The 1,153,433-nt window shown below is 38.3% G+C and overlaps 4 protein-coding genes and 1 pseudogene across 9 annotated transcripts; 1 reads left to right on the forward strand and 4 right to left on the reverse strand.

Moving 5' to 3' along the window:
• Window positions 1-156,772: 156,772 nt before the first annotated feature.
• Window positions 156,773-629,349, reverse strand: csmd3b (CUB and Sushi multiple domains 3b). 3 transcript variants are annotated; one of them, XM_059012706.1, is made up of 70 exons: window positions 629,106-629,349; window positions 589,519-589,741; window positions 536,314-536,426; window positions 497,166-497,360; window positions 435,516-435,579; window positions 394,072-394,184; window positions 388,587-388,664; window positions 375,142-375,229; window positions 371,556-371,680; window positions 350,532-350,653; window positions 341,920-342,023; window positions 341,019-341,131; window positions 325,562-325,744; window positions 324,623-324,949; window positions 320,573-320,767; window positions 319,844-319,982; window positions 318,764-318,951; window positions 318,271-318,459; window positions 311,239-311,355; window positions 310,344-310,559; window positions 309,946-310,134; window positions 295,339-295,508; window positions 294,728-294,884; window positions 292,571-292,762; window positions 289,103-289,229; window positions 288,469-288,671; window positions 286,977-287,168; window positions 284,281-284,419; window positions 282,038-282,225; window positions 277,967-278,161; window positions 277,596-277,712; window positions 259,157-259,273; window positions 257,312-257,407; window positions 251,351-251,554; window positions 240,530-240,654; window positions 240,124-240,220; window positions 238,662-238,766; window positions 234,602-234,720; window positions 234,230-234,299; window positions 233,650-233,766; window positions 232,305-232,514; window positions 231,759-231,947; window positions 227,735-227,912; window positions 225,867-226,012; window positions 222,719-222,799; window positions 221,428-221,541; window positions 218,747-218,935; window positions 217,860-218,015; window positions 213,932-214,120; window positions 212,195-212,380; window positions 210,247-210,441; window positions 208,766-208,939; window positions 208,317-208,490; window positions 203,703-203,876; window positions 200,229-200,414; window positions 198,954-199,127; window positions 191,829-192,011; window positions 190,924-191,100; window positions 187,807-187,986; window positions 185,681-185,854; window positions 182,288-182,461; window positions 178,658-178,731; window positions 175,127-175,238; window positions 171,431-171,610; window positions 171,253-171,318; window positions 166,968-167,126; window positions 164,841-164,953; window positions 162,241-162,328; window positions 159,038-159,173; window positions 156,773-158,320 (listed from the first exon to the last, which is right to left on the reverse strand). In XM_059012706.1, the coding sequence occupies exons 1-70, from the start codon at window positions 629,281-629,283 to the stop codon at window positions 158,161-158,163; spliced, it is 10,680 nt and encodes a 3,559-aa protein (XP_058868689.1). In that variant the 5' UTR covers window positions 629,284-629,349; the 3' UTR covers window positions 156,773-158,160. The 3 variants fall into 3 exon arrangements, with proteins under 3 accessions (XP_058868689.1, XP_058868688.1, XP_058868687.1); XM_059012705.1 differs by having other exon boundaries at window positions 217,872-218,015; window positions 435,516-435,723; XM_059012704.1 differs by having other exon boundaries at window positions 435,516-435,723.
• Window positions 629,350-824,911: 195,562 nt separating this feature from the next.
• On the reverse strand, window positions 824,912-825,921 carry LOC131713143 (uncharacterized). Its single transcript, XM_059012711.1, has 2 exons — window positions 825,588-825,921; window positions 824,912-825,398 (listed from the first exon to the last, which is right to left on the reverse strand). The coding sequence occupies exons 1-2, from the start codon at window positions 825,793-825,795 to the stop codon at window positions 824,968-824,970; spliced, it is 639 nt and encodes a 212-aa protein (XP_058868694.1). The 5' UTR covers window positions 825,796-825,921; the 3' UTR covers window positions 824,912-824,967.
• Window positions 825,922-866,302: 40,381 nt separating this feature from the next.
• On the reverse strand, window positions 866,303-868,912 carry LOC131713127 (piggyBac transposable element-derived protein 3-like). Its single transcript, XM_059012710.1, has 2 exons — window positions 868,844-868,912; window positions 866,303-868,251 (listed from the first exon to the last, which is right to left on the reverse strand). Exon 2 carries the CDS (start codon window positions 867,715-867,717, stop codon window positions 866,623-866,625), a length of 1,095 nt encoding a protein of 364 aa, XP_058868693.1. The 5' UTR covers window positions 867,718-868,251; window positions 868,844-868,912; the 3' UTR covers window positions 866,303-866,622.
• Window positions 868,913-899,182: 30,270 nt separating this feature from the next.
• LOC131731049 (zinc finger MYM-type protein 1-like) lies at window positions 899,183-903,035 on the forward strand (annotated as a pseudogene).
• Window positions 903,036-952,291: 49,256 nt separating this feature from the next.
• On the reverse strand, window positions 952,292-1,090,684 carry LOC117435326 (zinc finger transcription factor Trps1-like). 4 transcript variants are annotated; one of them, XM_034058398.3, is made up of 6 exons: window positions 1,090,390-1,090,684; window positions 1,055,661-1,056,568; window positions 1,038,243-1,039,366; window positions 1,030,168-1,030,759; window positions 959,571-959,693; window positions 952,292-955,667 (listed from the first exon to the last, which is right to left on the reverse strand). In XM_034058398.3, the coding sequence occupies exons 2-6, from the start codon at window positions 1,056,564-1,056,566 to the stop codon at window positions 954,624-954,626; spliced, it is 3,789 nt and encodes a 1,262-aa protein (XP_033914289.3). In that variant the 5' UTR covers window positions 1,056,567-1,056,568; window positions 1,090,390-1,090,684; the 3' UTR covers window positions 952,292-954,623. The 4 variants fall into 4 exon arrangements, with proteins under 4 accessions (XP_033914289.3, XP_058868690.1, XP_058868691.1 ...); XM_059012707.1 differs by lacking the exon at window positions 1,090,390-1,090,684 and adding an exon at window positions 1,090,090-1,090,222; XM_059012708.1 differs by lacking the exon at window positions 1,090,390-1,090,684 and adding an exon at window positions 1,090,086-1,090,202.
• Between the last annotated feature and the right edge of the window lie 62,749 nt (window positions 1,090,685-1,153,433).

A 1,153,433-nucleotide genomic window follows, 5' to 3' on the forward strand; every position in this document is an offset into this window, starting at 1 on the left:
AAAGCAGCGGGCGGGATGGCGAGCTTGTCCTGCTGCTCCAACACAAGCTACCTTAAGAGCCGGTACGATGCGGGCAATGGGTGAAGTTCGTCAGGAGTACTGCATAAAAAAACGAGTGTGTTGTCGTGGCAGTTGGTGATCAAAGAAATAAAACAAAATAAAATCAATAAATAATAATGTCATAGACTTAAAGTCATACCTTTGAAGTCATAATGCATTGCAAGTGTTATTAGGGAATGTTGTGCTGTGTTTTCAAGCGCTTCAATGTGCTGCTCTGCAAGGTTTGGAGACAGCGCGTGCGTTCACGGAGATCAAGAGCAGCCGCCGCAGGGGAGGGATACCATGGTAAATAGGTTACCTATTTACCATGGTATCTCTCCCCTGGGTGCGTTGTGTTTTGGTGAGCATTAATGCAGGAAAGCAGCGGGCGGGATGGCGAGCTTGTCCTGCTGCTCCAACACAAGCTACCTTAAGAGCCGGTACGATGCGGGCAATGGGTGAAGTTCGTCAGGAGTACTGCATAAAAAAACGAGTGTGTTGTCGTGGCAGTTGGTGATCAAAGAAATAAAACAAAATAAAATCAATAAATAATAATGTCATAGACTTAAAGTCATACCTTTGAAGTCATAATGCATTGCAAGTGTTATTAGGGAATGTTGTGCTGTGTTTTCAAGCGCTTCAATGTGCTGCTCTGCAAGGTTTGGAGACAGCGCGTGCGTTCACGGAGATCAAGAGCAGCCACCGCAGGGGAGGGATACCATGGTAAATAGGTTACCTATTTACCATGGTATCTCTCCCCTGGGTGCGTTGTGTTTTGGTGAGCATTAATGCAGGAAAGCAGCGGGCGGGATGGCGAGCTTGTCCTGCTGCTCCAACACAAGCTACCTTAAGAGCCGGTACGATGCGGGCAATGGGTGAAGTTCGTCAGGAGTACTGCATAAAAAAACGAGTGTGTTGTCGTGGCAGTTGGTGATCAAAGAAATAAAACAAAATAAAATCAATAAATAATAATGTCATAGACTTAAAGTCATACCTTTGAAGTCATAATGCATTGCAAGTGTTATTAGGGAATGTTGTGCTGTGTTTTCAAGCGCTTCAATGTGCTGCTCTGCAAGGTTTGGAGACAGCGCGTGCGTTCACGGAGATAAAGAGCAGCCGCCGCAGGGGAGGGATACCATGGTAAATAGGTTACCTATTTACCATGGTATCTCTCCCCTGGGTGCGTTGTGTTTTGGTGAGCATTAATGCAGGAAAGCAGCGGGCGGGATGGCGAGCTTGTCCTGCTGCTCCAACACAAGCTACCTTAAGAGCCGGTACGATGCGGGCAATGGGTGAAGTTCGTCAGGAGTACTGCATAAAAAAACGAGTGTGTTGTCGTGGCAGTTGGTGATCAAAGAAATAAAACAAAATAAAATCAATAAATAATAATGTCATAGACTTAAAGTCATACCTTTGAAGTCATAATGCATTGCAAGTGTTATTAGGGAATGTTGTGCTGTGTTTTCAAGCGCTTCAATGTGCTGCTCTGCAAGGTTTGGAGACAGCGCGTGCGTTCACGGAGATCAAGAGCAGCCGCCGCAGGGGAGGGATACCATGGTAAATAGGTTACCTATTTACCATGGTATCTCTCCCCTGGGTGCGTTGTGTTTTGGTGAGCATTAATGCAGGAAAGCAGCGGGCGGGATGGCGAGCTTGTCCTGCTGCTCCAACACAAGCTACCTTAAGAGCCGGTACGATGCGGGCAATGGGTGAAGTTCGTCAGGAGTACTGCATAAAAAAACGAGTGTGTTGTCGTGGCAGTTGGTGATCAAAGAAATAAAACAAAATAAAATCAATAAATAATAATGTCATAGACTTAAAGTCATACCTTTGAAGTCATAATGCATTGCAAGTGTTATTAGGGAATGTTGTGCTGTGTTTTCAAGCGCTTCAATGTGCTGCTCTGCAAGGTTTGGAGACAGCGCGTGCGTTCACGGAGATCAAGAGCAGCCACCGCAGGGGAGGGATACCATGGTAAATAGGTTACCTATTTACCATGGTATCTCTCCCCTGGGTGCGTTGTGTTTTGGTGAGCATTAATGCAGGAAAGCAGCGGGCGGGATGGCGAGCTTGTCCTGCTGCTCCAACACAAGCTACCTTAAGAGCCGGTACGATGCGGGCAATGGGTGAAGTTCGTCAGGAGTACTGCATAAAAAAACGAGTGTGTTGTCGTGGCAGTTGGTGATCAAAGAAATAAAACAAAATAAAATCAATAAATAATAATGTCATAGACTTAAAGTCATACCTTTGAAGTCATAATGCATTGCAAGTGTTATTAGGGAATGTTGTGCTGTGTTTTCAAGCGCTTCAATGTGCTGCTCTGCAAGGTTTGGAGACAGCGCGTGCGTTCACGGAGATAAAGAGCAGCCGCCGCAGGGGAGGGATACCATGGTAAATAGGTTACCTATTTACCATGGTATCTCTCCCCTGGGTGCGTTGTGTTTTGGTGAGCATTAATGCAGGAAAGCAGCGGGCGGGATGGCGAGCTTGTCCTGCTGCTCCAACACAAGCTACCTTAAGAGCCGGTACGATGCGGGCAATGGGTGATGTTCGTCAGGAGTACTGCATAAAAAAAACGAGTGTGTTGTCGTGGCAGTTGGTGATCAAAGAAATAAAACAAAATAAAATCAATAAATAATAATGTCATAGACTTAAAGTCATACCTTTGAAGTCATAATGCATTGCAAGTGTTATTAGGGAATGTTGTGCTGTGTTTTCAAGCGCTTCAATGTGCTGCTCTGCAAGGTTTGGAGACAGCGCGTGCGTTCACGGAGATCAAGAGCAGCCGCCGCAGGGGAGGGATACCATGGTAAATAGGTTACCTATTTACCATGGTATCTCTCCCCTGGGTGCGTTGTGTTTTGGTGAGCATTAATGCAGGAAAGCAGCGGGCGGGATGGCGAGCTTGTCCTGCTGCTCCAACACAAGCTACCTTAAGAGCCGGTACGATGCGGGCAATGGGTGAAGTTCGTCAGGAGTACTGCATAAAAAAACGAGTGTGTTGTCGTGGCAGTTGGTGATCAAAGAAATAAAACAAAATAAAATCAATAAATAATAATGTCATAGACTTAAAGTCATACCTTTGAAGTCATAATGCATTGCAAGTGTTATTAGGGAATGTTGTGCTGTGTTTTCAAGCGCTTCAATGTGCTGCTCTGCAAGGTTTGGAGACAGCGCGTGCGTTCACGGAGATCAAGAGCAGCCGCCGCAGGGGAGGGATACCATGGTAAATAGGTTACCTATTTACCATGGTATCTCTCCCCTGGGTGCGTTGTGTTTTGGTGAGCATTAATGCAGGAAAGCAGCGGGCGGGATGGCGAGCTTGTCCTGCTGCTCCAACACAAGCTACCTTAAGAGCCGGTACGATGCGGGCAATGGGTGATGTTCGTCAGGAGTACTGCATAAAAAAAACGAGTGTGTTGTCGTGGCAGTTGGTGATCAAAGAAATAAAACAAAATAAAATCAATAAATAATAATGTCATAGACTTAAAGTCATACCTTTGAAGTCATAATGCATTGCAAGTGTTATTAGGGAATGTTGTGCTGTGTTTTCAAGCGCTTCAATGTGCTGCTCTGCAAGGTTTGGAGACAGCGCGTGCGTTCACGGAGATCAAGAGCAGTCGCCGCAGGGGAGGGATACCATGGTAAATAGGTTACCTATTTACCATGGTATCTCTCCCCTGGGTGCGTTGTGTTTTGGTGAGCATTAATGCAGGAAAGCAGCGGGTGGGATGGCGAGCTTGTCCTGCTGCTCCAACACAAGCTACCTTAAGAGCCGGTACGATGCGGGCAATGGGTGAAGTTCGTCAGGAGTACTGCATAAAAAAACGAGTGTGTTGTCGTGGCAGTTGGTGATCAAAGAAATAAAACAAAATAAAATCAATAAATAATAATGTCATAGACTTAAAGTCATACCTTTGAAGTCATAATGCATTGCAAGTGTTATTAGGGAATGTTGTGCTGTGTTTTCAAGCGCTTCAATGTGCTGCTCTGCAAGGTTTGGAGACAGCGCGTGCGTTCACGGAGATCAAGAGCAGCCGCCGCAGGGGAGGGATACCATGGTAAATAGGTTACCTATTTACCATGGTATCTCTCCCCTGGGTGCGTTGTGTTTTGGTGAGCATTAATGCAGGAAAGCAGCGGGCGGGATGGCGAGCTTGTCCTGCTGCTCCAACACAAGCTACCTTAAGAGCCGGTACGATGCGGGCAATGGGTGAAGTTCGTCAGGAGTACTGCATAAAAAAACGAGTGTGTTGTCGTGGCAGTTGGTGATCAAAGAAATAAAACAAAATAAAATCAATAAATAATAATGTCATAGACTTAAAGTCATACCTTTGAAGTCATAATGCATTGCAAGTGTTATTAGGGAATGTTGTGCTGTGTTTTCAAGCGCTTCAATGTGCTGCTCTGCAAGGTTTGGAGACAGCGCGTGCGTTCACGGAGATCAAGAGCAGCCGCCGCAGGGGAGGGATACCATGGTAAATAGGTTACCTATTTACCATGGTATCTCTCCCCTGGGTGCGTTGTGTTTTGGTGAGCATTAATGCAGGAAAGCAGCGGGCGGGATGGCGAGCTTGTCCTGCTGCTCCAACACAAGCTACCTTCAGAGCCGGTACGATGCGGGCAATGGGTGAAGTTCGTCAGGAGTACTGCATAAAAAAACAAGTGTGTTGTCGTGGCAGTTGGTGATCAAAGAAATAAAACAAAATAAAATCAATAAATAATAATGTCATAGACTTAAAGTCATACCTTTGAAGTCATAATGCATTGCAAGTGTTATTAGGGAATGTTGTGCTGTGTTTTCAAGCGCTTCAATGTGCTGCTCTGCAAGGTTTGGAGACAGCGCGTGCGTTCACGGAGATCAAGAGCAGCCGCCGCAGGGGAGGGATACCATGGTAAATAGGTTACCTACCATAGGTTACCTACCATAGGTTACCTATTTACCATGGTATCTCTCCCCTGGGTGCGTTGTGTTTTGGTGAGCATTAATGCAGGAAAGCAGCGGGCGGGATGGCGAGCTTGTCCTGCTGCTCCAACAACAAGCTACCTTAAGAGCCGGTACGATGCGGGCAATGGGTGAAGTTCGTCAGGAGTACTGCATAAAAAAACGAGTGTGTTGTCGTGGCAGTTGGTGATCAAAGAAATAAAACAAAATAAAATCAATAAATAATAATGTCATAGACTTAAAGTCATACCTTTGAAGTCATAATGCATTGCAAGTGTTATTAGGGAATGTTGTGCTGTGTTTTCAAGCGCTTCAATGTGCTGCTCTGCAAGGTTTGGAGACAGCGCGTGCGTTCACGGAGATCAAGAGCAGCCGCCGCAGGGGAGGGATACCATGGTAAATAGGTTACCTATTTACCATGGTATCTCTCCCCTGGGTGCGTTGTGTTTTGGTGAGCATTAATGCAGGAAAGCAGCGGGCGGGATGGCGAGCTTGTCCTGCTGCTCCAACACAAGCTACCTTAAGAGCCGGTACGATGCAAACAATGGGTGAAGTTCGTCAGGAGTACTGCATAAAAAAACGAGTGTGTTGTCGTGGCAGTTGGTGATCAAAGAAATAAAACAAAATAAAATCAATAAATAATAATGTCATAGACTTAAAGTCATACCTTTGAAGTCATAATGCATTGCAAGTGTTATTAGGGAATGTTGTGCTGTGTTTTCAAGCGCTTCAATGTGCTGCTCTGCAAGGTTTGGAGACAGCGCGTGCGTTCACGGAGATCAAGAGCAGCCGCCGCAGGGGAGGGATACCATGGTAAATAGGTTACCTATTTACCATGGTATCTCTCCCCTGGGTGCGTTGTGTTTTGGTGAGCATTAATGCAGGAAAGCAGCGGGCGGGATGGCGAGCTTGTCCTGCTGCTCCAACACAAGCTACCTTCAGAGCCGGTACGATGCGGGCAATGGGTGAAGTTCGTCAGGAGTACTGCATAAAAAAACGAGTGTGTTGTCGTGGCAGTTGGTGATCAAAGAAATAAAACAAAATAAAATCAATAAATAATAATGTCATAGACTTAAAGTCATACCTTTGAAGTCATAATGCATTGCAAGTGTTATTAGGGAATGTTGTGCTGTGTTTTCAAGCGCTTCAATGTGCTGCTCTGCAAGGTTTGGATACAGCGCGTGCGTTCACGGAGATCAAGAGCAGCTGCCGCAGGGGAGGGATACCATGGTAAATAGGTTACCTATTTACCATGGTATCTCTCCCCTGGGTGCGTTGTGTTTTGGTGAGCATTAATGCAGGAAAGCAGCGGGCGGGATGGCGAGCTTGTCCTGCTGCTCCAACACAAGCTACCTTCAGAGCCGGTACGATGCGGGCAATGGGTGAAGTTCGTCAGGAGTACTGCATAAAAAAACGAGTGTGTTGTCGTGGCAGTTGGTGATCAAAGAAATAAAACAAAATAAAATCAATAAATAATAATGTCATAGACTTAAAGTCATACCTTTGAAGTCATAATGCATTGCAAGTGTTATTAGGGAATGTTGTGCTGTGTTTTCAAGCGCTTCAATGTGCTGCTCTGCAAGGTTTGGAGACAGCGCGTGCGTTCACGGAGATCAAGAGCAGCCGCCGCAGGGGAGGGATACCATGGTAAATAGGTTACCTATTTACCATGGTATCTCTCCCCTGGGTGCGTTGTGTTTTGGTGAGCATTAATGCAGGAAAGCAGCGGGCGGGATGGCGAGCTTGTCCTGCTGCTCCAACACAAGCTACCTTAAGAGCCGGTACGATGCGGGCAATGGGTGAAGTTCGTCAGGAGTACTGCATAAAAAAACGAGTGTGTTGTCGTGGCAGTTGGTGATCAAAGAAATAAAACAAAATAAAATCAATAAATAATAATGTCATAGACTTAAAGTCATACCTTTGAAGTCATAATGCATTGCAAGTGTTATTAGGGAATGTTGTGCTGTGTTTTCAAGCGCTTCAATGTGCTGCTCTGCAAGGTTTGGAGACAGCGCGTGCGTTCACGGAGATCAAGAGCAGCCGCCGCAGGGGAGGGATACCATGGTAAATAGGTTACCTACCATAGGTTACCTACCATAGGTTACCTATTTACCATGGTATCTCTCCCCTGGGTGCGTTGTGTTTTGGTGAGCATTAATGCAGGAAAGCAGCGGGCGGGATGGCGAGCTTGTCCTGCTGCTCCAACACAAGCTACCTTAAGAGCCGGTACGATGCGGGCAATGGGTGAAGTTCGTCAGGAGTACTGCATAAAAAAACGAGTGTGTTGTCGTGGCAGTTGGTGATCAAAGAAATAAAACAAAATAAAATCAATAAATAATAATGTCATAGACTTAAAGTCATACCTTTGAAGTCATAATGCATTGCAAGTGTTATTAGGGAATGTTGTGCTGTGTTTTCAAGCGCTTCAATGTGCTGCTCTGCAAGGTTTGGAGACAGCGCGTGCGTTCACGGAGATCAAGAGCAGCCGCCGCAGGGGAGGGATACCATGGTAAATAGGTTACCTATTTACCATGGTATCTCTCCCCTGGGTGCGTTGTGTTTTGGTGAGCATTAATGCAGGAAAGCAGCGGGCGGGATGGCGAGCTTGTCCTGCTGCTCCAACACAAGCTACCTTCAGAGCCGGTACGATGCGGGCAATGGGTGAAGTTCGTCAGGAGTACTGCATAAAAAAACGAGTGTGTTGTCGTGGCAGTTGGTGATCAAAGAAATAAAACAAAATAAAATCAATAAATAATAATGTCATAGACTTAAAGTCATACCTTTGAAGTCATAATGCATTGCAAGTGTTATTAGGGAATGTTGTGCTGTGTTTTCAAGCGCTTCAATGTGCTGCTCTGCAAGATTTGGAGACAGCGCGTGCGTTCACGGAGATCAAGAGCAGCCGCCGCAGGGGAGGGATACCATGGTAAATAGGTTACCTATTTACCATGGTATCTCTCCCCTGGGTGCGTTGTGTTTTGGTGAGCATTAATGCAGGAAAGCAGCGGGCGGGATGGCGAGCTTGTCCTGCTGCTCCAACACAAGCTACCTTCAGAGCCGGTACGATGCGGGCAATGGGTGAAGTTCGTCAGGAGTACTGCATAAAAAAACGAGTGTGTTGTCGTGGCAGTTGGTGATCAAAGAAATAAAACAAAATAAAATCAATAAATAATAATGTCATAGACTTAAAGTCATACCTTTGAAGTCATAATGCATTGCAAGTGTTATTAGGGAATGTTGTGCTGTGTTTTCAAGCGCTTCAATGTGCTGCTCTGCAAGGTTTGGAGACAGCGCGTGCGTTCACGGAGATCAAGAGCAGCCGCCGCAGGGGAGGGATACCATGGTAAATAGGTTACCTATTTACCATGGTATCTCTCCCCTGGGTGCGTTGTGTTTTGGTGAGCATTAATGCAGGAAAGCAGCGGTCGGGATGGCGAGCTTGTCCTGCTGCTCCAACACAAGCTACCTTAAGAGCCGGTACGATGCGGGCAATGGGTGAAGTTCGTCAGGAGTACTGCATAAAAAAACGAGTGTGTTGTCGTGGCAGTTGGTGATCAAAGAAATAAAACAAAATAAAATTAATAAATAATAATGTCATAGACTTAAAGTCATACCTTTGAAGTCATAATGCATTGCAAGTGTTATTAGGGAATGTTGTGCTGTGTTTTCAAGCGCTTCAATGTGCTGCTCTGCAAGGTTTGGAGACAGCGCGTGCGTTCACGGAGATCAAGAGCAGCCGCCGCAGGGGAGGGATACCATGGTAAATAGGTTACCTATTTACCATGGTATCTCTCCCCTGGGTGCGTTGTGTTTTGGTGAGCATTAATGCAGGAAAGCAGCGGGCGGGATGGCGAGCTTCTCCTGCTGCTCCAACACAAGCTACCTTCAGAGCCGGTACGATGCGGGCAATGGGTGAAGTTCGTCAGGAGTACTGCATACAAAAACGAGTGTGTTGTCGTGGCAGTTGGTGATCAAAGAAATAAAACAAAATAAAATCAATAAATAATAATGTCATAGACTTAAAGTCATACCTTTGAAGTCATAATGCATTGCAAGTGTTATTAGGGAATGTTGTGCTGTGTTTTCAAGCGCTTCAATGTGCTGCTCTGCAAGGTTTGGAGACAGCGCGTGCGTTCACGGAGATCAAGAGCAGCCGCCGCAGGGGAGGGATACCATGGTAAATAGGTTACCATGGTAAATAGGTTACCTATTTACCATGGTATCTCTCCCCTGGGTGCGTTGTGTTTTGGTGAGCATTAATGTAGGAAAGCAGCGGGCGGGATGGCGAGCTTGTCCTGCTGCTCCAACACAAGCTACTTTCAGAGCCGGTACGATGCGGGCAATGGGTGAAGTTCGTCAGGAGTACTGCATAAAAAAACGAGTGTGTTGTCGTGGCAGTTGGTGATCAAAGAAATAAAACAAAATAAAATCAATAAATAATAATGTCATAGACTTAAAGTCATACCTTTGAAGTCATAATGCATTGCAAGTGTTATTAGGGAATGTTGTGCTGTGTTTTCAAGCGCTTCAATGTGCTGCTCTGCAAGGTTTGGAGACAGCGCGTGCGTTCACGGAGATCAAGAGCAGCCGCCGCAGGGGAGGGATACCATGGTAAATAGGTTACCTATTTACCATGGTATCTCTCCCCTGGGTGCGTTGTGTTTTGGTGAGCATTAATGCAGGAAAGCAGCGGGCGGGATGGCGAGCTTGTCCTGCTGCTCCAACACAAGCTACCTTAAGAGCCGGTACGATGCGGGCAATGGGTGAAGTTCGTCAGGAGTACTGCATAAAAAAAACGAGTGTGTTGTCGTGGCAGTTGGTGATCAAAGAAATAAAACAAAATAAAATCAATAAATAATAATGGCATAGACTTAAAGTCATACCTTTGAAGTCATAATGCATTGCAAGTGTTATTAGGGAATGTTGTGCTGTGTTTTCAAGCGCTTCAATGTGCTGCTCTGCAAGGTTTGGAGACAGCGCGTGCGTTCACGGAGATCAAGAGCAGCCGCCGCAGGGGAGGGATACCATGGTAAATAGGTTACCTATTTACCATGGTATCTCTCCCCTGGGTGCGTTGTGTTTTGGTGAGCATTAATGCAGGAAAGCAGCGGGCGGGATGGCGAGCTTGTCCTGCTGCTCCAACACAAGCTACCTTAAGAGCCGGTACGATGCGGGCAATGGGTGAAGTTCGTCAGGAGTACTGCATAAAAAAAACGAATGTGTTGTCGTGGCAGTTGGTGATCAAAGAAATAAAACAAAATAAAATCAATAAATAATAATGTCATAGACTTAAAGTCATACCTTTGAAGTCATAATGCATTACAAGTGTTATTAGGGAATGTTGTGCTGTGTTTTCAAGCGCTTCAATGTGCTGCTCTGCAAGGTTTGGAGACAGCGCGTGCGTTCACGGAGATCAAGAGCAGCCGCCGCAGGGGAGGGATACCATGGTAAATAGGTTACCTATTTACCATGGTATCTCTCCCCTGGGTGCGTTGTGTTTTGGTGAGCATTAATGCAGGAAAGCAGCGGGCGGGATGGCGAGCTTGTCCTGCTGCTCCAACACAAGCTACCTTAAGAGCCGGTACGATGCGGGCAATGGGTGAAGTTCGTCAGGAGTACTGCATAAAAAAAACGAGTGTGTTGTCGTGGCAGTTGGTGATCAAAGAAATAAAACAAAATAAAATCAATAAATAATAATGTCATAGACTTAAAGTCATACCTTTGAAGTCATAATGCATTGCAAGTGTTATTAGGGAATGTTGTGCTGTGTTTTCAAGCGCTTCAATGTGCTGCTCTGCAAGGTTTGGAGACAGCGCGTGCGTTCACGGAGATCAAGAGCAGCCGCCGCAGGGGAGGGATACCATGGTAAATAGGTTACCTATTTACCATGGTATCTCTCCCCTGGGTGCGTTGTGTTTTGGTGAGCATTAATGCAGGAAAGCAGCGGGCGGGATGGCGAGCTTGTCCTGCTGCTCCAACACAAGCTACCTTAAGAGCCGGTACGATGCGGGCAATGGGTGAAGTTCGTCAGGAGTACTGCATAAAAAAAACGAGTGTGTTGTCGTGGCAGTTGGTGATCAAAGAAATAAAACAAAATAAAATCAATAAATAATAATGTCATAGACTTAAAGTCATACCTTTGAAGTCATAATGCATTGCAAGTGTTATTAGGGAATGTTGTGCTGTGTTTTCAAGCGCTTCAATGTGCTGCTCTGCAAGGTTTGGAGACAGCGCGTGCGTTCACGGAGATCAAGAGCAGCCGCCGCAGGGGAGGGATACCATGGTAAATAGGTTACCTATTTACCATGTTATCTCTCCCCTGGGTGCGTTGTGTTTTGGTGAGCATTAATGCAGGAAAGCAGCGGGCGGGATGGCGAGCTTGTCCTGCTGCCCCAACACAAGCTACCTTAAGAGCCGGTACGATGCGGGCAATGGGTGAAGTTCGTCAGGAGTACTGCATAAAAAAAACGAGTGTGTTGTCGTGGCAATTGGTGATCAAAGAAATAAAACAAAATAAAATAAATAAATAATAATGTCATAGGCTTAAAGTCATACCTTTGAAGTCATAATGCATTGCAAGTGTTATTAGGGAATGTTGTGCTGTGTTTTCAAGCGCTTCAATGTGCTGCTCTGCAAGGTTTGGAGACAGCGCGTGCGTTCACGGAGATCAAGAGCAGCCGCCGCAGGGGAGGGATACCATGGTAAATAGGTTACCTATTTACCATGTTATCTCTCCCCTGGGTGCGTTGTGTTTTGGTGAGCATTAATGCAGGAAAGCAGCGGGCGGGATGGCGAGCTTGTCCTGCTGCTCCAACACAAGCTACCTTAAGAGCCGGTACGATGCGGGCAATGGGTGAAGTTCGTCAGGAGTACTGCATAAAAAAAACGAGTGTGTTGTCGTGGCAGTTGGTGATCAAAGAAATAAAACAAAATAAAATCAATAAATAATAATGTCATAGACTTAAAGTCATACCTTTGAAGTCATAATGCATTACAAGTGTTATTAGGGAATGTTGTGCTGTGTTTTCAAGCGCTTCAATGTGCTGTTCTGCAAGGTTTGGAGACAGCGCGTGCGTTCACGGAGATCAAGAGCAGCCGCCGCAGGGGAGGGATACCATGGTAAATAGGTTACCTATTTACCATGGTATCTCTCCCCTGGGTGCGTTGTGTTTTGGTGAGCATTAATGCAGGAAAGCAGCGGGCGGGATGGCGAGCTTGTCCTGCTGCTCCAACACAAGCTACCTTAAGAGCCGGTACGATGCGGGCAATGGGTGAAGTTCGTCAGGAGTACTGCATAAAAAAAACGAGTGTGTTGTCGTGGCAGTTGGTGATCAAAGAAATAAAACAAAATAAAATCAATAAATAATAATGTCATAGACTTAAAGTCATACCTTTGAAGTCATAATGCATTGCAAGTGTTATTAGGGAATGTTGTGCTGTGTTTTCAAGCGCTTCAATGTGCTGCTCTGCAAGGTTTGGAGACAGCGCGTGCGTTCACGGAGATCAAGAGCAGCCGCCGCAGGGGAGGGATACCATGGTAAATAGGTTACCTATTTACCATGGTATCTCTCCCCTGGGTGCGTTGTGTTTTGGTGAGCATTAATGCAGGAAATCAGCGGGCGGGATGGCGAGCTTGTCCTGCTGCTCCAACACAAGCTACCTTAAGAGCCGGTACGATGCGGGCAATGGGTGAAGTTCGTCAGGAGTACTGCATAAAAAAACGAGTGTGTTGTCGTGGCAGTTGGTGATCAAAGAAATAAAACAAAATAAAATCAATAAATAATAATGTCATAGACTTAAAGTCATACCTTTGAAGTCATAATGCATTGCAAGTGTTATTAGGGAATGTTGTGCTGTCTTTTCAAGCGCTTCAATGTGCTGCTCTGCAAGGTTTGGAGACAGCGCGTGCGTTCACGGAGATCAAGAGCAGCCGCCGCAGGGGAGGGATACCATGGTATCTCTCCCCTGGGTGCGTTGTGTTTTGGTGAGCATTAATGCAGGAAAGCAGCGGGCGGGATGGCGAGCTTGTCCTGCTGCTCCAACACAAGCTACCTTCAGAGCCGGTACGATGCGGGCAATGGGTGAAGTTCGTCAGGAGTACTGCATAAAAAAACGAGTGTGTTGTCGTGGCAGTTGGTGATCAAAGAAATAAAACAAAATAAAATCAATAAATAATAATGTCATAGACTTAAAGTCATACCTTTGAAGTCATAATGCATTGCAAGTGTTATTAGGGAATGTTGTGCTGTGTTTTCAAGCGCTTCAATGTGCTGCTCTGCAAGGTTTGGAGACAGCGCGTGCGTTCACGGAGATCAAGAGCAGCCGCCGCAGGGGAGGGATACCATGGTAAATAGGTTACCTATTTACCATGGTATCTCTCCCCTGGGTGCGTTGTGTTTTGGTGAGCATTAATGCAGGAAAGCAGCGGGCGGGATGGCGAGCTTGTCCTGCTGCTCCAACACAAGCTACCTTAAGAGCCGGTACGATGCGGGCAATGGGTGAAGTTCGTCAGGAGTACTGCATAAAAAAACGAGTGTGTTGTCGTGGCAGTTGGTGATCAAAGAAATAAAACAAAATAAAATTAATAAATAATAATGTCATAGACTTAAAGTCATACCTTTGAAGTCATAATGCATTGCAAGTGTTATTAGGGAATGTTGTGCTGTGTTTTCAAGCGCTTCAATGTGCTGCTCTGCAAGGTTTGGAGACAGCGCGTGCGTTCACGGAGATCAAGAGCAGCCGCCGCAGGGGAGGGATACCATGGTAAATAGGTTACCTATTTACCATGGTATCTCTCCCCTGGGTGCGTTGTGTTTTGGTGAGCATTAATGCAGGAAAGCAGCGGGCGGGATGGCGAGCTTCTCCTGCTGCTCCAACACAAGCTACCTTCAGAGCCGGTACGATGCGGGCAATGGGTGAAGTTCGTCAGGAGTACTGCATACAAAAACGAGTGTGTTGTCGTGGCAGTTGGTGATCAAAGAAATAAAACAAAATAAAATCAATAAATAATAATGTCATAGACTTAAAGTCATACCTTTGAAGTCATAATGCATTGCAAGTGTTATTAGGGAATGTTGTGCTGTGTTTTCAAGCGCTTCAATGTGCTGCTCTGCAAGGTTTGGAGACAGCGCGTGCGTTCACGGAGATCAAGAGCAGCCGCCGCAGGGGAGGGATACCATGGTAAATAGGTTACCTATTTACCATGGTATCTCTCCCCTGGGTGCGTTGTGTTTTGGTGAGCATTAATGTAGGAAAGCAGCGGGCGGGATGGCGAGCTTGTCCTGCTGCTCCAACACAAGCTACTTTCAGAGCCGGTACGATGCGGGCAATGGGTGAAGTTCGTCAGGAGTACTGCATAAAAAAACGAGTGTGTTGTCGTGGCAGTTGGTGATCAAAGAAATAAAACAAAATAAAATCAATAAATAATAATGTCATAGACTTAAAGTCATACCTTTGAAGTCATAATGCATTGCAAGTGTTATTAGGGAATGTTGTGCTGTGTTTTCAAGCGCTTCAATGTGCTGCTCTGCAAGGTTTGGAGACAGCGCGTGCGTTCACGGAGATCAAGAGCAGCCGCCGCAGGGGAGGGATACCATGGTAAATAGGTTACCTATTTACCATGGTATCTCTCCCCTGGGTGCGTTGTGTTTTGGTGAGCATTAATGCAGGAAAGCAGCGGGCGGGATGGCGAGCTTGTCCTGCTGCTCCAACACAAGCTACCTTAAGAGCCGGTACGATGCGGGCAATGGGTGAAGTTCGTCAGGAGTACTGCATAAAAAAAACGAGTGTGTTGTCGTGGCAGTTGGTGATCAAAGAAATAAAACAAAATAAAATCAATAAATAATAATGTCATAGACTTAAAGTCATACCTTTGAAGTCATAATGCATTGCAAGTGTTATTAGGGAATGTTGTGCTGTGTTTTCAAGCGCTTCAATGTGCTGCTCTGCAAGGTTTGGAGACAGCGCGTGCGTTCACGGAGATCAAGAGCAGCCGCCGCAGGGGAGGGATACCATGGTAAATAGGTTACCTATTTACCATGGTATCTCTCCCCTGGGTGCGTTGTGTTTTGGTGAGCATTAATGCAGGAAAGCAGCGGGCGGGATGGCGAGCTTGTCCTGCTGCTCCAACACAAGCTACCTTAAGAGCCGGTACGATGCGGGCAATGGGTGAAGTTCGTCAGGAGTACTGCATAAAAAAAACGAGTGTGTTGTCGTGGCAGTTGGTGATCAAAGAAATAAAACAAAATAAAATCAATAAATAATAATGTCATAGACTTAAAGTCATACCTTTGAAGTCATAATGCATTGCAAGTGTTATTAGGGAATGTTGTGCTGTGTTTTCAAGCGCTTCAATGTGCTGCTCTGCAAGGTTTGGAGACAGCGCGTGCGTTCACGGAGATCAAGAGCAGCCGCCGCAGGGGAGGGATACCATGGTAAATAGGTTACCTATTTACCATGGTATCTCTCCCCTGGGTGCGTTGTGTTTTGGTGAGCATTAATGCAGGAAAGCAGCGGGCGGGATGGCGAGCTTCTCCTGCTGCTCCAACACAAGCTACCTTCAGAGCCGGTACGATGCGGGCAATGGGTGAAGTTCGTCAGGAGTACTGCATACAAAAACGAGTGTGTTGTCGTGGCAGTTGGTGATCAAAGAAATAAAACAAAATAAAATCAATAAATAATAATGTCATAGACTTAAAGTCATACCTTTGAAGTCATAATGCATTGCAAGTGTTATTAGGGAATGTTGTGCTGTGTTTTCAAGCGCTTCAATGTGCTGCTCTGCAAGGTTTGGAGACAGCGCGTGCGTTCACGGAGATCAAGAGCAGCCGCCGCAGGGGAGGGATACCATGGTAAATAGGTTACCTATTTACCATGGTATCTCTCCCCTGGGTGCGTTGTGTTTTGGTGAGCATTAATGTAGGAAAGCAGCGGGCGGGATGGCGAGCTTGTCCTGCTGCTCCAACACAAGCTACTTTCAGAGCCGGTACGATGCGGGCAATGGGTGAAGTTCGTCAGGAGTACTGCATAAAAAAACGAGTGTGTTGTCGTGGCAGTTGGTGATCAAAGAAATAAAACAAAATAAAATCAATAAATAATAATGTCATAGACTTAAAGTCATACCTTTGAAGTCATAATGCATTGCAAGTGTTATTAGGGAATGTTGTGCTGTGTTTTCAAGCGCTTCAATGTGCTGCTCTGCAAGGTTTGGAGACAGCGCGTGCGTTCACGGAGATCAAGAGCAGCCGCCGCAGGGGAGGGATACCATGGTAAATAGGTTACCTATTTACCATGGTATCTCTCCCCTGGGTGCGTTGTGTTTTGGTGAGCATTAATGCAGGAAAGCAGCGGGCGGGATGGCGAGCTTGTCCTGCTGCTCCAACACAAGCTACCTTAAGAGCCGGTACGATGCGGGCAATGGGTGAAGTTCGTCAGGAGTACTGCATAAAAAAAACGAGTGTGTTGTCGTGGCAGTTGGTGATCAAAGAAATAAAACAAAATAAAATCAATAAATAATAATGTCATAGACTTAAAGTCATACCTTTGAAGTCATAATGCATTGCAAGTGTTATTAGGGAATGTTGTGCTGTGTTTTCAAGCGCTTCAATGTGCTGCTCTGCAAGGTTTGGAGACAGCGCGTGCGTTCACGGAGATCAAGAGCAGCCGCCGCAGGGGAGGGATACCATGGTAAATAGGTTACCTATTTACCATGGTATCTCTCCCCTGGGTGCGTTGTGTTTTGGTGAGCATTAATGCAGGAAAGCAGCGGGCGGGATGGCGAGCTTGTCCTGCTGCTCCAACACAAGCTACCTTAAGAGCCGGTACGATGCGGGCAATGGGTGAAGTTCGTCAGGAGTACTGCATAAAAAAAACGAGTGTGTTGTCGTGGCAGTTGGTGATCAAAGAAATAAAACAAAATAAAATCAATAAATAATAATGTCATAGACTTAAAGTCATACCTTTGAAGTCATAATGCATTGCAAGTGTTATTAGGGAATGTTGTGCTGTGTTTTCAAGCGCTTCAATGTGCTGCTCTGCAAGGTTTGGAGACAGCGCGTGCGTTCACGGAGATCAAGAGCAGCCGCCGCAGGGGAGGGATACCATGGTAAATAGGTTACCTATTTACCATGGTATCTCTCCCCTGGGTGCGTTGTGTTTTGGTGAGCATTAATGCAGGAAAGCAGCGGGCGGGATGGCGAGCTTGTCCTGCTGCTCCAACACAAGCTACCTTAAGAGCCGGTACGATGCGGGCAATGGGTGAAGTTCGTCAGGAGTACTGCATAAAAAAAACGAGTGTGTTGTCGTGGCAGTTGGTGATCAAAGAAATAAAACAAAATAAAATCAATAAATAATAATGTCATAGACTTAAAGTCATACCTTTGAAGTCATAATGCATTGCAAGTGTTATTAGGGAATGTTGTGCTGTGTTTTCAAGCGCTTCAATGTGCTGCTCTGCAAGGTTTGGAGACAGCGCGTGCGTTCACGGAGATCAAGAGCAGCCGCCGCAGGGGAGGGATACCATGGTAAATAGGTTACCTATTTACCATGGTATCTCTCCCCTGGGTGCGTTGTGTTTTGGTGAGCATTAATGCAGGAAAGCAGCGGGCGGGATGGCGAGCTTGTCCTGCTGCTCCAACACAAGCTACCTTAAGAGCCGGTACGATGCGGGCAATGGGTGAAGTTCGTCAGGAGTACTGCATAAAAAAAACGAGTGTGTTGTCGTGGCAGTTGGTGATCAAAGAAATAAAACAAAATAAAATCAATAAATAATAATGTCATAGACTTAAAGTCATACCTTTGAAGTCATAATGCATTGCAAGTGTTATTAGGGAATGTTGTGCTGTGTTTTCAAGCGCTTCAATGTGCTGCTCTGCAAGGTTTGGAGACAGCGCGTGCGTTCACGGAGATCAAGAGCAGCCGCCGCAGGGGAGGGATACCATGGTAAATAGGTTACCTATTTACCATGGTATCTCTCCCCTGGGTGCGTTGTGTTTTGGTGAGCATTAATGCAGGAAAGCAGCGGGCGGGATGGCGAGCTTGTCCTGCTGCTCCAACACAAGCTACCTTAAGAGCCGGTACGATGCGGGCAATGGGTGAAGTTCGTCAGGAGTACTGCATAAAAAAAACGAGTGTGTTGTCGTGGCAGTTGGTGATCAAAGAAATAAAACAAAATAAAATCAATAAATAATAATGTCATAGACTTAAAGTCATACCTTTGAAGTCATAATGCATTGCAAGTGTTATTAGGGAATGTTGTGCTGTGTTTTCAAGCGCTTCAATGTGCTGCTCTGCAAGGTTTGGAGACAGCGCGTGCGTTCACGGAGATCAAGAGCAGCCGCCGCAGGGGAGGGATACCATGGTAAATAGGTTACCTATTTACCATGGTATCTCTCCCCTGGGTGCGTTGTGTTTTGGTGAGCATTAATGCAGGAAAGCAGCGGGCGGGATGGCGAGCTTGTCCTGCTGCTCCAACACAAGCTACCTTAAGAGCCGGTACGATGCGGGCAATGGGTGAAGTTCGTCAGGAGTACTGCATAAAAAAAACGAGTGTGTTGTCGTGGCAGTTGGTGATCAAAGAAATAAAACAAAATAAAATCAATAAATAATAATGTCATAGACTTAAAGTCATACCTTTGAAGTCATAATGCATTGCAAGTGTTATTAGGGAATGTTGTGCTGTGTTTTCAAGCGCTTCAATGTGCTGCTCTGCAAGGTTTGGAGACAGCGCGTGCGTTCACGGAGATCAAGAGCAGCCGCCGCAGGGGAGGGATACCATGGTAAATAGGTTACCTATTTACCATGGTATCTCTCCCCTGGGTGCGTTGTGTTTTGGTGAGCATTAATGCAGGAAAGCAGCGGGCGGGATGGCGAGCTTGTCCTGCTGCTCCAACACAAGCTACCTTAAGAGCCGGTACGATGCGGGCAATGGGTGAAGTTCGTCAGGAGTACTGCATAAAAAAAACGAGTGTGTTGTCGTGGCAGTTGGTGATCAAAGAAATAAAACAAAATAAAATCAATAAATAATAATGTCATAGACTTAAAGTCATACCTTTGAAGTCATAATGCATTGCAAGTGTTATTAGGGAATGTTGTGCTGTGTTTTCAAGCGCTTCAATGTGCTGCTCTGCAAGGTTTGGAGACAGCGCGTGCGTTCACGGAGATCAAGAGCAGCCGCCGCAGGGGAGGGATACCATGGTAAATAGGTTACCTATTTACCATGGTATCTCTCCCCTGGGTGCGTTGTGTTTTGGTGAGCATTAATGCAGGAAAGCAGCGGGCGGGATGGCGAGCTTGTCCTGCTGCTCCAACACAAGCTACCTTAAGAGCCGGTACGATGCGGGCAATGGGTGAAGTTCGTCAGGAGTACTGCATAAAAAAAACGAGTGTGTTGTCGTGGCAGTTGGTGATCAAAGAAATAAAACAAAATAAAATCAATAAATAATAATGTCATAGACTTAAAGTCATACCTTTGAAGTCATAATGCATTGCAAGTGTTATTAGGGAATGTTGTGCTGTGTTTTCAAGCGCTTCAATGTGCTGCTCTGCAAGGTTTGGAGACAGCGCGTGCGTTCACGGAGATCAAGAGCAGCCGCCGCAGGGGAGGGATACCATGGTAAATAGGTTACCTATTTACCATGGTATCTCTCCCCTGGGTGCGTTGTGTTTTGGTGAGCATTAATGCAGGAAAGCAGCGGGCGGGATGGCGAGCTTGTCCTGCTGCTCCAACACAAGCTACCTTAAGAGCCGGTACGATGCGGGCAATGGGTGAAGTTCGTCAGGAGTACTGCATAAAAAAAACGAGTGTGTTGTCGTGGCAGTTGGTGATCAAAGAAATAAAACAAAATAAAATCAATAAATAATAATGTCATAGACTTAAAGTCATACCTTTGAAGTCATAATGCATTGCAAGTGTTATTAGGGAATGTTGTGCTGTGTTTTCAAGCGCTTCAATGTGCTGCTCTGCAAGGTTTGGAGACAGCGCGTGCGTTCACGGAGATCAAGAGCAGCCGCCGCAGGGGAGGGATACCATGGTAAATAGGTTACCTATTTACCATGGTATCTCTCCCCTGGGTGCGTTGTGTTTTGGTGAGCATTAATGCAGGAAAGCAGCGGGCGGGATGGCGAGCTTGTCCTGCTGCTCCAACACAAGCTACCTTAAGAGCCGGTACGATGCGGGCAATGGGTGAAGTTCGTCAGGAGTACTGCATAAAAAAAACGAGTGTGTTGTCGTGGCAGTTGGTGATCAAAGAAATAAAACAAAATAAAATCAATAAATAATAATGTCATAGACTTAAAGTCATACCTTTGAAGTCATAATGCATTGCAAGTGTTATTAGGGAATGTTGTGCTGTGTTTTCAAGCGCTTCAATGTGCTGCTCTGCAAGGTTTGGAGACAGCGCGTGCGTTCACGGAGATCAAGAGCAGCCGCCGCAGGGGAGGGATACCATGGTAAATAGGTTACCTATTTACCATGGTATCTCTCCCCTGGGTGCGTTGTGTTTTGGTGAGCATTAATGCAGGAAAGCAGCGGGCGGGATGGCGAGCTTGTCCTGCTGCTCCAACACAAGCTACCTTAAGAGCCTGTACAATGCGGGCAATGGGTGAAGTTCGTCAGAAGTACTGCATAAAAAAAACGAGTGTGTTGTCGTGGCAGTTGGTGATCAAAGAAATAAAACAAAATAAAATCAATAAATAATAATGTCATAGACTTAAAGTCATACCTTTGAAGTCATAATGCATTGCAAGTGTTATTAGGGAATGTTGTGCTGTGTTTTCAAGCGCTTCAATGTGCTGCTCTGCAAGGTTTGGAGACAGCGCGTGCGTTCACGGAGATCAAGAGCAGCCACCGCAGGGGAGGGATACCATGGTAAATAGGTTACCTATTTACCATGGTATCTCTCCCCTGGGTGCGTTGTGTTTTGGTGAGCATTAATGCAGGAAAGCAGCGGGCGGGATGGCGAGCTTGTCCTGCTGCTCCAACACAAGCTACCTTCAGAGCCGGTACGATGCGGGCAATGGGTGAAGTTCGTCAGGAGTACTGCATAAAAAAACGAGTGTGTTGTCGTGGCAGTTGGTGATCAAAGAAATAAAACAAAATAAAATCAATAAATAATAATGTCATAGACTTAAAGTCATACCTTTGAAGTCATAATGCATTGCAAGTGTTATTAGGGAATGTTGTGCTGTGTTTTCAAGCGCTTCAATGTGCTGCTCTGCAAGGTTTGGAGACAGCGCGTGCGTTCACGGAGATCAAGAGCAGCCGCCGCAGGGGAGGGATACCATGGTAAATAGGTTACCTATTTACCATGGTATCTCTCCCCTGGGTGCGTTGTGTTTTGGTGAGCATTAATGCAGGAAAGCAGCGGGCGGGATGGCGAGCTTGTCCTGCTGCTCCAACACAAGCTACCTTCAGAGCCGGTACGATGCGGGCAATGGGTGAAGTTCGTCAGGAGTACTGCATAAAAAAACGAGTGTGTTGTCGTGGCAGTTGGTGATCAAAGAAATAAAACAAAATAAAATCAATAAATAATAATGTCATAGACTTAAAGTCATACCTTTGAAGTCATAATGCATTGCAAGTGTTATTAGGGAATGTTGTGCTGTGTTTTCAAGCGCTTCAATGTGCTGCTCTGCAAGGTTTGGAGACAGCGCGTGCGTTCACGGAGATCAAGAGCAGCCGCCGCAGGGGAGGGATACCATGGTAAATAGGTTACCTATTTACCATGGTATCTCTCCCCTGGGTGCGTTGTGTTTTGGTGAGCATTAATGCAGGAAAGCAGCGGGCGGGATGGCGAGCTTGTCCTGCTGCTCCAACACAAGCTACCTTCAGAGCCGGTACGATGCGGGCAATGGGTGAAGTTCGTCAGGAGTACTGCATAAAAAAACGAGTGTGTTGTCGTGGCAGTTGGTGATCAAAGAAATAAAACAAAATAAAATCAATAAATAATAATGTCATAGACTTAAAGTCATACCTTTGAAGTCATAATGCATTGCAAGTGTTATTAGGGAATGTTGTGCTGTGTTTTCAAGCGCTTCAATGTGCTGCTCTGCAAGGTTTGGAGACAGCGCGTGCGTTCACGGAGATCAAGAGCAGCCGCCGCAGGGGAGGGATACCATGGTAAATAGGTTACCTATTTACCATGGTATCTCTCCCCTGGGTGCGTTGTGTTTTGGTGAGCATTAATGCAGGAAAGCAGCGGGCGGGATGGCGAGCTTGTCCTGCTGCTCCAACACAAGCTACCTTCAGAGCCGGTACGATGCGGGCAATGGGTGAAGTTCGTCAGGAGTACTGCATAAAAAAACGAGTGTGTTGTCGTGGCAGTTGGTGATCAAAGAAATAAAACAAAATAAAATCAATAAATAATAATGTCATAGACTTAAAGTCATACCTTTGAAGTCATAATGCATTGCAAGTGTTATTAGGGAATGTTGTGCTGTGTTTTCAAGCGCTTCAATGTGCTGCTCTGCAAGGTTTGGAGACAGCGCGTGCGTTCACGGAGATCAAGAGCAGCCGCCGCAGGGGAGGGATACCATGGTAAATAGGTTACCTATTTACCATGGTATCTCTCCCCTGGGTGCGTTGTGTTTTGGTGAGCATTAATGCAGGAAAGCAGCGGGCGGGATGGCGAGCTTGTCCTGCTGCTCCAACACAAGCTACCTTAAGAGCCGGTACGATGCGGGCAATGGGTGAAGTTCGTCAGGAGTACTGCATAAAAAAAACGAGTGTGTTGTCGTGGCAGTTGGTGATCAAAGAAATAAAACAAAATAAAATCAATAAATAATAATGTCATAGACTTAAAGTCATACCTTTGAAGTCATAATGCATTGCAAGTGTTATTAGGGAATGTTGTGCTGTGTTTTCAAGCGCTTCAATGTGCTGCTCTGCAAGGTTTGGAGACAGCGCGTGCGTTCACGGAGATCAAGAGCAGCCGCCGCAGGGGAGGGATACCATGGTAAATAGGTTACCTATTTACCATGGTATCTCTCCCCTGGGTGCGTTGTGTTTTGGTGAGCATTAATGCAGGAAAGCAGCGGGCGGGATGGCGAGCTTGTCCTGCTGCTCCAACACAAGCTACCTTAAGAGCCGGTACGATGCGGGCAATGGGTGAAGTTCGTCAGGAGTACTGCATAAAAAAAACGAGTGTGTTGTCGTGGCAGTTGGTGATCAAAGAAATAAAACAAAATAAAATCAATAAATAATAATGTCATAGACTTAAAGTCATACCTTTGAAGTCATAATGCATTGCAAGTGTTATTAGGGAATGTTGTGCTGTGTTTTCAAGCGCTTCAATGTGCTGCTCTGCAAGGTTTGGAGACAGCGCGTGCGTTCACGGAGATCAAGAGCAGCCGCCGCAGGGGAGGGATACCATGGTAAATAGGTTACCTATTTACCATGGTATCTCTCCCCTGGGTGCGTTGTGTTTTGGTGAGCATTAATGCAGGAAAGCAGCGGGCGGGATGGCGAGCTTGTCCTGCTGCTCCAACACAAGCTACCTTAAGAGCCGGTACGATGCGGGCAATGGGTGAAGTTCGTCAGGAGTACTGCATAAAAAAAACGAGTGTGTTGTCGTGGCAGTTGGTGATCAAAGAAATAAAACAAAATAAAATCAATAAATAATAATGTCATAGACTTAAAGTCATACCTTTGAAGTCATAATGCATTGCAAGTGTTATTAGGGAATGTTGTGCTGTGTTTTCAAGCGCTTCAATGTGCTGCTCTGCAAGGTTTGGAGACAGCGCGTGCGTTCACGGAGATCAAGAGCAGCCGCCGCAGGGGAGGGATACCATGGTAAATAGGTTACCTATTTACCATGGTATCTCTCCCCTGGGTGCGTTGTGTTTTGGTGAGCATTAATGCAGGAAAGCAGCGGGCGGGATGGCGAGCTTGTCCTGCTGCTCCAACACAAGCTACCTTAAGAGCCGGTACGATGCGGGCAATGGGTGAAGTTCGTCAGGAGTACTGCATAAAAAAAACGAGTGTGTTGTCGTGGCAGTTGGTGATCAAAGAAATAAAACAAAATAAAATCAATAAATAATAATGTCATAGACTTAAAGTCATACCTTTGAAGTCATAATGCATTGCAAGTGTTATTAGGGAATGTTGTGCTGTGTTTTCAAGCGCTTCAATGTGCTGCTCTGCAAGGTTTGGAGACAGCGCGTGCGTTCACGGAGATCAAGAGCAGCCGCCGCAGGGGAGGGATACCATGGTAAATAGGTTACCTATTTACCATGGTATCTCTCCCCTGGGTGCGTTGTGTTTTGGTGAGCATTAATGCAGGAAAGCAGCGGGCGGGATGGCGAGCTTGTCCTGCTGCTCCAACACAAGCTACCTTAAGAGCCGGTACGATGCGGGCAATGGGTGAAGTTCGTCAGGAGTACTGCATAAAAAAAACGAGTGTGTTGTCGTGGCAGTTGGTGATCAAAGAAATAAAACAAAATAAAATCAATAAATAATAATGTCATAGACTTAAAGTCATACCTTTGAAGTCATAATGCATTGCAAGTGTTATTAGGGAATGTTGTGCTGTGTTTTCAAGCGCTTCAATGTGCTGCTCTGCAAGGTTTGGAGACAGCGCGTGCGTTCACGGAGATCAAGAGCAGCCGCCGCAGGGGAGGGATACCATGGTAAATAGGTTACCTATTTACCATGGTATCTCTCCCCTGGGTGCGTTGTGTTTTGGTGAGCATTAATGCAGGAAAGCAGCGGGCGGGATGGCGAGCTTGTCCTGCTGCTCCAACACAAGCTACCTTAAGAGCCGGTACGATGCGGGCAATGGGTGAAGTTCGTCAGGAGTACTGCATAAAAAAAACGAGTGTGTTGTCGTGGCAGTTGGTGATCAAAGAAATAAAACAAAATAAAATCAATAAATAATAATGTCATAGACTTAAAGTCATACCTTTGAAGTCATAATGCATTGCAAGTGTTATTAGGGAATGTTGTGCTGTGTTTTCAAGCGCTTCAATGTGCTGCTCTGCAAGGTTTGGAGACAGCGCGTGCGTTCACGGAGATCAAGAGCAGCCGCCGCAGGGGAGGGATACCATGGTAAATAGGTTACCTATTTACCATGGTATCTCTCCCCTGGGTGCGTTGTGTTTTGGTGAGCATTAATGCAGGAAAGCAGCGGGCGGGATGGCGAGCTTGTCCTGCTGCTCCAACACAAGCTACCTTAAGAGCCTGTACAATGCGGGCAATGGGTGAAGTTCGTCAGAAGTACTGCATAAAAAAAACGAGTGTGTTGTCGTGGCAGTTGGTGATCAAAGAAATAAAACAAAATAAAATCAATAAATAATAATGTCATAGACTTAAAGTCATACCTTTGAAGTCATAATGCATTGCAAGTGTTATTAGGGAATGTTGTGCTGTGTTTTCAAGCGCTTCAATGTGCTGCTCTGCAAGGTTTGGAGACAGCGCGTGCGTTCACGGAGATCAAGAGCAGCCACCGCAGGGGAGGGATACCATGGTAAATAGGTTACCTATTTACCATGGTATCTCTCCCCTGGGTGCGTTGTGTTTTGGTGAGCATTAATGCAGGAAAGCAGCGGGCGGGATGGCGAGCTTGTCCTGCTGCTCCAACACAAGCTACCTTCAGAGCCGGTACGATGCGGGCAATGGGTGAAGTTCGTCAGGAGTACTGCATAAAAAAACGAGTGTGTTGTCGTGGCAGTTGGTGATCAAAGAAATAAAACAAAATAAAATCAATAAATAATAATGTCATAGACTTAAAGTCATACCTTTGAAGTCATAATGCATTGCAAGTGTTATTAGGGAATGTTGTGCTGTGTTTTCAAGCGCTTCAATGTGCTGCTCTGCAAGGTTTGGAGACAGCGCGTGCGTTCACGGAGATCAAGAGCAGCCGCCGCAGGGGAGGGATACCATGGTAAATAGGTTACCTATTTACCATGGTATCTCTCCCCTGGGTGCGTTGTGTTTTGGTGAGCATTAATGCAGGAAAGCAGCGGGCGGGATGGCGAGCTTGTCCTGCTGCTCCAACACAAGCTACCTTCAGAGCCGGTACGATGCGGGCAATGGGTGAAGTTCGTCAGGAGTACTGCATAAAAAAACGAGTGTGTTGTCGTGGCAGTTGGTGATCAAAGAAATAAAACAAAATAAAATCAATAAATAATAATGTCATAGACTTAAAGTCATACCTTTGAAGTCATAATGCATTGCAAGTGTTATTAGGGAATGTTGTGCTGTGTTTTCAAGCGCTTCAATGTGCTGCTCTGCAAGGTTTGGAGACAGCGCGTGCGTTCACGGAGATCAAGAGCAGCCGCCGCAGGGGAGGGATACCATGGTAAATAGGTTACCTATTTACCATGGTATCTCTCCCCTGGGTGCGTTGTGTTTTGGTGAGCATTAATGCAGGAAAGCAGCGGGCGGGATGGCGAGCTTGTCCTGCTGCTCCAACACAAGCTACCTTCAGAGCCGGTACGATGCGGGCAATGGGTGAAGTTCGTCAGGAGTACTGCATAAAAAAACGAGTGTGTTGTCGTGGCAGTTGGTGATCAAAGAAATAAAACAAAATAAAATCAATAAATAATAATGTCATAGACTTAAAGTCATACCTTTGAAGTCATAATGCATTGCAAGTGTTATTAGGGAATGTTGTGCTGTGTTTTCAAGCGCTTCAATGTGCTGCTCTGCAAGGTTTGGAGACAGCGCGTGCGTTCACGGAGATCAAGAGCAGCCGCCGCAGGGGAGGGATACCATGGTAAATAGGTTACCTATTTACCATGGTATCTCTCCCCTGGGTGCGTTGTGTTTTGGTGAGCATTAATGCAGGAAAGCAGCGGGCGGGATGGCGAGCTTGTCCTGCTGCTCCAACACAAGCTACCTTCAGAGCCGGTACGATGCGGGCAATGGGTGAAGTTCGTCAGGAGTACTGCATAAAAAAACGAGTGTGTTGTCGTGGCAGTTGGTGATCAAAGAAATAAAACAAAATAAAATCAATAAATAATAATGTCATAGACTTAAAGTCATACCTTTGAAGTCATAATGCATTGCAAGTGTTATTAGGGAATGTTGTGCTGTGTTTTCAAGCGCTTCAATGTGCTGCTCTGCAAGGTTTGGAGACAGCGCGTGCGTTCACGGAGATCAAGAGCAGCCGCCGCAGGGGAGGGATACCATGGTAAATAGGTTACCTATTTACCATGGTATCTCTCCCCTGGGTGCGTTGTGTTTTGGTGAGCATTAATGCAGGAAAGCAGCGGGCGGGATGGCGAGCTTGTCCTGCTGCTCCAACACAAGCTACCTTCAGAGCCGGTACGATGCGGGCAATGGGTGAAGTTCGTCAGGAGTACTGCATAAAAAAACGAGTGTGTTGTCGTGGCAGTTGGTGATCAAAGAAATAAAACAAAATAAAATCAATAAATAATAATGTCATAGACTTAAAGTCATACCTTTGAAGTCATAATGCATTGCAAGTGTTATTAGGGAATGTTGTGCTGTGTTTTCAAGCGCTTCAATGTGCTGCTCTGCAAGGTTTGGAGACAGCGCGTGCGTTCACGGAGATCAAGAGCAGCCGCCGCAGGGGAGGGATACCATGGTAAATAGGTTACCTATTTACCATGGTATCTCTCCCCTGGGTGCGTTGTGTTTTGGTGAGCATTAATGCAGGAAAGCAGCGGGCGGGATGGCGAGCTTGTCCTGCTGCTCCAACACAAGCTACCTTCAGAGCCGGTACGATGCGGGCAATGGGTGAAGTTCGTCAGGAGTACTGCATAAAAAAACGAGTGTGTTGTCGTGGCAGTTGGTGATCAAAGAAATAAAACAAAATAAAATCAATAAATAATAATGTCATAGACTTAAAGTCATACCTTTGAAGTCATAATGCATTGCAAGTGTTATTAGGGAATGTTGTGCTGTGTTTTCAAGCGCTTCAATGTGCTGCTCTGCAAGGTTTGGAGACAGCGCGTGCGTTCACGGAGATCAAGAGCAGCCGGAGATCAAGAGCAGCCGCCGCAGGGGAGGGATACCATGGTAAATAGGTTACCTATTTACCATGGTATCTCTCCCCTGGGTGCGTTGTGTTTTGGTGAGCATTAATGCAGGAAAGCAGCGGGCGGGATGGCGAGCTTGTCATGCTGCTCCAACACAAGCTACCTTAAGAGCCGGTACGATGCGGGCAATGGGTGAAGTTCGTCAGGAGTACTGCATAAAAAAAACGAGTGTGTTGTCGTGGCAGTTGGTGATCAAAGAAATAAAACAAAATAAAATCAATAAATAATAATGTCATAGACTTAAAGTCATACCTTTGAAGTCATAATGCATTGCAAGTGTTATTAGGGAATGTTGTGCTGTGTTTTCAAGCGCTTCAATGTGCTGCTCTGCAAGGTTTGGAGACAGCGCGTGCGTTCACGGAGATCAAGAGCAGCCGCCGCAGGGGAGGGATACCATGGTAAATAGGTTACCTATTTACCATGTTATCTCTCCCCTGGGTGCGTTGTGTTTTGGTGAGCATTAATGCAGGAAAGCAGCGGGCGGGATGGCGAGCTTGTCCTGCTGCTCCAACACAAGCTACCTTAAGAGCCGGTACGATGCGGGCAATGGGTGAAGTTCGTCAGGAGTACTGCATAAAAAAACGAGTGTGTTGTCGTGGCAATTGGTGATCAAAGAAATAAAACAAAATAAAATAAATAAATAATAATGTCATAGGCTTAAAGTCATACCTTTGAAGTCATAATGCATTGCAAGTGTTATTAGGGAATGTTGTGCTGTGTTTTCAAGCGCTTCAATGTGCTGCTCTGCAAGGTTTGGAGACAGCGCGTGCGTTCACGGAGATCAAGAGCAGCCGCCGCAGGGGAGGGATACCATGGTAAATAGGTTACCTATTTACCATGGTATCTCTCCCCTGGGTGCGTTGTGTTTTGGTGAGCATTAATGCAGGAAAGCAGCGGGCGGGATGGCGAGCTTGTCCTGCTGCTCCAACACAAGCTACCTTAAGAGCCGGTACGATGCGGGCAATGGGTGAAGTTCGTCAGGAGTACTGCATAAAAAAACGAGTGTGTTGTCGTGGCAGTTGGTGATCAAAGAAATAAAACAAAATAAAATCAATAAATAATAATGTCATAGACTTAAAGTCATACCTTTGAAGTCATAATGCATTGCAAGTGTTATTAGGGAATGTTGTGCTGTGTTTTCAAGCGCTTCAATGTGCTGCTCTGCAAGGTTTGGAGACAGCGCGTGCGTTCACGGAGATCAAGAGCAGCCGCCGCAGGGGAGGGATACCATGGTAAATAGGTTACCTATTTACCATGGTATCTCTCCCCTGGGTGCGTTGTGTTTTGGTGAGCATTAATGCAGGAAAGCAGCGGGCGGGATGGCGAGCTTGTCTTGCTGCTCCAACACAAGCTACCTTCAGAGCCGGTACGATGCGGGCAATGGGTGAAGTTCGTCAGGAGTACTGCATAAAAAAACGAGTGTGTTGTCGTGGCAGTTGGTGATCAAAGAAATAAAACAAAATAAAATCAATAAATAATAATGTCATAGACTTAAAGTCATACCTTTGAAGTCATAATGCATTGCAAGTGTTATTAGGGAATGTTGTGCTGTGTTTTCAAGCGCTTCAATGTGCTGCTCTGCAAGGTTTGGAGACAGCGCGTGCGTTCACGGAGATCAAGAGCAGCCGCCGCAGGGGAGGGATACCATGGTAAATAGGTTACCTATTTACCATGGTATCTCTCCCCTGGGTGCGTTGTGTTTTGGTGAGCATTAATGCAGGAAAGCAGCGGGCGGGATGGCGAGCTTGTCCTGCTGCTCCAACACAAGCTACCTTCAGAGCCGGTACGATGCGGGCAATGGGTGAAGTTCGTCAGGAGTACTGCATAAAAAAACGAGTGTGTTGTCGTGGCAGTTGGTGATCAAAGAAATAAAACAAAATAAAATCAATAAATAATAATGTCATAGACTTAAAGTCATACCTTTGAAGTCATAATGCATTGCAAGTGTTATTAGGGAATGTTGTGCTGTGTTTTCAAGCGCTTCAATGTGCTGCTCTGCAAGGTTTGGAGACAGCGCGTGCGTTCACGGAGATCAAGAGCAGCCGCCGCAGGGGAGGGATACCATGGTAAATAGGTTACCTATTTACCATGGTATCTCTCCCCTGGGTGCGTTGTGTTTTGGTGAGCATTAATGCAGGAAAGCAGCGGGCGGGATGGCGAGCTTGTCCTGCTGCTCCAACACAAGCTACCTTCAGAGCCGGTACGATGCGGGCAATGGGTGAAGTTCGTCAGGAGTACTGCATAAAAAAAACGAGTGTGTTGTCGTGGCAGTTGGTGATCAAAGAAATAAAACAAAATAAAATCAATAAATAATAATGTCATAGACTTAAAGCCATACCTTTGAAGTCATAATGCATTGCAAGTGTTATTAGGGAATGTTGTGCTGTGTTTTCAAGCGCTTCAATGTGCTGTTCTGCAAGGTTTGGAGACAGCGCGTGCGTTCACGGAGATCAAGAGCAGCCGCCGCAGGGGAGGGATACCATGGTAAATAGGTTACCTATTTACCATGGTATCTCTCCCCTGGGTGCGTTGTGTTTTGGTGAGCATTAATGCAGGAAAGCAGCGGGCGGGATGGCGAGCTTGTCCTGCTGCTCCAACACAAGCTACCTTAAGAGCCGGTACGATGCGGGCAATGGGTGAAGTTCGTCAGGAGTACTGCATAAAAAAACGAGTGTGTTGTCGTGGCAATTGGTGATCAAAGAAATAAAACAAAATAAAATAAATAAATAATAATGTCATAGGCTTAAAGTCATACCTTTGAAGTCATAATGCATTGCAAGTGTTATTAGGGAATGTTGTGCTGTGTTTTCAAGCGCTTCAATGTGCTGCTCTGCAAGGTTTGGAGACAGCGCGTGCGTTCACGGAGATCAAGAGCAGCCGCCGCAGGGGAGGGATACCATGGTAAATAGGTTACCTATTTACCATGGTATCTCTCCCCTGGGTGCGTTGTGTTTTGGTGAGCATTAATGCAGGAAAGCAGCGGGCGGGATGGCGAGCTTGTCCTGCTGCTCCAACACAAGCTACCTTAAGAGCCGGTACGATGCGGGCAATGGGTGAAGTTCGTCAGGAGTACTGCATAAAAAAACGAGTGTGTTGTCGTGGCAGTTGGTGATCAAAGAAATAAAACAAAATAAAATCAATAAATAATAATGTCATAGACTTAAAGTCATACCTTTGAAGTCATAATGCATTGCAAGTGTTATTAGGGAATGTTGTGCTGTGTTTTCAAGCGCTTCAATGTGCTGCTCTGCAAGGTTTGGAGACAGCGCGTGCGTTCACGGAGATCAAGAGCAGCCGCCGCAGGGGAGGGATACCATGGTAAATAGGTTACCTATTTACCATGTTATCTCTCCCCTGGGTGCGTTGTGTTTTGGTGAGCATTAATGCAGGAAAGCAGCGGGCGGGATGGCGAGCTTGTCCTGCTGCTCCAACACAAGCTACCTTAAGAGCCGGTACGATGCGGGCAATGGGTGAAGTTCGTCAGGAGTACTGCATAAAAAAACGAGTGTGTTGTCGTGGCAATTGGTGATCAAAGAAATAAAACAAAATAAAATAAATAAATAATAATGTTATAGGCTTAAAGTCATACCTTTGAAGTCATAATGCATTGCAAGTGTTATTAGGGAATGTTGTGCTGTGTTTTCAAGCGCTTCAATGTGCTGCTCTGCAAGGTTTGGAGACAGCGCGTGCGTTCACGGAGATCAATAGCAGCCGCCGCAGGGGAGGGATACCATGGTAAATAGGTTACCTATTTACCATGGTATCTCTCCCCTGGGTGCGTTGTGTTTTGGTGAGCATTAATGCAGGAAAGCAGCGGGCGGGATGGCGAGCTTGTCCTGCTGCTCCAACACAAGCTACCTTAAGAGCCGGTACGATGCGGGCAATGGGTGAAGTTCGTCAGGAGTACTGCATAAAAAAACGAGTGTGTTGTCGTGGCAGTTGGTGATCAAAGAAATAAAACAAAATAAAATCAATAAATAATAATGTCATAGACTTAAAGTCATACCTTTGAAGTCATAATGCATTGCAAGTGTTATTAGGGAATGTTGTGCTGTGTTTTCAAGCGCTTCAATGTGCTGCTCTGCAAGGTTTGGAGACAGCGCGTGCGTTCACGGAGATCAAGAGCAGCCGCCGCAGGGGAGGGATACCATGGTAAATAGGTTACCTATTTACCATGGTATCTCTCCCCTGGGTGCGTTGTGTTTTGGTGAGCATTAATGCAGGAAAGCAGCGGGCGGGATGGCGAGCTTGTCCTGCTGCTCCAACACAAGCTACCTTAAGAGCCGGTACGATGCGGGCAATGGGTGAAGTTCGTCAGGAGTACTGCATAAAAAAACGAGTGTGTTGTCGTGGCAGTTGGTGATCAAAGAAATAAAACAAAATAAAATCAATAAATAATAATGTCATAGACTTAAAGTCATACCTTTGAAGTCATAATGCATTGCAAGTGTTATTAGGGAATGTTGTGCTGTGTTTTCAAGCGCTTCAATGTGCTGCTCTGCAAGGTTTGGAGACAGCGCGTGCGTTCACGGAGATCAAGAGCAGCCGCCGCAGGGGAGGGATACCATGGTAAATAGGTTACCTATTTACCATGGTATCTCTCCCCTGGGTGCGTTGTGTTTTGGTGAGCATTAATGCAGGAAAGCAGCGGGCGGGATGGCGAGCTTGTCCTGCTGCTCCAACACAAGCTACCTTCAGAGCCGGTACGATGCGGGCAATGGGTGAAGTTCGTCAGGAGTACTGCATAAAAAAACGAGTGTGTTGTCGTGGCAGTTGGTGATCAAAGAAATAAAACAAAATAAAATCAATAAATAATAATGTCATAGACTTAAAGTCATACCTTTGAAGTCATAATGCATTGCAAGTGTTATTAGGGAATGTTGTGCTGTGTTTTCAAGCGCTTCAATGTGCTGCTCTGCAAGGTTTGGAGACAGCGCGTGCGTTCACGGAGATCAAGAGCAGCCGCCGCAGGGGAGGGATACCATGGTAAATAGGTTACCTATTTACCATGGTATCTCTCCCCTGGGTGCGTTGTGTTTTGGTGAGCATTAATGCAGGAAAGCAGCGGGCGGGATGGCGAGCTTGTCCTGCTGCTCCAACACAAGCTACCTTCAGAGCCGGTACGATGCGGGCAATGGGTGAAGTTCGTCAGGAGTACTGCATAAAAAAACGAGTGTGTTGTCGTGGCAGTTGGTGATCAAAGAAATAAAACAAAATAAAATCAATAAATAATAATGTCATAGACTTAAAGTCATACCTTTGAAGTCATAATGCATTGCAAGTGTTATTAGGGAATGTTGTGCTGTGTTTTCAAGCGCTTCAATGTGCTGCTCTGCAAGGTTTGGAGACAGCGCGTGCGTTCACGGAGATCAAGAGCAGCCGCCGCAGGGGAGGGATACCATGGTAAATAGGTTACATATTTACCATGGTATCTCTCCCCTGGGTGAGTTGTGTTTTGGTGAGCATTAATGCAGGAAAGCAGCGGGCGGGATGGCGAGCTTGTCCTGCTGCTCCAACACAAGCTACCTTAAGAGCCGGTACGATGCGGGCAATGGGTGAAGTTCGTCAGGAGTACTGCATAAAAAAAACGAGTGTGTTGTCGTGGCAGTTGGTGATCAAAGAAATAAAACAAAATAAAATCAATAAATAATAATGTCATAGACTTAAAGCCATACCTTTGAAGTCATAATGCATTGCAAGTGTTATTAGGGAATGTTGTGCTGTGTTTTCAAGCGCTTCAATGTGCTGCTCTGCAAGGTTTGGAGACAGCGCGTGCGTTCACGGAGATCAAGAGCAGCCGCCGCAGGGGAGGGATACCATGGTAAATAGGTTACCTATTTACCATGGTATCTCTCCCCTGGGTGCGTTGTGTTTTGGTGAGCATTAATGCAGGAAAGCAGCGGGCGGGATGGCGAGCTTGTCCTGCTGCTCCAACACAAGCTACCTTAAGAGCCGGTACGATGCGGGCAATGGGTGAAGTTCGTCAGGAGTACTGCATAAAAAAACGAGTGTGTTGTCGTGGCAGTTGGTGATCAAAGAAATAAAACAAAATAAAATCAATAAATAATAATGTCATAGACTTAAAGTCATACCTTTGAAGTCATAATGCATTGCAAGTGTTATTAGGGAATGTTGTGCTGTGTTTTCAAGCGCTTCAATGTGCTGCTCTGCAAGGTTTGGAGACAGCGCGTGCGTTCACGGAGATCAAGAGCAGCCGCCGCAGGGGAGGGATACCATGGTAAATAGGTTACCTATTTACCATGGTATCTCTCCCCTGGGTGCGTTGTGTTTTGGTGAGCATTAATGCAGGAAAGCAGCGGGCGGGATGGCGAGCTTGTCCTGCTGCTCCAACACAAGCTACCTTAAGAGCCGGTACGATGCGGGCAATGGGTGAAGTTCGTCAGGAGTACTGCATAAAAAAACGAGTGTGTTGTCCTGGCAGTTGGTGATCAAAGAAATAAAACAAAATAAAATCAATAAATAATATTGTCATAGACTTAAAGTCATACCTTTGAAGTCATAATGCATTGCAAGTGTTATTAGGGAATGTTGTGCTGTGTTTTCAAGCGCTTCAATGTGCTGCTCTGCAAGGTTTGGAGACAGCGCGTGCGTTCACGGAGATCAAGAGCAGCCGCCGCAGGGGAGGGATACCATGGTAAATAGGTTACCTATTTACCATGGTATCTCTCCCCTGGGTGCGTTGTGTTTTGGTGAGCATTAATGCAGGAAAGCAGCGGGCGGGATGGCGAGCTTGTCCTGCTGCTCAAACACAAGCTACCTTAAGAGCCGGTACAATGCGGGCAATGGGTGAAGTTCGTCAGGAGTACTGCATAAAAAAAACGAGTGTGTTGTCGTGGCAGTTGGTGATCAAAGAAATAAAACAAAATAAAATCAATAAATAATAATGTCATAGACTTAAAGTCATACCTTTGAAGTCATAATGCATTGCAAGTGTTATTAGGGAATGTTGTGCTGTGTTTTCAAGCGCTTCAATGTGCTGCTCTGCAAGGTTTGGAGACAGCGCGTGCGTTCACGGAGATCAAGAGCAGCCACCGCAGGGGAGGGATACCATGGTAAATAGGTTACCTATTTACCATGGTATCTCTCCCCTGGGTGCGTTGTGTTTTGGTGAGCATTAATGCAGGAAAGCAGCGGGCGGGATGGCGAGCTTGTCCTGCTGCTCCAACACAAGCTACCTTCAGAGCCGGTACGATGCGGGCAATGGGTGAAGTTCGTCAGGAGTACTGCATAAAAAAACGAGTGTGTTGTCGTGGCAGTTGGTGATCAAAGAAATAAAACAAAATAAAATCAATAAATAATATTGTCATAGACTTAAAGTCATACCTTTGAAGTCATAATGCATTGCAAGTGTTATTAGGGAATGTTGTGCTGTGTTTTCAAGCGCTTCAATGTGCTGCTCTGCAAGGTTTGGAGACAGCGCGTGCGTTCACGGAGATCAAGAGCAGCCGCCGCAGGGGAGGGATACCATGGTAAATAGGTTACCTATTTACCATGGTATCTCTCCCCTGGGTGCGTTGTGTTTTGGTGAGCATTAATGCAGGAAAGCAGCGGGCGGGATGGCGAGCTTGTCCTGCTGCTCCAACACAAGCTACCTTAAGAGCCGGTACGATGCGGGCAATGGGTGAAGTTCGTCAGGAGTACTGCATAAAAAAACGAGTGTGTTGTCGTGGCAGTTGGTGATCAAAGAAATAAAACAAAATAAAATCAATAAATAATAATGTCATAGACTTAAAGTCATACCTTTGAAGTCATAATGCATTGCAAGTGTTATTAGGGAATGTTGTGCTGTGTTTTCAAGCGCTTCAATGTGCTGCTCTGCAAGGTTTGGAGACAGCGGGTGCGTTCACGGAGATCAAGAGCAGCCGGAGATCAAGAGCAGCCGCCGCAGGGGAGGGATACCATGGTAAATAGGTTACCTATTTACCATGGTATCTCTCCCCTGGGTGCGTTGTGTTTTGGTGAGCATTAATGCAGGAAAGCAGCGGGCGGGATGGCGAGCTTGTCCTGCTGCTCAAACACAAGCTACCTTCAGAGCCGGTACGATGCGGGCAATGGGTGAAGTTCGTCAGGAGTACTGCATAAAAAAATGAGTGTGTTGTCGTGGCAGTTGGTGATCAAAGAAATAAAACAAAATAAAATCAATAAATAATAATGTCATAGACTTAAAGTCATACCTTTGAAGTCATAATGCATTGCAAGTGTTATTAGGGAATGTTGTGCTGTGTTTTCAAGCGCTTCAATGTGCTGCTCTGCAAGGTTTGGAGACAGCGCGTGCGTTCACGGAGATCAAGAGCAGCCGCCGCAGGGGAGGGATACCATGGTAAATAGGTTACCTATTTACCATGGTATCTCTCCCCTGGGTGCGTTGTGTTTTGGTGAGCATTAATGCAGGAAAGCAGCGGGCGGGATGGCGAGTTTGTCCTGCTGCTCCAACACAAGCTACCTTAAGAGCCGGTACGATGCGGGCAATGGGTGAAGTTCGTCAGGAGTACTGCATAAAAAAACGAGTGTGTTGTCGTGGCAGTTGGTGATCAAAGAAATAAAACAAAATAAAATCAATAAATAATAATGTCATAGACTTAAAGTCATACCTTTGAAGTCATAATGCATTGCAAGTGTTATTAGGGAATGTTGTGCTGTGTTTTCAAGCGCTTCAATGTGCTGCTCTGCAAGGTTTGGAGACAGCGCGTGCGTTCACGGAGATCAAGAGCAGCCGCCGCAGGGGAGGGATACCATGGTAAATAGGTTACCTATTTACCATGGTATCTCTCCCCTGGGTGCGTTGTGTTTTGGTGAGCATTAATGCAGGAAAGCAGCGGGCGGGATGGCGAGCTTGTCCTGCTGCTCCAACACAAGCTACCTTCAGAGCCGGTACGATGCGGGCAATGGGTGAAGTTCGTCAGGAGTACTACATAAAAAAACGAGTGTGTTGTCGTGGCAGTTGGTGATCAAAGAAATAAAACAAAATAAAATCAATAAATAATAATTTCATAGACTTAAAGTCATACCTTTGAAGTCATAATGCATTGCAAGTGTTATTAGGGAATGTTGTGCTGTGTTTTCAAGCGCTTCAATGTGCTGCTCTGCAAGGTTTGGAGACAGCGGGTGCGTTCACGGAGATCAAGAGCAGCCGGAGATCAAGAGCAGCCGCCGCAGGGGAGGGATACCATGGTAAATAGGTTACCTATTTACCATGGTATCTCTCCCCTGGGTGCGTTGTGTTTTGGTGAGCATTAATGCAGGAAAGCAGCGGGCGGGATGGCGAGCTTGTCCTGCTGCTCCAACACAAGCTACCTTAAGAGCCGGTACGATGCGGGCAATGGGTGAAGTTCGTCAGGAGTACTGCATAAAAAAACGAGTGTGTTGTCGTGGCAGTTGGTGATCAAAGAAATAAAACAAAATAAAATCAATAAATAATAATGTCATAGACTTAACGTCATACCTTTGAAGTCATAATGCATTGCAAGTGTTATTAGGGAATGTTGTGCTGTGTTTTCAAGCGCTTCAATGTGCTGCTCTGCAAGGTTTGGAGACAGCGCGTGCGTTCACGGAGATCAAGAGCAGCCGCCGCAGGGGAGGGATACCATGGTAAATAGGTTACCTATTTACCATGGTATCTCTCCCCTGGGTGCGTTGTGTTTTGGTGAGCATTAATGCAGGAAAGCAGCGGGCGGGATGGCGAGCTTGTCCTGCTGCTCCAACACAAGCTACCTTCAGAGCCGGTACGATGCGGGCAATGGGTGAAGTTCGTCAGGAGTACTGCATAAAAAAACGAGTGTGTTGTCGTGGCAGTTGGTGATCAAAGAAATAAAACAAAATAAAATCAATAAATAATAATGTCATAGACTTAAAGTCATACCTTTGAAGTCATAATGCATTGCAAGTGTTATTAGGGAATGTTGTGCTGTGTTTTCAAGCGCTTCAATGTGCTGCTCTGCAAGGTTTGGAGACAGCGCGTGCGTTCACGGAGATCAAGAGCAGCCGCCGCAGGGGAGGGATACCATGGTAAATAGGTTACCTATTTACCATGGTATCTCTCCCCTGGGTGCGTTGTGTTTTAGTGAGCATTAATGCAGGAAAGCAGCGGGCGGGATGGCGAGCTTGTCCTGCTGCTCCAACACAAGCTACCTTCAGAGCCGGTACGATGCGGGCAATGGGTGAAGTTCGTCGGAGTACTGCATAAAAAAACGAGTGTGTTGTCGTGGCAGTTGGTGATCAAAGAAATAAAACAAAATAAAATCAATAAATAATAATGTCATAGACTTAAAGTCATACCTTTGAAGTCATAATGCATTGCAAGTGTTATTAGGGAATGTTGTGCTGTGTTTTCAAGCGCTTCAATGTGCTGCTCTGCAAGGTTTGGAGACAGCGCGTGCGTTCACGGAGATCAAGAGCAGCCGCAGCAGGGGAGGGATACCATGGTAAATAGGTTACCTATTTACCATGGTATCTCTCCCCTGGGTGCGTTGTGTTTTGGTGAGCATTAATGCAGGAAAGCAGCGGGCGGGATGGCGAGCTTGTCCTGCTGCTTCAACACAAGCTACCTTCAGAGCCGGTACGATGCGGGCAATGGGTGAAGTTCGTCAGGAGTACTGCATAAAAAAACAAGTGTGTTGTCGTGGCAGTTGGTGATCAAAGAAATAAAACAAAATAAAATCAATAAATAATAATGTCATAGACTTAAAGTCATACCTTTGAAGTCATAATGCATTGCAAGTGTTATTAGGGAATGTTGTGCTGTGTTTTCAAGCGCTTCAATGTGCTGCTCTGCAAGGTTTGGAGACAGCGCGTGCGTTCACGGAGATCAAGAGCAGCCGCAGCAGGGGAGGGATACCATGGTAAATAGGTTACCTATTTACCATGGTATCTCTCCCCTGGGTGCGTTGTGTTTTGGTGAGCATTAATGCAGGAAAGCAGCGGGCGGGATGGCGAGCTTGTCCTGCTGCTCCAACACAAGCTACCTTAAGAGCCGGTACGATGCGGGCAATGGGTGAAGTTCGTCAGGAGTACTGCATAAAAAAACGAGCGTGTTGTCGTGGCAGTTGGTGATCAAAGAAATAAAACAAAATAAAATCAATAAATAATAATGTCATAGACTTAAAGTCATACCTTTGAAGTCATAATGCATTGCAAGTGTTATTAGGGAATGTTGTGCTGTGTTTTCAAGCGCTTCAATGTGCTGCTCTGCAAGGTTTGGAGACAGCGCGTGCGTTCACGGAGATCAAGAGCAGCCGCCGCAGGGGAGGGATACCATGGTAAATAGGTTACCTATTTACCATGGTATCTCTCCCCTGGGTGCGTTGTGTTTTGGTGAGCATTAATGCAGGAAAGCAGCGGGCGGGATGGCGAGCTTGTCCTGCTGCTTCAACACAAGCTACCTTCAGAGCCGGTACGATGCGGGCAATGGGTGAAGTTCGTCAGGAGTACTGCATAAAAAAACAAGTGTGTTGTCGTGGCAGTTGGTGATCAAAGAAATAAAACAAAATAAAATCAATAAATAATAATGTCATAGACTTAAAGTCATACCTTTGAAGTCATAATGCATTGCAAGTGTTATTAGGGAATGTTGTGCTGTGTTTTCAAGCGCTTCAATGTGCTGCTCTGCAAGGTTTGGAGACAGCGCGTGCGTTCACGGAGATCAAGAGCAGCCGCCGCAGGGGAGGGATACCATGGTAAATAGGTTACCTATTTACCATGGTATCTCTCCCCTGGGTGCGTTGTGTTTTGGTGAGCATTAATGCAGGAAAGCAGCGGGCGGGATGGCGAGCTTGTCCTGCTGCTCCAACACAAGCTACCTTAAGAGATGGTACGATGCGAGCAATGGGTGAAGTTCGTCAGGAGTACTGCATAAAAAAACGAGTGTGTTGTCGTGGCAGTTGGTGATCAAAGAAATAAAACAAAATAAAATCAATAAATAATAATGTCATAGACTTAAAGTCATACCTTTGAAGTCATAATGCATTGCAAGTGTTATTAGGGAATGTTGTGCTGTGTTTTCAAGCGCTTCAATGTGCTGCTCTGCAAGGTTTGGAGACAGCGCGTGCGTTCACGGAGATCAAGAGCAGCCGCCGCAGGGGAGGGATACCATGGTAAATAGGTTACCTATTTACCATGGTATCTCTCCCCTGGGTGCGTTGTGTTTTGGTGAGCATTAATGCAGGAAAGCAGCGGGCGGGATTGCGAGCTTGTCCTGCTGCTCCAACACAAGCTACCTTAAGAGCCGGTACGATGCGGGCAATGGGTGAAGTTCGTCAGGAGTACTGCATAAAAAAACGAGTGTGTTGTCGTGGCAGTTGGTGATCAAAGAAATAAAACAAAATAAAATCAATAAATAATAATGTCATAGACTTAAAGTCATACCTTTGAAGTCATAATGCATTGCAAGTGTTATTAGGGAATGTTGTGCTGTGTTTTCAAGCGCTTCAATGTGCTGCTCTGCAAGGTTTGGAGACAGCGCGTGCGTTCACGGAGATCAAGAGCAGCCGCCGCAGGGGAGGGATACCATGGTAAATAGGTTACCTATTTACCATGGTATCTCTCCCCTGGGTGCGTTGTGTTTTGGTGAGCATTAATGCAGGAAAGCAGCGGGCGGGATGGCGAGCTTGTCCTGCTGCTCCAACACAAGCTACCTTCAGAGCCGGTACGATGCGGGCAATGGGTGAAGTTCGTCAGGAGTACTGCATAAAAAAACGAGTGTGTTGTCGTGGCAGTTGGTGATCAAAGAAATAAAACAAAATAAAATCAATAAATAATAATGTCATAGACTTAAAGTCATACCTTTGAAGTCATAATGCATTGCAAGTGTTATTAGGGAATGTTGTGCTGTGTTTTCAAGCGCTTCAATGTGCTGCTCTGCAAGGTTTGGAGACAGCGCGTGCGTTCACGGAGATCAAGAGCAGCCGCCGCAGGGGAGGGATACCATGGTAAATAGGTTACCTATTTACCATGGTATCTCTCCCCTGGGTGCGTTGTGTTTTGGTGAGCATTAATGCAGGAAAGCAGCGGGCGGGATGGCGAGCTTGTCCTGCTGCTCCAACACAAGCTACCTTCAGAGCCGGTACGATGCGGGCAATGGGTGAAGTTCGTCAGGAGTACTGCATAAAAAAACGAGTGTGTTGTCGTGGCAGTTGGTGATCAAAGAAATAAAACAAAATAAAATCAATAAATAATAATGTCATAGACTTAAAGTCATACCTTTGAAGTCATAATGCATTGCAAGTGTTATTAGGGAATGTTGTGCTGTGTTTTCAAGCGCTTCAATGTGCTGCTCTGCAAGGTTTGGAGACAGCGCGTGCGTTCACGGAGATCAAGAGCAGCCGCCGCAGGGGAGGGATACCATGGTAAATAGGTTACCTATTTACCATGGTATCTCTCCCCTGGGTGCGTTGTGTTTTGGTGAGCATTAATGCAGGAAAGCAGCGGGCGGGATGGCGAGCTTGTCCTGCTGCTTCAACACAAGCTACCTTCAGAGCCGGTACGATGCGGGCAATGGGTGAAGTTCGTCAGGAGTACTGCATAAAAAAACAAGTGTGTTGTCGTGGCAGTTGGTGATCAAAGAAATAAAACAAAATAAAATCAATAAATAATAATGTCATAGACTTAAAGTCATACATTTGAAGTCATAATGCATTGCAAGTGTTATTAGGGAATGTTGTGCTGTGTTTTCAAGCGCTTCAATGTGCTGCTCTGCAAGGTTTGGAGACAGCGCGTGCGTTCACGGAGATCAAGAGCAGCCGCAGCAGGGGAGGGATACCATGGTAAATAGGTTACCTATTTACCATGGTATCTCTCCCCTGGGTGCGTTGTGTTTTGGTGAGCATTAATGCAGGAAAGCAGCGGGCGGGATGGCGAGCTTGTCCTGCTGCTCCAACACAAGCTACCTTAAGAGCCGGTACGATGCGGGCAATGGGTGAAGTTCGTCAGGAGTACTGCATAAAAAAACGAGCGTGTTGTCGTGGCAGTTGGTGATCAAAGAAATAAAACAAAATAAAATCAATAAATAATAATGTCATAGACTTAAAGTCATACCTTTGAAGTCATAATGCATTGCAAGTGTTATTAGGGAATGTTGTGCTGTGTTTTCAAGCGCTTCAATGTGCTGCTCTGCAAGGTTTGGAGACAGCGCGTGCGTTCACGGAGATCAAGAGCAGCCGCCGCAGGGGAGGGATACCATGGTAAATAGGTTACCTATTTACCATGGTATCTCTCCCCTGGGTGCGTTGTGTTTTGGTGAGCATTAATGCAGGAAAGCAGCGGGCGGGATGGCGAGCTTGTCCTGCTGCTCCAACACAAGCTACCTTAAGAGCCGGTACGATGCGGGCAATGGGTGAAGTTCGTCAGGAGTACTGCATAAAAAAACGAGTGTGTTGTCGTGGCAGTTGGTGATCAAAGAAATAAAACAAAATAAAATCAATAAATAATAATGTCATAGACTTAAAGTCATACCTTTGAAGTCATAATGCATTGCAAGTGTTATTAGGGAATGTTGTGCTGTGTTTTCAAGCGCTTCAATGTGCTGCTCTGCAAGGTTTGGAGGCAGCGCGTGCGTTCACGGAGATCAAGAGCAGCCGCCGCAGGGGAGGGATACCATGGTAAATAGGTTACCTATTTACCATGGTATCTCTCCCCTGGGTGCGTTGTGTTTTGGTGAGCATTAATGCAGGAAAGCAGCGGGCGGGATGGCGAGCTTGTCCTGCTGCTCCAACACAAGCTACCTTAAGAGCCGGTACGATGCGGGCAATGGGTGAAGTTCGTCAGGAGTACTGCATAAAAAAACGAGTGTGTTGTCGTGGCAGTTGGTGATCAAAGAAATAAAACAAAATAAAATCAATAAATAATAATGTCATAGACTTAAAGTCATACCTTTGAAGTCATAATGCATTGCAAGTGTTATTAGGGAATGTTGTGCTGTGTTTTCAAGCGCTTCAATGTGCTGCTCTGCAAGGTTTGGAGACAGCGCGTGCGTTCACGGAGATCAAGAGCAGCCGCCGCAGGGGAGGGATACCATGGTAAATAGGTTACCTATTTACCATGGTATCTCTCCCCTGGGTGCGTTGTGTTTTGGTGAGCATTAATGCAGGAAAGCAGCGGGCGGGATGGCGAGCTTGTCCTGCTGCTCCAACACAAGCTATCTTCAGAGCCGGTACGATGCGGGCAATGGGTGAAGTTCGTCAGGAGTACTGCATAAAAAAACGAGTGTGTTGTCGTGGCAGTTGGTGATCAAAGAAATAAAACAAAATAAAATCAATAAATAATAATGTCATAGACTTAAAGTCATACCTTTGAAGTCATAATGCATTGCAAGTGTTATTAGGGAATGTTGTGCTGTGTTTTCAAGCGCTTCAATGTGCTGCTCTGCAAGGTTTGGAGACAGCGCGTGCGTTCACGGAGATCAAGAGCAGCCGCCGCAGGGGAGGGATACCATGGTAAATAGGTTACCTATTTACCATGGTATCTCTCCCCTGGGTGCGTTGTGTTTTGGTGAGCATTAATGCAGGAAAGCAGCGGGCGGGATGGCGAGCTTGTCCTGCTGCTCCAACTCAAGCTACCTTCAGAGCCGGTACGATGCGGGCAATGGGTGAAGTTCGTCAGGAGTACTGCATAAAAAAACGAGTGTGTTGTCGTGGCAGTTGGTGATCAAAGAAATAAAACAAAATAAAATCAATAAATAATAATGTCATAGACTTAAAGTCATACCTTTGAAGTCATAATGCATTGCAAGTGTTATTAGGGAATGTTGTGCTGTGTTTTCAAGCGCTTCAATGTGCTGCTCTGCAAGGTTTGGAGTCAGCGCGTGCGTTCACGGAGATCAAGAGCAGCCGCCGCAGGGGAGGGATACCATGGTAAATAGGTTACCTATTTACCATGGTATCTCTCCCCTGGGTGCGTTGTGTTTTGGTGAGCATTAATGCAGGAAAGCAGCGGGCGGGATGGCGAGCTTGTCCTGCTGCTCCAACACAAGCTACCTTCAGAGCCGGTACGATGCGGGCAATGGGTGAAGTTCGTCAGGAGTACTGCATAAAAAAACGAGTGTGTTGTCGTGGCAGTTGGTGATCAAAGAAATAAAACAAAATAAAATCAATAAATAATAATGTCATAGACTTAAAGTCATACCTTTGAAGTCATAATGCATTGCAAGTGTTATTAGGGAATGTTGTGCTGTGTTTTCAAGCGCTTCAATGTGCTGCTCTGCAAGGTTTGGAGGCAGCGCGTGCGTTCACGGAGATCAAGAGCAGCCGCCGCAGGGGAGGGATACCATGGTAAATAGGTTACCTATTTACCATGGTATCTCTCCCCTGGGTGCGTTGTGTTTTGGTGAGCATTAATGCAGGAAAGCAGCGGGCGGGATGGCGAGCTTGTCCTGCTGCTCCAACACAAGCTATCTTCAGAGCCGGTACGATGCGGGCAATGGGTGAAGTTCGTCAGGAGTACTGCATAAAAAAACGAGTGTGTTGTCGTGGCAGTTGGTGATCAAAGAAATAAAACAAAATAAAATCAATAAATAATAATGTCATAGACTTAACGTCATACCTTTGAAGTCATAATGCATTGCAAGTGTTATTAGGGAATGTTGTGCTGTGTTTTCAAGCGCTTCAATGTGCTGCTCTGCAAGGTTTGGAGACAGCGCGTGCGTTCACGGAGATCAAGAGCAGCCGCCGCAGGGGAGGGATACCATGGTAAATAGGTTACCTATTTACCATGGTATCTCTCCCCTGGGTGCGTTGTGTTTTGGTGAGCATTAATGCAGGAAAGCAGCGGGCGGGATGGCGAGCTTGTCCTGCTGCTCCAACACAAGCTACCTTCAGAGCCGGTACGATGCGGGCAATGGGTGAAGTTCGTCAGGAGTACTGCATAAATAAACGAGTGTGTTGTCGTGGCAGTTGGTGATCAAAGAAATAAAACAAAATAAAATCAATAAATAATAATGTCATAGACTTAAAGTCATACCTTTGAAGTCATAATGCATTGCAAGTGTTATTAGGGAATGTTGTGCTGTGTTTTCAAGCGCTTCAATGTGCTGCTCTGCAAGGTTTGGAGTCAGCGCGTGCGTTCACGGAGATCAAGAGCAGCCGCCGCAGGGGAGGGATACCATGGTAAATAGGTTACCTATTTACCATGGTATCTCTCCCCTGGGTGCGTTGTGTTTTGGTGAGCATTAATGCAGGAAAGCAGCGGGCGGGATGGCGAGCTTGTCCTGCTGCTCAAACACAAGCTACCTTCAGAGCCGGTACGATGCGGGCAATGGGTGAAGTTCGTCAGGAGTACTGCATAAAAAAACGAGTGTGTTGTCGTGGCAGTTGGTGATCAAAGAAATAAAACAAAATAAAATCAATAAATAATAATGTCATAGACTTAAAGTCATACCTTTGAAGTCATAATGCATTGCAAGTGTTATTAGGGAATGTTGTGCTGTGTTTTCAAGCGCTTCAATGTGCTGCTCTGCAAGGTTTGGAGACAGCGCGTGCATTCACGGAGATCAAGAGCAGCCGCCGCAGGGGAGGGATACCATGGTAAATAGGTTACCTATTTACCATGGTATCTCTCCCCTGGGTGCGTTGTGTTTTGGTGAGCATTAATGCAGGAAAGCAGCGGGCGGGATGGCGAGCTTGTCCTGCTGCTCCAACACAAGCTACCTTAAGAGCCGGTACGATGCGGGCAATGGGTGAAGTTCGTCAGGAGTACTGCATAAAAAAACGAGTGTGTTGTCGTGGCAGTTGGTGATCAAAGAAATAAAACAAAATAAAATCAATAAATAATAATGTCATAGACTTAAAGTCATACCTTTGAAGTCATAATGCATTGCAAGTGTTATTAGGGAATGTTGTGCTGTGTTTTCAAGCGCTTCAATGTGCTGCTCTGCAAGGTTTGGAGACAGCGCGTGCGTTCACGGAGATCAAGAGCAGCCGCCGCAGGGGAGGGATACCATGGTAAATAGGTTACCTATTTACCATGGTATCTCTCCCCTGGGTGCGTTGTGTTTTGGTGAGCATTAATGCAGGAAAGTAGCGGGCGGGATGGCGAGCTTGTCCTGCTGCTCCAACACAAGCTATCTTCAGAGCCGGTACGATGCGGGCAATGGGTGAAGTTCGTCAGGAGTACTGCATAAAAAAACGAGTGTGTTGTCGTGGCAGTTGGTGATCAAAGAAATAAAACAAAATAAAATCAATAAATAATAATGTCATAGACTTAACGTCATACCTTTGAAGTCATAATGCATTGCAAGTGTTATTAGGGAATGTTGTGCTGTGTTTTCAAGCGCTTCAATGTGCTGCTCTGCAAGGTTTGGAGACAGCGCGTGCGTTCACGGAGATCAAGAGCAGCCGCCGCAGGGGAGGGATACCATGGTAAATAGGTTACCTATTTACCATGGTATCTCTCCCCTGGGTGCGTTGTGTTTTGGTGAGCATTAATGCAGGAAAGCAGCGGGCGGGATGGCGAGCTTGTCCTGCTGCTCCAACACAAGCTATCTTCAGAGCCGGTACGATGCGGGCAATGGGTGAAGTTCGTCAGGAGTACTGCATAAAAAAACGAGTGTGTTGTCGTGGCAGTTGGTGATCAAAGAAATAAAACAAAATAAAATCAATAAATAATAATGTCATAGACTTAACGTCATACCTTTGAAGTCATAATGCATTGCAAGTGTTATTAGGGAATGTTGTGCTGTGTTTTCAAGCGCTTCAATGTGCTGCTCTGCAAGGTTTGGAGACAGCGCGTGCGTTCACGGAGATCAAGAGCAGCCGCCGCAGGGGAGGGATACCATGGTAAATAGGTTACCTATTTACCATGGTATCTCTCCCCTGGGTGCGTTGTGTTTTGGTGAGCATTAATGCAGGAAAGCAGCGGGCGGGATGGCGAGCTTGTCCTGCTGCTCCAACACAAGCTACCTTCAGAGCCGGTACGATGCGGGCAATGGGTGAAGTTCGTCAGGAGTACTGCATAAATAAACGAGTGTGTTGTCGTGGCAGTTGGTGATCAAAGAAATAAAACAAAATAAAATCAATAAATAATAATGTCATAGACTTAAAGTCATACCTTTGAAGTCATAATGCATTGCAAGTGTTATTAGGGAATGTTGTGCTGTGTTTTCAAGCGCTTCAATGTGCTGCTCTGCAAGGTTTGGAGACAGCGCGTGCGTTCACGGAGATCAAGAGCAGCCGCCGCAGGGGAGGGATACCATGGTAAATAGGTTACCTATTTACCATGGTATCTCTCCCCTGGGTGCGTTGTGTTTTGGTGAGCATTAATGCAGGAAAGCAGCGGGCGGGATGGCGAGCTTGTCCTGCTGCTCCAACACAAGCTACCTTCAGAGCCGGTACGATGCGGGCAATGGGTGAAGTTCGTCAGGAGTACTGCATAAATAAACGAGTGTGTTGTCGTGGCAGTTGGTGATCAAAGAAATAAAACAAAATAAAATCAATAAATAATAATGTCATAGACTTAAAGTCATACCTTTGAAGTCATAATGCATTGCAAGTGTTATTAGGGAATGTTGTGCTGTGTTTTCAAGCGCTTCAATGTGCTGCTCTGCAAGGTTTGGAGACAGCGCGTGCGTTCACGGAGATCAAGAGCAGCCGCCGCAGGGGAGGGATACCATGGTAAATAGGTTACCTATTTACCATGGTATCTCTCCCCTGGGTGCGTTGTGTTTTGGTGAGCATTAATGCAGGAAAGCAGCGGGCGGGATGGCGAGCTTGTCTGCTGCTCCAACACAAGCTACCTTAAGAGCCGGTACGATGCGGGCAATGGGTGAAGTTCGTCAGGAGTACTGCATAAAAAAACGAGTGTGTTGTCGTGGCAGTTGGTGATCAAAGAAATAAAACAAAATAAAATCAATAAATAATAATGTCATAGACTTAAAGTCATACCTTTGAAGTCATAATGCATTGCAAGTGTTATTAGGGAATGTTGTGCTGTGTTTTCAAGCGCTTCAATGTGCTGCTCTGCAAGGTTTGGAGACAGCGCGTGCGTTCACGGAGATCAAGAGCAGCCGCCGCAGGGGAGGGATACCATGGTAAATAGGTTACCTATTTACCATGGTATCTCTCCCCTGGGTGCGTTGTGTTTTGGTGAGCATTAATGCAGGAAAGCAGCGGGCGGGATGGCGAGCTTGTCCTGCTGCTCCAACACAAGCTACCTTAAGAGCCGGTACGATGCGGGCAATGGGTGAAGTTCGTCAGGAGTACTGCATAAAAAAACGAGTGTGTTGTCGTGGCAGTTGGTGATCAAAGAAATAAAACAAAATAAAATCAATAAATAATAATGTCATAGACTTAAAGTCATACCTTTGAAGTCATAATGCATTGCAAGTGTTATTAGGGAATGTTGTGCTGTGTTTTCAAGCGCTTCAATGTGCTGCTCTGCAAGGTTTGGAGACAGCGCGTGCGTTCACGGAGATCAAGAGCAGCCGCCGCAGGGGAGGGATACCATGGTAAATAGGTTATTTATCATGGTATCTCTCCCCTTGGTGCGTTGTGTTTTGGTGAGCATTAATGCAGGAAAGCAGCGGGCGGGATGGCGAGCTTGTCCTGCTGCTCCAACACAAGCTACCTTAAGAGCCGGTACGATGCGGGCAATGGGTGAAGTTCGTCAGGAGTACTGCATAAAAAAACGAGTGTGTTGTCGTGGCAGTTGGTGATCAAAGAAATAAAACAAAATAAAATCAATAAATAATAATGTCATAGACTTAAAGTCATACCTTTGAAGTCATAATGCATTGCAAGTGTTATTAGGGAATGTTGTGCTGTGTTTTCAAGCGCTTCAATGTGCTGCTCTGCAAGGTTTGGAGACAGCGCGTGCGTTCACGGAGATCAAGAGCAGCCGCCGCAGGGGAGGGATACCATGGTAAATAGGTTACCTAATTACCATGGTATCTCTCCCCTGGGTGCGTTGTGTTTTGGTGAGCATTAATGCAGGAAAGCAGCGGGCGGGATGGCAAGCTTGTCCTGCTGCTCCAACACAAGCTACCTTAAGAGCCGGTACGATGCGGGCAATGGGTGAAGTTCGTCAGGAGTACTGCATAAAAAAACGAGTGTGTTGTCGTGGCAGTTGGTGATCAAAGAAATAAAACAAAATAAAATCAATAAATAATAATGTCATAGACTTAAAGTCATACCTTTGAAGTCATAATGCATTGCAAGTGTTATTAGGGAATGTTGTGCTGTGTTTTCAAGCGCTTCAATGTGCTGCTCTGCAAGGTTTGGAGACAGCGCGTGCGTTCACGGAGATCAAGAGCAGCCGCCGCAGGGGAGGGATACCATGGTAAATAGGTTACCTATTTACCATGGTATCTCTCCCCTGGGTGCGTTGTGTTTTGGTGAGCATTAATGCAGGAAAGCAGCGGGCGGGATGGCGAGCTTGTCTGCTGCTCCAACACAAGCTACCTTAAGAGCCGGTACGATGCGGGCAATGGGTGAAATTCGTCAGGAGTACTGCATAAAAAAACGAGTGTGTTGTCGTGGCAGTTGGTGATCAAAGAAATAAAACAAAATAAAATCAATAAATAATAATGTCATAGACTTAAAGTCATACCTTTGAAGTCATAATGCATTGCAAGTGTTATTAGGGAATGTTGTGCTGTGTTTTCAAGCGCTTCAATGTGCTGCTCTGCAAGGTTTGGAGACAGCGCGTGCGTTCACGGAGATCAAGAGCAGCCGCCGCAGGGGAGGGATACCATGGTAAATAGGTTACCTATTTACCATGGTATCTCTCCCCTGGGTGCGTTGTGTTTTGGTGAGCATTAATGCAGGAAAGCAGCGGGCGGGATGGCGAGCTTGTCTGCTGCTCCAACACAAGCTACCTTAAGAGCCGGTACGATGCGGGCAATGGGTGAAATTCGTCAGGAGTACTGCATAAAAAAACGAGTGTGTTGTCGTGGCAGTTGGTGATCAAAGAAATAAAACAAAATAAAATCAATAAATAATAATGTCATAGACTTAAAGTCATACCTTTGAAGTCATAATGCATTGCAAGTGTTATTAGGGAATGTTGTGCTGTGTTTTCAAGCGCTTCAATGTGCTGTTCTGCAAGGTTTGGAGACAGCGCGTGCGTTCACGGAGATCAAGAGCAGCCGCCGCAGGGGAGGGATACCATGGTAAATAGGTTACCTATTTACTATGGTATCTCTCCCCTGGGTGCGTTGTGTTTTGGTGAGCATTAATGCAGGAAAGCAGCGGGCGGGATGGCGAGCTTGTCCTGCTGCTCCAACACAAGCTACCTTAAGAGCCGGTACGATGCGGGCAATGGGTGAAGTTCGTCAGGAGTACTGCATAAAAAAACGAGTGTGTTGTCGTGGCAGTTGGTGATCAAAGAAATAAAACAAAATAAAATCAATAAATAATAATGTCATAGACTTAAAGTCATACCTTTGAAGTCATAATGCATTGCAAGTGTTATTAGGGAATGTTGTGCTGTGTTTTCAAGCGCTTCAATGTGCTGCTCTGCAAGGTTTGGAGACAGCGCGTGCGTTCACGGAGATCAAGAGCAGCCGCCGCAGGGGAGGGATACCATGGTAAATAGGTTACCTAATTACCATGGTATCTCTCCCCTGGGTGCGTTGTGTTTTGGTGAGCATTAATGCAGGAAAGCAGCGGGCGGGATGGCAAGCTTGTCCTGCTGCTCCAACACAAGCTACCTTAAGAGACGGTACGATGCGGGCAATGGGTGAAGTTCGTCAGGAGTACTGCATAAAAAAACGAGTGTGTTGTCGTGGCAGTTGGTGATCAAAGAAATAAAACAAAATAAAATCAATAAATAATAATGTCATAGACTTAAAGTCATACCTTTGAAGTCATAATGCATTGCAAGTGTTATTAGGGAATGTTGTGCTGTGTTTTCAAGCGCTTCAATGTGCTGCTCTGCAAGGTTTGGAGACAGCGCGTGCGTTCACGGAGATCAAGAGCAGCCGCCGCAGGGGAAGGATACCATGGTAAATAGGTTACCTATTTACCATGGTATCTCTCCCCTTGGTGCGTTGTGTTTTGGTGAGCATTAATGCAGGAAAGCAGCGGGCGGGATGGCGAGCTTGTCCTGCTGCTCCAACACAAGCTACCTTAAGAGCCGGTACGATGCGGGCAATGGGTGAAGTTCGTCAGGAGTACTGCATAAAAAAACGAGTGTGTTGTCGTGGCAGTTGGTGATCAAAGAAATAAAACAAAATAAAATCAATAAATAATAATGTCATAGACTTAAAGTCATACCTTTGAAGTCATAATGCATTGCAAGTGTTATTAGGGAATGTTGTGCTGTGTTTTCAAGCGCTTCAATGTGCTGCTCTGCAAGGTTTGGAGACAGCGCGTGCGTTCACGGAGATCAAGAGCAGCCGCCGCAGGGGAGGGATACCATGGTAAATAGGTTACCTAATTACCATGGTATCTCTCCCCTGGGTGCGTTGTGTTTTGGTGAGCATTAATGCAGGAAAGCAGCGGGCGGGATGGCGAGCTTGTCCCGCTGCTCCAACACAAGCTACCTTAAGAGCCGGTACGATGCGGGCAATGGGTGAAGTTCGTCAGGAGTACTGCATAAAAAAACGAGTGTGTTGTCGTGGCAGTTGGTGATCAAAGAAATAAAACAAAATAAAATCAATAAATAATAATGTCATAGACTTAAAGTCATACCTTTGAAGTCATAATGCATTGCAAGTGTTATTAGGGAATTTTGTGCTGTGTTTTCAAGCGCTTCAATGTGCTGCTCTGCAAGGTTTGGAGACAGCGCGTGCGTTCACGGAGATCAAGAGCAGCCGCCGCAGGGGAGGGATACCATGGTAAATAGGTTACCTATTTACCATGGTATCTCTCCCCTGGGTGCGTTGTGTTTTGGTGAGCATTAATGCAGGAAAGCAGCGGGCGGGATGGCGAGCTTGTCCTGCTGCTCCAACACAAGCTACCTTAAGAGCCGGTACGATGCGGGCAATGGGTGAAGTTCGTCAGGAGTACTGCATAAAAAAACGAGTGTGTTGTCGTGGCAGTTGGTGATCAAAGAAATAAAACAAAATAAAATCAATAAATAATAATGTCATAGACTTAAAGTCATACCTTTGAAGTCATAATGCATTGCAAGTGTTATTAGGGAATGTTGTGCTGTGTTTTCAAGCGCTTCAATGTGCTGCTCTGCAAGGTTTGGAGACAGCGCGTGCGTTCACGGAGATGAAGAGCAGCCGCCGCAGGGGAGGGATACCATGGTAAATAGGTTACCTATTTACCATGGTATCTCTCCCCTGGGTGCGTTGTGTTTTGGTGAGCATTAATGCAGGAAAGCAGCGGGCGGGATGGCGAGCTTGTCCTGCTGCTCCAACACAAGCTACCTTAAGAGCCGGTACGATGCGGGCAATGGGTGAAGTTCGTCAGGAGTACTGCATAAAAAAACGAGTGTGTTGTCGTGGCAGTTGGTGATCAAAGAAATAAAAAAAAAGAAAATCAATAAATAATAATGTCATAGACTTAAAGTCATACCTTTGAAGTCATAATGCATTGCAAGTGTTATTAGGGAATGTTGTGCTGTGTTTTCAAGCGCTTCAATGTGCTGCTCTGCAAGGTTTGGAGACAGCGCGTGCGTTCTCGGAGATCAAGAGCAGCCGCCGCAGGGGAGGGATACCATGGTAAATAGGTTACCTATTTACCATGGTATCTCTCCCCTGGGTGCGTTGTGTTTTGGTGAGCATTAATGCAGGAAAGCAGCGGGCGGGATGGCGAGCTTGTCCTGCTGCTCCAACACAAGCTAACTTCAGAGCCGGTACGATGCGGGCAATGGGTGAAGTTCGTCAGGAGTACTGCATAAAAAAACGAGTGTGTTGTCGTGGCAGTTGGTGATCAAAGAAATAAAACAAAATAAAATCAATAAATAATAATGTCATAGACTTAAAGTCATACCTTTGAAGTCATAATGCATTGCAAGTGTTATTAGGGAATGTTGTGCTGTGTTTTCAAGCGCTTCAATGTGCTGCTCTGCAAGGTTTGGAGACAGCGCGTGCGTTCACGGAGATCAAGAGCAGCCGCCGCAGGGGAGGGATACCATGGTAAATAGGTTACCTATTTACCATGGTATCTCTCCCCTGGGTGCGTTGTGTTTTGGTGAGCATTAATGCAGGAAAGCAGCGGGCGGGATGGCGAGCTTGTCCTGCTGCTCCAACACAAGCTACCTTCAGAGCCGGTACGATGCGGGCAATGGGTGAAGTTCGTCAGGAGTACTGCATAAAAAAACGAGTGTGTTGTCGTGGCAGTTGGTGATCAAAGAAATAAAACAAAATAAAATCAATAAATAATAATGTCATAGACTTAAAGTCATACCTTTGAAGTCATAATGCATTGCAAGTGTTATTAGGGAATGTTGTGCTGTGTTTTCAAGCGCTTCAATGTGCTGCTCTGCAAGGTTTGGAGACAGCGCGTGCGTTCACGGAGATCAAGAGCAGCCGCCGCAGGGGAGGGATACCATGGTAAATAGGTTACCTATTTACCATGGTATCTCTCCCCTGGGTGCGTTGTGTTTTGGTGAGCATTAATGCAGGAAAGCAGCGGGCGGGATGGCGAGCTTGTCCTGCTGCTCCAACACAAGCTACCTTCAGAGCCGGTACGATGCGGGCAATGGGTGAAGTTCGTCAGGAGTACTGCATAAAAAAACGAGTGTGTTGTCGTGGCAGTTGGTGATCAAAGAAATAAAACAAAATAAAATCAATAAATAATAATGTCATAGACTTAAAGTCATACCTTTGAAGTCATAATGCATTGCAAGTGTTATTAGGGAATGTTGTGCTGTGTTTTCAAGCGCTTCAATGTGCTGCTCTGCAAGGTTTGGAGACAGCGCGTGCGTTCACGGAGATCAAGAGCAGCCGCCGCAGGGGAGGGATACCATGGTAAATAGGTTACCTATTTACCATGGTATCTCTCCCCTGGGTGCGTTGTGTTTTGGTGAGCATTAATGCAGGAAAGCAGCGGGCGGGATGGCGAGCTTGTCCTGCTGCTCCAACACAAGCTACCTTAAGAGCCGGTAAGATGCGGGCAATGGGTGAAGTTCGTCAGGAGTACTGCATAAAAAAACGAGTGTGTTGTCGTGGCAGTTGGTGATCAAAGAAATAAAACAAAATAAAATCAATAAATAATAATGTCATAGACTTAAAGTCATACCTTTGAAGTCATAATGCATTGCAAGTGTTATTAGGGAATGTTGTGCTGTGTTTTCAAGCGCTTCAATGTGCTGCTCTGCAAGGTTTGGAGACAGCGCGTGCGTTCACGGAGATCAAGAGCAGCCGCCGCAGGGGAGGGATACCATGGTAAATAGGTTACCTATTTACCATGGTATCTCTCCCCTGGGTGCGTTGTGTTTTGGTGAGCATTAATGCAGGAAAGCAGCGGGCGGGATGGCGAGCTTGTCCTGCGGCTCCAACACAAGCTACCTTCAGAGCCGGTACGATGCGGGCAATGGGTGAAGTTCGTCAGGAGTACTGCATAAAAAAACGAGTGTGTTGTCGTGGCAGTTGGTGATCAAAGAAATAAAACAAAATAAAATCAATAAATAATAATGTCATAGACTTAAAGTCATACCTTTGAAGTCATAATGCATTGCAAGTGTTATTAGGGAATGTTGTGCTGTGTTTTCAAGCGCTTCAATGTGCTGCTCTGCAAGGTTTGGAGACAGCGCGTGCGTTCACGGAGATCAAGAGCAGCCGCCGCAGGGGAGGGATACCATGGTAAATAGGTTACCTATTTACCATGGTATCTCTCCCCTGGGTGCGTTGTGTTTTGGTGAGCATTAATGCAGGAAAGCAGCGGGCGGGATGGCGAGCTTGTCCTGCTGCTCCAACACAAGCTACCTTAAGAGCCGGTACGATGCGGGCAATGGGTGAAGTTCGTCAGGAGTACTGCATAAAAAAACGAGTGTGTTGTCGTGGCAGTTGGTGATCAAAGAAATAAAACAAAATAAAATCAATAAATAATAATGTCATAGACTTAAAGTCATACCTTTGAAGTCATAATGCATTGCAAGTGTTATTAGGGAATGTTGTGCTGTGTTTTCAAGCGCTTCAATGTGCTGCTCTGCAAGGTTTGGAGACAGCGCGTGCGTTCACGGAGATCAAGAGCAGCCGCCGCAGGGGAGGGATACCATGGTAAATATGTTACCTATTTACCATGGTATCTCTCCCCTGGGTGCGTTGTGTTTTGGTGAGCATTAATGCAGGAAAGCAGCGGGCGGGATGGCGAGCTTGTCCTGCTGCTCCAACACAAGCTACCTTAAGAGCCGGTACGATGCGGGCAATGGGTGAAGTTCGTCAGGAGTACTGCATAAAAAAACGAGTGTGTTGTCGTGGCAGTTGGTGATCAAAGAAATAAAACAAAATAAAATCAATAAATAATAATGTCATAGACTTAAAGTCATACCTTTGAAGTCATAATGCATTGCAAGTGTTATTAGGGAATGTTGTGCTGTGTTTTCAAGCGCTTCAATGTGCTGCTCTGCAAGGTTTGGAGACAGCGCGTGCGTTCACGGAGATCAAGAGCAGCCGCCGCAGGGGAGGGATACCATGGTAAATAGGTTACCTATTTACCATGGTATCTCTCCCCTGGGTGCGTTGTGTTTTGGTGAGCATTAATGCAGGAAAGCAGCGGGCGGGATGGCGAGCTTGTCCTGCTGCTCCAACACAAGCTACCTTCAGAGCCGGTACGATGCGGGCAATGGGTGAAGTTCGTCAGGAGTACTGCATAAAAAAACGAGTGTGTTGTCGTGGCAGTTGGTGATCAAAGAAATAAAACAAAATAAAATCAATAAATAATAATGTCATAGACTTAAAGTCATACCTTTGAAGTCATAATGCATTGCAAGTGTTATTAGGGAATGTTGTGCTGTGTTTTCAAGCGCTTCAATGTGCTGCTCTGCAAGGTTTGGAGACAGCGCGTGCGTTCACGGAGATCAAGAGCAGCCACCGCAGGGGAGGGATACCATGGTAAATAGGTTACCTATTTACCATGGTATCTCTCCCCTGGGTGCGTTGTGTTTTGGTGAGCATTAATGCAGGAAAGCAGCGGGCGGAATGGCGAGCTTGTCCTGCTGCTCCAACACAAGCTACCTTAAGAGCCGGTACGATGCGGGCAATGGGTGAAGTTCGTCAGGAGTACTGCATAAAAAAACGAGTGTGTTGTCGTGGCAGTTGGTGATCAAAGAAATAAAACAAAATAAAATCAATAAATAATAATGTCATAGACTTAAAGTCATACCTTTGAAGTCATAATGCATTGCAAGTGTTATTAGGGAATGTTGTGCTGTGTTTTCAAGCGCTTCAATGTGCTGCTCTGCAAGGTTTGGAGACAGCGCGTGCGTTCACGGAGATCAAGAGCAGCCGCCGCAGGGGAGGGATACCATGGTAAATAGGTTACCTATTTACCATGGTATCTCTCCCCTGGGTGCGTTGTGTTTTGGTGAGCATTAATGCGGGAAAGCAGCGGGCGGGATGGCGAGCTTGTCCTGCTGCTCCAACACAAGCTACCTTAAGAGCCGGTACGATGCGGGCAATGGGTGAAGTTCGTCAGGAGTACTGCATAAAAAAACGAGTGTGTTGTCGTGGCAGTTGGTGATCAAAGAAATAAAACAAAATAAAATCAATAAATAATAATGTCATAGACTTAAAGTCATACCTTTGAAGTCATAATGCATTGCAAGTGTTATTAGGGAATGTTGTGCTGTGTTTTCAAGCGCTTCAATGTGCTGCTCTGCAAGGTTTGGAGACAGCGCGTGCGTTCACGGAGATCAAGAGCAGCCGCCGCAGGGGAGGGATACCATGGTAAATAGGTTACCTATTTACCATGGTATCTCTCCCCTGGGTGCGTTGTGTTTTGGTGAGCATTAATGCAGGAAAGCAGCGGGCGGGATGGCGAGCTTGTCCTGCTGCTCCAACATAAGCTACCTTCAGAGCCGGTACGATGCGGGCAATGGGTGAAGTTCGTCAGGAATACTGCATAAAAAACGAGTGTGTTGTCGTGGCAGTTGGTGATCAAAGAAATAAAACAAAATAAAATCAATAAATAATAATGTCATAGACTTAAAGTCATACCTTTGAAGTCATAATGCATTGCAAGTGTTATTAGGGAATGTTGTGCTGTGTTTTCAAGCGCTTCAATGTGCTGCTCTGCAAGGTTTGGAGACAGCGCGTGCGTTCACGGAGATCAAGAGCAGCCGCCGCAGGGGAGGGATACCATGGTAAATAGGTTACCTATTTACCATGGTATCTCTCCCCTGGGTGCGTTGTGTTTTGGTGAGCATTAATGCAGGAAAGCAGCGGGCGGGATGGCGAGCTTGTCCTGCTGCTCCAACACAAGCTACCTTCAGAGCCGGTACGATGCGGGCAATGGGTGAAGTTCGTCAGGAGTACTGCATAAAAAAACGAGTGTGTTGTCGTGGCAGTTGGTGATCAAAGAAATAAAACAAAATAAAATCAATAAATAATAATGTCATAGACTTAAAGTCATACCTTTGAAGTCATAATGCATTGCAAGTGTTATTAGGGAATGTTGTGCTGTGTTTTCAAGCGCTTCAATGTGCTGCTCTGCAAGGTTTGGAGACAGCGCGTGCGTTCACGGAGATCAAGAGCAGCCGCCGCAGGGGAGGGATACCATGGTAAATAGGTTACCTATTTACCATGGTATCTCTCCCCTGGGTGCGTTGTGTTTTGGTGAGCATTAATGCAGGAAAGCAGCGGGCGGGATGGCGAGCTTCTCCTGCTGCTCCAACACAAGCTACCTTCAGAGCCGGTACGATGCGGGCAATGGGTGAAGTTCGTCAGGAGTACTGCATAAAAAAACGAGTGTGTTGTCGTGGCAGTTGGTGATCAAAGAAATAAAACAAAATAAAATCAATAAATAATAATGTCATAGACTTAAAGTCATACCTTTGAAGTCATAATGCATTGCAAGTGTTATTAGGGAATGTTGTGCTGTGTTTTCAAGCGCTTCAATGTGCTGCTCTGCAAGGTTTGGAGACAGCGCGTGCGTTCACGGAGATCAAGAGCAGCCGCCGCAGGGGAGGGATACCATGGTAAATATGTTACCTATTTACCATGGTATCTCTCCCCTGGGTGCGTTGTGTTTTGGTGAGCATTAATGCAGGAAAGCAGCGGGCGGGATGGCGAGCTTGTCCTGCTGCTCCAACACAAGCTACCTTAAGAGCCGGTACGATGCGGGCAATGGGTGAAGTTCGTCAGGAGTACTGCATAAAAAAACGAGTGTGTTGTCGTGGCAGTTGGTGATCAAAGAAATAAAACAAAATAAAATCAATAAATAATAATGTCATAGACTTAAAGTCATACCTTTGAAGTCATAATGCATTGCAAGTGTTATTAGGGAATGTTGTGCTGTGTTTTCAAGCGCTTCACTGTGCTGCTCTGCAAGGTTTGGAGACAGCGCGTGCGTTCACGGAGATCAAGAGCAGCCGCCGCAGGGGAGGGATACCATGGTAAATAGGTTACCTATTTACCATGGTATCTCTCCCCTGGGTGCGTTGTGTTTTGGTGAGCATTAATGCAGGAAAGCAGCGGGCGGGATGGCGAGCTTGTCCTGCTGCTCCAACACAAGCTACCTTAAGAGCCGGTACGATGCGGGCAATGGGTGAAGTTCGTCAGGAGTACTGCATAAAAAAACGAGTGTGTTGTCGTGGCAGTTGGTGATCAAAGAAATAAAACAAAATAAAATCAATAAATAATAATGTCATAGACTTAAAGTCATACCTTTGAAGTCATAATGCATTGCAAGTGTTATTAGGGAATGTTGTGCTGTGTTTTCAAGCGCTTCAATGTGCTGCTCTGCAAGGTTTGGAGACAGCGCGTGCGTTCACGGAGATCAAGAGCAGCCGCCGCAGGGGAGGGATACCATGGTAAATAGGTTACCTATTTACCATGGTATCTCTCCCCTGGGTGCGTTGTGTTTTGGTGAGCATTAATGCAGGAAAGCAGCGGGCGGGATGGCGAGCTTGTCCTGCTGCTCCAACATAAGCTACCTTCAGAGCCGGTACGATGCGGGCAATGGGTGAAGTTCGTCAGGAATACTGCATAAAAAACGAGTGTGTTGTCGTGGCAGTTGGTGATCAAAGAAATAAAACAAAATAAAATCAATAAATAATAATGTCATAGACTTAAAGTCATACCTTTGAAGTCATAATGCATTGCAAGTGTTATTAGGGAATGTTGTGCTGTGTTTTCAAGCGCTTCAATGTGCTGCTCTGCAAGGTTTGGAGACAGCGCGTGCGTTCACGGAGATCAAGAGCAGCCGCCGCAGGGGAGGGATACCATGGTAAATAGGTTACCTATTTACCATGGTATCTCTCCCCTGGGTGCGTTGTGTTTTGGTGAGCATTAATGCAGGAAAGCAGCGGGCGGGATGGCGAGCTTGTCCTGCTGCTCCAACACAAGCTACCTTCAGAGCCGGTACGATGCGGGCAATGGGTGAAGTTCGTCAGGAGTACTGCATAAAAAAACGAGTGTGTTGTCGTGGCAGTTGGTGATCAAAGAAATAAAACAAAATAAAATCAATAAATAATAATGTCATAGACTTAAAGTCATACCTTTGAAGTCATAATGCATTGCAAGTGTTATTAGGGAATGTTGTGCTGTGTTTTCAAGCGCTTCAATGTGCTGCTCTGCAAGCGCTTCAATGTGCTGCCCTGGGTGCGTTGTGTTTTGGTGAGCATTAATGCAGGAAAGCAGCGGGCGGGATGGCGAGCTTGTCCTGCTGCTCCAACATAAGCTACCTTCAGAGCCGGTACGATGCGGGCAATGGGTGAAGTTCGTCAGGAATACTGCATAAAAAACGAGTGTGTTGTCGTGGCAGTTGGTGATCAAAGAAATAAAACAAAATAAAATCAATAAATAATAATGTCATAGACTTAAAGTCATACCTTTGAAGTCATAATGCATTGCAAGTGTTATTAGGGAATGTTGTGCTGTGTTTTCAAGCGCTTCAATGTGCTGCTCTGCAAGGTTTGGAGACAGCGCGTGCGTTCACGGAGATCAAGAGCAGCCGCCGCAGGGGAGGGATACCATGGTAAATAGGTTACCTATTTACCATGGTATCTCTCCCCTGGGTGCGTTGTGTTTTGGTGAGCATTAATGCAGGAAAGCAGCGGGCGGGATGGCGAGCTTGTCCTGCTGCTCCAACACAAGCTACCTTCAGAGCCGGTACGATGCGGGCAATGGGTGAAGTTCGTCAGGAGTACTGCATAAAAAAACGAGTGTGTTGTCGTGGCAGTTGGTGATCAAAGAAATAAAACAAAATAAAATCAATAAATAATAATGTCATAGACTTAAAGTCATACCTTTGAAGTCATAATGCATTGCAAGTGTTATTAGGGAATGTTGTGCTGTGTTTTCAAGCGCTTCAATGTGCTGCTCTGCAAGGTTTGGAGACAGCGCGTGCGTTCACGGAGATCAAGAGCAGCCGCCGCAGGGGAGGGATACCATGGTAAATAGGTTACCTATTTACCATGGTATCTCTCCCCTGGGTGCGTTGTGTTTTGGTGAGCATTAATGCAGGAAAGCAGCGGGCGGGATGGCGAGCTTGTCCTGCTGCTCCAACACAAGCTACCTTCAGAGCCGGTACGATGCGGGCAATGGGTGAAGTTCGTCAGGAGTACTGCATAAAAAAACGAGTGTGTTGTCGTGGCAGTTGGTGATCAAAGAAATAAAACAAAATAAAATCAATAAATAATAATGTCATAGACTTAAAGTCATACCTTTGAAGTCATAATGCATTGCAAGTGTTATTAGGGAATGTTGTGCTGTGTTTTCAAGCGCTTCAATGTGCTGCTCTGCAAGGTTTGGAGACAGCGCGTGCGTTCACGGAGATCAAGAGCAGCCGCCGCAGGGGAGGGATACCATGGTAAATATGTTACCTATTTACCATGGTATCTCTCCCCTGGGTGCGTTGTGTTTTGGTGAGCATTAATGCAGGAAAGCAGCGGGCGGGATGGCGAGCTTGTCCTGCTGCTCCAACACAAGCTACCTTAAGAGCCGGTACGATGCGGGCAATGGGTGAAGTTCGTCAGGAGTACTGCATAAAAAAACGAGTGTGTTGTCGTGGCAGTTGGTGATCAAAGAAATAAAACAAAATAAAATCAATAAATAATAATGTCATAGACTTAAAGTCATACCTTTGAAGTCATAATGCATTGCAAGTGTTATTAGGGAATGTTGTGCTGTGTTTTCAAGCGCTTCACTGTGCTGCTCTGCAAGGTTTGGAGACAGCGCGTGCGTTCACGGAGATCAAGAGCAGCCGCCGCAGGGGAGGGATACCATGGTAAATAGGTTACCTATTTACCATGGTATCTCTCCCCTGGGTGCGTTGTGTTTTGGTGAGCATTAATGCAGGAAAGCAGCGGGCGGGATGGCGAGCTTGTCCTGCTGCTCCAACACAAGCTACCTTAAGAGCCGGTACGATGCGGGCAATGGGTGAAGTTCGTCAGGAGTACTGCATAAAAAAACGAGTGTGTTGTCGTGGCAGTTGGTGATCAAAGAAATAAAACAAAATAAAATCAATAAATAATAATGTCATAGACTTAAAGTCATACCTTTGAAGTCATAATGCATTGCAAGTGTTATTAGGGAATGTTGTGCTGTGTTTTCAAGCGCTTCAATGTGCTGCTCTGCAAGGTTTGGAGACAGCGCGTGCGTTCACGGAGATCAAGAGCAGCCGCCGCAGGGGAGGGATACCATGGTAAATATGTTACCTATTTACCATGGTATCTCTCCCCTGGGTGCGTTGTGTTTTGGTGAGCATTAATGCAGGAAAGCAGCGGGCGGGATGGCGAGCTTGTCCTGCTGCTCCAACACAAGCTACCTTAAGAGCCGGTACGATGCGGGCAATGGGTGAAGTTCGTCAGGAGTACTGCATAAAAAAACGAGTGTGTTGTCGTGGCAGTTGGTGATCAAAGAAATAAAACAAAATAAAATCAATAAATAATAATGTCATAGACTTAAAGTCATACCTTTGAAGTCATAATGCATTGCAAGTGTTATTAGGGAATGTTGTGCTGTGTTTTCAAGCGCTTCAATGTGCTGCTCTGCAAGGTTTGGAGACAGCGCGTGCGTTCACGGAGATCAAGAGCAGCCGCCGCAGGGGAGGGATACCATGGTAAATATGTTACCTATTTACCATGGTATCTCTCCCCTGGGTGCGTTGTGTTTTGGTGAGCATTAATGCAGGAAAGCAGCGGGCGGGATGGCGAGCTTGTCCTGCTGCTCCAACACAAGCTACCTTAAGAGCCGGTACGATGCGGGCAATGGGTGAAGTTCGTCAGGAGTACTGCATAAAAAAACGAGTGTGTTGTCGTGGCAGTTGGTGATCAAAGAAATAAAACAAAATAAAATCAATAAATAATAATGTCATAGACTTAAAGTCATACCTTTGAAGTCATAATGCATTGCAAGTGTTATTAGGGAATGCTGTGCTGTGTTTTCAACCGCTTCAATGTGCTGCTCTGCAAGGTTTGGAGACAGCGCGTGCGTTCACGGAGATCAAGAGCAGCCGCCGCAGGGGAGGGATACCATGGTAAATAGGTTACCTATTTACCATGGTATCTCTCCCCTGGGTGCGTTGTGTTTTGGTGAGCATTAATGCAGGAAAGCAGCGGGCGGAATGGCGAGCTTGTCCTGCTGCTCCAACACAAGCTACCTTAAGAGCCGGTACGATGCGGGCAATGGGTGAAGTTCGTCAGGAGTACTGCATAAAAAAACGAGTGTGTTGTCGTGGCAGTTGGTGATCAAAGAAATAAAACAAAATAAAATCAATAAATAATAATGTCATAGACTTAAAGTCATACCTTTGAAGTCATAATGCATTGCAAGTGTTATTAGGGAATGTTGTGCTGTGTTTTCAAGCGCTTCAATGTGCTGCTCTGCAAGGTTTGGAGACAGCGCGTGCGTTCACGGAGATCAAGAGCAGCCGCCGCAGGGGAGGGATACCATGGTAAATAGGTTACCTATTTACCATGGTATCTCTCCCCTGGGTGCGTTGTATTTTGGTGAGCATTAATGCAGGAAAGCAGCGGGCGGGATGGCGAGCTTGTCCTGCTGCTCCAACATAAGCTACCTTCAGAGCCGGTACGATGCGGGCAATGGGTGAAGTTCGTCAGGAATACTGCATAAAAAACGAGTGTGTTGTCGTGGCAGTTGGTGATCAAAGAAATAAAACAAAATAAAATCAATAAATAATAATGTCATAGACTTAAAGTCATACCTTTGAAGTCATAATGCATTGCAAGTGTTATTAGGGAATGTTGTGCTGTGTTTTCAAGCGCTTCAATGTGCTGCTCTGCAAGGTTTGGAGACAGCGCGTGCGTTCACGGAGATCAAGAGCAGCCGCCGCAGGGGAGGGATACCATGGTAAATAGGTTACCTATTTACCATGGTATCTCTCCCCTGGGTGCGTTGTGTTTTGGTGAGCATTAATGCAGGAAAGCAGCGGGCGGGATGGCGAGCTTGTCCTGCTGCTCCAACACAAGCTACCTTCAGAGCCGGTACGATGCGGGCAATGGGTGAAGTTCGTCAGGAGTACTGCATAAAAAAACGAGTGTGTTGTCGTGGCAGTTGGTGATCAAAGAAATAAAACAAAATAAAATCAATAAATAATAATGTCATAGACTTAAAGTCATACCTTTGAAGTCATAATGCATTGCAAGTGTTATTAGGGAATGTTGTGCTGTGTTTTCAAGCGCTTCAATGTGCTGCTCTGCAAGGTTTGGAGACAGCGCGTGCGTTCACGGAGATCAAGAGCAGCCGCCGCAGGGGAGGGATACCATGGTAAATAGGTTACCTATTTACCATGGTATCTCTCCCCTGGGTGCGTTGTGTTTTGGTGAGCATTAATGCAGGAAAGCAGCGGGCGGGATGGCGAGCTTGTCCTGCTGCTCCAACACAAGCTACCTTAAGAGCCGGTACGATGCGGGCAATGGGTGAAGTTCGTCAGGAGTACTGCATAAAAAAACGAGTGTGTTGTCGTGGCAGTTGGTGATCAAAGAAATAAAACAAAATAAAATCAATAAATAATAATGTCATAGACTTAAAGTCATACCTTTGAAGTCATAATGCATTGCAAGTGTTATTAGGGAATGTTGTGCTGTGTTTTCAAGCGCTTCAATGTGCTGCTCTGCAAGGTTTGGAGACAGCGCGTGCGTTCACGGAGATCAAGAGCAGCCGCCGCAGGGGAGGGATACCATGGTAAATAGGTTACCTATTTACCATGGTATCTCTCCCCTGGGTGCGTTGTGTTTTGGTGAGCATTAATGCAGGAAAGCAGCGGGCGGGATGGCGAGCTTGTCCTGCTGCTCCAACACAAGCTACCTTAAGAGCCGGTACGATGCGGGCAATGGGTGAAGTTCGTCAGGAGTACTGCATAAAAAAACGAGTGTGTTGTCGTGGCAGTTGGTGATCAAAGAAATAAAACAAAATAAAATCAATAAATAATAATGTCATAGACTTAAAGTCATACCTTTGAAGTCATAATGCATTGCAAGTGTTATTAGGGAATGTTGTGCTGTGTTTTCAAGCGCTTCAATGTGCTGCTCTGCAAGGTTTGGAGACAGCGCGTGCGTTCACGGAGATCAAGAGCAGCCGCCGCAGGGGAGGGATACCATGGTAAATAGGTTACCTATTTACCATGGTATCTCTCCCCTGGGTGCGTTGTGTTTTGGTGAGCATTAATGCAGGAAAGCAGCGGGCGGGATGGCGAGCTTGTCCTGCTGCTCCAACATAAGCTACCTTCAGAGCCGGTACGATGCGGGCAATGGGTGAAGTTCGTCAGGAATACTGCATAAAAAACGAGTGTGTTGTCGTGGCAGTTGGTGATCAAAGAAATAAAACAAAATAAAATCAATAAATAATAATGTCATAGACTTAAAGTCATACCTTTGAAGTCATAATGCATTGCAAGTGTTATTAGGGAATGTTGTGCTGTGTTTTCAAGCGCTTCAATGTGCTGCTCTGCAAGGTTTGGAGACAGCGCGTGCGTTCACGGAGATCAAGAGCAGCCGCCGCAGGGGAGGGATACCATGGTAAATAGGTTACCTATTTACCATGGTATCTCTCCCCTGGGTGCGTTGTGTTTTGGTGAGCATTAATGCAGGAAAGCAGCGGGCGGGATGGCGAGCTTGTCCTGCTGCTCCAACACAAGCTACCTTCAGAGCCGGTACGATGCGGGCAATGGGTGAAGTTCGTCAGGAGTACTGCATAAAAAAACGAGTGTGTTGTCGTGGCAGTTGGTGATCAAAGAAATAAAACAAAATAAAATCAATAAATAATAATGTCATAGACTTAAAGTCATACCTTTGAAGTCATAATGCATTGCAAGTGTTATTAGGGAATGTTGTGCTGTGTTTTCAAGCGCTTCAATGTGCTGCTCTGCAAGGTTTGGAGACAGTGCGTGCGTTCACGGAGATCAAGAGCAGCCGCCGCAGGGGAGGGATACCATGGTAAATAGGTTACCTATTTACCATGGTATCTCTCCCCTGGGTGCGTTGTGTTTTGGTGAGCATTAATGCAGGAAAGCAGCGGGCGGGATGGCGAGCTTGTCCTGCTGCTCCAACACAAGCTACCTTAAGAGCCGGTACGATGCGGGCAATGGGTGAAGTTCGTCAGGAGTACTGCATAAAAAAACGAGTGTGTTGTCGTGGCAGTTGGTGATCAAAGAAATAAAACAAAATAAAATCAATAAATAATAATGTCATAGACTTAAAGTCATACCTTTGAAGTCATAATGCATTGCAAGTGTTATTAGGGAATGTTGTGCTGTGTTTTCAAGCGCTTCAATGTGCTGCTCTGCAAGGTTTGGAGACAGCGCGTGCGTTCACGGAGATCAAGAGCAGCCGCCGCAGGGGAGGGATACCATGGTAAATAGGTTACCTATTTACCATGGTATCTCTCCCCTGGGTGCGTTGTGTTTTGGTGAGCATTAATGCAGGAAAGCAGCGGGCGGGATGGCGAGCTTGTCCTGCTGCTCCAACACAAGCTACCTTAAGAGCCGGTACGATGCGGGCAATGGGTGAAGTTCGTCAGGAGTACTGCATAAAAAAACGAGTGTGTTGTCGTGGCAGTTGGTGATCAAAGAAATAAAACAAAATAAAATCAATAAATAATAATGTCATAGACTTAAAGTCATACCTTTGAAGTCATAATGCATTGCAAGTGTTATTAGGGAATGTTGTGCTGTGTTTTCAAGCGCTTCAATGTGCTGCTCTGCAAGGTTTGGAGACAGCGCGTGCGTTCACGGAGATCAAGAGCAGCCGCCGCAGGGGAGGGATACCATGGTAAATAGGTTACCTATTTACCATGGTATCTCTCCCCTGGGTGCGTTGTGTTTTGGTGAGCATTAATGCAGGAAAGCAGCGGGCGGGATGGCGAGCTTGTCCTGCTGCTCCAACACAAGCTACCTTAAGAGCCGGTACGATGCGGGCAATGGGTGAAGTTCGTCAGGAGTACTGCATAAAAAAACGAGTGTGTTGTCGTGGCAGTTGGTGATCAAAGAAATAAAACAAAATAAAATCAATAAATAATAATGTCATAGACTTAAAGTCATACCTTTGAAGTCATAATGCATTGCAAGTGTTATTAGGGAATGTTGTGCTGTGTTTTCAAGCGCTTCAATGTGCTGCTCTGCAAGGTTTGGAGACAGCGCGTGCGTTCACGGAGATCAAGAGCAGCCGCCGCAGGGGAGGGATACCATGGTAAATAGGTTACCTATTTACCATGGTATCTCTCCCCTGGGTGCGTTGTGTTTTGGTGAGCATTAATGCAGGAAAGCAGCGGGCGGGATGGCGAGCTTGTCCTGCTGCTCCAACACAAGCTACCTTAAGAGCCGGTACGATGCGGGCAATGGGTGAAGTTCGTCAGGAGTACTGCATAAAAAAACGAGTGTGTTGTCGTGGCAGTTGGTGATCAAAGAAATAAAACAAAATAAAATCAATAAATAATAATGTCATAGACTTAAAGTCATACCTTTGAAGTCATAATGCATTGCAAGTGTTATTAGGGAATGTTGTGCTGTGTTTTCAAGCGCTTCAATGTGCTGCTCTGCAAGGTTTGGAGACAGCGCGTGCGTTCACGGAGATCAAGAGCAGCCGCCGCAGGGGAGGGATACCATGGTAAATAGGTTACCTATTTACCTCTCCCCTGGGTGCGTTGTGTTTTGGTGAGCATTAATGCAGGAAAGCAGCGGGCGGGATGGCGAGCTTGTCCTGCTGCTCCAACACAAGCTACCTTAAGAGCCGGTACGATGCGGGCAATGGGTGAAGTTCGTCAGGAGTACTGCATAAAAAAACGAGTGTGTTGTCGTGGCAGTTGGTGATCAAAGAAATAAAACAAAATAAAATCAATAAATAATAATGTCATAGACTTAAAGTCATACCTTTGAAGTCATAATGCATTGCAAGTGTTATTAGGGAATGTTGTGCTGTGTTTTCAAGCGCTTCAATGTGCTGCTCTGCAAGGTTTGGAGACAGCGCGTGCGTTCACGGAGATCAAGAGCAGCCGCCGCAGGGGAGGGATACCATGGTAAATAGGTTACCTATTTACCATGGTATCTCTCCCCTGGGTGCGTTGTGTTTTGGTGAGCATTAATGCAGGAAAGCAGCGGGCGGGATGGCGAGCTTGTCCTGCTGCTCCAACACAAGCTACCTTAAGAGCCGGTACGATGCGGGCAATGGGTGAAGTTCGTCAGGAGTACTGCATAAAAAAACGAGTGTGTTGTCGTGGCAGTTGGTGATCAAAGAAATAAAACAAAATAAAATCAATAAATAATAATGTCATAGACTTAAAGTCATACCTTTGAAGTCATAATGCATTGCAAGTGTTATTAGGGAATGTTGTGCTGTGTTTTCAAGCGCTTCAATGTGCTGCTCTGCAAGGTTTGGAGACAGCGCGTGCGTTCACGGAGATCAAGAGCAGCCGCCGCAGGGGAGGGATACCATGGTAAATAGGTTACCTATTTACCATGGTATCTCTCCCCTGGGTGCGTTGTGTTTTGGTGAGCATTAATGCAGGAAAGCAGCGGGCGGGATGGCGAGCTTGTCCTGCTGCTCCAACACAAGCTACCTTAAGAGCCGGTACGATGCGGGCAATGGGTGAAGTTCGTCAGGAGTACTGCATAAAAAAACGAGTGTGTTGTCGTGGCAGTTGGTGATCAAAGAAATAAAACAAAATAAAATCAATAAATAATAATGTCATAGACTTAAAGTCATACCTTTGAAGTCATAATGCATTGCAAGTGTTATTAGGGAATGTTGTGCTGTGTTTTCAAGCGCTTCAATGTGCTGCTCTGCAAGGTTTGGAGACAGCGCGTGCGTTCACGGAGATCAAGAGCAGCCGCCGCAGGGGAGGGATACCATGGTAAATAGGTTACCTATTTACCATGGTATCTCTCCCCTGGGTGCGTTGTGTTTTGGTGAGCATTAATGCAGGAAAGCAGCGGGCGGGATGGCAAGCTTGTCCTGCTGCTCCAACACAAGCTACCTTAAGAGCCGGTACGATGCGGGCAATGGGTGAAGTTCGTCAGGAGTACTGCATAAAAAAACGAGTGTGTTGTCGTGGCAGTTGGTGATCAAAGAAATAAAACAAAATAAAATCAATAAATAATAATGTCATAGACTTAAAGTCATACCTTTGAAGTCATAATGCATTGCAAGTGTTATTAGGGAATGTTGTGCTGTGTTTTCAAGCGCTTCAATGTGCTGCTCTGCAAGGTTTGGAGACAGCGCGTGCGTTCACGGAGATCAAGAGCAGCCGCCGCAGGGGAGGGATACCATGGTAAATAGGTTACCTATTTACCATGGTATCTCTCCCCTGGGTGCGTTGTGTTTTGGTGAGCATTAATGCAGGAAAGCAGCGGGCGGGATGGCGAGCTTGTCCTGCTGCTCCAACACAAGCTACCTTAAGAGCCGGTACGATGCGGGCAATGGGTGAAGTTCGTCAGGAGTACTGCATAAAAAAACGAGTGTGTTGTCGTGGCAGTTGGTGATCAAAGAAATAAAACAAAATAAAATCAATAAATAATAATGTCATAGACTTAAAGTCATACCTTTGAAGTCATAATGCATTGCAAGTGTTATTAGGGAATGTTGTGCTGTGTTTTCAAGCGCTTCAATGTGCTGCTCTGCAAGGTTTGGAGACAGCGCGTGCGTTCACGGAGATCAAGAGCAGCCGCCGCAGGGGAGGGATACCATGGTAAATAGGTTACCTATTTACCATGGTATCTCTCCCCTGGGTGCGTTGTGTTTTGGTGAGCATTAATGCAGGAAAGCAGCGGGCGGGATGGCGAGCTTGTCCTGCTGCTCCAACACAAGCTACCTTAAGAGCCGGTACGATGCGGGCAATGGGTGAAGTTCGTCAGGAGTACTGCATAAAAAAACGAGTGTGTTGTCGTGGCAGTTGGTGATCAAAGAAATAAAACAAAATAAAATCAATAAATAATAATGTCATAGACTTAAAGTCATACCTTTGAAGTCATAATGCATTGCAAGTGTTATTAGGGAATGTTGTGCTGTGTTTTCAAGCGCTTCAATGTGCTGCTCTGCAAGGTTTGGAGACAGCGCGTGCGTTCACGGAGATCAAGAGCAGCCGCCGCAGGGGAGGGATACCATGGTAAATAGGTTACCTATTTACCATGGTATCTCTCCCCTGGGTGCGTTGTGTTTTGGTGAGCATTAATGCAGGAAAGCAGCGGGCGGGATGGCGAGCTTGTCCTGCTGCTCCAACACAAGCTACCTTAAGAGCCGGTACGATGCGGGCAATGGGTGAAGTTCGTCAGGAGTACTGCATAAAAAAACGAGTGTGTTGTCGTGGCAGTTGGTGATCAAAGAAATAAAACAAAATAAAATCAATAAATAATAATGTCATAGACTTAAAGTCATACCTTTGAAGTCATAATGCATTGCAAGTGTTATTAGGGAATGTTGTGCTGTGTTTTCAAGCGCTTCAATGTGCTGCTCTGCAAGGTTTGGAGACAGCGCGTGCGTTCACGGAGATCAAGAGCAGCCGCCGCAGGGGAGGGATACCATGGTAAATAGGTTACCTATTTACCATGGTATCTCTCCCCTGGGTGCGTTGTGTTTTGGTGAGCATTAATGCAGGAAAGCAGCGGGCGGGATGGCAAGCTTGTCCTGCTGCTCCAACACAAGCTACCTTAAGAGCCGGTACGATGCGGGCAATGGGTGAAGTTCGTCAGGAGTACTGCATAAAAAAACGAGTGTGTTGTCGTGGCAGTTGGTGATCAAAGAAATAAAACAAAATAAAATCAATAAATAATAATGTCATAGACTTAAAGTCATACCTTTGAAGTCATAATGCATTGCAAGTGTTATTAGGGAATGTTGTGCTGTGTTTTCAAGCGCTTCAATGTGCTGCTCTGCAAGGTTTGGAGACAGCGCGTGCGTTCACGGAGATCAAGAGCAGCCGCCGCAGGGGAGGGATACCATGGTAAATAGGTTACCTATTTACCATGGTATCTCTCCCCTGGGTGCGTTGTATTTTGGTGAGCATTAATGCAGGAAAGCAGCGGGCGGGATGGCGAGCTTGTCCTGCTGCTCCAACACAAGCTACCTTCAGAGCCGGTACGATGCGGGCAATGGGTGAAGTTCGTCAGGAGTACTGCATAAAAAAACGAGTGTGTTGTCGTGGCAGTTGGTGATCAAAGAAATAAAACAAAATAAAATCAATAAATAATAATGTCATAGACTTAAAGTCATACCTTTGAAGTCATAATGCATTGCAAGTGTTATTAGGGAATGTTGTGCTGTGTTTTCAAGCGCTTCAATGTGCTGCTCTGCAAGGTTTGGAGACAACGCGTGCGTTCACGGAGATCAAGAGCAGCCGCCGCAGGGGAGGGATACCATGGTAAATAGGTTACCTATTTAGGTTACCTATTTACCATGGTAACTCTCCCCTGGGTGCGTTGTGTTTTGGTGAGCATTAATGCAGGAAAGCAGCGGGCGGGATGGCGAGCTTGTCCTGCTGCTCCAACACAAGCTACCTTCAGAGCCGGTACGATGCGGGCAATGGGTGAAGTTCGTCAGGAGTACTGCATAAAAAAACGAGTGTGTTGTCGTGGCAGTTGGTGATCAAAGAAATAAAACAAAATAAAATCAATAAATAATAATGTCATAGACTTAAAGTCATACCTTTGAAGTCATAATGCATTGCAAGTGTTATTAGGGAATGTTGTGCTGTGTTTTGAAGCGCTTCAATGTGCTGCTCTGCAAGGTTTGGAGACAGCGCGTGCGTTCACGGAGATCAAGAGCAGCCGCCGCAGGGGAGGGATACCATGGTAAATAGGTTACCTATTACCATGGTATCTCTCCCCTGGGTGCGTTGTGTTTTGGTGAGCATTAATGCAGGAAAGCAGCGGGTGGGATGGCGAGCTTGTCCTGCTGCTCCAACACAAGCTACCTTAAGAGCCGGTACGATGCGGGCAATGGGTGAAGTTCGTCAGGAGTACTGCATAAAAAAACGAGTGTGTTGTCGTGGCAGTTGGTGATCAAAGAAATAAAACAAAATAAAATCAATAAATAATAATGTCATAGACTTAAAGTCATACCTTTGAAGTCATAATGCATTGCAAGTGTTATTAGGGAATGTTGTGCTGTGTTTTCAAGCGCTTCAATGTGCTGCTCTGCAAGGTTTGGAGACAGCGGGTGCGTTCACGGAGATCAAGAGCAGCCACCGCAGGGGAGGGATACCATGGTAAATAGGTTACCTATTTACCATGGTATCTCTCCCCTGGGTGCGTTGTGTTTTGGTGAGCATTAATGCAGGAAAGCAGCAGGCGGGATGGCGAGCTTGTCCTGCTGCTCCAACACAAGCTACCTTCAGAGCCGGTACGATGCGGGCAATGGGTGAAGTTCGTCAGGAGTACTGCATAAAAAAACGAGTGTGTTGTCGTGGCAGTTGGTGATCAAAGAAATAAAACAAAATAAAATCAATAAATAATAATGTCAAAGACTTAAAGTCATACCTTTGAAGTCATAATGCATTGCAAGTGTTATTAGGGAATGTTGTGCTGTGTTTTCAAGCGCTTCAATGTGCTGCTCTGCAAGGTTTGGAGACAGCGCGTGCGTTCACGGAGATCAAGAGCAGCCGCCGCAGGGGAGGGATACCATGGTAAATAGGTTACCTATTTACCATGGTATCTCTCCCCTGGGTGCGTTGTGTTTTGGTGAGCATTAATGCAGGAAAGCAGCGGGCGGGATGGCGAGCTTGTCCTGCTGCTCCAACACAAGCTACCTTCAGAGCCGGTACGATGCGGGGAATGGGTGAAGTTCGTCAGGAGTACTGCATAAAAAAACGAGTGTGTTGTCGTGGCAGTTGGTGATCAAAGAAATAAAACAAAATAAAATCAATAAATAATAATGTCATAGACTTAAAGTCATACCTTTGAAGTCATAATGCATTGCAAGTGTTATTAGGGAATGTTGTGCTGTGTTTTCAAGCGCTTCAATGTGCTGCTCTGCAAGGTTTGGAGACAGCGTGTGCGTTCACGGAGATCAAGAGCAGCCGCCGCAGGGGAGGGATACCATGGTAAATAGGTTACCTATTTACCATGGTATCTCTCCCCTGGGTGCGTTGTGTTTTGGTGAGCATTAATGCAGGAAAGCAGCGGGCGGGATGGCGAGCTTGTCCTGCTGCTCCAACACAAGCTACCTTAAGAGCCGGTACGATGCGGGCAATGGGTGAAGTTCGTCAGGAGTACTGCATAAAAAAACGAGTGTGTTGTCGTGGCAGTTGGTGATCAAAGAAATAAAACAAAATAAAATCAATAAATAATAATGTCATAGACTTAAAGTCATACCTTTGAAGTCATAATGCATTGCAAGTGTTATTAGGGAATGTTGTGCTGTGTTTTCAAGCGCTTCAATGTGCTGCTCTGCAAGGTTTGGAGACAGCGCGTGCGTTCACGGAGATCAAGAGCAGCCGCCGCAGGGGAGGGATACCGTGGTAAATAGGTTACCTATTTACCATGGTATCTCTCCCCTGGGTGCGTTGTGTTTTGGTGAGCATTAATGCAGGAAAGCAGCGGGCGGGATGGCGAGCTTGTCCTGCTGCTCCAACACAAGCTACCTTAAGAGCCGGTACGATGCATGCAATGGGTGAAGTTCGTCAGGAGTACTGCATAAAAAAACGAGTGTGTTGTCGTGGCAGTTGGTGATCAAAGAAATAAAACAAAATAAAATCAATAAATAATAATGTCATAGACTTAAAGTCATACCTTTGAAGTCATAATGCATTGCAAGTGTTATTAGGGAATGTTGTGCTGTGTTTTCAAGCGCTTCAATGTGCTGCTCTGCAAGGTTTGGAGACAGCGCGTGCGTTCACGGAGATCAAGAGCAGCCGGAGATCAAGAGCAGCCGCCGCAGGGGAGGGATACCATGGTAAATAGGTTACCTATTTACCATGGTATCTCTCCCCTGGGTGCGTTGTGTTTTGGTGAGCATTAATGCAGGAAAGCAGCGGGCGGGATGGCGAGCTTGTCCTGCTGCTCCAACACAAGCTACCTTAAGAGCCGGTACGATGCGGGCAATGGGTGAAGTTCGTCAGGAGTACTGCATAAAAAAATGAGTGTGTTGTCGTGGCAGTTGGTGATCAAAGAAATAAAACAAAATAAAATCAATAAATAATAATGTCATAGACTTAAAGTCATACCTTTGAAGTCATAATGCATTGCAAGTGTTATTAGGGAATGTTGTGCTGTGTTTTCAAGCGCTTCAATGTGCTGCTCTGCAAGGTTTGGAGACAGCGCGTGCGTTCACGGAGATCAAGAGCAGCCGCCGCAGGGGAGGGATACCATGGTAAATAGGTTACCCATTTACCATGGTATCTCTCCCCTGGGTGCGTTGTGTTTTGGTGAGCATTAATGCAGGAAAGCAGCGGGCGGGATGGCGAGCTTGTCCTGCTGCTCCAACACAAGCTACCTTCAGAGCCGGTACGATGCGGGCAATGGGTGAAGTTCGTCAGGAGTACTGCATAAAAAAACGAGTGTGTTGTCGTGGCAGTTGGTGATCAAAGAAATAAAACCAAATAAAATCAATAAATAATAATGTCATAGACTTAAAGTCATACCTTTGAAGTCATAATGCATTGCAAGTGTTATTAGGGAATGTTGTGCTGTGTTTTCAAGCGCTTCAATGTGCTGCTCTGCAAGGTTTGGAGACAGCGCGTGCGTTCACGGAGATCAAGAGCAGCCGCCGCAGGGGAGGGATACCATGGTAAATAGGTTACCTATTTACCATGGTATCTCTCCCCTGGGTGCGTTGTGTTTTGGTGAGCATTAATGCAGGAAAGCAGCGGGCGGGATGGCGAGCTTGTCCTGCTGCTCCAACACAAGCTACCTTCAGAGCCGGTACGATGCGGGCAATGGGTGAAGTTCGTCAGGAGTACTGCATAAAAAAACGAGTGTGTTGTCGTGGCAGTTGGTGATCAAAGAAATAAAACAAAATAAAATCAATAAATAATAATGTCATAGACTTAAAGTCATACCTTTGAAGTCATAATGCATTGCAAGTGTTATTAGGGAATGTTGTGCTGTGTTTTCAAGCGCTTCAATGTGCTGCTCTGCAAGGTTTGGAGACAGCGCGTGCGTTCACGGAGATCAAGAGCAGCCGCCGCAGGGGAGGGATACCATGGTAAATAGGTTACCTATTTACCATGGTATCTCTCCCCTGGGTGCGTTGTGTTTTGGTGAGCATTAATGCAGGAAAGCAGCGGGCGGGATGGCGAGCTTGTCCTGCTGCTCCAACACAAGCTACCTTAAGAGCCGGTACGATGCGGGCAATGGGTGAAGTTCGTCAGGAGTACTGCATAAAAAAACGAGTGTGTTGTCGTGGCAGTTGGTGATCAAAGAAATAAAACAAAATAAAATCAATAAATAATAATGTCATAGACTTAAAGTCATACCTTTGAAGTCATAATGCATTGCAAGTGTTATTAGGGAATGTTGTGCTGTGTTTTCAAGCGCTTCAATGTGCTGCTCTGCAAGGTTTGGAGACAGCGCGTGCGTTCACGGAGATCAAGAGCAGCCGCCGCAGGGGAGGGATACCATGGTAAATAGGTTACCTATTTACCATGGTATCTCTCCCCTGGGTGCGTTGTGTTTTGGTGAGCATTAATGCAGGAAAGCAGCGGGCGGGATGGCGAGCTTGTCCTGCTGCTCCAACACAAGCTACCTTCAGAGCCGGTACGATGCGGGCAATGGGTGAAGTTCGTCAGGAGTACTGCATAAAAAAACGAGTGTGTTGTCGTGGCAGTTGGTGATCAAAGAAATAAAACAAAATAAAATCAATAAATAATAATGTCATAGACTTAAAGTCATACCTTTGAAGTCATAATGCATTGCAAGTGTTATTAGGGAATGTTGTGCTGTGTTTTCAAGCGCTTCAATGTGCTGCTCTGCAAGGTTTGGAGACAGCGCGTGCGTTCACGGAGATCAAGAGCAGCCGCCGCAGGGGAGGGATACCATGGTAAATAGGTTACCTATTTACCATGGTATCTCTCCCCTGGGTGCGTTGTGTTTTGGTGAGCATTAATGCAGGAAAGCAGCGGGCGGGATGGCGAGCTTGTCCTGCTGCTCAAACACAAGCTACCTTCAGAGCCGGTACGATGCGGGCAATGGGTGAAGTTCGTCAGGAGTACTGCATAAAAAAACGAGTGTGTTGTCGTGGCAGTTGGTGATCAAAGAAATAAAACAAAATAAAATCAATAAATAATAATGTCATAGACTTAAAGTCATACCTTTGAAGTCATAATGCATTGCAAGTGTTATTAGGGAATGTTGTGCTGTGTTTTCAAGCGCTTCAATGTGCTGCTCTGCAAGGTTTGGAGACAGCGCGTGCGTTCACGGAGATCAAGAGCAGCCGCCGCAGGGGAGGGATACCATGGTAAATAGGTTACCTATTTACCATGGTATCTCTCCCCTGGGTGCGTTGTGTTTTGGTGAGCATTAATGCAGGAAAGCAGCGGGCGGGATGGCGAGCTTGTCCTGCTGCTCCAACACAAGCTACCTTAAGAGCCGGTACGATGCGGGCAATGGGTGAAGTTCGTCAGGAGTACTGCATAAAAAAACGAGTGTGTTGTCGTGGCAGTTGGTGATCAAAGAAATAAAACAAAATAAAATCAATAAATAATAATGTCATAGACTTAAAGTCATACCTTTGAAGTCATAATGCATTGCAAGTGTTATTAGGGAATGTTGTGCTGTGTTTTCAAGCGCTTCAATGTGCTGCTCTGCAAGGTTTGGAGACAGCGCGTGCGTTCACGGAGATCAAGAGCAGCCGCCGCAGGGGAGGGATACCATGGTAAATAGGTTACCTATTTACCATGGTATCTCTCCCCTGGGTGCGTTGTGTTTTGGTGATCATTAATGCAGGAAAGCAGCGGGCGGGATGGCGAGCTTGTCCTGCTGCTCCAACACAAGCTACCTTCAGAGCCGGTACGATGCGGGCAATGGGTGAAGTTCGTCAGGAGTACTGCATAAAAAAACGAGTGTGTTGTCGTGGCAGTTGGTGATCAAAGAAATAAAACAAAATAAAATCAATAAATAATAATGTCATAGACTTAAATTCATACCTTTGAAGTCATAATGCATTGCAAGTGTTATTAGGGAATGTTGTGCTGTGTTTTCAAGCGCTTCAATGTGCTGCTCTGCAAGGTTTGGAGACAGCGCGTGCGTTCACGGAGATCAAGAGCAGCCGCCGCAGGGGAGGGATACCATGGGTGCGTTGTGTTTTGGTGAGCATTAATGCAGGAAAGCAGCGGGCGGGATGGCGAGCTTGTCCTGCTGCTCAAACACAAGCTACCTTCAGAGCCGGTACGATGCGGGCAATGGGTGAAGTTCGTCAGGAGTACTGCATAAAAAAACGAGTGTGTTGTCGTGGCAGTTGGTGATCAAAGAAATAAAACAAAATAAAATCAATAAATAATAATGTCATAGACTTAAAGTCATACCTTTGAAGTCATAATGCATTGCAAGTGTTATTAGGGAATGTTGTGCTGTGTTTTCAAGCGCTTCAATGTGCTGCTCTGCAAGGTTTGGAGACAGCGCGTGCGTTCACGGAGATCAAGAGCAGCCGCCGCAGGGGAGGGATACCATGGTAAATAGGTTACCTATTTACCATGGTATCTCTCCCCGGGGTGCGTTGTGTTTTGGTGAGCATTAATGCAGGAAAGCAGCGGGCGGGATGGCGAGCTTGTCCTGCTGCTCCAACACAAGCTACCTTCAGAGCCGGTACGATGCGGGCAATGGGTGAAGTTTGTCAGGAGTACTGCATAAAAAAACGAGTGTGTTATCGTGGCAGTTGATGATCAAAGAAATAAAACAAAATAAAATCAATAAATAATAATGTCATAGACTTAAAGTCATACCTTTGAAGTCATAATGCATTGCAAGTGTTATTAGGGAATGTTGTGCTGTGTTTTCAAGCGCTTCAATGTGCTGCTCTGCAAGGTTTGGAGACAGCGCGTGCGTTCACGGAGATCAAGAGCAGCCGCCGCAGGGGAGGGATACCATGGTAAATAGGTTACCTATTTACCATGGTATCTCTCCCCTGGGTGCGTTGTGTTTTGGTGAGCATTAATGCAGGAAAGCAGCGGGCGGGATGGCGAGCTTGTCCTGCTGCTCCAACACAAGCTACCTTCAGAGCCGGTACGATGCGGGCAATGGGTGAAGTTCGTCAGGAGTACTGCATAAAAAAACGAGTGTGTTGTCGTGGCAGTTGGTGATCAAAGAAATAAAACAAAATAAAATCAATAAATAATAATGTCATAGACTTAAAGTCATACCTTTGAAGTCATAATGCATTGCAAGTGTTATTAGGGAATGTTGTGCTGTGTTTTCAAGCGCTTCAATGTGCTGCTCTGCAAGGTTTGGAGACAGCGCGTGCGTTCACGGAGATCAAGAGCAGCCGCCGCAGGGGAGGGATACCATGGTAAATAGGTTACCTATTTACCATGGTATCTCTCCCCTGGGTGCGTTGTGTTTTGGTGAGCATTAATGCAGGAAAACAGCGGGCGGGATGGCGAGCTTGTCCTGCTGCTCCAACACAAGCTACCTTAAGAGCCGGTACGATGCGGGCAATGGGTGAAGTTTGTCAGGAGTACTGCATAAAAAAACGAGTGTGTTGTCGTGGCAGTTGGTGATCAAAGAAATAAAACAAAATAAAATCAATAAATAATAATGTCATAGACTTAAAGTCATACCTTTGAAGTCATAATGCATTGCAAGTGTTATTAGGGAATGTTGTGCTGTGTTTTCAAGCGCTTCAATGTGCTGCTCTGCAAGGTTTGGAGACAGCGCGTGCGTTCACTGAGATCAAGAGCAGCCGCCGCAGGGGAGGGATACCATGGTAAATAGGTTACCTATTTACCATGGTATCTCTCCCCTGGGTGCGTTGTGTTTTGGTGAGCATTAATGCAGGAAAGCAGCGGGCGGGATGGCGAGCTTGTCCTGCTGCTCCAACACAAGCTACCTTAAGAGCCGGTACGATGCGGGCAATGGGTGAAGTTCGTCAGGAGTACTGCATAAAAAAACGAGTGTGTTGTCGTGGCAGTTGGTGATCAAAGAAATAAAACAAAATAAAATCAATAAATAATAATGTCATAGACTTAAAGTCATACCTTTGAAGTCATAATGCATTGCAAGTGTTATTAGGGAATGTTGTGCTGTGTTTTCAAGCGCTTCAATGTGCTGCTCTGCAAGGTTTGGAGACAGCGCGTGCGTTCACGGAGATCAAGAGCAGCCGCCGCAAGGGAGGGATACCATGGTAAATAGGTTACCTATTTACCATGGTATCTCTCCCCTGGGTGCGTTGTGTTTTGGTGAGCATTAATGCAGGAAAGCAGCGGGCGGGATGGCGAGCTTGTCCTGCTGCTCAAACACAAGCTACCTTCAGAGCCGGTACGATGCGGGCAATGGGTGAAGTTCGTCAGGAGTACTGCATAAAAAAACGAGTGTGTTGTCGTGGCAGTTGGTGATCAAAGAAATAAAACAAAATAAAATCAATAAATAATAATGTCATAGACTTAAAGTCATACCTTTGAAGTCATAATGCATTGCAAGTGTTATTAGGGAATGTTGTGCTGTGTTTTCAAGCGCTTCAATGTGCTGCTCTGCAAGGTTTGGAGACAGCGCGTGCGTTCACGGAGATCAAGAGCAGCCGCCGCAGGGGAGGGATACCATGGTAAATAGGTTACCTATTTACCATGGTATCTCTCCCCTGGGTGCGTTGTGTTTTGGTGAGCATTAATGCAGGAAAGCAGCGGGCGGGATGGCGAGCTTGTCCTGCTGCTCCAACACAAGCTACCTTAAGAGCCGGTACGATGCGGGCAATGGGTGAAGTTCGTCAGGAGTACTGCATAAAAAAACGAGTGTGTTGTCGTGGCAGTTGGTGATCAAAGAAATAAAACAAAATAAAATCAATAAATAATAATGTCATAGACTTAAAGTCATACCTTTGAAGTCATAATGCATTGCAAGTGTTATTAGGGAATGTTGTGCTGTGTTTTCAAGCGCTTCAATGTGCTGCTCTGCAAGGTTTGGAGACAGCGCGTGCGTTCACGGAGATCAAGAGCAGCCGCCGCAGGGGAGGGATACCATGGTAAATAGGTTACCTATTTACCATGGTATCTCTCCCCTGGGTGCGTTGTGTTTTGGTGAGCATTAATGCAGGAAAGCAGCGGGCGGGATGGCGAGCTTGTCCTGCTGCTCCAACACAAGCTACCTTCAGAGCCGGTACGATGCGGGCAATGGGTGAAGTTCGTCAGGAGTACTGCATAAAAAAACGAGTGTGTTGTCGTGGCAGTTGGTGATCAAAGAAATAAAACAAAATAAAATCAATAAATAATAATGTCATAGACTTAAAGTCATACCTTTGAAGTCATAATGCATTGCAAGTGTTATTAGGGAATGTTGTGCTGTGTTTTCAAGCGCTTCAATGTGCTGCTCTGCAAGGTTTGGAGACAGCGCGTGCGTTCACGGAGATCAAGAGCAGCCGCCGCAGGGGAGGGATACCATGGTAAATAGGTTACCTATTTACCATGGTATCTCTCCCCTGGGTGCGTTGTGTTTTGGTGAGCATTAATGCAGGAAAGCAGCGGGCGGGATGGCGAGCTTGTCCTGCTGCTCCAACACAAGCTACCTTAAGAGCCGGTAAGATGCGGGCAATGGGTGAAGTTCGTCAGGAGTACTGCATAAAAAAACGAGTGTGTTGTCGTGGCAGTTGGTGATCAAAGAAATAAAACAAAATAAAATCAATAAATAATAATGTCATAGACTTAAAGTCATACCTTTGAAGTCATAATGCATTGCAAGTGTTATTAGGGAATGTTGTGCTGTGTTTTCAAGCGCTTCAATGTGCTGCTCTGCAAGGTTTGGAGACAGCGCGTGCGTTCACGGAGATCAAGAGCAGCCGCCGCAGGGGAGGGATACCATGGTAAATAGGTTACCTATTTACCATGGTATCTCTCCCCTGGGTGCGTTGTGTTTTGTTGAGCATTAATGCAGGAAAGCAGCGGGCGGGATGGCGAGCTTGTCCTGCTGCTCCAACACAAGCTACCTTAAGAGCCGGTACGATGCGGGCAATGGGTGAAGTTCGTCAGGAGTACTGCATAAAAAAAACGAGTGTGTTGTCGTGGCAGTTGGTGATCAAAGAAATAAAACAAAATAAAATCAATAAATAATAATGTCATAGACTTAAAGTCATACCTTTGAAGTCATAATGCATTGCAAGTGTTATTAGGGAATGTTGTGCTGTGTTTTCAAGCGCTTCAATGTGCTGCTCTGCAAGGTTTGGAGACAGCGCGTGCGTTCACGGAGATCAAGAGCAGCCGCCGCAGGGGAGGGATACCATGGTAAATAGGTTACCTATTTACCATGGTATCTCTCCCCTGGGTGCGTTGTGTTTTGTTGAGCATTAATGCAGGAAAGCAGCGGGCGGGATGGCGAGCTTGTCCTGCTGCTCCAACACAAGCTACCTTCAGAGCCGGTACGATGCGGGCAATGGGTGAAGTTTGTCAGGAGTACTGCATAAAAAAACGAGTGTGTTGTCGTGGCAGTTGGTGATCAAAGAAATAAAACAAAATAAAATCAATAAATAATAATGTCATAGACTTAAAGTCATACCTTTGAAGTCATAATGCATTGCAAGTGTTATTAGGGAATGTTGTGCTGTGTTTTCAAGCGCTTCAATGTGCTGCTCTGCAAGGTTTGGAGACAGCGCGTGCGTTCACGGAGATCAAGAGCAGCCGCCGCAGGGGAGGGATACCATGGTAAATAGGTTACCTATTTACCATGGTATCTCTCCCCTGGGTGCGTTGTGTTTTGGTGAGCATTAATGCAGGAAAGCAGCGGGCGGGATGGCGAGCTTGTCCTGCTGCTCCAACACAAGCTACCTTAAGAGCCGGTACGATGCGGGCAATGGGTGAAGTTCGTCAGGAGTACTGCATAAAAAAACGAGTGTGTTGTCGTGGCAGTTGGTGATCAAAGAAATAAAACAAAATAAAATCAATAAATAATAATGTCATAGACTTAAAGTCATACCTTTGAAGTCATAATGCATTGCAAGTGTTATTAGGGAATGTTGTGCTGTGTTTTCAAGCGCTTCAATGTGCTGCTCTGCAAGGTTTGGAGACAGCGCGTGCGTTCACGGAGATCAAGAGCAGCCGCCGCAGGGGAGGGATACCATGGTAAATAGGTTACCTATTTACCATGGTATCTCTCCCCTGGGTGCGTTGTGTTTTGGTGAGCATTAATGCAGGAAAGCAGCGGGCGGGATGGCGAGCTTGTCCTGCTGCTCCAACACAAGCTACCTTAAGAGCCGGTACGATGCGGGCAATGGGTGAAGTTCGTCAGGAGTACTGCATAAAAAAACGAGTGTGTTGTCGTGGCAGTTGGTGATCAAAGAAATAAAACAAAATAAAATCAATAAATAATAATGTCATAGACTTAAAGTCATACCTTTGAAGTCATAATGCATTGCAAGTGTTATTAGGGAATGTTGTGCTGTGTTTTCAAGCGCTTCAATGTGCTGCTCTGCAAGGTTTGGAGACAGCGCGTGCGTTCACGGAGATCAAGAGCAGCCGCCGCAGGGGAGGGATACCATGGTAAATAGGTTACCTATTTACCATGGTATCTCTCCCCTGGGTGCGTTGTGTTTTGGTGAGCATTAATGCAGGAAAGCAGCGGGCGGGATGGCGAGCTTGTCCTGCTGCTCCAACACAAGCTACCTTCAGAGCCGGTACGATGCGGGCAGTGGGTGAAGTTCGTCAGGAGTACTGCATAAAAAAACGAGTGTGTTGTCGTGGCAGTTGGTGATCAAAGAAATAAAACAAAATAAAATCAATAAATAATAATGTCATAGACTTAAAGTCATACCTTTGAAGTCATAATGCATTGCAAGTGTTATTAGGGAATGTTGTGCTGTGTTTTCAAGCGCTTCAATGTGCTGCTCTGCAAGGTTTGGAGACAGCGCGTGCGTTCACGGAGATCAAGAGCAGCCGCCGCAGGGTATCTCTCCCCTGGGTGCGTTGTGTTTTGGTGAGCATTAATGCAGGAAAGCAGCGGGCGGGATGGCGTGCTTGTCCTGCTGCTCAAACACAAGCTACCTTAAGAGCCGGTACGATGCGGGCAATGGGTGAAGTTCGTCAGGAGTACTGCATAAAAAAACGAGTGTGTTGTCGTGGCAGTTGGTGATCAAAGAAATAAAACAAAATAAAATCAATAAATAATAATGTCATAGACTTAAAGTCATACCTTTGAAGTCATAATGCATTGCAAGTGTTATTAGGGAATGTTGTGCTGTGTTTTCAAGCGCTTCAATGTGCTGCTCTGCAAGGTTTGGAGACAGCGCGTGCGTTCACGGATATCAAGAGCAGCCGCCGCAGGGGAGGGATACCATGGTAAATAGGTTACCTATTTACCATGGTATCTCTCCCCTGGGTGCGTTGTGTTTTGGTGAGCATTAATGCAGGAAAGCAGCGGGCGGGATGGCGAGCTTGTCCTGCTGCTCCAACACAAGCTACCTTCAGAGCCGGTACGATGCGGGCAATGGGTGAAGTTCGTCAGGAGTACTGCATAAAAAAACGAGTGTGTTGTCGTGGCAGTTGGTGATCAAAGAAATAAAACAAAATAAAATCAATAAATAATAATGTCATAGACTTAAAGTCATACCTTTGAAGTCATAATGCATTGCAAGTGTTATTAGGGAATGTTGTGCTGTGTTTTCAAGCGCTTCAATGTGCTGCTCTGCAAGGTTTGGAGACAGCGCGTGCGTTCACGGAGATCAAGAGCAGCCGCCGCATGGGGAGGGATACCATGGTAAATAGGTTACCTATTTACCATGGTATCTCTCCCCTGGGTGCGTTGTGTTTTGGTGAGCATTAATGCAGGAAAGCAGCGGGCGGGATGGCGAGCTTGTCCTGCTGCTCCAACACAAGCTACCTTAAGAGCCGGTACGATGCGGGCAATGGGTGAAGTTCGTCATGAGTACTGCATAAAAAAACGAGTGTGTTGTCGTGGCAGTTGGTGATCAAAGAAATAAAACAAAATAAAATCAATAAATAATAATGTCATAGACTTAAAGTCATACCTTTGAAGTCATAATGCATTGCAAGTGTTATTAGGGAATGTTGTGCTGTGTTTTCAAGCGCTTCAATGTGCTGCTCTGCAAGGTTTGGAGACAGCGCGTGCGTTCACGGAGATCAAGAGCAGCCGCCGCAGGGGAGGGATACCATGGTAAATAGGTTACCTATTTACCATGGTATCTCTCCCCTGGGTGCGTTGTGTTTTGGTGAGCATTAATGCAGGAAAGCAGCGGGCGGGATGGCGAGCTTGTCCTGCTGCTCCAACACAAGCTACCTTAAGAGCCGGTACGATGCGGGCAATGGGTGAAGTTCGTCAGGAGTACTGCATAAAAAAACGAGTGTGTTGTCGTGGCAGTTGGTGATCAAAGAAATAAAACAAAATAAAATCAATAAATAATAATGTCATAGACTTAAAGTCATACCTTTGAAGTCATAATGCATTGCAAGTGTTATTAGGGAATGTTGTGCTGTGTTTTCAAGCGCTTCAATGTGCTGCTCTGCAAGGTTTGGAGACAGCGCGTGCGTTCACGGAGATCAAGAGCAGCCGCCGCAGGGGAGGGATACCATGGTAAATAGGTTACCTATTTACCATGGTATCTCTCCCCTGGGTGCGTTGTGTTTTGGTGAGCATTAATGCAGGAAAGCAGCGGGCGGGATTGCGAGCTTGTCCTGCTGCTCCAACACAAGCTACCTTAAGAGCCGGTACGATGCGGGCAATGGGTGAAGTTCGTCAGGAGTACTGCATAAAAAAAACGAGTGTGTTGTCGTGGCAGTTGGTGATCAAAGAAATAAAACAAAATAAAATCAATAAATAATAATGTCATAGACTTAAAGTCATACCTTTGAAGTCATAATGCATTGCAAGTGTTATTAGGGAATGTTGTGCTGTGTTTTCAAGCGCTTCAATGTGCTGCTCTGCAAGGTTTGGAGACAGCGCGTGCGTTCACGGAGATCAAGAGCAGCCGGAGATCAAGAGCAGCCGCCGCAGGGGAGGGATACCATGGTAAATAGGTTACCTATTTACCATGGTATCTCTCCACTGGGTGCGTTGTGTTTTGGTGAGCAATAATGCAGGAAAGCAGCGGGCGGGATGGCGAGCTTGTCCTGCTGCTCCAACACAAGCTACCTTAAGAGCCGGTACGATGCGGGCAATGGGTGAAGTTAGTCAGGAGTACTGCATAAAAAAACGAGTGTGTTGTCGTGGCAGTTGGTGATCAAAGAAATAAAACAAAATAAAATCAATAAATAATAATGTCATAGACTTAAAGTCATACCTTTGAAGTCATAATGCATTGCAAGTGTTATTAGGGAATGTTGTGCTGTGTTTTCAAGCGCTTCAATGTGCTGCTCTGCAAGGTTTGGAGACAGCGCGTGTGTTCACGGAGATCAAGAGCAGCCGGAGATCAAGAGCAGCCGCCGCAGGGGAGGGATACCATGGTAAATAGGTTACCTATTTACCATGGTATCTCTCCCCTGGGTGCGTTGTGTTTTGGTGAGCATTAATGCAGGAAAGCAGCGGGCGGGATGGCGAGCTTGTCCTGCTGCTCCAACACAAGCTACCTTCAGAGCCGGTACGATGCGGGCAATGGGTGAAGTTCGTCAGGAGTACTGCATAAAAAAACGAGTGTGTTGTCGTGGCAGTTGGTGATCAAAGAAATAAAACAAAATAAAATCAATAAATAATAATGTCATAGACTTAAAGTCATACCTTTGAAGTCATAATGCATTGCAAGTGTTATTAGGGAATGTTGTGCTGTGTTTTCAAGCGCTTCAATGTGCTGCTCTGCAAGGTTTGGAGACAGCGCGTGCGTTCACGGAGATCAAGAGCAGCCGCCGCAGGGGAGGGATACCATGGTAAATAGGTTACCTATTTACCATGGTATCTCTCCCCTGGGTGCGTTGTGTTTTGGTGAGCATTAATGCAGGAAAGCAGCGGGCGGGGATGGCGAGCTTGTCCTGCTGCTCCAACACAAGCTACCTTCAGAGCCGGTACGATGCGGGCAATGGGTGAAGTTCGTCAGGAGTACTGCATAAAAAAACGAGTGTGTTGTCGTGGCAGTTGGTGATCAAAGAAATAAAACAAAATAAAATCAATAAATAATAATGTCATAGACTTAAAGTCATACCTTTGAAGTCATAATGCATTGCAAGTGTTATTAGGGAATGTTGTGCTGTGTTTTCAAGCGCTTCAATGTGCTGCTCTGCAAGGTTTGGAGACAGCGCGTGCGTTCACGGAGATCAAGAGCAGCCGCCGCAGGGGAGGGATACCATGGTAAATAGGTTACCTATTTACCATGGTATCTCTCCCCTGGGTGCGTTGTGTTTTGGTGAGCATTAATGCAGGAAAGCAGCGGGCGGGATGGCGAGCTTGTCCTGCTGCTCCAACACAAGCTACCTTAAGAGCCGGTACGATGCGGGCAATGGGTGAAGTTCGTCAGGAGTACTGCATAAAAAAACGAGTGTGTTGTCGTGGCAGTTGGTGATCAAAGAAATAAAACAAAATAAAATCAATAAATAATAATGTCATAGACTTAAAGTCATACCTTTGAAGTCATAATGCATTGCAAGTGTTATTAGGGAATGTTGTGCTGTGTTTTCAAGCGCTTCAATGTGCTGCTCTGCAAAGTTTGGAGACAGCGCGTGCGTTCTCGGAGATCAAGATCAGCCGCCGCAGGGGAGGGATACCATGGTAAATAGGTTACCTATTTACCATGGTATCTCTCCCCTGGGTGCGTTGTGTTTTGGTGAGCATTAATGCAGGAAAGCAGCGGGCGGGATGGCGAGCTTGTCCTGCTGCTCCAACACAAGCTACCTTAAGAGCCGGTACGATGCGGGCAATGGGTGAAGTTCGTCAGGAGTACTGCATAAAAAAACGAGTGTGTTGTCGTGGCAGTTGGTGATCAAAGAAATAAAACAAAATAAAATCAATAAATAATAATGTCATAGACTTAAAGTCATACCTTTGAAGTCATAATGCATTGCAAGTGTTATTAGGGAATGTTGTGCTGTGTTTTCAAGCGCTTCAATGTGCTGCTCTGCAAGGTTTGGAGACAGCGCGTGCGTTCACGGAGATCAAGATCAGCCGCCGCAGGGGAGGGATACCATGGTAAATAGGTTACCTATTTACCATGGTATCTCTCCCCTGGGTGCGTTGTGTTTTGGTGAGCATTAATGCAGGAAAGCAGCGGGCGGGATGGCGAGCTTGTCCTGCTGCTCCAACACAAGCTACCTTAAGAGCCGGTACGATGCGGGCAATGGGTGAAGTTCGTCAGGAGTACTGCATAAAAAAACGAGTGTGTTGTCGTGGCAGTTGGTGATCAAAGAAATAAAACAAAATAAAATCAATAAATAATAATGTCATAGACTTAAAGTCATACCTTTGAAGTCATAATGCATTGCAAGTGTTATTAGGGAATGTTGTGCTGTGTTTTCAAGCGCTTCAATGTGCTGCTCTGCAAGGTTTGGAGACAGCGCGTGCGTTCACGGAGATCAAGAGCAGCCGCCGCAGGGGAGGGATACCATGGTAAATAGGTTACCTATTTACCATGGTATCTCTCCCCTGGGTGCGTTGTGTTTTGGTGAGCATTAATGCAGGAAAGCAGCGGGCGGGATGGCGAGCTTGTCCTGCTGCTCCAACACAAGCTACCTTAAGAGCCGGTACGATGCGGGCAATGGGTGAAGTTCGTCAGGAGTACTGCATAAAAAAACGAGTGTGTTGTCGTGGCAGTTGGTGATCAAAGAAATAAAACAAAATAAAATCAATAAATAATAATGTCATAGACTTAAAGTCATACCTTTGAAGTCATAATGCATTGCAAGTGTTATTAGGGAATGTTGTGCTGTGTTTTCAACCGCTTCAATGTGCTGCTCTGCAAGGTTTGGAGACAGCGCGTGCGTTCACGGAGATCAAGATCAGCCGCCGCAGGGGAGGGATACCATGGTAAATAGGTTACCTATTTACCATGGTATCTCTCCCCTGGGTACGTTGTGTTTTGGTGAGCATTAATGCAGGAAAGCAGCGGGCGGGATGGCGAGCTTGTCCTGCTGCTCCAACACAAGCTACCTTAAGAGCCGGTACGATGCGGGCAATGGGTGAAGTTCGTCAGGAGTACTGCATAAAAAAACGAGTGTGTTGTCGTGGCAGTTGGTGATCAAAGAAATAAAACAAAATAAAATCAATAAATAATAATGTCATAGACTTAAAGTCATACCTTTGAAGTCATAATGCATTGCAAGTGTTATTAGGGAATGTTGTGCTGTGTTTTCAAGCGCTTCAATGTGCTGCTCTGCAAGGTTTGGAGACAGCGCGTGCTTTCACGGAGATCAAGAGCAGCCGCCGCAGGGGAGGGATACCATGGTAAATAGGTTACCTATTTACCATGGTATCTCTCCCCTGGGTGCGTTGTGTTTTGGTGAGCATTAATGCAGGAAAGCAGCGGGCGGGATGGCGAGCTTGTCCTGCTGCTCCAACACAAGCTACCTTAAGAGCCGGTACGATGCGGGCAATGGGTGAAGTTCGTCAGGAGTACTGCATAAAAAAACGAGTGTGTTGTCGTGGCAGTTGGTGATCAAAGAAATAAAACAAAATAAAATCAATAAATAATAATGTCATAGACTTAAAGTCATACCTTTGAAGTCATAATGCATTGCAAGTGTTATTAGGGAATGTTGTGCTGTGTTTTCAAGCGCTTCAATGTGCTGCTCTGCAAGGTTTGGAGACAGCGCGTGCGTTCACGGAGATCAAGAGCAGCCGCCGCAGGGGAGGGATACCATGGTAAATAGGTTACTCTCTCCCCTGGGTGCGTTGTGTTTTGGTGAGCATTAATGCAGGAAAGCAGCGGGCGGGATGGCGAGCTTGTCCTGCTGCTCCAACACAAGCTACCTTAAGAGCCGGTACGATGCGGGCAATGGGTGAAGTTCGTCAGGAGTACTGCATAAAAAAACGAGTGTGTTGTCGTGGCAGTTGGTGATCAAAGAAATAAAACAAAATAAAATCAATAAATAATAATGTCATAGACTTAAAGTCATACCTTTGAAGTCATAATGCATTGCAAGTGTTATTAGGGAATGTTGTGCTGTGTTTTCAAGCGCTTCAATGTGCTGCTCTGCAAGGTTTGGAGACAGCGCGTGCGTTCACGGAGATCAAGAGCAGCCGCCGCAGGGGAGGGATACCATGGTAAATAGGTTACCTATTTACCATGGTATCTCTCCCCTGGGTGCGTTGTGTTTTGGTGAGCATTAATGCAGGAAAGCAGCGGGCGGGATGGCGAGCTTGTCCTGCTGCTCCAACACAAGCTACCTTAAGAGCCGGTACGATGCGGGCAATGGGTGAAGTTCGTCAGGAGTACTGCATAAAAAAACGAGTGTGTTGTCGTGGCAGTTGGTGATCAAAGAAATAAAACAAAATAAAATCAATAAATAATAATGTCATAGACTTAAAGTCATACCTTTGAAGTCATAATGCATTGCAAGTGTTATTAGGGAATGTTGTGCTGTGTTTTCAAGCGCTTCAATGTGCTGCTCTGCAAGGTTTGGAGACAGCGCGTGCGTTCACGGAGATCAAGAGCAGCCGCCGCAGGGGAGGGATACCATGGTAAATAGGTTACCTATTTACCATGGTATCTCTCCCCTGGGTGCGTTGTGTTTTGGTGAGCATTAATGCAGGAAAGCAGCGGGCGGGATGGCGAGCTTGTCCTGCTGCTCCAACACAAGCTACCTTAAGAGCCGGTACGATGCGGGCAATGGGTGAAGTTCGTCAGGAGTACTGCATAAAAAAACGAGTGTGTTGTCGTGGCAGTTGGTGATCAAAGAAATAAAACAAAATAAAATCAATAAATAATAATGTCATAGACTTAAAGTCATACCTTTGAAGTCATAATGCATTGCAAGTGTTATTAGGGAATGTTGTGCTGTGTTTTCAAGCGCTTCAATGTGCTGCTCTGCAAGGTTTGGAGACAGCGCGTGCGTTCACGGAGATCAAGAGCAGCCGCCGCAGGGGAGGGATACCATGGTAAATAGGTTACTCTCTCCCCTGGGTGCGTTGTGTTTTGGTGAGCATTAATGCAGGAAAGCAGCGGGCGGGATGGCGAGCTTGTCCTGCTGCTCCAACACAAGCTACCTTAAGAGCCGGTACGATGCGGGCAATGGGTGAAGTTCGTCAGGAGTACTGCATAAAAAAACGAGTGTGTTGTCGTGGCAGTTGGTGATCAAAGAAATAAAACAAAATAAAATCAATAAATAATAATGTCATAGACTTAAAGTCATACCTTTGAAGTCATAATGCATTGCAAGTGTTATTAGGGAATGTTGTGCTGTGTTTTCAAGCGCTTCAATGTGCTGCTCTGCAAGGTTTGGAGACAGCGCGTGCGTTCACGGAGATCAAGAGCAGCCGCCGCAGGGGAGGGATACCATGGTAAATAGGTTACCTATTTACCATGGTATCTCTCCCCTGGGTGCGTTGTGTTTTGGTGAGCATTAATGCAGGAAAGCAGCGGGCGGGATGGCGAGCTTGTCCTGCTGCTCCAACACAAGCTACCTTAAGAGCCGGTACGATGCGGGCAATGGGTGAAGTTCGTCAGGAGTACTGCATAAAAAAACGAGTGTGTTGTCGTGGCAGTTGGTGATCAAAGAAATAAAACAAAATAAAATCAATAAATAATAATGTCATAGACTTAAAGTCATACCTTTGAAGTCATAATGCATTGCAAGTGTTATTAGGGAATGTTGTGCTGTGTTTTCAAGCGCTTCAATGTGCTGTTCTGCAAGGTTTGGAGACAGCGCGTGCGTTCACGGAGATCAAGAGCAGCCGCCGCAGGGGAGGGATACCATGGTAAATAGGTTACCTATTTACCATGGTATCTCTCCCCTGGGTGCGTTGTGTTTTGGTGAGCATTAATGCAGGAAAGCAGCGGGCGGGATGGCGAGCTTGTCCTGCTGCTCCAACACAAGCTACCTTAAGTGCCGGTACGATGCGGGCAATGGGTGAAGTTCGTCAGGAGTACTGCATAAAAAAAAACGAGTGTGTTGTCGTGGCAGTTGGTGATCAAAGAAATAAAACAAAATAAAATCAATAAATAATAATGTCATAGACTTAAAGTCATACCTTTGAAGTCATAATGCATTGCAAGTGTTATTAGGGAATGTTGTGCTGTGTTTTCAAGCGCTTCAATGTGCTGCTCTGCAAGGTTTGGAGACAGCGCGTGCGTTCACGGAGATCAAGAGCAGCCGCCGCAGGGGAGGGATACCATGGTAAATAGGTTACCTATTTACCATGGTATCTCTCCCCTGGGTGCGTTGTGTTTTGGTGAGCATTAATGCAGGAAAGCAGCGGGCGGGATGGCGAGCTTGTCCTGCTGCTCCAACACAAGCTACCTTAAGAGCCGGTACGATGCGGGCAATGGGTGAAGTTCGTCAGGAGTACTGCATAAAAAAACGAGTGTGTTGTCGTGGCAGTTGGTGATCAAAGAAATAAAACAAAATAAAATCAATAAATAATAATGTCATAGACTTAAAGTCATACCTTTGAAGTCATAATGCATTGCAAGTGTTATTAGGGAATGTTGTGCTGTGTTTTCAAGCGCTTCAATGTGCTGTTCTGCAAGGTTTGGAGACAGCGCGTGCGTTCACGGAGATCAAGAGCAGCCGCCGCAGGGGAGGGATACCATGGTAAATAGGTTACCTATTTACCATGGTATCTCTCCCCTGGGTGCGTTGTGTTTTGGTGAGCATTAATGCAGGAAAGCAGCGGGCGGGATGGCGAGCTTGTCCTGCTGCTCCAACACAAGCTACCTTAAGTGCCGGTACGATGCGGGCAATGGGTGAAGTTCGTCAGGAGTACTGCATAAAAAAAAACGAGTGTGTTGTCGTGGCAGTTGGTGATCAAAGAAATAAAACAAAATAAAATCAATAAATAATAATGTCATAGACTTAAAGTCATACCTTTGAAGTCATAATGCATTGCAAGTGTTATTAGGGAATGTTGTGCTGTGTTTTCAAGCGCTTCAATGTGCTGCTCTGCAAGGTTTGGAGACAGCGCGTGCGTTCACGGAGATCAAGAGCAGCCGCCGCAGGGGAGGGATACCATGGTAAATAGGTTACCTATTTACCATGGTATCTCTCCCCTGGGTGCGTTGTGTTTTGGTGAGCATTAAATGCCTTTCATATAAAATATTTCCTTTAAATACAAGTGCTGGGAAATAAAAGCTTGGTCCAGTACTGTGATATACTCAAGGCAATATACCACTCTCTTCTAAATCTCCTCCTTCTTGTAACTGGAGATGATGATTCAGTTTCAAGGCTGGGGAATCGATCAACATCAAAGATGACTTCCCATGAAGCATAGAATAGAGTTCCACAATATTTGAATGGAGTTCCACAAAATGCTTGCAAGCTTCATTTTCTTCTTGTATGTATGGGTCAGGTGTGTTCACCATTCACTTTATAACACAAATCTTTCTCTAACATTTGTTCTGCCAAAATAAAATGTGTTTGCACCACTGAAGATGACAAGAAGTCATTAATTTCTACTAATGCATTACACATGACTTCTAAATTAAATAAAATAAATAAATAAAAAAACTTGAGAGTTAAACATGCCAGAATACTTTCCTCTGTTTCTGTCAAATCCCTCTATGGATTTTATTTAAGTAAATAGATTTCGACTATGGCAATTCAGTGATTACATTCTAGAATAAATACAATATTATTATAGTGGAGTCAACACAAGGAAGATAAAATGAACAAGACGTTTTAAGTAAACAATCTATGGTACAGAAAGGAAAAAGGGAGGGGGGTCAAAAATGTATACAACTGAATTTCCTTCTCCAGCAACCACCTCTAGATGGTAACCTTCTTAAGTCTTAACATACCTTAACTGAACTAAACTGAACAAATGATGTGCATTGTAAGGTTAGTTTATTTCTTAAAAATAATAACCCTGTCTTCTTCAGATAATCTTCAATCAAAATAGTTTAATTCTGGAACAAAGCAAATCCAAAGAAAACAATACAGAATGTAATCACATGCAAGTTGCAGGAACAAATCTTGAACAGACAATACTGCAGGTCAGATCCCACAGGTCTCTATAGATGGAAAAACATTTAGTGCCAGTGAGTGAGAGTGTGTGATAGAGTGCCCAAATACAAGTTTACAGAGGTTAAATAGAGAACAAAGCCAGACCCCCATTTCTTGGAGTCACCCAGATGTCACCTTTAGCCCAAGCTGTCTGTGTGAGAACCGGTTTCTGTTGGGTTTGATCCTGATTAGCACATATGCTCAAAATCCGTCTTTAAAGTAGAAACGACACTTAGAAAAGACCCAGTCTGTTATCCTGATCTCAAGATAAACAGGCACATTTTGCTGGGTTCAAAATGACAGCCTTAATGATTTATCCCTTTTCTGCCATCTATTATTGTTATTTGTTTATTTAGCAGACGCCTTTATCAAAGGCGACTTACAGAGACTAGGGTGTGTGAACTATGCATCAGCTGCAGAGTCACTTACAATTACGTCTCACCCGAAAGACGGAGCACAAGGAGGTTAAGTGACTTGCTCAGGGTCACACAACGAGTCAGTGGCTGAGGTGGAATTTGAACCGGGGAACTCCTGGTTACAAGCCCGTTTCTTTAACCACTGGACCTCACAGCTTCCAGAGTCTAAAGAGTTTGTAAAATTGTCACAATATAGAACCTTACAAACTTAAAAAATTAATGGATAAATAAATAAAAATACTCATAAAGAAAAATAACTAAAATGCATAACTATTGTGAATAACAAAACACCACATTTATGCAGCAAGCACTTATCTTTGGACAGGAAGTACTAAAACTGGGGGGAGGGAAGGCTAAAAACCAGAAAATATGTTAAAATCAATTAAACAGACAAGGCCTACCTTATAAGTTAAGATAAACAGAGTCAATTTTTCATACAGTCACTTATCATTTTGCTTGAAAGTAGGGCAATCACCAGGCAATCTTGAATCCAACAATGACAAAGATTAGAGTGGGAGTTTCTCCACATGGATTTTTCAAGCAATGAACCTTACCAAGGTATTTGTAATTCAAAATCCATTGAAAAGGGGAGAAAAAGAGGGCTTCCTTTGCTGCAGCAATCTTTTTTCAGCTAGAAAAGAGCAAGTTAGTTGGAAAATTACAATACACAATTACCCGCACTAGTACCTCCACTAGACTTGCCTTATTTCTTTATCACTCGGCTCTACACTTTGCTGTCCCCCACCATGTGTTCCTTTGTTTGCTGCCAGAGTACGGTTTAAAAGGGCTTTTATTCACTAATACAGCTATTGGTCAGAACCATTCACGCTATAGATCATGGAAATATCTTTGTTTAGCATTATCCATAAGTTGAATAAAAGATTTTTCCATTTACCTAAATGTTTCAGCAAGGGGCTGTGTTAGCACTTCTGCAACAGCTTGTCAATCACTGTTTGTATGGAAACAATGACACTGCTAGCAACACAATTAACAGCTACTGCTCTGCAGGATAGTTTTGTCCGAGATCCTCCCAGGACTGACCAATAATACAGAGAGCATGTGTACTGTCTGGAATCAGTTGTCAGGTAGTTCTAAATGCTGCACAGTTTTAGTAAAGCTTTAAGGTTCCTTGTCATTACAACAGAATGACATGGCAAGACTACCCAAAGGCACTGAAAGGGTAAGTTAATTATGTACAAGATTCTACTAGTTTACATTTTTTTCTGATACTGTAATATACTGCTACAATGTTGGATAAGTCTTTGCTTAATGGGAATTAGGCCTGCTCATTGTATTGTCTTCATTTCATGTTTTCATTTCATATTTTGATTAAGTCTAATGCCTTTTAAACGTAATATTTCACATGACATTTTCAAATAATAACCCTTTATACGCTGACCTTTAAAAGTAGCTGAACAAGATGTAGCCTTTGACTGGGAAACTACGCTTTATTAACTTAAACCTCTCATCACATAAATCCCTTTTTGCTTGATTTTACATATTCTTTTCATGATTCTTTTCTAGTTAATCAATCACCATAAGAAATTGATGCCCTTAACATTTCCATAGTCAGTAGCTTAACACATTATTTTTCTAAGAAAAAAACCCAAACCTACCATATTTATTTTATTGTTACTGTTATTAATTACAGATAATTTAAAAACACAAAACATATTTACCTTATACTTACAAATTAGCTAAATGTAAGATTTACTCAAAGGTTTCAGTTTTTGTTTTGTGTAATATTTGACCTCAAATTTTATAAGCTCTACATTTTATTTTTGCTTATTGCCTGGATCTTGAGAGCAAAACTGTAATTAGGCCCTTGAGCTATGAGTAGAAACAGGTATTTGTAATAAGTGTGGCAATTTCATTGGAGTACAAGCAATATTCAACTGCTTTTTTACTGTTACTGCTTTAAATACATTTTGTCAAACAAAAATGTTTCTTGTGTGTCCACAAACACCAAACTCTCTGATGTCACATGGAGGGTTACAACGCTGACGCACACAACGCTATAGAAGATCCAAAAGATGTTGTATGGAATTAAGGTCCAGACTTCTTGCTAGGCAGTCCATAAACTATATAGTCTCTTGCTCAAGATATGTCAGTATGACAACAAGCATTATCTTGCATCAAAACAAGTGTGGGGCCAATTGCACTAGCAAATGATCTTACTACAGGGTCAAAGACTGTCTGTCTACTGTAGAGCTGTAAATCTGCCCCTTGGAAGCACAATAAGGTCCGTGTGACCTCCAGTGCAGATGCCCCACCCCCACACCCACAAACCATATGTGAGTCCCCTCCAAAACGGTCATATTGAACAATGTTGACTTGAGTAACATGTTGTCTTTGGGCTCTTCATACAAAAACATGCTGATAATTAGTGGACAGATGAAACCTTGATTCATTAGTGAACAAAACAGGGACCTCCCCATCACAATAAACACCTGAAATATCCAAATACTGTAATAATAAGTACACCTTGCAGATTTGCAATCTACACCTCAACTGTATACATTAATCACCACCCCATCACAATAAACAACAGGATCGCCATAAAACTAGTAAATAAATAGAAACACATCAGAGAAGGACACAGATTATATTACAGTAGATTATATTACATTATATCCAGCTGTGGAAACTAGTATTCCATTGGTTTCTTAATAAAGAGTCATATTGTAGGCTATGCAGTGTTTAGAATGTCCATTGAGATGTGAGGATTGGACAGTATAAATGTTACATTTCTAGAAGACCCAGAAGACACGCTTTCTAGGGGACATCCATTTCCACAGCAAAAATAAGCAGTATATCCAGTATATCCTTACGCCAGGGGTCCACCGTTAACATTGAAGGTGGTCCATACCATGTAATGTAAACATTGTAAGAAACCGCTTTACAATGGAAAACCCTGGTTACAAATATAAGTCATTACAAACATTGTAAGAAGTGTGGTGGTGATGGCACAAGCTTAAAAAAATGGTTATCTCATACAAGAAAAAAATACTAAATAAAACACAGTGGGTAAAAACAGCTAACAAAAGCCAAAGCTGGACAAAACTAAAAGGGAACCTTCACACTATCTCACCCTTCACATTTCTCTTATGAACTACCAGGGCTTGAATTCAATTTTTGTATGAAATTGGATCAGATTTAAAACTGTTTAAATTATTTTAAAAATAAAAAATGTGAAAAATTTTAATACATTTTATTTACATTATTCATACTAGTCTTTCTTCAGATAAGTAATTTGTATATAACATAGCAAGTATTACCATGAATAACTTATTCAACAAAACCACTGCATGTAGCTATTGTTCTATGAAAGATGAAAAATGTCTTCAGATTTTTCGGCGTGCCTGCTGCAGCAAACATTTCAATTAAACTGGAGAAGTCTACAAAGTTTACCATCTTAGATTCAATGGATAACAGAGTAAGACTATCTTTCTTGAACCACTGTAGCATGTAAATCACTTTTTATCCTTTTTAAATGTGAAAATGACCTTTCACCACTGCAGTTTGAGACTGGTAGTGTCAGGTAAATGCGTAGTGCAATAAAGACATTTGGAAAGGCTGTCTGCAAATTATGCATGTTCATTATGGTCAGCATTTGCAGTGGTGTAGGCAGAGCTTGTGATAACAGCTTGTACCACTGTACCCATTCTTCAAATATCTCTTCATTGAGGTAATCTGAATAGAATTCAGTTAAACTTCTGAGAGACTCTTTAACAGCATTACTGCCAAGGTCACCTGTTAAAAAACAAAAACGGTTGTTTATTTCTGAACATGCATGAATTCTTCTGTTGAGATGGCTGACAAGTGAGTCAACTATGGCACAAAATGATTCATCTTTGAACTTCTCTTCACCAGTCAGCACAACAGCAGGTTCTTCACTATCGTCAGCAATACAATTTGGACGACATTGCTGCTTTAACTGAAAGTTAACTGTAGAACTTAAAGACGACACAGATTCATGGTATTCCTCAAAATGTTCCCGTTGTGCTGCCACAAACTCAGATAGTGACTTCAGCAGTGTCACAGCTGTGCCTAAGTCCATTGTTTTAGACTGCAGAAGTTGACTTGTTTTGTTTATTCTTGTAAGGATACTACTCCAAAATGTTGTCATAAATACAGTCTCCAACTGATCCATGGTTTCAACTAATGAGTTTGCCTCTGCTCGTGTGTTGCTCTTCCGTAGAGTGTTCACACCAAGAGCTTGAAGCACAGATTTGTAGCTTTTTTAGTTGCATGATAACCTGCGAAGTGCATCCGCTCGAGCTGACCACCTTGTGTCACTGAGGCGCTTCGGGAAAAGTTTACTCTTTCTGGCCTGAGATATCTCCTCGTTCAGAGAATCTCGCAAGAGGCCCCAGCGATAAGTCGATCCTGAGAAAAACACATACGGTTTGGACAAATCCAAAAAATTTAATTGCATCAGTCACTTAGGGTTTCATTGGTAACATTAAACAGATGAAGACCTGTATGTGATGTAACTGGAACAAAATTCAAGAAGCGTTCCACAGGTGTACAGTTGTTCAGCACGTAGCGCACAGTAAATGTCAGCTGATCAGTATGACTAATATGAAGCATGGAATCAACGCTGAAGGAAAAGTAAGTAGCCAGTTTTAGCTCATCCACAATGTCCTGCTTTACCTTGTCAGCCATGAGTTTGATGAACTGTTCACAGATTGTTGATGATAGATATAATTATTATTATTTTCTTAGCAGACGCCCTTATCCAGGGCAACTTACAATTGTTACAAGATATCACATTATTTATTTTTTTTTTTTTTTACTGGAGCAATCTAGGTAAAGTACCTTGATCAAGGGTACAGCAGCAGTATCTCCCACCTGGGATTGAACCCACGACCCTCTGGTCAAGAGTCCAGAGTCCTAACCACTACTCCACACTGCTGCTGATGTTGTGCCATGACCAGCAGGACAGGAAAGGGTCGTACTCTGCTAAGAACTCTAAGCAGCCAAGGAAGTTGCCATTATTAAGACTGCCAATGGTTTCATTAGTCCCTCTCAGTGCCAGATCTCGTGTTGTCAGAAATGTTATTGCTGATACGACTCACTTCAACACTTCTGTCCAGTAATTTCTTTCTTTAACATATCCATCTGCTATATGTTTATCAAGGGTTTGAGTCTTCGATAAACACTTTTTGTAAGTGATGAGAACTTGTTGGTGCTCAGTAGAACTTTCATGGTCACCAAGTCTGCTAGTGTGGCTAGTGCAGATGTGCTGTTCAGAGAAAACAATTTGCACACAAAACAGAAGCCACAGCCAGTCAGTGGTGAGTATATGAGCCAGGGCCTTTCAATAGCTTCACCATTCGATGACACTTGATTGAAGGCTGTATCACAGAGTTTCCTAAAATCAAAAACATTTTAATATTAACGCATACTCTCCAACATTTGATTTAGTCGTCGCCAATTATTTTTACCCCGGTTTTCACCCCAATTTAGCATGCCCAATTATTATCTGTATCCCCGGCTCACCGCTCGCAACCCCCCCGCCGACTCAGGAAACGGAGGCTGGAACACGCGTCCCCTGAAACGTGCTCCTTCCAAGCCGTAATTTTTCGCACTGCAGATCCACAGCAATGCTACCAGACCTATAGTGCCGGAGGACAACACAGATCTGGCGGCTCCGCTGCAGAGCCACAGGCGCCCTATCGGCCACAGGGGTCGCTGATGCGCGGTGAGCCGTGCATTCCCCTGCCGACCTGAGCCCTCCCTACCCGGGCAGCGCTCAGCCAATTGTGCGCCGCCCCCTAGGAACTCTCGGTCATGGTCAGCTGTGACATAGCCTGGATTTGAACCTGCGATCTCCAGGCTATAGGGCACATCCTGCGAGGAGCGCCTTTACTGGATGCGCCACTCGGGAGCCCCACTCTCCAACATTTGAAATGAAAATAGGCACACTTGTGTGGCATTAAGAGAGCAAGCAGCTCATAGTGTAGTAGTGAGCAACCTAGAATGTACATTTTTACATTTAGATACAACAAAAATCTGTTTATTTCAATTGTCTCACAAAATCTCATTAGGCAGTATTCTTAAACCTGTGCTCAGTTGCCCTGTCTTGTCTCACACTTGATTTGTTTATAAAGCAGGTGGTATAAATGAACTTAATCCAAAGTATAATTATTTTAATTTTAGAATGTACAGTATATCTCCTAGTGCACAAATACTACAGAAGGAATAGCAATTCCTGTACTGACATGATATAGCTTACAAAAAAAGCATTCACAACCTTCATTTGAAACAGTGTTATTTGGTGATTAATTTCATAGTTAATAGTCAGTTTAATAAATATTGTTCATTAAACTATATATATATTATCAATGATATATTTACAAAGTTTGTTGAACACTGATTCAGCCTAGAGAAAGCTTTAAGCCAGGTGATTAAGACCTCAATTGGACTAATACTGATTTGGCCTTTCCTCAGTGTCAGTATTCGCAATTACATCTCTGCCTAAACACTGCAAAATTATTGAAGGAAGCACACATAAATCTTGCACATAATGCTGATATTTAAGAAATGATATATTAAATTGCAGTAATTCACAATAATTGGGCAATGCAACTACCTACGCAATGATATTGTTTACCCTGAAGCTGCAATGGCTGACTCCTTCTCAAATACTGTACTTATCCATACATTTATTTTGATGGAAGTAATGGTAAATGTGTAAGCTTGGAATAGAGGCTTTGTACACATTGAAGTCCCTGAACTGCAGCAATTGACCCTAAATGGTCAGATACATGCAATGCAATGTGAATATGCACATCAGTAGAAAGTTCCACACCTGAAAAAAAATCAAGCAAAATATAAAAATGTCCTTTCAGACAGGAAATATAACACTAGAAATAATCAAATTTGTCCCTTTATAGACCAATGGTCCTGCAAAACAAGTTTGACTGTTGGAAAATTACATGAATGTTTTACTTTGGATGTGTTTACTGTTTGGACAGTACTACATTGAAGGATTGGGGAGTGAACTTATTAGACCTTGGGAGGGTTGTTTTGATAGAGGTAGCACATTGTATTTCTGCACTGAACTTTTGTTGTGTCGAATTATTTAGTGCCAAGGTACTGCAATCCTGTCTTGCTACTCTACAGTTTTTACACTATTGACATGAATCACGAATTATAGTTGGTCTGGCTCTCCATCTCCAGATGCAGCATTATCTGTCATGTCATTTTTATCTGACAGTGAGGCTTGCCTCATAGCGGGCAGTTGAATTTGTTGAGGATAAATCCTTTTCAATGTTATTTGGCTGATCATTATTTTCAGAGCTGTTGATATCCATATATTATCAACTTGTCCAATGAAATTCCTACATATTGTTTTATTGGGTTTACCTTTGGTGTTTATTTGGTGTTTTGTTACTTTGTGTTCGGGTTTGAAGTGTAGGAAAAACTTAGGTGCAAAGGCAATGAATTAGGCTAATGAAGCAAGCCGTTGACATCAATCAGCACAACGCATTCTTTCAGCTGGTGCATACATAAGGCCCAGTAGCCCACAGAACAGTTATTCTCTCCTAACTTTACTCTCACAGTTGAAGCAGCATTCACTATTTCTGTAATTACCTACCGTGGTCTTTGTCTGGTTGTATTGGGGTGCCCCCAGCTTTAACAAAAAGAGTGATTCACTTTGTAACATGATTAATACTGTGACATTTTGACAGGGTAGATGAGTATTTCACCTCAAGGGTCCCATCTGAAGGGTACTGGTTGTTTATCACAGCAACAACTATCTCATTTACTTGTATATTGCTCATGTTTTTTTTAAAAAAAAATTATTTGTGGGTTTAAAAAAATATATATAAATCAATAATGACCAGAGGTAAACACACTCTACAGCCAACTAAATAACTCTCAGTCCTATGAAATACAAAGAGCAACAAAAAAATAAAACAACCAAGAAACCATTCTACTTAATATGCAGTGTGGTGCCTTCAACATCTCTCCAGTTTTCTGGGGGAAACAAATCAAGTTCACATGAGATGTTTCAGGGCGCATACTTATCAAATGTGCACACATTTTCCATTAACAAATTAGTACTCACTTAAACATCTTTGAAAGTTCCTATATCTTATTTAAGAAATAAAAAATAAAAAAACAGAATAATCCCTCTAATACTTAATTTGAATATTTTCTGGTTTTGATTAAAAGCCATTACTTTTAATGCCTTCATGTTTGCTGAATATCACTTCAAGTACAAATTTGCATAACCGGTGTTGCATTACAAAGTAATAAGCCCTGAGACAGAAGAAGATATTTTTCAACAGAATTAGTTGAAAGCATTTTAATAAAGTCCTTTCCTATTATGCATGGTGCCCATCCGTGTTGGCAGAAAACACACCAGCCAAATTTACTGTGTAAGAAGTATACAGATGATTCCCTTCCCTGCAGATTAAAACAGATCATGGGGGGCTTTTGTCTTTCTATACCAGTAGCATAATGTGGCATTAAGAGAGAGAGAAGGACTAGCTTTGCCATAACACAATACAACCTGCTTCCCTATTTTCTTTTCTGGTCAATACTTATTATTTTTGTTAAGACCCGTACACAAGGCAAATAAATATGAATTTAATGATAACTAAGTTGCGTTTGGTAAAGTTTTAAATCAAATGTCTTATGATTTAAAACAACTTTGAGTTACTTGAATACAGCGAGTCAGCGATCACAATGTAGCTCTTGTCGTAATAGTTGTCACATACTGGTTTTTCTATATATTCACTTTATACATGTTTAAGTGAACGGAAAATATGAGGTTTGTGTTCAACCAATTATATAGAAATAAACACAGTGAAAATGAAAGTCTGAAACTTCTTTCAGCTCTTTACAGTTGTGTGTTAAGTGATGTCATCTTACATAGTTGCCAGTTCAATCATGGGTGACTGCAGTCTGGGGACTCTTTTAAAGCAGCAAAAAATTACTTTGACATATATATACAGTGGTTTGCAGAAGTATTCACCCCCCCTGCAAAGTTTTCACATTTTGTTGCCACCTGAGCGTACTCCATGACGCTTTCAAATTAAACTTTACATGCAGAATCTACACAAACTACTCCACATTGATAAAGTTAAAAAATGCATATAGAATATAAATAAGTAAGATTTACAGAGAAAAACAGATTAATCTAATTTGCATAAGTATTCAACCCCTTTGCTACTGCAGCCCTAAATCAGCTCAGGTGCAAATGATTTGTTTGAAAGGTCACAAAATTAGTGAAATGGTTTCAGCCTGTGTGTACTCAAAGTTGTTTAACTTGTAGATAATTTCTCTCAGGTATATAAAGACTTTCAAGCTGCAAATCACATAGTGACATGACCACCATGTTAGTTCTTAAATTAGATAATCAGATTAAGAACCAATCAGTGCTTTCAAATAATTTGATATGTTGTTTTAATTGGGCTGGGCTAAAATCAGATCAGAGGCTTCGTAAAAATGCACAGGAATTTTGAAAGTGATCAGATAATGCTTTAACATTATTTCACCGTGATTTTGATGGGCAGGGTTAAAATCACAAGTGCCATAAAAATATGTATTAGTATTAGGCTTTAAACGTGTGTATTACTCGTACTTTCCATACTTGTTATTTGCCATTTGTGAAGCACCAGTGTCACCATGCCTCACTGTCATTGCTTTTCATCTTGATAAACACACACTTAGAGGACATGTATCTGTTCTAAAGGTATTCCAACTGAATGCACAAACATTGACAGTTGGGGATTCACAGTCTTTTTTTTGCATGTCAGAACTTCAAATAGTAGCTCAATGAGTCTTCTGGCAGGCAAACAAACAACATGTCATCTTAATTTTCCAGGTCACGTTCAATTACAGTCATATCGAACCTCAGTGACGTCAAGGTGCTTAACTATATATAAGGAGCACCACCTACAATTTTTTGTTCCTTACTTTAGTTCTATGCATAGACAAGCTATTTAAACCTCCTAGAATTCAAAATGATGGCAAAACTTAATACAAAAAAAAAAAAAAAAAATACTAATTGAGCAAGCATTCTGGCTAGTGACTTATAAGTGTATTGTGTACACCTCCCATAATTCCTTACATGCACTAAACATTTTCGGTCTTTCTCAGAAACCGGAAATGTGTAAAAAATGCACATTTGTAATTTTTTGTATTTTTAAATTACTTCTCCTTAAAATAACTAATGAGTTGAGTAACTTTAACCTTTGGCAGCCTTGCCATGTTCTGCCTCTCCCAAATCTGAGCTGCTCCCCAATTACTTGCCACTTCTAGTCAGTAACTTTGGCTGCATTTCTCCTTTTGATCATCTCAAAAGGATCATCTGTTTGTGACTACAGATAGACTGAAATGTTTTTTAAAAATCATATTCAAGTTTACCATAATCTGTGATTCTTTCATATATAAAATTTGAGACCTATGTTGCAAATGGTAAAACATTTTTTGGTAGTTGTGGGACCGCATAGATCTGAAAACATTACTGAGTGTGTATATTTCTTTTAATGTTCCTTAGTTGAAGCAGGGAATTGAAATTGAGACATTGTATTAGCATGTATAGTCCTGAGTGTATTTCATTTCATGCACAGGGGAATCAACACAATAACACATTGCTGAAATATGAGATGGATTTCTTTTTTTTAATAGCAGGACAAGACAGAACCATTTATACATAAACATACGAGGTGCCGTAAATATACAGTACTGTGCAAAAGTTTTAGGCAGGTGTGAAAAAATGCTGTAAAGTAAGAATGCTTTCAAAAATAGACATGTTAATAGTTTATATTTATCAATTAACAAAATGCAAAGTGAGTGAACAGAAGAAAAATCTACATTAAATCAATATTTGGTGTGACCACCCTTTGCCTTCAAAACAGCATCAATTCTTCTAGGTACACTTGCACACAGTTTTTGAAGGAACTTGGCAGGTAGGTTGGCCCAAACATCTTGGAGAACTAACCACAGTTCTTCTGTGGATTTAGGCAGCCTCAGTTGCTTCTCTCTCTTCATGTAATCCCAGACAGACTCGATGATGTTGAGATCAGGGCTCTGTGGGGGCCATACCATCACTTCCAGGACTCCTTGTTCTTCTTTACGCTGAAGATAGTTCTTAATGACTTTCGCTGTATGTTTGGGGTCGTTGTCATGCTGCAGAATAAATTTGGGGCCAATCAGATGCCTCCCTGATGGTATTGCATGATGGATAAGTATCTGCCTGTACTTCTCAGCATTGAGGAGACCATTAATTCTGACCATATCCCCAACTCCATTTGTAGAAATGCAGCCCCAAACTTGCAAGGAACCTCCACCATGCTTCACTGTTGCCTGCAGACACTCATTCGTGTACCGCTGTCCAGCCCTTCGGCGAACAAACTGCCTTCTGCTACAGCCAAATATTTCACATTTTGACTCATCAGTCCAGAGCACCTGCTGCCATTTTTCTGCACCCCAGTTCCTGTGTTTTCGTGCATAGTTGAGTCGCTTGGCCTTGTTTCCACGTCGGAGATATGGCTTTTTGGCCGCAAGTCTTCCATGAAGGCCACTTCTGACCAGACTTCTCCGGACAGTAGATGGGTGTACCAGGGTCCCACTGTTTTCTGCCAATTCTGAGCTGATGGCACTGCTGGACATCTTCCGATTGCGAAGGGAAGTAAGCATGATGTGTCTTTCATCTGCTGCAGTAAGTTTCCTTGGCCGACCATTGCGTCTACGGTCCTCAACGTTGCCCGTTTCTTTGTGCTTCTTCAAAAGAGCTTGGACAGCACATCTGGAAACCCCTGTCTGCCTTGAAATTTCTGCCTGGGAGAGACCTTACTGATGCAGTATAACTACCTTGTGTCTTGTTGCTGTGCTCAGTCTTGCCATGGTGTATGACTTTTGACAGTAAACTGTCTTCAGCAACCTCACCCTGTTAGCTGAGTTTGGCTGTTCCTCACCCAGTTTTATTCCTCCTACACAGCTGTTTCTGTTTCAGTTAATGATTGTGTTTCAACCTACATATTGAATTGATATAGCACCTGTTTGGTATAATTGTTTAATCATCCACCTGACTATATGCCTACAAAATCCCTGACCTTTGTGCAAGTGTACCTAGAAGAATTGATGCTGTTTTGAAGGCAAAGGGTGGTCACACCAAATATGGATTTGATTTAGATTTTTCTTCTGTTCACTCACTTTGCATTTAGTTAATTGATAAATATAATCTATTAACATGTCTATTTTTGAAAGCATTCTTACTTTACAGCATTTTTTCACACCTGCCTAAAACTTTTGCACAGTACTGTATATCCTAAATCATTAATAGCATCTGCCAAAATAATGCTGCTTTTTGATGTTTTACATACTGGTATGTGATTGCAGTATTCATGATTTCTATAACACATTTTAAATGTCAACCGACTGCCCTGAAAAGATGCAAGTTGTAGCTACTACTCCAATATACACTAACAATAACTGATATTTGTATTATTATTCTTTACTGATGCTTTTGAAATAGTACTATACATTCACTTTGTTTGTTGTTCACGTAATTGTATGTCCCTTGCTGTGAGATAAAACCACTAAACCTGCTAATTCAATGTATGTTCCAGCTGCTTTACAGTTCCCTTTCTAGCACAGGCATCTTATGAATCCATTTTTGATAAATCCAAGTCTCGGTTTATTGAATACAATTTATTCAAAATAGAAGCAGCCTCTTCAGAATTTCATCATGGTTGTTGGTCTTCTGAAACGTCCCAGAAAGCCTTAAAAGTTTTCGGTAACACTTATATTAAGGTGCTGCTTATTAATGTTTTATACATATATAATATATGCTTAATAACTATGTTATAAGGTGATAAAGCATAATAGAAGGTTTATAACCATGCACTAGCCATAGACAGAATTACAGTTTTATAAAGGGGACAATTTCCAGCAACATATTGTACTCTGGGGTGTTTAAACGAAATTATGTCTATGGATATTACATGGTTTTAATATATATTGCGTTATTAACACTCTATAACATAGTTATTACACATATATTATACATGTGTAAGACATTAATAAGCAGCACCTTATAAAGTGTTACCAAGTTTTGTGTAGCTTGTTTCGCTTGATTCTGCGTTGGAAGCTTTGCGGAACGACTTGAATCAAACTTTAGGTTGTTTATTTATTAACTTGCATGACAGTGACTGCTAAGCCCTAAAATGTAATATAAATCATTCCCTAACACAATTATACTTAGATTTTGCACAATGATGTAGCTTAAATGTAGATTTTAACTGAATGGACTATTCATGTATTTAAAAACTATATATAATTATTAGCTATTAGTGGTGTGCAGATACTCAAGATTAATTCACTTTAAGATGTTTTAAATTGTTAGGTTTCCCTACTTTACACAAGTAATGGGTAGCCGTCAATCTGACACTTTGGTTTTATATAGAACCTGTTGTGAATATATTAAAAACACTCACCTTTTGTTTCATATTTGTCTTACCTTTTTTTATCCTTTTGAAATACAATTATGATTTCACGTTGCTTGTTTCCAAGAAATACGCCATGTCTGCAGTGAATTGTGGGATTGTAGTCCTGGACTAAAATTCACCTCTGGGTCCCCGAGTGGCTTAATCAATTAAATCGCTGACACTGGGAGCGCAGGATGAGTCATACAGCTTGGACGACGCCAGTTCACATCCAGGCTGTGCAAAGAGTCTGGACTTTGCTGGGGACTCCGAAGGGGGCGTCACATTGGCTCTGATGCTCCCGGGGTGATGGATGGGAAACCGGCAGGGACTTCTTCTCTTCATCGCGCAACAGCGAACCCTACTGGCCAGGCACTGAGCACATTCAGAGTGGATAAAAAGCAGGGCTGATTTCTGTTCTCCGGGGTAACCCACCCACCTCTGCTCTGGCTTAAAAGCGATTCTGGCTCGTGTGATCGGAGGACGCTCACATGCCCTTAGAACGTCGGTGCTGTGTGGGGGGAAAAAATCACCTCTGATTAAACTTGATAAAGAAATACATATCCCAGTATGCATAGCAGTCGTTCTTAAGGTCGGTCATAGGAAAGGTCATATGTATTTGAAATCAGTTGCATTTGCTAGTTTCACAACCTATTTTCATTGTCAGTTTACGACCTCAGTACATCAGTCAGTGCTGACAGGAACATTTGCTTCCAGTTGGCTTTTAAATCACTCAATGCCATTTATTGGTACTCAATTGTAAACAAGAGGAAAAGGCTGTTTCTGTTATTGTAAAATAATTTTAAAAATGATGACCATCTGCACACCCCTAGTGCTGTTATTGAGAATTGTATTACTACCACTATAACTTTAATCTAGTATTTATTGCATAAAATACCATTATTTGTTTTATATATAAAGTACAATTCTGCTCTGTAATACTGTAGTCAGAAGTCCAGGTCAAGAGACGTTAACATATGTACAATGCATATGCAAAATAGTTTCACTTTTTCTTTTTTTTTTTGCGTAGGATTTAATTGCTGTCTGTTATTGCATTCAATAAAAAAAATCCTTCTTGCATTTCCACTAGGGTAATGCCAACAGCAGCCGTGCGTGTATTTGTTCTAATTATTGTTCTTTGTTGGTTAGTAATGGCAACAAGAGAGTTGTCATTACTGACGACCAAACAGGATGTTAAACCTAGTTGGATGGTGAGTGACATTACAGGGGAAGAAACATAGTCTGCTTCTCTGCTGTGATCCCTATTATTTTAAGAGCTAGAGCTTACTGCTCAGCAAGTTTAAGATTATTACCCTGATATTTGTGCATAGCCTTGGACTCACTAAGGTGCTATGGTGACAGCACTAGAGAGCTGAGGACAAAGTACAGGCAAAAGTATTGTAGGATTCCTAACAGTACATTAACTATGAATTATGGTGTTGATTTTGTAAACAACTAGAACTCTTTTCCATTTGACCTCAAAGGCTATTTCATAACTGAAGTCACATTTGACTGGATCATATTTTATTTCATATCACACATTGTGGCAAAGTGCCCCCCCTGTGTATGTTATATGTTACGTGTTGTGTGTAAATGTTGCGGTATAGGCATTGGTACACGGGATATAAGCGGGTCTGTGTTTCACGTGTGTGTAAATTGTATATTTGTATTTAGGCACGGGGATGGCACATCACATCACGTGCAAGTAAAAAGTAATAATATGTGAGCACGGGGAATTGCACTTTAATTAATTCACGTGCTGGGATTCACGTGAATAATTAATTAGTAATTGAATCCCAGCACAACAGTATATATAGACGCACATTTCTTTCACTCGGGGTTGGTGTTCGGTGAGTGGAGAACGGGTGTGGAGAGGTAGAATAAAATAGAAAGATAAAGAATAATAATATTAGTTGTTTGTGCTCACCGTGTCTGTCCGTTTTTGTTTGTCTATTTATTTTGGCGCAAGTGCCGTGTCCCGTGTTTTTGGTTCAAACCTTTTGTTTTTCTGTTCTGTTTAATGATTAAATGCTGAGCGCGATCACGCACTCAGCTTAACCAAAACTCCAAGTCTCTGTGTGTTACTTCCTGGCTCTGGTCTGACACCACCCACTCCGGCCGTCTTTGTGACACACATGTACATTATTAATGTCCTATAATACTTCAGATTCACTACTAGGCCTAGCACACAAGCTGTGTTTTGTTTAATTAGTTAGTCAGTGCTATGTCATTGACCCACAGATTACTTTCCTAATTTAGGTTTGTCTTATATTTAAATATACTTTATTAGATTCTGATGCATTTTTGTGGGATAAAGGTTTAGATTTCTTTCATAAAGGAGTATATCAGTCATTTGATTCCATCATGAGCAGGCCGTGAAGGGGATTATTTTGATTTCTTTTACCTAATCAGGAGAGAGTGAGTGATCATGAGAGCATCTGCTCCTGGGTCAGGAGTGAGCGATTGTGACAGCGTCTGCTCCTGGGTTAGGAGAGAGTGAGTGATTGTGACAGCATCTGCTCTTGGGTTAGGAGAGAGTGAGTGATCGTGACAGTGTCTACTCCTGGGTTAGGAGTGAGTGAGTGATTGTGACAATGTCCACTCCTGGGTCAGGAGAGAATGAGTGATTGTGAGAACGTCTGCTCCTGGGTCAGGAGTGAGTCAGTGATTGTGACAGCGTCTGCTCCTGGGTCAGGAGTGAGTGAGTGATTGTGACAGCAACTGCTCCTGGGTTAGGAGAGAGTGAATGATTGTGACAGCGTCTGCTCCTGGGTCAGGAGTGAGTGAGTGATCGAGAGAACATCTGCTCCTGGGTCAGGAGAGAGAGAATGATTGTGACAGCGTCTGCTCCTGGGTCAGGAGTGAGTGAGTGATCGAGAGAACGTCTGCTCCTGGGTCAGGAGTGAGTGAACTATATATAATTTCATTCGTACTTATGGTTGTTCATTTTTGTTAACTAACATTTTGTGTTCAAAGCAAAGCAAAGCATTTTATTTAATCTCACAAATCCTGACTCATTTAATTACTGTTTGACTGGTGCAGGACTGCTGGTGGTAGCTGCTAGTTTGTTGTCTTCAGACGGTTCATCAACAGTTTTCTGCCGTTTAGACAAATTAGGACGACCAAAACAAATAGCTAATTTTTTAATTATTTTGTCCTTTCCCCTACTGCTGTCAGGCCATCAAAAAGAAAAATCTTCGATGCCTGTGCCTTTTCAGCCCCGCGTCCTGTGTGGGACGCTATAATGGGAAGCTAAAAAACATAACAATATTGCAATTTCATTATTTCTTAGACATGTTTCAGTGTGAACAATCCTAACACAGTGGCTGAGCCGCTGTCTGGCAGAAATGTGGGGGGGCACATGACCAGGCGTGCCCCCCCTGTGAGTCACCACTGACTGTATCCTAGGATTTTAGATGTCAGAGGATCAATAATGTTCAAATGTGGTTCTCTGTCACTTCGCAAACACATTATCACCTGATTATGTTGGCCAGTCAAAGTCTGATTATTGCAGCAATTGCTGGGTGTAGTAACTACTAGCTTGATCAAAAAATAAATTGAAATATAATATTTCTAGTGGATGAAGAATGGGGAGAAAACGTAAATCAGTTTATGAATATTCAAAAGAAAACAAATGTTTTGAAGTATACAAAAAGCAAAAATGGCAGAAGTGGGTCAGATGAGGCAGAGAATGCATAGCATTGCAAATACTGCTGCATTGAGGTACATGTTCGTGCTGACAATAAAAGAACATACTGAAAAATAAGCGAGCTTCCTTTTTCATCCAGGATCTCGAGCGCAGATGTCAGTGAGCTACCGACCTCTAGATGACAAGGGCCAGCCTTGCAGGTGTCCACCTTTGAGCTCACTGGGCGCCTGGCCAGCAGGGTTTGATGTAGCGTGATGCGGAGAAACAGTCCCTGCTGGTTTTGCATCCCTAACCCACGGGAGCGCCACTGTTCTCCCATTCTCTTAATAAACTAAACAAATGTTGCATTTTTAAACAGTGTTCTGGAGATTCATAATGTAGAGTGGTAGAGTGTTGTCGTTTCTGCATTCATGCACTGGGGAAGGGAGACGTGTTTATTGTACTTAAATAAATTCCTTTTGAAATGCTCTTAGTCTTAATTTGATGTAATACTATCCTATGTATACATTACCTAAAGCTATCTTAAAAGCATAATGTATTAGATTGGGGAAAATCTGAAAATCGCATTATAAAAATTGGAACTTTTCATTTTATAAATAATTTAAGTATTTGCAGTGCTGCAAATCTGTTTCTAAAAGGACTTCTCAAAGCTGATTACCAGAAAGTGTGTGGGGAAGAAAATCATGCTATGATGAAAAATCATTTGAACAAGGTATATGTGTAATTCCATTACATTTCCTCTTGTTCAGCTTTTCATAAGCATTTTTATTTTTTCTGGAACAGATCATGGTAATTAATCTAAATATAAACACAACATGGCATGGTAATTAATCTAAACAGAAACACAACATGGAAGCACACATAATATATATTATTGTAGAATTAATAATAAGAAAAACAAAAATAAATAACAGGGATATATGTTCTAATCCAAGGCACTCAGTGTGAATTAGTTATAATTTATCAGTTATTTTTTAAGGCTTATTTTGTATTCGAAAGTGTATTGTGTACCGATAACTATATATACAGCTCTGGAAAAAATTAAGAGACCACTGCAAAATTATCAGTTTCTCTGGTTTTACTATTTATAGGTATGTGTTTGGGTAAAATGAACATTTTTGTTTTATTCTATAAATTACTGACAACATTTCTCCCAAATTCCAAATAAAAATATTGTCATTTAGAGCATTTATTTACAGAAAATGACAACTGGTCAAAATAACAAAAAAGATGCAGTGTTGTCAGACCTCGAATAATGCAAAGAAAATAAGTTCATATTCATTTTTAAACAACACAATACTAATGTTTTAACTTAGGAAGAGTTCAGAAATCAATATTTGGTGGAATAACCCTGATTTTCAAGCACAGCTTTCATGCGTCTTGGCATGCTCTCCACCAGTCTTTCACATTGATGTTGGGTGACTTTATGCCACTCCTGGCGCAAAAATTCAAGCAGCTCGGCTTTGTTTGATGGCTTGTGACCATCCATCTTCCTCTTGATCACATTCCAGAGGTTTTCAATGGGGTTCAGGTCTGGAGATTGGGCTGGCCATGACAGGGTCTTGATCTGGTGGTCCTCCATCCACACCTTGATTGACCTGGCTGTGTGGCATGGAGCATTGTCCTGCTGGAAAAACCAATCCTCAGAGTTGGGGAACATTGTCCGAGCAGAAGGAAGCAAGTTTTCTTCCAGGACAACCTAGGTCTGCTCCACCCCGTTGCATATACAAGTACCTGCTCTTTTTTGTTAAGAATTTCACCCCTGAACGAAAGGATGTGTTCCACTTTTGTGCACAGCCAGGTCATTTGGTTGCACAGCTACAACATATGTACAAATAATGTTTTTTAAACAATATATACATAACTATTGTTTGCACATGGATGAAGATATTTCACTGCAGATAGGGCACTTAGCTTGTAATGGAAACATTCTGCGCATTGGAAGCCTGTCAAGCTTATTACAAAACTGCCATTTTCATTCAAATTTGGCCTTCGGAGCAATTCATATAATTTTGTGCTTAAGCATATGAAATTTGCGCACATGCATACATTTGTATCTAATGTTTATCATTATCACAGGCATCAGCATGGCTAATAAGCTAAATATTTAAAGGGCCATCACAGATTCTACGGAATTCAAACAGATTTATGCTGTGCTGTTTGCTGGGAAGTGAGTTTATGATTTATCTGCTTCTGTCTCCATAATTTTGACAGGTGACACACAAATATGAGTACATGTTACCTTTTCTAATACATTTAGATTTTTTGACTTTCTTCTTTTCTGTTCCAGTATCATCCGTTTTTTTCTTCTTTCTCAGTATTAACCGTGATCCCGCTTATCAATCCGCTATTGTTCTGTGTCTGTAACTTCTGTAACTTGCTTGACAAACCTGGGGGGTAATTCAACTTAAATAAAACGAAGCTGAACGGGCAGTGGAATAAAAAAGGAGCACCTTTACCAATACAGTAATCAGTAGCATAGCCTACTACTGTATAAGCAGTGTCTTTGATATTGAAATCTATGTGCAAGGTAAGATGGGCAAACTGTTGCTTGATTGATCTAGGGTTGATATACTGCTGTACGTGTCTATTAAAGTAAAGCTTTCCTGCATTATACAGGTAGTTGTTTAGTATCTGCCGGCTCGGTCTATGTTACACACCGACAGTATGCACTGTGATACCGTGCTGTACTCGTGATTCTGTTTTGGGAGTTATTCTTTCAGCACCAAGAAAGAACAATAATGATTGCAGCTTCCCTGTTTATTTTTTAAACGTGTATTAAAACTAGTGATGCTGCTATTACAATCGTTCTTTTGAATATAATCATTATATAGATGTAGACAGAACCTTGTATGATGGCTGGGTGTTTTTCCATTGTTGTAGTACCTCGGAAAGCGCCTGCATTTCACTTCAGTGATTGGATGAGTGAGTGCTGGAGTGATGTGAGCAGAGTTAAGGCTTGCTTTTTAAAAGCGTTACTTTGTGCCTCACAAAACTGGTTTTGTGCTTGGCATATAATTTCGAACATGGCAGGATCTTGCAAATTGTCAGCCACTCCCAGCAAATTGCGCTATGCATACATTATATTTGTGCACAGAGCAAAACGGATTGTGGCACGCAAAAAGAAGTTTCGAATATGGCACATTTTGAGCATTCGCTGTGGAGTTCCCCATTCAAATGGTTTAAAAGGTACTTTTGGGTGGTAGTAAAATCCATAATAGCCAAAAACATTTCTCTAAATCATCTAAGGATGATATATTAGTTTTAGTGTGATAATAACTGAAAATGTATTTAAAAAAACAGCCCACTAAAGTTTTTTTTAGGAATACATCTATATTTAGGTACACACTGATGTAAAATGATGGTAGTAATCTTTTGTTCAACTACATTTGTGTTACTATTTTCCATCACAAAAGAAATTACAGTATGTTGGCATGTACAGAATTCAATTCAGCAGCCACAAATTGACAGCTGCTTTTGAAAAAAATACATCATACATTGGCATCTCTGTTATTAGTTATTTAATAGACCCTTGTAGAATATTATTTGTGTTCTTGCTTCTTTGTTTAGTGTACAAACCAAGATTCAAACCCTACAGGCACTCGGGCTGTGTTGTATTTGTACCAATTTTATAGTTGTAGGAAATGACAAGACATGAGTTAATTGTCAGTTAACTGTAATATTGCTTTTCAAAAATGGCTTCCTCTGTTTTTAAGACAGGGCTTCAGACATGTATTCAGCAGTTGACATTTACTCATCTTCAGTTGAATAACTTACTGTCAGTTTGCATCATCAAAAACTTTCCTTAGAATGTCTCTTTAATAGCTTCCCAGACCTGGTAGTCCAGGGAGCACATGTCATATCATTTAGTCAACCAGATACCATCTGCTTTGAACACTTATAGTCTTGCTACAGAGTTGTTTGATTTTTTTACATTTTTATTTTTACAAAAAAAATATATACTACTAATGCAGGGGTCTGTAACCTATGGCTTAAAGAGATATTCTAAGGAAAGTTTTCGATGATGCAAAATGACAGGAAAATAGTAACACCTGGCTCTTCAAGTAACCAAATATATCTCTTGAGTCTCTAAATCATTTACAAATATACATACAAAAAAACAACAACTACAAAATGTAAATAAACATACCATTACCGTCATCGCACAACTACAAATGACCAACTCGGGATGTGATGGCTCACTTTATTTTTGTATTTATTTTTAAATCCACCTACCCACTGCTGTTATTGGTGCTTGTATTCCTGGTGTCTGTTTAAATTAGAAAACTGTCCGCTTTACATATCAATTTCCAGTGCAAATGTTTGAGCTTGTAGTGCACTCAGTTTTGTTTACTTACCTGGGTCTCTTTGTCTCATTTGTAAATGTTTGCTTCATGAAACCCACAGCTTTGTTTATCTTCAGCAGCTTGATCACAGAACCTTAAGTTGTTTTATACAAGCTGCCTGAATTCAGACATCAGTCATCCTGTCAGGCCATTATCTGGCTCATCACCAGCAGCAAGTTTGTGTTCATTGTTTAAGTTTTCCAGCGCATTCTCTTTTCTCTACCAGAATCTCATTATAATCCTTTATGACTCTACCACCTTACTTAGTTTTGTTCGTTCTGCATTAGTTTATTTAGCCTTTTTTAAAGAGACATAACCTAAGTTGTTTTCACCGTGTTTTTGCATGTTTTCTCGATGTTTGCAGCCTTTTTCACCTTGATTTCAGTTATCACTTATGTGCACAGAATGCTGGACTACACCAATTACAATTTAAATGGCTGCAAGCAAATGCACAGATTTATGTATGTTGCTGCATTTTCAAATGCACCGTGTGTGTAACACATATCAAATAGGCTATGAAATTTACTGCATGAAAAGTGTGATGTGGTATGTTTGCATTCAGCAGCTGCAAGACGTGTTTAGTGCGTGCGCCACCAGTAATAGGGAGTTGAGAGACACGACAGAGTTTATCAAACATGTTTTTATTATTAAATACAAAAGTTACGTTCAATACCGGATTCGTGGCTTTTATTTAAAGAAGAACCAAACACAATCGAGGCAGTGGTATAGTGGTAAATAAAAAAGTGGGTAAACGCCCGTTTGGTGGACTTGAACAGATAGATTGAACAGATTAACATGAACAGATACATTGTTATTGTCCCTCAGCCAAACAGAGCCCCCCCATAAAGTTATTTCCACTCTCAGGTGCTGTTCATATGAAAAATCACTGACCCGCGGTGCGCTTTATGGGAACAATTCCGTGAGCATCCTTTTACGGGCTAGGATGAAGGCCCCCCTCTCGCCACAGTTCTGACTGAGGTCTCAGCTGTCAGTCTCATGCGCAGGAACACACAGACCAGTGTGAGCGGAGCGGAACGAACCAATTGTATTTGGAGTGGGGGAGCGGCGCGGGGTAGTTGGAGGAGCGGATATTTCCGGCCTGCCCCTTTACAGCACTGAGAAGAACTGAGCATGTTTTTTTTCTTTTGTAACTTTCTTGAGTTATAAAAAAAGGTGACAAATACAGATGTAGTCACTGTACAGTATTTTCCACCATGCCTGTGCATGGTATCCATTAATCTTTCAGTTTCAAACCACAATTAGGCACTTTTTATGTTTTGTAGACTTGAGAATCGCATTAAAAAAAAAAAAAGCTTTTATTTTTTCTATTATATTCAATGTGATTGACGTGACACTTTAAAATGAATTATGATATATATTCTCCCGATTGTGGAGCTGCATTTGTGCCATATAAAAATGTGAGAAACGTCATCCGTGTGTGTGTGTGTCCATCTGTCTGCGGTTATTGTTCATACAGTTCTACGGTTATGCACCAATAAAGCGTTGTAAACACAGTTTATATTTTCTGCACTCAAGGATAGTTCATACACAAGTACAGGGTTGTCATTCAGCCATGTCGACTCACTCATACATGTTCGTGGGTTGCTTTGAGCTCCCTATGAGATATTCGGATACAAACAAGCCCTGTATAAAGCTAATTTGATACGAATCATATGCAAAGTTTGAAATGTACGCATTTTTTCAGTACCAAACAATAATAATGAGAAAGCGTCTTCGAATTGAATTAGATAACTTATCTGAGCACTTTATGTCGGCTTCTTTCTTTGCTGGTCATAGCTGGGAATATATATTTTTTTTTTTAATTGGGTCAGGGTATGCGATTATAATAAGGACGATTAAATAGTATTCCTTTCTGAATGTACATTACATCTTTTCATCTGCAATCGGCAACATGATGGGGGAAAAACAGCTAGTTTATTTACATATTATATATCTTTTTTAATACCATGTGAGCGGAGGTTGCCTATTTTGCCTGGAGCAGGGGAGCGGAGCGGGAATCACAAGGAGTGGAGCGGAATGAAAGAAAGAGCGGAGCGCAGCAAAACAAAGAGTGGAGCAGAGCGGAGGATATTATGAGGGGTGAGCAGAATTGCCATCGCTTCGCTCCACTCCTCATCTCCGCTCACATTCTCTGAACACAACACAGATGCTTGCCGTTAAAATATGATTTTGACTGAAATGTGTGACAGCCAGACAGCAACCGCAAATAGCAATTTTCATTGCAGATCCTATTTTAGGCCATACCATGCCACTCATACAACTAGCTGGCCATCGATATGGCAGATAAATCAAAAGGGAAAGAGTATTTAGGGAATGTCAAATCCTCTTGATGCATATACACAGAGTATACAGAAAATACTCAGAATTAATATCAAAGTACCAATTGCCAAGAAGGGAGGTAACTAATCTTAGGGTGATCAAACGTATTTTTAGATTTAAACAAAAAAATGTAAATGGATTTTATTAAACAGTTTTAACATATATTTGAAATAAAAACTTTTAAAATGTTTTTTTAAACCATTAAAAAAGGCCAAATATGAGCTCATTATTAACCCAGAAGTCCATCTTGGATTTACTGTGCACGCCAAACTAACATTGAATTTCAACAGTAAAAATATATATATATATATATATATATATATATATATATATAAATAACATCTTTTTTTTTTTTTACATGTGCTCCATGTTGTAATCTGTGCGATTTATTAGATCAAGAAATTGGCCATAGATGGCACTCAAATACCAATTTTGTCCCCTGCTGTGAATGAGAACCTATACATATGCAGAAAGCTTTTAATTCTGTCAATATAGCCACCTCAGATGCCAAAATGTCTGTGTTAGATGCTTTCAGAAAAAGTGACCATTTGATTGGTATACGCCAAACAGCTAAGGATAATAACAAGAACTTGTGTGAGTTATACTCATCTGGGGACAGACAGCTTCTGTATGAAAGCACGTGGTGGGAGCTTTCTTTTACAATTGCTGTTGTTGTTTTTGTTCTTGTAGTTATTCGAGTCATAATGCTGTGTGTAATGAAATGTGTGATTGTGGCAGGCTGGCGTGTGGGGTGACGTCACAGACCTGGAAGAAGACAGAGGCAGATAGCACTGGGGTATGAAACATGCTGATGCGCGTATTTAATAATAAATAAAAAAAGATTTGACAAAACAAAAACACTTTACAAAAACAAAAGGCACAAGGGCCAAAACAGCACGAGTAGCAATTGTTTTCTTTATATTATTGTTTACCTTTTTTTCTCTCTCTCTCTCAATTAAATACAAATTGGCTTTATTGGCATGACAATAAAAAATAACTGTGTTGCCAAAAGAACATACATGGCATAAACAACTAAAATATATAAAGACAGAGAAAACATATCTTTTCATACTAAACAGTACCCCTCCTTCCTCTATATTGAAGAACTCCCTCCCTCCCTCCCTCCCTCTATATTAAACAGTACCCCCTCCCTCCCTTTATATTACACAAAATCCCTCCATCTCTCTCTTCTCTCTCTAGTGTGACATGTTCACTGATTGTCTCTCAGGCTATGATAGGTCGCCACGTATTGACCAGCCAGTATGGCTGTGTGTTTGTCTTCCCCCAGCAGGATTGACAGCTTCTGGGTATCGTGCATTTTGTGGAATTTTGGGACTAATTCACCGAATTTGGGGAAGAAAATTCTCTCTCTCTCTCTCTCTCTCTCTCTCTCTCTCTCTCTCTCTCTCTCTCTCTCTCTCTCTCTCTCTCTCTCTCTCTCTCTCTCTCTCTCTCTCTCTCTCTCTCTCTCTCTCTCTCTCTCTCTCTCTCTCTCTCTCTCTGCTCCTGAACTCTGTAACACTCCCTGTGCAGCCTAACTGCAGGTCTTGTATATTATGGCCGAAGGGTTAACTACTGTAGCTATTAAATATCTTATTACCCCGCTGCCATATCTGCATTACCCTGTCACAGTGATTTAGCAATCAATGCCAAGAGATTCTTAGAAGGGTTCGGTATGATGCAGTCCTGCCGTATCAGGGGAAATAATATCAGAAGATGTAAAGGAAAGCCACTCCGACATCAGCTACGGCTGACACTCAGGTGTAATAAGTTTTAAATGGTTTTATGACATATGTATCAAAAGCATTATTATACAGCAAGATCTTGAGTTTCTCAGAGGATCTGGGTTACATTTCATTTCCAGTCAAAACACCCTGTTATACATGTCAAGGTTAAGAAATCTGGAAGGACCTGCTGGTGGTGGCATCTCTGCCCCAGGGTAGCCTTTTGGCTCGGACGGGGAGCATTACCCTTGGGTTTTCTTGGTAAGTCTGTAATTGACGTTAAAGAAAGAAAAAGAAAAAGTTAATGAAAAGAACAGAAGTACAAAACTATGATTGACATGTGGGCAATGTATGCTTCTATGTGAGTAGTGTATGCTGCTATCAGGGAAATAATGTTTTATTGCCTGGGAAAGGAGCTAGAAAATGTACATAACTGACCTCATCTGACCTGGTGTAAGTAAGAGTGATCTGGTGAAAATGTTGCCGATACACAGAGATAAGCCAGCAACTAAGCTTTGCATGTAAATGGGTGTAGAGACTGTATAAAACAGCAGGTACTTGAAGGTGCATTCAAGAAGCATACCTGAGTCCTCGCCTGATGTCTGACCATTCTGTGCTTCTTCCACAGGATTAGGTAATTGATCACTACTTCATTTCTGTTTTTAACTAGGTGTTACATTATGTCTAAATTAAAATGTTTAAGCAATATGTGTGTGACTTTTGATTACTGGAATCAAGAAAAGGCAATTAAAAATGTTGCTGAAATTCTGGTTGTGACATTTATAATTTTTTAAGCCAAAGAAAAAATATTTGTGAAATAATCAATACTTATACATAGCAAAGGAGTAAAGCGTTAAGAAAAAAAATACCCAATATTAGCATTATGTTGTCACTTACAGTAGAACCCTGAGTGCCTTGAGAAAAGTGGTCAAAGGCTAGACCTCAAAAGGCAACCTGAAACCAATAGTTCGTCATTAGGCACTTGACATCTGATCTACACTATCATTTATGTGCATTTCAGAATTACAAAGACACATGATGTGAGTGAAATTAATATGCCCGATTGGAAGACAATGTCCTCTATATACAGATGTTGTGACATCTGTATATGACATCAATAGTTGATGAAACATAATCAGTTAGGAATACAACACACATGCAATAAGGTGGTTCTCTCCAACAAGTATTAAACAAAAAACAACTATCACTTCAGACATCATCTAGTACAACAGCAGCTTACAAAAAATATGAACTATAGTACAGCAGCTTGCTTCAGCAAAAGCCTGGCAGACTAGCCAAGAAGAAGCATTCATTAGCTGTTGGAAAGTGGTTACATGATCTGACAGTCCCATTTCAGTGTGAACTGCTAAATGGCCTGCAAATCTCTGCACCAAAACAAACCACAATGGCCTGCAGATTTTAAATTTTATCTGAGGAAGACAGGGAGACATTTGTGGAAGAGCAGAATAATGCAAGTTATGTGATACAAATTTAGTGAGAAATTACTTTAATGAAGTCAGTGAAATACACAATATATACTTGACACTTTCTTACTGGTTTAATTATGTCAATTAAGCACATACATGTGTCTAAATATGAGCCACATACCCTTCCATGGGATGTTATAGGCAGTGCGGCACAAATATGCATGCACTATTTATCATGGAAACAAATGCCATACAGTGAGTACTGTCTTTTTAATTATGTTACTGTGAATTGTGAAAAATAAAAAAAAACACCAAACCTGTACATACAAGGCTATAATTCCATCTCAAATTTCTTGTGGCATTTCTGCGCAGATTAATAAATGAATATGATAATGGTATGGATTAGGTAGAAGACACATAATGGCACAGAGAAAAAAACGTATGTCCAAGATTCTCTTTCTCCCAAAGAGACATGGTCTCATCCTTTTTATAGTTTAGGTACCAATTGAAGCAGCTTGGCTGACGAGAAGAAGGCATGGTGGAAGTGGGGAGGTGGATGTCATTGGAACAAAAGACAAATGCAGGTAAGTTCAGCAGGTAGTGTGGGTGAATGAAGTACATTGGTTGAGAAAAAAAGACTATTTCCATGATACCCAGAAACACAGCTAAGCTTTGACACTGTAAACAATATAGTTATTTCTTAAGCCTTTTATACATACATAAATGTCTCAAAGTTAACAACCAACTTGTAGATAAGGACATTTAAGGTTGCCCCAAAATTTGTTTTTGGTAGTATTTGAGTATTCTCTTTTGCACTTGAGTTCAATGTGTTCTACTTGAATTTATCTGTGTGATTATCCTTCATTGAAGAGTGATTTGTATTTCTTCGGTGCAGCTAATCGTTTAGGTGGTGGTGATCAGTATGTCCTTTTCGTTATGTTTATTTTTTGTCATGCATGAATAAAAAGCATTTTTACTTCTGCTGCTTCAGGGATATGACACTGCAACTCAACACAAAATAGATAAGGACTACTGAAAGAAGAAAGCTTTGCGAACAAACTTCCTTCACAAATCTTAAGAGAATTAGGAGAGAATAAAGCAAAAATAAGCCACAAAATATTAATAGAACTATGAGTTTTAAAATAAAAATCAGCCTAAAAAATAATAATTTTCTCAAGACTGCTGCATTTATATTTTTGTATTGTGGCAGAGTAGGGGGAGGAAAGAGGAAGATGTAGTCCTTGGGCATTTGGTAACTACATTCCCCAGAATGCCATGGGAGTGAGCCAGGACGAGGTTCACCTGGCTCTAATTGAATGAGGGACACCTGCCTGTGATTAGCAGGCAGGTATAAAAGTAGAACGCAAATGTTTGCATAGTGCCATCCATTCCTTTTTATTGATGTTAACTTCATCCGTCACCTCTCTTTTGAGGTCCTCCAATTGACCTCTTTCTTCCTTGGACAGAGCCTTCACTATACGCTGCAATTCCTGTCCACTGAATGCAAGATCTCTGAGAAGCCGAGTCATGGAGTGCACGACGAATTCTCAACAACCTACCTCTACTGGATAAACCCAGACTCTCCTCCCCCACAGTTCCACCTCAGCAGCTAACTCAACATACCAGAGTTTTTTCCTCTCGTATGCCTCATCCACAGGGGTGGGGGCGGGGGCGGGGGGGGGGGGGGATAACTTACTTCAAATACCCCATATAAAGAATATAGCCAGACTACGTCACATTATGTTTAAAGAAAATAAGGAATTCTATCTAATTATAATTTATTCCTATTATAGCACACAGGTTCGAGGCATCAACAGAGGGGACAACAACCAGCCCTCCACCTACACCAAGGAGGACAATGGTAAGTATAATCTTTTTGTTTATTTAGGCAGAATAGGTAAAAACAGTAATCCATATGTTATAGAATAAATAATAGAGAGATATAAAAATGCAACAATTAAAACATAGAAAACCACAGCTAGATATGGCACTTGCCCTGGCTGGCTCTCTGGTGAAGGACGTGGCTCCAGTCTCCTGCGACCCAACTTTAGTAGAATCAATTACCCTTTCCCCAGCAGGGGGTGCCCCTCCGCCACCGGTTCGAGCCAACAGACTAAATAGCTCTGAGCCCTCTGAATTTTATTTCCCCAGCAGGCAGCCTGATCAATGGACACTCCCGCAGACTGGATTGGGTTCAATGGGGGGGGGGAGATATTCAGTCAGTGTTCTATTAGAGCTGGGCCTCCACCTCAGATTCAAATAACAGCTAACTAAGCAAATAACTGATCATATAACAACTGAATAAACAAATCAACAAATCGACGGAAGATCTGTAATGGCAAAGCATATCGATTAAATGTAAAACATAACATACCAATGTCATGAAGAAGCCCTCAGTAAAGCTGCAATCTTCTCTTCCATTTTGCATTGAACTTTTTCATTACTACTGCAATTCAGATTCAAAAATGTCCATCTTGATTAAATTAACTAAGGGCTGCAAATTAGCAAGTTGTAGAAACGTTGGGCTATTGGAGTCAGCAGCCTGTAGTACTGCAATTGGTTTAGTATTAAGTTCATTAAAACAAGCCGACAGTTCAACTAGTACGACATCCAACACACCATAAAACAGCCTCTTGAGCTCACGTTCATTATCAGCTTCACCTCCTGGCTGACCAACAGATCCCTCAACCACAAAGTCTTCAAGGTGCTTGCTCAAATGTAAAACTCTCTGTTTCTTGCATGGAACGGTTGTTTCACCACTGTCATTCAGCAGATTGTTAAAAACTGCATCACAACGTAGTTTCGCAATACACTCTACAGCAGAAAGAAGATCGCTTTTTTCTCCCTGAAGCATTTTGTTTGGAGTGTCCAGTATACTCAAATTTTTTGCACCATGTAGGCAATGAATTTGAAGTCTACAGCTGACACCTGCTTCAATAATCCAATAGCTTCAATCTTAACTTTGGTTCCATGTCCTTGAGTGTTTTGGATTTCTGGAAGTAATTCTACAATGCTGTTAAACGACTTCACAACAACCCCAACTGTACAGTAATGCCCAGTCCAACGCTGCTCGAGTAATCGTTTAAGTTTCTCACCTTTGTAGAGAACAGCAACAGTTGGTTTCCTTAGAAATTTGTACAATGAGTTGCACACATTGAAGAATTCTTCTACCTTTTCTTCTGAGGACATGGCATGCACAATGACCAAGTGTAGCTGGTGATTGAAGCAATGGATGTACGGGACCTCCCTTCCCAGTTTGTCCTGCCGTGGCTGCCGGACATAACATTTGCTCTATCGTAGCACTGGCTTAATATTTTAGAAGGGCAGAGTCCTGCTTCCATTATTTCAGTTACAATCGTGTTTGCAAATGTCTCTGCACCGAAACTGTCAGCTGTGGCTATAGTCAAAAGCCTATCCCTGATTTCATCATTCGCAGTTACAAAACGAACCACAATCAAGATGTTTTCACAACCAGTTGGGTCTCGTGTTCCATCCGCTTTTACTGTATACCACGAATCCCTGATTTCTCGTACTATCCCTTCCTTCACAGTTTCACACATTATTTTGTTTAGTTCACAGGAGGCTGTGTGGTCCAGTGGCTAAAGAAAAGGGCTTGTAACCAGGAGGTCCCTGGTTCAAATCCCACCTCAGCCACTGACTCACTGTGTGACCCTGACCAAGTCACTTAACCTCCTTGTGCTCCGTCTTTCGGGTGAGATGTAATTGTAAGTGACTCTGCAGCTGATGCATAGTTCACACACCCTAGACTCTGTAAGTCGCCTTGGATAAAGGTGTCTGCTAAATAAACAAATAATAATAATAGTAATAGACAAGATGCTTTTAAATCCCACCTCAACCACTGACTCATTGTGTGACCCTGAGCAAGTCACTTAACCTCCTTGTGCTCCGTCTTTCGGGTGAGACGTAGTTGTAAGTGACTCTGCAGCTGACACATGGTTCACACACCCTAGTCTCTGTAAGTCACCTTGGATAAAGGCATCTGCTAAATAAACTAATAAACTATTTCATTTTGTATATCGTGCGAGGTGCTCTTAGCATTGCCTGGTATAGTTTGGTAAACTTTTGCCAGCTCTGGATCTTTTCTTAAAGTGTATTCGAATAAACCCAGGAAAACTCCACTAGATCTATCCACAAAGTCAACAGATTCGTCACTGCCCCTGAATGGCAGTTTGTGTGCTGCATGGAATTCAATCATGTCAATAACTGAAGCCATATAGGACTGATTCCTCTCAAGCTGACTGGTATTCACAAGGGTGTATACAGCCTTTCCCAGAGCGCCTTGTACTTTTCTTTCATTCCAAGCAGCCATACAGTGTAGATGTCCCTTACTTAATGCATGTTTATTTAAACCTTTATTGGATTCAATTGCGTGCTTCCAGTCACAATGTCCACTAACAGTAAAGGCAAGGTCAGCAATTCCTGTTAAAGATCCAAATTTTCTGCATGGAAAAAACTGAATCTGACTTAATGGAGTACTCTAACCATTCCCTATTGTTATACCAAGCCAGGTTAAATGATCTTTTTTTGTCTCCAAAACTGCGCGATGGAAACTTCTTAAGGTCTGGTTGAACTGGATTTTCCATACCTAAATCATCTGGGGCTGTTGCTGCTGCCGGGGCCTGCAAGTTGTTTGAGCTGGCTGAAGGATTTTCATCAGGGCTGTTAACTTCCTCACTGCTTGTCTCCAATACAGATTTATGACCAGCATCAGACTTGTTTTTATTTATCCACTTTCTAATATCCATAACTCTAGATGGTAGAGGTTAAATTTACACTCACAAAATATTTACTTCGTTTTCTGTGAAACGTTCACTTTGCGCCACATAAGACCTGCCCCCAGCTCTACTTTTTCAGTGTGCGTGTTGTACGGCAATTACGTAAATACATAGGGATCCGGAAGGGGGTAACTCAGGGGCGGACACTGTGGGCTTTGTTGTAGATAACTTACAATATATACAAACTTGACTAAAAAACACTAAATGTTCTACAAATTATATAGTATATTAATTGTTTATCAAGGCTGAGAAGACTCAAACTGGGTGAGCACCAACTTGACTTTGGGCGGGCATTGCCACCTGGTGCCACCCCCCCACCCCCGTGGCGCCGGTCCTGAGTATAGCAATGCATTAAAAACACTTAGCTTTTGTTTCAGCAGCTAGTTATAGTATAGCAACATCCAACTCCCTGGCTCTCGGTATCTCTCCATCCAGTAAAGTGCACAGTGCTTCTCTGTCTCGTCTGCAAATCTTCCCCCCTCATCTCAGGCCCACGCCGCTTCCTCTCATGCTCTTTTGTTTGTTCTGCTTGGCTACAGCTTCCCCACCTCGCTCTCTCTCATCCATATGCAGCTTCCAATGGCAACCTGAATCGCTCCTTTCTCCCGGTGGTATGCTGCTTCCTGCAGCGCCTCAATCTCAATCTCCAACTGGAACTCAAACTGGAACTTGACTTGAACTGAACTGAACTGACATGAACTGCCTCTTGTGACCCCTGCCCTGGACTTTATAGTGAGTGGGTGTGGCAAAGTGGTAATGACGTGCAGGTGAGTGCAGTGCAGAAGAATCACACAGACAAACGTTGGTACAGGTGCAAGGGTGTTTATTTAAATTAATAAATGTCCAGAGCCTCAAGGCAAAACCTGTAACTAATAATAATGCTGGAAGTGATACAGCGGCGTGTATCACTTCTCGTTATAATCCTACGGGTTTGACCCGCAACCCCAAAGTCCCGTTCCGACACCCACACTAAACACAAACACAAAGACAGTGCGTGATTTAAGTGCTAAAAGGTGCAAAACAAAAGACAGTTCCAGTAGTGAAAAGGTGAGTGGTGAAGTCCGGGTTTGTCGCTGGCCTGCGGCTGCAGCTCCGGATCGTGCTCAGTAATCTTTAGTGAGACAACAACACACAAGACACACAGTGTTAGAACACAGACACAAAACACTCACGGTCGATCTCACAAACGGGCTCCTTCTTGGTCATATAATTTAACCATATGCAAAGGAACAGATCACTCAAGCCATGCCCCCTATTTATACCCTTGCCCATGACCCCGAGGTTAACGAGCGCATCCGCTCCTCCAGTCCTCGGATGCCACGCCGCTTACCGTCTGGGTCACTGAGCTCGGGTGCCATAGCTCCGCCCCCTTCCGAACTGACCGACTTCCATCTACCCTACGGAATAAATTGTCGTGCCATTTCATTAAGGGTACTCTGTTCCTCGTACACCGTGCTCTCACAGGTCGAAAGGGAGATCTAACACTAAGACTCATTCGATCTCTGTCACATATCCCACCGCTCAGAGTGGAGCCGAAGGAACACTCGGCTAAACCTACCTTTCCCATTACTCCCCCCTCCCGGGAAAAATAATCCGCATTTTGGTGGTCTTTCCCTGCACGGTGTACCATATGGTACATGAAGGGCTGCAATGCCAGATACCACCGAGTTATCCGGGCATTGCTGTCCTTCATTGTGCTTAACCACTTGAGTGGGGCGTGGTCAGTGACAAGATCAAATGAGTGTCCCAGCAGGTAATATCTTAAAGAGTGAGTAGCCCATTTAATGGCCAAACACTCTTTTTCGACGACGGAGTAGTTGCGCTCCCGAGGGAGCATTTTTTTACTTATGTACAGAACAGGGTGTTCTACTCCGCCTACCATTTGAGACAGGACTGCACCCAAGCCGACATCCGAAGCATCGGTGTGGAGGATGAATCTCTTAGTGAAGTCTGGCGTGATGAGAGCAGGGGCCTGGCAAAGTCTCTGCTTAACAGTATTAAACGCCCCCTGACATTCTTCTGACCATTTAATTGAATTTGGTGCGCTCTTTTTGGTGAGGTCAACTAAGGGATTAACCACTGTGGCATACTCGGGGATAAAGCGGCGGTAATAACCGGCTAACCCCAGTAGCGACCGCACTTGAGCCTTGGTTTTGGGGATTGCCGCGTCTACCAAGGCCTGGACCTTGGAGACAACGGGTTTCACCCTGCCATTCCCCATTACAAACCCCAAATATTGCGTTTCTTTTTTGGCAAACGCACATTTTCGCAAGTTAGCTGTCAGCCGGGCTGCCCTTAGAGACTGAAGGACGGCTGTGATCCTAGCCAAATGCTCTCGCCAGGTGGAGCTGTAAATGACCACATCATCAATATACGCTGCCGCATATTCACGATGTGGGTGTAAAACCTGGTCCATCAGTCTCTGAAAGGCAGCAGGCGCACCATGTAACCCAAACGGCATGGTTGTAAAATGAAACAGCCCCTCTGGTGTTGAAAATGCGGTTTTCTCTCTAGAACTACGAGTTAACGGGATCTGCCAATATCCCTTCGTCAGATCCAGAGTGGAGATGAACCTCGCCGTCCCCAGTCTATCTAGGAGTTCGTCGACCCGAGGCATGGGATACGCATCAAACTTGGCAATAGCGTTTACCTTGCGGAAATCAACGCAGAAGCGGTTGGTGCCGTCCTTTTTGGCCACTATCACAATTGGACTGCACCACTCGCTCCTGGAAGGCTCAATCACCCCAAGTTCGAGCATGTCCCATACCTCTTTGCGAACGCCACTCCGTCGACTTTCCGGGATCCGGTAAGGTCTCTCTCGCACTGTGACACCTGGGGGAGAGATAATGTCATATTCAGCGAGGTTAGTTCTACCGGGCGTGTTAGAAAAAACATCGCTAAATTCCTCAATTAACCTACGTAGTTCACGTTGCTGATCAGGAAGTAACTGTTCCCCCATCGAAATGTTCTTTGTGCTAGAGGGTTCTAGCTCGGGCCCTAAATCATCCTCTATATTGCCTGGGGCTATAAATAACACCTCTCTTGCCTGCCAGGGCTTTAATAAATTTATATGATAAATTTCTTTTTTGTTACGGCGATCGGGCTGTTTAATTTCGTAATTCACCTTTCCTATAGCCCGAATCACCTCATATGGCCCTTGCCATTTAGCACATAGTTTGGATTCCGCTGAGGGAAGTAGCAGCATTACTTTGTCTCCAGGTCGAAAAGTTCGGATTAATGCATTTTGATTGTAATGCTGCTGTTGTCGATGCTGAGCCGATCTGAGATTGTCTTGGGCCAAACGACCGACCAAATCTAGGCGATCTCTCAGTAGGAGCACATGCTGCACTACATTTTTGGACGAGCCTTTGTGCTCCTCCCACCCCTCTCTCAACAGATCGAGAATGCCGCGAGGCTGTCGGCCGTACAAGAGCTCGAAGGGGGAGAACCCTGTCGAACTCTGCGGCACCTCTCTCACCGCAAAAAGGAGGTAGGGAAGAAGCGATGCCCAATGTTTTTGCTCCTGATTCACAAATCGTCTCAGCATCGCCTTTAGAGTCTGATTAAAACGTTCCACCAAACCGTCCGTCTGTGGATGGTAAACCGACGTTCTGATGGGACGTATTTTTAGTAATTTATATACCTGCTGTAGCGTATTTGACAAGAAATTAGTTCCATGATCAGTCAATATCTCGTTGGGGATCCCTACTCTTGCCATAATCTGCACTAGTTCTTTGGCTATCGCAGCAGCACTAGTGGACCTCAATGGAACTGCCTCTGGGTATCGCGTTGCGTAATCTACCACCACTAATATATGCGTATACCCGGAGTCAGAAGGTAGCAAAGGGCCGACTATGTCCACTGCGATGCGTTCAAAGGGGGTGGAAATAATCGGCAGTGGGACCAAAGGGGCGGGGCGCACTCGACCCGGCGCTACTCTCTGGCAGTCTGGGCATGTGGCTACATATTTCGACACTTCCTTATAAAGACCTGGCCAAAAGAATCGAGCCAATATCCGTTCCCTTGTCTTGTCAACTCCGAGGTGCCCCGCAAAAGGGATATCATGCGCCAGCCTCATGACCTCCAGCCGACAAGACGGGGGGACTAATAATTGTGTTACAGGATGTCCTGTGCCCGCGGCCAGGTTTACCCTATATAGTAATTGCCCCTTGATAATGAAGTGTGGAAATACTAGTGCCCCAGCGCCTTCAACATCCTTACCTTCAATGGACCGGACCTGTCCCCGAATGTGCACCAGTGATGGGTCATTGTCCTGCTCCCACACTAGGTTCACATTCGAGTGCCACATGTCCGGTATATTGAGCGGGGCGGGAGTAACATCTGCCCTTGATGGCCCAGTAACCTCGCCCTCTCGGTCACACTGCGTTCCGACCCCCTTCGACTGACGTTTTTCACCGTTATAACAGGCTCCCACCAGCCCCCAGCCTTGTCTCATTAACGCTCCCTCCCATTTCCGCAGCCTTCTCTCTTTGTTTGTTTTTTTCGGCCGGAACAGGGAAGAGAACATTTCCGCTTGAAAGGGAAAAACATTACCAATCATTTCCCCTTCTACTTTTTCTGCCACATTTGCGTGTATGGCCGGGACTGCCCTTAATTTCAATAAATCTTTATAGTTGGGCCAGTCCCGACCCAGAATAATGGGATGTGGTAACCTTTCCGCTACCCCAACTACCAGGGAACGTTTCATCGGACCGACCGATAAATATGCTTTTACTGTGGGGTATGTTGCCGTGTCTCCATGGATACAGGAGATCGCCACCTGACCTTGTGGCTGCCACACCATACCGCCTAAGAGAGATGCTCTAATTAAGGTCTGACCACACCCTGTGTCCACTAATGCATGGGTTTTCACATTTCCAAAAATCACCTTAACAATACAAGGCCCCTCCCGACCATTTTTCCCTCGCTTACCCGCTTCAGATGCCAGATTACAGACGGCCACGTCACACTCCATCGCAGATGGGCATGACCTAGCCTGATGTCCCGGCTGGCGGCACCTAAAACAGGTAGGGGGAAAGGAGGGCACAGTATTAAATGGTCTGTCCCGCTGCTGGTATGGCAACGGGGCAGGGGCAGCACCTCTACCCCAGCTGGGGGCCAACCTTGGTCTCCATGAAGAGGAGGCAAGGTCGCCCATTGGGGTTGGTGCTCTTGGAGGTCGTTGAACCGGTCCTGGTGGTGGGGCTGATGGAGCAGAGAGAGGAGGTGGGGCTCGGCCGCTCCGTTGAGGTGGGGTGAGTAGCCCGGTCTGGGCGGATACCAGGGAGTCCTCGAAGTCCTCAGCGAGCTTGACTGCCTGTTCCAGGGTGTCGGGGTTGTGGCGCCGTATCCATCCTTGGGTCTCGGCGCCGACCACATGACAAAACTGCTCAATGACGATGGCCTCCCCCATCTGGGCAGTTGTTTTTAGCGCCGGGGTGAGCCAGTGTATCATGTGGTCACAGAGCTTCTGCGCGACCACCCTGGGGCGTACGTTCGGGGACCTCCTGTACTCCCTGAACCTCACTCGGTGCGTTTCCTCCGTAATGTTAAGACGGCGGAGAATAGCCAGCTTTACCAGGTCATATTGAGCGGCGTCGTCATCCCCCATCGCCTGGTAGGCTGCCTGCGCTTCCCCAATCAGGCAGGGTCCCAGCTGGCTTGCCCAGAACTGTCGGGGCCATGACGCGGTGGTAGCCAGCCGCTCAAATGCCACCAGGTATGCCTCTGGATCATCATCCGCCGTCATTTTCTGCGTCCGTGCTTTGGGCGCTCTGAAGCTGCATTCTGCTGATGCTGTGGGAGGTATTGCCAGCCCGACCCTCTCGATCAGCGCAGTGTACCTCTCCTCTCTCCGTCTTTCCTCCACCTCCCGTCTGCTGTCCAGCTGCTCCAGCAGCGCCGACAGTGTTGCGTAGTCCATCCCTCTTCTGACACCACGTGTGGCAAAGTGGTAATGACGTGCAGGTGAGTGCAGTGCAGAAGAATCACACAGACAAACGTTGGTACAGGTGCAAGGGTGTTTATTTAAATTAATAAATGTCCAGAGCCTCAAGGCAAAACCTGTAACTAATAATAATGCTGGAAGTGATACAGCGGCGTGTATCACTTCTCGTTATAATCCTACGGGTTTGACCCGCAACCCCAAAGTCCCGTTCCGACACCCACACTAAACACAAACACAAAGACAGTGCGTGATTTAAGTGCTAAAAGGTGCAAAACAAAAGACAGTTCCAGTAGTGAAAAGGTGAGTGGTGAAGTCCGGGTTTGTCGCTGGCCTGCGGCTGCAGCTCCGGATCGTGCTCAGTAATCTTTAGTGAGACAACAACACACAAGACACACAGTGTTAGAACACAGACACAAAACACTCACGGTCGATCTCACAAACGGGCTCCTTCTTGGTCATATAATTTAACCATATGCAAAGGAACAGATCACTCAAGCCATGCCCCCTATTTATACCCTTGCCCATGACCCCGAGGTTAACGAGCGCATCCGCTCCTCCAGTCCTCGGATGCCACGCCGCTTACCGTCTGGGTCACTGAGCTCGGGTGCCATAGCTCCGCCCCCTTCCGAACTGACCGACTTCCATCTACCCTACGGAATAAATTGTCGTGCCATTTCATTAAGGGTACTCTGTTCCTCGTACACCGTGCTCTCACAGGTCGAAAGGGAGATCTAACACTAAGACTCATTCGATCTCTGTCACAGTGGGTAATTAAACATTGTTTGCACCTGGAATTCGTTCGCTTCTTACAATTAATTTAAAATGACAGTTGGTCTGAGGAACGTCCAGCAGCAGTGTATAGAAAACACAATCAGTACAAAACCCTAAAGGCTTGTATCATCTTGAAGAACTATTGTAATTATTACTGGATTTATATAACATAGTATCATCTGCAAATATAACAAGACTGGTATTTTCTGAAAAATGTATAGTTACCAGATAATTAATATACAGTACAAAATAAATAGTAGACGGCCCAAAACAGATCCTCGTGGAACACCAGTATCATACAGATACTGCTTGGCCAGTATAAAGAGAGAATGAGAGTGAAGTCCATTCAAATACAAATTTAATATTGTGGGAAACTAGGAACTAAGGGGGCTATTGAAATATTCATTAATATTGTCAGAACATCCAGAACAACATATACCAAAGTAGTGAAGACATTATTTTCAAAAAAACAAACAACAACAAAAAAAACAAGTCAGTTTATATTACCAAAGACACCACAATGTAATTAAACTATTAATTCATTCAACTAAGTGATACTTATGTAATTTACACTAGCAAGAGCAATACAAACTAATGGGGTTTCCTAATTATTAGTAATACAATAAACAGATAGATTAGAGGAGAAACCTCAAAATGGAGCGAGGTAACCAGTGGTGTACCACAGGGATCAGTATTAGGTCCTCAGCTATTCCTAATCTACATTAATGATTTAGATTCTGGTATAGTAAGCAAACTTGTTAAATTTGCAGACGACACAAAAATAGGAGGAGTGGCATACACTGTTGCAACAGCAAAGGAAATTCAAAATTATCTAGACAGCATTCAGAACTGGGCAGATGCATGACAAATGACATTTAGTAGAGAAAAGTGTAAAGTACTGCATGCAGGCAATACAAATGTACATTATAAATATCATATGGGAGATACTGAAATTGAAGAAGGAATCTATGAAAAAGACCTAGGAGTTTATGTTGACTCAGAAATGTCTTCATCTAGACAATGTGGGGAAGCTATAAAAAAGACCAACAAAATGCTCAGATGTTTTTTGTGAGAAGTGTTGAATTTAAATCAAGGGAAGTAATGTTAAAACTTTACAATGCATTAGTAAGACCTCACCTAGAATATTGTGTTCAGTTCTGGTCAACTTGTTACAAAAAGGATATTGCTGCTCTAGAAAGAGTGCAAAGAAGAGCTACCAGAATTATTCCTGGTTTAAAAGGCATGTCACATGCAGACAGGCTAAAATAATTTAATCTATTCAGTCTTGAATAAAGAAGACTACGTGGTGATCTGATTCAAGCATTCAAAATCCTAAAGGTATACACAATATCGACCAAGGGGACTTTTTTGACCTGAAAAAAGAAACAAGAACCAGGGGTCACAAATGGAGATTAGAAAAAGGGGCATTCAGAACAGAAAATAGGAGGCACTTTTTTACACAGAAAACTGTGAGGGTCTGGAACCAACTCCCCAGTAATGTTGTTGAAGCTGACACCCTGGGATCCTTCAAGAAGCTGCTTGATGAGATTCTGGGATCAATAAGCTACTAACAAACAAACAAGCAAGATGGGCTGAATGGCCTCCTCTCGTTTGTAAACTTTCTTATGTTCTTATGTTCTTATATTTACAAGTTTAAAGATGGAAGCCTTTAAAGAAACACATCCCAGAAAAGAATACATGTACAAATTGATTTTTTTCCCCCAAGCCTATTTTCCAGTTGACTGTGGGCCAACAGTGCCACATAGGAAGATGGCGGACTACAGTTATGAAGCATGCACATGATGTATTTTTTTGTTTAGCAACACTGTTGTAAAAACTCTTGATTTTTTAAATAATTAAAAAAATACCATGTAGGAGTCTTTTGGCAATATAAGGAGATAATCACTTTGATACACAACAGCTGGCACATAAGATGTAGCTGGAATTGCCGCAGGCTCCCTTGTGGCAGTCACAGCTTGTGATCAGAAATATAAAACACACAACAGAGATATAAACAGGCACAGCTGGGGGTGCCTTTTGTGTACTGCCCTACTGTCCACCCAAAGCTTTTTCTTTTTTGTAATGTTCCATTTTTTGTGATACATGTTGGTTCCAAGATGCATGGTTTCATTATTCCAAAATGTAATTTAGTCTTCATTTAAAAATATACATCCCCTAAATATTAGGCTTACAACTTATTTAGAGAAAGGTACATTCGCAAAAAGTGTTGAACAGTGCTGAATAGAAACAAAGCACCTTAATGACACTTGATTTTGGGTTCAGAGAAGCATTACTGATAACCAGGTTTGCTTGTCTAAACCACAGAGATGGTTTGTAATGATATTGTCTGTATGCTGAATGAGCAACTATCCGTAGTTGAGCTACAGTACAAAGCAGACTTACCAGTAGGCCTACTAAGCTTTATTAAGGTTAGTAGCTCTTACAGGATATGTTCCATTATTCTTATGAGAGAACAATTATGTTAATGTAATATAATTCACAGATTTCATTAAGTTCTTAGTGTTAGAAACATATTAAATTATGGTTTGCACAGAGGTATCAGCCTATATCGAGGACCAGTGTTAATATTGGTGTATGGTTATTAAGCTCATTATTGGTCCATTTGTTGCAGCAGTCAGAGCAGCTCTAACAATGGCTAATGATTTCCATTACATGAGAGTAGATGTTAAAACTTCATGCTGATTTGAACTTGGTTCTCGCCAAGATAAGCACCAACTAAGACATAGCTTTACAGTAAACTAATGTGATCCATCTATGTCTCCATCCATTTGTGTTTCCTTCCATATGATGATGTAGATATCCTTCTGCCTGGTGTTAATGGCTGAAGTGTAATGTTGGCTTCAGGGATCAGCTTATTTTGCCTCCCTAGTGCATCAGCACACACAACTGCTGCTCCTCTCTGCTGCTTCAGATAAGTTCTTCACTGTGTGGCGCAACTCTTGGCCACTGAATCTGACGTCTCTGAGAAACCGGGTTGTAGAGTGTGCTTCAAATCCTCGACAACCCACCTCCACTGGGTAAACCCGAACTCTCCATCGTCGCTGTTCCGCTTTAGCGGCTAGTTGAGCATACCGCAGTTTCTTCCTCTCATACACCTCATCTACAGCATCCTCCCATGGTACTGTTAACTCTACCAGGTGAACAAGGCATGCTGATCCAGACCACAAGACAGTATCTGGTCGAAGGTTAGTGGTGGCAATCTCAGGGGGGGAAAAAAAAAACAATTGACCAACATCTGCCACTACCCACAAGTTGGATTTGAGCTAAATCCATTTGAAAATGTGATACACACTTAGATAGTCCATGGTACTTTTTCCCACAAATTTTCCCACGAATTGCGGTTTCAGTTAGATTTAATATTTACTATTCCAAAAATGTAATGTGGAAAAACAGTATCTCTCCAGCTATGTGTGAATTAGCAGACAAACAGTATGTATCACATGACAAGGAATATGTAATTTCAAATGTAAAATAGTTACCAAATTCCAACTTTAATTAAATCAATTAGCTCAACCCATTTCTGCAAGGTTTCAAAATGACTGTGGCTCTCCTGGAGTAAAGGTGCCAGAGATCCTTGGATGAAGATACAAAATAATATAAATACTTCATAACAGCAAAACATATTTTCTGTATGTTGATGTATTTTTAAATGTTTACAATGAGATAAGTAGCAAGCTACATATTTGGATTACCTTGATAAAATCTTGACATTTTTTCACTAAAAAAGACAAAACATATAACAGTATATCCTTATGATTATGAGATCCTGAGCCACATTTTGCTGATCTGCAGAACTGTTTTAAAATACTTGACTTTATGTTAGAATAATACATTTCTATAACATTATGTGTTATGCAAAGTTACTAATCCTTTTCCTTTGTAAAAAACAAAAACAAAAAACAATTAACCTCCAAAAATGTCTACCAATGCACTGTTTCCTTTTGTATACCTGAGAACCTGAATCCCATGATAGTGGTGATTTACAGAATAGGAAGACACTTCAGAACAGTCAGAATCTTCCTGAAGTCTTCACTCTTCATGTCTTCAGTCAACCTTATATCTCTTTCTATGATAGCAAGTGAAAATGATCGATCACAAGGTAGAAGGGAATGGCTAGAAACCAGAAACTTCTGCTCAACTTGGGTGACGAAGCACATAGAAACCAAAAGAGAAACTAGGTTCAGCATTCAGTTCTGCCCATAGTTCTGTGCTTTTGCTTCTTTGCTTTGACCAAGGGAGTGAATTTTGTCTTAATCTATTTACAGATGCAGCTTGCCACTTCCAATGATCCTGTGCTGGCAGTACCTTCATGCCAGACATACTTTGTTGCTAGTTCATCGGTACCATGTTCCCAAATACCCAAATTGTAGTTTGACAGCTGGCGTTTATAGCACACTTTACAATGCGTAAGACTTGGGCATTAAGTTACAGATTGCTGATCAACACATATCACATGACAGCCCTGATTAGCTCTGGCCCATTGTGCATCGTGTGGCAGCTGTGTGTAGGACTTTTCAGCTTTCTTATGGTGCAGCTGTTGAAATATGTCCCTGTATAGTTAAAGTCGAGTTCAGAAAGTTTTCTTATACAGCTTATACATACTGTACACAGCAAGTTCAAATATGGGTTGAGATAACACTTGTTAACATTTCATTGTGCTCTAGAATAGTGGTTAGATTGTTAAGGGAAAGGAATAATATTCAATCCAATCAAAATGTCTAGTAGGATCCACTTCCAAAAATCTGGTAGTAAATCTACAGTAGGCTACCCTACTCGCCCACATTTCCCACTACATAATGTTCTTATAATAATAATAATAATAATAATAATAATAATAATAATAATAATAATAATAATAATAATAATAATAATGAATTCCTGGATCTGAATTCCATAGGGACGGTGCAATGCTTGAAAATAGCAAAAGTGTAAAGGATAAAAAATATCTTCCTATGCTTTGCAAAAGGCTTCATTATTATTATTATTATTATTATTATTATTATTATTATTATTATTATGCAAAGGACTACATATTTTTTTATTCTGTAATAGTTTCTGTATTTTAATTTTAAAGAACTATCATTTTAGGCGTGTATGAGTGTGGTTTTATTGATTATACTATTATCATTGTCAATGATTATCAATAAAGTAAAATCAAGACTCGAATGACTCATGAATAAAACGTATACAGAATTTAACATTTATTGATTAAAGGTTACAAAGGCTCCATGTATAGAGAACCCATTAACACTAGACATGCAATTCATCCATTAGCATAACATAGTCAGAATAACCGGCCTTGTCACCTGTGTACTGGGAGTTCACGTGAGCATAACCCTCCGCAGTGTGCGGCAGGACTTGAAGGTCTTCTTAGGAGTATGTCTCCCTGAGTATCTTACAGACACCCCATATTTATACATGCAGGTTTTGCATTTCAAATTTTTGCAAGGTTGAGACAGAAACAATTCTATTTGCATTTTTAAGCCATCATGAGATCACCTGTGCACTTTCTACTCGGTATAAGTGAGACCACCGAACTGAGGTATGTAATGCAAGAGAATTAGCCACTGTACCTCCTAAAGCTATGTGGCAGTATTAGGTGTTGACAAGCATCTGGGGTGGTTTGAAGCTGTCAGTTCCCCCGAGTCAGCTCATCTGTCAGATAGTGTGTAGAAGTCACCACAGGCCCACTCAACATTGTGCAGCATCATTACTCTCAACTGTCAGAGTGCAAAAAAGTGCCATTAGTGGGAGCAGTGTACTTATGACAACAGAGTACAGTACTTGTATCATATATTGTGACAGTGACTTGTAATTGTGCATAGTAGAGGTGGTGTGTGTTGGTTTCCTTAAATTCTGACTCTCTATTTTATTGGGGATAAATGTTAAAGAGATAAACACACGTATTCAAAGCAGGCAACATCAGTCAAAGCAGACACAATCAAACCATGGCCCAGTCTACTGACAATGTCATATGCTTTTAAATTTTCAAGTTCAAAGTTTTCAGAAACACACTCTTCGCAATTATCTTTAACAACCATTTTTAGTGTGTTTCTTTGCCGGTCCATTTTTTAAACAATGTGAACAACTCAAAGTGTGAATTTAGTAATAAATAATCCACAGATTCATTATTCATTTCTATGTTCATTTATAGGCTCCAAAAGATGTAGTTTGTTATTTCTTGATTGGTTTCCCTGCTGTTCTGGAATCTGTAGGAAAAATGTCATCAAACCTGGTACCTACTGTACATGATGTTCCACAGTTTAACAGATTCAAATACCTGGCCATGTTTCCAACCCTGCAGAAACCAGCTGGATCTCAGCAGTTGAAAATAATGTGCAGCATAGGCAAACAGCCTTTGAATAAATAAGCAATCTTCTGCCAGTTGTGCCTGTGTTATTATGCATTATTTTATAATTACTCAGCATATATTGTAGAATTATCTTCTGCTCATGATTGAACACTTTCACCATTTTGTACCAAAAACAAAGTTGCTTTGTTGAATGTTGAGCCGAGTGTAAGGAATTGCAGAAAACTGTTGTTCAGGTTGGTGACTAACATCACCTGAATAGATGTATGTAATTCTTTGCTGTCATTTATAATTGTGGCAAAGTGGTAAAGACGTGCAGGTGAGTGCAGTGCAGAGCGGAGTAATCACACGGACAGCGTTTGTACAGGTGCAAGGGTGTTTATTTAATTTAATAAATGTCCAGAGCCTTAAGGCAAACCTGCAAATAATAACAGTGTTGGAAGTGATACAGCGGCGTGTATCACTTCGGTTTGTAATCCCACAGGTTTGACCCGTAACCCAAAGTCCCGTTCCGTCACCCACACAAAACACAAAACACAGACACAATTAGACAGTGCTTGATTCTAGTGCTAGTGGTGAAAACAAAGACAGTTCCTGTAGTGGAAAAACTGAGTGGTGAAGTCCGGGTTTTTCGCTGGCCTGCGGCTGCAGCTCCGGATCGTGCTCAGTAATCTTCAGTGAAAACAACACACAAGACACACAGTGTTAATACACAGACACAAAACACTCACGGTTTATTTCACAATACGGGCTCCTTCTCGGTTATGTAACTTAACCATATGCAAAGGAACAGATCACTCAAGCCATGCCCCCTATTTATACCCTCGCCCATGACCCCGAGGTTAACGAGCGCATCCGCTCCTCCAGTCCTCGGATGCCACGCCGCTTACCGTCCGGGTCAATGAGCTTGGGTGCCGTAGCTCCGCCCCCTTCCTAAATGACCGACTTCCATCTACCCTACGGAATAAATTGTCGTGCCATTTAATTAAGGGTACTCTGTTCCTCTTGCACCGTGCCCTCACAGGTCGAGAGGGAGATCTAACACCAAGAATCATTCGATCTCTGTCACAATAATACATAAACTTATTTTGACCAATTATTTTTTTACTTTGATTGGATCACTATTAAATATGCCCTATTAATGTCAACACTTACAAACTATATTAATAACTAGAAATATTATTTTTATTTGACAAAAACAAAGCACCCCTTCTGGCATAATCTAAAGGGAATGCCATATCAGATTGAATGGTTTGTAAATGTGAAGTAAAATATGGTACGTGAAAATCATCTGCTAACAGTTTAGAGTGTGAAAGATACCCTATTCAAACAATACCATGTCCAAGAATAAGATAGGGGCACAGCTGCCAACAGTGGCTCAGAATAAGTGCAGTTCAACATTTAAAGATGATTGGTTTTTGAAAATTGTGAAAACCAAAACAACCCAATTTTTCTGTATTCAGTCAGCGCCGGGGTTGTGTGTTAATTTTGTTTTAAAGCTAAAATTAATAACTGGTAAAAAATTGACTGAATGGAAACATTTCAGGGGGGCTCCTGAGTGGCACATCCGATAAAGGCGCTCTGCGTAGAGTGCAGAATGTGCCCTATAGCCTGGAGAACGCCAGTTCGAGCCCAGGCTATTCCACTGCCGACCGTGGACGGGAGTTCTCAGTAGACAGCGCACAACTGGCCGAGCGCCGCCCTGGTGGGGAGGGCTTAGGTCGGTCAGGTTGTTCTCGGCTCACCGTGCACCAGCGACCCCTGTAGACTGGCCGGGCGCCTGCGGGCCTGCCTGTGAGTTCCCCAGCGCTGCGTGGCTGCATGGCAGGCCTGCAGAGTGAAAAGAAGCAGACGGCTGACGGCACATGTTTCGGAGGACACGTGTGTCTGTCTTCAGGCGACTAGGGTGTGTGAACTATCAGCTGCAGAGTCACTTACAACAACATCTCACCCAAAAGACAGAGCACAAGGAGGTTAAGTGACATACTCAGGGTCACACAATGAGTCAGTGGCTGAGCCAGGATTTGAAACAGGGACCTCCTGGTTACAAGCCCTTTTCTTTAACCACTGGACCACACAGCCTCCTATATGCAACCATATCACAACAACCAGGTGATCCCAGTCAAAACTTAGTCCAAGATGTTTGAAGAACAATCATGGCCCCCAAAAAAGAAACAGAGCTGTGCAGCAGGACCAAACTGGTCCACAAGATCCAAACGGGCAAAACCAAAGAAGGAAGCATCCAGTTTAGACCACAGCTGCAGAGACAAGAAAGGGGGTATCTTGGCTTCTAAAAAGCAATTGACCGATGATCGCCTTTAGAGGCAGACTTTAAGCAACACAGTACATCCAGGAAAACACAACAAGCGGACCGGAAAACACAACAAGTGGCTCGGGAGGAACTTCACAGTGCTCACAGCACCATAACACTGCATGCCACAGAGAGTGCTGGAGATCAATTTCCCCGAGATCAAACAATTAAAACTGTGAAAAGTGCATTTGCATATGTATATACATTTCAATAAACCATGAAATATATATGACAAAGACAACTATAAAGTAAGTGAGAACAAAATATGATAGTTGCATTTGTAGTGGCAGGGGATTTGTTAACTCAAACAAGTTCCCCTCACTGGATGCTTTATAAGTACACTTTGCACGTGTGACTTGGTAGAGTTTAAGGTTGGATGGTTTAGTGAATTAACCAGCAATTTTTAAACTGATTTTGTGATACCAACACTCCCTGTGGCATATTTGTAGAAATTAACATGCTGAATGATTCTAGATATTGTGCCAAGCTCAATTTGTCTTCTAAAATGTGTAGTAATATTTATATAGTGGCTTTTTTCTAATAAAGTATTTTTTTCCTCTAGGGCAAGACCCCAGTTTAATGCAATTTGGCTGTGTTGGGACAACAGTAACATTGTCAATAATACTATTACTATTATTATTATTAGTTTATTTAGCAGATGCCTTTATCCAAGGCGACTTACAGAGACTAGGGTGTGTGAACTATGTGTCAGCTGCAGAGTCACTTACAACTACGTCTCACCCGAAAGACGGAGCACAAGGAGGTTAAGTGACTTGCTCAGGGTCACACAATGAGTCAGTGGCTGAAGTGGGATTTGAACCAGGGACCTCCTTCTTACAAGCCCTTTTCTTTAACCACTGGACCACACAGCCTCCCTGAATACTGTATTTATAAGTGTATCACCTGCTCGTCTTTTAAATAAAAATAATAAAAATACATTTCTTTAAATTAAGGTGTGTAATGATTCTGAGAATGAGTTCTGTCCTTGCAGGTCTGTGTACTACATGTCTTAACAAGCAGTGATCATGTGTCTGGCTATAACACAAACACGTTAACTTGAGAGGTATTACTATGTTGGATATCTTACTTGGAGAACAGCATGTACTGTCAAAAGGAATGTTAAACCTGTGGACAATTTATATCATCAGACAGTGAGTAGGTGCCCAGGCTGTGCACAGCGTCTTGTTGGCTGATGTATCAAGTGGGCAAGAAGCCTGTTATAGTCAACATCTTGCTTGTCTAGCTACTCTATCCTTCCGAGCTCAACATGTGTGCCACACAGTGGTGGTGATGAGTCTGCAAGTAGTTTAAATTATTGATCGTTAGTCATAATTCCTTCAGGGAAGTTGCATCAATGGCTTATCTCCAGAATGTCCCATAGAGGTTCACTCACATAAATGTTCAAAACCAGTCTGACTCCCTAAGTACACACACTTTGGTTAGTTTAAGTGGAAATATGTTATAATGCTTGGTGATCGCAATCACAAATAACACTCTTTGAATCTCTGTCATCAATATATAGGAAAAAGTTAGGGTCTGAAATATATAAGGAAGTCAAATATGTACTGTAATGCAAACATAAATCCTATTAAATAATGCACAGGTCCCCATGAGAAAAAAATATGTATGTTTGCTTAACTCATTTGGCCAACAGAATGATAACACAAGTTGGCAAGGCAACTGTGAGTATGTTATGATGATACAGGGAAAAAAAAGTAAAAATGACAGTTGTACAATCTGAAGAGACAAATGGACCAAAGAGAGCAATCTAAGAGCTAAAAATTAAGCTATGACATGAAGATGAAGTGAAAAGGCCTGTGGGATCAGTATGTTCTGAAAGTCAGTGCTGGGTCACAGCAGAATTACAGATAAGAACAGGAAAAATGAACAAGCTTGGGAAAAAGTATTGGATTCACTAAGAGAATACCAATGTTTTTGACTTGTTTTGCTGAAGGATAACAGCATAATGTAGAACAGCATAATAGAGAAGATCAATCCAGAATAAGTTTGTTCTGCAAGCACATCAACATCCAACCTTCAATCTTGAGTGTACAGCGTAATTTATGAGAAATTTAAAATACTGTACTAGGATATTAGGAAGGACAAGACTGATAATTCATTCATCCTGACTGAATTGCTTATTCTAGTTACAGTTACAGTGCATGCACATCACTTATATCATAATGACACTGTACAAGAACAATACATCTCAATAGAATAGTTTATTAATATTGAGTATATAATAGTTCATTTAAAGTTGAGTAATAGGTTATTTAAAGTTGCAGTAGGCCACAATAATATTACATATTTGGAGTATGGCAGTTTATTTTAGTGTATCTTTTACATGTGTTCTTTAATAAAATGGGCATATGTTGAGTACATATCTTTTAAAAGGTAATTTTAAAATTACTGTAATTTCATGGTGGTGGTGACTGAACTTGAAGGAATTAGAAGCTTTATTCACAACTATTCCACAAGTATCTCACAACTATTCCACAAGTATCTCACAACTATTCCAACACCTTCACATCACACACTGCCCTGCTGGCTGCCCATAATTGTCCTATATTGGGTGGTGTTATGGCAGGCATTTTCTTTTTTTCCATTTTCATTTTTAATAGAAGTATATTTATGGTGTGAAGCAAAGCGATCACTTCAGTTTTTTAGCCACAAGCACATACTGATGTATGGAGGGTATGATCTTCTTTTGTTCTGGACTGTAATGACTATAGTTCCACTACGTCTACAACAGTATTGCACTTGTTAAACTAATGGTCATTTTCTCCAGCAGGTGGAGCTATATGACTGGAAAGTGGAGTTGCAGTTAAAGAGTCAGGGGAAAGTTTTTTTTTTTTCTGCTATATAATAATTGTAGCTAACAAAGTATGTACATTCATTCATGTTTGCAAGACATGCTTTTAGAATGTCTTGTACTTCCTGGGTCATTTACCCCTTCACTGGTTTCTTTTCTGTTAATAATCAATCAGCTGCTTCCCTTATTGACTGACGTATTTTTAGCCAGTAACATGTTTTGGCTCAGAAGACGCTGCTGGGGTGAAATGACCGAGGAGGTAAAGCAGACTTCCTGGAAGACAAGGCAAGCAAACTGGGAGTTCCTTTATCTAGTGTAGTGGCCGATGTCTGTTTTAAAATTAAAATATATGTTTGCAATTATAATCTTTAATTGCTTTTCTTGTGGATAACATGATTTTTGCAAATCTTGAAAACCTAAAACCCTAAATAAAATTTAGGAATTCAGGTTAACCACTTTTATTTTTTTATTTATTTTGTATTTATACAATAATGAATACAGGTATTGCATTGTGCTGTTAACAGGGAATAAAATAGACAATAGCATGCATGATTCCTTGTCTTCTTCTCTTTCACGTACCGATGCCTCTATTTATGTGAGGGCCCCAAGCAGTGGAACCCCTCTTATTTGTCGGGTCTCCTCAAAGCCGATGACCCCTCTCGTGTTTGTCGGGTCTCCTCAGCAACAGAACCCTCCTACTTCATATGTTGGGCCATTCAAGAGCTGGAACCGCTTTTACGTGTTAATATTGCTAATCAATGTGTTTTCTTTCTGGTTCACGAGCTTCTTTGTTTGTCGGGTCTCCTCAATGACGAAACCCCCCTTTATATGCATATGGCCTTCGAAGGACGGAGCCTCTCTCTTTATATGTTCTATTTGTTACTAACATTATGTCTTAAACATCACAACAGGTGGCCTAGCTCCGCCCCGTGAACTATTTTATAAGGATTGGCCACTTGCCAAACTCTTAAAAACCCTGCATGACAACAATATCAACATCCTGGTGGAAGCAAGCGTATGGTGTTGCTCAATAATGAATGTACCTTTATATCTGCTTCTCACAAGCGTGCTTCTGCAACCTCGCTCGCACAGAGTCCCAGGACAGGCTGCAGTTCTCAGCACAGCAGCGCAGCAACCAGGAGATTTACCCAAACTCATCCTTCAGCTTCATAACAATATTTTGAGGACATGAAGTCCCTCATTCACTCCATCGCCATATCAATTCCCTCAATTAATACACGGATCAATGATATGGATAAAATGGGTTGCTTCTCCATTACTTCAAACCAGTATTTGCCACTCCAATCATGGCCACCGTCTCTTCGGGTTCAGCACTTCCGGTCCCCATAGCTGATGTTCTGACCTGCAGCTGGGTATCAGCCGCTCTCAATGGTCCACAGCAAGCGCCTGTAGTCAGAAATCAAGTCCAGCCACCACATATGATTTCTATTTTGATATTTGTGCAACATTAAGGGCTAGATTTTCAAAGCTATTTTCGAAGCTCATTTAATTTTATTAGCTCATTTTCAAGTACAGTTCTAATTTAGTTCTAATTTAGACTGCTTGCAAATACTAAGAAACGGCTGAGTTGTTGTTTCTGTCAAGTTTAATTTTTGGAAACAGGCTTCTCACTGCTACTTCACTGGACTTTCCCACCCTATACACTTCCAGTTTTCACTGCTACTGAACTAAAGATATTTTCATAACTTCGATTTTACCTCGGCAAAGCCGAATTTTTCACTTGCACCCCGCCCCTGCTCGCCCAGCAGCACCAGCAACGCCTTTTCAGCAATAGACACTCATGTAGATGGCATAGTCAATCGCTCCAGCACCATTGCAGTTCCTCCTTCAGCCTCTCATGCGCCAATCTCATTACATCTTGTTGCTCCATTGCTCACCCCAGCCCAGGCACCTCCAGCCCCGCCCCTATCTATCAGCATTCCAGAGTACAACCTGGTTACAGCATCTGCTTCAGGCTGCCAATCAGCAGCCGCCATCCGACGTCACACCCTCTCCACGTTGATCCAAAGTCAAGTAATAAAAGAAAGCCAAGTTACACATACGAGACACCCGCCCCACCCGCGGTCATAGACCCACACAAGCTCTGCACTGCCCCGCGGTCATAAAGTTTAAAGTTTATTTATTTATATAGCACCTTTCACACAAAGTGTCTCAAAGTGCTTTACAATGCAATAAAAAACAACAAAATGCAGAATAAAACACAATTTGTACAGCAAAACTGGTAATATTAATAAGAAGTAAGCAACAACTTCAAAAACAACTCGGTTTAAAAACAGAAATACAGTGAAGAAGTTTATAATAATAATAATAATAGATTGATATGTAAAATGAGGATTCAAAAGCTAATCTAAAAAAATGAGTTTTTAACCTCGACTTAAAAATATTAATTGACTCTGCTTCTCTGATGTCGGATGGCAATCTAGTCCACAATCTTAGTGCGTTATGGCTAAAAGCTCTTTCACCCTTTCTCTTGGTCTTAATCTTTGGAACAAGCAAAAGTCCGGAGTCGGCTGACCTTAGAGCATGGACAGGTGCATATGGGCACAGGAGCTCTTTTAGATAGTCAGGAGCCAGACCATGGAGCACCTTGTAAGTCAGCAGCAAGACCTTAAAATTAATTCTAAAACGTACTGGAAGCCAATGAAGTGCAGCCAATACTGGAGTTATGTGGTATCTTTTTTCTTTGTTCTACTTAGCAACCTGGCAGCTGCATTTTGAACAAGCTGCAAACGGAATAAGGCATGATTTGGTAATAGATACGCAGTTTTGTAGTCCTCCATCTGCGTTCCAATTTACGACCTTCCCTTTTCATCTGGTGTATGTCAGCAGTTACCCAAGGTGAAGTTTGTTTAGAGGGGACAGTGCAAATTTTGACCGGGGCAATTTAACCAAAAAAAGTTCTGATTTAGCTTAATGCATAAATGTTAACAAACAATTTTTTTAAAGTTTTGAAATGTAAATTGTTTTGTCAGTATAGTATGCAGAGAAGGCGGTGAAGCGGAGACATTGGCTCTTGGAGTGTAAGAGCAGCTCTGCAGCATACAATGCCAAATCAAAAGCTTCAATGGGCTTAGCTTCAGATTTAGCTGGCAAAATAAATATTTATTTTGTGAAAACCCAGATTTTTTTTTTCAGATTTAATTGGTGGGGGGTGCAACAAAATGTACGCTAAGTAAGGGGGGGGGGGGGGGGGGGGCGGCATATAAAAAGTTTGCGCACCACTGATACAGGGCATGACACGTTCCAATAGGGCAGTGACGAGATTGAGAGGAACGGTAAGTTCCTCACGCCAAGTTAGCAGCGAGAACTGCCAGAGACTCTCTACACAGCAAGGATAGTTTACATGTTTTCAGGGTATTAACGCAGCAAAAGTAAATCAGCCAAAAGCACCACTTCACTTTTAATTTGTAGTTCCCAACACTCTTAGGTGAAATGTAGAAAAAAAGGCAATACTTGTCATACAGTAAAAGAAATAAGTTGCCAAAGTAAGGTCAAAATGTCCTCCTCGTTTTTTTGCCGATTTTTGCAGACCTCAGGCACTTTTATCTATGCATATGTATATTACAGGACATATGAGTTTAATGACAAATAACTTGTTTTGTCAACACGGAAATATATTAGGGAATGCATTTATTTTGATGTTGATCTTGATCTCTGAAAATGTTTGGTTTCCTGTCAGTGTAAAGCTCATTTGGTCCCTATTGGCGCAAGGAAGTATGGTTCCTCTCTATACTGGTTGATGAGAGTAATGCTATTTGTGATCCCCATTGGACAAAAAGGAACGTTCATGTCTGAGAATTAGCTATGCTGAAGGATAGCCTATATATTTGGTCAAAGTAAAACATAAATAAATACATTAGTAAATATTGAAATAAATGAATACATAAATTGATACATAGACATTTCATTCTTTATCTATTAGTATAAGTATTTATTTATTTCTTTTTCACTATCAGATATAAATACTGCCATTTAATACTGTATGAAACAAAAATATATACTTAACAGTTCTTGTTCAATTATATATTAGTGAAGATTTTTGTACATAAAGGTCATCATGCTTTCATATATGTTTACTTTCAAATTAGTGAATGAGTGGGGAGAATGGGTGTTGCTGTTTTTGGGGGTTGCAGAGCATGGATGTGACTGGTTGATGAGCCGGACAGCTGACGGAAACAACATGAGGTTAGGAGACTGGAGACAGTCCAGCGCTGATCTTGAATGAGAAACTGTGGGTGCGACTGAGCGAGCGTGTGAGCTGTGACCGGAGAGAATATGCAGTCAAAGTGCCAAGACTAAAAAGTAAGGTTATTATTTTGGTGCCGTAAATTCCGGCCCCTGACAGGAATTCTATGTAGTTTCAAATAAAACAAACATTTTGACAATTCAACGCCATCTACTTCCTAAACATGAAAACAGTACAATGGATCAAGCTTATTATGAAAGTTTGCAAAATCAAATGAAAGCTTTCAATACAATCTGGTTAATACATAATTATTATTTACAAAATCTTGTTCCTCGTTACTTGTTAAAAACTGTAACTTTATTGCTATACTACTTGCAAATGTTCTCAGATGGAAGGGCAAACTTTGTAGCATGAAAGCTAGGGTGTCTGCATTGCAAGCTGCATTGGAAGCATGTCTTGGGTTCGATTCCCACACAGGGTTTATACTGCAAACTTAAAAAAAAGTATTTTATTTATGTGTAGGGCTTCTGTTTTTTGTTTTTTATTAATTGTATTTTTCGGTGTGTATATTTAGCTATTTTCGAGTTTTATGTAAATCGTTTTTTTTTTCAGGGCTTTCGTTTTTGATATACTGTATGAAATTAGTGTATGATTTAGAAAAATGACAATGATCTGGTTTTGTTTATTTGGTCTTTCACTAAAAATGGGTCTGTGACAGAGCAGAAGCCATGCACAGTAAAATACGGGTTTCTGTGACTGGCAGCCATCTTAGCTCAAGAGTGAGGGAGACTGGAGCCAAGATGGACACGCTTTGCACAGCCACATGGTTTTAATTAAGCTAATCGATTTGGTGTGATGTCTTTCTGGGGAGGCTGATTGTCTGATTGATCAGCCCGAGAATGCTAGGCATGCAGTTCCTGGTTGGCTGAGTAATCAGTCAGTTGACTACCTGGAGAATACACCAAAGAATCAAGAAATGCTTGATTGGGCAGAGAGAGAGAGAGAGAGAGAGAGAGAGAGAGAGAGAGAGAGAGAGAGAGAGAGAGAGAGAGAGAGAGAGAGAGAGAGAGAGAGAGAGAGAGAGAGAGAGAGAGAGAGAGAGAGAGAGAGAGAGAGACTTTTAACAAACCTTTATTTAGGTATTTTACAATAAATACATTAAAACCCCTCATATACCCTCTCCCTAAGAAGGGTATCAATACATCTGACAGTGGTGCCCCTTTAACAGTGCAAACATGCAATAAGTAAACATAAATATCACAAAACAATAAAAACAATAAAACAATCCATCATAAAAATGTTCTCTTTTTTGTTTTTCCTTTCAACACAATTAAAAACAAACCATTAAAAAAGAAAACCTCACAGGACTAGCAGCAGCTCATTATTGTCTATGGCACACTCAGTACCCTGCGCTCCCCACACCTGCTCATTATTGTCTATGGCACACTCAGTACCCTGCGCTCCCCACACCTGCTCATTATTGTCTATGGCTGTGGCAAAGTGGTAAGTAGAGTGCAGGTGTAGAGCAGGTGAAGTGCAGGTTTAGAGCAGGTGAAGTGCAGGTGCAGTAATCCAATGAAACAAACAGACAACAAAGTACGGGTGAAATGGTTTGTTTATTTATGATCCAACGGTCTGATGACCAACCAGTAAATAATAAGGAGCTTGCAATACACAGCAATGTGTATTGCACAGTAATAATTGCAGTCCCGTAAATAATAAGCACAGTACCAAACACAATTAGAAACAAAACACGGTCACAAGTCCAAAGTTAGTGCCGTAGTGCTTGTGGTGAGGTACAATTTATTATGTGCAATAATGGTGAATATGTAGTAAAGTGTAGTACGGTTTTAGTGCTGGTCGTGGGTGACAGCTCCAGATCGTGTTAGCCGTCTAGTCTGGTGAGCAATGAACAATCACAGAGTTTTTAGACAGACAGACAAAACAAACAAAACACTCACATTTCTTTATAACAACAATACAGGCCCTTCCGGTTCCAGCGTAACCATAGCAAGCAACAGATTACATCGCTCCGTCCCCTATTTGTACCGTCACGCATGACCCCTTGGTAAACAACTGCAGCCACTCCTCCAATCCATGGCTGTCACATCATTTCCCTTCTGGGTCGATGAGTTAGTGCACCGAAGTTCCGCCCCCTTTCTAGATGACCGACTTCCTTTTAACCCTGGGAATGAATTGTCAGGCCAACCAGTCCAGGGTACTCTGTTCCTGTTACTTAGCACCCTCACAGGTCAGGAGGGAGATTTACCACCAAGAATCATTCTATTTCTGTCACAATGGCACACACAGTACCCTGCGCTCCCCACACCTTCTCATTATTGTCTATGGCACACACAGTACCCTGCACTTCCCCCACACCTGCTCATTATTGTCTATGGCATACACAGTACCCTGCACTCCCCAAACCTGCTCAAAAGTATCCAAGTCTTTGATGAGTGTGTTGTAGCTGAAGTCCAGGCGGATCCTGGACTCCACAAGAGTCTTAAAGACAGAGAGAGCCCTCTGTACTTCCACACGCCCAATCTGGCTCTTCCTACTCTAAGGATAGCCAGCTTGGCTTGCCCCACCAGGAAATTTGCAATTTGGCACTTTGCAGTGTGAAAAAAGCAGTCGGCTGACGGCACTCCCAAGTCAGCGCAGGGTTGGTAGCGGTGAGCTGAGCTAAACAAAAATAATTGGACATTATTAAATTGGGGAGAAAACTACAAAAAAATTAAATAAATAATTGGCGACAAAAAAACAAAACAAAAACTATTATTCATATTAAAATCCATTAGAAAAAAACAACAAGGTAAAACCACACAAATATTAAATTAAGATTCTGCCAAAACCTCCCCAATGCATCAGCATAAAAGAATCTTTAAAAGAGCTATTTTTACCTTTGAAAAAGACAGATTTTAAAAACAAACAATAAGCATTTAACTATTCCAGGTTAAAATCCATTAGCAAAAATTACCCAAACACAGTACTCTTACTAAAAACAGATTTTAATCATAAAAAGACCCAAGTCATTAGAAACAGCACATTGAGCTCTCCCTCTCCCACCTCTCCTGAAAGCCCTGCGGATCATTAACTATATTAAAATAGGCAAAATCCATCTTTAACCTGCTGACCACCAGCACTCTGAACACCACACCTGCCAGCCCTTCTCCAGACAGCTTGTTCTTCCGAGACTTTAAAATTGCCAATTTTGCTTGTCCTGTAATAAAATAAATTAAAGCACAACTTCTTCGTTTAAAACTATAGAATGTCCCAAAAATAACCCCCCAGCCCCTGCAGCAGCTCTGTCAGGAGGTGAAACAGCAGTCTGAGTCTCTCACAGTCACTGTATGTATGGAAAACTGACTCCTTCTGCCCTCAGAAACTGCACATAGGGCTGATAGCAGAGTCCACTCTGCATGAACCTCCCTGTGGCCAAAATGCCATGAAGTAGTCTCCATTGTAAATCTCCAGCTCTCTTATCTAAGGACTCTCTACACTGGGGCACCCTCCTCTCCCTCAGACAGATGGTCCATCCATTTGGAGTCAGACACCCCCCTTAATATTTTATAACAAGCTATCTTTATATGAAAAATATACAGACTTTTGCTCTTGAGCTCATGGAAAACTCTGTTTTTAACATTGCATATTTTTAACAGCTTTCCATCCTCCTGCTCTTCCTGCTCTTCTTCATCTACACAAGGGGACACCAGCAACACCGGGAAGTCTTTCATCTGACTCTGCTCTTGTCCTCGAGTCATCTCCTCCCTCAGGACCTCTCGGAGCCCTGGAGAGAGACAGCTCCTGATCTCAGCCAATATCCTGTTAACCTATCTCTCACAGTGCCAGCCCAGCCTGCCACCCAATTTGGCAGCACTGAGCCAGGGAGAAAGCCCATGTGACATAAGGTGGGACAGTCTGGTCACACCTGTTCTCACCAACCTTGTACACAGTACCCGTGACTTAAGACAATGTGCCAGAAAAAGACTGTTAAATAAGAGAGGCTCTTCCAACAGACCCTGGCCTATCAGAGTCTCCTCCTCTCTCTTCACCCTTACAGTTTTCCAAATTTAAAAAATATTGGCATAAAATAGGGGTACGTTAGAAACGTTCAGAGTACTGTGGTCAACAACAAACATGTGTCTTCCTATCCCCAACCCCCCTACCTTGTTAAGAAAGAAGCAGGCTACTTTCCTCCAGTGAGCCTCCTCCCCAGCATACAGGAGCCACAGCACCACCATCATCCTGAAAGCTGCTACCCTGCTAGCAATGCTGACCAGCCCTGGCCTTCCATCTCGGGGGAGATATAGCACCGCTGGTTTCAGCCAATGTCTCCCTCCCCCAAAAAACTCCTGAAACAGCTTCTGCAACTCCTATATTATTCCTTTTGGAGGGTCCAGGCACATGAGTCTGTGCCACAGCATAGAAGCCATTGGGTTATTAATTACGAAGACCTCCCCCACTGTAGGACAGGCTGGTCAGCAACCCTTGCCAGCTCCCAGTTCTGTCCCATAAAGGTATCTGTCCCTAAGAAAATTCTTAATAATCTTTAGCCCTGTTCTGTTCCAGCAGCACAAGAGGGCCATTCTCTTGCCAGCTGCCAGACAGGAAAGTGTCACTCTTGGTCCAATTAACTTTTGCTGATGATGCTTTCTGAAAGATCTCAAGACACTGCTGTAAAACATGGACATCTTTGTTACTGTTTATAAAAATATTCACATCATCAGCATAGGCTGACACCTTCACTGCCACGGGAGGGGCGGAGCAGGGCACTACCCAGCCTGACAGCCTGCTCCTCCGCATACCCAGCAGAGGATCAATGGAGAGGGAGTACAGCATACCAGACAGGGAGCAGCCTTGTCTGATGTCCCTGTGTACTGGGAATGGACAGCTCAGCCTGCTATTAATTTTTAAAACACTAAAAACATTACTATATAAAAGTTTAATATGATTAATGAACACAGGGCCAAACCCAAAGGCTTGCAGGGTTTTAAATATGTAGTGGTGGCCAACATGATCAAACGCTTTTTCTTGTCTATATAGACCAGCCCCACATTAAAATCACCCATTTTGGTCAAATAAAAGAAATCTCTTATTAAAAACAGATTATTAAAAATTGACCATCCTGGCACACAGTATGTTTGATCAGTGTGAATTATAGAGTTCAAGCAGTCCTTTAGCTTATTCAACAAACTTTTTGATATTTTTTTTTAAATGGCCACATAACGATGAGACTGATCTCCAGTTCTTAAGTTGGCACAGGTCTCACTTTGGCAGTAGAGTGATGACAGCCTTGTGGCAGCTCTCTGGCTTTCAGGCTCTCCTGCAGCACCAGCAGCAGGTCCGCCCCCAGCTCCTTCCAGATGCACTGAAAGCTGGCACTCCGTCAATTCGGGGCTTTTCCACTGGCGATCTGCATGATGGCAGGGGTAAGTTCCTGTAAAGACAGCTGTGTTTCCAGACTCCCTTGCTCCTCCTCGCTCAAGCTGGGCAGTCCTTGTAGCATCGTATTTGTGTCAGTCTGGTCACAGAGCTCTCTGGAAAACAGCTCAGTGTAAAACTGCACCTCCACCTCGCCAATCTCCTCCTTATTGTTTACCACAATAAATGTTACCTCTTCACCTTCTTCATCCGAGCTCCCATGCTTTTCAGCAGTCTTAGCTCTCGGCTTCGGCTCTGGCTCTGGTAATGGCTCTTCCTCCTGTGCTCTCTGATTTCCCCCTGCCTCCTGTCCTTCCTCAGTCTCTCTCATCGGACAGTTCTTTCTCTGGTACCCCTGACTTCCACATTTGAAGCAATGCATTGTATCGGAACTAACAAAAACAACACATTTGCTTCCTTCTATATTAAAAATCCAGGCGACATCTATTACAGTATTTATTTTATTAAGCAACACGTAAGTCTGCCTTCTAAATGATAGCACGTTTTAAATTTTCACCTTTGAGTTTCAGAGGTATACTCTTGATCAGGGACATTAATTTTCCAAATCTACCCAGCTCTCTCACCAACAACTCATTTTTTAGAAAGGGGGGCACATTAGAAAAAGTAACTTTAGTTACGGACATTGCTAAAGGGGATACCTGCACCAGGGTACCAGTTTGTCTACATCTTGGCAAACCCACATGTAAAGGACTGTCTCTGAAACTCTTAAATTATTCACAATTCGATGGGTCCCACCCTGCAATGTTGATAAGGGCTTGTCATGGCCTCTTTTGTTTTAGATATTTTTTGTAAGTTTTCAGTATCGGAGTAAACAGTTTTTCCAGCTTCTTTCCCGAAAGCTAATTAAAAACATCAGTACTAAGGCAGATGACTCTTCTATTTCTATTTCTTTCTGTTCTTCCAGCTAGGGGCTGTTTTATTCTTTTCAAATTACTTGTTCCTGCCACCTGAAGCCCTACTGTCTGTAATCTCAGAAATCTTGTAAAAGCCCTTTGGTTCAAACTTAGAAATAAAGGGTATAGAAGCCTGTCTAAGCTAAACAGGCTGTGACTTACCTAAAATGTATATGTTACTTATATTTTTGTGTTGTAAATTATAGGACTCTTCAATTTTAATTTGGTTTTAATTCAATCAAGATTGATAAAAATACGTGTTTTGGAATGTAATTTACAAAAAATGAAATTCAGAATACAACAATGTGTAACTTACTTTATGTATTAAAAATGTGACCTGATATTTTCATATTATGTTGCTTAAATATGATTCCAGTCCTATATGTTTGAGCAAATCAAAGTAATTCCAAACAAAAAAGTCTTATCATACTAAACAGCCCTTCAGCTGAAAAACATTTTGGCTGAGTAAACTACATTTTCAATAGGTACTGTATATCAGCAAACTGAATAACAGTCCTAAGATGCCTTACTTTGTTTAGTCATTCAAGCTACTTTTGTGAAAAAAAAGAAAAACCTTTTAATTAGTAGAAATGATCTGCCGAATTATGAACTTCATGTAACAAATCTGAAAACAACAGGTTTTCATTTTATCAAATACCTACAAAACTGTATATGGGGTAGATTCAGTCTAATGCTAAGGCAGATGTGTGCATATTTCATTAAATCTTTACAACAGGTTTGAGTTGTGGAAGTACAGTATCTCTAGTGCCTGTGTGATCCCAGTCTGTTTTATTACACATCACTTTTTTTATACTACTTACTACTGTGTTTTTAATCAGTAGTAAGCACCACAATGATGAACAGGTTCCATAATATGGTACTATAGCAGGATGAGGGAGGGAGGTGGGGTCATGTAGGAAAGAGCAAATAAAGGTCAACAAAATACAAAAGCAATTAGCCTTTTTTAATTTTGCACTGCATTGAAAATGTACATTGTAGATGTCATACATTTTACAAATTATTTTTTTCATAAAAATATATTTCTTTACAAAAGTTTTTTTTAGTTTTTTTGTCTTGTTTTTATCCATTAACATGGAGTACCCAGCTGTACTGCAAATAGTTTTCTAATTCAATTGAACGTGTTCATTCCAAGACATTATGGGTGATTTGTAATTATTGCAGTCTTTTATATAAAGAACAGCTACTGGCAAAATATATAAGACACCGGAAACACAAACATTGTCCTTGTTAAGAGAAAGCAATTTTATAACAAAACTGTATAAATATCCAGACCATTAATGCTGTGAAGCAGAATAAATTAAATCAAGCGTTCAATAGAATAAAACAATGAATAATGAGCAGCAACCCTGGGTTTTGTGATTTTTGGTAGGCACTGTGTAAAATGGTAGAGTCATATTCATAACAATTCCTTTCACCCAGGTGAGAAAAATATATGAATTCTCCGCATAGACATTGACAGTATAAATAATGTAATTATTTGTAAATTTAAAGTCTAGAAGGGCGGACATTAAGAATGATGTCACTAAATACATTGCTTAACAATGGAGTAATGGTAACTGCAGCATGTAATGTCACCCGGGCTGCCAGTTCACAATAACAATGTTTAGACCAGTGGTCAGCAAGGAATTTAAATAGCGGGCCAATTGATCCCTTGGCAGCCACAGCGCGGGCCAATTGCCGTTCCCCAATAACACAACCTCCCCCCCCCAACGAGGGATTTATTTTTATTTTGATCATTGAGATATATACATATGTTCATACATGATTTAAAATTGTAACGGCCTAACTAAAACTATTGAAACTTAAAATGATCTCCTCTGTCTGACCTGCCATCCCAGCATGCACTGGGGGGCGCGCCAGCAAAACCGATGCACGAAACAGGCTGACCCAAGAATCTTTGGAGGACTGCCTACCTATCTCCATCACATGTGTCACACCTGGGGCCGGTTGTACTAGATCAAAAAATAGGATCAGATCCGGGCTCACTGTAGCCGGATCATGAAAAGGCATTGTACTCAGCGGATCAGGATCAAGCTCCACTGATCCGAAATCTTGATCCGATCCTGGAGTTGCGCAGCTGTAACTAGGGAAACTGACCAATGAGAAGCGAATATGAGTGGCGCAGAGATTGAAAATTCTGAATGTCAGAAAATGAAATGCATTTAATTTAAACGACATAAATCAGGAGCAACTACTGTACATGTATAATTTAAAACTTAAGCGATTCTATAAAAACAGATCGAGTATATTAATACCGGTATCTGGTTTTGTTTTGTTTTTTAACTTCTAAAATGTTTTAGTAAATGTTACTGTAATCACGGCCGTGTGTATTTTCTGACGGACACACAGATATTTTACAGCGTTATAGCCCCCATACACACAAACATGTAGCTGCAGCGTCAGTTCAGGGCAAATCATCAACACATTTTGAGCAAATGTAATCAAGTGCTGACAGACAGCTGCAACTGGAAAATGTCACGGACAGGGGGAGATTGAGGCTGTCAAAAGGTAAGCTTAAGTTATTGAGAAAAAAGGAATTTGGGGGAAAAAATGATATGCATTAAAAAAAAAAACTACAACGTTAAATCTAATTAAAGCAATGATTTAATAGTAATCGATAACATGAGAACGCCAGTATGATTTTGTCAACATAGAAAACATAGAAATATTATTTATGAAACCTCATTACGCAGTCAGGTCTATTTTTTTCTGTAGCTATACGGCGAAAACAGAAATGTCAGCTATAGCTAAACACAAACTAATATTGTACAAAATTGATATTATCTTAATACAGTACTGTTACAGCTACTTTTAAATGCATTGTTGCTTAATGTTTTCTAAAACGTTAAATGATCTCTGTTTCAATCTGAAAGAAATATTTTTGGATATCCCTGCAAGCAGGTTTTAAAGTTTATTAAGTTATCGTTACAATTATCCAAATTCAGTATAGTGCTTATTTAAATATTATTTTAGCAATTTTAGCAAGGTTTCAGTTGTGTATTTTGATGATGCATGGTCCATTTTAAAAACGTTCGATCAAGCTCAGATCCGATTCTGATCTAACATGGTTGATCCGATAGTTGGGCCGTATTCTTTCTTCTTCCTCGCCGAAAACCTTTAGCGTTTAGTTCCTCAATTTTTCAAAAGTGGGATCAAGTTCTGAATGTTCTAAAGCTGACGACAGAAGGAAAATGTAATTTTGCTCATTGAATTTGCATGACGCAGTTAAGCTTTTGCAATGGATTTTTCATTCTGCGATGTTGAGTGTAGGGGTCGCAATTGTAGCAAACATGAAACGCAAGGAACACAAATAATTAAGCTTTAAAAAAATTCCAAGCGATTTTTAAAAATTATTATTATTATTTAATATCGCTGCCAAGGAGGCTTTTGCGCCCGATTTGGCCCGTGGCCCACCAGTTGCCGACCATTGGTTTAGACAAACAACTTTCTGTTTAACAAGGCACTGTGATCATTTATTTCATACATCAGCGTATTACTTTCTTAAAAGGTAACTAAACAAAACTAACATACATTTATCTTAAATTATACTATAACGGAAATAATTGTGTATGCTTTTAACATTCTGATGTTAAACCCTGTTACATAAAACACTGATTGTGAAAACTGCCCCTACCAGCCAGATGCCAATGCTATTGTAATAAAAAATAGTTGAGATTCTTAATGATGCATCTCCTGATAGTCCAGGGACAGATTAACTATAGATACTGATTACAACAGATACATTTTTTTTGTGTGTGAAAAATAACTACACCTTGTCATAGCCTTTTACGCAGAATTCATACACTACCTGTTACTATAAATAAGGTAATGTCAATGCAAGTATCTTTGCACTAAAAGTGGGGAAATATAATTACGATGATTATAAAAGGCTCTTTACAAATATAAAAAATGGGGTAGTGTTCAACAAATTTTAATTAAAAAACAGTAATGCAAAGCTGATTAGGCATACAAATATACCAAGCCAACATTTGCAATCAATAAACATACTGTAACATGGTTTATCAGTTATTTACCATAAAATTGTTAATAGAATGTGCAAGATACGCCATGCATAACATTTGATGAAATACAGAACAAAACCTTTTTGTTTGTTATGATGAACTTATTTGGTGTGAAAAATAAATATGAAAGAATTTAGAAAAATAAATCAAATGAGAAAATAAGGAAGCTTCATGTTACATCATTTTGTGCATTTATTTTAAAATTTAAGAGAACATCCAGTTTATAAACTCTGTATAGCCTTTTTTACCCAAACCCAGCCCGTGGTATTATATAGCGCAAAAATATAGGTGGTGACTGCTCCTCAAATATATGCAAGTAGATTTACAGATCCATTTTCCTTTTAAAAAAGACCAAATAAACAGTGAACAAGCACTCTTAGAGTGCAGATACAAAGCTGTAGAACTCTCCATAGTGACCATGAAGATACGTTTCAAACCAGTCTTCTAAAACACTTTTGCTTGATTAATTTTCTGGATGCACATGACCAATTGGTTCCTGAAAAGTGTGCTTTAAATAGATCAGTGGATGTGCACCATTTTGAGTTGGAGTATCTGGTAATGCAAGCATCCAGCAAATAGTTGATATATTGTCCTCTTTAGCCAACTTCATTAAACCATTGTGCAGACTGTGTTAAGGTTAGGATCAAATCGAACAGCTTTCCCTTCTACAGATTTTGCACTTGTGTCATACATTGGATTTTCAAAGGCTGCTTGACCATTGTTGTTTTCATGTACTGAACATCCAGTGTACTGTGTTTTAGGCGTAGTCCTACGATAAAAGAAAAAGTACATATATGTTAATACAGGAGCAAACATTAGGACAATTTTAACTAGGCATATACACTTCAGTTTAAAAATACCCCTGGTTAGGTGGCTACAAAATATTTTTATCAAAACCAAGGGCAAATAGAATAGCTAAGCACGACCAGATGCTTGAGTAATACATATATTAATGAATTCTATTATGTATATATGAGCAGTAGGCTTAATAAATTGTGTTCATATAATGTACTTTATTGGCTTATATACTGTATGTAGCTACGTTGTGCTTTTTTATCAATCCAATGTCTTACCAACATCGACAGTACTTGTACTAGATTGTACTGATGTAAATATTGGCAATTATATTTTAAAATGTACAATTACATCTGTGTAGTATTCCTATTATGTAAATAAAAACACACATTTCCAACAGACCAAACAAACAAATCTAGAAAAAAAAATTATACTTCTCTTCCAAGAACAGTTGTTTTCCACAGCAAATATTCCTAACATATGTAGGTTACAATTGTTATTATAAATCACACACCAGTGTGCATGATTTCTAAATAAACATTGGAGGATATGTTACTTTCCTTTCACTCTGACAATTATTTTCCATTTGATTTAAACTTTGATTTTAGCTTTTGAACAATTTCTAGAAGTAACATTTCTATAGAATAAACTGTTATACTAGTGTCATATAAAAAATAAAAATAAAACATACCGCTGTTTGTATAGATAAAATCCGAATCCTGCAAATATCAGAGCGAAGAAAGGCACAAGAATTGCTATAGCCACAGAGCTACTATTTGTACCATGGGGCTGATTCGCAGAGCTATTACTCTCTGACAAGTTGAGACCTTGAAGAAATAAAATACACAAGATTAATATATTCATTACTGCTAACTCCCATAGCATGTGTTTAAGGATTAATCAAGACAATTAAGCCGCTCCATATAACAATACTCATTTATAAAGCTACATTTCCTTTAAAAAATCATGAAGACCAAGCACAGTGGTTCACAATAAGGCATGAAAATACCATTTATCTTTGCATTGAGTGTTCTTTTGTTATCTCGAAGCAACTTTCCATATAGTTTCTGTTACAGAATTGATTTGCTTTTCCCCAATTAAATTTGCTTGGCTATATATATATATATATTTTCTTCTGTGAACTGGAATGTACATTTTTCTTTACATACCAAAACAAGTTCAATTAAACTGTTAAGGATCTGGTTTGAACAAACTCTTGCAATGGAAATGACAAAGACTGGGGGCTATCAGTTTCACGTTTCTGAGTTACAGGCTCAGGTGTATGCAAACACGAAAGTGTGAGTTACAGATGCACTGATGTCCGCAGGCATAACCCAGGTATTATTATTATTATTATTATTATTATTATTATTATTATTATTATTATTATTATTATTATTATTATTTATTTCTTAGCAGACACCCTTATCCAGGGCGACTTACAATTGCTAGAAGATATCACATTATTTTTACATACAACTACCCATTTATACAGTTGGATTTTTACTGGAGCAATCTAGGTAAAGTACCTTGCTCAAGGGTACAGCAGCAGTGTCCCCCATCTGGCATTCAACCCACGACCCTCCGGTCAAGAGTCCAGTGCCCTAACCACTGCAGCAGAAGACAGTGGGGATAATGTCTGCCCTCTGGTTGGCTGAGAGGGTATACATAATGGTGAGCTAAATAATAGAATCCCTCTTTTCAGCTTCAAATCTGTGATAATGTAATATTTATTTTTTAACCCTTTCTATACTGCATATTTTCATTAAGGTTTTAGCATTTTCTAACCCTTTTCCAAAGAATTTGAAGACTTTGTAGCAACACATATTGTATATTGTTATACTTTCACAAATTAATTATCAATGGTTATGTTTACAACAACTTCTGTCACCCAGAATGGAATATTATTTTTCTAGAATTTTGATGTCATCATACCATCATTGTACTATACTTTCTAGATTTTGAACTTCCTTATCTTCTGTAATCCTGTTGCAAATCTTGTGTTAGTAAATGCTTATCGCACAACTTCAGAATAAATAATGCAAGAGACAATGGAAAAAATGTCAACCAGAGAGAGCACAGAGCTACATCAGTGCTTCCCCACAATTGTCAAAAGTACATTCTCAGGAATTTCACAAGGCTTCTCTGAATAATTTAAAAACAGCGTATTCTATTTATACTGTACATTTTTTAAATATGAATAACAAACCAACACATTGTTGCTGATAAAACCAATGAAATCTCAGCAGCAAGCCAAACTCTCCATGCAGCCCAAAAATAAACCCTTTGCTTGCAATCTTTAGTCGGATCCCACTGTTGGAATGTATTTTAATATCTTTATTTAATGAATTAATTTGGAGTTAAGAATCATACTTTTAGCAGACATATTTGATTTACATTGACTGAAGTTCATGTTACAGCGAACCTATACTGATGGTCACATTGCTGAGTAAGAAGGGGTAACCATAAAACAAAGCACCTATTAATAGAATGTAGTTAAAAAAATATATACAACTTTAACACAGTACAGTACAATTACACATTTATTTTGTGCTATGACAGAACCTTAATGGAAACTTTTAACAAATAATTACATTTAACCATCCACGGAGATAAAATTAAAAAAGCAGAGTTGACAAATACAACGCTGCAGTTACATCTGCTGTGAACCTGGATAGCCACGATTAGGTAAGTAAAATTAGAACGTTTCTTTTATATCATTCTGAAATCTTAGAATGATATAAAAGGTTGTAAATACCCATTTTAATGCAGTGCACATTTATTTGATGGTATGTTCTGATGATGCTTGACATCCAAAATACAAACATCACCCTCTTAATAACCATAAAATGACATCCATTGATACGGCACTTTGACATTTCTTGTAAATCCATGTCCTGCACCTGCTATCGACACCCATATTCAAAGAATGATATCCTCCACCTGCTATCTACACCCATATTCAAAGAATGATAAAAACAATTGCGTTATGTACATTTCAGACTTGTACTTCTCATATATATATATATATATATATATATATATATATATATATATATATATATATATATATATATGAGAAGTACAGGTATGAAATGTACATAAATGGATGAAGGTTATATTTGCATTCTGAGCCATTCGAAAAAGAAGTGATAATACCATAGTAGTGACGTCAAAAAGTGATAATTCCTCTAGAGGAAAATATACTTGAACTTTGACCCATTCGACTCCTCGAGACAATCACTTTCATTTCAAACACAAAACGTCTCGTTTTCAATCACTCGACAACACCCACGGTACAGAAATGTTCATTAATGAACAAAATGAGAATATGTTAAAAATAAATAAAAAAGATTTAAAGCTGGTACATTCGTATCTCAGAGAAACTAATGACATAGAACGCGTCTGTACAGCACTAAAAAACACTATTAAAAAAAACAAGAAACGAAAATAAAAACCAAACTGTACTGCTGAACCTTGTCTTCTTTAATATTACATCACAAGGGTATCCATGTATTATAAAAATAATAGATGGGCCTCTTCAGTGAGTTACAGGAAAACAATTCCATCTCGGGTTTCTGTGACCTTCGGTATTGTAATTATGATGTCACAGAAACCCTGGATGAAATTATTTTCCTGTAACTCACTGAAGCCCAACTATTGTTGTGTGTGTATATATGCATACACATACAGTCGCAGACAAAAGTATTTGGGCACTTAAAAAAAAATAGAAAAACCACAAAGAAAGTGATTTCTATCATTTTTAATTGTTCGATTATTAATAAATTCGAGATTCAGCTTCATAATGAAACTTGATATGCATTTTATACATGTTATGTAATAATTTGTTGTTTTAATATATATATATAAATAAAACATTTGATTTAATAATACCTGTTCTTTGAAGTCCAAACTGCCCATAGTCTTTACTCTGTATGAATCCTTGAAAGACATATGTTGCCCCATCAGGTTCAGCAGAAACCTAAACAAAGAATTCAACCCTGGGTTATACATCCAGACATTAAAATGCATAATTAAAGTGTAAAACATTTGAATCCCAGCCTGTATGTAGTTAACCAATATGGCAACTTGCTCCCACTATTCACCGGAGATTTAGTGATACCGTAAAAATCATTTTATAGGTCGCACTGGCGTAAAAGTCGCTCCCCCCTTTTTGAGACTTCAATTTTAGGAAAACACCTTTTTTGTGTTTAAAATACGTTTTTTTTACAATTTATTTTTTCCTACATGCTCAACACCGATAAATAAAGAAAGATACACAGGTTTAGTTTCAGAATAATCCTTGTTTGCAACATTTTATTCCATTAATAATTTTACAGTGTTGTTTTTCATTTTTAGTTAAACTGCTGAAAACTATTCGTTTTTCAAAATTCTGGTCCCAGCTCAGCCAATAACGCCGGCCCCGGAGCTGATCTCGCCTGCACCGGTGGTTGCCCCGGATGTTACAGAACCGGATTTCAGCATTGCTGAGGAGGACCATGATGCGATTTCGATCGTGGCCTCATGGGAAGGTGGCTCCTTCCTTCAGAAGCAGCCCCTACTTCCCCTGACCATTCCTTTGGACCAGCAGTTGAGTAATTGCTGCAGCGCTCTCACCGAGAACGCAAGGCGTCTTGGCAGGTAGAGAACGAGATGCTGGCATCCGCCGTACTCGCCAGGCTGTCCAGCAGGGCGAATGATTTATCACAGTGGACCAAAAGAACACAGATTCCAAGGTCCTATTCGTCCAGCGCACAGGAAGTATCTCTGCTTCACCTTTCAGGGGAGCGTCTTTTAGTTTTCCGTGCTGCCATTTGGCCTCTCTTTAGCCCCCCACACATTTTCAAAGTGCATGGATTCCATCCTAGCTCCCTTGCAGCTGCAAGTGATCAGGGTGATAAACTACCTGGATGACTGGTTGATCTGTCCCAGTTGCAGGAAGGAGCAGTGGCCCACAAAGCGATTGTGATGAAGCATCTGTTGAGGCTGGGTCTCACCCTCAACGATGCCAAAGCCAATTAATACTGGTGCAAAGTACGGTCTACTTGGGTCTCCAGCTGGATTCCCTTACAATGCAAACCTACCTGGCGGACAACAGAGTAGCTGCCATTCGCAACTGTCTGGCCCTGTTCAACAAGGGTTCACAGTATAAATGATGTTGTGTTAAAAACTATTGGGTCCGATGGCCGTGGCTTCATCAGCCACCCAACTAGGGTTACTCCACATGCGCCCAATCCAAGTGTGGCAAGCCTCTCACCTGAGAGAAGGCATAAGGATGGGAGTGATAAACAACCGTCAACTGGTGACGACAGATGCATCCAACTGTGATTGCCAGCCTTGGGAGATCCTGCTGCGCATGGATCTCCTCAGTCAGGCGCAAGGCACCCTCTGGCAGAACTGGGCAGACTACAACTGTGGGTCTGGTCCCCTGAACGGGACCGTCTGTCCGCCTTAGGGCTCTCAGACGCAGTTGTCAGTACACTGCAGAACTCTAGGGCCTCCTCCACAGGAGTGTTGCACGCCTATAAGTCAGCAGTGTGGAGTAGGATAAGGGATAAGGGTGTCTGCTAAGAAATAAATAAATAAATAAATAATAATAATAATAATAAGTGGAAGTATTTTCAAAATTGGTGCATGATCTGAGGTCATGACCCCAATTATTGCGCTGTAGCAACTATTTTGCAGTTTCTGCAAGATCTGTTAGTGGCGGGTCGATCCACCTCTACGGTGAAAGTGTACCTAGCAGCCATATCTGCATGCCATGTCCCTATTGACTTTGTGTCCCGGGCGCTCATGTACTTGTGATCCGTTTTTTGAAGAGTGTTTGGCAGTTACACTCTCCCAGGAGGGCCGTTCTCACCGAATGGAGCCTTAATATGGTACTGGAGTCTCTCACAAAGGCCCAGTTTGAGCACATACACTCCATATAGTTGAAGTATCTGTCTATGAAGCCTTCCTCTTGGCTATCACCTCCGGTGTCAGTGCACAGCTCCTGTATTCATACTTGGGGCGATGGCAGCAGGGTGTCACTGTGTACAAACCCTACTTTCCTCCCCAAGGTGATCACAGCCTTCCACATGAATCAGTCTGTGGAACTGGAGTCATTCCATCCATCCCTGTTTTCTTCGGAGGAGGATAGGAGATTGAATTTCCTCTTCCATGTGTGGGCACTGAGATGCTACGTGGATAGGACAGGAGGGTCATACTGACCAGCTTTTTGTCTGTCATGGTATACGGACCATAAGACAGTATACCTAGAAAATGGACGTTTTTTACGGTACATTATTTATTTGCCATTGCTTTTTTTCTTTCATTGCAGACTTCTTGTACATGTTATGTATTCAGAAATTAGAGCAATACACTGTATAAGTAAAACTACATTATTTGAATTCATAATTCTCACAGGGAACATGCCTACTTTTACAGCATATATCCAAGTGAACACATTTTAAAACCAACAGTATTTCATCTTTAGTCAATTTAGATCTACTTACAAAACCATCCATGGACCATTTTTCTTCTTTGATCTTGCTTAAGGAAGAATGAGCAGATGCTTTTGCATGGAACATTAGCAACATCAGTCGCGCTTCTTGGCTTTTATAAATTCCTGTGTGATAAATGACATGAATTCTATTCAATTGCTCTAAATGCCAGCAGATCTTGACACTTTAAATAATTAAAATAGGACCCTTAATGTTTTGCATATTTTTACAGAAATACACTAGAGATTGACCTGCAGTGTTACATTTTTATTTTCATAACCTTTATTACACAAATAATTCTATCTGAATGATCTACAGAGTAGAAAACACCATTTTTATGTCCTGTCCATTACATTAAAAGCGAAACGTACTGAATGTCTTCCTATAGAAAAGAGCAGTGACTACCATTTTTCACATCCTATCATCCATTTTCTTTTTGCAGAAATATTTTATTGTTCTAGCCTTTGGTAATAGATTAGGGACCGATGGTCAGGTATACAGTCACTTTATCAGTTTTATGCTCGAATACATCCTTGAAGCAAATGTTCATGAATAGTTTAATAAAATTGGGTTGTGCAGTTACCAAGACATATCCTTTAATAGTGTAATTTTTTTCTTTTACATGTTTTACAAACTGTTCACAAACCATGTTTGCTATTGTGTACGAGGTGCCTGAACTGAAGAACAGCTCCATGTAAGCAGACTATTTTGTTTAACTATTGAGGTATTATTTAAGCTTTTGGAAATACCCACGATGCAACATAGTCCACAGCTGGGATAATGAAGCCGGAAGGCTACCAGACCACAGATGAAATTAAGAGCAAACCTCATTACTCATGGAATTTGTATTCATTAGCAACAAAAACTAGTGCTGCACAAAAATCAGGAAAAAAAGTAACAGAAAAACTGTAAATTTATTTAATTATTATTTTTTTTCTAACGTATTGATTTTCTAATAGCATTAGAACCCTCATAAGAGAGCTCTACCGTCTGGTAAAGGCCATTCTCGTTAACGGCAAGAGACGGGCCTTACCAGAAAATAAAGCCCTCTTCTTTGGGTTCTATTGCTTAAGTATGCTTCATGCATAAATGTCATGTTCCATTAGAAAAGGTCAGCTCACTTATTTTCACAAACTGACTAATTTAGTGAATTCAGATCATGTCTGCATAGTCTGAATGCTTTGATGTTGGTAGACTGAGAATAAAAATTAAACAGGAATTTCTTTTGAGATAACTTACAATGCATGAATATCAATTTAAGGTCATGTATACACTGTGGATTTTTTGTCAGCAGTCTAAAAATTAATTGAAATCACAAGTCTGTTTAGGCTATATCCTTCTGCATTCCTCTAAAACTATATCACCTGATGGATATTATTCCATTAACCCTACAGTGGTTGTAGCATGTGGTTATTACACGATATGACTGTGTTTGAAGTTCTGACTGCTGCATCATTTATTTTTTGTCAAATTGGAAATACTGAAGGGGAAGCAATCATACTGCTAAATACAAGTCTAGAACTATGAAAAATGATCCTGTTTATCATGAATAGAACTGAAACACCAACTACATTTGCAGTAGTAAACTGGCAGTCATTACTGTACATGTATCCTGAGGAGGGGGGTTGTGTGTTTTTCTTTTGGTTGGCTTAGTTATTTTCACATTTTATTTACATAGATAACAGTGACTCCCTTACTACTGTATACTGTATTCTGGTACAATGGCAGACAAAAAGAAAAACAGCACATCTCTCTCTAGTCTACAGGACGTTTCAGGGCTCCACTAAGTTGTTTGGCAATGGCTGGAGGCCAAATTGCCTGGGAGTTAGATTGGCTGGAGAGGCCCATATGCTGCCATCACATGGAACATTCTCTGGGAGTTCATTAAAGAGATTTGCCACCAGACTAATCACTGGCATCATGTTGCAGAATATGTCCCAGCAGACCTGGCAACCTAGGTGCCAGGGTTGCAGGAATGCAACCAGATGTGTTGTGTGTGACCAGCCCTTTAATCTATTACAGTTCTGGAACAAGAAACTACCACATGCCAAAAGTTGAAATATAAAATAAAGAAAATGCCACATATACACTAACCTATATACTAAAATAACAAGGTCGACAAAAGAAAAACAAACATACCTGACAGTAGCAGTTCCATGTTACTGTTTGTTAAAGTTGCATTAACTCTACCAGTGGAGGTGTTGAAGCTTGTGACAGTTAAAGTCATTGGTTGCTTCTTTCCTTTATAGTTGTAGGAGCCTTTCCAGATGTAATTAGGAGCAAATACATCATCAGGAACTACAAAAAAACAATGAAAACAAACAACTTTCAGTGTTCATGACAAACGTTTCTTTTTTCTGTACTGTGTTACTTCCCAGGATGCAGATTTTGATTTTAGTTTGTGCTCTGTATTTCTGTATTGACCTAACTGTAAAAAGACTGAATCTATTGATACAATTGATTTATTGATACAGTGATATTCTGGTGTATACAATTGCATCTGGTGTGTAAAATAGGGCTCTACTGGCTGTTGGTATGCAAACAGCCAACCCGTTGTAATGGCAAAAAAATAATAAGAACCTGTAATCTCCAAAGCACCAATTATCATTTACTGTATAATAAGCCCTCGTTCTAGAATGCTACCTGTGACTTTTTGACAGATACTACCTGGCAGATTGTGACAGGATGCCCACCCCTTGTGGATATTAATTTATTTATGTATGTATTTTCATTTGTATTGTATTATTATTATTATTATTATTATGTTTGTGTGCAGACGGACGACAGCCGTCCAACATTATTATTTATTATTTAAGACCGTCGAAAAGCCGGTCTTATAAAATGTAGTTGGCATGGATGGGGTTAAATTAGCACCTTACAAAGGTAATTGTTAAATAGGTAATTAAGGCTCCAGCCACAGTATAAATGACCCACTCCAGCTCATTGAGAGTGGAGAGTTAAGAGGAGTTGAGAGCGAGAGCGAATATTACCAGTAAGCGAACCAAGGTAATCGTTTTATAGAAAAGATTATTTGTTAGTGTTAATTCTGTTTTGGCTAATGTGCCTGTTTCTTTGTGTTTTGTTTGAATTGTTTTGCTTTGATACAGCTGCGGCCGTTTAGCCCCGTACCATCTGTGTGTTGTACTGCTTCTTGGATGCTGACGTCGCCACTCAAGCCATCCTTTGTGACACAGATATTACCTGTATTTCACTAAGTGTGAACATACAATACCGGTACTGTGCAGCGAAAAGATTTAGTCAGCATACTTTGCAATGGCAGCAAACCTATCCTGTTTAAAATGAAACATTGGTGCCACCTGAGGGCCGGCTGTACTTACAAGATAAAAATAATGACCAATGAGAAGCGAAAATGTGTGGCGCATAGTTTAAAGACCTTGGCTGTCATATTTGCATACAGCCTGAGATCACAGTAATGTGGGGGGAAAATGGCAAATGGATGGACATGGATAGAGGAGGATGCGTTAGTCTTGCTCAATTGTACTCATTAAACAATGTAAATCCAGGATACTGTATCCAAAACACTTTATATTATGTAAATAGGGTTGCCACCTGGCCCCATAATTCCGGAACACTTTCAGACAGGACAGGGAATTGTATGCTAAACACTTGCTTAAATTATACTGGTTCTTAATTATCAGAATCATTGTGATAATACAAATCTTACAGAATAAAAAAGCATCTTGAATAAATGTGTGTGTAGGTTTATTCAAGATACTTTTTATTTTTATTTTGTAAAATTAATATTTCAGTTATCAATATTTAAAAGTTGCTATTTATATCCTGTTAATTAGTAATGTATAGCCCTAATTTACATTGACTTCCAATTAAATAATAACACTAATCAGGTGTTCACAATGTCTGGTGTCAGGAATAGTGAACAGCTGGTCAGTATTAATGATTTGAGCGGGATATACTATTAGAAACTTTAAAATATATATTTTTAAAACTATTAATAAAATAAATATTGATGATGGTCCTTATTTATTTAATTTGTTAAAAGCTATATTGTATTGTCATGCTGCCTCAAGATAAATTACTCAACAGAATCAATTTAGCAAAGGTTTAGCACTCAATTGATGTGTTGATTTCCTTCAGTTTAAAGGCAACTTCAAAACCCCGTTCTGTCTCCCAGTGTTCCGGAATTATGGGGCTAGGTGGCAACCCTATATGTAAACAACAGGAAATGTTTTAAGTTTGATACTTACTGTAGCTCGATGTTATTTACTAATGTCATCACACTGAGGTTTCTAACTGTCTAGTGCAGTTTAACCTTTTATATTAAACTGAACAGTAAACTTAAACTGTATGCAAAATTATTTTTGTGCTTTTTGTATTCAAAAACAGTATGTTACCTTGTGCAAATAAATATAGAGATCAATCAAAACTAAATACTTTACCAAGCACTATTGACACAATTATTATTCCAAATGAATCACAATATACTGCTTGCATCTCTATTTGTATTTCATTAATGGAAGTGTATCAATGTTCCAAAAACTCTAAACAATGTTTAACTAAACATTTTTAAACTAATAAATAAACAATTACCATAACGAACATACGAGTAATACGAGTCAACTCTCCAATTTGAACGATCGCCCCATCCCAACTTTTAGCTGAAAGTCAAATTTTTACCATTAATTTCCGGTTTTTATAACAATGCACAAATAATGCCTGAGGGGAATATCGGCTCACTTGAATAGAAAAAAACTGCCTAGAAGTAGTTGAGTGATTCAGGGTCAGGGTTTGGGTTATCTTCAGTTCAGATAACGAAGATGTGGAGTACGGAGGTTTTGGATCAGATGATAGACTCCGCAGTCTTTTTTTTTTTTTTTTAAACAATGCAAGAACTCAGGCACCATTTTTTTGTATTGAACATTTTAACACTATAATGCTACATTGGATGTTAATTTATTATTTTGTGTTGTGTTTTCACACTAGACACTGTAATTTCTTACGTGCAGAGATTATGTAAAGCCCTTTATTTTAGTGGACCGAAAACGTCACATGTTTATATATTTTTTAAATGTAGCAAATTTTATAATAATATTATTTTTTCACGATGTAGTTTTGCACCGGACACTGCAGCTTAACGTTTGTTTTGAAATGACAAAACAGTGCACATACTGCAGAATTGTATTTCACAGTATGTTAACTGCACTTCTTGATTCTTTATCGTGACTGTGTGCTGTGCTCAACCTTTGAATTTTAAGCATGCCTAATTATAAACGTAATCTATCTACCTAATCTTAAAAATACTCCCTCTGCAATAATGCCTATAATTTAAACCCCTGCCTGAGTCACCCCCCCCCCCCACACACACACACTTTTGCCTTAATGACAGCTTTACACCCAATGGACGTTGACTTGGCAGGATCCGGTATTTATCTTAAGTATTTAAATTGTGGGGAAACCTCAATATATATTTTTAGAAATATATTTTAAGGGCAATTCTCATCCCTCCCATTGATCTGCATTGTGCCACACTTGCTCTTGAAAATTGGAAGGTCTAATTGATAGATAATTAAAGAAGGATTTTTAGATCTAAGTAAACTATTAGCCATTCATTAAAATCAATAAAATGATAATGTAAGTACAATTTGTCAACACAATACATGTACCGGTAGTAATTCGTTATGCAATTCTCTGTGATTTATGTGTGAATTAGGGGCAACTGAATGAATTCCAAACTAGAAATATATATATTTAGAGTGCTGGCCAAAAAAAAACACCAAAAAAACAAAATTAAAATTTTTAAAATATGAAGTTGCTTCTTTCTTTAGTGTAGTAGGTTACATTTTTTGACACATACATATCTGGCTTGTTTAACAACGTGTGTTTGAATTTTTTTTTTGTTCATGACAATTAATATTAGAATAATCTGCAAGAGGAACGTGATGCAAACATATACCGTGCATACAAAAAATAAGGGATATCATGTTTTATCCTGTTTCAGTTTACTATATTTAAAATTACCCAGTACATTTATTTATTTGAAGTAAAATTGCAGCACACTATAATGCAATAAACCTTACAAGACTTTTGCCGATCACGAAATACACACTCTTGTCTCTATGAATAAGCTTTTGTAGTAAAAGTTCCTCCATTTAAAAAAAATAAATAAATAATCGATCAAGCTCTAATCTGACTCTGATCCTGCTCTGAAGCAAGACTGGAACTGGATCAGACCTTGAGCCAAAACTGAGCTCACGATAAGCGCTGATCCTTTTGGTACAACCCAACAGGTCACAGGATCAAGATCTGATCCTGGATCCAGGATCGGATCCCTTCAGTACAACCAGCCACTGATGGCAAACTTGAAAGCAAATGCAAAGCTGGTCCGAGTAACCAGAAAAAAAGAAGAAAAAAAAGAAGAAGAAGAAGAAGAAGAAATAATTCCTACCATTTAACTTAGGACTTGGAGTCCCTGCAACGGGTTTGTTGGTTTTCTCAGTTAATTTGGAGCCCACTGTAAAAGTAAAAATGTATGTTTATAAAAAGAAACTGCCTAAATGTAGAGGTTTAACAAAAAAAAATATGCAACAATGAATTACAATGGCTTGAACAGATTTCTTTATTACCTTGACATACAGGCATTTTTCCAGTCCAAGTGCCATCTGACTTGCAGACCCTGTGCTCTGATCCACCTGATAGAAAAAAGCCAGGCTGACAAGAATAAAGCATTGTGTATCCGATTGAGGGAAGGTCCATTCCAACCACATTAACATGAGGAGGACTCTCTGGCTGCTTGCATGTGTGAGCTGAAAAATATGTAACACATATACCATTAATGCACTTTAATATAAATAAATATCCTTTAACAGGTATTTCAGGCTATGTATGCTACAGTAGAGACAGTTATGCCTGTCTAGAATGATCCCAAATGGCAGATGGCATTGATCTTGTCCTAGTAACAGCCCCAGGACTCATCCATGCAGGGAAACTGTTTGAAACAGTGTCACAGTATTGTCCTGACATTTGTATAGTCAAATACTGTAAAGTAATTTGGTTCTGTGGCTGCTGTAGGTTGTAAGAAACTGTCAGAAGTGAGTTTTTAATTGAGGCCTCTAGGTAAAATATATACTGATACAATTACTGCATCCCTCTCATTTAAGTTTGTTTTATTACTGATGCTATTGTAATGTTGAAATGTATTTTCTATTGTTTTGGCCAGGTTACAGTATTCGCACTGTTCAGATTATTTTAATAATGTTATTAGTGTAGATTAATAACTTTGTTGGTACTTTACATACTGTGATGTTGCTGCTGAACTGTGGGGAGTTTGGTGGTGTCTTGGGACAAGGGGGAGAGATTGTTACCATGGGGCTCTGTATTCTAATGCTATAACTAAAAGTAACAAACCTGTGCCGAGAAAATAAATAATATTGAATGGAGAAACCTAATTTGGACATTGTTTATACACTTCACGAACCAGGCCATCTCCTCTGAAGAAAACACAACAACTTTACCAGCCTACATTATTATTATTATTATTATTATTATTATTATTATTATTATTATTATTATTATTATTATCATCCAAAAAACAACCCAGCATAAAAACCCTATTTTCCTATTTCTGGATTCTCTTTATAATTTTATATTTCTTTACAATCCAGCATTGTTGTTCAATAATTTGAACCAACTGCTAAATCACAAGGGAGTCAGTTTATTACTCCCCTTACTGCATTTACATAATAATACAAATTTTAAATGATCTTTTATTAATAAATTGAAATTGTCTAAATAAAACAAAACATTCACTGAGTAATGGTTATATCCTCCATAATTGTAAATAATATTGTTTAGAAATAAATGTGGTTATTGAAATAAAACAAAGCTACAATGTTAATGGGTCTGCAGTCAGTAGCTATCCAACAGCACTGGTTATAGTATCGTACTTAGCTTGATTCATGGGTTTGCAGCGATCCTGCATTTCTAACAGGTTTCATTTGTTGTTGTTTTTTTGTTGTCTGTAGCAGAAAAACTACTAGAGTGAATTTTGAGAAGTGAAAGCATGTTTAGCACGCAGGTGGTACAGCAGACTAGATGTGATACTGGAACTCACTTATCTACTGACAGTAGACACAAGTAACCCTCTTTCCATCCAATGATCCCAGAAAGTTTTTAAAAAATAAACATTGCATTCACAAGTCCTTCAGATATTTAAACGATGACTACACTCATTCAATCCTGGCATGCACTATAATGGTGCAGCAGGAAATTAATTACGGTCTTCTAAGAGGGACAAAAACAGGAGTGTGATTAAAAAATGAATGTGTTAATTGCACCCAGGGACTTGCCAGTCCTTTGCATTTACTCTTCCTTAACAAAAAAAAAAAATATATATATATATATAAAAAATATATAAACTTTATTAACTCGCTAGCAACACATTGTGTCATCGTAAAGAATATGTGCACCTATTTCTTACCATACACACAAATGGTCACCGCGGTCATCTGAGAACAATTTTTTACGTTTTCTTTTTCTCAGGTTACAACCTAAACCGTACTGAGTACTAAACCAACCCCCCAAACAAACTCAGGTGAACATTGCCTTAGTCTTGGTATTAAAAAAAGAGAAAAGTTCATTTAAATGTTAACATATCCTTAAAACAATGAGGAAAAAGACAAGACACTGTTTAAGTAACCAAGGATCCAGAATGTCCTCAACACTCCCGCCTTTGGCAGTTGTTAGCAGATACTGTATTATGCATGTCTTTAGAAAAAAGGAATCTAATGACTGGACTTAACTTTCTGAAAATGTAATGCCCAAGTGAGCAAACTAAATCCCTCAACCAATTAGTCATATGTACTGCTGTCATTATACTTAAAAAACCACGGATTAGCAGTATGCTGTCAGAGTGATATATATGGTGGATATATATAGTATCAAATCCTAACTAACTTGGTCTGGAAATCTAATCAAACAAGTCTGGCATGACACAATTGCATACTGTAATATAAAATAACACACAACACAAAAAATGGTGTGACAAAAAAATACAAAAGAAAAAAAAACATCAATCACCATTTTCTTCAGTATACTATACGTATGCTGCTGGCATTGTTCAAAATTTAGTGTTATTGCGTCCTCCTAAAAGTACTATTTGTGTTATAGTTAAGCAATAATGTCCGTCGATGAAGGCTCTACCGTGTGATAGTTGACTGACTGGAGTTATGCTGCCCAAGCAGAAGCTTGCTTATAGTTTATTTGGACAGTGCCAGAAATCAGAATGGAGCAATATTACTGAACTCTCCGTGTCTTGGGCTGTTGTTGTTAAAAGATGCTGAGCTCCAACTGAGTTGACAGGCTGTGGTTGGCTGTTTTAGACTGGTTACTGGTATAGGACGGGTAGCTTTCATCGGTGCAAAGTATTTATTGGCTGTTTTTGGTGGATAATGAATTAAATTTGAATCAATTGTGTCTTTGTTGTCTAACACAGTGGCAGCCAAAGCCAGCTATAAAAAAATGGCAAAATATAAAATCGAGGTTACTGCAAAATACAGTTTAGTTAACCTGTCCTGCGTGCTAGAGGGTGTTATCTGACTAGAAACTGGTTTGTCATGTTTCTATGCTGAAACTTGTGAATACCGTAAGTGCAAAGCTTACATTGAGTTAAAGTCATTTTTATACTATATTGTACAATTGCAGTAACAGCTTGAATATGCTGTAGCCTACAGTATATCAAGAAGTTAAGCAATGCTTTTGATGAAGAGATGGAGTAATGCAGCATGCTACATAAATCGTTTTGGTGAGTTAACACTGCCTCTGACCTCTTTTAAAATAGTCGTACAGCTGACAGCCAAGTATTTTGTAAAGCTGTATGCCCCGGTTGCAATCGTCGTTGTGATGGCAACTATAATTTATAAGTAGTCTGCTATTGTATGTTGCACTGGAATTAAAGGAGGAAAATGCTTATATTGAAACTTCTATTTAATTTTTTGTTATCCAAACTTCATAAGATTATATATATATATATATATATATATATATATATATATGGGAATTTATGTAGAGGTGGGAGGGGCATTCTGTCCCAGTTTCAGCATCCAGTAATACCAAAACCTTTTCCATGATAAATATTACATGTGTATGTTAAATTAGGGGCAACCAAAATAAAAGAAAAAGCTAACTTTACAGAAATAAAAACAAAATAAAACAATAGTCTACTGTCTAATAGAAGCCCACTAGAGCTGGACGCTGATTGGCTGATGGTACTGAATCGTTTTCTGATGCTCTACAATGTAAGTATACATAACTCCATTACTTACGAATGCATTCAGTTTGAACTCCGCTCCAGGTGAGATCCACCAGACACTCTCGTGTAGTAGACCCTTGAAGGAGGTACCCCCTTTCACAATGAAGCTGAACCACACTTCCAACCTAGTTGTAACAATAAAACTAAGTCAATAAGCAAGTAAATAAGTACTTTTGTGCTTAATTTTTAAACAGAAGAGATGACACATATTGTATTTAAAATATCACACTGATACAATTGGCCTGTTGATCTGTTTGCACCAGTGCAAAGTTTCCCTTCGTTACTGTATTACTTTTCACAAAAGGAATAAAAAAAACATATATCTTCATGTTATAACACTAGCAAGAATCATCTTGGGTTTAGGTAGTAGCAGTGAATTAACATGGTTTCTTCAGTTATTTTTCTCCTTGTCAAATGAAAATTGGGCCTGTTATCAACAAGAAAACATTCAAAAAGCCATTCAAATCCAAATTATTTGTCACAAAGAACAGCATTGTAAGCCTCCCAGTCTAACATCTTATGAGTTTTAAATTGCTTTTTGGTTTAAATTAATTTGGGATTAAACTGGAATATTGACCCGCTCCCATGCTCGTATAGATTATGCACAGTAGGTGGTGTGCTTTTCTCAAGAAATGTTTGATTTATGAGACACAGTGAGGGTATTCAGATTTTCCATTACGTTATCTATTAAGAAATAAATCTTACATCAAAGTTAAGCATATTATTTGTTCTATCATTGCTGAATACATAAACTGTTTGTGGTTAAAGTCTGTATCATCTGAACCACCTCTATGGTATTACATCAAAACTGGATATAGAAGTATAATATTTATGTGGAAAGTGAGCTTCAATGCAAAAGGTTGTTAAAACTGCATGATACAGCTGGCACTGCTGGATTCCATTATTGTCCACTAGGTTAATGTTTTCAAATGTATCTCAGTAATGTGTCTCTCCAGTGGCATAATGTCTTTAAGCAGATCCCATGTCAAGGATTAAATAATAAATTTTACAACTGAAGATGATAACTGACAGACATGCACTTTTCACAGGTTTCCAAAGCATTTTACAGTACTTTGAATGTACAGAAATCCCCAGTTGTGTTAAGCTGAAGATATTAAGTACCACAAATGTCAGCTTTCACATCCTATCATACTTTAACAGAATGGAGATTTGTTACTTTGGACAATAAATTTGGCCACAGCACAGAATAAAATATGAATAAAAGCAACACAGTCATATTTCACAGGACACAGTTAAGGTTTAGGTTATTAATGTAATGCAGAACTAATTAATTTAGATATCTTAAAATGCTCAGGACTGACAGTAATGGCATCTACAGAACAGATAATGGGGCAGTCGCAGTGCAAACATACCACATTTCACATTTTGTCGTATGTACTAAGAGAAAATATGTTAATGAAGACAGCCGCAATATACTAATTTAAATATTTGTTGTGTCTTCTTAGCGAGATCTCTAGCATTATACTGTAGCGATCCATGCATTCATGTGATGGTGTTTTGTGTACTGTAATCCCCGCTGTATTGTGTTCCTTTCCCCTCTGTATTCCCGCAGTTGCTTGTTTAGCTTTGTCTCTGTGCCTGTCGGTGTAATGTAACCTGCGTGCATGGTGCTTTCTGTGTCTCCACTGTGATGGGTTGTTGTTCGTCTGTGCCCATTGGTTCCAGTGTGCGGCTGAGGACCAATGGGATGTGTGTAAACTCCAGTACCCAATTACCAGGGCAGCAGTGTGGAGTAGTGGTTAGGGCTCTGGACTCTTGACCGGAGGGTCGTGGGTTCAATTCCCGGTGGGGGACACTGCTGCTGTACCCCTGAGCAAGGTACTTTACCTAGATTGCTCCAGTAAAAACCCAACTGTATAAATGGGTAATTGTATGTAAAAATAATGTGATATCTTGTAACAATTGTAAGTCGCCCTGGATAAGGGCGTTTGCTAAGAAATAAATAAATAATACCATAAAGGGGCGGAGCTACGCTACAAAAAGGGCGCTGCGCCATCAATATAGGTGTGTGGTTGCAGAGAGCAGTGGACTCTGAGAGGGTGCTTGGAGACAGCGTCCTAAATAAATAAGTCTTTTGAACTGATTTCACTTGTGGTTTGCTGCATCATCTGTACAATGCATTCTGGTCTTCATTTTATCTATTTTAATACTGAAAGGCAGTTTAATCCCATCCGAATCTATAGTGGGGCCCCCACCTTCACCCTCAAATAAAAAAAAAATGTGTTTATATCAAAAAGCTTTTCATAATCATACAGGAGTAGCCCCTCGCTAAACCGGATATGTTTGTCTGATATTAGGAGTTGGGTTTTAAAAAATGAACCCCTAGCGCAATTTCTTTTTACTTTAGTCTGTAGGCTACCGGCATGGTAACACAAAATAAATCATGCTACTGCATTGCACACATTGGTGTAATGCGAATAAGAGATTATTTTAAATTGAAACTAAATGATTTTAGCGTTGTTTTAAATTATTATTATTATTATTATTATTATTATTATTATTATTATTATTATTTTTACTATTAACTTGACAGCCTAGACAATTAATACAAAACAGATCACCATGGTGCTGCATTGACAAGTTATGATACTTATAGGAAGACAGTCAATTCTCGTTAATACGCATTTTAAGGGACTAGCAACACATTTTGCACTACACCACTAATTCGTATTATCATGAGTAGCTTATAAGCCAAATGAATACTGTCCGTTTTTATTTCAGTTAATCAGTGGTGCAGTAGTAAACTGTGCACAATTACAGACCGCTTGCACATTAATAGAACAGGTGTGTTTCCTACTCCTATTCAGATGCTCAGAATGAGCTGGAGGGGTTAGCAGCACGTGTGCAGTCTATTGCTCCCTGGTTTTAGGAAAAAAATGGTATTTTGCTGCTCGCCTTCAAAATGCATTGATCAAAACTGTCTCCATCTTTCGTACATCTCATTATAATATTTGAGAACCCTGATCTCCACCCCTTTTTTCGAATTTATGCAGGAACGCCTATAACTACATATTAATCTGAGGTTGAACCGCAAAGAAAAACTGCTGCCGCAAAGCATTCCCTAAAAAGTTGCAAATAGCATTGCGCTTGTTTAGTACATTTTACCCAAAACTTCCGACTCGTTTGCGACGTGCGCAACACTTTAGTAAACATGCCACTCAGTGCTTAATATCTTCTGATGTCTTCATCAGTTCCTGATCTCAAAACAATAGGTATAGACTGAGGATAATCAGTTATCTACTGTTCAGCATTGACCGTTTTCCTTTTAAGATGTCCATTGCAGAATAAAGTCTTACTTAATTATAAAATATACCTAAAGCACTTGTCAAACATGACAAACAAAAAAACAAACAAACCAAAATATTTGTCTTGAATAATCAATTGTTAGTTAGTCAAATGAACGTGAACTGGATTTAGATACAGTATATGCGTCCAGGTTCTGAAAAGTTGAACCTTGAGGGAGGCGACGACTGAACCACAGAATTGGCGTTTACCAAGTACAGTTAAGAAAACAATACAATACCTGAAATCCCAAAGTTTTGTTTTGATATCCGTGCCTTGGGACTCCTGGGTTCTCACATGTGGTGCGTGTAGGTTCTAAAGAACAAAAAACACGTTCATTAATTGTAGTTCAAAACTTACTGTATAATCAAAGAATAACCATTACATTAAAAAAAAAAACTTACATGTGTATATATATTATTATTTATTTCTTAGCAGACGCCCTTATCCAGGGCAACTTACAATTGTTACAAGATATCACATTATACATTATTTCACATTATTTTTACATACAATTACCCATTTAAACAGTTGGGTTTTTACTGGAGCAATCTAGGTAAAGTACCTTGCTCAAGCGTACAACAGCAGTGTCCCTCACCGGGGATTGAACCCACGACCCTCTGGTTAGGAGTCCAGAGCCCTAACCACTACTCCACACTGCTGCCCTTTATATCTATCTATCTATCTATCTATCTATCTATCTATCTATATCTATCTATCTATCTATCTATCTATCTATCTATCTATCTATCTATCTATCTATCTATCTATCTATCTATCTATCTATCTATCTATCTATAAGGTTCATTATGAAAGACCATTGATGAGTATATTTAGGTAAGCAAGTATTAAAGCAATATGTTTGTCAAAACAGAAGACAAATAACAAAATAAAAAAGTGCTGAACCTGTAGTTAGGTAGCAAGCTAAAACAAGTTATCAAATTATAGCAAGTTATACATCTATTGATACATAACTGCAATTCTTAAAAAAAAAAAAACCCAAAAAACAGAGTTCATATTTTAATGATGTAAATAGTGATAATATTCAGAATCATTACTGTTGCGATCAACTGAATGTACCTTATGCTGTGTTCATTATTCTTTTGGGCTCACCGTCAATTTTTTTTATTTGATACTGGATATAGACCGTGAGGCTCTAGTGATTCGTCACCTGATTATTTTACAGACAGTATCTCAATATACATTTTCTTACAAGGCAGTATTTATGTACAGTACTGTCGGCGCCACCTAATCAGGATTTCTGCTTAAATGGGATACAACTCTGGGAAACGGTTCTTCCCAGCGCTGTTTGTGTTGATTAATTGAAATGTCACTTAGTTTAATTGGGATACAGTATTTTCAAATGATGAACGGAGATCGCTTTTCAGAGCAAGACAGGTCACGAAGCACAGTGCAGTGAGTAAGCTGTGACTTGCGTAAACCACGTTGAACTGAAGAAGGAGGAGTCTCCTGTGGTTTATCAGGCTGCTGATGCAAAGAAAGTTGCAGTGTCAACATCACAGGTGCTTCACCTTGTAACAAGATGGGATTTCATTCTTTTTCATTTCATGTAGAAATAAAAAAACAACGATTCATTTTGTTTAGGAATAAAAAAAAAACAATTGACTCATATTTTAAATTATGTATTTAATCATAATGTGATGTTATTTTCATTTAGAAACCAAAAAAGTGTGACTAAGGACGTCTGAAATGCTCGTTTAATTGGGACAGCCGCTTATGATCTAAATTGCAGTACAATTTAAATAAATATATTTTAAAGACTTGCTTTATTAAAATGTGGGCATCATAGAGGCACCAATGTACTGTCAAATGCAAAGGCTGCCCTTGAATATTAAGTGTTGTCAGGATTTGGGTGGTCAGAATGATGGAGAATTGGAGAAAGATTTGATGACGATGTTTTGCTGAAAATGCTAAAAAATTATTCATCTTTTATTTTATTTTACTGTTGTTTCTCTGCCCACTGTGGACAGAATAAAATACTGCTTTTATGCTTGGTTTCCTGCCTTTTTATCTTTCTTCCAAGTCATGCCACCTGTGCTTAAAACATTGGCGGTGTTTCATTTTTATTTTGGTATGTGAACGCAAACCATTAACTTTGGAAAATGGAACATAGACTGTTCTTTACAGAGCATGCTGGTCAATTGCAACAGCAAAAACATCTCCAAAAAATGCAATTCAGATTTTGCTTTGGACCAGAAGTTAGATATGTTTACATTAGACTGCATTTACAGTTTTTAGTCACATCTTCCTGTATTGCTTTGAAGTAATATGAGTATGCATTTGTATCAATATAAATGTATTTGTAATTCTAGATTAGGAGTGGAACTTGTCCTGATTAGTTATTCCCAATATGAACAGATGCATTGTATACTGGTCCATGTTCTGAATGTAAACCTCATAGCAACCACATAAATACTCACATACAGACAGGGGTGAAATTCTCAACAAACAAGTGCAGGTACTCATGTGCACAGCCGGGTTTAAACATTTTAAAAATGGTGACAATTTGAGTGCAAATGAATCCATACTTTTAAAATATATACATATTGGTACACAATATATTTATAAACACAAAATAAGCCTCAAATAACTGATCAATTATAACCAATTCACCATAAACAAGGAAGCTGAAAATACTGAAAGCGTTGCATCCTGTATCACTGTCATGTACTGTAATATAACACTTAAGTTAAACCTTAAATGACAAGCATTAAGAAATATTACACTATCCAGTAACTGCTCTAGAGAGTGAGCTTTGTTTCAAGATATTTTAAAAAAGGGATGATGTTATACAAAATTGTATAAAAAAAACAACTGTGCTATGAAAAAATAATACAAAAAGATACAAAAAGTCAAACAAACAATGTATTTTTTTACTTAAACTACAATAATATATTCTGTGTGTTTCTCTGTTGTGTTTCTGCGTAGATTAATTACCATGATCTATTCCAGATTTTCCAGGCAGAAACAGCATAAAAGTAGATTTTTAAAAAAATATGTATCCCTGGTATTATGGTTTCTGCACAATAAACAAAGTGACAAAAGATACATTTTCATAAAGTCATATCATTAGTGTGGTTAATTATGTCTTTTTTTTTTTTTTTTAGATGTACACACAAGTCTTCTCTCGTTGATCAACGAATGAGTACTGACACAAAGCGAAATGGGTGGAGATTTGTGACTCATGCCAAAATGAAATCTGATCAGAATGAAAGCTCGGCCAATCAACATGCAGTGGTTATACTGACATTAATGGTGGCCAATAGCAGCTAACACAAACCGAAGCAGTATGATGAAACAGTATGAGGAAACATTATAGGAGGCTGTGTGGTCCAGTGGTTAAAGAAATGGGCTTGTAACCAGGAGGTCCCCGGTTCAAATCCCACCTCAGCCACTGATTCATTGTGTGACCCTAAGCAAGTCACTTAACCTCCTTGTGCTCCGTCTTTTTCAGGTGAGACGTAGTTGTAAGTGACTCTGCAGCTGATGCGTAGTTCACACACCCTAGTCTCTTGGATAAAGGTGTCTGCTAAATAAACAAATAATAATAATGCAAGCAGCACAAACTTGAGAAACGTTGCGCTAGTGAGTAGATGGAATGCATCCGCATTGGATGAAAAGCAGATTAAATAAGTCCCGGTGAGTATCGGCAGAATTTCACCCCTGCAGTAACAGCAACCTTGCCCAATATTAAATGACAAACAAACAAATAAAAAAAACATCAACGACATAGTTTGAAAATCAAAGCAAAACATGCATCGGTAGTTCCTTGAGAGATTTTGTATTAGCAACAACTTTCCATTTTGATACAATTTTTTCCACATTATTGGTAGTGTTGGTTTGTCTGTACCTATGCAGCGTGGCAGGGATCCACTCCATGTTCCATCTGCCTGGCATATTCTTGTGTTGGATCCCACAAGAAGAAATGGAGGATTGCAGCTAAAGGAGACTTTTGACTGGTAAATAAAGCTTCTTCCCTCTCGCATCCCTTCTCTCGGGACACCAGGATCTCCACAAAACTTTGCTGAAAAAAAGATATACAGTAACATGCCTACAATATATTTCCATTTCATTACCTTTGCTTAATTTGTACTATTTAGGAAAACATCCAAAGAAAACTGTTGTAGCAGTTCATTTTGTCATCACTTATTGTTTTCCAGATTGGAATCTTTAGAATTAGAGTAAGATTTGTTTTTAATTAGGTGACAGGTTCTCCATATAAACCAAGGGGTTTTGGATTATTTGATACATTGAGGTTGGTTGATTCATTTATAGTCATCTGAAACCCAAATGGATTATGTTTCTTCTGTTATAATGTACATTAACAATCAGTCTGTCAGTCATTTCCTCTCACCCGGTGACACCTGATGGTACTAGGGATAATAAGCCCATTTTAGCTGTATATACAGTACTGTGCAAAAGTTTTAGGCAGGTGTGAAAAAATGCTGTAAAGTAAGAATGCTTTCAAAAATAGACATGTTAATAGATTATATTTATCAATTAACTAAATGCAAAGTGAGTGAACAGAAGAAAAATCTAAATCAAATCCATATTTGGTGTGACCACCCTTTGCCTTCAAAACAGCATCAATTCTTCTAGGTACACTTGCACAAAGTCAGGGATTTTGTAGGCATATAGTCAGGTGTATGATTAAACAATTATACCAGACAGGTGCTAATGATCATCAATTCAATATGTAGGTTGAAACACAATCATTAACTGAAACAAACAGCTGTGTAGGAGGAATAAAACTGGGTGAGGAACAGCCAAACTCAGCTAACAAGGTGAGGTTGCTGAAGACAGTTTACTGTCAAAAGTCATACACCATGGCAAGACTGAGCACAGCAACAAGACACAAGGTAGTTATACTGCATCAGCAAGGTCTCTCCCAGGCAGAAATTTCAAGGCAGACAGGGGTTTCCAGATGTGCTGTCCAAGCTCTTTTAAAGAAGCACAAAGAAACGGGCAACGTTGAGGGCCGTAGACGCAGTGGTCGGCCAAGGAAACTTACTGCAGCAGATGAAAGACACATCATGCTTACTTCCCTTCGCAATCGGAAGATGTCCAGCAGTGCAGCTCAGAATTGGCAGAAAACAGTGGGACCCTGGTACACCCATCTACTGTCCGAAGAAGTCTGGTCAGAAGTGGCCTTCATGGAAGACTTGTGGCCAAAAAGCCATACCTCCGACGTGGAAACAAGGCCAAGCGACTCAACTATGCACGAAAGATTTATGCAGATTTATTCTGCAGCATGACAATGACCCCAAACATACAGCGAAAGTCATTAAGAACTATCTTCAGCGTAAAGAAGAACAAAGAGTCCTGGAAGTGATGGTATGGCCCCCACGGAGCCCTGATCTCAACATCATCAAGTCTGTCTGGGATTACATGAAGAGAGAGAAGCAACTGAGGCTGCCTAAATCCACAGAAGAACTGTGGTTAGTTCTCCAAGATGTTTGGGCCAACCTACCTGCCGAGTTCCTTCAAAAACTGTGTGCAAGTGTACCTAGAAGAATTGATGCTGTTTTGAGGGCAAAGGGTGGTCACACCAAATATTGATTTGATGTAGATTTTTCTTCTGTTCACTCACGTTGCATTTTGTTAATTGATAAATATAAACTATTAACATGTCTATTTTTGAAAGCATTCTTACTTTACAGCATTTTTTCACAACTGCCTAAAACTTTAGCACAGTACTGTATATAAAAAATAACTCTTTCTGTATTCACTAAAACACTGTTCTATGTCATTTGCATCAGTCATTAAAGCCTAAATCAAACTGCATCTCAAACGTATGTTTCTGAAACCCTTTTTAGGTTCATTCAAAAGGTCTGCCTGAACTAAGTTGCTAAAAAAATAAAAAGCTGCACAGTCAAGTCGAGCAATGTTCCTACTGCTGTCATTTGACTGTGGTTTGTACTGGTTCAGTCTGAATAAGTATTGAGTCTGTTCAATTGATCTACCTGCAAACGCCATCACATTTAGAAATATTTGGTATTGCACAAAAAGATCTGATGGCATTTCAAGGTAGATCAATCCCAATTTGAATTATAGTAGATGCCGGTTATTAGCAACCCTAATAAAAGACAACTTTCGGTTATTAACAACATTTTCCCCAGGAACCAATCCCGTCCCATAGACTTTAATGTTTGGATTTCGGATATCAGCAACTGTCTGCCGCTTAATTACAACTTTTTGTTTTACAATTTCTATGTCTACGGCACGCACACAAATACATCACAGAGTCTATTTATGTATCAGTTTTCATAACACAGCTGTACATTTATTGAGTTTGATTGTTGTCTGTCATCATGGCTTCAAAACGTGTAGACCTTTCTATAGCCTATAAAGTTTGGAGGCACTACGTGAACTCGGTGCTAAACAAGTGCGGGTAGCAGAAAAGTTTGGCATCTCAAAATCTGTTGCACCCAAAATTGAGAGTGATTTACAGCTGAAGGTGGTGAATTGTAAAAAAACAAACATTGGACAACTACTTCTTTTAAGATGATGCTTCAGTATTAAATGTAAGTGCTGTATACCAAGAGTGTTTACTGTTTAAGGATATTAATAGTATGGTGTTGTAGTACTGTGTACAATAGAGTACTGTGTATACTTTTTGTTTCACACATCCCTGTAGTATTAGTAAACAGTTGTTTGTTCTGATATTTGGTGTTTTTCGTGTTTATTTTTAACACTGTAATGAACCAAGACGTGTATTTCAGTGCGCTGTTTCTACAACTATAGTATACATCGTTTTTCCATATACAGTACATACACTTGAAAATGTGGCTTTTCGCTTATTAACAACGTTTGGTTAATAACAACTTTTTGCTGGGAACCAAGAGGTTGCTAATAAGCAGCATCTACTGTATCTACAATTTTGATCTGGTGCCGTTTCAACAGACTAAGGTCAGTTATTGCCCTACACTGCATATTCTAAAAATATCACAAAATGAACACCAAAGTTGATTTACCATTAATGTACAAGGAAAAGTCAAACACAAGTTTCTGACTGGGAACCTGACTCCCCTTGACGAATAATCAGTGGGCAAACAAAGTATAAATAATACTTTTTTTCTGCTGAAAACATTTTTGGGATTTACTTTTTAGGACCTGTTGTTGCCACTCAAAAGCAAATAAGGTTAACAGAAGTTCACTTCCAGTGGTTATAAAAATAAATAAATAAATAAATAATTACAACATTTACAGTAAATTGGGGAAAGACTAGAAAAAGTTAACTTACGCAAACACTGAGGCACCTCACCGCTCCATGTTCCATTCCCAACACAGGTTAAAATTGCAGGGAAAGAGAGTTCATACCCTGGAGAACAACTGTAGCTAACACTGGTTCCCCACTCAAAAGAACTCCCTTCCAATATTCCATTGGATATCGGTGGTGGAGCAAGACAGGTAACAGCTGCCAAAACATTAAACATAGCGAGGCATGACATATCCCTGCATACTTGTTTAAACACTCATGGGTAACTACAGGACCCACAATCATGTGCAAGTGTCCTTTAAACCATTTCTGAAATGTTTATTTTAAGTTATTCAACGCTACAGGCCAGCAAAATTACCATTTTTATATATTTTTTTTCATAATAATAATGGAAGGACTATTTAAGCCAGTTTTAATTATGAATAATTATCTTTTTTTTTCAAGCATGCCAAAGAACAGGTACGTGTGTAACATAGTTAACACTGTACTCGGTACAGAAATATACTACACAATTTGGTGAATTTAAAAAAATCATTGTTGTATCTATATATTGTTATTAGCAATATATTTTTTAGCTAGTAAGGCTATTTATGTTGACCGAACATTTTCACAATGCAAATTATTTAAAGCTCCCTCAGCACCTTATGATTTGAACAAATTCTGTTTCTGAAGAAATCTAACTTGTAAATGCTTGCAAGGCTGTTTGTTGTTTGAAGGTTCTTTTTTTCAGTAAATTACTAACACACACTAGAGTAGTGAAAAAAGAACACCATTAGCCAGGAAGCGATTTGATGAGGGGGGTTCCCTGGCTCTGCTTTTTTTATTCCTCGCTTTTTTTAAAACAGCCCAGAGCCAAAGACTAGAACTTTTACCTGCCGAGTCACCCGCTGAGCAAAGTGGAAAAAAGGCCAAGATTAACAACAACTAATTTCTGCAGATTAAGCTGTTAAAATACGTATGCTGTAGTATGTTCCATTTATTGTTGTTACACTCTCTGTAGTCATCAGTGAGGTTATGTGTAACAATGCAAGTACATGTCATGAGTGCATTTTAACATTATTTTAGTTGCTGTAAGCGTAGGTAGATTTTGTTATTGCCATTTGATACCATATCCGTAAAAATAATAATAACTGCATTTATCCAGCATGATGGCAGATTTGGCAAATGTGTGATTCCTAAATATTTTTTAGCAGTTGATTTGGTATAAATAAGTAACATAGTGATTCTCTTGACTGTTTAAATTGTGTACTACAGATGTATCAAGGCTTGCCATGATGTTTTGTTGTTTGTCTATTTTATTCCCCCCCCCCCCCCCCCCCCTCCCCCTCCCCCTCCCACTGGGAATTTGACAAATCGCACCATGCCATTAGCAAACAAAAATACTTTCCACTTGATAGGCCAATGATGATGCTTCATGCTTTGTATTTCTGCCTCAGTATTTTGACTACTTATGCAAAGTTGAGCTTTTGGAGCTGGCTTTTGCATTTGTCATATGAAGATATATCCAGAGACATCCCAGTCCCCATTTGTGTAAACTGTGGAGAAGGCTTTGTTTGTTTGCTTTTAATTAGCCAGGGCTAGGGGAAATAGTCAAGCCAGAATTTTCTGATCTGTTGTGAAATTAGGCTAAACACCTCCTGTTTTTTTAACAACATAGTACTATGGGATCTTAATAGCACAAAGTAGACAGCACAGCTGCCCAATGTGTCATCTGAAAGACAGCACTGCCAAAATCCTCACCATGCTGGGGCATTGGTTATGGTCTGACCCAAGAGGGGAGAGTACTGCCCACTGAGCCATGAGCCAGAAATTGCTCTTGGTTTTGGGCATACAATAACTGCACTGCAAGGCATACTGGAAATTCTATATTATATTACTAGAAGCTAGCACCAAAGTATATGCAAAGCTCTATAGCTATACAGACATTTTTGGGATATACATTTTAAAATCTGAGGATGTTTGTTAATCAAAAAACGTAATTAAGTTGTTATATGTTTTTTCTGCTGCTTCTACTATAAAGCATGTTTAGCTAGTAGGAGCTATTTATTTGGTGACTCATTTGAACAATTGTAAAAAGTAAAAATATTACAAAAACTGTACCAAAATATTGCTGCTATTTAAATATGTCATAAATAATATACTGTAGTTACCATTGCAAGAAGGCATTACACCACTCCATGTTCCATTGGTAGTGCATGTACGAATTCTAGAGATTTTTGGTTCCATTGTATATCCTGGTTGGCAGACAAAAGTAATATTCTGCCCAACAGAAAATTCCTCGCCATATCTCAGTCCATTAGCTGGTATCCCAGGATCTCCACAATTGATTACTGAAACACAATCACATACATTAGCCAAGTGCAAACTTACAGCAGACATTCTTATGCTAATAGTCTCTTATACATGAAAAACAGTGGGAAGTTTAATGCCTATATAGAGTTGTTTTTTATATATATATAAATATACAGAATATACATTACTGTACTGCAGTAGTATTTAGATTCTATAGATTGTGGCACCTCAGTTATTATCATCTGCTAGCAACATATGGCCCTACTGCATTGTCTTCTTCCATAAATACTGAAGAATTCGATTAACAGTACTACTAAAAATAAACTGAGATATAAAATTGACTGCAGAGAAAGTAGTAAATATACAGTAGACCATACAAAGGGAACGCTACTGGCTTTGTTTCTTCAAGCCCAGAAAAACCAGTTCATACCAATACTTTAAATGCAGTATACAGTACGGCTACTTTCTTAGACTGTGGTTACCACTAATCTTGGACTAAAGTAGCTAATGTTATCTATAGTCCATAACTGGGGGTAAATCGGTGTCTGTGAAACCAGCTGATACAGATGCATTGGTAAATGTTGCTCACGGTTTCAGTAGCCATTAGCTGGCATGATACTGCCATCTCAGAATATCTGTATCCCAACGGATCTACCAGTAGCTACGAAAAAGATATTTTGGTATAACAATAAATTCAGATGGCTACCGATACCCTCTTATTTATAGATAATTGTTCATCATATTTTGTATTATTAAAACTAAAATTACACCATTATTAATGGCATACTTTCTAAAATCTTTATTTTCATGATTGTTATTATTTTATTAGTTTTTTTTTTTGCAATAAACTTAAAATATTTATAATTTAGCCAATAATACTAAGAGGGCATTTATCTGAATTTAGCACCAAATCTTATTTTTGTCTCTCATTAAAGATATGCAAGTCTGTTTGATTCACAAGGACCAAACTGAAATCAACATGCTTCTGTTAACTGTCGCGACTCCTGTTTGTACACTGGGGTAATTTACATTGCAGAGGTGTCCCCCCCCCCCCCCCCCCCCAAAAAAAAATCCCCAATAAAAGCTGTTTAGTATTTAGACTATTCCAAAGAGGATTGGTTTTACAGTAGCTTATATTACTTTTATGAGTCCTAAAGTAATACAGTTCACATGTCATTTGTTTAAATAATGCAGTGACATCTTGTGGCTTCCAGTGCTTTATTTTGAATACAAAATGATAAATGTTCCAATTATCTTGAAAAATCAATTCAAAACACACTTGCAAATTTCCTCATATGTGCCCCTAATGGTTGGACTTCAATAATCAAAACTGCAAATCATTTAGTATTACTGATGTCTCATATGTATAAATAACAAATACCCCTAGGTATATGATTAGAATGCAAGCTATTTAACAGGGTTCTTTACTTTCTCAGATTGGCCAATTTTATATGAACACAGTTCTGCTAATGTGGCTTCCTGTGACCACAAGGGCAACAGAATTCCATAATTCAGAACAGGCTTTATATTTCAGGCTCACGAAAAACCTTAGGGAATGGCCTCCTTGTGTATTCTAGTTTATTATAAATGTCACCTATGTTCTTTATCCTTTTTCAGCCCCAATGTTTATTGGCATGCAAGAAAAAAATCCATTAGAGGACAAACAAAACATGACAAATTATGTTTACAGGCATAACGCTTTAAATATTGTATTGTGCAACCTGATAATATAAGTAAGTAAATATATCTATTGCCTGTATTTGTCTGGTTTTGTGTCATAACCAAAGTGTGATCTTCTGTCCTGATTTAATTTGCATTTAACAGAATGTTTTCATCAAACTACTACGTATTTGGAGTACAATATCCTTCAGCACCATTGTGAATTGTTTTATACGTAAATTTACCAGAATGTTGGTTGTTCTACATAAGTGGATCACAATATTGTCGGAACATTTGTCCGCAGAAATAAACAGTGTTCGACATTAATGTTTTTTGTTGATGATAAATGTGTATGCAGAAATAAATATATTCTTCATAAGTGATTATTTTGTTAATTGACCATTTATATGCAGGAATAAATACATTCTTCGATGATTATTATTATTATTATTTATTTCTTAGCTGATGCCCTTATCCAGGGTGACTTACAATTATTACAAGATATCACATTATTTCTACATACAATTACCCATTTATACAGTTGGGTTTTTACTGGGGCAATCTAGGTAAAGTATCTTGCTCAAGGGTACAGCAGCAGTGTCCCCACTGGGATTTGAACCCACAACCCTCCGGTCAAGAGTCCAGAGCCCTAACCACTACTCCACACTGCTGCCCCTACCTGCATTTACCAATACGCTTCAGTATAATCAGTAAATGTCTGAAAAGCAATCTATTTCTTCATAATTTTGGACATTTACCAATACACTTCGATAAAGCATAAGCATTTTTGGCTAGATAAAACACAATTTACAAACCATTAGATAAAACACAATTTACAAACCATTAGATAAAACACAATTTACAAACCATTAGATAAAACAACTTACAAGTCCCTAAATTACAAGTCAGAGTTGTTTCTTGTTATTGTGGCAGCAGTGTGGAGTAGTGGTTAGGGCTCTGGACTCTTGACCGGAGGGTCGTGGGTTCAATCCCAGGTGGGCGACACTGCTGCTGTACCCTTGAGCAAGGTACTTTACCTACATTGCTCCAGTAAAAACCCAACTGTATAAATGGGTAATTGTATGTAAAAATAATGTGTAAAAAATAATGTAATTGTATGTAAAAATAATGTGATATCTTGTAACAATTGTAAGTCGCCCTGGAAAACAGCGTCTGCTAAGAAATAAATAATAATAATATTAGTGTGGTAACTTGGTAACTTGTGGTATTAGGTGTGTTTTTCCTTTCTGAAGGAAATACTGTATAGCTTTGAGAATAAAGTTCTATGTTATGCAAAGTTCAATTGTTAGACTTACTTGTGCAGTTAGGAAGACTTCCAGACCAAGTCCCATTAGCTGTACATTGTCTCACCGATGATCCAGAAAGCAGATATCCTTCCATACAAGAATAAATGACTGAATGGGAGAAGGTCGTCCCATCGATGCGGAACACCCGACCATTTGCAGGAGTTCCTGGGTTTCCACACTGTATGGCTAAAAAAAAGTACTTGTTTAGTGTATTTCAAACTGTATTACACCAGCATACATGCATATACATATATGTTTAAAATCATTTATTACAACTACAGCACATAGGTAAGCATTTAGATACCTTTAGATAACTTCTCTAGAGCATCCTTTGAGAGCACTTGCTGTATTGCATAAAACTCCAACTAATTGCTGTGAGAATTTTAACAACATCCCTAATCTTGTGCAACAAATATGCAGAAACAGTCCAAGCAGCTCCTACATTTAATTATTATATAAGAAAACAATAACATTAATATAATCAAAACTTTATAGAACTGTATTTCTATTTGGATACATTCTTTAACTTTTCAAAGGTTTCTGTGATATAATCTATGTCAGGGTAGAATTTAACGTGAGGCAAGCACCAAGATCAAAGCAGTAAAGAGGAACATTTAGCATGGCTCAGTCCCAGCCTACATCGTTTAAGAGTGAACAACCTGTAAATCTATGTAACAGCAAAGCTAAACTATAACTGTGGAACAGAACGTGTTTGTTAACAAAATGTTAACCTACAAATCATTACAGAAGTTCAAAACTGTGTTTGGTCAATGCAAAAAAAAATGTTCAGGTATTTATAAAAACATGTTTGTGTTGTTTTCTTTACTTTACAAGTTAACTGCGTTTATGTGCTCAATTTTTACTGCTGGCGAGGGGTTAATGTACCATATCTCGACTAGTTGAGTTTATCTTACCATGGCATGCTGGCTGTCTTCCAGACCACGTCCCATTGGGAAAACACATCCTCTCAGCTGACCCATAAAGAATATACCCAGTGTCACATGTGAAGTGTACTTTACTCCTGATTTTAAAACCACTGTCTCCTCTGTTACCATGAGCAGGGATGCCTGGATCCCCACATGTACCTGAAACATCACCTGAAAAATAAGCAAGCGTCTTATAGTTACAGTACATATTTTACTTTTGTTGCTGACAAAAGATACAGTGGTTTGGAAGCGTCTGTGAGAGAATTTTAATTTGCATGAAATAAAGACCTCCAAAGTCTAAATTACAAATGGAAATTAAGTTTGAAAAGCACAATGATGTTTTTCATTAAGCAACAATTCCGTGCCAATCTGATATCAAGTATCTATCCCATTAAAAAAATAAATAAATAAAGAATGCTGTGATTTTAATTTGCAGCCAGTCACCTAACAGTCAGTTTCACTTTACTTATCACTTCCTTAATTTTTGATTAGTATTATTATTATTATTTTAATTAATTTAAAATAATTATTATCATTATAAGACTTCTGCTGAACTCTTATATATCAGGTAAAAGCATGTACAATTTATCTTTTTTTTTTTTTGGATGATGATACTTTAACATTCTGACATTATATTTTCCAGCTTCATATACAGTACCATTAGAAGCACAGTCTAAGTCTGTAGCAATTACTGTCCCAAGTTAAAATGATCATTACACAGTGGCCTCAGATTCAGCATGAAGCAGAGAAGAGACATCGACAAAGCATTGATTAGAAAGTTATTAGAGTCATTTTCACACAGATCATTAATTACCATCTAAAACATTTGGATACTTAATAACCCACGGCTATGCTTCTCATTATCAGCGTGCTATAAATTAAACCCCTTGAAACAACAGCATCAGGAAAAATGCTGTACTGTATACAAACCTCTGAGGCAAATGCCTGGACCGAGGCAGGGTATTTCCTAAACCGGTTCATACTTCAGTAACATTGGAGCCCCAAGAAAATTCTGATTGTACAACATGTTATTGACTGTTGGCCAGCATTGTATTGCATTTAGAGTTTTTTTTTTTTCTGCTTGACAGCAGTAGTTTGATTTAGCAGCTGCCATGCTCCATCTTTAACTGACTGTGCTGATTGTACCTTGCTTCAGGGACACTAGGAGGTTAATATAGAAGTATTAGCCATCTAACCGGTGCTAGTCAGGAAACTTGAAAAAAGCATTTTATTGAATAATAATAATAATAATAATAATAATAATAATAATAATAATAATAATAAGCTAGAATTAAACAATTGTAAAGTGTTATTATACCATCAGGAAAGAGAGAGAGAGAATTTATTTGACACAGGAAAGCTCATTTTTGGGCTTTGGAATCCAGCCAGTTAAACAAAGGGTTGCTCAAGAGCAGATTACAATGTAAAAGATAAAACACCCAACTGGCATTTTTAATTGGACTCCTGCAGGCTTAGTCTTCCAGGCCAGTCCTGAGCCTTGAGGCCTGCTTAAGCATCATTTTCCCAGCCTTTTTCTTTACTTCAGCCTAAGGACAATGGCCTTGATGTTGTTTGCAGGAAGAGGATAGAATCCACATTATTTTCAACATAATTTATCTTAATTTTCAGCAGGCCTGGTTTGTAATTTAACTAATTATTTAACAAAATCAGAACACATTTGATAGTGTATTCAAAAGTATTGCTTCAAATGAGATAAATAGTGACTGGTTAGAATGCAGCTTTTATATATATTTATATGTAAATGGGAGTTTTGTGGCTGCTTTTAGACAGCCACATGTTTAATTGTTTAATTAATTTATTTAGAAACACCTGCCTGTAATTAAGCAGGCAGGTGTATATATATATATAGCAGGGCAGAACAGCTTGTTAAGCAACTGCGTGAAGGCAAAAGCCCGTCGCACACAGCCCGACTAAAGCCGTTCCGATTCTTCTCATCTCAACTGGCCGTACACAGTCTGGATGATTCGTAGCAGTGTGCGTGCCCTTAAAACCAAGATTATCCAGATTTCAGTCGGGATGTCTTCAGATTTGAAGATTGAACATGTTGAATCTTTTTCAGTCACAGTTTCGTTCAGATGTGATCAGTCTGTCTGTGTGCGGCGGTTGCCGACCAAGACTGACTGAGACCGATTAGTCATAAGGGTGTCAACCAATGGTGAAGCAGGTTTAAGTAAAGTGGCTTGTCATGTAACTTGTCATACAAGATGGCAGAATACTGGACAAAAGATTGTGAAGATGAGCTCGTCCTAATGTGGACCAATAGTCCATGTTTGTACGATTGCAGTGCTAAAGCGTACTCCGATCATAATTCTAAAACCTACGCGACAAAAGTAATTGCAAAAGCACTTGGAACTACAAGTGAGTTTACGTGAACTGAGCTTTAAACAGACACCATTCCCACAACCCACACCCCAATGAAAACCAAGTTAATTTGGTCATACAACCAATAGAAAGACACCGATGAAGCAACAGATCATTGCAGATTGTGGAAGGATACATCAAGGTCCCAATTTAAATAAAATAAAAAAATTGTACAATAAGAACATAAAATAATGGATAAATCTAATATTCTGTGGCCCAAGTGAAAATATTGGATTTGTTTTTACTTGTTAGCCTGATATCATATATCCTCCAACCCATTTAGCCTGGCCTTGAACCCAATTGTAAGCCACCCTGGATAAGGGTGTCTGCTAAGAAATAAAATAAATAAATTCACTACAAAATAATTTGGTTTCTATACTGAGCATCCAAAGAAACGTATCACTTATATTTGGATAAAATTCATTAGATGTGATAAATGACAAACTGTTTTAGAGGAGGTGCAGTGACTTTTTATTGTGCTGATTAACAATTGACATCACAAAGATGCTGCAGAATGATCTATTGATCTTGGGCAGGTGTTCTGACTCTTGGTCTCCCAGTTCATGGCCTGTCATTGACAGTGTGTCTGGTTATACCGTCTCGCCAGGTTTGAAATTGCTGGCTGTGAGCACCCAAGACAGCGAGCCACAGTACACTGCCCTAGTCCAGCCTCCAACATGCCGATTGCATGGAGGCACTGCTCTCTTGACAGACGTGGCATATTGTTTTTTTTTTTTCTGTGATTTTCTTTATTGCTTTTATTCAAGCTTTTAATTCAACAGCTGCATAATCACTACATATCCAATGATCAATCAACTGTCTCACTAATTAGGTGATTAAGTGCATATGCTTCAGTCACAGCCACTCAGGCGTGTCATGGTCAACGATGATTGATCGAGTGATTAAAAAGAAACTAAAATATTTTGTCAATGTCCATCATTTATATACCTTTTTTTTCGAAAATAAATGTGTTATAATAGTGATACGTTTCATTTGATGCTCTGTATATTTACCAGTCATTTAAATATTTTTTCCATAATTAAAACCAGAGTTTTAACCAGACAATACAATAGTATAATTGTCCTTTCAGCTATTTCACTATTATGGCCTGTCTGTACTTTAACATTAATCACCACCATTTACACACAAAGACACAGAGGAGATGTTTTTTCTAGAGCTGTTGTGCCATTTTCTTTGTACTGAATACGGAATGTATGCAGATTCATGTCTAAAGACATCTATTTTAGGCATGTTTTTTAAATGTTCCATTCTTGCTCAGTTTATAACTGTACATAAGACATAAGTCGATACTTTTGTCCTAATGCTTTTTCAGCCTTCTGTGCTGCTTTGCGACTAATCTTGCATGAATGAAGTAGAAAGGAAAAATAAAAAAATCCCAAGAGGAAAGGGCATCCTGGTAGCTCACTGAGCTTCATAGGAGCAGATGATATACAGCCTCAATAAAGGACTGCAAACATTCAAAGCAATCTGGACATGCTGGATCAATAACTATATATTTCTAACCCAAACTACATGTTTACAAAAAGGGCTATTTGTCAACCTTAATAAGCATATCAGGCTGACGATTTCATAGCCGGGGGGAATTATCTAAATTTTACATAAACAAGAAAGAAACATTTGCACTCTAACTGTGGAAAATCAATGTATATAATGAAACAATAAACACAATAAAATAATATTTTTGCTCATGCAAATATTAATCTATATTCAGAGGTTAAAACAAAGTGACAGCGAAATAATTAATTTCTACTGGACACTACCTGTACCAACTATAGTATAAAGACATGTGCTCTGAGATCAAGTAATTTGTATTAATAATATTGCCAGTGTGGAACTATTATTATTATTATTATTATTATTATTATTTATTTATTTATTTATTTATTTATTTCTTAGCAGACACCCTTATCCAGGGCGACTTACTGTACAGTCGTAAACAAAAATACATTTAAAGAATCACAGTACAAGTATTAATACAATTAACAGCAAGATAAAATACAATGACTTTGGTTCTAGCAAGTACAAGTATTTGACAAAATACGATTCAATAACGGAGCAGATAACAGTGTCAGTGATAGTTACATCAGGATATAATTAAATATAAAATACTACAGATTAAATAACACTTGTGACAGATTACAGTACTCTGTAAAGTACAGGATTAAATGCAGTAAAATAGGGGGCAGATAAGAGCAAGTAAAGTGCATTAAGGAAGAGTGATAAAGTGTCCAGAGGGAAAAGAGGAGTTCTACAGGTGCTGTCTGAAGAGGTGAGTCTTAAGGAGGCGCCGGAAGGTGGTCAGGGACTGGGTAGTCTTGACATCTGTAGGAAGGTCATTCCACCACTGCGGGGCGAGGGTGGAGAAGGAGCGGGCTCTGGAGGCAGGGGAGCATAGAGGAGGTACAGCCAGTCTTCTAGTGCAGGAGGAGCGGAGAGGTCGAGTGGGGGTGTAGGGAGAGATGTGGCATTGAGCCAGTTGATTTACACTGAACATAACTTGTTATGGAACTTTACTGAGAGAAGAATCTAGCTGTGTACCAAATATACCCAATGGCGCGGGATGTGGGAAAACAGTGTTGTCCCAAACATGGACCTTATAGAAGTTCCTACAAAGGAACAGCCTGCATTCTCCTTGCCCCGATGACAGCAGACCGCTCTCAAACGCGTCCGAACAACGCATGGGAAGTGTGGATATTTCTTCCATAAATGGAAGATCAAGGGCCCACAAAGCTGCAAATGCGGTATGGTGCAAACCATCAGGCACATCACTGCTGATTGCCCGATACACGTGGATTCTAACAGAACAAGTGGACTCCACGCAGCTACCCTGGATACCGTGGAACGGCTTACAAAACTGAAATTACAGCTGTAGCCTGGTTCTTTTCAAACACCATACGAAAGAAGAAACACCGGTAATGGAATTTAGCTAAGAAAATAAAATACAGCTGTATAACAAATAATAAGATCCTTACTATTCACATGATCTCATTATAGGTGCCAAAATAGGTCAGAGGTCACCCAGAAAATTCGAAGTCATTACTACAAATGGTTTTTGAGATATGAGGCAGAGCCCTGCGCGGGAATATTTTTTTAATCCCACTCTTGTCCTGCCCCACAAAACCCACTCCCACTCCCACCCCCACCCGCTCCTGCATTTTTTCTTGGATTTTTATCCCGCTCCCACCTGCAAAAACCTTAAATCCCCAATCTCGCAACAGAGGGAGTTAAAACATGCTGATTCTGAGCCCAAATGCAAATGTCGTCCCCATGCTACTTAAAAAACAAACAAAACAAAACAAAAAAACTACACCATAACCGGTTATTTAATCATTTATTTTCAACAGTTTAACAAACGGGATCCAAACAGAACTTTTACGTTTTATCAAATAGGCACTAAAAGAGTTAAACAAATCTTGCTTCAACCATGTAACAAAAATACTTCAACTCCTTTTGCTACTGTAATAGACATCATCACTATGTAATATAAGTAGTGTTCCGTGTTTTCGGTTTTTATCTTTTAAAAAAAAAATCAGGGAATTTTACATATATTAAAAATTTCAGCTCGGCCAAGTAAAGTTCCATACAGATAAGATCTTGAATTACTTAATTCAGATTGTTTCAATGAAAAGAAATAAAATCAATTAAAAAAAAAAATTGGAACTCCCATTCCCGTAGAATGACCCATATATGCGTGTAACTAAAGTGTGGGTGTTATATGTGTTTTGGTGGTGGTTGGCAGGGATGGGGTTAATTCCTGTCCCTGCCAAAAACATATGAGAATGTGGCTGTTCCCAAACTTGATAATTGGTGTCAATTGCAAACCGCCACATACTATAAAAAGCGAGCTTGCAGTTCCATTACGAGAGATCACCAGGGAGCTGGAATGAGAGGAGAACCACTGTGTTTAAAGAGAAAGATATTGTGTAGTGGTTGCACTTGTGTGAAAAGTGTGTGTAGAAGTGTTTGGCTGGTAAACGGCTTAGCCGTCCAGTGAATAGTCAGGGACTGTGCAAAGTTTAAGTAGGTGGTAGGTATGAGCTAGGTTTTGTTTTGTTTGTGGGTTGTAAAAATAAAAGTGCACACAAGTGCTTTAACCGTGCCGTTCTTGTGTCTGGGTCTGTGTATTAAAGGGCAAACGAGAGTGACCAGAGAGAGGCTACGTTACAATATATATATATATATTAGAAGTTGGCATGGGTACCTGAAAACCTGGGTACCCGTCATGTTTTAAATTACCGGACCTGGGTCTCTCATTACTACCCGGGTATGAATTATTCATTTTAGAATTTTAAAGAAATGTAGAAAATATGACAATGCAGTTGTAAGCCAGCGTAATAAAGACAACGTTAAAACAAGCTCTGCATTGGGCCTTTTCTTAACTGACAGGTTTTACAGAAAACAACAACACACAGCGAGCAGCAAGTACACCTCAATAATAATACCCGCTCCCATTTTTCCCGCTCCTGCTGCAGGGCTCTAGTATGAGGCAATAGCACTCGACTGTGACAGCTTTGTAAAACCACTGATCAAAAGGGTACATTTTTCTTGTACAATTCCCACAATCAAACTTGACAAATCATACATGCTCCCCTCATGGCTAATACTGTGTTTCTATAAAAAAAATAAAAAAAAATCCAGAAAAGACATTAAATTGTTAAAACCTTGATATTTCTTTACTTGTATATAACAATCAACCATCTGATGGTTTACCTGAACAATGTGGCATAGGTGCATTCCAGAGTCCATTCAGTTGGCAAGTCCGTGATGACTGTCCTATGAGTGTTCTTCCTCCAGTGCAAGAATAACGAACCGTTAAACCCAACGTGAATTTGTCTCCAGTTAATATAGCATTAGGGGGAGAACCAGGATGGCCACAGTCAATCACTGGAATAAACAGAAGTGGCTTGTGAAAATGAAATGTGATGCTTAAATGAAAATTTAAAAAGCTTTAATAACATTGATGTATTTCCCATCTCACTTAATACTACTAAAGATGGCAATGCTAATCACTTTATACACTTTATAGGGTACAAAACTGTCTAATAGGAAAAGCCCATGAAAAATAATAGTTATTCGGGAAAAGTATATACTGCCATTAATAATAATAATAATAATAATAATAATAATAATAATAATAATAATAATAATAATAATAATAATAATAATGTAAAAGTAATAAAATGAACACTTAATTATATTAATTATTGAAATAGACATATTTAAAAAAAAAATGGGGCCAAACTTCAGGACAAGGCACTATGGCGAAGACAAAGGTTTTGAGTGTCTGATTATGGGGCACTAAGTGGGCACCAACAAGTACAAAGAGATGTGGCCCTGTGAAGTGATTTTGGTACCATGTTTTGCCCAGTTTTTATGCCTGCGCTAACGCCAGCTGTTGGTCAGTGGCCTCATTACCATTTTTACCTAAGCGATTTTGAAGACAAGGCAAAAGTTACTGTACTGCACTTGCTGTAAACTATACTGTATTTAAATCTAAATACTCAGGGACTACCAATGAAAATTAGTTTTTAACTAAATTTGGGTACAATGCATCATATGACATGTTCATTTATGTTAAACACGGTACAATGTCCCTGTCAAATAAACAGAATACAAATAAAATAAATATTGATTTTCCATTGTAACCCTGTACTGCCCTGTAACACCTGTAGGTCGCCTTGAATTAAAAAAAAAAGAATGTTTCATTCAAATCTATATTTTTCAGTGACAATGACATTCATTACATTCCATATTGTACAGATATAGTTTCTGCACTGTGCCCATTATAAGCTCCCGTGGTGGAATGTTTGCTATAATGGAAATAATAAATGTTTATTTTATTATGATCAAAAAATTAAGGTGCAGTAAGTCAGTGTCTCTTGATTTGCTTTTTTTAGCATTCATGAAAATTGGGTCCATGAAGTATTTACTTCTACTTTTTATGATGGAGTTATAGATAAGTAAAGAGATGTATAGTTAACTTACCAATGCATTCAGGTAAAGGTGTATCCCAATAGCCAACATGCTGGCAGGTTAGCACTGAAGAGCCAAATAAAACATAGCCAGGATTACAGTCATAGAACACCACAGTGCCGAAAGTAAAGTTTCCATGCTCGATTTTACTTTCCCGAATGGAATTGGCAGGGATTCCAGGATCTGAGCAGTTGACCACTAAAAAAAAAAAGGAGGTATGTATGTTACTTAGCAGATTTTATTTTTACAAACTTCCTGGTATGCTATATTATTATATTATATATTATTAATGGCATATTTTAATTATCATGGTATGAAATAAAATACCCATATTGACAAATTACTTAATATTTTACTATTTATTTTGAAAGGTTTATGTTTGTAATTGTTTTCTCAAGTAGTGTTGTATCATGTAGTTTGGCACATAGCATTTGCAAGGATAAAAATACATAAATTGATAGGGGCAGCAGTGTGGAGTAGTGGTCAGGGCTCTGGCCTCTTGACCGGAGGGTCGTGGGTTCAATCCCAGGTGGGCGGACTGCTGCTGTACCCTTGAGCAAGGTACTTTACCTAGATTGCTCCAGTAAAAAACCCAACTGTATAAATGGGTAATTGTATGTAAAAATAATGTGTAAAAAATAAATTAATTGTATGTGAAAATAATGTGATATCTTGTAACAATTGCAAGTCGCCCTGGATAAGGGTGTCTGCTAAGAAATAAATAATAATAATACTAACCATGTACAGTTTGGCACATAGCATTTGCAAGGATAAAAATACATAAATATCCATAGATAAGAAACAGGAAAAACAAAAATGCTGATATCAAGAATTACCGGGCTACAGCATCTTGTTAATACATTCTCATTGTTTTCTATATGCCAAGCTATGTAGATGTGTTGCTATGCTATACTGCTATACCTGGAATCACATATTTTTTACTCACTCTTACATTTCAAGAATAAAACTGGAATTCTCACATTACTACTGTGGAAATTCACATAACCTATCACACAGTTTCATTTAAGACACTTTCACAGGTACATTGACTAACCTGTTGCTACACTATAGTTATCTGTTAGTTTACAATATTATTATAAAGTGGCTTGGAAATGTCCTGCATTCTGATTGGCTGCTGACATTCCACACAGTTAAAACAGTACAATCAATGGTTCAGACTGAATTTCATTGATGGAACTGCAACTGGGTCAACAGTTTTTGTGAAATCCACCTCCATTACCACTGGTGGTTAAGAGCTAAAGGCCACTTAGATACTTTTCATAATTTTTCTTTAGTCTATCCATGTCATAAAGTAAACAGAATGGTACACATCTACAGTGAATGCAAACATCAGTGTGTATTAAAATGCAGTAAGCATTTCTGTTTGTGTTTACTTGAGTGGCTCCCAACAAGCAAGCTGGCCAGCCTGCCTGCCACTGCCTCTCTGAGTTCAGCAGATGCGCTGGAGCATTGGTGGTTAAAATAAAGGAAGTCATGATGTTTAAACTTTAAAGCAATGTGGGATTATTGTAGGGGAACAGTAATTACAAACATCAAATATACACACCACTATGTATAAAACATACTCGTAAGCAGTTTTTTCTTTTACATTTATGTAGTTTTCTGTTTCAGAAAATATATATAATCAAGCTGCAGTATATTAAATAAATAAATTAATTAATAAGTAAACACCTTAGCATATCTGCAAAGTAAATTAACAATTAATTCAGCAGTTCAAGCAAATTAGTAGTCCTTGTGTGTTATTGCTTACTTAACATAAAATTATGCACCTACTTGGTTTGAAGGAGAACTCTGATTGGCTAGTGACATTCTAGAAGGGGAAGATTAATCTCTGGAGGATCAGTGGCTGCCACCTCATCACACAGAGCACCGTTTAGACAACTGCATTATACTTGTATATCGTGGAGAACTCGCGTAAAGTATGCAAATTATTTTGAATCAAGTTTGTATTCAGCAGTCAAGATATAAAAGGGAATGGGACTGTTCAAAATTGTCATCTTCCTCGTGATCGATTCCAGCAGCCTGAATTGCTTTGCTATGCTAGTAGAACTACAAATCAATCAATCTATAACGGCTGGAAGTGGGACAGTAACTAAAATAGATTTAGATCGAGTGTGTAAATAGTGTGTGTGTGGGGATGTAAGGTTGGCAGGGATGGGGTTAATTCTGTCCCTGCCAACAATCACAGGTGTGGCCATTCCCCAATTAAGTAATTGAGTGCTAATTGGGGATCACATGAATAAAGGGGTCTGGAGTCTGGAGTCTGGAGTGGAGTCAAGGCGAATGCCCTGCCTACAGACACTGATTGTATTGTTTTGTGTAAACCTTTTATTTTGGCCTTCGTGCCCAGTTTGTTTGTTCCTGTGTTTGTTAACTGAGTCTCTATTTCCTGCCAATAACATTAATATCGTACTGTTATCATATACACATGCATTGCACAATAACACAAAGCAAATTAAATATCTACTTGCTGAAGCGTTTTTTTTAAGCAATACACTAGCAAAAGTTACAGGGCAGTGACGTCAGCTCCCTAGCAACAAACCTCCTATTTATTATTATTTCTTTCTTAGCAGATGCCCTTATCCAGGACGACTTACAATTTTTACAAGATATCACATTATTTTTACATACAATTACATTATTTTTACACATTATTTTTACATACAATTACCCATTTATACAGATGGGTTTTTACTGGAGCAATCTAGGTAAAGTACATTGCTCAAGGGTACAGCAGCAGTGTCCCCCACCTGGGATTGAATCCACAACCCTCCGGTCAAGAGTCCAGAGCCCTAACCACTACTCCACACTGCTGCCTCCTATGCTGGGAATGGATTCTTTCAATGGAGCGGGTTTGGGCATTTGAGAAAGGAGAGGAAGATTTATGCAATTAATTGGAGAGACAAGTTTATGTAAAGCAATTACCCTTCGCAGTAAAATGGTGTGCTGATTTTTTTATATGAAGAATGAGAAAAAGGGGGTTGCATAGAGGATTTGTATTGGACCCTGATGCCCACGATAAAATGAGGGAGTGGTTGTACAGTTTTTGTTATTAACCTATTTGTTTTTGTATGGGTCTCTCGCTATATCGCGGCCCTCGATATATAGTGGATTTGTACTGGACCCTGACACCCGCGATATATAGAGTGGGCGGTGTAGTATTATAATGTAATTCTTTTTAATAGAAAATAATAACAATGTTTTTTAAATATGTTTTTGATTTAAATCATTGCATAAAGGGGTGTGGTTAACATGCTATATAAAGCACACGAAACCAGAAGCAGTTCTGTTTATGGCATCTAAAACCAAGAATTAAAAAAAAAGCAAAATAAAAACAAGCAAGGACATTATTACCAATTATGGAGCAGGTATGTGTTTCAAGTTATTATGATAATCTATTGTCACCATTGAATTGTAATAAATGTTCATCACAGTATAAATAGAAGACTTAACTCTTTTCCCCACCTTTACATGTTGGTGGTGGATGACTCCACTGTCTGTTGGCTTGGCATTGAGCTCTTGTAGGTCCTTGCAAAATATATCCAGTGTTACAGGAAAAGGTGACAACATCATTAAAATTAAAACTATTTCCAATTGTTCTTCCATAAATAGGGCTACCAGGATGACCACAGCTGATAGCTAGGGAAAAAAGAAGTGAATTAACAGGTTAAGCTCTGGTTACATTTTCTGGGAAACTATCAATACAGAGTGTATTTATATACTTAATTTCATTTTCATAGATTTGTTCAAAAGTACATGACTTTAGCCCTTTTAAAATAAAACTTCTGATAAAATATTTCTTTGAGCTATTGCTTTCATTCCCAAAGGTTCCTGTTCCATTTTTGGTCATTTATTTTTATTGCACAGCCTCAATTAAGTAGTTGCATTACATGTCTTTATCCAAATCATGCTGGTAACTGCTACATTTCTAACAGATGAACCACATCCAATTAGTTTTTCTCAATTGCTGACATGTATCTAGTGATGTGAAAATGATTGTTAAAAGTGCATTTCATTCCTGTTTAAAGATAATCTTTCGTTATTGTTGTGGCTCAAATCTCACAATATTCTCAATTTAGCAAGGCAGATCTAAGTCGGCAGACAGATTGTAAAGCTGAAAACACATGACATTATATACAGTATGTACACAGCATACAGAAAATGCTTAAGAAAATATTAAAGAGACAGAAAAAATACTTTCAGTATAAAAAGAAGAATGCAACTATGTCTGCCAGATTGGACTCAAACCAAACAAAACCAATTATTCTTCTACTGCATATATGTGTGACTTGCTACTTTCTACAGGGTTTACAGAGAAGGAATCAGGACCTCGCACCTGGTCAATTAGGCCCAGAAATCTTGTCCCTTGGGCAATTTATTATTATTATTATTATTATTTATTTCTTAGCAGACGCCCTTATCCAGGGCGACTTACAATCGCAAGCAAATACAAATACATTCAAGTGTTACAATATAAGTCATACAATAAGAACAAGAAATACAATAATTCTCAAGTGTGACAAACCACAATTCAATAATACAGCAGATAATAGTGAAAGTTACATCAGGATATGATTAAGTAGTGATAGTTACATCAGGATATGATTAAGTAGTGATAGTTACATCAGGATATGATTAAGTAGTGATAGTTACATCAGGATATGATTAAGTAGTGATAGTTACATCAGGATATGATTAAGTAGTGATAGTTACATCAGGATATGATTAAGTACAAAATACTACAGATTAAACACTTGGGAGATTACAATATTCTGAGGTACAGGATTAAATGCAGTAAAATAGGGGGCAGATAAGAGCAAAATAAAGCATATTTAAATGAAGGGTGATAGTGTCCCAGGATACAACAGAGGAGTTCTACAGGTGCTGTTTGAAGAGGTGAGTCTTAAGGAGGCGCCGGAATGTGGTCAGGGACTGGGCAGTCCTGACATCTGTAGGAAGGTCGTTCCACCACTGCGGAGCAAGGGTGGAGAAGGAGCGGGCTCGGGAGGCAGGGGAGCGTAGCGGAGGTAGAGCCAGTCTTCTAGTGCAGGCGGAGCGGAGAGGTCGAGTGGGGGTGTAGGGAGAGATGAGGGTCTGGAGGTAGCTGGGTGCAGTCTGATCAAGGCATCTGTAGGCTAGTACAAGAGTCTTGAACTGGATGCGAGCGGTGATCGGGAGCCAGTGGAGCGAGCGGAGTAGTGGAGTAGCGTGGGCGAAGCGAGGTAGAGAGAACACCAGGCGAGCAGCAGAGTTCTGGATGAGCTGGAGCGGACGGGTGGCGGACGCAGGGAGGCCAGCCAGGAGGGAGTTGCAGTAGTCTAGGCGGGAGAGTACCAGGGCCTGGACCAGGAGCTGGGTAGCATAGTTGGTGAGGAAGGGTCGGATTCTTCGGATGTTGCTCAGGAAGAATCTGCAAGTGCGTGCCAGAGTGCAGATGTGCTGGGAATAAGAGAGGCAGGGGTCCAGGGTGACTCCAAGGTTTTTAGCTGAGGAAGAGGGAGAGAGTGTGGTAGATTCCAGAGGAACAGAGATAGAGAGATCAGAGGAGGGGGAGGAGGAGGGAAAGAAAAGGAGGTCAGATTTAGAGAGGTTGAGTTTGAGGTGATGCGAGTGCATCCAGGAGGAAATAGCAGACAGACAGGTAGAGATACGGGAGGAGATGGTGGAGTCAGAGGTGGGGAAGGAGAGGAAAATCTGAGCATCATCAGCATAGAAATGGTATGAGAAACCATAGGATGCGATGAGGGGGCCCAGGGAGCGGGTGTAGAGAGAGAACAGGAGAGGACCCAAGACTGACCCTTGGGGGACTCCAGTCAAGAGAGGGTGAGGTGTGGAGGTTGCTCCACGCCAGGTTACCTGGTAAGTGCGGTTGGAGAGGTAGGAGGAGAACCAGGCCAGAGCAGTGCCAGAGATCCCCAGGTCAGCAAGAGATGATAGTAGAATAGAGTGATCAACAGTGTCAAAGGCAGCAGAGAGGTCGAGGAGAATTAGGACAGAGGAGAGAGAGGCAGCTCGGGCACACTTAAGTGAGTTGGTGACAGAGAGAAGGGCGGTTTCAGTGGAGTGAGCAGAGCGGAAGCCAGATTGGAGAGGGTCAAGCAGAGAGTGGTTGGACAGGAAAGCAGAGAGCTGGCGGTGTACAGTCCGCTCGAGGGTTTTGGAGAGGAAGGGTAGGAGGGAGACAGGACGGTAGCTCTGGAGGGAGGTGGGGTCGAGGGTAGGTTTTTTGAGGAGGGGAGTGATAGAGGCTTTTTTGAAGGCAGAGGGGAAGATGCCAGAAAGTAGAGAGGTGTTGAGGAGGGAGGAGATGAAGGGGAGTAGAGCAGGAGCAGCAGCTTGAAAGAGGTGAGTGGGGAGGGGGTCCAAGGCACACGTGGTGGGTTTGTGACCCTGGAGCAGGGAGGAGAGGTCAGAGTCTGAGAGGGGCAAGAAGGTGGAGAGGGAGGGCGAGTTAGTAGGGGATGTAGTGGGTGTAGGGGTTGGAGCAGGAGGGGGTGCGGGGGAGGGAGAGGTGTTAAAGAGTTTGCGGATATCTGAGATTTTAGAAGAGAAGAAGGAGGCAAAGTCGTCAGGGGAGATAGAGGAGGGAGGAGGAGGGGGGGGAGGGTTTAGGAGGGAGGAGAAGGTAGAGAATAGTTTACGTGGGTTGTTAGTGGAGGCTTGGATTACAGATTGGAAATTCATCCCAGGAAAATGATAGCTGTTAGAAATAGGCACATCACTATGCAATTGGTACCTTATTTCTATTCCTGTATAACCATGATACAACATTATAGAAGGGTTCTACCATCTTAAGATATTACTGAAATTGAGGAGCACAATGTTGCCGCAGAACACTAAACAACTTTTGATGAATGGTTTCATTTAATAAAATCCTGAAAACAATTATGTAATATATATGTGTAGGCCTTGGTTTTGTATAGATAATGGTTTAAACACATCATGTTAGGGAATCCCTATGAAGTAAACTAGCTTTAATGCAGAAATTGTCATTTGGTATTTACATTGTGGGATTGGCCAAGAGAAGCGCAGATAAACTGCCCTGTAACTGTTACTACGATATGCCATTGGTAGAATGTTACTTTTTTTTTTTTTTTTAACAATTTACAGTATACTGTATATGTGATGAATTCACAGGGAATGAACAGTATGTTCAATGTGGCTTAATGACACCAAGAGATGGTATTAACATTACTTGTGATGGTTTTTATTACAGGAGTAGATGTTATTTACTTCATGCTAATACTGGACTCAGCTTCCACCAAGATGCAATGATATATAGTAGTTGGAACCAATCAAGACATAGTTTCGCTGTACTATTTGAGACTTCTATGCTTTTCCTCCAGGTAATGTGGATTTAGTATTGGCCCCGTGTTGATGGCTGAAATGTAACGCTGGCTCCAGGGATCAAAGTGCAGTCTCCCTAGCGCCTCAGCATGGCAACCGTCTGGAATGGACTGGGTGGGGTACTTCGCAGGGGTCATTAGGTGGGCACCTCCCATCTTCAGTGTTTGTTGACTAACCCACGACACGCCAGGAAGGCTCAGCGGTTTGCTTGCCTCCCAGTACGACTTACTTTCCTTAGCCATCCATTTCTTTTCATTGGTGTTAACTTCATCCATCACCTCTCTTTTGAGGTCCCCGATTGGCCTCTTTCTTCAACCAGAGTCAGTTGCTACTTCTCTCTCCCTCCTTGGATAGAGCCTAAAGTAATTCCTGTCCACTGAATCCAATATATCTGAGAAGCCGGGTCCTGGAGTTCACAATTAATCCCAGACAACCCACCTCTACTGGATAAACCCAGACTCCCCTCCCCCGCTGTTCCACCTCAGCAGCTAACTCAGCATACCAATTTCTTCCTCTTGTATGCCTCATCCTTGGAATCCTCCCCATGGCACTGTTAGCTCCACCAGGAGAACAAGGCGTGCAACAATACTATTTCCTCTTTGTTATTAACAAAAGAAATAGTTGAACAGCTTCACATATTTTAAATGGTTTAAGAATTAATATTCTGATCAGTGCATACAACACAGCTATATTGTAAAACATGACACACAAAACTGTAGTATGCTTACTTACGAACACAGACTGGGAGTTGACCAGACCAATTGTGGTCTTGCTGGCATATCCTCACTGAGGAGCCAATCAAACGAAGTCCAGGATTACACTGATATACCACCGTGTCTCTGTACCCAAAGTTCTCTCCAATCACCTGGCCATTAACTATTGGTTCTGGAGTGCTACAGTGTCCAGCTGGATAGAAAAACAAGGAATAACATATTTAACATATAATACATCATATTTATGTTAGATTTGTTATGAATGTTAACAAATAACAGCTTTTTAAATGGGCTAATCTGCTGGGGATAGATTTAAACAATTGTGTTTCTGTGTAATAATGAAACTGGCATTCAGCAGTCACCAAAGCAACTGAAAACATGGTTAAAACATGTGGCTGTTTAGTCAAAGTGTCTTTTCATTTACTAGCATCGAACAGTAGAAGGATAAATATAATTTTGTTCCCATACCTAGGCACCTTGTCTCTGACCCACTCCATAGCCCAGATGAAAGACATTCTCTCACAACTGAGCCAACCAGCACGTATCCTTGGTCACAGGTGAAAATAGATGTTGCTCCAAAGGTTGTTTGAGTCCCAATTTTATTCCCATTAGGAGGGGAAGGCAGTTCTCCACAAGAAATAACTGCAATAAGAAAAATCTATAACTCAGAACGTATCATGTACAAAAATAGATCACAGTTGACAGGTACAGTAACACGTTCAAAGGCAAAGGGATAACAAGAAACCTAACATTAAGGAAAAATATATAACCTACAAATGCAGACAGTTTTTTTCTGTTTATAGCAGGATTAATCTGCTCTGCAGTAGTCATTACTAGATGATTGATACTGTCTTTTGTTACATACCCTCCTGAAACTAACTGTTGTTGCTGGCAGTTAACTACATAATGACCACTGTCTCGGACAAAAATGCTTAAATTAAAATCTTAAAACTTTCATCCAGCAACCAGACACTCCATTAGCAGGATCTAACTCACAGCAGATGACAAATAGAATGTTAACTTTAGAAGCACTTCAAGTCGCTAAACCGGTTTGACGCACATGCCCCTACACACCAGAAGTTGCTAAAGAGGCTTGTGTAAAGGAGCACAAATACACCACTAGCTGAAAAAGTGGCTTGCAAGCATGTGTTGCCAGGGCGATAAAATATGTGTGTAAAGCTTTGATTGATTAACATCAACAGGCATACAGAAAGGGAGTATGTCATTGAAAATTGACCAATAGGATTTCATTTTTTTTTTATGAAAATTACAAGTGTTTCTGAGGAGAGTCGGAGGCATGATCGAAGAAGATTTGAAAATATTTTGGATTGAGTGGATGCATTACTATTTAGTGTGTATATTAAGTGTAATAGCTATTTTTTTAAAATAGCGTTATCCCTGTATTTAAAAATATTGTATTCACCTGATTACACACAAATGTATGTACAGTACATTCTTTCAGTTAAAACTAGACATATTTATTTTTGTAATTGTTTCACTAATAATGTTTATTATGTTATTTTATCACCCGTTTCTGTTTGAACAACTTTATTTTGCAGTGGGTGGAGAGTTTCCTTGTAAAATATTACATATACAATGTTTGTAGGTGTTGTGGTTCTAAAACAAAAAGTGTTTTTTTAAAACACAGTGATGGTTATTTAAGGTTTGGTCGGGAGGCTGGTCTAGAGTGTTTTGTTTGTATGGAACTGCGATATAATCAACGTTTCAATTCCAGTGCTGCGTGGCTACAGATAGAATACAGAACAAAAAAACAAGAGAAAAAGAAAATATTGAAATCTGTAATTTACAGAGCTTGAATGTAAATCAGTTTGCTGACAACAAAATAACCATTCTGTTTTCTTATAAAAGAACATTGCTATATTTCAAGACGTATCTTTTAAGTGGTGTTTCTTCAGATTTTAGATAATAACAATTGCTTGTATACTTACTCGGACAATGGGGTCTCTCATTTCTCCAGCTCCATGCCCCATTAGCCATACATTGGATAGATGCAGGTCCCATTCGGTAATAACCAGGATCACAGCTAAAAATAATCTTTGTTCTGTATTCATAATGGGAGCCATTTACAATTCTCCACCTCCCATGCTCCAGTGTGAATGAGCCTATACTGGGACACGTAACAACTTGAAACAAAGCATAAAAGAAGAGTGGTGAAATTATCTTTTTTTTGTCTTTTACATATAGTTTATTTTTCCAATCCAAAATAACAGTAATTTTCATGTTTTATTTTAATTAGAAATGTGTATATGTTGTATTAAAGAGAATGGTACTTATACAATATGGCTTCAATTTACAATAGCCTGCTTTGTTAATATGTACTTCTGTACATCAATTGCTGAATAGTTATGCATTCATCATCAATACAATTTGGTGTCTTTTTAATCTGTACTTTGTAGAATACATTGTTTTTATCTCTGTTTCACAACACCAAAGGGAAGCCGTATTTGAGCTAGCATTTGGTATGACGGAATGTTTATTTCAATACAAATCTCTACTATCTGTCAAATCCCCCCTCTGACTATTAGTAATTGGTCAAACAGCAGAACATATTCTGCCATTAGCTCAGGCACTTTCTGACAGGGTACAATGAGAAGGTTAACACAAATGAGCCACCCAAAGACTCTATCGCCATATTTTAATTACATCTTTCAAAACTTTGAGGAAATTAATCCTTTCTATGGCTGGAGAGATACACGTGACATTTTTATTGTCAATTCTAGTTGATAACAAACAATTGACAACTGAATTGCTGTTACAAAATGTGCTACACACGCTTGAAAATTGACAATTATTTTAAGTAATTTTAAGATGGCGTCATTTGCAGTTAACATGTTTCAGCTATAGTGAAATAATTTTGAACAGATGTCGATGAGGTAAACCTGGAGTGTGGACAAGAGAGTGGCTGTGCAGCAGAAACACATGGAGCACATCATGCTATGATGCAGGAACTGCTTTTGGAGGATCCTGCAGGATTCAAGAATTTGTTTTATGCACGTCCCTGTTGATATTTGAAGATTTATTGCAGTCTTTATGTTCCTCACATCTAACATCCCATAAAAATGTTCTAAAAATCGGTCAACTGCAAAGTTTGCATCCACTTGTCTATAGTCATACTCCCTATTTAGCAAAATTATTAGAAAATGCACTGGTTGAACATCATTGGTTGAACACACACATAGAAAAATTGCCAATTGAATTGCTGAAAATAGAGCAGTGGTCTATTCTTGCAACTTGATTGGCAATCAAAAATTTGTTGACAACTCTCGTTGTCAATTAGTGACACGCAGTCAATTTGTATTGTCAATTTGAGCTGCCAAGAAAATATTGCTTAAACATTGCTTGTGTGTCTCTGGTCTAAGGGACATTCAATTTAAGTATAGAACAGTGCTACTTGTGGCTCTTTTAATGCATTCCAGTCAGGACATTTTTTGAACATGTGGTCAATTACTGAATTGAGCTGAACAGAACCTTGTTTTAATCATGTCTTTATTTGTGGTGTTTAGTTCACTACTTAAGGACCTGGTAAGAACATGGTCTTGGATTGCAATGGACTGAGAGAGTCACAAGTGAGTACCACTGGCATAGAAAATAAATGTTGTTATTACATTTTGTGAACTCCCAGGGAATTCTTCTTAATTCCACTAAAACCGCCCCAATATAATTTTAAAGACATGTCTCAAATTTTGCATTTATAATTGAGTTCAATTTAATTAAAAAGTAAAATCCAAGTAATTTATTTGGCACTACCCAACCCATGGAGACCTGGTTTCTTTTTAATGGCCAGTGACATAATGGTTTGGCAATGTTTCATGCAAAATGTTGTCTTAAAACAGAGTCATTTTGGCATACAGATTACTCAGAAGACACTCAGATTACCTGAACAACGTGGGATTTTATTATGATTGCTCCATGTACCATCTGGTTGGCATACAGCAGTTGTTAGCTCCTTAGAAGAAAGCCTATACCCATCATTACAATAGTAGTTTACACGTGTAGCAACCGAATAATCGGTAGCCAGCACGCCTCCATTTATAGGTGCTTTTGGTACACCACAGGAAACGGCTAAAAAAAACAAAAACAAAAAAGTTGAAGTCAAAAAAAGTAAACTATTTTGTAACATAATAAAAAGTTGATGTTGAAACTAACAATCATTACATAATAGTTGTTAAAAGCTATAAAACATCTTGAAATCCAACTTGGCTGCCATCTGAACTATGGACTAAAACCAGTTTATAGTCAACCTAGATACCCAGATTGAAATATTGTACTGTACTGTACCAATCAACGGTGTCAGTACTGCCACAATCCCTTAAATTAAATGCATACCAGAGCCATGCCTAAGACACTTACCATCAGTGATTGGAAGGTTGTGCACTTATATTCAGCTCAGTTCTGCACAGGTCTCACACCTGTAAACTAACCAACCATCCATGGATGTTCCCTTGAGATTAATCTCATATAACCTATATCAACTGTACTGGGTTTGACAATGGTTAGTTTTCTAAATTTAACAGTTTGAATTTCCTGTCTACTTTTGTTTTGTATTGTTTCCAATGGTCCAGCAATGCACATGTTATTAACTTTGGACATGTGTTTGACTATTTTCAACTGTCCTTGTCACAGGATGACATGTGTGGTGACGTCAGATCAGGAAGTAATTGCAGCACAACCCTGCAGACTGAGGTTTAAACTGAGCCACTAGGTGTTCAGCTTTTTATTAGCAAAAACAAATAAAAGATTTAAACAAAACAAAAAAACACTGTAAAATAAAACGGTGTGGTGGCCAAAACAAATAGACAGACAAACAGACGAAACAAAACAAACAAGTACCGTGCTGGTCCTCCAGCACAAAGTAGCAATTGTTATAATTATTTTCTCCTCTCTCTCTCCCGTACCTATACACTATACACCCAACCCCGAGTGAGTGCTTCGTGCCTCTATATATACAGCTGTGCTGAGATTCAATTACTAATTAATCATCCACTTGAATCTCGGCACGTGAACTAATTTGTGCAATCCGATGCTCACATTTTATTATTATTATTTATTTCTTAGCAGACGCCCTTATCCAGGGCGACTTACAATTGTTACAAGATATCACATTATTTATATATCACATTCTTTTTTACATACAATTACCCATTTATACAGTTGGGTTTTTACTGGAGCAATCTAGGTAAAGTACTTTGCTCAAGAGTACAACAGCAGTGTACCCCATCAGGGATTGAACCCACGACCCTCCGGTCAAGAGTCCAGAGCCCTAACCACTACTCCACACTGCTGCCCATACTATTACATACTTTATCTGCACGTGAACTGATTGTGCAATCCCTGTGCCTAAATACAACTTTATATTTTAAATCACTAATGTTACACAGACCCATTTATATCCTGTGCACCAATACATATAAACCAACATTAATACACCACATGCAACATATAAACATAAAATACACACAGGGGCGGGGCACACTGCCACAGTCCTACATTATACATCTTATATACAGTATGGCTATCATTTTACAGTATATTGAACACAGAACACTGAGATTCAGAATGCCTGTTATATTATTTGCAAGACATCCACTTCCCCCTTTTAAAGAAGCTTTTTACCTTGGCAAGCTGGGACTGGTGCATCCCAAGTAAAATACCCATATTGTGTCTTCCTACAAACAGCAGTGTTTTTCCCAATCAGTCTGTATCCTCGATCACAAGCCCAACGGACCATACTATTAAGCTGCCCTCCAGTCTGGCTAACAATTGACCCATGGGGTGGTGAATCTGGTGTACTGCAGTAAAGAGCTGATAAAACAAGAGGAAACAATTAACACATTTCAGGTTACAAAAACTCCTACACATTAGTAACCACCCTTTCACTGACTGTATAAAAAAACTGTGAAACAAAATGCCAAAATACAGTCCTGAATACTGGCTTTGTTTTATGGTTATGCCTAAATTATGGAATTGCTTTCAGACAATCAATATCAACATGTCTGCAGTTTCTGCCTGAGCTGCAACTATTTCTTTTTTTTTTTAGTTCTTTGCCTACGACTACTAAGGAAACAGTGGTGACGTCCCTAAAGATACTTATCAACACCTTGGAGACTATTTGACCTCATCTGTTGAAGCTATTTTATTTGACTTTACAACAGATTTATCAGCTGTCCTGCGGATATACTTTCCAACATTTAGAAACTGTTCAGTAGGACAATAGCGTGGATGTTGTGGGTTATATGCATAAAAACACACATACATGCAAACATTCATATTCAAGTAATCGAATATAAAACCAGTTTAGTTACCTTAAATAAACACAACATGACCATCATGGTAGTAAAAACAGTCATAATTAAATGTTCTTACCTTTTGAAAAAGTTAATGCTCTCGATTAAAGATTTTTTTTTATGTCACACGTTTTTGCTTTCTCAACAAGTGAGTCTATTGGATGCTGTTCCTATTTTCATTTGCTTGACAGGATGACTATTTAAATATATATCTCAGAGCTTTGTTCACTAAACTTTGCTTCCCATTTTTATTAACAAAGTAGCAACTACTCAAGTCCTTCACGTTCCATTAACTCCCTAACTTCACTGACAATCTTACACATCAAATCATTCTAGAGCAGCAGTGAGGGAACAATATGCTTCTATGGCAAACCGATTTAACATTTAATCCTCAATTTCAGATATCAACAATTCTATTTTGATATTAACAATTCTGTTTTTAATATCAACAATTCTATTTTGGATATCAGTAATTTTGTCACATGTCTTATATCAAAAATAGAATTATCGATATCCAAAATAGAAATGTTGATATTCAAAATGGAATTATTGATTTAAAAAATAGAAGTAATATTAATTAGATGATGACAGTTAAATAAAATATCTCTTGTACTATGTACCAGATACGTCGTTTGAAAAATGTCTGAAAACGCAAGTGACATCGAACAGTCTAAGAAATGTTCTTCTATCGGACAAGCCTTAGAACTACAATCTGCAGGACAACAGGAACTCCAGCAAATGGGTTCAGCTATTTAAAATTTAACAAGAATTAAAAATAATATGTCTTTGAAAATGACAGTATTTCTGAAGTTTCATTGTAGTTAGATATTTCTATTCTGGCCCCTACTATAGAGGAAAAAAATGCACCTTTATACCTCAGACTGTGTTGTTAGGAGGTACCTCCCTATCAGTCACGATATACTAAAGGTCTGCCTAGCGCTTTCAAATTACCCACAATGCAGTTTATATAAGTGAAGAAGTAGAGACCGGATGTCCTCTAATTAGTATGACATTCAAATGTTATGATGATATGATATCTATAATATCACTGATATCAGTAATGTTTTGTTGATATCAGAAATAAAATTATTGATATACAAAATACTCCAATATGTCTGGATATGATAGAGGTCAATAAACTGAGATCTGGCCATGTGAACACAATCTCTGCTAGACAGTGCATGCTGGTCAGCAACCGCTAAAGAGAAAAAAAAAACAGTATGCACGCAGCAGCGAGGGCCCTAGAGCTTTCCCAGGATAAATACTGGGATTTTCTTCCCATGCATCGGGAACCAGGACATTTGCTAGGAAATCGTGGCTGTCTGAACAATATTGGGACTGTTAGCATGAATGTTTGGCTATACCTACAAAAAAAGTTATTGGAACATACTGTAGTTTAAGGATTTTTTGTTCTATTAAATTGTTTTCTTTCATTGGTTATTTTTATAATTTTGGCAATAACATTTTTGATTTCCCCTGATCCAAAATGATTATAGGAAAACTGGAAGATAATACAAGTGAAATGTCTAAACTGGAAATATGGAAAACTAGCAGGATTTTGCTCTGCTCCATTTTATGTACGCTGATATGCTCTTCACTTGCTCGTCTGCAAAAATTGACTACCGGTATTTTCAATTGATCCCTGCCTTGTTGTGCTCAGGAGCACAACATCAAATATTCATGTAGTCATTCCTATGGTAATGAAGAACATGCCCTTTTAAATGATCTTTGTTCTGCCAAACAGGAGCAAATATTAATGAAAATAGGTTGAAAGCAAAAAAATTAAAAATGAGAAAATACACCGGAAAGGAAAAAAAACACTTGAAGTAATCAGTTCAACCTCTCTAATGCTTTGTGTAAGTCCCAATTTGCGGTTTAATGGTTAGTTTTAACAACCACTGTGTTAAGGGGTTTAAAGCCAAATGCAGTCTTTTTGTTATTAATGATCATTTTCAAAATAAATTAAAAAGTGTAAGCTACGTACAGGCTATTTTTTTAACCTCCTCGGTACTGAGACCAGGTTTGTTAAAAGAAAAAAATATTTGGCTATGAGATGCGTCGTTTGCTTTACATGAGACCATGAAAGCATACAAAATATGAGGCCAATGTTTAATTAGTAGAAAGTCAAATAATAATGTTAGATTTTATTGTGTTATAATACAAGCCCATACATTTTACAGCACCAAAAGAAAAGCCAAAAGTTTAATTTAGTTTGTTCATTTGTCTACAATCTAAGCCCTCCAGTCTAAAAAATCAACCAATCTCAAAATGTCAACGAATAGTATCATCACTTACAAACAAAAAAGTTAAAGTGAACATTAAACATAAAGTGTGCTGTTTTATCCACATGAGATTACATTGCCATGAAAAAAGGGAATAAGTACTAAATAAATTGTAATATTTTCTTGGAAATCATGTAAAGACAGCTGGCCATAGGACTAGGTACTGTGTATACCATTAATGAATGTGCTAGAGAAAAATAAATGCATTGGCAAAAATATTATACATTGTATTACTGTGCAATAACAGATATTGTACAGCATTTCAACACTATACTGGTACTGTTTATTAAATGAACCAGAATTTTTTTTTTCTGAGCCAGGGTCACTTTGTTTGGTGTCATGACCAGGTGCTACAATGCTTGCCATAAGCACTGGAAGAACGGCATTATAAGATCGACAGCTCGCCTACAAGATCAACAATAGCTGGCAGACAGAGAATGACATTTCTTCGTTCAGGAGAGCAACCAACAGGAAAGGTTATTAGAACTAAGATTCGCCTGGGACAATTGGAGGCTGGAAGATATTGGAGAATGCAGGCAGACCAGCGCCTTATTTTTCCACCCGAGATTGCTACAACTACCCTTCGACCTGACATTGTCCTGTGGTCAGCCTCAACACACCTTGTTATCCCGGTGGAGCTAACAGTGCCATCGGAGGATTCGTGGATGAGGCATATGAGAGGAAGAACAGTGGGGGTGAAGAGTTTGTTCTTCTAAATTTAAGGCATCTGTGCTCTCCATTTAATGAGAAAACATATGTTGATATCTAGAGGTGTTGCGAACCTGCTTTCATTACATATTCTTGCTCCTGTAACTAATTTCAGTGGAAATGTATAAATTACAGCTATAAAACAAAACTATTGTAATATTTTTATAAGGTTATATAAAAACATATGGGACACAACCACACATGCCACAACAATAATACTGCATATAGAGATTTCTAATAAAAAGTGTATTAAATTGTAATACATACTTTGATACTCACCGACATATCTGATGCGGAACCCTTTCTTGTTCGTGCCATGATCTGCAGACCAGCGGAGAAGGGCTTGGTGACCAGTTGTGGTTATGTTGAAAGAAGAATAATCTCCACTAAGGGTAGTCAATATCGCGCTATGGCTGCTTGGCCCTACAAAGACAAAAACAAAAAAGGAACAGTAAATATATGATTGAAAAAAGTTTTAAAAGTTTACAATATATTTTAAAATATGCAATTTTGTTTGTGTGTGTGTATGTACACATCTCTATGTTTTTAGTTTTCATGTATTGCTTAAAGGGACAGATTTATCAAGGTCTTGCAGCAAAATGTCTTGGAAATTGCATTCCAAATGTTAATCTTACAAAACAGGTAACAAACATCTTAATCCTAACTTTCACTCTTTTAAATTAACCTTCTTATTTGTTTATTACTAGTTTTGTAACAATAATATATTTTCTTTTCAGAATAAAGGATTGCAATTGACATTTTGGTGCAAAGGCCTTCATACAGTAAATAAGGCCCACAGTTTTCATGTATTTCTATGGCAGTCATGTTCATCGATTTCAATAAAACAAATGTATTCACACTGTTTTAACCACCCCTAGTTTTAACAAAAAGCAGTTACCGTAAGTAAAATATCAATGTACCCAGAAAAAATGGGGTTGGTGGAGATGAAAGCTGAGATTGACAAGTAAAGATAAACTCAAGTGTGTTTTACATTAAACCCCTGGGAGTGAAGCCCAGCAGGATTAATACAAAGAGTACCAGTAATCAGATATGCTGCTGTTCAGACTTAAAATAGCTCACTAGAGAACTGCAAGATGGGATTTGTATACTGTCAAAAGTAACAAATGTAAGATGCATGTAGTATAGAATCTTACCATCAAAAATTTCAAGAATATCAAATTCTTTCTCCGTCTGGAAGAACTCAAAATACAGAGAAATGTGATATCCCTTTTCCACTGTAATGCTCCAAGCACACATCTGTAAGTTCGGGTAACTATCAGGGTAGCCAGGGCTTAGAATGACTCCAGTAGAATCAAAGCGCATGTCATTAGCAGGACACAGCACTGTTAAATAAAGCAATATAAACTGTAATGGTAAATCCTACAAATTATTTCATTCTCTCAAACAATTCAAGAAACTACAGTAAATTTCTAATTTCCTGAAGAAACTTAAATTGAAGCTAACAAAATCATTCTATAAATCCTAGCCATTTTGCACTTTCATTCATGTATTTTAATTTTAAAACATGATATGTGGTACTGCTTTAAGTAAAGTAAACTCTCAGTTTCTATGTTTTATTCTTGGGTTATCTGTTTGCACTTGTACTCCCTGGGTCATCTAACCTCAGCAGTGTAAAGGCATGTTACTGGCTGAAAGCATGTCAGTCAATAGGGAAAGCAGCTGACTGGTTATTGACAGGAAAGAAGCCAATGAAGGGGAGAGGACAATTTCGCTCAAGGTGAATTGACCCAGGATGCTCAGGACATTCAAAAAGCATGGCTTTCAAACACACTTTTCTTTACCATAGTGCAATATCAGACATCCTGTTTTCAAATGAAAATACAAGTTTACAAAAACATGTGTTTCTTTCAAAACTGCACACTTCAGACCTATAAAATGAATAGATGTGCATGATGGAGAAAATGTATAGACCTATTCTGTTAGCTACACTTACTTTAACTCCAATCAGGTATTACCAAGCAACTCCTAACATATTTAAATATATGTGCTTGGTAATTTTATAAACAAAAACTGTTTTAAATAACCAATACCTCTATAGTCTTTCCTTAAGCAAAATGTTGTCTTAAAATAATGTATATATATATATAGTGCCTATAGAAAGTCTACACCCCCTTTCAAAATGTTCACCTTTTGTTGCATTTTATCTACACACCCTACCCCACAACTTCCAAGTGAAAAAAATATTCTAGAAATTTGTAGAAAATTGATTAAAAATAAAAACTGAAATAGCTTGGTTGGATAAGTGTCCACACCCCCTTGTAATAGCAATCCTAAATTAGCTCAGGTGTAACCAATTGCCTTCAAAATCACACACCAAGTTAAGTGGCCTCCACCTGTGTTAAATTGTAGTGATTCACATGATTTCAGGATAAATTCAGCAGTTCCTATAGGTTCCCTCTGCTGGGTAGTGCATTTCAAAGCAAAGACTCAACCATGAGCACCAAGGCGCTTTCAAAAGAACTCCAAAAACAAAGTTGTTGAAAGGCACAGATCAGGGGATGGGTATAAAAAAATATCAAAGGCCTTGAATATCCCTTGGAGCATGGTCAAGACGATTATTAAGAAGTGGAAGGTGTATGGCACCACCAAGACCCTGCCTAGATCAGGACGTCCCTCCAAACTGGATGACCGAGCAAGAAGGAGACTGATCAGAGAGGCTACCAAGAGGCCAATGGCAACTTTGCAAGAGCTACAGGCTTTTATGGCCAAGACTGGTCAAAGTGTGCATGTGACAACAATATCCCAAGCACTCCACACATCTGGCCTGTATGGTAGGGTGGCAAGAAGGAAGCCATTACTCAAGAAAGCCCACCTTGAATCCCATTTGAAGTATGCAAAAAACATTCAGGAGATTCTGTAGCCATGTGGCAAAAAGTTTTGACAAAACTAAAATTGAACTTTTTGGCCTAAATGCAAAGCGTTATGTTTGGTGCAAACCCAACACAGCCATCACCCAAAGAACACCATCCCTACTGTGAAGCATGGTGGTGGCTGCATCATATTATGGAGATGTTTCTCATTGGCAGGGACTGGGGCACTTGTCAGGATAGAAGGGAAAATGAGCAAAGTACAGAGAAGTCCTTGAGGAAAACCTGCTGCCCTCTGCAAGAAAGCTGAAACTGGGACGGAAGTTCACCTTTCCACATGACAACGACCCAAAGCACACAGCCAAAGCTACACTGGAGTGTACTAAGGAACAAAAAGGTAAATGTCCTTGAGTGGCCCAGTCAGAGCCCCGACCTAAATCCAATCGAAAATTTGTGGCATGACTTGAAGATTGCTGTCCGTCAACGCTTCCCAAGGAACTTGACAGAGCTTGAACAGTTTTGTAAAGAAGAATGGTCAAATATTGCCAAATCTAGGTGTGCAAAGTTGGTAGAGACCTATCCCAACAGAATCACAGCTGTAATTGCTGCCAAAGGTGCTTCTGCCAAGTATTAACTCAGGGGGGTGGAGTCTTATCCAATTATGATCTTTCAGTTTTGTATTTTTAATATATAATTTTTTTCTCAATAAAAAACTTTTTTCCCTTTAACAGTGTGGAGTATGGTGTGAAGATAAGTGGAAAAAAAATCCTCATTTAAATGCATGAAACTCTGAGGCACTGACACAACAAAATGTGAGAAAAGTAAAGAAAGGGGGTGTAGACTTTCTATAGGCACTGATATATATATATATATATATATATATATATATATATATATATATATATATATATATATATATATATATATATATATATTATAAAGATATTGTAATACTCCATGGCTGTTTATTGGAAAAACAAACTTACCGGTACAAAAAGTACACTAACCTTGGCAAGAAGGGGGAGGTCCATCCATTTGTAAACGCTCTGCAAGTCTACATGTGAGAATGTCATTACCAACTAGAGTAAATCCTGGCAGACACTGGTATCTGATTATGTCTCCTGTCGGGTAATTCATGAAACTGTTAATATACTGCAAGATACTGCACACTTAATTACACTTCATTATCAAATGCAGTGTCATTTTTAGGTGAACGGAATTACTTCACAGAAACATTTTCATATATCTTCCTATCATTTGCTGCACACTGAATAAATGGGCCTCACTCAGTTCAAAATGAATATAAAGTCTGGAAAACTTAAAGATGTCCAGAAAAAAATTAAGCCACTTGCAATAAAGTTGTTTTGCTAGAGAGGAAAGAAAGGTTATTACTGGCATCAGGCAGCTTCTAATTCGTCACGTTTTCAGATCTTGCAAGGATTGCCTTAGGGGTCATCTTCTTTGGGAATGATTAGGGTAGATTCTCATTAAAGGGATAGGAAGCAGACTGATCAAGCACTGACAGCAGTGGTTACAGGTAGGGTTGCCACCTCTGAGGTTCAAAAACCGGGGCATCCGAACAGAAGGGGGTTGTTAAAAGTCTCTGTTACTAATATCTAATATTACTGCTATAGTATTGACCACCAATTAATATTGTGCATCTCTTGCAATAATATTGTATCTTGATTTATCTAACTTGTGCTCAATGTATGGTACTGGCATTGAGGTGTTGCTGTAGTAATGTACCTCGATGTGGACGCATAAGATTAAAAACCGGGATACAATTAAAAACCATGACCTTTTAGCGTCCCAGGAAGGCATATTGAATTCCGAGGACACCTTCCTCAAAACCAGGATGATCCAGGGAAAACAGGGACAAGTGGCAACCCTAGTTACAGGTCAATCAAATACTTCTCCTGCCCCAACTCATAAAGGATGTAATCAGATAGTGGTATTTTTTAACACAGGCCAGGTAAGAGATGAGGGGGAATAAATGTCCCCTTAAGTGCAATAAAGAAAACATGTCTGCTATGTAACCTTTTTTTATAGCAAATCCAAAACAGTCTATACCCCAACAAATAAAATGATCTGTGTTTATATCCATCAGTAATTTACAGAACATATGGGTAACTGGCTACGGCATAAAGGAAAAGGCATTGTGTTATCTGGGAGCACTGTAAATGTTTGTCAGAGCACCTGTTCTGAAATTTCATAACTAAAAGCACAAACTTGCAACACATATCCCCTACTTTTAATTATAAATAAAGTGGATTTTACAAAGAGCTGAAGTTACCATACCTATCTCAAATTCATTGTCGTCTGTCAGCACTTCTGCATTCGGGACTTCAGGAGGTGCCTGACATACTCTCAGGTGATATGCTACAGGAATTAAGAGGACATAAGTATTATAAGGCTTTAGCATTTTTAATTGGATAATGATACATACAAATTTGCATTAAACCAGTAAAACGAGTAAAAAATTAAATAATCACTATTTGAAAAATGATTACACAAAGCCACCTAATTTACAACACCAATGTACTGTATTCAATATTTCCCAATATACTATGAAGGATCGACTTTTTAAAAATACTTTTACTGTACTGGTATCAGTTAATAGAATTTGAATCGTGATTCAGTCCTTGTCTTTACATTCAATTTAATGTGCTGAGATGCCAATTCATTACAGTTGTATTGTTTACAAAAACTTTTCAGTTCTCTCGACTCATTGTTGCTCTTTATTTTACTCTACAAATAATATACTGCACTTTATATATTTACATTTTCTACCTATTCCTTTTGGATAAGTGTATTGTGTCATGATTATTTTATGGTATTTAGTGCAGTCATGTTAAAACGTTATCATCTCACTGGAGTGAACAGGCAGTAATTTCAACATGAACCAATTCATATAGCCAAAGTTTATGCTTTTTATGCTAGGTTGTTTTTTAACCTAGCAAACTGTATTTTGTTTCCATAACAAGACATTGCACTACTAGGTGTCACACAGTGAACACAGAATTATGATATAGCTCCCATAAGAAAAAAGAAATGAAGTAGGATGCACACTGCACCCTCCATCCATGAAGTGTACCACTGCAACATACAGTACAGGGACTTATTATAAAACACAATGTGTTACTAACACCAGTACAGTCTTAACACTTAAAACAGTCATATGCTGTCTGATGAAATCTAAAATAAACCTTTGCAGTAGGATGAAATTATATTGGTAAATACTCATTTCACCCACTAGGGTAATTATGGGGGCATTGATCCAGGATAATTCCTGAAAAAAAAAAAAAAAGTAAGGCCTCCTCTGAGATGGTAAGGGGGAGGTAAAATAGGAGCCTGCTGTTTGTTTTTGATTCTGGCCATTGGGGAGGGAGCCTGTGAGTCTGATGTTCAATACGCTCGCATGGATGATATTGTAGCGGAAAGGATGTAACTTTTCAAATAGACCTGTCACTGCTTTTCTTGTTATTTTGAAAAGAATTGAAGCACTTACTCTAAATTGACAGGAACCTGCAATGACTCTGTTTGCACTGTAGAAGCACTGTTGAACGCACCATGAATACACACCATACATTCAGACTCAACACTAAGATAAACACACAACATAGTCTCTTTTTGTGTTCTTTTTTAAAGCCTACGGCTGGAATTATCTGTATACAAGTTCTGCTTTACGTTTAAAACATAAACTCATCTCCCTATAGCCACTAGAACCACGATGGAGATTTCCCCTTAACTAGACATAACTAATGTAGATTTATATACAATTAATTGAATTGTTTTTAATAATACCGAAAACATTTTCATATATGACTAAAAAAAAAAAAAAAAAAAAAAAAAAAAAAACTTTATTGACAAGGGTAATTTAAACAATGGCCTCTGAGAAATCCAGGTACAGTTTGGAGAGCTTTGCAAATAAAACTAAACCTACACAAAATAAAACAATATTTTGAGGAAAAATTCATCAGTCAGAAAAATCACTCTTGAAAGCAACTTTCTAAAGCTGTAAAATGAAAGATACAAATTAGGAAAGAGATACGTCTTTGAGCCTTTGGGATTCATACAAACAGTCTTTTCCACTGGGCCAAACCAGAGTTTTGGGGGTTTTTTTTGCCTATCGGTTGCAATATGCTCTCAAAGTTGACGCTTTCATACATAAAAAGAAAAAACTATCAGAACTGTGGCCAATTACTGAATGTTAACACTAAAAGAATAACTAATACAAAAATTAAGTCAGTTGGCTTTATCATCGTTTTTGTGATGTTATTTGGTATTTTAATTATTTTAATTTGATATTTAGTAGCTGATTCCACCATTAAAAGGCTGATAGAATCCAACTTCTTAAATTACAAAAAGGAGCAGCATAATCGAATCTAATAATGTTTAGTTCTCATTTTTAGATGTCTAAGAAATGAATTTAAAATGGTGCATAACAATTTGTTGCGAGTACCTCAATGTTATTATTGATAAGAGTAAGTATCTTCAAATTACATATTGTTAGTTTTATTATTCCCTTAAATTCCGAGCAATTTTTTTTAAATAAGTGTGTAATTGCCTATGAGTTCAGTAGCTGCTCTTCAGTTAATTTTGCTTGCCATAGACATGCAATGTAGACTACATCAATCAGCTAGTGCACAGCAGTGTATTGCCAGCAAAACAAAATGGAACATCACCTCACTGGCTATACTTCTAAAAATACATTTTGGCTGATCTAGCATACTGTATGTTACATAAACCTATGGTAGGCAACTAGACCTGAAGAGCATCTCCTGAAATCAGGTGAGAGCAGCTTAGTACAGACCATAAAAAAGGGTAAGTGACAGTTAACAAAAAAAAAAAAAAAAAAATACAAAATACAAAATGATTATTTACTCTTTAAATATTGCAAGAAACATACAAATTATATTTTTGACAGTAATTTCTATTGAATGCTTATACAGTATAATATGAGAATGGCAAGTAATGGTTATGGCAGTGTGGAGTAGTGGTTAGGGCTCTGGACTCTTGACTGAAGGGTCGTGGGTTCAATCCCAGGTGGGGGACACTGCTGTTGTACCCTTGAGCAAGGTACTTTACCTAGATTGCTCCAGTAAAAACCCAACTGCATAAATGGGTAATTGTATATAAAAAAAAATGTAATTGTATGTAAAAAAAAAAAGTGATATTGTAACAAGTGTAAGTCGCCCTGGATAAGGGCATCGGCTTAGAAATAAACAATAATAATAGGAGTACATATCATTTTTGTACTCTTTTGTACGTTTTTTGGACTAGGACTGCATTACTAATTACACACAAACAATGCTAATGCATCAGTTATGGAATGTAGTATCTAAATGGTTCGAAAGTAAAACATGTATTGTAATATACAAATATATGTAATTCATGATTAAGAATCAGCAACAATAAACCAAATGTAATAGTGAAAGGTACCAACCGTGATAACTGAGCACAAAGAATCCACCAGTCGTAAAGTCACTATGAAATTTGATCAGGTCCTGGTTTGATGTGCTGTACACAGAATCTAGTGCTGTATTTCCACTGAACTGGCCAATCTGAGGAGAGTTTTGATCGGCACCATCCCTAAAAGAAAAAAAAAAAAATATATATATATATATATATATATATATATAAATCTAAATTTGGTGTACTGAAATGTTGAGTGACAAACCTTGTGTCTCTAATGGGTCACTATTATTTGGCACCCATGATTCTTAGCAGAAAGGAAATAGCATATGTTGTCTAGTGATGTAGCCAAGGAGATGGTTTTAAAGTTTAAAGTTTTTTTTGTGTGAGAAACATTCTTCTTATTGTCTACCCTTCTCCATAGTTGAAGGGCCAATTATGATAATGTCTACTGTTATTTGTGGAATAGCCAAAAGAGAGTTCTGGATAAATTACAGTTTGTACCACTTACAACAATGCAGCATACTCTACAGTATGTCTGAATTGTACAAAATTATGCAGAACACTAGGTAGGTTTATATATTTGGCGATTTAGGTGTGAGTACATTGGCGATTTAGGTGTGTGTACATTGTTGTTATGGGTAAGCTGGAGAAAAGGTTTTGTTCAGTGTTCCACAGATTCACAAAGTGGGGATATTTGTGTTCTGCCTATATAGATATGCCTGACCCCTGTGGGTAAGACTATGTACAGTAATAATATTAATATTGAAAATGAATATTAAAATAGCTTAGAGGGCTCAATTGGTGTGTAAAGTGTTTTAACACTTGCTTGAGAAGTGTGATGTTGCCATTCAGGCCCAGATATTGCCTGTTACATATGTACTTTGCTGAAGACACTATCCATGAATAATACGTTTGTTCATTAATTCTTAAATTGTTGCTGTGGTAAATATAGTGCAGCAAAAACAAAACAAAACAAAAAAAAACTATACAATAACTATTATTAGTATATGGGCTCTAGTCAATGCAGCCTGGCCTCAATGAAAAAGTATTTCCAGAAAGATAATTGGTTAGTCGCAAAATTAATTTGCAGTCTTTATATTACCAGGTTTAAAGCAAAAAAGAAATCAAGTTAATGAATAGGTATCAGAATGTTAACTCAGACATAGCAGAATAAAAAATAAACCAGTGATGTTATTGGACAAAACCATTACGGCAAAGTATGAGTCAGACAGAACATTGCATTTCTATGAATGTTAAGCAGCCCTTTGAAGAACAATGTACTGGGCAATCCACTGGTAGTCAATCTACTTCATTAGAAAATGCAACTGCACCTCGTATGTCAGCAAGAGAATGGAAAGCATGCTATCTGAGTGGAAACTGACACAACATTTTGGAGTTATTTAAGAACAACTGACTGCAGTAGATCCAAATAAACTAATATTAACTTGTTTACCGAACCACAGAATTAGTTTGATTCAGAGGTTTAAGTGAAATCAACTGCTATAGTGTTTCTAGGCCTAAATAAAGGTACATTTGAATGTTTTTAAAATACTAACAAAGGCCTACATTTTCTGTTTAATATGTTGGATTAATTGTGCCCTGTTTAACTTCCCACTAAAACAGTAGAGGTTTATCATATCAGCACAGCTTTATTTCGATTTTCTATGTCTTGGTACACCTAACATGACTACATTTTAAAGCAACAAACAGAAGTGTAGATTTAAACAGTTAAGGCCAGAATGTATTTCACAACTCAAATTGTATTCCTAAAGTGAATAACTTCTTCCATGGTCTGTATCAACATTGAGAAATCTAAGCAAGGTCTTTGGACAAAACACATCCTTTAAAATGTTGTTCCATCTACTGATATAAATACAAATGGCAGTTATTGCTTACCAAACAGTAATGAAGTCATATATTTGTTCTGTTTGTAAGACTGTAAAGTTGATGTATATCCCATAACCAGGTGGAACTCTAACAAGCCAAACGCAGTCTTGAAAATTTGGATACTCATCAGGGTACCCAGGGGAGTAAATAGTACCATTCATTGCTGTAATGTTTCCCCCACAGAGAGCTGTGAAAGAAACACATTCACATGTTAACGTTTTCAGTAAAAAAAACAAGATAATAAGTTCTTCTTATAGCAGAGCCCGGTGATGAATTGCTCCTTTAAACTGCATAATATTAAACTAAATAATGGTAGATATGAAAGTTTACTAATGTTTTGCTTGCATTTGTTTTGTGCATTTTCAACTTTTCTCTGTGTATTGTTTAGTTTCTTTTTGTCTGTTTGAACATTAAACTAATTATTTAACTCCTAAGCATCCAACCATACCAGTATTCTTACTGCAAGCTTTGTTTATCTTTTAAAAAAATACATAACTTCCTGGTGTACCAAAATTTGTGCCCTGAAGAAACTGTGTTTTTCTCAGAGAAGAGCGTGTTCTGTGCAGACTACAGTCACGGAGCGAACTCTGCAAGACCACAATCAGTTTGAAGAAAAAAAAAATAGATTCTTAACTGTTTTTTCTTTCCCTGTTGCCAATATACACTCAAATATCAATAGCTTACTACAAATAGCTAATATTCAAAAGAAAAAAAATATGTGTAGACAAGTGTGCATATGGTTTTTGTAACCTCAAATAATTTATTTTAAAATAAAACTTCAACACAAAATAATAAACCATTAGTGTTAGCAACAAAAAATCATAGACCACAATATATGAGACGTTTATAAATACATTGCACAACTTTTATAGCTGGTATGCAAGAAATCTACAAATAAAATCTACTCACATGTCTAGCAAATAATCTGCATATTATGACCTTAATTTCATTTTATTGTGTTACATGTTCCCATGTGTTGCTACAACTGTTTATGTAAGGTGTGTTTATTGTTTTAATCTTTTTTTTACATTTTGACCATTTTTTTAAACTTTTACATTGCATTCCCTGCCTCAAGATGGATTCCCATGTACCCGCATGGACCTCTCAGAACTACATTTCCCATCATCCTCCTGCTCACTGGTAAATCCATCTAAGTTACATATCTGAGCAGGTGGATGATGGGAAATGTAGTTCTGAGAGGTCCATGCAGGTACATGGGAAGCCATCTTGAGGCAGGGAATGCAATTTAAAAGTTTAAAAAAGTAGTCAAAATGTTAAAAATAAAATTAAAAAAATAAAACAATACACACACCTTACGTAAACAGTTGTAGCAACACATGTAACACAATAACATAAAAAGGTCCTTATGTGCCCTTTAAAATTACACAGTATATATAGGGAAACTTACTATATCAAAGTGATATTTAAATAAAACGAGACAAATTATTCTGCATTGTGATTTATCAGTGCTTGTATTTCTTAACATTGTGATTTATCAGTGCTTGTAATTCTAGTCAAACTGGTTGCAGTCTTGCAGAGCTCGGCATGTGACTGATATGTACAGAATATTCTCTTCTCTGGGAAAAGCACAGTTTCTTCAGGGGACAATTCTTGGTACACCAGGGAATTAGATTTTTAAAGATAAACAGAGGAATACTGGTATGGTTGGATGCTCGGGTTATATAACTATTTTAATGTTCAAATGGCCAAAAAGAAACTAAGCAATACATTCGAGAAAAGTTGAAACAAATACAAACTAAAACCACGCAAAACATTAGTACTTTCATACCTGTCAATATTTACTTGAACTCTTGTTTGATAATGTCTGTTTTACTCTTTTAAAATAAAAAAATAAAAAATAAAAGCATGTTTAAGTTCAAAACATTTTGAACCAAATTTACTTCATATTTGGTTACCCTGAAATCTAACACATTTGCTTGATGTCCTCCAATTGATTTATATGTATTTGAATTACTATTTTCAATTATATTTTTTGTAAAACCTTTTGTTCCTTTGATTAACTATGCTTGTAGTTAAATACACATATAAACAAACAACGGCAATGTTTCTGTGTGTAAACATTGCACCAAGGAAACTAAACTAGACTTTAAAATCAATTCATCTTTTGATACAAGAATTAGAGTGCAATGATGTATTTATCAAAGTTGATGTCTTCAGAAAGCTTTATTCTCGACTCCTTACAGTAGATGGAAGATATTTTACACAAGGGGATTATGCCATGCAATACGCTCTGAGGAAATCTCCTTAAAAGAGGAGTATATCTCTGCTGAATAAGCTTGAAGAAATGAGATCAGACTTTTTTAAAACTAGGTCAAATAATCTTGTACATGGAAATTATGTTGCACCGTTGTCAAAAAATCTGAAAATATATTTTAGGGAAATTTCAGGAGTAATAGGATTGTAGTTGATTTGCAATGTGCATCCAGAGAAGAACTGGACGTAAAATAAAATAAATATGTTTTTTGTAACTTAAAACAAAATAGGCTTAAGTGCCTTTAAATCAACAAATATTTGAAAGTCATAGTTTTCATTAAGGTACAGTGCTCTTCTTCAAAAGCCTGGTTACTGCTGTTCTATACTGGCTAAAACAAATACCCTCTCCTTAGAATTTAATCTCTGTAGATGTTATAATACTGATAAATGAAATTCACTACAATATGCATTACATCTCGTACAGTACCCTTGTAGACTGTGTTTACATTTTAACAACCTGACATGTGGGATTTAATTCTACATGGCATTTACCTTTGAGATTATCAGGTTATATGTGTTTTCTTTTACTTTACACAGCAGATTTTGAAATAGCAGGTAATGCTCTGTATGGCAGGGTGAAAGCCCTGCAGATGTAAATAGTGTATGGGGAATTATGGCAGTGTGCCCCACCCATGTGTGTGTTATGTGTCATGTGTTGCGTGTGGTGTGTTAATGTTGGTGTGTAGGTATTGGTGCATGGGATATAAATGGGTCTGTGTAGCACGAGTGATTTAAAATATATAGTTGTATTTAGGCACGGAGATGCATAATCACTTCACGTGCAGATAAAGTATGTGAGCACTGGATTGCACAAATTAGTTCACGTGCTGGGATTCAAGTGAATAATTAATTGGTAATTGAATCCCGGCACAACAGTATATATAGATGCATGTTTTACTCACTCGGGGTTGTGTGTTCGAGAGTGGAGAATGGGACAAAAAGAGAAGGAGAAAATAAAAAGTAACAAAACAAATGCTACTCGTGCAAGAGGACTCGCACAATACTTGTTTAGTATTGTCCACTGTCTGTTTTGTTTGTCTATTTATTTTGACATTGAGTGCCATGTTCTGTTTTGTTTTAACCTTTTATTTCTACAATTAAATGCACTGAGCGCCGCAGCGTCTCGGTTTCACCTGCCAGTACTGTCTGTGTGTGTTTCTTTCGGGCCTGACGTCACCCCTACAGCTAGCCTGTTCACAGGAATCTATGGTTGGAATGGATGGGGTTAAATCCATCCCTGCCAACAATCACAGGTGTAGCCATTCATCAGTTAGGTAACTGAGTGCTAACTGGGGAAATTCATCTTAGTCATTTTGATACCGTTTTTACATTTGTACTTTCATTTACTGGGGTATCTGTCATTTGAATGTCCATACAGTATGATTCATTAGCTCTACCTACCATTATAGCCATGCACCCATAGTTTCAAAGTAATTCTCAAAGCATTTACCTTCCAGTATGTTCTTTAAAGGAACACATTGGTTGGATATGAAATATATTAACTAATGTATTCTTCTGGTTGTTTAGAGTCAGTTTGTATCATGATAAATACAGCAGAAAATGATATGTGATTCAAATTTACAAGACAAATACATTAGTACTCCATACCCATACCAAGTTTATTTATTTATTTGTTTTGTTTAAATATTTATTTGCTGAAAAAGCTTGTCCATTCTGAATCTATTACTGATATTAGACCCCACTATTTTATTTTGTTTATGAATATATAGTAGGAAAGGTAATTTTCTTTAGGGCTTACCTTCACATCTAGGCACAGGGTAGTTCCAGTTCCGACTTAAACCATGGAGGCATGTTAGCGCTGCCTCTCCAATCAAAGTGTAACCATGAAAACACTCAAAAGTAACAGTTTGTCCCACGCTGAAATCATTCCCAATCAAAAAGCCATTCCGGAAAGGACGGGGATCAGGGCAGCTTTGCAACTGGTAGACTATATAATCAAACGTGAATAATGCTGCTGTACTGTTTGATATTACATGTTATATTTCTATCAAAGTTATTTAAGTATGATGCCTTGGGTTATATAACAATATAATATCCAAGTATGTATAATTCAGCTTAAATATAAAAAATACAATGTTGAAACATGTGGTAAACTGCTACAACACATTAAAACCCGTATATTATATAATACAACACATTAAAAACAATATACATATATACAATATAGTACTAGGATACTATATGGGCAGCTCATGCCCTGCCTCTTGTGAGTTTATATCAGGCCTCAAACTTCACTATCAGCAGCATAATATGAGCAGATCACTTAATTTACTGTAGTACTTACCCTGATATGTAATATGAAATCCTGGTTTGTTCTGGGAAGTGTCACTATGGAAGTACAAACTCGTCTCATGGGTGGTGCTGAAGAGTGAGGCTGGTACTTGAGTGCCACTAAATCTGCCAATCACAGTACCAGTCTCTATAGAGCCGCTCCGCACTTCTAAATAATCGTGTATTAACTCAGTGGAAAAATTGACAAACTGCAGTTGAATACCTGTAAGTAATATGAAATATATATGAGAGAATGTTATGAGCCACACATAAACTAAACCATTTTACATGAAAACACCCCTACACATAACCAAAATGTAATATTGCACTGCAATGTGACATATTCAAGTTCACAGGTCAATATTATAATACTGGCACCTAATAATAGCGTGTTCAAATACACTACGACTAAGACTGTTACTATGACTACTACGACAACAACTAACATAGTACTACTAATAATAAATCATAGGTAGACAATAATAATAATAATAATAATAATAATAATAATAATAATAATAATAATGTCTTCAGAGCATACATTTCCCATCATCCTCCTACTCACTGGTAAATCCATCTCAGTTACATATGTGAGCAGGAGGATGATGGGATATGTAGTTCTGAGAGGTCCATTTGGGTCCATGGGAAGCCATCTTGAGGCAGGGAATGCAATTTAAAAGTTTAAAAAAGTGGTCAAAATGTAAAAAAAATAAATTAATTAAAACAGTACACACACCTTACGTAAACAGTTGTAGCAACACATGGGAACATGTAACACAATAAAATAAAAAGGTATTTATGTACCCTTTAATACTGTGTATGTGCTTTAATTGTATCCCTTGGTATACAATTAAATCACCAGAAATTAAATGTTGTAAATGTCTATTGGATCCCCATTAATAAACTGGATAGAGCATAGAACATAAGCATTCCAGTTTGAGTGAACCACAGCACATACAGAGAAGTCTCCCGAATGACCCTGACTCCTAATAAAGCTATGTTTCCCAGACCAAGACATGTATTTACATGAACACTCTTGTTAGGAGCTTGTGGTTATTTAGATTGTAACCCTTTCGCGTACATTTATAATTTTAATTTCACGCTGACAGTATGTACCATTATTCAACTAAAGGCATAGTTGTAAAGAAAACCAAATTTCACATTTTTATGGATTCATTGGGTGGGAGTCCTCGGTCAGGATATCTGGCTTTAAGGCAAGAAGGTTTAGGAACTCCTGATCAAAGGTACCCTTGATTTACAAATAAACTAAAGGGACACTTGGCTTGTCTTATCTCCCTAAGAGCTAACATTCATTACATTTCAAATCTTGACCAACACATGAGGCAAAGCACACATACCAAAACCAATTGGAAGCTTTATTGTCCATGTACAATCTAAGCTGCTGGGGTAGTTTCCGGGGAAACCAGGACTTAAAACTACTCCACTAAAGTCCTTCAGTAAACCTCCACACTGGGCTATATAAACAACAAAAGAGAAAGCAAGAAACAGCAAGCTTGTTAAACAGAAATATCGTGATATTTTTATATTACGAAGATCTTTAATTAACTGCCTTTTTCAATGTTGTTTGCTGTCCCTTTCTATTCCCTTGGTTTTATATCAAAGATAAAAAATCTGTCGATCTTACGGTAAAGCAATTTAGGTCTAACAAAACTGAGAAACACAGTTGTAGCAGATTATTATGCTACATTTTAGTTTAAATTAAGCTGCAAAAGAAGACATTAACAAATAGTTGCTCACCCCTATGACACTGTTCCATATCCATCAAACATAAAGTACAGTTGTGCTGCTATCGAAATATCAATTTAAATAATCTGGTGTTCATATTCTATGGGACACAAGTGCAAAATGTTGCCTTGTTGTAACTTTAATAGGTTTGCAAAAATACAATTTACATGGCCCACAAATTACAGAACATACCTCGGCATAGTGGAACAGGGTAATTCCATCTTCTAACAGGACCAGGCATACATGTTATATGAGTATGCCCCTTAAAGAGAAATGTTTTATTTGATTAGAAATCCTTTAAATGTAACATTAATATCTAAAGGAAAACAGAAGTATAGTACATTAGCCAACATGACTTTTCATTGTTATATTATTCTGTGTGTTTGACACTGGGATCTGTTTTAATGATCTAAACAGTGGCAGATTAAAATATCAAGGTTTTACAATTTTAAGCCTGACTTGTCGAAAACTGATTTCTCTGTATTTGTAGTGTGTGTACTAATGTTTATAAGTGGGTCTATACATCACCCCACATCTATATGAATATTTAAAGGAATTTCTTACCTCAAGAGAATAGCCTTGATCACACTGAAATGTCACCACATCTCCAACCATGTATCTATCATCGACTTTTATTGCACTATTTGGTGTCTGTGGCTCTGGGCAGGAGTCTAAACCTATCGCTTAGAGTAGAGAACATTGAGCTTTATATTTGAAGGTGTAAATTTTGTTAGCAAAACAATAGCACATGCACAATTAGACAACATATTGCATTATTCAGCTTACATAATGTAAATATAATGTGTACACTACTTCATGACCAAAGACATAATTGCTTTCCACTTGTACTGAGGTGATGGCACAGTAAATATAGGATTGAAGCATATCCCATACATTTAGCTATTTATACCTTTGTAACACTAATGGGTCTTTTATTCTTTTAGGGAAAAAAAGTGCTATCACAGTAATTTTGCACAATATCTTTGCAGTTTTCCCATGGTTATACTATGCATTTACCATGGTTACCATTGTTTGCCATGTTTGTTTTTTTTTATATGCTTTACCTTTTATAAGGGAATACTTTGGTGGATTTTAGATATTTGCCAAATACACCATGGTTAAATGTCGCCATTTTTACTACACCTAGTTCATCCACTCTATATGTGCAAAGCAATGACAGCTTTGCCAGTATTCCTCAAAACATTATCTGCAGACATGGAGTAAACTTCCATTGCTATGCTAATGATATCCAGCTATACTTGTCCCTAAAGCCAGGAATTATTAGCTATTTGCCTTACAGACATCAAGCATTGGATGTCACAGAATGTTCTAATGTTGAATTCAGATAAAACAGGAGGTTACGCTAGTGGGATCACAGAACCAACTAAAAGGAAATGTGGGATTACATGAGCTCAACCTTTGCAGTCTCTCATCAAAACTTAAACTAGAAACTAAGAGTTTGTGGTCATTTTTGATCCTGTTCTATCATTTGAGGCTCATATTAGGGAAGTTACTAAAGTATCTTTTTACCATTTGAGAAATATAGTCAAACTTAGACCAAATATTTCAGTATCTGATGTCAAGAGACTAATGCGTGCCTTTGTTTCATCTAGAATTGATTATTGTAGTTCACCTTTTTCTGGTGTTCGAAAACGTGTGGTATCCCACTTGCAGCTTGTTCAGAATACTGCCGCTAGAATTCTGACTAAAACCAGGAAAAGTGAACATTTTACCCCTGTTTTCGGCTCTTTACACTGGCTCCCTGTGCAGTATAGCAGTGATTTTAAGATTGTGCTGTTAATTTACAAGGCCCTGAATGGATTAGCACCTAATTATTTGGAGGAGTTATTGACCCTGTATCTTCCAAACCGCACTCTGAGATCACAGGATGCGGGGCTGCTGGTTATTCCTAGGGTCAACAAAAGCAACACGGGAGTTAGGGCTTTTTCTTGTAGAGCTCCGAAATTATGGAATGCTCTGTCTTCGTTTGTCAGGGAAGCTGGGACCGTTACAGTTTTCAAGTCAAGACTAAAAACGCACTTTTATAAAATGTCTTTCTTATCTTAGTGGGTTTTAATGTAGCGGTATCTTTAAAATTGCTGATTTTGTATTATTATGTGTATACTGTTATTTGAATGGTCTGACTGTGGCAGTTGTATGTGTGATATGCTATACAAATGTATTGTGGTTTGTTCTTTTTCTTCTGCTATGTACTGTACAGTGTTTTGCGATATGTTTGTATAGAAAGCGCTATATAAATGCAATAAGTAAATAAATAAAACAAAGCCAGCATACTGTACTGTATGAACCGGTCAAAACTGCCACTTTGTTAACCACTACAAACTTTGCTCTGTTGGGAACCAAGTTATATATACTCATGTTTGAATTCTATTATCCCAGAAGTCAATGGTGGTCCTTCAGTCCGTTCTGTTTTTTGTAATTATAGATGAACCCGTTTTATATCACCTCACTTAATATCATGCCCCGTTTATTATCACAATTTTTCAAAAACCACTTTCCTTGCACCATAGGTTCTTTGAGAATTTACCTCTCTTAATATCATGTCACAAACCCGCTTACCAGCCTGTCAAATGCTGCGCGGCTGGGCTTTAAACAACAGGATAGAATTAATTTCCAACGCAACTAACAACCAATAATCATCTTGGCTGATAAACGGACATTTTGTGCAGCCTGTCATATGATGAGTTGACGGTCTTAACGGGATACAGTTCAGTTACAAAATACCAACGTCACCAAATGTTTCTTTTTTAACATGGTCAATCTTAGTCACTTTTTTTAGATAATGACACAAACTGTTTCGTTCCAGTTAATGATACAAAATGTATTTGTCCTGTAGTAAAGTATATGCATGTGTTTAAATGTAAAGAACGACTAAATGCACAGTACTAAAACACTGCTCTTTAAGTCAATGCTAGTTTTCTTTCTTTTTTTCCCACACTTGTAATGTGCTGTCATAAGCAAACGTGTTTATATCATGACCCGCTTTATATCACGAAGGATGCCTGAACTGCAGTCATGATATAATGTGAGTTCATCTATACTTTGTTGAGATGTAAAAAGCTGGTGTCACAACCGATATGCAATCAAGGTCCTCCTTTAATCTAGTATAACTTATTACAGGAATTGTCCAATTAGAATCTCGCCTAAGCACATTTCAACAAGCTTGTCATGTGCAGGACAAGGAGAGTAAATATAAAAAACACATTTATGTTCGATTTCAGGAATTTCATGAAATGCATGGAAATTCACTCATCATGTAAACCAACATGTAAATATGTTTCCACTGTTTGTTTATCAGTAGAAAATACTGTCTCCAATCTCATATATCTTAAAAAAAGATTTAGATTACATATAAACGACCATGCTTCCACATTTAAACAAGACATTAATTTCTTAAAAGTATGCACCAACTGTAATTGTGTATGTTGACTGATGCTGAACTCTGCAAGAATAATTTTAAATAATGCATTGCTCAGAATTAATTTAAATGCCCAAGGCGTTTTAACTGGTGGGTTAGCTTTAGCACTTAAGTGGATTTTGTAATCAATTTAGCAGTTGATATGGAAATGGAGCCTGGTATATCTTTTCACTTATTGTAGTTTTCAATTACAAAATCAGAATCTTGACATATTACATCCTTTACAGCTTTGAATGTACAAACACAGCTGATTTAAAAGCATACTAAACTTTTACAATAAACAATGGCAGCGTTTACATGGACAAGTGAATTCATAGTAATGTAGGGGAGGGGATATTTAAATGTACGTGTCTTCCTAGTAATTAGGAAAAGAATGACTGAATATCGTTGCCATGAAGATTTAAAAAATTAACAAGAGAAAAGAATTAACTTGTTGTCACGCACATTCTGCTGAAGTCTGCAAGAGACCTGGACTTGGGAGAAGATTCATCTTCCAGCAGGACAATGACCCCAAACATACAGCCAAAGCCACACTGGAGTGGCTTAAAAACAAAAAGGTCAATGTCCTGGAGTGGCCAAGTCAAAGCCCGGACCTCAATCCAATTGAGAATATGTGGAAAGAGTTGAAAATTGCTGTTCACCAAAGGTCCCCATCCAACTTGACGGAGCTTGAGCAATTTTGCAAAGAAGAATGGACAAAAATTGCAGTGTCCAGATGTGCAAAGCTGGTAGAGACTTATCCAAATAGACACATGGCTGTAATTGCTGCCAAAGGTGCCTCTACCAAATATTGACTCAAGGGGGTGAATACTTATGCAATCAATTATTTTCTGTTTTGTATTTGTAATTAATTTAGAACAATTTGTAGATTTTATTTTTCACTTTAACATTATTGACTTTTTTTGTGTTGATCAGTGGCAAAAACTCCTAATTAAATCCATTTTGATTCCATGTTGTAACACAATAAAATGTGGAAAAGTCCAAGGGGGGCGAATACTTTTGATAGCCACTGTGTGTTTGTGAATTCAAAGATGGGATCAAATAATACAAACGATGTACTTTTGTCAGGTGCCATTTTTTCTGATTTTGTATGAAAGGCATAAGACTGTTACCTTTTAAATACATTTTTTTTACATATCTGATAAATCTATTTTATCTGATACCAGCCGTATGCATATGCCATACCTGTGTATTCAAGATGAAATCCAGCAGCTGACACACTAATATCTGACTGAAAGTTCAGATACAGGTTATTCGATGTGCTGTTCAGAAGTTGCGGTATTGTCGTGCCTAAAACAATGTAACCAAACAAACTGGGTTAATGAGCAGGTTATTTTTATTTTTAAAGGAATTAACAAAAATCTGTAATTATACAAGTAGCATTATCTCTGCAGTGTTTTTTCATCATCTCCGAATGTAGTTTTTTCCTCTACATTCAAATATTTGTTCATTTTATGGTTTCTCAAACAATTCACAGCGAGTTATCAATTATGTGAACATGCAGATGAATATAAACAATGAAAGGTGAAAGGCTTAAGGTCAAATAGCTAATTTTTAATTATCTGAGAACAAAAAGACTGCAAATCCTCTTTAACTCTTTGATTGATGCAGTATTTCAGAAAAGAGCTTCAGATTAACTTACACAGAGAGACGTATATTTACACTGCTTAAATCCAGTAATGTGTGCAGTGGTACAAACTTCATCTAGCGCTTGAAAAAAACTAGCTCATGTATGGAGATGAGCTGCACCACAAAAAAAAAAAAAAAAAAGCTGCAATATCCGGTACAGACTGTACTGCGGTTTGTATAGATACTAGTATACAGGAGTCTGTGTTTCTCCAAATATCTCAGTATCTCAGTCTTAATTTACTTAGTAGACACCCAGTACCAAGGTTGATTCCAGGGGAATCAATGACCACCAATTCGCCCATCTAATCATGAATCCCCAGGAAATGCCCTGTGCCTCAGTTGGTATTGCTTAAATAGACATTAGAAAATGGATTGTAGATTTTCTTTAACCTGATTGCTCAATATGAGGTCAAATCTCTGTCAAAGGCCCTCAAATGTTGCTGTTCAAACTATGTTAAATCTCTGTTCCAAATCAATCAGCTGGAAAATAGTTATTATTTGAGTTATTGGAAATACCTATGATGCGACACTAACATCGTCCACCGCTGGGATATGCAAACCGCATTAGAGATGGAATATTGAGGAAAACGTTTGTATTAATTAACAACAAAGGCTAGTGCTGCATAAAATCATGAAAAAACAAACAGAAAAACTTTTTTTTTTTTTTTTTAATGCAGATTTTCAATAGCAATAGAACCCCCATAAGAAGGCTTTACTGTCTGGTAAGGCCCTTCTCTTTATGGCATGAGGTAGCTCTTACCAGACGGTAAAGCCCTTTTCTTCGGGCTGTATTACTTAAACAATATTACAGTGATTTGGACTGCATCTCTCAAACAGGGATTCACATATGATGATGGAGACTTTAATGCATGCATCCTTGTTAACAAGACAAATGTAGAAATGTGATTTCCAGTCCACAATGTTTACACACAATGGATGATTACAATGAGCTAATAATGTTTATGAAAGTCAAATGTGTGATTTATGTACTTTCATTACAAATAATATTGTCTTTTACCTGAATAGCTGCCAAGTCTTGGAGCATTGTTATCTGCTCCATCATAGAAATCTAATGAATCCCAATTATGCTCTGTAGCAAAACTTATAATTTGAATCTTATAAAGAGAAAGAAATAAAGTAGAGAGAGATTTTAACATTAACATTTGAATTTGGCAGTACTATATGTGTGCTGTACTATAGTATAACAAGAATAAAATGGGTGTTTATTAAATCTACAAATACATAATGATATAGAACAAGAACATCTGATCTAAATTTGAAATACTTTCCATAGCAGATCAAAAAAATCCCAATGCATAATGAATGCAATATAATGAAACATTCCTTTTATTAAAATTCTTTATACAAACAATAGTTTAGGTCTTGTACATTTTATTTATGCAACTTCCAAACAGCTCACTCACTTGAATGCCAGCTCCCTCTGGCACTGTGATCTTCCATATACAATTCAAATTGTTGTCATATGGCTCCGGGTAACCTGGAGATAAAATGGTTCCTCTGCGCTTAGTTAAAACCCCTCCACAGGGCACTAAAAGGAAAAAATTAAAAAGTAGGAAATAAAAAAATTCTGACACATAATATGAATCACATAACCCTGAAAAGGATAGCATGAAAGATTAGATTAAAAAGGCATAACATTAAACAAATAAACTGAAAAGTAGTTCAGAAAAAAGGTTATGAGTTGACTTCAGAACAAAATAATGATAGTATGGTATTGAATGACAATTTTTTTTTTTTTTTTACGGAGCTGCTATAAGGATTTAAAAATACCAAATAACAAAACAAACAATATTTGTGATACAGATAGCTTTGATACACATACAGTACTGTGCAAAAGTTTTAGGCAGGTGTGAAAAAATGCTGTAAAGTAAGAATGCTTTCAAAAATAGACATGTTAATAGATTATATTTATCAATTAACTAAATGCAAAGTGAGTGAACAGAAGAAAAATCTAAATCAAATCCATATTTGGTGTGACCACCCTTTGCCTTCAAAACAGCATCAATTCTTCTAGGTACACTTGCACAAAGGTCAGGGATTTTGTAGGCATATAGTCAGGTGGATGATTAAACAATTATACCAAACAGGTGCTATATCAATTCAATATGTAGGTTGAAACACAATCATTAACTGAAACAGAAACAGCTGTGTAGGAGGAATAAAACTGGGTGAGGAACAGCCAAACTCAGCTAACAGGGTGAGGTTGCTGAAGACAGTTTACTGTCAAAAGTCATACACCATGGCAAGACTGAGCACAGCAACAAGACACAAGGTAGTTATACTGCATCAGTAAGGTCTCTCCCAGGCAGAAATTTCAAGGCAGACAGGGGTTTCCAGATGTGCTGTCCAAGCTCTTTTGAAGAAGCACAAAGAAACGGGCAACGTTGAGGACCGTAGACGCAATGGTCGGCCAAGGAAACTTACTGCAGCAGATGAAAGACACATCATGCTTACTTCCCTTCGCAATCGGAAGATGTCCAGCAGTGCCATCAGCTCAGAATTGGCAGAAAACAGTGGGACCCTGGTACACCCATCTACTGTCCGGAGAAGTCTGGTCAGAAGTGGCCTTCATGGAAGACTTGCGGCCAAAAAGCCATATCTCCGACGTGGAAACAAGGCCAAGCGACTCAACTATGCACGAAAACACAGGAACTGGGGTGCAGAAAAATGGCAGCAGGTGCTCTGGACTGATGAGTCAAAATGTGAAATATTTGGCTGTAGCAGAAGGCAGTTTGTTCGCCGAAGGGCTGGACAGCGGTACACGAATGAGTGTCTGCAGGCAACAGTGAAGCATGGTGGAGGTTCCTTGCAAGTTTGGGGCTGCATTTCTACAAATGGAGTTGGGGATATGGTCAGAATTAATGGTCTCCTCAATGCTGAGAAGTACAGGCAGATACTTATCCATCATGCAATACCATCAGGGAGGCATCTGATTGGCCCCAAATTTATTCTGCTGCATGACAACGACCCCAAACATACAGCGAAAGTCATTAAGAACTATCTTCAGCGTAAAGAAGAACAAGGAGTCCTGGAAGTGATGGTATGGCCCCCACAGAGCCCTGATCTCAACATCATTGAGTCTGCATGGGATTACATGAAGAGAGAGAAGCAACTGAGGCTGCCTAAATCCACAGAACTGTGGTTAGTTCTCCAAGATGTTTGGGCCAACCTACCTGCCGAGTTCCTTCAAAAACTGTGTGCAAGTGTACCTAGAAGAATTGATGCTGTTTTGAAGGCAAAGGGTGGTCACACCAAATATTGATTTGATGTAGATTTTTCTTCTGTTCACTCACTTTGCATTTTGTTAATTGATAAATATAAACTATTAACATGTCTATTTTTGAAAGCATTCTTACTTTACAGCATTTTTTCACACCTGCCTAAAACTTTTGCACAGTACTGTATATTTCTGCAATGTTAACAGTCATTATTTTCACAGTTATTACAGTTTATTATTTGCTATTTTTAAAAACTGTTGCCATAGTAAAGAGTGACTGCAATCGCTGTTATCATTAATCATTTCATCATCTTTTTTACAGCTTGTTTCTGGATTTAATTAAATGTTCAGTTCAGTACATGTTTTGCTAAGCATTTCGGGGTAAAAGTTGATGTTTTTTGGTTTATAAATACAGCATTGTAATGGCCCATGTAATGCTATTGTACAGTAGAAAGAATCAGGACCTGGGGACAGATTTAGTGCAAAGAATAGAAAAAGGAGTTTCTGTGCCGGTATCGTGGTCTGTGACACATCTATCTCTATATGTCTCACAGGATGGAAAACATTTCCAAAAACAAAAGAACAATCACACACACATTTGTTTTTGTTGTTTTTGCTTCAATGTATCTTATAATGAATACAGTACTTTAATATATATATATGCCCTTTCTATACGTACATGCCCTGCTAGAAATATTGCCTCTTTACCCAACTCTTACCCCTTATGTAAATATCTTGGTATCACTGAAAAGGTAAAGTCTCCTCTTAAAAAATGCAGTATTATCAGTATTATTACTGTACCTCATTATCCCCAGCTCTGCGGGGTCTGTCTGCCCATCCATCTGTGTGTCACACTTACATGTTTGCATATATCTGGAGAGCCGCTGATCTAATTGTCATGAAACTGGGTAATTACATAATTTGGCAAACATTATTGTGAATATAAGATTATAGGGATATATGTTGGTGTCTATCCCTCCATCCACATTGGATGCATGTCAAGGTTTATGCATATACAACGTACAACTGACAGGTATGGTTTTAGGAGTAATTCTGATTTCAGTAATCATGAATTACCTGTAATTGGTTGAATAGCGTTGCTGAATTTCAAAAACAGTCAATCAGAAATCAAACTTAAAACGTATAAGAAACTAGACAAATGTTTTGGCCTTCATTTCTTTATTTAATATGTGCTGTTGTTTTGGGCGTGTGACTTACTGTGCGGACCTGATGGACCTGTGTGGAACTGTCGCCTCTCAAACACTTACATGTACCTCAGACACTTACATTTAACCACAGTCCTTGCTACAATGTGCACAACGTGCTCACCATAAACATTTAGAGCAAACAAATCGAAATGTAGCGAATACTGTTATGATCCACTTAAATACTGCAATTTAGAAATGTTTACTTCTACACACAGGTTGAACAGCTGTATTTTATTTACAGTAGTCGTTGTAGACAAGGGCAGTCAGAAGGCTCCAAAGGTTGACTTGCGCTCCGGTGTCATGCTCCTTATGAATTTTTTCATGAGGGACAGCTGTCGAATGTCACTGTGTATTAGTGTCAGAAGCCTGTATACATTACAGTAGAACGGTTATTGAAAATGTCCCAAAAAATAATATCTGATTTTTTTGTAGATTCTCAGTGGCACCACATGTTAAAATCAGCTCATCACAAATGCCGCTAACTATGGGGTGCTGCTTTGTTATTAAAAGAAAGTTGGAATAAATACACCTTTTCTTATATGAGGAGCCGTTAGAGAGAGAGCGAGAGAGAGAGAGAGAGAGAGAGAGAGAGAGAGAGAGAGAGAGAGAGAGAGAGAGAGAGATTGATTAATTAATTTTAATATGCATGTTTATTTATCTATTTATTTATTTATTTATTTTAGCCTATAAAGTTACTAGGAGAGTGTATAGCGCCTAGAAATATATGTTTGGGATGCACTATCACCCACAGAGTGAAATGTATATATTTGTGTACAGTCTTCCTACATATTTTGTATTTAGTGGATACGGTAAAACATTACTTTTTTGTTCATGGTGCATCTAAAGCCCTGTTAACATTTTACAACATGAGATATGGTACGTTGATGTGGTAAACTTACTTTCTAATCACCTTGTATATATATATATATATATATATATATATATATATATATATATATATATATATACAAATTACACAATCAGGTCAAGCTCCTTAAGCAAGAATTTGCCCTTTTTGTCTTGTTTGCATTTGTGTTTTGATTTTTTTTTTTTCTGCTGTTTTGGGACAGGTTTTGATTCCAATTGTGTTGATACAGCACTGACAAGTTAACACATTTAACTAACATTTTGTTGGCGGATTACACTACTTAAATGCTCATGAATTATTCATTTAAAGCTCCCAAGAAGCACAGAAAATTATGCATGAAATGCGATCCAGTGGTGGGTGAAACAGAGTATCGCTTTAGAAAATAGGAGGATAGTTTTTGTGGACAAATTCTATGGATTTTGCAGTTTCCACCGGAAATTAAACCCCTTTTGAAAATCAGGCCCATAATGTCATAAAGTATTTATGTTGCAAAATACATCACTCTACCCCCTACCATTGCCAATATATTAATGGTAGAAAATTTGTTTTAAATGGAAATGAAGCTGAAACCATAACTACAACATTTGGACAGACTTTTTGCCCTGGAATCCCAGAATAACTATGGCGTGATTTACATGCTGTTTAGAAACTCAAAATTCTCTCTCTCCGTTGTCGTGAGAATGTGACGCACATTCCTCATTCTACAAGAAGTGCACAACCAAAACATGTCATGACTTAAAAGGGATGGTAACTCACCTTCTCATGTAAAAAGCAGAGCAAATTGACCAATAACTAAGTTTTGTTTTGCGTGGAAACAAGTCAGAAAGACGTATTTTATGTTCACAAGACTTCAGCAGTGAAGATCTCATTTGTGACTTAACCTCGGACAACTTTCTGCTATAACTAAACGCTGTACCAAGTAAATATTTATTAACAACTGAGATCTGCTGGAAGTTGTCCTGGCAAGCTTCTTTGACCAAATAGCGAAAAATAAGCATATAGTAGGATGCGTTTAGAGACCTCTTCATTCAGTATTTTTTTGTATATGACACCATTTATTCAACTTTTCAAATTATTGCCATTTACAGGTGACCCATAAAATGATAGAGCTTTACAGTTTAATTGTTTTATAAGCAAAGTTATTAACAATACTGAAGCGTCTACAAATTAAAAAAAAAACACTATGAAAAACTACTCACTTCTAAATCTTTTGTAGTCATTTTTGTATTACTTTAGTATAAATACATGTTAATTTGGATTCATATGTTGTTTTTTTCTGACTTTATGTGAACGAAAAGACACAAATTCGCCCGTTTTCTCATTGGAAATAGGTACATTTCAAAATATCACTGTCCTGGTCACAAAAGCAAAGTTTGTGGGGGATAATAGCCATTTTCTATACTTTTGAGGCATAAGCAATTAGGAAATAACACTTACTACCCAGGAACAAAAAAAAAAAAAAAAATTGTTACACGGTGAAATCAGCCCTTTGCAATAAATATGTAAATAAATAAATAAATAAATAAATAAATAATGAAGCCCTCTGCAAAGCATTGAAAGATATTTTTTTCCCTTAGCAATAAGATGCAATTCATTTATGTACACTGTCCTTAAGTAGCATCTATCATGGGTACCTACCAAGGACAAAAAAGTCAGGTTTGTTCCCCAAAATGTATAAAATTAGCATAGCTGGGAAATCGTGCTGGTGGTCTCCTATATTATTGCTGCAGGCTAGCCTCAGCATCAGGCTTTAGCGACTGTGTTTAGAGTTGAAGTAAAATCTCTTAAACCTAATTCATACAGAAAGATTTTTTTCAGAACATGAAAAAAATGGTTCCACGAATTTGTTCAAAAAGACAAAAATGGGACTGTGGCAGTGTGGCAGGGTGAAAGCCCTGCCGGTGCACAGGTGTGTGGGGAATATTCCTCCCGGCAAAAACACGTGGGAATGTGGCTGGAGCCATAAATTGAATACATGATTAAATGATTAATTAGGCTCCAGCCATATGTGTATAAAGAGTAATCCTGGGTGTTAGTTGAGAATTGTGATGGTGAAGGTACGGTGCGGTGCTGGTTGTCTGAGTTTTTGTTGTTTTGTATTTGTATTGTGATTTGTAAATAAATGCGCATGAGCGCTTGAACTGTAAAGTGCTAGTCTCTGAGTCTCATTGTCGACGCTACCCAGTCACAGGGGCTTAACATCAGTTTGCTACAAGACTTACAGAACGAAGTTCTAGAAAATTACAAAAATGCCCGGATGGATTGGCTTTCTACTGAGGAATTTGGACTACCGGTACACTGGATCCCTGTGACAAGCAGGCTGTAGTGGTGACGTCAGACCAGTAAAGGAGTACACAGACAGACAGTACTGGAGTTGAAACTGAAGTGCAATAGCTACGCTCAGTGTGTTTAATAAACAAACAAAAATAAAAGGTTGACAAAACACAGGACACGGCACTCAAGGCCAAAATAAATAGACAAACAAAACGGATTAACACTAAACAAACAGTGGATGAACAGACAAACAAACACGGTGAGTCAAACAAACTTATATTTACTTTTTCCTTAGTTTTACTTTTTATTTTCTCCTTCTCCACACCCGTTCTCCACTCACCGACCACACAACCCCGAGTGAGTAAAACGTGCATCTATATATACTGTTGTGCCGGGATACAATTACTAATTAATTATTCACTTGAATCCCAGCACGTGAACTAATTCTGTACAACCCCGTGCTCACATATTACATACTTTAAATGCACGTGAAGTGCAATCCCGTGCCTAAATAAAATTATACATTTTAAATACGCACACCCATTTATATCCCGTGCAGCAATATCTATACACCAACATTTACACACCACACGCAACATATAACACAGAAATGCACACAGGGGTGGGGCACATTGCCACAATCCCCAATTACAAAAACATATATAACAACGTTATATGTAGGAAGCCTTTCTCTGTCCCTGTGGATTTTGGATTCAGGTATAAGAAGAAGAAGAAGAAGAAGATTATGTAGTGGGAAATGTGGGCGAGGAGGGTAGCCTATTGTAAATTTACTACCAGTATTTTGAAAATGTACTGTACTAAACATTTTGACTGTGTTTTTTTATATATATTTTTTTATATATATATATATCATAAACCTTTTAAAGTGCTAGATTTTAGCTCCATTTGACTAAAATAAGGAGGAGAATTGACGAAGCTACCATTCTGTAGGAAACCTTGTATACCAGTATATTATATGTGTACATCTATAATATGTATATATATATATATATATATATATATATATATATATATATATATATATATATATATATGCCAGGGGTGGCCAAACTTCCTGACCCTATGAGCCGCATACCAACATTTCCATATGGCCGAGAGTCGCAGGACACATGCTAGTTGTTAGGCTATCTCTTGATGGCAGCAAAATACATAGGAACAATGGATAGAACATTGCAGAGCCTTACAGTTTTTGTATAATTGCTATTGTTCTGTAGATTTACAATGTATTAAACTTGAAAATGTAACACTACAGTGTTTTTCCATTATTTCTGTTTATACTGTATGTATTACGCAATTTAAATAAAACATATTCCGTTATTATGAAGCAAAAAACAATAACTGACCTTGAAGATCTAAATGATGGGTTTTTAAAAAAAAATGCTTTTATGTATTAAATACTTTTCAGAGCTTTATGAATGACACATACACTATATTTATTTTGAAAGGGATCACACTACCTGCTCATGACGAGACTTAAGATATGTGAATATAATATACATTTTAGACCTGCAATATAACATTTAAACATGCATTCTCTAGTCTAGCGCCAACACTCCAATTACATACAAAGATGAATTAATCTGAATAAGGGCGTTTGGCATGAGCAACATTCCATGCCATACAAAACTCTCGAGTCCTTACATCAGCTTCTTTACTGAACGCCGAAAGCAGCACCTCCTGTCTGCTGAGGCGTGCTTTTAAAGAGGCCAGCATGTTTCTCCTCAAGTCTGATCCAGGAGGATATTCTGATGAAAATGTGTTGTGATTTGTTTCACCATGACATTTGTGGCTGCTCGCCTTGTACAGACTACAGTGTGTAAGCAATTTGTTCCAGAGGTTTACCACTGTTTTCAATGAAAGCAAAATCTTTCTCCCAGTCTGGTTTAAAGTCCCATACTTTTGTTTAATGTTTGCTCAATGCCACTGTTTCCACAAAACGAATGAGCACTTAATTCAATTATGAAACTGATTTTCAACTCCACATCCGGCTTTCACACAGTGATCGAAATACGCATGTGCCAGCGAGTGGTGTCGAAAGTCAAGAAGTGACGAAATATCCTTGCAGTGAGCATGCAGGCTCAAAATAACAGGAGAGAGAGAATGGGAGAGAAGAAAGAATAATTAACACCAACGAATACAGAGAACAAACATACTAAACTTGTGTTTATTTTAACGCTTTCTCTCTTTTTGTTTATTATTCTTTCTTCAGTTCATTCGAGGCGCTAAGTGTGCGTCACCTGGCATTCACCGGGAGCTGCACTTGAACTGCCCAAGAGCCGCATGTGGCTCGTGAGCCGCAGTTTGGCCACCTCTGATATATGCAGTCAAAAAATAATTAGCAAGGTACACAGGGTGATTCATACAGTCAGGGGAGCACAGGTTCGTGTCCTGGCTGTGCAAAGCTGGTGGTCTTTGCGAGGGAATCCAGAGGGAGTGCCGCATTTGCTCTGGTGCTCTCACGGGAGGCAAAACAGCCAGTGACTGTTTCTCTTCATAGTTCTACAGCAGACCCTACCGGCCAGGCACTCACTGAGCTCAGGCAGACACCTGCAGGGCTGACCTTCAGAGGCCGGTAGCTCGCTGACATCCGCTCTCGTGTTCCTTGGTGTAGAACACAAAACTGGCTTGGTCGTGGGATCGGAGGAATCCCACTGAACCTTCAGTTCGCCTGAGCTGTGTGGGGAGTTGCTGCGGTGAGGGAAAAGGGACATCCTAAACTGGGGAGAAAATCAGGGGTAAAAGAATTGGGCACACTAAATAAAAATAAAAAAAATAAAAAAAATGATTAGCAAATATTGCATGGATAGTGCAAAGTGCTCTTTTATGGATTTTTTGTGGTATTGTCTATGTAATAATATGTTTTGTTTTGTTTCCTTTGCTTTATTATTTTATTTTTTTGGTGGCCAAATGAGGCAGGCTGCGCTTGCGGTTCTTCAACACAGCATAAAAACTTATTGTGAAACCCAGTTTAAGAAAGCTGCACGATATCAGTTATTGTGCCAGGCCAAAACAGAACACAGAAAGAAAAAATGGAATTTGGAAGAATTTCCCTCCCTAAAGGAAAACAGAAACCCAAATTACCTGAAAGGTACTACCAAAACAGTATAAGAAAAAGGTAGTCTTATTTTTGCATGTAAACCATGCCAATGATGAATGCCATTTTCCTTATTGAGAATTAAAAAAATAAATGTTCCCATATACAGTATTGTCCGACTGTCACAGCACACAACCCATACAAACATTATTATCAGGTCAATCAGGCATGCTCATGCTATTACTTACATTAATATAACTCAGGAGTCAAAGCTAAAATGTATTTAAAAAAAAAAAAAAAAAAGATAACCATTTTTTTTTTTTTTTATCATACTGATAATGTTTTGCATGAAACACCAACATAACTGACATTCTCTGGTATACTGTATGACGTGCTGTTCGCTACTACCACTGGACTGAGGATATGTTCTTATTGCTGGAATGATCCAATTGAAATTACAATCCCAAGCTTACAGTATAAAAAGGGTTTCAGGCCGATACAGTATGTTGTACTCAGTATTGTAAAACAACGGTGGACCGACAGGGTAGTGGGGAGCAGACTTTGTAATCTATTACAGTCACTTGCTACACCTACCCTGGGAAGAGGAAAGCATTAAGTAGGGATCAAATGTGTTCCATTCTCCAGCGCTGACATCCCACCCTTTTCCTTGCACCATGCAAACAAAAACATTTATAAGAAAAGAGATCTAAAACTGTAACTTTATACTTGTGGTGCCCAGTTTGTGGCTTTAAACAAATACCATTCTTAATTATTAGGGATGTGCAAAAAACAAACTTCCCCTTCCCCATGTGTTACTGTTTACTTTTGATTCAAAATTGAAGTTTTACTGCATTTATGGAATTTTGTACAATGTTTAAAGAGAATTTCAATGTATCCAAAAAAGTGAAACCTCCAATTTTCACACACCCCTTTTTGGTATTTGCTTATATACAGTATATATATATATATATATATATATATATATATATATATATATATATATATATATATATATATATATAGATCAGTCCCTTTATATTGGAAACTATTGGCCAAACTAATTTTACATTTTATAAATGCATGCAGTAAACAAAGCAAATGTGCAGCACGTTTTATTTTGATGCAATTAACATATCATTGCTGATGAATCAAAATCGATCCACATGTGCTTTGTTTATTGCATAGACTTGTACTTTCCTAAAACCAGTTTTTCTATCTAATGGTTAATTAAATTGACCTTTAGGATCTGACGTGAGTACTGTAGGCGAGTGGTATTCTTAATTGTATAACTCAATAATTAAGCTAGTGAGTCACGAAAATATATTTTCTTCAGTGACAAAAAAGAATAATTAGGCAGCATTCGTTGAAAGGTACCAGTAGAATTCCAGATACAAAAAAACAAACACAAATAAACATTGAATTATCTATAAAAATAAAAATGATACACTGAATGTTATAAAATGTTAGTAAAACACGTGGCGAGCATGAGCCACTTATCTTGTAATTCATGTAATAAACTTTAACTTACAATCTACTTCATTCTTCTCCCCTCTTCTCAGGAATTAAACGCATCTTTATAAAAGATTAGGCGCATCTACTCACCATCGCAAGTAGGCAGAGAGTCATTCCACTGAGCCAGAGCATTGGGAACGGTATCACATCTAATTGCAGTAGATCCGTTTAGAGTGTATCCAGGATTGCATTCAAATAGAACCACTGAGCCAACTGCAAAATCATTTCCAATCCTTTTTCCGAATCTTGGCTCAGGCACAGAGCTACACTGGGTCGCACTTGTCCGTGGAACAGCTGCACATGTAAACAAATGATTAAAAAACACTATCATATAAAAAATAAATGTGCACATACCTGGGGGAAAAGATTAAAACATGCCTTAGGGATCACTTTTACAGTAAGGCTGGCCACCTGTCACAAAAGACAACATTTTTTCTGGTTCACTGAATTTGTGTAATGTAAGTGCACCCAGAGTGATAAGCAAAGCTTTTAATTATAAACCTTTTTTTTGTGGGACATACTGAATTTTGGTTACTGTTACTTCCACATATCTTTATACTTCCAGTACAAGAGATCACATTGAGGCTTAACAGGAAGGTATGAACGAATAGGTATTTTGAATCAAAAGCTATTTTTATCAGCCATGTCTTTGAATTATCTTCATATCCTTAAAAATAAATAAATAAATAACCAGCACATACATTGCTGCTTTTGCTAAGGATTTTAAAATAGTATTTTAAACAACATCTGTCTAAGACCACTAAGATATAATATCTCAAACATTACTGGAATTATTATTATTATTATTTATTTCTTAGCAGATGCCCTTATCCAGGGCCACTTACAGTCAAATGAGTTTACAAGCTTTCCTAACAAGGCCCGGTTGCTATAACAACAACACATCCTTGTTAGTTTGTCAGCATGATCACATGTGTCAAGGAATAAAACCTGTGGTTTCTAATTCTAGCAAGTACTATTCAATGCTTTAAGAACTCTGGTGTGCTTAAAATCAGCCTAATTGAGGAATAACCCATGTTGATAACAATACTAAAGGACTTCACAGTTGTTAGAAATCTCAGTCTAGTCAAAAGCGTGCTGCAACCTATAATTGGATGACTTATGATCCCTATAATCTGCAAAATATTCTATGTAATCACTATTGAGTCACTATTCTGTATTTGTATTCTATATACAAAACTTCCAAATATACAGGATGTGTAAGAGAGAGAGAGAGAGCGAGAGAGAGGGTTGGATACTGAATAGTGACTAAGCAAGTCAAAGCAGAGTTTGTTTATTATTGAACAGAGAAGATTAGTTCACAGATTGTAGATCCCACCAAAGTTTTCATACACTGTGTCATATCTACACTGTACACTACCATTGCTGGTAGTGTCACGTGAGCTATTCAGTGTGTTAATATGTAAATAAATCCTATTCGCTTGTGTGGCGTATCATCTTCAACGTCCGTCTCCATCACCTGCCTGTCAGTCAGCAGCAACTGCATACATCCACACGGCAGACGGCTACCCTGTCACAAGCATTAATACCCTGTATCTTTCTAAACAAGAGATTTAGGGGAGTCCCCTAATAAAAGCTGAATCTCAAAACAATACTTGTGTGAATATAGTAATTGTTACAGCTGTGTATAATGGTATTAAAAACAGGATTCATTTATCCGACTTTTTACATATCCACCCTTACTCTATATCCACCCTTACAGTCTGTATTTTGTAATTTTTTGGTTTGTTTCGAAAAAATAAATCGACAACACAAGGTCCAAATAAAAGTTTTTGGCTGCTTTCCTTTTAAATTCAGTGATATGCTGCTGCTGACTGAGGTTTAATATACAGTGCTGTGAAAAAGTATTTGCCCCCTGTCTGATTTTCTGCATTTTTGCATATTTTTGACACTGAATGTTATCAGATCTTCACCCAAAACCTAATATTAGATAAAAGGGACCCTGAGTGAACAAATAACACAAAAATTTGATACATATTTCATTTATTTACTAAAGAAAGTTATGCAACACTCAATGCCCCCGTGTGAAAAAGTAATCACCCCCTTAGACTCAGTAACTGGTTATGCCACCTTTAGCAGCAATAACTGCAACCAAACGCTTCCTGTAGTTATTGATTAGTCTCTCACAGCACCGTGGAGGATGTATGGCCCACTCCTCCATGCAGAATTGCTTCAACTCAGTGACATTTGTGGGTTTTTGAGCATGAACTGCTCGTTTTAGGTCCTGCCACAACATCTCAATGGGGTTTAGGTCTGGATTTTGACTAGGCCATTCCAAAACTTTAAATTTCTTGTTCTTCAGCCATTCTGATGCAGACTTGCTTGTGTGTTTCTGATCATTGTCTTGCTGCATGACCCAGCTGTGCTTCAACTTCAGCTCACGAATGGATGGCCTGACATTCTCCTGTAGAATTCTCTCATACAGAGGAGAATTCATGGTTCCTTCAATGATGGCAAGGCGTCCAGGTCCTGATGCTGCAAAGCATCCCCAAACCATTGCAGTGTTTGGTTTTTGCCAGACATAACGGGGCCCATGTCGGCCAAAAAGTTCCACTTTTGACTCATCTGTCTATAGAGCATTGTTCCAGAACTCTTGAGGATCATCCAGGGGCTTTTTGGCAAACTTGAGACGAGCATTCATGTTCTTCTTAGTGTGCAATGGTTTCCGCCTTGCTACTCTGCCATGAATCCAATTTTTGCCCAGTGTCTTTCTGATGGTGGAGTCATGAACACTGACCTTAGCCGAGGCGAGAGAGGCCTGCAGATCCCTGGATGTTGTTCTAGGGTTCTTTGTGACTTCCTGGACGATTTTACGCTTTGCTTTTGGAGAGATTGTGGCAGGACAGCCACTCCTGGGAAGATTCACTACTGTCCCAAACTTTCTCCATTTGGACAATATGGCTCTGATTGTGGTTCGGTGGAGCCCCCTGAGCCTTAGAAATGGCTTTGTAACCCTTTCCAGACTGATGGGCATCAACAACTTTTTTCCGTTGGGCCTGTAACTGCTGCTCCCACCGCCCCAACCACAACTGCAACAGCGGCCGGAGGAGCCAGAGAACCTGTTCCCCTGGTGCACCTGGTGCGGAGAGGTGGATCACCGCTGGAGGGACTGCTCCGAGGTGCCACCGAGCTGGTGCGGGCGATGTGAGGAAGGGGGACATGACTGGTCAGGATGCCCCTATGCCAGCTCGCCAGTGCCCAAGCGGAAGGAGCCTGAACGTCCTACGCCTGAGTGGGAGGAGCCCGAACGTCCTACGCCTGAGTGGGAGGAGCCCGAACGTCCTACGCCTGAGTGGGAGGAGCCCGAACGTCCTACGCCTGAGTGGGGGGAGCCTGAACGTCCACAGCCCAAGAGGGGGGAGTCGGTGCGTCCACAGCCCAAAAGGGAGGAGTCGGTGCGTCCACAGCCCAAAAGGGAGGAGTCGGTGCGTCCACAGCCCAAAAGGGAGGAGTCGGTGCGTCCACAGCCCAAAGGGAGGCAAGTCGGGGCTTCCACAGCTCTGGGACCCAAGCCACCAGCAGAGGGAAAATGCCTGCTGGTTCAGCCCCAAGAGCCGGAAGGGGAGGGGTTACAGGCCCAACCCCCTGGAAATTTTTGGGGGGGAGAGGGGCAGGAGGCTGGTGTCCCCCAGCAGCCTCTATTCATGCTGCTGAAGGCAGCACGGCGCGCACCAGCCCAGCCGCCACAGCGGAGGGAGCCAGCGCCGCCAGGAGCAGAGGAGCTGCCTCTGCCTCCGCCACCTCCACCGCTTCCTCCACTAGGAGCAGAGGAGCAGGAGCTGCCTCTGCCTCCACCACCTCCAGGAGCAGAGGAGCAGGAGCTGCCTCTGCCTCCACCACCTCCAGGAGCAGAGGAGCAGGAGCTGCCTCTGCCTCCACCACCGCCAGGAGCAGAGGAGCTGGAGCTGCCTCTGCCTCCGCCACCGCCCGGAGCAGAGGAGCAGGAGCTGCCTCTGCTGCCCGTACCTCCGCAGGGAGTACGGTGGCCGGAGCCCCAGAAAGGGGAGCTACCGGCCACGAAGAAGGGGGAGGAGGTCTGGAGACCACTTTCCCCAGCAGCAGTTTCGCTGCAGGAGTTCTTGTGGCCGGAGCCCCACAGGAGGGAGCTGCCGGCTACGAAGAAGGGGGAGGTAGGGGGACCACCTGCCCCCGCAGCTTTTTCGCTGCAGGACGGGACCAACAGGCTGTCAGCCGTGCCACTACCGGCAGGGGTGCTGACAGCATTGCCAGCCAAGGGCCCACTGAAGCCTCCCTTCCCAGCCCGAGACTTTGTCCTGGACTGTTGGGTTTTTAAGGGGGGAGGTGGCCGTTGAGGCCATGTGTGCTGCGCACAAGGGGGGGGTATATGTGGCAAAGTGCCCCGCCCCTGTGTGCATTTGTGTGTTTTGTGTATGTATGCGTGCGTATGTTAATGTTGGTGTATAGATTGGTACACGGGATATAAACGGGTCTGTGTTTCACGTATATTTAAAAAGTGTAGATTTGTATGTAGGCACGAGGAGGGCACAAATCACTTCACGTGCTGGTTAAATGTAATATGTGAGCACGGGATTGCACAGAATTAATTCACGTGCTGGGATTCAAGTGAATAATTAATTAGTAATTGAATCCCAGCACAACAGTATAAATAGGCACATTTTTAGTCAGGCAGGGTTGGGTGTTCGGTGAGTGGAGAACGGGATTGGAGACGGAGGTAGTAATTGTTAGAATAAGAGTAATAGTTAACGTGTTTTCACTCACCGTGTTTGTTCGTCTGTCTGTCCTGCACCGTCTGTTTAGTGTTTAGTCGTTTTGTATGTCTGTTTATTTTGGCGTCAAGTGCCGTGTCCTGTTTTTGTGCTGTTTGAAACCTTTTATTTTGTTAATAAACGCTGAGTGCAGCCATTGCACTCAGCTCATCATCACCACCTTCTGTGTTTGTGTATTTCTGTCTGGTCTGACGCCACCCACTCTGGCCGTCTTTGTGACAGGGGGGCAATAACTTTTTCACACCTGAAGATTGCATGTTTGATTACCTTGCACACCAAACAAATGAAAGAAGCACCAAACTTTGGTGTCATTTTTTCTCTCATAGACTCCCTCTATATACTACTACAACCCACAAAAAATCTGACCAAATACAATGTGAAAAATGTGCAAAAATGCAGAAAATCAGACAGGGGGCAAATACTTTTTCACAGCACTGTACTCTTTCTCCTGAGCCAACATATGACATGATTTCAATCCAAACAGGAAAACACGTGACAATGTCATAATTAAAACCACTAACATGTTGTGATTGGTTGGGGGGAGTGCCCGGGGAGCCTACGGCCTGTTCAAAAAGGGGCTGCGCCACAGATCTTGGCTGCTGCCAGGCCATGGACCCACAGACGAGCACAGGGGCTGACGCTCCTGTTACCACAGAGGGGGAGAGTGTCCAGTCCAGGAGGAAAAGTACTACTACAGAACCCACCAACTCCCAGACGGGTTCTGTGAAGGCGCTGCCCAGCCGGGACCGTCAGAAGGAGCCAGAGTCCCCAGGTAGATGCCGCCAAGTTGGGTTAGTTTAGGGGATATTGATCTCAAACAGTATAGTGAGGGTTTCGTAGTGCAGTAGGTTACTGGAGCGGGACCTCTCTTTTAGTGGGAGTAGCGCTTGTTGTCTGTGGGCAAACTTTTATTTCGTAGCTTTGTTTTGTTTTTGCATTCATTAAATCTGCGCGCCTGTGCAGCATGTCAAACACCAATGATCAGTGTCTTGGCTCTTATTACCAGTGACAACCCACACAGGTAACACCTCCTCCTGTAACACATGTATTTAATGTTTTAAATATGGTTCTGTCACACTAGAGATTCATAAGCTGCTGTTATCTTGTATTATCAATAAAATCACATTTTCAAAGGAGATGGAAAAAGTGCATTACATCACAAAAATTAAAAACACCTTTATCTAAAAAGTAATAAACTGTTAGGTTATATTTCTATTTGGAATGTTTTCATGGTTTTTGAAATGAACATAAAGTTCGACAACCAGATACTTTGGCTTCAACTTACCTTGATAAACAAAATGAAACCCCCTAGCAGTTTCTGGACCAACTGCTGTAAAATTGATGGTGATGTGGTTACCGGAGCTTAAAGGGAGTGACTCTCCTGCAAAACAGGGTGTGTTAAGTTATATTACAATTACTATTACTAAAAATGAAATAAAAATAAAATACTACAATGTATATCTGGATATGTTGCTGGGTTATAGGGGTGAGCAGAATTCAGTTATGGGCCAAATCAGAAGTGATGTAAGCAAAAGGGATACCACGCAATTCCAATGAGACTATATTCATTTCCTATGGACCATGCACACTTCCAGTGAGGTCCTGACAATTTCTGAATCCTGCACACCTACAGATGTTGCTTTATATAGTAAAACAATACTGTTAAGACAACGACTGTCCTTTTTATTATTACTATTATTTGTTTATTTCGCAGACGCCTTTATCCAAGGCGACTTACAGAGACTAGGGTGTGTGAACTATGCATCAGCTGCAGAGTCACTTACAATTACGTCTCACCCGAAAGACGGTGCACAAGGAGGTTAAGTGACTTGCTCAGGGTCACACAGTGAGTCAGTGGCTGAGGTGGGATTTGAACCGGGGACCTCCTGGTTACAAGCCCTTTTCTTTAACCACTGGACCACACAGCCTCCTTTTTCAGACAAGTATGACAGGACATTACAAAATGACTATATATATATATATATATATATATATATATAATATATATATAACTAATTAAATCCATTTTGATTCCATGTTGTAACACAATAAAATGTGGAAAAGTCCAAGGGGGGTGAATACTTTTGAGAGCCACTGTGTGTGTGTGTGTGTATATATATATATATATATATATATATAATATTAGGGACATCAAGCAATTAAAAATATTAATCGTGATTGATCTTGAGATTTAAAAAATGTATCTCAGTTAATCTTGGTTTTAATCACATATTTAATTTATACAATTACTGCATAATTTTGGGATATATTTTCTATCTGAAACAAAAACACATTGGAAATATGAAAAAAACACCAAGTTATCAAAAGTGCCCAGCCATTTAAAGTGGAGATATCAAAAACAAAATTGTTTCTTCTAACTTGTATCAAAAACACAAGCTAAGTTAGAAGAAACCATTGGGGCAACCTTGCCCAGCACCAAGCAAATAGGCACAACTGTAAAAGCAATGGGGGTCAAGGTTGCCACAATTGTTTCTACTAACTTGGCTTGTGTTTTTGATGCAAGTTTGATCCAACATTATTGTGCCTGAAAAACACAAGTCATGATGTGGTAACTTACTTTCTAATCACCCTGTATACAGACTGTATATTGGACATATGTTACATCATTTTAAAAGTTAATTTAACATTTATTCACCATGAATATGTAAGCATGTTTAATTATTTATCCTGCACGTTACTCAAAATAACGAAAACATGTAAAATAATTAAATGAAGGTAACCTTTTATTTTGAACAGCATTTATGGAGATACATTGATACTCCTGGAGATGTTATTGTAGTAAAAAACAAAATGATGACAGCTCATATTTTACTTGTTTGTGCAGTATTTGCAAAATAGCTATGAGGCACCAGCGGCACGTGCCTTGGTTAAAATCATACTAATAATTTGGCATATTGCTTTGCCGCAAATAAAAATGCATTTCCTCCCTTTTTGCATTTGAAGTAAGTGGGATACTTGAAGGTTTATTTCAGACAGTGTGTGATTGACACTGATAGTTGAGTTGAGGGTTGTGTCGAGTTCATAGGGCTGCAGTGCCACGGTCATTTTTCATGGCTGGGTACAGTCCTGCTATACCATATACAGTATTTATTTAGGTGAGATTAAATACCTGAATGAGACCCAGACAGTGAGGACAGCAGCGAAGAGTTCAGCTGGGTTGGTTCATCATATACATCTACCACATCATGAAGGGATGTCTGGAAAAATACAAACTGCCCGAACAGAACTGTTGGGGAAAAAAAAAAAAAATCACAATTTTACCATCAAATTCGTTGCTGCAACAAAATGAAGGTTAGTCAGCGAGAAATTAATGCTATTTTCATATAACTATAATAAGGCTTACTTCTAAATGTTTTACATGCATTTATGATACAATGTTCTCATTATTCTGGGTGTCTGAGTGACAGTTTTATAAATAAAAAATATAATCTTTTTTTAACCACATTTCCATTTGCAATATAAGGGCAGCTGGCTCTTTGAGCTTATATATATATATATATATATATATATATATATATATATATATATATATATATATATATATATATATATATACAGACGTGCTCAAATTTGTTGGTACCCTTACAGCTCATTGAAATAATGCTTCATTCCTCCTGAAAAGTGATGAAATTAAAAGCTATTTTATCATGTATACTTGCATGCCTTTGGTATGTCATAGAATAAAGCAAAGAAGCTGTGAAAAGAGATTAATTATTGCTTATTCTACAAAAGATATTCTAAAATGGCCTGGACACATTTGTTGGTACCCCTTAGAAAAGATAATAAATAATTGGATTATAGTGATATTTCAAACTAATTAGTTTCTTTAATTAGTATCACACATGTCTCCAATCTTGTAATCAGTCATTCGGCCTATTTAAATGGAGAAAAGTAGTCACTGTGCTGTTTGGTATCATTGTGTGCACCACACTGAACATGGACCAGAGAAAGCAAAGGAGAGAGTTGTCTGAGGAGATCAGAAAGAAAATAATAGACAAGCATGGTAAAGGTAAAGGCTACAAGACCATCTCCAAGCAGCTTGATGTTCCTGTGACAACAGTTGCAAATATTATTAAGAAGTTTAAGGTCCATGGAACTGTAGCCACCTCCCTGGGCGCGGCCGCAAGAGGAAAATCGACCCCAGATTGAACAGAAGGATAGTGCGAATGGTAGAAAAAGAACCAAGGATAACTGCCAAAGAGATACAAGCTGAACTCCAAGGTGAAGGTACGTCAGTTTCTGATCGCACCATCCGTCGCTTTTTGAGCGAAAGTGGGCTCCATGGAAGAAGACCCAGGAGGACTCCACTTTTGAAAGAAAAACATAAAAAAGCCAGACTGGAATTTGCTAAAATGCATATTGACAAGCCACAATCCTTCTGGGAGAATGTCCTTTGGACAGATGAGTCAAAACTCGAGCTTTTTGGCAAGTCACATCAGCTCTATGTTCACGGACGATAAAATGAAGCTTTCAAAGAAAAGAACACCATACCTACAGTAAAACATGGAGGAGGCTCGGTTATGTTTTGGGGCTGCTTTGCTGCGCCTGGCACAGGGTGCCTTGAATCTGTGCAGGGCACAATGAAATATCAAGACTATCAAGGTATTCTGGAGCGAAACGTATTATTATTATTATTATTATTTATTTATTAGCAAACGCCCTTATCCAGGGCGACTTACAATTGTTACAAGATATCACATATTTTTACATACAATTACCCATTTATACAGTTGGGTTTTTACTGGAGCAATTTAGGTAAAGTACCTTGCTCAAGGGTACAGCAGCAGTGTCCCCTACCAGGGATTGAACCCACAACCCTCCAGTCAAGAGCCCTAACCACTACTCCACACTGCTACAACCACTACTCCAACGTATGCCCAGTGTCAGAAAGCTCTGTCTCAGTCGCAGGTCATGGGTCCTCCAACAGGATAATGACCCAAAACACACAGCTAAAAGCACCCAAGAATGGATAAGAACAAAACATTGGACTATTCTGAAGTGGCCTTCTATGAGTCCTGATCTGAATCCTATCGAACATCTATGGAAAGAGCTGAAACTTGCAGTCTGGAGAAGGCACCCATATATATATATATAAACTGTGTATCAGTCAGTCATTGGAAATCCCGACCTGTGATTGGTTAAAACCTCATCATAGGAGGAAAAATAGATTTAACTATTGCCCTCACATCCTTTCACCACCAGTCAATAGTCTCTGTCTGTTATGTGATTGGTTCACATCACTGTCAGTCCCGCCCCTTTTTAATGGAACTCCTTTCTCCCCTGTACTCTTCACAAGAGAAAATGGCTGAACACCGATTTACACTGAACACTGAACTACAAAACATACTATAAAAGAAAGATGCCCCAAACACTAAAATGGTGATTAAAACATCACGTCACTGCCACTTGTTTGTTAATACAATTAACAAACAAGTCTGAATATATATATATATATATATATATATATATATATATATATATATATATATATATATATATAGATACACGTATATATTCAGACTTGTTTGTTAATAGTATTATACACATGTATCATTATTCTTCATTAGATTAGCATATTGCAACATCAGGCAAGCACATCTCTCTGGTGTTATTGCTGGTTGCTTTATTTAAATGTTTCAATCAGATATCTTTGTTCACCACTTTCTATCTCACATTTGTTAGTTTTGCATTGTATTAATAAGCAAACATTATTATGCTGTAATATTTGTTAAAGTGTTACTGAACAGGCTGTAGAGTTTAAAACACAATTGCAATTTATTTGATATTTTTATTAACATAGCCCTGGTCATAAATCAGTTTTGACTACTTATTTTCATTTGACATGGGTTATACATTGGGTCTTCCTTTGAAAATGTCTTCTAAATTCACACCATCGCCTGGTTGAATTCAGCCTGTTCAATCAGAAACATTTCATTGGTTCCCGACCTCTCCCAAAGTTCAGATGTACAGGGCTGTCAGCTGGCGTACCTCCAACTACAGTAATATTTATGTTCCCAACCCTCCTAATCTCAGAACATGTTATTTGGTACTTTTTAAATGCTCTTTCATGGAATGCAGTGCCATAATTAAAATGTAATGTTAAGTTTAATGTTATATAAAGTATAGAGTATAAGACATTGTACTGGTGTAAGTGTGTATGTTGTGGCTCCTCCTGTATATCCCAGTCCATGGAAGGGGGGGGGGGGGGGAAAACTCATTGTAATTTGATGAGTAATAATTGGCTAAAGTCTGATCTCTGCCACTGTGGAGATATTGTTAACACAAGCAAAATCTGTGTAACTGCCAGATTGCATGTTACCTGCATATACAATAATTGAATTAAGCACTCACAGCAGACAGTTACTTATTCAGTAGTTACTAGCTTTATGATTTGTCTATGGACAGCCCAATCATAATGAATTAAATAACTATCCAAGCCTAATTTTAAACTTTGAATAGCGGTAAAGCAAAATAATCTGTGATTGTCTGCTGTGAGCTCTGTATGCCATCACCGATTAGACAAAAGAATGCAACCGGAGTTGTACTTTACAGGGATGGTTTTCTGAAAATGTTGGAGACTCTCTTCATGAATACGATGGACAATACAGCCACTGCTTTGAGGGACAAGCTGGTTGCACTGGCACCCATTATCATGCCCATGTGAAATCACTTAGATCCGTATGCTTTCTCAGTACTGTTTCTCAGATAGAATATATTGGTTTAGTAGATCACAAGATGAACCTGACAAGATGAATATGAATTGTAGCCTGTTTTCCAGTTTTACATTTTCTTTTCTGTTTTGGCCAGTCAGTGTATAGTCAAATATATTTCTTTTGAGAAGCAACATGTTAGTTTTGTTTAATTTTGACTGCATCTTCTACCAAAAATAACCATCTGTAACATTTATTTTGTTCACTATAGTCTATACTGTATTTTAGCAGGTTGGTAAGCACAGTTTTATACTAGAAATACAGATTTAGATTAGGTCAATGTCATGGTCATAAACACATAAAGCATGCAGAGTTTATATAACCCTGAAAATAATTAAGTAGATTTTTCTTGTGCTACACCCATGATTGAAATGAACCTTGGGACCCACAGAATACAAATGAAGCTTTAGGTCTAGTATTTGCTTATGATTGTAAGTCACCTTGGGTAAGGGCGTCTGCTAAGAAATAAATAATAATAATAATAATAATAATAATAATAATAATAATAATAATAATAATAATAATAATAAAGTCTTAGGTCTTAGGTCACAGATCAAAGTGAATGGTGCTGTAAGATTGTGTCCACTGAGTTCCCATAACACAGAAAATAGGACGTTTTGAACTTACAGTATATCGCTAGTGGAATTATAACAGTAGAAAATGCGGTGGTGGCAGCGGTCTTGAAAAATAATTAAAACTCCCTTTACGTGGATGACTTTATGGAGTACACCACAAGTTACATGCCTAAGGTTTGTCATGCCACTAAAATATATATTTGTCTGTAATGTGAGCTGAACGGAAATGTCAAAAAGAATAAATCTTGGTCACTGGAGGGACTTTGATAAAAGAAGGTCAAAAGCAATCTTGTCTTGTTTTATGGGGTGTGCAGTGTGAAAAGTCTGGGGTCGTGAGAGCAGAACTGATACCAGTTATCCAAATGCTCTAGTGGAAAATGAGCAACAATCTTAATGCACTGTATATTGACTTTATGGCCAATGACAATTTAGAGACGATCTCAGCTTTTCATGATTATTGCTTTCGCTAAAAAAAGGGTCATTTTCACGAAATGGTCTGATTTGTCTTTTTTCTTCTGACAAAAAATGGGCAAATGTTGCACAGGATATCATCCTAAAACAACTGCAGTGACAGTTCTTATAAAATAAGTTCTACTGTATATATACGTACACAGTATCCATCACATCATCTGTATGTGATGAGGAATCTGCATTTGAGACACATTTTTCCTGTTGTTTTTCTTTAAGAGATGCAGTACTTGTGTCGTAAAACCCGAAGTGTTCCAATGATCCAGGAGCCAAATGGTCACCCAAAACTCAATCACGCTAATGTTTAAAATGTTTCTCATAGATTCAACAGACAATATGTGCAGTGGGTGCTTTTATTGACAGTTATCTGCTCTGGAAAACAGAGGGATGCTGTTTTACTTTAACAAGCTCAGAGGCATAACACATTTGATTGAGGTAATCAATCACAAGATATTATGGAACGCCATTTGTGTTAAAACAATTCAACACATTTCACAGGACTAAAAATGCATTTGGGCACTCATGAATTTGCTTCTGGTACTTGCAGTTCTTGTTAAAAGGAAACATATTCAGAATGTTCAGTTTCTTTAGACTAAAACTCTTTTTAAACATATTATTTTTCTTATCACGTATGTACATAAGCTGTCATCCTATTGTATGTGAAAAGACTGTGAAGAAACAACAGAGCATTTGATGCTACACTGCCCAAGATGAAACTACCAGAGCAAAAATGGTTAGAAAGTAAGCTAGAGGTACATGTAGCTGTAGCAGATGACACAAGATGGGATACAGCTTGCAACGACATGCAGATTCAACAGACCAGCAAAGTGTACTGTGAAAACTGCTTCACCAGTGTCTGCTCTAAGTCGACATTTTAAGATGTGCTCATGAAGCACTTAAAGAAACATACTTAATGTCTATTAAGCAACTATGAGTGTAGCCAGCATAATCAGTGAATACACAAGGTTAGTTTTATACTTGTACATTAAGTTCAGCCGCTAAATAGCCAGATGATTAGGCGGCGCTCACTGTGACCCTCATGATCATGATAGCGGCTCATTATTTGTGCGTGTTGAGTAATTTGCATTGTTCTTAAGCTTTCATAGTGAAAAATAATTGCCTGGTCGCCACTGCGCTTATCTTTATATCAGCCCCATTGTATGAAAAAAGCCAGAAAGGATGATTAACAACATTAACAGGGAACCTGCTTTCAAAAGGCAAGCTCACTAAAGTAACATTAAAATGCATGCATGCTTCTTAATAACATCATAATGTATAATACATTAGCATCTCAGATAATAGAAATATTTGCTTTACTATGATTTAATACAAGCATGTTTTAAACTATATCAAAGCCATTAGCTGTACTTATTGTGCCAGCTCCAACATATTAGTATGTGGAATACAGTATGAAAAAGATGATTGTCAAGAAGCGAGAACAGCATACACGTCAACCTGCAGACTGCAAATACTCAAATCAAAATGACATTTAAAATTCTGCAGAGGCACTAAAACGTTTAAAGAGAATTGGCTATTTGGAATAAATGTACAAGAAATCAATAAAACCACTGCAAACATACGACTGCAGTAAAAGTTCAATCAAACAGCAGGGAGGGTGGGAAGTATGTATTCCTAATAAAATACACTTGTATGTGAAATTTCCCTAAATTAACTGTGTCAGTGACCTCAGTTCAGTTTAGAAGCGGCTACTCCTGTGTGCTATTTGATAAGCTGAATGTATTTAACAAATTACAGATTAAGGCTTTAGGTCTTTCAGAGTTACTCTTACAAAACAAGAAGCTTCATCACAACAGTTTGTTCTGAAACGCAAACAAAAAAGATTCTGTTTTCCATGCCAACAGCACCCTGCTGTCATTAAAGTTAGAATGTCTGGCTTCACTATACAAATCCCATAATGCATCAAGTGCCCTCTTAAACAACTATTGTATTAAACATTCTGTTGGTGTCCATTCCAGGCAGTGCTGCTTACTTAGAAGTCTTCTCACATAATAAGCAGAGTACTTTTATGGGAATCCAAAAGCAGTTACAGTGATATTTAAATATTTTTTTTCAAATAAAAAGGTCAGAAGCACTTATCCTGTCTAAAGCCTTATTCACACTCAGCTGCCTGCCTCAGCTGCTTGTTACATGTTCGTGTAGGGTGACCACACATCCCTAATTGGGTGGGACAGTCCCGAAATATAAAGATCAAGACCCGGTGTGAGAGGTTTCTCCAGAACCTTAAATTGCCACGCCTTTCGAGTGATGAATCAGCTGCACTGTGAGCCCCATTGTCTCTGGATGAGATGAGGGATGCTTTTACAGGAAATGAGTAAAAATAAATCTCCCACTTTCTGGAATCAACTGGGACCCTTGCTATTGGGGATGGTGCAGGTGGCTATAGACCAAAAAACAGACCAAAGCTGTCACACAGCCCCTCTGGAGCAGGCCACTTTTAGGACGACTGGACCTGGGACAGTTGCATTTACACAACGAAAAAAAAAAGACCTAAGCCGTCTAAGACTGGCTAGTGTAAACTGGGTAATACTGTCTTAATTGGAGAGTAAATTACTTAACTCAGTCTTATCTGGAGTACTGCTTATGATAGACAACTGATTCAAAAGATTCATACACCTCTTCTTTTGAGATCTCTTAAAAATGATTTTAGCAACATCTACCTCTTGATCAGTACACAACTGTTTAAAAGCATGGGTACATACAAAAATGTACTCTGCCGTTGTCCATAATTTACAGTGCCTATAGAAAGTCTACACCCCCTTGAACTTTTTCACATTTTGTTGTGTCAGTGCCTCAGAGTTTAATGCATTTAAATAAGTTTTTTTTCCCCACTTATCTTCACACCATACTCCACACTGTTAAGGGGAAAAAAGTTTTTATTGAGAAAAAAATTATATATTAAAAATACAAAACTGAAAGATCATATTTGGATAAGTCTCCACCCCCCTGAGTCACCTTTGGCAGCAATTTCAGCTGTGAGTCTGTTGGGATAGGTCTCTACCAACTTTGCACACTTAGATTTGGCAATATTTGACCATTCTTCTTTACAAAATTGTTCAAGCTCTGTCAAGTTCCTTGGGGAGCGTTGATGGACAGCAATCTTCAAGTCAAGCCACAAATTTTCAATTGGATTTAGGTCGGGGCTCTGACTGGGCCACTCAAGGACATTTACCTTTTTGTTCCTTAGCCACTCCAGTGTAGCTTTGGCTGTGTGCTTTGGGTTGTTGTCATGCTGAAAGGTGAACTTCCGTCCCAGTTTCAACTTTCTTGCAGAGGGCAGCAGCTATTCCTCAAGGACTTCTCTATACTTTGCTCCATTCATTTTCCCTTCCATCCTGACAAGTGCCCCAGTCCCTGCCAATGAGAAACATCCCCATAACATGATGCTGCCACCACCATGTTTCACAGTAGGGATGGTGTTCTTTGGGTGATGTGCTGTGTTGGGTTTGCGCCAAACATAACGCTTTGCATTTAGGCCAAAAATTTCCATTTTAGTTTAGTTAGACCACAAAACTTTTTGAGTGTTTTTTTGCATACTTCAAACAGGCCAGATTTGTGGAGTGCTTGGGATAATGTTGTCACATGCATACTTTGACCAGTCTTGGTCATAAAAGCCTGTAGCTCTTGCTCGGTCATCCAGTTTGGAGGGATGGCCTGATCTAGGCAGGGTCTTGGTGGTGCCATACACCTTCCACTTCTTAATAATCTGTGCCTTTCAACAATTTTGTTCTTTGAAAGCGCCTTGGTGCTCATGGTTGAGTCTTTGCTTTGAAATGCACTACCCAGCAGAGGGAACCTACAGGAACTGCTGAATTTATTTTTGCTTTTATTTAGCAGACGCCTTTATCCAAGGCGACTTACAAAGACTAGGGTGTGTGAACTATGCATCAGCTGCAGAGTCACTTACAATTACGTCTCACCCGAAAGACGGAGCACAAAGAGGTTAAGTGACTGCAATTTAACACAGGTGAAGGCCACTTAACTTGATGTGTGATTTTGAAGGCGATTGGTTACACCTGAGCTAATTTAGGATTGCTATTACAAGGGGGGGTGGACACTTATCCAACCAAGCTATTTCAGTTTTTATTTTTAATTAATTTTCTACAAATTTCTAGAATATTTTTTTCACTTGGAAGTTGTGGGGTAGGATGTGTAGATAAATGAAAAAAAAAACTATTTTAATTCCAGGCTATAAGGCAAGGGGATGTAGACTTTCTATAGGCACTGTACATTATTGCAGCTGTTTTCTTTTATATGAAAAAAAAGATCAAAAGATTTTTCACCATGGTCCATTCAACTGCTCCTCATTAGCAAACTGTTGTATAACATGTACCGTTTACATGTAAACTGCATTCATTAGAAGAATAATGGGGCAGTACAGGTCCTGTGAGAAATGAATATGGTAGTTATATTGAAGTCCCTTTACAAACTGCCAGCAGCAGTACCTATCCTTACTCTCTTCCACAAATACCTTCCATATGTAAGAAAACATAATTTAATAAATGTTGTGTTGGGAGGAGAGAATACACCATTAAAACTATAATGTAATTAGTACATCATTCTCATATACATGCATCATGTATTTCAAAATGTTTCTGATATCACACACATCAATATGCACACCAATATGCACATACCTGCAAGACAATTTAAAAACAACTGCAAGACAATTTAAAAATGAAAATAGGCACCAAATCATAGATGGTTAATTAAACTATAGTTGCACAGATCAATTAAAAAAAAATCTTCAATATGTAATACAGTGAACAACCAAGAAATGAAAGAAGGAAGTCAAATGAAAGAGGACCTGTAAGTCTTGATGAGATAGTAGGAAGTTAAGGCTGTGGGGTTTAAATGAAGGCTTTAGGTGACATCAGTCTAAAAGTCTATACCAGTTAATGTAATTAACAGTTTCATCTCTTCAAATCAATATACACAACAACCTTGCTTTTGATGCCACATTGATAGGATAATTTATTTACAGATCACATACACAAGGTTTCTAATGGTTAATGCAAAAAATTATAAAAGAGTTAGGGAAGACATAAACATTGCCATTGCTGTGGGGTGCTCTGAATTCATTGTTTGCTGAAGCCTTTAAAAAAAAAAAAGTGAAAAAAAGCTATACACATGTGTGACAGGATGGCTGGGCGGTGACGTCAGGACAGAAGCAGGAAGGAAACTGACACCAGTACTGCAGATCAAAATAAATGACGCGGCGCGCCATTTTATTTTTAAATAACAAAAATAAATAAAAAAGTTTAAACAGAAAAAGACTGTGCTCGCAGAGCAAAATAAACGGTTTAAATAAAACAAATCTCGAACACAAAATAATTAATACAGGTCAGGCTGGGCAGTCGCTGTCACTGTTCCTGTATATTTTTTAGGTTTCGTTTTTCTCTCTCCTCGCTCTCTCAGCTCCTCTCATACACCCACTCAGTACTCCACCCAGAGCGCAGAGAGCTGCAGGCTTATATGCAGGTGACCATCTCCCGATTAGCAACAAAATTAATCACTTAATTAATTCAGGAGATGGCCACCTTCTGAACGAGTTTATTAATTATTCCTGGCAGAGGACGAGCACCAATCTCGCCTCTGCCAGAACACGTTTTAAAATAAACAAAACAAAACCGCACGGCGCCTCGCCGTCAAAAATAATAAATACATAAACAAACAAATACAAAATAACACAGGGGGCGGAGGGGGGAAACCCCGTTCTAAAATAAAGACATATATTTAAACAGCAGGGCTTACTACTGCCCTGCTACATATCCCACCCCCTTGTGCAACGCACACTTGGCCCCAACGGCCACCTCCCCCCTCAGTCTCAAAGTCCCGGAAGAGGGGGAAGCAAGGTGTTTTTGGGGGTGGCCATGGTGGAATGTCCTCCACCCCCCACTTCTTAGTGGCTAACAGCTCCCTCTTCCAGGGCTTCAGCCACACTATCTCCTCCCACGAAAGTGCGGCTGGGGGCGGCTGGGGGAGCAGCGGCGGACCCTCGGGAGGCGACGGCAGCAGCGGCGGACCCTCGGGAGGCGACGGCAGCAGCGGCGGACCCTCGGGAGGCGACGGCAGCAGCGGCGGACCCTCGGGAGGCGACAGCAGCAGCGGCGGACCCTCAGGGGGCGACGGCAGCAGCGGCGGACCCTCGGGAGGCGACGGCAGCAGCGGCGGACCCTCGGGAGGCGACAGCAGCAGCGGCGGACCCTCAGGGGGCGACGGCAGCAGCGGCGGACCCTCGGGAGGCGACGGCAGCAGAGGCGGTCCCTCGGTAGGCGACGGCAGCAGCGGCGGACCCTCGGGAGGCGACGGCAGCAGCGGCGGACCCTCGGGAGGTGATGGCAGCAGAGGCGGACCCTCGGTAGGCAACGGCAGCAGCGGTGGACCCCCGGGAGGCGAATTCGGGAGGGGAGCCCCTGGCCATGGAGGCGGCAGCGGGAGCTGCACTTCTCCCTCGTACCCTGTAACTGGTGCGGAGCAACAAGCAGCCCCAGGCGATGCGGAGCAACAGGCAGCCCCAGACGATGTGGAGCAACAGGCAGCCCCAGGCGATGCAGGCGTGGCATCCCTGAGCGGTGCAAGGCAGGTATCTTTGGGCGGTGCATGGCAGGCATCCTTGGGCGGTGCATGGCAGGCATCCTTGGGCGGTGCATGGCAGGCATCCTTGGGAGGTGCATGGCAGGCATCCTTGGGAGGTGCATGGCAGGCATCCTTGGGAGGTGCATGGCAGGCATCCTTGGGCGGTGCATGGCAGGCATCCTTGGGCGGTGCATGGCAGGCATCCTTGGGAGGTGCATGGCAGGCATCCTTGGGAGGTGCATGGCAGGCATCCTTGGGAGGTGCATGGCAGGCATCCTTGGGAGGTGCATGGCAGGCATCCTTGGGAGGTGCATGGCAGGCATCCTTGGGCGGTGCAAGGCAGGCATCCTTGGGCGGTGCATGGCAGGCATCCGTGGGCGGTGCATGGCAGGCATCCCTGAGCGGTGGCGAACTGGCATCCCCAGGCGATGGCGAACTGGCATCCCCGGGTGATGGCAAACTGGCATCCCCAGGCAATGCACAACAGGGCGGCAGCGGTCCCTCAGGAGGCAACGGCGGCAACGGACCCTTGGGAGGCGATTGCAGGAGGGGAGCCATGACCAGCGGTGCTGCTGGGATTGGCCCTCTTCTCAGCCGCGGTGACCCGGCGATTTTCCCCCTTGCTCTGCTCAGCAGCCTATGCGGACCACCAGCCTCCTGTCCCGGTTCATCCTGTCTTGAAGAGAAAGGCAGCTCCTCCCCTTCTAGCTGCGAAGGTGGCAGGGGCTCCTCCCCTTCTGGCTGCGAAGGCGGCAACGGCTCCTCCCCTTCCGGCTGCGAAGGCGGCAAGGGCTCCTCCCCTTCTGGCTGCGAAGGTGGCAGGGGCTCCTCCCCTTCTGGCTGCGAAGGCGGCAGGGGCTCCTCCCCTTCTGGCTGCAGCTGGGAAACCAGCAGACATGCTCCCTCTGCTGGTGGAGGTAGGAGCGACACACAGTTCTCCCACGGGGTGGAACCAGCAGGTACTCTCCCTCTGCTGGCGGAGGTGGGAGCGACACACAGTCCTCCCACGGAGGTGGAGACGGAACCAGTCTGAACTCTTCCTCTGCTGGCGGAGGTGGAACCAGCAGGTATTCTCCCTCTGCTGGCGGATACCTGGGCTGTGGACGTTCGGCCTTCCCCCTTTTCGGCTGTGGATGCACTGGCTCCCCCCTCTTGGGCTGTGGACGCACCGACTCCCTCCTCTTGGGCTGTGGACGCACCGACTCCTCCCTCTCAGGCGCAGGACGTTCGGGCTCCTCCCTCTCAGGCGCAGGACGTTTGGGATCCTCCCTCTCAGGCGCAGGACGTTCGGGATCCTCCCTCTCAGGCGCAGGATGTGGCCGGGTCTGGTCCACTGCCCAGAACCACTCTGCAGCGTCCCCCACCAGACCCTGGTTCCACACCTCTTCATACTGGGGGTCCCCGTAAGGGCAGTCCTCCCGGACGTGCCCAAACTCGCCACAGGTGCCGCACATGGGAGCCCCTTTCATCCTCTACTGCTCCTGTTCGGCTGCCCAGTCTGGGGAGCCAAATTGAGTTGGCACCAGGGACCACCACCTCTCGTTCAGCTGCTGCTGCTGTTGTTGTTGCAGCTCTCTGCAGCTCTTCTTCCTTCCCATCCTCTTTCCTCCCATTCTCCTTCTTCCTCACCTCCACGTAATAGAAAAAATGAAAAAAATGAAAAAAAACTGTGGGCGCTGTTGATCCCACGCTGGACACCACGTGTGACAGGATGGCTGGGCTGTGACGTCAGGACAGAAGCAGGAAGGAAACTGACACCAGTACTGCAGATCAAAATAAATGACGCGGCGTGCCGTTTTATTTTTAAATAACAAAAATAAATAAAAAAGTTTAAACAGAAAAAGACTGTGCTCGCAGAGCAAAATAAAAGGTTTCAACAAAACAAATCTCGAACACAAAATAATTAATACAGGTCAGGCTGGGCAGTCGCTGTCACTGTTCCTGTATATTTTTTAGGTTTCGTTTTTCTCTCTCCTCACTCTCTCATACACCCACTCAGTACTCCACCCAGAGCGCAGAGAGCTGCAGGCTTATATGCAGGTGACCATATCCCAATTAGCAACAAAATTAATCACTTAACTAATTCAGGAGATGGCCACCTTCGGAACGAGTTTATTAATTATTCCTGGCAGAAGACGCGCACCAATCTCGCCTCTGCCAGAACACGTTTTAAAATAAACAAAACAAAACCGCACGGCGCCTCGCCGTCATAAATAATAAATACATAAATAAACAAATACAAAATAACACAGGGGCGGAGGAGGAAACCCTGTTCTAAAATAAAGAAATATATTTAAACAGCAGGGCTTCCTACCGCCCTGCTACAACATGTCTTTCAAAAGCATAGGATAGCAACTATAAAACCTATTAGGCAAAACTAAAACACATCTGTGCACAGGGTGTATATTTGGTTTACTAAGATTCAGCTATTAATGCTGTCAAATAAATTATTATGTATTGGTAAGCATTGCTTCAAAGTGGTTTCTGAAAAAGATAAAAGGAAATTATAATTAGTCTGACACTAAATTAGATAATACTGTATATAGGAAGGAGTTTCAAGATGTATAAACCTAATATACAAAGAATAGGTGGTAAAATATGTATGACAGTTACAAAATGAGCATTACAATTCCCTGTGATGAAGCAATACAATAGAATACATTCTAATACTGTACACTGGTCACATTGTCACAGGTCTGGGCTACATGGAAGAGTGAAAATAAGTAACTATACTACCCAATATTTTTTCAACAAGATGTTATAATTAAAGTAATTACCTCAATCAAAAGTATTGCAGTGTCAATTAAAGATGGTGTCCCAATGAATGTTGCAATTTGTTGGTATGTAATGATGGAATGATTTATTTTATTCAGGCCGTATGTAGTTCCAAGTAATTTTTACACTGCTTCTTAATTATGTTCATGTACTACTACATATGTATTCTTTATGTTTGTCAACTATTTTTTGTTGTTGAGATGTTAGTCATATGAAATGTTATTGAAATGCACATGTATGACAGCAATAAATTCAATATGTTGACTATTTCAAAATTCTAATTTTATTTAAACCTAGGTATTTCCCTAGTGGCTAATCCAGCAAAGGCACCACTGCATGAGTAATGGATGATTCAGTTGATCAAAATCCTGGATGTGCTGAGCCCAGAGCTTGGTTATTGGCCTTAGTGGTGACATGGGTTGGGGAGGAAAATCTGTCTAGGTACAGTTCATTTAAGCTTCAGCAACCCCTGCTAGTCAGGCACCCCATAAGGGCTCCATAGCTCAGTAACATTAGTTTTAAAGGTACAGTGGCTGACAAGAGGCAATTCGCTTACAGCTGGAACAGAGGTCATTTGTTGATCAGTTCTCCTGGTCAGTAAGTGGGTCGGCGTATGATTATCACTGCAAAAAAGTATTTTTTACTCTCAATATTTCAATGAAGGCTAACTACATTATTACAATAGAGAAAACATAATATACCATAAAAAATGTCAAGTTGTGAAATCCCTAACACTAATTAAAATGTTATTGATAATTTAAGCTTCACATGTTTAATTGTAATCTCTTTTTAGGCTGCAATATTTAACAGTCAGAGATCATTAACCCTTTCTGAAATACCACTGCGTGAGTGCCAGGGAGTCTTGCATGTGTTCACAAATTGAGCCTCCGGCATGCATTGTGCGAATAATTTATCTTCTAGACTAAACCTGCCATTGTTTGAAATATTACTGCTATCATTCTGTGTGACAGAATAATGAAACTTTAAAAAAGGCCACAGAGCAGTGAATTTATAACAGTAATCTTGCTGTAAGAAATAGAATCAGATATGGGATACAGTATTTATATGGTATATATCCCAGGTTTAAAAGGCATGTCGTATGCAGACAGGCTAAAAGAATTGAATCTATTCAGTCTTGAACAAAGAAGACTACACGGTGATCTGATTCAAGCATTCAAAATCCTAAAAGGTATAGACAATGTCGACCCAGGGGACTTTTTTGACCTGAAAAAAGAAACAAGGACCAGGGGTCACAAATGGAGATTAGATAAAGGGACATTCAGAACAGAAAATAGGAGGCACTTTTTTACACAGAAAATTGTGAATGTATGGAACCAACTCCCCAGTAATGTTGTTGAAGCTGACACCCTGGGATCCTTCAAGAAGCTGCTTGATGAGATTCTGGGATCAATAAGCTACTAACAACCAAACGAGCAAGATGGGCTGAATGGCCTCCTCCTGTTTGTAAACTTTCGTATGTTCTTATGTATATATATATATATATATATATATATATATATATATATATATATATATATATATATATATATATCACATGGCTTGTACTGTATGGACATACAGTACAGTAGTCCTTTGTTAATACAGATACCATTATGCCGTACATTCGAATATGCCGGACAAAAGGTAGGTCACCCAATAATAAAAATTTAGTGTGATGCTAGGTCACTGGAAAAAAAAAAATGTTGTTATACTGACACCAAAGAAAGGACAAAAATAAACAGAATAACAGATACAAGTAGCTACTAACTCACTAAAATTAAAAACAGGATTAAAAGAGGGCATGTAAACTCATACTCTACAGAATTGAATTTAACTGCGATCGAACGGTTGGAAAATTGCGAGAAGCTTTCAGAAATACTGATGGACTCCAGAGGTTCGAAACGCAAGATGTGGACTACAAGAATTACAATTCAGAATTTGAAGTCAGGGGGGCTCCCGAGTGGCGCATCTGGCAAAAGCGCTCCGCGTGGAGTGCAGGATGCACCCTATAGCCTGGACGTCGCCGGTTCGAGTCCAGGCTATTCCATTGCCGATCGTGGATGGGTGCTCCCCGGGTGGCGGCGCACAATTGGCCGAGCGCCATCCGGCGGGGGGGGGCTTAGGTCAGCCAGGGTGTCCTCGGCTCAACCACGCACCAGCGACCCCTGTGGTCTGGCCGGGCGCCTGCGGGCTTGCCTGTAAGCTGCGTTGTCCTCTAACACTGTAGCTCTAAGGTGGCTGCATGTGGACCTGCAGTGTGTAAAAGAAGTGGTCGGCTGACGGCACACACTTCAGAGGACAGCGTGTGTTTATCTTCACTGCTCCCGAGTCAGCGAGGGGGTGGTAGAGGTTAGCTGAGCCTAAAAATAATTGGCTATTCTAAATTGGGGAGAAAATGATAAAAATAATTGGCGACTACTAAATTTAAAAAGTTGCTTTTTGCAAAGAAAAGAAAGTTTGATTCATACCAACATAAAACTAAAGTAGCAGGTAGGCTGTAAAGATACCGACAGTCCAGAACAGTTCCATGAATAGAAAACTTTTTTCAACCTTCAAAACAGACTTTTTTTTTTACTCTGGAATTGATACTGTATGAATAAGACCCAAGGATTTATATCATAGAGCATAACATAAATAAACAAAAAAAACAAGTAGAAAATGCCAGCCTAGGAAATTAACTAGACGGATACTGCCTCCCAGCTCCCCCCCCCACCAAAAAAAAAAAAAACAAAACATAAATTTCCCATCTTTTCAGAAACAAAAAGCAAACCTAGAATTAACACAGGAAGTACACATTTCACCTTTAGAAAAAAAAAAAACTTAAGTGAAAGGTTATTACTGATGGTATTTCTCATTGATACAATTCAATACCAATATTCCTAAGTCTGTTATAGTTTCAGCTTTATTTCTATGTTAAACTCCGATTTTCAACCATTAGTATCTCAGCAATGGTAGGGAGTACAGTGATGTCACATGTCAGTATCTATGTTAAAAACCTAACCTGGAGTTACGTGTGGTATGGCTTCAGGCTACACCATTGAAGTTAATTTAATTGTCCTTTTTTGTAAGGAATTTCCTGATTTTTGTGTCTTCAAGCTTAAACTATAACTATTTTTAATGAAGGTTTTTATAATGACTTGTAATATGACGTGGTGCTGTGATACATATTTTAAAAAAATGAATGCCTTCCATAATCCAGGGTGAATAGTTTTGTTTCCTTAAGTTTGGGGCTGTATTTCCTGTCACTGTTAAGTAAAGCTCAAATAAGCTGCTTTCAGCCCTATTGGTGGAAGTGCATAGACTTATAAACAGGCTTTGGATATAATTTATTCTAATCTTTTCTACAGAGAGTAAAGACACATTGTGAAAACACTATACCCAGTTCCTAAGTTCTTATCTCATTAATTACAATGTTTTGCACATAACTGTTTTTGAATCAGATTTTTTTGAGACCAAGGTTATTAAGTTTCCACACATCTGAGATTCCCCAAGTATTCCCATATAAAACTTAACAGGCACTCTTGCAACCTCATTCTTATTTATTAAGTGAACTTGCAGAATGTATACATTCATTCCTTTGACTCAAATTTATATCCCTCCAAATCTATTCGATTAACCTGCAGCTTTCTCTGGGATTGTATTTAAATATTCTTTGAAGGAGCCCTAAATAGGAGGGAACAAATGACATAAAATATAACTTTGATCAACAGTCCACCTTTATTGTTAAATAAAAGGAATACTTTTATAAATCCTTACAGACTACTCCAGATGTAAAAAGGGTAAATGTATCCCAGGAAGTATTATACTTATGTTGTGATTATACTACCATCAATTGGTTTACTACTGCACAAACATACCTATATTTGCCTCTGAATGTTTGGAGACAGGGTTGTTGCTGTGGTGATATACAGTAAATGCAATACAAATGAAAATAATTAAACATAGTCCTGATGCGAAAGCAAGTCCAGCACTGTGGCACAGACACACATCAGTTCTGTGTGCATTTTCAAAGTTGAGTCATGATACTGCAAAAGATTTTTTATTATAAATGCTCATGGATTAAACTGACTAAACCAGTCGTCAAAGGGGCTTGAGGTTGCATAGGACACAGTGTCCAGTAAGTTGTTTTGTAGAAGATGTACTTAGTTTTGTAACCATTTGTTCAATATTGAGCCCATATACTTTTCATTTACAGTAATCAGATTACAGAACTTCATGTTTACAATAAGACAGATAAGACAATTTAAAGTACAAGAAAACAATAAGATTGATATTGAGTTTCTGACTAACTATATAGCTTTACATAATATGTGTTAGTATATTAGATTAGTTTACTGATCTGTTATGAGTGGAAATATTTTTCATAGATCTAGATACAAGTCTTCATTGCTGAAAGAGGCAAACAGAAAATATAAATTCTTACCAAACTCCTTTGAAACAGAAATGGAGTAAATGCAACTGTTCCCGACACTATAGTTCCGGGGATAGTTTGGTGATAACACAGTTCCCTCAGGTCCAGTTGATCGACCTCCACATGGAGCTTAAAACAAACAAAAAACACCAACAGTTTATAAAGTATCTGAGGATATATTGCCACCTCTTTTGTTATATGGCTATTCATCAAAAACAAAAATGACTAAAGAAAAAAGTAACATGCCAGTAGGTGATATATATACAGTACAGTAGTGTAAAACAACAAAATACACAACAAAGAGACTTACTCTTAAAGTTACTACTATATGTGTCTCGCACAGAATAGTCTTAAGGCTCAAAGAAAGAACTGAAAAAGATTACCTTGGCAGCTAGGTAGAGCTCTACTCCACCCAGGTCTCCCATCATCGCCCATAATGCAAGTGAGAGTTGAGTGTCCCTGAAGAACATACCCTGCTTCACAGTAGTATGTAACTGTGGAGCCCAGCTTGTAATCGCTCCCCAGTCTTGTACCATTCATAACACTACCAGGATCAAAACACGACTCCCGAAGCTTAGCTTCAAATAAAAAAAGAAATGGAGTTTCACACTACTGTTATGCCTTCTTCTGTATTTAACCTGATGATGTGACCTACTTGTAGCTGACTTTAGACAGAATGCTACAGTACCATAGCTGAAAAACACCAGACTATAAAATAAACTGTCAATCAAACTAACTATTCAAAAGTGAATTATATTTCAAATACCAACACAAGAATGTATGGTTATGTAATTATTTAACCTGGAGGGAAAAGATCTGTAAAACATTCACCTATATGGTTATTTGCATGATGAAAGAGCTCCTTCTTACTGTAAGCAACGTGATAGAATAAGTGGTTCCATGAGAGTGCTTCAGCTGGTGATGTTTGACCACCAGATAAAAGTTAATCAGATGCAGTATGTAAGTCCCTTGGGGCCTCGTTTACTAAAGGTTCTTAAAAGTAGCCATAAGACGCGTGTTAATACAATCCCATAACACACGTATTACAACTATAAATAAATTGGTATTTACTAATGTGAATGCCGCTTATTAAGACGTGTGCTATGGAAATTATTAGCATATTAAGACATGCCTTATCACAGAAGATACAGCGGGTCTTAACAAAATGAACACATAGGGGCCTGTGACAGGAATGACGAGTGGTCTGACGTCAGGCAGAAGCAGGATCAAAAATGACACCGGGGAAGTACTGCAGTTCAAAAGGCTTGCGCCGTTTTAATTAAAAAATAAATAAAATATTTAAACACAAACACTTGCTCACAGAGCGAAAATAAAAGGTTTAAACAAAAACAAAATAAACACAAAACAAATCAAACACAGGTCAGGCTGGGCAGATTGCCTTCACTGTTCCTATGTTATTTTCTTTTAGTTTTGTTTTTCGTGTTTCGTGTTTCGTGTTTCGTGTTTCGTGTTTCGTTTTCAATCTCCGTCTCGCTCTCTCCGCGCCTACAACACCCACCTTGAGCGCCGAGAGCTGCAGGCTTTTTATATCATGGCCGAGGGGTTTAACCAATTAGCAAATCATCCTATTACCCCTCGGCTACGCCGTCAAAATACAAAACAATACCAAAACATACGGCGCTCGCCGTCATACATTTAAATACAAAAAAATAAAAATAAACAATACAAAACAATCTGCACAGGGGCGGAGGGGGAGACCCCGATCTAAAAATAAATAAACAATATACAGGGCCACTGACTATAAAGGAATGAGCAGATATTGAGGTACGCTGTTGTCCGTTCTTGACTTTTACAACATGTATTAAATACTCTATAACAGTGTTTGAAAGGCAGGATCGCAAAAATAAATAAATAAAACATTATAAACAATCCTACCTAGACACAGTCATGGCTGTACAGTATAGCATTTCGCTTATACTGTATAGTATTAGTAGCCTATTTTTTCTTTTTTTATCCATGATTGATTAGATCAGTCTGCAGCCCTTAGGCTACATTAATGAAACTGTGAATACAAAGTATGGAGTTGGCATTTAGACCAGGTGACATATTTCAGCGATTCACGTGTTTTACAAAGTGGATCTCGCAGACACCAATTGCAAGAAATGCACAGGTAATAATAACTAAGAGTAACTATACTGCATATAACCTACTATATAATCTATTGTAGCTAGACAAATAATTATTTTGTACAGAAAAGTGTAAATCAGTTACGCTGTGAAGGTACAGAGTTATTTGTACAGAAGTAAAAGCAGGTATGCAGAAGGTATCGACCCCAGTGCCAGCCGACACATGCAATGGTATAGCTGTGCCTTAATCGTGTGGAGAAAAAAAAAGTGCACTGTATGCAGGTATGTGATTTAGAAGAACACTACCTTCTTTGATAGTATGTGCTGTTGTGATTGTAAATCCAATTTCCTTTATTTATTTATATTACCGTGTTTCAATTATGTCTGTACGAATGCAGTTATGTCTTTTTTTTTGTTTGCATAGTAAGCTTTTGCATGCTTTTTATGTCTATAGGCTACATAAACACATTTATTTTCAATGTCCTTATTTTCTTTGTACAGTTTTATTTTATCATAATATACCTGTATATAGACGTATTTCTGTTCAAAAGTTGTTTTTCTTTATTTACTTATTTTATGCAGTCGGCTGGTATATGTGCCTTTTCATATATAAACGCATTTATTTTAAAATTAGTCTTACTTATTTACAGTTTGGGATGTGTAGTATCGTACATACATATACCTGTACCTTGTGCTGACAGACAGCTTTAACACGGATCTCGTCTTGTAACACCTGCTTTCCATGAGTGCTATTTAGCATGTGATTTAAGGTGTGCTTCATGGTTAGCAGTTTAGTAAATATCGTCTGAATATCATTAGCCTCATTAGTGCTCTCATGCTTTTCATTTGAATACATTTCCATGCACTTTGCATATTCAGCAGATGCTAATGTACCCATCGTTTTATTTTTAAGGCCTGCGTACTAGATCACATCTTAAGGCCTTCATGACACGATTTTTACTGGGGCGACACGACAAATTCGCTGCGAAAACACTGCACACCAGAAGCGATCACAGACATGACGAGACAGCTGGAAATTTGTGGTGCGTGTGGATGGTGCCGTCAGACCAGGAAATGAAACAATAACAATGGTGTAAGGGCAAAATGGCGCTGCTGCGCTCGTATTTAACAAAATAAACAGTTTAAACAAAAGAACACACAAAACAAAGCAAAGGGTACTCTGGGCAAAGTAAAACAAACACTAACAATTCTAAACAAGTATATTTTAGATATAGCAACTGTTTCTCTCACGTCTCGCCTCTGACACTCTCTCCTGGAGCGCAGAAAGCTGCAGGTTTTTATACAGGTGACCATCTCCCGATTGTCAACAATTAATCAAGGAATTAACTCGGGAGATGGTCACCTTCTGCAGGTTTTTAAATAAATAAACAAAACACAAACGCATGGCTTTTCGCAGTCATCTTAAATAATAATCATATCGGACGGCTTTCGTCCGTCCGCACATAAACACAATATATTTATATAATAATAATAGTAGTCGTAGTAGTCGTAGTAATAATAATAATAATAAATGAATACTTACATAAATAATAAAATACACATAGTGGTGTACACCCGTCACAAAGTGAAATAGGTCTCGACTTCAAGCCACATGACATGAAGCTGTTCTCTTATTGCTCAGTTGTCGCGCGACAAATTCGCAAAAATAGGACCAGGTTCTATTTTTTTTTTTTTTTCATCGTTCGCGTTGGAATTTGTGTCGCAGAGATGTTGCTTGTCGTATTGTCTTTGGTGTGAAGGATGCTATTAAAAAGCATAGGTTTTATTGATTTTCTCGCGTCGCTTTGTCGTGTCGCGTCTGGTGTGTAAGGGCCTTTATGCTTTAAGTCGCGCATTATCGTGGCTGATAAATAAGGATTACGTAGCACTCGCCTTATCCTTGGATAACACACGCCTTATCGCATAAGAACCATTAGTAAATGAGGCCCTTGAGAATAATGTGTGCTCTGTGGGTTCCAGAATTGTGAATGAACAACAGCTGATCAATTTAACTGAATCTCGAAATCTGAGGGCATTTGCAAGGCACAGGGATCTAGCACTTAAAGAATCAAAGAAGACCATCATGCAATGGAACACAGTTCTTCACTGGTGCCAGAAAATACTACCACAAAGGCTCTGACAGAAAAATGTTGATAAGTCTTTGGATGTGTTTAGGTAATTATGTGGTGCTTTCAATCATCAACAAATACTAATCCGATGATCAGCAGAATATAGCAAAAATAAAAGATTTGCAGTACAGTAGTATTTTAGTCTTAAATAAATACTTGAGTGGCAACAAACAAGTGTGTTTATGAAAACTTTCCAAGCATATCAAATGTCTTACTTAAACAACAAGTTTTTGCTTACCTTTATATTCTAGATGAAAACCTGTATAGCTAACAGACCCATCACTTCGAAATGCTAAGTGCATTGAGTTTGAACTGCTTTCAATTCTTTCTGGCAGCTTGCTGTCTTGAAAGCTACCAATTAGATGACTGTTGCTGTCGGGTCCATCGTAAATATAGAGGAAATCATAGTTGGGTTCAATGCTGAAACTGTAAAATATCAGACAAAATAGCTTTTTACTAAATATGTTGTACCAAAATAGAAATCAGCCAGTGCAGAGTGAGTGCCTTTATACTCTATTCTAAAGACAGCCTTTGTTGTGAGATTTTAAATTATGCATCCAAACAGTAATGTCGTCTGTATGCTTCAAATGGTTTAGTAAGCTCTTTAAGCTTTGTGACAGAAATTTGAAGAGATATCGCAGTAATTAGCGGTTATCAGATACTTAACTTTATTAAAGTCTATTGCATGAGGTCAGTTCTAAAACTAATGATCATCTTATACAGGAGGTCTGCATAACAAGCAGAAATATTCAAAATTAAATTAACTTTCTAATGGATCATATATATATATTTTAATTTAAATTTACATTTTCAAGCCTTAGGTAGATTGGCAATGGATCTAGTCATCTCTAACATTTTTTTAAAATTCTGTCAGGAACATCTACAATGGCAGATTACTGCAGCTCAATGATTAATGTCTGTCAACATAATTATGTTTTATGTTCTTATTATTTCCATTTAATAGCATGTTATGGAAGGGGCAGTTGTTAGACTTATAAATCCACTGTTAACCCTAAAAAATCATCCTTGCTAGTAAAATAATGTTTTGCTTATCAGTTTGAAACAGATCCCAATGAGTATGCATTACCTTTACTTTCAAGGAATAGTAAGGCATATAAAACACATTTACTATCAAGGTTTAGTAAAGCATATAAAACAACGGACAGAATGGTAAAATAGTATGGTCAAATGTAGTAAACTGTAACTACATACAGGAGGATAAATGAAAAAAGCCCAGTAAACTGAAAAATACCCTTAATGGACAAGTTAGTGCATCTGTATGCATACATAGATGTCTCTATGTGTGTTTGTGTTTGGATATGTACTGTATACTGTAAATGTGTTTATAAAACCCAGGGCTATTAGCAATTGTATGCAACAATATTTGACCCACTGAAAGACTACATAAAGTAACAAACAAACCACAACCCCACCCATGCAAGATTACATATCAACAAATGCTAATGAGAAATGTATACTATCTGCAGTATCATGTCAATTTCCTAGTCTGTTCAAATAGGAATACAATGTTATGCAGTCTAAACAGGGCTTTTTATTGAGAAATGAGCGATTTATAGGAACTATACAATAAAATATATACATTTATACAATATATTGTAAACAATAGTACAGTAAATATATATATATTTTTTTAAGTGTATCAAAAGTAGGTTGCATTTATATTGCCTAAATGCACCATTTGTATGTATTATTAGAAAAAAAGTACTGTAAGTTAAATCAGACACACTTCAGTAAACTCATATCTACAGCTAATGGCTCACTAGTGATAATGTAAAGCTAAACATGAGAACATTCTTAACACTACATAGCATAAAAACGAATACATTTTTTGATAAGCAGATGTCTTTTTAATTTAGCTGCTGTAGCTGTCACTCAGCAAACAGTCAGCTCACCGATAATTAGAAGTAAACATGTTGTGAGCTATGAATTTGCAGTTATCAAAAAAATCATGGTAAACGGCACTCTTTACAAAGCAGACGTTTCATTACTAGGTCTATATTAACAGTAAAGTGTACAGTGGTAGAAATGGTTTGCATAACAGAAATCAGTGAAAAGATACTGGACACCCACTTTAAAAGGCAATAGGCAACTAAGTGCTTTGAAAGCTGGCAATATTGGCAGTATTGTCATGTTTCCAAGGCAGCACATAGTGATATACTGTGGCTGTGGCATTTATTTAGGTGATTAAACAAATGTACAGATTGTAGCTTTGAGAGTATTTTCATTAATTCCTAAACATGAGCTGCATTTGAATGTGGTAATACTAATAAAGCAACAATAAACTAAAAAGCTATAGTTAGGTCTGAAGATAAAGCTCTTTTAACTTCACACATTACTTAAACAGTCTAAAAGTAAGTGCTTTAACTTACTGAAACCATTTATATTTTTTCTTATAAAAAATGATTAGGCTGCAAAGAGTAGGGAATAAGAACACAAAACATAAAAAAAATAATAAAATACCTGATAAATGCGAGTGATAAAACATAGTCTGAGTTTACAGTGATTGTCCAGTCACAGTCTTTGCTATGCGGATATGGATGTGGGAAGTTTGGAGAAAGAATAAACCCTGAGGATCCCGTCAAATTCCCTCCACATGGTGCTGCAAAGCACAAACATTAAATTACTGACCCAACAATATGTTGAAGTAGAAAAAAATGGATTAATCATCGTTAACAGTTATGCTTCCTGGTAATCTCTTCTGTTTTAGTTTAAATTCACTCCAATAGTCTAGCTGCAATCAGACCAATAGCATAGGTACCATGATTTAGTAGTTATCAATAGCATTGCATTTGAAATATTTGCATATTCTGAATTAAAGTAAAACAAAATAACTAAAGTTAAAATTCAGCACAATAAAAAGTTAATAGACATAAGGGTCTTCCTTCCTTTAACATTAGGCAAGAATTGTTTTGCTAATTTTTCAAGTATATTTTTCTTGTACATTTCAGTATTGTGCAAAAAGCATGGATCATCTTGTCAAAAGGCTTTTTATCATGAAACATGGTTTAATACTCTACTTATTTTAAGAATGCAACATTTCAATTTGTATTTAAAGTTCAAACTCACTGGCCTTCTAGGAGATTTTACTTTGTGAAACAGGCACTGTTTTCATTCACTTTAAGAACAAAACATTTTTTTAGAGGAAGAAGGCTGTTAGAATTCCATTCTCTTTGACTACGTTTTAAAGAAGCCATGAGAGACACATTATTTTGATACCTGTCAAACCTTTCCTTGAAAAGTGATGATGCGTGATGAACAATTGTTAAGGGAACCTATGAGCACAACTCCATCTTTAATTATAGAAGTTTCTAAATTTCTCACAAAAAGGTAAACTTGGCTGCTAGGTGATGTGGGACTTAGTCACTTTTTTGTTTAATATCAAGTTTCTTTTGCATAATGACACAATTCCAAATGTTATAAAACAAAATGTTTTTTCCTTATTTCTGGGCACGTTTGTGCTTTGCCATTTTAATTAGTATTATTATCTGTGGCAGGGTGGAAGACCTGCCAGTGTAAATAGTGTGATGTGTGAATGGAAGTTTGGCATTGATGGAGTTATGTCCACCCCTGCCAACAATCAGGGGTGGAATGTGGCCATTCTCTAATTAGGTATGAGTGCTATATTGGGGAATGGCCATGTGTATATAAAGGGAGCTTAAGCCAGTGGAAGCATTGCTCAGCTTGGCAGTATTATTATTAGGCTTCCAGGCCCATAGGGCTGGAAAGCCTATTATTATTATTATTATTATTATTATTAGTATTATTATTATTTTTCTTTCCAACAAAAGTTGCTTGAAAACTTACAAGATTCGGTAGGTTGGTAGATGCTTATGGGAAGATGGAAAATGCTAAAGAACTTATGTCGTAACTCACATGGTTTGGCCGCCATATTGGATTGAAAAAAACATTTTGCCTAAATGTAAAAATGCGTCTTTCGCCTTATTGCAGAGTGCTTAAAGTTGGTATAGTTGCTGAGAGATAGTCCAAGAATAACTGGTGTTCGTAAGAAGCTGATAGGTTGTGTGGTATGGCAGCCATGCTGCATGATGTCAAAATCGCACGGTACAGACATCATAATCACAAACTACAAAGACCTCTTCTCCAAAACCACTAGTCCGATTGAAACAAACCCAATAACAGATATGATCGTAGTGTGGTTGTCTTTAAAGGGTGTTAAACGGAAGTTGCTACAATAAAAATGGTCAAATGTAAATCTGGCTTATAACTCCTAAGAGAGTGCAGATAGGGTCGTGGTTACTATGGAACACATATAGTAACCCATATATGCTTTATCAAAAAATGTCATAGCATGTGACTTCTGACCTTTCTTAAAGGTCCAACTTAAAACTGGCTTATAACTCCTGAGAGAGTGCACACAGGGTCATGGTTACTATGTAAACATGCCATTCTGCACTATTTGCTAAAGTGTTTGGTACTGGTACTGTTACTGGAAGCCGGAAAGTTGCTGGCAACTCTAGTTATTATTATTATTATTATTATTATTATTATTATTATTATTATTATTATTAGTGGCAGTAGTGGTAGTAGTTGTAGTAGTATTAATTAGTCATTTAGCAGATGCCATTTATCCAAAACAACTTACAGAGGCAAGGGGTTGAACTATGCACCAACTGCTGTTGTCACTTACAATAAAACCTCATTTTTTTACTTCTCATCCGAAGGATGGAGCACAAGGAGGTTAAGTGACTTGCTCAGGGTCACACAGTGGCTGAGAGGGGATTAGAACCAGGGATCTCCTGGTATCAAGCCCTTTTCTTTAAGTAAGTGTTTGTATTGTATGTATTAATTGTTGTGGTTTTTTTTTGTTTAACTCTTTATTTTGGCTCTCATGCCCTGTTTGTTGTTTGTTTTGTTTGTTATTCTGTTTGTTCCCATTTGGGATTAATAAATGTGTGCTCTAGTGCTTTCACTGAAGCTTTCCTGCCTCTGAGTCTCCCTTCTTGACGGTAACTGCTACATTATTATTATTATTATATTCCTGTTATTGTTTAATGGTGTTTGGTATCTTTCATTTTGAAAGCAATGTTACCCAGCTTTGGTACTCAGAGACTTATTTATGTAGAATATGTTTTTTTTTTTATCGTTTTCTTTGTATTGCATATTGAAACCTTTTTGATTGTTTTTCAATCACATACCTATGCAAACAGGAGGACTGGGCTGCCAGTAATATCTATTTTCCACCTGAATGCAGGTAATTTTCATCTCTCCCTGGAGCTCATAGCCAGGGTCGCATTGAAAAGTGACAGTGTCACTAGGTTCTCTCCCATCTCCATTCCGACTACCATTCATAGGAACACCAGGATCACGACAGGCTGTGGCAACAGAACCTATTCAGAGAAAAAAAATGATAAACAGTGTATGTCCCTCTTGCAAAACTGAATTTTTACGACCTTAACTCCTATTGGAATATAGGACACAAACAAAAGCTACTTCTGTTTAAAGTTGCTCCCTGTCCATTAATTCAGTGACATGTGTATATAATTAAATGAGTGCTTAACACATCAAATTCTAAATGTTTCTTATAATATTGTAACTAACTAATATACTATCATGCAACACAATCAGTTTCTAATATATACTCGGGTGGCGGTATTTGATAGAAAACCCATTAACTGGAAAATCAACTGCAACTTTTAAAACTAGCAAATTCAAATCCATTCTGTTATTTTATCTTCTCCTACCTTCAGCAAAGTTCCTTTCTAGTTTATATATAAAAAGTAAGAAACTTAGCACTGGACCACAATAATCTACACTGGAAAAATAATTTGTTTGTGTGTGTGTGTGTGTGTATATATATATATATATATATATATATATATATATATATATATATATATATATATATATATATATATGCAAACAAACATCTGACTGTATCAATTAAACTCAATAACAACTTATCCATGCAAATATTACAAAAGAGGCAGGAAACCATTGCTGCAGGTAGCAGACCCTTAGCTGGAAACTTTTCTAAAAACACAATGGATGACAGCAGACTGTTAGAGCTCTACAATTTGACAGCACTGCAAAAAAATACATCTTGTGACTGGGATGTGTCTCAAGTGAGAGTAGGAAGAGCACAACATTCAAGTGTTGGCTATGTTTAGGATATTAAATTATTTTAGCAATGTTTATAAACATTCTGTGAATAATTACAATCTGCAACTGTTTAGGTAATTTTTGAACACATTATAATTCAAAGCTATTAGTTCTATTTTTATGACATGTACAGTGGTGCAACTAAATATTAAAATACTTGGCTTTAGTTCCTTATATTTTACTCAAGATTATACATATTTCAGTGACACTTTATCAGTCTTTTTAATGTATGTTTGTATGTATTAGTAAAAATCCCATAGAAACTTGTTTAAATTATTTAAACTGGTGCAGAATTGTATGGCAACTCATTAAGGACAAGGAAAGAAACAATGTTACGGTGAGACTACAAGATTAATTATCTTGACATTCCAAACCGGTAAGATTTCAACATAAATAAAATTAAAATGTTTCTAGTTTATATATTAACTTATAATGTATATGTCCTCAATGTGCCGTTATAGTCTTTGGAGGTAATTCAGATATGTTTTTGGTGAATGTAAAAATGCTTTACTCTTTAACATGACTTACTTGAGAACTGAATGGCAAATCCTGATTTGCTTATGTAGAAGTCTGTATCAAACTGGACTGTGACCTCATTTAGCGTGCTGTGAATGCCTTCTGGAAGCAAAGAGCCGCTGACTTCCTTCAGGAGCATTTCATTCTCTGGAGGACCATCCCATACTCTTAAGATGTCATGTGATGCCTCAGTGTCAAATGCAAGAAATTGAAGGCTGTAAGGAATACAATGGGATTAAACATGTAGAGTGCAGTATACAGTAGGGCATTATTATTATTATCCCTGTGATCATTGTGTTCCATAATTCAATAGGTCATCACATACAGTCTTCAATAGCTCAGTCAAGTTGTACGGTCAGTACTGTACATTCACAGTGTGTGAAATATTTTGTAACAAACGTCCTTGCTATGTTCATTAACTTCAAAGCACACTATTTAGAAGAAGGTCAAAGGTGGTATATATTGGCCAATTTTATATTACCATAGAGAACTTTATGGAATGTACATACAAAACTTCAAACTTCATATTGGAAGTGTGACAAACAGGCTGTCAGAGGTAGGGCAGGGACACAACTTCAACTTCCAAAATATATTTTCATTGTCACCTTTGTAGAAGTAGCACAGAGTTTAAACACACTTGAAATACCTGACAATATTTCCGGGGTCCACCTCTATTACCCATGTGCATCGAAGGTTGTTGTCATAAGGAAAAGGATATCCAGGAGATAAGATTCTTCCAGAGGATTCACCTTTGAATCTGCCTCCACATTCAGCTAAAAGCAAACATATTCACATAATGATTTAGCATTTTTCGTACATGTTTTAGAAAGACGTTCCACAACCTACAGTTCAATAGACCATTACATTTTGTTATAAAACCTACAATTACAATATTTTCCTTGGATCTATTTTAGTAATGAAAGCTTAAATAGAAACCAATGGAGAGGCCCTGAGAGCTTTGCTCAATCGATGTGCTTTACATGAACATACTGAGAAAATTGTCCAACTAAATTTCAGTGAATGACATCTCAAAATGTGTCTGAATGCATCCAAGGGCTGCTAAAAAGAACATCATCTGGCATAATTGTTTTGTTTCTGTCAACAGTCCCTTTTAAGTATGGCTGTATTAAAACAGGCAGTGCTTTTTTTGCAGAAACATCATTTTACTCCCAGTTCTGGAGGTGGACTTGAACATTAAAGTTTTTTTTTTTTTTTTTTCTGGATTTACAGATACAATGCATTGCACCCCCCACTCCCCTTCATTTAGTTCTGTCAATAATACCTCAAGCCCTTACACCAGCTATTTATATATGCCTCTGCCCCTGTAGAATCAAATAAAACATTGTTAAATATTTTATCTTCAATAAGAAATTCCTAAGTATACAACTTAGGAGAAAATTCCATTTGGAAAATGCACAGATTCAGAATGTAATATCTGCTGAACTGCAGCTTTTCTGGAAAGACCTTAGCCTAGATTATGAGGCATCAATTATTAATGGTGTGAATACTCTACCAAAACAATGTTTTAGATAAGATTCAGCTCTTCAGATTTTGTTCAAATAGTCTGAATTTCATAATTATTTTTGATGTGAAAATACAAGTTGCAGCTTTGAGGATTTAAATTAAAACAGTGGTGTAGAATAGATCCAGGAAATCTAAAAAAACAAACACAATAAGACAGATTAATGTTGTTATGGTATACATTTTTTGTCTCAATTCTTATTATTATTTGTATCTGTTTATATTTCCCACACAGGAATTTAAAAAGGAATATTTGCCTGCAGTTAAGCAGTTTTGTTTTTTACAAGAACAAATGCATTTTGATATACACAAGTAGATGTAGAAGAGGTTCAGAAAAGTATAATTGGCTTATACAGCAAGCATTATGCAGATGCTGGAGCTGCCAATTGTTGCCTGATTTACAGCTGAATGAACCTGTTATTTATCAAAATATCCAATTGAAAAGGAAATTGCAATTCCTGCTGCTTTTAATTAGGAACTGGAGAGCCATAAAACAGCATAGAAGCTAATATGCAAGAAAGCAGTAACAAAGGTCACCATTATAATACAGGGCCAATAAAACAACACTTGGCTGATCTTTATAATACATTACACTTGTAATCACCTTATTTAGGCAGCATTATAAAAGTGAAACTGTGCCATTACAGATCCATTATAGAAAGAAAGTTGGTATGTATAAATCACATCTTGGCCAACACATTTGGGATACAAATAAAGAGTTTCCATACCTTCGTTGTGCATTACCAGGGTCTTGCACAAGTTAATGTGGTTGTTTTTGTTTTTGTATTTTTTTTGGGAAGGGATGAAATATATAGCAATCAGAAAGAAAAAGCAAAGAAAGAAAGAACTGTCTTTAAAATTGTTGTATACAGTGAATATATACTGTACTGTATGTATATACTATATAACCATTTATATATTAATAGAAACCGATTATTAAATTGGAATGCTCATAAAACAAAGTTCTAAAAATCAAAGTATTGCACCACAGCCTTTGCTTGATGTGCAGTATTGGAACCTTATAAAATGACTTGGATAAATTAAGTGCTGTAATTGGCTTAACAAGATCACATGACTGTGCGGTAAGAATTGTCTTACTACACGGCTATGACATCATAGCCCAATTATCTAAACAGTGTTTCTGTAGGTAAAAATGTCATCATAAAACTGAAACAGCATTTAAATCACCCAACAATCTGTTTTTTTTTCATCTTCGTCACTAAGAATTACAGAAAAATTGGCAAATATACTGTGGTATTTATTTAGTTGGAGAACAGAACAAAGAAGACTCTGAGGTAAGCAGTACCAGTAACACTTTATTCAAAAGCCATCTGAGAAATAACCACGCAAGTCTCACTCAGCATGTAATATATACCATTAAACTAATTATCGCCTTATAAAACAGACTAGTGAGCATGCAATGTTTAAATTAGACTCAACAGACACATCTCACCACTACCCTCCGATTTCACAAACATATTTAAAACAATTAAAATCTCTCCTGCTCTCTTCTGACACAACCGATGGGCTTTCAAACAAGGTCAGGTTCGGCATAGAATTCTATCGTGCTCGCCGCGGACTGGAAGGACTGCGGCACTGCGCAAACTGACACCGAAGTCGTTTAGTCCACATATCTTCTAATGCTGGTTTACAACCTAGGGAAATTACACTGGTTACCGGTCATGGGTGTGAAAACAGCCTCTGAAATTATTGGTCAGCTTCTCTTGAAGACTGCAAAACCTGAGTAGGATCATTTCCTACACAAAAACAAAACAAAACAAACAAAAAAAAAAACACTCGGAAGCTCCTCCCTCGATGTCAAGTGCCAGTGCAGTGTTTGGCTGTTCCGTGAATCCTCCCTTAGATGTGGGAAATTATATTTATAATATATTTATTCAGGGACTATTTTTTTTTCTCGGTGGAAGGATACACAATACATTTCTAATTTTTTCCTTAAAAAAGCTAGTTTGTGTAATTATTATTTTTTTAAATGTAGCCATTTTATAAACGAAATAACCCACTCCAGGATGTGCGGTAAGACAATTCTTACCGTACTTCCTGGGTGGTTGAAGGCACTCGGCCTATAGCCTCGTGCCTCAAAACGCACACAGGGCGTGCGGCAAGAATTATTATTATTATTATTATCTGTTTATTTAGCAGACGCCTTTATCCAAGGCGACTTACAGAGACTAGGGTGTGTGAACTATGCATCAGTTGCAGTCACTTACAATTACATCTCACCCGAAAGACGGAGCACAAGGAGGTTAAGTGACTTGCTCAGGGTCACACAGTGAGTCAGTGGCTGAGGTGGGATTTGAACCAGGGACCTCCTGGTTACAAGCCCATTTCTTTAACCACTGGACCACATTGTGTTACCGCACACCCTGTCATGGGTTATTTCTTACTTGCGTAGTGCTTGATTATTCAAACAGGGTTTGAGGCATAATCTTTTGTAAACAATACTAAAATTAATAATCTTGGCATTCTAAATGCTGACTACAGTAAGTATACAAAATATTAATACCACACAAAAACATTTCCAACTTTTAAATAGACACTCTTTTTTAATGAAGTTAAAAAAGCATATTATTACCTATGCAGGAAGGAAGAGGATAATCCCATGCCCTTCTTTCTCCAGTCATGCATTTTAGGATGCTACTTCCATGAAGCGTGTAACCTGGATTGCATCTGTAAGTAATTGTGCTGCCAGCAAAATGCCCCTGATCAGTGATCTTGAACCCAAACTGTGGTACTCCAGGATCTTCACAATGGGAAAGCTCAAAACCTGTGGCAAGTGCAAAGAACTCTGTCACGAATCTCTATAAATAAAACTGTGTAAAACGAAACTCACAATAACAAAGAAAAAGATATCTGTAAAAGAAACTCTAGTATAATTGTATTTGTTATGTGTGTGTGTGATCTCAAAGACAAAGTCCTGTATCATTTTACGAAACATTTCTCATTTCACAAAATGTACAAACACAGGCATAATTTACAGCAGGTAGACCAATTGTAATTTATTAACAATATCCACTTTTTTTTTTTATTTGCTGCAAAACCTCTGCTGTCTCTCTAGCCAGCATAATAGCAAGCTTGGCTGGCAAGAAGACATGTTATTAAGTGATGGAACTGAAGTTGGTTTAAAAAAACAACATCAATCTATTCTACTTAGTGCAAGATCACCCTTGTAACCTGAAGGGGCTGGAATCTGAAACACTTTTGCCAGTGAATGTAGAATGTTTCCTGGTTACATTTTGCATTCCATAGTTACTATTCAGACCACTTGGAAGGAAGTGTTTTTCAGTATGTGATTGTATTTTTGGTTCTTCACCTCACAGTTTGTGTAAAAATAATGATTGTGGGTTAATACAACCCTGAGTAGAAGATTCATAAACGTATTCACCATCACATTTCTAGTCACCAGCAATCATGGTTTAGTAATTGGTTGTGGTATTCTAACCTTCTTTTATCTTGTTCTGTTCTTTTACTATGCAAAGGTCAAAAAATAATTCTACATGAGCAGGGATTTAGTAGAATTGGAAATCTTGTGAGTGGGTTTATTAGTTTGACCCATTAACTCGAACCATATCAAATGATCTTGGTTTGTGACTAACAGAAATGCAGCACTGCCGTCGTGTTTTTATGTCCATCAAGTAAATTCTTTGTTGGGGTTAATCAAGTTTAATAATGATCAGCAATCTGTCTTTTTATATATCATGTTATCCTTTTTTAGTTGAAGCTGTTCACAGTCAGTTATTTAACAAATGCATATTTATTCTCTGTTGTGAAAAAATGAGCATTTCATGCAGGAGGTAATAAATAAAAATTATTGTTATGTCTTGAAACTTTCTGGAATTTTACATTGGATAGTCTGAGCCCTAAGGACTCAATGAAGAATATGACATAAGAAGCATTCTCCCTGAAAGGTAATATTGAATTGTGTGACTAAAGTAAAACTAAATACACATGTTTTCAAATATCTGTATTGTATATTAAAAGCATTGTTTGCACATATTATGATGACTATTTGAATTGCTAATTTTCAATGATTGTATCATTAATTAACTAATTAAGGTCCTATGTCAATGTATTTAATGGTGTGGGCTTTGCTATTCACTACAGCTTGATGAAGGCCATCTGAATAGAAACGTTGCTTTGTTTTTAACTTTGTTCTTTTTAAATAATAAAGAATGGAAATATGATCTATGACCCATTCCACAGCAATACACCTCACACAATTACATTAATTACATGAATATACTGAGGATTATGGCATGCATTGAATACACTTTTACCAAGCTATTATTATTAGGAAGAAATGATAACCTGGTGCATCAGGTAAAACTGCATTGCACCTCCTCTTTTTCCCTCTACTATATTAACAACCAATGCAAAATTAGATTGACGATATATTTTATATAATGGAGGCACTGGAAGAGTTTAAAAAGTTGATATAGTCACCACTTATTTTAAACATGATTCAGATTGTTATTGTCACTTTAGATATGGTCATGGTATTTTTCTAGTTCTCAGAAAATAAAGCACAATATTTTGCGTCTTTTAAAGGGAAAGTTGTTGATGGTTAAAATCAGATTATTTGTGATGATTACCTGTCACCCATATATATATACTAAAAGAAGAAAAGATTAATATTAAAAGAGATGACAATCAGCTCATTATGCAAAGAGTGACATTTATTGAGGTTACAAACACTAGCTGCATACAGTTTTAAGATGATAATAGAACTTACTAGAGTAGACAAGCTGAAAACCTTCACTGGTCACTTCAGAATCTGAATAAAACTCCAACCAGAGATGATTTGATGTACTTATTAATGTCAGTCCCATCATTGCAGAGCCAGTGAAAGCTCCAAGCACATGTACAGTATTATCTCTCCCATCATAAATCTGGAAACAGAATTATAAAAAGATTAAATTGATACTGTACTCAATGCATTTTACCTAGTCATACTGTACAGGGGGTTCCATAAGTCAAATGGCCACCTTACAGTGCTGCAGTGGTAAACACAAACACATTATTATTCTGTCAAAAGGGGTGTAATATTATTGCAATGATTAAACCCTTCTCTGCAACAAAATATTAACCAGTTAAGCCAACAGGGCCCTTAAAGACCTTATAGTCCTTCTGTCTCTTTATTTCAAGTTAACTTTATTTGAAAATAACCATTTATTTCCTCTTTACAAGATGTCAGTGCTGTATTTTTCTTAAAATGTGATATAAAAAAGACAGAAAAACAGACAACCATTTTAAACATTATGCAAGGTGTTTAATATCTACGAGGTGTTGTTTATTTATTTATTTATTTATTTATTTATTTATTTAACTTCACAGAAATCATACCTTCAAAATATCTCCTTGTGCTAAGTGAAAAGTCCTGGCAGAAATGTTGATGCCTTTCCCTGCTTGCACTTGAATGCTGTAGATGCATTCATGATTGTTCTCATAGTTCAGAGGATAGTTGGGTGACAGCAGAATGCCTTCATTGTTGATTACCGATGCTCCACATTCAGCTGCATGTCAAAAGAAAGGGATTTTGGAAAACAAGTGAGTTGGCACATATATAAAGTCCTGTAAAATTGTGTACTATTTAGTCTACTGTAATATAAAATATTTTCATCCAAGATTTAAGCTTGGCATTACATAATGATAATAAAAATCTGCTTATAACTTACTTGATAGCTGAATTTCATCAGTTACATGAAAACCCAGCTATCAAACTGAATTTTTATAAAACAAAAGAAATCAACACTGGTATTAATTGTTTTGCCAGGGGAGTAAAACACATTTTAAGGGGAAGTTCATTTTCAGTCAGGAATAACAACAATATGACCGCTTTGTCTGACAACTTGCAAATCTGGATTGTAGAATACAAAAAGAGCAACTTGGTATGAGTACTAAACACCAGAGTTATCTCAGCTAATGTATTCTTCTTGTTTGGATTCAATTTGTATTTTGTTTGTGTTTTTTTTTTGCATTTTCTCTTTCAGTCACCACTGGGTTGTCAAGACATCATCTGTTCAAACAAACTATTTTGACACCTACTCGAGAATCACTATGGGGAACAGCTTTACTTTCAGAACCAATCTGACAGGGCTTCATCTCAGTTAGTCCTAGCCAACCACATCAGATAATGTAGTTAAGAAAGCCAGTCTGCTAATTGTAAATCCAAGAAAGTGTGGATTTTGCTAAAGCAGCATCGACAGTATGCACTGTGAAATCCAAGGAAGCAACTCCTTACAGTGCCTCACAGATTCTATGTGTTACTGTTCTGCAAAGTAAAGGTCTACTGACTGGATCTTGATTTTCACAAGGAAAGACAAGAATGCCCAAACACATCAGCATTTGACATGTAGCAGGTTCCAAAAAAGTGTTGACTAGGCTTAACCTCTTGGGTCATAGTATATCTTATGATGATGATGAACGCTTAGACACAATAATGGCTCAATCACAAACTTCTGCATGTAACTTTGTTAAGTTTGCCACCATCTCTTTTTATAAAATGGCAAAATCCCTGGTTGTGTTTTTATAAAGCACAATTTTCACAGCAACAGTAAGGTCTTCTTGGCAGCCAGTGCCTGACTGTGGATCATACAATGATTCCAGACTGCTGCAGGAGCTGCTTCCTGCACCCTTGTCACAAGCATGCTATACTGTCATGTCATAGACTGCGCTCCATTGCTGCAAACGTCCCCAATCAAGGCCTGTGTCTTGGACAAAACTATTTATTAGTTTAAAAACTCGTCAGTTGCTCGTGTAGGAAGTGGATGGCAAAACAGAAATTCTTCCTTGAATTCTATCTCTGTAGCATAACAAATATACACAATAGTTGTGTAGCATTCGATATCTCGGTAGACTCCTCAATGTGAATGGAATAATATGGACTCTGACAAACACACTGTATGAGCTGCTCTTTTACATCAGTGGCCATCTCCACAATACGGCATGAAACTGTCGTTAGAAAGCGGGATCACATCTACCTGTGCTGCTGCTTTCTCCCCTATCACCACGGCACACGTATCTTTTGCAGCTGGAAGTAGTAGTTTCTTACCTATGTTGTGCTGTTTACCAGCAGTAGCAATTCACAAAGAAACAAGGTAAGACGACTCAGTAGCTTTCATGTTAACAGTGCTGTACACTTCAAACATCTTTTTTTGCCCTGTTAACTCATTCGGGCTTTAGATGCTAAAGTAGGGTGCTTTGTTTCCAGATTACATGGCCACATTTTGTCATTTAACAGAACTTTACCACATACAACATACTGAGGACCTGGCACATTGCTGGACCCACTCCACCTCGGGGTGAAACCTCCACTCTGAGCCGCTGGGGACTCTCCTTGAGAGGAGGTCTGCCGCCCAGTTTGTCACCCATGCAGATATACTGCCTGCAGTGAGAGGAGGTTCTTGTGTGCCTAGAGCAAAAGCTTGCGGGCCACACGACGGAGACTGGACGACCTGAGGCCGCTCTGGTGCTTGATGTAAGCTACCACTGTTGTGTTGTCTGTACGGACAAACACATGTCTCCCTCGAACCTCCTACAAAAAGTTGTGCAAAGCCAGGGAAACTGCCTGCAGCTCTAAAAGATTGATGTGGAGAGCATGCCAAGGGGGTTCTACACACCTTGCACACCCTGGCCATTCCACACAGCACCCCAGCCCATGCTGGATGCGTCCATGGTGACGACCTCTCTTCTGGTGACACTGCCCAGCGCTATGCCGAGGCGTAGATTGGCCGGCTGTTTCCACCAAGATAGTGCCAGGCCACCATCCCGCTTTGGCACTAGGAAGTACCTGGAGTAGAATCCCTCCTCCCACTGGAGGGGGCCTGTCATGCGAATAGCCCGTTTTTGCAGCAGCACTGCTACCTCCCGAGACACCACAGCGGCGTCTTGCGGGTAAGTGACTGATGTTGTAGTCACGCCACGAAAGGGAGGGGGACCGTGCTTGAACTGCAGAGAACAGCCGGTCTGAACAGCAGTAAGCACCCAGATGTCCGTGGTGCATTGACGCCAACAGTCCAGATGGCTCCCTGAAAAGGGGCACAGGGCCTGTGGCAGCAAATTCCTAGGGCTGCTGATTAAGCTTGAGGTTTCTGTCTCTGCGCCAGGTGCAGGAACAGCTGGGGGCCAGTTCCGATCATCACCTCTGGCAGCGGGTGCAGCGGGTGCAGCCGGCTATGCCGGTCTTTGAGGCTGCTGTGGCCTAGGGCACCAGTTTGCCGCTGGTTTATGCACTGGAGGTGGTCTCTTGGGAAGGAGGTGAACCAGCGAGCGGTGATAGCTCTGTAGCATCTCATCCACCGCGAGACTAAACGTATGCCCTGGTGTAATCGGGGTGTCTAACAGTAGTGTCTTGTCCCCACCAGGCACGTGTGCCTGGGAAAGCCAAAGCTGCCTACACAGCCAGGTTCCTACTTACAGGTTGCCCTTTGAGCTTGGACACATGGATGAGGTTCTTGTTAACCAGGTGCAGCTCATTCAACTGTTGTGGCGAGGGCCTGTGGCTCTCAGAAATGGACCTCAGCAAATGGCACTAGTAGGCTACCAGGATACTATTATAGTTGCCTAGCTTTGTGCCGAACAAGCTGGCTGAAGAGGCGCGCTTTAGGATTACCTCAGAGACAAGACACTGCTTGATAGGGCAGGAGTGCTAAATTAGGAGTCATGCACCCCAAATAGAGCATCCATCGACCGGGAAACAGCAGGAGCAGAAGTTTATGACATGGTTTTGGAATCATTCTCAAAATATGATAAATATGTCAAATATTATTCCAGAGATGGTAACCTTTCTATTGATACCACATATGCAAATATATATTCAGAAAAAAAAAAAAAAAAAAAACTCCTTAAAATGCCTAGTTTCTGGATCTGGCTCCTGTGCTACACATCCTGGTCACTTTACTAAAGCACCCCTGTGGCCTCAAAGAATCTCTAATAATCATGTCTACCATCCAAGTACTTTTGGTGCACCAGAGTGTAACTATTGTCTACCTGCAACACTCTTCCCCTGGTGGAAGTAGAAAGTATCACATTAGTTATGTCTATTATTTCCTACTGATGCATTCCTTACATCCACTATTCTCAGAGGGTTGCAGGGGGACAGGCTTCACAACAAGAATAATATATTGACAAACATAACCCTTAATATTTCACATCAATACCAAGTTGCTCTTTATGTGAATTGTTTGATAGCCTGATAGCCTTATTATCATATCAGTCACAGATATATAATCTACCATGGAATAACACTACCCAAACAGAGGGATGTGATGTATACAATGTTCTTAGAGTGGTTTACTCTTCAGAATTAGATGTTGTGACACATTCATGAGTATCATATATAAATAAATCACATCAGTTAAATACTGTCATTTAGTAAATTGACAATATGTCCTAAACCTTCAAGATATATGTCAGCATACTCTGGATGTGTGCTCTCAGTTTTTCACCAGCATCCTTTCTAGATATAGCTCTGCAAATGTTCTCTATAGAAAATTGTTTATGACCCTGAGGTCTAAATTCATTTAAATTCCTGCAGCATGATGCGTGGGATGGAAAGCAGTTCCATCAAAACCTGGCGGCACTCGCTCCATCTTTCTTGAATGTAACAGGCACATACAGTACTTTGGGTTTGAAGTACTTCATGCTGATCCATGAAACGCAAGAGGTTCATAGAATTCTATATGCAAGGGGAGGTATTTTAATTTCTGAAAATACCCTTTTTCATTGTTGCCCTAAGCACGCTCTTGTCCAAAGTAATTTTCTCTCACTTGAGAACTGAGGATGAAAGGCAAATCTTGACTGGAAGCAGCTAATCTAAGTTGATCTCTGGTGGCTACTTTATGGGTTCTGGCAAAACATAAGAAATGCTGATGGGTACCTCCTTTGGAATGGTGACAAGAACCATACAACTTACTTATATAAGGACTTTCTAATTTTGTGAAGTAGGTGAAAACCTTCCAAAATATATAAAAATCTCATTATAATATAATATACTGTAGTTACATCTTCTTAAAGAGAAAGAATGAAAAAGACACACAGGGCGAAATTTATAAAGATTAATTTTTCTTTTTCCTTTGCCAAAATGCAATTTTAGCAATTTTTGTGAAAGGAAAAAATAAATGTTGATATGACCTAATTTGTAATAAACAGCAAAGGCACATTTGAGTCCTCGTGTTAATATTCCAAACCTGTTGGTTATTTGTTTTGTAAAATGTAATTGGTTTTATTTAATTTTTACAAAAAACAGAACTAATTGCATTTTGGCATAAATAGCTAGCGGTAGGGAGAATTCAGTCTTACAAAGCAGCATACTATACCAAGCTCCTTAATTTACTTGCCATATTCACACAGTTGAAATAGATGCAGAACAGGTTTATTGACATATTGTACCAAACTTCTTAATTGAAATGACAGCTTTATTACACTTCAAGGCCATATATAAAACATTAGAGGCCTCCCTGATATGCTTTTTGACTACCACTAATCTGAGCTAATCCTAACTGGTTTGAAGATCACTGCTGCTCAGAGGGGTAAATCACCCACAGGGTATATAAACAAACAACAAAACATAATCTATTTCTCTACAGATTGTTTGTATTTAATGAAACAGATACTATCTAGGGCCAGTTCCTGTAAGTTTCTGTTACAAAAATAATATTCTAACTCCATAACCTGTGTAGGGTTAATATGGAAAGTGCTTGTTGTATGAACTTAATTCTAGGTGTAGAAGATTACCCACTAAGAAAGCACTACGAAGTTTGGAATCATTCGACACTAAATCATGGCTCAAAAAAGAGGCACAAATTGAGTGTGGAGAACGGGAATGTAAATGTCCTTAACTTGAAATGAGTTTATGTGAACATTTGTAAAACCTTGAGTCCTTCACTAACCCATACTCACATTACAGCTTGATACTACATAATAATATAAAAAAAAAACTGTGTATAAAAATAATTCACTAAATAACATTGTGCATTTTCATGGAGTATCTTAAATCCATAGCAGACTAAAAAGTTGTGTTTAGTTTGCTAGGCACGTCTGAACTTGTGGCTATAGGGGTTTTATCCTCATTTCACTTAAAGGGTTCAAAACATCACACAACACTGTATTTTACTTGCTTTACACACTCAAAAATTGCCACCACAAATTCCTTTTGGGAAGGAAATCTGAAGCAAATCTGTTCTCCAGAATAATGCCTCAAACATTCAATATGGCGACTGAGCAGATCAGTGAGATGAAAATCTGCCTCAAGCTATTCAAAACATTTAGCCATGACTAGTGCATTTAGTAAGAGCTGGTCACCCTAAAACCTTGAGTTGCTGCTACCCTAAACACAGCTATTTAATGATATGGCCACATCCCAGTTTTGTGCTATTTACACCATTAGACACACAAACATGCATTTTCTGGTGCCACAAGAGCTTTGTGGATTGCTGCCCTGACACAATATCCTGTTGTATGAGTGCCCTTCACACAGATTAACTGATTGCTGATGCCTCATGTTGATGCTATTTTTGACTGTGTTAGGTCAGCATCTTTTTCATGTTTTTTACCATTCAGTCATTACGTAGTTGTGTATGCAGTTGAGGATAAAGAATTACCTGCCAACGAAGTGAGTAACAATTAAGTGTTTACTATCAGCCTGCTGTCAGTGTAGTCTCATTGTAGCAGTCATATATCGCAGAATACGTCAGGGATGTCATTTGCATCAGACATTTTAAATCATGCAAGGGACTCTACCAGATACATGTGTGGTACATAAGGCAAGCGTTAAACTTTTTCTTCTGACTCCCTGTATACAGAATGATATACACATACAATTACGATTTAATCATTCAGCTCTGGCAATATCCAAAGAAGGTAATGATTCTGGCAAGACTGCTATCAGAATTTACAACCTGCATATGTCATCCCCCACCTCAATATGCTGCTGCTCCTGGATGTACTTAATAATATTCGTAATAATGTATAATAGTTTATCATTATCCCATTTTTTCACCTGGTGAATATCCATCTTTTAAGTGCTGGCTCAGAGCTGGTTGTCACCCTGGACACTAGAAATTATGCTTTATCTCTTGCTAAACTCATTATATGAGTGATCAGTAAAGCTTTTGCAAAACAAATTGACTGTTTGCATCAAAAACGCTGTCCTTCTCGTTGATGTTTTACACAGAAACACTTTTTTCAAAAAAATCTGTGTCAGTGCTTGGAATTGATGTAGCTGGAGAAGTACCTTTTCAATTCTGTTTTCTACACCATTTCTGTTACAAAACAGACGACCCAGTTACCACATAACACCTTATAATTGTCCATGCAAAACAGATCACACTCCACTTACATTTATGCACTTGCATAGTGAGGAGAGCCATAACTATGACCTTTTTTAAACTAATCTATTCTGCAATACAATATGGCCTTCATGTTTTTGACTTCTGAAAACCCACTGGTATAGGAAATATAGTGTATATATATATATATACGATAGGGTATTTCTTTATGAAAAAGCACACAGTGATAATCATACCTGTGTGACACCCAGGTCTTTTGATACTCAGTAAAGTTTTGGTGAGTATCAAAAGTTCTGTTATATAATTGGTTCTCCAAAAAATGGTTGCATCCCTGTTACATCACAATTCATAATCTTAAAATGTTTTTAGCCACTTCTGAGCCAGAATGTTCATGTTTTTGATTCAATAATTTTGTCAGTCCCATTCATTTTAAAACGTTATCAACAAGTGTAGCTAAGTAACTTGTGGAATAACTTTAGGTATCCATCTCATGGGGATAATTACCTATAGAGTAGTTGTTTTACCCATAGCTTTTTTAAATACAAGGCAAAGAAGATCTGTCTTTGTCAAAACAAAACCACCACCTGCCTGATCTGATTCAAACTATGAAATGCTAAACTCCACAAACAGGATGTTACCATCTACCCAAAACATAAATCCCTAAAAATGGCAACACATGTACATTTGGAACAAGAAACAAATAAAAATACAGATGTAATAAAAATAATAATTAAAAAAAGTAGAAAATGATTCAGACTATTATGGTAACAAACATTTTGCCTGAATAATGATGAGTGTAGTGTATATGAATAATGATGAGTGTAGTGTATATGAATAATGATGAGTGTAGTGTATATGAATAATGATGAGTGTTGTGTATATGAATAATGATGAGTGTAGTGTATATAAATAATGATGAGTGTAGTGTATATGTAAGGTATAAACCACAATAGACCGTGTGGTTCCCATGAAACATACGCAAGCCTGGGTGGTGATTAGCCTTTAACCACCCAGAAGTGCAAATATTTCACGAGGACCGCACGGCCCGAGGTGGTATATACCACTTATAAAACAGCTATTTAATTGTCATTTGGGGGACGAAAAATAACTGAAACACTTTTTAAATAAAAAAAAATAAAAAATGCACTTTTATTATATGTACATCTGCAGTATTATATATTCCCAAAGGACAAAACATTTAATTTGTATTCAATAATTTGTTTTATGTTTTACTTGTTAAAAATAAACTGTACATTTCCATTCATTATGAATTTCTGCATTGAAAGCGGTGTCTCATAAGTAGAAGGCAGAGTACAAGCCGGTAAAGTGTTTCTTCTGGGCAGAGTTTTCATGCAACTAAGAAAGGAAATGGTGCAGCTGCAGTGGAGGCAGGAGTCTGATTTAAAGGTGAGCTTGACTATAAAATTGAACTTCGCTTTTTTCTGTTGTGCAATGTTGGAGTCCAGTAGCTTAGCAAACTGCTTTCAGATCAATGTCCGGTTACAGACATTATTTCCCTCGATGCCAGCCCAGCTTCTGAAAGTAGGTACACAGCTGTACTGCTCAAGCAGCGTTGCGAAAGACTGTCTTTGTTGTTTAGTTTAGGCATCATTTCACTGAGGAAATGTATTCCCATTGGTTCAAGGGAGTATCAGGAGGGTCTAGTGTTCAGGATTTGCTGAGGAGCTCTGAGTAGGTGCAGGAAACAGGCTGTTACATCGGGAGGGCATTTTGACAAATATTTTCTAAAGCTCTGCACCGGACAACTGGGGTCTCAGTGTTAAAGAACTGGAGACTTGAATACTGGTCGCCAGTTGAACTTCTTGAACTTGCACAAAATTCCCTCAGAATGTTGTTGGCGTTTTCTGGACTTATTTCCTTAAAATGAATGTCCATATTTTTTTTTTCTGTGAGACAGTCTTTGAATACATGCCCACCTTGAATCCCATTTGAAGTATGCAAAAAAAAACACTCAGGAGATTCTGTAGCCATGTGGCAAAAGGTTTTGTGGTCTGACGAAACTAAAATGGAACTTTTTGGCCTAAATGCAAAGCGTTATGTTTGGCGCAAACCCAACACAGCGCATCACTCAAAGAACACCATCCCTACTGTGAAACATGGTGGTGGCAGCATCATGTTATGGGGATGTTTCTCATCGGCAGGAACTGAGGCACTTGTCAGGATAGAAGGGAAAATGAATGGAGCAAAGTACAGAGAAGACCTTGAGGAAAACCTGCTGCCCTCTGCAAGAAAGCTGAAACTGGGACAGAAGTTCACCTTTCAGCATGACAATGACCCAAAGCACACAGCCAAAGCTACACTCTAGTGGCAAAGGAACAACAAGGTAAATGTCCTTGAGTGGCCCAGTCAGAGCCCTGACCTAAATCCAATCAAAAATTTGTGGCATGACTTGAAGATTGCTGTCCATCAACGCTCCCCAAGGAACTTGACAGAGCTTGAACGGTTTTGTAAAGAAGAATGGTCAAATATCGCCAAATCTAGGTGTGCAAAGTTGGTAGAGACCTATCCCAACAGACTCACAGCTGTAATTGCTGTCAAAAGGTACTTCCACCAAGTATTAACTCAGGGGGGTGGAGACTTATCCAATTATGATCTTTCAGTTTTCAGTTTTGTATTTTTAATATATAATTTTTTTCTCAATAAAAACTTTTTTCCCCTTAACAGTGTGGAATATGGTGTGCAGATAAGTGGAAAAAAAATCCAAATTTAAAAACGAAACTCTGAGGCACTGACACAACAAAATGTGAAAAAAGTTCAAGGGGGTGTAGACTTTCTATAGGCACTGTATATATATATATGTATATGGTGGGCCCTGGTCTAGAGTGTGCAGTATATAGTTTTGACTTCTTTGGACTTAATACAGTCATTCATTAATTGCACAAAACCCCAATGGGATTCTTTCGTGGCATCAGACAAAATGTTTCATGAACTATTGTGCAGGATATTTTAGGCTCTGTTTGAAGATGTACAGTCTTCTTTACTTCACAGTTTTAAAACTAGCAATATTGTAATATCAAAACTAGCTAGTATTTATTCATCTGTCACAGCTAGTACTGTGACAGATGACAAATGCAGAATGACCGAGATAATTTGACATGTTGTTTACTAAATATTTTGTGATGTCTGAATAGGTAATTGTCTTCTCCTCAAACATATTCAATAGTTTTTAATGCATGCTGTCAAATATTACATTTTTTACCATCAATTGTTTTCTGCAATTGCAACCACAAAGAACAGCTTTTAGATAAATATTATTTGTTGAATATTTGTAGCAAACACAGGAACATATGATTGTCTGCAATGACAATACAGTAACACAACCATGGCAATGGAATGAATCTGCACAAAGGTGCAAATCAATGGCAGCTGGTGTCCACAAAACAATGGGGAGGCAGAAAAAAGGCAGAGGGCTTCGGGGTCCTATTAAGCCCACAGCAACAGTAGAATCTTATTATGGTATTCTGACTGACAACACTTTTCATATTATTATTTATTTATTTGGCAGATGCCTTTATCCAAGGTGACTTGCAGGTGCTACAGGGCAGTACTGTACAGGGTTACAATGCAAGATTAATATTTAAATACAGCACAGTTTACAGCAAGTACAAATAATACTACTAAAACTTCAGTATGGAGAAATGTAGATGATTTAAATTGCAATTGAACAGACGAATTAATGATGATGAATTTGGACGGAAACTTTGTCTGTGGGTGCTGACAGCTATCCGCAATGTTGACCGACTAGCGAAAACAAGATGACATCATGTAGTCTAGTGCCACGAATAGGAAGTGGCTCGTAGGGCCACCTCCCCCCAAAAGATAAAGCCGCAAAACCATGACTGGAAAAATGAAAATGATGAATGGTTAATGCCACACACCCTGCAGAAACTAAATACGAACCGCTCGGCACTCAGGTAAGGAAAAAAACCCTACTCGCTGGGAAGAGGTAACGTTAGGGAATCCATGGCTGAGGGTAGCCCTTCCTCCAGGCTCTAAAGATGGCCGTCCCTGTTTGGCCTTGCCGAGCGTGACTGAGAGGCTAAACAAAAAAGAAGCGACATGAATGCAAGCCACACAGAGTTTTCATGCCGCTTGGATACGATGTGTTGATTAGTGGGCGGATTCTCCTTCCAGAAATACAACCAAGTTTTCCAAGAATATGAGCTAGGATGCAACAAGTTATATCTACAATGACATATTAGTTGTGCAATAGTGCAAGGATAGTGCATCAGCTGAGGATCCAGTAACATGGTGCTGAGGTCCAGTGCATAGTGGTAGGAGGGGTAGATCAAGAGATCTACAAGTGCAGTCTAACAGGTTTTACCCCAATTCGGTTGTTAAACGCATTTTCTCCACTAGCCAATAGAGAAGAAAACAGTAGCCCATCATTGTTTATTCTGATAAACGTAACTGTTACAAACTGCCAGCATATGTTTAAAATTGCACTGTATATAACATGAATATAGCATTTAGATTTCAAGACCATGTCACTAACATATGTTGCATACAATATGTTCTTAATTTAATTTGCTAAGCTTAACTAACTGACTAACAAAATAATGATATACTGTACAGGCGAAAAGAGAGTAAATGAGTTTGCCTGCGTTGGGAAAATAAACAAATACTGCTGGGGAAGGGCTAAACTAATATAAATATGACTTCCAACAAGCACTAACAAAGAAAAAAACAAAAGCAACAAAGATTTGTTCTCAGAGAAAGGAAGTGTGTCTTCTTGGAATAGTAGTTTATCTGGTACACGATGAAAGGTGTTTCCAATCAACAGAAATGCAGAAGAAAACCACAACTCCCGTAATCCAAGCATGTCAACAACGCTGCCTTCGCATTTAACTTTGGTTTAATGGAACTAAACGGTCGAGGGATTTACCACGCTACCGAGCAGCGACGCAGTATTGTGGCAAGGTGTGGGGAAGAGTCATGGAGGGGAGATATATAGGTCAGCAGTGTGGAGTAGTGGTTAGGGTTCTGGACTCTTGACTGGAGGGTTGTGGGTTCAATCCCCAGTGGGGGACACTGCTGTTGTACCCTTGAGCAAGGTACTTTACCTAGATTGCTCCAGTAAAAACCCAACTGTATAAATGGGTAATTGTATGTAAAATAATGTGATATCTGTATAATGTGAAATAATGTGATATCTTGTAACAATTGTAAGTCGCCCTGGATAAGGGCGTCTGCTAAGAAATAAATAATAACAATAATAATAATAATAATAATAATAGGTCCCCGTATGATATGTAGGCAGCGGAAGTGTTGTTTGAAAGGACTGATTTGTTTTAACTTTGAAATTTTGAGGAGGCACTGCCTCCCCTTGCCTTCTCTAGGGTGCCTCTACTGGTGTAAATGGATCCTATTATTCCATTGTTGAACCAATCCAGTACCAGTGAGCTACCATATTCCGTATCCATATTCCTGCCATTTGTGATAATTACATGCTATGCTAACAGTTCTGTTAAGCCTTATTATGTGTGTTGGATAATTCCACTGTCTACAATAGTATATGTTGTACCATTTAATATAAAGGTTTTTCTAAAATCCAAAGGATCTAGTATACTTCATATTTTACAACAAAAAAAAAAAAATTGTTATACAATCAAATATTATATGACATTAGGGTCAAACAATTTATTCTGAAATTTGGTATAGTGTATAGTGTGCAGTAGCAGCTATTCTTAATTTGATTTCAATATTAATATAAAAGGATCTCTGATGACAAGCTAGAAAGTCAGATACTGTACATCACTTGTGCACACACCTGCTTCCTCAACTTGATGTGTGCACATTATTTACATATATACTTATGCATAGAGACATGCTTTCAACCTGCTTTTCAATTCCAGGCCATTGGTTTTGAATAGCCCTAGTCAGATGCAGATCTTCTCCTATGTTTGACTTTGACTTAGTTTTTATAATTAAACCAATTTAGTATAATAAACCTCAGTACCACCAAAAAACAGATAACAGATATTAAGTTACACGATTATGAACCTAAAATATTTATTTACCATGGAGATTTGAGAGAGCTTTCATTTTGGGCTGATACATCATTGCCCAAAATTAACCCTTGGGAAATGTAGTCCTTGGGAGAAATTCTATTTCATAATTGGGGGCCTACATGATGGTTTAATAGGTTCAGTTTAATAATTAACAGTTATAATTCCTGGACTGGAAAAGTCCATGAGTCCTAGTTGCATTTTCTAGAACAGGTGTGCTTAATTTCTCTTGTGTGTGCTTAATGAGTAGTATGGTGGTGTTATTGTGGTTTCACTAATCTTCACAGAAACTTCACTCTGCTATAGAGATAAGTATAACATTGTGTTTGTTCTTACATTTTCAAATATCATACCTCTGTAGTTAAAAATCCACAGACAAGATACACTTTTATAAAGGTGCACCACAGTAAATTTACACCATAATTTAGCAGTTTCCTCATGGTTATACTATGTATTTACCAAGTTTGCCATATTTTTTAATATAATATACCGTACCTCGCTGGGCTTCAAATGCATATTTATACTTTGCCATGCTTTTACAATGCCTTATTACTAGGGCTCTCAAGCGATTAAAAAAAAATAATTGCGATTAAACATTTTAATCTTAGTTAATCGTGGTTTTAATTGCATATTTAATTGATAAAATTACTGCATCATCTCATTCAAATTTGTTTTATTACTGAAAACTTATTTATAGTTGGATTATATATTAGACACAGGCTTTTTTATATTTCTTTTGTAAAGCGCCCTGGAATGCTTGCATGAAGAGTGCTATATAAGTTAAATTTGTATTTTATTTTATTGTCATTGTATTATTATTATTATTATTATTATTATTATTATTATTATTATTATTAATATTATTATTATTATTATTAGTTGTCATAGTCGTAGTCGTATTATTATTATTATTATTATTATTATTATTATTATTATTATTACGTTTAGTCTACAAAAATAAATGAACTAATTCAGCAGTAGTACGTTCTTCAAGCCAATTTGTAGTCTCTACAACCAAATTATAGGAACTATTTGGCACTTGAAGAAGGATACATTTCGTAACAAACTATTAAGTTTAAAATCTTATTGTAAGACATATCTTACTGCACTTCTGGGTGTTTGAAGGCACTCAGCCTAGAGCCTTGTACCTCAGAATGCACCCAGGCGTGTGGTAAGCTATGCCCTACTACACACCCTGTCATGGGTTATTGCTTACATAACAAATACTAGTATTCCTACCAGTAACAAAAGTCAGAAAATTCATTACAAAAAAGTTTGTTGAAATTCCTTGCAAAAAAATCACACTTAAATTAACTTCAATGGTGCGGCTTAAAGCCACAAAAATTAGGAAATGTCATACCACCCATAAGTCATTTCCATCAAGGGTTGACTTTTAGTATATATGCTGAGATGTGATGGGCAGGTTAGCGTTCAATTACTTTTGTGGCTTCATAACAATTTTTTTTGTAATTAATTTCCTAATTGTATTCTGATGCTGCTGTGTACACTGCTACATGATGTGAACTGAGTACTCAGCATGTCCCTACTAAAGACAGTGCTCAGCTAAAGCTTCATGTCTACAGTTCCAAAGACAGATTACAGTTACAAGCAAATGAAAGCAGCTGACAACGTACCCACACACCTGGGCAGAGGTGCGCTCCACATGCGGCGGCCTCCTCCAAGGCAGACAATCTCAGATGAACCTTCAAGTCTGTATCCGGAATTGCAAGAAAATGTCAACGTGTCTCCGATGCCAAAGCTGTAGCCAATCCGTCTGCCAAATTGTGGAGTACCAGGCTCTTCACAGGGTTCAAGATTGTACTCTAATAACAACAGATTGGAAAAGCAAGACAAAATAAAAAATAAAAAAACTAAATTAATTTAGGATGGTAAAGCTCATGAAATTGAAAACTTTATCTGGCCTTAAAAAGCATGTTTGAACCATTTGTATTTGTAAAATGTTTTACAATCTAAACAAAAGTAATGGGTACCATCTTATGCACCACACAGAAAGCCTGTTTAATTTTCTTACCAGAAAAAGTAATGTTAAATCCTTCATATGATATTGAAAAATCTGAAATAAAGCGTAACTGCGCCTTGAAATTTCCATATAGACCAGCATTGATTGCTGCAGGGAGTTCAGAGCCAGTCAGCCGTGCCAGTGGCTGAGTAAAGCTGCCATTTTCTGTGATTAGTAAGTAGTCATGATGATCCTCCAAATGAAAGGTGTGGAAGGTAAATTGCACTCCTATTAAGAAAGCTAAAATTAGGTTCGTGGATCACATTAATAATATACATGCAAATTGAGTTCCAGAATGTCATATCATATGGGAATTATAAAATGCTACATAACTAGATCTTCATTTACAAGGGGCAGACCATTTCCAAAATGTAAATCCCATTATATATTTGTAAGAAATATATTTTGCATTATATATTATACTAAATGTATTTTTTATCCACTTAAATTCAACAATGCATATACTTTATAAACCATGCTGAGGAGCCAAGACTACAATTCAGACTAGGATACATCCTTCCCTCCCACTTGGAAACTCTTTGTATTTCAACAAATCTTGACTCCCAAATCAGATGTGAACTATAGGCAAATCCTAATACATGCAAGCTTGGAACAAATACTAGTATGGGAAGTATTCAGATTTGCTGCTTTTGCTTTAATAAAGGTGAATTTCATAAAAACCCCAAAGGCTGGGGTTGTAAAGCTAAGTATTTAATTATCCATATTACAGATAAAGAGGCACACGCTATGGTACAGCAGGAGATCATGCTTTATTCAGACCATGTAAGCCCAGAAATACGTGACTACAGGGATAGCAATGCTTAACAGAAAGCAGGATGCTCAATACAAGTGGTTGACATGAGAAAATACAGTAAGGTGTTTTCATATTAGTTTTTTTTTTTTTTACCTTTACCATGGCTAACTTCCACAGCCCAAGTACAATTCAATGAGTTTGGATAAAACTCAGGGTAGCCAGGGGACAAAAGTGTGCCACCTGGTCCTCGGACATCACCACCACATAATGCTGGGAATAAACCAGGAAATAGAAATTATAACACGTTATGACAAAAAAAGAACACATCCTGAAACTTATATGCAGAGCTGTAGACACCATGTCTGTTATTGTATGAGGGTATGTTCAAATGGTAGGCAATTAAAAAAAAAAAAAAAAAAAAACGAGGGAAAAGTGAGCTTAAGGACATCAGTATTAGGATCTGCTACAGTTTAAATAATTACACTACAGATGAGTAGGCAGGTGATAAGAACTGTGGGATACAAGTGAAGAATGACCATAGGTGCAAATATATCACCTGTGCTTAAAAACAAATCACTAATCCTATTACAACCAAACTTCAACTTTTATTGTATATTTTCACTAAATTTGTTATCATTTAGAACACATGTTTCTATTTCATGAGAATTTAGGCGATTGAATGAACATTATATCTAAGAATAGAGGTTATTCTTCAAAGGTCTAATCTTATGTGGGAATCAGTTCCTATCAACAAAAGCAGCAATCATTGTACATGTTCAAAGACAGCCTAATGGTTCATAGCAGAGAATTGCATACTCTGAGCTTAGCTAACTAAAAAATCAATAGCAACAAAATAAGTAACAAATAACCTAAAAGCCCCACCAAGCCAGGCACTCTTCTTGCTTACTTTTAAAACCATTTTTTTCATGGAAAATATACTAATTCTGAATAAAATAATTAACACAAACATGCATTTATTTTTGTCCAAGAGACCTACGTCATTAATAATTAGTAATTATTTTCATTTTTCAGAAAACAATTATATACATATTTTCATATGAATAGACTAACAGAACATGATGTTCTACAGTTATTTACTTGACAAGAAAAAGTTGGCACTTGGTAATTAACGGTAGTGTCTTATACTCTTAACCCTTGAGGACCAAGCATTTTTCAGTGGGATGCTCTCCCAGGACCAGGTTTATTTTGGCTGTATCTGACTCTTCAAAAAATCTATTTTTTTTTACAACAGAATCTTGGCATTGGTGTTCTTTTTTTTCAGGATACTCTGGGGAACATTATAAAGTACTTCAGAAACCATAAAAACGTTCTGCTTTTTTTCCCCCAACACGATATTTCTTTTCTTTTTTTTAAATGTTAAATATTTGGTATTATTATTATGTATTCTGCTTAGATATAAATGTATAAAACATGTTATTCTAGGACCGGAGGGACCTTACAATAATTCCTGAAAGTTGTGTTGATAAATATTGATGTTTGGGCAAATTACAAGACATTGTTTCACCTGAGTGATTGCAATGCCATAATAAACGTCTATCGGCCTTTGTCAGCAATAATGGACACTACTCTCAATTTATTTTCTTAAAATAAATATTTATAAATAAAATAGTTCTTCATTCCATTATTATCAAGTATACCTGATCAATTTCATTTTTTGAACAGTATTTGCTTATATCCACTCGTTTCTTGATATGTATTAATCTTCTAAAAACATATATATTAAAATGTAGTTATGGTTTTCTGCATGAGGTGTTAATTATGTTATTAATTATACGTTTTGCATTATGTGTATGTGTGTGTCTTTTATAGTTAAGTTGTTTGTAATCATTGTTTAAATTGTGTGTGAATGTGTTGTTTACAGTCGTTTTAATATGCTTGCTAATTCAATTGCTTTACTATGCTTTTATATTAAGTTTCTATACAGTATTGTGTAAGTTTCGAGTTCTTTCATTTCCCATCGGCAAAACCAGCTACATGCAGTTTTGCATAGCCTAACACGTCTCAAAGTCACAGATGGGTGTCTGAACTAAACGCCAAAAGGCAGGAGACTAGGAGAGATAGTGTGAGATGGGGGAAGGTGTATTAAAAGATAAAATGGATGCACCCTGCTCAATGTAGCACATGGCGGACCATAAGGTCAGAGAGCACCACCCCCTTTCCCACAGTGGAAGTATGTGGTAGGCTTGCTGTGTGTGATGAGAGAGCGACTGCCTCAGTTATTGGACAGAAACCAGTCGGGTTGAAGGGGAGTCAACAATTGTTTACAAAGGTATAAATATCAAACATTGTAAAGTTTTGTCGGTCTTTTCATCTCTTTCGAATTGACTCCATGGATATCAATGCTTTCTGATACAAACACATGCACTGAGCTGTACTGAGGCCTTGTCCAAAGTCAGTTTATACCTCATGCTTATATGATTGTATTGGAGGTATACCTTTCTTGTATATAAAGTGTTTTTGAATCAAAAACCATTTGTCAGCTTAATTTTTTCACTACAAAAACACGAGACAGAATAAATGTTCTAATATGATTATATGTCAAATACATCAGATTTACAGTGTTTTCCCATTTTATTAAACAGGTTCCTGTGATATTTAGTTTCTGCGTGGTGCTTGAAAATATCTCCACCCTTTAAGAATGAAATGCCCGTCAAAAAACAAACAGGCAGTGAAATTCAATCTCCCCTGTCCAATGACATGCGTTAACAAGCTGTACTGCAAAGTATGGTGACCCAGTAAATCAAAGAAATGAAGTGATTTTTTCATTTTGTTTACCCGACCACGGGCCCAGAATGACACCTCAGTATGATCATGTTTACACGATCACAGTCCATAAAAGGGTTAAACAGATCATTTAATTTAAGATGACAACCCTTCTTTTCAGGATCTGAACTACTTGGTCACTAGAGACTGGTGCGGCTTTCTCTCGGGCAGTGGATGCTCTGGTTCCCCCCTCTAGGCTCTGGACACTTGGGCTCTGGATGACCAGGCTCCCCTCTCTTGGCCTCTGGACACTCGGGATTCCCCCTCCTGGGTTCTGGACATGGCAGGGCCTCTCCCAATTCTGCAGTCACGTAGTTAAGTACCATGGCTGCAATGTTGTAAAGGGACAGTGGGTTGTGTTGTCTCTCCCAGGCTTCCCATCGCTTCCAATCTCGAGCCCACAGCAAGTTGATAGCTACAGGGTGGTCCTTTGTCATGTCCCCCTTAAGGACCAGCAACCAGTCCCGAATTTGCCACGACGATATTTGACCCCGTGGCACTGCAGCTAGCGTCACCTCTTCCTCCCGCACTGGGGACTACGACTCCTCCCCCTTCACTGATGCACAGGTCTGTGGTTCCTCCTTCTGAGGTCGTGCTTGAGGGTGGCAGCTCTTCCGGGGTTTTTTTATTTTTATTTATTTATTTACATTTTTATAGCACCTTTAGCCAAGGCGCTTTACAAGTTTAAACAAAATGGTACAATCAAGAATACTGATTGGGCTAGGGTGGGGAGATACAGATTAGTTGCTTAAATGAAAGCAGAGGACCAGAGGCTAGGTCAGGATAAGGCAATGAAGGTCATAACAGGAGGTCAGGGGCCAGGAGTATTAGTAGTATGGGCTAGGGAGAAGAGATGCGTTTTGAGGGAGGATCGGAAACTACATAGTGTGGGTGACTGTTTTATGATAAGTGGGAGTCTATTCCAACGAAGGGGAGCAAGAAGGGAAAAGGAACGGAAATGGGATTGGGCACAGGTTGAGGGTGGGACAGAGAGGGACAATAGGGATTGGGAGCGTAAGGGATGTGGGGGAACATCGTAGTTGATCAGTGCAGCCAGATAAGGTGGGGCAAGATCATGGAGAGATGTGTACACAAGGGTAAGGAATTTGAACAGGCAACGATAATAGACAGGGAGCCAGTGTAGCTGGAGGAGGAGAGGGGAGGTTGAATATGATACGGGCAGAGGCGTTTTGAATTTGTTGAAATGGTGTAAACGTGTAAGAGGGGAGACCAAGGAGGAGGGAGTTACAATAGTCACAGCCGGGAAAATGAGACCAGGAAGAAGTACTCAGGAACAAGTAGTGCAGGGCAAAACTGCGCTGCTGTCCTCATATTTATTCATTTAAATAGCACAAAACAAAAGGGCACAAGAGCCAAAATAAACCAACACAAAATAAACACAAACACAATAAACAAAACAAGTACCTTTCAAAAAATAAACCAATAGCATTCGTTTATTTTTTCTTCTCCAAACAGTCATCTGTACTCTCCAACTCCACCCAGACAAAAGATTTCTCCTGGCTTTCATAGTATGTGGCTGGAGCTCAATTAATCAATAATTAACAATTACCTAATTAAGGCTCCAGTCACATTCTCACATGTATTTGGCAGGGAGGAATTGAAACCCCTCCCTGCCGATCCAAAACTCATGCCACACTCACTAAAACAATATAATAATAATAATAATAATAATAATAATAATAATAATAATAATAATAATAATAATAATAATAATAATAATTGGTGGGGTGTCCACTGGGGCTGTAAGGATAGAGCAGAGGAAGCAGAAATGAGCTGTTAGTAAGACAGTATTGAGCATAGGATGCTCGGCCAAGGATAGAGTGACGAGCCCATAGCTCAGAATTAGATGCAGGCTTAGAGAGGCCCGGGCTTGAAATTAGGGTAGAAAAGAGATCCAGACTGATGAGCTGTCCTTTGTGCGAGGACAGAGATTGGTCGAAGGTCACGTTCCTGAGGATCTGAAAACATATGAAAGGGCTCTGCTTGGCAGATGCACCTCGATAGGAATAGTCCAACAGCTAAGGACTGAAAGGAGAGATAGAAAAGGGTTCCCTGACTGGTCTGGTGCTGCCCACACGAGGTGAGGCACAGGCCTCTGAAGCCGGGAGCGGGAAGGCATCCCGCAGGGAACCTGCAACAGAGAGAGATGGGTTAGTCTGGGACGGGCACTGAGAGCGTAAAACGGGCCACGTCCCGAGCGAATGAAGGGCAGCACCTCATGTGGTGAGGTAGAATAGGCGCATGAGCTGCACAAGGATAGTGTGGCCAGGTGAAACCCCCCCTGCTGCGAGGACGAGGTAGCGTGGCTGATCTGAGGTTGGGGGAGTGGACCCATACTTACACCCCCCCCCCCCCCCCAAAGAATGGACCCCAGGCTCCCCGCAGAGACCCTCACCGTGAGACAAACAACACCTGTGCATAACATAAAAGAAACAGCTGGAAAAGAAGGGAAAGGAAGGGACATACGAGACAAACTGGAGAGGTTAAAATAGTGTTAGTGTGGTATGGTGGTGTGGTTTGAAATGTATTTGCTTACGATTGTAAGTCGCCCTGGATAAGGGCGTCTGCTAAGAAATAAATAATAATAAATAATAATGGTTATGTGATTACCTGCCACTCAGTGGAGAGGGAAAAAACCCTTCCTAGAAGGGGAAAATCTCTGGTGGCCCCGGCGGTCAGGTAGCCCCCACTCCGGGCATGCTAGCTAGTCTTTGAAGGGCTATTGCTGTGTCGGTAGAGGATGAACAGATGTATTAATAGACTACAGCAGAGGACCAGCGCCCCATGTTTTTGAATAGACAGAGATTGATATTAGCTTTGGAAGTATCTAATTAATGGGGGGGGGGGGGGGTCAGGTCAGTTCTGGAGACGAGAGTGGTGAGACCATCCAATGTGTTAGTTAATACAGGATCGATCAGCGGATTCGAAAAGGTGAACTCACATTCAGAGATTTGGGTTTCACAACTCCAGTCATTCTCCTAATAGTGGAACTCCTTAACTCATAATCAAGACAGATTTCCAGTCTTGTACCACATCTCTCACCATGTATTAATGTTGGTAGTATTTGAAAGGATGAGCGGACATATGACTAGATTGCTGAGGAAATGGCTGCCACAATCTGAGTATAGGAGGAAAGCTGGAGCGTTGGAAGCTCTGGAGGAGGGCAGCTGCAGATTTAAAACGGTAAACTAAAGCAACTTTTGCCTGCTGCAACAGTGAGCAGATCTGAAGGAGGAGCCGAGAGCTTCTGTAGCGAGGAGTGATTAAGAGTAGCGGGCGGGATCTGTAGAACAGTGCAGAGATCTGAGGATGTAAACGATGGTGTGTTGTCAGTAATGTGCAGTGGCCCAGCTGTAGAGAGCAGAGATCTGCTGAAGCAGTTATCTGTAATACTGAATGGTGGACTGCCATCGGTAGTGTGCAGTGAATAAAACTGTTGACATTAGAATATTTGATTATTGTGATTAATAACCCCCGTGATTGGAATGTTTACCCTAAATGCTCTGATACTGTATCATGATTGTAATTTTTGACAGAGGGAGGTAGAGTCTGCAGGTGTTGGCTTGCAAACCGCTGAAAATGCGGTTAAAGATGACTGAATCAGGGGAAGACTGAAGGACAAAATGGTTATCTGCTGCTGAGATGGCGGCGGCTTAGCAGAGAATGTTTTATAGTACTCATAGAACATAGCACCCCTGTATCTAACCGAGAGCTCGACAATGAAGAATAAATATTGATCCGGCTCTTGACGGCGGTGTGGAACGTAATGTTGTGTGACTTGAGTGTTACACTGATATATTTACCGTTGATTATTTATTTGGTAAAAGACCGGAATGTTATTGTTTAACCCTTAGCCGTCCATGTATTCAGCGCGTCTCAGGTGCGTCAGGTCCAATTTTATTTTCACACGCACAGTTTATTTTAGACGTGCTGTTTAAAAGTATTTTTTCACAGTAAAACAGGTTTAAAAGGACTGCATATCAACAGGACACTCAGTACTGCATCTCATTTTGTATACAACTGTATCTATATAGCGTTATAAAAGTTATAAATATGAACTGTTATCTATTGTGAGAATGTCACTTTTCCCTGGTGACGTATTGAATAAAAAAAGAAAAAACTACAAAAAAAGCATAAATTGTTTTACATGCTGCTACTAATATTTAATATTTATTGTTGACAGAGCAAACACCCCTTAAGATTAAAATCCCAATACAAGTATATAATATGAATGAATTTAAATGAAAAACGTAGTGGTACTGTAGTAGATTTATTTCTGATTGACCCGTACTCAAACCTGTTCAACAAAATTGGAAAATACGTTGTAATAAGTAGGAAGACCCACAGAGGACTGCTTTAGATCTCATAACTGTTCCTCACCGTCACAAGTAGGCAGAGGGTGACTCCACCAGTGGCTTTTCTCACACACAAGAGGCTCTTCATGGCTGAGCCTATATCCTGGGTCACAACCAAATGACACAGTTGATCCTATTGAGAAATCATGTCCGTATCGACGTCCATTTACTGGCATACCAGGATCCAAACAAGAATATGTATCTACTGTAACACCTATCAAAAGAGACATTAAGCATTTTATATTAAAAAAATGGCACATTAAAAATCCTGCTAGATAATAGAAACAAAACAATGTAAGAACAGTACATCGGTATACACCAGATCCAGGAAAGGGTCAATAATTAATAAAGTAGTGGGTTGGTAAATTGGTGAACAGCCAATTTATTAGGGTCCCTTCTTATGAGACCTGGTAGTAAATGCAGATGATTTAATATACATCTAAATGAATTGTCATTAACACTGTATAATATAAATACATATATCAAGGAGATATTACAACATTAAAGACATTACTTACTTTCATATTGAATCTTAAACCCACTGTTAGAACGACTGTTGTCAGTGGTAAAGAGAAGATAAAGGTGATTGCTGCTAGTAAACAGAAACTGAGGGACCTGTGTACCGTTATAGGAGCCAATAAGTGGTGACAGAAGATTTGGACCATCGTGAATTTCTAAAACATCATAATTCAGTTCAGTCTGAAATCTGCAGAAAATAAATAACCAGATAGACAACCAAAGTTCTTTTAGAAAAAAAAAACCGAAATACATATTTTACATAATTATGCTTATTGTTTGTCATGACATAATTCATATAATGTTCAGAGAAGTCAGTAACTGATTTCTGCTGTTTTTCTTACAACACGCTAGCAGAACATACTCTCAAAACAAAATTACGGAAGGTAATTCTCACTGCTGAAACTATGCTTCATTTTTGATAAAGTGTATTTCCAATTTTGAAAAAAGCTCGGACAAAAGTTTAAACATGAAACAAGACAACCATGGAGGCAAACGTTTTGGGAAAATAAGGGTAATAGCAATTTAACACATTGATGATGTTCAAATTAAATCCAAATAAATAGCGTTCGATAACATCATGGTTATTAGACATCTTAGTTTTCAGTTTATATAGTGCTTAACTAGTTGGAATTCAATACAGTTGAGTGACTGAAAATAACAGTGAAACTTGAAAGAACACTTAAGATCACTCATACACTTCTGTCATTCACTAGCAAAAACTGAATGCAATCTGGCTGTGAAGAGCAGAAATATCTCAGTTTAGGTGAAAAGTAAAAAAATAAATAAATAAATAAAAACACACACAACACACATTCTACTCCAGTACAGTATGTCTGTGCAATAAACCTTTATAGGCATGATTCACACAACTTGTGAGTTTATTTTACATATCGATGGTCTGTTTTGACAGATTAAATAAAGTCTTTTACTCATTAAACTTTCTTTTATTGTTTCTTTAATAATTTCCTGTTTACAAAGGTGTATTTAAATTCACAAAATACACAAAAGTATACTTGTAAAACAACACTGTAGCACCTGTTTGACAAATGAATAATATAATAATAAAAAAGCATTAAGACCTGTCAAATGTTACTTTAATGGAACGTCCTGCTTCTGCTTCAATCACCCACTCACAGTTGAGGGAATCTTTGTAATATCCGGGCCAGCCTGGTGAGAGGATCACACCACTGGGAGCATTGAAGTGCCCCCCACAAGGTGCTGCACAAAACAGAATCCATATGTTTAGCATATGCACTTTAAATCTTTAATGAAGCATCTGACATTTTAGTGTCACCTTAATGTTTCTCGATTAAAAAAAAAGGTAATTTCACAAGTTCTTCACTAATTCACTCCCCTCGATATTATAAGTCAGATAAAGCAAAACACTGAGATATTACTATATCATTTCTTCCAAAATGCACACAACAATTGACCTGTAACTTACATTAGAAGTAAAAGTGTCAGAACAAAAGGAATTTATCATTTCTAAAATACATTGACCCTTGAATATAAGAACCTCCTTGCCTTTGGAGTGACACATGTCCATTTATCACTTACTAAAGTATTCTACATTTCTCTAATTTATGGCGAAAGACCATAACTTCATGAAAAATATTATTTATAACATAAAATCCAGTAACTGAAAATAACTTGAAAAATGACTGACATTTTGAAAAATGCAAATTGACTGAATGCCCCCAGATCTTATTACAGGTCCTATTTCAATTACTGAAACTTCTAAATTGGCACATGTCTGTTCTGCTTATAGTCTATTACAATTTTTACTGACTTCAATAAAACATAATTACCTTCACATCTTGGAATGGGCCCGCTCCACATTACTTTGCTTTCATTTATAACACAAGTTATAGTTTCAGTTCCTTGGGTTTTTATAAATCCTTCTTCACAAATGACAGAAACAGAACTACCTAACTGAAAATTGTCACCAAAGCGGCGAGCATTAATTGGAATTCCAGGATCAGGGCATTCATTGTGCCCAAAAGCTAGGGAAAAAAAAAAAAGTTTAAACTTGAACAGTTGACAATATAATCACATCATTTTAAAAAATACTATAATAAAATCACAATTATGAAGCAGAACACTTTTTTTTAATAGATACCATTAGTGGAAGATTAAAATAGGAGTGAACGACTGCAATACTGCTAAAAGCCTGACCTTTCATTATTTTGTTGCGATTTCAATTTTGCATAAAGTATTCACCCCATTGATCAACCAGTAGCACTGCTATCAGTACATACGTTTTGTATTTGTCATTTTTCTAGCAACAAACCGCAAATGTACTGTAAGTCGTTTTCTTCAAGAGGAATAGTCCACTATGGCGTTATTCATGATAAAAAAATAATAATAATAATTATGAAAAATAATATTAAAATAATTAAATAAAGCTATTCATTGTTTATATTATTCTACAGGCATCTTAAGCATAACTGTTGGTTGTCTACTTTAAGCAGAGAGGAACAATTTCAGACCATTTTAATGTGTGGGGCAGATAGTCAATGGGGTGTGACAGAGAACATCCGAATTACCACATGTTCATTATTTGTAGGATATTCTGTATAATAACAAAAGCAGTACTAATAATACTTTTAAAAAATACATTTTACATTTTGTTTAGCCTGATACTAAGCAGTAATAAACACCACAAGACTACCCATTAACTTGTAGAATATCTTTACTATTTACCTTGCTTACCTGTGCTTTATCACAAGTTCACTGTGATTTTACGGTGCTTTACAATGTTTTACCATGCTTTTACCATGGTATACTGCAGTAAGCATTTAACCCACCCAGTCATTCTTCATTGGTAGTAAATGGAAAACATCTGACTTGTAGGATGGGTTTCTCATTGAAAGCTTTCTCAAGTCTTTAAAGACATTCGACGTAGGCATTAATACACGATACAGTGGTGATAAATATTACTGCTAAAAACTGAACCAATGTTTTTTAAGGTTCAGTTTTGGACTGTGTCACTTAGGCTGCTTAAAGCCATTTAATATCACCGCTTAAAGCATATCTTAAGATGTTCAAGTACAGGGGCTCTCGAGTGGCGCATCCAGTAAAAGCACTCGCTAGAGTGCAGGATGCGCTCTATAGCCTGGACGTCGCCGGTTCGAGTCCAGGCTATTCCACAGCCGACCGTGGACGGGAGCTCCAGGGGGCGGCGCTCAATTGGCCGAGCGTCACCCGGGGGGAGGGAGGGTTAGGTCGGCCAGGGTGTCCTTGGCTCACCGCGCAGCAGCGGCCCCTGTAGTCTGGCCGGGCGCCTGCGGGCTTGCCTGTAAGCTGCCCAGAGCTGCGTTGTCCTCCGACGCTGTAGCTCTGAGGCGGCTGCACGGTGAGTCTGCAGAGTGTAAAGAAGCGGGCGGCTGACGGCACACGCTTCGGAGGACAGCGTGTGTTCATCTTCGCCCCTCCCGAGTCAGCGCAGAGGTGGTAGCGGTGAGCTGAGCCTAAAAAATAATTGGGCATTTCAAATTGGGGAGAAAATAATAAAAACTAATTGGCAACGACTAAATTTTTTTAAATAAATAAATAAATAAATAAATAAATAAATAAATTGAAAAAAAAAAAAAAAAAAAAAAGATGTTCAAGTACATTAACTTTAAAGGGCGTCTACACATGGGACAATGACTGCTCTTCTCAATCTACTATAAGCTGAGACGATCCGTGAGGTGTATTACACTTGTTTACGGTGGTGTATGGGACTCATTGTTCCTTAAAAACTCAATGCTACGACTAACTACTTTCTGAGCTTATTTAGTATCATTCACATGCAGCTCTACAAGGTGTCAAATAATGTAGTCTTAACCTCCTGGTGTGTACCTCAAGACAACAGCCTTAAATTCACTTTAATCAAAGAGGATCAACTGATGAATGCCATGTGAAGGAGAAGCTCTGCTGGCAACAGGATAAGCTATTTAAAAACAAACTGATGTGACATGTGTCACAACTAATATCATTTTAATGGTGTTCAGTCACACCACCTTTGAAAACCTGTTAATGACAGTATCTAACGCAAGTGTCACTTTATAAATACACTACATTCACAATGTTAGTAATTACTTATGCCTTGTCCAAACAGAAAGCAGGCCTTTTTGGGATAGTTGATAATGTGCTGAAACATGGAGTTCATATTAAACAAACCATATAAATATAAACCAGTCTGTATAATACACTGCACATAATATATATAAACCTGAAATGATGCAACAGGGTATCGTCTTGTTTTTTTTTTTTTTTTTTTTTGTATGCTTCTGCGCAATAAAGATTCTTAAAATGACTATTATATTGTAGTAAAAGTTTTATAAACAAGTTTGTCAAAAGCATAGCAAAGTGTAAGTGTTGGCAAGCATGATAAGGCAAAAAGAAGTTTGGTAAATTATGCTGTTAAATATATAATAAGCATGGAGAAAGTATAGTAAACTGCAAAACTATTTCTTGTTGAACATGTAGGATGTAATTAAAAAGCAGGTGAGTTTTCTGTATAAGACAGAGTGTATAATTAAAGTCCCCATACATCATTCTACGATTTTGTGTTTGTGTTTGTAACTGTGGGAGTTACGATTTTTCATTGAATGTTAGTGTTGCATATCGTTTCCATGATTCGTCTGTTGCAAGCCTGCTTTATTATAACAGGAGAGGTTTATGGAGGCCCACATTTTCTTCGGTTTTCAGCTATCCTTTTTATTTTTGTTTACATATTGTTTCAGTACCAATATTTTTTGATGAGCCGCCATCCGTGGTGATGCTGTGCATTTTTTCAATGGGTTGAACTTGTGGTTGACCACTCAGAGAGCAGCATCTCTGCCTGCCATTTTATAAATATACAATTTTAAACCTAATCATGGTTCCAAGCCAAACATATTTCTATCATAACCATATTTCTTACAGTGACCATAGAACCATAATTAAGAACATATTCAATAAAGTATAAACCAGAATTGTAAACAACTTTCAGACTATTGCTGTATTAGTATGCCAGACACAGGCAATTGCAAAATGGATTTACTGTTATTGAAATTTTAGATAGCTAGAAATCCATGGTTCCATTTTGCTGCCAGGAAATAAGGAATAGAAAAAAAACACTGATAGAGGAAACAAGTAACCTGTATAATCCAAACAGATTTAAGTAATTTGACTCTTGCATACCTTTTCATTAAAATAATATGTCTGCCTTCAAATGGAATTTGATACATATAATACAGATAAAGTCTGCCACGGATGCTGCTGGTTCTAATCCAAATTTGGAATCCAGGGAAAATGTAAAAAGGATAATATCTATCAACTGTGTTGTGTGCTGACTTGCATAATCTTGCCTCCCAGTAGTCATTTTTGTTCTTTTTAAGAAAATAACAAATAAGTGTGTATGTTTATGCTTCACTTTCTCTGTAAGATGTCTGCATGTGTATATATTCAAAAATAATTTGATGTTATGATAAATACAACAGTATTTATGAATACATTAAAAAAAGAAAGTCCACATATATTTTAGTCTGGCCAAGGCAACAGTTGAAAGAATAGTCTCACATGAATTTCTGGAATTAGAACCTCAATCTGAATGCTATTGTGGACATCTTTGTTAATACACAGCAGTGTTCTAGAAGGTGCTTGTGCTTACTACTATAAAAGGCATTTTGGATGGCAAATAGAACTGAAGATCAGTTCCCAAACTCAGTCAGAGCACCAAATAACCTTAACATAAAAATAATTTTAAAAAAAAACTACTTGAGTAATTGTAACTACTTAGATTGCAAAAATCATAAATACAAGGGGAAATAAAAGAAAATTGAATTTATAGCTACTTACTCTTTAAATGTAGGTATTAGAGACATACTTACTGCTGTATGTGATGTTAAATCCTCGTCCAGACATTGAATGATCTGCTTGAAACTCTAAGCGCAAGATGTGGCTATTACTGGTGAGGTGAGAAGGAACCTCAGCACCGGTGAAGGTGCCCAGCACAGATGAATCAGGTAATTCTCCATCTTTCACAGCCAAGAAGTCAAACTGAGATTCCAAGTCAAAGTCATTAAAAGCAAGGTGAATTCGACTCCCTGGTTCAGAGATGATAAGCCAAACACAATTCATGTTGTTGCCGTAACCTTCTGGGTAATCTGGAGATAGAACTGTTCCCATGGGTGCAGTGAAGTTAGATAAACAAGGGACTGCAAGAACAAAAAAGAAAGTATTTTCTTTAACAAGTTCTTACACTTTTACTCTTAACAGAAAAAAAAAACAGTAAAACAGAAACACCTTGTTAAACGATTAAATGATGGCAAAATGTTCTTTGCTCACATCTTAGTTAAAATTGGTAAAACACTTAAAATAACCACAAAGGGGACACATTACTCATTAGAATAGTTTTCAGCATTGAATAATTGAGAAATAGGCGTTACTTGGCATACTTCTTCAGTCCTGATATAGGGATATTTGTTCAGTCAGATTCTCTTTTGCATATTTTGCTTGCTATATTTTATAATCCCAGTGCGAATAGCTTTCATAACAACTCTAAACTATGTGATTCTGCTCTAATAACTGGTGTTCCAATAACAGACAACAGGGTGAAGTTAAAGCATGTGCAAGGAGAGAGTTCCCTTAAGGCACGAAGGAAAATCTGCATGTAAATTGTATTTAAACTGGAAAGTCACACAGAAAGATTTATAAGAAGCAGTTATTAAAATGTAATACAGTGCTTCATTGTTGAAACTTAGTAAAGAGGGAAAAACTGTACTTTTTATTAACTACTGTTAAAAAAAAAAAACTTTTGTTTTACTCACAAATGCAGATTGGTATATTTGCTGACCACTGGTTGTTATTTTGACAAACAATTGACCTTTCTCCAATAAGTTCAAATCCAAACTGGCATTCAAATCTTAGACTGTCCCCATTTGAGAATCCATTGCCTTCTCGGATACCATACAAAGGTGTCCCCGGATTTCCACAACTCTCCTTTTCAATTTCTGTTGGAATTAAAGTAAAATTAAAACTTAGAGCATCCTAAACACATTCTGGATAATGACTAAAGATTTAAACAAACTTTTAAAATAGCATCATTCTCACAAGTCCCTTATTGATTTGCTGATAATATTTTTGTTTTTCAAACTTTATTTTCACTTTCAATGAAAAACTATTTCCCTTACACAGTGCTATAAATGTGAAGGAAGTGCATGTTTTTCTCTTCTGTTTTTCTTTCCTTTGTTACAGTTAACAAGACCCTGTGAGGTCACATATTGGATTAGATTCTAAAAGTTCTCTACTCCAAATGTGTATTATCTCAATGTTGTGTGTGTTTTCATATCTGTTTAGACTGATCATCTCTGATAGTCTAGGAGCCAGAACCCATTATTTCAGTTTTTGTTTTTCGGCAGTATATGTTTATTTATGTGGTATCAAAAGAAAGCCAAACATCTCAAGAATAATAATAGTTCACATGTATTCTTGACAAATAAGTTCCAGGGCTTTATTTTGGTCTTCAGCAGACTCCCCATCTCACAATACTTGTGTATTGCAAATCTTGGGTTAATAATTGTTTATCGCACACCATCCAAAAAAAAAACCAAAAAAACAAAAACTTGGTATATATTGTAAACCGGGCTGCACTCTCCACCCAGAACCAGACACAGAACTTGAATATTCAGCGCTTAAGAGTACTTTTATTAATACAAAAATAAAACAAAAGGGACACACAGTTACTGTCTTTTGTTACACTTGAGCACACAATAAAGCAGGCTTCTTCACACAGCAGCCTCGAGCAGACTGCTTGCTCTCTATATATACCCTGCACCTGGCTCTAATTTACAATAATAGCCCGGTGCAGGTGACAATTAACAAATAAATACTAATTAAACAATTAAACAAATACATGTTTCTGGTAGGGAGGATCTTAACCCCCCTCCCTGTCTTGTTTATATATATATATATATATATATATATATATATATATATATATATATATATATATATATATATATATATATAAGAAAAAAGAAAAAAAGAAAAGGACATTTCAGGTACTTAAAAAGGTAGAATAATTGAACTTCTTAAAGCACTGTTTTTTTGTATTCAGCCAATGAAGGACTTGTAGTCCGAAACGTCCTGATAATTGATTTTTTAATCAATTATTCTACCTTTTTAAGTACCTGAAATATCCTTTACTTTTTTCTTATTGATCATTTTGGTACACAGCAGTTTTCCTTTTTCTCAAACTTTATATATATATATATATATATATATATATATATATATATATATATATATATTTAAAATGCCAACCATGGAAAGGGCACAGTTGTCAAACTTCTCTGAATAATCTCAATACAAGGGTAATCGGATTATACTGTTTATACTCTACATTTTATACATACACACCTCCAGACTGTAGCTGATAGACCTCTTAAATCTCAGCAGCAAGCCAAACTCTTGGTACAGCTCAACCAATAAAGCCTTATCTTACAGTCCTTAATGCTTCTGGTCAATGTGACAGATGTAGCCAGATTCTCATAATGGGACTTTAACCCAAGATGTTTGTCAACCAAACACAATAACATGTGTGTCTTGATTCCACTGACCTAAATGTCTCAAACACTACAAACAAGCCATATGTTTCTAAAATACGGGAATACGTTTTTAAGTGTTATATTATACATGTATATGGCTTGTATGTTCAGGTCTGTGTATTTTAATGCATTTTTCATTTTATAAGTAACATATTTTCCATTTATTATTTGTTTTACAAAAGATGACAGCCAAGTTCGTAAATATAAATTCAGACACAGTAATTTGTTACGCTTTGAATGAGGCATATTTTAAATCAATGTTTGACCACTAAGTACATTGTTATTTAGGTTTTATTCATGTCTGACTATAAATAAATAATACATTGCAGGCTGACATCATTTTGGCTTGTCTGATTTCCAGATTATGGGCTACATCTGACCCACACTGCATTATGTCTCTGGGCAAGACAGTTCCAACTACTCTTTTAGGTTTTGGATAATACATTAGCATGGTTATTTTGGTAAATTTTGTAATATGCTTTACCATACCTCTCTGGGTTTTACAATGCTTACCCATGCTTTACCATGCTTTCACTGTGCTTTATTACACTTTGCCATGCTTTGGGAAACTTTTATAAGGGTAAGAATGTGGTTAGTATACCAGTGTCCATACACCATACAATCAATCAATCAATCAATCAATCAATCAATCAATCAATGCTTTATTTATATAGCGCCTTTCATACAAAAAGTATATCAAAACAGAAGAAAATCGAGATAATACATTTGCATAGAAATTAAAGAAAAACAGAGTTTAGAATTCAGTTTAAAAATGCTAATATAAAAAAGTAAGTTTTCAATTTTGACTTCAAGTCATCACCTGATGTAGCACTTCTGATATGAGGTGGCAGTGCATTCCACAATCTGGGAGCACAGTGACTAAAAGCTCTCTCTCTCCCTTCCTTTTTGTGCACACCAAAGGCCTGCATCAGCTGATCTTAAATCACGAGAAGGTATATATGTGACTAGAAGCTCCTTTATATAATCTGGTGCCATACCTTTAAGTGCTTGTGGCAGGATGGCTTGGTGGTGACATCAGACCAAGAAAAGCACGTATTTAATAATCAAAAGTTTAAACAAAAAACAAACACTGCACACAAAATAAAAGGCACGATGGCCAACACAAATAATACTCAGTGACAAACACAAACAAGAAACGTGCTAGTTTTTAGATATATTTTCGCTTACGTTCCTCCTCTGAACAACCTAACCCGGTCAGCAAAAGCTGCTGTTTATATCGTGCTTGAGGGATTAACCACATTCTGCACAGGATTTCTGATATGCGTGGTCGACAGCCAATTTGTCAGTAAATCATTAGTGGCCGACCAAGCATTCTCATGAGATTAGCTGGATGGGGAATTTTAACCCCATGAATGCTGTGAAACAACAATAACAACATATAATTTTAAAACAAACACAAAACAGTACATTTAAATAATAATACCAAAAATAACACAAATAAACACAGGGGCATGGTGTACCTCGTCACAGTGCTTTATATATCAGAAGTACAATTTTAAAATCAAAATCAATGGGAGCCAGTACAGCGAAGCCAGCACAGGAGTTATATGGTCTGTGAGAAGCCCACCAGCTGCATTCTGCAAGCAATTTATGGTGTTACCTGGAAGCCCAGCAAAAAGAGCACTGCAATAGTCGAGAAGGCATAAAACCATGAATTAGTTTCAGAATCAGACAATTACAGAAATGACCTAATTTTAGCAATGTTTTGCAAATGGTAAAATGAAACTGGTGACATTGCGAATATGCGACTCAAAAGATAAATCAGAGTCAAATAAGACCCTACATTTTTCACTTCCGTTTTTATATTTGTGGTCAAATTGCCCAGATCTATTTTTACAGATGTTGTGGCTTCTATTTGCTGCTGAGAACCTAATAACAGAACCTCTGTGTTATCAGAGTTTAACTGTAAAACATTTTGGAACATCCACCTCTTCACATCAGTAAAGCATTCAGATAAGGCTGATACCGCCAGGGTATCATCAGGCTTTACAGAGATGTAGAGCTATGTGTTATAGGCATAGCAGTGAAAGTTAACACCATGTTTACGGATTATCTCGCCCAGCAGTAAAATGTACAAAGAGATAAGAATGGGTCCCAGTGTAAAGCCTTGCGGAATGCCACAGGCAACCCATGAAAATCCAGACAGAGTCTCCTAATGAAACAGATTGGTGTCTGTTAGTGAGATATGACTTGAACCATTTTAAGACAATACCGGACAAGTCAACCCAACTTCTGAGATGATCAATTAAAGCACTATGGTCCACTGTATCAAAAACTGCACTTAAATCTAAAAGAACAAGAATAGATACACAGCTAGAGTCTGCACTTAACAGAACATCATTCACCACTCTGATGAGCGCAGAACAGAAACCTGACATTTTTCCAGCACTTTGTTACAAGAAATGAATTCAGCTAGTTTGCTACTACTTTTTTTAGAACCTTAGCTAGAAATGGCAGATTTGAAACAGGTCTGTAATTGTTTAAAGCAGTAGGGTCTAGGTTTGGTTATTAACTATATTTTTTACATCCAACATGAGTTCTCTTAAAGTGGAGATTTTAATATAGTATAAACTTTGAAATACAATTATTCGTGGAATCTCAAGGTACTAGTAATACAACTTCAGTATATTACAGTAGTAAGATATTTTATAATGAATGGAGAAGTACTTCAGATATAACTTATTGAGTAATCCTGCTTTTTTACACCTGAAGCCTGACTAAACTGAAAACTTAACCTCTCTAAAGATACTGCAGGTAGGGTGCAATATATCAAACTAATTCACCATAACTATACACCAACATTCACCTGGAGGAATGAAAAGGTGACTCATTCACAAAGCTGTAAGTCTAGAATCTGTTTTAAAAATAATTTACAACAATTTACCAGTGCATGTATGTTTTTTCATTGTTTGTGTTTCAGAAGGCCACATTCGAAACATGCTTAGACTTTATAAGCAACTATCTTAAATCATGTAAATGTAAATTTAATATGTACTACTAGTAAAAACAAGCATATATGATTAATGAAATCAGGGGCCACTTTACTAGATTTTCAAGTGGTGATTTGTTCATTATTATTCATTGAGAGGAACGGTAGTTCCTTGCGCCAAGTTATCAGCGAAGCGCGATAACTGCCAGACTCTCTATACAGCAAGGATAGTTTGCGTGTTTTCAAGGTATTGACGCAGCAAAAGTAAATCAGCCAAAAGCACCATTTCACTTTTAATTTGTAGTTCCCAACACTCTTAGGTGAAATGTAGAAAAAAAGTCAATACCTGTCATACAGTAAGAGAAATAAGTCACCAAAATAAGGTAAAAATGTCGTCCTTCTTAATTCTTCTTTTTCTCCCAACGCATTTTTTTGTAGACCCCAGGCACTTTTATCCACGCATATGTATATTACAGGACATCTGAGTTTAATCACAATTAACTTGCTTTGTCAACATGGAAATATACTAGGGAACGCATTTATTTTGACGTCTGTATCATCTATATTAAATGATTTAATGATATTTTAAAATGGATTAGTAGCACATATGGCACACAAAAAAATTATATGTTATGTTATATTATATGATTTATTTCTGTTTTAAAATTGAACATTTGCCTGCAAAAAAGAAGTCTGACATGCATTGAAACTATAACCTTCAGTTTGCAGGCGTGTTGTGTTACTGTCAGTGATACACGATTAGTTGAGACAAGCAGTATTTTGAAAGATGAAATCAGCCAGCGGTACTTATTGGCGCAAGGAAGTACGGTTCCTCTTGATACTGGATGATGAGAGTAATGCTATTTGTGGTCCCCTCTGGACAAAAAGGAACATACATTTTTTCTGAGAATTAGCAATACTGAAGGATAGCCTATCTATTTGGTAAAACTAAAACATTAATAAATATTGAAATAAATGAATACATAAATCAATACATAGACATTTTTCTTTCTTTGTCTATCTTGATATTTATGTATTTCTTTTTAACTATCATATAAATACTGCCATCTAATACTGTACGAAATGAAAATAAATACTCAGCAGTTCTTGTTCAATTGTATATTAGTGAAGATTTTTGTACATAAAGATCACCATGCTTTCATATATATATATATATATATATATAAAGGCAGGATTTGAACCCTAACTAGTCATACTTTCACTCCAACCACATAACCGCTATGCTACACAGATTCACATCTTAACCCTTTCTACTGACCAGGCTACTATTTACATTTACCCTATCCAAACAGCAACACACTGCCTCAATATAGGTTGAACAATTTTGCTATTCCCGTAATGTGTGTGTGTGTGTGTGTGTGTGTTATACGTAGGGCTTCTGTTTTTCAGGTTTAATTAATTGTATTTTTCGGTGCTTATTTTTAGCTATTTTCGAGTTTTATGTAAATCGATTTTTTGGGGCTTTCGTTTTTGATATACTGTATTAAATTAATGTTTTCGGTTACTTTTCAAAATGCTTGAGTGTTTTTTGTGTGTGTGTGTGTGTGTGTCAAAATATGTATAGTAACTCGACAGTACTTGTACACTTAAGTTGAACCTTCTTTCCTTTGCTGTCTTCCACAATGAAATCCCTGTGGTCACAGGCACAGGCTCTTCTGGGGTTTTTGTGTGTAGACATTTTTGTACATTTCACCACAATTCTGTTTTAAATCCTCTGTGTCTTAACTGTAATACAGCTTTAAATCCCACTAACAAGCCTCCATCCTGATTGTAATCTCGTTTTAAATCTCGCAAGCAGAGTCTCCAATAGAAATGTAGGAATGTGCTGTCACTCAGTAGTTGGGGCGGGTTTAAAGGTGTTTATTGGCTATCCACCGATTTCATTTTTTTTGTATCAGGGGTGTTTTATCAGGTTTTATCGGTTAAAACCAAAAATCAAAAGCCCTAGTTATAAGTGAAAAAATAAGTGATATCTGAAACAAAAACACATTGGAAATGTGAAAAAACGCCAAGTTACCAAAAGTGCCCAGCCATTTACAGTGGATATATCAAAAACACAAGCCAAGTTTCAAGAAACCATTGGGGCAACCTTGCCCAGCTCAAAGCAAATAGGCACAACTGTAAAACCGATGGGGGCCAAGGTTCCCCCAATTGTTCCTAACTTGGCTTGTGTTTTTCAAGCACAATAAAAGTGGATCAAACTTGCATGAAAAACACAAGCCAAGTTAGAAGGCAACCTTGGCCTTTCTTACAATTATGCCCATTTGCTTTGTGCTCGGCAAGGTTGCCCCAATGGTTTCTTGAAACTTGGCTTGTGTTTTTGATATCTCCACTGTAAATGGCTGGACCCTTTGGGTAACTTGGCATTTTTTCACATTTCCAATTTGTTTCATTTATTACCACTTCATACTATTAATCATATTCTTAGCTGTGCTATATACTATGCTGTGATGAACAACACTTCCTGTTCAACAAATAATATCAGATGCTAAATCATACTAGACACTTTTTAATGTTAAGTTGTTTTTTATAATTCTCGTAAATGTTAAATATTGTACACCACATTTCTTTTTTATATTGTCCTTCTTATTCTTGCACTGTGACAGGATTGATAAGTCTATTTACTGCAGAGAATGGTTGGTTTTGCAGCATTCCACATGCAAGCTGGAGACATTACAACCAATTAGCTTGTTCGGAGCTCCCTAAATAATATATCCTGTCTCATCAGCAGTCTGACTCAGACAAATGTGCTCTTAACTAGGGTGCTGTTCCACTCAGACAAAATAGTAAGAGAGCTGAAGCAGCGCAAGAGACACATGTGGGTGCTCTCCAGGGTGCTGAATCAGCTGAGTGACATGTACGGAATTTATCTTTATGCTCAGTTGTAAATGAAATTATTATTATTATTATTTATTTCTTAGCAGACAGAAATATGCACATATCTACATTCATATTAGCATGAGCTGCATGATTTGAAGATCTTACTATACTAGAAATGGTAGCTTTGTATGTAAGCTTTGACACTGATGTAAATAGCACATAATATCAATGAGAATTTTAAAAAATGTTAAAAGTGTATTGTTGCATCTGGCATATAAACTGACCAAAAGGAATACACATTATATTTTGACTTAAGATTTGTAAAGAGATGCAGCTTGGAGTGAAAGGTGTTAGAGAAGCACCCCCCCCCCCCCCCCCCCCTGAGCTGTCTTCATAATCCTATGCCCTAATGCCCAGAACATAAACAGAGAAGGATTTTGCATTTAATTAAAAAATAATATTTCTAGCAACTCTCTTTGTCTTAAATAAAATTCCCTACTTCCAGTAGTATAAGTAGGATGTCTATCATATTTTACATTTAAAGTGTAAATAAATCTAAAACATTTACATTAAACTTTATATAATCTTAGTGACAGGACCTGAGCCCCCGTACCTTGTTTATTGTAGATATTTGCTAATATTTCATTCCATTCTTGTTTAATGTCCAAAGGAGTGTTTTGTAGGGTTCCCATGTTGTTGCATCTAGTTGTATCTTAGATCTAGCCATTTCTGCAAAAGACTACTCTTGGCTGATTGAGGAAATGAGGCGTGGAGGTTGATTATTGTTAATTGAATCCTGTGCATCACTACTATTTACTAAAGTGTGCCTGTGGCATAGTGTCCCGCGGAAAGGCAGGTCTGCGCCCTTTGAAATATGAGGCAGACACAGAACTGCAGTTTAAGTGTTTTTGCACACTTTTAATCATCAAATAACAAATAAACAAAACACAGGAACAGAAAAAAAAAACGGTTTAAACAAAACACTACTCAAACACATTTAAAATGTGTTATCCCGGTGCGCTCTTTGGCTCTTTCCTCTACTCTCTCCATGGGCAGCAGTGTGGAGTAGTGGTTAGGGCTCTGGACTCTTGACCGGAGGGTTGTGAGTTCAATCCCTGGTGGGGGGACACTGCTGCTGTACCTAGATTGCTCCAGTAAAAAACCCAACTGTATAAATGGGTAATTGTATGTAAAAAATAATTTGTAAAAAAAAAAAAAAAAAATGTAATTGTATGTAAAAATAATGTGATATCTTGTAACAATTGTAAGTCGCCTTGGATAAGGGCGTCTGCTAATAAATAAATAATAATAACTGTACTCTCTCCAACATGCTCGCAACAAACAAACCTCTTTGTTCTCCTTTTATACCATGTGTCTAGGAGGGGAATTGACAATTAGCCATTAAATCAACCACTACCTGGCCACATTGCACATTCTACCATTCACTCTCAATCAAACAATTATTTATTCAATCAAACAATCAACAATCATGTGGCTTTGCAAACAGTGGCCATCTTGGTTAAAGACTGTCTCTTCACCAAGATGGCCGCAGGCCACCAAACTCTCACTAACAGACACACACACACACACACCCCCACCCCCACACACACCCACACGGGCACCTCATGTGCACAGTCTATACTCTGTCACAGTGCTCTATACCTCAATTATAGCCCCAGGTCTCCTTCTTATGCTAAAACTACCAGTACCACTGATACTAAAATGTTTACCAGTACATTGCATACTTAAGTGCAGCCCTGGTGTTGTATTAGTTTAGTGCAGCTACAATACAGATACAGTATATCTATGGGCTACATCTTTCAGAAATGTTGTGCTACTATTAGTGTTGCCACCTTGCCCCATAATTCTGGAACGCTGCGAGACAGAACATTATTTTGAAGTTGCCTTTAAACTGAAGGAAATCAACAAGTGAACTGAGTGCTAAACCTTTGCTAAATTGATTCTGTTGATTAATTATGCAGCATGACAATTAGGCAGCATGACAATACAATAATAGCTTTTAACAAATTAAATAAATAAATAAGTATCATCATCAACATTTATTTATTTTATTAACAGTTTTAAAAATATATATTTTAAAGTTTCTTTATAGTTTCTAATTGTATATCGCCTTCTACCGCTCAAATCATAAATACTGACCGACTGTTCACTATTCCTGAAACCAGATAGCGTGAACACCTGATCAGTGTTATTATTTAATTGGGAGAGGCAGTGTAAATGTATTACTAATTAACAGGATATAAATAGCAACTTTTACATATTGATAACTGAAATACTAATTTTACAAAATAAAAAAGTACCTTGAATAAATCAACATACGTTTATTCAAGATGCTTTTTTATTTTGTAAGATATGCATTATCACAATGATTCGGATAATTAAGAAGTCGTATAAATTAAGCAAGTGTTTAGTGTTCAATTCACGTGTTTATTTCTTTCAGTTTAAGGGCAACTTAAAAACAATGTCCCGTCCCAAAGTGTTCCAGAATTATGGGGCCAGGTGGCAACCCTAGCTAAAACTAATACTAAACTAATAAAGCTAATACTAAAACTATGCCCAGGAGCGGCTGTTACTGGCTAGCATTACTGTTGTGGCACTGACATGAGAGTTTTCACAGCTTGTGAAAGTCATGTGTTGCAGTGCTAGCTGTGGAAACAAAAAACTCAGCTTTGCATTCATTTATTTGTATTTAAGTGATTCCTGCTTTTTCATGTCCATATAATTTCGTCACTCCTAAACTAGTGAAACACTGGCAACGAATCAGGTACAAGTTTGGCATAATCCTTGTTTTATCAGAGAATGCTTTTCAATTTCTTGATTGATCTAACTGCATGCTTTATGAGATCCAATAGCAGGAATAAACCTCATTGAATTAACACATGTAATGACGGTATTAAAAAGCAAGCTGTAGTGTTATTGATGTGTACTATATGCAACATTGTTTGGCAATGTTTTTCCAACTTTAAATGTTTACAATTGTCTCTCCTGGTCTTTTTTATGGGTAACATTTGTATCTACTCCTTAAATTCTGAGGGATTTATACACTGAGAGACAGTCTACGTGGCTACACCTGAATCACTTACATTCATGAGGGAAACTGACAAACAATTTGTCACTGATGTTAATTTATTATGAAACCTCATGCTGAGGGAGATAATCAGCGATAAAAAATGTAGCTCATATTAAATGAGGATAATTCATGCTTGAAGGTTGGAAACCTGTTACATTATCTAATCTGAGCATGTACTGCTAAAAATAACTGACTGTAATGTTTTCTTGATAGGGCTCAATGTATGTCATTTATTTTCAGTCTTATCATGGAAAGAAGAATTATTTCATCAGCCTGTTAACAATTTTCCTAATACTCACTGTATTATTCTTTGTTAGATGCACTATATCGGCTGAAAGAAACACCATCCCTGACACTACATTAGTAGGCACCAGGGACAACATCTTACAAAATATTATTTCATACATGCTGTTATCAGGCGCACAATGCCAACATTTTTCAACAGATGGCAGTGCTTAATAACAGTAAAAAAAAAATAAATAAATAAATAAATAAATAAAAACTGCAACAGAAGAAGTCTGGGTAGCCAAACGGAATACCAATTGCAAGCACAATCAGAACAAACATCAATAGAAATGATTAAATACTGAAATAATTCAACTGGATTGTTTATATCGAAATAGCCATACACATATAAACATCAACAGAGCAGAAACTGCTAGGCAAGCATACACACTGAAACAACGGAAAATGTATTGCAGCAAGAGTATTATAAATGCAGCGAAACTCAAAGACGACATTTAGCAAATTAAAAAAGTTCAGCGGGTAGAGTGTAATAAATACCTTTACAACTGAAAATGAAATACACAAGGTAGAGATTGTAGTTGCTGCATCTCTTGTGGTAGCAGGCCTACACTTTTGTGGATGATATTTAGATTATTTGTGTCAAGGTCTTGCATCTAACAGTTTTATTGAATACACCCAATGAAGAGGAATGCTGGAAAAAGTATCAAATATACCTCATGTGCTACTATAAATCCAGAAATATCTGCAAGCCTTTTATTATGCGATTTTTGCGAATCAAAAAAAATCGCAAACATTTTTAGCGCATATATGAATGCTTCCAATATATAAATTTCCAATGGTTGACTCATACGAAATTCATCCAAACCGCTAGAGGGCGTAAGTAGCCTGCTCTTACTGCATGTGTATCTAGTGAGTTCTAATGAAGCGTGACTGGAAAACAGGCCTGACTGGAGAGTAATGTCACAAAAATCTATTTTGTCCTGGGCCAAAAGGACCCCTCTACTCATCCTGGCCTTCCTGATCCAAATGATGGTTCCGACAAAGACTTATCAAGCATCTGTAAATCAAGCCGTCATTGAAATACAGCGAAGCAAATCTGGAGCTAAACGAGGTCCGTTCAACAGCACCACTGGTGAGAGTCGTGCTAAAATCGGGCGCTATGCAGCTGAAAATGGGAACTCAAATGCAGCTAGAAAGTTCTCCCAAGAACTAAAAATCTAACTAAATGAAAGTACAGTAAGAAATTATATATATAAACTGTACTTAACTGTTTTAACTTTGGTAAATATGTTCTAATTGTATTTCTGTTGATTTACTATGATATCAGAATTTGCATTCAGTTCTATTTTGGAGTTAATATTGCATTAGAAACAGTTTTGGTTGATTGATTTTTTAATTAATTTTCCTGTCAGTAAATTATATTTTGTATGCAGTATTGTGTGTCTTTTTCTTTCTTTCAAACCCTGTGATAACCTATCGTGTTACATTAGCCTATGTGTAAATGCACTGCATAAATGCACTAAAAATGTTTTATTTTATTTATTTTTATTTTTTGAAGGCACATACAGTAACCATCATCAGGTCTTCGTCTTGTACATACAGTTTTATGAAGTAGTATACAACTTTCAGGGCAACAGGTCGCCAACATTTCTGGAGCAAAATTGGTCTTCTGGGTGTAATTCGCCAAATATTTTGGCTGCAAATATTTCTGGATTTACAGTATCTACACATTGAAATTGTGATGAGCGCCCTCTACCAGTAAATGGTGGTAATGTGTTCAGCACATCAGCAGCTCCAGATACTAGCAGTAGGAGCACAGTAATGGCAAACGGTTCAGGATTTTTAATTTTGTTAATTTTTTTTAAATACATGGTTCCTGCAGCTCTCAGCTGAGCAAATGTAAGACCTTTTTAAGACTTTTTAAGACCAATCTTTAGAAAATTTAAAACCCATTTTCACATCAAGTATACCAAACGTAAATACTAAAATTGTGACTAGTTCAAATAACATCTAACAATTATTTATTCAAGCTGTATGTAAAAGAATTGTAAAAGAATCAAACATTTTGATGCTAGTACAATACATACAGTACCAATGCAATGATAACAGTTGATGACAAGGGTTATTGTTCAATCTTTCTTAAATCAATAGAGCAGCAGTTCATTCCAGGTGATCAACAATCAACTCAAATCTATGAAATCTTAAATGACATTAAGAGCTGTCAAAGCTGAAAAAAACAGCACTCTCACATGACCTACGTTCTGACACGTTAAATTAAATATAGTTTGACAATACATATATATATATATATATATATATATATATATATATATATATATATATATATATATATATATATATATATATATATTACAGTATCATTATTCGTATCTATATAATTGAAAGCATACAGTAATGTATTCTGAATATGTAAGTACATGTGTGTATAATAGGACCGTGGATATTGCTAATGTCATACTCTGCAAATTCCAGCATGAGAACTTATACTTCAGGGACATATACTGCACAAATGTTCAATATTGCGATAAAAAAAAAAAAAAAGTTTATAACAGTTATAACATTAGGCTATAGCAATGTCAATATTTATTTCATTGACGTCTGTGCTCTCAACCAACTCGAGTCGAGGTGCATCCAAAATAATAAAATCGAATCTGTTCAAAAAGCGCAACACACTCGCTCCTAGTACAAAATATTTATTAGATTAAAAGATTGGCGTGGGAGATTGGCCGTCAAGCGGTCTTCAGATGCATAATTTGAAGACTTTCATAAATATTTTGCACTACGAGCGAGTGCTGCGCTTTTGAACAGACTAGAATACAACTTTAATAGAACACAACTTTAATAGTAGGCTACTACAAGTTTGTCATAGGTTTAAATATGCAACAACGTAATCTACATTCTCTTTATTTCACACACACACAGACGCGCACCCCTCCTCCTCGTATTTTGAATAAATTAGCAATACAAGCATACAGTAGGGGTTTGAAAGGGATATCGAATACGAGTGACTGTAGAACTTGATTCTAATGAGAGCACACACTACCACACACAATATCTGCTTCGGCGTTTACAAGTTATAACAATTATTTACTTAGGTAGCTGAAGTTCCAAAGGAATTTCCCACCATCTTTGCTCCTTCAATGAGCGATCATGATAGGATATGTCACTTATGTCAAAGACGGGTGTTCCTGCCACATCTCCACCATCCTTTCCTCAATTTTGAGGCTCCACACCTTGCGGGGCACAACATTTCTCTTTGTCGCCATTGCTGCCAGCTTGTCCTATTGGCTACTGGCAGTATTCGTCAAGAAATCGGCCCGTAGCCCCTCACACATTTCATGAATTGCTTTGTCGGGGACTAAAATTTTCTGACATATTAAAAATGTGTCGGGACGTCGGGAGATCGCAGACGCCACTCATCTAATTTCAAGACACTGATCATTTTTTATTTTTCGGGATAAAAATGCAGCTCTGCCTCGGAGGTGTCAATCACCGGGCTACGTGTATCCCGGTTACAAGTAGTAGTACATAGACTTTCTGATGATCTGCATTGGTGTATGTGCTTACTACATTTCACTTCATTTGACTGAGTCCTTTGTGTGACGAGTGTGTACTGATAATACTTCTTTGGTTCGGTAAATTAATAGAAGTCAGTGATGAAAAGTGTAGTCGGTTTATAGTCAAAATCTACATCTTGAACATTCACTGTGCCTTGTTTGTGCTGATATTTTCGAGTTTATTTGTTGTATGTTTTCATTTACTTACAATCACGTTTGCTAGCGATCATTGTTTAGGGTACGGGCGGTTTCTTATTTAATACTCGGATACGCATGGCAGTTTTCAGAACTTGATCAGACTCTGGTATCGTGTTTTTTATTTTTATAGAAAAACATAATTTAAGACCTTTTTAAGACCTTCAACTGAAAATCGTTCATATTTAAGACCTTTCAAGGCCTTAAAAATTGAAAAACTAATTTAAGACTTTTTAAGGATCCGCGGGAACCCTGTAATAACAATTACATTGCCATAAGTTACGGCAATCACTAGATGTCCTGTACTATACATAAGCCTTATACCACAGGCTCAGAAATGTTATTGACTGCTTTAATGAATGTTTAAGGACTATTTTTCAGCTATTTTATATAGGATTTGCAAAGCACTGTTTAGTATGAGAGAATGTTTAAAAGCCCATCCTTAAAATAGTCCTAGTTTTGTGATTAGTGGGCCCAAATTTCCATTTGCCATTTCTAGGGACTAGTATAGGAAATTGTTTTATTATGGATGTAATAAACTGGGAAAAATGCATCTTTACATAATCGATATGAAGCTTCTTCAAAATCACTAAATCTGCACCTTAATTTAAAATCATTCTAAAAGAAATGGGAACTGTAAAACATTAAACTTTAGAACTTGTAAATAAAATGCACCGACTGTATACAGTAGACTACACATGGCTCACAATCAGGCTTTTTACAAGGCAGTATTTCATTAAAAAGGAAAAAAAAATAAAAAACATGCTTGTATATTACCTTTATAGTTTATCTTGAACCCAATTGATCCAACACTCTCATCAGCTTGAAGATGAAGCCACATCTGATTGGTCATGCTCACTATTAGGTCTGGCACAAAGCTGCCTGTCAGACTACAGCCATAACAAGGAGGAAATATGTTATTAAATATAGAACAGAATTTGAAGCCGCCAAATATACCAACAGTGTTAAGAGGTTCTTGACCTGTTTCAGTTATTGAATGTCCCAGCCTGACATTAATAATTTAAAGAGAAACTTTATATGATCTTTATATTTATATTTAATTCCACCAAATATGTCCCCTCTAAGCATGGGGTTTGCTTCTAAAAGCTTAATTCTTGAAATGAGGTATCTTAAAAATGGCCAGCTCTAATCTATGTACTCTCTTTGAATGGATACACATGAGGAATATGCAGGCTAATCATATAACAACTTGGCTTATTAAAATACATGTGATTAGTTGGATGCGAGCCAATGTACATTGCCAAATCAATCTAATATAAATTGTTTGTTTCCATTTACCTATGCAACCTGTAAAAGAATATATATATAAATGTAGTGTACAAAATTGAAGACATATGAAAGAAAACATTTTTTAAAAGATGTACAAAAAAAGTTTAATAGATTAAAAAAATCTTTTATTTTCAGGATGTTTCGGACAAAAGCCCTTCTTCAGCTGTTTAAAAAGAAAAGAATGGAATTGAAAATAGAATTGAAGAATAGAAAAGAGTTTTCTTTTTAAACAGCTGAAGAAGGGCTTTTTCCCAAAATGTCCTGAAAATATATATATATATATATTTTTTAAATCTTTTAAACTTTTTGTGTACATCTTTTAAAAAACGTTTTTTTCATATGCCTATTTCTTTCCACAGTATAATGTAAAATATCAAAATTCACTTACACTTGTAGCACCTTTCCAGGGTCACCAACTTCACCTCCATCTCCAATTGTTAATGTGTCATATCCAATCTCCAAGTCAAATTCTTCAAAGTTAATTTGGATTACCTATTGTTCCAAAGAACACAATTGTAAGTTATGTATAGAGCCCCGTGAAATTATTATCTTTAAATTTTTAAAATTTTGTTTTATTTTCCAAATTTAGTTTTATTACAGTTATACATTAATAAAACAACTAAAACAGATGTATATCAATAGTAGTATATCATGTTTTAACAACATACATATTTTTTATTAAACATTATCCACTTTTTTTTAACATTTTGATATAAACAGACCTCGCATAGAAAAATATTTTAGTTACCATAATTTCTCATTAGCAGCAGTGACGGTAACGTACAGTCCCCCACTCTTTAATTAACTGCCTATTTACAGTAAATACTGCCCATGCCCTCTATAAAAATACAATAAGATAATATATATATATACACACTGCCCTACAATTGTGGGGCCAACAGGTACATGCCAAGTGAATATTGCAGATGTTAAATTACAGTAATTAAAGAAGATATGGAGCATAACATCTAAACAACTAAGACAGTTGTGGTAGCTTGGCTTTGGGGAGCAATTCTATCAAGGAGTCTATCTTATATCTTATATAAAATCTCATACATTTATTTACCGAGCAAATTTTTTCTCTAAATTATTTGCTTCATTTAAAAAACAGAAACTTTCAATGGAAACCAATATTTTATACTTGCCAATGAAACCAAATACAGAGCTGTTAATAGCTCAGGCAACCAGTTTAAAAGGTTACCATTAAGTGTGTGAAAAAACAGATATTCACTCAAGTGACTCAAGTGAGCAGTTCACAAAATGACCACACACACTGTGAATCCCTCACAAACACACAGACAGGGCACGGGCCCTGTCACTATATACATTTGTTTTGCACATTAGAAGAAATATATTTAGGGCTAAAATACTGCAGGTCCCAGAAGCCTGAAGGCTAAATGGGAATCACCTGGGTGCACTTAATTATTGTTTAACTGTTTGTAATTAATGTATTGTGGGTGTGTATAAAAGCTTGTCTTTGTCTATGTTAGTGGTGAGCTGTGAAGTAGGAGTTTTGTAAATTCTGTGAGTTAGATCCCTTGTCTGCTGGTTTTCATTACAACTGAGTTTTCAATTACTTAATTGAACCCTTAATTGAACAATTCATTAACTTAATTAGACATTTTGAATTGTTTTCAGCTTTAAAACAGTTGGAGATTTTAAGTCCACTAGACAATCTTATAACTTTTGTAACTTGAGAGGTGAAAGTAGGAAAGAGAGATTGATGTTTACATTCCATTGAATTTACATTGAATGTAAACATCAATCTCTCTTTCCAACTTTCACCTGAAGAAGAGAGCTTGAGGTCTTGACAGCTTGTGATTAATTATTATTTAGTTAGTCCAATAAAAGGTATCACATTTTCTTCCCTGCGTCCATCATACACCAATGGAAATGTATAATTTCTAAAAATTTCTTGAAAATAAAGAATTATAGGAAAACATCTTTTATAGCAAAATTTAAAAAGTAACAAGAAATAGATGTCTACAATTATTTAATCCAGCAATTTTTTTGCAGAACTCCTAATTCAAAAGTATTCATACCATGACAAGGAAAATGAAATGAGTAGCTAGTTGAGAAACCTTTAGCAATAATTTTACCTCTTTTATACAATGAGGATATTTATCAGTGAGCTTTTGGTATGATTCTTTAGTGATTTTTGACCATGCTTCAACACAAAATTGTTCCAGTTCATTTAAATTCAGAGGACTTCTCTTGTGCACAGACTTCTTCAACTCATACCAAAGATTCTCAATCAGATTTAGATTGGGACTTAGACTAGACCATTCCAGAGCCTTGATTTTATCCTTCTTTAACCATTCTGAAGTAGATTTTGATATGTGCTTTGGATTGTTGTCGTGTTGGAACGTCCAGTTGCACTTTAAACCAAGTTTTGTAGCAGAGGGTTTCAGATGATTGGTCAATATCTTTTGGTATGCTATGGAATCCATTTTACCATGTATTGGAACTAAACTTCCTGTACCATTAGAGGAAAAACAGCCCCATAGAAAGATATTACCACCTCCATGCTTGACATTAGGTATGGTGTTCTTTTCTTTGTACGTCTCACCAGACTTTCTCCCGACGTAACGACTATCAGCATGACCACATAGCTCGATTTTTGTTTCACCACTCCATAAAACCTTTGACGATAACTCATATGCATCATTCAAATGCCGTTATGAAAACTTTAAGCAATTGTCCTTGTGACGTTTTCCTAAGAGTAGCTTTTTCTTTGGCCTGCGACCATTGAGACCTTCACCATGCAACCTATGGTTGAAATGGAAACACCAGTCCCACTTGCAGCCAATTCACTTTGAATATCTTTGACAGTCAATCTCGGATTGTTATTAACCTTCCTCACAATTCTTCTACTTGTTTTTGGTGAAAGGACCTTGTGACAGCGTTGGGACAGTACCATAAGTTTTATACTTGCTGATAATAGAAACAATAGTTGAAACTGGGATACTCAAATGCTTGGTCATCTTCTTGTATCCTTCTCCAGCTTTACAACAATAAATAATTTTCTGCCTAAGGTCTTCAGATAGCTCTTTACTTTTTCCCAATATTGACTTATTGGTAATGACAGCAATCATCCTATGCCTAACCCTTTTATACTCTCTAAGAATGTTCACCTACAATCCAGCATTTTCTCATCTTTTCTAGAATTAGGTTCTGCATTATCATATTGAAATTTCTATCACCTTGTAGACAATACTATAATAGCATCAAAGGCTATGAATACTTTTGAATTAGTATTGACGTTTACTTTTTTAAACTTATTTTTGTATTGATACACTAGGCTTTTATCAGTATTTAGTTTGTTTCTGCACTGTGCCGATTGCTTTCTGACTTCCCCTGGTAACACAGGTGCAGGGAAGTGTGTGCAGACAAGAAAACAAAAACTTCCCGCTTTGCAATAAGTGTCTCTTTCTGTCACAGCGAATGTGAGGCAATGATATGCCATGTAACAAAATAATTCATCTCAGCCAGACAAATACTGTCATCAAAATACATAATATAGTCATGTATAATAATTTACGTGTGTGTGTGTGTGTGTGTGTGTGTTTATATAATTTACATGTGTGTGAGTGTGTTTAATGCTTATGATCTGTCTAATGACTACTATATTTTTTATAAAGTAATAATAATAATAATAATAATAATTACACCGTGTAACAATTATTATTATTTTTTTTGGTTCCTGGGTAGTAAGTGTTATTTCCTAATTGCTTATGCCTCAAAAATATAGGAAATGGCTATTATTCCCCACAAACTTTGCTTTTGTGACCACGACAGTGATATTTTGAAATTTACCTATTTTCCAGAATATTCCAGATAGATTCAGTGCTGAGTAAACTTGGAGTAACTTCTAGAACTTTCCAGTAATAGTAGTAGTAGTAGTATAAATAGTAGTATAAATACAGGGGCCTTAAGCCTACCAGTTCAGTTTAGTTCCAGCTGCCTAAGTGGATACATATCTGCATTTTTCTGAGATGGCATCAAGACGCTGCAAGCATCCGGCAGACGCATTTTGCTATGTCTGCAGCCAATTTATCAAGACAACAGCGAAACAGTACTCCGTGGAAGCATCTGCTAAGATGTGTGAGGCCTACAAGGCATATTTCGGCATGCCTGTCGGGGATCAAGACAAACCCTGGGCACCTCATTTCACCTGCGAGCACTGCAAAAAAACTCTGGAAGGTAAGTTGGACAATTGTTGCTCGGAATTTTATGTTATAAAATTTGTTAATTTTTAAAATTGTAAAAGTTTTTAATTTTAAAATGTTTTACAATTTTCAATGTTATTCAAAAAATATATCATATATGAAAAATGTTGCGAGAATCTCTTACACATTAGTCATGGGTGAAATAAATGTATTTTTGTAGGATGGTACAGAGGGGAAAAGAGAGCCATGAAGTTTGCTATCCCAGGAATTTGGCAGGAACCCACTGACCACTCAAGCAACTGCTACTTCTGCATGGTGGACCCTTCCAAGCGGACCGAGTTCTCTGTGGGGAGGAACAACGTCAAATGGGAGCCACTGGTGGACCCCCAGAAGGTGCTGATGCCACCACTGCACATCAAATTGGGCCTTATGAAACAATTTGTCAGAGCTCTAGATAAGGAGTCGGCAGACTTCAAGTACCTTCAAGACTTCTTCCCTAAGCTGTCTGAGGCAAAGGTCAAAGCCAGTGTCTTCGTCGGACCACAGATAAAGAAGATCCTGGAGTGCAATGAATTCCCCAAGAAGCTCACTAGTAAGGAGAAAGCGGCTTGGAACAGCTTTGTCGCAGTGGTTCGGGGCTGCCTGGGCAATCACAAGGCCGAAAACTATGTGGAGCTGGTTGAGACTGGTGAAGAACTACGGCACAATGGGCTGTAGGATGTCCCTCAAAGTCCATATCCTTGATGCTCATCTTGATAAGTTCAAGGAGAACATGGGAGCGTACTCGGAGAAGCAAGGCGAGCGCTTCCACCAGGATATACTGGACTTTGAACGCCGCTACCAAGGACAATATAACAAGAACATGATGGGAGACTACATTTGGGGGCTGATTCGTGAAAGTGATTTACAGTATAATCGTAAATCTTGAAAAACTACTCACTTCTAAATCTTTTGTAGTCATTTTTGTATTACTTTAGTATAAATACATGTTAATTTGGATTCATATGTTGTTTTTTTCTGACTTGATGTGAACGAAAAGACACAATTTCGCCCCTTTTTTTTAAATTGGAAATAGGTAATTTCAAAATATCACTGTCCTGGTCACAAAAGCAAAGTTTTGGGGAATAATAGCCATTTTCTATACTTTTGAGGCATAAGCAATTAGGAAATAACACTTACTACCCAGGAACAAAAATTGTGTTACATAGTGTTATTATTATTATTATTATTATAAACAATGGTCGCCTGGTGTTCTCTCTGCCTTGCTTCTCCCACGCTACTCCACTACTCCGCTATCTCCACTGGCTCCCGATCACCGCTTGCATCCAGTTCAAGACTTGTACTCGCCTACCGATGCCTTGACCAGACTGCACCCAGCTACCTCCAGACCCTCATCTCTCTCTACACCACCACCTGCCCTCTCCGCTCCACTTGCACAAGTCAGCTGCGAAAAGCTGAGCTTATATTTTGTCCTGTGTAGCAGAATGTATAAGTTAGTTCAGCGGCCAGGATTCGTTTCTTTTTTTTCTCTCGGACGCAAAATACTTGTCACTCTGATTCTGGCAATGACTTCTGTCCAGTATATGCGAAGCGGTTCATCCACATTTATTTATTATTTATGTATTTATTTATCATAAGATGTATTGCACCCAGATTTAGCTATGAGCTAATTGTCTTTGTCTGTCCCTGGGCAGGTGTATAGAAAGGAAGAAAGTAAATAAACAAGTACAAAAATAATAATAATTAACCTCCCACCCGATTTTGATAATTGCAGTACAACAATTGGCAGAATCTACTAATATACCACAGTTAATAATAACATACTAAATTGCCAATCCAATCCAATAGTATATTTACAATTAGTGAACACAGATTTGTTTTTTGTTTTCACCATACTTTTAGTTTATAAGTACAATCTTTAAATTCATGAGTACATTCCATTCAGCCTGATCCTTAAAGGCAGATTAAAGTTACATTGATTGTTAATTGGTGGTATGGATAGACTGGATCAGACCCCTTCATTACTTTTCAATTCTTCGTGCCCGTCGTTAGGATCAGTAGTGCTGCAAAAACCCTCGTCGACTGGGTGATCATGTTCATTTGTTGTCGTTACTTCATCCTTAAGGGATTTAAAACCATCTTTCACAAGCTTGCTTTTCCTTTTGTTTTTTATTTTTCATTTCACTGCACTGCTAAGTTTCTCCATTTGTTCTCTCTCTCTCTCTCTCTCTCTCTCTCTCTCTCTCTCTCTCTCTCTCTCTCTCTCTCTCTCTCTGCATGCATGTGGCCAGTAAGAGACACCAGTGTTTAGTTAGCACAATAACGGGGCAAGTGAATTGGATTTCAAACTGTAAAATAGCGAATTTTAATTTATTCATTTATTTATTTTAACCTGGACAAATGTCCCGGCTGCCACCCCCCCCTGAATTAAGTACCTTTGCAGAAAGAGATATGCCAATGCCGTGTTACTCAGCTTTGTTGACCAACAAATTCAGGCCATACAAGTTTCCATTTTGCCCATTTGGTTTATTTTTCTCCTGACAGTTGATGGCTAATACATGGGGTTCATTCTAGCAAATTTAAAAAAGGGATACTAAATATATGGTCATTGCCTTCCACATCACCCACATGTTTTCTTGGAAGATGTTCAAACAAGGCCTGCAACATCAGCCAAACTGTTTGAACAGTTGTGATGCAAACTGTTGTAGAATTAATATATTTAAATGTTCAAGCTATAGCCTTAAGCAAATGAATGCTAGGACCTAAATCAATTATCTGTTTCAATGTACAGGAACCAAGTTTATCTCGGACAGTTTTATGATATTCAGTTCTTCTTTTGTTCAGCCAAAAAATACCACACTTGCCACACATACCAAGAAAATTGTTGAATTAAACAGAAAAGCTACAGTAAAATTAAACTTCATGCTTTTATCAGAAATGTTATTTTATTTTAGCAGCAGTATGGTATAGTTTAAACAGTAAATGTGTTGTATATTTTTTTGAATGAATATTACTTTTCAACCATATATTTAAACAACCACTGCATTTCAACAATAACCTTATAATTTAATTCTTTAAAAATAAATAAATACATTTCCTTTATCCTTCCCAAAGGGGTGATTTATTGACCCCCTTATTAACCCTTTGCGGTCCATTGTCGGACCTGGTCCGACATTGCAATTATTCCTATCCGGTCCATTGTCGGACCCTATCCGACATCATCAAAAAAATGGGTTTCTAGTCGTTTTTTCTCCGGAAAAAGCCGAGAAAACCATTCATTGGGAGCGACAGTAGCCGAGACAAGCCGATTAAAAAAAAAGAAAGAAAAAAAGGCGTATCTCATGAATAGTCATACCTGCCCCTGGCATCCCATATGGGCGGTCATAAGGAAACAAGCTGGCTGATACTGCATCAGCGTCTAAAATTAACTGCGCGTGTGAAAATAAATTGGACCTGATGCGCACTTAATAAATGGACTACAAAGGGTTAACATAGTGTGACAAAGAAAGAATGAATCTTGGTTATAAATCTCCCTCCTGACCTGTGAGGACGCAGTGTAAAGGGAACAGTGTGCCCCAGACTGGCTGGTCTGACAATTCATTCCATGGGAAAGGTGGATGTCGGCTATCTAGAAAGGGGGCGGAGCTACGGTACACCAAGTCATCACCCCAGAAAGGAAGCAATGTGGCAACCGCGGATTGGAGGAGAAACGGTTGCACTCGCTAACCAAGGGAGCGTGACTAGGTGATCTGTTCCTTTGTTATGGTTAAGAGTGAACCACTAAAGGAAAACCAAATTGTACCATGAGTGTTTACTGTTTGCTTGTTTTGTCATGTCTAATTATACACTTGTTTTTTATTAGATGGCTAACATGTACCAGGAGCTGTCGCTTAAGGCCAGCACCAACCTGGACAACACTTCACAACTGTACACGAGTAAACTGTATTTTACCACTTGCACGTTAGCACTCACTCTGGACTTGTGATTGTGTGTGTGTGTGTTACACTGTGTTTATTCTTTCAGGACTGTAACCCTTTGGGATTATTCTTTGCGGTCGCCAGACCGGGATTATAAAAATAAACGTTCTGTTTGGATCGTGAACTTTCTTGTCTGTCTTCTGTTTCGTAATCACATCACCTCTACACCTGCGCACTGCAAACCACTTTGCCACAAATAGACGGATGCAGTAAAAAAAATACTATTTAGATCAGCTCCATTCAAATCATTAAAATAGACCCTTCTGTTGTTGATCAGGACAGATGGTTCTTGAGCCACAGTTTAGTGGTAAAAAAATGATGTTTCGGCATATACATTTTGTGAATAGGGCCCATGGAATAGAATACATCCATAATTCACTTACTTATTCAGCAACTTGTCAACACTTTTTAGTGAACTTAGATATCTTCTAGTACTTGCAGGAAAACCCAAGGTATGAGTCAGTGTTGTTTGGTACATGTTGGAATTACAAATTACATTAAAAATAGCAATTAAAGTGCTGAATTGGCACACTCCATCTTGTAAGTAAAATGGATCACTCACTTCAGTGATTGCTGCCCACTGCTGTTTAAGTATTGCTGCTCTGTGCTGAATTTACTTATGTGAACAATATTCAATTGTATCCGTAAAGCATGAGTTAAAGTTTTATGAATCCCATCCAAATGTGAACATAAATTAAAAAATCTGGAATCTAACATCTGAGCTCTGTGAGCTAACATCAGTATTTAAACTAAATAAAAACTGGGCACTCAGGTTTTAATAAGAAACTATACAGACAAATCTAAAAAGGTCTATACAATCACCATTGTAGTTTGTAGTTAAGAATTGTCCTTACCTTATTGGAGTTTAGAGCGGTAATTATCCAGACACACTGTGAATTACTGTCATACTGGAAAGGAAAATTGGGTGAAGTAAATGTACCAGCTGGTCCCTGAAGATTGGACCCACATGTTTTTACTAGAAGAAAAGAAAATAGAAAATAATGTATTAACTACAATAGTTTTTTGTGTTAAATAAGAAAAGAAATAAAAGAAATGTTTTTTTACACATAAATATGAGTTAACATTAATTATATCAGTCAATGTATACCAGGTTAAATAATAGTAGAAATCATTTCTGATGCTATTGTAAGTACGATTTTTCACATTAAATCAAATGAGTTGCCCTATGATGCATACTTAAAGTAAGTGTATGTATATATATGTATATATATATATATATATATATATATATATATATATATATATATATATATATATATATACACACAGTACTGTGCAAAATTTTTAGGCAGGTGTGAAAAAATGCTGTAAAGTAAGAATGCTTTCAAAAATAGACATGTTAATAGATTATATTTATCAATTAACTAAATGCAAAGTGAGTGAACAGAAGAAAAATCTAAATCAAATCCATATTTGGTGTGACCACAATTTGCCTTCAAAACAGCATCAATTCTTCTAGGTACACTTGCACAAAGTCAGGGATTTTGTAGGCATATAGTCAGGTGTATGATTAAACAATTATACCAAACAGGTGCTAATGATCATCAATTCAATATGTAGGTTGAAACACAATCATTAACTGAAACAGAAACAGCTATGTAGGAGGAATAAAACTGGATGAGGAACAGCCAAACTCAGCTAACAAGGTGAGGTTGCTGAAGACAGTTTACTGTCAAAAGTCATACACCATGGCAAGACTGAGCACAGCAACAAGACACAAGGTAGTTATACTGCATCAGCAAGGTCTCTCCCAGGGAGAAATTTCAAGGCAGACAGGGGTTTCCAGATGTGCTGTCCAAGCTCTTTTGAAGAAGCACAAAGAAACGGGCAACTTTGAGGACCGTAGACACAGTGGTCGGCCAAGGAAACTTACTGCAGCAGATGAAAGACACATCATGCTTAGTTCCCTTCGCAATCGGAAGATGTCCAGCAGTGCCATCAGCTGAGAATTGGCAGAAAACAGTGGGACCCTGGTACACCCATCTACTGTCTGGAGAAGTCTGGTCAGAAGTGGTCTTCATGGAAGACTTGCGGCCAAAAAGCCATACCTCCGACGTGGAAACAAGGCCAAGCGACTCAACTACACACGAAAACACAGGAACTGGGGTGCAGAAAAATGGCAGCAGGTGCTCTGGACTGATGAGTCCAAATTTGAAATATTTGGCTGTAGCAGAAGGCAGTTTGTTCGCCGAAGGGCTGGACAGCGGTACACGAATGAGTGTCTGCAGGCAACAGTGAAGCATGGTGGAGGTTCCTTGCAAGTTTGGGGCTGCATTTCTGCAAATGGAGTTGGGGATTTGGTCAGAATTAATGGTCTCCTCAATGCTGAGAAGTACAGGCAGATACTTATCCATCATGCAATACCATCAGGGAGGCATCTGATTGGCCCCAAATTTATTCTGCAGCATGACAACGACCCCAAACATACAGCGAAAGTCATTAAGAACTATCTTCAGCGTAAAGTAGAACAAGGAGTCCTGGAAGTGATCGTATGGCCCCCACAGAGCCCTGATCTCAACATCATCGAGTCTGTCTGAGATTATATGAAGAGAGAAGCAACTGAGGTTGCCTAAATCCACAGAAGAACTGTGGTTAGTTCTCCAAGATGTTTGGGCCAACCTACCTGCCGAGTTCCTTCAAAAACTATGTGCAAGTGTACCTAGAAGAATTGATGCTGTTTTGAAGGCAAAGGGTGGTCACACCAAATATTGATTTGATGTAGATTTTTCTTATGTTCACTTACTTTGCATTTAGTTAATTGATAAATCTAATCTATTAACATGTCTATTTTTGAAAGCATTCTTACTTTACAGCATTTTTTCACACCTGCCTAAAACTTTTGCACAGTACTGTATATATATATATATATATATATATATATATATATATATATATATATATATATATATATATATATATATATATATATCAAAATCTTTTAAGGTTACAAAACCAGAAATAAAGAAATCAGGTGTTTCATTTAAGGACTTTGAAGTAAGGACTTTGGGGCAGCAGTGTGGAGTAGTGGTTAGGGCTCTGGACTCTTGACCGGAGGGTCGTGGGTTCAATCCCTGGTAGGGGACACTGCTGCTGTACCCTTGAGCAAGGTACTTTACCTAGATTGCTCCAGTAAAAACCCAACTGTATAAATGGGTAATTGTATGTAAAAATAATGTGATATCTTGTAACAATTGTAAGTCGCCCTGGATAAGGGCGTCTGCTAAGAAATACATAAGAAGAAGTAGTACAGTTTGGTTCTCCATTTTTCATTCTTTAACTTAAAACAGACTTTTTTTTTTACCCTTTTGAAAGTAATTTATATATTGAGGATTCTCAAAGTTTATGAGCTTTCCCTTTGGAAGAATATAGTTATATTCCATAATTCTGACAGTTTTAAAACTGTCTTCAATATTTGTTCACTCTATCATTAATTAACATTCAAAACCAATCTTCAAATACAATGTCAAGTTAATTTCAAAGGCAAGATTACTTAAAATGGAGTCTTTTTCCATCTTATTGGATACATGCACAATACAATATCTTTCTGCACACTTAAGTGCATTACCTATTCAATACTATAGTTGTGTTAGATACTAATACTGTATTTGAAAAAGGTCACAATACATACTGAGGAAAAAAATGCAGTTTAATGCTGACATTACAAATTGATGAGGAAATGTCGCAACAGTTTTTGCTCTGTATTTTCAATGGAGCCCTATTCAAGGCAATGCTACTTCTATATATACAACATTTACAAGGTGTGCCTTTAGTAAAGTGCTATACAATCCATTTCACATTTAAATGAGTGAAAAACAGCCTTAATTAAATTGTACTTAGAAACACAACAATTTGTTTTTTCAAATGTTGTATGATATTTAAATATGCTACATACTTCAAAATATCTCTCCAAAAATTCAAGCTGCATCATGCTGGATGTCTAATATTGAACCTTTAAAAACTGCAGTTTAAAATTTAGACCCAGGTGGTGAAGATTAAACAGACATGCTCAATAGAGTGAATATTTTGTGGTTTATTTTATTAAGAATATTAAAAACCACAGTATTTATATAACTCCATTGCTCTCCACAGTAGCATGACGTGGAGGCATCCCATACAATCTGTTCCTTTTATAGATTTCATAAATGGAAGGATTACTTTCACTCCAGTCTTGAAAGTTATATACATGAGTATGCAAATTGAAATGCTGTCTTTAAAAAGACATTGAGTAAACATTTTAACTTGTGTTGACTGTTCTTCAGAAATTGGTCCTTGGGTACTGTAAATTGCTAATTCAATGCTGGAATCATGACTGCTTGTATGGGTATGGTGAGAGGTGATTATGGACTATTTGGCTGCTGGTCCCGCCTGTCAAGGGGAGAAGAAGCAGCCACTGCCCTCTGAAAGAGGAGCAGATCTGACGAGGCCAGGATCAGCAGGGTGGACCGTGACAAAGCCACGTCCTTCAAACCCCCGGTCAAGGGGACTACCTGAATTAAGGTGGAAGTTGGGGAGGTGGAGGGTAGAATTACAATTGGGATTGTGACAGCAACGCCTGGGTGAGTTTACCTGAGATTTATATAGGAATGATCTAATGGGCAATTATTCAATAATCCTAGTGAGAGAGCAATCATTCAATAATCCCTCCCCTGAATATCAAACTAAGCTTCCAAAAGTTCAACACATTCCACATTGCCATACTCGATCTGCAGACCTCATGTCAACACCAGTTTTAAAGATTGCATGCCAAGATACTGGGCGAAGGACATATTTCTTCAAACAAACTTCAATACCCCCTCTCTCATTTACATATCAAGAAAATTACCTAAGGTAATTTTCACTCCAAAATCATGAAAACAGTGTGACAGCAAATTGCTCCAGTATGTAGACATATACATAAATAAATAATCATTTTAGTAGACTGTACTTTCACTGAATAAATTAGGAATGACTTGTGTTAACAGTGTTACTCTGAAACCATGTCTCTATCCCCTGTGGTCTTGGCATACCAGTTTTACGGTCAACACCAATGAAATGCATGGAATTTATGGGTCATTTTAAATCTCAATGTAATCAAAGGGAGCTTAAAAACACAATGTGAATCCAGCATAAATTGAGCAAACATTTCACCAACGCAATGTACAGTTACCTAGCTTAGAAAGGTCTGTTCTTCATACCACCAACACAAGGCTAGGCTACACCATCAAACAACAATTACTGCCCTGCAAACTATCTTTGATTGTATTCATACCCTGACAAGGAAAATTAAATTAATAGATAGATGAGCCACCAAGTTTTGTAGCGGAGGGTTTCAGATGATTGGCCATTATCTTTTGGTATGCTATGGAATCCATTTTACCATGTATTGGAACTAAATTTCCTGCACCATTAGAGGGAAAACAGCCCCATAGAAGATATTACCATCTCCATGCTTGACAGTAGCGTGACAGTCTGGCTCGCAGTGGCGAGGTGGATGACGTCACGGACCAGGAAGTAACTGACACCAAAACAGTGGATGGGCGGGTGAAGCTGAATGCTACAGCACTCAGCGTATTTATTAATAAACAAAACAAAAACAAAAGATTTAACAAAACACCAAACAAAAGGGCACGAGGGCCAAACGAATAAACAAACAAACAAGTAAGTGTCGTGCTGGCTAATCTAGCAAGTTTTAGCAATTGTTAATTATCTCTTATTCTCCTCGCACTCTTTCTCTCTCCGCTCTCCCGTACTCTCCTCTACACTCAACCCCGAGTGCAGAGAGCTGCAGGTTTATATACTCTGGCCGAGGGATTAACTAGTTGTTAATTATCTTATTATCCCTCGGCCAGAGTCTGCATGCGTTTGGTAAGGATGCATGACTGTCAGCTACTTAAATAATCAGTAGCTGATCAGCCATGCATCCTCACGGGTTTTTAAATATAATAAAAGACGCTTTTATCCGCGCCGCAAACAAAAATACAAATAATAATACATAGGGGCGGGACACTCCGCCACAAGTAGGTATGGTGTTCTTTTCTTTGTATGCCTCACCAGACTTTCTCCAAACATCAACTCACTCTATATCCACTCGCTAGGTCCTCTTATCTCCTCTTTTGGCTTCTTCTACTGCCTTTACGCTGCTGATGCCCAGATCTTCCTCTCCTTTCCCTCCTTTGACTCCCACATCTCCTTTCTGTTGCTCATCTCGTATTCTCCCAACCTCGCTATTCTCATGCTACCCCTCTGCTTCACACTCTCCAGTGGATACCTATTTATCTGCTCACATTTAATTCAAGACCCTTGTTCTCTTCACCACACTGCCCCTACCTCCAATCCCTTGTGCCTCCCTACACCCCCTCTTTCCCTCTCTGCTCCTCCTCTACTGGCTGACTGGCCATGCCTTCCCTTCACGCTCTATCCTGTGCCCGCTCCTTCTCTTCTCTAACCCCCATGTGGTGGAAACAGCTACCAGAGAACTTCAAGACTGCTCTGTCTCTCACTATATATATATATATATATATATATATATATATATATATATATATATATATATAAAACAGGGGAGATCTGTACTGACTGTTTGACGTATGCATGGTGCTGCAGGAAGAGGACAGCAGCCTCGTAAGATCCGCCCATCAGTCATGGCAATGACACGGGGAAGAGGGTATGTTGGATTTCCCTCTCTCTGAGTGGCTGAGAGGCGGGCCTTGGGGGATTGCTGAACCTATAAATTACGCTCTGTTGTTCCCTCAGATCTGCCCCTATAGGATGTAAAGGAGCGAGCAGAAGCTTTACGGCCAGACCAAGAGACGAAAGGAGACCACCCACAAACAGAATAAAATAAAACAAAATAAGAAAAGAAATATAGCAGTAGCGGGGAAAACCTTGGGCAGACCCCCAAAAGTATATTTTTAATCTATGCAGTTCAGGGAACTGGAGAGCGTAGGTCGGAGTCTCGAGTCATGCAGGTAGCGACGGTCGGAGAAACGCTGCAGAGTGCAGCACCTTTATTTTGTAGTTTTGTTAACAGTGTTTTATTTTATTTTCTTCTTTGTACCGTCTGTTTTGATTATTGTTTCGTACACCTGTGAGTGTACCCAAGCTGATCTGTGAAACTTGTACCATTGCTGGTAATTATAGGATAACAGTGCCACATTGTGGACAACAATAAATCGTGCATCCAAGCTGTGTTTAGTGTTAAGTTTTCTGTCTCCTGTGTCAGTGAATTAACCACCCTTCCACAATATATATATTGTCACATATACTGTATTTTAGTAGTATAATTTGCACTTACTCTAAACTATACTGTATTTAAATATTGTTTTGCATTGTAAACTTTTATTACCCTGTAATGCGTGTAAGTCGCTTTGGATAAAGGCACCTGCCAAAAGAAATAATAATAATAATAACCCAGGGAATGCAATGTCCTGAAAACCAGATTTAGGCAATTTTCTGCATGATTTCCAGTGGCATCACAGTTGATTAGTTTGTGCATTCTGGAAGCAAGAACAAACATTTCTATCACACAGTTGTTTTTTTTATAATACAAAGGTTTGACAGCCATTTGGGGGGTAGTCAAAAAAGTAAAACTGATTAACTTAAAAAGTGAAACTGAATAAGAAAAAATTGAAAAGAAAAACTGACAAGGAACATTTTTTCATACCAGAAGTGACAAACAAACCAATCCTGTTAAGCTACAGTAAAATGTTTACCTATGTGGCATGTCAATGTTTAAAATACATATGCTGTAGATGGCATGCCTGAACAGATGCTAAAGGACACACTATGCTAATGAAGTGTCAATGAAATAATCAGTCTAGCTATTTATCAGGCCAGTCTCAGGGGTTATTAGTTATGGGGAATACAAATGCAGAATAACATACTGCAGCAAGAAGCCAAGAGGCAATAATAAAGTACTTGGATACTTTTTATTTAGGCTGCTCTTAAGAAAGGAGCTGCCCACAACTGGGTACCCAGACAGCATTAGAAATGCTATCAGGTTGCAGTTGCTAATTGTTTGAAAAATACCCCCCACACATACACACACACACACAGTTGCCAGCTAGTGGAAGACCTGTAATGTCACACTAATCACGACTTTCTACCCCCCTCCCCCCCCCCCTTAAAAAAAAAAAAGCAAAACAGGTTCCCATAATCCACCAACCACTCCCTCATTAGCTCTGCCCTGGGGCAGCCAACCAGTGTTCTTGAAATTCCAATTGCCAATAATGGGGTGTGCGGTACAGTTACTTGTTATTTACACAACACAACACATCCCCTGATCATCACAACATTTTATGAAACATGAGAACTAACCAGTACACACATTTCATTCAGCAGGGAGCTCTACATCTGATCATGTGGCACACAGTTTCAACCAGTGATGTGCAAACAACAAACTACATTTCAAGAATCAGTTGTTCCCTTTCAATTTGAAGATGACCACCAACAATACTTTTGGGATATGCCTGCGACAAGTCAGGTATTCACTGAGCCTTTTATATCAGAGATGCCGATAGGCACCTCCGGGGAGTGACGTCCTCTGTTCCACCTTCCGAGGGAACAAATAGCACTCCACAGAGCTCACTGTGCTGTGATTGAGTCTGTATGAAAGAGCCTTTATTTTTTAAAAATATTACTGGAAGTCGGCTTGCCACTTCCCCAGAATCAGTAGCTCAGCTTCTGAACTGATCTATAATCACTGCACAACTGCGCTTCGTTGTATTTCTCTATTTTCACCAGTCTGCATCGCTTGCTCTGAAGACTGCTTTCTAACCCACAGCTTCTGATGTTATATGTTATTTCTTCTGCTACTTGCAGCTAAAAAAAAAATAGACACATGATTTCCTCCACTGTTGAGTCGACTCCGCCAGTTGTCTCGGCCCACCCGCTCGGTGCCCTTGGCTTAAAAGAACAACAAAAAAACTTCATTCTACCCGCAGGCTTGGCTGTTGTGTGTGCGTGTGTGTTTTTTTTCTTCTACTGCGCTTGCAGTTAAAAAATAATAAAAACAGAGAGTACTGTCTTTCTTATTTTTAATCTAGCAGTCCAGCACACGCCTACCGCAGCTCTTGAGCCTGTGCTCCACTCCGGCGTACACTACACGCTGCCCCAGTCATGTGTCTGCATGCGGTTAAGGCCAGGCTATCGCCCAAGCTGTACCCTGGTGCAGCACTGTGCACTTTTCAGACTGCTCTCGTATTGCCTGCTGTAGTCATTGAGCCTGTGTATCCACCCCGGCGTATGCTATGTGCTACTCTGGGTTGTGTGACTGCACTCAGTTAAGGCTAGGCGTCTGTCCCCAGTACCCTTGGTGCTTGAACCCTCGGTGAGCGATGTCCTCGGTGCCTTGGAGCCTTGGTGTTTCGGCGCCCTCGGTGCTTAGATTCCCTGTGCCTTGGTGCTTTAGCGCCCAGGCACTTTAGTACTCAGGCGTTAGGTGCCCCTGGTGTTCGGCACCCATGGGACCTCAGACCCTCCGTGCCCTTGGTGCATCGGCGCCCCTGATGCCCCCGTGTTGCAGGCCCTTGGTGCTTCGGCATTCGGGGCCTCAGAGCCTTGGTGCACATGGTGCCCTCGGTGCTGTGGTGCAGCCCTCGTGGCTCGTATGCCCCTTGGTGCTTTGACACCATTAGGACCTAACAGCCTCGGTGCACGTTGTGCCCTTGGTGCTTCGGCGCCCTCGTGCTCCAGTCAGACGCCCTCTGTGCTTCAACACCCTCGGGGCCTCAGAGCCTCGGTGCATGTGGTGCCCTCTGTGCTTCGGTACCCCATTATTTAGCTGCTCCTCGGTGCTTCGGCAACTATTGGAGCCTCGGTGCACTCGGTGCTTCGGCACCTCGGTGCCTCAGAGCCTTCCTGCAATCAGTGACCTCGGTGTTCCTGCACCCTCGGTACCTGACTGCTCCAGTGTTTGGAAGCTCTTGGTGTTTCCGCACCTCGTGCATCTAGGCCTCAGACCCCCGATACCTTCGGTACCCTTGTTGCTTCGGCTCCCTCGGTACCTAAGTGCTCTAGTCAGATGCCCTCGATGCTTCTACACCCTCAGGACCTCAGAGCCTTGGTGCCTCGACGCCCCGGCATTAGACGCACTTGAAGATTGGTTCTCTCGGTGCTTCAGCGCCCTCAAGACCTTAGAGCCCCAGCGCCTCCATTTCTGGATGACCATGATGACGAACATACAAAAGTTCCATGCATGCACATCCTGCGGCAGGAAGCTTCCTCCAGAGGACAGGCAACTCCTCTGTGTCCGGTGCCTGGGCATGCAGAACGCGTCCTCTGCGCTGGGAGATGCCTCCTTTTGTGAGATTTGTTTACCGGTGCAGCTTCTCCAGATAGCTGGACTGAACCGTCCGCGGGGCTGGGAGCCCCGGTCTCTCCTATCCTCCAATTATCCCAGAGCCATTCCCTATGCTCAGACTCCAGCGCCTCAGACTCATAGTTGCTCTAGATCGCTTGCGCGGCGCGTTAAGTGGTCAGCCAATCGAAACAGGCATGATTTCCATTACACGAGAGTAGATGTTAAACCTTCATGCTGTTTTGAACTCGGCTCTCGCCAAGATAAGCACCAACTAAGACGTAGCTTTACAGTAAACTAATGTGATCCATATGTGTCTCCATCCATTTGTGTTTCCTTCCATATGATGATGTAGATATCCTTCTGACTGGTGTTAATGGCTGAAGTGTAATGCTGGCTCCAGGGATCAGCTTATTTTGCCTCCCTGGCCCATCAGCACACACAACGGCTGCGATGCTGGCTCCGGGGATCAACCACAGTGCGGTCTCCCCAGCGCATCAGCATGACAACCATCTGGATTGAGCTAAGTAGGGTACATCTCTGGGGTCTTCAAGTGGGCACCTTCCATCCTCAGTGTTTCGTCGACTAGACCGCGACACCTCAAGAGGGCTTAACGGTGATTCTGGCATCCCAGCAACACCCCCCTCCGTCTCCCACTCAACTCAGCCCAGCTTACTTATAGACGTGCTCAAATTTGTTGGTACCCCTCCACAAAAAACGAAGAATGCACAATTTTCTCTGAAATGACTTGAAACTGACAAAAGTAATTGGCATCCACCATTGTTTATTCCATATCTAATAGAAATCAGACTTTGCTTTTGATTTTTTATTCAACATAATATTGTAAATAATAAAACAAATGAAAATGGCATGGACAAAAATGATGGGACCGCTAACCTAATATTTTGTTGCACAACCTTTAGAGGCAATCACTGCAATCAAACATTTTCTGTAGCTCTCAATGAGACTTCTGCACCTGTTAACAGGTAGTTTGGCCCACTCTTCCTGAGCAAACTGCTCCAGCTGTCTCAGGTTTGATGGGTGCCTTCTCCAGACTGCAAGTTTCAACTCTTTCCATAGATGTTCGATAGGATTCAGATCAGGACTCGTAGAAGGCCACTTCAGAATAGTCCAATGTTTTGTTCTTATCCATTCTTGGGTGCTTTTAGCTGTGTGTTTTGGGTCATTATCCTATTTGAGGACCTATGACCTGCAACAGACAGAGCTTTCTGACACTGGGCAGTATGTTTCGCTCCAGAATGCCTTGATAGTCTTGATATTTCATTGTGCCCTGCACAGATTCAAGGCACGCTGTGCCAGGCGCAGCAAAGCAGCCCCAAAACATAACCGAGCATCCTCCATGTTTCACTGTAGGTATGGTGTTCTTTTCTTTGAAAGCCTCATTTTTTCGTCTGTGACTTGCCAAAAAGCTCCAGGTTTGACTCATCTGTCCAAAGGACATTCTCCCAGGATTGTGGCTTGTCAATATGCATTTTAGCAAATTCCAGTCTGGCTTTTTTATGTTTTTCTTTCAAAAGTGGAGTCCTCCTGGGTCTTCTTCCATGGAGCCCACTTTTACTCAAAAAGTGACGGATGGTGCGATCATAAACTGACGTACCTTCACCTTGGAGTTCAGCTTGTATCTCTTTGGCAGTTACCCTTGGTTCTTTTTCTACCATTCGCACTATCCTTCTGTTCAATCTGGGGTCGATTTTCCTCTTGCGGCCGCGCCCAGGGAGGTTGGCTACAGTTCCATAGACCTTAAACTTCTTAATAATATTTGCAACTGTTGTCACAGGAACATCAAGCTGCTTGGAGATGGTCTTGTAGCCTTTACCTTTACCATGCTTGTCTATTATTTTCTTTCTGATCTCCTCAGACAACTCTCTCCTTTGCTTTCTCTGGTCCATGTTCAGTGTGGTGCACACAATGATACCAAACAGCACAGTGACTACTTTTCTCCATTTAAATAGGCCGAATGACTGATTACAAGATTGGAGACATGTGTGATACTAATTAAAGAAACTAATTAGTTTGAAATATCACTATAATCCAATTATTTATTATCTTTTCTAAGGGGTACCAACAAAATTGTCCAGGCCATTTTAGAATATCTTTGTAGAATAAGCAATAATTCATCTCTTTTCACAGCTTCTTTGCTTTATTCTATGACATACCAAAGGCATGCAAGTATACATGATAAAATAGCTTTTAATTTCATCACTTTTCAGGAGGAATGAAGCATTATTTCAATGAGCTGTAAGGGTACCAACAAATTTGAGCACGTCTGTACCTGTACGTCAGCGTTTCTTTCTTTCTATTGTGCTTGAGATCCCCAGCCAGAATCTTTCCGTCTCAACCACAGACAGTTGCTGCTCCTCTCTGCTGCTTCAGATAAGTTCTTCACTGTGCGACACAACTCTTGGCCACTGAATCCGACGTCTCTGGAAACCGGGCTGTAGAGTGTGCCACAAATTCTCAACAACCCACCTCCACTGGGTAAACCCGGACTCTCCATCCTCGCTGTTCTGCTTCAGTGTCTAGTTGAGCATACCGCAGTTTCTTCCTCTCATACGCCTCATCTACAGCATCCTCCCACGGCACTGTTAACTCTACCAGGTGAACAAGGCGTGCTGATCCAGACCACAAGACAATATCTGGTCGAAGGTTAGTGGTGGCAATCTCAGGTGCAAAAATCTCTGATTTCAAGGACCAAATGGCTCAGTTCCTGGAGTATCTGGCCAGGCAGCAGGCCTAACCCCCTGCTCCGGCCCCTGCTCCACCGTTAACACTGACGCCACATTTACTAGTGGCCACCCTGGATGTCTAAGAACTGGACCTGGCTGTGGCTGAGGAAGACCAGGACGCGATATAAATCACGGCCTCCTGGGATGGTAGCCCTTTCCCTCAGGATGAGGAGGGAGGAGATACACAAGCGCTTACCTTTGAGACGAGTCCGAGCTCAGAGAAAACTTCGGACTGAGGAGGGGAATCATATCAGTGTTGCACATGGTTCAGTCTACAATGTTTCACCTATTGTTTGGGCTTCAGTGTTTGACTCTAATAGCTTCCTCACACAATTTGCTTACGATCCAACATTTTTTGATGGAATCGTTTAATAATAAAATATGGCAAATAATGATCAAAGTATAAACGAACGCAAAGTACAACAGGATATTAAAACAGATAAGAGATGACACACAGAAATTCCAGATCCTTCAAAATACCAAATGTCAGGAGTTTTTTTATTTGCCAACAGATTATCTGATGACAATCCGGATTTAACTTTTTTTCATTTTGTTCCTATTGAGTATTCTGTATACATTGTAAACATTCCGGCAATGATATGCTTCATTCTGTTGTTGCTAAAGGCTAAATTAATTAAGCAGTATATTTAATTAAAAAGGATAGAATTGAAATTAAGAGCAACTTGCTATATTTAAAATGCAATACAAAAATGTAATCAGTAATGCAGTCTTAAATCACAAAGCCAGTAGGCACTGTCATGCAGAGTAACCATATTGTTTTGTTTTTAGCTCTTCACTAAAATTTAGGTTGAGCTTAAGTAAAACAAATGTATATCTGTCTAAATGTTAGGTCAGTAGCAAAAATAGAAAGATAGTATGCTTCTTGCAGGTATAGTTCAGCATTTAAAATTATTTAAAAAATGATATGATTAAAATGTTGGTGCTACGCTAATTTATGGAATCAAATGTGAACAATAACACCTTCAAGGGGAAAATACCCATATTGCCAATGCTGACTATGTAGCTTGTGCCTGGTGTGACCTGAAAAAGCAAGAATTACCTACCTGTGTGATCTTTCACAGTAAGTAATAAAAAGTGACTGTCACTGCAGAGAGGTATTTATTGCACTCTATTAAATATATATTAGATTTAGTCTGCACGAGTCTATTCTGTTGAGTCTGCACAACTGGATAGCACCCCTTGCAAGGACTGGTTTTTGAAGAGTGTTATAAATATTCTTAACATTCTTATAAACGTCTTTAAAATTCTGTAAATAGAGCCCAGTAGTGATTTTCTGTAAAATCTGTTTTTATGAATAAAACAGTTTTAAATCAGTTAAATTCTTCCAGACTTTTGTTTCTTAAAAAAAAATCTTGAACCAATCTGTAATGTGCTCATAAATGCAGACTGAAAAAAATCATTCTTTAAAGCTTTATGAATTGGGCCCAATGATGTGTGCTGTTATACAGTACTTCTAAATCAAATCCATGTATCTAGTATAAGCAAGCGTGCAGATAAATGCGTATGCCTTTTTTTTAACTTGAAAATGAGTTATCAAATTGAAGTTTCAAAAGTTTCAAATTGATATTGCTAAAAGTGTAATTATCCTTGTTGTTTTTCAGGAATGACTTTGTAACCTGGAAGCATAACCTCATCAGATGCACCACAATTACTTTGGGTTAAGCTGCATGAAATTCATGCCAAAAAATGAACCCATATGCTGTTTAAACAAGATGCCATTGTTTTCTATTTCAACTGGCTTAATAAGATTTTCAGAAAAGTTCATATGACTGGTTGCCATATTCATGCCATCTGTCTATTTGTCATCTAGCCATATGCCAGTATATTTATTGGTAATAACTTTTTTTATTATGCATCATCTGCTGTCAACTATCATGGTCTAGTACTATTTGTAATCAGCAGGCATGGGAAGACATGTGCAAGGAGGTTAAGATGGCTGTGACAGGGCAGAGGCCCTGCACTTGTGTTGTGTTGAGTTGGAAGGGTTTGTGGTCTGATGAGAACTGTGTGTGTATATATATAGTGCCGTGAAAAAGTATTTGCACCCTGTCTGATTTTCTGCATTTTTGCATATTTTTGACACTGAATGTTATCAGATCTTCACCCAAAACCTAATATTAGATAAAAGGGACCCTGAGTGAACAAATAAAACAAACATGTGATACATATTTCATTTATTTATTAAAGAAAGTTATGCAACACCCAATGCCCCCGTGTGAAAAAGTAAAGACTCACCTCTTCAAACAGCACCTGTAGGACTCACCTCTTCAAACAGCACCTGTAGAACTCCTCTGTTTGTATCCTGGGACACTATCACCCTTCATGTAAATGTGCTTTATTTTGCTCTTATCTGCCCCCTATTTTACTGCATTTAATCCTGTACATCAGAATACTGTAATCTGCCAAGTGTTTAACCTGTAGTACTTTGTATTTAATCATATCCTGATGTAACTATCACTATTTAATCATATCCTGATGTAACTATCACTATTATCTGCTGTATTATTGAATTGTGGTTTGTCACACTTTGAACAAAAGTTATTGTATTTCTTGCTCGTATTGTATTACTTGTATTGTAACACTTGAAATGTATTTGCTTACGATTGTAAGTCGCCCTGGATAAGGGCGTCTGCTAAGAAATAAATAATAATAATAATAATAAATCGCCCCCTTAGACTCAATAACTGGTTACACCACCTTTAGCAGCAATAACTGCAACCAAAAGCTTCCTGTAGTTATTGATTAGTCTCTCACGGCACCGTGGAGGAATTTTGGCCCACTCCTCCATGCAGAACTGCTTCAACTCAGTGACATTTGTGGGTTTTCGAGCATGAACTGCTCGTTTCAGGTCCTGCCACAAAATCTCAATGGGGTTTAGGTCTGGACTTTGACTAGGCCATTCCAAAACTTTAAATTTCTTGTTCTTCAACCATTCTAATGTAGACTTGCTTGTGTGTTTCAGATCATTGCCCAGCTGCGCTTCAGCTTCAGCTCACGGACGGATGGCCTGACATTCTCCTGTAGAATTCTCTGATACAGAGCAGAATTCATTGTTCCTTCAATGATGGCAAGGCGTCCAGGTCCTGATGCAGCAAAGCATCCCCAAACCATGACACTACCACCACCATGCTTGACCATTGGTATGAGGTTCTTACTGTGGAATGCAGTGTTTGGTTTTCGCCAGACATAACAGGGCCCATGTCAGCCAAAAAGTTCCTCTTTTGACTCATCTGTCCATAGAACATTGTTCCAGAACTCATGAGGATCATCCAGGTGCTTTTTGGTAAACTTGAGACGAGCATTCCTGTTCTTCTTAGCGAGCAATGGTTTCCGCCTTTCTACTCTGCCATGAATCCCATTTTGCCCAGTGTCTTTCTGATGGTGGAGTCGTGAACACTGACCTTAGCCGAGACGAGAGAGGCCTGCAGATCCCTGGATGTTGTTCTAGGGTTCTTTGTGACTTCCTGGACGATTCTACGCCTTGTTCTTGGAGAGATTTTGGCAGGACGGCCACTCCTGGGAAGATTCACTACTGTCCCAAACTTTCTCCATTTGGACAATATGGCTCTGACTGTGGTTCGGTGGAGCCCCAGAGCCTTAGAAATGGCTTTGTAACCCTTTCAGGACTGATAGGCATCAACAACTGTTTTCCGGAGGTCTTCAGGAATTTCTTTTGTTCGTGGCATGATGTGCCTCTAGAATCTGTGTGCACGTCTTGATCACCTGGTAGAGTTAACAGTGCCATGAGAGGATGCTGCAGATGAGGTGTATGAGAGGTAGAAACTGCGGTATGCTCAACTAGCCACTGAAGCGGAACAGCGAGGATGGAGAGTCCGGGTTTACCCAGTGGAGGTGGGTTGTCGAGGATTTGTGGCACACTCTACAACCCGGTTTCTCAGAGACGTCGGATTCAGTGGCCAAGAGTTGTGTCGCACAGTGAAGAACTTATCTGAAGCAGCAGAGAGGAGCAGCAACTGGCTGTGGTTGAGACGGAAAGATTCTGGCTGGGGATCTCAAGCACAATAGAAAGAAAGAAACCCTGATGTACAGGTAAGTAAGCTGGGCTGAGTTGAGTGGGGGACGGAGGGGGGTGATGCTGGGACGCCAGAATCACCATCGAGCCCTCTTGAGGTGTCGTGGGCTAGTCGACGAAACACTGAGGATGGAAGGTGCCCACTTGACGACCCCAGAGATGTACCCTACTTAGCTCCCTGCACCAGGGAGGCAAAATAAGCTGATCCCTGGAGCCAGCATTACACTTCAGCCATTAACACCAGACAGAAGGATATCTACATCATCATATGGAAGGAAACATAAATGGATGGAGACACATATGGATCACATTAGTTTACTGTAAAGCTACGTCTTAGTTGGTGCTTATCTTGGTGAGAGCCGAGTTCAAATCAGCATGAACTTTTAACATCTACTCTCGTGTAATGGAAATCACTCTGATGGTAAGGGCCAAAGTTAGTCAGATTTATACTGGGCAGGGCTGGCCAAATCAGGCCTGGTTGTTAATCAAAGAACAGCTGACCAAAATTATCCCTTTAATTGGGTTGAGTTAACTAGGGGGCAATAACTTTCACACCTGAAGATTGCATGTTCAGGGCAGCAGTGTGGAGTAGTGGTTAGGGCTCTGGACTCTTGACCGGAGGGTCGTGGGTTCAATCCCCGGTGGAGGACACTGCTGCTGTACCCTTGAGCAAGGTACTTTACCTAGATTGCTCCAGTAAAAACCCAACTGTATAAATGGGTAATTGTATGTAAAAAAATAATGTGATATCTTGTAACAATTGTAAGTCGCCCTGGATAAGGGTGTCTACTAAGAAATAAATAATAATAATAATAATGTTTGATTAACTTGCACACCAAACAAATGAAAGATGCACCAAACTTTGGTGTCATTTTTTTCTCTCAGACTCCCTCTATATACTACTACAACCCACAAAAAATCTGACCAAATACAATGTGAAAAATGTGCAAAAATTCAGAAAACAGACAGGGGCAAATACTTTTTCACGGCACTCTATATATATTATATATATATAATACATATAATACTGGCTTTCGCTGTCATATATACATATAAATCATAATACAAATAAAATAATAAACAAAGGGGTGGGACACTCCGCCACAGGCCCTATACATGTGTTGTGTTGAGTTGGTAGGGAAGGAAGTAATCTGTCCCTGCCAACTCCACATGAGAATGTAACTGGATTGAATAATTGAACAATTGGCAATTAAGTAGGGTGTATGACACAGGTGTATAAAAAGCAGTTAGAATTCTTTGTGGGGAAAGGAGTTTTGGTAGAGTAAGTGTCTACTGTATTAGTAAGACCATGAGTTAAGGCTAATACACAGCCTGATGGTAAAATAAGTATTTGACCTTTTGTTTTGGCCCTTTGACTTTTTCTTTGTTTATTGTTAAATAAAAGTGTGCAACAACACCTTTAAACTGCAGCCTCTGTTTCTGGATCTGCTTCCTGATATTCACTAGCCTTGGCTGTGACGTTCTCCCTTCACAACGGCCCATTCAGTTACTAGTTGCACCAGGGGGCTAATTATGTCTTGCAAGTCACTCTGCTAACACGTATCCATTAAAATTTGTGCAGCACCTGTAGTTTTCAAACTGTCCAATGTCACAGTAATACACAGGATTAGGAAGTAATACAACTCTCTGTCCTAAAATGCTCTTGAAGCCATACTGAGATTGTCAAATCTGTAGTGTATTCAAACATGTTGTGATATGTTTCTCAATCTGTGCATAACTAATCAATGAAGGACAAAACATGACTTTACAATATATAGGGACTTTTGTGTAACATTGTGGCATCAATATGATTCCCTATATTCAGTGGTTCAAACACCTTACAGTAGACCACAAATGAAGAACTTCTTGCATCATACATTTGAAACCCTGACCAACATGCCATGAAATATAGCAACTGAAATATTTCATACTTGTCCTTCATATATGCATTCCAGGGTACTTTTACAAACCAAGATTAAGATAATTACATTTTTAATCATTACTGCTAAAAGTTAGAATTAAAAAAAAAATGACTTCTGAATCCTACCTTTTCTATATTTGTGCCGCTGTTATTTTTGACTAGGCTCTTATTGTTGTAAACCATACAGATGATTTAAAAATAAATCATACAGTATCTGTATATTCACTGTAGTTCTGAGCTGTGTGGGTTTTTGTTAACACTCTAATTGGGCCTTGCACATACATTTCAGTGTGTTTAATCAATATGATTAAACATAACCTCTTCCTTACATTATCTCTTACTTTGCAAATACTCCCAAAGGACTAAGAACAACACAGAAGCAGATTTAAATTGCATTTTTTGTACATAAAGGTTTGTTTGGGTAATGAGGGCAGTCGCTAATCCAACTGCATTGTGAAATGACATGCATTTATTCATGACATAACTATGTTCCAATTGTGTCACGTCTGCTGATGCCCAATATTAACCTTAATAGGGTCAGAACATGCAAAACAGAACTGTCTTAAAGGTTAGTTTTTGCTCTGTGTTTAAGGCAGATTTATGCTTTATTGAAATAAATTGTAGGCCATAAAAGGAAATAAAAGCTTTTATTACTCCAGAGATCCATGGTAATCAGCAGCCACTGTGCAAAGTGTTATTCAAAGTGCAACACATACCCAGTAACATTTTAAATTACAGGAGATTCCACAGAGGAAAGTGACATGATGTAGGTCGCTGTTCTGTGGCTGTACTACATGTAAATACATTTTCATCATACATTTTAGTAATGGCTTAATTCATTTCACCCACAGCAAAGCCACTTCAATGTGAATAAGACAGAATCAAAAATACATATTATTCAAATCATTAAAATATACTACAACTCCAATCGTTTCCATCCAAATAACAAGCAAGTTTAGTGAAATTCAGCAGTGTATTTAATTTTGACTGTCCAAAAATAAGCATGATTAAAGCCTTCCCAACTACATTTCAAATGTGCTTGCTAGTCTACAGTTTACATTGCTAATGCTATTGCCGCTGTCCAGGTATAATAAAATGTACTTCTGCTAATACTGTAAGGTTAAAACGAAAGACTACGGTATACACTGTATGTACTGCCATTAATGCTCACAGGAGATGCATAAACTCTGCTAAATGCATTAATCACACTCTACCAAAAATGTAACTAGAAAAGCCTAATATAAAGGAGAAATGTAGACAGTGCATTGTAAAACATTACAAAAAACAATCCAAAAACAATAAGAATTTTGAATGAGCTATCGGCAATAATAACAATAATGGATACTGAAGTGGATGCCATTTTCACTACAGTAAAGCCAGGGAAACTAATGTAGCCACTTACGTTAATTATGTTGAGTAAAGTATATTCCCATGTGGATATTGTGGAAGATGAAATTAAGGCATTGTGTGGTAAAACAAAATACACAAATGAGATACAGGTATGTGTTCTATTTGGTAGTGTTTATCCTGTAGAAACAGTAAATATTGCATCCTAGCATAAAATAGAGATCTGTATACCTGATTCATACACTTTCATCAAACTATATACTGACTGAATTCAATCATAAATATACCATGTATCTTATGCTGTTTACATTATATAGGTTGATCCAATTTAACCATCGTTTTGCATTTAAAGTATGGATATCCATACTTTAAACCCTAGGTTACATTATTATTACAGTAGCCTCCTTGTATAGGAACACCTCCTAAGAGAACACTTTGACTAAGAGAACACCCTTGTGGTGAAACAGATTTTCCCATTGTAAATGCTCCACCTGAAGGAACAGCAACTTTGCTTAAAAGAACACCCTTGTGTGACTTGTCATTGCGAGAGTGTCTTGAGGCAGACTGATTGGTTTGTTTTGTGTTCTGATTTCCACGAGTGCACCACATCGCTATAAAATGGCATGTAACAAATACCAAACCGCGGTGCTGTTTCTCTTGTTACAAAAAATTGGAAATTGTTTGAGCTCCTGAAAAAACCTGAATTGCCGGGCAATTTGGTGGTTTCACTTCTGGTGAGTTGCTTCACCAGTCTATTAAATAATTTTGGGCATATCTTGAATATTGCTCCTGTACAGGTATTCATTATTAATGCATTTTTTAATGTGAGTAGGGGTGCTGTGTTAATTTAGTTTGACAGTTTATTAACGTTAGTTTGTCTATTACTTTATTAATATAGTTTATTAAAATACACTTGTCTATTGCTTTTCTCTTACTTATTATATTCATTTCATATGCATGTGTGTCATGACATGTAATATGTATTTATTTATTGATTGATTCATATTGCGTCTAGTGGTCAACTTCGTCTTAAAGAACACTTCAGCTAAGAGAACACTTCACTTGCTCCACGAGGGGTGTTCTCTTAGCTGGGGACGACTGTATTATTATTATTATTATTATTATTATTATTATTATTATTATTATTATTATTAATAATAATAAAATTGCATCTAATCAGATATATTTTTGTACATGGTTCTGAATGCAGATACAATCACCAGCAATATTGTATTTTAATTTGTTATAATTTTTTTGAAGTACTTAGTCATTCTCAATAAATCCATCTTTAAATTGAATTTCTGTGATAAAAGTGACAGACTGTTCCCTTGTTGGAGACCAAAACTGCCTTTGGCAAAATTGCTTTAGATTCAGTTCATATCCTATAGACTCGATTTACAGTAAATGCCTTTACAATTTATAATTTCGCTTACATTGAACCTTTCATGAACAAATGGACATTACACAAACTAAATGAAAAACTGTGTTATACAGTATAATTACTTTTTTTACCTTTGCATACAGGTCTGTGGTCACTCCAGGCTGCAAACACTTCTGCAACACGTTGGCAGGTGATTGTTTTTGACCCCTGTAGCACATAGTCTTCATCACAAGTGAACAGAGCTGTTGCTCCAAGACTTAAAACAAAACAAAACAAAACAAGTTAGTAAGGATAAACTATGATTATTCTAAAAGTTAGATATTAATTATCTACAATGTTTTTTTTGTGTTGATTAATTATAAAAATCACTTTACATGCATCTGGGACTAATACTCTGACACACTTGTCAACATCATGAACTGGGCGGCAATTTACATTTTAGTATTAAATACTATTTCAATCAATTTTATGTGGCGACCTTTCACGACAGGTTGCCACAAAGCGCTTTACAAGGATAAAAACAATACATATTACAAAACAACAATAAGCAATAAAAAGGAACAGGATAAAAACAAAACAGTAACATATGTAAAAAGAGTGAAAAAAAATTGGATATATAAGCTATATTATAAAAATGTCTTTTTAATCTAGTTTTAAAAAGAGCAACAGTGGGAATATGGAGAGAAGAGAATATCAGCTCATCCAGATGAGAATGCCAGGCTATAAAAATTGGTTTTTAGTCTGGATTTGAAGGCATCAGCTGAAGGGGCTTCTCTAATTGTGATAGGCAAATTGTTCCATAATTTAGGTGCCATATAACTAAAAGATCTACCACCTGAGTTTTTTTTTTTTTCAGAATAATAGGTACAGACAATAACCAAGCATCTAGTGATCAGAGCGGGTGATTGGGGACATAGGGTTCCAAAATATCTTTAAGGTATGGAGGAGCAAGACCATTTAAAGCCTTATAAGTTAACAGCAACACCTTAAAATCTATTGTAAAACTAACAAGGAGCCAATGCAAGGATGCCAGCACGGAGGTGATATACTCTCGCCTCTTGACTACAGTTAAAATTCTAGCAGCAGCATTTTGTACAAGTTGGAGGCGAGAAATAATGTTGTGGCTAGTCCTAATAAAAAGACCATTGCAAAAATCAATCCTAGAGGATATAAAAGCATGCATTAATCTCTCTGCATCCTGCCTGGAGAGAATACCTCTCAGTTGATATTTCTTTAATGAAAAAAGGACATTTTTGTAACATTTTTAATGTGTGCTCCGAAAGAGAGGTCTGTATCCTATATAACACACCTATGTTTTTTACTTCTGCCCTAAAATCTGTACAGAGTCCATTAAATAAAACATCAACCACATTTGTATTTACATGTTTTTTCTAAGGTCCCAGTATCATCACTTCTGTTTTGTCTGAATTTAACATTTAAAAGTTATTAAAAATCCAGTTCTTGATGTCAGCAAGACAGGTATTCAAAATGTTAGTAGCAGATACACAGCCCTGTTTGAGGGACAAGTAAAGCTGAGAATCATCAGCATAACAATGGAAACTAACTCCATGTCTATGAATAATGTCACCCACAGGCCTCTACAAGGGGTACATTATATTGTTTTAACTACAGTTAAAATATTTAAATTTTCTTCAAGGATAAAATCATTAATCAAACTAGACTTATTAGCCAGAGATCTTGTATTCAGCAATGCACAACGAAGTATAGTTAATGCAGTGCACGGTACATTGGCAGTGGGTGTTGTTCCAATAACTTTGATTAGATTCTCAGTACAAGTAGCATAAGTAGCGGGCTCCTGAGACCAGTGGTAAAGCAGCATGCTTTACCTGTTAAGTGTAGGCTTAATAAATCGTTGCATTTGAGAACCTGAAAAACTTATGTGAGTCTGCCTTCATTTCCACGTAACGCTGCAATAAGGTTCCTTCCATGTTTAGTTTTCCCAAAAATGTAGTTGTGGCAGAGCAAGAGACCTGCCTGTAAATAGTGTGGGTGTTTGTGAGTTTTGGTGGTGCCACTACCGGAGTGTTACATGCTGAGGGCAGCATTAACGCTGCCAGCACTACCGCCAAGGCTGGAGGAGCCAGCCGTGCTGCTGTCGGCCTTTCCGCTTACAGCATTTCCTTTGTTGGAGGAGCCAGCATGGCCACTGTCAACATTGCATCTGCCAGTGGCTACCCTAGTAGCATTGCCACTGCTGCCTACAGGGTTGAAGGAGACAGCCTTGCCTCTTCCAGGGTGGTCTTTGAAGGAGGACCTCACACCGTGGCTGCCATCTGTAAACCCATTTTTGCCTCTGTTCTTGGGCAGGGACTACAAAATAGACTTTTGGGACTTTGGGGGGGGGTGGGGGGTGGGGGGGGGGGGGGGGGTGCTTTGCACAAGGGGGGGATATGTGGCAGAGCAAGAGCTCTGTCTGTAAATAGTGTGGGAGTTTGTGTGTTTTGTTGGTGGTTGGCAGGGATGGGGTTAATTCCTGTCCCTGCCAAAAACATGTGAGAATGTGGCTGCTCCTAAATGGAATACTTGGGAGCAGCCACATCATATAAAATGAGAGCCCAGGGCTCCATTAAGAGAGAGACTACCAGGGAGCAGAAATCAAAGAGAAGGTACAGTGTGTGTATTAATTTACAAAAGTATATAGTTTTTATTTTGTCACCGGTAAACAGCTTAGCCGTCCAGTATAGTTTAGAACTGAAATGTTTAGTTAGCACTCCTGGAAGGAGTTTGGTTTTTGTTTTGTTTATTTAGTTTTATGTTTGAAATAAAGACACAGTTCATACTGCATACACTAAATCCAAAATAGTTTTCAAACTTTAAATCAAACAAGGTCAATTACAATTTTATTTTATGGATAAAGTACACTTCAGTAACTATGAAATACAGTATGAATTATTCATGCTTTTAAAGTTTGTAATTGATGACAGCTAATGCATAACACGACACTGACTCATATGAAATCATAACCCACAGCGGATTAACTCCAAATGTATAATTTAGCTGTACAGGTTCTTAATAATTGCTCATCAGGTTCTTAATAATTGCTCATGCACAAGTAAACGATTGGTCCCTAATTGTAACTTTAGAACACCACTGAACACCTGTTTTGGACTATACAGTCATAATTCCTCACCTTACACCAGCATTAGTTTTGTAAAGGTCAATCACTCTTGTTGTGGGTTTTCTTTTAAAAAAAAAAGACCACAGCTCAGATTCCAGAATCAGGGCTTCGAATACTGTACTATTGTTTATAATAATAACACATTTGATTTTTATAGACCTTTCATGCAAGCATCTCAAGGTGCTTTACAGAATTAAAATCACAAAAATCAAACGCAAAATGGAGAAAATACCTTGGTTAAAATGCAGTAGAATAGAAAATATAAATTGATAAACCTAGTGAAACAATAAAATGCAGAAATAAAATAACAACCAATACTAGTATTCCACAATTAAAATACTGTGCAATTAAATATAACTTTAATTAGAATAAAAACAATAATATCACATCTACTATGCATGGTCATTAATTTAAAAAATGGCAGTCTATAACGATATGTTTGTTGGGAACTTTATGGTATTACAACATTAGATCACTGTGACTCTTTTAGATAAGAGCTTTAACTGAAGAAATTAACTGAAGAATATATACTAGTATTCAAGCTTACAAGTTATGGAAATGGTTGATTTTTATTTTACCTAAAGTCAGATCCTATCCTCTTTCCATGTTCTGGTTCTCCCGGGTCAGGACAAGAATTTGAAGCCTGTTTAATTCCTCCTTCATTCACTATATAAAAAAAGAACATACACAGGGAACAATATACTCAGTTCATTAAAAAATAATAAACCGAGGAATGGTCAAGTTTGTGTGATGCCAGAAGCACCAGACTTATTGCAGTCCTATATTTTAAGGTACTCCTAATATAATGCATGTATCTATTACTTATTTTTGATCAATAATGAATGTGCATAAATGTAATGGGAATTCTTGATAACTTTGCTTGATTAATTGACTTTAGTGTTTGAATAATAGAGTCAGTAATACAATTATTCTAAAATGTATAGGTACTGGTAACATTTCTATTAAATGGTACAGAAAAAAGCCAGAAATAACACCAACAAAACAACTGTTATTATCATACATTCTAGCATTGTATAAACCACAAATATAATGTACTGTATATATAATATAATACGACCACTATCATGCGAAATGCTATCAATCCCTATACAGTAGAATGAACTTTGGATAACTACAGTCACATGCCTACAGCAGGCATGTATTTTATTCTTTTTAAAGGTTTATTTTTTATCAACATCATTCAAGCCTCCATCGATTTTACCTACTGAGAAATAAGAAACCCTACAGTGATTTTCTGAATTCTAATAACGTATTGTATCTAGTTTCTATTCTTCTGCCTGACCACCAGCAGCAGCATACAATACATGGAAATATTTATTAGTACACATTTCTGTGCACAAATCTCTCATAGGTGTTGTGACGGATTTTGCTAATCTTCATGATACAGTATCTATCATCATAATTGTAAATTAATCACAACTGCACATGCATGCTTGCAAGCTGCCGTTGACAAAAGAACAGTTTCGCTGTAACTAAAAAAACAAAACAGGTCTACCAATAGCTAAAAAGAATATATCATTGAAATGTATCAGTGAGAAACACATTCAGAAGAGTCACATAGAACATTGGAGAACTGGATTTGAGGAATGTATCTCACAGAAATAAAAATACCAAATGTGAAGGAAAATGAAAATGTAAAACTGTACGAATTGCTTATTTTTATGTTAAACGTTTTATTTAAGTATGTTTTATGCATACGTGTGGATCACCTGTAATCTTTTAATTCTAACAACAGGATTGAAATTGATTGAAACATGACCGCATTTTTCCCATGTCTACATTGCACCTAATGTAAAATGTGTAGAAACATTTTATAAATGTATCTGAAAGTGTAAATACAAATTATTTAATATAAGTGGCTGCACTTACCTGCTGCTACATGGTCTACTGACTGAGAAACATTGCATTTTGTTTTTCATGTGGTTCTCAACGATAAAAAAATCTCTTTCCCCCACTTGTGCCCATGTTTCAGCAACTTTTTAACAAACCTGAACTGTTGAATAATTACTGCCACATGATCAAACTGTCTTCTAAAAAAATAAAAATCACAAATGTTTAAGTACTTGACATATTCTGAGCACTTTTCATCTGAAGCATCCACTGGTAGTTCAGTTCTTATTTTCTCTTTGAATTATCTCATTTAAACACTGCACATTGGCATTCACTGCCCTGTTTTCTGGTGTACGTGGGAGTTTTATGAAGTGCTGATTAAACACATTTCATTTATAAATCTCGATTTATATATGTAGACTGGAGGAGGCTTCAGATTAGATTAAACTATCATGCAACATCAACTTTTTATTATGTCTACTGGGGTAAGCTATAGTAATGAACTAACATGCCAGAACCACAGGTGAATTACAGTGGCACATGACTGTGACATACACTGTCCTTTTATGCTACTTTTACAATTCCAGCTCAGATGGGGGACACTGCTGGGATGAATCAATCCTGTAAATCTGTGTGTGTGTGTGTGTGTGTGTGTGTGTGTGTGTGACGGGGTGCCCACCCCTTGTGTGTATTTTATTTGTGTAGAATTATTACTGTTCTTGTTATTATTATCATTCTTATTATATAAATTGTATTTTTGTGCGGACGGACCAAAGCCGTCTGACATTATTATTTATTATTTGAGATTGGCAGAAAGCTGGTCTTATAAAGTGTAGCTGGCATGGATTGAGTTAAATCCCCATCCTGATAAAACCTGTGGGAATGTGGCTGGAGCCTTAATAAGGCGAGTCAGGTCCAATTTATTTTCACACGCGCAGTTTATTTTAGACGCGTTGTTTAAAAGTATTTTTTTTTTTCACAGTAAAACAGGTTTAAAAGGCACTGCATATCAACAAGACACTCAGTACTGCATCTCCAGCCCCACCCTCTCAAAAAGCTCTGCAAATGTCTATGATATTCTTTGAGCGCTGGATGCATAAGCAGCTACCTTGTTTGTTTATGTCCATGTTATCTCTGTGGTGACGGGGCTATGTGTATTGCTCAGATCCGCCCCTATTATTTTAGTTTTTTTGGCTTCTCTCGGTTCCTATCAGTCTCACTCGGCCATTGAATGGTTTTCTTTGCTTTTTTTGGAGAAAAAACGACTAGAGACCTGTGTTTTGCGTCTTTTTGATGATGTCGGGCAGGGTCTGACATCGAACCGGAAAGGGAAAATTGTAATCTGGAACCTGGTCCGACATAGGACCGCAAAGGGTTAAGGCTCCAACCACAGTATAAAAGACCCACTCCGGGCTCAGAGGAGAAAAAGAGTTAAGAGCGAGAGCGAATGCTTCCCAGATGCGAACCAAGGTATTCGTTTTTATAAAAGAAATATAGTTTGTGTTTGTGTTTGTTTTGTTTGGCCAATGTGCCCTTTCTTTTGTGTTTTGTTAAACTGTTGTGTTTTTATAATTTAATAAATATACTACTGCAGCAGTTTCGCCTGGTCGGACGTCACCCCTGCAGCCCTCACTGCCACATATGGTGTTTTCGTGGGCCAATGTGCCCTTTCTTTTGTGTTTTGTTAAACTGTTTTGTTTTTATAATTTAATAAATATACTGCTGCAGCAGTTTCGCCCCGTAGTACATGTGTGCCAGTTCCGACTGCTGTGTTGGTGCAGAGCTGTCAAGTATACTCCTATTCTAAATCCCTTTAGCAGCAACCATAAACCAACTGTGTCTTCTATAACATTGCTGACTTTCTAAATGTCCTAAGAACTACTGACTGTACACAGTACTTTGTAACCCTACTGTGGATGAAAAGGTTTATAATAAGAATGGCAGGCTATTTTCAATCCCCTTAATATGCAAGTGACATGAACTGTAAACTGCAGAATTTTCAAAGTTCGCTGGGGAATTCTTAGTAGGTTTTGTGAGAATTGTGTATAATCTTTGGTTGATATGAATTATTTTGGTTGTACTTGCAGGGTTTCATAAAATAAGAGCTGGATGTAACCTCTGCAATTTCAATCAAGTAAGGCACAATGACCAGAAGGGGGAAGAGCAATTCATTGAACTTATTTGTATGCGTTTATCAGTCATGTCATGCTAACACGGTTTCCCAATATAATTTGCATTATGTTTTTGCATATACTACATTATATATTATGTATAAAAAGGTACATGTATTATACATTGTGTTAAACAGCTTCAGAGTTTCTATCTTTCCATCTGCATTGATATGTATATTTTGTTTAAAAAACTTTGTTTTTATTTTCAGATGAGATTAAGTGCATAGCATATTAATATTAATTATATTTTGGTCTTAGTGTTGTTTGTACCATCAGCAAAAGCAAAATTAAAATGTTCCTCACAATACGTAAAATGTGTGCTCATGTCAAGACTTAATATTAATCTCTATAGTTTTTCACCTAATTATGGTACTTTAGTAATTTTGCATAAAACACTTTCAAGACTTCCATTAAAACTTAACTTTTAACTCATTACAACTCCACTTTTATTCCAGGCATTAATCCATTTCATGAAAAATATACATTCAGTTTAAGAGTTTGTGGGAAGCTGTGAATACCTTTTAAACCCAGTGTCAGAAATAAGCACTCACTGAGGGATATGTATCTTCTCAAAGGCCCCATTGATCCTTTTTCAAACCATAATGCATCACCAATTTGTTTAGCTCCTAATAACCCTATTGTCTCCCCTTTTCTTCTTGGTGCACTATTCTACCACATGGGTGTTGTCATTTCTCGTTATTGTATTTCGTGCTCTTATTGTATTACTTATATTGTAACACTTGAAATGTATTTGCTTACGATTGTAAGTCGCCCTGGATAAGGGCGTCTGCTAAGAAATAAATAATAATAATAATTAAAGTTGGCTTAGATTAAATTACTTTGATGGTAACTTTCTGAACACGTGTAATGTCATTAGCAATGCTAAGGCAACTATTGAGGTGCTAAAATCATTCAAGCAAATATATATCTAAGAAGCTGAACATTCTCCCAAGTCGTGTAAAAAAAAAAAAAAAAAAAAAAAAATCATGCATCTGCTCTCACCATACTCCAAACATCACCCATGACTAACTGGTAGATTTCCAATTTCAGCATGTGTGCAGCAATTAGTTACTTGAAGAATAGGATGAGGCCATTTTAAAAACTGATTGGTTCCTTTACTGGGTTTGTACTGCTTGATATTGTAATGTCAAACAATGGTGCTTTTCAGAAGGAGGCTTCAGTCTTCTGTAATAATATAATTATTATTAATAGGGCTTTTATTACACTGACATGTTTGCCCAATCCGTTCCTACGAAACCTATTAATGTAAAACAATTAGCAAGGGACATTTTAGGCTCAACGGTCATCTTTATATACATGGGAAATATACTGTATATGCATGGGGATTCAATGGCCTCTGCAGACAAGGTGTCAGCCTTGTGTTATATAGTGGCTACCAACTAATGCCATTTTAGGATTTATATTGTAATATGCCTTGTGCATCATTTAAAATGGGCGCTTTATGACTGCAAAAAAGATGCTATTAAGTATTTAGGATTTCTGCAGCACTGGAAAGTGTTAATGAATATGTCAGGCAGTGGTCCCACAGGCATGGTTCAATATTCAGCATGTTCAAGCATAGGATGGATGGGAATAACTAATGTTAATGAATTCTGAAAAGCTAACCTTAAATTTAAGGACAGGACATGAACACCTGTGTCTAATTTGAGAGATAAAACAAAAAGATAGCTCCCTACGAAGCATTCTCAAAATGTAAAAAAAGACAATAAAAAGCCAGACAATACAGTGCAATAGCCCAAAAAAGATAAATATGTACACTGTGCAAACACTAGCTTTCCACTTTATAATGAAAGACAAAAGGTCCTATGATGTAGTTGTCCCTATAAACAAATTTCCCTATGAGTATAATTTGGCTGTTATGTCAAACAATCAGCCAGATACAGTACTTGGTTTGTACTGTCATTGCTAGGAGGCCTTACTAAATTTAAAAAAAAAAATAGGTTACAGTGAGTTTTAGCATGTACAAATAAGGTAAGGACTTTGCAGGATTCAGAGTTGTGTGTGATAAATTGTTTTTTGATTGTTTCTGGCTACTTTATTTTATAAGGTCATAGTCCCTTGGTTCGCCTTAAAACTAGAGCTACAGCATGACCTGTTTTTCCCCCTAAATGCACAATTTTTCTCTAGGTGCCTGAGCAGAGAGGGTGTTCCAAGTTGATAATGCACTAATCCACAAGGTCAAGGCAGCCACTGAGTGGTTCATTGAAAAGGATATGAAGCATCTCCAAGCTCCTCGCCAACTCCTTAACCTTAACCTAACTGAATCTTTTGTTGAATAATTTCATAAGATAACGCCAGCAAGGAAACCACCCATTGCACATTTTAGCATTTATCCTTGAGAATCAATTATTTTAACACCCTTTTTTGTGGACCATGACTAACAGGCTTCATGCAGTTCAAATGGTGCAGCACATGTACCTTGTACAAAATCAGTTATCAACCCCTTCTGAAGTCCATTGGCTGCTTGTTGAAAACATAATTGATTTTACTAAAGCACTTATCCGGTTGTTAGAGGCTTTGGTCCTGATCATTTCTGGCTAACATTTAGCCTAAATATACCAAATATATTGCTGAGATATATTTGTAATTCAGTATGTCCAACTCTAGCAATGTCTATATTTGACAAGGTCTTTGGTCTGCAGTAATTTGTGTTTGTAAGCATCTTAAGATACTTACACATCAAAGACACTGTGGAAAAAGAGACTGTATGACACTGAAGTGAGGCAGACATGGCAAGGATTTTGAAAAGAGAGAGGTTGATGAAGTGGCTGACTTGGAGTCATTTTGTATATACAGTACACCCTCGTTCTAACGCCCTTCATTATAACGAACCTTCGGCTATAATGAACCTGAACCCTGGACCGCAAAACAAACAAACAAAAATAAAGACAATATAAACACACACTGTCAACATCCCGGTCTGTAATGAATAATACGCGCTGTGTAACTATGCATCCGTAAAAACAATAATTTTATGTTTTTTGGCTTGTTCAGCAACCATGCGGCAAAGTAAAATTGATTAAAGAAAAAAAAAAACAACAACAAAAAAAACTCAAGGATCTGATTAACTTTTCATGTCAGGTTGATTTGGAAGAAAAAATCAGTTTGGGATTCTTGCATGTTGGATTAAGATTTGGTGCACTTTGAAACGATTCATGTTAGATTGGTTTTGAATAAAAGTTCAGCTTCAATTCTGGATTTTTACTTTCTGCAATGCGTTTCAATTCTTTAGCAAATGGGATAAAGCAAAGGCAGAATACTGCATATATTCACAATCTCATCTCATTAACTTACACCAACAGTTTATTGTTCATTTTGATTGTCCTTTCACTATACAGAGAATTGTGAGGGTCTAGAACCAACTCCCCAGTAATGTTGTTGAAGCGGACACCCTGGGATCCTTCAAGAAGCTGCTTGATGAGATTCTGGGATCAATAAGCTACTAACAACCAAACGAGCAAGATGGGCTGAATTGCCTCCTCTCCTTTGTAAACTTTCTTATGTTCTTATAACGAACCCCTCGATATAACGAACAAAAGGCTTGGACCCCAACAGGTTTGTTATAGCGAGGGTGTACTTTATACTGTAAAACAGTATAACAGACATTTGGTATACATGAATGAACCATGTATATATCATAGGAAAGCAGAGTTGACAATATATTAAATTAAGTTTATAACTAAAGTTCGGGGGGAGGGTCAAACACCAATCTCCACGTCACCAAAATGGAATCATTCAATTTACACATTAACTAATTAAGACTGTTAGTACTATAAATACCCTCTTCGCTTACCTCTCATTTGTGTTTCAATTTCATCGTACCACAGGCACCATGGAGAACGTCCGCAATTACTCCATTTCATTGGATGATGATTTGTTTGCCTTTTCCCCAGACCCAAAAGATCTTCAACCAAATGAACCAGCTCCTCCCGTGCCCGATCTACCAACTCCACGACAGCTCCGAGCGGCAGTATTTACAACTCCAGCCGTCTCTGCTCAGATTTCTGCTTCTCCAGCACCATCACCGGATCTCTTGTCTCTTCTCCGTCGTCCAGCACAACAGGCTCTCTCTTCTGTCCTGACCCTTCTTTTGTTTCTTTCCTAATTAACAGTCTCACTAAAGGGTTTTCTACTGGTTTTTTTGTCTCCCTACCTCTTCCACATATTGCAAAAACCTCCAATCTGCCATCTTAGACCCTGAATCTGTTGATATTTTATTAAAGAAAACAATAGACAGCCATTTTATGATAGGTCCCTTTGAATCCCCTCCTTCAAAGGATCAATAGTTTAATCCCTCACGAAGATTTCTCCCTGCAATACACAACAAATGACCACACCATATCCTTAATCAAAATTGCTGGGAAAAACGCATTGCTGGCCAAAGCCAATATATCAAATGCATTTAAAATCATGCCCATTGATCGTGCGCTCTGGCACCTCTTCGGAGTACAGTGGCATTCCAAATGTTACTTTTCTGTTCGTCTGACGTTCGACATAACAATCCTCAAACCATTAATTTTCAAATCTCGGCATCCTCCTAGCTTCAGAAAAGATCTTGGGTCCTCTCACTTCCATCGAGTTTCTAGGCATCACCCTGGATTCCCAATCTTTTTCAGCCTCTCTCCCCCGGGAAAAAATAGATAATATTACATCTATTATTTCCACTTTTCTGTCTGGTACCCCTGCTACCAAACGTAATCTTCTGTCCCTCCTAGGCCATTTAAACTACGCAATGAGGATAATTCTTCAAGGAAGAGCTTTCATCTCCTACCACCTTCTCCTGATCCCTCCCATTGATTCCCTTAACGATGTCATACTCCTGGATTCTTTTTGCTGCAAGGAGCTCCGCCTGTGGGAGCACCAACTAAAAGAATGGAACGGCATTACATTATTTTACGATAACTGTCTCCTGTTGCCCGAATACATTCAACTGTTCACAGATGCAGCTCTCTCTCTCGGCTTTGGAGGATAATACAAGGGAAAATGGTTTTCTGCTCCAAGGGCCAAAGAATTTGGCACCATTCCTATACCCAATCAGTCCTCCATTGTATGAGATGTATCCGGTCACTGTAGCCACATTGCTTTCGGGGTCTTCCTGGGCCCAAAAATCCATTCTTATCCACTCAGATAACTCAGCTACAGTCCAAATCATTAACAAAGGTCGTTCATCCTCCTACCATATAATGAGAATATTCAGAAGGATTACGTGGTTAACTGTTACTCATCAGTTCATTCTCAGAGCTCAACACATTCTCAGCCACCTGAATGTAATCGCTGATTCTCTTTCTCGTTTCCAAATGCAGATATTCAGAGCATTAGCTCCTGAAGCCGACCTCCTGCCAACCCAGATTCCTCCCTTTTCAGCCCTGACATTCCTGTGAGCCACCTGCTGCATTCCCTGGTTCTGTAGGCTCAAGAAATAGCTCTTCTCGGCATCGCCCCCCGCTCACTACAAACGTACTGGTCATTCTAGAATTGTTTTAAAAATGTTCACATTGCATTCAACATTCCCTTCCCTTCATTTTCAATGCCTGTAGTATCATCCTTTATTATGTCCCTTAAGAATAGAGCTATAAGAGTTTCCTCCATCAAAGATTCAATTTCCGGCCAGTTTTTCCACAAGTCTACATTCAGCAAGTCACAAATTTCACTAATCCTGAAAGGGCTTCAACTATCAGAATCTTCTTCTCCCCTTGCTCGCCTAGCTATCACCATCAACATACTCTCCCAGTGCGTCTCATTCATCCGCTCCAGCTACTCCTCCCAGTTTTTAGATAAAACTTTAGAAGCCCTTTTTTCTCCTAGCCTTTTTTGGGTCCCTTAGGTGCTCAGAGTTTACATTGCACTCAAATAAAACCACCTCATGTGATACCCTTTCGTTCATGCTCAAAATAAGTAAAACTGACCAGGAAGGAAAGGGTTCCCTAATCTATGTGTTTAAATTAAAACTCCCATGCTAGCCCTTATGACCCCCTTCTCGCTCTCTTTTTTTAATTTTTTTTTTTTATAAATTTAGTTGTTGCCAATTAGTTTTTATTATTTTCTCCCCAATTTGAAATGCCCAATTATTTTATTATGCTCAGCTCACCGCTACCAACCCTGCGCTGACTCGGGAGGGGCAAAGATGAACACACGCTGTCCTCCGAAGCGTGTGCCGTCAGCCACCCGCTTCTTTACACACTGCGAACTCACCGTGCAGCCGCCTCAGAGCTACAGCGTCGGAGGACAACGCAGCTCTGGGCAGCTTACAGGCAAGCCCGCAGGCGCCCGGCCAGACTACAGGGGTCGCTGGTGCGCGGTGAGCCGAGGACACCCTGGCCGACCTAACCCTCCCCTCCTCTCCTGCGCACCGACAATCCTTGTTAAAGGTTGGCTAAACCTTCAAGTGGGCTACATCCAGTACTACTTGGGGCATTGAGACTGGCTTGTTCTTTTTGGGGGTCCCGCCTCGTCCAGTCGGCCAGGCAGCGATCCCTCAAACCAAGTTAGGTTTAATGCCAAATGAATGTGTATATACAACATACTTCTCTATAAAATTGCATACTCCGCATTCTCCTCAATAAATATTTGTATTAAAACATTTTGTGATTGGTGTTTGTCCCAAACTACTGAACCAGAATAGGTGATGTATCTTTGGTGTAAAAGAGTTAATCATATCCATGTCCATGCACCATTTATAACATGCTTTTGTTTTGGATTTTCATATGGACATGGACCAACATCTGTGACATGTTTGAGCTTTTCCAACTCAAAGCTGGAACATTCTGATAGCCTTTGTGTCACATTACAAAAAAAAAATAAACATCAAAAGGAGATTTCTTTAGAATCAATTTCAAGAATAAGTAACAGTATTTTCATGCTGTTTCCTGAAGTCTGGCCCCTGATACAAGCTATCATGCAATAATTATTGATGCAAACAGTCTTTCTACAATACATGCACAACACATACAAAACACTGAAAGCCAGACTTTAAAAGGGCTAGTAATGTACATTTGGAGGCTATACTGGCAATACAGGAGCGTCCCTTTCCTCTGTACAATTGCAAGTTCTCTGCAGACAGCTTTGTTTGAATTTTACTGTTATTACTATGTATTAAATCAGGAACATAACAATCAAGTGTGACATTCCAAAGTAATTTACTGTATTTCAAAGCAGCTTTGAATTGAATTCCAGTTTTGTAACATTAACAATTGTTTCCTTTCAATTCGAAGACAACCACCACTTCTGGGGATATGCCTGCCTTAAGTAGGTATTCGCTTGGCATTTTATGCTGATTACACTCGGTTGGGTAGGCACCATTGCATTAGCTGCCCCCGGTGCTTCGGTACCTTGGTGCAAGCTCAGCCTTTCGTACTTTGGTGCCTTGGTGCGCATAGCGCCTCGGTGCACACAGTGCTTGGTGCACTCAGTGTGCACCGCGCTCGGTGCACTTGGTGCACATGGTGCTTTGTGGGTCTGGCCCCTGAACGGGACCATTTGTCAGCCTTAGGGCTTTCAGATGCGGTCGTTAGTACACTGCAGAACGCTAGGGCTTCCTCCACAAGAGCACTATATGCTTACAAGTGGAGGTATTTTCAAAAGTGGTGTATGGCCAGAGGTCCTGACCCCATCTACTGCCCCATAGCAATTATTTTACAGTTTCTGCAAGATTTGCTAGAGGCAGGCAGGTCCCCCTCTATGCTGAAAGTGTGCCTGGCAGCTATATCTGCATGCCACGTCCCCATAGACTCAGTATCCCTGGGGGCCCATATTCTGGTGACTCGTTTTCTAAAGGGTACTCAGCAGTTGCGTCCCACTAGAAAGGACGTCCTCCCCGAGTGGAGTCTAAACATGGTATTGGAGGCTCTCACTAAGGCCCCGTTTGAGCCTATACATTCCATAGAGCTGAAATATCTCTCTATGAAGACAGCCTTTTTATTGGCCCTCACCTCCGCTAAGTGGGTCAGTGAGCTGCAGGCTCTGTCTGCGCACAGTTTCTGTATGCGTGTTTAGGATAAAGGAGACAGGCTATCGTTGTGCACAAACCCTGCATTCCTACCTAAGGTGATTACGGCTTTCCACTTTAACCAATCAGTGGAATTACAGGCCTTCCATCCCCCTCCCTTTGATCAGAGAAGGATAGGAAACTGAATACCCTCTGCCCAGTCAGGGCATTGAGAGGTTATGTGGATAGGACGAAAGCGCTGTGTCAGTCTGAACAGCTATTCCTTTGCTATGGTGAAAGGACCCTGGGTCAAGCCCTCTCGAAGCAACGACTGGCCCACTGGATTGTGGACACAGTATTGACTGCGTATAATAATAATAATAATAATAATAATAATAATTATTATTATTATTATTATTATTATTATTATTATTATTATTATATATAATAATGCCGGCCTACTCCCACCTGGGAGGGTGGCCACACACTCTACCAGAGGTGTGGTTGCGTCAAGGGCTCTCTTTCGCGGTGCCTCATTGACTGACATTTGTACTGCGGCTAGCTGGGCTAAGCCGCATACATTCACCGGGTTCTACCAACTTAATGTGGTAGATCTCTCTAAGCCTTCATTAGGCACAAGGGTCCTTGAGGTTGTACGCACACACCACCAACACTAGTTGGCAGTAGCGAGGCATCCCTCGTATGCTGTCCACTCCCGCTCCCTCGCGACGGCTCCGGTATACTTTCCCAAAAGTATTGGTTGGTGGTCATCTTCGAATTGAAAGGGAATGTTAGGTTACTTACCATAACCCTGGATCCCTGAAAGAGAAGACGACCACCTAAACTTGCGAGGTCGCATCACTCGCATTTGTGGGTTTGATGTAAAAGAGGAAGTGAGCTCCGCGGAACGACTACTAGGGCAGGCATATCCCCAAAAGTATTGGTTGGTGGTTGTCTTCTCTTTCACGGAACCAGGGTTATGGTAACTAATAAAAAGGGTTGTGAACTGCCCCCTTGCATTTTGTCTCACATCATGCATTAACTTAAAAAAACAAGTAAAGAACCAGCCGATTCTCAGCACAATCAACGGGGGGAACTGTTATAATGTTAATAATGCTAATAAACGGTGACAAGAATGTGTATTTTGAAGCATTAGTTAGCATGCATTTAAATCCATAAAAGACCATTATGTTGTGTTGCTTGGGTATATATTAAACATTGCACACAGTTCTGCTGACAAAAACAAACACATATGGAAACATAAGAGTCCATATTGCAGCATCCTAAAACTAGGAAGTATGAAAACCTGTCAGTACATGTTTTATATATGTATATGTTTGCTTCTTGAATTTAAGATCTTGAGTGTGATTTCATGTAAGTGTGGACATACTTCCTGACATACTTTAGAACGCATAATGGTTTATTTGAATTTCCATTAATAACAATGTATTTAAATACAATATTCTACATTATATGACCCTACTGAATTTTTGAGTCCATATTAATTTACTATGAAATAAACATGCATATGAATATAATGTGGAATGTATCATTAATTGATGTTTATTTAATCTTAATTTAAACATATTAATAAAGTAATTACAGCACTCTACACTGTTGTTAATGGAACTTAATTTTAAGCATTAGTCTTATCTGTAAATTACTGGTGTAACATGTGACCATTTTGCATAATTCCACAGTTATCAATCACAATATTTTTTTAATATATTTTTTTTAACATCCTACAATATTCTTGCACCTGCAATTAATTATAATAACATAAGGATAACTGGTTTAACTCTTGTTTTGCCTAGAGAACCTCCACATTGTTTTTTATTAATACGTAATGATGAGGTTTCAGATAATACATTGATTATGGACATAAAAATAAGGACAATACAGTACAATTACTGCATGGTAGAATTCCTCATGCACACAACAAACATTTCCTTTACAATGGTTTGCAAAACAATGTCAAACTTAAAGGGTATCACACAGACAATACAAATAGCACAACCACACATGTACCATATAAAGTAACAAAAGGTAGACTCACAGATAGAAAACTTGTTGCTGTTGTCTTTGCCTGGGAATAATTTAACTCCTCTAGATTTAAAATCTACGGACCTTTTCACTAGTAAAGGAAAACAAAACAAAAAACATGTATCAGGTGAAACCATCTTTAAAAAAAACTGCTTGCATTTGGAAAATGAAACAGTCAAATATGTAAAAAAAAAAAAACATAATGTAATATCCAAACCAAAAAAAAGTCCCTTCAGCAGCAAAATAATATAGTATGCATATGCAGGCAGCCTGAAATGAAAATATATTACATAAAGAGCTTCTGGTATTCTTTTTTTCTGAAATGATTGGGTTCCCAAGGCTTGCACTTGTAATGTAAATGATCAACTACCTTCAACACTGGTTAGTCACAAAATATATAAACTGTGGCTTGAATTTCTGTAAATAGCAACAACAATTGCGATTCCCTTGTCATTTCTACTGAAGTCTATGGAAATAACACACCAGGCATTTTATGCCTCAAATCATTTATAATGTGAGTCCCTGAGGTTATATATAATAATTCACTGAGCTACAAAGGTGGTCAGAGGTAAAGCAGTGAATACAAATTTGAGCTTATTTTGGATCTCAACTCCATCACAACAGCTTTATTTACCACATTGCCAATGACACCCACCCTAGAAGGATGTATTACCTTGTCTGTCCCCAAAACACTGAAAAAATTATCTCTACTGGGGGTTGAGGTTCATCGCCAGATTTGGTACTCAGATTATAGTCTATTAGGCTTGAGGACCCAAGATATCAGACAAAAAGAATCCCTGTGAAATAAATCCATGGCAGGCATATTAAAAACATTTTGTGTGAAAACATCACACGTGGGACTTACATCACATGTGATGTTTTCCTTAGCTTATGAAGTTTAAGTTTCCGAGTGAACACATGGGTTATCCTGTACAAAGCACAACTTAATAAAATGCTTCAACTGCCATCACATCCTTAAACCAACAGTTAATCTAAAAAGGCATTTAGATATCTTATTAGCTTTGTGTAAATCAGTGGATGTCAGAACTTATTTCAATTTAAATGAAACTGTCTGCTCCTGATTCTTCATCCCCTAAGTCTCCCTTCTTGAGGAGTATACTTCATCAATTGGGAGAAAACTTAAGACATGTAACACCTGGATATTCAGAACATTCACCATGAGCTCAATATTTTGATCAAACTGATTTCTTTTTACACTTACAGGCATTGATAAATGGCACAATGACATCAAATGTTATTTGTCTTGTTGAACCACTTCTCAAAACAGGAAGAAAAGTTAATATATTAAACAATCAATTTCAATTCATCCTCATCAGAGGCATTGGATAAAAATATGTTTGCCCACCCTTACTGTAAATCCATTAAATCACAACATGAATATTGTTATATTAAAAAAACACATGTCAAGATAAATATATAGTGGACTTCATCGTGCCTTTAATAAATAAATACAAAATACACCGTAAGTACAATTAAAACATAAAACAAAGTTTGGATAGCATTAGATAACAGGGTATGAATAGACATATATTATAATAACTGGGTAATTACCAGTGATTTCTTGCTTTTGTATCGTAACTGCTACGTAATTGCATGGTAATGGACTTGTGAACAATGCTTTACTAGTGTAATTGCATTGTTACACCGTCCAACAAGTTATTTTATGTGATTACACAATTATTCCACCAGTAGTAACCATGTATGAACAAGAGACTTTGGTAAATGAATATAAGCCTGTCTGTATGTTTATTTTTTAATTGAATGATTGATTTGAATGACAGTGGTATTCAAGATATTTCACTGATCAATTAAATAGACCCTAATAGGTTAGCTGAAATTAATACCAACAAGCAATTAGTGTCTACTGCCTCCAGAAAACTGCTGCTGTACCCTTGAGCAAGGTACTTTACCTAGATTGCTCCACTAAAAAAACAACAAAAAAAAAAAACTGTATGTGTGTAAAAAATAATGTAATTGTATGTAAAAATAATGTGATATCTTGTAACAATTGTAAATTGCCCTGGATAAGGGCGTCTGCTAAGAAATAAATAATAATAATACAAAGAATATAAATACAGTGAAATTAAATGTATATATTTTAGGTTGATGGCATTGAGTTTAGATCATTAAAATAGACACCTTAATGTGATACTTTTTTCCAATGTGTTATTTGTGCAAATTAACAAGACAACTAATGAAGATCTGATCATAATATCAATAAATGTACACATACCTTATTCACACAAAAACAGTACTGTAAAGGAGTTTTATACCAATTAGCCAGACAATTTTCATTTGGTAAAGCACAAAGGAAATGTAAATCAAAGTAAAGTATATTAAAGTCAGTGTGTGCCTTTGGCAAGAACTATAAAGTCCAGTCTGTTAATTTTGTTTTAGTGCACTGCTATGGCTTGAACATAAAGGACTGACACATACCAACTGTTTTGGCCTGCTCACAAACTGTGGATCAGCCACGTTGATAATGGGAAATATCTTAATTAATGGATATGTAATTAAGGGTGATGCCTAATGAACTTGTCAATGTGGCAGAAACCCAACATATGGTGATGATCAAAAGAAAGCAGCATTAGGCAGGTCCAGGGCACAGAAGTCACACTGCAGAAGAATTACAATACAGAGAGGAAAAGTTGATTTAAAGGACAATCAAGGAGTTTATTGAAGTAAAAGGAGTGAGACTGAACAGTTTAATTTGGTATAAAAAAGGATGTTAATATAAAAAGGTAAATTATAAAATATGAGCACATACCTATAGCCATTACTTGTTGTTAGATAGAGTACATGCAGTAAGTTGATTTATCATTAGTATTTCTAAAACATTTCCAGGTAGAAGAAAGATTATGCAAAAGCATAGTTCATCATTGGACTATACTGGTGACAGTGTCAGATGAACTGCTATGTAGACTGATAGTTGTACTTACAGTATAATCTCTAATGCTGAATATGTATCTTTGTGATTTATTTTGAATTTCATACTGTGTTTTCACAGCCTTTCATGAGACACATTATTTCTATGTGACAATGAATTGCACAGTTTCTTGTCCTTCATTAGAAATTCAATGAATGTCAGATTTGCAGGTGTTCTTTAACATACAATACAAACAACCAGAGGCTCTACTGGTACTGCAACCTCTGAAATGCCTCTGAGATGCCTTGACCAGACTGCACCCAGCTACCTCCAGACCCTCATCTCTCCCTACACCCCCACTCGACCTCTCCGCTCCTCCTGCACTAGAAGACTGGCTGTACCTCCTCTACGCTCCCCTGCCACCAGAGCCCGCTCCTTCTTCACCCTCACCCCGCAGTGGTGGAATGACCTTCCTACAGATGTCAGGACTGCCCCGTCCCTGACCAACTTCCGGCACCTCCTCAAAACTCACCTCTTCAGACAGCACCTGTAGAACTCCTCTTTTATCTCTGGACACTTTACCACTCTTCCTTAATGCGCTTTACTTGCTCTTATCTGCTCCCAATTTTACTGCATTTAATCCTGTACTTTATAGTACTGTAATCTGTCATCTGTCAAGTGTTATTTAATCTGTATTATTTTGTATAATTACAGTGGCTCTCAAAAGTATTTGCCCCCCTTGGACTTTTCCACAGTTACAACATGGAATCAAAATTGATTTAATTAGGAGTTTTTGCCACTGATCAACACAAAAAAAGTCCATAATGTCAAAGTGGAAAATAAAATCTACAAATTGTTCTAAATTAATTACAAATATAAAACAGAAAATAATTGATTGCATAAGTATTCACCCCCTATGCCACACCTAAATAAACTCTGGTGCAACCAATTGTCTTTAGAAGTCACATAATTAGTTGAATGGAGTCCACCTGTGTGCAATTAAGGTGTTTCACATGATTTCAGGTTAAATACACCTGTCTCTGGGAGGTCCCACAGTTGGTTAGTACATTTCCTAACAAAAACTACATCATGAAGATGAAGGAACATTCAAAGCAAATCTGGAATAAGGTTCTTCAAAAGCACCAATCAGGGGTAGGATATAATGACATTTCCAAGGCATTGAATATCCCCCGGAGCACAGTAAAGTCCATTATTAAGAAATGGAGAGAATATGGCACAACTGTGAATCTGTCTAGAACAGGCCGTCCTCAAAAGCGGAGTATCCGGGCGAGAAGGGCACTAGTCAGGGAGGTCACCAAGAGGCCTATGACAACTCTAAAGGAGTACAGTCTTCTACGGCTGAGCTGGGAGACACTGTGCATATGGCAACAATAGCCTGGGTGCTTCACAAAACTGGCCTTTATGGGAGAGTGGCAAAAAGAAAGCCATTGTTGAAAAAAACTCACATCAGATCTCGGCTAGAGTTTGCCAGAAGGCATGTGGGAGAATCTGAGACCAAGTGGAAGAAGATTCTATGGTCTGATGAGACCAAAATAGAGCTTTTTGGCCTCAACGCTAAGCTCTATGTTTGGCGCAAGCCTAACACCGCACATCATCCTGAGAACACCATCCCTACCGTGAAGCATGGTGGTGGCAGCATCATGCTATGGAAATGCTTCTCTGCGTCAGGGCCTGGAAAGCTCGTGAAGATTGAGGGCAAAATGGATGCAGCAAAGTACATAGAAATCCTGGAGGAAAACCTGCTGAAGTTTTGCAGGTTATGCAAAAACAAACAATATAGATATGGCTTATTTTATAAACAAGGATGTAGCAAAGTATTTTAAAGAAACATATTGTTAATTGAAAAGCCTCACAAGCTAATGCTGTAACAACATGACCCACCTTCAAACTGAGCTTGTTTTTACTCAGCATCTTACACTTGGCATAACATAGGTCTTTTTTTAAAGCATGAATTGTATTTATATACTTTACATTGTACTAAATAATATAAAACAAACTCTAAGCAAAGACATTACTGCTTAGTTTATGCAACAGCAAAAACAATATATTTTGTAAGGGTAGGCAAACTTTTTATCCAAACCTTCAAATAGTATGTGTCACTTTGGAGAGCAAAACTTGAGCTGATGATGGTAATGCATCATAGTGATTAAAGACACAAATGACAGTTTACATTTTGTATGTGTTTGCTCGTCATAGGGATTAATTTTGTATTAGGCCTGTTAACATAGTAATATGAATGAATACTGTCTATTGTACTGATAACTCTTCATAATAGCCCAAGTTGTAAAGCTATTGAATTAATCATGTAATGAGCATTGTGTTAAAACTCTGAATAACATATATTATGACCGGTGTAGCTGAAGTAATTTGCATTATTTTGTTCTGATTAAATTCAGACAACACCACATCTTCCTCAAAATGCTAAACCAACCAAACTATTTATCAGTGGATTTATTTTAGAACAAACAGTAGATCCTTATTTTGTAAAACCCATTAATTTTAGAGTAAGGTTTTCGATTGAATTGATCTGATCTGTCACAAAAGCAGTAATAACAAAAACTATGTTAGCTTAATAAACGTTTATTATTACCTTGATACTGTGCATTAAATCCCCTGTATCGATGGTTGCTATCGGTTACAAAATGCAGCCTCAGCCAGTTCTTGTTGCTTATGATAGGAGAAGGTGTATTCATTCCTGATAACCTAAAAGTAGAAACAAAATAAATGAATAAATATGTTATAACCATCTATCTCTCTAACAAGATGAATTCAGTGTCTTTGAAATAACCTAAACACTAGAACCCAGTAGATTTTTACATACATTATATTATATATTAAAAATGCTTGTTTTGATAATGTTGTTGTGACAATGGAACTTTTCCTCAAGAAAGAAAGATGCCAATTTAAACCAGTTTTATACTTATAGCAGGCCTATTACATGAAAATGTAACGTTTGTTACATTGGATAAGTTGTTAAAGTCAGACAACTATAAGTCCACGCTGCTGAAAATAAATGTGAATTACCTGACATTGTTAATAACCACCTGATATAAAAATGTGCACATTGTTTACAATAATAAGATAAATTTAGGAGTATAGACATTGTACATTAAATTTACTACTTCTTCTTTATTTTTATTTTTTTTCTTGGACTGGCTTAATATGGGCTCCTTAACTAGGTCTCTTGAACCAGCTGTGACCATTCCTGATCATTGCTGGCATTTCTAACAGGGCAAACATTTTTGATGATCAGATTTCCACGTATTCAGATACATCCATCACTGCAAAAATCTTGGACTTGCCATTGATATTGATGACGTATTAGTGTAACGAACATATAATTTGAAGGAAAGACTCAGAAGTCAGCAACAGGGCACTTTATGACTGATAGTGGTTATCCAAGAATACTGTACAATACTGACTAAATAACAACCATTAGTCTTTCTGGCATATCTTTAGCAGTAGAACACAAATTAATTAACACAGTTCCAGTTCCTTGTTATACATGAGTAAGGATATAACTGCATCATCATGATATCTTGAATCAGTTTATTTTGCTTGTGATTATGACATGTTTTTGTATTTGTATTGCACCACTCCAGTACGCATGCTGTCATCACTGTATTATTATTATTATATTGAGTGCTTTTTGCTCTCTTAAAACATTTCTGTGACTTATTAATTCTACCCATTTTCTAACACAGTCCCTGTGCTTGAAATATATTCCACTAACTATTGAGCTTTTTCAGTAATCCGCTCTGGCTGTAGAGGCTCTTAAATCACACTTCAAACCTACACAACCACTTCACAGCATCTCCTCAATGTCCACATTTACATGTGTTTCTCCATATTCATTCCTTTTGTATTTTCTGAAACCTGCATCACTGGGTGTAGCTTTAAATGAGCTAATGTAAAAATGTGCTGTGTTTTGGAAACATTAGCAAAGAAACCATAAGAAAATGATCAAAAATGTTGCTACAATAGTTGCAGTACTGCCACACACTGGACATGGCGTGCTTTGTTGTAATGCTTTAGATATGTATTACTCAACCTTTGTAGCATTTTGTATCAATACATTTTTCTACAGAATTCAGATTGTTTTAATGTTTTTATTCACACATCATGAGTCACGTTACAAGAACATGGTCTTAAAGAATTATTCAGTATTAACAACATGGCTAAGTAACCCATTCAATACTTTCAGCACTCCCTGTGTCTCTAACCCTCTGTCTTAAGTCTATCACCACTTCTACTGTGATTGAAATTAAAAGCTAACGTGAAAAAGAAACCAGTAATGTTGTTGCAGGAAGGACCATGATCCTGATCCACGTGACGTTCAAAAGACAAATCCTCTATAGATGTCTAATACTCCTGAGTAAAGTTGAGAAATGAATTATGCTGCAGTATGGACAGTGTGAGACTCAGCAAAGGCAAATTCATGTATTTATTGTAAGCCCTCCAAGCTGTAACCAGTGTTGTTAGTGGGGTGCATTACCACACAACCTTTGTCATACCCAATCCACCCAACAGAACTTGATTGTTTTGTTTTTTTTGTCGTTTTTTTTAATATAGATTTTCCCAACAAGTCCACACTAAACATGTAATTGTCTGCAACTCTTTACTACCAATAACCATTGAATATACAAATTAAAAACCTACTGCTTAAAATTGAGTTCAGCTAAAAAAAAAAAAAAAAAAAAAAATTAGAACAATGTCCTTACTTAGTACTTACTTAGTATTAGAAACTTAGTATATGTATACTTTCTACAACAAAAAAGTCAACTAGAACATGACACATTATACATTAATATCAATCTGATGCACAGCATGCATGGTGATAGAGCCTTTTTAATCAACATTGATAACCAATAGTGCCTATAAGCTAAACGTCTTAAAATGAATCTTTCATACAGTAAAACAATGTTAACACATCTAACATTTTTATATTGGCTAAACATTCGATATTGATAAGTGGATTCTCAATCTGATGTACTATCTCAATTAGCTGAAATAAAAGGATGATGTCACCTCTGAAAAGCACAATCATATCCCTCCAGTAAAACCTTCATAGTTTTTGTTGTGAATAAGTTAGTGAATATAATATTTACTGGATCGACAACACAGGAGACTGAAATCCTCTGTTCTCACAGTGGGGGAGAGGGAATAATTGAGTGAGAGTGCCAGTACAATTTTTGGCATCTAAATATATGTGTCATTTGCTGGCAAGGACATAATTCCAATTTGATACTGTACAAATGGATAGGACCTTGTATGGAGTTGCATTAGAACAAACAAATGCAGTTCAGTCCTAGTTATACAGTACATAGCAGGTGAATCACTGGTGTGGAACAAACACAAAGGTGCTTGAGTGGGATGGTGTTTTTTTATGGAATGAAAGTTACAGAGAACGACTGAAAGGTGTTACTATCTCTTGCTGCAGTGTAATGATTTTGCGTACCATTGTTGGACATTGCTGTTTTATTTTATTTTTTCTTTCTTTCTTCTTATTAGTACAGTACATTAACCTTAAAAAGAGTTCCATGTGACAAACGGTTGCAATTAAAAGCTGACTGCTACATGGGTTTTTCAAAGCCAACACATCAACAACAAACTGTTCTCAAACTATCGTAAATAATTGCTTTTCCTTCATCTTAATCAAAATCACAGAGAAGTAAAGAAGAAATGCCAAATTTACACTGAATATTAAACAAATGTGAAAGTAAGCGGAACACCCACTTTTAAGCTGAGCTGTTTCACCAAATGGGAATTAAATGTGATGTTCCACTGCTAATTGACTGTGATTAACCCTCTGCGGTCCTTTGTCGGACTGGTCCGACATCGTAATTTTCCCTTTCCGGTCAAAAAGATGCAAAAAACAGCTCTAGTCGTTTTTTCTCTGGAAAAAGCCGAGAAAACCATTCGATGGACGAGTGAGACCGATAGGAGCCGAGAGAAGCCAAAAAAAAAAGGGGGGCGTATCTCATGAACACTGATAGACCCGACACCACATAGATAACACGGACATACACAAACAAGAGAGCTGCTTCCGCATCCAGCGCTCAGAGAATATCACAGACATTTTTTTAGATGTTATAGTAATAAAATAACGCCTTTGATTGCATTATTGAGGAGTTTGGTGATAAAACGAGTGATCAGGATGATTTATCGGTATGTACTATTATTACGAGTTATTTGAAAAATATAGCGAACAAGGGGTGGGGCGGGGCTGGAGATGCAGTACTGAGTGTCCTGTTGATATGCCGTGCCTTTTAAACCTGTTTTACTGTGAAAAAAAATACTTTTAAACAGCGCGTCTAAAATAAACTGCGCGTGTGAAAATAAATTGGACCTGACGCGCCTGACACACACTTGATAAATGGACTGCAAGGGGTTAACCATGTTATATTAACTTTTGATTCTTATAAACTCTAAAAAGATGTCCCATTTTGCCTCATATGTTGACAAGTAAATGTTTTCAAAAATATTTAGATTTTATTCAAAGCTAATTCTTGCTGTGGCTACTTACTGTGTATGAAGTTTCCCTGAGACTGGAAGCCTTGATTAGTTTGTACATTAGGAAGTGACTGGGAGTTCTACGAAGCCTTAGCAGGGTATCACTCTACAGCAGTGGTTCCCACCTTTTTTCAATGCAGGGACCACCTTGGTATTTGGATTTTTCCCACAGACCACTTGCCACGCATTTTTTCACAACAGCATTTTGAAACCAATTTGTATATAAGTACATGTAGAAAGTAAAGTATTTATATAACGTTGAAAGTTGGTGATGGCAAAGTTTCTGTTTCTTTTGTTTAAAATGTTTATTTTTTTCACATTCTGAATGCTTTGCAGATAAATGGTGTCGAAATCTTGCAGGTTTAAGAGTTTTATTTGACAAAACTTCCTGGCAAATAATGCACTGGGGCTTGCGTCGTCCTCGGATCCAGTAAACGTACATGCCAGTGCTAGTCCCCACAACCGTTACCTCATGTAGCAAATTAATCTATCCATTTCCAACACAACTTATTCACCAACTTTGCTCTATGTACATACAAAAAACACTGGAATACAAAGACATGGTGGGTGGGAAGCAATCTGAAAAATGATTGGAGAGTGTACAGCAGTGTTCTTCGCGGGCCAAATCCGGCCTCTGAGAGCTTTTTATGATTATGCTTTTTATTTTAAGATACAAAGTTCCCCTCAGATGGTTTGGAGAAAGGATCATATATAGTTTTCACTTGTAACTACAGCTAACTTCAATTTTGTTATTGGTGACATTTTCTAATAATTTTATCATCGAAGTTATACCTGCTTTTAAACCAATATGGTAATCATGAAATATTGCTATTTTCATGTTGACAGCATCAACAGTAAACAAGACACACAGAAAGGACAAGTATTATGAATTTTATTTTTAGTCCGCACCCCTGTCCCACCAGAGCGCAGACCAGGAAAAACAGTCGCAGTGAATGCTGTTTTTAAGAAAATATATCATGACAATTTCACTTTCTTGTTATCCTTTTTGAGGGTAAAATACACACAGCACACGTTTGAATGCTTGCTGTTCACCCTGGTCCACATCTGACATGGAAAACTATTTGAATGTAGTTTATGCGTGCCCAAAAAGAAAGGAAAATAGATGTCTATTTTAATGTCATAGTTTTAATAAAATTAAGATTAACAGCATGAAGTTTTAATAGCAATACAGTAATACATATATTTGCTTTGTATTTTTATTATTAAATGTCAATCAGAAATCGTATCTTTATCCATGTTTTGTTGTGTTTTTTTGTTTTAATTTAGTCATTTGAGTTAGGAATATTTAATGCAATGCGCTACATTTATTCGGAGCAAAAAGGCTGGGGCAGCCAGATTATGTTTTTTTTTTTTTTTTCCGGAACAGTGAACACAAGCAGTAGAATGAGCACAGATTAGAAAGATGTGCATTTACTTGAATGCTAGATGTAGATTTTTTTAAAAATAATGCTGGATAAAAAAAAAAAAGTCTGTAATTTTGACAAAATAAATGTGCCTTTATAGTGTAGTTATTTAGTTAGTATTTGTTTCACATTATAAGCTGTATTGCACCAAAGGGAGCTGTAATATACAGTATATACATTTATAAACACACCCGTAATAAAAGAAAACAGATAAAGGGGAAAAATGCAGACTACATACATATCTTATAATTATACATGACATGGTTAAAGCTGTTTGTTGTGTTGCTTAGTAATAGTAGAAGCACAACGTGTGATTGTGTAGAAATGGGTTTTTGCAAGAACTGTGTAACCGAATTTTGGGAGTTGTTTGCCAACCACCTGGAGTTTACTCATGGACCACAAGTCCATGGCAAGACCTATGGACAATGGAACAGAGAAGGATCAGCTTCCTAATCAGGTCCACAGATGACGTTCTTCCATCACCGCAGAACCTAAATGTGTTGGTAGGAGAGAAGCCTGCATGTCCTTTGTGTGGCTCTGGCTATCCTGAAGCACATTCTTAAAGGACATTAGATGGCTCTGAGCCGGGGTCGCTTTACTTGGCGTCATGACCAGGTGCTGTGATGCATTAGCATTGGAAGAGTGGCGTAATAAGATCAACAGCTTGCCGCCAATATCAGCATCTTATTTTCCCACCCGAGATTGCTACAACTACCCTTCAACCTGACATTGTCCTGTAGTCAGCCTCAACACACCTTGTTCTCCTGGCAGAGTTAACAGTATCATGGGAGGATTCTGTGGATGTGGCATATGAGAGGAAGACACTCTGGTATGTTGTGTTAGCTGATGAGGTGGAACAGCAGGGGTGGAGAGCCTGGGTTTATCCAGTAGAGGTGGGTTGTCGAGGATTTGTCTTGCACTTCATGACCCAGCTTTTCAGAGATTGGATTCAGTGAACAGGAATTGCGGCGCATAGTGAAAGTTCTATCTGAGGTGGCAGAGAAGTAGCAACTGCCTCTGGTTGAGGAGGTAAGAGGTCGATTGGGGACCTCAAAAGAGAGTTGATTGAAGTTAACATCAATGAAAAGGAATGGATGGCTAAGGCAAGTAAACTGAGCTGCGTTTGGTAGGGGATAAAGGGGAGTGGTGCTGGGATGCCAGCATCACTGTTGAGCCTTCCAGAGGTGTCGTGGACTAGTCGATTTAAACACCAAAGACTGGAGGTGCCCACCTGATGACCCTTGCGAAGTGCCCCACCCAGCCAATTCCAGATGGTTGCCATGCTGAGACACTACATGCCACACTTTAGTTGACCCCTGGAGCCAGCATCACTGCCGTCGTGTGTGCTGATGTGCCAGGGAGGCCGCAAATAGGTTGATCCCTGGAGCCAGCAATACACTTCAGCCATCAACACCGGGCCAATAGGAAAACCACCTGGTGGAGGAAAAGCACTGAGCTCATATAGTACAGAGAAGCTACATCTTGGTTGGTCCCCACCATGAAGTAAATAACAACTACTATGGGGCAGCAGTGTGGAGCAGTGGTTAGGGCTCTGGACTCTTGACCGGAGGGTTGTGGGTTCAATCCCCGGTGGTGGACACTGCTGCTGTACCCTTGAGCAACGTACTTTACCTAGATTGCTCCAGTAAAAACTCAACTGTATAAATGGGTAATTGTATGTAAAAATAATGTGATAGCTTGTAAGTCGCCCTGGATAAGGACGTCTGCTAAGAAAATAAATAATAATATAATTAAATGAAAATCTTTGTCTACGGCAGCTCATTAGCGCCACAGAAATAAAATGGTGTTATTTCGCAATAATTATTGAATTATTACTAAATAATGTTGTGTTATGTCGCAACAATTATTACATTATTTCGAGAGAGTTTTCATCAGCAATAAAGGTGTCATAGTGTAGCAGAATACCTTTTTTCAAATTGTACACAGATACAATTTTGAAAAAAAAGCATAATACAGCAGAACTATGGTAAGAAAACTAAATAAAAACACAATGGTGTAAAAAGAGGATGCTTACACAATAATGGGATTTCACCCTTTTGCACCTACCAAAGCTTGACTAATGCCCAGCTCCTGTTCCACATGCAACACACACACACACACACACACACACGCACACACACACATTTCTTTTAAAACAGTTATCCCAATGAAAGACTGCTTTATTAACTCAAGGTCATAAAGACTAACAGAGAGTGAAGTATAAGAAGTACTGTACTGCATAAGAAAGTTTCCACCGCTGTCAGACTTCAATTTGAATAGCGAATGCATCAACAAAATGGACACTAATGAAATGATGCTGCTCTGATAAAATCAGTTATCTATCAAATACGAACATATCTCTACAGAACCTGCTGACATTGATAAATGTATGGATGTAGTAATGTCCCAACTGAAGACAAAAAGAACTAGGGAGAAAAATGCACCATCCCACTGTTCATCTCTGTTTGCATGACCATTATTTTCTAATAGTTTTTAAAATATTGCAAACACATAAACACACACACACAAATAACTCCAGAGCTCCATGGCAGATATGCAAAGGAGAATGCAGTTGGAATATTCACCACATAAAATGTTTAAAAAATACATCTCTATTGGGCTCCTGAGTGGCGCATCCAGTAAAGACACTCTGCGTGGAGTTCAGGATGCGCTCTATAGCCTGAACGTCGACGATTCGAGTCCAGGCTATTCCACAGCCGACCATGGACGGGAGCTCACAGGGGGCGGCATACAATTGGCCGAGCGTCGCCCAGGGGGAGGGAGGATTAGGTCGGCCAGGGTGTCCTTGGCTCACCGCGCACCAGTGACCCCTGTAGCCTGGCCGGGCGCCTGCAGGCTTGCCTGTAAACTGCCCGAGAACTGCGTTGTCATCCGACGCTGTAGCTCTTGGGTTTTGATCCTCATGTGATGGTAGTTTAGTTACAAATTAAATGAATGTTCTTGGCATCTAATGAACAGTCTCAGCGCTCTGTGGAACCTATAAATGCCCTTTAACTGATTTGTTTCTCTTACTTCACTATATACACAAGCATCTCTAGTTGATGGCAGGCTGCAATTAGCTATCTTAGCCATCCTGGACAGTGGGACCCTTATGTTAATTTGGAAAAGTAATTTTCTGGCACTGATTTATTGGGGGAGTTTCCATGTGTGGTTATTTACATGTGAAGTGGCGATGCACATGCACATTTGGGAGAACAGCTCAAGAGGATCAGGTTTTTGAAAATAAACCCGAAATGTATCAAGCCATTTTTCATTTGGCTCAAGCACAATGTCTTGAATAAAATTAGAACACACATGGAAACTCCCCCATTGTTATTAACGACCCAGCAGACTGGTAGTTGGGTCATAATACCAACTATTCGACATACTGTAAAGTATACAAATTGCAAAGTTATATAAAATGTTTAGGACTGTCTGCCTATTCATGCCACAACACATGCTCTCTTGTGCTTCATTGCCAAATGCATATTACCCTCAATTAACCCGACTTTTTTGCTAGGAAAATATAAAGCTTTAGGAAAATATAAATTCAAGCTATAAGAATTTGTTATGTATGTGGCAAGATGATAATTTTCCCTTCACATAAACAGGTTGACCCAGACTGGGGAGAAGCTGTGTTGAGCTACCCCTGTTAAAATATATACCTACATTGTTTGCTTTAAAAACAGTTGTACCTGCCTAGAGAAAATAAGGGAGACAATTCCCCCATTTTGAGACTGAGAAGCATCTGTAGTGTTTGAACAGTGGGTATTGTGAAAGAGCTTGCAGTCAAGCCCAGGCTCTGCACTGCTATATAGTCGTTTTAATTCACGGGAGAATTAAAACGACAGGACTAACCAGCAATTCAGCCCTTAAACCTCCAGATATCCGTGTAGCCACTCTAGCAAAACTGATCTAAAGAATAATTAAGGAATCAACACATTAAATTCTGGACATTTAGAAAATACTCCCTAATTACAAGGGACAATTATGGCCATTCTAGAAAATGATATGTTTAAAGAAAAAGCTGACCTCGAGACTTGCTGTTTTAGAAAAAAATGGATGCACCAACAAAATCAAAAAGCATTTATTTGAGAGATTGCATGCAGCAATATTCACCTGGCGTCTCAACTCTCCCTGATTGCAACACATGGTAAGGGGCTAGTGGATCTTATACAGTGGTTTGAAAGCCGTAACGTTAGCGTTCATCAAAGGTATAATAAAGTTGCAGAATTAATAAATACATATATACCGAGCACTGGCACAAAAGTTTCACAGCACAGATGCCAGTATAAACAAACAATGTGTTAAAACTTTCCACAAAGTTTATAAAAAATTGATGAGCTACTGCAACCCTTATCAATGCAGAAAAAAAAACATGTTTTTTTCAACCAGCTCACAATTTTCTGAAGACAGAAAAGATTTTCGACCCCCAATGCAAAAGAAAACGGTACTGGAATTTCTTTGACGAAATTTTGGAAAAATGCAGAATAACTATTTCCCAATTTAGCAAGAAAGACTAAAAGATATTTGTCAGTTGTTACCAATTCTGTGGATGCTGAAAGAAGTGTTTCTTCATGTGGACACATTTTCACAGAGTAACGTCAATCCATGAAAGAAGACCAGGTTAACCAACTGACGATGGTTAAGTTTAACAGCAAAATATAATGCACAAGAACTGAGAATGGATTTTTTTGTCTTTCATGCAAACATAAATAACACATATGAAAAAGCTTTTTTTTACATTATATTAAAAGAACAAAACAAATAATAATAATAAAAATAAATAAATACAAAAACACAGCTAACATATGTTACAGAATCTATCAAATGCCCAGATTCCAATTAATTGTTATATTAACTATACTGTTCAGGGATCAGTGCCACAAACAGGAAATCCATTAGAAAAAAAAAATCCCCTTCTGTCGCTGAATTACATATTTGTGCCTGGTGAGATCCAGATCTTTTTTTTTAACAAATGATTTGTGTAGAAGTGTACTAGTAAATGAAAACCTAATAATATTGAAAACAATGTCCTTTTAAAATCCTGTTGCATGTATTCACAGAGATGTAAGTGTTAAATAAATGTCAGTAGCCATCTACAGCGTTCTGTTTATTAATCTGCTAATTATTTATTGCTCATTACGTGGCTTACTGCAGAGGCTGTATCGAAATTGTGTGGCTAGAGGACTAAATCACAGGTTAAAAAACAAACCGTGAAAAATGCAGGGCCCTATACAGAGGCACCTCAGTTCTTTCAACACTGATGCAGAAATTCACATGACCATTTACTTCAAAGTGCCATTAGAGCTGTACTTATCTGAAAGTAGAAAAAAAGAAGAAAACTGAACTTACAGAACTTGAAAAAACAACTATGCAATTTAATGGCTCACATTATTGTTAGTTTTTTTCTTGAGCTTAAAAACAGGGTTAATGACACAGTAAAATGATTAGTGAATTTCCCTGTGAACTTAATATCTCAGTACCAAAAATAAGGCTTTGTCTATTTCAGCATTCTCCTGTATTGTAAACATGCAACAGCATGTATTTCTTCACCTTGTACTGTTTTATACTGACAGACACTGCAACTGGTAGCAGTCAGCAAAGCAGAAAAATCAATAAAACATATCCCATTTGCATTTATAGGGCCTGGTCTTCCCTAACTCATTTTCCTCTCTGATTTGTTACATCAATATACAGTTTATATTTTATAGAGGTTCAGACAGATACAATTACCTAAAAATTGTTAATGCTGTGTGAAGTTTTAAAGTGTATCTGTTTGGCTGAGGTGCCATGGCTGTTTGTATTGACAGAGACAGAACCAGGGATATTTATGTCACTGACTTCATCAGGCTAGTAGGGGGTCTAAGAAAATGGTGCTTGCTGCCTATATTGTTCACATTAGGGCCCCTATATGCTGGTTACTTCATATTTAATAAATCTTGACTGCACATTACCATGACATAGGTGTATCACCACTTGTGTTTTTTATGAAGTTCTGTCAGTCTCAGTATGCACCTTCGTGTTTCTTTTATACTACACAATTTGTCAACTGCAAAGAACTAAAAACAACAATCATAAAAATCTAAAAACGTAACTTCTTATTTCAGTAAGCAAACTAAACTGGACAGTTAGATGCTAGTCAGTACGGTGTCCATATTAGGACATTGTCATTTCTCGCATCTTAGCGTCAGTTATCAGGAATTTCTTTGTCATGGATTATTTAGTTTGGCGATCAGTCGTCATTTCTCAATATTTTCTTCTGTCATCTCTCATGTGTTTTTTTTATGTCAACCATAAGCAGCTGCTCAACAAACATAAAGTTCAAATTATTTCAGTTTACTAAGCAGCTATTGTATTTTTTTGTATTTGGTATTGTGGCAGGATAGCTTGTGTGGCGACGTCAGACCAGGAAGAAAGACTGGACACAGTACTGGGGTATGGAAGCGCTGATGCGTATGTTTAATAATAAATGAACAAAATAAAAGGTTTGAGCAAAACAGAACACTGATATAAAGAAAAGGGCACAACAGTCAAAACAAATAGGTAAAATAAATCAACAAGAAGCGTGCTGGTGTAAACTCAGCTCGGGTAGCAATTGTTATTGGGTTTATTTCTTATTTTTTTATAACTATCTTGTCCCAGTCATCCAATAGTTATTTTCTGGTGATTAAATTAAAAGCATTCCTAAGTTAAACACAAATACATGAATTACTGAGATTACAAAATGACATCTGACTAGAACAGGTTTAAAATAGAATGTACAGGACAATACAATATTTTGTGCAAATATGTTATGCTTCTGTGATTTGTTGCTAACAATTTGCTAAGATCTTCTCCTTCTGGAATTTGTTGTGTTATAAAACATACAGTACTGAACACTCTTCTGTTCCCGGTAATGCTATTTCCCTGCTGGAGAAATAGCAAATTATCTAGGGTAAACAATTACCCGCTCAAGATCATTTATGATCAAAATGCAGCAGCAAAGGTTCTTACCGGTACCAAGCAAACAGAGCACATTACTCTGGCCCTTAAGCGTTTGCATTGGCTTCCTATCCAGTCCCGTATTTCCTTTAAAATATTATTGTTGACCGACAAGGCTTTGCACGGTCAGGGTCCTAGTTATTAATGGACCTTCTTAGCCCTTACATCCCTGGGAGACAGCTTAGATCCTCTAACTCTGGATTGTTAAAATGCATGGTTCCAAAACGTGTTATGCTTGGAGGGCATAGTTTTAGCTGTGTTGCTCCTTTTCTTTGGAACTCACTAACAACTTTTATCAGAGAATCCACAACAGTAGCCAAATTTAAAAATACCCTTAAGACTTACTTATTTTCTGCTGTACTTTCTTAGCTCTTTAATACAGTCTGCACTGTATTATAATATATTGTACTTACAATGATCAATTTTATCTCTATATTTCCCCATTTTATTGTATTTTATTTATTTATGTATTTATAGAATTTAAATTATTAATTGTTATTCTTTTTTTTTGTAATGTTGATTTGTGTTGTTTTGTTTTGTACAGCACCTTGAGACACGTAGGTGTGAAAGGCACTATCATAAATTAAAGTTATTATTATTATTTACAGTAACTTTCACAATGTCCATTCCATGAGCCAGGATAGTCACATTCCAACTTAATTATGCCCCTGTATCTACCCAACATTGATTCAGTTTCTCAATTCTAAATTATGTGAGGTAAATTTACTTTATTGATTACTAGATACTTTACTGACAAGGGCCAAAGTAACAGGGGACTTATTGTCAATATCCAAATGACAGCTGAGATTTTGTTTTGTATTTAGACGACCATGGACTAATTCAACATGACAAACTATTCAGGGTGACTAAATGACTATTCCTCAATCCACAACGATTACTGCCTCTAATTTGTGCTGGGAATTTGGGGTGTTAATTTGCAGGAAATCTTTTTCTCCTGATTGGCTCAATACATTGTCTTGGATACTGAGACAATGTACTATTGTCCTCAATCAAAATATATTGTCTGCTTTCCTGATTCTGACTAGCTTTCTCAGATACTCGGAGTGAAGACAGGTGGAGCGAGGACTTTTTTCAAACCTCTCCCAATGGCTACTAGAGGCCTCATTCCTACTCAGACACCAAACGTCTGGATCCCCTGGACAAAGCGTGCTCACTCTTTCTCCTCTCCTAGAATGAACACTGGCAAGCACTAGCTTCAGATACTGCTACTAACTCCCTCCCCTTGTACTGCCTGCTACAAACTGTAAATTATCCTTCCTAAATTTCTGTTCTTTGACTAACAAATCTCTGCTTCTCAATGAACTTATAATTGATACTAATCTTGATCTTCTCTGTCTAGCAGAAACCTGGCACTCTGTAAATGACAAGCACGCACTACATCTATCCACCCCAAATGGCTACTCGCTCTTTGACAAGCCACGCCTCACAGGTAGAGGTGGGGGAACTGCTGTTATTGCTAACTCTGTGCTTGCCACCTCAACTGTCTCTTTGCCAGCCTTCTCTTCATTTGAGCATCTCGCTATCAAGCTCCCCTCTCCCATGTCCCTCACCCTTGCTGTTATCTATCGTCCACCAAAGAATAACTGCTTTTATTGCTGAGTTCTCGCAATTCCTCTCCCTAATCTGTACTTCAAATGACAAAATTATATTCCTAGGTGATTTCAACATCCATGTCGATTTGCCTTCTTCCCCTCTAGTGACCGACTTTGTCACGCTCCTGGACTGTCTTGGACTCTCTCAATCTGTCAACGTTCCCACTTACACCCGCGGACACACCCTGGATCTGCTCATCACCAGGACTTCTGATATCTCCAATCTCTCAGTCTCAGATATCTCTCTCTCTCTGACCATTTCTTAATCACTCCCATTATTAATCTTCCTGCACCTTCATCTACTAATGATAGTGTTATTTCCTTCCGTCCCAAAAAATCTGCTAAATACTACAATACTCTCAGAATGTGTCTCTTCCCCTCTGACTGGTACTCTCCCGTCTTTGGTCGATGCTGCGGTGTCCCTCTACAATACCACCCTTACTCAGATCATCAACACAGTTGCCCTGCTTACAACCAGAACAGTGAAGAAACATCGCAACTGTCCATGGTATACCCTCGGACTTCGACTGCTTAAGTCTGCCTGCCGCAAGTCTGAGCGCAAATGGAGGTCATCTTGACTAACAGTTCACAGAGAGATTTGGACCAATCACCTCAGTAACTACAGGCGTGCGCTCGCTGCTGCCAGGGTGAAGTACTTCTCAGAAATCTATGGGACATACCACCCTTACTCAGATCATCAACACAGTTGCCCTCTTCAAAACCATTGATCAAATCCTGCATTCTGTATGACACACACACATCCACAATGTTTAGAATTCACATCCTAGCCTTTTATTTAATGTATTATGCCTATTTTTAATGTATCTGCATTTTTCTGTATTTAATGTACTATGCCCTGCATTTCACTCTATTTAATGTATTATGCATTGTTCCTCACTATCTTGTAAAGCACTTTGTGATGGTGGTCCACTATGAAAGGCGCTACATAAAATAAATATTGATTGACTGATAGCTCTAAAAACAGAGGTGCTGCATTTGTACAGCACTATATACAATGCATGACAGGAATACTATTTGCATAACATATTAATCAATCATGTGAGGGCCAGAATAGTTACACATAAGTGTATGCTACATATGGAAACATAACTGATACGCAATATATTATAGCTTGAATTTTAATAAATACTGTATGCTATTTTGACTCAATAATTACATTCAGGGATACATTTGCATTTCTACAATATCTACAATAACATTTTTAATTATTCAATATAAATTCTTCCATACAGAATATATTTCCAAGTATATTATGAATATAATGATTTATAAACACTTTTCACACATATTCAATATAGTATCTAATAGCTTATTTTACATGCAGTTTAAACTCAAAATTCTCTCTCATTGTCGTGAGAATATGACATAGCACACACATACCACGCACATTCCTCATGCCATCAGAAGTAAGTGGCTAAGACATGGTATGTTGTAAAAAATGCAGCCCTTTGCAAAAATAAATAAATAAATAAATAAATAAATAAACAAACAAACAAACAAAGTCCTTTACAAAGCATAGAAATACTTTTCAATTTGATCAGACAGCGGATTGCTTTAAGCTTAGACTTTTCAGTACCTTAGCAGTAAGATAAGACACAATTCATGTTACACTTAAGTAGCATCTACCATTTGTACCAAAGATCTGCCCCTTGTTACGCAGGTGTCCAATAATGAGTGAGCAGAGGCAGGGCATAATTGGGAGTTTAACCAATGGGAAAGTCAAAGATCTTCCACTTTTTGCAGCTGTGCAATCATTAGTGATCAGAAGCGGGACATAAATATGCTAGGGTAAGGGTGTAAGAATAGCTGAATTTTGTGTAATATTGCTTATTATAGAGGCTGTTATTGAGACTTATATTGACAACCTCTAAATAAGATTTTAAATTGCTTTTAAAAAATATATATATTTTAGACAACAGAGACATCATAGTCGATTTGGTTACGAATCAATTTTCAAGAAGAACTTTCTCAGAGTAAATGGAGGTATACACCACAAATACCCAAACTGACACAGGAAGGGAAGGGATATACTCGCCACTTCCAAAATTCAAATTGAAAGGTATTCGTAGCTTACCGGTAGCTGTTAATTTAAAAAAAAAGTATGCTGCTGGAATTGTCTTTTGTTCAGTACAGAACAGGCAAAATGGAACAGCACTGGCTATAGCAATATAGGCTGTCTAACAAAATCAGCACACAAACATAAGCATCCACAAAGTCACTTGCAAGCCACTGTTACACTCCTTTGGACAAACAAGGATTGATGTTCAACTGGATGAGCAGAAGCGTAGGGATACAATACATCACAATGACCAAGTAAGAAAAAAACATTGTGAGGTTCTCTGATTTCTGACTACGACAGCATGTGAAGCAATCACTTGTCATTATTAGGGGGTTTAATCTTGGCATTTTCTTTTAATCGATTAATCAACCCATCTGGACGATTAATTAAATCAATTAATCACACCTGTCTGCTATAATATGCAATTGTAGTGAAAGACAACTAAAAGTAACACTTGATATTAATTGCATAAACACTTGTTATTTTTTTACAAGCATTTATTAATGACACCTAACAGTTAACAGACAACTTTAATTTAACAATTTGACAATAAATAAAAATGTTTACTTGTAATCTGAAGTTAGCCAAAGCAAGTCTTTTAATATAATACATAAAATACTGTGCCATGTGTTACTGTAAATTAGCAGCGCTACTATGTACAACCATTACTGTGTTGAATATGTTGGCCTGTTTTTCGTATAAACTTGAAACTAACAGGTCATTTATTTTAGTTTCATTTAGTTAGCTGAGTGTCATAATTAAGACTTAGACTTAAGCTATAGCTGTAAATGTACTGCCATGGTACAGATTTAAACTAATATAATAGAATAGTTTAAAAGAAAAATCAACTTACTTGCGACACAGATGAGAAGATAAACTCATAGTACTGCCGTGAAAGGAAAGCACCGAAGAGCAAATCTTGCAACTTGTTAGAATCACTATAAGTAATTGTATTAACTCCATTACAAAACTAGTCACTTATGAAAATGCTGCTCTCTCATTTTCTCGTTCTTCATTCTTCTTTTAAATGAGAAAGTAAGGACATGGAGGACTTAAAAGCCCATTTAATTGTTTCACAGCAAAGCCCCGTAAATGAAACAGATTTTATTATTATTATTATTATTATTATTATTATTATTATTATTATTATTATTATTATTACAGTATACCTGTGACTAGTCTTTAAATAATGTTAATGCAATTACGAATAGTAATTGTAATGTTTGTCCAGCTTATTTTTTTTATTATAACTTTATTTAGATTGTATTAAAGATGTGTTTAATAAAATGTTGCACCCGTTTGCTCGTTTTCTACATTCTGCATGCAGCAAATCCCGTTAATTTAAACTAAAAGCTAAGCCCCCCTCCCTATCTATAAACTGAAACTATATCTAAATCTAGATTTGTATTTTATTTTATTTGTGAACAAAATGTATTTGATATTAAAACAAGCCACCACTACACTTTCAAATGAAGGAGGGCTGAGCTACGATAGGTCTGAAACGACACAAGTTCTGTGGACGGGGTAGGTCAATCATCCTGGAGACGCACCGAGTCTGCCATTTACTGTGGAGCTTTTACAATCGCAAGGAAGTCAGAAAAACATTGTTCTGAGCTATGTCAAAATGTTGGGTATATCTCCCTGTAAGCCGTTTGCCACCGTCTTTTGAAGTACTCTCTGAGATCCTTCTATCTCAAGCACTGCTTTTTGCTACAGCACATGGGTAGACTAGATTAATCGATCAATGCTTTTTTTAAATCGATCAACACCCAAAGGCATGATTAATCGATTAATCTTTAATCGATTAAAATTGTTATTATTATTTTTATTGTTTATTTCATATAACAAAACTGTAAAACTGAGTAGGGGTATTTTATTTATTTTTTTCAGTTACATTTCAGACGGACTTGCCTAGACCCCCCCAAAAAATTAATGCTGGCTGTGCCACTGCATCGGGTCAATCATAGGTTTTGCTAGTAAATATCAACATTTACCAAATAAGGTGGTAAATGTCTGAAATTATAAATAAAAAGATTGCTTTTCAAAAATGTACCGGTTAATTTTAGGATTACCAAAGCTTATTGGTAAATGTCAGAAATTATGAAGAATTAGATTGTTTTTGAGACATTTACGGGCTAATCTTGTGATTTACCAAAGCTGATTGGTAAATGCAGGTATATCTTTGATTATTAAATGGGTAGAAACAATTGCCAAAAAATACTAGGTTCTGATTGGCTGAGATCACCTCTCTAGCGATTAGAAATAACACAACAGTGCAGAACTTCCTTCTCTGAAGCAGCCTGATCACAGTAAACAAAATCAATACGCCAACTATAGCTGTACGCCTGGGTAAACAAAACCACTCGAGTCAGTCAGTATGACAGCAATCCCTGAGATTAACTACAAATGTTCTGTATCTGAAAACATTGAAAAAGAAAAGAAAATGTCAACATCTCGCCATACTGAGGTAAATGGAGTAGATTTAGTCAATCTAGAAATGAATACAACTGAGGAAAACACCAACTGTGACTGGCTAACTGAAAAGAACATTGACATTAATTTAAAAACAATATCATCAAAAGCTACTGGCACCCAACTCTCAAGCAGCGAGAAGTCTGGCGCAACCTACTCACTGCAACAGAAGATAAAGAAAATTCACTTCAATTTCCTCCTGTCAAAAAAACAACCATAAATGAGAATTTCACAACAGGAGCAGCAGCAGCTCTGTCTACCGGACAAAACCCATACATACATGTTGAAACAATGAATGGCAACATCCAGTTCATTATCTGCAAAGCCTAAACAATAAACTATTATCAAAGTCCCAAAAAAGAATATATTATACAAAATGGTTTAAAATCAAATGTTCGATTGTTTAGCTAATAATTTTAGTTACTGTGGAACAATACCACACACATAGACTCATTTAATAATAGCAATAATACACTCCAGGGTCTGTGTGTTATCATGAGATGTCACCACTTCTTGGGTGGTTGAAAGCACTTGACTTCATCTCTCACAACGCACCCAAGGCGTGGTGATATCTCATGATAACACACAGACCCTGGAGTGTATTATTGTGTAAATAATTAATTTATTCCTATATATGTACAGTGCTGTGAAAAAGCATTTGCCCCCTGTCTGATTGTCTGCATTTTTGCACATTTTTCACATTGTATTTGGTCAGAATTTTTTGTGGGTTGTAGTAGTATATAGAGGGAGTCTGAGAGAAAAAAATGACACCAAAGTTTGGTGCTTCTTTCATTTGTTTGGTGTGCAAGGTAATCAAACATGCAATCTTCAGGTGTGAAAAAGTTATTGCCCTCTCTAGTTAACTCAACCCAATTAAAGGGATAATTAGGGTCAGCTGTTTGAGTATTTTGATTAACAACCAGGCCTGATTTGGCCCAGCCCTGCCCAGTATAAATCTGACTAACTTTGGCCCTTACCATCAGAGTGAAGTTGTCAGCACACAGGTTCTAGAGGCACATCATGCCACGAACAAAAGAAATTCCTGAAGACCTCTGAAAAAAAGTTGTTGATGCCTGTCAGTCTGGAAAGGGTTACATTTCTAAGGCCATTTCTAAGGCTCTGGGGCTCCACCGAACCACAGTCAGAGCCATACTGTCCAAATGGAGAAAGTTTGGGACAGTAGTGAATCTTCCCAGGAGTGGCCGTCCTGCCAAAATCTCTCCAAGAGCAAGGCGTAAAATCGTCCAAGAAGTCACAAAGAACCCTAGAACAACATCCAGGGATCTGCAGGCCTCTCTCGTCTCGGCTAAGGTCAGTGTTCATGACTCCACCATCAGAAAGACACTGGGCAAAAATGGGATTCATGGCAGAGTAGCAAAGCGGAAACCATTGCTCACTAAGAAGAACAGGAATGCTCGTCTCAAGTTTACCAAAAAGCACCTGGATGATCCTCAGGAGTTCTGGAACAATGTTCTATGGACAGATGAGTCAAAAGAGGAACTTTTTGGCTGACATGGGCCCTGTTATGTCTGGCGAAAACCAAACACTGCATTCCACAGTAAAAACCTCATACCAATGGTCAAGCATGGTGGTGGTAGTGTCATGGTTTGGGGATGCTTTGCTGCATCAGGACCTGGACGCCTTGCCATCATTGAAGGAACAATGAATTCTGCTCTGTATCAGAGAATTCTACAGGAGAATGTCAGGCTATCCGTCTGTGAGCTGAAGCTGAAGCACAGCTGGGTCATGCAGCAAGACAATGATCCGAAACACACAAACAAGTTTACATCAGAATGGTTGAAGAACAAGAAATTTAAAGTTTTGGAATGGCCTAGTCAAAGTCCAGACCTAAACCCCATTGAGATGTTGTGGCAGGACCTGAAACGAGCAGTTCATGCTCGAAAACCCACAAATGTCACTGAGTTGAAGCAATTCTGCATGGAGGAGTGGGCCAAAATTCCTCCACGGCGCTGTGAGAGACTAATCAATAACTAAAGGAAGCGTTTGGTTGCAGTTATTGCTGCTAAAGGTGGGGTAACCAATTACTGAGTCTAATTACTTTTTCACACGGGGGCATTGGGTGTTGCATAACTTTCTTTAATAAATAAATTAAATATGTATACATTTTTTGTGTTATTTGTTCACTCAGGGTCCCTTTTATCTAATATTAGGTTTTGGTTGAAGATCTGATAACATTCAGTGTCAAAAAAATGCAAAAATGCAGAAAATCAGACAGGGGGTAAATATTTTTTCACGACACTGTATTTCTGCATACACATTTTCCATTAACAAAATAATCAGTAATGAGCTTTCAGTATTGCACAATTTAGCAATTCAATATGGTACTGGACAATGTTGGGATCCACTTATATAGCACAACCAACATTCTGCTACACTTGTGTATAAAACCATTAGCAATGGTGTTGAAGGCTATTGTACTCCAAATATGTAGTCGTTTAATGTAAAATAACATTCTGTTAAATGCAAATGAAACCATTTAGGACCTTAGTTTTTCAACAGAACATCACACTTTGGTTATGACACAAAATGCCACAAAGACAGTAAATATTTACTTACTTATAGCAGCATGGTACTTTTGTGGCACTTGGAGTTACACAGGACTCATGAAGCCTTTACAAAGCACGAAACAAGACATTCGGTCATTAGCCAAAGGCACTTGGTTATTCTTGAGATTTACTGGTAAATGTCCGAAGTAAAGCGTTATCATACCGTATTCGCTCGAGTAAAAGTCAACCTTGTGTAAAAGTCAAGCCCCCCATTGTGAGGGCAAGATTTGGGTATCATTTTTTTTTTTATTTGTTATTGAAACAGAGGGTAAGTTTAGTGTAATTACTAACCATAAACTAACCATCAAACTAAATTAACACAGCAACCCTACACACGCTAAAAAATGGAGCAGCAAGGGGGCTCCCGAGTGGCGCATCCAGTAAAGGCGCTCCACGTGGTGTCCAGGATGCGCTCTATAGTCTGCACATTGCGAGTTCGAGTCCAGGCAATTCCACAGCCGACCGTGGATGGGAGCTCCCAGGGGGCGGCGTACAATTGGCCAAGCGTCGCCCGGGGGAAGGGAGGGTTAGGTCGGCCAGGGTGTCCTCGGCTCACCGCGCACCAGCGACCCCTGTAGTCTGGCCGGGCGCCTGCGGGCTTGCCTGTAAGCTGCCCGAGAGCTGCGTTGTCCTCCGACGCTGTAGCTCTTGGGTGGCTGCATGGTGAGTCCGCAGTGTGAAAAAAAGCGGTCGGCTGACGGCATACGCTTCGGAGGACAGTGTGTGTTCGTCTTCGCCCTCCCGAGTCAGCGCAGGGGTGGTAGCGGTGAACTGATCTTAAAAAATAATTGGCCATTCTAAATTGGGAGAAAATAATAAAAATAATTGGCAACGACAAAATTTAAAGAAAAAAAATGCAGCAGATTAATTATGAATACCTGTACAGGCGCAAAGCACAACATTATTTAACAGAATGGTGAAGCAACTCACCAGAACGGAAGACACCAAATTGCTTGGCGACTTGTGTCAGATTCAGTTTTTTTTTCAGGAGCTCGAACAATTTTCAACTTTTTGTAGCATGAGAAACAGCGGCACATTTTGCCATTTGTTTATATGCCATTTTGTAGCGATGAGTTGCTCTTGTGGAAAAATCAGAATACAAAACAAGGCAATGATATGTCGGCAGTTCTGGAAAGAATGAATAAACCAATCAGTGTGCCTCAAGACACTCTCGCGATGACAAGTTTGATGCTGATGAGTTATCAGGTCACAAAACAGTACTGTATCAGTCGCGAACTAATTGCTAGCGGTGTCAAAAAGGTGTTCTTTTAAGCAAAGTTCCTTTATTCTTTTAAGCGGAGCATTTACAATGAGAAAAATCTTTTTCACCACAAGGGTGTTTTCTTAGGTGAAATGTTCTCTTAGGAGGTGTTCCTATACATGGAGACTACTATATATATTACACACACACACACACCATCAAAAAATCAATAATTCTAATTTCAGGAGTCTAAGCCAAATGCATACTGTTGGTTGTTATTGAAGTTACAGTAACACTAAAATCAAATTCCAATAACAGGACAATGAAAGGTATTATAAATGTAAAAGTGCTGTGCATTGTATTGAAAATATGGATGGAAGTGAACTTTTAAACACTATAGTGTACATTGCAAATGAGCTGCACTTAATCTGCATATCCCATTATGATCACAGGCATTTTTAAACCACAAAAGCACACAGTCTCCTCAACAGGGTAATGAGCAAATTGGAAACGCTAATGACTTGCAGCCACCATTTGCTATTCATAGGCCTGTGTTATTGTATCTCAGTTTTTCAGAATGGTTGAGACATTGTTCGCGGGGCATGTTGAAACCTGCAGCAACATCTTTCTTCTTTCTAGTACAGTGGTGCATTATCCACCGCTTCCAACACCTCCACTTCTGTCCTCAAGGACAATGCACATTTTTTGGGCCGCTTCATGGAAATGGCATTGGTGTGGAGTAGGTCCATTGTGGTTGCTTGGCATTGTCCTGTTCCCCAATATACAAACAGATGCAATGCAAACGTAAATGCCTGTTGCATGAATTATTAAGATGTTCTGTGCTGAGAATATTGCACAGTAAATACTTTGATCTAAACAAAAAGTCTTAAACACTTTGCCTATTAGAGCAAGCAATCCCTAATGGATGGTGTTGTCCAGATATATGCAATTGTTGGTCTCCCACCCCCTTCCCCCAAAAAAGATTGTCATCATATTCTGAGTGATGTATTTCTTTTCTTTTAAATCAACCTTTCATTTTCAGAAAGAAAATGCTACCAGGAGTTCCCTCTTGGCCATATCTGTTGATTGATACAAATTCAGCTAGCCTTTACTAATTGGCAGTTAGAGTTGTTTGCACTCAGTACAAGACAGTTTGGGTAATGCAGAAGTTATGTGTTAATTGTAGGCTTGCCATAATTCTGGGTAGCAAGAAATTCTTATTTATTTGTTTAATAATTATACCATAAGATAAGCAATGAGATATTGTTCTTACAAATAATCCGTATTTCTTTTTAAAAAGTAATGAAATGTTTGATTATTGACATCTCACCTAAAATGGTTAAATGGGAACAATACATGTGTAGGGTGTTTTGAAGCAGACACACTTGGTTTCCTTTCCAAATTAAAAGCAAGCCCTAGAATAAAAATAAACTGTTTTGAGACACTGTTGTGCGGCTATGGTTGTTAACCGCCTGCTGTTCTCAATACATTTGACTGCAAACCAGTGATCCATTTCACAGCCCTTTAAGCTCTCACAGCTTTTAGCATTTCCGCCTGGAAAGCAAACATCTGTGGTACAGTATAGTATGATAGGCAGCATCCTTTCATAGGAGTCAATGATTCCATTTCCAAGAGAACTGTATGAGCATAACCTAAGCAAATAAAGGGAAACAAGTTCGCTGAGAATTGTTTAAAAACCTTGGATGTGTGCTTCATTTTCTGATGTATTACGGATATGCTGCAATCTCATTAATCTAAAATGATTATTTTTTTCACAATGATATATGCTTATTAGGATTAAGAAATTAATATGTTTATTTTTCTCTAATCTGCACTTACTTCACAAATTTAAAAAGATGATTTTTTTGTTGTCAAATACAAGCAGCTTTTTTAATCAAGCACTCCTTGCATACTGCACAATACCTACCCTTATACTGTACATGCTATCAGATACGATAACAAATAATTCATAATAATTATAATAATAATATTTAACATAGCAATCAAATACAATACTTGTGTTTCTAGATTTGCCAGAAAAATCATTCAAATGATTAAAAAAAAAAAAAAAAAAACATGCCAGAAAATGGTATTTATTAAGAGCTCCCCATGACAAGATGGTTTGGGTAACTGTGACTTAGTGGAAATAAACTTTTGAGGTATTCTGAATAGTTACTTTATGGCAAAACCAATGAACCTGTACCCACACTATGTAAATTTGATTTCTGATAACTCCTCAAGTCAGTCAGAGGTTTGCGCTTTACAATGTTTCCAGATATGCATTTAACAATGGTCATGGCCATGTTTGCCTTCCTACAGATTACAAGCTATTTCCAAAGGTATTCGCAATTGAGTCAATGGCTGTCTTGTAAAAACCCAAACGTCAGTCTGCCTCTGAGCCGGATGCTATGCAATCAAACAATGGCTGCTATGCAAAAGGCTATCTCAGGAAGGCAACAATGTGAATTTGATGCTGATGCTGGAAATACTTAAGTGTCGTAGTCTAATACTGTACCTGCAAAACTATGATGGCAGTGCATTGACATTTTATAATAATATACCATTTATCGAAAGGACTGAGCACCCATTGTATCTTAAAGATGTATTTTTGCTGTCTAGATCACAACTATGGAGCCACACAAACCCTACGAAAGTAGGCAAACTACTTAAGGCTAGTTGTATTTCACAAATAAACACATTGCCACTGCAAGTGTAATACTGCTGGAACTTCATGAGAACCAGAGTAATGATTTAAGCCTTGTAGATTTATGTGACATTCACGAGGAGGTTTCTAAGCCAGAATACACTTTAAGGGAAACTACAATAATACAACAATCTAATTCAAAACCATTTTACTGTTTTTTTTTTTTTTTTTTTTTTTTTTTTTTTTCTGGAGCGGCTGGGCTAGGATAAATGATCTGACAACTATAAATAATTAATTCATATGTTGTGATACCAAAAATGCAATTTAGTAAATATTATTTTTTACAATTAATCAAATATAACATTAATATTAAGTTATGTTTTAAAGGCTGGTAACCTACTGCTTTTTAAATATCTTATTATCTTATTTATCAGTGAAGATCCTGTTTGTGACGTAACCTCGCACAACTTTATATTATAACTAAAGGCCGTACCAAGTCATTTTTTTATTATTATTTGTATTTTTTGTCTGGAATCGGCAATTATTTTTTCTTGTTTTTCTCTTCAATTTGGAAAGCCCAATTCTTATCTTATTTCAACCCGGCTCACCGCTGCCACCCCTGCGCTGACTCGGGAGAGACGAAGACAGACACACGTGTCCTCCGAAACGTGTGCCGTAAAACAGACAGAACAAGCATTAGAATTGTTATTTCGTGGACAGCAGCAACCAGAGATGACCTCCAAGGAAAGCCTAATCAATCAGACAAAAGGTGATGACATATAGCTCTGAAATGCCATTAAATGTTAATGAAGATCCACTGCTGTGGTGGAAATAAGCAGACATGCTTTCCAAAACTAGCAACCTTGGCAATGGACATGTTAAGTGTCCCAGCAACATCGGTCCCAAGTGAGCGGGTGTTCAGCAAGGCTGGGATAATAGTTAACAAACTCCGTTCCTCTTTGAAACCGGAAAATGTGGATGCCATCATTTTTCTCAACAAAAACAAAAAGTAAATCGTTCTGGACCATGGACTTTATAAAATAAGTTGGACTTGTGAAAAGTTAAATTAGTTAAAGTTGAATTGGTTAGTGTTCCCACTTTGTTGGATTTTGTTGCAAAGGATTTTTTTCTAACCGGTTGCTGTCAGTCAAGACATTTAGGTAAGAAACATTTTAATCATTTTAACCATTTGTGAGAATGAGAAACTCGCTGGGTATTGTTTGATTTATATTAGAACATAGGAAATGTCTAAGGTTTATTTTACTCTAAAATTAGAAAAAGATAAACTGCAGAAATGTTTTGTTTTCGTGCTTACATCAGATATCTGAAAACGTGTGATTTGTTTATTCTCTAATATTGTATGTTTTGCCATATGGAAAAAAATGATGCATCGATGCATCGTCTCTTTAAGAAAACAATACATCAATGGTAGAAAAACCACCATCGTCCCAGAATACAAAAAATTCAATGACGGCGGTTCTGGAAAGATTTAATAAACCAATCAGTGTCCCTCAAGACACTCTCGCGATGACAAGTCGCTTTTTTACAAAACAGTACTGTATCCATTGTGAACAAATCGCTATCGGTGCCAAGAAGGTGTTCCTTTAAGGTAAGTTCTTGTTCCTTTAGCCGGAGCATTTACAATGGGAAAAATCTGTTTCACCACAAAGGTGTTCCCTTAGCTGAAGTGTTCTCTTAGGAGGTGTTCCTATACGTGGGGACTACTGTATTGTGCCATAGTAAAGACATAGCAAAGAAAAACTGGTGAGCCTTTGGCATCCTTCAGAACAGTGCTACATAGTTCAAAGTCTTTATGCACACCAAAAACTACTCCCTGTCACAAACCAATCATGTTACTGAATAACAACACCACCATTGCATTTTAAGGTCAACATATGTGTAAATGTTTTGCCCAGGATCTTGCCTTTTTATAATATACTAAATTATGAATAAAAAGCTAATATAACAAAATTATCACCATTTCACAATTTCTTACAGCCCATAGTAAAAGAATGATGACATACACATATTAAATTGGAAATGAGAACTCTCAGAAATAATATAGTGTAAGAAGATACAAATCTGAGTATAAAAGGCACAGAATAAAAACAGTACAGTATTTTAAAATACTTGCTGATTTAAAAATGTATAATACTCTCCGAGAAAGGTCAAACAGATGAAAACAAACGTCAAGCCAAATCTTCTAGAAAAAGAAAAAACATTAGCCTTTACTGAACAGATCAAATGTAGTTGCCACTTCATATCCTTTATAAACAATCTAATCTAATAGTTGCCACTTCATAGCCTTTATAAACAATCTAATCTAATGATGCACTTTTCAAGTTGAAAGATGATCAAATGATGTTCAAAGTGGTCTTTTACAACAAAAAAAATGAAAAAAAACATGCTTTCAAACACTTATAAAACTGTATACTGCAGTAAAATGTACACAGAGTGGGTCATTAGGCATTAGAAAAAATTAAAAAAAAAAACAGAACCCCAAGGCTTGTTACTTCTGCCACATAATAAGTAAATGAAAGTCAATTTTTTTATGTCCTTGTAGACCAGCAGAAGATTGACAATTACTTAAAATACCTAATTAATTCCATTTAACATGAGAAAGGTAATTTTTTTTTTATAACCCTATACTATACCGGTCAAACTGGTACAACTAAATTACACTTACTGCCAAGACAAGAAAGAAAATGAAGATTAGAAAATGTGCAATATACTGTGTAAGAAACAGGACCCATCTGTTAATACTGTAATGTACCTGTACTAGATACATTGTTTCTAGTGATGATCCGTTCCTGTTGTTTCATGGTTGTTTTCCCCAGATGGTAAAATTATAATCTAATTATGTGAGGTTAAAATGTTTTGTTTCTGTTCAAAACAAAAGAATAATCTCACTCAATATAGTAGTGTGACAGAGAGCGAATGAATCCGAATCAACAATCTCCCTCTCGACCTATGAGGGCACTGTACAACAAGAACGGTGTGCCTTATACTGAATGGTTGGGCAGTTCGGAAGCAGTACGGTGAGCGACGTTTCAGTCATGAATTGGAGGGGACATGATTGAACTAGATATCGGAGGGGGCGGGGCTTACGGTACTTTAGGGGGTTGTGACGCCCTAATCGGTTCCTTTGTTGTTGTTAATGGGAGGAAACGAGGACTGTGAAATCGTGAGTTAAGTGTTTGCTTTAGTAACTGTGTACATTTGTCTTTGCCAGACGGCTAATACGAATCTGGCAGCTGCCGCTTCAAGCCAGCAATAAGCCCGGACTTCACTGCACCTGTAAACAAGCAAGCACCACTGTTTAAAGCACTGCACCTGCACCTAGAGCACACACTGTCCGGAGACATGTCTGTATCTGTGTTGTGTGTCTGTGTTTTGTATTATTATTTTGGGACTGCAACCCCTTGGTTTATACGCTGGCAGTACCCATAGTTATAGCCAGCATTATTATTTCATACGGTCAAGGAGACCATTAAAAAGAGAACCTGGATCTGGAGCACCTGCATCACCCCTACACCCACGCACTGCCACACACACATTCACAAGTAGTAAATAGTCCAAACACTGTTTATTCTTAACACTCGGTCCAGTTGTTCTGTTAAATCATTTGCGGTTATGTAAACAAAATGTGTTCCGAGTTACTTCCTAGTTTAAGGGTGTCTTCTGGCTGCCTGAGGGTCTTAGGTCCTGCCACTAGCCCATAGGAATATTGTTATGTCATGATTTTGTTTTCAGCTAGGAGAAGTTGTAAAAATCAGTGCAGACGATCAGCGGGGGTTCTTTGGTGGGGGAGTCAACAGGGAATGGAGCTCTGTGTGACGAGTGCCTGGTCAAAGAGAAACGGCTAACGTGCATTTTCTCAAACTTATCTGCGCTCGGCTGGGGCGTGTTTAAATGCCAGTGAACTCAGTTTATATACTCCGGTTAAGGAATGTTTAGTTAGGTAGTGTGTGCTGCACTGTAAATTGCAATAAGGAAAATAAACACTTTGTCTCCATTTGCTGATATCTTTGCATGCTCTCTGCTCGTCTGCACTGGACAAGGTATTTTGCTTACTTTAACCTGTGGCTTTTGACTGTTCAGTTTGCACTGAATAGAGAGCTGTGTTTGTGAGTCAACATTTCAAAAGCGGGATTGCTGTTTATGTTTATGGGCTTTACACAAAGCCTGGCTGCAAAGGACTGTAACTCTGTAAAAAGGAATACTTTGTTTCCAACATTGTTGCATGTTGTAAGTTAAGCTCAGCAAAATAAAAGCCAAAGGCTACCACTTTATTTTGACTAACAAAACAATTATTGACTCAACTGTTTCACTCTTATTGGAACCAACGCTGATGCTAAGAAGCAAATACTAATGCTGGTAGAAGGCAATTATAATACACTATACATGGGTTAGAGCAGGTAGTTATATCTCTATATCTGTTGGAATAGAGGATATGTTAATCACTCTTGGAGAGAGAAAGTGAGCTAGATAGCAAAGAAGCAAGTATTGTAGTAGCTAGAAAACACCGTAAATGTTCCATAGAACTTTCAATAAAGCCTGCAAACAGAATTTAGAGCATTTGTATCTGTTTATGTTTCCACCAAAGTTATTTTTCTGTGATGTTAGAAAAATGTGATGGGTACAGTATGAGATCTGTATACTTGAATCACTTTTCAATTGATCGATACTGCAGATAGATAGATAGGTTGATGTATGTATGTTACATTTCTAGAATTTTACTCAAACACATAGGGCCCTATTTAGCAACGTTCACAAACCCCTAAGGCAATCGCAAAACACTTTCGCAGACAGAGCGCACCAGAATCAGGCACACGTGTGGGCAAACAGACTTTGCCCACCTATGTGATTTAGCAACCATGTTTTAGTACCCATCTAGCAAGTCAGCGTTAGCGCTGGACATGGGCTGAACTTTAGGGGAGTGTCCTTATTTACATACAAATGTAGTGATTTAGCATCAACAGTGTTAACGTTTGCGTTTCAATTGACATGTGAAAAACAGGTCTAAACTGTGCTCAAATGACATGGTCGACTATAAATACTGCTGAAACTACCAGGGAAGCAGGTAAAGAGAGAGAAAAAAAGAGAAATACAAGAAACATGGAGTGTGCACTGGATTTCTATGTGGCCAGACAAAGAGAGAGGAGGAGGAGGGGACGTCCCCAAATATTTAGAAGTCATCTGTCTTTTCTGAGCCTGTCTGACACACAATGCACACAGCAATTTTGCCTCAACAACAAACAATCACTGACATCTGCCAACTGCTCCAGGCTGACCTAGAAGGAGACATGCGGAGAGCACACTGTTTGCCTGTAGCACTAAGGGTACCCGCTGCACTAACATTTTATGCCACATGCTCGTTCCAATGTACTGTGGGTTACTGTAAAGCCATTAATATTTGCGACCTAAATATTTGGCGAATCACACCCATAAACCCTATTTTGCTCCAGAAATGTTGGCTACCTATTTTTTTTTTTCATATAGGAAAAACGCATAATAAAAAGCTCACACATATTTATGGCTTCACAGTATACTGCAGACATGAGCCAGTTGGCTATGCAGTGCAAGATGTAAATGTAGCTTTAGTAAAGTGGGCAGGAGAATTCATCCATTTCCCTGTCTCTCATGAGCTGCAACAAAATACAAAGCAGGGTTCTCTTGGGAGGTATGGGTTTCCTAATGTCCTGGGAGCCATCAATTGCACACATGTGCAGCTACGTGCACCAACACAGAATAGACACCTCTACATAAATCGTACGGGGACCTACTCTGTCAACAACTACACCACAAATGTGCATGCAAACCATCCTGGCTCCGCTCATAACTCGTTTATCCTCATAATTGGCAGGTGGCAGCTGCATTTCAGCAGGATGACAGTCTGAGAGGCTGGTTGATAGGGGGCAACAGGTATCCACTGAAGCGGTGGCTACTGAAACTGCTGATCAACCCCACGACCCCCGCCGAACAAAGGTATATGTGCTCGTAACGTCATTGAGCACACATTTGGAATTCTTAAAATGCAATTCCGATGTTTGGATGTCTCTGGTGGAACACTGCAGTACACTCCTCAGAAGGTTAGCAATATCATCCTGGCTGGTTGTGTTTTACATAACATAGCTCTCCGTAATGGATGTGATGTTGAACTTACAGAGGAAAGATTACAGGGGTTGAGGGAAGCAGATGCTGATCTTGAAGCCCCAGTGGTGCAGGGCAGACAAATTATTATTATTATTATTATTATTATTATTATTATTATTATTATTATTATTATTATTTATTTCTTAGCAGACGCCCTTATCCAGGGCGACTTACAATTGTTACAAGATATCACATTATTTTTACATACAATTACATTATTTTTTTACACATTAGTTTTACATACAATTACCCATTTATACAGTTGGGTTTTTACTGGAGCAATCTAGGTAAAGTACCTTGCTCAAGGGTACAGCAGCAGTGTCCCCCACCTAGGTTTGAACCCACAAGCCTCCCGTCAAGAGTCCAGAGCCCTAACCAATACTCCACACTGCTGCCCACAAAGACAAAGCCTTATAGATGACTTATTATTATTATTATTATTATTATTATTATTATTATTATTATTATAATTAATTAAATTCTTAGCAGACGCCCTTACCCAGGACGACTTACAGTTGTATACAAAAAATACATATCAAGTTATTACAGTACAATTAAAAGCAAGATACAAAATACAATGACTTCAGACCTAATAAGAGCAAATACAAAATACAGTACGATTTGATATCGGGGCAGTTCAAGAGCAGATAACAGTGTTGATAGTTACATCAGGGTTAGATATGAGTGCAAATGACATGCAAAATACTACAGATTGGGTTTAGTGCAGGATTAAATACAGTAAAATAGGGAGCAGATAAGTGCAAGTTAAAGTGCATTAAAGGCAGAGTGCTTTATTGTCCATAAGGGGAGAGTTGAGTTTTACAGGTGTTGTCTTGAGGAGGTGCCGGAGGGTGGTCAAGGACTGGGCAGTTTTGTAAGTATTCACCTCCATCTCCAGGCTGCTAAAAAAAAAAAAAAAATGGAGCTTTGCTTGAAGGGCTTGGTCATGCTCCTCACTTGGGCTGCTGGACATTTTTTTTTTTTTTTTTTTTTGCACTTTTGTCTCCTTTCTTCTTTTTTGGGGGTTTCAAAATGCCCTCCATTTGCTATTGCAGACACACAGGTGCTCTTAAAGGGAATGTTGAATCCTTACTGGTTGTAACCTTACTCCGTCCACTGTGCTTTGATTGGCTGGGCGCATGATTCGCTATTTGATATGCGTTACACAACGCATGAGACCCGACTTCTAAATCACGTTTTCGTGCGCTATCGCGGTGGTTCACTAACGCTGTCATTTTTGCCCGAGCAAAAGTGGCTGCGCACATATTTGCTAAATAGGGCCCATGGTGTATTGTTAGGGCTCATCCCTGCTGGGATTAACTGTTAAACTAAGTAATTTTGCAAAAAGATAAACTTACTCTAATTACATGTTTTCAGTATATTTACAGGTCTTCAGTGCTATATTAGTCTATTCCTATCACGCTGCATCTGCCCCACATTTATGTTTTTTTTATTTATTTTTTTCCATAGTTTACTCTCTGCTTCATTATAATGCACATTTGATGGCTTTCTGGTTTGTATACTTTTCCCAAAGAAACAATCTTCCTCTGAAGAATGTTACTGTGCTCTTATACATTATAGCCTGCAGCAGCAAGGTTATGAATGTAATCTGTCAGCTTTATTTTTGTACTGGGAAACAAAATAAAAATGTAAGCAAAGGACAAAAGGAAATTCTCTTCTTACAAAATCGTGTTTTTGATGTACATATAACTGTTAACAACAAGAATACAGCGGAACATGTAAAGTACCACTATTCTTAAATATACGTGGCAAAGCGGGGATTTCTTTACCACGTCCGGGACCTTTTTCAGTGTCTTCTGTTGTAAACTAAGTACTCAAATAGAGTAAAAAGGGCAGTGCCTGTATATTTATTCATTTACAAAACAAAACAAAACAAAACCTAACTCCACATAGGGTGTGGCCAGGGGTAAGTGACAATTAATCATTCAATTATCGCCTGGCCACATTCCACACTTTAATGAACCCATAGAGCAATCAAACAATTAAACATTTCGCCATGTGACTGTGTAAAAGCAAACACAAAACTCCAATTTCTCAGTATGCAGGGCCTCTGCCCTGACACATATGGAATACAATGTTTTAAGAAACCATAACTAACCTTACAGTTGTATTGGTTTTAATCTAAAACTTGTCTGAGAAACTACAAAATGATGAAAGCTAAGAACAGACATCCTAATTAAAATTATTATTTGATCTTGTAACCAATGTTGTTTTACACATTTTATATTTTGGGCAAAACACAGGTCCCACAAGTGGAAGGTCATTCAATTAAAGCAGTACTATAATTAATTGTGAAATAGTTTGCTAAAAGTATATTAAAACTACTGACAACACATGAATTACTAAGTACTGCTTCTCACTATCAAAGATTACACTAGATATATAAAACATGAAAGAATAATCACTGTGCAATCACTGAAAAAAAAGGAATTATAATTTGTCTCAGGGCACCTACTGCTAAATAAGAAACAACAGCAATTGTGAACAACAAAATAAAATTATATTCACTAGTGGCTACTCTTAAAACACAAATAAACAATTGTTATTGAATGGTGTTTTTCTTGTTTCAGAAAAAATGCGGCTGATATTGACACTGAAGTAAAAGGGTTTGTGAATTTAGATATAGGCAATACAGTAAATACTTGTCAGGTGCTCAATGTTTATAGTTTATGGATTTTATAAACGTTTATTAGTTATAAACTAAATGGAAGAGTTTGCACATTTAAAGGTATCACATAAAAACACACTGCATCCTAATATAAGAGACATATCTGGTTTCAAATTATACTCTATTTAATATCTAGGTCAGAAAATCAGAAATTAACTGTTGAGTATTTCTGGGGGGTTTTGTACCCTAAATGCAAAGTGATTTAACATTTTATAGACTTCAAGGCATACTATTTTAAATACTATGCACTTGCATAACAGGACAACATTTGAATTATATTCACTTACAGAACTTTTTATCAGGTATATAAAAAAAAAGCATTTTGCAAATGGAGAGAAAAATCAATGAAAAGTCATGAACAACATCTATTCTCTTCTCATTAAAAACATGCACTCAGGGACAGAATATAGCATATGTCATGAATGCTAATGAGAAAAGGTGCCTATGGAATTCTTTACTGCATATAATTCACATGACACCTATAAACAGGTGTCAACAGATTTATGTTTTAGACAGCATCTGTCTAGTATTTCTGTAAAGAGAAAAAAGTTATCCTGTATGTGCAATCATATTTTTATTAATTTAATCCAATATACAATAAACATTAAATAATTATTAATGAATACATTATGTTTTAACAAATACTGTACTTTATATTTACCTTCTTAGCTAATCTGAAGATGAATCCCTTTAGGTAGCCTGTGATGAGTTTGCTACTTGACACATCTTAAATTATCATTTATTTTGTACAATCCTTTGCAGTATTAAATATTGGTGGGAAGGCATTAAACATTTGCCTCAACAGTTGCCTCGGCCACAAGTGTGCCAAGGCATCTATCGCTAGTAGGTCCCTGTCTCCTGTTATGGAGAACCAGAGGGGGCTGCTCTCCCGAACATCTCTCAAATGAGACTCACCACATTCTGAGGCACTGGGAGATCCCCTTGAAAGAAGGTCCCCCGCCCCGTTTATCATCCCGGGCAGGTGTACTGCCCACAGTGAGAGGAGGTTCTCATGTGCCCAGAGCAAAAGCTTGCAGGTTATGCGATGGAGACGGGAGACCCGAGACCGCCTTGGTGGTTTATATAAGCCACCACGGTAATGATGTACGTCCGGACAAGCACGTCTCCCTTGAACCTCCTGCAAAAAATCCTGCAAGGCCAGAGATTGTCACTAGGTGGCCACGGTTCAAAGCAGGCTGAAAAACCCTGATGTTGAACCAGGCTTGGAGAGGGCGCATGAGCAGGAGACCCAATGAAAGGGTCTGGGAAGCTGCTGCCATCAACCCCATAAGTCTGGAACGTCACTACTTTAAGTGCTCTGTTGAGCTGAAAAAGCTCCAGACAGGCGGCTATTCTCTGCACTCTGCCGTCTGACAGAGTGGACAGCTTGGACCTGGAGTCCAAGCACACTCCCAGACAGGAGCATATCTGCGAAGGTGTGAGTTGGCTCTTTGCACGATTCACCGACAGGCCCAACCGATAAAGGTGGTCAGTGATGAGCTCCGTGTGGGCTTCTGCCTGTGCTGGAGACTGGGCACAAATGAGCCAGTCGTCCAGGTAATTGAGCACTCTGATGCCTTTGAGTATCAATGGGGCCAAGATAGCTTCCATGCACTTTTAAAAGACACAGGGAGATAGAGAGAGGCCAAATGGCAGGGCACGGAACTCGTATGCTGTTTCTTGAAAAGTGAACTGCAGGTACCTCCTGTGCCCTGGTCTTATGGGGATGTGGAAATAAGTGTCCTTTAGGTCCACCATGGTGAACCAGTCACCTGGCCTGATTGACTGCAAGAATTGCATGGTCAACATTTTGAACCTCCTTTGGCTGAGATACAGGTTGACCTGTCTGAGGTCTAGGATTGGTCTGAGGTCACCATTCCGCTTGGGCACCAGGAAGTATCTGGAGTAGAACCCTTCCATCAAGTGGAGAGGGTGTACCGTGCAAATAGCCCGTTTTTGCAGCAGAGCTGTCACCTCCTGAGACAATACCTCAGCATCTTGCAGGTCTGTGACTAATGTTGTAGTCACACCCCGAAAAGGAGGGGAATGTGCCTGAATTGCAGAGAATAGCCGGTTTGAACAGTAAGCACCCAGATGTCTGTGGTGCACTGACACCAATACTCCAGATGGCTCCCTGAAAAGGGCCCCTGGGCTTGTGGCAGCAAACTGCTAGGGCTGCTGCTAGGCTTGTGGCTTAACCTGAGATTTTTGCCACGTGGCTGTAGCAGTCTATGAGGCTGCTAGGGCCTTAGGCACCAGTTTGCTGCTGGTTTGCGCACTGGGGGTAGCCACTTGGGAAGCAGATGCACCAGCTCCTTTGTGGACTCCCGTGAGCGGTGAGAGCGCTGCAGCATCTCATCCACCGCAGGACCAAAGGTGTGCCCCGGTGTAATGGGGGCATCTAACAGTGGTGCTTTATCCCCATCAGACACTCGTGCCTGGGAAAGACAAAGCTGCCGTCTTGCAGCTATCAAAGGAGCAAGATTCCTGCCCCTTCAGTTTGGAGCTACAGAGCAGGTTTTTATTCACCAAGCTGCTCTAGCTGCTGTGGTGAGGGCCTATGACTCTCAGAAAGAGCCATCAATAAACAGGCCTGGTAGGCTACCAGTATGCTATTATAATTACCTAGCCTTGCGGCGAACACACCGGCTGAGTAAGCCCGCTTCAGAATGACTTCTGAGACCCGACTGCTGTTAGGGCAACTAGCCTTGGTCAGGAGTGCTAGTTTAGGTGCCTGCACTAGAGAGGCAATGGCAGTGTCTACAGGAGGAATTTGGGCCAAACTTCAGCCAGCTTCTCCACGTCATGTAGGCTGTACAACGCCCTCATCGACCAGGAAACAACCGGAGCTGTAGCTGGGTGACCTGAGGATGATTGGACTTCAAAAAGAAAATCTGGGTGCACTGGGGGGAACAAAACTCGCAGAAGATGTGGTCAGTGAGTGCCTCTTTGGCATACTCTGGCCCCAGGCAGGAAGAGCACCGGTCCAAATGATGCTGATATCTTATTCCCTCGGGGGGTGGGCATGACTGTGTCACAAGTACTAGCACGCAGCTTTGGTATATCTATTCAGGTTTCTGGGTCTTTAGGAGGTAAAGACACATTAGGTAATGGTTACATTTCATACTTGAAAGGGAACTACAGTACTGCAAATATACTATACAAAGAAATTCAGTAAACATTATTACAAAACAAAGCACGGTAATACAGTATTTGGCAATGTACAAAATACCATTCCAAAAAGCACTTACCGTGTTTTCTCCATCTATGCAAACCTAATCCGACAGTTTTTTTGTACCACTTCAGCTTTAACGGTACAGTACAGTAATTATATCGCTAAAGAGACATTGACTATAAGCACTGTTGAAGGACAGGGTTAAATAAAAACAAAACCAAAAAACACATGTTTAAGTTTTAGTTAATGACATTCAATGATTTAACTTCTACTCTATACTGCGTTACTTATAAGGCTTCATGCAGCAGAGCGTATAACAGGACCGGGAAGTATGTACCGTATCTAATGATATGTTACTTAATGTAAAATGTTTTTATAGATATCCAATGAAGACATCACTTATTGATTCATTGTAATCTGTACATTATTATGTTGCCTTTAATTGCTGTTTGGATATTATGCATCAGTTGGGTTTTGCATACTGTACTTGTTATTTAGTTTATGTCCATTTTGATATTATGTAAGCATTATTTTTAGCCAGTGGTACGTTGATGTGAAGTATAATATTGTAATCATTTAATCGTTTAGTAAATTCTGTGTACTCGATTATTAAATTATACAGAAATGCCCATCCCTACCATATACTGTTCTCTATTATCAGTGATGCCACATCATGTCACATTTTTATCCTGCAAAACCTACTGCGTATGAGATGATGTGTTCAACAATAACTGCATTGCTGTGTAAAAATGTTTCATGTACAATTTCTTAACCATGCCAAGCACTTGTCAGTCATATGGAGATGCACAGCAGGGGTGCAATGAACTCATAATCAATAATAGCCAGTCAAGTAAAGTCAACAGTTATGTCAGCCTTAAATCTGGATTTCAAAGCTGTCAGCATGCATCCAGTTTAAATACATTTTAACGAACAGCAGGAAGGAATTACAATTTGCATGCACTATTGAAGGTTTTTAACCTTTTCAATGGCCTTGATGAGAACCCTTTTCATTTTATCTTCCAATTTATCAATGTTGTACGGAAGAGTCCTAGGGCCATGCGAGAAAAAAAAAAAAAAAAACTCAAAATTTTGACTTTAAAAACTTGAAATGTTGCCATTCTACACCTAGAACTACACTACGAGCTAACAGTAGGAACAAATACATTCATTTTCCCACATATATTATAGAATCTGTTTGAAAAAGAGGCTAGTTTGGGTTAAGCATATTTTACATGGGATTTATCAATGAATGAATGATGAATCTACATTTCCCTTTAGGCAACTGTGGCAGGGCTGAGGCTTGCCCATGTAAATAGTGGTTTTTGGTTGGTTTTGTAACAATGTGTTTAATTTGTAGAATTTGAAAGTTTTGGGAAATAAATGTATGCTGGACATGGCAGGGCTGGGAGGTTAGACTTCCCTCCCTGCCAAATTGAAACCCAATGTGCAGCAGGTGGCCAGATGTGAATTGAATAATTGATTATCAATTAACCTTCATCACTTGCCTTTAAAAATGGACTAAAAAGCCACTCCTTTGTTCTTGGTTCTCTATTATGTTGTTCTTTGTCAGTAAGCTTGAAGTGAATTGGCTGAGAATCCTCGTGACTGCATGTACGAACGACCCAGGGTGACCAAATAAAGTAACCACTTGTGATCACTGTGTGTGTTAACTTGGATTTGATTCAGGATAGGAATTAGTTTAGGGGACTGAAATCTCACCTCAGATTATTTAGAGAAGGTTCCTGAAGCAGGACCTCCCTTTTAGTGGGAGCAGTGCTGAGCCACTTTAAGGCATCCTTTCGTTTTTAGCCGTTTTACTCACTATTTTGTTTTGTATTCTGTACACTTGTGTGCATGTCCTTCCACACTAGGGATACCATTGCTGGTACCCTAGTTGCGGCCAGACAGAGCGTCCGGCTCTAATAATTATTTATAACAATACTATTTACAAGAAATAAACAAGCACAAAACAAGCATTTCTGATGCACCTCAGTCTTGCCACAGTCACATTAAGTCATTAAGAGAGATAGCATTGTACTGTATAACATTCTGCAATTTCCAAGTACTCTTTAAAATATGTGACTGTTCAAAAATTACAGTCCTAATTAGTATTTAATATGGATAAGTGTGGCATGCATGATGAAGTGATCATTTCTTCATATAAATTCAATATTAACTCAATAGAAAATGACAGTACTTAATTACATTTGATTCCCAAACCTAATTTTGATCTGCTAACTAGTCTTGTATTCCTGACATTTAAATTTGTTAATATTAATAATGCATATTGAGTTCCATATTATTTTGCCAACAACATAAAAGGATGTCATTTTGATAGCTGGCCATGTGTACCAATGCATAAGTTATTTATTCCAAAATAAAGATCCCTTTAATTAACATTACAAGTTGTGTCTTTTATTAGTTGGAATATTAACACACCTGGAGTGAGACAAGTTATTTATTATGTACTCTTCAAAGTATACAAATATTTACAACTGTCATAACCATTTCAGCTTTTTTTCTTTCTTTTTTGGGGGATTTTGTATTTTTTTTTTATTTGTGGTGCAACTCTTAGATTTTATATAATAAAAATTCTCTATTATTATAATAAACATTCCCAAGTAGGACCATATTTTAGATACATTACACACATATACATAGACTTCTCATACATAAAACAAGCTATTATTATAACACTATTATATTTTTAACAATTTTTAAAAACATGAATACTTTAGTTACGTTTATATTAGGCTAGCTGTCTGATTGAGTATTAATAACAACTTGAATATATTCATTAATGTATTTATATTTATATTTATACCTTGTTTAAAAATGTACATTGATTCAAACAGTGTCATTAAAGAGAACGGCACATTTCCATACAATCAATTCAACCATGTCATTGCTTAATATAAAAAGATAATAGCCTAATAATCATGAACAACAGGATCTCCCACATACATGGATTTCAACATGTAAACCAAACGCTGGAGTAAATCACATATAAAAACACTTAAGCGCTGCCTTTACTTTTTTTTGTTCAAATGCAGCTCCCCTCATGTATTCACAACTATACTGTATATACCGTGCATTACAGTTCACACAGAAGGAGGGTTGTGAACCTAAATCATCAGTCAAATGCAGCAAATTCATAATTGTTTGTGAGCAATTTATTATGTGATCGGAAACAAACTCTCAAACATTTGGTAATATTAATTATGATGCACATTATATTGTTTGTAATACGCTATCATACACAATATATTAGTATTATGAATATAGATGTTTTATGCTTATGTTTTAAAGTGTACATAATGCATATAAACTAAATATATACTGACAATTTCATTCGCTGCTACATCAACTTCGTAATGTAAAAAAACTCGCTAAATACTTCATCAGTTTTTTACGTTTCAAGAAAAGGCACTCCTAGTCAATGAGTACTATCCAACTGCCAGATATGGTGTTTAAACATGCAGCCGTTAAATCTGTTATTTTAGTGCAAAAAAAACTAATTTGTCAAAACTATTTTTTTCGTAATTCTGTAACTTAAAAACTACCACACAGATTTTGAAGAAACTTGGACAACATAATGATCCGTCTCATGGACGCAGAGCGTATGAAATGCCGTCCCAATTCATTTTGAAACAGCCGAGAAAACATACCCCTCAAAATCGAGTTTAAACAAGGCCCTGCCACAGCTCTTACCTATAACTGCGCTATCACGCCATTATAATATAATACAATGAAACAAGTGTTTCTAAGAGAGTTCTTTCATAAATTACGTCAAGTCTGGTAGTAAAATAGAGAGGACAAATCAAACATCAATCAGTTCTGAGTTTCTTTGCTAGTTTCTGACTTGGTACATATAAAAAGCTGTATATCAATTCAGTAGGCCTCTCTGTCACAGTGCTCTAAAGTGATTGCTTTTTTCATTGAAAAATACATATGTATTCATCTTCCTGTACATCTTACTGTACATGGTGTGCTTTTTTTATTATAAACTAGTGTTTGTTATGATGAAGGCTTCAGAATCACAAATCTTAGTTATGATTGCAGCATCATTGTGGAATACATGTAACAAGAAAGTCCAGATTGAGCTACAGGGAGAGCATGTGCTGTCTGCAAACAGAAAGAAGCGCCATCTTCTGTGAGGCAGACAGATCAGCAGTGCTGTTGTAGCATGGATTGAATTTTAAATTATGTGTATCCTTAAAGCTTGAGAATAGACCTGAGCCACACATTTTATTTAGAATATATAAATGATCAGTGACAAGAATTATAACTGCATGGTAGCAATGGTAAAATAAATATTATGTCTAGTTTTTAATTAAAATGTCAGGATCTGTTTAACAGATACCTATAATCAATGTTAGTGAATAGTAATCATTCATCAACTTTCAATTTTTTAAGCACAATATTACATTTGTTCAGAAAGGTTGTACTGCCTGCTAATAACAGCTTCATAATAAGTACTTTTAATATACAAAATTGTTTTTTTGTATTGACTCACCATATTGTAGGCGGTTCAGATCCTTCCACTTCCAAGTAGTCGTATTTCTCTTCCATCTGGAAGTCTGTAAAAATGATGGAGATGGTGTCTCCTGGGTCTGCAAGTATGGTCCATGTACAGTCCGCACTATTGTAATATTCACTGGGGAAATTGGGGCTTGAAATGATCCCACTTGAACCTCTTAGGGTACCACCACATGTGTCCTCAGCTGTCAAACACAGAAAGACTTCTGTTAGGTATCTTTCTTAATAACTTGATAGTATGTAAACTTTAATAGAAGAATAACAGCTGATTCAAGTCTGATTCAATTTAGTTATTTAATGGCAAACTTGTTTGTTAATTTGGTTAAGCATCACTTATTTTTAGCCCTTTTCAATGTGGCTATAATTACTGTTTACATATTAAAACAGCTTCATCTTCATTTGTTTGAGTATGAGGAAAACATTTTAAACAGATGCAGACTGTAGATGGAATATGTTCTGTTACCTTTTATTAGACTAACGTTCATTGTGGGAAAATGTACTCAAGCATTTCATTTTCAATGGTGCACAGATGCCTTCAATACAATATGATATTTGTTGCTGTTACAGCATGTTCATTGTTATCATCTTTTCAATATGTTAGTCCAACACAAGTTTTTTTTTTTAATACATGTTCCAGCTACATTCCTCAAAGCAGTATACATAATCTGTTAAATGACTAATTAAATATACAAGCATGGAGACACACACATTAGACTATACAGTATATACATATATTAGGGCTGTCAAGCGATTAAAATAATTAATCACAATTAATCTTGCAATCACAAATTGTAATCTTAGTTAATCTTGGTATTAGTCTAGGGCTTGTAACCAGAAGGTCACCAGTTCAAATCCCACCTCTGCCACTGACTGACTCACTGCGGATGAGATGTTAAATCAGTGTCCTATTGTAAGCGACTCTGCATATAATGCACAGTTCACAGCCTACCTCTGTAAAGTGCTTTGTGATGATGGTCCACTATGAAAGGCGCTATATTATTATTATTATTATTATTATTATTATTATTATTATTATTATTATTATTAATATTATTATTATTATTTTTAAGTTCTTCTTCTTATTATCTATAAGGCCTTACATGGTCTTGGACCTTCTTATCTTCAAGATCTGTTGACCCCATATGTCCCGGGTCGTTCCATGAGATCAGAAAATGCTAATCTTCTGAAAGTCCGTAAAATTCATTTGAACTCTGTCAGAGCCAGGGCATTTAATTATAATGCCCCTCATCTTTGGAACTTGCTCTCGATTCATATCAGGAATGCTAGCACAACTGAATCTTCTATATCATGTTTGAAAATGTATTTGTTTGGGCCTGTTTATTTGTAGCTGGATTATATATTAGACAAAGGCTTTTTATATGTCTTTTGCGCCTTTGAATGCTTGCTGAAGTGCTATTTCAGTGAAATTTGTATTGTATTATTATTATTATTATTATTATTATTATTATTATTATTTTTATTATTATTATTACCACCAAGCGCGAGCAAGTCCTACCGACACAAATTAACTTGTATCTCTCGTTGAGACACACAGCAGTGGACCGGTTGGCTTGATTTTTCCCGAAGGAACAATGGCGCTTTAAACAGCGCACCCCATTCCTGAAGAAGCAGGAACCCACGGAACCAGGTAAGACTGTGTTTGGGAAACGGGGTGACGAAGAGCAGCCGCAGGCTGTGAAGGGACCTTGGGGGGGGGGGGGGGGGGGGGGGGGGAATATATGGGTAGGGTTAATCCTGACTATATGTTTTAATTGTCATCAGAGGGGACACCTTGCTAGACAATGTACAAAGAACACAGGGGTAGAAAATATGGAGTGTGATTGGGCTTGTGTACATAGGGACTGTGATGATTATACTTGTAATTATGTCACCACTGTTAATAACTTGTTCACCTCACGAATGTTGGAAGGGGATTATTTATCTACCATTAAAGTAGCCGGTAGGTAGACTTTAGCACTTTTTGACTCAATAGAATCAATTGTATTCACAGAGACATTAAAACCTTTCCGGCTAAGTTAGTGGAGGTAGAGATTGGGAGGGTAACCAGTACAATACAAGTTTGGAGTATTTCCTTGTCTGCCCTACCCAGTAGTTGTAGGTAGAGATTGCCCCAATTCTGACACCTTAATAATGTAGTGATGGCTTACTGCTTAAGGTATTAATTATGTTATTAATTATCAGTTTTACATTATGTGTAATTTTATAGTTAAGTTGTTTTTAATTGTTATGTTTAAATCGTGTGTGAATGTTTTTTTTTTATAGTCGGTTTAATGTGCTTACTAATTCAGTTGCTTTAATATGCTTTTATATTAAGTTTCTATACAGTATTGTGTAAGTTTCGAGTTCTTTCATTTCCCATCGGCAAAACCAGCTGCGTGCAGTTTTGCATAGCCTAACACGACTGAAATTCACAGATGGGTGTCTGAGCTAAACGCCAAAAGGCAGGAGATTAGCAGAGATATTGTGAGATGGGGAGGGGAACTGAAAGACAAGATGGATGCGCCCAGTAAGTGAAGCAAACAATTACTTACTCAAGTCTATTGTTTAAACAAAGCAAATGAGTAGTTGTAAAATGACTGCAAACCCCCACTCAAGTGCAAACTAACCTTGCTTATGACAAGTATGCGATGCAACATGTATATAGTGTAAATAGTGGTCTGTGTGGAATTAATTAGTAAAGGGTGTGGTACATCAGAGTCTTACGTAACTACCATTGTAGGTAAGGATACTCTGGTGGAGGTAATGGTGTCAGACTGGCGGTGAGACATTTCATTTCACAGACAGTTTAAAGTCTGCCACTAGGTGGTAGTGAAGATTTTGTGTTGTCTTAAACTTTAAAAATAAATATTGCCAGCAGCTGTTGTACAGCAAATATAGCTGTGGACATTGTAATAATTTACACCACCTCGACCATCCTGTATCACACGTTGTCCTGTGTGGGATTTTAAGCAGCTGAAATAACATCAGTCACCTACAGCACTCCAAACCACAACTAAGATGGCATCTTTAGAAGATTTAGTGAAGGCACTGGTACAAAGCACAAACGCTTTTGTACAGAGTCAAGAAGCAACTAACCGCTCATTGCTACAGGCTGCAGAGCAACAAGAGGCTAGTGAGAGGCAGTGAGAAAATTCCACTCCTGGCTTTTCAACTCGACCCCAGCGCCCAGATCCCAGATGTTCGATCTTTTACATCTGGCACGAAGGTGGCTGGACCCAGAGGTGAATGATTCAGCAAAGATCGTCGACATGATAGTGATGGATCGCTATCTGAGAGTCATGCCAGCTCATTTGAGGAAGTGGGTTGGATGGTGTGATCCAACTACCATCGATTATTATTATTTTATTATTATTTTTCTTAGCAGACGCCCTTATCCAGGGCGACTTACAATTGTTACAAGATACCACATTATTTTCACATACAATTACCCATTTATACAGTTGGGTTTTTACTGGAGCAATCTAGGTAAAGTACCTTGCTCAAGGGTACAGCAGCAGTGTCCCCTACCAGGGATTGAACCCACGACCCTCCGGTCAAGAGTCCAAAGCCCTAACCACTACTCCACACTGCTGATTAGTTTGTAACCTTGGTGGAGCGACAGTATGCTACGGAGGAGTTGGCTAAACAGCCCCTTCCATCTTACCCAGAGAGTCTTCAACACACCTCTACATCTGGGAAGCATCGCAAAAACGCCCAGACCGGGTAAAACCTGAATCTGCTAAAACCGTTGACCGATAGAGAGGCCTTTGTAGTAACTCCCAATAATAAGCCTGGTAAGTGTAGACCTCCCCAGAAAGTAACCCTAAACATAGCACAGGGTGAGGTAAACCTGGGACCTGTCTTGAGTGTTAAGCAGGTTAGTGAGGTAGAGAAATTTGTGGCTGATAATCGCAATGTCTTTTCCACTTTACCAGGTCTGATATGAGTGCTCCAACATGAGATCATCACACCTCCTGGGGTCAGGATAAAACTGTGCCCCTACAGAGTGCCGGAAGCAAAAAAGGCAGATGTTTTAAAGGAGTTGAAATCCATGTTGGACCTCAATGTTATTGAGGAGTCCTGCAGCCCCTGGACCAGTCCAATTGTCATGGTCCTGAAGCCCAACGGGCTATGGAGGTTCTTTAATGACTTTCGTCAACTGAACGAAGTGTCTAAGTTTGACACGTAGCCAATGCCTCGCGTGGACGAACTTATAGAAAAGTTGGGCAAGGGTAGGTATCTGATGACCCTTGACCTCACGAAAGGGTATTGGCAGATTCCTTTATCGCCTGAGAGTAAGGACAAGACAGCCTTTGTCACACCTTGGGGCCTATACCAGTACAAGGTAATGTCATTTGGTCTGCATGGAGTTCCGGCTACATTCCAGCGCCTCATGGATAAGGTCCTAAAGCCGCACACCGAATATGCATCAGCATATATAGATTATTATTATTATTTGTTTATTTAGCAGACGCCTTTATCCAAGGCGACTTACAGAGACTAGGGTGTGTGAACTATGCATCAGCTGCAGAGTCACTTACAACTACGTCTCACCCGAAAGACGGAGCACAAGGAGGTTAAGTGACTTGCTCAGGGTCACACAATGAGTCAGTGGCTAATGTGGGATTTGAACCGGGGATCTCCTGGTTACAAGCCCTTTCCTTTAACCACTGGACCACATAGTCAGGGTAGGTGCTGTCTTGCGGAGTCTCAGGGAAGCGTCGTTGACGGCTAACCCTGAGAAGTGTTATGTGGGGTTAACTGAAGCTAAGTATTTGGGCTATGTTGTGGGAGGAGTCCAGCAAAGTGGATGCCATCAAGAATTGGCCATGACCAGTTAACAAAAAGCAAGTGAGGGCCTTTATTGGTTTGGTGGGCTACTATAGGAGGTTTATACCCGAATTCTCCACAATAGGAGCACCACTTAGTTAAATTTAGTTAAACTTAGTTAAAAAGTCTGCGCCCAACATGGTCCAGTCAACTAAGGTTGCAGAAAAATCATTTAAGAAGTTGTCAAACACCTTGTGCAGCAAACCTGTGCTGACAGTGGCAGACTTTACAAAACCTTTTGTGGTGTAGAAGGATGCTTCTGACATAGGCATTGGAGCAGTCCTGTCACAGGTTATAGATAATGAAGAGCACCCTGTGATGTACCTCAGCAGGAAACTGCTACCGAGGGAAACCAGGTATGCAGTAGTTGAGAAGGAATCTCTGGCAATCAAGTGGGTAGTGGAGGCGCTAAAATATGACTTGATTGGTAGGGATATACAAATATAGCTGTGGACATTGTAATAATTTATACCACTCGACCATCCTATCAATATATATATATATATATATATATATATATATATATATATATATATATAAATTTGGGCTGGGATAGCCCAAATTTGAAAATGGTATCATACGTTGTCAGTTTTTGCCTAATTTCAGAAGTGAAATGCCCATTAAAATGTATTAAATGTGCTACACTGAAAACAGCTGAAATTATATAGAAAAAATATTTATTTTGTAAAGTCTTAGAGCAAGCATTGGGTTCCCTATAGCAGCAAAACCTTTTCATAACTTAATCTTTTTAACTTATTGCCTTTTCAATGGGTCAATTCTTATAATGTTTATATAAAAAAGCTTCATGAAAGCTAAGCCATTTTTAAAGTTTCAATTTATAAAATAAAAAAAATATACCATTCAAATGCTAGCTTCTCAACTAAATGAAGTGCTTTATAACAAATTAACCATACAGCTGAAAGCTTAGATTACTATAATTGCTATCTTTAAAAAATGATGCATACAATGAGGCAACAGCATATTACAAGTTATACATTGTCTGAAACCGGGGCTGCCCTCAAGAGAAGATCTTCAAAAACATGCAGGGGAAAGCTGACAGTCAGTTAAAAAAAAAAATATGAAGATAAGATTGGAAATACAAGGCTGACTTTGCCTTTGGCAATGTCCCTAGAATATTGACAAGACTGTAATGGTTCTATTCAATAAAAATGTTAAAAAAGGACCAAATCTGGCAAAAATGCATCATGTGGCTTTCATAAAGTCCAATTCTTTCAATGATTTAACCACTTCAACTCCAGATTTAAAAATGAAACCCCTTCCCAGGTACCAGATTTTGAAAATAATAATAATAATGTTTTCAAACCTGTAATTGCTACAAAATGTTAACATATGATGAATAAAACACAAATAAATGACCTAAACTGTGTTTTTCATTAAACCGTTATGCTGCTGCGTTTACATACCCATATTCAAAATAGATAAAACAAAATTATTATTTTTTTGAACAATGAAAACAAAAACGCTACTAATAATGCTAATGACAATAATGATAATTAGTAAACAGTAATTATCAAATAAAAATCAAACAACATCAAAATGTGTGCCATTATCGACTTGCTCTGTGCCATTTATTGAAATGTTCAATACAACAGAACTCAGGGTTGCCTTCGCAAACACTGCACATTTTTCTTGTGTCATTTTCATTTTCTTTGTTGCAGTCTCTGCTTCCCTTGTGTTGGAGGAATAGTCATAAATGCATGTACACAGCTACTTTGCGCAGGCATTGTGATGGATCTGGTTGTCGCATTGCCTGTACCCAGTGCTGTGTTTTGATAGTATTTCGTCACAGCACTGCCATTTCAAACCAAACAGCTTCCCGTTTGCAGCTGTCTTACCTATAAAGTAGCTGCAGGATCTTTTGTTTTTACAGTTTGTACTGTTCTTGGCTTATCGCTGAGTGATAAGTCAGCATCATTGTCACTGATATCGAAATCCTCTGAACCAACTTCACTCCTGTTGCTCATTATAGAAAGACCACGTACGTTGCCATGTTTAGCTTTCACTAAAAACTATATAAACTACAACTAAACAAGTACAACTAATAATAGTGCCCCGACTTTCATTGCAAATTTCACAGTACTAACACTGCCTTAGAGAATGAAACTTGAAACGCTTGACTGAGAAACCGATCACAGAATAGAATGGGAAACTTGACGTACAGCGAACGTCATGGTGTTGAAGTGGTTAAACAATGGTGGTATTTAGATCAATCCAATACACCCCTAAGTGAAATCCCTATGAAAAGGCTGTTAGCTACCGTCTGGCAAAAACAAACAAAAAAAAATGAATTGAGTCAAGAGAAAAACGTGTCATTGTCAGCTCTCAAATAACACAGACAACATACAAAATACATCATTGAATAACTAGCTATTATTTTACAGTGCAAGGCTACTGAACATTGCTGATACCTCAAAACACATTTTCTGTACCATATTTTATTTTATTATGGAGTGTTTGCAGCTTGGTACCAGGTGACGAGTCTTCACCTTTTAAGGACCTTTTAGGCTTTGATAAAAAAAAAAGCTGCAAGTTTCAATTTCAAGAGTAGGAACAGTTCCATGTCTGTGTGCCTGAAGCTTGTTGTGCAAAAAAAAAAAAAAAAAACACTTGAAAATGGGAAAGAGCCTAATTTATAATAACATTTTCAGCAATTTGGTAGGCTGTGAGAAGAGGCTAATTATAGGGCCACTTAATACTCCTTAATACCTGCTGAAATCAGGTCTAAAGGGAATTCAGCAAGAACAGTGTTTTAATTATCTGAACCAGTCCAACAGATGACTCTTAAGCCATATGTGACTCATCAAGCTCCACAATATGGCTATTGTGATTTCTAGTGATGATTTGACAATCTGTAGTTTTTGGCAGTAAACATGCAAAAAAAAAAAAAAAAGAAAAACACACGTTGTGGTATGTAAGTTTATTTTTGTATTTTTTTAAGGCTCTTTAAGAACTCCCTGATCATCGGTATGGATCTGTTTACCAAAAAGGTTAGCCAGCTCTGACCTAAACAATGGTAATATTTGTATCTACTGCTGTTTAGATAATTAAATTGACACCATCCTGCTAACTACAGTACCTTTCTGCATTCTGATCTCTTAATCCAAGTGATTATATCCAATCCTTCACTACTTTTGCTTACTTACTTTTGAAGACTTGAGACTTCTGATGTTTTTCTGTTGAAAGAATGTTGCAGCTATTTCTATTGTTTCTGAATGAAATACCATGGAAAATGTGTTTCAAGTAAAGGTGTCTGACATGACCCTTGGCCTGTGGTAATCACTAATTTATGATAACTAAACTGACAGGCACCCATGCTTGACATAGTGGTCAATGCGGTATTAAAAATCTATGTCTTAAATCTAGTCTTTCACAAATCATAATCGTAAAAAAGTACATACAGTAAATTGTAGATGACCATTCTATCCCACCTTGATTCTTTACTTTGACCACGGTTGCTACAGTACATTTGTGCAGTCAAGCATACTCATCTGAAGAATTACTGGCATGAACAGTCATACAAGAAGAAAAGTCACTCATCTCACTATGCTGTTCTACAAAGTTACACACAGAATAAAATAATGCTGAGGTAAAACTACTGAATATTTTATTTGTACAAGGAAAATTTTGCCCTCCAGGCAGTGTTCCACTGTCTTTTAGTATAGTATTTAATTTGCACTGGTTTTCTTTAGTTGTTCTTACCTCTACAAGAACACACAACATATACAAGCAGTGGCAGCAGAAGTCAAAGTCCACCGGTTCAATAAAAGTGAACTAAAGGAAGTAGCCATTATACTCATGGGTGTATGTGACAGAGAAAGAAACACGAACCGGAGATGTTGCCCACGGCAACCCATCATCATTTACTGTGCATTGCCAGCCATCATTGTTTGTCTCTGTTTGGTCATCAGACCCCTGGATTAAAATAAACAGAAACCATTTTCACCCATACTTTGTTTGTCTGTTGTTTCTTGTTGGATTACTGCACTACAACTGCACGTACCACTTACCACTTTGTCACACGTGGTGTCAGAAAAGGGGATGGACCGCACTACACAGTCCGCACTGCTGGCAGAGCTAGACAGCAGACAGGAGACTGCAGAGAGAAGGAGAGAGGAACGGTATACGGTGCTTATTGAGAGGGTTGGTCTGGCGATCAAGCTCGCAGCACAAACAGCACCCGTGATGATGGCCCCAAAGGCGAGGCCGCAGAAAATGACAGCGGAGGATGACCCAGAGGCTTACATGGTTGCTTTTGAGCAAGCCAGCTTGGACCCTGCCTGACCAGGCAGGCTCAGGCAGCCTACCAGGCCATGACAGACACCAATGCCACCGACTACGACCTGGTAAAGCAAGCCATCCTACGCCGGCTTAACATCATGGGGGAAACGCACAGGGTACGATTCCGGGAGTACCGAAGGTCCCCAGATACACGCCCCAGGGTGGTTGCGCAGCAGTTGTGCGACCACATGGTGCATTGGCTAAGCCCCGCCCAGAAAACAGGTCCCCAGATGGGCGAGGCCATTGCAATGAAGCAATTCTGCCATGTGGCTGGCGTTGAGACACAGGCGTGGATACGGCACCACAACCCCGACCACCCTGGAAGCAGGAGTAAAACTGGTTGAAGACTTTGAGGACTCCCTGGTCTCACCCACCACACCAGGACCAAGACCTGCCAGATCTCCAGCCCCAGTGGGCCACCTTGCCTCCCCTCCATGGAGGTCAAGGTTGGTCCCCAGCTGGGGTAGAGCTGTTGCCCCTGCCCTGTTACCATACCAGCAACGGGACAGACAAATAACCCATGTTCCCTCCTTCCCCCACTTGTTTTAGATGTAACCAACCAGGACATCAAGCCAGGTCATGCCCATCGGCAAAGGAGTGTGACGTGGCGACATGCAATTGGGCATCTGAAGTGGGTAAGCGAGGGGAAAATGGTCGGGAGGGGCCTTGTATTGTTGATGTGGTTTTAGGAAAGGTGAAAATCCACGCATTAGTGGACACTGGGTGTGGGCAGACCTTAATTAAGGCAGCTCTCTAGGGCGCTGTTTTCACCCGTACTTTGTATACAAGGGGGGCTCCTCGTTCATCTCTACATACATGGATAACTTCACAAACTACTGGTACAAAACTGACTTCTGTTTTAGCAGACTGCACAACTAGTATTTCCAGAAGGGCTTAGATATAATAAAATTGATTCCAGTATGGTTATTACCAGTAGTTGTTGATTTGGTTAAATATGTAAGAGAAATGGTACACTGTTATTTGACATGGAAATATACTTCTTTACTATTTCACCTCATGAACAGAATATAATCTTTTTTTCACATCATTTATGATATAGTCATGATAAGGAGGTCAGTAGAATCCTGGATGAAAGTGCATATGTGTAAAGACCTGTCACAGTTCTCATCTTAGGTACAGAAAACCTATGGGATTGTAGGGAGGAGGGGCCCACATTGCTGTACACATTTTGCTTTTACATTAAAGATTATGAAGAAGGGTGGGCTGCTAATATTGTTTCTTATCCATAAAGAACATCTGCACTTCTTTGTTCAGTTCTTTGCCCCAGCCATGCCCTTAAATAGTATTTGTGTAATTACTTTTGTAATCTGAAAAGTCGTGTGAATTGTATTATAATAACTAGTGAACAATTTTTTCAATGGCTCATCCAGTTGATATTTTCCACAATAGCCGTTAGGTTATTACGAGCACGCATGTGTTCATTAACACCAGCAACAGTGCGTGACCCCAGCGCAAGCTGTTAAACTGAAAGGAATTCCACAACACGCAACACGGAACTTTTGCCCTCTGGCAGAAAAAAATTGCTCACTAAAGATTATAAAAAATACTGCATTGGGTAGTGTGTGATATGAGAATTGAATGCCCACTCTTGGGGTGGGATGTTTGGATAAACCCCTTGAGCTTTGCCCTTGGGGTTTATGTAGCATCCCACCCCTCGGGTTGGCATTCAGTTCTCATATGTGAAATAATGTGATACCTTGTAACAATTGTAAGTCGCCCTGGATAAGGGCGTCTGCTAAGAAATAAATAATAATAATAATAATAATAATAATAATAATAATAATAATAATAATAATAATAATAATAATATCACACACTACCCATGCATTATTCTCTATGTATTAATGGTGGGAAACAAATGTCTTTGCTGAGCTGTCACAACAAAATTAGGTCTGTTTAATTGGTCAATTTGTTAATGCTTCTGAGATATTCAACTAAAAGCAAATTAAGTGTACCAGAGACTGCTAGCATAATAGTGTTTCAGATTACCACAACTGTAAAGGACAATATGAATGATTACACCTCCCAGCAACATTCTGCGCCAAGGCAAGGCTCACCCAAGCATATTTCTGTGCAAAGCAGAGTGAACATTAAGGATGACTGGCACCCAACTTCATACAGTACATTACCCATTTGAATACTAGGCACTGCCAGCATTGAAATAAAAGGTTAATGCTTTCTGAGCTGCAAATATCAAAGATTTGCAATTTATAGATAGAAGTATAATGCTCCATATTCTACATCCATCTACAATTATCTAATTTATTTTATTTTATTTTTTAGTTACAAAAGATTAGTGTTTATTAACATTATGTCAGTACGAAACATTGATTTGTTTAAAAAAAAAAGAAACTGTTAAACAAACCGTCTGAGGGGACCCCCCCTCACCCCCCCTGTATTTACTGTCTTCATTATTTTTTTTTTACATGGGCCCTAAATGGACATTTTACTTACAAGGCTGTGAAATGAAGTGTCTGGCTTTCTGGCTTTACTTATGCCCTGTGTCTAATGCAATAATTCTGCAGAAGCTACAACACTATAAAACAAAATGACTGTAAATATATATCATGGTGGAATGCTTAGAGGTCAAACAAGACATGCAATGCAGACATGGGCAATGCATGTGTTACAGAAACCCAGAAAATACATAACTCATTGTTGAGTAGTCCTGATATGATAGCACTGGTACAACATGGTACTGTAAATGGCATGATACAGCAATAGATATACAGTGCCACTGGTAGAATACTTTACCACTATGGTATCTATCAATGAGTTTAGCTGCCCTTGTGCTACAGTATCATTGAATCCTAATATAAAGTAGAGTCACTGCGTTACCATTTTGTGTTGCTGCATCGTCATTGAATTTGGTAAAGAAAGTAATAAGTTGGTGTTACATGCGAAAAATAGCGTTGGCTGGAATTATATTAAAGATCAAAATGCTGTGAAAATCAGCAAGTCCTATTAATTCAAAGTAGCAGTTCTTTGAATTATAATGAGTTCATTAAATACAAATAGTGAGGAACTCAATAGAGCTGGGCAATCTTTGATCTTACAGGGGTTAATCTTATGTTCTTATATTTAATATAGCATTCCCCCTTTTCCATATGCTCATATACTGCATTTTTGTAAATAATAAATACATCAATAAATCAATAAATAACATATATAAATTCAAACTGATAAGAATTGATTTCTGTAGATTAATGTATAGGGTTTCACATCTGAGACCTTGTCCAGAATCTAACTCTGACTGAAGTGGCAGAAAATCATTTATATCTGACAACTGTGCAGGTCTCATGTGGAATGAGTTCAGGTGGTCTGGCCTACATCAATACACATCACAAAACTACACAGAACTGCCACTAATCCAGTCATCTTGGCTGTGAGGGGTCCGGCGATTGAGACAGCGAATACTGGAAATACAGGTTCTTCCGAAGGGCAATGCTGAGTCTATAACTGTCATAGCTCTAAACTACAAGATTTTTACTTTCTACTCTCCATTTTTAATGCATGGTTTTAGTATTTTAAGCAATATTAGCTTTAAAAGGGATTTACATTTAGGTGACTTGCATTTTTTGCCTGTGACATCATTTTTGTTGTATATAATGACAGCAGATGCTAACTATCAAACAATAGCAGCTGTTCATATTATTGATACAACTTGGACTTCTAATGAGGACAATTATTCAGCAATCAAATACATTAAATCAGAAACTGAGGGGAAAGAAATCAAAAGGATAGACAGGTTTTTGTTTTTTTACAACAAGAATGATAAACCATTTGTTCCATTGCCAAAAGCACAACTTTTGTTTCCCAGGATGGTTTTACTGTATAATTGAAATGATTATCTTTCTAGCTTTGAACACTTTCTAGAATAACTGTACCATGCACTTCAGGACTGTGCTCAATGACAGTGTACCAATGGGCATGTTTGCTTTTCCAGTACCAGATGTCACTTTTATCAAGTAACAAATTAAATTGATGATCCCTCAAGACTAAGTGTGCCAGTCTCTTCCAACTTTTGAAACTGTCTGGACCCCCCTCTTCAACCAGCTTTATTAAGACCAGTTGGTAGCAATAACAGAGGGATTCCGATGTATACACTACCTGAAAAAAGAGCACAAGTCCTAACTGTAATTGTAAATTGTTAAATTAAATAGTCCTATAACTTAACAGAATATTCATAACTGTATTGAATCTATTTTGAATTATCAATATCCTACTATTTCAAGAGAAAATTTAGTTTAAATAATATCACTCCATAAACTTGATGAACTGAGTTAAATTCTCTACATTCCCAAGGAAAGTGTTTCAGATATTTACAGTAAGAAAACTCAGGTAAACCCTTAATATACCATGCAAACTATTAAATCGAGCAAAACGTCATCTGACTTTCCATCCAAACCTCTCAAACTCACGAATGCACGCCAATAGTGCATCAAAGTGGCTATAGATATACCAGTGACTATACGTGACTATAAATATTATTTTGACTATGTATAAGTACTACTATGTTACTCTGCTTTTCAATTTATATTGCTTTATGTGCATGTTCAATATGGTGCTTGGGCCTTTTGCACTTGGAAGCATAAACAACGCTTAAGCTGCTATGGCAAAGCTTTCAATTTGGACCGTAAGTTAGTTTTAAATCTGCTAAATGTTAACATTTTCTTAACTATTTATGAAGTTAATTTTTAAAACTCAGTTTAAAACAAAGATTACATACAATCATATGTTGATAATGACAAACAAGACCATCTTGTGGCTGATGACAGTGCAGACACAGAGGAGTCTAGTCTTGTGCTACGCAGAGAACAGAAACCAGCCAAGACTGACCTTAAATCGAATCGTACATGCACATACTATAAGATTTATTTTACGGGGTGTACAATGACTGTCGTGGATCAGTAGGTTTTAATGTCAATTTGTGGGTCCAGTTTTTATGACCATTTTCACATGTGTTTTACTTTTTTTTCAATAATTTTATAAAGCTGTATGATTAACTTTGAAAATCGGTATGTGGTTGTCACAAAGACGGCCGGAGTGGGTGGCGTCAGACCAGAAGCAGGGAGTAAACACTTAACAAACGGTGCACGGAGAGACAAACAAACACGGTGAGTACAAACACTTCTAGATATTATTTTTACTACTTTTACTAGTTTTACGTTCTCCTTCTCTCTCACCCGTTCTCCACTCTCGAACACCCAACCCTGAGTGCAAGAAATGTGCGTCTATATATACTGTTGTGCTGGGATTCAATTACTAATTAATTATTCACTTGAATCCCAGCACGTGAATTAATTCTGTGCAACCCCGTGCTCACATATTACATTTAACCAGCACGTGAAGTGATTTGTGCTCTCCTCGTGCCTAAATACAAATCTACACTTTTTAAATACACGTGAAACACAGACCCGTTTATATCCCGTGTACCAATGACTATACACCAACATTTACACACGCAACATACAACACATAAATGCACACAAGGGCGGGGCGCATTGCCACATATACCCCCCCTTGTGCGCAGCACACATGGCCTCAACGGCCACCTCCCCCCTTAAAAATCCAGCAGTCCAGGACAAAGTCTCGGGCTGGGAAGGGAGGCTTCAGTGGGCCCATGCCTGGCCATGCTGTCAGCACCCCTGCCGGTAGTGGCACGGCTGACAGCCTGTTGGTCCACTTCTGCAGCGAAACTGCTGCTGGGGAAAGTGGTCTCCTGACCTCTCCCGCTGTCTTTGTAGCCGGTAGCTCCCTTTGGTGGGGCTCCGACCACAGTACTGCCGGCAGCGAAGAAGCTGCAGTGGGAGCAGGTCTCCGGACCTCCCCCACGATCTCCGGCAGCGAAACTGCTGCAGTGGGAGCAGGTCTCCAGACCTCCCCCACGATCTCCGGCAGCGAAACTGCTGCAGTGGGAGCAGGTCTCCTGACCTCCCCCACGATCTCCGGCAGCGAAACTGCTGCTGGGGTTGGTGGTCTCCAGACCTCCTCCCCCTTCTTCGTGGCCGGCAGCTCCCCTTTCTGGGGCTCCGGCCACCGTACTCCCTGCGGAGGTACGGGCAGCAGAGGCAGCTCCTGCTCCTCTGCTCCGGGCGGTGGCAGAGGCAGAGGCAGCTCCAGCTCCTCTGCTCCTGGTGGTGGTGGAGGCAGAGGCAGCTCCAGCTCCTCTGCTCCTGGCGGTGGTGGAGGCAGAGGCAGCTCCAGCTCCTCTGCTCCTGGCGGTGGTGGAACCAGCAGGTATTCACCCTCTGCTGGTGGAGGTGGGAGGGGCCAGCAGTCCTCCCACTGCGGTGAAGGTGGAACCAGCAGGTATTCACCCTCTGCTGGTGGAGGTGGGAGGGGCAAGCAGTCCTCCCACTGCGGTGGAGGTGGCGGAGGCAGAGGCAGCTCCGGCTGCTCTGCTCCTGCCGGTGAAGGTGGGAGCAGCGTGTAGTCTCCTGCCGATGGAGGTGGGAGCAGCGTGTAGTCTCCTGGCGACTGAGGTGGGAGCAGCGTGTAGTCTCCTGCCGATGGAGGTGGGAGCAGCGTGTAGTCTCCCCCTTTTTCAGGGGACTGGTGCTGCTCTGCCTCTCTTGCAGCGGACTGGTGCGGCTCTGCTTCTGAAGGGGAAACCAGCAGGCATTCTTCCTCTGCTGGTTGTGCTGGGGAAACCAGCAGGCATTCTTCCTCTGCTGGTTGGGCTGGGGAAACCAGCAGGCATTCTTCCTCTGCTGGTTGTGCTGGGGAAACCAGTAGGCATTCTTCCTCTGCTGGTTGTGCTGGGGAAACCAGCAGGCATTCTTCCTCTGCTGGTTGTGCTGGGGAAACCAGCAGGCATTCTACCTCTGCTGGTTGTGCTGGGGAAACCAGCAGGCATTCTACCTCTGCTGGTTGTGATGGGGAAACCAGCAGGCATTCTTGCTCTGCTGGTGAAGGTGGGAACAGCTGCCTCTCAGGCTTCGGATTCCCGCGGTCCCCCCGTCTGGGCGCTGGACGCTCGCGGTCCCCCCGTCTGGGCGCTGGACACTCGCGGTCCCCCCGTCTGGGCGCTGGTTCCTCCTCTTCATACTGGGTGGGGCATATGGCTAACTTGTGCCCATAAGCCCCACAGCCAGGGCATAACTCTGCTGCGAGGTTCTTTAAAAAAACCTCCCAGCCATCATCCTCGACCTCCTCCCTTTTGGGCTGTGGACGCCCCGACTCCTCCCTTTTGGGCTGTGGACACTCGGGTTCCCCCCACTCAGGCGTAGGACGTTCGGGTTCCTCCCACTCAGGCGTAGGACGTTCGGGTTCCTCCCACTCAGGCGTAGGACGCTCAGGCTCCTCCCACTCGGGCTGTGGACGCTCAGGCTCCTCCCACTCGGGCTGTGGACGCTCAGGCTCCTCCCACTCGGGCTGTGGACACTCAGGCTCCTCCCACTCGGGCTGTGGACGCTCAGGCTCCTCCCACTCGGGCTGTGGACGCTCAGGCTCCTCCCACTCGGGCTGTGGACGCTCAGGCTCCTCCCACTCGGGCTGTGGACGCTCAGGCTCCTCCCGCTCAGGTACTGGAGAGGGCAGCGACTGCTCCTCTCCCTCTTGCTCACTGGAAGGCATCCCTCCCATGTCTGCAGCTAGGTAACCCAGCACCACCATGGTGAGGTCACGAACGGATGCCGGGTTGTGCTGTTGCTCCCAGTCCTCCCATCGTCTCCCATCTCGCATCTGCAGTGCGTGAATAACCATGGGGAGGTCACTGGTGAAGTTCCCCTCGGGGTGCACCAGCCAGTCCCATATTTCCCGGGACGGTGGGGAACCCGGTGGCAGTGGGGGTAGAGGGGTGGCTACTGCCCCGTTGTGGCTGTCCTCCTCCCAGCCCGGCATGCAGGATGAGGGCTGCAGCTGTTGTTGCTGCTGCTGCTTCTGCTGCTTCCTGCAGCTCTTTCTTCCCATCCTCGCTTTACAATTTTTTTTTTTTTTTTTTTTTTTTCACAGAACCCCCTCTCCTGGTCTGACGCTTGGAGGCGCTATTATCCCACGATGACACCACGTGTCACAAAGACGGCCGGAGTGGGTGGCGTCAGACCAGAAGCAGGGAGTAAACAGACAGAGACTTGGGGTTTTGGTGGAGCTGAGCGAATGGTTTCGCTCAGCATTTAATAAAACAGCACAGAAAATAAAAGGTTTGAACAGACAAAAACACGGGACACGGCACTACACGCCAAAATAAAAAGACAAACAAAACGTACTAAACACTTAACAAACGGTGCACGGAGAGACAAACAAACACGGTGAGTACAAACACTTCTAGATATTATTTTTACTACTTTTACTACTTTTACGTTCTCCTTCTCTCTCACCCGTTCTCCACTCTCGAACACCCAACCCTGAGTGCAAGAAATGTGCGTCTATATATACTGTTGTGCTGGGATTCAATTACTAATTAATTATTCACTTGAATCCCAGCACGTGAATTAATTCTGTGCAACCCCGTGCTCACATATTACATTTAACCAGCACGTGAAGTGATTTGTGCTCTCCTCGTGCCTAAATACAAATCTACACTTTTTAAATACACGTGAAACACAGACCCGTTTATATCCCGTGTACCAATGACTATACACCAACATTTACACACGCAACATACAACACATAAATGCACACAAGGGCGGGGCGCATTGCCACAGTGGTACAAGGGTTTAAAAATGTATAGCCTTCCATTTAAATCGGTAGAGTTGGTATGTATGGTTTACTATAAAAAAAGTACAATTTCTACCAGATTTACTGGTTTTTTAAACAGTTTTCTATATAAAGATTAAATAGTGGTAATAGATTAAATAGCTGCTCTATATATTGTTGTTTGTTTGTTTTTTTATCAAGGAGGAACACCAAAATAAAAAGTGGTCAGCCAAGTTACTGTCATAATGATCCATACAAAACCAACAAATCATGGACCCTTTAACCCTGAACTGACAGCATAATGCTGGAGATTATATGCTTTGTACTCACAAAAGTACTCTATTACAGAAGTGAAACATGAATTGACCACATCATTGTTTCTTGTACCAAAAAAGACATTTGTTCTGTTGAAGGATGGTTTCTTAATAGCCACTCAAGCTTGAAACTCTACTGCATTTGTCTCCCTGTAGAAGGTTTTTGGTCAAAATAAGATGCAGACATCAGTATTCAACTCTGCTGTCACTATTTCTGCTGGTGCATGCCTGTTTCAAGTCACATCCCATTGAAGCTGTGTCCTGTCATGGTCTGAAAGTCCTGGACACCTTCCTTGAGGTAGTTTTCCCAGTGATCTGCCACTCAAAAAATAAACGGTCAAAGATGAATAACACAGGCATGTGCCTATTATTCTAGAGGCTTTAGCTATTGATGTACCCACTTGTCTCGCTCCAGTCTCGCTCCTTATTTAAACCCAGCTTTAACTTGCTTATTGTGGTAATTTTAGCTTGATCACTAAATTCAGAAGTTATAAAATGTTCAAGTTTATTAAGATATTGTATCTCATATCTTAGATTAGAACATTAAAGAGATGAGACACAGTTTGTGCCAAGAGATATTTGAGCTGAGGGAAAACTGAGGAAAACGAAATAAAAACATTTGTACCCTGCTGTCACCTGATTGATGGAAGTGTTTTTGTTGTTTTTATTTCTCTAACTCTGTCACACAGTGCATTACAGAAAATATCCTGTGGTTTCCTTGAGACTGTGTTCACAATATACTGTATCTTAAGTTGTTTTTTTCTGCCATGTAAAGTCTCTCATGGCAGATCCAGTATTTTATGACTTAGCTTGGTGTTTACCAAATACAGCTGATGGTGACACCGTACGGCGGCAGCTCCGATGTCTATTTCGTCCAAAGAAAGGGCCAGAACAGAAATGTCTAACAACAACTTCAGACTTTTAAAGACATGTATTTTCAATGTTTGTTAAAATTTAAAACAGCCGAATCAATTTGCTGCAGTTCCAGTTGTTTTGCTCGTACAACAGAAGTGCATTTCCTATAGATCGCTTGGAAAACGCTTGTCGATGAAAACTAGTGTTTGCAAAAGATGTATGTACAAGAGGAGGAATACAAACCAGATTTCGTTATCTAATTAGTATGCATTTTTTATAGAAAAAATTTAAATTGTTGATATCGCAAATTGGAATTTTTAATATTAACAATTTTTAATATTCTATTTTTGTTGTCAAAACTGTAACAATATTACTGATATCAAAAATAGAATCATTTATATCCGAAATAGAATTTACGTAAACGTTAAAACGGCTTGCCATAATATTACTTCATTGCATTTACTATGATATTTTTATACCTGAGCTGAGACCGACTACTTGTACGACAGCAGAATGCAGAATGTATTAGTTATGTTTTCAGTATGTCCATATATTTGCTTTCTCTAATGTAAAACAATTTAACCTTAAGGGAAATAAAATAGTATTTTGCTTTTTACTACAAGGAGAGCAAAACTGGTCTCCATTTTGCAGACAATACATGTAAATGCTAATACAATTGATGATTATAACGATGTCGATATATGCAGAAAACCCAAATATCGACTAATATTATTGGCAAAGTGATATATTGGTCAAGCTCTACTTTTTTCTCTTTTTTTCAAGCTTAACTGCAACAGCCATAATTTCACACCCCAGTTCTGATGCAGCTTTGCAAGAAGAAATTCAATATTCTGTCACACAATTAAAATAAAAGCCAGCTGTTACTAACTCTGAAATGTTAAACAAGTATTGAACCATTGTGACAACTTAGTCAACAACAAGGTGATGCATTTCATGTCCATCCATTATCTAGAGAATTACACTTACGGTACTGTCATGCATTAGGATTGTTACAATTGAAGTTATATAGAAATACTGGCAAAACATTTAAACTCATCGTAAAGCAGCAACAGACAATAAAAACTGAAAATAACTAGAAATGGGAGTTTTTGTGAACACAAACAAAGCATCACCAGTAGCTTAACCTATGGGTATGTCATATCAGACTGAACGGTTTGTAAACATGAAGTAAAATTGAGAGAATCATATAATATTACTTTGTGCCAACTATACAGACCCTATGTCAAAGCATGCATTGAACAACCAACAAACAACAGGATTCAACAGTTTCTTTCTTGAATGTTGCATGTCTGCTACTTAAAAATGTTCAAGACCTGTGTGTAATAACACAGTAGATGGAGAGAATAAATCCATTAAAGAAAAAATAATATTGATGATTTGGTACTGACAGCATATAAGAGTATTACTGAGTCAGGTCCTACTTCTGTGCATTTAGCAAGAAGAAGATACATTTTTGCATGTCTCATGTACATGACCTATTCAGTCACTCTCCATACTTATTTAATATCTTCATGGTCACTTACATCTGGTAAAGAAATGGCACTTAAAATTGATTTTAGCCATGTAATCAGATAACTTTCTTGTCATCTAAAATAGCTACAGAATAATAAGCCAAATACCCATACCAAATTTTAATGAATAATCCAGCTGTCTGGTGAACCAAAACAAGCACATTCAATGACAAACATTGTGAACAGAAGTCTTTCTCAATGGCTTCAGTAAACCAGATAGTCCAAGATTTGTTAAGAAACATACAGCTGTACACACATAGATACATACATACAGTACATATATTCTGTGTATATACTATGGTAACTTTTATAGGTTACTATACATTACCCCCTGTCCTATATTTACTCAAGAGGTGTGATTCTAGTGCTGCTGACCTTTGTTATGCATCTTTAATAAGTCGGCTCCATCCACCTGACATGAAGTCAATAGAACACACCTGGTACTTGATGTTCTCCCTAATGGAACAACATTCCTTAAGAATTCTTAGCTGCCTTAATCCACAGTCAATACTGTGCTAAAGGGATAGCCACACACTAGAACCAACCCAATAAACACGTTTCATCTAAGTGAATATGTATTTTTTAACTGTCTATCCACTTTTATTACATGCATTTCCTTAGTGCTATACCACAGATTAAAAAAAAAAAAATGTTAAGGTACATTTGTCTTAAAATGAATGATGTTAATTATTATACCAGTAGTAAAATATCTGATTTTTTAGAGCACAATAATAATAATAATAATAATGTTGATGTGTATGGAAAGCACAGCTTTTTTTTACAGTAAGTTGATTCTTTTTTTTCTTTTAAGCAAGGTTTTGGCTATATACAGTATATATAGCACCCACTCGATATATCGCGGGTGTCAGGGTCCAATATAAATCCGCTATATATCGAGGGCCGCGATATAGCGAGAGACCCACAGAAAAACCAAATAGGCTAAGAAATAAATACTGTACAATCACTCCCCCTTTATCAGGGGTGTCAGGGTCCAATATAAATCCTCTACACAACCTGCTTTTTCTCATTTTTCGTATAAAAAGCAGCACACTGTTTTAATTCGTACTGCAGAGGGTAATTGCTTCTCATCAACTTAAGTCTACAATTAATTTCATGATTCTTCCTCTCCTTTCTCAAATGCACAAACCCACTGCAATTAAAGAATCCATTGCCAACACAGGAGGCTTGTTGCTAGGCAGCTGACGTCACTGCCCTTATGCTGTGCATTGCTGCTGGCACAAGTGAACACCTCGCTGGCTAAAATAAAAAACGCTTCAGCATAGATATTTAATTTGCTTTGTGTTATTGTTTTGTATATGTTTTTTTGTGATGTGCAGTACGAAATAAAACAAACAGTAATTCTAAGTGCCTATGTATATTGCAGTAAAGGCATGTCCAGTTAGACAGTAAAAATGGGGAGCCAACTCCAGGACAACGATATATGCAAATCCGCAGTATAGCGAGGGGCGATATAATGAGAGGTGGGTGTATTTGGATATTATACACTTCTAAGACTTAATGAACATCCACCTATTTAATTTTTTTTTTATATGCGCTACTGTTTTTACCGCATAGTCAGAGTTATCAATAATGATTTCCATTACATGAGAGTAGGTGTTAAAACTTCATGCTGATATTGGACTCAGCTATCGCCAAGATAAGCACCAACTAAGACATAGCTTCTTTTACAGTAAACTAATGTGATCCATCTGCGTTTCCTTCCATCTGATGATGTAGATATCCTTCTGCATGGTGTTGATGGCTGAAGAGTAATGCTGGCTCCAGGTATCAGCCTGTTTTGCCTCCCTGGCACATCAACACACACAACGGCTGCGATGCTGGCTCCAAGGATCAACCACTGTGCGGCCTCCCTAGCGCATCAGCATGACAACCGTCTCGACTGAGCTGAGTATGGTACTTCTCTGGGGTCTTCGAGTGGGCACCTTCCATCCTTGGTGTTTTGTCGACTAGCCCACTTAAGACTTAATGAACATCCACCTATTTACATTTTTTTATATGCGCTACTGTTTTTACCACGTAGTCAGAGTTATCAATAATAACTCTGTAAATGAACAAGACAGATGGACTGTACTCTGTTAATATTTGGATGGTTTTGTGGTCAAATCCAGATTATATTTCACGGGTGGGAGCTAGGGCTGCGTGAAGAATATTGGTTAGTATTTAGAGGCTTAGCCTCGAGGGAATGATGATGGCCTACGGGCCAGGAGTGCTTGGTTTGAACTGTTAGTGGCCTGTTGGCCAGGGAAGGTTTGAGCTGTTAGTGGCCTGCGGGTCAGAGCAAAGGACGGGGCCTGGACTTAATACCACAAGAACCTTGTACTGCAGAGCTCGGCCCCATGGGCCCCCGGGACCCCCAGAAAAACAGAACGATCCTCTGACTCTGTGGAGAACCCTGGAGGCGCTGCGCGTGGACCGGGCCATGCCCCCAGAGGACGGAAAGGTTTATAACCTGGAAATTATAACCAGGAAGGAAGGAAAGAGAATCCCTGTCTCCAGGAGCCATCCTCAAAGAGGTGAGGCGAGTCCTTCAAGGCCAGGCACTAGAGTGCACTGGTGTCTGAAAGATAAAGTTTGTTAGTATTTGGACTTTAGTATTTAAGGATTGCAGATGACTACAGCTCTTATTGGTACAGTGAGAGAGAAACAATAGTCTGGGCGAGACAAGAAAATAGCGCATGAGCTGCGAAGGAACAGTGTGGCCGATGGTCCCCTCTGACTCGCGGTGGCGAGGACCCCCCTTTTTGAACGAAGGAATGAGTAGCTGCGGCTGACTTGAGGACGGGGAAGTGAGACTCACTAACCCCCCATAGAGGAGACCGGCGCAGAGGCAATGCGGCAATTGAAATAGAAGAGAAGGGAGGAGGAGGAAAAAAGCAAACGCAAGAGAAAGAACATAGATTGTGACGTGGCTTAAATAGGCAGCTAGCTTTGATAAGCAGGAGAAAATAGGAGGAGAGGTGTTCTAGCTCTAGCTCCTGCCCCTGAACCCCACTTTAAAGTTAACATGAAACATTTGTGTGAAAAGAGAATTTGGAGTTGAAAACCACTCCATTGTAAAAGAACACATACAAAATTTCAACAATATCACAGCACATCACATCAGGATTGTAAACTTTTCACAGAAATTGTGAGCATCACAGCAAAAATCCTCTTAACTGATAAGTCTTTCACTTGAAAATCATTCTCAGCAAAATATTGAGTATATCCTGTAAAGAAGAGTGATATCTCAGAAATCATTTAGCTAAAAAAGCAGATATTTCCAGAAGAGATTACTGAATAAGTGAATAAGTGAATGAGGCTGCACACCTCAGGTGTTCATGTCACGTTATGGAAAAGTTATAAATCTTACCTGTCATGCACTTTCATACGCTGTATACGTTTCTGTGGTATGGATCATGAGTTGTTTTGTTTGTTTAACTAAAACGTGCTCAATCGTGCAGTTGATTTATGGTAAAAGTAGGTTCCATAAGGAAGGGCTGAAGTAATCAGCAAAAAGTAGTAGTTTTGAGTAGTTTTTTTAATTTGTTATATATATATATATAAAGGTGTGCCTCCACGTTTCAGCACATAAACTATATATAGGTTGATAGAATACATTTTTTTTTTAAATTAACAAGTTGATGTACACAGAGTTTAAGTTATTAAAAAATCATTTGAGTAATTGATTTAATTATTTAAACTCTGTGTACATCAACTTATTTATGTATATATCAACCTAATTTTTGTACACTGCAGTTCAACCTCCTCCAAAAGAAAATCTTATCAAATAAAACATCTATCTCTCTCTCTCTCTCTCTCTCTCTCTCTCTCTCTCTCTCTATATATATATATATATATATATATATATATATATCAATCAATCAATCAATCGGTCTGTCAGTCGTCGCCAGCTATTAGTCTGGTCAACGCAGACCACAGCGGAGTACCCAAGCCTTTTGGTCTCGGGCCAGGCACATCCAATTCCGTCCCATTTCTTGTCGGAGCTGGTCTCTCCACCGAGTGGCTGGACGACCGAGCGGTCTTTTGATGTCGAGTGGCAGCCATTCAGTCACGGCCAGTGTCCATCGGCCGTCGGTCCTCCTTGCCAGGTGGCCGGCCCAGCGCTTCTTCGACTTGTCGGCCAACTCGACCGCATCTTTGACCTTGGTCATCTGCCGTATCTGCTCGTTGCTGATCCGGTCCATCCGCCTGACGCCAACCATCCGGCGCTCGATCGCCCGTTCGGTGACGGCCAGTTTCAGCCGGTTGGCCGCAGTCAGCGACCATGTCTCTGCGCCGTAAATATATACAGACGTACTCAAATTTGTTGGTACCCTTAAAGTTCATTGAAATAATGCTTCATTCCTCCTGAAAAGTGATGAAATTAAAAGCTATTTTATCATGTATACTTGCATGCCTTTGGTATGTCATAGAATAAAGCAAAGAAGCTGTGAAAAGAGATGAATTATTGCTTATTCTACAAAGATATTCTAAAATGGCCTGGACACATTTGTTGGTACCCCTTAGAAAAGATAATAAATAATTGGATTATAGTGATATTTCAAACTAATTAGTTTATTTAATTAGTATCACACATGTCTCCAATCTTGTAATCAGTCATTCAGCCTATTTAAATGGAGAAAAGTAGTCACTGTGCTGTTTGGTATCATTGTGTGCACCACACTGAACATGGACCAGAGAAAGCAAAGGAGAGAGTTGTCTGAGGAGATCAGAAAGAAAATAATAGACAAGCATGGTAAAGGTAAAGGCTACAAGACCATCTCCAAGCAGCTTGATGTTCCTGTGACAACAGTTGCAAATATTATTAAGAAGTTTAAGGTCCATGGAACTGTAGCCAACCTCCCTGGGTGTGACCGCAAGAGGAAAATCGACCCCAGAGTGAACAGAAGGATAGTGCGAATAGTAGAAAAAGAACCAAGGATAACTGCCAAAGAGATACAAGCTGAACTCCAAGGTGAAGGTACGTCAGTTTCTGATCGCACCATCCGTCGCTTTTTGAGCGAAAGTGGGCTCCATGGAAGAAGACCCAGGAGGACTCCACTTTTGAAAGAAAAACATAAAAAAGCCAGACTGGAATTTGCTAAAATGCATATTGACAAGCCACAATCCTTCTGGGAGAATGTCCTTTGGACAGATGAGTCAAAACTGCAGCTTTTTGGCAAGTCACATCAGCTCTATGTTCACAGACGAAAAAATGAAGCTTTCAAAGAAAAGAACACCATACCTACAGTGAAACATGGAGGAGGCTCGGTTATGTTTTGGGGCTGCTTTGCTGCGCCTGGCACTGGGTGCCTTGAATCTGTGCAGGGCACAATGAAATCTCAAGACTATCAAGGCATTCTGGAGCGAAACGTACTGCCCAGTGTCAGAAAGCTCTGTCTCAGTCGCAGGTCATGGGTCCTCCAACAGGATAATGACCCAAAACACACAGCTAAAAGCACACAAGAATGGATAAGAACAAAACATTGGACTATTCTGAAGTGGCCTTCTATGAGTCCTGATCTGAATCCTATCGAACATCTATGGAAAGAGCTGAAACTTGCAGTCTGGAGAAGGCACCCATCGAACCTGAGACAGCTGGAGCAGTTTGCTCAGGAAGAGTGGGCCAAACTACCTGTTAACAGGTGCAGAAGTCTCATTGAGAGCTACAGAAAACGTTTGATTGCAGTGATTGCCTCTAAAGGTTGTGCAACAAAATATTAGGTTAGCGGTCCCATCATTTTTGTCCATGCTATTTTCATTTGTTTTATTATTTACAATATTATGTTGAATAAAAAATCAAAAGCAAAGTCTGATTTCTATTAAATATGGAATAAACAATGGTGGATGACAATTACTTTTGTCAGTTTCAAGTTATTTCAGAGAAAATTGTGCATTCTTCGTTTTTTGGGGAGGGGTACCAACAAATTTGAGCACGTCTGTGTATATATATATATATATATATATATATATATATATATATATATATATATATACATACACACATTTTGGACCTGTCCATCACTAATGCTTGGCTGATGTACATGAGGGACTGTGATCTTCTGAAGGAAAAGCTACAACCACTCAAAAGGTTTCGACTGTCAGTTGCTCCAGACAGGGTTGGTCGGCTATCAACTTAACCAAACCTAAGAAAGCCGGAAAAGAAGTGCCGCCAAAATCCTAGCGCCCCCCAAGCCGACACCTGATGTGCGGTATGATAATTATGGTCACTGGCCAGTCTTCAGTGACCAGCACAGCCGTTGCAACCTGTGCCCAAAGGGTGTGTCCCGCTGGAGGTGCTCAAAGTGTGGTGATGGAAAGCTTTTCCTGTGTTGGAACAATAAGCAACAGTGCTTTATAGAGTACCACCAGAAGAAATAAATGACTACATGTGATCCTTCCATGTAGTGTACATAACAGAATTCTGATTGTTTGATCGCTAAATATGCTATTTTTTCATCCTTAATCAGTTTATATTTAATTTGTATTGCCTCAGGTTCCATATAAGTTATATGCAATCATTTGTAATGTTTTATGCTTAACTGAAAAAAAAGGTTGTTAAAATCTTACTTTTACCATTAAATGGCAGCTCAACCGGCTGGTTGATGTTTACAATTCCTAAATTAAAGGTACACTTTAATAAATGTAGTCGTTCCAATTATTTTTTAATATTATTTTCTCCCAATTTAGAATGGCCAATTATTTTTTGAGCTCAGCTCACCGCTACCACCCCTGCGCTGACTCGGGAGGGCGAAGACGAACACACAATGTCCTCCGAAGCACTGCAGGCTCACCATGCAGCCACCAAAGAGCTACAGCGTCGGAGGACAATGCAGCTCTCGGGCAGCTACAGGCAAGCCCGCAGGCGCCCGGCCAGACTACAGGGGTCGCTGGTGCACGGTGAGCCGAGGACACCCTGGCCGACCTAACCCTCCCTCCCCCTGGGCGACGCTCGGCCAATTGTGCGCCGCCCCCTGGGAGCTCCCGTCCACGGTCGGCTGTGGAATAGCCTGGACTCGAACTCGCAACGTCCAGAGTATAGAGCGCATCCTGCACTCCACGTGGAGCGCCTTTACTGGATGCGCCACTCGGGAGCCAAATGTTGTCATTTTTGAGGCCAGCAATCATAATATGTAGTGAAAAATATTTTCTATATCTATTTCTATGAGTGACAGTTAAAGGGTTAAACCATAAGGCTGCAGTGGCCCTTACCCAAAGAACCAGTAAAGTAAATAAAATAAAAAGGCAGTCTATAAAGTATTATAGATTTAGATTTCTACAAAAATATATTTTGTTTAGTTAGAGTAGCTTTCCTCGCGTGGGACCTTCCTTTTTATGGGGAGCAACGTACACAACCAAACACTGTCCCCTTTTACTTTATAGCTTTGTTGTCACAGTGTTTGTTTTGAATTTGTGTTTGCATTTGTGTAAAACTTTGTGTAAGCCACGATTGCTGAAGGAGCAACACCAACCTTCCACCTGCATTGTTTTTGCGTGGATACACATAAACTTGGATACCTGTGCCGCCGTTGTCAACCGCAATCCATCTGTCTCTCTCCCACACCCTTTTACAGTTTCAAATGTAGAGCTTTGAAAGAAACAAATTATGACAAACATGTATTTTAATTTTAAAACATCTGATTATCAGGTTCTAAACTAGGTTCTCAGAAAGTTCTCAATTCCTAGATCGTTACACCCCAGCAGTGTCTTTGGTCAAAGCATTTACTGGCTACAAAGTGTGTCCGTCATTAAGGGAAGCAACTGGTTGGTTACTGACAGGAAAAAGACCCTGAATGGGTATGGACAATTTCACTCTTCAGGTGAAATCCGACTCAGGAAGTGCAAGACTATCAGAAATAAGGCCTGCAAATAGAGGTTTCTATAAAATAGTGTTGTCCAGATATTATGTTTTAAAATAAAAATGCTTGTTTGCTAAAGTGGATGTTTCTTTAAAATCTGCAATTTTGAGACCTAGAATGAATGTTTATGGAAGTACTGTATAGATGACTATGAGGTCTATTCAGTTAATCTAAACAGTAATAGATCTAAATACTGCCACAATTAAAATATTAAATTACGGTCAAACCAGCTACATTATATACCCAAAAGCAAGACTGTTGGAAAAAAACTTTAAAAAAGAAGCCAACTTTGTTGTTCCACCTGCCATTTTTGGAACACTGTTAAAGGTTAACAGGAAATACAAAAAATGTTTTCACCATATCTTAAATGCAGTACACAAAAATAGCATGGAAAAACCAAAACTGAATGTCCCAGAATATATTATTATTTGTCATGTTTTTGAGTCACAGTGCACACTTTTTGGTATGGCATTTTTATATTTATGACTTTAAATTTTGGTAAATGCCTTTAATTAACTTGACACCACACTTTTCTTAAAAAACGTTATCAACACGTTGTTTAGTGAGACATACAATTGAAACTTCAACAATGCTACAAATAATGCACTCTCCATTAGTCTGGACAAGTGATGAAACCACTCACAATAGCAGTAAGGTCACCTTCAGTATCAGAGGCATTGCAGTGTGAGGGATTCAGCACAAATTAGCTATGCATGCTGTTGAGATTTTATAGTTGGCAACTAATCCCATTATTTCTATGCCCTTGATGTGTGTATTGACAAACTGTGAACTTGTTATTGGATTTTCTGAAAAGTTTTACCTCTTAGTAATCTTTGTTATAAGATTGTCTATACTAATTTTGCCTAAAAAAAATAAAAAAGTAAAGTAAATGTTAGATTTCTGGATGAGCTATACTCTTGACTGTATCTCTACAGGCTATTCTTTTTACTTCTTTTCATGTTATTTAACTAAGCATTTGTACATTTACATTTACCTTTTCATTTAGATTTTGTATGTATTTTTTACTGCTACATTATGGTATTGTGTCATGGACTATATTCTGAAAGGGAAAAAGAAAAAATCCAAAATGAGTTGTCTGTTTTTTGGCTTGGTTGCTTTTTTGTTTTACTATCTGAAAAATAAATGTTCTAATATAATGACGATGTCATAGTCCACTATGTCTATAATAAGTTATTTGCAAAAAACTGTAACTTATTGTTTTGCAACAGTGCAATGTCTCCAGCCATGTTTATCCTGACATGAATAGAAATATCTCAGACACAGAAATATAAAACTCATACCCTAAGAATTAGAGAAGGATAAAAAAAAAAAATCAACTATCAACTATCTCGGTAATTACTTGATCGATTTTGTTGGTTCCACAAAAAGGCACTCCTCCTTAATGAGTTCTACCAGCCTACCAAAGGAAGTATTTAAACTCACAGCCTTCTTTTGTTATTGAGCACAAAAAATTTTCTGAATAATTTATAAAAACAAATTTTTACACCATTCTGTAACTTTAAAACTACCGTACGGATTTTGCTGTTATAATATTATGTAGCAGATCGGTGTGGTGGCAACTCTCCATGTCTTTGTGCAGCTGATTTATCTGCTACTTAAAATGTAATTCAGTTAAATCAATCCAATCTGAGAAATATCTTAGGTGTCTTCCTTGTGTTCTGCTCAAGATCATAGTTCAGAATCATGTTTTGAAATGAACATGATGATACAGTATAGATTTTGTATAAAGCAAACAACCTTCCACTGGCTTCATCCTTTTGATCTCTGAATTGCAAAATGTATATATTTTAGTGGAATTGGCAATAGTCATAAAGCCAAGCAAACAAACAGGCCAACTACATGTACTGTGTAGCAAACTGCAGTCAAGGAAATCAACTGCAGCAGTATAGTACTTTCCTGACACCAACTGTCAACAATAGATACACGTCAACAAAAATGTACGTTTCATATATTGCCCAAAACTGGTGTGAAATGTTGTGTATACCTTTTGAGATTAATTATTCTTTTTAGTTATTTTGCTAGTGTAGCTTAATGTAATCTGTTAATATTATGATTGTTAATAATATAAAGAATAATACAGTATATGTATATTTAATACTGATAATAACTTAGATAATCGTGACTCATATCAGTAACTTTTTTTTTTTTTTTCCGGCAGATGTGCCAGCACTGAAATAGTTAAATTGCATACTAAGTGAACTTGTCTACAGAAAGTGCAGACAATAGGTACTTTTAATGTAAATATGGGTGGAGTTGTAGCAACAGTCTTTGGTAAAGTGGGAGAGAGTGCTAATGCTATATGTCATTTTCATTCAGAAAACAGGGAACCCTAGCAGAAGAGTCTAAATATTTATGTACCAATGCTTTCACTTTGTATGTAACATAAAAAGCACTGATTTTGTTCTGTACAGCATGGTTAAACTGCATTAATGCAGAGGCAGTGAGTATGACACATGAGCAATACATGGGGGGGGGGGGGGCATTACATTACACTGTACATTTAATTAAGGACAATGTTTTGACCACAATCCTCAAATTTGGCAAATTCAACCCCAGTGTATTGCATATCTTGAGTGTAGGGGTGTGTTTTTGTGCCGCTCCCCCACTTACCTATTTCTACACTTGCATTAAATGAACTGCAGACAATACTAAAGTGAAACAGCTGACTCTACCCTTTTCTTTAGTACACACATCAACTCCATAAAAAAATGAAAAAGCTAAACAAACAGGATATTATTAACGGTACAATAAATCGATATGCCAAAAGGTTGTGAAAAAACTACCTCATCACATATCTTTGTTTTTTTTTAAATAATTTATAATTTAAATTAAAAGTAATTGCACGTTTAATAATGCGTAACCAAGTAATATTATATTTATTTAATTATCCTGACCTAAGAACTAACCCTTATTACTGGTACCACTGACTGAGAAAATGACTTGTTAATAATAATTCTGTTTTCTGTTAGTTAGTTTGAATATTTATATATATATATATATATTTAATAATGCTTGCTTATTTCCCAAATGACTCAACTGTAATGTTGGAATGGAAGACTTCAGTTCCTTAGGGAAATTTACCAAAAAACAATAGGGTTAAAGCAAACGCTCCATGGGACCTTTGTCATCAGCAGATCAAAAAAAGTACATTTGAACAACAGCATGTGATATCTACACAATGCCAATGAAATAATGGTCTGTTTTCTGAGCCCATTTTCTATTAGATTGCTTTATTAAGGGGCATTTTTTAGTTTAACAACGGTGGCCTACTAGCTTACTAATACATTAACAAATGCCATTAATTGTGTTGGTAATAGTTAATTAATATATTAGTAACATATTTATAACTAAATATAAGGTCAACTAAAAATGTTCAGCAAATATCAGATCCCTTCTTATCAATTTCAAGTCAATGACATAATACGAAAAAGAGCTACTTAGTAAATCGCACGCAGAAATTCTACGAAGGACAAAGGCTACGAATTCACAGTATTTACGAACATGTAAGTAATATTAGTACGTAGAGCCCATAGTGTGGACAGGGCCTTAGTTAACAGTTATTAAGTCCCTTCAACAATATTTACATCAAAAGCAACTATTTTCTACACTTTCTGTAGACAAATGTACTTAGTATGCAATTTAACCATTTCACTGCCTGCACATCTACCAGAAAAAGCATGACTGATTAAATTCCCCAAAAAACAAACTATATATATTGTAGCGTGCCTGCTGCTGCCATCTGCAGGACTGAGAAGGAACTGCTGCAGTGGCGTCCCAGAATGCCATGCGGTCGAGCAAACCACACTATCCTTGTTGTTGTTGTTGTTGTTGTTGTTGTTGTTGTTGTTTATTTATTGAGAGTTATTGAATGTGTTTATTTGGTTACCTTTCATGTTTCTGTTGCCTGTTGTGTCCCCGTGTCTCCCCTACCATGTGTTTCCCAATGTTGCCATGGCCACCCTCACCTGGTTGTCTCTGTTCAGGGGTTGGCCTACCCCTCTCGCATGTGTGTTTCTCTCTCTGTCACTGCCTAGTTCTAGCAACTGTTAGTGCTTTTATAAGCGCATGTGCAGAAGTGCTGTTTGAGCACCTTAATAAAGAGCAATTACTATAAAGAATCCTGCCTATTGCCTCTGCTTGAACCACACCAGTGCATTGGGCGCTACAATATATAAAAAAAGTTTTTTTTTTTTTTTGTTTTTGTTTTTTTAAAAGAGAAACTTACATTAGAAAGAAAGTGTCAAGCAGACCATGAATGACATTTCTTGGTTTTAGTTATTTTAGTAACAACAGGATTTTAAAAAGAAAATGTCCAGTGTATTTAAACAAGTAATTAATTATTTATCTCAAACTACAAATATTTTTTTCAATAATAATACATTCTGTTATTTTGAACTAAATGTTGTCAAATGAAAAACAAAGAGCCTTGTAAAACAACAACAAAAAAAAAGGTTTGTACAATTTGAAGAATATGCATCATTTTACATGCAGTACTGTGTTTTTATATAAAAGTGTAGCAAGAAGAACCAGACTGCAAAGCGTCTGTTGTATGATTAACAGATAAGATAGTGAAAACATATTGTTTTCCTGTGAAAGCACACAAACAGGAGAATAAAAGAGCCAAATTGTACTGTAGATTAACTCTGCCAGCAACTAAATTACATTCCTAGACATAAACTAAATGGCAGCAGACAATTATGGTTGTCAGATGATTTGTATGAAATGTGTAAAGGTGTAGTTCACAACACAGAACCAGAATTTAAGCATCCGCCAAAAATGAAATGCAGGAAGCACGACTATATTTACTTACTTAGCTTTAGTTTCACATTTAGGAAGGAAAAATCATAGGTTTTGCTCTGTTTAATTAAATGCAATATTAATTCTACCCTTGACATCAGAGTAAATGATCTATTGATCTATTCAAATAACACTAGGACCTGTGCCAGAGGAAAGTAACATTTGGTGAGCGGCCACATATCAGTAATTTGTGTGGTTCGTTTTAAATATTATTGAATAGGCATAAATAACGCAATGTAGTTTTTTTTTTTTTTAAATGTACAGCTATGGCCAAAAGTTTTGCATCACCTAGAATTTTTGGATTGAGACATAAAAAAAAACAACAAAAAAAAACAAACAACGATATAAACATAATTTAGATCTTTTATTCATGAAAGAACTTCATGAAATCAAAGAAATGAAATCGCAAAAAGTCTACCGGAAGCCATAATAGTAGTACAGTATTTCATGTTAGATTTAGAAATATCATAGTTTCAGTTTTTCATTAAGTATATGAAACACTACAAAGCAGTATGTAATTCAATATGTTCAGCAGGTTTCATTCGACCTTATGAAGCAAAATGTATTCATTCTATTGGGCAATGCAAAACTTTTGGCCATAGCTGTACATGTGTAACTTAATTGATTTTTTTTGTTTTTGTTTTTGGCTGTCATTGTCATACTGGCCATGCAGCTTATAAGACATTTGCCTTGCATCCATCTGATCAGCTCATACTCTCAGCTTTTTTAAAAACAAAGGGAGAGATTTGTCAAGGTCTTTCTTGCAATTGGCATCCTGTTTACAGAAAATAAAATCAAACTATGATTGTTACAAAACTTTAGTGGATATTGTGCAAATTAGATTAGTGTTCCATTCTCCAGGCATTGCACAACATTTGTGTTAAGGAAGAATGCCTATTCTACTGCAAGTGATGTGTCTGGCGACATGCATGCACTGTACCATTGTACCTGTTTTATATGCAACATCATGAAAGGTTATATAGATCCAGATGGCATATTGATCGTAGTAGGTTGTTGGCAGTGTATTCTGAATTCATAATTTAAAATGTGCATTATGTTATTAAGCTTGGCATGCCAAGGGGTTATTTAGAGCTAATTTATATTAGAAGTCTGGCTTTCTTAAGTATATCTACACCAGAGATGCTCTCTAAATTTATGATTAATGATGATTTTTTTTAAACTAGATTCCTGGAAACATACGTTGCAGATAACCCTTAATTTCCTAAAGACCTGTGAGGCTTTGACACCTCTAATAAGTAGTGCTACACTTCACATGCTAACCCTGGGAATGTTCTGGAAAGAAAATATGCATTTAATGTAAATGTTATACAGCTAGTAAGAGACACCTTGGAGATGAACTGCTTCAACCTAACCCCAATTTGTTTTCTGTTAGTTATCAAATAAAAAAACAAAGGAAACAAAGCAAAAACCCAGACATATTGTAACACAAATACAGTAATCCGTCACATATCCGACTGCGGGACCGCAGTAAGGCCGGATATGTGAAAAGGCAGATAAATGAATCCTGTTTTAAATACCATTCTACACAGCTTTTACTGAACAATGGCTCTCATTCCTCTCCTCTCACTCACAAACTCTCTTTCAATTCTCCTGCCGCCAGGACCCGCTTCTATCTTTCAAACTGTCATCTCCACACACACACCCAAGCCCCTCCCCCTTCCTCACTCATTGGCCCAACACTCCCTGTCTCTGACTGGTCGTGTCAGACCTGCTCCCACCCCCCTCAGTGACGCACTCACACAAAGGCAGTCTCTCAGCTCTCTGTCACACAAGCACCAAAAACACACAGGGAACGCGAACAGATCTGAACAAAAATAACAGTTTACAAACACACATTATTTACAGAGGACTCCCATCCCCTTCCCCAGTCCATAATCAGGTCCACTCCCACATTTGTCTTGCAAATCAGCTGCCCCCGTGCTACAATATCAACACACTGAACAGCTCACATGACACAACCAACAATGGTTGCGCCCAGAGCACATACAACACTGTCTACGAAAACTTTGGTGGGATTCTCAATCTCTGAACTAATCTTCTCTGCTCAATAATAAACTAACGTTGCTGAAGAGATTGATTACGGCAGATAAACGGTTAGGGCAGATATGTGATGGGCGGATATGCAACGGATTACTGTACTACAAAAATACGAACATTCCATAAGAGAGTGCTGTGCACTATCCATGCTTTACTTGCTAAATATTTTTGACTGCATATATATTTATATACATATTTTACGCATAGATATATACTATATACTAGGTTTCCTACAGAAAGATAGCTTCAGCATTTCTGATCATTATGGTAGTCTACAAACAGAACTAAAATCCAACACTATTGTAGTCAAATTCGTGAAACCAGCATTTTTTTTTTATTATTTTTTTTTTCATATGTTTTCATTCTTATGAAAGAAATCTTACCCTATGAATAAGGTTTAAGAGACCACTGGCATGCATTCCCAGCTATGCTAATTTAATACATTTTGGAGTACAAACAGGACTTTTTTGTTTTTGGTAGGAACCCATGATAGATGATACTTAAGGCTAGTGTAACGTGACAGAGACAGAAGGAATTCGAGCTGTAAATCTCCCTCCCGACCAGAAAGGGCGCTGTGTAAGGCTGATGGTATGCTTCCTCCTAGATGGAGGCGGAAACCAGAAGTTGATCATATTAGAGGAGCGCGTAGCTGCACGTATACTGGCAGACTCCATTGCAATCATCAACGGGGCAGACAGTGATTGGAGAAACCATGGCGCCCGGCTGACTGAAGGGGGGAATTTGATAGTACAAAGGGGACGCAGACGGAGCGTATACGTGTTTTGTTATTGTCTTTGTGTGTGTTCGTCTACTGCAAAGGACTGAGGAGATCTGGAGCTGCTGCCACTGAGCCAGCACATATCCGGACTACCACCTCACTGCACAGCACAGAAACAGGCACCACGTTCACCCGACTTAAAAAGCAGTTTCGTACATGGAGGATCATGGTTAAGGAGTGTCTTTTGTTTGGGACTGCAACCAGCTATATTTGTACAGCATCACTCACACACCTGTCACAAACATTATTGCATCTTCTCTTACTGCTAAAGGGACAGAAAAGTCTAAGTTTAAAGTAAGCAGATATCCAATCACCAAACATTACAAATACCAGGAGTTATATTTTCTATATCTTTCTATGCTTTGCAAAGGGCTTCATTTTTTTTATTCCTTTGCAAATTGCTGGATTTTCTTAATTTTTTAAAATATTTTTCAGTATTTTTCATAACCTTGCTTATAAAACAACACAAATATAAAGCACTATTATTTTAATAACCTGCAAATAGTAATAATTAAAAACATTGAATAAATGGTGTGACAAAAAACACACACACAGAGTGAAGAAGTCTCTAAACCCCTTCTATGATCATTCTTTTCTATTTGGTTAAAGAAACTTGCCAGAGCTACTTTCAGCAGATCTAAATTGTTAATAAATAATTGTTGGCTTTTAGTTACCGGTATAGTAGAAAGTTGAGCGAGGTTTAATAACAAACAGGATCTTCACTGATTAAGTCTCGTGAACATAAGGTACAGCTTTTTCAAAAATAACAGTTTTTGGTCAATTTGCACAGCTTTTTACCATGAGAAGGCCATTTACGTTGCATTCTCATGACAATAAAGAGGGAATGTGGGGTTTCTAAATCAATCGATAGTCTCTCTTACAGCAGTAACATGATGTAGCTACATGTAGCTTTTGATTTGAATTAACTTACTATCACTGAGGGTTTAACATTTATTGTATCACAGATCTACACGTTTTGCCATTTTTTTCATTTTTCCCTGAAATGAGGGCAAATCTAAAAATCCCAAAGTTTCTAACCGTTAGTGCTGTCTGACCTTCCTTTATAACAAACAATACTGTTAAAGCAATGTAAGTCATTTTCTTTTCAAAACGGCTTTATTTATCTCAATCTGAGCTGTTTTGGAAAAATCCACTAAATTACATTACCAGGGAATAGGAGCACTATGGTGTCATTACAGTTTTGCATCATGTTGGGACATTCAGAGAAATTGCCTTGGCCAGAACTGAAGTGGAAGGTGGTTGGGGCAAACAGCACATACAGTATATCAGTCAACACCTAGAGTCATCAAGCAACTGTGTCATAGATACAGTAGCTAACATCTTGTACAGAGCAGAACAAAAAAGGCTTTATAAACTAAGGTGGTTGCCAGAGGCTGTGACATGCTATGAGTTTGTGAAGAGATGTACAAAGCAGGATGATAAACAGTTTGATGGTTTTTTTTATGTTTACAGAAAAGTGTACAGATACCACAATATATCATTTTTGACCTGATGAAAAGGTCTGAGGAAAGATAAATTGATGCTGCACTTTCTACTGCAAGGCTTTACAATAAAAGAACATCCCAATTTGTGAACTGTGGTATTGCTTGGCAAGTCAAAAAAATACGGGGGTCTGATCAGCATTTCAGATCTGTCCAAGCTGCTACTGTTTGTTAGAAATGCTGAAATTGTAAAAGCTTCTCTTTGAATTCCTTAGGAAGCTGATGATGCTTCTTTGAAAATGGCTGCCTGTATGTCATGAAGGATTCGAGATTGGGCAGTAATGTTTTGGTTCGTATTTTCTCGGCAGTCAGTCACGTTGCTGTTTGTGCACTTGGGTAGTGTGACAAGCTGGCCTGTGCAGTGACGTGTATATATATATATATATATATATATATATATATATATTATATATATATATATATATATATATATATATATATATATATATATATATATATACACACACACTGATGCACAATAGAATGGATTTAATCAAATATTTTAAACATAGATACAAACAAAATCACAGAAAATGTGAACAAAAATACAGATCAAAGAATCATGATAGGTTTTCACTATAAAACATGACACACTGTCAAAATGAAAACATTACAAAGTTAGTATCGGGTGACGCATATAGCAAGCCAAATTATCATTTAGAGATATCTCAAATTCATTTATAGATATCTCTAAATATATGAAGATATCTCTAAATATTTGAAGATATCTTTAAATAGTTAAAGATATCTATAAATCATTTTAAGATATCTAAAATACATTTGGAGATATCTCAAAATGATTTACAGATATCTTTAAATTGAGCTTTAAATGAGATATCTAAAATGCATTTTTAGATATCTTTAAATCATTTTAAGATATCTCTAAATGTTTTTGAGATATCTTGAAATACTTTTCAGATATCTGTAAATCATTTAGAGATATCTCTAAATAATGTCCTGTTCATTTAGAGATATCTCTAAATAATGTCCTGTTCATTTAAAGATATCTCTAAATAATTTAGAGATATCTCAAAATAACTTCCTGTTCATTTAGAGATATCTCTAAAACATTTTAAGATATCTTCAAATTACTTCCTGTTCATTTAGAAACATCTCTATATCATTTGAAGAAATCTTCAAATGAACAGGAAGCTATTTCGAGATATCTGGAAATGACTTCCTGTGAAAATGCTCTATGTTTTCAATGGACTTCCTGTCTATTTAAAGATATCTTCAAATGAACAGGAAGTTATTTAGAGATATCTCTAAATGATTTAGAGATATCTCGAAATGAACAGGAAGCTATTTGAAGATATCTCTAAATGATTTGCAGATATCTCTAAATGAACAGGAAGTTATTTAAAGATATCTTCAAATGATTTGCAGATATCTTTAAATGAACAGGATGTTATTTTAAGATATCATCAAATGACTTACAGATATCTTTAAATAATATGTGGATCTGGCTAGCATGGTGCGCCAAACTGTCATTTAGAGATATCTTAAAATGAGGGTTTTAAAGATATCTCTAAATCATTTGAATATATCTTCAAATAACTTCCTGTTCATTTAGAGATATCTCTAAAACATTTTAAGATATCTTCAAATAACTTCCCGTTCATTTAGAGATATCTCTAAATCATTTGAAGATATCTTCAAATGAACAGGAAGCTATTTCGAGATATCTGGAAATGACTTCCTGTGAAAATGCTCTTTGTCTTCCATTGACTTCCTGTCCATTTGAAGATATCTTCAAATGAACAGGAAGTTATTTAGAGATATCTCTAAATGATTTACAGATATCTTTAAATGAACAGGAAGTTATTTAAAGATATCTGTAAATCATTTAGAGATAAAAGAGATTAAAAGAGATTAAAACCCTCATTTTAAGATATCTCTAAATGACAGTTTGGCGTGCCATGCTAGCACAATCCACACGGTTTCCATAGTATTTAAAGATAACTGTAAATCAATTTGAGATATCTTTATTTCATTTTTAGATATCTCAAATTGATTTACAGATATCTTTAAATTAATTTTAGATATCTTAAAAACTGCACAATTAAAGATATCTGGAATTCAATTTAAGATATCTGGAAATGTTTTACAGATAACTCTAAATATTTCAAGATATCTTAAAATGCAATTTGAGATATCTCTAAATGATAATTTGGCTTGCCATAGACGCATAGACCTGATCAGCCTCTGGATAGACTGTTGTGGGATGTTCCGCCACTCTTCCTGTACAGCTGCAGCCAGCTGGTGAAGGTTGGCTGGTCGCGGTTGTCTCCTGTGGATGTTCTACTGGACTCGGGTCAGGAAAATTGCTGGCCATGGCAAGACTTCGACATTTTTTTCTTGAAGTTGTGCAGTTGTAATCCTAGCACTGTGTGGTCTTGCATTGTCCTGCTGGAAAATCGACACTTCCAGATTGGCTTGCAGGAACGGAAAAACTGTTGCCTCAAGGACTTTGTCAATGTATCGCTGAGCAGTAAGGTTGCTCTCAATCTGTACCAAAGGCATTCTTGTGTTAAAGGAAATTCCTCCCCACGTTATCACACTTCCACCGCACCACTGGTTGGCTTGAACAATGCAACAGTCAGCATAATGCTCACCACGACACCTCCACACATGTTGTTTTCTATCAGGTCTGTCAAGGGCAAAATGGCATTCATCTGTGAATAAAACTCCACCACTCTCTCTGCCACCACCTCAGATTTCGTCTCTCAGCTGTCAACATGTTACCCCTGAATGGCCTCCAAGCATGCAAATCATTTTCATGCAGATGGCAAGCTAGTCATTCTGCTGATGCACAGGTTATTTCTTCCTGGAATTTATCGTGCTGTAGCCACTGCAGTCTGAAAACGATTACACAGATGGATCAGTCGGATGTGTGGTGACACTCTGCCTTCCAGGACGTGGCCTGTCCCTCACAAAGCCGGTTTCCTGGTTTCTCTGGACTTCTGATTGTTGAAGCAGAACATCTCATTCTCCGGGCAACCTCTCTCACAGACAGGTCACCTTCAATCATGCAGATAGCAACCAGGCGATCTTTATTACTCAAGAGGGGCATGGTCATATCTTTCACTGTTCTTGCGTTAATTAAAATCATGACTTTTTGAATGGCTATTTATAGAGATTCTTAAATTAACGCATTTTATCAATTTTAACTCAATTTAAACCTGACGTTTTTATGAAATCACATGACTTGAGCTCAGTATTTTGTTATCCCAAGGAACAATACTACTCAAATAATCAACAATCCTACCTGCTCACTATTTAAAATGTAAATAACATTATGTATGTGCCCAATGAGCTATTGATGTAAAACGTTTACGTTTTTATTGTGCATCACTAATATATATATATATATATATATATATATATATATATATATATATGAGATGGTACAACGGGGATCTAAAGTACACAGTTTGTGTGGGAGAAGTTAGACAACAAGCAGTGGAAGGGTTAAAGAGCATAGACAGCAGCGCTTTACCAGGCAAACAAAAACTGTTGCTTTCGGTTTGGTCTACTGCCAAGGCTGCTGTGGCCACTGACTGTGTACGAGGTTTTTTTGACAACAGTAGAGAAGCTGGAAGCTTTAATCAGTTCATACATCAGGAAATGGTTGGGAGTTCCACGCTGCCTCAGCAGAGTGGGACTTTATGGTAAAGGAATACTGCAGCTACCAGTCTCCGCTCTAACCGAGGAGTTTAAGTGCGCCAAGGTCTGACTGTAAATGACATTAGTAGAGTCACGCGACAAATGCATAAGGGAGGCAGCACCTGTGTTGAAAACTGGAAGAAAGTGGGCGGCAAAGAAAGCCGTGGAAGATGCAAAGGCTGCCCTTCGAATTGGTGATATCATGGGGCAAGTTCAGCATGGAAGATGGGGTCTTGGTCTCAGTTCACCTCTTCCTACATGGCACAAGGCAGCCCCAGCTCAACGGAGCAAGCTGGTAGTCAATGAGGTGCAAAAGCAGGAGGAGGGGATGAGGTGCGTAAAGGCCGTTTCCTAGGCCAAGCAGGGAGAATGGATGAGATGGGAGAGTGTGGAACAACGCAGGATCGGCTGGCAAGACCTATGGACAATGTAACAGAGCAGGATCAGTTTCCTCTTCTGGTCAACATATGATGTTCTCCCATCACCACAGAACCTAAACCTCTGGGTAGGAGAGGATCCCTCATGTCCTTTGTGTTCATCACCTGCAACATTAAGGCACATTTTGACAGGATGTAAGGTGGCTCAGCCAAGGACAGTTTACTTGTCACCATGACCAGGTGCTGCAATGTTTGGCTTTAGCATTGGAAGACAAGCGTAACATGACTAATAAGTTGCCACCAGTTCTATCAAAACATTACACACAAAAGACACACATTCCTCCACCCAGGAGAGCAACCGCCAAGAAAAGGTGTTAAAACCAAGCCTCGTCCAGGACAACTGGAAGCTGCTAGAGACTGGCAGATGTTGGTCAACGGCTTATTTTTCCACCTGAGATTGCCACCACTAACCTTCGACCAGATATTGTCTTGTGGTCTGGATCAGCACGCCTTGTTCACCTGGTAGAGTTAACAATGCCATGGGAGGATGCTGTAGATGAGGCGTATGAGTGGAAGAAACTGTGGTATGCTCAACTAGCTACTAGCGAGGATGGAGAGTCCGGGTTTACCCAGTGGAGGTGGGTTGTCGAGGATTTGTGGCACACTCTACAACCCGGTTTCTCAGAGACGTCGGATTAAGTGGCCAAGAATTGCATTGCACAGTGAAGAAATTACCTGAAGCAGCAGAGAGGAGCAGCAACTGGCTGTGGTTGAGACGGAAAGATTCTGGTTGGGGATCTCAAGCACAATAGAAAGAAAGAAACACTGATGTACAGGTAAGTAAGCTGGGCTGAGTTGAGTGGGGGATGGAGGTGGGTGATGCTGGGACGCCAGAATCACCGTCGAGCCCTCTGGAGGTGTCGTGGCCTAGTCGACGAAACACCGAGGACGGAAGGTGCCCACTTGAAGACCCCAGAGATGTACCCTACTTAGTTCAATCCAGACGGTTATCATGCTGATACGCTGGGGAGACCGCACTGTGGTTGATCCCCGGAGCCAGCATCGCAGCCGTTGTGAGTGCTGATACGCTAGGGAGGCAAAATAAGATGATCCCTGGAGCCAGCATTACACTTCAGCCACCAACACCAGGCAGAAGGATATCTATATCATCATATGGAAGGAAACGCAAATGGATGGAGACACAGATGGATCACATTAGTTTACTATAAAGCTACGTCTTAGTTGGTGCTTATCTTGGCGAGAGCCGAGTTCAAATCAGCACAAAGTAATGGAAATCATTATATATACTGAGTACTGAGTAAAGGACTTAAGTTTATACCGACTAAAAGATACATCGATAAAGATAAACTGGCCACTGAATTAAAGGAGTGGGAGAGACGCATGAGATTAGCAGAATATTTTTTCAATGAAAATATCTCAGATTCAGAGGGTAATTATGAGCATGGGATTAAGGTTAATAGTACAAGCACATGGACTCCTCCGGATGGAAGAGATAAATGGTTAGATATGTATATTGAAGTAGTTAAACAAGAAATAATAGTAGGACTAAAGAAAAGATGTAAACTTAATTTAACCAATATTGAAGCTATGACTGAGTTGTTAAATGATGATGATATAATGATAAGACCAGCAGATAAAGGCTCAGGAATAGTGATCATGAACACAGATGACTATATGAAATCTGTAGAACAATCAGAGTGGGCTGATTAAAAACAGCGCGAAAGCTCTTTAAAACCTCAATTTCTGTGTGTTGGGTCTGCTTTTAAAGGGGCAACGAACCGCAGAGAGTGCAGTCGGTTTACTATATATATATATATATATATATATATATATATATATATATAGTAAACCGACTGCACTCTCTGCGGTTGCGCTATTTTTAAAGCCAACTGAATAACACATTTTTCGCTTCTCACTCAAAACGCATTTCATTTTCCAAACAAGGAGGTTTCAGTTAAGTTCCTTTTGTTTCCAAGTGAACTTTGTTGTTCACGCTACACTTATTAAGAATCGAACGATACTGAGTTCAAAACCAACCCTCCCAAAAACCCAGTGTGAACACAGCATATTATTGAACTCCATCATGTTAGTCCTTATGGATTCAAGTCACCTAATCAAATGATTTTGTGAGATCTACAAGCACAGTGACTACAGTTGCATTTGTCAACCCCTGCACTATTGATTTAAAAAATCTGAATGATAAATCACATGCTGTTTTGCATGATATTTCCCATTTGTAGTCCAAGAAAATATGATCAATACAAATGTACCAAACATCTATTCTATTAAATTGTATAGTAATGCACTCAATTAGTACAAATCTGGAATGGATTAGTACAAAATGGAAATCGAATGAGCATTTTTAAAAGGTAAAATAGATAATTGGGTTAAGATGAAATCCCTTTTGGCTCCGTTTTAATTATTACTGTACAAGCAAATGTCATGGACTCGGTTTCATATCATTAATGCTTTCTTTATTGACTAGAGTAAGTTGTCTTTGTGTTGGTTTCTTGTGGGTATTTTTTCCTTCATTCTTTGAACCAGCAGCAAATTAAATTACAGTACTGAACCATATACAATACAATGACTTCAACCAGGAGAACAGACAAAGAATAGTTTTATAAAAACAAAGAAAACAAAGCAAAAATATCTAACTGCCAAGAAACATACTCAGAAACAGATTTCAATTACCAAAGTGCAGAAGCCATTGAGTAAGTTTTCAATGGCCACTGAATAACTACTTACAATACCCTGACTTTTTTTTTACTCCTGTAATATTATTCACACACGCCATCAGTAAAACACAGTTTTAAATAAATAAATACATTGTTGAAAATATTTACAAATTAGTTCATGCTAACAATGGCACCTTCATTAGTGTCAGCAATCAGGAAAGCACACTTTAGTAGGAACTTCATTAGTTAGACTTTCAAAACCGCAAGGAATGTTAATGCTAAGTTTAAACTAAGCTGATTCTCTAGAAATCAAAACATGTAGATATATCTTCCTCAACTGTCAGTCAGTGTTGCTAGGGATGGATATGTATCCCTCGCAAGGGAAAATGAATTACCAAAAATTTTAAAAAAATAATAATAATAAATAAATATAAATTCAATAGAATTTATATTTGGTCATTTTCTAGAGCAGTAATGGATGCTTGTTTTTAGTTTATATTATGTTCACCTGAACAGAAATGCACTCAGTCAAGCGGATGCATGTTTACAACTGACTGGAACAGCACTGAGCACCTTCTCCATTATTATTGACAAAATTTCATCAACCTGCAATTCTATCTTCAGTGGCTCTACAAAACAGATTTTTAAGTGTGACACTCAAGCTTCTGAATTGGCATGAAGAATTTAGAAATGAGATCATAACCATAGCAGCTCATTTTGTTTAAAGGTCAACCACCAACAATGTTTTTTTTTGGTTTTCTGTGAGTATGTTTATATAATTTCTTGCATTGACATACAAGACATATAAAGAAGCATGGCAGCAGTGGGTGGGTGAGTGTGTGGGGCAGTAGTAGCAACCTTTTTTTTTTTGTTAATTTCGCATGTTGGTGGGAGGGAGGGGGGGGGGGGGGGGGGGTGTAAAAATATTATCAATTTTTTACGTGTACAATATTTAATTCCCTGAAAAAATATATTGTGTGTGCCTGTTCCCATTGATATATAAAGTATATATATTATATCATTTTTAATTCACTCGCATCCGGTGAGAGAAGGGCTTTATGCTTATGATACAATATACTTAGAATTAAATAAAATTAACAAGATATGATGATAATCTGTAGTGATATTTTTTAATTAACTCTTTATCAAAATTGTGGCCACATGGTTACTGCTTTGTGGTATTTTTTTTTTCTTCACTCTTGCGTTGTTGCAGGTTCTGACATTGACACAGAAGACTGGCCTGTATTAAATTATTCCCATCAAAACCTATTACACAGAATTTCAGATGTCTTCAAGCTGTTTGTAATTCCCTTTGAAGTATTCATAAGTATTCAAAAATGCACACACAGAATTATTATGCTTACATAAATTCTGTATAAGGCTATAGAAAATGCTATAGAAGTGATGGATAGCACTCATGGCACATCATATTTGTGGCATTGAATAACTTTCAGAAATCCTTCTTTATGACACAAATGTATAATATACACATATATTTCAATAATATCAGGACATGTTATTACTTATCAAAACAATACAGTACACTCGCTAATCCGGATCCAGCTAGTCTGAATTGACCTATAATCCAAGCCATGCTATATGAAATGCATGCTGATATCAGATGTAGAAACCACATTTTATAATTTTGTGATGTGTTTTTAGCTGTTTCTGTATATTTTATTCAAATGTTATTGCACATGTTTGATCAATTTCAAGTATCAACAATTATTAACATTGTAATAAATAATTGCTGATTTCTACTGTTGTTTTGATTTTAACTCTGATTTCCTTGAGAATGAGTTTAGTCAACAAATGGCAGTTACCAATCTGCCTATGTCTGTCTTCTCCAAACAGCCTGTAGTCCCTTCGTTAAGACCGGTAATGGTGGGAAACAACAAAGACAGACCTCAAAAAGACGACTGCAAAGAGGCCATGAACAGGGTTCGAAATGAATCTCTTGCTGTAGTTTATTATTTCCCTAATTTAGTTCTGCATAAAACCTTACCATAAAAATACAACAACAAGAATGTATATAGCACTCCAGTTGTCAGTGTGTGTATATATATATATATATATATATATATATATATATATATATATATATATATATATACAAACTACATTAGTTGTATAGACTCAAAAAACATATTTAACATAAGGTTTGTAAACTGAAAAATGCATTTCCGTAAAATGCATTAAACAAAAATAAATATGAATTTTCACAACTAAATAATAATCACATTCTCTAGAGCATGTAAGCATTAGCAATTCAATATAGCTTGTTTACTTTAGATTATATAAATGCACATTTGTCAGATTAGCAATTTTTTTTTACTTTGCATCAACCTCGTACATATTTTCACTTTATAAGCGTAAACATAATATAATCACTGAGTGGAAATATTAATAAAGAAAATGTACATCTGTTCAACCTGCCATATATAATGTAGTCAATAATATTTCTACTCACAAACATCATAAAATATAGCGAAATCAATCAATGGTTTTGTTACCTGCTAAAAAAATGGCCAGCATAACTTAAAATAATGGGCCACGTACACATTTATTTTTTATAAACAAGCATTTAACTATTACAATTCTCAGTCTAAAGGTATACACTCAATACTACTAGAACATATCTAATGGAAACTGTACTAAATATTATTATTTATTTCTTAGCAGACGCCTTTATCCAGGGCGACTTACAATTGTTACAAGATATCACATTATTTTTACATACAAATATGTATTTAAAAGTTAGTGCAGACCTTAAAATTAACAAAGCCCACACAACTACTGCTGCAGGTTATTATTAGTTCTGCAGCACAGGTCAGAATGTAGGCTGCTCTAATCAATTACAGATTCTGCTGGCACTAGACTCACTTAGCAGTGATTGGCAATAATCTTATATGATAGTAGTATCTTACACAGACTGTTCAACAGACTTCAACCCCTTACATTATCAGCAGCACTCCAGATAAAGTTTTGTGTCATTGAGTATTTTACTCTTCAATTTAGACACTATCTGAGTAAAATGGGGCTAAACAGAATAAACAGAAATGTTCCTTGCGGAACTTAAACCCTTCACACAGACGTGGCTGTTTGTTACTTTGTCTGCTTATGAACGACCGTCATACATTTTGTCTTGCTCGACCTGGGTCTAAACGTGTCGACCCACATCCTGAGGTGGGTTGCTGGCGAACAGGATATGTGGTTTCACACTACGTAGGATTGTGACCCAGGTAGTCAGAACCTGGTAGGAACGCCAGTGTGAAAGAGGCTTAAAATGCAACACTACCTTAAAGGCATGAGTACTTTTAATACATACCGCGTGTATTTTAATGATAACTTAACTACAGCCTTACAATTTAACTTGAATTTTACTTTAAACTACTGTACAAAAACTGGGCCTTACAATAAAAACAAAAACAAGTATTCTTATTTGCTTTATTGACCAAAAACAATATGGCTGTGAAGCAAATAAACACAGAAACTGCACTCTTATTATTTCAACGTTGCAGATGGAATATACTTAACAAAAGGCCTGCATGCACATACTATATGTTTCTAATATTTTTTTGTAATTACCTATACTGGACTGATGTAAATAAAGAAATGATCATATTGTATTCCTTATTGATCTCCTTGCTATAGCAATATAAAGCATTTCATCTCTCTCCAAACACAGAATATTCTATATATATATATATATATATATAGACTTTAGTGTCACATTACCACCTTATCTTGCTCATTTTAATTTTCTAAGAACGATCTGTAACATACTGTCACCAAAATGTAGGAGCTAAGTTAAAACAAAAATAGAAAATATCTGTATATTGATCTTATGTCTATGTTTAATAGTTGATATAATTACTGAGACACTGTTACCATTTTATAAAACTAAACGTATTAGGTCAAAAAAACAGAACAAACAAATATTATTATTATTATTATTATTATTATTATTATTATTATTATTATTATTATTATTATTAAGGTAATTAACAACAACAACAACAACAACAACAAGCATAAGAACAAAAGACTGAAATAGACAACAGCTGTGCGACAAGTTGTTATTCATCTTTTTTACTGACTGTTCGTGTGGCATTAACTGACAAATCATTAACTACATGTACCAGGAAGATACATTTCTCAGGGTGTATTACTTAAGTAGATTTTAAACAGCAAAAAACAGTACCCCTCCCAATTAGTGTCACACAATTTTGTTAGGACAAGGCAGTATTGATGCTTTTAAACACACTTAATGTCTATCAAAAGTGGCTGCTGACATCATGACAAGATACAAAAAAACATGTTATTACATTATAATAACTAGATAACTACCAATGGTTCGAACTCTTTCATGGTGATTACTGTGTGATAACTTGGAAATAGACCAGTGAAGTTACCTAATGTAATTACATACAGCAGTAATTACATGCTCATGTAATTACACATGTATTACACCAGTAGGTAGTATGTAACTGCATGCACCTTTGGTAGCTATATAGTTATTACAATGTAATTACATGTTATTTTGTTGTTACTCAAACATTACAATGGACAGTAATTGCATGGTTATCCATGCCCATGTAATGTAGTGATAACCAAAAGTGTACCAGTACTTTAAGCCTTTGTAGTCCATTTATTAAGTGCGTGTCAGGCACGTCAGGTCCAATTTATTTTCACACGCGCAGTTCATTTTAGACGCGCTGTTTAAAAGTATTTTTTCCACAGTCAAACGGGTTTAAAAGGCCCTGCATAACAACAAAGCACTCACTAGGCATCTCCAGCCCCGCCCCACCCTTTCGTTCGCTATAGCTTTCACCTATTTAAGAAATAAATAATAATAATAATAATAATAATAATAATAATAATAGTCGTACATACCGATCAATCATCTCCTGATCACTCGTTATATCACCAAACTCCTCAATAATGTGATCCAAGTCATAGTTAAATAACATCTCAAAAAAGCTCTCTGTGCGCTGACTCACTATCAGCCAGCTTGTTTACTTATGACCGCCCCGTTATCTGATACCAGTGCCATGTATGACTATTCATGAGATACGCCTTTTTTTTTTTTTCGACTTGTCTCGGCTCCTGTCGTTCCCACTCGGCCATTGAATGGTTTTCTCGGCTTTTTCCGGAGAAAAAACTACTAAAACCCGTTTTTTGCGTTTCTATAATGATGTCGGACAGGGTCCGACAATGGACCTGATAGGAATAATTGCAATGTCGGACCAGGTCCGACAATGGACCGCAAAGGGTTAAGGCCATGGAATCATATCCAGTCACGGTTTAGAAATAAAACTGCAGCTATCATTCACCCAATAGTTGTCTGAACTTGTCTTACAATCACAACTGCGGGCCACATACAGTTTGAGCTGCAAATTCTTGTTTTTAAAAATAAAATCTATTGCAAACAGAACAGTGGTATTAGCTATCTATCTATCTATCTATCTATCTATCTATCTATCTATCTATCTATCTATCTATCTATCTATCAAAACTTGATGCACAATTGAGAATTAATGTAGCCGATTACATTAAATCAGTGGGGCAGTTTACAAGCAAAAACGGAAAAGCGTGACAACAGATCTCTCGCGCTTTTATGGTCATGACAGTTCTGCTTCCACGTTTACATGAGAGTTTATTTTAGAGAGAGAATTTAGTCGTCCAAATAAAAACAACCTCACAGCGATGCTGCGCGATAAAGGATATCGTTCAAATAATGCACAGGGGTTTACATGAGGCTTTACGCGCTAGGCAGAGATGAAGGGAAGGTTACCCCCATCTGTCTAGAATGCAAAAGGCTTGCAGTTAAAACAGTTCATGCTGCCAAAAAGAAAAAAAATAGTTATACTATTATTGTTTAGAATTAGTTGTTCTATAAATGGTAGAAGTAGCATGTGTACAAAAACCGACAGCACTCACCAATTCCCATTACTGCTTTTCTTATGCTTCTTAGGCTACTGATGTCCTTTCACACACCCATACATATTAGTCTTAGCCAACTGCTTAACTGTTAATGTGCTAAACAAAAGTATTATGCGTTCAATAATCACAAATATGTGTGAATGTGGAACAAATATATTAAAAACAACTCATGATGTGTTGGTTTCAAACACAGGTACTTTGTTGAAATATTAAAATTATGCAGAAAATGTGGAAACCTACACAAACACTGTTAATATAATAAACCCATCATTTGTGTGTATTTGCTAATTAGTTATAAGGGTATATAAAATCATAGGCCTACTTACAACGTAGTTGCGACAAAAATGGATGGATGGAGAAGACGCAGGCAAACACTGGTTAGATTAAGTCTTGTATGGGAAGAACTCCTTCAGTCCCATGCAATGGGTTTGCAGGAAAGGAATCGTGCATCTATTGCTTTCTTATCTAGAGCTTTCTTTCCAGCAGACATCCTCATCCACTTCATTCCTATGTACAGACCTCTATTTGTGTATCGGCAGGAAAGAGTCTTTCTCTGACGAACAATGGATTGAAACATTTCGGGTCATCCGACCTACGCTTGATCAACTGGTAGAACTTGTACAGGTGGACATGGAGCCGTCACCAATACATGTCTGTACACCTGTGCCGCTGCAGAAGCGAGTGGGTATTGCTCTGTACAAACTTCTTGGACCGCTGATTCGGCAGGACTGCGCACAGCAGAACGGGTGCCCACCTCAGCGGGAGCTGGGGTAGCCACCTGCAGTTCTCTTGTTATTATGAGCAGAAATTCAGCGTGCAATGCAACCACTTCTTGGTGCTGTTGATCAGCGTGGTCCAGCCTTTCCAAGAGGTGGCTGGCTGTATTGCCGATCCTGCCTGGCAGCGGTGCGTGCAATCAGACAGTACATCCTTCTATGCTCCAGGCACATCAGACAATGCTCCTGGATCAGCAGCTACTGCGTTCAAACCAACTTTAATTTAAAGAAGACCAGTCGTGAATTGCTTCACAGCTTTTGTTTTACATGTGAATCCTAAGAATAATATGTGAAAAACAAAACATATCGCATATGCGCACACACTTAGCCCGACATGCGTAAAATGGCTTGATATCCCCAACCATTTGTTTTTTCACAAATTATTATTAGGATTCACATGTAAAACAGAAGCTGTGAAACAATTCACAACTGGTCTTCTTTAAATTAAAGTTGTTTTGAAAATGCTAGCTGTTGTGGTTGGGGATATCAAGCACTTTTAATTGACGCTGGGACGGTGGTGTGTATATGCGATATGTTATTGTATTCACAAATTATTCTTAGGCTTCACAGGTAAAACACAGACTGTGAAATAATTCACATTTGACATCCTTTAAATTAAGGTTGGTTTGAGCGCTGTAGCTGCTGTGGTTGAGGAGATAAAGCCATTTTACGCGTGTCAGGTAGGCTGTGTGCGTATATGTGGTATGTTATTGTTTTTCACAATTTATTTTTTCGATTAACATGTAAAGGAGAGCTTGTGAAACAATTCACAATTGGTCTTCTTCACATTAAAGTTGGTTTGGACGCTCAACTGTGGTTGGGGAGATAAAGCCCTTTTACGCGTGGCTGAGGCTAAGTGTGCGTATGTGCGGTATGTTATTATTTTCCAGAAATTATTCTTCGGATTCACATGTAAAACAGAGACTGTGAAACAATCCACAATTGGTCTCCTTTAAATTAAAGTTGGTTTGAGCACTCTAGCTTCTGTGGTTGGCGAGATACAACCATTTTCATTCATGTCGGGTTAGCTTGAGTCGAATATCAAACGTAAAGCTAACTTTACCGCGGTAGCATATTTTAGTTTAGAAAAGTAAATGATGGCTGGCACAATTACCATATTGTATTGATGGGGCTGGTATTTCACAGGACATCTGGAAGGATGAGGATTCCAGCAAATGGTCCGATGCCACTGCCACTGGCCGGTCACCCATTAACCGGTGCATTTCCTCCCAGAACCGAAATTGGGACCTCGAGCTTTGACTGCAGGACTGCAGGCGTTTTCTCTCCTGCAGGTACAGATATTTCTGTTTCTTGAATTTACCTTGTACCTGCAGGAGCATTCTATTTATACCAAGTTCAGCCAGAGCACCGGTAATACTGGTGAAAATGGTGGCATTTCTTTGGCGAGGTCAATCCAGTTCATCTATAACCCCCAGGTCCGCAATAATTTTGAGGAGGAATGAGTTTCCTCATCCGTCCAGCGGACCTGGTGTTGTGTGCTGTCAGAAGGGGTGGAAGCTTGAAACATCCTGCGGGAAAAAAGCTACATTATTCGTAGTATTATTATTATGATAATAATGCTGGTCATAGCGATCTAGTAGTTCTCATGCATCGTTCATAATACACTGAAATGAATAAATAATGGTATAAATAAACATCTCTATATGCAATTTATATATAATTTAGCCGAGACCCTCATCAGGAGGCGCAGATTGATAATAGTGGATGGATATTTAACTGATTTGTATTAGTAAGACTGGGATAAGGAAAATCTTACGCTACAGAGGAGGACAGAAAGACCGTATCCCAGAGAAGAGCGTTCTTTTACATAGGGGAAGTGGAGGAGGTATCATGTTATTTCATGAAAGTCTATCAAGTATTTTGCACGACTGTGGAGTTTGTTGCTATGGGACTAATTAGGGCAATTAGCGCACACTTTACCGTGCTTTACCAAAGTGTAATGACACTTAAGTCACACACTTTTTTTGCCATGCACTTTTGGAACGAGCACAATCATGCGTCATTTACGCGTGACACGTCATGAATGCACTATAGTAGCACGATTAAAACATGCATGTAAACACTGCCAGTGTTTGACACAGGCATACCTACTGATTGAATTGCACCATAACCTCAAACAGCCATAGTGTAAGAATCAACTAAAACTGAAGTAAAACAGATTCATTTCCGTCATACTGTCCTGCTAAATGTGACAGTTAATAACGAATATAGTCTTGACTAGTTTACCATATACACCATACAGCACTCCAAAATAGTATTCAATCAATCAACCAATCTAATCTTTATTTATTATAGTGCCTTTTGCAATAAGCTGCCGCAAAGCTCTTTAACATATGCAGAACATCAAAGATTACAATAAAAAGGCAGATAGGAAAATGCAGTAAAATACAATAAAATAAATATTTATTGTACAGCTAAAATGCAAAAAATACAGTACAATAACACAACAAAAACCAGTATAAACAATAAAAATATATATTATAAAAGACAATACATAAAAAGTCAATTTGATAAATATGCTAAACTAAAAATGTGTCTTCAGCCTACTTTTAATGATTGCTACAGTAGCAGCTTTCCTAACAGGAACCGGAAATTCGTTCTATAGATTAGGGGCCATATAGCCAAATGCTCTACCTCCTGTGTTTGTTTTTAGGTAGGATAGGTAGGATGGAGCCAAGCCTTCTAAGAATTTTTATGTGAGGAGTAGAACTTTAAAATCAATCCTGTATCGAACTGGGAGCCAGTGTAGGGCTGCCAAAACTGGCGTAATATGAACATATTTTTTTGTTGAAGTTAAGATCCTGGCCGCAGCGTTTTGCACAAGCTGCAATCTGGACAGAACACAGTTTGGAATACCAGCAAGAAGAGCATTACAGTAGTCTAATCTGGAAGTTATAAAGGTGTGAATCAGTTTCTCAGCATCATGTACTGAGAGAAAGCGTCTGAATTTAACAATGCTTTGCAAATGGAAAAAAAGACATTCTTAATGTAAGTTTCAAATGAAAGATCAGTCAAAAATTACTCCCAGATTTCTGGTCTTTATACACTAACGCAGCTTTTTAGAACCCAAAGCTATGACCTCTGTTTCATTAAAACATTTTTTAATATCTCCGAGACAAATAGTCAGGGTATTTTGAGATGTGGAATCACCTGGTTTGACAGATAGATACAATTGTGTGTCATCAGCATAGCAATGGAAATTTACAGTGTCTACAGACAACATCGCCCAGGGAAGCATATACAAGCAAAACAAAAAGAGACCCAAGGACAGACCCCTGCGGATCGCCACACAAAACTCCAGATAAGAAGGAGGACTCCTCCTCAATTTGGACATATTGTAGCCTATTTGATAAGTAGGATTTAAACCAGGATAGGTCATAGCCTGACAGTCCTACCAGATTTTAAAGGCGGTCAATTAAAATTAGATGGCCAATTGTATCACAAGCTGCACTTAGATATAGAAGGATTAGGGCAGAAGCAAGGCCTGAATCAGAGGATAATAGAGCATCATTTACTACTTTGATGAGAGCCGTTTCTGTTCTGTGACCGGGACGAAAGCCTGACTGAAATTTCTCATAGATGTTATGGGCTGCAAGGAATGAATTTAATTGATTAGCCACCACTCTAACTCTAAGATTTTTGATAGGAAAGGGAGATTAGAAATAGGCCTATAATTGTTAAGGACTGCAGGATCCAAAGAAGTTTTTTTTTTTTTTTAAGTAGTGGTTTTATCACTGCAATCTTAAATGAATTTGGAACAATACCGGAAGGGAGCCATTAATAATATTTAGAATAGAAATTAAAATTCTAGAGAGAACTTCCTTTAATAATTTCGTACGAATGGGATCTAAAGAGCAGGTAGTAGATGTTGCCTTCATAACTAGATTAGTTAAATCTAGTTGACTCATTAAACAAAAGGATTAAAAAATGAATTCTGTTGTCGCAGGACTCAAGGAAATAGCAGTGTCAGTAATGGTGTTTAAATCATCTGAAGTGATCAAAGTTATCTGGTTTCTTATCCCAGTGATTTTATCTTTGAAGTGATTCATAAAGTCATCACAACCTGCTATAGATAGAGTTTTAACTGAAGATTCTTCTGCTGATTAGTAAGTTGAGCTATAGTGTTAAAAAGAAAACTTGGATTAGTTTCTATTAAATTTGAATAGTAGGCAGAACTGGCGGAGGACAGTGCAGCCTTGTAAGTCAGGCAAGGTAAAAAAAATTTTTAATTTTGTGTCTTTCCATCTACGTTCTAATTTATGGCATTTTTGTTTGAGTATTCGAGTTGTATCATTGAACCAGGGAGAAGATTTTGTTTTTAGTGGAGCTACGATCGCTAAGATGTTCATTAAGGTTGAAGTGTTGAAATTGTCTATTAAAGCATCGACTGATCCCGAATCAGTAAGTGCTGATGAGGACAAAGTGCCCAAGAACTCACCAGCAGTGGAGGTGTTCAGGTACTGGGTTTTAATAAAATGTCCCTGAGGGTTTACTGTACTGGATAGTGAAAGTTAAAAAACGATAGGGGAGTGGTCTGAGATTTCAGGATTACAGGGTAGCAGGATTAAATTCTGAATGTATATTATATACATTACATGTACATGTACATTGCATTACATGTATATACATTATATAAATTCCTCAAACCCTCTAGAGAAAATATGCTTGACTTTTTGACTGCCAACATGAATAGAACCTTAGTGCTGTGCCACAGTGCAAATACTGTAGCATTTTTTATATTGTTCTATGAAAATATTTGTTAAACCACTTTATTAGAACATTCAATATTGATATACAGTATTTTAAGGGAAATCAAATTGGTGTGGTCAATAGGATTTCAGTATTATTTCCTGAACAGTGTAAGACACTGCCACAAAAAAAGGTTTTGTCTACTTACACTGTTCAATTACATTAATTGTATTACTAGAAGGGCACCACCATTCCCTTTTAGTGCACTTTTTGTTTTGCTCCTTTAGATAGAGGCAAAGCTGTTTGGCTCTACAGAGCTCATCAGGAACTAATAACAGGAAATGGTCACATTGAAATTGTTTAGGGCCAGAGCAGTTTCTGACTTCTTTTTTTTTTTGTCCCCGACCACTTTCAATATTACCACATCCATTTTACAAATGCACAAACAATGGACAAAACAATCCACAGTTGTTAGTTAGACATATAGTAATATATGAAATACTGCCATAGTTGCTTTTAAAATAACATTGATATACCCACAAATGTATTTATTAAAATCAAGTATTTGAAAGATTGGTCCTCAAACCAAAAGCAACAGTCACTTTTCTTTTAACTTGCTCTATGGATCTTGCATGCTCAGGTTCAATGATCCAACAATATTTTTTGTCTTGCCCAAGGTAAGTGACCCACTATGGATACCCATTATTGAAGTATTTTTCTATCTAAATACGTAGTATTATTTTGCTAGAACAAATCACAGCAGACATTATATTTTTCAATAAAGAGGAAACATACTGCTCTTAGTTAAACAAAAGCACAGCCACTTAGTTTGGTTCTGAGTAAACTGTTAAAACTAGCTCCTGTACCTCACAGTCACCTTTCTGTTCTGAACAAGGATGAGAGGAGTAGGTATATGCAGGTACTGGATAAGGGAAATGCTGTTAATTCTGGGTTCAATGTAACTTTTCAATAATTATTAATGTGTAATGTTTCAAAACTAAGTACAAGAGCCACAGCTGATGTCAGTGCTGTTATCTAAAATATGACTACATTTACTGGCAAGTAAGAGAAAACTGGAATGGATAAGAACAATTATGTGATATGTTATCGTATGTGATATATTCTTCTTCTTGTTTAAATAAACTTTTTAAACTAAAACAATCCTGTACAAATATTGTATTAATTTTACTTCACGCTTTTTGGTTGAATTGTATTGTACAAAATCCCTTGAGTTGAAATCAACAATTTCTCCTTTGACAGAATTTAAAAAATGACACAAAAGGTGAAAGTCATCTAAAGAACTGTTAAAATCAAGCATGGCTATACATGACACACTACTTACTTTTAAAATTGTAATTTCATGGTACAGTACAGTAGGACAGCTACAATATAATTACATTTTACTTCCTAAACTCAATTTATACAAATGTAAAGCAGTCCTGATGTATTTTTGTAAGTAAAAGCACATGATTTTAAAATAAGTCACTTTATGTATCTATTATATCAAATAAATGAAATATAAATTGTTATTTAAAATGTGAATAAATGGCAAAGTGCTCATACAGATTATTTCTAAAAGTACCTTCACTAAAACAGAATGTTTGACAGTGAAGAAGTTAAAGATCAGACAGTCAAGAACTCTCACTTTGGATAAAATATGTATGCTATGGTTAAACAGGGAGTTTAAAACTGTATGTACTTGATAAAATGAAAAAGCACAGTTTTGTTAATAAGGATTAACAGTTTGAAGGCTTGCTGAGCTCAGAATGTCTTTCTGGGAATCTAAGCTGATACTAAACAAGAGCCCTCATCCCCATTGCAGTAAAGAATTACCAGAAGCTGAGTAAACAGAAGCAGTATGAGTTGTTCTCTTGATTACTATAACTTGCTGTTATTACATTATATTTGGTTATATCAACTGAATCAATTGCAAGATTTTATAGCAGTTGCTCTGCATTAAAAATGTATTTATTCTGGTTAACCTGTTTGCTTTCCGGTATTTGTCCCTCTCCCTCTTCCCCCATCCATTATTTTTTGTTGTTATTAGTTTAAATTGGGACTCCTCAAACTGAATACAGTAAAATTAGATCCAACTAAGGAGCAAACCGTACTTCTATTGTGACAAACCCACCGACACACTTAACACATGTTATTTTATTTTGTATTTGTTTTGCTATGACGCACATAACACATTATTTTTTATGTCTACATCATTTTTGAAAAGAATGAATAGGGATAACCTTTTAGTATAAGAGTAAACAAGTAAAATATCAACCAATTTGGAGCAACAATTATTATGGTTTACTTCCTAGTCTTCTTCCTTAAAACTATGAGACATTATTTAAGAAAACAACACAGAATCAATATGGGTCAGAATAATGGACAAAAATTCAAAGGGTATAATAATAGGAGCATGCTATAGACCGTCAGATTCAGACGGCGAGCAAAATAATCTGTTATACAATGACATTAGAAATGCATGTAGCAAAGGAGAAGCCATACTAATGGGGGATTTCAACTTCCCCCATATAAAATGGGAAAACCCAGCGGGGAGCAAGACGGACGAAATTGAAATGGTGGAAATGACAAATGAACGCAATTTGTCAAGGCACCGACTAGAGGGGAGGCATGCCTTGATTTCGTCTTTTCAAATAACGAAGACAGAATAACTAAAACAGAGGTCAGAGAACCATTGGCAAAGTGGCTTGATTTCTTTGAGGATGCAACATCGACAATGGATAATTGCAAAGCATACGACATGGTTTATTTAGATTTCCAGAAAGCTTTTGACAAAGTCCAGCATAAAAGATGAATTCTCAAACCGAACGCAGTAGGGATTCAAGGAAATGCATGGACATGGATTAGGGAGTGGTTAACAGGTAGAAAACAGAAACCTCAAAATAGAGCGAGGTAACCAGTGGTGTACCACAGGGATCAGTATTAGGTCCTCTGCTATTCCTAATCTACATTAATGATTTAAATTCTGGTATAGTAAACAAACTTGTTCAATTTGCAGACGACACAAAAATAGGAGGAGTGGCAAACACTGCTGCAGCAGCAAAGGTCATTCAAAATGATCTAGACAGCATTCAGAATTGGGCAGACATGGTAAATGACATTTAATAGAGAAAAGTGTAAGGTACTGCACGCAGGCAATAAAAATGTGCATTATAAATATCATATGGGAGATACTGAAATTGAAGAATGAATCTATGAAAAAGACCTAGGAGTTTATGTTGACTCAGAAATGTCTTCACCTAGACAATGCGGGGAAGCTATAAAAAAGGCCAACAAGATGCTCGGATATATTGTGAAAAGTGTTGAATTTAAATCAAGGGAAGTAATGTTAAAACTTCATAATGCATTAGTAAGACCTCATCTAGAATATTGTGTTCAGTTCTGGTCACCTCGTTACAAAAAGGATATTGCTGCTCTAGAAAGAGTGCAAAGAAGAGCGACCAGAATTATCCCGGGTTTAAAAGGCATGTATGCAGACAGGCTCAAAGAATTGACTCTGTTCAGTCTTGAACAAAGAAGACTACGCGGTGATCTGATTCAAGCATTCAAAATTCTAAAAGGTATTGACAATGTCGACCCAGGGGACTTTTTCGACCTGAAAAAAGAAACAGGGACCAGGGGTCACAAATGGAGATTAGATAAAGGGGCATTCAGAACAAAAAATAGGAGGCACTTTTTTACATAGAGACTTGTGAGGATCTGGAACCAACTCCCCAGTAATGTTGTTGAAGCCGACACCCTGTGATCCTTCAAGAAGCTGCTTGAAGAGATTCTGGGATCAATAAGCTACTAACAACCAAACAAGCAAGATGGGCCGAATGGCCTCCTCTCATTTGTAAACTTTCTTATGTTCTTATATTCTTAAAAACATTGGCATATCCTATCTAGTGACCAGAGTTTTGGTTTAGCCTTCTCTAAACCTCCTCATTTTGTGTTTGAGAGGCAAACATTTACAAGATATGTTAGTTCACTCTCATTTTCAAATAGAAGACATTCACATGTTCTAAGACCCTTACTTAACATATATAGCAAATGTTATTCATGTGTTCAGGGCAATGCAACACAAGTAACTAAAGTCTTCACTCATCTTTCCACAGGCAAACAGTTTAAAGTAAAATGTGTTACCACTTTTACAACATGCAGAGTAATCTACATGATAGAATGCCCATGCGGACTTGCTTTATTATATTGCTTAATCACGACAGTTAAAACACAATATGGCAAAAAGATATTCAGTATCCTGTTGCAGCACATTTTATTGCTCAGAATCATGTTAGTTCTTTAAAATACCTGGGAATAGAACGCGTGAAGCCTCAGAAAGGTGGGAATATTCCAGGTTGAGTCCATCGGGAAATAAGGTTCAACACTTTCTTTTTTAAGTTAATTATGCTGCTTGAAGTAAAATGTGTCAAACCAAGTAAATGTTTAGTCTGCTTTATTTAACAAACAGTATTAATATGTTATCCTGTGCAACATAGTAAAAACAAAAAAAAAATCAATTCACTTTCTAATACATGTTTGAATGTCAATATCTTGTATCCTGTATTTATTTATTTAGTGCATTGCCTAGTGATCTTCCTTTTGTAACCAACACAAATCGACATGATAAAGGTGCTGTCATATTTCTCTATGAAATGCATTCTCACAAAACTAATACTATCCTGGTAGAAGACCTTATATATATAAAAAAAAAAAATCATGGATACTGCACAACATAATTGGCTAAAACACAGTACAATAAATGTTGATGGTTTTAAAACAAGGACATCGTCATTATCCTTACAGTTTACAGGCAGTACAACGATCTTGTTAACATTATATATAATATAATGGACTAGTGGTTAGGGCTCTGGACTCTTGACCGGAGGGTTGTGGGTTCAATCCCAGGTGGGGGACATTGCTGCTGGAGTAATCTAGGTAAAGATACTTTACCTAGATTGCTCCAGTAAAAACCCAACTGTATATATGGGTAATTGTATGTAAAAATAATGTGATATCTTGTAACAATTGTAACAATGTATAATTGTATATATATGGGCATTATGGACCATTTGGGTAATGGGGCTAGTGCATCCAAATGGTCCATAATGCCTGATGTGTCTTACTGCTTTTATACTTCAATGTTACAGCACAATTAATTGTCATTTTAATTTATTTTTTAGTTTTTTTTTTATGTATCCTTACACATAATCATTCTAAAATGAACGTTCTACAAAATATCTATTATTAGTGTACAAAACAGCGTTTTTAAAACTGTAAATCTTTTATTTGAATAAACTGAGAACACAGATCAGAAAAAAAGATTATGCAAGTGCTAATTATTATTATTATTATTATTATTATTATTATTATTATTATTATTATTATTATTATTATTCGTTTTAGTTTTTTCCTTGGTAACTTCTGGGAAAGTTGCCTTTGTAATTGGACAATAGAAGGAGTGTGACCTTTGGGTGCTACTTGCTGAAGATGGTGATTGAACATCTCCTGCAGCAGACACAGGCGTGACCAGGTTTTGCTCACCATTGATGGTCTAGTAACTTTTAAGTCTATTTTCACATCGCTGACCAGTCAACAACATTATTTCCCTGCTTCGTAAACCAGCGTTGGACAATAACTGGATTGTTGTGGACCTAATTGAATGATTTGTGTAGCGCTGGCTCAAACCTGCAGGAAAACTAATTTTTGCCATCATGTTATGATTTAATTTGTTTCCTAATGGCATGCAAGTAAAGCAGATATTTGTATTGCTTATATTGGTTGGATCTAGTTCAGTTCCCAGATGAAGATAGAAAGCAGGGCATTTCACCCCCTCTCTCCCCCCCCAACCTGCATTAATATGAAGTGAAAAGCACTCTGTTGAAGAAAGCATGAACATGCAAGAACATGATATTTATTCATTGTAGTACAACAAATATTACTGTTTTCTTACCTCTACAAATTGGAACAGGAAAATCCCAAACAGCGGCACTGGCAGTGTTGGTAATACATGTTAACTGATTGTGCCCATCCAGAACATATCCAGTTACACAGCTGTATCGGATCGTATCACCAACGTCAAACTTCATCCCATAAAGAATACCTTTCGGTGGAACACCAGGATTTCCACAAGAACTGCTTTGTAATTCTGGAGAGAAAACAATTTAATATATTAACTTAGTGTAGAGCTCAACCACGTTAAATTACCAAATAATCAAATTAAGAGTGGAAGGAAGTCATTTCAGCATTTTAATTACTAGATGTTGAAAATGGAAAATGTAATTAGGATATAATCTCCTTAGCCATCATCACAGCTTAAGTGATAGAGATTCTAAGGTCCTAGTTTATTAGCAGGGGAAAGCATCAGTGTGCTTCAGCTTTGAAAAAAGGAATTAACATTACTGCATGTTTCACCATGTTTATATTGTGGGTGATTGTGATATCGTGGATATTGCTAATCAAACATATTCGTTACGTAGTTTAAATGAGGCTGGTGGTGAAATCAACATACGGGGTGGTTGCCCAGGACAGGATTTAAGTACAATGGAAAAACACTTGTAAAACTGCATAGGTTTTGTTTGAATGTGTAAGGATCAATAAAAGGAGTATGCGTGTTGTGTGCAAGGCAAGCACAAAAATATTCAGTATCATCCTGTATTATCTCTTGCTTGATCCTGGAACAAGTACGTTACCATGGCTGTAGTAGAAAGTTATAACAACTTTTTCTTAAGCCCTTTTCAGACTGGGGCTCCTACCTGGGTCTCGACCCAGGTTCTAGCTACCCGGGTCACAATCCTGCGTAGGGTGAAACCACGTACCTGGGTTGTACCTGGGTTGATCCGGGTCGGCAGCGACCCACCTTAGGATGTGGGTCGATATGCTTCAACCCAGGTCAAGCGAGACAAAATGCATGATGGACATTTATTAGCCAACAAAGTACTTCCACAAGGAACATTTCTGTTTAGCCATATTTCTGTTGATTGAGACAGACCATGAGCCAGATTCAAGCAGGGATGAAGAAACATTTGCTCTAATCAACATTTGAGCTGACAATTCAATCCAGAGAAGCTTGAATGGATGCGTCCGTAACAAGCTGCTCCAGGAATTGCTACGCACGTTGTGTATTGCTTCTGTGACCCAGGCTGACCCTGCTTCTTCAAAAAGCAGTGTGAAATCATGTAGCTGACACAGGTTTAGTGTCTTGTTGCTTTAGTGTCTTGTTCTTCTTGTTGAAGAGGCAAAACATACAGTGAATAGAGATGGAGCTTACCAATACTTGGCATACTTGTATAGATTATGTCACAAAAAAGCTGGTGTAGTATGCCCTGAAAAAATAGAACATATTTCTAACGTCAGTCTGTCTCGTAACACGGTTGCTGAGCGTAATGGCAGGCAATACTTTAATGTTATTGAGCTTTTAAGTTTCAGCATAAACAACACAACCACAGGAAATTACTTTTTTAACTTCAAGAAGCCATGGAAAGTGCAAAATTACCTCGGAAGAAACTAAATGGGATTACAACAGATGGTGCACCATATATGACTGGGCAAAAGAGTGAACTGGCTAGCAGAGTGCTGGAAAAAATTAAAGAAAGAAATGCAGAAGTACCAGTTTTCTTACACTGCATTCTGCATCACATCACAGTTATCAAGTGTGTGAGAAAAGAAGTGCCAAGTGTCTGGACAGAAGTCATAAAAAGGTATATTCATAGTGGTAATAGTGTTCCGCGGTATTTCAGTATATCGAAATATCATGATACAAAAATTATATGATACCTAATATCGGGGCAAAAAAAAAAAAATTGATATATCGTTTTTTTTCGGTCTGTCTTTTTTTTTTTTTTTTTTTTGAGACTTCAAAACAACACTTTAATTGTGTGCTTTAAAAACAATATAAACTTTTTTGCATATACCGGAAGAAACTAACTTTCCTGCGCTGCGCGTTCTCAGAAAATTTAATTACAGTACTGCCCTGGTAACAACATGGCGGACGCAGGAGAACAGCTGGTTTCTAAAGCCAATTCCACAAGTGTAGTATGGAACTATTTTGGTTATCCATTAAATGAAAGCGGCAATCCAGTTGAAGGTGGACATCCAAAATGTAGGAGGTGTTTGAAAGAAGTCAAAAACAAGGGAGGAAGCACCACCAGTTTATTTAAGCATTTATCAGATCGCCACCCCAATCTCTTTGTTGAAGTGAAGCGACAGCATGTAAGTGAAAATAGTTCTACTTTTACTGTAGTTCTTTTGTTTTACATATTATTGAGAATCTGTGAATTCCATCTTGCCTTAAAAATGTAAATAATGCACCCAATTAGTGTGTATATATATATATATATATATATATATATATATATATATATATAATGTGTGTGTGTGTGTGTGTGTGTGTAACAATATGAAGTTGAAAATAGTACAATTTTGTACAATACTATATATAATAAAGCACAGTGTAAAGAGAACATAGGAACGCTCTAAAAGCTGATCAAAATGCCGTTTGTTAGTTCACCAAGATGCAAAAATATATTTTGCAGACGTGTCATTAAAACGATTCCATGTTAAATTGTTAACACTCTTTATATATTCCTTTGATTTTGTCGTAAAACTTTTTTTTGTGTGTGTAAAACAATTAGCTTTCATGCTGGAAACGGACGTCTGATTGTTCACCACAAAAACATACAGTACACAGTACATAGCCTGTATATAAACATCTGACCTAGTAATAAAAAGCTTTGAGAAAAGTATTTGTGTTATTTTGTTTTACAATGCTGTAGCATTAAGTGTGTTTTAGCCTCTACCACACTTTGTACTTGCGAACATTTTTGTTTGACAGCCATTTAACATGTAATGGACATCAAATTCAAAGAATCGTGATAATATCGAATATCGTGATCTTATGCAGGGTATCGTATCGAGGTAGCCTAAATCAGGTATCGCAGAACACTAAGTGGTAATGTTTACTAAATCGCATTTTCACAGCTTGCCTGCATCTTTTTTTTCAGTGCTGTTAAAAATGTTATATTTTGGAATATAAGTTAAATATTGAGACTTTGCATTATATACTCTGACAATTTTTTTTTGATGAACAGGTATCGTGCAGTGGGAGTAATGTGTTTTGTGTAAAGTAGTATATTTGAGTATATTGGCCTACATACCATTTCTATAGACATTTTCAGGTACATTACGATGTATTTTTTACAGTGCAGCCCACCTAGTGAACAGGCTTAACTTAAATAGTCCTTGCTGTAAGATGAGTTTGACACCCCTGACCTAGACAATCAATTGTCATTTCTGGACTTTTTCATGACCAAGTAATTCAGCAAGATTCCACGTTAGTGAATCAAACAAACAAATCTATTGAATTGATCACTAAACTGAATGAATCAAACAAATCGAGTCAGCAAAAACAATCAAACTGCACATCAATAATTTTCAGGATTGAAAAAGTGGTTTAAATAGCGCGCCTGTTAGTGGTTAAAGCCTGGTTTCCATATGCACTAATAAATTATCACTTTAATGGGTGCACTAAAATGAACGCCCTTTAGTACATGCCATGTACTGTAAATACAGCTCATCTCATATTCTGAGCTGGGTGCTCAATTAAATACATCAGTATAAATTACTGTAACAATCACATATTTATTCTGATTATCATAGTGTGAAACCATTGCCAATTATCGCACACAATAATGAATAACATTGCAATATTAAATACAGAAATCAGTAGTGTGCACACTAATTGCAATTATGGTGCACCATAATGTTTAGTGCCCTTTCGTGAATGAGGCCCTATGTATGTATGTATCATATTAAATGCACTTAAAGTGGACATTGTGAACAAAAATGTGTATCACAAGGAGCCATCCAAAATTATGTCCATTTTCTCAATGTGTGCAGTGTAGGTTTTTGTAGTTAAAAAAATTATGACAATTTTATATAGCTTGAAATATTCCCATGCTTTCCTGTGAAAGTGCTATAGCCACCAGTCATTTTTGTCACATGATATTTTACTTTTGGGTGAGAAAAAGGATCCTCTTATATTAGTGCATGAGAGAGTATAGCAGGCAGTAGAGAGGCAGCAAGCTCCAGCTATTTTTTCTTATATGTTTAAAACTTTTCTTGGGCCTATCAGGTTCATTTCTGATGCAATGTGGTTAGCAATATCAGAATATATTAAGGGTGATAGTTTAAATGGCAAATTATATAGAAATACAGCACCACACAAATACATTAAAATACAATTCATTGTTCAATGATGGAAAGAAATATGTTTTTATTTGTCACTGTATTCCCCCGTTTGCAAATATGTGCACAATTTAATCAAATACATATACTAATAATAATATCTGCTTCTCATACAGCACACTGCACCATACAAAAAAACCTTCTTTTGAACTGATTATATATATATATATATATATATATATATATATATATATATATATATATATATATATATATATATAAGAACACAATGTGTATGCTTGCTGTAATTGATGATAATTTTGAGCAACCCCTAAATTACCCTTTTCTTATTTCATTTGTGTATTTGTCAACTTTAAGCTCAATATATTATTATTAGTAGTCGTAGTCTTAGTGTACTCTGTAATGATAATTTTACTATAAACTTAGCTGTTTTACAATTGTTACAATTTACAATTGTTACAAGATATCACATTATTTTTACACACAATGACATTATTCTATTATTATTTTTTTTACACATTATTTTTACATACAATTACCCATTTATTAATTGTTAAAAAATATTTTTGAATTCTGTTTCCCAATCTGATACTCAACACATGTTTTCTGCTGTTAAAAATAAACACTGCTAGAACTACAGATTTTGTGTGTTATGTCACCATGTAGTATAACAAATAATATACACAAAAATGTAGATATAAGGCTGTGATTCAATCGTGGTTTTCTGGTGACACTGATAAAGCACTTAAGCTAGCACTCTTGTGATTTAAATTGGCTTTAATAATATAAAAATACTACCTCTTAATTTTTTTATTGCATTATTTAATTATGCAGTCAATTATTAATTTATTTATTGTTTGCTCAAGGCCATTATGCACTAGCTTTCAATCTAGATATAATCTGTAATGCTGTCTCAAACTACACAGTCGCCTAGCTAAGTGATAGCTAATGCAAAATATGTAAATGTCCACAGGTACTTGTGCCAACTTTATTAATTTAATTTCCCTAATTATCTTATTGCTGATTTTGTAAAATCGCCAGAATCAAAACACAGTAATTAAACTGCCACCCTGCATGTTCCTTCTTTAATGATTTGAGATCATTATTATTGCCTCTTATGAGCTGACTTGTAATTTACTATGAAGTGAAGGTTGTGGACTGATGAAGCAGCAAGCAATTTTCATTCTCGAGTCAAACAAGTCAACAACTTTTAGGTACTGCAGGTCGAAATAACAAAATAAATTGCACATCGAAACCAAATAACGTTAGTTTATTATCATAACCCTGGTTCCCTGAAATAGAAATGTAACCATTATCGAAAAGACCCGAAAGACCCGAAAACTATCGTGAGCGCTCTGTTGAGCTGAAAGAGCTCAAAACCGGTGACTATTCTCTGCACTTTGCAGTCCGACACAGTGGACAGCATGGACCTGAGAAAGGGTGAGCTGGCTCTTTGCATTATTCACCGTAAGGCCCAACCGTAGAAGGTGGCCGGTGACAAGTTCAGTGTGGGCTTGTGCCTGCGCTGGAGACTGGGCACAAATGAGCCAGTTGCCAGATAACTGGTGCCTTTCAGTCTCAATGGGTCAGGATAGCTTCCACGGACTTCAAAAATGCACGGGGAGCTAGAGAGAGGCCAAATGACAAGACAATTCGTACGCTGTTCCCTGAAAAGCGAACCGCAGGTACTTCCTGTGCACTGGTTATATGGGGATGTGGAAATAGGCGTCTTTGAGGTCCACCGAGATGAACCAGTCCCATGGCCTGATTGACTGTAACAGCTGTTGCATCGTCAACATTTTGAACCTCCTTCGGCTCAGATACAGGTTGACCTGCTGAGGTCGAGGATCGGTCTGAGGCCACCATCCAGCTTGGGCACTAGGAAGTACCTGGAGTTGAACCCTTCCCCAACTGGAGGGGGTCTATCATGTGAATAGCCAATTTCTGCAGCAGAGCTGCGACTGATTTTACAGTCACGCCCCGAAAGGGACACCGGTTGGTAGCAGGCCATATAGGACAGGTCGGTTCGGTACCGGTTCAGTGACTTTAGCACCGGGTCTGTACGAAACGGTACCAGGACGGTATGGGCACGGTACCGGGTCGGCACCAGTGCGGTAACCTTGGTCCCGGTTAGGTACCGGTACGGTACAAAGTCGGGAACGGAGCGGGTCAGTGACCACGGGACCACCGGTTTGCAGTTACCGCGGGTAGCAATGTACAGGGATGCACATCTGTACAAGCCACTGGCAAAACCACTCAGTCAGAACTAACATAAGACTGAGGGAAGCCTGCTTATTAGAATTAACTAACAGCCTTCATAATGTTGATGCTAAAGCTGTCACCAAAATGGCATCAAGATGCTGTGGGAGAGATTGCAAGCAACCACAACCGAAGCAAGAAGCACTAAGTTGCAGACAGGTCTGTGAATAGTCTGTAAAAAAAGAAAAAACACAAAGAGAAAAAAAATACTTCTCAACATAATACAGTACAATTAACAATTATATAAATAATACAAAAAAGTCTCATAATTTTAGACAAAGCCAAAATAAGAAATAAATAACTCCAGCCGAGCTATCGGGGAGCACAAAGTTAGCAGACCTATGTTGCTTGATCCTTGGGAAGGAACATCTCAAGCCGCTGGCTTCACATAGGGCACAAGGCCGCAGTGGGACGTAACAAACAACAGGCTGTAGTGCACAAATGTGCGTAATTTGTAAAACGAATACAGCGATTATTTTTAATATTACATATAATTACATAAAATCACATAAAAAACACTTATAAATGCAAAATATATAGCAGAAAAAATAAGTACAGCTATAAGTACACATGTGAACCAGCTCTCCTGTCAGGTCAGTTCTTGAAAGGAGAAATGGCATTGAGGTCTGTGACAGCAGTGCTTTTACCCTTGGGGGACCGGCCATGACTGCATCACAGGCTCTTCGAGCAGCTTTGATATATCTTATTCAGGTTTCGGGTCTTTCGATGGTAAATACCCATACTGTAATGGTTACATTTTGTACTTGAACGGGAACTAAGTAAATAGTAAAAAATTGTTATTTTTTAAAAACAATACATTTAAACTATGTTTTAACATGTGTACACTTTTTTCTTTTTTTGTACTTTAATAAAATATTTATTTTTAACATTATATTATATAATACCAGAATGTTTTTATTTTTTACTCTATCAATATAAATGTATTTTGTCTTGTCTTGTACAGCTCTGAGATACTTTATGTATGAAATGTGCTATATAAATACATTTTGATTCGATTACCACTTTATATTTTACAAAGGATCTTACCACTTTTATAAGAGTATTGTAATAATTTATAGTATCATTAAAAATACAATCTTTGTACATCTGTGGAAATAAAACGGTTAAGTCAACTGTAAAACACCTAAGCTTTTATCAACAGTATTCCTCTGTGGACATGTTTGTATTTTTGAGATAGAATTTACATTGCCTAAATTGAAGGTGTGTGCCTAAACTGAATATGTGAATGTTGAGTGCACTGTGGTATACTACGTGTTAAGCCATATGTACGTTTTGTAACTATAAGGTTTATAACCGGGTTGCTCATGTCTGATACAGATATAAATATATTCTATTTCAGTTTTGAAGGTTTTAAAAGAATAATTTCATCACTAATAAATTACCAGTATGATAATATACATAAGAAAATACTGCACTGATCACTTCAAATGTCAAGTGTTATAAACTCCCATTACTATATATTGACTTCAATGTTAGAAAAATGTTGCCAGCTAATTGCTTTACAAAACAAATGCATAAACTGATAAACATGTATTTAAATTTAATTGAAATCAGAATTAGTTATGAACTTGCATTAAACACCAATATGACTAACTCGCTTTATTCTTTGAAAGGAAATCTTGAGAGCTATCTAACAAACACAGCTGTGCAAGCAATGGAATAGAGAAAAATGAAGAACATTATGAGACAAATCATATTATTGGTGGCCTAATGTAGCAAATGTAGGTTACCTGAACTACAAAACCAAATGAAGACAGACTGAGGATCTGAATATCCCTAACAGATGTGCTTGTTCTGTTTTCTTGACTTAATTTGTGCTTGAGAAAATAAGTCAAAGTGACAATAGTCATAACTTACTGTGATGTCATTATACTGGAGTAAAATACAGTACAGTTGTCTCCGGCTAACAGAACACCCCTCGGGAAGCAAGCGAAATGTTCTATAGCTGAAGTGTTCTCTAAGACAGAGTTAGCCACCTGACACAATATGAATCAATAAATCAATAAATAAATATGTATTACTTGTCATGACACACGTGCATCAAAGGAACTGAATATTAAAAGAAAAGCAATAGGCAATTGTATGTTAATGATAAATAATAAAGTAACAGAAAAACTAACATTAATAAACTGTCGAATTAAATTAACACAGCACCCCTACATAAGTTAAAAAATGCAGCAGCAATATACAAGATATGCACATTATTTAGCAGAATGGTGAAGCAACTCACCAGAATGGGAAACACCAAATTGTTCGGCGACTTGTGTCTGATTTAATTTTTTTTCAAGCGCTCAAACAATTTCCAACTTTGTGTTGCAAGAGAAACAGTGGCACATTTTGCCTGTTTGTTTACATGCCATTTTGGAGTCATTGATATGACGGTGGTTCTGGAAAGACTGAATCAACCAATCAGTGTGCCTCAAGACACTCTCGCGATGACAAGTTGCTTTTGAAAAGACTGAATAAACCATTTTAATTTAAGTTTCATCATGATGAGTTATCAGGTTACAAAGCAGTACTGTATCTGTTGTGAACAAATTGCTATCAATGCCAAGAAAGTGTTCTTTTATGCAAAGTTCCTGTTCCTTTAGTCGGAGCATTTACAATGGGAAAAATCTGTTTCACCACAAGCGTGTTCCCTTAGGTGAAGTGTTTTCTTAGGGGGTGTTCCTATACACGGAGACTACTGTACCATGAAGTGTAATGTTTAGCAACAATTGTTAGTAACCTTTTCAGGTGGCAATATGAAGTTTGTATGCAATGTTTTTGACACCTCAAAGACGCTAAGGAAGTTACACACAACATCCAATTGTCTCACATTTCCAGTCAATGAACACATGTCGGCTGATATCAGTAATTCAAACTCAATATGAAATATGAAATGGCTGTGCTATTCTCAAGTGGCAGATTATTCTCTCAAGATGATATATCATCTGTGACAAAGGTCTTCAAGCAATACTAGCTTCTAGCTTAAAGTTTCCTTAACACAAAAGTGTAATTTTAGTAGCTCTTTCGGAATTCGAAACTCATATTTCATAACCACAAGGTGAAAAGAGATATTTTTCAATAGCTTGGTGACCAGAATAAATACAAAAAACACAGAAAAAAGTCCTGACATTCAGACTTTATACTGTTATATAAGAGATAGGAAATAAGATCTTAATGCTTTACATTTCAAGACATTGGGGTATTTATATGCTCTAAAGGGAAGAAGAAAGATTGGAGGATCTAAAGCACTATAGCCTTCAATATTGTAGAATTCATAGAAATATTATAGGACACATAAGTACATTATTGTGAATTTACTGTGTATTCTCCTGCTGAAAGTAATACTAAGAAAATGCTTTAGGAATCCTGTAGGAATGTTACAATATAAATACAAGAATGTTTAATACTAGTCCTAAGTATGTCCCAAAATATTATATCAATACTATAGAATAATACTGGCTTGCTATAGAATTCATTTGGGATTACTACAATATTCCTATGAGAAATCTATGATATAAGATTATTAATACTATATATTTTTTTTTCATAATGGACTGTCTTGGACATTTTTGCTAAGCAGCATGCTCTGATAATAATGCACATGACAAATTGGTTTACAAGAAGCATATTTCTGAAATCAATACAGTATTTTACTAGAAATCAGTGTTAAGAATCTCGGTGTTTTGGATGAACTGCAAGCTGTTCAATAAAACATCTGGACAGTTCCAATAGCAACCCTTAAGGTTACAAAAAACTCCTGAATTAACATATCAGAATCAGCTTGAGACAACATTTTACATCACACCTCCTTAGATGACAGTGGAAGCATGAACAAGGAAGCTCACAGCTAAAGAAACTGCATGGGTACTGGTACCAACAAAGCGAAACCTTTATTTTTAATGAGTTTGTATAATTCAAGACATCCAAATATAAACCCGAGAGCTGTGGAAACAGCTTCATTAGTGTTGGCAGGAAGTGACGAACAAATATGAGTATCACCTGCTAGCAGTAAAATTCCATACTGTGGTTCCATACAACCATGTTTTTTCACTCCACACTAAAAACTTCCCTGTATGGCAGAATATAAATACTTTTTAGTTATATTCTCCAGTGAAACTGTAAATAATGCAATGCATTAGACATATAATTCATTTTGACGATTTGCACTGCTTAATTTAGTCAGTCTTGGAAAATGTTACAGATGATGCCATTATTTCAATGCTTGTAGGGCTGTAATGAAGGGTACATTTGTTCGGAACACATTACCAAAGTAAGGTTAGAACCTTCAATGGTACTAATTTGCATAGCTACTAGTTTATATTTGATAGAAAGTCCTATTATCTTATGGGTACTCTATATAAATGGAATACAACATTCACGTGTAGTTTAAAAAGATGTTATATAGAAAAGTAACCATGTTTTTATAACTTAAATGAAAAAAATGGATGTTGTTTATGGACACGTAATTGCTGCTACTTGCGATATATACTGTAAGATTGCATTGTAGCAGCACCTTATAATAATAATATGAACTTACACGCGGCTTGTCAAGTGATCCCGGAGTTTTGGTCGAGCCTCATAATACGAGTCGCTTGCACAGTTTGCATTTCTTTCAATACAGTAAGAAATGACAGTTCTGCCTCCAGATAACACAAGCTTTGGGGGGTGGGGGTGGGGGGTGGTGCTCAGTTTTCGAAATTAAAATTAAAAATTATTTTAAAATTAAACCAATCCTTTTTTGTCCATCTTTATCGCAGTGTCTTAAAGATGCGCGCAAACTGCTTGGCATTTGGTGTGACGTATCAACGTTTCTGATCCACTTGTCTCTTCACATTTCTAGCTCTGTTGCGAGACTCTCATATCGTGGCATGTGAATGAGATCGTGGAATGTCGTTCAGAGGCAACTTGACCAAAATGTCAGGAATCAGTTGAAGTAATGCTCATACATTCTTCTTTGAGTCATCGGAAAATCTGGTTTTCAGTTGACACAAACGGAATAATGATCGATTTCTTATAGTAATCTCTATGTGTTTCTGCCGGATGATTTGTGTGGTGTTACTGTCATCAGCTGTGCGAGGCATTTTCTCGTCTGCACCCAAGCGATTGCCAAGCTGTTTTACTTCAGTATACCACTGATTGTAACATGCACTATCACATGGATATTGATGTTAATGAGGTTGTGAAAGATTCATAAGAAAACATCCTCGACGGCTCTTTTCTATGATTTATGAGAAAACCAATCCATACTGATATATACAGCTAGGCTATATACAGAATGCACCCACGGCATAAACGAATAAAGAATATTCCGTACAATAAATGCCAAAATAGTGTTTACTTTGACGGTATGTTTCGAATCAGGTATCCCTCCTTCATGAAAGTCTGGATCTGCCCCTGCTTAGGCCGTACACATTTGGTCCTAAATGTTAACACTGGAATTGGTAGAGCTATTTGCACATGCAAAGGTTACATTTTGTTATAGATACTTATGCGGACAATTCTGAATATTTTTAAGACAACAGTAACATTGTATGTAAACCAAATGGGGTTTGGGAATACAGTAACACCAGGGTCTGCAGTACTACATAAGACAAGGGTCATCTGTAATTCTCATTAGGGGGTAAAGTTAGAGGTAAAAATGTTTATATCAGTTGTCATATGCTTTCACAAATACAATATAAGAAGGAAATGGGTAACATGATGTAACAGATAAAAGAACATATCTCTAAACATAACATAACAAGGAGACCATACAACTGGACTACTCCTTGTTTAACCCTAACAAACTGGCAAATTATATTTGATAAAGTTGTAAGAAATGCTCTTTATCTGACCAAAGTTGTCTCTTTCAAGCTGTACAGACTGTTTGCATCTGTCCCAAAGCACATGTGACTTCCCTGAGTAGCTAATTCTGGCCGTACTGCATCTATTGTTATCCACCCAACCTCTCATTTCTTCAGCAAGTGGAAGATTAAGGGCCTTCTGAGTCTGTAAATCAGAAAGCTTGAAATCATTAATAACTTACCAAGCAAGATGTAGAGACGTCTGTGCTAAATCTCTACATCCAGTGCAGCCCCTCAGGGGAAGAATAGGCCAGCAGTACTTTGGACAAAGAAGCATGCTATGATTATACATTTGACCTCTGCCTCCTAGTGAAAGTCAATCTGCCTAACAAGGGCTTGGTATTTGCTATTTGTCCCAAAGGTAGAGAAACAAGTTAAAACCCAGTGTGACACAAATGTGCTAGAAGTTTAGTGAAGTCTGCTGTAGCCCCAAATGATTTGTGTATAGCACATAACCATTTCACACTTCACCACACCACAAAATGTGTTGGTCTTTGCACAATAGAGGTCCTATGATTTATATCATTCATCACATCAAGGCTGAGGCACATCAGTGAACACTGAGAAGAGGGTCTGGAACAACAGCAACCTTTTGTACCTACTGTCCTGATTAAGGCTTCCCACACACATCTTTCCCAAGCACCAACTACTTTTTACAAGAAAGACGTGAAAAGGTTAATCTTTCATGGGCCGTGAAATTATCTAAAATTGCACAAACCAATTAACAAGCAGCATTAATCACAGTCCAATAAATGCCAAAAGTGCATTCACAATAAGAATTGCTGCTAACGAAATACGTTATTTATGCATATTGAAAGCGGGGAAGCTCCAGAAAAAAGTTGATTTATTATTCTGAGAAGATTTTTTTTTTTTTTCAAAAATTAGCATTTGCCTTTATATTCCTTTAAAATGTGTCCAAGGTTTCTGTGTAGGAGTGTTGTAATCTTGAGATTGTGCCTGTTCTAAAGCGAAAGTGTGTTGACAATACCCCATGTTTGGTAGTACATGCTGCTACACGGATATCCCCACTTAAAACAACCAATATTAAAATGAGAATATGTTTTTTTCAATTACCTATGTTATGTACAGGGATCAGTTTTCTCTTTCTTTTAATATTATGTCATTTATTTCACTTTAAAGCCTTACGTTGAATTCCAGTTGTTTTTGATACACAATAGTGCGTGTGCTGTTTGTCTGGATATGCTAACACTCTCTGGCTCTCTGGTGTCTTGTTTTCTGTTCAGTGTGATCCAGTTGTATAACCAATCTCAGTCTCTCCGCTCTCCACAGGCAGTTTCTCTCTGAGTCCAAAAGATTGGCTGGGATTTTTTTGTGACAGGACATTTTCAGTCAAAGTTCCCTGTTAACCGAATCCATTAGCTACTTGAACTATAAATATAAAGATGCTACAACAGCCCACGTTGTCTAACTTTTAATTAGTTCAATAACAGATCTGTGATGAATATATTAACACCAGCAACAGAGAACAACCCCAGCGCAAGCTGTAAAACTGAAAGGAATTTCAACCATACCGCACATACTGGTAGTTATTGTCTTCTCTCGCTAAATTCTCACTTGGGAAAAAAAATTGCTCACCCCGAGATTATAAAAAATACTGCATGGTGTGTGATAAATGAGAATTTAATACCCACCCTGGATAAACCCTTGGACTTCGCCTTCCTGATTCATGTAGCATTCCACCACTCGGATGAGCATTAAATTCTCATATCACACAATACGTTATTGCATTATTCTCTATTTAATTTAGGCTTTCCCTCTTTTCCAAAGCATAAGACCTATAAAGATAATGAATATCCTTCATACCACAGGAATCTTCATGAGCATCATTAACATGCCTAACCTCTATGTTCCCCACTTATGAGGAATAATTTTCCAGACAGGCATTAACATATATCAAATGTCAATATCTTGGACTAAACTCCCCCCCCCCCCCCCCCCCATTTTTGTTATGATTTATTTATTGATTTCCAGGGAACTGTTCATGTGTTTAAAGTCAATATCTACTATTTCTAGATTTTTTCCATACAGTAGTTTATATGAAAAGATTCCTTTAATCTTTTATCACAATTAATTACTAAGCTTTGCAGTACATGCTTCTCAGAGGTAAGATTAGTCTAGTGTTGCCCTCAATTTTCTGCTATAATTATTGGTGCACTGTGTGGGATTCCTATTTAAACGTTGTTATTGGCTGCCTGTATCATTGGTTTTAGAATAGGAATCTTTTTTTCAAAATCACCAGGATTATATATATCAACAGATGTTCACAGAGAAGAAAAGGGTGTCCCTCCTTATCAGTGTTCAGTGCACTACCCAGTGTTACATTTTTGGCAAAATATACCATAAACAAGGATGCTAGTTTTGCATGACAGGTTTCTGAAGACTGAATATTTATTTTCTCTTTATTCTTTAAACTGAAAATAAAATATGTAGGAGAGACAGGCACAGCATTATATAAAAGAATACAGAATCACCTATCAAACATAAGAAATAAAACAAGTAAATAACCAATAGTTTAACATTTTACAAAAAATTAACATAACATGAATGACCTACAATTAGTAGTTTTAGAAGAAATACAATTAGACAATGTAAAAAGTAGAACAATAAAGTAAATTAAATAGATAAACAGATTAAAAAATACTGTAAATCTCCATTATAAAATACACAGTACAAAGTAAAAGTTATTTCCTTCTCATAAACAGATAAATAAAAGTGATTTTTAATATATTGTGAAAAGGCCACCATTAATTGAACATTTCCACCGGTTCTCTCTGTTGAAACATTTAGAACATTTTGGCAAGCACTCCTTTTCAGGGTGCCAGAAACTGATGTTTTTTCAGTGGAAATCTGCCAGAAAGCAAATGGATATTTGCTTACATCCTATTAGTTTTCAGCATGATTCTGAAATCTGAATATTGCACCATTTGTTCTGTTATCACACTAATTCAACAAGTAGCTCACAATTCAGGCCTCTCAGTCTCAGTCTTGTATTAAAGGATTTTTCAGTCAACACTCCATCCAGATTTAAGACATGTGTTCTGACTCCAGGCTCATCAATTCACATTAAAGTACTGTTACAGTTGTTACTATATGCTATATTCCACTTTAAATCATATTGTATATACAGTAATTTATTATTATTATTATTATTATTATTATTATTATTATTATTATTATTAGTCCATACGGATGAGCTTAATGGTTGTGGATAGGAATGATTAGCTTTTTCTCTGCTGGCAAGCTTATTGAGATTTCTGACACATGCAATACAAACCAAACATACACTCTGTGTCAAATTTTTTCTGAAGGCCAGTACCCCCATTAGCACAGCCTTCAGTGACCTGGATCAAAGGGATGATCAGGAACCCTTTAAAACAGAGCCTTTGCAGCCAGTTAGCTCTGTCTTCCGATCTCAGACACCCAAGCCAAGCCTGAACAGTCTAACTGTGATACGTACTGTAAGAAGGTGGTTCTGCTTTGCTTCTGAGATCCCTTTTTGTTTGGTGGTGCTGGGGGGATTACCTACCAGTGTCCTGGACTAACCAGACTTCGTTTGTTTTCCCCAAGACAAGGGGACAAAAATCTACCATTGCCTAAAGGACACTCTGGGGCGATTATCCACCTGGTGAAAAGCCAGGTGAAACTACTCACTCACCAGCTGGACATTGTTGACCGTCCAGTTGGCTTACATCATTTTTTGTGTGTTTTGTGTTATGAATCCTGTTTGAATTGTTCATTTTCTTTTTAATCGTCTCGCAAACAGGATTGTCTTTTCTGTTTAAGAGCGAGCCTTTTTCTTGGAAGTTTAGTGGACTTTAATAAAACTTTGATTGTGTTGGAACCGACTGTTTGTTTCATCTGTATGCACCCACACGCTCACAATATATATATGATCGTTTTGTGGAACATTTACGAAGCATTCGAATCAACACTTTGACATTTCCAGTAGCCCTACACTTCAACAGCAACAATCACACTGCTGAAGACATCACCATCTGTGGAATCAGTCAGTGTTTTGGTACAAATTATACTCGGAAGCAAAGAGAATGTGAGCTTATCTTCAAACTTGGAACTTTGGAGCCTCTTGGAGCCTCATCTTAACATCATCCTCAGAATTTTTGAAAATCAACAATTTTATTGCACTGTATTACTTTTCTTTCTACACAGCTGAAGAAGGACTTTTTCTTCTTATCAACCTATATATATATATATAATAGAGGCTTGTCGTAGTTCTAGTGGCAACGCTCAGCTCGCTGCGCTAATCATATTGGTTCCTTAACCTATATAGTCCAGGCACACCCTCCACTACTTGTTCTGTAAGTCTTTCTCCTCCACCTCCCCACCACCTCCTTTGCAGCTGTATCTCCCTTCTGTAGACATTTGCTTTAGACATGTGGCATCCAAAGTTACTTAAATGTAAAAATAAACTAATCCATCTTTACATTATAAAATGCAAAAGTGAAAAAACTGGCTTGACAGTCACTAAACCTAAATCAAATCCTGTATGATCACAACCTTGCACACAACATTAGCATTAAGACTGATCTGCTTTATTAAACCACAGCCAGTGTGCTGAGCGCCTCCTAACTGTAACAAGATATAAATAATTTTCATATGACAATATCAATTGAGAAAATGCAGTATAATGACGCTCGCTTGGGAATAATGAGGTATGGAAGCAGATTCACATCAGCAGTTGAAAGCAGCAGGACTTGCTTGTTTGCCAATAGAAAGGTAATCTATCTCTGAACTAACAGCAAATATGCATGGAAGTGGCCAGAAAGAATGGTTAGTACAGTGCAAGAGAAAGACAAGTCGTAGATGTCAGGCTATAACTTCCATCTTCTTAAATGTAACAAGAAGCCATCTGAGTTATGCTTTGCCCCTGGGGACATTTTAACATGAAATGGAGCAAGCACTAAAGGATCAAAATTTCAAGTCATCCATCGTGTCCTCAAATTATATCTGTTTTTTTCTACACCACTAAGCAACAAGAACAACAGTTCAGTCTGATCTTTAATGGACTTAGAAACTATGAGCTACAATTGAAACCCAGCAAGCAGTGCATTTTCTGGACAGGAGTAATGTAGGATGCAACATAGCACAACTTGTTACTCCGTCTCATTTTATCTTGATAGATGGATATGACTATTTGCCAGTCCTCTATGAAATGGTGGTACCTAAGGGATAATAACCAAGGCTTTAAAAAAAAACATTCCCTTTCTTGTAAGTCTCTTATGATTTTTCTGTAGAATTATACATTTTAGAGACTTGATTAGACAATGGTCCATTCAACACTACCGGGCGTACATATACCTAGAACAACCAGAGCAGTCTTTTTAACCGCTATATTAAAATGTGTATAAAACCACTGCAATGTTGCATGCTACAAAACTGTTCTGTGTTAAACAAAATCAGAAGTACAGATAGGACTACCAAACGCAATCATTTAGAAGCATCGTGATGTTTTTTTTTTATGTTTTGTTTTTTTAACAAACAATACAGTAAATGCAGATGGAACGTCAGATAGCACAGACAGTTTTACATTATTGGGGAAAAATACATATACACTAACATATATGATTGACATAAAACTGTATGTGTGTATATATATATATATATATATATATATATATACACACACACAGTCACCTCCAAAATTATTGGCACCCTTGATAAAGATGAGCAAAAAAAACTGTATAAAATAAAAAATACCAGTACTGAGCTATATTGTAATTTTCCAACATGTGGATAATATTTGACTTTATTAATTATTGCCCTAATAGTAGTAAGTGGTATATTTCGTTTTTTAGCTATTGTTTTGTACCCATTGCCTGATTTATAAAGGTCAACAACCATTTGTCTCTTTTCATTTGTGAGTTCTTTGTCTTTCCCCATGGTGATGGATGACAAATGGATTTCATATGCATGTTACCTCATTATATATATATATATATATATATATATATATATATATATATATATATTATACATTATTTTTTCAACACATTTTGCCTTAACGATCTAATATGATACATGTAAAGAAACAGCATGGTGTTATTGTATGGTGCTATTCTTCTCAAGACAAAAGATGTCACTCTAACATACAAAGACATCGCTTTTGTGCTTTTTAACTAATTACATTACATTCCACCCTAATACACAGTATCAGTTATGCTGTCCAGAGGTCAACTGAACCATGCCACTTTATAGTTGACAGTGTCAGGGTTGTATAGATTTTCAATTAAACCGCACATCTAATTTGGATCCTTGAAGTAAATGATCTTCCATTACTGTACTGTTTTCCATTTTTGCTTAATCTGTGAAGGTGCCACACATGTAATTAAAAAATACATTCAACAATTAATTAATTAAATGGATCTCATTACTTTGTAAATACTAATGCCGCATCAACAATTTAGGGGGAGACTAAAGGAAAAAAACACGATCTACTGCATGTGTTTCAAACAGCAACCTTTATTATCCAGCTATATCATCTAATTATATTGAAATATGAATAACCTACTGTACAGTACATTTGGCAAAACAGTGATTGTACCATAAAGCATTCTGTGAATATTAGCAGGGTATATATTAATGGAAACTGCTTGGAAATAGACAGATGATTGATCTAAACATATCTCCAACCCTCACGATCTGCTAGGAATACAAATGAGACAGTTCTAGAGGCTATGTTGTTCTTAATCTCGCTGTGTAAGTATTCAGACTACAGGGTAATCCTCTAGTTCAGCGTGCCTTCATATCTACCCACATGATTCCTAAAAAGGTTCATAAGATTATAAGGTACAGTTAGCTGTTATTAATTAAGTTACATTCTAACAGCTTATGCTGACTATGGTGTATGCTCCCAAGCTTGATTATAATTGTTGATAAAATCCCAGAAATAAATTATCTCTGTGTTCAAAAACCCTGTCTGCACATTCATAAAAAGAAAAAAAAGACACATGTTCAACAAGCTTATTCAAATAAAAATTTAAAAAATCTGAGTTTTAGGGTGGGTATCTGTTCTCCATACTGATATTTCATTACATGTTCTTTCAAATTATTCATTGGATTGGAGGGCACTTATTTGAGCTGCTCAGTTTGTTACAGAGCACTTTGCAAAGGGTCTTTCCATTGTGTTACCAATGAGGGTTATAGAAAGTGATTGTGCACTGGAATGCACAGAGACTGCTAAATATAAAAAACTGGTTTGATTATATACAAAGCGACTCGGAGCTGAAACACAAGTTAATAAAATTATGTTATCTTGTTAGATACCTGTCTATCTTTATTATTATTAGGCTTCCAGGCCCACAGGGCTGGGAAGCCTATTGTTATTGCTGGGATTATTATTATTATTATTAGAGGTCCAAGCAACAAAGTTCCTGGAAACCTATTATTATTGTTAGGATTATTATGGGGTCCAAGTAACTAAGTCAGTCATATTGGTTTGGCAGCCATATTGGATTTTTTGATAATTTTTGACAATTAAAAAAAAATCTTCTCTGAAACCACTCATGGTAGAGATGTGAAACTTGGTGCAATAGACTACACTCATGGCCTAGATTTATGGTTGTTCAAGAGAAGTCGATCGGACACATGGTGTGGCGACCATATTCAATTTGTCGAAAATATTAAGGCCTCTGAAAACCAGCTTATAACTCCTTAGAGAGTGCAGATAGGGTCATGGTTACTATGGAACACATATAGGAACCCATCTATGCTTTACAAAAAATGTCCTTACCTGTGACCTTTGACCTTTCCTAAAGGTCAAATGATAAACTAGCTTATAAAATCAACACCGTTGCACGAAAACTCACAAAACTTGGTAGCATGGTAGAGGCCTTTGGGAAGTTCTGTCAGAGTGAAAACGAAAGTCATAGTTCACAGCTTTGGCAGCCATGTTGGATTTTTCAATAATTCTGGCCAATTTAAAAAAAAATTCTTGTCTGAAACCGCTTATGGTAGAGATGTGAAACTTGGGGAACATACTACCCTTAGGCGCTGTATTTACATTTGTTCAACAGAAGTTGATTGGTCACATGGTTTGGCGGCCATATTGGATTTGTCAAATATTTAAACGTATTTTTTCTCTGAAACTGTTATGCTGATTTAAGCAAAACTTTGCATACATAGCCTTGGCAAGGTTGACTATCAAGTTTGTTCAAAGGAAGTTGCTACATAAAAAAAATATGGCTGCTGCGAGCCAAACAATTTTGAGCTATAGTCAATTTGCACATATTTGCACATATTACCTTGCTAAAGCTCAAATGCAAAACTAGCTTATAACTCCTTACAGAGTGCAGATAGGGTCATGGTTACTATGGAACAGATATAGGAACCCATATATGCTCTATATTCTATTCCCTCTCTTTAAAGTCAAATGCAAAACGAGCTTATAACTCCTCCTCCGAAACTGCTTATCGCAAAGATGTGAAACTTGGTGCAATAGACTACCCTCATGCCCTACATTTGCAGTTGTTCAAGAGAAGTCGATTGGTCACATGGTTCTGCGGCCATATTGGATTTGACAAAAATATTCAAATGTATTTTTCTCTGAAACCGTTATGCCAATTTAAGCAAAATTTTGCATACATAGCCTTGGCAAAGTTGTCTATCAAGTTTGTGCAAAGCAAGCTACATAAAAAAACACGGCCACCGTGAGCCAATCAAATTTCAGCTATGGTCAAATTGTACATATTTGCACACATTACCTTGCTAAAGCTCAAATGCAAAACATGTTTAGAACTCCTTTGAGAGTTTATACAGTGTCACTGTTACTATAGAATGTACAAATGAACCCTTATGTGCTCTACTGGATAAGAGCGTCTGCTAAGAAATAAATAATAATAATGATATTCAAAAATTGCCTTGACCTTTGACCTCTCCTTGAGAATAAGGAGATGTCAAATGTGACCAATCGACTTCTCTTGATTATTAGTATTTATTTATTTTACCTCCTCACTCTCTCCCGTTCCTTCGCCCTGAACACACAATCCCGAGTGAGTGCTTTGTGCATCTATATATACTGTTGTGCGCGTTATAACCGAGAGCCTTATAGCAAAGGAGCACTGTAAATAAAATGTACCTATTATAATATAACTTATGAAAGCAACACATTCATCTTATTTGCATTAGCAATGCAACATAATATGATTACATTTTTTTGCTTTACAAATTAAAGGACCTATTGTTTCAGTCTTCACACGTTTAAAACACAAGTGTTTTTGAATAAACACAAACCATTGTATCTGTTCCTCTCTGTCAGTTTTACATGTTTTGGAAATTACTGATTAAGGTGTACTATTCCTGAATGCATTCATTTTTCCCAATCTTTAATTAAAGCGGATGAAGTAAAGTACATCATTAGTATTCACGCTTGGGTGCATGCATGATTTGGGTTAAAATTTTGAAGCTGTGCTGCAGCACTTAGGATACTGATACACTTGAGAGCAAACTGGTTAGTTTATTTACAACAGGGAATAAACAAGAAGTGAAGATTAATGCATGTTTCATATTAAATAAACCTCTTAGGAAAGGAAAAAATAAAAACCCATCTGTCAAAAGGCAAGGCAATGACAGAGGCAGATGTGTTTGTCACTTTAAATTAAAGGAATTGCATTTAAAGAGGTAAATGACCTCTCTTGCTATTTTACTCATCACAGAACTCTAGATCACAGATATTTCTGATCCAAATCTAACAATACATTGCAATGTACCACTTTTTATGCTAGTGTTAGATTCTCAGAGATCTTTAATTCAAGTGGTCATTTAAACAATGTTATTCATGAAGGAAAAAACAGAAATAAACCATTTAATTTAGGGACTTGTAAGGAGTACTAGTTTTTTGTTTGAAAGAAAACAAGGATTGTCTCCTGTATCAATTCGAGCAGTGTGCCTCAGAATCAGAAGAGTCAGACTCCGAGAGAGACTCTGACAACATGAACGTGGACGGACCAGTGGGACAGCAGATGTCCGAGGAGAATCAGTGTCTTCGCAACACAGAAGAGTTAATAAAAACCCTTACGTTTAACTGATACTTAAAATATTTCATATTACCCATAATTGTATAGTTATGTCAGTCCTTTAGTTAACAATATTTATACATGAATTATTGATACTAGCAGAATAACCAAACACTGTGGATTGCTACTGGCATGTATTTAACATATCTCTCTCTATATACATTCGTACAATATATTAAGGATGTGCAATTCATAATGCAGATATGTCAAAGACTACAATTTGGCCATAGCAGCTACTATTTTTTGGAGGTACTGCTTTGGTGCTACGTTGAAGGGGTATGTATAATACTTAACGATTTTTAATAAATAAATACTTGATGGATTTCACTGACAGTTTATTGTGGCATTGACATACTAAAATCTCTGAGCCGAAACTGAAACTGCCGCACAAAACTCTAAACAGTTGTTTTTATATTACTGAATTGATATATTACATCATTATATTGCACATTGTGCTTATAAAGACCCTGTGCTTGCACTGTATATTTTTCTGAAAAAACTAAAACTAAAAACAAATTACTAATAGTATACCGGTAATGTTTAATGCAAAACCTGATAAACCCTAATTTTATACATGAATACGAAAATATCTGTTATAGTTGATCTCTGTTTATCACGGGGTGGGATTGGACGGGAGACAGGAACATTTCTGACAGGACAGGGTGGGACAGGACTGAAGTTTCATTCCCGTGCCACTCTCTAGTGTACAGCACCAAGGAATTCACCTGGATTGCATCAACCACATATTTATAGGGAAATTATAGTATCTATCCAAGGTGATTCCCGAGTGCTATAAAATGCTTTTTTTTTTTTTCTTGCTTCAGTAGATGTTTTGAAGAAACATAGAATATGTTAAATATGTTTTATTCAGTATATAATATATTACATATATATTACAAAAAGCAGGTCTCATTGTTTTTTTGTATAATTTTCCAATTCTATTACATTTTTAGTTATTATTATTATTATTATTATTATTATTATTATTATTATTATTATTATTATTTATTTCTTAGCAGATGCCCTTATCCAGGGCGACTTACAATCGAAAGCAAATACATTTCAAGTATCACAGTACAAGTAATAATACAATTAAGAAAAAGATAAATACAATGACTTTGGTTCAAGCAAGTACAAGTGTGACAAAATACAATTCAATGATACAGCAGATAAGTGTCAGTGATAGTTACATCAGGATAGTTAAATACAAAATACTACAGATTAAACACTTGGCTATGTAACACTTGGTTATGTAAAGCCTGTGTTTGTAATTATCTTTTATTTATTTAAAAGACTATCCTATCCTACCTTGTAAATACATGTTTTGGATTCCTTCGGGTTCCAATATACTAGACAATTCCTCAAACATTGCTTCAGTCACATGGCCAAGTAGTGGTGTATGCAGATGACATGTTTCAATTTACCCTATGAATATTCTTTGGCAATGGAATTGTGGGATTAAGCAAGCAAAGCACCATTTGTGCATTTGAGAAAGGAGAGGAAGACTCATGAAATTAATTGGAGACCTAAGTTGACGAGAAGCAATTACCGTTAATTAAAATGGTGTGCTGCTTTTTATACGAAAAATGAGAAAAAGCAGGTTGCGTAGAGGATTTATATTGGACCCTGATGCCCCCAATAAAACGAGGGAGTGATTGTACAGTATTTGTTAGCCTATTTGTTTTTCTATGGGTCTCTCGCTATATTGCGGCCCTCGGTATATAGCAGATTTATACTGGACCCTGACACCCGCGATTATCGAGTGGGTGGTGTATATGAAAATGGGTTTATCCCTACATGGCAAAGCAGCGTATATTTTACTATTGCAGCTTATGCTGATTTCAACTAAATGCTGTGCATTATATGTGAGCCCTCATGGGGGGTTAAGAACATTCCTGTTTTGCTGCTTAAGATTGAAAGAATGTTTAAATTGATTTCTCATTATGTAACCCCAAGTGTGGTTTGTGGGGCAGGAGCTGGGGCTTCCTATTAAACCCCAATCACTCTGTGATTCTCTGTCTTGCTTTTTACTTTCTTCCATTCTACCTTTCTCCTCCATTATGCTGTCCTCCTCCACTATGCTGTGCCACCTCTGAAATGGTCTCCCTCTGGGGGCAAGTGAAGCTCACTTCCCAACACTAGAGGTTGGCCGTGCCTGCCTCGTCCACCGAGAGGATGGTTCACGAGTGCCAGAGGAGGCCCCCGGCCAAAAAACTTTTTCTCGTTGTTCTGCTCACTCTAATCCTTTTCACCCGTGCAGACCTGTTTGACAATAAGCAAAGGTTGGGGGGATTTAACTAAGCTAATACATTATTGGCCTAGGTTTGATGTAGCCAGAGAACGTTTTTTTGATTCTAAAACAGCACCATGGGATTTTTAGTATCCATAGAGTTTGCTGTAATTAATGTTGCATCCATAGCACAGTACCTTTTGCATCAGTGTCCCCTGCATAATGCTAGGAGGTTTGGCCTACAAGGTGACGTAGCCAAACAATCTTCAACATTATTACCTGCATTATCAGTTTTACCATTAAAGTACTGACTAAGGCTTGATTTCAAACCACTATGAAACACAAAGTAATGAATAAAATCATTGGTACAATCACCCACTTCTTAGGTAATTGCAGGTACAGAAGTTATTATTAATATCTCCAGATATTAATAATACAACACATGTGTTGTAGTACTGTATAACTACATTTCAATTAAAAAATGAGTAATATTGTATTACAAAATTATTTTAAAAACAGTCATGTATGTTCAAAATAAAGCCTCTACTTTTTGATCCAGTGAATTTTGACAAGGATAAGAAATTTAGATTTAATTGAAACTGACATAGAGTGGTCTTAATATTGTTTTAGTGTATTATTTTATACTGTATTACTGTGTTTCAGTTGTATGCACTACAGATTGCTACAGAAAATAAGAATAAAATTCCCTGAGCTGAGAATTCCCATCTGAAATAGTATGTACATCTGCTTAAAGCAAAGAAGGCAGCATTCAGACATAACCAGACTTAATTGATGGCCCTCCTGAGAGCTACAAGCTGTTATCATCCTTTTTTTGGTTTTGGTGCAGTTATGTGTGACATAGGGTATGTACTTCACTACAGTAAGTGCGTATGGAAATAATGAAGAGGCTAAAAATAAATAAATACATTTCCCACAATGAGCAAGATTATATCACAGGAGCACTACGTCAAATGGCTTGCCTGACAAGTTTAATGTCAGTGGACCTTTCATGTTTATTGCTGCAATTGCTTTCTCATTGTATATAACAGCATGTCAACGGTTATGAGGAAATAAGCAAAATGGTGAATATACACTAGCAAAGTTTGTAGGGCTGCAACGAAGGGTACATTTTGACCGTCGATGGTTCGGAACACATTACCGAAGGTAATTTATGTTTGATTGAAAATCCTATTATTTTACAGGTAATCCATATTAATGGAATAAAACATTCACATGTAGTTTAAAAATATGTTATATAGAACAATAATCATGTTTTTATCATTTAAATAAAAATACACATTGTTTATTTACATGTAATTGTGCCTGCTTACGATACAGTAAGCATTGCACCAGCACCAACTGCAGCGGACAAAGCTTTATTTAACAGTCACTGTTCCAAGCAGGTTATCAGTCACATTTTACTAGTACAACTAAAAATATTAATAATACTAATAATAATATGAACTTACGCTTGTCAAGTGGCCCCAGAGATTGGTTATGCCTCCGTGATGATACGAGTCGCTTGCAAAGTTTGCATTCAACTTTTTTTTTTGGTCGTCTGGGCATTTAACAAAAAAATCCCAAACAGCATAGGGGTTTCGAGACATTTCTTTCAATACAGCCTATGCCTTACGCACGCTATACAACGCTTTGCTGTTGAAGAAATTAAAGGTTTGCTTCTGGATAACACGAGCTGTAGCGGACTGTGCTCAGTTTTCGAAATTAACATTATTAGTGTTAGTGTATTATTTTGTATGTTTCAAACATATTCTACCATAGCACTTCTCTTACACTGTCTTGTACACTAGGTATTCAGTACATATTTTACTGAAGCACAACACAACAACCTAGAGGTACGAGCCCACTGCTTTGGATACTTTATACCCTGCTCCATACACAGCAGCGGAGCCATGTAGAGTTGCTACGTAATGATTTGGTAGCGGATTTTAATAACAACTTTTGTTTAAATAATATGCATTATACAAATCAAAAGATCAAATTTTGCATCTGAGTGACATTTATTGTGTGATTTATAGTATTCACACATTGTCAAACAGTTTCTGTTAACAAAAAAAAAAAAATAATAATAATACAGTGCGTGAACCCGCCTGACGAACCTTCGAAGATTTAAAACAATCTTCAAATCCCTGGCTAGCGAGTGAACCTTCAAACCTTCGGACACATCCCTAAAAGTTTGAAAGGTACTTTGTACTAAATTAATAAATGGAAGGTTTCATGAAAAATGGGAGTTTTATGTGTTTACCATGAGAACTCCCGACTATCATTGACAGTGACAGACTGCTGGGATTCATTTTCCTGACTGGTTTTTCTCAGGCTCATTAGATTGCATTATAAGTGAAAAGGAACAAGTTAAAACCTCACTATCTGCATCTATGGCAACCAAAGTAACATCACAATCAAAACATGAATTTGATATTGCATTGGTGTTTCCTATTATCACCATTATGCTAATGGTACTTCAAGCAGCAATTGGGGTTATTATTGTGATTTGCAGGATCTTCTATAAATCAAGACGCAAAACAGAAATAAATCAATGGGGATAACGTATTGTAAATAACAAAACAGTGAAAGTTCTGTCATTTTGGGCATCTTCCTTCTGTAGTTGTTTTTATTATATTGATGTTATTAAATAACCACTGAGGCAAACCCTAGTGGGATAAATAGCAGTGTTATTTAGATCAGAAGATGTTTAGATCACTAAAATAGAATGCATAGTCTTTTTATAAGAAACACCAAAAAAAGCAGTATTGTAATGCTGATTTATATCTTAAGCTGTTTAGAAACCAATGAACCCTAAAACAATGCCCTGCTAGCTAAGACCAAATGACACATTAATTCCATGTCTTGTCACACCAACAGTATATGCACACAGTTCTAAAAAAATGATATAAAGTCTTGGTATGTATGCTGAATGTATTGGTAAAACAAACAACAAATGAAACGTGAGGATAGAAGAACACATGATATGTATCAGAAGTGGAAATGCAATGGCAATTAAGCTGAAGGAATACTACCCCTCCTTTTCAGGACCAGAGGCTTGAAAATTGGTTCCAATAGACCAGGAGACCTAGTTTGAGGCAACTTTGCCATATCAAACCCCGTCTCCCCATGGCGTGCCACGCAGTGGTCTGAAACCAAGTCTCCTGAAACCAAGTTACAAGCCACAAAGTGGCTTTGTGTTCCCTCAGCTTTAGGGAAACCAAAACCATGCATTTTCAATTACACCAGTGAAGCCAGACTAATTATGGATAGGACAAGTCAGTTAAGCTTTTCACACCTGGTTGTAAAAAAAATAGACTAATAATGTTCAAAGTTAACTAAAAGCATGAACCCCCACCATTACTGTTAACAGCACCGACAGTATTTATAGTACGGCGGTTCCCAAACTGGAGGGCTGTAGCACATACAACCTTTTTTTTTCTCTCAAATAAATATAACAAACCATTATTCCCCAGACTGGGGGATTAATAACTTTACACAGACGCTGCTGTAAGGTGCTTGGGGCTATTTTGAATGTAACATTGATGTCAGTACGCTAACAGAATGTACCATTATACAATAAAAGGTGGTGATTGTTAGAAGAACTATATTAATGCACTTCATAACCATAACATAATATTTTTGTTTAATTTACATACATAAATAAATAAATAAATAAATAAATAAATGCATGATTTCTGCTAATGTGTTTTTTTCCTGATATATTTTCTTCCCCCTACAGAAAATAAACCATACCACTGCCTTACCTTTACAGACAGGTTCACACTGCGATTGCAGTCAGACAGTGTACAACTGAATACTGTTATTTATGAAGCAGTGTGGCAGAGCAAGAGCCCTGCCTGTAAATAGTGTTGGTATTTATATGTGTTTTGGTGGTGGTTGGCAGGAATGGGGTTAATTCCTGTCCCTGCCAAAAACATGTGAGAATGTGGCTGTTCCCAAATGGAATAATTGGTGCTAATTGGGAACAACCACATTCTATAAAAAGAGAACCCAAAGCTCCATTAGAAAGAGACTACCAGGGAGCTGGAACAAAGAGAAGGTACAGTGCTTTGATCCACTTGTAGAAGTATATAGGTTTTTGTGACCGGTAAACAGTTTAGCTGTCAGGTATAGTTTAGAACTAAAATGTTTAGTTAGCACTCCTGGAAGGAGTAATACTTAACAAAATAGCCCTCTCTGATCAAATTGAAATGTATGAACGAAATAGTTAGTTATGAGTCCAGAACCATTACTCCCTGTGGGAAACTCTCTGAAATGGGGGACAGACTGGCATAGGAGGCTGTGTGGTCCAGTGGTTAAAGAAAAGGGCTTGTAACCAGGAGGTCTCTGGTTCAAATCCCACCGCAGCCACTGACTCATTGTATGTCTCTGAGCAAGTCACTTAACCTCCTTGTGCTCCATCTTTTGGGTGAGATGTAATTGTAAGTGAACTATGCAGCTGATGCATAGTTCACACACCCTAGTCTCTGTAAGTCGCCTTGGATAAAGGCGTCTGCTAAATAAAAATAATAATAATGTGTCCAGACTAATACGTGGATGTCAAAGATGCAAAACTGGGTTGTCACTAGCAGAACCATGTCCTGCAAATTGCAATTAGTTATCAGTAAAGCCCCGTGAAATTCTTTACATTTTTTTTATTTCACAAATTTTGTTTTATTGTTTTATCTGCTAAAAATGTTATTTTATTTTATTACAGATATACATTAATAAAATAATGCAAATAGATGTATATAAACAAAAACAAAGTATACATGTTACAACTATATACATATTTTTTATTAAACATTATCTGGGGTTATAAAATAATGTAGTTACCATAATTTCTCTGTAACACACATGAAGTCCCCCACTATTTTTAATTAGCTGCCTATTTACAGTAAATCCTGCCCATGACCTCTATAAAAAATACAATAAGATAAAATAAAAATAAAAAAATACTTTTTATATACTGCACAATGTAAATCAAATCAGCATGAAGGATATTAAATCAACAAACTGGCTTACTTCAGAATGTTGTGCAATTCAGCATTAACTCAAAAAGCAGGTTACTGACAGAAAATGGATATTATGCGCATGTATTCATAAGGAGTTTCAATCTAACACAAATATTCAAATTAAGAATTAAACGCAAGCATATAACAGAACTCTACGTTTTCTTTTTTCATGGTTTGTCGTCAGTAACTTACAATCAGTGAATATAAAAAAAATGTTCACAGTCAATGGAAACCACAGGGTACATGAGACAAGAAATCACGGTATTGGATAAGATGGCATTCTGGCACCTGAGCCCAAACAGCATGTCAATAATATCTACAGAGCCGTCAAAATTATTCTGAACCGCATCTTTCACACTGTCACTTTCGTGGACCACAACAAAAAATAATGTATTTCCACTTCCCTCAGCAGTGGCATGTTCACAATACATTCCTTCAACATATTTTATCCACTGATGCCAGAGTGGCTATCTCCAGTGGATTAAACCGTTGGCCAAAAGAAGTCAGGAATTTAATTTCTGCATTTTCTGGCATGTGTTTGCCAAACTTAGTGAGCACCTTTTCAATGGCAACTTTCAGCTGTTGGATAGCTCTTTCTTTAATGCCAGGTTCCATAGCTGCCAGGCTATTTGCATCTGGGGCTTACAGTGGTGCTTAACAGCTCAAAGCTTCACTTCAACATCAGCAACTTTTCCATCAGCAAGGGTGCCCAAGGCTTTTTTGTTTCTTCTAATTGTGTATTGAAATCTGCTTTTTGCATACAGTTTCCCTTAATGAAGCTACACTGAAACTTTACAGTTGAATAGAAGCTTGTGTCTTTCAGCATCGTTAGGAGGGCTTTCTGTTCACACTGATCAAAGAACGCTAGCAAAGCGTCCAAATAATTGTGTAGGCAAAACAGAGACCTGAACCAGGCATTCCATCCGGTAATCACTGGCTGAGGAAATAACACGGCAGGCAGCTCTGGGTAGTTTTCCTTTAGGAAGTTGATTATAAAAAAAAATGCCATAAAGATAACTCACCTTGAATAGTAATGATTCAAATACTCTCCAACTGAAGGATGGTCAGGCATCTCCATTGAGATGTTGGTTAGCACACATTTGAACTGTATCCTCAGTAAGTGTAGTCTTGTCTTCTTTCGCTTTCTTGGCTCATTGCAGTGTTTCACCGATTATAGCTAGGATGGTTCTTTTGCTTGTACCATCTGCTGTTTTTTTCAATGTGACCAACTGAGCGACAATGCTTAACGACGGTACTGAATGACCCAGCAGTCTGCACTAACTCAAAGGATTGGCAGGGGGCTTTGGCAGTTCCAAGTCATGCCATTTGGGCTCTGCAACACTCCTGCTACCTTTGAGCAGTTGATGGAGAAAGTCCTGGTTGACGTTCCACCCTAAGAGTGCCTAGTCTACCTGGATGACCTCCTGGTGCACAGTGCTCAGGAGAGTGCTGGAACGTGTGGCTTCAGCTGGGCTTCAGCTCCACCCCAAGAAGTGCCGGCTCATGCAACGAGAAGTCACCTTTCTGGGCCACCGAGTCGGAGGAGAGGGGATCAGCACAGAACCCGACTGCAGTCTGGGAATGGCCCATGCCCACTGCCCAGAGACAGCTGCAAGGGTTCCTATTACCACTGCTTCATCCAGGGGTTCGCCAGCATCGGCACTCCGCTACACCAGCTCCTGCGGAAGGAGGAACACTTCGCTTGGATGGAGGAGCGTCAGGCTGCCTTTGATACCCTCTGGAAGGCACTGACCCAGTCACCAGTGCTCTCCTCACCCGACCCCAGCCCGCCATTCCTCCTAGACACCAACGCCAGCAATGAGGGGATCAGAGCCGTACTGTCCCAGCCAGGCATTGAGGGGAAGAAGGTGGTCACCTAATTCAGCAGGGCACACAACAAAGCAGAGCGGCGCTACTGTGTAACTAGGTGGGAGCTACTGGCAGTGGTCGTGGCAGTAAGTTACTTCCACCACGTCCTGCAGCACTAGTGGAAGGAGCCAGCTACTGGCGAAGCAAGGTGGCAGATGGTGGTCCCCCGAGCTCTGAAGGAAGCAGTGCTGAGGGCGCACCATGGAGCTCCAGGTACCGGACACTTTGAGGTCACCAAGACCCTGCGTCGGCTGCGGCAGGGATTCTACTGTGGGCGGTGCAGACAAGATGTAGAGGACTTCTGCCGCCGCTGAGACATCCGCACTGCCTGCAAAGGATCCACAGACCAGTCGCATGGCCCTCTCCAGCAGTTTCCTGTCGGTGGGCCCATGGAGAGGGTCGGGGTCGATATCCTGGGGCCATTCCCGCGGTCGGACAGAGGAAACCGGTTCGTACTAGTGGCCATGGAATACTTCACAGTGGCCCGAGGCGTACCCCTTGCCTGACCAGGAATCTGAGAATTAGGTCAACGCTCTACTGGAGGACTTTTTCAGCTGGTATGGGGTCCAGCAGGAGCTTCTTCGCAATTCCTAGTCGCAGGTGTTCACAGAGATGTGCAAGCAGTTGAACATCCACAAGACCCCCATGTTGGGACATGAGCTCCGGACTCCAGCTGCACTGACATTTTGCTGGCCACCGGACACCCCAGTCGAGCCCCCAGGTCCAGAGTTCACCAGGAGGCTACAGGCCCGCCTGGAGATGGCTCAAGCTTTTGCCAGGGTCCATCTGATGGCTGCAGGTCCCCGGCAGAAGTGGAACTATGACACCCGGGCACAGGGAAGACATTTTGCAGACAGGGAGCTTGTGTAGGTCTACAGACCTCAGCGGACTTGGGGACTCATGGGTCGTTTTCAGGACTCTGTTGGTCCCCTCGGACAAGGGACTCTGAGCGGGGAGCTGTGTAACGACTCAGCAGTCTGAACTAACTCAAAGGACTTGTTTGCTGTCTGGACACGGGGAGAGTGTTAAGCAGCACGGGGCATGCGAACACTCCGGAGTCTTAAAGATTCAAATAAGGGAGCTTGTGCTGGCAACAGTAAAAAAAAAGGCATACATGTTTGGTGCTTGAGAGAGAGGAGCCAAAGACAGTGTTAAATCCAGTAGGTTTTAAAAGAGAGACATCAATAACCAGCCAGGTTTATTATTTTGGAGGCGTGGATCATGGCTGACAGTGACTAAATAAATATATTACCTGTAAATAATAAACCGTTGAATTCGAGAACTGCAATCCCCGTCTCCTTCTGTCTTAATTTTCACACAACGTTGTAGTATCTTTCCACTCCCATTGTAGCTGGCAGTTGCAAAATCTGCACATCGTTATTTTGTCACCATCGGCTGCATACATCACATCATGCTCAAATTATTTGCAGCGTTGTTAATTGTTATGCACGTTAGGCATTTTAGAAACAAACGTCTCCTCTTCCATCACAATTTTAATTCCCAGAAACGACCCGCTCCAAATTATACATATGGAAAAGTGCTAGACAGAGCTTCAGTTTCCCTTCCACAACTACGATTGCAAGTATTTAAAGTATTTTTTTGTATACGCTTCCCAATTTAAAAATGTCACTCTGTTTTGCTTTATAATTTTTCTTTTAATTTCATTTTATATGTTGTATTTAGTTTTATTTCGTATTTGCGAAAAACACAGGGCTAGTTATCAGCCAAGCTTCGTAACATAAGCCTGTCTGGTCCATCTTTTGAAGACCTCTTTTCGAAGCTGACTGCTGGTGTTGTATTCAGAGCCTCTGGTTTGGACGACGGTCCTTTGTTTATTGTGTTTTATATTTATAACACTTACTGCTTTGCAGAGGGTAAGCATCATCTTGAATTTATATCTCACCTATATTGAAGCATGATGTTATGGAATAGGATTATTATTAGTTTTAGAGATGTTGTTATATTGTATGCATTAGTGTAAATGGGTGCCTTAGACTGACTGAGGTGCATAATGTAACCATATTGCTTTAAGTATGAATGCTGTTAGTTTTCAAAGACACCAGACTGCCTGGACTGTCTATGAGCTAGGATTCAAAGTAGATCTGTGATAAATCGATCCATGTAAGCGTTAATAAACCGAAGGAGTAAATATATACTGATTCTTGATTTAACTGTTGTCTGGGTATGTGAAAATCTGTAAGCCAGTACATGAACAACGCACTATAGGAGTTTATGCAATCGATTTGTCCTCCTGTTTGCCTCTTATAGATTCTAAAGTGAATAAAAGAAGTGTATGAACATGACGGTCAAAATCTAAATTTTGAAAATATGTGTATTGCTTTTTTTTATAAATTCTTGCATTCTTTCAAAACTTCCTCAGTCAGGGTCATAGGGAACCCCTTTTTAATGGACATACCAGTAGCTTTAAATGCATTGGGTCAAAATCAATAGGCATTTACTTTAATACAAAACACAAGTTGTTTCTTGTTAGTTCTGCAGTAATACTTGCTTGTTTGCTAAAGAGGCTGGTACACTGTATCAAAACAGAAATTGATAACCTTCAATGATTCTAAGTTGGGCAAAATAAATACAGAAACTGCTACAATAATACTGTAGTGAGTTGGGTGTTTGAGTTTACTAGTATTGAAATTTCTAGAAATATTGTGTATTACACCTGCATTTTGCTTTTACTTCTACTGTATTGCATTTTCCAGTAATACACCTTTTACGGAACTCTTATTTAATAGACTTAACATTGTGTCAATTTGTTAATGTTAGACATTACACATTGCAGTGCATGTGACCCGATTCCGGAAATTCCCCATCCACTCTACTGAGGCTATATAAGAAGCCTGCTCATTGTGTTCAGTTCAGTTACAGAGAAGCTATTGTGTTTAGTCATCCAGTCAGTCTTTCAGTAGAGCTGTTAGCTGTTGCTATTGGAAGAGCACCATATCTCTGTAAGGATGGAAGTGCAAGACCATCTGATTTAAAGTTATAGTGGCCTGCTTTTGTTTTGTACTTATCAACACATTAACAAATAGTTCTTTTGTTTTATTTTACTTAAGTCTCGTCTGGCTCCTTATTGAGAATCACCTCTAATCTTTACGAACCATGAAGCATCTACGTAATATATTGTAGCATGTACCCGGGTATGGGTCCTGATGGAATCAGACTGACGAGATATCTTGGAAAAGGGAGTAACAGCCTGTGTTTATTTAGAGTTTATAGAGAAACACAGAATGTACACATGAAGGGGGTTATTTTCAAAGGAAATCCACTGTGTTCTCCGCCATCATTTCAACCGTTTTTTCTGCACCTCTGCTTTTTCCACTGATTGTGTATTTTCTAAAGCTGCCATAAAACACGTCAGAATTTATCCACTAGTTTGGTTCATTAGTTATTCCAACGCTTTCTTTTTGGCAGAATATATAATGATCTAAGACAAAAGTGGTGGATAATTTAAACTTACACCAGTTTGTTTTCCACCTCCTTCAAAATGGTCAATACATCTATCCACCAATATAAAAAAGGTGACAGCACTTCAAATCATAACCGCAATTACTGTGTCCCCTGAGGAAAGATGCTGACATGAACCCATGTTGATTTAAAAAAAAAAAAAAAGTACATACAAAAGCCAAGGCTGTGAAAAACAACTTCACATTTTGTTTTTATCCAACGATATGGAGAAGTGGTTAAGGGTTAGGGTTAGGCTTATTTCCAATGTAGCCTATCATTGCTTTGTACTGACTTTCACAAACACATGTGTTCTGTACATAAAAAGCACTTTAATATACATTGGGAAAGAAAATGCTGTATTTTCTGGTTACGCTACAATGTGGACATTTGTAATTTACACTGGCAAGAAGTTTTAAAAAAACAGGCTACCATTTGATTTTGGACACATGTTGGATTATAACTTTTGGTGTCTTATGAGGAAAAAGTTACATGCAAAACAATGGTAAATGTATTATTATTATTATTATTATTTCAATTCAGGTAACTGTGCCACCTTGTAGACTACACATTTTTGTTTTTGCTACAATTTGCTTACCATAAAACGTTTAGACCAAACAAATCGTATACTGTTGTGGTCCACTTAAATACTGCAATTTATAAATGTTTACTTGTAAAAACAGGTTGAGCAGTTGTATTTCATTTACAGTGCCTTGCGAAAGTATTCGGCCCCCTTGAACTTTGCGACCTTTTGCCACATTTCAGGCTTCAAACATAAAGATATGAAACTGTAATTTTTTGTGAAGAATCAACAACAAGTGGGACACAATCATCAAGTGGAACGAAATTTATTGGATATTTCAAACTTTTTTAACAAATAAAAAACTGAAAAATTGGGCGTGCAAAATTATTCAGCCCCCTTAAGTTAATACTTTGTAGCGCCACCTTTTGCTGCGATTACAGCTGTAAGTCGCTTGGGGTATGTCTCTATCAGTTTTGCACATCGAGAGACTGAAATTTTTGCCCATTCCTCCTTGCAAAACAGCTCGAGCTCAGTGAGGTTGGATGGAGAGCATTTGTGAACAGCAGTTTTCAGTTCTTTCCACAGATTCTCGATTGGATTCAGGTCTGGACTTTGACTTGGCCATTCTAACACCTGGATATGTTTATTTGTGAACCATTCCATTGTAGATTTTGCTTTATGTTTTGGATCATTGTCTTGTTGGAAGACAAATCTCCGTCCCAGTCTCAGGTCTTTTGCAGACTCCATCAGGTTTTCTTCCAGAATGGTCCTGTATTTGGCTCCATCCATCTTCCCATCAATTTTAACCATCTTCCCTGTCCCTGCTGAAGAAAAGCAGGCCCAAACCATGATGCTGCCACCACCATGTTTGACAGTGGGGATGGTGTGTTCAGGGTGATGAGCTGTGTTGCTTTTACGCCAAACATAACATTTTGCATTGTTGCCAAAAAGTTCGATTTTGGTTTCATCTGACCAGAGCACCTTCTTCCACATGTTTGGTGTGTCTCCCAGGTGGCTTGTGGCAAACTGTAAACGACACTTTTTATGGATATCTTTAAGAAATGGCTTTCTTCTTGCCACTCTTCCATAAAGGCCAGATTTGTGCAGTATACGACTGATTGTTGTCCTATGGACAGAGTCTCCCACCTCAGCTGTAGATCTCTGCAGTTCATCCAGAGTGATCATGGGCCTCTTGGCTGCATCTCTGATCAGTCTTCTCCTTGTATGAGCTGAAAGTTTAGAGGGACGGCCAGGTCTTGGTAGATTTGCAGTGGTCTGATACTCCTTCCATTTCAATATTATCGCTTGCACAGTGCTCCTTGGGATGTTTAAAGCTTGGGAAATCTTTTTGTATCCAAATCCGGCTTTAAACTTCTCCACAACAGTATCTCGGACCTGCCTGGTGTGTTCCTTGTTCTTCATGATGCTCTCTGCGCTTTAAACGGACCTCTGAGACTATCACAGTGCAGGTGCATTTATACGGAGACTTGATTACACACAGGTGGATTCTATTTATCATCATTAGTCATTTAGGTCAACATTGGATCATTCAGAGATCCTCACTGAACTTCTGGAGAGAGTTTGCTGTACTGAAAGTAAAGGGGCTGAATAATTTTGCACGCCCAATTTTTCAGTTTTTTATTTGTTAAAAAAGTTTGAAATATCCAATAAATTTCGTTCCACTTCATGATTGTGTCCCACTTGTTGTTGATTCTTCACAAAAAATTACAGTTTCATATCTTTATGTTTGAAGCCTGAAATGTGGCAAAAGGTCGCAAAGTTCAAGGGGGCCGAATACTTTCGCAAGGCACTGTACAGTCGTCGTTGATAAGGACAGTCAGAAGGCTCCAAAGATTGACTTGTGTTCCGGTGTCATGCTGGTATATTTTTTCATTGGGGGACATCTAAAGTAGCGCTTCCAGAATGTCACAAATGCAGCTAACTATAGGGGTGCTGCCTAGTTATTAGAAGAAAGTAGGCATACATACACCTTCTCATATGAGGAGCCGTTTCAGACAAAAGAGTGTCAAGGCAGAGTGAGAAAGACAGGAATTAATTGAAATCATTTTAATATGCATGTGTTTTTTTTTTTGTTTATTTGTTTTTTTTGCTTTTTGTTTGCCTATAAAGTTACGGATGCACCTCCACGGGATGGCATATAACACCTAGGTGCATCTACATAAATAACCATTACTTGAACAAGATGTAATTTTGATAGGAATGAGTAAAAGCAGCTGCTTTACAGTCGCACTTTCAATTAAATATGGCACAGTTAACGACCTCAATCTTTTATAGCCCATGCAGACAAAGATTGCTTCCTGATGTATTTGTACCATTTGATTTCAATTTAATCAAAACAATGCAACTTTTTGCTTCTGGCTGCAAGAGTAATGCATGGCAATGATAATTTGTATATGCAAACACACATTTGTAATGGTAAATGTCAGTATATTATATATGTTTTATGACAATTTCTATTTACTACAAACAATCTGTTAAGATTACACTGTTGCATTGTCCTGCAATTGTACAGATTGGCTTAGCAGTGTACATACAAAAATAATCAGATAAATAAGCTAATAAAATATGTTTGCATTTGCGTTTTGACTGTTTTTTTCCTACTGTTTTGTGACAGGTTTGGATTGTGTTTATACGTTGCTAACACATTTGAACCAGAACCTTTTTTTTTATTTTTTGGCGGATTACACCGCTTAAAAAAAATATGAAACCGAAAAACAAGAACAACTATAAAAAAACAAGAGACCATTTGCTATACAGTATATCACACAATAAAATGACCATCATTTCTACAGTATGCTATCGATGGAAGTCAAGTTGCTTTTGTCTTTATAAATAATGAAAATGTGTTACTGGTAGACTAATACAGACTGGCAAGGCTTATGATGAAAAAACATGTGGATTGCCAATTGTGTTTCTTGTCTCCGAGAGAATGCTTACACTTTAATAGTCATGCTGTTGGCGTACAAATTACTAGCACTAATAACACAATTACGGTATTCAGTACCTAAAAATAAACTAATTTTAACATGTGAATAGTGATCCTCTAAAACAGGTTTTCACGCTTGAAGGATTGATTGGTTAAGATTTATTGCAATTTTAGTTGGTAGGTGATATAGGTGATTTAGAATTGATAGTCTTAGGAGTCTCCAGTGTATAATTCTATACAAATAAAAAGAATACATTAACAGCTTGCTTGTAAAGTTAAATGAATGCCCTTTTCTCTATTTCTGCCATCTGCACACGTGGAAGCAATACTCTCAAAATGTGTACATTTTACTTCATCTCAAATTCACTTTTGTATATTATTAGTAATTGTGACATCAAAAACTTAGATTAGTCTTAAAAGTAACAAATTTTAATTTTAACAGGAAAATACTGGGGCTTACTTAATGTGTAGGTTATATGTGTACAGAATGATAAGTGATTTATTATTTTTGTTTATTTTTTTATTTTATATATTTTTTTAACCAGGAAAGTTTGCATTGAGCCCCAAGCCTCACTAATGAAGGGGAACATTAACAAGTCAGATAAAATGAGGAGCATATTACACTACAAAAGTTAATAATTCAATTAAAAAATATTATGAGGAACTTTTAGTACTTTAAAGGAGCTTCTTACCTTCATAATACACTTTAAACCCATGAGCGCTTACAGCAAAATCGCTTGTGAGTCGCAGGGAAAACACAGCTCCTGTACTTGTTACGGGAGGAGGAATTTGGAATCCTGTTAGCCTGTAGGGAAAAATCCAAAGGTATACAAGTTACTTTTCATGATGATGTATTTTCAGCAAGAAGACGGTAAATGTGAAGGTACAAAAATAACTAACATTAAAAACACATCTCAAAACAAATACTCAGCAGTTGGCAGACCAGTTGAAACAGTGTGGTAAATTGCTTGATATGGCAATTTTATTCAGCCACAGCTGCACCATACTGCATCGAAAGAGAATTTGTTTTTTCGCACGGTGTTGTTTTGAAGACACATACAATTTTTTCTTGTGTTCCACTGACAGATTGTTGTGCTTTAATAGATATTTATTCCCTTACATATAAAATGCATATATTGTATATTTGTATCAGGGCTCTTTTTTATGAAATCCCTGTATTGTATCCAGTCACACTCCAACAAGCAGAGTAGCCATCCATGTGAGAATGTGGCTGGACTGGATTAAGTCTGACCTGATTAGTGGGGCGCTTAAAAACCTGCTGAGAATGTAAATGGAGCCACCAAGTAAATCACTAGTCTGGGGTATACATACTTTGAATGACAAAAAAAAATATCTAGAGACTTGTATGCATTGTTGGAAAAAAAAAATAGACAATTAACAATGAACCTGCTTTCACAGCGGCAGCACTGGGGTATACTACAGCCAGCGGCTGTGCTCGTTATAAACTGAAATTAATTGTAGCTAATAAAATAATTCCATAAATCTTACCTGTTTTGCGCTTCCATTATTTAAATAGGGCTCAAATTTGCACAGTTTTGAAACAAACACATGTAATAGCAAATCCTTTATGTTAAAGAAAGTGACTGTTTTCTGTGCTTTATTCTCAGGAAATCTGTTACACTTGCACTTCCTAGGTAATTTTCAGCTCCTGGTTTAAAGCAATGTCAGTCAATAGGAGAAGCAGCTGGTTGGTTAATGACAGGAAATAAGCCATTTAAGGGGTGGGAAAATGTATCCTCCAGGTGAAATAATAAAAGTGCAACACTGTCTGAAAGAATGGTTTGCTTTCTTAAATTACTGTGTATATATATATATATATATATATATATATATATATATATATATATATATATATATATATATTTTTTATATAATACAAAATACATGTTTCTTTCAAAACTAGACATTTGAGACCTATAACTAGGCTTGCTACTATTCGATTTGTATTTTTTTGCGATTAATACAGACATCTATTTTTTAATTAATTCTTTTCTACCTTTATTTTTCGATTCAAGCAGAGAATGGGTGAAATCGACCTTCATGCTTTAAAAAAAATAGACTTTTTATGCAATTGTGAAACTGCTTTATTATTCAACATGCAACAAAACCATGGTTACCAACATTCTAATAGAACAACATTCTAATTGAAATAACATTTGGTCACAGCATATACATTTAAAAATGGTCTAAAGCAAACCGCAGAAACTGCAGCATATAAAAGTGTATTACATAGCCTTTTATAGCATACATTTACTAGTAAAAATAATATGCACAGAAAAAAACAGATAGTTGAACAGAACTAACTTGCACATTATTCGGAGTCTGAGCTCCTCCCCTCTCCTGATTCAGCACAGCTGGACTCTGAGTCACTGAAAGGCAAGGCAGACGGGCCCGCTTCGTCCTGCCGGGGAGACTTCAGCCATCGGTCATGTTGGTACTCCGTTAGAGAAGATGTGATGTCCTTGTTGTGAAACAGAATGTTCAGGTCACCGAGCTTCTTTACTGACAGTCACATGCGACCCTTGTCCTGCACCTTTCGGAACATGCTGAAAGACCTTTCAACGGCAGTGGTGGTGACGGGCCCCGAAAGTGCACGCAGAGCTAACTAACTCAGCAATGGACATGACTGCACTTCACTCTTCCAGTAATCCACTGGAGAATAGAAACTTGTTTTCTGGAACTCCTCGGGCCATGTACACTTGAAGCTCCTTAAGAAGCTGCTTTGCATCACTTTTAAAAATTCTGGCCAGGCGCGCGCATTTCACATTTCCCCCAATTTGGACTTTTTTGAAAGGGTCCAGAACTTTGCACTCTTCAAACAAACCACTCCCATACAGACCTCTAGGGACATTAGCTGCTCTTGTTGCCTGAAATTTGTTCTTAAATGCATCACAGACATTTTTCAGCACGCTTCTTTGATGAAAAAGTTTTCATGTCAACCTTGCTCTCTGAATTGGCAAAATCTGCAGCAGCTGGCAAGTCACAAAGAATGATGTCATTAATACAGTGGATTAATGAATCTGTACTCTCCCTCTTCACCTGGAGGGAATGGATTGTCTCAAGAATTGCCACCATAAAGCGCACCTTGATGCACATCAATCGCTGGCATTCGTCTTCAGCAAGGAGTTGCCTTAGTTTTTCCACTTTCTTTGATGCATCCACTGGCACTTAAGTAAGAAATTGTACTACAATCTTCCAGTTCTCTCTTATGTACTTTGCTGCAAAAAAATGTGAAAACTAACAGGAAGGCACAACTCTTGGGGGGGTTGTCAGATCCTTTTCAGCAACTTCATTGTTAATGCACACAGAAAAATATGCTCGTTTTTGCTTGTGTGCATTCTTAAAGACAGCCAGAAAAGAATAATCAGTTGGTTGACATCTTCAAAGCCAGCTCATGTCACGGCAGTATTGACAGCCACATTAACAAGATGTGCAATGCAGGGGATGTGAAGAACGTTTGGATAAAGTGCCTGCAGATCCTTGGCTAACCATTGCATATACTTCGCTGAATCAGACAGGATTCCCACACAATTTGTCCACTGCATGTTGTAAACGCATACTGTTTGCTGCACCAGTAAAAGAACAGAAGCAGCATTACACTGAATCAATGCTGAAGATGACAAAAGAAGAATCTTGTTGGAAGAATCCTTCTCGCAATAAAAGACAGCCAGGATGTTAATTGCAGGTTGACCGCCAAGCTCAGGACTCTCGTCTACAATCAGAGAAAATTGGCAATCTCGTAGTCGGGCCTTTATTTCTGAGCAGTGTTCTTTTATCACCGTGGGGAGATATTTTTTGACAAGCTGCCGACGCTCTGGGCATGTTGTTGCTGCAGGGGCATACTTACGAAAAAGCGGCATTAAAAAACTGTCCCCATGAGTAGCATTGAGCGGAATCGCTTCAAAATACACATATGGAGATAGATGTACATGTGTATAACCTATACAAATAAGCAAATAATACAATATCCATAAGAAACCCTTGAGAGAAAATAATGAAAAGGTTTAAGTATAGCATGCCTGGTCTAGAATAAGGAATGAGAGAGGTGAAGGGAACCTGTATCAATGCTGTGCTAAGGTGTTAGTGTTTTACAATTGAATTTAACAATTAGAACAGTTTTTATTTGTAGACCCATGTCAGAAATCAAGTAAATAAAATAAGCTAAACATTTATTTAAAAGATACAACTCAATCACAACAAACAAATAAAGGCTACCTGTGGCCTTACACAAATCTTTTTTTTTTTTTTGCAAATGGATGCATTTCTGTTTCAAAATGTCTCTCATTCGCTCTTAAGTGGACAGTGAGACGAGCTGATTCTGGACCAAAACATTCAATATACGGGGGGGGGACACTTATAACATGAGCTGCTATAAGTGTTCCATAGTAACTATGACCCCAAGTTTTGCATTTGAACTTTAGGAGATGTCAGAGGTCACTCGCATGGACATATTTTCATAGAGCATGTATGACTCGCTATATGTCTTACATAGTAACCATGACCCTATCTGCACTCTCTACAGAGTTATAAGCAACACTGGTCCATGTTGGCCATCTTGGATTGACAAAAACTCACCATTTGAATAACTTTTGATGCTCTCATGTTTAATAAGATCCCTGGAAAATTTCAGCTCAGTCGGTCCAGCGGTTCTGGAGGAGTTGCATTTTAAAGCTAAAATGCAGAATTCCAAAACGGTGGCTATGTGTCACGTCACATGATATGTGTAATTGCACACACCTCCTCAACATATGTGAGAAGTTTGAGGGCAATAGCAGCAATGGTTTTTGTTGTTTTAGTGTCTTCAAAATGAGTTAACAAAAATACAAAATACAATATGGCTGCCAAACCATATGATCCATTCACTCCATTTTTTTTCAGGGTCAACTAGCCATTGTCATGTACCACCATACTAAACTGCGAGCGATTTCGCACAACGGTTTTCGTTTTATGGGCTGTTAAAGTCCTTAGCAGAAGATAAGAAATAACAATAGTGATAATCCTATCATGAGAGGTCAAAGGTCACGGGCAGTGACTGTTTTTGATAGAACACATATGGATTCCTATATGTGTTCCATTGTAAAAGTGGCCCTATCTGCATTCTAATAAGGAGATGTCGACTATTTTCACTTTGACCTCTGATGTCATAAACATGGCCGCCATTGACGAAAACTTTTTCTTTTAATAACTTTTAAAGATTGACCATTCATAAACATGTACAGCAAGTTTCAGAGCTCTAGCATAAGCGGTTTCGGAGGAGAAGAGTTTTGAATATGACCAAAATCTTGCAAAAATCCAACATGGCTGCCAAACCATGTGACCTACGTGCCCCATTTTGCTTCAGGGTCAACTTCCCAACGTTCCAAACGGCGAGTCTCTATCTGCAATGGTTTTCATTTTATGGGCTGTTAAAGATTTACCATTGAGGCGGAAGGAAATAAAATAATAATAACTAGATGGTAACTTTACAAGTAAAGTTGTGGGTCTTGCTTTATTGGGAAAGTGGTCAAAGTAGCTGATTTGTGTCAAAAGTCACATTGTTTACTAATTGTCTCATGCTTAGAATGTGCTATAATTTGAAATTTCTCAAAGTTCTATGACAGTTAATTCAACAGTGGGAAGTAGCCTACTGAAAGAAGTTGATGCGGTTACTAAAACAGCTGTACCTCTTGAATGGGAGACGCCATTCCTGTTTTGATTTCATTTGAATAGCTGAGAAGTAAAGGAAGATTTCATTTGCTCTATTTGTCTAACTTGTTGGGAAAGTGGTCAAAATGGCAGTTTTTTCTAAAAGTTCACAGAAAACATAGTTGGTGCGGTTACTAAAACAGGTGTACCTCTTGATTGGTAAAAGTTATTTCTGTTTTGATTTCATATTTGAATAGCAGAGAAGTAGATGAAGATGTCATACCCCCTAACTTTTTATCTAGCTTGTTGGGAAAGTGGTCAAATTTTCAGTTGTTACAGACCATTATAACCCTTAAAAGTGTAGGTCTTTCCTTTAGAGAAATTGCAAAGAAAGCCAAGGTGTCAGTGAGTACAGTTTCCTACACCATCAAAAGACACTTGGAAACTGGAGGAAACTCTGACAGGAAGAGGTCTGGCAGACCCAAAGCCACAACAGAATCAGAAGACAAGTTTCTGAGAGTCAACAGCTTGCGTGATAGGCGGCTCACAGGACAACAGCTTCAAGCACAGTTTAACACTGATCGAAGTAAGCAAGTCTCAGTTTCAACTGTGAAGAGAAGACTTCGAGCTGCAGGTTTGACAGGTCGAGTGGCAGTAAGAAAGCCATTGCTAAGATGGCAAAATAAGAAAAAGAGGCTTGCCTGGGCCATGAAGCACCGCCAGTGGACTACTGAAGACTGGAAGAAGGTCTTATGGACCAAGGAATCCAAATTTGAAATCTTTGGTTCATCACGCAGGGTTTTTGTACGCCGTCGAGTAGGCGAAAGGATGGTTCCTCGGTATGTGACACCAACTGTCAAACATGGAGGAGGAAGCGTGATGGTCTGGGCCTCTTTTGCTGGATCCAGAGTCGGCTACTTGCACAGAGTGAGTGGCACCCTGAACCAAAACTGCTACCACAGCATTTTGCAGCGCCATGCAATACCCTCTGGTATTTTTATTTATTTATTTATTTCTTAGCAGACACCCTTATCCAGGGCGACTTACAATTGTTACAACATATCACATTATACATTATTTCACATTTTACAGATATCACATTATTTTTACATACAATTACCCATTTATACAGTTGGGTTATTACTGGAGCAATCTAGGTAAAGTACCTTGCTCAAGGGTACAACAGCAGTGTCCCCCACTGGGGATTGAACCCACAACCCTCCGGTCAAGAGTCCAGAGCCCTAACCACTACTCCACACTGCTGCCCCACACTGCTGGTATACGCCTAGTTGGTCAGGGGTTCATCCTACAGCAAGATAATGACCCAAAACATACCGCCAGGCTATGTCAGAACTACCTTAGAAGAAAAGAACAAGACGGTAGGCTTCAAATCATGGAATGGCCAGCACAGTCTCCAGACTTAAACCCCATCGAGCTGGTTTGGGATGAACTGGACAGAAGGGTGAAAGCAAAGCAACCTACAAGTGCAACACATTTGTGGGAACTTCTGCAACAGTGTTGGGAAGAACTTTCCAAACAATATTTGATTTCCATTGTAGAAAGAATGCCATGAGTGTGTTCGGCTGTTATATCTGCAAAAGGTGGCTACTTTGATGAGTTAAAAATTTAGATTAAATTTTGTTAAACAAAATGATTCCATGATTTCTTTTTTATCTCCAATTGTTTATTTGTTCTATGCTTTAATTTCAGAGTACATTGAGACATTAAACTGCGTAAATTTCAATAAAAACTGGAAAAATTGAGGTGTTCTAAAACTTTTGACCAGTAGTGTGTGTGTGTGTGTGTATATATATATATATATATATATATATATATATATATATATATATATATATATATATATATATAATATTTTAGCTCAAAGAGCCAGCTGCCCAATGTTTCACTATGTTGTACATATCTTTCTCAAGGGAGCCTGTGTTTGAATCAAAACATTGAAGGTATTTATAGGTTTTTGACAGCATGAATATATATATAACGTGTTAAATTTTATATATAATTTCAATTTAATGCGTAAAGAATACACATAGCAATTTTGTTGCACAGCTTGAGTTTGCATGTTATCAAGCTTCCTGCACTTAGTTGGTTCTCAGTGTCTCAATGGTCAATTGTAATTGTATTGCATGCAGTAAGCTAGGCAAGAGAATAGATTACAGAAATGCCAGGACAGTTATTTCTAACCTGCCTGGGAACTGCCAGAAACATATGACCACTAAGTCCGGGTTTTCAATTATTATTTTTTATTTTTTAAAACAGACAGTTGAATCCACTTACTTGCAATCAGAGGCGATGCGTTAGCATTGAAAGGGGGGGGGGGGGGCACAACGGGGTTCGGGTGGAGACCAAAAAGCCCAAGTGTTTTTGAGTGCTAAAGCTGATTTCGATGTAATTCTACAGTATTTTGTAGCATCAAATGAGTGCTGTTTTAAATGAGAACCAAACGTGTGTAGAGGACGTTGGTCACATGATTCATACGTGCATTAAAAACAATATTAAATAACAAACTTGTTCTTAATATATGCAACCGTTAAGGCAAATTCACAAACAGGTGTCTCTGACCGTGGGATTTATTTAAACATTTGGTGAGGGGGCACTTGTTTCCTTTTTTTACATTATGGGAACGGTGCTCTGAAATTACCGCGCCTGCTTCTTTGGCTGAAGAGAAATTATCAGCTCATCATCTACCTACTCCTGACAGTAAACAACGTAACTAAATATATTATATCTGGGATGCAAGACGCAACAACGAAAACTGTTCGTGTTGACTCAAAACTTTATTAAGACACTCTACAATTTGACTGACGAAAGATAACGTCGGTTTATTGGCGTTCACAAAGGTCACTTTTTTTCAGCTTGGTACGGTACCCTTTTCATTGCCTTGTCTGTTTAATTCTTGTGCATTTTGCTGTAGTAGTCCGTCATTAATGATGTTCTTTATTTTAAGTTTCCAGGGCATTGTGTTAATGGCACGGGTGTGACACACAAACCTGAAGTGCGTTTTTATTTGTTGCTGCTCTTTGTCTGCGTTTCTTAGACACAAACGCTAATTTTAAGCTACTTTTTTACACAACAGTATGAACACGTTTGGTCACCATCACAACTTTTGCAAGAAACTGGGGTTCCGTATTCTGCTGGTGTTATACCTCTCTGCACTTAAGCATTTGTATTTAATCAAATTGTTACCGTCCTTCTCGCACTTCAGGTATATATATATATATATATATATATATATATATATATATATATATATATATATATATATATATTATATGCAGGCCGTCGTCATGTCGCATTCGTAAATATTGCTTTTAAAGGGAGATGCAGCATTTTTGTGCCTAACCCCTAAAAAACAGTTGTCAAAATGTTTTTTGTTGTTGCATTTGTAACCATTTTAGTCGCAGTCTGGAGCCCTGCATCATAATTTCTAATTTCTCTGTGATACAAATAGATTGATACATTACAATGGTGCGATTGAGGCAGCATTGTGTTTTGAGGAATCATATCGTCATAAAGAGCTGTCAGTGCGTACCTGTGGCAAGAGTGGTGCGTACCACAGGTTGAAAACCACTGAACTAGAGGGTGCAAAACAAACAGTGTTGAAATAATAGTAACAGAGTTAGTTTGACAGTGACAGAGTTAGGTTTAGGGGTAGAGGTTAGGTTTAAGGGTACGGGTAGAGGTTAGGTTTGGGGTTAGGGGTAAAGATTAGGTTTAGAGGTAGATGTTAGGTTTAGTATTAGGTTTAGGGGCAGAGGTTAAGTTTAGGGTTAGGTGTAAGGGTAGACGTTAGGATTAGGGTTAGGTTTGGGGGTAGAGGTTAAGTTTAGGGTAGGTTTGGGGGTAGATGTTATGTTTAGGGTTAGGTTTGGGGTAGAGGTTAGGTTTAGGGGTAGAGGTTAGGTTCAGTTAGGTTTGGGGGTAGAGGTTAGGTATAGGGGTTAGATTTAGGGATTAAGTTTAGGGGTTCGGTGTAAGTCGCATATGATGTGGTGCCGACTGAAGTTGCGCGTGGACAAATAAATGGTGTTTGTAATTTTAAATGAGAAGGTAAATGAAAGAGTAACATGGCGTTTAGTTAACACTAGAACCACCAATGCAGTCATTTTGACATTTTTCACAATGTAAATTACTCTGTGTGTGTTAGATCCGCGGTTGTCTGTTCTTGAGTTTTCCTAAATACATGTATTAAATACCCTGACGGCGTTTGAACGTCAGAATCGCAAAAATAAAAAAGTTATGAGCACTTCTACCTAGAACCGCCAAAAGTAGTCATTTTGACGGCTTGTTACAATACATGCTTTTATTGTTAATATAACCTACAATATGCCATTTTGTATATGAATACATGCCAGTTTGTTATCTCTACCCCCACTGAGTTTACAACAGTATGTATTTGAATAGAATATTGCTCTTGAAGTCTAGATATGTGTTATCCAAATATCTATTGTAATCCTATCAATTCCTTGGAGAACTGCTGTCTGGCTGTCTACGTGAGCATATATAGTCCGCTACCTTATACTATTACTATTACAAGAATTTTTCAAAAATTCTTGAGATTATTGCATTTTGATTTGAGAGCAACCACAGATATATTTGCCTTGGCATCAGAAATCTGGAACGACTTCATTGAAAACAGAATTGTCTGCTTCAAGCTAAACATAAAACATTACATGGGCAAGCAGCTGTTTCCGACAAAAGCATGGTGTCGCTGGACACAATACATGTCAAACAAACCTGTCAAATTTGGGCTCAAGTTTTGGGTGTTCTCTTAGGCGAAGTGTTCCCTTAGGAGGTGTTCCGATATGCAGAGACTAATGTACTTGATTTTACTTAGCAAAGGCTTTAAAACTTAACTGTGTGCTATTTCTAAGATACATTTTGTTGCCAGTGACAGAGCACCAGTAGAAAATAAATAATCTGTCAAAGGGTTCTGTGGGTGTCTTGTAAAATGCTGACTCCTGTGTTTGAGTAGAAATTAAGTTAATGCATGATAGAGGATAAAGCCATTAGGTAAAATCTTGAAACTGAACTCAGACTAAACTTATTTAATTTAGTAAGGTAAAAAAAAAATTATACCATAATAACACTTCCTGTAATTACAAGAGTTTCATATTTTTCTTTTATTCAGAAATGAAATTCATTTTTATATTATATGTCCTTTTAATCAGGATATTTACCTTCAATGAAGGAAGATTTACTTAATAAGGGAACATGTAAAACCAAGGCCTTAATACAAGGGATATTCCCCATTTGCTTTGGCCAGGAAAACATAGGCTTATGCACTGATATAAACGATCATTGTCCCTGTTTCGTGATGTGACCAGCTTTTCATGCAGCTGTAGATCCAAATGGCTAACCATGGACTCTGTGGCAAATATTTTTTAACCAAACAAGATTTATCCTCCTATCAGCCAACTTACTATCCTCAGGGTACTCAATTGAGACATTATTCTAGTCAGAGTTGACACCAACCAGGAATCTAACACAAGCTCCCAATTGACCTCCACTAACCACTAAGATGTATTATAGGTGAGGAACTACAATAAAAAGAACAATGAGCTAAGAGTTGCAATGCAATAGACTTATGAACTAAGCTTTTGCTCAGATTTCTGTTTTTTTTGTTTTTTGCTATACATTGTTTGTCCAAATTGCTCTAGGGAAATGGAAACAGATTGTGTAGCAGGTGTTTGGAGAAAGGGGAGTTAATGCCCACTAGAGTCAATACTTGTATGTACAGCTGCAACCAAAAGTTTTGTATCATCTAGAATTTTAGGATTGAGACAATATAAACATAATTTAGATTATTATTATTATTTTTTTATTTAACGTAATATAATCAAAGAAACTACAAAAGTCTACCGGAAGCCATAATAGTATGTATTTCACGTTCAAAATTTCACATTTTTAATTTGACAGATTTTCGTCAAGTACATGGAAAACTACAAAGCGTCATGCAATTCAATATGTTAACGTAACATTATTCAGCCGGTTTCATTTGACTTGTGTGGAGTAGTGGTTAGGCCTCTGGTCTCTTGACCGGAGGGTCGTGGGTTCAATCCCAGGTGGGGGACACTGCTGCTGTACCCTTGAGGAATGTACTTTACCTAGATTGCTCCAGTAAAAACCCAACTGTATAAATGGGTAATTGTATGTAAAAATAATGTGACATCTTGTAACAATTGTAAGTCGCCCTGGATAAGGGCGTCGGCTAAGAAATAAATAATAATAATAATAATTTAAGTAGCAAAATTAGTAAATTCTATTGGGTGATGCAAAACTTTTGGCCATAGCTGTACATGATTATTTTGTGTACACCTTAAGGCACACCTTAAAATGAATATTTAAAGCACAGTTAAATACATGGCTTTCAGCAATAACTTCGGCATTGATTTATTTATTTTTGGCTGTCATTATCATACTGGCCAAGCAGCTTATAAAACATTTGCCTTGCATCCATCTGATCAGCTCATACTCTCAGCTTTTTAAGCATAACGGGAGAGATGGAAAACTACAAAGCGGTATCTAATTCACTGTGTTTCATAACATTATTCAAAAGGTTTCATTCGACTATGAAGCAACATTTGTTCATAGCTATATATCTGTATATGGGATCCCTGAGTGACTCTCCTGCTGTTATTGCTGTGAGAGAACATTTATTTATTTGGAAATATGTTTGTTTATATATATATATATACAGTGCCTTGCGAAAGTATTCGGCCCCCTTGAACTTTGCGACCTTTTGCCACATTTTAGGCTTCAAACATAAAGATATGAAACTGTAATTTTTTGTGAAGAATCAACAACAAGTGGGACACAATCATGAAGTGGAACGAAATTTATTGGATATTTCAAACTTTTTTAACAAATAAAAAACTGGAAAATTGGGCGTGCAAAATTATTCAGCCCCCTTAAGTTAATTCTTTGTAGCGCCACCTTTTGCTGCGATTACAGCTGTAAGTCGCTTGGGGTATGTCTCTATCAGTTTTGCACATCGAGAGACTGAAATTTTTGCCCATTCCTCCTTGCAAAACAGCTCGAGCTCAGTGAGGTTGGATGGAGAGCATTTGTGAACAGCAGTTTTCAGTTCTTTCCACAGATTCTCGATTGGATTCAGGTCTGGACTTTGACTTGGCCATTCTAACACCTGGATATGTTTATTTGTGAACCATTCCATTGTATATTTTGCTTTATGTTTTGGATCATTGTCTTGTTGGAAGACAAATCTCCGTCCCAGTCTCAGGTCTTTTGCAGACTCCATCAGGTTTTCTTCCAGAATGGTCCTGTATTTGGCTCCATCCATCTTCCCATCAATTTTAACCATCTTCCCTGTCCCTGCTGAAGAAAAGCAGGCCCAAACCATGATGCTGCCACCACCATGTTTGACAGTGGGGATGGTGTGTTCAGGGTGATGAGCTGTGTTGCTTTTACGCCAAACATAACGTTTTGCATTGTTGCCAAAAAGTTCGATTTTGGTTTCATCTGACCAGAGCACCTTCTTCCACATGTTTGGTGTGTCTCCCAGGTGGCTTGTGGCAAACTGTAAACGACACTTTTTATGGATATCTTTAAGAAATGGCTTTCTTCTTGCCACTCTTCCATAAAGGCCAGATTTGTGCAGTATACGACTGATTGTTGTCCTATGGACAGAGTCTCCCACCTCAGCTGTAGATCTCTGCAGTTCATCCAGAGTGATCATGGGCCTCTTGGCTGCATCTCTGATCAGTCTTCTCCTTGTATGAGCTGAAAGTTTAGAGGGACGGCCAGGTCTTGGTAGATTTGCAGTGGTCTGATACTCCTTCCATTTCAATATTATCGCTTGCACAGTGCTCCTTGGGATGTTTAAAGCTTGGGAAATCTTTTTGTATCCAAATCCGGCTTTAAACTTCTCCACAACAGTATCTCGGACCTGCCTGGTGTGTTCCTTGTTCTTCATGGTGCTCTCTGCGCTTTAAACGGACCTCTGAGACTATCACAGTGCAGGTGCATTTATACGGAGACTTGATTACACACAGGTGGATTCTATTTATCATCATTAGTCATTTAGGTCAACATTGGATCATTCAGAGATCCTCACTGAACTTCTGGAGAGAGTTTGCTGCACTGAAAGTAAAGGGGCTGAATAATTTTGCACGCCCAATTTTTCAGTTTTTTATTTGTTAAAAAAGTTTGAAATATCCAATAAATTTCGTTCCACTTCATGATTGTGTCCCACTTGTTGTTGATTCTTCACAAAAAATTACAGTTTCATATCTTTATGTTTGAAGCCTGAAATGTGGCAAAAGGTCGCAAAGTTCAAGGGGGCCGAATACTTTCGCAAGGCACTGTATATATATATATATATATATATATATATATATATATATATAATATTTTAAATGTTATTAATTTTAATAACACCATAGTTATGCAAGATGAAACCCCTTGCTACTTTGCTGTTTACTTTATTTCTTGACACGATAACTAACACTGGAAATATACATTATTTAAAACAGAAAAGATCAAATATTAAATCAAATAACTTCTGGCAGTATTAATATTTCACAAAGTTATTTAGTATGAAGATTTTGGTTTTCAAGAAGTATAGCTTGTTGGGTGCAAATCACCTCTGGCAAAATACATTCTAATGAGCTGGTATACAAGTCACAGTCCTAATGATATCATTGCTCATGATTTACATTGTTGTTGTTGTTGTTGTTGTTGTTGTTGTTGCTTTGATTAGGTTCTATGCCCCTATGTCTTTATTTACATTTCCTAATATATTTCCCTATCTGGCAGTGGTGGCTGTATAACTTATTTTATAGATTACGTGTATATTACATTTAATTCATAACATACAGTTGTAGTTTACATACCTCAATGGAAATTTATAATTTCACAAATTTCTCGTAAACAATGAATTTTAGGAAAAATCTTTTGTAGCAAAAGTTTTGCTTTTGTGAACTATTTATTTCAGTAATTATTTTGCAAAACTGCTAATTCAAAAATATTCATACCCTAACAGGAACATGACATTAATATCTAGTTGAGGCACTTTTAGCAATAATAACCTCTTTTAAACAATTAGGATATTTGTCAATGAGCATTTGGCATGAATCTTTAGTGATTTCTGACCATTCTTCAATGCAAAATTGTTCCAGTTCATTCAAATTCCGAGGACTGGATCATTGTCATGTCATGTTGGAACATCCAGTTGCGCTTTAAACCAAGTTTTGTAGCAGAGGGTTTCAGATGATTGGCCAATATCTTTGGTATGCTATATAATCCATTTTCCCATGTATCGGAACTAAATTTATTGTGCCACTAGAGGAAAAACAGACCCATAGAAGGATATTACCACCTCCATGCTTGACAGTAGGTATGGTGTTCTTTTCTTTGTACGCCTCACCAGACTTTCTCCAAACATAACGACTATAAGCGTGACCAAATAGCTCGATTTTTGTTTCATCACTCCACAAAACCTTTGACCAGAATTCATATGCATATCCGTTTTAAAAACTTTAAGCAATTGTCCTTGTGACGTTTTCCTAAGAATGGCTTTTTCCTTGACCTGACACCATGCAATACTCGACCTATGGTTGAAATGGAAACCCCAGTACCACTTGCAGCCAATTTACTTTGAATATCTTTGGCAGTCAAACTCTTATTGTTATTAACCTTCCTCATAATTCTTGTACTTGTTCTTGGTGAAAGAACCTTCTTTCTTCCAGACCGAGGGAGTGTTGTGGGAGTACCATGAGTGTTGTACTTCTTGATAATAGAAACAATAGTTGAAATTGGGATACTCGAATGCTTGGAAATCTTCATCTATCCTTCTCCAGCTTTATGACAATAAATCATTTTCTGCCTAAGGTCTTCTGATAGCTCTTTACTTTTTCCCATATTGACTTATTGGTAATGACAGCAATCATCCTATGCCTAATCCTTTTATACTCTCTAAGAATGTTCACCTGCAATTCAGCATTTTCTAGACTTTTCTAGAATTAGGTTTTGCATTACCATATTGAAATTTGTAGCACCTTACTATCAAAGCACCTTACTATCATAGCGTAGACAATACTATCATAGCATCAAAGGATATGAATACTTTTGAATTATCATTTTTGGAGTTTTACAAAAAAAAATGCTTAAATAAACAATTGTAGACATCTATTTCTTGTAACTTGTTTTCCTCATCTACAAAAGCAAAATTATTGCTACAAAAGATGTTTCCTAAAATTCTTTGCTGTCAGGAAATTTGTAGAAATTATAAATTTCCATTGGGGTATGTACACTTTTGACTACAACTATATATATTATTTTGTGAACAAAGCACTTCAAGATCCTCATGTCACTGTACACTGAGTTACAACATTGCCAAACTGCAGAGATGTACTGTAGCATTGTTGTTCTTTTTCATTCTGATCCAGCAATCCACATGATTGTATAAACATCGTTTTTTTGAGATCCCTGTTGACTGCCCAACAAGAACTTAATGAAAATAAATCCCCAAAGTGTTTATAGATGCTATTGAACTCATAATCAGTATTGACCAACTATATCAAATAAAATAGTTGTGCACCAAATTCAAAGCCAATATCTCAAAATGGCTGGTCTCTTCCACCCAGAACCAAAATATGACCACAATATAGCAGATTTATTAGGCTGGGGATTAAGGTTATGAAACTTGCATTTCTATAACCCAGAAAATATACTTATTAGGTGCTGAAAGTTCTGGTATGCTTAAAATAATTACAAAACATAACACAAAATGTTAATAATTTATGACCTATTGCAAAAGCTTTACGATCTACTTATAATTGTCAACACAGTACACTTGTTTGTCTGTTCTTTTTCTAATTCCTTTGGTATACAATCACCTTATTTTTTGTCCTTTGAGCATTTTACAGTATGTTGTTTCAAGTCAAAATTTACAACCATTTGTTTTCATGGTGTAATTATATTATTGATTAGGTTAGAAAAGTGAAAAAAAACATAATTTTACAAGCTTTAATAAAAACAAGTGGTAGTGTAATGCCCTTTGGGAATTGCATTTCATTTATGAAGAATCCTTGCCATACATCTTGTGTAGGAGGTTCAGTAGGCTGACAATGTACATACATTCCTTAAAACAGTCTGCAGTGTCTTTATTGTTGAAGGATAAATGTTCCTTAAAAACGCATTCTGAACATAAAACTGGCTGGTTGATACATAATATTTTAGGGTGGAAGGCTGAATGGAATCCAAAAGATGGGATGGGACATTGGTGACTGCTTGTCAAGACCACTGAATCCTTCAAAAAAATCTTATAATTGTACACTTCTCAGACTCTCCTAGACATTACAACATTTTGATTTTTTTTTTAAATGTAATATGCATATTTTTTTTAGTTTACACTGAACTCTTATCTTCTGCATTTGCTTCTACTAAAAGGAATGTATAAGAATAGTCTTTTGTTGAAAGGAACATTTCTCTAGTTCAGTTTTTGGTTCATCAAGAGAAAGGAATCAACAGAAAACATTTAATTTTTTAAGCTTCTTATAAATAACTTGTTTATCTTTGTAATAGTTCATAAAGTGTGGTGGGGCATTTTTATTTGCAAGAACCTTCATTGTAACTAATTACATTTTCCTGTCAATTGTTATGTTTTTATATTGAATGCCTTAATATTTTAAAATTAAAAAACTGACATTTAATAATCGTCAGTGGTTGTTCCATTGTTCTTCCAGTGAATGCAATGACTATTAAAACTAATTTTAAAATATTTTGTCATCTTGATTTATTATTTTATATCTCGCATGATTAATCTTTTTTATTACTTAGTTTCGGTAACTGAATATTGAAATATAGACACAATTACAAGGAATACAGCCTGAATTACAAAACCATGGCATTCAAATTCAGGTGCCTTAAACTTGCGATTTGTACCTTTTGATTTCTGGGCATATTCGGTGGGCTCAATTGCCCCACCCAAGAAGAGGATAGCCCCACACCACGGCCAACATTGTCACTGCCACTGCCACTTGCCCAAAAGGAAAAGCAGTGCCGGTTAAGGGAAGGAGGGGCTCTGTGGTGCCTTGTCTGTACGGAGAATGGGCACCTCCCCTACAAGCTCTCTGAGCTCTTGCTATCATGTCCTGTCCCGCAACGCCCGGGGATGCCAAGCCTACACCGTCCAGGGATGCCTGTTTGGCACCGCCCGGGAATGCCGGTTCATCACCGCCCAGGGATGCCGGTTCGTCACCGCCCGGTGATGCTGGTTCGTCACCGCCCAGGGATCCTTTGCTACTGACCCCCAGGGATTTGTTGTTGACACTGCCGGAGGGCCTTGCACCGCTGTAAGCGTTTCCGCATGCTGGTTTTAAACCTGCATGACACTTATTTAGTTTTGTTTCTGTTTAAATATTTTATTTTGTGCAAAAAAGAAAGAGCACATTGGCAACTCAACCTGCAGTACTTGTGCCTGTGTGTATTTCCTGGTCTGTAATGTCACCAACAAGCCATCTGTTACAGCATATTAATCATGATATACTTAAAATGTATCACTTCAGAGTACAATTATTGAAATAAAGCAGCTTTCTGGGACTCCAACAACCTTTCCAGAAGATATTCATCATCAAAGAAAAAAAGAACTTTTTTTTTTAATAGAGAAAAGAACTTTAGAGACTTGAATAAATCCCAAAGACTATTAACATCTGCTATTTTTCTCAGGCAAACTGGAGGGATTTGCAAACTATAGTAAAACCTATCTAATCCAGTATTTTGTATTTTTCGGCATGATCTTTGGGTCCGAACCAAATCCCTATTGACATTAATGGTGTGATACCCTTGACAATCCTGAACATGTCTATTCTGGAATCTGCCATGATTTTAAAGTCTCTTCTATCTAAAATCTATGTAAATCTGACTGTGTAATCTGGCACCAGGTCATGTGATTTTTAGTTTCCAAGTTTAAAACTAGTACAAAAAAGAAAACAAAAACAAAAGCAAGCCACTACGCATATACTCTTGAAAATAAATAAATGTCTAAAAATCCACAAAACGAGCTACAGTTCAGGTTTAATATATCCTGGTGCAAGATAATTCAAGAAAACATGTTAAACGGGTGCATGGAGATGTCTCGGGCTCGGCCATAAGTCGGTAACGTCTGGTGAAATGAGGCACATCTTCACAGCGGAAACCAAGGTCACCCGTTGATTTTGTAATGCTGAGACATTACACAAATTGGGGGAGAAATTGATCAGAAATTGTATTTAATGATTGATGGCAGTTACCATGATGAAAAAGAAAAGTAGTATTCTAAGCCAGACATTAAAGAGTAGTTTATCTAGCATGCTGGTTTTCCAAAGTACATTTATTTTCCCTCAGTCAATGGTGTATACAAGAGAAAAATATCCTCACAAACACTGAACCAGAAAAACAATACAACAAGCTAGCTAGTGTAAGTGGGACCACTGAAGTAAGCAAAAGTGCTCAGGTTTAAAGGTATTGAATTATGTGAAAAAAACAACAGTGCTGAGGGTAAGAAAGTAAAAACTCAACAGTCAAATCAAAACATCATTAATGGCACCTAATGTCTCGCGTTTATTTCAATATATTGCATATACATATTCTTTGCTTTGATGGAAAGTCACATTTCATTGGACATTTTTTACCATGGGCATTTACAAATAAAGGATTGTATTGAGTTCTCTGATACGTTGTATGGTAAGCAGTGAGAGCTGAACTATAATTTTTTTTTTCATTTTCTGCTGTTCATATTGATCATATTTTGGCTACCGCTTTTAGTGTAGTGTTGTAAAAAAAATTCAATTAATTATTAAAGTAGCATGTTTAATGAATAAAATGTGTGGCAATGCATGATATAAGTAATCTGCTAGATACAACCTACTGATGTGTAATCATTTGAGACATTGGCAAGTACAATTTTTCTTTGAAGACCTACACGAAAATGAGAAAATTCGTAATTTTCAAGAAGCATCTTTAGAAAATGGTTTTAAAGAGCACAGGAGAAAGGAGGTTTTTCCACCCCGTCTTCCCAAAACCTCTAGGACTGCCTTGAGCCTTCAGTGTATTTTGGCATGTTACGTACTTCTGCATTTTGGTAGTAAGTTCGAAGATTATACTGTTATGCATTTCACTGTCAATATTACACATACATTAACAAGCAGTTACCCAGCACTCTACTCACTTGCACTGTGTAATAACAGATATCTGTTTCTGTTGCTATGACAACTGGGGAGCTCAATACAAGGGGTAGAAAACATTGTCACTTCCAGCTAACCCAAACTGAATCTAAATTTTAAAAAATAACATTAGTGTACTATTCACAAATCTGTATATCAGTACCCCAATAAGCCCATACTATCAAAAAAAAAACAGTAGCACTATTATTGCTGGTCTTTTCAGTAGAACTGGGGAACATATTGTTCAGGTTCACATGGACAATAAATAATGAATGAATAATTTGCTGTATTCAAAATGAGGCAATGCCAGTGAAAATCTTCTCTTTTGAATCTCCAATTACTCCTGACAGCCAGCATCTAAGTTAACTTCTATAAGTATAAGTCCGAAAACAGGCTAAATGTGTAGAAACATCTGTTATGTCTCCAGAAATTAGAAATAAATTAATTTTGCACCAGAAATAAGACCTAGTGAAGCATTTTGAATACTTTCATCCTATGAATACAGTAATGACGGGCTTGCCCCTGGTGCTAATAACAGAACTCAAAATAGCTCAATCTGACTTCAGCATCTCATCTGTAATTGAAAAATCTATTAGAGCCCAAATCATGCTCTTCGTCTCATAGTCATCCAGACACATGATTTACAAAAGCTTTTTGTTATCAAAAATGTACATTTTGCCAAGAACATACTTCCTCTCAGCAGGAAAAAAAGGGATTTCCTTTGCAGTATGGTACATACTTCTAGTTGTTTCCACACAACCGTTCATCCGTCCTGTTTGTCACACTTACACTTGCACACTCCTGGAGAATGGTTTATTAAATTGTGATTACACATTTAATTTCTAATTTTTATTCCATACTATTCTGTACACTGTTGATCAATATCATGTTCATCAACTTTTTAATTCTACTGAAAAATGATTTTGAATTTCCAGCTGTGGTAGAGGATGTATGTTACTGACATAAGTGTTATCGTAGCAAAGCAAAAACAGGAGATGTAATTTCATATAAAATGGTGACATTAAAAATACAATCACTTCTGCAGATCATTAAAACATTGCTGTAGACCATGTAGTGATTAGAACAAATGAATTACTTACAGTCACTGCTGTGTGTATTACAACAATAACTTCTTTAACATAACTGTATTCATGTACCCTGGGTTGTACCTCACACACCCATTGATTTAGTGCTCAAAAAAGATGAGGGACAATGATACTGGCCACAGTCACACCATTCCAGCAGGCATCATGGGAGCCTCCCCTCTGCACTATGCATGCGGGCCTCAATCCTTTCCAGAACAACCCATGCTGTTCAAACACTGGTCTCCGTCTCCCATGCAGAGACTGCCTATTTCTGATGAATTATGGGTTGTCTACCTTTGTCTGTTTTTCGACAAATTCAGATACATCTAAATCAAATAACAACAGTGACACTAATGTGGCATTTTACTTTAAATTAAAATGCCAAATTTGAGTGACAATCTAGATCATCCTTCTATAATCCCATAGACTGCAACTAATGTTGATTGATGGTTTGATGCACTAATTTCATTACGCAATTGGTCACATAGAGCATTCAAATAAACAACATGAGGATGCATGATTTAAACAAATCAGCATTTCCTTTTTCACCATTCATATAAATACTACTTTAAGGTTAGGTTATTGGATCAAATTGCAACTGTTTGGCTTCTATAACAACACAAACGTCCCTGCAACTGAAACTGCAATGCAACTAAAACTGGAAAGTCATCCTTCTGATGAAACTGTGTGCATAGTGCACACTATATGGAAATATTTAGTAAACTGATAGGTAATATTTGTGGTTAAAGCAGAAAATACAATTTTACTGACCAAATGTAACAGTGGCACGCCTTTGGCATTTCTATATTATTTAGGACTGCTATTTAAGGAGGTTTTAGTTTTATGTCTAGCCCAGTGGTACTCAACTCTGGCCTTCAAGATCTATTCCAGTCCTGGTCTTTATTCCAACCAGGTCCTAAATGAGTTAATTGCCTCTTAACCACCCAGCTGCTTATCCTGCGATTTCCACATGGAGTGCATGTGAGTCCAAATTTGTCACTCCTGTGAGAATAGCGCACAGGCACTTATAAGTGCATCTGCACAGTTTAACATATCTTTTTAACGTGCTTCAATGAAAAAATAAGAAAACTGTATTGTAAAAGTGTATGCAGTTTTCTTTTTTACTGACAGATGGCAGCAGTCCCTAAGAAATGTGCTTGACAGAACGGGTCATCTGTATACACACAGCTGAGAGTGAAAAATGGATGCCTGTGTATCTACAGAGAATAAAACGAGGAGATTTCTTTATTTATTTGTTGGTGTTACAGGTTGTAAGGAAGCCTTGTCAGTTTTTTTACTGGTCAAAAGGACCTATTTATTTATTGTACCTACACTTCACAGATAATTCATATAACAGCGCTATACACCCGTGCCTGAAACTGGGGAAGATACTGTATATCACGTGATTGAAAATTTGCGACACAAGTTTTCTGATGTATATGTACTTGATAAAGACATTAGCATTGATGAGAGTTTGAAATCTGTCACAAAAAAAAATTCTAAAAAGTGATATGTCTGCACCAGTATTAATTATAATGTTATATTCTAATGCTGCCATTGTAAAAAATATGTATGTTATTTATACTTACATAATGCTGCTATTGGAAAAAAAAAATTGTTATGTTGTGATCTATATTATAATGCTACAATTGTAAACACATTGTTGTTATTTAAGTTATATTTAAATATTGTATTTCCGCTTATCATAATCACAATAAAAAAGTGTGTATTTAAAAAAAATATAGCAAAAATTGTTTTGAAAACTGTCCAGTTGCTTATTTGAGGGCTAAGAATTAAATATCTGCACCAAAAATGAGCATTTTTAACATAAATGGCCAAATTAACTACATTAGAACCTGCTTGGAGTAAAAACCTAGACTGGATTAGATCTCAAGGGCCAGAGTTGAGCACCACTGGTCTAGCCCATGTATCTGCTGTTTTTCTCTCTGTCCAGTTACCAGTGCTGCCAATCCTGTGCAATCTAACTACTGTACTGTTCTGTCTTGCACTGAAATAATCAACAACAGCAGTGTTCCTTTGAGTGTGCTCTTTTGATCCCACTCTCTCCCCCACTGATTACACTACGTAACACAATTTTTGTTCCTGGGTAGTAAGTGTTATTTCCTAATTGCTTATGCCTCAAAAGTATAGAAAATGGCTATTATTCCCCACAAACTTTGCTTTTGTGACCAGGACAGTGATATTTTGAAATTTACCTATTTCCAATGAGAAAACGGGCGAATTTGTGTCTTTTCGTTCACATAAAGTCAGAAAAAAACAACATATGAATCCAAATTAACATGTATTTATACTAAAGTAATACAAAAATGACTACAAAAGATTTAGAAGTGAGTAATTTTTCGAGATTTACGATTATACTGTAAATCACTTTCACGAATCAGCCCCCAAATGTAGTCTCCCATCATGTTCTCGTTATACTGTCCTTGGTAGCGGCGTTCAAAGTCCAGTATATCCTGGTGGAAGCGCTTGCCTTGCTCCTCCGAGTACGCTCCCATGTTCTCCTTGAATTTATCAAGATGAGCATCAAGGATATGGACTTTGAGGGACATCCTACAGCCCATTGTGCCGTAGTTCTTCACCAGAGTCTCAACCAGCTCCACATAGTTTTCGGCCATGTGATTGCCCAGGAAGCCCCAAACCACTGCGACAAAGCTGTTCCAAGCCGCTTTCTCCTGACTAGTGAGCTTCTTGGGGAATTCATTGCACTCCAGGATCTTCTTTATCTGTGGTCCGATGAAGACACCGGCTTTGACCTTTGCCTCATACAGCTTAGGGAAGAAGTCTTGAAGGTACTTGAAGGCTGCCGACTCCTTATCTAGAGCTCTGACAAATTGTTTCATAAGGCCCAATTTGATGTGCAGTGGTGGCATCAGCACCTTCCGGGGGTCCGCCAGTGGCTCCCACTCGATGTCGTTCCTCCCCACAGAGAACTCGGTACGCTGTGGCCAGTCCCGCCTGTGGTAGTGCACCTTGGTGTCCCTGCTGTCCCAAAGGCAAAGATAGCAGGGAAACTTGGTAAAACCACCTTGGAGACCCATCAGGAATGCCACCATTGCAGCCTCTTGATGCCATCTCAGAAAAATGCAGATATGTATCCACTTAGGCAGCTGGAACTAAACTGAACTGGTGGGCTTAAGGCCCCTGTATTTATACTACTATTTATATTACTGGAAAGTTCTAGAAGTTACTCCAAGTTTACTCAGCACTGAATCTATCTGGAATGTTCTGGAAAATAGGTAAATTTCAAAATATCACTGTCCTGGTCACAAAAGCAAAGTTTGTGGGGAATAATAGCCATTTTCTATACTTTTGAGGCATAAGCAATTAGGAAATAACACTACCCAGGAACCAAAAAAAAAAAAAAAATTGTTACACGGTGTTATCTATTCATCCAGTTTGTAATGAGAATTGTGATCGGAAGGACAGGGATGCTGGGTAATCCAGTCCAGACTACAAGGGCTGCTTTTTTTTTGTTTGTTTTTTTACCCCTTTTCCCATTAAAGCTACAGCTTTTTTACAATTTGTTTTCTATTATTGTGAAAAAGTCTTAAAATAAGAAACTACTGAATACAACAATCATTTTTGTCAGCACTGTCATGCTGCTCAACATAAACATTACTTGGGGGACAGTTGGTAAAGTTATAAACATTATAATTGGATTTGTGTGCATGTTCATGCTTTCTTTATTTACTATTGCAATTGCATTTGCATTCATTATCATGTGACATAGTAGCCATATTATGGCACACACTGATTTTATTGTGCCACACTATGGTAATCAGAATGAATATGTGATGTGTATGTTAATGAATGATAATGTATTTAAATGAGGCACCCCGGCTGTGAATAATGAGATAAGCTTTATTCACACTGTATGTACTAAAGGGCGATAATCGCAGTGTACACCTTAAAGTGAGCGATAATTAGTTTGTTTGGAAACCAGGCTTTAACCACTGATAGGCACACTATTTCTGGGCTAAAATCTGTCATCATGGAGGCATTACTCACATTAAAGTTTTCAAGTAGAGCAGTGAAAATTACCTGTAAATAACAGGTTATAGCAAGTGTGAATAAATGTTAATTAATGTTATAATGTCTTAGATTTTACTTTATAGTTCATTACATTGGTACAAATAATAGAGTGGTTAAATAAAATACTGGACCAAACAAGGTAATATAATTTAAAACAACCTCCTCCACTAGAACTCCTCTGCATGCAGTTTTAGTTTGTGTTGCCTCTGCCTGTCCCCTGCGGAGGACTGTGTCTGTTATTCGCTCATTTTCAGTCAGTGTAAGCCACCTCCACCTTTCACAATAAGCCACTAACCAAAAGATACGCCTGGACTGTTGTGGCTTTTTATATCACTGTGGTCATGAGTAACATACACAGTAATCCAGTTTCTTACTTTTCCATTGGGGTTAGACAGTTTAATTTAATTTCAGTACGTAATTGTAACTGGGAAAAAACAAAACAAAACTTTAAGTAACTGTTGTACATTCACCCTAGCTACACACTGGAGTACATTATACATTTATTCTAGTATATCTTACATAGCACATACTCATTACATAGCCATTAGTAGGTGTCCAAGGTTTTTAGACCCTCTTAAATAACTATTATGTTAGACATTCTATTGAAAGAAGTGTGACAAGGGGATGTCACCATTGTTGAGTGCAGAGCTGTGACTATCTGCTCAATGTTAGTCAGGAAACAACTGGAGTGGCTAAATATAAAGAAACTCAATAAACAAGAAAAAAAAACATATGAGAGAAAGAACCAATAACAAGCATACACTGAGGACCCAGTTATGAAACCACCAAAAATAACAATAACTGAATTCTGTTTTCAGATACAGTACACACCTGCTTTTTAGGCCTATTTACAATACTATGGTTTTGGAGTCCAACAATACATTGTGTGGAAAAAGCAAATCAAAGCTGAAACAATAGTTGAAACAATATTTATAGATTAGTTACACAAGTCTAGTTGTGTTGTTTATGAAGATAAACCTGCCTTGCTTCCATATACTATTCAACACCATGAATCATGATTGTCAAATAGCTGCATGTATTCAATGTGTGCAAGGATCTCTTTCACATTGGCCAATTGGTTCTGAGAGGATCAGACAAATTGTGCAGTAAACAAGAATGCAACCAAGAAAAAGCATTACTCCTATACAGTAGTCTCTGTGTATAGGACCACCTCCTAACACTTTGCCTAAGAAAACACCTTTGTGGTGAAGCAGATTCTTCCCATTGTAAATGCTCCGCCTAAAGGAACAGGAACTTTGCTTAAAAGAACACCTTTTTGGCACTGCTAGCGATTCGTTCACAACTGATACGGTACTGTTTTGTAACCTGATAACTCATCATCATCAAACTTAAATTCAAATGGTGTATTCAATCTTTTCAAATGTGACTTGTCATTGCAAGAGTGTCATGAGGCACACTGATTGGTTTATTAAATCTTTCCAGAACTATATCATTGCCTCGTTTTGTATTCTGATTTCCACGCATGCACCTCATTGCTACAAAATGGCATGTAAACAAACGACGAAATGCACTGCTATTTCTCTTGCTACAAAAGCTGGAAGTTCTTCGAGCTCCTGAAAAAAATCTGAAGTCACCGAGCAAGTTTGTGTTTTCCGTTCTGGTGAGTTGCATCACCGTTCTGTTAAATAATGTTGTGCATGTCTTGAATATTGTTCCTGTACAGGTATTCATAATTAATCTAGAGCTGCTGCTGTATTTTGTAACGTGTGCAGGGGTGCTGTGTTAATTTAGTTTGACAGTTAGTTTATTAACGTTTGTCTGTTACTTTATTATTATACTTTATTAACATACACTTGCCTATTGCTTTTCTCTTACATATTCTTTTCATTTCATATGTTGATGCATGTAATACATATTTATTTATGTATTTATTGATTCATATTGTGTCTGGTGGTGAAGACACAATATGAATCAATATATGGTGGTCAACTGGTTGTCGTCTTAAAGAACACTTTGGCTAAGAGAACACTTTGCTTGCTTTCCGAGGGGTGTTCTCTTACTGGACTACTACATATCAGATTATATTGTCAAAAGTGAAACACTAGTGGCTGAATCACACAACAGGAAATGGGATTGAATATATTTAGCATGTTCAAAAAGGCCATTTGAAAAGCCAGCTATTTAATCCAACTAAACTGTGGTGCAATCAAACCATATGAATAAAATTATCCAACCAAATTAAACATCCAAATTGTCAATAATGAATCGAACCAGCAATAAACAATTCAGACGATTCATTTAAGGGCCTTCTAAGTCATCTTAAACGGTTTCATTAGCTTCATAATTATAGTTGAGTGTTTTTTCTTTCCAGAATTTTTTTTTTTTTGCAAATGATGATTTGAAGTAAATAGCTCTGTACCACTGTTTTTAAGTGTAACAAACTATTCAACAGCTGGGCAGACAGAATGACACTGTGACATGTTTAGAAAAGAAGGTGTTTACCTTGTTCTGAAGAATGTGTGACTCTTCCTCAATCAACTAATACCTATTATTATATAACATGGATATCTGCAACAAAACCTGTTCTCCAGAAGGGCCCATACATTCATCCTTTTTTAGACTGTTCATTTGAGAGACATCAGTAATTTGTAGTCTTGGATACATATGACAAAATCAGATCTACTGTTTTCCCTATCTCAACTAAGAAAGGATTCCAACATGTCCTTTTCAAAAATATAACAATAATATTGGATTCAAAGACACAAAAGATATGTGCTATTAATGGGAAGCCGTTCTACATTTTGTCCAATCCTTACAAATTATTAATGACTGCATCATATAAATATGAGCATGTGAACATCTAGTCTTTCTACATTTTGGTAAAGACTGTGGCAGTAAATTACACAGATCTCATAATTTACTCCACAGGGAAACAATCGGGCTAAGTAGTCTTATAATCACACTATGCAACTATAGTCCTGTATCTAGTCTTGTGATTTATTATGCATTACGCTTTCACCCAAAAGGTAATTACACTGAATACAATTCTACTTGAATGAAAATTACTATTTTTGAGTTTATAATGAAAAGCTGCTGTATCTATCAGATTTAAAAACATAACCATAGCAATGCAATATTAGGATTGCATATGCCTTAATTAAAATATCTTTGAGCTAAAATATATATATATATATATATATATATATATATATATATATATATATATATATATATATATATATATATATATATATATATATATATATACACTTGTCTGATGTGAAAACAATCTACCTACCTAACACAGAGAATTGTGAGGGTCTGGAACCAACTCCCCAGTAATGTTGTTGAAGCTGACACCCTGGGATCCTTCAAGAAGCTGCTTGATGAGATTCTGGGATCAATAAGCTACTAACAATATGGGCTGAATGGCCTCCTCTCATTTGTAAACTTTCTTATATTCTTATATTCTTATATTCTTACACACAGCATCGTTTAACATTGTGGTCATCAAGATACTGAGGGGATGGTTGGAGCCTGGCTTGTTGAGCAGCTGTATGCAGTTTTTTTTTTCTTTTTAAATACACTTGTACTTTGTGTTTCATGTATCCCACTTTGTTTATCTTATAGTATGCAGGTATAGAACAACATGTAAAACAGACTACAAAGACTACTAATGATCACAAAGCAACAAAACCAATCTGGTTAATAAAGTGTCCATGAATACTTTAGAGTAGCAAATGAAACAAAGTATTTCACTATGAACAATTCAATATCAATCTAATATGAGCAACAACATATAATTGAGGAAATATGATAGATTTTTAAGCGTATGCTGGGGTTCCAGTAATTTGTTTAGATGCATTCTTTAAAAAGGTGTTTGGAATTTAATTTGGTCCTCAAGGCATTGAGAAACTCATGGGAACCACAAACATGTTACATTATTCACTCTTTCTACTTACAGCAGCATTGCAAAATAGATAATAAAGACACCATTTGTTTATAATTCTACCTCCATTTTGTCAATTGGGTTCTTACAAGGACCATAAAGCCTTTCTTAACCTGTTCAGTGATATGCAAATTGATGAGCCATTTCAGTGAAATAACTAGGACCTAAGGTTCAACTTTAATATCCTTGTCAAAAACAATGTAAATAAATAAATTCAACTTAAATGTTAGATACTTTTTTAGTGATAAGTGTGGAATACATCACAATTATAGATTTTAAAAGCTATGGGTTTCTGGTCCAAAATACTGTTTACATCCTAGCTTTATCAACAGTATTTGAAACACAGTACTTATATTATGATCGTCAGACTGTGAAAACACTGTGTAACAATTTTTTTTTTTTTTTGGTTCCTGGGTAGTAAGTGTTATTTCCTAATTGCTTATGCCTCAAAAGTATAGAAAATGGCTATTATTCCGCACAAACTTTGCTTTTGTGACCAGGACAGTGATATTTTTAAATTTACCTATTTTCCAGAACATTCCAGATAGATTCAGTGCTGAGTAAACTTGGAGTAACTTCTAGAACTTTCTAGAACTTTCCAGTAATATAAATAGTAGTATAAATACAGGGGCCTTAAGCCCGCCAGTTCAGTTTAGTTCCAGCTGCCTAAGTGGATACATATCTGCATTTTTCTGAGATGGCATCAAGAGGCTGCAAGCATCCGGCAGACGCATTTTGCTATGTCTGCAGCCAATTTATCAAGACAAGAGCGAAAAAGTACTCCGTGGAAGCATCTGCTAAGATGTGTGAGGCCTACAAGGCATATTTCGGCATGCTTGTCGGGGAGCAAGACAAACCCTGGGCACCTCATTTCACCTGTGAGCACTGCAAAAAAACTCTGGAAGGTAAGATGGACAATTGTTGCTCGGAATTTTATGTTATAAAATTTGTTAAAATTTTTAAAATTGTAAAAGGTTTTAATTTTAAAATGTTTTACAATTTTCAATGTTATTGAAAAAATATATCATATATGAAAAATGTTGCGAGAATCTCTTACACATTAGTCATGGGTGAAATAAATGTATTTTTGTAGGATGGTACAGAGGGGAAAAGAGAGCCATGAAGTTCGCTATCCCAAGAATTTGGCGGGAACCCACTGACCACTCAAGCAACTGCTACTTCTGCATGGTGGACCCTTCCAAGCGGACCAAGTTCTCTGTGGGGAGGAACAACGTCAAGTGGGAGCCACTGGTGGACCCCCGGAAGGTGCTGATGCCACCACTGCACATCAAATTGGGCCTTATGAAACAATTTGTCAGAGCTCTAGATAAGGAGTCGGCAGCCTTCAAGTACCTTCAAGACTTCTTCCCTAAGCTGTCTGAGGCAAAGGTCAAAGCCGGTGTCTTCGTTGGACCACAGATAAAGAAGATAAATGTTCATTATATACGTTATATATATAAAATATGCTTTGGTTGTTAAGATGTTTATGTAACGTACTAATAAAAAAATAAAATAAAAAAAAAATTACATCCGACTGTTTCTCTGTTCGTTATACTATTTACAGTGTTTTGAATACAGCCGTCAGAAAGACTGCTGCGGGGCTTCTAGTGTTAAAGTATACATCTCTGAGAAAGTGCCCAAACTTGCCAGGAATAATTTATTGAGAGAACAATGATGTGTCTAATAAAATATTGTTCTAGTGACTGTCACATGTGTTGCATATACCAGTACTGACAAAATAATGGTGCTTAAGAATTTATCAAATATATACCATAGCTCACAAATTAATTAAGTAAAATGTCACCTTGAATTCAGTGTTATTCACTATACTTGTTTCAATGTACAAAGAACCAGACTTCTTGGTAAATGACCAAAAGATAAAACGGTAAAGCCCATATAAATCAGGGCCGGCCTTAAGGCAAGGCGAGCGAGACGGCAGCCTAGAGCCCCGCCCCTCAGGGGGCCCAGGGTTTAATGTGTTCGTTATGTGTGCGCAGAACGCTCAGGGGTGCAAATCTGGCACTATGGTGCTAGATTCTAGTGCTAGGGTACATAAGGCCCTGTGTAAATCGGACTGCACGAAAATTGTGGTTAGCCCAATACCGTGATTTTTTTAAATATTCTTAAGAAATAAAAATAAATTATTGAATAATTATTATTTGTATTTCCTTCAAAAAAATCACATTGACAAAACTGTACAGTTCTGCTGTGTGCCTGCATGTACTATACGCCATGCACATAGTGCTGTGCAGTGATTATGTCAACCAAAAGTTATATAAATTATTCAGACTGAGTGTAGAAAATGGTGGAGTGATTCCTTCGTCAGCCCAGCTGAGACATGAATACTTACTAGTTGCCGAGTATCACAAGCAGGAGATTATGAAACAGTCTGGTTGCTTGTCAGTGGTCAGTGCTTGTATTTGTTTTGCAAGGCCTAAATGGTGAACATGTATCTGACATTTAGCTGAAAGCTGTCCTTCCAGATACACTTTATCTACAGGCTGTTAATTACAACACCGTTTCACTAGCTATTGTAAAGTGCTTGAATAACTTTGACGTGGATTTTGATGACGTCAGTGCATTTATCTCTCTTTTTGCGGTTTAAAAAAAAATAAAAATCTGTACACATAATTTATAAAATAGTTTTGTGCACATTCCGGGAAATACAACATTTTACCCGTGGCACTGTCGTGAATTAGAAAAAAAATAAAAACCTTACTCACATAGCACCAAAAACATTAAATTCTGGTGCTAGACATGTTTAATTATTTTTTTTAATAGATTTTTAATTCCTAGCAACCACAGATGACAATAGTTCCTCTTTGGGTCTGGACTACTCGCACGACCCGCTCACACTCGTGTCATGTGGGAAAGTGATAGCAAACATGTTGAAGCGGATTTTTACACAGTTATCAATTAAATCTTTGTTCAACAAGTCAAAAAGTTATATGGGCAATTAGTAGACTTAACAGGTAACAATACATTGTAAAATTGGAGTTGTATTTCTGGACTTGAAGAAAGCTTTTGACACGGTTAATCAGAATATCCTGCTCTCTAAGTTATCCCAATTTAATTTCTCTAGCAAGTCCTTGAAATGGATGACATCTTATTTGTTGGATAGAAAACGGTGTGTTAGAGTCAGCAATAATCAATCTACTTTTAGAACCGCACAATGGGAGTCCTTCAGGGATCTATAATAGGACCATTATTATTTAGTCTGCATATTAATAATCTTCCTGAAGTTTGTCCTGGAGTTAACATTCAAATCTATGCTGATGATACAGTGGTATATGTAAGTGCCAAAACTAGTCAAGAAGCTACTAGAAAATTAACAACTGTTATGGAAGTGTCAAAGTGTCTTGATCACCTGTGCTTAAATGTGAGTAAAACCGTGAGAATGTGTTTCTCTATAAAGCGAAATACAATACAGAATCAGTCTGATATTTTTGTAAAAGGGGAAAAGATTAGTATAGTTTCAGAATTTAAATATTTTGGTGTCTAATGGACTTGCAACGTTCCTTTAAGCAGTGGCAACTCGTGGCTTGAAAAACTGGTGGGGCACAGACCCCCCCCCAAAAAAAAAAAACAACAAAAAAAGAACTAACGAAGCGAAACCGTGCTCAAACCCGATGCCTGATTTTAACCATTTTTATGTAAACATTAAGCTAGCTTTCTAACATTACCAGATCGTTCATCACAAACAGTTCTATGCCAGACTGTCACAATCAAGACAGCTGCAAACAACACTTTACAGGCAAGGGTCTCTTATCGACAGACAGCTGCACCTGCACTAACCTGAGCATTTGAAATGGAAGTATCGTCACACTCTCGTGCTGTTAATAACATTCTGAACTACAGAAGAGTCTCTGGCGTTGGTGGTTTAGCTTTTTTGCTGTAGAAAAACTCCAAACGTAGCTGTCTTTTTGCCATTTTAACAGGGCTACATCAAATTCACTCTGTTTTTAGCACATATTTTCGTTGACTGAAAAAGTGAAAGTCTCACACGAGAACAAATATAATGGTGAAGGGTCTTAGACACTCTTTGGTTATGTTATTAAGGTTTGAAAGTTTGAAATACACTGCACATTTACATATGCTCTAGCCACTTATGAAAAACATACGAATATATATTTTTATTTTTAAATAATAAACCTTGGCAGCAGTGGCATAGCCAGGATTTTTTTTCAGGAGGGGATGGAAATGGTAACTTTAAGGTGAGTAAGCACAGTGGTGCAATTGGCAACCTGATTTCTTACGGGTAGCGACGGTCGGGGAAACGCTGCAGAGTGCAGCACCTTTATTTTGTAGTTTTGTTAGTAGTGTTTTGTTTTCCCTTTTTCTTTGTGCCTTTTGTTTTCATTATTACTTTGAACACTTGTATGTGCACTGGACTGTCTACCGTATTGGTAACCCTGTGGTCCTGATTACTGTTGTCAGTATTCAGGCCACAGACAACAGCGCCCTCTGCGGGTAAAAATAAATCAGTGTGCCTGAGCGGCGTTACAAATAAAGTTCTGTCTCCTGTGTGTCAGTGAGTTGCCCACCACCCTTCCACATAGTATTAAAATTATACAAAACAGAAACGTAATGTTTTGATGCCTCACTGTTCATTTATGCTGTCTGCTATTCTGCCACCGCATCTGTCCTCAAATAGTGTTGCTGTAACACTTTTGTGTGTGCATTTGTGTTTTTCTACATTACTTCTGCTTAGTCTTGATTTGAAACATTTGAAATGGTAGCAATGTACTAACATAGTGTAATGCTTCCCTATATAAATAATTGAGACCTGTATCTTAATGACAGATTTCATGGCACTGGATAAATTTAACAGAAATCGCGCAATCCGTGGCAACCATGAAAAGAATGCACAGGGTTTGTACGCAGCTTTGAAAGTCTGGAAAAAGTATGGAATTTTGAGAACACCTTTTCCAGGTCTTAAAAAAGTATGGAAAATATACAATATCGCTAAAGGGTCTGGAAAAAGTATGGCAACTGATACACTAAAAAATCAGCAATGTAAGACAAAAAAAGTCATATGACCAATGACATCTCATGCCATATCTCAGCCACCCAATCACCAATCTTGTTTTCTTTTAGTGTGGGTCATAGCCATGACTACGCATATGCATATACAGTTATGTGTGCCAAAGTATGTATGTTCAATGAAATCATAATAATAATAATAATAATAATAATAATAATAATAATAATAATAATAATAATAATAATGAAATAAACATAATGAAAAGTAATGATACGCTACTTATCAAGTGGCTGAACCCACTGTGAAACCCAGTTGTATTTGTCAGAGCTGATCAGTGATACTTGGAGGCCAGCGAGAAATCTGAATCATATTTGTTTTAAACAAGCATGATTTTCGAGTGCAGGCAAGGCAACACTTACAGACTTTTAAAAAGATATAGCTACAGTGATCGCTCAAGAGTATAGAATCAGGATGCACCTGAGGACAACAGTTAAATACCACTGGACTAGTCTGTCCCTTACACATGTTGCTATATCAGGACAGTTCAGGAAATCTGGAAACGTGACATTTAATTTTAGGAAACAGAAATCCATGAGAGTTGTATTTTTTTTTTTTTTAGGCTACAGCTGTGTGTTTATGGGCATTTGCTTGATGTCTTGCAAACCCATTAAAATCCATGTCAGTCTGTGTTACTTCTCTCAGTGTGGTGTCAGTGTAAAACTACAGGAAAACCAAGAATAGATTGCTCTGAAGATCAAATATAGATCAGGCATCAATCATGCATGGATACCCTCTTATTACAAAGTGACTGCATCTCATCCTAGCCTGAAACCCTTTGGTAAGCCATCTTTATTTTATTTTTTTAATACAATACACCAATTTTAATTCATCCATCAGAAACACTTTGCCACCAGTCAATCTGAAAAATGTCAAAGGTGGCATGGAAGACCAAATAATACATTGCTGTATATTAAAACTGTGGTGCACACCAGTATCAACATCACCTAATAATTCAATGTAGTAAATGTTGCTTTTGATTATTATTATTAATTTCTTAGCAACTTACAATTGTTACAAGATATCACATTATTTTTACATACAATTACATTATTTTTTTACACATTATTTTTACATACAATTACCCATTTTTACAATTGGGTTTTTTTACTGGCGCAATCTAGGTAAAGTACCTTGCTCAAGGGTACAGCAGTAGTGTCCCCCACCTGGGACTGAACCCACGACCCTCCGGTCAAGAGTCCAGAGCCCTAACCACTACTCCACACTGCTGCCCTATGTTACTATTAGACTTTGGTGGAAACATCAAGGGTAGTGGTCCATAACTAAAATGATCCCCGATTCTGAATTCATTTGCACATTACTGGATCCAGTTGAAAAAGCTGGTGAAAACACCACTCAGACTAATGTCTTTCCTGTCTGCATCTCATTATTCAATACAGACAACATATTGCACCTTCCTGGCTATATAACAGGTTTGTTTTAAGACATTCTAAACTAAATATGATATGTACTGTAAAAAGGCTATTGTAAGCAATACAGATTTATCTCCATTTACTAGAGGCCAAATTCTTGAGCAGCGTTATGTCCTCACTAATAGAGCAAACACGCAAAAGATTATTACTTCATAGAAGAAAGAGAAGGTACATTTTCATATAGCCTAATCCACACTACCAGAAAATCAAAGATATTACTGTCCAGAAATTAAAATTGTACACAATTACACATCAAAGAGAAAGATGTTCTGCACTGCCTCAGAACATAGCATAAGCACATGAATGCAAGAACACACTATACAAATGACAAACCTGATGTCCATCTTAGCCATTTAAAACACTATGAGGAAAAATACTACACCTGATTTTTTAAACTTGGTATTTATAGTAGGTTATGTCAGTAGGTAATAATACAATGTAAAGCAAGGTTAGTTGTTTTATTTGATTTATTTTTAATTACATGTATCTACAGAACTGTGTACAAAAAAAAAAACAGGAGAATCCTGTGCACCCAAAAGTACAGACTGTTAAGCCAAAAATATCTAATTGTAATTAGAAATAGTGTTGCTTTTTTTTTTTTTTTTTTTAATCTGTAGAAGATTTTGTTTGGAATCAGAAATAAAAGCTAATGAGACCACACTTAATATATAAAACAACAAACCATAAACTTTATCATCTTTTTAATATATGAAATATATTACATTTCAGTCTATTCCTTGCTTTCTCAAAACCAGCTGATATTTAAGCAATACGGCACAAGAGGGCAAGGGTTGTGCTGGATATTGTCACTTCTTGGTGCGTTGTTAGGTACGAGGAGCAGCTGAGTGCCTGCAACCAACCAAGAAGCAAAACCCATGCCCTCTCATGCCTTATTGCTTTTATTAAACAGATTTCTACACGTTGTATAAAAAAGTAATGATTAATCTATATAGTCTCTAAAGATGTATTAACATGTTGAGGTATAACCTTCCATAACAGAAAATAGTCCTTGTGGGGGTGTTGAACCCTGGCTTAACAGCAAGCTAAAAAAGACTGATTTGTCAGGATGAAAAATACCGCTTTGGTGGTCCCCTGATTCATTCTGATGCCAAGGAAAATGAAATTAATAGCTAGTTGAGGCAGCAATAATGACCTATTTTAAACGATTAGGATATTTGTCAATGAGTTTTTGGCATGATTATTTAGTGATTATTGACCATTCTTCAATGCAAAATTGTTCCAGTTCATTCAAATTCCAAGGACTTCTCTTGTGCACAGCCTTCTTCAACTCATATCAAAGATTCTCAATCGGATTTAGATCAGGACTTTGACTAGGCCATTCCAGAACCTTGATTTTATTCCTCTTTAACCATTCTGAAGTAGATTTTGATGTGTGCTTTGGATCGTTGTTGTGTTGGAACGACCAGTTACGCTTTAAACCAGGTTTCGTAGCAGAGAGTTTCAGATGATTGGCCAATATCTTTGGTATGCTATGGAATCCATTTGACCATGTATTGGAACTAAGTTCACAAAAAACGTTCTTGTGCGATTAGAGGAAAAACAGACCCATAGAAGGATATTACCACCTCCATGCTTGACAGTAGGTATGGTGTTCTTTTCTTCTGTACGCCTCACCAGACTTTCTCCAAACATAATGACTATCAGCGTGACCAAATAGCTCGATTTTTGTTTCATCACTCCACCAAACCTTTGACCAAAATTCATATCCACCATTCAAATGCTGTTTTGCAAACTTTAAGCGATTGTCCTTGTGACATTTTCCTAAGAATTTTCCTGTTTTTTTTTCCTTCAGCATGCAATACTCAACCTATGGTTGAAATGGAAACTCCAGTCCCACTTGCAGCCAATTCACTTTGAATATATTTGGCAGTCAATCTCAGATTGTTATTAATCTTCCTCACAATCTCTTCTTCTTGGTGAAAGAACCTTCTTTCTTCCAGACCATGGGAGCTTTGTGACAGTACCATGAGTCTTGTTCTTCTTGATAATAGAAACAACAGTTGAAATTGGGATACTCAAATGCTTGCAGTATCCTTCTCCAGCTTTATGACAATAAATCATTTTCTGCCTAAGGTCTTCAGATAGCTCTTTACTTTTTCCCCATATTGACTTATTGGTAATGACAGCAACCATCCTATGCCTAACCCTTTTATACTCTCTAAGAATGTTCAGCTACACCAGCACTTTTCTAGAACTAGGTTCTGCATTATCATATTGAAATTTCTAGCACCTTGTAGACAAACTATCATAGCATCAAAGGGTATGAATACTTTTGAATAATTTAGCATTTTTGGAGTTTTGCAAAAAAAAAAATGCTGAAATAAATAATTGTAGACATCTATTTCTTGTAACTTTTTTTTACTCATCCACAAAGCAAAACTTTTCATACAAATTCTTTGTTTTCAAGAAATTTCTAGAAATTATGTATTTCCATTGGGGTATGTAAGCTTTTGACTACACCTGTGTGTGTGTGTGTGTGTGTGTGTGTGTGTGTGTATATATATATATACACACACACACACACAAAGTAAATGCCTAGAAAAAAAGCAGAATGTTGTGTTCTACTGGCACATGATCTATTAAAATGATGTACCCATCTGCTATTGTTATAGAACCCTCAGAACATTGGGGCCTGCTAATGACTTCAGTTTTATGTAATGCCATCTTTGATTGCTATACTGTATGAAATTAAAGCCACCCATAAAATAAAAATTGCAATGCAACCATGTTTCCTACCATTAACTGCCTGCTGGTAAAGCATATATTATGGATTGCTTTCTGAAATTATACACAATACTGGTTATTCTATATATACTACAGAATAAAATAAACTGAAAACTGGACCATTGACCCAAAATGATTTCATAACATTAGGCAGTTCTGACAGAGCAATTTTAATTAAATTCATGATACAGCATAGTATTTAGAATACGCAAGTACTGTATCTGTGAAAATATAAAAAGGGTTGATGCAATGATATAGAAAAATACAATCAGGATATCATTATCAGGGTTCTCCCCAGGAATTCTGTACAGCCGGGCGGCAGAACATTATAGCCAGGAGCACTTTTAATGGAAAAATAAACTTGTCTTACCGTAAATATATAATACTACAAAGAATTTAAATAATGTGCTGTCTTTCGTGGACTATCTGGTTGTGCTTTTTATGTTCTACATTTTCTTTTTCATGACTGTTTTTTTTATTATGGTAAATTATCGTGCTTATTTAGGCACTCTACGATTTGATTGGGGAAAGACCATGTAGGGTTATTGGAGTTCACAAAAAACAAATGGTAACCTTTTCACTTCCTTTTTAGCTTAATTATTGAGTTTATTGCTTTGTTTAAATTGTTTTCTTTATGTTAAGTTTTCAGGGCATTTTGTTAATTCTATTTTTGTTTTTCACTATTCGACAATTTTTTGAATGCAACTGTTCATTTTAACCATTTTTTTTAACACAACAGTACTCACACACATTTGGTCACCATCATAACTGTTGCATGAAACCGCAGTGTAATAATCCAGCACCTCTGCACTTAAGCATTTGTATGTCAGCTGACAACAGCTGATATCCCATCACGCCTTTCCTGTTAAAGGCCTACAGCCTCTATAATATCTCTCACAACCACCAGGGTACATTGTTATGGTACCACAACAAAAGGAATAAGCTTTTTTTTTTTTGGTGCGTATGTATAGCTATAATGTATTATATATCACCTTCGAGTGCAGTAATATGGCAAAAACTGGACTGAATGATAATACCCGAAAATAATCGTGATATTTTTTTTAATAAAGTAGCCGGCACAAATATAGTATTGCGCGGTGGATTGCGCCGATCGCCAACTTATTTTGACTCCCTGCATTGATTGTCACTATTTTTGCTTTGAAAGTAATTGGTTATTTTTTTAGCAGTGTGATAAAGAGAAAGGGTCAATGCCGTAAATCTCCCTCCCAACCAGAAAGGGCGCTGTGTAAGGGGGAAGGTATGCTGCCTCCTAGATCTGCCACCTCGGTGGTAGGTGGAAACCGGAAGGTAACCATATTAGGAGTGGCGCGTAGCTGCAAGTACTCAGGACGATTCCATTGCAGTTAGCTGCGGGGCAGCCCTCTATTGGAGAAACCATGGTGACGCGTTGATTGCAGGGAGGAGTTTTCTGGGTAGAAAGGGGAAGCAACTACGTCAGTACCTTCCCTTGCGCTGAGAACATAGACCGACCGGCTGGACTTGGTGTTTTGTTTCTGTTTTATATTACGTGTTTGTTTGTGTTTTGATAGAGGAGCAGGAGGACGGGAGGCTGTAGTCGGAGAGCCAGCGTTTACCCCAGAGCACGCCCCTCACCACACAAGCACAACACCGCACAGCGCACACACCACGATACCCGGAGGAATAGAGCACAGTTTACGTGCACGGAGGATTGTGGCTAACGGAGTATCTTTTGTTTACCTTTTTGGACTCAGACCTTTTTGTTGTTTTCGCCCCAATACCATCATTGGTAGCGGGGTTTATTATTATTTTTCATTGGTGGATTATTATTTTTGTGTTGGATTAATAAAAGAGAGCTAATTATTATTGGGAAACGGCAGCCTGGACATTATATTCTTTGCACTGCACCAGTGGTCATTACCACACAGTCATTTTACCGTTTTAGCCTCTTGAAGTGCTTAACACAGAAAACCCGCTCCTTCAACTCTCTGATTGGTTAAATGTTGTGTCAAGACGTAACACAGCTGACATGTGGTTCCAAGATTTTTTTTTCACCCAGCAATGTGCAACTGATCTAGTCTGCTAGAAGCACAATCAATCCTTATTGTTAAAGGCACAGTAGCATCTGCAAGACGGGCGGATTGGTTTTTTCAGCCGGGCGGCGATAGCCACTTTGCCGGACGGCCCACCCGGTTGAAAAGGCCTGGGGAGAACTCTGATTATAGTGCCTCAGCAGAACCATTAGCAGACATATATATAGGGCTTCTGATTTTCGGTTTTAACCGATAAAACCCGATAAAACACCCCCATTACAAAAAAAATAAAATCAGTGGATAGCCAATAAACACCAGAAAACACCTGAAAAACAGTGGAAATGATTAATCAATTCATGTTGACTTTACCCTTTTCCCATTAAAAAAAATAAAACCTACTACAAAAATAATAATAAATGCATTTCCCATTGCTGCTGGGCAATGTCCCGCCTTCCTGACTTGCATCTATCATTGATTCGTTCTGAATACTTTAAACCCGCCCCAACTACCGAGGCATAGCACATTCCTACATTTCTAATGGAGACGACATTACAATCAGGATGGAGGCTTGTTAGCAGGTTTTAAAGATGTATACAGTTAAGATACTGAGGATTTAAAACAGAATTGTGGCGAAATGTACAAAAATGCCTACACACAAAAACCCCAGAAGAATGTGCCTGTGACCATAGGGATTTTGTTGTGGAAGACAGCAAAGGAAAGAAGGTACAACTTAAGTGTGCAAGTACTGTCGAGTTACTACTATACATATTTTGACACGCACAAAAAAAAAATGCTCGAAAAAATGCTGAAAAAAAAACGATTTACATAAAACTTGAAAATAGCTAAAAATAAGCACCGAAAAATACAATTAATAAAACCCAAAAAACAGAAGCCCTACATATATAGCATATATATATATTGCACAGTGGCCCTGGTACCAGTACTAGTACAGGATTGATGTGATATCATTGGTATGTATAAGTCTATCTACATTATTTAAATCCAAACTCTGTCTTCTAAAAGCTGTTGTTAAAAGCATTAACACCCTTCGGCATTTTCCTTTTGTATATCCCCTGTGCAGCACTGATGATCAGGTTACATTGCTTTGGTTATTAAAACTTGTATTTTCTAAAGAAGTAATTTTAATACAAAACCATCTACTGCAAGTGTGTGCACAAGTATGCACCTCCATTTCCATTCCTCAGTATAGCGTTTCTCAATTATTTATAACAATCGCCAGGCTTTTACTAACATTGCCCTTTCAAAAGCATCTGTCTTTCAAGGTTAGCCTATATAATTATTTAACTTCACAATTCATGTTTTAGTGCTGTCTTAACTTATGTACCACTGTGGCCCAGGGCTGTGCCAACCTTTCCCATACGGAAAGAAAATATATTTAATATATTTTTTATGAATGGGAAACATGTTAAATATATGAATAATATATTTATAACCTTACCATACATTTTCAACATATAAAATAAATATATGGCTCACAGATTCAATTATATTTAAAATATATTCCAAATGCACCAGATAGTTTTAATGTATTTTGTATACATTACTAATTCATTTTATTTAACTGACAAAAAATATATTTTACAATATAGTTATCAATATATATTTGCAACAAACTTACCATACATTTAAAATGTATTATGTTGTTGCCTTACATTTGTCATACATTTTAAAAACATTATTTATGGATGCTGTTTAAATATATTAAAACAATATATTTAGCAACAAATTGGTGTAAATATTTTGGAACTGAATAAAAATACATTAACACTAGAACCGCCAGAGTTATAGGCAAACCTAGAACCGCCATGAGCCTCACGGCCGTATTAAAAACAATATCATTATAATAATGAAAGGGTAAACAATCCGATTTAAGTTTTATCCAGCCATGTCACATAAAGCATCTGCACAACCAACATAATGTAAATAAGTGGGCATTTGAACAGAAATTAGTTAATATACTTATTACATAACGCGTAACTGCAAGAAATGATGAAAAACAACAGAAATGAGTGTTTATACAGGTATGTTATTTATACACAATACTATACAACCAAAACTCTGTAAATAAGCAAGGCAAAATTGAAAATAATTGGGTTTGTATACTAAAACGCGCATATACCAGCCGAGTGCGTAAAAATAAAAAATTAAAATTATAATGAAAAAAAAAGCTTTTGAACAGAAATGTGTCTATTGGAGGATCGTCGGACTCCAGGACGTGAAGATGCACCAAAGACTGGAACCGCTAGCTCCTGGGAGCGGGACTACGGGGCACCAGTTAAGCCTTTTATTTATTTTGTCATGCCAGCATTCCGACCATTTTTGAACGGTTTTATGTAGTCTTTTTGTTTCAGTTTTATGGACTCTTGTTTTTGATTTATTTTGAATGTTTTTTGATTTTGATTTGTTTTGTTTTTATGTACGTGTATCTTTAAGATTTTTAATGTAAACTATTAAAAGTTACATTAAGTGTTTTAGAATTTTAACACACTGTTTTATACACCGTCCCTTATAGTTTTAGTTTTATAGTTTATTGTTCTTTTTTATTTTCACCTTTTGAACTGTTTTAAGAGAGCACTCCCCGGTCCTCACAAGCACTGGTTTTTTATAAATGGTTCTTTTTTTCCAGTCACTTTTAAAGCAGCACAGGTTTTATCATGTTGATTTTAATCTGTGTCTGTTTTAACCTTGTACAAAGCACAATTGTCTTGGTGTTTTTAAATGTATTTCAGATGCTTTTAAAACAAAATGTATGTCTGTATACATGAATGTCATCTTTAAAAGAAATGTAAAATGAATGAAAAAATAATGGTTGTAAATTGTAAATATGTAAAATCTCAATAAAAGAGTATTATTAATCTATAAAGGTGATTGTAAGTGCCCTGCTTGTCTGTAACACTGTTTTTATTTTTATTATTATGTGGCATATACAAGTACATACTGTATATTAAATGTCATATTTCAAATGTATACATAATGGACTTTTCTCATATGACTTTTCGATTTCTCAATATATTTACTTTATATTTTAAACATTTAACATATATCTCATATATTTTTCATATCTACAAAAGGGGCCATTTTTGGTGTATTAAAAATGTATAAAATATCTTGATAATTTTGCTCTCAATTGTACTGTAATTCTTGATGTGTATTTTTTGTATACAACTGTAAGTCGCCCTGGGTAAGGGCGTCTGCTAAGAAATAAATAATAATAATAAAAATAATAATAATAATATATTTGTATTACATTCTATTTAATTCAAGAATGATGTTGGGAAAATATAAGTATCATTATTATATATTAAAAATATATTTCTGTTCCGTATGGGTTATCACTTACATATGATAAGTGAATGATTATCGTTGTTTAAAAGAAAACAAAACCTTGCATCAGAGTTTAAGAAAACAAAACCTATGCTGGTTTTCCATTCATCAGCTTTATGAAATGAAATACAGAGCAAAAGCCACAAATATAAAAGGCAGAATGGATTGGAATAGAAACATAGCAAATGTCTACTTCATTCTATACATTTCATATATATTTCATATATATATATTTAAAAAATAGAATTACTCTTTTTTTACTGGTCTGTGTTTTATATAATGTTAGATCTATAGGACTGGCATGAAGACACTTGACTTGGGGCATATCTACATATGCTGTGGCTTATCTAGCCAACGCACAGTGCTGTATTTTGGAACTGGCACAGAACAAGCCCAGGGCAATACAATTATGCAACACAAAATGACCACAGGGGTGCTGAAGGATAATTAATTATGCAGAGCTATGAAGCTCAGCATTATATGGTGATGGTAACTCTACTAGTTAATCAACCATGTAATATGTGCTTCAACAGAACCACCTAATTTCATTGAAGCAATTCATTTGTTCCTCAGACCTTGTTCTTTGCCAGTACCAAAAATGCAGCACACTATATTGGCAATAAAAGAAGGTTTGCTCCTTTTCAATGTTCTTTTTCAAAGCCTCACAAAATACAGGAATAAATCGCTCACTTTTTAGAGTAACATTTATATCTGAGCTGACTTCAGTTCTTTATTGAAACATTTAAAAACTTGTAATTTAGGCAAAGGGTTGCAGGAGTTTTGCTACTTAATGCAATCATTGTGTATTCTTTGCATCTAACCAGCAGCTGACCAAATGCAGCCTGGTTGGATATTTCCAAGCTAAGAAATATCACAAGCACAAACAATGTCAGCTGAGCTGGTAAAAAATTACTTGTAAACAGAAAGTGGTGAAACCTGTAATATAATAAATATGTTTCATGGTGTCCCAATGAAGAATCCCAGTCAAATACATACAGTACTCTAAATGGTGAGAGATTTATTTCGGTACATTGTGAGTCCCAGAAAAATAAACACTGAAAATGAGCAAGTCGTGTTCTGCAATGCTAAAATCCAATAAAGCATCACTGCTTTCCACAACATCTTAACAACATCTCTGCTACCTCTTGTTTTCTGATACTTCTTGGTGATTTGTTGAATATTACGTTTTTTTTAGTTTTTTTGCATAAAATTCAATATTTAATCTAAAAATTGCAAAATGAAATCAATATGGTTTTCTGCATTGATTACATGATCTCCATAATTACATATCAACATATTGTTGCCCTGTGGATTTAGCCAACATCTAAAACCGCTGTATGTCTACTATTGTCTTATTTTAATTATGTGGAAATGCCAGCACTTTAATTACAGCAGTATTTCTAAAATCTTTGGAATAGATTGAATCTGTCGTAGCACATTAATTACATTTCAAATTTACTTGAGTCAGTGAGTCTGAATATGAGCTTTAATGCCCTGTCAACAAATATATTACATTAGAATTGCAGCCATTTAGACAAAACTACATTGTACATTTGACATAATTTTACATTGGATATGAGGGAGAAGCTGTGTTCTGAAATTAATGGTTACTTGATTGAAGAGAGTTTGAATTTAGGAGTGACCCTTGTTGCTAAAAGATACTATGGGCCTCATTTACTAAAGGTTCTTAAAGGTAACCATAAGACGCGTGTTAACACAATCCCGTAACACAATCCCGTAACACGCCTCTTAAAACTATAAATAAATTGGTATTTACTAATGTGAATGCCGTGTGCTATGGAAATCATTAGCATATTAAGACGTGCCTTATCACAGAAGATAAGGTGCGTCTTAATGAAATGGCCACTGACTATAAAGGAATGAGCAGAGACTGAGATACGCAGTTGTCACTTCTTGATTTTTACTAAATATATTTATTAAGTACTCTATAACGGCGTTTGAAAGACAGGATCACAAAAATAAATAAATACAAAGTTATAAACAATCCTATTTAGATACCGTCATGGCTGTACAGTACATAAAAAAAGCATTTCGATTATACAGTATAGTAGCCTATTCTTTTTTTTATCCATGCAGTCGGCTGGTACAGTGTATGTACGTTTTAGTATATAGATGCATTTATTTTAAAATTAGTCTTACTAGTTTGGGATGTATAGTATCGTACATACATATAGCTGTACCTTGTGCTGACAGACAGCTTTAAGACGGATCTCGGCTCGTAAGACCTGCTTTCCATCGGTGTTATCTAGCACGCGATTTAAGGTGTGCTTCATGGTTAGCACAGTTTAGTAAATATCGTCTGAATATCATTAGCCTCATTAGTGCTCTCATGCCACTTCATCTGAATACATCACCGTGTATTTTGCATATTCAACAGATGCTAATGTAACCATCATGTTATTTTAAGGCGTGCATGCTCAAATACGTGCTATCTAGCATGTGCCTTATCCTTGGATAATATGCATGTTATTGCATGTTATTTATGTTAGTAAATGAGGCCCTATGAATCTGTATGTCTAGGGTGATATTTCCGGGCTGATTACATCACTGTGAATCATTTTTCAGATAAGCCACTAGGTGCCAGTAGCTATAATGGAAATGTTTAACTTGCAAAACAGTGAGTTGTTTTTCATAGGTGGTGCTGACAGAAGTACATTTCAAATCTTACCTAGTAACAGGTTCTAAGGTCGTTATACTGTATGTGAAATGTGCTTACATAAAAAGTGTAAGGATGCATATTTTTATATACTTACAGACAAATTTTCCACAGAAAATAACAATTTTCTTTTACAAAACACAAACGAATAAGGGGGAATTTTAAACTGGTAATACAAATACTGTACATGTAAGCAATTAGGCACGGCAGGGTGTGTGACATAGTCTAATATCACCACACCCGGGGCGTGGTGATATTACAGTATATCACACACACACTGAAGTGACTTACTGCACTTATAAAATGAGTTAACTAAATAATTGAAAAAAAAAAGAAAAATGTTTTTTAATTAACAAATTAAATATTCTTCTGCCTAAAATTGATCCAAGAAAAAAATAGTTCCATATACTGTAACTTAAAAAAAAATGCATTAATTAAAAAAAAGAGATTTATAGATGTTGAATTGAACATTGCCTGAAAGTGCAGTTTATTGTTTTATTTGTTATACTTCTATTACTGCCCATGTTCATCATGACACAGCACAAAATAGTCTGCCTTTAGTCACGCAGATCCTTCTTCACAAGATCTGCGCCAGTATCTGGTGACAGTGCTGTTTTTTTTTTTTCGTTTTTTTTTTTTTTTAAATCGTCCTTTGTTTTCCATGGAAGTGACAGGAGGTATCCATACCAGATTAGTGCTACGGCTTCACAGTGGTGAGAAAGATGTTATTTGCATTATGGAACACCCGGTCACTTACCAAACTGACACTGGTTTATAGCTAGACAACATGGAGAACTATTGGGGCCATGTTAAACAATTAAAAAAAATGCAGGGCACAGCAGAAGAGATGATACAATAGTACCAGGACAAATTTATGTGGAGACAGGTACGGCAGGAATTGTCAAGGCTTTTTATAAATATGCATCACATATCACACAGCTGTGCAGGCGGGGCAGGAGATGCAACCAACCGAAGGAGGAGTACAGACATACAGTAGACCAGGGGCAGTGGCAACAAAGCATCCATTTAACCATAAAAGGCACTTTTAAGAGCCACACATTTTTTTTTTTTTAAAGCCGAAAGTTTTAAGATATATTTTTTTAAAACTATGCATTTCCAGAATAGGATAGGGAAATGCTGTAGCTCTGGCAGAGTTCAGGGAGACGGGTCAGAGCGATCAGAATGGAGAGTTTTGAACTGATCTGAATACTTACTATTGCTTTTTTTCACTACTTGAATTAGAGTGAATGATGTCCGATTCAGACTCATTCAAAATCTCACCTATATTTTGGTTTCCCAAAAGGTCAACATTTACATAAATCTGGTTATTATTGCGCTAAAATGTTTGCCTTTTTTTTTTTTTCAAAATTCTAGTGGCGTATGGATATCTACCAGTGATTTGCCCCTTTTTGAAAATAAGTGCCGACCCATGGTGATATGCTGTAATGCTGAAGGAGAGAAATAATATTGCTGAATTGACTGTCTGGTCAAGGTGCAGCAGATTGCATGGGGAGCATTATAAGATAGAACGTGATGACATAAAATATTGGCAGCTGCAGTGCCGGGCGAGCATGGCCAAATCAAGAATAGGACTATCAATCCCATGGTTCAATCATGTGATCCCAATCCATACTTCAATGCATGTATCCCTACAGGCGCCATTATTGGAAAACGAACACAGTCTTTCGCATAAGGGGCATGGCTGTAATGAAATATTTTAAAATGCGTTGTTACTAATTCTGGAGCCTGAATGGGTCAACAGGTACGAACAATTACACTCCAAAACACACAGCAAGCAGGATAGGACGAACAATCCCATGATTCAATCATGCTATCCCATAATTCAATGCATGCACACCACCATCATTACAGCCCACCCACAGATGGAGGTAACAAAGCATTAGAAAGACAGCAGAAACTGACCTTTTATTTTCTAACCTTGAGACAACCCAATACCAAATTTGCACAGGGAATCACTGGAAGCCACAACGAAAAGGTGTCATGAATACATGCTGCCACAATTAATGTACATATAATCAATGCAGTCATGACGATAATGTAACACACAGCACTGCTGACAGAACACAGAGCAGGATGGAGCATACATGGATCCAAACAAATGCATACAAAAGAAAACAAACCAGGGTAACTGTTCCTATAAAATATTTTCACAACCAAAGCACAGAAAAAGAAACAAAAAAGAAACAAAGCCTGGCAATGTATAAGGAAGTACAGATGGCTGAAATGAAAACGACTAGTGGGGTCTGCAGCGCTGTGTGATAATGCGCAAATGCAAAAAAACAGATAGAGAATGAGTGTTTGACCCAGGACTCAAATAGGGAGGTTAATTGATATATGGCTTGGTTAATTAAGGAGGAGCCCTTGCACATGCCCCCCCAACAACACCCAATGGTTACAACAAAAAAAAGTACAGTATAAGCAGATTGACCTGTTTTGCGATTATTCAGAGAAGTCTGTTGAGAAATTCCTAATAATTGTGGGGAAGCACTGATGTAACTGGGCTCTTTCACTGGTTGGAATTTTTCTTTTTATATCAAGTATATTTCTATCTCAGTAAAATGATGATTCTTCAATTTGTCCCTTGAATTTGACATATTGTGACCCATGAAATGATGTTAATTGTACCAAATTGGCACTAGCCTACCACCTCCTGGGGTTGTACACTTGGAACATGCATTTCCAAAATCTGGAAAACTATAGAACAACGCCAGTGTGATGACATCAAAATTCTAGAAAAAGAGTGCTCCATTCTGGGTGCCAACATAGTAAATGTAGACATTGGTATCCAAACACTGGCTTTTAAAGTGGCTGTACAACAGTTTAACATATATTGACAAATATGATGATGGTCTATAATCACATGAATAATCAATTTTATTCAAATGTCTTCCCTAATATGAATGATTTAAAAGCTTTCTGTTGTACTGTAAGTCACGTTCAGTCACTATGGGCAAGCTTATGCAAGGTACAGTCTCCATTAAAAACTCCAGTTAATTTGTTTTGGGGAGTTTTTCATTTTACTGGTTCAATGACACATTCTGTCACCAACCTTGTTGTGTCATTTTTGTTTTATGCATGCTTCTAAATTGCAGGGAGCCTCAGGGAACAGGAATATAATTCCTGCTTGTAGCACCAAGCACCATCAAAAAAAATGTCAAAACACTTTGTCAATGTGGTCATTTATACTAGGTTGAAAGGCAATCTAATAATATGTTATGTGCTTATTAAACAGCTGTGCAAGATATGCTACTTGACAGTTGCTTAAAGCTGTATGGGTATTTTACATGTAGTACAACATAAAATTATGATGTAATGAATCCTCATGATCATGCTCCAGCTGGACCTTATATATAATCTAACTTTATGCAGATTTAGGTCACTGTAAATCCCTTAAACTGCAAAATTTGCATTAGTGCCCCATGGTTGCCCTATGGGTCACTGTTAGTGCCAAAACACTATAATGCAAATGCCTGACAAACGCGTTTCACTGTGATGGGATTGGGTCACCACTGTTTGGCAGTAAAAAGCCTGCTTAAAGAAAATCACTTTATTGCAAAACTAATTCTTTACAGTGTTTTCTTAATTGTAATGCCAAAATATAAACAGCATACTTTTCTTATCAAGTCTGAAAAAAACAAACAAAAAAAAAAACAAGTGAGCAACCATTACGTATGTGTATGTGTTAAAATCATTATCAGCCATACTAAGACACTGTATTTGGGATTTTTTTCTTCAAATGTAAAGGCCATTTTAAATTTAAAATTAAATATGGTTCATAGATATCACATGATGGTGCAGGCATCCACAATGTTAACAGCAGTAAAACAATAACACATGCTTGCTACTCTATGTGAAATGGAGCAGTAATATACATCATGGCAGGTGCTCAGCAAAATAAATGGTGGTATCTATTAGAATCACAACTAAAAATGAAAAGGAAACTGAGTGTGATGCGGTTTGCTGTTGAGTCTTACTGTCAGGTAAGCATCCCAACATAAATGCAAGGACAACACTGCTTTCTTTATTCATCTGCTGTTTGTAGCTCACTGAAAACACAATGATCCAAGCGTGCCTGGTGTAGCTTCCTGTTCCTAGCAGTATATTCAGTGCCATTCAAATGAGCTGGCAGAAGCATAAATACAACGTCTCACACATTTATTGACTTACATGTAATTCAATTGCTCACTATGGGGCAGTTTACAAGCAAAAACTGAAAAGCGTGACAACAGATCTCTCGCGCTGTTTTGGTCATGACAGTTCTGCTTCCACGTTTACATGAGAGTTTATTTTAGAGAGAGAATTTAGTCGTCCAAATACAAACAACCTCATTAATAATAAAATAATGGGAGGGTTTATTTAAATATCACCAAACGCGCTGAACAGCAATGCTGCGCGATAAAGGATATCTTTCAAATAATGCACAGGGGTTTACATGAGGCTTTACGCGCTAGGCAAAGATGAAGAGAAGGTTACCCCCCATCTGTCTAGAATGCAAAGGGCTTGCAGTTAAAATGGTTCATGCTGCCAAGAAGAAGAAGATAATAATAGTTATTACTATTACTGTTTAGAATTAGTTGTTCTATAAATGGTAGAAGTATATAGATTAAGTCTTGTATGGGAAGAACTCCTTCAGTCCCATGCAATGGGTTTGCAGGAAAGGAATCATGCATCTATTGCTTTCTTATCTAGAGCTTTCTTTCCAGTAGACACCCTCATCCACTTCATTCCTATGTACAGACCTCTATTTGTGTATCGGCAGGAAAGACGAATGCGGGTGCATCATCGTCCCTCTTTTGGTGGGAGGAGGTTGTGCTTCACGAGTCTTTCTCTGACAAACAATGGATTGAAACATTTCGGGTCATCCGAGCTACGTTTGACCAACTGGTGGAACAGGTGGACATGGAGCCGTCACCAATACATGTCCGTACACCTGTGCACTGCAGAAGCAAGTGGGTATTGCTCTGTACAAACTTCTCGGACCGCTGATTCGGCAGGACTGCGCACAGCAGAACGGGTGCCCATCTCAGCGGGAGCTGGGGTAGGCACCTGCAGTTCTCTTGTTATTGTGTGCAGAAATTTGGCGTGCAACGCAACCACCTCTTGGTGCTGTTGATCAGCGTGGTCCAGCCTTTCCAAAAGGTGGCTGTACTGCCGATCCTGCCTGGCAGCGGTGCGTGCAATCAGACGGTACATCCTTCTGTACACCAGGCTTATCAGACGATGCTCCTGGATCAGCAGCTGCAGCATTCAAACCAACTTTAATTTAAAGAAGACCAGTTGTGAATTGCTTCACAGCTTTTGTTTTACATGTGAATCCTAAGAATAATATGTGAAAAACAAAACATATCGCATATGCACACACACTTAGCCCGACATGCGTAAAATGGCTTGATATTATTATTATTATTATTATTATTATTATTTATTTCTTAGCAGACGCCCTTATCCAGGGCGACTTACAATCGCAAGCAAATACAAATACATTCAAGTGTTACAATAGAAGTCATACAATAAGAGCAAGAAATACAATAATTTTTTTTCAAGTGTGACAAACCACAATTCAATAATACAGCAGATAATAGTGAAAGTTACATCAGGATATGATTAAATAGTGATAGTTACATCAGGATATGATTAAATACAAAGTACTACAGGTTAAACACTTGGCAGATTACAATATTCTGAAGTACAGGATTAAATGTAGTAAAATAGGGGGCAGATAAGAGCAAAATAAAGCATATTTAAATGAAGGGTGATAGTGTCCCAGGATACAACAGAGGAGTTCTACAGGTACTGTTTGAAGAGGTGAGTCTTAAGGAGGCGCCGGAATGTGGTCAGGGACTGGGCAGTCCTGACATCTGTAGGAAGGTCGTTCCACCACTGCGGAGCAAGGGTGGAGAAGGAGCGGGCTCGGGAGGCAGGGGAGCGTAGCGGAGGTAGAGCCAGTCTTCTAGTGCAGGCGGAGCGGAGAGGTCGAGTGGGGGTGTAGGGAGAGATGAGGGTCTGGAGGTAGCTGGGTGCAGTCTGGTCAAGGCATCTGTAGGCTAGTACAAGAGTCTTGAACTGGATGCGAGCGGTGATCGGGAGCCAGTGGAGTGAGCGGAGTAGTGGAGTAGCGTGGGCGAAGCGAGGCAGAGAGAACATCAGGCGGGCAGCAGAGTTCTGGATGAGCTGGAGCGGACGGGTGGCGGACGCAGGGAGGCCAGCCATTTGTTTTTTCACAAATTATTATTAGGATTCACATGTAAAACAGAAGCTGTGAAACAATTCACAACTGGTCTTCTTTAAATTAAAGTTGTTTTAAAAATGCTAGCTGCTGTGATTGGGGATATCAAGCACTTAATTGCCGCTGGAACAGTGGTGTGTATATGCGATAAGTTATTGTATTCACAAATTATTCTTAGGCTGCATAGGTAAAACACAGACTGTGAAACAATTCACATTTGGCATCCTTTAAATTAAAGTTGGTTTGAGCGCTGTAGCTGCTTTTGTGATATGGAACGGTTCCAGTAAACTGCAGCGCGACCCACTCGCTGAAGTCCTCATTTGGTTCCTTGCAATCCACTATTTGGTATTTATTTATTTTTTGTTAGCTCGACACACTCGCTAACTGAAACCACGAACATAAGCAACTCAACAGAAACTTCTTCAATAGAAACTAGCTCAGAAGCTTCTAGAACCCACTCTAATGATTGTCCCAGATTAACGGCCACTAGTGACGGGTAGACCAAATTAATAGCAAACTAAAATCCCATGCCCGACCCTATATCAACTATTCTAGACTGGAGGTTTCAGCCCCAGCCTCCTATAATGTATATAGCACCCTTCTATGATTTTGTCACACTATGAAGGGAAAATGGTTCCATTTTGAAAGGGTCTCATGAGATGAGAATTAACCGATATGAATGGTGGGAGTTCTGTAGTTCCTCCTTTAAACACTAACATGGGGGGGGGTTGGGGGGCAGTTATATATTTTGTCATAAAATATGTTTGCAAGATGAAAAAAAAAAAAAAAAATCACGGACATAAAGACAACAACACACCACGATCCACTACCTCCAGCCACATTCCCAAATGTTTTGACAGGGAGAAATTTAAGCCCCTCCCTGCCAACCCAATATTCCCCACACACACTAATAAGGATGGTCAGGTCTCTCACATACACATGCCCATATATATTCACTGTAGATCCAATATGATTTTAATCACATGGATGCAGTTACAAGTAAGGTTGTGCTGGGTACTGGGAACATACAAGTATCTGTAACGATTTTGGTAATTGTTCGCAGTACAAGGGGACTAGTTCTTCTGCAATGAAAGAAGTAAATACAAATACAAATTATCTCTTCACAATTAAATCCATTGTTAAATAAACATTAAAGCAGTAACTGGTCACCTTTTGAATGAATATCAGTGACTGATATGTTTTTAATGGCACTTCAAATTTTAGTCCTTCCAACTTAGAATGATCCTAGTATGAGTTCAAAGTGATTTTATTCAGTTTTTGAGTCTTTTTTGTGTCAAATATAAATATCCATAAAATCTTTAAATACCTTATTGATCTTTGCACTATTACTTATTCAGCAAAAATAGGGCTGCTGTCTGTCATTTATAGATACCTGTCCTAAATGACAGTACAATGTACACCAACAGAAGTGTTTTGGAATATGTTTTTGTGTTTGTGCAACACATCTCATTCAACCAAACTCCTGCCCAATTAACAACAAAAAGCATCCGAATACTTACCTTGTCCTGAAATTTGCAGGATGTGGATGACCATCATACAATGATAAAAAGTCATATTCTTCCTCTATAGCAAATGATTGAAAGGTAATCTGTATTCTGTTTCTTTCTTCTGCTACTATTACCCATGTACAATTTGCACCATTTGGATATCCATGTGGAAAGCCAGGACTTTCTATGGTCCCATTTCGTCCTTTTATAGTCCCACCACAGGTATAAATAAAGCCTAGAAGAAAGAGAAAATAATATTAGTTGAAACACAACAAATTCAAAATATATCAAAACAGGCCTGCATCATTTTCATAACATCCTCCCTCTGTCCTGTGATAGGAGAAGGAGGTACGCATATTGATTGTTTAATTGTAAATTAAAATGTCCTGCTTTTTTTTTTTTTAACTCACCCCATCGTTAACTAGAAATCACAGTTCCAAAAAAAGAAAAGCCTTCTGCCACCGGTGCACTCAATTTAGTTGTTATTTTTAGCAAGATACCCTGCAATACAGTGCGATGAACGTTAGTATACATTATTTCTTGATAACTAGATGCATATTTCCATTAATCCTGCTGTGGCAATGTGCCCTGCCCTTGTGTGCGTTTCTGTGTTGTATGTTGCGTGTTGTGTGTTAATGTTGGTGTATAGTCATTGGTACACGGGATATAAATGGGTGTGTGCAGCACGAGTATTTAAAAATGTAGATTTGTATTTAGGCACGAGGATGGCACAAATCACTTCACGTGCAGATAAAATGTGTATAATGTGTGTCACGGGATTGCACTTAATTAATTCATGTGCAGTTGTACCGAGATTCCAATTGAATGATTGACTAGCAATCGAGTCTCGACTCCATAAAAACAGCATTTTTTCACTCACTCGGGGTTGGGTGTTCGGTGAGTGGAGAACGGGATCGGAGGTAATTGTGAATTATAAAAAGAATAGGTAAAGTATCTGCTCACCGTGTTTGTCTGTCTAGTCCGTTTTTGTTCGTCTATTTATTTTGGCCTCAAGTGCCGTGCCCTGTGTTTTTGTGTTACAACCTTTTTATTTTCTGTTCTGTTTATTTATTAAATGCTGAGCGAGACCATTCGCTCAGCTCCACCAAACTCCACCTCTCTCTTGTTGTTTTATTTCCTGGCTCTGGTCTGACGCCACCCACTCCGGCCGTCTTTGTGACACCTGCACTTATAGATATGGGAACATTTTCTCTAGAGAGAGTGAGCCAAAATTCCAAATACTTCAAATTTTAATAGTCCTGCCGAATTCATATTTTTTAAGACCATAACTATTACAAATGTACTTAAATATACAATACTACGACTACGACTGTGACAGCTAATAATAATAATAATAATAATAATAATAATAATAATAATAATAATAATAATAATAATAATAATAATAATAAAACACTTGCAATTAAACCTTCCCTACACAGAAAAATCAGAATTGTCTAGACTAAATCCATTTTTTAATATCATTACATATCACTGGGAATCTCTTGGAAGTATAGTTTTTTTTTTTGTATATCCAATAGTCTCCGCAAGAAAATTATATTTCAGGTATATTATATTCAGAGATCAACATAGAAGTGAATTTCAAAGAGGAGCCTGTTCAAAATATGCTTCTCTATAGACTCAGGTAAATAGTAGCAGGAAGACATATCATTTAACAGTTACATCAATAACAACCTGTTACATATGCACAGATTCTTATTGTGCCACTATATCAACATGAGTTAAATCATAATATTTCAATCTAAAATATATTGTTTGGCTGAGGGGTGTCCCAGAACAGTGCTTCATCCTCTGGGCGTTAATTCATGATTTTTTTTTTTTTTTTTTTAACAAGCAAAACCATATGTTAACCCTTAACTCATGTTAAGTTTACAATTCAGTGGAGAAAAAAACATGAATTGTATTTGAATTTTTAAAATGGGAATATCACACTGCCACAGGTTTGAAATGAAATTGGCTATGGATTTATAGCATGTCTTCTACTCTTTCAATGTTTCCCAGATCGGTAGCAGATCGCTTGGGAAAACCTACACATATATGAAGATAAATGAGTTTTCTGAATATAGGAAGGCTTCACCTTTAATGTATTCATACATCAAATCACCCCCTAAAGGAATGCATATATATATATATAAAAAAAAACATAATCTAACAATTTCATAAGGGGATCTCTTTCATGGTTTTCCATCGATTTAGTAAATTGTTACACAGCAACAAAAGCTTCAAAAAGTATATTCAAAATGATACTCAGCAATACATCAGTGCTTGGCTTTTAGGGTATAAAGAAACAGAATTCTCAATGTCATCAAAAATAAGGGTCTGTTTGACATGTGGCAAGTAACTAGGCTATCTCGGAAATAATCCAATACCCCTGTATATTCTTTAGTATTCCAATGGCTTGTAATAGTCACAGAAAATGCAAATCAGTAGTTATGTATAAGACATACAGTAGTCCATCGCGTATCCGATGGCAGTGGGACCAGGGTAAGGGTGGATATGTAAAAAGTCGGATAAATGAATCCTGTTTTTAATACCATTATACACAGCTGTACAATTACTATATTGACACAATTATTTTTTTGAGATTCAGCTTATTAGGGAGCTCCCCTAAATCCCTTGTTTAGTAAGATACAGGGTATTAATGCTTTTGAGAGGGTAGCCATGTGCCGTGTGGCTGCATGCAATTGCTGCTGAATGACAGGCAGGAGATCGAGAGGTTGAAGTTGATACGCCCAACAGGCGAACAAGATTTATTAACATATCAACACACTGAACAGCTCACATGACACTAGCAGCAATGGTAGTGCACACAGTACATACAACACAGTGTATGTAAACTTTGGTGGGATCTACAATCTCTGAATTAATCTTCTCTGTTCAATACAAACTCTGACTATTCGTCCGGCTGTCAGCGGTTTTGACTTGCTTATCACTCTTCGGTATACAACCCTGGTTCTGTTTCTCTCTCAATCACTCACTCACTCACTCTCACTCTCACACACTGTGCTAAAGAGCTTGATCATGGCAGATAAACAGTTAGAGTGAATATGTGACAGGCGGATACACAACAGTTTACTATATCTTATAATAGACATAGTGAATAGATTTTTGATTACTTTATTGCTATTAAATTACCTTTGCTTTAATTGAACCCTTGTCCTTAGTACGTGCATTGCCTGTAATTACAATCGGATGAAAATTTGCTCTGCTATTTGATAGTTATCTTAATTATACGGCAAACAAGATTAATGTTTGTGGCACTTCAGTGATAGGGTTACTGCCTTCAGGTGCTTAAAGTAAATTTGTAAAAGTTGGGGAATACCTTAAGGTACTTCATTAATATAAAACTCAGATGTATTTTAAATTACAAATTCTGAAATGTTCTGACATCAACCTAATGGAATTCATAACAAATGTGTGGAGGTGAAAGACTGAGTAGCATACTAGATCGTTAATGATTACCAGTCGTTCATTTTTAGATGGATGTTGTGGCCCTTAGTGAAATGAGATTCAGTATGGAGGTTTTAAATTATAACATCGTAATTGCCACAATCTAGGAAAATATTTTAAATATGTATTCCTAGCTGATGCATTTCTTAACCTCTAACCCAATCAGTGCCGTTGGTACAGTCTTTCCCACATATACCAGTAATGTTCATCAGGGAAACTAGTACAAATCATTAATGTGCTTATTTTGAAGCAGAAACTGCACATTTACCATCTTTAATCTGTGAGTTGCATTTGCTGCAAGAGGGAAATAAGATCTATTCCAGAATGTTTCAGCATCTAAAGAATTCTATAATTTTGCATGCAGCTTGAAACATTACAGGTTCCAGGAATAAAGGCTTAAATGGGCATGGATACTGAACAACCAAATATTTTACTTCTTATCTGCTTTATAAAATAGTCAATATTACTACCACAGACTTCTGAGTTGCAAAAGAGTATGTCACTGAGTGAACAAAAGCATACAGATAGGAAAGGGAAACCTGTACAGGTAACATGCTGACAGCGGAGAGAACTGTAGTTTAGGGATTGCATGGATTCTTATCCTCAGTCTTGCTTGTGGAGATAGAGGTACATTGTCACTGTCACCGGAGATTTAGACACCACCTGGTTTGAATATTTTGACTGTAGTATAGTAATTGTATGTGGAGTTCTGTTTACAACATATTGAGGAGTCCTGTCCCTGCCAAACAACATGGGATTTAATGGGGAATTACTCTGGTTAAAACTGACTCGTTTGTAACGTATATAACATTTAATATGTAGAGTTTTCCTGTTCCACAGGCAGGTATTTTGCGTTTAATATATACAGTTTAATATATACAGTACCGTTTAATATGTACAGTTTTCCTGTTCCATGGGTAGATATTTTGTGCAAATAAGGTACTGTACATCCAGGACATTAAATGAAAGTCACGGTGGCATCTGTGACATCAGGCAGGAAAAACAGATGCTGTTTACTTTTATTCTTCTATGTTTTTGTGGTACAGCCATTGTACAGTTTAAACGTACAGCGTACACAATTTTTGCCAAAATATACATTCGTAAAATGGTACTACTTATTATGGCTCACAGGGCCGTACAAATAATAAACTCCCGTTCTTTAGCCTTCTTGTATTGTTTATATTTAAGGTACGTACGTTCACAGTTACATACAGCATTTTGAATTGCTTTACTACTTACTCTCTTTATAAAGTAATGATATACATTGTTCCTTGGAGTCCATTATAAGTGGAGTGCACCTGTATTACAATAGCACTACAAAAATAGCTGTAGGTGAAAATAAATATTTTTGAATATGGTCCATTGTGTCAAACAAATTTCACTAAGTTGTAAAATACAGTACTTTTTTGTTTTTAACTAACTTAGAATTTATGAGACACAACAGAAAAATCCAATACATGCATTTTATATCAGTGTTTTCATAGTTTATACTGTAGTTTTATATTTTTTATAATACTAGTACAGAATTTATATATTTTTTTAAATTCTAATGGTTTCCAGTGACATTTTTATATTGTGTTATGACTGTGTCACTTCCGTATTTAAGGTGCAATACAAAATGCCAGAAACTTGCATTAACATTCTAGCCCTTTGAGTAGTGAGTTCTAAAATGTACTGCCGGTCCTGCGGGAGTGAGTTTTTTTTGGTTTTTTTTTTTGCATGCGCTTGATTGTTACGAGTAGAGCATACAAACAAGCTGAAAGCTATATGTTTGTATGTATGTAATGAATACTGACGAAATACAGACAAATAATTTTTACCGTAAATAAATAAAAGGTTTTGACCAAAAAATAACATGTAAGCAATAAACAACGCGATGGAACAACCACAACAACATGTCCTAACAAAAATAAAAAAGGGGGCGAGAGAGAGAGATGAATAAATCATATCCGGGTAACAGGTTATGGGGCGGAGGGAGTGAGAGTGTCTAATGCTTCAGGGTATAAATACTCTTTGAAGCATGGAGCAACGCACAGAGCTTGGTGCCGCCTCTTCGCTGTCACTTGATGTTGATGGTAAATATTCTTTGCTTATGTCTTCACGAACACACTTGCTGACATCCGATTCAGTGGAAGAATTGTATGTATTTGAATTTAAATCGGAATCTGAATTCAGTATTATTACTAATATTTCTTTCTTACTGAGCGATTTTCGCCGGTTTACAAACACTGTTGAGATTTTGTGAATGGGTTTATTATATGTAATTCAGTCAGAGGGCGCAAAAGACCAATAAAATGTGTTACAGAAACCTTGTGTTAGAATATTATGTGATCAGGGGTTTTGTAGGCTCAGTAATTCAAGTTTAAAGTTGCAGAATGTACCGGTATGTTCGTACTCCCTGGGGACCAGAGAACAGGGAAAGTACTGGTATGTTCGTAATACTCAAAGGGCTAGTAGACATTATTTTAATACACATAGGGCTAGATTCTCAAAGCTCTTTTATTATTATTATTATTATTATTATTTATTTCTTAGCAAACGCCCTTATCCAGGGCGACTTGCAGTTGTTACAAGATATCACATTATTTTTACATACAAATTGTGTCCAAATTGTCATTACCACACTCTTTTTTTGCAGAAAGGAAAAACACACATAAAGTAACACCAGACAAAACAACTCAGACAATTAATTTCAGGGCGTGTGAGTAGTCTAGTCCATATATTTAGCACCTCTGGAAAGTTACACTGGATTCAGCAACTGAACAACTTTCTACTTTTTATTGGATTTTCTCCCTACTGAAAAAAGGTAACATACTACCGTGACCAGTATTACATATCATAAATGTTAGTCCATGGTAATGGTCACACTTTTAAATAAAAGCTAACTTATAAACTATGTATAGCAAATGAAATAATTTCTAAAATAGCACATTAAACATATAAAAAAATGTGATTGGCCATTTCCGGAAAGGTACAAACAAATAAGATATAAAAATCATACTACAGTAGAACATGTTAGAATGATGACAAAGTTTTGAATGGCATATGTCCTCTTTATGGGATGACAGTAAAGATGGCAGAAACATTTAAATTATGCACAGACAAGCTCGAGGGACTCTTAAAGATTATACTAAAATATATAAATATGTAGAATTTTCAAGGGAGTTAAGGAACCATTTCTAAACTAATGAATCTTCGGGCCTGGATAATTCTCTTTTTAACAGATTTCTGCCTGCTGAAGGAATTTGATATGCTATTCAGTAATTATGAGTAACAGTCACATATGCCTTGCAGACTTGTCATGTCATATCAATCAAAGCAACAGTGGATTTACAGACTATATTAACATTGCTATGGCAGGTGATTGCCTAATTTTTGTAAAACTCCAGTAAATATGGCAAATATTTAATCATAAACTTTGATATGGCACAATCACATTGGTAAGTTTACAGACTTCAGCTGTACCAGATGACTGAGTTGAAGTTCTAAAAATATGTACACATATACGTTCAACCTGGTCAAGTCGCATTTAATGTTAACTGAAGCCGTGTAGGCTATGACAAAGGGAGGGAAGTATCGCACTACATTTTAATCTAGACTTACTATGCATTTCAAAGGGATTTTTCAAACACATTTAATTGAACAAAAACTAAAAATGTAAGTGCTCTATAGTGTGTTACAGACTAAACTTTTTCTGCACTAAGGCATAGTTAGTAGCCTACTGTATACTGCTTGTTGCTATGTGAATTATGTAGAGGAAAGTATTGTTAAGATCCAATACCACTGTGGCTAAAACAGTGTGTTTTTCCATAGGAGTGTATAATATAACAAACTCAATACAGGAATGGAATGCATTAGAGCGTGTTGGATGTCGGTGTGCGGCTATATTTAAAAATTACGGTATAAGGAAAGGGTAAAAGAAAATATGGATGTAGCAGTCAAAATCCAGAATGGTGTTTTAAATTGAACATCATTGCTTATAGAGAAACATAATTCACTTTTAATACAGTGCATCAAAACAGTTTTTCATTGCATACATTAATGATCAGGTATAAATAGGGCTTCTGTTTTTTGGTTTTTAATTAATTTAATTTTTCAGTGCTTATTTTTAGCTATTTTTGAGTTTTATGTAAATCTTTTTTTTTAGGGGCTTTTGCTTTTTATATACTGTGAAGGTATTGTTTTCTACTTTCCAAAATGCTTGACTGTTTTTTTCTGTCACAATAGTAGTAACTCAACAGTACTTGCACACTTACATTGTACCTTCTCTCCTTTGCTGTCTTCCACAATGAAATCCTTATGGTCATGGGCACATTCTTCTGGGGGTTTTTGTGTGTCTAAGCATTTCTTTACATTTTGCCACATTTTGCAAATCTGTTTTAAATTCTCACGATCTGTAACATAGCTTTAAGTCCCGCGAACAAGCCTTTTAAATCTCGCAAGCGGAGTCTCCAATAGAAATGTAGAATTTGCTACCACTCTGTAGTTGGGGTGGGTATAAAGTATTCCGAATGAATCAATGATAGATACAAGTCAGGAAGGAGGTACATTGCCCAACTGTACAGAAAGGAAGTTTGTTTTTGTTTTTTTGTAGTAGGTTTTTTGTTTTAAATGGGAAAGGGTGAAGTCAACGTGAACTGAGAATACAATTTGTACTGTTTTTCCGATGTTTATTGACTATACACTGAATTCATTTTTTTTGTATCAGTGGTATTTTATCGTTTTTTATCGATTAAAACTGAAAATCAGAAGCCCTAGTTATAAATAATGCAACAAATTTATAAGGCAAACACTGCATACATACTTATCAGTCTAGGTCTACAAACAATTCCCTGCAGGTTTTTTCTGGATAATATTGCATCTTGTCAGCAACTCAGCGATAACCTTAAATATTATCTTATAAGGAATGAGTAGAATTATATCGCTGTACTATGTACATGGGTTTATTAGCTTTTAAAAAGCATGGACAGAGCCCAGGTATTTATGAATAAGGTATTTATCCTGGCCTAAAATTGTGCAGGTTTGTACCAAATCTAAAATGTCTCAACATGTAACCCCTTTTCTGGCCTCTTACATTGTTTGCCTGTGTGTTACTGGATTAAAGTGTCCAGAGCTTTTGTTGCTTTGCACCCAAACTTTCTGCACGGTTGTGATTTAAAGAAATCAGAAAACAAGACGCATTTGCAGCTTCCTGCAGAAGGAGAATCTAGCTTTAGTTTTTTATCATTGTTATTTTATTTACTTAACTAAATTACTGGCCTGTTAAAAAAAACAAAGATGTTTAAAAGTGTACTTGTTGCAAGATTGACTTCAATCATTGAACGCCTGAATACAAGGATATATAATAATTTACAGTAGTATCCATATCAAGACTGCTTGAGTGCATTTTATAGACTGATCAATACTGCACTTTTACAAAATGCCATTATTTTAATTACTAGTCCTGTACAACTGTATACCACAAGCATCATGGATTACCATGGATTAAGCATATATATGCTGACATACAGTTAAGGATGAACAGCATTTAACACAATAATTGTACTTTTCACTTTTTCTGTAGAATAGTAGCAAATACTATAACTAAACATATAGTTACAGTATTAGAAAATGTCAGTGCAATACATCTTCTGTATTCTGTAATGTACTGCAATTATGTATTATATTTACATATTTATAATAATTACTTTTCTTATATTTACAACCTACTGTTAATATATATCCAACATCTTACAAAATAAATATTTTGACCCTAATACTTGCCATTTTGTTTAATAGGTTTGAACATACAATATCTGTATCTTAAACAAAAAAAAAAACTGTTTTGCCATAATTCGTTAGGTTATGCAAATAAAACAATTAGATTTTGTTTGTTGACAAAATATGTCTTTAAAGCAAAGAGTGAAGATAAAATAGAAATATGATATTCAATATATATATAAATATACTGTATATATATATATATATAAAAAACCTTCAATATATAATTACGGATAAGAAATAATACATAACAGGATGTGTTTTATGCTGGGATAAAACTACACCTCAGATGGGTTAGCGAGGCACTGAAGCGCTAATAAAACTGGAAAAACACAAAAGTGTCTCAAGGGACATGATTCTATTCTCAGGTATTAATATTTCACAGACTAGCTGCAGAAAGGTATGCACAGGATTGTGATGAATACTCTATGTGTTCAGGTCCATTCCAAACATACAAGACTGTATTGAGATCCTGGTGACTACTGTAGCTACTGAAGGTGCCTGAAGTTCAGACTGACTAAAGATGCCCCCGCTCAGACAAGGGGAACCGATTTGTCCTGGTCGCCCTTGACTACTTAACAAAGTGGCCTGAAGCCTATGCGCTGCCCGACAGGAAGCGGCGACAGTGGCTGAAGCACTGATGGGTCCATTCATGGGTCCCCCAGGAGCTTCACAGTGACCAGGGGCAGAACTTTGAGTCCATTGTATTCACACAGATGTTCTGCCGGCTGGGCATACACAAGATGCGGACAACCCCACTCCACCCGCAAAGCGACAGCCTGGTTGAGCGTTTCAACTGCACACTTGCCGTCCAGTTGGCCGGCCCTGGTCCTCCTGCCTGTCGCTCCACGGTGCAGGACTCCACCTCCTGCACCCCTGTGCTCTTAATGTTGGGCTGGGAACTCTGCACCCCTGACAAGATGGTGTTCCGTCTGCCACTGGACCCCTCTGCTGAACCACCCAGACCAGAATATGCCTGGAGCTGACCCACAGCTTTGTAGGGAATCAGTTGAAAGCACTTCAGAGCTGGGGAGCTGGTCTGGGTGTACAGCCCCCAACGGAAGTGGGGCCACTGCCCCAAGCTGGACAGCCACTGGCTAGGACCTTTCTAGGTCTTAGAGCGCATGGGGGTAGTTGTCTACAGGGTCCAGTTACCACCCAGAGGACAGCGGGCAGTGCGCCATAGTGATCAGCTTGCCCCCTACCGGGGATGAGACACTGTACAGCCAGGCCCGGCAGCACCTGCCTCCCCCTTGCCTGACAGTCCTCCTCCGCCATGCTTCAGTCCCAGCTCTCCCTTGCCAGGGAGTCCCCCTCCACCAGTGAGCCATGGGTCATGGGGCAGCCAAGACCCTGATGTCAGCACAGGTCCCCCATTGTTTTCGGGACTTTGTTAAGCACAGCGGGGACGAGAGACCTTAAGGGGAGAACTGTGTAATGACCTGGGGGTCTGCTCTACTACAATGGGATGTAATTGTGTGTTTCTGTTTATTACAATGTGTTTTCAGTGTTCTAGAATGTGTCTATTACAATGTGTTTGCAGTGCTCTAGAATGTTCTTTGGACCAGAGCCAAGTTAGACATTAATGTGCAGGTGTTAAGCGACACCAGAAGTGAGAGAACTAACACCAGTTATGAGCTCAGCTTGCAGAACTGAGGGACCCCCATTTTACAAAAGACCGGCACTTTGCAGCAAAATAAACAAAGAAATTATAAATACAGGATTATGTATAGGATTCATAATATTGGTAGGAAATGTGTGCACTGAAGATTCAGCATGGGTAAGGATTTGTCATCACCAAAACACAGCTTCCTAGATGCATTTTTTTATCTGTAGTTATTGGCCTATAAGGACTGTCTGATGGGCTGATATGTAAAAAGGACAATACTGTTTGTGTAACAATTTAATGTTTAGACCCTGCCTCTGAGGAGTGTGTGTGAGCAATAAAGGTGGGCAAGAGGAAAAAAGGGAACCCAGCACACTCTGTACTCTGTACTGGTTAACAAGTATGATGTTTCCAGATTGGCACAGTTTGAAACCTTCACAATTAAAAACAACTGCAATCTTTGTCACCCCACCTCAAGTGGGACATCCCATCCTTACAGAAGTGTTTTTTTTTCTATTTTGTTTTAATAAAATAAGAGCTATTATATTTGGTGGATTGATAAAACAATCAATAATAATGGATAAACCGAGGATAATGGATGTGTGTGTTGTATCTTAAGGACAGCATGTTGGATCCACTGTATCTTTGTGTTTGAACTGCAAGGCACATTTCATCACTTCTCAGGTGTTTTATGAGAATACTACTTTGTTCACCTTAAAAGGAAAAAACAATCCCAATACTTTTTTTTTTTATAGAAAAGATTAATATTTGGACATCATTTTCCCGCATGGGAAAATTAAACAATCAGCTCTTTTCAAATAATTTCTATTTCATTTAGGTCAGGGTGTTTGGCAGGTGGCAAGAGGGCATTGATATTTTTCAATCATTTCCTTTCTTGCAAATCTACAGGGAATCACTATCTAGCAGAAATATGCACATTCCAAGCAATATTTTAAACCTGATTTTCTATATATATATTTTCTGACCTTAATGTCATCTTACCCACACTTTGGTTTGAAATAGTCTTCAAAATGGTCTTTCAGGGAAATTATTGTTTTCATGTCCAATCTTTTGTTCTTTCAGGCCTGTAACATTTTCATTATATTTTTTAAACATATGATATACTGCATGCATTGCTATGTGTGTGTTGTGTGTAATTCTCGTTTAGTTACTTACTATGCATTTCCAGGAACATTTGCAATTACAGTCGGAAATTGAAATGTAATTTTACGGGAACTAAAATATGATTTCCTATTAAATTACAATGCAATTTGAAATGCATACAGACTGCCACTTTCCTATTTTGCTGTTGTTAACAACCATTTTGTGTTACAGTGACGTAGGTGTGGTAATGAGGCACCAATGACTATAAGAAAAGTGGAACCACCAACTGCAGCCTTATAACCGGTATATGTACTGAAGATATATCGATATAGGTCAGTCTGACTGTGTGACCTCCCTTTCTAAAGCCATCTTCTTTTTTAAATATTGGTATTTTGAAGTTTGATGATGCTTCATTGCTTATTACTTATGGATTTTACAGATTCAAATTTTGTTTACACGCATAACCCTGATCTTACCTCTTCTCCGATACCTTGGTTACTGAGACATGGCTGATTCTATTCATCATTCAGTGACCTCAGAGATGACACTGTCTAAAGTTCAACATTAATGTATTCTCTCCTCCTCCATCACATGTTTATCTGAAGAACTGTCAGTTTGTCTGTGCTAGCCTTTATGGATGATACTATAATGGTTTACCAAATACAACCTTTCCTGCCTGCTGATCAATTCAGAATGCTTATCTTTGCTTTCCATAAAATATAAAGGGCACCAATAGAGGGATTTCTGTACAGAGCAATAGCTTCCTTAGTGGTAAAAGGAATCTTTGTGACCAAATCAACCTGCTTCTATTTTAAAAATGTAGCCTGTATTTATACACATGGCAAGATTTACATGCAGAATATGAATTGTGTATAATCCTGCAACTGGAATGATATAAACAGTTAATATGACATTTAAAATGTAAGTATATTTCATAGGTATGTGTGAGTTTGAAATTGGTGGTGTTTCTGTTGTTATTTATGCTATCTGACAGCTCATGGTAACTCACCACACTTCTAATCGAGACTATTGCAATAAAAACCACCTCAGCAAAAGTCAGAACCAGAATTCAAAGAAAATAAATGAGATTCTCATGAGGAATGACTACTGAAGAAAAACAGGATAAGCTCTGCCGTCTGTGAAACAATTAATCGAAAAGCACATAAACTGCTGTTCTAGAAGTTTCCCTGTTGACAAACATCTGTGTGAACAATAATCTAAATAAACATTTACATTATATTTAGTATAAAAAACAAGGCCATGGCCCTTTTAATGGATCAACAATGCATTAGCTATGCATAAAAAGCATTAAAAATAATAAATAAATAAATAAATAAATAAATAAATAAATAAATATGTTTAAACATCACAACTCCTCCATGAAGGTTAAATCTTTATAATAACTGTGGAAACCAACATAAATATATATATATAATATAAGTATGCATTACATGTTGTCATAACATTTGTTACAAATGTTTTTAAAAGGGCGTATCTATGACTCATAGCCATTGACTTAACTAATAATTAAGTATTATAATGTTTCTATTTTTATTGTAATTGTCAATGATGCCTGCATTATGTATAAATAGTTTGATTAATAACAAATATATATATATATATATATATATATATATATATATATATATATAAATATAAATATATATATATATATATATATATATATATATATATAGCTAAGCTAGCCTACCCAGTTTTTCAGATAACTGATATCATTATTTTGTTCAATGACCTGTACAATACGATATTAAACAAAAATAAATTACTCCATTTCTTGGTTAATGCTGTGCATGGTTCAAAGACTGAGGCACAGTTTTGATAGCTAGAATAGATTAATGTTGTTTGAATGATTATGCAATTTGGCGCAGGATCTGGTTTTCTAGTCTGGAGGTGGACTCCCTCAATTGGGATACAACCTCCTGCATCAGTCAGAGGTCAACCAAGACTTGGCGATAGAGGACCAGGCAGTGGGGAAGTGGAGTGGACTTTTTGGGAGAGATTCATCAGACTTGTTAGCCAATATGATTAGTTAAGGCAGGGTTATCCTTTCCCCTGGATCTTCATAACTGTATTTATGATGGAAACTAATTGATAATTCATGAACCATGAAAATGATATCAGCTTAGAAATACAATTAAGGCTGCATTTTTTTTTTTCAGTTATCACAGATTTCACAATTTCCATGAAATTTAACCATCACTGTGTAATTTGTTGTTCTGCATAAAAAAAAAAAAAAAAAAATCTTAAATACACATGTTAAAACCAGCAAACTTTGCTTTGCTGACACACTACTTGTAACATTGAGGAACCTGGCACCGGTTTAGTTTGCTTCCGGCAAATGATTGAATACATTGCATAGAGGCGCACAATTTACTTCAAATGTCTTCAATGAAAAAGATGCATCAAAGATCAGAAATATTTCTGCTAAAAAAGATCACTTTTGTGTGTCTGTTGTTATTTTTATTTGTGTTTTATTATTATTATTATTATTTTGTTATATCCACAAAAGGTGGACATAAAAAATGAAATATTCTGCAATTTAGCATTTACTGTTGTTCCGGTTAATATGTATTTAGGAACATTTGTTGTATAATAATTGGACAAAAATATCAGTTTTTAATGTGACATTGCTATTTGTTTTCCTTTACTAAATATTATGTTTAATTGTGAAATGCATGTATTTTTAGACCGTGATGTGCCGTGATATGCGCCATTTTATACCATGAAAAAATACAGACCAGATCCTGACATATTAATTGCTGAAAATGATTCTTCATACCTCTATAAATAAATTGAACAGTTGTGGATGCCAATAAGCCTTAAAAGTCATTAGTCTCAATTAAAATGAAAAATAAGAAATAAAATTGAAACCTGAAAAGCTAATCTTTTGTTTGCAATATACTTCTATGCATGTCAATTTTTGATACCTTGCATGTACTTTAGCTTCCAGTGATAGGGAGTAATTAATCCAGTGATATGTGAGTAATTGCTTTGTTTCTATAAAGCCAGCTGCACTAAAACGGAAGTGAAGAAATGTGCTAATCTGTCAACAATTTAGATTAATCAACAACATTGTAAACCCATGATTTCTTTATTATTATTATTTAATGTCATAACACATTGGCTCTCAGACTATGCAATAAAACTCTAGAACAAAATACTTGTTCTGTAATTAACAGATTTTGAATGACTGTTTCCATTCTGGCCAATTAGAAAAGTTGCTTTTAAAAGAAAATTATTTCTTATGCAAAACAAGGGATACAAGTCAGTTATGACTGAGTCATTTTCTTTCTGCTGTTTTTGATGTCCAACTGATCATGTCTAAGTAGAACTCTAAGGGGGACACGTATCAAGATCGACGGATGCAGTGCTAAATTGGCGTAAAGTAAAGTAGCGCTCTGCCACGGCACAAATTTGACCATATTCCAAATGTATTAACTGGCCCAAAATTAATGAGGCATGGCGTAAGCTGGCACATTTAAATGTGACAATTCCGCTGCGGCGGGTTTCTGAAACCTTAGCGCCTCCGCTCCAAATAGGCAACCTCAATTGAACAATAGGTAAGTCATTCGGAGAGGCAATGACCCATGTTGACTAAGTGTCTTGACTTTATAGTATATTATGATTATACGACGGATAAAACCAAATATACATAATGAAAAGGATATAATGAACCAAGTTTATTATATGACCAATACAAACAATTCTACATAATGAAATAGCCGGTATTGAGCTACAAGTACAAGTGTTTTAGTTTGTTGTTTCACAGATACAAAATCATTGCCACCTTGCTTTGTGGATTTTTCTTGATGTTCTTTCATTTGTATAATTGCTGTATAACCTGTCAGGTTTCTCTGTATTTTTTTTTTTTTTTTATTACTGTTTTTCTACTGTGTACATTTTTGCCAGGGAAAGTTTGTCTTGAAATGCTTCTAAACAGTAAACTTCAGGTTTTAAACATCCCAACAAGTACACGCTTGACCACAAAGTATCTAATCCTCTAATACCTTAGCGGCTATGGTGGGTTTTTTGGGGGTTTTTTTTGTAACTTTATTAGACTGCTGAATTTAAATGACAGGTTCATGTATTAAAAAAGCAGTATCACTTATTTGCTCATTTACAAAAAAAATAAATAAAGATGAGTCTGTGCCTTGCCAGAGGCTCTCTTGGCAGCCATTTCTGGGTTTCTTTGTAACCAATAGAATATCAGCTTTTTCCCACAGCTAGTCAATCGGAAGTAATAGGGGTGGGACATAAATACTTTTTAAAATGTTTGTGTGTAGGTGCTAGACTTCCGCAATTTAGTTTTCAGAAACGTGAGTGGCTCTCTAGAAATATCCCTGGAGTGTATTTGTCCAATGGGCAAAGTATAACGACAAAATGTGTTGTATTTTTTCCTTTTTATTTTTACTCCGACTGCTGGGGAAGAAAACAACCAATAAAAAAGGTCCTAGAATGCTAATTTAATAAAATCTAACCAACTGTTTAGACGTAAAGTAGGTGTTGACCATTTATTTTTCAATACAACCAATTGGCAGCAGCAGAGGCCAATCATATGGAAAATGTGATGCGGCATAAATTAACATTGCTCAGATGGGATGCATTTGCTTCTTGATTTGTTAAGCAAGTTTGCTGTGCAGAACGTATTTCATGCTTGAGGACGGGTTCATAGACAGTTTTCAGTTTCCAATCTGATTGAAATTACAATAGATATTACTAAATGCACAATTGAATTATAATAAATGCAATGGAGTAGAAACTGTTCCATGACATTTTACCACAACTTTTCAACTGAGACGAAACTGCTTGCTTTGACAATCAGGTGTATGAATAACCCTCAGTAAGCTACTGGCTTTAATCCCTTTACAACCACCCTGTTGTCCTATCCTGCAACCACCATCTGCAATGTTTGTGTTTAGGCACTGGTCCCTTTAGAAGCTGTGTAACTCAGAAATGTCATCAAATAGCTCAACTTTATTTTTGTATGTATTTTACATGTATTTCTGACTGCCAATAGAATGGCTTTAACAAAGAGAGAAACAAGTCTGAGGGCCGCATACCAATATGAGTTTGCATTAACTTTTGTGTACCTTCTGTAATTGCAATTGTTAGTAAATACTAGGACTGTCAGTTAACCGTCAAAAGTGCAATCGATAACACTATGTAACACAATTTTTGTTCCTGGGTAGTAAGTGTTATTTCCTAATTGCTTATGCCTCAAAAGTATAGAAAATGGCTATTATTCCCCACAAACTTTGCTTTTGTGACCAGGACAGTGATATTTTGAAATTTACCTATTTCCAATGTGAAAACGGGCGAATTTGTGTCTTTTCGTTCACATAAAGTCAGAAAAAAAAACAACATATGACTCCAAATTAACATGTACTTATACTAAAGTAATACAAAAATGACTACAAAAGATTTAGAAGTGAGTAGTTTTTCGAGATGTACGATTATACTGTAAATCACTTTCACGAATCAGCCCCCAAATGTAGTCTCCCATCATGTTCTCGTTATACTGTCCTTGGTAGCGGCGTTCAAAGTCCAGTATATCCTGGTGGAAGCGCTCCCATGTTCTCCTTGAATTTATCAAGATGAGCATCAAGGATATGGACTTTGAGGGACATCCTACAGCCCATTGTGCCGTAGTTCTTCACCAGAGTCTCAACCAGCTCCACATAGTTTTCGGCCTTGTGGTTGCCCAGGAAGCCCCGAACCACTGCGACAAAGCTGTTCCAAGCCGCTTTCTCCTTACTAGTGAGCTTCTTGGGGAATTCATTGCACTCCAGGATCTTCTTTATCTGTGGTCCGACGAAGACACCGGCTTTGACCTTTGCCTCATACAGCTTAGGGAAGAAGTCTTGAAGGTACTTGAAGGCTGCCGACTCCTTATCTAGAGCTCTGACAAATTGTTTCATAAGGCCCAATTTGATGTGCAGTGGTGGCATCAGCACCTTCCGGGGGTCCACCAGTGGCTCCCACTTGACGTTGTTCCTCCCCACAGAGAACTCGGTCCGCTGTGGCCAGTCCCGCCTGTGGTAGTGTGCCTTGGTGTCCCTGCTGTCCCAAAGGCAAAGATAGCAGGGAAACTTGGTAAAACCGCCTTGGAGACCCATCAGGAATGCCACCATTTTGAAGTCTCCCATGGCCTTGATGCCATCTCAGAAAAATGCAGATATGTATCCACTTAGGCAGCTGGAACTAAACTGAACTGGTGGGCTTAAGACCACAAAATCAACATTTTGCAATGGCCATCTCAGTCTCCAGACTTGAACCCCATTGAAAACCTGTGGTTTCAATTGAAGTGGGCAGTCCATAAGCGCAGACCGAAGGATATCAAGGATCTGGAAAGATTCTGTATGGAGGAATGGTCTAAGATCCCTCCCAATGTGTTCTCTAATCTCATTAAACATCATAGAGAAAGACTCAGTGCTGTTATCCTTGCAAGGTGAGGGTGAAAAAGTACTGAAAATAAGGGTGCCAATAATTGTGACACTTAATTTCTTTGGAAATAAATTTATAATTTGAGAAATGTATAATTTTGCTTGATTCCATTGAATCATTAATAAAGTCAAATATATTCCACATGTTGGAAAATTACATTATAGCTCAGTACTGGTATTATTTATTTTATACAGTCTTTTTTGCTCATCATTATCAAGGGTGCTAATAATTTTGGAGGTGACTGTATGTGTGTGTACATATATATATATATATATATATATATATATATATATATATATAGATATATATATATATATATATATATATATATATATATATATATATATATGCCTATGTATATTACAGTTAAGGGTTAAATTTTGATTATTCTTTAGTAATGTGCGGCCCGTGATAAAAGTTTGGTTGCACACCTTTGGTGTAAAGTATTGCAATATGGCAGCCATAGTAGTTCACAGGTCAACATGTTATCTGTTGCTCAAGGAGTTTCCATAATACTGAACATAAGGAGTTTATATCTCAATGGATATATGATATGAGCTGTTTACCAGCTTTTGCAGATTTACAAAAATATATAAGCTTGAAGCAGGTCAATTTTGTGATTATAAAATAAATGTATCCTGGGTATAACAGTCTTGGATCTAAAGATGGGTGAGAAAATCTAATATTTATAAATTGAGCAAGGATAACTAAATGATTTTCATAGCTCAAAACAAAATTAGTTACTGTGCTTTTCAGTCCAAAAACTACACATCCTATAACAATGGAAGTACTTTTACAAGGAATACAGAACAGTGAAATCTAAAACACAAAAAACTGCAGGGGAAATTTAAATTCCAGTCATAAATATTACTTTTAGAACCACATTCTCATTTGCTGAATGACCACAGTTCTGCAACATAGTTGAATGGTCCAGACACATCATTTCAAGCAGAAACACTTGATAATTTAAATGGGGATCCAAAAACCCTTCCAGAATTCAAAACTGTTAAATGAAGAATCAGGTTGAGTTCAAATGTCTTTTAACCCCCAGAATTGTTAAATCCAGACCCCAGGAAATATGTTGGTTCATAGAGAGAAGCCCTCTGGTGCAAAGTCCACTGTGGAACCCCTTGAGGGTTGTATTTTCTTCCATCTCTAAACACCTGTGATCAAAGTGGCCTTTTTCCCAGTGGAGAAGAATCTTCCCAGCTGTTATTTTCTGCCTTCCAGTATGTGCAGGAATTAAATATTTAAGTGAAAAATACAAATTAATATAAATAAAAGGATAAAAAGATAATTACTATCACATAGTAGTTTGAGCAATTCAGGTTGTACCATATAGCTATGTTAATATTTGACAGAAAAAAAGTATATGTCCAGTTTTAGAAAAAAATTAGATATTTATTTTAATTGTCAAAGAGATCCTTTCCTATATACTGTATGACCTCTTGTGGATTTCTGATACAATAGCTTTCCCCCTACCATACACATGCAGAAACAAAGATGTCAAGCTGACACATTAATTTTTCCCTCGCCAACGAAAAAAGTCTTCCAGAAGAGGCAAGTGTTTTTATATATGGAAAACACATATATGTAGATTTGTACGCTGTTTAAGTTTACAGTGTCCTGCTTATTAGACTTGAGACTCAACAGCTTGTATGGTCATAAATATCAATTAGTTTTACACAAAGGAAAAAAAAGACTTAAGACATAACGTACCAATTTCAACGCCAGCTGTCAAACTACAATTTGTGTATTCAGGAGCTTGATAGTGAAAAACCAGCAAAAATGTTTGTCTGGCATGAAGGTATTGCCAGCAGAGGATCACTGGAAGTGGCAAGCTGTATCTCTAAATAGATGAAGACACAATTCACTCCCTTGGCCAAGGAAAAATATATTTTGGTGTCAAAGGCCTGGCAGAAATGGGTTACAGGATGGAAGCAAGGATTCACATTGAGATTACAACCACCTATGTTTTTCCAGGCATATCCTAGAGCAGAGGTGGTCAGCAGGTTTTATAAGTAACCCTTAAATCATTAATTTGTGAAGAATGTAAGTTGCTAAATTTATCAAAAAGTTAATTTGTTCAATTAAATCAGATTGGGAAGCTCTGGTCCATGAGAGCTGCAGGGTGTTCAGGTTTTCATTCCAGATTATCTCTAAATTACTTAATTGAACAAATTCATTGCTTAACTAGTCATAATGAAATTGTTCCAAGTCTTTAGAAATGTATTATTTAACAGTTACCTACAAAACCTGCTGGACTGTGGCTCTCCGAGACCAGGCTTGGCCATCCCTGCCCTAGAGGATATGAGGGACCCATTCCGATAAGAAATAAAAGATGCAGAATCTTCTCACTAGCTGTATTTTTTGACCACATCTACTTGGTTATTTTAATAACCGGTGGTAATAAATAGTCAAGAATCTTTCCAGCAAACTCTTTGTAGATTTGCTGCCATTTTAATGGGTACAATCGTGGCTGTTCCTGGTGTTCTGAAATCTGATTTTAGTCATACTGGACCTCAGAACAAGTACAACAAATTGGCATAAAGAGTGGTAAAAATGAATTACTATATTAGCAAGCCCTTTCAGAAAGTTATTGTTGTTCTAATTAATTCAAATAAAGTTGGAAAGTAATTTAGAAATCTATTAAATATTCCTTGTCATGTATAGGGCCCTGTGAAATACACAGGAGAATTAGAACAACATGACTAACCTGCAATTCAGTCCTAAACTGCAAGATGTCTGTATAGCCAATCCAGCAACTGATCTAAAGAATAATTCAGTAATCAACCCATTAGATTCTGGCTAATTAGAAAACAAGCGGGACAATTATAGCCATTCTAGAAATTGATGTGTTTAAAGAAAAAGCTCACCTCGAGACACCTTTTAGAAAAAAGGGATGCACCAACAAACTCAAAAAGCATTTCTTTCAGAGATTGTACACAGCAATATCCACCTGGGGTGCTGCTGCACACGCATGGTATAACCTATTTTGCACAATCTGCAATTTATCTTTGGACCACAATAGAAAGGGCATAATAGACCAACATTACATATCTGAAAAATACAGAAAATGAAAGGCTCCGATTGACAGCGGTGCCACATCGTCTTTCATTTAAAAAACGGAGGGGACAGAAAATCAAGAACGGCGAAATACTTTCATTTTCGATTTGACAGAAGCATTTGCCTGTGATAATATCCCCCTAGAAAAACTAGATAACCACAAGCTACATAAAATTCCTTAATAAACATGTAGTAAATGGGGGGGGGGGGGGGGGGTGCAACTCCTTCAGCCAATCGGCTGAGACGGGAATATTTACCCAAAGTTGCTGATCTGCACAAGAAGAAAATCCAAAAACGGATCAAAGTTGCTGTTAGTTTATCTATAGTTACTGATGAATCCACAGATGATAAGGTCACAAGTTGTTTATTTTACAAGGGCTAGCCAGTCAAGGTACCTCTCAGGAAGAGCTTGAAGTTATTTTAGCAGATACAGTTTATCTGCACACTGTTAATTACTCATCAGTTGCACTGCTCATTGCAAAATGTTTAAATGTATTTGGGGTGGATTTTAATTCGTGTCTGATAATGCTAGTTACATGATCAAGGCATACAATGACATTCTTTGAGGTTTGTTGCCAAATTCAGTGCATTTGACTTGTAATGCCCATATATTAGCCCTTGCAAGTGTAAGGCAGTGGGTATTTTACCTTCAGTGTAGCGTGGAAGTAAAGAAGACACACAAATCTGCGGGTGAAGTACTCTGCCTCCGTTTTACTTGTTTTCTTGCAGGATGGAAGTTACAGGACAGACTTTTCACAATACAGGAACACAGCGATGGTAATTCAGCAATGTAGAATATAAAGTAAACTGGGTTACTAAAGACAATAATAAAAGCTATAGCGGAGTGCAATCTCCATGCTCTCAGTTATCTCTCTCTCTCCCTCTACGGAACTCTCTCTGTCACAAAAAGCATGCGTACTTCAATAATAACAAAATGCGTAATTCATAACTACTGATCAGAACAGCGTAAGCTAACAATTATTTTTTGCTATTGTTTCTATTTATGTTCCACACAAGTAATATCTGGGCAAATAATTTCCTGGAGGCAGACAAGCTGATCGCAACCATAAAAAAGTTTTTAAAACATTGTTCAAGCAGACAACGATGTTTTAAAGATCACCTGAAAGATGCAATCAGAATTCTGTGGATGCTGAAAGAAGTGTTTCTTCCTATGGACACATTTTCATAGAGCAACATCAATCCATGAAAGAAGACCAGGTTAACCAACTGACAATGCTTAAGTTAGCAAAATATAATGCACAAGAACTGAGAATCAATTTTTTAGTCTTTCATGCAAAGATAAGTAACACTTATGGGTGTTACATCCTCAGCACCACTGAATAAAAAGAAAAAGAAAACCTTCCATGCTTAGTTATCCCTCCTTCTCCTTTCAATGAAACGTTAAAATTAAAAAGAGCCATGTGTGAGCCCTCCCAGACCATAAAACACTACAAATAGCAATTCAAAACTAAGTTAATTTTTTAAATGACTCACTTTGGATAACTTCCAATTACATGTAAGCAAATATTTCTAAACTGTCAAATTACATGTATATGTATATTAACTTTGCGGTCCATTTATTCAGCGTGTCTCAGGCGCGTCAGGTCCAATTTATTTTCACAGGTGCAGTTTATTTTAGACGCGCTGTTTAAAAGTATTTTTTTCACAGTAAAACAGGTTTAAAAGGCTCTGCATATCAACAGGACACTCAGTACTGCCTCTCTAGCCCCGCACCACCCCTCAAACATCCCAAAAAGCTCTGCAAATATCCATGATATTCTTTGAGCGCTGGATGCAGAAGCAGCTATCTTGTTTGTTTATGTCTGTGTTATGTCTGTGGTGCCGGGGCTATCTGTATTGCTCAGATACGGCCCTTTTTTTCAGCTTTTCTCGGCTCCTATCGGTCTCACTCGGCCATTGAATGGTTTTCTCAGCTTTTTCTGGAGAAAAAACTACTAGAGACCTGTTTCCTACGTCTTTTTGATGATATCGGACTGGGTCCGACATTGGACCGGAAAGGGAAAATTGTAACGTCGGACCAGGTCCGACATAGGACCAGAAAGGGTTAATACTTTGTATTATAATCGTCTTTTAATACAATTTCATATCACAAGCAAACAGGTGTGATTAATCGATTAATCAACCGTAGACTGGATGATTAATCGATCAATAGAAAATGTCAAGATTAAAATTCAGACCTCGGTAGTCTTAACTGCTAACTTCTAGCTGCTGTAAAACGTACATATTTGGGATCTTTGATTTTAAGGTAGAAGACTATCAAAACCATAAAAGCGTCTAGACAAGACCATTTTAGTTTAGTACTGATTAGTACCAATTACAATTACAATCAGTACTCCATACAAATCACTAATCCAAACTGGGTCTGGTCCCAGCTTGTCACCTGCTCATCAATATAAACAAACAAGGGACATGCAAGTCATTTAAGATTGGTTTGGTTTTCTATGAGCTCATTCATCAAATTAGTTTTCGGTAAAAACCGAAATGAAAGTTTAAAACTGAAAAGCAAGAGAGCGAAGGGAATGAGAGATACTATTATTACACACATGCTGTTTTGTTTTGTTTTTCAACTGTGATAAATTGGTGCAATTACACTGTTTTGCACTTCTCATACAAATGTATTATACAATAAGACACCATGTAAAAAAAAAAAAAATACTGTAGTAAGATTTATTTATTATTTTGTAAGTGGCAAATCACGTCTTAGTAGAACTACAACTCCTGGTTTTCGAAAGGAAGCAATAGTTTCTCATGAGGAAGCACTTCTAACTTAAAATCTCACCTAAAGTGGCTGCCAGCCACCGAAAAAGTTTTAATTTAGTATGGTGGTTTATTACAGCCCATTACTACTGTACATATGACCATATGGCAAGACCCTTACACTTAAATAAAATCAATATGGAGATAGAATGCAGTAACAAAGTAATCAGACGAACTAAACTAATTTAAATACATGCACAGTAAATTAAACTACCTTAATAAAAAATAAACTGACCTACTTGCTAATGTCAGTTTTGGTTTGGGAAAATCTGTTGCATCCCTAAAATGAACAGCCAACTGTCTTAAACTGACACAAGGAAGTGTCATGTGAGAAATAAGTCAGAAATGTCCTTTATAATATCTTACCAACTAAATAAACAACTTTAAAGAGCAATAAATAAATAAATAAATACATAAATAAATAAATAAATAAATAAATAAATAAATGGTGTGGCATTCCTGTATACTATATTGCAGGCTTGTTCAATGAATATTTGTTTGTATGGCTCTTTAAGAACTCCCTGATCAATGGTAATGCTCTCTAAGTCAAAAGGGTTAGACAGGTCTTCTAGACTGTAAATATTAGCACATTGTCACTCTGTCTCTAGGCAAATACACTAGGAATATCCACACTTCCAGGAGCATCTAAACATAAAACAAATCCTAATCTTATATCACAATAATATCCCAGCCCTTTAACGTAATCCTAACCTTAAATGCTAGCTATTCAAAGTGTGGATTCTTCCGGAGCATTTAGTGCTGTTATATATTAGAATGACAATTAGTTTATATAACTGTGCCAGTTTTGCCATAGGTTTTAGAAAAACAGAATTCTTGCTCAGTGTGTAACACAAAGCAAGCACAGATGAGCAAATGTTTTGGTCTTTTTTTCTTCATTTTTCAAGATGTATTTGTTGTCCATATTTGTTTTATGAATCAGTCAAGAAGATAATGTTTTTGAAGTCCATAGGGCATAGAACTGTCCGTTGAATTTGTGAAAGACAGCAAATAAGTACGCCAGATTTGAAACACGTCATTGATACTATTAGTTAGACGAGTGTACTTGTACTTGTATGTGGTGCTATGCTTTAAGTAGTCTTGAAGTAAGTACAGTATACTGTTTGTATATACTGTACTGTGTTATGCTTTACTTAGTTCTGAATAGGGATAGGTCAGTGTAGTCGAATACCCCAGTAAACTTATCATTAGAGATATCTCGCTATTAGAGATAGCCAAATTATCATTCAGAGATATCTCGCTATTTAGAGAGAAATTGAATTTGAGATATCTTGAAAACAGGGTTCATTTGAGATATCTCGAAATGCATTTGAGATATCTAATTTAAAGCTCCAATTAAAGATATCTTGAAATGGAGCTTTAAATGAGATATCTCAAATTAATGTTGAGATATCTCAAATTCAATTTGAGATATCTCGAATTGACTTCCTGTCCAGTTTGAGATATCTTGAATTGAATTTGAATATATCAAATTCAATTCAAGATATCTCAAACAGGACAGGAACTAAATTTGAGATATCTCACACAGGACAGGAAGTCAATTTGAGATAAATACCTGACAAGCAGGCATATCCCAAAAGTATTGTTTTGGCGGTCATCTTCTCTTTCAAGGAATCGATACAGCATCTACAACGTAACTACAGCAACTTGGAGAACAACAAAGAAAGCCTTCTAATCAGTTACAGTATTTATTGCTCTTATATGGCCCTTAATTTTAAGAACCAGTAAACTTTTATGATAAGCATTTGCTATCTCTCAGTTTTAAAACTATGGTTCACAAAAATAACACAGTGGAATGTTCACACTATCATGCAGTAATTGTACGGCAGTATTGCCACGTGTGAAATCTTTATTATTATTATTATTATTATTATTATTATTATTATTATTATTATTATTATTATTATTATTATTTATTTCTTAGCAGACGCCCTTATCCAGGGCAACTTACAATTGTTACAAGATATCACATTATTTTTACATACAATTACATTATTTTTTACACATTATTTTTACATAAAATTCCCCATTTATACAGTTGGGTTTTTACTGGAGCAATCTAGGTAAAGTACCTTGCTCAAGGGTACAGCAGCAGTCGCCCACCAGGGATTAAACCCACAACCCTCCGGTCAAGAGTCCAGAGCCCTAACCACTACTCCACACTGCTGCCCTTTAACAATAAAGCCAAAATGAACATGCTTTTATTTGCTTCAAAATAATTTCATAGACTAGCAAGCACTGGCAAAATCAGCTCAGTTTGATACGGTGCAAAACATTATAATGTTTTGTTTTGTTTCTGGACTTTGCGATACCTGCATGAAGCCTGCATTAATAGTCGTATCTACAACGTATCAACAATAACAATCAGCCATTTTGTTACAGACTTTCAACAAGTCTGACACAAACAATTCTGTTACTTAATTAAACCCTTGTAAAAAAAAAAAAAAAAAAGCTTAACATAAAAAAGAACAGTCCTACTACAGTAGTAGGCTCTGGGTTTCTGATCGCAACATCAATTCCAGGTTTTTTAAATCCACTGATGGAAATGTCAGGTCTACTTTTAATGTTTCCAAGCACATTGGCTTCATCACTGCCATTCTCGTATCCACTTTGATATCCAACACACTATTTCTCTTGTCCAGTGCTTCTTTAACATGTTCTGTATACCAGTCTGACAGAGTACTGTATGCAACCCTCTGATTGGTGGAAGTAGTACTGGCGATCCAAATAAAGTATCCGCCCATTATACAGTATAGCCTGGGTTAAGATGTGCGCTGTAATTAAAAAAAAAAAAAAAAAAACCTGAACCTTCTAACGCCCCCCCAGGATACAGTCCGCACCCCCCAGTTTGAGAACCGCTGTTCTATACTGTGCATTATCTCATTTGATTTTTTCTAAAACCACAAACTTTAGGTCATCTATGGTGGGTCTGTTCCTTGTAAAGTGCTGAACTATTGGTTGATTTACTTTTTTATTTCTTATGTTTGATAGGTGGTTCCGTATTCATTTATATAATGATGTGCCTGTCTCTCCCACATATTTATTTTATTAAATTTTATGCAAAATATACCATATACAAGGTTGCTATCCTTGCATGACTGAATATTTATTTTCTTTATTTGCGATTTCACTTTTATCTTTACCAATATATTTGGACTGAAATGTCAGCCAAATTTGCATCCCTTCTAAAAGCTATGATTGGTGCTTTCGGAAATATTTTTTCATTTTTTCTGAATTATGAAGTATACGTAAATGCTTCCAAACTATTTTTGAAATGTTGGGTAATGATTTAGAATATGTAAATATTAATAGTACTGGTACTCTCTTAACCCTCTCATCCCTTTTCTTATAATCAAGTTTTTCTCAATTCTCTCTCAATAATTTCATCTTTATATCCCATTTTCTTAAGATTTATTTTTAATTCCTTTCTCTGTTTTTTGTAGTGATTTTCACCAGAACAGATTATTTTTATACTCATACCCAGTCCTTTAGGAATTGCTCTTTTAGTATAGATAGGATGTACAGATGACATATGTAGGTACTGATGCATATCAGTAGGTTTTGAGTAAAGATCTGTTTTAATAGATCCTTGATCAAGTTTAACCGAGGTGTCTAAGAATTAAATTTCAGATTTTGTCCACCGAAATGTTAGGGTGGATATTATTGGCTAATTTATTAAACTGTACAAGAGATTCTTCTCCACGTGCCCATATTCCAAATACGGCATCCACATATTTTGTATTCTAATGGTTTCTTGTCTAGTTTACTCATTAGCATATCCTCCCATTTGCCCATATACGTGCTTGCAAAATGCATACCTAATTTTGGGGCCTATTGCTGTTCCATCATTCTGTTTGTAACGTCTATTTCAAAATGTAAAATAACTATATTCTAAAACTATCTTGACCATATTTAATATTTCTTCAGTAGGTATCACGTTCTTGTCTACTCTATTTTCCAGTGCCTTTTTACATGCTTCTAAAGTTTCTTGCCTGGGAACACTGGGGTACAGGGATTTTAAATCCATGCAAAATAAAATGGTATTCTCTGGAAGTTGAACCTTTATATTATTAATCCTTTTTAGAAAATGTGTTGTATCTTTAACATAGCTAGGTAAGCTTTCAACATGTGGCTGCAGCTGCCTTTCAGCTATTTTCGCAACAACATATGTTGGGTTATCAATTGTGCGAACAATCATTCACGTCGGGTGTTTTTCATTGCGCATTTTTGGGTTTTGTGTTCTTGGATTTTGCGGAAGCATGACATCTTTTAATTCTTTTGATACAAACCCATTTTTGTATAATCTATCTGCCAAAATGCTCACTTCTTTTATTATGCCGTTAGTTTTTAGTTATTAGTTTTTACTTCTTATATTTTGCAATTCAGTCCCTACTGCTTTTATATAACCATCATTGTTCATTTACTACCACCCCAGAACCTTTATCTGCTGGTCTTATAACGATACTATCATCCTCTATTAATTCCTTTAGCGCTTCTTCATTCTTCGTTAAATTTAGTTTACCTTTCTATACATGTCTAACCATTTGTTTCTTCCCTCTGGAGGAGTCCAATGGTGCTTTTCTTTTAATTTGTATTCAGTGTTTCATCATAAATATATTCTGTTAGCCTCATTCGTCTTTCCCATTCTTTTAATTCTGTTATTAACCTATCCTTATTTATGTATTTTGCCAGAACAAACTTGAGCCCCTTGCATAGTAATATGTTACAGTAAAAGTCAGAATCTGGTCAATTTTATGATTTAACGATGCATATTGGTAAATGCAGGTATATCATTGAAGAATGTTTATTCCTGTCTTTAAACTGTCAATTAACAAAATAATTATTAATAAGCTTACAGTAATGCACAATTGAGTAATTCAACATGGTACTGAACAATAGTGTGACCCACTTATGTAGAACAACCAACATTCTGGAAAACTTGCGTATCAAACAATTTACAATGGTGTTAAAGGATATTGTACTCGAAATATGTATTAGTTTAATTAAAACTAACAACCTGTTAAATGCAAATTAAATCATTTAGGACCTTTGTTTTTTCAGCAGAAAATCACACTTTGGTTATGACACAAAACGTGATAAATACAGGCACTGAATAGATATATTTACCTATTTATTGCAGCATGGTAGACTCTTGTGGCACATGGAGTTACAGAGGACTCCTGAAGCCTTACAATGCGTCATTAGCCACAGGCACTTGGTTATTCTTGAGATTTACCAGTAAATGTCCGAAGTAAAGCGTTATCATGTTTATTTCAGACATTTACCATTTTGCTTGGTAAATGGCGATATTTACCAGTAAATCTTAAGATTTGCCAATATTCAGACTTTAACTGCAACACATACATTTTTTCCAGTGTTTTAAAAACAATATGAAATTTCAGTTCTCTCAACAAAGTAGGACAACATGATTTTCTGCAAATCGACAAAAAAACCACCTGCACAGTCAGAGATAACAGATGTTGTTTCTTCTAAGAAAAATGTCCTAATTCTCTCAATTGTCCTTGTTTTTCAAAGCAGGTGCTTCTATCATATTGTTTTATAACCATTAGTTAGGCTAGATTCAGGGGAATATAAATACATATGAATAGAAAGCATTTGACACACATAAAAGGGCCAGAATAGTCAGCATATTTATCTCAATACCAAATCTAACTGTAATACAGCCTTTATTAACCCTTTGCGGTCCATTATTCAGCGATTTATCACCAAACTCCTCAATAATGCTATCCAAGTCATTATTTTATTACTGTAACATCTCAAAAAGCTTGGCAAATGTCCGCAATTTTCTTTGAGCGCTGGATGCGGAAGCAGCTGTCTTGTTTGTTTATGTCCATGTTATGTCTGTGGTGAAGGGACTATGCGAATTGCTCAGATCCGCCTCCGTTTTTTTTTTTTGGCTTCTATCGGCCTCTGTCGGCCATTGAAAGCTTTTCTCAGCTTTTTCCGGAGAAACAATGACTAGGGACCTATGTATGACGCCTTTTTGATTATGTCGGACAGGGTCCGACATCAGACCGGAAAGGAAAAATTGTAATGTCGGACCTTGTCTGACATAGGACCGCAAAGGGTTAATGACATGTATGGTGATTTATTGTCACAGAAGAATATAATGGATTAGCTTAGGAGGAGCCAGGTCTAGAAGTAGAAGAGAGAGTGAAGATTAGCATCAGGGGCGGGCGTTAAAGGAGTGGTGGAATTGACAGGTGCGGCTGCAATAGGGGTAAGGGAGGGCTGCTGGTTCTAAGATAGTAATCCTGTTATCAAGCGCATTCAGGCGGTCAGACTGAAGAAACAGCAGAGAGGCTGAATGAGTTAGGGTTAGAAACTAACACTTGCCCTAAAACTGCTGAGGACTAGTTGATGTCACTGTCTCAGTAGCCCTGTGGGCAAGTGCTTAAAAAAAGTGTACAGAAATACTCACACGTTCACAGGCTTACGTTTAAAAAATGCAGGAAAAGTCAATTTTCTAGCAGGGTGTAGCAGTGGTTAACAAACATTCATAATGCTTACAAAACAGTCAATCAGAACTGAAACTTCCTTTCATCTCTGCTTGTCATTATGAATTTTGCATTATTTTAAGATATGCAAATGTGTCAACATTTCCTTGAATTTTGTCCTTGTGATTACTTACGCTATTAATTTATTCATCGCCGTGGTTGAACTGTGAACTTTCGGTATAAACAAAATGTACTTTTTAGACATCAAAACAGTATAAAAAACAGCCATTTCCTCACATTACATTTCATTTTTCAATTGTGCACTGCTTTTTTGAAAAAGCCCAATTGCTTGAACACAACACACTTATTTGGTAGGTTGATCTTTAATCAGTGTAAAATATTAAAGTATTTAAAACTATATAAATTCAAGGAGTGATTGCTTAACTATGTCTTACTAATGTATTCGTATTACAAGATTTAGTGTAAGATATTAGAATAACAATTTCATTTGGTCCATTTCAAAGAAACGTAATGTGAGGAAATGGCTATTCACTTGAGATATTTTGTGTTTTGATGTGTTATACTGTTTTGATGTCTGAAAAGTAGATTTAGTTTATAATACAGAAAGTTATAGGAAAGGAGGAAAGACAGGTTCTGCTGAGATAGATTGGCAGTACAAAGTACATAAAGAATTCCGACCACTCCCCACTAAGGCGTTTAGAGTGGTTGACCAGAACAGCAGTAGCCAGCACTGTGGGATAAGCTGAGGTTGAGGCAGCGGGTACAGTGGTGTCGAGGGTAGATGGCTCAACAGCATTGTCAGATGGAGGAGAAGCAGTAGGACGGACAGATTTCTTTGAAAATGTTTTACTTGGATTAAGATTTGAAGAATGTCCAGAAAGGAATGCAGTCACCATCCAAGAATTCAGATTCAGAGAAAAAAGAAAATTGCAGCAGGTGAGTAGCCATTTTATAACGATGTTCAAACTTTGAAAGATTTAACGTGTAGCGATACACAAACGAAACTGCAAGACAGAGAATAATGGCGTCACATGGGGTTTAAATAGAGAGATTAACAGCTTTGATCGATCAGTGTCAACTTCTGACTCATTTGTTTTATCAGTACCGTATTCCTTCGAATTTAAGACATCCTTGAATTTAAGACGCAGCCCAAATTTACCACCCTCAATTTCAGGAAAAAATAAAACATCAAATAAATATGCATTTACAAAGATACTACCTCAATTACGTTGTGTATCGTACAAAACTGACCCGAAGAGATGTTGTTGTAGGTTAACCAGAGCTAATTTATTGTGCTGCGTACTGTATAATACTTAAGATGGCGTCTCTGTCGTACACATACCACCACTCACTTACGGCATCACACATCCTGGCAACAGCAAGCAAAACACAACACTCCACTACGTCAGGCAACATGTAACCCAGCAACCACAATAGCACTGATTGCATTTTGCAAATACAGCAGTCAGAATGGTATGCACAATACCAACAGAACATAACATATGCATATGGAGATCACTCACACCAGTTTTTCTCCCAATTTGTGAACTGTGGTATTGCTTGGAATTCGAAAAATACAGGGGTCTGATCAGCATTTCCAATCTGTCTGAGCTGGACATATATTTTAGAAACGCTGAAATTGTAACAGCTTCTTTGAATTCCTCAGGACAATAATGACTCTTCTTTGAAAATGGCTGCCTGTATGTCATGGATGATCAGAGATCGGGCAGTACATATGCTTTTGTCTTTTCTCTGCAGTAAGTCATGTTGCTGCTTGTGTACTCGGCCAGGGACGTCTTTGTTCATCTTTTCTCAGCAGTAAGTCACTTTGCTGTTTGTGTACTCGGGTAGTCAGGTCTTTTGTTGGCGATTTTAATACACGCATTACTATAATGTACTTGAATTTAAGACACAGGCTATTTTTGAGAATCAAAAAAAGGTTAAAAAAGTGTGTCTTAAATTTGAAGTAATACAGTATTCTGGCAATAGAAGTAACAAATAAACACAGCTTGAATAAACAGATTTGCACTGTTAAATACTTATTTATTTCTCACTTGCAATCTTTGCAGCACTTCCTACAACTTAATTCAGGGGTGCATGACAGGATACGTAATTTAAAACCCGCCTATAGGGTTCACAATGGATGCACATGAGGTAACTTCCTCCACCAGAATGAATGGTCTGCAGTGAAATCTCTTAATAAGTACTTCAGATTAATACTGTCAGAGTCCCAATCAAAGCCTATTGATATTGATCAGTCGGCAACAGAAACAATTAACTTTATAAAAATGTATCAGTTTGTTTCAAATTGCTCTATGGTACCCTTGAATAAAAAGAAGTAAGGTGGGCCACTGATTTAATTTGACAGTTGATTGAAGTCTATAATAAACTATAGCACCATGTTCAACTTTTTGAGTTCTGTAAGTATAATAGAATGGTTTGCAGACTGTGAAGTAATCATCTATTCTAATAGCCTGAAGTGTTTATGGAAAACTTAGCAAGCTGTAGGCATTCCCCACTGTGCACTCCATGATCAGCTTATCATTTGCATTCTGGCATTTAGAAATAGGTCTGCTACTGCTGCCCATAAATTCAGCTGCTAAATATTCACAACAGATAAAGATATCTAGTGCAAATTCTGTTTAAAAAATACAATTTTACCATCATTAGCTCATGCCTTTCATACGTAACTGAAAATGATCATGCAGTTCTTTTTTTATTACAGATTAAATATATTAATGACAATCGGTGATCCTACTATAAAGAAACAATAGACAAAAAACGACGCAGCACTTCACACAACTGATTAAATTGTAATGGTAACCCTAATGTATGCTGTAATGTCTAAAAGCTGAATCTTTTTTTCACAATTGAAAAGAGATCTGAGGGCTGATATTGTAATACTACCTTCAATAAATAGACTATAATGTCACAAATGTAAACAACCAACGGCGCGCACTGCATTATTGGATTGATTGGGGGAAATATGCTGCCGTAGTAGTTCTTTTTCCCTTTTAATTCAAAGACGCAGCACTTGAGATAGGTGGGGCGCACAGTATTCGGTCAACCAAATAGTCAGTGCGCACAGTACCCCATACATTCAGTGTGCGTGGCACTTACAACCAAGTGCGCACGGTACTACGGTACTCAATATACTGGTGGGTCTTATAACGTCGACGCATAGCGCCAGCATTATTACTGGAGACATGCCTGTGACTCCAACCATGACGAGCCTACCGTGGTTCCACGCCTTCACCTCCTGCAAGGTAAGCATGCCGCATAATGATGGGCACTCTCTCTGCGTGCGGTGCCTAGGTGTCCAACACGCCACATAGGCCATCAGGGACAAGGACTTTTGCGACACCTTCACGGCTTTTCAGCCCAGAGTCCATCTCAATAGGCTGAATAGGGCCATGGTGATAGTCGTTCCGTCCCCCACGGGGGAGCCGTCAGCAGCCCTCGGGGCCCCACCACCGCTCTTCCAATTGTCGCAGAGCCCATCCAATTGTCGCAGATCCTCTGCACTCAGGCTCCTGCAGCAACACCCCGTAGTCTTTCCCCGTCTGCGCAAGCAAGAAGGGTGAAGCGCTCAAAGCAGACGAGAGACATCATGGACCTCAAGGTGCGGATGGCCCAGGTCCTTAAGCTCCTGTCTAGGCAGCAAGCATCTGCGGCGCCGGTGGAGGTCCCGGCCCCGCTACTACCCGCACCAGCTCCGGTTCCTGGGTCTCCCGTGGGAGCCCAGGCTGAGTCAGAATCACAGTCTGTCATGGTGGAGGAGGACACACTGTCTATAGCGACCTCCTGGGGTGAGGGCTCCTTCCCCACGGAGATGGAGGAGGGAGCATAACCGGCACTGTCGACCAAGGTGGAGGCTAGTTTGCCAAAATTGTCCAGCTCCATGTCGGCATTGATGGGACGCGCTGCAACATTTTTGCAGGTCCCCTGGGCGACACCGACAGAGCCCCACCGGTCCATGTTTCGGACGCTGGCAGTGGCTCCCCGACCGCAGCCCTTTCCACCATTCCCTGACTTTATGGAGGAGGTGCTCTCCTCTTGGGATCGACCGGCATCAGCGTGGAATTGGTAGGATTTCCCTCGGTTGACTCCACCATTGCAACCTTGGTTAAGGCTCCGTCAGTGGGGGACCTAGGGACCTGATGTGCCCGAACCCTCAGTTCAGGGTTACGGAAACACATCTAAAGAGGGCCTATGCAGTGGAGGTGCAGGTGACCCATCTCACAAACACGGTAGGTATCCTAACAGCATATTTGGATGGTGTGCTCACAGAGACTCCGCTCCCAGAGCCGGTAGCCACTGAGCTTCGCCTTCTTTCAAGCACACTGCTCCAGATTGCCGGTCTTCAAGGGCAAGCCCTAGACCGGAGCCTGGCAAGCCTGGTGGTGGCTTGCAGACAGCTGTGGTTGCCACAGGCAAGGGGGCCTGACGCGGATAATGCGGCATTGTTGTACGCACCGATATCCCCAGGACATACCTTTGGGCTGGCTGTGGAGGAGATTTTGCAGCACTCTCATCAAGAGCGCGAAGCATCTCGGCAAGTGGCTGCGCTGCTCCCTCCCCATGCTCCGGTGCCATGCTCCAGTGCCATTCATCTCGTAGACCCCACCTCCTGCAGAGAGGGGTTCTACTCGAGATATTTTCTGGTACCCAAGAAGGACGCTGGCTTTTGCCCCATCCTAGACCTGAGATTCTTCAACAAGTTCTTGAAGGAGAGGAGGTTCCAAATGTTGACTCACCATCACATTTTCCAGTCAGTCTGGCCGAGCGACTGGTTCACACTGTGGACTTACAGGACACGTAGTTTCACGTTCCCATTCGTCCAGAGCACAGGAAATACCTCCGCTTTGCTTTTCAGGGAAGCGTTTACGAGTTACAAGTTCACCTCGTCAGTCTATTTCATGGAAAGAGCAGGTGTTCCTAATGTTTTGTACACTCAGTGTAGTATAATGGTGTACAGCAGCAGTTCCCAAACTGTGGTACATGAGCATTCTGCTAGAGGCACAGAATTAATATACAGATGAATCCGCTTAATAAAAAAATCTACATTTGTTTCTATGTGCAGTAAATGATACAAAACATACTTTTTTTATAATGACAAAAATGTATTATTATTATTATTATTATTATTATTATTATTATTATTATTATTATTATTATTTAAACAGCTACATTTTGTAAGAGCTTTTTTGTTATCAAAATGTTTGCATTTGTTTACAAGTAAATGACACAGAACATTTATCTATAGTTAAAGCTACGATATTGTCACGGAAATCGTGAAAATCCTGAATTTGAATAAAGTCAGTGAAATCATGGAAATGAAGGTAAAAACACATTAAGATTACTCTCTTCCTTTATATAAAAAAATGCAGCATGTCATGCCCTGAAAATACAAATCTGCGAGTGTTCTGTAAATTGTTTGGTTGTGTATGCACGCAGCATACATGTAGCTATGTTGGTCAGCGAATTAGATTTGTATCTGAGCAATCATGTAAATTGGTGATAGCAAAAATACAAAAATAAAAATAGTGATTGAGCTGTTTTCTGTAAAGACAGAAGAAATGCACCGATTACCGTTGCCAAAACCGTAGCCTTTACTATAGTAGACCTGTAGGTTCTTCTGTAACCTGTTTGCAACATTAAACAGTTTAGCTAATGTTAACCCACCCACTGATCCCCTTTGACACATACAAAGTAAAACCAACTCGATTTTATTTAATTTATATCCAAAATATGTATTATTACAATCCAAATATTCTGTTACAATGTGAAAATAATCTAAAGCACTAAATCATTTGACAGGTGCACTATTAAGGGCTAACAATATAGCTATGATACATCACGGATGTATGACAGAACACTACCCCTGCATTTCAATCACCTCACCAAGTCGTCTGGACTGTTGTGCTCAACAACCGTGAAAGGTAAAATCGCTCCTTCACATCGTTCTCTCGTAACCTTACTACGATGTCTCCCATTTTCCTCCCTACTTTCCCCCGATCAATTCCACAATGCATCGTGGCAAACAATGCGTGACGTAAAACTGAGAGCTCTATTGGCAGGTGCTTCTGTTTCCAAGACTGCACAAATTATACATTTTCTGAAACAGTCTCGAAAGCGAATAATATACAGTATTCTGGAGAAAGCAAAAATTCATGCAGGAAACGCTAGATGCCTCTGCAAATATGACTATTTAATTGACAAAAAAAAACAACCATCACCGAAAGTCAAGTAGACATTGGACTAAGGAGGTAACTAACATATGTATGTCAATCTTCAACATCGTCATATGTGGTTTGCAGTCAAACTGCCTCTCTCTCAGCGTCTGCTCTATCAACATTTCCTCAAAAGGTGAGGCAGGCAACTCACATTTATGTCATATGTGCTTATGTTAACTGTTTTATTCTCTAACTACACTTTTGTTTTAAATTGTACTGTCAGAAAAGCTGTGAGCTTAATGAAGATTTGAATCTCTTGGAGTTACACTGAATCGGTGTTCCCCTGGCTGCATGGTGGCCCTGTAGCCCGCTGTTGCTATGACAGTACTGTATTTCTAACTCTGTTTGGATTGTCTGAAGGTAAAACGTTTTTTTTTGTTGTTTTTTTTTTTACTGTTAAAAACCTTGTTTTGTATCAGATTTTGTTACATAAGCACTCGTTATAATTACTTAGCATACCAGCATATTATAGGTGCTATTAGTACGACCCGCATGACACCGGGTCCTGGTAGGTTCTGACCCGGGTAGAACATGTCAGTGTGAAAGGGGCTTTAAGAAGATCAGGCTTTTATGATGTTAGTTGTGGCCCCAGCGCAGTTTTTAGGGAGTGCAAAAATTGTTGGGCACCATACTGCCAGTGTATTTAACAGCAGATACAACATTTCAGTGGTGTTTACTTCTACAGCTAACTTATTACTGGTATGGATGACAACATCTTGTCATCACTGCAAGAGATATTGTATTATTTTTGAAAGGACAGGGTATACAGTAATACATTGAAATTAGTGTGCGCTACAGAAAGGTGCATGCATAAAGTCAAATAATTATGTATACTGGGAAAATTGATGCAATTTGAGTCTTTTTTTTCGAAACTGAGCTAAGAATGATGAAAATACAATTGTGTCCCTGGTATAGGAAGAACCACTGCCTGTTTTCCCGCATTTAAGATGTAGTAGTTTATGCATTACAGTATCTCTGACACTGCCCCCACGCGTCAGATCGTAAGCAGGCACCACTAACTGCAGCGTAAATTATAAAATCAATCATTAAATATGTGTATTTGTGTATAAAACATAATTTGACAGCTCTAACAGGAACAAATAAATATGTTCTGATGAATACTGAAACTATTATCATTTTTTTTTAAATCCTTTTTAAAATGCATTTTTTCCCCCAAAAACCTTTATTGCTTAGATATATCAATCCATAAATGCTATGTTTAATGTAAATCTCCAATTTGCGCACTATATGTTAAATATCTAAGGCATCACCAAGATACAGTTATCTTCGTGATATATTCGAAACAGCAATTATAATCACAATAGCGCAAATTATGCATGCAGAAAGCCTAAAGCCTAATGACATTAGGATATACATTGAAATGCCAGGCAGGTGGTTACTGCTTCGAGATATATTGTAGCAGATAGTATTTGATGAGGCAACCCCCGAACCCTGTGAAACCAAAATTGTCATCACCATGGAATGCAAATGCGCCGCCTTAATAAAACCAGCTGCACATCCTACAATAAAGGGTTTCAGAAAGCAAAAGACAGCATGTAGTGAAATAAGCATTCTTTGTGTAATAAAACGCAATACAAATTGGTGGAGATTTGAAAATAAACGGTAAGACATGTAAACGGGTCTCCTGCGTGAAAGAGATGTTCTGCACCGCGTAATAAGTTGTTTAAATATTGTTGTAGATTGTCATTTTTATTTCCCTACCTTTTTATTTCGTTTGTAATACAGAATAAAGCTCGAGAGATTACATTGAAAAATCAGTTTCAGTTTTCGAATGTCCCATTGTTTCAGTTATTAATATAATCCGTGCAACAGTTAAACTGGATAAGATCACATCACGACTAAGAGGCTATCTTACACCGAAATAGGACGCGTTTTATTAAAAAATATATATATACTATGTAAATTAAGGGCATGCATTTTTGGGGAGCTCACTGCTTATTATCATAGACTATTCTTGACCAAAACTCATTTGAATCGACTAAATTGTCTAAATATGGTAATATGTACAGTATTATATCAATGGTTTTCAGTGTTTTAACAACATACCATACTTGCTTGGTTTGTATTCATTTGTTTGATTTGTTTGCATAACCCATGGGAGACTTTAGATTATAAACATATTGTAGCCTAGTATAAACCATCTACAGCTTTGTCACTTGACTTACTCTTAGCTGTTCATACAGGCGCCACTGTAGCCATATTTTAACTTATACCTCTTTGCTGTGAAGGGAGCTTTATTCAGAAAATCTCAGACGCCTTTTACAGCTTGCAAACAATAACAGATAATAAATAAATAAACATTTTGAAACAGACTGCAATAGAATACCAACAACAAGCAATAGGCAATCTTCTGAATACCCAATAGTTAATAAGCATATGAAGAAACTCACGTATTCGTTTGAGCATACTGCAAGAATATTTTTTGAGCTCAAACTCAATGCCTGCACTGAACGCCAAGCCTGGCAGTAAATGCGTTTTCTTAACTCCAGCCTATCTTCATGCACATTTTTGCAGCACAATCCGATATTCCTAAACAAATGTGTTGTCAGCTTGTCCTCTTAATATTTAAGAATCCGAGGGGCAGTGGAGACCTACCTTGCACGCATGTGATCATCAACAAAAAGACGAGGTTCCAAAATATAACTCCAGTTTTAATCCCCATTTTTCTATCTCGAAAGATGTCCATTCGTGCACATTTAATACATCCTTTCTTGAAAATATCTAACAATTCCGATTCCCTGGCATACAACTCATTTTTTAAAAATGTTTTCATATTCACATGAAGGTAGTTAATTGCTATTCCTTAGCCAGGCGCAGTGTGGTTGCTGCTGTGTTTGGTGCGCGGTCACAGATCTGAGTGAATGGTGTTTCTGGGATACCACAGCAACCTTGACGAGGACTCAACCATCTCGCCAACGGGGGCACAGACTTAGCTCTTCTCTGGTTAGTTTTTTTTCTACTCTTTCCCTAAAGAACTGCCACTCTTTTAGCTGGTAATCATGCCAATATTTGAAACAAACAACCCGCAATCAGTAATTTACATTTAAAATAAATACATTACTAGATTAACTAGTACAGGCAACGGCAGGGAGGTGCGCTCTCTCTTAAATTCAAGTACTATTTTCTTCCTACAGATCAATAGTGCCTATGCAAGCGCTCCAGAAATAATACTTAAAACAGGTATTTTTTTTAGCATGCAGTTAAGCAAAGATAAAAGCAGGCATCTGCTTTGAGTCTTCCATTATTACTTGCGAGGTTAGAAAGATTTCCTACAAAAAATGTGTGTGAAAAAATGGAGTGTTCAAGTCAAGCTACAAACACTATACATGGTCCAGCGGTGTTGATACAGTAATTGAAGTGTTGTCCACTATGCAATGAATACACGCAAAATCCATAATTAAAACATTCAAGACAATAGTATTAACAAAATACAAATAAAATGTTCATTTTAATGGTATAGGTGTTCAACTCTTACCCTTTTCAACAGAGACTGTGCTTCTTATTGTAATCAAACTTTATAGCTGATAGGTATGGGGTAGGAAGCTATGGAAGAACGCTTGTGCCATCTACAGGCAGCAACCCACGATTTGACAGCTATCTATGGCTGCAGTCTTCCCTTTTATTTAAAACACGTCAACACACAAACAGACAAACCGATAAGCTTGTCATGCAGACCCACATTTGTATTCTTAGTATTGGAAACCTTACAGTATGTATCATAATCTGTGATACAATTATTAACATTATTACAATGATTTGTAAAGTGCAATAATTACAACAATTACAAATATTTTGCAACATATCTAAGCTAAAAAAAAAAAAAAAAAAAAAAAAAAAAAAACACACGCACTTTGTTTGCGGTAAAGCTGGGCCGCTGTATATATCTCTCGGGTTGAGGTAGACACGTATCATATTGCTCGACAACTTAGACAGCAAACCATAGCCTATTCTTGAAAGTGCCACATTCTTGTCAGTTTTATATTCACAAACGCTCGTTTTCATAAATAATGAATCAGACCACAACCTCAGGTAGTTTTTTGCAATTAAATAGAAAATGTCCAAGTATTAATTTTGCAGCAAGTCCTGCTCCTCCAACAGGGGAATTTATTAAAACTAAATACAATACATATGTTATACTGACATTGATTTATCAATTTTCATCTCTCTATTTACCAATTTTACACATAAAATAATTCCATGGCCAAACTATATGCACTAATAAGTTAACTAGAAACTACAATTACAACATAAGGTTTGATAGGTTTGTAAACTGTAATCCAAAATAATGACACATCAGTGACTTAAGGCTGTAGAGGTGTCTGTATAAAATAATATACAGACGCCTCTACAGTAATGACTAGGTATGATACATACAAAATCCAAAACATAAACAATTACAATTTTGTCCTTGAACATACTGTAATGACTCTGAGTCTACTGTAACTGCGTTCGGCAAGGTTCAACAGTTCAAAGGCAGCAGGTGTTCAGGGACTTCAGGGACGGGAGATTCGCCCCCATAAAAGTATATTAATAAACGGTATTAATATGCGTCAAAACAACCAGCACTATGTGTGTTTGTATGAGACAATATGAGTTAAAATGTATTCAAATTAGGGAGAGGAACACAATACAGCGGTTAACAGCACACAGAAAGTGGAAACAAGGGAAATACACTACACAAACATAATACACGATCGCTACATTCCCCCCACCTTAGCCTTTTTGCCCCCAAAAAGTTCACAGGGCGCCATGCAGCTTTCTTAGGTGGCAGCAGCGCTCTCTCAGGCGGCAGCAGCACTCTCTCAGGCAGCGGCAGCGCTCTCTCAGACGGCAGCAGCGTGCTCTCAGGCGGCAGCAGCGCTCTTTCAGGCGGCGGCAGCGGCGCTCTCTCAGGCGGCAGCAGCACTCTTTCAGGTGGCGGCAGCGGTGATCTCTCAGGCGGCAGCAGCGCTCTTTCAGGTGGCGGCGGCACTCTCAGGTGGCGGCAGCGGCGCTCTCTCAGGCGGCGGCGGTGCTCTCTCAGGCGGCAGCGGTGCTCTCTCAGGCGGCAGCGGCGCTCTCAGGTGGCGGCAGCGGCGCTCTCTCAGGCGGCGGCGGTGCTCTCTCAGGCGGCGGCGGCGCTCTCTCAGGCGGCGGCGGCGCTCTCTCAGGCGGCAGTGGTGCTCTCTCAGGCGGCAGCAGCACTCTTTCAGGTGGCGGCAGCGGTGATCTCTCAGGCGGCAGCAGCGCTCTTTCAGGTGGCGGCAGTGGTGCTCTCTCAGGCGGCAGCGGCACTCTCAGGTGGCGGCAGCGGCGCTCTCTCAGGCGGCGGCAGCGGCGCTCTCTCAGGCGGCAGCAGCACTCTTTCAGGTGGCGGCAGCGGTGCTCTCTCAGGTGGCAGCGGCACTCTTTCAGGCGGCGGCAGCGGTGCTCTCTCAGGTGGCAGCGGCACTCTTTCAGGTGGCGGCAGCGGCGCTCTCTCAGGTGGCGACGGTGCTCTCTCAGGCGGCGGCGGCGCTCTCTCAGGCGACGGCGGCGCGCTCTCAGGCGGCGGCGACGGCAGCAGCGCTCTCTCATGTGGCGGCGGCAGCGGCGCTCTCTCAGGCGGCAGAGGCGCTCCCTCAGATGGCAGTGGCGGCGCCCTCTCAGGTGGCGGCAGCGGCGCTCTTTCAAGCGGCGGCGCTGGCAGGTCTTCCATCTCACACACTGGAGATGGTCCAGGCTCCCTTGTTAACCTCCGGGAATGGCCGCCCCTCCTCTACTTTTGTTTTCGGGCAGGCAGTAGGTCCTCTTCCTCCTGTAAGGGGCAGCATGACACTTGGTGCCCAAACTCCCCGCAGGCAAGACACCAGCCTTGATCCTCCAGGCCACCAAGGAGATCCTCCAGTCCGCCATCCCACTGGTTCCGTGACGGCTCGAGGTCGTACCACAGCCACTGGTCCATCTCCATCTTCTATCTGCTCCTGCTCAACGCTGGATTACTTCGGCAGAAGAGAAGGAGACAACAAGCTGCTTTCAGGTTCAAAGCTTTATTTATGTTATTTCTCAGCACCCTACAGAGCTCATTGCTCTAGCTGCTTGCCCTGGAACATAATTTGTAAAGCCTGCCGCACACAGCCCGTCCCGACTCATCTCATCTCAACTGGCCGTACAGAGTCTGGATGAATCGTAGCAGTGTGCGTGCCCTTAAAACCTAGATTATGCAGATTTCAGTCGGGATATCTTCAGATTTGAAGATTGAACATGTTGAATCTTTTTCAGACGCAGTTTCGTTCAGATGTGATCAGTCTGTCTCTGTGTGGCGGTTGCCGACCAAGACTGACTGAGACCGATTAGTCATAAGGGTGTCAACCAATGGTGAAGCAGGTTTAAGTGACGTAGCTTGTCATGTAACTTGTCATACAAGATGGCGGAATATTGACAGCTTTAGTTCCACAGGTAAAAAAATACATTAGTCTTGAATTGCTGAATGTCCCGAATTCACAAATACCAGATATGTGCACATTTGAATATATTTTTTAGGCGTTTACTAATGAAAGGTAAATTATCAATTTACCTTTTTATTATCAATCTACTGGCAGCCTATATTTTCTTACTGCGTCGATTTCCAATAGGTCACAAATCACAAGCCCCTAGATCCACACGCTGAGAAAAAAACGCAAAGTCAAATAAAAATCAACAGTTTGGATTTTATTTACCACAGGCTAAAGTGTAGTAGACAAACTATACAAAAAGTCAAACACTGCCTGAAACGTTTGCATGGTGTAAATGGTCAATAGCTAAATTAATAGGCTAAGCGCTTCTTTTGGTTGCCTCGCGGCGCTGTCTCCGCCGTCTAATCAGCATACGATGCCATGCATAATATGAGGGTCGCTATGTTGAGCTAAGTTAATACAAAAATGTGTACAGGGCAGTATTAATTAAATTTGCATACATAGTAATCACTAGTCTAGTTGTGGTCAGTAATTCAGTCTTGGCAGTGTGTGACACCCAGTCGGGAAAAACTCAATTGTTACGTTAAATCAAAACGGAGCACAACAGATCGCAGAATCTGTGCATACTCAGATGAGGTGAGTCGGGACACTTGAGTCGGGCTGTGTGTGGCGGACTTTACTCAACCACCTACTGAGAAATAGGCACATTGCCAAGGATAATTGTGTAAAAAATCTGTGCCACTACTGTATATGACATAGTACTGGTCTTAAAACATGGCTACATGACATTGGTGTGTATATATATATATATATATATATATATGTAAAAAAATTGATATATTGATATTGATATATATATACACTACCGGTCAAATGTTTTGGAACACCTCAATTTTTCCAGTTTTTATTGAAATTTACGCAGTTTAATGTCTCAATGTACTCTGAAATTAAAGCATAGAACAAATAAACAATTGGAGATAAAGAAGAAATCATGGAATCGTTTCGTTTAACAAAATTTAATCTAAATTTTTTACTCAAAGTAGCCACCTTTTGCAGATATAACAGCCGAACACACTCATGGCATTCTTTCTACAATGGAAATCAAATATTGTTCGGAAAGTTCTTCCCAACACTGTTGCAGAAGTTCCCACAAATGTGTTGCACTTGTAGGTTGCTTTGCTTTCACCCTTCTGTCCAGTTCATCCCAAACCAGCTCGATGGGGTTTAAGTCTGGAGACTGTGCTGGCCATTCCATGATTTGAAGCCTACCGTCTTGTTCTTCTAAAGGTAGTTCTGACATAGCCTGGAGGTATGTTTTGGGTCATTATCTTGCTGTAGGATGAACCCCTGACCAACTAGGCGTATACCAGAGGGTATTGCATGGCGCTACAAAATGCTGTGGTAGCAGTTTTGGTTCAGGGTGCCACTCACTCTGTGCAAGTCGCTGACTCTGGATCCAGCAAAAGAGCCCCAGACCATCACGCTTCCTCCTCCATGTTTGACAATTGGTGTCACACACCGAGGAACTATCCTTTCGCCTACTCGACGGCGTACAAAAACCCTGCGTGATGAACCGAAGATTTCAAATTTTGATTCATCGGTCCTTAAGACCTTCTTCCAGTCTTCAGTAGTCCACTGGCGGTGCTTCATGGCCCAGGCAAGCCTCTTTTTCTTATTTTGCCATCTTAGCAATGGCTTTCTTACTGCCACTCGACCTGTCTAACCTGCAGCTCGAAGTCTTCTCTTCACAGTTGAAACTGAGACTTGCTTACTTCGACCAGTGTTAAGCTGTGCTTGAAGCTGTTGTCCTGTGAGCCGCCTATCACGCAAGCTGTTGACTCTCAGAAACTTGTCTTCTGATTCTGTTGTGGCTTTTGGTCTGCCAGACCTCTTCCTGTCAGAGTTTCCTTCAGTTTCCAAGTGCCTTTTGATGGTGTAGGAAACTGTACTCACTGACACCTTGGCTTTCTTTGCAATTTCTCGCCATTATGAGAGCAATATACTACTTCCTGCAGTATAATACTGTCCAAATAATGCTTAAGAGGGTGTAGTAACACAGTCTGTTCCAACACTGCTTTTATACAGTTTGTAAGTAATCAACAAAAGTTGGGACACCTGTAGGAATTGTTAGCATCAACTTTCAAGGCTTAATTTACTTCCATTGCTGCAGAACAGCTGTAAGTTGTTAACCCATTACTTGTTCCCTGAAAAAGGCCTTTTTGTATAACTCTGAAAATGTACATTATTTTTCAGTTTTTGGTAACCTAAACTTTTTTTTTTAACCTCTGGCAGTTTACCGCTTACCTTTGTACCATTTCAGGTTATTCACTGGACTTGAACTGCTTAAATTTCAATAAAAACTGGAAAAATGTATATATATATATAATCTCAAAAAGTAATTGTTTCCATTAATAATCAAATTTTCATCTCCTCTGTACACAAAACAATATAAAATAGAAATAATGTGTTCAGTGAGATATATACATTTTAGATAAACCAACAATTACAAATTAAAGCATAAAACAATTCATACATGGAAATAATCTTCAATAGTTTGGTCACAGATCACCTGCCCCTGCCTATATTCAGTCAATTCTGTGGCATCAGCTGGCTGTGCTCCAACAATATGCTCTGGGGGCTCCTCAACATCTTGCAGCAAATTGCGCTCCACTGCAATGTTATGTAGGATACTGCATGCCACAATGATGTTGCATACTTTGATGGATGAATATTGTAGAGCACCTCCAGAAGCATGCGGACAACAGAAACACATCTTTAGTAGCCCAAAAGTTCTTTCAATCATGTTTCTAGTTGCCACATGTGCCTGGTTATGCATGGTTGCTAATGGGGTCATTAACCATCTCTTCAGGCCATAACCAGCATCACATAAATAGTAAAATAAATACATTTAATAATGGCAATAAATAAACATGGTACATATAATTACAATAACTAATGCATCTCAAATGCTCAATACAGCTTTCTCCTAATGCTTTATAATGTGTTTTGACATTACTAGGATTAATATGTACTCTATGTACCAGGCACCTATAGTGGCTGTTGAAAATATTTATTTTGAGAAATGAAAGAGATCGGACAAATATTCAATACAAATGTAATATGAATCCATACAAGTATTGGGAATTTGGAAATATTTAATGAAATATTTTTATTATTATTATTATTATTTTCAAAAGAACAGGAATCAATGGGTAAACCACCTACCTAGTAAAACACAATCAGGATGTTGGTCTCCTTCAAAAAGACAGTATATGCTGGACTCTCTCAGAATATATGAATCGTGGCAGGAACCAGGAAAGTTGGCACAAACACTGGGTATCTCTGAAGTGGCATCATATACAACTTGAACGTTAATTGAAGTGTAACCCTCGCGATTTATAAAAGGTGTGGTGCCCCCTGCCAGTGTGCGTTGTTGCTGTGTTGTGAAGGAAATGTATTTTCCAGCTCTTCTCACCAAAAGTTCTGTTACTTGGTGAAGCACGTGTGACATCATAGGCTGACTCACTCCAAACTGATCACCACCTGGTCTCTGGAGCGACCCAGAGGCATAGAAACCTAGTGCCATTTGGATTTTAATGTGCACAGGCAAGGCATGGCTTCTAGCAGTCTGGCTTTCCAAATCATGCCTTAATTCTTCACAGAGATCATATATTGCTGCTGTGTCAAGCCTGTATCTTCTTTGTATGTCTTTGTTGGGCATGCAAAGGAACAAAATCCTTTGTCGAAAAATACTTCGCCAGTGTCTCGCAGGTCTTTGAATTTGTTGAGCCCGATTGTCCTGGATTGCAGCGGCACATTCTACAACTAAATTAGCCGCCAACACTACAAGAAACGCTTCTGCGTTTGCATCGTTTGCCAACGCCAGAGCCCCCTCCATGTTTTCTTATTATTTTAGAAGAGATCAGACTTCGCCTTAACTTTGACAGAAAAAAACGTCCCGTATTTTTTCCAAGACCACTTGATGAATCACTTCCTTTTTACGACTGTTGTATTCAATGATATGCTAATTAGAAAAGGGGTGATTTTAGCGAGTTTTCGGATTCTGAAAATCTTTTGCTTTTTTGAATGAAGTGACGTCACAGGGCAGTCGGAAACATGAAATAAGGCTTTGATGAATCACAAACAGTCGGAAAACATAAAACCTGCCTTAATAAGACATTTTGGAACCGGCACTTTGATGAATAGAGCCCAATGTTTCAAACTAGTTAAGTTCGTACATTATCAGGCAACCAAACTGATACCTTGTTTCAGGTCTGCCGATAGCAGTGACTTGTTTACAGTTGCACATGATACATGCATGCACAGCACTAGCAACAAACAACCAGGGAAAGGAAGGACCGACATGCTACACTTCATATACTTTACGTAAATATATATATTTTTTTAATTCATAGATTTGTTTATTATTAATTTATCTACTATGTAGGACTTTCTATCTTCTACCTAGGACTTTATAGATCCTACCTAGGGCTTTCTAACTCCTATGTAGGACTTTTTTTTAATGCTCTGTTACTTGTATGACAGTGTCATACAAGTGTATTAATAATGTAAAAAAAACTTGAAGCTCTGCTTCATGTAAACCTCCAGGATTCTTCAGAAAACATTCAAATCTTGTAGACTTTGGGGCTAATGTAAGAATAGCCATAGTGCAAACAATTCTGGCTGCAAAATCCAAATTACCTGCACTGCGGCCAATGTAAGCTTAGGAGCAATGCAAATTACTCAACACGGACAAATAATGAGCTGCAATCATGATAATGAGGGTCGCAATGAGCGCCGCCTGTGCATCGGGCTATTTAATGGCCTTACTTACAGCCCAGAGGTGTGGTGAGTTAGGAGTACAGAGAGCAGCAGGCACTGTATGAGATTTGCGGAGCAGGAAAATCAAACCAAACAAAAAAATACATCAGAGAAAGGGTGGCAAAGTCCTTTTGGAGTTTACTGAGGAGTAGCTGAGAGTCCTTACAGCTGAGTTCACTCAGCATGAAATTTAGTTATTTGGAAAAGCTTCAACCAACATCAGTTATGCTACCAAAGAGGCCATACACATTCTATCCCACAACTTCCAAGTGAAAAAAATATTCTAGAAATTTGTATAAAAATTAATTTTAAATAATAACTGAAATAGCTTGGTTGGGTAAGTGTCCACCCCCCTTGTAATAGCAATCCTAAATTAGCTCAGGTGTAACCAATTGCCTTCAAAATCACACATCAAGTTAAGTGGCCTCCACTTGTGTTAAATTGTAGTGATTCACATGGGTTCAGAATAAATTCAGCAGTTGCTGTAGGTTCCCTCTGCTGGGTAGTGCATTTCAAAGCAAGACTCAACCATGAGCACCAAGGCGCTTTCAAAAGAACTCCGGGACAAAGTTGTTGAAAGGCACAGATCAGGGGATGGGTATAAAAAAATATCAAAGGCCTTGAATATCCCTTGGAGCACGGTCAAGACGATTATTAAGAAGTGGAAGGTGTATGGCACCACCAAGACCCTGCCTAGATCAAGACGTCCCTCCAAACTGGATGACCGAGCAAGAAGGAGACTGATCAGAGAGGCTACCAAGAGGCCAATGGCAACTTTGCAAGAGCTACAGGCTTTTATGGCCAAGACTGGTCAAAGTGTGACAACAATATCTGGCGTATGGTAGGGTGGCAAGGCCATTACTCAAGAAAGCCCACCTTGAATCCCATTTGATGTATGCAAAAAAACACTCAGGAGATTCTGTAGCCATGTGGCAAAAAGTTTTGTGGTCTGACGAAACTAAAATGGAACTTTTTGGCCTAAATGTGAAGTGTTATGTTTGGTGCAAACCCACTACAGCGCATCACCCAAAGAACACCAACCTTACTGTGAAGCATGGTGGTGGCAGCATCACGTTATGGGGATGTTTCTCATCAGCAGGGACTGGGGCACTTGTCAGGATAGAAAGGAAAATGAATGGAGCAAAGTACAGAGAAGTCCTTGAGGAAAACCTGCTGCCCTCTGCAAGAAAGCTGAAACTGGGACGGAAGTTCACCTTTCAGCATGACAACGACTCAAAGCACACAGCCAAATCTACACTGGAGTAGCTAAGGAACAAAAAGGTAAATGACCTTGAGTGGCCCAGTCAGAGTCCCGACCTAAATCCAATCGAAAATTTGTGGCATGACTCCATCAACACTCCCCAAGGAACCTGACAGAGCTTGAACAGTTTTGTAAAGGAGAATGATCAAATTTTGCCAAATATACAGACGTGCTCAAATTTGTTGGTACCCTTACAGCTCATTGAAATAATGCTTCATTCCTCCTGAAAAGTGATGAAATTAAAAGCTATTTTATCATGTATACTTGCATGCCTTTGGTATGTCATAGAATAAAGCAAAGAAGCTGTGAAAAGAGATGAATTATTGCTTATTCTACAAAGATATTCTAAAATGGCCTGGACACATTTGTTGGTACCCCTTAGAAAAGATAATAAATAATTGGATTATAGTGATATTTCAAACTAATTAGTTTATTTAATTAGTATCACACATGTCTCCAATCTTGTAATCAGTCATTCAGCCTATTTAAATGGAGAAAAGTAGTCACTGTGCTGTTTTGGTATCATTGTGTGCACCACACTGAACATGGACCAGAGAAAGCAAAGGAGAGAGTTGTCTGAGGAGATCAGAAAGAAAATAATAGACAAGCATGGTAAAGGTAAAGGCTACAAGACCATCTCCAAGCAGCTTGATGTTCCTGTGACAACAGTTGCAAATATTATTAAGAAGTTTACGGTCCATGGAACTGTAGCCAACCTCCCTGGGCGCGGCCGCAAGAGGAAAATCGACCCCAGAGTGAACAGAAGGATAGTGCGAATGGTAGAAAAAGAACCAAGGATAACTGCCAAAGAGATCCAAGCTGAACTCCAAGGTGAAGGTACGTCAGTTTCTGATCACACCATCTGTCGCTTTTTGAGCGAAAGTGGGCTCCATGGAAGAAGACCCAGGAGGACTCCACTTTTGACAGAAAAACATAAAAAAGCCAGACTGGAATTTGCTAAAATGCATATTGACAAGCCACAATCCTTCTGGGAGAATGTCCTTTGGACAGATGAGTCAAAACTGGAGCTTTTTGGCAAGTCACATCAGCTCTATGTTCACAGACGAAAAAATGAAGCTTTCAAAGAAAAGAACACCATACCTACAGTGAAACATGGAGGTGGCTCGGTTATGTTTTGGGGCTGCTTTGCTGCGCCTGGCACTGGGTGCCTTGAATCTGTGCAGGGCACAATGAAATCTCAAGACTATCAAGGCATTCTTGAGCGAAACGTACTGCCCAGTGTCAGAAAGCTCTGTCTCAGTCGCAGGTCATGGGTCCTCCAACAGGATAATGACCCAAAACACACAGCTAAAAGCACCCAAGAATGGATAAGAACAAAACATTGGACTATTCTGAAGTGGCCTTCTATGAGTCCTGATCTGAATCCTATCGAACATCTATGGAAAGAGCTGAAACTTGCAGTCTGGAGAAGGCACCCATCAAACCTGAGACAGCTGGAGCAGTTTGTTCTGGAAGAGTGGGCCAAACTATCTGTTAACAGGTGCAGAAGTCTCATTGAGAGCTACAGAAAACGTTTGATTGCAGTGATTGCCTCTAAAGGTTGTGCAACAAAATATTAGGTTAGCGGTCCCATCATTTTTGTCCATGCCATTTTCATTTGTTTTATTATTTACAATATTATGTTGAATAAAAAATCAAAAGCAAAGTCTGATTTCTATTAGATATGGAATAAACAATGGTGGATGCCAATTACTTTTGTCAGTTTCAAGTTATTTCAGAGAAAATTGTGCATTCTTCGTTTTTTGTGGAGGGGTACCAACAAATTTGAGCACGTCTGTATGTGTGCAAAGTTGGTAGAGACCTAACCCAACAGACTCACAGCTGTAATTGCTGCCAAAGGTGCTTCCACCAAGTATTAACTCAGGGGAGGTGGAGACTTATCCAATTATGATCTTTCAGTTTTGTATTTTTAATATATAATTTTTTTCTCAATAAAAACTTGTTTCCCCTTAACAGTGTGGAGTATGGTGTGTAGATAAGTGGAAAAAAATCCTCATTTAAATGCATGAAACTCTGAGGCACTGACACACAAAATGTGAAAAAAGTTCAAGGGGGTGTAGACTTTCTATACGCACTGTATGGTGAAGAAAGTCAATGCTGTCAGTGTTACCAGGAGGACAGTCGACCAGGTGATGAAAAGGTGAAATTCAGCTATTAGATCTAGGATGACCTGTGTAGTGAGACGATAACGCCTTAACACCGCATCCTACGGCATCACAAACCAAGTAACAATGGGTTTAACTACGCATGGTCTTCTCTGTCTTGCCCTTCTCCTCTGAAGGTTTTCCTGTCTGTCCTGCAGAAGTACCACAGCAGCCATCCTGAGGTCAATGACAGGTCTCTGGTTTTATACAGCTCTTAATTACTCACTTCTACAATGGTTTGCACGTTGTAAGAGGAGGTGCAAAGCGTTTGGAGGGTCAGCAATTGCCCAAGTGCAGGGCAAAATCTTTACATCTCATTATAATGTTTGCACCCACTTAGGATTCCAGATCCCTGCCCAATGTCATGCTCTGTTCTTCATTTTAATACATTTCAATATCATTTAAATGGATTAATGATGGCAAAGTGCTAAACTAGACTACATTATGTTTGAACCGAAATCGCTCTCAAGATGTAATTGACTTCAGAAAGTACGAGTTAAGAACAAGTTCCTATGACAAAGTAATTGAATTTCACATTAAAAAGTTTATTTTCGTATTTCTATACATCTTTTCTATATGTGAAATGACCTGAACTATTGATAATTACAAAATGCAGTACAGCAATTTCTTTCTACAAGATAAAACAAAGTGACACTGTATTGCATCATTCTGGTCAACTCATGTTGCTCTTTTCTATCAAATATTCATTGATTCAGTGAGCTCTGGGCATCTTTCCATATTGACCTTTTTGGCAAATGTGGATGGCTGGCTAGCGGGTGCAATTTGATGGTTATGGACTTGACAATACTGTATGTTTATTCCAAGACTGTGTCAAATGTCCTGTTACTTATGAATATTTAATTGTACTCATGTCAAGAATTGGAAATGTCCTTGTCTTTACTGTATCTGTGCTATCAGTGATGATGGGTACCACATATACAACAATGTGGTCACTAAAACACCTACCGGGGCCCCATCTGCAAAACAGATTATCACATCAATCTGCATAGTTTGCATGCTTTTTGGCCTGAATATGTTTATTTATCTTACAACAAAGCGAACAAGCCATAACTCCTTCAAACTGGAAATGGAAGAGAAGAAGAATAAGGATGCATGTAAAATGTCTATCTCAGTGATGTTCTCTTAAATGCGTATTTCAGTCATGTGCTTTCTAAACGTACAATGTATATAGGCTCCATAAAAAATAAACTTGAAATAAACTTGAAATTAACTTGAAACAATGGCTTTCTGCTTATTAACGACTTCAGTTATTAACAACTTTTGGCTGGGAACCAAGGGGTTGATAATAAGCGGCATCTACTATAGTAGTACTGTACTATCACAAGACACGGGTGGAACCCTCCATGTTTATACGTTCACTGTAGGCTCTTTCCTGATATCGCCACTGACATCTGTCTAGGCATCAACAGAAAGATATCATTTTGGTCACGTCCACAAATACTTGATCAGATTCACTTGAAAGAATTGTAATGTGAAAGCAAACGCATTCTGGTGCAATTCAAGATGTGAAGGTGAACTTAAACTCGCTTGGAGAAAAAAAAAATATTTGTTTGATATTTTTCAGTATGAAACCAAGCGAAGCAAAATTGCAACATTTTAGTTAATTTGCAAGTGGATTCTGAATCAGATCTTTATAAACGAACTAGGTATGAAAGGGCTCTGAGAAATCACTCTCTGATCAATTTAAAATAAAGGAATAAAAAACAATACTTATTGTTTAATTTAATTGTTTGTTAATTGTTTTATTATGTATTATCCCTGCACCCGGGGGTAATTAAAAATTAGAACCGGGTGCAGGGTATTTAAGACGTGCAGCCAGGCTGCACGAGGCTGCTGAGTAGAAGGAAGCAGAAGAGAGGTGCTCTGCTTCCGAGTAGCCAGAAAAAGTAAGTGCTGTGTCAAACGTGTGTTTATGTAAGGACGGGGAAACAGCTTAGCTGTCCCGTGTTAGACAGGGTGTTCCTGAGAGTTGAGTTAGTGCTCCAAGAGGAGTTAGGTGTTTATTTTGATTTTGTATTTGTTTGATTTTGTGTTTATTAAAATATAGCGTAACCGCGCTTAAAAAAAACTCCATTTCTGACGTGTTGGGTCTATTTTTAAAGGGGGCAACGAACCCGAGTGGGTCCAATCTTTTACTATATATATATATATATATATATATATATATATATATATATATATATATATATAATTTTATGTTTAGCACACCAAGAAAATAATGTGTCATAATTGTGTATTTGTAATTAATTTTACCACACCTATAATCGATATAAATAACTTTTAAAGTTGTAGTATAATGGTATTGATGTGGCATGTTTTTCTATAATAATGGAACCTGAGGTCTGCTTTATTGACTGACCAGTTCCATTATTCCCTGGTGACACACCACAGCAAGACCAATAATTACCTTAAAAATATAAAAGAAAATATGGATCACATAAACTGATTTTAAGAAAACTACTGTATACGGTTTACATGCAAATTGATTACAAAAATGTAAGTTACCTTTGGCACTGGCTATTGCATTTTTCCTGTTACAGAAAGTGAAAATCTCTCTGCAATGGAATTCCACGTACTAAGCGTGATCAGTTTGAAAGCCACCTCCGTGAAAGTTAGAAGGCTTTGAAATCCCTGCCTACACCCATATAAAATGGGACTTCCTAGTCATGGCACAATGGGCAAATCCAAGGTAGTAGATTTGCATGTCTGCCTTATAGAAATACGAAGCATTAAATTACATTTTGGTTCAGCATTATTAAATGTAGTGACATGGATTTCTATTTACAGTGTTTCAGCTTAGAAACCAATAGACCAGCCAGAAAAAGCTGTGAAGTGGAAGTCAAATTTGAATAATGTAACACTTTTTTATTTATTAATTATTATTTTTACCTTCTCCGCGGTCTGGATTTGATCCGCTGACCCTCGGCACTAAAAGCAGACACGCTACAGTTTTGCTAAAGGGGAAATGCAATAACCTTGAATAATAACAATAAAATAAGTTTTATTGTTTTATATATAAAAAATGTGCAAATGCATACAGTAAACTTTTTCAGTTTGTATTATTTGGTGCTTTTTTAAAGCCGCTATGACAATAATAGAATGCTCAGAGAAAAGAAAGCAAATAGGTATAAATAAGTACCCAAATAAATAAGTAGTTAAACCAAACTAGAAAAAACATGTCTGAATGACCGGTAATTTTAAAATAAACATGGAAACTCTATTTTATTAGTTGCGTTGTACCTTTTTGCTTAGTATGCATCCTCTCGGGGGTAAATATTTACAAGGTGTTAAAAAACACCAATCTGCTTTCCCACAGTAAAGTACTATTCCAATCTAAGAACAATTATTATGGAGCACAACACTGTAGTGTAATTTAGAAGTAATCCCATATGACAATATGTAGATGGAAAGAGGATGATTCAGCAGAAAAATGATTTGATTCATGGTCTTAACAACCAATTTAATGTGTGAATCAAGAACTGGGCCACAATGTATTATTAAAAGAGTATTTCATCTTTGACTCCAATGGGCAAGTCGCTGACATGGAAGACAGGAATCTATTCAATTCATCTGAACAAGTTAAAATCATTAATGTTAACTTTCCTGCTTTTTGTCCTCACATTTGCAGAAATAAATCTAGAAATGTGAGCTTTTGTGAACAGAAACTAAGCAGCCTCAGTAGGGTCATCTATTATTATTTATTTAGCAGAAGCCTTTATCCAAGGTGACTTATAGAGACTAGGGTGTGTGAACTATGCATCAGCTGCAGAGTCACTTACAACAACATCTCACCTGAAAGACGGAGCACAAAGAGGTTAAGTGACTTGCTCAGGGTCACACAATGAGTCAGTGAGTGAGTCGGGATTTGAACCGGGAACCTCCTGGTTAAAAGCCCTTTTCTTTAAGCACTGGACCACACAGCCTCCTCCTCTGAGGGGCATTTCATATATCAGAAAAAAATGTTTATACAATGAACATGGCTTATAGAATAACAGAATACGCCTGTGTATCAGGTATGAAGGACATATTAGAAGCATTAGGTCTTTATCATCCGGAAACTAAAACGTCACCCTAATAGTGTCTCTTAGATCATCTTAGGTCGCTGGTCAAGGTGAAGTATGCTATTAGGTTTTTTGCCATTAGAAGTGGCCATTTTAAATGGTCTGTGAGATATTATCTGCAGTAGGTGGTACAGTGGCAGCAGCAGGTTGGCAAACTCATACAAGCTCCCCTTATGGGAATGCTTAATAAAGAGACTGTTGTACTATTGGATGTTTGATTTTTATAACCCTGAGGCCTTCATCACTGTTAGAATCATATATGTTGTAGGGTGATATGCTCTATTTCAGTATTTTGAGAACTCTGACATATTAGTTTACTTAAGATCTTCTTGATCTGTCACGTGTGTTTTGGTGATGTCATCACCACGTCATAGCAATAACTGACTTCAAAAGGTATGTTTCAATGAGTTATACTTCTAAAAAACAGTTATAAAATGTTGTTTTTTTCTTATTGCATTTATTCTAAAATACACAATCCATTGGCTTATTTGCTAAGCTTTTGAAATAATAGTTTCTGATATGTATATTTAAACACGCTATATGCAATATAAATAAATGTCTGCAATATAAATAAATGTCTTTTAATGGAAACACTGCATGCTATATGAATTCTCAACAGCAATGTGGATAAGTTATAGTTTGAAAACCAAGAAATAAACACGATCACAATAACTGCCAGTTTGCTTTTGGTAGGATGCCAATGAAAGCTATTTTATTTTAAGAAATTAACAACATTATCACAAGTACCCTTATTGTTGTGCTGCATGTCATTTTATTATACATCCATTTTAGTAGTTGTAATAATCGTAGTACCTGTAGTAGCAAATGTTAACATCTGTATAAACTACAGGAGTTTACAGCCCTAGACACCACTGTGAGTTTGGTTTGTCATGTCACTAAAAGTCAAAATTCAAGACTTATGTTCTGTTCGGTAAACTTTATTCCTTGTATTATTTTTGTATTCTGCGTATGATCATTTGTTGTAAATGTATACTGCTTGTTTCTGGTGCCTAACCCTCTTGTAGTCTAGACAGAATAATACTGTACCTACAGGATGTGACGGCTATGTCCAGTAGGAAACTCAGGAGGACTCAAGACATGATAACCCTATGTGTGATCCGGGTTGTTTTCTACTGTGCCTGAAGGTTACAGCCAACCAGGTGAAGGTTCTATATCCCATATGTTATTTGAAAAGATGGAAAAGTCAATCAGAGTAAATTTTTTTCTTTTCTGTGATGAGCATATTTTTTTAAGCAAGATTTTATTGGAGAGCTGAATATAACAATTATCTCTTAAAAATAATATTATTAAGTATATAATTCAAGATGTCAAAATTACTGTAATCCTCACCAATATGTACAAAAGTCACTGTGAATGTCTTGTTTGTATTATTCCATTATACATATGACAAGTCCTGAAAAGTTCATAGTTAGAATTTACTGAAGGAATGTATTCATAAATTCAAACATTTACATCATCAAATGGGTTTGTCAGACTTTGCATACCAGGGTTGGTGTATTAAAAGATTAAAACTAACAGAGAGCATACACTTGCAGTTTGTATCTTCAAATCATATAACTTTAATTGACTGCAATAAAAAAACAAACAGGTGCCATACTGTTTCTGACAAGGAGTTGCCTATGGGTACATTCTGGAGAATGTGTCTTCTTTCAAGTCTGCAACTGTTATAAGACATGGTATGTTCTCAGGTCATGCTTAACAAATATGTCCCTGTGACATGCACTACATTAATAAAGTTAAGTTCTGTTATACTGATTAAAGAAAAAAAAAGAACATCAATTTTATTTTAATTTACACATTCTGCCATAACACATTATGTGGCTGAGAATAAACCACTTATCTTTTCAGATTAAGAGAAAAAAATGAATGCCCAAAGGGAAATACATAACATGCTAAAAAGGCAAACCTGAATCTCTGATAATCAGGTAGACACAAAGAGGCTAATGGGCACTGAATCTCTGATAACCAGGTACATACGAAGAGGCTAATGGGCACTGAATCTCTGATAATCAGGTACATACGAAGAGGCTAATGGGCACTGAATCTTTGATAATCAGGTACATACGAAGATGCTAATGGGCACTGAATCTCTGATAATCAGGTACATACGAAGAGGCTAATGGGCACTGAATCTCTGATAATCAGGTACATACGAAGAGGCTAATGGGCACTGCATCTCTGATAATCAGGTACATACAGAGAGGCTAATGGGCACTGAATCTCTGATAATCAGGTACATACGAAGAGGCTAATGGGCACTGAATCTCTGATAACCAGGTACATACAGAGAGGCTAATGGGCACTGAATCTCTGATAATCAGGTAGATACGAAGAGGCTAATGGGCACTGAATCTCTGATAATCAGGTAGATACAAAGATGCTAATGGACACTGAATCTCTGATAATCAGGGAGATACAAAGAGGCTAGGTGCACTTTTGCCTTTCTTGCATTAACCTGTGTTTGAAACATTAACACTTATAAAGCAAAAAAGGCAAAAGTGGTACTTTCTGTTTACAAAATCCTAAGACCATCATGGCAGCCTCTATCAGAAGCATTCTGTTACTTGTAATACACACTTTGCAACAAAGGATTGTTTAGATGTGTTGCTGTATTTTACTTAAAATATTAACATTACAAAGAAATCATAAGCAGAGAAATGTTGCAGCAAGGTTGTTTTCATAAAAACAATCCTTTACAGGCGAGGGAACTCCATTGTGATCATTAACCTCAAGCAAAAGTCTATTTTTTGTGTGTGTAAATAATAACATTGCAGTTTCGCCCTTTTGGCAGCACAAAATAAGACGCCACCATTGGCCGGGGAGCTGCTGTTTCTGCAGGTGGCTGCGGAGGCAACTCACGTCGGCAGCGGAAGGAGAGTGAGGAGCTGAGGCAACCTCAGTGAGAAGGAAAGATACCAGAGGGAGCCAGGAGCCAAGCACCTATGGAAAAGCCACATTGGCTATGAAGGATGTGAAGCTCTGGAGCTTTGATGGCTCCAGCAGCTGGAAGGCTTACCAAATGCAGCTAGAAACAATCACGAAGCTGAACAGATGGCGCGCCACCGAGACAGCAGGCCACCTGACAGCGGAACTCTGGGGAGACGCTCAGCTATTGCTGCTGAATCTGTGCCCATCACAGAAACACACCAACCAAGCCAGAAGAAGTGGGCCAGATCTACCTAGTGCAGCACGGCATTGACACCCGTGACGCAACACTCATCAAGCTGCAGCCCCACCAGTTACCAATCGCCCGACAGGAGGTTGCAGCAGAAGATTGCCCTTCAGTCGGGCCACCAAGGGACTGTGGCGCAGTAGAGCAGCCTGGCAATCCAGGACGGGGTGCTCCAATGGTTATGATGAGAGACGACGGACCAGTAAGAGCGGTGGCACATGATGGTACTGCACCCTGATGCTGGTGGTACTGAGGGCCACCTATGGTGCCATTGGGTCAGGACACTCTGGGGTTGCCAAAACGCTTGGGCGACTCCGGCAGTCCTACTACTGGGGGCCGCTGCCGTCGTGACATTGAAGACGTTTGCCGGTGCAGTGACCAGTGTGCAGCTCGCAAGGGACCTCCGGTCTGGACACATGCACCTCTGCAGCAGTTTCCAGTTGGGGTCCCCATGGAACGTGTGGGGGTCGACATCCTGGGCACATTCCCTGTCTCTGACCGTGGGAACCATTTCATCCTCATGGCCAAGGACTTTTATGTGGACGAAGATACACTCTCTCCCACAGAGACACTGCTGGATGGCTTCTTCTGCCAGCTCGGGGTCCTTCAGGAGCTGCACTCAGACCAAGGCCGCAATTTTGAGTGCCGGTTCATGGCGGAGCTGTGCTGTCAGCTGGGGATTAAAAAGACGTGCACCACACTACTGCACCCCCAGAGTGACGATCCACCCAGCTTGCTATCGCAACCGTCGCACACCAGTTCCTGATGCTCAGACAGGAACTCCGGACCCTAGCTTGGCTGCAGTTAGACGACCCCCTGCAGCGGATGTCCCCAGCCCAGAGTGCGGCAGGCACCTCCAGGACTGCCTAGACAACACATACCAGTTCTGCAGGGACCAACTCTGGGCTGTGGGGATCCACCAGAAGCGGTACTATGCAATCCAACTTGATGTACTCAGTCCCCCTCTTTTCAGGATGAAAAGGAATTAGAGGGGGGCTGTGTAACTGCCATTGACAGCAGCTGCAGCAAGATCTGGGGGCATGTCCTCTGTAGTGTGGACTGAGTGTGTTCTTATTGGTTGTGTTATGTCTGTATCTGTTGGTGTGTTTTCTGTGCTCATTTCATCACTTTGCTTATTATTTTATGTCTGTCTGTGTGCATTCCAAATAAAAGTGCCTGTTCATTTTTACATGCCGACTCCTCATTCTTCCCCCCTCCCCTCCAAATTTGGAATGCCCAATCGCTTTTCCCTCACCGCAGTAATTCCCCACAAGGAGTCAGGAGACCCGAAAATTCAGTGGGCATCCTGTTTTCAGAAAATGTCTTATATATAATACTTACTTTGTCACATGCTATAAGACTGGAAAATATCTTAGATACTGAATAATATATTTGAGGAATGAAGCATTGCCTTTCAAGAGCCACTACTTAATGTTTGTTTTGTTAATGAGAATCTAGGAAAGAGATCCCGTTGTAATTGCAAGTAACTTACAGTTTTATTGCTAGGTGATTTTGAGAGAATCTCATATATTTAACATTGTATTATAGAAGTTGCTTTGAATAATTACCCAAAAACAATTGTTTGTCTTATCATGTTTTATGAAAAAAATTGTATTGTTTTAAACTAGTCTCAATTGCAAGCTTGCTTATATATATATATATATATATATATATATATATATATATATATATATATATATGCCTCAAGCAGGAATTTGGATACAAAATAAGAGTCTACTATTTGTTATAGCATATAAATCTGATGTTATTTCCACAGGATGACACCAGAAGTAATACTAATTGACTTATATAATTATATATATATATATATATATATATATATATATATATATATATATATATATATATATATATATAATTAATTAGTCATTTAGCAGATGCTTTTATCCAAACCGATTTCCAGAGACTATGTAACAGCAACCACTGCTGCTGCGAATATGTAGTACATTTAGATGTACCCCTTACAAGGCACTAGTCAATACTTGACTTAGTTTCATTTACGTTTCACCTCATATTTTGATTGAGCATCTTGAAGTTATGGATGATAGATACCTTAAGAAACCTGGTTTTCCTTGTCAGAGCCAATCAGTAGAGGAGGGTGTTGAGATGTCCCAGAGGGTTGGATTGATACCCAACTATCTTAGTTTGTTTGACAAGTGCTGACCTCAGGGTATCAGCAAACCATTGGACTATGAAACACATTGCATTCGCTTAAAAGTTGTGGGTTTCTATTTTTATTTACTTTAAGTTACAATGGTGCACTATTTATATTGATCAATTGCTTGTAGTTGATCTGTAGATTTGTAAATTTGCCTGATCTTTTATTTGGCCTCCTTGGTTTGCCCCTGTCACCTGACAATATAAAATTCACATCTGGCTTGAAGAATCAATTCGGTTTCGCTAATGTACAAAAACAGCTTCTCAGAACTCTGCAAGCAGAACTGTACATATTTTAGGTACCAAAAATAATTGTAACATATAAATAAAAAACACATGTATAAAGTAAGTTCAAAGAGAAACATCTGAAAAGCACAGCAGTCTGTTCTTAGTCTTTCAATAGTGTCTTTTCATAGTTCATTCAAAATGGTAACCTAATGTTCCTATTGTCCTATCCTATCGACCTGTCAGATTGTCTACACAGCTTCTGTGACTATGTTGACAGTCCGGTCGTGCTAGTGCACATCACAGACAGGACTGAACCAGGCTATAAGCAGAGAGAACACTAGAGCAAGAGTTGCCATTGGAATGAATGGGGGGGACAGGACAACATAGCTGACAGAGACTGGAGCGATGACGTTATAGGTGTGGGCATTAAGGGAAGTTTATAAAGGGAAGCCCCAGACTGTAGTGCATTGTAAAGCTGTTCCATGATATCTGGGACTGGATCCTTTCTAATCCTATGGACTATGCAGCATATCTGACATCCAGAATGTGTCATTTGATTCATAAAAAAAGCAAGGTTTTATGCTTGTCAGGCTTCAGGCGACTGATATGAAGAAAATTCTTACAGGTCACCTTTCTTGGTTTTGATAGTGGTGCTGATAACTCTTCATAAGAAGACACAAAAAAATCTTCTCCAAGCACAGTTACGTAATACATTAAACCAAAAAAAAACTTTAAATATTTAAATAACACCCCAGACAACAGAGTACTTGGAAAAATGTAGTACAACTGTAAACTACTTTGTCTTGTAGACAGGCAGCCGATCTGCACACCAGTGACAGTGCGTCCATAAAAAAGTGTACATAATACACTCAGAGACTTAAGCCATCTCAGAGACATTTCAAATATTCTTTAAAATACCCATTCACACAGCACAAAATTGTGCAATCATGCCAGTATAATACCGTCATAACCCTTTCACACAGGCAAAGGGATCGTGCGAGTACTTTCAATCCTGTCAGTCAACAGATTCGCCCATAAATTACAGCATCACACATCGTCCCTTCTATTTGTGAATTCACCTCCTCGTTATCACGTAAAGTTAACAATTCCTTAACTTATTGCAGACTTCAATTACTGCGTCGTTCTTGATCAGCCATTGTATTTTTTTAAAAATGAAAGTGAGTAACACCAACGACAAAAAAACAACAACACGTCCGGTATACATGCAGTCACATGGGATGTTGACTTTCAATCCACGCCCACGATAGAGCTTCAGTGTCGGCATAGCATTTCACACAGGCAATTAAGACAGTTCAGTGCCGCCTCCGAAGCACCTCGCAAGGTGGTTCAGAAACGGCATAAAATATGACGGCTCTGTGACAGTATAGACAATTCACTCAGACCAAAATGCTGCATCAGTGCCGGTTCTGAGATGTCATAACTCGTCTGTGTGAAAGAGGTATTATTGAAGAAAAACGTGTCTATACATGCATTTACAACAAGAAACGAGAGAATGGATCAGGTCAGTGAGGTGTGGCACTGACTGAAGCTCCACCATTCGACACTCTAATCAAGAGTAAGGAACTAGGCTGTACTCTGGTTGTTTTTGTTGTTGTTGATTTCTATATATTACAATTTCCTGGACTCCTGGGGTATGAATGATCTTATTATTATAATTACAGGCATGTTGAAATATACTTTTTAAAAGCTGTCAAATTACATTTTTATGCATATGGTAAATGCATAAATAATATTAATAATTCAGACTAGTGACTAGTGGTAAAACCACCAAATGCAAGTTGTCAGTGAACAGCAATAAAATAAATTGTTTGCCTGTCTACTCTGATAACATCAAGGGAAGCAAAGGGAAGATATTATGTTGATTGAGATAACCACCCTACCACACTAAGCTACCCATTTTTTATTAAATAACCAAGTTTCAGGGTAGGAAAATATATGTAACTTGGCTACTGGTATGAAGGCTCTATTTCAGTGGGTGTTCAGTCTGTACCTCCTGGGAAGACAACCAATCTGTTAGAGAGCACTATCTTTGAAGGCTTTTAATCCTTATGTCACTGTATTTACAGTATATTGGGGGCTTTGATCTTTAATGGATACAACCCATATGAACACAGGCACAGTTAGCATTGCAAAATGTATTATTGCAAAGCTAACTGCACTTCAGCAAACCTGCTAACATCAGCAGCAGCTTTACTTCACGCAGCAGCTCTTAGGTTTGATCTTTCACTCATATCAGCCAAAGAGACTTCACAGAGTGGCTGTATGAGCTTAAGTCTCTCTCCCTCCAGTGTCTGTTCATCTCAGAAGCAACAACTCCAGCACCAGCACAGTAAGTGTTGATGGAGCCAAACCGAGTTAAAGAGCTGTTGCATAGTGTAAAATACAAACATTGTTTTTATGTGCTGGTAATTACAAAAACGATGTTTGTCAACTACTGGAGTCTGCACCCTCTAACTGCATGTTTACATGAATTAGGATGTCTGCAAAGTCAAACTCTGCAAATAAATGGTATAAATTCAAAATCCACAAAGCTATCTTTGTAATAATCCTTTATACACACAGGTACAGGAATGTCGGACATTTTAATATACACTATTGTTTTGAAACAACTGTGCCTTTAAAAGTCTGTTACCATTTTCTGTTGGCTAACACAGCAAAAGCAATACATACATTTATAATGCAATTTCTGATATACATTATCTATAAGCAACAGATGGCAAAAGAGAAGCATGTGAATCATTTTTTGTACAATTATCTCAGCTTCTGCTCCATCATTGGAGCATGTAACATATTCCATTGTAAAGAGTAAACATAAGGTTCACAGCATCTGCGTTCATAAAATCAGAATTCGATGGTTTGTTGTGTTTAACCATCTGGTGTTTAATGCTGAAAAATATTTCAAATCTGCATTATTATGTGAAACACATTCTACAGGTTTGGCACTCTTATTTACAGGTTGATGACACCTAATTAAAGAATATTTTTTTGTTATAGTGTGAATGGCTACTGTCATGCATTTCTTATAAACAGTAAATTGATCTATTGTTGCTCATTTAAAATACACAAACACATCTCTTGTGCTTTTTAGCGGTTCCAGTAAATGAGCTTTTAAAATGAGATATCATGAACTGGCCGCCTAATTAATCTCTGGCATGTCTTGTGGGGCATTCAATGAGGGAAATGAATTTACATCTTTCCATTGTGCTTTCAATATTTGAATGGAGATGATACATTTCAATAGTATTATTTGTATATCTTTATTAATTGCACCGGTACTTCATTTCATACATAACAAGACATCGTTCAGGTTTCATAGTATTATCAATCAGTATGTTTTGAGCTCAATGTAGGCTAATTATTAACTGTACATAAAGGTCTTTGCTGATTGTACCATCTGTTTTGTTTACAGTCACAGACAAAAGTATTGGCACCCTACACTTCAAGTAATTCAAGAAAACATGTTAAATACCAATACTTTTATCATGAACAAATATTTGAAAGTGCTTTTATTTATTTTTTATAAAGATTGTTTGTTAAGCTACCAGAAAGTGTATATTTTGGTATTTGTAATATTAATTTGTGGCTAACGGTCACTAAATGCTTGTATTTAACATGTTTTCTTGAATTATCTTATATTAAGTGTAGGGTGCCAATACTTTTGTCTGCGACCATAATGGCACTAGGTATTAATCCATTGCAGGATGTGGCAAAGAATATTTCTTAATGTTGACATCATATGTGTACCTGTTTAAGTCTAAGATACTGTATCTGATACACTATATATGCATGCAGTTATACCTCTGCAAAACTAACATAATTGTGTCTCCACAAATGGCATGACTACAAAAGGTCACAAACACAAATAAAGGCATCATGAAGATTGAAGCCAATTTGGCCTAAAGCATACATAATCTATCAATCAAAGTCTTTGCAAAGCACAATGAGACAGTTGTACCACATGTTGTCTGAGGTTCAGGGTGTCAAGAAACATCTTTATCTGCATGTAATTAAGTGTTGTGTTTTCTAACCTGGCAACCAGCAACACGAATCCATGTCTAATAAGGGAATTGATCTGCATCTGCTCAGGCTGAACTAAACAGTATCCACCCTCAGTAGCTACAAAGCAGCTGACTCTCTTCTCAATTAAACTACTCCAGGCTGGCCTGATGGCTGCAGTGAAAAGCCTGCTGTATCCACATTGACTGTTCTGTACCCACCTGGAATTTGTATCAGTTTCGACAATACCAGCGATGGTAGGCAGGACCACAGAAATACCCACAGGTAAACAGACCCGCTGACGCACCGCACGGCTCGGGTCCCCGTCCTACACTTTACCACTCCCTCAGCCTGCAGCCTATACACTTATGGGGTCTGTCTAAGGTTTCCCTGCTATCAATATTTTTAATTTTCTTCTCTTTGGGTTTCTTTTTTTTCCGGCTGTTCTCTGTCCTGGAGCAGAGCTTCCGCTAGCTCGTTGTTTTGTCTTACAGGGGTAGAGCTGTGGGAACAACAGAACGTTATTTTATAGGGCCAGCAATCCCCCCAAGGCCTGCCTTTCAGCCACTCAGAGAGAGAGAAAGCCCACACACCCTCTCTCCCACCTCTCTGTGTCACTGCCATTGACTGACCGGCGGATATTGCAAGGCTGCTGCCCTCTTCCTGCAGCACTATGAACACACCAGAAGAGTCAGCACAGATCTCCCCTTGCTGTGTTTCCGGTGAACACGCAACATACATTGGTGTGGAGGCACATGTCGCGCGTACAGTTCAATTCCCAAGTATATGTTGCCAGCTGAGATGAAAGTAGCAGGAGACACCACAAAAAAAATCATACTGAAATATACAGGCTTAAGACATATGCGCCGGTGTGTGTAATATTAAACTACTGTACCAGTGCCACAATGGGATTACTACAACTACGGTTATTATGGCTCACACAAACTTAACTGTCAACAACCTGATCAACGACGTTCAGGTCTTGTTGCTAGGTAGAAACCAAAACCACTGTTCTAATTAAAGGTTTTAATTTCTTACTTACCCTTAGTCATTTTGAATGCTAAACGTAAGCTTTCAGACTCCTGACTGACATCCTCTCGACCCAGACACGTGTACGCAGAGGAAACAAAAATAGCGGATAAAGTTACGTCACAGCTATACTGCTTCACTTTAACACAATAGCTGTCAATCTCTATAAATGTCCTTCTTCCCTCCCTCCCGAGCCATTGATTTGTCAACATTCAGACTGAACCTGCCCCTGGGATCAGTAGCAAACAGCTATTGGTTAGAAAGCAGAGTAAACTTATCAAGTATTATAACTGCAATGCTATAATAATACAGATGTTTTTGAGACTGGATAAAGTAGGACAGCCAGACAAAAAACTAAAATGCTACACAACAGGTTTGAAATTGCCCGTTGTTGAATTTGCCAAAATGCATGGCAATCGCTGTGCTGAAAAAAACTGTTCATGACGAGACAAAACAAAGACAAACTTAAAATGGCAGAACAAAAATAAACTGATAGAGGAGGTGTTTATGGCCCGATGTAGAAAACATTTAGTTTGAATGGAGTACTTTGAATGACTTTAATACGTACTGTAACTTGTTCTAATTGCAGTGGTACACTTGTAAAGAAGTATGTGTATGATTATGGTTCTGATTAACAAAACAAAATCTATGTATTTGTATAGCTGGAAATTTAATGCAATTGTACTGCACCGTATGCAGCACTATCATATTTTGTTTACTGGTTATTAGATGTTGCACGGTTTAGTTTATTTTTGTATTTATTTTTTTGTTTTTTTGCTTTTTTAATTGATGCAAGCAGCACTGTGTAATACTTTTCTTTTAAATCTGAATTAATACAACACATTTGTAAAAGCCAATGTAGCTGGAATTATTTCTAAGTATGGTTTGGGAAAAAATGTTCAGTAAAGCAAAGAAGATATGTTCTTGAACTTGTTTGGGTATTTTATAAGCTGTAAATAAAATGCATAATGTAACAAAATAAAAGCAATAACATGACAGGTCTATTTAAGAAAAAAAGGTTAATTAGTTGATTAAATATAATGCATTTTTTTATATTAAATTATTAGAAATAGCTGATATAATTACATAACCTCATCTTAATGTAAAATCTAATACACTGGGCAATCTTAAAACGCATATGATTTTTTAAATATGCTTTTTTTACTTGCAATGTTTGAAAAAAATCAGTGAGAACACCTATGTGATATTAAAGTATGTATCTTTAAACTCATACACTTATTCTAATTGTAAAATTTATTAAGCTTGTGTTATGAATTCGGCAACATATCAACATACTACCGGTATCATAACAATTTATCAGCCGTTTCCAAATATATTGATGATATTTTAAAATGGTCAGTATAAAGCTTAATTTAAACAGATTTGTATTTTTCATGACATACTGAATACAAAGTTGAACAAAATATATATGTTGAACCAGAAAGTTTGAGAACTTTTCAATAATGTAACCATACATATCTCTTGTGTTTTTTACAGGTTCTAGTCCCTGTAAGTCGCCTTGGATAAAGGCGTCTGCTAAATAATAATAATAATAATAATAATAATAATAATAATAATAATAATAATAATAATAATAAGCTTTTAAATGAACTGGTCACATAAATAATCTCTGACCTGTCTTGTTCCGTTGAATGTATAACTAAGCAGGTGGCACGAGACAATAAATTACTGTATATAATCATGAAAATCTATATTCATAGCACTTGAATGAGTTAATGAGAAATATCCATGAAAAGTTCAGATTGATAGTTGCAGTTACCAAGATATATAATTTAATTGGCCAGGTGTGAAAAATCAGCATAGTATAGATTATGATGAATCACCTAATATAATTTGTGATAATTGGTTGAGCAGATATAAAATAGCACTTAAAAAGTATGACATTTGGACCAAAGATCAAACAAGCTACAAATCCCTGATTAGAGGACATTATCGCCTGGTAAAATGAGACCCATGTATAAGAAGATTAGGTGGTGGTGTGAGACCCGTGTTTAAAAAGATTGCTCATGTATAAGAAGGTTGATGATAAAACTGTTAACCTCAATTTCTAAAACCAAACTACCACCAGTACATGAACACAACAAAACAGTGTCAATACCATAACAAACAACAATGGCGTGCAGATTTAAAGTTTAATCTACAGAATACAGGGAGATATTTGTATAACGCAATTCTCTTAAGCCCAGAACACACAGCCCGATGCGACCATTGCATCTCAATGGAGGAGGTTGCATCGCAAAAAGATCTTTGCGAGTGGGCATCACACACTGCCCGACTGAAATCGTAGGAAGGGATGCACAACTAGTGATTTTTTTCTGATGTTTCACCTGCCCTGGATGCATTAAGTACAGTGGTAATGGGGCAAATCAATGATAATAGGCGAAAACAGTGTAATCGTGAAAACCACATATGACTGGAGATATGCGTATTTTCTCTCTCTCTATTAATTAACACACACAAGGCATTCCATTGGTTTGTATACAATGTCCGTGACAATATATTTTTATTTATTCTATTTTCCAGGGTTATTTTTTTAACACTTTTTGAGTTGTTAAAAATAACCACTGCTAGTTCAATTAGTACAATTTCTGTCTATTATGTCACCATGTCTTATAAACTGTACAAATATCTTCTTCTTTTCTTCTTTACTTAAAAAAAATAGAACCAAAACAACCAAAAAAAACACTCACATTCATGGGGTTTCCATGCAGGGCAATTTACATGTAACTAAATTCCCTTGCTTTTGATCCCAGCTATGTCCAAAGACAACGTATGTCCGCCCCCCACTCAAAATCGCTGAAGTGAGGAGGAAACCCGGGCATTAATAAGTATAGTTAGTGACTTGGATGTGTTGAGCCAGCTTGATCGCCAGAAACAGCATTAAAAGCAAGTGTACCAAAACAAGTGGTTGATGCCCTCAGAAAGAGGAATAGAGCGCACAGTCACTCAAGCTAGGGGCAAATGAAAAAAGCTGAAACCGTCTACCTGCAGGAATGAGCAATGAGGTTCCGTATGGGAGAAGCAGGACGGTCCCGGTTTCGATTTTGGGAAGACATGGATTGTTTGTTGGGGCAGCGCCCAGTGGCAGTTGCAGCTGCCCACTTAATTGACACCTCCCAAGAAGGTAACATCTTGTCGTATGTACATGTACGTTCAATAACTTGCATTACTGTTACTTAAAAGCAATTGTGATACTTTTTATTTTATTACTTTAAGACTGCTCCACCAGTGCTACACAGTCAGCAGCCACAACCTCCTCCAGTAGTATACAACTGCAAGCTCAACAGGTGAGCGAACACACCAGTTCAGATCACACAGATGAGGCAACTGAGGAAGGAGAATCGGTGGGTGAGGAACTGGTGGATGAGACTGCACGTTCACAATCTGATGTGGCAGATGGAGGTGAGTATCTATTTTTTATTTCATTATTTTCATGTTTTTGTGTCTTCGGTTTAACTGAACTCTGTATGCATATATGTCAGATTAACGATTGATATTGCATATTGCCATGGTGTTTTTTTTTTTTTTTTAGCAGTCAGCCACCCGGACGGGTAGGGTTTCATAAACCAGGGAAGTAGGGGTTATGCAGCATCACCGACTAGATATAAGGGCACATCCTGATCTCCTATATGCTGTACTGCCTGAATGAAAGGGGAATATAGATTAATATCGTAAAAAGGATGTGAAATGTATGCAAAAGTCAATCTATTGTATTTTGAGCCATTACTGACATTCCCCAAACATCTTAAAGTATTAATATTGAGTGTTTAATTTGAAACTACAGCATTAAACACAAACGCTGTTAAGTGAGGAATATATGTAAAATGAGTAAAAAAATGTAAAATCTTAACACTGTCTTTCATTATACACATAACTGAATAGCCTATTTCCATTAAGAATACATTAATCCCTTAGAAATACTAACCTGCGGAAGCACGTGTTGACGCGTATACAATCCTGAAGACCGGAACGCTGCAGTATCATGCGCAGATCCTGGCATGCCACACGAGATGTCTCTAAACCTTTCAAATAAAGGAACAAGACATGTCAAAATGATTTAAATAAACAGTATTTTAACACATTATGGATTTGTGATTTTATAAGGTACTTTACATGAAAAGGCATAATATTTTCCTTACAGAGATGTTGTCAAGACCTATGTAAAGTAATATTCATGAAATTTACCTGCCACTGTCACGCACTACTGCTTGGAGAATGAAAGATGCCTAGTACTTTCTGTTGAAATAATCTCTCAGACAGTGCGATGGTGCTTTGATGGGAATGTGGGTAGCATCAATCATACCCATTACCTGGGGCAACCCATGCTTTTCACCGACACGCAGAGCAATGCTTTTTGCTTCAGTTACATCTGGCATAGCTACATACGTGTTGCAGTGCCTCTGAACAAGGGAGTTGACAAACTTGTAAATACAGTGATGAACTGTAGTTTTATGCACCCCAAACACAATGCTTACTACCCTGTACTCAGCTGAGGATGTCAGCCTATACAGAGCAATTGCCACTCTTTTTTCCACTGGCACAGGAGGCCGTATGTAATTCCTTTTTGGCTGCATCTCTTCCTTTACAAGTTCCACTATAATGCTGAATGTTGCCCTGGTGACGCGAAATGACTCTATCCACTGCAGATCTGTGATAGAGTGATGCAGCACAACCTCTTCCTGCCAGCAAGATGGACGAGTATGTGTCCAAACCGTCCTTTCGTTAGCCATTGGCATTAAATAACAAGGCATAAGGATTTGCTGGTAAGAGGATGTTTGGAGTTTCAAGCTCCCGAAACAAAGGGAAAACATCCACTGATGTGTGGCACAGAGCTTTAGAATCCTACGTCTGTGGGGGTTTTCAGCCATGGTGATCTGCAATACCTGTGTTGGTCAGTTTCATTTTATGCCTCCTAGTTCATTTTTAATCGCCGTAAGTCATAAGATGAATTAGTTGAAACCGGATTCAATACTAAAGACATGCCACCCCGCCAATGACATTTAAAAAACAATTTGGGCAAGAGCAGTAAAACACATTATTAACCAACCATTCACAAGATATTTTGCTTTATTACAGCAGCTTAGATTCACTCGTGTACCAGTTCTCTGCGCATGGAAACCACATTTTCACAAAATGTCACTAGTAATCTTCAAAAACAGCATGAGTACTTTACGCATAGCTAATTTACATATCAACCCCTACCTTTCCCCGTCATTTGCATGACGTAGGGTGAAAAGCCCGGTTTACTTGAGTAAACTAAACTGAACGAATGGTATCCCAAAAAAGCATTTTACACAAGACCTTTTTCTCAAGCAAATGTCTCAACATAAAAAAAAACATGTATGGAAACTCCACCATTATTACAGTCTCCTTGGTGGACATATAGTGCATGCAGCAAACAGATTGCAGTTTAACAAACATTAGCCCATCGCCAATTAAAATACCGTTTTGTTTTAAAAAAAAAAACAGTAATACTATGCTCTGATGGTTGCTTTAAATGAATGTCAAGAGACACAAGTCAAGTAAAAATATATTAAACCTGCAGCATGTGCAGCATGGCAGCACATAGCATCTCACCAGAGTGGCAATGCCTAACTATAGAAAAGCCAATTACTGTCACCTTTCTCTAATGTAATTACAGCAGGTCTGAGTTTCAACTTGTCAGGCCAGTTTTTCAGTTTTCTTTAATCCATTAGAAATTCTATATAATTAGTCAAATCTATATGATAACATTCTTGTCACTGGATTCCTATTTACAAGTATTTTAAGTCAAGATAATGAATGTCTACACTCGTTACTCTTTTTTTTGTTGATAAAATCTTCAAACATTTAACCTGCTTTAGTTACCATGGAAACTGGAAATGCAATCGTGCCAACACTAAGTCGCAATTCAGAAATCAGCGAACCTTCATCTCTGCAAAATTCTCACAGCTCAAAAACAGTTTGAAAACTATTTTGTAGGGATTCTATCCAACAGTAAGACCAACAAAGAAATCAGCAAAGAAAAAAAAAAGTATTGTTCTATGACAATGCCAATTTAATCAACTTTAATACGTACAATAAAGTGAGGCTAACATGTCTGCAAACTCTAACCTTAATAGATCAATCCATTAGTGGTACAGACGAGCGAAGATAAAATGATTACAATGCACTTATTGTATCTGAAATCAATTACTTGCAACATTTCTAAGAGATTGCATCTCAAATTTCAGATAATTTGAGCAAAGAGTAAAATACACTAGACTGTTGGGTGCCAGTCACCTCTTTTTACAAAATAATAAGTTTCAATCTTCCAAATTAAAATTTGTAGTTGTTGGAATCTTTGTAGTGGGAGATTAGTTTGGAAAATACAAATAAATACAAAATAAATAAAAAAAATGAAAGCGAACAAAAATAAATCTATGTTTACTTTTGACTAGATGTGTGTGTTAAAAGAAAACACATTAAATACATTAAATATATGTTTACATTGCATAAATACTAAAATATTACAGTATATTACATGAATAAGTATATATTTTTAAGTTATTGAGAATATTTTTTTAACTATTTACTTTATCGGAAATACTGCAGCTGTTTAGATCATGTTTAGCTTGGCACATTCTTATGGTATAAGAGTATATTTTTATGCACATTTTGGGGGGAAACAGGACCTTGAAGTGTCAGCTCAACATGGATAATGGCTGTTTTCCTCCATATTCTCATTTCAGTCCTACAATTAAAGAATATAATGGCCAACAATCATGTTTATTTGGTTTGGTCTGTATTTTGACTTGAATTGAAGTTATGATCTTTGTATTTTTTCCCTAACAATGCTAGGGCTTGTAACCAGGAGGTCCCCGGTTCAAATCCCACCTCAGCCACTGACTCATTGTGTGACCCTGAGCAAGTCACTTAACCTCCTTGTGCGCCGTCTTTCGGGTGAGACGTAATTGTAAGTGACTCTGCAGCTGGTGCATAGTTCACACACCCTAGTCTCTGTAAGTCGCCTTGGATAAAGGCGTCTACTAAATAAAAAAAAAAATAATAATAATATGCGACTTTCAACCACAAAGGGTATTGTTTATGTTTTGGCACATAGGGGAGATTATTATTATTATTATTTATTTCTTAGCAGACACCCTTATCCAGGGCGACTTACAATTGTTACAAGATATAACATTATTTTTTACATACAATTACCCATTTATACAGTTTTTTTTTTTTTACTGGAGTAATCGAGGTAAAGTACCCTTGTTCAAGGGTACAGCAGCAGTGTGAATAATAAATTAAAGACTAACAAAGTTAGCTGAGACTAACTGTGGCAGGAAGCAAGGGAGTCTTCTGCAGATAAAGATAAGTAGTGCTGTACTTCTATTTCCTCAAAGACCCTAAAAGAACTACACAATATGAACCTGATAATAGAACTGCAAAGAACCACAAAGAGAACAATGGATAGATTTCAGTCAATGAGAAAGGGTTAAACTGTAAAAAATAATGAGAAACAATACATTGATGGAGAAGTTCCAAAGTCTTCCTGGACATGCAGTATTTACTGAAGGTCAGGAGGCCTTTTCCACCATCTCCTCTCAGGTTGGAATCTGAACTCTGTACTGTTGGGACTTTTTAATAGATGTCAATCACACATGACATGTCACTCTCTGGTAGGTGATGAAGTGAGAGGATGAGCAGAAAAGCAAAGCCAGTTGTTGAATGAAATTAACTGAAATGGTGACATCCTGTCATAAGGAGATGACAGGCATTGCTGTCCAAGTCCTGGCCTCTTGCAGGGGTTACACAGAGAACTTACACAAAGGAATACTTAGGAATTTTGAATAATTAAACCAATCCTTTTAATTTAAAACGACTGTCTAGATACCAGTGAAAATGTGTTTTAAGTTGCCTTATTTAATATGTATGTCCGTTACTCAATGTTGGATGTTTGTATTTTTTAAATTGTGGGATTTATATAGTGTTTGAACAACATTTTTCTAAAAGGTCTACTGGTACCATTTCCCAAGATTTTAGAATTTTTTGTGAAAGAAGAACCACATTGCACCCCTTTTAACTCTTTGTGGTCCTATGTTGGACCTGGTCCGACATTGCAATTTTCCCTTTCCGGTCCAATGTCGGACCCTGTCCGACATCATCAAAAAGACGTAAAAAAACAGGTCTCTAGTCGTTTTTTCTCCGGAAAAAGCCAAGAAAATGGCCGAGTGAGACTGATAGGAGCCGAGAGAAGACGAAAAAAAGGGGCGTATCTGAGAAATACAGATAGCCTCAGCACCACAGAGATAACACGGACATTAACAAACAAGATAGCTGCTTCTACATCCAGTGCTCAAAGAATATCACGGATATTTGCAGAGCTTTTTTAAGATGTTATAGTAATAAAATAATGACTTGGATCACATTATTGAGGAGTTTGGTGCTAAAATGAGTGATCAGGAGATGATTTATCGGTATTTACTATTATTAAGAGTTATTTGCCTTTTAAACCTGTTTTACTGTGAAAAAAAACACGCGCTGCTTCCCCTAATGACTGACGTGATCTATGGACCATGACATGTTGTAACAGGGGTTTCTGTTACAAGTGTGGGTTGTTCGCTGTTATAAAAGCCAGACATAAACATAGTGCTTGACATGCCGCACAAGCACACAGATTTATTCAAAACACAGAGCTGGCAGCAGTAATTACAAGGTGATGCCACTAGGTTACCAACAATAGTAGCACATAGTGCAGGATTTAATAAATACAAAACATTCAAAACAAAACACTGTTCAAAATACAGATAAAAAAAATTTAGTTTACAGGTGGCTGAGCGCTACCTCCACTAAAAGGAGGATCCTGCTATCACAGTATGCTGTGCTACACACCCTCGCTATACTGGTCGGGGATCGTTCCCTCATCCCATAAATTGACCCTACTCTACATCAATAACAAGTCCCGGTTACACACACACACACACACACACACAGTGACTTCGTTTGCACAGATTAACAACAACAACAACAACAACTTCGATTTATATATAGCGCCTTATCATGTGCAAAAAATACAATCTCTAAAAGAGAAATAAACAAATCAATCATAAAATCAGGACATAAACACAAAAAACAGAGTTGGATATAAAAGCTTTTCAAGGGCCTTAACCAAATGCGAGACTGAACAGATAAGTTTTAAGACCTTTATTAAACCTATCAACTGACTGGCAGTTCCTGATGTTAGCGGGGATGTCATTCCATAGCACAGGAGCCAGGTGGCTAAAGGAACAACCACTGAGACCAACCCGTTTCACATCAGGAAGAACCAGCAGGCCAGCCTGGGAGGATCTAAGGGCTGGGGAGGACAAATTAACAGGGTAACAGCCACTTATTGGTTCATAGTTTCGCTCTGCTGAGCTTAAATGTTTTCTTGGTTGCTTCTCAGCGGGTTGCTTCTCTCTCTCTTTTTCTCTTGAGCAGACGTTCACATTTAGGCTGAATGCGGAAGAACTCAGAAGAACACAGCAGCCAGCAAAGCACACCCATGTGTAGCGTTGCCTCTTTTTAAATGGTCTGGCTCTTCCAGAGGCATGCCCCCCCAAATCAGGGATTCCCGGTAAGCCAAGCCTGCCAAACTACCTTACAAACTACCTGACAGTGCATCTCCCACTGAGCATCCGAGCTGCTCCTGCACACATGTGCCGAGAAGCCAGCTACACAAATGCTTTGACCCTGAAGACATTGTTGAGGTGAAATGACCTAAGCAAACTAAGAGTTTTCTTTAAACTATGTTTGCTTCTTTCAAAACTGAAAATGTGAGATCAACACAGTGATAAGAATTGCATGACTGGGAAGATTAATATAATTATTTCATTATCTATAATCCCTTTGCAAAATATGAATTCATCCAATTAAATGGAGTAAGTGTGAAGCAGTATTTGTTTGTAACCTCTCTATATATGCATTGTTTGGCCACTTTATTAGGACCTGCCTACCCGATTTGATTTGGCATCTCCCTGATATATACTGGGATCCTTGATCACTTTGGAAGGCTGAACAAATGCAGTAGTTTACTTAATACACCCATCCACCATGCTGTGTGTGTGAATGGTTAGAGAAGCATGACAAAGGCATCTTCCATGGCCAACACAATACCCAGATCACAATCAAATTGAGTATGTTTGGGATGAACTTGAACAACACCATCATCATGATTAATGACTGAATGGGTTAACATCACACTTTCCAGTACCTTGTGGAGTCAGGGCAAATGTTACAGGTCCTAATAAAGTAGCCAGACAGTTTATATAAACCATAACACTTTAAATCATACAAACTTACTGCTTTTTCACTGCTTCATTTTGAAGTTTTTTTTTCTGCAAGAGAAAGATATCTGTAGAAGTTTATTATTCAAAGCTGAGTTTTATTTTATTGTTTAAGGGTATCTGCTAATCTCGTTGTGCCTTCTCTAAAAGCACTTAACTCACTACCTACAGGCACTGCACAATAAATGTAATTTAATTTGGACTTTCCAGCCAACCGCTTTGCACAGCTATACAGCTGAATTGTTTTAACTGTTTGAAGTGCAAATTTTCAGACATGTACTCTTTCTCGAGGAAAAGCACAAAGGGACTGCATCTCAGTATAGTCTGTATTAATTTCAGTACAAACTGCAATATACAAATAAAGCATATTCGAAGAAACTGTGTAAAGATATTAACCCTTAGCGGTCCATTTATTCAGAGCTTCTCAGGCGCGTCAGGTCCAATTTATTTTCACACGTGCAGTTTATTTTAGATGTGCTGTTTAAAAGTTGTTTTTTTTCACAGTAAAACAGGTTTAAAAGGCACTGCATATCAACAGGACACTCAGTACTGCATCTCCAGCCCTGCCCCACCCCTCGTTCGCTGTATTTTTCACATACCTCTTGATAGTAGTTCATACCGATAAATCATCTCCTGATCACTCGTTTTATCACCAAACTCCTCAATAATGCGATCCATGTCATTATTTTATTACTATAACATCTAAAAAAAGTTCTGCAAATGTCTGTGATATTCTTTGAGCGCTGGATGCAGAAGCAGCTATCTTGTTTGTTTATGTCCGTGTTATCTATGTGGTGCCGGGGCTATCTGTATTCATGAGCTATGCCTCTTTTTTTCGGCTTCTCTTGGCTCCTATCGGTCTCACTCTGCTCCTATCGGTCTCACTCGGCCATTGAATGATTTTCTCTACTTTTTCTGGAGAAAAAACGTCTAGAAACCTGTTTTTTACGTCTTTTTGATGATGTCGGAGTGGGTCCGACATTGGACCAGAAAGAGAAAGTTGCAATGTCGGACCAGGTCCGACATAGGACTGCATATGGAGTCTGTGTGGTCCAGTGGTTAAAGAAAAGGGCTTGTAACCAGGAGGTCCCCAGTTCAAATCCCACCGCAGCCACTGACTCATTCTGTGACCCTGAGCAAGTCACTTAACCTCCTTGTGCTCCATCTTTCGGGTGAGACGTAGTTGTAAGTGACTCTGCAGCTGATGCATAGTTCACACACCCTAGTCTCTGTAAGTCGCCTTGGATAAAGGCGTCTGCTAAATAAACAAATAATAATAAAGGGTTAATACAGTGCCTTACATAGTTGATATCTACAGTATGTGGTAAGGGAATTAAAGACAACTGAATAATTAGCCTGTTGATTTGTCTTAGTCTGTATTGAAGTTAAAGAGTAAGTAGCGGTGTTCCAAAAAATATAGCGTTACACGTTCCCAATGACTATCATTACTAATACTCATAAATACTGGTTACTCAGCACACCCCTAATATACAGTATTATATGATATTATCATGTTTTATTGTTATACACAGGATAGAGTAGGCACCTACAGTATAATCATCGTATTTAGTATGTGAGATATATTTGAACAGTTCCTTGACTCACTTCACATTTACTTTATGCTAATCAGAGATCATACATATTTCATACACAAACTGTTAAAATATGGCTTAGGCTTATTGTTTTGTTCATTATAAAAGTCCACTAATGTTACTACAAAAACGTCACACAGCTAAGAACAGGCTTAATTGTATTTTATTCGAATATGCTGATCAACCTGCATGGTGTTATAAGGAGTGTTATAAATATACTGTATCTGTTTGACCAATTTTCCAAATGACGAGTACAATCAAATATCATTGCTGGTGCTCTAGTAATAAATTGCTTTTTTCCTGTGGTGTTCAGACAAGAAATGCAGTTAGTGAATGTTGGGAAAATGGAATATCACTTAGATATAGTTTAACAAACAACAGCAACAGCTACAAAGGAGTTTTATTAGCCATTGATTCCAACAGATTTTCCAAGATTGTACTGATGAAAAAGTATACTACATGTGTAATATGCTTTGTATATTTCAATGGCCAGCTTGTTGTAGTGACTTCAAAGGATTTGCTTTGCTAATCTTTGAATTCAGAGTTCCCCACAGCAACTCTTTCCTAATCCATACAACAAATAAATGACTTAATTGAATCTATATTCATAGATTATGGATAGTTTAAACAAAAAGCACAATGGTTCTTCTTGGGTAACCCAAAAATAATCAAGTTGTGAGTAAAGATATAAACTGCTTAGGACTTCATTGCTCTGTGTTTATGTCTTCCCACACGCATTCATCATTTTTGCATTATCCATTTAGAACCAATGTAGATCCTACTGAAGCCACAGAAAGCCCTCTGCAATAATATTATATAAAGTCTGAGATAAGTGCTGCCTTGTGGATTTGAACTGTGGAATTATCAAAATGAAAAGTAGTTTGGTGCATGGCATTATGCTGCTCTTGCTGTTGCCAGTGATTGATGTAGCCAGTCCCTTCTGATAGCAGACACTTGTATCCTGAGGAAGTTTCTATGTATCAAAGTTTCTTACAACAAAGTAACCTGGATTACATTTTAGTGGCAGTGGTTCTCTGATACCAATTTTTGAGTTTGGACAAAACACTGTAGTGCACAAAGCATGTGTTTGTGATGTGTTGATATAACTTAATAATGATGGAAATCTTGTACACAAAATATTATAGTAGAGGTATAGTAGATGCTTGGGAAATGTTAAGTAACAGAAGTGTGACATAATTCCCATTTGGGTTCTGTAGCCTATCTTAGTTCTATGTTGGAGTAATGTGTGCCTGTGACCCGGATGGCTTGTGGGTGACAATAGAGGGCTGCCCCGCAGCTGACTGCAATGGAATCGTCCTGAGTACTTGCACTTGTTGGGACAGGACTGCCCCCAGACCAATGTGGGAGGCATCGGTCTGCAGGATGAACTCTTTGCTGAAATCTGGTGAAATCAGAGCGGGAGCTTGACAGAGTGGCTTCTTGATCAAATCAAATGCCTCCTGACACTGCCCTGTCCATTTAACTATTTTTGGAGCAGCCTTTCGGGTGAGATCTACCAGGGGGTTAACTATGGTGGCATACTCTGGGATAAATCGGTGGTAATAGCTGGCTAACCCCAGTAGCGATCTCACCTGTGACTTGGTTCTCGGGATCGCCGTCTCCACCAGCGCCTGGACTTTGGAGGCGATCGGCCTCACCCAGCCATTACCCATAATGTAGCCAAGATATTGGACACAAATGCACACTTGCCCAGCTTGGCTGTTAGCCCCGCCTCCCTCAGAGACTGGAGGACGGCTGAAACTCTAACAATATGCTCCTTCCAGGTGGAGCTAAAAATCACCACATCATCAATGTACGCGACGGCATACTGATGATGGGGAGCTAAGACCTGGTCCATCAGTCTCTGAAAGGTGGCAGGAGCTCCATGCAAACCGAAGGGCATGGTCCGGAAATGGAACAAGCCATCTGGGGTAGAGAAAGCAGTTTTCTCTTTCGAGCTCTGAGTCAGTGGAATCTGCCAGTATCCCTTCGTCAGGTCCAAGGTCGAAATCAACCGCGCCTTACCCAGTCGGTCGAGGAGCTCATCCACCCGGGGCATTGGATATGCATCGAACTTGGAGATGGCATTAATCTTTCGAAAGTCCACGCAGAACCGAGTGGAGCTGTCCTTCTTGCCCACCATCACGATAGGACTGCACCACTCGCTCCGGGAAGGTTCAATGACTCCAAGCTCAAGCATATCCTCCACCTCCTTGCGAATAGGAACCCTGCGACTCTCTGGGATCCGGTACGGTCTCTCCCGGACCCTGACCCCTGGTGGAGTAATAATAGCGTGAGAAATAACATTAGTCCTGCCTCTCAAAGGCAACTAAATAGGCCTCGGGATCATCCTCCAGCGACATTTTTACCACCCTTATCTTCGGTAAGGGTGGCGTTGGTTCTGTCGCCGGTACACCCCGATTGGCTTCCAGGAACATGGCATGCATCCGCTCCATCTTGGTCGCCATTCCCTCCTGGTGTCTTCGCTCCCTCCAATATCGCTCCCAACGCGGCGGCGTCTATCCTGAATCCCTCTTCTGAACACCAACTGTGACTTGATGAATGATGCGGTGCAAAAGACTGCAAATGTCCAAACTTATTCCCCCAAAACAAGTAATTTAATAATCCAGACAAGAACAGAAATATCCACAAAAATAATCCAAACAGGAAAATAATACACCCTGATACCAGCGATGGTAATCAGGGCAAAACAAAACAAGGTCCACGTTCCAAAAATAACCAACAAAAAGACACTCCTTAACCACAATCCTCCGTGCACGAAAATGTGCTCTCTCCAAAGGGGACTGTGGTGCGTGCGCTGTGCTGTGTTGTGCTGTGCGATGAGGGGGTGCTCTGGGGTTAGTGCTGGCTTGGTAGCGACAGCCTCCCGTCCTCCTGCTCCTCTACGAAAACACACAAACACGTAACAAAACAAACAAACATACACCAGCTCCGGCCGCTCAATTATTGTCTCAGCGCAAGGGGAGATACTGATGTAGCTGCTTCCCCTTTGTACCCAGAAAACTCCTCTCTGCAATCAACGCGTCGCCTGGTATCTCCAATAGAGGGCTGCCCTGCAGCTGACTGCAATGGAATCGTCCTGAGTACTTGCAGCTACGCGCCCCTCCTAATATGGTTACCTTCCGGTTTCCACCTACCACCGAGGCAGAACTAGGAGGCAGCTTACCTTCCCCCTTACACAGCGCCCTTTCTAATCGGGAGGGAGATTTACAGCATCGATCCTTTCTCTCTCTATAACATGCTTTATATTGGTGTCTTTCAGTGTAGTGTGTTTTAGGTATACAATTTATTTAAAATAAATAGTCTATAGTCGCCTACTCAGGGACGTCAAAATGTAAGAAATGAGATATATACACCTTATGAGCTCAGCATCATGTAGAACCAGAATTCCCTTTACAATAATCAACATTCACACAATGTGTCAGAAATATAAAACATTATTTTATTACCTAATCTAATATTACAGAAAGGAAAGGCTAATGGTTAGAGATATTTGTGAACAGTATATAGCTCATTGATTCCTTAGTCAAATGATTACAACGACCACAACATTATTAGCATACATGGCTAAGATACTAATATTAATTAGGGCTAATCACAAAGTCGTGTAATTTGTATTAGTATTGTCAATACTAGTTTCTCGTTTTAATCAATCATATTTCATATCAAAATGCACGAGAATTAAACTGAACTTTCCATTCAAAACTGAATCCAACATTCCAATAACCAATTTATCAAATTAGTTTTACAGTGTTAATTTAGTTTAGACTACCAAACTGACAATAGGTTATCAACCTCAATTGATTCTATATTCAAATTAACACAGAAATGGGGCAAATGATCAAATTCTCTGCATTTATTAGGCAACTCCTTTGAATTACACATTTCAACAAACAAAACACATTTCTTGCACAATCCAAAACAGGAAGTTATATTTTATTCCTAGAACAATGTATCCACTAACTTGATAGCATTAGCTAGAGTTAATATCTTGAGTCATAAAATGTTTCATATTTGATATGTTGAATACTTCGATTTTCAACAAAGAAGTCAGTCTTCTTGGGGTGATGAGAATGCTACAGTTTCTCCCATCTCTCTCTGTCTGAAGTTCCACCGAAAGAAAAGAAGACGGTTGTCCTTGGCAATTAGGCATTGTATTGGGTCGGCTCTCAGCAAAACAATAGTTATTTTCAAAGAGCTATGGGACCTTTTAGAGGCATAGTTGCTGGCTCTTTGCTTCAGTTCGTTTCGTGGTTTCAAGCAGCAAAATAAAACAAAGACTTGTTTTCGGATCAATGCAGTGTCCTGTTTCCTGTTTCCTGGTGTCAGCCTCCTCTTAGCCTTTTCAGAACATGATTTTAGCCATTTTCGGAACTGATTCTACCCCCACTTCGGAGCAGATTTCAGACCATAACTTCTTGCTTGTCCTAGTCTTTTGAATTAAACACCTACCCGTCTTGATTGGATCATTGAATTCATGGGTGGTGTTTAAAGTCACACAACATGCCTAAACACTGGTTGGTTTATCTCTGGGCCACTGCTTGGCCTTGTCCACAGCTTAGCCTTGTCCACAGCTTGTGATTGACAGTTCAACCAAAGTTCCTTTGTCTTGTCACAGGTGATTGACCACTCTCCCCCCCTCTCCACTTTCTTGAGGGGGAAGAGACCTGCTTCTCATCAATGTCCAGAATTGCCTGTTTGCAGAGATCTCAGTTCGTGATTACGCAAAGGCATGTTTACGACACAGCTTCACAAAGCTGCATCTGTCTCACTTTGACCAAGAGATGGGAGAAGAGGAGAAGAGAAAGACATTAACTTGCAACTTTCTCAAACAAGTTTAAACGGTGCATATTAATATCAAGCAATAACCTAATTTGACTCCACTGTCCGCTACATCAGTTTCCATCCCTGGATGACTACTGGCACATTGATTCACATTTCTCATTAGTAGCAGATGTTATGCCAGTGAAAAGGTTCCGTTTGTTATATAGGTACATTCTGTATAACAACAGTCCTGACCGTTTCTTCAAGAGCCGACCCATTTCAGACATGTTGCGCCAGCAGTGTCTCCTTATTCCACCGACCTATAAGCAGAGTGTTGATGAGGTCATGGTGGCGTACAAAGGAACCAGAGCTGGCAATCTCCAGCAATACAGCCAACAAGCCAAACAAGTGGGGGTACAAGCTGTTCTGTCGGGCTAGTACCTCTGGTATAATTCATGACTTTTTGCTGTATCAAGGGAGCTCCACCTTTTTCAACATTGCATTGACAGAGACTGAGCAGCCAATGACAGCCAAAGTAGTGACCACCATTTGCAAGACAATTGCACAGCCAGAATCCACTGTTGTCTACTGTGACAGTTATTTTACCAGCTTTAACCTGATCCAGACACTGCATACTAGGTATCAGATGCATTGGCACTGCGTAGAGCATATGACTACTGCTCTTCCGAAGGGATGATTGCAGTGAAGTGGCTTGACAACAAGTGTGTTAATTTGCTCAGCAATGCGTGTGGTATCGAGCCTCTTGATACTGTCAAGTGATTTAACAGAGGCTAAACAAAAGATTGATGTCTCATGCCCATCAGTCATTTTGGCCTACAATCAACACATGGGGGGCATTGACCTTTCTGATATGCTAGTTCATCTGTATAAGAGCCCCATGAAGTCACGGCACTAGTACCTGCCCCTGTTTGGCTACATTTTGGACCTATCCATTGCCAATGCTTGGCTGATGTACAAGAAGGACTGTGATCTTCTGAAGGAAAAGCCTAAACCACTCAAAAGGTTTCGGCTGCCAGTTGCCCACACACTAAAATTAGTCAACAAAGCTCCAGCCAGGGTTGGCCGACCATCGGTTTCACCAAAGCTGAGAAAGCCTGAAAAGAATTGCCACCAAAATCCTACAGCCTCCAAGCCGACATGATAATTATGGTCACTGGCCAGTCTTTGGTGACCAGCGTGGTCGTTGCAACCTGTGCCCAAAGGGTGTGTCCCAATGGAGGTGTGCCAAGTGCAGTGTTTGAACAATAAGCAACAGTGCTTTGCGGAATACAGCAGAAGAAATAGCTCATTACAGGTTATCCTTCCCTGTTGTATATAGTATAAATAACCGTCCCCTTTGATGCCAGCAATCAAAATCTATAATGAAAAAACAATTCTATACTCTATTTCTATGAGTGACAGTTAAAGGGTTAACAATAAAAAAACATCAACCAGCTGGTTGATGTTTGTAATTCCTAAATTAAAGGTCCAGTAAAAAAAGAAAATCATCAAATGTTAAGAACATAAGAACATAAGAAAGGTTACAAACGAGAGGAGGCTATTCGGCCCATTTTGCTCATTTTGCTAATTTGGTTGTTAGTAGCTTATTGATCCCAGAATCTCATCAAACAGCTTCTTGAAGGATCCCAGGGTCACAGCTTCAATAACATTACTGGGGAGTTGGTTCCAGACTCCCACAATGCTCCTAGCAAAATGGTCCTGCTCTGCTGCGCTCACATGCTCTGGTTCTGAATGCTGTCTAGATCAATTTGAATGACATTTGTTGCTGCAACAGTGTTTGCCACTCCTCCTATTTTTGTGTCGTCTGCAAATTTAACAAGTTTTCTTACTATAACAGAATCTAAGTCATTAATGTAGATTAGGAAGAGCAGAGGACCTAATACTGGTCCCTCTGGTACTCCACTGGTTACCTTGTTCCATTTTGAGGTTTCTCTTCTAATCAGCACTTTCTGTTTTCTACATGTTAACCACTCCCTAATCCATGTGCATGCATTTCCTTGAATCCCAAATGCGTTCAGTTTGAGAATTTATCTTTTATGTGGGACTTTGTCAGAAGCTTTCTGGAAATCTAAATAAACCATGTCATACGTTTTGCAATTACCCACTGTTGATGTTGCATCCTCAAAAAAATCAAGCAGGTTAGACACAATCTCCCTTTCCTAAAACCATGCTGACTGTCTACCAGGATACTTTTAGATGTGTTATAATATTATTATTATTATTATTATTATTATCTTGTAACAATTGTAAGTCGCCCTGGATAAGGGCGTCTGCTAAGAAATAAATAATAATAATATTATTATTATTATTATTATTATTATTATTATTATTATTATTATTATTATTATTATTATTATTTATTTCTTAGCAGGCGCCCTTATCCAGGGCGACTTACAATTATTACAAGATATCACATTATACATTATACAGATATCACATTATTTTTTACATACAATTTTACATACAATTACCCATTTATACAATTGTTTTTTTTACTGGAGCAATCTAGGTAAAGTACCTTGCTCAAGGGTACAGCAGCAGTGTCCCCACCTGGGATTGAACCCACAACCCTCCGGTCAAGAGTCCAGAGCCCTAACCAGTAATAGTTTAAGAAGGAAAAACTTTTGAACGTATATAACTCTCACTAAGTGTTTTGTAGTTTATTCTAATTGTCTTTTATGTTCCCCTAAAGAAATTGCCTTTCTTTAGATACTAAACAGGTATGTTATTGGTTGGAGTTTTACATAGTTTCTATCTTGTCTAGAGGATCTGCTGACAGTTTTTGAGGATATGAGATACAGTAAATCGAGATGATATAAAAAAATATATTCCTAATTTTAGTTCTCTTTGTCTCTTCTTATAAGCACTAATTGTATCATACCATTCATGCTAACGTCCATGAGAGGTTGTTCCTTGCCTACTTTGTCAAATTAGCAATAACAAGTCAGGGGAATGTAATTCCCTTTGGAGTCGGTTTGCCTTTAAATGTCCTGCAAGGAGACACCGTCTGTTCCAGCTGAGGTGTCGTAAAACACATCTGCCACAAGATAAGAATGAGAGTGTGAAATAGTGTCTCCCTCTTTGGAATGTTTTAAAAGTGTCTCTTTAGTTGAAGCTTTTATGTTTGAGGCTGGAACATTATCTTTTAGTCTGTTTCCAAGTACAAACACATTGTAATAGACATTTCTGAGGTCCCTTTGTCAACTAATATTTCTCTTTGTTAAGGAAGGATTTTTAACTCCAAATGCATTATAAATATGATTTCCCCCACAACATACAAAGTAGTTGAGGCAGCTATCCATTCAGCCATATAATCTGAAGAGGCTCTTATGCAGTTCCTATTGCTGTTAGAAATTGGGTGTACTACACCAATGTTATGTTCAAAGGCTGTTTAATGGCCTATTGCTTTGAATGCACCGCTCAATGAGCTACTAGGCGAATAACAAACCACTTCAGGACAACAAAGTAGCACCACTCTTAAGCAAGATCAATTTTAAATTACAGTCAGTTAGATAAAGGTAGTGTATGCTGGAAATGAAATGAATGCCAGGGGGTCTTGCAGGAGCAAATTTAGGTTGAGCTGCTTGTTTGTCAGGCTCTGCTTCTGTGTTCCACTTCTCATGTGAGATAGCTGCTGGGGGTGGGAGGTTAGGATGTTCTTTTTTTTTGGTGCAGATATGCTGGAGGTTTTGCACTGTAATTGTACAATAAAACAAAAATAAATACATACTGCTATACACAATATTATATTTTACCATCTTGTGTAAAAAAAAAAAAAAATGCATGCCAATAGATAAGTACAGCTAGCTCATTTACATACACACAGTCACCTGCTGTAGCCTGAGGCTTTATAAACAAAATGCTATTCAGTGAGTGTCATCAGGTGCCTTTAACTGTACACCTAGCTCAGCTTACAACCTACAGCAGAGAAGTGTGTCTGTTCAGTAAACAAGGCACAAACATTATTTTGCACACTATCTATCTATCAGCTACCTCGTGTGCACATCTTACTATCTTGTGGCCACGAGAGACACATTCCACATGTATTGCTCGTATACAGCAGAGCAGAGGCCACTCGCTGTTCTTGACTGGAAGGTGAACACTACCAGAATTACACATACACAGCTAATAAATGAATACCCGTGATGATGCGGCATTGCTCCTCTTCTCAAGGTAATTATTACAGTGTTATCATAGTGTGTTTATGTATCTATCAGACTTTGCAATTTTCTTTTTTTTTTTTTTTTTATTAGGACTTTAGTATTCCATATCTGGTACATTTATGTGTAAATGATGGGAGTGGTTTTTTAAATTGGAAATCAAGGGACTAAAAAATAGTGCTAACATTTTCATAGAAACTCATCCGAAATCAAGTGTATTACCATAGATAAATGGAATATAGCTAATTGTAATTAACATTACTAACATTACCTTATCTCTTTAAACTCAGCCCCATTCATTTTGGTGTGCCGGCGCACTAAACTTTAAGTGCATATTACTCAGGCAACGTAAAAGCTACCTACGTGGTTTAAAAGTACAGACCTGGCGCTTTCCAATGACATATTCACTGTTCGTAAGCAATATTCCTAGCTGGGGCTAGGAATCGCCTGAAGGTAAGCCACTCATCATGTGAGAGGGGTCACCTGCATAGGTTTCGTTATGAGTCGATTACTCCGTCATTTTATCAGCCAGACAGAAGGGGATCGTATAATTGGAAAGCTTGGCATCTCAGATATCTAATGTTCCCGTATACGTAGTTCAGAGAGAAAACAACAGCCTCCAGAATGCAACAGTAATGTCTTGTGAGATAGCAGTGATCAAACATTAGATTTTTGGATAAGTGTTTTGTTTTTACATATATTCTCATCTCTACCACATATAGTATGACTGATCCTGTTGCAACTTATATAATATTAAAGGCAATTGTGTGGCCTTTCATTTGGCATAAGTTACATGCATGCAGCACAAACTATCCAGTAGTTACACATACATAAATGAAAACAGTGAAAAACAGGCGGAAATAGGACTGAGTTTACTTATCACTTGTAGGCCTATGTTGCAGGAAGTCTGAATGTGGTAGCATTAACTAAATTATACTTTCATACTGGGATGCAGTATAAAGACATACTTGCAGCACTTGCTGCTCAGCACAGAATAATTATCAGTGAACGACACCTGAAACGGATTTTGAAGGCACAGGGCTTGAACACACCGAGATAACACAAGTAATTCAATTAATCTATGATCAGCTGCATGGTTCTGGGGGGGGGGGGGGGGGGGGGGGGGTCGCATGGTTACCGGTGGATGTATACGAAATTCCTGCAGAATGGTCTTAATGTTAGGAAAGAAGTAGTATGTCTGATTCTAAGAGAACTTGATCCCAGTGAGGTTGAACGTAGAAAAAGGTGACGGCTTCGCAGACGATTGTACTTTTCTAAAGGACCTCATTATATATGGCACATCGACTCACATGACAAGCGCAAACCGTTTGGAATATGCATCAATGGCTGCATAGACAGAGTCTCCCGTAAATGGATTTGGTTACAGGCCTATCACACCAGCAGTGATTCCAAGGTAATAGGCAGCTATTTCATTGAAGCCCTTAAAAGAGTTAGGAGGGTCACCAAGAATTGTAAGAGGAGATTATGTCAAAGCACGTGATATACAGTGTTTCCTGAGACGCAATGCCCTGGATGAAAGATCAGGTGAAGAAAGCTACACAGGAGGTGTAAGCACCGCAAACCAAAGAATTGAAAGTTCGTGGGGAGTTCTTTGCAAGGAATCCATTAAGTTTTGGATAGCTGTTTCATGGATTGAAAGATGAAGGAGGATTTGATGGTGCATATTTGGACAAAGCATAACTCCAATTCTGCTTTATGGGAATAATTCAGATGGGTATCCATGAGTACATATGCAGAAAAAGGCTGTCCTTAACTGATGTGGGTATTAAAATTGTAGATTGTTTTGTCCTTTGCCCTGCTTAAAGCAATCGGGTCTTGCCATATATTGAAGTTCTATTGATGCTGGTAATATAATATATGAAACATAATCAGTTCAGTGATTTGTGATATTGTGGCAGGATAGCAGCAGAGGGAAGACTCAGAGACAGAAAGTGCAGTGAAACCAAAATATTTTAATTAACAAAACACAAATAAAAAGGCACGATGGCCAACCAAAAAGACAAACACAAAACAGGCTTTAAACAAACCCAAAAAACCCCCCCACTCACTCTCTCTCTAACACACGTCTTCTCTCTGTTACAAACACTCACCTCCTAACAAACACTCTCCTACTAACATACCCAACCATTCCCTTTTATACAGGTGCCTGGGCTAATTGGGCAATTCGCACCTCATTAGCCCAGGCACATTCCACACATTCCTCACACATACTCACTGAACCACACCCCAAACTCACTCACATCCACTCTAAACAATACAAAAAACACAGAACCACCACAAAATAGGCTGCACCCCATCACACACCTCCCCTCCTTGTGTGCAGCACAACATGGCCTAAATGGCCACCTCCCCCCTCAGTCTCAAAGTCCCGGAAGAGGGGGAAGCACAGTGTCCATGGGGGTGGCCATGGTGGGAGGTCCGGCACCCCCCAACTCTTCGTGGCCGGCAGCTCCCTCTTCCGGGGCTCCCGCCACACACTATCCTGCCGCAAACGTGCGGCTGGGGAAGCTGGTCTCCTGACCTCCCCCCCCTTCTTCATGGCCGGCATTTCCCCTCCGTGGGGCTCCGACCACACGATCTCCGACAGCGAAACTGCTGCGAGGGGAACTGGTCTCCTGATCTCCCCCTCTTTCTTCATGGCCGGCAGCTCCCCTCCGTGGGGCTCCAGCCACAGTGTAGCGACCCCAGGCGAAGCAGGATCCCTGGCGACCCCAGGCGAAGCAGGATCCCTGGCGACCCCAGGCGAAGCAGGATCCCTGGCGACCCCAGGCGAAGCAGGATCCCTGGCGACCCCAGGCGAAGCAGGATCCCTGGCGACCCCAGGCGACGGCAGCAGCAGCGGACCCTCGGGAGGCGACGGCAGCAGCAGCGGACCCTCGGGAGGCGACGGCAGCAGCGGACCCTCGGGAGGCGACGGCAGCAGCAGCGGACCCTCAGGAGGCGACGGCAGCAGCAGCGGACCCTCGGGAGGCGACGGCAGCAGCAGCGGACCCTCGGGAGGCGACGGCAGCAGCAGCGGACCCTCGGGAGGTGGTGGTGGAGGCAGAGGCAGCTCCTGCTCCTCTCCCTCGGGTGGTGGTGGTGGAGGCAGAGGCAGCTCCTGCTCCTCGGGTGGTGGTGGTGGAGGCAGAGGCAGCTCCTGCTCCTCTCCCTCAGGTGGTGGAGGCAGAGGCAGCTCCTGCTCCTCTCCCTCGGGTGGTGGTGGTGGAGGCAGAGGCAGCTCCTGCTCCTCTCCCTCGGATGGTGGTGGTGGAGGCAGAGGCAGCTCCTGCTCCTCTCCCTCGGGTGGTGGTGGTGGAGGCAGAGGCAGCTCCTGCTCCTCTCCCTCGGGTGGTGGTGGTGGAGGCAGAGGCAGCTCCTGCCCCTCTCCCTCGGGTGGTGGTGGAGGCAGAGGCAGCTCCTGCCCCTCTCCCTCGGGTGGTGGTGGTGGAGGCAGAGGCAGCTCCTGCTCCTCTCCCTCGGGTGGTGGTGGTGGGAACAGCAGCTCGTCTCCCTCTGGTGGCGGAGGCGGGAACAGCAGCTCGTCTCCCTCCGGTGGCGCTGCTGGCTCCTCCGACAGCGGGGTTAGGGCTGTTGGCGCTGCCGGCTCCTCCGACAGCGGGGGTAGGGCTGGTGGCGCTGCCGGCTCCTCCGACAGCGGGGGTAGGGCTGGTGGCGCTGCCGGCTCCTCCGACAGCGGGGGTAGGGCTGGTGGCGCTGCCGGCTCCTCCGACAGCGGGGGTAGGGCTGGTGGCGCTGCCGGCTCCTCCGACAGCGGGGGTAGGGCTGGTGGCGGGCGTCTCCGCTGGGCTCCCTTCAGCAGCAAAAACAGCGGCTGCTGTGGAGCCTGAGCTTCACGCCCTCGTCCCTCCCAAAAAAAAATAGGGGTTTGGGCCTTCAGCTTCTCCCCTCCGGACACAGGACGCACTGGCTCCTCCCCTCCGGACCTAGGACGCACTGGCTCCTCCCCTCCGGGCCGTGGACGCACCGACTCCTCCCTCTCGGGCCGTGGACGCACCGACTCCTCCCTCTCGGGCCGTGGACGCACCGACTCCTCCCTCTCGGGCCGTGGACGCACCGACTCCTCCCTCTCGGGCCGTGGACGCACCGACTCCTCCCTCTCGGGCCGTGGACGCACCGACTCCTCCCTCTCGGGCCGTGGACGCACCGACTCCTCCCTCTCGGGCCGTGGATGCACCGACTCCTCCCTCTCAGGCCGTGGACGTTCGGGCTCCTCCCACTCGGGCTGTGGATGTTCGGGCTCCTCCCACTCAGGCTGTGGACATTCGGGCTCCTCCCACTCGGGCTGTGGACGTTCGGGCGCCTCCCACTCGGGCTGTTGCAGCGGCAGCTCCTCCTCCTCATACTGGGTGGGGCAGATGGCCACTGTGTGTCCATATGCCCCACAGCCGGGGCACAACTCTGCCGCGAGCCCTTTTAAAAATAGCTCCCAGCTGTCATCTGCCTCCTCCTGGGCCAGCTCCATTTTCCTCCACCTCATCCTCTCTTCCCTTTTTTTTTTTTTTTTTTTTTTTTTTAAACAAACAAAAAAAAACTGCACTTCCGCTCTGAGTCTCCAGGGGGCGCTATCCCACTTCTGACACCAACCTGTGGCAGGATAGCAGCAGAGGGAAGACTCAGAGACAGAAAGTGCAGTGAAACCAAAATATTTTAATTAACAAAACACAAATAAAAAGGCACGATGGCCAACCAAAAAGACAAACACAAAACAGGCTTTAAACAAACCCAAAAACCCCCCCCACTCACTCTCTCTCTAACACACGTCTTCTCTCTGTTACAAACACTCACCTCCTAACAAACACTCTCCTACTAACATACCCAACCATTCCCTTTTATACAGGTGCCTGGGCTAATTGGGCAATTCGCACCTCATTAGCCCAGGCACATTCCACACATTCCTCACACATACTCACTGAACCACACCCCAAACTCACTCACATCCACTCTAAACAATACAAAAAACACAGAACCACCACAAAATAGGCTGCACCCCATCACAGATATATATGGGCTAATATAACTCCAACAAGATGTGGTGCATTGATTAGGAACTATAAAGTGACTGAGTCTGTGTTTTCACAAACTTGGTACAGTACATTTCTTATAGTTCTTATCTATTTTCAAGGATTGCTCTGCTCACATTTACATTGTTTAGTTGTGGGACCAGTGCTGTAAGGTGTAAGGTTAGGTATAGCAGAGCTGGTTAGGTTAAAAGTTAAGCAAATTATGCTTGGGGAATGCTACCACCCAATCTTAGTAGCTCTAAAACTTGGATGTTGTGGTTGGTACTGACACTGACCCCATTCCATGTGACGAAGATGTTTTTTTTAACTCTGCATGATAATTATGGAGATAGACAACTTAAGTTTTTAAAATGAAGCATTTGAAACTATAAAACTGTAAACGGATCTCAAAACTATTTGTTACTACTTTACTGAGGAGATGTATATTATGTTGTTGAAAGGAATTGTATCTGTCTGATCACAAAAACTTGTTGGAAATGATTAATTAAACCTTATTTGCTTGTGGTCCAGAGTTGTAAAAACAAGCTAGGTCGCACACTTGGTGATTGTTCTTCTAGTGATCCACACTACTCAAAGGTTTATCGTTCATTTAATTTAATTTTATTGAAGAACCATAAAAGGTATAACAACAAACATATCCAAGTCCACGATGCAGTTTGACTCAATTAGAAAACAGATCCTATTTATACATCATCATTAAACACTCAATTACAATTGGCAACATTAAATTAAATAATTCAATTGATGTATTAGGACTTATCTTAATATCCTAAATCGTTAAAATGGTTACAAATATCTATCAAGTTTATTACATCATTAATCAAGTTTATATGACTTAAAAATATATGATTGCAACAGAGGTACTGGTACTCTTACAGTGTCCATTTATTCCATTAACTGAAGCTCATGGGTACCTAGTTAGCAAACCTTATAATTACAATGTATTAATTCAAAAGTACTTAATGAACAAACAATCAATTGAGGCTCACAATAATGAATAATCAGACATTGTGAATGCAGTTAATTGAAATTCACAAGTACATAGCAAGTTGTTGTTGTAATTACAATTAATAACGTCTCACAAGCACCAAGTAAACAGCTACATCTCATATATACTAGTGCACAATGAAAACGCAACAGTCTTAAGTTTTACATCAATAGCTCATTGGGCACATACATAATGTTATTTACATTTTAAATAGTGAGCAGATAGGTTTGTTGATTGTTTGACTAGTATTGTTCTGTGGGATAACAAAATACTGAGCTCAAGTCATGTGATTTGATAAAAACGCCAGGTGCTCAGTATTTGGTATTTGAGTTGTTAAAATTCCCAAAATGAGTTGATTAAGAATCTGTATAAATAGCCATTTGAAAAGACATGATTTTAGTTAACGCAAGAACAGTGAAAGATAGGACCATGCCCCGCTTGAGTAATGATGATCACCTGGTTGCTATCGGCATGATTGAAGGCAGCCTGTCTGAGAGAAGTTGCCCAGAGAATGAGATGTTCTGCTTCAACAATCAGCAGACTAGTCCAGAGAAACCAGAAAACCGGCTCTGTGAAGGAAAGGCCACGTCCTGGAAGGCAGAGGGTCACCACACCGGCCCAGGACCATCACATCCGACAGATCCATCTGCGTAATCGTTTTCAGACTGCAGTGGCTACAGCATGAGAAATTCCAGGAAGAAATAACCTGTGCATCAGCAGAATGGCTGTAGCTCGCCATCTGCATGAAAATGATTTCCATGCTTGGAGGCCGTTCAGGGGTAACATGTTGACAGCTGAGACACAATCACCATCTTCTGTGGACCATGAGGACATCTGAGGTGGCAACAGAGAGAGTGGTGGAGTGTTTTATTCACCGATGAATGCCATTCTACCCTTGACAGACCTGACGGAAGACATTGTGTGTGGAGACGTCGTGGTGAGCGTTATACTGACTGTTGCGTTGTTCAAGTCAACCAGTGGGGCGGTGGAAGTGTGATGATGTGAAGAGGCATCTCCTTTAACACAAGAATACCTTTGGTGCATATTGGGGGCAACCTTACTGCTTAGCGATACATTGACGAAGTCCTTGAGGCAACAGTTTTTCCATTAAATCCATTAGACCTAGAGTGCTGCGTTTCTTTTGTGCATCAGTGTATATACAATGATTACAACAAATATTCAGGCAGTGCCACATTTGTTATTTTTTGTAATCTTTCATATTGAGCTTGCATGTTTAAATTGTTTAAAATGTTTTTTAAAAAAGTTTAATTGTTAATTGTTATATTTTCTTTACAAATTGCCTGAATATATACTAAATACAAATAAGTAGCTTTTACTTTGCAACATTCAGAATCAATATGAAATATTACAATAAAATAACAAATGTGGCACTGTCTAAATAATTGTTGAAGTCACTGTATATCGTGCGTGTGGTCCAGGTTAATTCCATGCTGAAAAGCCTTCTTTTAGCACCAATCATATAATACAAGTTGCGTAATAAGTAATAACTTACCACACAGTACTGTGGGTGTATGAGTATCACCTGTCCATGGACACCTTCACTAGACGTACTGCTTATGTTCCATATATTCAGTACTATTCAGAGCGATCTGCTTACTGCTTCCAAATAACACTTAGTGTCATTCCATTTACCTGGTACAGATGACTAAAAGGCTTACAGCTTACACAAATAAACACGTTATTCACATTGAATAAATGACTTAATATCTAAAACCTTTTCTAGAGTATTGAATGCTGAGTGGTGGTATTGTGGTATTGTACATTTCAAATTACTGTATGAATGTGTTTCCTAATCTAAATTATTGTTAACATAGTTATGTACTAGAAATATTCTGGTGTGAGATATTTTCAGTTTTCCAATGATAATGTATTTCTAATTATTGTTATAAAATAATATTTAATGTAATGTATTTAAAGAGAGAGAGAGCTATATGTAATATAATATTTTATCAGATACAAAAACCCTAATAATTCCTGCTATACCTGGGTGGACAACCTTACACAAGAATAGGTAGAGTTTGCTGTCAGCACATGGCTACAATTTGAGTGAAATTACCCCTAAAGATGCATAATTTAAAACAATGAAAATAAATGTCATGTGTTCTACACAATTAAACTAATCTCTGCAAGGTTTTCTGTGGTGTATTTTGTGAGTTAAGTCCATTCCAAACGTTTTTTGTATGGAAAGTCATACTTCAGTTTTTCTTCATGCATTTAGGACTGCTATACAAGTTTTTATTGTACTCAAAAAAGTGGTAAAATACTGAAAATCCACGAAATATTTCTCCTTTGATCTTAGATTAGGTTTTATTGAAGTTTTTTTTTTTGCTGTTGTTGTAAGAATTTCCTGTGGATTAACAATTTACAAAAACTGTACAACAAAACAACTTATTATTATGGCATCAGTATAAAATACTACACAGATATTTTTTTCTGGGGGGGGGGGGCAGGGGGTTATTGGATTTTGGAAGTCACAGTACAAAATTCACAAAAAGTCTAACTAAAATTAAAAAGAAAACCTTTTTCACTCTCTGATAAATCCAACTGTAAGGGCCCATATTAAGGCCTAGGACTTCTCATTTCGCCCACTTCAATCACCCAATGGTGATTATTTAAGTTCAGTCAGGAAAACTACAAAATATTGACTAAACTTAGACAAAACAATAATACACAATACATTATTATACATTATTTGGCTTTTGGCCTCGCCTTTGGGGTACTCCTGCCCATAAATTAGCTTACTGATAACTGGAGAGTGCATGCCCTTAACCACTTCAACACCATGATGTACGCACGTACATCAAATGAAAACCCACTTACAGTAACATGCGTATCATGTAGCGATTCCAATCTACCTGTGGGCGTTTAGAAGACTGAGATATATTGCGGGAAGCCATTCAACTTTTACAAATATATATAGTATTTTAAACATTTTTTTGTTTTATTATTAGTTTTACTTGTTTAGTTGTAGTTTATATAGTTTTTAGCCAACGCTAAACATGGCAATGTACGTGGTCTTTCTATAATGAGCAACAGGAGTGAATTTGGTTCGGAGGATTTCGATACCAGTGACAGTTATGCACTTATCTATCACTCAGTGATGATGATGAAGAGGATGTGGAGCCAAGAACAGTACAAACAGTACAAACAATAGAGCATGCAGCTACTTTACAGGTAAGCCAGCTGCAAACAGGAAGCTGTTTGGTTTGAAATGGCAGTGCTGTGACGAAATACTATCAAAACACAGCACTGGGTACAGGCAATGCAGCAGCCAGATCCATCACAATGCCTGCGCAAAGTAGCTGTGTACACGCATTTGTGACTATCCCTCCAACACAAGGGAAGCAGAGACCACAAAAAAGGTGCAGGGTCTGCTACAAAAATGAAAACAAAAGAAAAGACATAAGAAAAATGTGCAGTGGTTGCGAAGGCAACCCCGGGTTCTGTTGTATTGAACAGAGCAAGTCGATAATGGCACACGTTTTGATGTTGTTTGATTTTTATTTGATAATTACTGTTTACTGATTATTATTGTTATTAGTGTTATTAGCAGTGTTTTTGCTTTCATTGTTAAAAAAACAAAAAAATGTGTTTTTATCTCTATATTGAATATGGGTATGTAGTACACAGCAGCATGAAGGGTTAATGAAAAACACAGTTTAGGTCATTTATTTGTGTTTTATTCATCATATGTTAAAATTTTATAGCAATTACAGGTTTGAAAACAATTAAGTGGTTAAAACCAAGATTATGCAGATTTCAGTCGGGATGTCTTCAGAATTGAAGATTGAACATGTTGAATTTTTTTCAGTCGGAGTTTCGTTCAGATGTGATCAGTCTGTCTGTGTGCGGCAGTTTCCGACCAAGACTGACTGAGACCGATTAGTCATAAGGGTGTCAACCAATAGTGAAGCAGGTTTAAGTGATGTAGCTTGTCATGAAACTTATCATACAAGATGGCAGAACATTGACAGCTTTTAGTTCCACAGGTAAAAATACATTAGTCTTGAATTGCTCTGAGTGTCCCAAATTTAAAAATACCAGATATATGCACATTTGAATAGTTTTTTTAGGCGTTTACTAATCAAAGGTAAATTATCAATTTACCCTTTTTATTATCAATCTACTGGCAGCCTATATTTTCTTACAGTGCTGAAACAGAAATAACCGGTGTGTCAATCTCCAATAGGTCACAAATCACAAGCCCCTAGATCCACACGCTGAGAAAAAAATCCGCCAATGTCAAATAAAAATCAACAGGTTGGATTTTATTTACCACAGGCTAAAGTGTAGTAGACAAACTATACAAAAAGTCAAACACTGCCTGAAATGTTTGCATGGTGTAAATGGTCAATAGCTAAATTAATAGGCTAAGCGCTTCTTTTGGTTGCCTCGCGGAGCTGTCTCCGACATCTAATCAGCATACGATGCCATGCATAATATGAGGGTCGCTATGTTGGGCTAAGTTAATACAAAAATGTGTACAGGGCAGTATTAATTAAATTTGCATACACAGTAATCACCGGTATCTAGTTGTGGTCAGTAATTCAGTCTTAGCTGTGTGCAACACCAAGTCGGGAAAAACTCAATTGTGACGTCAAACCAAAACTGAGCACAACTGATAGCAGAATCTGTGCATACTCAGATGAGATGAGTCGGGACGGCTTGAGTCGGGCTGTGTGTGGCGGGTTTAAGGAACAATGAACAACAAGTGGAACACTTATTTTAACAATATGCAACTTCACAAATACAGTAGTGTTCAAGGGATTTACCTTCTGAAATTTCTTAATGTGAAGTTAACATGTAATATTCAGTATGGTATTATAAAACATTTAAATAAACAGAATGCTGTTTTGCTTTGCTTACCAACAACTTGCATAGACTAAGTTGTTGCTCCAGTAAACAAAGTTATGATGAGAAAATAAGAGATTAAATATTTGCAAATCCATAAAAAGTTCCTTAGATTAACATTATTTCTTCTACTTCAGTTTCAATAACTTTTTTTGCTTTTCAAAAAAAGTTAACTGTAATGTAACCCTACTGCAAACACCGTAACCTAATGTCAGTATGGTGTTAAACATACTGCAATAATCTACCATATTTTATTACATACTTTTCTGTACTTCTTGATCATTAGTTAAGATCAATATATAAAGAATAATACATGGAGTAGTGTGTGACATGAGAATTTAATGCCCACCCAAGGGGTGGGATGCGACATAAACACAAATGCACATTTATCCACACATCCCACCCTGAGGGTGGGCATTAAATTCGCATTTATCACAGACTACCCCATGCAGTATTTTTTATAACCTCTGCTGAACTTTTTTTCTCCAGCTGAGATGTGACAGCAGCTATGTAAGGTCAGTTTAGAATTTCAGTTTGACAAAAGCTTGTGCTGGGGTTGCGCTCTGTTGCTGGTGTTAATGAGTGCGTGTCTGGTTAATATGGGAAGTATCAACTGGATGTGCCATTTGAAAAAATGACTCACCATTTATTATACCCCTTTTAAACACCATCACAAATTAAAAGTTTTTATAGCACTAAGTCCTTCAAAGAAAAATAAACTCTCCTCTTCTTTCCTGTTCTTAAAGATGTAGTAATTGTGAACATTGAAATCACTTATAAATTCTGGATAATTTGAATAATCAGGGGCAAACTTTAGTAGGCATCCACAGTGAACAAACTCCACAGTAATGGGCTCTCCCAGCAAAATATGAGCTCCTGTGCAGAACTGAAGAAAATGCTTTAGATTCCTTTCATCCAGTTCTTGAATGTATTTCTGAAGGTGTCGGGCCACCGACTTCTCTGCACTATTCATTGCATCGGGGAATTTAATTATTATTATTATTTATATATTTTTTTTTAATATTTTTTGGAGTAGGAATTTGTGTTTATACCATCTGTTGCAAAGTGTCTAAAGTCAATCTGTTTCCAAGTTCCTGTAAAACTGGCCTCCAGCACTTAATGACAGACATCGGAGTTTCGATCAGCTCCTTATGAGCAAGCTGGGCTACCAGAGGTACAATGTTCTCTTGAGTTGGTGTCTGACAACAATTGTGTGAATCCAGAACATCCATGAGCTCTTCCATGTCCACAGATGGAAACTTATTTATGATTTTCTGAAGAATTTATTTCTCGTGCTTTGTGACATCCAACAGGAAGGATTCAATTAGACTACTTACTGTGCTTCCATATAAGATTTCCTCCATAAATGGAAGTGCAATGTGAACTGGAAAATAGCTGACTGACTGCCAGCCTTTCAATATAATTCGAGCAACAGCTTGCCACTCATGTTCCTGAAAATCTTGCCTTATAAAAGGGATTTTTACATCCAATGCCAATGTGCATCTATCATAGAATGCTGTCCAAAATTCTGTCAAACAATCTCTGAGCACCCCTAGCCCTTCACTTTCTCCTAAATCTCCATCAGGAAGTCTTATTTTTATATCGACAGTGGTGTTAGCCATTTCCGGATCAATAGAAACTTGCATTCTTTTTTTTAATATAGGGATATGCAAACTTAACATCTGTATATCTGTGTCTTGCTCCCCCACCGCTTGATGACCGGACCAATTTGTACTCAAATTTTTCATTATAGTCCATCCATCCAAGCTCCACCTTTTTTTTTTGCACTTATGTTTCCCCATCTTATTTATGACTAACTGGCTTTTTTTCCTGGCTGCCAGTTTATTTCTCAAGTTATCCAGCAGTTGTTTTTTTTCTTTTAGTCTCATGCGCTGCTGCCTCAGGCGATACGTAGTTCATGAGGGGCTAAAGAACTACATCCCCCAGAATGCCACAGGTAGGAGTCAGGAGGAGAGTCACCTGGCTCAAATATGTAATCATTATCACCTGCCTGTGATTAACTTATTATATGGTTTTTTTTTTAAAACATTTTATGAAATACAAGCCTTATTATGGAGCTGTGTATTAATGTATCTTAATCCTTCATAACAATTTATGAAGCATCAGATGATCTTTTGAGTATCTTTACAGTATCTCCTTGTGAAGTAGAAACAGCATTGACTTTGCAACAGCCTATGTATAATCTTTTAAATATTGTCATTCCTACCCAGTTGTGATATTGGCAATGTCCCCACAATTTTCAGTACGAGGAACTTGCAAATATGTGTGTTTCATAAAAGTTGCATACATTTGCAAGATCTTTTAATATCTGTCATTTTGTCCTTGCAGGTTATTAAGTCATGCTATTTCAGTAATGCTGACTTCATAATCATTCTTAAGATCACATCAAATACTAAAATATAAACCCCTTTTTAGAACATGACAAGATTTTCTTGATCACCCAATTGTTCATTATCCAGTCTTATAACCCTTCCCTCATTTGCACATAACCTTGAGAAAGATCATGCAAAAAGGGAAATAGTTTTATTGTGAGAAAAGGCAGGGTAAAACAAAAAGTAGAATTACAATGTTGAATCAATAAAGATAAAGAATAATTCTAATGATTTTTTCTTCAACATTAATAATAAATCACTAAAAATTATTCTCACTGAAGTCTTTTATCTAATCAGTCTGTATGTCAATTTAACTGACAGTTAAAAGAACCTGTTTATGCAAAGTGCACAAATATGTTCAGTTGCTTTTCACACAATGCAATAAAATAGATTTTCTGGAGTAAAGGCTTTCGCAGACATCATAAATATTAAAGGTGATATCTTTTTTGTAATGTGGACTTGGCAACACCAGACTAAATTAATTACAAGAGGGTAATGCGATTTTTGGCATGTTGTGACAGAAGAAACAAAGTTACCCAAAACAAAATCAGAGTTAATAAAGTTAAAATGATAGGTTAAAAGACTCCTTATACTTGTAGTACTCCCTGCTTTTCAGAATGTTTTTTTTTTTTTAACTTGATTTAAAATATATATGTGTTAAGACTGCATTTACTTGCTAGGCTCATAGACTTCTCCCATTTAGGCATGTGTAAACCCCCAAAAGTTCTACTTTGTGAACATTGAACCTAAAAAGTTTGCCAAAGTTCTTATATATGCAAACTAGTCCAACCCTACAACTAGTAATTTGTAACATTTGTTTGTGAATAGTTAAGAAACCATGTATTGCTCAGAACGTGATACATATTTGTAAGTAATAGATGTGACCGGATTTTTAAGTCCCTAAACTGGGACTGTGGAAATATTGTGAATAACTTCCAACTTCCAAGCTATGGGGATGCTTAGAGTTTTTATTTTCGCTTTAGCAATGTTTTATCTAATATCATAATGGAAGTGAATGTAGTGACTCATGGTGATATTCAGAGTGGAATATTTTACATTAAAAAAATTGTGTGAAAACAGTATCTTAGTCTTAGTAATTTAATTTCTAGACAACAAGTATATTTACTACATTGTACAGTAACAATTCAATAGCATCAAATTCAGAGATTCCCAGTTCACAAAAAAATCTATTTTATTGCTAATTACTGCTGCCAATCTAGTCTCTTTTCTGCCTAAGAAACTGCATCTTCTCTCTGATTTCCACTGTCCAGCTTTCTCCATCTCTATGCTATCCTCCAGTGTCCAATCTGCAAACCAGGACCTTCCTGTATGAAAACATTACATATTTCAATATTTATATTTATTAAATGGTTACTTTATAGAATCTTTTTTTTTTCAAAATATGTAATTTCTTATCACCACAACATAGCCTCTCTCTACTTGGCTCATTTCACCCTTAAACAGCAGACCCAGACACAGAACTTGCAGTTTCAGCACTTTTATTACACACAGAACAAAGCAAAACAAACACAACAAAAGCCTAGCTCCCACGCACAGCCCTAACTAAACTTTTAACAGTTCTTAACTTGCACACTGGATGGCTAAGCCGTTTACCAGCCAAAACCACTTCTCACACACAGTTTACAAGTTTAACCAAACACAAACTAACCAACCAACCAACCAACCAACCAACCTTCCTTCCTTCCTTCCTTCCTTCCTTCCTTCCTTCCTTCCTTCCTTCCTTCCTTCCTTCCTTCCTTCCTTCCTTCCTTCCTTCCTTGGTAGTCTCTTCCTAATGGAGCTTCAAGCTCTCTTTCTCTCTTTTTAATTCTCTGTGGCTGTTCCCAATCAACACCATTTATCTTATTTGGTAACAGCCACATTCTCATTTGTGTGCCATGATTAATAGATAATAGGATGTTTTTTTTCAGCCACATTCTACTATTAAACTATTACTATTAAACGTGATGAAATATGTTAAATATCCTATATTTTGACTGTGTGTAATAAATTAAACAAAAACACACTGGAAATGTGAAAAACGCCAAGTTACCAAAAGTGCCCAGCCATTTAAAGTAGAGATATCAAAAACACAAGCCAAGTTTCAAGAAACCATTGGGGCAACCTTGCCCAGCACAAAGCAAATAGGAACAACTGTCAAAGAGGTGGGGGCCAAGGTTGCCCCAATTGTTTCTTTCATGCCACGAAGTAGTATGCAAGTTTGCAAGTAGTATAGCAGTAAAGTTACAGTTCTTTATAGCAAGTAACCAGACGAACAAGATTTTGTAAATAATGATTATGTATTATCCCGATTGTATTGAACGTTTTCATCTAATTTTGCAAATGGTCATAATAAGCATACATGCCAACATTCCCTGTATGGTCGGGACAGTTCCGATTTCCTAGCAAATGTCCCATGTCCCGATGCATTGGAAGAAAGTCCTGATATTTACACATAGAAAAAAATGTATTCTGCACAGTAGAGTTAGTGAAAACCCCACCCTGTGCTCTTTGTGCAGCTGACACATCTGCTGATCACTAACTTACCAGTATACAAAGGTAAGAACACTTAATTGTGTCAATGTTTACTGTCATGCTGGTTGTGTGGTGTTGAGTTGAGGGGATATGTCTATTATTATATGATAGAGTGTTTTTTGCGTATGACCCCTCCCATGTGTATGATGAGTGTCCCGCTGAAGTTTCCAAATGTTGGCAAGTATGAATAAGCTTGATCTGTTCATTTAGTATATTGTAACATGTTCATATTTAGGAAGTACTACTCAGGGTAGGCCTGCCATTTTTTCCACAGACCCAACCCGGACATATTTCTCAGTCAGCCTTGGTCTATCAAAACTGCAGTATACTGTAATACAGCAGCAGGTTGGTGATTCCCAGTCCTTACATAAAATATGCCTTTACCGTTACAGAATGCATTATACTACATGTATTATTTTACTGAAATAATATGAAATCACGGAAACATCATTTATAACATATTTAAAAGTACCATAATTGCAAACAGCATCCATCTACCTGGAATTTTAGGCAACTTGAAAACTGAACAGAAGTCTCCTTGTCTTATCTTAACTGCTTAGCTGTCACTCGCTGAAGCTGATTTTACAGGAAATATACAGATTCTAGTTACTGACGCTTCGTAGAACAAAAGTTTTTCTAAATTTTCTCTTAATAACATGTCCCGGTAAGTACGTTTTCTTAAAAGGTCAAATCATGTCAAAGTGTGCACGCTCACCGGTGGTGCACCGTAGGGGTCACACATTCCATGTATCTGGCACATCATAAATGATATCTTTCTAATTCCTGTGACTGAAGGTATAAGAAAATTCCCTAAATATCGACAGTATGTAGCCTGCTGGGGTCACGTGACTGCATCTTGGAATGTTTACATCATGATGATATGTTCGTTGTCTTTAGCATTATTCAAATGCTGGGGACTAAGTAGAATGTACAGATCAGTACTAAACAGTACATTTTTCTAAATAAGATAGTGGAAATCATTTAAGCAACCAATTTATGTCAAAGAAAAGGAGACGGTGTTGAATTCTCAAATTCTCTGCAATCCCCCTAAATAACAACACACATTCTCCCCTACTAGTGACATTTTGTGAAAATGTGGTTTCCATGAGCAGAGAACTGGTACACGCATCTAAGCTGCTGTAATAAAGCAAAATACCCTGTGCCTGCTTGGTTAATAATGTGCTTTACTGCTCTTGACCAAATTGTTTTTCAATTTGAGGAGGCTCGTGCTGTCAGAGATGCTCTCCTTTCTTTTAAGTTGTGTTGGATTTACTGCTGTGTTAAATATTAATGATACAAACAAATAAAACACAATCAGTACGTTCATTTGCAATTTTATTTTGTCAGTTCTGAGAGGGCATCAACAACTTGTATGTTTGTAGCGCTGTTTTGGGCGATCGAGCTGGCTCATGACATCCAGTTCACCAACTATATTTATTAACATGGAGGGCAGACACGCGTTGTCTTTGGACATAGCTGGGATCAAAAAAGGACGGGAATTAATTCCGTTAACCAGCTCACTTGCTCTTTGTGTTTAACTTTAGCATAGTTTTTACAGCAAGGGTATTCTCAAACAGCTGCTTTAATACTATAACAAATGCATAATGCAGTTTGTGGTAAGTGGTTTTATACAGAACTGTAAACCCACAAGATATATACAACATGACAGACCAGACACAGCAAAAAACAATAATAAAAAAAGGCCGCCCGCTTTAGCATTAAGTTGAACTACTCCACTGTTAAACATAAAATTGCCCATCAGCCACTACTTTCTGCCATCTTGGAATCCACAGTAACAATTGACCTGAACCCTTGCAGTATTTATAGTTAAGGATAAACACGCTCATTAACATTTAGACGTGAAATGCGGGTTTCCATGCGAAACTGGGTGTGGATTTTCCTGTGTGTTTGGTCATTTACACGAGTAAATGAGATTTACCCTATCCCTCTGTTTGGCCGTTTTTTCCGGCCACAAACCTGATTTACACAAGTAATTCTCCCAAACGTGCATGCGCATCGCCATTTCACGTGTAAATTGACCCGCATGGAAACAACATGATAGACGAGACAAACTGAACAAACAACAAGTCCTGCAACAAAGCAATTGTCCGGGTCATTACAATATATGTATATTTTAATTTTAATGTAAAAATATATGAAAGCATATGACAAAATCCCCTCCTATTGTTGTGATGGGCTATTTTGATGTACAAAATGTTCAAACCATGTAAACATGGCACGGTGATGTGACATGACAGTGTTGATTTCTGCATTTGTCGCCTATAGCTACACACAAAGCAAAGTTGTTTGCCCGCAGATATACAAATATCATGGATGAAGAGAATAATTCCAACACAATAAAATGGTACCTGTATGACCGTTAATGTTTGACTACCCTAGTCTAACCTCTTCAGGCAGTTGTCGGGTTGAAGCGGCAATGGTGGAGGCTAAACAGCTTGCTCAAACTGACCCGATTCAGTCCGAGGTGCACCACGTTCAGGCTACCGCTGCTCCTCCAGAGACACGCACAGGGAGATGTAGAAATTGCAGTTCCACACATCATAGACAGGGGGCATCAGAATGCCCAGCCAAAGGCAAGCAATGTCGCAATTGTGGCAGATATAATCATTTTGCACGTTGGTGCAGATCGACAACTTCCAATGATGTTAAAACAGCAGACACCAGTACTACAACGTTCATCAACACAGTAAATGACAGAGGAAACAACTTTAAGTGACTGTTTGCTGGACAATGTTGTGGTTTCCCTTATTGTGGATACAGGGGCCAGAGTCTCATTGCTAAATTTCACCACTTACTGTTCTCACTTTGGCCACCATGACCTGAAATCAACAGTGACTTCTCTGACTGGTTATGGCTCCTCTGAAATTGAAATTAAAGGCACAGTCACCCTTTCTGTCCAATACGCAGACCGTAAGCTACCAGCTTTTACATTCTATGTTGCAAAGCATGGTTCAAATTTACTGGGTTTAGATTTGTTCCAAGCACTAAAATTCACCGTTTGTGATGCTTATGCTTTGGAAATCAACACAGTTACACCTGCTTGGAAGGCTCAGTTTCCTAATGTGTTCTCTGGATTGGGTAATTGCAAACAATTTGCCCATGCACCAACTGTGGACCCCTCAGTGAGTGTTGTGATGCAGCCTCTACGCCGCCTCCCACTGACAGTAAAGGATACAGTTGCTGACGAACTGGACCGTTTGTTAAAGGAAGATATAATCAAACCGATTGATTCCTCCCCATGGATTTCTAACCTTGTCATTGCAGCCAAGAAGTCAGGGGGCATTAGACTCTGCATGGACCTTAGACAAGTGAATAAGGCCATCATTCCTGATCGCTACCCTCTACCTACAAATGAAGAATTGGCAGCAGAGTTCCATGGGTCTGTGGTTTTCAGCAAACTTGACCTCAAACAGGGTTACCTACAGATTCCTATTGCTGAGGACAGACATAACCTGACAACATTTGTAACACACAGGGGAGTGTTTAGTTATAAACGCATGCCGTTCGGACTTGCCTCCGTGCGGCTGTCGGTGGAGACGTGCGACCCAGCCCTCTCGGGACGCTCTGCCACGCTCCGCCGCCTCGACGTTCGGTCTCCTTTGTCCGTCCGTGTTTTCAGAAGATTATGTGCACAGTGTTAGCTGGTATCTCGGGCCTGGCCATATATCTTGATGATATTGTCTCTGAGTGATCACAATGCTAAACTGGCACAAGTACTACAGCGCTTTCAGGAATACAACCTCACACTGAATGAAGATAAGTGCAAGTTCCAGGCCCAGGAAATTGATTTTGTGGGATATCAAATCTCTAGTCAGGGTGTCAAACCCCTGAATTCCAACATTGAAGCCATCTTACAGCTTCCAGACCCCCAAAATGTATTGCAGTTGTCTTCATTTCTGGGAATGACCAATTACTATCTTTGTTTCGTGCCTGCTTATGCTGACATTACTGCTCCACTGAGACTGCTGCTTAAAAAAGATGCTCCATGGGATTGGACGCCAACCTGCCAGGCAGCTATTGACACACTGAAAATAAAAATGACTTCTACTCCTACCTTAGCTCACTTCTCCTTGGGAGCCTCTACAATTGTCACTTGTGATGCATCTGCCATAGCATTAGGGGCTGTATTGTCTCAAATCCAGGGTGGGCGTGAGCTGCCTGTAGCGTTTGCTTCCAGGGCACTGTCTCCCACTGAACAAAAATACTCGGTAGGGGAACGGGAAGCACTGGCATGCATTTGGGCCTGTGAACGATGGCATACTTACCTGTATGGTCGACATTTCATCTTACGCACAGATCATCAAGCCCTTACCTCTCTGTTAGCTACCTCAGGCAGTGGTCACACACCACTACGCATATCCAGGTGGTCAGACTGGCTGTATCACTATAACTTCACAGTGGAGTTTAAACCAGGAAAGTTGAACCAAGTAGCAGACCATCCCTCCAGAGTGCTGCTTGCTGCAACCCCTGGTCCTGATTTAGAGACTGAGAATGATCTGGTAATGATGCTTACTAGTTCCCTTACCACGGTTATCACACCAGAAGAGGTGGAGAGAGAATCAGGGAATGATTTGCTTCATAGGGCAGTGAGACAATATATTACAGAGGGCTGGCCAAAAACAGTTGTTGACAATCTTCAACCCTTCCTTAAAATCAAAGATTTTGAATGGCATGCAACCACCGGGGTTTCTCCTGCAACACTGATGATGGGGAAAAACCTTCGACTGCCTTTAGACAAAATAAAACAAGCTGAACCCTTTCACACCCCTGCCGCAATACGCCATAAAGTACAGCAATGCCAGGAGGCCACGAAGCAATACGTAGACTTGAAGCGGGGGGCAAGGAAAGTTGATCTTGTGCCACTCCAGTGGGTCAGAATTAAACGTCCTCAGGCGGGAGACAAGCTGTGGACTCAGTTTTCTAAGCCAATACAAATTCGGAAGCAAGTTGTACCCGCCACCTTCATTCTTCAAGATGGTTCTAAATGGCACAGCAGTAGGTTAATTAGAGTTGCAGCCCCACCACAGGAACTGGAGATGTTGGCCGGGGAGTCCTGGGATTGTGCAACTGCAGGTGAGACCACTACTGAGAATGAGTTGGCTAACTTGTGTCATGGCATGTATGCAACTCAGAGACCTCCGAGGACCCGGGCACGACCTCATCGCTTCACTGACTTTGTTACAGACTTCCACACTTAAGTCCTTCATGGGAGAGGGGAGGAAATGTTGTGTTGAAAAAAATTCCATTCACAGTTGAAATTAGTTCCTATGTGCATGAGTTTCTTGGATTGTGTTTTTCTGCTTCTTCAACATTCTGTTGAGTACATACCATGTTATCAGATAATAAGTATGGTAACAATTGGAGGAGCCTGGGGTGCAGGCTGTGTGCTAGTGGCTATAAATATCAAATGAAAAGGGTGCTCCTTTGTAGTTCGCTGTACTGCGGGGAGCTACCCAATATGTTGAAATGCAACAGTATTGTACTGCTATGAAGATTTCTTCTGAATAAAAACTACTCTGCTGAGACACAATTAACAAGAGACAGGTGCATTTTTCTAAATAACTACGCCTATAATGCATCTCCTACGTCAGTCTCCAAAAAGCGAAAACCTTAAAGATGCAGAGCTAGAATATACATTTAAGGGATCATTGTATATTCCCCTTTAATAAGGGCTGTCCTCAGACCTTCAACCAATTCAAATTGCAAACAATGGCAATATTAAAGGTACGGTATTATACCTAGTATAAACATCACATTATTTTTCCCAGACAATGGAGATTTACAGACCATTTGCACAGAACTTAAATTATAATTTAAGGTCCCTTTTAACATAAATGTATGTACTGCGTGAAGTTTTACTTTTCCAGTATCAAAGTTTTACTTTTCTAGAACCATGTAATTGTATTCCTGTTCTAGAACCATAGTCTTTACTTGTATCACCATCTTTAGTTTGCCAAACAAAACCCATCAAAACAAAGCCTTTTTCTTATTTGTTAGTTTGTTTTTGTTTGATTGTTTTCAGTTTAGCTAATAAGCATTCATAAAGCACGAATTCAGAAAACACCACCAGTTTTTCTGTGGAAAGAAAAAGAGTTTCGTATAAATAAAAGTCATATGTTAAGTGTCTGAGTGTGGTATTCATGAGTCTAGTTATTATTTGCCCAGTTCTGAGTTATTCTGGGATGTCTCCTTTCTGTCAAATTGTAACACGGAGGTGATGATATGGGAAAAATAGGTTCCTGTGAAGGGCAGAAAGGGGTCCTACCTGAAATTCGAAAAGATCTGCAAATTTGTGACTTTAACGGGCGCCATCTTGATAAGGGAAGATAGCATGAGGGATGTCACTCTAGTCACTCTAGTCACTCTAGTCAGCCATTTTGAGAACACCAACTAGGAGAGGATTGGTGTTTGGTTGATTACAGTGGTGGAGCTTTGAGGACTAAAGAGAACACACTCTCATAGCGCTGATTAGAGCAATGGAGAGAGAAGGGGGAATGTGGCGGCTAAGTAAAGACGTGCTGCTTTGAGTTGTGTCTTTTTTCAACTTGTGTGTGTGCTTCATTACTACAAACTACTAAGGAACTGTGTGACCGTGCTGTTAACAGAGACCCATGGAATGAATGATTAAGATGTGAAAAGGACCACTATGGACTTTTAAAAGGACGTTTTGTTGGCAACAGGACGGGAAAAGACTTTGTTGCCATCTCCTTACCTCACTGTAAATAAACGTACACCTTTTTCACTTGATTCAACTTGTCTTGTGTGAAATTCATTCCCATATTACCACTAGCCATCCAGTTTCCCAAAATCATTGTCAAGATCCACAGTCTTTGGATTAAAGTCTTAAGTTTCTTGTTGGAACTAATTCTCCAGATGGTAATATAGAGGTTCTTCCTGAAAAGAGTCTAGTAGAAGAGTCTAGTAGAAGAGGTTGGCAGTCAGGGAATACTTCCATGGACCGACAGACTGGGGAGTTAGCTTCAACTTGATCCACAGTCCTGACTGGTACTGGGACTATGTACTTCATGTGATACAATAATGTTTCCTATTTATTTGCAGTTTCCCAGGTATAGTAGGGCAATACATTGGCCACATGCACAATACCTCCATCTCGACCTTCTGGGAGTTTTGTCAGTCTATAGTTTACGTCAGACCATTTTTGTGCTATTCTATATGGTCCATCATATAGCGGAGCAAGTTTTGCTGTGAACCCTATTGCAGCATTAGACTTAGGGTGGGTTTTGACACTGACCAGATCATTAACTCTGAAATTACATTTATTTCTCTTTTGATCATAGTAACATTTATGAATTGTGTGACTACCATCTAAGACCCTTCTAGCACGGTCACGTGTGGCCTTACTAGTTCCACTTTATAGTCAATCATCAAACCCTGAGGCGCATTGAGGACTGTAATACCACATCTAGTAGTGCTGGCATATCTCTACCGTAGAGATGATAGTCTGGAGTTTCTCCAGTGATGGAGTGTGGTATTGTTATAAGTGCAATAGCTATTTGTGCCACATATAGGTCCCAGCTGATATGTTGGTCCACAACAAAGGCTCTGATTTTGTTTTTATTGTTCTGTTGACATGTTTTGTTTGATTTATTTGGGGGGTGCTATGAAGTTATGAGGCAATATCCTGAACCCCAAATCCTTAGAGAAGCTTCAAACAAGCTGCTGACAAATTGGGTTCCTCTGTCAGATATCAGAAACCCTGGAGTTCCATATCTACAGAAAATGTCCTCAACAAACTTTGATGCAGCTGATTGAGCTGTTGCTATTTTTACAGGGAATATCTCCATCTATTTAATGAAAAAGTCTATAAAAAGGTCCCTGGTTACATGGGTTGAGACTGCATATCAAGACACAATCGTGCAGAACTTCAGTTGGTATAATTGCTACTTGTGTAGTTTCCTAAAACTATACACAAATGATTATTATATTATGACTTGCAATATATCCACCTAGTAATGGGGATGAATTGTCGGGTGTGAATTGTTGCGGAACAAATTGTCATGAACCCAGTATTATTTATCAATGATTATAAGTATTGATTGGCTGGTTTCGGTGGATAATAAAATACATTTGGACCAATTGTGTCTTTGTTTAGTATTTGCTGTCCAATAGATGTGAACTGAGTTTTCAATACAGCAAGTCATGCATCTACTATTAGAAGCCCTCTAGAGCTTGAAGCTGATTGGCTGATAATGCTGAATTGTTTTCTAATCAAATATACTTGCTAGACAATATGATTTTAATATGATTTATTTATGTGTTAGCACACACACTGCACTTTATACACTGAAAATAAAAGTTGTGAAAAACAAAGTTCACATTTCAAAACTGCTTCTATAGCAAAGAACATAGAGCGAGAAGAGGTAGAGCCAACAAGGCAAACCTGGGATCGCATTTTTATATCTTTCTCTGCTCTACCTTGGTGTAGTAATGGCTTTCTGCATAAGGTATTAATCATGTAACAGATTATTGATTAATAAGTTTTTCATTATGTTTAGATTGTGTTTCAATGCGCTTTTATAGTTAAGTTGTTTTAATGTGTTTACTAATTCAGTTGCTTTAATATGCTTATATATTAAGTTTTTATACAGTATTGTGTAAGTTTCGAGTTCTTTCATTTCCCATCGGCAAAACCAGCTGCGTGCAGTTTTGCATAGCCTAACATGACTGAAATTCACAGATGGGTGTCTGAGCTAAACGCCAAAAGGCAGGAGATTAGCAGAGATATTGTGAGATGGGGAGGGGAACTGAAAGACAAGATGGATACCCCCTGCTATGTACAACGTGGTATGCAACGCGTCATGGACAGTGTGCAACCCCCTCCCCCCCTTTCCCCCTCAGAGGGAGTGTGCAATGACAGAGTGGAAACCCCTATTGTTGGACAGAAATAAGACACATGGGAGTGGAATCACCAGTTGCTTACGAAGGTATAAATATTAAATCTTGTAAAAGTTTGTTAGTTACTTTTCATCTCTTTTGAACTGACTCCGTGGATATCTGTGTTTTCCGATACAAACATATGCACTGAGCTGTAATGAGAACTGGTCTGAAGTCAGTTTGTAACTCATGCTTATATAATTGTATTGGAGGTATACCTTTCTTGTATATAAAGTATTTTTGAATCAAAAACCATTTGTCCGCTTATATTTCCACTACATTGGCTGGACCAACCTATCTAAAATTATCTCTTATCATTTGGTCAATTCAAAATATGGTCATATAATTTTGGTATTTGTTTTTCTTTCAGTAGTGTCATTTTAAAAATCATATTCCATCAAATACTTAATTAGTTAAAAATAGGCTTATTTATTGGATGGCGTTAGAAATAAAAATGTAACTATGAATCTGAATCTAAAATAAAAATAAATTGTTTTTCATTTATACTGATGTTTTAAGAGGGCTTGACTTTTCCTTCAAAACAATTTTAAGGTAAGCAGCATGCTTCAATTCAGAAAATCTTAATTCAAATGCTGAGTCAAAATATAAAACTATGACTAAAATAGATAATCTTCTTTGCATTATTTTCATTTATTTCCTTGTTGAATTATTAAACAGCTACTTTCTTCTACCTTGAATTTGAAAATAGAATAATCTGCAATAGAATCTGATACACTGTAACAATCAAGTGTGCACACTACACATTTTATAAAGACACTAGCCAGACTCTGCCTTTTGTAGCCAATATAATCACAAAACGGAATACTGTTTTATTGAACTTTTTAACATAAAGACCACATGAGTGGTATGTTTAAGGGCAGCAGTGTGGAGTAGTGGTTAGGGCTCTGGACTCTTGACCGGAGGGTCGTGGGTTCAATCCCCAGTGGGGGACACTGCTGTTGTACCCTTGAGCAAGGTACTTTACCTAGATTGCTCCAGTAAAAACCCAACTGTATAAAAGGGTAATTGTATGTAAAAATAATGTGATATCTGTATAATGTAAAATAATGTATAATGTGATACCTTGTAACAATTGTAAGTCGCCCTGGATAAGGTCGTCTGCTAAGAAATAAATAATAATAATAAAATAATATGTTTCATATATACAGTGAAACATTTGAAATGAATGTTTATTCAAGTTATAAACTCTCATCATCTGAAAATGATACATCTTTAATGAAAAAAAGCCTTGATATTGGCTAATTTATTAAGTAGGCTATATAATTTGTCCTTGAGGAAAATGTTTTTCATTATTAGCTAGGGCATCAGAGGTTAGTTATATGTTGCCAATTGAAACAAGTTTTAATTTAACTTTGCCTAGCTTTTTCTAATACCAACTCCTGTTCCACAAAGAGAAAACATTATTAAAAATGTTGACATCGCATTATGATAAACAAGCAAGGCAATTCTGAACTTCACAGACCAGCCTCAGAGTATTCATTTGGAAAGAAGTTGAGTCCAGTCAGTGCATTGTGGACAAGCACATGTATACCAGTGCTGACATGCAAGTATGTTCAAAAAAATCTACAGACAGTCTTTGTGTGAAAAAAGCTAGGTTATTTAATAATGAACTGGAATGCCATTCAAACAGTATGCAATTGAAATGCAGTACACAAATACATCAGAGATAAAATTATACAAACTTAATGTTATAGTTCATGGATTTTCTAAATGTTTATCACTAATAAGCTGAACGTGAGGCGTTTACATGCAAATCTAGCAAGTCATTAAACCTTGCATAATTGCAATTCAAATGTTTAAAACATGTCAAATAAAGGTCATATAATTGGAAGTTTGGGAGAATGTGCTTTATTTTCTAAACCCAAAATTCAGCACAGTGTTCTTGCTGTCTCCCAGAGGCTCTCAGATCTTTCTCTTAAATCCTTTAAGCCAACTCAAAGAAAATAAGGGGTAAGCATATTTCTAAGCTTTCATCCCCTTTTCTACTTTCAATATTAATATCCATTGACAAAACATCTTTTGTCTGCCAGGGTTTGCTCTGATAATTTGAGTTTGATTTGCTCTCGACACTGGCACAGGACGGGTGCTTGACTTCTATGTTCTCAGCATTATTAACTCATCTAATCTACCAAGGCCTGACACGTGGTGCAATTTACAGAAAGACTGGAATCTTTATACTTCTACTTTCAAGCACTTTGGCTTTATTTTGATTGATTAATTGATTTAAACTATTTCCATGTAGTTAGTGCACTTTGGAGGGAAAACAAGCAACATCTGAAGACCATGCATGACACACACATGACCAATTAAATATTTATCTACTTGACAAAATACTGTACCCAAATGTTTTGCTACATTTGTCCATGACATAAATACTGTATGTTATGTTTTTTTCATTATTATTAATATTATTATTATTATTATTATTATTATTATTATTTTACAGGCTAGGACATTTGTTGCTGTCAACAAGGTTAAACAGTCTGTTTTGTAAAAGACACATTAGTATGTTTCTGAATACTCCTTCTAATGTACTTCAAGGTATGTCCACCACTAAGTGACAATAATGTTTTATCTGTCTTATCGGTCCATAGAGAGTCCAGCTCGAAACACACACGGGACCTGAGTAATAGCACTAGAAAGAATTGCTGCAGGACCAGCTTTGCTTCGTCTGTGTTTTTCAGTGAGGTCAGCAGTTCTCTTCTCCTCAAACTCAGCCAGACCATGTTGGCATAAGTGATGCCAATGGAGTCTATTTAAAGCCAAGTTTTTGTTGTGCTTCCAGGGGGCCCTGTGATGACGTTTCCCTTCGGATAACTGGCCAAAAATGATCTACTTGTGAAATCTGTCATCTGACATGCGAACAACATGAAATTCTGGATTTCTATCAAATAGTCTGTGTGTCACAGCACTCAAAAGCACTGCTCCACACATATCAATCTGGCAGTCTGTGGATGCAGTGTACTCTCATCTTTTTTTTCCCTTTCACTAGTTGAAGACCACACAAATCTATAATACAGACCGCAATGCTCTAAACAAAAGACTAAATACATATATTCTAGCATACCTCTAAATGTTTCACCCTGCTCATAAAATATTTCAGTGTTGAAGCTGAACACAAACATTCAACCCATATTTTGCTGCTGCTAGACCTTGATAGGCTGATAACAGACTTTCTCTCTGCACATTTCTGTGTGTTTCCTGAATTTCAAAGAATCGAGCATAACACCCACATCATTTACTGATTTTACCTAACAAAAAAATAACAAGTCAGTGATTCACCATTAAAAAAAGGAGACAGTCAGAGAATTGCTCACAGATCTTCAGGCATGTAGTCTTCCAGAGGAAGCTTCATCTTTTCATCACATTCGGTATAATAGTGGTATTAGATGACCTACTGTAGGTTAATAGCAAGTCATTACTACTTAAATTCATAGGCATGCCAAAAAATGTTCCCTGAGATTTAATTTTTGCTTTGATTTTCTTGTAACTCTTTTACACTTATTTACAGGAATAAACCAGCATCTTGAAAGGCAATCACCCACACATAAAGCCCTAGTTTATAAACTTAATACTTTGTAAAATGAATTACTGTAATGTCTTAACTTCATATAATTTAGGAAGCGTTAACAATGGAATCGTTCAATAAGGGACTCAGAAATGGAAGAGATTGGAGGAGCATTCAATTACTGTCTGTGCACAGTAGCATTACTTATTATGACTTAAGCGTGACACTGAATGAGGTATAAAATATGGTTGAAGACTTGTTTATAAGCACCTACCCACACCACTATATACTGTATATATATATATATATATATATATATATATATATATATATATATATATATATATATATATATATATAAAACTTATTTTAAAATGTGCAATGTACAGTAGTACTGTGGTCCATATAATTTGCATCCCCTTGCCTCCACCTTCGTAACTCATCCATAATTAACTGCACAGATATTTCTTAATAAGTAATACTACCATCAATCTCTACAGTAGTAACGATACATGGATGAATGAAAGGTTGAATATATTATAATAATTTTAAAAGAAAAAATACCAAGAACTGTGCAAAGAGAATGCACTTCGTTGTCCAGGATCACAGTATTTGTGTGAATGTTCATCCAATCCTATAGCACCATCATGTTATTCAATATTATGTTTAATTCCGAATGTCATGTCTCCCTATACATACTGAATATGTATGTAAACACATACTGTCATTTGCATCACACATTGCTTCTCACTGCATTTGACTGCATACAAATTATCCAGAATTGGGACTGCACTGGAGGGTAACGTATAGCTAACTTTTATGCCATCTTGTACTGTATATGTGTTTTAATTACTTTCTTTTGAGTATCTAAGCAAAATTATTTTACCCCTGATTTTCTCCCCAATTTAAATGTCCAATTACACTCCCTCACTGCAGTAAGGAGAGGAGAAACAGTCCCTGTCAGTTTGGCCTTCCTAACTCACAGGAGCCAATATTGTGATCGCTTCTGGAATCCCAAGCGAAGATTGGCTAATTTGAACAGCCAAAGTGCAAACCTGCGCTCCCCTGACTGTATATAACTCACTCTGCACACCACGCGACCAAACGTTAGCCGGTGAGACGTGTGTACCCTGAAGCAATACATTTGTGTAGCTGCAACGGATTCCCTTATAAAATATTGCTTATACAATAACTAGCACACCAGCTTGAACTCAGAAAATCATCATGTTTTTACAAAATTAATATAAATCGATAGCCGGGTGCCTAAGGTCCTCAGGAGGTAGGACGGAGACTCAGAGCTGAAGAGCTGCTAATTTTTATTTTTCAAATAAAAATGACAAACAAATTCTTGCACTATCATGGTAAGTTTAAATACCAGCAGGAGCATTTGTCTGTCTGTCTGTCTCTCTCTCTCTCTCTCTCTCTCTCTCTCTCGCTCGCACGCTCCCAGTTAACAACAATTATCTAATTTGGGAACAGCCACATTCTGATATGTATTTGGCAGGGATAGGAATTAACCCTATCCCTGCCAACCACCACCATAAACCCACAAACACAACACTTATTTACAAGCAGGGCTCTGCCCTGCTACAGTCATTTTAATTGTTACCTATGACACTGTAACTAATTTATTGTACACTTACAGTGCATTCCCATGTACATTACACATTGCATATTATGCAATCACAATATATTCCACTGTCAAATTATTAGTATGTATTAAATCAATTTCCCCTTGTTGTAATGTGGCATGCACTTTCTATACTGTACTATGCCCTTATTTGGAACATATTCCTATACCACATATCATCTATACACCTGCTACATGTGTGCAGAGAATCAGAAAATAATTAGAAGGAAAGAAAAAGAAACTACATACTGTATGTAATAAAACAAATTTGTATTTAACTACACATGTCATAGTTCAATGTGTACTAGACATAATCTTCAGAAATTCTATAGAATGCATGGTTTGCCCTGGACAGACCATTTATCTCCCCCATCCCCCCCCAGGAGCTACAGTAATACTACATTATTTGTTGCACAGACACCTGACTCGATATTCTCAAGAGTAAAATGAACATCTGTCAAATGGTCCATATACACTGTCAGTAATCCGGCATGTATTTGCTTCCCTTGACTCAGAATGCTGCCTTACCTTGCTAATGTCCAGGTCAGAGAATAGTGTATCTACACTTGCTGGACTGCTGTTCTGATGTACTATAATCATTCTGGAGCTCAAAGGAAATAAATGAAAGACAATTATGGTGTTGGTAAAAAGGGTGTGTTTATTTGCAGTCTAGAATACCTGTTGTACATCCTTTAACAACCTGATACTTTAATATACGTACAATTCAGTTCTTTGTCATGCTGTCAACATCAACAACAACAACAATTTGCTTTTATGTAGTGCTGTTCATGCAGAGCATCCCAGGGTGCTTTACAGTAAAAACTTAAAATAATAAAAAGCCATTGGCCAATCAATCCAGCTCAAAAATGAGCTAATGAAAACAAATATGTTTTTAAAACGAATTTAAAAGATTCAACTGTGTCAGCATTTCTGATATAAATTGGGACAGAGTTCCAGAGACATGGGGCACAACAACTGAAGGCCCTCCTGATTTTAAGCGACTTCTAGGAAACACCAATTGTTCAGCATTTACTGAGCGCAAGCTGCGACTTGGAGCATAGGGCACCAACAATTCCTGCAAATATTGAGGACCAAGGCCATGTAGTGCCTTATAAGTAGTGAGCAGAATTTTTAAATAATTCCTAAATTTAACAGGAAGCCAGTGCAGTGATCTAAGAATCGGAGTGATATGTTCTGAACGGCTGGTGCGTGTGAGCATTCTAACTGCAGCAATTTGAACTAGTTGGAGCCAACGTAGTTTAGAATCAGGGAGACCAGCAAACACAGCGCTACAATAATCCAGCCAAGAAAGAACAAGAGCATGAACCAACACCTCAGCATCTTTGTCAGATAAAATGGGTCTCAGTTTAGCAATGTTCCTCCAATGATAAAATGAGCACTTCATAATAGAGCTAATGTGGGTGTCCAAACACAGTTCTGAATCCATAATAATTCCTAAGTTTCTCACAGTATTACATGGAGTCACAAGATTACCATCAAGTGAGACTTCAATACTAGGTGATTTAGCGAGACTGTTTTTTGGAGCACACTAATAATACCTGTTTTACTGGGATTTAATTTCAAGAAGCTTTCAGCCATTCATAATTGAACTCTGCTCAGGTACTGAGACAGCAAAGAAAATACCACCACTGGTTTTGTAGGAAGGGAACAATACACCTGATACACCAGTGAAATCTCCAATTGTATTTATTAATAATTGATCCAAGAGGGAGCATATAGACACTGAAAAGCAAGGGACCAAGGATTGAGCCTTGTGGAACTCCATACATCACGTCACCTGTCTCAGAGTACTGACCCATGGAGACAAACTAGCATTTTAATAGATAGGCGCGAAACTATTCCAAGGCAGTGCCTGTAATTCCAACATAATTTTGTAATCTCTCCAGTAAGATCCCATGATCCACAGTGTCAAAAGCAGCAGACAGATCAAGTAACACTAGAATAAACAATACAGATAATACAGAGGAGGTCATTACAGATGCTCAAAGGGGTGTTTCAGTAGTATGGCCTGAGCGAAAACCTGACTGAAACTTTTCCAATAGCCCATATCTACAAAAATGGGCAGTCACAACTTTTTCAATCAGCTTTGCTAGAAAGGGGATGTGGGGGAAAGTTATGTTTTTGTAGAAGTAGTTTAATTTCAGCCAGTTTTCAAGGGAACCCTTCCAGATGTCAAAGATGAGTTAACAATATGAGTTAAAGTGGGACCCAGGAAATCAGGGATCCAGTGGAAATAATATTAGAGAAATAAGATGATTTTTCAGTGGTCAAGGCCAATTGATATTTTTTCGTATGTGTTTTCCAGATCTCAAGGTCAGCCCAGATGCCCTCCATTTTTGTTCCAAACTGCAAACTTCAGTTTTTAAGCCCTTAAGATCCTCAGTGTACCAGGGAGAAAAGCATTTTGGACTGACAGTGAGGGTACAAAGTAGTGCTACCTTATCAATAATACTGGATAGAGTAGAGTATACAGGGCAACTGCCTCATCAGTTGATAATAACAGTGCAGCATTTAGCATCGAATCCACAACCAAGCTAGTTAACTTAACTGGATATGAAAGTCGACAGGGTCTAAATGCAACAGTGTGTGGCATTACAGCAGGAAGACATAGATTCCTCCAGGTTTTATGTCTCAGAAAGTGTCAGCCTTTAAATCAATTGTTTAATGGCCTCTAAGCTTTAGCTTTCTGTATGTTTATTCTTTAATCTGAGGAATTAATTATTGTTCCAGGTTGTGCTTTGAAAATGTATATCATTACTGATATCATCCACACATATGTGGTGTACAGTAAATCTATAGGAACTGCGAGCACACATTGGACATTTAAAGAAACACTGACATTATATATAATGTAAAATTACCTCTTGAAGACACAAAAGGGACCTATGGCTTTAAACCTCAAAAAAAGAAAATCTACCAAACAGGTGTTTATAAAAACAACAATGGGTGGGATATAATATAAACTCTGAACAGTGCAGAAGTGCCATGAGCTTTAACCTCAATCACAGTTGAGGATGCTCCTCCAGAGGGCAGCCAGTCAACTTTGCATCTTTGAGCAAAACATTTACTGCTATCCAAAGGAGTGCAATTTATAGATACTGCTGTGGGGGATCCACTGCCAGTTCAATTCAATTCTCTGTCGAATATGCTTCAGGCAGTCTTTTATGTATGCAAGCAATTTGGCTATTTTGATAAATCAAATAAAAACAAAAAAGGTGTGCTCAGCCATGAAAAAATAACTTTGCAAAGCATCTTTCTAGAGCCTGAAACTTTCCTGAAAAGACTTATTAGATGAACAATAATAAATTGCAATGTGGTAAACATCTTGGAGAAAATAAACCAAAAAGATGATTTTTTTTTATTAGAAAGCAATACTAACGGTAGAGCACATAGGGGTTGATGTACTAAAGTGTTGCATCTGTCGCAATCGTTACAAACCACATGCACACCAGTGTGAAGTGTAGCGTGAAATGTACTAAACAAACGCAATGTTGTTAGCATCATTTTAACGAATGCTTTGCAGCCGTAGTTCTTATTTGAGCTTTAGCCTTAAATTAATATGTAATTCTGGGCGTTCCTGCAGACATTCGCAAAAAACAGGGTAGAGATGCAAATGAGGGATAAAAAAGATTTTAATTAGAAGTGCTAAAGCTGCGGGCAATTGTGACACTTACAATTGCATCAATTTGTTAAGAACTTTTGAAAGCATGTTTTAAACAGTCGCAGTTGTTGCTGGCATTTCCCAGTCTGCTTTTTCTTGTGTGTTGCCAGCTGTGGTCAATGTATTTTTCAGACGAACACCCAAGTACCTAATTTTCACTAAAGTCAGGGTGTACTTACGAAAACATTTCTGGTTTTCCCAGCATGTTGGGAGCAATAGACTGCACACATGTACCACTAACCCCTCATTCTGAGCATCTGTATAGACCATGCTCTATTGTGTGTTAATTGTCCTAAAATCATTAAGTTTCAATTTAAAATAATCTTTTATTTGCATTGTACAACAATGTGTACAATACAGCATGATTAATTTTGTGTTACCAGTAGGCTAAAGTACAAAAAAACTGCACTAGGTATTCATTTGATTTTACTACTGTACTATATACTGTATAGGCCTACTGTACAGATTTATATTTTTACATAATGTAATGTGTAGCGTACCCAAAACACATTAGTGTTATTTCAGAGCAATGATTTATATTTAATATAAATCATTGCGCTACATTGAGAGAGAGAATACATTGAGAATTGGAAATGTATGTTTGTGCGATTTTATTGTATTGTTTTTAAACCTGACACCTCCTTATGTCAGGCAAACATGTCCGGTTTAGCGAGGGGCTACTGTATGATTATGAAAAGCTTTTTGGGGGTGAAGGTGGGGGCCCCACTGTAGAATCTGATGAGATTAAACTGCCTTTCATTTTATATATACAGTATATATATAACAGTATGGTAAAATGAAGACAGAACAGAATGCATTGTACAGATGACGTTTACATTTAACAAAAACAATGTTATTTTGATTCTTGCAGCCTTGCATGTATAGACGTTATCCTTCGGACACTCTGCTGCAGCAAACCACAACTCAACTGCCGCAGTTGCACAACTCTTGTGGCTCTCTTCATTAACATATTTTTTCTTAGTACTTACAACAAAATGTACACTTTGTGAATTGTCATAACCGAAATGCAAATTGCGGTATGTTTGCGCTGCGACTGGCCCATCTTAGTGCATCTACCCCATAGAGATTTAACTGGTACTTTTATTCCAATTTAAAAGATTTGCAGAGGGTAGAAAGGAGAAAGAAAGAATACATTCTGTAATTGAATGGGAGTTCATCAGTAATACATCAATCAGTTGTCTTTTTTCTCTTTTGTTTGCTTTTAGGTTTACTGAGATCCAAAAGCTTTCAAGTCTCAATTCTCCTATATTGCATTCACAGAACCCTTTGAAAGGAATTATGACAGTGACATAACATACATTATATACTGCATAATGTCAATCAGGTTTTGAATATAGTCGTTAGTATTCCATCTGCAGATACCCTGTAAAATAAATATGACTACAGCAATCCAGACCAATATATAATATACATACACATTACAATATATTTTTTTCAGTTTTAGCATTGTTATACTCTGCCTTGATCAACAAATTGATTTCAGAAAATAAATCTTAGTGGCAGTCCTCATTTGATATCATTTATCGTGCTCAGTCGTGGAAGCTATCAGTAATCAAAATTTAAAAATACAACTTGGAATGAATGAATGTATGTGGCAATGTGCCCCGTCCCTGTGTGCATTTGTGTGTATGCGTGCGTGTGTAAATGTTGGTGTATAGATTGGTACACGGGATATAAACGGGTCTGTTTTGTCTGTCTGTTTATTTTTTATTTTATTTTTTTATTTTTTTTAAATCCAAACTGCGGTTCCTGCTCTGGCCTGAGTCCTGGAGGCGCTGTCGATCCCACGCAGGACACCACGTGTCACAAAGACGGCCAGAGTGGGTGGCGTCAGACCAGAAAAGAAATAAACAGACAGACAAAACAGACCCGTTTATATCCCGTGTACCAATCTATACACCAACATTTACACACGCACGCATACACACAAATGCACACAGGGACGGGGCACATTGCCACAATGCCTCAGAGTAAAGAATAAACATACATAATTTACTTTATGAAAAATGTGATATTTATTTTTCAATAATTTCCCAGACCTTTCAGATTGTAAAAGTTGCCAACAGTAAAAGATAGCTTCCGATTTCATATTTCCGTTGACAAAGGCCATTCAAAGAGTTAATCTCCCAGTGCTCCCACCTCTAAATAATCAACATTAACTACCATATCATGAATCGGATGCAGGAACATGACTTAATATGTTAGAGTACATAGTATCTGTTAAACACTTATATACTTGCTGGTATCGTTAAATTTAGCAGTTAAAAATGATACAAGGCGCAATATAGTTGTTTATGACCTTGAGAGGCTAGTTCTCAATCTCCCTTTACCTTTCCTGTACCTTGGTTATTATACTGAATAGCAGGTTAGAATTGATTATTTTATACATGTGTGCTTCTAAGCCAGATTCTTAAAACTCTTAATATTTGCAGTGCTCCCGAGTGGCGCATCCAGTAAAAGCACTCGCTAGAGTGCAGGATGCACTCTATAGCCTGAACGTCGCGAGTTCGAGTCCAGGTTATTCCACAGTCGACCATGGACGGGAGCTCCCAGGGGGCGGCGCTCAATTGGCCGAGCGTCACCCGGGGGGAGGGAGGGTTAGGTCGGCCAGGGTGTCCTCGGCTCACCGTGCACCAGCGACCCCTGTAGTCTGGCCGGCGCCTGTGGGCTTGCCTGTAAGCTGCCCAGAGCTGTGTTGTCCTCCGACGCTGTAGCTCTGAGGCAGCTGCACGGTGAGTCTGCAGAGTGTAAAGAAGCAGGCGGCTGATGGCACACACTTCGGAGGACAGCGTGTGTTCATCTTTGCCCTTCCCGAGTCAGCGCAGGGGTGGTAGCGGTGAGCTGAGCCTAAAAATAATTGGGCATTTCAAATTGGTGAGAAAATAATAATAAAAAAAAAACTAATTGGCAACAACTAAATTATTAAAAAAAAGAAAAAAAAAAAAACTCTTAACATTAGTAACAGAAGATTAGTCTCAAACACAAAGTGACCCAGTATTAACAACAGAGACAACACAAGTAACAAAACCTATGCTTTACAAAAAAATAAAACAAATCATTTGAAGATTATTTTCATTTATTCAGTTTCCAAGTTTCTGATTATGAAAAGGAAGAGTTCAAGCACATCTTATTACAAACACAAAAGTTGAATCTAAATAATTTAACTATCGGGAGGCCTAACTGTTGCCACAATCGGATGTCAAGGAGATGCCTTTCATGCAATACACTATGGATCCATATACTCTACGGGAAAAAAATTGATTTATTTTATGTTTGAAAGGAGGCATAACTGCAGTGTACAACAATTTAAAAAATGAAATGTTTTTCTTTGGATGTACATAAAAGGTTTAAATGATTAAAACATATTTATTTCAGGATGTTTTGGACAAGTATTTTTTTTTTCATTTTACATACCCATACTGTTCCTCATTTATATAAATGACTTGGACCGAGATACGCATTACAAGAATGTTACATTTTCAGATGATACCAAACATGGGGGAGTAGTAGACTGTGAATCCACAGCCCAGCTAATTCAAAGGGGTTGGACCTTCTCTGTAACTGGCCGAGCTTAATTTTAATGTTAAGAAATATAAAGTATTGAATATTGGGCATAATAAATAATCCAGGTTATACAGTGGCTCTCAAAAGAATTCACCCCCCCTTGGACTTTTCCACATTTTATTGTGTTACAACATGGAATCAAAATTGATTTAATTAGGAGTTTTTGCCACTGATCAACACAAAAAAAGTCCATAATGTCAAAGTGAAAAATAAAATCTACAAATTGTTCTAAATTAATTACAAATATAAAACCGAAAATAATTGATTGCATAAGTATTCACCCCCTTTGCTATGACACACTGAAATAAGTTCTGGTGCAACCAATTGTCTTTAGAAGTCACATAATTAGTTGAATGGAGTCCACCTGTGTGCAGTTAAGGTGTTTCACATGATTTCAGATTAAATACACCTATCTCTGGGAGGTCCTACAGTTGGTTAGTACATTTCCTAACAAAAACTACATCATAGCACTGTATATATATATATATATATATATATATATATATATATATATATATATATATATATACATATATATATATATACATACATATATATATATATATATATATATATATATATATATATATATATATATATATATATATATATTCAGTGGCAAAAACTTTGTTAAAGTAACGTTAATGTTTGGTTGCAAAAGTCCAAGTTAAGGTAGCCATGCAACCTTAACTCTGCACCCTTATGTTTGTTTCCAATCACGATTGACATCACATATGACATCATCAATGACATCGGCAATGACATCACTAAGCACATGACAAATTCTCCTCAGACTGGCCATACGGACATAACACTGGGAAATCATAGTCCTTGTGATTGGTATCATGTTCAGTAACTGCATTAGCATTCCCACAATGTTTGCTGTCAAGCTCATTATTTTTCTAAGTAAAACCAATAAACTCAGAATACAGTAGTGCTATAGAATTAATTAGAGACCACGTATTAATGGAACTAATGTTAAACAAGCCATATTTCTCCAAACGCTATCAGCAATATTCATACAAACCATATTTTCTGTATCAGGAATCTGCAACATTGGCTTTCTTGTATTAACTGCACTGTTTCATGTTGCAAAAGGATTCACTGCATTTTCTGCAGTATGTGTATGTTTGCACTGTGATTATCCATTCTTCTTTCAAACTTTACAGTTGACTATAACTGCTTGCTAACATACTGTTATGCTGGAAGCCAATTATGACATTAAAATGTGTAGGTACAATTGTAGATTTCTGCAGTTCACCATTGTGAAAATGTAACAGTACTCAATGAAGCACATAAACAAGAGGTGGATTATAATGCATGGATGTTATGCTACAAGAGTACCACAGCCTACATGCAGCAACAGTATACCATACAGTACTATAGTAGACCCTTTTACCCTTTCACTGGCACCTTTTCGGTGAAATGTAATGGAAAGTGTTAACATACATGTACGGTTTGACATATTGCATGTCCAATTTGTTTTCAGGTACACCTTTCCAAAAAACTAATACTCATCACTACATACCTCAACATCAATTCCACATTTCTGAGTACAAGGAATTCTGTTGTTCGTTAAAGCACACATTGACAGCAAACATTGTGGGAGTGCTAATGCAGTTACTGAACATGTTACCAATCACAAGGACTATGATTTCCCAGTGTTATGTCCGTATGGCCAGTCTTCTGGGAGAATTTGTCATGTGCTTAGTGATGTCATTAATGATGTCATATGTGACGGGAAACATACACATAAGGGTGCAGAGTTAAGGTTGCGTGCCTACCTTAACTTTCAATTTCCTAACCTTCCTAAACCTGGACTTTTCAACCAAACCTTAACGTTACTTTAACAAAGTTTTTGCCACTGAATTTCCATTGTTTTATGGAAGGCATCCTGGAAAATCTGCCACATAATGCAGTGGTGAAAACACAGCTTAAGACACTAAATAGCACAGAAGAAAGAAACACACACCAAGTATGTAAAGTTTTTTTAAAAGCCAGATTTATTAACGCCAAATCAAATGTGAAAACTGTTAATCCCTGCCCCTGAGACTGGAGAGGTGGGGACAGTAATGGCTGTCCCTGAGACTGGAGAGGTGGGGACAGTAATGGCTGTCCCTGAGGCTGGAGAGGTGGGGACAGTAATGGCTGTCCCTGGGGCCTATAGAGGTGGGGACAACTTTGAACAGTACTGCTGATGGCAGTTATTCTTCATGTTTTATGACTGTCCACTATCTCTAGAAAGATCATGTAAGAATCATGCAGGTTTTTAGGCAGTCTGTTGCGTTGTGTGCATTGCGTATCATTACATTGAAACCATTGCTCATCTTTTTGCACCCAGGCAACATAGTGACCATGGCTGATGGTTTTCCCTTTATGGAACACAATTGCCTGAGTTGCAAATGTTTTCCTATCAATTACAACTCTGTCATGCTTGAAATTGGCAAGTGCTGTATTTATTTATTTATTTATTTATTTATTGCATTTATAAAGCGCTTTTAATATAAAAGTATCACAAAGCACTGTACAGTACATAGCAGAAAAAAAGAACAAACCACAATACATTTGTATAGCATGTCACACATACAGCTGCCAAGGTCAGACCATTTAAATAACAGTATACACATAATAATACAAAAGCAACAATTTTAAAGTTACATAAAAACCCACTAAGATAAGAAAGCCATTTTATAAAAGTGCGTTTTTAGTCTAGACTTGAAAACTGTAATGGTCCTAGCTTCCCTGACAAATGAAGGCACAGCATTACATAATTTAGGAGCTCTACAAGAAAAAGCCCTACCTCCCGTGTTGCTTTTGTTGACCCTAGGAATAACCAGCAGCCCCGCATCCTGTTATCTCAGAGTGCGGTTTTGAAGATACAGGATCAGTCTCTCCTACAAATAACTAGGTGCTAATCCATTCAGGGCCTTGTAAGTTAACAGCAAAATCTTAAAATCAATTCTATACTGCACAGGGAGCCAATGTAAAGAGGCCAAAACAGGGGTAATATGTTCACTTTTCTTGGTTTTAGTCAGAATTCTAGCGGTGGTATTCTGAACAAGCTGCAAGCGGGATACCACACATTTTGGGACACCAGAAAAAAAGTGCATTACAATAATAAATTCTAGATGAAACAAAGGCATGCATTAGTCTCTCGGCATTAGATAAAGAAATAACACCGTGTAACAAATTTTTTTTTTTTGGTTCCTGGGTAGTAAGTGTTATTTCCTAATTGCTTATGCCTCAAAAGTATAGAAAATGGCTATTATTCCCCACAAACTTTGCTTTTGTGACCAGGACAGTGATATTTTGAAATAGTGATATTTTGCAAGGGACCTATTATTATTTGTTTATTTAGCAGACGCCTTTATCCAAGGCGACTTACAGAGACTAGGGTGTGTGAACTATGCATCAGCTGCAGTCACAATTACGTCTCACCCGAAAGACGGAGTACAAGGAGGTTAAGTGACTTGCTCAGGGTCACACAATGAGTCAGTGGCTGAGGTGGGATTTGAACCGGGGACCTCCTGGTTACAAGCCCTTTTCTTTAACCACTGGACCACACAGCCTCCTAGACCTAGAATGGAGCCCTGTGGAACACCACAGACAACTTTCGATAATGCCGATTAGACACCAATAGAGACAAACTGAAACCTATTACAAAGATAGTCCTACTGTGCTTTCAAGATGATTCAGTAGGATGGAATGCTCTACAGCAGTGGTCAGAAAATGGTGGCCAGTGGGCCAAATCCAGCCCACGGACAGGATGCCTCCTGGCTAGGACTATTAGGGTAAGGATTAATTCATTTATCTAGGGTAGCAAAAAGAAATCTAGGATTATTTGTATTTGTTTCAATTAAATTAGAATAATATGATAATCTAGCCAATGCCAGAGCCTTCCTGTATTTAACCAGGTGGCCCTTCCATGCGATGTAATGAACATGCAATTTAGATTCCCTCCATCTTCGTTCTATTTTACGACCCTCATATTTCATCTTACGAGTTGTATCATTGAACCACGGTGAGCTTTTTTAAAAGACACTCTCCAAGTTTTGATTTGCGCTACAGTATCTAAGATACCAGTCAAGGTGGTGTTGTGAGTATTAACCAGCTCACTACTGATGAGGACTCAGAGAGTGGTAATGAGCTCAAGACATCAGAAAGCTTAACAGCAGTTGAAGAATGAATTACCTGGGATTTAAATGTACTGTCCATAGTCTTTGTAGATACTGGCAGATTCACCTCAAAAAGATGATAAGAAATAGTAAGATCTAGGTTTATGACATTCTTAACAGCTGAACCACAAGAAATTACCAGATCTAAAGTATGGCCACGATTATGCGTAGGGCCTGTGACATGCAGGATTTAATCTAAGGAATCCAGTAGCCTCAAAAATTCCAAGGAGTTAGAATCAGAATCAGTGTCAACATGAAGGCTTAAATCACCCAATAAAATAATCCTATCATATTTGACTGTCAATATAGATATCAGATCCCCAAATTCAGTCAGAAATAGTGGGTTTGACGTAGGTGGTTGATAAATATTACAATATGAACAGGTAATGGACTGTTTAATGTCAAAACTTCAAAAGATGAATAACCTTCAACAATTTCCTGTTTGATTCTAAGTTCACTCTAAGTCCACCTCCCCACCCAGTAGAGCGAGCTTTCTGGAAAAAAGAACAGTTAGACTCAATCAGTGAAACATTGTCATTTGGTCCAAGCCATGTTTCAGTTAAAGAGAGAATATCAATGTTGTAACCCTGAATAAAATCACTAATTAACTGAGCCTTATTAGACAGAGACCTGACATTAAATAAACCTAGGTGTAAATCGGTCCAATCAAGAGCATGTGATTGAGCAGGGGTAATAGGAATTTGACGAAGGTTACTGTAGCACACACCTCTGTGTTTACTCAGCGGGTAGCGGGAATGGCAGGATACTTTATCCTGAATTTTACATGCCTCTTTAGATTCCCTCCCCTCCCCTAGTTTAAATACCTTGCTAGGTGATGTTCGATATTATCTGATGGCCTGCTTGCCCCTGACTTGCCCCCAATTGCAATATCATATCATTTTAATAAACTAATAAACAATATGGGGGATAATTAATTCTGTGTTTGAAATTTAAAATGGCACTATATAAATCCGGTGTTACGTAGAATATGCTAGAATACAACAAATGTAATACAGATATTAATATACAAATAATATACAAATATCAGAAATAATATTTAATTTTAAAATGGTGCGATATAAATCTGAGAGCAGTATGTTTAATTTCCAACTCAGCACAAGTGACATTTCAAATAAGTAATTTTTTGTAGGAATAAACGTATAAAATGCATTCATGTCTTTACAAAATCATTTTCATTTTGGAATATTCTTTTAAAAACTGTAAACAGGAGCATGTTTTCATTTATGTCTTGTTGTCAACCAATATTTTGTTTTTATTAAACCTCGCTAAATGTGGACATTAGTACTTACCTCTGAAAGAAATCTTCTCATCAGGACAGTCCTTACAGATTATAACTTGCACTGTATAGTACCTGTGCCACTTGAGATCGATGCAGGGAAACATCAATACTGCTGTACTGTCTCTACAGATTATAAACTGTACTGTATAGTACCTGTACCACTTGAGATCGATGCAGGGGAACATCAGTACTGCTGTACTGTCTCTACAGATTATAAACTGTACTGTATAGTACCTGTACCACTTGAGATCGATGCAGGGGAACATCAGTACTGCTGTACTGTCCCTACAGATTATAAACTGCACTGTACAGTATCTGTACTGCTTGAGATCATGCTGTACTGTAACTGCTGTTGCTTGCAATTGCTGTACTAGCTACATGCTAGAGATTGCGAACCCCACCAGTTTAATTTAATCTTAATTGTATAATAAGTAACACTATACACAGGGTGACTTTCAATTTTAACATTTTATTATTTAAAAGCACAGAGAAATTAACAGTTTTAATACCAACATAAACATAGATGTGTTTGTGGAACGGGGCATTAGCATTAGGGTAATGCATTAGCATTAGGGTAGTTAGTTGTGTGTGCGTATGGTGTGTGTGTGCATCTGTATGGAGTGTGTGCATCTGTATGGTGTGTGTGCGTACGGTGGGCAGAGTTTATGTTATGTCCCCACATTGTCTTTATCTAGACAATGTGGGGAAGCTATAAAAAAAGGCCAACAAGATGCTTGGCTATATAGTGAAAAGTGTTGGATTTAAATCAAGGGAAGTAATGTTAAAACTTTTAGTAAGACCTCATCTAGAATATTGTGTTCAGTTCTGGTCACCTTGCTGCAAAAAGGATATTGCTGCTCTAGAAAGATTGCAAAGAGCGACCAGAATTATTCTGGGTTTAAAAGGCATGTCATATGCAGACAGGCTAAAAGAATTGAATCTATTCAGTCTTGAACAAAGAAGACTACGCGGTGATCTGATTCAAGCATTTAAAATTCTAAAAGGTATTGACAATGTCGACCCAAGGGACTTTTTCGACCTGAAAAAAGAAACAAGGACCAGGGGTCACAAATGGAGATTAGATAAAGGGGCATTCAGAACAGAAAATAGGAGGCACTTTTTTACACAGAGAATTGTGGGAGTCTGGAACCAACTCCCCAGTAATGTTGTTGAAGCTGACACCCTGGGATCCTTCAAGAAGCTGCTTGATGAGATTCTGGGATCAATAAGCTACTAACAACCAAACGAGCAAGATGGGCCAAATGACCTCCTCTAGTTTGTAAACTTTCTTATGTTCTAACCCTCCCCCGAGGCTATAAGTGGTGGTGGGGTGGGAGCTGTGCAGACTTGAGAGCGAATGGTTGTATGTGACTGTGAGGGACAGTGTGATAGGTTGAAAGTGAGGGTCTGACCTGTGAAGCAGTTGGAGAATAACCCCGAAGAAGTGGAGTCTGGAGTGTGTAGAGAAAAAGAGTGAGAATGAGTAGAAGAAAGAAGACAGCGGTAAGTGAGGGAGCAGTGAATGAGAGAGAGTGATACAATGATAGAGAGAGGGAAAGTGAGGGAACTAGTTTGTTTTACTATTTTTGGCGTGAACCCTGGCTCAAACATGGATTTGCTGTTATTTTATTTTGTTCAGTTAATAAAAAGTTTGGAATCCCATCTCGTCTCCCCGAGTCTTGTTTCACTCGCAGATGCGACGAGAGCGTTACTATATATATATACATATATACTGTATATATATATATATATATATATATATATATATATACTGTGTATATACTGTATATATACTGTATATATATATATATATATATATATATATATATATATATATACTGTGTATATATATATATATATATATATATATATATATATATATATATATATATATATAGATAGATAGATATACAGTGGCTCTCAAAAGTATTCACCTCCCTTGGACTTTTCCACATTTTATTGTGTTACAACATGGAGTCAAAATGGATTGAATTAGGAGTTTCTGCCACTGATCAACACAAAAAAAGTCCATAATGTCAAAGTGAAAAATAAAATCTACAAATTGTTCTAAATTAATTACAAATATAAAACAGAAAATAATTGATTGCATAAGTATTCACCCCCTTAAGTCAATATTTGGTAGAGGCACCTTTGGCAGCAATTACAGCCATGAGTCTATTTGGATAAGTCTCTACCAGCTTTGCACATCTGGACACTGCAATTTTTGCCCATTCTTTTTTACAAAATTGCTCAAGCTCCGTCAAGTTGGATGGGGACCTTTGGTGAACAGCAATTTTCAACTCTTTCCATATATTCCCAATTGGATTGAGGTCCGGGCTTTGACTGGGCCACTCCAGGACATTGACCTTTTTGTTTTTAAGCCACTCCAGTGTGGCTTTGGCTGTATGTTTGGGGTCATTGTCCTGCTGGAAGATGAATCTTCTCCCAAGTCCCAGGTCTCTTGCAGACTTCAGCAGGTTTTCCTCCAGGATTTCTCTGTACTTTGCTGCATCCATTTTGCCCTCTATCTTCACAAGCTTTCCAGGCCCTGACGCAGAGAAGCATCCCCATAGCATGATGCTGCTACCACCATGCTTCACGGTAGGGATGGTGTTCTCAGGATGATGTGCGGTGTTAGGCTTGCGCCAAACATAGCGCTTAGCGTTGAGTCCAAAAAGCTCTATTTTGTTCTCATCAGACCATAGAATCTTCTTCCACTTGGTCTCAGAGTCTCCCACATGCCTTCTGGCAAACTCTAGCCGAGATTTGATGTGAGTTTTTTTCAAATGGCTTTATTTTTGCCACTCTCCCATAAAGGCCAGTTTTGTGAAGCACCTGGGCTATTGTTGCCATATGCACAGTGTCGTCCAGCTCAGCCATGGAAGACTGTAACTCCTTTAGAGTTGCCATAGGCCTCTTGGTGGCCTCCCTGACTAGTGCCCTTCTCGCCCGGATACTCAGTTTTGGAGGACGGTCTGTTCTAGACAGATTCACAGTTGTGCCATATTCTCTCCATTTCTTAATAATGGACTTTACTGTGCTCCGGGGGATATTCAATGCCTTGGAAATGTTCTTATATCCTACCCCTGATTGGTGCTTTTGAAGAACCTTATTTCAGATTTGCTTTGAATGATCCTTCGTCTTCATGATGTAGTTTTTGTTAGGAAATGTACTAACCAACTGTGGGACCTTCCAGAGACAGGTGTATTTAACCTGAAATCATGTGAAACACCTTAATTGCACACATGTGGACTCCATTCAACTAATTTACTTCTAAAGACAATTGGTTGCACCAGAGCTTATTTAGGTGTGTCATAGCAAAGGGGGTGAATACTTATGCAATCAATTATTTTCTGTTTTATATTTGTAATTAATTTAGAATAATTTGTAGATTTTATTTTTCACTTTGACATTATGGACTTTTTGTGTTGATCAGTGGCAAAAACTCCTAATTAAATCCATTTTGATTCCAATAAACTGTGGAAAAGTCCAAGGGGGGTGAATACTTTTGAGAGCCACTGTGTATATATATGTGTGTGTGTGTTTGTACATCCAGATTTTGATCACATGAATTCAAGTGGATAGCAAATAAATATATTTAAAAATAAGTTATAAAAGATTCAAACATCTTAGACATTTGAATTTCATATGAGCTGCAAAAGGTTATTACTTTCTTTATCAGGGTGTTTTAATTTCACTGCTTTTTCATTTTCTCGAATGTAATGGAAAATCAGTAGTAACGGTGGGAAAGCACCCCTAAGGGGCATTACATTTGCACCTATAGAGTTCCGGCTTAAATCAAGCCCAGGCAATCTAAAAGGTAGTTATTTTAATTTATCTAAATGACAATTGACTTTGAGATCCCACTGTTCACATCCCATCCAATAATGTTATCCAACTGTAGCAAAAGCAGCTAAATGGTGTGCATTCTGTCGTGTGGAAGATGTCCAAACCTAACTTTATGCATTAACTAACTGCAACTGTCAAAGTTTTGCATGGGTAGTTATAGTAAAATCTAGGATACTACTTTATTGTTTCGGTCGGCTGTGGAATAGCCTGGACTCGAACTCGTGACGTTCAGACTGTAGAGTGCATCCTGCACTCCATGTGGAGCGCCTTTACTGGATGCGCCTCTTGGGAGCCCATAATACCGTTTTTAATGTGTTTACTCATTGATCCTGTAAGCTTGGAGTTACTGTGTCAACTCCATAGTATTCAAATCCATCCATTCAAGTATTTATCACTTCAAACATGTTTAGAATTTATAAAATCTACAAATAAAGGAAAATACAGTATTGCATAAAAGTATGTTGTTCCTATATTTAAAAGGGGAGATACATTTGACCCTGGGAACTACAGACCTATAAGTTTAACATCAATCATATGTAAAATCATGGAAACTATACTAAGGACCAAAATGGAGGAATATTTATATAATAACAACATTATAGGAGACTTATAGATCTTGTAGAACTAATTTACTAGATTTCTTTCAGGAGGTTACTACTAGAGTGGACAAGGATAGTGCATATGATAATCTTCTTAGATTATCCAAAAGCATTTGACAAAGTACCGCAAGAAAGACTGTACTTAAAGATGAAATCAATAGGAATTAGGGAATTATACATACTGCAACAATACATGCCAGATTTAAACGTATTGTAGCGCTGAGCTGCGGGGTTTCCAGGATATAATGAGACAAACAACAGTTATGGTCCAAAGCAGTAGGAAACCTCTGTATTTATAATGTGTTTAGCTTTTAATGAACAATGGCTTTCATTCCTCTCCTCTCACTCGCAGACTCAACCTCCTCTCTCAACTCTCTCAATTCTCCCGCCAGAGATCACTGTCAAAAATATTCGTATGCGTAAAAATAATTTGTACTTGTGCTTACAGGTACAAATCAAAAATACAAGTACAAATCAAAAATACGAGTACAACTCAAAAAATTACAAGTTGGATTTTTGACAGTAAAATCACTATCAAAAATACGTCATAGAGGTCACAGGACAGGCTGTTGATTGGGGGAACAATCGATGTGTATTTAACAGCGCATGCGTCCAGCACCTTGCATTGCTGATAGAAGGGAAGGAGTGGCTGCATGTTGGTGAAATGTGTAGGTGGAATTTTCAAAGCGGGAATATGGCACAAAGTCGCCCAACAGATGGACAGTCTCAGTCTCAGCAAAGATCTCCTGTACACAAGATAGTCAACTCCCCCTTTTATTCTGTCCCTGCCGATGTGGTGCATCATGGGAATCCAAAGAGTTCCGGTGGCGACTTTTCTCCTATCTCTATAATGTAAAGTCTGCTTCATTTCCTTTTCAAAGCTTTCTCTTTTGAAAACGATTGCATTTTTTTTAGCAAGGTTAACCTGGATTTGTTTAGAGACACCCCTCCTTAAGACATACGTGTTATTATTTCTGCGATCAATGTTTTCACCTGGACTGACAAGAGCTCTTTATCACCGAAGTGCTGTCCGAAATTGCCGGCTCTCATGAATATTCATGAGCAGACAAGACGGGGGCGTGGTTTGATCTTTGGCTTGGTTGTCAGAGATGAGATAGGCAGCGATCGAGAGTGAACGAGATTGGCGGCAACTCAATTCTTCAACTTTTTTGATAGCGGGTTAATTAGGTCTATTTATTAGGTTAATTAAGTATATTTTTAATTGATTATTATCATCATTAATATTATTTCAATCGCTACAATTATCATGATCATGATTATGATTTATGATCCATTGTTTATGCCTTAATTATTAAAAAAATACATTGTATGTCTATGTAAATTAATAATAACTGTTTCATTTTAAAAAGTTTCAAATTTACATCTTTAAAAAAAATCAGCTTGTATTAAGCTCAGTTCTCAGTTGCACGGTAGCTAATCATGACTGAACATTTTTTAATACAGTAGTCTAAAAGTACACATAAAAACATTATTTCACTTAATTATAGAGCAATAGTAATTAATGTATTGTATGTATTGTGATGAACCAGGGCAGGACAGTCGGAGCCTAGGATGGAGTCTGGTAGATCTCCAGCTTGTTACTGCATCGCCAAAAAGGTACAGACAGACACAAGGCATTATCTGCATCCATGGCTCCAAGGCCATGTATGTTTCGGTCGGTTTAGATTAAATTAAAGTATTTCAACAAAACTACAGTCGCTATTGTAAAGCATGGGTTTTAAATTGCTGATTCTCTTATACAGTATATCAAATATACGAATAAAACAAATAAATACAGTTCACCTATTATCATAATCACACTGCTGCTATACGTTGTTCATAGTTACATTTCTGCTATTACATATAATGTAAAAATAAAAATATTACACAGCATGTGGACCTCTTCTTTTTTTTTGCTGAAAATCCCCTTTGTTACAGTCACACACAACGTCATTTTTACTTATTATTCTCTTAAACTTTATATTTGATCTATGGATAAGAATTAAATCAATTTTTTAAAATTAATATTTCTTCCCATTCAAATCATCAAACGTTACTGCAATCTACCCGATATCAAGGATATAGAAATTAGAATCTCGATCACTGACTATCCCAACCCCTTGACAGCCAAACCACTGTCCTGTCTTGTCTGCTCATGAATATTCATGAGAGCCGGCAATTTTGGACAGCACTTTGGCGCAAAGAGCCCTTGTCAGGCCAAGTGAAAACATCGATCGTAGAAATAACTACACATATGTGTTAAGAAGTGTCTCTAAACAAATCCATGTGAATCTTGCTAAAAAATTCAATTGTTTTCAAAAGAGAAAGCTTTGAATAGGAAATTAAACAGACTTTACATTATAGAGACAGGAGAAAGGTCGCCACCGGAACACTTTGGATCCCCATGATGCACCGCATCGGCAGGGACGGTAAAAAAGGGGAGTTGACTATCTTGTGTGTAGAAGATCTTTGATGAGACTGAGACTGTCCATCTGTTGGGTGACTGTGCCATATTCCCGCTTTGAAAACTCCACCTACACATTTCACCAACATGCAGCCACTCTTTCCCTTCTATCAGCAATGCAAGGTGTTAAATACACATCGATTGTTCCCCCAATCAACAGCCTGTCCTGTGACCTCTATGACGTATTTTTTACAGTGATTTCACGCGCTATCCAACTTGTAATTTTTTGAGTTGTACTCGTAACTTTTTGAGTCGTAGTTGTAACTTTGTGATTTGTACCTGTAGCTTTTCTTGAGTCGTACTCGTATTTTTGATTTGTACTCGTAATTTTCTGATTTGTACTCGTATTTTTGATTTGTAATTACAAGTACAAATTATTTTTACGCATACAAATATTTTTGACAGTGATCTCCATCCATACTCGACCACTATAAAAACCAGCAGCTTTTGCTGACTGGGGTTGAGTGGTTAGGTGGAACGAAAGACAGAGAGAGAGAGATCGAACACCAAGTAAGCTAAAAAAACAATTGCTACACATGCTGGTTTTAAACCAGCATGATACTTGTTTTGGTCACTGTTTTGTTTGAATGTTTGTTTTGGCCATTGTGCATTTTGTTTTGTGTAAAGTGTTTATTTTGTGTATTATTTATAATTTTATAAATAAGAGCGCATTTGCGTCTCAACCCGCAGTACTGAGCATGTGTTTATTTCCTGGTCTGACATCACCCATCAGCCATCCGTGACACACCCATTGCAGGGATTGTGTTCACATGACCCGATCTCATATGTTGATTGACATATATCATATCCAGTCATATAGTGGAGAAGCGTATTGTTTCCTCCTTGCTGCTGCAATATGATTTGTTGTGTTTAATTTAGAGTAAAATATGGGAGCCAATGGAACATGAGGAAATTCAGTTAGCTACACTTTGTCAACACTTATCCTCTGCTAGCCTCCAGCAATGCCAAGAACAGTGTCACAGTTTTAAATCAAGCCAGGTCACCCGGAAACATCGATGTGATCACCAGTCAAGTGATACATTACATGGATAACTGGAACAGATGTTTGACAGCTCATCAAGTCTCTTAACAGCTGAATTTTACAAGTTGCCATTTTATCCCAGACAGAAACATATGGAGCTTCTATCTGCAACTCAGTTATGCCATGCCTCCCCACCTCCATATTTAAATATTGGCTGTGAGCTCAAATTTATATGCCATACATTACAGTCAATTCATTCCCAATAGGCTTCACTTGTCCTAAATGTTTTTTATGTTGTTATTTTTGTATGTTAAAAGAAAGAATATGTATAATAGGGCTGTGACATCATTCTATAGCACACTGACTGGCAGCTCTCTGTGTAATGCAGTGCACTGCTCTTGCCCTACAGTACCTAGTGTTCACAAAATGTACCACCTGAAGTAAAACTAGATATGTGCAAACCCAAAACACTTTCAGCCTATCCCAACTATTTTCCTTTGTTTGTTGAGAATGTACTAAATGCAAGGGAAACAAGCGCTGGCTATAGACCCAGGTCCCCTGAGGCGCAAGGCATGAGAGATGAGTGAATTAACCTGCTGTGCCTTCTAGCCCCTTGTACCACTTATGATGTTTTGGGTTAAGAAGATGCTAGGTTCAGTGTTTTTCGTTTTTTTTTTAAATAAAGAAATAAGACTAATGAAATACAGCAGCCATCAATATATTAAAAGCAACCTCCATTTGACGGCCTGTCTATTTCATAGTAAGGATAAGTCATGTTAACATTTCACTACACTTTCTTTTGTTTACAATATTTGTATATATTTTACACATTCTATTTGTTCTCTCTTTTAAAACTTCTGAGGTTCAGCACACAGTTGTCGCCTTAAGCTCTGGATTCAGCCACAGAAAGAGCTGAATCTCTGTGGCAGATAATTCCTACTACTGAACAAGAATAAGATGTGATGGGACAGCTGGTGCTGGTTAAGTCAACTTTAACCAGTGGTTTCAGTTTTAGCCTTTCCTTGAAACTAATGATCACATGAAGCCATCTCTACATAAATTCAGATCTCTTTCAAAACCAGGGCTTTTATTTTTATACTGTATTTCTATAACTATAGAAATGAAATATGTCTTTACTGGCACCTTTTTTGTTCATCAACAGTTAATAACTAGTCTACTAACACATTAACAAATTAATTATTAAGTAGCAACTTCTTTAGTCGTATCAGTGAAATAGGTCTGAATTTGTTTAAAAAATGTTTTAAGGATGACAGTACTAATATACTACAGTATATTTCTATATTCTTTTTACTTTTAGTGTGGCCAGTTATTTTATCTTTTTTATTTTTTTATTGACAATTTTAGAATGTTCAGTTACATTCCCTCACAGCTGTAACGAGCTCTGTGAAACGGATGGCTGGTGGTGATGTCAGACTAGGAAGGAACATAGACAGTCAGGACTGTGAGGTATGAATAAATGCGCTGATGCACCAGTTAATTGTAAAATAAAAAGACTTAACAAAACACAAACACTTTTACAAACAAAACGGTGCGGTGGCCAAAACAAATAGACAAACAAATAATAATTATAACAAGTATTGTGCTAGTTGTTCCAGCACGAGTAGCAATCTTACTTAAGAACATAAGAAATTTTACAAAGGAGAGGAGGCCATTAGGTCCATCTTGCTCGTTTGGCTGTTATTAGTAGCTTATTGATCCCAGAATCTCATCAAGCAGCTTCTTGAAGGATCCCAGGGTGTCAGCTTCAACAACATTACTGGGGAGTTGATTCCAGACTCCCACAATTCCCTGTGTAAAAAAGTGCCTCCTATTTTCTTTTCTGAATGCCCCTTTATCTAATCTCCATTTGTGACCCCTGGTCCTTGTTTCTTTTTTCAGGTAGAAAAAGTCCCCTGGGACGACATTGTCAATATCTTTTAGAATCTGTAATGCTTGAATCAGATCACCACATTGTCTTCTTTGTTCAAGACCGAATAAATTCAATTTTTTTAGCCTGTCTGCATATGGCATGCTTTTTAAACCCGGAATAATTCTGGTCGCTCTTCTTTGCACTCTTTCTAGAACAGCAATATCCTTTTTGTAGCAAGGTGACCAAAATTGAACACAATATTCTAGATGAGGTCTTACTAATGCATTGTACAGTTTTAACATTATTTCACTTGATTGAAATTCAATACTTTTCACTATATATCCGAGCATTTTGTTGGTCTTTTATATAGCTTCCCTACATTGTCTAGATGAAGACATTTCAGCATAAACTCTGAGGTCTTTTTCATAGATTCCTTCTTCAATTTCAGTATCTCCCATATGATATTTATAATGTACATTTTTATTGCCTGTGTGCAGTACCTTACACTTTTCTCTATTAAATGTCATTTACCATGTGTCTGCCCAGTTCTGAATGCTGTCTAGATCATTTTCAATGACCTTTGCTGCTGCAGCGGTGTTTGCCACTCCTCCTATTTTTGCTTACAATACTAGAATCATTAATGTAGATTAGGAAGAGCAGAAGGCCTAATACTGATCCCTGTGGTACTCCACTGGTTACCCTGCTCGATTTTGAGGCTTCTCCTCTAATCAGTACTTTCTATTTTCTATATGTTAACCACTCCCTAATCCATGTGCATGCATTTCATTGAACCCCTACTGCATTCAGTTTGAAAATTAATCTTTTATGCAGGACTTTGTCAAAAGCTTTCTGGAAATCTAAATAAAACATGTCTTATGCTTTGCAATTATCCATTGTCAATGTTGCATCCTCAAAAAAATCAACCAGGTTAGTTATTATTATTATTATTATTTATTTCTTAGCAGACGCCCTTATCCAGGGCGACTTACAATCGTAAGCAAATACATTTCAAGTGTTACAATACAAGTAATACAATAAGAGCAAGAAATACAATAACTTTTGTTCAAGCAAAGTATAAGTGTGACAACCACAATTCAATAATACAGCAGATAATAGTGATAGTTACATCAGGGTATGATTAAATAGTGATAGTTACAACAGGATATGATTAAATACAAAGGTTAAGCACTTGGCAGATTACTGTATTACTGTAAGAGGTGAGTCTTAAGGAGGCGCCGGAATGTGGTCAGGGACTGGGCAGTCCTGACATCTGTAGGAAGGTCATTCCACCACTGCGGAGCAAGGGTGGAGAAGGAGCGGGCTCTGGAGGCAGGGGAGCGTAGCGGAGGTAGAGCTAGTCTTCTAGTGCAGGCGGAGCGGAGAGGTCGAGTGGGGGTGTAGGGAGAGATGAGGGTCTGGAGGTAGCTGGGTGCAGTCTGGTCAAGGCATCTGTAGGCTAGTACAAGAGTCTTGAACTGGATGCGAGCGGTGATCGGGAGCCAGTGGAGCGAGCGGAGTAGTGGAGTAGCGTGGGCGAAGCGAGGCAGAGAGAACACCAGGCGGGCAGCAGAGTTCTGGATGAGCTGGAGCGGATGGGTGGCGGACGCAGGGAGGCCAGCCAGGAGGGAGTTGCAGTAGTCTAGGCGGGAGAGTACCAGGGCCTGGACCAGGAGCTGGGTAGCATAGTTGGTGATTAGTCAGACGCAATCTCCCTTTCCTAAATCCATGCTGACTGTCTCCCAGGATACTGTTACCATATAGGTAATGTTCAATTTTGGATCTTATTATAATTTCCATAAGTTTACATATAATAGAAGTCAGGCTTATTGGTCTGTAGTTACCTGGTTCGGTTTTGTCTCCCCTTTTTGTGGATCAGTATTACGTTTGCAATTTCCCAGTCTGTCGGTACAACCCCTGTGTCAAGAGACTGTTGCATGATCTTGGTTAGTGGTTTGTAAATAACTTCTTTCATTTCTTTGAGTACTATTGGGAGGATCTCATCTGGCCCAGGGGATTTGTTTATTTTAAGAGCTCCTAGTCCCTTTAACACTTCTGCATCTGTTATGCTAACGTTATTTAAAACTGGATAGGAACAGATCGACATGGGGGCATGTTGTCCATATCCGCCTTTGTAAAATCTTGTGAAAAGTAATCATTTAATATATTTGCTATTTTTTTCTCTTAGACATTTTAGAATGTTCTTTTGCTTTTATAATATTGGAAACACTTTTTGGAAATGGTTTTAGCCCCCTTAGCAATGCTCATTTTGATTTCTCTCTTGGCCTTTTCGACATGTGTTTGCAGTTCCAAGTACTCTTTCTGTCTACTTTGTTCCCTTTTAAGTGCTCTGTAAAGTGCCTCTCTGAATATTTTTGTATTTTTCCTCCTCTGGAAAACCCACCCCATGCAGCCTTATATTATGGCCAAGTATCTTATCTTATTATCTTATTAACCCCCCCCCCCCCCCCCCCAGTCTGCACAAGCTTAATAAATAGGCATGAATGTCAATTAATTTAATAATTACTAGCCAACATTCACGCATTCTCACGAGGTATTTAAAAACAATAACAATAAATGGTGGAGGGGTTTTTGCCTGTCCTTCAAAACATAATACAAAAATAAATACAAAATAATACTTAATATGCACAAGGGCGGGGAGTACCCCGTCACACAATCACAACAGCTCAGAAGAATTAAAGATCAGTGAATATCCTCCCAACTTACTACCAATCAATTGCCCTTACAGCAGATGTTGGAGAGCTACTGGCCCTTGGAGAACAAAGGCCAGTCCTGCAGGTGTCTGCTTTGAGCTGACTGGGAACAAGGCCAGTTGGGTCAGCTGTAGCTTTGTCACTGACGTTTTTGCCTTCCTTACCAGAGACAATGCAACACTCCCTTGGGAATCCCCAGGAAAAACTGGAAGCTTTGCACAGTCAGGGCGCACGCCTTTGTTCCCCTGTAAGACCCAACATGGACACCATGTTGTGAGCCACTTGAGGACCTGTAACAGGGGCGTTTGTTACGTGTGGGGGTCATCACTGAATAATACTGAGACAGACACAGAGCACTGGGTGTTGACACGCCGCACAGGCGCACAGATTTAATAAACACAAGTACTGACACAAGTGACACACATTTAGTAAAGAAAACAAAACAAAACAAAGCTAAAAATAAAAGTGTGCCACACAAGGCGAATGCTAGTCCCACTAAAAGGAATGTACTGCTCCAGGAACTTACTACTCTACGAAAACCCTCTCTACATTGTTTGGAATCAACACCCCCTAAACTGACCTACTTCCCTTCTCGGCCTTCTCACGGTGACTCCTGCCTCTTCAAACAGCCTTTTCAAACGGCCTCGTCTGGGCAATGCCTTAAAGAGCACCTTCTTGGAGTAGAAGGGTTTCGTAGTAGTTAATCCTGCGGAGAGGACGCTCTTCTGGGTTGTGGTCATGTGCAGGGGCAGATGCTCCCAGGGTTACTGCTGGCTCTATAGCTTCAGCTTGATACGCGTCTGCAAAACAACATGACACAAAACACAGCAATCTTTCTCTCACCGCCCTTCTGTATGGCTGTGGCCGTGCAGTAGCCTCGAGCTGTAGTGCAGACGCTTTTTGAGCTCCGTGGGCACGCCCCCCAGCCAATCAGAACCTCCTGATCAGCTTAGCGCCAGGTGAGCCTATCTGCTCAATTATTTCCTGTTGCACGCCCAAGCTGCTTCTATAATGGCACACATGCACCCAAGAACCAGCAGCAGGGTCTCCCTATCACAGGACCCTAATATTTTGCATTCTAAAGAAATGATAGATGTGTCTAGCATGCCCCTCCAAATAATCTCTTTATGGATATACAGTAAGGAGAACAATTATAAATATATAAAACAGCTGCAACATCAAATTAGTCAGAAATACTATGGGTCAATATATTTTAAAAAGCCTGGGGGGCTTCACAGCAAGGTTATAAACTCAAAAAGTAGGCTACTGCACCTTACATTTTGTCCATTAAAAAATGCAAAGGGCCCTGGAGGTCACCTGCTCGCTGTCACCTGGGGTCGCCTGCTCGCCATCGCCTGGGGAGGCCAGCTCGCCATCACCTGGAGTTGCCTGCTCGCCGTCGCCTGGGGTTGCCCATGCGCTATTGCCCGGAGATGCCTCGCCTTGGAGGTGGTTTGCTGCTGACCAGGGATTTTTTGGGGCTGGAGTAGCCACCCTGGGAGCGGTTAATTTCCCCTGTCAGCTGGGAAGCCGACAGCATTGCCACTGTCAGCCAGTCCGTGGCCCGGAGCGCTGCTTATGGGCCCATTGAAGCCTCCTTTCCTGGCCCAAGACTATGACCAAGACTGCTGGGTTTTTAAGGAGGGAGGTGGCCTTTGAGGCCATGTGTGCTGCTCACATGGCCTCAAAGTGAGAATGCGTGACTGTCAGCTACTGATTGTCATGCAGATTATGAAACGCATGCAGACTATAATAAATAGCTAGTTAACCCCTCGGCCATGATATAAAAGACCTGCAGTTTGGCTACACAGGGGGAGTGTTTGTGAGTGAGTTACGGGAGTAGAGTGGAGGTAAAAATAAATAACTAGAAATAAGAATTGCTTCTCGTGCTGGAAGCACCAGCACGATACTTGTTAGTGTTACTGTTTGTTTGTTTGTTTTGGCCCTCGTACCTTTTGTTTTTGTAAAGCGTTTTGATTTTGTTTAATTTTTTTTATTTTGAATTAAATGCGCCGCAGCACTTTTCACCACCCTAGTCTCTTGTGTGATCTCCATTCATTTCCTGGCGTGACGTCACCACCAGTCATTCTGTTCACAGGCCCTTTTATGCAAAATATGAAAAGCACAATAAATGTGTGAGAGTAAGGCTTGCGCTCTGTGTGTTGGGTAGTCAATAAATAAATACATTCATAGTAGTATAAAAAGCTGTATTCATCTCATGCATCTGTTGGTGAGCAAAAATGTATTACATTTCAAATGACTCATTTATTATTGCAAAGTAAATTGGGTTTCATAATTTAGCTGTGAATTTTGGATTAATTTGTCTTTATTGCTTTGATGGAAAGAAAAACAAAACTGGATTTAGCAGCAGTGAAAGAGCTGTGTATTCCACTTTACTCAGAGCACCATCTAATGGCAGCTTTTTACTTAATTTATGTACTGTTGCTAAGCATCCATAAGTATTACACCATGAAGAGTGAGGGAAGGAAGGCCATTAAAGGCATCAGAAGAATAAAGAAATGACTGCATCTAAGATGTTGTTTCAGTGTTCAAAAGATATGTGCATGAGCCGACGTGGGAGGGAGGAGTGGCTGAGTGGGTGAATGCATTTCCCGATACACAGGAATCAATTGTACTTCCCTAAATAAAATGTTACTTATTAATTAGCTTTTACATTTGTCTGGTGAACCATTAACACCCTGATATCAGTGTAAATGTTAGATATAATTATGTTTAATCATGTTTTGAATAAGGATAATCAAGTGAGAACAGTTAGTTACTGCTTCCACTTCTACATCCAATTTTACAGTTTAACTATTCGCTATACACAGTGATTTTTTTTTCCATTTAAAAATGATTTGCTGAGCTGGTTGTTTGTTGATAGCTTTGCAATGATATCAGCACATATTGTGGCAGAAAACTGAGGTAGCTAGCAAAACTGTGTGGGTCTCTCCCCTTGTACATACAAATGATGAACTGAACCTTTTGTATATAAGAAGACATGTAATACTGTAAAAGCATCCCCATCCATCTTAAATAGTGACGTTTAAGCAATTGTATTCTTTACTTTCATTATATTCCCCCAAAAATGTAATATTGTTTAAGAAGCATTCAGTACATACATTGAAAGATTACTGCAATATATTTACAAGATTCTGAAGAATATTGAGGGGTTATGTAGCACCGTTTTGTGTAAATGGATTCACGTGGCAAATTAAATTGTAATGGGATTCTGATGTTTGTCAAAGCTGAATATACTGTTTACAAGACATTTTCAAGTCTGATGGACAGAAAAGCACATCTGACAGACTTATATAGAAGATCGATAGTAAGCATTTGGTTGGCAGGTGCCAACCAAATGCTATGCATACATAACATAAAGGTTATGCCCATGTACACAAAATGGGTAGCACTTTGAAATAGTGCCTCAAATTCATAATTAATTCTGACTGAACACCACAGGAATAACACCTGAATATCTTATGCAGTTGCTCTGTTATGAAGTAATTACTTTTGAATTCAGCACTGTTAATTCATCATGATTTAAAAGCATTTAGGTATCAAAAACTGGCAGCAGTGTGGAGTAGTGGTTAGGGCTCTGGACTCCTGACCGGAGGGTTGTGGGTTCAATCCCCAGTGGGGGACACTGCTGTTGTACCCTTAAGCAAGGTACTTTACCTAGATTGCTCCAGTAAAAACCCAGCTGTATAAATGGGTAATTGTATGTAAAATAATGTGATATCTGTATAATGTATGTAAAATAATGTGAATCTGTATAATGTGAAATAATGTATAATGTGAAATAATGTATAATGTGATATCTTGTAACAATTGTAAGTCGCCCTGGATAAGGGCGTCTGCTAAGAAATAAATAATAATAATAATAAATAATAAAAACACAAGCTAAGTTAGAAGAAACAATTTGGGCAACCTTGGCCAGCACCATATAAATAGGCACAACTGTAAAAGCGGTGGGGGTCAAGGTTGCCCCAATTGTTTCTACTAAACAGTTCTGATCTAAATCCGATTGAGAATCTTTGGTATGAGCTGAAGAAGGCTGCGCACAAGAGAAGTCCTCAGAATTTGAATGAACTGGAACAATTCTGTGTTGAAAAATGGTCAAAAGTCACTAAAGAATCATGCCAAAAGCTCACTGACAAATATCCTAATCGTTTAAAAGAGGTTATTATTGCTACAGGTGCCTCAACTAGCTATTAATTTAATTTTCCTTTTCAAGGGTATGAATACTTTTCAATTAGCATTTTTTGAGTTTTGCAAAGAATTCCTGGAATAAATAATTGTAGACATCTATTTCTTGTAACTTGTTTTCCTCATACACAAAAGCAAAACTTTTGCTATAAAAGATTTTTCCTATAATTATTTGTTTTCAAGAAAGTTCTAGAAATTATAAATTTCCATTGGGGTATGTCAACTTTTGACTACAACTGTATATATGTACGTTACATTTATGTGTGCAAAAGTATGTATTTTCAATTAAAGTGTCATTCATATCAACACATTTCTTTCACATTAAAATTGTGTTTGTTACACATAAATAAAATACATTTCATTTTTTTTAAGTTTGCAATATAAACCCTGTGCAATGCAAGGGTCCTAGCTTTCACGTCATAAAGTGTGTCCTTCAATTTTTACAACATTTGCAAGTAGTATAGCAGTAAAGTTACAGTTTTTAACAAGTAACGAGACTAACAAGATTTTGTAAATAATGATTATGTATTATCCCGATTGTATTGCTAGCAGAATACTGCTTGTCTCAAGTAATCATGTAGCACTAACAGTATAACACAACACACTTGCAAATTGAACGTTATAGTTTTAAAAAATATATAAAAAAAGATATTTTTTGCAGGCAAATGTTCAATTTTAAAACAAAAATAAATCATTTTACATAAATGATATAGACATCACAATAAGTGCGTTCCCCAGTATATTTCCATGTTGTCCTACTACATGTTTCATTATTTTTTTAAACATTATACTAATTCCAGTACATTCCAATAAATTATTATCTTAAATAGTACGTTTTGGAGTAAGCCGAAATAGCAATACATCATAGCAGAAATACCAATACATATATCAGCTTTTTAGAAAACAGTATTGAGAGGAACGTTAGTTCCTCACGCCAAGTTATCAGCGAGAACTGACAGAGATTGCCACTAAAACGATGGTCTGGATCAGAATGCCTTTTTCACCTGGTAGAGTTAACAGTTGCATGGGAGGATGCTGTGGATGATGTGTACGAAAGAGAGAAACTTTGGTACGCTCAACTAGCTGCTGAAGCGGAACAGCGAGGATGGAGAGTCCAGGTTTACCCAGTAGAAGTGAGGATTTGTGGCGCACTCCAAAACCCGGTTTCTCAGAGACATAGTATTCAGTGGTCAAGAGTTGTGACGTGTAGTGAAGAACTTATCTGAAGAAGCAGAGAGGAGCAGCAACTGGCTCTGGTTGAAACAAAAAGATTCTGGTTTGGTACCTCAAATAAGCTGGGCTTAGCTGAGTGGTGTGTGAATAAATAACATTCCTGAAACAGTATTTCTCCAAAAAAAAAACATCTGTATTTATTAAAATAAACCTCCCCTTTACCAGCGAGGGTATTGGGGGGAACACAGCTGGCTGACACACAAAAATACAAAAACAAACAGAAAGTGTCCACAATGAAATCCCGAGTGTCCTGTGCATGAAAGTGCTCTGTAATCCACATGGGTTGTGTTGATGTTGGTGAAGGGAAGGTAGTGCTCCATCATCAGCATCAATCCTTTCTCTCTCTATCACAGGGAGTGAGTGAATGAGTGGGGAGAATATGTGTTGCTGTTTTCAGGGGTTGCAGAGCACGGATGTGACTGGTTGATGAGCCAGACAGTGGCAGGAAAACAACGGAAGGTTATATAATAATAAGGGGGTGCATGAGCCTGGGGACTGGAGAAAGTCCAGCGGTGAGACAGAGCGAGCGTGTGAGCTGTGACCAGAGAGAATATGCAGTGAAAGTGCCAACACTAAAACGTAGGGTCATTATTTTGGTGCCGTGAATTCTGACCCCTGACAGGAATTTTATGTAGTTTCAAATAAAACATACATTTTGAGAATTTAACACTGTCTCCCTGAGTACTACTTCCTAAACATGAAAATGTTACAATATACTAAATGAATGGATCAAGCTTATTATGATAGTTTGCAAAATTAGATGAAAGCTATCGATTCAATCGGGATAACACATAATCATTATTTACAAAATCTTGCATACATAACTTTAACATGCCTTGACCAGTCTGCACCCAGCTACCTCCAGACCCTCATCTCTCCCTACACCCCCACTCGACCTCTCCGCTCCGCCTGCACTAGTAGACTAGCTCTACCACCGCTACGCTCCCCTGCCTCCAAAGCCCGCTCCTTCTCCACCCTTGCTCCGCAGTGGTGGAATGACCTTCCTACAGATGTCAGGACTGCCCAGTCCCTGACCACATTCCGGCGCCTCCTTAAGACTCACCTCTTCAAAGAGCACCTGTAGAACTCCTCTGTTTGTATCCTGGGACACTATCACCCTTCATGTAAATGTGCTTTATTTTGCTCTTATCTACCCCCTATTTTACTGCATTTAATCCTGTACTTCAGAATACTGTAATCTGCCAAGTTTTTAACCTGTAGTACTTTGTATTTAATCACATCCTGATGTAACTATCACTATTTAATCATATCCTGATGTAACTATCACTATTACCTGCTGTATTATTGAATTGTGGTTTGTCAAACTTGTACTTTACTTGAACAAAAGTTATTGTATTTCTTGCTCTTATTGTATTACTTGTATTGTAACGCTTGAAATGTTTTTGCTTACGATTGTAAGTCGCCCTGGATAAGGGCGTCTGCTAAGAAATAAATAATAATAATAATAATAATAATATATATATATATATACAGACGTGCTCAAATTTGTTGGTACCCTTACAGCTGATTGAAATAATGCTTCATTCCTCCTGAAAAGTGATGAAATTAAAAGCTATTTTATCATGTATACTTGCATGCCTTTGGTATGTCATAGAATAAAGCAAAGAAGCCGTGAAAAGAGATTAATTATTGCTTATTCTACAAAGATATTCTAAAATGGCCTGGACACATTTGTTGGTACCCCTTAGAAAAGATAATAAATAATTGGATTATAGTGATATTTCAAACTAATTAGTTTATTTAATTAGTATCACACATGTCTCCAATCTTGTAATCAGTCATTCAGCCTATTTAAATGGAGAAAAGTAGTCACTGTGCTGTTTGGTATCATTGTGTGCACCACACTGAACATGGACCAGAGAAAGCAATGGAGAGAGTTGTCTGAGGAGATCAGGAAGAAAATAATAGACAAGCATGGTAAAGGTAAAGGCTACAAGACCATCTCCAAGCAGCTTGATGTTCCTGTGACAACAGTTGCAAATATTATTAAGAAGCTTAAGGTCCATGGAACTGTAGCCAACCTCCCTGGGCGCGGCCGCAAGAGGAAAATCGACCCCACATTGAACAGAAGGATAGTGCGAATGGTAGAAAAAGAACCAAGGATGACTGCCAAAGAGATACAAGCTGAACTCCAAGATGAAGGTACGTCAGTTTCTGATCGCACCATCCGTCGCTTTTTGAGCGAAAGTGGGCTCCATGGAAGAAGACCCAGGAGGACTCCACTTTTGAAAGAAAAACATAAAAAAGCCAGACTGCATATTGACAAGCCACAATCCTTCTGGGAGAATGTCCTTTGCACAGATGAGTCAAAACTGGAGCTTTTTGGCAAGTCACATCAGCTCTATGTTCACAGATGAAAAAATGAAGCTTTCAAAGAAAAGAACACCATACCTACAGTGAAACATGGAGGAGGCTTGGTTATGTTTTGGGGCTGCTTTGCTGTGCCTGGCACAGGGTGCCTTGAATCTGTGCAGGGCACAATGAAATCTCAAGACTATCAAGGCATTCTGGAGCGAAACGTACTGCCCAGTGTCAGAAAGCTCTGTCTCAGTCGCAGGTCATGGGTCCTCCAACAGGATAATGACCCAAAACACACAGCTAAAAGCACCCAAGAATGGATAAGAACAAAACATTGGACTATTCTGAAGTGGCCTTCTATGAGTCCTGATCTGAATCCTATCGAACATCTATGGAAAGAGCTGAAACTTGCAGTCTGGAGAAGGCACCCATCAAACCTGAGACAGCTGGAGCAGTTTGCTCAGGAAGAGTGGGCCAAACTACCTGTTAACAGGTGCAGAAGTCTCATTGAGAGCTACAGAAAACGTTTGATTGCAGTGATTGCCTCTAAAGGTTGTGCAACAAAATATTAGATTAGGGGTCCCATCATTTTTGTCCATGCCATTTTCATTTGTTTTATTATTTACAATATTATGTTGAATAAAAAATCAAAAGCAAAGTCTGATTTCTATTAAATATGGAATAAACAATGGTGGATGCCAATTACTTTTGTCAGTTTCAAGTTATTTCAGAGAAAATTGTGCATTCTTCGTTTTTTGTGGAGGGGTACCAACAAATTTGAGCACGTCTGTATATATATTGATCTGTATATAATTGATCAGTTATTTTTAAGGCTTATTTTGTATTTATTATATATATATATATATATATATATATATATATATATATATATATATATATATATATATATATATATATATAATAAATACAAAATAAGCCTTAAAAATAACTGATCAATTATAACCAATTCACCATAAACAAAGAAGCTGAAAATACTGAAAGCTTTGTACCCTCTGCTTGTATCACTCAGTCATGTACTGTAATATAACACTAAGTTAAAGTTAAACCTTAAGTTAAACCTTAAATGGCAAGCATTAAGAAATATTACACTATGCAGTAACTGGTGTAGAGAATGAGTTTTGTTTCAATATATCCTAAAAAAGGGATAATTTTATAAAATATGGTATAAAAAAAGATACAAAAAGGTCTGTCAAACAATGCACAATATGGGCTAAAATACCACTCACATATATTATGTAACAGGCACTACGACTACTAATATACTTGGCCATTTTAATCTCCATAGTATTCTCAGCAATCATCCCCATACTTCCCAGACTCTGGGTACTCACCTACAACAGGACCTGGCCATGCTACAATAATAGCCTTGGATTAGAACAGATATCCCTGTTTATTTTATTTATTTTGTACTTATTACTTATCTTACAATAATATGTCCTGTGTGCTTCTCTGTTGTGTTTTCTGTGTAGATTAATTACCATGATCTATTACAGAAAAAGATTTTCAGGCAGAAACAGTATAAAAGTAGACTTTTTTTATTATTTTATCCCAGGTATTCTGGTTTCTGCACAAGAAACAAAGTTGCAAAAAACACATTTTCATAAAGTAATTTCATTACTGTGGTTTACTTCTGCCTTTTTTTTTTTTTTAGATGTGCACGCAAGTGAAAACTCACATTTAACTTAAATAAACTCTTCAAAATGTTTTTAGAAAAGGGGGCATTGTACAAAGAAAAAACACTTCACCATTTTGTTTTTTGTTTATTACAGTCCTCATAACAGAAAATACTAGGATCAAAACAAAATGTTGAACACTATGCTTAACATGTACCTTGCAAGCTGGGCCAGTGTTTGAAAAGTGTGATTTTAATGTTATTGTTAATCCCTAGCATCACTTAGGTTAACAGAAAACATAGGACACTGCTGTAATAATTTATGACTTTCTGGATCATCCTTTGGGACTCAGTTACCTAAGCAGATTTACCAACCTGTGCTTCCTATTAAGATAGTAACTGTCCCTCATCTTAGAAATGTATCTTTTACCTGGGGTCCATGTACTGGAAATTCAATCAGTATTAAAACCTAGCCGGGAGTAAACCTAGGAGTAAACCTAACTCAAAGCTCTTCTTTTCAGCTACCTATTCATATTGAGGTTGCTGTTGAAGGTGGCAATAATACCATTGAAATCCTAAGTCATAGGCACTATTCTGGTAGATCTAGTTTAATTCAAGGGTCAAATGTTAATAATCTTATTAGAGTTCCTTTAAATACAGCTACTCCTTCCTCATCTGAGTGTAACAAATTACATCTGAGTGTAACAAATTACTAGCTCTTTTTAATGTTCGGTCACTATCTAACAAAGCTCTCCTAATCAATGATCTTATCACTAGTTATAAATTTGGATTTTTATTTTTGACTGAGACCTGGCATAGTGTGGATGATAATACTTCTTTAATTGAAGCCTTTCCCTCCAGTTATACCTTCATCCAGCAAGCACATGCTGGAGGGCGGGGAGGTGGACTAGCTAGTATTTTTCTTGATATTTATAATTAGAAACAGAACAGTATTGGGGAATTGTCATCCTTTATCGTTCATATTTGATAGTCAATTTCCTGTTCTTATGGTAATTATCTATTGCCCACCTAAACTGAGACAATCGTTCTTATCAGAATTTGCAGAATACCTGTCTATAATCTCCACTAAATATGATAGGATTCTTTTACTTGGTGATTTTAATTTGCATACTGATAATATAGCTGATTCAACAGCTATGGACTTTTTAAATCTACTAGATTATTTTGAGTTTACTCAGCATGTAACAGGGCCTACACATAATAAAGGTCATACTTTAGATTTAGTCTTCTCTCGAGAACTAGAAATTAGCATGTCCTCTACTATAGACCCTGCAATATCAGATCATTTCTTTATTTCATTTGAGGCTATACTGCCTCAATGTAAAAAACTGCAGTGCATAATGTTAAAAGGCATATTATAAATCCTGCAGTTGTTCAAAAGTTTTCTCAAATAGTTAGTCTATCTCCACCCACCTCAACAAATTTTCTATCAACTGATGAGTTAGTTAACAGATATAACCGCCAACTAAAAACTTCTCTTAATACTGTGGCTCCAGTTAAAATTAAAACTATTTCTGTAAAACGTAGGACACCTTGGAAGAATAAAGTTATATGTAAATTTAAAAGAGATTGTCGTAAGGCAGAACGCAAATGGAGAGAAACAAAATAATAAATACATTACGATATTTTAAAACAGTTTTTATCAAAGTATAATGAAGCATTAAGGTCAGCAAGATGTGCTTACTTCTCTAATCTTATTGAGGAAAATAAGAACAATGCTAGAGTCCTTTTCTCTACAATTGATAGATTAGCTAACCCACTTCTTCACCTGAAAATTGCATTATGGCCTCATCTATTAAATGTGAAGAATTTCACAACTATTTTGATGGAAACATGCTTTGTATAAAGGATCAAATTTCACAAAATGATTCTGAGCTCTGTGTGCCATCTAAAACAATTGAATCAGAAATAAATTCATTCTCTTTGATTAATTTACAAGATTTAAATAAAATAGTTATGCAAATGAAAACTTCTACCTGTCTTTTGGATCCTACCCCAGCCAGTCTCTTGAAGGAGGTATTTAGCAAGCTATCCAATGATGTCCTTGATATAGTTAATAGTTCTTTGTCATTAGGCTGGTTTCCAGCTTCTTTAAAAACTGCCTTAGTGAAACCTTTACTCAAGTAATCGAATCTGGATAGCTCAGTTCTAAGTAATTTTAGACAAAGGGTTAGAAAGATAATTACAACAACTTATACTTACCTGGAATTAACAGTATTAGACGCTGACATAAATTTGTTTGCTTTTTGCTAAAGATTACTTGTTAAATTATTATAGATTGTGTTTTTTTCTTTTTGTTTGATTTAAGTGTGAGTGAGTTGTTAAAGTTTACTAAATGCTTGTCCTTAATCTGTTACCTTGAATTATGGTACATTAAGTGTAGGGCACTGTGGGAGGGTGTGGGAATTCACTGGACACAGGAGACAGAAAGTGTCTTTGAAACAGGTGCACCGTTTTATTTATTGCAGTAGAGGGTGCTCTTATGCCGTGGCCCCAAATACCGACAACGGTAAATGGGTTAGCACGCAGTGATTACCAACAATATGTTTTTCTTTCACAGTCCCAATTGCACTCGCAGGTGCTGAAAATAATAGACCAAAACCAGAAGGCGAAAGCTCTTTACAACCTCTCTGTGTCATTGCCATGATTGACAGGCGGATCCCACGGGGCTCCCAACCCCAACCCCCATTCCCCCCCCCCCCCCCGGGATCATGCATGTGTCAGATAGCCAGCACAGACCTTGCCCTGCTACAGGCACCAATACTTTCATCTGTGACTATTTCAAAAACCCACATGGAAATGTTCCAAACTCTTAGATATACAGTTTGTAGAGTTCCTTGGAGTACTATAATTGACAAAAGGGGCTCTAACAACGGTGAATACAATTGCAATCATGCAACCTTGGTGAAATAATTATTTTTGCAGAATAATTCCTTTCTTTGGACTTGGTATACCAGATTGCTTGTCTCAAGGTCAAACCTATTTCAACAGTTTTTACAATTTTTCTGTTGCCATGCTGTCCCTGAAAAATGTTTCAAATAAAGACAGTTTGTACTTTTCTTTCTATGAATTTGAGTCTGTTGGAATTCTGTCTCTGACATACACATTTGCATGTCATTATTATCCTTGTCGAATGTGCTTATGGGTTCTATCATTAGGGTGACCACCTTTTCAAAATGCAAAAACGGGACAAATACTGTGTACTTATAACAATATTTCAAAATTAAATATTAACTATGAATGCTTCTTAACAATGTTTTCACCTTGGTATACAAATTCTAAAATCTGTTTCTACATAATGTATAATCATTTGCACTTTTCCTAATCCAGTGTGTGTATGACCGTTATAACCCATTCCTCTCTGAATTTGGACAGGTACTTAACTTTTTTTTTCATTGGTGGAGTAAGCCTTATGAGGGTACTCCATCCTTTACTGACGATTCAGTGCCACTTCAACTTTCAGAGACAGCCATTTTGCATAAACAAGAAAGAAAACACTATTCTACTAATTGTATTTTGTTTGCTGCCACCAAAGCAAATCAGTGTCAGGCTGTCGAGGAACATGTGATGTGAGTGTAAAAAGTTACATGATTATGAGAGGTTATATAATTTAATGTCTTAGATTGGCTATCCAATGTGTCAGTCATTCTGGGTCTGTGTAAGGCATTGCAACATAATGCGGCAGGGGTGGGGCTTTGCTCCAAACAGATCCTGTGGTTTAACTGTGGCGCTAAACTGTAAGATTGCACTATATCTTGAAATCTGGGACAAATTCCATCCTGGAGGCATTTAGTCCATTACCAGGACTTGATCTTTACATTTAGGTACTGTCCCGTTCAATTACGGATGGGTGGTCACCCTATCCATCATACATGTTGTTAATGTTATCATCACCCAACTCTGAATACTTTGTGCAAATGCTGCTTTTGTTATTTGGCTGTAGGACAAACCAGAATAAGAATATGAAATTACAGACTTTTTTTAAAAAAAGACTGGTCCCCCTAAGGGACTTTACCAAATGGTCTTCCTTCTGGTCTGCTGTTTGTGATCCAAAATCAAATTCCTTTAAATAAGAGCCTCTTTCTTCTACCCTACACTTCTTCATAACTATGTATATTATCTCCTGATTTAATTTGTACTTGGTAAGTCATGCAGTCAGTCAGTTAAGACCGTCCATTATATCCTCCAGACAAACCCCTCATATTTGCCAATTCTTCTTAATACACTTTAGCATTTCCTCTGTCTTACATTACCATCCAGGTCACTGCACATAGTTCTACCAGCCATCCTTAGTCTGATCAATTGTTCCTTAGAAATCATACTAAAAAATATATATTTGGATAAAATATCAAATATAACCAGAGTTTTGGAAACAATCCAAGACTGCTGCAGCCAAAAGATGTATTTTCAAAGGCAGAATGGTGATGGTGATAAGACAAGTTCTTTAAAGGGTTAAACTACAGTAACTTACAATGATAGATGAAATGCTAGCTGTAGCAGTCCAGAGATGATAGACAAAGAGAAGGAGATGTGATGCCTTTTATTGGACTAACTAAACAATAATTAATCACAAGCTTTCAAGACCTCAAAAGAGACATCAGAAGAGACCTTTGAGGTCTTGAAAGCTTGTGATTAATTATTGTTTAGTTAGTCCAATAAAAAGTATCACATCTCCTTCTCTTTGTCTAGTAATGTACAATGAAACTCAAAGTTTGAGTTATCCATTTTGATAAAAAAATGTACCATTTTCCATTTTTGATATCTTCATTAAATATCCGTGAAATATATTGTTGTTTCAATATATTGTTGTTTCAATATATTGTTGTTTCAATATACAGTGTAATTATCACCATGCATGAATAGTCCATTAGTATAATAGTAATACACAGTGGGTTATAATCAATATAAAAAGTGTTGTACTAAATACTTAATCTGTATTAAGTATTAAAAAGGGTCAAAAGGTAATGAGAATCGAACATCCAACAGTGCATGTTGATCTCTTTAGTTCATTTCGGTCTGTAAAACCATCAGACAAGGTTTAAATGATGCTGCTATAAAGATATGCTGCTGTTTAGATCAGGGGTCTCCAACCCTGGTCCTAGAGAACTACAGGGTCTTCAGATTACTTAATGTAACCAATTATTAGCTTAATTAGTCCTGATTAACATGTGTTCCAGATTTTTAGCCACTGATGACGTAAAGACACCTCTAAAACCTGCAGGATTGGGGATATCCAGGACCAGGGTTGGAGACCCCTGGTTTAGATGAACTGACTGCAACGTATCTAGTTTGACACAGAGAAGAAAAAAGGTAGTAAAGGTATAACACCATTAATACTTAAAGCCTTGTTGACTATGATATGCATAAAATGTATCATGTAAATATGCACTGTCTAGTGTAGCTTCTGAATATGCATTCCTGCAGCCGCTATATTGATCTCATCATTTAAAAAACTGCTTCAGTGACAAATTTGAAAAACTTGCAAGTGCCTTTGATTAGCCTGTCTGCTTCTTTGAGTACGGCATTATAGAAAATCCTGAAAAAAGGGACAGTTTGATTATACAGATGGTAGTTAAAAGGAATTAAACAAATACTGATATTTTTCCCTTGGGTCTTTGTTTTGAAGGGATGTCTTTTAAGACTTGTACATAAATGGTAATTTAGTGGCTTCAGGGAAAACTGACCCCAGGAATGGTATCAACAACAATGCCTTGGTTCAAAACTATCCTTTGTCGAATGGCAAAGAACAAAAAAGTAAAAAAATAAAAGAAAAAAAACATATGCAACAGAATTCCTGAAGAGAAATACATGATTATGTTAACATGTGACATGGCCATTCTGGAATGAATAATTAACTTGGCTACATCAATAAGATTAATTAAAAATGTTATATAATTAATAAGTTTGTCAAACCATGTAAGTAGCAGCAGTGGTATTTATTCACATATTATGTATTGCTAGAATCCAGATGTTTGGCAACCACATTGTTTATCACATTAATCGTTTCATAAAATACCTGAATAGAAGTTCAGTCTATGTGGTGGAGGAGCAATTATTGGTGCGTGGACACAATCACTAAATAACCATGTTGTGGTTCTTTACACAAAACTAATGTCATGTTCTTTGCTGGCCCTGTGACAGGACTGTAAAAAAACATAAGCTGGCTTGTCAGCTTAGACATTTTTATCTGGGAATGCTGATAAACTACTGTATAGCAGTTTTACAGACTGACTTGTTCTTCTGTTTAAAAAGCCAATTGCAAAAAAAAAAAAAAAACTTGACAGAATGCCCTTTCCCTAGCTCACAAACTGAATCTAGCAAATAATGGTGTCATAAAGTGAAACTCTCCAATTGATCTTTGATCGGCTAACAGGTCAAAAGCAGTTTCTTTGTTGAACCTATAAGGCTTCAAACACTGTTCACTTGTCATGTTAAAACAAGGAACTTCAGTTCTACATATCATGCATGCAGAATATTAAACACATGGAAAAGTAACTAAGGCTCTGCTCTGCTTAATCTGTCTTTCATAATGCTGTACTACTGCATATGAGCATGCTAACTAATTTAGTTGAATACAGAACAGAGGTAATTTGTTTTTGGAATCATGCCATAATTTTTTTAATGGAACCCTTGTGTACCGCTTCACAAAATGAAAAATAAGTGTTTTGTTGTAAAACCATTATCAACTTGTTTTTCAATAATTGAGCCTTATATATAACACCATGACATTATCCCTGACCTTCAAAAGTGGCGGGGTTTCCATGCAGCTTAGAAAGTTGGTACTCTCTCTCCACCGTCATGGTTTATGTGACGTAGCATGGACATACCATGCACATTCCACACACTATAAGAACGTCTGCGTCTAAAACAAACAATTGTTTTGGAATGGAAACATGTCCGGAAGCCTACCTTCTGCTTTCAAGACTTTAGCAGTGAAAATCCTGTTTATAACATAACCTCGCACAACTTTCTACTTTCACTAAAGGCCATACCAAGCAATACTTTATTATCTGAGAGCTGCAGGAAGTAGCCCTGACAAGCTTCTTTGACCAAAGAGGAAACAATAAGCGTACAGTATGAGGGGTTTAGAGACCACTTCATGCAGTTTTTTTTTTTTTTTTATGTGACACCATTTATTCAACGTTTCAAATTTATTCATCCTTTACACTTTTGTTATCTTTGTGATTGGTCATCAGACAGCAAAAAGATGCAATTTATTGAACACTCGCCAGCATCTATTATTATTATTATTATTATTATTATTATTTCTTAGCAGACGCCTGTATCCAGGGTGACTTACAATTGTTACAAGATATCACATTATTTTTACATACAATTATCCATTTATACAGTTGGGTTTTTACTGGAGCAATCTAGGTAAAGTACCTTGCTCAAGGGTACAGCAGCAGTGTCCCCTACCTGGGATTGAACCCACAACCCTCAGGTCAAGAGTCCAGAGCCCTAACCACTACTCCACACTGCTGCCACATTATTTGTGTAACGCTATGCATGTTCATGCAATCACGGTTTATTTTCAAATGCAAGTCAAACTTAACATGAGGCCAGCGAGGTTTGCTCTCTAATCTGGTTCAGTTACAGTTCAGTGGGATTCCTAGCTTATGCTTGATAGCATGGATTTTCTGAGACAAACCAGATTTGTTGTAGTACCAGTTTAATATAATGCTGATATCGCTCCATGCTGTGGCGAATGTAAATGTAGATATGCTGTTCTATTAATAGCGATAATCTTTCACATTAAGTCTGGATACTATCAGAGTATTAAACTGATTATACTGTATACAGTCCGTTCTCTATAGTGATTTCCTCACTGTCTCCCAGACTCCTAATCCACGTAGCCTTTCTAGCATAATACTCGCCCCTCATTAGTATGGATTGTACACGTTAGCCATACATCAATAATGGGTTTGGTCTTAGTAAGAAACTAACTACGACAAGCGCAAAGGGTATATGGCTACACCTTCCTCTCCCAAAGATTCGTTTACCAAGAGACCAAACTAACTGGTTACATTAATACGCCTGCGCTGGCCATTTTAATAAAACTTCACTTAACAATGGTCAAAAGATAATAACAGTAACTATCAAAATTAAATTAAACACATTTACATGTGTGCATGTATGTCCCTTCATGAACAACTCCTTTATTTTCTTCTGGAACACCCAGATGTGGAGCTGCCTGGAAAAATACCTGCAAAACATAACAATTCATGGCCATTTGCCACAGTGTGATCCTTTGGCTAAAGTCTTAGTGTCTTTTCAGGTTCCACTTCTCAGTTTGTACTGATTTTTATCATTTCTGTGCGAGCTTAGTTGTATACTAGTCTGCTTTGCTGGAGATGGGAAGAGCTCTGAGCAGGAAGCCGTCTCCAACTTTACACTCGATTGGTCTCCTTTTTGCATTGTAGTATCTTTTCTGTTTCTCTTGAGACAGCTTCTCTTGCAGTTCCTCTCGGTATTCATTAGGGTCTTTCTCAACTGGAACATCTTCTGAGGCTAATGCTCTATTACTAGGTAAGGCAATGTGTCTCCCTAGATTTAGCTGTGCTGGGCTGTACCCTGTTGTGTCCTGTATGGCAGTGTGGACTGCTAGGTCAAACTTTGGAAGCTCCTCATCCCAAAGGCTGTGGTCCTGTTGCACATATGACTGTAGTATGAATCTGATGGTCCGGTTCATCCATTCAGTCCAGTTTGCTTGTGGATGGTATTGGGACTGCTAGGGCAAACTTTGGAAGCTCCTCATCCCAGCGGCTGTGGTCCTGTTGCACATATGACTGTAGTATGAATTTGATGGTCCGGTTCATCTGTTCAGTCCAGTTTGCTTGTGGATGGTATGGGGTTATATACTTGGGTTGAAATCCCCATTTCTTGCAAGCTTGCTTCCAGGCTTTGGAGATAAATTGGGGTCCATTGTCCGATACAATTATCTTGGGCACTCCCCAACGACAGAATACTTCATTCTCAAGTTTTTGAACGCCAGCATTTGAAGTTGCTTTGCGGAGTGCAAACATTTCTGTCCATCTTGTAAACTGGTAAACCACTACAAAAATATATTAATAAGTCCACAGCTACTTTGTATCATTGCTCTCTTTTGCAATGGGGCACCATGCAACCCACGGGACCTTGATTGTCAGGTTTCACCTTTTGGCAGATTTATCATGTCCTGACATACTGAGCTACACCTCTGGACATCCCTCTCTAGAAGTATCGTTGCTGCACTCTCTGAAGTATTTTCTGGAAGCCAAGAAGGGCTGCCGTCTTATCGTCATTGAAAAGATTCAACAACACAGAGATAACACGGTCATAAACAAACAAGATAGCTGCTTCTGCATCCAGCAATCAAAGAATATCACAGACATTTGCAGAGCTTTTTGAGATGTAAAATAATGACTTGGATCACATTATTAAGGAGTTTGGTGATAAAACGAGTGATCAGGAGATGATTTATCAGTATGCACGACTTTGAAGAGGTATGTGAAAAATACAGCGAACAAGGGGTGGGGCGGGGATGGAGATGTAGTACTGAGTGTCCTGTTGATATGCAGTGCCTTTTAAACCTGTTTTGCTGTGAAACAAAATACTTTTAAACAGCACGTCTAAAATAAACTGTGCGTGTGAAAATAAATTGGACCTGACGCACCTGAGATGTGCTGAATAAATGGACCGCAAAGGATTAAATCCTTGGCCTGGGTTTCACGTAGTGTGTCACAGTGTAGAGAAGACAAAGCAATTTAATCTGCTGTGGTAGCTAGAGACAATAGGGTTGTGGATTCCGAGATGGCCATGACGAGAGCAGGTAACATCTTGTCCCTTGGACTGCTGTAATCTTCCTGTCTGCCATGGGATTGTGTGAAAGAGCATCAGCAGCTTGATTTGCAGAACCTGCACAGTGCTTTACCTCAAAATAAAACTCCTGCAGCTGAAGAGACCACCTAGCCAACTTACCACTTGCGTCTTGCATGCTGGTCAGCCACTTCAAAGCGCTGTTGTCAGTTATGAGAATGACGTGGTGTCCCTCCAAGTAAGATCTGAACCTTTTTGTGGTCCACACAACAGCAAGCCATTCCTTTTCTGTTGCATTCCTTTTCTGTTCCACTGAAGCAAGTATTTTGCTTGCAAAAGTGATTACTCTCTTCTCATTTCCATCAAGCTGATACAGATAACTGAGGTTTGTTGCTTCTTTCATCTGGGCTTTAATAGCTTCAAAGGCAAACTGAGCATCCTCGGTCCACTTCCAAGGTGTATTTATTTTAAATAACCTAGTGAGGGGTTCAGCCAGGTCAGAGAGGTTCTGAACGAAACCACCATACCAACTGTACAGTCCAAGGTACTGGCAGATGTCTTCTGATTTTCTAGGACAGGGGTATTGGTCTATCACTTCCAGCAGTTTTGGATCTGGAGACACACCATCTACAGATATAACATGGCCAAGAAATGTTAACTGTTGATGACCTAAAACAACACTTTCTGGTTTGCAAGTAGTTAGAACTTCAGCAAGGTCCTATAGCTGATGCGGTTGAGTATATGATGATATCATCCATATATGCAAAACAATTTCAATATAGAAGCCCACAGAGTACTTCATTCATCAGCCTCTGGAATTGGTAGAGACCAAGATGGGCGATAAAAGCTGTCTGCTCTCTGGCTCCATCTCAATTTGCCAATAGACGCTTCTGAGGGTGATAGTACTGAAATACTTTGCTCCATATAGGATGCCAAGAACTTGATGTTAACCATAGGAAATGCATCAGTGGGTGTGCCTCGTTGAGATGTCTGTAGCCAACACAAAATTTGTCTTTGCCATCCTTTTTCTAGACAATGACAAATGGAGCAGCCCATGATGAAGTGGAGGCTCTATGACTCCCACGCTGAGCATCTCCTCTACTTGTTGTTGGATGGCTCTCTTTTTCTCAGGTCTGTAGGGTGTGGTAACTTTATTATTTATTATAATGAATCAGACAATTCTGCTTTGATAGAATATTTGAATTACACGGTTTATTGATTTATAAAAGATTATTCTTAATAGATGCTTAACAGATGATTATATTTGATTACATTCATAGGTTATTCAAGATACAGAAACGCCACAATAATTGCAACACATTTTCTCTAGATGTAATAATGGTAATCACCTAGCTTACAGTCAGAATAGTAATTATGTCATATTACCTCTTAAGTGGGACCGCTCTTACAGGCAGGTTATGAAGGTATTCCTTTGATTCCAAACCCGAGCAACTAATCTGATTGTTTTCTTATTCATTTGGCTCTGACCATGTGCAACCTAAAGAATATATGCTATATTTCACATCTGTTTCAAATTAGGCACAAACCAGTACTTTCCATAGAACAGACCTATACACTACTAGTCCCTTTTCTCCACTCAGCATTGCACTCCTCCAAGCCCCTTCAATAGGAAACTCTCAAATCCCTTTTCTCCAGTCTACCTGTATACCTTGCAGACTCATTCCTCTTGACTTTACAGGTCCACCAGGATAAGGTCTCTGTCTGCTTGGAGTACTATTATTTGTGTATTATTTGATAGCATGGCGCACCATACCAGTTTTCCCAATTTTGTCATCCATAACGTCTGCATACTGGAGAAAGAACTTACGGAGCTTATCTGGAGATAGCACAACTTTTTTCTAATTCAGTGCATTTGGATTGCACTCTGTCACTGGCTTTCTGCCATTCCATGTCTTCTTCACCCACCGTGGTGATCAAGGGTGTTGCAACAGTGTTGAAAGTGTCAGTGCAGTTGCATGGGTACCAGACCCTATTTCCAGCAAGGTTAATGATCAGTCCTGACTTAATAATGAAGTCTGCACCAAGCCGTACATTTTTCAGCACTAACACTGTTCCTGTCCAGGAATGTCCACCTGCAGTTATGTTAACCTCTATTACACCTAAAGGAGGACAATTAATATCAGCTGTGAGGGTCAGCTGCCTTGCCACGCCTTCATCTGGCGAGTCTTTTCTTACCACGGACTGACCAGCTTGTTGGACAGTAAACAGGGGTTGTTTTGCTTTGCTGGCTTCTGACCCAGTGTTACAATACATTGTTGTGACAGGCTAGCTGCAGGGAGGACTTCAGGCCAGAAAGAAGCACACAGACAGACAGTACTGGGCTTGAAACTGAGATGCAATGGCTGTGCTCAGTGCGTTTAATAAACAAACAAAAGGTTTTAAACATAAAAAAGGACACGGCACTTGAGGCAAAAATAAATAGACAAACAAAACGGATTAACACTAAACAAACAGTGGACGGACAGACAAACAAACACGGTGAGTCTAAACGGTTATTATTATTATTATTATTATTATTATTATTATTCTTTTTATTATCATTTCTTTTACCTCCTCTCCACACCCGTTCTCCACTCACCGACCACACAACCCCGAGTGAGTGAAACGTGCATCTATATATACTGTTGTGCCGGGATTCAATTACTAATTAATTATTCACTTGAATCCCAGCACGTGAATTAATTATGTGCAACCTCGTGCTCACATATTATATACTTTAAATGCACGTGAAGTGCAATCCCGTGCCTAAATACAATTATACATTTTAAATAACTCGTGCTGCACACACCCATTTATATCCCGTGCAGCCATCTCTATACACGAACATTAACACACCACATGCAACATACAACATAAAACACAAGAATACACACAGGGGCGGGGCACATTGCCACAATCGTACATAACTTCAAGAGCAATTGGTCTAAATCGTTTTTCTCACCTTTCTGAATGTCCTGCGATCAAGGGCCTATACAGTCAGAAAGCCTAGACTGTCTACTTTTTATTGATGATACAAACATGAATCAAAGTCAACAATGACTCAGAAAAATGGAGCTTGAAAGGGTAGCGCTAAGAAAACTCAGAGCCATGGGACCAGGGCAAACGCCCATTTCGCACTGACACATTTTGACCAGGCGGAGTTTTGAGCTCACTGGAAGATACTACATGGTATGTCTTCTTCAGTTACTATACTATACTTAAATGTATATTTTTGACTCTAAATATTTTGATTACATTTTTACCAGTTTCAAAACGCTTGAGATGATGATATTTCTGAAGTGGATGTTTTTTAAAAAGGGAAATAAATCAAAAACTAGTCGTAGTAAAGATAGTAAAGGTATAAGTTTTCAAAAAACGCCATTAATACTTAAAGCCTTGTTGATCTATGATATGCATAACATGTATTATGTTAATATACACTATATTGATCTCATCATTTATAAAACTGCTTCATCGACAAATTTGAAAAAGTTGCAAATGCCTTTGATTAGCCTGTCTGCTTCTTTGAGTACAGCATTATAGAAAATCCTGAAAATATCAAAGGGACAGTTTGATTCTACAGCTGTGCAGTGGTAGTTAAAAGGAATTAAACAAATACTGACAGATTTTTCCCTTTGGTCTTTGTTTTAAAGGGATGTCTCTTAAGACTTGTACATAAATGCTTATTTAGTGGCTTCAGGGAAAACTGATCCCAGAAATAGTATCAACAACACTGCCTTGGTTCAAAACTATCCTTTGTCTGATGGCAAAGAACACAAAGTAAAAAAATAAAAGAAAAAAAAGTTAAAAAGAAAAAAATTATCAAGGCCGTAGCCAGCTATGAGGCACCTGAGTCATATTAATACTTATTCATTTAGGCTCTTTTACACCTTGGTTTGCCGCAGAATAAAATGCATTTCATCCCTCATTGTGTGCAGAGAGCGCACTGGTCAATCACATTAATAGAAAGTAAACTGCATATTCATGAGCAAGTCAGAACACAGACAAACAGCCTATCAAATCGTCTGGTCAGGCGAAAAGCTCGAGCTGCACCCCTCACTGGTTATGACGTGCTTACAAGTCACACTGCTAAATCTTTCATCTTGTCAACCCGCTTAAGCTCACTTTATTGCTGAATGTGATTTTAGAATTAATATCACGCAAAACTGTGATAATAATAATAATATCCTTATTTTTATATAGCGCCTTTCATAGTGGACCACCATCACAACGCGCTTTACAAGCACTATTGTCTTCTCGGCATTTGGATAATGACATCACTGTTAAAATTAATGTTTGATAGATAAGGATTTAAACCAAAGTATAGTGTCTACAACAAATATCCTGACATTGCAACATTTCTTATTTTCTTTTATATTGAATTTGAATGTTGCAGAGAAAAAACTACTTATTATTTGCATTGTACAAAACCACACATGTCCTGCAAATGCCTCAGGGGGGTGGGGGTGCAAATGCAAATGCCTTGGTGATTTTTTTTATGGCTGGCTACAGCCCTGCATAAAATATTCCTGAAGAGAAATACATTATTAAGTTAACATGTATTATGTGACATGGACATTCTGGAATGACATGACCATTCTGGAATGAATAATTAACTTGGTTACATCAATAAGATTCATTCAAAATGTTATATAATTAATAACAGTTTGTCAAACCATGTATGTAGCAGCAGTGGTATTTCTTCACATATTAGGTTTGGCTAGAATCCCTTCATAAAATACATTAATAGAAATTCAGTTTATGTGGTGGAGGAGCAATTATTGGCTCGTGGACACAATCACTAAATAACCATGTTGTTGTTCTTTACACAAAACTAATGTCATGTTCTTTGCTGGCCCTTTGACAGGACTGTAAAAAAACATGTCAGCTTTGACATGTTATCTGGGAATGCTGATAAACTGCTGTTTAAAAAGCCAATTGCAAGAAAACTTAAGGCAGAATGCCCTTTCCCTAGCACACAAATCTGAATCTAGCAAATAATGGTGTCATGAAGTGAAACTCTAATTCATCTTTGAACAGCTAACTGGTAAAAAGCAGATTTTTTTTTTTTTATTGAACCTGTAATGCTTCAAACACTGTTCACTTGTCATTTTAAAACAAGGAACTCCAGTTCTACATAGCATGCATGCAGGATGTAACACAGTGTTATTTTAATGTCTTTTTATTTCCACGTTCACCATATTGTTGTCATTTAGTATCACTTAGATTATTATGATTTATTGTGTATTATTATCGTTTGTTTTTGTTCATTCACTATTGAATTATTGTTTTATCACGGGATAAAGTGTGTGTGAATATTTAATTTGTTTTGTGTTCCTACCCCTGCATGTGCCTTGAGTCAATGATCCTGCTACATTTCTGAGCGTGGAGTCCATTTCTAGTGATTGACAGCTGTCCTCCGAGCGGGAGCAAGATGGCATCAGAAGCATTGATTGAATCAATTTCTGCTTGCAGCTTACTTAGGTTTGCCTGTCTGTCTGTCTGTCTGTGTCTGTTTGTTGTTGTTGTATGGTTTGTGTGGGATATCGAGCTACCTTTGGTTTTTTTGTCTTTTTAATTCTGGTTTTGTTTTTTTTTGCAGACCATGTATGAAAGCACATTCAGTATTATACTACTGGACCTTGTTACATGAGCAAAGTGATATTGTCTGTAACTCTTAGAATATAAATTATGAGCTATAAAGGTCTTGTGTTAAAGAAAATGGGTGGAAAGTGTAATGCTGCACGAATGATATGTTTTAAAGCGAGTATGATTATTCTGCTTTGTACGGTGAAACTGAAGTTTGAATGTTATCTAATGAATAATGTACAGAAATGTAGAATGTGTTCAAACCAAACTGGAGGTACTTGAATTAATTATACTATTGACTTTAAAACTGTAATAAGAATGAAATGGAACTAAACACACTAGTTTTGAGAGTGCAATATGTTTTATTTTTATCCATCAACAGTCCAAAGCACCTTTGACCATTGTTCCATAGTCCAGTGTTTGTGTTCTTGTGCATATTTTAGCCTTCTAGTCTTGTTCTATTTTATTAGCTGCCAGTGCAGCACTCTGCTTATGCACTTATGGCAGCATCTGCAAGTGCTGGAACCAAGCAGATGTAGAGAAAGAAGGGAGGGAGGTCACATCTGCAGACTGACCACCGAACAGGGGTGGCCACACACAACACAAGGAGAAAACATGTAAGGGAGCAGGCGGGGGCACAAGAGACAAGCAAACACAACACACTTGTGCAACCGCAAAATACACAAAAAAACAACACAATAAACAACAAACAATTCCAGAGATAAATTGTACAAGTCCTGCAAGTCCCCTGATTCTACTTAAACCATTTACGTTTGAACAACTAAAGTAAATTTGAATTGAATTGAATAAAATTTGAATTTTTAAGTTAATGTAATTTGATTTAATTTATTTAGAATGGCTTTGGGGTTTACAGTGATATATATATATATATATATATATATATATATATATATATATATATATATATATATATATATATATATATATAACCACATTCTACTGGCGAAAGCCTTGCACTGTCACTGTAGAATTAATATAACTGGGAAATACAGGCGATACGGTAGCCTATTTTAGATTTAGTATCAATATTTTAAAAAATTACTGTTCTAAACATTTTGACTGGATACTTTTTATATCATTATCCTAAAGTGCTGGTATTTTAGCTCAGTTTGTAAAAGGATCAGGTTTTCTAAAGTATGTATGTATGTATGTGGCAGGGTGAAAGCCCTGCCGGTGCACAGGTGTGTGTGTGTGTGGAGAGTATTGGGTGGCATGGAGAGGGGATGTTTATAAGCCACAGGTGTATAAATAGCGTGAAATAGGTGAAGGGGAGTTTCCACCTGCCCGAGTGACAAAGAAAGGGAGGGGTAGCCATTGCCAAAGGCGAGCAGGGAAGACGTCTCCAAAGCCCAAGAAGGGGGAGCCGTCTCCAGCTACACGTGAGGAGAGCGGCTGGAACGCCTACCTCAGTGCTCGTGAGGCTTTATTTGTGTGCATCATCGGCGGGGAGAGGGGGCCCTTTATGATCAACTGACCCTTCAAGAGAAGGAGAAGGAGGAACTGCTGCCGGCCTAAGTGACGAAGAAGAGGGGAGGAGCGAAGAAGCCGGTGCCATCCCAAAAGCCAGAGAAGGTGAAGCTGCCTGCCCAAAGGCCAGGGAAGGAGGAGTTGCCTTTCCAAAGGCCAGAGAAGGAGGAGCTGTAGTCCTGCATGCCAGAAAGGGAGGAGCTGCCGTCCTGCGTGTCAAAGGAGGAGGAGCAGCTGCCATCTCCAGGGCCACAGAGGGAGGAGCCACCGTCGACTGCCAGTGCCACCACTACCAGAGTGGCCAGCAACGCCACCACTGCCAGAGTGCCGGCGTTGTTGTTGCCAGAGTGCCCTGCTATCCCTCTCCTGACACCATATATGACGGAATACACGTTACCAAGGAGACTCAGAGACCAGAAACGCTGCTGTTAAGCGCATACACACATTTATTTACAATACAATACAAAACAACAAAACAAAACACAATACAGCCAGCACCATTCCTTCACCATCACTAAACAAAACACAATAACAAATAAAAAGGCACAAGGGCAAAAACAAAAGGTTTATACAAAAACTCACGCACAATACAAACAGGACAGCAGGATAGCAGGACAGCAACATGAACACAGAACACAGTCCTCACCTCTAAACACCAACATCAATCCTAATCCTTTCTCACTAACACCTGTGATCACCCTATTTATACACCTGTGGTAATTTGACGGCTCCAGCCACATCCCTACGTGTTTTTGCAGGGAGGAATTTAATCCCCTCCCTGCCACCCAATACTCCACACACACACACACACACACACACACTGTATAATAGGCTTATAATTATATGTGCAGTCACACATCGCATTCTTATGGAATTTTATTATTATTATTATTATTATTATTATTATTATTATTATTATTATTATTATTATTATTATTATTTGTGTAAGGCTATGCTTTTTTATTATATTTTCTTGGTGGCCAAATGAGGCATGCTGCACTTTCAGGGCTTCAACACTACTGTGGAAACCCATATTAAGAAAGCTGAACAATAGGAGTCGTTGCGCAAGGCCAAATTGGAACTCAGACAGAAACATTTAAATATACCCTCCAGTATTTTAATATTAATTAGGTTATTTGCATTTGAAAGGAGAATTTCTCTGGCTAAAAGAAAACTACATGGAAACCCACGCTACCCGAAGGTACTACCAAAATAACATAAGAAAAAGGTGAGACTTATTTTTATTTTTCCATGGAAACTGCTAACACGCCACATAACAGACCCGCATACCGAGGAAAAAAAGCATACCAACACTAAATTCAATGAAAAACAACAAGCTGTATTTATTGATGACAGGCGAAAACACAATGGGCATACTGTGCACAAAGTGCAAAGTGCAGACGTTTCGGTCTAACATTGACCATCATCAGTGCTCCCTGTGAACTATCCCAGTGATTGATTCAAAGACACAGTCGCAAGCAGTGTCCAAGATAATGTTAAGAATACTGGCAGATATAACATTAAGAATAGTGGGAGATGATGTTAAGCATGATGTTAAGAATACTGGAATAATACCCAGTGGGTGTGCAGCATGGAATTTAACATTGCACTGTCAGGAAGATGAATTGTAAAATACAAATAAAAATGCTGTTTTATTTACAGTTCCACATGGAACTAGTTTTCCATAAAAGTTATTCCATTCATCCCACTTCATTGGGTTGATCAATTCAAATACAAAAATGTATTTCAAACTTAACCCTTTGCAGTCCATTTATTAATTGCGCGTTGTTTAAAAGTATTTTGTTTCCACAGTCAAACAGGTTTAAAAGGCCCTGCATATCAACAAAGCACTCACTAGGCATCTCCAGCCCCGCCCCACCCTTTCGTTCGCTATCGCTTTCACATATGCTAAGAAATAAATAATAATAATAATAATAGTCGTACATACCGATCAATCATCTCCTGATCACTCGTTTTATCACCAAACTCCTCAATAGTGCACTCCAAGTCATTATTTTATAACTATAACATCTCAAAAAAGCTCTGCAAATGTCCGTGATAGTCTCTGTGCACTGATTCAGTAGCAGCCAGCTTGTTTCCTTATGACCGCCCCTATGTGATGCCAGGGGCATGTATGACTATTCATGAGATACGCATTTTTTTGCGTCTTTTTGATGATGTCGGACAGGGTCCGACAATGGACCGGATAGGAATAATTGCAATGTCGGACCAGGTCCAACAATGGACCGCAAAGGGTTAAGATCACCAGCATAAAAAAACACTGCTCTGCATCTAGCAATAAATCTTAGAAATTATAAAAGCAAAAATCCTTGTAAACTCTCACAAAACAGATAGAATTGGTGGCTATCTGTGATAGGGAGAGAAGGAATCTGAGCTGCAAGTCTACCTCTTCACCAGGAAGGGCAATGGGTAAGGTTGGTGGTTCTCCGAGATGGATCAACTGGATGGTGGGATGAAACTGGAGGTCGGCCATCTTGGGGAAAGGGCATAACTGTATGACTGAGGAACAACTCCATTGTGATCAGCTGTGGTGGGCAGCGATTGGATAGAGCGTGGTGCCTCACTGATTACAGGGGGGAGTTTTGCAGTACAAAGGGGACGCAGCTACATGAGTATGGCCCCTTACATTGAATGCTAATTCAGCCGGTGCTGCTGTTTTTGTTTTTGTGTGTCTCTGTTGCGGAGGAAGATTAACTCAGGAGCCGAAGATGCGGAGCCAGCACACACCCCTGGACCACTCACCCCTGCACAACACAACAACATGCACTTGCACTAATACCGCACTGGAGCCTGAGGCGGAGCTACGGAAGCAGAGAGGAATAAATAATTATTTTTTGTTTATTGTTATTTGGGGACTGTAAACTCCCATACCATTACTGGTATAGGGGGTGTGTTCTTTAATAAAAACACAGATGTTTTGGCACTCTTGGACATTTGGACATAAACTCTTTCCATACACCACTCACCTCCTGACAGTATCCTATTAAATATGGTGTATATGACATGTGCATCATAAGCACCTCATATGTGAAGTGTAGGTTCTGCCTCTTCTAAGTGAATGGCTCCTGCATGTAAGGTTTTATATAAATTGTAATTTTCTGTGCCCCTTTAAATGGTAAGAAGTGAGAAATCATTGAAACTGTCTCTGAGCATCCTGTGATTTTCCTGTGTTTAATGCAAGGCTTTTCAAATCTACTGCCTAGCATTGCCCTGACCTTATGGCTCTGCAGCTTTGAAAGTAGCCCAAAATACTTCCATGTCTGAGAATCATGACAAGAAACTGTTTTTTCATGACTTAGACAGCAGTTGTGACCTCGGGCAGATGACCCTTGTTTATGTTGTTTAGTTGTTTCTACTTCAAAAGTGTAGTTGTTTCTACTTCAAAAGATTTTAATCATATGTGAAAACCACAATCAACCCAGCTAAAACTGGTTCTAAAACCTGAAGGTAGGAGATTTCCACTCCCTCTAGGTGGAGTTCCACTCCCAGTGATCTGGCAACAAATTCAATCAGCTAAAAAGGAGAGGAAGGAGCTCCATGTGACATTCCTGGATTTGGCTAATGCATATGGTTCAGTGCCACATGAACTTCTTTGGGCAGCATTTGATTTTTTCAGTGTACCGATGACAATAACAAATTTAGTGAAAGCCTACTTTGGAGATTTGCAATTTAGTTTTTCAACTTCAGAATTCAGCACTACATGGCAATGCCTAGAGGTTGGAATAATGGCAGGATGCACCATTTCTCCACTGGCTTTTACCATGGCAATGGAAGTAATCATTAGGGCATCAAAATGGGTAGTAGGAGGAGAGCGCTTGGCTTCTAGAATGCGACTACCACCAATTCGAGCATACATGGATGACATGACAACCATGACTACAACAGTAGCCTGCACTAATCGGTTATTGGGCAAATTAACCAATAACATTGAATGGGCACGATTGCAATTCAAGCCCACTAAATAAAGGAGCATCTTTATAATTAAAGGCAAAGTAGTAGATAAAACATTCTTCATTAATGGTGAGGCAATACCAACAGTGTCTGAGAAGCCAGTGAAGAGTCTTGGGAGATGGTACGACAGGGATCTAAAGGACACAGTTCGTGTGGGAGAAGTTAGACAACAAGCAGTGGAAGGGTTGAAGAGCATAGACAGCTGCGCCCTACCAGGCAAACTAAAACTCTGGTGCTTTCAGTTTGGTCTACTGCCGAGGTTGCTGTGGCCACTGACTGTGTACGAGGTTTCTTTGACAACAGTAGAGAAGCTGGAAGCTTTAATCAGTTCATACAACAGGAAATGGTTGGGAGTTCCACGCTGCCTCAGCAGAGTGGGACTTTATGGTAAAGGAATACTGCAGCTACCAGTCTCCGCTCTAACCGAGGAGTTTAAGTGCGCCAAGGTCAGACTGGAAATGACATTAGTAGAGTCACGCGACAAATGCGTAAGGGAGGCAGCACCTATGTTGAAAACTGGAAGAAAGTGGGCGGCAAAGAAAGCCGTGGAAGATGCAAAGGCTGCCCTTCGAATTGGTGATATCATGGGGCAAGTTCAGCATGGAAGAGAGGGTCTTGGTCTCAGTTCAGCTCCTCCTACATGGCACAAGGCAGCCCCAGCTCAAAGGAGGAAGCTGGTAGTCAACAAAGTGCAAAAGCAGGAGGAGAGGATGAGGTGTATAAAGGCCATTTCCCAGGCCAAGCAGGGAGAATGGATGAGATGGGAGAGTGTGGAACAACGCAGGATTGGCTGGCAAGACCTATGGTCAATGGAACAGAGCAGGATCAGTTTCCTCATCAGGTCAACATATGATGTTCTCCCATCACCACAGAACCTAAACCTCTGGGTAGGAGAGGATCCCTCATGTCCTTTGTGTTCATCACCTGCAACATTAAGGCACATTTTGACAGGATGTAAGGTGGCTCTTAGTCAAGGACGGTTTACTTGGCGCCATGACTAGGTGCTGCAATGTTTGGCCTTAGCATTGGAAGACAAGCGTAACATGACCAATAAGTTGCCACCAGTTCCATCAAAACATTACACACAAAAGACAACATTCCTCCGCCCAGGAGAGAAACCACCAAGAAAAGGTGTTAAAACCAATCCTCGCCCAGGACAACTGGAGCTGCTAGAGACTGGAAAATGCTGGCAGATGTTGGTCAACGGCTTATTTTTCCACCTGAGATTGCCACCACTAACCTTCGACCAGATATTGTCTTGTGGTCTGGATCAGCACGCCTTGTTCAGCTGGTAGAGTTAACAGTGCCATGGGCGGATGCTGTAGATGAGGCGTATGAGAGGAAGAAACTGTGGTATGCTCAACTAGCCACTGAAGTGGAACAGCGAGGATGGAGAGTCCGGGTTTACCCAGTGGAGGTGGGTTGTCGAGGATTTGTGGCACACTCTACAACCCGGTTTTTCAGAGACGGATTCAGTGGCCAAGAGTTGCGTCGCACAGTGAAGAACTTATCTGAAGCAGCAGAGAGGAGCAGCAACTGGCTGTGGTTGAGACGGAAAGATTCTGGCTGGGGATCTCAAGCACAATAGAAAGAAAGAAACGCTGATGTACAGGTAAGTAAGCTGGGCTGAGTTGAGTGGGGGACGGAGGGGGGTGATGCTGGGACGCCAGAATCACCATCGAGCCCTCTTGAGGTGTCGTGGGCTAGTCGACGAAACACTGAGGATGGAAGGTGCCCACTTGAAGACCCCAGAGGTGCCAGGGAGGCAAAATAAGCTGATCCCTGGAGCCAGCATTACACTTCATCCATTAACACCAGACAGAAGGATATCTACATCATCATATGGAAGGAAACGTAAATGGATGGAGACACATATGGATCACATTAGTTTACTGTAAAGCTACGTCTTAGTTGGTGCTTATCTTGGCGAGAGCCGAGTTCAAATCAGCATGAAGTTTTAACATCTACTCTCGTGTAATGGAAATCAGTATGATAATGTCTGTAACTATACTATTTCGGGGGGCTCAGAAAAACTAAATTTACACTGATGCCAGCTCGGAAACAAACTCTCTTACCCCTTATCCACTGGCACATCCAACCTGTGAGGGCTCAGTATGGTACGGGTGCTGGTGGTTTTCCACTGGCTATTTGTTGAGCCGAACAAGAACCAAACCATGATGCTCCGGTCTCACAAGACATCTAAATCCGTCTGCGAGCCAAGCTGAGCCAGGGGCGGGGTTAAGGATTTTCGCCATTAAGTTGCATCATTCAGTACACTCCAGAAAGACAAACAACAAACAGCATGCCGAGCAGCGAGTGTGATGAGAGAAAAGTACAGCCTTGGGAAGCTGAGGAAGTGCAGGCTCTAGTTTCTCTGTGGGCAGATAGAACTGTTCAGGAAGATCTGCAGTCGTGTGTCATAAATGAGAAAGTTTATGTCCGAATTTCTGACAATTTGAAGCAAAACAGCATAAACAGAGGCTAAGGTACACTTAACTCACACACTCAAAAACACAAAACTCTACTAGATTTCTCATCCTTGACCTTTATTATATTAATATAAAGAAAAAAAAGCGAAAAAAAAAAAGTTATAAACTTATTTACAAAAATATAGTAAAACAAAATACAGCTACCAAACAAAAAAAAAACTCTAGAAAAAAAAAACTTAAGGGATATCTTTCAACAGAACTAATTGAACTATATTAAGTTTATATAATTAGTAAAATTTGTGGATTATAAAGAAATTCCTAAATATATTTACAAAATCTCGGGAGATTTTGTAAATATATTTTACAACTTCGGATAGATGAAGATGGACACACGTGTCCTCCGAAACGTGTATCGTCAGGCGTCCGCTTCTTTTCACTCTGCAGGCCTGACATGCAGCCACCTCAGAGCTACAGCTTCGGAGGACCACGCAGGTCTGGGTAACTTACAGGCAGGCCAGCAGGCACACGGGCAGTCCACAGGGGTCGCTGGTGTGCGGTAAGCCGAGGACACCCTGGCTGACCTAAGCCCTCCCCCACCTGGGTGGCGCTCGCCCAATTGAGCACCTCCACCGGGGAGCTCCGGTCCACAGTTGGCAGTGGAATAGCCTGGACTTGAACTGGCACCCTACCTGTAGCTTTGTTGCTCAAGATTCCACCTGCTGACACCTGTAACTTAGCTTAGACTTACATTTTTAAGAAGTAAACAAACCTTAAATGCATCACTTGTGAAGAAGAAGTATTGTAACTGGTGACTGTAACCACACAGATTGCTTTACCCATCTTAATATTATTTTTCATCCCATTTTATTTTAAACCAAGCAAAGTCCACAAAGCATGTCCATGCAATCACGGTTTATTTTCTAATGCAAGTCAAACTTAACATGAAGCCAGCGAGGTTTCCTCTCTAATCTGGTTCAGTTACAGTTCAGTGGGATTCCTAGCTTATGCTTGATAGCAAGGATTTTCTGAGACAAACCAAACTTGTTGTAGTACCAGGTTAGTATAACGCTGATATCTCTCCAGTCCGTGGCGAATGTGAACGTAGATATGCTGTACTACTAAAAGCAATAATCTCTCACAAGTCTGGATACTATCAGAGTATTAGTTTTACCGAAACTGTATACAGTCCATTCTCTATAGTGATTTCCTCAGTCTCTCCCAGACTCCTCATCCACATAGCCTTTCTAGGAAAAAAAACGGCCCTCATTAATGTGGATTCGACATGTTAGCCGTACATCAATAATGGGGTTAGTCTCAGTAAGAAACTAACTACGGCAAGCGCAGAGGGTATATGGTTACAGGACTACTCCAACCTATATATAGCCAACAAAATACAGGACATACTTTTACTTACTTATAGGATAGGATGTGAGGCTAATATATATATATATATATATGTGTGTGTGTGTGTGTGTGTGTGTGTGTGTATATATATATAAACATATTACTTCAAATTAACGCCGCCTTCGAATTAACGCCTCACTCAGATACCAGCTTTTTAATAGACTCCGTCCTCGAATGAACGGCGCTCTCAGTAAAGAAACGTAAAGGTATTTTTTCCTACCCCTGCTCAAAAAATAAAGAAAGAAACGCGCAACTCTGAACTTGAAAAAGACGACTGGGCGAAACCCGTTTTTTCAACATTTTTCACTGAATTTCGGGGCTAGCCCGGGCGAGTCTATGCCAATTATTTGGGCGAGTCTAATTTTGCATTTCCTACACTCTCCCCTGCCAGCTTCCAAGTGCGTGCCGGAGTACCTGCCTCGCCTTCCCTTCTGACAACAATATAGCGACGGTGTGCTGGGTTTCCAGCTAGGACTGTTTTTTTTTTTTTTTATAAATTTAGTCGTCGCCAATTATTTTACCCCGGTTTTCACCCCAGTTTAGCATGCCCAATTAGTATCTGTATCCCCGGCTCACCGCTCGCAACCCCCCCGCCGACTCGCTAGGACTGGTTTTAATAGTGTTTAAAACCATTATTTTTTATTAACTCTCTCTTCCAAAAAGGTAAAAGTCATACGCACAGGCAGACTCGCCAAACACATGTGGGTAAAACTATCAATAACTGAGTGTAAAAGCTACTAGAAAGTGATAAATCAATTACAGTGCTAGACAATATACAAAAAAAACCTGCACTAATCAAATCAGAAGTGTACAATAAAAAAAAAAACACACAACTGACAAATACATATGTGAAATATAACAGGGGCATTATTGACCCTGTTACAATCTTAACTATCTTTTAATGAAGACGAAACAAACGAAGATTTGAACACGAACAATTAACACATTATTTCTCTCTCTGTTATGTGTGTGTGTGTGTGTGTGTGGCGAGTTTGCCTGTTCTCTCTCTCTCTCTCTCTTCCTCCATGTCTTGTGTGTGTGGCTAGTTTGCCTGCACGTATGGAGGAGCGAGACTTTTTGACTTTTAACTTTTTGGGAGAGAGAGCTAATAATAAGAGTGGTTTTAACTGCTATTAAAACCAGCCCCAGTGTCCTGCCTTTTCAGCACCGCCGCTGGAAACCCAGAACACAGTTGCTACATTGTTGTCAGAAGGGAAGGCGAGGCAGGTACCCTGACATGCACTTGGAAGTTGGCAGGGGAGAATGTAGAAATGCAAAACTAGACTGCCTCAAATAATTGGCATAGTCAAAACCAGATTGGCCCGATTGGATGTGGGTGTGTGCCGAAAAAAGTGGTAACTTCGGGATTCGCCCAGAAGTCCTTGGCGAAACTAGATTGGCCCGGGCAAAACTAGACTCACCAAACCACTGGGTTTCGACCCCTTAACATATAGCATCAGAGCAATAAATGAGGATGAGAAAAAACACAATAATCTAACACTGGCATCAGATATCATTTTTATATTACAGTAGACTCACGTTAATCTGTGTTTCAATAATTCATGTTTTGATAATCCGTGTGCTTTAATACAGTACATTATCAAAATGTATTAGTGCAGAAATCATCTGATCAATGCGGAAGCGGGTATTTGCGCGCTTTATTAGTGCGGAAATCAGCATATCTGTGCGGAAGCAGACAGTCATAATTTAATTCAATGAAATTGAGTACAATATAGTGCAAGCCAACGGACAGTACTGTATTGTAGTTACTGAAACCAGTGACAAGCGAGCAGAAAGCAGACCTCTCTCTCTTAGCCTGGCACTCTGAATATGAAGAGCAGTTATGACAATTAAAGACTCAAGATCAAGATCAGTGACTTTTTTAAACCAGCTCTCTCTGCCTCTGAACAATGCTGATTATGTACAATATATATTTTGACCATTGTTGGGCATTATATTTTATTTATATTATTACATTTTTGGAGTTTTCAATTAATAGCGCAGGGATTTCCCAAACAGTAAACTCAATTTCGACCAATCCGTATTTTTCACTAATTTAGGCTCAAGTCAGTCCCAATAAATGATGTTAAACTATGACGGGGAGAAGCCCTGCACGTGAAGATAGTGTGTTTTGTTGTATAAATACAGTTTTTATATTTTTTATGTAAGTTTGGCAGGGATGGCATTAAAATCTCATCCCTGCCAAATCCACGTGTTCACCCTGACTCCTGTTCCACTTCCACTGGTGGACCAGACGTCATTGCACTATCGCTAAGACTCACAGCCTGCAGCTGCAGCCACCCAGGCACAGATCTGTGTTCCAAGAATCACATCCACGCCACCCGGGTCCCCTGTTGCTGGCTTTCAGTCCCTTTGTGGGACGCCAGAGTGGAGAATGACATGCCCTCAAACGGAAGAAAGAAACAATGAGATGGACAATGATGGATTATGGGGTGGCCATGTGTGCTATGCACAAGGGGGAGGATATGTGATAGGACAGAAGCTCTGCACATGTAGATAGTGTGTTTTGTTGGGCTTGTATGAATAAAGTTGATATATTTTTAATTTAAGTTTGGCAGGGATAGGGTTAAAACTTCAACCCTGCCAAATCCATGCGCAGAATGTGGCTGGGGCTTAATTGGTTAAATGATGATCAATTAAGCTCAGCCACATGCTTTAAAAGAAGAGCCAGCTTCTTTGTTCAGGGGAAGGTTAGAGTCGGGAGAAGATAGGTTGTGCTTCCTGCCTATGTACCGGGATAGTGTTGCGTGGGTGCTGTTTTTGATTTGCTTGTTTAAAACTTTTATTTATTCTGGTTAATTAATTAAAGTGTGCAAGAAGTGCTGAAGTGCAGTCTTCCACCTCTACGTCTGTTATTTATGCTGCTGGCCAGCCTTGACCTCTACGCTACTATACTACATAAGCTTACTGGGTAAAGTCACTGACTGACACTACGTGGAGACAATCTAGGAGACCATGTAACTGGGTTTGACATCCAAACACAATGAATAACAAAACACACATTTTGAAATCTCCTGTGTTTAGTTAGTGGGGCTAATCTCTATTACGTCACAATTTAAAACCTAAATCACAATCCTTACCCATTTTACCTTAAACACTGATAGAATTTGTTATACTCAGAACTAGTATGCAAAGCCTTGGTTCAGGAGAGAAATAGATTTTAATGTTAACAATAAAACTAAATGCTTGTTATGACAGTCTCGCTAGTGTATTGACAGTTTTATTCAGAACAGAAGGGGGTGGTACAGCAAAAGCTTACTATAGTTTGTTATCCATATCCACAATACCTTAGAATTAATTGATATATTTTCCACATTAAATACTAAAAAACTAAACAAAGACAATTTTTCTGCATTAAAAAACCTTTTATCCTATAATAGCCAAATGATGATTAAGTTATGTTGTATGAAGTTACATGACCTGAATGAATGACAGCATTTTTTGATCATCAAATATCATCTGCTGCTTTGAAGGTTATTCCATAACCATTCAATAGAAGGCTTGTGAGACCATCCTTCAGGAGGCATTCAACAAGTAGATAAAACCACTCCGCTAAAAGTTAATTGGCCTGCACAAAAAGCCAGCAAACACTCCGTAGCAACAGACAGGGGCATTGTTCTCCTTGCTTGAGCCAAGAACCTTTACAATCCCTTTGATAATGTAGTATTTTGTGCAGTTCATACAACATATTATGCAAGCAGTAAATAAAGCTCTCCATTCTGTCAAAAAGTGAACCATCTTCCAAGATCACAGGCCTTATAACACTAATAAAAACTGTATTATGAGTACATCTAGGATTCTCATAAATAACAAAGAAAGGTAGAGCTGTTTCCAAATGTAGTGGAAAAATTTTCAGTCTGATTGGTCACATAATGTAGGGTTTTCATGCACTGTAACATGCATATTTGAAGATTCCACTTACCTGCATTGCTAACGAAGTATGTTATGTCTTATTTCATTAAATTGAATTTATTATCAAACATTGTAAAATGAAAAACAATAATAAATTCAACAATAAATATAGAATGCTTGCAGCACTGTACTGTTCTATAATTGCTTAAGTTGGCTGACAATATTTTATATTAAACAAAAAAGTTAACAATTAAGTTGACTCTTAATTTCAATAAGTTTAATATATAATTTTTAAATAAACCCTCGTCTTGCATATAGTACTTATAGGTTGTATGTGGGGTTCTGAAGGTGGCAGTAAATAGAATAAATAAATTCTAGAATAAATAGAATTTGTATGGCTACAGGAAAGATTTGCTGTATTTTCTTAAAAAGAAGTTCCTATATTACTGCATGGCAGTACTGTGATCATAATGGGTCAATTGCAACGAACTGAAAGCTGCGTACTGACTGGGGATGATCCCATGGTTAGTACGCAGCTCTGTACTAAACTAGTACGCAACTTAAATACCAATTGCAACGAACTTGGAGGCTGAAGTTAGTCCCCAGCTGCGTACTAAAAAAAGGTCTCAATTGCAACAAACCCAAAAATAACTGCTGCTGCCCTCTAGAGGATACTAAGTACGAGACTAACTTAGTCCAACTCTTGCTATGGACTAAGAATTTTAGTATCGTACTAAGTGGAATAGTGGAAGACATGTGAATGTCCCAGTCCCAGAAAGTCCCATATGGCAGTTTATTTTTGCTGAAATAATAATGTGTGCATATAAAATACACACATTATATATATATATATATATATATATATATATATATATATATATATTTATGTCGTCACTATATTTGAAGCATCTGGTGTCTGTACGGATATTGTAATAGTAAAATAAAATTACATTACAACTACAATACCGTTAACTACTAATAATGAAGGAAGGTGTCGGCAGCATTACAGTTATGTATGTAGAGCCTGTAGTATGCCATAGTAGGTTTCACATTTGACGTATTTATTTGGGGGGGTGGGGGTGGGGCAGCAAGTCTTTTCATTCCCTTTAATTTGAGGGGACTCGACACTGGTGGTTCTTAGTGGCGAGCAGGGATATTGAGGAGTAGGGACACAGTGGGTAGAATGTGAGTTAAGTGTTAAATAAAATAAACAGTGCTCTTCTCAGGGTGTTTTTAGAAGTGATTATCTATGATACTTCTTCGGAATACCACCCCTTCCCTGTTTTGTACTTGTTGTGGTCCAATGAGAACGGTGTCGAAACAGCCCGTGTGTGTTGAGTGTCAAAATTAAACCAGCTTTGCTAGTTTATTTCATGGCATTGCACTTGGTTGAGTATTTTATAGGCAGTCTGTGTGCCCTGATATGGAGTATTTTACCATGCATATATATCTTAAATAAAATTAAAAAAATTATTACGTGCACACATATAAATATATGTTAGAGACAAATTAATATTTATGTATAAATGTCGGCCTATTTGTAACATTGTAAAAATGACTATTAGCTCATAATATCGTAAAATACATACATTACTGTTACAAATATTTCAAATGTTCTGATTCAGAGCCATCCCGCCTTGCGCCGTGTCTGGCTCCCTGTAAAAGAATGAAGCGGTTCTGATAATGAATGAAAGAATGATTTAGAGCCCCCTTCAGTTCCTGTTTGGTAACAACAACAGTGCTTGATCCTTAGTACCGTACTAAAGCTGGGGATCAGCTAGTCTCCAACTTTGTTCCGCTTGTTTTTTAGATGCAATTGGTACTCACTTAGTACGCAGCTGGGGATGATCCCGAGATAGTACCGTACTAGCTAGTACGCAACTTAGTACGCAGCTCCGTACTAACTCTGCAAGTTCATTGCAATTGACCCACTGTGATCATTCCACTGTGTTATGTTGTGAACCATATCTAAGTTTTAAAAATGAGATATAGCAATTGCTTATCGTAAAAGTTTACCAGTACCTTAAAATTAAGGGCCATATAAGAATGATAAATACTATAACTGATTAGAAGGCCTTCTTTGTTGTTCTCCAAGTTGCTGCAGTTACATTGTAGATGCTATAACGAGTTACTGTAAATGAGATACTGTTTTAGCAGACATATTTAATTAAGTAAACATTTATTTAAACTGTGACATTTGTTGTGTACGTGTAAAGTGAAAAAATCCCCCAAGGTAGCAAATCCGCCGAATTTAATACCAGCCAAAATTTCCCATTATACGGTATATATTAACTTAAAACAAATCTTTATGTTGACACCTACAGGCATGTCAAAATTAGAAAGGCAGAAAGCTGGAATGTGGAGACCAATGTAAAGGAGGACCTTCCAAGCAAAAAGAGTTTTATGGTCACAATGGTATCCTATCGTGGTCCTGTTTGATATGGCATTAAAACATCACCCTGTCAATAATTGGCATCGAACTGGGTGTATCATAGATGTTTTAATTGTTTAAACCAGGGATTTTCAAACTGGAGGTCGCGACCCCCAGGGCGGTCAAGGGGATGTCTGAATGGGGTCGCAAAGAATTTGGTTGATGCAACTGTTTTATTACCTTGATGCGCATCGACTTACAAAAACAGCACTATTCATACTTTTTACTTTCTTCTCCTTCTTGCTATAGCTATATCTTTACGTAACCAGAAGTTACTTAGTTACAGATATACCACCATTTTTGGAGGTTATGTGCTAAACTGTGAAGGGTGAACAGTGAGTCTGTTTAGAATTAGGTGTGATAATTAGGTGGTCCTTTCCTTGACATTCTCACTGATTATTCTGGTAACCATAAAAGAGAGGAGTCAATCAGTGAAGCAAAGAAGAGTTCATCTCATATGAAAACGCAATAAACAAAGTGACCATTTTACAAAGACAAGCTTCTTTGTGGATGAGTTATTTTGCAGATGTGTTTAATCAGCTTAATGAGCTCAACAAAAGTCTACAAGGACGTGATACAAACCTTCTTTTTATGAATGACAAGATGGAAGCATTCATTCAAAAGCGTAATATTTGGTGTTCACGTGTGCAGAATGGCAGTTTTTAAACTTTCTCTCTGATGACAGATTTCATGAATTATTAATTATGTGAGCTGAAGATAAAGGACATCATTCTGTCACAATTGCAAGGCCTACAAAACCAGCTGCGGCATTATTTTCCTCAAGTTACAGCAACAGGTAGCCTTTGGATAAGAAACCTGTTTAAAGAAGGTGCAGCCTTGCCCCCAGCAATACAGGGCAAACTTGTGGATTTATCATGCGAAAATACCCTGAAGCTCACTTTTCCAAAACATTTACTTTGTGATATGTGGTTATCTCTGCACATGGAATACTCAGAACTAGTATGCGAAGCCATGAAAGCACTTGTGCCTTTTGCATGCCTTTGTGAGTCAGCATTTTCAAATCCGGTTGCAATCAAAAGCAAATACCGTAGCCGTCGCAATGCTGAAAATGATCTGCGAATGTGTATTACCAGCATAGAGCCTCATCTGGAAATCCTTTGTTTAGAAAAGCAGGCACACCCATCACACTGAAAGGTAGGATATATTGTTGCATTCCAACGCTTTTAGCTTTTTTGAAGTTGAAAATGTGTAGAATGCTAAATTAGTCTTTGACTGCCAATACACCTTTTAAAGTGTGCAATTTAAATGTTTTGAAATGATCAATTTGCTTAAAAATATAGCTGTGTATGCCAGATACAGGTAGGGGGCCAAGGACGTCCGCGCCCACCTGTTCCATGGGCGCTCCAACCGGGAACTGCTGCAAATGTGCATGGGACTGGCCGGGAGGACTCTTGCGGGCTTCACAGTTATCACATTGGCAGAAGATCTTTTTATCATGTCTGCTTGGTGATAATAAAAATGCCTGTGGACGAGGTGAAATAAAAGATAGCTCAGGGTTTATATCATGTAGTGGATAATAGTTCGAGGTAAATCAGAAGTGTGGACTTATTATGGAATAATAATGAACATGTGACTGGATTCGTTGCTTGTAAAACCATTATGTCCTTGAAACTAACCAACCATGGAAGGGAGCCGTGGTTGGTGTGAATTGCCTCTCACACAGGTATGGTCGGAATTGTTTGAGAGCGATGACCACTGTCAGGGGTTCTTGGTGGGTGATGCAATACCTGCATCCCGCTCGGTTGAAGCTTCAGCTGAAATATGCGATGACTCACTCACCTCCAGCCATCTTTTGCGATAGCACTGCCCCGAGTCCTTGATCGCTGGCGTCGGTATAAAGGAGGAAGGGCAACTCCGAAAGCATCTGCACACTGTGCAGACCATAGGGTTGTTTTTTGTGGAGTAATTGGTGGAGGGGGGTGGCGATGGTGGCGAACTGGGGCACAAAGTGTCGTTAGTATGAAGCCAGACCCAGGAAGCCCCACAGCTGCCGTTGATTGCCTGGTGGTGGCCACTTCTGGATGGTCTCAATCTTGCCGGGGTTAGTGTGGATCCCATCCTTCCCCACTCAGTGTCCCAAGAATGCCACCTCACATTGCATCAGCTGGCACTTATCAGGATTCAGTCCAGAGGTCTCGAGGCGCTGTAACACAGTCCGCAGGTTAGCCAGGGCTTCGTCAAAGGTTGCGGTGTGGACCAGCAGGTTGTCTAAGTAGACACGATAGAGTTGGAGAATGCCCGTCAGCACCCACTCCATCAGCCTTTCATAGGAGGTGAGCGTGTTGCACAGGCCAAAGGGGAGGAGAACTGCCACAATCTTTTTCCCGTGGAGAAGGCAGTCTTGGGGCGGACTTCAGGGGCGAGTTCGACCTACCAGGGAGCTGAACCATGCCGAACCAGCCACCAGGTCCAGTGACTCATTAATGCGGGGTAGGGGTAGGAGTCTTTTATCATGGCCTTGTTGAAACAGTGGTAACTGACACAGAACTGCCAAGCCCAATCCTTTTTGGGCACAAGCACTACCGCAGAAGCCCAAGGGCTATCCAAGGGCTCGATTACATCCGTCTCTTGCATCTCCCTCAATATGCGATCTGCGGCTTCTTGTCAGGCCACGGGGAGGCGGCGTGGTTGTTGGTAGATGGGGTGGGCTTCTTCCGTGTCAATCACATGTTGAACTAGGTGAGTGTGGCCGTTTTTTTCAGGCCGTGCAGTGAAGGTGTCCTGGGACTCAGTCAGCAGTGTCCACAGCCGTCTCTGGGCAAAGCCCCTCGCAACTGTTGTGCCAGACAGTCTTCACTGCTGACCGAGCTCCCGGCTGGGCTGGGGGGTAGCAGTGGTGGGTCACAGGGCCTGGGCTGCTGGCGAGAGGTGCTCCTCCTGTTGTATCGGGTGGCAGGCCCTCGGGAGCAGGGCTGACGGGGTGGCGGTCGTTTTGCTTCTGTGGTGCAGATTGAGTAGGGTACTGTGAACAGGCTGCCTGTAGGGGTGACATCAGGCCAGAAAGAAACACACAGACAGGCAGTACTGGTGAGTGAAACTGAGATGCTGCGGCGCTCAGTGTTTTATATCACACAGAAAATAAAAGGTTGAATAAAACAGAACACGGCACTTGAGGCCAAAACAAACAGACAAACAAAACAAACAGACACTAACAAACAGGGTGGACGAATGCTAAAAAAAAGTATCGTGCTGATCTAACTCAGCACGTCTAGCAATTGTAATTATTATTTTAAAGCTTACTCCCGACTTTCTCTCCTGTTTTCTCCACACTGAACACCCAACCCTGAGTGAGTGAAACGTGCATCTATATATACTGTTGTGCCGGGATTCAATTACTAATTAATTATTCACTTGAATCCAAGCACGTGAACCAATTTGTGCAACCCTGTGCTCACATACTATTAAATACTTTAAATGCACGTGAAATCCCCGTGCCTAAATACAACTATATATTTTAAATCACTCATGCTACACAGACCCATTTATATCCCGTGCCCCAATATCTATACACCAACATGTAAAATATAACACACAAATGCACACAGAGGCGGGGCATATTGCCACAGGTACCCACACTCTGAAGGAAATCCAGGCCTAGGATGCAAGGGTCTTTTACGGTAGCCAGCCAGACTTCATGGAACCTGCTTACTCCTCCGTATTGCACTTTCAGCCATCCTCTTCCTTCCATCAGGGCCAGCTCGACATTAACTATCCTCAGTTGTACAAGGATGGGGTGGGCACGTTCCTTCCAGTCACTCCTGGCTCTGTGTGTCACATCGAGTGTGGTGCATGGTACTCCTTCGATGTGGACTGTGGCATTAAGGAAGGCACCCTCTCCTGTTCGGGGTTGAGTTGCAGGGTCCGTGGTTCCCTCCTACACAGGCCCGGTCTCGTTTCCCGCCTGTCTTGGGGATGTTGTCGCGCCAGGTTCCAAGTAGCGGCGGTTAACCATAAAGTGTCCGGGTTGCCCGCATCTCTAGCATATCCTCTCTCTGCTGGCTTCGGTCGGGGGTGGTGGAACTACAGAAGAATAATACAAAGCTGAATATTAAACCCTACTGAATTTAGAGGCAGTTCACATTTGGATTTGTTTAATTTCACCCTAATTTTACATCCTTACCTGATGAGTATCCATGATATGTTGACCTATGACTGCAAATGTATTACAGTAGATATGCTGTGAAGTCTTCATTAACTTTTTTTTTTAATTCATTTGAATAAAGTAGAAGACTTTAATAAATAAAAGCACGTTTATACAGCACCTAAAATGATTGCTAATACAATAAAACCTGTCTAACCTAGCCCTTCAGCATATCAGCATTCTATATCATCAGAGCTGGGGTAACTCGTTACTTAATTAACCCGTTACTGTAATAATATTACTTTTGTCAATAACGATGTAATAGAATGCGTTAAATTTTTAATGGGAGTAATAATATTACAGTTACTTTCCGCAACAAATAAACAAGCTTGTCTTGTTACCTTTTCTTTGTTATACACCTACATTGGTGGTCTTTTTTTTAAAGCCAAAGTACATTTCAGTTCAGTTGTAACCGTAAATGTGAACTGCTCTTTATTGTATTTACAGTCAGCACCACACGCCATCAAACCAGAAACACTAACAACTCGGCCTATGGCAGTCCCTAAAGACATGACTGCTATTTTCCTTTAACACATGTGTGGAAGGGTGGTGGATAATTCACTGACACACACGAGAGACAGAAGTTTTATTTGAAAACACCGCACTGGTGCCCAGTTTTATTATTTCAGATGTTTTTTTTCTTATTGCCCGCAGAGGGCGCTGTTGTCCGTGGCCTGAGTACCGACAACGGTACACAGGACCACAGGAATACTAATACTGGTAAACTCACAGGTGCTCAAAATAATAATGAAAACAAAAGGTGAAATGAAAAAGGAAAATAAAACACAGTAATAAAACTACAAAATAAATGTGCTGCTTACGCAGTGCCCCCACTGCCGCTAAGACGGTCAGCTCGGGATCTCCGTCCTATGCTGTTATGCACTATACATTGGGGTGGCCAAGGTTCCCCTATCACTACACACGTCCCCTTGGGTATGTAACAATAGATTTCAATAATTTGTTTATTTATTGCTGGCTGTCTTCCTAAGCAGTGCTTGCCTGTTTTGGTCGCTTATTCCAACCACTGGCCTTCTCAGCCAGCTTCTCTGTGTGTTTCCAATCACGGCCACCCGAATGCATAACCAAGCGCAGTACTTATGGGCCGAGCAATCCCCCAAGGTCCGCCTCTCAGCCACTCAGAGAGGGAAAGCCAACACACCCTCTTCCCCACCTCCATGTCACTGCCATGACTGACTGGCTGCTGCCCCCTTCCTGCAGTACTACGCATGCGCCAGATAGTTAGCACAGATCTCGCCCCGTTACAACATGGAAACCCTAAACATAACAGCTCTCATTGCATGCGTGCGCACAATCAGGATTAACTGGCTGAGTACAGAGCTCAGTTTAAAGGCATAACAGTGATTCCGACAGGTACATAAACAGGAACGAGTAACAAGTTCCTTTTTTCAGTAATGTGCCCGACACATTATCACTGCACAGCACTATTTTGTATGAAATACAAATAATAATTATGAAATTATTTATTTTTATTTCTTAAGAATATTATAAAAATTGCAGTATTGACCTAATATCACGATTTCTGCGCAGCCCGTGAAATCGCGATTTACACAGGGCCTTATGTATAATATATGCCACTGTCTTTTTTATGTTGTAAAATGTGTCTAATTATTTTACATATTATCTGTATGTATGTACCTTTTGAAGCATAAGAAAACAAAAGAAGAATAATCTGTGATGAATATTGTAGAAAACTAATTCAGCTTTACTGCTAAAAAAAAAAAGCTTGCCAATACAATTACAAAGGATATTTTGGAAAGCAGCAAAATTTGGTAGACATCTCAATGTGGCTATAGCTGGATGCTAATGAATTTTTAAGGTAGCATTGTTAGGCATTACATTCCTTAGCTCTGCTGCTGAGAGCTGAATACATTCTATAACTGTTCAATCGACAGGTTTTAATTTATGTGACAGAATAGCACCATGCCGATCATTTACTTTTAATAAAAGTCGACTGCATCAGCATATATAAAAAGGTATTTTATCTCTTCCCTGTCAGGCACACCTAGCAGAACTAGGAATTTCCAAAGCTTTGCCATCAGTCATTTAGTACTGTAATTGGTCATGTTAAACTATAAAGCTTTGCTCTGTAACCTTTAACTTAGGCCTGTCATTGAAAATGCTGATCCGATAAACCCAGCTGGCTTTTAAAAATCTTGTTCTACTGTTGATGTCATTAAAAGAGCTGTGAGATTCAGGAAATCCAATATATTGAATTGAAACAGCAATTTATCTAACATAAAATTCAATGCATTGTAGGTAGTTTTGAGGGTAGACTGGAGTAACTGCATCTTTAAGAATGTCAGTACATTTATTTTTGTGAATCAAAGTTCTTTAAGCATGTAGGCTATTTCCTCAGTATGTGTCATGGGTCGTGTCCCCACAAATAAGGTCAGAGAAAATAAATAGATTCAAAACAGTACATTTGAAAAGATAAGTAGAGTATCCAGTGTATGCTAAAGTGTGCATAATCTTGGACATCAGGCAAGTAGTTTTTTTTTTTTTTATATGCGTTTTATAACTGAAATTGTATGTCACATCTTGTTTTAGCTTTATGAGCCAAGACTTAAATTATTAGTATTATGTTAAGACAAAGATGATATTCAAATTTGAAAAAATTCTGTTAGCTTCATGCTTTACCACTTGATGCCAATTTTTTATGTATTGTTTATTTAAGATGAGCTGCATTAAACACTGCCTGAATGAGTGGGCAGATAAAAACAATTCTGAGAGCACACAAGCTGGATATGTTACACCCCCCCTTATACTCAAAAATGATTCCACTGAGTAGGGGGCATGTCAAACAGGTCTTAAGTTCCTGACTTTTTCCACAGCTATGTCTTCTTGGACAGAGGATTTGTAGTGTCTAGCGAGTTCAACATTGTTATTTGTTCCTACTACCCACTACCTTCCTGGCCATGTTGTCATACTTTAAATATGATATTACACTAATACAGTATTTAGTGTATTGTGCCAATTCATACAAAACCCTATTTTCAGTCACAGAGAACTGAAGTTACATTAACAAAATGTCTTCTCCCAGGTGTAACTGATATTAAACAGACATTTTAATGATAAGAAGTTGTCTCGATAGTTCTGTTTGAATCTCCACTTACAGTTGTCAGTGAAAAGTCTGAAACATAATTTAACATACAGGACACTACTTTCACTAAACAATAAACAATTCCTAATGCAGCACAATGTGCTTACACTTGCTGGTAATTCCTGATTGTTTGTTGTTTCATTAACAGAAAATTTCAGATTTGTAAATTCTTAAATGCATCAACATGTCTTTCTTTTTATTTTAATGATTACATTCTCACAAATATAGAAGGTTGGCAATCTGAAAAAAAGAAAAATGTATTACTACTAAAATTTTCAATGCTGATAGCCAGAGATGTGCACACTAATTCTAGTGTCACTGTAAACCTGTATATACTTGCTTAGAGAACCTGAACAAGCGGAAATGATAGAATAAACACAGTGGAAAACAGGGCGATTTATAACATCTGGTGACTTTGGTTTAGAAACAATGAATAAAACATGGATACCGTTTTAGCTGTTCATTATTGTTAGGTGTCTTTAGCAGCTCCACATTTGCTAATGAATACCCTCCAGTATAGTCATTATACTGCTGCCACTAGATTTATTAGAATTCAGAGTTATATAGTGTAGGTGCAATTCATGACTTTGCTTTTTTTATTATTAGTTCACCTGACAAACGTATTAAACTAAGTTATAGCATGCTGCAGTTGTAAAAGGTTTTGTTAGGATGTTGAATGCTGTATCGAACATTTCTGTTGCTGTGCAATAAGTGGCTCTATCATATTTCCTCTGTCTATTTCTAATACTGTTACCAGAAACTTTCCGATAAATATCTGGGCTACCACAAGTAGGGCTAGCACTGACTAGTGATTAGTCAACTAGAAGAATCACAGTTAACATCCAAAATTTAAAGTATATTAACTGAGCGTGACAAATACATTACTGTACTGCTGGGTTTGTGTTCAGTAATATATTTTAGCTGGATTTCTGTTGACTCAGATTGCACTTTATTGACTGTGAGACCCTGACCTGCCAAAGTGCATATGATGTTCTCAAGAGAGAAAACCTTAATAATGTACTTAGTTACCATTCAATATTTAACACTGTAGGTGTGTCTCCAAATAGATGACTGCTTTCTAAATTATATTTTTTAGTAAGGTCTAAGAGAGGCAGATCAAGCACACACCTCATTTCAAAGACATGCAGCAGGCTTCTTTTTGCAAATATGTCAAAATAACAACCCCAAAAACTAGTAAAATGACAACAGAATAACATTTTATAGTATTTCCCTTGGAAGCCAAGAAAAAAAAACAGCAACAAATAAATGTAATGAAATAAGGTATGCACTGTGATTTTTAAATTGGACCTGTGGGAAAAAAAACCCCAAAAAAACCCAAAAAACATTTATCTTTCATATATTATTCATATATTGCCAATGTGGAATATATATGGAATATATATTTAAAATATATTTTTAAAATGCCATATAGTAATTAAATATGTACAAAATATATAAATTAATGTCAAAATGTATTTTAAATATGTGGTGAATTTATTTTTCCATTTAAAATATATTTCATATATTTTTCTAAGCTGTTTCAATATTACCATACACATTGACTTCATCACTGTATTCCTCAGCACAGGAGTGTATATTTATTTGCAGACGTAAAACATTTTTGTGATAGGAAATACCTTTAATTTAATTTTAATAATATGTTAATCTTTTTTTGATTTCAGCAATATTTTATTTATTTAGCATATTACCAGTATAATGAATGGAACAATTCCAAAAAGAAACAAACAAGTTTTATGGTATTGAGAATTCAATGTTCCTTTAACATATAAAAAGTTTACCTCAGCAATTGAACAGTGTATTATGTGCACCTGTCACCATTATAAATCTGTTTGAGCAAAACAGCAGTTCTGAACACTGAGACTCTGGCTGAATCACGACGGACATACAAATCTGATTCCATTTACACTTTGTGTTATTTTTAATTTCAAGTACTGGTTTCCAGATTTTTTTTTTTTTAAAACAATTCATTAGTACATGTCACAATATATAATACAGAGCAGAAAAAAAAGCTATTTACACTCCTCGTTACCATTCAATTGTTTACAGCAGTGCAAAAACAGGTTTAAAAAATACATTTCAAAGCAGATATTCAAAGTGTATAAGGAAAGCTATGTAGTATAGAACACATCTGAAAAATCCTTGTAAGTGATATAACAATACAATACTTCTCTTTATCTGTGCAGGATACTAATCACCTTCTTTAGTATACTTCCTGGTTATCGGTCTCAGTAAATATATTTAATGGAAATAAATATTTTCTTGACAAATCTAAGAAGAAACAACATCAGTCACAGGTGACATGCTCTCACAAAACCAGGCTCTTTGAGGCAAACTCTCAGTGTTGAGTGTTTTTTTTTTTTTTTTTTTAATCTTACCAAGGAGGTATAAAAGGAGTCCTATCCAACATTGTTAAAGATATGGCCTCATAAATTCAGGATATATGCAAAACATATTTGCCAGAATCAAACATATAAACTTGAGGAATACCTTTATAATATAAGTGAGAAATTAAAGTAGAAACTATACACTACTTTATTAAAGGCGGTTAAAATGTCTGTTTTTTCTTGAGCACATTGCTTTATGTATGCTCTCACTGCATTAACGATTGATCTGCTTTCCAAGTGTTTCAATGGATTTGTAGTCAAATTCTAGAAATAATTGTATCTGTATACAGCAAAGACTACGAAAGAGCCCTAGGGCCATGGGAGAAAAAAATAAAAACTAGGAATTTCGTCTTTAAAACTCGAAATGTCGACTTTTAAAGATGAAAGTGTATCATATTGTATGGACTTATATCTCTTAGGAAAAATAGCTGAGATTCGTAAACTACACATTTGCGGATCATTGGTGCTGTGCGTAAACTGCATATTGTCGAACTATTAGTGCAATCCATAACCCAGGTAAATAATGACACATTGTAATTGATATGAGAAAATGTTTTCATATTTTTTAATTAATAAAACTGTGCACGGACAAAGACAAACCTTCCCCTGCATATGGAACTAAATCAATGAGAAAGGTCTTACAGACTATACCACACAATTAAAGTATGAAAAGTCATAATAATAATAATAATAATTGTGTAGACTAGAGTTAAGATGTTTTGCAGTGCTTTTGCGCCCCGTCTGTGCACTTTTGTCTTGTTGCGGCTTTCATCCTCCCCTTCTAGATCTGTGTGCTTCATGTAGCTGCCCTTTCATGCCATGTTACTGAAACAATGTCACCAACTCAGGCAAACTTTATTCAAATTAGGTTGTAAGCACCCTTAATTTATGTATAAAACAGTTTGGGCATTTTCATGTTGGATGCAGATGTGTAAAACTCACTGCCCCAAAACAGTATTTATTTTTTCTAAGATATATGTGCACACACTATATAAAAAATTGAATTTACTTTGGGACATCCGTTCTTCATATAGGAATGACACCTTGAATGACTATAGACACTGGTGAAGTCATTATAATACTTAATGGACATACGTAATTTGCATTGCTCCAAATGTATGTATTTTTTAAAGAGACATTTGTCTATGCAGTATCAAAATCAATGGGGCAAGACGCTCTTTATTGATAAAACAGCCTTAATTAAAAACTGTATATTGCCAAAAGAGAAACGTAGATTAATTATTGATCAATCCCCTGTAAAACATGCGTACTCTAAACTTTAACTGCTTTTTCAAACAGATATGATTATATAATATATGTGGGGAAAATGCATTGGGACATTTATCACCCTTCCTTAAATGCGCTTTACTTGCCCTTATCTGCCCCCTATTTTACTGCATTTTATCCTGTACTTCAGAGTACTGTAATCTGCCAAGTGTTTAATCTGTAGTATTTTGTATTTAATCATATCCTGATGTAACTATCAGTGACACTGTTATCTGCTGTATTATTGAATTGTATTTTGTCACACTTGTACTTGCTTGAACCAAAGTCATTGTATTTATCTTGCTCTTAATTGTATTATTACTTGTACTGTGACACTTGAAATGTATTTGCTTACGATTGTAAGTCGCCCTGGATAAGGGTGTCTGCTAAGAAATAAATAATATTCAATTAATAATAATAATGGTCATTATATCAAACCAAAGTCGGGGAGACCAGGGACAGTTCTAACACGGGTCAGTTGTACACCTCAAATTTCTCCAATCTGAAACAAGCTAGAGTGATGAACCTCACTCTGAATATGCTCTGTTAGGTTCCCTGCCTGCCTCTAGAAAATAAACTACCTGTGCTTAAAGCGTAAGATTTTATCTACAGAAAACGATTTTTGAGGTAGGTAAGTACATTTTTTCACCAACTTTATTTTGGTGATATATTCCTGAGTTCCCCAGTTCATGAATCCAAACCTATATATTTTTGATCACTAATCTGTGTACTTACAATTGACACTATTCATTGATGTCAGTTTTGTTGTTTCTTGCCAGAACAATTGTTACAATTGACCCCATACAACACTAGCTAATTTTGTATTCATTATTTTGCTTTCAGTATGCTAAAGCTATGCAAGTAAGAGCGTACCATTACACACACCCTGGAGAAAGCATCCAATGAAGTGCCTAATGAGGGAAAGTCAGTGTGAACTGGCAAAATCATTTGATATTTGCCATATAATATTGTCCAGATTTTGTAAGGCCAGAAAGAAGTTAGCTGAGGAAGGATCTAGTAAACCAGCTGATAGGCTACTGCAGTGCAAGTCGAGTCTTCATTGAGGAGCAGGGGGAAAAAAGCAGAATATCTACTGAAGGCTGCAGATTTGTATTATGAATCCCTGTAAGCAGGATAATAAATTGCACATTGTGTAAGACAATGCTGGACTTATTTAAAAGTTGATATCGACAACACAAGTGTTGAGAAAACTGGCAGTAGCCTATCCTCATGGCCCTTTTCATTCATTCCTATTAAATAACGGAAAGTGGATTTGAAAATATTTTAAAATAGGTGTCAACTAAGAAGGATAGTAATTGCGTGTCTGTATATAGCCTGCAAATTACAAAACATTGTTGGACATTGTTTGAGTTTAACAAATATATATCTTATTGAATAAAGATATCAATTTTTTAGTTAAATAACACATTTTGTTATTTATTTGTTATTCTGTACAAAGTGTTACGTTTGACCCTGACCACTGTTACAACTGCCCCTGGTCATGGGGTCAATTGTAACACCGGACTCCTTTCATTTGAAGCAATATTGCGGTCTTTATATTAGCTCTGCAAACATAAAAAGATAAAAACAGACAGATGTAAGTTGTTTGTATCAAAAAATGGTAAAACCAGCTCAAATTTTTTGAGTAATGAGTTGAAATGTAAAAACTCTAACAACCTTCCCTGGTCTCCCCTACAACAAACACAACTATAGAATATACAAATGCAAAAGAACTTTGAAGAAAATACTGTTTTATGTACTCTAATAGCATTTTCATGTTAAAATAGTATGTACATCATTTTTCTAGGTGCAGTATTAGATTTTACAGTAGCTACTTTTATAAGCCAGCACACTGTATTATCCAGAACACTTTTCCTGTCCAACGTAATGCCGGATTAGACAGGTTTTGCAATACACAATTGGATACTACAAATTCTGTAATAAGTTTTGCAAATACAATGTTGTTGAGTGACTGCGAGTAACATATTTTACAGTATTGCATACAAACATATTAAGCTGATATATGTATTTATTTTATTATGTTATTTTATTATAATATCACATCCCACCCTTCCAAAAGATCTACTAGCATGTGTTATTAATCTTGTTTACATAATTGAGACTACCTATTTTTATTCTAAAATGTACAAGCAATCTAGCCTCTAGCTCACTCACAACAACAAAAAGGGCTTGTGTACTACTTGTATCTAAATATGTAAATATCTGGATGAGATGCTTCAACTAATGAATTAGAAAATATGTGTTCTTCCTTCTGATATTTTCATGCTCCTATCACAGGAGTTTGTGTGGTTTCAGACCCATCTATTTTCAGTAAAAGTTGATGATTTGTGTAAATGGTAACTTCAGTTCCCTATCAAAAGGTAAAACACCCTCATGTTATATATCTACTCCTATTTTGTAGCACCTTAAATTTAGGAATTGATTCATTTGATGCTGTGTAGGAGAAACAACAAACTGGAAAACTGCACATTTTTTGCAGCTTCTCAGAATGGACATCCACCTTCCTTTTAGATTTAATCTACCCCAAGTACTATAAATTAAATTGTATTCCCCCATATAAGCAGGTCCTGATAAAGACCCTTATTTTAAAGTTTAATGCACCCCAAGAACTAATTTAGACAACATCCATAGTTTATAAGCTTATGTTCTAAGAATGAATTTTAGACCTCATCTAAACCTCCTGGGTATATGAGGGTGTGGCAGTGTGAAAGCCTGTGTACAGGTGTGTGTATGTTTGGAGAATATTTGGTGGCAGGGAGCGGGTTAAATTCCTCCCTGCAAAAACACATGCTTCAGCCACAGGTGTATAAAAAGGGTGATCACAGTTAGTTTAGAATGTTAGTTTAGAATTGTGATGATGAAGGTACGTAGTGCTACTGTGTGTGTTTGTTTTGTTGTTTTGTGTATGTAAATAAATGCATGTGAGCGATTTAACTGCAGCCTTCTGGTCAGCATTGATGAACTGCCGAAGAGCCCCGCGCTGTTTTCAGCATTCCCGCTGCCAGTGTAGCCGCAGCTGGAGGGCCCGCGCCACTGTCAGCATTGTTGCTGCCAGCGTTGCCACTGCCAGCTGCACATCTGAAGAACCCAGCATTTCTGCTGCCAGAGTGCCCACCCTGCTGCCAGCATTGTCGCTGCCCGCGGTGCCCTTCTCAGCATTGCCACTGCCGGAATACCTCGCACTGCTGTCAGCGTTGGGGACAACCAGGCAGAAGGATGAGGTGAGGAGATCACCATTCTGCCCACAAGAATCCATGTGGGCAAGATGGACATGAGGGGGGGGTTGGTGTTTTGGGGGGGGGGGGGGGTGGCCGATGGTACCCATGTGTGCTGCGAACATGAGGGGAGGAATGTGGTAGAGTGAAAGCCCTGCCAGTGCATGGGTGTGTGTATGTGTGGAGAATACTGGGTGGCAGGGATGGCGTTAAATTCCTCCCTGAAAAAACGTGGGATTGTGGTTGGACCTGTGAATTGAATAAATGATTAAATGATTAATTAGGCTCCAGCACAGGTGTATAAAAAGGGTGATCACAGGTATTTTTTTAGAATTGTGATGGCCAAGGTACGGTGTGGTATTGTGTGTGTGTTTGTTTTGTTTATGCAAATAAATGCGTGTGAGCACTTGAACTGCAGCCTTCTGCTCTCTGAAAAGCAATCACTCTTAAACCAATGTTTAAATTGAAGTATAACTTGCATATGTTTGTATGGTACCAAAATGTTACACTCAGCCCTATTTCTGCCAGTTTTTCACAATTTTCATTTATGTATGTGTAACTACTGGATAGTTTGTGCTGCATGCATGTAACTTATATCAAATGAAAGTCCACACAATTTCCTTTCATATTATATAAGTTGCAACAGGATCAGGCATACTATATGTGGTAGAGATGAGAATATATGTAAAACAAAAAAAATAAAAAACACTTTTCCAAAACTATCATGTTTGGGCACTGCTATATAGTTTGTAATCATAGATGGCTAAAAAAAACAGCACCATTGAGCTTCAACTTCAATATGAAATGAACATGGGAATGAAGCTTATTGTGTGAAAAACAACTGTTTCATGAGCACTTTTACCAACCGAGCATAATAGCAACTTTTTTTTTTTTTTTTTTAACAAAACAGAATATGGAACACTGAAGACAACTATTTACAATTTTACATGCAGAGGCCATGTCCATTACTTCCTGTGCCATTCTGTAAAGCAGTTCCTGTCTGGTACAAGCCACAATTGATAAAACTCTCTCTCACTCTATCTCTCTCACTGGTCTGTAGCTTCTCTAGCAAGCTCTCTGAGCTGAGATTCCAAGCTTTCCAACGATACCGCCCCTTTCCGTCTAGCTGCTAAAATGACGGAGCAATCGACTCATAACGAAACATACGCATGTACAAATCTAGCAAAGGTACCACACATTTTCCCTGCCAGGACTTCTGGCATTTGTTTTTCCTTACAGGACAGCAGGAAACCATCCATAAAGTAGTGATCTCATTGGTCAGCCTTGAAATCCTCTGCTCAGTTTTTGATTGGTTTGTTTCGACAAAAACAAACCAATCAATTCAGTCACTCGAACAGTAAATATCTTCGTATTGGTTGCAGATTTGTGAACGGTAAGTACCATGGTTTTTTTTGTTTGTTTGTTCTCTTTTACTTTTTTATTATTTCACATTCAATATGAAGACTTTTTATCTGGACTTTGGTTAACTTATATATAATTTTTTTTTAATTTGCCATTAGCACGTAGGTCAAAGTTTTGATTTGGTCTAGGCCTAAGATACATTTTGGCAACTGCAATGGTTTATGTTTTTTTTTTTGTAACTTTCAGGACTGTAACAATATAGGTTCCACATTAATGGCTTGATTTTCAAAACTTGGTAAAAGACATACTAATGAGTAAGACTAACAGTTTTGATTAAATGTATCCAATTTTATCCTTTGAGTGAGTAATTATAGCTACCAGTGAATTTACAGAAACTTAGGTTTGTATAAATAAACTTTGATTTGATTACTGTACTTGTTTGCAGGCTATTCAAAAGCTGCAGTCTACCCTCAATAGTCCCCAAAATGCTGAACAGCAGGAAATAATGGAAAACGTCATGGCATTGAAGTCTTGCCTTACTGTAAGTGGGACAGCGTAGCAGACTGTAGATACTGTAATAGCAATCCTTGTTCTTTTTTAAATAACAACAAAAGCAGGTGAACTGTAAAACAAGTCATGTTCCTACAGTATGTAAACTATGCTATATCCCATCTTAAAATAATATTACCTCACCAGCAAATTATCATTAGATGTTTGTGTTTGTGCCTTTACATCTGATGAATTAACCAGTAGCTTTGTAAACTTTACATTTGGGAACATAACTGCTTTCTATACCTTGCAAGACATGAAACATGACTACATCTTCAAAATCGTGGTGGCAGCACCATTTACTATTTAAAATAGTAAAATTGTTTACATTTGAATTCGTAGTATAATGCTAAAATTGTCTTAAAATAGTTTAATTGGGCTGAATGTTATGGTTATGTTTTCCAAGAAGAAGATTTTGCAAAGGAATGGGCATTACTGCAGTCTAAAGGGTTTCCAGATGCAGTGGTCCGTTATCTGGAACAAAACTGGATTTGCAGTGGAAAGCTGTTGCCAAACTATGGAAGAAGGTTCAATCATGAAGAGTCACAAACAAACAATATTTCATAACGGTGTGTTACTGATGAGTACAAATCATTTTTATTTTATGGTTAGAGTATTTATCTTGGAAGTACAACATTGGTATGAAATATCAGTAATTTTATGTACAGTATTATTCTTGTCAGTCATTTTATATCATGTTCAATTTCAGCCATCAATTTCAGGTGACAACTCAGGAGTTAATTAGCATTTAGTAAATGTGTAATTTTTGTATTTTCTTCTCCAGATTCTTCTGAACTGTAAAGTATCAGTTTCTGCATAGATTTAACAACAGATGACTCGATGACCTTTTGCATCTGCTTTGTGACAACATGTTGAGTTACTTTGGCTATCTAGACAGGCTCCAACAACCAGGTCGAGTGCACAATAAAAGAGAGCAAAAAAAAAATTCTTCATGAACAGATCTGTAACTGTCCAGTAACTTACTTGCAATGATTGCTGAAAAAGAGGATTCTGAAGCAGTGGATAAGTTATGTCAACAGGCAGCAAAATACATTTTAAAATGTGAAAGTTTTGTTTTACATGAAGACAATTGTCGACAGAGAGTAGTCATTTTAGTGGATTACAAAGTGCTGTTAATGCATGTTCTGGACAGTGCAATTGTCCAGCAAATAGATTTAGTTGCACATGTGCTTGTCAGTAGTTGTACAAGCTTCTAAAACCACATGTAGATCTGCCTCAAACACATTGCATTACAGTCAGTACTGATCCAGTTGTCACTTCAGTTGACAAACATTCTGTGGGATGTAGCAATATCACAGACAAATGTTCCAGAATTATTGAAGAGCTTTACCAATATAGTAAATCTGATCAATTTCATGCAGATAACGCATTATATGCTACCCTGAAACAAGCACACACTCTCATCCTGGGGTCATATCACAAAAGGGCAAAAACTGAAAATGATGCCATTACATCCTTACAGGAGATCTGTAAAAAGAGCACATGCAACATTGATTAGAGCTTTTGAGCACAATTACACTCTCACACCAAATAATTTGGACCTTTGCGTAACTCAAAAAATAAAGACCAAGTCTACATTAATAATTCTAGGAAGCAACAGGTGAGAAGACCAGTTTCAAGGGCAAAACTGCATTAGGGTTTAGATGCTGGGAGCAGCTAAAAACTTTATAAATAATAGACTAAACAGAGAAAATGAACTCTTGAAAAAAAAAGGTAAATATTTGTGTTTATACATAATTATTGTAAAGTTTGTGTGCTGAGTTCACTAACCTCTGTCCACTCTCGCTGGGACAGCTTGCCCGCCAAGTGACCCCTCTCCCTTTCCCCACTGTGTGTCTCAGATCTGTTTAGTTAAATCCTTATAAGGACTACTGTAATTGCATGAATCTGTAATGAAGTTCCATTTGACTTTATAATGTGCATCAGTAGTGTCCTTGTTAGAGCTCAGGCTGCAGTTTAAGAGCAAAACTGCTACAGTATGTTCAGCCTTTTAACACAGACATCCTAAACTCTTACTGTCTATGAACTGAAATGCTTTAAATTGGTATTTTCATTATATTTGCATTATTATTGTTATGTCTGGAAATTGGTTGTACCTGTCTAAAAATCTTTGAAAAAAAAAAAAAAAACGTCTTTGCATACTTATTATTATTATTATTTATTTATTTATTAGCAGATGCCCTTACCCAGGGTGACTTACAGTTGTATACAGAAAATACATATCAAGAATTACAGTACTTGTACCATACTTATAACAAACTTCCAACTTATTTTTGTTATAAAATTGATACATATCTTTATGACCTAATTAAATACTGAATACCTCAATAGTTTATTATTGTACTTTCTAATATTTTGCATATTGGTCATTCCACGCCAACTCAACCAGGGACATTTTGTTGCCCGTCTGTCTCAGATTTTCCTAGAAAAATTCACCTGGGGGTTTTTCTGACATGCTCAGAAATGATAGCCATTTTTTTTTTTTTTAAATGTCCCCTACGACCTCTGACCTAACATGAGAAAAGGGACCTTGACCAGAAAAATCACCCTGGGTGCAATTTAGATGCTACCATCATGTGTAGCACCTTGTTCTACTCGTATTGAATAGGGCTTTTCAGAAGAAGAAAAAATACTAGGAGCACCCTACTCACTTCTGGCAAATTGCCAGTCGAGGGGTAACTAACAAGTTTTATTCAAACTTCAGCCTAACCCTTTACCCGGTAGGGTATGTGGGTCCCAAAATCTAAGTATTGCTGTAAGACCCTTAGGAACCAGTCTTCCAAATTCTGTGAAGAACATTTGGTTTCAAGTCCCACCACTGGTCATTAAACCCCCTTAGTTATAATGTTTGCTATTTGTACCAAAGTTAGGCCGTAATAACTTGGTTGTGGGGACTCCAAAAAATCACCCAAATATATGTTTGGATAGATGTTGATGAGATCTACAAGCATCAAGCAAAATATTATTATTATTAATTATTTTTTTAGTAGATGCCCTTATCCAGGGTGACTTACAGTCGTAAACAAAAATACATTTCAAGAATCACAGTACAAGTATTAATACAATTAAGAGCAAGATAAAATACAATGACTTCGGTTCTAGCAAGTACAAAGTATGACAAAATACGATTCAATAATGGAGCACATAACAGTGTCAGTGATAGTTACATCAGGATATAAATTAAATACAAAATACTACAGATTAAATAACACTTGTGACAGATTACAGTACTCAAGTACAGGATTAAATGCAGTAAAATCGGGAGCAGATAAGAGCAAGTAAAGCGCATTAATGAAGAGTGATAAAGTGTCCAGAGGGAAAAGAGGAGTTCTACAGGTGCTTGTCTGAACTAATCGTGTAGCACTGATGACAGTAACACAACACGCTTGCAAACTGAAAGTTATAGTTTCAAATCCCATGCTTGCCAGACCGTTTTTTATATTTATATAAAAAAAATGATTTTATGCAGACAAATGTTCAATTTTAAAACAGAAATAAATCATTTAATATAGATGATACAGCTGTCAAAATGAATGCGTTCCCTAGTATATTTCCATGTTGACAAAACAAGTTAATTGTCATTAAACACGGATGTCCTGTAATATACATATGCATGGATAAAAGTGCCTGAGGTCTGCTAAAATCTGCAAAATAACGGGAGAAAAGGAAATTTTTACCTTACTTTGGCGACTTATTTCTCTTACTGTGTGACTTACAGGTATTGACTTTTTTTTTTACATTTCACCTAACTACAAATTAAAAATGAAATGGTGCTTTTGGCTGATTTACTTTTGCTGCGCCATTACCATGAAAACATGTAAACTCTCCTTAGTGTATAGAGTCTCTGGCAGGACTACCATTCTTATCAATCAAACTTTCTGTAAACAAACATATTCCCCTTTTATTTTTAAATAACATACATTTTACATGTTACACATTTATAATTTCAATAACCTTCATGAAGGGGCATTCAAGCTTAGGCCACATTTGTATAAGCTTAACGTCTTTACAGCCAAGTGTTTTTGTCCAGAGAGAAGGATTTTGACTTAAAAATCAAGATTAATGAATGCTTTACTGACATCCTAATTGACATAAAGTAATCACACATTTTTCTGGGTTTCCAGTATTCACTAATGTTAATGACATGTTAAGTGCAACATTTTAATTATTCAGTATACAAAGTAGCATTATTTTAGATTTACTGTTTGTCTTGTTGATGGATTGTTTATTATTGCAAATATAATTAAATATGTTTTATATAGTGCAGAGAAGTGCCAGTATCTGGTTGTTTGACTGAGCTTTGCAAGATTGCCTGCATAGATTACTCTGATGAATTCCATTAAAAAAGACTGCACAATAATACAAACCTCAGGTTTGCACAATATTAAAAGGCATACAGACAGAGGAGAGAGAGAGAGAGAGAATTTGAAAATTCTGGCCTGTGATTGGTTAAAACCTCATGATAGGAGCAAAAATTGCTTGAACTATTGCCCTAACATCTTTACACCACTGGGCAAATAGTATCCCTCTGACATGTGATTGGTTCACATCACTGTCAGTCCCACCCCTTTTCAAAGGAACGCCCTCCACCTCCACTCCAACCAGTTGGCATAAGTGGGTGGCACAGGGTGACCCAAAGACTGCAGAGGAGCTAATTGCCCTAGTGGAACAACAGCTCACTGCCAAGGAAATTGCCCGACCCATCTATCACACTCCAACTAGGAGCACCTAGCGACCACAGAGCCCAAAGCACCGGACCAACAGACAGTCCGGTAAGACTTTGTCTGGGCAACAGGGCGCTGAGGAGAGGTCTAGGACCGTGAAGGGACACCACTGTATGAGTTAAAAGGGGGCGAAGGGGTTCACTCTGTGGAAAGTTCAATGTTTTAATTGTGCTGGTTGGGGCCATATTGCTCGGCATTGATAAAAAAAAATAGTTCATGGAATGTCATTTTGTAATCACTGTTAATAACTTGTACATGGCAGAACTGAATATGTAATCCCTGTGGAGGTAGGGAGTAATCAGTCAGTATCCTTGCTGACCTCAAAAAGACAAGAAAACCATTCACTGGCCGAGAGAGACCAATAGTAGCCGAAAAAAGGGGGCGGATCTGAGCAATACACATAGCCCCGGCACCTCAGAGGTAACACGGCCATAAACAAACAATACAGCTGCTTCCGCATCCAGCGCTCAGAAATATCACGGACATTTGCAAAACTTTCAGATGTTATAGTAATAAAATAATGACTTGGATCGCATTATTGAGGAGTTTGGTGATAAAATGAGTGATCAGGAGATGATTTATCAGTATGACTTTGAAGAGGTACGTGAAAAATACAGCGAACAAGGGGTGGGACGGGGCTGCAGATGCAGTACTGAGTGTAGTCTTGATATGCAGTGCCTTTTAAACCTGTTTTACTGTGAAAAAAATGCTTTTAAAACAGCGTGTCTAAAATAAACTGCGCATGTGAAAATAAATTGGACCTGATGCGCCTGAGACGTGCTGAATAAATGGACCGCTCAGGGTTAAAGTTCCTAGAGGTAGCGTGTCACCATCTAGGGAAGCAGAAAGTCCTCCAAAACCACTAGGTAGTCAGGTGGATTGTTGGGAGGATTTACCCATATCCTACAGTGATCTAAAGAAGGAACAGGTGGACAATAACCTCCAGTATGCGTTTGATGATGTATACTGGGAAACTAGAGACAATATAACTGGTCCCAATTTTATAACTAAGAAAGATTTGCTGTATCGGGTGGTTAGAACCAAAGGGGGAGAATGGGTAGAACAGCTATTGGTCCCAGGAAAAATTTAAAAAATGTGGTTTTACAGTTGGCACATAGCCATTTGCTGAGGGGCCATTTAGGAGTGCACAATACTAGAGAATGCATTCTAAGAAGGTTTTTTTTGGCCAGGCGTGTATAAAGCAGTGTATAAAGCAGTTTTGTGCAGTCTGCCAGGGTAGAAACCCCCACAAGCGCCTCTGGTTCCCTTACAGGTAATCGAAGTTCCCTTTGACAGGATAGGAATGAACTTAGTGGGACCCATAGAGAAGTCTAAAACTGAATCAGTATATATATATATATATATATATATATATATATATATATATATATATATATACACACACTACTGGTCAAAAGTTTTAGAACACCTCAATTTTTCCAGTTTTTATTGAAATTTACGCAGTTTAATGTCTCAATGTACTCTGAAATTAAAGCATAGAACAAAGAAACAATTGGAGATAAAAAAGAAATCATGGAATCGTTTTGTTTAACAAAATTTAATCTAAATTTTTGACTCATCAAAGTAGCCACCTTTTGCAGATATAACAGCCGAACACACTCATGGCATTCTTTCTACAATGGAAATCAAATATTGTTTGGAAAGTTCTTCCCAACACTTTTGCAGAAGTTCCCACAAATGTGTTACACTTGTAGGTTGCTTTGCTTTCACCCTTCTGTCCAGTTCATCCCAAACCAGCTCGATGGGGTTTAAGTCTGGAGACTGTGCTGGCCAGTCCATGATTTGAAGCCTACCGTCTTGTTCTTTTCTTCTAAGGTAGTTCTGACATAGCCTGTAGGTATGTTTTGGGTCATTATCTTGCTGCAGGATGAACCCCTGACCAACTAGTCGTATACCAGAGGGTATTGCATGGCGCTGCAAAATGCTGTGGTAGCAGTTTTGGTTCAGGGTGCCACTCACTCTGTGCAAGTCGCCGACTCTGGATCCAGCAAAAGAGCCCCAGACCATCACGCTTCCTCCTCCATGTTTGACAGTTGGTGTCACAGACCGAGGAACCATCCATTCGCCTACTCGACGGCATACAAAAACCCTGCGTGATGAACCGAAGATTTCAAATTTTGATTCATCGGCCCATAAGACCTTCTTCCAGTCTTCAGTAGTCCACTGGTGGTGCTTCATGGCCCAGGCAAGCCTCTTTTTCTTATTTTGCCATCTTAGCAATGGCTTTCTTACTGCCACTCGACCTGTCAAACCAGAAGCTCGAAGTCTTCTCTTCACAATTGAAACTGAGACTTGCTTACTTCGACCAGTGTTAAGCTGTGCTTGAAGCTGTTGTCCTGTGAGCCGCCTATCACGCAAGCTGTTGACTCTCAGAAACTTGGTCACGGATCATGCTCTCCGGCAATGGATGTAAAGATAAAAAGATACAAATGCCAGAAAAACGAGGTGGTTCTTGCGCTACAGCTTTATTTATTTTATCTGAAACACAGAAAAAGGAAGGTATCATGGAAATGCAGATGTTCTGTCCAGGTTCCCACAGCCCTCCGAAAGTTTGTATGCCTGAACCTACATGGTCATGTAAAGGGGGATAGTATGTGATGGATAGTATGTTCCAAATGTTAATAAGGAGGCTTTAGGACCCTGGGGTTAAGGAACATACTCCATCTTGGTGTAGGTGGCTGCAGAAGCGGCCATCTTGATAAAAGCTATGAAATGGATGGTATGCTTGGTAATGAAGAGCCCAGGTTCAACCTGTCTGAAAGAGAGAGGAAGGAGAACACAGTGCATAGAGCAAAGAAAAGTAAACAAACGGAGAAAGATGAAAGCTTCAAAGGGAGAACATACAGGAAAAGTACTGTTTAGTTAGGCCCCGAAGACGGGTTAGGCTTTGTTTTGTTAGTTTTGTTTTAGTCATTTGTGTCTAGTCATTTGTGTCATGGAAACCCATGTGTAAATGTCTCAAGTAAAAAAAAAATGAAAAAAAAACACACACACTCGCATGGAAACTCCATGAATGCCATTACTCTCGTAGCCTTCTTTTAAAATTGATTGATACATTGAATTGATCAGGGCGGTTACAGCCCAAATATAACTATGTACATGCCATTCACAGATTTATCTGTAATTTCTACTTCACTGGATTCTTTGAAATCTCTAAAACTACTCTGTGCTTCTCTGTTCAAATCGTTTTTCTCTGGCTTTTGAAGAGATACTCGGCTGGTTCTGTTTTCTTTCCAATCAGAGACAATTCGGGAACACCTTCTGTTGGCTTTCTCTGCTCAGAGCCAACACTTGACCTGTTAAAAGTTGTTTTTGCAATTTTGGACCGAGTCCGACATCAGACTGGAACAGGATTTTTGCAATGTAAAGGTCCGCAAAGGGTTAAGAATAAAACAATTGTGACAGGGCAGAGGCCAGCCATATAGCTAGTGGGTGAACAGCATTTGAGCCAAGATGGTCACCATTTGCGCAGCCACATGATAATTGGGAAAGTGAGAAATGTGGCCAGGTGGTAAATGATTTATTGATGTTTGTTTTGCAGTGGAGAAGGGGAGAGAGAGAGCGAGAGAGAGAGAGAGAGATTAACGACACTACTTTAAAAAACTTAACAAGTCAAATAGATTTTATCACGATGCTATAATCAAACTTTCTGTAAATAAACATATTCCCCTTTTATTTTTAAACATCCTTTTTTATGTTGCACGTTTATAATTTTAATAACCTTCATGAGGGGCATTCAAACTTAGGCAACACTTGTATAAGCTTAACCTCTTTACAGCCATGCATTTTATGACCATTTTACTGACTTTAAAGTGCTATAAAAAATGTATTTGAGATAGTAGAGTGAAAAAAAGAATTTGGCCACAGGCTACAAAAGAACAGATAAATGTTTATTTGGACACTCACTGAGTTTCCATCTTAATTATTGAGCTTTTTAACATGCATTAATTTAATTCGTATATGGAGCATTTTCAATTTGGCATATAATCAATTAAAGTGTTGAGCTTTGTCTATTTGACAGTTGTTATTTCAGTTCAAGTGCTGAGCTTTGTCATCAATGTTTGATGCATTGGCTTTCTCAATTACATTTTTGTTACTTTCATCACTCATTGAGTCATACATGCACAGTTAATTATATACATTATCTTCAGGATTAATGTAATGAGGTTACTGCTGGATCAGAACACTGCACAATCATATTAATAAAAGATAACAGAATTCAAATAGACTTTGAGTAAGAAAGGGGATAGATATTATTGATATATATATATACAGTGCCTTGCATAAGTATTCACCCCCTTGGACTTTTCCACATTTTGTAGTGTTACAACCTGGAATTAAAATGGATTTAATTGGGATTTTTACCATTTGATTTACACAACATACTTAACACTTTGAAGGTGCAACATATTTTTTATTGTGACACAAAAGTTAATTAAACAAAAAAAAACATTTGTTGGTTACATAAGTATTCACCCCCCTGAGTCAATACTTGGTAGAAGCACCTTTGGCAGCAATTACAGCTGTGAGTCTTTTGGGGTAAGTCTCTACCAGCTTTACACATCTGGATCCTGCAATTTTTGCCCATTCTTCTTGACAAAATTGCTCAAGCTCTGTCAAGTTGGATGGGGACCGTTGGTGAACAGCAATTTTCAAGTCTTGCCACAGATTCTCAATCAGATTGAGGTCTGGGCTTTGACTGGGCCACTCTAAGACATTCACGTTCTTGTTTTTAAACCACTCCAGTGTAGCTATAGCTGTGTGTTTAGGGTCATTGTCCTGCTGGAAGGTGAACCTCCGCCCCAGTCCCAGGTCTCTTGCAGACTGAAACAGGTTTTCCTCTAGAATTTCCCTGTATTTGGCTCTATCCATCTTGCCCTTAATCCTGACCAGTTTCCCAGTCCCTGCCGATGAAAAGCATCCCCATAACATGATGCTGCCACCACCATGCTTCACTGTGGGGATGGTGTTCTCAGGGTGATGAGCAGTGTTGGCTTTGCGCCACACATAGCGTTTTGCGCTAAGGCCAAAAAGCGTAATTTTGGTCTCATCAGACCAGAGAACCTTTTTCCACATGTTTGCTGTGTCTCCCACATGCCTTTTGGCAAAATCCAAACGGGATTTGGTATGGGTTTTTTTCAGCAATGGCTTTCTTCTCGCCACTCTTTGTGGAGCGTCCGAGTTATAGTTGTCCCATGGACGGTTTCTCCCATCTCAGCTGTGGATCTCTCCAGCTCCTTCAGAGTTACCATTGGCCTCTTGGTTGCTTCTCTGACTAATGCCCTCCTTAATTGGTCACTGAGTTTTGGTGGACGTCCTTCTCTAGGCAGAGTCGCAGTTGTGCCATATTCTTTCCATTTTTTAATAATGGATTTAACGCTGCTCCGAGGGATGTTCAAAGTTTGGGATATTTTTTTATAACCCAACCCTGATTGGTGCTTCTACAGAACTTTATCCCGGACTTGTTTTGATAGCTCCTTGGTCTTCATGATGCTGTTTGTTTAGATATGCTCTCTAACAAACTCTGGGGCCTTCCAGAAACAGGTGCATTTAATCTGAGATCATGTGACACTTTAATTGCACACATTCAACTAATTATGTGACTTCTGAAGGCAATTGGTTGCACCAGAGCTTATTTAGGGGTGTCACAGCAAAGGGGGTGAATACTTATGCAATCAAGACTTTTCAATTTTTTACTTGTAAATAATTTTGAAAAATATGTAGATTTTTTTTTCCCCACTTCAACATTATGGACTATTTTGTATAGATCAGTGACAAAAAATCCTAATTAAATCCATTTTAATTCCAGGTTGTAACACTACAAAATGTTACAAGGGGGGTGAATACTTATGCAAGGCACTATATATATATATATATATATATATATATATATATATATATATATATATATATAAGGTATAAACCACAAAGGGCTCTGCGGTTCCCATGAAATATACGCACGCCTGGGTGGTGATTAGGCCCGCGGCGAAGCCAAGGGCCTTTAACCACCTAGAAGTGCGTATTTTTCATGGGAACCGCACAGCCCAAAGTGGTTTATACTGCTTATAAAATGGTTATTTCAAAGTTAATTGTCGTTTGGGGGACTGTGACAGGGTGGCCTGTATTTATTTTTGGTACCAAAGTATTTTTGTTTACTCCAAGAACCTTTCCTACTTCCCTTCATGTATACATGAGTGTGTGTTTGTGATACGCATGAGGAATGAATTCTTACTTACCCTTTCCCCCTTTTTCCCAAATCACTGCAGAGTATCCTCATTCTTGGAGAACAATATAAACAAAGTGAAAATATAAGCCCAAATTAAAGTTTGTATTGTTCATACCTGCGTGTAAAAATCCTTGGTTTTTTTTTTTAACTATTTTTATATAGCGCCTTTCATAGTGGACCACCATTACAAAGCGCTTTACAAGCCCTGGATTTTAACCATTGGACTACACTGCCTCCCAACGTGTTGTTGCTAGTAGTAGCTGATCAGCTGTGTATGAAGGATGACCACCAGTGACACCTCAGCATATAAAGATGGTTGATTGTGCCACATCAGCAGAAACAAAATGGTTGCTGACCTCAGAGATTAAGGGTCATAGCTGATATTTAAAATTACACTTTTCTTTATGTTGTGGTCTTATATATATTGTATTATATATGTATAATACATAGCGCTGCTTGCATCCAATTCAAAACACTTGTACTTGCCTATCACTGTCTTGACCTTTTTGCTCCCTCCTATCTCCAGACCCCTACACCCCCTCTCGCCCCCTACGCTCCTCCACCACCAGCAGATTAGCTGTATCCCTGCTCCGCTCCCCCGCTTCAAGAGCCCGCTCCTTCTCCACCCTTGCCCCTCAGTGGTGGAACAACCTACCCACGTATATTAGGACTGCTCAGTCCCTGACCACCTTCCGGCACCTCCTCAAGACACACCTGTTCAGACAGCATCTGTAAGCCTCACAACTCTTGACTATACTGAACTATATGTAGGGCTTCTAGTTTTTGGTTTTTATTTTCCATCTCTCTTCCTCCCTTTAAACCTTAATTAATAGTTGTTAAGCCTTAACTGAATACCAGATTGTTTAAATTAGAGACACACTACTAGAAACTAATGCAGTGGAAATTAATAGGCTGAATTCGGCGATTAGAGCCAGAACGAAATGCAGGTTCAAATAGAATCAGGCATGTCGTTTGTTAATCAAGATATGAGGGTAAAAAGAAACAACTTCCTTTGGTAATTAGTGTTTGAATAAGAACACGAATCAGCTCAAAATATGTTTCAAGGGACATCACGGGATCAAAAATAAAACCCGAAAACTAGAAGCCCTAATTATATGGCACCCAATTGTGCCAGTACCTGCATCAGCTTGTACTTGAACCGAACTGCTCCATACTTTGCCGTATTCTACTACTGCTCTTAATTGTAACTACTTCCTGTATCTTGTATTTGATTTTACTCTTATAGGTATCCATATTCATGTTTTTTGTAATTGCTTTTATTTGAAATCATGGTCATCCATTTATCGTACTTACTATACGCAAATATACGCAAATATTTTTAGTATAAGTTAACTGCTCTTAGTCGAACTCGCTCTTAAATGTAATTATTTACTGTATTCTTTATTTTGCTCTTAATTGAATTCAATCTTTTTTGCTACAGATTTTATTGTAACCTAGATAAGGGGGTCTGCTAAGAAATAAATAAATATTATTAATAATAATGTTAACTTTAAATGTGGTATCTGGCAAAAATCATTTTTGATGATGCTATTAAAGCATTTTTGTATATGTTTATTTTTCTTTCTTTTTTTTTAAATGAGAGTTGTCTTATGGGAAATGTATTCTATATATAAGGGCCTGAAAATGCGCAGGGTTTAGTTGAGCGCTAACCTTGAAGGTGGATGCTGGAGAGACTCGATATTCTTTCTTTAGCCTTGCTTTGTTTTTCTTTTGTTTCCTTTAAATACATCTTTTTTTTGCACTTTAATTCTGGTGTGTTTATCATCCTTTTGGCAAGCCGGACCCAGTCACTCGGCCCATTGAGAGGGACGAAGATTAAATAAAACACTTTTTAAATAAAAAAACAATACACTTTTATGTCTACAGCTGCAGTGTTATATATTCCCATAGGACAAAACATGTGATTTGTATTCAATAATTCATTTTAAGTTTTATTTGTTAAATAAACTGCATATTTCCATTTATTGTGAATTTCTGCATTGAAAGTGGCATCTCATAAGTACAGGGCAGAGGACAAGCTGGTGAAGTGTTTTTCTGGGGGGAGTTTTTTTAAACTAAGTAAGGAAGCTGCAATGGAGGCTGGAGTCGGATTAGAGGTGAGTTTGAGTATAAAATTGAACTTCGCTGTTTTCTGTTTTGCAGTGTTGGAGTCCAGTAGTTTAGCAAACTACTTTCAGATTGATGTTCAGTTACAGACATTATTTCCCTTGATGCCAGCCCAGCTTCTGAAAGTAGGTGCACCACTATACTGTTCAAGCAGTGTTGCAAGAGATTTTGTTGCTTAGTTTAGGCATCATTTCACAGAGGAAATGTATTCCCATCGGATCACAGGAGTATCAGTACGGTCTAGGTGTTCAGGATTTGACAAGGAGCTCCGAGTGGGTGCAGGCAACAGGCTCTCAATGTTAAAAAACTGGAAACTTGAACACTGGTCACCAGTTGAACTTCTGCACTGGCATAACATTCATTCAGAATGTTCTTGTGGTTTTCTGGACTTATTTCCTTAAAATTAATGTCCATATTTTCTGTCCAAATACATTAACAGCCCATGTTGTAGTTTTTTTAATATTTTTTTTTACTCTTAGTTTTCTTCTTTCAGCTGTGCCTCATGTAATTTTATGTGTCTACTGTTGACAGTTTCTGTAGCATTTTTTTTCAGTGGATTACTGTTTTCACTAGGAACGTTGGTGCTGTATCAGTTTTCTAGAGTTTCATCCCCAAATATATTAAATAAAATGGGTGGATTTAGAATGCGAGCCATGCGTATACGCTGTACAGTATACGCACACAGTCACATGATGCTGTTTAACTAATCAGAGGCTGTTATTTTTTCCAAGCCGTTTTATAAAAGTCTGGCAATGGAACGTGACACAGGCAATGTGATTGGTTGAGCAAAATTCCAGCTGTCCGTATAATTGGATGGATACGGACAGTTGGAGCCTTGTGACATATTCAAAATGACTGCGCTGTCTCACAGAATTTAAAGTACCAGTATCCATCTTGTTTACAGTTACAGATGTACAGTAACTATAAAACTGGAGTGACCAATTACCAGCAAAAAAAATCCCCAAATTAATAAGTAGACATGGATGAAGAACAATTAAATGTACTGGAATGTAGAATGTTTTGATTCATGGCTGCATTCATTCAATCTACAAAAATGTGAGTCTTCAGTCCCTAAACCTCCAAAACACCCCCCACATCATGATTGAACCACCTCCATATTTAACTGTAGGAACAACTGTTTCTTCATTGAAGGCTATCCCTTTTTTCTCCAAACATACTGTGGTCAATTTTTGTGGAAAAGTTATATTTTAGTCTCATCGGACCAAATAAATTTTGTTGAAGAATGCTTCAGATTCCTTGGCAAATATGTGTTCATATTTCTTGGCAAATTTTAGATTGTTTGTTTTATGAATTGTCTTTAAAAGTGGTTTATGGCGAGGTCTACATGTGTCAGGGGTTATCGTTAACACTGGTAAGTATAACAATTTATGAATACTCTCCTACAGATAATTCTGGACTTCCAGGTGACCACCCAGTCCTTCCCCAATGAGTGTACAGCAAACACCACAACAGGTAAATAACTTGCTCCACGAATAAAATATATAAAATACAAAAAAGGGAAATTAATTCCCTGCATTCCAACCCAATTCCAATTACTGTATTAGAAAGACTAAATACCTTTAAAAAAGGATAAAAGAAAAAAATCACATTTGTTTCCTGTATCAAATCAACTTTCTCTAAATCAAATCGGTACAAACATCTACTCTTTGAAATCAAATGCTTAGAATACATCAATTTCATCATTTACAGTGTTTACAGTCATACTATAGTCACCAATCTCATCTGACTTCACTAGATAAGCAGCTGGAACCTTGCTCGACCAATCACATTGGATAGATAGATATATATATTTTAAAAAAATCAGGCACAGCTGGTGTATAAGGTATACGCACAAGTGTATAAGAACAAGTGTATAAAACTGAAAAAAGTAAACATGTATTATTTAGTTTATAATCTTGATTTGCACTTTTTTTCAATTTTAAGGTTACTCAGGCAAGTACTGGTTTAATATAGTGTGAGTGTTTGGAATTCAGCTAGTTTACAGTAGTTTTGAAATTGTTTTCTTTGTGTTGGACAGAATAATTACAGCAGTGTGGCAAAGTGCCCACCCCTTGTGTATATTTATGTATGATTATTGTTTTCATTTATTTGTACTATTATTATTATTGTGTATTTATATGTGGGCGGACAAAGCCGTCCATCCTTATTATTATTATTATTATTATTATTATTATATGAGACCGGTGAAAAAGCCGGTCTCATAACATGCAGCTGGCATGGATGGGGTTAAATTCCCATCCCAGGAAATCTTGTGGGAATGTGGCTGGAGCCTTAAGGTAATTATTGTTTAATATGTAATTCAGGCTCCAGCCACAGAATAAAAGAACCACTCCAGACTCATTAAGTTGGAGTGTCAGAGAGGCGAGACGAAAGATAAATCAATTGTTATTGTAATATATACTTGATTATACCATTTTGTACCGTGTTTGTCTATTTTGTTTTGGTCCATGTACCCTTTTCTTTTGTGTTTTACAACAGTGTTTTTTGTTAATATTTAATAAAAGTACTGCTACGGCAGTTTAGTTCCATAACTTTTGTTTTTGCACTTCCTGGTCATGACATCATCTCACACGCCACTCAAGCTCATCTTTGTGACAAGCAGACTATATCTTTTTTTATTATTAAAAAGGACCAAACCATTGATTTTTTTTAACCTCCATTCCACCTTCATTGTACCCCATAATGCTGAAGGAAGTGGCATTCATCTGAGTGATTGTGTTGACACTGAGATGGCCAGTTTTAGTCTTGCATTAATTGACTTCGACCAGATATTGTCTTGTGGTCTGCATCAGCATGCCTTGTTCACCTGGTAGAGTTAACAGTGCCATGGGAGGATGCACTAGATGAGGTGTATGAGAGGAAGAAAGTCTGGTATGCTCAACTAGCCGCTGAAGCGGAACAGCGAGGATGGAGAGTCCGGGCTTACCCACTGGAGGTGGGTTGTCGAGGATTTGTGGCACACTCTACAACCCGGTTTCTCAGAGACGTCGAATTCAGTGGCCAAGAGTTGCGTCACACAGTGAAGAACTTATCTGAAGCAGCAGAGAGGAGCAGCAACTGGCTGTGGTTGAGACGGAAACATTCTAGCTGGGGATATCAAACACAATAAAAAGAAAGAAATGCTGATGTACGGGTAAGTAAGCTAGGCTGAGCTGGGACGCCAGAATCACCGTCGAGCCCTCTTCAGGATCGTGGGCTAGTCGACGAAACACCGAGGATGGAAAGTGCCCACTTGAAGACCCCAGAGATGTACCCTACTTAGCTCAATCCAGACGGTTGTCATGCCGATGCGCTGGGGAGGCCACACTGTGGTTGATCCCCGGAGCCAGCATCGCAGCCATTGTGAGTGCTGATGCGCTAGGGAGGCAATAAGCTGATCCCTGGAGCCAGCATTACACTTCAGCCAATAACACCAGACAGAAGGATATCTACATCATCATATGGAAGGAAACGCAAATGGATGGAGACACAGATGGATCACATTAGTTTACTGTAAAGTTACGTCTTAGTTGGTGCTTATCTTTGCGAGAGCTGAGTTCAAATCAGCATGAAGTTTTAACATCTACTCTCGTGTAATGGAAATCAAATCAATTCCCTTAACTCCAAAGGATTGTTCATCTGAACCCAAAGTAAGAAAAACTAAGCCTTAATATAGTACAAAACATTGACCCCTTTCACAGTGTTCCAGTGAGCCTCTGTAATGCACCATTTCTCATTAGCCAGTCTTATATTAGGCTTGTCTTATGCATCTACTGTCAGTAATAGAGGTTACTGCGTCTGTCTCCATTAATACTTTAAACATGTAAATGCAATTAGCTGACTGAGTTAATTAGTGTATTAAATCATTTCTTCATTTACAAAATACATTTGCAGTAAACACTTAATCATAATTATGATGGACATAAATGGCTTTTGATGCAAGCCAATATTATGGAAATAACTAGTCCTGGCAGCAATAGTGATTTTCTTGGTATTGTACCAATTTTGTATTAAATACTGTACAAAATGCAGATTCTTCATGGTAAATACACACGTTCCTTTTCTCTTGAACACTAATTCAACGCTAATTTGCAGCCATCCTAAATATTCTGTATGACAGTCCTATTTTTTATATATATTATTTATTTTTTATAGCATGAGAGCAGCTGTTCTTCAATTCATGCTAATATTGGACGGTTTCTCCAAGATAAAATGAGATCATCGTTGTGGGCACTAACCAAGCCGTATCTTTGCTGAAGTGTAATGCGGTCTCCAGGGATCAACCCAAGTGCAACCTCCCTAGGGCCTTAACATGGCAACCGCCTGGAACCGTCATGAAGTGGGCACCTCCCGTCTTCTGTGTTTCGTCGACTAGCCTGCGTCACATTGGGAAGGAGGCAATTTGTAAATATTCTATGCTGCCATGGAAACAGAACGCAGTATTGAGAAAAAAAACTAAAAAAAACTGGAGCCTCAAGAGGGTTAGACTTAAGTTATAGATATCGCAGCACCTTCGGCTGCACAGCTGGGGGGTTGGGTCCTGGTACCTCCCTGGGATGCTAATAAATCCTCAGCTTCTTTTGGAGATTTAAAGAGATGCTGGCTGCTTTGAACAACTTTGAGAGAAGTGAGATAGATGAGAAGCCGCTTCAGTCCCATTGCCACCATCTGCTTCCTAATCGCTGTAAATTCTTGTCTCTTGAGCAGTAGCATTGCTGTTGTCAGGGGAAAAAAAGTAATTGGGAGTCTGCTTTTGCCCCTTGCAGTATCAGCTGTCTGTTAATATATCTAAGCAGGTTAAATATCAGAGAGTGTGAGGATGGTTCCAATGAGAATCATTACCATTATACAACCTGTGTGCTTTTTCTATATTTCAATCTGCCGACCTCTCAAAAGAGGGGATCAACTTTGGCAGCAGGGTCTTTAAAAATCAGATTGGGTTCGAACCTTCTTCCGATTAGCCAAACCCACCAGCTGTAGATTGTCTATTCGTCTCCTGTCTTCCATCTCTGCGGCCTTGTTTTGCAATTGTTCAATCTGTTAACTCGTGTTTTTTCGACTGCACTGTGTAATGTTAGTTATCAAATCTGGACTGAAGCATCTTCAGGGACTTACTATGTACATCAAAGTCCTCCCTTAAAGCTTGGATTGTATAATTTGTGTTTCTTTATTGGCTTCTTCAAATCTTCTGCAATCATAGCATCTAAGCCATGTTGTTTTTGCAGCGCATCCAAGATGGCGTTGTATCTTGCTTTTTGATGCTTGTAACAAACTTACCTAGGTCATAGGTGTATACTGACACAGAGCATAAAACATCAAATACTGCAATCCCAGCAAATAAATCAGTACAGCATAAAACAAGGATTTCATGGGAAGGATCTGTTTATTATATACTACTGTTAGCAACTATAGCAGTAATGAAATGTGTGTAGATGAAGAAATCAGTGTAGTAGGACTTAAACAGTATCAGAAAACTTTTAAGTACAAACCACACTTTCAATGTTAAGTAAACAAACTATTGCAGCTGCTAGAAAAGAGAAATATATCATGTGTTTTAGTAGCTACAAACATCATACTTAATACCGGTTAGAAGGACCATTAATTGCAAGCCTTTATACCAAACCCTGCTGAATAGATTTAAGAGGAAAGGAAACAAAATAAACTTAAGATCTGCCTCTAAATAATGCTTATTCAAAAATCTATGTGGCTGCACATTACATCTATACAGCAATATTTGCACATCAATGTTTCAGTCCCGGTCTTATAGCAAACACAACAAAAGTATATATATATATATATATATATATATATATATATATATATATATATATAGAGAGAGAGAGAGAGAGAGAGAGAGAGAGAGAGAGAGAGAGAGAGAGAGAGAGAGAGAGAGAGAGAGAGAGAGAGAGAGAGAGAGAGAGAGAGAGAGATACAGTGCTGTGAAAAGGTATTTGCCCCCTGTCTTATTTTCTGCATTTTTGCACATTTTTCACATTGTATTTGGTCAGATTTTTTTGTGGGTTATATAGAATACATGGTTATATAGTATATAGAGGGAGTCTGAGAGTCTGTTGCTTCTTTCATTTGTTTGGTGTGCAAGGTAATCAAACATGCAATCTTCAGGTGTGAAAAAGTTATTGCCCCCCTCTAGTTAACTGAACCCAATTAAAGGGATAATTAGGGTCAGCTGTTTGAGTACTTTGGTTATCAACCAGGCCTGATTTGGGTCAGCCCTGCCCAATATAAATCTGACTAACTTTGGCCCTTACCATCAGAGGGCCCTTACTGTCAGCATACAGGTTCTAGAGGCCCATCATGCCACGAACAAAATAAATTCCTGAAGAACTCCAGAAAAAAGTTGTTGATGCCTATCAGTCTGGAAAGGGTTACAAAGCCATTTCTAAGGCTCTGGGGCTCCACCGAACCACAGTCAGAGCCATATTGTCCAGGAAGTCACAAAGAACCCTAGAACAACATCCAGGGATCTGCAGGCCTCTCTCGCCTTGGTTAAGGTCAGTGTTCATGACTCCACCATCAGAAAGACACTGGGCAAAAATGGGATTCATGGCAGAGTAGCAAGGCAGAAGCCATTGCTCACTAAGAAGAACATGAATGCTCGTCTCAAGTTTGCCAAAAAGCACCTGGATGATCCTCAAGAGTTCTGGAACAATGTTCTATGGACAGATGAGTCAAAAGTGGAACTTTTTGGCCGACATGGGCCCAGTTATGTCTGGCGAAAACCAAACACTGCATTCTATAGTAAGAACCTCATAACAATGGTCAAGCATGGTGGTGGTAGTGTCATGGTTTGGGGATGCTTTGCTGCATCAGGACCTGGACGCCTTGCAATCATTGGAGGAACCATGAATTCTGCTCTGTATCAGAGAATTCTACAGGAGAATGTCAGGCCATCCGTCCGTGAGCTGAAGCTGAAGCACAGCTGGGTCATGCAGCAAGACAATGATCCCAAACACACAAGCAAGTCTACATCAGAATGGTTGAAGAACAAGAAATTTAAAGTTTTGGAATGGCCTAGTCAAAGTCCAGACCTAAACCCCATTGAGATGTTGTGGCAGGACCTGAAACGAGCAGTTCATGCTTGAAAACCCACAAATGTCACTGAGATGAAGCAGTTCTGCATGGAGGAGTGGGCCAAAATTCCTCCACAGTGCTGTGAGAGACTAATCAATAACTACAGGAGCGTTTGGTTGCAGTTATTGCTGCTAAAGGTGGCGTAACCAGTTATTGAGACTAAGGGGGCGATTACTTTTTCACAATACTAGGTTTTGGTTGAAGATCTGATAACATTCAGTGTCAAAAAATATGCAAAAATGCACAAAATCAGACAGGGCAAATACTTTTTCACGGCACTGTAGAGATATATAGATATATATATATATATATATATATATATATATATATATATATATATATATATATATATATATATATACACACAAAATAAAGAGATAAACAAAAAATGAATGGCCATTCAAAAAATATTTGTAGTCCGCAATCCAGCAGAAATAATAAAAAAAGGATTGATCTCACCCATAGTGAATCCGATGTGTAGCTCCTCCAGTTCATATCCTGCTGGGAATCTCATAAGGTTGAAACTTATTCTTGGTCTTTAGCAATTTATCAGTGATTCAAAGTAGCAAAATAAATAAAAATCAAACCAAGGGGTTGTTAGAGAAAACGGCATGTGAAACTTTTCAAAAACGAAAGAGCTGTGTGTTAGTATAACTGTATGTTTGTCGCACTATTAAGTCCAAACACATATTAAAACTGGTTGGAAAGAAAACAAATGCGTCTGACTAACAAAAAAATAGCTACATGCAAAATACAGACTAACACTTTTAAAAGCTTCTGGAAACCAACTACGTTTTCTTTCTTCACCCATAGCAGGAACAGCAAGTCACCCCTGGCTTTTTTGTGCTTTTATACCTTACCAGGAACGAGCGCCCAAAACAAAGGAAGCTCCGCCCCCAACTACGGATAGCAGACGGGACCAAATACAACCATGCATAGCCAGAAAATACCGTATTAACCCTAATATAAAAGGGTACTAAGACATGAAATATACCAGATACCAAAGGAGTTTTTAAAAAACTAGACAACAACAAAAAATATATTTGGAGTTAAAAAAGATGCATTGACAGTGAACTAGATTGCCTGGCCAGGCTTACTGGCATTCACTTAAGAATGCGCAGGTGCTGCGCTTCTTGCAGCACATTGTGTGGCGGTTGCCACAAGGTCATATATTAACGATGATGTAATGGTGACATTAGACACCCATTTTAAGCCTTTTTAAACAACCATTGGATGCTTACCAAATTATCGACATCTCCAAAGGCTCCAACAACCAATTAGGGATGGTTTTATATACTTTCAAAACTAAAGTAAAGTTAGATAAACAGAAAGCTAGACGAGTGAGTTTTAGTTGAATTATTTTTGTTGTGAGATTCGGCAATCACAAGTACAAGCTTAATTCTTGATATTTATTTTTTGTATGCAACTGTCAGTCGCCATGGGTAAGGGCGTCTGCTAAGAAATAAATAATAATAATAATATATCATTTGTTTATTTAGCAGACGCCTTTATCCAAGGCGACTTACAGAGACTAGGGTGTGTGAACTATGCATCAGCTGCAGAGTCACTTACAACTACGTCTCACCCGAAAGACGGGGCACAAGGAGGTTAAGTGACTTGCTCAGGGTCACACAGTGAGTCAGTGGCTGAGGTGGGATTTGAACCGGGGACCTCCTGGTTACAAGCCCTTTTCTTTAACCACTGGACCACACAGCCTCCTATTATAATAATAATAATAATAATACCCACATACGCTGTTGACCTATTTCACTCTGTTGCTCCCCACAAGTATAATACTTGTTTAACTCTACCATTTTGGGTATTTAAAACTGCAGTGGACTTGAATGCCTACAGGGACTGATATACTGAGATTGGAGTTTCACTTTCATCAAGCAGCACTGTTGAGTGAGGATGGCATCATTGAGGTCAAACTCTGCACTGCTATTTCAGTATGCAATGTAGGATACCAGTGAACACTAACCGTGTCAGCTAAAAGTATTTTTGTGGTTGACATCCACCAATACAGACATTACACTAATCACCTAAAATCAATAAAATCCTCAGGCTAAGCTGAAACATATTTTAGGTTAAATAAACCCAAAGCAGCATGTTTTAATTTTTCTGATATTTAATTAATTTCACATAATGGTTAACATTTCAAGCCTTTACAGCCCTTCATAAAATAAAATAAATAATAAAAAAAACAGTTAGTGAACATGTATGACTTTGAACTAGGTTTGGTTGATGCAGAGATGCAGTATTCCTCCAGAAAGAGTATGTAATAAACTTACCCCCAAAAACTGTCTATATCATAGTCAGAAGTCTGAAATGTTGAAATCCATAGGCATTTTATGTTGCCTATTGAGTTCAAAATGTCAATAAAAAAATGTAATATGATAGTAAATATTTATGGCACAAGTTGTGTTGTTTACTAAAGTGTAAAAACTTAATATATGTGGTAAACAATTGGATAGGTTAAAAAATGTAAGCGGTTATGTGGATTTAAATTGTCCAGTCAAAAGAGTTATGCCAGTAATAAATTACCATGTGGTAAACAGATACAGTGTATAACTTAATACCTCATATCTTTTTATAACTAGACCTTTTCAATCTCCACAATCCACAATCAGATTCTTATGGCTTTTTAGACAAGAGTAAGTGATCGCATAAATGCAAGAGTGTGCTTCAGGTACAACCTTGGCATGTTTTTAAATACAAGATTTTAGATATTGGCAAGATTCTCAAAGCTATTTACACTCCCGATGCTTATTAGTAAGTTTGTTTTAATGAAATTACAGTACTAAAACTAATAAGAAATAACTTCAGACAAGTGGCATGCACATTTAGGTTAATTCACAAGGTTATTCTCCCACTTTAAGACCTCATGCTGGCTATTGCTCTGTACAATAATATCTAACTAAAGGCTGAACACAGAGCCCAGTGTTACATATGCCTATATGATCTCCCAGTTCTTGCATGTTAGTGTCTTGCCCAAAAAGGCTGTGAACTGTCAAAACCCAGGAAAGCCTGTTCAAGTTAATACCTGTAGTGTAGTCTAGTAAAAAGAGTTACAGAGCTATTGATGGCTAATTTACTGTATCTAATTTGTTTAAAACCCCAGGTAGAGCAATATGCATGTTTATTGTTTGATATTAATTGTCAGTAACCCCTTACTGCTTTTTACAATAAGGTATATGGCTTGTTGTACTGAAACAGGGGACCTGTGTTACTGCCTTCATGCTACAATATTAAGTGTGGTTTTAATCATGTGCACTATTATACTCTGTGACAAGGTGACACCTTTAAAATGCGGATTCAAATATATCTGGAATCATGAAAATAATTTATATGTACTTCAGCGGTTTAAAGAATGAATGATAGAAGGCAGCTTTGTGATTGGATTTTTAATTAATATATATGGTGACCATAATTCCCTAAACTGAAAACGGGACATCGGGTAAGAGATGGTCAGTGCTCAGGGGCGTTCACTTACAGTACACAAAAAAGATGAGGCAGTTTCATGTATTTTATATAAATGTTCATATATTTTATAATTTCATATATTTGACTTACAATTCAGTAGTTACTGGCATTGTTCCTTATCTTGCTGCTGTCCTTCAAGGTGTGAAGCTGCTTGATACCAGCTGTATTTCTCTGACGATGCTATTTTTCTGAGGGTTTGCTCGTCTTTCAGAAGCTTGTCCTAGAATGCAGTACAGTCCAGAGAAAAGTAATCACGCACACACAAGACAGCCTTCAGGGTGGAGACGTGATTTTTCAGGAGACCACACATTATTCATACACGAAAGACACATTCAACAGGCACTGTAGTACCAGGCAGACAGCACAAATTCCACAGTTTTGGCTAGATTTGCGTATGTACTGCATTAATGTCCATCTCTTGAAAAATATTCTGCAATCTTTCAGTTCCAGTCTGAAAGACAACTGGAGACAATTGATTTTGCACCGGACCACTCGTTAAAGAGACGATTCTCATCCAACATACTTAAGGTGGGAATTCTGGTGTGGAATGCAGTGAGGCTGTCTTGCATTTGCTCCCACTGCAGCATATTGCTCAGCAGAGCCCACTCAAACTTTTCGGTGCACTCAAAGGCAGTGCTCTAAGTAGGACAGGCATGTTGTGTAACATTTGCCACATGCAACAAGAGTGTGCAGTAGGTTCTTCACTTCTGTTGAGATAAATCTTTCTCCAAGCCTCTCTGATAAGTTAACATGCAGGGAACATATTTGCAGCGCAACTTAAGTCAATGACAAATCGTTTTTCTCGATCACCTCCGTTATCTTTTGGAATGTGGCAGTTTGTTTGCTGGCAAAGAGAAGCCACAGTTGAGTGGCAGGATCATCAAAGAGCTTCTTTAGCAGTGTCGGGCATTTGTCTTGAGAAAGAAAATACGCTTTAATACCATTGAATTTGTAAAGTATTTGTAAACCTGTACAGCGGAGATCTCCACGTTGAAAGGAAGACAGTCGACTGCAATTTGGAGGCAGTTATGCATAATATGTGCACCACACCCAATACTGAAGATCTCATTTTTTTCATAAGTTGGCCTGGAGCTTCTGCAACAAATTGTTTTTCCCACAACATGTGGCACCACCAAAGTTAGTCTTGGTGTTGTATGCTCAAATTCCAACAATCTTGTCACTAAGAGAGTACTTCTCAATTACATGCTGGATGAACATGCACACTGCAAATCAGATGTTTCTCCAGGTAGAGATGAAAACTTGATAATTCTTGTGCAAACTCCACTCAGTGGGAGAAAATACCGTACAAGAACAGGAAATCATTTTTGCTCCTTTTTGTTCAATGCATCCACACAGTGGGCCTAATTTACGAAAGTGCACATAAAGTAGTGAGCCTAACATGCGCGATAAATTTAAATTTACCCCGCCATTTGCTAACAGAGAACGCACATGACTTGGCTAGTTTACATACCATACCGTGCACCCTACCATGTACTGTGGGTAGGGTGGTCATTTGTCCGGTTTTATAGCGGACAATCTGGTTTTCAGCTGGTCTGTCCCCTGTCCAGTACTGATACGGCACCGGACACCTTTATGTATGATATTTTTATTTTCAAACGCCCAGCCTCTAAGAACCACAATTGAACGTTATATTGTTTGTCATCATTGGTTAATATATGTGTCATTTATTTTATCTCACAAATATATTGGTCCTGTGAATGCCCGCAAAGATCCTATCTGTGTGTGTGTCCTTATGATGCCCTTACCTTACGTAACGTATAGCCGTTGTCTTCATCAGTTTCAAATTCACACACTCAATTCAAAATGCCCAAGTGAAAGACGTCGTTCAATTCAGAATGGTCTAAAGAATATGATTTCATAGCAAAAAGCAGGAAGGGAGAGCATCATGCATTTTGCAGCTTGTGCCGATGCGTCTGCATTGTATGAGTGACATTCCCATTAAGCCAATCAAATAGCACACAGGATCCATTTCCTCATGCACACAGCACACATCACACATCACACATAATTTTTATTAGGATAGCGAAACGAAGGCTTCTTTAAACTATTTATTTTATTTTGTGTAAAATTTAAAATCAGTAGCCAAAAAGTAGTTGGAGATGTTACAGAAGTGAAAGTTGGAGGCAGAACACAGAAGATTCCAAAATCGTTAGCCAGGTGATTATTTGTTCAATGAATAATTTTGACGGCAAGGCAATATGTCTGATTTGTAGTGCAACGATTGTAGTTTTGAAAGATTATAACATACAACGTCACCATGACACGCAGCACAAAGCAACATATTTTGAGTTTACTGGAAATGAAAGAAGCCTCTCAACTTCTTCACTACAGATTTGCTGCTGAGCTACTCAAAAGAAAGTTGACCATGCTTGGAACAGAGAGAAAAAACAAGCCTGAACTTCTAAATGAGACTGTAAAATGCAGAACCAAATTGTGCACTCGTCAAAATGTGATTTTACAGAAAGCACAGCAGTTGTTTCATGCTCTCCAAAAAAAGCATAAATGTTACTATGATGAGCAAGATGCTAGAGATGATATTGTACTGCAATTCCTCCAAAGGGGTATTTGACAATCTGTATAAACAGACAGCAGCCTACACCTGTCAACGCGTTACTGCCCACTGGCCACTGGTCATCTTCTACAATATAGTTGTGTAGGCATACACTGCTTTTGTTCTTTGAACTGATATCAATGCAATGTGGAAGGCTGGCAAGTTTGTGTCAATGCAGAATTTTCCTGGAGATGTTTGGCAAGGGACTAGTGACACCTCTCATTCAAAAAAGATCACAACTTGCTCCACCTTCCACTTAGAAGCATAGTCCATTTGATAGTCAGGTGGATTAATGGTGGAATAGCAGAGGAAATCGAGAAGAGGCTGTGTCTCTTCAAGATAACTCTCCAACTCAGGCTTAGTTGTTGCAAGTATAATATTCTTTTCACTGGTGAATACATTATTCACAAACTTGAACTGATCTGTAGCTGTGCTCCTATTATAACTACTCTCATCTGTAACAGAGGCGTTGATATCCTGCAGACTGTGGTGTGCATCCTGTCACTGGATTTCACTCGTCTGACTTGACCGGCTTCATAAAAAGTACTGATCAATGCGAGGCCCCTGTCCCTTCTCACTCAAGCATCTCTTTCAAGAATTGATGATTCTTCTTCTTGACCATTGTCACCTTGGTTCAGCCACATGTACAAGCCTGGAGTGCCACATCTTGTTCCAGAGCTCTCACTGCAGATCTTGAGCTACACAATTGGGTTGTCTGTTGTAAAGTAATATTCGTTCGCGTGTCTATTTCCTTTCCTAAGTTGTTAACGTGTTATCCAAACTTGAGTCATCTTCCGCCCCTTTATTAGAAACTGAAACTGCAGAACTGGATACTGCTAGTTAGGGTAGCTAACCCTAACCGGCCCCAATGGGGTCTATTTCCTCCTGTCAGCTGTCTCTCCAAGCTGTCTCATGGTATTTCCCTCATCACCAGCTGCAATATTCACAGCAGCCACTGGATTTATTCCAGATCTTCCTGATTTGTATTACATGAAAGTAGCTGTTATTTACTTCATGATAATATTCGACTCGGCTTTGATAAAAAGATAAAATGTGATAGCAGTGGTGGGGACCAACCAAGATGCAGCTTCACTGTAACATATGATCCTTCAGCACTTTTCTTGTCATTCTCTGTGTTTCAGCTGTTGCTGATATTGGCGGTGAGCTGTTAATCTTATTTCACTTTTTTTCCTTATATAAATCTCAGGGTGAAGCCCGGTTCATGCTTAGTAGTGAAAACTACAACTTATAATAAAATATTGTCTGTGCACCACATCATTTTAATTTGTCATTGCACTTGCATTGCCCCTTTGCACCAAATGCAGGTGTGTATTGCCAGTTGTTGGGACCTTGGCACACTTAACGCAATGATTTTCTAAATCTCCTTTTGGCATTAAAATCCCTTTGCTTATTTATGAGGAGAGCTCTGGCACCATACAGGTAGACAGCAGGACCTTATCAAATGGTTGAAATCAGTTTTGCTGGGAGCATTATATCAGTTTTTGAAGAATGATCAATATTTATAATGACTTGGATGAGCTTGGTTTAGGCATACTTATTTTTGTGTTTATAGACACCATAAATATAATAATTTTGAAATCAGGGATGTCAGAATAGACTCAGCTTAGACACCTTAAGATCAACCTTAGATAATAATTTGGTGCGGACCAAGTCATTTAACTTAATTACAAAAATGGTTCTGTGTTTTACACATAGAAGGATCATACATCTTAAGGCTGACATGCTAGCACATTCACATTTCTTAGCACACATGTTTAACTGTGATCATAAACACACACACATAAACACTGCTATGTTTCCTTTTCTTCTTCTGTTTCTGCCTTGTGCTTTCTGGGTGAAGAAGAACCGTGACAACTACATTTTCACTTCCTCTTGCCTAATTAATATCAGCATTGTAGAAATCTTTACATACTATGGCCCAGCTAAAATGGTGAGTTATTTAATCCATAAGTTCCCAGCAATTTTAATTCCCTTCCATTAATTCACACATTGGTACAGGAAATGCATAAAAATAAATGTGGTTATTGAGAAGTTGATCTCGAACCCGACATTTTTACATGTGTATTTGTATATATTTGCATATAATTATGTATATACTGTAACAACACTGGCCAGAACAGGGATTCGCTGTTTATTCATTTTATTTTGGTCAGCAATTAAAAGAGTCAATTTCGAATCCCATCTCCCTGAGCCTGTTTCCCTCAAATAGCACAGTATACATTTTTATACATTATTTCGACTGGCTGAAAAAATCTAAAATAACGTTTTATTTCAAAACTGGAGGTAGCAAGAATACAGTTTCCAATTTATATGAATACAATACCTTAAAATTAAACAACCGAGTATGGAAATACAATTTTAGTAACACAGTGAAAAACTGTAAGTTCAGCATTAAACTAGACAGGTGAATAGACACTCTGTGGTCAAGGCATAATCCATTAGTCAAGGTAGTGGTTAATAACTAATCTAATATTACCCTCTGATGTCACATCCCAGTTAAAGTGGAGAAATTTGGATTCAATTTTTTTTTAAGGTTTAATATTGACAGGAGTTTTTTTAAAATATTTTTTTATTATAATGAAAAATAATACCCCTCCAGACAAAAACATGAGTTATAATGTACAAAGCCACAGGCAATAGTTTTCCACTGTAAACCATATGTTCCTATGTATTCTTTGTGGTACAAATAGTTATATTGGTAAGGAAATTTGCATGCATGAGAAAAGGAACCCAGGAAAGAGATAATCTTCAAATGCTTTATCCTCAGTTTTAGCCACATTAACATAACAAAATGTGCATTTTGTAATCACCTAATTTCCTCTCTGTACTCAAAGTTCAGCCAACGTAAGTATTTTTGCTTAGCATCAGCAAAAACCAACCTTCTGGCATGAATGGAGTTAGCATCTTTCATCTTATGAGGCTTTTTAGTTTTATTTGTATTACTGGAAACAGCAAGCGCAATCCAACTATTACATTACTGGAAAAATGATGAGTAGTGAGTGAATAAGCACTGAGGTACAAAACAAATAACCTACTGAATAAAATTATTTTGCTGAGAGATTTCCAGTATGAAAAGGACAGCAGGTGGCAATGCCATGCATCGCAATATATGGCGATTGTCACTCCAAGTGCAGGACGCAGAAGTTTGCAACCAACGTTCCTTGTAGGCAGGTAAGAATTACCAGGATATCAACATCTGTCATTGCCTTAAGTAAAGTGGAATTATTGCCAGTCCCTACAAATTCAAGAGGGAAAATGTCACTCACAGAAGCTCAGCTTAATTTGTGGATGCTTCATTATTTAATTTAAAAAAAAATACATTAAATGATTAGGACCTGGACTGGAAGAATCAAAGTGAATAACATAATCCATAATTCCAGGAAGCAACATCCCTAAATTGGCACTCAGAATACCTTTTCAAGACCTATTACAAATCTTTGTTCCCCCCAGAGTTGGTACTACTCCTCATTCAATAGGGAGTATTTAGAAATCTGTACCTAGCCATCACTGAGTTGTTAGGGCTATTTAATTATGACTATTAATAGTAACATCTTTGTTTTGCTATTGGACATTCAGTTATTTTCTTTTTTTTTTCTATTCAGGAGTACCTGAATCAGCTCAGCAAATCCATGATTTGTTTTTAAAATTGGAAAAACATACATATTATTAAGAACCTGTGGTTTCCATGCCTCTAATATATAAAATACTAGAAATATATATTTTCCCTCTCCTGAACAGATTAATAAAAAATGTATTTACATTGAATTGAGAACCTTCGATCCCACTTTTATTAAAATACAATAATTAATACTTATAACTGTGTTTGAATTTAATTTCCCACTAGACATATAAAATTATGTTTATATTAAAATATACCTCACACCTCTCAATGAAATATTTTCTCATAATGCACTGCATCCCATATATATGTATAGTTTGAGAAAAAGGAAAACAGCTGTGTACCAAAATTATCAATAAGAAAAAAGAAAAAAAGAAAAGGATATTTCAGGTACTTAAAAAGGTAGAATAATTGATTACAAATCAATTATCAGGACGTTTCGGACTACAAGTCCGTTTTTTCTCCGGAAAAAGCCGAGAAAACCATTCAATGGCCGAGTGAGACCGATAGTAGCCGAGAGAAGCCGAAAAAAATAAATAAATAAGGGGGCGTATCTCATGAATACTGATAGACCCGACACCACATAGATAACACAGACATACACAAACAAGATAGCTGCTTCCACATCCAGTGCTCAGAGAATATCACAGACATTTGCAGAGCATTTTGAGATGTTATAGTAAAAACTGACCTCTCCATTCTGACTGAACTGCAGCACCACTGCAACCATTCTTTACTAAAAGGTCTTTATACCAATTAAGTAAGACTCCTAACTGTTCATCACCAAAGTCAGCAAGATTATCAGGCCATGCATCATGGCAGAAACATGAAAAACACTGAATAATTTTGCATCCTAATGGAACGCCTTTCTCAATGGAAAGCTTAACCACATTTCCAAACCTGTACCCAAACTCTTTTACTGTGATTTCAATAGTTTTTTCAATCTGTGTCTTAAGAGGTCCTTTAAAAACAAATATCATGAGTCTGGGGGCCGTTCATTTTAATATCCTGAAACATAATGCTGGAAAATCTACTGCTGGTGGCCCTGCCCCTGCCTAACTGCCCCTGCTGCTGTGGATCTGGCTGGGGTTGGGAATCCACATGCTGCAGAAACCTCTCCAGTTTGCCATTTTTTAATGGCTTTTTTCTCATGTTTTTAATTGTCAATACACAATTCTCAATTGTTGCAACAGCCTGGGCAAGAATTAGACTGTTCTTCTGGAGTGTAAGGCTAAGCTATGACACAAAACAACTGGTAAAAAGGGCAGCAGTGGTTAGGGCTCTGGTCTCTTGAGCGGAGGGTCGTGGGTTCAATCCCAGGTGGGGGACACTGCTGCTGTACCCTTGAGCAAGGTACTTTTCCTAGATTGCTCCAGTAAAAAAAAAAACGGTATAAATGGGTAATTGTATGTAAAAATAATGTGATATCTTGTAACAATTGTAAGTCACCCTGGATAAGGGTGTCTGCTAAGAAATAAATAATAATAATAATAATAATAATAATAATAATAATAATAATAATAATAATAATAATAATAATAATAAGTGGAAGCGAGGTGCTCCACAGCAGTATATTGTCCCTGTCCAGTAGCAACATTCTCATCATTTGACAGCAAAAAAACAGTCAGTGTCCGATTAATGTGAGGCAGCCAGCACTGCGTCTTTACAGCTGAAGGTGTCCTAATTTTACGGCCTAACTCATCACCAATTGCTTTCAACTCACGCCTACTTTTTGGACTAAAATGGTATGTTTTCCACACCAATTGCAGAAGGTCATATACTTTCTCAATCAATGAAACTGATCTTTGATTATTCAACATTGCCAGCTCAAGCCTATGGGGCAAGCAATGAAATGATATCATACGCTGTCACCTTTCAAGAGAGCACCTTTCCTGTGCTCCCCATACTGACACTGGCACCATCAGCTCCAAAACCACTAAGTTTGTTTCTCCACCAATCTGAAAAATCTTTGTCAACATTTCCAAGCAAAGTCTTGATTGTGTTTAAGATTCCTTGTGCATGACAATGCTCTAGTTCAGCTAAGCCTACCAGACGATTCACAGTCACACCTGCAGAAACATACCTAAAGTACACCATTACATTCTCTTTCCCTGCTACATCTGTTCCATAGTTAATTTGTAATTTGTTAATTGTAATTTGCACTGTGAACCCCTTTCTGCAAATCACCTTTTATTTCATCTGCAGTGATTACAATGAAATCATGTCATTTGCATAAGTTTTAGATATTTCCAAATTGTTCTTCATTAAAACAATCTGAGAGCTAAATTTAGTGAATGGCATTTTTTCTACTGCAATCATGTAAGCAGCATGGAATTTCATTTTTAATCCCCTAAACATTTTTTCTTCATTTACTTCAGCAGCATGAACCATTGATCTGGCTGGCTATTGGTGTCCGGGTTCGCATAGTCTTTGCAATAACGTAGTCACTTCAGTGTTTTCTGCTTTCACCGTGCTTCTTCACAGTCGGTTTCTTAAAATGGTTAGTTCCAGAAATAAAATCAGTTCCCTGCAACAACTGGCCCTGCTTTAGTGCAAAACTCACAATACATGTTTTATTTTTCACTACTGTAATGTAACCAGGGAAATTCTTGAAGCCAAGAAGTCTTAAATTACTGCACTTGTTTTTTGGGCTGTAAAGGTGCACTTCAAGGTCTGAATCATCTATAAGCTGCCATGCAATAGAATCGTCTTTATGTAGCGTAGATATGGACTGCTAGTACTATTAGATGTCGTAGACGAACTTGAGAAAAAATCTGATATTTTTCTTTTAGACATAACTCAAAACGTATACTAAACTCTATACTAAACTCTACTCTTGGTTTATATGAGGTTACACAGTATATAAACAAAACAGCTTGATATGTTACCCTGTTCTCTTTTTTTCTTAATTCCTCAAACTTTTATTTTAAAATCTTTACGTTTTAGTGTTCTTTTGTATTTGGCCAGACCATCCCATATGCACTGCACATTAAAAGACGATGGTGTATTTACATATGAGCGTAATGAGTGTAAAGTCACATTGGTGACTATTTCGCAGTCTGGAGCCCTGTATATATACACACAAGTGTGAAATTCTGCCAGTACTCAGTACTGTGACTTATTTTAATGCTGGTACCGGGACTTACTTTATCTGCTTTTCTGCCAATGCACCTGCATTCCATCCACTCTTACACAGTCCACAAGCTTTTTGTTAGAAAACAGTCTTGTCACAGAAGCTGAACAATCATTTAAATATTCTCGAAATGAACCAGTGGCAATGGGTGATCATTTACCTTCTTGTTCTTGTTCTTGGCAGCAAGATCATGAGGAGAAGTAATTTGGCAGCTTTGGTACCAATCATTATTAAACCAATTGGTCAGTCTCATCCGCCTATGGATGTATATGATTGGTCAATATCATTGTTAAAATAATGTGGTCGGTACCCTCCCCTGATATCGACTACTAATTCTTTAAGATATGGAAAGTAAAAGACTGTTGTTCATTGAATGAATGACATCTGAAGTAAGTTTACTGTCATGAAATGTTTAATTTAGTCTCCTGATTCATATTTTCTTTTGTTTGTCTTGCAAACCTTAGAAACAATTACTATGACGAAATTTGTGAAATATATACGTTTTCTGGGGCATGTGAAATAAAATCAATTTAAAGGGAAATGTGTATATCAATGCATTCTGAAAACTGCTCTACAGAGAAAAATAATATATCATTATTTTCTTAATGTATACGATGAAACTAAGTTACTGAGTTTTTTAATGGTACTCCCATGAATATAACAATTAAAGTCGTGCTTGTGTCCATACTAGCTATGTAAAGTTTTGTTTTGTTGTGTTAAGTTAAACTCTTCTTAAATCCAGTTGGTTAATGATTCAGAAGTTTACTGACCATTTCACAAGAGAAAAAATGCCAGTTATGGTAATTAATTATACGATAAAAGTCTAGCTGTAACTTTTTCTTTACGAGTATGAAAAAATTACAAGCACTATTGTTGCTCTTAATGTAACATTTTAATATTTAATATCTTAATATTTTCATTTGTATATCTGAAAGCATTTGATTATAGTAAATCTTTATTTCACTTCTCCAACCGAATGTTGATGAAGACTGTAACTAAATGCACCCACTGTTTAAGTATTTGCCCTGCTGACTAGCAAATCTGGTCTAAAAAATTATCCTGAAAGTGTGCAGCGAAGAAGATCACACCATGATGAAAAATCAACTGAAGAAAGTGTACCGTCGGTTTAATTAACACAAACATAATTCCACCTCATTTCCTTTGTTCAGCTTTTAAAAAGCTATTTTTTTTTCTTGAGTAGTTCATGGTAATTTAATACAGGCAGAAACACAACAGAGAAGCACACAGAATATATAATTGTAGGATAAGTAATAAGTAAACAAAAATACAAATAAACTAACAGGGAATCCAAGCCTATCAATGTAGCATGGCCAGGCCCTGTTGTAGGTGAGTACCCTATTCTTCTAGATATGAAAAAATAATGCACTTTTTACACTTGACCTGTTCCCCTGTGTTTCTTGCTAAACCAAACCAAGTGACAGAAATATGACTTTAATCTGGTAGTGAAAATAAAATCCCTTTGAACATAAAAGAACACATAATGTCAGATTCTTGGAAATAGAGCCAAAGAAAGAGTTGTTTCAAAGTAAGTTACTAAAACATTATATGTAGGAGTAGAAGAGTATTTAGTACTCCCAGTATGAGGACTCCCTTTTATGACTTTTTTTATTCTTGCACTAAAACTTCCAGAACAATGAGTTGGTGGAAATGCTGCATTGCTAATGTTTTAAAATAATGTGCCGTCTGCAGTTTTTTTTAATATTGGGGATTTATCATCTGAAGCAGGTACGAAACACGAACCCTATAATGTATCACATTTCAAGTATGCGTATTCATTTATATGATTTAGCTAAAGAGCCCACTGCAATAATCATGACCTCCTTGAACTGTAAGCTGCTTTGACTGATAACCTCATCTAAGGTCGGACACTTTATAACACCCATCGGTATTTTGATTGTCCCCTCTTTGAAATAATTAAAGCTGCAACTCTGTGACTGATTCCCCGTTATTCTGACAGCACTGTGTAACACAATTTTTGTTCCTGGGTAGTAAGTGTTATTTCCTAATTGCTTATGCCTCCAAAGTATAGAAAATGGCTATTATTCCACACAAACTTTGCTTTTGTGACCAGGACAGTGATATTTTGAAATTTACCTATTTCCAATGAGAAAATGGGCAAATTTGTGTCTTTTCGTTCACATAAAGTCAGAAAAAAACAACGTATGAATCCAAATTAACATGTACTTATACTAAAGTAATACAAAAATGACAAAAGATTTAGAAGTGAGTAGTGTTTCGAGATTTACGATTATACTGTAAATCACTTTCACGAATCAGCCCCCAAATGTAGTCTCCCATCATGTTCTCGTTATACTGTCCTTGGTAGTGGCGTTCAAAGTCCAGTATATCCTGGTGGAAGTGCTCGCCTTGCTCCTCTGAGTACGCTCCCATGTTCTCCTTGGATTTATCAAGATGAGCATCAAGGATATGGACTTTGAGGGAAATCCTACAGCCCATTGTGCCGTAGTTCTTCACCAGTCTCAACCTTGTGATTGCCCAGGAAGCCCTGAACCACTGCGACAAAGCTGTTCCAAGCCGCTTTCTCCTTACTAGTGAGCTTCTTGGGGAATTCATTGCACTCCAGGATCTTCTTTATCTGTGGTCCGACGAAGACACCGGCTTTGACCTTTGCCTCAGACAGCTTAAGGAGGAAGTTTTGAAGGTACTTGAAGGCTGCCGACTCCTTATCTAGAGCTCTGACAAATTGTTTCATAAGGCCCAGTTTGATGTGCAGTGGTGGCATCAGCACTTTCCGGTTGTCCACCAGTGGCTCCCAATTGACGTTGTTCCTCCCCACAGAGAACTAGGTCCGCTGTGGCCAGTCCCGCCTGTGGTAGTGCGCCTTGGTGTCCCTGCTGTCCCAAAGGCAAAGATAGCAGGGAAACTTGGTAAAACCGCCTTGGAGACCCATCAGGAATGCCACCATTTTGAAGTCTCCTATGACCTTGATGCCATCTCAGAAAAATGCAGATATGTATCCACTTAGGCAGCTGGAACTAAACTGAACTGGTGGGCTTAAGGCCCCTGTATTTATACTACTATTTATATTACTGGAAAGTTCTAGAAGTTACTCCAAGTTTACTCAGCACTGAATCTATCTGGAATGTTCTGGAAAATAGGTACATTTCAAATATCACTGTCCTGGTCACAAAAGCAAGGTTTGTGGGGAATTACAGCCATTTTCTGTACTTTTGAGGCATAAGCAATTAGGAAATAACACTTACTACCCAGGAACCCAAAAAAATAAAAAAAATTGTTACACGGTGCAGTCATCCATTGGAATGCCATACAATTTATCTGCGAGTGCAGTGTACAGCTGAATTTGATACTCATCCCACTGATACTTATTTGTTCTGCGTTCTGCAGACTGTTTGGGAAATAGCTAGGACCCTGCATTTTACATGACCTGTAATTAGCCTGTAATTTAGTTCTACAATCACAAGATGTCGATATTGCCTCCATCATCCAGCATCTGTGAATTCATCAGTAACTATAGCGAAACTATCAGAATCTGTTATCAGTTTTTGGATTTTCTTCTTGTGCAGATCAGCAACTTTGGGTAAATATTAGAGATCTTGGTGAGACCAAGATCTCTAATCAAGTCGTTGAGGTCTTTTTGGTTGGAGTAGTATGGGTTTCTCTCCTCAGCTCCACCTCTGAAATTGTCATCTGGATCTACAACGTCTTCCTCACTCTCTGACTTGCTGCTCTCTTCTAAAGACGGCTGCTCGCTCTCCGGAGGAGTGTGTACGAGGAGCTCATGGCAGTGTGGCACCGGGGCGATGGATGAAGGAAGGTCCGGATACGTGATAGCAGGTGCATTCTTGCCAGTCCGAGGTTTGGAAGGTTCCACCATGCAGAAGTAGCAGTTGCTTGAGTGGTCAGTGTGTTCCCGCCAAATTCTTGGGATAGCGAACTTCATGGCTCTCTTTTCCCCTCTGTACCATCCTACAAAAATACATTTATTTCACCCATGACTAATGTGTAAGAGATTCTCACAACATTTTTCATATATGATATCTTTTTTCAATAACATTGAAAATTGTAAAACATTTTAAAATTAAAAACTTTTACAATTTTAAAAATTTAAACAAAATTTTATAACATAAAATTCCGAGCAACAATTGTCCATCTTACCTTCCAGAGTTTTTTTGCAGTGCTCGCAGGTGAAATGAGGTGCCCAGGGTTTGTCTTGATCCCTGACAGGCATGCTGAAATATGCCTTGTAGGCCTCACACATCTTAGCAGATGCTTCCACTGAGTACTTTTTCGCTCTTGTCTTGATAAATTGGCTGCAGACATAGCAAAATGCGTCTGCCGGATGCTTGCAGCCTCTTGATGCCATCTCAGAAAAATGCAGATATGTATCCACTTAGGCAGCTGGAACTAAACTGAACTGGTGGGCTTAAGGCCCCTGTATTTATACTACTATTTATATTACTGGAAAGTTATAGAAAGTTCTAGAAGCTACTCCAAGTTTACTCAGCACTGAATCTATCTGGAATGTTCTGGAAAATAGGTAAATTTCAAAATATCACTGTCCTGGTCACAAAAGCAAAGTTTGTGGGGAATAATAGCCATTTTCTATACTTTTGAGGCATAAGCAATTAGGAAATAACACTTACTACCCAGGAACCAAAAAAATAAAAAATAAAATTGTTACATGGTGTTGTTAATACAGTGAGTATAATTTTTTAAAAATACATTGTAGGTGTTAAAAATGCACAATATCAACATATTATATTATAGCATACAAACTTTTGATCAATCAATGTCACTGAAATTGTAAATGTGTCAAATAAGTATGTGGGCTTCATAAAGCTCACCTTTATTCATGTTCTTTGGTTTAATAAGAGTCACTATAATAATAATAATAATAATAATAATAATAATAATAATAATAATAATCTAATTTCACACATTTAAAACTAGCAACAACAAACCATGCCATCTGCCATGTCATCTGTTCTTCATTCTGTATGATCCAGCTCTTCGTTTCACCTTGTGCACAATGGATGCTTGTCAAATATATAATGTTAATAATAATTAAACACTTAGACATAGAAACTCTTCCTTATCATTCCCGGTTGTGTTTCTTGTCTTCATGGTCACTGTGCTGCTGCTGTCAAAGGTACTCACTGTTGTGCTTCGAGTTCACTGCCTGTATCATGTAAAATGATGCCGGTAGCTGTCAGTGAGATGGTGATGCCACTTTTCCAAGTGTGTATAATATTAACGCCCTCATATCTAAAAAATACCCGATCCGATTGGCTAAATATTTAATGACGATGATACTGACACCTAAAACAACAAATCATGTAAATCTTACGATAGCCCTGATTGGTTTAGATAAAAAAAATAACCGAGTGACGAAGAAAAGACGTTTTTTTTCACATTTCTAAATGACCCACAAAGAAGGGTGCTCACAGACTGAAAGTTTAGACTGTCTTCTTATTGAATGTGCAAATATGAATCAAAATTGAGAGCTGACATGAAAGATTAAGTTTAAATATATTTAGATTCAGTGCCACGGAGCTGCTGCTGTCGCCATTTTTGAGCTATCATCACGGCGCTTTTAGCTGATGAGGTCTTTTGAGATCAATATATGAGAGACAACAAACAAAATGAAAAGTAAATTGTACATGATATGTTTTCTTTAATTACTATATTATACTTAAATGTGTGTTTTCAAATCTGAATTAATATTTGTATTCAATTTTTACCAGTTTCAAAATGCTTGAGATGGTGATATTTTCTGAAAAGGTAGTTTTTAAAGGGAAATAGACAAGATATACTTAAGTATGTGTATTGTGATTCATATTTAATTTGAAAGGAGTATTTAAGATTATAAAAAATGCAGACAGATTGTGCTTTACTGATTCGTATTCAGTTTTACAGCGAGTTGTAAACGGCAAAGTTGACGAGTAGCACTTAGTCCTCTGAGCAGAGCTGTCCATAGGCAGACTGGTGAGAGCAGAGCAACTTCTAAGCTGGGGAGACTTCTAGTCTTCTCTTTGATGTATCCGTTACCCACATTCTTCATTTCACCATCGGGGAAATAACGTTTGCTTCCCAGCCTTGGAGGCTGATTGGTTCGGTCTCATCTCCGCAAGGGCTGCTCCCAGCAAGCCAAGGGGAAATCCTGTCCTTTTTCTAAAGTCACAAGCACATACTTCCTATTTCAATTCTCGGTTGCTACTCCATGCAGCCCTTGCTCCTGTTCTGTGAAAGTACAATACTTTTTACATTTATTTTAACACATTAGTTTTAGCTTGCACATACATACATGGCTGTACAGAGTAAATAATAAAATATGACTAATTGTTTTTGTGAATTAAAACAAAGTACACCACACATAATAAAGCCTTCATCTTGCAGCAGCAGCATACTAGGACTAACCTAGTATGACATAATAGAATGGCGAGTGGTGAATGTTAAATTCAATTTGAGTAAAAAATTATTGGTACAGGAAGCTCAGATTCAGAATCAGTTTCACCACTCGTGAGTCTGTCCCCAAGGATAATCTGTTTCTTTGGATCACCATGGGAGAGGAGTATGTACTGTTGCGCCTTGCTTGCACTAACAGTCATGAATTAAATAAGTAAGGTGAAGAGAAGATATACAGATTAACAATGACAGTTGCCATTACATACTCTGTTTGTAAAATATGTACATTTCTTGAGGTTAGGAATATAATTTATATTGCAGGAAAGTACAAAGATCACAACATGCACCATAAAATGTATTTTGACAGAGTAAAACTATTTTTCATCTTCCTTTATATCCAATGTGCTCCATGCAAGTTCGAGTATGAGAGTTTTCCCTTAGTATGCCCTGCATTGAATCCTACCGTGATGCAGTACTAGTAAAATATTTTAAGGGAAGTTTAAAAATTGATAAATATTCAATAAAACTATTTGGAAATGAGCCTCCTCCTGTTGGTGTGACCTTGTGCAAGAAATGATTTACACACCTCTAGAATATAAAGGAACATCTGCCAAAAAAAGGTATACAAGTCAGCTTTTTAAGCTCTGCAATTGTGTTAGCTGAAATGACATGCCCTGAGAGATTCACATCAGTACTAGCATTTTACTAGCAGCTATGCTTTCCTATCCATTACAGTTAGTAGTGTAATACTGTAGTGGAGATGGAATATATACCTCCCTGTGACCCAGACATGCAGACCTTGGGAATCAGAACCTCCTCTCATTGTTGAACTGCTTGACAACCTGGAGGTCTTTGTGACCAAATTATAGAATCCCTCCTGGGTTCTCCATACAGATGCAAAAGTAGAGTGACAACGTGTTTCTTTCACTGCTTTGCTTCCTCAGAGACAATTCCTGTGACAAATTAGGTATTTTGTTACTGCTGCTTCGCAACATTGTTATATTAGCTATTGTACAGAGTTGCAGTACAGGAATTGCAAAGAAATGTAGCTGTAGGCAGACCAACAGGACTCCTTTTGACTGTCATTTTTTTTTAGAAAAAAATGACTGCTTATTTGACACATTTATGAATCCCAGACCATATAGCACGAAAGGCCATAATAGGATACACTGCAAACATTATGTCAGATCAGCATATTTGTGAAGGAATACTGCATCTAACCGCATCGGGTCATAGGAGGTACTCATAACAACTCAGAAATGCAAAAATAAAAATGAAAGTAAAAGAAAATAATGATCTTGAATAGATGTTTTTAACAGTATTATATGTTAACCCTAAACCAATGTGTATAAGTATTTCATTTTTGTTTAGCAGCTCAAAGTTTACAGACTGACTATAGTTTCAACAATATAATCCAAGTGTACGGATACGTGATTTTGACTGAAAGGGGTACAGATTTAAGAAAAAGGTTTGAAAATCACTGATTTACACTGTGGCAAGCACAATTTAAGCGGTATTGTCCTATAAAAAGTCAGCATACAAAGTTTTTCCTTGTGTACTGTATGCATATTTGGTTACCACAGATTTTGAAAGAACCAGAACTCTACCAATGGAATAAATTCCCTTAAAACCAGATGTCCGGTCCAAAACCGGACAGTAGGCACCCCTACAGCTGAGATATGATGTGTTTGGTAATCAACGTCATAGTATCAAATTAGAGCACGTCAGCAGCCAGGGTGGATTTTTCCTAATAAAACAAAGGTCCTATTATAAGGCAATGGGCTGTATTCTACAAAACTTTAAGGACAGTTTGTTGAAGAGTGTTTATAAATGTTCTCTAAATATTAAAACAAAAATCCTCAACAAAACATTTTTTAAAACAGGCTTGTTTGTTTTATTAGTGCCACAACTCAGACTACTTTTACCTTGTCAAACCCCTATTTTCTAGATTCCAAATGGAAGAGGCCACAATAACGTTTTCAATGTTCAATTCATAGATCTGAATATGGAATAGATAACATAAACCTGGACACAATCAGATCAGCTTAGTCTGACGGAAAGGTGCCTCCCCTAGCTTTCTTACTTAGTATAACTGGAATCACTGAACCCTTTCAGCACATTAATGCACATTAGGAGGCCCCCTATGTAAACCTGGTTCTGAAGCGGTTTGATGACCAGAACAGAACTGTTGATTGAACATAAGTTCCTAATTCCATCAACTGTATTTCTTCTAGTCCTAACTGAAATTCAACACTCAGTCCAAGATGTGGATACAATTATTTCAGTTCAGTTTCATATCTGGCCCATATTTACCATTATTTACCACCGTGATGTAAGTATAAGTTATAACTAGTTTTCCGCATTTTCGGTTTTTATCTTTACAACATGTTTATTTTACATATATTAAAATAGGGATACAAATCGGTAAAAAATGGTTTTTAATTGAAACATCTGTAAAAATTGGGGTAAAAAAATCTCAGTATACACACTTTACATGTGGGATATGATGCGTAGCAGTTCTAGTTTGATGTCTCTGGCATATATGATGAAGCAGAATCTGCAAGTCGAAGCCACATTTTCCCAAATTAGCTGGTACTTTGTGAATGTTTGAGCAATCGCTGTGTTGATGGAAATAGTATCTACAGAATAGTATCTACAGGTTTATCGCCTTGAAATCATAAAAAGAAAAGGAAATTGACAGAACTGGGTGGTGCAAGCCATCGGGAGACATGTCAAAAATCCCGCTGGACCATCAATGCATTCCATAAGTTTACCAACTAAAGCATCACTATTTTTTGTCAAATATTTACGATTAAGATTGTCGGCGTTAGGCAGTGTTTTAGCTGATGGACAGCACTGCCACACAAAGTCACCAATACTTACCTCTCAATAAACAGTCCAGCAAAGCACAGCACTCTGACAAACTCATTAACACAGTCATTCTGCGCTCTCTTTTATTAAAGTACGTATAAAAGCCACATAAATGGATTGCTTCTCTCTCAGTTCACGTTCTTGTTTTAGTTTAATGTGTTGCTTATTTTTCAGTACGTTCTTTTATTGTCAGCACGAACATGTACCTCAATGCAGCAGTATTTGCAGTGCTATGCATCCTCTGCCTCATCTGACCCCCTTCTGCTATGTTTGCTATTTGAATACTTCAAAACATTTGTTTTCTTTTGAATATTCATACACTGATTTACATTTTCTCCCCATTCCTCATACACTAAAAATATTATATTTTCGTGTAAATATTTCAATGTAGTAGTTACTATTCACAGCAATTGCCACAATAATCAGACTGAACAACATAATCAGGTGATAATGTGTTTGTGAAGTGACAGAGAACCACGTTTGAACATTATTTGATCCTCTGATATCAAAACGTCTGCTGTATCCTAGGATACAGTGTAGGGCTTATTACAATGTCGAAATAAAACAGAATTTTAATCAAAATATTGTGTATTTCCTAGAAAATAGTAACAGGAAAATATTGAATAATAGACAAAAATCGGGTATAAATCAGTAAGAGCCGACAAAAAATCCTGTAATTTTTTGGTAAAATTCGGAATAAACCGGAAACGCTGAACACTAGTTATAACTAATTTAATTTAGTGAGGTAAAAATATGATGCTATACCCTTATAAAAGTGTCCCAGCATAGGAAAGCTTTATAAAGCCCCAGAGAGGCATGGTAAAGAATATTAAAACACGATAAACTATGGTAATACATAGTATAACCATACAAAAAGCACAGGAAAACTTAAAAATCAACATGCAGAATTACAGTGGTAATTACACATGTTTTATATTGTCATTCTACTCTTAAATACCATTTATTTTCATATTGCATGTAGACTGGGATATATAGCTTAAATAATATACCTCTGACTCAGTGGCTTATTTTAAATTCGCAGAAACATTGTAATTGTAAATGGCTGTGGTCTGCTTTTCATGAATGGCATTTTATAAAGGAATTCTTTATGTGGAATTTTAAAATTAGCATATTTGGAGTGTAAATCCATGTAAAAAAATCTGGTCAGGCCTGAGAAGAAAAAAAAGAAAACACACAGAAATAGCCAGATAGTGTTCCAAAATAAAAATAAAAAAAGGTTGGGCCATGAGTATCAAGGGAAAGAGCAGGCTTTATAAAAAAAGCTTTATAGTAAAAGATGAATCAAGAGAGAGAGAATAAAAATAAGTTGAGAGAAAGAGTAATATCAAAGACAGTCTTCAAAGAGATCCAGAGATAGCAGTGGTAAAATAAGAGGACACATCAACCTGATACAGACTAGAAAAATAAAACGAAGTGTAATATCCATTATTGAATCAACCTAGTCGTTTTGCCTTTAAATGTAGGTTATAACTAGGAATAATATATGTGTTTGTCAGTTTAGAGCAATATAAATATGTGTTCACAATTGTTCCCATACTTCTAGAACCCAATGTATTAAAAATGGAGGCGAGACCGCCTCTTGTTGTTAAGTGAATCATAAACATTTTTTGTCTTATCTCATTATTGAACTACAAAAACTAGAGTTTCAATTAAATTAGAGGAACTACAAACAAAGGCCTGGCATTTATTTGAAATAAACCTACCTCCGCTGTCTTTTACCAAGGTCATTTCCGCCTACGCCAATTATTACAATACAATCTGAATTGTTAGAATATAAATTACATTTCCTTTATCTTTTGTGCAATAAAAGGTAAAGGCTAGACATTTTTTTTTTTCTGTTGCACAATGTGGAATGGATGTAGTTCAGTAAAAGTAAGCTTTGTCATTGTTGGCGATGGTTGTTCAAACTTTTGACATGTTTCTGGGATATAAATGTTTTTCCTTTTCAAAACTGCACTTAAGGGAGTCTCTGTCCAACAAATTCATAAGGAATTTGATGATATTTTTGAACACATATACTAGTGCTCTTACTATGGGATTATATTGTTTACATAAACATGTACCTTTTATTAGTGTCCAAGCTAAAAATGCAGATGTTGTAATATATTTTCCACTGCAGTGATTATTTAGCTGTGGGGACAACCAGGGATTGGGCTCGTAAAGTAGATTATTATAAAATATTGTACTGGTATGCTTTAGAGCAGGGGTGTCAAACTTATTTCATATGGTGGACCTGAGTTATAAAAATACAAAGACCAACCCATTTTGTTAACTATGGTCCTGATTTCCCAATATCATTTTTCCAGTTCATCATGTGCTTGCTTGTCGAATGCAACTTTTAAACCATTTCTTACTAATGTTTTGCAATATGCATGTATTCATACACATGAATACATATTTATTCAGCATCTAATCATTTTTTTTTAAATTCTGGAAATCCTAGGGGTGCTGCCCTCTTCTCTCTCCAGATGGCAATATATCAAGTTAATGAATTCAAGTGCAGCTATGCCTCATACTTGTTGACAATGTCTGTTAGCACAATACGTAAAAATGATCAATGCAATGGTTTAGGTGCGCCTACATACTGTACCTTAAATGTATGTGCACAGTTTTTACTATATAATATGCAACAATTCAACAAAAAGGATATCTGGTGTAGTGTCTGGTAAAGAACTCTGATAGCATCTGAAAAAAAAACAGCAGGGAGACCACATCAAAACAAAGGCAACAACTCAGGTAAGACAGCTATTAAATGTATTTATCTTAATGCTAGAAGTCTCAGAAACAAAATGTTAGAACTTGAAGCTACTGCACTAACTAGTAACTACGATGTGATAGGTGTTACAGAAACTTGGTTGTCTGAGAGTGATGGAGACGAATATAATAAATGGAGATTAGATAAAGGGGCATTCAGAACAGAAAATAGGAGGCATTTTTTTACACAGAGAATTGTGAGGGTCTGGAACCAACTCCCCAGTAATGTTGTTGAAGCTGACACCCTGGGATCCTTCAAGAAGCTGCTTGATGAGATTCTGGGATCAATAAGCTACTAACAACCAAACGAGCAAGATGGGCTGAATGGCCTCCTCTCGTTTGTAAACTTTCTTATGTTCTTATGTTCTTATAATATTAGTGGGTACACACTGTATAGGAAAGACAGGCAGGACAGAAGAGGCGGAAGGGTAGCGCTATACATAAGAAATAGTCTTGAAGCCCAGGTGTTCTCATTTGAAGTGATTTTTAAAACCCAAAAAGTAATGATTAAAGCTAAGTTTTACAATTTTAGAAAAGCAAACTCTGAATGTATGAAACAGAGACTAACAGAAGTAGATTGGCATAAAATAGAGAAAACATCCACAGAAAAAGGATGGCTGTTTTTTTTTTTTTTTAAATGTAGTACTAGAGGTGCAAAAAAATTACATCCCAAAGGTAGACAAATCTAAATCTAAAACAAAATGGCCAAAATGGTTTAATAGATCAATTAAAAAAATATTCAGGGAAAAAAGGCACTTTACAGAGCGTTTAAAAGGGACCAAAAACAAAGTACACAGAAAGAGTACTTGGAACTGCAAACACAAGTCAAAAAGGAAGTCAGAAAGGCCAAGAGAGATATAAATCAATATTGCTAAGGGGGCTAAAACCAATTTCAAAATGTTTGGCAAACACTGTTGCAGCAGCAAAGGTCATTCAAAATTATCTAAACAGCATTCAGAACTGGGCAGACACATGGCAAATGACATTTAATAGAGAAAAGTGTAAAGTATTGCTTGCAGGCAATAAAAATGTGCATTATAAATATCATATGGGAGATACTGAAATTGAAGAAGGAATCTATGAAAAAGACCTAGGAGTTTATGTTGACTCAGAAATGTCTTCATCTAGACAATGTAGGGAAGCTATAAAAAAGACCAACAAAATGCTCGGATATATTGTGTTGAATTTAAATCAAGAGAAGTAATGTTAAAACTTTACAATGCATTAGTAAGACCTCACCTAGAATATTGTGTTCAGTTCTGGTCACCTCGTTACAAAAAGGATATTGCTGCTCTAGAAAGAGTGCAAAGAAGAGCAACCAGAATTATCCCGGGTTTAAAAGGCAAGTCGTATGCAGACAGGATAAAAGAATTTAATCTATTAAACAAAGAAGACTACGCGGTGATCTGATTCAAGCATTCAAAGTCCTAAAATGTATAGGCAATGTCAACCCAGGGGACTTTTTCAACCTGAAAAAAGAAACAAGGACCAGGGGTCACAAATGGAGATTAGATAAAGGGGCATTTAGAACAGAAAATAGGAGGCAGTTTTTTACACAGAGAATTGTGAGGGTCTGGAACCAACTCCCCAGTAATGTTGTTGAAGCTGACACCCTAGGATCCTTCAAGAAGCTGCTTGATGAGATTCTGGGATCAATAAGCTACAAACAACCAAACGAGCAAGATGGGCTGAATGGCCTCCTCTCGTTTGTAAACTTTCTTATGTTCTTATGTTCTTACTGTTTGTAGGGTATATGGCAGACTGGATACTCTTTGCCCAATGGGCATTGGGAGATGCCTGCATACTCCTGTTGGGTATAACCTTGACTTTTTGACAAGAAATAACTTACTTATTGAGTGTTCAAGTTGTGTGTAATCCAAACTGTAATGGGAAACACTGCTGGACCTTAATGCTAATATCACTCACAAAGGACCAGTCTATCATTACAATGTGTGTACTGTAGGTATACAGATAAAGATGTGTTATATTTCACTGTGGGCCATGTGTGCTGGTGTAAACAAAATGAAGTTGGATGGTGTGAGAGGGTAGTGGGTGGAGCTTAGGGACCAGAAATGACAGCACACAGGAGCCGTAAATGACGTTTAGTCCTGGAGCCCTGTACCAACAATGGTATTGGGGCAGGATTTTATTTTAACAAACAATGAAAATAAAACAGTCCAGTATTGCAGAAAATAAACAAGAAAACCACCTGGAATTCCAGCAATGGTAAACTCAGGTTTCAAATAAAAAGAGTAAACAAAAACATTGCGGTTACAAAAAAAAACAACAAAGGAAGCACTGGGTTTCTCCGTGCTACTGCAGTGGGTTTCCTCTCACCGCCTCTTGGCTCACTTCCACGGATTAATGACTTGTCCTGGGTTTTCCTCACTGAGGTAATCCACCAAGGTTTCCCAAAGTTTCAAGTTTCTGTGAAATAAATAAAGCAACAAAGCACAGCGCGTCTCTTCCATGTTTTCAGTTCAGGACAGGAAGACCGAATGGCAAAACCACACTGCTTAAATACTGCCAAGTCCCACCCCTGCAATCAGTACGCTGCCCCACGTCAGCCAATCGACGAGAACAGCACAGCTGATTGCAATGATGGGACTTGGCGGACGCATGGTTCCACCTTGGGCCAAGATGGCTGGCCGACCCGGAACTTCCTGTATGGTCAGATTTCAGCCTCCTGGCCCAATCACGGTCAACCCTACACAGCGCTGCCGGTGGTCAGGAGGGCGAATTACGACAGGGACTCCTTTCAATCCTGTTATAGATGGTAATGTGTAATGTACTGTATCACACCGGGTGGCCGTGGTGACAGGATTCTGGAAGAGGGGCGATTCTGGCAGACAGATTGGGGGCTGCCAGAATGTCGGATGAGGAATACCGTTCTTTTCAGCTGGAATGGACTGATATGTACGCCTTTGTGGAGAAGTCAAGATTTCCACTTTGTCTCATGCAGTCAACAGCTGGCTTCAAACAAAAAATATAATTTACAACGACATCTCATGACAAAACACGCTGCAGAAGGTGAAGAGCGGAAAAAGGTCTGCGTGGACCTGCAAAGAAAAATGAAAGCGGGGCAAAGTAAACTATTGACATGGTTGAATACAAGTGGAAGTTTAAATTCAGAAAGTTTCGCAGGCTCTTTAGAGGTCATTTGCAAAGGTAAGCCTTTCACTGATGGCGAATATGTTTGCCTGTATGCTTAATACAGCCAAAGAGCTATTTGAAGAATTCCCCAACAAAGAAAAAATATTACAGCAAATACAAGATATGCCTTTATCTGCAAAAACAGTTCACGATTGAGCTGTAAAAATGGCGGATCAGGTTGACAAGCAGCAAATAGAAAAGAGTGAACAAATGCTGCTAGGGCAGGGCTACAATAATATAAACTCATAGGATTTTCCATGCTATTGAGCAGTGAAACAGTTTATTTTTTGACTACCATCCCATATGTTTTTTAAATGTTCCTACCGTTATAATGGATTTCTTCTTTTGGTCAAATCTCCTTCCACCACTCATAATCGTGCATACTCAAAGCAGTGATTCAGCAGGTGGCAGGAGGGTTTGAGTTGCTCTTCCAATTAAAACCAGGGATCAGACTACAGAATCTGCCATTGCTGGTACTTTACTGTGTGTGGTTATAGCAGATAGGTGTTTGTAATAGAGGCTTGCCTACTTTGATGAAAGAAGAAATCTAATTAGAACTCATTGCGACAATCAATGTTATGTGGGAAAAAAGTGCATCACAGAATTCTCCAGAGACATGCCGTGTCATCTGGTTTGTGTTTGATTGGACATGGATTCGTATAATACGTTGGTGATCAAAAACACACATTTACCTAGGATAAAAAAATTGGACATTACAACCTGCAGTTTATCTACTAATATAAAGTGATGAGATATGTACCATGTGTTTAAAAACAAAACAAAAAAACTATACAGTTACTTTGCATCAATTTCCAAAAGTTACGATGACAATAAACAGTTATTTTTGTATTTTGAAAAGAAAGTTGCAATTTGTGATGCTATAAAGATAGCAATATTTAGCACAAAAGTACAGTACTTGCTAGCCTTTGAAAGGGTTTTAGTTAATGAGAATTAAATTGAGCATTTCTATGTTTTCAGTGGTGAAGGAATAACATTTTAAAGCAAACATGTATTTTCACTTATATCTGGCACCAAGCTAAGTTAAAGAAAGCACTCAGTTTTCATTTCTTACTTTTTGGAAGTGTATGTTACTGTTTCATTTCCTATGTTATTTCACCTGAGCAGAACCTTGAGGCTCAAGGGATGTTATTGGCTGCAAAATATGTCTATCATTAAGGTAAACAGCTGAATGGTTAATGACTTGACAAGGGTTGAATAAGTAGTGCTGGGATGAACATGGAATTTTTATATTCGGATATCTGTTCAAATTTCAGAAAAGTATTAGAATGTTTGTTAATTTACAAAGCCATTATATGTAACACTGTTAATGTTGAAAAATATTGCGTGTGTGTGTTAATCTGGACTCTCTTTAAGATGATAACATTTTTTGACAGCCAGAGTAAACAGACGACCAAGTGCAGCTGTGTTTATTTTCTGTTATATATATATATATATATATATATATATATATATATATATATATATATATATATACAGACGTGCTCAAATTTGTTGGTACCCCTCCACAAAAAACGAAGAATGCACAATTTTTTCTGAAATAACTTGAAACTGACAAAAGTAATTGGCATCCACCATTGTTTATTCCATATTTAATAGAAATCAGACTTTGCTTTTGATTTTTTATTCAACATAATATTGTAAATAATAAAACAAATGAAAATGGCATGGACAAAAATGATGGGACCGCTAACCTAATATTTTGTTGCACAACCTTTAGAGGCAATCACTGCAATCAAACGTTTTCTGTAGCTCTCAATGAGACTTCTGCACCTGTTAACATGTAGTTTTGCCCACTCTTCCTGAGCAAACTGCTCCAGCTGTCTCAGGTTTGATGGGTGCCTTCTCCAGTTTCAGCTCTTTCCATAGATGTTTGATAGGATTCAGATCAGGACTCATAGAAGGCCACTTCAGAATAGTCCAATGTTTTGTTCTTATCCATTCTTGGGTGCTTTTAGCTGTGTGTTTTGGGTCATTATCCTGTTGGAGGACCCATGACCTGCGACTGAGACAGAGCTTTCTGACACTGGGCAGTACGTTTCGCTCCAGAATGACTTGATAGTCTTGAGATTTCATTGTGCCCTGCACAGATTCAAGGCACCCTGTGCCAGGTGCAGCAAAGCAGCCCCAAAACATAACCGAGCCTCCTCCATGTTTCACTGTAGGTATGGTGTTCTTTTCTTTGAAAGCTTCTTTTTTTCGTCTGTGAACATAGAGCTGATGTGACTTGCCAAAAAGCTCCAGTTTTGACTCATCTGTCCAAGGGACATTCTCCCAGAAGGATTGTGGCTTGTCAATATGCATTTTAGCAAATTCCAGTCTGGCTTTTTTATGTTTTTCTTTCAAAAGTGGAGTCCTCCTGGGTCTTCTTCCATGGAGCCCACTTTCGCTCAAAAAGCAACGGATGGTGCGATCAGAAACTGATGTACCTTCACCTTGGAGTTCAGCTTGTATCTCTTTGGCAGTTATCCTTGGTTCTTTTTCTACCATTCGCACTATCCTTCTGTTCAATCTGGGGTCGATTTTCCTCTTGCGGCCGCGCCCAGGGAGGTAGGCTACAGTTCCATGGACCTTAAACTTCTTAATAATATTTGCAACTGTTGTCACAGGAACATCAAGCTGCTTGGAGATGGTCTTATAGCCTTTACCTTTACCATGCTTGTCTATTATTTTCTTTCTGATCTCCTCAGACAACTCTCTCCTTTGCTTTCTCTGGTCCATGTTCAGTGTGGTGCACACAATGATACCAAACAGCACAGTGACTACTTTTCTCCATTTAAATAGGCTGAATGACTGATTACAAGATTGGAGACATGTGTGATACTAATTAAATAAACTAATTAGTTTGAAATATCACTATAATCCAGTTATTTATGATCTTTTCTAAGGGGTACCAACAAATGTGTCCGGGCCATTTTAGAATATCTTTGTAGAATAAGCAATAATTCATCTCTTTTCACAGCTTCTTTGCTTTATTCTATGACATACCAAAGGCATGCAAGTATACATGATAAAATAGCTTTTAATTTCATCACTTTTCAGGAGGAATGAAGCATTATTTCAATGAGCTGTAAGGGTACCAACAAATTTGAGCACGTCTGTATGTGAGGATCAGTGTCTTTTTTGCATCTGTGATTTAGTAGCTTTCTTCAAGGGGGTCCATTGTTTGCTTGGTATTCCGATTCGTTGATTGGTGCATTCCTAGATTAACTGTGGGTTTGTGCTGTATGTTGTCCACTAAAATAAAATAATAATTTGATTGGCAAGATGCAAGAGGTATGTTGCTGTGTATGTTGCAGCGTTCGCGGGTTCCCAGCTTTTTTTATGATATTTAGCTACTGTACCACTCCACAAATTTCGGCACACAGTAATACAGGTAGTGTCAGGTTTTTTGCAGAATATTTCATTTTACAAGACGTTGTTAAAATATATTATGAAGCACTTGTCCTACTGACCACGAGTACGTTGGAACCACTTGTCCATTTGAATTTATGACTGTCCCTGGCAAATGGACAAGCCTTAAAATCAAACCCTGACAATGAAGTTAACTGTATAAAAAGGTTTCACAGCTGTACAGTGAAGTGGGAATATACACTTAAAATATTACACTTAAATTGGGTTTTCAGCTTATCAATTACTTTTCTTCATTACAGATAGATCTAGACATACATACACACAGAATTCATTATTTCAGTGTCAGTGTAGAAGTGCCTTCAATGCAATCAAAATCCTACAAATTTTTAGACCTAAATTCAATCAGTGTTGATGTGTGTTGCTGACAATGTAAACTTTATGTGCAATATAGCTTCAGGATTGATGGTGTTCTGTAAAGAACGTTATTAAAGACAGTTTCTATGATTCTATTCCGGATGTATTTTAATGCAGTGGTGAGTTAAAGAGTTCAGTACATTATAATTAGGATACTTGCAAGTGAGTCTGGTTTTACTTAGGGAACTCTTTGAACTACTGTATTTGGATTCTTAACATTAACAATTCTGTGACTTGGTTGCTAATGCGCATGTACTGTTTAGGAAAAAAATGTACACTTGCAACAGGTGAAGAACAAAAAAAAAAACATTTCGATAATTTTCTCGTCTTCTTAAGAGATCTCTTAATGGATCTAATATGGGTAGTATATTATGTGACTGTTGTACAAGTCATTCTATTTTTTATTATTATTTTTTAGGATATTCAAACTTTAGAATATAAGCAAAACTGAAATATTCTACAGGTGTAAAAAAAAAAATTCAATAAGTATACCAGTAAGTAACCATACTCAATAAATAACCATACTGAGTAAGTCAATAAATAACAATACTCAATAAATACTGTTCCAGCAACTAGCAACCATACAGTGAGTACCCAGTAGAATTTCTAAAAACACCAATAAATATGTTTCCAATAAACAACAATATATAATTAACTATCCGTAAATAATCATTAATTCATAACACAGGGTTTAGTGCCTCCTTCAAAACAGCCCACCATAGTAAATATAACCGTCCACCCTCCTACAAATAAATGTTAATCAACTTTCCTTTAACACTAGAAGAACCGGAGCGGTCTTTTTGGCGCATCACGGTTTTTAAATGCATTTTTCTCCACTGATTTGGCAACTAGGCACCTGTGATTTTTTGACGTTTCCTTAATATATATATTAAACATCTCAAACCATCAGTAGACCCAGGGTTGCAGAAACTTATGGTGATATAATACGTTATACCTAGAACTACCGCAGCTGTCATTTTGACTGTCATAGTAAAAATAGTGCTGCTGAACTTGAGAGCTTCGCGCTTGTTTTGAATAGCTACAGGAGACATTTTCAGTTGTGATTTATCTATCAACAGCTGTAAAAATACTTATTTTTTTATTTAAAAATAAGTATTTTCTAGTTAAAATGAATAGACCAATACAATGCAGGCCTGCACAGCATGTCTTAAAAACTGCGTCACAGACAATACCCTGAAGGAAAACAAACAATAACATCAAAACATCTGATTTACAAAGAAATTATGGGAAAATACAAGTGAGGAAATCAGAACTAAAGGTAAGCACTATGTTTGGTATGTTAAAATAAACTTGCTGTTTTGACTACATTTAACATAGAACAGTTTCGTAGTGTGTGTGACACTGCAGTAGTTTTATACACATTTTAATATAACGTAAAAAAAGTAGTTGGTACGCCCGGTAGTTCTAGTGTTAAACAACCCTAAATATTTCTTATCCTCCTCTTAACAAAAATACGGTACTATATAATTTGTAAGTACTGTGCACCCCCTGCCTTAGTTCCCTGGTATTGTGCCCAATCTAATTGCACTGTTTGTTAAGCACCAAAAAAATCACAGTTGTCTTAATGCCCTGTCGCAAAATAGAAACTTGTAATCAATGTCAAGTGCTTATATTAGATACAATGCCATCTTTCTGATGATTGCTGATGCTGCTTCTTAGTCCCGATCTTCAAACAAGTGTTGCCAATATATTTCCCCTTGAGGTTGCTATGAGCATTCCAATGACGTGGCCGCCAGCTAATTTCTGCTTTCGCTCCTCCCACTCCAACCCAGGGCCCGAATCCACCGCCACCTGCTCTGAAAAGAAACACAATACAACAAAAACAGTAATTCATATACTCTTGCTGCACCCCAATAATGGCTAATATTCCCCGAGCAAGTTGCCTTCCAGCCAACACAAATATTCTTTGTTCAGCGATCATACTCGGGCGCGGCTGGAATAAAACTACGAACGCTTTGTTACGTGCGGCTACATTCTATTATGCCATGTCCATCGGGCACAGCTGTTTGCTTGAACAATCACAAATCTTAATTTAAAGTGCAATCGATTCACTGAAATTTAATTTGTTCTTCTCTGGGTACAGTGGTTCCAGGGCAGTCTCTCGCTGTACTGTCATTTGCTGGATTTCGTCCATCTCGCTCCAACACACTTCTCTGCAATTCAATGTGCTGTGGGCTTTGGCTACTTTCTGCTTTGCCTGTCTCTCCCTGGACGTCTGCTCTTTCAGTCATTTATATATCCCTATACCGGTTTCGGATGCAGCATGGTTAATCATGCACAGCTGTTTCCTATACGAACCAAAGCCCCGGACGGTGGTTAACAATACAGTGCAATTTCCTTTACTCCCCCAACTTCACAACTTACTCAATTTGTGACAATTATATATCTCAGTCCCACACAGACTGAGCTATTTTTCAACTATCATGCCTATTCTGGTAAGGTGGAAAATCGGTGCAAGGCAAAACACATTATGATACGTATTTCTCATTTGTATCAATTGTATTTTTTCTACACAGACATGTTTTTTTTTGCCTTGGAATATGAAATAAAAAAAAAATAAAAAAAAATAAAAAAAATAAAAGGTTTTCGGATATTTGTCCCAGCACTGAGGTGGGGCAACGTGCATAGCACAGGAATAATGCTTTTGTTGTTTTATTTCGTTTTTAGTTTTGCTTCTGATGGATGGCAGTAATTTAGGAGAAATACAGCTTTCTCCATTTACATAAAGGGTCTATTTTAATGATCTTGTGACAAACTGTGTTGAGCTTGTACATGCTCACCTTCACTTGTCTTTATGTAAAAGAACAGCACTCCAACAGCACAGGCAGGTTTCTTTTAAACAAAATGAACAAAACAAAAACCTAACTCCTCCCAGGAGTGCTAACTACACGTTTCAGTTCTAAACTAATAAACTGGACAGCTAAGCCGTTTACCAGTGTCAAATATCTATTCTCAAAGTATACACACAGTACCTTACTTTACCTTACCTTACCTTACCTTAGCTTGCAGTCTCCCCCTAAATGGAGCTGTTCCCAATTACCAACAATTATTCGATTTAGGTACAGCCACATTCTCACATGTTTTTGGCAGGGACAGGAATTTACCCCACCCCTGCCAACCACCACCAAAACACAAACACAGATCTAAACTTCAGAAGATCTAAATATTCCCTTTTAACAGGATGCTGCATTTTTTCCCTATTGTTATTGCATTTAGTGATGTTAATAAGGGGCAAGAGTATAAAATCATAAAGTAAAATAATACAAAAGTTGTCTACTGGAACAGTAGGTGCCCAAAGTAAAAAAAAAACTGCAATGGAGAAATTAACAGCAGTAGATTGATGGCAGGTACTTAACTCGCCTAAAGTGAAATTGCCAGTGCTGATAATATTTTGTCACACTAAAACAGCTGGAAAACAACTACAATTATAATATTCAGCAGAGCAAAGCCATTTATTTCCCACGATTATTCTTCAGAAGTGTTTCTAATTATTTTGTGAAACAATTAGTCTTTTTTTCAAAATTATTTTTTTTAATTGGAAGAAAACTTCAGCACTGTTTCACCCACAAAACATTTCTATAAGCCATTAAATTCTGCAACATCTATGATGCAGTAACAAATCCTGGTAACACTCCTCCCACTCCCTCATTTGCAAGCATGCACTTCCCTGAATTTCTCACTAACAAAGATGGTGTTTTTTGATGACACTGCCCTTGCTGATCACACTGCCACCAATCGATGACCGTCTGTCATTTTCTCCACAGCCTGCCTGACACAGTGACAACATGACCCGAAAAGTGGTGTGGTCTAGTCTTCTCTTCCAAGGCCTGCACAGTCAACAATGTTCCTGGCTGATGCAAATATATGGCCCCCTCTGCCTCTAAAGAGGCACACCCAAAATAACTCATTGCTCGTGCTGCTGCACTGTTTTCTGTCACTCACTATCAATCTTGAGCAGTCCTTATCTGATAGTTAGTAATCAATGAAAAGAACAATATGATACAAAATTAAGAATGAAGCCTTTCAAAGACAGACTGAAAACCTATGAAACGCAATGCAATGAGTCATCACAAGCCACCACAACATTAAGCTTTTAGCATTTACAGTATGTTTTCAAGTTTGTAATTTCACATTTTGTTTTCATGAAAAGTTTACTTGTGTTTAAACAACACTGAGGGTTACGCATAAAAATAGACGGTTTTGCAGATTGTCACATTAATACACCATCACAGCTTTTTTGTCTGATTCATGAAACTACCGTCAGCGTAAATACAGTGGTGGTCCTGTTTTTGGTGATGGCAAATTTTCCAACAACCAATGACATTTTGTATTTAAATGAACTTGTGCCATTTTTATAATGAAAACTGAAAGGAAAGTTTATTTTGTGGCAGTGTGGCTTGTGAAAATCAAACCATTCTGGGAGTCAGGCAAAGGAATCCAACATTCTCCACATAAAAACGTGATATTCTTATAGAAGGTTGTGGAAAATGAATATAAATTGTTTGGAGAAAAAAGCGGCCATTTTGAAAAGAGCTTTGAAACAAAATTTAAAGTTATAAATGTAAAAAGTTGTCAGGATGTTAACAATGAAAAGAACGATTACATGTACGTTATTTAAACAGTTGTAGCAACACGTGGGTACAAATACCGCTATATTTTTGGGAGAAATACCGCTATATTTTTGGGAGAAATGTCATGTCAACAGCACAACACTATTGAAATAAATTGTGTCTCACAAAGCAAGTTAAAGACAACTGCAGAAACCAATACACTAAATCAACATGAATCTGACATAGAATTTACTTTGCAGCTTGAATCTATTGCAGACAAAGTATTCTATTCAAAGGATAATTTAGCAAAAAATAATACAACAGTTTAACTTATTTTCAGCACCGTGTAGAGGCCACATGTAAAAAACAATCTAAATGAGGACGATTGGGTAGATTTCATTGATGCACATCGTGGAGTACAAAGACTACAATTCAGGACCATGAAATTGAAATCTCCAATGTGAAATGGGCAACAAATAAGTGATCAATTAAAAAAAAACACACACACACACTAAGAGAACACTCCAAGCTGCAATTGTAAGCAGCATTACAAACCTTGTCAATAAAATAGAACAAGGGTGCAATTCAATAGCAAAGTCTATAATTGATGGATAAAATGCAGTGGCCAACCCAATCATTGAAAGCCAAAGAAGCATGACGTCATCTACAAAAACTCTTTAATTGTAACCATACAATCAGTCTTCCAGACGTCCTCCTGTCACACAGTATGCTTCCACAACCACTTCTCCAGTAGAATGCCAAAAGTCCCAGATGCAGGTGACATCTTCCACTGACCCTGAAGTGGACAAAGGACCAGACATAAGATAAAACATAATCGAAAATATTAAGTAGAAAGAGGCAAATTGGGTTTCAAAATGGGGATGTTCTCTTAAACAAATAGAACATTCAAATAGAAAAATAAAAAAAGTCACATCATGTTTTTTTTTTTCCACATGTAATTTAACACTAGAACTGCCACGGCAGTCATTTTGACAGTTTGAGGTTTTCAAATTTAAATTACTCTGAGTGTCTGAAAGTTATGCGGTTGTCCGTTTGTGACTTTTCCTAAATACATGTATTAAATACCCTGACGACGTTTGAAAGGCAGGATCATGAAAATAAGGAAGTTATAATCCCACCCACCTAGAACTGCCAAAGCCGTCATTTTGACTGCCTTTTACAATACATGTTTTTATTTTGAATATAACCTAAAATATTCCATTTTATTTGTATATACAAGCCTGTTGTTATCTCTGCTGGAGCTGACAGCCATCAATTCCTTCGTTTTGTACAAGGAATGCACCGGGGAAAATATCAATAGGAGAGATTTCATTTTGAAGCTAGCCACAGCGCTTCTGCAGAAACATTTCAATCAGAAAACTGCAAAGCAGCAGGCTGCAGCAGCTCAACTTGGATTCTGTATTCACAGTGACACATGCAAGAGAAAACATATGTTACATTTGTTTTAAATTAAAAACTACTTTCATTTTTACAGTTTTGTATGTACATATACCTGTTTACACACTAGTTTCTTTTTAAATGTCTATTTTATTATAGTTTTTCATTTTTTAAGTAGTGCTTTATGTGTGGTAGGTTAGAAAATAAACCCTTTTATGTTTAATCGTTCATTTAAACACAGCGTTTCAGCTGTGCAGTACTTTTGAGTTGTATCCGATAGTTTGTCTTTCATTTTAATACTGATATTGTTTAAAATGTAACCGTCATAATGACTGCCGGCGGCGGTTTTAGGTATGAGTATAACCGCAGCCTTCTAGTGTTAATGCAATGCATAACTACAGACATTCGTATTGTTTATTTTAATACCTAAAATAGTAATTGAAGTAAGTGAAATTAAAATACCAAGACAGAAATTATGAATTTCAAAATGCATGAACGTTGAAGAATAACGTTTTGGGGCTTGGGAGTCATGTTTTTTTTCAATGATTCAGTTTCTAACAAGAGTTTTGCTCATTGTGTGGGTCTTCCTCAGCTTCATTTTCTTCAGCAGGTGCCATCTTGCATTGCCATGCTATGGAGAATATAACACACAACAATAAGATTGCATACATTTTAGGACTATATAGTAAAGCACCATCTTTGTGATCTAAACACCTATCACGTGATTTCAGTACACCAATCACCCTCTCAGTGATGTTTCTAGTGGAGTGGTGGGCTTGATTATACCTTACCACAGCATCAGTGTTCTCATGCAACACAAGAGTCAATAACTAAGGTTCCAAGTCAATCAACCTTGGAGAAATGATAAGATATCAAAAACAAGTATCTTAAAAAATAGTAGACTTGAATAAATTTAATTAAAGTTAAATATAACTTACCCAAAAGCCATCCTGTAATATGATGGCTTTCAAATAACTGGTATAGCCCTGACTGATGCAAAATGTAAGAATCATTACATGATCCCGGAAAGTTGGCACAACCATCAGTTATTATATAGATGGTATTACAGGTGACCTGCACATCAATTGAATGGAAGTGCTTTCTGTTTCGAAATGCAGCCTCCCTGCCCTTTAGTGCCACTGTGGCAAAGTGTGTACACTCAACCACCTCTAGGACCTGGAGGAAGCCAGTAATTGTAAAGAAACCCACTTTTATTTGTTGTTGCTGCTCCGCAGAATGGGGGAACAAAATGTATCGGTTTGTTCTCCTTAACATACTAGCTTAACAAATTGTCAGAGGTATCTGGAAATTGGAGACCAGCTGACTCAGCACTTAGTCCCACAGAGCTCTGAAATGAAATGATCCAGTTGCAAACCAATGCAGGGCACTGGTCATTTTTACAAGAATTGAGCTGCATAGTTAAGTAAGGTTTGTCTCTAGATAAAGATTTTAGAAACACCCAAATTGTCGTCTCTGAGTTCAAAGGTACACGTACGGCCACCTCGCCACCTTCGTCTAATAAACCCTCCTCCTGGTGTACTGACCAAGCCACAGCAGCAAAGTTTGCCTTTCTTACAAATGACAAACTAATTATTATTATTATTATTTATTTCTTAGCAGACGCCCTTATCCAGGGCGACTTACAATTGTTACAAGATATCACATCATTTTTACATACAATTACCCATTTATACAGTTGGGCTTTTACTGGAGCAATCTAGGTAAAGGAGTACAGCAGCAGTGGGATTGAACCTGGGATTGAACCCACAACCTTCCGGTCAAGAGTTCAGAGCCCTAACCACTACTCCACACTGCTGCCCTAATTGAACTCAATCAGGTGCTTTATATTCTCACGTTACAGTCAGAAATAAACTGCCTTCAATTTTCACTAGAATACACCACTGACAACTTAAAACACACACACATTCAATTAAAATTGATAAACAAAAACTGACAGTGGCAGAAATCAAGCAAATCACGCAAATGAAATCAGAATCACTTTAAACTGTTCTCATTGAGAAGCTTATATTAGTGCTGTCAGCAGTTGAGTATGTGGTATTTTTTTATGCCGTTAAAAGCCATTTACTGTCATCACATTTTTTTTATGAATCAGTTGAACTGTATGCAAATGAGGAAAAATTTGATGTTTTGACAGTACTGCCCCCTTAAAAATAATGGAACTACCATGACAGTTAACCCTATTTATAAATCTGAAAAAAAGCACTCAACACTAAAAGCCTGGAAAAACAGACAGTAAGTTTTATGCATAACCCTGTATGTGTATTTTGTGTTATATGTTGTATGTGGCGTGTTATTGTTGGTGTAGGTATTGGTACACAGAGTGTGGGTTATGTAGCATAGGTGATGTGAAGTGTATAATTGTATTTATTTGGGGATTGCACAATCAGTCCACATGCAGATTAAAATGGGAATTAGGATGGAAGCACGGAGAGCACAATTAGTTCACGTGCAGATGTGCCGAGATTCCAATTGAATGATTGATTAGCAATCGAGTCTCGGTACAGCTGCATAAAAAGAGTCAGTTTTCACGCACACAGGGTTGTGTGTTCAAAGCGTAAGAATGGGAGAGAGTTAGGAGAAATAAGAATTAAATAATAATAGCAATTGCTATTTGCTGCATTGGGAATGCTGGGAATGACAACACCACCCACCGTCCTTCTCAGACATGGCAACCGCGGTGATCAACTACTTGGTGCTGAGATGGGACTGCCCCAGCAGGTTCAATTCCAAGTGGGAGGAGCCATGCCTACCTGCACCCTCATAGGGCTGGAGGGAGACTGCTTGCCGCTCCCACCTCCACCGCTAGGGGGGGGACTATATGCTGCTTCCACCTCCGCCGTCAGGGGGAGACTACATGCTGCTTCAGTCATCGCCACCAAGGGAAAACTGCATGCCGCCTCTGCTGCCAGGAGGCTACATGCAGCTCCCTCCTTCACCGCAAGAGGAAGACAACTTGCAGCTCCCACCACCACCACCACAAGAGGGAGACTTCCTGCAGCTCCCACCACCACAAGAGGAAGGACCAGGACTTGATACTGGCATTCCTCAGCAGCCACTAGAAGGAGACTACCCGCTGCTCCCACCTCCACCACACAAGGGAGAGCCACACCAGGTCCCAGCAGCCAAGGGAGAGCTGCACCAGTTTCCAGCGACAAAGGAAGATTACCTGCTGTTCCTGCCACCACCAGCAGGGGACGATTACCTGCTGCCCTCGCCGCTGTCTCCAGCACAAGAGGGAGAAGCCACACCACTGTCTCCAGTGAGAGAGGGAGAAGCCCCGCTGTCTCCAGCGCAGGAGGAGACCTGCTTGCCACCTCTACTGCCAGGTGAAGACTGCCTGCTGTCCTGGTCTTCACTGCAAGGGGGAGACCGCCTGCTGTGTCCGCCGTCGTCAGGGGAAGTCGTCTTGCTGTTCCCGCCACTGACCTCCAGGGATTTGCTGGGACCGCTGACAGCAGTGCAGCTGCCAGAATCGCTCAGGCTGGAGGAGCCAGCCTTGGAGCAGTTTGCAGTTCTGCTGACAGCATTGCCGCTGTAAGTTTTGGAGCTGCCAGCCTGGCCTTTGCAGGATACATGTCTGGAGGAAGCAGCACTTCTGCTGCTGAAGTGCCCAGCGCCACTGGTAGCATGTCATCATATTCAACATGCAACAAAACCATGGTTACCAACATTCTAACTGAAATAACATTTGGTCACAGTTGAGCTATACATTTAAAGATTGTCTCAAATAAACTGTAGTAAACACAGCATATAAAAGTGTATTACACAGACCTTTATAGCAATAATTTATGAGTAGAAATAATATGCACAGAACAAAACATTAGATAGTTGAACAGAACTAACTTCTTATTCAGAGTCTGAGCTCCCCCTCTCCTGCTTTAGCACAGCCAGACACAGAGTGATAGACAAGGCAGACGGGTCCGCTTCGTCCTGCCGCAGAAACTTCAGTCGTCGGCCAGGGTATTTTGCACAATATTAAGTGTTTTTTTCTTGCGCCCCATTTTGAAATCAAACTAGTAACTGTAAAAAGCTTACATACACCTTAACCAGCTAATTTTAAAGTAGGCGCTTTGAATGACAGGCGCTACAGCTGGCAAATGAGAACATTCTAGCACTGCTTCAGTCAACGAGATCTGTCAGAACAGGGTGAATCTACAGTACTAACGGACCACTGAGATGACTGACAGTGACAGAACGGAGACGGGACAGACAGCAAGTATAAAACTACATAAACTAGAGATGATTTCTAAATTATTATTTTTGGTAAGAAAATAAAAAATAGCGAGTGGTTTTACCGACGTTTATCTTATATAAATTTATTTCAGTCTAACTCATATTTTTTGGGAATTCGATGTTTAACAAGCTTTACCGATTAATATCGAAAAGTAGCAAGCCTACTTATTGTGAAGGTGGCTTACATTGACCGAAAATGAGCGATCAACAGACACAGCACTCAGCAGGGCACAGGTAGAGGCAATGTAAAGTGAAACTGCACTGCTTAATTTTAATTTTAACATGTATTCCTTATCTGATGTAAAAAAAAAAAGACTTTTTCCTTTCTATTACATTTGTGATATTGAGTTTTTTTTGTCAGTGTTCTAGGAAAGCTGCTTCTAGTTACATCTGCCTATTTCTGTACTATAAAATACATGTGAATGCAAATCGGAATGCTACCAGCCAGCCAGAGAACAAGGTACTCATTTTTGATAAGAATAATTATAGTGTGTGTTTATTACTTTGGCCCGTGTGCCCTTATTGTTTATTATTGTGTTTTGTTTAAACTGTTTGTTTAATTAATAAAAAGCTGAGCGCCATTGCGCCTCAGTTCACCTCTTACCTTTTGGGTTTTCTGTTTGATTTCCTGGTCTGACGGCACCACTCACACGCACCACTCAAGCCATCTGTGACAAACTATTATGCACAACAGTGTTTTTAGTTATTGGAGCTTCTATTAAAAAATAAAATGAATGTTTGTTCTTTACTTTGAAAAATAAAATGTGTAATGATAAATGCCTATATGATAATCGAATAAGAAATTAGGTTGTCGATTGCACCAGTAATTATTATTATTGTTGTCCTTCCTTTACGTGCGCCATGTACAAACACTTTTAGTGATTTAAACCATTAATATTTGTAGGGCAGGATATCTTTTAGCCAAACAGTTAACCAGTCTGTGCAGGAATTCAAAAACGTGTATCCTTTTAGTAACATTACTTCAGCTGAGGTTAATAAGAGAGAGTAATACGACCTGATCCACCAGCATAACAAGCGGTAAGTCCTAACCAGTTTGTCCCAACTCAGAGGATTTACCACAGTAAGGCCAAACAGCTCGCATCCTCGATCTCCAAGTCGTTGAGTAGTGTATATTCTCACAATCATTTTGCTCTCCAAAAGTAAATGATTATGTATAGAAAATGTTTTAAAAGTCACAAACTGCAGCCTGTCACGCACAGTCTCTCAGCTTCCAGCAATCTATCCTCAGCTCTGTCAGGTTACGTCAAGCACACAGACATCTTAACCCCTCCAAAGGCAAATATCAATCAGCAGCCCAGCAACAATAGCCGTCGCAGCACCCAAGCAGCCTTCTAACAACGCTCACAGACACCGCCCCCCCCCACCCCCAGCAAGCTAAGCGCTTGCCTTTTATATGCTAGCCTTAAAGAACAGTGCTGGTTTACCAGGTTTGTTTTAAGGTAATAAGCAGGAAACTAATTAATGCAGTTATCAAATACAGTGTTGTAAACAAATCTATTACACATATTGATGTTTATGGTAAGGTTGGGAATTGACAAAAAAAATTACTTGTAGGGCTAAATCAATAATTTTTAGAAATGATATAACTTTTCCACACCTCCAGCTCTTCCACATCTCTCAACAATGTATTCTGCCAGTAAGCAGGAGTTGTGATTGTGGTATGTGAAAAATGTAAATTTTTTTGCAACCCTCGCAAGGAGGAAATGGGTGAAAAAAACTGCAATGAAGAAGGAATACTCCCGTTTCCTGTTGGACAAGGACATGCTTGGTAATTGATTCTTATCACATATATCACAGGATCTTAAAGAGTTTTTAGACACAGTCATTTTAAACATGCTGGGGTGCATTTGAACCTGTTTGCCGCTGATGAAGGGTTAAGGAAAAATGCACTTCGGATTATATGGCATGAATCCAATATCCTATACAAAACAGTTTTTCATTTCATTTCATATAGTTAGAAGTCTGTGATCACACTGAAAAAATTATCGTCCCTATCAGTGTTGCCAACCTGTCTGATATGCCTAACAATCATGTCAAAGTTTCATTAGCATGCAAATAACTGCAATAGAGGATGAGAATCTGTGCTCACTTGGATATGATAACATAGCAACATATGTCAAAAATATGATTTATTCCATATTACCTATGTTGGAGGTTTTCATACTTCACTGAAATATTAATTTTGTTTTTCCATTTATGTGTTATTTCAAACACCATTACTATCAACAGTACTCACAATTTAAACTGTGAATATGATAAGTCAACTACGACAGGCTTATCTCTAAGATACTTCAATAAGAAGATGCATTTATGAAGTACGGTACTACAAAGCCATTTTCTTATAACATGTTTTGTAGCTACCTTAAAAACAGCCCAGGCATCATTTTACAGGGTAGAATGCACATTTAACTGTTCAATACATAGACAGAGGGTTTTCAGAAACGAACAAGGAAAAAAAAAATGTTTCCAAGACAATGTATTAACAGAAATTATTTTCCCAAACAATAAAACAGTCTCCAACTTGAAATTAATTATAAAGCAATAATCAATGTATATTTTCTCAAAAGGTTTGGTATTTAGCAAAGTGCTAACCAAAATCAGTCTCTTGACACAGGGGTTGTACCCACAGACTGGAGAATTGCAAACGTAATACCGATCCACAATAAGGGAGACAAAACTGAACCAGGTAACTACAGGCCATTAAGCCTATCTTCTATTATATGTAAACTGATAGAAACTATAATAAGATCCAAAATGGAAAATTACCTATATGGTAACATTATCCTGGGAGACAGTGAGCATGGTTTTAGTTAAGGGAGATTGTGTCTAACCAACCCTCTTGATTTTTTTTGAGGATGCAACATCGACAATGGATAATTACAAAGCATACAACATGGTTTATTTAGATTTCCAGAAAGCTTTTGACAAAGTCCTGCATAAAAGATTAATTCTCAAGATGAATACAGTAGGGATTCAAGGAAATGCATGCACATGGATTAGGGAATGGTTAATATGTAGAAAACAGAAAGTACTAATTAAAGGAGGAAGCTCAAAATTGAGGAAGGTACCCAATGGAGTACCACAGGGATCAGTATAAGGTCCTCTGCTATTCCTAATCTACATTAATGACTTTGACTGTAGTATAGTAAGCAAACTTGTTAATTTGCAGAGGACACAAAAATAGGAGGAGTGGCAAACACCGTTGCAGCAGCAAAGGTCATTCAAAATGATCTAGACAGCATTCAGAACTAGGCAGACACACGGCAAATTACATCTAATAGAGAAAAGTGTAAGGTACTGCACACAGGCAATACAAATTTGCATTATAAGTATCATATGGGAGATACTGAAATTGAAGAAGGAATCTATGAAAAAGACCTAGGAGTTTATGTTGACTCAGAAATGTCTTCATCTAAACAATGTGGGGAAGCTATAAAAAAGGTCAACAAGATGCTCTGATATACAGTATAGTGAAAAGTGTTGAATTTAAATCAAGGGAAGAAAAGAATTGAAAGAATTTAATCTGTTCAGTCTTGAACAAAGATCAGATTCAAGCATTCAAAATTCTAAAAGGTATTGACAATGTCGACCCAAGGGACTTTTTCGACCTTAAAAAAGAAACAAGGACCAGGGGTCAGAAGTGGAGATTAGATAAAGGGGCATTCAGAACAGAAAATAGTAGGCACTTTTTTACACAGAGAATTGTGAGGGTCTGGAACCAACTCCCCAGTAATGTTGTTGAAGCTGACACCTTGGGATCCTTCACGAAGCTGCTTGATGAGATTCTGGTATCAATAAGCTAATAACAACCAAACGAGCAAGATGGGCCGAATGACCTCCTCTAGTTTGTAACTTTCTTATGTTCTTATGTATCAAATCTCTCACATATTTTGGTATCTACTGTTTTCAGGACAAGAAATTTGTTAACTTTCCATCAGTCTGTCACAAACTTCAAACCTCTGGGACTTACCAGGGACGTGTGGCTTAAATTAAGGATTTCATTTACTGTGTTGCTTTTCCACAGTAAAATATTGTAAATATAAATCCAGGATCACTATGAAACAATGGTTGAAAATACATATACATTTTCATAGTAATATGTGAATTCCTAATGTTTTGTGGTTATTTGATAATTAATTAAAAAAAAAGTCAACATTGCATCTTGAACTGATGATGAACTTCATAGGAATACCAAAATGTACTTTTGTTGTGGGTAATGATGATTTTTTCCAAGATGTATATTTTGTATAAAGTATAGCAATATTTGTCACTTGCCTTTACACCCACTAGAACCTCATGAAAGGAAAAGTTTCACCACAAAGGGCTTTCCCATGTATAAATAACAAATACATTATAGCTCGGCATGGAATTGCTGCTGCTGCTGCTTTTACTGCATGACGGTTTGGCTAATGCAGGCTTTTCATATTTTAATAGAGGGCCAGCCATTGAAAGGATGCTATTAGCCTTATTACAAATCGGCAGGAATGTGCAAAATCTGCAGGGCTAAAAAAAATGACTAAATCACACTTGCCTAAATAACTAAATGACACTTATATATGATTAGTGAATGTAATCGTAATAGTCAAAAATACAAAATGAATGATAAATCATTGGATTGTATACAGGATATCCCATAATAGAAAATATTAACTCCCTGGGTATAACGGACATTGATTAATCACTACTAACGAGTTTAAAGCCTTTGATAGAATCAGTACAGTATTTGTCTATTGTAATGTGTTTGTCCACACTTCTTTTCTGCTGATTTTTAACCCAAGACTGTTAGGTATATGTACAGCCACAACAGCACAATGAACTGCTTTTGTAATGGTTGGATTGTGATGAAGCAAAACAATCTGGAAATCATCTGTTTTTTATAGCTTTCACATAAACCTGTTGCTAGAGTATACCATAGAACATAGTCCTCTTCTGTTTAACCTGTCAAAACCCCAGCCCCTCACAGACAATTTCCGCCTGGGGGGCTATGCCCTTAAATAAATCACAATATCTTCCAAAGTATAGACAGCAAAGGCATGGTTCAGGGCTTGAATTCAAGGTAACCCCTTGGGCATCAAGACTAAAACCTCAGGTGTGATAAAAGTATTACTCAGTACCACACTGGAAGGAGATATCCAGAAAAAATACATAAAAAAACAACAAACGCTTTTCATTTTTTTATGTTCTATAGTCATTTTTTCAACTTGTAGTATATGAAAAGAGCCAGATTTTTTTCCAGTGCTTCACCAACATGTCTAATATACTGGGTAAAAATGTGGAACTGTTTGAACAAAGGAGTTTTTACAAAGCTAAGCCCAAGGGTCCCCAAACCTCTCCAAAAATAAACATTGTGTAAATCTTTATGTCAATTGATATACTAAGTTCTAAAAGGGATGTTATCTTCTGGCACCTCACAGGCTAGCCATTGCCACATGCATTTGCCTTTGAAAGGCTTTTTTTTTTTTCCCCTTATCTCATTCAAGAGGTGGGCGTGTTTGTTTGCACATCGATTACTCTGTGATGGATTGGGTTACAAACAAAGTAAAGGTATGAATGGAAAGCTTGTGACTTCCCCTACAACGTGATCAGGGAGACTTTATCGTCATCAAGGTTGTAAGACCAGAGCAGCAAAACGCAAGCTAGTCGATTGCTTTTGTTTTGAATGCAAGGGGGTACTAGACACATTGTGAATGGGATATCTCAGCGGTGAAATGACGGATTCGAAAAATTCCTTCGCTGTTTGACGGTAGGAAAACAACGATTTTGATATCGAGTCAGCTTTTTTTCTCTTTTGCTTTTGTAATAATATTAAAAATGAGTTATGAAATATAATATTTACGTGCAGTTCTGTGTTCCGCCCGCGGGACTAGAGGGCGTAAGAGGTTTTAATGCCAACTCCATTATGCTGAGCTGGCACTTTACAATTACAGTCCTTTCTATCCATTAACCTTAGCATTGATAGGGCAATAAAATCCACAAAGGCACTTCTATAAGTACTCAGAGTTAAACAGAATGATTCCCAGACATTAACTTTTTAATATATCTATGCCCTGTAGAACAAATTAGCCCAATAATCTTAACAGTCTTTAAAATCTAGAGCAAACAGGTCTTTTGAGATGTTGTTGATAGTGAAATGTTATTACAACCTTTCATTAGGACCTCATTAAGACCTTCACTATATCATGTGAACATTTCTGTCCCATTCTGAAACAATTTTTTAATTTTATGTATGGATGTAACTGAATGAGGAATTGTCTTCTGTAACAAAAAATTACATCAAAGACACTAGTTACAGTAACACTTTAAAATAATGGTTGCAAATTCATAATGAATTCCGGCTGAATACCTCAGGAATAACACCTGACTATGTTATGTACTTACCACTCACTACCCAACATTCAGATAACAAGCTCATTATTAGTAGTAGTCGTAGTCATCGTAGTAGTTTAGTAGTATTGTTGTGGCAAACTTTAAATAACCAGTAGACTATAAATATATAACCTGCTTCAATATTTATCCATTTATCCATATAAATACTTCATACCAACCTCCAACCCGACCTTGGCCCACCCACTTTTAGAAAGACTCTGACGCCGTTCTGAAGTAATTAATTTTTTTAAAGTCTTACCCCAGCGTGGCAATATGCCCCATCCCTGTGTGTATTTTTGTGTTATATGTTGCATGTAGTGTGTTAATGTTGGTGTATAGATATTGCTGCACGGGGTATAAATGGGTGTGTGTAGCACGAGTTATTTAAATGTATAATTGTATTTAGGCATGGGGATTGCACTTCACTTCACGTGCATTTAAAGTATGTAATATGTGAGCACGGGGTTGCACAGAATTAGTTCACGTGCTGGGATTCAAGTGAATAATTAATTAGTAATTGAATCCCGGCACAACAGTATATATAGATGCATGTTTTACTCACTTGGGGTTGTGTGGTCGGTGAGTGGAGAATGGGTGTGGAGAAGGAGAAAATAAAAATTAAAACTAAAGAAAAAGTAAATATAAGTTTGTTTGACTCCCCGTGTTTGTTTGTCTGTTCATCCACTGTTTGTTTAGTGTTAATCTGTTTTGTTTGTCTATTTATTTTGGCCTCGAGTGCCGTGTCCTGTGTTTTGTTCAACCTTTTATTTTTGTTTGTTTATTAAACGCATTGAGCGCAGCCATTGCACTTCAGTTTCAACTCCAGTACTGTCTGTCTGTGTACTCCTTTACTGGTCTGACGTCACCACTACAGCCTGCTTGACACACCCAGTTACTAAGAGAAATATTTCTTAGACTCAACATATCTAGGATTAAATCATAAAACTAAGGTGGCATGTGCATTCTGAGAAACTGCAGGAACAGTGCAGCTTTCCAATTTGCATTTTCTCCTTCACAGTATCAAATCTAACAAATTCTGAAATTATTGTTCACTTTCAATTTGAAGATGATCACCAAAACATTACTTATGGGATATGCCTGCCTGTTGGTAGGTATTTACTGAGCTCTTTGTTTCAGAGCTGCCGATAGGCCCCTTCCTGGGGTGACATCCTCAGTCCCGCCTACCGAGGGATTAAACCCATCATCCCACAGAAGCCATTTCTCTTTTTGCCTTTCAAGACGGTAAGGTAAGACCTCTGTGTTGAACTGAGCCTGTTTTGAAAAATAGCTTTTCTGAGTAAACTGCAGTTCCCCAGCATTCGTACTAAAAGCTGGCTTGCCGCTTTTGTGGAATCAGAGGTTCCAGACCAAAGCCTCTTTTTTCTTTTCTCCTTTCTTCAGCAGCCTGTTTGCTTGCGTTGCAGGCTGCCTTATCTTACTGTCTGTCATGCGTGAGCGACTGCCTGTGCAGTATTGATTTAAAGGAATGCGTGTGTTGTCTTTTCTAGCCTACACTCTTGGGGAGAACGCAGTTTTTCCACCGGGGCTAAGCTTTGCTGTAACCCTGCTGTTGAGCGAATCCACCGGCTGCCATGTGTGCAGTTGGACGAAATAATAAGTATTTGTTTTGTTGTTGTTACGTGTCCACCTGTCTGTTGATCCGATCGCACAACCCCGCTTTGCCTGTGTTGTGCTATGGATTAGCTGCAGTGCAGTTTGATAAAAAAAAATAAAATAAAAACAAATAGCCAGTCAGCTGTATATTCCTCCACCGGGGCTGTGTTTTCACCTGCCCCGCTGTAGAGTAGACCTCGTTGGCTGCCTCAGCCCGCCCACCCTGGTGGGTCAGGCCTTCAAAAAAAACAAAACAGCAAGTGTGTTCTCCCCCAGCTGTTTTTCAGTTGCTTTTCAGCTCGCCCACCGTGGCTTTAGCCTGTGTGTCTCCCTGGTATATGCTGCGCGCTGACCAGGTGTGTAAAGACACGCAGTTAGGGTACACACCACTGCATTAGCTGCCCCCTGGTGCTTTGTTACCTCGGTGCACACTCAGCCCTTGGTACTGCGCATGGTGCTCAGTGCACTTGGTGCGCGCGGTACTTCAGTGCCTCGTGCGCTTAGCGCCCTAGTGCACGCGGTGCTCACGGCGCTCGGTGCGCACGGTGCGCAACGCACACGGTGTTAGTACCTCTGTGCACAGAGACGGACAACACAGCGGTGGTGGCATATGTCAACCACCAGGGTGGCCTCCGGTCCCCGGGGTTGCATCACATTGCCTTCCGGCTTTTGACGTAGGCTAAAAGGAACATGGTGTCCCTATGGGCAACTCATCTTCCTGGAGTGGTGAACTGGGCAGTGGACCCCCTTTCGAGGGAAAGTGCGCATCTGTCAGAGTGGCGGCTCCACCCTCAGGTGGTGGAGCGCATTTGGGAATGATTTGGGAAGGTGCAGGTCAATCTCTTCACCTCAGCGGAGATGACACACTGCCCCCTGTGGTACTCCCTCCACAGCTTAGACGGTCCACTCAATGTCGATGCCCAAGCCCATGAGTGGCCCAGACCGCTTCTCTACGCATTCCCGCCGATACCATTGCTACCGGCCTTTCTAGAAAAAGTTAGAGAAGGTGACAATTCTCCTAGTGACCCCTAGGTGGCAGAGGAGAATTGAACTTCCTCTGCCCCGTGCGGGAGTTGAGATGCTACGTGGATAGGACAAGAGCCCTACGTTATTCTGACCAGCTCTTTGTCTGTCACGGGATACGGACCCTAGGACAGACCCTCTCGAAGCAGCGGCTGTCGCACTGGATTGTGGACACAGTCTCGACTACGTATGATAGTGCCGGCTTGCTCCCACCTGGGAGGGTAGCCACGCACTGTACCAGAGGGTTGGCTATATCTCGCTGTCCGATATATGTACTGCGGCTAGCTGGGCTACACTACATACTTTCTCCAGATTATATCGCCTTAATGTGATAGATCCTCCCTTGCCTTCATTAGGCACGAGGGTCCTTGAGGTTGCACGCTCGCACCTCTAACCTTGGGTTATGCAGTTCTGATGCGTCCCTCATATGCTGCCGTTCCTTCTCCCTCACAACAACTCTGGTATACTTTCCCATAAGTAATGTTTTGGTGGTCGTCTTTGAATTGAAAGGGAACGTTAGGTTACTTACCGTAGCTCTGGTTCCCTGAAAGAGAAGACGACCACCAACCAGCGAGGTCGCATCGGTCGCCCTCACGGGTTCGATGCAAAAAGAGAAATGGCTTCCATGGGATGATGGGTTTAATCCCTCGGTAGGCGGGACTGAGGACGTCACCCCAGTAAGGGGCCTATCGACAGCTCTGATATAAAGTGCTCAGTAAATACCTACCAATAGGCAGACATATCCCATAAGTAATGTTTTGGTGGTTGTCTTTCAGGGAACCAGGGTTACGGTAAGTAACCTAGTGTTTTGTTTGTTTTTTAAACGTCAATCTTCCATTAGCATGGATTTTGACCACTTATAGATTTTGTGTGATATTTTTTAATAGGTTTAACACTTACTAGCAACCTCTTTCATAAAGAAAATAATATATTTTACAAATTACACCATAGCACCACTACAGTATTTTCATAGACAAACCAGAACACATTTTTGTAGCTACCGTATTCCTTCGAATTTAAATGCCCTCGAATTTAAGACGCAGGAAAAAATAAAACATCAAATAAATATGCATTTATAAAAGATACAATCTCAATTAAGCCATGGATGCAGTTTGCGACCATCTGCTGTCACACAGACCATTAGTTATGTGCTGCTTCTCATTACTCACACCTGTTTTTCTCCCAGTTTGTGAACTGTGGTATTGCTTGGCATGTCGAAAAATATGAGGGTCTGATCAGCATTTCCGATCTGTCCAAGCTGGTACTGTTTGCTAGAAATGTTGACATTGTAAAAGCTCCTCTTTGAATTCCTCATGAAGCTAATGACGCTTCTTTGAAAATGGCTGCCTGTAGGTCAAGGACGATTCGAGATCGCGCAGTAACGTTTTGGTTCGCCTTTTCTCGGCAGTCAGTCACATTGCTGCTTGAGTATTCGGGCAGTGACATCTTTGTCTTTTCTCGGCAGTCAGTCACGTTGCTGCTTGAGTATTCGGGCAGTGACGTCTTTGTCTTTTCTCAACAGTCAGTCATGTTGCTGCTTGAGTATTCGGGCAGTGACGTCTTTGTTTGTCTTTTTTCAGCAGTCAGTCACGTTGCTGCTTGAGTATTCAGGCAGTGACGTCTTTGTTTGTCTTTTTTCGGTAGTCAGTCACATTGCTATTTGTGTACACAGGTAGTCTTTTGTTGACGATTTTAATACATGCATCTCTATACTGTACTCTAATTTAAGATGCAGGCTCTAACTTAAGATGTAGGCATAAAATGTTTGGAACAACTGCATTATTTACCAAGTGGGTAAATACAAGTTTCTAGTTTGGGCAATCTGTATTGATACAGTATTATTATTATTTTACAGTCAGTTTAAGCAAAGCAACAGTATTTTAGAATGAAAATCAATAGGCTTTCAAATACTTTTCGGTAAGACTGTTTGATGTAAAGCCAGGAGATTTTAAAAATCAAGCCACGGAAAGAAGTCTAGAAGATATACAGTTTATATTTTTAAAAGAATAGATATCATGCAAAATGAATTAAGTTTGCTCTTATGCGAACATAAATTCTTCCCAGCGTATCAAAGCTGTACTATATTTACATGTTAAAAACCTCACTAAAGAGATCAGTCACTTTAATCTCTATTCAAACCATCTTCCAGCTTCTTCATCAAATGGCTGCTTGACACGGCATCTTTAGTGTGGTTGTGTGCCGCCCTTGTCTTTAAAGAGTGCTTCCATGTGGCAGCAAATAAAAGCAAAGCAGAGAATGAATAAAGAGCAGTATACTGGCACAAAGCCTTTTTGGTTTATATCTGAGAAAGAACTATAAATGTTAGTATGCTATTGTACAATCCTTAAAAGGCGGTTTGTGCATCAATTTAGCCTATTTAACTGTCAGGAAACAGAACAATGCAGCAATTCCAGACAGCTACATCTCTTAAAGGTCAAATCATGCTGACAGACAGGTGACACACTATTTGGATTTCTTTCTAATGGTACATTATTAGTTTGCCAGCTCATGCTGCAGAGCTATCAAGGGAAAATGTCTAAATGAGTAAGACATTCACAAAGGCTACAGTAAGCAGGAAACCATGTGTTTATTTTTTGGTAAATCTGGAAAATGTTCTAATGCCAACTGAAACAGAAAAAATGTGACCGGCCTGATTGATATGATGTTATTGATTAATATACCCCTCTGTGGTATTCTTTTCAGACAGAGGGAAAATGTAAGGTAATTTACTGCACTGCAGATGACCAAAGACTGTCAATAAACCAACAAATGATGAAGCATAACCACCATTGGGGATATTCAGCTATGTTTCATATACACTCATTGTTAAGTAATAAGCTCAAGGCTATGGTTTCTTAAATTTTGTTAGCTTAAATTAATTCTGCATATTGACATTCAAAGATTAAGGTCACTGAAAACGATTTGCAGTTTTCATCCCTTTAAACTAACCTCATGACACACAGCCCACCATTTTCAAACTGAATGTTGGCTGACTGCTGCAACCTTACCGATCAGTATGTGGAAAAGGGGGACGTGAAGAATGAAAAAAATGTATGCACCGTTTTCTCTTTTATATTACATTATACATAACAAAAACTAACATCGCAAAAATAAAAGAACATTGATCACTGTAGAAACTTTGTGGAGGGACTTACCTTACCTGTATCATATGAAAGACAGAAACTGATCAAGAATGACTCGCTACCCAAATCCGAAGAAGCACTTTAGGTAGAGAGCACTATTTGGCAGCTTGTGTTTCGTGCACATCTGGACTTTATTTAAAATGCTGATGTTTTCGGACAGCCAGAAGGGAGCAAGAGCGGCTGTGTTTTGTTTTTTTTTATTTTTCAAACTCAGTTGGTCCAGTCAATGACAAGCTAATGTTCCACAGACTGCATGGATGTTTCAGCGCAGCCCTCTGCAGCTGGGTCAATCTACCATTAGGATGCCTTTTGCACCCCAAGGCCATATTTTGGATAAAACAACCGATTTTACTCAAACTAATTGATGCATAATAAAGTAATGTAATTCATATTCACATGCTAGATACACTATACAGTTTTTAAAGTGAAAATCATGCCAATGTTTTAAGCAAAATGCCGCAATCAGCAATGTCCGTATTCATCTTTTTACTAAATCATTTAAGAAAACACACTAAATCCTAATAAATTTATAAAATGTTACCATTATAACAGAAAACAACACATATATTTACCCAATCAATAAATATTTATTAACATAAATACTAAATGATATTTAATACTGTCCTTAAATCCACTGTCAACCCTGTTACTGAGGATAACAGGGTCAGTCGGAAGTTGGCCATCGCAGAAAGGGGGCGGAGTCACAATACCAGAAGTCATTGCCTTAATGTGGTAGGCAATGTGTCAGTCATAGACTGGAGGATATGTGATTGTACTCGCTACCGAAGGGGGCGTGACTGAAAGTATATCAGGGGATGCAGCCAAGCAATCTGTTCCTTTGTAATGGTTACGGAAAGACCTGTAAAGGACGTACTGTTGTAATAAGAAACCTTGAGTTTTTGTGTTTTGTTTTGTCTCTATTAAAGTGTCACGTTTGTCATTTATAGAAGGCTAAACTCTGGGAGCTGTAGCTAAACAGCCAGCAAACAAACCCAGACTACACTTCACCATTGTGCACGTTTAAACTTGTAATTCACCACTTACACTAATAGTACTCACGCCAGACTTGTGACTCTGTTTGTGTGTGTCTTGTTATGGTTAATCAATAGTAGTATTTTATAAGTACACAAATAATAAACAGAAATCAGAAAAGTCATTAAGTAAATCTCTTAGTCTCTAAGCACAAACACAATTAAAAAAAAAACTCTTTGCACTCATGCTGGCTAGCAGACAATTGAAATATGACACCGCCTGTCTCCTCACACACCAGGAGCACTCGAGCAAGCTGTGACGTAGTAGCTCGTTCACACACACACGCCCACATACAAGCACAGCCTCAACTGAGATGATGCAGACAATCTTAGAATATATCACATTAAGCTTATTAATGGTATATAGATTAAGTATATGGCAAGTTTACTTTTAAAGAAATTCTTCATACAACAATATGAGGTAGATTACTTATAGATACTTCATCAAGCTGAATCTTTTAGCTATGCAGGTAGCATGGCAGTTTCTTTTGGATACTGTGGTTTTAGGTGTACAACAGACCCAGACTGGTTTGTCTGATAACAGTCGCTGTAGGTTTTATAGCAGTCTTCCAGCCGGGCCTCAGTCTCGTTGCTTGTGGTCATTGACTCGCTTGCAGCTTGCTTCCTCGTCTTGGTTCCATTTTTTAGGCAGAGTCCTGGAGTTGCAGCTTTGCTTAGCAGAGTGACAGCACCTTGTTTAGCATTCGATGTGGAGCGCAAAATGTTCAGTTTTGCTTGGATATTTATAGTCTTTTTCACTCTGCTAAATAGTCACTTTCATGAGATAATTTGTGTATCTTGCCTTTTTTTAAACTTACAGTCCTTTGATGTTTTAATGTCCTTTTCCACTAGGACATCACTTGATTATGTCTTTGTGAACTGGATGGCTTCAGTGATGACATCAGACCAGAAACACAGACTCAGGAAATAGCGGGTGAGAGCTGAAACGCTACGGCGTTCAGCTTATTTTATTAAATAATAAACAAAAACAAAAGGTTTAAACAAAACAAACACCAAACAAACAAAAGGGCACGTTGGCCAAACAAATAAACAAATAAGTATCGTGCTGGTGTAAACCAGCACTTAGCAGTTGTTTTAAATAGTTGCTTTACGCTCTCCTTGCTCACTCCTCTGTACACTATCCGAGGGTAGAGAGATGCAGGTTTATATACAGTGACCATCTCCCGATTAGCAACAATTAATCAATCAATTAACTCGGGAGATGGTCATCGTCTGCACGAGTTTAATAAGGATGCGTGACTGTCAGCTAGTTAAATAAATCACTAGCTGATCAGTCACGCATCCTCACAAGGTTTTTAAAATATAAAAACAATAACAAATACGCGGCGCTTTTATCCGCACCGCAAACAATAAATACAAATAATAATTAAAAAGTGCACATATATATAGGGGCGGGACACTCCGCCACAGTCTTTCTTGCATCAAAATGATTTTTGTTGCATGTGTGAATTATCTGTACATAATTCAACTGTCCGCTCAGCCTACCAGTTCAGACGTCAGTCCTCTATTAGGTCACACAGTTCAGTATGTCTGCCCTTTTTCTTAAGACACAGCGGTTTGCTTTTTTCCTAAGACACAACAGTTTCATTAATTAGTCCAGTTATATCATTAATACATGTTCATGTATTATCATATTAAGGGAATATGTCCCACAAGGCCATAACCTATGATGAGGCCAGCCAGTAAGACCTGGTCAAGCAGGCCATCCTTCGGCGACTCAACATTTCAGGTACGTTTTTATTTTTTATTTTGTATTTTATGTTAATGATGAACGGGTCTCCCTAACACGATTTGTAATTTATGTTGGAAACGTGGGTCTCAGTTATGTTTCTTGTATCGGGTGTTCTGTATGGGTAATTGTGGCAGGATGGCTCGCAGTGGTGAGGTGTGGTGACGTCACGGACCAGGAAGTAACTGAATCAAAACAATGGATGGGCGGGTGAAGCTGAATGCGACGGCGTTCAGCTGATTTATTAATAAACAAAACAAAATGAAAGATTTAAACAAACAACAAAATAGAAACAAAAGGGCACGAGGGCCAAACGAATAAACAGACAAACAAGTAAGTGTTGTGCTGGCTAATCCAGCACGTTTTAGCAATTGTTTTTATATTCTGTCTCCTGACTATCTCCCCGTACCTCCTCTCTGTACACCCCAACCCTGCAGCACGGACAGCTGCAGGTTCTTATACTCTGGCCGAGGGGTTAACTAGCTGTTAATTATCTTATTACCCCTCGGCCACAGTCTGCACGCGTTTGGTAAGGATGCGTGACTGTCAGCTAGTTAAATAATCAGTAGCTGATCAGTCATGCATCCTCACAGGGTTTTTAACCCTCTATGGCATGAATTTTTATTTTGGGGGGAAAAAAATATTTCACCCCATTTTTTGGGAGCTTAGGGGTCCCTGATAATATATCCATCATAAAATTTGTCCCCCCCCCCCAACCAGATATTGGTTTGTTGCCTCAGAGCAACAATGTGCTACGAGGGTACTGAAACACCAAGGTTTTCTATAGTACATCAAACAATCAAATAAACAAACTACTGCTAATTACAACTAACACCTCATGTATAAATGTTTCTCACATTTCATATAAACATATAAACCAACATCCAAATGACTGTCTGTGTGTGTGTGAGAGTGTGTGTGTGTGTGTGTGTGTGTGTGGAGGGGTTAGCCTGTGTGTGCGGGTATATGTGCGAGTGTGTGTGTGTTTCAGTGTGTCTGAATGTGTGTTTGTGTGGGTTATTGTTTGAATCAGTGTTTCTCTTTTTGACAAAGCACACTCTGATTTCCTATTCTGTGTGGAACCTCAGGAAGCAGTTGCTGGTCGATGTGAAACATGTGGACATCACATTTCCGGCACTTGGCTTTTGGTGTACCTGTGCACCCTGGTACCTTGCATCTCCCCTTCTTTTCAGCCATAATCATCCAGTGGGCTGTGGCATCCAGGCACACATCAAGAACTGGAATTGGAGCAGCGGGTCCTTTTCTCCTCTTCTCCTCATACTCACCAGCAATTGTGGAACTGGGACGACCTTTCTTGCGCTCCAGACTCTTTCCACTTTTGCATAGGTTGTTCATTTGTTCCTTCTTTCTCATGCCAGTGCCTTCACAATCTCTTCGGTAGAGCAGCCAGGTGGTCATGATGATCATATCCAGGAAGTGGAACACCAGCCAGTGGTACCGCTTCTTTGATTTGATTTTGTTCCGGTACAGTGCAATCAGTGAGTCAAGCAGATCCACCCCACCCATATTCTTGTTGTATTCTTTCACCACAGCAGGGCAGGGGACTTTGGTGATCATCTTTCGCTTGCGATCCCACCTGTCAACCTCGGTGACCGGGTGGGCTCCAGTGTAATCACTCAGAAGGGTCACTGAGCGCTTATCGTACCACTTCACAACGTGCAAGGTGGTTTCTCCAACCATGGCCATCTTCTGTTCAAAAGATCCACGTCCTGCTCTCTTCAGCTCAGCATCGCACATCAAGTTGACGCCTGGTAGTCTGTTGCCACGAACAGTACCAGTGCAGTGAATTCCCTGCTGAGCCAGTGTGAGCACAAGAGGGACACTCGTAAACCAGTCGTCAAAGAAGAGCTTGTAGTTCTCTTGCTTGGGTATAGGCTGGGCCAGGCGGAGGACAACGTTGCCACTTGCTCCCACATCTGCTAGCTCAGGGGGTTGTACAACTCTCCCTGTGTAGATTTCTAAGTTGTGCGGGACACCATCAGAGCCAGCAAAGACGAGTATCTTGTAGCCCCATTTCTTTGGTTTTGATGGCAGGTATTGCTTCAATCTATTTCTTCCCTTGAATAGGACCATCTGCTCATCAACAGCCAGCTTCTCACCCATTGGGATTGACGTCAGTTTTGAGGTTAGATGAGTGACCAGTGGTCGGATCTTGTGGAGTGGATCATCATTTTCCTCCTGTCTCTCTTCATTGTTACTGAAGTGCAGGGATTTTTTTGATGGCCTCCCATCTATTCAGTATCATGGTGTCAGCTACTTGGGACACTCGGCAGGCTTTGTTCCAAAACATGCGGGTGCATGGTAAACCAAACAATGACATGTACACCACAATACCCAGGAACTGCTCCAATTCTTTTGTAGTGAGGTTAAGGGGCTTGTTTGCGTTACATTGTATCACATATAGATTTGACTGCCCTACAATAACTTCCAGAATGTCTTCAGAGAAAAACTGCTTGAAGTACTGGAGGGGGGACATGATATCATCAGATCTTGAAAGCAGGCCCTGCCATTCTGGGTAAGCATTGAAGTATGCATTGTGGGGTGTTCTCCACCGGGGTAGGCGTGGAACATCAACCTCTGCTACATCTTCATCTTCATCCTCAGACTCAGTCTCATTGTCAACAGACAGGCATTCTCCTTTAAAAAAGAAAGCAGGAAGCACAATTTTGAATGTGTCATATACCCTTCTACCCTTCCACTGACATGCATGCAAACAAACACACACACACACACACGTTACTTTGCTGACTGACCCCTAACTGACCCCTGACCTCCTAACTGTCTCTCAAACCTGATTCGGGGATCCACTCTTCCTGACCCTCTTCAAGCTCACTGTCCTCATTGTCACTCTCCTCAAGCTCACTGTCCTTACTGTCAGAGGGAATGACCCTAACTGCTCGATCACGTTCCTTCCACCCATAAAATGTTCTTGTGTCCATTTCCTGTAAGTATCAGTAGATAGTAAAGTAAAAACATTGACTATGGTCATAATTATGCATCCGAGCACATCTCCACACTTTAGCATGATATTGCCCGAACAAAAGTGGTCCAACTGCACAATGTTACCCTGAGGCAACGAAAAAAAAAACACAGTTTTAGTATATAAATAAAAACAAAATAAGTCTTTAAACAATCAAACATACTTCTTTACATACTCATGCACATGCATATATATTTTTTATATAAAGTTATTTCAATTTAAACATGTTAAAAAGTGATTTTATCTTACCAATTGGTGGCACTGTGTCCCATGCGGCTTTGCTTCCTGAAAGGACTGCTCCACCACCAGACAAAAGGCCACACCCACTTCAGCCCCTCATTTCATTGGACACAGACATGTCAGGTGATATTATATATATATTTTTTTTATTTAAAAAAATTAAAGGGGCGGTGTGCTTTTATCCGCGCCGCAAACAAAAATACAAATAATAATAAATAGGGGCGGGACTCTCCGCCACAGTAATCCTGATACTGAATGATTTTGTTTGAAAAAGAATATAAGAGAAAAAGGAAGGGTTTGTGTAATGTTATCTTCTAATGTAAAACTATATGATCACATTGTATTTTACTATATAGTAATGTATTTCGAGTTGGAAGTTGTCCATCAAATCAACAGTACAGAGGTCACTCTTGAAACCAGGACTTAAAGGATGTGTTGCAGTAAGAATACCTCTGTTAAGAATGGGGAACAAGACTGAAAGGCTAAAATATGCACAAGAACACAGACACTGGACTATGGAACAATGGTCAAAGGTGCTTTGGACTGTTGATGGATGGACAATGACACCTTTGCCTTCTGCCAGTTCTGTTGTCAATTCAATGCTTGTCTTCTTTCTATTCCTTAATGATATTATCTTCAAGTATTGCTCATCCTTGTTAGACAGCTTTTTGGGTCTTCCAGCCCTGGGTTTGTCAATTATAGATGATGTTTCTTTGTACTTGTTGATCATGCTTCAGATACCTACACCTTGAAAATCAAGTCATGTGAGCTCTTTCACTCAATGTTTTTCAATGCAAGTTAAGGTTATTATAACAGTAGAAAACACTAGTGGAGGCTTTGAGTAAATTGAGAAAAATACAACATGTCTAAGACTTTTGCACAGCAGTGTATATAGCAAAGTATTTACAATATATAGATGATATTGAATGATCGTTCGTGGTATAGTGTTTTTATTCGCCGCACGTGTATGCCCCAGTAAACCATGAGCCCCAACAGAACATCCTCCTAACCGTATACCACGAACAATCATTTAATATTCTGTTTATATTTTTGAAATATATAGCACTAAAATGTACATTTTTTTTATATTATATATATTAGTTCAGGGATTATTTTACCTGGTGGATCTACTTACATTTTCAACAGACTATGCTCAACGCAGATTCATTTCGAACCCTGTTTATGGCCACTTCGCAACAGTCTTTTTAGATACAGTAGAACCTTGAGCTCAGTCTGTCAATTTGCAGCCTATTTCAATACATGTCACAAGTGGTCCACAAACCCCTTCTCTCTTGTATAAGGTATTAGTTCCTTTTGAATGGATGGAGTATATATAGAAGCAACCTAATTTCTCATGGGGTTCCCCACTGATGAGGTAGAAGAAACTTGGGAAAGAGGCTTGGGAAACCTCTGACATGAAAAATAGCAAGTTCTGTCCCACCCACCCATATCACTGGAATGGATACCTAATACAATATCCCTCTGTGATCAAATTGAAATGCATGAACAAAATAGTTATCATTCCAGAACCATTACTCCCTGTGGTAAACTCTCTCTAAAAAGGGGTACAACTTACATACGCTCAGACTACTGTGTGGATGTCAAAAGTGTAGAACTAGGCTGCCACAAGCAGAACCAAAATTGTGTTCTGGATATTCCCATATGGTAAAGCATTGTAGAATAATGTTTGAATGTAATGATCCACAAGGATGATCCTTTTTTATCATTTAAATGTTAAATCAGACAATGTAAGGTGTATTGAATGTATAGGATGTAATGCAACACATCCAGTAAAGTGGGCTCCATCTGAAAAAAATTGAATGGAAAGATGGGAAACCTGCTACCAGAGTTCAGGTCTCCTGCAGATATCAGGTATTTAAGACTGTAACCCACACTTCTGATGTGCAGTGATGGATCCTGGGTCCTGTGGTCACTTTTAACACTAGAATGACGGTGTTTATAGGCATACCTTGAACAACCATGAGACATATTAAAAACAACATAAATATTATAATGAAATGACAAACAATTGAATATAAGTCGTAGTGTTATTCAGGAATGTCATATAAAGCATCTACACAACCGAAACATTGTAAATAAACGGACATTTGAACAGAAATGTGTTTATATACAGACATACAGTATTACATAACAGGCATCCTCAAAAAACATCAAAAAATTAAATAAACAAATATTTGAAAATAAATGTGTGTGTATACAGGTATATCATATACATACACAACTGTACAACTGAAAGGATGTCAAATAAGTATCAATTTTTAAAAAATAAACAGGTTTATATTACCTACATAACAACATACGCAACTGAAGCTCTGTGTTAATATACCGACATACTATAATCAAAATGACATGAATAAATAAACATTTGAACAGAATGGGCTTCATTTACAATTGTTTACAAAGTCTAAGTGGTGGCACAAATCACTCAGATGCAAAATATGCAGTGCGCACTTACCCCATTGTCCGTGTTTGCTACATCAAATTCTTGTTTGGTAAAAAGGATTTTCAGCCCTGCTGGAAGCACCCTGATATCTGGGAAGAAAACTGGGAACTTTGGTCAAGAGACCATTGGAAGAAGAGTAACTGTTAAAAGCAAGAGTACTATTGAAAAACTCTGTATTAACATTAGAACCACCACGTGGGTCACTGTGACACATACATTTTTAAACTGCTTCGTTATGAAAATTAAAGACATGCTATCGGATACAACTGAAAAGTTTTATTCATGAACATCATATCTAACATTTGCATCGCAGAAACACCGTATTTAAATGGAAAATTAAACATAAAAGGCTTTATTTTTAAAATGAGTGTATATACAGCACGACCACAAACAGTGAAAAAATATAATAAAATACACATTTCAAAAGAAAAGGGTATGTACATATACCAGTGTACAGGTGTAAACGGGTATATGTACACACAAAACTATAAAACCGAAATCATTGTTTCTAATACTACATAAAAAGAAAATCTAAAAAATATTCCAGTATGACGGCTGCATTGTACTCTGTGGAGGAGCGAAAGCGTCTGCCAGCTGACTGTGCCTGCATCCAGGAGCTGTGTTGTAAACAGACGCAGTTCCATTGAAAACTATTGTGTAAACATGTGTAAATTGGTACATACAAACATGTAAAACCAAAATGTTTTTTTTTTCTAAAAGTAATAAAAAAAAAAGAATATATAACAAATGTTTCATATTAGGCACATAAGTTGTTATCCTACCTGCCATTTCAGTTTACTGTTGCATCTCACCTATATTGAAGCATGATGTTATAGAATAGGATTATTATTAGTTTAGAGATGTTGTTATATTGTATGCATTTGTGTAAATGGGTACCTTAGACTGCCTGAGGTGCATGATGTGACCATATTGCTTTAAGTATTAATTACATTTTTTATAAAAGTTCGGGAAGAGGGGCATGCACCAATATCCACGTCACCAATTGAATCATTCAAGCAGTTCTCCGGTCATTCCTTCAGGATCGGAGCAGCTTCTTCAGCTTCTTGTCACAGAGTTCCAGACTGCATTATTAATTAAGGCTACATCAGGACAAACATCGTAGATCTTATAATGTTTTTTCACAGATATGCTTTTAGTGAGCTAATTACTCCTACTTGCGGCATTGAGACCTGCTTGTTCTTTTGGGGTCTCTGCCTCGTCCTCAAACAAAGTTAGGTTTTTATGCCAAATTAATGTACCTACGCAAGTCATGTATTGTTATTTCTTCCACAGCTGTCGCATACCCCGCATTTCTTCAATAAATAGTCTAATCAAAAATTATTTTGTGATTGGTGTTTTGTCCCGAACTACTGAAATGCTGTTAGTTTGCAAAGACACCTGACTGTCTGTACTGTCTATCAGCTAGGATTCAAAGTAGATCTGCGATCACTTGATCCATTTAAGCATTAATCAACCGAAAGAACTCTGTATGATTATTCTTGATTAACTATTTCTGGGTATGTCAAAATATGTAAACCAGAACATGAACAAAGCACTATAGGAGTATATGCAATAAAGTTGCCCTCCATTGTTAATAGCAGTTGCAAAGTCAAATAACTCATGGCTTAGTTTCTCGGATTCAACTTGAAAGTTAAGACAAAATTCTGTTTACTGCAACTCATCTGAAGGCAAAACGTGTCTAATGGTTGTATCGCAATGGCATTTATGATGACTACACCTTTATATATGTGAACACATGTTAAAAATGAACACAATAGCCATCACACTGATTGTCCTGTCAATTCTGTTACTTTGGACAACTATGTTACTCTGATGTCAACTATGTTACTTGCAAATATATTACTCCACAATGTCTTGTTTTATGTTTTATAATAACATAATTTGCTTTGTTGGTTGACAAAAGGGAAGAGATTGATCCATCCCAAATATTTTTCTGGAAATTATACTGATATCCTATGTTTGTTTGTATAGAAAAGTGCTTGAAAGTGCAGTTTGTAGATTCTGCAATATTACTGAAACTAAATTAGCATTTAAATAAATACTTTCCTAGGTACATTTAATACATTTATTAGATTAGTCCCTTTACTATTGTAAAATCCACTACATTGAAATGCTATTGTCTTATGTACAATACATTATATATTATAACAATACTGTTATAATAGTTGGTATTGTGGTGTAGTATATTCTATAAACATTATGTATATACAAAACAGTGGCAGCTGGTGGGCACAAAAAAAATGGGGAGGCAGAAAAAAAGGCAGAGGGCTTGGGGGTCTCCTTAGTCCCCGGCAGTAGTAGAATCTTATATATTCTGACTTTTCATATCATTTTAACATGTTATCCCAATTAGCTGTTGTAAAGTCAAGATGAAAATGTAATGTTGTATGTGTGGGTGTAGGAATGAGTCTGCAAGGTATACTGGTAGACAGGAGAAAAGGGATTTTGAGAGTTTCATATTGAATGGGGCTTGGAGGAGTCCAGTGCTAAATGGAGAAAGTAATGTGAGTGTTTCCTATTGCAGGGGCTCAGAGGAGACCAATGCTGAGTGGAGAAAAGGAAATACACATTGTATAGGTCTATTCTATGGAAAGTACTGTTTCATGCATAATTTGAAACAGATGTGAAACATAGCATATATTCTTTAGGGAATTTAGGTTGCACATGTTCAGAGCCAAATGAATTGTGCTATATAAAAGTAAGAAAACAATCAGATGAATTGCTTGGGTTGAAATGGACTGATTATATCTTCTCCGGACCTGCTCTGAAAGGGCATTTCCCACTTGAAGGCTTGCAATAATTGTGATGTTTCTGTATAATGAATTGGCACACCAAGAAAGACAAAAAATGCATCATGACAATTGAAATCTTTATGTTTTTGTAATCTGAGAACAGTAAATATTCATTAGGTTTGAGAATAATACAGTGACATAACAATTGCCACCGTATGGTTTCAAGTAGTGTAACTGTTTACGTCCGGTAAAAGTTGAGGCAGACCGTTCCAAAAATAAACACAGTCAATTCTGTATAGGTTTAAAAACTATCTAGCCCAGGTTCTGTAAAAAGAACCCCCTAGCATGACAGATATGGACGAACTGATCAATGCTGAGATACATAAATATAAAATCGAGGTGGTAATAACGAAACAGAGTATAATGCATAGAAATGATGAAAAAAGGCTTCTGTAATGAGATTTTCCATGCGTTGACAAGCAACAGTTCTAAAAAAGAATATAAACACAAAAACAAACAGAAAACTTTGGTAGTGCAGGCACTATGAGTGACTAATAAAGTGTTAGAAGATAAATAAAAGATAAAAGACCTCTGTGATACGTATACGACATTGGATAGTACATTGTGTAAAACACAATATGAGTATGTTGAGGAATGTGAAAACTGTAAATGTTGCAAAAACATTTACGAAAAGGAAACATTTTGTAAACAAATAGAAGATTAAGAAACGGACTTCATATACCAAAACTGAGCAGAACAGTAAGTCAAAATTAGGGCGCAAGCAGTCCCATGAAAAGTATCTGTCTGTTATTGATAAACTCAAGCAGAAACTAGGAATCCAGCGGGGCTTGATAGCAGCTGCAAGCCATTCCCCACTCTGTAAGCAGAGGAAGACAGTGAGACTGACACTAGGGATAAAACTATAGTACATTTCCACGATACAAATAGTTGTGAGCCCACTATTTCACAATACTGATTATCACGATAGTAGCGGCTATTTTGTAACTACTTTTTTAAGTAAATAAAAATACATTTGTTATGTCTTTTTTTCTCTGTGGGATATTGTCTGCAACACAAGGAAGCTACAGAGTGTTAAAAGAGCAAGGTTCTAGCGAGAATGAAGATATTTCTGTATGAGACTGAGGAAATCACCAACTTTCGTTAGCAGGAGTACTGTTATCCTGTCCCTAAAACAGAATGTAAAAAATAAAAACAGATAAAATCTGTTCGGTCTCGTAATTTTTGACGTCACAGAAACCCTAGATGGAATTATTTTCCTGTAGCTCACTGAAGCCCATACATATATTTACTGATCTCTTCCCGAATTTCATAAGCAGTGCAATTGAATACTAGTTTAAATGCACATTTATATAACTTAACACATTGTTTTAACTGTTTAGTTTGCATTTTTGCTGCATCACAAAGTAAGCTATTGCAGCCATCTTAGGTGAAATGCGGGGGGATAAAAAATACTGTGCAGACAGTAATGTATTGGACACATGTTAGTGACGGAATGAAGGCGGAGAAATGAATGGAAAACTGTATTGTTGTATAATGGGAAAAATACAAGTAGAATGGGAGAAATAAAATGGGAATCTGTTCCAGGTACAAGTGTGGCAATAAGTGAGGGTGGTGTTATAACGGGGTACAGTATAGGGAGGGCATTGTGCCGAAAAAAATCACGGGAAATTGTTAAAAAAAATACAAAATTGGAGCCCTATATATGTTATTATTAAAGTTACCTTGCTTGTTGATTGCTGTGACTGAGATTCACCGACGCCTTTGAACTCCACTGGCTGGTAAGTACGGAAGTGACACATCATGTTTGAAGTTGTTCCTGCTTTCCTTGTTGTGGTTTTGCCTCACATTCTGTAGATTGGATGGCCATCTTCTATGGTATTTCCCTCTACATCTTTTTTGTAGCCAAAGTACAACCACACCAATGATTTTACCCAATTATTTGGAGAGAAAAGCACCTGTTCTGCTCAGCCATGTTGAGTGAGTCATGTGACTATCGTTTTCTACGATTATAGGATCATTTAAAAACGTCCACGGCAGAATATTCACGATATATCATACTATCGAAAAATCGTTTCATCCCTGACTGACAGACAGCGATAATGATCCTGATCCTCTGGTGCCAGGCTACTGGTCCTTGGAAGATGAGGAAATGAAAATACCACTATGGTAATAACAGTGGTAATTTGGGCTATGATTATGGCCCGATAAAGTGAAATCGATATACCCACAAGCACTGATAGAATGCACAAAGAAAACAGGTAAGCAATCAGAAGCGGGTAATGCATGGCAAATTACTGAGTCAAGTCCCTACTCAAATAACTAACTGACTGACATAGCAGTGTCCTATAAATATACATTGGGGGATAACCCCCCTCACCTTGACACTTTGGAGCATATTGCAGCATTAGATAATTGTGATGAGGGAGAAAAGTGTAAATTAGTGCTCCACTCTATCCCACCTACTGTATATAGCACCCTAAGTAACAGAGCTAAAATCAGGTGCATGGAAGTGGAGGGCAGTGAAATGATTTTCTGGAGGCTACAGGAGTCTCCTTGGATAGCTCAATTACAAAAGTTACAGAATGTAAACAACTGCCGACTGAACACCCCAACTCTTACGTATTTAACAGAGTGCATGGGGGCGATCTTGAAGATAAAGATGACACAAAGCAACCAGAATACCAGTGTTCACTTGTTATTGATAATTTGATTCCAAATTTGCAAAGGCTTTTGAAAATAAGTATGATAAGGAGGAACATGGTTATTATGATTGCGTAAATTGTGAAATGCGTAAATTGTGAGAGTTAAATCTCACAAAGGCTAAAATAGCATCAATCAAACCACAGGGTAAGAATGTTAAAATAAAAGAAGCGGTAACCTGGAAAAATGAAGGTTACTGCCCGGTTACTGCCCACCCCCATTTAATCCTCAACAAGGAAGGGGACATGGACAAGGGCCGGCGGTCATTGGCAGAACCGTGACGTACATGAATCAAATCAGCCCACCTACCAGGACTTGCAGAAAGAACTGGAGGAAATGAAAAAGTGGTTTCAAGAAATGGATTCAGAAAAACCCAAATCCAGTACTGGCCAATGAAGTTTCATGGCCTCCCCGAGGCAGCTTGCAGCCTTATGGACTGAAAGTTATGGCAGACCAACAGTTCCCGCACAAATTGGAGGCCTCTCATGCATGTTTCTAGTGGACACTGGTGCATCCTTAACTATAGTTCATACAAAGCAACTATCAGTCACCACTCTCATCAAATAAAACAACTGAATTAATCGACTTTGAGGGCTCTATACTAATGGACATCTGTCCAAACCAATAATTGAAATTATTGTCGGTATCGATGGAAGGAAATGGGAGTGCGTATTGTTACCAAACAAAATTTCAATTTTGGGTTCTGATTACATGAAACATCAAGGCTACATTATTATTTGGCTAACAGGCTATTATGGAAAAGTTATGTTGAAAGGGAAACTGTATATTTCTGACTGACATGCAGTGTTTGCTATTAAAAAACAGGAACTGTACGATCTCTCAAGCTTAACCACAGAGCTAAATTCCAGTCTTACAGCAGCTGTATTAGACAGACACGCTGACGCTTTTCTATGTCACAAAAATGATTGTGGGCATATGCCTGTCTGTGTAAACATCAAAGGGATAGATCCCTCAGCACAGAAGCAGTACCGCTTCCCTGCTGAGACAGACAGCTACATAGCTGCAGTGATTTAATCATTGTTACAACAGGGTGAATAGCGTGTGTGCATCCACTAACAATTCTCCAATTTGGCCTGTTCGTAAGCCAGATGGTTCCTGGTGTTTAACTATTGATTACCGAAAATTAAACGATGCTACAGTCGCCTGTGCTCCCACAGTGGCTTCAGTGCCTGACATTTTAGCTAAATTAAATAATTCTGCAAAGTGGTTTACAGTGCTCGATATATCAAATGGTTTTTGGTCAATTCCACTCACACAAGAGTGTCAATACAAATTTGCATTCACTTTTAATGGTCAGCAAGATTGGACTTGTTTGCCACAAGGACTACACAATAGCCCCTCAATATTTCACCAACACATGGCAAAAGCATTGAAACCCTTTTCAGCACCCCAAAATCTCCTCCAGTATGTTGACAATTTGCTATTGCAAACCGAGACAGAGGAACAACATGTTCATCTCCTTGATTAACTATTGGCTCTCTTAAAACAAAACGGCTTAAAAGTAAACCCCAAAAAGGCTAAAGCCAACAGTTGCGTTCTTAGGAGTATTTATTGGAAGGGATGGTTGCACCCCCGACCAACATAAAGTAAAAGCAGTACAGTCTCTCACTGCCCACGTCAATATTTTAAAACTAGCAAGAGATGACTAGCAGCAGTTACATTATTGTTTTAAGTTATTTTATTATGGGTAAACTTTGCCCTCTAACTCAATGGACCATATTTAGAAGCCAGCAAAAAGGCAAAGGCACTATTTTAATGGTATATTCTTCTCCTATTAGCATTGTTAAAGTTCGCGCACATACCAAAAATGACACACATTATTTTGGTAACAATCAAGCTGACTTTCTTGCAATCTGTATCAGCAGCTGTCTCAACACCGACACCACTTTATTTGCTAACAGCACAGAAACAAGATCTTATGTTAAAACAACTTGCAAAAGCTACATCTGAATAAGCTCCCATGCCCACACCATATGAAAAATATAAAGTGCATATCACTTTAAAGGAAGGCTTACGCATGCACCAAGGCGCATACATAGTGCCCACACAGTTGAGGGATGAATGTATACACATGGTACATGACACACTTACAGGAGGACATGTGGGGAAACCTAACACCCTCCTAAAATTGAAACTATATATATATATATATAAATTACAGTGACTATCAAATCATACAAACCAATGCTTGTTTCGTTATAATGTTTCATGTAATACTTGGGCTAGAATCACACATAGGGTTACCAGACATTCCTGGGAAAGCTGGGATTGGCCCTGTTTTCAGCCTTTCATTTTTTGTCCTAGGCGAAAACAGTAAAACTGTAAAATAGTCCCAGTTTTGCTACTGTATTCAATTTTTTTAAAAACTACAAATATGTAGCAGTGTGCTCAGCAACTAAACAGCAGAGTCATTGAATACATTGTGTTAGCCCCATTCAGAAATGAAATAAACAATGTTATGGATTATTTGTTTAATAATTCTGATTATGTGTTTATTAATTCATATTCTGTTTAACCTCTTGGATCATGTCTAGTTTTAATTTTTTATTTTATTTTATCTTGGTAGTACCACTAGCCAATTGTGTCTTGATTAACACAGCCATTTATATATATATATATTGTGAACCGTCCGGCACCACTCACGGTTTTTTACCCCTTTAAAAACTGACCCAGCACACAGGAATGGAGGTTTCAAAAGCACTGACGCGCTAATTTTTAATAAACAAACAAACCACAAAATACACAAAACAAACACCTAGCTCCGTTTTGGAGCGCTAACTAAACAGGTTATTCCCTCTCAAACTTGCAGGATGGCTAAGCCGTTTACCTGACACCACAATACAAACAAAAACTATGCAGGCTTCACAGCACTTGCTTCTAAAGGACTGCTCAGAAGCAGAGCACCTCATCTGCCTCCTTCTACTCAGCAGCCCTGAGCAAACTGACTGCCTCTCTTAAATACCCTGCACCTGGTTCTAATTTTCAATTACCACCAGGTGCAGGGGATAATTAACAATCAAATAATTAACAAAAACAATTAAACAATTAACAAAACTAACCAAAAATGTGCATGCGCACATGTTTTAAGCAGGGAGGATTTTAACCCCCCTCCCTGCTATGTTACAAATATATATATATATATATATATATATATATATATATATATATATACATACACACACACACACACACACACACACACACACACATATATATATATATATATATATATATATGTGTGTGTGTATTATACAAGATTAAATTAAAAGTTTAGCTGAATTTTCAGGAGAAGACTCCACCCTTTATTAAAGCTAAGCACAATCATTCCCACGTGATAGTAACAGCGTCTATGGTAGCTAGATAAAACTTACTGTAGTAAACTACGTGTGAAAATAATATCGTTCTGTGCCAAAGTGGTTAACAGTGTGCAGGTGCAGGAATGCAGCAGTGATCAATGAACAGACAGACAACGATAATCCAGGTGCAATGATATTTTATTTGTAAAGTCTGATGACAAAACGTCAGTAAACAATAACAATGAGAACAGGCAATACAGCGGCGTGTATTGCTCTGTTGTTAATCCCGTAATAATAATAGTCCCGTTCCCAAACACCCACACGTAATTCAAACACAAGTTCACAGTGAGTGCTAAAGTGCTCATGGTGTAAATACAGTTATTCGTGAAACAATGTGCAGTCATGTCCTGGTAAGTGCGGGCCTTTGGCGAGAGCTCTGGATTGTGTTCAGCCATCTAATAACAACAAACAAGTATTCAGACATGACAAAAACTAACAAAACACTCACGATAACAACACAGGTTCTCCTTCCGATTCAGCATAACCGTACAAAGGAACAGATCACTTCACTACGCCCCCTTTTGTACCGTCAATCATGACCCCTTGGTTAACTAGTGCAACCGCTCCTCCAATCCGCGGCTGCTAAGTTGTTTCCCTTCCGGGTCGATGATTTAGTATATCGTAGCTCCGCCCCCTTTCTAGATGACTGACTTCCTTCTAACACTGGGAATTAATTGTCTGGCTATCTATTCCAGGGTCTGTTCCCTTTACACAGCGCCCTCACAGGTCGGGGGAGAGCTTTATCACCAAGAATCATTCTGTCTCTGTCACACGTTCCTATAACTGTTACCTTAAGATGTCTAAAAACAACATGTGCAACTCTCTCCCCTCTTGCCTGGTCCCCAGCAGACTAACAGTCACTACTCATACCCTATCTTGTCCTTTGAAATGTGTCCCCCTACTTTGCAATATAAACGAAAATAAAAGGTAGCCCTCCTATCTTACCAGGTCCCCACCAGACTTTTAGGCCCTGTCCACACTACACAACTGATCTCGAGAACCGTTCTCAAAAACGTTTTCACTAATCCAGCTCAAAGCATCCACACTAAATTACCGTTTCATGTTTAGTCGGGCTTAATGCGTATAAACACTATTAAAGTAGTTGCAGTTCCTAGCAGCGCAATGGACTATGGGTCTTAATATGACATTATCCCACCGTGGACTGTATTTTAAGTTTACAACCTGGCAAATATTGATCCCATGGAAGACATAGTGCCCACGGAAGACACAGCACTTCTTAGCATGAACGTTATGGCTTTGTTTGTTTCATTTTATCATAATGTCTGCGGTTTGTTTTGAACTCTGGAGTTCTCCTTGACCAATTCATCGCTCCAGATATCAATGTGCCTTGATTTCAGCATCTGATCCCGTCACTCCATGATCCACCATTTTACAACAAGCCTCAGAAATTGTATAGCAATATTGATAGTTATCAACTCCTTCAGGCGCCTGTTCTGAGTGCTGTATTTGTAATGTCCACCCGCCAAAACATATCAGAACGCATTCTGGAATATTGAAGGTTACACTAAAAATGTAGTTCGGTATTATTGCATCCATACTTCTGGATTCCAGAAGGGTATTCCATACCACCAAGGCTGTGCCAAACAAAGAATAACGACTCAACTGAAGGCGATATAATAAGGACTGATGGTCAAAGCAGCTCTGTGGAGGCCTCAGACCAGGTCTTTTATTATTATTATTATTATTTATTTCTTAGCAGACGCCCTTATCCAGGGCGACTTACAATTGTTACAAGATATCACATTATACATTATTTCACATTATACAGATATCACATTATTTTACATACAATTCCCCATTTATACAGTTGGGTTTTTAGTGGAGCAATCTAGGTAAAGTACCTTGCTCAAGGGTACAACAGCAGTGTCCCCCACTGGGGATTGAACCCACAACCCTCCGGTCAAGAGTCCAGAGCCCTAACCACTACTCCACACTGCTGCCCCTTTTATCAGCACAGTCTGACATAGAGGTAGAACACAGTGAATGCAGAACCTTATAGAAGTGAACATAGTGTAGACAGGGCCTTAGCCGCCACACCACATACCCCTCCCCTTCCCTTATCTATCTCCTATCACATACAATACTTGAAATTTATATACAAATGTAGACACATGGTTTGATTCATTTATCATTCTAAAATTAGAAGGTAATTTGCTAATTAAAAAATAAATGAATAAATAATGATTTTATGAAATATACATCTTTATCCACTTTCCTCTGTCTATGTCTATGCCGGGGTGTAAGGGACTGGGTGCTACTTTTTCAATGGAAGCTTGAAAGTAATACTCAGTCATATATATATAATCCTCTGTTGAATTGCTATATTGTGCAAAATGCATCAAGCCACAAATATTTTCCACACATTTTCAGGAGAATATTGCAGTACACCTCCAGGTCTGTCCAAACACCTGAAATGCATTTTAGGAATCATCCATCTCTCCATATTTCAGGGTTTAAATACTCTCTGCCGTCTTTATCTTTGCCTGACAGGAATCTTGACCACAAGAGCATTAAGTACTATATAGTGATTTCTGCTGCCAAAACACCCTCATTATTCGGTTCTGGAAAAGAGTAGTTGCCTACACATACAATAATATAATCCTGATACATGTATAGATGTGTATGTGCACATGTGCAAATAAATAAAGCATATAGCATGTCAGCATTTAAAAAATATATATCTGCAAAGCACCACAGTGTGAAAAAGTCACACAAAAAAAATGCAAATAAAAAAAAAACCCTGAACTGCAAGTAACATAGATAAACATAATAAACCATGAAATATCCCTGGAGTTGCACGACCATGGAGAAAGGATAAATTACTAGGCTACGTACAAAGAATATATTAACAGATTAAAGTTTATACATCCAATGTAGGTAAATGAAACTACTATTCAAATGCATTTACGAGCCGTGAATATTACTGTAAGTGAAAGTATAATTTTTGACTGAGCATACACAACAGCAAAGACAATGCAAAACCGTAAACCTCATTTATACATCTCCGTAACCTAAATGAAACGTGGTATTGACGGACAAAAAACTTTTATTCATACAGCCCTGTGACAGAGACAGAATGATTCTTGGTGATAAATCTCCCTCCCGACCTGTGAGGATGCAGTGTAAAGGGAACAGAGTGCCCTGGACTGGATGGCCTGACAATCCATTCCCAGGGTTAGGTGGAAGTCGGCCATCTAGAAAGACGGCTCAGCTGCAGTACATTAAGTCATCGCCCCAGAAGGAAAGCGATGTGGCAACCGCGGATTGGAGGAGAAACGGCTGCACTAAAGGGGGCGTGGCTGAAGGTACAAATAGGGGACATAGCTAGGTAATCTGTTCCTTTGTTTATGGTTAAGAGAAACGCTGAAGGACGAAAGTAAAATAACCGTTAGTGTTTAGTGTTTGTTTGTTTTGTCAAGTCTAATTGTACGGCTAACATGATCCGGAGCTGTCACTACAGGCCAGCACAATTATTATTTCGGGACTGAACCCTGTGTTATTTAACTGTGCATTACACATCGTTGTGCACTGCCAGTCCTCCATTATTATTTACTGTTGTCATCAGACTTTGGATTACAATTAAACCACCATTTCACCAGTACTTTGTTATATGTCATTGTCTTGAGCACTGCATCACCTGCACACCTGCACACTGCAAACCACTTTGCCACACGCCCTCATTATTTAAGTCAGTTTTAATAGAACAAGTGTTACTTGATATTCATCAAACTTGTGTAGACTGTTACTAACAGTCCAGAACGTTTTATTATTATTATTATTATTATTATTATTATTATTATTATTATTATGATTATTATTATTATTGACAAAAGGAAAAGTAGAGACAACATTGTTCTGTTATAAATATCAAAACAATAAATAAAATATATTAATTGTATTAAAATACCAACAAAAACTATAATTACTCAATCTAGGGAGAAATACATTTGATTACATTTTAAATAATATTGTCCTGGCCTGTGCTTCTAGCTGTCCATTGTCACCCTAGTGATCTGGGAAATTGTTTTCATATCTGTGCATTTGACACCTTGCTTTACTTTGCATTTAAAATCACTGGGCTTAGGGCCTGTGACTGTCTTACAGACAGTAATCTCTGGATGAGTCACAGCAGCTTCCTTCAATTTAAAGTAAACAAGGCACTGGCTATCATGATTAAGTCTTTTCACCAGCTGGCACAGCTGCAGTTAACTATAGTGCACCTTCCTGACTGCAAGTTCCAGCTGAGTCCCACAGTCAAAAGTTTGTATGTCCTTATTGATCCTGAACTAAGCTCTGAGACTCATATATGCACAGTCACCAGGGAATATTGCTTTCGTCTTAAAAAACTTTTTTTTTCGCAGACATTCTTATTTGAATTCAGCTGCTACATAGACCCTAATACAGACAAATGCAACTCCTTGCTTGCTAGTCTTCCAAAAAACACCCATGCAATATAAGTGACCTGCTCCCACAAAATCAGTTGCTTGTCGACAACATTCCTTTTGCTACAGACATAAAAATAGAAAAAATGGCGAACCTGAACAAATTTTGCTTTTTGTATTATTTCGGTAGTTTGAAGTCTAAACTATAAGTTCTTAACAGTCATTTGTGGTAAATTGCCTTAAAATTCTTTATTTAAAACTTTTTTGTAACACATACACATGTTTGCAGTGTTTTTCAGGTAAGAGAATTAATTTAATTTTGCCTAACTTAAAGGGAAGTGGGCGTTCATCCAAAGCCGGGTACCACCTCATGTTATACATCTCCTGAAAGCTGCTCTTTCAACCTTCAGTTCAGATTTCAAAATACCCACCCACAAGATGACGTTTTTAATAGGTCGATGTGAAAGCAACTTTTTTTTTTTATCAATCGTAACTTCAACAAGTCAAACATTTTGAAAGCATTTTCTGCAGTAGACAATTTATCCAGTAAAATGTCATTTAAATACATAGGCTTGTGGAATACAAATGTACCCAGTTAGGCTGTTTATATTTCCTTTAAAAAAAAAAATCACTATGTGCTTTTTGTAAGAGAGGAGAGAAAATGCACCATGCGAGTACAATATCTGCAATCATAATGTCGTATGTCGTGATATGGCAACTTTTTGTAGAATTGTGTTGTAAATAAAAATTAAAGAAGGACCCCCCCCCCACGTGCATTTTTAAACATAATTGCTTCGTACAAGACCCAAGTGAGATACTTAAAAGTTGTAACACACTTGAACCAAATACAGCTGCCCTGTAACAAAATCCTATATACGCCAATGGAATCCTGTTCTTCATTTTTTTTTCTTTTGGTGGGGACCTGTAAGTTGCAAGACAATAAAATAAAAAACACCCCACGGGAAGCATGCAAAGTGTTCTGTTAGCCAAAGTGTTCTTTAAGACAGAGCTGACCGCCCGACACAATATGAATCCATAAATAAATAAATATGTATTACTTGTCATGACACACATGCATCAACATACGAAATGAACAGAATAAGTATGAGAAAAAGCAATAGGCAAGTGTATGTTAATAAACTATAATAAAGTAACAGACAAACTAACATTAATAAACTAAATTAACACAGCACCCCTATAAAAAATGCTGCCGCAGTTCTAGATTAATTATGAATACCTGTAGCGGAGCAATATTCAAGACATGCACACAATAACAGAATGGTGAAGCAACACCAAATTCCTCTCCAGTTTGTATCTGATTTAGGTTTTTTTCTGGAGCTTGAACAATTTCAAACTTTTTGTAGTAAGAGAAACAGCTGCGCATTTCGCCGTTGTTTACGTGCCTTTTTGTAGCGATGAGGAGCACTCGTGGAAATCAGAATACAAAACAAGGCAATGATATGACAGCGATTCTGGAAAGATTGAACCAATCAGCATGCCTCCAGACACTCATGATGACAAGTCACATTTGAAAAGATTGAATAAACCATTTGAATTTAAGTTTTATGATGATGAGTTATCAGGTTACAAAACAGTACTGTATCAGTTGTGAACGAATCGTTAGCGGTGTTATTTTTCTTAAAAATATTTCCCAACATAAAACCAATGTCATCTTACAATAATTGATTTTGAGTTTCAGTGTTTTAAAATAAAATATCAAACAGAACGAAATTTCAATGTACCATTTGTAATTCAGTAATATGAGAGAATTGGTCAGGGGTCTGAATACTTTTGCAAGGCACTGTATATATATATATATATATATATATATATATATATATACACTACCGATCAAAAGTTTTAGAACACCCCAATTTTTCCAGTTTTTATTGAAATTTAAGCAGTTCAAGTCCAGTGAATAACCTGAAATGGTACAAAGGTAAGCGGTAAACTGCCAGAGGTTAAAAAAAAAAGTTTAGGTTACCAAAAACTGAAAAATAATGTACATTTCAGAGTTATACAAAAAGGCCTTTTTCAGGGAACAAGTAATGGGTTAACAACTTACAGCTGCTCTGCAGCAATGGAAGTAAATTAAGCCTTGAAAGTTGATGCTAACAATTCCTACAGGTGTCCCAACTTTTGTTGATTACTTACAAACCCTCTGTCTGTATAAAAGCAGTGTTGGAACAGACTGTGTTACTACACCCTCTTAAGCATTATTTGGACAGTATTGTACTGCAGGAAGTAGTATATTGCTCTCATAATGGCGAGAAAAAGGCAATTAACAAAGGAAGACAGACAGACCATTATAACCCTTAAAAGTGTAGGTCTTTCCTTTAGAGAAATTGCAAAGAAAGCCAAGGTGTCAGTGAATACAGTTTCCTACACCATCAAAAGGCACTTGGAAACTGGAGGAAACTCTGACAGGAAGAGGTCTGGCAGACCCAAAGCCACAACAGAATCAGAAGACAAGTTTCTGAGAGTCAACAGCTTGCGTGATAGGCGGCTCACAGGACAACAGCTTCAAGCACAGCTTAACACTCGTCGAAGTAAGCAAGTCTCAGTTTCAAATGTGAAGAGAAGACTTCGAGCTGCAGGTTTGACAGGTCGAGTGGCAGTAAGAAAGCCATTGCTAAGATGGCAAAATAAGAAAAAGAGGCTTGCCTGGGCCATGAAGCACCGCCAGTGGACTACTGAAGACTGGAAGAAGGTCTTATGGACCGATGAATCAAAATTTGAAATCTTCGGGGTTTTTGTATGCCGTCGAATAGGCGAAAGGATGGTTCCTCGGTGTGTGACACCAACTGTCAAACATGGAGGAGGAAGCGTGATGGTTTGGGGCTCTTTTGCTGGATCCAGAGTCGGCGACTTGCACAGAGTGAGTGGCACCCTGAACCAAAACTGCTACCACAGCATTTTGCAGCACCATGCAATACCCTCTGGTATACGCCTAGTTGGTCAGGGGTTCATCCTACAGCAAGATAATGACCCAAAACATACCGCCAGGCTATGTCAGAACTACCTTAGAAGAAAAGAACAAGACGGTAGGCTTCAAATCATGGAATGTCCAGCACAGTCTCCAGACTTAAACCCCATCGAGCTGGTTTGGGATGAACTGGACAGAAGGGTGAAAGCAAAGCAACCTACAAGTGCAACACATTTGCGGGAACTTCTGCAACAGTGTTGGGAAGAACTTTCCGAACAATATTTGATTTCCATTGTAGAAAGAATGCCACGAGTGTGTTAAGCTGTTATATCTGCAAAAGGTGGCTACTTTGATGAGTCAAAAATTTAGATTAAATTTTGTTAAACAAAATGATTCCATGATTTCTTTTTTTTATCTCCAATTGTTTATTAGTTCTATGCTTTAATTTCAGAGTACATTGAGACATTAAACTGTGTAAATTTCAATAAAAACTGGAAAAATGGAGGTGTTCTAAAACTTTTGACTGGTAGTGTGTATATATATATATATATATAAAAGATCATGTCAAGTCTACACATACACTAGTCAAAGCGACAGTTATTATAATGTTGTAGGCAGCGCTCCAGATAAGCTGTGCACTGGGTGTTTTACGCATTGAAAAAAATATGACTTATGGATGATATTTAAATTCAATGCTCAAAGAATATGCAGAGCAATTGTCCTCCACAGCTTCAGTTTGCATGTTATCAAGTTTCTTGTACATCGCTGAAAAGTTTTTTTTTTTTTTAAGTGATACATCTTACAGGTATTGTTATAACTTATATGGACGTAATACTGTTTTTTTTTTTTTTTTTTTTTTAAAAACCCTTAGTTTATCATGATTTGCTATGTTTTTAATATTTCTATACCTCCCTTGGCTTTACAATGTTAAACTATGCTTACCATGCTTTCACTATGCTTAATTACACAGCTTTCTGTTTGAGATGACATTTCAGATCTGCAGTATACATTGTTCAATGCTGAAATTCCCCAAGTCAGTGTTCTATCAAGATCAAATAAGACTTTACTTACATAAAATACCAAAATAATGTTCCAATATAGGGAGACATATCAAACATTCTACTTTCAATTTGTGCACATAGCATTTATGTTTAATATGCAAGCTACAGCAAGATTAACTACATATACTGCTTCTAGCTATAAAGAGCATTAAAGAAAGCCCTCAATTCAAATTTGATAACTAAAATAAAAGCTTTTCTATAATTTGAATCTAGTCATGGTTTGATTAAAAAGCACAAGTGATATATGCAGAGAGAGTGGCAGTATCAACACAACAACATGTGAAAATGACCTCATGCATGTATAACCTAAGTAGAATGACCATATTTGGGCTTGAATATGACCTCTTTGTGTTTAGTGCTTGTAGTTTGGCAACCTTTTAAAACCCAATATATTGAAACTAAAACCCAGTATATCTATAGAAAGGCCTTTAGTAGCTGTTTCCAATGATATAATGTATTTTATTGTGAAATGTATTATATGTTTTTATATAAACTGCACCGGCCCAAAAATAATTGAAAATTGTATAATAATAAATAATATTTTAAAAAACTGCCAATTTCGACCCCTTTCCAAGTTTGATATAAAAAAACTGCCGTATTTTCAGAACTGTCAGCTATTTTATGAAAGTAGTACAGACTAAGCAAAATATCACAAAGTACACTCACCTTCTGTCTCGTGATTTATGATGTCACAGAAACCCTAGATGGAATTATTTTTCTGTAACTCACTGAAGCCCATCTGTTTTATTATATATATATATATATATATATATATATATATATATATATATATATATATATATATATATATAATAGTCAATAGAAAAACAAACAATATGGCAATAAAGCAGTAAACGTAAAAATGCAATGAATGTGGCAACCACTTTTACCAAGCAAACGAATAAATAAACAAACAAATGATTAAACAAATGAATAAATAAAGATGTGTGCGTACCGTCAACTGCACAAGCCTCTTCTCGTCCTTTTCAAGCGTCTAAAGAAACAGAAAAAAAAATATTTTACATATTGAATCTAAATGTGTATTGAATTAGAATTTCAGAAACAATTACCTTCAGAAAGAGCTGTAGATCAGGGGTCTGTTCTGTTGTGGCCACTGACAGTTCTGGTAGTTCCTAGTACCTAGCATTAGTACCTAACCTTATTCAATGACAAGGCTCAGAGACACTGATTTGTTTCCCCCACAGCTTATTTTTGCCGTGAGACATCTCGGAAGAGAGAGCACATCATCGGTGCTTAAGCTCTGAAATTAGAATGGCTTGGCACCAAATTGTTATAATGCCATGCTCCATTTATACTTGAAATACTAGTTTATTACTGAGTGCATGCAATATTGTTCAGAGTAGTTTCTTGCTTGGTTAATGCTGGAGTATGTACCTAAATACATCTGATAAGCAGAGTTGTGACTGATCTGGTAGACTGAAATTTCCATTTAAAACTAGGCTGTATTATCAGCCCACCATCGTAAGTAACTAGTTCTTAGCAATTTCTTTATGGATTTGAGATGAGTAACTTTAATTCAAAGGAACCCATGCAAGGGAAACATGGCATTAACGCACCGTGATACCCAGTTGTCCATCATCTAAATACGTTTAATACATTATGGCACTACCTAAAATAGAAATCTGGAAAAAATGACACATTCACAAATTGCATCACACAGCTTGCAAAATTGATATCACACCATTTTAGATTAAATGCATACCTATTATATTTCATACATCTTTTGGCAGAATAACTTCTAGAGGGTAAATTAGTTCTATAAAGGATAATAGTTATAATAATTAAATGAAATAGAGCGGAAGATTCATGTAAAATTAGTTTTCTGATTGATCAAAGTATTTCTGTTATAAAAACACTGTAAATGCTAAGCAGGCATGTTAATTAATCTACAGGTACCTTGGATATTTCCCATTCAGCTTGGGCACACTGCAACCACAGTGCATTTTTGTGTTTTGTATGATTTTTCTTTTTCAATTCCATTCAGACATTACGCAAGAGTAGCTTAGACTGTTATTTAATCCCTGCTAGTTCTTTTTTCCATGTTGTCCTTCTAGATATAGATAAATGCTTTGAGTCATTGTCCAGCTGTGAGTATGAGTAAGCCCAAGGGCAATGTGGTGCACAGACATCTTGTAATACACCTGCTTCGTTCTGATTACTGAAACTTTTAGAACCATGAGAAATACATCAGAAAAACAGCACCCTGGCTCTTCCTCTGTAGTTTTAACATTGCACACTGAAAAAGTCTTCTTTTCTTGTATCCTAAGGTGCTTTATTATGTTGGAGCTAAAGGATATACATTTTATGTAACTTAGGAAACTGTTCTGATTTTTCTGTCTTGTTTTCAGAATTACTGCACTGGCTAAGAAATAAAAACATGGCTTTGGATACAGGCTTCACTAAATACAACTACGACTAATAATAATAATCCTATTAAATCATAATTAAAATGACTGCCGAGTAAGACTAGCTTTATGTCTGTCAAACTGCTAAGCTATGTATTAGTAATCACAAAGTAGTATACTGTTTTAACTAGGGAACTACAGTTGTATGCTGTTAATAAGAATAACTCTATACAACGTCAGGCAATGGAAAACTTACATGGTTCCTGTTTTGTACCCAGAGATCACGTATGTCTTAAGATGTCTTGAGACATGTTAATACGCCTGCCAATTCCAAGACATCCTAAGACTTATTGAGACACTGTCAAGAAGCACTTATTTATTTTAACTTTATTTACAAGAATTTGAAGAATGTTACTTAAGACAAATATTAAGAAAAGTGGAATGACTCACTCTTAGAAAAAATGTTTCTTGAGGGGTTCTAAATTGTAGCCCAAGGGTTCTATGGGGTTCTTCTGGGTTCTGTATTAAACCTTCTGCTGTGCTGGGGTTCTTTAGAATGAAAATGGTTCTTTAGAGATTCTTCTGATTATTAAATCTATTAAACCTCCAATTCAGGGTTCTTTGCAAAGAACCATTTTAAAAGGTTCTATATGGCACTCCAAAATGGCTCCAAATCTATACTTTTTTTCAAGTGCAGACTGTCTTGAAGACACTCCCATATCTTTTTTGTTTATTTAAAATTAAACAAAAAAATTGATCTTGCGTGAATGTGTATAGATTTTCCACTTTTAACACTTGCTCTCACATTGCCTCTGAATGTTTGCCATGTTCTATCACGTTTTCACCCTTAATGAACAAACCTCATCATGCTGTTACAGTGCTTTAGTTATTGTGTTATGCCTCCTGTCACAGACTGTGGGAATGTGTTATTTTTTTGTTCACACGTTTCTATATAAATTCCTTCTTCTTATTTTAATAACTCAAAGTTCCTTTGAAGATCATACTCTCTTTACATAAATCACCAAAATAATTCCATGAAAAATCCTCCCCTCCTACCAACAATGGTATTCGGTTTGGTAAAAAAAAAAAAAAAAAAATTAAAAGAACCGCTAACCAAAGATCTAAAAATAAACAAAGAAGACTGGTTTACAGTTTTTAAAGCTTCCTGGATGGCTTCACCTCGTGGGAAGAGTCAGAGTCCCGCTGGGTTTTCTCTCTCTCTCTCTCTGGATCTGTGCAAAATAAATATAAAATGCGCCTCTTTAGTGTGACAGCAACTAGCAGGCTAATCTATATGGCCAAAGTAATCGATGCGTTTTAAAACCTCTGTAAATTAAATTGTAAGAGTTTTTTTTAATTTATTTTTATTTTTAAAGCATGGTGTCACAGACGGTTCTGGCACGTCCCTTTGTGCTATAAGTCATTAGATCCTTTTATTTCTTAGCAGACGCCCTTATCCAGAGTGACTTACAATTGTTATAAGATATCACATTATTTTTACATACAATTACACATTTGTACAGTTGGGTTTTTACTGGAGCAATCTAGGTAAAGTACCTTGCTCAAGGGTACAGCAGCAGTGCCCTCCACCTGGGATTGAACCCATGACCCTCCGGTCAAGAGTCCAGAGCCCTAACCACTACTCCACACTACTGCCCACAATTTTGCAGGTATCAGGCTTTTAAAGACTGTCACCCACACCTGTGGTGGTTTTGACAGACTCACTGAGAGCAGAAACTGACCCAAGACTGTCACAGCTACTGGAAGCTGGCTGATCTTTGGGACAGTTTACTCTTTAAAAAATAAAAATAAATAAACTAAACTAAATAAATATTGTAATGACTGTAATGTGTTTCAGAAAATATTTTTTGCAGATCTGCACAGGCCTGTTGTGGTGTTCGCAGAACCAGTCCGAGCTGAACCTGGCGCAGAGTTCAAATCCTGTTGGGAACGTGCTGAGTTATTAGACATGAATTGGGTGATTTAAACTAACCTGTATTGATTGAAACAATGATATACTCTTTGTCAATAATTATAATAATACTGTATATGTTCCTTTCAAAAAGATATGTATACTCAGTAGAGAACAATGGATAGTTATTGTGTGCAGTCTATGAAAGCACCTGCTGGAAGGAGTCAAACTTGGCAGACTCTTATCATAAGGCCTTGTTAACATATTCCAGATTTATGAGAAAAAGTAGCTTCTTTCGTTACTTTACTTTCATTACTTCATGTCTCATATTAATCAACACCAGAAAATTGGCAAAAGGCTAGGATGTCTTAAAACCTGCTTCAACTGGATTTTGTATGAACACAAAAAGGGGTCAGACTTAATTCAGTAAAATAATATTACCATTTCTAGGAGCAACTGTTATACAGAAGAAACGGAATTAGAAATACATGTTATAAAATCATTTAAAGTTAAACTGTTATACAAATAACTGTTATTGTTGAAAGAACATATTACAGTTAAAAATGAAAGAAATTCAGTACTAACTGACACTGTCAGAATATTGTAATAATTGTACTGTGTTTTAAAGAATATAAAACCAGCATAAATAATATTGCAGCAAATTATGAACAGGTTACAATGATTTGAACTAAGAAAACTGAATAAGTGTTAATGTTAGGAAAAAAAGCTTATCTATGTGCCTTTGTCATTAGTGCACATACACTCGTGGAAGCCTGTTACCTTGAGGCATCTGGGGGAACTAAACACGGAGGCTAGGTATTGCCAATTAGCAAAAACAAAAGGGTAACCCTTTTTAGACAGAATGATATTTGAAACTGAAGAGAAATAATGTTTTAAGTATTTTGATCTAATAAGAAACATAATATTTAAACTAACAAGTGCTTTTGCTTGTTAAGGCTCTACTGTAATACAAATAGATGGTAAAAGCAGGAGTGAGCATTTAATTTAATCAAGAATTAGTTCAGTTTCTTTCTCCAACTAAACAAAAAATCTTTTAGACGTTACAATATCCATTAAATTAAGGGATATAAATGCTTAGTTTATATAAAGGTTTTACTGCAATAAAAAACAGGAACTGTTAGGTTGGAATATTAGACAAATGAAGTGTAAACTATATTCAATAATTTTAGTATGCAATAAATCTACAGAAAAATAGCCTTGCCCTTATCTGCTTGCAAGCAGAGTGGTACTAGATATGGAAGGTTCTTTTTGGCAGTCAAAGTGAGATTTACTTGTAGTCCGCAGTTTTGAATCGAAGGTCTTTCTATGATAAGAAAACCTGGCAGTCGTACCAAGCATTCCACGAATTAGGGGAGTTGTGTCCAGTATCAGTTCTTATCAAATAAGTAGCGACTTTCTTTGGGAGAAAACTGACTTCTGAATTTGGAGAAGTGTTTACAATGGTGTTTCATATTAATCAAAACAATAGTCTTGGCAAGAAAACAGGGTGCCTGAATCCTGCTTGAGCAGGCAACTTTTAGAAACAGAGAAAGGTCAGGCATAATCCGAGAATGACACAGTTAAATAAGGCTATTATACTTAACATGTTCATTGTAGTTTAAAATTTAAATGAAAATAACTGACCACTGTATGCTTATTCAAAGGCAGTCATTGTCCCATACTTTGTTAACACACATTTGTATATGAAGTTAAACTGGCCCATTGACAACACACTGAAAAGGTAACATAATATGCGGCTAGGAGGGACATATATTTTTTGACTCAGCTTAATATAATCAAATAGTTGTTGTTGCATATTAAAAACATCTCTCATATATACACATATACTTGTATTATATTATAGCAAGGATTCTGTGAACTTTTGTCCACCTGACTTTTTAGAAAAAGGAGGAGTTAGAAAAAGAGAGCGATTAAATCATGTTCCAATATTTTTTTGGCAAAAAGTTATTATTATTATTATTTATTTATTAGCAGACGCCCTTATCCAGGGCGACTTACAATCGTAAGCAAATACATTTCAAGTCTTACAATACAAGTAATACAATAACAGCAAGATAAATACAATTACTTTTGTTCAAGCAAAGTACAAGTGTGGCAAAATACAATTCAATAATACAGCAGATAACAGTGATAGTTATATCCAATCAGTTTTGAAAAAGGAGTTGACCAGATCCTTCTAGAATTTATCATTAACTTAAAGATAAGAAATGTAAAGGCCGAGTGATGATTAGATTTACTTGGGGCTTCTGATGTATTCAATGGAGGGAAAATCCTATATAAGTCCAGCGCAAGACCCCATTCGATACCATTCGACTTGATCTTGCAAGCTAACGTGGTCCATGCTCTGAAACTGATTGCACTTTGGTCGGAATTAGTCTGCCTTTTGAAGACAGTTTTTTTCAATATATCCTACACTACACTTCCATATACTGGAAGGTAAGCATATATTTGAATGTAACATCTCTTTTATATTGATGCATTGCTATAAGGTATAGAAATTATGTTTTAGTCTTAAGAGAGTGATGATATATATTGAATGTTCTAGAACAGTAGGTGTTTTCTGGCTTTTTGCATTTTATAGCCTAAGAGCTAAATATATGATAACCATATCTGTATTACTGTGTTGAAGTATTAATGCTGTTAAACATTAATGCTGTAAAGGCACTGGAAACACCTAGGCTGTCTGTCAGCTGGGATTGGAAGTAGTTTGTAACTACTCAATCCAATTTTAAGCATTTAATAAACCAAAGGAGTACTGATACTACTCTGATTTGTTAAAACTTCAAATTAAATGAGTCTGTGTGATTTTGTTGAATATTAAAAAAGTCATCTGGATACGTTGCAAGCCCAGTGCATGAACGATCCACTTACAGGAGTGTGAAACATCTTTATGTCCTCCTGAACATCTCCCCTGAGTTTAAGAGTGTACTCAGAGCATATATACAAATAAAAAGAGTATGTGCGTAAAATTTTGACAATGGTCCACTTTAAATTGGCACATTCCCGGAATCAGCTCTGTGATTCCTATTCATTTGCGGTATAGTTATATAGTGTGTGTGTATATATATATATATATATATATATTGTGAGACAGCAGGGAGGGGGTTAAAACCTCCCTGCACAGAAAACATGTGAAAATTCACACTGGTTTTAGTTTAATTGTATTTGTCTATTGTTTAATTTAAATTGGTTAATTGTTTTATTGTTTAATCCCCTGCACCTGGTGGTTGTTATTAAATTAGGACCAGGTGCAGGGTATTTAAGGAGTAAAGCCAGTGTGCTCAAGGCTGGTGAGTAGAAGGAAGCAGGATAGGTGCTTTGCTTCCGAGCAGTCGGGTGAAAAGGTATAGTGCAAACCTGTGTGGTTTAATTAAGTTTTGGGGCAGGTAAACGGCTTAGCCGTCCTGTGTTAGTTAGGTTCCTGCGTGTGTAGTTAGTGCTCGATAAGAGCTAGGTGTTTATTTGGTTTTGTGTGTTTTGATTTGTGTATTATTAAAAATAGCGCAACCGCGCTTTGAAAATCCATTTCTGTGTGCTGGGTCGCAGTTCTTAAAGGGGCAACGAACCTGAGTGAGTTACAAGCTCGCTCACAATATATATATATATATATATATATATATATATATATAATTAAGGACAATGTGTTGTGCTGTTCCAGCTTGCGACACAAACCAATTTCGGTAGCTTTTATTTTTAATGTAGGCTACAGACTCTCCATGTATTTTTTTCTAATAAAGTCTTTACAATTAAAAATAAAACGTATCACATAATGTGCAACTGGTATTACAGGTGCAGTCATTTTGATTTTCTCCGACAACGTGATTCTGTGTGTTTTACAGTACATTGACCACTAGAGGGCAATACCTAGTTAGAAACTGCTTGGGCTATAGATTAATAGCAGGGTCGAGGTCACGTGCTAAAACTAACGAATAACAAAAGGGCAAAGCTAACTTCTAGTAAACTCTTTTGTGTAAGGCAATAGCCCAAAATAAATAAATTGTACAGTAGCATATATCAATAAGTTAAAGCATGCTTTTTCTTTTTTAAATCTAATAGTGTAGCTACATTTAACCTACTAATATTTACATTTTCTCCCACTGCTAATTGCCTTCTCTAAATGTTTCTCCATGTTCATGATTAATATTTCAAATTTGGGAAAAGAATACATAGGTATTGCGAACAATCCTTTCATTCCGTTGTCCAAATCTTGACATCTGGGGGACAACAAGTCTTCCTCTAGTTTCTTTGGTTTTATCTACAGAAATACATTTAAAGAAAAAAAGTTAGACATTATTTATATGACTAGCTACAGTTGACAGTGTTCAACATTTATTTAAAAAAAGACCTAAATGTACCATCAAAACATATATTTCTACATAAATAAATCACCAAGTACTGACTACTTTAAGAATCCATATAAATGAATTAATCACTACTTAGCTAAATAACATACAATACACAATATTTTCTTATTTGCTAATCGTTGTGTCAAATATTTAATAAGCGTGGGAATTTAGGTACTAGAAACAGTTATTTATGTTACATTAAGATTTATATTAATTTCTTGTAGTGTATAATTTAGTAATAAATAAATAAAAAGTCACTGTCAGCTACCCGCCGTGATTGGATTTATTCAATTGATTTGAGCAGATTGATGAAATGGGTCACCCTATGATAAGGGATTGCAACCGTTTTGAACGACACCATCACCGTGTAAAAGATTTGGGTATTTATTATATGCTCTTTGAATAGTTGGTGGAAAATAAAGGAGGGCTCCGTGTGGATGATTCCTTTTAGTGAACATAAGGTATGGATCAAATGTTATTCAGACTAGCAATAAACATAAATTACTTCAGTTATTGTTACATTGACTCTAATACTATACTTCTGTAAATCAATACCATGATAAAAAAAAACACGGTACCTAGATAAATATGCACAGCTCACATGTAATTAATAAAAAATGTTATTTAGTAGTGACACACACAAAACTTGCCTCAGAAAAGCTTCCTTGGCAGGGATATTAAAAATAATAATAATAATAAAAAATCGCTTGGAATTTTTTAAAATCTTAATTGTTTTGTTCCTTGCGTTTCATGTTTGCTACAATTGCGACCCCTACACTCAACATCGCAGAATGAAAAAGAAAAATCCATTGCAAAAGCTTAACTGCGTCATGCAAATTCAATGAGCAAAATTACATTTTCCTTCGGCGGTCAGCTCTAGAATATTCAGAATTTGATCCCACTTTTGAAAAATTGAGGAACTAAACACAATTCGTTGTATTCGAAACCGTCAGACACGTATAGGTCAGGTTTTTAAAGATAGGAAAATCCCTCCTGAGGATTTCGGCGAGGAATAAGTAAGAATACGGCCCAACTATCGGTTCAACCATGTTTGTTATAGACCAAGATCAGAACTGGATCAGAGCTTGATCGAATGTTTTTAAAATGGCCCATGCATCATCAAAATACATAACTGAACCCTTTTTTAAAATTGCTAAAATAATATTTAAATAAGCACAATACTTAATTTGGATAATTGTAACAATAAAACCTGCTTGCAGAGATATCCAAAAATATTTCTTCAGATTGAAACGGAGATCATTTAATGTTTTAGAAAACATTAAGCAACAATGCATTTTAAAAGTAGCTGTAACAGTACTGAGATAATAAGATAATATTAAGATAATATCAATTAGAAAAAAAAAAACTAAAAAAAACTTTGTACAATATTTGTTTGCGTTTAGCTATATCTGACATTTCTGTTTTCGCCGTATAGCTACAGAAAAAAACAGACCTGATGTATTTTTTTTAGAAAGACAGTCATTTAAGCATTAACAGCCAAATTGGTTTGTTTTGTGATATTAATTCCATTTCGATTTTATTTTCTAGTATGTCAATGTTACATTTTTGTACCTGTAAAGAGAGTGACTGTGCGGTAGTAAAGAAGAAGAGAGACAGTGAAGAAAGGCGAGAGTCGGTTGGTTAAGACATTGTTTATAGTAATGTAAATACTGACGAAAAATAAAAAAATATCCAGTTAAAATTAATAAAGAGTCCGTTTTACAAAACAACGGCTGATACCAACTAAAAGGAGAACAATAAAACTGAATGTCTGACAACTGGATCCGACCGAAGTTACAGAAAATGACTTGTATGTATTACAAATAAAATACTAAAACAGCGTCTTGTTTAAAATAGAAACTGGTTCGTAGTGCAAATTAATATAAACTGGAAAATATGACAAGACACCTTGATGTCTTCAGAATCTTCCATGACAGCAGGTATGCAGCATGCAGCATTCTAACAATGTTTTATTTCTGCGGATACAACTTGATCAGAATGGCGAAGAAGTCCTACAACTTTAAACTGAAAGCTACTGAGCTTGCAGATCAGATCAGTGTTTGACCAGGTGAGGCCACATACCAGTGTAGAGTGGAGTGGGAAATAATAACGAGAGGAATGTCAATCCCACACCGTCGGTTTGTTTTCCCTTTCTTTCCTTCAGCAGCTTCTAAGAGTCGCAGGGCTGAACTCTAATATACGGTGCGTTTCTTTCTCTTCAACCAGCAAGACAGCTAAACACTCACGGTAGAGTCCTGCACAGATTTCAGATTTTTACGACCCACTTCCGACCCGGACCCGCTACTACAGGACCCGACCCAAACCCGCAACCCGCTGCAGCACGGTCTTCTTACCCACAACCCGACCCGCTTTGCTTTAATAAGATCTGCAACCCAACCCGAACCCGCTAGTTTTTGTCCTTTACCTACTGCCTGCGTCAACTGACTCTTTCACGCTCTCACATTCACGTCTCTACCATTCTCCACAGATTGAGTTTATACAATAAGCTATACAGCATGGTAGCTTTCTAGTGGTCTGCATATATTTCAACATTGTTAAATTAACTATCTCTACTTACTTTACTGTCTATTCCTTTCATGCCACCAGTTTTGTGGCTGTCGTTGACACATTTTACAAGCAACGAATCCGGTCACATTCATTATTTTAATTTGCTATGATTCCAAAAGAATTCAACACTTCTGATTTACTATTATCCACTACATGATATACACCCTGCACTTTTTCACCTCGTTCACAAACATTTTTAATATCACCAAGCGAGAACACTGGCTCCTACCTAATCGCCTCCTGCTTTAGACAGTGCAGGAAATACCGGTATATTAACCTTCTAATAAGTTATTTGTGAAAAGTTATAGACAGGTACGCTGAAAGGACAGAAAACATTTTTGGTGATTCAAATTCAGACCTGAAAATTACATTTTTTTGACCCGCACCCGAACTGCAAACCGCGAAAAAGTTCACATTGCGACACAAACCTGACCCGCTTTTGCGGGTCACCCGTGGGTACCCTACCCGATGCAGGACTCACGGTCTCCTGATCCAGGCAGGGCTTCAGTGAGGACACTTAGTTGATCCCATGATAAGGTTGTAAAGTGATGGCATAAGGTTGGAAAGTCACTTGCCCCAAAAAGAGGACCCCCGGCTCTCCACATCTGCGCCACCAATGCAAAAAATATTTTTTTTAAATAAATAATGGTCAGTAAAGACACATAGGTTAATAAGAGACAATCAATATTGGAGACTCTTTTTTTCTTTAATTATTACTAAGGACTAATCTCACCTGCTCAGTGGAGAGGAAAAACCCCCCTTTTTGATTAGGAGAAAACCTCTGGTGGTCCTCGCAGAGAGATGGTCCCCACTCCGGACATATTAGCAATATTCTGTTTGGCTGAATTTGGGGCCCTGGGAAAAATCTCTTTGCGGTGAAAATGTTCTATACCAGATCCATAGACTCCATATTCAAGCAAAACAGAACAACGGGTAAGTGTGACCTCCACTGACAGTCAGATCAATCAGTCAGATTGCTGCTGTAACTGGTCTTCCAATATGCAAATGACGTTGCATGACTCGTCATATATGCACAGTTTCCGTTAGAATTCACTGACTTAGTAAAATACACGTTATCATGGATAGGTGATACTTAAGCGGGAGCGCTAAGAGAAAGCGGAAGCAAGCAAAGGAGGTTAAAGGAGTTGCTTTATTACACAATATACCAACAATTGACCAATTCTTCAAGGAGAGAGAGAAACGAGAAACAGCAGACGAAGAGGACGCGGCTTCGAGTTCGGCAGACACGGCTACTGGAAATATAGGCCCTGGCCTGCTTCAACTAGAGGAAGCTACAGATCGAGACCTGCGGGAAGCATGCGAGCTGGAGCCGGAGTCGGAATCGGGACCGAGTAATGCTGGTGATGATGAGGTAAACGCAATACAAGCAGACAAATTTAGCAGTGATCCTGCATTTATGATAAAAGTTTTTGGATTGCTAAGGGTTCAGCTGCTTGTCAAAATAAAAACCTTAAAAAATTCCCTGCTTCTGCTCAGGTGATTGGAGGGAGGACACGTATGCTGTCAGAAGATGTGTTCTCTTGTCGGCTGCACAACGGTGAATCTTTTACGCTGGACTGGCTTATTTACTCACCATCCTATGGAAATGTTTATTGCTTTGCCTGCAAACTTCTTTCATCCAAAACACACACCTTTATCGAAGGATTCAGTGATTGGAAACACCCTGAATGCATTTCTGAACACAAGAAAAGCTTGGAACACCGAAATTGTATGCTCGCGTGGATACGGTGTGCAAAGACAACAAGTACAGTTGATGCAGCTTTATCTCGGCAGTTTCAGGCAGAGTGTCAGTACTGGAGAGATGTCCTTAAGCATGTTGTATCCGTTATTAAGTTCTTAAGTGAGCATGGACTGGCTTTCCGTGGCCACGATGAGCTGCTAGGTTCACCACATAATGGCAACTATTTGGGGATTTTGGAGCTAATTGCTCAGTTTGATCCCTTTTTGGCAGATCACATAGCAAAATTTGGACAAAAGGGTAAAGGCAATACTTCTTATCTGTCATCAACTACTTGTGAAGAATTAATTGATTTGATGGGGCAGAAAATAAAAAAAACAATAGCTGTAGAAATTCAACAAGCCAAATATTTTTCAGTTATTGTGGATTCAACACCAGATTTATCGCATGTTGATCAGCTGACTTTCATATTCAGATTTGTCAATTGAGAAGGGCAAATTGTAGAGTGATTTACTGGATTTGAGCTGATAGAGGAGCATACAAGTGCAAGCCTTGCTGAATGTGTACTTGCAATGATAAACAACTTGGATTTGGACATATCTAATTTCCGTGGACAATCCTATGACAATGCCAGCAATATGTCAGGAAGATACAATGGTCTGCAGGCCCATCTTAATCGACTAAACCCACTGATTCACTACGTTCCTTGTGCTGCCCATTCTTTAAATTTAGTGGGAGTTAACAGTATTAATAAGAGCTGTCCAAATGCAATACATTTTTTTCTGGTTTGTGCAGTCACTGTATGCTTTCTGCTCAGCGTCTACATATTGCTGGAAACAGGTTTTGCATAATGATGGAAGCTCATTGACACTCAGAAGTCTCTCAGACACACGATGGAGCAGCCGCGCAGATTCTACAAGAGCTCTGTGTCAGAACTATGGCACAATTCGGCAAGCCCTGGAAAACCAGTCAAAAGATACAAACCAATCACATGACACACGATTGGAAGCTGCTTCCCTCAAGAGCAAAATGGAACATTTGGAAACGGCCTTTATGGCACAATTTTGGGACACTGTTCTTCAGTGGTTTAAAATGACCAGCTTGCAATTACAGAAAAGTGACATCGACCTGAAGACAGCAGTTCATTTACTGCAATCACTTGAATCATTTGTGGCTTCCCTACGAGATCAATTCCAAAATTTTGAAAATGCTGCTAAAAACACATGCAAGAGTGTTTCACAAAAATATCAAAGTGATCTGACTCGTACACGAAAACAAAAACAGTTTGCCGATGAATCAGGAGAACCTGAGGTTTTACTTCGTCACCGACTGGATGCCTATAGGTTGCTGAACGATCGGTTTGGAGTACTATTTGAAAAAAACTTGTTGGACATCACTGACATTCGCAAGCATGCCACTGAACTTGCGGCAGTTTACCGAAATGACTTGGTAAAAAACTTTCCTGATGAACTCTTACAGTTCAAATTCTTTGTCCAGGATGAGCCTGACAAATCTCCTGCCCAATTGCTGCTATCAGGCAAAGCGGTCTCCAATCAACATTCCCTAATGTGTACGTTGCTCTGAGAATCTTCCTGACTCTACCAATTACAAATTGTGAAGGAGAATGTTAATTTTCAAAAATGGACCAGATTATACAGGACTTTTCTTCCATGAAAACTAGGAAGAAACTGATCATTTAAAAAGGTAAGACATCGTTGTAATTATATTTGATATGTTTGTGGGGGCAAGCATCAGAGAAACAGCAGAAACTGACCTTTCGTGTAAAAAAAATCTCACAACCAATATCAATTTTCTCACTACCAAACCACAGAATTTCTGAAGGAGAATTGAAGGAGCTCTTTCTGTGTACACTCGGCAAGAAGCTTTTTTGTTTCGCTGGACTGCAGGGCACAGCAGGAGTGACAAACACTGCTGTCATGGTGGATGCTTACACTCTGCAAGTAGCTTTTGCAAGCAGCTTTTCTTGGCAAGTAGCTTTTTCTGTTCACCCTCGGCCACTGGACTGCAGGGGCGCAGCGGGAGGGGCTGCATGACAATATGAAAATGCAAAACATACAGAGAATGAGTGTTCGACCCAGGGCTTAAATAGGGAGGTTAATTGATAGATTGACTTGATTAACTGGTGAAGCCCCTGCACCTGCTCCCTGAACAACACCTTAGAAGGTTACGTAAAATATTTGATATACAAATGTGTCCATACAATGGCAGGGTTTTCATGCAATTTAGAAACTCCAAATTCTCTCTCCATTGTCATAAGAATGTGACATAGCATGCACAAATCACGCACATTCCTCATGCTATGGGAAGTGCAAGGCCAACACATAGTACGACTTAAAAGGGTGTGTAAATCACCTTCTCGTTCTAAAAAGCAGCGCAGATTGACCAAAAAACTAAGTTTGTTTTGCATGGAAGCATATCAGAAAGCTTTAACTTATGTTCACAAGACTTCAGCAGTGAACATGAGAACATAAGAACATAAGAAAGTTTACAAACGAGAGGAGGCCATTCAGCCCATCTTGCTCGTTTGGTTGTTAGTAGCTTATTGATCCCAGAATCTCATCAAGCAGCTTGAAGGATCCCAGGGTGTCAGCTTCAACAACATTACTGGGGAGTTGGTTCCAGACCCTCACAATTCTCTGTGTAAAAAAGTGCCTCCTATTTTCTGTTCTGAATGTCCCTTTATCTAATCTCCATTTGTGAAACCTGGTCCTTGTTTCTTTTTTTCAGGTCAAAGAAGTCCCCTGGGTCGACATTGTCTATACCTTTTAGGATTTTGAATGTTTGAATCAGATCGCCGCGTAGTCTTCTTTGTTCAAGACTGAATAGATTCAATTATTTTAGCCTGTCTGCAACGACATGCCTTTTAGACCCGGGATAATTCTGGTTGCTCTTCTTTGCACTCTTTCTTGAGCAGCAATATCCTTTTTGTAACAAGGTGACCAGAACTGAACACAATATTATAGGTGAAGATCCCGTTTGTAACGTAACATAACCTCATGCAACTGTCTACTATAACTAAAGGTCGTACCAAGGAAAATTTGATCAAATAGAAAAAATAAGCATACAGTACAAGGCATTTAGAGACCTCTTCATTCAGTATTTTATTACGTAACACCATATATTCAGCGTTTCAGATTATTGCCATTTGACTGTGTTTTATAGTTTAATTGTTTTATAAGCAAAGTTATGAAAAAATACTGAAGCGACTACAAATTTAAAAAATGCAGCCATTTGCAAAAAGTAAATAAGCCCTTTGCAAAGCGCAGAAAAATATTTTTTTCATCCTTTACACTTTTGTTATCTTCATTTTTAGTCATCCGATAATCTAAACTTTTCATTGTACACTAGCCTAAAGTAGCATCTAAAATGGGTACCTACCAAGGACAAAAAAAGTTGCATTTTACCCCAAAATGTATTAAATTGGCATAGCTGAGAATTCATGTCAGTGGTGCTGCGGGCTACCAACATCACCTGGCTTGAGCGACCACCTATTTGCAAGATTTGTGTTAGAAGAAAACATGAAAAAGAAAAAGAAAACATTGGTTCCACGAAAAAGACAACAATATGGGGCTTGCTGCAAGACTTACAGAATGAAGTTACAGAAAGTTACAAAAATGCCTAGAAAACTTAGAAAAAAAGGAAGCATGTATTTAAAATAAATTGAATGAAAAAAACATTTAAAAAATGTGTTATTTGGTCTGCCAACAAACATTTCAAAGGTTGATATGATAATCTGTATGCCTGCAGATACATAAATAAGAGCGCTTTCCCTTCACCTCTTGACAGCTTGTATGACAAATGAAAGACACAAAAAGTCACTGAAGTCTTTGTCAGCAAGTGGAAATTGAAAATTCTATTTCATGAAGGTACACTTGATTTATGCAAGCCAAACCATTTTACCCAAAACTGTTGGAGATTAGATAAGTCGATCACCACCATGACATCTATTTCCACACCAGAAAGAACTTCACTACTTCAGTGGGATGCTAAAAAAACCCTCACAGGAATCAAATTAGCAGAAGTACAATGGAAACAGTGCTATTAAATATTTAAGGCTGCATTCACACTGGGTCCATTTCAAACAGACTCGGTCTGGTTCGTTTAGTATGAAACAATGTATCAATGTGCTTGCTGTTCACACTTATCTGCGAGTAAAGGGATCGAGTTTGTTTGGATGCAAGCTAAAGTTTGTTTTATTTTGGTCTTTTTACATTTTTTCTAGTGTACTCGGCTCATTTATATTAGGCCATATAATGAACTGAAATATGTGCCTAGAAAATTAGTTTAATTTCAACAATAGGGTCACTACTTATTGTGTGCAGATTTATGTTACCAATACCCTCACAGACAGTTAAAAATTCTCCGCAAAATATTCAGCAGTTTTTTTGTCAGGACACATCCAAAGTTATCAGGCTGTTGACTAATTTTGACACCAAACCATTGAAGGGTTCTAGTCTATAACTTAATATTTGCCCTATGAAGTCCTAATTGACTAAAAAATATTGAAATGTACATAGAATTATATTAAAGTGAAGACTAAATCGATTTGGGGATCTAAGAAGTCATATACATGAACAAAAAGTATAGCAAATTTAGGTGAAACATATATTTTATTGTAAATATTTATTGTCAATATGTTGTGATAGGACCCACAATTCTTGTCCTGCTGGGAGGTCTTATGCATCAACACTTTTTCCAATCAATTTTAACATATAATACACAATTAATGACCTCACCTGTGTTTTGGTACTAATTACAGTGCAAGGTATTAACCCATCAACTTTTTTTTTCTGCAGTACTCACCTTTCACCACAGGCTGAAGTATTTCATCATTAACTATAAGAGAAGTGTTTTCATACCAGTCTGGCAATCCAGGCATCCTAATCAAAGCCACTGTCATCAGACACATCATCATTGTGAATGACAGGTTCAGCAGCTTTTTGGTCAAAGTTGTCACACTTCTGACATTTACAAAAGTCTGTGCAAGATAGTCCAGCACAAATACAGGAGCACCCTGTTGTACATTTCCCATGCTTGCAGGTGCAATGCACTACCTCCAAAATACTGTGTGGTGCTGGATTTCTTGTCATCCAGGTAATGGCAAGTTCACTGTTTTCTAAATGCCATCCATACCCAACAGGGGAAGGGGCATTCATACTATTTACAAGAGAGTGCCTCATTATAGCAGCCTGGTAATTTGCCCGTTTGCTGTGTTGGTGTAGAGCATCACATGTTGGTGGCATACTCTGTTCAGGGAATGCCAAGCAGAATATCTTGTATCGGGCTTCATTTAAATCCTGTGATGAATGTTGGCCATACACATGGCACACAAATTTCTGAAGCACAAGGAATGATGAATTTTGTAGTGTGAAGTCTTTTCCAAGGAGTGTGAAAGCAACAAGGAACTCCTCACTCTCAGAGACCACCAATAATGCCTTTCTCTTTCCCTTCCCATAGAAGGCACTTGTAGAATCACAACCTGTAAATGCATGTAATCCAATGAGGGAGGTACATACATTTGGGCCTAGAGCTGACGTGACTTTCTCCAAATCAATAATACAGCTTTGATTCCCAACACCAGTGAAGAAATACAAAATGACTGGCAGTTGTGACTTCAGACTGATAGCTATGACTGCAACATCTGTATCTGGGCTAATAATTATCACATTCTGGCAGGCATTGGCAGGATGTTTTACATAAAGAAATAGCTGAGTGTCGCATTCTTCATGGTCACATCTTAATTCATCCACAGCACTGACTGTTACTGAACCTTCCTGCACAGCCAGACAGTGACACCTCTCCATGGGCTATGTAGAGAGTAATATCCTTCCCTAGAGCTTTGAAATCTGCATGCCTCCACATGTTGTACAATAACTTCTGAAGTGCTTCCTTATTGTTGTCATCAGACAGACACTTTTTTTCCACTGGTTGGTGGTTTTCTGCTTCTTGCTGTAGATTCTTATAGTTTGTGAACTACCTGCTGCTCAGTGGGGCTGTTCTACATTTTTTATGCTCAGATTGGGATACTGATCTGTCACAAAGTCCAAACAAGTACACTTGTACTTTGTTGCAAGCTTAACAATGTATTATTATTATTATTATTATTATTATTATTATTATTATTATTATTATTATTTATTTCTTAGCAGACACCCTTATCCAGTACAATTGTACAAGATATCACATTATTTTTACATACAATTACCCATTTATACAGTTGGGTTATTACTGGAGCAATCTAGGTAAAGTACCTTGCTCAAGTGTACAGCAGCAGTGTCCCCTACCAGGGATTGAACCCACGACCTTCCAGTCAAGAGTCCAGAGCCCTAACCACTACTCCACACTGCTGCCCTGTAGACCAGAATGGAGTCTGCCAGCACCATTCTCTGGAACATGGTCAACAAGACAATCTCCACCTTTGGACTCCAAAAGATTGAGTAGAGCTGGTTTGTTGGTTTTTGCCATCAGCAATAAGCAGGTAGGAAACTGCTCCCAAAGAGTAGGACAACATTTCCCTGAGATCAATTTTTCTGCTTTGACCTAGTACAAGAAGTCTTGCAAAAAGTTTCTTGTCACTGTGAAGAATCACTTCTTTGCCAGCTAGTGTTGATTTTGTTTTTAGTTTGACTTGATAACTGAATATTTTCAGTTTTTGTCTTGTGATGGGTGAAAAAATGTCCAGAGTAGCAGAAAGCAGTCGCTGGTTCAAGAAGTCCATCAGTGCTGTTTCACCTTTCTCTTGAGCAGCTAGCAAGTCTTATGTAATTTCACTGGTAGCAACAACACCTGAACTTAAGCACACCAACCCATCTTGTGGAGCATCAAAGGGATTGATCATGCACTCAATAGTAAACAGAATGTTTGTTATTGCAGTCTCATCATTCCAAATTCTTGTGCTATCAAGACCTTTTCTTTTGCGTACCTCTGGAGTCATGCCTGCCATCACTTCATACTGTCTCGTTATAGCAGCTCTCTCATGTTGTGAAAGGATCCAGCGATAAACTGCTGCACGGTTTTGTGTCAATCCAATCAAGCCACCTTTTGCTTTTTAATCTTTATTGCAGGTTTGTTCAATTGCCTGGTCACATGCAATTGAAGAGAATCCATGTCCATTTTGATGCTGGACTGTCCACTGTCCCCAAGCGCTAAATTTGGCAAAACATTTTGGATGTGTGATGGGTAGGTTCACCATTTCCAGTCAGTATGACGGAAGATATCTGACATAGTTGACCCGATCATAAGAGAAGAACCAGGGCATCACAAAGCGGATAGTAGAAAGGTGCAACTCCCAGTCAGACTCACGGGTTCAGGGCTCAAAGTTGGCCAAAATCATTATGGGCATCTGGCTCCTAGCTTTTAAAATTTGGTTGCTTAAAAAAAAAATATACCGTATTACTTACATTTGGCGCTGCTGCGTTTATTTTAAATTGATCAAAATGACTGCGGCCCTTAAACATGCTGCAGGCTTTCATATAGTAGTTTATGTGCTCTCATACTCCGGTTATAGTGGTGTTCATTCAGCACACCACTGACTGATCCTTGAGTAATAACTTCTGACTCTATCAAGATATCAGAAAGTCCTGCATCCCCAAATCTTTTTCCAAGAACACCTACAAATGACATGCAGGTGTGGAATTCACTGAGCAGCACTATTTTTGTTTTGTGTAGTCACTATCTTTCCATCGGATTTGTTGTGCTTTAGCGTATATTGCTTGGTCATACAACAGTACTACATGCTCAAGTTCAAGCTGATCAGCTATATCAGTGCTTCGTTTCAAAATTGCGTTTACAGTTGACATCTCTGTTGGTGAGGCCTCAATGACTGGAAAGTAATGAATAGCTGACTTCTCAAAGTGGACATGAGTCAACCTTGAGAGCCTTCACAAAAATGTATGCCAGTTCAGTTCTAAGTGCTGGTGCCTGGTTTGATCTATACTTGTCAGCTTCTAATGGGACGCATACATCATGACTCAGGTTTTGCAGACCATGCCGCTTGTGCTGATGGTAATGCTCTATTGCAAAAATATGGGATACTTTATGAGAATAGACTAGTTTTTGAAGGGGCACTCTGCCTGGTGTTGGGGTAGATTCAGTGATGTGGCTCTGCAGCATTATTCCATTTGTATGGTGTGTAGTGCCTCACCCAGATAGGGTTTCTTCTCCAAAATCAATGTTGTCCCAGACTAGAACTGTTGGAATTTCCTTTGCAAAGCCTAGTGGCACCTTATTTGAACCTTTAACAAGTTGAATCTAACCACGGCTTGTGTCATGGCTAATCATGGTATTCTAAGATGCTCAAGTTTGTTTAATATGGAGATCACTTGAGATGATCCTGTCAATTGGCGAATTGTCCTTCCAAGGCAAAGGGACTTTAGGTGTCAGTTTTCTGCCTTTTGATGCAAAGTAAACAATGTCTTGACAGAGTGATATCAGTTTAAGGTTAATGTGTTTTGATACTTGGATGTTTTGTAATTTGCTTCATGTTCACTTTATTTACTTAAACAGAATGATTGTGGTATCAGGAGACATGAGGCTCTTGATGACATTACCAATATGCAACATCTTTCTAAACTGAGCAGATGCTTGTGGGAATTTTTTATTATTTTTTTATCCCCTGCACTTAGTGCAGGCACTTCAAGTAGGTGGACTGTTTTCATAGGCTAGAAGGTGGAAGTGGAGGACTCTCCCTCTAAAATGTCACTTGTAGCGAGTAAAGAAATCTACAGTGGCATAGTGGCATAATGATTAGTGCTATGACAAAAAAAACTTTTATTGTATTCCTAACATTTGCGCTTTTTGTTTGAATTTAAATTCATCATGGTTTAGACATCAAATCTTCCATATAAGATAAGTTGTGTGTAAGTTGTATATGTTGTTGTTTTACAGTGTTTCCAGTGAGGAACATATTCCTAGAGCTAGGAGCCGGAGACCTGTGAAAAAACTGGAGAATATGTCTTGGTCCAGGGTCCCCCAGTAGATCCTCTGGTTCCATTGTTGGAGACGGGCAGCGATTTTGGCAGAGAAGGCTTTGTGGTATTCGAAAAAATGGGAACCTCCAAATCTAACTGACAGGTCTAAAATGATGGACAAATAATCATCCAGCTCATGCCGGCGGTCGGGATAGAATTCGCAAATGATGTCCCTGAAATAGCTGAAAGCTAAAATTAACTTGGAAATGGCGAGTGTTTTGAATAAGCGGGGGTCGGAGGTTTTAATTGTAACTGAGAGGTCGGCACACTGAACCACCTTGGTACTGACAGAATCTACTGCAGTGTGTTACTGAGTAGTGAAACTATGTTAGTATCTGCATCTGCTAAAATCTGGTTACGTAGGCAAAGAGACACGGGTTTGGGGTTGTAGATCAGGGCATTTCCAGGAGGGTGCAGGGCCTCTGCATTTTTTAAGGAAAAACCAGACACTGCCACGGAAGGAATTAAAGGGTGGTTATCGAAGAACTGGAGCAATGGGGGAAATTGGGGGGTGCAGGCAGGAAAGGCGGGGTAGGAGGAGGGAGTGGCTATGGGGGCCTGTTGGATGTTCATGGACATGGGGAAAGAAGATGAAAAGAGAGCTGGGCCTGGCTGAGGTGGGAACACGGAACCTACTGAGGAGGCTTGCTGGGAACCCAAAGTGGAGGTTAAGGTGAATTAATTCGGTGTGCGTTGATCTTACTTGATCTTCTTGTGTTCTGGGCTGGAGTAGCAGCATGGTATAACCGAGGATACAACCTATAACCATCAAAATTATAACTAAATAAACTTTGGCACGTCATTTTACTATATATACTGCGTGTAGCATAAAACAGTTGGTGCAACTGTATACTACGGGGTGCTCTGTGATTGGTAGACCAGGAACAGAATCCTACTTTCAATCAGAAGACCAGGAACGGAATGCTACTTTCAATCACAAGACCAGTAATGGAATCCTGAAGAGGCGGAACGCCATTCCGGACCGTTACACGCCAACTTAACCCGTCTGCCATCCTTTGGTTACCTAGAAGGCATCAGAGAGCAAGAATTAGCCAAGGGAAGTACCATCCACCCTATATCAGACCCCAGATGAAATGTTTGTTAAAAGGTTTCGCCTCACACGGCAAGCAATACTGGAAGTATGCGAGAAGCTTTGACCCGAATTGGAATGTACAGAGTCCATTTTAGGACATCCTCAGGCATCACTCCTAGAATGAAGTTACCAGGGCTGGATTAACGCATAGGCAAACTAGGCATGTGCCTAGGGCCCGAACTCAAGGGGGACCCAAAACTGTTATGGTTTTAGTTATTTATTTATTTTTACATATACAGATTTGACTGGAAAAACTTCATTCACTGACATTCGGACCAAGGCATGTATTTCAAAATCAATTTTTTCTGACAGGTGTTACACAGATTTCTGTAACATTGCCCCATAGAATTCTGTATCCCCACATTATTCCATGCTTGTGCAGATGCAGTTTTTAAAAGATTGCTGCACGTGCCTGCACAATATTTCTGTGCCCGAGCCCCATTGTTCTCCATCGAGTTCTGCTGCAGCAAATATTGTAAACAAGACAAAACTAATTATGTGGCAAAATAAAATAGCACATTTAACACCACTGATTGTCTAGATATACAACTTATACAACTTTTTTTCTTTTAAAACACATTTTCATTGTATTACATGTAAATAATGTTCAGAAACATCAAGCGTTCACGTCCAGTGATCTTTGAAAAAATGCAGCTGTGTCGGCGTGGAACCATCAAGGGTACAGTATTCTATAGGGTACAGACATCTACCATATGTAACACCTAAACTTACTTGTATACCAAAACATTGGCTATTTCTCTGTTCTTGAGAAAAGGGCATTTTCTTTATGAAGCAAGTCAAAACCCACCCGATCACCAAAAAAAACAGGAAACATTGACGATTCTGCGTGCAGTAAACTGTAATGTATTTAACTACACACCAATGTACAGGCATGTTTGTTTTTTTATGATTTTTTATGAGAAATGGGTACACAGTCTACTGGATAATTTATGCACCAACAGACCTCTTACTTCAAGATAATGGCCATGACTGTGGGGTCCATATCTGTCTGTATGTCTGTGTTATTTCTTCAGGAACATGTCTAGGGCTACTGATTTTCCATGATCGTAGAATCACGGACGGAATCGCGGAATTAGGCATTGGGAACGGAATTGGCATTTTGGGAATGGAATTCTGCTTTGCAACTGCACCTTTAACGATAACAAATAAATAACATTCGCAAACAGTTTTTTACCACTGTTATTCTTCTATAAAATAATAGATTGCTTTGAAAACTACACTACCCAGAAGCCCAGCAATGATGCTTTTTATAAAATGTTTGTGTATGTTTATTTGGATCATTGGATAACGAGAAAACAGGTGGTTTAAAAAAGCAACTAGCTGTTTTGTGAGCTCTGTTCTATGGAATAATTTTGGAGTTGTATATACAGAAAAGTGAGAAGTACCTGAAAAAAATGACTGTCCAAAAAAAAAAAAACATAATTGAATGTATACATTAATTTATTTAGTTATTATCGCAAATCCGTTACTCCGTCACCAGCTCAACACAAGGAAACGACATGGTGGTTGAGATGAAACCTTTAGTTTTATAACTTATTATTTCTAATTTATCACTGACTCCTTAATAATACTACGTATTCAGAGTGATTTTTAGTTCTTTTTTTTTTTTTTTTACTCGGGTTGCTATAACATCTCTAGCTACTGTAAGAACAGAAAATGATGAAAATTGTAGATTCAACAATGAGTGGACCAATAAATATTTATTTTATTTATTTTACCAACTGTACTGAACGCAAAGCCCATGTGTTTATTGTGCAATGAATGTGTGTCAGTAGGTAAGGAATACAATATGAAAAGGCATTTTGAAACCAAACAAGGAGCTTTTAGAAATACGTATCCAGAGGGCACAATAGTTAGAAGCTCAAAAGTAGAAGCGCTGATCTCTTCATAACAGTTATACTGTTAATATGTCACATACATTTTTTAATGTTTGTGATGATCCTCCGTTAAATTCTCACCCTGTTCTATTATTAAAGTGATATTCATATGGTAAAATGTGTAAGTCTTAAGAACATAAGAAAGTTTACAAATGAGAGGAGGCCATTCAGCCCATCTTGCTCGTTTGGCTGTTAGTAGCTTATTGATCCCAGAGTCTCATCAAGCAGCTTCTTGAAGGATCCCAGGGTGTCAACTTCAACAACATTACTATAGGGAATTGGTTCCAGACCATCACAATTCTCGGTATAAAAAAGTGCCTCCTATTTTCTGTTCTGAATGCCCTTTTATCTAATCTCCATTTGTGACCCCTGGTCCTTGTTTCTTTTTCAGGTTGAAAAAGTCCCCTGGGTCGATATTGTCAATACCTATTAGAATTTTGAATGCTTGACTCAGATCACAGCATAGTCTTCTTTGTTCAAGACTGAATAGATTCAATTCTTTTAGCCTGTCTGCATACGACATGTCTTTTAAACCCGGGATAATTCTGGTCGCTCTTCTTTGCATTCTTTCTAGAGCAGCAATATCCTTTTCGTAACAAGGTGACCAGAACTGAACACAATATTCTAGATGAGGTCTTACTAATGCATTGTAGAGTTTTAACATTACTTCCCTTGATTTAAATTCAACACTTTTCACAATATATCCGAGCATCTTGTTGGCCTTTTTTTAGCTTCCCCACATTGTCTAGATGAAGACATTTCCGTGTCAACATAAACTCGTAGGTCTTTTTCATAGATTCCTTCTTCAATTTCAGTATCTCCCATATGATATTTATAATGCACATTTTTATTGCAATATATGAAGTTATGTAATATTTATTATTGCTTAAAAATGTGCAGAGTAAAATATTCTGGCCCACCTACTCCTAACTTTTTTCCAATCTGGCCCCCATAAATTAAAAAAAAAACTAGTAGAAGAGCCCAGCTCTAACCAAGGCACCTCTACCTGTCCACGGTATACGAGAAACACATGCAAGCAGTTTTACAGCAAGTACAGCATAAACCAGTCTGCGTTGTTGCAGATTAAACTACAGATGGGAGAGATAAAAGTGTCCTGAACATTGTATTTAATTTGTAATTTTATGAAAATTGTATATTTTTGTAATAATGCCCCTCGTTTTTGATGAGTCTGTATATTGTAATGCCAGCAATAAGCTCTTCAAAACACCTTGATATATGTTGACTGACCTACAGTATATTGTTACTAGTAGATTGCTTTAAGAAAGATTTTTCCTGAAAATTACAGTATCTCAGGGATTAAATACAGTAAAAAAATGAATTCAATAGATGTTTAATGTAAAAATGTTATTTATGTTTAAATTACGTTATTAATTCTTAATACATTGATAAAAATGGAATTGGTCATTTTGAAAAACGGAATTTTCCATTCCCAAGAATGGAAACTCAGGAGCCCTACATGTCCTGAATACTCAGATAGAGAGATGTATCAAATAAGAGCATGAAACAGAATGAAACACATTTGAAATTGCTAAGGTCTGTATAGAAACTAAAGACAAAAGTCTTTCTGTGCCAAAAGTTCAAATCTCAAGACGATCACCTGCTGGTAGCAAGAACACCCTGTGCTATCTGTCAAATATTATAAAGGATTTATTTGTTGGGAGCTGTTCTCTGTGTTTCATGGGGGATAGGTGCACAAGACTAATAGAAGCAGTCACAATGGGGTTTTGTTGTGGGGAGTTCTGCAAAGACTGGCATTCAGTGCTTAAATCTGAAGAAAGCAAAATTGTCTGAAGTGTTCCTATGTGATGTATGCCAGCGGTTCTCAAACTTTTTGGGCCGCGCCCCCCTTCCTCTTGTCTGCGGTAGCTAAGGCCCCCCCCCCCTTTTTTTTTGCAAAAACCAGCCACCGATCCATCATAATAAGAACATAACACTGCAAATTACATTTTACCAATTGTGACCAACACTTACTACATAGTAAGCTGATAAACAACATACATTACCAGACGGCAGCGGGCTTCATCCAAAAATATGCAAGTTTAAAAGTCACCAGTCAGATGCACAGGGCTATCTACAAACTCTGACATGCCTGGAGGTGTCAGCATAAAGATTTGTTTTATGTTAATATATATAGTAGCCTATAACGGGACATTTTGGCTGCTATTAAATTTGGCAGATTTATACTTTGGTGGATTTTTTTCACAGCACGTTCACAAAAAAAGTCACAGTTTTGCATTTATACTTCTAATTCCAAAAACATTTAAATAAATGTTTACTTAATTAAATATGTCTGCTAAAAAAGTATTATTTACAATAACTCGTTATTGCATCTACAATGTAACTGCAGCAACTTGGAGAACAACAAAGAAGGCCTTCTAATCAGTTACTGTATTTATCGTTCTTATATGGCTCTTAATTTTAAGAACCAGTAAACTTTTATGATAAGCATTTGCTGTCACTAAGTTTTAACTATGGTTCACAACATAACACAGTGGAACGATTACAGTACTACCATACAGTAATTGTAGGGCAGTATTGGCACGTGTGAAATCTTTAACAATAAAGCAGAAACGAAAATACTTTTATTTGCTTCAAAATCATTTCAAACTGGTTAATAGACTGGTAAGCACTGGCAAAATCAGCTCAGTTTTATACGGTGCAAAACGTTTTAACGTTTTATTTTGTTTCTGGACTTTGCGATACCTGCACGATGTCTGCATTAATAGTCGTATCTACAAAGTATCAACCATTTTGTTACAGACTTTCAACAAGTCTGACATAAACAATTTTGGCTGTTACTTAATTAAACCCTTCAAAAAAAAGAATACAAAAATGCTTAACATAAAAAAGAACAGTCCTACTAGCAGGCAGTTTACACTGGGCATCCTCAATTCCACATTTTTTAAATCCATTGATGGAGATGTCCGGTCTACTTTTAATGTTTTCAAGCAAACTGACTTCATCACTGCCATTATGTCTCTTGTCCAGCACTTCTTTGATCTGTTCTGTATACCAGTCTGACAGAGGGTGGGATCGGTACGAGTACTGTATGGCATGCAACCCTCTGATTGGTGGAAGTATTATTGGTGAGCCAATCAAAATAGCTAATAAAGCCCAAATAAAGTATCCGCCCTTTATACGGTATAGCTTAGGTTAAAATGTGCACTGTAATTTAACTTTTTTTTTTTTTTTTAAACAAAAAAAACCCTGAACTTTCTCACGCCCCTCCCCAGGATACAGTCTGCGGACCCCTAGGGGGGCGCGCCCTCCAGTTTGAGAACCGCTGATGTATGCAAAGAATTCTGTAGGTATCCAAGAAAATGTAAAGGCAACCCATAGAAGAATGAGATGCATGGCACATTTTCTAACACATCTGAGGTTGACAGACAACACAAAATAAGAATTAAAACAACACATTTGGATAAAAGAACAAATAGATAAAAGACTCCACAGAATTACATTAAACGTGTTGCTTGTTAGTTTGTTTTAAGAGTTAATAAGAGAAATCCCAAAAATAAACCACTGTTAAAAAAAAAAATGGGGGGGGGGGGGGGGGTGGATTGGAGTGTATAAAAGTTTGCAGAAATGTCATTTCTTAAACACATGAAGTTTTAATAGGTACAGTTGTTGCACGTTTCTGTTACTTGGTTGGTATTCAGTGGGTGTTAGATATATTCACATTTTTGCAATATGTTTACTTTTTTGTTTGTAAGTAAAAACTTTCAGTTAACTGAACTGCTTGTAAAAAACATACCACTTTGTTTTGTTATTATACTCTGGTGAAAGCTGGTTTCTGCAATGGCTCCAAAAGGCCTGAATGGATTTTATTCAAATTTTAACCTTACTTACGAAGGTGTGTGGATTAGGTTTTACTGACAATCCAAAGATTGCTGAGTAGTGGATTAATGCACTATGGGGTAAATGGAGGATGCTTTCTTTTTCTTCACAAAGTGTCTAGTTTATAATACTTTTCTTCAGAACATGATGAGTAACATGCCTATCCAATAAGTACAAGACCACTTCTTATCAATGTTCTTTCAGTAGATTTAAAAGGAAAAAAAACAAGCAGTATAAGCTTGTGCTACTGTTTTTTTAAACTGCCCACAACCACAAGAATACATCAGAACTGTTTTAAAATGGGGGGCCAATGTTGCAAAAACAAACAACTACCAGCAATGCAAAAAACTGACTTTTACAGTTTTCAGTAAAATAGCCCTGTGACAAAGAAAAAATGAATCTTGGTTAATAAAAGAATAATAGTTAGTTATGTACAATATAAATCTTTATATATATATATATATATATATATATATATATATATATATATATATATATATATATATATATATATATTATCATACAGCATGTGGTACATGCGTCGAAAACTACAAGTTTATTAATTAATAACTAAATGTAATATTTGAGGTGAAATTTCAGTGTTTATAAAATGTAAATTTAACCTTTTTAAAGTAAGTAGGAAGAAACGTTCGCTTAACATGGATCATTAATTAAGGAGCACAGATATTAAATTAAAAAGACAGAAAACCATCAATAACAAGCTGTTATATCTTTTACATACATTAAAATGTATAGTTTCCCAGAACTGGGTAAAATACTGATTTGATTATTACTGAATACTGAAAATGTTTTGAATATTTGGGAATATTCAAAAAACATTCATATATTTCGATATCTGTTTCATATAATTAGATTTATATTTCTGTTACATTTATAAATATTTTTAAAAAATGCGAAACATAATACATTAATAGTTACACTCCATTTTACCCAAATAAAGCAACAGATACAATGAATACAGTCTAACTATTAACTTAAAGTATTGTTATTAGCATACAATGTGACTTTATTTAAATTATTATAAAAGTTTTCCCAATATGTAAAATAATTACTTGAAATAATTGTTATATATGTTCAAATAAATATTTGCAAGCTATCAAATATATAGATAATTGAAATATGTAATATTTGATAATTATAAAAATGAATGTCCAATTTATATATATTTGTTTCAGGTCTGTTAGTTTGGGTTCTTTGTAACTCCTAATTACCTTCAATCAAGTTAGGTAATGTTACAACAAATTATTTTTCTTGCAAACCCACTATTATTGCCTTCTAGAATGTAACATCAGTATGCACTGCAAAGTATCTCCCTCTAGTCACGTCTTTAATAAAAGTGTGCACCCAATTTTCTGTCCCCGTCTGCGTGAAAAGGTGTGTTCCTCAATCAGTTCTTGTAGCATTAACAGGACATGCTATGGACAATCACAATCCAAATCAATAACACATTCATGGTTTTTAAATGAGATTAGATCAATTATATCTCCTAACATTCTATTAATTTCAACAACAGAATCATTTCTCCTGAATCTGTGTGAATATAATTTTGAAGACAGCAGTACATTATTCAGGATTATTCAATAACTAAGGTCTGTCCTAGCACATTTTCAATGGCATTTTTTTGTGATGCACTCAATGTCAACATGACTGGCCTTCCAAAACACACAACTGTACCAGTACCATTAGAAAATGCCTGAGCATTTTGATTTAGTTGATTACCTTTAACGATTTTAGAAACATAATCTGCTGCTTGTAGAGAGGAGATGAAAGAAGTAGACTTGATTAAATATTGTGTTCTACAGATTGATCGAAAGATCTGCTGAGGTAGATATCGTGTACCAGCAAATGGCTTCTTTATATAACCATTGTATGATTCAAAAACAAATGCTGATGTTCCCCACAATGGTCCCCAATTTCTGACACTATCACACGTGTAACAGGAGGTGCACATTAAATGTTGCTTCTTGCTTCCCATACAGTGGTTCAACATACAGTGGTTTGCAAAAGTATTCCCCCCCTACCAATAATGTCACAATTTGTTGAACTACAAATAATGTATGCACAGTTTTTCAAACAAACTTTTTTTTATTCAAAGCTGTAGTGGTTAAACTGAACACTGTTATATGAGGAGGAGGTTAAATGTCAGCAAAATTTGCAAAGAAAATGAAATTTACTGGTTGCATAAGTATTCAGCCCCTTAAGTCAATACTTGGTAGAAGCACCTTTTGCAGCAATTACTGCTATGAGCCTTTTGGATAGGTCTCTACTAGCTTTGCACAGTAGGATGGGGACATTTTTGCCCATTCTTCACGGGAAAATTGCTCCAGTTCCGATAGGTTTGTTGGGGATCGTCGATGGACTGCAATCTTCAAGTCTTGCCATAAATTTTCGATTGGATTCGAGTCAGGACTTTGACTGGGCCACTCAAGAACATGAATTATTTTCTTGTTCAACCACTCCAGTGTGGCTTTGGCTTTGTGCTTCGGGTCATTGTCCTGCTGAAATGTGAATTTCCTCCCCAGTTTCAGAGTCTTGGCTCTCAAACAGGTTTTGCTCAAGGATTCGCCTGTACTTTGCACCATCCATTCTCCCCTCTATCCTGACAAGCTTCCCAGTCCCTGCTGAAGAGAAGCATCCCCATCACATGATGCTACCACCACTATGCTTGACAGTTGGGATGGTGTTGACTGGGTGATATGCAGTGTTGGGCTTGCGCCAGACGTAACGCTTGGAATTTAGACCAAAAAGTTCAATTTTTATCTCATCTGACCACAAAACCTTTTTCCACATGTCTGCAGTATCATCTACATGCTTTTTCACAAACTCCATACGTGCTTTACAATGAGGCTTTTTGAGTAATGGCATCTTTCTTGCCACCAGTCCATACAGGCTAGCTTTGTGTAGGGACCAGCTTATTGTTGATGTGTGAACAGTGACCCCCATCTCAGACACAGAACTTTGCAGATCTCTCAAGGTCATTTTTGGCTTCAGAGTGACATCCCGAACCAGTTTCCTGCTTGCCCGGCTGCTCAGTTTGGGAGGGCGACCTGATGTGGGTACTGTCTGGGTGGTATGATGCATCTTCCATATCTCATCATCTTCAGCCTTTTTCTGTCCACTGCTGGATGAAGGCCTCCCCAGGATTCTTCCGCAAAAGCCTGTCTGCTGTGTCCCTCATCCACATTGCTCCAGCATGTTTCCTAATTTCATCTTGCCATCTTCCTGGAGGTCTTCTAGGTCGCTTTATATCTCTTGAGATCCAGTCTAGTATCTCCTTGGTCCAGCAATGGTCTTTTCTTCTTGCTACATGTCCGGCCCACTGCCATTTCAGTTTTTTCGCTCTTATAATAACATTGCATACTTTTCTTTGCACTCTTATCTATTCCATCCTTTTCCTGTCTCTTCTTGTTATTCCCAGCATGCATCATTCCATACTCCGTTGAATTGTTTGTAATTTTGGAGTCATTTTTGCATTGAGGGTCCATGTCTCGCATCCGTAAGTTAGCACTGGCAGCACACATTGGTCGAAGACTTTCCAAAGACACTCCAGCCCATTTTTGCTCTTCTGTTAAATTCTCACATTTGGTTCTCCGTTGCCAAAACTAACTGTCCTAAGTATATGTAGTTAATGACTTCTTCAAGCTTGATCCCATTGACTTCACTTGCCTGTGGAGTGGTATATTTAGTAAACATGACTTGAATCTTCTTCAGGTTCATTTTCAAACCCGCGTTGATGCTAGCCTTCTATAGTTCTTGTATTCTTGTTTGTAATTCTTCTGGGCATGTTGTAAAGAAGCAAATCGTAGATGATTCACGTAGGCTCCATTGATGGGTTACATGTTGCCTGATGCCGTGGAGTGTTGAGTCATGCTTGCTGTTGCCAGGACGCGTGATGCCGTAATTGAGTGGTGGTGTGTGTATGACACAGACACCATCTTAAGTATTATACAGTGCGCAGCACAATAAACTCCTCAATAATGCTATCCAAGTCATTATTTTATTACTATAACATCTCAAAAAGCTTGGCAAATGTCCATGATATTCTTTGAGCGCTGGATGTAGAAGCAGCTATCTTGTTTGTTTATGTCCGTGTTATGTCTGTGGTGAAGGTACTGTGTACTTTTTCGACTTCTACCGGTCTCACTCGACCATTGAAAGGTTTTCTCGGCTTTTTCAGGTGAAAAAACTACTAGAGACCTGTCTGGAAAGGAATAATTGTAATGTCGGACCTAGTCCGACATAGGACCGCAAAGGGTTAATCTTATTACACCGTTCTTCCAGTTCTAAAATGTTTTTTTTTGTCTGTTCAGTGAAGTGTACACCATCTTCAACTTTATTCGTTTCGATGTCGCGTACACAAGTACAGTTACCATGTTAATTATCAATCACATCACCTAGAATCATACTAGTTACCAGAGCAGTAACAGACCCTTTGTGAAACTGGACAGAGGAGCTTAGATCAAGATTTAGCAGCCTTATAGCTTCTAACTTTAGAAGCACTTTGTGAAATGGGCCCCTGGTCTTTTCCCCTAGGGCTGATGTATTATAGCAGTTATGGTTTCAACTTTGTTTTCAACAATAGCTCGGCAATGGTAGGGGGTAGTGATGTCCTTTGGAACACAAACACTTTGTGACACTGTCTCTTTAAATCTTTAAATAGTCTTTCAATAGGATTTAGTGTTTTAAAAGATAAGAGGAATCAAAACATTAAAATGTCCACTGTGTACAATACTAATTATAATGCAGTCTTTCAGCAGACCTGGAGATAAAACTGTGTAACCTACAGCTGTGGTGCTTGGAGGCGAGGTAGTGGTCTCTGCTGACTTAATGTCCTACGGTGTTTAGAATTTGATCTGATTTGTAGTTTTTAAGTTATTTTTTAATTTTAATGTGTTTTCTTTTTTTTTGTCAAGTGTACATTCAAGTGAGAGAGGTGGTGGTTTTCCATCAGGTACGCGCAGAAAGGCACGAGCCCCTAACACAAGGCGCTGTGTAAGACTGCTGTCTTTTACAGATTAGAAATTCTTAAGAGCAAGTTATTTTCAGTAGGAATCACGTTTCCAATAAGTGCAAACCATCATTTACAATAAAAGACAAAATTGTTCTTTGTTATAACTTGAACAAAAGTTAACTGCAGTTGCCATTTTCACTCATAATGATTTCATGTGGTAAGTTTATAAGTTTTGTCAATAGTACTCAAATTGGGGGTTAATTTTATTGATCAACATTGTAGCATTAGCTACACCCCTGCAGCATAAGAAGTTTGCTGCCTGCTACACTTAATTGGATGGCAGAAGACCTGGCCAGGTTATCATTTAATTGAAAGCTTATTAAACAGTTATTTATTTTTTTTCCTGAAAGTTATTAAAATCTTCATATATTCTGATTACCATAAACAACACATTAGTAATTATTCCTGCATCTGTTCTCTGATTTATCTAATAATTATTTTTAAGAGTCCTTATAGTAATGTCCTGGTTCTATCTAATTGATTATCATTGTCTCATTAAACCATTTGGCAATTTCTCTATTGCAGACACTTGACTGTTTTTTAAGGAGAGAGTCAGTTTGGTGTGGAGAAGGGAGAAGGGTGTGGTTGCTGTGTGTGTTTGTTAGAAAAAGTATTTTTTAAGCTACTGCTTTTGAAGAATAAAATAAAAACTTAAGAAAGAAGTTTATATCAAAAAGCGGAATCAATGCTACAATTAACTTCTTTAGCTGAGTTTGAAGTGTGCTTTAGTGAATTAATAGAGATTTCTTTATGTCCACCCTCTGGATTACTGCTCATTTCCTCACCAAGCCGTTCCTGTTTTACCCTGTGATTTAAAAGGATTATTCGTCCAAGCTACCTCTCCATTGGGAAATAGTTTGTTGGACAGACATTTCCAAACCAGTGTGTGGAAGGGTGGTGGGCAATTCACTGACACACACGGGAGACAGAAGTTTTATTTGCAACACCGCACTGGTGCCCAGTTTTTTTATTTTCTTTTGGCTTTATTTTCTCTTTAGCCTGCAGAGGGCGCTGTTGTCTGTGGCCTGAATACCGACAACGGTAGTCAGGTCCACAGTAATACCAATACAGGTACAGTCCAATGCTTTCGCACTCACAGGTGCTTAAAAGAATAATGAAAACAAAGGCGAAAGAAAAAGGGAAAATAAAACACAGTAATAAAACTACAAAATAAAGGTGCTACACTCGGCAGCGTTACCCCGACAGTCGCTATCTGCATGGCCAGGGCCTCCGTCCTACGCTCACCCATCCCCTCAACCTGATTGTACTGTTCGGGGTTCTGCTCAAGTTTTTCCCAGCTACTAAAAAAATGTTCTTTTCTTTTTTAATGAATTTGTTGTTGTGCTTGGTCCGGCAGCAGCGCTTCCGGCAGGTGACTCGTTTCATTTTAGAGGGCAGGGTGAGGGAACACCAGAGCGTTATCTTATAGGGTGAGCAATTTCCCAAGGCCCGCCCCTCAGCCACTCAGAGAGAGGGAAACCCAACACACCCTCTTCCCCACCTCTCCGTGTCACTGCCATGACTGACAGGCGGATCTACGAGGCTGCTGTCCCCTTCCTGCAGTACCCCGCATGCGCCAGACAGTCAGCACAGACCTCCCCCGTTACACAGGGTGATTTTGCGGCTGTATCGTTTCCTGAATGCTGGGTGAGATCAAACCAATTTATTCTTTCTGCTGCTGGATTACTTTTTTGAAAATCAACTTTATATATTTTCTTTTTGTGGTTTTTCCTTGATCACCTGGATTGGTTATATACACTTGTTCTGGACAAATGTGCTTTTTTATTTTGTTTTATTGGGGTTCAACGAGCACCTCATTACAGAATCTCAATTTAATTTGTTTTGTGCTTTTTTTGTTTGAAACAGTGAGGCAGTGGGGTTCAACAAGCGCCTCAACACAGAAGTCTCAGTTTATTTGTTTATTTTATTTATTATGCCTAGGGGTCTACCTAAATCACGGATTTCGCAGAAATCGTGAAATTGAGGGGTCACCGCGAAATTCACCTCTTAGGGGCCAATGCATACAAACAAGTACGGAGATGAAAAAAAAACTTGTTTAAATGAACTACTGCACATCGTAAGCGACACAAACTACGTATCTTCCTTCTGTAGATAGCCCTTTTTGATTCCCTTCGCCATCCCGTGTGCATTGCACACAAGCAAAAAACAAACAAACAAAAAACGACCACAAGTAACATTTACAAAAGAAATTCTCCAAAGCAATTAACGTTCTTGTTTACTATTCAAATGACAAAGTTTTAATCAGCCTATCAGTGCATCTGAACTGCTTTTATGTGACCTGTACTGTGCAGTAAGGGCTGGTGCTGCATTGTTTTCATTTAGGTTGCTAAAATCTAGTTTTCAGCATTGGAGGTAAAATAGTAGAAATGAATGACAAAAAAAGCAAAGTATATTTCAGCTGATGATCGTTTCAAGATATTTCCCAAAGAAACTGTACATGCAGACTGAGGTAATTGTTTTGCATATCTTAATGTGTCTTTGGAGAAAATACGATTGATCGCAATTTAGCTTCAGAATCACACATTAAACAAAAGGCTACTACAGAGGCTGCTGAACAGAACGTAAAATAAACAGCTTTCAGAAACCAAACTGGAAAGTCACCCCAGACAAAAAGTATTCCTGTCTGCAAGTTAAATCAGTACTAAAACGATCCAGCACAGCCACCTCGCTTCAACCTGCTGCTTACTTTTTCGTAGTTGGAATTTTAGACTCGAATAGCCACGTTCTCTACGTTTTGACTCGGTACTAATAAAATAAATTACTGGATGGGACACATATGACAACGAACTTGCTGCATACATTGCCTTTATTAAAGTATGCCAGATGCCCTAGTGTGACCGTGTTTTTGGGCTGTTTCTAATCAATTTCCACATCTGTATAACTTGGCAAAGCTTTGTCTTAACTTCCAATATTGTTGTGAAATACTGTCTACTTAGGTTTATTTAATGTTTAAACAGGTCTGCGAAATCCAAATTTTATTCTGCAACATACCTGTGAAAAATACGTAAATTTACCGTGATTTAAGTAGACCCCTAATAAAGCCCTGTGCATGGACAGTTTAGTCCATGGGACACTTTTAGGAATTTTTTTGTTTTTTACTTTTTTGGACTCTGCCTATTTGGCAATCAAGGACTCAAATTGGACTATCTATCTGTTGGGTCAATTGAACTGATTCATTTATCTGTAATTATTGGATGTGGTTTATATTTGAAAGGAATTGTGAATTTTAATTCTCATTCTTCTAATTGTTTATTCTATCCCCGTGTCTTTCTCATTGATCTGCAATTGTTATTGTTTCCCAATATTTCTACTTCTTTCTTTGTATTTGTTGATTGCCACAATGCATATTTATTAGGGCTGCTCCGGTTAACAGATTAATCGGGTCGATTAATCAACTAATGAATTGATCGGAGATTAATTTTTTCACAATTTAATCAAGCTGATTTTTTTTTTACTTTTTTCACGTTATAAAATGTTACATATCCGCCCTAATTACTTACCCGCCCTGATCAAAGTTTCATCAGCGTCAGTCATGTGGACAGCGCCAATGCAAAAGGCTACAGCAAATGTGTTTACAATTATTATTATTTTTTTTATTTTTTTTAAAGAGAGATGCCTCTCTTCACTGTTGGAAAGAGCGTTAATAGGAATAAAATAGCACACAATGTCAGAATTGGTAAGTGTGCTGCTGTGACAGATATCAAAAAGTTTGCATTGGACAGGTGCCGACATTCTTTGGAAGTAAACAATGAAATGTTCCAACGCATTATGTAAGTACAAGTACAGCTGTGTGCAATTTAACTTCTGTGTTCTACTCTTCAGAGATCTTTTCAATGCTGAAACGGGAGTTACTAGGAATAAAATAGCACAGGATTTTGGAATTGCAATGCGCCGTTGTGACAGATTAAAAAAAAAAAAGTCTGCACCAGAGATAGTATCGAGCGTTTTCGTATGACGTTTCAAGTCACGTGATCCTTATCGTGTGCCTCGAGCTGGTGGGCAGGCAAGCAGTATTTCTGCACTTATGCGACAGCAATTTAGGCACAGTTTCAGCCGTTAAATAAAGTTTACTTTGCTTTAATCAAAAATGATTTATTCCTATTAACGCCATTTCTAGCAGTGAAAAGAAACTTTGATCAGGGCGGGTAAGCAGCCAGGGCGGATATGTGACATTTATAACGTGAAAAAAATATTAAAAATTCTGCTCAATTAAATTGTGAATTAATCTCCAGTCAATTCATTAGTTGATTAATCTGTTAATCCGAGCAGCCCTAGTTTTAGTACATAATGTAAATATCGAAGGGAATTAAATTGTTCAGCAAATAAATATGGTTATAGTCATAGTGTCGCTATATATTCATAGACCTGGAGAGAAAAAAACCTGTAATTATTACAGCTACAGCACTCATGAAATGTTAATGTTAGAAAAAATGGAAATTCAGGATAGTCATTGCTTGATTCATCTGTAATTTGTTCAATTTACTCCACAGTCTTTTGTAAAGTATTTTAGTGGCCTTAATCGAAACTCTAACAGAAATACCCAAACTATTTATCTCACATGCATTCAGCAACTAGATACTGTAGGACCGGGTTTGTTTCTGAACCAATTTCTCCAGCTTCACATGCATCTTTGGATTTAAAAGTCCATAGCTTTATAACCAGAACAAAATATCCAGTCAAGTGCATATAAAAACAGGGCTGACTTCCAATCTAAAAGTTACCTATCTGTTACTCAGGCTTATTTGCATTCTTCAAACATTTGCCTTCGTGAAGTACAAAACTTTTTTTTTTTTTTTTTTTTTTTTTATGGGATTAACCAGTAAGCTTTCATGGCAATCACTTCAAACGCATGGGAGAGGTAATGTTTGATTTAATATCACAGGCTGACACAAATTAATTTCTTCTTGATGCTGTTATAAAATTGATTAGTAAGGGAATTTCTAAGCCTTAAATGAATTAAATATGAGAGTGCTTTCAAGGTAGGATTTAACCAAGACACATCTGTTAAATTTAATCTTCACATCTGATTGTAAAAAAAAAAAAAAAAAAAAAATGCATTTGGTTTATCTATCAGGTTGCTAAATTATATCTTATTAATAGGCTTATTGATATAATAGGTTTTAGGTTTTTATTAGTTCATCCCAATGGCTAAATGATAATTTACCAAACATGGAATTTGCATTTTGACTCAATGATCATTGTGTTTTGTTTCCCCCTGTAGTTTATTGCTGGTAAATGTTGGCAGTCATTTATCAGCTGGGATAAAGACTGGATGTTTTCTCTGATAAAAGCCTGCATGGTTTTGTGCACAGAAGCCCAGACCTGCCAGAGAGAGGAGAGAGAGTGAGAGGTAAGGACAGCAAGGCTAAGAATGCTGGGGGTGTCTCGACTAAATGTGTTGTACTTTAACATCTCGCTGTCTAAATAGTTATTTATTTATTGCTGCTGCACTGTAATACTGAAAAGTAAACATTAAACAATAATAATTTTGAAATACTGTATATCATTTAGCCTGTGTGCGGGATAAATGTATGTTTAGTTTTTATAAAAACAAGCATGCAGGTAAGGGGCCAGTTCAAAACAAATTATGAGCAATTTATGACCATATTGATACATACCTTGATGGAAGATCCAGTAACTTTTATCAAAGACAGCTGTTATATTGGTAGTGTAATTAGCCTCTTCTGTCCCCTCCATTGAATTCAACATGATCTACACACTGTATATATCCCTGTTGTCGTAACCTATCAAAGTAGCCCACATCATCAATGGTTTAATAAGTTTGAATTTCTGTTTCATGGCCCTCATGGCAGATAAATCTGATTTATTTGTACCTATACACTGTACTGTTTTGATTAATAATGCAGCCTGACATGGGGAGGAAGTCTCACAGCATGGAATAACATTGTTATCACATTACTGTCTTGCGTCTTGTTCATTTCATATTCTATGTCTTTCAGCCTTTATCCACTTAAAGCACATATACGGTGAGCCCTATGTATCGTAGTGTTTTCTATCATATCTAGGAATGTCCACTTCATTTTCAGCTTTTGCAGTAGTACTGTATGCATATGAGAAAAAAGCTCAAACATAAGAAACGTTATTTAGATAAAACATCACAAACAAAAGTGAAATAAAACTTTACAAAATCCAAATGAACAATAATTACAGTAAACGCTATGCAATATACAACGACAATTCACCTTTCTATAGCACCTTTCATAACAAGGATCCCAAAGCACTTCACACGCACACACACATTAACAATTAAACCATTAAATTAAAAACCATCTACCGGTAATACAAAATTTGATAAAACAGAAATTTAAAAAGATACAAAAAATGTGGTTTTCAATTGTAAAAAAGCTAGTTGTTAAAATTAGGACCATTAAAAAGAGTCTACATTTATAATTTAGGAGCTTTACAAGCACTTCCTCCCGTATTATTTTATTCACCCTAGGAATAACCATCAGCCCAATACAGTATAGTGTTGACCGTTTACCTTTCTGTTTTAATTGTCCAATCTACAGCACAATAAAAACATGCCCAACAAAACATTATCCAATCTCTGGTTAGCCCTGTTTTCTTTGCAGCCAGTCGCAGTAAGAATAAGAAATTCAAAGCTAATCAGGTTGAAGCATCACACCCCAGTCCAGCTACAAATCCAACTGCAACCATCTGTTTTTATAACTTATTAATGCATGTCCTTATTTTATTTATCTGTATAGCTTTGCATTGAAGTTTTTACATGTTCACTGAGTTTAAGAATTTAAGGTTAAAACAGAAGTTATATTTTCTTCATGTGTATGATTTGTTCCTGTGCTTCTCCAAAGTCATATTGACTGTGGACAATAAAGTGAATATGTACAGTAGTTCAAAGTAACATTGCAGTTAAAATGGAAGGCTCTTTTTTAATGCCTACCCCATTACCATTAAATATTGTACAGTTATTTAATCGAGATTACTCATGACTTCAAGGTAATGTTGCAGTTTACCCCCTGAAAATACATTTTACTCTCTCATTATTAAAAGTAGAAGGTAAGTTACCCCTAGACCCAAACTGACTTCACAACAGCACATAAACTATCAGTTAATGAAAATGACAACCAGATGTTATGTTACTGATGAAAACAGAGATGTGTTCATTGAAAATCAGGAAAACGCTGTCACAAGAAAAAAGACGTCGAGTAATATACATTTAGTAAAACGTACTAAGACGTTGAGTAATATACATTTAGTAAAAGTGTAACTCGAAGAAAATGGAGAAAACAGGAAAATTAATCAAATACCAGTACAGCAACTCCACAACATTACGGTATACTAAAAAACAAAGGGAGAGAAATGGTCATATGTACTACTTTTTCAAGCTATTGTAAATGGCTACAACTAATTATAACAAATAAAGTGTGCAATAAAAAGCCTGTAATTGTATCTCAGGCTTCTGGTGATGTGGATACTCCACCTTCAGTCTTGTGTCTTGCAATTTCCTTTTTTTTATTTTTTTGAACTGCCTGTGACGTGTAGGGCTTCTGTTTTTTGGGTTTTATTAATTGTATTTTTTGGTACTTATTTTGAGCTATTTTCGAGTTTTATGTACATTGTTTTTTTTCGGGGCTTTCGTTTTTGATGTACTGTATGAAATTAATGTTTTCTTAAGTGTTTTTTTTTTTTCTGTCAAAATATGTATAGTAACTCAACAGTACTTGCACACTTAAGTTGTACCTTCTTTCCTTTGCTGTCTTCCACAACAAAATCTTGTAAATTTCGCCACAATTCTATTTTAAGTCCTCTGTATCTTAACTGTAATACAGCTTGAAATCCCGCTAACAAACCTCCATTCCTGATTGTAATCTCGTTTTAAATCTCGCAAGCAGAATAGAAACGTAGGAATGTGCTGTCACTCAGTAGTTGGGGCGGGTTTAAAGTATTCAGAACGAATCAATGATAGGTGCAAGGCAGGAAGGCGGGACATTGCCCAGCAGCATTGGGAAATGTATTTATTATTATTTTTGTAGTAGGTTTTATTTTTTAATGGTTAAGGGTAAAGTCAACATGAATTGATTAACCATTTCCACAGTTTTTCTGGTGTTTGTTGGCTTAAAATCAAAAATCAGAAGCCCTAGTCATGTGTAACACATTTTTTTTTTATTTATACACCATGCTTAGGGGATGACTAATGATTAGTTGTAGTGATTATGAGAGTAAAATGATTAGAAATGGAACCAGCATCAAATATCTGTGAGCTAGTCTTTCCCCTAGTTTAAGTCTGTATTTCAAATAGGTTTATTTGTAGCTTTTATTGTTGTTGTTGTGGACTATTTGGCTGTCACTAGTTGCTGTTCTGTCTCTGGCAGCACGCTGTGCTCATTTTTAGAAAGGGAAACTCAGGAAAGAACAACTGCAGCATGAAACACATTACAGCATGTTGATGCAGTCATTATTGGCATGAGATGAGATGTCGGTGTGGTTCAGTTCTGCATACCATGTGAAAGATTTCTTGGGGTGCGCCTGATGGTAGTCACCCGGTATAGTGTGACAGACACAATCTGTGTATAAACGTCGCCATTTTTTTAATGAGGACCCTAAAGTATTGTAAATGGGAAAGTTATTGCACAAATTATAAAGGCATGTACCCTCGGAATAGAGAATGCTCTTTGTGTTATGTAACATTCTAAGGGGAATACAACTTTAAATTATTAATGTTCTTTCAGTTAAAGATCAGTAAACCCATTTGAGAGCATTTATTATAGAATTAAAATGATAGATTTATAGAATTTCAGTTCCGTTAATGTTGATAACTAAAATGTTAGCATTCACAAATATATATATATGTATATATGTTTTTCTCTCCTTTGTCTATGACCACTGTCGATTTTGATAAAGAAATAAACACTATTAAAGAGGATCAAGGGAGAGGAATGACACAGAGGAAATTGCTCATTTTCATTTAAATATCTATATTGAAATACAGTGTTACAAAAACGTATGTGTACCCTGGAATTTTTCAAAACTGATAAAATGCAATACCAAAACAAATGTATGTGTGCAGACATTAATCAACCTTGAACCTGCAGAGGCTTACAGTATCTGGGATGTAGTGAACATGTACAGTTTCATGTTTGTACACACATCACATCGGTACAAAAGAAAAAACGTACTATGTGCACAAAAAATACCTGCTCAATTAGTGAATCTATTTCATTTTCTTTCAAGCAGTTAAAACTTTGCTGGAAGTTATGCTCAACAATTCAAATTCAGTTGGTAGATTCTTGGTGACAGGCACAAGTCATAGATTATAAGTTTCATCAGTCATTCTTGGCAAGCCATTCTACAAACTCAGAACAGCTGGGGAAATGCTCCTTTTATAAACTCAATATATCAGGGTTCTCCCCAGGAATTTCGTACAGATGGGCGGCAGAACATTATAGCCGGGAGCATTTTTAACCACTTCAGCTCCAGATGTAAAAATGAAATCCCTTCCCATTACCAGATTTTGATAATAATAATAATGTTTTCAAACCTGTAATTGCTATAAAATGTTAACATGTGATAAATAAAACACAAACAGCTTCCCGTTTGCAGCTGGCTTAACTGTAAAGGAGCTGCTTGCTCTTCTGATTGTACAGTTTGTACTTCATCATCATCGCTGAGTGATAAGTCAGCATCACTGTCACTGGTATCGGAATCCTCCGAACCAACTTCACTCCCATTGCTCATTATAGAAAGACCACGTACGTTGCCATGTTTAGCTTTCGCTAAAAACTATATAAACTACAACTAAACAAGTAAAACTAATAATAAAACAAGAAATAATAATTTTAAACACTATATATATCTATCTATATATCTATATATATATATACTTGTAAAAGTTGAATGGCTTCCTGCAATATATCTCAGCCTTGTAAACGCCCACAGCTAGATTGAAATCGCTACATGACACGCAATTGGATACAAATGTCACCTGACCCTCCCCCGACTTTCATTGCACATTCCACAGTACTAGCACTGCCTTAGAGAATTAAACCTGAAACGCTAGACTGAGAAACCGATCATAGGTACTCATGGTACTCTAAGTGGGTTTTCATTTGACGTACGTGCGTATGTCATGGTGTTGAAGTGGTTAACGGAAAAATAAACTTGTCTTACCTTAAATATATAATACAACAAATAATTTGAATAATGTGTTGTCTTCTGTTGACTGTATCAGGTTTCTCTTTTTTATGTTCTACATTTTCATGACTGTTTTTTATTATGGTAAATTACCGTGCTTATTTAGGCACTCTACGATTTGACTGGGGAAAGATAAGGCAGGGTTATTGGAGTTCACAAAAAAAAAACGGTAAGCTTTTCACTTCCCTTTTAGTATAATCTTTGAGCTTATTGCTTCATTGAAATTGTTTTCTTTATGTTAAGTTTTCAGGGCATTTTGTTAATGTACGTCTATTTTTGTTTTTTGCTGTTCTACTTTTTTTTTATGCAACTGTTCGCTTTAACTTTATACATGAACCCCCAATATCTCTCACAAGCACTTGGGTACATATATTTACAATATCACAACAAAAGGAAGACTCTCTTTTTTTGTGCATATGTATAGCTATTATGTACTATATATCACCTTACAGTACAATAATACGACAATATAAATGGACTGAATGATAATACCCGAAAATAATTTAATAAGGATTGTGCCGATCTCCAACTTATTTTGAAAATCCTGCATTCATTGTCCCTATTTTTGCTTTGAAAATAAGCAGTTATTTTTTTTTAGCAATTTTAACGTTTTAGCCTTCAACTCTCTGATTGGTTAAATTTTGTGTCAAGACGTTACACAGCTGTCGTGGTTCCAAGATTTTTTTCACCTAGCAACGTACAAGTGATCTAGTCTGCTGGAAATGTAAGCAATCCTTATTGTTAAAAGCACATTAGCATCTGGAAGACGGGCGGATCGGGTATATAGGTTGTCATTGTATGCAATCCACAGATAAACCTCTTTTTTCTGTCTTGTCTTTTTCAGTTTAATTTATATCGTAAATAACACTGTTTTGATTTTCATAATATACTGGAATTCCCAACTACACTCTTGTCAAAACCCACAAGGTTCCAAAGTATTACCTAACAATATGTTCCCTAGGTCATTAGGGGTATGCCCGAGTACGAGCACAGACAAGTATTTGTAATGAGTATGGGCTTTTTTTCAGAGTACAATACACAATTAATATTACTATTACTCATTATGTAGGGCAGTAATGACTGTCAATCTCAAGTCTAGAGATAGAGAGCCAATCCAAAGGGGAAGTAGGAGAGACCATTAGTATAGCAATCTTTGGGCGACACATCCTCCATTAGGAGCCTTCTAAATTTATCAGCATTTTCTGAAAGTGTGTGCTGGGAGGGGGAGGAGGGGGGGTTAGTGTACTCTTTGTTGAAATGTTCACATGCCTTCCTGAAACTATAGACAACAGAGATGTCACTTTTGTCAGAGTTCATGATATTATACTTTTGTTTAAGTAAAATGGTCCTGAGCATGTTTCATTCACACAGTGCAAGAATTTAAAAGGCAATGGAGAGTCAACCAGCTTTGTAATATATACTGTATGTGTTTGTAAGTTGTGTTGGGCATACCAAGTTACTTTCTGATTTAAATGTGTTTATCAATAAAACATAGTGTATCATGGCCGATAATTTGAATGGCAAATATTATAAAGTTAATCTTACCATTAAATGAAAACACTATTCATAATTCAAGGTTGAAAAATCGTGTTTTTATTTGTTATACTGTATAATTATACTACTCGGTTTCGTTGCGAAATTGGATTGAAAAACAACATATTTCGTGTTTTTTTTTTTTTTTTTTCTTTTTGTAGTTGCAAAAATACCTCTTGTAATAACTAGCAGGCCTGCTGCCAGTTGTAGTGTCAGAGTTGGTCATAATATCGTTCTGTGTATGAAATTAACAGAATTGAACTATACAGAGGGTGGTCCTAAGCCATTCTCTGTGTCTACTTGGTTTCTGGTCAAAACTCCCCCACTGACAAGGAATGTTTTTAAAGAGTCATAAACTAAATACTAGACAAGTGATTTATCTCCACCATCGCTGAATGGATCCTTTGGCGCCGCAAGCCAGACAGTTTTGGGTGCTTTGACACCTAGGACAGAAAACAGTCCATCTCATAAATCCAGTTGACAGAGGGCGAAATAGCGGACCAATTGAGAACAAGGGTCCATCTAGGAACAAGAACAACCACTGGGAAACACTCCACGTGGACTCAGGCACCGCCCGAAATGAACAAACTATCCAATCACAGGAGTAAACAGAAAGTTACAAAAGCATGAGCGTTACACTCACAGGGCTCCCGACACAGTACTTCGGACACTCTAATACGAGATAACTATTCTAGTGTTTGCCTTGTTGTGGGAGTCCGCAGTGTAAGAAGTCTAAAATCCTAAAATTACTTGTAACCAAATCTTTAACTTAGCCCCGATTTGATCACCGAAGAAAGAGTTGGATGAACATTTGAAGTTGACAGAAATTTTAATATATTCAATTTATTGAGCTAGCAGTTCTGGAGTTTGCAGTGGAATATCCCAGACATAACCGGACGAAGAGTGCACATATTGGTGGAGGAATTGCTGTTTCAGTGGAATACCTACATAGTTAATGACTCTTGTTCTTTGCAAAGACATTTCATTCATACCCTGAAGTGGAGACGAAACGCGAGGAAGGCAGACCCCGGAACCTGGACCTTTCCTTGCCAGCAGGAAAGCCTTCGAGCGCCTGTATTGTTGAAGCCACTGATCAGCTGGAGGAGGCAGTGAACATCCGTTAAGTATTCAATAAGTAGTGTTTTAATCCTCTTATGAACTCGAGAATAAGCAGACCTTAAAGTAAAATTAACATGTTTTCAGTTCATGCTTTGAGTTAATGAACACTATAGTAATTGTTTGTATGTGATTTATACAAATTGATGTGGGCTTTACAAGGCAATTGTCATTCTGCATTTAAGGCTAGAATCCAACGTTAGCTGTCTTGATAATAGATAATTCTTGATAGGTTGTCTGGAAGCAAAGTGCGTCTTTATCTCGCAAGAGTGAGAATTGCCTTCTGAACCAAAACTATATAAATGAGACTGATTTAACAATGCTTTGATTATCAAATATTAACTAAAGTAAATAAAACTATAATTATGCTCCCACACACTGTGGAAAACCCCATCTATCTTTAAAATTGTTTGCTATGTCAACAAACTCATCATGATTAGGTCTGCGGAGGTGTCTTGGCTGTAAATATTTGGCATGACAAACTTTGTATACACTTCAACACACTGTTGTGCGATTCACACCAAACAAGTGTCCAATTGTCCGGTATTCAATGTTTGTAGCTAGCTTCCAAACTGTGATTGCCACTTTCTTCTTCATAGGTATAGCATAGCGAAACCGGGTATCTCTGCACTGCAGCACAGGGCATAGTGCATTGCAAATGGAATTGAAACTACTTTGAAATTCTAAAGTTTTCCATCCACTCTGCATGTGTGAAGTTGTCATTAGCTACGTGCTCCCACCAGTCGGACAACCTTGTTTTGCACCACAATGAGACATGGCACTCCTGAGGGTGGACAGGACACACTGTAATACAGTAGATGCCGGTTATTAGCAACCCTGATAAAGGCAACTTTCGGTTATTAACAACATTTTCACGGGAACCAATCCCGTCCCATAGACTTTAATGTTAATGGATTTCAGATATTAGCAACTGTCTGCTGCTTAATGACAACTTTTTTTTTTTTTTTTTTTTTTTTCATTTTCTATTTCTACAGCACACACATGAATACATCGCCAGCACACATCGCAGTGTCTATTTATGTATCAGTTTTCATAACGCAGCTGAACTGCGTGAACCCGGTGCTAAACAAGTATGGCTAGCAGAAAAGTTTGGCATCTCAATCTGTCGTGTCCCGCATTTTTAAATTGGCTACGAAGCTGCACGCAAAATTGAGAGTGATTTACAGCTGGAGGTGACAAATCATAAAAAAAACAAACACCATTGGACAAATACTTTTTTTTTTAAATTATGCTTCTGTATTAAATGTAAGTACTGTATACCAATAGTGTTTACTGTTTAAGGACATTAATAATATGTTGTTGTAGGACTATATGTACAATACAGGTCTGTGTATACTTTTTTGTTTTACACATCCATGTAGTATTAGTAAACCGTTGTTTGTTCTGATATTTGGTGTATTTTGTGTGCTGTCTCTACAGCTATAGTATACATCGTTTTTCCATATATACACACCTGAAAATGTGTCTTTTCGCTTAATAACAACGTTCAGTTAATGGCAACTTTTTGCTGGGAACCGAGAGGTTGCTAATAAGCGGCATCTACTGTATATGGAGAAAAAAGTTAAGATAATTATTCGCTAAAATACATTTTACGTGTCATCCTGTGTACAGCTTTGTTTTCATTTTTAATGACCACCGACACAAACAAAATACTTACCATGCGAGCTTTACAACGATGTAGTACAGGTCATCATCTTCTTTGTTTTCGCTGCCAGTTGCTTTCCGCTTCTTGTTATTTACTCTAAAATCAGTATTTATAAGGCTGTCAATTATGGTGTGGACAATGAAAATGAAAACAACCACAAGACTTCTTTCAACCTCCATGTTTACAAACGATCTGTTGTTTCTGAAAAGACACAGAATCCCAGCATCCTGTGTGTCACAGAATGCCGTTTGACCACTGGCGTTGCGCAAATACTTCCTAGGTTAGCTGTACCTGAGAAAATGCAGGCAGACATTTTTAGGTACACCTCAGCTGGACGGTCCAGTTGAGGTGCACCTAAACGTGGCTAGTGGAAACTGGGAATTAGTCAGGGAGGGGAGTTTAACCTCCCAGCCCTGCCATATCCAGCACACGCTATTTTACAAAAACAATTGTATTTTTTATTTTTAAAACCAGCAAACAATATTTATAATGAAACAAAACTATATTATACAGGGGCAGCCTCAGCCCTGCAACAGGTAGTCTTATGAAGTCACAGACCAAACCATAACATTCAGCAGAGGAGTTTCCTTAACACTAAAAATATGAAGCAAGTGTATCCTAGCTTTTATGAAATACAAGCTGTAAAAGAAGCAGATCTAGAAAAACATTAAGCTCCCCTTAGAGGGATGCTTAATTACTTGTTGATATGTATTAACATATGTCTTAAGGCAGTAAGACTACAGATTACGGGATGTCATTCAACTGGCTTATCAGGTCTGATAAAATCCTCTAGCTCTTGCAAGATAGTCAAGCCATAGTCTGTTATTTTGCTTTTGTGTTTGAGTTTAAAAGTCAAGACTGAATGTGCAGGAATTAAATGTTTGAAATGTTGTTGATATATTATTATTATTTATTTCTTAGCAGACCAGGCCGACTTACAATCAATGGGGGAATCAAGATTTTTGCACATGGCTGACAGCTACACCACTGACAGACTTAAGGGCTATGCACACCGGTAGCAAAGCAGACCTTTTCCAAAAAAATGTGTGGTGCTCCCCGTCACTTTAATAATAATAATAATAATAATAATAATAATAATAATTTTATTTTATAAAAGCGCCTAAATGCATGCATCTCAAATCACTGTGCAACACAAAAAACACAGAAAACCATATATACATACAGCATATTAAGAGTATACGTAGTTGTGACAGAAATACAATGAGTTCTGGTGATAAATCTTCCTCCCAACCTGTGAGGGTGCTAAAGAACGGGAGGAGAAGTATCTGGAAGGGCTGGCCTGACAGTTCGTTTCCGGGACCGGGAAGTGGGTCAGCCTGGAAAGAAGCGAGACTCTGTTGTAAGACCGTATTGATTTGACAGGTAAACGAGGGGCAGCTGCAAGTAATAAGGCAGCTGCAACCGTTTATCTAGATATCATGCGGGATTACATATAGGGGCCAGGGTAATGCTGTTCTTTTCCTTCGTTTTGGGTAAAGCACGAGAGAGAGAAGGACTGAGAGAGGAGCTCTCAATAAATAAAAAAAAGAGACGTGATACGTGTTTTTTGTGTTGTGTTGGTCTGTGTGGTAATTGTTTGTGTTTTACTTCACCAGACAGTTAGAGCACATCTCCGGAGCTGTCGCCGAGGGTCAGCACAATCCGGAGCACCACTGCACTAACCGTCACGAAATACTTGTGTTTGCACTAAGCACCAGCACGACTGCACTCACCCAGGACTGGTGACCGTGTGTTCCTTTTTGTTCGGGACTGTGCCCTGTTTTGTTATCCCCGTGCTTTACACATTGGTGTGTATAGCCGGGGGTTTATTAGTTGACGGTCACCAGACCTGGATTAAAATGAAGCACTATTTTTCCACTGTATACCGTTGTCTGCCTGTCACTCCTGCATCGCATCACCGCTACAACTGTTCCCCTTCACTAGCCACTTTGCCACAGTAATATAAAAAGAAATTACACAAATCAAAACCAAATCAAGATAAAAAAGCCTGAACGTAAAAGTGTGTCTTTAACTGTTATTTAAAAGCATCAACGGTCTTAGCATCCCTGATAGATTGAGGAAGGTCGTTCCAAAGTTTTGGCGCATAGCGGCAAAAAGCCCTATTGCCCATGGAGTGAAGCTTAGTTTTGGGTATTGCCAGTAAACCTGAGGATGAAGAACGTTGATTACATACGGGTGTGTAACATGTAAGCAATTCAGCAATGTAACATGTAGCTAAAATGTTCAGAGCCTTATAGGTTAATAACAGTATTTTAAAACCAATCCTGCTGTCAACTGGCAACCAGTGCAAAGAAGCAAGAGCCGGTGTAATATGGGCACCCTGTTTAGTGCCAGTTAAAATGTGAGCCGCGGAGTTCTGAATCTATTGTAGCCTGCTGATAGCAGCCTTGGAGACACCTGCAAACAACGCGTTGCAATAATCGAGCCAGGAAGAAACAAAGGCATGAACGAGCTTTTCTGCATCAGGCACAGACAAAAGGCGCAGATAAGCAATGTTATGAAGGTGAAAAAAGGATACCTTGGTGACATTGTGGATATGTGACTCGAAAGTAAGGCTAGGGTCAAAGACCACACCAAGATCCATAACTACAGAGCTAGATTTAACTTCAAGCCCATCGATCACTATGCTAAAAGAGTCAAAATTTCAAAGCTGTCGAGGAGAGCCAAGTAGCATTACTTCGGTTTTAACGCTATTTAATTGTAGGAAGTTTTGCCGCATCAAAGTTTTAAAGTTTTAATCTCAGTCAGACAATTATCAAGAGCCGAAACGGCCACATTTCTATCAGGTGTAGTCTTAAAATATACTTGTGTGTCATCTGCAGAGGAGTGAAAACTCACACCATCACGACGTATGATCTGTCCAAGTGGCAGCATACTAAATTAAGGTGAAATAAAGATAGACATACCATCAATTTCCAGTTGTTCTGTTATTTCTTACCATATGGCATCTTATAGTCTTTATAACCACTGACCCTGGCATCATAAAGAACGTTAATAATTCAATTCTCATTCATGTCAATTTCTGTTTTATTTCTGTGGTAATGTCTGCGTGAACGAGACAGTGACAGTCTGACAGCCTCTCCTTCAATGACGTGTTGTGTACAGAAACATAGAAGGCTCGCGCAGACAAACCGTCAGTTTGAGACAACAAGGCAATTCTATCTTTGGAGTAAGGGGGGAGTTTGCGTAGCAGCTACAGGAATATGGAATGGTAATGTACACCTCTTAGTCTTAGTTGCTGGGACTTGTTTTTAACCATTGGTTGTACTGTAATAATTCAATGGCTTGGAATGCATATCAGCCAATCAGGACGCAGATATCTCCCAACCCATTTTATAAATATATATAAAATTGTGAACGATTTATTCTGTATTGAATGTGGTAGCCAACTGGCAGTATGAGAGGTGACACACTGAGGCAGAATATGAGGTTGAAGAAGAGGCAATCTTATTACTTTTTGTTTTAAAAGTCACACAGACCAACCAAAACGTTTATGAAAATAATAAAAAAAAAGAAAACCTGCCTGCTAATCTTACTTTTTCAACCCACTCTATTGCTTGCACAAGCTTTCCTCGTTGCAAGAGAATCCATATTGCGATCAGCAATTAAAAGACCAGTCCAGGTTCCATCCAGCTGCTGTTGTAGTATCTCCCTCTGTACCAGGAAGATTGCACCCCCGTGTGGTCCATACAGGTGAGGATGCTGCTTTAGTGCCTTCTTACAGTCCTTGGGAATAACACAGCACCTTCGTGTTATTTTGGGTTACTTTGGCTGGTGAACATGGTAACGTGCAGCCTACGGCTTTGCTGGATCCTGGCTGACTTATTTAAATAAAAAAACTATCACAGTCCATTTTGTTTGATTACTTCTTTTATATTTTTGAACACAGTTAATTTAGCAAAAGTCCCGGTTCAATAAACAAAAACCAAGTCTGGGTCTTTACTTTAAACCCCAGACTGCTTCAGCCATTTCAAGGTCACACAGACCGTAAAAATTAAATGGCGTTTCTTTTACTGTAGTTCGTGCAGCCAGCCTTAATTAAAGAAAACAGTCCATTGAAATTATGTGGTTACTTAAAAGAACCAACATAAAGAACAGTCCATAAATCACAGGCTTTTGTAAATTCAGTGCGTGAACACCTTATGCGCCAATATAAAAATTGCCTGTTTAAAAGTGTTCAGTTTGGCGTATAATTTAACACGGCTGCTCTTGACTCTGTTTCACTGATATACACACCACTATAATAGTTGCTGTAGAAACTGTACTCTGCTGTAATGGTGAAAAACCGACAACATCGCTTGGTAACTCAGACGTGCTGCTATCACACAGAATGCTTCCACCATTACTCTCTCCCCCGTGCAGGCTGAGCAAAAGCTTTCACTGCACTTTTCACAATTAATGGTGGAAACACCACCCAGCACCTTTCGTCTCTCTCCTTAGGTCTTGTTGCTTTCGACTTTTAAAACTCCCTGAGTTCCCGCGGATAGGTCACCTGACTTTTGACCATTGGGATCATGGGAATTTAAGTTTCTTTAATATACAATACCACTACAGAGCATCCACTCTACCACCGTAACACACGACTTTCTGGGTTTGAGCTCACGGGCAAGATATCAGAATCCCTATGTTTCTGAAACCTTCCTCATGTGCTCATCACTGACGGTCTGTTACAATATATATATATACACACACACACACACACACACACACAGAGTAGTCCGTCGCGTATCCAACTGCGGTGGGACCAGAGTAAGGGTGGAAGTCGGATAAATGAAATTGTTTTATACACCGCTGTAACAATTACTATATTCACACAATTATTGTTTTGAAATTCAGCTTTTATTAAGGAGTTCCCTTAATAATATCTTTAGAAAGATACAGGGTATTAATAATTGTGACTGAGTAGTTGTCTGCTGCGTGGGTGCGTGCATTCGCTGCTGAGTGACAGGCAGGAGATCGAGACGGATGTTGAAGTTGACACGCCCCTCAGGCAAACAGGATTTATTTACATATCAACACACTGAACAGCTATCATGACACTACCAGCAATGGTAGCGCACAGAGTACATACAACACAGTGTACGAAAAATTTGGTGGGATATACAATCTCTGAACTAATTTTTTATGTTCAATAACAAACAAACTCCGACTACTTGCCCAGCTGTTGGCGGTTTCGATTTGGTTACTCACTTTTCAGTATTCAACTCTGGTTCTCTCTGTCTCACTCACTCACTCTCACACACACACTGTGCTAAAGCATTTGATCATGGCAGATAAACGGTTAGGGCGGATGGATACTTGACGGATTAGTGTGTGTGTATATATATATATTGAACAGCAGGGACAATACTATAACTCAGCTAATTATTATCAATGAGGTCTTATGAGCTCTCTCAAGTAGTTTGATTCTCGTTTTCTAATGATACTTGGTAACATGGAATGTTTTCGGTCTGCTAAAAAATAGGAGTTAATCAGAAAATAAAAAGAAATAAAACTCCAGTCCACCTTTATAATTAAAAGTATAGTCACATGTTTTGGTTTATGAAAGAAAAATAACTATTTTCAGATCCTGAAAGATTCTTTTTTATTTGTTAAACAACAGGAAGCAGTGTTTATCAGTACACTCAGAAGTCTATTCCGAAGGACTTCATAAGGTCAAAGCTATTTAGTTTCCAGTGGAATTCACAGTAACTACTTTTTTTCCATTTTGTATATATACCATGTTAGTGTACAGTAAATTAGATACAATTAATAGTGATGGTCACAAAAGGCTCAGGCAGTTTAAGAGGTGCACAGCTGCGGTGAGCAAAGTCTTCATTGTATTCTGTTTCGCTTGTTTCAGTATTAGTTTGTTATAAGTATGTGGGATTTTAGTACTTGCCATTAAACGGTTCCCCCCTGCATAAAAATGTTTAGCTTAGGGATGGGTTACTGTCATTTTAACAATTAAAATTAAATGTTGTCTGAAGTGGAAGCTTTTGTAGAATTATAATATAAATCGGATGCAGTCGCATAGTCTACTGGTATCTCTTTTGTCCAATTTGAAAAATAGTACAATAGGTTAATTCATTTATAATACAGGTCTGATGCAATTTGTGTCACTTAAAAAAATGGCGGGACAGTAACACCTATTTAGGGTGTCTAAGGATGCATCTAGATGACAGATCTACACCTGTGAGATGAAATATGCTCTCTGTTACCATGAGATCATTTGGAAAGTAAAATTAAAATTGGAAGTATGAGCAATGTTATAAAGATACTGGGAGACACCATTTAATTATCCCTTTGGTTGTATGAATAAGTCTGAAAATGTGCATGATAGGGGAACTAATGGAGCAGCAAAAATGCAAAGTACCACTGAGAACTAAAGTAATAGGGCAGAACATGGAAAATGACTGAGATAAATGATTGCATCATTAATGGTGAAATTAAAGGGCGAGATAAGGTGGTCACTACCAGAGATTTATAGAGGTAAAAACTGCTAATCAGCACATTTGTGTTATAAAAATGCTTCTTATACCTAGAAATTAAGGAGAGCAAACAATAATGTAATTGCTTGCAATTTCTTTGGCAAGGAGTGCTGGTAATTGTTATTGGGTATGTATTAATTGTATTGCATTGCATTTTTTAAGTTGGACATAGTTTTAAACGCTTTAAAAACTTAACATTTTAATAGCATCCTAGGACATTCCTGCAGTTCATTTTTCATTTCAATAACAAGTTTAAATATTAAGAAAACTTTGAGAGGAAGGGCACCAGCAAGGTGGCATTTATATTAGTGACAATTCCAACAGCTTTAACAAAGGTTAAAAGGATCACCAATGATTTTCTTGGATAACAAAATGCAGTGAAAATGCATAACCATTCTAGTAATTATAATGAAATATAATTAAAGTAATTCAAACAAAACAATATTGCTGGTATGCTAAATGCATATCACTATTACACATCATTTACATTATATGCATTGTGTTACATTGTAATTATAACATAGATTTTGGGGACAGTTTATCTTAAATTATTTATGCAGTCATTATTTATTTAACTTCACACCTCCTCCTTGACCAAATAGAGATCCTGTACAAGCAATATTAAATATTTGGTTGTAATTGACCTGCACTGTTCATATTCTCAAAACTTACATGTATACTGTATACACCCACAGCTATAGCATACATTGACGGATTAAACTAGCCACCTTTTCGCAAAAAAAAGTGCTTTGACTGTATTTTGGAAAACACCGGCAATTGAATGTGACTCAAGCATTTATATCGAAAAAATGTTTAAAAAAGATATATAATCGTTAAGGATATCTTCAAAGCTTTATAACTTGATGTGGCAGGGCAAAAGCCCTGTCGGTATAAGGTGTGCGTGTGGAGAAAACACGTGGGAATGTGGCTGGGGCAATAATTGAATAATGGGTAATGAGTAGAGGCCTAGAAAATTCACTGTATTTTTTAAAGAAATTCACAGTATTGTTTAAAGAAATTCACGAATAACAATAAAAAAACACGAAACCGACACTTTATTAAAGAAAAAAAAACTAACCAGAAAACATTTCTATTTACATTAGTCTACTGATGTTGCTTAAAATGTGTTATCATTGATAGTTCATCAAGATCATCCCCCAAAAACCAAGGCTGAAACATTTTAACATTTAGCCTAGCTACTGAGTCAACTCTTTATAATGTACACGGTAACGCGAGTCGCTATTGAAACAATCTTTAAAAATGTAACTTCGTTTAAAATGATCTGTGTTGGCTGCAAAAAAAAAGTAAAAAGCATAGAAAATTGATTTTTTTTAAAACAAACTTGAATTACAAATTCAGGAAAATGTTTGAGTTTTGTAAACCTTTAAAAACACATTAATTAAAATGTGTAATTCCTATAGCCTATTTTGCTGCCTCTAATCCCAAAATTAAACACGGGAGAAATGTAACCTGCAAACCTGAAATAACAAAACCAAAGCTTTTGTGTTTTTCTTTATACACACTGTACATTTCTAGTAGTATGTAGAAATGTCATTGTACAGTATTAGGAATTCAGCAATCATGAAGCTGGTATTTGTTCGACCCAGTTGCCGTAGCAACCAAATGCACGGCATTGACGCTGGACCGTGTACAGCTACTGTAACGCTGCTTTTACTTGATAAAAGTATGAAATCAACAAGGGAAGTAAAGAGAATTGTAAAATACTGTAAGGAAAATAAAATGCATATTTTTCACAGTAGGCAGTCAAATACACAATTTCCATGAAATTTATGATATCGTGAATTTTCTGGGGGCCTAGTAATGAGGCTCCAGCCAGAGGTGTATAAGAAGGGGAATCACAGGTATTAGAGAGGTTAATGTCAGTGTTGGTGAATGTGCATGTTGCTGTCCTGTTTATGTCCATAAGTTTTTGTATAGACCTTTTGCACTTAACTGCAGCTTTCTTGTCTCTGAGTCTGTTCCTGCCGGTAACAGCTTGGCCGTGACGCTAACCTGTCACATTGTGGTGTCACCCGTGGGATAGCACCGTGAAAGACTCAGAGCTCGACTGCAGTTTAAAAAAAGAGGAAAAAGGATATTTAAAAGGAAACTATATGAGCAGCAATGCCAGTTGGAGGCAGAAGGGGCTCCTTTGTGTAGAGGCCCTCTATCGGGATGAGGTGGTCGGCTGTGGAATGGCTCCACCTGAAGGCTCGCCCAGTGCCGAAAAAGGGGAGGAATGGCCGGTCAAGGAGACGAGGGAAGGAGGTGCTGCCTGCCCGAGTGCCAGGGAGGGAGGAGTGGCCTGCCTGAGTGTTAGAGGGAGGAGCTGCCTGTCCAAGAGCCAGAGGAGGAGGGCAGCTGGGACACCTACCTCAGTACTCTAGAGGCCTCAAGTTAATGCCTCATCTGCAGGGAGTGGTGTCAGAGGCGGAGAACAACTGTTGGCCCGAGTGCTGAAGAAAGGGAGAAGTAGTTGTTCCCGAAGGCAAGCAAGGAAGCCATCTCCAGCACCCAAGAAGGGGGAGCCGTCTTCAGGGACACCCTCAATTACAGCCAGACCACCACTCCTATGTCCCAACCCAGTGCTGATGGGTCAGAGCCCTCGATAGCTCCCGGGTCGCTGCATCACCAGGCACAGGCAAGTTAACCCCACTCCTCTGTCTTGACCCTCTTAGCATACCGTAATTGATTTCCTGCGACACCATTTTAATACATTTGAGAGCATGCAAGTATTGAATGAGTGTAGTCCTCGTTTGAATATAAAATTAGTCACAGAATGGGAAGTTTCACAGAAGTGCATCTAGTCTACTGTAACACCTGCATGATAAACATGTTTTCACTTCTCAAAATACACTTTCTAGTACTTCTGCTACAGACAACAATACAAAACCCGTCAGTTTCGACAGAGTACTTCTTTAGAAATTCAGGATCGCTGCAAACCTATGAATCAAGCTAAGTACGATACTATAACCAGTGCTGTTGCAAAGTGGATAGCTATCGACTGCACACCTGTTAACATTTATTTTAAACAATATTATTTACAATTTTGGAGGATATAACCGTAAACATTATTTGTTTTATATAGGCAATTTCAAGTTATTAATAAAAGACAATTCAATTATTATTTTTTAAACGACAATAAAAAAAAAATCATCAGTTTATAAGTATCAGTTGGTTCAAACAATTTAACAACAAATGCTATATTGTAAGTAAATATAAAACTATAAAGAGGGACCAACAAATAGAATCTAGACTCTTAATAGAAAAACAGGGTTTTTATGCTGGGTTGTTTTTTGGATAATAATAATAATAATAATAATAATAATAATAATAATAATAATAATAATAATAATAATAATAATAATAGCATCAGTAATAATACAAACTTAAATGAGATGGATGCAGCAATTGTATCAATAAAATATGCAATTAAAACCAAGATTAACTGAGATTAAACATTTGAATCTCAAGATCGCAATGTTTTATATATGAGCTGTTTTATATTATTTATGTAATTGTTTAATTACTGTGTTTTGTTGAGAAAGTGTTTTCTCTGTGTGCGTTTTTTTTTTTTTTTTTTTTTTTTTTTTTTTACAGATACTGCTCGCAGGCCTGTCTGCAATGTGGTGCTCAAAGCACACGTGCAGTAAGAGAAGCTGCTGGGCTCAGCAGCACTACACAGGATGAAGATACTCACTTCGGTTGTTGTTGTTTGCAATTTCCACCACAGTATCTTGATTCTGTGACAGCTTTTAGCATCACCATTACGAAGGCTGTTAGTCCATTCTAACAAGCAGGCTTCCCTCAGTCTCGTGTGTGGTACTGACAGAGTGGTTTTGCCAGTGGCTTTTACAGGTGAGCATCCCTGTACGTTGCCACCCATGGTGACTGCTTACCGGTGGACCCATACCAAACCGGTACCGAGGTCACCGCCCCGCTTCGCTCCTGACCTGGTACCGAACAGTGACAGAGGTTACAGCACCGGTCCCAGCGCCATCCCAGACCGTACCCATACCGACCTGGTGCTAAAGACACGAAACCCATACCGAACCGACCCGGTATCATACCAACCCAGTGTTAAATACACCAAACCGATTACGAACCGACCCGGTACCTTCCAGGTACCGATCCGATTCCAGCAAGCTAACAACCGGTGCTCAAGTCACTGGTCCGGTACCAAACCGGTCCCTCTCGGGTCTTGACCAGCCCGATTGATATCTATAAGCAGATTGAGGCACCTGTAGAACTGTATCTGTACACTGCATTGCTTGCTCCTTGCATCATAACCGGGTTCTATCCCTGTGAGACATGCAAGGTCAGTCTGCCTATTGAGGACAAGCATGCCAAGGAGGCACTGGCTAATCGCAGCTTCAGTACCTCATTTTGTGCCCCTTACTCCTGCTCAGCGATCTTCCCCATAACCCTCTCTTAGAGAGGTGGCTGTGTCCTCACTCCATGGCTCTATGCCAAGGGAAAGTGTACAAAGCACCCGGGAAAGTAGCCCATGCAGGAATTCTTATCCTTATCCTCCTCCTCCTCCTCTAGCTCTGCCTCTCTTTCCCCTCCCCCACAGAAGAGGAAAAGGAAGAATTGCCGTTCCAGGTGATCAGCAAACTCGGAGCAGATGGAAAAGCTCTGGGCAGCTGTTTCCCACCAAGGAAAGTAGGTGCCTGACGGTGACAACCCACCGCTGTTTGATGCCCCGATCACTCCAGTGCATACGTTTGGTCCCGTAGTGGACAAGATGCTGCAGTGTGAGAATCCACTAAGTTGCTGGTTTGCCTGCTTACCAAGCGACCACCTCCAGTACGTAAACCAGCGGAAAACTGCCGCCTCAGGCCCAGCAGCCTCAAAGACCGGCACAGCTGCGCCTGCTGCCAGAGGTGATGTTCAGGCCAAGCCACAGGCTAAGTAGCAGCCCTAGGAATTTGCTGCCACCGGCCCAGGGCCCTTTCTCAGGGAGCCATCTGAACAATTGGTGTCAGTGCACCATAGACATCTGGGTGCTTACTACCGTTCAGACCGGCTACTCACTGTAGTTCAAGCACCATCCCCCACCCTTTCGGGCGTGACTGCAACTTCAGTCACGGACCCACAGGATGTTGCGGTGGTGTCTCAGGAGGTAGCAGCTCTGCTGCAAAAACAGGCTATTTGCATGATAGAGCCATTCCAGTTGGGCCTTATGGTGAATCATATGAAGAGCCAGCTCATACCTTCTCAGACAGCCTATCTAGGAGTGTGCTTGGACTCCGGGGCCATGCTGGCCACTCTGTCGGATGGCAGAGTACACAGAATAGCCGTCTGTTTGGAGCTTTTTCAGTTCAACAGAGCACTAACAGTAGTGGCGTTCCAGAAACATCTGGGCTTGATGGCAGCAGCTTCCCAGACCATTTCATTGGGTCTCCTGTACACGTGTCCTCTGCAGGCCTGGTTCAACAGCAGGGATATTCAGACCGACAGTGTCCCACCACTTTCTAAAGGCACTCTTTTGGGGGAAATAGCCGGCCCATCTATGCCTAAGCATAGCACTGGGCAGTGTCACAGGAGGGAGTTTGTCACCACGGACGCCTCCAACCTGGGCTGGGGCGCTGTGTGGAATGGCCAGGGTGTGCAAAGTGTGTGGAACCCCCTTGGCAGGGTCTCCACATCATTTTTTTTGGAACTGCAGGCAGTTTACCTGGCCTTGCAGAATTTTTTGCAGGAGGTTCGAGGGAGACGTGCTTGTCCGTACACACAGCACAACAGTGGTGGCTTACATCAACCACCAGGGCAGCCGCAGGTCGCACAGTCTCCATTGTGTGGCCTGTAAGCTTTTGCTCTGGACACAAGAGAACCTCTTCTCACTGCGGACAGTACATCTACCCGGAGTGACAAACTGGGTGGTGGACCTCCTCTCAAGGCAGCTCAATGTGGAGGCTTCAACCCGAGGTGGTGAGCCTCATTTAGGAAAGGTTCGGGAGAGCAGAGATAGATCTCTTTGCCTCCCAGGAATCAATCCACTGTCCCCTCTGGTTCTCCATAATAGGAGGTGGGGACCCGCTGGCAATAGCTGCCTTGGCACACCAGTGGTAAGGCAACAGTTATATACCTTCCCACTGCTTGCCCTGCTCCCGCTGTGTCTGGAGAAAATGAGGCAGGACCGGGCCAAGCTGCTCCTAGTAGCCCCTTATTGACTCTGGTTTTCAACCGTGATGCAGCTCCTGAGTGGCCAGCCGTGGAGACTGACCAAGCACCACGACTTGCTCAGTCAGGGGGGACCTTATGGCATCCCAACCCATCGAGCCTGCAGCTTTGGGTCTGGCCCCTAAATGGCTGCATTTGAGCCGTCTGGGTCTTTCTAATATGGTCATTGACACCCTGCAGAATGCCAGAGCACCATCCACCCATTCCCAGTATGTGTACTGTGTCAGATGGAAGCACAGCCAGTGTTTGTGTGGGGAATATTGGGTTGGCACGGAGGGGGTTACATTTCTCCATCAAAACACGTGGGAATGTGTATAAAATAGGTGTTCACGGGTGTTAGTTTAGAGTTAGTGGATAGAGGTGGAGGTCCATGTTGCGTGTTTTGTGTTGCGTGCGGTGCTGTCTGTTTGTTTACTTTTGTGAGTTTTTATAAACTTGTTTGTTTTGTTAAGTGCATTTTGTGAAGCTTTTTGTCATGTTATATTGTTTATTTTTTAAATGAACTTGCATCTTTATGTGTCTGAGTCTCTCTCTCCCTGCCAATACCACAGTACAAGTGGGGTGTTTCCCAGACGTGGAGGACATTGTTCCTCGCTGGAGGCTAAACGTGGTGCTTAATGTACTCATGAAGCCTCCATTTGAGCCCCTGCATTCAGCTGAGCTGAAACATTTTTATCGATTCAAAACGGCTTTCTTGCTCACCTCCACAAAGCGGGTGAGTGAGATGCAGGCATTCTCAATATCGAAAGCCTGCTTAATTTTTACAGAGGCCTGGACAAAGGTTATGCTCTGTACCAATTGTGCCTATTTGCCGAAGACAATCTCGGCATTCCATGTAAACCAGTTTGTGGAATTGGATGCTTTCCATCCACCTCCTTTCCAGTCTGACAGAGAGTGGCAGCTCCATACGCTCTGCCCAGTGCGGGCCCTGGCATACAGGACAAAAAGTTAGAGGGAGTCCGAAAAAGTTTTGGTCTGCTATGGGGCGAAGTCCCATGGTCAAGCCCTGTCGAAGCAGCGGCTGTCCAAGTAATAGCAGACACGGTCAGGACTGGCTATGAGCTGGTTAACTTGCCCCCTCCAGAAAAGCTCACTGCCCATTCCACCAGGGGCATGGCAACTTCGTGGGCTTTATTCTAGGGTGCAGCTGTCAAGGACATATGCAGTGTGGTGGTGTGGGCTACTCCCCATAACCTCACTAGGTTCTGCAGGCTGCTGATTGTCGTAGAGCCTTGTCGCATTCCAGTCATTCTGCAATCTTGCCCTTGCGACGGCTTTGGTACACTCACCCATATGGTAATGTTACATTTCGTACTTGAAAGGGAACGTTGGGTTATTATCAGAACCCTGGCTCCCTGAAATAAAAATGTAACCATTAAACTTTAAAGTCGCTACGTCCATGATTGCAGCAAGCTTGAAGGAAAAATTACGCTGAGATCTGTGAGTGCAGTATTTTTGTGCCCTTGGGCGCAGGTCAGGACTGCGTCACAGGCTCAGACAGCAGCTTTGGTATACAATATTTAGGTTCCGGGTCTTTAGGAGGTAAATACCCATACGGGAATGGTTACTTCTATTTCAGTTTTCTTGAATTTTTAACAAATCCATTTGCTTTGCTGTGTATGGCCTTGTCTTTACCGGCTTTTGTGAAAGTCTTCATGACTGACAGGAAGACATTATTACTGGTCTTAAACCTATTTAGTCCAGTGCTCAGCATAAAATCCCCCAGAATGCTGTTGAGGTTTTTTGGACTTATCTCCTTAATTAATGTCCATATTTTTTTCTTTAAGCCAGTCTTTAAATACATTAACAACACATGTTGTTTTTTTCTATTTCATTTGGCTGTGCCTCATTTACTTTTTTTGTGTCTACTGTTGACAGCTGCTGTAGAACTTCCTTTTTTTCCTTTTTTTAGGTGGACTACCATCATCTTAGGGAAAGTTGGTGCTGTACCAGTTCTCTGGTGTTGCATCTCCAAATATATTAAGAAAATGGGTGGAATGTAACTTATTTTGTCGCAGTGGATTATAACAAATAAATGAAATGTCAGTTTGTGATGGAATTTTGTGATGGAATTTATAATCTCGTGCATATTGATTTATACAGTGTGACGCCGCTCATCAGTATGCAAGCCATGGTATACGCTGGATGGATATATATATATATATATATATATATATATATATATACTAAGAACTGCCCGGTTTTCTGATATCAATGAAAAAAGTGTAGCCAATGTGTATCAGAATGATACATAGCGTTGTTTAATTTCCACTGTGTAACTTCCTTGTTTTGAAGATATAGTGAAAGAATAAGCAGAAAATATGTACATGTATAAATCCTCAAACAGTACAAAAGCTGAGGGCGAATCCAATATAAAAGGATCAAAATATATATAGGAATGCTGTCCTCGCGATTCTTACACACCATATGGGACAGCAACACTGGTTCATTTAACGTATGACATTTGAGCACCCTTTGTTTTGTGCTAAAATTGGACCACTTACGCCAATAGTTGAGGCCATTTCATAGGATAACTGTTGGCAAATTCAGCCCTTATATTTTCTTGTATGTCATCAAATTTAATTTGGCAGTTGTTGTAGCGTACATAAAAAAAAGACTTTCCCCCCTAATAAATCCGTTGAAAGATTCATTGACCAAGGGGGCCATTGGATCGGATCACCAAGTGACCACAGTCTACACAGGAAGGTTGTTTGTTTTCCAGGTACTCTGACATTTGACCCTGAGGTAAATAATGTGGTGTAAATAAATGACTTGGAACTTGGTAAAAAAAAACACAAAAAAAACCGTTTTTATTATTATTATTATTATTATTATTGTTGTTTTTCAAGTTTTAGATGTAACAGACATCCTTGCTGACTAAAATAGGGTTTGTATGAAGAAAAAAAAAACAAATAGAATATTTAAAAGTCAGCAGAAATGAACATGAATTATGAGAACCTAAAACATCTTCAATGGGCTGGGAAGGCAAAAAAGTTACATCAGTAAATATCAGGGCAAAGAAATATACATATTTATGTCTCATGTTATTTTTACTTAAGCATTACTGGTAAACACATTTTAGACCTGCATTTATGCACTGTATTTCTGAGCATCAAGATCTTTTGTTTAAAATATGTATAAACACCTTGGCTAATTATATTGCAGTACCTGTATGTAGCATGCTAATTATATATTAATCTTTTCCTCTGCAGTTACAATTAATATTATTTGAAGTGCAAGCATTTCCGTGCTATTCTTGTGGAATACATACAACTGATCCTATGAAATGCAAATGTTTATTACAAGAAAATTAATCTGTAGTATAAACAGCACTTATGGTATTGGTATATGGTATTAAACCATAGTTATTACCCTAACTACAACAACAGATGTTTTATTTCTAGTGGGAACCTGGTTGTAGCCGTACTTGGTTGAACTGTCAAAACCTCCCTCCTGTCAGCCTCATACTACAACCAAAATGCCTCTTAATTCTGAAATACTAAACATTTTAAAAAATGGTTACATACATTTTGTTTTAACAAAATACTGTATCTCTCATGGAAACTATACAGTGTAGCCAATTAAATGTTAAGAAGGCACATGATGTGTTTGTTTCATGGGATAAAGGGGTACTAGACATAGTCAACACAACTTGTTGGGGTATATACAGCACTGTAAGTTTTTTACAGAAAAATAGTTGTGTATTTTAAAACCTCCGATGTATGTAGGATGTATCTTTGTTTGTTTGGTAGAAAATGTAGCCCTGATTTTAACATGTTCAAAAAATGTGCATAAAGGGGTTAAGATATTTAGTGACTCTTATAGTATTTATTAGACATCAAAATAGTCTCACTGTTCCTGATACTAAGACTAAGCTAATGCATTATACTGTAATGATGATGTGCAACGCTAATGAAAAAGCAGTAAGATATTGGTGCTGTCAAGCTTAGACAGTACTTATTAAATACACTCTCAAATGTTTCATTAGAAACATAATATAGAGAGAAAAAATAAAATTAGCAAAGATATATACCATTACAAGCTTAACAATATGTATTAAGAGCTTAAGATTTAAAAAGTACATTGCTTGGAATGAATAGTGCTATCCTTTTTTGTATTTAGGCATACAAATATTGGTATTTCCTTCTTATTAAACCATTAAAAACAAACAGATGCATCTATTTTATATTAGCATTTCTCATCTCAATGAAAAAAAGAACATTTAAAAACAAAAATGCTAAAATAATAACACTTTGCTTCATTCCCTTGTTTGCTACATTTGCAAATGTAAACAGTGACACAGAGCTAGAATGCCAGCTCTCATTCAAATGATGTGAATTCTTTGTTGCATAAGTACATTGTAGAAAATATTTTATACCATATATCAGGCACCAGTATTATGAAATGTTTAATATTAATAACAATTAGAAAAATACTATTTTCTTCTATTTCTTCTCCCAATTATGAAATAAATGGTCGTATCCTAGCGGTGTAGGCAGCAGCTTGTAATGCCTTAAATGTGTTATGTAAGAGTTGTTATCTCTGACCAAATAACACTCTGCAACTGAAATAAAAAATACACATACTAAACTGTTTACCTTCACCAGAAAAAAAAAACAACTGTTAAATGGAACGGTGTCTTTCACTCAGTTCAGTGAATTCCCTGAGGGTTTTTTTGCAATGGTCATTTTTTAGGAGCCATGACATTTTTCAGGCTTAAATTGCATTTACAATGTTACAGTATCCACTATGTACCGTACTTGACATAATTTATGGTGAATGTGAATTAATAATAAAATAGTTATAGGCTTTACTTGTGTCAGATATTGTTTAATTAATTGCAGAGGTACCTTCTTTGCTGGACTGCCTAGCCTAAGATAACACCCCATAAAAACATTATGAATGGTCGTGTACCTATATTTTCCTAAAATAAGATATCCTTAAAAAACAAGTTTTAATTATGTATCACAATATGTGTAAATAGCAAATAGCTTTAAAACAGACACCTTTACATGTTAAATGTCACTAGTTTGCTATGCATACTGTTAAGACAGTACAAGCTTCTGCTTAACTTTTTGCAAACATTATTCTTTTTTGTGCTAAGAAGTGCTATTTTTATTCTTTAGGTTTTCCATTCTTCTCTACCTGTGCAATATTCCTATGCAGGCCTCTCTGTATGTGAGTTGTGAAGTCATACTTGTCTGCACACAAGTGATGGCATATGTTGCACTGAAAGGGCCCACTGTCGCCATGGCAACTCATATGCAAAGCATACATCACTTCATCGAGAAAAACAATGCCACAGTGAACACACTTTGTTGACAGTTCATCTTGAGTGCTTCTGTCAACCTTTTCAGTTTTTTCAACGTTCACGGGACCCTCGTCCTTTGCATTCATTGGCATGGTACTCTTCTCCTTGGTGGCTCCATTCGTAGTTGGGTCCGGCCTGGAATGCTTAATTGCCAGATCCAAAGGAATGTCATTGTCTGATCCAATGGCTGAAAAATGTGGAGGGAGGCTGAATGTGGGATAAGGCACAAAGCTTTGGCAAGGATTTGGTAAGCCAGGGACATGGCTCAAGTAGTGTGGATTCCCGGGGACAGACATCTTGTACTTAGTCCAGAACCTCAGCCAATCAGCTTCGCTCTGCAAGTCATTATGTATAAATGGAAGTCCAAACAGAGGATACTGGTATTTTTCAATTGGGCTTCCTGGTGGAGAATAATTGGCATTTTTTGAGGGTCTCATATATTTTTCAATGGGGCTCCCCCTCTCTGAGGTTCCCTTCCCCTCTGCTGCAGTCGAACCATCTCCACTGCTTTCCTGAGGGCTTTTTAAGTGTATCTGCATCCTTTTGTGGATCTCCAGAGTTTGGCTGACTAGTAAGGCCTGCGGAGTGGGGTGGGGCTTGGTTACTGAGCTGTATGCCTCAAGCTTGCTCAAGTTAGTCTGCTGCAGCTCTTGCTGGTTCACTTCTGGTGGATGTTCCTCTGGCCTTCTCTCCAGGGGGCTCCCATTCACTTGCTCGTCACTGTTTACCCTCTGCTGCTTGGTCAGCTGCTCCGAAGGAAGTGTGTCAGGGTTAAGGCGCTTTCTGGTGCGTCTTCGGATGATCTGCTCACCATTGTTTTGCTTTATAATGTTCAGAGGCCTTGGAGTCTAGAGAAGAACAGGGCAAACAAACAATATTGAAACAAAATCAATAAGTGACAATTCTTTCTTTTTTTTCCCCCCAAAGATAATGGTGTTATTCTAATTCCATTTGATGTAAGACACCAACTAAAAGTACATTAGTAAATAATGTAAGCAGGACCTTTGTTTAACATTTCATTTATAGGATGACATATCCAACAGCACAGACTCCCCTTAAAACCTGCTGGGTCATTGAGCAATAGGAGAAGACTGCCCTCTACTGAGCCACTAGCTCTACTTCCTGCAGCACCTAGTATTCTTCTGAAGTCTCCACCAAGTACTGAGAAGCACAACACTACTGTACTACTGTATGCATATTAGCTTCTGTTACCTGAGAAATCTATGGTGTTTCATTTTGATGTAACAAAGAATGTATTCAGTAATTTTCCTTATAAAAAAACTATTTTAGTTGGTCAAGCCATATACACCTGCTGTGCTGACCTGCCTGTCTGGTCTAAACAAACTAAGCTGATTTTTATCTGTTAATTAAGAATGTCTGCCTGAAAGCCAATATACAATTTTCTTCCTATAAAGGCTTAAGAAGTGCGACACCATGATTTTAATTGTTACCATGAACCATGTAACGTTTAAATAAATAGAAATTCCTAATTTCCTCATTCTAAAAGTGAATTGAAAAACAAACTAAGGGTATAATATTCAAAGTAATAAAGTAATTACTTTAATTATTGCATAACATCTTTAACATGCTTGTAATGGTAATTCAGTAAGGAGAATGAAACTGAAATTTGTATCCTTCTGTGATTAACTTAACCTTGGGTTAGTATCATATCCCTGAAATAGAAATATTAACCATTACAAATGGGTGATGTCTCTTTAAGAGCACCCGACCCTAACAACTACACCAGCGCTGCTCATCAGAGCCTGTGACACTGCTCAGGGCCTGCCCCCGAGCCTATAGGAAGTCGAGTCACAGGACAATTTTCTTTTATATGTCATTGCGACTAAGCCGAAGCGACCTAGAATGTAATGGTTAATAATTATATTTCAGGGAATCAGGGTTATGATAACAACCCAACATTCCCTTTCAAATGGACAACCCTAAACGGCTCAAGTGCAGCCGTTCAGGGGCCAAACCCAGAGTTTGGGTGTGGTGCCACAAGGTGCTCTGCACCTAACTGAAGAGGTTGCACTGCATTGGTTGCTCCCACGGCTGGCCACTCAGGAGCTGTACCAGCGAAGAGAACCAGATCCATTTGGGACAGAACGGGGCTATTGGAAGGACCTGGGCCCTGTCCAGTATGGTCTTCTCTAGACACAGGGGGAGCAGCGCAAGCGATGGGAACACGTACAGAAGGTGGTCCGACCACTGGTGGGCTAGAGCACCTATCCCCACAGAGTCCCTGTGTTTCATGGAGAAGTACTGAGGGCAGTGGGTTGTTTCTTGGGAGGCAAAAAGGTCTATCTTCACTTTCCTGTATTTCTCCCAGATGAGAGCCACTACCTCTGGGTGAAGTCTCCTTTCTGAAGCGCTTGGAACCCCTCTGGAGAGTAGGTCCGCAGCCCAATTGATCTTCCCAGGCAGGTGAACTGCCCTGACGGAGAGGTGTTTGTGTGCCCATAGCAGAAGCCTGCAAGCTCCATGATGTAGACTGGGTGACCATAGACCACCTTGGTGGTTTATGTAGGCCACCTCTGATGGGTTGTCCATCCGGACCAACACATGTCTCCCTCTTATCTCTTCCAAAAAACTGCCTGCAGCTCCAACATATTGATGTGACGTGCCTTCCAAGGGAGTTGTCACACTACCTGCACTCCTCTGCTCTGCCAAACTCCACCCCAACCTGAGTTGGATATGTCCGTTGTGATCACCTCTCTCTTGGCGACACTCCCTAGTGGCGCGCCTAGTCGGCCAGGGTGTTTCCACCAGTAGAGAGCCTGCAGTCAGTGATGGGACACTGTCAACAGACAGTGGCGGTTCAGAGTGGATACAGGGACTTGGTGGTTGAACCAGGCTTGTAAGGGGTGCATGTGTAACAAGCCCAGGGGCACGATCTGAGAGGTTGCTGCCATCAGGCCTAGGAGCCTTTGGAATAACACCACTGTCAGTTTGCTGCCGAGTTGGAAAAGCTTTAGGCAAGCATTCATTCTGATTACTGTGCCGTCCGACAGAGTGGCCAACATTGTCTCTAGATGCACTCCCAGGTAGGAGGCTGTCTGAAAAAGAGTCAGTTGGCTCTTTGTATTGTTCACCACCAGACCTAAGAGGCGCAGATGACCAGTTACGATGTCTGTGTGAAGCCATGCTTGCTCTGGAGACATGGCGCAGCTGAGACAGTCATCTGGGTAGTTGAGGACTCTGATGCCTTTGATTCAACTGGGTCAATATGGCTTCCATGCACTTCGTGACGACACAAGGAGCGAGAGAGAGGCCGAATGGCAGGACACAAAACTTGTACGCCTGGCCTGGTGGGTCGCAACAGCCGTTGCATAGTCAACATCTTGAACTGCCTCTGTCTCAAATACAGGTTTAATTGTCTGAGGTCGAGGATCGGTTTTAGGCCTCCAGCCCACTTTGGCACCAGAAAGAATTGCCGGCTTCTCTAATAGAGATGCTACCTCCTGAGCCACCATAGCAGCGGCCTGTGGGTCTGTGATGTTTTTATTACAGTCCGGAATGGAGGGGCATGTTGTAATTGAAGGCAGTAGCCCTGTTTGACAGTGTTGACCACCAGGTGTCTGTGGTGCACATATATCTTGAAAGAGGGCCCTGGGCCTGAGGCAGCAAACTACTAGGGCTGATTCTTCTGTGGCGCAGCCTGTGGCTGTCGCTTTGGTGTGACGTGCCTGGGTTTACGCCGGCCTCCTCTAAACCCTTGGTTAGAGGGGCCTGGTGTTCCGATAGCAGCGGAGGGCAAAGGATGGGCCTGACTCTGTGAAGCCTGGAATCTGGGGCGCCATTGGTGCCGAGATTGCCACTGCTGCTTTTGTCCCTGATTGTGCACTGGAGTTGGGTGTTTTGGGGGACAAGATGCACCAACTCCATGGTAGACTCTCTTGCACGATGGGAGTGTTGCAGCATGTCATCCACCGCAGGACCGAAGGTGTGTCTGGGGGTGACAGGAGCGTCCAGCAGCGCGGTCTTATCTCCCTCAGACACAAGGGCCTGAGAGAGCCACAACTGCCTGCGTGCAGCTACCAGTGGAGAGTTCTGGATATGAGGCGGAGCTCATCCAGTTGTTGGACATAGGGACATATCTTCGGCCTAAAGCAATACTTTTTGACCAGTTGAAGTTTGTTATTGTTACTGCTAAAATTCAATGATTTAATTAGTTCAACAGATCAATTGCTGAAGTAAGATTATTTGGCTACCAATCAGGTCACATTTTGAAAGCATTTACACCAGTGTTTAAAAAAAACAATTTTCTGAAAGGAGAATGTTAATGTTACAAGACACCTTACATAAAATAACTTACTTCTTTGATTCTTTGTAAAATGACCAGTGTTTTTCATTTAAAAAGGAATAATTTACAGATGGGGTAACACTTTGAAAAAATAGCCCAATGTGTTAATGGTGATTTTGAAATGCACCTTTTTTTCTTTATTTAGGCTGATGATATTTTACATTCCAGTAGAGTACAATGCACTGATTCATTAGCCTCACAACAAATAATTAAAAGCAACAAGGGTGAGAGATAAGACATTTCTTCCGACGCAGCTCAATGTGTATGCTAATTAACTGCATCTGACTTTGGGAGTGACCACAGCAAGGAAATTAACTACAGGCCAGGGAGTGGTACTGATCAAACAACCACAACAGGATACAGCTGTCCTGTTTTATCAGGATTTGAATATTTGTTTATTTTTCAAAGACCTTTTTTCCCCCTGAACAAACCAATATGTCCTTCCTACCGAGTGCAGCTTCTGATACAGGCCACACGCGTTGCACACATATCCACCGTTTGCATTCTTTCTCCAGAGAGAGGTTTTTGTGGTCAGGCAGTTGGCACAAAACACTCCTGAGCCTCTGCGTCTCTGAAACAAAACAAAAGGGAAAAAAGAGAAAGGTCAAAGAGGAGCCATGTGATTTGAGAAGTTCGGGCAAATCAACGGCAGAGTTTTGTCTCCAAAGTTGGCAATGCTAATGGTTTAATACGCATTGCCCATAATAAGGTCAGGTTCAATTGTGATTAATAGAACACAGCTGATTTTCATTATAAATTAACAGAGTGATTGATGAGCTTTACAAGATATCACAGTGTTTTTACAAGAAATGGACTTCACTTTCTGAACTTTCAACTGCATTGTCTGTGCTACATCAACAGGCAGATATGGTTTCTCTTGTTTGTAACTTCACTATAACAAACCCACTTTTTTAACGATCCAATCAGCAAGAATTGTTTTTTTCAATGGAAATTAGACCTAGTAGAACGATCACTTTAACAAAATCTACCCGAATAAAATGATCTGGCATGAGGAGGTAACAAGACTGAAACAGTGTGCATTGAGAAAGGCACAAAAAAATGAAGCAATCTATGCTTGATGTGTTTTTCAAGAGAAGGGGCATGTAATTACTCTATTCAGCATGTAAGTGTACTTTTTATTTTATTTCTTTACTGTTTTCTTTTAAATATACAGTTTAAATGTTGATCAATGTGAAGTTGTCTTGAAAGAACTACTGTATAATGTATAAAGAATTGTCAAATCCTATTATAGCAAACAACCTGATATAAAGAACAGGTCCCAGGGGGGTTCGTTATAATGGCGTTAGACTGTATGTCCTGCACAATTAGTTAACCATGTAAATAATCCAAACTGTGGGCTGTGAAGCAGTTTAGATTAAGTGTATTTACAGTGTTACAGGTATAAAAATATATTTTCTTATTTGACAGAATCCTAGTTCTTATAGAGCAGAGTGAAATATTGAAGAATGATAACTTATATGAACCTTTTAGCAGTAAATGACAAATTTGAATACAACATATATTTAACTGGAATATTGAAATGCTCACTACAATAAAGTCATATATGTTAGGTTTTATGCAATTCAGGCAATTCATTTTAACTGTAGACTGTTGTGTAGGAGGGAAGCACTTGTGCCAGAAAAATACAATGCTTATAATTGTACTGTGATACATTTAGAATGGAAAGCTTTCTGCAGCCATAATTTTGGCTTCAAGGCCAGAGCACTTTCTTGGCAATGAAAGGACATTTGATTCATCGGGTGTTTCACGATGTATCACTAAAAAGGTCCTGGTGAGCAGCCAGTTCCCTATAGGGTAGTTTTTCCATCCAGATGCAAGTGCTGTCGGAGGCCCTCGTAAGCTAACTAATTATGATCTTGCATTTGCTGATGCCTGCTCACTCTAACATTCGACATCAGCCATTAATCATCGACACAAGGAAAATGAATGAAATGAAAGAAATGAGACGGTAGCCTGCACGGCCATACAAATCTGAAATGACTGCAATAATGTAATCACATTGGGGAAGTGTTTTTAGTGAACTATAAGCAAGTGCAAAGTCAGTCTGACAATTGCCCTTTTCAACCAGGAACATAATATTATTGTTATTATTATTATTTATTTCTTAGTAGACGCCCTTATCCAGGGCGACTTACAATTGTCACAAGATACCACATTATTTGTACATACAATTACCCATTTATACAGTTGGGTTTTTACTGGAGCAATCTAGGTAAAGTACCTTGCTCAAGCAGTGTCCCCACCAGGGATTGAACCCACGACCCTCCGGTCAAGAGTCCAGAGCCCTAACCACTACTCCACACTGCTGACCCTTTACAACTGGTTACAACTGGTTATATTTCATTGGGTGAGTAAACTCAGGATTTTTGTTATGAAATGATTTTGTAAATTCTGTTATTTTTTTTTCAAATGCCAAGTTCCCTGCAAGAGACTTTCTTAAATTAATGTTTACTGCATATTGTACACACCTGTGATGTGTATACTTGCACTACTGGATAGTCATTTAAAACTACAGGGTACCGATTCTCTGAAACAGGCTAACTGTGAGACTCATGGGTTTTATACTGATGTTCAGGATAATTGATTGTAAACCTTCAATTTGTAATCTTAGGGCTGCCACTGTGTAAATGAAAGTGTGGAGGCTGTAGAGCCGATGAGAAAACTAGTAAAACACTTTTTTTTCAAAAATCCTGTGCATTTCAAAGCCTGATCTGGTGTTGTGTACCTTTGTTTGATTTCTCTTTTGTTTGTAAAAAGATGTGCAGAATATTTTTTTTAAAAATATTAAAATGGGGCTGAACAATACTGCCTTGACTCTGTTAATTCATTGCCACTATAGACATCCTATTATTTTGCACCTGATAAATTGACATACCAAAAGCCTGTGTACATTTTGCAACACGTAAGCTGGTACAATAAACATGTATCAAAGAAACTACTGACAAGAGAGTTGTTAAACTACAAGTAAAAATAAAACACCAGTTATTATTCTAAAACTAAATTGTAATAACGAGTTTGAGTAAAAAACTTTGAGAATCTATTTTTTCATAAATCTGTTAATAACAATTATTTTGCATTTTTGTTTACTTTTTGGGTTTCACTGCTGATATGATCAGTTCAACAAGAATGCTTTTTTTTGTTTGTTTTGTTTTTTAACAGGGAATTAAATGCCTACATTCATATGGAATTGTATAGTGTATTCTGTTACTTTGTACACACTGTCTTAAGTATTTCCAAAAGTAAATACTGTATTCATTCCAGTTAAAAAGTAATTTATTTGTAAGCTTAATGAGAAAAATAATTACATTAAATAAAACAACTCGGTTATTGTGGTTTACAACAGAGTCTACACATTTGGAACTCAGGAATCATATTAACTTTGCTCAAAGTACAACATTATACAGTATAATCTGTCAATTTAAATTTAAATTGGATTTGAACTTGAGAACTTTGGTGGAAAAAATAAACTTCCACCAAATTTCCAAACTAAGCCAGTCAATCTGAAAGAGAGAAATATATAGTGGTTTGAAATTAGTTAAAAGTAACCAGATGACATACAAAACGGTCAAATCATTCTTACAGATAATTAGCATAAATTATTCTTTAATAATGAACCATATTTAGACATTAAAGCCACACAAACATATTTATTTCTAACACATTTATCAGGAATGACATATGACTGTGCTTGAACAAATATTACAGGGATCCCTTTTCAAATGGATTTAACACAAACGTATGAGGAAAAAGGGAATTGATGTTAAGACTAGGTCATTATCACCTATATTAGAGAAGGGTGTGGCAATTTTATGTCATTGCTATTGAGTTAAACACAGAATACATTTCCAGAATATATTCGAATTTATGTGTAATTCAGTGCATTTCAGTGAAAAAAAGTGTTTTTGCTTTTGCAACACAAAGACTTAATTGAAATTGATGACAATATAATTATCTACTTTAAAAGGGCTGTGAAGGAAAGTGAGCCAAAATAAATGTTGCAGCTGAAAATTATAAAGGGTGGAGGTTAAGAAAAGAAAAAAACTTTCATCTGTAAGTTTTTAAATATCAGCAACTAATTTGAGCTATCATGTTCTGCTTTTAATTGTAAATATGAAATACATCAAGGTATTTTTGTTGGCTGCATATGTGACATTTAAAAAAAAAAAAAAAACTGTTTCAAAAATTGAAAGTGACAGTCCATAAAAACATCAGACACTTGCATACAGACCATACTAATACTGGATCATGGTATGTCTGAAAGTCTGTTATCATATTTAAAAAATAAATCCATACTGCACACTACTCCTGGGCCTTTGATCAAGTGAGGATTGAGTGGTGGGTTTGTGATGTGGACTGATAACCACAGAGCACTAAGTTGAGACCACAAAACTCCTTTTTTAGTTATATTAAAACTTGGAGTTCAAAAGCAGGAAAGTGAATTTGCCTGCTGCACCACCAAGACCCAGCACTAGGAGATTGTAAGCACTAAGGTTTCAAGGCAACAGTGCAAAGCCACTTAAGAAAAAGTGCAAAGTATAATTGTGTGTTTATGAGATTTAAAATGGGGCCACGTCAAGGCAGGAGACAAGGAATATTCAATTTCCTCTTGTTTGTTTTATAAAAGGGTTACTTTACAAGACAACTTAAAATTATGAGTTTCCTTAGGAATAATGATGTAATTTAGATACAAATAAGGGTCTGTTCAGGGGGGAAATATTTCTTCAATCAGTTCAAGTGTCAATTACAGAGGAAAGCAATGTAATAGGCTGTCCCTGTCAAACAGCTCACGTACCCGACTTCCTTTTCAATTACCAACTTGTCTGCATTGCCATCTGTAAAAACGAATACATACCTTGTGCTGCCAGTTTCTGCTTTTGCAGTTCCATTAAAGTAGCTGGCTGCAGCTGCTCAAGAAAGAAAGCTCTGATTGTCTTTGTTTTCCTTAAGTGCAGCCCCATTTTTCGGTAACACTTTAGTTTAGGGATCCGTTATAAGTGGTTATAAACAATAGCAAAAACAAAACAATGGCAAAAGTGTATAATAACTGTATTGCAAAAACAAAACAACCTCATATAATTGGTGAGACATATAAAGACAGACAGACAGACAGACAGACAGACAGGCATAGACAGACAAACAGACCTGAAAAGACAGACAGACTATATCCATTATAAGCGATTATAAACAATAACGCAAAAAAACAATGACAAAAGTGTGTAATAATACCGGTACTCATTATTTCTATTCATATTCTATAATTGTTAATAGCATAATTAATAACATGTTTATATATTGTTTATAATCACTTATATCGGATCCCTAAAGTGTTACCCATTTCTCTCCCTACCATGCACATGTCAACTGAAGGCAATATATTGTCTTTGCCAAGGTGTAGGCTTCAGCAATAGTGGGCCCTGTTCTTTTCTTGACCTGATTTGGTTTATCATTGTAGCTTGTCTACCTCAAATGCTGGTATCTAATATGTGTCAATGTCTAAGCCTAGCAAAATACATTAACCCCAAGCATATTCCATAACCACTGAAAAGATAATCTTATCATGTAGGTTATAGTCACTCTTTTACTCAGATCTGGCTTCCAACATGCCAGTAAATGTCCCTGACAGCTACGCAAACACAGATTATTAGAAAGGTGCAGTAACACAGCAACTGAACTTTAAAACATAAAAACGCAGCAGTATATACATAAATAAAATATAATTATTTTTTAAGCGAGTCAGAAATGTAGTAGGGGATTATGCTTTATCATGCTTTAGAGATTCCTAAGAATATGTAAATAATTATATATACATTCAGGGGATTTCTATCCATTCACTCTCACTTGTAAAGATTAAGCATTCCAATTAACTATAACTAAGATCTAATTACCTTAATGTCTTTAATATGTGCGTTGTCAGGTCTACATACAGTAAATTCTCACATTTTATCTTCAATTCTCATGTGAAAGAGGAAGTATTCACATTTAATAATAAAACAAACAGAATGGTAGAGTCCCCAAACAGCAGAAAACTGCATAGTTTAAGGTCCATTATCATGGGCTGACTTCTTTTGATGCATCACGCTAACAAGTATGCTTTCTGTAGGGAGGCCAGTTGCTTGAATACTACACACAAAGAGATTACCTGAATGTCTTCAGTTCATTAAAAAAACATTAAATAAAAACTCTTCAAAATGGAAGCAAGTCAAACAATAAACCTTAATGCTAAACTGCTGCTTTTAATACTGTACTTTATCAAACTGAAAGGTATGACTAAGAATTAAGCTCTCCATTTACCCATTGATCAGGAATAATATTTATGGGCAAAATGCAAATCTGCGTCAGTGTTAATTAGCATTATAAAATATCCCCAGAAATCCTCGAATATAATTATAAATGGTGAAAATAATGTGCTTAAATGCCATATATATATATATATATATATATATATATATATATATATATTACACCCCAGGGAATTACGCAATTATGCGCCCGCGTAATGTTACGCATAAAACATAACACCACGCATAGGCGCGTAATATTAAATTATATCGCAGTTAAGAGAATGATAGAGGAAAATACTGGTTCGCACTGAGGATAAAGGGAATGTTGATTGATTTTGCCAGAAAATGGCACGACAAAGGTCCCATATACACCATTGATAAAAATTGTAATTTGTAAATCAGGTGGCACACTAATATTAAATAAACAATTGTTTAATTATCTACAGGGATAGAAGGTGCAACCCTGCTGACAGTTCCAATCACAGAAATCCTCCATCAACATTTTAGATTTAAATACCAAGACTGTAGCAGCCTTCACAACACATCTGGTTACAATTCTGGGCATATTGAACCATCAAGTCCTATCCTTTATCCAGGGTTTATTTAAAACCAAATCTGCCTTTTTCTGTTTTACAGTATTTAGAGCTCTGCAAGTATAATTCAGTTTGTAATAATTAGAGTTGGGGGTAACTCGTTACTTAATTAACCTGTTAATGTAATAATATTACCTTTGTCAACAACAAGGTAATATAACACTTTAGATTTTTAATGGGAGTAATAATATTAGTTACTTTCCACAAAAAATAAACAAGCTTGTCTCGTTACTTTTTCTCTGTTATACATCTACATTGGTGGTCTTTTCTTTTTTTAAAGCCAAAGTACATTCAGTTCAGTAAATGTGAACTGCTCCATTGTATTCTGAGTCAGCACCACATGCCGTCAAACTGGAAACACTAACAGCTCGGCATACGGCAGTCCCTAAAGACATGACTGCTACTTTCCTTGAACACATGGAAACCTTGAACACAGCTTTCATTGCGTGCATGTGCACAATCAGGATTAACTGGCTTGAGTACAGAGATCCTGACAGGTACATAAACAGCTTTTTTCTTCAGTAACCTGAGCTCATTTTGATGTGCTACCACAAGGACTATTTAGATGTATAAACAAAACGGTAGGTTAAATAGTTTGACTGAATGTATGCTTTGAATAACTCAAATTGCAGGCATACAAAAAATACTACAGTATAATTGATGCATAAGTATGTACAGTCGCCACTGCTTACAACGGGCATGTTTGTGTTAACGTGATTCACCCGCAGTAAGCGATGGACGGTATAAACTCCCACACAATAACCTGACATTCAAAATGTCCCCCAATCACCAGTACAGAAATCAAAACAAACAAGCGTGTATGCAGTTCAAAAATCTTTACTAAGACACTCATTACACTAATAAAAAAGATGTATTAAAACCTATGAATGTAATAAAAAGTAAGTGCAAAAAAATAATCCAAGTGCAGAAATGTACAGCACAGGTAGGCTACATTATGTGCTTTATTTTGCTCTTATCTGCCCCCTATTTTACTGCATTTAATCCTGTACTTCAGAATACTGTAATCTGCCAAGTGTTTAACCTGTAGTATTTTGTATTTAATCATATCCTGATGTAACTATCACTATTATCTGCTGTATTATTGAATTGTGGTTTGTCACACTTGTACTTTGCTTGAACAAAAGTTATTGTATTTCTTGCTCTTATTATATTACTTGTATTGTAACACTTGAAATGTATTTGCTTACGATTGTAAGTTGCCCTGGATAAGGGCGTCTGCTAATAAATAAATAATAATAATAATAATACATTACTGCAAATTGTTTCCCGTGAAGAACTGTGTTGTCAGAGTTTCAGTTTCGGTTGTTTTTTCATCAGCACTCTTTTGAAGCAATGTTGCATTGTTTTCTCAGTAATGAGGTGCAAACAGCTGATTGATGGATCTGTCAAGCTTTTGCTATAGTAAAGTGCTGTTTTTGTATTGAAATCTATGTGAATGGCAAGATAACAAGGTGAAAACAGCTGATAATATTTTTTTTTAATATATATATGGATGGGTTTCAGTGAGTTACAGGAAAATAATTCCATCTAGTGTTCCTGTGACGTCATAAATTAAATACAGTAAATATATTGTAAGTAAGTACGGTCCAAGCCAGGTTTTTACTTGTGTCTCTGGATTTTACATGGAAGGATCAGAAATCGTAAAACTCAAGAGGCAGTTCAATCTAAAATGATAACATAGTCTGGGGTCCTCTCTCTGTCTCAATGTTTTTTTCTAGTGCTCTAAGCGATGCAGTCCCCTCAAACTATTAGGGAGAAGTTTTGGTGTCCAAATGTTTAACCTTGTCGTAGCCTCACTCTCCTTCTTCTAAAGATTAAATCAACTGCAGTGTGCTGCTGTTTAGGTCAATTTAATAGACCCCCAATGTCTATACAACATTTTTCACAGGGGCACCATTCAATGCTATATTAAAGGTGTCCTTTCCTTAGGTAAAAAATAGAAGAAACATGTTTCCTTGAGGGCTTAACCTTTTTACCTTGTTCCTTTGGGCAATGTTTTCAATTATTTCTAATGCAATGGGTTGGTTATTTATGGCCAATATTCATGTTTGAGTAGGTCTGACATTTATTATTGGCGTTAACACAGTATTTGTGTTTGGCAAATATCTTCATCCACCAATTAACAAAATGTCCCTTATATAAAAATGCACCCCAGTTAGCTTGCCAGATAAAGACTTCGGCAATCCTTATTTAAGTTGCATTCTTTGTTGAGAGGAATGCAGAACTGGGAAAGTCATAAAAATAATATATACAGTGTATAATTTCGCAGGCATTTCTTTTCGGGGGGGGGGGGGGGGGGGTTAAATGGGTTATAAAACACAGCCATGCAACAATCTATGATTTATTACACAGTAGCAAGTGAAGTAATAAAAAACAAAATGCTTTTCTGAACTATATCAGCAAAACTAGAAAACAGCCGAAAGGTATATTCCAACACTATTTTGCTTAATAGAGTCTAGCTTGTGAATGTACTGTGAAAAGGGAGACAAGGAGATATATCAATACCACAACTCCAAAAAGGAAACCACACAGCTCTAAAACTTTAGCTATGTATGGCTTTTTGTGTTATCCTGCAATCTTGAGTCACAAATAAAGAAATTATATATATATATATATATATATATATATATATATATATATATATATATATATATATAGATAGATAGATATATATATATATATAAACATTTATTAATATTACATGGCTTGCCAACAAGCTTTCCAAAAGATTTTCACCATTAGATGACACTGGCTGACAGTGTTCAATTGCTAATAAGCTAACCACGATGACAAGCAAAAGTATAATCGTGTAACTACTGTACTGCAATAGAATGTATAGTTTTGGTCACTTAAACACATAGAATATTGTGTTTTTAATTTAAACAGCAGTTTCACTGCGCTGTGGGGGGTCCAAATGTAATGCATCTCAGGGCCAATTGACCTACCCACTGATCCCAACTAAAGTTAACCCTTTTAAATCCTAAAACATCTTTCCTACAATAGCAGTACTGTGCCTGTTAACTCTTTAATAATCACTACAATATGTAGATAAAGATGCTGGGCTGTCAGACGTTTTAGGAATCCACAAGGCAGGCATTCTTCTGTTTAATGAGTGTTAATTGACTTCACACTATTTTCACAAAGATTTAACTGTTTGTTTGTTTGATCATTTTGTTATTACATTTTAACAGTAAACAAGTAACAACCAACAAAGTATGAATATGAATAAAGCACATATGTACAGTATAAACGAATACAAAAGTACAGCTTCATTGCATTAAAGCCCGGTACACACTGCCCGATGCGATCAATTGCGACACGGCCAGTGTATTATGCTTTGCAATGTGATTTTACAGGATCAGCCGATCGATTTCAGTTGGCTTACAAAGTTTAAAAATGTTTAATATTTTGTGATGCAATTCACTGACAACGGCAAGTCTGTTATACCCACTCGCAAGTCACAAAGTCAGAAACCAATGAGTTCACCACGTTAGGTCATATGACTGGAGACTTCATATATTCTCTCTCCATTATATGCTTTTAGAGAAGAGGTTGATCACACACTCAAAAATCTCTTCTTCATTTAGACTTGACCGCTAATATTTTGCATCAGATTCAGCTTACATTTTATTTTAAAAACGTTTTATTATTATTATTTATTGAAACAAAATAAGTCTAAAAGAAGAACAGATTTTTGGAGTGTGCAAGCAACCTCGTCCTTAGAAGCATCATCGGGCAAAGTATACATGGTTTATATGTCATGGATGTTAACTGTTTTTTTTTTTTTTTTTTTTTTTAACTCTGTAGAGACATTATATATATATAGTGCCTAATGGTCAAAAAAAGAAATATCTTGTTGAAAAGCGAAAAGGTTTCTGAAGTACTTTGTAATGTTCTCCAGAGTGTTCTAAAAAAAAGGACACAACTTCCAATATGCTACTGTACAAAATGTTTTGTGAATTTTTATAGGAAGAGAGTCAACTACAGCCAAAAAAACCCTGGTGTGGGATCATCCCACTGAAAAACACTTGGTCCTTAAAGGCTTAAAGGTTTTTTTAATTTTTAATTCTTTTATTTTATGCAGCACTAGTTTTAGTTGCTAACAAATATAAATATATTCTTTAGTGTTCCATAAGTAATGTGGTTTGTTTGGAATTCTATTTGTGGTCTGGTAGCCTTCAGGCTTCATTATCCCAGTTGACATGGTCAATTCTGATGCCTTAAAAATATTAAAATTGAGTTCCTCTATATTTTTTATTTTTTATATATATTTTGTTTCGAGATTGTTAATCTAGGGGTTGTGTGTGCCGTATCTTTAAATTACTAGTGGTGGATGACGTCATGTTGTGGGTATTTCCAATAGCCTATATATTAACTTAATACTTAATATTTATCAGCAAAAGTAAAAAAAAAAAAACCTTATTGCTATACTTAAATTATATGTATATATCGATTGAACTTATAGGACAACGAGGAAGGAAACTTTAGTCTACACTGAAAGACAATATTGAGGGCATGGAGCAGAAAAAAGGTAAATGACATAAATAAACTATTTATGCATTTTCCGATTAAACATAGTTTGAAAGATAACATTCAAACATATTGACCAATCAGGTTAAAGGAAATCTCGTATCCATTTTTCATGTTCTAAGTGGTTCTGAGTTCTGTGGCTCCAATATTATTATCTATTTCTCTAAAACTATAAAATCGGGACTGAACAGCCTTTAAATCACATGACAATGTGACCTTTCCACTTTGCCAGCCCAACTTTCTCTCTCTGCCTATATATGTGTAGAGTTAGTGGGGCTGGACTTTGAAGTTGCGGTGTATCATCATTTTAAAATGATAATACACCGCAGATAATGATAAAATAAATACCACTAGAATAAAAATGAAACTCATCAAAACATACAGTAAACGGCATAAAAGTTCAAAATTGATCCCCTTAACTTTTGAGTAACCTTAAAAAGTGTAAGGGCTCAGCCACTAGACCCAATAGACATACCCAGACAGATAAAGGTGAGAATAGCGCAACATATTAGGGGATAGACAGTCTAGCAGAAGCCTAGGGGTTATCAAAGAGAAAATAAATGCAAGAGAAAAGTTCTTGAAACTAACAGAAGATATCAGTAGCCACACAGCTCAATAGGTGTTAAAATGACACAAAATGCCCTTGAAAAAATCTCCAAACAAATACAAAGGACAAGAAAACAGAAAGAAACAGTATACCTGCTCTCAAGCTTAAACCCTTTTCCCCATGCATCACTACAATATGACATGATCTTCCAATCTCCAGTCTCGATGCTTGCAATAACTTGCTGACTGAACACAAAAAGAGAACATTGAACAAATGAAAAACATTTTGACGGCTGATTTATGTTCTAATATTAAACATTTTAATGCTGGTATCTCAAAACTAGCAGCCAGCTAGTTTATCAATTTGCAATGTTCAACCCTTAAAAAAAAGACCTGGAGAGGCAAATCTAATTTGCTGTTAAAAAGTGTAGTGAAGCATACTGAAAGCATGACAAAATATAGGTGTTAAAATAATCACAGAAAACTAAAAGGATATCTGCATATGACCTGGCAAATGAAAGATGGTGTGCTCAGAAATGATCATGCTCAAATTATAATAGGTAATGATAACAGCCAATGGGTGGTTGTTTTCAAGCAAGTTGTTTAAAGTTCTAGTCGCAAGCTCTCATAGACACCCCCCCCCCCCCCACAAAAAAAAGTGTATTTAGATAAAGTGTATTTTAAAGATAAAGATTACCATGTATATATGTTTTATTTGTTTTGATAAATACATCATTCAGATCTTTGACCTACAAACAAGTGTACTGATATTGTGCCAGCATTGTCTTTTCTTCTGGCTTTACTTCTTGTTTTCTTCAGTAATAGGGTTGCCACCTTTTCCACAGACCAAACCTGGACATATATCTCAGTCAGCCTAGGTCTATCAAAACTGCAGTATACTGTAATACAGTTTAACACAATACCACCAGATCTTGGTACAAATCAATAAAATCAAGCAGTATATACAGTATTGTGCTCTTGATATTTCTAGCAATCGAACTTGCAAGCCACAAAAACAGTAGCTATATCATGGTACGTTAGAGGCTAGTCTTACCTGAGACAAGTAGCCATGGCAAATCAATGCAATTTCTAAAGCGACCATGCTGTCTGTTTTTATTTTCACAAATAATTTTTCCAGACGACAGAGCCTGTTTGTGACGGTCATAATTATTTTACAGTCGTTATTAACAAACATTATTAATACACGTTACAAACTACAAAACAATGGCACTTTCGGTTGTGTGTCAGTAAAAAGACAAAATGAGTCAAAATGTACTCAAATTTGGTTCAGGTTTTTGAATGTTACAAATGGCTACGGCTAAATATTGAAACATATTATACATACACGCATGCATATATGTGGTTTAATTACCATTATATATCGGTTATGTATTTAATCACACGCAGATCAATTTAATGTAAAGCATTATTCTAATGCTAGGGACATAGTAGAATGTACAGATCAGTACTAAACCATTTCTGAATTGACGTTTTTCACAAGCACGTTCACAAAGAAAAATGTCACACAGTTTTGTATTTCTACATTTAATTTAAAAAACATTCAAATGCAATTTTACTTAATGAAAGATGTCTGCTAAAACAGTATCTCATTTACAGTAACTGATTATAGCACCTATGCCACTGCAGCAACTTGGGAGAACAGCAAAGAAGGCCCTTCTGGCATAAACAATTTTGCCTGTTACTTAACCCCTCGTAAAAAAAAAAAAAAAAAACAGTAGCAGGCACAGTTTACACAGCCTCCGAGTTTCTAATCGCATCATCAATTTCAGATTTCCTAAATCCATTGATGGAAATGTCCGGTCTGCTTTAGTTTTTTTTCAAGCAAATTGGCTTCATCACTCACTGCCATTCTCGTATTCACTTTTACATCTGACACATTCTTTCTCTTGTCCAGCGCTTCATACCAGTCTGTCAGAGGGCGGGTTTGCTCACTGTATGACGCATTCTGATTGGCGCAAGTATTATTGGTGTCCCAATCCAAACCGCCAATAAAGCGAAAATAAATTCCACACCAAACTTTCCCATTATACAGTATGTCAAAGAAAATACACACAGAAGGTTGGTGTTTCTTATGCGTTTCACTTAAAACCGGACATTAGGGCACCCAGGCTTGTTAATTCCTGCCACCCGGACACAGATGCCAATTCCCGGACTGGTAACCCTATTCAGTAATACAGGTCTTTTTTTTCCCTTTTCCCTTTATGGGAAACTGTTTAAAAACTAGAAAATGCACAATAAATCTCCTGATTATAGCAGTCCCATCCTAAGGGAGATTAAATCATTAAAGCCAGGCAACAGATCTGACATGGCTTGACCTTCAATAAAACTATTAAGAACATTTTAATTTCAAAATATTGTGTGTGTGTTTGGAATCAATACTAATGCAAACCTTTTAAATACTTCTGGTTCAGATAATACTGTAAACACATTACAATTGTTTTGTCATTGTGTACCTTAACATTGCTTCATTAGTATGTACGATTTATGTACACATTTTCACGGTCAGGGGATTGAAACAAAAGTGGTTTTGTCCTGACTTTTTAGTTGCATTGTATTTTTTTTTTAATTATTCAGGTGACTGTAAACCATTTTTACAGGATGATTAAACTCCATATTCCAGAGTAGTTATTAAAAAATGCACCTGTGTTATTGCTCTGTGATGAATGCTGTTATAGTTTTCAGCAGTCTCACATAAAAACACAGGAGTTTGTCATCTGCGTTAACTAAGTTTGATTGATTAGCACCATAGAAAGGAAATCCACATAAGAATACAATATTACAATATAATACAATATTACAAATTGTATAAATGGCGAGTACATCTTAGGTACGGAAGCCAACATTTGCCACAATTCAAATGAAACTAGCTGTACAAGCCAGTGAAGTATAACTTCCTCTAAATTTGTTGCATTTTGTCCCCAGGCTCTCTGGGGCACAGATTTCAGAACTTTGAACATTGAAATTACAGTGTACAGTACTCAACAAGATTCAACAAAGTCACTGAACCAAAGAAAAGAAAATCTAACTTGCGATAATTTTATAAAGCAAGTACAAAACAAAAGTCTTGCCTCTGATTTGTATACTGTGGATCCAGAAATTGCTGATGAAGTTCCTTGTTTTTACTTATATAGGACAGAGTGCAATAATGCCTATCCACTACTTTTCCAAAGTATTTGCAGATCATGACTTAAGAAAGCTTAAGGAAGCTCATTTTCATTAATAGTCCATTATTATTTGGAATTCTTAACCATTCATCTCACATAAGCAGCATATTCAGGATAGGGTGAGCAGCAGTCATAAATGCCAGCTTTCTGACTACAATACATAGGGCATTCTAAATACCTTTGCAGGTCAGTACGGTACATCCAGGGGAGAGTGGGGTTTGTTTGTCCAAGACTAACATTATGTCTTTCTGTCTTTATGTAAATGAGGAATAACAATGGAACAAATTCCATTTGCATTTAAACAGACCACATCAGTATTTGGAACATTCATTTTCAGAATACCGTAATAGCTCAATATAAATATGTATTTTGTTCATTTAGTTAGAAAAGAAAAATGTACCCAAACAGAGGAAGCAAGTAAAGTGATTTCCACAAAAACAATCCTGCAGAGGTATACAATTTGCCAATTTTAAGGCTCACTCATGCTGTTGTTTTGTTACATCAATGACATTATATATATATATATATATATATATATATATATATATATATATATATATATATATATATATATATATGCAAATAAAAACACCTAAATGTACTGTACATGGCTGCTTAAACCCCATAAAATGAAAATCTTACATCTTTCCCATATCAAGTCCAATGTTCATTGTTTTTAATTAGGTTTTTTATCAGGTCTTTAGACAGATGGATAATGAAGACCACTTTATTATATTAAATTTTAACTTAATTATAGCCATATGGAAAAGCACTTGGGCTAGAACCCATCACTTTCAATCTAAATGATGTAGTCATGTATCAGTTTGATCAGCTCCAAGTGACTTTTCACTGCAGTACTGAAAAATAGATTTAAAGTTATAATACAATGCTGTATATAGCGATTTGGGGGGAAAGCAATCTAGTGGAAAAGTAATCAAGCATTGTGACCATGTGTGTGCCACACTGTAGATCTGAATGCAGAAGATGAGTCACGCCAAGTTCCAGATCAAATGATGCCGAGAGAGGTGGTTATCATAAGTCTTCTAATCTATGTTTTAAGCTTCAGCTATTTTTGTTTCATGTTCACTTTTCTTGGTGACCCATATTGAACTAATTTTCATAACATTATCCCTACCACTGTGCTAGCATATGCATGCAACAATTATTATTATTGTTGTTGTTATTATTATTATTATTATTATTATTTTTAAGAATAAAGACCTCTAAGTCAAACTCAAGTGTGGAAGTTTGGTTTGACCCTAGGGTGTACCAGTCCATCTTAGCACTAACCCCAAACTGAAGCCAGGGCAGTTTGTTACTAGCGAAATGGCATATGGAGTTGATAATTAAACAATAGTTTTACTTTGTCATTGTTACTTGCATCTGTAATTTACTTACATCAATCTTCTTGATAAGAGTCTGATGTCTCTTATCAATATACAGAAATGTTTTGTATGTAGAATAACATCAAATATAAATAAATACAACAATGCTTTAGGAATGGTACACGCTACATCATATTTCAATTAACATTCAAATATAAAAACTAAATATTCAAATGGATGGAGATTTTAAAGTTTATATATATATATATATATATATATATATATATATATATATATATATATATATATAATCTATCAGACACACACACACTAAGTAATTACATAGTTTTGATTACATAGCGAGATAAGAGACAGACCATGTTCTGAAAACCGTGCAAGAAATAACCCACGACAGGGTGTGCGGTAAGACAATTCTGAAATGGCATTTGGGAATTGAAAACAGACTGATTTCCCATATCTGAGGGAGGAGTCATGGAACAGCCAAACACTGCACTGGCACTCGAGGGAGGGACTTCCGAGTTTTTTTTGTTTTTTGTTTTTTTTTTGGTAGGAAATGATCCTATTCAGGCTTTGCGGTCTTCAAGAGAAGCTGACCAATACTTTCTGAGGCTGTTTTCACACCGATGGCCGGTAACCGGCAGAATTTCCCTAGATTTTAAACCAGCATTAGATGGTATGTGGACTAAACGACTGTTTAGATAATTGTTACTATTAAGGCGTAGTAATATTAATAGATCAGGTAAGTAAGTTGGTCTATGATGTCATAGCCATGCGGTAAGAATTATTACTGCACGGTCATGTGATCTTGTTCAGCCAATCACAGCACTTAATTTATCCAAGTCATTTTATAATGTATACTATGTAGCTATGCCAGGTCAACATTACGGTTAATTTTACATGTGAGCAGTCTTTCTTGTCTGTGTTGCTACAGGTGCAATACAGTTGCAATTCAGCGAATGACAGAGGTAACTTTACAAAAATTGAACAAAGTAGTTTTCCATATTCTGTATTGACAACCACACATAAAACTGCTGCCACGTAACACCATACAAATGCATGGTATTGCCATCTGTTTATAGTTAATGGTTTGTATTGTAAGCAGAATGAACTCTGTGAAATAGAACCTGCAGCTATACTTTGTGTATGGGTAGATGAAAAGCTACTAGTTATATGTAAAATGTAACACATCAGACATGTTCTAAGACAGGTGAAAGTTTGCATTGTACTTACTAAATGTGTCAAGACAGGATGAGAAAACAAATGGACATCTGTCTGACCCAATGGCTAGTTTATGTTCATGGTTTCACTTGTGATAGTTAAACACTTTCGGGGTTATTGTCAAAGGAGATCCGCTGGAGGATAGCACTCTACGCCATTATTTCAACCGTTTCTTCTACAACTCTGTTTTTTTGAGTATTTTCTATAGCTTCAGAAAACACTATGGGAATCTATCCACTAGTTTGGTTCGTTAGTTATTCAGATGCTTTCTTTTTGGAGGAATATATAAAGATCTAAGAATCCAAACACGATACTTTAAACATCCACCAGTTTGCTTTCTGCATGCTACAGAATATTCAATATGTATATCCGCAGGAATCAAATTGTTACAGCACTTCAGATCAAGTCACCCTGACATTCAACATGGAGACTATGTATGTAGCTGATATTATCATTGAGGAAACACACGACAATCCAATAAGGGGGAGAGTTTATAGACTGTGTCATTCTAGGCATTTAATAAATGTTTTGCATATGGAAGCAGTGGCGATGGAACAGTTTTTAGTGGGGGTGCTGAAAGCCTTATTACAAGCTACCTTCTTTAACATATCGATCTAGGCTTTCACATACTGTACTCCTCCTTTTAAGAAGTAATATCAACTTTCAATACTGAGAAAATATGGGAGGGTATCTAAAGGACAGCAGTATTTCTTGTTTATTTGTTTGCATTAATAAACAAAAATGACTTGATCCCCAAGAAGAGATTATGGTAAAGCAATACAAATGTTAGATATGAAGGCTTGAAATTAAAGCAGAAAAACGCTCAATTGTACACAGTGTTGCCGTTCCAGTTTGGGTACATATATAAACATATAAAAGCTATTATTTTTAACACAGTCATTCAAACTAAATAGGTAAAACAGATGCTTATGAATGTCATCTGCAAACTGTTGTAATGTTCATTGTTAAGCAAAAAAATATTTTTTCTATATGCTTCTTGTTTTATATACTGGTACAAATGTATGTGTCAAACGTAAGTAGCCTACATCAGGGTTCCCAGGCCGTTTGAGCTGGGTGGGCCATCCGGCTAAGTGACTGCTGCTGCCCAACTGAACAACCCCGATCCGTCCGTCTTGCAGATGCTACTTTAATGATAAGGATTGATTGTGCTGCTAGCAGACGAGATCACTTGCACCACCTGGTTGAAAAAAAAACAAACTTGGAACCACATGACAGCTGTGTTACGTCTCGACACGACATTTAACCAATCAGAGAGTTGAAGGGGTGGGTTTTCCATTTTAAGCACTTCGAGGGGCTGAGACGTTAAAATGACTGCCAAAAAAAATAACCGATTATTTTCTAAGCAAAAATAGCGACAATGAATGTGGAAATTACCAAACCAAAATGGATGACGAAAAAAAAAATGTAGAAAATGAAAAGAGCAGCCTGATTATAGTCAACAAAGAGCAACTTGTAGAAAGTGAATTGGAAGAACCGCAAGATGGGCCAGTGTGTTCAAAGAGAAAAAAAACAAAAACACAACATTGTGATAATGGGTATGATGTTATGTGGGAAACAACACAGAGATGGCTCAGGGGGTGAATGGAGTTGTGTAGCCTGGGTATGAATTAGGGTGGATTATTATTCATTATTATTATAATTATTTGTTTTATTAGATATTAAGGTAAGGCAGTTTTATTTTTGCATTAAAAGTGATCCCGGCTATAATGCTGTGCCACCCAGCTGTACAGAATTCCTGGGGAGAACCCTACTACATGATAGTATTGAAATATATTTTAAAAACCAATAATATTAAATTAAGCTGACAAGTTTGTTTTTGTTGACTTCTAGTTAAATTGAATCAGTAACTATTAACAAATGTAAACCTTTTCCACATATCCCACTGTATCATATGATTTTAAGCATACAACTCAACCTTCAGTGAATATACAAAAGCTGGGACAGCAACAAAGTTGGCTTTCTAATAAACTGGAATAATGTATCTCTAAAACAAAACTATGTAGCCCATACAAAGTATAGAAAAACGTATCACTTGAAGTCGGTGACTGTTTCAGAAAAAAGCATGTTAAGACAGAGACAGAGAGTGAGAGACAGGAATTAATTGAAATAATTTTAATATGCATGTTTTGAACAGCACCTATAAATATATGTTTGGGATGCTCAGAGCCTATGTGAAATGCATGTATGTGTATACAGTCTTACTACATATGTTTTATGTTTTTATTTAGTGGATAAGGTAAAACATTACTTTTGGGTTCTTGGTGCATCTAAATAAAAAAACTTTAGGATCACACTTTTAATTTTAAACATTGCACAGTTAATGACCTAAATATTTTATATGTAGACAAATATTGCTTCCTGATGTATTTGTACCCTTTAATTTGATCAAAGGATCCCTCAACATTAATAAGAATTAACATAGCTGAGACTCATTACAGATTCAATTTGGAGGTATAGTGAACCACTTGCCCTGGATGCCCTGCAGAAAATTGAATAGCTAGTCCATTTCCAATTTCGACAAACTCTTGTATTTAAGACTACCCTCTACAAATTAAACATTGAGCTAAAACATAAAAAAAAAAATATGTCCGACATTTTTTCTAACAACCATTCTATTGACCTTTGCTTATTACAATAGTTACAGGCCATTATTAATTACCCTTAGAAACCCCTAAATACTATTCCTAAGGTCATTCAATTAACATTGCTACTGTAAATCTTGTGCAGAGTGAAAGACAAAGATTAAAATTCACACTGAAAAACAGCTTAATTCTAAGTTTAGGAGATTCTGAACATTATAACAAATCTACTGGATTGGGAATTAAATGTAATACATGAACCAACTAATCAACAAACTTGAAAGATACTAATGAAGTTATTCAGCTGCTGGCTTACTATCATGCTGTACTACCATGAGTGATACCATGAACCACAAGCATATTATGATACAAAAATGGCAGAAAAAGCATTGGTATTAATAAAATATGTCTGTCATCATCCATACTAGAGCAGGAATAAGAGGATTTATAGGAATGATGCAAAATGCAGTTAAAAATCATTGTCGTCACAAAGATCAATTCAAAACAGATGGGAAAAATAGTTTTCAAACAACATCACTGTCTAATGAAAAAGACTACACAGTACAGAAAGTAGGAATGTATTCCTACTTTCTGTACTGTGATTTTTTTTCATTTTTTGAAAGAAATGACACAAAGTTAACACATTATGCAAGCTTGAACCTATAAACCGATCTCATATGATATTAAAGAATAAAATGTTCTATTACCTGTTGTCAAATTATAACCAAATAGCATTGGTAGAAAAACTGATAGACCACCTGGCTATAATTATAATGTTAACATTTTCATCCATGAGGAAACCAAAAATTAAATCTTTATCTAATGAACAACTTCTAATTTGTACCCATCTTAACATAAAAATTACTAATTAAAATCATATGCAACACCTTGATATTCTATGGGGGTGGAGTGGGTGAATCACAATTCTCCAGCACAGTGTGATCATTTGTACAATTGTTCTTTCAGTTTCACTTGAATGTGGCATTTTAAAAAGCAAAAACCAGAAAGAAAACTACATAGTACCATATTAAATGAGGTTTCAGCAGTGATGTAAAAAATTAAGTGTTGTTAATCTCCACACTTTATCTTTGGAACTTTACATAGAATGTCATTAATCAATCAATTTCCAGTTGGTGAAGGACACACTATTAGCTGCAGAGATACAAGGAGAAATAGATTTTCTCTGCTCTGGTTGTTGTAACTGTCATGCCATTTATTGTGACTCTAAAACACCCTGAAGGCCAATATATTTGTTAAGCATCACACATACACAGAATCCTTGTTAACATCCACAACAAATCTCTCACAGAAAACAAATCTTAAGGCTTCAGAACCACTAAGTCAGAGACCCTCAGCCCTAACAGCAGAAAGCTGTTTTCCTTTTCTTTTTTTTTTTTTTTTACCACTCTAACTGCCAGTAAGAGGTGTTTTGGCTGCATACCAAGATTTCAATTTCATTTTCTTATTCCTTGAAATATATTCCTCTTGTAATGGCCTCCCTAGAATGAAAACCATCAAATTAAGCAAAAGCAGTAGCTGCACCCCGGCTATTTAGAAAATACAGAGTTGCAGGGAGTTGTTTCTTAACAGCATCCAATTCAATACGACCAGCCAGCATTAGCACTGTGTCTTTCCTGTCTTAAAAAAAAATAGGAGACAAAGAAAGAAAAATAAAATGCACCATGCTCATAATAATATATTAGTATCCCTTTTAAAGTTGCCTCTGTAAGTCGCCTTGGATAAAGGCATCTGCTAAATAAACAAATAATAAAAATGAACTGTAATTATGGGGATGCGGCTACAGTATACAGAATGCTGAAAACAATGCCAAGTAATACAAAATTACAAAGCACTTTTCAGAAGGAACTGGGAAGAAAAGGCTATATGCACAGATATACATGTACACAGGCTATTTTTTTTAAAAAGCACCTTCTGTGAAATTAATGTAAAGCTGCCTGTCTGCACCATTTCTTTAATCAAAGCATCTTGGGACAAAATCCACCAGCATATTTAGTCACTTCAAAAAATAATATATATATATATATATATATATATATATATATATATATATATATATATATATATATATATATATATATAAAATGGGTCTTTTAAATACTTTTTGGTCAAAACAGGTCACACGGGGGTTTGAATATTACAGCATATCCCCATGGGTTGGAACTTCTTTTCAAAAAGAGGCGAATCACTTGTAGATATCCATACGCCACTAGAATTTTGAAGAAAAAAAATGGTAGCTGTATTTCAATTTATATTAATAAACATGATTAACCACATTTAATATATAATTTTGATTAAAAAAAAACCAACAGTAGCCATATTTAAATTCGCAAAAATAAAAAGGTGACTGATGAGGTTTATGTCAATTTTTATCTTTTGGGAAACCATCTCTACTCATTTGCAGCTCCCCATGTAAGCCACGCATCAGCTCCACCTTCTTATTCCAGGAAGAAATACGGTCATAACATCAGATTTGCCAGTTCCAAGAAAATCTGTAACAATTTCAACTCCTCTGTTTGCTCATCCAAGTTTTGCAGAAATCTCCACATATGCAACTACTGACTCCATCAGTTTGCCCAGCCGCCCCAAGAAATCATGTTCAAATCTGCTCACAGTTTCCACCCCAATAATTATCCCAGCTCTGATTGAAGCCCTCAAACATCACCCAGACCAGCTTTTCACAACCTAACACAAACGTCTGCAGCACAGATTTTCTACCGGCCTGTTAAGAATCCCAGTATTATTGCATATTTGCAATAACTTACACTCAGCAACCTGGGATCCTCAATCCGTCAGCACTCTCATTCTGACACCCCAGCAGAAGCAATCACAAAGCTCAGAACACTATTCTTGGCACTCTGTGTCCCCCTCTCAGAAGAGAAAACTATTGGTCCAGTACACACTGGAGTTCTTGGGCATCACCCAGGACACAATTAACTTCGAAGCCCACCTCCCTCCCGCTAAACTGGACTGTATTTGATACCTCATCAATCAATTTCAAATCGTAACCTCTACCAGGAAACACGACCTGCTATCCTTGCTGGGCCAACTCAATTGTGCAGTTCGCATCATCCCCCAGGGTAGAACCTTCATTTCACGTCTCCTCACTTTCTCTTCTACAGCTCAGATAAACATATCTGCTGAATCAATGCTTTATCTCGCCTCCAGATCACCAGATTCTGCCAGGGAGGCCTCAAAATGGCTGCTTCAATCCTTTCAGCGACCTATGCATGAAGACAAGTGTTTAACTGCTTTTTTCAGATTCCTCAGGATGCGCAGAGTTCACAGTTCCATCAAAATCACCAGTTTTCCCTCCATCGGTATCCGTTCCTGCGACCTCTCACTGGTTCCCGGATCCCACTTCATCCTCCTACTACGCACTTCCAAGACAGATCAGCTTCATCAAGGCCAGATCATTCAGCTGTCAAAGATCAACTCTGCCCTTATAGCTCCATGTCTAGATACCTTGCACGTAAAAAAACCCTCCTCCCATCAGACACGCTGTTCGTGGATTCTTCCCGTTCAGTTGTATAGAGACACTGGTTCTCTTCCCACCTGGCCTCTCTGATCTCCAAGGCAGGCCTCCCACCCTAGTTCTACACCCCTCACTCCTTCAGGATCGGGGCAGCAACATTGGCAGTCAAGGCAAGAATGAATCAATAAAAGTCTGGGTCTTTTTCAGCAGCTGAATTACACTCATACATTTGCTCTTCCATTTCTGACATTTCCACAGCTAAACTAAGTATCGCTAGCTTGCCCGGAGTGGGGGCTATCTCTTTGCCAGGACCAGTTTCCTTTCACAAGCCGAGTGAGAGATATAGGTATAGTTATACATACACATAATCCATACATCTACCTAACCCCCTTTTATTGTTGTCTCATGTGCTTCCCATCGTAGAAGTCAGTGGGGACCCCTGGCCACACCTATCCTTTCGCAGCTCATGCGCTATTACTTACCTCAAAATCAGAGGCTCAGTTCTGTCTCTTCCTATTTCCGCACTGGTCTTAGCCTGCTATGTGTTTAGTGCTCAATGTCCTAACTAACCTTCTACTTTCTACCTGTTTTCAGATTCCCCGAGGGAGGCTCTCTGCTCCCACCGCGAGCGGCTCTCCAGTAGCCAGGGAAACTACTTTTCTGTCCTTTTATTTTCAAGTTTGCATCCGCTACCTATTCCACCCCCGATGGATTCAGGTTTGCAACCGCTACCTGTTCTATCCTCGGGGATGCTGTGCACAGTCTTGGAGGCCACGCCTCACCTCATCAAGCAAGACAAGCCTTTTATATTTTTTCTCTAGAGGTCTCTCCTTTGCCAACCCAATCTACGATCTAACAAGCTATTCTTATAGCCCGGGCTCCCGCCTTGCCAACTATAAATAGTGCTTATTGTTTTTAATCAGTTCAATGTTTATTTAAAAAACCTGGGGCGTGGTGATATTAGAGTATATCCCACACCTTGTTGTGCCTTATTGGTCTCATATAATATATATATATATATTTTTAATTTTTAATTTTTGTATTCATATAAAGTAACTCAAAGTATTTTTATAGCAGGTAATCAAACCTCAGGTGAATCATGTTTTTTCTGAATAAAAACATTCTTAATAAACACAGTGACAGAAGAATGAATCAACCAATTGGCAAAATTATCAATGGAGAAACAGATGATATGCTGGATAGACTGGAATTTCACAAGCGCACTTACTAATGATGCAAGAACAATGAGACAGTCATTTTCCTTGCAGTATAACGTGCAATCAACCTGCAGTAAATATGTCTCAAAAGAGCAGTGTTTGGACTTTTTTTTTTAATATCTGAAGACAGTAGGATAGCCGAGTTGTGTGCAGGAGAAGAAACTTGATGCTCGTAGACACACAATATGAGCGTTGTAACCGAAGAGCATTATAAATGGGGGAGGGGGTGGGGGGTGCCGCGGGACACATAACAACACATCTGACTAAAATACAAAATAAAATCACTCCCTCTCTATAATGCACATATAGTGAAGCAAAAATGTAACTTTCAGTGAATTAACCATGCATAAAGCACCATGTAATCAACACTATATTTTTTACACAAAAAAGGTAACATTCCCACTCATGGATCATTTTAATTAGCAGTTTTTAAACTATAAATAGCCTGGCTAAACGGTGGTCGGGAGTTCAGTTCAAAGAAACAGACAAGCAAACCAAGTACGAGAAGGAGAGCGGGTCGGGAGAGGGGAAGAGGCAATGTGCTCTCCCCAGTTCAGCTGCTAGAGCGGGGCTGAAGCACCTCGTCTCCCAGAGAAAGCTGCACCAAAAAAGCAAATACATTAGGAAAGATAACCACGTGATAGGCCTAATATTTATTTAGTTATAAAACAAATGCTGAATAATATGTGTGTGTTATAAAGTTAGACTGAGAAGTTATTTATAGTTTTAACACCGGTACTGTATTTACTGTGGAAATATTGCATGAATAACTAGTATAGGGAACTGGGGGACATTGCTGTAGGAGCGTTATATCCAAGGCGTGTTATAACCGAGAGCCTTATAGCAAGGGAGCACTGTAGTAGCAATTGATGTACCAGTGCATTAAAATAACAACAACGAATGGGTTTTGGAAAATCCGCCACCCAAAATGAGCTGCAGGAGATCGGCCGCAGAGAGCCGACATGGCTGGTGTTCTGAAAAGCCTATTTCCAAATAATTGGCATTCTTCCATGTGACTGGCTTAATATTTTCTCAAACACTTGAATGTACAAGCTACAAAAATCAAATCATACTCTAACCACCGTAGGAAATTTAGGTCAGCAGAGACTGCTATCTCTGTACCAAGTACTATAGCTGTACTATTATTATTTTTTTCTCCAATGGAAATGTATAATTTCTAGAAATTTCTCGAAAACAAAGAATTATAGGAAAAATCTTTTGTTGCAAAAGTTTTGCTTTTGTGGATGAGGAAAAAAAAGAGATCGATGCCTATAATTATTTATTTCAGCAATTTATTAGCAAAACTCCAAAAATGCTAATTCAAAAGTATTCATACCCTGACAAGGAAAATGAAATGAATAGCTAGTTGAGGCACCTTTAGCAATAATAACCTCTTTTAAACAATTAGGATATTTGCCAATGAGCTTTTAGCATGATTCTTTAAAGATTTTTGACCATTCTTCAACGCAAAATTGTTCCAGTTCATTCAACTTCTCTTGTGCACAGCCTTCTTCAACTCATACAAAGATTCTCAATAGGATTTAGATTTGGACTTTGACTAGGCCATTCCAGAACCTTGTTTTTTTTCTTCTTTAACCATTCTGAAGTAGATTTTGATGTTTGCTTTGGATAACTGTTATGTTCGAATGTCTAGTTGCACTTTAACACTTTGAGTAGTGAGTTCTAAAATGCACTGCCGGCCCTACGGGTGTGAGTTTGTTTTTTTCTGTCTTCTGCATGCACTTGATTATTACGAGTACAGCGTACAAACAAGCTGAAAGCTATATGTTTGTATGTATGTAATGAATACTGATGAAATACAGACAAATAATTTATACTGTAAACAAAAAACAAATAAATATATATTTATTTAGTCATAGTGAAAGGTTTTGACTAAAAAATAACATGTAGGCAATAAACAGGGTGGAACAACCACAACAACATGTCCTAACAAAAAAAAGGGGGGGAGAGGGAGAGAGAGAGAGAGAAAGAAAGAGAGACATGAATAAATCATATCCGGGTAAACAGGTTGTGGTTGTGGAGGGAGTGAGAGTTTCTAATGCTTCAGTGTACGATACACAGCTTGGCGGCGCCTCTTCACTGTCACTTGATGTTGATGGTAAATATTCTATGCTTATGTCTTCACTGACACACTTGCTGACATCCGACTCATATGTATTTGAATTTAAATCAGAATCTGAATTCAGTATTATTACTAATACTTCTTTCTCACCGAGTGATTTTCAACGGTTTACAAACACTGTTGACATTTTTGTGATTGGGTTTATTATATGTAATTCACCAGGGACCAGAGAGCTGGTCGTACTACACAAAGGGTTAAACCAAGTTTTGTAGTGGAGGGTTTCAGATGATTGGCCAATATCTTTTGGTATGCTATGGAATCCATTTCCTGTGCCATTAGGGGAAAATAAGCCCCATAGAAGGATATTATTACCTCCATGCTTGAATTATCATGTTTGGAGTTTTGCAAAGAAAATGGCTGAAATAACTAATTGTAGACATCTATTTCTTGTAACTTTTTTTTTCCTCATCCACAAAAGCAAAACATTTGCTCCAAAAGATTTTTCATAAAATTATTTGTTTTCGAGAAATTTGTAGAAATTATACATTTCCATTGGGGTATGTCAACTTTTGACTACAACTGTATATATCTCCACAATAATTATAACTGCATTTTTATTTGTTTCATTTAAATTTATGAAAGTAGTCCTGAAAATTGCTGAACAATTTGATTTGATTCCCTTTGATATTATAAAATGACCACATATCTTGATCAATACAATTAATCTCCAATATTTTTTTTCAATTTGAGTACTGCTGCCAAAAAATATAAATGTACCACACTGCATATACAAACAGAATATTTTAGAAAATTATAGATAATGGTTTTAATATATATTTTTTATTACCCAATCTCATCATTTTGATATCATAGTGGCTGTTGTTATCTTTACTTCAAGCTAATAACAAAGAACAACATTGAATTTTATGTTAAATAAATCTATTAGATGTTGGTTTGCACTTACAGGAAACTTGATAACTACTGAAAATAACTTATTACCAACCTGTAAAAAAACTGAATTGCAAAAAAAAAAAAAAAAGCCTGAGTAATGCTCATTAGGTTTAATGGTGTAATTTTTCACACTATTCTAGTAATAGAGCTCTTTTATTTGTGTTTGTGAAAGTGTAAAAATCAAAGTCATCTGTAGCAACATGTAACTGTGACTTCCCATTCATAAAACCTTATAGGCTTTCGACAGTGCTCTGTGTGGCATACTCCTACACCCGTACACAGTGATAACAGAGGAAGAAAGAAAATATCTTGAATGTATCAAAAGCAGACAGCAGTTCCTGCCACAAAAAAGAAACACTCCTATCATTTCTCGTAAGTCTCTTAAGAATTACTGCTTCCTGATTGATGTAAACGTAACCACAGCATGTGTTCCACACGCTGCGAAACACTTATCTATGCCTTTAAGGTATTTTTCATTAAGTATTAAGAAGAAGCTATCTGAAATACATGTTTAGGGTTTTCAATGTATTCTTTGAAGAGAGCTAATGTTGTTTCTTTCACATTATTTGACTTGCACCTCCCTGTTAGGATATGTGGGCAAATAGCTCCATGTGGTTTTCCTAGTCTAAGAGAAACCCAAGGGAAAGAACACGCTCAGAAGCACAGAAATAAAAGGCTCTTTCTCTGGTTTGGGGGCTGTACCTAATACAGGAAATGAACACAAGCTTTCTGTATGCCATCCAGCTTCTGAATCAGCTGTTCCTTAAAACTGTCTCTACTTTTAATTGTAATATTTGAATGCCAAAAGTTATATAAGGGAAGGGTAGTTTGTCCAACTTTCTTTTTTTCCCAAATCCTCAAACTTGAATTTCAAACCCTGACATTGTAACAACCAAGTTATCATAGTTCAAGTAACAAATTAAATTAAATTAATTGCCAGACAAAAAAAAAGCCTCTCATTGCGTCTGGCCTGGCAGAGCACCAAAGTCAGTAATAAAGTGCTAAGCAGAAGACAGGAAATACTAGAGAAGTCAAACAATGTTATGACAATGCTTATAACTTTTATAGTCAGGCATGGCTGCACATCTGCACAACATCAGACCCTGGCCAGGCCTGCAGAGAGGAAACCATTTTTTACTTGGCAGTGAGCAGCTCCAGCCAGATGTTATCACTTTACCGGTATCTTTTCAGCAAACAAAAAAAAAGGAAAATATACTTTTTAAAGGGAGGAAATGGGAGTCACTTGTTTGGAAGAAGTGGTACAATATATTAATACTGGCCTACAACTGATTTACCATGACAAAATCTTAGACACTTCCCAGACAATGGCATTTTTCCCCCCTTTGACGTGATTAAGCCAGTGGCTTGTCTTCAACAGGAAACAGCCCTTATATAGGGGCTGTAAAACAAGATGTGATTGGTGTTCCGAACACAGACCTTTTGGATGCTTGAATAAGACTAAATTGCCTGTAAAATTAGATAGTCACCTGACAGGTATTTAAATATATGAGATAGCATTTCCCTGGCTTTTTTTTCTTATTTTTTCTGTAGGGCATAGATGTATTATATGAATACTCGTTGGAACCAGGGGACCAGCATGTCTCTTATCTAAATAATTACAGCAGGCTGCCTTATAAAAATTTCATGATATAATTATCACTGCCGAAAAAAAATCTGATGTTTAAACAATTTGTGACATGAACAGATCTGAAAAGCAAGCATTCTCAATAATCTATCAGGCACCATTTTAAAAGACACAATCTACTTTTTTTCTGAATCTGTTGTTAATCCTTTATTTTCTAAAACCTGCCTTGTTTGTCAGTATGGTATATAGGAAATCATTAACTTTTCAAAAGATCTGGAACTGTAATAACAAAGCAGTCAGCAATGTGTGTTAATAAATTCATATCCTACACTTTACACTGACATTGCCTAATTTAACATTTGAATTACATAATCAGGAGTACCTTGGGTTTCTTTATCTCTACTTTGCCAATACAAAAAATATAATTAGATTGAAAAGTATGTATTATTGTAACACATATATTAGCGGATTGCCCTCCTGTAACAACCAAAATGTAATGTTTTTTTAAAAGATTTAAAAACATTACTGACTAGTACACTGGTCCTTTGCAGTCTCCTCTGCTTTCCTCCATTTTCTCTATTCAGAGTAATCGTCCATGGAGACTAAAAGAGTTATTTAAAAGAGTAAAGACACATCACATCTACACTGCTTGGTAATATTTCACAACTGTGGCATTCTTATTCATTTATCAACCTTTATTTGTCCATTTAAGAAACTCATACTAAAGTCAATGAAGTACTGTACTTTGACACAGTGTAGCACATATGCTGGCTTTGTTCATATTAACTAGGCTGACAGCATACTGAAACTATGATTTGCTTAATCTCTCTTCAGTTCTTGGAATTAAGATAAATATACAGGCCACTGTCATAAAAGTATCCAAATCCACTTTAATGTGCCAGCGTGTTGACATATTCCTGGTTGTTTTATCTTTTCCTGAGCACTTCTGGAACATGGTTTTTAACACATACCATCTGGATCCCTAGCATTCAATCTATGTTACTTCTTGCAATTTTAAGACATATAAAACCCTTAAAAAAAAGTGTTGGGACTATTATTAACAAATTCAAATATATTTTTTCACTAGTGATCCATTTTCAGTAAAAGAACACTCAATGACTTTAGTGTTACATTTACTTTTCTTTGTAATTAAACTTTGTTAACGAAGGTTGTTCTAGTTTTCTTTGTAGATTCTGCAGGACGTCCTTGGGCAATATCATATAAAAAAAAAAATATATATATATATATATATATATATATATATATATATATATATATATATATAAATGTTATATTATTATTATTATTATTATTATTATTATTATTATTATTATTATTATTATTAATCATTATCCAAGTAGCAACTAAACATATAAATCATGTGTTGTTTTGAGAAAAAAATAACGTAAACAGAAACAGCAAACATGGTTAAAAAGGCAAACCACAGATCCACAAACCTTTACAATTACAGTAAAAAAGGTTATTTAATCGAAAATCATCTTTATATTTAATTTGACTTGGATTTACAACATCCAATCTGAATACTTTTCAAAATCGGTATCAGGCTAGCGTTAGTAACAATTCATGTCAATTGAGGATGAGGGTCAGTAGCTCAGTGGTACTTAGGACTTACCAGAAGTATGAAACTGCCAACTATACTGTGCTGGTGAGTACATTTCCCCAATATAATGGAAAGAAGCCTAAACAAAAATCACTCCCAAAGCCTGATGAACAGCCATTAGATTATGTACCATACACAGAAATCACTTTACAGAAGAGATGCACTGTTTTTATAGACACTATAACATCTGGTTTAAGAAACGTTTTGTGGGGTTAGCCAAATAGCAGTTGAAAGCCAGGAAATCAATACACAAAATTGTATTTTACTTTCTGTCACTTAACTTGGGCTACAGGGAATATCAAGGACACCCTTTACATGTACCGTAACAAGGTATGCTAGGGGTTGTGACCTGAAAAAAGAAACAAGGACCAGGGGTCACAAATGGAGATTAGATAAAGGGGCATTCAGAACAGAAAATAGGAGGCACTTTTTTACACAGAGAATTGTGAGGGTCTGGAACCAACTCCCCACTAATGTTGTTGAAGCTGACACCCTGGGATCCTTCAAGAAGCTGCTTGATGAGATTCTGGGATCAATAAGCTACTAACAACCAAACGAGCAAGATGGGCTGAATGGCCTCCTCTCGTTTGTAAACTTTCTTATGTTCTTATGTTCTTATGATGTGAACCTCGCGGTAAGGAAAGGATAAATAAAATGTAAGGCCATTTGCATCCATAGATCTATATATACACGCATATACACATTGTGTACACTGTGGAAAAAAAAGTATTGGCACTGAACCTTTTCTGTGTCTTTCTCCATTTCCAGCTGGAATAAAAAATGTTGAGACATGTTTTCCTTTTGTTTCAATATACTCATTTTTGTAATACAACACTGGTTACTGGAAAACACCTTTCAGTTTTATTTAAAACATACAGCACCCACTCGATATATCGCGGGTGTCGGGGTCCAATATAAATCCACTCTATATCGAAGGCCACGATATAGAGAGAGACCCACAGAAAACCAAATAGGCTAACAAATACTGTTCAACCACTCCCTCGTTTTATCAGGGCTGTCAGGGTCCAATATAAATCCTCTACGCAACCCGCTTTTTCTCATTTTTCGTATAAAAAGCAGCACACCATTTTAATTTGTACTGCAAAGGGTAATTGCTTCTCATCAACTTAAGTCTCCAATTAATTTCATGAGTCTTCCTCTCCTTTCTCAAATGCACAAACCCGCTGCATTGAAATAATCCATTCCCAACATAGAAGGCTTGTTGCTAGGGAGCTGACGTCACTGCCCTGTGACCTTTGCTAGTGCATTGCTGCCACACGTGAACACCTTGTTGGCTAAAATAAAAATCTCAGCAAACAGATATTTAATTTGCTTTGTGTTATTGTGCAATACGTGTTTATATAAAATAAAAATAAAACTAACAGTAATTCTAAGTGAATTTGCCTATGTATATTGCAGCTAAGGCATGCGCAATTAGACTGTGAAAATGGGGAGCCAACTACAGGACCACGATATATCCGAACCCGCAGTATAGTGAGGGCCGATATAACGAGGGGTGGGTGTATGTTCAAAGAGCTGTCAGAAGAAAGCTTTATCAAGAAATAACAGGTATATGATTCACATTTTGCATATGGCTAGATATGCTTTTTTGGTCTAAAAAAATTCAATTTACATATACAGATATAGATAAATAATGTATGTCAAAATCACAGCATATACATCAGTGAAGATTTGTCTGCTTAGGATGTTGTATCATATGATACTAATGCAAGACAGAAAGAGAACATCCCGAAGCAAGCCTGGGATCCATCTTATCACGAATGCATGTTGTCAGCTAACAGTTATGGTAAAGGAAGCAAGCCTGGGATCCATCTTATCACGAATGCATGTTGTCAACTCATAGTTATGGTAAAGGAAGCTGTAAAGGAAAGGTCTCAGAATCAACTATTCCAAAACCAGAATGATGATGTGGTTCATGCAGGATATCTAAGAAACTGCCTGGAGTCAAAAGTAGCTGGATAAGTGATCCCCATAACCAGTGGATGAAGAGGTGCATCATTTTCATAAGGAGATAGTAATACTACACAAGCAGGAGATCTGTGTTTGAGGTAAACCTGACAACAATTTCCATTGAAAAAATCAAGGAGTTAATTTTGAGTGCCCTATTATTCTACCCCAGTTTCTCAACTGCTTTTATTTGTATTTCTTTTTATTTAGGAGTACCCAATTATTTTATTAGGGTTGTTAAGGATTAAACCTTTACAAATGGTAATGCATCAGTTTAGTGTATCATTCATCATTTATATGAAAAATAATATACAATACAAAAACAGACTAATATTTGTATAGCACTGCTAATTTTTTTTATCAAGCAGACATTCCAAATCTCTTCTCAGTTGTATGCATATGTAGTTGTGTTAGTAGCACAAAACAGTTGAATTACATGGTACGTCCCAAACAACCTTTTTGCACTGGAGCATATCAGTGACAGTTACCTACAAGTGGGCTTTCTTCAATTGCTACAGTCATCAGTTTGTCTAAGTTACTTTTATTTGTATATTATTTTTCAAAGCATACTATTACACAGCACCTGCTATTTTAAACCATTTATCGTAGCACAAAAAAACAAGCCTGACCTCCCAAACATAAAACCATGTTAATACCTATTATTAAACTCTAAGATATCAAAGGAAATTTATATTGATGGCTTCTGGCTTTGTGCACAACCGACATAAAAAGTACCATGGTACTATAAAAACTGTGAAGTACGCCAAGGTACACTACAGTGCATTTTGAGTATACACTTACCAGACAACACTGTTAATCACTACAATATGGCAGCTACAGTGCAGTGAAAAAGTATTTGCCCCCTGTCTGATTTTCTGCATTTTTGCACATTTTTCACATTGTATTTGGTCAGATTTTTTTGTGGGTTGTAGTAGTATATAGAGGGAGTCTGAGAGAAAAAAGGACACCAGCGTTTGGTGCTTCTTTCATTTGTTTGGTGTGCAAGGTAATCAAACATGCAATCTTCAGGTGAAAGTTATTGCCCCCCATAGTTAACTAAACCCAATTAAAGGGATAATTAGGGTCAGCTGTTTGAGTACTTTGGTTGATGCCTATCAGTCTGGAAAGGGTTACAAAGCCATTTCTAAGGCTCTGGGGCTCCACAGAACCACAGTCAGAGCCATATTGTCCAAATGGAGAAAGCTCGGGATAGTAGTGAATCTTCCCAGGAGTGGCCGTCCTGCCAAAATCTCTTCAAGAGCAAGGCGTAAAATCGTCCAGGAAGTCACAAAGAACCCTAGAACAACATCCAGGGATCTGCAAGCCTCTCTCGCCTCGGCTAAGGTCAGTGTTCATGACTCCACCATCAGAAAGACACTGGGAAAAAATGGGATTCATGGCAGAGTAGCAAGGCGGAAACCATTGCTCACTAAGAACAACAAGAATGCTCGTCGCAAGTTTGCCAAAAAGCACCTGGATGATCCTCAAGAGTTCTGGAACAATGTTCTATGGACAGATGAGTCAAAAGTAGAACTTTTTGGCTGACATGGGTCCTGTTATGTCTGGCGAAAACGATACACTGCATTCCACAGTAAGAACCTCATACCAACGGTCAAGCATGGTGGTGGTAATGTCATGATTTGGGGATTATTATTATTATTATTTATTATTTTTATTTCTTAGCTGACGCCCTTATCCAGGGCGACTTACAATCGTCACAAGATATCACATTATTTTTACATACAGTTACCCATTTATACAGTTGGGTTTTTACTGGAGCAATCTAGGTAAAGTACCTTGCTCAAGGGTACAGCAGCAGTGTCCCCACCGGGATTTGAACCCACGACCCTCCGGTCAAGAGTCCTAACCACTACTCCACACTGCATGCCATTTGGGGATGCTTTGCTGCATCAGGACCTGGACGCCTTGCCATCATTGAAGGAACCATGAATTCTGCTCTGTATCAGAGAATTCTACAGGAGAATGTCAGGCCATCCGTCCGTGAGCTGAAGCTGAAGCGCAGCTGGGTCATGCAGCAAGACAATGATCCGAAACACACAAGCAAGTCTACATCAGAATGGTTGAAGAACAAGAAATTTAAAGTTTTGGAATGGCCTAGTCAAAGTCCAGACCTAAACCCCATTGAGATGTTGTGGCAGGACCTGAAACGAGCCGTTCATCCTCAAAAACTCACAAATGTCACTGAGTTGAAGCAGTTCTGCATGGAGGAGTGGGCCAAAATTCCTCCACGGTGCTGTGAGAGACTAATCAATAACTACAGGAAGCGTTTGGTTGCAGTTATTGCTGCTAAAGGTGGCGTAACCAGTTATTGAGTCTAAGGGGGCAATTACTTTTTCACACAGGGGCATTGGGTGTTGCATAACTTTCTTTAATAAATAAATGAAATATGTATCAAATGTGTGTGTTATTTGTTCCTTTTATCTAATATTAGGTTTTGGTTGAAGATCTGATAACATTCAGTGTCAAAAATATGCAAAAATGCAGAAAATCAGACAGGGGGCAAATATTTTTCACTGCACTGTATATTAGTTAACAGGTTAAAGTGAAGGGTGCCCTTATATTTTGCCTAGCGAGTCAAAACATTTAAAATATGAAGTACACATGCCAAAAGGTCTGTGGGGTATGAGCAGTTGAGGCTGTGTGTAGGAGGCTGTGTGGTCCAGTGGTTAAAGAAACGGGCTTGTAACCAGGAGGTCCCCGGTTCAAATCCCACCTCAGCCACTGACTCATTGTGTGACCCTGAGCAAGTCACTTAACCTCCTTGTGCTCTGTCTTTCGGGTGAGACGTAATTGTAAGTGACTCTGCAGCTGATGCATAGTTCACACACCCTAGTCTCTATAAGTCACCTTGGATAAAGGCTTCTGCTAAATAAACAAATAATAAAAGATGCGCTGATGGTAGTGGATTTACAAAAACATATGAAAGTTCCCCTCATATAAATTCCCCTTAATTGTAGTAAGATTCCACCAATCAGGTGTTATTACTGTGAACTCAACACAAACTCAAAACAATAGATTGAAATACCCTAATAACCTCAGCTAAGAAATGACTATATTAAGTTGTATTACAATTGGACATCGGTTATCAAGATTTATCTAAAAACGTAAGCGTTACATACAGATAAACTTATGCGTAAAAAGACATTAAGCCTTTTGTACCTTTTAAACAAAGTACAAAATCCCTGTATTAAGTATGTATCCCTTTTAAAAATGTAAATTTTTAATTCAAATACCATCCAGCATACTGTAGTGAATTACCTTCAAGTATTATCAATAATCAAAAAAAAAAAAAAAAGAATGACTTCTCTGAAGCTTGCTTGCTGCTCTTTTAATGTTTTGTTATGTATTTCTGAAAATGCTATATAATATCAGAGAGGAACCCTTTGGCCTTACGTCAACAAAATGCTCTGTCCTTGATTCAGATGGCTTCAATACACCCTCTCGGTCCCTCTGTCAGGTCATATGCAATCACTGTGAATTATGTCTTCCCAGGGGGAACACGGCTCCGAATTAAATGTTCCACTCAGATATCTTTTGAGAATCAAACCCATAATCCCCAGTGTTTATTAAAAAGCCTTTCTAGATCAAAGAGGCAGAAAAGATTGTAGTTATTCAAGCTTTAAATGATAGCACCAGCTGCCATCTTAAAAAGAAACAAGACCAAATTTGTTGGCACTAATTAAAACATTAAAATATATAACTCACAACTGACTTTATTAACTGTAATGTGCATTAAAATGCATTAAACTTTTATATTTTTCAAAAAGCAGCTAATGGTCAATAGGCCACCAAATAATTTTTTTTTTTTTTTTAAAGGTCTATTAGGGAAAATCATTCTAGGGAATCGCTCATTACCTTTTAGCAAAACGCACACACCAAAGAATTTCAACTAGCTTTTGTTAATGTTACTATTGTTATAACTTCAAAAAACAAAAATATAAAACCTCTGAACTTTCCTGAAGCTTGGCAAGTGCTCATGACCTTTCATGCATTTCTGATATTTTATTTCAGATTGCAAATGGATGTGTTGTACAGTTCTAATTAATCTTTAAAAGTCTCTTGGAGACTCCCCCTTTAAGGGAACGGGAGGTGCACGGTGACAGCTTCCATTTTTTTTTTGTGATCAATTGTTTTTATTTTTTTTTTAAATAATACATTTCCAAAGCATCAGTTGACAAAGTTAACAAACAAAGAGTCAAAAACACCTAGATAAACAAAAACAGTAACAACATACAAACTATATACCACAATAGATCAGAGCTCACATGTGAGGACCCAAATAAAGAAATACATTAAAAAAAACATTATGCTAGTAAGGACAGCTTCCATTTTTAAAAATAAACATGGTTCTATTTTTCATCACCTGGAGCAAAATTCAACTCATGTTTACACTGCAGACAAGGTTTTTTTTTTTTATATAACAATCTTTAAAAAACAAATCTTCAGCCTTTCAACTACCTGCTGCAGCTATAAACGTAGAGGTTTCACTGCTTTCCAATCAAAATAGGTTTCTAAGGGTGGGGGGGGGGGGGGCTCCCGAGTGGCGCATCCAGTAAAAGCACTCGCTACAGTGCAGGATGCGCTCTATAGCCTGGACGTCGCGAGTTCGAGTCTAGGCTATTCCACAGCCGACCGTGGACGGGAGCTTCTAGGGGGCGGCGCTCAATTGGCCGAGCGTCGCCCGGGGGGAGGGAGGGTTAGGTCGGCCAGGGTGTCCTCGGCTCACCGCGCACCAGCGACCCCTGTAGTCTGGCTGGGCGCCTGCGGGCTTGCCTGTAAGCTGCCCAGAGCTGCGTTGTCCTCCGACGCTGTAGCTCTGAGGCGGCTGCACGGTGAGTTCCCAGTGTGTAAAGAAGCGGGCGGCTGACGGCACACGCTTCGGAGGACAGCGTGTGTTCATCTTCGCCCCTCCCGAGTCAGCGCAGGGGTGGTAGCGGTGAGCTGAGCATAATAAAATAATTGGGGAGAAAATGATAAAAACTAATTGGCAACGACTAAATTTATAAAAAAAAAAAAAAAAAATAGGTTTCTAAGAAGATATCTGGAGATTCAAGAAATATACAAGTAGTGGATAATAAATTTGAACAATTTCATTACTTTGAAAACCTCAGAGTACATTCTACCTCATGTTCTGCTAGACAAGGCTCAGCTTTGTTCGCAGCTTTGCACAAAGCATGAAGAGACACAAATACAGGATTTGGCAACATTTGGTGTTGCTTCAGGGTCAGGCAACAGATAATACATTACAGAGAATTATACCTAAATATGTATTTAAAGAAAAGGAGCTGACTGACAGCCCCCAACAAGTATGGATATCAGATTAAGCCAAATGTTTGACAACTTGGTACTTTATAGCATAGCTTCTAAAACCATTTTAATTGTTGCTGGGGTTCTTTTAACCATTTTTTAAATGATGATTTTGATTACTATGAGAGGCTCTAAGTTCTACTGCCCCAAAGCTGAGATGTATTTGTTTTTCTGTAGCTCTGTTTAACTGTGTTTGTTTACAGGAAACCTTGTTGTTTGACCACTTGTCTGTGATTTTGTTTATTCAAGAAAACCACAACTGCTGTAGGTGCCATATGATTACGCAAAACTATAGGTTTAATGGTCTCTTTTCTGGAATCTGGAACAACAGACAAATGGTCAAATAACAAATGCATTCTCTCAGTAAGGCAGAGACCTTTAAAAGAAGACAAAAATGTGTCTCAGTATGAGAGAAAGAGAACTCAGAACCACTAAGAATGATTTCAAAAGGCATAAACATGTACTGTACTGCCATTTGAAGCTGTGTGATGTACTGAATATATAGTCTCGTTAATGCTGGCCCCATGGAACAAATATCATATGTATGCTGAACCTTAATAGAACTGAATCCACAGATGAATCATCTAACTGATGGGTAATTGAGAGTGTTCTGAGCAGCTCATTTGAATGACTGGATCCTAATTTTTAAACCCTGAAGTTAATTCAGATAGCTGTAAACACATCGAGACTGTATGCTACTCAGTGGCCTAGCAGCACAGATTTTTTTTTCATTTTGCAGTTAGTAAGCTATTTGCTCAACAGCTTTAATTTTTCAAGGCGGCATATAATAGCTACATACTGTTGAAACTGTATTACAGTATCTCTGCTGTCTACTGTTATGGATTGATGGGCATTTTCCGTGTACTGTATTGAATAATAATTGAACCTCCAATTAAATTTTTGTCAAACACATTAGGGTAGCTTTTGGCTCAGACCTCTACACTATGTGTTCTGTGTTTTAATAAGCAGGTGCTTATTAAAAATCAATGAGCAGATGACTTTGTTTTGCACAAAACAGGAACAGAATTATGCATAATCTTAGCAGCACAAAAGGGTTTAGGCATTAACACAGATGGACAATCTGTTCTTGTAAAAAAGATCAAAGCCTGATTGGTAATACATTCATCAATATTTCATCCACCTCCACACTCCCCACCAAGGACTTGCAATACTTTTGTATTTAAGTTTTTTTTTTTTTTTTTTTCAATGCTTTTCAATACTTGATTAAGGTGTGCATCAGTTTAGATAGACACAAACAACATTATAATTAACATATGACGATAACTGATTTGTCTCCATACAAAACTGTTTTTTCCATGTTTTAAATAATTAATTTGTCCACCTGTCATATATTTTTGCATGCCCACCAGAAATGTAGAGGTGTCAACTAATTGGATGGCTTAGTTTCTGCAAATAACATTAAGCAATGGTCAATGGAGATCAGTTATATTTTGTAAATTCAGTGGGAAAACATGGATCTATATTTTAATTTCAGTAATAAAGGCTTTAAAGTCCATAGTACTGTATACCAGGGTGTGTATCACGTAGTAGTCAGACAGTAGATTAAGTATTGCTTCTAACAGATCGGATATCAAACTTACTGTGGCATATGAAAAAGAAAGGAACAATTTTCACTGGTGAGAAAGACGATGAGTGGGACCAAATAAAGACAGGAATGTACAGATGTTTCATATAATGTAATCTGACATGTTCATTGTCTTCTTCTAATTATGAGGTACAGCTGAGGTAAGCTGATGTTCTCTCATTGCAGAAAATCCTAGAAATATGTAAGCTATATTGCAGGGGGTTTTTGGCATTAAAAGGAACACTTAATATTATACCATCCACATAGTAGTTAGTTCCTTACCTGTTCCTTGTCATTCTCTGTTGTACTCATATATTTACCATGCATATTAACTATCCCTACAACTTTCTACCACTTTAGAAATGATCACTGGGGTGTGTAACAATAATTTCTCCCCCCTCAGAAACTATGGCCACTGTGAGTTTGTAACCTTTTCAAATCCCCTCACTTCAGAAATTAAACATTTTTGCTGGAATAGTTTGCAAGCTTGGTAATGATAGACCACATAGATAAATATTAATAAGAAATGTAGATGATAATAAAATGTAGATGATATATTGTATCCCTTTAACTATATTAAAAAAATGGTATTGGACATCACAAGTTAATGTTAAAGCAGAAGGTGTGTGTTTCAGCACATTTATGACAATCTTCCAGTTGGAATTAGATATATGAAGTATATATCAGAAGTATATATCAGAACAGGCTGATGCAGTGCACTTTATTATTGTTCTCTGTGGCAGGGTGTCCCGCCCCTGTGCGTATTTTGTGTTTTATGTTGTATGTTGTCTGTTGTATGTATTATTGTAGTGGTGCATGGAGTGTGGGTTATGTAGCACAGGTGATTTAAAATGTACATTTGTATTTGGGCACAGGGATTGCACTGTCACTTCCTGTGTAGATTAAAGTAGGTATTTGTATGGGGGCACGGGGAGTGCACAATTAGTTCACGTGCACTGTGCCTGCTCAATTGAATGATTTAACAAGCAATCAAGCCAGACACAGCTGCATAAAAGATGCTTCTTTCACTCGGCGTTGGGTGTTTGCAGTGGAGAATGGGAGAGAGAGGAGAAAGAATTTAAATCTAAAATATAACAATTGCTATTTGAACAGGAGGACCCGCATGATACTTGTTTGGGTTCATCTACTGTTTGTCTGTCTTTATTTTGGCCAGCGTGCCATTTTGTTTGTTCAGTGTTTCTGTTTTGTTTAAATCTTTGTTTTGTTTAAATAAATCTGCACAGCAGCGCTTTACTCATAATACTGTGTTCTGGATTTCCTTTCGGGTCTGACGTCACCACGAAGCCAGCCTGTTCACATTCTCATAAATTAGTTTTGTTTTCTGACTGGACTCTGTATTTATGTCTACAGTACACACACAATAGATGTCACTACCTACAGGTTGGTCATTGAAACACTATTTAGCCTTAGATTTACTGACTTTGTTAATGGTTAGAATGAATGGGCCTCCATTTAAACCCCAAAATCCAAGACTAAATAATAAATAATAATAAAAAGTATTGCTGGAGGCATTTTTTTAATGCAATCTTTTTCAGATGTGTACAGACTTTTGTAATATTTTCTTATTAATGTTTTCTGGCACTGCTGCCTTGCTGTTTGCAAGCCACCTTATTAATGCACATTTGTGATGTTGTTTTTACAGTTATTATATTATTATCGCTAAACCACTGTTCATAAATGTTTCATTTTTGTTTTGCAGCTCAAAGGTTACAGTCTAGTTTCAAAATGATCAGACACCTGTACGCATGCGTGATTTCGATTGCGTGGATGTCCACTCTGATATGAGGGAGGGTGAAGAGGGCGTTTGGTGATTCTGCCCATTGTATGGAGAGCTCTGCTCAGAGTGCTCTGTGCTGCTCATGAACTTTGAAGTTTTCAACTCATTGTATAATTGAATACCAATCAGTGAAGCACAACATTTATATTTGTATAAAATGTATCAATTTCTTACTTGAAAAAGAAAAATTAAGGATTAAAAAAAAAAGTCTACAGAAAATGCAAAGCCACAGAAAGTTATACCAAGTTCCTTTGGATGTATGCTGGCTTTAATAAAAAACGTATCATTGTTAGTTATTATAGTTTTTTCTTGAGGTTAGTGTTTTTGATATTGTAAACATTTTAAATGGTACACATAATTATGCTGAGATGGGAAGTAAATAGTAACGTATTAAACATTTAAAGTGCAGACAGGTCCTAAATAGTAAAACATAAGGCTGCAGACCTGCGAACTGCACAGCTGCCAGGTCATGCAATCAGTCCTGCACATGATTTACAGAGTGCACTGCAGTAGCACAGTTCTATGGAAGGCCATCCAGGTCAAAAACGCCTTATTTGGTACAGGCTTCTAATATTTACTACACATTCTAATTTGATATTAGTAAGTGTTGTAATTCTAAGTATTACACATACTAATTTGGCCAATCAGATCACTGACAAAGAAATGAGAACCAATGAATTAAAAGAAAATAGTAGGTGTAGTAAATGCTCCAATTAAAAGTCGCCTTACATCTGCCATTCCCGCCCAATTCGTGGTTGTATATGGACTTGGCATTGGGTAAAGTCTACTGAAACATGGATAGACCCGGATCCTCCGAGACAAGCACCAACCTGCGGTTTCAAAGCCTTAGAAATCGCTTTAATTCAGTGGTAACCCCACTGTAACTAATATGTAATTTTAAACAAGTGTTGAAAGACCTGACATTGAATCTCATATTAGCTATGGTAACTCAATATTTTCGTGTAAAACAGAAATAAGTCTAATTAGAAAATAAAAAATATATATATTGTGTACATTGTCACATGTCACGGTCTCAAGAAGTCGGCAACACTCAGCAAATCTATATTTGCACCGTAGAACAAAATCTCTTACCACCATGATTTGCAATTTTCCTTATTTTTGATTTTTTTTAAGCACATTTCATGTCTGAAATTACAAAGGTGATTGGCTACTCTTGTAATTACGCTGCATGACTGTAAAATGACCAGTCCCTACGTAGGTACTACTGTAAAATCATCAGCCACTACATAGAAAATGCATAGTTCATTTACATTTATTTAGAACACATAGTATTTTATGTATTCTGATTGGTCCAAATCAATACGTGTACTAAATATTTGAAATGCGTACTAAATAACGCGTTTTTGACCCTGATTGTCTTCCATACAGTTCAGCAAAGTTTGCACACACAGTTCAAGCACAGACGCACATAAGAAAGTCCTGGCATCAGCCCTTTAATACATTTCTCTTTTGGAATATTAATCACTGGAAATACAAGTAATGCTCTAAGAAAATCCATTACATACACAACAATGCTTGCCAAATACCATACAGTTATCCACAAATTTAAAGTGATACAAAATAATGTCATTGCATTTTTGTCAATTCTGAATTGTCATATTTTTTTGATAGGGAGGTGTGGCAATGTGCCCCGTCCCTGTGTGCATTTGTGTGTTGCGTGCGTGTGTTAATGTTGGTGTATAGTCATTGGTACACGGGATATAAACGGGTCTGTGTTTCACGTGTATTTAAAAAGTGTATATTTGTATTTAGGCACGGGATTGCACATCACGCACGTGCATTTAAAATATAATATGTGAACACGGGGTTTCACGTAATGAATTCACGTGCTGGGATTCAAGTGAATAATTAATTAGTAATTGAATCCCAGCACAAACAGTATAAATAGATGCACGTTTAGTCACTCGTGGTTGGTGTTCAGTGAGTGGAGAACGGGATTGGAGACGGAGGTAATAATAATAAGAAGAAGAATAGTTAAGTGTTTTCACTCACCGTGTTTGTTTGTCTCCGTGCACCGTTTGTCTGTGTAGTCCGTTTTGTTTGTCTATTTATTTTGGCTATAGTGCCGTGTCCAGTGTTTTTGTCTGTTCCAACCTTTTATTTTCTGTTCTGTTTATTAAATGCTGAACGCGATCACGCGTTCAGCCTCACCAAAACCCCATCTCTCTGTCGTTTGTGTTCCTGTTTCTGGTCTGACGCCACCCACTCTGGCCGTCTTTGTGACAGGAGGTTATAAATATAGATTGCCAACAAAAAAAAAAAAAAGATTTATTCACAAATCCATTGCGCCTCTAGTGGCAAACATATGACTGTGTACTTAAATCTGCAGTGTCCCATTTCTTACTTCATTAACTTGATGACTAAACCAGGTTGATGTGTAATGTCAAATGCACCAATAAAAAGGGAAGAATAAATGATCAAACACATAAATAACTCCTGTCTAAGTATTACACTGCAAATCAATGACAATTAACTGGTTATTCAATAGAAAGAATACAAGCCAACACAGATGCCGTATACAGGCTAAATACTGAATTAGCTTGTTCCAGTTGACACTTTTATCTTTAAATTATACAGCCTACAGTTTACATGCCCCTGAAGGTGTTCAAATTCAATGATAATAACAAAGTATTGTTATCAATGGACTAAGTACATTATTAATCTATGGCTGTGTGTTTGCAATATGCAATTTTATTATTATTATTTTTTTTACATTTGAATATCTTAATTATTTTTGCTGTAGTCTTCTATCCAAATGGGGTATTCACTAAGGCCTTGTACACACACACTGCGGTTTGCGCAACAACCGTATTAACAAACTGCACTCTCTGTGGTTGTTTGTTGTACACACATGCCTTTCATTACTGAAATGAGTGCACTCCCTGTTTAAACTAACACCTGAACTCAGACCATCATTACACGATATTCGTTAGGTTTGTGTGGCGGCAGCATGGAGGCTGTGTTTTTCTTTATGCTTTTGGAAGAAAGTACAATACATAAATCGATAAAGAGCTCGGCTTTTCTGCAAAACCAGCAGAGACGGCATTTAGCTTTTTCTGCATTACTAAATACAGTGGTGATGAGCTGCAGAACCATGACGATGATCGTAACATTTGGATGATCTTCCGACCAGAAGGCTGGTGGAAATTGAGTTGACTTGAGTGGTCTCCAAATGACTGGATTAAAAATGTATGCATGTCGCATGACGCACGGAAATGTCTGGTAAACAATGACATTATTAGTTGCCCAGAAATCCACCGAGCACCTAATGCGGATTAACTAATGCGGTTGTCGCTGTCTTTTGCAACCAAACTGTGTGTGTACTTAAACCGTATTAAGAGCACAAGGTGAACTCGCAACCACATTAAGGCTCTGTGTGTACGAGGCTTAAAGGAACACAGAGACACACACAAAAACTTGGCTGAAAAAGAGCATTATCAAATCGTTTTCATACATAAAATATTGTATAAGTGCATAATACATACATACATACATACATACATACATAATTGCTGCTAAGTGGGACATAGGCACAAACATTTAGTGCTTTGATATCCCCTTGTATTACAAAAGTATTACAATCAAAAATGCACTGGAAAGAAATTAAAGCTTCCATAAGGCTATACAGTATATCTGAAATGTAGCTCCCTGTATGACCAGATATAAAATCAAGCAATACACCAATGTACTACAATCCATATCAGAGAAAGAAAATGTTCCTTTAACAGCTAGTAGGGAATATATCTAAGCACTGCTATGGTAAAGCTGCATCGACACAGGACACAAGCGATGCGAGTGACTCATTTAGAATTCACTGCAGTCAAATGGAAGTATCCACTCCAGCAGCGAGCGACGTCGCTTTGAGAAAAAACGTCGCTAAAATCGAATTTGTTTCTATTTTTTTTTCCATCGTGCAACTGGAATGAAACTGACCAATCAGAAGCAAGGTTAACACCCTTGACACACGCCTCAAAGCACGGCACACCTCAAAACAAGTTAATCATGGACGACGAAAAGTTTATTTATGAGGTGCAGTAGTATCCATTATGATTGCAAATTGAACAACTACAAAGACATCCTTGTGGCTTGTTGGTGGTGCATATATTGAGGTCCTACTATTCTACATGTTGTAAAACAAAGCCAGCAACACGTGTGTCTTCTATGTGACACATCCCAACATTACCATTTTACAACAGAGTTGCCAGAGGTCAGGGTGGTAACTTTTTATCAAAACAAGACCTGTTTTGTAATGGGACAGCCCATCTCTAGTATGTCCAATAGGAATGCATGGGCGGGGTCATGTATTTATTTCTTTTGGATCGTTTCCAAATCGCGTCTGGTGTGGATTGACATTTGGTGACTTTGCTTGCTTCGCTCGGTCGCTCGCATCCAGTATGGATTCAGCCTAAGACTATCAACTTGTTATCATAAATGGGAGCAGCTGTTAAGACCAAAGTTTTTTATCTTATTTTGCTAGATACCAATAGTGCTCTGGAGTACACTACCACAAGTCTCTGGTGACTATTTTAAAGCATTGATGTCTAAACTGTTCCAATTTTTCCTGATAAAAGTAAAATAAAAAGATTTTAAAAATAAGAACTTAAAAATATTTAAAGCATTTAAATTAAAAAAGTTTTTTGGGGCTTACTTTCAGAAGGAATGATGAAAACTGTGGAGTAAAAAAATATTTTAACAACCGCATCAGCTTCAAATAACAGTTATAATACACTTCAAAAGAATACTTCAGAGTGTGAGTAGCAGTGACCCTTTTGTACATTCTTGTGCCAGCTTAACCAGCTTTCAGAACCAGCACATCCAGCTAAAAACCAGCACACCACCAGCTACAGTGGCAGTAAAAACGTCTAGGTGGTTTACTAATATAAAATTTATATCAGCATATGTGTCTGTGATAATGTTTCACATACACTTATGGAAGAACAAATAATATGCATTTCTGATCATATGAAAATGCAAAGAATTTTTAAAAAAAAAAAGATCTGTGTGACTACAGTTACTGTAGAAAACTACTTGAAGCATGACAGTACAGTAAGGGTTTTGACTGTGAATCAGCAGTGTTTGTTAAAGCAGAGAATGTGCAAACATACTTGGGCATTGAAGTCTGGCAGCAAACACATTCACATATATACCATAGGGATTGACCTATTTTATAATATCGAGAAGGATTTTGAAGAAAACGTCTGGTTAACATCTTCAGTGGCCAAGTGGAGCAACCAATGTTTCACAATTTAACATTGTTCCATTCAAGCATCTATTTTTTGTCAGTATGGAAACATGTCTAGACCAGTGCAGTGCATAACATTTTTTTTAAATAACTAACAATATGAAACTATCATGAGCTGAAGGGCTCCTGCAGTACAACATAAACCCATAACCGCTTTTAACTCCAGCCTGTTGAGCAATTTCAGAAATTTAATTCAGATCTCTTAAATAATGGGGTTAGAAAATACATTTCTGATCTGCAAAAGCTTTTTGTCTGAACAAAATGTGTATATTTTTTAAATAAAGCAATACGGAAACCAGAATATGAATTTCGTCTCCACCGTAATGGTGCAGATTCCTTTTTTCTTTTTATGACGTAATGCTTTTATTGATGGCTGTTACATCTCATTAGAAAGAAGCTCTATAGTTTGATTAAACAAAGCCATAGCTTTTGCTGCAGGACCTCATTCTTCACTACCATAGTAAACAATGTCACTGTGAACTCTGGTTTCGATGGCAACAGAAGCTTATTCTTCTTTCCTTTCATGGTGGCTCTCCTCTCCCATGGCTTGAATTAGTTTACAAAGCAAAATACTCTCCAAGACCTTTTCCGAGCCAATATCCTTCCAGCTAATCTGCTAATAGGAAATAATCTACAGCTAATACACACATTCCAGTACAGAAGTGTGTTTTCTTAATACTTTGTTTTATGGGCCCTTTTCCAAAGAAAGCAGGGCAGAAGAATAGAAAACAGACATTAACAAAGAGATAACAATATTACCTGGCTGTTACAACTCCCTAAAATCTTGCTGAAACTGGATTCAGGAGCTGCTATGAATGATACAGAAGGTGTGGTTCCTTGTATACTTTAGGCTAAAAAGCCTAAATTATAAAATATGTCAAAGTAGATTTTTTGCTAAACATCAATGCTTGCATTTCAATTCTTTGGCAGTAATCCATATTGCACGTAATGTTTCAGTAATGTTTTTTTCTAGTACAGTTACATTGTCAACTGAGAGCTAACATTCAGTACAGAATGCTATCATTTGTATCCATAATACTGTACTAAATGCATTTAGTAAACACCACATCAAACAGCATATTATTACGCAACCTGACCTGGAAATTCAGTTAGGGGACTATTCTATATTAAATAAAATTAAGTACAATCCCGAATCAATTGAAGCATTTACATATGTTTTACTTGATTTACTAGCAACCAATCTTAGAACCCCAATTTAATAGCTTTAATTCAAGTATAGAAATTACTATTTAAAGTTTCATTAGCCCTAATGATGTTTTATTATTCCCATATCTGGCTATATTCCACTCAGTATCAAGCAAAAAAAAAAAGATTTTTAAACTGGCTGCACAAATAAGTGATTCATGGGTTATTAGCTGTGCAGAAAAGGCAATTTCAAAGCACATTTGATTTCAGTGGTATTAGAGATAAACAATTTATACTGTGCTCACATTAATTCCTTGCTAATAACTACAAATAAAACAAAAACAAGTCAATTATTTATTCAATCAATAGTTAAGGACTGAAATAATAAAAAAGCTAATTATAAAGAAAAGGTTTTGTAGACATTTAATCAAGATTCAGAAACCATTCAGTTAACTGTTTCCCCCCCCCCCCAACTCAACTTTTTTTTTTTTTTTTAATGTAGGAACAGTTACGAATATATGTCCTCAGTAAATAGCTCCAAGGCTCAGCTGAAGAATATTGTACGGATCAAAGAATTCATGTCTTCCTGTATAAAATGACTAGGCCACAAGCTTGCTTGTTTGTCAAAAACAATTAGGCCTTGTCTGAAAGGGGGGCTCCTGACAAATAACTTGCAGCTGATTTTACTTTTCCAAATATTTGGGGGTTCAAATTAATGATTGGTCAGGGTCTGGAGCCAGTCTAATCTCAGCCAATTGCTGCCTAATTATGTAAGGTGCTGCCAATTTTAGCTGTCTAACAAATCAGTACCAGTGTACATTACTTTTACATTGAAGCCTGATTGATTCTGGTCATTATTTGGGCTGATCTCATTTTCACACATGGAACCAATATTCAGTCCAGATGTTCATTTGCAATTGGGCACAGAGTACAACTGCTCATCTACACGCAACTCAGTTCTGGACTACAGCAATTCAGACCACCACTCCACCCCCTCAGTATTATAAAGCTAAATACAGTATGAAACCAATAAAACATTCCTGCTATATTGCTGTCAAATCAGTGACTTGTACCATACTGTATAAAAGGAATGGACTGCTGTAGGTAATATAAGCCAAAGTAATACCCCAGCCTTCAACTAACAATAAACCCAAACCTCTTTAGTAGCTAAATTGAATTTTCAATTTAAAATAAACATTTAAATTACATCTTTAAAAAGTCTGAATTACGATTCATAAATAACCACTTCTGGCTGTAGGTTACATTTTATTAAGTCCACCTGTTTGTTTCATGCATTTAACCTAATACTGCTAGAGTACCTAGAATAACAGACTCTAGTATGTTTCTGAATAACGCAAAACAATTCCAATTGCAACATTCCAAGTATATTTTCACAATATAAGGTAGCCAAATACAAACAAACAATCTAAACATTTAAAAATAAGCAAAGTAATTTAGCACAAAACTAATATTTTATTGATAATTAGAAAAAAAGAATGCCATGGGGCAAATGCCACATGATTTGGGTCAGGATTACTGATACCTGTATTATTGCTATGTACTTTTCATTTTCATATTGCTTTAATGTAGAAATTAAATTATATCTTCAGAGATGGGAACATATCCTTCACCACTGTTGTGAAAATCTATAGGCACATACTGTATCTGTAACCTTCACTTGATTCAGTTCTATCGTTCCTCTATTGCTTTGTTTCCTTCACACTGAAGTAGGCAGCCCCTGACTGAAGTATTTTTTTTTTCTTTACAGTGAGTTAAAATGCAAGTTAAAGGAATATTTCAAAACAATGTTGCAAAGGAAAGCGATGAACGCTTTAGGTTCAAGTGGTGTGGTGCATAGATAGAGTAATGATGCTTTACAATCCCCACAATGCATTGTGCAATATTATGTACTTAGGACCCACATGGAGCTGTGGACTGGTTTGATATCACAACATTCTGTTTTGCAAATATGTACTCTTTCTTTGGAAGCATTTCCATTCCTTTCATATGAATTAATCTCTATTCATGTCAATATGTAAAAATAATTGCATATGTTGGCAGATGAATTGGGGACAATTGCAGTCATGTTGCTGAAATGAAAATTAACAAGCCATTCCACTTTGGAGATGGAAATGATTAGGGATGACCAACAGTAATGCATTACATGGATTTAAGTAAAAACTGAAGCATTGTAACACTGTGCACGTGTAACGGGGGGAAAACCAGCGACCCAGCGCACCACAAGCAAGCGTCTTAACCACAATGCCCATCTGCATTCATCGTTTTAGAGCTTTTAACCACATCTCACATCACCGATCGGGGACAGAATGCACAACGGCAGTGTATCACACAACACTAGCTCGTTACACATGTAAGATTTGATATTTCATTGTGATTCTGCTGTATATGATTCTACTCTCTACCTTCTCACAATGGAAATAATACATGCAATGTACACTGTTAAACAATTCCAATATATACCTACTGTTAAAAAATCTATATAAAAAACAATTTATTATTACGAAGAAGAAGAAGAAGAAGAAGAAGAAGAACATTTCTGGCTCTTTCAGTTAAACTGCTTGAAATATCTTAACTTATAAACAACAATTTTGTCTTTCTTTTTATGTCACAAAATGAGCCCCACATATCACCCCCCCTCCCCCACCCCCCTCCCCTCCACCTCCTCCTCCCCAGGTGCAGATAATTGTAACTGGTGCTTTCCATTTCATTGACAGTGGATCTAAGAAATCTGCTAAGTTAAACTCCCATCACTCACTTTCTTATAATCCCTCAAAATCAAATACCAGGTGGAACAAAGTAAAGGCTGATGGTTGAAAGACATTCCACTGAGCAGGAAGAAATGAAAACCACCCAGCTAAACACTCATAATTTAAGTTTTACAGTAGCTATATCTTGAAATATTTCTTTTTTTTCTGGGATCATGCAACATGGCTGCTCTTTTATTTAACTGTAATGGCCAGACCACTATATTGCATATGAGGATAATTAATAATTTTCACTAAATAATAATTTTATAGCTAGAGTTGTGTATTGCCTGCGAAAAACGTATGTTACGTTGCAGCCCCTTTACAGCTCAAATGAGAAGTGGCGTGTAAAAACCTCTTAAGCAAAAACTAGCTACCCTTTACTCATACTTATTTTGAAACATCTGAAATAGAAATCTACACAGAGATAGCTCTTTTATATTTAAAAATAGCTGAAAAAATCACGGCAATTCAATCTAATCAGCTAGCTTAACCTATGCACTAGGCTGTAATTGGACGTTCTGTGGTGAAGAATTCAGGAAAAGCATTAACGATCAAAGAAGTGCTGTAGCATACGACTGATCTGTGTATAAAAAAGTCTGGGTATCGTTAATCCCCCGCCTCACATTGCCAAACAGGTAACACTGCAATAACGACCCATGATGTCGTATGGAACACAAAATAATTTTTTTTTTTTTTGTTTGTTTTGTTTTTTTAAATCGCTCTTCTGGCAGTGATCATAGGACACACCCCTGATCTCAAACTCGAGTACACTGGAACTCTGCTACTTAATATTTAAGTATGAAGATTAAGCCTTACTAATAACTTTCAAGTACTTGTAGGGTGACCACCTTTTCAAAATGCAGAAACGGGACGTCTGCCATTTCTTTTGCTGGGGTATATTTACATATTTTTTTAACTTTTAACCCGGGGGGGGGGGGGGGGGGGGGGGGCGGGGTGTAATGATTAGTTGTAGTGATTGTGAGAGTAAAATAATTACAAATGGAACCAGCATAAAATATTTGTGAGCTAGTTTTTCCTTTAAGTCTGTATTTGAAATAGGTTTATTTGTAGCTTTTATTGTTGTGGACTATTTGGCTGTCACTGTAGTTGCTGTTCTGTCTCGATGGCAGCGAGCTGTGTTGATTCATTTTTAAAAAGGGAAACTCAGGAAAGAACAGAAATGCAGCAGTCTGACTGAAACACTTTACAGCATGTTGATGCAGAGTCGTTACCGGCATGAGATGGGATGTCGGTGTGGTTCAGTTGTGCGTACCATGTGAAAGGTTTCTGGGAGGCACGCCTGGATATATACATACATTTTTTTTGTGTGTGTCTACGAATTCGGGACAAATGCTGTCCCGGAGTCATTAAGCCCGGGACCGGGACTTGAGCTTTACATTTCTGGACTGTCCCGCCCAATTAGGGACAGGTGGTCACCCTAAGTACTTGGTGTACGTACAGTGTGCTTTCGTAACTAGAAGCTCATAGATAAAATGATTGCCATTGGATTTTGTAACAACCTAATGTGCCTATAAGTTTTTTTTTTCACCTCATCGTTATTAAAATCAGATTCTTACTTCATCTGTTGCAGAAATAAAGCCTTGTTGGGCCTATGTGTAACAAAAAAAACAAAAAAAAACAGTTTCACACTGATATAAAATGCTCTTGTAATAGGGATCAGATACATATGTATTGTACTGTGTTTCTTTATAAAGTAATCAGGTATAACCCTGATTATTTCTGACTAAGTACCTTATTTCTAACATAATGTAATGTGACTGTGCAGAGTTGCCATGGTGACAACAACTGCATTCCTTCTGAAAAACAAATTTACAGTAAGTGAGACCAAATTTTAAAAAGCATGATAGAAAAACAGGCTAGTATTATATTATAGTTTGTCTTTCTATAGTACATTGAAACCTTGGCAAGTGAAATTGAAATCTATTAGCATCTCAAATAAGATGTTATGCATTTTAAAGAATGCACCGTGTAGTACATTAAAGTGAGTTTGACACAAACACTGTCGGATTCCTTTAACATGTATGCATTTGCAATACACTGAATCAATGGTTTTTCTTTTTTTGTAAACCCACTGACCAGGCATTCCAGAGAAAACTTCTGCAAATCAGCAATGTGACAGAATGTTTTTGCAAATTAACAACACACCTATGAATTTCCATCCAATGTGTTTCTTCATTATTTAATGTACAATCAGCATACTGGAGTTACACAGAGGAAACCGTTTCTACCAGCAGACTGCCTGAAATCATATGGAGGAAAGAATACAGATTGCACTGTCACATCTGTTATAATGATTTCCCACATGAACTACACACCCATGAATTTTCATTTGTAGTGTTCATTGTTTTGCGTAACGAGTATATTTTCCAAATCACATGGGAATGTTAATTTAGGGACTCAAAAGTTGTTGGATACATGGTTTTTTTTTTAACCTTTGTGTAAAACCCTTTGATAAATCCCAATCAAATGTTTTATGTTTGCATTATACTGGTAGAACCACTGATCTATATTGATACATTCCACAGCATTACCCGCATTTTATTGTCATTACTCGGTACAATAGTTATGTAATAGGCATATTATTTTGACCAGTTTCCAGTCTTAGAAGGTTCTGCAAAAAAGTAAAATTGAAGCACATATTAGTTTATGTGACTGAACATTGCATAACTTCTAGTAAATTCTACTAAAGTTTAATGTATATTTATTATTATTTATTTCTTAGCAGACGCCCTTATCCAGGGCGACTTACAATTGTTACAAGATATCACATTATACAGATAACACAATATTTTTACATACAATTCCCCATTTATACAGTTGGTTTTCTACTGGAGCAATCTAGGTAAAGTACCTTGCTCAAGGGTACAACAGCAGTGTCCCCCACTGGGGATTGAACCCCCAACCTGCCGGTCAAGAGTCCAGAGCCCTAACCACTACTCCACACTGCTGCCCATATAAGTATAAAATGAACCCTGCCATTAGTGTGTTACAAGCTAGTGGAGGTTCAACCTGTAGAGTCCAAAACAACAGTGAAAGTCAGTGAAGGACAGCAGGAGCCAGTGTAGTGCTGTAATTGGAAGTACACTTAGGTTCAAAGGCAAAAAAGTCTATTTTTGTTTAAGTTATTTTACCGTTTCAGAATCAGCCCTGCATAAAAGTACTGAAATTTACTTCACTCATCAAATTCAAAAACTGGTTCAGTCCTTCATGAAACAAATCTTAGATGTGACTGATGTATCAATTTGTAATGATGTCCCTGTAAAGCCTGTTTTTTAAATGTCAACTATTTTGAGACATGGATGAAAAGGTAATTATCAACACATGTCTCCCAAAGAACTGCACAAAGAGAACAATTTAATTTGTATACAGAACTGCACAAAGAAAAACATTAGTTTCAAGAATCCTCAAAGGAAAGGAAGCAACTAGAAAAGTGTGCAGACTTCAAAAGTAATTCAATACATTGCTGACTTGTCTACATGCAGGATAGCTTATCAAAATGTCTGTCACCAAATATAATTAGAAGCTACATCTGGAAATGTAAACTGTAGCAATTTTAATGAATTTAATTTCTGATCAGCCAAAACCAGACATTTTGTTTACTGCAAGCTCATTTGGGAAGATTAATTCATATTGGACTCGCATGTATTCTTACTTTGAAACATAAGACAATCCCACATTAATTGTGTGTTTAGAGTAAGCACTTTAATGAAATTCCATCTGCACGCTTGAAAAGGGGCCAGGGTGAGGTGGCAGTGACACAGTAATAATAATACGTGTTGATAAATAGAAATTTTATTCTCAAGAACAACCATGATAAATTTCTATACAGCCTGAAGTTGAGCAGTCTAGTTGGTTTCCACTTGTCGAAAAAAAGGAAAAATGCTCTGCTGTTTGGTGCAATTTGGCTTGATTTTTTCCCCCCCTCATTTCTTCATTTAACTTAACAGCAACCCAGCACTTTAACTGAAATACTGATCTTATTTCACTGAGCCTGATGTTTTTTTTTTTTTGTTTTTTTTGTTTTTTTTTAAATAGCAAACTTTTTGGTAAACAAAAAGCATCCCAGAGCAAAATCAAAAAGCCACTGTATACAATAAAGCAGCCATCTTAGATCACATTCTAAATTGAAGGGTACTATTAAATTTAGCATGAGGTATTTCTTTAATACTGAAGATACATAGACTCCATACCAAATGGTTTATATTAGTAGCAGCTGCATAAGCAGCAGTTGCAGATTGGCAAGTACATACAGGGAGATTTTTTGTTGTTGATGGTTTTTGGCACTTTTCTATTGACCACAAATTGTTTCTATATTGATATTAAAAATCAATTAAAAATTACAATAACATATTTATCGAAATGAATAGCACAAAACCTATAGGCTTGCTAGGTCATCGCACGGAGTCCTGTTACTAAAAACACAGTCAACAATCAAGATATTTTTGTCACAGTGGGTAGTAACCTGATGCCCACATCTGTTCTACTGAGATTTTAATTAAACGGAAACCTAACAGCATATTAAAGTCATATAGGCAGAACATAGCAGGCCTAGACTGTGCCTAGTTTTCCTTTAAGTATTTCACACATGGTTTTCTAGAATTGTAAGCTAATTGCTAACAACCTTTTATATAATATATATATATATATATATATATATATATATATATATATATATATATATATATATATATATATATATATACACACATACACACACACACACACACACATACATACATTCAGGAGGTTAACAGTATGTCATTATTTTCACATTGTTTTAGAAGTGGAACAAGATAATTACACTTGTATATATTTTTCATACAGAAGATTTTAGGCACATCTATCTGAACCAGACAGGCATGCAGACACAATGGGCTAGATTCTCTGAGCTCTTTACTCCAAATAGTTACTATATTTGTTCTTCTGAAAGGAAAGGTCCAATTAAAATTCTAAAATGAATAAGAAAACACTCTGAGAAATTTTACAAATCCCTAATGAAATGTTTGATTTATTTAATTCTGGAATGATAACTTGATTTGTGTGTGTTTTTTTCTTGAAAAGTTGTCCTAATGATGATTTTGAGTAAAGAGCTGAGAGAAGCCCAACCTACTATATCCACACAGCACAAAGATTTAGACAAAAACACCCTATTCTCAAAGTTATCTAAACAGTTTTGTAAAAGTTAGCTGAGGTTAGAGTATGAGGGTTTAAAAAAAAAAAAGAATACTCAAGGAGTCTTTAAATAAAGCAGGTCTAATCATTTTGTAAATATGACAACATATTTCCAATTGTAATGGACAGTAACCGCAATACTTATCCCATCAATTCTCAGAACAAGGGCCTATTCAATTGTGTGAATGTTCCACATTATTTAACCCTCGATTGAAGATGTGATCAACGTTGGTCTCTAAGGGAAATATGTACATCTGTTCCCCTTTGCCACCCTAACTCCTATCAATAAACAAAGCACAACAGAGTACTGTCAATAATACAGCCCTCAAAATTGAGACATACAGTAAATATGGTATTAGCATATTGAATAATCCAAAACTGAATTAAGAAAGTTATCAAAATAATGTAGTTTTCATTGTACAATGGTTTCATAGTACACTGGGCAGCAGTGTGGAGTAGTGGTTAGGGCTCTGGACTCTTGACCGGAGGGTTGTGGGTTCAATCCCAGATGGGGGACACTGCTGCTGTACCCTTGAGCAAGGTACTTTACCTAGATTGCTCCAGTAAAAACCCAACTGTATAAATGGATAATTGTATGTAAAAATAATGTGTAAATAATTATGTCATTGTATGTAAAAATAATGTGATTTCTTGTAACAATTGTAAGTCGCCCTGGATAAGCGCGTCTGCTAAGAAATAAACAATAATAATAAAAATAATACAACCTGGTATTGACACTGAAAACTATACTTGTTTCCAACGCCTCATATCAAATGTTCAGTACTAAATGCTGTACATTATCTGCCAAAATCAGCCTTGGTTAACAAAATAATAGGGGCATTTTTTTTTCTTTCTCCAGGAGCTCATCAGCTCATTTTCTGGGTCAATTTAATCAACTGTGGTCTTCAGCTATTCCATCAATAGATCTGCAGAAAAATCATGTCATTTACCAACTAACTGGGCAAGCTATTGGGCTCTGGAAGGGTTAATAAAACAGTTTGGAGTAAGAAGAAAACTCCTGGGATTGAAAGGGGCCTGTTGTGCGTTTATTATTTCAGATGCTGTGTATCTGCACTATATTCTAACAGCTCATTAGGGACCAGGTCTAACAACCTGCATGGTCCGAGCCTGCAACTGGGGCTGCAGGATAGAAAACAAACAATCTGGCAACATTTCCAAGACTGAAATGATTCAATTACAAATAATCATTTAGGACCAAAGGGCTAAAAGGTTATCATTGTATTATGCCTTGGCAGCAGCTTGCTAGTTTATAATTGGGATAAAGAAGCATGTCAATGAAAAACTGTTTCCAGGTAAATGTTTAATCTAGATGATCATGGACAGTTGTTTATGTTCTAATAAATGCACCAGAAACAAGCCCAGCCTTAAAATACATCATGGTAGACAGACAGTTCCCATTATTGCACAGGTAGCAATCACCTTGGGTATTTCTCCTCAGTCACTGATAAGCATGCTTGATTTATACTGTAATGCCAGCTTTTAATCTTTTACAATGCAAATGAAAAAGTCATCTGCTGGATTAAGTGTTATTTATATTTTAAAAAAAACAGCTGTATGCAGGAATTATATAGTTTGTAAAAAATTAAAATTAAAAAAAGCAGTTAAGTTATCCAGCAGACCTTGTATTAAAAGTTAAATGATGTGTGCCACACAATTCACCCAAATTAAGTTAATTATAGGAAACTCACTTGCTTATATTTATAATTTCTGGACATTTTAAGGAATTTTTAGGAAAAATCTTTGTAGCAAAATTTTTTGCTTTTGTAGATGAGGAAAAAAGTTACATGAAATAGATGTCTACAATTATTTATTTCAGCAATTTTTTTTGCAAAACTCCAAAAATGCTAATTCAAAAGTATTCATACCCTTGCTATGATAGAATTGTCTACAAGGTGCTAGAAATTTCAATATGATAATGCATAATGTTATTCTAGAAAAAAGTAATTCTAGAAAAAAAATGCTGGATTGTAGGTGAACATGAGAGTATAAAAGTGTTAGGCATAGGATGATTGCTGTCATTACCAATAAGTCAATATGGGAAAAAGTAAAGAGCTATTTGAAGACCTTAGGCAGAAATGATTTAAGAAAGATACAAGAAGATGACCAAGCATTTGAGTATCCCAATTTCAAACTATTGTTTCTATTATCGAGAACTACAAGACTCATGGTACTGTCACAATGCTCCCAAGCTTGCTGCAATCATGGATGCAGTGACCATTAAGGTTAATAAGTGTGTTTACACTAGCACAAATATTCCGGAATGAGCAGACAAGAGGACGTATTCCAGAATATTTTAGAAATGTAAACGCTAGTGAACGTGTTCCGGAATCCGTCCTCTTATCCTCACAAAAGTTGAGTTGGATTCCAGTATACTTTGCTATTGTAAATGCGCTGGAGGAGGAAATACACAACTTGCTGCAGGCACTGCATGCCAAGCAGCAACGTCATCACAGTGCTGCCGTCCCTTAATTCATAAACACAAACAAGAAAAGATTTTCAACTTCCAAGTCGTACCATTTAAGTAAAGTGCAACTTATTTTTATATATTTTTTTTAGAACAGTTAGTGATATGATTGGTATATCTTTTTTTTTTCTTAAATGTATTTGTTTTTACTTTTTTCAATGTGTAGACTGGGGGTCTATGTAAGTAACAGTTACATTTTTAGAACATTTCCTGGCATTGAAAAAATATGGTCTAGTTTTATCGTTTTTCGTTTTGGTGTAACTTAAAAAATACTTGCTATTTGTATAATGAAAGGGTCATAATCATCCTGTACCATAACGGCATGGTAGAACACTGCAAATCAAATTGTATTTATATAGCACTTTTCACAGACCTGCAGTAAACGATAAACAATTCAAATAAATCTAGAAAAAGCATTTATTTATTTATTTATTAATTATCATCATTATTATCATTATTATTATTATTATTATTATTATTACACTTGCACTGAAGGTACAGATGAACCTGCTTTGTATCATGCTTGCCGTTTTGGCATAATTCATGATATAAGCGGGTCATGATAGTGGGGCAGCAGTGTGGAGTAGTGGTTAGGGCTTTGGACTCTTGACCGGAGGGTCGTGGGTTCAATCCCTGGTTGGGGACACTGCTGCTGTACCCTTGAGCAAGGTACTTTACCTAGATTGCTCCAGTAAAAACCCAACTGTATAAATGGGTAATTGTATGTGAAAATAATGTGATATCTTGTAAAAATTGTAAGTCGCCCTGGATAAGGGCGTCTGCTAAGAAATAAATAATAATAATAATAATGATAAACCCGGTTTCACGTTTGTCTGTGACTGCGAGAAAAAAAGAAATAAAACTAACGGTGAATTAAAGAGCAATGTTTTAATACTGTACATTTAGTCATTCTTTACATTTAAACAAATGCATATAGTTTACTACAGGACAAATACGTTTTGTATCACTAACTGGAACAAAACTCTGTGTTATTATCTAAAAAAGTCATGAAAGCTATCAATTAAGCGTTGTACTTGATGTTTTTTTGTGTGCATTTGTGCAAGACTGACTGTTAAAACAAGAAAAAAATGGTGACATTGGATATTAAGAGAGGTAATTTCTCAAAGAACCTATGGTTTTTGAAAATCATGATAATAAATGGGGTATTATATTAAGCGAGGTGATATAAAACGGGTTCATCTATATTTTCAAATGATGGTACTCGATGATGTCGTCATTACATCATAGCTTCAGCACATCTTTAGTTTACAAAGTATGCATGTTCAGACTCCTGAGAGAAGCACCCCCTGCCGTTTCATACAACTGTAAACTCAGCGTTCTGTAACAGACTGTTCTGGAATCCTATTGGAAGGATTCCGGAAAGCAAGTGTAAACACACCTATTGGTTACATTTCTATTTCAGGGAACCAGGGTTATGATAATAGCCTTTTAACTAGCAGGTAAACGCTCCCTTTCAAGTATGAAATGTAACAATTACCGAATGGGTGAGTGTACCAAAGCCGTCACAAGGCAAGATTGCAGACGACTCGAATGCTACATGGCTAAGCCGAAGACTGCCCTGTGCATTACCATTCAGAACCCCAATAATTAGATAGGGTGAAAAAACTGAGGCAGATATATTTGGTTTTAACTCGTTGATAAATTTGGTTTTGAAATATTCGCTATATCTAGCCTCAGATGACTCGTATAATTTTGAAATATTGTATGTATTTATGTATGTTCATTTCATATGTTGATGCACATGCATCATGACAAGTAATACATATTTATTGATTGATTCATATTGTGTCTGGTGGCTAACTCTGTCTTAGAGAACACTTCGGCTATAAGAACACTTCACTTGCTTCCCGAGGGGTGTTCTCTTAGCCGGAGACTACTGGGCTGTGGTATAGCAGTTAGGAGTTTGTAACAGAGGCTTGTCTCATCTGATGAAAAAAAACTCTGTGGCCTCCTCCAGTTAAAACCAGGGCTCAGATCACATGATCTGCTACTGCTAGTAGCTAGGAGTTTATTTCCACTTACAGATTATATACCGTACACCCAGAGCACTACTCGGTCATCATATACTGTATATAAAGAAACTAGAAAAAAACATAAGAAAAATAGAACATACTGTAGATATATACAATGTAGGTATATGAACATGTATAAGCTTTTATTTCATTTGAGCAAAAAAGTAAGGCTCAATGGCTGTCATAATTAACACCTTTTAAGTATATGGACAGACCTGTCAAACTATTTCACAAGCCAAACAAGTGTCAATAGGTCCAAGAACTTTTTATACAAGAAAAAACAAGGTAGTCATGTTATATAACTAGCAGGAAACAGGTATTTTGTATATATAAATGTATATAAATGTATTTGCAATTCTGTAATATTTACATTGTACTGCAAGAATTGTAGTTTTACTGTGCCAAGTTCTGATTTATAAAATGTTGTAGTCACATTTTTTGCCAGATCTGATTTCAAAAAGAAAATATGACAGAGACCAACTAGATTTGTAATTTATATAAAATCCAATTAACTAGTTAAAAAAAGGCTTATTAAAATTCTCTATATATCATTGATGATTTCAAACAGAATGATGAGATCTGCCATTTTGTAGTTCAATGTAAAGTATTTTAATTTTAAGTTTATTTTAATGTTTGTAGCAATTTCAGTAATTTCTTCAGAGAAACTAGTGTCAAGTTCATAAAAATGTATAGAAAGAGTGAGGTTAATAGGATGATCAATTTTACAAGAGCTACCAGGTATGTGCATTTTTCGTTTTGTTTTGCCGTTTCAACATTGGAATTAGGTGTGGTGTTCTATGAGAGGGACGACAGTACACAGGATAAGACATACAGGTCCTGGAATTTTGGTACATAATTCACTGTGATTGGTTTGATTTCTGGTGTGTAACTTACAATTCTCGCTCTTGTGGTGGGTTTCGGCAGGGGGCTCCAAATAACAATTGCTAAGGTGGGATGGGATTCAAAAAAGGTTGAGAACCCCTTGGCTATATCAATTGGTGACTTTACCAGTATTAAATTACCTAGTATGTTTTCTTTTCTTAAACCACAGGGCATTTTTCTGTAAAACTAAAAGTATTCCATTATTTAATGGACTGTATAACATCAGTCAGTAGGAACAAATTTTACATTGACACATTCTTAAATTGTAACGCTTTGTAAACAAAATAAATGGCACCTACACGTAGGAACTGTGGTGGATTTGGTTGTATGTCGAGGAGGTAAGCCTGACTAAGGCCCTTGAATGGTGATACTGTCACTACTAAGCAACTACCAGCTTTATTAGTTGCGAACAAATCAACATAATCTGAATGAGCTGAACCCAGCCAACTTCACTGCAGCATGCTAAATTACTTGGGTTGTATTTATTTACAGCTTGAAAAGAGCACCTAATCCAACAGTCTAAAAACCTAAGCAAAGGAATCAATCACACCTTCCCTTCAAACTTGATTCTCTAAATGCAGCATAATACAAGTTAATAAAGAGCCTAGCATTTCAGCTCCGATGGTAAATCAAATGTATTACATAAGGGGAGGTATAAAAGGGTCACTGCTTAGCATAGTATTTTTCTTACATTGGTTTACCTCCTTTCCATGTTTAAAGTGACTCAAAATAAACGGTCACAGGCTGGATCTCAGTGGACAAGACCTTACATTACATATTCAGTCGCAAGCTAAGCCTTCATTCATCAGGTTTGAAAACAGCCAGAGCACCACATCTGAAATAATGCTGTTTTATAGTATAACATATTGGGAATTGTTGCATCATTCTGTAAATTTGTTCAAAATCACGGAAGGGGGAAATGGTGTGTGAAGTCACAGGGATGAAAATTCAACTATGTCTTTTTAAATACAATATACAAACATAGACATAATATTAGCCTGTCTATAAAAGTAGAAAAACATTTTAATGAATCTTTTTTTTTTTAACATTTATTATGGTTTTCACAATGGCAATGTGAACTCAACTGACAAACTGATAACTTAATTGAAGTCTTTAATCCTGTAAATGTTTTGTTTTTTGTTAAAGTGGGATTTTAAGCAGAGTTGGTAAAGTTCAATGCTCTCTATTAAAATCACAGAATCTGTAGCACCTGTGACTTAATCCCAGCCTTGCTTATAAAGTTACTACAGTATTATATTATTCTTCTATTTACCAACCTGCTATTCTGAAAAAAAAGTTACAATACTGACCTTGTTCTTGGAAATCAAATTAAACAGTTAAAACCACAATTCAATATTATGCTTCTTTTCATCCAGTTGTGATAACAAAATAAACACACACATTTGTAGGGAATATAAAAACACTAAAAGATGCCAAATGTGACAGAGTATAACCTAAATTTACCAGTTCCTTTATTTAAAACTGTACCTATGGAATTAACGACACACCTGCTGCTGTTAGAACACAATCTGTAAATGGCACAATCACAAAGCTAACTTGCCTTAGGTAAGGGAGCTGGCTTGCACACAATTAAAGTGGTACACTTTCATCTTGGTTTGCTTTGTGACTTTGTAGTAGGGTGAGGTGAACTGTTCTGCAGACACACCCTTCTGTTTCCAGCCTTGTTATCTTTTAAGTCTTAAAATCAGGATCCACGCCAAAACTAGATGAGTCTTTATTGCCATCCCTTTAAGCCCTTCCTTTTAAACACACCCAGTCAAATTTGTACCCATTGCTTTCCTTGCCCTGTTTTTCACTGGTGCTACTGTATTTTGATGAGGAGACGCTGCCTGTGTAACCCCCAGCAACAATCGTTGACTTTGCTCATCTGGGACGCATACCTGTTTTCCACGGACTGTATGACTCACCCTGAGCCACTCAGGAAGATACATACATCATTGCCTAGCCAGTGTCAACATTCATGAATTAGAAAATGGCTTACAGAATAAAAAAAAGTTTAGGTAACATACACATTCTACAGAGCTAAATGTTAACTATATCCCCTTCAGTCACTGCATGCATAATTGTACCAAATTAAGTTTCCTGTTTATGTGTTTATTTTCTAATGCATGTGTTTTTTTGTTTTTTTTTCATAGTTTTGGCAGGGCAACTTCTAGAACTCCACAGAGTTCTTATATAGTTTAAATTATCTGCTTCCTATGTATAAAAAATACCATTAACCATGACAAATTTTCATGCATCATTTCCACTTGCTTTATTTTGGTCCCGAGAGACAGGCAGCCCAGCTTCATGGGATGAATCGTCTTAATTCATAAAGAAAAAAAATACTATCGTAATAATGACATATTTATAACAACATTCCTCTTATCATTTTGTGTTAAATTAATACTGACATTGTGACCCCAAATACAAAACAATTTCAGGCATTTTTATTATTAAATATGAATCCACAGAAATACAAAACTTTAACACAGCATTTCAAAACAACGAAGGAACTACTATATTATCTTTTTATATCTGCAGCTTTTCTTAACAGCTCCTAATCCAGTTAAATTGCTATTAAAAATTATTCACTTTGATGCTAAACTGAAAGAAAAGATGTCTGTGCATTTTGTTAAAATACTGTTCTGTTGTTTGTAACCCAGGGGTTAAATTTGGCACTTAAATATGTTTGTCTTTCTTGGACTCAAACTCTATAATATACAGTGCTTCACTGGGCAGGAAATCCTGCAGACTACAATAAAGAGGAGATGCCTGGTTTTAAAATACAAATAAAAGCGATTGTATGCCACTGGTAAACAAAAAGTTCCACTGTAAGCAGTGCTCCAGAGGTCCAAATATGCTGCGTACCTGCCGTTTTTACACATTAAAAAATCCAAAAAACACACTAATTTTAAATTGAATGCGTAAAAATACACATAGCAATTTTGCTGCACAGCTTGTCTGCCTCCCCTCCCGCCTCACCTAAAGCTTCCACTTACAACTAAATCTCCCAGAATACAATATCTTCAGTTACTAGGAAACTGCACAAGAAAAACCAAGCCAACAAACATTATCTCTGGCTAGAATGTAATGTTAAAATATTATTAATTAAAAAATGAATTTGCAGAGTCAGTGTGATACCTCGAAGAAAATGCACAGAGACGATAAAGAAAATTGTAGAACACACAAGTGGTTGTACAGTAGTTCAAAGTAACATTGCTGTTAAAATGGAAGGCTCTTTTTTAATGCATACCCCATTACCATTAAAGATTGCACAGTATTTAATAGAGATTACTCATGACTTCAAGGTAATGTTGTATTTTACCCCCCAAAAATACATTTTACTCTCTCAGTGTTATTAAAACTAGAGGGTAAGAGACTCCCAGACCCAAAACCTTATCTGGAGCGCTGACTAAGTATTCAACATACCCAGCTGCACTGACAATAAAATACTATACACACCCCCACCACAACCAACATCTAAAGCATGCGCATGTAAAAATGTACTGTAAGTGTGACACCTGCACCTATGTATATATGCCCAGCTTTGTATACAGGTGCCTCCACATTATCGTGCAGATCACCAATCCAACTTGTGTCATCTAATCCAGCCAGTGTAGAGGCCTCGATCGGAATTTGTCCCAACAGGAGTTTATAGCAGCATATAATCAACATAAGCATCTATGTGGCCTTCTCTTTGGGGCAGCCTGTAGGGCTAACTGCTGTTGATTCATAGGTTGTCAAAAACTATAATCCTATGTTGCTACTTGGGAGAATGGCGAAAATGAATGGCAGTCAACATGACAAAGCTTTTCAAGCACCACATGGCGTGTCCTTTTACTAAGAATAATGTCAAAGAACAGATCTTAGTGCTATGTTGCAGGTGATGGTTATAAGACATTCCGGCTGATCAGCCATATAGCCGATGGGAAAAATATTAATTAGGGGATATGTAAATGTGGGTCATTGTGAATACAAAATGGGCAATCTGTCAGAAATCCAATATGCATCGGTGATCAAAATACAACAGCATGAAGCAGCTGAAGGGGAAAGTGTTGAACAAGATTTTGAAAATTGAGTGTTAGCTCAAAGTAAAAAATATTTACAGATAAATATTGGTGGATTTATTGTTAACCATCAACACATTCTACCAACGCTTTTCCCTACTAAGTATTTCCTTTTCAAGGTACCTTGATAACCCCATAACCTCAAGAACTTGTTTTGTTGTACATAGCACAGACAGACCTCTCCATTGCATAACAGTCACTTGGTATATGCAAAGATGTGGGGAATAGTAATATACCATGGCCTTGAAAATGTGGAAAGGAGAATCTGCCCCTAACCAACACATCATCACCAATGCATCATAAAGGCTCTGTGTGGCTTTCACTCATGTCGCTTCTTTTATGTTGGCCTCCTTCCCTGCCACCACCTTGCAGCATGCCTTGTCTTGGGGGGAGGTGGCCCTGAGTGCCACTTCCTATCTGCGGCAGTAGGATGCATGATATCGTTTGTGTTTTTCCTAGCCAGCCTCATGCAGGTAGCTGTCAAGCACCCACGGACAAGGTCTCCGGCCAAATTTATCATTCATCATTAAATCATCCATTCAATTGCAAATCCATAAATCATTACATTGCAGATTCTACGTTCTGAATAAAGCTTTCACTATTATCAAAAATCTGCATACATGTACAACACATTATTCCCAGTTAATATTACAACAATGTTGCAACTTTAGAACAGGATTTAAGAACATATTTTAAAAAGTGTCATTAATGCCCTTAGAAAAAGTTATTACTTGTAGTACTGTATTACTACCACAATATTACTTGCAAAAGATAGTTCTACTCTTGGAGGAGAACAGTATTATTATTTGTTTATTTAGCAGATGCCTTTATCCAAGGCGGCTTACAGAAACTAGGGTGTGTGAACTATGCATCAGCTGCAGAGTCACTTACAATTACGTCTCACCCGAAAGACGGAGCACAAGAAGGTTAAGTGACTTGCTCAGGGTCACACAATGAGTCAGTGGCTTAGGTGGGATTTGAACTGGGGATTTCATGGTTACAAGCCCTTTTCTTTAACCACTGGACCACACAGCCTCCATATGAAACCAGTATGAAACCAAGTAGTAGATATTTAAATTAGCAATAGTAAAACACCCATGGCCCTTAATTTATATCCAAGCAGTTTAACTGGCACATAAGTAGGATACAGTCTGATACGATCCATGCTCTGCTTAATCATTCTACTTATGTACTTCAGTCACAGGAGTACCGGCATAGTAACTATGCAGTAATTAAGTACTATGTTTTGATCAGGGATACCCTGATCCAGGGTGCGATTTGTAAAATTTCCAGTGGGGGATAAAAATACACAAACTACAAAACAGTAGTCAAGTCTATTGTAAAGTAGATACACCACTCACATGCCAACATCTGCCAACATGCAAATGCAGTTATTGTCGTTTAATTGCGCATGGAACGTACCTATTTTAAACTGCACTGACTGCACCGCTCTGTGATATTTTATGTTCTGTTATCAAACAACTGCTACTAAACTTACCCAATCAATGGGTAGCTTTTCTTTCCGAGGCAGCTTCTGATAACCAATTCCTTTGGCTTTAAGAAGTTGGTGTAAGGCTTGTGTATTAATTGTTGATGCACAATAACAGAGCTCAAAACACTTAATTTGTAGAGTACAGTATGATGAGGTGTACAGAGCAAAAGGGATAGTGCAGCTGTTCAGTCTTGCTTTCAAATCTCACTCATGTTTCTCTCTCCTTCACACTTGTATCCCCTACATAAAAGTCAACCCCCAATCTATATACGTGAACTGTAGCTCTTGAAATGCAAATGTGCATTAATTCAAACATTTAATTTAAAGGTGTAGACAGAGTTTTCAAATTAATTATTTTATGTCCTACAATTGTTTAAAAAAATCTACTATCGATTTCTGGTTGCTTCTCTTCAGTGTTCTGACTTTACTGTTTTTAAAAGATTCAATGCTGGTCGAGCTTTACAGCAAGGATTATTGTGTTTCTCTAAGCACTTTCAAGAACTAGAAAAGAGAAAAACGTCCACGATGTCAATGTATTGACGTTTTTAAAACGTGCGTTATTGACTGGCTCCCCTTAAAAACTGTTTCGGTGGTTACCGGTGTCTGCATGGCCGAAAGTGTTTTGAGCAGCCTAATTATATGCATGAGCTAGAAAACAGTCCATAGAGATGCTGAGAACAACTGAGGCAGTGTGCTGTACCTGCACAAGATGCAGCATAAATGTATTTGGGCATGAATATCGTCTGTAGAAATGAACATTTCCAGCAGACAGACATTGTAAGTGCAAAATCTATTTTCTTTGCCAAGGATGAAAATTGAATGTGTAGAGCCTGGGATTCAAAAAGCAGAGCCAAATCCCTGATCCTCTAATTTCTGTAGGGACGTACCAGTCTCCCTTGTATAGCAAAGCCTGTGTGTATTTTCCTTACCCTGTCTTCTGTTTCTAATATACTGTACTACAAACTTGAATGTAAGTACCATACATCCCCCACCAAGACCATCTACTGAATATACAGATTCATACATATATACAGATTCTGAACCTATTACAATTCACAATTTTTTTTAAAAAACGGTTCAGTTTCCTTGTTGCTGGGAATATGCATCCTAATACCAAATCATCAACACACAAACACACACACAAACACACACACACACACACACACACACCAACTGTTGATATTTTCAGTTGGTGTACTGGCAGAAGGGGTCCATGCTACTGCCATTCAGCAATTATAGAGAACAGCAGGTGACAACAAATTGTGGCACAAGGGATTTTTATCAGTCATCATAATCACTGAGAGTCCTGATTTGCTATTTGGTTGGAAAAAAATGTAACATAATAAAAAATATTTGCTAACAGTATGGATGCTATTTATATAAACATGGTTAAAATCTCATGATTCAGGGAACATTCTCTGAAGAATCCTGAATTTTGGGGATTTAAGGCAAAGCCTAGATATTCCATTTTGTTTTTGTTTGTTAAAGGTTTGTATGTTGTTTCTAAAAATAATGTTTTTTTACTTCTGATTGTAAGATTTCTTTGCTGTCCTGTAACCTTGATTCCATCTTGGTAACATGCTATAACTGACTCAAACAAATGGGGCAAGCTTTTTCCTGTACACAAATCTCTAATCAGTCAGCTTTTGAAGTTCATTCAGCCCTGCCTTATTTTTTGTAAGGCCATGACTCATAACATTGAATCTTAGTTACTGTGACAAATGTTAGAAACCTCAGAATCTGTTTCTTTAAGGTTTTAATGTAAAATCCACCTACACTATACACCCATAACTTACTGAGATTATATACTGCCACACCCCAGATAATGACTTATCCACCCACTGTACTACACCCTGTCTATGTAGAAATGTCCCTGGGAGTTTATTGAAAAGGTATCATGCTATAGTCCAATCTCATGACACACATTGTAGCATTAGGAGGACGACAGTGAACATCTGAAAGAAGATATACCTGAATTGTTGCTTTTCTGAACAAGCTAGAGATTGTATATCATGTTCTGAGAGTGCCCAAAAAATATTAAACAAATCGCTGTGAAGTCTTCTAAAACACTCCTGATGTGCCAAATGCCAGCAGGGCTTAGTCTGCCTAGGCTCTGAGACAACTCAACTCTAACTGGTTTCATGGGACAAGTGGTTCTTAGGTTTTTTGCTACGGTCAGGTCGATGGTATAGCTTATCTCTGGTCTCCTAAACTTCTATCATGTAGCTGCCTTTGTTTCCCACCAAACGACTATAGGCAGTTGTAGCGCAGCAGAAAAAAACTGCACTGCAAACTTAAACTCACCTCTAGAAATATTTCCATAGCTCATGTTTAAATAAAGGAACTTTATTAATTAGCCTTGTTGTTACTTAAATAGTTTATTTTAGTATAGTCAGCATTGCTTACGTAATGGAAGGAATTGCACTGGGTTTAATTACATAATTTCTGAATGTCAGTATTTTATTGGGTTAGTGTATTTGCACCATGAAAGCACTTGTCAAAAGTGTAAAATGTTTATTCTGTACTATGTTTACATTATTTTGAAAAATGCAATAACAAATAAAAATAAACAATATTAAAGAAAACCAAACTCTAGTTTAAGTTTAGGAGTCCAGAGATATACCATCGACCTGACCGTAGCAGAATCATAACAACCACTTGTGCCCTGAAACCAGTTAAAGCCGGGTTGTCTCAGAACCTAGGCAGGTTGGTGCCTACTAAGCCCTGTTGACACAGAATAATATTACATATTGTACTGTGTCCTACAAAGTAGAGGTTCCACAAGAGATTTTAAAATAATACAATACAATCATATGTATGTATTAAAAAAAAAAAAGGTAACAATATTGTACGTCATTTTTCAATTATTTTTGTATTTTAAATGTACTGCTGAGAAATAAAAGTGCAATGTGTCAATCAATACTAAAGGATACTAAAAGAATGGAGACCCAGGCAAGCAATATAGAAGTATGTCTTTAAACGTGGGTGCTCAATTTGTTTTTGACAGGGATCGGTATTTTATTCAATACATGTTCTTAATGTGGTATGTGTTTCATGTGCTGTCTCAATCCTCTTGACAGCACAAAACCTCTGAATTCCAAATTAAGTTGCACAGGCACAAGACAGATTTCAGTCTCCCAGCCCAGTGTTGCAATGCAATTGAAATTCATTATATCAACACATTAAAACTTTCACTGAAACTCATCTGTGAAAAAAAGTACTGAAACAATACAAAAAAAAACTGACAAAAGGGAAAAAGTACCTCATCTCTTGATACTATATCTTACAGTAAATGTTCTCTTCTGAATACCTAAAGCTGGTGTAGGTATTTATTTATGCAGACCATCTTTTTTAGATTTGGTTAAATATGAAAACAAAATCCAAGGCAGCCATTTCTTGTGAGTGCAGTTTATGCCCTGAGTCTATTCTGTGCATCTGAAAACTGGGTTGAACCCAGAGAAGCCATTAAAATAACGGCCATTTTAAAATAATCATTGATTAAGTTTTAATATGCTAAACTACCTGACGAGGATTAAAAACTGGGCCACCAATGTGACAGCGATGATAACACAAATAAGCCTTTTAAATTATAAATGTGGATTTTTCTGACATCAAATAGACCTTTTTTTAATTACAATTATTCTTATGCTTGGCATTATGCAGAACAATAACCCTTGGAACAGGAATGAATGTTGATTAGCATACTTCATTTTTCAATAAAAAAAAAAAAGTATCTCTCCTACCCGTAACAGTGACTGGGATTCCTCTTTCGATTTACTGTCGCCCGTTGTAGAATACTGGGGAGTATGATGACCAGCTTTGTCTCCACTGCTTGCTGCTGTTCCCTGCAAGAAGGTTTTAGACTCTCCAGTCAACCCAAAGACTATGGTCGGAGTGTCCCGGAGAGGCTTCTGTTGCTCCTGGTTTACAGACACAGCAGTCAGCAATCCCAAGCCACTCTGCACGTAAGAAGGACTCCCCCGTAAGATGTCCATGCCTCTCTCTTTGGGAATCCAAATAATATTTTGGCCTTTCTCATTGGAGGCCTCTCCCCAGGCTTTTTCCTTGAGCAATTCTTTCTCTTCAAATGTTTCTCTCTTTACTTCAGCCTCACTGATGGAATCTACCAGCTTTGACTCCGGATGCATCAAGCTGTACAATTTCATGTCACTCTTTGACTCTTCCTTAATGCTCTTCTTGCTAGGAAGGTCACCACCATTGGCTGTGACCGATTCCATCTCCTGACAATGAACTATGTTGAAATGCTCCAGTAAAGCTTGGGTTTCCATTGCTGTAAAGCTACAATGGCGACACTTGCAGCAGTTGTGTAGTCTCCTAAGCATAAGATATAAACAGAGATTAAACCATTGCTTACTCATTTACATTTTTTTTATATTGGAGACTTCTTTGTGCATCACAGAAGTCACCAGGTAATGCGATAATATTGCAAGTTGAACTTGAAATGTATCAGCTCTTTAAACCACTGAATACGCAGGTTGCTTTAATTAGCTTTTTACCAATGAACCCACAATTTCCCCTTGACTTTCAGATATATTACAAGGTATGCATCAGAAATGTAACCCATAGCCAGTCATGAGAGAATGGGTATGGAATATTAGTTATCTGAAAGAACTAATTTTGTTAAGATTCACTTTGTGTATCATTTTCAGTTAGTTTTTGTTATCACATCCTGGTGACTCATAAGTTAAAAGCATCCTGTATAGCATTTAAAGTACAGCTGGTAAACCATAATTAAAGCTGTATGTTTTCATGGTTGTCACAGATTTAACTATTTTACCCATTTGCCGTGTAATATTTAGTACCCTGGGAAAATTCCCTTTTCTGAAAAAATGGTGTAAATATAAAAAAAAGGTATCACTTAAAAATAAATACTGCAAATGTTAGCCTTTTAAACGCAATATCTGTTACACTGCATTTAGGAACCTGGCAGCCGGTTTACTTTGCTTCTGGTAAATGATTGAACACACTGCATAGAGCTGCACTATTTCTTTAATAGGTGGACAATTTAGCATTTGTTGTACAATAACTCTAGAGAAAATAATCAATTTTAAATGTGAACATTATTTATTTCTGCTTTAACCCTATTATTGGCACTGGCCAATCTAAATCAGCTCAACCGACACTTTTAGAATGTCCAGGGCAATCTAATCGGCCCGACGGAGCACATTCTCTTTATGCTTGTAACTCTCCTATTTAAAACAATTGATTGGTTATGTACATTTTGGTATCTTTATTTGGCCATTGAATAAAGAGAAAATATTGATGTTTCATGGGCATTTTGCAGGTTTGTAAGCGGACTCTTAAGGCAGGATTTGGAAGAGAAGGTAGCTGTTTAGTACAATTCTGTGCAGTAGTTTCAAAGGTTATATTAAGATTAAATCAGTGAATCAGTAGTTGCAGTGCACAGCAAAACTTAATTATCAAAACCAAATTAAAATAATATATACAATAGCAGTACAGTACAGCAGTCAAAATGCATGTATGAAATAGCTTAGTTATAAAAAGTCTGTTTTTCATGACACACCTAGCTAGATTAAAATATTCCAATGTAATTTATTGACTTGTTGATATCATTCTTGTCGTCCCTGAAACAGTAACCGGTACTAGCAGTGTGGAGTAGCGGTCAGGGCTCTGGACCCCGAGGGTCGTGGGTTCAATCCCTGGTAGGGGACACTGCTGCTGTACCCTTGAGCAAGGTACTTTACCTAGATTGCTCCAGTAAAAATCCAACTGTATAAATGGGGAATTGTATGTAAGAATAATGTGATCTCTTGTAACAATTGTAAGTCCCCCTGGATAAGGGCGTCTGCTAAGAAATAAATAATAATAATAATACTAGAGATAGCAAGTAATCACAAGCAACCAATCAGTGAACCGCTCATTTGCTTGTTTTTCCCACAGAAACAGAAGACAGGTAAGAAGAATTTGTGTTTTTCCAGTAATATTTCATGATAATAGCCAGGAATGTGATGAAAATAGCCATGGATTTTTCCTTGCTCCTGGCTTTTATCTACATCTCTATTTCTATAGAAAGAAAATAAATACCACCTCCATCCATCCAAACAAAATAATGTTGCTATTATTATTATTATTATTATTATTATTATTATTATTATTATTATTATTATTATTATTAGTTCTGCAATACATGTGATCCTTTATGAACATTTTCCGGGACTATTTTCCTAAAACTTCTCAGTGAAAGGGTACATGGCAAATCATTACACGTTCAAGGTAAATCTAGGTTTTGAAGTGTTTTTTTTTTTTTTTTTCAAAAGAACAATAATAATGAGAAAATTGGTTTTCTTATAGTGATAGTGCACTCTCAATGAGGCTCCACTGTGTGGTAGTTGACCTTGACTTTAGTTAGCGCCTCGTCTTTGGCTCGAGACGCATAACTCCAGTCTTGGTCAGCTACCAAATGGTAGGGCCTTCGTCAATGGGCACTATCGCTTAACCATTTGCGGTCCTATGTCGGACCAGGTCCAACATTACAATTTCCCCTTTCCAGTCCGATGTCGGACCCTGTCCGACATCATCAAAAAGACGTAAAGCACAGGTCTCTAGTCGTTTTTTCTCCGGAAAAAGCTCAGAAAACTATTCAATGGCCATGTGAGACCGTTAGGAGCCGAAAAATACACAGATCTGAGTAATACACATAGCCCCGGCACCACAGAGATAACATGGCCATAAACAAACAAGATAGCTGCTTCCGCATCCTGCGCTCAAAGAATATCACTGACATTTGCAGAGCTTTTTGAGATGTTACAGTAATAAAATAATGACTTGGATCCCATTATTGAGGAGTCTGGTGATAAAACAAGTGATCAGGAGAGGTGTGTGAAAAATACAGCGAACAAGAGGTGGGGCGGTCCTGTTGATATGCAGTGCATTTTAATTGCTACTCCAGTAATGCTGATGAATAGGGTTTCTGAGAGTGTATGTGCCCACGAGCAATGTGTTTTTGCTAGACATATGGGGTTTACACATCAAAATAAAAATATAAAATGTCAGGCATGTACTTTTGAATCTTATTTTCAAAATGTATTCATAGTTTCATGGCTGCTTGTCACAAAGACGGCCAGAGTGGGTGGCGTCAGACCAGAAAAGGAATACACAGAGATGGTGATGGTGATGAGAAATGCTGAGTGCAATGGCTGCACTCAGCGTTTAATGACAAAATAAAAGGTTTGAACAGAAAACACGGGACACGGCACTACACGCCAAAATAAAAAGACAGACAAAACGGACAAACACTAAACAAACGGTGCACGGAGAGACAAACAAACACGGTGAGAACAAACACTCTACGTTTACTTTCAATGATTTTAACTCTCCTCTCTCTCTCTCTCACCCGTTCTCCTCTTCCGAACACCTAACCCCAAGTGACTAAAACGTGCATCTATATATACTGTTGTGCTGGGATTCAATTACTAATTAATTACTCACTTGAATCCCAGCACGTGAATTCATTACGTGCAACCCCGTGCCACACATTATACACATTTTATCTGCACGTGAAGTGATGTGCCATCCTCGTGCCTAAATATAATTATACACTTTAAACACACGTGAAACACAGACCCGTTTATATCCCGTGTACCAATCTATACACCAACATTAACATACGCACGCATACATACATACACAGAACACACAAATGCACACAGGGGCGGGGCACTTTGCCACACTGCTCTTTGCAAGGTATTATATATTTTAAAATATATGTCGAGGAAGAAAGAGCTAACACCAGTTAGGCCATATCTATTGAGCATGAAAATGTACAAATTGATTTTCCACTAAATGTAAAGGTATGGCTGTTAGGAGATTTTGTTTTGGCAATTTTTACACTAGAAATGCGAGTATGGGGAGTGAATGATTTGTAAATAAGGAAGTAAAATGGAAAGGTGAGAACGTTATATTGAAACTGGACACCACCTGTCATGCAACTTTATAGCAGTTGTAGAAGTTCTGTTGGATTACTGAATTAATATAAGCAAGGGTTTAATACCAGTGAGGACTTGCAGCAGAGGAATATAAAAAATAAATAAATAAAATATTGTACCATGTATAACATGACTACAAAGCCTGCCCATTATTGTAAAAATGGAAGAAATATTCAAGATTACAATTATTATTTTTTTTTTAATGAAAATAATTTCATTAAATTAAAAAATAAACCATAAGTCTGTAACTCAATGAATACGTTTAGATTATGGCCATACATTCAAATTTTCTACCACCAAGTGGATAAATCGGGTGTCGTCCTAACAAGCTGTCTCACTGCACTTGTACAAAAGACATTTTAAACATCTAAAAATATGTAAAAGAACAAGCTTAAAAACCCTCCGAAAAATGTAGTATGTCTGAAGTGGCACTTTTGTTTGTTCACTTTTCTGAACGACAAAGAGATTTATAGATAGCAAAGACGACCTCTTAAAATAAAGACTCGATCCTCATTTTCACAGGTACTTACTTAAATTATTTATAGCATCAAATAAGACTGAAATGTTTACTTTATGTATACTTTAAGTTGTACTGTTTTTTCTTTTACATTTTTTTTTATAAGTGGACAGAACAAACTTACTGTACTTCAGTCTTTTGGAATTAACATATTTGTAAATTATGTTTTACTCTACTATTAACTGTGGCAGTAGTTACTTGTAAGTACAGTAAGAACATAAGAAAGTTTACAAACGATAGGAGGCCATTTGGCCCATCTTGCTTGTTTGGTTGTTAGTAGCTTATTGATCCCAGAATCTCATCAAGCAGCTTCTTGAAGGAACCCAGGATGTCAGCTTCAACAACATTACTGGGGAGTTGGTTCCATACCCTCACAATTCTCTGTGTAAAAAAGTGCCACCTATTTTCTGTTCTGAATGCCCCTATCTAGTCTCCATTTGTGACCCCTGGTCCTTGTTTCTTTTTTCAGGTCGAAAAAGTCCCCTGGGTCGACATTGTCAATAACTTTTAGAATTTTGAATGCTTGAATCAGATAACTGCGTAGTCTTCTTTGTTCAAGACTGAACAGATTCAATTATTTTAGCCTGACTGCATACAAAATGCCTTTTAAACCCGGGATAATTCTGGTTGCTCTTCTTTGCACTCTTTCTACAGCAGCAATATCCTTTTTGTAACAAGGTGACCAGAATTGAACACAATATTCTAGGTAAGGTCTTACTAATGCATTGTAAAGTTTTAATATTACTTCCCTTGATTTAAATTCAACACTTTTTACAATATATCGAAGCATCTTGTTGGCCTTTTCTATAGCTTCCCCACATTGTCTAGATGAAGACATTTCTGAGTCAGCATAAACTCCTAGGTCTTTTTCATAGATTCCTTCTTCAATTTCAGTATCTCCCATATGATATTTATAATGCACATTTTTATTGCCTGTGTGCAGTACTTTACACTTTTCTCTATTAAATGTCATTTGCCATGTGTCTGCCCAGTTCTGAATGCTGTCTAGGTCATTTTGAATGACCTTTGCTGCTGCATCAGTGTTTGCCACTCTTCCTATTTTTGTGTCGTCTGCTAATTTAACAAGTTTGCTTACTATAGCAGAATCTAAATCATTAATGTAGATTAGGAATAACAGAGGACCTAATACTGATCCCTGTGGTACACCACTGGTTACCTCGCTCCATTTTGAGGTTTCTCCTCTAATCAGTACTTTCTGTTTTCTACATGTTAACCACTCCCTAATCCATGTGCATGCATTTCCTTGAATCCCTACTGTGTTCAGTTTGAGAATTAATCTTTTTATGCAGGACTCTGTCAAAAGCTTTCTGGAAATCTACATAAACCATGTCATATGCTTTGCAATTATCCATTGTTGATGTTGCATCCTCAAAAAAGTCAAGCAGGTTAGTTCGACACGATCCTCCTTTCCTAAAACCATGCTGACTGTCTCCCAGGACACTGTTACCATATATGTAATTTTCCATTGTGAATCTTATTATAGTTTCCATAAGTTTCCATATAATAGAAGTCAGGCTTATTGGTCTGTACTTACCTGGTACGGTTTTGTCTGCCTTTTTGTGGATTGGTATTACAGTTTAATACCAATCCTGTTAATACTGTTTACTGTGTATACTAGCAGTGATATAATGTCCATGGGCCATTTTAAGTTGCCTTGCCCTTCATAAAATAAACAGTCATGTTGCTTTTTACCTAGACTGTATAATTTTATATATTTAGATGTGATTTTTCCGAGCGGTTATGAGCTGTTTTCACAGTTACCTTTGGTTACAAATTGAAAGAAAACTGAGAATATCTTTTAAAATCAACTTCCCCACTGGTGTTTTTGTTGTATTCCGAAAGGTTTGAAAGATAAACGAGGGATGATCATGTGTGTACAGCCCTTTTTAATATATGTTTTTTTTAAAACAATTTTTATGTTTACCTTAAAACTGAAATAACTTTTGTTGTGTGTTTATCCAATTAAGGCATCACTGGCAAGCGATATCTGTTCTCAACAAGTTTTCTATTCATGGTTTGTATGTATTCTGAATGTTGCTTTAGATGTTGAGTTAAATAAGATGTGTTCTGCACTGCACTCCACATTAGAATGTTGAACCAGAAACCTGCTGGTATTGGCAGCATCATTACCATTCTAAATCCACGCTGCCAGGCTGAAGGAGATAAGGAACTACATTTTTAAAAATGTAGTTCCTTATCTCCAACAGCTTTAAACCTTTGTTCAATTGCAGGGAATTGTATTTCTTCAGGATAAAAGTATTCTTACACTTAGAATTTTAAATCTAAAAGACAGCCTACACTGTACATATTAAATCAAATAGCTGAATAAAGTGTTATAGAATTCAATGCAAGTACAGACACTTGGGGTCAAAATGTGACACGTCAGCAGTGGTGAGCGAGATAAAAGCTGCAAATTATGGATAATAGATCTATATTCAGCTGAACCAAAAAGCCAAGTATGCTCCCAATTGAAAGGGTAGGCTTTAACTTTGACTGCATGGTGGGGGCAACACAAAGATAAGTACCACAAACATGCAGGTAAAATGAAGTGCATCTAAAACCTTAATAACATAATGAATAATTACCAAGAAATTCCCAGTAAACAAAAAAAATACCTACATTTAAAACATAATGTATTAAGTGTGTACTAAAGACTTTAGTAAGCATTTGGTATTGAACTTTAAAATCACTAAAATGGCCCATACAGTTTGTTTGGAACTAAATTAATTATAACTTTACCCAGGGACTGAAAGAGCAGTATTGATGAAAACTGCATTACATGGCTTTCTTTTATTTATTATATTTACTGTGAGGAGAAAGATGATAATATTGAATGGTGCAATTCAAGTTAAGAGTGCGAGGCTGTTTGGGTAAATACATTTAATGTAAATTCACCAAACTAAATCAATGAAAGGCTCTTAAGTAGTAACATTTTTATTTATAGTTTTGTAACATTAACAGATGTTTTCTCTTTTAAGAAAAAAATACTGCTATGACACGAGTAAAAGTCACCAATTGTCAAACTGAAAACCACCTAAAAATGCATTACCTTACCTAGTCTTTATTGAATGAGTTAATCCACTCAGTTTTATCCTGTTAACAGGAATCAAGGTTTCCTAACTAGTATTGAAAAACAGCTATAACATGTTGAATTCATGTCCTTATTTTTAAAAAGGTATCTGTTACACCCTTAAGCTTATTTCCATTTTAATGATCAATGCAAAGTAATAATAATTCAAGTCAACCGCAACTAAGTTAACTAAATCCTTATATTAGTCACATTTTAAATTTTTTTTTTGTGCTTTTCCCTTACCTGTAGTGACGAAATATCTCTTCTTCAAACTCTGTAACAAAATCACATTTGGTGCAAGAGTGCTCCTTGTTTTCTTTGACTGACAATTGTGCCTGATCGTTCACAGGCTGCTCATCTTCAGGCTTGACTTCCTTTGCCGCCTGGGAGCTGTGCATGTTCTCATAATGAAGCAAAAGCATATCGACATCGTGAGCTGCAAATGAGCACTGATCACACTGGTGCTTAACTTTGGCACGCCCTGTCACACCAGGGGACAACTGCAACAACAAGAGGGCACAGTGGGAACAATTACTTTTCCTGCAGGCAAACGGGTAGGTAATTTCCCCCAGGTGCTTTTCAGGGCTGCACAGTCCTCTAGGGCAGAACTGGCAGTGCTTAATTGTACATTTGTGAATACTGTGCACCTGCTGATAGTGACGCAAGAGAGGCCCAACAATAATCACTTCTGAGCCGTGGCTCATGGAATACCTGAAATCACAGAACTGACAATTGTAGCTGGTCACCACGTTTTCCTCACTGGTTGCTTTACTTGTTAGCTCTTTCTTCCTCGTTGTGTTAATCGGTTCCCCGTCTGTTTTTTTCCCAATATCGTTCTGGTTAATCAGGTCTTCTCTTGAGACTTTGTCACTGCCCTCTTTGTTAGGGCTTCCTGACTTGTCTCCACAATGCTGTTTGTCATAATGTTCTAAGAGTCTTAGAGTGCTGGATGACTCGCAACTGAAGCTGCAGAACTTACACCAGTAATAACTGGTAGTATCTGTACCATTTTGCCTGGGGGAATCCATAGGTTTAATGGGGACAGAGTAACCAATAGGAGTATCATCTTCTGCCCTAATGGTGCTTCTGTCTTGCCATTTCCCTAGCTCACTGGGCTCCACGGTGCGGGGCAAACAGTTGACTTTGTTAGAGTTCTTCTCTGATGGTTTGTTATAGTCACTTGAGTCAACATTTGCTGGGGGAGTTTTTACCTTGTTTGGGTGCGTGGCTAAAAAGTGCTGTTCTAATTCTGTCGAGGAGCTGCCCATGTAGGTGAAGTTGCAGAACTTACAGCGGAAGTACTTGGTGTTGCCTTGACAGTCCGGTGTTTTCCGCCCAATGCCGATGAAGGTTCCTCCTAGAGATACCTGTCAGAAAGAAAAAAAAACAAGCATGAGGAAAAGCTTACTTGGGTGACTTGTCTCAATACCTCTCTGTTAAATATTTTCATAGCACTGAAGTTAAATATTTCTTGACAATTGGGCATGAAAAAATAATACAATTAAATAAATTATAAGCTATAAAATTATAAAATTCTTGGAATTTTCTACAGTTTCTTTTTTAGGAAATTACCCTGTATTTTTAGCTTTAAAAGGTTTGGCTTTTATAAATGATACTTTTAACATATGCTCCATTGAAAGATAGATTAGAAGATTTGTGTAAATAAAAAAAAAATCTCAGGTCATTTCCAACAAAATAAGGCATATTTTAATAAATCTAGCCTGGCTATGCTGCTACAGCTAAACTGCACAAGCCACATTCACAAATGCCTTAATCAATCAATCAATATTTATTTTATATAACGCCTTTCATAGTGGACCACCATCACAAAGCGCTTTACAAGATAGTGAGGAACACTGCATAATGCTTTACATACAGGGCATAGTACATTACATACAGCAGTAAAAAAAAACAATGCAGATGCATTAAATATAGGCATAATACATTAAATAAAAGGCTAGGATGTGAATTCTAAACATAGTGGATGCGTGTGTCAAGCAAAATTAAATGAATAAGATGGAGTGAAAAACCTGAAATAGCAATTTAGATAACAGCTAATAACAGATATCAGGCTAAGAGAGCATTAAAAGCAAGAGAGAACAAGTGGCACTTGAGAGTTGATTTGAAGCGAGCAGTTGTGGGAGCTGCACGCACTAAAGCTAGGAGAGAGTTCCATAGAGTCGGGGCCATGAAGCTAAAAGAGCGCTCTCCGAGGTGCACTTTTGCTTGGGTATAACAAGCAGGCCTGAGTCAGAGGACCTCAGCTTGTTGGCAGGGACATAGCAGGTCATCAGGTTGGAGAGATACTTTGGACCTGTGTGATGGAGGGCCTTGTAGGTAAGCAGGAGAATTTTGAAAGTAATCCTGAACTTAACAGGTAGCCAGTGCAGCTGGGCAAGACAGGGGGTAATGTGATCATGTTTTTTATATCTGGTAAGAATCCTAGCAGCGGCATTTTGAACCAGCTGCAGTCTGTTTATGGCGTGTGATGGAAGACCACCACAGAGAGTTGCAGTAGTCGATTAAAGGGGAGATGAATGCATGACAAAGTATCTTTGCATCTGGGAGGGAAAGGTAGGGACGGACCTTTGAGAGGTTTCAAAGGTGGTAGAGGAGGATTTGACTACAGGGGAGATTTGGGCATCAAAGGAGAGGTTACTATCCAGAAGTACACCAAGGCTTCGTACAGTAGGCAGCAGCAGACAGTTTCCGAGGTTCAAGGCAGCAATATTGAGATTCTTGAGTTGTTTTTGATCCTACAGGATCCAGGCCTCGATGTCTTGGATGCATGCTGAGAGACCGACCATGGCAGAGGGACATCCAGGGTCTATTTTTAGGTAGAGCTGGGTGTCATCTGCATAGGAGTGAAACATGAGGCTATGTTGGCGTATAAGGTGACCCAAGGGAAGTATGTAGATGTTGAAGAGAATAGGCCCGAGAACAGATCCTTGGGGGACACCTCATGTGACCGGGTTTGCGTCAGCGCTTCTTCCATCAAAGAAAACAGACTGCATGTGTCCAGATAGGTAAGCGGACAGCCAGGAGAGACAGGTTCCAGAGATCCCAGCATACTTCTGAAGGCGGTCAAGAAGAATAATATGATCTATGCTATCAAAAGCAGCAGTTAAGTCAAGGAGGACAAGGACAGAGGGAGCAGCAGTCATCAGCATTAATCAGGAGATCATTCACAATCCGGAGCAGAGCAGTTTCGGTACTGTGATGTGGCCAGAAGCCAGACTGCAGAGATTCAAGCAGATTGTTATCTGTGAGATGTTTCGTCAGCTGGCTGGCTACAACCCTTTCAAGAGTTTTGGAGAGAAAAGGAAGATTGGAAATGGGACGGAAGTTGTATAAGACAGCCGGGTCAAGGGAGGGTTCTTTGAGCACTGGCGTTACTTGGGCAGACTAGAGGGCAGCAGGAACCAGGCCTGAGACCAGGGACAGGTTGAGAGTGTGCATAATGGAGGGAGCAAGGTCAGAAGCACAGTGACTGACTACATTTGTTGGCTAGGGGTCCAAGGGGCACCTGGCAGTAGTTGATTTCAGCAGTAGGCTGGAGACATCAGTAATGGAGAGAGGAGAGAAGGAAGAGAGAGAGCAGGATGGGGCAATCGGAGGAGAGTCAAGGTGGTCAGCTACAATACTGGGTTTGTGGCAGGAGAGCATAGAATAAATGGTGTTGATTAATGCATCTAACTGAGTGGCCTATCTGTAAGCTACATTTCAAGAGGAATGAGAATAAATATACAGGCAAACTGTCCTATCTGCCATGGAAGCTAATTTATGATTCCTAGGAGCAGAGGATAAAAAGAATTAAACTGAATAAGATCAAATACTCATGGCTGCAAAGTATTACTTGTGTATAAGTTATGTCTATCGTTGTGATCCTGAGGTATTGAAGCAAAAGCAAAGTAGAGTTAGTTAAGAACAGAAGTTCCCCCAATAACTTTGAAGTTGTACAAAATTACTACCATAGAAGAATTGTCAAGCCTAGGCAAGTTTATGTAGTATCTGATGTTCTCAAGCCCCTCAGGGTCATTGAATATGATAAACATAATCATATTAGGAATACCCACCCCCATTAAGCAAAAATGTATACAGTGCATGAAAAATAGCAAATACCATGACACTCAGGTTTGACTGCCACTAATGCTGGATCTCAATTTAACCTAAATATCATAAAATATCACCGACCAGAACTCTATACAACATTTTAATTCCAAAATATTATTATCCCGGACTATAATACTCAATAACAAAGGAATGTTCTAACAAAGTTGTATTACAATAGGATAAGTGGTTCTCTTAATATACGTAAGTGTGACATATATACATCTCAAATATTCCAATATGCACCACTTACACCGTACAGGGTTATTTCGGGCAGCCGTTTATATCGGACAAGTAGCACTTGCTGTTTGCCATTCCCATTGATTTCAATAGCAAAGATATTGTTTATAACATGTTAAACACGCCGTATATTTTGGGCAAACTCAGCTGTTTGGATCTCGTTATGTGCCATTCACGTAGATTTAAATAACAAAAGCACTTATTATTGTAGTAATCACTCTTACTAATCCACCAATCAGCTGTTTTCACCTCGTTACCTTACCATTGACATAGATTTCAATACAAAAGGCAGCACTTAACTGTAGTAAAGCTTGACAGATTCAATCAGCTGTTTGCACCTTGTTATTATTATTAGTTTACTTAGCAGACACCTTTATCCAAGGCGACTTACAGAGACTAGGGTGTGTGAACTATGCATCAGCTGCAGAGTCACTTACAATTACGTCTCACCTGAAAGACGGAGCACAAGGAGGTTAAGTGACTTGCTCAGGGTCACACAATGAGTCAGTGGCTTAGGTGGGATTTGAACCGGGGATCTCTTGGTTACAAGCCCTTTTCTTTAACCACTGGACCACACAGCCTCCTTGTTACTGAGTGATTATCCCTGTACTGTACCTTGGCTATTTAATCCTAGTATGCAGTGTCGGGTTTACAGTTTGAAAAAACAGCATTGACTGCAACAGCAAGTATGGCTGGAAAGAGAAAAGCGATGCGCATCAGCATGAAAATTCAATGTAAATAAAATGTCTGTTAGATACTGTGTGCTGTGTCAGTCAGCAAACAGTGCAACATTGCTTCAAAAAAGCTGGGGTTTCTGTAGTTGAGGAGGAGAGTGCTGATGAAAATACAACCGAAAGTGAAACTCTGAAACACCAGAGGGGATGTCAGAGGAATAATTCTCAGCTGTGTCACCTTGGCGACCAGGACGCTCTGCCTGATACAGACACAGATGACGTAAGCGTGCATGCTGCGCTTGTTACACTGATAATATGGAGCAGCATCCGGATATAGAGCCGAATTGGGATTTTTTTTTAGAAGGTTTGCCATCCATACTTGCAAAAAAAAGATTGTCCAGATGCATATAACAGAGTTCTTCACTGGAAATAATTTGCAGTAATGTAGCCTACCTGTGCTGCACATTTCTGCACTTGGATTATTTTTTTGCACTTACTTTTTATTACATTCATAGGTTTTAATACATCTTTTTTATTAGTGTAATGAGTGTCTTAGTAAAGATTTTGAACTGCATACACGCTTGTTTGTTTTGATTTCTGTACTGGTTATTGGGGGACATTTTGAATGTCAGGTTATTGTGTGGGAGTTGATACCGTCCATCGCTTACTGCAGGTGAATCACGTTAACACAAACATGCCTGTTCTAAGCGGTAGCGAATGTATTCTTTTTTCTTTTTTTATTATCCAAATATTCTGATTGTGCTTATGGATATTTTAGTTTTACCATAATTTAATAAGCGATATGCATCTCCATCAGTGAATAAGGTCCTAAACTAATGATGACTTTGACAGCCATTCTTTTTTTGTTACTTGGAAATGGTCTCCAATACTTCTAAATACCTTGACAAGTTGTACTTAGATACCTAGGGATGTCCAAACTGTGACTAAAATGGTATATTTGTTAAATATTTTAGCAGGGTAGTGTTGATTCATACATAGGTAGACATGCAATATCCATGTTAACAATACAATTAATGGATACATTCTTTTCTACTATCAGTTACAAAAGCAACATTGACAGCAACAGAGCTTGATGTGAGACTAGAAAGGTAATATTTGGAGCCCTGTGTTTTTCGCAAATACGGAACAGCACAAAATAAAATGGAACATATAAAACGAAAAATCATTACAAAGCAAACATATTAATGACATTTTTAAATTGGGAGTTTTATACAAAAAATACTTTAAATAAGTAATTGTCAAGGTTCAGCCGTTACCATAGAAACGGTCTGAAGGGAAACGGAAGTTCTGACTAGCACTTGCGCAGATATATATTTTGAAGCGAGTCATTTGGGAATAAAACTTGTGATGGAAGAGAAGAGACATATGTTTCTAAAGTGCCTAAACCGTGCATTACAATTAAACAACGTGCAAAGAATTTGAGCATAAGGGGATGTATGCAGCTGACGGTGACAAAATAATGATGTGCAGATTTTGAACTGTCAGCTGGAATGGGAGTCGAAAGACACCGTTGTTAAGCATCATCAGCTGTTTATTCCTTTTGGGGAAAATATGGCTTGTTTGCTTGTACAGATGAACTGGCTTCTTTATCATGATTGCCATGCAGGCACAATTCATGATATAAAGCGGGTCATGATGTAAACCAAGTATCACGTTTGTATCTGACAGCACATTGCGAGTGCGAGAAAAAAGAAAGAAAACAGTGAATTAAAAGAGCAGTGTTTTCATACTGTACGTTTAGTCATTCTTTACATTTAAACAAATGCATCTAGTTTACTACAGGACAAATACGTTTTGTATCACTAACTGGAACGAAACAGTTTGCGTCATTATCGAAAGCATGAATTGTCAACTGATGATAGCTAGAAATACTTGATGGGGGGGTTTTGGTGTTTTGTAACTGAACTGTATCCCGTCAAGACCGCCCACATAGCATTTGACAGGCTGCACAAAATGTCAGTTTATCATCCGAGATTATTGGTTGTTAGTTGCATTAGGAATTAAATATATCCTGTGGTTACTTATTAAAGCCCGGCCACGCAGCATTTAACAGGCTGCAAAAACTGACAATAAGTGGGTTTGTGAGATGATATTAAGAGAGGTAATTTCTCAAAGAACCTATGGTGCATGCAGGCCCGGCTCCAGCTCCAGCTCCTTTAGGCTGGGGGGCCAGTAGACCTCTTAGAGGGGCCAGCATTTAGACACACTTTTAAACATAGCAATTTTTCGTTGCAGTAATATAGGCTTGTAGGCAATTCCATGACAAACAACCGCAAATGCAGCATGACTCACCAAATACTGAGTATTCTTTTAGATGTATTCAGTGCAGCTCTGTCACCCATGTTCTACAGGTGTACATCATTTGGGATGAAGTGTTTATCTCTACTTCTTTTTTTCTGAGCTGTCTTTTTTATTCCTTTAAACTTAAACTGCTTTTCCATTCATTTTATTTAAACTATTATGCCGATATATACAATCTAACTTTTCACTTTCCAAAAGTAATGAAAAAAAATGTAAGCAATATAATTAAAGCATAAGTTTTCTATTTGTTGACTTGGAGAACTCCTTTACAAGGTCAATGTTCAGACTCCTAGTGATAGCTTTTTCATGAGCCAAAATAACTAAGTTTCTCTTTCTGTCATGAAGCATGGATCGACGAAAAAGAGTAAGTACTCGTGACAGAGTGGAGATGAAATAGTCACATGAAGCAGTGTGGAGTAGTGGTTAGGGCTTTGGACTCTTGACCGGAAGGTCGTGGGTTCAATCCCAGGTGGGGACACTGCTGCTGTACCCTTGAGCAAGGTACTTTACCTAGATTGCTCCAGTAAAAACCCAAGTGTATAAATGGGTAATTGTATATAAAAATAATCTGTAAAAAAAAAAAAAAAATGTAATTGTATGTAAAAATAATGTGACATGTTATATCCATGCAGAAGTTTACAGACAGCAGCACAGTCTGCATCTTTGTTGAGATTTTTAAGCAACATAGGTTTAGCTACAACAATTTCATTGGCCATGTCATTTTTGTCAACAACAGCTATCATCTGAAGAGGCTCTAACATGGTAGCATCAAGAAATGTTCTAGAGTGGGGTACAAAGCAAGACAAAGACTTCATTAAATCTAGATTCTTGAGAGAAAATCTGTGTCCCATCTCTGACACTGCTTTATCTAGAATGTTTAACATAGGTCTCTTTAATGTCAGATTGCAGTCAGATTTAGCAGTATTTGCAGAGTCTGAATGTCCCAGTGTTGAAAACACAGAATCAGCTAGCTGCTTACTCATGGTTCTCTGTCTCTGTAATATGCACAGCTACAGCTACACTACAGTGCTCATTCCAGAAATCTTCATCTTGACAGAGATTTCTGAATGCATCAGTTGATGCATTTATCACCTCACCAGCACGGCACAGATATTGTGACTGAAGAACAGCATTGGCTGGCTTTAAAATACCAAGAATATAGACTAGGAACTTTCCAAGAACAAAGAAGCTCTGTCTCTTCAGCTTAGAAAAGAGTCTGGATGCTTCTGTATATAAGACTATGGAAGCAATATTATCCTCTGAGACTTCTGACAGTCTATAAAGAATAAGATCCTGTTTATCAACAACACATTTGGTCACTTCAAAATGGATTACACTCTGTAACACAATTTTTGTTCCTGGGTAATAAGTGTTATTTCCTAATTGCTTATGCCTCAAAAGTGTAGAAAATGGCTATTATTCCCCACAAACTTTGCTTTTGTGATCAGGACAGTGATATTTTGAAATTTACCTATTTCCAATGAGAAAACGGGCGAATTTGTGTCTTTTCGTTCACATAAAGTCAGAAAAAAACAACATATGAATCCAAATTAACATGTATTTATACTAAAGTAATACAGAAATCACTACAAAAGATTTAGAAGTGAGTAGTTTTTCAAGATTTACGATTATACTGTAAATCACTTTCACGAATCAGCCCCCAAATGTAGTCTCCCATCATGTTCTCAATTCTAGAAAGATGCTCAGGTATTGAAATGTTACAGAGGTATTGAATCTGTAACAAATTTTACCATGATGGACAGATTTTCTACATTGCACTTATCTCGTGTGAATACATATATTTCTCTAATTGGATTTACTTAATGTCTCTATCACTTAATTTTGTATATCTTTTGATGTATACTTTGCATTTTGTGGTATAGTCTTCACTATCTATGCTACTTTGGGATCTTTCTGTAGAGTGTATTCAAATAGCTTTATGAAAAGCCCAGTTGTAAAACAGGCCACATCTGTCTACAGTACTTCCCTCTCTAACACACACTCTCTCTTTGTTTTAATGGCTTCTTAAACCGGGTGTGCAAACTTTGCACTGGAGCAAATGCTATTTTGGTTTTGAACGGATTTGAATGAATGAATTAATCTGCTTTGCTTGGTGTTTAAATACTGAGAAACCCCAAGCTTGCTGTATACTCCTTCAGTGCAATGGGATTGAAATACAAATCCTATTTTATCATATTGTATTTTTATAGAGGGCATGGGCAGTATTTACTGTAAATAGGCAGTTAATTAAAGACTGGGGGACTGTATGTTAACGTTACTGCCACTAATGAGAAATTATGGTAACTAATTTTTCTGCGCAAGGTGCTGTTTATGTCAAAAAGTTCTTTAAAAAGTGGATAATGTTTCATAAATACATATGATGTATACTATACTGTTATTGATATACATCTATTTGAGATGTTTTATTAATGTGCATCTGTAATAAAATGACATTTGTGAAAAATTATTTAAAAAAATAGAAATAATTTCACAGGGCTCTAGTAATATTTTAATACAACCCACTCATATATGCAGTGTGTGTTTTAGATTTTTCTCTGGAGATTTCTTGTGATTTATTGCATAGCTTTCCTGCCATCAAAGATGTGTTTGAGAGAATAAGTGCAGTGCAGCATGCTGTATCATTACTGTGTGTTTTACCCACCAGAAAAAGAAAAAAACACATATCTGTAAACTGTCACAAACCACCAGAGATAGCTCACTGGAATAACTAAAATGTACCTTTTGACCAGTATTGTGATTGCTTGTGTGTTGTCCATTATTTTAAAGGAATGAGCTGGAAAAGAACAACATAACAAAAGCTGACAGCAATCACAGAATCTGGCCTAAGCTCCATTACATTGATAAAAATGCTGTTTATTAGCCACAGTTCAGGTGAAAAGCTAATTAATGAAAGAGATCTTTTCCATTCCTTTCCAAGTCATTGAGAACAATGCTATCCCATTCACTGCTACTTTGACAATTCTTAATTACTGTGACCCGAGAAAAAACAAAAGCCCATATAAAATAAAGAATTAGGAAAATGTAGATAGGAATAACATTTTGTAATCTGTCGTCTGAATCAATGAAGCCCTTAAAGGTGAACTACAATAGCTAAGGTTTTAAAATGGGTTCCCTTGCCCCTTAATTGCTCTTTAAGCCTGATATCTGCTATTAGCTGCTGTGTTGCTTCTACTATTTCATGTATTATGTTACCATCATGTATTATGTACTTTCCACTGTATTCAATGTATTATGCATTGTTTTTTTCTTTCTGTATTTCATGTATTATGCATTTCTCTGTATTTAAAGTATTATGGATTTCCTTGTTGTTACTGCATCTTGTAAAGCACTTTGTGATGGTGGTCCACTATGAAAAGGTGCTATATAAAATAAAGATTGATTGATTGACTGATTGATTAATTAGGTACAGTAGATTTTGTACTTAATCCTTTCTAAAATGTTCTTCACTGAAGGTACAACACTGTTCTGCAGGTGTTTTTTATTATTTATCCCTGTTTTCTCCTCAATTAAGTGTTGCCAAGCTACCTAACTCTGAGAAGCAACTGTTCAGCCTGAGTGGTCTGATCCTGGCACCTGACTGGTAACGGCCTCTACTATGGGGGTAGCAAACACCAGTGGATTGTCTCTGTAGCCCGCGGGAATGCACTCTGGGACATCAGCAAGGTTCATCAACTTTACTTGTTGAGCCACTGGCGACCCCTTGAGAGACTTTTTAAAAGTGAAGAAAAAGTATTAGAAATGAAACATTGTACTGCACAAAAATAGAAGCAGCAGTAATACTGGTACTAAAGCTCAAAATAGAAGATGGATTTTTTAATTATAGGGACTGCACTTTAAATCGTGTCAAGAAGCAAAATCCTACTGCATTCTAACTGCATTGTTTTATTTAAGGAAATGGAAAATTCTTCGAAGACCATAATGATTATAACAGAGCATACTGTACACTAAAAACCCAATTAAATATGAATAGGAATAATTAAATATGAAATTACATGAATAGTAAACATGCAAGCAATGAATTAAATCCTAAGATCAGACCGCACTGAAACTTTCCACAGATACATTTATACAACATCTGGTCAGTACCTTTTTTTTTTTTTTTTTAGATAATTTAACTTCCCTTTTTACTGGCTTCCATTCTGTGTGCCTTTGGGTAATGAGATATCATGCTTTTTTTATATTACCACATATGGAAAATTCAGTTAATGACACATAGGCTGTATTCTGTTATTGTTTCCCCTTGCTGTAACCACATCAAGTTGAAAGCTTGTAGTTAAACAAATGTCCCTCTGTTTCTGAGAATGTGACAAGCAATCTTTAGCTGTTGCGCATCATCAGAGTTAGGGTAGGTATTATACAAGTGAATAGTTAACTCCCAAGTGTTTAATACCAAGGTTAGTTGAGTATAATGTACAGTAAATTATACATACTGAGCAACCAATTCTACAGTAAGTTACATTGCTAAAGTCATCATTGCTAGGGATGGTTATCCTATTAAAAGAGGGACTAAGAAATAGAAAACACAGCACTTACTATATACAAGAGAGAAGGGTATATAAGCCAACCCCTAGCTTTGAAAAGATCTAAAAAACCCTACAAACTCTGATCATTCCCAAGACTGTAGTTCTTTATCTGCGGTTTCTTAAGCCATGGAAACCACAGATATTTACTAAGGTTTTACTTCAGTTTCCTTCAGTAAAAAAGTGGGTTGTTTATTTCTTGTTTTAAAAATGTTATCCCTTTCAGAATAAAATGGTGCATCTGTTATAAATCTTGACCAATGTGTCTGCCTGAAAGATAACAGCAACAAAAGGCTGATGTAAGGATACTTGGAAAAATACAGAGAATTACATATTTAAAACTAGTTGACAGTTCACAGTGAAATAGAATGTCTGTGTGGCAGAGCAGGCTCTGCACATTGGTGTGTGCGTGTCGTGGCTGGCAGCCTTCTTGGCTCAGGAATGGGATAACACTCTGGAGCCAAGATGACCACTGTTTGCACAGCCACATGTTTAATTGAAAAGTGTGGAATGTGGCCAGGGGGTGATTGATTGATTGATTGCCAATTAAACCCCTGGCCACATGCTATAAAAAGGCAGATTAAATGGTTGTTTGGCGAGTGTGTAGGAGCATGCAGTGGAATAGAGAGAGAAAGAGAGTAAGAAAGAAGGAAATGTAGAGAGCTACTATACACCGAGATAGCCGAAGCTGCTGTGTATTTTGGAGTGTTTTGTTTAAAGGACTTATTTTGTTCCTGTGTTTTGTTTATTAGTGATTATCACCCCTGGGCCACATTCCAAATTTTCAATTAAACCATCAAAACCATGTGGCTGTGCAAATGGCAGCCATTTTGGCTCCCATTCCCAAACCAAGATGGATGTCAGCAACAGAACACACACACACAAAAACACCATTGTGCAGAGCCTCTGCTCTACCACAGCCTGTTTTTGAAGTGGTTTGGCTTTTTCTGGGTCTGTGAGAAGGCTATTCCAGCCTCTACTACTATATTGCACCTGAATTCAGCCCTGTTTTGTCTTGTCCAAACATACTTTTACAAATAGAAGATGCATTCATTTTATTTCAGGTATTTCTATGGTGTATAACAGTGACAAATCTGTAAATATAAACAAAAAAGCAGCAGATCTTGAGATCGTTAAAACTTATTTAAAAGGTATGTCTTTTTTTCAACTTCTGGAACACTCATGGACCACTAGAGTAGTAAAAAAAAAAAAAGGTACTGAGAAGAGTAATTCAAATGTTTCTATGAAACAATGTCCACTCGCAATATATCTAAAATGGAAATACTGCCACAATGGAACCACCACTAATTAACTAATACTTTTACCGTGAAAGGGCTAAAGGGCATTCTAGCAAGCTCATTAGTCCCCCTGGAGGAGGGCAGATAGAGAGACTACAAAAAGAAAAGAGAAGACTCTTTTTTGCAGACAATGAGCTTAGGTAATTAAAAATGATAACGTCACACTGACAAAAACTAAAACGCAAAAAATAAAAATGGCAGTTTCTGTAACTTAAACTTAACTGATAACTGTTTATCCCTGTTGGAATTTGTCCCACAGTTTACAGATTTTATTTAAATGTGTTGTAAGACAAATACATGTTGTACTGGCATTACAGAGTGATAAAGCAACACAACTAGATCAATTAAACACATACCAGTACAGTAAAGATTAGGAACTTTTTTTCTTAATGGAATGGGGTTTTTTTGTTTTGTTTTTTTACTTGTTAAATCATCCAGTTTTATATTTATATTTTTTGATAAATTAAAAATACAAACCTATTAGATAAAATAACTGTTAATAAAAACACACATATGTAATCATTAAATGCTTAAATAATGATTAACATAGCATTTTTATTTTTGCTGGAACTGTAACTCACCCAAAGTGTTTTGGTTTAGTCAATTTCACTTTTTTCACTTTTCAATGTTTTTCATTGAGACAGATTGTATCTAATGTCAAACAGATGGTAAGAAGCAATACTTTCAAAAATCAAAACTATTTAAAAAGACTTGTTTATAGCAGATATCTAAAGTTAACTGGGTAAAACAAAAGCCAGTATTAAAAGCCAAAGACCAACCTCCGATTACTGTTGGCATGCAACAAGATCTGCTTCTTGTAACCTGTTACGTACTGTGAAGCCATCCTTTTTCAAAGCACATACTGCACATACTGCACATTGAAGAGAAAATACTTTTTTTATGTACTTATTTAAATATGAGACACCACTGATTTTTTGTTTTAAGAGCTTTCACAATAATACAAAATCATAATTACAATAAGCAGATTACTCTTTGTCTGGACACAATTATAGTTCATGTTCACTTACTTGTGCATTTGTTTACTTGTAAGAGTATGGTTTCCACTATAAACACACACTATCATATAGCCCCCTTTCCGAGGTGAACATTTGACTGCGGTTTGCCATGGTAAAAGCATAGTAATTTAGCAATAACACACAGTCTATGTAATGCATTCAATATCAGTCATTAACACTAGAACCGCCATGCAGGTCAGTTTGACCCATTTTGCATTTAAAATGTTAATTATTCTTCCGTTCTAAATCGTATGTGTATGTCCGTTTTTTGTCTTTTCCTAAATATATGAATTAAATATCCTGATGGCATTTGATAGCCATAATCACAAAAATTGTAACGTTATAAACAGTTCTACCTAGAACCGCCACGTGGGTCAATGTGACCCATGCATTACAATACATGTTTTTTTTAATATAACGGAAAATATATATATATATATATATATATATATATATATATATATATATATATTGTAAATGCAGCAAACAAGATACGCCTCCTCCTCCTAGCACAATTATTTATTTATTTATTTATTTATTTATTTTTAAAATTTCAAGCCTTTCTTTGTTTGTAGACTGATGCCAACTCAGTGAAAGCCTAGTTGCTTATTTTTCAATGTACCTGGAGACAACAATCCTTCGTTTTGTTCCACAAATGCAACTGGGAATATATCGGAAGGAAATATTTAATCTTGAAAGTAGTCATTTTGATTGGAATATGGCAAGCTGCACTCAGATGCATTACAGCAAACTGAAATGACAGGTAGGATAATATGTGCCTAATATGAAACATATGTTATATATGTTCTTTTTTATATATTACTTTTAGAAAAAAAAACATTTCGGTTTTACAGGTTTGTATGTACCAGTTTACACATGTTTACACAATAGTGTTCAATGGAACTGCGTCTGTGTTTACAACACAGCTCCTGGATGCAGGCACAGTCAGCTGGCAGACGTGTACACTCCTCCATAGAGTACAATGCAGCCGTCATACCAGAAGTAGTGTTATATTTTCTTTTTATGTAGTATTAGAAACAATGATTTCGGTTTTATAGTTTTGTGTGTACAAATACCTGTTTACACCTGTACACTGGTATATGTACATCCCTTTTCTTTTGAGATGTATATTTTATTATATATTTTCACTGTTTGTAGTCGTGCTGTATATGCGCTCATTTTAAAAATAAAACCTTTTACGTTTAATTTCCCATTTAAATACAGTGTTTCTGCGATGCAAATGTTAGAAATGATGTTCATGAATAAAACTTTTCAGTTTTATCCGATAGTATGTCTTTCATTTTCATAAAGAAGCAGTTTAAAAATATATGGGTCAAAGTAACCCACGTGGCAGTTCTAGGGAGTTAAAAAAATCCAGCGGTTCTAGTGTTAAGGGAGGTTTGAGTGGCAATGGGGCACAAAGCAAAGTCAAACAAATTGGCAATTGTCAATTAACTTCTGTAACTTTGAATGAATGTTCATATACAATTAAGGTTTTTTTCACTGAGGTCTATTTAAGTTCTGGAAAGATCAATATATTTTAAAAAGTAATTTAATGCTCTGAAGCATTGTACTTGAGACTTGGCAATAAAAAATGATCTTGGTTCTCAACAGTGGATGTATTTACATTAATATGCTGCTTTTCTCATAGATCAGTGCCTAGCCAAGTTTTAAGCACAATGCAAGAGAAAAGAGCTGTAGACAAGCATCACATGTCTTTATGTAAATGTTTCACCTTCTTCAGGACTTGTTTGAGACTAATCGCAAAGGCCCTGTCATTTGAAAGTTGAATTTAATTACATCTAGGGATGGGAATTTTAAGCATTTAAAAACGTATAAACTCTAAAGAAGTGGTTAAATATTGAATAATATGCTAGAAGTATAACCAGAGTCACGTGACAAATTTCAAACGCATATTTTTTTAATGTATTAATTTTAGTAATTTATCATCATATACAGCAGTCCGTCGTGTATCCGGCTGCTGTGCTGCCACACGAAGGGCGGATATTATAAAAAGGAAGGGGTTTGGCAATTGCCTCCAAGTAGTTTTTCTAATTGGTGCAACAGAAAGATTGCCACTGGGGCGGGTTTTATTCTTGGTTGATCTGGTGCTTCATTGGTGCACTCTGTGTTCATGCTGTAGTATGTAACAAAGTTAATGACAAGCGTTTTTTCTGATGTTTGTTATATATATATATATATATATATATATATATATATATATATATATATATATATATAATAAAATGGCAACTCTAAACAGAGGAACTGATGGCTGTAAAAAGCAAACATCCATAATTAACAGAACACTCTAGAAGGCGACTGACATTTATGTAGCCCTTACATCCCTGTGAATACGTATAACACGATTTTAAAAGGAAGGTTTTAGAATGCATAAGTGTAAATAAATGATGTATAGGCTTTAACTACCAGTACACTTTCACGCAAATAATTTCTTTAAAAAAATAAAATGTCCTTGATATCTATGTAATTTGTCAACAGAAGGGGATAGAAAAAAAAAAATTGTTTGTGGCACCGATCCCTGAACAGTAGAGTCAATATAACAATGTATTGGAATCTGTGTATTTGACAGATTCTGTTACATATGTAAGCTGTGTTTTTTTTTTGTTTTTTTTTAATTATTATTATTATTGATTTTGTTTTGTTCTTTGAATATAAAATAAAGTTTTGTTTAGTTTATTCACTTAATTTAGGTACATCTCAATAGTGCAGTACAAATACAAAGAGAGACATTTACCAAGATAAAAATAATAATACAAATGCTTTTAAAAAGACCACATTTCCATTGGGCTTATTTTTTTTTAGATTCTATTGATTTTTCAGAATTACATGCAGGACAACCGCTATAAAATTGTTACCTCTATTAAAAATGTGCATGGATGAATCTACCAATTAATCTACCGGTTAATCAAGTGATGTCCATAAATTAACCAATCAAAAAAGTGAATCGAGTCACTGCCCTAATTCCAATATATAATTTGGTGTGTACGTGTTTTTGTTTTTTTTAAACTTTATAGTTAAGTCTTTGTGATGTTAAAACATTATTTGTTTATTTAGGGTTTCTTTGCTTAGAAAATACTACCCAGGGCTGTCAGTTTACATCATAATGTAATATAAACAGTGTTTGTATTTAGATATGGTTTAAACATTTAAACGCTGACACCTGCATAGCATTTAAATGTTCATAAAAATGTACCAAAAGCACACCCCTATTAACTTGTTTACTTTTGCTTTGCTAGTGAAATACTGACTGCAGACAGAAGTTATGAGACAGTTAGATCTCAGAAAGCATTCTAGCGCAAGACGGGGGAAAAAAGCTTGGAAAACACAGCTAGGTTAGTAACATCAGATCTTATTGAGGTTTCCAGGCAAGAAAGTTTAATGGCGAGGTTCATGGGTATCAAGATGAAGAGCAAGAACAGAAGAACATTATACAAACCTGTACATCATAAGTCCCATTCAGTACCATGGGCCGCTGGGAGCTGATGTCTTGAAGCACCCCAGTGAGCATGCTGTGGTTGAGCTTTTGAAAGTCTTTGGAGTGGGTAAACTGCACCATGTTGTGGAGGGCCAAGATCTTGGTGTCGAGTTCAGCATCCTGCCTGGTGCGGTTGTGCAGACCAAGATGGTACTTGCGGAAGTGTTTGATAAGGTCTGTGGGGTCATTGCCATAGTAACCATAACCACAGATGTTGCATTTGAAGTCCTGCAGCTTTGGAGACAAAGGTGCCGCATCATCTGGACTTTCGTTGTCCACACCCTTGCCAAGCTCTAAAGAAGGTACTTGAGGGGGTTCTGAGACCACAGAGTTGTCCAGGGCAGGGCTCTCATGGTCCAGTTGACCACCTTGAACTTGTACAGCCCCGCCTGTTGACACTGGCGACATCTGATGTGCCTCTTTTGTCTCGCTGAGGTCTTCAGATGGGGCACAGGCCCCGTCTTCACCATCATCTGGATGTGATCTTGCCGGAGACTTCAGCAGTTCACAGACTCCCCCAGCAGCTGGAGTTGAGAAAGCCAGCATATTTACGTCTGTCACCTCATCATGGGGGAAGGATGGAACATTTCCTCCCTTCTTGTGGCTTTCATAATTGAAACCAGGCCTTTCTCTTGGTGCCAAGCTTTTCAAGTCTTTTTTGATGCTGGAAGAAGGCTCTGAGACTTGCATATAATGATCCTCCGTCTTGTCTGACTCTAATGCATCACGCGGACTGATGTCTTCTTGCATGAGATCTGAAGAAAGATCTTTGTTCCTAACAGAGTCCTCACCATCAGTACCTGTTGATTCCAGAGCTTCACCTTCACCACCAAAGTTTCTTAGAGGGGGATTCTTTTTTCGGACCATATCTGTGAAAATGAATAAAGTAGGTTTTAATGGTGATTGTGCACTGTTCACAAAGTTAAAATTGATGTGTCATTTAAAACCTGTTTAAATAAAGGTTGTTATTCGTAAAACTGTTGTTGACTGTTGCGGCCTTCTTTTATTTCTCAAAAATCTGAATAGTTTCAATTCATATAAAAATATTACTTAATCCATCAAAACATTGATTTTAAACTGTGTGAATTCATTATACTTTCAGTGCATTAGTGATTTACAATTTATGGATATTAAAATACGTATGCAATTTTCAAACATGAAAAATACACATTAACCACTTCAACACCATGACGTACGCACATACGTCAAATGAAAACCCACTTACAGTACCATGCCATACGTGCGTATGTCAAGTTTCCCATTGTATTCTATGATCGGTTTCTCAGTCTAGCGTTTCAGACTTCATTCTCTAAGGCAGTGCTAGTACTGTGGAATGTGCAATGAAAGTCAGGGGAGGGTCAGGAGACATTTGTATTCAATTGCGTGTCATGTAGCGATTCCAATATAGCTGTGGGCGTTTAGAAGACTGAGATATATTGCGGGAAGCCATTCAACTTTTACAAGTTATATAGTGTTTTAAATTATTATTTTTTGTTTTATTATTAGTTTTATTTGTTTAGTTGTAGTTTATATAGTTTTTAGTGAAAGCTAAACATGGCAACGTATGTGGTCTTTCTATAATGAGCAGCGGGAGTAAAGTTGGTTCGGAGGATTTTGATACCAGCGACAGTGATGCTGACTTATCACTCAGCGATGTGGAGCCAAGAACAGTACAAACTGGACAAATCAAAGAGCATGCAGCTACTTTACAGATAAGCCAGCTGCAAACGGGAAGCTGTTTGGTTTGAAATGGCAGTGCTGTGACGAAATACTATCAAAACACAAGACTGGGTACAAGACAATAAAGCAGGCGTCTGCGGCAGCCAGATCCATCACAATGCCTGCGCAAAGTAGCTGTGTACACGCATTTGTGACTATCCCTACGAAAAAGAAAAAAAACAAAAGAATGGACACAAGAAAAATGTGCAGTAGTTGCAAAGGCAACCCTGGGTTCTGTTGTATTGAACATTTCAATAAATTTCACAGAGCAAGTCGATAATGGCACATGTTTTGATGTTGTTTGAGTTCTGTTTACTGATTATTATTAGCAGGGTTTTTGTTTTCATTGTTAAAAAAAAAAACAAAAAAAAAAAAACATGTTTTTATCTCTATATTGAACATGGGTATGTAGTACATAGCAGCATAAAGGGTTAATGAAAAACACAGTTTAGGTCATTTATTTGTGTTTTATTCATCATATCGTAACATTTTATAGCAATTACAGGTTTGAAAACATTATTATTATTATTTTCAAAATCTGGTACATGGGAAGGGGTTTCATTTTTAAATCTGGATGAAGTGGTTAATAAATAATTCTGATTGAAAAAAAAAAAAAAAAAAAAGACTTTTTATCAGCTCTTTACCACACTCCTAAAACATCTGGAGTGCCACAGGGTACACTTTTAGGCCCCTCATTGTTTATTTATGTATGCTGATAATACAGAATCCGTATTTTTTTTTTCTGGTTCCATTTGATTAAAAGATGTTTTAAAACATTAAGCAACTTGATTGAAAGTAATTGTTTAAATACAGGCATGCTGAAATAGGCCTGAACACAAAGCATAGCAGGAGCCTCCCTGGTCCATAGCAATGTAATACACTTTATCAGATTTTTAAACTTATAATAAATAAATGCAAAAAAAAGCACATTTCTCTACATTCTTTTCTTGTCGGCAAAGCTATTGGTGTCACAAATAATTACTATCATTTCAAACTTTCACATGATTACACCTAGAGGTTCTTTTATAAAATTAAATAGAGACATTAAAAAGCCCTCTTGAAAATGCGTTTACAATTTTGTTAAAATTGTAAATGCACCGTTCTAGCCCTCTTAATGATGTCTGTCAATGCAGACTAAGTCTGCGTCCTCGCTCTCCTATTCATTCAATCTATCCATAGCAAATAAAGTCCAAAAGAAATCTAGAATAATGTTTGCTGGCAGCGGCAATACAGTAGCCACAACAGCAATAGCAACCAGTCTCGGGTTTGAAAGAAAAGTTGTAGAAATCAAAACAACTGGATGCAGACATTACTTTCAGCAACTTTATTTAGCATATCATAACACAGGCATGGTGCTCTATTCTCTTACAAAGCCAGTAGGCTTTGAATAAACATTATGAACACACTGAGAACAAGTTACTGAACAAGCAGCACAACTAGCAATACATGTAGGCAACCAGATATTTTTAATAACTGAAACTTTACATTTTAGGAACTAACAGTAACGTAAACACTAAATCTCACACAAATACACAAACATGTGCTCAAATCCTTATTAAAAAAAGCTTAAGTTACTGGTACTATTCTTTTACATGTTTTTACAAACAGTTCACAAACCATGTTCCTGTTTCTGTACGAGGTACCTGAACTGAAGAACAGCTCCATGTAAGCAGAAGTTTCTTTTTTAGTATGGAGTTATTATTTAAGCTGGTATACTAAAGCCTGAAGGCTACCAGACCACAAATGGAATTCTAAAGAAACCGCATTACTCATGGAATATTGAGGAAAACATTTGTAACAAAAACTAGTGCTGCATAAAATCACTATAAAAACAAACTAAAAACACTTTAAATATATATATATTTTTTTTAACATATCCATTTTCTAATAGCAATAGAAACCCTCATAAGAGGGCTTTACTGTCTGGTAAGGCCCTTCTTGTTATGTTAACAGCATGTTCTTCTGGTTTTATTGCTTAATTGATCATGTAAAGTACTGCTGGCATTGCTCTTATTGTATTACTTGTATTGTAACACTTGAAATGTATTTGCTTACGATTGTAAGTCGCCCTGGATAAGGGCGTCTGCTAAGAAATAAATAATAATAATAATAATAATAATAATAATAATAATAATAATAATAATAATACTTATACTTGTGAGTCTTACATGTAATGTGATTGGAGGGATATTTAAGTTTGGAGTCTTTTGAAGTTGTATCCATAACTATAAAAATACTCATGTTGGTATGTGTAGTAATACCAAAAGAAAATTAAATTCGGTGAACAAATGTTTTGACTAGCAGGCTTTTGAAGTAACAGAGAAACTCCAAGTCTGACTTGCAAAACATACACATTATTTTCAATACATGTTGTGAGCTACAGTGAACAAACTGCTTAAAATAATGCCTTAACTACAATATAACCAGTTCATGATCTGTGCACAATTTCTAATTAATATTAAAAGTAAAAGCAACATGCAAATAAAGCAATATGCTAATAGAGGTCCCTCAATACATACAGTATGAATAAAGCACAATGGCCCATATTCATAAAAGATGGCGGTAATCTCCGACCAGTAAAAAAAAAAAAAAAGTGATTTATAAAACTGTAATGGTTTTAGATGTGATTTTCCATCATGCATAGTTTCAGAGGGATTTTTTCTAACCAATTGTCAGAGGTATGCAAATGAGCCGTGTCCCCTACTTAAGACGTCAATGGTATACACCGTCTGTTTACACCGTCACATTATGGCTACGGGACATGTCTGTAAATATCGAGATGTCAGTTTTAAAAATAATAATAGATGCACACACAGGTGCTGGACACGAGTGAGAGGTTAGGGTACGTGCAGTATATGCTTTTTTAATAAGAAAATAAAATAAAATAAAATACATACTTTAATATAGCTTTATGCACATTTGGTGACAAAAAAAAGATCCTCTAATATTAACACATGTTTCCTTTGCAACACACAAGAAATTATACAAGGCACTAGCGCCAGCAAGCTCAGGTTATTTTTCTCATAATATTACGTTTAAAACTTTCATTTGAATGAAAAATGGCACAGAAAGACAGCACCACACAGTTACATTAAAATACAGTTAATCGTAGTTACAACTACTTGAACTAACAAACAATCCCATTTGACACAGACATGTATTTTTCAATATACAGCTATGGCCGAAAGTTTTACATCACCTAGAATTTTAGCATTAAGACAATTACATTTTTTTTTTTAGATCTTTTATTTAACATCATGTAATCAAAGAAACTACAAAATGATATAGCAAAAGTCTACTGGAAGCCACAACAGTAGTACAGTATTTCGTGTTAGAGTATTTCATGTAAGTGTCACATTTTTCAGTTTTCAATGACTGTAAATGGCATTTATGCCTCACCCGATGAAATACTGTTATGTTAAACACTATTACTGGCACAATAATGGAGGGTAAGTTCTATGAATATGGGCCAATGACTGGCATGGAGATGCTTTAAGGCAGTGGTTTTCAAACTTTACTTTCCAAGTAATCTAGTCTACCGTGTACCCCCATCTAAGATAGGGTCATAATATACCTACGAAAACAGGAAAAAATATTGTATTTTCTAATTCCAGATTAAGTACTTGCAAAACCTCTTAACTCTTGTTACAATGAAAGCAATTAGACCGCAAGCCAATATTTCGGTTTCAGATTTGTCATGTGTTGCAGGGCAGATTTCAGTAAAACTAAGCCCTGATTAGTAAACAATGCAGCCATACATAGAGGGCATGTAATTCTGTATTTCAAAATGAACCAATAGGACTTTAAATTACAAAAGGTGTCTTGATTTGCTGGCTCAGAAGGCACAAAGGGAAGTAGGAGGGGCTGGAGTACTGTAAATAGAAAACTGCTGTTAAAAACTAACAAAATAAAATTAAATTAGTTAACGATGGTGCAACTGCACCAACTAAAAATGCTATGTCAAATTATTTCAAAATCCAGACTCCAATAAGTGTGCCAAAACTAGTCCATATTAAGAGTCCAAAAAACAGGGTATGCTTCTGAAAAACAAAACTAAGGTTCCAATTTAAAACAAAATCAGAAAGCAATTTAACAAAAGTCATGCATTTCTTCCAACAAACGTAGAAGTGTAGAGAGAAAACAGATGGGCAGTTTGCATAAAAACATTTAAAAGTTACAAATATAGGCATTTTTTAATTTTTTTTTTAATTGAACTAGAATTTTATCGTTGAACACTTGAGCAGGGACAATGTAAAATGCTATCATGTGTGTCTTGTGCGGTATCGAATCTAGCCAGAATAAGCATATTGTTTTGAAGCGAATATTTCCAAAAGGTAATTTGTTGAAAGTAGAAAGGGGATATTTATATCATGCCTTTTAGCAAAATGCCTACATGTTAAAGTGTTTAGTGCAGCAGTCTGTTCGTGTTAGTCAGCTGTAAAACAATTAAAGCTTGTTGATGGGCACTCGCTGTATGATATGAACACACTCAATAGGTATGGAGTAGGGAATCCAATTCCAGACTTTTTAAGGATTTAAGGATTGTTTTTTTTGGTTTGTTTTGTTCTTTTTTTAATCTCAGGATTCAATTTTTGTAATATGTGGAGGGTAATGCACTCACGACAAGGAGTTCTTCAACAAATTAATGAATAATGAAAAAACACATACGCATTGCAAGTAAACATAGTTGTGTTATCCAGCTCCAGCTCAGAATAAGTGAGCGATTTCAATGTCTAAGTAGGGCGGCCCAGCTGCCTGCTCAACTCAATAATACTGTTATTTAAAATCGTAAACGTAGGTAAAACACTTAACATTTAAACTTCAGAAAGTAAACTTACCTAGTCAATACTACACTTTTTGTAAAGAAACATCATCATACAATGACAATCTGAGGTTTTTTTTTTTCTAGCCTACAGACTGCAGTAACTGTGTATGTAAATTAGTATGTAAATTAGCCATGTGTGCGCTCAACACTCAACACACTGTCAGCAGCCAGCTGGGTGTTTATAGTTAACCTCGTCCAACAGAAAGGAAACGTACACCAGTACAGCTGTGGTTTTATTTGAAATGAGTTTCAACATTGTTGATTTGATTGCTAGGTCGCAAAGTACTACAATGTGGTAAAAAAATAAATAAAAAAGCATTGTCCGCCATTACAGGATATTTCTCACATACCCCCAGGGGTACAAATACCCCAGTTTGAAAACTGCTGTTTTAAGGATATGCAAAATATGGACTGCCTCAGATGGGAGAAAGGATTAGCAAGCACCAATATTTTATCACTTGCCAAAATAAATTGTTCAAGCATTGTACAAAAAACAGATCACATATTTATGAAATCATAATCATAAAATATTCATAATCATAAAATATTTCAAATAACTAAAAATACACCTCACCAGCAACTGGCTTTTTAGTTATTAACATAACAAAGCCACTTTCACACAACTATGTCGCTACTGCCATGCGAGTACAACTTTCAAACCTGTCACTCAACAGATCATTGTCATGGCAACGATGATTCGCCCATAAATTATAGCATCACACACCGTCCCTTCTATTTGTGTATTCATCTCCTCGTTAGCCTGTAAAGTTAACAATTCCTTAACTTATTCCAGACTCTAAATACTACCTCATTCTTGATCAGCCATTGTATTTGGAAAAAAAAAATGAAAGCATGTAACACCAACGACAAAAATACCCAACATGTCTGGTATTATTATTATTATTATTATTTATTTCTTAGCAGACGCCCTTATCCAGGGCGACTTACAATTGTTACAAGATATCACATTATTTTTACATACAATTACCCATTTATACAGTTGGTTTTTTTTTACTGGAGCAATTTAGGTAAAGTACCTTGCTCAAGGGTACAGCAGCAGTGTCCCATACCAGGGATTGAACCCACAACCCTCCGGTCAAGAGTCCAGAGCCCTAACCACTACGCCACACTACAGTCATGTGGGATGTTGACTTTCAATCCACACCCACTATAGCGCTTCAGTGCCGGCATAGCATTTCAAACAGGAGTTAAGATGGTTCAGAGACGGTATAGGCAATTCACTCAGACCAAAATGCAGCATCAGTACCGGTTCTGAGCCATCATAACTCGTCTGTGTGAAAGGGGTATAAGTAAAATAGTGAAAGCATTTCAGAAGATTTAAATCATTTAAGCTCAACATTCATGTAAACTATCTTCTTGGTGTTAGCAATTTTAAATTCTCATTAGTAGTACTGACTTACTGGGTATAGCAGAATGACCTGACTGCATAGAGAGATATTTTACAGTGTAGGATCTCCATTTATAGCTCAGGGGCATTAGTAACGTTTCAGCACCAATCAATTCAAGTTGAAATGTTCTTTTTTTCTTTTTTTTTTTTTAGAACATTGTCCATTATCGTGTTAATTTAAGAACTTGCTCAATATAAATATGAAGTGCCTTTTGAAATTGAGAGCGCAATCAATGTTCTTAATTAAAAAAAAAAAAGAAATTGAAGAAAGGTTTAACTATGGGTGTCAGCCAAGAGCAGAATACAATCAGTTGCTTTTATGTACATTCACATACATAGCAAGCAGAATAAGTGAAGATGCCAATATACATATTATAGCAATTGATTATATCTTCTATTATAAGATACAATTTATTATGAATATACTATTTCCATATCTAAGACGATGAAAACTGTATAAGCATAAAACAAACTGTGATAAGCATTTAGAATTACTCACTGTGGAAGTAAAGAGAAACAGTACTTTATGGCCTAAAATGTCTGTCTGGGTAATTAAAATACACATTCAGTAGTATCCTGCCAAAAGTGTCCAATATATTTATTACTTCCATTATTCAAAGGTTAAAGGTCCATATTTTAAAAGTAAGAAAAAAGTGAATTGCTAATTTTGTACACATTTGTTATGAGCAGGTTTACTATTTGTCTATCATTTTTTATTATTATTATTATTCCTCTCTGAACATTTACCTTTGCAAAAGTAGTGCCTCTAACTGCAAGCTTTTGTAGATCTCTATTTTACAAATGTTAAAACTCTAAAAATATAAAAATAGACCACTGAACATGCCAAGTAATACTGTAAGTAATAAAATGGTTTGAAGAAATATCACATACAGATCATTATCTCACTGTACACTTATAAAAATTAGATGCTATGTTTAGTCATTCAGATATAGCTGTGAAAGTTATTTATAAATGTATAGTGGTGACATCAATGTGATACAACCATCTGAAATGTCCATGTATAGTATCATATGGCTTGTATTGTATTACATAGCAATGACATCATAATGCTGAATCAAATGGTGGTTTTCAACACTGGATGTGTTAAGTAACTGAGCGGCTCAGAGCGAGAATTTTTCCACTCACTCGGCTCACCGATGAAATCTGCTCTGCAGCGTTCTGAGCTGCTCAGACGCAGCGGAACTGAGCATGCCGTTAAGAGGGTTCTTTCGCTGAGCGGCTCACTTATGTAACACGCCCACTGTGATTTGTCCAGTTTGTCCAGCCCCCTATCCTATTTTCTATATATACACAAATAAATCCAGGTCAGTTTTGTTTTCTCACTTCGTTATTGGGAAACAGAAAACAAAGGAATGCCTTTGAATTACTATTTATTTCTTAGCAGACGCCCTTATCCAGGGCGACTTACAATTGTTGTACGATATCACATTATTTTTACATACCATTACCCATTTATACAGTTGGGTTTTTACTGGAGCAATCTAGGTAAAAGTACCTTGCTCAAGGGTACAGCAGCAGTGTCCCCCAACTGGGATTGAACCCATGACCCTCCGGTCAAGAGTCCACAGCCCTAACCACTACCCCACATTGCGAGGTGCACTAGATCATTGGTCTTCCTAAAAATGCAATACTGTAATCTGTCTATAATGCACTTAATTGCACTGTGGGGATCTTTGACTTGTTACTTGAAGGTTACTGCAACTCAATTGCTCCTGCTTGTGATCAACCAAGTAGAGTTTCACAAAACCTCCAGCAGTGTGGGTTGTCACACCTGAGTAAACTCCAATAGAAAATGTTAATTTGTTGAACTAATTATTAAAAAAAAAAAAACCCTCACACTGAGATTATCTGCCCAAATAAAGGCAAGACAGTTTTTGTCAGTTCCCTAGTGGTCCCTGCATGTAGTTTGAGGAGTCATGTATAAAGCCTAACCCAATATATCATTGTATTTTCTTTATAGTGCTACCTCATTTTAAGGCTGCCCTTTATAGCACAGAAATGTTTATATGGTGGGATGGTCATGGTTCCTATTTCCTTGCATTAAGCCATTTCACAAGCTTTTCGCTACAAGAAATGACACAAACAGCATTGTCTCTTAACTACGGTCCTGACTAGAGTGTTATGAAGGGGTAACATTTTAAAAGTGCTTCAGAAATCCAGTAATATATTTGTTGATGTTGTTCACAGCCTCATCTGACTAGGCTGGCAGAAATATCCTAAAGCAGAGTTCCTGTTTGGAAACCAATGAATTTGTGTCATTTCCCTCCTATACTAATTTGATTGCTCATGCTGGGTCTTTGGCACATACCATGTCTGTGCTGTCATGTCTATAAAACTAAGATACTTTTCTTTTATATTGTTTATGCAGCATGTTGATGATGTCATTGCCACAGTGTAAGGTGACTACTGAGCCAAGAAACCATCCTTTTAGGCTGGCATTTCAGCTCATTTGAAAAGTTAGAATACTGTCTCAGGAAAAAAAATGGATTAAAATTACCTTGAAATGGAATGGACACACATATTCAAACAGTAAGATAAAACGTCTATAACACTATGTAACACAATTTTTGTTCCTGGGTAGTAAGTGTTATTTCCTAATTGCTTATGCCTCAAAAGTATAGAAAATGGCTATTATTCCCCACAAACTTTGCTTTTGTGATCAGGACAGTGATATTTTGAAATTTACCTATTTCCAATGAGAAAACGGGCGAATTTGTTTCTTTTTGTTCACATAAAGTCAGAAAAAAACAACATATGAATCCAAATTAACATGTATTTATACTAAAGTAATACAAAAATGACTACAAAAGATTTAGAAGTCAGTAGTTTTTCGAGATTTACGATTATACTGTAAATCACTTTCACAAATCAGCCCCCAAATGTAGTCTCCCATCATGTTCTCGTTATACTGTCCTTGGTAGCGGCGTTCAAAGTCCAGTATATCCTGGTGGAAGCGCTCGCCTTGCTCCTCCGAATACGCTCCCATGTTCTCCTTGAATTTATCAAGATGAGCATCAAGGATATGGACTTTGAGGGACATCCTACAGCCCATTGTGCCGTAGTTCTTCACCAGAGTCTCAACCAGCTCCACATAGTTTTCGGCCTTGTGATTGCCCAGGAAGCCCCGAACCACTGCGACAAAGCTGTTCCAAGCCGCTTTCTCCTTACTAGTGAGCTTCTTGGGGAATTCATTGCACTCCAGGATCTTCTTTATCTGTGGTCCGACGAAGACACCGGCTTTGACCTTTGCCTCAGACAACTTAGGGAAGAAGTCTTGAAGGTACTTGAAGGTTGCCGACTCCTTATCTAGTGCTCTGACAAATTGTTTCATAAGGCCCAATTTGATGTGCAGTGGTGGCATCAGCACCTTTCGGGGGTCCCAGCCGTACTCATCATACTATAAGGCGTCCAGCGAGGTCTTGATGCTGTTGTAATAATAATCCTCTTTGAGGTGCACCGAGTGAGCCAGGGGAAGAGATGGGTACTTGTTACCATTATGGAGCAGCACGGCTTTGAGGCTCCTGAATGAGCTGTCAGTGAAGGACAGTATAACGAGAACATGATGGGAGACTACATTTGGGGGCTGATTCGTGAAAGTGATTTACAGTATAATCGTAAATCTCGAAAAACTACTCACTTCTAAATCTTTTGTAGTCATTTTTGTATTACTTTTGTATAAATACATGTTAATTTGGATTCATATGTTGTTTTTTTCTGACTTTATGTGAACGAAAAGACACAAATTCGCCCGTTTTCTCATTGGAAATAGGTAAATTTCAAAATATCACTGTCCTGGTCACAAAAGCAAAGTTTGTGGGGAATAGCAGCCATTTTCTATACTTTTGAGGCATAAGCAATTAGGAAATAACACTTACTACCCAGGAACAAAAAAAAAAAAAAAATTGTTACACAGTGTAATTAATTAGCATCAGCTGAATGTCAAGGAATGCTAGAAAAAATGCTTCACTTATGAAGTTGCTGCAGGATATTTTTCAATTTCATTAATTTAGTGAAATATTGGTTTCTGAGTGTATGTAAGTGTTTTCTTTGCTCTGAAGAAAGCTCTATCTGAATGACAATTGTATTTACACTATAAGCAAGCAAATATTCACTTATAAAATTAACTGTTTGCCGATTCCTAATTGGTATAAATTAAGCCAGTTTGAGAACAGTTGTATTAACAAAGGTACCAATCATTGCAAATTACAACACATTAAAAGATCATCTTTACAGACTATTTTACTGACAACATCAGTACATTTATTTTTTAAATTATTGTACGTGACCTGAAAAGTGAATTACTGTATAATTACAACATGTTATGTTATACAATAGGTGATCCTGTAAGTAATTATTAAAATTACTTAAAAGACACCCCATTCAAAGTATAGCACTGAAAATAAATATGGCAGATTTATCCTGCTTAATATTCTTCTTTCAAGTACCTTACTTTTTTTTTTCCATAGCTTTGTTTTCCAGGCTTTAATTTCGCTGAAGTAACGCCCATTAATCCTGCATCTGAACTCACTTTCTTTCCTATGATGCTGCTAAATGAGTGTACAGTTTCAGGTTAGATCTCAAAACATGTTACACAGGAAGAACATCTACACTGTTGTGGCAGGTTAAATGAATGTCAAAGTGAAAATAACGGGACTTCCAGAAAAGGCTTTATGATAGTGAGGAACAATTGAAATATTTACAAACAATTGACAATGTATACATTTTCTGATAAGTGGTGTTTACTGAAAATTTTTAAACCTATTGAAATGACTGTTATTTACTTGAGGTAATCCAATTACAACATTACATTATGTTTTCTAAAAACTGTTTAAGTGACTGAATTAGTTACTATTCAGAAAATAAACAGAACTGCATGTAACCACGTTAAACAAAATGTGCCTGATGAAATTACTTTTTTTTGCTGAAGTGCACATTTTACAGAGGAATAAAATAGTTAATGCTGCAAAAAATAAAAATAAAGGAACTATGTGCATATTGCCTTTTAATGAACATTTGAATATAGTTCAGTCAAAAAGCCTAATAATTCTGGTAGTCAATACTGTAGGTGATAAATAATATGAAAACTTGAATGGTCAAATCACTGTAAAGATTGGAAACATTTAGAAGTTACACCAAAAAAAACAGCCAGTTCATGTTAGTTTTCCATTTTATGAACAGATACCTTGTTTATAAATACGCTGAAATTATTGTTAAGATTTATTTCAGTAGTTCCTATAGTATATGTTAATTTCTCATTTCAGCCATGTCTAAATGATCAGTTCTAGGAGACCATGGATGGTCATTAATCAACACATGCTGGGAACTGGAGAAAAAGAGAACAACTGCTTTCCACAACACTTCCATTGATAAGACAGATCGGTCGCTGTGCAGATCACAGCTTCAAAAGGCTTAAAGGTTCATGTGAATGCAAACGTGACACAGGTCTCTTCACACAGCATTCCAAATAGCTTCAAGTTGTATAGCGGCCATAAACTTTCTTCAAACTTTTTAAAGAGGGTGTTCCAATTTTTAATGGATGCTGCCGCCGAGTTCTCTACTAATCCTCTAAGCTATTTAAGGTTGCCATGTCCCATTTGAGGCCTGATATAGACCTTGTAAAGCTTTATTAATTATCCTTCCACTGTTGTTTGCATAAGCTTATTCCTGTGTTCTATCTTTCAAAAGACAGCCTTTACATTTTCTTTTTGGATTTGTAGATTTACAAAAAAGGGATAGAAGAACCATTGGAAGTCAAATATGTGCCTCAATGTGTTTATTGAAGTGACCAACTAAAATTATTATGCCATTTGGCTTATATATTTGCACCTTTATTGTTTATGATTTACAGATTTAATCTGGCCTTAAACAGAAGAATTCTTTAAAAACAGAAACAGACATCACACAACAAAAGTTTTGTAATTTTTTTTAGTGTCAACTTTAAAAAATGCTCTCTAATTTAAAGTATGATGTAACAATGCATAAACATAAGGTATTTGCCTATTTGTTTTTATTAAATAACGTTTGAAATTCACAAAACTACTCTAGATTGTTGTTTCTTTAACAGCCAAGAAACAAATCATAACACAATGTATTTATTACATAAGACTTTCAAATTAAAAGTATTTAAATAACACATGTTTAGAGTTAACAGTGACTTCACTGCTCATGTCTTTTTAACTGTAAACTTCTAAATGAGTTCATAGTCTGAAAACCATGCTATGTTTATTAAAAGGGCTTTTAAACAATCTTAAATAACTGCCTGCAGCAGGAATATATATTTAATTTCCTCTATCCCCACTTGATAATTGAAACTATTATGATGAGATTTTTATGACTCCCAGTAGCCTACTGCTTACCCCTGAGGATGGTTACAGCACCTTAGTGTAATAAACAGGACAACATGGCTCAAAATGCATACCATTAAACCCAGGGAGAGGTAGTAGGGGAGAAAACTTCCAATTTCAACTAAATATACTGCACACCATGCTTAAACAAGTATAGGGTGAGTATTGGGTCACATGTTTATATCGTTACACCCAGCATCTTTTCAATTTAAAGTTGCAGTGTCCACAACCATATTCAATGTATACTCTCATTTTTTATTTTTTGTTTCTTGATGGTTGTACATAACAGGGTTCATTCAGAAAATACCTTCAGAGTATACAAGACAGATGGATGGATGGATAAATGACTTCTTTACTGGCCGCCAGGGATATGGATAATGATAAAGATTTTTAGACTTGAAAAAATGTTGTACTTATTGATCATTTTACAGTGACAACGCAGGCTTATTCTGTAAGAGGTGCATTTACAACAGATTTCACTAGTGAAACAGATGTTTCTGGGGAAAGGTGAAGCTAGCATCAGGATTCTGACATGCGTTATAGTGTGCCTGATTCTGCATTCAGAACACCAACCGAAAGTGTCAGAAACAGGCAGCTTGCCTTTCAGTACAAGGAAAGGTCAGAAGAGTTCTGTTTGTTCTTTGGAAAGGAAATCCCTTTCTAAATTAATTTCACAAATGTATTACAGATAGCTAAGGTGTACAAAGATGGGCCAGTCGCAGCGTAAACATACCGCAAATTGCATTTTTGTTGCAACAGTTAAAGTGAAAATCTTGTTGTAAGAGAAAATATGTTAATGAAGACAGCCTCAATATATTAATTAAAATATTTGTTGTGTCTTCTTGGCGAGATCTCAAGAATCAAAATAACATTGTTTTTGTTAAATGTAAACGTCATCTGTACAATGCATTCTGCTCCATCTTCATTTTACCTATATATATATATATATATATATATATATATATATATATAAACATGAAAGGCAGTTTATCACATTGAATCTATAGTGGGGACCCCACCTTCACCCCCAAATAAAAAGTGTGTTTCTGTCAAAAAGCTTTTCATAATCATACAGGAGTAGCCCCTCGCTAAACCAGATATGTTTATCTGACATTAGGAAGTGTCAGGTTTAATACATATATTTATAGTGCTCAATGTATTTTAAATGCATAAATCATTGCGCTGAAATAACACTAATGTGTTTTGGGTAGGCTATACATTACATAGTGAAAAATGTATGGTAACACAATATAAATCATGCTGCTGCTTTGCTCACATAGGTGTACTGTGAATAAAAGGTTATTTTAAATTGAAACTAAATGGTTTTTTTAAGTATTATTATTATTATTATTATTATTATTATTATTATTATTATTATTATTATTATTATTATTATCTTGGCAGCCTAGACAATTGACACAAAATAGATCATGGTGCCGCATTGAGAAGCTATGATACTTACAGGAGGACACCCCGATAGCACTATGACGTTGGCTCAACGGTTGGCAGGTTGCAGTGGGATTTCCAACGTTGGCAAAAAGTTGGGAAAATGACGTCTTTTTGCCAACATCGATACAACGTTGGCAAACTGCTGACAGCCGACGGTTGGCAAACGCCTGTGCTGACATTCGTACGAAAAACTGAAACCAGATATGTTTAAGAGAATTAAATCAAAATTAATCCTGGCAGTTATAAAGCATAGTTTTTTGTTTTTTTTTTTTTTTTTTTTGCTGTGAACATGCAAGTTGCATAATTTTCACTTACAAAACTGCTCGGGATTAGGATTGCTGCGAGGGTGACACGCTCTGTGTTTGTTTTGATAAGCAAAGCGATAGAGGCATTAACACTAGAACTACCGGAGCGGTCTTTTTGGCGCATCACGGTTTTTAAATGCATTTCTCTCCACTGATTTGGCAGCTAGGCACCTGTGCTTTTTTGACGTTTCCTAAATATATATATATTAAACATCTCAAACCATCAGTAGACCCAGGGTCGCATAAACTTATGGTGATATAATACGTTATACCTAGAACTACCGCAGCTGTCATTTTGACTGTCATAGTAAAAATAGTGCTGCTGAACTTGAGAGCTTCGCGCTTGTTTTGAATAGCTACAGGAGACATTTTCAGACATGATTTATCTATCAACAACTGTAAAAATACTTATTTTCTATTTAAAAATACTTATTTTCTTGTTAAAATGAATAGACCAATATAACGCAGAACTGCACAGCAAGTCTTAGGCGTGATTATATTGGGGAAAAAAAAAGTTACTGAATAATAGTGTACCAAACCAGCTATTGCAAGACTGGAGATGGAAATTACCGTTGAACAGCTAACAGAGTCGAACTCAATAAAAGGGTAAAATAGAAAACACTTGTATAAAACAAACAAACCTCAGGCACTATTCTCTATTGCTCCACAGAGTGTCGTAAGCTCCCGCTGCATCTCAAAAGTCGTCTCTTAACTGCTAAAAACTTACAGTTACAGGTCTTTCCCTCCCTTGCTATTGCAAGTTTGAATGGAAGTGTTTTAATTTCCAACCGTTGGCATTAAGTGTTCAAATTCACACTCAGCCAAGGTATTTATACATTTATTCGGTTTAGGCTTTTTCTGTGAAGTTTCCTTTCGATGTATTTATGTAATTGGTTTATATTTGTTATTATGGCTGGTGTTGATAAAATATATTCTGAGAGAACTGTCCGCCGTCAGGCAAAAAAAAAAAAAAAAAAAGGGCAGATGATTTAGTGAGTGCAATTTCACAAGAACTAGGGAACACACCGCATGTAAATAAATACAATACTGGTGGGGACTGTCAAGTAAAATTTGCAGAAAATGATAATAAAGGTAGTAGTAGTGCAGTGTGTAATTTTGAAGAGCATGTGAATGAACACAATGATACTGAAAGCCAAGACGTTGCAGTGCATTTTGAAGTGACTGACAATCTTTTTGTCAGGAATGATAGTGCTGATTTTGAAAGTGAAGAAGATTCTATCTCTGGATCACATAGAGAGGATGAGAAAGTGTGTAGCTTACTGGATGAACTGAAGGGTTGGGCTGTTTACATTGACATCCCAATGTGCCAAATAAGCAGTTTATTAGGTATTGTAAGATTAATTATTTCCCTATCTGACGAAAGATGCTCATACTTTATTGGTTACTTCCACTTCATACAATTTGGAGACGGTTGCTGGGGGAACATATCATCATTTTGGTGTTGCACATGGTATAGTATCTTATTTGGAATCAAATATGGAGCTAGCTTCTAATGAATGTGTAACTCTGCAAATAAATATTGATGGTATTCCACTTTTTAAGAGTAGTAACGTTCAGTTTTGGCCTATATATTTGGTTTTCTCGAGGAAGGCAAAAACAAGAACCCATTTATCATTGGTTTGTTTGTGGGAAAATCTAAGCCAGAAGATGCAAACTCCTATTTAAAATACTTTGTTGATGAAATAAAACAAATTGAAAATGAGGGAATGTCCTTTGATAGCAAGCTTGTAAATGTTACCATTTGAGGAAATTGAAAATTGGAATGGTATCAGTTCCCCCTAGATTTTATGCATTTAATTTGCTTGGGTGTAATGAGAAGGTTCTTGCTGTTGTGGATAAAAGCACTTCTCTGGGCCTTCATCTGCCAATATCCACCCATGTTTCAGGCAGTTGAAGGAATCGTACATGGACACACTTATGATTTCTGTTAACACAAATGAAAATGCCATTCTTGTTTACCAAAACATTTTTCTTGTAAAAGATGTTTTGTTGTTGATGACATTTCAAGCTTGGTTTACCAAAAGTCTTCTGTAAAAGTCACTTTCTTTCAATATCATGTGGATTCTCTTAAGCTAAATATAGCATTTATTAAAGATCCACAACATGATATTGTTCATTTAGCAGTGCCTGATATTTCTGCCAAAGTTGTTCTTTTGCCTTACAACAATGGATTTGTGTAATTTCCATTAAGTCATACCTTACAGATAATGTAAGCATTGGTGCACAAAATCCTCATGTATTCAGTTATAACACCCTTTTTAGACCTACTCAATATGTATATGTAGGGATTGATGCATTTATCAGTTTGATCTGGTTGACTTCTTTATTTATCAAAATCAACTTGGTTGTATTTTTTGTTTAGGACATTTACAATAATTTCTTTCTGTGTTTTGGTGCAGAGTTATTTCAAATTTATTTCAATCTAATGCCATGTATTTTTTTTAGCATAACAGACCATGGCTGGGACCAAATCAAAACTTTTGACAACCCACTAATCATGCTTAACAAAACTGTATTTAATAGTGTGTTTTTATGAGTAGAAGAAATAAGAGACTTACAAAAAAAAGAAAACACTATTAAGTACAGTTTTGTTTAATTAAGTGTGATTAGCGGGTTGTCAAAGTTTTGATTTGGTCCGGGCCCATGTATGCAGTGGTGGTGTTCAAGGAAACTGAAGAAGTGGAAGTTGTGCCATCAGTTTGGTTGAGTGTGGATAAACTGTTGTGTCTGTGACCTCATTACAAAAGTACTGTAAAAGTTCGAAAAGCAGTGGAGCTTCAGGACATCCCCACCGAGACATTGAACAAACACTAAGTACGGGTGCTTCAGGAGACAGGTACAGTAACCATTTTTCTAGCTATCTACCTACCTTTATAGGGCTGCACACCAGAGAGGTGTTTTTTGTATATGGTCCTTACAATGAAAGTATAAAGATTGCAAAAAATTGTGTCCAAGCTGTGTTAAAATTTTAAATGAAGCACAATTACAACTTGTTTACTTAGCTCAGTTAAATTAAACATGAACCATATCCTGATGTAACTATCACGATTTAATCATATCCTGATGTAACTTTCACTATTATCTGCTGTATTATTGAATTGTGGTTTGTCACACTTGAGAATTATTGTATTTCTTGTTCTTATTGTATGACTTATATTGTAACACTTGAATGTATTTGTATTTGCGTGCGATTGTAAGTCGCCCTGGATAAGGGCGTCTGCTAAGAAATAAATAATAATAATAATAATCTTGCCCAGTATTTCTAAATGTCCATTTTTATTCTGTTACTCGCCAGGACCACTTTGAAATGAAATGTACAGTGTCTACAATTCAAGCAGTACCACATTTCTTATTTTTTTTAAATATATTTTATATAGAATTTGAATGTTACAGAAAAAAAGCTGCTTATTTGTGTTATATATTCAGGCAAGTTGAAAATAAACAGGGACAGTGCCAAGAGTCTATGTGCCTCTATCAGGTACATATTTAATTCAACTTTGAATTATTTTGCATCCCTATAATGAATCATGAAAAGGTTACAGTATTCATATACAGTATCTGCCTGTATACAGTTACTCTCCTATGAGCACTCGTGTGCATTAAATATAATGGTTCTCTTTTTAATGATCAACAGAAGTAGTTAAAGATTAAAGATTATATGTGCATTTTTTTCTATTAAATAGACAGGGATAGGATGATGATCATCGTTTTAGAAGAAATCAAGGGCCAGGGGAGACAAAACACCCTGATGCTGCAGGCACTTCTCAAGCGGCAGCCTCAGGTAGACCAAGAGCATGGCAGCCTGTGCCTGGACGAATTCCCTTGCTAACAAGGAGGACATTGACCGAGTGCAGAGGTTGTTAATGGACCAGGCTAACGAAAAGGCACTGGTATGTGACAGTTGTACTGTAATTAAAAAAAGTCCTTTTCATTTCAGAATATAATAACCAATACATTAATAGTTTTTGGAAATGAAATACAGAAGCTGAAAGCTTCTGCCTTTGTTGAATTATATCTCATATTTTAGATAATTATTCCTTATAATTACTTCTGTACATATTGTTGTATCTTCCTTTTTTTCCACAGTGTACATTTATTATATCCATTTTAAAGGTGTAATTGCTATAACCGCCACCACCACCACCCTCATAAATATAATTGGTCGTCTCAGTTTCCTTCTTTTTAAAATCTGTAGTCGTTTGTTTACTGGTTCTTGTTTTGGAGCTCAATTTCTAATGATTTAGAAATATGCTAATGTCTCGGCCTTAAAAAAACAACTGTAGCTAGTCATGAAAAGAAAATACTGTCTGCTTTTCCTTCTTTTGTGGAGACGAAATAAAATAAATAAAACAAATTAATAGTCTGGTACACAACACGCTAAAAAATGTCATTTAACAGTGAATGTTTATATGTGATCTGATTTAATATGTAAATTATTCAAAAAGAATATAATTACACACATTTCTTTGTAAATACTGAGAAAATTAGTTTAATATACTTTATTTTTTTATTGATTTTCAGTTTTAATAAAATCTTCAGTTAGTGTGTGAATGTGATTATTATTATTGGTCAACATTATTAAAACAAATCAGCGTCATTTTACAGAAATACGAAAACAGTGTGCGGCGCGCCCCGTCACTAAAACTAAAATTAAGGTGAAATAATGAGACAGACATACCATCAATTTCCAATTGTTCTGTTATTTCTTACCATATGGTGTTTTTCTTTTTATTGTCTTTATAACCACTGACACTGGCATCATAAATAACATTATATTTTTCGACTTTAATACTTAGATTCTCATCGATGTCCATTTCTCTTTTATTTCTGTGTTAATTACTGCGTGAACGAGACAGTGACAGTCTGACAGCATCTCCTTCGACTCTCTCCAAGTAATGATGTGTTGTCTACAGAAACACAGAAGGCTCGCGCAGACAAACCGTCAGTTTGAGACAACAAGGCAATTCTATGTTTGGAGTAAAGGGGGAGTTTGCGTAGAAGCTACAGGAATATAGAATGGTAATGTACATCTCTTCATGGTGACCCCCCCCTCCAAAATGAAAAAAACGTTTGTACAGTTGTATTGAATTTACCGCTGTATCATGTAGAAAGGGTTTCGCAGCTTCGCAAACAATAACAAACATGAGAATCCATTGCACGGCTGTGTGACTCTGAAAACTGTGAAAAACCGTAAGTTTCATGGGTAGACCTTGAGACTTGACATCCATGGCAGTAGTGTTGCAACATACATATAAATGTGCCTTAATTTACATATCATTCTAGGTCACAAAATAAATGTGTAATTAAATAATTAATTGTTAGCCATTCATGAAAAAGTCACTAAATAATAATATAGCATAAATGTCTCCTATTAAATACAAGTACAAGATCAAATATTTGAAGTAGACAGTAAAATGTATTGTATTACATTCTAAAACATTTGTTTTTAATCTAACAGTGGTGCTAAAACAGGGAATACATAATTTAGTGGTAAAAATCAACAAACACAATGTTTTTATTAACACAGACACTTTCTTTGTTTATTTTTACCACTAAATTGTGTTGTGTTGTTAGATTTAACAGTTTTTTTGTGTGTATAAAAATAATCTAAAATATGTAATCTTTCTTTTTATTTTTCAGCTGCAGCCAAGAAGTCTTCTATCAAGAAGTCAGAGACAGAGGCCAGGATGAGGGGCTGGCTAAAGTACAGTGGAGACAGGGATGGGGAGGCGGAAGAGGAGGGCAGAAAAGAAAAGGGGTAAATATATGATGTTCCCTTGAATTAGATTTGCATTTTATTAATAGTAAATTTAAACGATTCAATGATTTCCCTGTATTTAATGTAATCTACTGTTCAAACATGTTTTACTTAAACACTTTGTTTTTTCATTGCCGTTGAAATGTGATATTTTTTAAAACAACTATATATTTATATATAATTTTTTAGTGGTTAAATTAACTAAATTACTGTCACTTATACTTAAGTGGTAATATTACTTGCACTCTAATTGGCTGAGCTAGAGGGGTGAAATCCCTAGCACTGTATATGCCCTTAGAATGTTTGTAATATTTCATTACAAAAAAATAATGAAATTTGCAACTAACAAGCCATTTGAAGGACAATTCAACCTTATTATTTAATATGCAAATCAAATAAAAGGTAGGTCTTTGTTCTCAGTTTACTCAAATAAAATTGTATGTCCATTGTTTTATAGAGACATGTATAGGAAATGTTTTTATGACAATTTTGTAGACTGTTCATTTTAGTGTATATGTGGAAGAGTGCATAAAGAAACACAAATAGTTAAAATAAAAATGATAGTGCTGCAACTGAAGCCAAAAGCAAGACTCTCCATACTGGGCATTACCAGTAAGCTTTATGGGCTCTTTGCGTGTAATCCCTTGACTTTATTGTTGGCCACACAGTCCATAATGCCTGGTAATGCCCAATGTGTTGGGTCATATTACCTACTTCATTAGTTATCTTATTATTTACAGATGCTGAGCCTGCAAATGCTGCTGCCAGTGACAGTGAAGAAGATTAAGATATTGTTTGATCCATCTTTTTGCATTCTTAAATGCAAAGCTAGCCAGCATGCTCGTTAATTCTCGTTAATACGAATTTCACGGGACTAGCAACACATTTTGCATTATATCACTAAATCTGAATTATCATGAGTAGCCTGTAAGCCAAATATATACTGTCTGTTTTTATTTCAGTTAATCAGTGGTGCAGTGCTAAATTGTGCACAATTACAAACCACCTGCACAGTCACAGAATAGGTGTGTTTTATATTCCTATACAGATATTCAGAATGAGCTGGAGGGGTTAGCGGCACATGTCTGCAGTCAGTTGCTCCCTGGTTTAAGGGAAAAATAGGTATTTCGCTGTTCGCCTCAAATGCATGGAGCAGAACTGGCAGTGCACGAGAAAAGATAGACTGGGAAATGCCAGCAACAATTGCGACTGTTTAAAACTTCTTAATAAATGTATGCAATTGTAAGTGTCTGCTGCTTTTGTACATCTCATTATAATATTTACACACATCTCCACACCCTTTTTGCACTACCTACAGTATAAACACCACCTAGCAATCCTTACTGTACCAATAGGTGACCAAATTAGAATGACCAACAGAACACTTTTATACTTTTATATGCAGACAATTTTGTACACTACCTTCTTCATTTAGGTTGTGTTGTTTATTGCACTTTTTAGAACTAAAATCTAGATTTTATTTTTTTTAATACCTTTTTATTGGGCCAAATTGGGTTACCTTGCACAATACTTGTGTTGTAGCAGACTTGATATACTACCTCTGATAAGATATACAATGCAAAATAGGGTCCCTTATTGGCTTAGAGACTTTTGTATGGCTTGTTTAAATACATATTTTTGCCATCTGTCTAAAGCCAGCTTTTAACAATACCAAAAACAAAGAAATACTTTATTGACTCTGAGCTTTGCCCTTCTGACTCAACAGTGAAAAGGAAAAACACAGGCGATCCACTGTATATTTTATTTTATAAAGTACTTTTAAACTTGGATTTAAAAAAAGAATGCATTTTTAAGCAATTAAATTGACTTCCCTTCAAAACTGTTTAAGAAACCAGTGTTTCAACAGAGTTACAAGGTTTTCTTTCCTTTTTTGTATTCTTACCTTATTCATTCACCCTGAAAGTTATATTAACCTTAGACAACACTATTGTCACCTTAAACCTTCTCTGTGGGATGTTGCTGGCAGCATTTTCAACTTGCACTGAAAGTAGAAGCCACGTTAATCGGATAACAACTCATACAGCTCTCACAGTGTATAAAACAGACAATATCAGATAAGTTTAGCTGCAAGTCTATAAATATTTACATTTTCTTTCAAGTACTGTTTATAATATTTTATCTGCTATCTTGAAGTTCAAGAACATGTTGAAAAGACAAACAATAAAATGTTCAAACTATGGTGCATCAGTGGAGAACTGAAATAGCTCTGTGCCTCTGTTTACCATAATAGGTGTTAAGATACAGTAACACAGCCTAGCAATCCAGCCTCACTCTCAAACCCTTCACGATTTGAATAGAATTATGTAAAGGTACAGAATATACATAGCAGACTCCGGTACTTTGCAATGAAACAACATGGCTGAGCAACTGAAAGCACTGTGCTTTTGAAAACAATCATTATTTTTACAGTCTTAAAAATGTTAAGCTTTATTAATATTTTACAGCTGTTCCCCTTAATTTTAGTAATTATACACAGCTAAGTGTATTATAAAAAAAATATATACATCTTCATTTACAGTATATAATAATAAATAGGGGCTTGTTTCACAAAGCACATTTTGCTAGCAACCTATGTTCTTTCTATCTGTTTCACAAAACAATATTCCAAGAACAACAATGGTATATTTCTTCCACTGGGTAGTTATAATGCTATCATATAATCCACTTACTCACAAGACAAGAGTACAGTTTTAGAATAAGTACAGTAAATGCACAGATCCACAGAGTTGTTTCCTGGCTCTCATCTTCCTAAGTGCTCCCCTAAATATTCCACCAAGTTTAAAATAGACTCCATACAACCCTCTGGTTATAGACTTTGGAGCACAAGGACATGGATACATCATATTTATACAAAACCAATGTAACATTACAATTACTACATTCCAAGAAGACACCAAATACTACAGCAAAAAGGTGTTTATATTTACTCTATGTCAGTGATATATTTAAAAGAGGTTTGACAGAGGGTAGACCAAATCTTCCACCATAGCAGACAAGAGCCAGCCAGTCTTAACTGCTAAACACTTGTGTACCTTTTTGTACTGATGGCCATCCATAGTGTCACAGGAGGAAAGCAAAGTGATGGAACACTTTTGCGACTGCAAGATGTACAAAGATTAGAAACGTATACTGTATTCCACAATAAGAAATAAATTATATATGATCCATTATAATACTTACTGACATATCTCCAAAGCTTTAGAAAATAATTCATTTTAATGGTAAGGCTTGTCCAGTAAAAGGTAACTGAGCTTTTGAAATTGAAGTATTAACAGAAACATCTAATGTAACTGAAAAAAAGAATACTTGTAGCTCAGATTACAATAAAAAAAAAAAAATGTAAAGCCTTTCATGATGGTTAGTTAATAAGAACAGTATTAGGTCTAGGGACCTTAAAAAGGCATTTGCATTTGAACTGCACTTTTCAGTGAGGGCAAGATTCATTTTAAATATTTTTTTCTTAATTGACAATTGAGTTTTACAACATAAGGGTTGAGTACAAATTACATTAAACCCTGTACTCCACTGAATCACCCCAAAACACAATGTTTATTGTTTTCAGATGCCAGTTATTATGAATGAATTTATGAACTGTGAGAATTACACATTGTACTACAGCTTCTTTATAGTGGTTAACAAGGTCTGTTTTTAATATTCCTTCACAAGAATATTATACAAGTTTGAAAGCAAAATGATTTGAGGTGATACATATTGTTGGAGGTGAAGTTGTCTGTGGTGTTCCACAGGGCTCCGTTCTAGGTCCCTTGTTGTTTTCATTATATATGCTATCGCTGGGTGACATTATCCACAGACACGGAGTGAACTTCCATTGCTATGCTGATGATACCCAGCTATATTTGCCCCTAAAGCCAGGAATTTCTTCTGCCTGGGTGTTATTAGCTGCTTGCCTTACAGACATCAAGCATTGGATGTCACAGAATTTTCTAATGTGGAATTTAGATAAACAGAGGTTATGCTAGTGGGGTCACAGAACCAACTAAAAGGAAATGTGGAATTCCACGAGCTCAATCCTTGCAGTCTCTCATCAAAATTTAAACAAGAAATTAAGCGTTTGGGGGCCATCTTTGATCCTGATCTATCATTTGAGACTCATATTAAGGAAGTTACTAAACTATCTTTTTACCATTTGAGAAATGTAGCCAATCTTAGACCAATTATTTCCGTATCTGATGCTGAGAGGCTAATGCATGCCTTTGTTTAATCTAGAATTGATTATTTTAATGCATTTTTTCTGGTGTCCCAAAACGTGTGGTACCCCGCTTGCAGATTGTTCAGAATACCACCGCTAGAATTCTGACTAAAACCAGGAAAAGTGAACATATTACCCCTGTTTTGGCCTCTTTACACTGGCTCCCTGTGCAGGTAGAATAGATTTTATGATTGTTAACTTACAAGGCTCTGAATGGATTAGCACCTAGTTATTTGCAGGAGTATTCGTCCCCGTATCTTCGAAACCACACTCTGAGATCACAGAATGCGGGGCTGCTGGTTATTCCTAGGGTCAACAAAAGCAACACGGAAGGTAGGGCTTTTTCTTGTGGAGCTCCTAAATTATGGAATGCTCTGTCTTCATTTGTCAGTGAAGCTGGAACCGTTCAGTTTTCAAGTCAAGCCTAAAATCGCACTTTCTTATCTTAGTGGGTTTTAATGTAACTTTAAAATTAAATCTTTAAAATGGGTATGTGTGACATGCTATACTAATAATAATAATAATAATAATAATAATAATAATAATAATAAATTAATTTTTATATAGCACCTTTCACAATGGACCACCATCACAAAGCACTTTACAGAGGTAGGCTGTGAACTGTGCATTATATGCAGTGACTTGCAATAGGACATTGATTTAAAATCTCATCTGCAGGATGGAGCACAAGGAGGTTAAGTGACTCTCAGGGCCACAGAGTAAGTCAGACAGTGGCAGAGGTGTACTGTGGTTTGTTCTTTTTTTTCTGCTATGTACTGTACAGTGCTTTGCGATACTTTTGTATAAAAAGCACATATATAAATGCAATATATATATATATATATATATATATATATATATATATATATTTAGCATGTCAATGCTAAATGCCCTCTACTCACCCTCTCTCGGTTCCTGGGGTTAAGTTTATTTTTTGTTTTTAATGAACTTAATTTCATCCACAGATTTAAAAAAGGAAAAGAGAAAGAATTTGGTTTTGTAGAAAGAAAGAAAGCAATAGCTACTGCTTTCAATGGCAACACTGTTCAAAATGTCTATTTTTTCTGACAAATGGGCAATAGCACCTTCACATTTAGAAGTAAAATATTTTTTTAAGAGGCAGACATTTACAACTCCAATGCTGATAAGCCAACATGGTACTCACAAACAAAATAAATAAAACTATACACAATTCATTCAACTACAACAGTTAAAGTACAACAGCCAATACACTTGGACTGTGCAATTATTTATTATTAGTTATGTAACGGGGAGTGTTGTGTGATCTACCGCCATCGGTGAGAGGAGATGAGGATACAAAAATCTCTAAAACTATGAATGCATTGTGGTTAAGGCGCTCGCTTGCTGGTTCACTCCCAGCATCCACCTTGTTAGAGTTTGTGGTCCTATATATCTTGACATTACTATCTTTGTATGTGATTTAGAATATATTATATATATATATATATATATATATATATATATATATATATATATATATATATATATATATATATACACACATACATATTTTGGGTTAAGGTGGAGACAATTCCTTCAGAAATCACTAGTAATAGGCCCACTCTCAAGTCACACTACACAGGAAGTGACCATTACCATGACCAGATGCTATATTTTATTATTTTACAAAAGGGAGGGAATGAACAATCTATGCTCAAATGGGAATGTGAATCTCCCAGATACCCTGGAGCACAAACTGTGAGGAAAACGTTTTAGCTCCCCTTACTTCACTAATTTTAAAGCTGCATTATCATACATTTCTCATTGGAGCTTTCCCAGATTGGTAAATGGCTCAGCGATAGGTGTGCACTGTATTTTGTTTATTTATTTTAGAATTTAACAATCTCAAATCAAGAAATAGGGTGATACCAGCTAAAGCTGACCAAATTCTGGGAACAAAGTTGCTCAACCCTAAATTAAATTCACATAAGTCAGATCTGCTGTGTTCTGAAAAGAAGCTATTGTCATGTAAGAAATTAAAAGCCTATAAAATAAACATCCACTACCAGACTGGCTGGATGTTTGTGTCCTTTCATATCAATGCCCAACAATATTGCCACACATACTGTATCCAATTAGTCTCTTCCAGACCACACAACTGGATATAACCACCACCCTGTCCAAAATGGAAAAAAAAAAAACAAGACTGAGTCATCATAGCTCTATAGACATGTCTCAGTTGAAACGCTTCATTTAAACCCCAACTAGTAGTTTAAAGTAGTAGTACAAAAGACAAGATAAACTTTATGGAACAATGAATATATATATAGTATATAGTAAAATGAATATATCTGCAAACATTTGCATTTGGGGGATTCCACTGTATTTTAGTCACAGAGGAATCAGTCAAACTATGTTCCCGAGCCTAGCAAATTAAATAAGGTTGCATAGTTATTAAATAAAAAATAAAAAAATATTGAAACCTTTGCTCAAAACTGAAGAGTCTGCAACATCTGACATAGAGTTTATACAAATATTCAGACCATGCATAGAAATAATTGTTTGGAGGTTGTACCACAATGAAAACTATACAGACTTCCCATTACAAAACTACAATTCACTTATAGCCAGATGTCACTGTAGTAACTTTTTCCATTAAACCTTTAACCAGTTTGAGGTACCGTTTGTTGCTCTTGTCTATAGAAGATAGTTCCTAAATATGTGCACATTGACGCTCGGTTTTGAATTTTATAGTGCGATTTTAAGTTTGTAACTACTGCTTTAAAAGGTATATATATTATATATATATATATATATATATATATATATATATATATATATATATATAATAGCAAAAGAAATGATAAAAAAACGAACAAAGTTTAACATTAAAAATACTATGTCCCTTTTTATCTACACATGCATCACAGAAAAGGCCACGTTATAAATCATAACCAAATAAAACTAAAGAAATGCCTCAAGTCTGTCAGACAACCTTTAGTTTTCTCAGATGTTAAGATTGAGTGTTTAAATTATGGATGATACATAAATAGTAACCTCATTCAAAAAGCAGGAACTTTATTTTAGTATTAAGGACGATTCAAAGTATTTCCACGCGATTTAGATTTTACCTACCTTATCTGTCCTTATCTAACTTAAAAGGAGAACCCTATAGCTTTGAAAGCTTTATAAGGTATTGCCTGAATTTAACTTTTCTACCAACAACTGACCATTAAATCATATGCAGCAACTGTAGTTTGTATTTTTATTTTAACTTACTTGTTTTTTTTAAATGTGAGAACACCCAGACGTTTTTGATGAAAACTTCCTTTCATCTAAGAATGACCCAGGGGAACCACTTTTACACTAAACTAGTTTTAAAGTTGTTCTGCAAAGCATGCATTTAAACACCGTACAGCAAACCAATTACTGGGATAATTGTAATGTTCCAGCTGAGATTTTAAACCAGACATGCTTACTGCTTACTGGAGGTTTTGATAGCTTGTGACAAATTACAGCACTGGTCAGGAGCCCTGTATGAACTGTACTGTCTCCCGTGCCTGCCCCTGCTCGACAGCAACAGCATTTTTCATTCAGGCCTATAACACTAGCTGCCTCAAGTTAACACGATTACTTTTTAAGACAGCTACCACTTCATCCATCAACAGCTGACAGGGACGTTGCATCCGATTTCATTTGCTAACCAGCAGAATTCAGGCAATGGAATGACTGTAAAGGATGGGGTTTGTATTTTTAACCAGGCATGTATATAAACCGGTCTAATGACAGGAATTACAAGACGTATAATGACTCCCTACAATTTGCAAATCCTAATGTAAAACTATAAGAAACAAAGCAGACAAAATTTTCAACAACATGTATTTTAATATCCAATACATTTTTACAGCATTCTAAAAAAAAAAAAAATCCTCTTCAGGACACAAGTATACAAATAATCATACAGCAGCTTTTTGAATCAAGGTAACCTAGTGGCGAAGAGGCAGAAGAAACAAACAGGGGTTGAACATTGACAATGACTTTTATCTCAAAGTGTCATTAGCACCACTTTTCTAAAAAGAGAAAACATCAATTACTATTGTTTTTTCTCATTTCAGAATAAAATGTTCACATGACACTTTGGAGGCTTTGTGAGTTTCACCTCTGCTTTACTGTTGTTTTGTTTGACTAATGAGTGCAGTATATTTCAAGCTGAAAATGAACTATGGTAGTTTTCCTGCCACTTTGTTTGCAAGACAGGCAACAAAAACAAGAACAAACCCATGAGGATTTAAACAGTAGGGCCAATTCTGCTTTGGGGTTAAGAACCTTGGTCATTGAAAACTGTATTTGAAAAAGGATATTGCATCATTAAGTGTAATAGCAGAGGACTCTACAGTTGTCAAAACTATCAAGCAGCAGTAGCCTGAAATGCACCGACAATCACAAAGAGCTTTTGGAGGAACCCAACACTGCTCAGCAGGAAAGGATTTAAATAACAGATTTAAAAAACAAGAATAAAAATAACTGCATCAACCAGCCATTTCTTACTCCAACCACAGTCCCATTTTACCGAATCTGAAAAACAACCCAGTTGGTTACCAAACCCAACCCAAAGTGTTATTAAAAGTTTAATGTGTGCTCTTTCAAAGCAAACTTTGGCATTACGTCAGATGGTTTTAAAAAAATCGAAAGTTTCCTGCCTGGATAAACTAAACCACCAGGGAAGGTGTCTAGCCACTTGCAAAAACTTTTAAAGGAACTTTTTTTTTTGTTTTTAAAGCAACAGTAACACCTTTTTTTTTTTTTTTTTAAAGGGTCTTTTGTTTCTTGAGCTATTTCTTAGCATTGGATATTCCGGGGCAAAATGAATAATGACACATGTATGTGTGTTTATAAATAGACCAAGTGTTTTCTGTTTAATTACATTTTTACTGGTACGCATTAAAATTGTAATTTATGTTGTATATTTGTTGAGGAGTTAGGCGCCAGCACAGCAACAGAGCTGACCCATCTGAAATATTCAGCAATCAAATAAACAGTCAACAGCATTAATAACAAATATACTGGGGTGCTGGAAAATCACCAAGTGGTTTCTCATACAAATTTGTGCTTCATTTTCCAGTAACTGACTTTGTAAAGCTGGCTGCTAAAAAAAAATTAACAAGTACTGAGAACTAATGGCAGTTAATGCCCTTTCCAAACAAAATTAAATCTGATATGTAATATTACTTACCTAAACTAACACAAAACTCAGGCAAAAATAAATACAGCAGGTGTCATTTTGTATTTAAATTACTTTGCTACTCTGCTATCATGCATCAAGAAGTTATGTTTTTTTTTTAAAAAAACATTTCTTTTTTAGATGAACATTTAAAACACACAAGGAAGCCCTCATTAAGTTGGCATAGCAAGCTTGTTTTCAAGAGGGAAACACATTTCTCATTGGTCTGTGATTACATATATGTTGGACAATATTAATGAAACACATTTTTCATATATTTTTAATTTATGCAGTGAAACTACATTTTGAATGTCAATTGGTACATGTAACCGATTCTAGAATTCAGGAGCTCTGTACGCAAAAAACGTCTGGTCTATCTTTGTTCTCATAAGAGGAATTTTTAGTTTACATTCAGATTTTCTTAAACTATAACGCTTGTTAACTTCACTTACTGACATGGATTATAAGTGTTTTGGAACATCACCATGTCTACATTTGTAAATTGAAACTACACCTGATCAGTTTGATACATTTGCACATTAACTCCATAAAACGTCCCATGTGATACAACCAAAGAGTTTAAGTTTTACACCTTATTTATAAACCAATGCATTTGAGGAGGTTAGTATAGAGCTATTTTAACAATGGTGTAATATAACTGAATAATAAACACATTGGACTGTCCTGCTCAATTGCATGATATCTGTCTTTAAATCAGAGGTTTACTTCTCAGTTGGCAAATTCAGTGGCAGTCAGAATCGAGGCTTGACCCCAATGTTAAATTCACTGTATTCTTCTCTATAATGTAAATGTATTAATCAATACAATGTGATGCACACATGAGCTTTCAGTTTATCTTTGGTGTCATCCTGTGCCTGGGAATTCTAATAAAATATACAGGGCTGTAAACAGCTCTTCCTGATTATAATTACAATACTAATACTAATACTAATACTAATACTAATAATAATAATAATAATAATAATAATAATAATAATAATAAATAACTAAAATGGCAGAACTTTAAGTAAGCAGATAGCAAACTATTTCAGTAAACTGTTGATTCAGCTGCCCAAGGCAAAAAAAGAAAGACTTGTTTGGCACTAAAATTCTAAGAAGCCCAGAACATACACTTCTAAAAGCCAGCAAACAGGCAACAGATAGATAGATTTAGACTACCTATCATAAAATCCCCACTCTGTAGAAAACAGAAGCAGCAGAATAACTAATTCATATTTTAAAATGTTAGTCTTTTTTTTTTTTAATCAGAATCCATTGAAATACACAATGTGACATAACACTATAATAAACATTTCAAAATAGGTACTCATTAAGTTTTGCTTGTTTTGACTTCATTAAAAAGACTTTAAAGGTTAAACGTTGAGGAAAGAAGATTTTATGATATAAGTCAATTTAACTATAACAAACGCAATATCAGTTGCTTAAATTATTGGTATTCTGTGGCAGTAGATGGACCTAAATTACACTATACTAGTCTCTGATTATACGAACTAAACGCGTGCTTTGCAAATAAAGTATTTGCTCCAGTCTACAAAAGTTACTTTTAATAGCAACAATGTTTAAGGTAGCACACGAACTTTAACTTATAACAGCTGAATGCAGTAATACATTTTAGTATCGACTTGTGTTCTTGGATACAAGCTGCCTCCATGCTAGCACTTTCGAAAGTATCAATAATCTCAAAGTTAAAAGCCAGGCGTGTATTTCTAAAGTTGTGCAGTATTTGCTTGCTTTAGCCACGTCATTAACAAACTTTCACCAACAATAATGAGATCTTTCATGAGTAGAAGCGCTGTATCATTTCCAGACAGTGTTGTCAGTTTCACAGTTTACAGGAAATACTGTAATTCATCTACTGGAACAAGCAACACGGGATTTTTGTGTCATACTCGGTTAAAAATATTCCAAGACTAGATACAAGCACGATACTTGGTGGTTGATTAAAATAAACTGAAAAGTGACACGTTTCCCCGTAAGCATGTACGTTCATTTAGTCTGCATAACCGTTAAAATGTGTCAACATTTTAACGTTTAAGATGTTACAAAAGTAGCACTAAACGTAGGCTACATGCAATATATGTAAACTTTATATAAATGCCTAGATAAAAGGTAAAAGTAGACACATACTTGATTCAGACTGTAAGCAAACCATTATCCTAATTAAAAAAAACAACAACAAATAACCCTTATTAAAATGCAGTAGATGTACTGTAATAGATTGTTGCATTTTCACTTTGACAATTGTAGAATAAAATATACAACAATGATAAACGTTAACATCAGGTACGTGTTGCTTAGTCACGCGACTGAAAACTTTATTTTATTATTTTTTATTTTTTTTTGTTACTGCTTGTCAGTTTCCATTAATCGCATCGACAAAGCAGCTAACATTAAAGGGCGTCCTTCTAGTATTTTAAAGACAGTGTTGCCAAATGTCCTGCCGCTAACTTCAGAAAGAAACTTAGGAATGAAGACAATTTTTTTTTACACAAATCACGTTAAACCATTACATTCAAACCACAAGACTAACTCAAATTATTTTAACAGTATGTATTCTCAAAGCACTGTGTGTGTGTGATTGTATTTGTTTTGTAATTAAGTAATTTATACAAACACAAACACAAACACACACACACACACACACACGTATTTGCAGTAATAACTAAATTATCCCACGGATGACTAAATGCACACGAGCGTGAACGGTTACAATGCAGTAGGCTTCACCGTACTACTTAAACAAAATAACGATATGTGATATATCAACTAATCTATATGCATACGATATCAAAAGTTAAAGTTTACACACTTACTAGAAATCACGACCACGTTCCAGTCTTGTTATGCACCATTAACTTTTCACAAAAAAAAAAAAAAAAAAAAATACAAAAGTATCAACTCTAATTTTTAGCGGAGCAGTTACTTCTCGGAACTACCCGCACATACAAATTAAACAAGTTCAAATCACTTAAATGTAGGACTTTGTTATCAAGACAGCATAGACTATGTATTCAAATAACTTTCAAAACTTCATCGGTCACAATTGTGCCTTCCAGTAAATGTTTCACAGCCATTTAAAAGAAAAAAAAAATAGCCACAAACCTACTGGAAATCATGTTTTTCCTCTTTGTCTAAATGTGACCTCCCGATTTAAGGCTACTGAAAGTTGCAAGTAGCCAATTTCAATTTCTCATCATGCATTTGACCCAACAAAACCGAAAAGCCATGTGAAATCTGAGAAGCCCTGCTCTTTTTTCTTAGCTAAGTAGCTCAGAACTGATTCACAAATCCCCAAGCGCACCCCAACATTACATAACATTTCTAAGAGATCGGCATTCGGGAACTAATATACATTCACATCACATTGTTTGCTCCCTTCTCTGCGTTTTCTGATTTTGTTCCTTACCTGTTGATTAAATGGCAATAATCTTTGCAGTCTGAAAGATGGTGGAGCTTTGGCTTGAGCCATGAACCGTCTTTCTGTTGTTTGTTTGTTGATCTCGGATTATTTTAGGGGGTGGGGTGGGGGGGTAGAGATTTCCTATTGCTCCTATCCAGTGAGATCGGGGTGACTGTGTTTAATAATAAACGCCTGGGTCTGTAAAAAAAGGAGGTTAGTTTGCAGTGAGCTCAGTTCTTTATCAGAAATGTTATCGCTTGTCAGGACCTCAGACTTCAAGCATTACGTCAGTTTCAAGACACCAACACTATTAATATCAAGAAGCCTTTGCAGAAGAAAGCGCCACCCCAGACTGAGAGTTCTTAAAGAGACACGGCACATTTATGAAACGTGAAGAAATAAAATCCACAGGTTGGCTTCAATCTTTACTTTGAAAAGTAAAAGCCAGACTAAGAAGACAATCCTATGTTAAGAATAATTACATTATTTTACGAACTTATTATATAAAAGTATCATACCGGTACCGGTAATTTAATACAATTTTGTTTACATTTTGGGGTGTTAATACTTAAATTCATGTTCATAAACCGTGCACACAAGTATACCGGTACATTTAAAAATAAATCAAAACAGACTATGTCGATGTGTATGTGTTTCAAGCGTCTCAAGTATTATTACACATTATACAATGTTTATTATTTAAAGTTCATTGAGATATAAATTAATGTAGCCTATAATGTGATCAAACAAGCATCCTCCATGCAAATTTCAAGTCTAAATGACATTTGACCAATTTGTCAATTTTACTTTTCAAGTGTGTCTTTCATCACAGAATACAGCAAACATATCACTATACAGTGGAACACTATTCGATGTACATACCATATAAAAAGTACACAGCGGTCACAAGCTAAGGAGTGAGAAAATGTCAGAGAAAATACACCCTAGATGAGCACCGGTGTACACATAAAGATATATGAGTGGAGGGGCGTTTATTTAAAATGATCATAGTCCCCTTGACTGATTACCTCTTGATAACATATTCCCCAAGATATTGCCCTCATCTTTCTGAAATTTCTCTTATCAAGTATGTTCAAAAATATGATTTAACTTTTAAAAAATATTACAAATGTAATCAAAGGAGAGCAAGGTTTCAGTCAGCTCTAACATTCTCTCTGATCCAGTAATTATGACAAACTGTGAACAGCTTTGAAAAACATAAACAAATTATTTATACAAAAACATGTTTTGATGGTCTGCTTGTCAAGGCTCATTTAAGGTTAGCTATAAAAAAAAAGTTATATATACCAGCTCTCTCTCAAGACACAACACTAATCTTTCTAGTCTTCAGTGGCAAAGAGTCTGCCACAGACAGTCATAAATCATCTACAAGAACATAAAATGTACCGCATGAAGTTCTGCATTAATCCACCTTGTCAATAAATAATAAATACAGTGGTTGGCTATGCTGGGCTATGCTTATTAAAACACTTTACTGATTGTCTTAGAACCTCTTTAAAGTTTTAAAGTATATGTATGTCAATTGATAGTTCTATGGAACCAACTTTAACAAAATAAGTCTGCAAAACTCAGATTCAAATTGAGCACTTCAAAGTACAATTAAAGTAGGCGATAATAAGAAACCTATTATGCTCTTTAATTGATTTTAGTACAGTATAGTCCTTTATTGATTTTAGTATTGTCAAAAGAGAATATAATAACAAAAAACAACCATTTTAAAACTTCATTCAAGTCGTGACTTCTACCCACTCTCTATACAGTGTGTGTGTATGTATATATATATATATATATATATATATATATATATATATATATATATATATATATATATTAAGGAACCATTACATGTACAGTATTTGTCAACGCTCAAGCATGTATGTAAATCTATGAACATTTTATAAACTTTGCTTATTAATAAAGTTTTATATTTTTTACACCATAACCATTGAACAGAAATTAATCCAAAACTAAGATTAAACTGGTTTCAGCGTTGTCATTGTCATTTCACATCAAAATAATAGTAAAAAGGCTAAGATCAAGATTTTTAAAGCTTTTTTAAGTTTTACTACAGTGAAAGTGAAGTTTTGTGCAAACTGTACATATGCATATTGGAGAAAATGCAGTGTTAAAATATATTAAGGAAATATTAAATTACACAGTATACTTAAACAAATACATATATTAAACAAGCTTTTATTCAGCATGCTGTGAGATTCACAGTATGAAACATTGTTCACCAGAAATAAGATACATTTGTTTTATTTATATACTGAAATGTGTAATAACAACCTTTTTTGTATTTTAATTGAAGGTAATAAAGTGTTTAGGAAGTGGATTTAGCAGTAACATGGTGACTCATTTGCCATTTAAATTAGTTTTGTGTGCCATATATAAATATGAAAAGCATCAGACAATGTTATACTCTGCAATGCATACTTTTACATGTATTAACTTTGCCTTTGTAACACCTACTAGGGTTATTTATTTTTCAGCTCTGAGGTTGAAGTTATTTAGACAGCGTTTGTGTTTGTAAATCTGCTGCTTGTTTAGAAAACCACACTAAATGGCCTAGATAGAAAAACATTTGACGCTAACTGCAGTTAACACAACTTAAGACGAGTGAACAAAACACATGTACTGGTGTTTGTCAAGACATAGATTTAAAACAGCATTTTCAAGATACTATATTAAAAAATGCAGGCTTCTCTTGGCCTTTAAGAAAACACATCTACACACAATGTCATTATCAAATACTATACTCACCACACATTCTTTTAAGTTAAAAAGTTAAAATGCTTCATACACCTGTGTAGGCCTATGCACATGCTATTTGTTATGTCCTGTAATAATGCAGAAGTGCCTTTAGGTGTAATAAAATTGATGCAACTCATGCTTTGTGCTGCAATCAGAAATTAAATATGAAGAGTCTTGTTTTAAGAGGAAACAGGGTGGGTTACTTTTTATGGAAAGGCTACTAAAGAAAAACATTATTCTGTATTCAGAATCTCTCTTGCTCTCTTTTGGAAACTTGGAAGTTTATCATCCTAATCATGTCTGACTTATGGCTTGTTAAAACCAAGCAAACTACTGTGTCATTTATCACTATGGAAAAACTGTGCTCAGTCTAACACTTTGAAAGGTTTGTTTAGTGCAGGCACAAAGGGGATTAGAATCTAAGCTCTTCTGTGCATGGTTTACATGGTTAGCATTTTAGTACATATCTGAGTTTCCTAGTCTACTGAACAACATGCAATTTGTTAAGCTGTTTTCATGTTCATCATGCCATTTCTTACTGTTACAATTTCTAAACTTCAAAGAGTTGTGGGCCTGACCTAAAAAATCAATTACCAGTATTGCTATTTAGTTAGGATCAATAACGTGCCTTGCTGCTAAAGCCTGAATGATCCTTCAAACGTTTCATAATGGGGAAATATGAAATATTACACACAGAGACCGAGACTGAAACATATTAATCATTAATTTATTAATTTTGAAGGGAGCATTTAAACCAGAATAGGATAACAGTAGTCATATACAGTGTTTTAATAACTTTGGATTTCAAGTGTTAAGTCCAATAAATTGTAACTAGAGTAAATAAGTTTCCTTGGTAAAAAATAGTAGTTCTAGTCACTGACCATACCTGCCTATTAGATTTATACAAAGTTATATTGTGCTTTTGCTGTGATTGTCAAGCACAGAAAAGCTTATTGATATGTTAATATTCATATTTCCATATATACGCTTTTGGATTTATAATTGTCTATTTTGTCTTTTTAAAGATGGTTACTTTTAATGAGGTTTAAAATATATAATGAAATTAATAAATAGTATGTCTTTGTACAAAAAAAAAATCTGTTACTTGGATCATAATAGAAAAAGAACAAACACAGTATTTTAGGACATATAGAAGGACATCATAAAAACATACAGTCTGTTTGAAAACAACATTTGGATTGACTTATGCTTTTTCAAATAAATATCTAACCTTATATAAGCCATGTCATTAAAAGATATGTCTAGAATGGTAAAAGTATATATACAGATAGTTGTATATTACAATGTTACATGCTCTGAGTAAATAACTGTAATTGCACAAATGCAACATACAGCTATCTGTATACATATAGTTGTTCTCCAGGTTGTCAATATTAACAAAACAAGTAAGAAACTAACAGTCAGAAACATAAACTTCGAATTTAGCAGCCTAACACTTGGAGACATTTGAAAAGAGGATTTGTAAATGTAATCTGTTGAGGTTTTATGTAAGTGAGATCTAATTAAGAATAATGGTATGTTTAAAACAACACACACAGAGAAACATATTAAAAAATGGAATTAAAAAGTGTATTATTGTCTTGCTTTCCAACAAATAATACAATTATATTACTTAAAAAAAAAAAAAACACTGCCACTGCAATTCCTTGTAACTTTTGATGAAATATTATTCAAACTGTACTAGAAAGGTTCCCCATTTCTGAGAATGAACTGTTAAAAGGATTAATAGAAAGGGCATATTCAACACGGGACTTCAGGGACAAGTTGAAATGTAATTAATATGTGAATGGGGGATCCAGTATTTACTAAAGGATTTATCACAACTTTAAAAATAAATGCTGACAGCTGACATTTAAAAGGATGTGACAATAATAAAATCCTTAGGCCCATGGTGCCCAACCCTTCAAAATGAAGATTCACAATGAAAGAACACTAGAGAATAATGATTTTAAGGCCAGGGAAAAACACAACATGATGTTTTAAACATAAATGTATTGATACGCAGGCTGTCTGGGTTATCTTGGCATTCTAGTTCAGATAGCCAGCAGAGGTGACTTATTTAAATGGTATCCTTAAGACTGCATAGTTGGATCGGTCTTTGCTTTTTTCTTTAATACTTTTCAGTTTTTCCCGGCTGTAACCTATTTTAGAAAAAAAGTCGCAAATCAATGAAAAATGCAATGTTTACTTTACCTGAAACAAGCAGAACAGTCAAATGTCAGGTGCTGGAGTTAATGAAACAAACATATAAACATACCACATCTTGTAGCTCTGACTGCTGATAAATCCTCTCAGGGGAAACTGAAAGGCAGTGATTACACGTGTAACAATTTTTTTTTTTTTTTTTTGTTCCTGGGTAGTAAGTGTTATTTCCTAATTGCTTATGCCTCAAAAGTATAGAAAATGGCTATTATTCCCCACAATCTTTGCTTTTGTGACCAGGACAGTGATATTTTGAAATTTACCTATTTTCCAGAACATTCCAGATAGATTCAGTGCTGAGTAAACTTGGAGTAACTTCTAGAACTTTCTAGAACTTTCCAGTAATATAAATAGTAGTATAAATACAGGGGCCTTAAGCCCACCAGTTCAGTTTAGTTCCAGCTGCCTAAGTGGATACATATCTGCATTTTTCTGTTTTTAATTTTAAAATGTTTTACAATTTTCAATGTTATTGAAAAAATATATCATATATGAAAAATGTTGTGAAAATCTCTTACACATTAGTCATGGGTGAAATAAATGTATTTTTGTAGGATGGTACAGAGGGGAAAAGAGAGCCATGAAGTTCGCTATCCCAAGAATTTGGCGGGAACCCACTGACCACTCAAGCAACTGCTACTTCTGCATGGTAGACCCTTCCAAGCGGACCGAGTTCTCTGTGGGGAGGAACAACGTCAAGTGGGAGCCACTGGTGGACCCCCGGAAGGTGCTGATGCCACCACTGCACATCAAAATTGGGCCTTATGAAACAATTTGTCAGAGCTCTAGATAAGGAGTCGGCAGCCTTCAAGTACCTTCAAGACTTCTTCCCTAAGTTGTCTGAGGCAAAGGTCAAAGCCGGTGTCTTCGTCGGACCACAGATAAAGAAGATCCTGGAGTGCAATGAATTCCCCAAGAAGCTCACTAGTAAGGAGAAAGCGGCTTGGAACAGCTTTGTCGCAGTGGTTCGGGGCTTCCTGGGCAAACACAAGGCCGAAAACTACGTGGAGCTGGTTGAGACTCTGGTGAAGAACTACGGCACAATGGGCTGTAGAATGTCCCTCAAAGTCCATATCCTTGATGCTCATCTTGATAAATTCAAGGAGAACATGGGAGCGTACTCGGAGGAGCAAGGCAAGCGCTTCCACCAGGATATACTGGACTTTGAACGCCGCTACCAAGGACAGTGTAACGAGAACATAATGGGAGACTACATTTGGGGGCTGATTCGTTAAAGTGATTTACAGTATAATCGTAAATCTCGAAAAACTACTCACTTCTAAATCTTTTGTAGTCATTTTTGTATTACTTTAGTATAAATACATGTTAATTTGGATTCATATGTTGTTTTTTTCTGACTTTATGTGAACGAAAAGACACAAATTCGCCCATTTTCTCATTGGAAATAGGTAAATTTCAAAATATCACTGTCCTGATCACAAAAGCAAAGTTTGTGGGGAATAATAGCCATTTTCTACACTTTTGAGGCATAAGCAATTAGGAAATAACACTTACTACCCAGGAACAAAAATTGTGTTACATAGTGTTATTTGACCCTCAAGAAAATAAATCAAGAGTCCCTGAATACAGGCTTATTGCTTGAACTAAAACACCAATGCCCTGCCCCAACTTTAAGCTACCAAGTTTTCATCAACTTCTTCTGCTAACAGGCAAGTTGAGTCTGCACTAAACAGGCACCTATCCTGTTAGATGTTGGTATGTACAAGTCACAACAAAGATTTGTGGTCAAAGGTGTTAAACAAAGGATGTTTTTATAAGACATGATGACAGTTATACATGCTGGCCTTGGCAGCTTTTAGGAAGACTTCTGGCTTTTTGTTCCAACCAGATAAAAAATAATAATAATTTGACTTTCAATTCAGTGTATTTATTTATTTAAGCACAGAACTATTGTGGTGCCATTGCCAGGCAGCAGCAAGGTACAAAATTAGTAACAAATTAAGTTATCAAAAAATACATACAGAATTAATTAATTAGTTAGTTCATTCAAGACATTATCACTAGTATGCAGGCCTTATTTTCACAATCAGAGCATCAACTGGACTTTAAAGCTAAAGTAGGACGCAAAACCACCCAAGAAATTATAAAAACAGGTTAGAATAGACTGAGTCTCCTGGGTCACAACCCAGAACCCGGAACGGCAGAACAATATGTGAAAGACTTTGAACATATAAGCAAAACGATCCACAACAAGATTTTAACATAATGTTGCATAACACATTATAAAACACATATGTGAAATATCAACAGGCATATCTTTAAATGTCCATGTACTCATTTTAAAGCTTGATACTGATGATATGGACCTAGGTTTTACTGAGCAGTACACATAGCTGTGTGTTGCCGGTTATTAATGTTTACAATTGTCAAGTGACTTTGGATTCTAAATAAAACATCATTGCACCGTGAACGTTGTTGTTTGTCATTACTTGAGCACCGCATTACCGCTACACCTGCGCACTGCAAACCACTTTGCCACAATGTCCTACAATGCAAGGGTCAAAAGAGCCTCCAGGAGTAGTTATACAGTAAACCACCCTATGTCAAAACTAAAAGTAATAACCACAGTTTCAACTCTCATGATTTTGGTGAAAGAGCAGTCCACAGTAACTGAATTAACATTTAAACAATATACACAAGGTGTTTTTGTTTGTGTGCAATTATCTTTAAATTTGTAATCATATATTTATACTCGGTTACACATATTTTGCAACCAAATAACATGATTGGCTTTTATAACATGGTATCTGTACTCTAATGTAACTGATGTAATGCAGTAATTAAATCTGGAGTATAAAAGAGCAGTGTTACTGTGTCCAGTTCTTGCCAAGCACAAGCTCTTGAGTCCACAATTACATTTACGCATATCCCTCTCCAATGTACTACTTACACAGTTGTAAATGCATGGTATAGTATATAGAAGCATTAACAACTAAAACACTAGTGGAAATAGATTCCAATAGATAGGACAAATGGTGAGTGTGTGATAGCAAGGAACAAGCCTTGATAGACTAAACATTCTAGTCATATTTCTTCTTCTATTTTTTAAATACATTTTACCAGTTGTTCTGCTGAATGGCCTTCACAAGCATCTGACCAATAGGATTACCTGAAATGCAATGAGGTGAACTATCTCCAGACAGTTTTCCGCCCTAACCCACAGGAATGCAAATGGCAAAGTAGCACTCTCTGTGGGCTGCCACCCAACAGTGCCTTTCTTTCAAGTAAAAACTCAAGTGCTCAGGAAGGGAAGTTGCATCGTGTCTCAGGTGTTGTACACGTAGTGGAGAAACTAACCCACTGTGGCATCTTATCCTATTTGAGCCCTGTCTGATGTTGGTTATGTTTGTATAGGGAGATGAGGGCGAACAGTATGCTCACCAGAAATATTCAGAGACCAGTATTTATGCAGTGGAATTATTGTTATTTTAATATATCAATATATATATATATATATATATATATATATATATATATATATATATATATATATATATATATAGTGAATAATAGGCATTTAGGCCAGAATGATTGTCCATATCTTACCTGACATGGTTTAAACGTTTGGTGAAGCTATAACTGCACATAGGTAATTGTGTTCTCTTTCCTCTAAAAGATTTTCTTTGATAAAAGTGCTGACAGGTTTGACAGTTTAAAATCCAGCACCTAAAATATCCTAGCCACATGCCACCCAGGTTTGCTTGGGTTCTGTCCTTGTTTTGAGCATTGCAGGTGAGCAACAGTGGGACAATAACTAGGCAACCATGAGCACAAAGGGTCCCAGGGCCACGCAACCAAGCATGAACACATGGCTAAAGAGAATTCTAATGAACCACTCAAGCTCTAAGGTAGATTTCAGACCAGTACATAACCTAGTTTTAATACAAAGATAGAGGAAGAATCATTCATTGAATGATGTATATGACATTTACCTGATAATTTATATCCATGGCACAAAGCAGACAAATGGATCAAGGCAAATGTCTCGGATATGAGCAAATAAAAAGTATTACAATTGGTAGAACTAAAGATGGAGATGACCCAATCAAGACAAGCAGGTGATACTGGATTTGCATTTCAATCTTGAGAACAAAGCTTAAGAGTTGGAGGGATGCTCTGTGTGCTTAAGCAGAGGTAGACAGGAAATCTAGAACAGAAAATCTACATCATTTTAATTGAACTAAATAGAAAACAAGAAATATCTTTTTAAGTAAACTGAAGCACCATGGATTGTGACATTCGATTTCACAAGGTGTGGGGAAATCCATAGATGGTCTCTTGATTCTAATAATATTATATCCAGGTAATGGTTTTCAGTCAGCTTATTAAGGGTGAAATGTGAGTAAGTGGATGTGGCAAGTAATATATTGCTTGGTAGGCACCATCCAAAACTGTAATTGTTATTATATAATGCAAAGGTGCACAATTCTGGTCCTCAACGTTCAGAGCCCTCCTGGTCTTTGTTCCTCTTGTAGTGTGAATTGCTTAATTGAACCAATGTAACCATAATCTTAATCAGTTAATTATGTATTGTTAACTGTAGAATCTAGAGGACTACGGACCCAGAGGACATCATTTGTGCACTTCCGATATAAAGTGTAGTGGTTTCATAGTAATTTCCATTGGATAAAAATTCCCAAATTTAAAGCCACCACTAAAACCACATTTGGAGGTCAAAACCTTTTTTTTTATCTACATTTATTCATATTTGACTGACCAGGTGTGGGAGGGTAGTGGGTGGAGTTTTAGGGAAGGACCAGAAATGACAGCACACAGGAGCCGGAAGTGTTGTTTAGTCCTTGGAGCCCTGTACCATCAATGGTAGGCAGGATTTTATTTTAACAAACAAAAATAGAACAGTCCAGCATTGCAGAAAATAAACAAGAAAACCACCTGGAATACCAGCAATGGTAAACTCAGGTTTCAAATAAAAAAGAATAAACAAAAACTTCTCGTTACAAAACAACAATAAAGGAAGCACTGGGTTTCTCCGTGCTACTGCAGTGGGTTTCCTTCCACGGATTACTGGCTTGCCCTGGGTTTCCTCCACTGCGGCAATCCACCAAAGTTTCTTAAAGTTTCAAGCTTCTGCGAATTACAGCAGTTTGATAAAAACAAAACAACAACAAAGCACAGCACGTGTTTTCAGTTCAGGACAGGGGACCCGAATGGCAAAACCATACTGCTTAAATACTGCCAAGTCCCACCCCTGCAATCATCACGCTGCCTCACATCAGCCAATCGATGAGAACAGCACAGCTGATTGCAATGATGGGACCTGACGGCCGCATGGTTCCACCTTGCTCCAAGATGGCCGCCTGACCCGGAACTTCCTGTATGGTCAGAGTTCAGCCTACTGACCCAATCACGGTCAACCCTACACAGCGCTGCCGGTGGTCGGGAGGGCGAATTACAACAGGGACTCCTTTCAATCCTGTCACACCAGGATATGCCAATTAAGATGTTCATATTGTTGTTAAGGGTGGCTGTAAGAGGGAGGTATTAGTGTGGGTTGTTCACTGAAGAAGAACAGAAACGTCGCACAGGCGAGCAGGTTTATTAAAGGCACAGTTCTTTCGGTGCTAGTTACAAGATGCTGCAATTAGGGTACCAGCATTGGAGCAAAACCCCCATAATGCTGCTGTAAATTGTGTATTTTAATTGTCTGTTATATATTATATGTATTAGTATAGTTAGTATTATTATTATTATTTGTTTATTTAGCAGACCCCTTTATCCAAGGCGACTTACAGAGACAAGGGTGTGTGAACTATGCATCAGCTGCAGAGTCACTTACAATTACGTCTCACCCAAAAGACGGAGCACAAGGAGGTCACAGTCTATAGTGGTGCACAGAGTGTGGATTATGTAGCACAATTTATGTAAAAAGTCGTTTGAGTGTTTTTTTTTTAATGTCCAAGAGCGATATGTTTCACCAACACAATACATTTCAACAGATTTCACATCATTTTCCTTTTATTTACATTTTTTTCCAGCTTTGATAGCTCAGAAACAACAACATTTTTGTTTAAACCTACAGGAACGATGAGGCCAGTGCATGATAATGTAATATTTGGTACATTGATTAAGTCAACAACAACAAACTACTAGCAAGCCCAAGACTTTTTGATGACTTTGGTGTATTAGGATACCGCAACACTCTCCTCAATAATAGTGAAAGAAAGTAAGTTTACGTAAACAAATGTTTCAACAAATTGTCTTCTTCCTTGTTTTTGTCTTTTATACTAATACTATTTCATGGGAAGCACTCACAGTTTGATAGTCACACACACACACTTATACACACACATACACATATATATATATCAAATGGCATCTCTCACTCTATGTTAAACTACTATAGTTTGTAATACCTCTTTTAAAATTGTAAGTAAAAGTAAAATACAATAGATCCTTTTTTTTGTTTTGTTTTTTGTTTTTTTTACCAAACTTGGAAAATGTTTTGAAAAACTGGCATTCAGATCAAGGGTTGTTTGCCCGAGTCACCAGAACTGATACTGGTATAAAATATGGTAGGGAATGTGCATATACCAGTGTAGATAAAGGGGGTTTATATAAGGGGGGGGGGGGATCTAACAAAATCACAATTATTTCTGTTGAATTTCATTTTCATTTTAACTTTCCCTTTTTTTAAAACCATTTATAGAGGATTGCTTGAATGGACCTATAGAGCTCTCAGCCCAGTTGTTCAGCTGCAAGAACTGACATTCAAGGAGGTCAAGTGATTTGGAACCCAGGATCTCCTGCCTCTCAGCGCCTTCCTTTTGCATTACGTCATGCCAGCTCATTAAAGCCACTCTGTCCACATTAATTTCTGGAACACCTACGCACTTTATTGTAAGCTTTCAGCCAGCTGTACAAAAAAAGTACTCAGTTATTTCTAAAAATGATGGCTCCTTATATACCTTTTGTGTTGTTTTCTTCATCTGGCTAAGGTGTTAACACATGCATTTCACCTGATATAAAAAATGTCAGGGTTTTCTTCTATTATCTATGTTCGATCTATGGCCAATTATAAGACTAAACAAACTTCAGCGCTAAACAGAAACATCAGTTGAGCTGGAGATGATGGCAAGTTAACAAACAGCTGCTGCTTGTTAATGTCAATGTTCACTTGCTTAAAGAGGTTGTGTATGCTATATGCACTTACTCTTTTATTTCTTATATGTTTAATAGCTCTTAATCTGAGTCAAGCATTAGATTTATCAACTCGTCCAGTAATAAGGGCCCAGACTAAAAGCCATTGATTTCAACTGTCGAGGATCTAAATACCACCAACCTTTAAAACTAAAGATTTTTGTTTCATATCATAACACAAATCCCTCACTAGACCACACTTCGTTAAAAGGGTTGTAGCTACAGCAAAATAATTCCATGAATCTTACCTATTTCCCTTTCTGTATTCTGTACATTTTATTATGTAAAGGTACAGTAAAGGTACCAGAGGTTTGCCACAGGTATATTTGTACTGTACTATGTTGGCCTGAAGAAACTAAAACAATAAAGCTACAGTAATCAATTAGGTTCATTAACCAGTGTTATTGAGGCTACATTTCTTAATTTCTGTTTGAATATAGCATAGTTTTACAAGGCTTCTTTCTATTGTTGTTCCAATACACTATATGCTGGGTTCAAATGTGAAAATATCCATTTTATTTCTTCTGTAAGGACTGTGGGATTTGTAATATCCTCAAAGTAGACAGGTTTAATACAGTATCTTATCTGATACATCCCTAACAGTTCTGAATACGCTCACGTAGCTAGAGTTTCGGTCCAGGGAATCTACCAGACACAACTAAAACTTTCACATTCTGTCCTGATGGCAAGTCGCCCAATATTCAGATGCCAAGCTATAGAATATGGGCAGTTTAAAATATATATTCTTCCTTCACTCAAAATGATGAAAAAAATAGCTTGACTTAAAAACATGAAAATGCATACAGAAATATATTCTCTAACCTGCTGGAGAGGCCTATTCTCTCTTCCATACAAGTTATATTTCTCTAGACTTGAAATCATGCCTTTCTCTTGCTTATCCCTTTTCCACAATTCCACTCCCATATTGCATTGTTCCTAAGATACTGTTGGCCTCACAAGGTTAATGAATTGTACCTTCAGCAAATGATGTCTCAGTAAGTGCTGCAGCGTGACCTTACAAGTTGCTGGCCACCATATTAATGCACAAGCAGATTTCTTTGCATAATCATGACTGATGTTGATGCACATTGCATGTACAGTATACAGCACTGTATTCCAATGGTATCTGTCATTCCTCAGCCACTTGAATTAAAATTAATGTAAAAGAAAATTCAATTGGGGCTGAAGCTAAATGTATTGCACAATATACATGTGTAAGACATGAAAACACAACAGGAATGACAGGTATGACAGGACTTGATGGATATTATAGATAATTATTGTAAGTTAAATTGTAGGATAGGTAACTGGTAAAAAAAAATGCAGTTGCACAATAGTCCATTATCCCATAAGCATACAGTTTGTACTGATGAAGGAAGAGTTAAGAAAATATATAAAGTACAATATATACTAGGTGCTCTACCTACTGTTTTGCTTGATTCTTCACACATGATGAATAAGCAAATGTGTTGACTAAGTTCAGAAGCACAGGCTTCAGTGACCCAAAAATAGAAAATGTTTCACAGGCTAAATGGTCAGTCGAAGATCCCACAACTCCCTGTAATGGGTATGCTGGGGAAAACCCTTAATAAGAAAATATACAATGTATAATATATACTGGTGCTCCAGTATATAGATGAGAGAATACAGACCACAAATTCTCAAGACTAGAATAATAAAATGATTAAAATGCAACACCAATCAGAGAAATCTGCCACAAAAAATAGGGAACAGTTTGTTTCTTTATGGTAAGCTCAATTATTATTATTTATTTATTAGCAGGCGCCCTTATCCAGGGCAACTTACAATTGTTACAAGATATCACATTATTTTTACATACAATTACATTATTTTTTACCCATTATTTTTACATACAATTACCCATTTATACAGTTGGGTTTTTACTGGAGCAATCTAGGTAAAGTACCTTGCTCAAGGGTACAGCAGCAGTGTCCCCACCTGGGATTGAACCCATGACCCTCTGGTCAAGAGTCCAGAGCCCTAACCACTACTCCACACTGATGCCCAATTCAATAATAGCAAACAACAATATCACCCTCTGATTGTCTGTCAGTTATTGAGCATACCATTATGCTACTGGAAACATAAAGTGCTTGCATTTGCTATTTAGGTATATATATAATCTCTTAGATTCAGTCTGTACTATACAACCGACAAATGCCATGTGTTTATTTGTACTTGGTAAGTAACTTTGTGTCGATTAAAAAGCTAACCTAATTTAGTATACATTTGTATAATACATCCTTACAGCAACTTCAAAAATACCATGCCCTGCAAGGATACAATACATCAATGAGTGCTGCCTGTTTTCAAATCAGTAATATTATCTCTCTCATTTATATTGAATGAGAACAGAACTGCTCTACAGCATGATCTGCAAGTAATGCTTCATTTTGCAGTTCTAATGATATGGAGGATATAATATGAAAAATTGCTACTGTAGAACATATATTTTACTTTTTTTCATGGCAGTCCTTATGTGAAGTGTCTAAGTAGGAATCTATGGGGTGCCATGTGTAAAAAAAAAAAAAAAAAAAACGTTAATATTTTAACGTCTTCTTTTCCAGATTTACTTAAATCTTGTATTTTTTCTCAGGATTTATAAATGATGAAATAAATATTTTTTTAAATGTGTACATTCAGATATCATTTATAAATCTAATTTGGCGATGTAACATTTAGCTAAATATTTAACTAAATATTAAATGTAATGCTGAAATTTGCATATTTCCCCGATTAGCATTACAAGAGACAATCAAATCGTGTGAAAGTACAAAGTGGGCAGAGCTCATTTGCATACAAACTCCCAATTTAGCTGGCAAGTTAAATATTTAGCTAAATGTTAAATCTTGTAACTAGATTTATAAATTATATCTGAATGTACACATTTAAAAAATATATATTTATTTTCACAACATTTATAAATCTGGGAACATTTTTTTTACACATGGCACCCCATAGGAATTAACAACAGTTGGGGTCCCTAAAAATAGGCTTAAATTGTATTTTGCTAAAAAAATAAACACTGTTATAAATTTAGATTTAAAGTTTTTTTTTTTTTTTTAAAGTACAATCGGTGCTTGAGCGCACGTTGCAACCAGTGCAAGCGGTGTTCAGTGCACAGCCAATGCAGAACACCAAACTGATGTCGGTCAGTACAGGGTGACAGAAACGCACCACAAGCGGGCGTATGCAGTAGAGGCACAGATAACTCGCCTGGCAAACACAGCGTGTGTACTGACGGCCTATATGGATGGTGTACTGTGTGAGGCCCAGCTCCCTGAGCCGGTGGCCACTGAGCTACGGCTCCTGTCCAGCACGCTGCTGCAAATCTCTGGTTTCCAAGGGCAAGCTCTTGGCCGGAGCCTGGCTAACTTAACTGTGGCTCGCAGACAGCTGGACATACCTTGGGGCCAGCTGTGGAGGAGATCCTGCAGAGATCCCACGGGGAACACGAGGCGTCCCGGCAGATGGCCATGTTGTTCCCTCCCTGTGTTCCCGCGTGGGGCAGGTCGAACATGCTGGAGCTGCAGGCGGTCTCCCTTGCTCTCCACCATCTCCTCCCAGTGCTAAGAGGTACACATGTGTTGGTCCGAACGGACAACACAAAAGTGGTGGTGTATGTCAACCTGTCCATGAAGACAGCCTTCCTCATGGCTATCACCTCCGCAAAGTGGGTAGGTGAACTGCAAGCACTGTCGGTGCACAGCTCCTGCATGCGTATTTGGGACGATGGCAGCAGGGTGTCACTGCACACCAACCCTGCTTTCCTCCCCAAGGTGATCACAGCCTTCCACATTAATCAGGCTGTGGAACTGGTCCTTCCATCCACCCCCGTTTTCTTCAACGGAGGATGAGAGATTGAATTTCCTCTGCCCAGTGCAGGCATTGAGATGCTACGTGGATAGGATAAGAGCTCTGCGTCAGTCTGACCAGCTCTTTGTCTGTCACGGGACACAGACCCTCTCAAGGCAGCCTCTGTCGCATTGGATTGCGGACACAGTCTTGGCTGCGTATGATGGTGCCGGCTTGCCCCCACCTGGAAGGGTAGCAGCACACTCCACTAGAGGGTTGGCTACATCTTTGGCCCTCTTCAGAGGGGCTTGCTGTCCGATATTTGTAATGTGGCTAGCTGGGCTACGCCTTAATGTGGTAGACCCTGCCCTGCCTTCATTAGGCACAAGGGTCCTTGAGGTGCAAGCTCACACCGCTAACCTCTGGTTTATGTGGTGCTGATGCGTCCCTCATATGCTGCCGTTCCTTCTCCCTCGCGACGGCTCTGGTACGCTATCCCATAGTCATGTTGGTGGTCGTCTTGGAATTGAAAGGGAATGTTAGGTTACCTACCATAACCCTGGTTCCCTGAAAGAGAAGACGACCACCAACCACGAGGTTGCATTGGTTGCCCTCACAGGTTCGATGGAAAAAGAGAAATGGCTTCCTCAGGATGAAGGTTTTAATTCCTCGGTGGGCGGGACCGAGTGCGTCATCCCAGGAAGGGGCCTATCGGCAGCTCTGGTATAAAGAGCTCAGTAATACCTACCCAATGGGCAGGGATATCCCTCTCTCAGGGAATCAGGGTTACGGTAGGTAACCTAACAGTTTCAGTTCCGAGTGAATGTTTTCTAAGCAGTATTTGTGAATGCTGATTCACCATTGTTAGACCCCGTTCCCTGCATTTTTTTAACACAAGACTGAACGTGAGAGTATATGTGTACATTTGTTTTAAGTACTCGCCCAGAGGACTACTGAGACACAGACATCAACTAGTCCACATCAGATTTAATTCGTCGCGGGCAAGCGGGAGTTTCTAACCCTGCATGGTAACGGTCTCCTTATAGGATTGCCCAACTATAGACACAAAAAAGTTATTAAAGTTATTAAAGTGTATTAAAGTTATCCAAAAATGCATCTAAACAAGTTAATTAGATTTTTCCAATTGATTGCTGCTAGATGGGGAGGTGCAGAGCTGCATCTTGACCCTACCGACAGGGGAGAGGACCATCTACACCGCACTGGCAGCTGCAGTGGCTCAGACGAAATCTAACAGCATCCTTCACTTTGACCTGCGACCCACAATGGTTACCTTTTTTTATTTCCAGATGATAAAGGATTAATGCTTTGAGATATTGGCTTCATACATGGTGTTCAAACTGTATTCTGTGATTCTCTCTGTCAAGCTCAATTACAGGTTGTGTCCACTGAACCGTTTCAGTGCCACATTGTTTTAAACCAGTCCATACTAATGTGATACAGACCACTTAATTCCCAGTTAGTACACTGCAGTATTCCGATTATCTCAATAAAGTTAAATTACAGGTGGAGTCCAGTAGAAATTAACCATTCAATTAGCATCTTTTTTTTAACCTTTGGACATATCAAATACGGTTTTTGTTTTCATGTGATCATTCCCCTTTGTTGAAAAAAGTTGTGTTGAAAAACAAAAAAAACAGGAGAATGGCTGCATAATAAACAATGACAATAATAAAAATAAAATAAATAAATGCATTATAAGAATAAAATGTAAAAATTGTAACAGTAAATACTAATATAGGGAAAACTAAACGTTTCTAGCCCTAAAGGCTGCTTGTGTAGGATAGCTGACACAGCAATATTAAGTTTACTCATATTTTCACTTTCACTTCTGTATGATTGTGGGCCTTCCTCTGGCGCTTGTTCGAGTTGCTCAGGTGCTTACGCCAGCCTTGAAGGGTGTATATGGTTACAAAGTTACATTTTTTGCGCAAATGTCACATCCATAATGCTGGATTGCCCAGTTATAAGGTGCAATTAGTTCTACTCATGCATATATATATTTCCAATTCTATTAATATCTTAAATCTCCATCTGCTGTGCAAACTCTCCAAGTAGAAGCCTTGTTTAACCAGGCTCTAGAGAAAACCGTGTCTATTTAATTGTTAATACATTTCACTATTTTACGCATATATTTAACTTTCCTAAGCAAGCAAGCAGAACGTGTCACTGCAACCTGCAAACCAATCAGAGCAAACTTGGACGTGATATTTCACACGGAAAGTTGCTTAAAAAGATCAGAAAAGTGATCCGATGTCTTTGACTGTTATAACATGCCTTTAATGGAAGAAAGGAAAAACAGTACTGAAAAGTAAAAGAAATCTGTAATTTAAAGTTGCATAAAAAGGCATTGTTTGCACATTTCTAATCACAATCCCTATTAATTGGGCATTACCTTGGTAGTTGACCTTGTCTACCTTTCCAAAATAGTAAACTACCAGACATTAGAAACAGAGATGGCCACAGAACATTGAAATAGACTGTCTCGTAAAACAGAATCATAGAAAAACATTGAAAGGGTAAATCAATTTATAAAATAGATATTTCAAATGTTTATATTATCAATAAAGACATTAAAACAATACTCATGTAATCAGGGATTTATTTCTTAAGTGTTGTGTAGATACATAATCCATAACTATTAAACACTCAATCATGCTGAATTTAGAAATACTAGTCTTAAATTCAATGACAAACATTTGGACTAGAAGTCTTTCTCAGTGTCTCAAATTATGAAATTCAAAATGAACATATGAAATATTTGTTGTACTTCTAAATTTTCTAAATACAGTAGACTAAGCTTTAAAGTTGCTGTGTGCATTTTTAAATTTTTATATATATAAAATAGATGGGCTTCAGTAAGTTACAGGAAAATAATTCCATCTAGGGTTTCTCTGACGTCATAAATTACATTGTTTGAATGATCTCTCATTCAAACAACGCAACTCTGCTCAGAAATTTGTTTGTATTACTGCAATAAGAATAAAATTAAACATTGTTGTATTTTATTCTGGACTTGCGCCCCCCCCCCCCCCCCCCCCACTCTAACCTCTATATCTAACCCATGATGAAAATAAACTATGCATTGATATTTTGTTTAATTCCGTTGCTATAGCGTTGTCAGAAAGTATTTAAGTTAGTTAAATAAACATTGCAATGGGTGGCTTGGTGTATCTGTTAAAAATCTTTCTTCGCCCGGGTGGCTGTGGGCAGATGCCGAAATGACATAAAATTCGAAGTTAATTCGGCATCTGCCCGCCGCAGCTGGGCACTTCGCCAACTGCCAGGGCATTACGGCAAGTTAAAAGTCTTTCTTCGCCATCAGCCCGGGTGGTTGTTGGCAGTTGATAAACTGTCCGGGCAGATGCCGAAATGACATAAAATTCGAAGCTAATTTGGAATCTGCCCGCTGTAGCTGGGCACTTCGCCAACTGCCCGATTTCGGCAACGGTCCATAACAGTCCATAACATATATATATATATATATATATATATAAAGTCTTTTGTGCACTTTATCAGAAAGCAAACAGTTCTTGTTGGTTTACATTCCCCAAAGACAGTTTTAGGTGATGTTATGGAAGCAACAAAATAATTGGGGAAGCATACATGTATTAGAGAAATAATTAATTGTCTTAACTGCTTTTTATCCCATGTGTCAACTTATGAAGTGAGTCAAAATACTTTATAAACAGGTTTTTGTTTAAAAAGCAGATTTTTTTAAAATATGTGATCCAAATGAACTATTATAAAATGTTGTTTTTGAAGGAAGTGGGAGCTCAAACTCCTACAAATTCCACATGGATATGCAAAAACATGCATTTATGAGTTTTGACTGACAATGAAACAATGTGTAAACATAAAATATCAAAGTATACTATATTTTTTCGCTATTGGCAAACATCTGTTTATGATTAGATATTCATCTCATTTGCCAAATTGAAACCACAATAACAAAAAATAAAAGCAGCCTTTACTTTATGTATTTAAATTACTACTTTTTTTATGTTTAACAACTTAGAAAGCTAAGACTGACATTAATACCATGTATCTGCCTTTTACAGAATTAGCAAAAGAAAAACCCTCTTACATCTTAATACAAATCACAGGGGGTACATAGAAAAGACCTGTTCACCATGTTTGTGTGTATCTGGGTGCCTAAAGGTCTTATGCCTGAGAGCTCAACACATACACAGTCACTGGAGTTATCAGTAAGAATGAGAAGGAAGGAAAGTGTCCAAACACCTGTTCTGCTTATCAAGTGTACTAAGATAAACTTACAACACACAGCAAGTGGCAATGTCTGTGATCACAAGTGCTGCAAAGCCATCGTAGTAATCTAAAATTAGGATGTGCAAGTAAGTGCAACCATAAGCATTTGTGATTAAAATACACAGTGACAGAGTATTTTGACAATTAACTACAGTGTGGCAGTAGGTTGAGTGTGCATTCAGACAGGCCAGTGTTCAAAGATGTCATAGGTCACACAGGCTAGTCCAGTCGCGTTGAATTGCAAGGTTATCAGAAGTTGGAGTTGGATTAGAAGGTAGGGTATTTGATTACCACGTCTAGAATATTAGGTAGATTCATGGAATCGTGTGATTTCCACTGTATTTGACAATTCTGAGCAAATCACAAAGGAACTTCTCATTCTGACATCTCATTCCTTTTTTTATTAACCTTTTGACATCCTGATTGTGTGTTTTCTGAAAACTCTCAGATTTTATATTATTTACAGTGTTACCCCGTTATAATGCTGATGTCGGGGTCCATAATTAGGTTATTTGTGTTTCAGCTTATAACGAATATTGGCATTTTTCTTCCCAAAATGATTTATAATGCCCACAAGCCAAATTAATATTGTAGCATATGGTGGAAAATGAAGGAAGGAGACACACACAATTTGCAGGTACTCAAATCCACGGTTTATTGGGACGATTATTCCCTGGGCCACACCAAAAACAACAAATAGTCTTGCACTCTCACAGCAGCACATTCACACAGCAGCTTGTCTCACGGCTGTGCCTGCGCTGATGTGGGCACCCCTCTATATGCTTTCATGTCCCCGCCTCCCCGGACGTCACCCACCAATCCCGGCTGAGGCAAGCTTACAGCTTCCCTGCTAACAAACACACACAACTACACACGAACAAACAAACAACAGGGTCCGTAGACCAGTCCTGCAATAGTATAAATCCCAGGTCGTTACAATATATACAGTGTGGAGTAGTGGTTAGGGCTCTGGACTCTGGCCCAGAGGGTCGTGGGTTCAATCCCCAGTGGGGGGGCACTGCTGCTGTACCCTTGAGCAAGGTACTTTACTTAGACTGCTCCAGTAAAAACCAAACTGTATAAATGGGTAATTGTATGTAAAAATAATATGATATCTTGTAACAATTGTAATTTGCCCTTGATAAGGGTGTCTCCTAAGAAATACAGTATAATAGAAACTGCTATTCCACCAGTTTAAAGTTTACATTTAAATATGGTAATGTAAAAACAACAATAAATCAAAATCACAGTGTTGTATGTTTTATTTTTTTAATTTTTTGAGTTTCTATTACAATTTATCCTAGCATAATTCACAATAGCATCTCCAGGATCACTTAAAGTATCTGGAGCGTTCACCCAACGTTTGCAAGTCAAATTGCATTATGGGGGAAATGGGAGTCAGTGCTCTATAACAGGTCACGTTATAACGCGGTAGCACTGTATTTGTAATTCCTTAATCTCTCTGGTTGTTAAATATATATTTAAATACAGACTTATAAAATTGCTACAAAATCATAAAAGTCTTGTAAATACTAATGTTAGTTTTACAGTTCTGTATTCCATAAATAGACACACATAAAAAATAAAAAAAACATTTTGCAATTTTAAATGAGACAAATTGTTCAATCACAACTTCCACCCATTAAAAAATTTAACAGCATCACCACAGCTCGAGGCTCATCACAAAATATTGGTACTGAAATAATAATCTTTTAACCGGTAAATAAAAACCAAAAGGATATCAAGAAATTGAAGAAAACTGGAACTCCATAAACCGCTCATGTTTTAATAAAACATGTTTACAACTGTTTCAATAAAAGCAACCAGGTTTTTTGTAACTGTTCTTTAATAATCAACCCAATATTCTCCAGTCAAATTAAAATATATTAAAATACACATAAGATTAATAGCTAGTATTACTATTTGTAAAATAATAAATATAGCACACACAGCAACACCATTCCAAGCTATTATGTCTGTGATGTTTACTTTTGTAAATGTGCATGGTTATTTTCACCCTTATGTCACCCTTTGACATTCATTTACCATGCCCATGCAAATATTTCCATCTGCATTTACCATGCTATGCATGCATGGTTATAATGTGCTTTGCTTTTACTACAGTTTAGCAGAGGCGTCATGCATTTAGAGGGTATTTAGATCTAAAGATATAGTTATAGTTATAGTTATCAATAGTATTTGTTTCACACTTCTTAGCGGCTACTATTTTATTGTGGTTAGGGTACATATCTATTTAACCATCCTCATCACTGTCTGTGGACAACTTTGCCTACCTTTGCTTTTCTAAACAATGTTGCTAATACTGCCACGTCTTTTAGTGGCAGAGGCATTTTTGATCAAATTAAATAAACTACACTGCATTGTCTACTAATGACTGTAAATAAAGAAAGAAATCCAAAAATAACCACCTTTCAATACAGTCTAAGTACATGTTTTGGTTTAGTTAACAGTCCAATGGGGAGCTGAGAATCAATAATATTAGAATAATACACATAGTACACTACAGAGTTTAAATAAAACACACTCAAGGTCCAGTTTTGAATTGTGTTTTAATTGGACCCAAACTGGTGAAATACTAACAGCCAAATACTGCCAGTAGCAATATAATTCACATTTAGTCAAAACTAGTATGGCAGGCTCCCGGATATGAACTATCAATCTGACAGTAATATAATACCACATGTTTCATTATTAGTATTATATGAGAGTAAAAAAAAAAAATCAGCAATACTGTAGCACCAGGACAGCTGTTACGAGGGACTCATGTAAAACGGACTGTGTTATGGACTGTGTTGTGGAATGGGGAAGGGGATGGGACTTAAATTGTCCCCTGCCAGCGAGTGAATGTGTGTGCCGCTCGTTCTACCGGCTGTCTCTCTTGGGTGCCTACTACAACCAATGGGGTACCGAGTTGTGATTGAGCCAATGGGCGAAAGAATGGTTGGAGTTATGCCTATATAAGGATGTACTTTGTCCAATCCATTTAGAAAAGAGTATCCATTTCACTGTGCAGAGTGGAAATAAACTTCATGATGTTGTCTGCCTCTTCTTCTCAGCTAGACCGCGCCTTAGTCAACCACTACAATAGTTTAATATAAAAGCATACAAGATTCGTACACCTTAGGTATTCTAGAAAATTCAAGCAAGTAATGCAGACAAGTATGCTGAAATTAAAACAATCCAGTGCAAAACGATTGATAAGAAAAATACATATTAATGCACCTATTAAACATTTTTTATTATTAAATACTGTGGTTGTCAGTACCACCTTTCCTTCTGCAGTATGGGTTCACTTGCTGTATGGAATATGTGCACTTCTGTACTCACAAGTTTAAAATCTTTATTCTACAGGAATATTGCTTTAATCTAAAGGTAGCATCCACACAGTTACCCCGTGCTGATTAAACTGAACACCAGGACAGTACCGGAACCGGGCCCTCTTTTGCAGTCCAGATTTTTTCATGTGAGAACAGGTCAGAGAGAAGAAATCTGGTAATAATGTATAAAACTGGTTAACCATTCGCTGAACGCATTCAGTCCGGGGGCACCGAATTCCAATCCTATTCACCTTGAGACATTTTTACACATGAATGCCAGACTTTTGACACAGCGATAGAAGAAATTTAGAAGGGGGGAACTATAGCCTACAATTCATTCATCATGCTCTCTGAGAAAGGTTGTGGCTCAGCATACACTTAAATGTGCCCTACCCATTTTTTTTTAAACAGGTTTCTCCTTTTAAAAGCCCAAATATCAGCTCTTTAAGCCTTTCCTGCAAAATGTTATCACTAATAAATACAGTAGACATGTAATGTTTATGTTTTGTTTTGCTTCCTGATCTATAACATCTTGAAAATGCAATTTACAATGTTCAAAAAGAAGGATGAATTTTAACACTCACTCCAAAAAGATCTTACTCATTTTGATGTTCTAACCTTGGAATTGTATAGTGTGACATACTATAGTGGCAAACAGTTTCAATTACATTGCCACCCAAGTGTGAGATTTGTTAGATTTACAGTGTGGAAGAAGCAAATTAGAGTTTGGAAAAGCCCTTTTCTAAACTTGAAAAACAATGAGATGCTTACATTTACTCTATACTTAACTTCTAACCTCACAGACACTGTGAATTAAAATGTCTACAAACTGCTTTGTTCTTTTCATAATTGCTGTCTTTGGAATTCTGAATGCAGTCTCCAAAGAATATGAAAATGGTATTTTTTATTTTTTATATTGCACATTAAACCCCTTTATAAATGAATTAATGTACTATATGAATTGTCATTTGTTGTTTGTGTTTCGATTAAATATTAACACAAAATACTTAAAAGAAATGCATTTGTATCTAGATCTAACATGTTTCCATTAGTAATATCAATTGGAAATTCTCTTAAGCAGTTTTTCATCAGAATGACTGGTGAGAGGTCGCAGCCTGGAAAAAACTACCTTTTAATATGTGATATCCTATGATCTCTTTCCCTGACACTCAACCCTCCCCTGTGGGAACACAGCACTAACAATCGAGGGTCACATCCTCTCCCCACTATTTGTGATCTCATTGGGATGCTGTCTGATTTCATTTTTTGCGTCATTGCGCATTTGCTGGCCTCTCAATGCAAGGAGAATTGTTGGAAATTGCCTATTGTGAATACTTGAGGGAGAGTTTATATTAAAATTAAATTTCTGACGCCCACAAGTGTGACATCCTGACTCTTCACTTCAGAGAACACTCAGCTTCACTGCTCCTCAGGTCCACAAGAAAAAAAGTGAATTTTAGAAAGTGGGAACTTCAAATACTTCAAGTAAGTATGTGTGGGCCCTCACTATAAAGTAAATACATTGACTAAGGGAACAGTAATAGAATAGCCATATAAAGTACAGGCCTAAAAAGTGTCCTAATGCATTGTGGAATTGTGATATACAGTCCACTGCATCCTTTTAAGAAGCCTTTCTTTGATAAAGACTGTGAACGACTGGCATGTGGACAGGTACTTTTTAAATTAATCTCCAGCAATTGTTTTTGGAGGGAAGCTATGTTAAAAACCAGTGACTTAAGAAAACAAAAATAGAAACTTAAATCCCGTAAAGTTTATTCAACTGTAAGCAGCCACTCAAAGTGGCATTACTGAATGCACATAAACATCAGAATTCATGACAATGATGTGTGTGTGGCTTTTAGATGAAAAGAATGGAACAATGAAGAGGATAAAAGCCTTCAATTACAGTCCCAGGCTCGTACTGATTGCACTGTGAGATGCAAAGGAAACTTCATCTTTAACTCATTATTTTTCCATAAAGAAAACCACATTCTTGGACGTCGAACTATAGTTCTGTCATTCGCTTCAGTCTCTGTTTACAGTGTTTTGTCTTAAAGTGTTTCAAGTAATAATTTTTGTCTGCAAACAAGAGCAAAAAATATATATTGTTATAATAAAAGACATGAATGTAAAATGTCGATCCAGTAAACAAAGGCTACAATTACCTTTTATTTTCCATGGGAATTATTAGCACTTCCACTGACACAAACAGTACAGCCAAGTTAATAAATGCCTTTGCAGTTTTAACAGGAATACACATTTTATCCTATAGATCAGAGTTGGGGTCAATTCAATTTTTTCAGTTCCAATTCCATTTCTAATCCCAATTCCATTTTACTCAATTCAAATTCCTATTCCAATCATTTTACAACAAAGGCTTTATTGAGCAAACAAATACTGTATACAGCTTAATGAACTTGTCAGGTAAAACGGAAGAGTTATTGTATAAAAGGGAACTGGGGTTGGAAATGGAATTGGAATTGAAAAAATGGAATTGACCCCAACTCTGCTATAGATATCATTTTGAGATGCAACATATTTACATTGTGTTTCCATTCATTGGGGTTGCAGAGTTTAAACAAAGATAAATTATACATAAATCAGAATAGGAGGGAATTTAGCCAGGAGATAATTTTTGAACTGCATTAAAATGTAGACAGAGTTAATACAACCGCTTTTCTTTAAAATAAAGCATGGGAATAGTATTAACCATATATTTCACCTAATGGCACCTCCAGTGGTAGTGTTCTTACCATACTGGGGCATTGCTTGAGTCCTGGACTACCAACTCCACTTCCTGTAGCACCTGAGATTCAATCTCTCACCCAAATTACTTAGCAGGCCCAGCATGACAGTGACATGTAGGCCAAAGATTTCCCACAATCTATGTACTTCACTTAGTCTACCTGTGTGACAATTACTTCTGTGACCTGTGTGAGATATGAAGTGTCCAACACGTTATAATTTTAGTATAGCTGGTCTGTGACTGGTTTATGGATTGTGTTCCATTTATGCGAGTGTGCTGTTTCGTATGATATATCATTTTAATTCCTTTGTTGTTGTTGTTGTTGTATTTGTTTGACACATTAGCAGTTCTATTATTTAGCTTTTCAAGCTTTACCTACAGGGCAGCTCAAGCTTAATGGAATTGTGTTGAGATGCCGTTGGGATATGGAGTGATGGATTGATCCGTAGCAGTAGTTTACCCTGCCTTGATGGAGATGCAGCCATCTGTCCAGGCAACAGCAAATATGACTATGAAGGAGTGGACTCAAGACACAGCTTGAGGAGATATACTGTATGGGTGCTGCCAACAATTCAAACTTACTGACCAACAGTATGCAGCTGTATTATATGGCAGCACATAAAACAGCAGTTACAAGTCACACTAGATATTCTCCATATTGTGGCATATCCCTTTCCACTGAAAGCCTGATGACACAGGTCTTAAAAAAAAAAAAAAACATGCTGACATGGTAATTTTGAAAAAAGATATTTAATTTTTTTTTGTGTGTGTCAAGGTATTAAACCCCTCCAAGCAGTATTGATGGTACCTAGTGAGATCAGGGACCTACTAACTCCTATAAAAACCATCATAAATCAAGTATGATTATTCAAAAAGCTTGCACTGACAGCATCATCTCATAGTGGAGATCATCAGGCTTTAAGACAAACATTCTGTATCTAAGTTTTGACTCTGATCTGGCCTCTCTTGATTTAAAAGGGTTGTTGAGGTCAGAGAAGCCTGTTCAAATACTTGACAATACTATCACTGTACCATCTGTATAACTACTACAGATATGTGCTTCTGTGCTGATAATCAATGCTTCAAATGCTTTCTAGAGGCTTGTATATTACATGTCACATACAGTCAGGTTGAAGCAGACTTAGTTGTATGAATATCTGTTATTGCTAGTATAGTTTTATGGCTGTAATTGAGATTAAGTATGATATTTTATTATCTCATTATATTTATAAAAAGCTGGGAGTGTTTCCCAACTTAAAGTATTTCCCATCTCTCCCCTGTCAGCTTTGAATCTAAAATGGCACTAGTTTCTGCCATTAAGAATTAAACAACTTTATGTTTGCCTGGTCAACTTTAATGTAAGTAACTGCTTTAGACATTAAAAAAAAAAAACACACACACATTGTCCAGAGACAAACAATTGCGTGTGTGTGTTAGACGTATTCAGTGCCACAGACACTGATAACTCTTGCCATGGACATGCGTGTCCATGTATAGACAAGTTGCCAACCCCTGAAACCCTTCCACTGTGTAAGTTTAAAAGGAACAGCAGAAACTGATCTTTCTGGTGATCCACAGATTTTGTGTGTGCTAAGCATACAACTTCATACAGAAACGCAGCTGCTGTTTAGTCTGGAAATAATGAAAACATAGGGTCTCAAAGGGTTACGCTTTCAGAAACTGAAGTAAGTAAAACTATTTTATTATAATGATGGTTTTTATTAGAATTTCAGTTGCTTTTGTTATTATCATGCAGATATTCACTACTGTATGACCTTCATATAAAGTCTGTTCTGCACCCGGAGCTTGTCTTCTTGACTTGACAAATCTTAAAGAGTAAGCTGCCATTTTGAAAAGAGTTTAAAGTTATAAGTGTAATGTGGGAATGTATAGCACTATATTTTTCAGAACCCTGCTACTTACTCTTTAAATCCTTTGATAAAGGTGTAGTATAAATGTGTACAATATTCAAAATTTGATTAATCACATTTCCCTTCTTTTATCTAAAAAAGAGGCTGCCAGCTTATGGTGTGCTCTATGAGTAAGGTTGTCTTTGAGAAATTCTAGAATTAGGCTACTGCATCTTTCCTTTTACATTATCACATAATAGTTCAGCATCTCAACAGTCAAACTCTGCATTATAAATGTCTCTATTTATCCATCCATTTCAAAGATATTTCTCATGGCAGATTGATGAGTGGAAGAGCTAGGACCCAATCAGAACCAAAGAAGAGACTGAATCAGCCAGGGGCACAGACTCTGAATTAGATTACAGTTCCTACAGCTAGGGCCAAACGTTTTGCATCCCCTAGAATTTTAGGATTAAGACATAATTTAAAAAAACAAACACTATATGAACATAATTTATATATTTTATTTAACATTGTGTAATCAAAGAAACTACAAAATAATATCGCAATAGTCTACCGGAAGTCATAATAGTACAGTATTTCATGTTAGATTTCGAAACGTTACATTTTTCAATTTTTGTCAGTTTTTTGTTAAGCATATGGAAAACTACAAAGCGGTACGCAATTCAATATGTTAATTATTATTATTTGTTTATTTAGCAGACGCCTTTATCCAAGGCGACTTACAGAGACTTGGGTGTGCGAACTATGCATCAGCTGCAAAGTCAGACAATTACGTCTCACCTGAAAGACGGCGCACAAGGAGGTTAAGTGACTTGCTCAGGGTCACACAATGAGTCAGTGGCTTAGGTGGGATTTGAACCGGGGACCTCTTGGTTACAAGCCCTTTTCTTTAACCACTGGACCACACAGCCTCCTCTGTAACATTATTCGTCAGGTTCATTCTATAGGGTGATGCAAAACTTTTGGCCGTGGAAAAAATATTTTTTGTTTGACGCAGGTATGTATATATTTATCTTCGAGGATGGTGGTGGGTGTGCTCATTCTCTGCCATGTAAAGGTACTGTACATTATACACTGCCATCATCATTATTTTTTTTCTGAACTGATCTCTAGAGCTGAGTAAACATCCTAATTACCTGCTCTAAATTATCTGAAAGGAAATATTTCACTACCAGGGAAAACTACAACCAACATTTTTCTGTCCTTACAATATAACCAGGGGAGGTGTTACTATGTGATCAAGGAGTTCATATACCTCATAGTAAAATGTGTAACCTGTTTCGAAGATAATTCAACATTTATTTTAGTACTATATATCTTATGGCACAATCTGTTGGCATTATCATGTGTTAACAATGTACTGTTAAATTACATCTTGTGAGGGGGAGAGAGTGTGCTCACCATATAACCTTTTTGTTTGTGTTGAGGTGATTTTTAAGGCTTACGTGACAACTTCTATAATTAGAAAATGATTATTATTTTAAGGCCATCCTAATTTGATTTTTACAAAATGGCATGGGCATATTCTAACTAGCAACTCAAGTGAGGAGATAAATCTGGTGCTTACTGATTTGCAATATGAGGATCAGCATGGGTGCCTGACTAGTGACAAGCATAGTCATGACCCCTCACCTTGTGATTAGCAAATCAATTTTAGTCAACAGCTGTGCAAACATTATCTACATGCTTGATAACCAGGTCATGGGGAAGGAATGGGATTCAAAGGGCTGAATTGCATCCTTAAACTGGCAGCCTCATAGAGGGATTGTTTGCCAGGGATATCTGGCAACACATTATTTCTGTACTGAAATTTACTGGTATATTGTAGGAAAGTTTACTCCTGTATTACTCTTGAGAAGAATGCCAAGATGAACCCTGGTTGATTTTCAATGCTTTTGGGAGATTGTGAGAGTTTAATAGCACCTATTATAAACCTGTGAAACTGACCTGTGCTGTCATCTGGGCTTTTAACTGTATCACAGTGAGGGACTACTCAGGTTTTATAAATAAACAATATTATTTTATTAAATGTACACTGTAATTTCATGAGTGCAGTCCCTTTGCCTTTGGATTTAGAGGTATGCTGGTGGTAGAACTTGTAGCTGTTAACTATTGTTCATTTATTTTCATAGATATTCAAACAGATTAAACATATTTACAATCACCTCCTTATACAATAATCATGCATTGCAAATAACTTTTTTCCCCCCAAAATGTAAGGACATATTCTCTATTTTGTGTTCATGAATACCAATAAAAAGTTAACAAAATGTAAAAAGAAAACTTATTTACATTTTCACATTAGTATTACAAATTGATGTTTGAAATAACCATATTTCAGTTCCTGCTGGTCAGCTGCATACCACTGAAAGCAGGGGCTTCATAAACAAACTGTCCTCTGACTAACAGTTTGAGCCAATGAAAAATAAAGGACAACCTATAACATTAACCACATTTATCAGCAGGTAATCAACTAAAATATCTTTCTGTTCTAAAAAGTTATTTAATTGTACATTTACTCAACATAAATACATCAGCTATAACAGGAAGTGCATATATAGATTGATGGTTCATACATTTGAGTGGCCACCTGCTTTAAAAACGTAACCCTGGTCCCCTGAAAGAGAAGACGGCCACCAACATACTTATGGGATATGCCTGCCATAGGTAGGTATTCACTGAGCATTTTACGTCAGAGCTGCCGATAGGCCCCTCCATGGGGTGACGTCCTCGGTCCCGCCTACCGAGGGATTAAACAGTCAACCCATGGAGACCATTTTCTCTTTTGCATTGATTCCGTGACGGCGACGGATGCGACCTCGCTTGTTGGTGGTCTTCTTCTTCTCTTTCAGGGAACCAGGGTTACAGTAAGTAACCTAACATTCCCTTTCAATTCGAAGATGACTACCAACATACTTATGGGAAAGTGTACCAGAGCAGTCGCGAGGGAGAAGGAACGGCAGCAGATGAGGAATGCATCAGAACCGCATAACCCAAGGTTAGCGGTGCAAGTGTGCAACCTCAAGAACCCTCATACCTAATGAAGGCAGAGAAGGATCTACACATTAAGGCAGTAGAATCTGGAAAAAGTCTGCAGCGTATCCCAGCTAGCCGCAGTACAAATATCTCTTGTCCTATCCACGTACCACCTCAATGCCCGCACCGGGCAGAAGGAGTTCAATCTCCTATCCTCTTCCGAAGAAAATGGAGGTGGATGGAAAGACTCCAGTTCCACACTGGTTCATGTGGAAGGCTGTGATCAGCAGGGTTTGTTCCAAGTGACATCCTGCTACAATCATCCCAAATATGCATACAAGAGCTGTGCACGGACAGCGCCTGCAGCTCACTGACCCGCTTTGCGGAGGTGATAAACAAGAGGAATGCTGTCTTCATAGGGCTCAAACAGAGCCTTCGTGAAAGCCTCCAGCACAATATCAAGGCTCCATTCAGAGAGAACGTCCCTCCATGGAGGGCATAATCGCAGAGCACCCTTGAGAAAACGTGTCACCAAGAAATGTGCACCCGGAGACACTAAATCAACGGGGGCATGGCAAGCAGAAATGGCCGCCAGATACACCTTCAAAGTTGAAGGTGACCTATCGGCATCAGCAGTTCTTGCAGAAACTTCAAGATAACTGGCATAGGGCAAGATACAGGGTCGTGCCCTCTAGTCAGACACCAGTTTTGAAATTATCTCCATTTATAGGCGTATAACAACCTAGTGGAGCCTGCCCTAGCATTCTGCAACATGCCCACGACCGCGTCAGATAGCCCTAGGGGTTGGCGAGAACGCGTAAAGGAGCGTCCTGGGCCACTTGTGGGCCAGGGCGTCAATACCGAGTGGACCGCCTAAGCGGTGGAGGGAGTACCACAGGGGGCAGTGCGTCATCTCCGCCGAGACGAAGCAATCACTGAGGGAGAGGCCCAGCTTCACCAGATGCTCTGTCACAATTGCAGGCCACTGCTCCCTCTCGCGACTGGGAACAAATCAACCAATCGTCGAGGTAGTTCAATACTCTCATCCCCTGCAACCGCACTTTGAAAACTTACGACGAGCTAAGGAGAGGCTGAACAGCAGAACGGCAGCACAGAACACTCGTAAACTCTCCCCGGATCGAGCTGTTCTCCCAAATGTGAACCCGCACCACACATGGAAACTCCCCCTTTACTCTCAGTATAAGTAGAATCATTAAATGTCACCTGTTGAGGCACAGCCAATGGGCCAGTTGCCATGTGGGGCTATTTACAAGTGAAGTGGTGATGCGCGTGCACGTTTGGTTAGCAATGGTGTATTTCACCTTATAATGAAATAATGCAGGCACCTTTTTTTATTTTTGTTTTTTGCTGTGTGTCTGTCCTGTCATGCTGTACATCTCAAGTGGGTTTACAGTTCTGTATAAAACCACTTACAAATATAATATTAACTGCAGCGTACACTTGTTATAGTATTAAAGCAGCTGTTTGAGAATACCCTTGCTGTAAAAACTACACTAAAGTTAAACATGAAGAGCAAGTGAGCTGCTTAAACGTCTTTAAATGAAATAATTCCAGTGCTTTTTTTGGTCCCAGCTATGTCCGAAGAGAACGCGTGTCCGCTCTCCATGTTAATAAATATAGTTGGTGAACTGGATGTCATGAGCCAGCTCGATCGCCCAAAACAGCGCAACATCCAACAAGTTGTTGATGCCCTCTCAGAAATGACCAAATAAAATTGCAAATGAACATATTGATTGTGTTATATTTGTTTGCATCATTAATATTTAAAACAACGGTAAATCCAACACAACTTAAAAGAATGGAGAGAATCTCTGACATCACGAGCCTCCTCTGATCACTGGTGTCCAACTGAAACTGGCGGCTGAGGTAACTTTCCCCCTGTCTGTCTCACAGGCAGCCACTGATTCCTGAAAACCTAAATTTTTTGTTGACAAGAGTTTGTGCAGGATACAGCAGGCAGTGACAATTTCGGGAACAAACTCATGCTGCATTTCAGTCAGTTTCATTAGTATCCGCACTTCCCTTTCAAATGCCCACTACCCGTGTATGCCCAAGCGTACTGTTGAATGCTTCCCAGCAGCTGTCAGCCATCCAGGCGGTTAGGGTTTCATAAGTCAGGGAAGTAGTATATACGCAGCATTACTTGATCCCCTATATGCTGTATTGCCTAAATGAAAGGGAAATATATATAACGTGTCTGCCGGTTTTCAGCCATGGTGATCTGCAATACCTGTTGCTCAGTTTCATTTTATACTTCCGAGTTCATTTGTAGTTAATGAGTCATAAAATAAATTAGTTGAATCAGTATTCACTACTAACTACATGACACCCCACTAATGACATTTGAAAAACATTTTGGGCAAGAGCCGTAAAACATATTACTAAACAACCAAGCACGAGGTATTTAGAAATCGCAGCTTAGATTCTCTTGTGTACAAGTTCTCTGTGTGCGCGTGGAAACAACATTTTCACAAGCCATCTGCGAAAACAGCACAAGAACTTTACACATAGCTATTTTACATATCAACCTCCACCCTTCCCCTTCATTTGCATGACGTCGGGTGAAAAGCTGTGTTTTCTCTAGTAAAATAAACAGAGCAAATGGAAACCCAAAAAAGCATATTGCACAAGACATTTTTCTTGGGAAAATGTCTCGAGCTAAAAAAAGCATGCATGGAAACTCCACCAATGACACATTAGTACAGTGTTTGTTTTTCAAGGACTAGTCAAAGTTAGTCCTTTCTTTCAAGATGGTTCCAAGTCCTTACATACTGTAAACATAAAAAATACAGAAGCCTACAGTTCAATTGTGAAAGCCAGTCTCAGTGTGTGTACAGAAAACAATGATGTGTCAAATGGGAACACTGACCTGGCAGGATTACTAAATGTACTGATCAAGTTGTAACAAAGGGGAGTGATTGTAAAACATAATTTAGTTATATCTTGAAGAGAGGGTGAATTGGAACATTTATCAGTATATCCACCAGAGGGGAAGCTACACTTCACATCATGAAGATGACAACCCAATCCAGTTAAGTTCTGGAAGTACACCGCATTCTTGTCACGATGAAATTGCCTGCAGGTACTTGACCTTGGAACACTCAGGGAGTTAGTGATCTAAAAAATGATGTTCTAAATCACTGTGAATTACTGTGCACTTATCCTTTTTACTTCCCTCACAAAGAAGTATTAATCCTTTCCAACCAAATAGTTGGTAAGACTGAGTGTCTTTGAGCCTTGTAATAAAGATTAAAGCTCAAAATGTTGTCTTTCTTAAATATTTTACAACTTAAAAGTTGTGTTCCTGCATTGTCTGAATTAATTTCCACAAAATTGCTTTCACACAAACCTGATAATATATACTTAAAGATAGAATTTAAAGGGTTAAAAATACTTCATTCTCTTATCAACACGTCATTCATGCTATAGTATTTGATTTCAAATTCTTGTCTTGTTTCTGTTTTTAAACACATCTCTGAGGCTTATTTTTTAAAAGTTTACGCTTTCTCGTTGTGTGAGTTAATTATCCTACAAGGGCTTTTGCTACATTAATGTAAGATAAAAGGTCAGATTAAGAGACTAACTTGATTATTAGGTTCAGCTTCAACACCTGTGCAAATGACTTTGCAAACAATTGGATTGTGATGAGCTATCCAAGCTGATTGTTGCTGGGTTTTTTTTTTGTTTGTTTGTTTCGATTATAAAAAAAACATGCATTAAAGCACCTAAAATAAATGACTGAGAAACAATTCTTGAATGCAAGTTCTCACTTAAAATGTGTTTTCTCAATATGAGAGTTGTTTCTAAATATGTCAATGTCTTACTGTAATTCATTCATATTTATTTTTAAATAAAATTGATTTTGTTTTGAAGATAGCATTATATTGATTCTGCATAAATTAGGAGACACTAAATAAAGGACACTTCGCAGTCTAATAGTTGGGACATTACACCTTTATGAATAAGCCACAGGAGTTTCTGTTCCAACAATGAAGGCACATTAAAGTGGCTTTATGAATAAGACAAAAAAGAAAGCACCAGTAAAACACATTACTGGCCTGATAACATGTCAGAGATTTATTAATTCAGCCCTTTATCCTTGGTGTTACACTCAAGGGTATTTCTCCAGTAAGCTCAGACTGACATATATTCATCAGATTCTTACTGACATCCATGGGAACTTCTCAATAAAACCCATTGAGACCTTTTCTGACCACTTTACCAGTCTCTACCTGTCATTAACAGTGCACTTCTTCCCCAGCTTAAGCTGAAAAACATACAGAACAGGCACTTGGCCTAATGAAAAAAAGTTAAACAATCTAATTAAATGTGTTTTATTATGATGCTTGATTAAAATGATCATTGAAACTTAACAAATCATTTTAACAAAGGTCCTATAACTTCACACACAATACTGCTTACAAGATATTTTTTGCTGACAGTATATGTTTTTTTATAATCCAGCGTTCTTTGTTGCTTGTCTTGCACATAACTCACGCTGACTATAGCTACTCCTGTCATGGACCTGAGCCCTCTGGGATAATAAGTTAAATTTAATTTGTATTTGCTTACGATTGTAAGTCGCCCTGGATAAGGGCATCTGCTAAGAAATAAATAATACATGTTGTGCCATTTACAAAAGTGCGATTGCAAAGGGGTCGTATCCGATTCAATCCTTAAACAGCAGGGACTGTTGTTATTTTTTTCCCCATCAGAGACAGATACAATGTATTCAGTTTCTATCAAATTAAATTGAACTACCAGCATATTGTTCAGAATTGCCCACTGGAAAAGTAGCCAACATTTAAAGTTAGAGTAAAACTGAATACCAATTTATATGATACTGTCAGTTCTACAGTAGTAAGATTGTGAATGGCAAATATAACCTTGCATTGTTTTTGGAATAACCTAAGTTTTTTTTAAAAAAAAAACAGTAACCCAAAGCAAAATCATTCATAAATTTTACTGTTGAACATTACACATTCAATAACTGCATAATGAAGTCCACCCAGTATTTTGACAGTATATTGTGTATGTTTTAAATTAGGTGCTTGCATTCTGAGAGTAAATTTAGCACAGTTTTTGCTCCATTGCAAACTGACTCAATGACAAGGTTTGCATGGAAAAATAAAAATAAGTCTCACCTTTTTCTCACGCTATTTTGGTAGTACCTTTTGGGTAATTTGGCTTTTCCATGTAGTTTTCTTTTAGGGAGAAAAATTCTCTTTCAAAATGCAAATATCCAAATTAATATTGAAATACAGCTGGGTATATTTAAATGTTTCTGTCTGAGTTCTAATTTGTCATTGCATGACACTTTTGTACCTCTTTCTTAAACTGAATTTCCATAAAGTTTTTAGTTTGTATTAAAGCACCACAAGTGCAGCCTGCCACATTGGGCCATCAAAAAAATGTAATAAAAAAAGCACAGGAAACAAAACAAAAACCCAAACATATATATTGGTAGTCTGTGACCTGAGCTAAAATCCAGCTTAATGGTTTAACAATTATCCAGTCAACATTTTTAGTGCAGTACATGTTTTAAATAGTGGTAGGCAATTTACAAATAGGCTACCCTACTCACCCATATGTCCCACTACATAATATTCTTATAATAATAATAATAATAATAATAATAATAATAATAATAATAAATACCTGAATTTGAATTCCACAGGGAGAGTGCAAGGCTGTCACCAGTAGAATGTGGTTATATATATATATATATATTTTTTGTTGTTAGTGGGGATCCAGCGTACCGTTAGTCCATACGAGTTCAGCACATTTCTCACTAGATGCTAATCCCCCCAGAACTTTCTGGAACTTTGTTATGCAAGTCTTGCAGCAAGCTGATGTTAAGCTCTGATTTTGTGGGAACAAAGGGTTTTGTTTTCTTTTTCATGTTTTTGTTCTTCTAAATCAAATCTTGCTCAATTAATTAGATTTAAGAGATTTTACTTCAACGCAGCAGTAGATGGTGACTCAAGTCCTGTTGGTGCAGTCAGTAGCTCGCAACAACAGGAGACCATTGGCACCAATTCTATGGTAATTTAATAAATTTTGCAGGACAAACTTGACTTTTTTGTCCTTGGTAGGTACCCTTTATAGATGCTACTTAAGGCTAGTGTGCAATGAATTGCATCTTATTGCTAAGGGACAGAAAAGTCTAGACTTAAGACAATCAGCTATCCAATGACCAGACACAAAGACAACAAAAGTGTAAAGGATGAAAAAATATTTCTGTGCTTTGCAGAGCTTTGTTATTTATTTCTTTATTTATGTATTTATTTATTACAAATGGCTGCATTTTTTAAATTTGCCATATTTTTTTATAACTTCTAAAACACTATCATTTCAAATCTCAGTTGTTAATAAAGAATTGCTTGGAACAGCCTTTAGATACAGTATAGTGGAAAGTTGCGTGAGGTTACATCACAAACGGTATCTTCACTGCTGAAGTCTCATGCACATGAGGTACGGCTTGCGCACATGTTTCCATGTCGTTGCTCTGCATTTTAGCATGAGAAGGTGATTTACCCACCCTTTTAAGCCATACGATGGTTTGGCCGCACATTTCGTATGGCGTGAGGAATGTGTGTGATATGTGTGTGCTACGTCTCATTCTCATGACAATGGAGAGAGCTTGGAGTTTCTAAACTGCATGGAAACCCGCCAATGTGCCCAGATCTTTAATACACCTTGGTAAAACAATCTCTGTGCCCAAGGAGCCAATACAATAACATCCAGAGTTGTTTATTTCTTATTATTATACATTAAAAGCTTGTTGGATCAAAAGCTTTTTAAAACTGGGCAACTATTGCTGTTTAATACAAAGCTGTTAAAGGACAACAAACTTTCAAAATATCTTCAGTAATAATTCCAGCAATTCCAGTTTACAAAGGTTATTTAACTCATGCTACCCTTTTGGTGTGGAAGTTTAATTCCTTCATTGTCTTTTTGAACTGTGAATACTACTTGATGTCAAGTATTTTTTTAGTGAGGTTATATAAGTCAAGGTATAATAACTTTTGGATGTATAAAGGACAGTGAAGGTTTTCTTCACCAATTATCAATATTGTTTTAATTTTTACCATGAACTAATACATAGGAAACATTTAGAAAATTAACATTTTGTTGTATTACAGCTGTCAAAGGTATTTTTTTGATAGATTTTGTAAGGCTTTATGTAAATGTCATTCAGCAGGGGACTAAAGTAATACAAAAATCTACCATTTTGGCAGCCAGTACCTGGCCCATGAATAGTTACAGCTGATAGTACACTTGGTCTACTCATTTTTCATAAGTGCTGCCAGACTTACAAATTACAAAAAGGAAAAACCCTGAGTTAATCATGTGCTAAGGCGGCTCTGTATTTGCTTAGTAAGAAAAAAAAAGACCGTTCACAGTTTATTTTAAAGATCAGTACATTTCTGGCATCTCTACAAAAACTGTTATCATGACTCCATGGTGTGTGCATACCAATAAATAGAAAGCTACTTAAGCAGCCCTTAATAACGTCAGTTCCATCTAAGTGTATACCCTGTCTAATCGCTCATTTAAACAAGCTTTGAAAATCCTGGCTCCTCATGGGTTAATGACGTTTCCATCCTGAAGTTACTACGAATATTTTATAAACTATCAAGTCCTACACATCTTATTTCTTCACAGGGGCTACCATGAATTTCATACAGCTGACCAATGCAGGACAGATCATAGTTAAAGGTAACCCATAGTTAAAGGTAACTAGACAACACCAGCATGAAAGAAACATTTTACTACAAAAAATAACAGATAATAAAACAAGACGATACAAAGAACTATATTGCTTTTTGTGACCTATAGAAAACATTATTTTTTAAACAATGAAAATCACATTATATTTGCTCCAGGATTCCTCAAACTGTACTCATACCAAACTAGCCTCTAAGTGCTACATGCAAGGCTGGCTTCCTGCCAATACAAATTTGACTGTTGGCAGGTAAACTGACAAGCTGTGACATTTTGTTTTGTCACCGCCTAACTTCCACTTTTACTACATATATATTCTTAAATTGCTATTTTCACCTGGGTGAACTGATTTTGTTTCAAAATGAACATTAATTTCAAAATAAATTCATAGTATAGATCTAAAAATGATCAAAACAGCAATTATATTATTAAAAACAAGTTTTTTCTTCAAGTGTATTTTCTCACCAGTCTTTGGAAAGTGGCTCTGCGTTGCATGTAAATCTAGATACTAAATTTTAAAAAATCCTTTATGTAGCCTACAATGCTTTGTGGCTTATTATGACAAAACCATAAAGAATTAATGGCATTCAGAATGGTAGGGAGATCAGCAAGTAAAAATCATGGTAGCCCCATGTGGCAGAGCAGGGCTCTGCCCTTAGAAATACTGGCAGGGAAGGAGCTAAATTCTCCTCCCTGCCCAGATTGATTGTGTCAGGTGGGAGCAATCAGTTAATTAATCCTCCAATTAAGGACCCAGCCACCTGGCATAAAAGGAGGCCTCAGCCTCTCATTTTGGAGAGAGAGTTCTAGAAGAGAAGTGTTTTTGTGTGTGCTGTGGTTTTTTGACCAGTGAAGGCAACGCTCAGCCTGGAAACTTTATTTGTAAGTTTTGTTTTGTGTTTATTTTGTGTTTGAAACCTTTTTGTTTGGCCCTCGTGCCTGTTTATTTTGTATTTTTGTTTATTAAAAAGCTTTATTTTGAACTTATAGACAGACAGACCTGGCAAATCTAGAATCCTGGCACACATTGCTACCATACTGCAATTACGTTTACTGGTAATTTGTCAAATATAAAGGTAGGTCATGGCTATTTCATTTCAATGCACCCATAGCACTACTGCCACACAGTTTGTTGGTGTTGAATAAGAAAAAAGTTGCCCTTTATGAAGCTTGAATATTAATACAGAATAATAGAATGGGTAAAATAGGAAACAGCATTTCTAGTTACAACTCAAATAGCACTCTAAACTTTCAAAAAAGCATGACCAGCTTTGTTAAACATAGATACAGTTGGCCTGCATTGATATCACTATGTAACACAATTTTTGTTCCTGGGTAGTAAGTGTTATTACCTAATTGCTTATTCCTCAAAAGTATAGAAAATGGCTATTATTCCCCACAAACATTGCTTTTGTGACCAGGACAGTGATATTTTGAAATTTACCTATTTCCAATGAGAAAACGGGCGAATTTGTGTCTTTTCGTTCACATAGTCAGAAAAAAACAACATATGAATCCAAATTAACATGTATTTATACTAAGGTAATACAAAAATGACTACAAAAGATTTAGAAGTGAGTAGTTTTTCGAGATTTACGATTATACTGTAAATCACTTTCACGAATCAGCCCCCAAATAGAGTCTCCCATCATGTTCTTGTTATACTGTCCTTGGTAGCGGCATTCAAAATCCAGTATATCCTGGTGGAAGCGCTCGCCTTGCTCCTCCCGAGTACACTCCCATGTTCTCCTTGAATTTATCAAGATGAGCATCAAGGATATGGACTTTGAGGGACATCCTACAGCCCATTGTGCCGTAGTTCTTCACCAGAGTCACAACCAGCTCCACATAGTTTTCGGCCTTGTGATTGCCCAGGAAGCCCCGAACCACTGCGACAAAGCTGTTCCAAGCCGCTTTCTCCTTACTAGTGAGCTTCTTGGGGAATTTATTGCACTCCAGGATCTTCTTTATCTGTGGTCCGACGAAGACACCGGCTTTGACCTTTGCCTCGGACAGCTTAGGGAAGAAGTCTTGAAGGTACTTGAAGGCTGCCAACTCCTTATCTAGAGCTCTGACAAATTGTTTCATAAGGCCCAATTTGATGTGCAGTGGTGGCATCAGCACCTTCCGGGGGTCCACCAGTGGCTCCCACTTGACGTTGTTCCTCCCCACAGAGAACTCGGTCCGCTGTGGCCAGTCCCGCCTTTGGTAGTGCGCCTTGGTGTCCCTGCTGTCCCAAAGGCAAAGATAGCAGGGAAACTTGGTAAAACCGCCTTGGAGACCCATCAGGAATGCCACCATTTTGAAGTCTCCTATGACCTTGATGCCATCTCAGAAAAATGCAGATATGTATCCACTTAGGCAGCTGGAACTAAACTGAACTGGTGGGCTTAAGGCCCCTGTATTTATACTACTATTTATATTACTGGAAAGTTCTAGAAAGTTCTAGCAGTTACTCCAAGTTTACTCAGCACTGAATCTATCTGGAATGTTCTGAAAAATAGGTAAATTTCTAAATATCACTGTCCTGGTCACAAAAGCAAAGTTTGTGGGGAATAATACCCATTTTCTATACTTTTGAGGCATAAGCAATTATGAAATAACACTTACTACCCAGGAACCAAAAAATAAAAAATAAATTGTTACACGGTGTATTATAACAGAACCACCAAGGAAATTAATAAATGCCCCGGAAAAAACAACTTAAACAAATCAACAAACTGAGTTGTATATTATAAAAAACAAAACAATGGTCTACCATCTGATTTCAATTTCTTCCTCAATAGTCATTGTCAGAGAGGGGCAACTACAGCCCTCTGGCACTGTACGTTGGGTCAGCCATAAGTGCCAGAGACTATGCCGTTTGCTTTCTACTAACCTTAGAGTACTTGCATATGGTCTGCTCTCCCTGTAACCCTGTGTGACAGGGTGCTTGTGTCACGTGTGTGGGTAACCACTGCTTAAGCAATACAGAGAGACATGGGAGGTGGAGTTGAAACACCAGCACAGATGCGCAGGATTTATTAATGCAAACAGAAAGTAAATAAAGGGGTCATGTGACATTACCAGCGATGGTAGCCCACAGAGGACACATACAGCAAGCTGTACAAAAGGCAAAATAAAACACTGTACAAAAACAACAATAAGACGACTCCTGCTGCTTCATACAGCCTTGGCTGGGCATTGCCTTCACAAGCACCGCTTGCAGTTTCAGGGTTGCGTAGCTGTCATTCCTGCAGAGCGGACTCTCTCCTCTCGAATATACGCAGCTCCCCTCTGTAGCATGGCATTGCAGTCGCCCCGAGTGATCTCCACCGGATGTTTTTAAACTGACGGACACCCACCTGCTGATTGAGGACCAGCACAGCCAATCATTTGCTGCCCTTCCCCTCAACCAAGTCTCAATCGAGCGCCCGTCTGTAAACAATAATTTAATCACACAAATCAACTCCAAAAGACACACAATAAACCCATTTCCCCATATAAAATTACACCAACACTAATTTCCACATGTGCAGGGCAATCGTCCTGCTACACCCTGCCACTGTCAGGTCTCGATTAACCCATCACTGGGCCCTAGGCAAACATACACTTCTAGGCCCCTACCTTTCTATATGAATAAGGAGACCAGATTTTTAAGTCCTTAAACTGGGACCGCATGAAAATTGTTAATAACTTCCACCTTCCAAGCTACGGGGAAGCTCTAGGGTTTTTATTTTCAGTAAGGCAATGCTTGATCTAATATCATATTGAAAGTGAATGTAGAGGCTCATGGTGATATTCAAAGTGGAATCTTTTACTTTTAAAAACTTTTTTAAAAACTTATTGTCTTTGTAGTTGTATTTCTACACAACAAGTATAGTTATTACATTACACACTAGCCAATAATATCAAATTCCAGGATTCTATTTTAATTGCTCATTGCTGTTGCAAATCTTCTCTCTTTGATTTCCACTTTCCATCTTGCTCCATCTCTATGCTATCCTCCAGTGTCCAATCTGCAAGCCAGGCCTATGTATGAAAACATTACATATCTACAGTTTCTGCTTGGATCATTAGTGTGCTGTGATTAATAGATACAAGGATTTTTTTTCAGTCACTTTCTACTATTAAACTATTACTATTAAAGGTGATGAAATGTGTTAAATATCCTATCTTTTGACTGTGTGCAATAAATGATCTGCTTTTCTGAGTTTTGTTTAGAAGCTGCCCTGATTGTAGAAACAGGAATTTCTTTCTGAAGTAGTTATTAAGTATAGCAAATAGTAATCCACGTAGGCAAACCCTTTAAGCTTTTCCAAATAGTATTTCCAAACTCCCCCTTTAACACGCTGTAAGCTGACAGGCGTCGCTTAAAAAGGAAAGGAACCTGTTAAAAACATATTCATTGCATGATGAAATTTCCTGCCTATTCCATTTTTCGGTACCAATCAATGATCATGAGAAAGCCTTCTGACAATCTAAATTAGATAACTACACATTTTACGAAGGCTAATTTTTTTCTGATCTTGGCTGATTCTTTTTTGAGTCAACAGTATAGGCTGAGACATGGATCAAGTTGTAATAAGATGAAATTGTATCCCTTTTCTGATCAAATGAAATGTTGTCACTTCTTTACTTACAAAAAGAATACTATTTAATCTTCCTTAATATAAGCATTGGCCTGTGTGAAATGCGCAGAGAAGCTTTCAGAATGTCAGGAGACGCTTACTCATTATCATTGATTGGTAAGAAACACGTAGAGACAAGGCCGGGCATGTCATCATACAATTGACACGTTTTTAACAGGTTTCTTTCTGTTTTAAGTGATGCCTGTCGGCTTAAAATGTGTTGGAAAGGAAATTTGGAAACAAACCTATTTGGAGAAACTTACAAGGATCGACCCCACTCTCAGTGCCCCAGTAATTCGATCCCTGACATTTGCCTCTTGCTGAAGGAAAAACATGCTTTTATCAATGTGTTGTTTTTCTTCTATTAAATAATAGCTGTGAAATAGCTGTGTAAAATGCTTATAAAATACCTTATATAGCTATCACACATATGCAACAAATAACATTAATCTTAAATATGAATACTCAATGGTCTATTTTTTTCTTAAACTTTGCAGGACACAACATACTTATTCTATAATACTGTAGCTGGCTCTCTTGTACAGCAGTATCAGCGCTATGCTTTAGTGTGAGAGGTCCTGGGTTCGCGCCTGCCCTCAACCTGTGTGTGGATTGCCTCGCCCTGTGTGATGCGCCTGCCTGCGTTAACCGAGATCGCTACAATGGTGTTAGCAGTGAGATGCAGGTACCCTGGCACGCACTCGTCAGACTGTAGCCTGGTGAGCAAGTCCGGGGCGGACTTGAGGCTGGTAGGGGAGAGTGTAGCGTGCACGGGGGAAGGCAGCAGCAGGGCTGGTAGGTGACGTAATGACACACAGAGACATAAGCCCGATATATGCTCCTTGCAAAGGAGCCGGCTCTTTTGCAAAGCGGTATCGGCACTATGCTTTAGTGCGAGAGGTCCCAGGTTCACACTCATGTGTGGATTGCCTCGTCGTGTGATACGCCTACCTGCGTTAATCGAGATCACTACAATACGTTTCTTAGAGGGTACCTGTGATGAACTGAAGTGAATATAGAAAATATGTTTCCAAATACTTGTCATAATTTACATCCTCTCCTATTGTTGTAATGCTAGGTTAAAGACATGATATTTTAACCGTAAGTGTCTGTGTTGTGTTGCTGGGTAGGTACCTCTGGCCCATTCCTATAGGATGATTTTCCTTGATAATGTCCCATTCAATCGACTGATTCTAATCAGTTCGGGTGCAGCTTTTGTTTGCCATCCATACTTGCAAAAAAAGATTGTCCAGATGCGTATCACAGAGTTTTTCACTGGAAACAATTTGCAGTAATGTAGCCTGCCTGGACTGTACATTTCTGCACTTGGATTATTTTTTTGCACTTACTTTTTATTACATTCATAGGTTTTAATACATCTTTTTTATTAGTGTAGTGAGTGTCTTAGTAAAGATTTTGAACTGCGTACACGCTTGTTTGTTTTGATTTCTGTACTGGTTATTGGGGGACATTTTGAATGTCAGGTTATTGTGTGGGAGTTTATACCGTCCGTTACTGCGGGTAAGCTATATATATATATATATATATATATATATATATATATATATATATATATATATATATCGGCTAGTTCTTGTTATTCATATATAAGTTGACCAGACGTACGGGACAGTCCCACTTTTGGAACACGGGTCCCAGTGTCCCCAGAACCTTACTTGGAATCATCATTTCATCCCGTTTTTTTCCCCCAGGGCATCATCACGTCAGCAACAGAATATTGTGTTTTCATGCAGGTTGCTGTGTTACTACCACACCTAGCTTATTAAAGTACAATGACACGATGTGACTAAAGGGAAGGTTGAACGACCAGTAGCATTAAAAAGCGGCTGCACAGGCCGTGCAAACCTAGACTAAGAACTACTGAACAGTCAATGTTCATATTTGCAACCAATCACAGAGATTTGCGAATGGGTTTATCCAGGTTGCTAAAACAAACTGAAGGCACTAGCTTCCCAACAGGTAGAGTAGATCCGGATCAAGCGCTTTAATGGACATCGGATGCAATTCCCACTAGAGGGTGCTAAACAAGCAGTGTTGAAATAATATTAAAAGTTCAATTAACAGTAACACAGTTAGGTTTAGGGGTAAAGATTAGGTTTAGGGGTAGAGATTACATTAGTGATAGACATTAGGTTTAGGAGTAGAGGGTAGATTCAGGAGTTAGGAGGCTATTAGGTACCTACTGGACCGTTCTTGGCTTGATAACGTCCCATTCAATCGACTGATTCAAATCAGATCGGCTGAACTTTCAGCATTTTCTAAAAAATCCCAATTCAGCTCTCTATTCGGATGCTGCTGCATAACACGCTGCAGTGTTACAAGCACAGTACGCACGCGTACGTCATCGGTCTGTTTCAGGCAGAGCATCCTGGTTGCCAAGGTGACACAGCCGAGAATTCTTCCTCTGACATTCTTCCAGCTTTTTTGAAGCAACGTTGCACTATTTGCTGACTGACAGAGTTCCAAGCATGCTTTAGCAAGCACACAGTAGCTAACAGAGGCATTTTATTTAAACTGAATTTTCGTGCTGATGCTAATTGCTTTTCTCTTTCCAGCTATGCTTGCTGTTGCAGTCAGTGCTGTTTTTTCAGACTGTAAACCTGACACTGCGTACAGGGATTAAATAGCCAAGCTACAATACAGGGGTAATTGCTCAGCAACAAGGTGCAAACAGCTGATTGATCGATGTTAAGATTTTCCTAGAGTAAAGTGCTGTCTTTTGTATTGAAATCTGTGTGAATGGCAAGGTAACTAAGTGAAAACAGCTGATTGGTAGATTAGTATAGTAAGAGTGATTACTACAATAATAAGCAGTGTATTTGTGTGGCAAAGTGGTTAACTGTGTGCAGGTGCAGGAATGCAGCAGCAATCAATGAACAGACAGACAACGATAATCCAGGATCAATGTTATTTTATTTTTAAATCCAATGGTCTGATGACACAACAGCACAGTAAATAATAATGGTGATAAGCAATACAGTGGCTTTATTGTAATCCACGGGTTGGTCCCGAAATAATAATAGTCCTGTACTTAAACACCCACACGTAACACAAAACAAATACACAAGTCCACAGTGCGTGCTAAAGTGCTTGTGGTGTATTTACAGATTATTCGTGAAACAGTGCAGTGATGTCCGGTTAAGCGCTGGCCTTTGGCAACAGCTCTGGATTGTTCAGCCATCTAATAATAACAGCGTATTTTTTAGACATGACAAAACAAACACTCACAATAACAATTCTCCCGTTCTCCTTCTGGTTCACCAATAACCATACAAAGGAACAGATCACATCATTCTGTCCCCTTTTGTACCATCAGTCATGACCCCTTGGTTAACGAATGCAACAGCTCCTCAAATCCACGGCTGCCACATTGTTTCCCTTCCGGGTTAGTGTACTGGAGCTCCGCCCCCTTTCTAGATGACCAACTTCCGCCTTACCCTGGCAATGAATTGTCTGGCCATCCAGTACACAGCACCCTCACAGGTTGGGAGGGAGATGTATCACCAAGAATACTTTTGTCTCTGTCACAATTTGTTATTGAAATATATGTGAATGGCACATAACGAGATCCAAACAGCTGAGTTTGCCCAAAATATACAGTGTGCTTAACACGGTGTATACGGGGCCTTTGTTATTGAAATCAATGGGAATGGCAAACTGCAAACCCTACTTGTCCGATATAAACGGCTGCCCGAAATAACCCTGTATGGTGTAAGTGGTGGATACTAGTAATTGTTCTATTGAAAGATATACATTAAAGTAGAGATTCAGCTTTATAATAAAACAACAAATTATTACATAACATGCATAAAATGAAAAATAACATGCAAAAACTTTTCATACTTTGACAAAAATATTAAAGAAAGGTTAATCATGCCTATAACTTGTTTTTCTTCCTTAGGCTCTGGCGACCTTTGTATTGTGGAAGGATCAATGAATGCTGCAAAATATCAAGAAATGTTGCACTCGTTTGTTACCCAGTGCTAGAAGGTTTATTGGATGGAAGTTTGTATTCCAGCAGGATACTGAGCCTAAGCATTCTGCAAAGTATACAAAGGAATTTCTGAAAAAAAGGAAGATTACAGTTATGGATTGGCCAGCTCAGACTTGAATCCCATCGAGATGTTGTGGATTGACTTGAAGGCTACTGTTGCAAAAGGGAAACCAAAGTCAACTGCAGAACTCAAAGCTGTATGCGTTGAAGAATGGGCAAAAATATATCTCTGGAAAGATGACAGGAACTGGTTTCAAAATACAAAAAAGACTGCAAGCTGTAAAGGAAGCAAAGGGTGGGCACGCAAAATGCTAATGTAAGGGTGCTCAAATACTTTTGTCAAAATATGAAATTCATTTTTGCATGTTATTGTTCATTTTATGCATGTTATGTAATAATTTGTTATTTCATTATGAAGCTGAATCTTTAATTTATAGAAATGAACATTTTTTTAAACTGCCTGAATACTTTTGTCTGCGACTATATATATATATATATATATATATATATATATATATATATATATATATATATATATATATATATATATATATATATATCCGTCAATCCGTCAGTCCGTCTGTCAGTCGTCGCCAGCTATTAGTCTGGTCGACGCAGACCACAGCGGAGTACCCAAGCCTTTTGGTCTCGGGCCAAGCACATCCAATTCCGTCCCATTTCTTGTCGGAGCTGGTCTCTCCACCGAGTGACTGGACGACCTAGCAGTCTTTTGATGTCGAGTGGCAGCCATTTAGTCACGGCCACTGTCCATCGGCCGTCGGTCCTCCTTGCCAGGTGGCCGGCCCAGCGCTTCTTCGACTTGTCGGCCAACTCGACCGCGTCTCTGACCTTGGTCATCTGCCGCATCTGCTCATTGCTGATCCGGTCCGTCCGCCTGACGCCAACCATCCGGCGCTCGATCGCCCGTTCGGTGACGGCCAGTTTCAGCCGGTCGGCCGCAGTCAGCGACCATGTCTCTGCGCCATAAAGCATCGCCGGCAGCACGGTGCTGTTGAACAATTCGGCACGCCGGGTCATGTTGTTGCCCATGTTGTTGACCACCTCGGCGATGGAGGCGTAGCTGATCCAGGCGGCCTTCCGTCTGCGCGCTAGCTCGCGGCTGTTCTTGTGCTCCATCGTCAGTTCTTGGCCCAGATAGATGTAGCTGTCGACCTGCTCGATTTGGTTCTGGCCAATGTGGATGGTGTTGTCGGCGACCTGTGCGTTTCGCATCCACTTGGTCTTGGTCTTGGCCATGTTGATCTTGAGGCCGACTGTGGCACCGGCCTGGTTGAGTTCAGTCAGTCGCTGCTGCACGTCGGCCACCGAGCTGCCGATCAGCACGATATCGTCGGCAAAGCGCAGGTGGTTGAGCCATCGGCCGTTGATCTTGATGCCGGTGTTGTCCCAGTTGAGCTGGCGGAATACGTGTGTGTGTGTGTGTGTGTCATTGCCACTGGACAATAGTCTCAGTCTGCCATGTGATTGGTTCACATCCCTGTCAGTCCCGTCCCTTTTCAAAGGAACCCTCCACCTCCACTCCTAAACAACATAAAAATGGCTGAATGAAAAACTGCTGAACGCCGATTCTGTGACAGAATCCTGATTTACTAAATAACCAAATACAACAGTTCGAATATGGACAAGAACACCATGTGTTGATTGTTATCCAATTTAAAAAAAACTGATACTTCTATATAGGAGGGTGCTCAAACTTTTGTCCACTAACTGTAGGTCCCCCATAGTCCACACACACACACACATACATACACACATATACATACATATATATATATATATATATATATATATATATATATAAACAAACATACCTGCACACTGTCGTGTAGTCAAATCAGGGTTGCCAACCTTGTTTTTACTGACATACAGATTTACAGTGGTGTTTTTTTTCCCTTTACTGACACAAATATATTATAAAATAGGCTACTTTTGTGTACTTAATTCTTATTGTCATACATGGGCACATTTACAGGCAGGATCATTTGCTTTGTTAGTCTGAAACTGAAAAGTATGTCTCCCAAGTTCGCTGTGCTTTGGCTACTTGGTTGAAGAACGTGTATACTCAATTCAGCACAGTATTGTTGATCGGCATTCTTCTTTTGATACTTTTTACTGCCATCACATAAGTGTAGGTATATCTTATTCAAGCAGGTTGGGAAAGCTGTACAGAAATAAAAAAATATACTATCCTTTATTTCGATCCAAAATAAATGGACATCTTTTTTCTTATTTACATTTTAGTGTTAAAATGTGACTTTACTGACTGGCCCTAAATGTATGGACGGTTGGCAACCTTTCAGCACCGATTTGTAAAAATCTTTCTAATGCCCCCCTTTGCTGCTTGAATTCTTCTTCCCGTTTCTTGTGTGTATGCTTTGCTGCCCCCGAAAGAGACATTGTTTGCTGTATTCAAGCAAAATCAAACTGACTGACCTGGAATTTATTTGTGTCGCCGCGTGAAATGAGAGAGAATAAGTTCCAGGTCAGCCAGTTTGATTTTGTGTGAACACAAGTGAGATACACAGACTCGGTTGAAATGTCAGTGAGTGAAGTTCTTCCAGTTTGCGCGCAATTCCGTATCTGTTTAAAAAAAAAAAAAAAAAAAAAACATTTTGCTTTGGGGGGCCCCCCATGACTTTGGGCCCTAGGCCACTGCTTAGTTTGTCTATACGTTAATCCAGCCCTGGTCACTGATTTATATTGTTTCAAAATTTACTGTACCACACTAGATCAACCTTAGTGAGTTCACTGAAAAGCCATGTCTGGTAATTTTTATTTAAAAGAACATTTACCCATATACATAGAAGTGCCACACATGGCTTTGCAAAAGTTATGTGTAGCAAGTTTAGTAAATTAGGCACTTACCATTTGTAGAGTACTAATGGATTGCAGAAAGGCAATAAAAGAGGAAATAAGCGCTCAAAACCGGATATTAAATGGTTTGGCTATTTTAAATAGACTTTAAAGTAGCATTGTAGTAATTAAGTAGTGCAGTTATGTTTATTTGTAAGTAAAAAATACGGTAGTGATGAGAATAGAAATTATATGTACAGGATTTTTATTTATTTAACCAGTGTTGTAAGCTCTCAAACTATTATCTACCTCGTGAAACCGTCACTTAAATGTGTAGATTTGAGTAGCTTTCAGAATAAGATTCAATAAATGAATGATTCAGAGTAAAGGCTGCACTTTTTCTGTTTGGTTTAAACAAAAATAGAAAACCAAACTATATCATATTCATATTACCCTTCTCATGCTATAATTCATATGGAATCAGTCTGTGTATAAGTTATTTCCAGATAACATAGTGGAAGATTGCTACTACTTTACGTTTCTGTGTTCAAATTAAAGACTTACAGTAGTCTCAAGTGACATTTTTACTTGCATAAAATAAGGAAAAACCATAATATATTTGTGAAAAGTTAAGCAAGTGAAAGTATTAAATACAAAGACCCTGATGAATTGTCACTCAGGATGTATTCCTGCCAGAGCTTCACCGCTTTTAACAGAGGATCACTAAAGGAAAGCTCCGAAGAGTTAAGGGTCTGTGCTGGGCTAAATGACAGCTGATGTCACATTAAATTGAAGACCTCTTCTCTTCTGCCGACAGAAGAGCTGTTCTGGAAGAGGCAGAGGACAATGGAGTGACGAAGCAGACACTACCGCTCTTTTAGTAAAGTACTTATTTTCCACAGTTAGATTCATTGATAACGGTCAGAAAGAGATTGACAGACATTAAAGATTTGTTTTCATGTACGTTTTCTACAAAAAATAAATCAGGATGATTTTAAGATACTAAAATAATGCTGAAATTTGAAAACAAGAGGTACAGATTAACAAATTCAAAGTTGCATAACTGTATGTTAAAGTTAACAAAAATGTAAATGTGCCTTGTAGCTTATAGTAATGTATATTTAACCCTTAGTTGCATTTGCAATGAGGGTTGAGATCATACTGCAGATGTAAGTGATAAAATAATGTTATCAAGCCTATTTTTATTACATGAGAGTAGCTATTTTTATTAAATGAGATAGCAAGGTGGAGACCAACCAAGACATAGCTGTGCTTTTCCTCTGTCAGGTGACATGGATTACCTATTGTGCCAGTGTTGATGGCTGAAGTGTAATGCTGGCTCCAGGGATCAGCCTAGTTGCAACCTTCCTGGCGCATCAGCACATACAACGGTGGTGATGCCAGCTCCAGGGATCAATCAAAGTGCGGCCTCCTTAGTGCCTCAGCATGGCAACCATATGGAATGGGCTGGGTGGGGTACTTTGCAGGGGTCATCACGTGGCCACCTCCCATCTTTGGTGTTTTGTTGACTCGCTCACAACACCTCAGGAATGCTCGACAGTGATGCTGGCCCAGCACCACGCCCCTCCATCTCCTACCTAACCCAACCCAGTTTATTTACCTTAGCCATCCATTCCTTCTGATAGATGTTAACTTCCTCCATCACTTGCCTTAGCCATCCATTCCTTTTCATTGATTTTAACTTCATCCATCACCTCTCTTTTGAGGTCCCCAATTGACCTCTTTCCTCCTAAACAACAGCCAGTTGCTACTTCTTTCTGCCTCCTTGGACAGAGCCTTGCAAAGTAGTACAAAATCATGCATACCACACTGGTGCAGCCTTAGCAATGTGGATTCTGCTCTGAGTAACTCAACACAGTGCAGTATGGTTAGTATTTGGATAAAAGGTCTGCAATGAATACTAGGTGGTATAGCAAGTGTTGTTGGTAGCTAACTAAGGGACACTGCTCCTTCTGGACTATAATTCAATTGATTTCACAGTATGGTGTAAGGGGGTATGTGCTACTAAAGATACTAAAACAGGTTCCTGTCAACTTTGTGAATATTAAAGATCCTGCAGTACTCTTTCAAAGCAGAGCATTCGTGAAAGCCTAAAAATACAATTGTAGTTAATTAGAAATAGTTTAAGAATCAAGTCGTTAATCCTTATCTTTGTAGCCATGGCCCTGAGACTGCATTTTTTAAAAGGACCAGTTCTTAGAATTCCTGAGTGCTACCATAGCATTTCCTTGCTTTTCTCATGGCTTGCTACTAAGCCGTGCATGTAGAGGAAATGTAAACACAGTCAAATTATTTCACTTGCAAATTATATCTTAGAAAACGTGCTGCAATTGTAATGGGAATAAACTTATACATTATTCATTTTTAAATCTTTATACCTTATATTAGATCTCTTGTTTAAAACTGGTGATGAAGGTACATCTTAAATACTTGGGGGTAAATCATGTTTACAGCAGTTTAACTCTTTCATCTCTGACAGGAAGTTTTTGGTATTTCCATGTATTCATTTAATAAGCTTTTTGACATCCCACAAATCAAACTCAAACATAGACAGCTTGTGACAGCTCTTTGGAACTGTGCAACTGCTAAAATGCTTACAGGATTTTTTACAGCAGCAGCAGAGGGAAATACAGAAAGCAACTGTTTAGTGTTACAAAGCCTGGAAGCATATACTGGCACTTCCATTAAAAACTGTATTTTGCTGGTATTTTATATAGCATACATTATTAGGATATACCTTTGTGAATAGTTGTCGTACTTTTTAATTTATCACTAAAATCTGCAGCTTAGAGTAAGATGATGACAGATTTAGAGCAATTATGGTAACAACAAAGTCTTCCAATATGGTCACCAGGCATCCATATTGGATACAAATTCAATGGGCCCAATTTTGATGATGGGGCAACCCTCTAAATTGGTTTGCCCCTGATTTTGATGAAAAAAAATTGGTCGACATAACTGTTGAGGTGTGGCCTTATTAACATGTTATCTCTGAGCGATTACGACGGCAGCTCGTAGTCGTTGAAGTGTTTTACATTTGAATTTGCACCAGCTAAAACAAGGTGATGAATAGAAGTAAACCCTGTAATCAGATATGCAAAACTTAGTTTTATTCATCCAGATCACAGCAAAGGCAATCGCCAGTGCTATAACGTTCTTAAAGATAATGTCAGTCACTCCTGATTTACAATTTTTGCCTTGCACTTTTTCAGTACTAACAAAATTCCCCAGTGCCCAGATGAAACTCCCTTCAAAATCAATTTGACCTTACGATTGCATTTTACTGCATTTCATCAAAATCAGGCTCAGAGTCCACCCAACAGGGTGAATATATTGCAATTACTCTATTATTATTTAGTATTATTAAATTAGTCATTTAGCAGACGCTTTTATCCAAAGTGACTTACATAGACTAGGGGGGTGAACTATGCATCAACAATTGCTGCTGCAGAGTCACTTACAATGGGGCCTTGTTTTCACGTTTCATTCTAAAGGGCTATTCACACTATAGCGTTTATTTACTGTGTTTTCTATGGTAAAAAAAAATCGAACCTATGGAATTGAATACTACCTTTCATACTTGAGCGTAATCGCTGCAAAAAAATTGCGAAATACGCTGAGAAAAAAGATCGAAACAGGTTAGATTTCTGGACGAAAAACACAGCAATCACCACCCTGTCCTGCTAAATTTGGATATAATCTAAAGGCAATGTGGATCTGGTGCAAGTTCCTGCATGGTTATTTTTTGTCATGCTTGTACTTGCTAGAACCAAAGTCATAGTATTTTTATCTTGCTCTTAATTGTATTATTACTTGTACTGTGATTCTTGAAATGTATTTTTGTTTACGACTGTAAGTCGCCCTGGATAAGGGCGTCTGCTAAGAAATTAATAATAATAATAAAAGAAGACAAGAAAAAAAAGAGAAGAATGTGGATTCACCCTAATAAGGAGTAACAGGAAACCCCAGGGGAGTACTGTCTTGTGCAATGTAGGCCTACTGTATATATTTATACAATCTCAAATTGTGTTATTGGTAACAATTAATCTCAACAATGTTATTGGCAACAAAAACATTGTTTAAACAAAATTAGAAGTACAGACAGGACTACCAAATGCAATCATTTCGATGCATCCTGATGTTTTTTTTAACAAACAATACAGTAAACGCAGGTAGATGGTACTGTCAATACAGATGTAACGTCAGAGAGCATAGACAGTGTTTTACATTATTGGGGAAAAAAACATGTATACTAACATATATGATTGATTTACATATGCTACTGGATATAATCAGATATGTGATTGTGTTTTGTAGTTCAGTCTATATTTAATAATGAGCCACGGTATCACATGGCATGCACTTTCTTGAATCTACACACCCGGACATTTAACGAAAACCTGTAGTCAAAACAGTGTGTTTATTTTAACATACTTACTTAACTTACATACTATTTTAACGTGCTTACTTTCTGATTTCCTCATATTTTTCCCCATAATTTCTGTTTGTATTATCTTTATCAAAATATTTCTTGTGCTGCTTATCATAAAGAATCATATATTCTGCACTGCTATAATCAGACGTTCCCCCCCTCTTGCCTGTGATATTTGACGTGCAAGTCTGAATACAAAAATAGCAGCGAAACATTGGGCGTAAAAAACACAGCGAATAAACAGTAGTGTGAATAGCCCTTAGGGATGGGTTTTCATTCTCAGTTACCAATTGTCTTTCATATCGGAAAAATGTGATACCTTCTGAAGTAATGGTAATGGAAGGTTTCCTGGAATAATTCTGTTAGCTATATTGCCTTGCTTCACAGACCACTAATACTGGGCTACCTAATGTTACTTAAGGTAAGGTAGTCCAAGTCTAGTATTATTCGGGGTCTGTGAAACTAGCCGTAAATCATTAATCAGATTAACAGGTCTGACACTTACATACGGTACATTATTATTATTAGTTAGTCATTTAGCAGATGCTTTTATCCAAAGCAACTTACAGAGACTTGAGAGTGAACTTATGCATCACAACTGCAGCTGCAGAGTCACTTACAATAGGCACTCGGTTTTCCGTCTCATCCAAAGGACGGTACATACAAACAGTATTTAGGATAGGTGGTATTTAGTTTAGAATGGCCCTGGGCTGGTATTAATTATAATTGTTTTGTATTGCAGTGGTTTAGAATCACAAGATGAAGAATAGGTTTAAACTCTATTAAAAATAAACACAATTAATTATAAAAAGGCGTAATTGAACAACTGTTGCTAAGAGCTACCATTACATTGATAAAGGCATTAACTAAAACATTTGTCTACTTTGCTCTGGGCACAACAAATCACTGGAATAATTTACGTATTCTCTCAAGTATGTGAAAGGCATATAACTTGTATTTAGATCTGCCCAGGCCCTCATTTCCGTCAAATAGGAGACACATTGTTGTACCGTTTCTGCAGAAGGAAACAAAAGTCTGTATCGGATTCTTCTATTCAACTGAACTGATTTAAAGTAAAATGTAAACAGAAGAAAGAATAACAAATGGGCTCAATGAAAAGAGATAAAGCAGTGGAATTAATCATTATATCCTGAAGGGTTATTAGTCAGAAGCGTTTGCCAGCTGGTAGTATCTCCATAATCTACATCATAGTTAGTTTATTGGCAAGTCAGGTCTGGTAACACCTTGTAGTTTAATTTGTTCTTACCAAAGCTATTTATCAGTTGGGCTGGTTTGAGACAGGTTTTAAATAGATGGTGTGGGCTACATCCCTTCAGCGTTAGACAAGATTACCAGATTGAAAGCACACTGATGAGTTTTGTTAACGACTATGTTAAAGTTGTAATGAGTGGTCTGTACATACTGGGACTGTACAAAATGAGCCAAAATATTGCAGTCTTGACAGAATTATCCAACACTTTTGAAAATTATATTGGTAAATTAAGGCTGAGGTGTTCACACTATGGGAAACCTAAGTATTGATAAAGTCCAATAACAGGAATGTTCTATACTGACAAGTCTACTGGTACTTTTAAGTAGAGAAATAATGCCAGAACACAATCAATCTATCTTCTATGACCCACAAGCAACCCAGGGCTGTCTGCTCACTGAGTGAGTGTTGGTGCCTAGCCAGCTCTAAAGACACCCTGGTAATACAACACAGATCCAATGTAAATCAAATGCAAAACCTATAGGAGTACACGACCATTCTGAAAAAGAAACAATGCACTACCAATAATACTCTCAACACTATTATGTCTTTCTATAAAGAAGGTGCATTCTACAATGGCACAGACTCAGTGAATCAGATAACATTGTTCTGTTAACCTCTATCTCTACCAAACCTAATAAACATTTTGCTGTCGATATCAATTTGCCTATATATAGTACGTGGGTGTGTAAGTAATGCATGTCTATGTACATTTGCTATTTTCAATAGAACTAGAATATTTATCCTTTTGGCAAAAAAGTTATTTTCTCTTTGTTATTCATTTCCCAGTATTTCAATAAGACAGTGCCCAGACACTTAAGGAATATGGGAGCAGTTATGAAAAATAAGTTAATGCTCTGGATAAAGGAATTTGTTTATTGGATCAGAAATGTAGATATTTATCATAATGTATCCTTTAATCCTACATATTTTGGTCTCCAAGTCATATTTCATAGTTCTGACATATGTTAGTCATTACATTAAAACTCTTCAATGGGTTTTTCTGGAAGAAAAAGGAGGATTATTGTCAATATCTTGTTTGAACTTAGATTAAAGTTACTATGGCGTCATATACAGTGCTCCCCCTTTATAAGGCAACCATTTATACCACAGAACCAGCAGTGTGGAGTAGTGGTTAGGGCTCTGGACTTGGCCAGAGGGTCGTGGGTTCAATCCCAGGTGGGGGACACTGCTGCTGTACCCTTGAGCAAGGTACTTTACCTAGATTGCTCCAGTAAAAACCCAACTGTATAAATGGGTAATTGTATGTAAAAATAATGTGATATCTTGTAACAATTGTAAATCGCCCTGGATAAAGGCATTTGCTAATAAATAAATAAATAATCATAAGGGAGCATGGTTGTGTTTTTTATGTTATGGCCTAGGGGTGTGCAGAGAACCCACTATTTGTACTCATACTTGTACTCTGAAACCAACACTTGATGAGATCAGCTAAGTATGAGATCAATCGGCGAAGAGAACAAACGTTTGGTGTCAGCAAGAAGAGCCACGGTGATCCGTGCAAATTGAAATCTTCGTGTTCAGCTGGGCGTTGCGAGTATGCACAAAAATCTGGTACCATAGAGATGCACAGAATAAAGTTTAAACACTTCAAAATAGGCTATACTTGTAGTTCACAGAAGGTTTACATAAAGTTGAATAATAATTATACTTTATGACCAAAAGACCCATGTCTTCCAGTGTCAGCAAAGCAGAATGGTATACAGTAGTATTCTATCTATTTTATTTCAGCAGGTAATCAAGTTAATATGTCGGCTAAGTTAAGATGTTGCGCCAATAAAGCTGTTATTTAATATTATTGGTGTTAATGATGCATGCACTATATACTACAAGCTGAGAAAGTTAAACGGAAACAGAATCACGCTTTTCTAAAGGTTGTATGTTTATTTAACACCATTACAGACCCCTTGATCCTGGATCCAATCCTTCTCTGCAGTTCAAAGTAGAGACAGGCCTTATGGGCTACGTTGTGTTCCTAGTGGACTATGCTTCATAAGAAGCATAGTCCATAAGTCATAAGCCAAACTAATTAGTATATTTAAGGGGTCTTGGGTAACATAAATAAGGAGTCTAAATAAGAAGTCTATTCTCACCTATTCCTCTAATGTCCAATCAGTGGTTCTAAATCTTTTACAGTACGTATAAAGCAAAAATGAGCTAAATTTAATTCAAGGTGCCTTATCATGTGATAAAATGAGTAACAAAATTACAGCAAGTAGATACAGCAGACACAACTGTTGTCAATATTTGGTTAATCACCTGTAAATTCTACTATTTACATAGGATTTTGCAGAAACTACCATTTTGTAATGATTAACCATTTTAATGCACAATTCATTCCATTTTTTTAGTCAAAGGTAGCCCTAACTCTTCCCCTTGAAATTATTTCATGAGTACTTATTGTGAGAAATCTTGTAGGGCAAGATGGCAATGTTGTGACATTAGTTTGCAGAGTGCTTAAAATAAAATGGATAAATACCCTGTAACAAGGGAGATCTGTGCTGACTGTCTGGCGCATGCGTGGTTCTGCAGGAAGGGGGCAGCAGCCTCGTAAGATCCGCCTGTCAATCATGGCAATGACACAGAGAGGTTGGGAGGAAGATGTCTTGGCTTTCCCCCTCTCTGAGCGGTTGAGAGGCGGGCCCTGGAGGGTTGCTCAGCCCATTCGGGTGGCCATGACCAGGGAAATCGAGTGACGCTAGCTGAGGAAGCGAGCGTAAACAAACATCAGGCAGGAACGCCAGTGGTGGGAGCGAGAGAATAAAATCAGGCAAGCACGGCTGAGGAAGACAGCCAGCCTTAAATAAACCAATTAATAAAATATATGGTTACATACCCGAGGGGACGTGTGTAGTGATAGGGGAACCTTGGCCACCCCAGTGTATAGTGCACAGCAAAGCGTAGGACGGAGACCTGAGCTGACCGGCATAGCGGCAGTGGGGGCACTGCGTACGCAGCACTTTTGTTTTGTAGTTTTGTTATATTTGTATTGTTTTATTTTCCCTTTTCATTTCGCCTTTGGTTTTTATTATTATTTTTGAGCACCTGTGAGTGCTCCTGCACAAACCTGCATATATATATACCTGTGTTGGTAACCCTGTGGTCCTGATTACCGTTGCCGGTATACAGGCCACAGACAACAGCGCCCTCTGCAAGCTAAAATAAATCAAAAAGAAAATAAATAAAACTGGGCACCTGTGCAGTGTTTTCAAGTACCATCTTCTGTCTCCCGTGTCAGTGAATACCCCCACACTTCCACATACCCTAAGAAGGATTCTAAAGAGAACATTACTTATAATATACTGTACATATTGTTGCATTTGTATTAATTCTAGAGCAATATCCCCCAGTTGGGAGTGTGTATGAATCCAGAACCCCTAAGCCATTAACCGTTCCAGAGGGCAAAGGTCTATAAGATGGCCGTTTTGTTTACAAGTGATGGCCAAAAATGAAATATGTAGGTTAACACTGTTGCTTGATTTTTCTAAATCTGAAAAAAAGTGGAAATTACATTTGAAATTTCTACAAGTGTAACAAACAAAAACCATCACATACAAGTTTGTGATAGGGCTGAGTGCTGTGATAAAACATGTAATTGGAAGGAAGGTGCAATTTGAAGTGGTTCTGCATTTCAACGTAGAGCTGTAGCTGAAAGAGGCATGGATTGTGGAAAACGTTCTCTTTGATATGCTGCAACACCCTCCGTTTGGGGTTGTAAAACCAGTTCAATTCCACCATTCAGAAGGACGGCAACAAGTGTGTCAGCAGCCATACGTTGACCTTCTCTGTATGGTATGTGCTCCATACCTGCTATTGCACCATCTTTCATTAACATATATGTTTTTTTAAATGTCTTTTCAGATAACTAGCACTAGCTACACTATAGTATGTAATTATTGTTGCTTTTGATTGAGCTGGAAAATGCAACTACTGATTAAGGATGGATCTGAAGTTCAGAAGCAAAACAAACAGAAACCTCTCAGAAAATGACAAATTACCTTCATTAGTTTTTTGATGGGACTCCTGGGCTGAAATTATCATTTGTAGAACTATGAGCTCCTGCTCGCAGATCCATTAGACAAGTCATTGGGTTATTTCTAGTCATTGAAATTAAAATAATAATGTGGGTGCAACCAGCAAGAAAGATACTGGGCAGTATGCCTAAGAGTATCTTGTATTCTAAATACAAATGTTTAAATATTGAGATTGAGTGTAGCAGGTGAATATTTGATGTAAAAGGAATTTGTTCTAGATTATGTTTGAATCATATAAGTGCCAAGGCTTCTAATGGACCATAAAAAAACGTTTATGAACAGTGAGATGAGGCATTATCCTTCGATGAAACATGATTTGATCTGTTTTTCTTGTTCAGTTGAATTAATTGTTGCAGACCTTTTTGTATAAGAATGGAAGTTATTTGTTTTGAATATATTAATGGAAATATTTGCATTAATGCTATTTACAGTAGTATTTCTAACAAAGATAAAGCATATTATTATTATTTATTTCTTAGTAGACGCCCTTATCCAGGGCGACTTACAATTGTTACAAGATATCACATTATACAGATATCACATTATTTTTACATACAATTACCCATTTATACAGTTGGGTTTTTACTGGAGCAATCTAGGTAAAGTACCTTGCTCAAGGGTACAGCAGCAGTGTCCCCCACTGGGGATTGAACCCACAACCCTCCGGTCAAGAGTCCAGAGCTCTAACCACTACTCCACACTGCTGCCCTGATATACGATATATGATATACTACGGTACATCTATTTTCTAAATTGGGAAATACATATTATGATAATCCAGCAAATATTGCTTTGCTAGTGACCAATAACATTTTGTAATCAGAACGCACATTTAGTGGTTTTACTGATACCTAGAATTGTACAAAGAAGCCCTCTTAAACCAGCTTTACAATCTCTCAAACCAATATGACCAGATCAAACACAGTGCTAACCATTACACTGTATAGATACTATTACAAAACCATTTAAACTCACCATCTGCCGTTAGCTGAAGAATCCACACTGTGTAGATAAAAGCTCAGTGTTAATAGTGCATGTTTTTTATGCCTTAAGGTGAACATAATTTGTTTTTATTTAAATGTTTCTAGTCGTACTGCAAGTAATACAGTATTTTGACTGGATGCTGACAGGGGTCTTGACTCTCATCCCTCACAGGAATTCTCTTTACCACATCCTCTTGGCAATTAATGAACATGAATAAAAACCATGCTCTTCAGGTCTGAACATGTAATGGAAAGCCTATACATAAGCTACACATTTTTAACCAAGTTCATGATAATCTTTCTGATTTTGCTGATAACATACAAGTCTCTATTTTTTTAGTGTCAAAAAAGGACCATGCATCTGCACTTCTTCAATCATTCTTGGCCGGTTTGCTAGTTTGAAATGTCTGGTAAAGTTTGTTTGAACAGAAATGACGTCAGGCATCATGAATAAATGATGCATACTTAAGAGTAAATCCCTTTTTAGTCTCACTAGAGCTCATAGACCCTCAAAGCACTTAACATTTTACCCCAATTTCGCTGTAAACACAATTCTCCACTAGCCAGCAGAGAACATAAAACAGTAGCCCATCATAGGGCCTCACTGACTAAGCGGTGGTAATTTGGCCAGAATTGCAGGAGGAAAATTGAGGTGACTGCGCATGGTATTTCTCAAAGTGTCACGCCCTATTTACTAAGTAATTAGTAGCAAAAATACTGGTTGGAAAAATTCTAATTAGCATACAAATTGTGGGTGGCAACAGGTTTGAAGATGTGCACAGTATTTATTCTATTGACAATAGGTGAAGGAGCTTACTTACTGGTAGTGGCAGGGATACAATTATGAGAAAGCGATAAAAGAAAATATGCTGAAATAATTTCATTTCAATTTAAAAATAATATTTTATAAATCTACGCGTCCTACAACAATGTGAAGCCTACAACGCATCAGCATGGTTTGTTTTGTACTGTATTACATGTAGTATAGACTAAAAAAAATATTTATTAGGCTATTTTTTTTTTTTTTTTACTAAACAAACATATCGATTGAAAACACACAAATACATATATAGTGCTTTAATTAATAGCCTAAATATGAGGGCATATTAAAATAACAAATGTGTTCTCTGTACACATTACATTATGTATTTTTTTTGGTCTATCCTACATGTAATACAGTACAAAACAAACCATGTTAATGCATTGTAGAAGGTATGAGACAGGCCTAGTTTTTCGGATGGAACCGCATAACAGCCTCGTGTTTTGATTGGTCCTTGTCTGTCGCAGGAATATGACGTCAACATGAGTGGGAAAGCTTGGAGGCATTGTGATTGGAGAGAGAGAGATTTTCAATTAAAATATAATGTGGTATTTTGCTGTACTAATATAACAAACTATGAGTGACTATTACTTTATATAAATTGTCATGTGATGCACGAATGTAAGACTTGGCTTTCTGTGGTGATCTACTTTGTTCTTTCAAATAGAATATATCTATAATCGTTTGCATGATTTCTTTTAATTATGAATTATGTATAACCTGGTTTCTCAGAGACGTTGGATTCAGTGGCCAAGAGTTCCGTCGCACAGTGAAGAACTTATCTGAAGCAGCAGAGAGGAGCAGCAACTGGCTGTGGAAAGATTCTGGCTGGGGATCTCAAGCAGAATAGAAAGAAAGAAATGCTGATATACGGGTAAGTAAGCTGGGCTGAGTTGAGTGGGGGACGGAGGGGGGTGATGCTGGGACGTCAAAATCACCGTCAAGCCCTCTTGAGGTGTCGCGGGCTAGTCGACGAAACACAGAGGATGGAAGGTGCCCAATTGAAGACCCCAGAGATGTACCCTACTTAGCTCAATCCAGACAGTTGTCATGCTGATGCGCTGGGG

The sequence above is a fragment of the Acipenser ruthenus genome, chromosome 3, assembly GCF_902713425.1.
Source record: "Acipenser ruthenus chromosome 3, fAciRut3.2 maternal haplotype, whole genome shotgun sequence".
Taxonomy (NCBI): Eukaryota; Metazoa; Chordata; class Actinopteri; order Acipenseriformes; family Acipenseridae; genus Acipenser; species Acipenser ruthenus.

Excerpts from the sequence above, each read along its gene's own strand:
- csmd3b (XM_059012704.1), bottom strand. The coding sequence starts at position 629,283 with ATGAAAACATTTTTAAAAAATGAGTTGTATGCCAGGGAATCGGAATTG. Across the intron at positions 311,356-318,270 it reads CCCTCTGCCTACTTGTGACG|CATTATGTGGTGGTGATGTC; the intron begins GTGAGGAACAGT and ends GTTTATTCCCAG. Across the intron at positions 231,948-232,304 it reads ATTTCATATTACATATCAGG|TCTACCAGTTGCAAAGCTGC; the intron begins GTAAGTACTACA and ends TTGATTATATAG.
- LOC131713127 (XM_059012710.1), bottom strand. The coding sequence starts at position 867,717 with ATGGGTGAGAAGCTGGCTGTTGATGAGCAGATGGTCCTATTCAAGGGA.
- LOC117435326 (XM_059012707.1), bottom strand. Across the intron at positions 1,030,760-1,038,242 it reads GAGATATTTCGTCACTACAG|GAGACTACACAACTGCTGCA; the intron begins GTAAGGGAAAAG and ends TCTTATGCTTAG. Across the intron at positions 959,694-1,030,167 it reads AATCCCAGTCACTGTTACGG|AGACGCAGAGGCTCAGGAGT; the intron begins GTAGGAGAGATA and ends GTTTTGTTTCAG.
- LOC131713143 (XM_059012711.1), bottom strand. The coding sequence starts at position 825,795 with ATGGCATCAAGAGGCTGCAAGCATCCGGCAGACGCATTTTGCTATGTC. Across the intron at positions 825,399-825,587 it reads CTGCAAAAAAACTCTGGAAG|GATGGTACAGAGGGGAAAAG; the intron begins GTAAGATGGACA and ends GTATTTTTGTAG.